Below are 1,153,433 nucleotides of genomic sequence, written 5' to 3'. Positions count from 1 at the left end.
TTCCACCATATTTAATTAACTCAGCTGGAATTAAATCAATGCCAGGTGCTATGTTATTCTTTAGCCTTTTAATAGCATCTTTAACTTCAGTCAAGTTAGGTTCTGGAACTAAAGGTTCTGCTGTGTGTACTTCATTTACTTCTGATTTATCTCCTACATGGACATTTAAAAGGTCATTAAAGTAGTTCTTCCATCTATTTAGAATATCGCTTGGGTCAGCTACAAAATCACCGTCTTTATCTTTTATCAAGTTTACTTTAGGTTGCCACCCCTTTCTAAATTCATTTACACCTTTATATAAATCTCTGATATTTTTATTTTTGCTGTTTGTTTCAATTTCGTTAATTTTGCTTTTCACAGTGGCGATGCTACATAAAGGGCAACTAGGGCACTGCCCCACAACAATTTTAACATAAAAAGTTCATCTGAAGAGACGATCGGTATATACGCGTAAATATTTTTTTTGTTTTTTCCCTCAACCCCTACGTTGCTGCAACCAGACGTACAGGGTGTGCACCCTGTGCGAGGCTAATATATTTCTGCGTCCTGTTGGAGAGAGTCCAATCTCGGCTCTGCCCGGAGACCGTGACGTCACTGACTGATTCAAACATTTACAGCATAGGCAAGGGACGGTCCCCTCACAATGGAAAAGCGCAAAATTCGTAGCCGTCTCTGGGCAGTAAACGAGGTGCCCTGCCCATTCATGTTTGCCTCATTCACCGTTCAGTGTTTCCAACGCTTGGCAGGCAGTTCGTTCGTTCTTCCAGCCTGCAGCAATAAGATAGAAAAAAATCCCTCGAATGCTTTTCTTCGCGCTTGTTCCGGCGACCTGAAAAGTTGACAACACTTTTTATTGCACAAACTAGTCCCTCGTATTTTCAAAAAAGATCCTCCATTCTTCCCATTGTAATACGGGTTTGGATTTGAGTTAGTGTGTGAGTTTGCGTTGCGTTCCGTCTGTGCGTATTGGTCGCTTATGAAATAATTAGTTTTTCGCGATTTTATAGTTACTGTACGTGTTTATTTATTTGTGTAATTGTGTCTGTGTTCCAGCAACTTGACATGCAGAATATCTTCGTAAGTATAAACGAACTTTCTGGGGGTACATGGCCAATGTAAAGTGTTGTAACTGAACTTAACACTGCATCATCTTCCTACTTAGTCATTGATATTAGTGGATACTTGGTGAATATGACATTAAATCATGTAGAAACTTTAATATCTACGCCTTTCAATTCATTGACAATGGAAGAGAAACTGCAGTGTAACATTTTCCTAATCATTCCAGTATCTACCCAAAGTTTAGTTACTGCAAGCGTATAGGGTTCCGACGTCAGTATTCGAGTTTTTTTTATTCATGTAATTTGTTCCATATGTTGCTGATTTTTCGTATTCCTACGTAGTGAGTATTTAATGCTCTTTGGAGAGATATCTTGATCAGTATGTTAATTTTATTCCAAATTATTCGAACAATTTACTTACTCCATATCAAGGAACTCCCCTCAAAAACCTTAAAGAGGAATATAGAGGTTAACTGCCCCCTCCCCACCCAAAATAAAAATGTGCCCTGCCTGACTGAAAAGGCACGCGCCGCCCCTGCTTTTCAAGTAATCTCTTTTTTTACTTCTAAACGTGCGGTTAACTTCTCGCTTTATTCTATTATAATTGTTTGGTAGATTTGTATCATTAGAGTTATTTAACCACCTAAGTCTAGCCTGATTTCTTATTTCTATTAGATTATGACATTCATTATCAAACCATGACTTACTTTTTCTTTGTTTATGGTATCCTATACTTTATTTAGCTGCTGATTCTATTGCATTACGTATGTGCTCCCAATTCTTATTTACGTCTGTTTCATTTATATTTTCATCATCATTTAAATCCTGCAAAACATCAAATCTATTTGACAGTTTAATTTGGTAATCTTTCTTAATTCTTTCATCAGTAAACTTTCCTGTGTCAAATTTTAGAACTTTTAGATTTTGTTGCTTATGATTTATCACTGAGAGCCTTTCTCTTAATTTAGCAATTACTAAATAATGGTCACTGGCACAGTCAGCACCTCTATGTGTACGAACGTCAATTATACTAGTATGCCTTCTCTTATCAATGAGAATATGATCTATCTGATTATGAGTTTTACCATCTGGAGAAGACCAGGTATATTTATGGATATCTTTATGTTTAAAAGTGGTACTTTTCACAATTAAATTCTTTGAGGTTGCAAAAGTAATCAATCTTATACCATTATCATTACTTAATTCATGAAGACTTTCTTTACCAATCGTGGGTTTAAATGTCTCTTCTTTGCCAATCTGTGCATTACAGTCACCTAACAGAATTTTCATATCATACTGAGAAAATTTATCAAAGACCTGTTCTAACACTGTATAAAAATCATCTTTAGTATTATCATCTTTATCTTCCGTTGGTGCATGTATGTTTATTAAAATAATTTTACACCACCTACCCTGTAAAACTGCATATGATATCCTATCATTAATAAATTCTACTGTTTAAAGAGCCGATATAATTCCATTATTTATGAAAAAGCCTGTTCCAAAATTATGATTTTCAGTACCACCATAGAAAAAAGTATAATTTTTAGTTTTACAATTTCCTTCTCCTGGCCACCTAACTTCCTGGACAGCTACTACATCTAATTTATACTTAACTATCTCATTAACTGTACATACACTGAAATGCCCCAGGCCGGTAAAGGCTCAGAACATTCCAGGTGCCTAATTTAATATCCTTATTCCTAACGTAGATCTTATCCTTAGTCCAGGGACCTCCCAAAGTAGTCCCCATCCGGAGATCCGAACGGGGGACTATTTTACCTCTGGAATATTTTACCTTGGGAACATCCATGGCCTTATATTGCTGTTTCTTGACTTTTTTTTACAGTGCAGAGTTGTGAGCTCTACGCCAAACCCCCAATATGAATGGAGGAACTACTACACAAGACAAACACAAGCACATTAGACAGCACAATTTCTACACAGGACGAACACAAACACATTTGACAGCACAACTACTACACAAGACACACACAAACACATCATAAACACATCACAACTATAACACAATATAAACACAAACACACCACAACTACTACACAATATAAACATAAACAAACTACAAACTACACTCGAAGCTGTGTACACATTACACACACAGGTTGTGTTACAGTTATTCCCCAGAGTCTGGGAAAAACACAAAGTTGTTGTACCTTACAACATTAAGCATTTCTAAATTTTTAAAAGTGAGTTTGTTTCTTTTCAGGGATAAAATATCTTTATATAAGCTGAAGCTTCTCTCTAGATCCACAGAAACAAGTGGGGCAAACTTAGTATTCACAACTCTGTGGAAGTGGCAAATTCCACAACATCCGGATTCTTGTCAAGACTAGCCTCAAGTTTGTCATCTAACTGCCCCCTCACAGTAGTAAAGATATCCCATTGTTTTTCCTTTTCGACGCCTTGTTCTTCTAAGCTTTTGATGGCTGTCGACAGGTACTTGTAGGAATGTACACAAAATAGATATTTTTGCAAATCATCTATTTTGTCTGGGAGGAGAAGTTGCTGTGCCTGGGAAATTGCACCTGCGTCGGTTGAATCCAGGGAAAGCACAAACTCCTTAATTTTTTCAAAATTTTCACACAGAAATGCAGCACACTCAATCCATGATCCCCAGCGAGTAATGATGGGGAAATGTGGCAGGGGCAGGCAGGTAGTTTCTCTGTAGGCAAGAATGCGACTAGGGGCCTTTAGGAGTATTTTCTTCAGATCAGATGTGAACTCATTTCACATCTGATCTAAAGAAAACACTCCTAAAGGCCCCTATTATTATTATCTCATGCTTATTATGGTTGCACGTATTACACAGTTAATAATTCATATATATATATATATATATATATATATATATATACAAGTATATATATATATATTCATAAATATTATATTAATGCCCTCAGCCAATTTTCCAATATGGCCGCCTTTAGAATCGTTAACATTATACACTGATAAGTATGAATAGCGACAAATTTAAGCAATTTATATAGATTCAACGTTAATCGTTTGATTTGCCTTTAAATGTTCTAAGAAGTGTTATAAGTTTCATTTTGATCATTTTGAAGCCGAAGTTATTAATTTCTAAGTTAAATTCCTGATATTCATTTGTAGTTCATGTTTTTGGCAGACGCTATTCTATTCCGCATTATTTCAAATTGCATTGTTCATTTGTTTAAATTCTTTTGTCGAGTAGAAGATCACGCGCTTTTCATTGCATTGTTGCCAGCACATACCTAAATTCTCTGTGCCAGATTACTGTACATTTCTAATATATTACTGTTTGTTTTTATCAACTTCCTTGTATTAAAAGGTTATTGTGTCTGGTAACACTGTGTAACTGGGGAGGTGTTTTCGCCCTCCAGAAAAACTGTTAGTAGTCGCGCGGAGAGATTTGAAGTATCAAGAGGTGCTTTGCGTTACGGGAAAGATAGGCTTACGCATCTCGTGCTGTACCCTTCGAAAGTATTTTTAATTGTAATTTTAGTCTTACGTGATATACGTGCGTGTCTATAATAAACGTAAAGTTGAACATATTGCTGTTTTTCTTTTATTTCGAAAGTGTATTCCGTACTTGTGGATACCTGCATCAGGAGGACAACCTCGTGGGTTGTCATTGGACTTCACCTGTGGATCCAAGGGGAAGGAACGCAGTATCTCAACCCGAACCCTGGGATTATCCAGTATGCTCTGCTGAGCTTACAATGTAAGTGTACTTATGAAGTGCACCGCTACGAGGAACGTAGCAACATAATAGACTTTGTCTTTATGAACCTCTACAAAAGTAAGCGTTATTGTCGATACGCTGTTGCCACATTGAAAATGTACCTCAAAATGCTGAGAAGAATGTAGCTGTAGCGAATTTTCGCTACAACTACAAGAATTTTGTAGCTTCGCTACCGCTAGAGCTACAATTTTCAAAATGTAGCACCGCTATATCTACAGCTACAAGTTTTGTAGCTAGCTGCAGTAGCGCGCTACTTCCGACCACTCGTAGATATATAGATCTTGATAGAAGAATTGCTGCTGCTGTAAGTGATTATGAACGACATAGAGACTTCGACCTTATTTTCGGAATTGATGGATCGAGAACACCTGACCCGGATAAAACACTTTCGTTATCAGGAGCGATGGATCAGGACAAACCACGCCCACTTTTCGAGAAGCGATGGAACGGGAGTAAATCGTTTGCTTTCCCTTGGTAGTTAAGGTTTAGCACAGTGCGGAAGCAAAAGTTGCCCTAATCGCCGACACTGTATGTATACTAAAGCTAAAGAAAGACAGAACTGAAATATCATGTGTAGTTTTCAAGAAATGGCACATTAATTGCTGCCGCGAGCTGCTGGTCGAAATATCGACCATCCGTCCTCAACGGATATATATGTGGCGTCGAAATTTCAACCAATCAGACGCTAATGGTTAAGTAGAAATAAGTACCTACCTCAGAGACCAGTGAAGCGATTGGTTGCCAATGTAGAACACCCCATGGAGGCTAGAGTACTTTGTATATTCCCTAAGTGCATCACTAACAGATTTAACGATTGCGGAAATCACTTCATAGATCCTTAAACTTTGAGACCTGGAAAATTATAAATTCAAATAACAATCTTTATTGAATTGTATATGTATTTTTATGTGAACGAAGTTATACAATTCTAAAGACTGTGCATGAAAAATACAAGCAATCGTCACCCAGCGTCGAATAACATGGGTACCTGGGGGAAACCCTGGGGAGTAAAGGCGGTCAGGGGCGTGATGCTGATCACATCACCCCCACTCACGACCGGATCAAGAAAGTGTGGGGCGTTACCCCCACACCCCCTATACGCCTTCATGGCGTGGTGCTATGCACAGGGGAGCACTTTACCTTTATACCTCACGGAATGTTTGTACAAAATAATAATTTTTCTTCCTATTCCGATGAGAATTTGGAACTTTCTCACGTAAAATATGTTCTACAATGGTTATTATTAGGGCCCGACTTTATGTTACAACATATTTTTCAATTGGCTTCGGATCTATTGTTGGGGTGAGATCTTTACATATCTGATGAAAATCAGCCGAAATAGACAAACTTGACAAAGCATATTTTGACATATTTCACCAATTTCGCGTTTATACAACATATTTCTTCAATTTTGTTGTAATAAGACATATTTCTGTATAATTTCGTAATTCTGTCGCACATCATCGGTTATTTCATATTATTTTCTTCGTAGCTTTAGCACAACGGATAGTTCATATTGTCGATGGCAGGATATGGAAGTTGCGGAGGAAGATAGGTGCCGACAATATCCCGACAATGGATAGCCATGCAAACATTATTGAGGAACAATGTTCTCTCTCTCATTGTTGCACGGGAAGTAAAGACGTTTCGTTCTCATTTCTTTGCCTTTTTCGCTTTTCACAAAAATCACTCAAAAGTAAAAATAACATTCGGTACATTACAACCCCTACTTTACTCTATCGGGTATGGGAGAAATTCTAGAGTACTGTTGTGCATATTTTTGGCTTTACTCGGAATGTTTCTGCATTTTTCTGACATATTTGTAATTTTTCATGACATATTTTCCAATTTATATGACATGATTACATACATATTTTACAGTTTTATAGGACGTAAAGTCCCGGACCCTAGTTATTATATTAATTGTATGACTGAAATATGGTTACATATTAATTATAGTTAAACGTAATTTGAAGAAAGTCGAATAACGATGTCGCGTAGAGATCTCGATGTACTTTATTATTATACGGACTACCTCCAATCAGTACGCTATATGTACCTAACATAACCTAACCTTCATATCTAATTAGTTAGGTTAGGTACCTATATATATAGTACCTATATATATTTCACACAATTTCATTTCAGTCACAGTAATTGATATTAATTATTATAAATTCGTTGAAGAAGCGTAATAATTTCAGACTGAAATAGTGATTTTTGATAGGAGATCACTATTATGGGGGAAATATGCCTCCTTTGCCCCCCTGGAAAAAATTGCCTTGCTTGTACCTCCCTGGAAAAAATCCTGCGGACCTCCATGGCCCCACACCTTTAGGGACCTCTCGACAAAATATGAGAATGATATTGAAAGAAACTTACAATTGCTTCCAAAATATAGGGAAGAATGAATGAACTAAACAAATTAAAAATTTACATTAAAGACTCTACAGAGAAGACACTGTACTGTATTAACCAGGCGCGTCGCCTGATAATGTTCGCATGAGCACCTGAACACTCATGTATCTTAAATTACGTACATATTAAATGCACACACACACACACACAAATATATTTTTATTCGAAAAAATACTATGTTTGATGTACGAGTATATACACAAAATTTACTGACACGACTTCTTTCACGTCTGATAACTTCTGTAGATAGTTGGTAACACTGACTCCCACGGTGTTCCACGGAGGGCGTTGAGCACAATTGCTGTGCGTGTTGCATAGAGCTGACAGCTAAGGGGCTGTTGGCCACTATACCCCGAAAACGTTCACTTCTCTGTGCGAACACTGATGCATGCGACAATACATCTTACATTCGGTACCAGATTGCAGCATATACAAGGCATGTCTAGGGGTATTCGAAAAGGTCTGTGCTACATAGTTGCAAACTTTAGCGATAATTCGCTAAGCCTGGCGGATTTTAAGGGGGAGAGGGACAATTTCCCTTCTTGTATTACTTCAAATATAGCGTGATTTTGGGGGGAAATTGTTGAAAATAAATTGCACTGTTATTCTCACTTTTTTACGAAGTTACAAGGGAGAGTAGTAAATCTGCATTCAGTACAAAAACATTATTGTGAACACTCGTATGCGAATCGTACGCGGCGCCACTGGTATTAATCCCAACATTAATGCGTAATCAGTTATAATTATTATAAAAAGGTAAAGTGTTCCCCTGTGCATAGCACCACGCTATGAAGGCGTATAGGGGGTGTGGAGGTAACGCCCCACACTTTCTTGATCCGGTCGTGAGTGGGGGTGATGTGATCAGCATCACGCCCCTAACCGCCTTTACCCCCCAGGGTTTCCCCCAGGTACCCATGTTATTCGACGCTGGGTGGGCGCCGAGGCCGCTTCCACCGTTAGAAAAGTTCCCGGATTTGAACCGGCCGGGGATCGAACACGGGACCTTGAGCATGGTAGTCAGACGCGTTACCGACTGAGCCACCGCGGCCACATAATTAATAATAATAATAATACTATTTAAATTTGATAATAATTTGCTGACATAATGCCTGAACATTTTGTATCGATTAACGCTAGTACCACAACGTGCATTTCTTGGAACTAGAATCACAACGTGGGGTCACCTATGACCCTATATTTGAACAAATTATTTAGGCATTGAATAACATTTATTCTACTTGAATTAAGGAAATTACTTACATTTGAGTATATTAAGTTTAAAACAGAAAGAAATTCATCAAAATGTCAAGTAATATTGTTCACAGAATACAGTTTTACAGTTTATTGTTTACAGTTTTTTTTGTTAGTTTTAGGGCCTCCCCGATGGCGCAGTGGTAGCGTCGCCGCCTTGTAATCAAGGGGTCCCGGGTTCGATACCCGGTGGAGGCACAAGTGGTTCGGATCCCACTTTAAACTGTAGGTCCAGTCCCGATTAGCCTTACTGTGCATAAAGTGGACTTAAAACACCAACTCAACTCAACTCAACTCTTGTTAGTTTTAATATTAAGCATTTGTCTAGGTGAATATTTAGTGTCTTATTGCTTATATCTTCGCAATATTTAACTTAAAATAAACAAATCACTTATATTTGTGCACGTCAAGTTCAGATAAGAAAGTAATTAACTGTAATACCACACAATACGATTTACGTAGCATTTTCACCATAGACGAATAATGTACACAAATCACAACGTGGGGTCATATAACTCTGAATATAAATAGCGGGACAAAACTCGTTTCGAGAACGTATCAAGCAGTGAAGGTACTAGAAGCACCAGCTTCCTTGATCATAGAGGCGCATGCGCAGAATTGTTTTAGTAGTCAGGCGGGTCGCTCATGACCCCACGTTGTGGTTCTAGGGTTAACATTGTGATTTCAAATTTGAAGAAAAGATGTGGCATCACATTCTAATCTCGTCCAGGGCTTCGCGATATGTTGCTTCACCAATGCTCGCAGTAAAAATTAAAAGAAGTCAGAGTAAACAACATATCAAATCAGGGATAATTGATAGATTATCAATATCCTAGAGAGATATATGATGATCTGTGTGAAAGACTATACATTTATTATGCAATAATTAATATGAATTTTTTGAAGGAACTTTTCCCATACACTTAACTTAAAACTCTAGGACGCTCCGATCTACAGAACTGAAATATTACCTACCTGTATGCAATATTACTCAAATTTGTCCTTTGGAGAAAAATGGGACAAGAGCTTGAAGCTTTGTTGAAGCTGTTTCCTTTTTCACTCACATAGACTTTGAGCACTCTCCCACGCAAGTGTTGCCTCCTCAGGCATCTTTTGGCCACGAGGGATACTGGCTGCAGCGTAAAGAAGAAGACCAACTCGACGATGGAGAGGATGCTGCATCCCAAGAATAAAGTAGCGATGCCTCCAAATGATACTGGAAGTTAACAAAATATACAGTCAACTCTCGATACTATGACCTTTCACGGGTTATTTCGATTTTGATCCACCCCAATACTAAAAAAATGCGTTAAAATTGTACTTAGGCCCTTTTTAACGTCTGCATACGCACGGCCATGGAAATAGGCGTCTGGGCAGAATTGCGGTGGTACCACATATGGGAAAAGCAGAGCGAGAGCGGGAAAAACTCGCTGGTTCCCGCGCACTGTGTGGCAACGTCAACCGGGCTGCGTTGCCTAGTTCGAGGAGCGTCAGACCGACCTCTTTCTGGGGTATAGATGACGCGTTTACTTGAAGAGAGCTTCCGCCACGAACATGGGTGGGGATAAACAGCGGGTAAGTTGTTTTCGTCCAATCACACACAACCTTCATCCAATGGGCGCAGCTGTCATTCTGCTCGTCTACTCCACGTGGAGTCTCAGTCACATGGCTGCGGATACTCTGTTGCCGTACTTTGCAACTTCAATCTGGAGACCGTGGGAAGCCGGAGGGACAAGGTGGCAACACTGTGGGTTGAATGTGATTGTTGCAGCTGGTGGGCGCTCTCCGTGGACTTAATAGCCAGCCGGTCGTTAACGTAGCAAGCGCGTCGACTTTACTTTTGTGTCATCCCTGAACTTTCGAGCAAATACTGCCAGTTTGTATCACGTGGATTACGAAGACCAACTCTACAATGAGATCTTTCATTCTCTTAAACACATGGGGCTGTGCTCCGACGTGGCAACAGCGCGAACTTCTACCACCCGCCTAATTTCATGACCGTGCGTTTAGTTGTAAAATCACACGTTATGTTACGTAAATACTAAATCTTATGCTTCAAATGATACCTCACCTCACGGGTGCCGATGCACCTAAAGATGAGGTCAACATCTTCGAGAAACTGAAGCGGGGAAACATGAAACCGCCCATCCAGCCGCTCGCTGGAGAAGCATACATTCTTCGTATATAAAACTTTATTACTTTAACGGTAGACATACTTCCGATTACGGTGCAGTTACGACCATTCGATTGTTTTTTGAGACAGCGCAGCATCAAACTCCTGAGATATATATATAAACATGGTTACACATGTCCAGTGCTTTTCCCGGCGGCCAAAGCCTCGCTGGCCCAATAAATGTAGTCTAAGATAGCAGCCTTAAGCCCCTATCACACGGAACTGGATTTCTATTTGGAATGCTCTAGTTGACGCTGGACTGGCTACCCATTTGCTAGTTTTCGCCTCACACGGTACTTGTTATACCGTACTTGTCGATAGTCTTTCGTTTCCATAATGGCGGCCGCGCGAGATGTAAACAACGTATCACTTCACACTTTTAAAATACGATATCTATCCAACCGAGAGGAATATCGCATCGCATTAAATGGTTTTAGGTAGAGAAGAACGGCGCTGATAAAATACGTACTTTACAACGTTTACTATACACGTATGGAAGAATATTTTAGCTTTTTCAATTGTAAACTTGCCTTTCGTGTTGTATGCACTCGGAAGCCACAGACAAAAAAGGCTACTTTACAAACTCACAGAATATCTTCACATGGCCAAACTTTGCTCTGATTGGCTGTTCCACAGAATCTAGTCGAAGAAGTTAGTAGCAATTAGAACATGTCCTATTCCTAAAAAACAGTCAAGCAGTCAGCCAGGCGGCCATGATTACTACCCAGAAAGTTAGTTCATCGCCAACTAACTAGAAATCCAGTTCCGTGTGATAGGGGCTTAAGCTTGCTAAAATGGTTTGAGCTTTGTCAAAAGCAGCGGCGGCTCGTGACTTTACAAATATGGGTTCTATAGGTGGCGATTTTCTCACTGGCGTATGCAGGATTTTTTTTTTCCGGATGGGCTGGAATTGCAAAAGTGGTTATCGCATAGCTGCTTTCTTGCTAGGAAGGGGATAAGCTATAAAATATTTTAAAATTTTCGTTTTTGACCTTCGTTTTAAAAGTTGTTCAAAGACAAGGACAAAAATGGTAACCCGATGTTATTTAAACTAGAGTTTGTATTTACCACTTTGGTTTTTTCAGAGTTCTTTAGAAAAGGTTGAATTTCTCAATTTCGGGAGGAGATGTAGCCCCATCAGCACCGCCCCCCCAACCCCAGTAAACGCCAGTGCTTGAAAAACAAAACACCATTAATCCTTCAAACAATGATTGCTTCACAGCCACGCGCCTAACAATGAACCGCACGAAAAATGTTCAGGTCCGAATCTGAAGCCAAACGCACGTTTGTTTCCCCTTGACTACTAAAACATTAATATAAAAATGGAATATAACACTTACCTATCATTTCTAGCTTTCCAAAGACAACATCCCTTTTGTACCTTATTGTTGGAAAGTTTGAAAATGCATAGTGAACACCATATAGTTTTTCTTGCCTGCAAACAGAATACAACTGATAAATTAAAATTCTAAAAAAATGTAATACATGTTTTCATTCCATTGATTTATAAAATAGATGGTGCATAATTTGTTAAGTTTTAAAAACTGCATGCCTTACCACCCAAGGTTCCGAGTTCGAGTCCCAAGATGGACATAGTGAATTCTCATTGCCATGTCATGCTAACATTAGAAATCAACTTCGCCCTTTTAACAATAACTTATCATTTTATTTACATAAGTATTATAAAAGTTGTATACAGCTGAAATAATAGTTTCAAGATGTTTTGAGTGGGCGATAAGTCGTGCGTAAAAATAAGCGGGACGTTAGAGTCCAGCACAGATATTTCTGCCGTGCGATGCGCGACAGAACTAAAGAAGCAGTGTTGCTAATGGAGCAGATAGAAAAATCGCTGGAGTGCGCCGATGCACAGCTGTTACGTACAACAAGGAAATTAGAGAATGCAGGTCTATCTAACGTTGAGTTTTAAACGTCATGCATTATACCAGGACTAGGATTAATATGTACTAACAAGTGGCTTTGTATGTAGCTACATACATATGGACTAAAAATTCGCAAAATATGAACTAACACATACGTAAAATTACCAAAAATGCTGCAAAGAAGACTTCTTCATACGATTCCTTATTTGAGTGATTTCAAACAAAATAAAAAAATATTATTTTTCATTGCATTAATGCACTGGTGGCGTTCTAACTGTTCACTCCCAAAACCCGTATACACTGGTACGGAACTGCAACGGCAGATAACAACATGCCAACGTGTTAAACCGCGACAATTGGACCACAACACCCCTCCTCAAGCAGTATTATTATTTCCTCCCTATGATCGGCGAAAGTCGGATGCCTTTGTTCTACATTTACAAAGGATGCCGGCTTCCACAACAATAACAAGTACATATACTGCCAATAGACGATAAGCTGCGCGGCTTTTTCTTTTGCTATGAACCAGGGCTGGTGCTAGTAATTTTGCCTCCCTGGGCGGTGCCGCTCCATTTCGACCCCCCCCCCCCCGCCATTACGCAGCAACGGGAAATTGAAAGTCAATATATTCCTAAGTAAAACATCAAAATATAAAATAAATAATGAGACTTCTTATGCTATTTCAATACTATTAAGCGCAAAAGAATATCTCGCTCGACCACAGTTTTCAATAGGCTTATTTTTTTCTTCTCTTCAAATTTTGCCGCCCTGGCCGGTGGCACGGTTCGCCCTCCCCTTCCGCCGGCCCTGCTATGAACTTGGTCACCCATCAAAGCATGACAATTTTAACACAGAAAACAATATGCATCGCATTAAGCAGCAAAAATGACAGCCTCCTCTTCCTCCACCTAAATCCCATCTTTCGCAGCAAACGTCGCAAACTCTCTTCACTTCCCGCAAAATGTATGTCCGCCTGTAATTTGACATGCAATTTTTTCAATGTCGGCACTTCATTTTCACGCAGAGCGTAGTCGTATATGCGCCTACGGATAACGTTTTGATCGAAAGCGTCCACTGACGATTTGGTCGCTGGTCTTTGTCGTTCTTTCCCGGGAGTGTGGAATGATGTGGAGGGGCCTTCTGACATCTCAAGAGATTGTCTTTCGTTCATGATAGCCCTGATTGTTCGTTCAGGAACTCCAGTCGCAGCCGCTGCTCTCTTGCCAAAATGCTGTATTGGGATGCTAACACCTTCACTGGCTTCCTCCTTCATGAACTCGTGCACGTTGCTTAGAATTTCCCGAGTTTGGCTATGCAAGGTTTTTGATTTCAACTTTGACAGAACTGGAGGCATTATGGAATTTAACGTTCATTAACAAACACACACTTTCACATACACACACGCAATACACGCACACAACGTCAAACTGGTAAAATACTTAGTATAAAATAAAAATATGGTGCTTCCAATCCAACAAAACTCACCGTCATTTTACCTGCCTTTCCCCTTCCGTGACAGAAATAGTGCTTCATTATTACAGTTGGCAACACTAGTTACTAGCTAGCCAATGAACATGCACTGCATAAAAGAAGCAACCACTACGCCGTGCTATATTGCCACATTACCGTCCCTGCCGAACGGTGTGAACAGCGAGCTGGAGCGCTATTCAATTGTTTTCAATGATGTTTGCGCGAGAGTGTCCAGGAATGGAATGACAATATGGCAACAATAGCTAAGGTTTTCGAGCAGGGTAGAACACGTGATACTAAGAGAGAAGGAGACGAAACGAAAATTGGTATCTACGCAACGGCAAATTTATGTGTGTTGTACTCTACAGATAAAAAATGCCGCAATCTGCGCCATGCCTCGCCGTCTGCAGGCACGCGCTATCTCGGCGCCGAGCCAAACTGAACACACTGTATTTCACAAGAACATGATTAAATCTAATGATAATTTTATCTAACTCCTAATCTCCAAACAAGCATAAGTGTATTAAGGGTTCAAAATGGAGATTTTTACGAAACAAAACGCTTTACCTTCGCTAACATGCTGTTGTTTCTCTTATTTTTGTCAGATTATTATTATTACAGCGACGAGATTAACGACTAGTAAAATGACACACTGTATTACAATTAAAAATAGTTAATATTAAAATATGTAAATATCAAATAATATAAAATACATTGGAAAAGAGTCCTCTGGATTTTTTCTCTTCAACAGAGATATTTAAATTTCAATGTACATATTCTCAATACTTTGTTTTAATAATGTTTACTGAAAGAATCAATTTGTGCAAGTGAAAGATACATCCATATTGTTATTTTGCGTATGATCAAGGATTGGTTTTATTCTTCAGAACATCAACAAAATGAGAGTGACTGTGAATAGAGACAGGTGTGCCTATCACCCCCCCCCCCCCCCAAGGCCTATGACGCACTCCACCCCAAAAGATAGAACATTCGCTCCCGTTTGTGCCGAATTATTTTGGTCAGGCAAAATTTGCGGAAGAATGTAATACAGACATATTTAAGCAATATATGTTTACGTTAGAGGCTCTTTCATGTTTGCTAGCATATAACGTACAAAGGTGTTCAGGCTCACTGCCATTCTTAGTGTACTGAACCTTATTCTTAACAGTTTGTCTGCTTACGTAACCTTGTATTAATGCGAATACCACGCACCCTCCATCCAAACCGATTCTAAAGGCATAAGAGGTGGGGTTTCATTTCAACCCCATCGCCGCGATCACCCACAGATAGGCAGAAGAACTGTACATAATAACCATAACTAAAAATCAATAACAAGTCAATCAAACGAAACGACCCCCCCCCCTATTTTTGTGTGAAGATATATAGAATTGGGATAACATTTTGTCTCCCCCCCAAAAAAAAATTTCCTGTGGCACCCCTGAATAGAGAACCCGAATTTGTGTAGAGAGCTCGTGCAGAGAAGAGTCGAATCCACAAGACACGACAAATAGTAATAATTAACAAATAAAAAGCAAGAAGAGAACCATAAAGCACAAAAGATGAAGGCAACATAGACGCCATCATACTCTGCTAAGTCTCCTCGTATTCACATAGAGGGGAACCTTATATAAATGCTATAATCTGTACAGTCACGAACACTTCTGGGTTGTAACGACCCTATTGAAGAAGCACTGAAGCAAGCCATCCATGTCTGACCACCAAGCGCCTTGTGACTAGACAACCCAAACAACATTGTAATTCTGCGGCTTGTATACCAGTCACGGGTATACATTTCTGTAAATTGAGCAGTGATGCAAATGAGAAATACGAGATGAAGATTGTCGGAAGTAATGTCTCGAGTTCTCGACATGGAATAATACTAGGTCCAAGTTACGTTCCTTTATTTAATGTTGTTTGGTAACGAACCTAACGGACTGGGTTTATATTTTCACTCCTTGCATTACACTAAGTTCTATATTTTACACTTATATTAATGCTTTGAACGAAAATAATAACTAGAACAACATCCAACACACGTTCACACACATGCACGTGAAAACGCACACACAAAGCTAAGTTTTAACTTCCAAGTGAATGTCCAAATGACATTAAACGTCATCACCAAAAATCGTGAAAAAAATATATTTGGTCCCTCATACCATACTCTAAAACATATAAAAAAATCATTCTGGGACTGCAATGGGATCAAATATTACAAAATAATATGTGTAACTATGTGACTGATAAAAGCCTCATTACATGAACTATGACGAGTCAAAAGTCCCTTAACACCCCCTACAAAATGTAAAGGAGTTATCCTGGTCATGATAGGTTAGGCACAAGGAGATCTCTAGCTGTGTGTGTCAAGCGCAGGTCCGGCATATTGTTGACCGCCATATTGAATTCAACGCAAAAATTTCAAAGGAAAGGGTGTGATATGATATATCAAATCAGGCTAGAATTTCAAGAGAAATGAAGCAGCGAAGGTTTTTCCAATTTATTTTTAGGCAGCAAAACCTAAAAAAAAATAAACAAATAAATGAATTGACAAACGTTCAAAGGGATATTTTCATGTATAAGATAGTGAATTATGATACTCGAACGATAATTGTGTACTGCTTCAAAGACATTGACAAATATTAATGAAATGACTATTTATATTTGTGACAATTCAGGACATACTAATTTTACCCCTTTTCCCACTCGAGTTCAATGCAAGGATAAGTCCGCAAATATCGAATGAAAAGTTCTCATCATGTGCAATTCTCCATTAAATGTTTTCGCCGAGTCGTACTACCTTCGTTTTCTTTGTAACAAACAAGTATTGTTTGCACACTACATGTAGGAGGAGTGTTGCATCTACATTTCACATTGGTCAGCTCCTTCTACTTACGTTCAGGAGCGAAAGCTTGTAGAGTAGTGTTTACCGTTCAGGACTGTCAATCTGATGGTCGTAGGTTCAAACCCTTCCGGTGGCAGAAAATTTTCATAAGTTTTAGACCAATCCCATTGTGTTCATTGTCTACGCCGTGTAAAACAAAATGATTCAGTTTGGAATTAACGAGGGAGGGGAAATAATAAATTACAAAATCTCCATTTCAACGAACCGAGAAGTGGAAAAAAATGGGATAATTCTTATAAATATTAAAACTACATTGATGTCTTTAGTGGTATAATCGCAGGTAAAATCAAAGATCTTGCATGGAAGATTTTACCTTGCTCTGAACTAAGCCAAAAGGCATTTCGAACCGATCTAATACATTCTCCAATACTTTTCAAAATGTTATTGAATGTTTCATGTTGATAATTTGACCAATGCACCAATTCTTGACGCTAAGACGGTATTTTCTGCAACTACCTCTTCTCTTCAGTCCCTTCTCCTTCTCCTTCTTCTTTCCCCTCCTTCTGCTCTGCTTTTATCTCGTATCGCTTTCCCTGTTTCTCTCGCATCTTATCTCCATCCCACTCATCTCCACTCCTCGTATCTCCTCTCCTGTCTTAGATTTCCGACTCCACTGGACTCTTCTCCTCTTCTTTTCCTTCTTCTATTTTTCTCTCCTTTACTCTACTCTCCACTCCCCTCTTCTCGTCTCCTCTTCTCTCATCTCGTTTTCCTCCTCTTTTCTCTTCTTTGCTCCACTTTCCTTATCTCTCCTAGAATATTTTTCCATTCTCCTCATTACATCTCCTCTCCTCGTCTATCCTCTCTTTCTTCTCTCCTCTACATTTCCTCTTCTCCTTTCGCTTTCTCTTTCTCCTGTCCTTTGTCACCTTTCGTTTTCTCTCCCCTCTTTTCCTTTCTGTAGACTCATCAGCGATGAAATACTAGAAAACCTATTTTTTTTCTTTGAGAAAGAATTTTGTCACTTGAGATATAATAGTGATATTTTAAATAATTTTATACAATAATACTTGTTTTTATTTCTTTCGCGTATTTTACAAATATCTATTGTGCATGTGGCAACCCTGAAATTAAGCCTAACTCTACACGCAACCCACCAACGCCTTGTGTAAATTGGGTTGCCTAGTTTAAAATGTCGTTGTCCTAAAACTTTTGAGAGACACTGTACAATAAGCTTGATTTGAGCTTTCTAGGCGAAATAGTGGCAGAGTTACAGCACATTTAGTATAGCTAAGAGGGCTCAAAAAGGGCAATTTATGCTAACTTTGACCTTGAATAATTTAACAATTACAAGACGCACGAGGCTAAAACTTTTCATAGTTACTAAGTTCCATGCATAGTTTCAACTCCCCAAATTTCATGAAAATCGGTGATGGTCAGGTTGTAAATTGCACATATCTGTATTGATTTGGCATGGAATGACTCTTAAACGAACCGGAACGGGCCGCTGTTTGCGACGAGACGGAACGGGAAGGTTCCAGATATTCAGGAAGCGTAACGTCGTTCCGGTCCATTTAGAACCTTGAATTTATTGTTGTTTTTGTTTAATTCGGGGCCGTGTAGATACACAGTACACAATCTCAATCAACTGTGAATGAAACCACACAAAGAGCAACACAATGAATAGAAACCTACAAGTAAAATGCATTTCATACTCTTGAATGTGCAGATTTGGAAGCACAATAAACGTGGTAGGACGAAGAGTAAAAAAAGCAATTAGATTTACAGATTGTACTTATAAAATAACTTACGGCTCTTTGTAGCTCAAATCAATGATGTAATTATCTTCATCACAAGAAGAATAACATTTGCACTTTCGCTCCTTCTTGTGATCGAACTTCTCTGAAATCGAAAGAAAAATTCATTCATGTCAGAACTGAGAAATAGACCAATTAAGTGGCAAATCATTTCCTTGCCGACCGGAATACAACATATTTTGTTTGTGAATGAATCAGGATTGCAAATTAATATATCAACAACTGTAGTAACATTACCTATGTGTGTTGAAGTCTTTCTAAACATTTGTTTCTAATAAAACTGCGTATTAAATACGGTAAAATACTTGAAATGAAAACGTAAGATTTACATTAATAACATTACAAGCACTCGTTTGGTTGCTTTCCTTATACAAATCACTGAATGTCAAGTATAGGAAGTGATAGGCTCTCAATATGGCCCGCCAACTATATTTCTGTGCTTGTTGTAGAGTCAGTGCAATTCGTGCTGTGTCGTTCATATGCATTTGTGAATATCCATTTCATCTTATTCATCCCCATTGTCGCAATTAGCCAAAAGCGGCAGAAATGGAACGTTAAATAAACTAAATCAATTAGTTAAAAGTACTGCTTTTCTAGGCCTGCATTATTATTTTTTTAGTTAGGTAATTGGATAATCTCTTTTTATGATAGGATGTTTTGCAACCTTTTGTACCTAGAATAGTTGTTCAGGAGTATTCATACTTGTGTAGGTATAATTTTTTTTTTTTTAAAAAAAAAAGGAAACTTTCTTCTAATTCAGAAATATCAATTTTACATTTTTTGTACGGTAGGTATTAAAGTTACTTTTGAATCGAAAGCACCAATTATTGTGTTTTTGATTTATCAGGGACCAGTGAAAAGCAATGCAATTGCAGTTTGTGAAGGTAAAATCCTCACAATACATTCCACTGAGGCTCTCCGTATGTAGTGTAAAATCTATTTTCCAAGTCATTAAATATATACAATGGTATTGAAATGTAAGTACTATTAACGACTATGCATTACACTCTTACCAAGCTCTTTAGCAAGACAACTAATGCCATTCATATCACATTCAAGGAATTTTCCTGAAAGAAGAAATAAAGGGTGTTAGACCAATCTTTCCTTGAACACTATCAATGCAAGAGAACATTGCATAATATAAAGTATATGTAATAAAAAATGTAGCCACAACATTTTTTAATGGTAGGGCTACAACAGTCAGCTTTACAAAATTATATACATGGTTACATCAATTTGGATAGTCATGATAAATCCAAAATCTAGCAAGACAAAAGAATGAACAAATTAAATGTTCTTCTATCTAATGCACTTCTTTGATTTCTTGTGAACAAATTGAAGTCAGAAGTGTCACAAAGCAGGGCTTGGTGCTTGCAAATACCTAAAATCTTTGACAAGGTTCCATTTTCGAATTTGGAGATGAGCATATTGCAATGAGAGTAGATGGTGGAGGTAAATCTGAGGTTTCATGGGAAAAAAAAGAAGAAACCTCTCCTGATTTCATTGGTAAATTGTAGCCAAAGAGATTTTTTATGACTGATATTTCACACCGAAAAAGCACAAGACACTGCCACATGAAAACGAGCCGGAGATTGATATTTTTTGTAAATTTGTTATAATTTATTTGTTTTTATTTTTAAAAAATGAGTTTTGTTTATTTACTTAAATTTATTTTAATTCGTTTTGTTTAGAAATTATGATTCTATTAGTAGCTATTTTTAATTAATTAATTAAAGGAACTAGGCAAACATTTATTCTCGCCTGTTTATCAAAAACATCTCTTCATTGTTTTATATGGGGCAGCAAAAAAATGCTCGTTCTTTCTATTTCTGTGTCGCGCTTGGCAGAGGCAGTGTTGCTACATGAAGGGGAATTTTCTTTAGTGGAAAGGAAAATTTTATGAAATTATATCGAAATTACGTTATTTTGGGGTTTTATTTCGATTATATTTAATTAACGGGTATATTAATAAATACAATAAATAAGAATTGTTGCATAAACCAGGGCAAATTTTCAGGATCTGCAACTGGTCTGTTACTATGCTAGTGGGCCTTCTTCCCATTCCTCTTGGGAGTGCAATGAATAGCTCCTGGAGATTGGTTTGTCACGATGTAACCCAACTTCCCAGAGCAGTGGTTCTCAACCTTCGTGAGCCCGCTGCCCGGTAAATTCGTTTTTTAAAAGTGGATGGCCCTGTCCGAAAAACCTTACTTGTAAATATTGTAGAGATATGGAGACCATTAGACCGAGAAAACCTCGTCATGTTAATATTCACACTTGTTTATTTCCTGAACTTGTCCGACCAGCGAGTGATCCCAAGAATGCGCTAACTTGTAACTTCCGTAAAACAAGGAACTGGAAAGGCAAACGCGTGGATCTAAACAGGATCTACCGCGTTTGAAAGGTTTAACAACCTTTCGAAGCCGATAATGATAAAAGCAAGCTCCTACCCGGAGCTAGCTCTCTTTTTGATTCTGACACTCATCGACGCTACATGGATAACTAGTCCGATTACTCTACAACACGTTACACTGCTAACTACGACGATGGAACACGGAGTTACCGCTGCCTAGCATGCTACAAGGCGCAAGGGATCGCTTGGCTTGGTGAACTGAGGATCGCTGGATAGAACCTTGGAACTTTCACGATTCGGTCTGCGAGAAGCATTAGGACAAGACATCACACACATCTACCAGGTATGAACAAGCGTGAATAACCTTTTACACCAACTTTCCATATCTCTACCCTCCTACGGAGCAGGTTCAGCCATCAAACATTATTAAGCTCTACCTAAAATGTTTAAATGAAACTTCCCTGTACCTCAAAGCCCAGGTAAAACGGGCTTACAACATGGTGGAGGTGCTTCAGGCCCTTTTTTTTGCAATTAAGTACCCTCCTGTACGAATTGCTTTACATTAAATTATTCCCTCCCACCCCTCCCTCCCACTTTGGGAGCATTTTTAAAGTAAATTTTTAGTCATTCCAATTCATATTCCCACAAAACGCTTAAGATGCGTCAGACCCAGTGACAATTTTGTGTATTACCCTATGGAAAACAACCCCTCTTTTTCTTTTATGCCGAGCCCCCCCCCCTTTTTCAACAAAATATCTAGTTCTTCTGCATAACATGTATTCAAGCATCATTCACACAGGAATGAGAACACTTGCTTATACTTCTTTGACCAGCGATATATTAATGACATAAATAACTGTATACCCATACTTTCATTTCTTCTTTGGTCAGCACGACGAACCTTCGTTTATGAATACGTCACAGATAGCGTTGCACGAACACCTAGATTCCTCCCTCGACCAAATCATAGAGTTAGCAACTGCAATCACGGCAAATCCAATAAATTCACGACCTTTAACCCCAATTCCCTCCCCTCCACTAACACGGTTAAGGTCTGCTAATAGAAATTACCCTCAATTTGTCCTTGGACTACAAACACCCAACAAAAACCAACCCCAGCCCTTAGCGAGTACCCCGGCTCCCGTTTCAACTTCCTCTAACACTGTTAATAATTCTGGTAACGTAGCTGTAGAAATTCCCACGACTAACATGGCTACCCCAATTCCAACTGCATTATACCCGGCACCATTTAGCGGAAATGACCCTACGCACATTGACTCATTTTTCCTTAAGTTTCAAAATGTAGCACACGCCGCAGGATGGTCGGAAGCTAAGCGTAAAGAGATGTTACCTTTATTTTTGACGGACACCGCTTTAACTTATTTTCATGACATACAGAAACGACCCAATTTTGTAGACTTGACATACACCCATATCAAAGACGAGCTAAGTACGCTATTTAAGGGATCATACTTGTCAGCAGATCCTGTACAGATAATTCTCCAGAGAAAACAGGTGGTAAGCGAGCCCATTCACACCTACGTTATTGCTAAAAAGGCATTAGTCCAGCAATACTTCCCGAACGCCACTGAAGAACAAACTCTCTCTTACATCATCACGGGACTGCGAGCCAAATACATTGGCTGTTTAACCAACAAGCATTTTGCTAGAACAGAAGAATTAATTGCCCACCTACAGAATTTCGAACGCCAGCAGTCATTAATTAATTCCCGTATGTTGGAAGAGAAATTGGAAATTGATCAGGCCATTGCTCAGGCGAGCTTGCCCCAGACATTCAACCCGTCACCACTTCACAGCTGTTCGCATGCACAGGTCTATTCCCCCCTCTCCAGTAGTGCACTCAGCCCGACTCAGCACTTTGTACCATACAACCAGTGTCCATCTCCTCTCCCACCATTGACACATCAAGTCCAAAGTCCACAGTCCAACCCGGCTCTCGTAAATAGTTCCCACACAGTGTATCAAGGAATGTATCATATACCGAGTTCTGATAGTGCCCGCTCCGCGGCACCACCAGCCGTACCCAGAGTAGAACACGCTCCAAGTGCTACCTCTGGTGACGAAATAAACAAACTTTCGTCACAAATCTCGACCTTAACTCTGCACTCGAACGAAGAGATGAACGCCAGTTCTCTCTTCAATCTTTGCTCAAATGTGCTGGAATTTGCGAAAACGGCTAATCAAAACGCACATAACAGAGGTTTCAACAAGGGGAATAATAAGTCCTCTTCCTACAGAAATAATAATAATTCTAGAGCTAATCACAGAGGTAATTATAGATCGAACTCACGAGGCCAGTTCAGAAGTAATAGTAACAACAGGTTTCAGCGTCGAGATCAGGCTAATCGCGACGATGCAAATACCTCAGCCTGTAAGTTCTGTGGTCGTTATAATCACGAAAGCGACAACTGCTTTTACAAGCCACAACGAGACAGTGTTTTAAACTAAAATCGTCTTCGACTTGCAGGAACGAAATCGAAGATAATACCAGATTAGATAAAGTTCCTATAATTGAGAGAAATGGCCTATACTTTATTAATAGTAGCATACAAGGAAAACAGGTAGATTTACTTATTGACGTGGGTTCCCAAATCTCAATTTATCCTTCCCATCTTCTCCCTACTGAAAGAAAAACATACAAAGTACAATCCACAATCCAAGGTGTGTCCGGATCGAAACTGAGTGTGTCTGAAATTGTAGTTCTTCCTATCATAATTGGAAAGCGTAAATATTCGCACCCATTTAGAATAGTAGATTCAATTAACGTCCCTCCCCTTTTAGGAAATGACTTTTTACGAACGCAGAGGTGCGAAATGTCGTTGAAAGACAATACAATAACTCTTTGTCATTTAGGACGTACTCCTAATTATAGTATTTTAAGATCAAAGTACAAGACTCACCAACTGTCCCATGACATATTTACCCAAATTGAGAATGTAAATGTGTATGAGGGAAAAGCTACCCTTTCAAACACAGTTCAGTTAAGTCCACGATCCAAGACTTATATCAATTTGAACATTACCACTACGACACCTAATACCCATAAGCCTGTACTTTTTACACCATCTGCTTCCTTTATGAGCCAGCATCCAGTAGTCCTTCCCAATGCTGCAGTAAACCCGCAGTCACCTGTCATTCACATACACAACCCTACGGAAACCACAATCACTTTGGAAAGTAACACAATATTAGGCGAAATATCGACATGTGAAATTTTAACTAACGTTACTTCCGTTTGGGAAAAAAGTGAAGATGTTGCATTTTCATACTCTTGTAATAGGCTCGTGAACAATAGGCACATGGATGTAAATTTCCTTCGTCATCAGGCTGTAACAGCGATCCTCCGATGCCAATTCCGCTCGCATCAATGTATACATATGAGGGGCGTTTAGGGTCATAAGGGCGGAGGATAGGGGCGGACGTGATCATTTCTTTCAGTGTTTCGAAGCTTTTCTGGTGTTCATCAGTCCATTGAAACTTAACATTCTTTTTAAGAAGCTTAAATAAACATTCTGTTGGTCCTGCAAAACCTTGCACAAATCGTCGAATGAAATTGACAAGTCCTAGAAAACTACGAAGCTTGCGTTTGGTGGTAGGGGTGGGATATTCCAAAATAGCTTTAAGAATGTGTTCTGAAATCTTAACTCCCTTTTGAGATACCAAATTACCAAGGACTTTAACTTCGGTAAAAGCTAGCCTACACTTAGAGGGTGATAATTTAAGGGATGCTGTTCGTAACTTTTGAAACACTCTGTCCAGGATGTTAAGCATGTGTGGGAGATTTGAACTGTAAATAATAATATCATCAGTGTAAACAGAAAGTTCTGAACTGTCTATTCCGCTAAGGGCAAGTTCGCTTACGCGATTCATTACACCGGGGGATGTTTTCAATCCCTGGCATAACCTAGCATACCTAAAACTACCAAGATTGTTGATAGAAAAGGCGGTAATGTCCTTAGAACGCTCTGTTAATGATACCTGAAAGAATGCACTGGACATATCTAAAATTGAGTAATATTTCTTTCCAGCCATCTCTGTCATGATGGTTTTTATGTCTGGGGATTGTAAGGAAATCGGAGCTATTATCCTATTTAAATCGCGGAGGTCAGAGATAAAACGGTAAGTCCCATTGGGTTTCTTAACTAATAGGACTGGGTGTCGATAGGGACTCCCTTCACAGCGCTCTATAACACCTTGGTCTAGTAATTTCTGAACTTCCTGTTTCATGGGTTCTCGGTAATGAAAAGGAATAGGGTAGGTTTTGGCATACACTGGGGTGTCATCTGTCAGTTTGATATCGTATTCCAAAACATTGGTTTTAGTTAATTTATCCCCTGGCCAGAGAAAAATATCTGCATACGTGTATGCGAGCTTTAGGATTTTTTCTCTTTCTTCTCGGGGAATATCAGGGTTAACTGTGAGGAGGGAGGGGTCAAATTTCTTTTGACTTTCACTAAGTTGTTGCTTTACTGTAGTATTTTCATTACAAGAGTATGAAAATGCAACATCTTCACTTTTTTCCCAAACGGAAGTAACGTTAGTTAAAATTTCACATGTCGATATTTCGCCTAATATTGTGTTACTTTCCAAAGTGATTGTGGTTTCCGTAGGGTTGTGTATGTGAATGACAGGTGACTGCGGGTTTACTGCAGCATTGGGAAGGACTACTGGATGCTGGCTCATAAAGGAAGCAGATGGTGTAAAAAGTACAGGCTTATGGGTATTAGGTGTCGTAGTGGTAATGTTCAAATTGATATAAGTCTTGGATCGTGGACTTAACTGAACTGTGTTTGAAAGGGTAGCTTTTCCCTCATACACATTTACATTCTCAATTTGGGTAAATATGTCATGGGGCAGTTGGTGAGTCTTGTACTTTTCAACCAACAGAATGTTTATTTAAGCTTCTTAAAAAGAATGTTAAGTTTCAATGGACTGATGAACACCAGAAAAGCTTCGAAACACTGAAAGAAATGATCACGTCCGCCCCTATCCTCCGCCCTTATGACCCTAAACGCCCCTCATATGTATACATTGATGCGAGCGGAATTGGCATCGGAGGATCGCTGTTACAGCCTGATGACGAAGGAAATTTACATCCATGTGCCTATTGTTCACGAGCCTTAACAGACACAGAGAAAAGAGCTGACACATTTTCACTTGAAATTGCAGGTGCATATTATGTATTGAAAACTTTCAAATTTTTTCTTATGAATCAACATTTTGTGGTTCTCACAGACAATAAAGCCTTATCTTATCTTCGTTCAACTAAACACCATAGTTCTATTTTAGGAAGAAGAGCCCTTTATTTTCAGAATTTTGATTTCGAAATAAGGCATGTCAGCGCTAGTAAAAATGAACTTGCGGATGCACTCTCCCGTGCAAGTTTACCGCTTGACAAGACTAATCATGACAAGAAAGATGATGATGATGATGATGACTTATTTTTTCATCAAGTATTTCATGCACAAGCAGCAGATTTTGATATTAGTTCAGAACAACGTAAAGACCCCTATTTCAGAGACATTATTGATGTATTAGAAAACAAAGATAAAGCTAGTGACCCTAAACTAGAAAAGCTTTCGTATTCTTATGTACTCAAAAATGGAGTCTTATACAGGACTAATAAAATCAAAACTGGTAATAGGGATAGACTTTGTATTCCTCATGCATTAAGAAATCAAGTTTTCGACCTTATTCATGCACACAAAATGAACGGAAGTCACCAAGGTGCACAAAAGACATATAATTTAATGCTTATGCGCTACTTCTTCCCTAATATGAAGAAATTTGTGTACGATAAGGTTAGACATTGCATCCCTTGTCAGATTTCAAAGAAACCACAAGGTTCTAAACCGCATACGCTGCAAACATTTCAACCAGCCCAAAATCCTTTCCAACGAATTCATATTGACGTATGTGGTCCTTTAGTCTCTTCAAAAACGCACAAATACAAATATTTCCTATCAGTAGTCGATAGTTGTACAAGGTACGTAATTACAGCTCCTTTGGCTAATCACGATGCACAAAACATAGCAACAGCCCTAGTCGAGAAAGTCTTTTTAGTCCATGGCATCCCAGAGACGATCTATTTAGATCGTTCAACACCCAATTCAAGTTTACTCTTACGAGAGTTAGCTAATATTACAGGTGTACAACTAAAATATGTAGATACTTGTGCCCATTTCACGAATGGATTAGTTGAGAGTTCATTTAGTTACTTAAAGAAAGCTATGAGAGTCTTTGTGTTAGAAAAGAAAGCTTCGTGGTGTGATTATTTGGCTAGCGCAGCGTTCAGCCACAACGTTACAATCCATTCTGGATCCCTCCAGAGCCCGTATTTTACTTTATTTGGCTACAACCCAAGGATCTTAGCTGACGCAGTCCTTCCTTCGAACCCCGACAATGTTTCCCAGACGAACGCACAGAGACTTGAACTCCTGACCTCCATACGTAAGACAGCACATGACAACTTGAACAAGCGTTATGAACAGCAGAAAAAGTACGTAGACCGCACTTCTAGGAAAATGCAGTACTCACCAGGACAACATGTATGGATTCTAGATGCCACTCCAACTCCAGGCGTGTCAAAAGCCTTTGCGTCCTCTTATAAGTACAAAGGAACTATTCTTCGCAAAGTTAATGAGAATTCCTACGAAGTAACTTACATCGCCGGCAGGAATAAGCAAAAGACTGACACTATTACTATTTCTAGACTTAAAGCCCGCTACGACTAGTGCCATGATAACCCCACTAACATTCATTAACACACCATTCCGTTGTCACTCGCTTTAGCCTCCTCGCTCCTCGTTGCGAACATTGCACATGCATGATCCAGCATTTTCTCACGCTCATCCACTTCCCCCCCCCCTCCTTCCACTCCTCGTGCACGCACTTCATTTCTGCGTTAGAACGAACTCATTTTTATTTTTAATACAACATGGTTATTTTTATTTTAACAAGATCAGGATTACAGAATGCTATCTCAATCGTCGGAACATTTATAATACATCTCTTGCCTAATAATTATCTTTCTTTTTACAGATATTTTAATGTTATTTTATAATTTGCGATTCAACGCATGGTAATAGTCAGAACATATCACTTAGCTGATTTGACTAATAAGTACTTAGTGTGTTTATGATTCTAACTAGCAAATATTTTTTTTTCCCCCATTTGCTGGTACATATACGCTCAAATGAAGAAAAAAGTACAAAGAAATAAAGAACGAATGAACTAAGATAGAACAAGATCAATGATTTAAAGAACAAATGAACTGCGTAGAACTTGCTTGAACTTTTGGCTTTTTGGCCATAGCAATTTTTTTTTTATTTACGCTCAGGTGTAACGCGAACTGCTTCTTTGAAAGCTGCAATGCACTAAATATGTTAATAAAGCATATAATAAAATAGGCAAATGTTCCCACTCTCTCCTTTAATTTTATAGCTCAGATATTGATAGCATACAACATGGTATAGCTCATATCCCATGAAATTACAACCTACTCTATTTTTCAATGAACTTTTACACAAATCTATTACTTACTCTTTTTCACTTCTTTTTCAATTTTTTTTTTATTAGCAGCGAATCGAAGGCGCTTAAACCTTTGTCCACAATACACGTAAAATTCTTGCAATTGCTTTTATAAACGACATTTACACATATTACAGAAGGAAATGTCTCGTAATCACTTAGTTCGTTCTATTATCGCTGAATTCTCCTTTCTTTTCTCATTTCATTCCCGGCTAAGCCGACTATTCAAATTCCCCCCCCCCATTCCCCCCCGGCGAACTTTCCTTACAACATGGAATTATTCCACCTACCCCCCCCCCCCCGTTGCCCCGGCGAACTTTTCTTCAGGTAAACCTGTTAATCATAAACAGGCCCCCTTAAAAACTCTACATCATACAAGTAATAACGCCCCTTCGCCGTCATTCAAATTAGATATTACCTCCCCTCCCCCCCAAAATAATTCACCAGTTTTAACTGAAAGTCCCTTTTCAATCGATTTTATAACCCGTCATCACTTATTGTAAATCTGCTCCACTACCTTTTGCTTTTTCCTAATTTTTCCTTTTACGCTTGTTTCATTATCTCATCGCCACGGATGTTACTGGACCCCTGACACCACCGGCTTGTACCATCGAGCGACAAACCTAGGCTCATCGCAGAGACCAACAACGATTTTGTGGAGTTCCAGCACCAACAAGGACCCGTTCCCGTCTGGACCGCATGGCTGATTTTTCCATCTTCAACGCCGCGACCCAGATGTGGAGCGCTTTACCCAGGACGTTTCTTGCCCCGAAGCGCCATCGAAAATTTGACTTCCAGACTGCCCTCCCATGACGATCTACATTGACAAGGCCCCGCCCACTGAGTGCATTGTGCTCGTGTTTACTGACGACACATGATACTTAATGTTATTTTTCATCGGCTAAAAGTGTTCCGGTGCTCAGCTACTTCAAGTACCGTAAGGCACACGCTATTAGTACAAACATATGTCCTTTACAGTGCCAAAGTTTGTGCCCATGAATGCTACCCATATTGGATTAGAGATACGTCTCTTTCTTTTGTGTTTTTTTTTATCGTCAGCTGCACAGCACGTCCAGCCTATGGCGGCATGCAGTTTACAGTGTTGCCATAATAACATACCTCAAGGCTCCGCCCAGCATTGTGTATGTTCCGCCGAGTGTACTTTGAACTCAGCAAACAGTAAATACAACCGCTTGCGGTTACCGGCGTTTCCTCACACTGTGCTGACACATGTTTTTTTTTATTCTTGTGCTGTCATCACTCAATCAAAACTAGTTCAGTGTTACACTTAAGCAATTATTTTTATCCATGCCTCAAGACTTAGTTATTGTGCTCGTACTTTTTGAGTTTATATGAGGCTATAACCTACAGTTTTCATTTTTTTTTATTATTCTACGTGTTTTTATATTTTTTCTCAACGATGTTTGGTGCCACGATATGATATGACTCTTCTGGTGATTTCAATTTTTTTTTTATGGTGAAGCGATTCTTCTAGTGATTTACTGTATTGGTTTCTCCGAGTTATGATTTGTTAATAAATCCTAATTTTTAAATATAACCTACTCCGGCCGAGGTAGTCGACCATCACAGAGTGGTTCGATTATTTCAACAAGGGGAATGTAGAGATATGGAGACCATTAGACCGAGAAAACCTCGTCATGTTAATATTCACACTTGTTTATTTCCTGAACTTGTCCGACCAGCGAGTGATCCCAAGAATGCGCTAACTTGTAACTTCCGTAAAACAAGGAACTGGAAAGGCAAACGCGTGGATCTAAACAGGATCTACCGCGTTTGAAAGGTTTAACAACCTTTCGAAGCCGATAATGATAAAAGCAAGCTCCTACCCGGAGCTAGCTCTCTTTTTGATTCTGACACTCATCGACGCTACATGGATAACTAGTCCGATTACTCTACAACACGTTACACTGCTAACTACGACGATGGAACACGGAGTTACCGCTGCCTAGCATGCTACAAGGCGCAAGGGATCGCTTGGCTTGGTGAACTGAGGATCGCTGGATAGAACCTTGGAACTTTCACGATTCGGTCTGCGAGAAGCATTAGGACAAGACATCACACACATCTACCAGGTATGAACAAGCGTGAATAACCTTTTACACCAACTTTCCATATCTCTACCCTCCTACGGAGCAGGTTCAGCCATCAAACATTATTAAGCTCTACCTAAAATGTTTAAATGAAACTTCCCTGTACCTCAAAGCCCAGGTAAAACGGGCTTACAACAATATCTTACTATGTTTTTTTTAACTTTATGCGTTAATTAAAATGTACCATTGAAATTTAATATTAATAAATAAATTATAGCATAATCATAGAGTATTAGTTCGATTATGTCTATGCAATTTAAATTAGCTGACAACGACTGGATATAATGGAATTTTGAGAAACCTCTAGCCAGTATCATTAAATAAATTTGGTAAATACTCATTTTTCATTGCTATGATCCATTTCGGACACCAAAAAATTCCCATTAAAATATTTGCACTTCAATAAATTGTCTAGTGAAAAATTCCAATTAATCAAAATATTTCCACTACAATAAATTGTCCAGTGAAAAATTCCAATTAATCAAAATATTTCCACTTCAATAAATTGTCTAGTGAAATACCAATTAATCAAAATATTTCCACTTCAATAAATTGTCTAGTGAAAATTTTCAATTAATCAAAATATTTCCAGTTCAATAAATTGTCTAGTGAAAAATTCCAATTAATCAAAATATTTCCACTTCAATAAATTGTCTAGTGAAAAATTTCAATTAATCAAAATATTTCCACTTCAATAAATTGTCTAGCGAAACATTCCAATTAATCAAAATATCTCCACTTCAATAAATTGTCTAGTGAAAAATTCCAATTAATCAAAATATTTCCACTACAATAAATTGTCTAAAAATTCCAATTAATCAAAATATTTCCACTTCAATAAACTGTCTAGTGAAAAATTCCAATTAATCAAAATAGTTCCACTTCAATAAATTGTCTAGTGAAAAATTCCAATTAATCAAAATATTTCCACTTCAATAAATTGTCTAGTGAAAAATTCCAATTAATCGAAATATTTCCACTTCAATAAATTGTCTAGTGAAAAATTCCAATTAATCGAAATATTTCCACTTCAATAAATTGTCTAGTGAAAAATTCCAATTAATCGAAATAGTTCCACTTCAATAAATTGTCTAGTGAAAAATTCCAATTAATCAAAATAGTTCCACTTCAATAAATTGTCTAGTGAAAAATTCCAATTAATCGAAATATTTCCACTTCAATAAATTGTCTAGTGAAAAATTCCAATTAATCGAAATATTTCCACTTCAATAAATTGTCTAGTGAAAAATTCCAATTAATCAAAATATTTCCACTTCAATAAATTGTCTAGTGAAAAATTCCAATTAATCAAAATATCTCCACTTCAATAAATTGTCTAGTGAAAATTTCAAATTAGTCAAAATATTTCCACTTCAATAAATGGTCTTGTGAAATATTCCAATTAATCAAAATATTTCCACTTCAATAAATTGTCTTGTGAAAATTGCTCCGCAAATTAAATTGACCGTGGTACCCGCCCGCCAACCTCCAATTTTGGAGGCGGGAAGCAACGCGCCCTCCGGTTATATCGTTTCATCCTCACCGCCGCAGTCACGATAGGATTTTCGATTATCAGTGGAGAATCCCGAACGAAAGGCCATCTTCCAGGTCGTTGCCAGCTCGGGCTGCAATTCACAAACTTCAGAAAAACTCTCACGGCCAGTATTGCCACAATCTGAGGGCACAATTTCCCTTTCCAAGGGTAAAATTTCTCTTTTTGGACCAATGTTTCCCTTCACAAACAAATATAATGATAATTATTATTATTATCAGCAGTGGTAGTAGTAGTAGTAGTAGCAGAAGCATCAGCAGTAGTAGTAATATTTCAGTTGGTCCATGCTCGTATGAATAAAAAATGAAACAAAATTTTCACATACATGTAAGCTTCATCGCTTTCTGGTCAGATGCTCCAGGTTTGAATCCTGATCAGGAATCCACTAAATCGTTAATTCTCATCGTTACAATTATCCGAAGGTACACAGAAAAGTGACGTTCAATAAACATAAAAGAAATATAAGTAAATACAGGTTTGTATTCAAGGGAGCAGAAAAAATAAAAATGTGGATATGAAACTGGAACTTAACATATAATGTTATAATGTAGAGGCAGATATCTTAAAATTTGCCTGAAATTGTGGTATTTTTCATAGAAATTCCCTTTTCCCTTTTAGATAAAATTTCGGTCCAAATTTCCCTGCAAAAGGGAAATTTCCCTTCATATGGCAACACTGTGTACCTTAACCGGTGGTTAATTTACACTGCCATAGAGCACCTCAAATATTCTCTATTGGATTTAAATCCAGTGAGTGTGTTGTCCCGTTTATGCATGTAACACAATCACCTTCCAGAAAGTCATCAACAATCTGTTGTCTAGAACAGTTATGTCAAACTCGACTCTTTAGTAGGACAGCATAATGATAATGCTCCAGGTTCGAATCCCGGCCAGGGCGCGTGTGTTCTCTGTGAGTGTCCCTTCATCAGTTTCATCACATATCATTACTCATTCTCATCTTCGCGATTAGCCAAAAGTGGCAGAAAAGCGAAGTTAAATAAACCAAATCAATAAATTGATAATGTTTTTGACTTACGAATTATCACACAAGCATACAAAAATATTGTCACTTTTTTAACTTCGTGAAGAAAAGCGCAGATGTCACTACGATCTATAACTTAATTTTGTAAAGGTCTTACCATTGTTGTAAAACATGTGAGGCAGGCAGCCACACTTCTCAAAGAACTTCTTAAGCTTGCACTGAATTCTACACGCAACCGGCGTATAGAAAGGACTTAGGTCCAAGTGCACTTCGTCAGAAAAGAAACATTTCCTCTGATATGGAGCCAAGCCCTTGACTGACTTTGTATTTACTGTGTCTATTAACTCTATGTTGAAAAGATACCCCGTCCTTTCCTCAAAAATCAAGTAATTTTTTATCCTTTGTGGATACTCGAATGGAGAGTTCAAAAATATCTGAAAGAAAAGAAATTCTGTTTCACACATTCAAAAAACAAGAGTTAAAGAAGAATTTTATGTAGGGTAGATTGGGGCGAATAGGGCCATCAGATGAATAGGGCCACTAACAACATAAATCAATCTAACATTTTATAGAAGTGAGGAGGCGAAGCCAGCGCCACACCGTGTGTCGACTGTGAGTCTGTACAAGTTCATTGTACAGTTGAATTCCGTAAGTTGGATGCTGATTGTATTGAGCAGCAATTTTCATCAACAATCGAAGATAAGTGTTCTGAAATATGGCCTATTGTTAATATTTCTGTCATGTATTCTTGCTTGTTAGGCGTTGTTGTTTTGTTGAAAGTTTAGAACTTTAATTTTCTTAGCTTCAACAAAGAACGAGACAACTTGTCATGAATTCCTTCTTTATCGCAAATGAACCAAAGCAGGGTTGCCAACTCATTTTTTCTATATATTACCAATCAGGGTGAATAGGGCCACTTTTCTGATTAAAATGTGAAATGTACGTAATTGGCCTGACGTTGATAAATAAAAGTAATGATATTTTTTCTCGTTCTTTTTTATTTCAGATGGGGAAATATTATCGTAAAACACAGCAGAAATGGAGTGAACATGACGTATGGAAAGCAGAACAGAATGTTTACTTGCGGACGTTGTCTCAATCCAGGAACATAACAAAAGGAATGTTCCAACAATTAGCACATATGAGCATGCAAATCTCGCCATTTTATAATTTTCTTTTATGAAATATTGTACTTTGTGTGATTTTCCAAATGATGTATGATTTTGTATGGTTGGTGCCGTTCATACGCATAAAATATCTGTGGCCCTATTCACCTTAAAAGTAGCCCTATTCAGCCAGACATGTTAGGGTGAATAGGGCCAATGCATGTATTTCTTTTTTTATATTATATAACATTATAAAATTTTTGAAATGCAAAATTTGAAGTGGACTCTGTAGTAGACATATGGTTCATTATATTTCTTTAAAAAAAATCCTACATTAAAACATTCAATACAGTAGTTCAAAGTGATTTCCTTGAAAGTGGCCCTATTCGCCCCAACTACCCTACTAATGCAATATGGTTGATTGGTTGATTTGGTGTTTTAAGTTCACTTTATACACAGTAAGGCTAATTGGGACTGGACCTACAGTTTAAAGTGGGATCCGAACCACTATGAGCCTGCACCGGGTATCAAACCCGAGACCCCTTGATCACAAGGCAGTGACGCTACCACTGCGCCATCGGGAGGCCCTAAATAATGCAATATGGTGTTTTTATGATAATTTAGTAGTTGAGGAAGAATCCAACAATTAAGCTACATGGGTTCAGCTCGGAAGAGTTGTTGCTCTATGCCTTTTTCGGTTTAACAATGATCCAAAGTGTTAATAGTATGAGTAATTTCTGGTAGACTTTGAACTGGTTTCGACCTGGTATCACTGCTACAGTAACTCCAATACAACGGGTCTTACATTTGATGCAGATGAGATGTTAAATACTTGGGGATTGAAAGTTAATATTGGAACCAATATAGTTATACTTTAACTTAAATAAAATTAGTAACACCGCGAATCATTTAGTAATATTTTCAGTATCAAATATTGTTAATACTATAAACAAATCGAATATCAATACCTTTAATCCAGGCGGGGGAAGAGTTACAGTAATTGACATATCGGATCCACTCATGTCATAGGTTAACATTTTCGAAAGTTCTTCATCTTCTTCTTTCTTCCTGAAAGTTAAAAAATAGTTACAACCAAAACCTCTGATCACATTGATAAAATCAAATCTGCAACACTGCACGACGTCACCAGAGGCTTCTAATTGGCTGACGAGACGCCGTGCACACATGCTGCTGGATTGCAGCAGTCAAAAGGAGAGAACGAGAGCCTAAAAGCACTGTCCTGATGAAATTTAAACTAAAGCCCGCATCACACGGAACTGGATTACCAGTAGGTATGCCCTAGTTGGCGCTGGACTGGCTACCAATTTGCTAGTTTTCGCCTCACACGACACGATATTTATCAGCGTACTTGTCGATAGACTTTTGTTCCCATACGAGGGAAGTTGTAATGGCGGCCGCGTGAGATGTAAACAATGTATCACTTCACATTTTTAAAAGCCGATAACTATTTAACCGAGAGGAATAACGTTTCTTATAAAACGTTATTAGGTACAAAACAATGGCGCTGCTTAAATACATGCTTTACAACGTTTACTGTACACGTATGCAAAAAATATTTTAGTTGTTTCAAATGTAAACACCGTGCACTCAGCATAGATTGTGTAACTCAACGCGCCTTTCATGCTGTATACGTTATACATTGCTGGAGTAACACTCGGAAACCACAGAGCGCTTCTTTGCACACTCACAGATTATTTTCACATGGCGAAACTTTACTCTGATTGGCTGTTCCACAGAATCCAGTCGAGGAAAGCAAGTAGCAATTAGAACATGTCCTATTCCTCCAAAGCAGTCAGCCAGGCGGCTATGATTGCTACCTAGAAAGTTAGTTCAGCGCCAGCTAGGGCATTCCTACTAGAAATCCAGTTCCGTGTGATAGGGGCTTTGTTAGATAACTCTACTTTGTGGACGCTAATTAATTTAAGCTTTGTTACGTACCCAATAGGATCAAGTAAGGTGAATAGTTTGCCAAAGACGAATAGAGATGGCAGCACCAGGCGTGCAAGGTTAAGAATTGGCATAATATATGTGAATAATTTTATAAATAAGAACAAAGCAAATTGGAAAGATGAAAAACAATAGAATATATTATAAGAAGACAAAGAATAAATATGAAAGAAGTAAATTAATATATATATCTTATAAATCAAATCAATGATCACATGTAAGTTAATATGAAAATTAAGGAAGTCAAAGCACTGATACAAATTTGGGTCTTTGAACAGATATTGCATCTGTATGATTGATTTACCATTCCTATAGGGGAAATTTTGTTTACATCAGTGGCGAGCGCGTTCTGATCGACGCCCCACAGCACTTTTTGGTTGCGCGGTTTAACCGTAGCACCTACTTGGATGCGCGTGTAAATCGTTTGCACCAAGTATACACTCTGTTGTACCTAGTTAGTGGTGGCGCGTTCCAATTGCAGCCCCAAGGGAGGATATTAGTATTATTCCCAAAGCTTAGAGGAAAAAGTTGGAAAAGGATAAAGGAATTCGTTAAATAGTCAAAACCTAAATAAATTAAAAATCCAGAGAGAAGTTCACAGAGATGATAAGAAGGAAGTCCCGATCCAGACCGTCCATTGAGAAGGAAGTCCAGATCCAGGCCGTCCATCAAGAAGGAAGTCCCGACCCAGAACGTCCATTAAGAGGGAAGTCCAGATCCTCCATATTGAGAAGGAAGTCCAGATCTAGACCGTCCATTGAGAAGGAAGTCCCGATCCAGATCTGCCCATTACGAAAGAAGATTGAGATGAAAATTGACTGTAAACGAGAAAATTATAGAAGAATGTAGCTTATCATGTAAAATTCTTACTCCATGTATCCTGTGTTTAAATAATATATTCGTTTAAACGTCCCCATTGAAAGGCATCCTGTCTGGTTTCGTTGTCTACAAAGAACCCTACCCTGTAGATAAGATAGCTGAGATTTAAGATTAAGGTTTATGTACCTTTGCACCAAATGAAGGTAGCAGCTTTAAAGACAAATTTGCATGTAGATTAATTAATTTCCATAGGAAATATAGGTGAGGATGAGGAAGCAATAACGACATTATCAATTATTAGTTTGTCGATTTGCACAAGGTTATTCAATAAGTTTCGTTTATCTCCGATTAAATAAAAAGGAACAAACTTGTCTCTCCCTCTCTACCCATGGACGGCCGCAGGAGGTTTCTGGGAGGAGACAAGGATACATATTTTCTCCATAATAGGTGTTGCCTAAGCTTAACTTCAAATTTAAGAAGTGTTTTTTTTTATCATGTTTCTGCAACGCCCTTGCAATATTTAACACACATTACTGTCACCGAAATGTAATTATGTATGTAAAATATATGCTTCTAAGTTGACATTCATTTTCTTGTGGGGATGGGAATGGCCTCACTTGCGTTAATTGTAGTATTGGCAAATGTTATTTCAAGCTAATTGTAAAGTCAGTCCTGATTATAATCAGTAAAATAAAAATACTATTTAAATCAAAATGTTTGGCTGCGTTATGAGGACATAAATTTTGCATCTACCAAGCATTGAGACCCCTAATGTACAGTGGGATCTATGAGCATTATCGTGCAAATTGTTCATCACCATGTTCGTGCACTTTATTTGACTCAATAAGAGCTTCAAAAATTAAAAGAAAACTCAAATCAAGCTGTTGACAATTTCTGCACTAGCATACATAAAAATCCATCTCTTGAAAACACACAGGACGTGAGAGAAAAATTAATGTAAATAGTAATGGACAATTTGCACGGTAATACTCATGGATCCCACTGTACCCTATATTTGGTAGATTACAACGTATTGGATCAAACTGTTACAATAAAAACTACTATTTCCGCTTGCGTGTGCACACAGAGAGAGAGAGAGAAAGAGTATAAAATACATGTATGCGCAATTTTTCCTTCATCGATAGGTGTTAAATCTGAAAAATTATTTTGTAATATGAAATATGTTTCCATGCAAAATTAATACGGTGCAGAAATGTTTGGCCTTTGGTAACATAAAATTCTTTTCCTTTCACGATTTTATTTGCACAGACAATATTTTTCACTATAAAGTACCTTGATTAGTTTAGATCTTGGTGGAGCACGTTCGAAATAAGATAAGTAACATTGACTTGCACTATTATTATAAAAATATACTATTCTCTTAGGCTTATTGGAGCCAGCAAGAAGCTCTTGTTTTACTATAACTCTCGTAATAGTATTTTTAAATGAGAGTCATTCCATGCGAAATCAACACAGCCTTTGACCTGACCATCTCCGATTTTCATGAAATTTGGGGAATTGAAACTATGCATGGAACTTAGTAACTATGGAAATTTTTAGTTTCGTGCGTCTTGTAATTGTTAAATTATTCAAGGTCAAAGTTTGCAGAAATTGCCCTTTTTGAGCCCGCTTAGCTATACTAAATCTGCTGTAACTCCGCCCCTATTTTGCCTAGGAAGCTCAAATAAAGCTTATTGTACAGGGAATTGAACAAGCTTTCCAGTGATATATAACAAGCTTACCTTTGGATAAAAATATAATTTTGTCACGTGACCTTGACCTTTGACCTTGAATATCTCAAAACATGTCATCACCAAAAGTCGTGAAAAAAATATATTTGGTCCCTCATTCCATACTCTAAAACATATCAAAAAATCATTCTGGGACTGCAATGGGATCAGAAGATACAAAATAATATGTGTAACTATGTGACTGATAAAAGCCCCATTACATGAACTATGAAGAGTCAAATGTCCCTTAACACCCCCTACAAAATGTGAAGGAGTTATCCTGGGTATAATTGGTCATGAAAGAAATAGGTTAGGCACAGGGAGATCCCTAGCCGTGTATGTCAAGCGCAGATCCGGCATATTGTTGACCGCCATATTGAATTCAACGCAAAAATTTCAAAGGAAAGGGGGTGATGTGATATATCAAATGAGGCTAGAATTTCACGAGAAATGAAGTGACGAAGGATTTTCCAACGTATCTTACGCCAGCAAAAAGTTATACACATATCTTTCACTTACGATATATGCACATTATAATGTTGTCAATGTTCCTGTGAGCACACTCGTTGACGTCTCTCACACGCATAGAACATTTGGTAATGTAGCATGTGCAACAACATCGCAAGCAGCAACTATGCCTTCTCTCGGATGGTCAATATCAGGGACTTTTAGTGCATGCACCATTCTCTTCAAATGTTTCTGAAGGTAAAAGTCCTCCTAAGATGTTAGATCTGGGGAATGTGCAGGCCTTTTAATAGATCCCGTGTGCCCATCAATCTACCTAGAAAATTACCATGAAGAAATTGCGAAAATGTCTACATAGTGTGGTCACACTCTGTCCTGTTTCAAAACTCTCGAAAAGTGCCATATCCCGTAAGCAAGGGTGAAAAAACCTGTTCACTTAAAAAATCCAAGAAGCCCTCACCATTTAAGGTTCCGTTGTTGAATATGGACCAACCATTTCCGTTCGCCATACATTATACCACATAATTAGCTTACCAGCAACAACCATTCGACTGAGCAAATCACAGGTATTGCATATTATTTTTATTAATTTAACGTGAACATAAAAATTTGCCTCGTCACTGAAGAATTTTTCATTCCAAAGGAAGTGTCACGTAATTGTTTGAGATACTTTTCCCAATATTCTTCACTATTCAACTATTTGGTAAATGTAGCTGATTAAAATCATATGCAATGGTGCGTATACTTCTTTCTCTCCCAAGATGTCAGCGGGATCTCGATGAGTTCCTAATACATTAGGAGCATTCCAATGCTTTGTTTTTAACACCTCGAAAAGGAGAAAATGGTTACAAGCAAGCAGTAATAAATTTTTGCTGGGTAAATATATGTTGGATAAACCTTCGTCACTTCATTTCTCGTGAAATTCTAGCCTCATTTGATATATCACATCACCCCCTTTCCTTTGAAATTTTTGCGTTGAATTCAATATGGCGGTCAACAATATGCCGGATCTGCGCTTGACATACACGGCTAGGGATCTCCCTGTGCCTAACCTATTTCTTTCATGACCAATTATACCCAGGATAACTCCTTCACATTTTGTAGGGGGTGTTAAGGGACATTTGACTCTTCATAGTTCATGTAATGGGGCTTTTATCAGTCACATAGTTACACATATTATTTTGTATCTTCTGATCCCATTGCAGTCCCAGAATGATTTTTTGATATGTTTTAGAGTATGGAATGAGGGACCAAATATATTTTTTTCACGACTTTTGGTGATGACATGTTTTGAGATATTCAAGGTCAAAGGTCAAGGTCACGTGACAAAATTATATTTTTATCCAAAGGTAAGCTTGTTATATATCACTGGAAAGCTTGTTCAATTCCCTGTACAATAAGCTTTATTTGAGCTTTCTAGGCGAAATAGGGGCGGAGTTACAGCAGATTTAGTATAGCTAAGCGGGCTCAAAAAGGGCAATTTCTGCAAACTTTGACCTTGAATAATTTAACAATTACAAGACGCACGAGACTAAAAATTTTCATAGTTACTAAGTTCTATGCATAGTTTCAACTCCCTAAATTTCATGAAAATCGGAGATGGTCAGGTTAAAAATTGCACATATCTGTGTTGATTTGGCATGGAATGACTCATGATTTATATCATGTTGAATGTTGTTTCCGTTGTGACACATACAAGTTGTGATCACGTAGAATATGCAGCAATGCACATGAGTTTATTCACAAGTAATCTCTTACCTTTCTTCGTCATTTAGTGCCGAATTAGTTGCAAAGCACAGTCCATATATCGTTTTCAATGGATATTTTACATACACCTGGGAATGATTAATATTCATCACTGCAACTTGTGGTGCGTCCATTGCCTGGAAAAAGATATGCAAACAGAAAAATCTGAATAAATGAAGGACGTATGACTTGTGATTTCAACCCTTCAGCAAAATACAAGTTTTAACTTTTTTACACATTGTTTCTACAAGGTGGCGCAAAGGTCATCACCTGATTTTTCTTAGCCTATAGCTTAGGTTTTAAATTAAACAAAGAAGGTTTTTTTTGTGTTAAACTTTTATTGATACTTGTAAGTTTTATGTCCTCAATTTTTAAAGATAACGTCCAATAAATGACCACCATTCGAATTGATGCAAATTTGGGCTCTTTTTTATTGCGTTTTTATGGTGTTGGAAATTTGCGGGGAAATGTTTTCAATTTCATGCTGAATATTGTCCTTTAGTTGCTGTAACGTCTCTGGCTTATTCACATAAACCAACTTCAAATATCTCCAAAGGGAAAAATCTGGAGCGGTCAAATCGGGGGACCTGGCCGGCCATGGCAAATCACCAAAACGGGATATTACTCTGCCCGGAAAAATGTCACGCAAAATTGTCACAATTTTTCCACGTTCTTGTGAGGTATACTTATTCATTTTCGCACACAATAAATTTCGTGAGTATCTTCTATTTAACTGACAAAACACTACTGTTATAAACAGCAAGGTGTCAAAATAAAGGTCAGTTCAAATAGGATGATGACTTTTGCGCCACCCTTTACAAGGGCTGTATAAAAAGTAGGTTCAAATTTCAGTTAGAGTCGAATTACTTTCGGAACAGCTGCAGCGAACTGCGCGAATGTCTCTAGCGAGCCTAGTGGGCGTGTAGAACCTGAGTAACGGGCTTAGCGATAGGTTCTGGGTTGACATGACGTCAGCGGCTCGCTTGGTTAATTGGCTGCTTCGAGAGTTGTGACTCGTTCCGATGCTTCAAATGCATAAGAGCCAAAGATGTTACGGAAGTAATTTTCCTCTACATGAACATGGTGTACATCGGCGGGTTGTTTTATTTTTCAGCGACGATTCATTCTAAAGCTCTGGCGTCCGCAGAGGGGCTGATGGGACTACAGCCGCTCCAGAAATTTTAAGAAATTCAAAATTTTGAAATGAAATCGGTAATGAACTCTGGAAAAACCAAAGTGATAGCTGAAACCCCGCCTTAAAATAACCGCCGATTACAATTTCTTGTCTTTGAAGTTTGAACATCCGTTAAGACGCATGTTAAACATGCTAATTATGAATTATTTTATAGTGTACTCCCACCCCCCAGAACGCAACTATGTAATATTCATCTTTACAATTTCATTACCCTCAGAAAAAAATCCTGCACACGCCAGTGTTCTAAAGTACTGAAGCTTGTAAAAAAGGTTTTGTTGTCATGGGGGCTCCGCAGGATTTTTTCCTGGATAATAAACCTTTTCGAGCAAGGCCTCATCTCCAGGAAGCTATCAACTCGCAGCAAGCCACGGCACCTAGCGACCTGTTGAGTGAGATGAGTCAAGGCAAAATGGATAATAAAATTTTCCTGCTCCCACAAAAATAGGCAATAATTAGGCTGGAGAGTTCAATGAACTAAGTGATCTCTAATTACGCACAGGTAATGATCAGGCTGGAAAGTTCATACGAACTAACCGATCACTGATCCAACTATGTTTCGGACAGAGATAGATGCCGCAGAATTTTTTCCTCAGGGCAGGCAGACTAATTAGTCCAGAATCAAAAGGTTGCTCATGGGAGATTCACTTTTATTCACTGCAGTACATTTTCTTCTTTAATTTGTAGCTTTGATGTTCACATATCTTTCTAAGAGTGTTAAAGCAGAATTTTTCACTATGATTACAATCAAGCGTACCATTATTTGTTGTACAGAAACTTATGTTTCTTCTACACATTTTGATAGAACCATCTAGCGGCCGGTGTAGGAAACTCAGTATAAAGTAAGTATATTCTGAGCTTTTTTCAGAATATTAGGTTACACAACAAGATAAAGACTCGCTTCGAGTAATTATCTATCTACATGAGTTTCAATTTTCGACAAAGGATTTTCATACTACACTCGACGAACGTTATTTCAAATTCGAAAGCACGCTCACGCACATATAGTAAATTTAACCAAACGTTTTGCTTCTCTTTACTTACATATGTAATATTTTGTTTACGAGTACCATATTTCGTCTGACCAAATTTTTTGGTATTCTCAAACAAAATTATTTAGTAATTACAAGCAACATTTGGTTATCGGAAACAAAAACCATAACCAAACAGCTCAACCAAACTTTTTTGGTAATTCCAAACAAACCAGTGTTTTCTGTGTACATTACTATTACTACTACTACTTGGTATGTTTTTTTAAAAATTACATCCATTGATAATTTCCATATTCTGTATATCTACATACAATTTGCATAACTGTATACTTAACATTAATTCATGTACGACAAAAAGCTGTTTTTTATAGTTAGATAATCAGTGTAAAATAGACTGTAAGCTTAAATGTAACCTTACTTCAAATAGTAATAATAATAATAATAATAATAATAGTTGCTGTAATTTACGGCCTTTAAGTCACAGAAAACAATACTTTTTCTTACAAAATATCTCTACAATTTCTCCATTCGAATTACATTAAATGTTTCCAGAAATCTCGGGAGGGGCGAGTGTCCCCATCTCCCTGCGGGTGCCCATGTTTGTTCTTATCACAATATTTGTGAAATGAGTGGGTGTGACAGGTCTTGTATATTGATTGATTTAGTTAGTTTTGCTTCCCTAATTCTGCCACTTTTGACTAACTGCGAAGATGAGGATGAGGATGAAGGATGATGAGATGGATGAAGGAACGATACAGCACGAGCCCCACAAAGGATTATCCTGGCTGGATGTGAAGGCGCCAGAGCCTCGTTAGTCTGCAAAATACAGATTTCTTGTTGAGATTGCCTGTGTAGGAAGAGAGAGGGGCAGCAATCGTTAAATTATACAAGGTGTTTCAAAAAGAATCATCCGATTTGAAAAGGCTATATTTATGAAACCAATGAACATAGAATCTTGCAGTAAGTTGTAAAATACATGTTGGAACATCTAGTTTTACTTACAGTAGGTTTGCATAAAGACGACCTTATTACTCTGGAGAAAAAATAGAATTTAGAATTGTTTGTGTGCAACTTTCAGAATTGTTCACATCACGTTTCAGAAAGCATTAATTCTTGCCCCAAGCGACGTATCAGTTTGATGTCTATGGTAATTTTTAGACACCCTGTATCACGCAATCTGCATTGTTTTATTCCTCAAAAGAAAGTACCATTTGGAAATTGTTGCGGAAGAAACTTGATGCTCTGGTGACTGGATAAATAGACCTTCCAGTGTTGCTAACAACGAAGATTGAAAAAACTCTAAAATTTTGTTGAAAACACGCGTCTTAGATCCACAATCGCTTGATTTTTGTAAGAAAGAAAACAAGCAGAAGAAAATTATAATTTGCGTTTTTCGTTAAGTTGCTCTTTGCTGTCGGTAAGTGTAAACTTAGCAAACCATGATGCATGCATAAATGCATATACCTAATAATAATGATATCTGCTGAGACTTTTAGGGTTATGGAAGCGAAGATTGGAAAGTCACTCCTTGTACAGTCAAGGCTGGGTTGTCGCAACCCCATTGGCTTTCAAGAGGAAAGAGAATGTCTTTCCTAACATTTTTTACACTTAACAATACCTTATTTTGTATTTCACCAAGTGACATGTTCTGCAGAAGCCCCCTGTCCTTGAACCGTTCCAACTCTTTGAAGTTCGAAATGTTCAAACTCACTGCTGCCAAAACGAAATCCATGTAGAAAGAGAAGTTCGTGGTCTTACGAGAGGTCATGGCAAATTGACTGAAAAATAAAGCATTTGCATTATATTTCATTATTTTAATAAAATCAAGAAAAATGTTTGTAGAAAATCTGAGTAATTTGTCAGAATATTCCAAGGACGTATTTTGTATTTAGTGCTCTCTAATAATGCTAATATTATTTTATTTTATATTGGCAGCATATTTCCACACAGGTAACCAAAAATACCATACAATTTGTATGTGGGGAGTTCATCCATTATCATGTGGAGAACTAAACGCACAGCAATGAAAATAGGCGGCTGGGCAGAATTGCGCTGTTGCCACATATAGTGAAACCAAAGCGACAGAGGGACAAAAGTCACTGGTTCCCGCGCACTGTGTGGCAACGTCAAATTGGCTGCGTTGCTTCGTCAGACCGACCTCTCTTCGGGGCACTTTCGAGTCGCATTCGATACAGTGCTGGTGATCGTGTGAATTGACAGTTCGTTAAAGGCCCCAGAAATTGAGTCCCATATCTACACGTCGGACTAATCTAATCCTCCTATATAACCCCCCGATCACATCTGTATATTCTTTGATTTGTGGAAGTGTGCGGGCTTATAGAATAAATTTGTCAACAGTGAGTGTGACACGTTCTGTGGTCAAAAGAAGATGATTTAACTACCAGAGCAAATAATAAATTCACATGAAAGACTCGAAAACATACACATATGCCTCTCAGGGTATGGGGTAATATCTCTCTTCGTTGTTCAAACCAAATAAAAATCAAAGCTAAGTTTGCACTAAGAAAAAGGAAGTCTATTTTACTTCTTTGCAAACTAAATACTTATATGCCTAACATATAATCCATGTCACTCAAAGAAATTAAACTTCTTATAATTCAACTTGATCACTCTATTCCAAAAAAAAAATGAGCCCGAACTTTCAAGTCCAGACATAAGACACTCGTAATTGCCATTGTAACAGCCCTTACAAGATAAGTATATGCAGGTTAGTCACTATCCTGACATTATCAGTGATAGGTAAATTACAGAAATTAAGATTAAAGAACAATAAACATTTGTACAAGAGAAAAGATAATTAATAACAATAACTATTAGTGAAACGAGAAAGGACGTATCAAGTGGAAGCCAATAGTGACGTCACTAAAGGGCGCTGATTGGTGGATGAGTTGAGGTGCACGTGCAGGAAGATAACGACCCTTTTCTATCGGCAGCCGTGGGAGAGAGGAGAGTCGCCTTGTCTTCAATCCTCAGTTTTCAGTTAAGTATTTAAATTATTGGTTTGATCTTTATTTTGTGTGTATAACTATTGATAGGTTGTGAATTGATTAGTTGATCATTCCAAAGAAAGTTAGTTTAGTTGAATTTTCATATTACCACTTTCAAGAAAGGAACTTTTCTCTCTCTCTCTCTCTCTCTCTCTCTCTCTCTCTCTCATGTGAGCTCTCCCACTAAATGTGTATTCTTAAGTAAATGTTCAACCCAAACAATATAATGAAGCCACTTATCTGTCTGAATAAATTATTGGCAACAGCGTGAACTTCTGTCACGCGTCTAATTTCATTGCCGAGCGTTTAGTCTTTATATTTGGAAGAAGAGAAGATGTGTCGATAGAAAGTAAAGCATGTCCCAAAAAGATAGGAAATTTTGAAACAGAGATATAGTGAAGAGGCAAATAGTTGCAAGAGATTTAATCATGGAAATGAATAGTACAGAGGATGCCATTACATAATTACATACCGCTGAAGAGATGGGTAGGTTTATGTCTTGAAGATGACGTCCAGTTGACGACCATTTCTGCGCAAACATCCGTGCAGTCGTCGAGGGACATCCTACATAGCTCGACGTAACATGTCTACAGGAATCTAGGCGATTCTTCAGTTATAGCAGGTCGAGTCGAAAGGATCCGTCGGGAAATCACCCTGGTTCCTGTAGACATGATTGGTTGATTTGTTGTTTTAAGTCCACTTAATGCACAGAAAGACTAATCGGGACTAGATCTACAGTTTAAAGTGGGATCCAAACCACTGTGCCATGTGGCACGACTGGGTGTCGAACCTGGGAACCCTTGATTAGATAGCAAGGACGTTACCAGTACGACATCGTTAAGTCCCCTCCTGTAGACATGTAGGATGTCCCTCGATGACTGCAGGAATGTTTGCGCAGAAATGGTCGTCTACTGGACGTCATCTTCAAGACATAAACCTACCCATTTCTTCAGCGGTATGTAATTATGTAATGGCATCCTCTGTACTATTCATTTCAATGATTAAATCTCTTGCAACTACAGCATCTATCATAGAGTAAACAAATTATCAGGTTTATTATTTAAAAAAGTCTGAAACACAACAGTAAGGTTTGTTGTGTAACAATGAGAAATCTTCAAGTATTGTTTTCATGCGCAAGACTTTTTGTAGACACTGTCAGTGTGGCGCTGGTGTAGTGTTAAAGAAAATGGCGACTTTCACACTGTGCAGAAAAAGTTCCCAAACCTTACACTCCTAGACTTCTGCATTTGAGCTTTGTGAAAGACTAAGTCTATGCGCCACCTATGCCGCAGAATGTGCAACAGCTAAGGAAGAGAATAAGAAACGGTCTTGCTTTGGTGGACGAGGAGTTCTTGGGAAAAGTCTGGCAACGAGAATTTCGAGGGGATGTGTGTCGCGTAACTGGTGGAAGCCACATTGAACATTTGTAGCGTTGCTGATTGATACACAACAAATATGATTGTTGTGTTTCATATAGTTTAGTCCAGTGGTTCCCAAGTGTGCACCCTGGGGCGCCGTGGCTAGCTTACAGGGGCGCAGCGAAATATTTCAATATTTTCACTGAAATCATATGATTGTTCCAAATATGTGCTTACTTAGTACTTTTTACACATAAAATGTTTCTGAATTTGAAATATGTGTTTAGTTTTTTACTTAAGGCAAGAAAACTAACCACACTAACTAAAATCTTGAAACACTAAGGGCGCCGTGAAACGAAAAAGTTTAGGAACCTCTAATTCAGTCGAAATTAATGTTTAAAGTTGTTTACTCTTTTATGATACACCCTGTATTTCTTCTCTTCTCTACGCCTCCGTTTCAAAATTTATCGTCTTTTTGGGACACCCTTTACGATTATGATTTGTTTTATTTTACTTCGCTTTTTGTGCCACTTTTGGCTAATTTGCGAAGATGGGGATGAGTGATGATATGATGAAATTGATGAATGGATACTCACAAACATCCATGCCCAGGCCAGGATTCGAACCCGGGACCCCTGGCGTCGTAGCGCGATGTGCTAACCACTCCGCCACAGGGGCCGGCGGGACACCCTTTACATAGTAGAATGAATATAATAAGTTGAACAAACATGGCAAGGCAAGACTGTTATTATTTTAAATCCACTCACTGCCTCATGGCCCTTTTCAACTGAAAAGTCGTTACGGTAGGATGAGCGCACAGAATGACGGCAGGGACATTGAAGGACCATTCGTTCCTATTTCTCTCTATGGTCATCACCGTCGGGTTTTCCTGGAACTTTTCCCACGACTCTGTGATGATTACCACAGTGTAAAGTACGCAGAGGACGACACATGTGATCCACAGTATCCTGAAAAAGGAAGGGAATAATAAATTGACACATAATATAAATGTTTAACTATAGATTCTTTGAGAGGAAATTATCAGATTTCCAGGGACCTGGGCGAAGAACCGTTGAAATAAATGACATTCTAAAACGTCGTGACTAAGGCTTGGAATTTTATGTAGGGAAACGGCCACACGACTCCCCGCAACTTGTTGGATGATCTGCTGAGGCATGTGGGAGTAAGGCTGGCAGCCTCAAAAAGAAATAAAATATAAGTAAAATTGCTTCTCAACTACCGGTCTGTTACGTCTGGAATTGCTCAATTATTATTTTACTATTGTCCGTTAGTTGACTTGACTCATCCACCAGGGGCGCCGACTTGTCAAAATTATTGGGGGGGGGCCTCTGCTCACTGAAATAAATTAATGAATGACTCACTCCCTCCCTTTTTTTAAGTTTTGGCCTCAGTGATCGGAATCTCGTAAAAGACCATGAATTCCTCAAAAATATTAACATTTTCATTTACAGTTCGAATGCAAAATGTTGATTGTTCACGGATGGATATGTCACAAATTTCGTCAAGCATAAGCAAAATATTCCCGACTTTTAATATCTGCTACCACGGAGCGTAAAACAGATCTCCCTAATATATCAGAGAACTCGTTCTGAATGTCATGTGAGACCCATTTGTAGCCCGAACGTCCCATCCACTCCCCTAGTTCATGCACATCGTCTTTTGAAACTCTTTTTAGTAAAAATGTTAACAGTACTCATAATTATATACTTAGTATATAGTAATAAGTCATGTGTTTTGCTGTCTCTGGTCATAGCCCCCCAAAGTTGATGGTTTAGCGGTTTCAGCCCCCCAAAGTTAATGGTCTAGAACATTTCAAATGTGTATTTAAAGTTAAGTTCATGTGGCACAATTCAGAGTAAACTTTACAAGAGAAGCAAAATAATACATTAGATACTCTTAAGCAAAATTATTTGGGTGGCTCTGCCCCCACATCGTTAACATTGGGACAGCTCTAGCCCCCCCTCCCCCAAGGCCCATGGAGTCGGCGCCTATGCCATCCACCAATGAGTGTCTTGATTTATTTTGCGTAAGGTTTATACGTGTCCAATATTAAATGCATTTACACTGTTGATTTCTACTAATCATGTTGAAGTTACAGGGAATAAAATAATTAGGGATGCGAAGAGAATGAATTACCACAAAGTGTGATTATGGAAATGATATTTCACTACGTAGATAACTTGTTTACTGGAATGTACAGTTAAATTTCTATTGATTGGATTATAATTATAATATTTACCTAAAGGCACGGCTATGAAATTAGGCGGGTGGCAGAAGTTCGCGCTGTTGCCAAGTCGGAGCACAACTCCGTGTGTTCGGAGGTTTAAGAGAATGAAACATCTCATTGGAGAGTTGGTCTTTGTAATTCATGTGATACAAACTGACAGTATTTACAGGGATGACACAAAAGTGTCGGTCTGACGCTCGAACTAGCCAACTTGGCCGTTTAGGACCCCGCACACTGGACGCGGGGAAAGACGGGAAAATTCGGCAACAGAACTTCTGTCGCCTGCTTCTATTGAAATGAAATTATGTGACGCTTAATACAGGGGAACGTGCGGAACCGAAGCACGGAATTTCCGGGTACAAGTCTGCATGTTATCTTCGGGGTTATGGCCCACTGAGACGCCGGAAGCGCGGCAACAGAACGGTACAATTTCGCTTCCGGGGTCTCAGTGCGCAAGGTTCTTTTGACGTTGCCACACAGTGCGCGGGAACCAAGGACTTTTGTCCCGCTCTCGCTTCGCTTTTCCCACACGTGGCAACAGCGTAATTCCGCCCAGCCGCCTATTTTCATGGCCGTGCGCTTATAGTACACTAGCTGATTAACCGGAATTTCCCGGGTATTTATTTATACCAATCTTGTATAGGACAGGAAAATTATGAATTCAAACTATAATGTAAAATGTAACTAATTTTAAATGTGATCGTGAATGTCACCAATTAGCTTAGCAACTTCGAAAACTATGGATTCGACACTAATCTAGGCCATTTGTGGCATTTTATTTTTCACCCCCCATGTCGATAGGTGATGAACTTGGAGTTGAACCGCATTGGGAGTGTCACGAAAACTATGGATTCCATTCGCAACACAGCCTGAATGTTAGACAACCCGAGGAACACTATCGTTGTGCGGATTGCATAGTCACGGATGTCTGTTTGCGCGGAATTTAATATCGGTGGTTCTTGATTATTTCTATGTCACCCCTTCCCACCCCAGCCGTAGGGGTGCCAGGGGTGTTTTACCCCAGCAGTATTTCTTTCCAGGTTGTAAGTGATACGCGAACCAAGTTTGGTTGAAATCGCTCCAGGCATTCGAGAGTTATGCCGTAACAAACACACACACACATCCATTTTTATATATAGAGATATTAACTCCTACCTTTCACCGAACCGACGGCCCCTCTTGGTTATTTCTGGAAGTCCGTGAAAAGACGTAGTTCTAAAAAATGCTGTGATGTAGTCGATCATCTTTATACTGTCGGTAATCGTTCACAGATAAAAATGCAGTGGCAGATGCTAGAAGAGGACAAGAATAATTAATTAAATATTGTGTTTACGTTCTGACAATTTTCGTTCTGTTAGCACATCGCGCTACGACGCCAGGGTCCCGGGTTCGAATCTCGGCCTGGGCATGGATGTTTGCGAGTGTCCATTCATCAATTTCATATCATCACTCATCCCCATCTTCGCAAATTAGCCAAAAGTTGCACAAAATGTGAAGTAAAATAAAGCATATCAATCAATTTTCCTTCTAAAAGTGCAGCCAATGCCGGAGTCTTAAAAATTTTCATTTTAAATTTACTTCAAGCGCAAATGAGCTATTCGGGACTATATAATGAGAGAGAGAATCGGAGGGAGACATTATCTGATATGATTGTTGTTAACTCTCATACATAATCATAACTTGTGCCTTATATTATCTATAGACTGTATAGATATTGTAGAGAAAGTGATATCAGTTACTTACTAGTCTGTCTCTCATACATATATTTTTAAGTTAATATCTTTCAAGTGGGTGTTTTTTTTTATTACTAGCGAAGAGATCTAGGCTATATTCACTACGAACATCCTTTATTATTGATTGATATATATTTAACTTCAGCAATAACATTGTGATGACATAATTAACAAAGTATTACCACAGCAAATGCACGTATGTACCCTTCGAAGATATGAGTACATAAATTGTTACACAAAGGTCTGATTAAGGGTGTTTCCTACTTGTATAAAAAGTGACAAGGATTGATTATCAGATTGCGTGGAGCCTAAAAACTACTTGTATCGAATGGCAATAAGGATGAAAAAATCGAAGATACTCAGAGTACCTCATGTTTTCCTCATCTTTATATTACACGTGAAATTATATGACAAATGCAAGCAATATGTTGGAATTACAAAGTCCATCTTTTGCAGTATATACACTTTTCACTATCAACTACGATAAATAGATAATTAAGAGATCATCCGACGCCGAAGTTTCTTTAAACCATGCATGAAGATTCATTCTCTATTGGTCTAAAACATGGTTCTTAAACTTGAGAAAGGTGGCGGAGTGGTTAGCACATCGCTCTGCGACGCCCAGGGGTCCCGGGTGCGAATCCTGGCCTAGGCATGGATGTTTGTGAGTGTCCCTTCATCAATTGCATCATATCATCACTCATCCCCATCTTCGCAAATTGTCAAGTGGCAGAGAAGCCAAGTAAAATAAAGCAAATCAATCAATCAAACTTGAGAAAGACAAAACCAAAACTATCAGATGATTCTTTTCTTGTAGAAACAGCTGTGAAACTACTGAAGTCTTTTTTACGCTAGATAGTGTGATCAGACAATGAAGACAATACCTATTTCTTGTGGTGTATCATTGTAATATCAGCAGTGATACCAGACACTGGTTCACAATCCCTCAAATTTACTTCAAAATACAAAGTTAAGGAAATTTTTATAATTTCTGGGAAAGGATGTTATGAATAAAAATTAACTGTTATTTACAATATGAAAATACAACTGAGAGGGAGACTTGTCAGACAATAACGTAGAAGAAATTAAATGAAGGGCTCGAGTTTAAAACATGGTAAGTGAAATTTTGGTCATTTTTGAGTTACAAAGTAAAATTGCCATGTTATACAATTTGCATTGAACTCAGTGAAGCCTTCTGAAATTGGTAAACACCACATGAAACAATTTATCTACAGTATAGCTTCTAATAACCTTTTTTTTCTTAATGAACTCAGAAATTACCAAAATGTCACTTACCATGATTTACACCCGAACCCTTTAAATGTAATACAATAGTAAATTGCTACGTACCTTGTGAGGAATGCATACCTCCAGAACTGAGTAGTAATTAGGTAAGAACACTTCGTAGCAACAGATACATTTGGAAAAGAACAGTGAGTTAGTACATCATTAGCTCTGGTCAACACCAAAGTATTTTCGTATATTATTGTAAATAAACATGAAACTACCGACGAAAACATTATATTCCGACAAAATACATATTTACCTAAGTAACAGGTGCTATTCATATTAGTCTCCGATGTTCAGATAACAATAAATTGGAATGCGAGGCTATGATTAACTAAGGAGACCACACACAGGGTATGTAACATTTATTATTGTCAGTGAATGATATTATCGCGTGAGTACAACAGATGGTAACAATCAATACTCTCTCCGTACAAAATAATTTTCATTTACCTAATGGAAAACACTGTTATTATTTGTAAGTGGCTGATGACAGCAACTGTTGGAAAAAGTACCTCGTAAAGTTTACTTACTCAACGTCGTTTATTTGAATTAAGTTATGAATTATGAGAAATGAGGGACGAGAGAATGAAGATAGATGCCGTTTCTCTTGGGAACCCAACCTGTGTTCTCTATACCGGTTTTTCTCAGCCGTCGCGTGTTACGTCCCACAAGGATACTTCATAAGCATACCCCCATGTAGAGTGAGATTATTTCCGTAACAGCTCTGGCCGTTCTGCGCTTGCACCTTGGGAGCGAGTCATAACTCCCGACGCCTCCAATCAAGAAGTGAACCGCTGACGTCATCTCTACTCTGCGCCTATAGCTAACTCTATTGCTCACGCTGTACATTGCTCGTAGGCTCGCTGGCTAGACTCGCGCAGTCAGCTGGAGATGTTCCGAATGCACGCGGACAACCCCACTGGTTGTACGAAGCATGTATGAAGTTGCCCTCGTCGTTGTAGATGTGACGCCCGGCCAGAGAATGGACTTGAGGATACCCAGACTTTCCGCCTCCAGTTCAAGGAAAAAAACCGGTGTTGCTACCGGTTGCCACACGCCTGATGTTTGTCCAGTCGTAAACCAGTGTTGCCACATGAAGGGAAATTTCCCTTTTGCAGGGAAATTCGGACCAAAATTTAAGGGAAATGGGAATTTCAATTAAAAATACCACAATTGCAGGGAAATTTTTAGGTCATCTGACCACATTATTACAGTTTATGTTAATTTCGAATTTCATATCTACATTTTTATGTTATTTAGTTTGCTATTCCTACTTGTTTCTGCTCCTTTAAGTTTATTGTACGTTGCTTTTATGGATCTTTGGAATAGTAACGATGAGGATTAACAAATGGATTCCTGACCGGTCCCAGGTTTCAATCCTGGTCAGAAAATGATGAAACTGAAATGTGAAAATGTTTTAAAATATTTTTTTATTCAAACGAATAACGAATTCAACGGAATACTTAACTACGTACTACTACTGCTTCCACTACCATCACTAATAATGCTGCTACTATTACTACTACTTCTAATTACTTATATTACTATTATTATATAATTTGCTTAGGTGAAGGGAAAAATTGGTCCAAAAAGGGAAATTTTGCCCCTTGGAAAGGGAAATTGTGCCTTCATATTGTGGCAACACTGTCGTACACGACACCTCTTCCTGTCAACAAGCTCCCTTCGCTCACATTTCATGGAGAGGCAGGGAAACGGAAACCCATTCGCTTGCTACGCGGAGGCAACCATTAGGCTTCGCCTTGCTGACTTTGATGAGGGTGTCGTCTGTTTCGAAAATGATCCAAAACGAAATAAATGGCAACGCAGAATACCACGAGAATTCCCCCTCACCACGGCAACTTGACAAAGCCGATTGGTTCAGCTGTCCACGTGACCCTTTATGGCTTTTGACAGAAAAGACAAAAATAGAATTTCCATGTCCGTTCTTTGGCCGGAACCACTGTAGGATATCTCTGTTCTATTTCGCTGATGGTCGGGTTGCAGTGATGCGGTAGGAATGCCCAAAATTTCAATTTGCTTTAGAATTATAACAGCAGCTGACAGATTCACGCCAAACTTGGAAATGCATGACGTCATGGATGAGGAAACTCTCTATGTATTCATGAAGAGAAGCTTCTGAGAAAATGAAACCTTTCTGCATTAACATAGATGCAAATTATATTCAGTATTGCTGAAACACAATAATAGTATGCCAATTGTTACGAACGCTAAGGAAAGTCATTTTTGCCATGTAAACGGCGACTTTCTCTTTTGTTGTTTATAGTAATTGCCCGCAATGTGATCCGTACAAGATGGCGGACTTTATTTCGGAATCTACGCAAAATTTCATGTGACGATGGAGGGGAAGGGGGAAGATACTTCGGGAAACGGGGCCCTCTGCAACTTGTGGCCAAAGATCCAAAAAGCCATCCGCGTGGCCAATATCCCAGAAGGATCTTCTCTCAGGGAAATCGTCGACTTCATCCGGTGCTACGACGAGATCGACGCCCCCCGCATGGTCAAGAGGTACGTCGAGTTCGCGGTGTACAGGAGGGCCTTGCAGCCCAGGAGGGGCACGGACGGTCAGTTTAGGTTCAGCCTGGCGGACTGCTTGGAGGAGAACGCGTTGCCCAAGCAGGTGAAGCCCATCGAATGCTACACACAGAGACCGTCGCTTTTGAAGAGGTGCGTCAACGAAACAAAACCCAGGGAGCCAGAAAAAGCGACCATTTTTCACCTAACGAATGCTAAACCAAAACATTGTGCTCCATCACCGCCTACTTCGCAAGATTCTACTCGCATCAAAGCCAGATCTTTCCATCAAGACAAAAAACCGGAAGTGGAAAAGCTACCAAAGGCGAAAAGCCCTGACAGAAGTGTCAGGAAGTTACACAACGATGGTCCGCCTACTCCTCAAGAATCACCTCAAATCAAATCGAGATCGTGGCACGGGAATCAGCAGAAAGCAAAAGCTACAGCAGAGAGAACGCCTAGGTGGAAAACAGTGAACTCTTACGGCAACACCAGAAGGAGAGCCTCCATTACAGAATTCGGAAGATGGTCCCGTAAACAAACTGCGAGCAGCAGAGCCTTGAAACCACCTGCTAACCCAAGAGCGACAAAGTCTCCTCCAAGATCAAGGAGCACCAGTACTCAAAAGGCTGCACCAGCGAGGAAAACCAGGATAGAAGTGGAGGTGAACACCTTTCCAGAGATAGTGGAGACTATCCGAGATGCCATGAATCGTGGAAACGTGAGAGTGGAGGTTTTCGTCGAACCCCGAGAATCGCAAAGAATCATGTCTTACGTTTTTCGCCATGAGCCTAGACATTGTTCTTCTCAAAATCAGCAGAACACTGAAAAACTTGAGCCAAGATGGATATAGGGAGATTGGAGTACTTGATTCTCTATTTTTATATATTTTGGATTCAGCGCCACATTGCAAAGCTGTCTTATTCACATAGAATTAAAATTGTGAATAAAACTCATGAAATGAAAGATAGCCAAAGTTCTAGGATTTGTTTGCAAGAAAATTATACTCTTCGAAACATTGACTTTCAACATTTATATTATCATCTTAAAACTTTGTAACGTGCCAGGCATGGAGCTAGGTTAAAATTTTGGTTTTGGTCGTTAGGGTTACATGCGCATTATGTAATAACACAAACTGAACCATGTTGTGTTTCTTTATAACTGTTTAATTGGTGGGTTAAGTAAATGTGCTAAAAGGTTTTTAGTTCTTAGCCTTATAGCCAGAATATACGTTATCTTAAAGTTCCCTTGTAATAGGTTTCGCTGGATATAATGAACCTTATTGGCTTGCAATCCGTATTGAGTTTGTATATAAGGTCGATCTTTGGTGAACATGTTACGGTAATATGACCCTTGTTGACTAGTATCATATGGTTGTGCAGAACGTTGGTAGTTCGTCGCGGCGGCGCAACGGCGCTGATCCGAGTGTACAGGGTAGCTCAATAAGTCACTTAACACCCCCAGTACAAGGCCACTGCGGCATGGAACGTGAAATGGCGATGACCAATCGTTGCCTGGCCAAGGGGGAACCACATTGACGTCACATGCATGGTCGGCAGCCATCTTGATGTCCGCCATCTTGAAATCAACTTCAGAAATTTAAATGGGAAGGGGGTCGTGCGACATATCAAAATGGGCTATAATTTCACCAGGAAAACAACTGTGACATTTGTTTTCACCTAACTTTAATTGTTGCAGAGTTAACAATACCACAAAGTTATGGTTCAAAAGTCACTTAACACCCTCTGTACAAGGCCACTGCAGCGCGCAACGTGGAAATGGTGATGACCAATCGTTATCAGGCCAAGGGGGAACCACATTGACGCCACCCGCGTGGTCGGCGGCCATCTTGATGTCCGCCATCTTGAATTCAACTTCAGAATTTTAAATGATAAGGGGGTGATATGATAAATCAAATCAGGCTAGAATTTTACGAGAAATGCAATGGTGAAGGTTTTTTTTTATGTATCTTTAACCAGCAAAAAGTTATGACTGAATTCTTGTACCAATTTGATCCTTTTCGAGGTGTTAGAAAAATGCCTTCAAATTTGTTTAGCGCATCGGTAACGCATCGAGATCAAAGTGATGTCTAGGGAGAGAAGTTCGCATGCAATTGCGAACCGATTTTAATCGGATACATCCATGAAGAGCTGCGCATTATGAATGGTTGTCGCGAACAATTACAGTGTGACGCTTCCATTAAATGAAAAGTCCTTCACAGTGACAAGGCTAATGTTTATGTTCATAAGGAAGTTCATAAACAGAATATTCAATGCTTTTTATCCGATAACCCATTTTCGACAGATCAAAGCTGAATGGTTAGTGCTGGTAAGTTAATGGTGTGGCGTGCTGTGTGGAACACGTTTGGTTAGTCAATTTTTCATCAACGGAACCTTAAATGCTTAGGGCTACTTGGATTTGTTAAATACACAGGTTTTTTCATCCTTGCTTATGGAAGAAGGTACTTTTTACAGAGTTCTTTTTCAATAGGGAGGAACACCAGAACAGTATGGGAACGTTGTGAAGCAGTTTCTGTCCAAAGTTAGTTATGAGATGACAAGGGTCGCATATTCTGTTTATGAACTTCCTTCTGAAGATAAACATTAGCCTTGTCACTGTGAAGGACTTTTCATTCAATGGAAGCGTCACACTGTAAATTGTTCGCTACATACAACCATTCATAATGCGCAGCTCTTCGTGGATGTATCCGATTAAAATCGTGTGCAATGGCATGCGAACTTCTCTCCCTAGACATCACTTGTATCTCGATGCATTACCGATGTGCTAAACAAATTTTAAGGCATTTTTCCAGCACGTCGAAAAGGAGAAAATTGGAACAAGAATTCAGTCATAACCTTTTACTGGTTAAATATACGTCGAAAAAACCTTCACCATTGCATTTCTCGTAAAATTCTAGCCTCATTTGATATATCATATCACCCCCTTCCCATTTAAAATTCTGAAGTCGAATTCAAGATGGCGGACATCAAGATGGCGGACATCAAGATGGCCGCCGACCACGCGGGTGGCGTCAATGTGGTTCCCCCTTAGCCTGATAACGATTGGTCATCACCATTTCAACGTTGCGCGCTGCAGTGACCTTGTACTGGGGGTGTTAAGTGACTTATTGAGCCACCCTGTATATTAGCAGCGAGCTCGAGCCGTGGAAGTTCGTAGTTTATTATCCATTTTGCCTTGACTCATCTCACTCAACAGGTCGCTAAGTGCCGGGGCTTGCCCCGAGTTGATAGCTTCCTGGAGATGAGGCCTTGCTGGAAAAGGTTTATTATCCGTGGAAGTTCGTTAGCGAGTTAACAGCGGCCAGAGAAGAACCTGCGAGACTTTCCTCTCTCCAAAACCTCCCTGGGTCTGATGCCGACCCTTGGCCGAGACTCACAGTTCCCTGGGGTGTGATCCCGGTTCCCCAGCTGAGTCGATTGTCGGACCCTTCCTTACTCCTGAGATCTGATGCCAGCCGGCCCTGGCCGAGATGCTCTGTCGGATCTAACCTTTGGGCCTGATGCCTGATCCCCAGCCGTGTCGCCTTCTTCACAGGTTCGATTCCTGTCCCCGCTCCTTTTCGGGACAGTGTTGCTTTGTCGAACCGTTCCTTTATCTCCGCGTTAGATAAATTTTTAAAAAAATAACGGAAGCGTGTTTTTAATTGTTTGACGAGCGCGCGCGTTTTCTTAATTTAACGTTAGAAGCTTTACGATGAATATATCGAAAATTTAGGGAGCAGTTTTAATTAGTGGTCAACTAAGGTGTAACAAAATTCAAGCTCCTAGTGTGTTAGCAAATGTTAACAATACTGATCAGTGTAACAAGTTAATCAGGTAAATTGTAACCTAGTGCCATCTGTTGGACTTTTTGTAATTGAACTTCAGAGTATTGTAATTTAGTATCATTGTTTGGCGATTTTTGTTACTTAACGTTCTAAAGGAAAGTGTACAGAACGTGAACTTGACGCCATCTTTTGAGCAGCAAGTGAATTAACAGTATTGTTTAATGGATAGTTTGTAAGGTAATTTATTGTTCAGTCACGCTATGTCATGTAATACACTAGTGTCCAAAATTAAAGCAACAAACAGAATTCTTTCCTCGTGTGATTTTTTTTTATAAATTTGGCAAGTTTAACCTGTTGCTATCGTGATTCTTTTGCTGATAAATCCTGGCACATTAAGGTTAGTTTATTTTCTATCTCAAACCAGTTGTCTATGACATCATAAATATTACTATCACCTGATCGTATTATGTGGTCAAATGGACACACGGGAAAGAATTTCCGTTTGTTGCTTTAATTTTGGACATTAGTATAGTTTCTGTCTTTTCATCTCGTGCCATACCTGTAAAGTCATTAAATCATTCTATTTCAATTGTATAGTTCTGTTGATCATTTCTGAGCCTTACCTTTTGAATTTGTTGCCCTACACCCAGCAAGCCCTGAGTGTGTGAGAGTTTTATGTTTTCCGACTAAAAATGCGTTAGCAGCATGGGTAAACTAATGCAACGATCCCTGGTGTAGTGTTGTTGCAACGTGAATATTTATATCACTAGTTACATCTCAAGAAAGACGATTAATTATGAAATTATAGATGAGAAAACTATTTTCGACCATTTTCTACCAGTCTCCCAATATTGAAATTGGCCACTAGAAACAACGTAACTTCTCATAATCAATAATTAAGTTTAGGCAGTAAACGCCCACCCTATATAAAGGAAAAAATACAAAATACCATACATGAATAAATAATACATACATACGAGGGGATGCTGAAAAGTTCGTAGCCCGACCAAGTTCCCAAACTGTTTAGGGGAAGGTCACATTATGTCTTGAAAGTACATATACCAAAAGGCATTGCATAATTGACAGGCTTACTTGTTTTAGGTTCATTAAGTGACCATGTCTGCTCAGCAAGCGAAATTGCAAGACAATGCCCCTGTCCATCGAGCAGCAGCAGCACAGCAGAAATTGCGAGACCTGGGCTTTCAGTGCCTTGATCATCCATCCAATTCTCCAGATCTGGCTCCATCGGACTACTTTCTGTTTCCTCAGCTCAAAAAAAAAACTCCATTTTGCCTCGGATCACGAGGTGATTACTGCCACAGAGTATTGGTGCGATGAGCAAACTTCAGAATCCTTTTAAAGTGGTTTGTAAAAGTTGGAGCACCGGGCCAGAAAGTGCATTGAGCTTCGAGGGGAGTATGTTGAGCAACTATGAAGTTTCATCATTCCAAGTGCATTCCTTCTACGTCGGGCTACGGACTTTTCAGCATGCCCTCGTACATTCAGGCGCTTTAATGTTAACTGCTCCTACAATATTTTCTCGCCCCCTTCCTCTCCCCCAGTAACTTTTCCCTGGCGCTATCACTGAACTCCTCCCAATCCTAAAAAAAAAAATGAACGTAACAGGGAAGCAAGAAAATCGCATTTTGCAAATTTTCGAAAGAATTACTCATTTGAGAACAATGACTTTTGCGTCGGAATTCTTTCAGGCATAAACAATGAGGAGACAAGCTCATTTTCTGTTTGTATTACACATCGACGAGCTATTACGAAGCAACAGCACTGACAGTGAGTGAGGGCTCTTTGTCCCAGTAAGCGACGAAAGTGCATTCGTCTTGAAACATGGAGGTGTTCTACGTTCTTCTGTTGGTGTGTTCTTCCGGAGCTTGTGATTATTTAGGTCAGTAGCATGTCTTTTCTCTCTCCATAGGCGGCCTCCCCGATGGCGCAGTGGTAGCGTCGTTGCCTTCTAATCAAGATGTCCCGGGTTCGATACCCGGTAGTGCCACATGGCACGGTGGTTCGGATCGCACTTTAAACTGTAGGTCTAGTCCGATTAGCCTTGTTGTGCAGCAAGTGGACTTAAAACACTAAAACAATCAATCAATCAAACTGTCCGTGGGAGGTGGATGATTCTTTTCTTTTACATTAGCCGTTTGTTAGGTTATACACATGGCTCATTTCATAAATAATGCACACTAATTTATTACTCACCCGTATGTTGCTGTGGCGGCGATGTCTCTTCACAGTCCAATGTAGTCTCCCTGCTTGGCAATGACCGAATCCCAACGTCGAGGAAGCTTCTGTATGCATGGCCGTAGGCACGAAAAAATTTCAGGGGGGGTTCATTCATAATTGTTCCCATGGACGTCGCCAGAAATTTGAATAATAGAAATAATAACAATAATTGTACAATAATAATTAAAATTTCATAATAATAAAACAATTTTATTCCATAATAATAATACTAATAATAATTATTATTATATTATTGTTATATCCTTGAGGGGGCTTACTCAATCCAGCAGATGAGTGAATATCCAGCACAAGTTTCTATTTGTTGTTTTTTTTTTTTTACATTTCATACAGTGTGTACTGAAATGCACAATTATTATACTTCGTCATTAAACTTTAGATACCTTCAAGAGAAAAGTTTTAAAAGTTAGATGGAAATTTTAGTCATAAAGTTTTTGTTGTTTGACTTTAAAATTAAATTTTTGGAATTTTGAAAAGTGTGGAACCAGTTATTATTTTTAAAAACTTAGCCTGGTGCATGGATTGTAACCTCAATCGCGAACGTAATGCGCTACGAAACTGGAGATCCTAGGTTTGAACTCCTATCAAGGGGGATTTTCGACTTTATCGGACGGGGAATTTAAAAGCTGGAAAGGGAATTTTGGGACAATCATAAGGGAATCTTCAGTCTATATTCCTTGTGACGCAGGAGCAACACTGGAAAGATGACAGCAGAAGTGAAAATGGAGGGGTCGCGGGTTGGCTACGATTCTGAGAATAAATCCTGTTTCAATCAAGTTTCAGAATTCCAAATGTATGAAAATTCTAGCTCGATCGTTTCAACATTGTCTCCATGTATTTTTGTGATGCTTCGAAAAAAAAAATTGAAAATTTGTTACAGATTTTGGTTTCTGAACTATCCATTAATCCAACATGTCAGAAGTTTCGGGGAAGGTTTGAACCCTAGAACCCCCCCCCCCCTCTAAATACGGCCATGTCCGTATGCCATCCAATACGCCATCTTTGTTCAGGTGTCGAATGGCTCGGGTAACGGCAGTAGAAAGCTCTTCCAGAGATGAAAAACGACGTCCACGCAAAGGCAGTTTCAACTTGGGGAAGAGGTCGAAGTCAGGAGGACTCATGTCTGGACTATATGGAGCATGGGGGATCACATCCCAACCGTAATTGCCGAGTTTTTCATTGACGACATGCCCGATATGCGTTGTCTTGAAGAATGAGTGGACCAGCCTCGAGTAGCTGAGGGCGTGTTTTGTGCATTTTTCTTCGCAGATTTTGCAAGACACCACGGTAATACACTGCTGTGACACGTGTGCCACATGGAACTCTGTGAGGATTACTCCCTGATGATCATAAGCAAAAATCATCATTTGTTTGAATTTTGATTGTGCACGCCGAATTTTTTTGGGTCGTGGGACTGCATTTTCAGTTCCGATTCAAAGTCCCTCATCGGTGATCCACGTTTCAATCCGATGCAAGAATGCCTCTCCTTCAACGTTGAATCTTTGTTTCAGCGCGGTTGCATTGTCCAGGCGTGTCTTCTTCTGTGCAGCTGTCAGGAAGTGAGGAAGTGGGGCACCCAGCGCGCCGAAATATTTCACTTCCCTAAATCATTGATCAAAATGCGGTATGCAGACGTCGCGACGTCGATGGGATCCCTGTGGCGTCAGAATGTTCTTCACAAGTTGCACGAGGATCTTCTTCTAGAGCTGCTGCCACGAGTTGCACACATCAGGGGTGCCCATCCCCCTCATGGCCCATGATGCAATCCCCCCAAAAAAAGGTAGAACATTTCCCCCCGTTTATGGCGAATTATTTACTCAAATTATTTTTCTCAGACAAAATTTGCGGAAAAATATAATACCAGAGGTGCAACCAAGATTTTTTGTCTGGTGGGGGGGGCAAGTACCAGGATAAACGTACCAATAATAATAATAATAATAATAATAATGGCTTTATTACTATTATTATTACTACTACCAGTATCTGTAGTAGTAGTATCAAAGACGTCATTATCCTCATAAATTACGCAAAGAGGGAATAGAAGTCTGTGCTAAAGCATTTGTGTGGAACAAACTATTTGAAATATTTTTTCAACACAGTCAATTTCACATTAGCTAATAATGGAAAACAAGGACACAAACTGTATTTCTGAATGGAAGAAAATGAATGATAAATGCATTCCGAAGATAAATGTGTAACTTTCATGTACAATATAATTATGTTTTACACATATGCAACATGGAGCGACAAAAAATAAGAAAATACATATTCAACAAGCTAACACTACATTGTGTACGTATCCAAAGCTTATTCGATACAAATATACAACACATATTATTTAAATACATTACATTACAGAAAAGAAGTAGATTGCAAGCGAAGCGAGGAAGACAATTTTTAGATCCAATTTTTTGCAATTGAAAACAATTTTATTTCATAGGGTGCACATAATTTCACTGGACGCCATGGCATTCTCTATTTTACAACTTTTTTTTTCATTTAGATCATTCGGCGCCCATGACCGACTCCCGCCGCCCCTAGCTAGAGCTCTGAACTTGACGAAAACGAGAAAAGCATATAATGCGAGCGAGGCAAGCAAGAAAATTTTACAAAATGAATTTTTATTTGCATAAAATTTTAAATCGAAGGGGTAATTGCTCCTCTGTGACCCCCCCGCAGATGCCCTTGGCCGTCAATGTTTATCCCCCTTGCCCCTAGAATTGAATTCTGTCGAAGGTTGGGGGGGCAATGACCCCCCTGTTCCACCGTGGTTTCGTCACTGTATAATACAGACATATTTAAGCAATATATGTTTACTCTAGATACTTTAGGCTCACTGCCATTGTTAGTCAACCTTATTCTGCACAGTCTGTCTGCTCGACTAACCTTGTATTAATGTGAATACCACGCCCCCCCTCCATCCAAACCGATTCTAAAGGCATAAGAGGTGGTGTTTCATTTCAACCCCATCGCCGCGATCACCCACAGGTAGGTAGAAAAACGAAACATAATAACTAAAACTAAAAATCAATAATAAGTCAATCAAACGATACGATTCCCTTCCATAATTGGTATAATATTTTGTCCCTCAAAAAAATTCCCATGACGCGCTGCGTCATGAACCCCCCCCCCCCTGTGGGCACCCCTGGCACACATCGTTGATCAGTTGTTTTCAGCCTTCCTGGTCTTGCATCATCCTGTATACTCGCACGACCACAATGAAAACGATTTGACCAACGAGTCACTGTCTGTACTACGGTTCAATGTTGACTCGCCACACACTTCCAGTAACGCTCTGTGGATTTCTGTTGGGTTTTGTCCACGTAGAGTTCCAATTTCAATGTGCGACCTCTGATCATCAACTGTAATAGTACCAGAGACACATGCAGCCTCCATTTCCACTCCGTCTCACAGTCACGCTATGTAAGGTACAGAGCTCACAAACACACGGCTGGCTCCTTCATGCCCTCAATGTACAATTACGCCAGTCTTACTTCGGTTGCATCATCCACTCCGCAGTTTTGCCACACTGTGCGATTTTATGAAATGGCCCATGTACAAACCATATGTTATATGCAAGGTTAACTGCATAACTGTAGTCATCAACTGCGAATCATATTTCACCAGTGTTGTTAAAAGTCCAGGAACTCATAAATTCAAATGGGTTGTATTGGGTTCCACATCAGGACCGGAACCCTTTTTCACAATTTAAATTCGGTCCAAGTTGAGTATTGTTTCATTGAAGAAATGTTCCTGGACCGTATTTAAATTGATTCGGAAGAAAGGTTCCTGCACCGTATTTAAATTCATCCTGAAAAGAAGGTTTTTGACCGTATTTAAGTTCATACGGAAAAAAGTTCCTGGACCGTATTTAAATTGATTCGGAAAAAAAAAAATTTGGACCGTATTTAAATTCATCCGGAAAAAGTTCCTGGACCGTATTTAAATTTATCCGAAAAAAAGTTCCTGGACCGTATTTAAATTTATCCGGAAAAAGTTCCTGGACCGTATTTAAATTTATCCGGAAAAAATGTTCCTGGACCGTATTTAAATTGATCCGAAAAAAGTTCCTGGACCGTATTTAAATTTATCCGAAAAAATTCCTGGACCGTATTTAAATTTATCCGGAAAAATTCCTGGACCGTATTTAGATTGATCCGGAAAAAGTTCCTGGACCGTATTTAGATTGATCCGGAAAAAGTTCCTGGACCGTATTTAAATTCATCCGGAAAAAGTTCCTGGACCGTATTTAAATTTATCCGAAAAAAAGTTCCTGGACCGTATTTAAATTCATCCGAAAAGGTTCCTGGACCGTATTTAAATTTATCCGAAAAAAAGTTCCTGGACCGTATTTAAATTGATCCGAAAAAAAATGTTCCTGGACCGTATTTAAATTGATCCGAAAAAAAATGTTCCTGGACCGTATTTAAATTCATCCGGAAAAAAGCGAGCAGCAGGGTGGCCTCTGAGCATCTCTCTTGATGAACAATCACTATCCCCTCAAGAAACCTGTTCCCAGTAGTATTTATTGTAGCGTCGACCCAACTGAGAGAGCTTCCAATCTTGTGGCTATTTTCGTGACTGTCCATTGTGGGAGAAATTTTCAGTAGTGCCCCACGATTTCTGAAGACCAAATTGTCAATTTGAGTACATTTCATAGCTGAAAGTTTTTGATGGTATAATAAATAATAATAATAATACTGTTGGCATGGGCGTAACTTGGGACTGGGGGGGGGCAAAATCGAACTTTGGGTTTAACTTTGGGGGGGAAAGGACAGAATCAAACTTGGCACTTAACTTGGGAGGGCGCAGAATTTAATAAGTGTTCCATCCCATAAAAATAGCGTCCAAGACTATTTTGCTGAATAGCTTACATTCGCACAATCATAAAAGAATACACTTCATTACTTTGCTATTCAGCTCCCAAGAGGTTAACAAAAGTATCATTAACTTTTAGTAGCCTGAAAATTTTAGGTGTCAAGTGCCTCCCTTGTCCCCGCCAAGTTACGCCTATGACTGTTGGTAAGTACTTCGATTGTATATATGGCAAGACTGTCTTCTACAGACAAGAAAAACATGATAATTAAACAAACTTTAAAAAGATATTACAACTTTTGTTGTAATACATCAGGTTGAAATAAATGTTGCTTCCTTCAGTACTCCAATTTACTTTTTACTGCAGTTGTCATAAAATTAGTGTAGTTTTAACACAGCGATCTTACATAAGGTGTATATAGGCCGGTCAACAAGGGATGATTTTGGGGTCCAATAAGGAAAAAATTAGGGAAAGCTGGAACAATTTTTATTATCTTCATAAAAGGGTCCTTAACCCGGATTTAGCCGACATCTTGAAAAAATGGCGCCCAAAATCAGTTTTTTGCAAATATTTCGCTTGGAAAGCATTTTACAGCAAACGACATTATGACAAAAATTAATCTACATAAAATTCTCTACAAAAAATGTTCTGTGCATTTTTCTTCTAGGAAGCACCATTATGGCGCTAGAGAATCGAGTATTTTCACCTTTTTTCCCGCTCCATTGTGAAAGAGCGAAACTCAAGAAAACGCTTTTGCATGGCAGCTTGAAGCCTTATTTCTTATTAAAATGCCTATTATAAATGTTCTAAGGACTCTTCTTGAAAATGTATTCTGAAGTGGTAATATATGTATATTAATTAAAACATAATTTTGTAATATTTAAAATAATGTCTGTATTTCTGCTACTGTTAGAAACCAAAATAATCGCTTGTCTTCTACCAGCAAGAATTCTTGTAAGTGAATGTGGAATAGATCATCAGAATTGACGTGAGCTTGGAGATCGAAGCAAAAGCAACAGGCCAAAATCTACACAGGGATTTCAAAGCTAAGTGATGTCACGGCCCCCTTTAGTCTAAGACATCCACCGTGTATGCGTTCCCAACTGACGAGGTGCTACAAAGCACGGTATGGAGAACAAGGCCCAGTTGGAGTGACACGTGCAGCTTGCCGTGTCGAGTCAGTTCGAAAAGCTGCATTTATTTCTTAAGATTGGTTTCCAAGAGACATGTGCTGCTTCCATCTGAAAGCTCCGTTCGTCTTCTATACTTTATCCCGGGAATCTATGGAGCGAGCGAATGAAGACAAGGGTCTGCACAAGTAGTAACTCGAGAAGACAACTCGACCAATGAATACGTGAGAGCGAATATAATTGCATGGTGGAGGGAAAACGACTGCAGCTACTAACCGTTTCCAGGAGCGTGTACTGCTTCGCCCGTCCACAAGCTTTCTCCCCTTCTCTAATGTAACACGCGGCCTTGTTCCACAGATTCCGGGACAGAGTATAGTAGAGGAAGGGAGCTTTCAGACGGAAGCAGCACGTGTCTCTTCGAAACCAATCTTAAGAAGTAAATGCAACAGTGTCAGATTTTGAACACATTATTGAACACTTTAGCCCAATTTTTCTACAGCTACGACTTGTAGCTGTCAATCTTTAAGGCGTTTACAGGGTATAATGCGAATAATCTGGCGGTGCAGCATCTTTGTCTCTCAGCGAGTGGGTACGAAGAGGATCATTAAGAGAAGGCTCCTTGGTTGTCCACATCCCTACCTCATCAGCTATAACTGGTATGGGGCAAGTTTGTACTTAAAGTTTTCTCTGAATTGGTCTTGTAATTTTTTAGTAAAATAATTTATTAAATAAAAACTCTGGATCAACTGGATACAACACATCTGATTTTTACTTTCGAAGTGACCGCTCCAGTGATTAACTCTTATATTTTGTTCAAACTTGACATTTGCCAAATTTTTACCAACGATACTCAACATTGAAGACATTCCAACATCATAAGCACCAGAAGGATTGCTTTTCTTAATCCCTGTTACTTCCGTAATCATTGACTTTATGTCATCAAAATCAGAGAATGGTGGGTGAGATGAGAATCACTGACAAAAAGATTGATTGAGTTTGAGTTTTAAGTCCACTTTACGCACAGTAAGGCTAATCAGGACTGAACCTACAGTTTAAAGTGGGATCCGAACCAATATGTGCCTCCACCGGGTATCGAACCTGGGACTCCTTGATTACAAGGAGACGACGTTATCACTGCGCCATCGGGGAGGCATCACTGACAAAAGAACTGAAAGTCTTGCTTATCCCTTGATATAAGAGACTTTCGAGCATCGACATGTTGCTCATCTATTTTATCTGGAAACTAATGAGCATGCCAAAAAATCCACTTAGCATTCATTGACTCTGGTCACTCCTCTGCCATCCCCCACAACTCTTAATGGAGAGCCGGGTTCGATACCCAGTGGAGGCACATAGTAGTACGGATCCCACTTTAAACTGTAGGTCCGGTCCCGATTACCTTACTGTGCATAAAGTGGACTCAAAAAACCAACTCAACAACAACTCTTAATGGAGCGCATCACGGCTCAGTTGTTATATCTGACCAGAACTTTTCTGATCATTTTATTATGGTTTGAATTGTTGTTTTAAGTTCACTTTACGCACAGTAAGGTTAATCGGGACTGGACCTACAGTTTAAAGTGGGATCCGAACCACTGTTCAATGTGTCTCCAACGGGTATCGAACCCGGAACCCGTTGATTACAATGGCGTTTTATTGTGAAACAACCTTTTTAGATAAAGTCAACATGCTCCTTTGGAGATATCTTCTCCTTCAGACCAAACATATTATCTTCTGCACACAGCTGACATAAATAACTGCATGCAATGATAAAAGCAATTGAACTCGTAAATGACATTCTGCAAGAAAGAACAAATGTAATAAGTACAGTTTTATAGAAGATAAATAGGCCTACTACAAAACATCATGGAAAAGACGTTTTCGTGAGTTCCTCACTTGCAAAACTGGGCGGGGAAAAAAATTCTCGTCAGCTAGCACCCAAACGGCGCATCCTAGAAGAAAAATGCACAGAACATTTTTTGTAGAGAATTTTATGTAGATAGATTATTTTTTGTCATAACCTCTTTTGCTATAAAATGCTTTCCAAGCGAGATATTTGCAAAAACTGATTTTGGGCGCCATTTTTTCAAGATGGCGGCCAAATCCGTGGTGGAGTAGAGGCGTGCTAGATTAGTATGTTGTTAAGAACCCTTTTTGGAAGATAATAAAATTTGTACCAGCTTTCCCTAATTTTTTTCCTTATTGGACCCCCTTATTGACTGGCCTAATACTTTACTTATGATATTGATGAAATTTCTCCTGTTGGCTATGTATTAATTAGTGTATTTTTATTTGCAGATGATGGTGATGAACTAGCCACAAGTGATGAGTATCTGGTAAGACTGACATTTTTATATTTCTATAAATTTGAAATTTTAACAACTGTTGAATCTTGAATTACTCTATAAATAAATTTTATTTTTTCTATCTAAATTTAAGCAACTCACATGTAGCATATCAATTGTCTGCATGTGTACAAAGTATATCAATAAGGAAATAAGACTGTTTCAACATAACCCATGGCGCAACAGCCCCTGAGGGCGAGGGCATGCTTCAGCAGAGGTGGGAATGACCGTCCAACCAGTTACAGGGTAACATGTGGTCGCCAGACAAAACCTCAGTTGTTGTTATAGGTTTTCCATGACCGGGTTACGCTACTCATTTGTAGCTCCCCAATTTCCTCACAATGATGGGTGGCCACCGGTCCCATACACTGGCTGAAATCTCGGGAGAAAAGTTGTTACGCTTCCCCCTGGAGACTTGAACCATAGCGCTTCCCATAGCCCAACACTAAAGCCTGATGCCTTAGACCGCAGGGCTATGGTGCAGGATGATACTGATAATAGTTCCCTTGGGAGGCCACACACAGCTAAAGACGTTATTCCCACTTGGCAGCACTGGAAGTCTGTAACTGGAATCACCTTTAGTTGGTCGGTTACAACTTCATCAATGTTGTCCATTGTCCCAAATGCTGTTGTTTCAGGTGGATCTTAAATTTCTGGAACAGGATAAAGCCATAGGAACTCATATCAGGGAAATAAAGGGCTGAGGAACCACAGAATGTTCTTTTTAGCCAAAAATTCATTCAGAGATTGCTTGGTCATGGTGAAACTTCCAAGTGTTGGCAATGTCCAATTCCTGTGTTAAAATATAATGGACCATAGTCAACTCATCACCATTCTTAATGACAGTTGATGGTTGGAAAGCACAAGAGCTTGCACTCTTTCCATATTGTCATCAGTCTTCAAGGTCTTTCAACGTGGGGTTCATCTTTAACAGCTTAATGGCCCTCTGAAAATGCCTTGTGTCACTTGAACAATTGTGAACTCAAGAAAGTATGCTCCCCATAGACTTTTTTTTTTAAAAAAAAAAAAACATTTGCGTGGCATTTTCCCCGAGCTTCTCACAAAACGAAATTGCACTCTTCCATTTCCATAACACACAACGAACAACAGCTTCACAAGTAACTGCACTTACAATAACCTATTACTACTAGCAACTTGCAACAATGGTCAATGAGATGTTTATCTAGCCTTTCCCTGGCAGTTGCGCCAGCACCATTGCCAGTCTCATTACTTTGACAGACCCCATCCCAGATAGCACGTAAGTTAACTGCAAGTTAAACCGAATCTCGATTTAACTGCAGTTAACTTATATGCTATCTGGGATAGCATGTATGTTTATTTCCCCTGATATATTCTGCATCGGACAATGAAAATTGCTTTTTACATAAAATCATTAAAACACACTCTAAAATTCCTATAATACTATATTTATGTTGGTAGACATAACAAAATAATGAAAAAAATAAAAATGCAATAAAGGATGCAATTTAGTTTTTCAGAATAAGTTGTAGGAATTCTAGCTTAAAAAGTTCATAACAATGGTAATTTACTCCTGACTACATTTTCAACCATGTCCAAAAACTTAATATTTCATTTCATTCTCTCAGTGTAATGAGGAAAATGGAGATGCTCCAGTGGATGGTGACTGTCACATGTTTGTTAGGTGTATTTCTGGGAAACCTGTATTGATGACTTGTCCCTTGGGACTCCACTTCAACACTTTTACCCATTCCTGCGACCTTGCAACAACTGAAGGCTGTGAACATAAGGTTTGTGAGATTTGATTTTATTAGCCTTTACTGTTCAAATGCATGTAGGTAGGTTTAATACAAGGTAGGCACATGTGCTGTATGAGGAGTACTGTGCCGGTAGAAGTAAGGCACAGCGGCGTAAATAGCACCCCTGTGGTGCAGGGGGGTGCAAGAGCTTCGGGGGCACAGTAAGAATGATAATTTAAGACAGACCGATGGGCCACAAAAATGTCCTTTCAGCGTTAAAATATATTTTCAACCAAACATATTGTACTTTTATGCCCTACGACTGCAAACAGAAAATGTTAGTCACTAGAAAAGTAGAATGTGAATTACCAGATTAGAAGAAATCGTTCAGTAGCTAAATAGTTCAATATAGTTTGTTTAGAAAATCCCAGCATATTCCTTGATGAAGCAAGCAACCTTCTAGAAAACTCCGTACGTGGTCTTAATGAGCTTCCAAATAATTTTGGGGTGTTAGAAAAAGAAGCTAGTGAAATGGCCAGAAGGTTGTTTTTTTTTTTTTTAATGAGTAGGGGTGCACAACTGAAAGTTGCAGGGAGGATGCAGAGTGTGTTAGTTACCCTACTGGTAAGGCACCGATTGCAAGTCCAAATAGGATTGAAAATATCTATAAATTTTTAACAGAGTCTGCACTATGTTTGATGAAGGTTTTTCAGTGCTTCTTCAATACATAAATGTTCTTGGCACACAAGTGAGAGTGGCAGCGTTCATATACACTTCTACGTAAATTATCCTCTCTGGGTTGCTAGCTAGGCCCAAGAGTCTATGTCAGAGTTGCCAACTGTAGCATAATGGTGCTAGATCTAGCACAATTTGTACTTCATTGACATGTAGTACCCTGCATTCAGCATAATGGCAAAATCTAAAATAATCCTCAAACACATGTCACTGGGAGAGAGAAATTAAATTCTATGGAAGATACATTGAGGAAATAAGAATAAAATCATGGCCAGATCTTATTTCTACTTTACCTGTGCACATTTTTCAAACAAAAGGGAGTATGCCTAGCCAGGGACAAGCTTTCCCACCACACTCCGGTCTACTTCTCCTTGATATTCCCCAATTTATTTTGCGGTGAAAATTTTAAGGCAGGACTTCTGTAGAAAGTTGGGGGCCAGAAATAAAACAAGATGGTCCATGCAGTTGTAGAATTTTTTCAAGTTTTTTCAAGTACAAAGTTGAACACATGTCATTGCTTGAAGCTTGAAATTATTTTTATGGGAGAAATTTCCGTTATTACTTGACTAACACAAGTTCAAAACTCCAATAGTGGATGCATAAATTGAAATTAAAAATGCAATAATCTGGAAATAATAATAATAATAAATATTTTTCTCAATACTTATGATACATTAATGTATAACACTAATCATAGATCCTAGTACAATTTACCAGCATTTAGCATAATTTTTCTTAGTGGCAGGTCGACAACTCTGGTCCAGGTGTACTGTTGTCAGTTTCTACATTGCCATCCTTCGGTTCTCAGAACCTATGAGGTGTTGGTCCACTTTCATTACTTACTATAGTTTAATATTTCTCATCCTTATTGCAGTGTTCTGATCAAGATGGTTTCTTCCCATATCCTGGGAACTGTTCTCGCTACATCTATTGCAAGAGTGGTGCTGCTGAGTACAGAACATGTGACATAGGCCTACACTACGATCGCATCACCCAGAGGTGTGAACTCCCCGAAAAAGCCAATTGTTACCTGAAGGTAAGAATATCTGTATATTCTTATAACAGTTGTAGCTGCCAGGGACGGCACTACAGGGAGCTAGGAGGGGCTGAAGCCCCCCAAAATAGGTCTCAGCCCCCCTGTTTCCCCCCCTAAATTTTTGTAATACAGTATATGCATTTCATTCGAAAACTTAAAAACAAGAAGTTTACATTTTCCATTATAAAAACTTCCATTAGGGCAAGTACAATGTTCAAGTACATTTTCTAGTTTGGTTAGATCACAAGGTTACTTTATTATGATATGTTTATTTATTTATTTTATTTATTGAAATTTCCAGTACAGCAGAAGCCATTTTAAACCAGACAGAAACAACAGTGAAACAATAGACTAAGATCAAAAACACAAAAGAAAAACAAAAATAAAACAAGTCAAAAAAGTACCAAGGTAAAAAGATCAGTTTCACAAAAGCATTACTTATGTACAATTTTTTCTATGTTGCTGATAAAAAAATGAATATGAAGTGAATATATCTATTTGATTTGAGATTATATTGAACTGATTCGGTAGCCTATGGAATAGTGATCGTTGTATGAGTGAGAGCCTGGGAGTTGTAGTGTGGAAAGTTTCCTTGCTCCGTGTTTTATGTCTAGGCAATCTGAGTGAGAGTTCGTGGAGTGGGATGCTGCATCTTGAGTTTCCATTTATAATCTTATATAGCAATTTCATATCTGCAATGTATCTACGAGTTTCTGGAGTATTAATATGCAGATTTACAAGCAGATCTCTCTTAGGCAGGTGTCTCAGGGCAGGCACTCTATATCGAACGATGGAGAGGAAAAAGCTGAGAACACCGTCGATCTTGGAGGTATGAGAATGGGCAGCCATGTTCCAGAATGGTGAACAATATTCTAGAATGGGGGACACAAATATCTTGATGTAAATGGAAAGTGCTTTGGGGTTATTGATTTCGGTGAATCTGTAAAGTAAGCCTAGCATACGCATTGCCTTTTTTGTGATGGTTGATATGTGATTATCAAAATTTAGTTTTGAATCTATGAGGATACCTAGATCTTGGTGTTGTGCTTCTTTTGTTAGAGGGTGGTCGGTGAGTGTATAATTGCCTTCAAGAATGTTTTGTTTCAATGAAATTGTTATGTATGAGCATTTAGAAGGGTTTGTGGACAGTTTCCATCGCTTACACCATTCAGAGAATCTGTTAATGTCATTTTGGAGAATTTGCATGTCTGATGGCTGTCGGCAAACATTAGAATTGTGCTTGAGATGGGGAAATTAAAGAGGTCTGTGAGATCATCCAGACATAATACAAATAACAGAGGGCCAAGAACGCTTCCCTGCGGCACACCAGATAAAATAGGAAGCCAGTTAGAATGAGTTCCAGGAAGTATAACGCGTTGTTGATTATTTCTTAGATAGTCTTTCACTAATTTTAACGTGTTTCCAGTGATGTTAAATCTGTTAGATAATTTATGCAGCAAATAGTGGTGATCCACTGAATCAAAAGCTTTGGACAGATCAAAGTAAACAACATCTGATTACGATTAGTAATTGCGTTTATACATTTATGGCACAGGATTGCATACAAGACAGATTGGTAAGGCATGAAGAATTTGGAAGAAAGCCGTGTTGTGCTGGGTTAATGTAAGGGGATGTGAATTTCAGAAGTATTTTTTTGTTCTAAAATACAGAGGAGGGGGGGCAGCTGCAGATATACCTGGATAACAGCAGTAGCCGATCATTTGATACTAAGTAATTGACCAGCATGAGTTGCCAATCTTTCTACGAAATCTGCTGTTTGTCTGGTAGGTGGACGTATTCAGTGGCTGTGAGATTGTTCTTTGATTGTTGGTATATACAGCTAAATACGTACAATTATTAGCCTCTAGAAATCATATCACAAATGCATTTTATATGAATGAGTGGAACGACATTCAAAATCTACAAAAGGGTTATGTTTCTTTTCTGTTTGTAAGTTCCTCATTCGAGTACCGACAATTCTATGAGTGTTAGCGATGTTCTCTCATTGGTTTCATCCTTACATGTATCCTTATCTCTGCAAATATTCGAGAGGAATACGATTTAAAGAATCAAGGAGTACATGAACTACCTAATTCTCAAATGCTACTATAAGTTAGTACCACTTTCCTGAAGTACGAAAAGCTACAATCTTTCACCGCTTCCTACACTATTTTGATTTGGACAGCTTAGAGTTATGGCACAGTGAGGTAGGAAGAAAGTAACTAAAAATGTAGACCCTTCAGTGCCTCCTTGCAATCATTGAAACATTCAAAATTACCTTTTACGAACTTTATAAGCTTTGTGTTGTTGAAATGTGCATACCCGCATCGCGGTAAATCAAGTGTTACCTTCATAATCGAATTGGTAAGGAGAGGTTGAGTGCTCCATCTATTCTCTCTTTGAGAAAGAGCTTGCAAAATCCTTGGATTTAAACAAGCTTGTAGCTGCTCATAAAAACAGACGTATCTTATAGTAGTTTCTTGCTGTAGTTCATTCTCTCATTTTAGCAGAAAAGTATTCAAACTCTTTACATAGAAATAGTGTTACGTACATATTTATACGTATATCCAGCGAGTTTATATTTGTAGTTCTTATAGTGTATTTTGTACATTTCATATGAATATTGGATTGGATTGAGTTAGTGTTTTAAGTCCACTGTATGTACAGTAAGGCTAATTGGGACTGGACCTACATTTTAAAGTGGGATCCGAACCACTGTGTGCCTCCATCGGGTATTGAACCTGGGACCCCTTGATTACAAGGCGACGGCGCTGCCACTGCACCATCGGGGAGGCCATTTCATATAAATAGTAATTAGTAAGTATGTGATATTAATTGCAACGTCCTCCGGTTGGACACCAGTCGTCAGAAGTTAGTCCGCTACTCCTTTTGTTGGAAACATGAGATTCTTTGCAAATCATCAGGACTTGCTGGGTAGAAAAGAAAACACAACATGGTTTTCAAAGTTAACTGCAGTTTTATAATCACTTATATTTCATAAACACTTACAAATAAAGCCCTAGAGCATTCAATACTAACGTTGGACAATTCACTCACATATCGCAAAAATCTAATTACATAATTAATTGCTTACTTTCAACTTATTGGCAAGTAGAAAACTCAAACTGAAAACTATTCTTGAATTCTCCCCCGTTTCTAAGTTCTTATTGATTCCTCACCTTCACCTGTTTTCCAACTTAGTCTGTCGTCAGGTGAGAAACATTCAGGTGGGTTCATTTCCTCTGCTTAGATGAGAAAGTGACGTCAGCACGAACAGATTATGACGTATTTCTAAACATATACACAAGTTCCAACTACAACTGTATCAATCTAACTATAGTTGTCTGTGACAGCTTGAAATTATTTGAAGTAACAAACATTTTAAAAATCTTAATTTCTTACAAATATAAAACCTTAAACGCTCAGGTTGTTATTTAGCATTGCTTTTCTGCCAATTTTGACTAATTACGATGATGAGAATGGATGTTGATAATTCAATGACTTGTTCGTGATTTATTTGATCATGTACAAACATCTTTATTCTTGTGTGTTCCTTTACCATAGCTTCTAAATTGTAAGTATTGAATACTATGTTTATGTCATAGGCATAACTTGGGACACAACTTTGGGGGGGGGGGGGGGGGGCAGTTGATGAAATTGATGAAGGAACACTCACAAAGAACACCCATGCCCAGGCTGGGATTCAAACCCGGGACACCTGGCACCATAGAATATTGTGTTAACCATGTATTAAATCAGTGGCGGCCAGCGGCAACTATGATGGGTAGTGCCAACATTATCAAGAAATCGAGAAAAGAAATCCGCAATGCCCCCCCCACCCATCCCCTCCTTGAGATTGCACCACTGGCCAAGATGTTTATCCTCGTTTGGTAACGTGGAAAACAATGTGTGTTTAAGTAATAACGCACTAATCTGATTCATCTTCACTCACCTATCTTTATACACTACAGGACACTTCCCTAAAAACACAACAATTACAAGAGGAAGGGAAAAACAAATCCTCTCACCTTCCCTCCCCCATGCACACGTATTCTAACTGGATGTCAAAAATATCCTAGACATTTGTTGTAAAAAGAAACTGTCAAAATGCCAAAGGAAACTCGCTTTACCATAAGATTTTTTACTTTTATATTTTTAAAAAAGCCTGGATAGTCCTCTAGGCACATCTATCTATTATCAAAATCATCATTTAACTTTGGAAAAATACTAGGTTCGTTTCTCCAAAAGTAGGCAGAAAAGTAGATAGTATCTTTTCATGAATTAATTCCCCAACAGGTCTTACAAATCTGTCGTATTTAGCGACTTATCTCTGAAAGTGGCAACTGTGTCAACACTGCGAAAGTTCCATCGCCGTGCCAGGCAAAAATGGGCACGGCTGGTGTCATATGGGCTAACCCCACCTCCTGCCACCTTGTTCTCGGCTCATGGTGGAAATGTTCCTCTCTGAGACTTCTTCAACCCTCTGCACGTGTGTCAACTTGGTTTGGCCAGCTCTTGGGTGGCACGGACCGCTGTCTCGCGAGGGTACAGCTGGCGGTGCAGTGAGGAGGTTGGGGCAGTCGTCACGTCAGCTTGACCGGTTGCAAGATTTGAATCTCCTTGTCGGTAAACTATCAATGTATTAATTTAACAATACTTGGGCGAAGTATGTGTTTCTTCTGAGGGTAGTGCCATGGCATGGCTGCTCTCCCCCTTGAGCTGCCGCTGTATTAAATTAATGCTATTTTCAATTTGTAAAGAAATATATCTATAAATTTGCTTGCTCACTTTGCTTGCACTAATTCTCTAAGACTAACATCAAGTTCATACTGACCTCTTGAAAGCAAATATTGCATATTATTTCATCGCATGAAAACCAGAGGAACGAAACTAAAAAAATGCTATTTTTAGTTTTGTTTAAATAAACTCCTCTGAAGAGCTCTGGAGTTAGATTGACATCTCCACTTCTAATGGTTAGGAGTAGGGTAGAGTAACGTATCTCCAATTTACTGACTCTTTTAAGAGTCTGGCATGTTCCTGAGAATACCTTACTTCCTGTTTCCTGTACATTTGATAAATGGGATTTACATCTTTCTAGTTCTCACATGACGATTTGTTCAGGATATGATATGCAGGGGCTCAAATGATCACTAAAAATATGTCCAGGTGCATTTTGAAAATTGAAAATACTTAACATGCTTAATGCCTTCGTTATATGATGTGTTACTAATGTGATACAGAAGAGGAAGAAAATGCAGAGGCATTTTGAAATAAGTTTGAGAGGGGAAAAAGCAGAAAGTTTAATTTTACAGAGAGAATATGTATATATTAATATATGTATGCTTCACTATAAATTATATTTTGGGATCTGACTACATTTTCAAGGTAGAACTAAAGATTATGATGAAATATCTTCACTATCAGTAACTTTCATTCTGATGGTAAAATGGGGTAAGTAAAGCCATGAAATATCAACATTTCTTTCTGTCTGGGGAGTATTAAATGTGTATGCCTTGAATTTCAGTTACATTCCAGAATTTTTGGCTGAAAAAAGATCATATAAGACTGAAGTCTAAATCATGAAAATTCACTTTTAGTAAAAAAAACTTATTTCTGCATTTTGTGAAGATATTTATGTACTCGATGTAATATGTAGATTTGTTTGTTCAAAACATATTAAACAAGAAAAATATGTAGAAATACGAGATGCATTAATGATATTCTGTCATTCTTTTTGTAGTGTCCTAAGCCAGATGGAAACTTTCCTGTTAGAGGCAATTGTCAGTCCTATATCAGTTGTCTGAATGGAGTTCCCTCCATCAGGCACTGTGAAAATGGACTCAGATTCAATGTTGTGGCTAGACAGTGTGATGATCCAGTAAATGCCATTTGTGGACCGATTGTAAGTACATAAAAGTTACAAAATGTGTTTCCATTGTGTATTTGTGTTGCAGCATTGTGCCTGTATGTGTTGAGAATGTCTGTGTATGTGTGGGTTTCTTGCATTGACATATTTCATTAACATTATCTGAGCATATAGACAGTAGGCTGCAGAATTAGGTATAGTTTTTCAGTGGAGGGATTACAAAATTAGATATAGTGTGATAAAAATAGTTATCCTAGAAACCAGAGATGAATTCAGTGGTGGCATGGGAGTTAAGTCCCCAAGAAAATTTCAATAACTGGCAAAGCATTTGGACAATAGCTAAGAAATTTGGCAATCATATTCACTTTGACTTTAATTCACTTAAACATAGAACATGATGTTTCTGGCTTTTTCATAATAATAAGTGCTGATTAATCTTACTTACTTACTTACTCGGATCCTCTTCTACCCAACGGTGTTGAGGTTTTGCAGAGAGCTCTCCATTGGTTACGATCCTCAGCTATCTTCCTTGCTTCATCCCATTTAATGCCTCTTCTGTTCAAGGTCTGCTCCATGCTCTTGTTCCATGTTTGCCGTGGTCTTCCTTGAGGCCTCTTCTTTCCTATTCTTCTTGATCTTGCCTCCCATATTTCCTTTGGTATTCCTCCATCCTTCATTCTATTAACATGGCCAAACCATCTCAGTTGTGCCTCGATGACATTTTGTTCCACTGGTTTTAAATTTAGCGTTATCCTGATCGTTTCATTCCTAATTCCATCTCTTCTTGTTATTCCAACCACTCTTCTTATATATTTCATTTCCGCTGTCTGTATCTGCTGTATCTGCCTACTTGTGAATACCCATGATTCTCTCCCATATAGCATAGTTGGTAAATACGTTGATTTATAAATGCCATTTTTGTTTTCTGGTTTGTTATGATAGCATAATATAGTTTGTTTGTGTTTTGTATTTCTGTATTTAATTCTCCATCTATTCTTCCATTGCTGTTGATAGTGATTCCGAGGTATTTAAAACTCTCAACTTGTTCCAGTTCTTCATTTTCAAACTCGATTATGCATGGTTTCTCTTCTTTGGCTTTTCTCATAATTTTTGTCTTATCTTTATTTACTTTAATTGATTTATTTAATAGACTATTATTTATAATATAGAAGTTTTGTAAGTTTGCTTGTGAGTTAGCAAAGAGAACTATATCATCTGCATACAGCAGCTCTGAAATATTTCCTGCTTTCATTCTCCAATATCCTACTTGGAACTTCCTCATTTTTGTTTTTATTTCTTTTAGCACATCGTCCACTAAAATTTATAAACAAGTAAGGTGATAGTACATCGCCCTGTCTTACTCCGGCAGTAACTTCAAACTCCTCTGATTTATTATCGCTTGTCCTTACATAACTTCTGCATTCCTTGTAAAAACTTTGTATGGCTTTTATTAGTTCTTGGTTTATTCCTTTCTTTCTTAATACTTTCCATAACACATGCGGAGGAACTCTATCAAGTCAATGAAACATAAGTTTAATTCTCTATCATATTCAATGACTTTTTCTATGATCCGTCTTAAAGTAAATATATGGTCCTGCACACTTCTTCCTGGCCTAAATCCACTTTGCTTTTCTTCCAAGTTATCTTCTATTTCTTTCCTCGGTCTTGTTTCTAGAATTCTAGAATATATCTTACTGGGAACACTCAATAGAGAAATTCCTCTATGGTTCTTACATTCTCTGTTGCCTCCTTTTTTAAAAATAGGGATTATAATTGAGACCTCCCAGTCTTTCACTATTCTCTTCTCCTTCCAGCATATGTTTATTATCTTCAGTAATAATTGCTTTCCTCTTTGTCCCATATATTTAATCATTTCAGGTGTTATACCATCGTGTCCTGGTGCTTTTCCTAGTTTCATTTTTCTTATAGCTCTTTGAAGTTCATCTCCAGTGATTTCCTGTTTGTCCCTTCTATTTTCTTGATTTACTAATTATTTTTCTCTAATATCCTTGCCAACATCTGTATTATTCAGTTCATCAATAGTTTCAAATAATTCTTGGAAATATCTTCTCCACCTCTTCATAATTTCTTCAGAATTTGTTAATAGTTTTTTCCTCTCATCATATATAAATTTTAATGGACATTCTTTAGGTTTTCTCATAGATTTTAAAGCTTTATAGAACAGCTTTTGGTTTTCTGAGTAATTTTTCTCCATAGCTCTTCCAAACTCTTCCCACATTTCTTTATTTGCTTCCTGGAATATATTCTTTACTCTATCTCTTTGAATTCTGTATTCTTTAAATGTTTCCAATGTTCCTATCATTAAATATTTCTTCCATTTCTTTTTCTTATCTTGCATTTCCTTTTTAATGTCCTCTGTCCACCATCTTGTCATTTTCCTTTTTTATTTTTTTTACTTGTTGTGCTACTTTAATGAGTATGTTTTTCAGCTGACTCCATAACTTTTCTAAGTCCTCTTCTCTCTCCCAGGATTCACACTTTTTAAGTTCTTCTTCTACTGTTTCTCTATACTTTTCTTGTATATCTGCCTTCTTTAGTTTTAAACCTTTAATCCTCCTTTCTGTGTTTACTCTTTCATTTCATTTTCTTTTGTACTTTGTTCTGGTGGTTTCTTGTCTATGCATTGTAAAGGCCTTCTCTAATAATAATAACTTGTGGTCACTATTTATTTCTGCTCCTCTTTTAACTCGAGCATCTTGAACAAACTTTTTCCTATCTCTTTCTACCATTATGTAATCCATAATAGATTTCTCATTCCTTTGTGGCTCTTCCCTAGTATATCTATGTATTATGCTTATGTGAGAACATAGTATTTACAATCACTAAGTCATTCATTAAACAAGATTCCAGCAACCTTTCTCCATTGTTATTAATTGTATCTTCTCCAAATTTTCCTATTACTACTTCCCAGCCCTCTGGTTTGTTTCAACTCTGACATTCATGTCACCTGAAAGAATTACTTGTTTCTCAATTCCTTCTATTGTTCTTTGCAATGTTTCATAAAACTGTTCTCTGTTTGTGTTTTTTCATCCTCATTTCGAGCATATATATTAACTAATGTTATCTCTTCCTCTTTTTCAGTTATATCTACAGTCATTATTCTTTCCTTGATATATTTCCATCCCTTTATGTTCTCTTTCTTGTCTCTGTGAATCATGCATACCACCCCTGCTTTTCGATCTACTCCACTATATATCAGAAGGAAACCTTTATCTATTTCTTCTACTCCTTTACCCTTTTCTTAGTTTCTGTCAGGGCTAGATATTTTATTTTTGCATCTCTGATTTCCTTAACTAACTCACATTCTTTACCATTTATGCCTCTAACATTCCATGTTCCAAAAGTCGTCGTACCATGTCCTCTCCAGTTCGTCTTCCTTGTAATCTGTCTGGCTAGCTGTCTGTTTGTTCTTTTAATCATGTAAAATTTGAATGTGCAGGGGATTGTCCTACATCATACTGATTAATCAGAAGTCAAAATAATGAACAAATTAAAATTGTTCTCTGTTCTGATAACTGTTAGCTAGTAATACAAATATCAAATTCCATTTCATTGAAACTCAACAATGGAGACACATTTATATCAGCAAAGCTGTTGTAGTGTAAGCTTCTATTGATGTAATGAATTTCAACTTTTTGCATCTATTTTAATGAAGTAGGTCTTGAAGCTTTCCTAGCAACGAATGATGAATAAATTCTTTTGGGCTATCGACCAGGCAGGCCCGGCTGAGACCTCCCCCCCACCCTTCCTGGAACTACCATCAGCCCCCTTGACATTAGGTAAAACTATTTTGTGTAATTTGTTTGCATTGAAGAATGAAAATGTAGACAGCAGATATTATTTTGCTCGCAACTTTGATGAAGGATAAATTCAGGGAGCATGAACAGCAGCTATTACATTCGTTCATCTTATTTATAAGAAGTCTAAGTAGCGGCAAGTATTTAGGAGCTTCTCTTCTCTGGACTTCAGAAACTTCTTTCGCAGGGGCTTCTTTATCTGTACATTCGTTGGCCCTGTTGCAACCTCCCATTTATACAGAAATCTGTGACTTTATGTCATTATGCAAATTCCCTCCGCATCTGCGTCAAAGGTTAACAGCTCGCAAGTTTTGGGAACGAAGGGGAGTTTTATTGTTTCGGCCATGGAGTGGAATGTATGTTAGGCTAGGCACTATGATTGAATATTGTCCATCTTTTCTTGGGTGATATAAATATCTGCATCATCAAACGTAGTATGGAGTGTGTAGTAAAGGATGATTTCAGTATCAGCCATTTAACACTTCAAGCAATATTTTAAAAGATATAGAGAAAATGTAGTATTTGTGTGATCTTTCTAAACTTTATGTAACTTAATGACCCCCCTCCCCGCACACATAATTTACCTTCATTTAATACTGTTAAACTTTTGAAAAATGGACTTGATGTACAACGCCCCCCTGATAACCCATGAGCCCCCCTGGAGATCAATTCTGGCTATGGGCCTGCGACCTGGTCAATTGTGGAACAGTTTCCAAGCTTTCGAGAGCTAATATCACTCTCATCTTCAGGGTAGAAGTGCAGTGCTGAGCATCAACCCAGCTTATATGTATCTTTATGTGAATGTTCCTGGTGTAGATGTGGACCATGGGATCCATGTCTGTTGCATCCACGCTGCCAGCTGACTCGCTAGCCAGGCTGGAACCAATTCGAGCTGAGAATCTGAATCGCAACACAGGGCTTGAATTGGATCCCACCTGGCTAGTGATAGTCAGCCGGCAGCGGGGATGCTGCAGACACGACACCCGATTGGTCCACATCTTCACCAGGAACATTCACATCCAGATACATATAAACAAGGTTGATGCTCAGCACTGCACTTCTACCCTGAAGATGAGAGTGATATTAGCTCTCGAAAGCTCAGAAACTGTTCCACAATTGACCTGGTCGATAGCTTGAGAGAATTTATTTATCAGCTATTTTAATGGTTAGTCAGTCAACAGTTTCCTCTGAGATGGTGGTGACATGCTTTATGACAATAAAATTAATACATTGTCATAATAACATTTGAAAATGGTTAGGCTAAGTTCAGAGTTCCACATTTGTGCAATAGTTATAATAATTTTGGTCATATGATTGCTCAAAATTTATTCATGTAATGCAATTAAGTGTCTGAAATTACTATTTAAACTAACTTTATTAAATATGATGTTTAGAAAAGCCAATTTGTATATCAGGACAAAATTATCAAATTGCGCAATATTTTGAATTCATATTCATAACAGTTATTTTTGACTGACAATATGAAAAACAAATATCTTCAATCTTATGTGTGCAATCAGACAAGCAAAATAAGTTACATTCAAATTTATAATTAATTTTATTAAAATTGTGTACATTTGCATAGACATCAAGGTTTATATACAATGGTCAACTCTTTAAAAATTGTTCAATGCATAATATGATGTCATTCTTGGTATTTTGTATCAACATTCAAAAAATGGTAATTATAATCATTAGATAAGTATATTGTGATATACATTGTAAAATAGCTGTAACAGAGCAAATATGTACATTTACTACACAAACATTCAAGCTGTTAAGCACTTATTGACAAAAATATAAAACAAAAACAATTTAAGATAACGCATGCTAGAAAATTTTACTTGAACTAATTGCTCTGATACTAGTTGTCTGTGACTTTTGAGAATCGCATGATGGATGGAAGATAAGTAAAAATGTGGCTATTGGTGAAGGATTGATATATGTATAAATCTTAATATTTTGAAAGATTATACTTCCCAAGTTAATCTTTAATAGTTTGTTTAAACTATAGCAGAATCTTGAAAATGCTTTTATAATGGCATAATCTTTAAAAAGATTTGGAACTTGTGAAAAGTGGCAAGTTTAAAAATTGGAAATAGGAAATTATTATCTGCTTGCATCTGCATTATCAAGCTAGTAGATGAATAATGCATTACCTCAAATGCATGTTTTGAGAAATAAGACTTGAAGGGAGAGAAATATCTTCTGCATTTTGGATGTGAATTAACCATATGTGGAGTTTTAAAAATTGAAGAATGGAAGCCATCTTGCAAACCTGGTTGAAGTCAGATGTAGAACTGTTGCATGCCAAAACATTAAGAAAAAGACTTACTCTACCTCACAAGGAGATAATAAAGAAATATTTTCTTCATGTAAATAACATTTATATGTTATAAATGTTCTTGTTAACAAATGCATAATTTGATGCTGTTGTAACTTTTGTTTTTTCCTTGTTTTTTATCAATATAATTAGCATAAAAATGCTTAAAATTGTTTGAACATAAATGCTATTCCTCAGCATATGTAAGCTCGTATTTATTTTCAACATATATCCGTAGCTTCCTACTGAGCTGTAACATTAATTTGAATTCTGACAGGTATATACATAAAATGATGTGCCAATCAAGACTTCATATTTAACCGAGAGCATTGATTGATTAATGAGATAGATTAACTGAATTGTCTTCTCGATATTTAGTCACACCCTCTGCATCTCACTTTCTTCTCTTTTCATCATTTTATCCTAATAGCTTATGCAGTTTTATCAAAAGAAATGTTACTGTGTTAGTATTACTGAAATAGATGGTGCATTGAAGAAGACTCATCTATTGAAAGAAATGCTAGTGATGGTGAATTACTTGGTGAATCTTAGGTTACGCTTTCTCATTCTTTGAACGAGGGGTGTATTATTTCTGACCCATCGTCAAGTTCAACACTGATAGTAATTCATCTTCTTTCATTAGTCTGTGTGTGCTGTAGTAATTTCATAAACTAGGAATGGCTTTTATAGTTTGGTGCTTTCTGTTCTAATCCTATGTATCTACTCTTTCTCATTTTCATACTGAATCAAGGGGTAGAAATGCAGCATGCAAAGTAACCAAATCGGAATTTATTTGACCTTAAGAGGGCTTTGGTATGCTACCACTTCGATCAATACTTAACTCTCTTCATTCCATCTATCATAATTTCAGACCCTCAAAGCTACTAGATATATTTTCATGTAGAAAATGCTCCATTGACTTTAAAAAGACAAGACATTAGTTCTAATGTGATGCATTTGCAGGGGTACCCACAAGGGGGTTTTATGGCACAGATTGTGCCATCAAACTTTTGGGGGGGGGGGGATTTTTCCTTCAAATAATATAAAATTCAACTTTTATGTATTTTTTCAAAACTTATGTAAAAATTTTACACCTTAAATGCACCATATTTAATCCATTAGATGAAGAAAAGAAAATGTTTAAGGATGTTATTGAAGGGAGGGTGTGGGAGAAATATCCACCTCCAAAATATTAGTCCTTATTTAACACATGGGTTCTGGGGAGGATTCTGAATTAAACGTTGCGATAGTATCGAACTCTAGTTCTTAGATTATGGCAGGTATTTAGTTAGAGGGGGATTGAGCATTATTGAGGGGGATATCCAATTCTTGGGTATTACTATTGTCTTAGACTGTTGCGATATTCTTGTGTGGAGACTGAGAATTATTTTTTTGGAGGAGGCAATATCCACTCTTCAATATCAACAGTAAGTCTAGAATTGGCTTCGAAATTATGGTGTTATGATTGAGCATTTAATTTAAAGGGGGAGATAGGAAGCTTTTGGTAAAGTGTTAAATCTTAGGTTGTCAAGGAATTTCTGTAGTGCGGAGAGTTCGAACAATAAATTTTGAAGACTGTATTTTGCGACGTTTAGACCCCGAACGTGCCAAAAGAGAAGCTGGAAAAGACTAATTAATTATCTCGGGATCCTAAGAAAGTACTGACACCCCATTAAATTAATATTCTTGAAAGCCTGCAAAGAGATGGATATAAAAATTTTCTTGCTTGCTTCACTCGCAATAATGTCTTGCAAGAATACGTGTTTCTTTGGCGCTTTGCTGAGTTGAATGTGAACTTTTATACTATAGGTGCATTACAAGACATCGATATTCTCAATATTCATTAATAACATCACTTAATGCTTAGTGTTGGTATACTGCTTAATTTAAAGCAGGTGCATCATTTGGAACAAAAATATATCTAATCTGCATTTCTAACTTCTCGTCACAGAAAAATTTATATTTACCACAAGAAAACGGGGGGGGGGGGGTGTTTCTTTGAAAGATTGAAAGAGGAACCGTATTATATTGTCTTGAGCTTTACTTTGTGGGGATTAGTATATGGTTTGAGTGCGCGAATAATATAATTTGGGGGGATGTATGACATGATTTTGGGGGGATTCTGCCATTGGCCTTGGGGGGGATGGGCATCCCTGTGCATTTGAGTGGAATGAGAAATGTATTTAACAAATCATAATTTTATCATCTTTTAAATGTTTACACCAGTCAACATTGCTTGAAAGATATATTACGTGAACACTATAAGAACTATGACATGGAATAAGAATGTATGTTTTAAATGTTGGAAACTGCAGACATTGCACATCATCAGGCACGTATCCAGGAATTCCTTTCGGGGGGGCTCAACACCATTTTTTAAGGAGTATAGTAAGAACCTCACAATTGTATGTTTAAGACCAGTGGTGGCAATTGGGTTCCAAAACAGGGGGGAGGGGTGGAAGGAAAGTTTACTTTCTCTTGGTAGACAAGGCTTAACATTAAGAGGCCAAAATGTTAAGGCAAAAAAATGGGGAGCAACTATCCCTTAAATCGTCGCCACTGTAGGCTGTCATTTTAATCAGAACGTGAAATCGGAACATTTTTTACCACTCGACTCCTCTGTTTCCATGCATTAACATTGTGTGCCGGAACCATCTCAGTATGTGTGTTTGCCCATTTCTTCTCATCAGGCATAAAAACATAAAAGCCGAAACCCACCAAATTGTTCAGATTCAGGCCTTAGCACTCACAAGTGTTCAAAAATGCCTGTCACAGCTTCCGCTGTCTTGTCATATATTGGCACGAAACAAAGGAAGTCTTCTCGAATACAGCTGGATCACGAAACAATTAATGCACAATGAAAAAACCCTTCCGTTCTCAACACATCTAATGTTTCGTCTCCCAGTATGATCAAATGCTTATTCATTTATCTCCAGTGACGTGCCCAAGGGAGGGCTGGTGAGGTCATAACCCCATTTGACCCAGTATTAATTTTTTTTTAAAAAAAGAAGAAGAAGAAGAAGAACGTCAAAGACAGGAAAAAATGACAAAATCAGGACTGACCACCAAAAATAGTATGCGTAACTCCTCTCCTTTCCGAAAATCCTGGGCACGCCACTCTTTATCTCGGACACATTTTTTAAAATCAACTCACCAGAAGTTTTTATCATTCCATATTGGAGATTAAAGTAAGATGTGTTCTTCCTGTAGGTTTGGATATGATCCTTTAGGGTGCTGTCGTCTGCCTGCCTTCACACCTAACCTTAACAAGGCCCTAATTTACCATCCTTGTGACTTGGATTTTCAAGACTTAGGAAGTTTTCAGATCGAAGGGACACGCAATACATGTCGATTGGAATGGGCCAATCAACAGCAACGTTTCACACCGTAGCGACACAAAAGGCCACATAAACCTAATTTCGACTTGTGAAATCCTCAGGCGACACAGTGTGAAATCTCCCTTATTAGGCCACTGTCATTATCACTTGTCACCTCGAAGTAGTAGCTCTTGTTGACCACAAAGAAAAAATTTCTCATCAACCGATGGGAATGCTCCTCAGTTTTCTTCTCTCCTATATTTTCTGTGCTTGTTCACTATACAGGCAACACCTTACGATTTGATATACACAGGACATGTACTACGTAGACATTTTAACGAAAAATCAGTTGAAGTCAAGGATGGCTAGGTGACTCAGTTGGTAGAGCCCTGATTCGGGTCCTGGTAGAGCCTGAAATTTCCACCTAAAATGTCTACATATGCAACATCTTCTTGCTTTCTCTTCTCGACATTCATAAAATTTTCGGCTGTCTCTTTATGGTAGTTAAGTGTTTGAATGTATTTTGAACCCAGTAGGCTTAAACCAAAGTATTTTTTTATAGCATGAAATTCTCGGACTGCATATACGAAATTTAGTTCTGGTAAAACTAAATCATCACTCAAAACTTTGATTTTCAGTTGATCTATGCAGCTTATTTCAGCTTATTAATAAACCACTCCAAAATCCAGTACTGCTGAAATGTTCACTTTAGATAGAGAGAGAGGCCTTGATCTCTTCGGCCCTCGACCCAAACTAGCACTACATTGAGGCCCCGGAAGTTCTACTGTCGTCAATGTCTTCATTTTCGAATCACTATATCTTATAAAGCAACCAGAGGACGCTGACTGATCACTAATCGACTGTATGAATTGTCACACTTACCTCTGAAATCTCATTAACAGATTCTTTGTAGAGATGAACCGAAAAATTGAATCCGCGTATTTATATTTTCATTATATTCTAGAACGTTCCACAGATAAAACGATTCGTTAATATTGCCAGTAGTTGACTCCTCTCATTCAAGAACGTACCCTCTCCCGCCTTCCAGAGATTAGAAATTACAACGAATCGCCCTACGTGTGGCGCTACCTTTGTTGTGCAGCTTCCAAATGCTGACAAGTCTCTACATAGTGCTCAAGTGCGCTGCGACAACATCGAAAGTGCAAGAAAAGTTTACGTGCAATATTATCAACAACAGGGTTATAGAACATTCTCCGTTTTGCCTCGATAATTGTCTATCTCCTTAAATCATCGTCACATTATTCAAAAAGCCAAAAACCTAATTTTACCTAGTGAAAAATAAAAAATATCCCTGAGGGGGGGTGGGCTCGAGCTTGCACACGTGCTATTAACAATAACAGGGTTATAGAACATTCTCTGTCTTGTCTCGATAATTATTTCTCCCAAATTATCATCACATTATTCAAGAAGCCAAAATCCTAATTTTATCTAGTGTAAACAGAAACATTTCCTGAAGGGAGACTCGAGCCTCCTGATTCCCACCTTGGATACATGATATTGACAATAATAGGGTTATAGAACACTCTTCGTCTTGTCTCGATAATTATTTCTCTCAGATTTATAAATTTATTATCTTCACATTATTAAAGATGCCAAAAATCTAATTTTATCTAGTGTAAATTGAAAAATTTCCTAAGGGGGGGGGGGCTCGAGCCACCTCATCCCCACCTTGGATACGTGCTATTAACAATAACAGGGGTATAAAATATCCTCAGTCTTGCCTCGATAATTATTTCTCTCCTTAAATTATTTTCACATTATTCAAGAAGCCAAAAACCTAATTTTATCTAACGTAAACTGAAAAATTTCCTGGGGAGAGGGTCGAGCCCCCTGTGCCCCATCTTGGATACATGCTATTATCAATAACAGGGTTACGGAACATTCGCCGTCTTGCCTCGATAATTATTTCTCTCCTTAAATTATTGTCACATTATTTTATTTCACACCACAAGAAACCAAAAACGTCATTTTATCTAGTGTAAACCTAAAACTTTCGGGGGGGGCTAAGCCCCCTCTGGATATGTGCCTGCACATCATTAACCAAAATATGAAAGATTCACAATAATTCTTACAAGTATACATTCTGCCTGGTTAGCACAGTCTCTGTTGAAAATTTTGTTTACTGTTTTCAGAAGATCAATAGGTATTTTGAAAAATCTACTGTGTTTAGATTTTCAAACAGATACATAAACAAATTGTTAATCAGGAGGAATGAAGAGATATATTCAAATTTCAGTAGATTTCCAAGAACCACAGTAGAATACAATTGAGTAGATTCTGTCTACTGTAAACAGTAGAAATTTCCAGCAGGTGCTGGGAACCCAGGTTCAAACCCTGGTCTGGGTATGGGTGTTCTTTGTGAGTGTCCTTTCAACATATCATCGCTCATCCTCATCTTCATGATTAGCGAAAAGTAGCAGAAATGCGAAGTAAAATAAACCAAATCAATCAAGTATACCTTCTAAATGTTGTTCTACTTTACATACTTTTAGTGTGTGGAAGATAATGGCTCATTCCCTGTTCCTGGAGACTGTTCAACATACACTCTCTGTGAGAGAGGGATTCCCGTGCTGAAGTGGTGCCCAAAGGGGCTTCATTTCAGTCCAGCCACCAGGAACTGCCAGATGCCAGAAACTGCTCAGTGCGAGTTTAAAGTAAGTTGCCGTCAGATACTTTTTGTTGTTGTTGTTATATTAGCAGAACAGAAGAAACAGTTTGCATTTAATTTCACGTGCTTATAAGTAGGACTTAGAGTAATCCAGAATGCACATGAAACTCCATTCCAGCTTTGGTGTCACAACTTATAGAGCAACCACAAGAAAAAAAGAACTTTCAGCGAAAAGTCTCCATGCACCTCCCCCTTCTTCCGTTCAACTTGGGCCATAAGGAAGCATGCTCCACTCTGCCCCTCCCCTCCCCTCACAGAAGAACGGTGCACAGGAGTCACGGTTCTGCACAGGCATTTTTTTTGCTTGTGGTTCCACTATAGTTTCTGGTGGGAAACTACATTGGACATCCATTTAATGTATTTAATACATTACACAAATGTTTATCCTTTGTTACATAATTCTTGTACACAACAGATAAACGCAAGGACGTATTAGACTCCCCTTCCCCAGAAAGACTTAAAAAGTACTAAATAATGAAAAATTATGCACACTACTACTTATAATAATATTCATAAAATATTAATAACATTCATAAAATATTAATCAGGAACATTACTTTTTGTCAACTCGATCTAACATCCTTTTTTATTATTTTATAAATAATCTTTTTTTATCTATTTTGCATTAATTTCCTTACCAGGGTAGTTGCATGTTTTTAGACAAACTTCGGTGATTTTTACTACATATATTTCATATTTTCATATTCTTTATTTCCGTTGAACCATCCATGTCCATAGGTATGGAAATTGTCATATAACAATACATACAGTAATAAAATATTAATGCAATTTTAGACAAGGATTACAGTAATGATTTTAAGAACTACTACATGAAGGAAATCCAAATACACTAATAAAATATTAATAAAATTATAGACAAGAATTACAGGAATGATTTGAAGAACTTCTACGTGAAGGAAATCCAAATAAAGGAAGAATACACACACAATATTTAAGGCGAGCACAATAATAAGCGAAGAAAATTTTTTAGTGTAACAATAGAATGTAAAAGTAAATATGTAACTTATACAACATGGAAGAATGCAATATATATACAGAACCGATTAATGATCATTTAGGCACAATAATAGCATATAGTGAATACTTCGTACATAATAATATAAATAGTATAATTCCATTTTCTGTACAATCGAACTCTCTTTGTTGACAATTTATGAAATTTAATATTTACAAATTTAGAAATTCATTTATTGAATAAAACAATGTCGTAGTAAAAATTTTGTTAATTCCCTCTTAAATTGGGTACTTGATTCCATTGTTTTCATGAAATCAGGTAATTTATTATACAGGATACCTTTGAATTTAAGACCTTTTTCAAGGAGAGTGGTATTATAAGTTTGTATAACCAAATTGTGATTTTTTCTTGTGTTATATTGATGTACTTCCTTGATACATTTGGAGAAACTAAACATATCTTGTTTTACATAGCACAGTAAATGTAATGTATATAGGCAAGGTAATGGTAGAATGCCAAGATCCCTGAAGATTTTCCTACATGGTTCATTTATTTTCTTTCCTGCCATAATTCGTACAACTCTCTTCTGCAAAATAAAAATTTTTGCACTTTTTCTAGCATTCCCCCAAAATACAATTCCGTATGCTAGTTGTGACTGGAAAAGACTGAAATATGTTATTCTTATTGTCTCCCTGTTTATCATGGTTCTTAAGGTTCGTATACCATATATGGTTTTGCTTAATTTCCCTGCTAGGTGCTCTATATGTATGTCCCAGTTGAGATTTTCCTATATCCAAATACCCGAGAATTTTATGGAATTTGGATATTTGACGTGTTCATTAACTATTTTTATTACTGGTTCTTTATTGTTCTTATTTATTGAATGATGGAATTTTATTGCTAAAGTTTTGTTTTTATTTATTGTCAACTTATTTGTGGGGAACCATTTGCAGAGTTCGTTTGAGGTGTTTTTTTATATTTGAATTTAGAATTTGTTCATTTTTGCCAGTTAGCACAATGCTCGTGTCATCTGCATATAACGTAGTTTTAACTGAGGGTAAGTTAGAAGGCAGGTCATTTATGTATATGGTAAATAGTACTGGCCCTAGAATAAAACCTTGAGGAACCCCACTTGTCACTTCTTCTAGCTTAGAGATATGGGAAGAAGCATTGGTATTTGTCCCTTCTACATGTAAGATCTCTACAGCTTAACTGCGATTTTGCAGGTAAGATCTAAACCAGGTGTTTACTATACCCCTTATTCCATAGTGATTTAATTTTTTCAGAAGTTGGTCATGTGATACTGTGTCTAAAGCTTTTGATAAATCAAGAAAGAGACCTACATACTGTTCCCTATTGTCCAGGAGTTGTCTGACATGTTCGATGTATTCAAATATTGCTGTAGTTGCAAGCTAGATAATGAATAAATGCTGCTATATCTCTATTCTTCTACCATCTTTTTACCTATTCATGCAATAATAGCAATACAATATTAATTAATTTAATATAATTATTATATTTAAACATTTATATCATTATTTATGAGACACTTGGTTTGGACCCCCTCTCCGAAATGTATTTCTAGATACATGCCTGATGAAGGGGAAAAGAGAATGTACTAAATTTGTCTCCCAACTGAGAATGTAATTTCCTGAAATTATAGGCATGATAGATCCTATGTTTATATATTTACTTTGGATGCAATAATAATAATAATAATAATAAATATCATTGTCATTTATTTTGATATACCTTTATTAGTAATATTAGTAGTAGTAGTACTTGTGTATATTCATTTGTGGTTGGCATTCTGGCTATTGACTGAAAGCAATACTCAGTATTACAGGGAACCGATACCCTGATACCACTTTGAACAGTACCATATCACACATGGCCGTATTTAGAGGGGGGTTTCTAGGGTTCAACCCCTCCCCCCCCGAAACTTCTGACATGTTGGATTAATGGAAGTTGAGAAACCAAAATCTGTAACAAATTTTCATTTTTTTTTTCGAAGCATCACAAAAATACATGGAAACAATGTTGAAATGATCGAGCTAGAATTTTCATACATTTGGAATTCTGAAACTTGAGTGAAACAGGATTTATTCTCAGAATCGTAGCCCACCCGCGACCCCACCATTATCACTTCTGCTGTCATCTTTCCAGTGTTGCTCCCGCGTCACAAGGAATATAGACTGAAGATTCCCTTTCCAGCTTGTAAATTCCCTGTCTGATAAAGTCGAAAATCCCCCTTGATAGGAGTTCAAACCTAGGATCTCCAGTTTTGTAGCGCATTTAGTTCGCAATTGAGGTTACAATCCATGCACCAGGCTAAGTTTTTAAAAATAATATCTGGTTCCACACTTTTCAAAATTCCAAAAATTTAATTTTAAACTCAAACAACAAAAGCTTTATGACTAAAATTTCCATCTAACTTTTAAAGCTTTTGTCTTGAAGGTATCTAAAGTTTAATGATGAAGTATAATAATTGTGCATTTCAGTACACACTGTATGAAACGTAAAAAAAAACAAAAAGAAACTTGTGCTGGATATTCACTCATCTGCTGGATTGAGTAAGCCCCCTCAAGGATATAACAATAATATAATTATTATTATTAGTATTATTATTATGGAATAAAATAGTTTTATTATTATGAAATTTTAATTATTATTGTACAATTATTGTTATTATTTCTATTTTTCAAATTTCTGGCGACGCCCATGGGAACAATTATGAATGAACACCCCCCGAAATTTTTGCCTGCCTACGGCCATGATATCACATAGGCGTGTGCACTGTTTGCAAGGGGGGGGCAAATGCCTCCCCTAATCATGGACGTCTGCCAAGTTTTTCCATTGAGGGACAAGCTAGGTATTTTTCCATGGGGCATATTACCTCGATAATAGTGTTGGCCCCTCAAAAAACACCTCTTGAATTTGAAATTATCACATTCCTGCATCCCCATTATAATAATTAATGTCAATTATTATGACTGAAATCAAATTATGCATGGGAAAATGTACTTTCATGTTGACATTCGGTTCCTAAGGGTAAAAACACAGTGCGGCACAAGGACCCTTGCTAATCGAAAGAAGCCCGGTCAAGCCATAAAAATGTCAGGATATAATGAATGAACCAGATGTCGGACAGGCACCTCGAACAAGCCTCTCCCACTCAAACTGGTCCCCATTCTTTCCGTTGAGCGGAACTCTGTCAAAAGAAACTGGGAAAAAGAGGAGGGTGTCTTCCACGAAGGGGAGAAGTGACCTTGAGTGGACCAATCACAGAACCTTCCACTTCAAACAAGGGAACCAAAATCAAACCGTGTTTGATCCTGGGAACATCTTGCGATGAGCGGGGCTCCACTATGTTTGTCCCCATTTAACTCCATGGTTTTGAATTACCGGAAACTTGTCCCTGCGAGTTTCTGGCAATTAGCGATGAGGGATGTGCTTCACTGTGTTTTTACCCTTAGGGTTGATGTAGCCATCCTTGCCCTCTTCCAGACGTCCATGCCCCTATATTATTACATTTTCACCTAGAAATTTAGGATAGGAGAATCTTATTGCTGTTATTAAACAATATTATACTCTTAAAGAAAATGAAGTATTTTCAACCCAATGAAAGTTCAAAACAACTACAGGGAAAGGGGGTGCAGTGGTGTAACTGCAGGGGGCATTGGCCCACATCATTGGATGGAAATCAGTTTTAGGGGGGCAAACATGGAAGTCAATTAAAGCAAGACTAGCAGAATCTAAGAGTAGAAGGACAAAAGGATACTCAGGTGGAATTAGTTTTCACATCTTTCTTGCATTATTTCTTCCATATGTCCAAGAGCACCTGCAGGGGGGGCACAGAGCTGCAATTGCCCCCTCGATCTCAATTTTTGTACAAATAAAAATATGTTTCGTAAAATTTTCTTCTTCGCTTCGCTCGCAATGTCTGCTTTTCTTGCAGTCTTGTCAAATTCAGAGCAGTAGCGAGGGGTTGGCGAGACTTGGCCCTGGACACCAAACGCTCTAAATGGAAAAAATGTAAAAGAGACTGCCATGGTATTCCATGAAAGTTTTGGCGCCATATTAAATCAATATTGTTTTCATTTTGCGAAAGTTTGGATCTGAAAATGTTCTTGCTTGCTACGCTCTCAATTTGTTTTCTGTAGTGCATTGTACATTACCAGGGAGAGAAGTAATGCTGCTAAACAGATTTCTCTTAAATGCATGAACAATTATTTGGAGGAAAAGGAGCACGCACATTTGAGAGACAATTTATGTGATATTTGCTGTTGGTTTGTTATGGGGCGGATGAATTGATTATGTATGTATGTGTGTATATACACACACCATCAATGCAATAAAACTTAAACAGTTAGATAAAATTAGGTTTTTCTGTCCCGACTGAACTTTCATCAAGGCTTTTGCCCCCCACCCCCCTAATCAGAGGGTCTGCGCATGCCTATGCCATATCAATGTTGATACTTTTCCTGATTCACATTGATACCAATACCAATGCTCTAAAATTGTAACAGTTAAAATATGTTCAAAATATTGATTAATATTAGTGACTGAGTATTCCATTGCATAAATTGACCAGAATTTTGGTTCAAAATATTGAAGAATGACATCAGAATAATTTAAAATACCTGCTATACAAACAAAAAGTATTACACAATATTGATGCAAAATAAAAGGAGATTTCTAATTTTGCATAATTTCTTGGATAATTAGACTTTACAAAAGTGTTATATGAAAATGTGCGTTATTTCAGTGTCCTCGAAGATATGGGAGATTCCCTCTATTGGGAAACTGTAAGATGTATATGGAGTGTCAGAAAGGAAATGCTTACCCAAGGAAATGTCCTTCTGGCTTATATTTCAACTACCTTATGGACAACTGTGATACTCCAGATAATGTTGTTTGTGCACATGAGGTAAGCTTGGAATCAAACTATGGCCTTAGATTTTAAGACAACAACATCTAATTTTAATGTGTGCATTTGTGTGTGTATGTGTGTGTGTGTGTGTGTGTGTGTGTGTGTGTGTGTTTAACATTGAAAATACGAGGGGGTATCAAAAAGTTTTGCCTGTTGAGGTATAATTTGTTTAATAATGGAAAGATTGAAACAATTAACATACATATAGTTTGCCTGTAGTGTCCTCGACTGAGAGTTACCCTTACGCACAGTTGCCATCACGTTTGATGCATTTGTACCAGCGTTTTCTCCAGCCCTCAAAATCAGTTTGGAAAAATTCCACAGAGCACTACCTGCCTCACCTTTTCAAAGCTGTTTTAACTCCTGTAGGTCCTCGAATCTCATGCCACGAAGCACAGACTTAGCTCAGACTTAAGTAGTTAAGTTCAAAGTGGGAGAAACCAAAAGTGTGGACATGACAAGGAGTGGCAGGCCATCGACGTCGTTGACCGACGACAACCGCCACAGGGAAGATGAGCTCATTCGAGAGGATAGACGCATCACCATCCAGGAAATTTCTGATGCAGTGCACATGTCCTATGGGTCAGCACATGCAATAATTGAGAGTTTGGGATACCATATAGTTTGAGCTAAGTCTGTACTTCGTGGCATGATATTCGATGACCTACAGGAGGTTATAACAGCTCTGAACGGTGGGGCAGGAAGTGTTCTGTGGAATTTATAGTCACATCACACACCTCGTTCAAGAAAAAGATTTAAACGTTGGGAAGAAATTTTAGCCATTGTTTATGTTGTGTGACCTCTCACACAGAATACTCAAAAAGTTACACAATAGAATGTAGAGATACATGTGAGCAAAAAACAGATGGGGGACAAAATAATACGAACACCTGTGAATGTAGAGAAAATCTTTATTAATAGGGGGTTGGACCACCCGGTGACTGAAGTACACTTTGTATGCGACGTGGGATGGATGCATAGAGGTCATGCACAATGTTTAAGGGAATATGGAGCCATTCTTCCTCCAGAGCAGTCTCCAATTCCGAAAGTGTGGCTGGAGGCGGACTTCGAGCACGAAGTTTGGACTCCAAATATCCCCACAAATGTTCTATAATGTTCAGGTCAGGAGACTGTGGGGGCCATTCAAGATGTCCTACTTCATCGTCATGTTCTTCAAACCATGTTTGGACAGACCCAGCAGTGTGGATAGGAGCGTTGTCGTCTTGAAAAAGCGGTCGGTCCCCAGGAAATAAAGTCTGGACAAAAGGATGGAGATGATCCCCCAGAATGCTGCGATAGTGACTGGCATTGATCTTCCCATGCAGAAAAACAAGTGGTCCCACACCATGCCAAGATATCGCGCCCCATACCATAATGGACCCACCTCCATGCTTCACAGTCAGCAAGAGGCAGTCAGGATGAAATGCATCTCGAGGCGTTCTCCACACATAAACGCGCCCCGTGGTCTGAAATAACGTGAATGTTGATTCATCAGACCAGATGACTTGTTGCCACTGCTGTGGGGACCAACTTCTGTGAGCTCTGCACCATTGGCGTCGCTTGACAGCATTACGTGATGTCACCAATGGCTTACGAATTGCCACTCGGCCATGAATGTTTGCAGCATGGAGTTCCCTTTTGACAGTTTTGGTTGAAATGGGGTCCTGGAGATGCCTGTTCATTTCAGATGTTATCTCGGATAACGATTGCTTGTGCTTTCGGGCCACTATGCGCTTCAACACCCTCCTATCCCAAGCAGCAAGCTTTGTCTTTCGTCCACTGTTGTGCTTTGAAGACGCCATCTTGCCTTGCGTTGTGTACGCTGTCATAACGGCTGATACTGTGCTCCTTGCACACCCAACAAGCTTTGAGGTTTCAGTCACCGTGGCTCCAGTTGAACGTGCTCCAACAATCATGCCTCTTTGGAACTCTGTCAGGTCTGACATTGCAGTGTCTCTTGAGAGCGTATGATAGACGAATGCACCACCAATGACTGCTGTTGGCAAACTAATACCTTCCCCTTCACAGCCACTACGTGGCAGACTTCAGTGCCAGGTGGTGCTGCTGTACTGCCGGTGTGAAATGTGGCATACTTTTTCACAGGTGTTTGTATTATTTTGTCCCCCATCCGTAGATTATCTTAAATACCTCTTACATCAGGAAAATTGGAGAGACCTTTACCAACTAACTGACATCAATGATATCTGGGAATTGCTAATAAACCACTTAACATATTATTTAAATGTAATTTGTCCAAAAACAACAAAAATAATATACCCTAATAAGAAGAAAGTGCCACTAACAGAAGAAATTATACTTTTGAAAAGTAATATGAAAATAGAATATGAAAAATTTAGAATTACAAAAGACACTAAGCACCAGGAAAAGTACAAAAATGTAAAAAACTATTCAAGAAAGCCATAAAGAAACAAAAATCAAATATTTTCAGTAAATAAATAAAAAAGTCTGATAATAAACAAAAAGGAGTTTGGACAATTGTAAACAATCACCGTGTATCAAACACAAACAATGATAAAGCAAACATAAAAGTCATTAAGAATGACACTGAAGTAATTGACCCGAATATCATATGTAACTTATTCAATGAATATTTAATAAACTTAACCAACACAAACAGAGAGAATTAAAATAATGACAAAACACTAGAGATCCCAATGGACAAAGATTGGCCAAACAGTATATATATCCCATAAGTAAGTGCTAATGAGCTAAAAATGTCATACAAGGTTTAAAAAACAAAAAATCCCACGGACCTGATGAATTGTCAGCTGAACTTATTAAATCCTGTTCAGAATCTATTTTAGAACCCCTGCTGTATGCAGTCAACAATTCAATAAAAGATGGTACATTCCCCAAAGTTCTAAAAAACAGCACAGTGATGCCCATATTCAAAAAAGGAGCTGAAACAGTCATTGAGAACTACAGACCTATCCCTAACATCTGCTTTTTAAAAGCTACAGGAAAAAATTTTATCAAATTATATTACAAAGTTTTGTAACAAATATAACATAATAAACAGAAACCAGCATGGATTCCAGAAAGGAAAATCAATAAACACAGCTCTAGCACAGTTAATAGATTATGTAACCGAAACATTAGAGAAACACGAAGTTGCAAACACTATATATCTAGATCTTTCCAAGGCCTTTGATAGGGTAAAACATGACTTGCTTATGTTCAAACTAAGCAACATAGGAATAAGAGGGATAGCTTATTAACTTATCCAATCTTATCTACAGGACAGAATGCAAATTACTCAAATAAGCTACAACATGCATGGTATAGTCACTAACTTTAAATCACAAAGTACAAAAGTATTAATGGGGGTACCATAAGGATAAATCCTGGGGCCCCTGCTCTTTAATCTGTACATAAACAATGTACCAGAATACCCAAACACAAAAATTGTCACCTATGCAGATGACACAACCGTTCTTGCCAGAGGTATTGACCCTAGAAAGCTTGAAATAAACACTTTTATCACCATAAACCAACTGGCACAATACTTAACTTCTAACTAACTAACTAACTCTCTAGCCTTCTTAAACCCGAAGGTTCATGGCTGCACTTCACACGGATTAATATTAAACAATAATAAATCAAAATTTATTATATTCAATACAATCCGAAACATGGATTTTGAGTCGCAAACACAAAGTTTTTGGGAATAACACTAGATCAAAAATTAACGTGGGAAAAAAAATTAACAACATCTGCAGTAAACTATCATCTAATCTATACTTGCTAAAACAAATGGCTGAATATAATTTAACAGAAATTAACAAATGCATATATTATGGGCTAATTTACCCCTATGTTGAATGTGGCATAATAGTGTGGGGTGGATCATCTTATAATAATACTGTCAGAATACTGAGACTTCAAAAGAGAGCACTTAGAATAATGTACAAACTAGGCTGTAGGGAATCTTGCAAAGAGTTATTCAGGGAGAACCAAATAATGACAAAATACTTGACAAAAACTCAATATCTCAAAACAATCACCAATGAATTCATATTCATATTCATTCCTATTCTTTATTTCCGTTTACCCATGTCCATAGGTATGGAAATCGTCATATAACAATACATACAGTAATAAAATATTAATGCAATTTTAGACAAGGATTACAGTAATGATTTTAAGAACTACTACATGAAGGAAATCCAAATACACTAATAAAATATTAATACAATTATAGACAAGAATTACAGGAATGATTTGAAGAACTTCTACATGAAGGAAATCCAAATAAAGGAAGAATACACACACAATATTTAAGGCGAGCACAATAATAAGCGAAGAAATTTTTTTAGTGAAAAAATAGAATGTAAAAGTAAATATGTAACTTATACAACATGGAAGAATGCAATATATATACAGAATCGATTAATGATCATTTAGGCACAATAATAGCATATAGTGAATACTTCGTACATGATAATATAAATAGTATAATTCCATTTTCTGTACAATCGAACTCTCTTTGTTGACAATTTATGAAATTTAATATTTACAAATTTAGAAATTCATTTATTGAATAAAAACAATGTCGTAATAAGAATTTTGTTAATTCCCTCTTAAATTGGGTACTTGATTCCATTGTTTTCATGTGATCAGGTAATTTATTATACAGACAGATACCTACGAATTTAGGACCTTTTTCAAGGAGAGTGGTATTATGAGTTTGTATAACCAGATTGTGATTTTTTTTTGTGTTGTATTGATGTACTTCATTGATACGTTTGGAGAAACTAAACATATCTTGTTTTACATAGCACAGTAAATGTAATATATATATAGGCAAGGTAATGGTAGAATGCCAAGATCCCTGAAAATTTTCCTACATGGTTCATTTATTTTCTTTCCTGCCATAATTCGTACTACTCTCTTCTGCAAAATAAAAATTTTTGCACTGTTTCTAGCATTCCCCCAAAATACAATTCCGTATGCTAGTTGTGACTGGAAAAGACTGAAATATGTTATTCTTATTGTCTCCCTGTTTATCATGGTTCTTAAGGTTCGTATACCATATTCTACAACCAGCTGCCTCATGACATAAAACTGGTATCTCCAAAAAATAAACAAATACAAACAATAAAAAAAATTGAGAAAGAGAGAGCTCTCTACAGTATCAGAGAATTCATGAAACAAGACAATACAAGGCAAATGTACTAAACAATATGTATTTTAATTGTATTCTAATTTTCAATCATGTAACAATGATAATATGTTTTTCTTTTTATTGAAGTGTAATGAAGTGTATTTTTCAATTTTTACTTTGGTGTAGTGATGTTATGTACTACACAGTGTTCCTTTTTTTTGTTATGATGTATTAAACTAATTATTATTTCATTATGTATCTTGACGTTTTCCATGCCCTTTTAATCAAGGGTCAATGGAAGAAAAGAAAATTCAAATTTAAATCAATTAATTAACAAAACCTACCACAGGTTTTACAAATGCAGCATGTAAATTCATAATTGTTTCTCTTATCACTACCAGTGCCCTAAGTCAGACGGTATCTTTCCACTGCCTGGTCTATGCAACTTCTACATGATATGTACAAATGGAATTCCATCCTTAAAATCTTGTCCAAAGGGACTTCACTTTAATCCTTTGCACAGGCAGTGTGACTGGCCAAAAAATGCTGGGTGTCAAATTAAGGTAAGTACACATTATTTCTACCTAAATTAATAGTAATTATTCAAATAACCAATTTTAAACAATTAATAATTATTATTATTTTAATAATTATATCATTAACATGAGATTTGTTAATAGTAATTGAAAATCAATTATGCTTTATTTGAAAATCTTCATCAGTAATATGATAAACTGCTTTCAATTAGCACATTTCTCTCAAATTTCATTTGATACATGTAGTTAATTAGAGCCATGGTAGCTCAGTCATTAGGGCATCTGACTACCATGTGAGAGACCGAGAGACCTGGGTTTGACCCCTGGCGGAGGAGAACCGAGATTTTTCCACCAGTTCAAGCAGCTCCGGTGTCTACCCAGTATCGTATAAAGTGGGTGCCTGGAGGAAACTCTGGAGGGTAAAAGCAGACAGGGGATGGTGCTGATCACATCACCTTGTACACCTTCATGGTGTGGTACAAAGCTCAGGGGAGCACTTTATATGTAATTAATTCCATGTTAATTTTATATTCTGCCAAGAAATATATATTATTTCCATTCCATTCCATTTCCATTCCAATTCACATCGTTTTCTGAATAAATACCAAGGCATATGAAATAAAATAAATTGAAATAGTGGGGGGATGGTATCCTCAGCTAGGAAAAGTTTTGCAAACATCCTCCACATGTCCCAATGTCACCATGTTAAACACAGGAGTATCCCTTTTACTAGCAATTTTTACTTCAAGGACTGAATTGGAACACCTGTTCTCAGATAAATGAAATTTCAGATAATCTAGAATATATTGCATTAGACAATATTTTTTCAGGGTCCGGGACGTTGGAAAGGGGGGCAAGATAGTCTTTTTGCCCCCCCCCCCCACCCTGGTTGCATGCTAAAAATTAGACTATATTTTTTCCAACTTATGTATCGTTTTGAAAGAAATTGATAAAATATTCTTGCACTATTTAAATGAAGATGAACTCAGTTTTTGCTACCAGCAAGAAGTACGTCCAGATAAGAATCGCATCCACGTCTCTGCAAATCAAGTGTAAGGTAGAATTATTCCCTTAGGAATTCGCCGCTTCAGCTTCCAGTGTTCCTTTGAATCTACCAGGTTCTGTACATACAGGTGCGGTCGGTGTGAAACAATAAACCTAGCGTACCCCGATGGGAAGGGGCAGAGAGCAGCTTCACTTTAAATCTCTTCTTTTCCATCTATAACTACATTCCACGGATGCAAGGACTCCGAACCGGGGGGGGGGGGGGGGAGGGGGGAGGTGAAGCTTGAGTTTTCTAGGTTAAAAGTTGGTGGGGAAAAATGCGGGACGATGCAGTGGTCTAGCCGGTAGAGCATCTTACTGCCACGCAGAGACCCACGTTTGATTTCCGGGGTGAATAATCTAAGGTCGTAATTTTTCCAGCCTTGTCCCAACATAAAGCTGCTCAGGGGCTCATCGAGTCTCAAATCAATGGGTACGTGTGGGTATCCCGGGTAGGCATCCAGAACATGGTGCTGAACATCATCTTCAAAATGTCCGAGATCGAGAATGTGTGGGCCCTACCCTAAATGTATCTTCATGGCACGATGCTATATGTACGGGTAAAAGAAAATAATCACATGTGAACATAAGAATAAATGGTGTTACCTCTTTCTGAGGTCTAAAACTAAGCCATCAGCCCTGAACATGACGTTTAAAATAAACAGTAAACTTTTAAAAAATCTGAATGGCCAAGAAACAAAAGTTGCTGTCTTGGTTCTTCCGCCTTTACCCACAAGTGCTATCAGTATTGAATGATGTGAAGAAACCACAGAGGAGGGGCAAGATTGTATTTTTGCTCCCCCCCCCCTTAGATACGCCGTAAAAAAATAGACTATATCTTTTCAACTTATCAATATTTGGGAAAATATTTTTGCACTAGATTTGTGAACATGCACTCAAGTTTCCTTTAACAGCAAGAAGCACGTGACATCACAGCCATTTGTCTACAAATCAAGTATCCCCCTAGGAATTTGCTGTTTCTGTTTTCAGTTTTGCTTTGAAGCCTGCCAGCTTTTGCACTGTACTTACAAGTGCCCTCGCATATAACAATACACAGGGGGAGGGGCACAGAGGACAGCTTAACTTAAATCTTCCGGTGCTCTTTCCAAACACGAGCTTTCTTTAGAGACCCCTTCCTGTCAAAAGGCCATGAGAAAAGGTGCACCTTGTAAGTTCTTGGAAATTCAAGTCTACGCTAATCTCCCCTTCCCTTTCCAAATTTAGACTTGGTCAGATGACACAGTTATTGTTTAGAATAGAACAACCGCAGAAGGTGTGATTCAGCATTTACTCTGGAAATTGTAGGGATGAATTTGGATTTCCTTCCGCACCAAGCGATACAACTGTGCATGTATACATGTAAATCATTTGCAGAAAGTACACAAACTGCAAGGTCGCGTCGGAAGATCACCGCAATGTACTTAGTCGTCTGATATAGAATAAAAAAACTGGTAAGTTTTACTTCTCTCGTTACGTTTTCTATACTAATTCTATACTAATTTATATTTTTTTTGTTAAAAAACAGAAAAAGACTAGACTAGAGACGGACAAATATTGTCTCGATATACCATCAGTTCTCTGCCCTTTTGGATTTTAATGCTGCAAACTTTGGAGTGTATGAACCATTTCCTCTTGTGGAAAGAGAGGAGCTTCTATTTCTTGGCCATCTAGATTTATTAAAAGTTTACTGTTTGTTTTAAACGTCATGTTCAGGGCTGATGGCTTAGTTTTAGACCTCAGAGAGAGGTAACACCATTTATTCTTATGTTCACAGTTGATTTATTTTTACGTTGGGAGGAGTGAGTAATTCTTTAGTTTTAGGTGGGAAGGCATAATCAATATTTTCAACTTATCGATGGAGGAGGGGAGGGGGGACGATCACCCCTCTCGCCTTCAGTCTTAGGTTATTCTCTCAAATCTGAAACATCTGAGAAGAGGCATTCATCTGAAAAGACATGTAAAGTTCAGACTGATTTCATTCAAATGCAATACGAGGTACCTAGTACAGATCAAAATATCTCATTTTAAAGCAGTTGGCGTAGCATGGTGACTTGCCCCATATTTGACACCTCGGTTCTCTTCAACCATGCACTATATTTGAAAGTTTTCGTTGCAAAACTTTAGCCTAGCAAATGCTCTCAAATTACTGATAGTTTCATTTCTTAATCTCAATCTCTGAATAGTAGTCTGAGATTTAAAAATATTTGAAATTTTAAAATTATACTAAGATTTATAAAATGATGAAATGGTAAATGAGAACAAGGGCAACTTTCATTGCAACACATAGACAAGAAACTTTCAGAAACACGGGTTTTCTCAATACGTTTCACGTGTACTTTGTCCCCTTTTAAAAGTAACGTGTTTTTAGTTGTTACTAATCATTAAAGGAATGCCTCAATACCATCATGCCTCATTGCATGTGAAGATCTATTCTCAAGTCAAACCAGGAACCAGTGGGCAATCATAGCGCAGAACAGTTATTTTGACAAAATCCTGTTTACTGTCTGCTTTGGGGAGGGGGAATTTTAACATTGTCACATCTTGCCCAACCAGTGGGCGTAATTTGTTGTTTGACCGCGAGTTCCTTCCTAGGGAAGCACGGCAACAGAGGGTCACTGCCATAAAGGCGCTTACCACGCAAGATATAAGGACGACGGAACTGTAGTACCAGGCAAGGATTGAAATTTGCTGAAATTATCGTAAGACATTATATGTTAGTTTTCTTGTATTAAGTGTTGTTTAATGGAATTATAACTAATAAAATAGTCCATAATAGAGGCCTCTGGGCCTCCTCTTATCTCTTATGAGGCTTCGCCACTGAGGATATTCATATATTCAATAACCATATATTTATTATTTATGTAATAAATGTATTAATATAACAATAAAATATAATAAGCTATTTAATAATAATTTATATACCGCGTGAGGCACCTAAAAGTACCACCTGAAATAGCAAAGAAACCAGAAACAGTGGCGATGTGAGGTTTGCGGGAAACAATAATATCAAATGGGGCTCGTAAATCGGAGATATGGGGTGGGTCGAAAAATATCGACAAATGGGGCATCTGGAGCAAAGTCATATTTTTTAAATGGAACGATATACAATAACATGCATAATATAAAAGAGCACACGCAGAGAAACACAACGCCGTTGGTCTCATGCATCTACTGCACATAGGAACGAAGATATGGCCATGTGAAAATATGTAAACAAACTAACAAGTGGCCCACTTGACCGTCAGTACCACGGCATGTACAAGTATGAGATGTCGGAAGCCATTGGACAAGATGAAGACAGAATGTGTTAAAGGAAGAAAAAATACAGTAGACATCGTCAGCACCATGTATTTGACAGTGTTACAGCATAATGAAAATGACCATGACAGTATGTCGAAGAACCACTGCGTAAGAAGCGAAAACCTGTCAAAGTGTGTGTTCAAAGTGGTGGCCGTCAGCTGCGATACAGGCAACGAGGCGCCCACGCAAAGATCGTTGCACAGAATGTAGCATCTCGTAGGGAATGTCCCTACAGGCCGCAGTAATGCGGTGTTGCATATCCTCTGCAGTTGTTGGCACATCCCGGTAGACAATGTCCTTCAGCTTTCCCCACAGGAACGAGCCGGCCATTTGACAGGCCCTTCACATCCAATCCAACGATTTGGAAATGTATTTTCCACACATGCTGTAGCGCATCTTGCACTGTGAGCTGGGCACCCGTCATGTTGGTACCACATTTCCCTCCTTGTCTGAAGTGGTATGTCCTCCAATAGTACAGGCAGTTCATGTTGTAAAAACTGTATGTATCGGTCAGCATTCAGTGTCCCTTGTATAAAAAAAGGGCCAATGAGATGTTCACCCACTATACCACACCACACGTTCACACTCCATGGGCGCTGGCGTTCCACTTGGCGAAGCCAATGTGGATTTGTCACCGACCAATAGTGCATGTTCCTTAGGTTGACATTTCCATGATTGGTAAAAGTTGCCTCGTCAGTGAAGAGGATACGTGACAAATCGGGTGTGTCGTGTCGTAACATCCATGTGCAAAACCGAACACGGTCCACAAAATCATTCCCGTGAAGTTCCTGATGGAGGTAGATATGATATGGGTGAAACTTGTGTGTGTGCAGAATGCGCAATACACTTCACTGACTCATCCCAGCATCCCTGGCAATTTCACGGGAGATAACGTGCAGATTCACAGCAACAGCGGCGAGAACATTTGTTGCACCTGCCTCACCTGTAGTTGGCTTGTTCCGCACACGTGCTCATGGTGTTACACTTCCGGTGTCTCTTAATTTAATAAATAACTTACCAAACAGACGTCGAGATGGCTGTCGTCTGTCCGGATATATCTCTGCGTACACACGGTAGGCTTCTGAGACATTCTTTCGGCATTCCCCATAAATCAGGATCATGTCCGCTTTTTCTATGTTTGTGAACACCATAATCTTCGCTCTTACCACTACGACTGCTTGCTATGAACTAACATGATCTCGTGGACCTGCTATCAAAACTTGCTCTGCGTAAAGGCAGTTCTGTCAGGCACCTGAGAAGTCTTACATGCCGTGGTACTGACGGTCAAGTGGGCCACTTGTTAGTTTGTTTACATATTTTCACATAGCCATATCTTCGTTCCTATGTGCAGTAGATGCATGAGACCAACGGCGTTGTGTTTCTCTGTGTGTGCTCTTTTATATTATGCATGTTATTGTATATCGTTCCATTTAAAAAAATATGACTTTGCTCCAGATGCCCCATTTGTCGATATTTTTCGACCCACCCCATACCTCCGATTTACGAGCCCCATTTGATATTATTGTTTCCCGCAAACCTCACATCGCTACTGTTTCTGGTTTCTTTGCTATTTCAGGTGGTACTTTTAGGTGCCTCACGCGGTATATATATATATATATATATATATATATATGGAGAGCAGATATTGTAAAACTGGTTGATGGATTTGAAAAACCTGCCCCCCCCCCCACCCCACTCCAAAATAAGTTCCGACGTCCCTGTTCAGGCTAGGAGCATGATGGCTCATTAGTGCAGCCATGGCAATCCGTAAACAATTTGGAACCCTCTTCAGTATCCATGCAATGTACTGAACTCACTAAAAACTAACACTAGCTTAGTGCACACTAGTGATTAAAAGTTGCTCTGGTTGAGCAACTATTTTATCGGATTGGAGTCTCCTGGGGAGAAGCATAGCAACTTTTCTCCTGAGATTTCAGCCTGTGTATGGAATGGGTGGCCACCCACCAGCGTGAGGAAATTGGGGAGTTACGAATGGGTAGCGTAAACAGGTCATGGAAAACCTACAACGACCACTGGGGGTTTGTCGTGCTGACCACATGTCACCCCGTAACTGGTTGGGTGATCTCCCACCTCTGCTAAGGTACGTGAGAGTGACGTCAGCAGAAGGTAGGTAGGCCCTGGCCCTCCTGTTATGTTACGGGTTATCACATGAGATACCCTGGACAGTAGTGAATCAAAGGATATCAAAGAAAGAGCCATGATCCAAAGAATCACATGTCTAGTGATCTTTTTTTAAAGAAAATGAAAGGAATAAAATAAAGAAATTAAATAAAACACAAACCCAGGGTGTACAACTGCTACGTGACAAAATTAATATTTTCACGTTTTAGATTTTTAGCTTAGTATTTCAGAAATTAGATATTTCATGTGCTCTTTTATGAAGAAAAAAAAGATACCTCAATTTGGCACATATAGGAGACGTACTATGTAACAATAAGACAATTACATACAGTCACAGGAAAAATCATATGAAACCAGGGCTGATTCGGTAGCTCAGTTGATATAGCAATGGCATGGTATGGCAAACAGAGGTTCGAGTCCTGGCTGAGTCTGCATTTTTCGCTGAAATTTCTTCAATATTTTTTCATGTTTGCATTCTGTGGTTTCAAAATCAATGATAGTTGTTGCATTCTTATTCTTTGGGTAGTGTGATGGACAGGATGGATATTTTCCTCTCCGTGGAACTTGTAATCAGTATGTCAGATGTAGAAATAATTACCCTGAAGTACGGCATTGTCCAGGAAGTTTGTATTGGAATCCACTTCTTCAACATTGTGACCAACCATCCAACACCATCTGTAGACTAGAAGTAAGTAGTTTCTTATATTCAAAATCATGATCCTTCTTAAAAGAGTTCATATTCGTTGCAAAAAAATATTACTAAAGAAATATCACCACATACTGCCTGCAATATGAAGACATGATATTTAGAAAATTTCAATAACATTGTTTTCCTTGCTCCACATATTCTTGTTCTAGACCACAAAGGAAATAGGTGTGCTTCTGACAAGGTTGTTAAAGGTCAAGGAATATTAAATAAATTCAATTCTGGTCCAGGAGAGAAAGTCAGCAAGTGTAAATGGGTTCTGGACTGTAAAGAACCTTTTTATCTGTAAAGTATTTCTATTTAGTCCAGGAACCTTTTTTCTGGATCAATTTAAATATGGTAGAGGAACCCTTTTTCCGGATCAATTTAAATACGGTCCAAGTTCCGTAATGAGATGAAACAATACGCAACTTGGATCGAATTTTAAATTGTGCGAGAAAAAATGTTCCAGTCCTATTGAAGAACTCAATAGAATATATGAGTTCTTGGACTTTCAGCAATTCTGCTTCTCATCATGGACCTGACGAGAAACAATTATCCACTTGTGAGCATGAAAGACTAATCCAGGTGCTGGCTGTCTCGAGAATCTAAGGAACAATGCCGTGAATAAAGGTAGAAATGGACGAAACTCAAACACTGCAGTCACTTTACCACTCTCCATGTAGCCCCATTCTCTTGCGCATGTTCCTTCCCTTGGCTGAGACCTCACGAGTCACTACTTGCGCAGCCACTTGTTTTCATTCGCTTGCTTGTTGCATATGTTGAAAAGAACATTTGAATAGCCATCCCATCGCGCTGCAATGTAAATCTTAGGGCAACTAAGTGACGAACAAAATTATTTAGGGACACAACAGGGGTGGCGTCAGCACGGAAAAAGTTTGGCAATCAACAGCCCCATTTACTCTCAATTTCCTTGCATAAAGGACAATTTCCCTTTATGTAGCAACACTGCCCATCCCTGTTGTGATAGCTGCTGGGAGAGCACAGCAGCCTCATGTTACCTCATACACAGCTCCTATTGGCTGCTGTTCGCGAGTCGGATGCTGGTGCAACGTGTGAATGGTTTGTTTGAACTCAATGGGAGGCCATTGCGTTATGTAATACTTCAACAAGGGACGTTTTCGAACATGGCCCAAGAGAGAACAACAGTGTTACGATTTATTTCCTGCAGTTTCTACAACCCCAGTGTAACATTCCAATCTAAAACGTAATTGCGGACATTCTTAGAAGGCAACTTTTAATCGGTCAACCCTGGTTCAGGAATTGTAAATAAATTCAATCCCGGACTGGGAGAGAGAATCAGCAAACGTAAATGAGTTCTAGACAGTGTAGAACCTTTTCATATTTAAAGCATTTCAGTTCGGTCCAGGAATCTTTTTTCCAGAAAAATATAAATTCGGTCCAGGAACCTTTTCCCCCCCATCAATTTAAATATGGTCCAGGAACCTTTTTCAATGCAACAATACGCAACTTGGACCGAATTTAAATTGTGCTAGAAAATAGGTTCCGGTCCTGCAGCGGAACCCAATAGAACCCATTAGAATTTATGGGTTTCTGGACCTTTAATAACCCTGGCTTGTGATAAGCAGGTTAACAACCCGACCAGGATACACATTGATAATAGGTTTGACAAACCCCATTTATCCAGAGGAATTGAACTTTCAACCTGAAATCTTATACCTTGGAAATCAAACCTGCGTTGTTTTCTTTTACCTTGTCCATGACACAGGCAAAAATATATAAGGGGAAGTCGTGCCCGGGAGGGGATACTTAGTTTAGGTTGTACATCTGTGGAAAATATTTTGTCTAGAAAAGTATCAATAACAACTGACTACTTTTTGCAAACACACACATAGTGACTTCTTGTTACCTTTTTTATTACCAATTGCATCTCCGAACAACACCTCTAACTCGTTGATTTAGTCATTTTTTACATTCGTACTTACCTATTGTGCATTGCGAAACATTCTTTTAGGTGTCATTTTGCTTTTCTCAAGAAAATAAGTTCCATTTTTTACATTAACTGTAATTATTGTTCTTGCTTTGTTCGCTTCCGTAACACACAATATGGCACGCGCCAGGTTGACTAGCGTCGTGGATCAGTGGGTTCACAGTGTTTCCAACCTTGTTAACCAAAAAATTCCCACATACCATTCACGCATCGCCCCAAAAATCATTCACGGATAGCCCCACAAACCATTCACGGTAAGGTTAGGTTCAGTTATGTTAGGCAAACATAGTTAAAATTTTGGGTCAGGAATGTATATTTCGTTTCACCATCTTCTGGCGAAACAACGGCGTGGTTGGAAACACTGACAGGAGGTTACGTCATCCACGTAGAGGAAGCTAACAAAAGCAACGGCAATTCTGCATCGGATATATTTCTCTTCAAAAATACATGAATTACCGATCAAACAGATTAAACGATGAAAGAAAAATACCTCCACAAACTTTTAGAATGCTACAGAAACTCATTTCTGTAAGTAGTTTCTCCTGTAAAAATGAAGAAATTAGTTGTTCGGAGATGCAATTGTTACCCCTTTTTAAATTTTAACAATGTGGGGTCGGCCCATATTGAAATTTTGCAAAAAAAAAAAAAAAAAAAAAAAAACCTTGAAGCTTTCCTGGCAACGAACGAATGATGAAAAGATTATCTCGGGCTGTTGACCAGCTGAGTTGTGGAAAGGATTCAAAGTTTTCTAGAGCTAACGTTTCTCTCATCTTCAGGGTAGACGTGAAGATGAGAGTGACGTTACCTTTCGAAAGCTTTGAATCCTTTCCACAACTCAGCTGGTCGATAGCCTGAGAGATTTTTTTCATCATTATAACACTAGTGTTCATAGTGTAGCAGGAGTTTAAATTTTCTGCTGAAAAAACACTGAGCATTTGCGCAGACACAGCTTGGGCATCTAAGGTTTAATGGTTCAAAATATGGACCTTCCACAGGAATTATTCCACGCAAGGATAGGAAAGATTTTTTTTCAAAGAACAATGACCCTTCCCAAAACACATTTCCATTTTTAAAAAAAAACTCTTGCTATGAACCTGCTCCAGTCTAAAATTATCAGTCTCTTAATAATAAGTGCAATATAAGATTAGTGAAATTAATTTGCACGCATGAAGTATGTAAGTTTACTTTCACATTCACTTTCTGAGGGAGGGCATGACTCATATGGCCCCTCTTTAAAATAATTGAAGTTATAATGAAAGAACTGGTTATATCGCAAAAAAAGAAGAAATCTAGCTCTAAACAATAGAACATGGTTTAGGCGAGGGATGAGGGAAAGCCTCTAATGACCATGCCTAAGCCTTTTTTACCCCTTGACATGGGGCAACAATTTTTATCTTCATAAATTTGTAAACAAAATTTGTTTTATTATGAATTCAAAATACATTTGCTGTATGATTAAATCGGTGCATTTTTTCTTGATATATTTGCAGTGTCCTGCAAGATTTGGCCTTTTCCCTCTACCTGGAATGTGTGAGAACTTTATTCTCTGCGTCAATCAGGAAGCAACAATGCGTCGGTGTCCCTCAGGTCTTCACTTCAACAAGAAATTTGAAACTTGTGATTTTCCAGAGAATGTAAAGTGTACACTGGATGTAAGTAAAATTGTAAGTCCATCAAATTATATCAACTAATTACTTGTTTGGAGGTACACTATCTGGTCAAAAGTATCTGGACACCTACTCAAAACTGTCATCAGACGTACCTTATGCTACAAGTTCCAGTTATTGACATCAATGCAGAGTGGGTCCACCTTAACTCTGTGGGGGGAGACTTTCAATCAAGTGTTGGAACAGTTCTGGAGAAATGACAATGGTGCTAGTAAAAAAGAGTGGTGTATGCTGAAAATTTGACCTGGTACACAGCAACAATTATAATTTCTTGTATATATTTATTATACATTAATTAGATATAATAGAAATAAAACACCAATGCAGTTGTATAAGTGAAACAAAAACACGAGGTCAAACAACTTCAAATTTTCCGACAATTTCTATGCATATGATAAAAGTTGGTTTACTGGCAGTATATGCTACTGGTAAAAAAACTTTTCGAGTTCCTCTTTTGACTTGTGTTGTATCTATGCACATTGCTTGACAATTCATTCACTGATTGCTTAAAAGTTGAAACTCTTGTTAGTCATAAAAAATTTCAACAATAAGTGTTTTGGATTTTTAAAATGTTAAATCCTACCACCTTAAAAATGTTAACCAGGTAACATGAATGGGTGTTACCTTAAAAGATAAATAGAAAATTTATTCTTAGAATTTTACTAAATCACTGCATATGAATTGAGCTTTTAAATTTTTAACAAACCTAAAATAATGGAAATGTGCACAATTACAGGTTATTTATAGAAATACTGGATGATAAAAAATTGTCAGTATTTTTAGTGATAAACTAGTGTATGAATTTAAAAAACATATACAGAGTGAACCAAAAGTAGGTGGACAGTGAATGATAATATTTATGGTAAATGGTTTGTATCTTTGGGGCTTGAGTACCAAATGTTTCAACCCATTTTCTTCTAACAGTTTCAGCATTTTCAGACACAAACACCATAGTTATAATGAACACCATTGTTATAGTATAACCGTAACACAAACCCTATTCCACTACAGTCCACCTACTTTTGGTTCACCCTGCACATAGGAAACCAGGAAATGTAGTATTTTGATAAGACAGACAAACTCATCTTGAAACAACCAAATGTTTTCTTTGCAATCTTTTAAAAATTTTAGTTGTAATAAATTTTAGATGCAAACATCCATAATCCAAAATCTAATGTTGTTAAATGAATAAATAAATACAACTTTGATAAATGGCTGGAAAATGTGTACTAAAACATAAATTTATATTTTATGTGTCAGGTTTCACATTCTTCAGGTTAATCAAGTGTGTTTTAATGTTACTTTAATTTTTTTTAGTGTCCTCAGCCAACTGGTCTCTTCCGTATAGAAGAATATTGTTCCATATATCTCAGATGTGTGAACAACAAGCAGACAATACTCAGTTGCAGAGATGGTCTTCATTTCAATCATGTCACAGGTCGATGTGACCTTCCAGAAAATGCTCACTGCCTGTCAGAAGTAAGTTTCATAATTATTAATAAATTGTTTATTTATTGCATATAGTGGCTTCCCACAGACTACCATTGTAATTTGATTATGAATTCTAATTATATTCACGTCCAAATAATGAATTGTCCCAACATTGGCAGCCTCAGCATAAATACCATTTTGCACATTTAGTTCTTTGAAAATTTACAAAATTAAGCTGCTTCTTTTCCCAATTACTAGTATGCTATCAACATAACTGCAGTACAAAATTGTATTTGAGATTTTCTTGAACAGAACTTTCAAGATAATAGATAAATAAAATATACATGCAATAATGGTAGACACTAATTTTCCCTCAAGTTGTATGTATTTTCGGCATTATATCTACATATTCCTCACTTGAAAAATCTGAAAACTCAATATGCTGACCAAGGCAGAAATTTATTATATTTTAAAACATAAAACTAAACGTAACGTTGCAACCTTCTAGCAAGGTCTTCTTCAGACTCTGTACCAAGTACAAATGAAACAAGGTACAAAACAGGAATGAAACAAGGTACAAAACAGGAATGTACCTAGTTTCATTTGTACTTGGTACAGTGTCTGAAGAAGACCTTGCTAGAAGGTTGAAACGTTACGTTTAGTTTGTTTTAAAATAAAATAAATTTCTGCCTTGGTCAGCATATTGAGTTTTTCATATCATGGAAACAAGGCTTAATGGTGTTATAATTGAAAAATCAAATCACAGGGCGTCTATCAAAATAACAAACCAAAAATTCATGACTTTTTCTTGACCTCCCTTTCCTTTTTCTTAACATTTTATCACCCCCTCCCCTACTTAGTTATAGTTTGAAATTAAGAAAATATATTTTTTTATTTAATGAAAAACCCCTACTATAGGATCGGTTAAGATGAAAACTAAAGCTGTATTTTAACGAGATTTAGACTTGTTTTAATTATTAATGCATGTAAGAATTAATGCTTCAGGCTTCATTCTGGATGAAAAATGGCCACATTACTTTATTTAATATTTTTACACAACTTCACACATGCAATAATTAAATTCTTAAGAAGCAAAGTACACAAATGATAACCACAACTCAATGCAATTTTAGATTTCCAAATATTAAATTTAACAAATACCAGTACAGGTATATAACAATGTAAGTTTGCTATACTGTAAAAAAAATGCAAAAATTCTTCTTGACCACAAGCATGATTTCTTGACTTTTTCGACTGGTAGACACCCTGAATCAGATTGTTGGCAACTTGGTAGGCATTTGTTTTCGAAGGTGTGATGTCACCAATCATGTGACTTACGAAGAGTAGCCTCGTGTGGCCTGACAAACGGCTTGCTCTCTCACTCTGGCAGCCATTGGAGTTACTTCGTGTCCTGCACTACTGGACAAGTGGACTCGGTAATCCTCAATCAAGTTGTCTGTGTACAGGTAGCATTTGATTTAATCTTGCTGGCATATAAGATGCACCGGCATACATATTTTTGAGGAAAAAGCTTTTTCACTGAATGTTATAATTAATTTACATTATTTCAAATATAAAGTGAAATGTACATCTACTTTCAACAGTAACTTACACAATCTAACCAGGAAAGAATACATTTAATATTTGTAGGGCTCAGATGTAAAACATGGTGACATTTTGGTCATTTCTGAGTTCATTTAAGAAAAAAGGTTATTAGAAGCTATACTGTAGATAAATTGTTTTCATGGTGTGTGTACTAATTTCAGAAGGCTTCACCGAGTCCAATGCAAATTGTATGACATGGCAATTTCACTCGAAAATTGAAGGAGGGCACATTTTACTTTGTAACTCAAAACTGACCAAAATGTCACCATGTTATACACCCGAGACCTTCATTTGTCAAAACCCAGACATTCACCTCCAGAGCAAAATAAAGTGTCACTTGAAACCTCTTCTAAATCAGAATTGAGAGTCCTCATAAAAAAATTGTCCTCTGTACCATACAACACATTACTAATGCCACACTTCTTAAATGATTTAACCGGTGTCTTAGTTTTCACAGCACCCCATGAAGCTTTGACTCAGAAGAGAGAAAATTTCAAGAAATGTAGGTAATCAAAAACTGAGTATCGGCGTATACAATGTACCCTGTTTTTCAGACCTATTTTTAAAGGTAAAAAGTACATCTTAACACAGGTAAATATGGTACTTGTCAGCCTTTAGTTTATATAATTATAGAAGTAAGTTGATAAATCTATATTAACTGCATTAAATTGGAGGGTGGTGACAATCTATATACACTTTGTACCAGTTGCAGAGTTCATAACAGAGAATCGTGTCCACTTTGTACAATTACCCTTTCTCATCACCCTTTTTGTGGTGTTGCTATGTAACATATTTGCATTTTCCTTGCTTATTTCAAAATAGATAATAACTTGAATTTAGTTTTCCTGAAAAATCCAGAGCTAATTGAATTTTCAAAATTACATAATTGGTTTAGTAACTTTGTGTCATGTCTAGTTCACTTTGTTTCATCTTCCAGTGCGAAGCTCCCTTCGGGCGTTTTCCAATCCATGAGCAACCGAGCTCTTTCCTGCAGTGCTTAGCAGGCAACAGGACAACAAAGACTTGCTCAGATGGGCTCATGTATAACGAGGACACTGAAACTTGTGATAGGTTAGAAATACGATGATATTAAATTATAATATAATATAATGAGAATGGAAATCCAGATTCACTATGGATTTTCTCTTATGTGCTGATTCATTCTTTGAATTACAGGCAAGATTGACTTTCTCCAATAGTATAAAATAGCATAGTTTTTAGTGGGCACCCTATACAATATAAAGAAATTGTAGAATTTTGCATATTTTTTTTATACAATGAATTAAATCATTAATAATTAAATGCAATTCCATTCTTTCAATTTCAGGGCACTAATTAGGGAAAAGAGGCAAAGAAATATGAGCCTGTCCATATGGAAGGACCCTACAAAACTCAGATTCCCTATTCCTCATTGTCTTTCATGCAACTAGGTATGAATTTACTCAAGAAAAATGCTGAGTAGTCTGTTCAAGTGATCTCTAATATGAAGTGGAGTTTGGTTCCATTGATGTATCTGTGACATGCCAAATTACTTTACTGATAAAACATATCTATCTGTAATTTTAACTTCTCATGTAAAAGCAAATTTCAAACTTAAAAATTTTCTCTTAAATTCCGAGAACTGAAATTATTGTAATAATAATTAGGATTTGTGCATTTATTGGTAGTACCAGAAATTGTATCTGGATACTGTATTTGTATCAGCACAATCTTAATTTGAAATAAATAAATGCCCAATATATTTCTTGTATTCCAATTGTGTGTTACTTAACCACTTGCCAGATTAACCCAAGTTAACTCGGAATTTGTTTTTGCTTTACATATTATTTACCCGAGTTATCTCGTTAAAATCGTACAACTACAGTGCACTTTTCTGCTTACCCTGGCAGTCTCGTTCGAGCTTTAATAGGTGTTAATTCCCACTTTGGCCACTAGGTGGAAGGTGTAGATAGCTTGTCGAGGTACTGCTGCCATCTACCGGATTCCCATGACACTACGTAGTTGTCGCCTTTCCAGTGATGCGAGAGGATAGAAGATTCATCACGAGTCAAGATACTATTGCCCACATTGCGATGTTGCACTCTGTGTTAGCCCATGCTTTCGGGTTTATCACACTGTGGGTAACATTTGATGTGAGACAGTATGTGTGATAGTCTGTAAACTTGGTCAGCATTAAAATGTGAAGACATTTTAGTTTCGGCAGTTTATATGCTACTTTCAAACATTTGTAGTACTTTCCTTATATGCACGAGTTAACTCGGGTTAATAATTATGGAGGATTTTTAAATAGTTTTGTGACCTTATTTGACCTCAAAAATAGAATTTTGTTACTGTTCCTTAATTGCTGATATTGGTACATTACAAACACACAATAAAAAAAATGTGTAAAATATGGACCATTTTTGGGAAAATAATGTGTCAGGCAAGTGGTTAATAACCCAGGGCGTGACAGCCCTTGACGGCCAGGGCCTACCTACTGACTGGCAGCCTCATTCCTGCATGCCTCACAGAGGTGAGTGAGAATCCAACCAGTTGGTAACTTTTCGAGTCCACACAATAAGGCCTCTAAAACAATAATAGTTTCTACGGTTTACCGCGATTTCTACTATATTCCGCTAGGTGTCTATTCAGACTCTTAAAAACCTATTGGTGTTCTCCCCCTTTTTTACGGCTTAAATCCTACTGCCGGTCAACATATATCGGATGTTCTATTGTTCACCGAAGGAGCCCACTTATTGTTTGTCTCTTTCGTTGCAGGAGGCATTGCCAAAGGTTCCATAAACCTTTCACAACACATTCATAAATTTTAAAAATTATTTCAAGGAATAACCCAGTTATGAACAAAAAACAGTTCTAAGCTTGTAATATTCAATGTATATACTTAATTATATATCAGATCAATCAGTATACCTGTACTGTCAAAAATGTTACATTTCTAAATTAACTCTTGGGTATATATGTGGACTTTTTATTCGTTCATTGTCCATGTTCCTACCCTTTACATAATCGTATTACAATTTGTTTCCCCCTACCCCTGAAGATGATGATAAACATCTGCTTCCCTTTAGATAGAATCAGAAAATAATGTGTGTTTTTCATAATTTGTAAGTTTTAGCATTTTAGGAGAGTTCTTAGCTATTTTCAGTATTTTGCAGTATTTTTATTGCATTTTATTTTTTATCCTTTGTGAACTCGGGCTCAAGACGAATAGAAATTGCAGGCAGTTACAAATAAAATATACGAAAGTGCTTAATTATTTTTACTCTATTTCAGTAGTTTACACAACCAAACACTCAAATATTTCAATTTCTTCAAGTGCTTTGATAAGCATTGACACTTTTAAGTCACTTTGTATATGAAAAATATATGTTTGAGTATAGGCAAATGTAATATTAAATTTCTTAGTTTTCAATAATCTGCTTTATTTTATTTTACACCTTGATACTGGACAATAATACTTTAAATTTTTTGAACATATAACACAACTTCTTTAGAACGATGTTGAGTAATTAGTGGTGGCAGGATGGCTGAAGATTATTTCTCGCCCCAAATTCCTGAACTGTCCCTGCGACTTATTTCCATGTGTTCTGGTGGTCTCTGTGATGTATTCCTCTCTCCTACCGACAAAAACTAAGTGCACCACTGCTATGTTGCATATTCCTTTGAAATGATGCTGAGTAAATAGTGGTGGCAGGATCGCTGAAAAGACTACACCTCCTTTGTTTCTCTAAATTCCTGAAGCATCCCTGCTGTGGCATTTGCCTGTGGCTGTGTGATAGCTGAACACAAACAGGGTGTCTACCAAAATAAAAAAAATCATTCCTTTTTCTTGACTTTTTTGCCCCTTTTTCTTAACATCTATTTCATCACTCCCTACTTAGTCATAGTTTAAAATTAAGGAAATAGATATTTTTATTCAATTGTAACACCCTACCACAAGGCCGGTTAAGATGAAAACTGAAGCTGTACTTTAACAAAAGATTGCATTGATTTTAATGCATGTAAAAATTATTGATTCAGACTTCTGGATGGGGAATGGCCACACTATTTAATATTTTTACACAATTTCAATGTAATTCTTAACCACAACTCAATACAATTTTAGATTTCCAAATATTCAATTTTATCAAATCCCAGTACAGGTATATAATAATGTAAATTCACTACACTGTAAAAAAGTAGCAAAAATTCTTGACTTATTCTTGACTGGTAAACACCCTGAGAAGACAAGTAAATTAAGGGTGAGAGAAGCAGCTTTACCTCCCTACAACATTCATTAGAGGGCATTTACCCTTGTAGCCTCACATTGGGGTGGAAATGCATTGAAGGATCTTCAGAAGATACCACACAGTTAAACTTTAGACAATAATTTTCAAAGGAAAAAAACTGCATCTTAATGGTCCGACAAATGTGGTACAAAATATGAAGTATAAATGTTTGCAGCAATCATTTTTCCATTAAATACATTCTGTACAATTTCTCATGGTCAGGATTCTCGAATTTTGGAACAAAATTAATCCGTACAATCTCATTAAACCCTTCTTCCAAACTTGGCTCTTCATACTTGGATCTGAAATTAAGAAAATTCATATGAAATTAAATACACAAGTAAACAAGCTGTAAACTGCATTATAGCAGTTAGGAGAATTCACACAGATGCAACAGGCAACACATGTCGCTTGTGAACAAGCCAATCAACAGCAATGTATCACACTGTAGTGGCATGACACTGCAAAAATCTGTGTTCGATTGGTGAAATCCTCAAGTAACATGTGTCGCTTCAGTTTGAATTCTCCCTTAAAGTGTCACGTGACAAAACTGCCATTTAATCTGGTGATCAAAAGAATGAATTTGAATTTAAAATTTTTGGTGCATCAGCACTTAGGGTATTTTGCACCCATCACATTATATGGGTCCGCCCCTTACCATAACTACAATAGCATAATTGCAGTGTCGTGTTACTAAAATATTAAAATATTCTGACTTTCGTTAAAAGCTGCGGCTGTAAAGGGGCACTCAGCACACACAAGGACAAAAAACAGGACAACACACACAAAATTATACTGGCCATAGTGCCAGTCGCCAGAGCCTCATTTGTCTGCAAAATGCAGTCCAGGGTGTACTACATGGAAGTGAGATTGACAATTGGGTGTACTACGTGGAAGGTCACCCCTTACACCCCAATCAGAAGAATGAGAATTCAACATTTCCTAATAGTGCACTGTTACATTAACCTGTAAAACATTGCACAGTGAACACAATGGTTGTTCTAAAGCCCACTTTGTGCCCCAGTTGATAATAATTCTCATAAAGCATCCCCCTCTAGGATAATTTGCATAGGCAACCCCCACTCGGTGCATTTTCTCCATGTTGATCCATACAAGCATCCCCCAACCTTTCCCCAAACTGAGCAAAGCATCCCTCCAGCTAAGAATTTCTGCTTCGAGCATGGGGAGACAGACTAAGATTTTGTATCTTGCCCATAAAAACTCATATTTCACTTTTTCTTACAAATCACAAAATCAAAACTGAATTGGAAATACCTTGGAGTTTTTGTCAAGTTCTGGCTCGAGACCAGTATTTACATAAAAACTGGATTCAACCTGCATCTTTTCCATAAACTCCTATCACTATGTTGATGAACAGCTCTGTCTTCTTGCACTTTTTCATGATGCACAGATATGAAACACACACAGCTTCAACCAAGTTTTTGTGATACAATTTCACTACACTTATTATTAGATTATTTTTTATGGTATCTCAGGGAGGGTAAGTGCCCCCATTAACCCCCTCTGCAGGTGTCCTTGCCCTACAATTTGAAGTGTGATATGAATCACAGTGGAGCCAGCTGGAGATCAGGTTCATTTCCACATATTAATGCAGCACTAAAAATGATTTGACTCAACTGGAACACACTGACCTTGAAGAAACACTGGATGCTTTCTAAAGGTTTCAGAAGTAATACTTACTATCAAGCAGCAGCTTCACTGCATATTCGTTGCACGAGTTTCATTATTAAGAAATCAAAGAGGAAAAAACAGACACTTACTTGTAGGAATTGAGAACCATATCATTTATCTGCACGTGGGTGTCATCAGTGTACTCACGGAACTAGAAAGAAAATTTTAAAAAAAATGATTAAATGTTCTATGCTGGATGGCATTATTGTATAAACTTGCAGGATACTTTTCATTCTGATTTTTTAGATCCCTTCCCTACTTTTTCTTTTTACTCAAAGGTATTGCAATCTAGACAAGGTTTCAATTTCCATGCAAAAGCATTGAAACCGCAAACTGATGCATTTTTATCGAGCTTGCATACACACTATATGACAGGAATTGAAGTATAATAATATTATTCAAAATGTACATACTTGTTTGATAAAATTTATAATTAAACTGCTCAACATGAATTTTAGCATTTTAGGTAAGACTGATAGTGTCACAAATATACGTAAATACAGTAAAACCTCATTCATCTGGACTAATGGAGGAGATAAGTTGACCAGTTTAACGAAAGTCCAGATTAACTGAAATAACCTAAAAGAACAGTAGAAAGTGCATTACAACTCAGTTTATAGCAACAAAACACGTTTATTATGGTGTATTTAAAGGGCATAAGCCTAAATACAGTATAAAGTACAAAGTCTGCGGGGAAACAGAATTTCATCAGTGGTTGACTGCCTATTCTTGTTGTTATTTTATCATCACAATTCTGCTAGTTTCTATAGGATTGAATGACCTGGGTGATTCAGAGGAAGTGATAATACTTTCACATTCCCCATTCTTTTTCTAGTTTACCTGCAACAATACTGTGCAAAATAATTGAACTAAGTATCATTGAACTATAATTCTTTCATTACAAAAACATTATTTTATGTATTGTTAGAGAGAGTAATATTTTAAAACCATGGCCTGTCTCCAGGCACGTATCTAGAGACAGTGCTCGGAAGTAGCATGCTACTGTAGCTAGCTACAAAATTTATAGCTGTAGCGAAGCTACAAAATTCATGTAGTTGTACCGAAAATTTCGCTAAAGCTACATTTCTTTTCAGAATTGTGACGTAAATTTTCAATGTGGCAACAGCGTAAAAAAAATTCGAGAATAACACTTACTTTTGCAGGAGGTTCATAAAGACAAAGTCTACAACATGGAAATACAAATAATCTAGATTATAAATATCTCAGTATCACACATTATAAATATGCGTGTAATTTATTTAATTAATATCTGAATATTTCTAATATCCAGATAGCTAAGAGACACATATGAAAATATTCACTCTAACAACTATTTTTTTTTTACCTGCATCGTTCAACATGCCTCCGGAACAAAACCTGTTCATATCCATGGTGTAAGAGACCGCAAAATGTCATTAATTATTGTGTCGAACACATCTTTGCAGTGCAAAAGCGAGCGATCAATTCTCAACTACAATGTGCTCAGTACATTGCTTTTCTGTAACTTTCGCTAATCATGAAAATGAGGATGAATGCAACTCAGAAAAGAAAGGGACCAGATCTTGCAGTCTGGGTGGAGAGCTAAATGGCCCTCTTATATGGTTGGTTTTTTATTGCAGTCATTGAGGAATCTTTGTTCCATAATGTAAAGAGTATACAAAATTTCCCTTTATGCAAATTAATATGAAACATTAGTGACACTGTAATCGAAGAAACCGGATTGCTATTTGTCGAGTATCAAAGAACTGTTTTTGACTCAAAAAAAATTCAGACAATTTTTAAAATTTACACATTATACCGCGTTTGGTAGAACCTGTCCCTCTTCCCGCGCTAGGGAGCGCTCAACAGTTTCGGTGCCGATGAGAAACGAGGAAAAAATCGTCTGCTGGGCAGCGAGGAGCGAATGAAAGCCAGAAGAGAGGCGCTTACGTAGACGCTGTTGCGACGTTGCGTATTTTAATTGGCTGCCTGGCTTTGACTTTCCCCAGCACGGAAACTGTTGAGCGCTCCCTAGCGCGGGAAGAGGGACAGGTTCTACCAAACGCGGTATAGTCTGCAAAATGCCCTACATAAACAGTACAAGGGTCTTCCTCTATAGCAAGTAGTGTCGGAGCCAAGACTGAAAAAGTCTGGACATGAATTAAAAGGAATGGACTGTCTGATAGTCTTGCATGAATGGTTATAAAATTATAATTGCCAAATATTGCAGACTGCATACTTCTGGAACCTGTCTCTAACCAGAAACAAGCCATTCATTTGTGCAAGCACAAAATCGAAATTCTTGCAAGTTTTGAAAAATCAACGTTATTTTCATAGGTTTTTATAGGTTCAAATTGAAATGTTTCATACATCGAGGAAGGCGGAGGGCATGGCCCCTCCCTTGAGCACAGGACTGCCACATGGTTATTTCAAGTTTTTTTTATGCAGAAGTAGCGAACCGGAGTAGCATAGCGAGCTACTTTTTGGTAAATGAAGGTGTACGAGGGTCACTATTTATATTTTGAGCCTTGGCAACACTGATTGAAGTTAGGCACGATTTGACGTTTGCATGGAATCGTCTGGCATTATTGACCATAACGTACTTCAAATGTTTTGTCAATAGCTTCATTTGTGTTGTTTATGTTGCCTTGGAGATTGCACGACAACAATAAAATGGAATTAACTCGTGAACATTTTCGTGCGATGATTTTTTACGATTTTCGACGTGGATTATCAAGAGAAGAGTGCATCGATCAACTTACTTCCACATTTGGCAATGAAGCCCCATCCTTTGCCACCGTGAAATGCTGGTATAATGAATTTAATCGTGGCCGCCATTCGCTCACCGACGAGATTCGCGAAGGTCGTCCAAAATCAGTTGTTGTTCAAGAAAACATTGATGCTGTGCAAAACCTAATACTGCAAGATCGTCACGAGACATACTGTGAGATTGAGGCAACCATAGGCATTAGTTCCACCAGCATATATAAAATATTACATGATCATTTAGCTGTGAGAAAGGTATGTTCTCGTTAGATCCCACACAATTTGACAAAAACTCAAAAAGACGAAAGCGTCAATTGGTGCAAACAAATGCTCAATAAATACAATCGTGGTGCTTCAAAAGACGTATATAATATTGTAACAGGTGACGAATCATGGATATATGCATATGAGCCGGAACGTAAACAGCAGTCGACTGTATGCATGTTTCAAGATGAACCCAATCCAACAAAAGTTGTTCGCGCTCGAAGCACATCGAAACAAATGGTCGCCTGTTTTTTCGGGAAAACTGGTCATGTGGCAACTCTGCCTTTAGAGGAACGTAGAATGGTCAAATGGTACACAACAATTTGTTTGCCAGAGGTCTTCGGTCAAATACGGAAAACAAACAAACGCCGTTGGATCATTCTTCGTCAAGACAATGCCAGCTCTCACACATCTCGTCTAACAACCGACTTTATGAACAGTCAAAAAATCGAATTGATGGGTCATCTGCCGTACAGTCCTGATTTGGCACCCAATGACTTCTTCTTGTTCCCGAATGTCAAGAATAAATTGCGTGGACAACGATTTTCGTCGGCGGAAGACGCCGTTGATGCGTTCAAAAACCATATTATGGAGGTGTCTCAAGAAGATTGGAAAAACTGCTATGACAAATGGTTCGAACGAATGCAAAAGTGTATTGACCATAAAGGAGAATACTTCGAAAAACAATAAAGCAGTTTTCAATGCCAAATTCCTGTTTTTTCATTGTTAGGCTTAAAATATAAATAGTGACCCTCGTAGCTGTAGTGAAGCTATTTTTAAAATGTAGAGTCCTTATCACTGTCGAGAAATATATTTCCGGGGCCTCTATGAACCAAGTGTCTCCTAAATAATAATAATAATAATACTGTTTAAATTAAAATAATTGTCATAATTAAATTTAATATTAATTAAAATATGTAAATTTATTAATATTTCATTTTATTATTACATGTTAAAGATGGTATAAGAATATAGATCTCGTATTTATTATTTAGCTTGCATTGGGTACTTAAGATCACCAAAATTTGTATAAAAACAAGGAGAACTAATGTCAAATAAATAAAGAATTGAATATTTATCGAATAATAAAAAAAGGATGTTAGATCCTGTAAAATTCTTGATTAATATTTTATGCATATTATCATTAGCAGTAGTGTGCATAAATCTTCTTTGGTACTGTCCTTCAAAGCAGTATGTTCCAAATATAATAATAATAATAATAAATATAGCTAATAATAACATTTGCTTTCAAAGTTCCTAGGAAATAAGTAACCGTCGATTATAGTACAATCGAGTACAGTATTATGCTGAAAAGTGCATTTTCATAATTTTATTACATTAGTTGGTAAGTCTTTCGGGGGGGGAGGGGGGGGGTCCAGACTCCCTGGAACCCCCTTAAATACGTCCTTGCCTGTCTCCAAGATGACAGTTTAAATGTGTTGTCTGCAATGACATACTGGCGACCAGGTTAATATATTTATTTATTTATTTATTTATTTATTTATTTATTGAACACAACAGGTGAATGCCCAATTACAGTATTCTACATTTTCAGCTTTGAGATTGTAAGTTTACATGATTTCATGATAAGAATGAAGCTGCAGAAATGTAAATAAACATAAAACATGACAACGCTAAATTTAATGTGTATACAACAGAAAGTGTATTTACCAAAGTGAGTTATAATAATAATATATGTTAATTGAATAAAATATCAGACTATTATGTACAAAAATAGCCTACATGAAAACAATATTTCAAATATTACAATACACAGCATTTTATCTTTACACTCAGTATTTCAGATCTTTACCACCATGTACAATATATATATACAGTAAAACCTCATTAATCCAGACACCGATAAGAAAGGTTTTAAATGTGGCTAGAAGAAAAGGCAGTCAACCACTGATGAAATTCTGTTTTCCGCAGACTTTGTACTGTACTGTATAGTGTATTTAGGCCTATGCCCTTTAAATACACCATAATAAACATGTTTTGTTGCTATAAATGGAGTTTTAATGCACTCTCTACTGTTCTTTTAGGTTATTTCAGTTAGTCCGGACTTTCGTTAAACCGGTCAACTTATCTCCCCAATTAGTTCGGATTAACAAGGTTTTACTGTAATGTATCACTAGAGTGCAAAAAACAATCAAATAACAGAGTTGCAATATGCAGATTTTATTCACCTGATAAAGGCAAAGTTCACCATGCACATAGCACTGTGCCATGAAGGCACCTTAGATCACCCAAACCCCCTCCCTGATAAGCAAACCTTATTCTCCCACGTGGCAGTCAGACCACCATGGCTCTACATACCACATAATCTTAGCAACATAATATTTAGCAGTTCAATAACTAACATAATTCTACCTTATTATTATGCTTCGCATGCTCTAGAGTTGTGTTCATCAGGAAACATCGAGCTGGAACTTTATGTTTTTTTGCAACAGCTGTGTATCGCTGCCGTGATTCCTTGTCTGGGTTCGTATTGTCAACAACAACACTCTTCTTCCTTGCCAGAGAATCTTCCATCAAAGACACGCACTTCTGCCAGGATTTCAGCTGGTCCCTGTTAACATGGACGTAGCCTTTGGAGGCAATGTACTTTGTAGCCACAAAGCTCTTCCCGGATCCAGGGAAACCAACCATCACAATGACCTGGAGAAAGAAAATTAAGAAGGAAATAATTACAAGAAATTAGGAGTGAACGATACCCATAAAGTACTGATATAAAATTTACTGATAAAGGTAAGAGAAGTTCCACTGATCTGATATAAATTTCCATCCGGTCCTTGAAGAACGTGAAAGGTTCATTGACCTCCTTAATAAATGACATGTTAAAGTTGTTGCATATTTAGGCATTTACTTTTTAATAAAAGTAGAGGATCGGGATTACATGTTTATATCCATAAAAATTACAACATAATAGCAGAATATCCCACTAAATTATAAGATATACAGGGTGTCATTTTAATGGCGCCCACAGACCACAGATTCGTGTAGAGGACATCAAAACAAACCACTTTTCTCAGTAACATTTTTCTCGTTGGTGCGTCAATTCGACGCTACAGGCGTTCAAAAAAGACCGTTTTGCCGCCTGGATGCTGGCAACCCAACACAACATTTGATCGTATCTGTGACGTCATTTCCTGCGGCGAAACAGCGCACGGTAGAGTTGCAAGGAACACACAAATTTTGTGAAAAATTACAAACTACCAACCACATTATTACCTGTAAAACGAAGAGAGAAACGCGTCCAGTAAACTGAACATCATAGCTTATAAGCCAGAACATCAGCAATCATCTCAGGGGAAGGGGGAAGTGAACCAACGATATGAGAAGCGGTAAAAAACGTATTCAAAATGAAGTGTCATTATCGGATTTTAACTCAGCCTACATGTCAAATATCAACAACAATAAATTTTATTGTACTTACAACTTACATTTGGCTGTTTAAGCCCAGCTTCATGTCAATTATATTTGCTTATCTCGTTGCAAGGTTGATATCAACAGGTTTGTGTCCAGGTGCCTTGTGGTACTTTTGTGGTGATAACGGAAGTATCCGGGGTTCACGTTGTTACATTACGACTAAAACACGTACAACCACAGTAACAATCTAATGACGAATCAGTAGCGAATATACTGCCCTGTTCACAGTTGCAAACTATTACATGTGTATCCGGTGCATAGATAAACACAGTCGTCGGAGAGTTTGTTTTACTACTATTTATATCCCTGTATTTTCAACCATTTTTGCCACTTGCCTCAAAATGCCCTGAATATACATTATGTTATGTGTTGCTTACCTTTGGAATTTTGAGTTCTTTCATGTATATTTTGTCATCTGTTCATTGTGTCACAGACAACTAGTATCAGAAGGACGAAGTGGACAGACTAAATTGTAGATACCAACTTGGTAACTAGATTTGCAAATATTTGATATGCAAGCTAAGACAAAATTCGATATGACTACTCCCACTTGAATTCCATTTTCTTTCTACCATTTTTCGTATCTTTGTTTACTTCCTGTTAGGTTACAGAACGTGTTTTCTCGTTTTGTTTTACGGTACATAATGTGGCTGATTGTAGCTATGTCATTTTTCACATAATATGTGTGTTCCTGGCAACCCTGTAACGCATCGCTTCACGACGGGATATGACGTCACAAATACAATCAAATGTTGTGTGTGGTTGCCAGCATTCAGGCGGCAAAACGGGCTTTTTTGAACGACTGTAGCATCGAAACGATGCACCAACGAGAAAAATGTTACTGAGAAAAGTTGTTTGTTTTGATGTCCTCTATACGTTTCCGTGGCCCGTGGGCGCCATTAAAATGACACCCTGTATATTGGATTGGTAAAATTATCGGTCATTATACTGATTAATCTGTTCAATCCCTACAAGAAATTCAGGGTTAGCGTAATTGATTTGAAACATAAGTCGCTCATGTTTAACCTTTAGCCGCCCGACGGTCGAACAACCACCACATGTGAACCCCTTAACGCCGGATGGTCGATATTTCGACCAGCAGCACATGGCAACAATTAACGTGCAAGTTCTCAAAAACTACACACGATGTTTCATTTCTGTCTTTTTGGATCTTTATTAACATACAAAGGTATGACATACTCGAATTACAAAACAATACATCCATTGTTACTACTATTAGTGTCGAACCCATAGGTTCTGGGATGGATCCTGGGGTGCATGATACCATCGTTCACAACTAACTCACTTTGCCTTACAGGCCCCTAGGCTCTGCTGAGAGGTACCTTAATGTAATCTGAATGAAACACTAAGTTTACACCTTCAAGACTGAAGTCGGCATATCAGTGAATGGATTTTGTCTTACCAGTCTCGTTGAGAGGAAAGGTAATGGCCCCTTGGTTCTCTGTCCCCACTACCATCACCAACTCTAGAAAAGGTCTCATACAGACTTCTGGGATTTATAATGCGTACATGCAAAGAGTTCAAAAATGTCGGAAGCTTAATGATGCTTTATAATGCTTACGTTAGAGCGAAAATTGAATACGCAAGCATAGTTTGGCACCCTCAAACCCAGCAAAATATAAACAAAATAGAACAAATTCAAAGTAAATTCTTAAGACACTTAAAGTACAAACTAGATGGTATTTACCCTCAAATGGAATCCCGTGAGAACCTTCTCAAATATTTTAACCTAACAACTCTCAACAACAGACGCATCATGCATCAGCTCATTTTCCTCCACAAAATTTTAAATAATCTCATTGAAGCTCCTTTCGCCCTGTCACAGCTCGACTTCTACGTCCCCTCAAGCAAATTATGACCAAGAAGGCAACTCTTCAGCCTCCGTCGTAATAGAACCAACGCTCTGACAATATCCCCAATTTGGAATATGTGTAAAACATTTAATGATACCATCAAAAGTGAAAACAGTGTGGACTTATTTTGCCCGACCGCAATTTTGAAAAGGAATATACTAAAATTACATAAATTACGATAGAACCTAAGATTTATATGTTTGTTAAATGTTTTCTGTCTATATACTACATTCATCTGTGCAATATTTCAATAATGTTATCACAAAATTATTGTATAATGAACGCCATTGATGGGTAATATACCTGTTGCGTTCAATTTCTGAAATAAATAAATAAATACTATTTATTCTCCTCATTCCTACATCATGCAGGCATTCACCTTAAACATTCCTCTCCCGCAATAAGGTGATCAAACTATGCTTCGAGAATTACCTTACTCCACGCATTCTTTCCTGAGTTGAGATAGAGACTTTTGTGTTCCCTTACATATTAACAAACGAACTTTGAAAAAGTCCTTTCTTTCCCTTTGTTACCACCACATTATAATAGGATAGATTTCTAAAAGTGGCTATAACGTGTAAAGTACTGCACCTTTTTGAAAGAAAAAAAATATACAAGCAAGAATGAGTTAAAAGTAACATTTTAAGCAATGTCCGGCAATTAGGGGGATGCGAGGGCACCGATTGTCAAAATGTGGCCCGACCACGTGTTAGCACACAGCATCATTTAGTGCGTCATTTCTTGAAAACTATACACTGTATTTCAGTTCTGTCTTTTTTGTTCAATTCTTTACATATAACAGTATTATATACTGGAATTACAAAACAATGCATCCATTGTTACTATTAACAAGCGCCCTTTGAAAAAGCCCTTTGTTTCCCTTTTTTGTTACTATGGGATAAATTGAAGATAAAATGCTTTAAGTGCTGAAATACTGCATCTTTTGAACAATTTAATTTCTAAATGTAGGAATGAGTAAAAAGCAACATTTTAAGGAACATCTGAAAATTAAGGGTCCAGTGAAAAGCTGGGGGCAAAGGCCCAAAGTTCGAAATTTTCCGTAAAACCCCGTAATTTCCATTTTTTAATGTTGCGGCATGTGCATTACATATCTTCATACAGTGGTATTTTGTCAGGTTCCCTCCAAATTTGGTCAATCCAATTTGTGTTGATAGAGGGAAAAAATTAAACAGGGATGACGGTAACCTGAACGAAACCTGGATTCACATGTTTAAGCAATGGGGAAATAATAGGAGTGAATCTGTTACATTCCATGTCACGCCGGAAGTGACTCGCGCTGCTTCTGAGTCTGTGGAGTTTTCATTAGAAGGAATGTAGCACATGTATGCTACTACAGCCACTCCTTCAATATGGTAGTATGGGCACTAATCTTTTAGATTTATTTCTTAGCCTACATGGCATTTTTAACTTCAGGTATTTTTAATTCCATATCCTATCACCCCTTTTAACCTAATCCTGGATTTCTTATGTTCTTGACGAAGTATTTTTAAATACTGATAAGTGACCTGAAGAAGCGAAGCGTAGCTTCGTGAAACATCGTCTACAAAACTTTTATACTCACTCACGTAAGTTTTTAACATTTTTATTTATTTTTTATTTTTAAGTATGTCTGATTTCAACGAAACTGTTCACGATTGTAGCAATGTATTACCGCTACATACTACATTTTTTCATTCACTTTGGTCTATTGGTGGGAGTACAGGGGCATGAAGTATGCCAACTTTTGTTAAAAAATTCAACTTTCTTCTTCTTCGTTTAGCACTAAATATTGGGAGGCACAATGTATAAATTTTACCTCTGCTAAAAGCCCTGTTTTTAAGAAAGAAAACAAAACATATTTCATCTGCCTATGACAATTAGTTCTTGAGTTACGATTTGTTTGGTACTTCGCGAAAAGTTTGAAAAGTGCGCACTTGAAAATGTGCTGGCGTGGACGAGAATACAGGCACGCAAGAGGTCCGGCAGCTAAAGGTTAATGGAACTCAGGTGCACAAAATAGCAAACAGTGCATACTACATGGTGCAAGGAAGACCAACAAAATCTTTTTGAGTTTTATCTCTCCACCTGTACCAATTTTGTACACCTAGATTACACTAAAAGTGAGCATTGTGTGTTTCAATTCAGGAACATCATTTTTGTTAACCCTGTATATAGAGGAATGCAACTATGCCCAAAATTGTACTCATCATACTTGTATTTGCAGTTTTGAATGCAGGAGTTGAGGATGATTTCCCAAAAATAAAGTCCACACCCCTTAGAACAATCTCATTTTCCTTCTTCACTAAAAATCGCATATCTGTGGCTGCTTAAGGCACACTGTTTCAATGAATATATTTTTTCTAGATCATTTATATCCTTTTGAAATACTGTACTGTACTTCTTATGATGCTAACAATGATAATTTTTCATGGATATTTCATTTTTTAGGTTCACTATAAACTAAACTTGTAGTATGTTTAGATGAGGACTAGCAATTTAGAATGTTATCTGCAGAAACCTATGCACTGCATGAAATTATACCCCATCAGTATATATTTGCTTCATACCTCTCTCTCGTTTGCCACAAGCTGTGCATCAGATGGATCACATATAGGCACGTCTGACCTCAGCGAGGCAGAGTTGAAGGAAGGTAGATTGTACTTGGCTGTTTTGTGAGACAGGAAATGCTCTTCAGGAGTACAAAATCTTAGTCCAATATTTAGTGCAAAAAGGCGATCAGAACAAGAAAAATCCTTTTTCTTTTTTGGAGCCCAATTCTCTTCTCTTCCGGCTGCATCCCCGCAGTAAAATGAATCGTCTACAGAAACTTCAACTCCATCATTCCTCTGGAAAAATAAAATTAAGGGACAACAATTTTATTAATCTTAATCTTCTGTCCTAATGGATTGTTTTGTGATTACCCTTTGCATGATATAGTTGATCTGTTTATGCATCTGCATACATAGCTACTCGATTGTTAGCCTGGCCACCATGCTTACTAATATGCACCTGCTACTGCAGGTGTGAGAAATCATTTAAGACTATTGGTGGGGAGAAAGATCATAATCTACAAACTCCCCTCCCCACAAACATACAAATAAATTAAACGATATACATATTTATATTATTATTATTATTATTATTATTAAAGTAAAAATTAATTACCAAATTAAAAATATATTAGTATTATTATTATTAATTACACAAAGAAATTAATTTGTTACTTTTCTATATACCCTATCGGATATTAGCAAACTAATTCATTTACTAACTTGTTAAAGATGTTTATAAATTATGAAATAGTTGAAGTGGTTTTATTATGTTACGTTTTTATATAGTTTTTGCTTTATGTTAATATAAATCAATTACATTTCATAGTTATTATTGTTTTGCATTCTTGTTTTACTGTTATTGTGTGTATTGATGTAGATTTGTTAATGATTTCTTGAGAAAGGAAGCATTCAATACTCACAACTACACTAATTTGTGTGTGTTTTCGATATCATTCTTAGTATAGTATATTTGAAATTAAAAGTAATTGGTTATCTTTTGTTTGTTGTAACAAAAACTCTCCCGGCTGGATTTTTTAGGCCAAGATTGTTGGTAGAGGGGGTAATCCCCTTGTCCACCCTCCAGATTTTGCACCCTGTGCTACTGTCAACCATAGGTGCAGCCAAGGTAGTACCATCCGCCATCTTCCTGTTATGTATCCAATTTTTTTGATAAACTGATGGCACCACCCATCATTGATGAATTGAATGAACTTAATATTCTTTATGCAGTTCCTATTGTTGCCCCAGAATGAAATTATGAGAGAAAGAGCGAGATAAGTAACCAATGTTAACAAACCACAATTTAAATCAGAATCAATTTGCTATCAGAGCAAGGAGATGAAATTAAGCAACAAATGAGTGGCCCAGCCTTACAACTTACATACTTCTTACCATTTCTGTTAAAACATTCCACATTCCAGGAGCTGGCTTTCGATATATGCCTTTTCCTGTGCTGACAAATACTTGAACTGGCACACTGATCTTCTTCACAATGCACTCAATCTTGGATTTAAAATCTTCAGGCTTCACTTTTCCCCTAGCAATTCCAGCTTGGTTTGTAAAAAACACAATTTTGTAACCTTCTGTCCACAAGCGTTTCAAGGTAGGCTGAATCTCGCTCAATGCAATTTTCCAGTCATCATTATCTTTTGCGAATACTCGCCCAGACTTAGTGACAATTATAGTCCCATCTACATCGTAGGATGCTACCTGTAAGAATACTAGACTATCAAAGAGAAGGTTTTTCACAATTCCACAATTAAAATACAGTAAAAACAGAACATGATAGAATGCTCCTGTTAGAGCCACTTCTGTGCATACAACAAACCAACAGAGTTTTCTTCAGAATTTTCAGTTCTTATTCCTCTTTATTGTAAATTCCAAAATAAAACTGACTTCATTCTCAAAGATATGCACAGGTGAAGAAGGTATATAGTGATCCCTTAAAGTCTTTTTCTTGCAGCTGACATCCCAATGAAAAAAATCTTAAGATTTATTAGGATGGATGAGTAAAAAGTAACCCTTTCAAGCATTGAGCCCAATCTTTTTAAGTGTGAAGAAAAACTAACAGAAAAATGTGTTTGTACTGACTTTACCAATTTTAATTTTTATTATTATTTTGAGTTACAAAGTAAAATGTGCCATCCTTCAACTTTCGAGTGAAATTGCCATGTCATACAATTTGCATTGTACTCAGTGAAGTCTTGTGAAATTGGTAAACACAACACGAAAACAATTTATCTACAGTATAGCTTGTAATAACCTTTTTTCTTAATGAACTCAGAAATGACCAAAATGTCACCATGTTTTACACCAGAGCCCTTCATTTATAATGCCATTCAAAAAATTATTTTACCCCCATTCCCAAAAATCTCTACATCCTTTTATAAGGTGTAAAGTGTAAATGTTATTGTTTAATGAAAAATAGAAATAGTGCAATGACTTGCATTAATGAAATCTACATGTTTTCTTTCAACTTTCAAGATGTAGGTATATCTGTGAAAACAGTCAAGAATAAATAAAACTAGACTAGCAGTGGCGGCTGGCAGCTAGTATGATGGGTAGTGCCAATGTGATCAAGAAATCGAAAAATTTTCGCTAGCATATGTCATAGAAATCTAATGAAAGAGGTAATTTTAATGGAACTTTGTTTACTAAAATTGCAGACAAAAATTCAGAGTTCCTAAGATTGGTTTATTTTACTTCGCATTTGTACTACTTTTGGCTAATCGCGAAGATAAGGATGAGTTAACACTCACAAAGAACACCGATGCCCAGGCCGAGATTCGAACCTGCAATCCCTGGTGTAGAAGCATGCTGTGCGGAGGTTGGCCTGAGTTTCTAAGAAATAATTGCGACTATTAAAATTTCGACGCCTGTCACCTTTACCATTCTTTTTATATTTTTAAATAGAATTGATGTTTAAATCTGGCATGGGACAGCCAAGTTGTTTAACTTTTAGTTTAACTTTTAATTTAATATCGTATAGTTCCTTGGAAAACTGTGTATGTAATAATTCTGTAATCTGACTCATCTTTATTAACTACCCTTCCTTTCACACACCATCGGACACTTTCACTTCACTAAAAAGAAAAACACTGAACAATTAGATACACCGAGTCGACCACGGTATTCTCGCCTTGCTTTGTTTATAATTTGCAACCCCAGCACGGCAGACAGTCCATCAACGATCGGTGTTACTAACAACTGAAACATGATTATCTGCTAAATGAACTGTAGATCTACAATTTTTAGAATTCAATGCAAGAAATTGAATTATATCTCCAAGTGAAATTCTTATACTGATAGATTTTCCGTGTGATTTTTTACGAATATTAAAGTAAAAAATCCCCTGGATTGCGAATTCCCTTTGATATTTAGGCAATTCTTTTGTACTTACAGTAAATGTCTTCAACGTTGTCAACGTCAGTTGCAACACATGAGTGTCTGTGTGCGTGAGAGCAAGGGATATATCTTTTCTTAAGGAAGAAATCGATAACAAAAAAGTCTGGATGGCTCTTTAGACGCATCTATCTAAATGGTTATATAAATTTGGGGAAGATATTACGTTCGTTCTTGCCAAGTATGCAGGAAAGTATCTTCTCGCGAATTAATTCTCCAACGAGTATTACAAATCGGTCAGGATTAGTCACTTCTCTGTGAAGTTTGCAACTATGTCAATACAATGCGAAAGCTCTGGCACGGCTGATTGTCTTATGGCTGCCACTGGGCTACAACCCTACCTCCTTGTCACGTACACAAACTGCATTGCTATTCTTTGAAATAAAGGACCATAGATGGCAGCATGCAAAAGGAACAACGATTATATGAGGTGATGCATAAAGCAGTTTAGAAAGTGGGTAAGAGATGGCACCACCCAGGAGAACTTATACGATTGTAAATAGAGACAACGAAAAGAGCAGATATGATGAAATAGTGATTGTACAAGGTGGTTATAATTAAAGTGACGGTGTTCAGAGTGGTACAGCACGGGCTGTAATGAGAGTAGCAGTCTGAAACTTCGTAGATATGCTAATGAAGCAATGCGCTCGCGAATTATAAAAAAAAAAAAAAAAAAAAAAAAAAAAAAAAAAAAAAAAAAAATAGTTCCAATTCTCGCCACCAGGGTAAAAAATGGCGCTGTAAGCAGTCAAAACTTGGTATAGTTACAGGAAAAACACTATAAATCGCAGAAAACAATACTCTTTGTAATGAAATATCGCTACAATTTCACTATTCGAATTACATGAACATTACTAAAGGAAAAAGCAACAAGCGTCACCAATAACAACCAGGGAGCTCACACAATGGTTAGGCAATGTCACCGACTTTGACGTCAGAGTTACGGAAAATTCCACGTTTTGACTGCTTACAGCGCCATTTTTTACCCTGGTGGCGAGAATTGGAACTTTTTTTTTTGCATAATTCGCGAGCGCATTGCTTCATTAGCATATCTACGAAGTTTCAGACTGCTACTCTCATTACAGCCCGTGCTGTACCACTCTGAACACCGTCACTTTAATTATAACCACCTGGTATATATTAATACTAATTATGAGGAAATAAATAAATAAATTTAACATAATAACAGGATATAAATAAGGAGAAAAGGGGAATTATCATTCAGTAACGGCATAAGTGATTAATATACAAAAGTAATGAAGTCGAATGGTAATTTCGATTTTGTGTCTATTACGGTTCCCACGAACTGAGAGTTTTGTGTGGCTTTTGCGTTGTTTTTCCCAAGGTGTAGCGCCATTTCACGGCAGCACCCAAGCACATTTGGAAGCGCATACACTGTAGCTCCAAGTTAAGGTTAGCGCCGGCTAGGCGGCGATCTTTAACTAACCCCTTTTTCTTTGTTTGTCGGGGGATTGATTTTATTTGGATTGACAAAGAAAGGGAAGAAGAAATATTATTGATTACAAGAAGGAGAAGCCTTAGCAATTATAAGAAGAAGAAGCCTTATTAATTGTATGAAGAAGGCACTTTAATCATTATAAGAAGGAGATGTAATATTAAACATAAGAAGACGATGCTATATTAATTGTAAGAAGAGGATGCCATATTAATTATAAGAAGAAGATGCCACATCAATTATAAGAAGAAGATGCCATATTAATTAAGAGGCCATAAGAAGAAGAGGCCATATTGATTACAAGAAGAAGAAGCTTACAGAAGATTAGCTACAATAGAAGAATAATATTGTATAAAAGGATTCACAAAGATATTAATATTTGTATATAATTATTCAAGAATATAGTACGAATTGTACCCTCCGTAGTGGGTTAAATCTGTTGTTTCTTTCCATATATCTGTAGCGTTAGTAACCCTGATCTGTACCCAGAGGTATCTCATTGTTTCTACCCTGTGCTAAGCTGGCAGATGCTCACGCGAGGGACGTGGCATCCTCGCTCGTTAACTGCGGAGACTTTTTCATGCCTCCGCGCATGCCTCTGCGCTTAGGCCAGACTATGCTGGCCCAGAGCAAGTGAGAAAACAGCTGGGAATGTGGCGAAGGAATTGAGGCGGCCGTAAGCTGGAACGCTTACGAGATTTGAATCTCCTTGTTCGTAAATGTATTAATTTAACTATATTTTGGCAAAGCAAGTGCTATTTCTTTTTCTGAGGGTACAGCCATGGCACGGTGGCTCTCCCCTTAGAGCCGTCGCTGGATAATAGTGCAATGGCATTGTTAGCATGTGCTGTATGAAATCTGTAATTTTGTAGGTGATTTCTCTAGATTTTAATGTTTTGTTTCTTTAAGCTTTAGGAAAGACTTTTCTGGTCCACCTACAAGAATGGTGACTTTCTGCAGTTCTATAGTAATTACATTACTTAGGATGTTTGACATGATCTCCAGATTTTAACCAAAATCTGGTTATTTTTTCCTGCAGTTGAGAACCAACATAAAATCAAAAACAGACAAGTCATTTTGTAAACTTAAACTGGAGGTAGAACTTTCAAAAATTGGGATGCATGTTATCATAAACCTTGACGAATATGTGAAAGAATATTTATTTTCCTACCTTGTAACGACCTTCAACTCCTTTCGTTGTAAACACTAGCAACTTTCCGTTATCAATTGTCTCCCATAAGTCTTCCGTAGCTGCTCCTGAATCCTGAGGATTAACACCATTCTTCTTTGACACGTGTTTGAAACCGAAGTCCGATAATTTTGCACCTTTCTTCTTTTTCGCCACGTTATCCTCGTCTTTACGGTCCTTGCTACACTCGACTTCATCAAATTCACGTTTTCCACAAACATCTTTCTTCTCTGCTTTTACACTCGCTCGACTTTTGGGAAAAGGCGGATCAAATTTTATTTTGTGGATATATTCACCAAGTAGCAGCTCCAACGTGTCTCCGTCTTTCAGTTTCCTACTCTCGTTCCTGTGCAGTGGGACACCGTTGACTGCACTAGTGTTCGGGCCAATCTGTGTAACAGTCACTTCACCAACATGACAGTCTGCAACCAAGTGGACTGAAAAGAGAAAATCGGCACAGTGTGAGCTTACCTCTTAGCCTTAACCTGAGAGGGGGTAATAACATGTGCTGCTTCATAGGAATTTCTTTTGGAGTGTGTATGATGCACAACTAACAGAACTTTGATATCATAAGTAGTAAACAATTTGAAAAAAATACTTTTTTACCATGTATTTAAAACTTGTGTTATCCTTGCACAAAAATTTTGGGTGGTGATTGATTGATTTTGTACCTATTTCTTTACATAATTATATTTTGCTATTGAAAAACTCTGTACCAGTTTCATAGATCGGAGACACATTAAAATCGGATATTTCTTGTTTCGCATGGTTCGTACTTATCAATTAGGTATTGCAGAACATAGTTCAAGGTGTCATTATGCTTTTCACACAGAAAAAAACAACAATTTTTATCATAGAGAGTCATTTCTTTGACTCCTTCTTTCGCTTCCATAACACAGAATATGGCGGGCAAATCTTGAATACCGTAGTGGGCATGCAGTGTTTCCAACATCCTTCATAGAAAAATACCTACTATCGTGTTAGTCACTTGTGCAAATTGTACATTATGCACGGGTACCTGACGGATAGCCCCACGAACCATTATGCATGGTAGCTCACCGATAGCCCCACGAATCATTTCCAATAAGGTTAGGTTACGTTAGGTAAGCATAGTAAAAAAGGGGGTGCGTTGAAACACTGACAGGGGCTTATGTCATCAAACACACGTAGCATCCGGTTGTCGTAGGGCAAGCAAATGAAAACAATGGCAATTGTGCGTCGGTGAGACATTTCTCTTGAAAAATATATGATTTCTCAGTCAAATATATTCCACGATGAAAGACAATACCCCGAATAACGTTGTAAACCTTGAAGAAACTCATTTCCGTAAGTAGTTTCTTGTGTAAAATTGAAGAAATGTGTCTCCGATGTACATTCTATGTTGTTCTTAAAGGTTCGCCTAACCACTTTTTGTAGATGCAAAAACACAACCTCACATGGCTAGTCACTCTACATGTGAGGTTGTGTGTTGTATGTATATCCAGGGTAAGCTTGAAAAAGTTCTGGGAAACCAGGGCAAAACGTTGCAGATAAAATGAAAACCACTAAAAATAATTGTGTTAGTTTATTCGGTAAATGTTAACTATCCTTCGGACACCTATAACTTCTTTGTTTCATCAATTTTTGACATTTGTACTTACCTATCTGCTTCGCAGATCATTTTTTAACGTGTATTCACGTTTTTTTGTTCAATTTTTTTTTTAAAAAAGTGTTTTTGTAACTGAAGAACGTACGTTCCCGCAAATGGTTTGTGGGGCTATGTGTCAATGGTTCGTGGGGCTATGCGAGAATGGTGTGTGGGGCTATGCGAGAATGGTGTGTGGGGCTACGCATATTTTTTTCAAAACCAATTTTTAACTATTGTAACCTATTGTGACCCTACCTAACCTAACCTTACTGGAAATGGTTCGTGGGGCTATGTATGAATGGTTCGTGGGGCTATGCGTCAATGGTTGAATTTCCGCTATGAAACATTCCCACATCACACAAAACGCCTTCCAGATGTTAGACAATACTACAGGAACTTATTATGGTAAGTAGTTTCTTCTGTAGAAATGAAGAAATCTGTCCGAAGGATAGTAAACTAGTACCGTATGCAAATTATGTGCATTCACAAACATTTAAACCTCAATGCAATTAAACCATAATAATTTCCTGCTTGATTCATTTCGTTATTTACAAGGAGTAGGACTTCATTTCGTGGAATGCCCCAATAGAATCTGAATTTGTATTGCATGAAATGAATCTTTCCTGTTGCATGCAAAATTCCATGTAGTTGTACTATCTTTAAATTACAATCCATTTGTAAATGTTTACAGAGTTGATTTTGCCTTCGAGGCACAAATGGTTCAACTGAGAATCTCAATTTAGAAAAAAAAATGAACACCTGACAAGCAGAAACTAAATGCAGAAACTTGAAGACGCTAAATCAGAAAATGTAATTATACAAGTGCATCTATCGCCCAATAGATTATTACAGGACTTGTCTGCTTGGTTGTTACACTGCATATATTACAGATAAAAAATATATTTGAAATTTAACATAAGTACAATATATATAAAATAGGTGTCACTTATCAAGTGAAGCAAAAATAGATTTGTTCAAACCTATAATTGATCATAAGATACACAACACCCACATACACAATACACGTATAGCCATGTGATTGCATGCTCATTTCATAATACAAACAAAAACGAAATCATATCAAGTAAAAACATTAATATGTAGAAAAAGGTTACAAAGAATTCAATGACACATTTAGTAGGGGGGGGGTCGGTCTCCTCCCAAAACAAAGTCCAAAATTTAATAAGCAAAATATTTGTTTAGCGTTGTGTAATGTGAAGTTGACAGTATTTGCAAAAATGTGTGTGTACCACTGCTAATGGTAATACATAGAAAAATATGATCAAGGACTTTTTTGGACAAAACAACCATTTTGATATTCAATAAATGGTAAATATGCGATATCGCCCGGACGGATTTCTTCAAATTTACAGGAGAAAGTACTTACTGAAATGAGTTTCTTTAGCATTCTGGACGTTCTTGGAGGTATTTTCTTTAACGGGAAACTAAAAACTTCGTATTTGAATGCTGCCGAACAAGAATTAATCACTTTTTGCGTAAGAAACTTGCATTGCCTGCCATATTATGCCGTTGTTTCCATTGTGTGCGTGCAGATGGCGAGAGCGTCGAAAGTCACACGGTCTCGTCAGTGTTTCCAAACGTGCATATTTTTTTACGAGAATTTTTTTTAACTATGCTTACGTAACCTTGCCAGAAATGGTTTTTGGGGCTATCGTGAATGGTTTTTTGGGGCTATCTGTCAGTGGTTTGTGATGACATAATGAACACGAAAGTAGGTATTTTTCGGTTAAGAAGGTTGAAACACTGCATACCCACTCCAAAACGACAAAACACAAGCACGGCGCGATGATCCATGACGAGTGCATGCCATATTGTCTGTTACCCAAGCGGAACAAGGAAGACAAATAATCACTCGTAATATGAAAAGTTGACACTATTTTATGGAAAAAGGCATAACTTCACCTTAAAGAATGTTCCGCAATGCAGAAAAGGTAAGTACCAGTGTTAAATTAAGGAAATAAATGAGTTAAAGGTGTCCGGGCGTTATCGCATATTTACCCAATAAATAAATAAACGATCGACAGCTAGTTTAATCATTGGGTACAAGTTTCTTTTGTTTTATTGCGATTTTATCATGCTACAAATGCAATTTTTACATGGTTCGATTTCCATGTATGTCTGTTAACACATACTGTGGAGTTTTAGCGATTACTTAAGGTTTTGTTCAATATATGCTTTCGTGGTTAGGTTAGGCAGGTTAGGGTTGGTTCCATATATCGGAAACGCATTTCCTCATTTTTACAGAAGAAACTACTTACAGAAATGAGTTTCTGAAAGCTTTCCAACGTTCGTCTAGGTATTTTCTTTCATCGTTGAATATATTTGACCGGAAAATCATGTATTTTTCAAGAGAAATATCTCACCGACGCACAATTGCCATTGCTTTCGCTTCGTGAACTGCATGCTGCATACGTTTGATGACTTAGGCCCCTGTCAGTGTTTTCCAACCCTTTTTTTGTCACTATGCTTGCCTAAATCAACCAAACCTAACGTAACCTTATCGGAAATGGTTCGTGGGGCTATCCGTAAGCTACCCGTGCATAATGTACAATTTCCACCAGTGACGAAAACGATAGTAAGTATTTTTCGGTGAAGAGGGTTGGGTACACTGCATAACCACAACGTGAGTCAAGATGTGGCCGCCATATTGTGTGTTAAGGAAGCGAAGAAAGGAATTTAAAAAATCACTCTGTATGTGAGCAATTGTTTGTTTTCATGTACAAAGCATAATGGCACCTTGAACTATATTCCGTAATACACAATTGGTAAGTACGAACCATGCGAAACACACAATATCCGATTTTAACGTGTTTCCGATATACGGAACTGTTACCAAATGAAGCCCCTAAATGCATTGTACTACGGTTCCCATTTACTTCTACATTCATTCCCACGCTTCTACGATATTTACTGTCGCTTGTCGACGGAGAATATCTTGTCCATGAGAAGTGCGTAAGGTAATTTTCAAGGTTTTTTTTCAACAAAAATGACTTTTTTCAACTTTAAACAGTGCTCATTACTTTAAGGAAGGTTCAAATTTCGTACGACAATGATTTCCAAATTTCTACGATAATTAGTCTTTGTGCTATGAGAAATAATAAAACAATCGGAACCGTTTCCAATCATTGTAATAAATGTTTTTCTATTACCTTGATGTCGAGAACATCTCGAATTTGTTATTTTTGTTTCAGGGCCTCTTCCCAAAGCCACAATCTCTTTATCAGGTAGTTTTATTGGTGCGTGTGAATTCTCTTCGCAATAAAGAGAACACTTACGAATTGTATCGGTCGCCATTGGGTTTATACTATTTTACGAGACGAAAAGTTTCAGAACTAATGTCATACGTGAATACTCAAAAAATTTACATTAGCGTCCCAAAATATAATCAATCAGCTGTTTTAACCGGGAGGTCACAGATTATAATATTAGGGTAAGACTATCGACTGTACAATCGTGTCTGCACATCAATATTATGCTGCGACTGGGGCCTCATTCCTTACCACAGATTATATGGGTCTCTTTTATCGCACAAGACTTCTACAACCTTGCGTTCTGACGTCACAAGACTAATTTTATTTTTAGGCTAAATGCCCAAGTTGTTAGGTTAGGCTAGTTAGGTTTAGTTATCTTTGCATAAATAATAAATTTTCTGTGTATTTATGCTAGTATCACCTAGTCTAACAACGTAGGCATTCTTAGTCTTCTCAAGTCAGAACAGAACACAATGTTGCAGAAATGTTGTGCGATAAGAGAGACCCAGATTACGTACGTACAGTGGGATCCATGAGTACTGCCGTGCAAATTGTCCATTACCATGTTCGTGCAATTTATTTGACCCAATAAGAGCTTCCAGAATTAAAAGAAAACTCAAAACAAGCTGTTGACAACTTCTGCACAAGCATACATAAAAATCCATCGCTTAAAAACACATAGGATGTAAGAAAAATTAATCAAAATAGTCGTGGACAATTTGCCGAGCAATACTAGTGGATCTCACTGTACAATTGGATCCAGAAGTATTTCCAAGCAAATTGTCCATCGCAACGTTTACTCCCTTTGTTTTATGGAATGAGAGCTTCAAGAACTGACACAAAATACCAAACAAAACTGCTTACAACCTCTGAACCAGTATACGTAAACTAGTCCTTAAAAGTGCGTAGGATGAAGATATAAACCATCGAAAATGGACAATTTGCTGAGCTACTTATGGATCCCACTGCAACCTACTGACACGTTTATTTCTCGCTATTATATTCTTATGTGAGTCGGTTTGGCGAGTGTTCCCCTGTCTTTACGTGGTTTATCTTAAGTGTCTTTTGCCAATGCAGGGAATCCTGTAGCCAGTGGCGTGCCCAAGGAAGGGTTGGTGGCGGACTTAGACCAAGTATTTCTTCCTAAAAGGAAACAAAAGTATACGCCCCTCCCTTTCGAAAATCTTTGAAACGGCAAAGCCTGTGGCTCGTAACTTGCATGCGGAGAGAGTCTTGGTCTCCTGTAAGAAGCAGGGCTGGCTTAAGGGTCGAGTTCTTCTTGCTTTCCATCTTCTGAAATAAAATGTAGTTTGTAGTTCGGCGTATTATTTTCTCCATAAAGAAATGGAAAGTATTCAGGTTTGGATAGTACCGTAAATCTTAACAATTACTAAAATTAGCACATGCACTATACCGGAAAGCACACCGGGCATAGGTAGGTGCTCCACACATTCCCAATCCTGGCCATTTGTGGAGGTGATGTGGTCAATACCATGCTCCTGACAATTTTAGCCCCCATTCATAAATAAGCAGTTTAGGGGGGCGCCTCCCCGTGAATCCGGGCCAGGGGGAATCCCTGACATTATTCGATTAAGGGGGCAGTTACCCTCACTTTTTGCTAGTTTTTACTCCTGCACTATATCATCTTAATGCTAAGCCTTGTCTACTAAGACAAAGTAAACTGCTCATGCCCCCCTCAGGTTTGGCACCAATCGCCGCTACTGCTTACAGCACATAGCAGGAATGTACTAGAAATCGGAAATGGGTCACTTTCTCTCGAGTTTTATGTATTATTATTAATAATATTACAATTAAAATTGACGATGTCAAACAGACGCAAGGCTAAGTAAAGCCCTGTGTATGTGTACATAGGCGTGCGTAGACCCTCTGATTAGGGAGACAAAGCCTTGAAAGTTCAGTCGGAAAATAAAAACCTCATTTTATCTCACTGTTTGTTTCTTGCGTGGATCGGTATATATATATATATCTATAATGTGTGTGTGAGAGTGATATATAGATTTATATATATATACATGCATAAACATATTATTTAAATACATTACATAATCAATTCATCCGCCCCATAACAAACCAACAGCAAAAATGATATAAATTTTGTCTGAAATGTGCGCGCTCCTTTCCCTCCAAACCAAAAACTGTCATAGCAGCTACTGTCTGAAGTACTTAGTTCTTCTTACTTCTCTCTCTGGTAATTTACAATGCACTGCAGAAAAGAAATTGCGTGCGAAGCGAGCAAGAAAATTTTTCGATCCAAATTTTTGCAAGTTGAAAACAGTATTGATTTAATAGGGCGCAAGGAAATTCATGGGAAGCCATGGCATTCTCTTTTACAATTTTTCTCAATCAGATTGTTCGGCACCCAGGGCCAACTCCCGCCCCTCCCTAGCTACGGCTCTGAACTTTACAAGACTGCAAGAAGAACAGAAATTGCGAGCAAGAAAATTTTACGAAATGTATTTTTACTTATATGAAATTTAAAGTCTAGGGGACAATTGCCCCTCTGTCACCCCCTGCAGGTACTCCTGGCCGTCTGTCAGAAATAATGCAAGAAAGACGTGAAAACTAATTCCATCTTGGAGTATCCTTTTGTCCTGCTAATCGTACATTCTGCTAGTCTTGCTTTCTATTACTTCAATGTTTGCCCCCCCCCCCCCCACAATTGATTTCCGTCCAAGGTTTGGGAAAATACAATGCTCCCTGCCCCCTTGTGGTTGTGCCATTTCCTTTAAGAGTATAGTATTGTTTAATAACAGCGATAAGATTCATCTCCACTAAATTTCTAGGTGAAAGTATAATAATATAGGTGCATGAAACGTCTGGAATGGGGCAAGGATGACCACGCCTTCCCCTTCGAAAACGAATACTAACAGTATATATTTCACACGTATAATTTGATTTCAGTCATAGTAATTTACATTATTTATTATGTAATGGGACGTAGGAATGCGATAATTTCAAATTCAAGTGATTTTTTTGAGAGAGCAGCTCTATAATCGGTGTAATACCTTGCTTGTCCCTTCGTGGAAAAAATCTGCGAACGTCCGTGATTAAGGGGGACAATTGCCTGCCCCCTGTGCGCACGCCTATGTGTGTGCACACTGCCATGAAGGCGTGTGAAGGTAGAGCCCCACATATTCTTAATCTCGGCCATAGTTGGGATGATGTGATCACCATCACGCCCGGCCGCCTTTACCATGTACTCATTGATACGAGGCTGGATGGGCCTCAGAGCAGCGCAGAAATGTGGAAAAGACTGGAAAAATACTGGTCCAAACCACCTGGCCCAGGATTCGAACCCGGGTTGTCCGCTCTACCACCTGAGCTACCGCGGCAGACATCCGTTCATTAATCAGTGGCTCCATGACCTTACCCAGAATTTTCCATCTGAAAGGTGTATTCTCGTATTTAGGGGTGTGTAAGGGCATATTTAGAGCCAAAATGAATGTAAATTAGGCCTTTGTGAGAAACTGATGGGGAATGTGGACAAATTGCCGATTGGTTAGTTTAGGGTTACCAGATGATAAGCTTCAAAGAAAAGAAGACATTTTTGGGTTTCACAAAGATTTTACAGAAGTGTTTCACCTCATCATCTATTGTATAATTTACAATTAAAATTTACATATGTAGTATTTTATCATCTTTTATATAAACATTCTGTGTTTCAATATTATTTTTTTAAAAAAAAATGAAACGACTGAATTTTTGTGTTGCGTATCATTATTCTCACAATTTTAATTCTTAAACTTAACTTGAACACGAAAACAATATTAACAATTATTCACAAACATAAAATTTTGTTTGAAGTTGAAGCAGTTTTCTATACCCCATTTTCCTAAAACCCACCCGGACCATTTCAAGGATCCGAAAAAGACGTTTTGTCCGGGGGAAAAGAGGACGTCTGGTAACTCTAGGCTAGTTACAACAGTACTGCTGAAATTATTTAAAAAATTGCGAGTATCCGACAATGTTCATAAGAAAAAAAACGCACGGGAGTCGAGGCAAGAATATAGTACGTTTTTATTGAAGGATTCATATTTTCCTAGATATTTTCTTGAATTTGTTCCGGTGGGCAGAGGAATTTTTGCGTAGGCAGGTGTTCATTCGCGTCATAATACACCCCCTCCCTGTAGGCAGCGCTGTTTCTGTTTGTTGCCTCCCCCTAAATTCCTACTATGCACCTTCTAGGAAGGAGAAACCTGTTTCGGATCCGATGTCGTCTGCAGTCCCGGCACAAACATTATTTTTATTCACTTTCTTACCTACTTCTGCTACTGAATTAATGTTTAATTTATGGTGTGCTAATTAAATCTCATACAACAGCGAACATTATTTTCTTTGTAGAGGTCAACATCCTTCTTCTCTGGCATTGTTTTTCACTCGTCAACTTGCTCGAGGTAAATAGTTTCACGTCTCCCTTCTCTGTTTTGCAGCTGTAGCTGCTGCCATCTATTAGACAGTTTCCGTTTCATTCAGTCTGGTATGATGAGGTGTTGTTTACATCACCTTTTATGTATCCTTCCGCCGCCTTTGTTCCACATTTGTTTACAAACGTGTAAAATTCCAAATTATGAAATTTGGGCAAAGTTTTTAAACCACATATCTAAATAACAAACATATAATGCTTTCCTGAAGTTCACTTCGATATTTGTTTCTGGAACTAAGAACAAATTGCATTGTAATTTGGGATTATGTTTTGACGCGAAATACAGCGAGTACTACGTGCCACGAAACGAAAACAATAACATTGCAGTCAAGTGAGAGCTCTCGTCGAAAGTACTGCAGAAGTCATTACAAGCGAAGTGTGTGCGTACATACAAGTAGGAAATTTTGTTGTGAAGTGGAAATAAACGTTTCAGATATGCCCAGCAAGGAAGAGATGTGTGTCCTTGCCAGTAGGAAGAACACTACGCAAGATTTCTTAGCACGAGATATGGAAGAACTTGTGTCGGAAATTAAGGAAAACTTGAGACTGTCTAGTCTGAAAACACGACCGTCCTTCTTAACGCAAAAGACCCGAGTATCACCGTACAAAATTCCTAGTAGGAGCTGGGACTCATGTGAAAATTGCCTGTCACCGAAATGTAGACAGTCGTGTATAAAGGACACTAAAGTGGAATCACCCGATCCATACGAAATGCTTCAAGAATTACTCCGTGGTGGAAGCTTAATCAAAGAAGCAGTGCGTCGTTTACAAAAAGGACTTTCTCCGAAACAGGGTATTTTCTACGATTCAGATGAAGACGGGCAAAGCCCATTACGCTTGTGCGACTTGGAACTCAGGAAACATTGAAAATGAGTAAAACCCCATTGCGTGTTTTAGGTGTGTTGCACTGCACGTCCGTGTCAAAGGCGCGTTCATATCGGCAGTGTGCTAGTTCGATAACCAGTACAAATGTGTGTGCCGATTCACCTTGTTTTCCTTTGTATTGGGTTGGTGAATCTGTCAAGTAAATAACTACTACCAGGTGTGCCATTGTAAAGAGTGTGCATATGAATGTGCGTGTGTTATGTGTTTCTGCGACAGCATACCTTTTTTTTTTTCGTCCCCACAACTGTGTTCATCATTGCCAACGTATGCATGTGGACCGCTTCTTGGAAATGTACGAGTTCTGATTGAGATGCTCTTTTTCTACATTCCGAGCAGTGGATGTTTAGATTTGAATATCACCCTCTTTCTGTAAGGTATGAGTTTTGTAGTTGGTATTCTTATTTAATTTTCTGATCTCATCTCGTTCGTGGTAAACTTAGAGAGGCCAGAGCGAAAGCAATAATAATTCAGTAATGCCGTGTAATCGTAGGGTAGTCTATTTGGAAGTCTGGTTAATGTTTTTAAAGAGTCGTTCACATTTCGTAAGAGCATGTATATATTATTTATAAAGTTTATTGCATGCAACAACAGCCAATTACTTCGAAGGTATGCTTTCGTTAGTTCCCAAAATTACAAAATGACCTTTTAAACGTTACGAATTTCAGCTGACTATTATGCACCGCAATTGATTGTCTTCCTTATGGCCTGCAACCGACCAAAAACAAATTGACATTTAATAGACCGTATGTAAGAACTGTAGAGTCCATTTAATTTGACTGCTTACATCACTTGTACGGTGATTTTTTTCCCAGTAATTGTGTGTTCATTCAGCATAATAGTCAAACATTTTTTTGCAATTTTGTTACTGAAGAGAGAAAATTTAATGTTTCTCTGCATTTATATTACCTTAAAGAGGTTGGTAAATTATATTCCTTAGGAAGTATTTTGCTCTTTATTATGTTGTGTTGTGTTAAACAGTAACTGTTTGACGTATGTAATGGTTGTGAGAATTACCCATTCTCTAATTTGAGTCATAAAAGTCTGTTTTAAGACTGAATGTTGTTACAGCTCATTCAATTTGCAATCCACCATAACGGCTAACCGCAAATGTTACATTGAAGTTATAATTTGTGCACATTTTTGCAATATTTATGCATAAATATATGTGAAAAAAGTTCCTTATGCATTCTGGCATTACTTCAAATCATAATTATGAATTTAAAAATCGGAAATCTTTTTATTGAAAAAGATGTCATATTGTGCGAGATATTAAAATCTGGTGCCAGTGTTACAATTATAGGCTTTTTATAGTTGATTGACAACTATAATTTTAATTTCACAAGACACATTCATCTGTTTTATTGAATATATTTGTGAGGGATAGGGTTTAACCCGAAGACATTTCAGTTCTTCGTGGCTCTGTGTGTCCCAATGTTGTAAAAAGTAAATTAACTTGTAACATGTTTTGTGAATAATATAGAGGTATTCCATTCTTTATTTCCTCCCATGGTTTCAGGCAAAGGCTACATGCATTTTGTCCAATCATATATGGAAAGGTTATTTTTTCTTCCCAAGTTTCTGACTAGAATTCTCATAATGGTGGTCTTGCCACTATTGCTTTTGTGCACTATATCAAACAATGTAAAAATGTGCTGTGTGTAGCCAGAGTTAGCCTTCTATAGTTGTTTTGTGTTTTAATTATATTTTTCTCTTTTGATTATTAAAAATAAAAACAGTAGATAAATGTGGCATGTGCCATGATGGTTAAAATGTTCACATGTATTGACTTGCAGAGTAGAAATGAAATGAGTGTAACATATTGTCTTAAAAAAACACTGATGTTATGCATGTTATAATGCATTTTTGGAATAATATTAAATTTATCCACTTCAGCATTTTATGTTTTTAATTCGCTGTATTGCTTGTAAGTTTATCTATTTTCTTAAATGTTCACATAACCACTTTTCATAGATGCAAAATAACACTATACAGTAGTGTTATTTTCCATCTGTTTTTCTAAGTTAAGAATAATAAACACACCTCTATATATATATACCAGCGCATGGTAGCCATTCCTGGCAGGCAGGACATACCTGTTGCAGTGCTATGTAGTTCTACCTAATATTCATGTTATTTCTCCAAAACAACCTGTGACTTTTCCATTCGGATTCCCCCCCCCCCCGTTTCCCTTACCATTTATATACATATTGGAGTGTGATACACTTAAACGTTTTTTGCAAATCCATTTCAATACTCAAGTGCCAGCATTTTAAACATATAGATGTGAAGACATTATCAAACTAAGAAACCTGTTTGTCATGGACAGTTTTTATTCCTTTCTTCTTTCGTGAGTGGGTGAGCCACAGGCTTTCACAGGTAGTGAGTGATAGTATGATATCCCAGTTTTTTTATAAAAAAAATAGGACCCTTAGAAGAAGGGGGGAAAAAGTATTTCCCAAGTCCCTGTGGCCCCCATTAAACTAGTGCTTCCTACAATTGTACAAAGCCTAGTTGAAAATTACTGCATAGTTCATGGTAAATCAAAATGCATTAAGCAATAATACCAAAGATATCAGTGTTGCCACTCGTTACCAACCATCAGTTATAGTACTGGGCCTATGCAAAATAGGTACTTGAGTAAGACTTGAAGCTTTCCTTGCGGCGAATGATGAATAGATTCTCTCGGGGCTATCGACCAAGTGAGTTGTGGAAAATATTCCAAGCTTGGAATATTTCTGGTAGATAGCCCGAGAGAATATATTCATCAGATACTTAAGTGTGATTACCACAATAGACTACGCTTTAAAAAAAATATTACTTCCATTTAATTTTTTTTTAAATTGCCAAAGAAATATATAAATCTAATGTTTCCTGAAAAAATTAAACTTTGATCTGCCCCTGCAAGCCCCCTAATTACCTAATTAGTGCACAGTGAGGAGAACTATTTGTGCCTCTATGAAATATATATGCTCCTACAATCATACTATATCTGTGAAATGCAAGTAATTGTCGACAACAATGCATTTTCTTATGATGAAGTATTGAATCATTTCTAAACTTTGGACAGTTGTAGGGTCTAAAAGTAATATTTATTTACTTTGGTTTGTGGTAGGGGTCACTGGGGCTCGCTGAGGAGATGTTTGTGTAAAGTATTAATTTTCTACTTCCTCCTCTTTATGGATTGATTCCATATTTAATGTCCTAAAGAAAAACAAATCAGCCAACTGTGTGGTAAGATGTTGTCCAGGTATGCTTTTTTATTGTATCACAGTTCAAAACCTGGCAGTAAAAGCGTACATGCATAAAGGGTCCCAGCAGTTATGTTAATTTGTTTAATTTCTATTAACATGAAAAAAGTAAGGTATAGAATTAATACTGAACGTTTGAACAAGGCATGACCGTTGAGATTAGGCCATTTTTTAATGTTTATCTTCTCACATTGCATTGTACGAGAATTTGCAGATTTTAATTAATGGCGTAGGACAATGTGTTATTTTTTCAAATGTTCAAATCGAAGCAGAGCTTGCGTAAATAATTATCACAGAGGTGAAATTGGGACTGAATCTACTCATTCTATTCAGTCCCAATTAGCCGCAAGCACCCTTGATGCATGTAAGCTTTTACAGTTTGGAGTTGAAATGTAGCTTTATCAGGAATTGACGTACGGATTTGGCAATTAACGAAGCAATTGGTCTGGTGAAGTGTGAGTAAAGGTGATATGAGAGAATTTCAATTATTTCATTTTAGGACATGGAAATGTCAACTGAGAAACTTGTTGGTAGATTCATGATTTTTGTGCCTTTTTTTCACCAAATATCAGCATTTCAACACACCCAAAGATTACATTAAAAAATAACCAGTACACCTACATAAAGAAGAGTTACATCAAAATTTAGCTAATTCAATTCTGTGTTTATCTATGGTAACCAATTTTCGAACATGCCTTTGATTTTCATCGTCATGAGAATGAATAAATAGCCTTTTTTGTTGTTGGTTTCCAAATGACTGCTATCTGAAATTCTATAAATATAGAGTTGTGGTCCAGTTGTGGTAAAATTTAAATACAGTCCTTAATTTTCAGACTTTTTAAATCGACCAAAAAATCTGTTCTTATTAATTTTGTGAAATAACTTTTTCTTAATATTGGTTAGTGTGCAAATGCTCTTCGTAGCTGTTTTTAAAACCCATTGTCATTGTTAATTCACATTACAAAACCAAGTTTGTACGGATTCTTATTCAATGGAGTAAAGATGCATCACATGTGCTGTCACTACAGCGATGTCCATTACACCATGAGAACTGGGAACTGTGTTGCCACAACAACACACATCTTTTCTCCATTGTAAAAATCTGTATAAAATTTGTTTCGTAATGTGAATTGACAATGATAGTGCGTTTTGAAAGCAGGTGCAAAGAGCTTGTTGGTTCTAATACTAATGTTGATGAGAAGAAAACCTCAAAATCCCATCGAAAAGTAATGTTATGCAAATTTACTTTGCATTTCATATGGATGGATGTGTACCCACTAATACTACGTTGGGGTACTTCTTTTATGAAGTTAATATATCTATAATAAGTTCAAGACCTAGGCATGTGCTTAGCTTGATTGTTTCCCAATCCGAGACTAGACATTTCGAATATCATATTAATGGGTGTTGATCAAGATAACACTGTGTCAATCCATTCAGTTTTGTGATATTTAGCGTAGCGTAAGGCAATTTGTATTAGCTGATACGTAATTATATTTTTTATGTGTATGGAAATAATACCAGAGTTACCCAGGTAAAAGAAGCAATTTGGACATACACATTAACAGAAATATTTCTCGTCCACACTGAATGTTCCAAAATTTTGATTTTTGTTATTTGGCAGCTTCAGTGAGTAAATGACCTTCAGATTAATAGTCTTTGATCATAAACATTTCCATCTTACATTATTTTGCGCAAAATTTAGAATACATTTATTTGTTAAAGATATAATATCAAAATTGTGCCATTTTAAATTAGCTAGTTCAGTCACCATTCTCAAATGTAGGTTGTGTGTGACTAGTGCCTGGAATGCATATCTTGTTCTCTCCTAGGCTTTCAGAACATAAGTACATGTCAGCGTTTGGGCATGGATATTCTTTGTGAGTGTCACTTCATCATATGGTCACTCAACCTTATCTTCACGATTAGTCAAAAGTGGCTTCTTACTAAAGTGAGATAATTTTTTTCTGAGTAAGATTCCAGAACTGCAATATATTTATTTTTCCATATTCGAAACGAATCGAATTTTGGGGGGTTTTGAAATGGTTTATATTTTTGTGATATAAAAGTGTGCAGAATGACACTTCATCAGAAACACTTTTTTGTCTTCATTTTTCACCGATACTAAGGTGATGGGCATCCGCAGGATTTTGCCAGGGAGAGGCAAGCAAGGTACTTTTCCCCCATAATAGCATTGCTCCCTCAAAAACACTTCTTCAGTTTGAAGTTAGCATCATCCTGCAACATCCTTATAATAATTAACATAAATTTCAGTGAATGAAATTAAATTATAGGTGCCCTCACCTTTCTAAACATCGATGACAGGTGCAGAAGTTATCAGCTCCTTCATTTGAATTTTGTTTTCTTCAACCTCTCAGGTTAAACAAACGAATAAACATGGCAGTGGACAATTTGCCTGGTAAAATTAAGCACCAGGGCCTGTGGAGAGTGTAAGGGAGATTTCGAACCAAAGCAACACATGGGAAGGAGTCAGTCAACAACAATATTTGACACCGACAGGCTGCACAAGCCTCCGTTTGATTGGTGAATTTCTCAAGTGTGGCTTCAGTCTGAAATCAGCTTATTGGAAGATGCCAGATTCTATGGCACATCAACATCTACCTCAGAGTAGGAATTACGGGGGGAGGGGAGGAACTTTTCTCAACAACTAAGATAAACAATTAGTTTTGTTTTTATATAGTCGGTAAAGAAATTAAGTTTGCTACTTTATAAATATCTGATATATAGGCTATAACAAATTAATTCATTTATATTTAAATATTTAGTAATTTACTTTTATATATGATAACAATAAATATAAAAAAAATGCTCCCCTGTGCTATGCACCACACCATGAAGGTGTATAGGGGTGTGGGGTTAGAGCCCCACACATTCTTGATCATGGCCGGAGGTGGATGTGATGTGATCAGCACCACGCCCCTGGCCGCCTTTGCCCCCCAGAGTTTCCTCCAGGTATCCACTTTATAGGACACTGGGTGGGCACCGGAGCCGCTTGAACAGGTGGAAAAATTCTCGGGTCTCTCGCATGGTAGTCAGACGTATATAATAATAATTCACACACACACACACACATATATGTATATATTAATCTTCCTCTGTCTCTCCACCAGACTTCAATGATTTCACACCGATGTGCTTAATATTTCCCTCCAAAAGGATACTGACTACAGGTAAATGTGATGGTCAATCATGGAAGACTTGTAAATAAAAGTGGCTCTTGTTTCATTGCTTTTGAATGATCGACAACCTTGTGTTCTTACGTCACGGGAGAAAGCTTTTTAATTTTAGGCTAAATGCCTACGATATTAGGCTAGCTAAGTTTAGTTCTCTTAGCCTAAATAATAATTTTTCATGGTATTTATGCTAATGGAACCTAACCTAACCTCGTAGGCATTCCTCGTCTGACGTCATAGTACAAGGTATCAAAACTGTTGTGCGGAGATGAAGACCCACAGAATCGTACAGTCAACGGCAAAGCAAATTGTCCACCGCTATTTTCATTACTTTTTTATTCTACATCCTGTGTTATTTTAAGGAATGAAACAATGTTTGTTCGATTGATTCATTTGTTGTTTTAAGTTCACTTTATGCACAGTAAGGCTAATCGGGACTGGGCCCTACAGTTTAAAGTGGGATCCGAACCACTTGTGCTACCACCGGGTATCGAACCCGGGACCCCTTATGTTGGTTCGAAACTGGCATTGTTCTCTGCTAATTGACGTCTTTATTTCAATTCATTGTCATCACATTGTGTAATTCAGACCGAATGAAAATGGTGATAGACAATTCGCCTACTGTTTCTTTCGCCGTTGGGTGTACAGGGTCAACGAAGTTAGTAATAAGTTGTGTTTTATACAGTGTATATTGATACACTTGAATGTTGGATTGCATCTTCTGCAAATATGCTGCATATAAAAAAATAAAAAAACTACTGGAGTACTAATTGAGGCGAGTGTACTTGTACAGTGGGATGCACAAATTATTGCTAGACAAATTGTCCACGAGTTTTCATTAATATTTCCCTCGTTTCTTACATGTTATTAAGGAATGGATTTTTGCCCCTTCTGGTGTGGAGGTTGTCAGAAGCATGTTTGACATTTTCTTTCAGTTCCTGAATCTCTCATTGTGCAAAACAATGAATGAACATGGTGATGGACAATTTACTAGGTAATGCTTATGCATCCCACTCTACACTACACTAATATACAGCATAAGCCTGGAGGTTGCAGTAAGAAACCTGCCGATTAAGACGGAGGACGATGAATAAATAAAGTTACATTTGGTAAGTTGTTCATCCAATATTTCGTAACAGAATGTACAGAAATTTGTAGGTGGAAAGGGTAGTTTTCAGGATTGTAAGGGAATGTTGAAATCGAAGAATGTGTGGATAAATTAAAGTAATAGCTTGCGGTGACGACTGACGAGCCTGTTGCTTCCCTGGTATTGCGAGTGGCTAGACCCAGTCTGAGTTTGGAATTTTCATTCAACTCAGAAAAAAACGTGAACTGTCTGCAACCTGACCTAAGTGGAAAATCGATTATCATCTTGAAAAGTGCGTCGTCCCGGGAACGCATGGTAACTGACCTTTGTAGCTGGCAATTTATGGTTTCCGTTCGCTTTCGATTATAACTAGAACTCTGATTTTAGGTTTCTAAACTATTTTTCCTTTACAGGTATATGTAAGAAATAATAAGTTACATATGTCAGCGTTTCATTAAAAAACAGACACATTTGCTTTGTTTGGTAACGAATAAATTCAATGTTGTTGTTGTTGAGTTGTTGTTTTAAGTCCACTTTATGCACAGTAAGGCTAATCGGGACTGGACCTACAGTTTAAAGTGGGATCCGAACCACTTGTGCCTCCACCGGGTATCGAACCCGGGACCCCTTGATTACAAGGCGACGACGCTACCACTGCGCCATCGGGGAGGCCGAATAAATTCAATGACGAACGTGTTTAAAACGTACTGTCTTCATTTCCCTTCCTCCAACTCATGGTGATTTTTCAAAGCTCTAAACAAAGCAAAATGTCTGGTACCACTGTTATCTGTACAATCCAAAGTAGTCTGTGTGGTCTTGCAAACTAACATTTCAGCATTGAAGTTTGCACCACTGACTATGTTTTTGTTGAAAGATTGTTTTCATCATATAAGATGATCCTCCCAGACAAAATTGCGGAATTTGACTGTGCATGACATGAAAAAAACATTGTTGCATAACTAAGAGTTGATCTTACCTAATCAGCATTTTTCAGGAATTTTCAACTATTTTAAGATTTTTTTAACCTACTTCAGCATTTTTCGAGCCTAAAAAGATTTTTAGGATTTTTAGAACCTAAAAATACGAGGTCTAATTATAACATACGGAATCTCTGCGTAATTAGTGGGTGAACAAACTTATTACGGAGGAGTAAAGTTTTAAAGTGCCTCACAATATTTAGGGATATGGACAGTCGGTTCAAGTGTGATGTTATTCAGTAATACCATGGATAGATAAGAATGCACCAGTGATGGCAGCTGGTATTTTTGGATTTTGCATGCTTTCTGAGAGACGCCGACAAGATTGTAAACAAGATAATTGTGTATTATGTACCCCCTTCTTAATGTATATAAGGGGTGGACGAAGTCATTTAACACTTTGAGAATTACAATATTTTATTTTCTGTGATACATTATTTCACTTTCTTGTGTGTTCTAAATGTTTTCCTTCTGCATTTACACACAGTCTGTCTGTGGTTAGCACATCGCGCTGCAACGCCAAGGGTCCCGGGTTCGAATCTCGCTCGGGCTTGGTTGTTTGTGAATGTCCATTCATCAATTTCATTACTCATCCCCATCTTCGCAACTTAGCCAAGATGCACAAAACGCGATGTAAAATAAACTCAATCAATCAACACAGTCTGTCTGGAACACTTTGAGACACACGAAGATATCTTGATACTGTACAAAAACTGGAAGGCGTCATCAATGTAATCCTTTAGCTTCAAGTATTTGCGGTTCCTTCCCATACACTCAATCTTTCACCACACCCCACAGGAAGATGTCCATTGGTGGCTGAACGCTGTCCTATCACTGTATGGTTAAAAACTTGGTCCACGGACATCGTGACGATAGTGGGGAGGATCTCCATCGTGCTGGAAGTTGCGAATTTTGGAAATTATGCATCTTTTATTGCAAATTAGAAAAACATCTTTGTAATATTTTGATAGCCAATAAAACCAAAATGAATTCCAGGTAATGAGTATTTCAACAGATTAACCAATGGAAGAAAATGAACCGACTCGAATAACTCAAATCTAAGTAACAAGTATGGATACCTATTCCAGAAATGATTTTTTGTGTGAAATGTTACATGATGCAATGTGTGTCAAAATTAACAACAAAATCCGATTAATAGCCTTTCAGATTATATTCCGTTCATATATTAAGTATATAATACGTGAAGAAATAAGAGACTGTTGTGCTTGCTCTGGTGGATCGAATAGTAATTAATTATTTCTATTACTCGATTTTATATCAATATAATCATCGCCCCTACAAGAAATTTCTGACGACGCCCATGCATATATGGCGTATGTACAAGTTTATTTTAATTACCAAGCTCTTGTTATAAATGTTTAGTAGACTGGATGGCTGGGAAGAGATCGCATCTCCAACCGCCTCGTCCTTGTCATAAGCGAGGTTTCTTCAATTTCCGTAATTCAGCGCACATCATTTCTTTCTGGTTGGAACGTTTTCGCCTCCTCGTCGCCTTGTTATTCGGCCTCCGTGTCGAGACCTGCCTTCGGTGACGTAACGGTATTCGAGAAAGTTGGGTTGCATGCGATCTGATACTTCCGAGCTCTCCACAACGGACATTCCGGCAAACTGGAGGCACTTGAAGATTGGTTAATTGTCCGAAGACCCACTTTGCGTTACGTTCGTCAGACTTGCGATAAAATAAAAACGTGCAGCAATAATTGCGAATGCTTTTTCAAAAGTGTTGTAACAAAATTAGCACAAAATAACACTCTTTGAACAAACTGACATTGGAAATCAATAATTGACCCTTATTCATTATTTATTAATATACAGGGTGGTACAGAACTAGGTTTGCAGTCTTTGCCTACTTAGTATGTCAACTGTCAACCTACTTTTGAACCACCCTATATTATCTAACCCGAGACGAAGCTACGTTGATATGTTTGGGGAGGCCAAATTATGTATAGTTATAACTTAGCATGGGTAATAAATTATATATTCTTTTCTATATCTCAATAATACTCATTACATAATATTTTAGCCCAACAAACAGTTTCTGTATCAAATGAAGTTTTCATGCATGTATAATGGTAGTTTTCATATGCATTAAATACCAATCTCCGTGGCGGAGTGGTTAGCACTGCGCAATTTCGCCTGGGCCTGGGCGCATGGGTATTCTTTGTAAGTCATCATATCATCATCGTCTCGAATAACCAAAAGTGGCAGGAAATAACAAAATAACAAGAATCAAATTTTATGTTAAATCATTATTATACTTAAATTTAACTTAATCTGTCAAGTACAATAACTTAAAAATGAAACCGGCATTTGTTAAATTGATATTACAGTACAAATAAACATTTATTTTTATAACTAGAAACGTATTTTTCAGTTTGTTACCCCATAAAATATTATATGATACGAATTATTTCTCAGTTTACACTAAATCAAAGTTAGAATCATTTTGGGTATTATATATAGTAGTGTTGAACAACTAGTCCTGTTTTTTAATAAAGTTACACCCTGTGTGGTTACATGAATTGGGTGTTTGCCCACTCCCTACACATCCCAACCTCTGGATACCAGAAACAACTAGCAATCAGGTGGTGTGAATTGAATGACGTCAGCAGAAGCTTATTGAAAGTGGCTAAGCCGTGTCCGCTTGGTTACGTTGAGGGGAAGGGGTTGACTGACCTCAGACGTATACGCTCCTGGCAATAAATTTTCCTCGTTTCTCCGATAAGCGTTATTTCCGTTTTCTCCTGCCTGTAACAGGGTAATAAAAACTAAATTAGAATCATACTTGCGCTTGAAATATGTTATGCATGACGATCAGGTTAAGAGAATAAACAAATATTTTCATGGTCACCAAAAAATAGCGCGAATAATCAAAATCGATGTGTTAGTTAATAGTAACAGATTTCAAACGTTAACTGAAAACATGGATTAATTTAATTTAACAAATGTAGTCCTCCCAAATGGAAGCCAGTTTACTAAACTTACCAGTGGCGTATGCTGTAAATTTTACCTGGTTCACCGATAAAACATCACAAGTAAAACAGAGACGGTAAGCGGACAACTTCGATATTTTTCATAGGACTAAGTTGTTTAAATGTGCCTTTTTCTCAAAACTGTATTGAATGGAGTTACGTCACTTGTGCTCTGAGCGATTTCTTATATTAAGGCTAAATGTATGAGATAAGCATAGGCGTGGGCAAACCCTCTGATAACGGGGGGAGGGGGCAAAGCCTCGATGAAAGTTCAGTTGGGATAAGAAAAATCTCAATGTTTTATTATATTGATGGGCACGAAAAAGGGGCATATATAGTGTGTGTCCGGACCCATCGAAAATCACTGTATTAAAACATTCCGACTTCCGTGGCACCAATGTTCTCTCTCCATTTATTTCCCCTCTCTGTAGTTTAGAGACCAATTTACATATAAACATGGTTTCTTACAGTGGATTCAAAACAACAACATATACTTTATTAGAGGTAACAGTAATAAGAAATAATAGTATGTGGGAGTGTTGTTAACAAGAGATTTGCTAGAGAACGAAGTGGGATAGTCCAATTGCACTCCTTTCCCCTCCGTTAGTTACTTCGAACTTTCGTGGGCTTCAAAATTATTTTTTCTTTAAGAGCGTAATGTTGTTTAATAACAGTGATAAGATTCCTCTATAGGCTACTAAACTTCTAAGTGAGAGTGTTAGATGCCCCTTTCCCCCCCCCCGTGCGCACGCCTATGTTTACCGCCGATAAACGCGGTAACTGGAGAATACGCCACTGAAAATTTATTATTTACTAAGCATGAGAAGAGGAATGGAAAATGTCCTTGATTATTTACGATGAATGAGATATCATTTCGTTAACGTTATGTCAGAGTAGCTTTGTTCCTCTGATCTGCCATTGCACAAAACCCGAACATTGGTTTAAAAGTCAACTATCGTGCAAATTGTCCATCGCCATGTTCGTGCACTTTATTTGACCCAATAAGAGCTTCAAGAATTAAAAAGAACAATTCAAGACAAACTGTTGACAACTTCTGCACCAGCATACATAAAAATCCATCGCTTAAAAAGACATAGGATGTTAGGGAAAAATAATCAAAATAGTCATGGACAATTTGCACGGTAATACTCATGGCTCCCTCTGTACATTATATTCTCCGCATCGAGTTAATAATACATTTCACGACACACGACCACCTCTCGGTCTGAAGCAAGATTAAAATGCAAGTAAACGTGAAACGGACACTTGGCCTTTCTATACGATCGATAGAGGAGATTGGAAGTCGATAACTGGCCGAGGGCGCAATCACAGGGGGGGGGGGGCATTGCCCCCCCAATCTTTGTCGGAAATGAGTTCTAGGGGGGGCAAACATTGACACCCAAGTGTACAGTGGGATCCATGAGTATTATCGTGCAAATTGTCCATGACTATTTTCATTAAAATTTCTCTTACATCCTATATGTTTTTAAGCGATGGATTTTTATGTATGATGTTGCAGAAGTTGTCAACAGCTTGTTTTGAGTTTTCTTTTAATTCTTGAAGCTCTTATTAGGTCAAATAAAGTGCGTGAACATAGTGATGGACAATTTGCAGGGTAATACTCATGGATCCCACTGTACCTGCAGGGGACAATTACCGCCCAGAACTTCAAATTTTATGCAAATGAAAATACTTTTCGTAGGATTTTCTTGGTCTTATCAAGTTCAGAACCGTAGCTAGGGAACGGCGGGAGACGGCCCTGAGCGTAGAACGATCTAAATGAAAAAAAAGTAAGTTGTAAAATTGATTGATTGATTTGTGTTTTTATAAAGTCTACTTTATGCATAGAAAGGCTAATTGAGACTGGGCCTATAGCTTAAAGTGGGTTCCGAACTACTATGTGCCTCCACCGGGTATCGAACCCGGGATCCCTTGATCACAAGGCGACGATGTTACCACTACACCATCGGGGAGGTACAAAGGTTGTAAATGATATAGATGCCATAGCGTTCCGTGAAATTATTTGCGCCCTATTAAATTAATATTGATTTCAGCCTGCAAAAAATTGGATCCAAAAACTTTCTTGCTCGCTTCGCTCGCCATTTGTATTTCTTCGCTGTACCAGACAGAGAGAAATAAGACTTGTCTTAATTCATTTTTGTTTTAAATGCATGAACAATTGTTTTGAGGAAAGGGAGCGTGCACATTACAATTTATTTAATTTTTGCTGTTGGTTTATTGTGAGATGGATGAATTGGTTGTGTAATGTATTTAAATAATATAGGAACTTTGAATGGGTACACAATTGAGTGTCCACTTCACTCCACGTTCCATATATGTGAAGCAGATATGGTGCATGAAATTTATGTTAATGTAAAAAAGAATTATATTTGGAATGCATTTATCAAGCATTTTCTGTCTTTCAAAAATAGTTTATGTGCTTCTTTTCCGTTATTAATGTGAAATTGAACGTGTTAAAAAATAATTCAAATAGTTTGTTCGAGCACAAATGCTTTAGCACAAACTTCTACCCTTTTTTGCGTAATTTACGAGGATAATAACATCGTTGATACTACCACTACTAATAGTAATAAAAATGTTGACCCTGGATTCGAATCCCGGCTTGGGCATGGATGTTTGTGAGTATCCATTCATCATGCCATCACTCATCTCCATCTTCGCAAATTAGCCAAAAGTGGCACAAGAAGCAAAGTAAAATAAAGCAAATCAATAATAATAATAATAATAATAATTATGTTATAACATAATTAGTAACATTATTATTATTATTAACATTATTTTTATTAAAATTATTATTATTATCGGCACGTTTATTCAGGTACTTGCCCCCCCTCCCCAGACAAAAATTCGTGGTTGCGCCTCTGCCGAGGTGTATATTTGAAACTTTTCAAGTGTTTTTAATACACAGCATACAATTAATGGAAGTACAGTATCATAACAAAACTGTTAATAATAATAATATCGGCAGGCTCCGAAACAAAGTAGGAACCCAAATTTTACAAATCCCCCCTGCCGATCACACTGCAATCTGCAGCTCATAGCATGATGTGACTATCCCAACTTTCCTCAAGAAAAAATGTCGAATGCAGGAGTGACAACTAAAAAACTGATATTTTAAACATCCGATGTAAAATTCCCGGGCACGCCTCTGAACTGAATGCAACAGGCATCGTCTGGTGTGGATCAATGTTTATCACCTTCTTAACCTTCAGTTACACAAACGCATTGTCCTGATAGCCGGGCCAAGTCACGTATCATCTGTGTACGTACCTGTTTGTTCTGATAAGTCATCACGATAAAAATACTTTCTAGGAAAACTTTGTTACTGTTTCTGTAAGTTGATGCATGAATAACACAATTTTATGGGTGTTGCCTACGCATTGACGTCAGTATGACACAATAGAACAATAATACTTTGATACCAAGCTTCCTTTTCTTCAAAACGTGTGTTTACAAGGGGAAACCATTGTGTCATATGTAAGTCAAGTAGCAATGATTGAAACGGTTCTTCTCGTGATAATATCTTGCTTTGTTTTATTTTCAACTGAAATTGTGTCGTTATAGATTAACTGCTACAAGTGGTCACGTTGGTTAATCAAACTGATACGACTATAAACTTCCCTTGTACAGTGGGATCCATGAGTACTACCGTGCAAATTGTCCATCACCATGTTCGTGCACTTTATGTGGCCCAATAAGAGCTTCAAGAATTTAAAGATAATTCAAAATAAGCTGTTGACAACTTCTACACCACCATACATAAAAATCCATCGCTTAAAAACACATAGGATGTAAGAGAAAAATTAATGAAAATAGTCATGGACAATTTGCACGATAGTACTCATAGATCCCACTGTACAGAGTAAATGATGGATGTTTCTCAACCGTTGGATTTCATTCTTTCTTTTTTTTTATGATTCATTCCCATTCTGTGGAAGATAATATGTGTGGAAGTAATTTTTTAGAAGTGAAGATTAAACGATTACTTCCAAGAATGTATCTAAAAGGCAATCATAAATATTCCTGTGAAATCTAATGTTGTCAGACTTCATTCATAAAGGACGATGTCTTACTTATCAAAGAGTTATGTTACCTCATCAGCTGTTTTGATGAATTACAAGCAACGTTATCCAGGGTTTCTATAAAGTGTCGCCCTTTAAAGTTTAATCTGAAATGTCACCCATTCTGAGGCAGATACCATATTTTGCAGGGGACTGCAATATTTATATACAATTATGTATTTACCGGCACCCTTTATTGTACACGTTTTTTAGGTTAAAAGTTTTATCACTGAATATTATAATTAATTTACAGTATTTCACATATAAAGTAGCTAATATGTAGGTCTGCTTTCAAAAAATAACTTAACTAGGACAGAATATATTTTAATCTCTTCGTCAAAACCGAGACATTCATCTCCAGAGCTAAGTGAAGAGTCACTTAAAACCACTGGCGTACGCAGAGAGGGACTGGTGGGGCTCTAGCTCTCAAGCATCTCACTGTACACCCCACACACATGTTACACACACACGTACAAACACAAACTTCCAACACCTTGTATCCTGTACCTAAACTCACGCACAAAAAGAGCTATCGAACTAGTAACGCCGAAAAATTGAGCTAATTTCTGTTGCCAAGTTCAAACTTAATGTCCATTTAATCTACACACAAGTTTATTGTGAACACTTTAATACTTGTAAAATATCAGTACTATGCTTTGTAAACTTAAGTGGAAAACAGTCTGCCGTTGTCTTGGCATGGTAAGGCTCAGTTTAGAATGGTGTCCTTTAATCCACAAGGCTGCATATTTTTTGACGGAAATTTTTGATGACTGAACCATTTTGTTTGTTTGTTCCATGGTTAAAAATAGTATACTATATGGTTTCAATCCCATTATCTTTGAGGGGAATGAAAACATCCCTGGTAGGGATAAAAACAATTCTCCTTTGCCGGGGATAACATTTTCTGTGTGGGGGTATTCCTGGCATCTCCCCAGTTAATTCGCACACTGGTTATACCCTTTTGTTGTTTTCGCGTTATTTCTGGAGCTTAACCCTTGTAGGTGCTCAGCCTTCGCCGCAAATTTATTGATTAACCTGGGACGCGATTCCCTGGTCTACTTCAGTCTGGAGCCACTCCCAGGTGCAGGGCGATTACGTACTGTGCCTAGGAATTTGCAAGTGCACTTTCTGTAATGGCGAAATGACCACCGAAGCAAATACGTTGCTTTTATTAGACCTCCTTGGCGAAGTGGTCAACACAGCGCGCTACAACGCAGGGGATCCCGGGTTCGAATCCCGGCATTGGTGTTCTTTGTGTGTGTCCTTCATTTCATCATATCACTACTCATCCTCATCGACGCTAAATAACAACAACCAAAATTTTTAAGGCATACTGGGTCAAATGAGGGCGGGTTATGACCCCAACACCCCTCTTGGGCACGCCACTGCATGGAAGAGAGATTGACTCCACATCAACAAAATGCTGTTGAAAGTATAGCAGTTTATGAGCAATGTTTGAAATACATAGCAAATTTTTGTATATACGTATATCATAATGTATCAGCATGCAGAGGGCAATCCCTTCTGTCATTTGTCAGAATTGCCTCTGGCGTTGATTAGGAATATCAACATTTCGAACTAATATTGCAGATATTTAATTTTCATATTCGCTTACTACATTTCTGTGCCTTAACATAACAACTATATATTTTTATAAACTGTATATGTATGTATGTTTGAGATGTAATGATGTTCCTAATTTGTTATCGTTCACGATGAAAAATACAAATTTGTACGAAATCTATTTGTAGTCTGTGTCCGTTTGATTTTTTGGTGGAATTTCCATCTTTACAATGAAGTGGCTTTATAAATGTTAATTTTCAAATTTATTATGTCAGTTCTTTCATCAATATAATAATTATCAACAGAATAATTATAACAATTTCAGAGAGTAAAATTAGATTGCCATTAATACAAATACATTCCACCTCCAATAAGAAGAAAACTTCAACTTACTTAATTTTTGCATTGTATTTATGAACATATTGAATGTGACTGCCCCACACAGAAGATTCTCGCCTCTTTCCTCTTCTTCCTTACCAGTGGCAGTCTTGAAGTGCAGTGAACTTTCCACAAGTTTTTGTTAACATTTCTTCCTCAGAACTTACTTCTTTGTTACGAGTACACATTACATGTATCTTTCATAAAGTATGCTCAGCACATCATTCATATATAAAATCACGCCAATAAAAGCCCTGACCGTGGAACCTGCATTTTGCTTTCAAAATCCAATCGCCACTTCCTTGTTTGCTTCTCAAGTCACGTTCATTGCTAGGATTAATTACTTCTCGGTTACAGATCGTTAACCGCCTTGTATGAAGTAACTCACTTTTCGCTTGAATTAAGTAGGGTGCATCCAGTGTCTCACTTGTGTTCCAGATGCGCTAGTTCCAGAAGCGACGCTACCTGAGCAGAGTTATTTCGAGATGGACAGTAATTCCATTTGCGTGAGTGACTGATGGTCCTTTCTCGTCTTGTTATTGTCAAGGTAAAGTAAACCATTACGCAGCCATCCACTGTGAAATATAAACATTCCCCCTTTCTATTCGCAAGCTGTTGTCTCACCCAATAAAGCGGATAATGACCCGGATACCACATTGGCATCCAATGAATCGAGGGTTTCATGAGCAACTCCAACCTCGTCAATTGTTTTGCCACTTACACAATGTGGTGCGGCAATAAAGACTGTCTACTACAAATTTAATATTTACGAGTTACAGTCAAATGAAAACCTCATTTTGTTCCTGGTAATTTCTGCGTGTAGGGTCTTGCAACTTTGCTGTATTTTAGCATAGACCCATTTCTGATATCAAATCTTGAGTTAGTGGTGTCCTGAAGCAGGTGCAGCCACTTGTGAGCCACTGCGAGGGTATTTCCACCCATCTACATGAGAGTTTAGCCTGTTGAACTCCATTTGTAAGCTTTCTGGTGTGGTATTGAATTTCCATTTACGGGAGAATTGAGACCACTGTTCTTCATTGGTGCTCGTGTAGGCGTCATCTTTAAACTGAAAAAGAAAAATAGCGTTTTGAAGCTCTTGATCAGTGTTGTAGACTTAAGTTCCTTTGTAAATAACAGTTGATATCTCGTGTAAATGTGAGCTGTATACAGTCTGTCCTATAATTTCTGTCCGGTTTTGAAAGTTTCATTTGATGTAATGAGTGAATGCTTTGGTTTCTTTTTTACTTCGCTTTTCTGTCACTTATGGCTAATCGAGGAAATGATGAATCACGATCGAATGAAGGAAGAATCACAAACATACTGTATATGGACAACACAACATGAGCACTACAGAGGATTATACTTGCTGTGAGTCCAGACGCCAGAGCCTCGCTAGTCTGCAAAATGCACTTTTACATGGAAGGGATGTTGGAATTTGGCTGTCTTCAGAAAGAGTCATCCCTAGTGAGATATAAAGCAATACATTGCATTTCTAAAATCACACAATGCAATTGTGGGCCCACAGCTATTAGGAGGACAATCTTAGGCAATTAGGATGGCTGCGCCCAGTTGCGTTTTGAAATCTTTGTTCTGGCTCCTGAATCTCAGCTCCACTTCGATGTAATGTGTTCGCTAATTTCTGCCTCCTGTAGGGTGACCAGATTTTCTGAACGAAAAGCAGGACTATCCATGGATTCGTACGGGGGGGATTGCAGCTATAACTAAAAGAGCACAGCGTCAAGTGCACACCCCCTCCCCTCTTTTGCAAAGAAAAAGTAAGACTAAGGTCGCGAGCGAAGCGATCGTGAAAATTTTTAGATCTAAAATTATTTCTATGCAAACAAACAATAATATTAATTTAAAAGGCACTAATAATTTCACAGAGATAAACAATTCGTCTGGATGTTTTGCAGGGCATTTCGCAGGACGCTGTTGAAAAATAGGACATATTTGTTTTTTTGGGGTGTCATCGCAGACCGCAGGACATGACCCTCAAAGATAGAACTGTCCTGCGATAATCAGGACATCTGGTCACCCTAGCCTCCTGGCATCTTCCTACTGTGGATACTCCACCTCTCTCATTTGGCTCCCAGAACCATACTTTCCTCGTATTTTTCCTTCTTCTATAACTGAATTCCAGTCTGCAAGTTGAATGTTTTCATCTCCTTTCACGTGTTTGGCATCTTGGGCCCCTCCCACCCCCAAATCCGCCAACGTGTTTGGGCGTAGTACGTTGATCTGTCTGTGTTCGCGGATTTTATGCGCATCAGCGAGGTATCTTGGCTTCGTACACCGCGGCCCCAGTTGCGTCAGCCACTGACGGATGCGTCACGTGGCCTGTATGTGAAGAGACTTGCCGCCAGCTCTGACACAGTTGCACAAGGTCAGCAATGTTGTGAGTTGTAATATTGAAAACACGCTTTTCTTTATTCTTCTTTTTTTTTTTAAGGGAACTGCCAACGACTCATGCTGTGAGACATACTCAAACAAAAGCTCAATAATATACTCATTGGGATAGATTTTTACGATAACAAGATAACTATAGAGGATGAAATCTCATGGCTGCACTGATAAGTTTTTGTAAACTCGAAAGTAAGATAATTAAAAGGTCTTGTAATTTCTTGATACACAACTGTAATATCCACGACGCACCTAGTTCATCTTGATGCTTGCGTAACCGATATTTGATAAGATGACGCCCCAGTTGTGAACATATTCACGTGCGCGTGTTGCTTTCTGCGTTGTCCTAATTCTCTTGAGCTGTTTATTTTGCGTTCTACAAGGGTCGTTCAAGGTTGACCGGGACTTTTATTTCTGCAGAGGAAATAGGTAGCAGAAGAAACACCAAACTATGTCAGTTTTTCAAAGTATTCTCCGTGCGCGCCGAGGCACCATTGCCATCGTTCTGGCAGCTCCCGAATTCCTTTGGCGTAGAAAGAACTTGGTTGTTGTCGTAGCCACTGGAGGACATCGCTCCGCAGTGCTTCGTCTGTCGTGAATTTCTTCCCTCCCAGATGGTCTTTAAGGGGTGCAAACAAATGATAATCACTGGGGGCTAAATCCGGACTGTAGGGGGGATGGGGCAGAACTTCCCAGCGCATGTCGGCCAGAGTTGTTGTTGTCACATTGGCCGTGTGAGGGCGGGCATTGTCATGGAGAAGAATGACATTTCCAGACAACATCCCAGGTCTTTTCTTGCGAATGGACTTTCGTACAGCACCACTCAACAATGTGGAGTAATACTGGGCATTAATCATGCTGCCTTTGTCCAGAAAATCCACATGGATAACGCCCTTCATGTCCCAGAAGACACTTGCCATGATCTTTCCAGCGGACAGCTGCGTTTTGCTTTTCTTGGGGGGCGGGGAACCTTTATGCCGCCACTCCATGCTGCGTCTTTTGGTCTCTGGGGTTGAATTGTGCAACCATGTTTCATCACACGTGATGATGGATTGCAACAATTCATCACCTTCTGCTCGAAACCGATTCAGAAGCTGTTCACAGACCGTCCTGCGTGTCCACTTCTGATCGAATGTCAGCTGGCGGGAACTCACCTTGCACAGATTTTGCGGAAGCGTAAGTGGTCGTGAATGATTGTCTCAACACTACCGACACTGATATTCACCTCGGCAGCAATATCCCGCACTGTTACTCGCCGGTTCTCAAGAATAATTTGCTCAACACGTGCGATATTCACTGGTGTGACTCCAGTCGGGCGAATGTGTCCAAGCGCTTCATTTGTCACCAGCTCCCGTCTTTCTGGAAACTGCTCACACCATTCGTACACTCTTGTCCGCGACATCGTTTGTTCACCATATTGTGCTTGCAATCGTCTGAAAATCTCAGCTGGTTTCACTTTCTCCTTCACGAGAAATTTGATTACACACCGCTGCTCCACAGCCACAGACACACTGCTTGCCGCCATGTTCGCTGCAACTGCTGCGCATGCGCGAAATACGTCATGCCGGGTGCTAGTTACTCGCGAAGGAATACATTACGTCACCCGCACGTTTCATCATGATCCGGCTATTCATCGATTTTTTACGTACGAAAATCCCGGTCAATCTTGAACGACCCTTGTACAACTCCCTGCTTCGAAGAGGAGATGCAAGAGGGTGCTATTCAGATCAGCACCCCCTTCAACATCCCAATATTAATTGTAATAGCAATAATAATAACAGGGTAGATGAGAGTGACGTTAGCTCTTGAAAGCTTGGAAATGTTGCCAATAGTGGCGCAACCGCAGGGGGGGCATCCTTCGACGGAAATCAAATCTAGGGGGGCAAACATTGACGGCTAAGGATACCTGCAGGGGGGGCAGAGAGGAGAATTGCCCCATTCGATTTCAAATTTTATGCAAATGAAAGAACATTTCGTAAAATTTTCTTGCTCGCTTCGCAAGTTCAGAGCCGTAGCTAAAGAAAACCTAGGTGTCGGCACGAGTCAGCCATGGGAGCCGAATGATCTAAATGAAAAAAAAAACGTTGTGAAAGAGAGAATGCCTTGGCACCCCGTGATATTATTTGTGCCCTATTAGGGGCAAATAGGAGGGTGGGCAAGGGGGATGCAAACATTAACGGCCAAGGGCACCTACAAGGAGACGCAGAGGAGAAATTACCCCCTTCGATTTCAAATTTTATGCAAATTAAAATACATTTCGTAAAATTTTCTTGCTCTCTTCCCTCGCAAAGCCCACTTTTCTCGGTTTTGTCAAGTTCAGATCATTAGCTATGGGGCAGCGGGAGTCGGCCATGGATGCCGAGTGATCTAAATGATAAAAGTTGTAAAAGAGAGAATGCCATGGCGACCAGTGAAATTATTTGTGCCCTATTAAATCAATATTTTTTCAAATTGCAAAAATTGGATCTAAAAATGTTCTTGCTCGCTTCGCTCGCAATGTGGTTGTTTTCTGTAATGTATTTAAATAATGTATGTTGTATATATGTATTGAATAAACTTTCGATACGTACACGATTAATGTTAGCATGTTGCATATGTAGTGATTTGCTTTATTTTACTTCACTTCTTGTGTCACTTTTGGCTAATTTGCGAAGATGGGGATGAGTGATTATATGATGAAATTTATTAATGGACACTCACAAATATCCGCGCCCAGGCCAGGATTCGAACCCGGGATCCCTGGCGGATGTTGCATATGTGTAAGACATAAAAGTTATACATGTTATATGTACAAAAATTATTATCTACGGAATGCATTTACCATTCATTTTCTGCCATTCAAAAATACATTTTGTGTGCTTGTTTTCTATTATTAGATAATGTGAAATTGACGGTGTTGATAATATATTTCAAACAGTTTGTTCCAAATAAATGCTTTAGCACCGACTTCTACCTCGTCTTTGTGTAATTTATGAGGATAATAACGTCTTTGATACTAGTATTGTTACTACTACCACATAATAATAATAATAATGCCATTATTGTTGTTGTTGTTATTATTATTATTGTTTGTACGTTTATCCTGGTACTCAGTGGCGTAGTAAGGGGTTGGCGAAGTGAGCAACCGCCCGGGACCTCGCGCTTGAAGGAGCCTAGCGTCCCATGGGGTTGATACGAAAAATGTAAAATTAGTTTGAAAAGCCTACTTTTTGTGGACAAGAAAATTTAAACATTTTGTTTTTACCTGGCTTTAAATTCTACTTAAACGTTATAATTTGTATGAATACGTCAAATCAAAGACATAACATACAGAGTTTTATATAATATATATATATATGTGTGGGGAAAGTACGTTGAAGAGCTCTACCAGAAAGAGAATCGCCCAGACAGTCTGAATGTAGAAAATGAAGACGACGTGCCTGACGATGAGAAAGGATACTATATCCTGAATGAAGAATTTGAGCAAGCACTCAAAGAAATGAGGAATGGGAAAGCAACGGGCACTGATGAAATTCCTGTTGAACTTATCAAATGCCTGGGAGATGGAAAAAGAGAAATACTACACTTATGCAATGAAATCTATGAGAAAGGGGATTGGCCACAAGATTTCACGGAGACTGTTTTGGTACCTCTGCAGAAGAAAAGCAATGCCAGAAAATGTTCTGAGTACAGGACAATCAGCTTGATATCTCACTCGTCAAAAATTCTTCTAAGAATTCTGAACAGACGCCTATACTCGAAGGTCAGTGGCGAGTTAGAGGAAGAACAGTTTGGTTTCAGGAAAGGAAGAGGTACAAGGGATGCAATTGGTTTACTGAGGACCATTGGGGAAAGATATTTAGAGAAAGGAAAGGAGGTGTTTGTACTATTTGTAGACCTGGAGAAAGCCTTTGATAGAGTGAATTGGGTTAAACTTTTAGAAATTCTGAAGAAAATTGGTGTAGATTGGAAAGAGAGAAGACTTCTAAGCAACTTATACATGAATCAACGAGTTAAAGTGAGAACAGGAGACGAAATGACAGAAGGCTGTGAAATTGGAAGAGGAGTACGACAAGGATGCTGCCTATCGCCTACTTTGTTTAATATTTATTTAGAAGATATAGTGAAAACTTGTTTCCAGGGCACAGGAGGTGTCAAATTAGGAGGAAGAAGAATAAACTGCATAAGATTTGCTGATGACATGGCATTATTCGCTGAGGATGAAATAACCATAAATAGTATGTTAGAAGAGTTAAACAGCAGCTGTGAGCAGTATGGGATGAAGATTAATGTAAAGAAGACAAAGGCAATGGTTATAGGACGGAAACCAAGGAATATTAATGTGAAAGCAAACAGTGAAAGAATCGAGCTAGTGGATAGCTTCAAGTACCTCGGATGCACTATAAGCAGTGACATGAGCTGCAACCAAGAAGTGAAAATGAGAATCGCAATAGCAAAAGAAGCTTTCAATAGAAGAAAAAATGTTTTTTGTGGACCCATGGACATAGGTCTAAGGAAGAGATTAGTGAAATGTTTTGTGTGGAGTGTAGCACTATATGGTGCAGAAACCTGGACGTTGAGAAGAAATGAAGAGAAACGACTCGAAGCTTTTGAAATGTGGACATGGCGAAAAATGGAGCGTGTAAAATGGACGGACAAGGTAAGAAACGAAGCCGTACTGAAAAGAGTTGGTGAAAAAAGAACTATACTGGAGACCATCAAGAAGAGGAAAAGAAACTGGTTAGGACACTGTCTAAGAAGAAACTGCCTGCTAAGAGATGCCTTGGAGGGAATGGTTGAAGGAAGAAAAGTCCGTGGAAGAAAGAGATATCAGCTTATGGATGATATTAAATTAACTGGGTCGTATGCTATTACGAAGCGTAAGGCAGAGAACAGGGAAAGCTGGAGATTGCAGTGAAAAACCTGCCAATTAGGCAGAAAACAATGAATGAATGAATGAATATATATATATATATATATTTTTTTTTCAGTTATGTCCTAGTGCCTGAAGAACATTCTTTAAAAACGTACTATTACTACTACTTTGGTTAAAGAATATACCTCTGCCAAGTGTAAATTTCTGTGTTGCATATTATTAAATTTAATAATGATCATTTTCGTCAGTAATTTATTATTACTATTAATATTTAAATGTGATAATCTGCTGACGTATCCCTGAAGATTTTATATTAATTCACATTGAGATTTTAAATTTAAAGAACGGATGGGGGGGCTGGCATTCTAATCTCGCCCAGGGGCTCGCAATATGTTGCTACGCCACTGCTGGTACTTGCCCCCCCAGACAAAAATTCGTGGTTGTGCCACTGAGATCTCACCTGGTCGATAGCCTGAGTGAATCTGTTCACCATTCACCGCCAGGAAAGCTTCAAGACCAACTTTTGCCATGTTTACCCATGTCCCATTCTGAAGAAAGCGTTTTGTAACTGCTATAGCAACATTAATGTACATTTTCATCCGTAAAACCCTTCTTCCCTCTGTTCTAGATTAATACTTTCCAAAATCAATATTTACACAGGGATTGATATAACTTTGCAATGCAATTCGTATTACTCATCACCTTATTAGATATAAATGTCTTGAGATTCTTAAGTAAACCATCAACACTGAAGGAAAAGGAATAAGATATTCGTAAACAGCAGGAGGAGCACAAAATTAGTTAGAAAACTATGAACAAGCAAGATAAACACACATTATAAACATTTCGTCATTCACGCTTTGAATCACTGATTATGATTACTGAAAGGGAAAGGATAAGATAAGATATTTGAGATTTATTAATTTCTTTTCGATAACAAAAAAACAATAATAGTTAATTTCTTCATGTTGAATTTTTCGTTTTTAAAAAGCAGTAAGAAAATAATTGTATAATCAATTGGGTGCAATGTAATGATATATCCCATCCATGTTTTCTCACAAGCCTCACATTTTTCTGTAAAAGTGATGTAGTTTGATGGACGGATATATTTCCAAAATATTAGTTTGCCCCATCCCTCCCCTCCAAGTATACTTATAATTTAGAATACAAATAAAATTGATATAAAATTCAATGTGAAATATAAATGAATATATATTATAAATTCCCTATTAAGAACATTTTTTAAAAATCATCCCTGATTGACAGTATCATTACAATTCTCTAAGCCAGACACGCAGCCAGGGCGGAGGGCTCTGGGAGCTGACGCCCTTCCGAAATCCTACAAATATCTAATTATATAGTGTATAGTAGTGGTAATTAATTTTATTTCCTTAGCAAAGTTATACATCTTGTACGTATAATAAGTTTTAATACACTGAGAACTTCATCTTCAGGGCTTCTATCCCCCACTTTTTCGCCTTTATATGGTGGCTGCTGATTAGGGATGACCCCCTTCCCCCCGAAATGAAATTCTGGCTACGAGCCTGCTCCAAGCCTAAGCGTTTCACGATTACTTCACTTCTTCATGTTAGTATTGCACGTGACTGAGTGTAGGGCAAATGCTGGCTACTCTTTTCCTGCCAGTCAGTATCACTTGCTTCATTCTGCACTCAACAGTCACTTGTTTCCTTGTAACGAATAGTTGTTTTAATCCTCGTCATGGCGGCGCTGCTGTTTACCTGCGAGATATCTCGACTCTATCAAGAAACATTGCTCTTTCTGCTTTCAAAATGTCACACAAACTTCTGCAATCTGTCAACGACTCATTCATTGGAATCTCCATTACGTCATGCAAGGGCGCCCATAGGACTTTTTCTCAAGGGAGGCAGAGTCACAGAAACTTTTTATTATTATTATTGCTATTATTTTGATTTGTTATTATTACATTTCTATTGTTACTACTACTTATGTTTTTTTAATTACATACATTTGTAATTTCCATATTCTGTATTTGCATAGCTGTATACTTAACAGTAATTCATGTAGGACAAAAATATCAACACAGAGAAAAATAGACTGTAAGCTTAAATATAACCCTATTTCAAATAATAACAATAATAATATAACAATAATAGTTGCTGTAACTTACCGCCTGTAAGTCACACAGAAAACAATTATTTTTGTTATAAAGTATCTCTACAATAATTTATTTCCCCATTCGTATTATGTTAACTCTTTCCAGCAATCTCAGGCATGACGTCATGCCCTCTGTGGCTGATCACGCTTCCTTCGAGAATCGTGTTCGGGAAGGAAAGATCGCGAACAGTTGTGTTTAGCCTTGGTGAGAATACAAACATTCAGCAACAGGAAACAGTGTAGATACCATCAGTGACGTGCCAAAGGGGGGGTTGGTGGGGATCATGAGGTTCAGAGCCACTCTCACATGATTCTTACACTCAAAAGCTGTCATCTGTATCATTTGTGTCATGATTGTATATGATATGTTACATAGGTGGAAGGCATTTGCTCTAGCCTTGAAGATAGGTAGGTGTATGCTTTACTTAACCTTAGAGGATTGTTACATATTTACAAGCATTTTTGTGTGAAGGAAAGTTCTGGCATCCTTCAACTTGGTTTGTTATCGTGTTCATCATAAGAACTACTCAACATATTGTGGTATGTTCATAAATGATTGTGCACATACACGCAAGTATTATTAATTTTGTTCTCGCCTATAAATAGGTCTACCGTTGCATACCGCCAGGTTGAACAACGGATGGCAACATGATATTGTACTTATTTTATTTATTTACTTCTATTTAAGATTGCCACTTTAAGCAGTTTTTCCCATATATATGTACTGTACGTATACTTACATATTTCTTTCTTACTTTGAGTGCATTATTATTTAAAAAAAACTATCAATATAAATTTTTCCTACTAAATTCTTAAGCCACATTTTCTAAAAAACATTAACAATATATATCCAACTATAAGGTTAGGTTCACAAATCAAAGATTCCAAACACTGAGGAAGAGGAATTGCACAGTTTATAAGTGTTTTGTAGAATGTCTCTCTTTCTTCTTCTATTACACTGAAATATGATATGGTGTATATCTCCCTTATTGATATTGTACAGTGGGAACCATTAGTATTACCATGCAGATTGCCATCATTGACCCAATAGCTTCAAGAATTAAAAGAAATCTCAAAACAAGCTGTTGACAATTTCTGCACAGCATACATAGAAATCCATCGCTCAAAAAGACATAGGATGTAAGAGAAAATATAATGAAAATAATCATGGACAGTTTGCCCGGTAATACACATGGATCCCACTGTACTACATCATATATATAGTTTTACACGTCTTCTTCATTCTGCATCCGTGTAGCCAGCCAGGAAGCTGATCGTTGATAACAAAAGAAGCAGGTCGTGGTTAGTTAATGTTACTGTAGTTGCAGAAGTTTGGAACAGGAGTTTGCAAAGGAATTTCGGAAGGCGAATGGGAGATTGGTTTATTTTTTGAGGTCACGTCACTGTTGATCGATCTATGACATCAGGACACTTCCCTCAAAATAGGTTCCCTGTACGATCAATGTTCCAGTCAATCATTAATTTACACTGAACTACATTTCCTATCAATTCCTCATTCTGTGACTGTTCTGGTATTCCTGATACTTCAAGGCCTTTCTATTCCTTTGCGTGTCATTTCACATAACAGCAGATGGTGTTGTTTCCTCTGAATGTAGTACAAATCTACCTGCAATGAAGACACCATTATACAGGGTGAGGCAAAATTCCGGCGCCACCCTTTTAATTTGAAAACGACTTGACGGAGGGCGATGAAATTTCTGATATATGGGTAATTGGGGTGGGGGCACACCAGATGAAGCTAGTGTGTATCATGGCGGCCATCTTGAAACCCGCCATCTTGGAATTACATCCAGATATTCAAAGGGAAGGGGGTCATTTTTCTCGGAAATAAGAATATGCAGTTATTTTTCCCCTAACATTATTATCTGAAAGAAAATATTTATATAATAATGTTACACGATAGTATAAAAATACATATAGAAAAATGTGAAAATTGTTTACAGTCTACCATACAGTGTGCGAATTATCGGCGGCAGGAAGGGGGGGTGCCGGGTATTTCCCCCTCCAACAAAATATTTTATCTACGGCACAAGCAAATATTTTTATGGGCTGTTTTATCCCCCTCAAATAAAATTGAATTGAAAGCATACAGTAAACTATTTCCTAACTATTTAACAAAGCAATTTAAAAATAATTCGTGTCCATTAATGGTCCAGCCTTCAAAGATGTCCCTGCAGAAAAGTATGCAGCCTTGCGAATTAAAGATGGACTTGACCAATCTCACAGAGTCGACACAACAGAGTTCATCGCATTCCAGCTATATTAAAGTGAGTTTTTAGTTTGTGTTTGTGTTTTAAGTCCACTTTATGCACACATAGGCTAATCACCAGGGAATTGCGAGTAAAAAGACGCAATTTTGAAACGGTGACGTTGCACTACGTGTCAACTACAGGCTAATTTGTTACTCTGATAACAGAAGAAATTCCGTGGATATATTGTAGTACACCCAATGGCGAAAGAAACAGTATGCGAATTGTCCACCACCGTTTTAATTCGGTCTGTATCACACAATGTGATGACAATGAATTGAAATAATGACGTCAATAAGCAGAGAACAATGCCTGCTTCGAACCAACATAGTTTCATTCCTTAAAACAACACAGGATGTAGAATAAAAAAGTAATTAAAATAGCAGTGGACAATTTGCCTACCATTATCTTTGCCGTTGACTGTACTAAGCATTTATAAGACTGTGCCAAGATATTGGAAAGAATGAATGATTTGTTATAGAAATTTGCAAGTTATTTGTATTATATTAAATCATATTGCTGTAACATTTGAGAATCACTGTGGCAATTATTTTAAATATCAGAGAAAGGCAATAGAACTGGAGAAAGATGTAACTGTTGAATAAACACCTATTGGATTGCAATCTGCAAGGCGCCTGGGAAAGAGGTTAGGTAGACCTGAAAATACTTGGAGACTGTCCATTGAAGATGGATCAGGATAAGTAAGAAATAGTTGGACAGAAATCAAAGGGGTGGCTGGAAACAGGGTCAACAAACGTCGGTTCGCATGTTCTGAGAGGAACGACAGGGCTGAGGCGACAGAATGCCTGTCTGTGATACGTTTTTCTGTGATGCTTCTGAGAGAAGCTCTCTCTCTCCTCGAGGAATGGTGTTGTGTTTGTTTTGTGTACTAACAATGGAAGAAAAGATACACTACAGTCTCACGACAGACGTAAAACGTAATCAATGGAGTAAGAAATATGGGCTTGCCTAGCGAGAGTTTTGTACTAAAGCATTCTTGTGATCGATTCCCGTTACGTCACGGTTCCGTGGTCAAGAGCTGTTTTTAAGCTACCGCCCCTCCGGGAAGAGCAGAAAAGGAAAGAACCTTGTTTTGCAACTTCTGTGGTAAGGCCTGTTTTAGACGAAAGCATTTCCCTTAGTATTATTCTTAACATTTATGCCATGACCAAAAAGCTACCGTGTAAAGTGAGAAATCTTATGGCATTTCAGATGCCATGGCATATTTCATGGCATTTCTCAAGGATAGGCTCGGTCCGAATCATTTTTCGTAGCGTAACCAATCAGAAGCGACCTCTAGGTCACGAGCGCAGTTGTAATGGCGGCTGCGTGAGATGTAAACAACGTATCACTTCACATTTTTAAAAGCCGATAACTATTCAACCGAGAGGAATAACGTTTCCTGTTAAATGGTCTTAGGTACAAATCAATGGCACTGCTTAAATACATACTTTATAACGAACACGGTACACGTATGGAAGAATACTTTAGTTGTTTCAGTTGTAAACACCGAGCACTGGTTCATCTAGCCTTTGGTGCTGTATATATTATCTAACGTTCTCTGACGTTTCGCATCGCAAACGCAAATGATAACAGGAATGTTGAAAAGTATTGTCTGCTATAAAATATGCTGTAAGAGTTTTGGAAGCATTTATGCTAGAAAAAATGCTAAGGGGAATGCTTCCGTCTAATGCTGGCCTAACAAATGCATGCGAAGGATCCTGCTTCGGTTCCTGGCTAGTGCAACAGTATTTCATTCCGTTCGTCCTTTCATGCAATCACCATTCATTCTCCTCGTAGCGATTACCGTAAGGGAGCAGAAAACCGACGTCAAAAACATGATCTAACCAAAAATGCTATAAAGTAATAAAAACTTACGTAAGTATGTACGAAATAACTGTTATTCAATCCTAATTATTTGTTTGCGGTATACGGCGTACGACTTTGGGATCCGGCTACGGGGCTACATTGGTTCAAGTATCTTGGAGGAAGCATAACAATATTTCTCCCTAGATGTCGGGCTGTGTATGGGACCGGTGATCATGGGAACTTGGGGAGCTACGAATGAGAAGCGTAACCCAGTCACGGAAACGTACAACGACGACTGGGGGTTCGTCGTGCTGACCCTTGCCCTCAAAGGCTGTTGCACCACGAGTTATATTTATTTGTTCAATTTTATTAACTCAAGAAAAACATTAACATTATTGACAATATAAAATTTGCTAAAGCTCAATTTTTGCGCAGGCAAGGTCATAAAAATAATGATTCAAATGTGGGTCACAAGATGGCAGTAATATAATTCTTAAACACTATTGATAAATGTTACGTAGGTTTATTTTTATTTAAATGTAGGAAGAGTATTTCGTTTCCTTCGTGAACATAGGAAGTAGCTGGTGGGGGAGGGGGTACATATAAATCGTCGAGTTGTAGGGAGTGCTTACTTTTGACCCTGAATCTCACAACTATTCACACGAAAACTTGTTTTAAGTTGCAACATGTTTGTTTCTCTATGATAGTCTGCGGCAATGACATGATTGATAACCGCTCCCGATTAACAGCGCAATTGTGGTCGCAGAATATTCGCCAGACAAGTTATGTAATCAGAACGTATCGATAAACGCGTAGCCAAAGCAAATTTCGTGATCAATAAATGGAAAGCAAGAGTTTTCCAACATATTTGTGTCATTTAGCTATTAAGTTATGTTAGCATGCTATGTTTACTGGACATTATCTGTTGTATAGTGCTTCCTGTGCATACTCTAACATTATGTTTCGAGAAAGCATGTCTTCTCTCGTCTTCAAATTGTTCAAATTTATTTTTGCCGGTGGTGAAGATCGACAGACCGGTAATTGCCTATCACCGTGCCGGAGTTGTTAGCACAAAGCGATACAACGCCAAAGGTCTCGGGTTCGAATTCTGGCCTGGGCATGTGTGTTTCGTGAGTGTCCCTTCATCAATTTCATCATATAATCATATAATCAGTTCTCCTCATCATCACGATTAGCTTAAATGTTGCAGAAAAGCGACGTAAAATGATCTGATTTAATCACTCAATCAAAGACAAGTCTCTAATGTTACACGTGTGCTGACCAGTCACTCCATGTCCCTCTATGGGAGGATTAACAAACTTCGTCTATGTTCAGTTTCCTCGACAATTTAAGCAAATATACGACGAAAAGTAAGTCATATAACACACACAGTGGCGACGATTGGATTCCAAAACTGGGGACCCAAGGACATTTTACTATCCTTTGGTAGATAAGGTTTAACATAGTGCGGGGCAAAAGTGACAAAAAGTGTGGGGGCAACTGCCCCCCCCCCCAATTGCCGCCACTGCACACACACACGCACATATGCAAATCCGTGGCGGAGTGGTCAGATCAGCGCGCTACGAGCCAGGGGTCCGATTTGGGCATGAGCGTTCTTTGTGAGTGTTCCTTCATCAATTTCATCGCTCATTCTCATCGTCGCGATTATCTAAAAGTGGAAAAAAGCGACGCTACATAACAAAAATCAAGTCAAGTCAAATATGCCAATGAATTCTACTTTAAACTGTACGTCCACTCCCGAGTAGCCTTCTCGTCTATAGACTTAACATCAAACTTAAAAAAAGCAACTCAAATATGCAAATGATAAGGCAGCCCTTGTTAAAGAACCAGATAACTGTGGGTACAATGTCGTAATTTGTATTTAATTATTCAGATATCATCTTGAAAATTAGCAATCAATACACTGAGCGGAATGTTTGTTTCGAAGCCAGGCAAAGAAGCACGAGTGCTTGAAATTCTTCCATAATCATCCTCCCACGAAAATAGTTCCTCGAGGCAAAACGAACGAACGAACCCAAGAAACAAGTGAAGGCGCAGTGAATCCATACAGTAAGTGAATGCAGGTATAGGTGTATTGATACTGCCAGTGCTCAGTTCAGTTTTGTAAATGACAAGCCCATTGTATGTGTACATGCTCTATTCACAGCTTTAATAAAGAGGATGAAGTGTTACAACACCGAACAAGGTTGTCGTCACAGAGTGGAAAGACAGCTATGAGGAAAGAAAGGGAACTTGTAGGGAACCAGCTCTGTCCTTGGCATTCCTGCTACAAGAAGTTGCTTTCCTGAATGAATGAAGACAAAGCAAGATAGCAATAAATCTTTGCGATGTGTCAAACGCTTGATTTCAATGGCGAAGAGTCAGTAAAAACCTTTACTAAAAGTTCTTGAGAAAGAATTTCGCTATTCGTCATGCTGATTTTATCTTCAACTTTAATAGTTATTATTATCACAAGAAATAAGCATGACATCTTACAATAATTCACAACCAATGCAATTTTGGCACTTTTAAGTCGTCCAGGATAAAGCGTTAATGAGGGTTGTTGGTTGAGTTTGAGTAAACAAAAGCAAATCGCGATTGAATGAAAAAGTTTACAAACCGTGTGCAACCAGAAAGTACTACTACCAGTGGAGGTGGTATAGCAGTACTTATTGCGAGAACATCGAAAAGTCAGGATAATAAAATTTTGTTAAGATTTGAGACAGTAACTTGCTGGTAATATTCAAACTTACAAGAAACAAAAAATCTTTAACTTCAGTAGTGTATTTGGTGTCTGCACCGTTTGCACTACGTTCTGGAGCTGTGCAATGTGTGGTGTATGTTCACATGGTGCGTGCTATACATGAGTGTATGTATAATTGCATTTCTAATTGATATTTTTACCTTAGGACTAGGTAAAAATAACAATACCCCTTATGTTATTGTACTCTTAACATGTCGAGTTGTATGCAATTAAGTTTTTTGTTAAAAGTAAATGGTATATTGTAACTAGCTTGTATTATTCTGGATTTCTTTATACATACGAAGGATTTAAATAACTCTGACAATCTATTTATTATAGCACCATGAAAACTCATCCTGGGGTTCTTTTCCAGCAACTGTCTTCAATGTTCAATTCTCACTAATTTATTGTTTCTTTGTTTATAAACTTTGCATATCATGTTATATTTTATTTTATTTATGCTCTTACGCATTTCTGCCGCCTCAAGCGTCGGAAATCCCTGTTATTTTTCTTTCGTCTTCGCATGGCGCCATCTATTATTATGTTTATTAATTATTGTCTTGGTGTATAGCCCGTTAACAAGGATGAATTGAATTCTTACATTGATATTTGGGTCTATTGAATCACTTCCTGCAGATGTAAGGGAGATTTCACACAGAAGCTCATGGTAGGCCGCACAAGCCTGCGCTCCATTGGTGAAATCCTCAATCGACACGTGCCGCCTGTCGCTTCGGTGACAATTCTCCCTAAGTATATTAGTGCAACACAAACATATCAGCAGTGGTGCAAACTTTTGAAAAACATTGAGCGGGCAGGCTGAACTCCGAGATTTGATTTATAATTTTATTGAAAAATATATAAGCTGAGGATTGGCCCTGAAATGCCTTGTTGATCCTTGACCAGAAAATGTAGGCGTTTACGTTGAAAAACAGTTTCAGGTTATTTCTCAGAGGAATACATGAATTTCATAGTGGGTGTTTGGCCTATTTCAGTCAGAGTTGTTAACGGTCCAGCAACCCATACATTCTAATTGGTTCTTGTGTTCCGTAACAGGACCGTAACCTTTTTTCTCTCGCATAATTTAAATTCGGTCCAAGTTGCGTATTGTTTCATTGAAAAAAGGTTCCTTGACCGTATTTAAATTCAACCGGAAAAAAGTTCCTGGACCGAATTGAAAGGTTATTTACGGTCCAGAACCCATTTACGCTTACTGATTTTCTCTCCTGGACCGGAATTAAATTTATTTAAAATTCCTGGACCTTCAACAACCCCGAATATGTCATAAGTGCCTATTTCGATGATAATTCCTTTTTTGAGTGCCTAACAGGAAAATGACTGAAAATCTGCTGGTGTTTATTAATTTCCCTATTTTGTATTTTTCGGTGCTTTTTGCCTGCCTATTTTTAATCCTATCGATCCTCAACCTGGTTATAAGTCCTTATTATCCCCTACTTCCCTAATAACGATGTGAGCATGGATAACGTAAATAATATAGGACACAGAAAGAAGTGTCTCATTGGAAATGTAACAATTTTTTATTAAATATTTTGATATAGTCAGTGATTAAGTTGTGAGAATTCTTTAGGTGTGTAATGACACATTTTGTTTTCTTAAGCGCGGGGACTTTGTTTCTAGAATGTTATAAGAGGCAAATTATTGTATGGGCTTGCGCCCCACAGGCCCATACGAGTTGGTGTCACTGTGTATCAGTTGATTTGAGGTGGCCTGAACATGCACTTGCAAGAATTTTCTCGCAGTCATCGGCGCAGAGAGGAGAGTCAGTTTTTTGTGTCGCAAGAGAAGGCTACAATTGAGTGACTCACGCAGAAGCCCCGGGCGTTGTTTTTAAAATGACCAAAACATTCAATCCTCGACCACCACATCGTGACGTCACGGGCTTTTACGTGAAGTGCGCAGAGCGGAGCAAGTTTCTTTCCACAACTTATCGACTTGGGATCTCCTCAAAGTCGACCGCCTCAGAAATAAAACGATCGAACGCAATTCCCTTCCACTTCCGCGTCGGAGCGTTGATCTCAACTCAGGTGCGGCTGCTTCTTCCGGTTGCACGCTCAGCGTGAATCATTCTTTTCTCCTCTACGGTCAATGGGATGTGCGCAACAACGCGAGATTGTATTATTCGTGCCGCGAGGCTAGTGACGTTGCGAATTTCACGTCAGCAGCCGAGAGTGGCGGTTCCAGATGTTGCAGTTGGAATAGCCCAGGAAACGAACTAACTCTCCCGGAATGACGTTTCTTAATATTATACTTTTATTTTATTTAGGTATGCACTTGCCGAGCGAAGAAATTAGTTATTGCAAACCAAACAAACTTCATAAACATATTTTTAAGACTACTGATCGTGAAGAATGAGTCACTGTTTAAGTAAGTGGGAGTCAAAATAAATAAGAACTTTAAACACATTGCTGCCTCAGAATCTCGAGACTTCATTATTTCCCTCCACACAATTTTGTTTCATTATGTAGATTTAGTTCGTAGCGTGTTACAATTGGATCAAAAGTATTTCGGTGTTCGTGTTGTCAACCATTGGTTCTTCTGATCAAGTTGATTCAATTTTGTATTCACAGTAGCAAAACCGCCAACAGATGGCATGATATTCAGGATATTAGTCTTCCAGAACATATTAATCTAAAAGGTTCAAAGGCTGTAAACAAATCTCCAGGAATTTTAATCTTTAAAGTTTGCAACCCTAGTTGGGAAGGGCGAATTTAGGTCGGGTACCTCACCTTACTGAGAATCAATTCTAACCTACACTTCCAATGTTTTATGTAACAATACATAGTATTGTAAACAGGATCTAAGCCGACTTCCATGTTCTACAGATTGGAGCATAGTCTTGCAAAAATAGGGGTCCAGGGCTGGATGCATGTCATTATCATAATTCCTCCCATTGATACGGTAATAACTGAACGATCAGGGGGGGGGGTATAGTGAATAAACAAAGAGAACAACAACAAAACTATTCTCTCTAGGAGTCTCTGGTTCGATCACCCCGGGTTCGGATCCAAATTTAACCTGTAGGTCCAATTCCGATCAGACTATCATGAACATGAAGTGGACTTCATCGAACTTTAAAATATATTCTCGAGTCTGATAAACTTTGTGATAAAATTTTAGTCCTCAAGAATATTAGGGCATAGTAGGGAGGGGCCATCGCCTCTATCGTCCTCCCCGTGGATCCGTGCCAGGCAGCAGAGCGTCCGTGGTTCTCCCTGAAGAATTAGCGGCGGCGCCAAGGTTGGACCAGAGAGGGCGGTGCCCCCACCTTGTCAAAATGCAACATGCATTTGCGTGATAAAAACAAAATAAAGGTATATTGACAAGAGCATCAGAGGATGGGGTAAGTGTCCGTCGACTCCCCTAGAAATAGACACCATTCATTTCAAATTAGCAAAAAAAAAATATATTATTATTATAGTCAACGATAACCGAATAAATATAATTAGTGTTCCACTAAAGTAATGGAAGTAAAAAATGCGTTGGGAAAATTGGTTGTAAAATGCATGAGTCAGATCAGAATTTATGAAGGATTGTGACAGTCCCTTAGTTTTGCATTGCACAGGGTTATGCTAATCTCTAAACCAGGCAGAAAGGTCAGGGTGAAAGAAAATAGGTTATCGTAACTAGTGTAACAAGAAAACAAATAAAACCTGATCTGATAATAGGCTGTTGAGAATTTCATGCTTGGGGGCTTTGGTGTGAGTGTAACCTCTCTCCCTATGACCAAGCGCCTCCTCCCCAATGCTGAAGAGAGATGACAAATTATAGAATTGACTGCTAAAAACCAATCTCTTGTGATAATATGTTCATTTCGAAATTCCTGGGTACTCTTCTGCCTTTTCAAAATCGAGATGCAAACAAGGACATCAGATTACCACGGATCATATTCATGATTTTTACATGAACGATGCTAGATCAGTACCCAATGACGTCAGCCAGTTCCATATTAATACAATGTTGGCTTTAAACAAACCATCCTTTGAGCTTAAGTCAGCGTTATAAAAGTGTGCTATCATAAGTCAAGTGATCTACAGTTTATGATTGATAGGGCTAAACGTTTCTTGTTTAAAAAAAATGTTGGATCAACTGTTTTAATTTTTGAAGAAATTCTAAAAACACTTGACACAATCATAAATGTACTTTCAGCCTTATGGAAGGACCATGGAACCGGAGATATTTTCAGTTTTTGTAATTGAAAGCAAGCGTCGATTTTCCTATGTAACACAGCCAAACATAATGTACTGCGGAGATTTTAAATTTTAACATAAATTATGACATTGTGTGGGCGAGTCACGATTCAAAATTCTCAAGTTATTTTTCCGATAAGAAAAATTAACTTGTTTTATTAGCATATGCTGAGATTTCTCACTTGCTAACAGAAAACGTAATAGTGTATTAGATAATAGACAGAAGAAGAAGAAGAAGATATTTGTTTTTATGTACACAACGTGTATGTGTATGTATGCAAGCAACAAAAAATGTGCAGTTACGTATGAAAAGTCTTACATTCTCTTCTAACCAACGAAATACGTTGGTTGGTTGGTTGATTTGGTGTTTTAAGTCCACTTTATGCACAGAAAGGCTAATCGGGACTGGATCTACAGTTTAAAGTGGGCTCCGAGTCACTATATGCCCCCACCAGGTATCGAACCCGGGACCCCTTGTTTACAAGGCGGCGACGGTACCACTGCGCCATCGGGGAGGCCCAATGAAATACACGTAAACACAGCATCGTACTACCGTGCGTCCATTTCGATCTGCAGCCGAGAGATCGGGAGAAGCGTGGCGGGCGGCACTGACGGAGATGCCGACATTTGCGGCCTCAAATGCCCGCTTATTTTTATGGACATATGCAGATATTTATATAAATATTGCAAAACGAGCACTAACCTGTGTTATAAGAGTATGGTTTTAATTTTAGTAGCTTAGTGACTGTATGTGCCGATGATTTTGACACGCCCACCTCTTGTGAAACACGGCGTAGAGGTTTGTTTGGAGAACGTTCTAACGCTGCACCAATATCATCGAGTTTTGCTTCGGTTAGAATCCGTCGTTTTTGCTTAGGTGTTTTAAAATTTAACGATACAGTTTCTCGTAATTTAAGGACAAGATATCTAACCGTATCTCTGTGTGGAGTTGAAACGCATGGGAATTTCTGTACAAACTACCTACACACGTCTCTACACGAGTTTGTTTTCACGTAGGTACGTGTCATACATAAAAAATCTTTGTTCTAACGTGAATCTTGCGGCTGGCATTCCAATCGTCTCACTGACACGTCACACATACACACTACAATAACACAAACAAGTAACTGCAAGTAACCAAGAATAACACTCTTGCGCACAGTACGAAATTAACACGCTCTTGGTTTACATTGCTCGCCACTATATTTACAACTATGTCTTCATATAGTCGCGAAGGAACAAAAAATTCGAGCTCGGATATTTCGGATTGCGAGGAAGCTCACGAAAACCATTCACTTTTATCGGTTTCGTGTGCAGTGTAATCCTGATACAGTGTTGCACATTCGAAACCTCCAAACGATTCCCATCGCCACAAAACTCTTTCAAGGATATAAACTTAAGCAGGACGTTACTGATCAAAACCATGATTAAAATGCTTTTTTATCTGTGGCTCTTAACATCGTTTCTATAGCGTATTTATTTGTGTATATAAGAGCAGAACTTGGATGAATTACAGAAGAACTTTTGCGTGTTATAACACAGGTTAGTGATCGTTTTGCAATATTTATATAAATGTCTGCATATGTCTATAAAAATAAGCGGGCATTACAGGCCGCAAATGTCGGCTTCTCCGTCAGCGCCGCCCGCCACGCTTCTCCCGATCTCTCGGCTGCAGATCGAAATGGACGCACGGTATTTGAGTTCGACACGCTCACCCTCATTAAAATATTTTATTATCTCTACGGATATCTTCTTAACTGCATTCAAAGGCTTCAAAGTCGGGTTTCGATTTTATTTATGTGGGAAGGTTAAGCTATTTTCTTTAATAGTGCTATTCCCATTGTTTTGTTCAAGTATATTTTGGTGTTGCTTAGGGATGTTTCGTACCGAAGAGACGCGACAAGTTGCGAAGTGCCGCTTGTCGCTTGCGTTTCCTCAAAAGCGTGTGCATTGTTGTTCGCGCATGTGCAGTGTTTTTACAGTCGGGACTGGCTCTTGTCGCACGTCACTTTGGTGTGAAATCGCCGTGTCGCGTGTTACTTGTCACTTCGGTTTGAAAGCTCCCTCATATACACCACTCAAATGCAGTACCGTTTCCATGCAAAAGAATGCAAATATTGCAAGTTTAAAAACTTATTTAGGATGTAATTTCACTGAGGCCATTACGGATCTCGTGGTGGGTTAGACGCGAAGTCGGTCGACATTTCTCAGAAGGAAAGGACCAGAACTGTTTCTGCGCGCCCAGAAAGTAGGTGATTGGGTTCATTCCAAACGCGTGGGGAACAGGAGGGGAAAGGGCGGGGGGTGAAGGCGCCGGTGACCGAGGACTGCGATGTTTACTCTGGCTGTGGCGACGTGCTGGCTGCTGGCAGCGATTGGAGACTTCGTGCTCCACGAATAGAGCAGACGAGATCAAAGAGACAGCCTGTTGCGAAAGGTCTGCCTCTTGGCGTTCTTACAGATTGTCTGCCTCGCTTGTCCTGTCTCATGTTTCGCCAGTCGACTAGCAGGCAGGAATGTACATTTCTATGTTTAAAGTACCAATGCTCAATGGCTTGCCGAGGAATTTGCCATCTTTTCTTACCTTTTACGTTAGGAATAGTGGGCCAAAAAGGGGGGTATGACCCCTTTCAACCCCTCCCCCTCGCTGGATACGCCACTGCCAATACTGTTCTCTCTTCGTTGCTACAAGCGACACGAACCTCAAAGCAAAACGTTCACCGCGCATGCGCGATATTCGAACATAATAAAGAAAAATGAAAACACTTGTGGAATCGCTAGTTTTGTCGCAAATAGACTACTGCGACTTGACGTATGTTGACCTCAACGGTGAGCTAGCAAGACGTCTACAGCGAATACAAAATGCATGTGTACGTTTCATTTATAACATCAAACATTTTGACCACCTTACCCCGGCTTTCAAAGACCTAGGCTGGTTCGACCTTTCCACTCGCCGCCGCATCCACGCTCTTACAGCGCTCTACAAAGTAGTGCATTCAAGAGTACCCCCTTACCTATTTTCACGATTTCAACCCCTAAGCGCAGCACACACCTTTGCTACCCGTTCACGAAACAACTCCCTGCTCACCATCCTCTCCCACAAGACAGCATTTTACGGAAATTCCTTCACTGTCACTGCCACCAGAACGTGGAACGACCTCCCCAATGACGTAAGAAACTCTTCTTCTCTCGGCAATTTCAAATCAAAATTAAGAAAGCATCTTCTGGAGGCAACTTACCAGTACTGAAAACAAGGAAAGAAAATAGAATGAAACCTTTCTTTATCTAAATTTGCAGGACAAACACCGACTGACTTTTCTGTATTTTAAGTATTTTTGTTATGTGTGTGTTCATGCTGTACGTGCATTTTTTACGTTTCTTACAGCATATATCTGTATTTTTGTGTTTTGACTTTTTGTGTTTTTTTCTTTTTTGTGTTTTTCTTCTTTCTTTTTTGTTTTTTCCCTTTTTGTGTTTTTTTTATTTTCTTTGGTATTTTGATCTTTTATATTTCGCAAACTTTTAGATATTTCAACTAAATTTGTAAAATGTGAAGTAGGTGGTTAAGTGTAAGAAAAGGCTTGTGCCTTAACTTCGCCATCCAAAAGAAGAAGTAAATTTTAAAAAATCAAAAGCGCATCGAGTTCCATCGCCGCTGTTTTCTGGTTTTCGAGACAACAAAATTCCATGAATTAGAGAGATGTCAAATTTCTCCCCAGCTTTTAAGGCATTTTCTTGAACGAAGCGAGTAAAGGTTATTAACAGAATAGAGTAGCTATGCATTTCAGTTCACTGACATGTGAAATGGTAATGAAAAACCGTTGTGTTTAATATTCACTCGTCTGGTGGATGGAGTAGAGAAGCTTACTATTTTCATTTGGAATAGAATTAGTTTATTTTATTAGTTTATAATAGTTATTATTGTATAATGAGTTTAGTTTCAAGTTCACTTTATGCACAGAAAGGCTAATCGGGACTGGATCTACAGTTTAAAGTGGAATCCGAATCACTAAGTGCCTCCACCGGGTATCTAACCTGTGAGCCCTTGATTACAAGGCAACGGCATTACCACAACGCCATTGGAAGGCCCTATTATTGTATCATAACCATGATAATTATTATTATTGTTACTTCTTCTATTCAAGTTTTATCAATTGGTTTGATTCCCATATTTTTTCCGACGCCTTCTTTCCGTTGTGTGCGAGACCCTGGCAAAAGTTCTACAACTTAAATAAACACATGGAGAAAGTGTGCAGACGAACGTAGCCCTGTTGCAATTAGGAAGATCCGTGTGGCAAGCGACCAGGTGCCGTCAGGATTGAAGGCTATTTGTGCCGCGTAAGGCGTGACCTAACAAGGAAACACAGAAGCTGCTGATGGTGGTTATGAGCAATCAGTATCTGGCAACGCTGGGCAGAGTCGCACCTCTGTCAGTCTCACCTTCCACCAAAATACATAACCACAAAAGGAAGTACTACGCTGCACCATGGACATGTCAATATCAACTATGATCTATAGTCATAGGCCGCGCCAGGATAGTGGTTGTGCACTCTTTGTTGTCACCCCTTTAGCGCCCCTAATTTTGATCACAGTAATAATAGATGTATTTGTTTATTTTGATGATACTGTTGAAAAACAGCATACATGTCTAATACAGCAGATGATTTGGAAAAACATTACATTCAAAATTACACGACGACAATAGGGTTACTGCTTACTAAAATCTGCTAAAATAACATATATTGGATTCAATTGATTGATTGATTTGGTGTTTTAAGTTCACTTTATGCACAGTAAGGCTAATCGAGACTGGACCTACAACATACATTGGAACAGGGGCGCCGACTTGTCAAAATTATTGGGGGGCTCTGATCACTGAAATAAATGAATGAATGACACTCCCTCCCTTTTTTAAAAATAAAAATTACGTCTTCGGATAGCAGTTTTTAGCAGCTATTATATTCCTCATGCAAATGAAATGTAACATGAAAAACGTTTAGAAAATGTCTGAAAGTCTATGTCCTTTGCGTCTGCGCATTTGTTTTTTTTTTAGATAACAATTAACATTATTATTGAAAAGTATGTATTTACATTAAGAGGCCAACCTAACAGTTTTATGCCTGCCTCGGTAGCCGAGCGTGTTGGGTGATCGACTCAACTCGCTTTGATCCGGTGATCTCAGGTTCGAGTCCCGGCGAGGGCATGAGTGTGTTTTAATGTCCGCAACAGACCTGTGAAGAAAGCACTTGTGACAGGTGCAAATAATCTTAGTTTTGACGTACCCATAAAAACAACGAATATTTACAATATTTAGCAGTTTTATTTAATTATTTACATAAATGCTAACACAAATCGCAGGAAAATAGTTTTACTTTTTTGTTCTTGCTACAATATTTTACTTTTTAAATTTAATTTTGCAATAATAAAAAAACACATAGCATGTGCACTAAGATATAAAGTGACATACACAACAAAAACATATGAACATGATTTCAAAATAAAGCAAAAGTTGCTCTACACACTGGGTTATTCTTTATGAACTCATTAACGAGCGGTCTCAGGTCCAAATTATCAAGTACAGTTTGATGAATGTGGAGTCCCGCTAAGCTGCTTAGTCTTTTCTGCCCCATTGTAGATCTCAAATATGTCTTCAGTCGGAAGAGCACTGAATGACCTTTCGGCGGTGGCTGTCGTCACTGGCACAGTGTGAAGGAGCATCCTGAATTTGGCAACTTCAGGCAGAAGCTCCTGGAGGGTGCTGTCTTCCAAAACAAACTTCCTTATGTCACGCATGGTAGTTAGAATCACTTTCTTCTGTTTGGCGATATCACCAAGCATGGACAGGTGTGAGGAGAGCCTATCGGCATCCAAATCTTGGCGAAAGAATTCTCGCTTTTGCTCAAAGTTTGTTGTGCAACTGTTCACAGCTGAGATGCATTCTTTCCCTACGGCTGTTACTTTTTGTAGTCCTGTAGATTCATGTCTTTGTTTAACACATGATTTTACTGTGTCACACGCCAGTGTATATTGATTTATAATACTCTTTTGGAGTGTAGAACTTGTGAGGTTTGGCAGCATCAGGATTTTCAAGTTTCTTAGGGGCAATTCTGGCTCATCAACGAGGCTGGGTTTGCCCTCTGTGCATTTCTGCCAAAACTGCTCAAAACCCATTCGCTTTTCTTGAAACATGTCAGTCAAATATTTTAGTTTTGCTTCCACTTCTGTAGCACCAATGCGTGGAGACTGAATCTTACAGTTTACCTCTTCTATTGGACCCATCACATGGCAGTAGAGGGAGAGAAAGAAAAATGTCTTGAAGTGAAGCATTGTCTCCAGGTATCTAGCACATTTTGATGCTGCGTCAGTAGAATCTTCTTCAGAAAATTTCTCAAAAAAATTGAGAAGGTTTTCATAGTTCTTTAAGATCTGTTGGATACTGGAGGCTCTCAACGTCCATGGATGAGGGCAAAGTGGTCGCAGTCCAGTATGGCTAGTCTTCTCGTTCACATCAATAATATTCCCAAATATTTGCATTCTTTTAGGGGATTTCCTAACAGTCTCTTACAAGTCGTTGGCTAAATTTATTATGTCTCTGATACAGGACAGGTGCGCAAAGGTGTCCTCAACTGCCAAGTTCAAGATATGAGCTGCACAGTGTACATAAATAGCCTGTGGCTGCAGATCTGTAACTAACTTTTGCACCCATTTTAATCTTCCCCTCATACAAGAGGCACCCTCCCCTCAGATTCTGTATGTGCAAGTCCAGACGCACCAGAATGTCTTTTACAACGTCAAAAAGAGTGCAGAATGCAGAATGTCAATTGTCCACGGATGGATATGTCACAAGTTTCGTCAACCATAATAGCAAAATATTCCCGACTTTTAATATCTGCTACCACGGAGCGCAAAACAGATCTCCCTAATATATCAATGATCTCGTTCTGAATGTCATGTTAGAGCCATTTGTAGCCCGAACGTCCCATCCACTACCCTAATTCATGCACATCGTCTTTTGAAACTCTTTTAGGTAACGGTTCCGATTGTTTTATGATTTTTTAAAAATTTTCCTAGCAGAAAGACTACTTATTCTAGAATTTTGGAAATCATTGTCACACGAAATTTGAACCTTCCTTAAAGTAATGAGCACTGTTTGGATTCCAAAAAACAGTTATTTATATTGGAATAAACAACTTTAAAATTACCTTACGCAAGCATGCGCACATCCCATGGACAAGGTATTCTCCGTTGACAAGCGACAGTAAGTATCGTAGACTAGTGAGAATGAATGTAGAAGTAAATCAGAACCTTAGTAAGAATGGACTTAGGGACTCTATTTGAATTCTAAGAGAACCAAACCTGACCTGCCTAACCTAACCACGAAAGCATATCTTGAACAAAATCTTAAGTAATTGCTAAAACTCCGCAGTGTGTGTTAACAGACGTAAATCGAAATCGAACCATGGAAAAATTGCATTCGTAGCATGATGAAATCGCAATAAAACGAAAGCAACTTGTGCCCTCTTGTAAGTAAAAATGTTAACAATGCTCATAATTATATACTTAGTATATAGTAATAAGTCATGTGTTTTGCTGTCTCTGGCCATAGCCCCCCCCCCAAAGTTGATGGTTTAACGGTCTCAGCCCCCAAAGTTGATGGTCTAGAACATTTCAAATATGTATTTAAAGTTAAGTTCATGTGGCACAATTCAGAGTAAACTTTACAAGAGAAGCAAAATAATACATTAGATCCTCTTAAGCAAAATTATTTGGGGGCTCTGCTCCCATATCGTTAACATTGGGGAGGGGGGCTCGAGCCCCCCCCCCCCAAGCCCCATGGTGTCGGCGGCTATGCATTGGAATAATAAGACCAGTTCTATTATGTATAGACGTTATTTACCATTCAAACTTGCACATTCATTCATTCATTGTTTTGTGCCTAATTGGCAGGTTTTTCACTGCAATCTCCAGCTTTCCCTGTTCTCTGCCTTACGCTTCGTAATAGCATACGACCAAGTTAATTTAATATCATCCATAAGCTGATATCTCTTTCTTCCACGGACTTTTCTTCCTTCAACGATTCCCTCCAAGGCATCTCTTAGCAGGCAGTTTCTTCTTAGACAGTGTCCTAACCAGTTTCTTTTCCTCTTCTTGATGGTCTCCAGTATAGATCTTTTTTCACCAACTCTTTTCATTACGGCTTCGTTTCTTACCTTGTCTGTCCATTTTACACGCTCCATTTTTCGCCATGTCCACATTTCAAAAGCTTCGAGTCGTTTCTCTTCATTTCTTCTCAACGTCCAGGTTTCTGCACCATATAGTGCTACACTCCACACAAAACATTTCACTAATCTCTTCCTTAGACCTATGTCCATGGGTCCACAAAAAACATTTTTTCTTCTATTGAAAGCTTCTTTTGCTATTGCGATTCTCATTTTCACTTCTTGGTTGCAGCTCATGTCACTGCTTATAGTGCATCCGAGGTACTTGAAGCTATCCACTTGCTGGATTCTTTCACTGTTTGCTCTCATATTAATATTCCTTGGTTTCCGTCCTATAACCATTGCCTTTGTCTTCTTTACATTAATCTTCATTCCATACTGCTTACAGTTGCTGTTTAACTCTTCTAACATACTATTTATGGTTATTTCATCCTCAGCGAATAATGCCATGTCATCAGCAAATCTTATGCAGTTTATTCTTCTTCCTCCCAATTTGACACCTCCTGTGCCCTGGAAACAAGTTTTCACTATATCTTCTAAATAGATATTAAACAAAGTAGGCGATAGGCAGCATCCTTGTCGTACTCCTCTTCCAATTTCACAGCCTTCTGTCATTTCGTCTCCTGTTCTCACTTTAACTCGTTGATTCATGTATAAGTTGCTTAGAAGTCTTCTCTCTTTCCAATCTACACCAATTTTCTTCAGAATTTCTAAAAGTTTAACCCAATTCACTCTATCAAAGGCTTTCTCCAGGTCTACAAATACTACAAACACCTCCTTTCCTTTCTCTAAATATCTTTCCCCAATGGTCCTCAGTAAACCAATTGCATCCCTTGTACCTCTTCCTTTCCTGAAACCAAACTGTTCTTCCTCTAACTCGCCACTGACCTTCGAGTATAGGCGTCTGTTCAGAATTCTTAGAAGAATTTTTGCCGAGTGAGATATCAAGCTGATTGTCCTGTACTCAGAACATTTTCTGGCATTGCTTTTCTTCTGCAGAGGTACCAAAACAGTCTCCGTGAAATCTTGTGGCCAATCCCCTTTCTCATAGATTTCATTGCATAAATGCAGTATTTCTCTTTTTCCATCTCCCAGGCATTTGATAAGTTCAACAGGAATTTCATCAGTGCCCGTTGCTTTCCCATTCCTCATTTCTTTGAGTGCTTGCTCAAATTCTTCATATAAGGGAGAAAATATAAAATATAATTAAAGGTTGCTTCTGTACAATACCAAAAAAATATACTAAGGCACAAGTTACTTTGGTAAAATAAAACATGTTACATTGATGATATAAATTCTTATCGTCCATCCAAAAGTGGCAATGTTGTGCTAAAATAAATTTATTTATTTGAGTATTTGGTATATACTACTGAAAAACAGCATACATGTCTTTTACAACATGGTTGTGTTAATTTGAAATAAACTTGATTACTTGGGACTAGATAGTAGTGATGGGAGCAGTTTTCAGTTAGTTTAGAGCATTTCATGGCAGCATTGTCCAGAGTTGTTTATCAACCTTTAGATACAACGAAGAAAGAGCCTAATGAAGTGTTTTGTCTCGAGTGTAGCATTGTATGACACAGGAGCTTTGACACTAGAAAGAAGTGAAGAAAAGCAACTAAGCCCCAGGACAGGTTAAGTTTGCAGCAGGTTTTATGTACGTATTAGTTCACACTCAGCATCTTCCGTGCCAGTCTTGCCTCAAACGCCAAGACTGAGAAAATTGGCAGTATTACAGCTCAACTACATTCTGTGTGCACGTTTGGGACTATATATGCGAAAAGTTGCTGCAAACGTAACCTGTCACGGGGCTTAGACGCTTTAAAAGAGAAATGTTGGAAATGGCAAAGAATGAAAGTAGTGAAATGGAAAAAGTAAGAGAAAAGTGTGTTGGAAAGAGTTGGTGAAAGAGGAACAATGTTGGAAGTTATCAAGAAAAGAAAAATAAATTGGCTGGGATACTGGCTAAGAAGGAACTGCCTGCTAAAAACCGCACTGGATGGAATATGAGGAAAGTATCCGGGGAAGAAGGAGATATCAGATTCTAGATATCTAACTCTGGGGGAAGCGATTGTCCTCATCATAATTCCTCGTGTTTTGTGCACTGTGCCAATTCTATCCCTTGTTGACGACTTGAAGGAAGTTTTAAGTTCACTTTCCTACATAGTTTTACTTCAGAATTCCAAACCACTTTTGTCCATGACTGTACAATATGTGGAACATATGTATGAAACCAACTTTTCACTCGACCACTTCCACGCAGGTGGGGCCCTTATCGACGTTTCTGCTTATGCATGGATGAGGATTTGTCCAAACAAAGTACAGTCACGGACACTTCTGGGTTGTAATAAATACATTGATTTTCAATGGAATCATTACAAGCCAACAGTGTCCGTGACTGTACAACAATACATTTATGATGTTTTGCTCTAGTTTCCTGTAGGTTCCACTTATATTGCGTTACGTTCCATCAGGTATTCAAGGTCGAAGTGTGGTGACTAATTGTGGGCCCCGCTGTCTTAGAATCTGTGTTGGGGACAAAGGGTTTAATTGCTTCCACGTTGCAATGTGTTGGTGGAAGAAAGAGCTAAGAACATTGAGAGTGTCAGGGAAACTTCCTGTGAAGGACGTTCAGAAGGAAGGAAGCTCAGTCGAGAGAGATGTTTGTGTGTGACAAAACAGAGATTGTGACATCGAGGAATTGTTGTGGTTATTCTTGTTATCTTGTTTATTTTCCTGTAGGGCCGTTTCTTCCTTCTACTAAGGAAGTGGATGAAAGGATATTTGCAGTAATAGTACATGTCAGTAAGAGATCTAAACGCACGGCCTTGAAAATAGGCGTCTGGGCAGAATAGCGCTTGTGCCACATATGGGAAAAGCAAAGCGAGAGCTGGACAAAAGTTGCTGGTTCCCGCGCACTGTGGCAACGTCAACCGGGCTGCGTTGCCTAGTTCGAGCGTCAGACCGACCTCCCTCCGGGGACCTTTTGTGTCATCCCCTGACCTTTCGAGCAAATACTGCCAGTTTGTATCACGTGGATGACGAAGACTAACTCTACAACGAGATCTTTCATTTTCTTAAACCTCCGAACGCACGGTTCTGTGCTCCGACGTGGCAACAGCGCGAACTTCTGCCACCCGCCTAATTTCATGGCCGTGCATTTAGTTATTGTACACTGAAGCTCACAAAAAGTTGCACATATGATATGGTTGAACAGCTGAAATGTGTGTCACTTTAAGGGAACAGGAATGTAAATACACCCGGTGGCGCAGGAATGGAACAAGGGTGCCCCACAATTTTTGGGGAGGGGGTACAGTACCCTTGTTAGTCGTTTGATTCGTATTGAACCCCCAAATAATTTCACAGACGGAAGATGCTGTCGTTCCAAGATCCACTCTCATTTCTGTCACTTCTTGGCCAATCGCGAAGATGAAAATGAGTGATCAACTAACTAACTAACTAACTCCCTAGCCTTCTTAAACCCGAAGGTTCATGGCTGCAGCAACACAGGCCTTCCATCTTTCCCTATCTTGAGCAAGTTCTATATACTCTTTTCCATCCCTACCGATTTCCCTTAGGTCCATCTCAACGTTGTCCCTCCATCTTCGTCTTGGCCTTCCTACAGGTCTCTTACCATCAGGTTTCCCAACAAGAATCCTGTAAACTCCTCTTTCCTCTCCCATTCGTGCCACATGGCCTGCCCACCTAAGTCTTCTTGATTTAATTATTCTAATAATATCTGGACATGCATACAAATTATGTAGTTCTAAATTATGTAACCTTCTCCACTCACCTGTCTCCTCATCCCTTTTAGGTCCAAATATTTTCCTAAGGATCTTATTTTCAAATACTCTCAATTTATGCTACTCTTTCAATGTAAGGGACCAAGTTTCACATCCATATAATACTACAGGCAAAATTACTGTTTTGTATATTTTAACTTTTAGTTTCTTAGATATTAAACGAGAAGACAAAAGTTTATGAAGAGAGAAGTAACATGCATTTCCTGAATTAAGCCTACTTTTTATTTCCTCTTTAATATAATTTTCATTTGTTAATATTACTCCTAAGTATTTGAATTTGGAAACTGGTTCAAACAAGTTGTTATCAATAATTAGATTTTGATTATTACCTAACACTTGGTTTCGGCCTGTAAGCATATATTTAGTTTTCTCTTTGTTAACTTCCAAACCTATCTCTTTAGCAGTTTTGAAAAATATTTTAGCATTATTCTTTATTGTATTCACATCATCCCCCAGTAAGTCTACATCGTCTGCATATGCTAACAACTGAGTCACACCATTTAATTTTAGTCCTTCTTTAGTTTCTTTTACCTTCCTAACAGCATATTCTAAGGCAAAATTAAAGAGCAATGGAGATAATGCATCTCCTTGTTTTAACCCATCATGAATTGTAAATGTGTCAGACATATTAATACCCACACGAATTTTACTTTCTGTTTCACTGGTGCATATTTTTATCATACTAACAAGCTTCTTAGGTATTCCAAACTCTACTAATATATTATATAATTTATCTCTTTTGACCGAATCATATGCTTTTTTGAATTCAATAAATAGCTGATGGACATTTTGATTATATTCCCACTTTTTTTCAAGTGTCTGTCTGATGTGAAAAATTTGATCTGTAGTTGATCTGTTACGTTTAAATCCACATTGATAATCACCTATAATTTCATTAGCATATGGGGTTAGTCTTGTTAAAAGAATGTTTGATAATATTTTATATGTTGTTGAGAGTAGAGAAATTCCACGGTAATTATTGCAGTTCATTTTATCACCTTTTTTAAACACAGGAACAATTATGGATTCTTTCCACTGTTGAGGTATTTCTTCTTTATTCCATATTAAACAAATTAATTTATGAATTTGACATATTAATGAATTTCCACCATATTTAATTAACTCAGCTGGTATTAAATCAATGCCAGGTGCTTTGTTATTCTTTAGCCTTTTAATAGCATCTTTAACTTCAGTCAAGTTAGGTTCAGGAACTAAAGGTTCTGCTGTGTGGACAGTAGATGAGGCGTGCCGGTTCACAAACCGAAAATGAGGCTCGGTGAGGCTCGCCTTAATGGATTTTTCTCGTAAGGCATGAGCCTCATTTTCTCGCAGTGTTGCCAGCCTCTTACTTGAAAAAATCACCAAGGTTTTTTTTGGGTCTAACCTAACCTAAAGCAAGGAGCTGGCAACACTGCTTGAGGCTTGCTTTAATGGTTTGCTCTTGTAAGGCATAAACCTTATTTTCTCGCAGTGTGGCCAACACCTTACTTGAAAAAATCACCAAGGTTTTTTTTGGTCTAATCTAACCTAAAGCAAGGAGCTGGCAATCTTGTGTGCTCGCAGTGTTGCCAACATCTTACTCGAAAAGTCACCAAGGTTTTTATTTTGGTCTAACCTAACCTAAAGCAAGGAGCTGACAACACTGCTTGAGGCTTGCCTTACAGTGCATAAAGCAATTTGCCAACCTACTGGTATTTTTGCCATAGCTTTTTACAAAAAAAAGAGAGGAGAAAAAGAGAGAGGGGGAAAAGTTAAACAACCGACAATGTTGCTAATATTTACCTACAGCTTTTTTTTACTTGGCAAGGGCTTAGCCAATTTATATACTGGCGTAACATACATACACTGGGCAAGGAGAGCCGGCAACAAACACACACAGCCGTAAAAGAGAAAGAGATGGATGGATGGATGGCAACACAGTATGTGTGTGCGTGTGTGTGTATAATATGTAGCATTATTAACTAGAGTGTGTTGGCAACCCACCTGCAACTAAAAAAGATAGAGATACCAACATTGCTGTAAGATGAAGAGAGAGAGAGACCTAGAGCTGGCAACAGTGGTGAGCGAATACGCATTATTTCCAAGTCCCGGGCGCCAATGTATATCGTGACTTTTGTAAACCTCTCTCGCGGGAACGATGTGCTACACACACACACACACATGTACGTACTTTTTTTTATTTCCGTATTGTGACGCAAACAAAACAAATAATAATTGTTGTTTTTTAGGATGCCTGGCTCCTATAACCTCGCCAGGGTGCGTGGTGCCCAACCAAAAAAAAGTAAAAGGTTTTCTAACGGCATTGAGGACAGAGTTGGCAACACTGTGGGCTCTTACTGTAGCTTTTTATGAGGGGGGTCTATTGCCCTCTGTTTACATCTGGCAACACTGCCGTAGATTTTCTGACAGTGTTGTTAACCTACTGGGTTTTTCACTGTAAATTTTCATCAAAGGGCCTGAGGGGTCCATGTATTTTTTATGTCTGCCAACACTGTTGGGGGCCTAGTGTTGGCGACCTGTGAGCTCTTACTGTAGTTTTTTATGAGGGGGACCTATTGCTCTTTTTTTTACATTTGGCAACTCTATTGGATGTTTTTTTTTTAGGCTTGGGTTTTGCCAACCCATCTGAAGAAAATTCCACTATATGATTTTTCACTGGCTAAGCTAACCTACAAATAGGAATTGGCAGCACTGACGAGGCTCGAATTATTATTTGAGGCTCGAATCATTATTTGACGCTCGAATTATTATTTGAGGCTTGAAATTAATATTTGATGCTTGTCGGTATTGCCAACCCACTTCACAAAAATTCCACTATATGATCTTTCACTGGCTAAGCTAACCTACAAATAGGAATTGGCAACACTGACTTATAAACCCACTGGGTCCTCTTGGCATGTTTTTTCATGATGTGTTGCTAGGCTATTGGGCATTTTGGCGTATACAATGTATATATTTTGAGGAGGGGGGTTATGGCTTTTTATGCTGTACGAATACTGGGAGCTTGACAGTGACAACTAACAGAGTAGGTAAACCTACATCCAGGAACTGGCAACACTAGTTTCTGACAGTGAATTTGAAATAAAATATTAAACAAAATACATGAGTAAATACTGTAGGTACAAATAGTACCAGTGTTGTGCCCCCAACTCCAACTGGACAACTGGGGGAAATAATTGTACAACAATTTGTACCTAATTGTACAATACTTGTACCTAATTGTACAACATACATATACACAGACATAAAAAAGAGAGCCTTCTCGCAACTTACTTCATGTACAATTTATATGATTTTACAACTGTGAAAAGAAAGCATATGTGTTCTGTATGCACACATTTATTCTTATTTTTCGAAGTTGAATGCAAGCACATGTTTTTACGTTCTCGTAATACTAACCTTCCTCCACTGATTTTAAATTGCTTCCATCCGCTTTTTTTTCTGTGTTATTTCCGTATGCACGCAACATTCGCTTTCATAATGCCACGGGGGCGAAAAAACATGCATACTTCTGTTTTTCCACATGTATGTATGTATGTAATGCGATTTGTGTGGGGGCCAAAATTTTGAACTTACGGCTTAATTAATCTGCATGAATGCTTAATGTTTGATTTTTTTTATTTCTAGTTCGACATGAGATACACACAATTTTTATTTTTTTGAAGTACAGTTAATATTACCTAGTTTGGGTTAAGCTGTAACATACAACTAGCGATCGACACGACCACCTGACACACAGACAGAGAGAGTGTGAGCAAATTCAAAGTGTGATCTATTGTGAACTAAACTAACCTTACTCACCCACCCACATATAGTTTTACAGGTAATTCAAAAAGCAGAAAGTAGTACATAGCATGACAGGTCGATCTATCGTAAACTAAACTAACCTCACTTGCCCACTCACATATAGCCTTACAGGTGACTCAAAGGCAGAAAGGCAGCTATATTACTTGTAAGGGCCAACACACAAGATCTTTTGCAAACTAAAATTAACCTACGACATAAGCCATGGACACATTTTCCAGATAGGGTATAAGCAACTCACCTCTTGCAATTGTATAACGGAGAAAATTAACCTACAGCTGGCAACACTGTTTGAGTTGCTTTCGACGAGCCAAACTTATATTTTGCAAATAGGCTAAAGCTAATCTTCTACAGCTAGAAGCTTGAAACATATACCCTCGCAGATTATGCCAACTTACCTCATGTAAAAATATTACCTAGTACGGTTAAGCTGTGACATACAACTAACGATCGACACGACCACCTGACACACATATGGAGAGAGTGAGACAGCTTATATGCAATATATTCCTACACATGTACTGGGTTTAAAAGGTAACTTGCAACAACTATTTCACTCACCCCCTATCAAAATCTTCTAACCACATGTTTTTGATACTTGCTGCCAGAACATGGTGGTTTTAGACTGTAAATTCAACCCGATTATTCTATTTGTGCATGATGCCTGTATTTGGAATATTTTATTCTTGGCATACGGTATTTTGCGTGCTCCAGTAATCTTGCGCTCGATTCACGGAAGCTATGACGTGTATTTCCTGTTTTGCGAACATGCGAGAATCTTTCACAATAGATAATATATTGCAAGAGCGAGTTGTTTGTGTATATAAATCTAGTTTAGGAAATAGACATGAATATAATGTCAAAAATTATTGCATAACTTAAAAACATTGATATTTATTGCACTAGCAAAGGTAAATGTGGAATGCCCCGGCCCCTCAGCTGTTAGGTTAAACACCATAAAAATTTTATTACTGATAGCAAGCATTCTCATATCGACAAAACAGATCTAGTAATGAGCTGTCTTGCAAGTCTCCCGAGTGAAGGAATATGATGCCACTATAAACTGTAAACAAGATATGCAGTCCCTCGCATGAGATGTACGAGGCTTATGAACCTCGACCTATAGAGTTGTACAATGGTTGTTTTTGTTTTTTTAAGCATAGCGGTGTGTTTTTGCTTATTTCAATGTCATCGAGCGTGCATGTAAAGAAGTGGGAGAGAAAAAAAAAGAGGAGGAGGGGTTATAACGGATAATTCATATTTCGATTTCAATATTTTTGCTAGTCACGATTCACCTGCTATCTAGAAGGACACTGGACGATAGCTAAAAGCGAGTGAAGGAGAGAAATGTTATTTTTTTTTATTTTTTGTGATTGTGTGTGATGAAATAGTTTTAGATAATAATAGTAGGCTAATAGAATTGTAGAAAACGGCTGTATCGTGATGCGAGGCTGAAAGCAATTTCGAAAGCAGTCTCGGGCATCTTCGCGTTCAGCCAACAAGGAAAATGCACATGGAGGGCGCAACGGTATTGTCCATGGATGGTTTTTCTGAATAAACATACATATCAGTTTTTGCAGTCTCCAGATGGGACCGGAGCTTTTGTTTTGGTTGGACAAGGGGGTTCAGATAAATGCATGGACATCAAAATAAAAGAAAAAATTTACTCCACTGCTCACATGTATTGAGTCTTCCAATAACACACCTCGCGGGGCGTACCTACATGTATGCAAAATATAGTTAATGTCTTATTTCTCGAACCTGTGGTCTGTAGATTTGCTTTTGTTGGCAACAGAAACAGAAAAAATGGCACCATGTTATTGTATACTAATATGGGTGTACTGTAATCATAACAATTTTCTAGTTAAAAATCTATGTCGAAAAGCAATGTTGGGTGACTTGTCTGTGTTGGGTCTTATTAACAACTTCACAGCTGTACCTGCACAACTCATCGACTACAAGGCAACAATGTTAGGAAATGTGTGCATGGCTCCGAGAATACAATTTAAAATCATTAATGTGGCATGAACCCCCTCTACTTGTGTGTATTTGAATATGCGAAAATTAGACATTTTGAATAATCGAGGAGAACAATCACAAAAACAGCTTGCACTGGTATGACGTGTTCAAACTTTAGATGATTTTTGTTAATCTACAAAAGCCAAGTGCGAACGGAGATCACTACGAAAATTGGGAAAAAAGAAAGAAACGAGGCTATTTTGGCTAATGGCAACGATGAGGATGAATAATGGTTGTTTTGATAAAATTGACGAAGTCAATATGCCTAGCCTAAAATAAAATTCAACAATTAATGTTAAATATTTGCCACTCTGAAATGGCGACGGCTATCATCATAACATCACTTGTTTCTAACCTGTCCATATTGGTCCTCTCTCCACCCCTTCATAAATTCAATTCGAAAGGCAGAATCATTCCAGTTCTTGAATAAGACTCGCATATGCCCTCAGAAAAAACAAGAGAAGAAATAAATAAATCAAGTCATGTATATTCTTCATCCCCGAACTTTCTTCCACAACACTGCACGAAGCCTCGAGTTTCGGATATTGTTGTTGTGCGACAGGATAGGATAGATGAACCGAATGTTTACCGAGGACCAGACGTAATCAAATATTTTTTTTTTGAAAAGATAGTTGAAGAGGTTGGGACCATTGGTAGTTTCTTACGCGAATCGAAACCAAATGCTCCTATTATCCAGCGATGAACTTCAATCTCACAATAACATTGAAACGTGTCCGGTGTGCGATCAAAGGTTTCACCGACGAGAACCGGAAAGTAATTTCATCATAATTATTTCACCGGAAACTACATCGGTGGAATCTGTAACATAATGTATTCATGTATGTGTTTGACAATTATATATCGCTTACTAGAACAATTTTCATATTGTTTTTACTACGTGAGATGATATTTTATTTACATTTACGATAAAATAGAGGTTTGGGTGTAATAACAGTTTTTATTAATTAATTTAGAGATGCATTTTTTATTTGTTGAGTTAATGATTAGGTTAATTTGTTATTTCTCGCGAAAAAAAAAGAGGGAACCACAGCTGAAAGAAAATACACAACTTGTATTATTGAGGTCAAGAGTTTGTTTTAACATCACTTTTTGCACACATAGGCTAATCACGACTCGGGATACGTTTAAAATGGAATCTGAAATATTGATTATGCGACCTGACTGGAACTCGGAATAGGACACACTGATTACAAGACGTCGATATATTACTACTTGGTAAGAAATTGTAGTGTTTCAATTCACACACACACACTCACAATTTAAAACAACTAAACTGATCGCAGGCCCAACTGGTGGCTGGCATACACAACTATCCATCCACCAGTCGTCTTCTGGGGCGTGTGTCTCGATGAGTGTCAACAACCTCCATTGTGAAGTAAAATCTGTAGGGGTAACATCACTCTCCAATTACAATGTTGGCAAACTTTCCAACTTCATCGTGAACGACGACAAAGGTATCGGCTACCTGATCAAAATTATCAACACGTTGCCTCCGAGATTCTGGAATGTTGCCGAAGGAAAGGGACTCGTGAACGACATCATCAACAAGTTACTTTTCGAGATGCATTTACCTGGCTACCAATACTGCGGACCGGGTACCAAACTCGAGAAAAGATTGGAGAGAGGAGACAAGGGTGTGAATCCGTTGGACGCGGCATGCAAAGATCACGATATTGCTTACAACACACATACGAATTTGGATGCACGTCACGAAACAGACAAGAAATTGGAGCATGCCGCTTTCAGGAGGGTCATGAGCAGAGACGTTTCTTTGGGAGAAAAAGTTGCAGCATTGGGCACCACCATCGCCATGAACACGAAACAAAAATTTGGATGGGGAATCCTGCCTAGAGTTATCTTTAACTGGCAACGAGGTGATCTTGGTCAGCACGACGAACCCTCAGCCGTTATAGAAGATATCTGAAACCAGCTTACACCAGTCACTCATAGCTCCCCCAATTTTCTCACGATGGTGGGTTGCTACCGGCCCTATATGTAGGCCGAATAAATTCCGACCAGAGTCGGATTCGAACCTATGCCGTCTCGCAGCGAACAATCTCAAGACGAGTGAACGCCGTAACTCGCTCAGCTACGGAGGAGAACTCTCTCTCTCTCTTTCTCTCTCTCTACTCTTTCTCTAATTTTTATTATTATTGTTAAAATTAATCCAAGAAAAAATATATATTTTGTGTTGATATGGGAAATATGCAATAAAAAAATGCATGATCAATAGTTAAGGTCAAAATCTGAATAAACAGTAAGGGTGATACACCCAAGCTTCCAGGTATGTGATTTGCACAGAATTAAATATAAAATGAGAGATATATAAACGTTGAAACGTTTAAGAACGTATAAGAACGTTTACCGAAACGTTGAAATACAACGTTTCAACGTTTCGGTAAACGTTCTTATACGTTCTTAAACGTTTCAACGTTTATATAAGAACGATAAAAACGTACTGTGATACTCATCTTCACAATTAGTCAAACGTAGTATTCATTCGCTGTACATATTTTCCGTCCTTAAATTCTAATAGTAACAAAAACCTTCCATCTCTCATTTTATATTTAATTCTGTGCAAATCACATACCTGGAAGCTTGGGTGTATCACCCTTACTGTTTATTCAGATTTTGACCTTAACTATTGATCATGCATTTTTTTATTGCATATTTCCCATATCAACACAAAATATATATTTTTTCTTGGATTAATTTTAACAATAATAATAAAAATTAGAGAAAGAGTAGAGAGAGAGAAAGAGAGAGAGAGAGTTCTCCTCCGTAGCTGAGCGAGTTACGGCGTTCACTCGTCTTGAGATTGTTCGCTGCGAGACGGCATAGGTTCGAATCCGACTCTGGTCGGAATTTATTCGGCCTACATATAGGGCCGGTAGCAACCCACCATCGTGAGAAAATTGGGGGAGCTATGAGTGACTGGTGTAAGCTGGTTTCAGATATCTTCTATAACGGCTGAGGGTTCGTCGTGCTGACCAAGATCACCTCGTTGCCAGTTAAAGATAACTCTAGGCAGGATTCCCCATCCAAATTTTTGTTTCGTGTTCATGGCGATGGTGGTGCCCAATGCTGCAACTTTTTCTCCCAAAGAAACGTCTCTGCTCATGACCCTCCTGAAAGCGGCATGCTCCAATTTCTTGTCTGTTTCGTGACGTGCATCCAAATTCGTATGTGTGTTGTAAGCAATATCGTGATCTTTGCATGCCGCGTCCAACGGATTCACACCCTTGTCTCCTCTCTCCAATCTTTTCTCGAGTTTGGTACCCGGTCCGCAGTATTGGTAGCCAGGTAAATGCATCTCGAAAAGTAACTTGTTGATGATGTCGTTCACGAGTCCCTTTCCTTCGGCAACATTCCAGAATCTCGGAGGCAACGTGTTGATAATTTTGATCAGGTAGCCGATACCTTTGTCGTCGTTCACGATGAAGTTGGAAAGTTTGCCAACATTGTAATTGGAGAGTGATGTTACCCCTACAGATTTTACTTCACAATGGAGGTTGTTGACACTCATCGAGACACACGCCCCAGAAGACGACTGGTGGATGGATAGTTGTGTATGCCAGCCACCAGTTGGGCCTGCGATCAGTTTAGTTGTTTTAAATTGTGAGTGTGTGTGTGTGAATTGAAACACTACAATTTCTTACCAAGTAGTAATATATCGACGTCTTGTAATCAGTGTGTCCTATTCCGAGTTCCAGTCAGGTCGCATAATCAATATTTCAGATTCCATTTTAAACGTATCCCGAGTCGTGATTAGCCTATGTGTGCAAAAAGTGATGTTAAAACAAACTCTTGACCTCAATAATACAAGTTGTGTATTTTCTTTCAGCTGTGGTTCCCTCTTTTTTTTTCGCGAGAAATAACAAATTAACCTAATCATTAACTCAACAAATAAAAAATGCATCTCTAAATTAATTAATAAAAACTGTTATTACACCCAAACCTCTATTTTATCGTAAATGTAAATAAAATATCATCTCACGTAGTAAAAACAATATGAAAATTGTTCTAGTAAGCGATATATAATTGTCAAACACATACATGAATACATTATGTTACAGATTCCACCGATGTAGTTTCCGGTGAAATAATTATGATGAAATTACTTTCCGGTTCTCGTCGGTGAAACCTTTGATCGCACACCGGACACGTTTCAATGTTATTGTGAGATTGAAGTTCATCGCTGGATAATAGGAGCATTTGGTTTCGATTCGCGTAAGAAACTACCAATGGTCTCAACCTCTTCAACTATCTTTTCAAAAAAAAAATATTTGATTACGTCTGGTCCTCGGTAAACATTCGGTTCATCTATCCTATCCTGTCGCACAACAACAATATCCGAAACTCGAGGCTTCGTGCAGTGTTGTGGAAGAAAGTTCGGGGATGAAGAATATACATGACTTGATTTATTTATTTCTTCTCTTGTTTTTTCTGAGGGCATATGCGAGTCTTATTCAAGAACTGGAATGATTCTGCCTTTCGAATTGAATTTATGAAGGGGTGGAGAGAGGACCAATATGGACAGGTTAGAAACAAGTGATGTTATGATGATAGCCGTCGCCATTTCAGAGTGGCAAATATTTAACATTAATTGTTGAATTTTATTTTAGGCTAGGCATATTGACTTCGTCAATTTTATCAAAACAACCATTATTCATCCTCATCGTTGCCATTAGCCAAAATAGCCTCGTTTCTTTCTTTTTTCCCAATTTTCGTAGTGATCTCCGTTCGCACTTGGCTTTTGTAGATTAACAAAAATCATCTAAAGTTTGAACACGTCATACCAGTGCAAGCTGTTTTTGTGATTGTTCTCCTCGATTATTCAAAATGTCTAATTTTCGCATATTCAAATACACACAAGTAGAGGGGGTTCATGCCACATTAATGATTTTAAATTGTATTCTCGGAGCCATGCACACATTTCCTAACATTGTTGCCTTGTAGTCGATGAGTTGTGCAGGTACAGCTGTGAAGTTGTTAATAAGACCCAACACAGACAAGTCACCCAACATTGCTTTTCGACATAGATTTTTAACTAGAAAATTGTTATGATTACAGTACACCCATATTAGTATACAATAACATGGTGCCATTTTTTCTGTTTCTGTTGCCAACAAAAGCAAATCTACAGACCACAGGTTCGAGAAATAAGACATTAACTATATTTTGCATACATGTAGGTACGCCCCGCGAGGTGTGTTATTGGAAGACTCAATACATGTGAGCAGTGGAGTAAATTTTTTTCTTTTATTTTGATGTCCATGCATTTATCTGAACCCCCTTGTCCAACCAAAACAAAAGCTCCGGTCCCATCTGGAGACTGCAAAAACTGATATGTATGTTTATTCAGAAAAACCATCCATGGACAATACCGTTGCGCCCTCCATGTGCATTTTCCTTGTTGGCTGAACGCGAAGATGCCCGAGACTGCTTTCGAAATTGCTTTCAGCCTCGCATCACGATACAGCCGTTTTCTACAATTCTATTAGCCTACTATTATTATCTAAAACTATTTCATCACACACAATCACAAAAAATAAAAAAAAATAACATTTCTCTCCTTCACTCGCTTTTAGCTATCGTCCAGTGTCCTTCTTGATAGCAGGTGAATCGTGACTAGCAAAAATATTGAAATCGAAATATGAATTATCCGTTATAACCCCTCCTCCTCTTTTTTTTTCTCTCCCACTTCTTTACATGCACGCTCGATGACATTGAAATAAGCAAAAACACACCGCTATGCTTAAAAAAACAAAAACAACCATTGTACAACTCTATAGGTCGAGGTTCATAAGCCTCGTACATCTCATGCGAGGGACTGCATATCTTGTTTACAGTTTATAGTGGCATCATATTCCTTCACTCGGGAGACTTGCAAGACAGCTCATTACTAGATCTGTTTTGTCGATATGAGAATGCTTGCTATCAGTAATAAAATTTTTATGGTGTTTAACCTAACAGCTGAGGGGCCGGGGCATTCCACATTTACCTTTGCTAGTGCAATAAATATCAATGTTTTTAAGTTATGCAATAATTTTTGACATTATATTCATGTCTATTTCCTAAACTAGATTTATATACACAAACAACTCGCTCTTGCAATATATTATCTATTGTGAAAGATTCTCGCATGTTCGCAAAACAGGAAATACACGTCATAGCTTCCGTGAATCGAGCGCAAGATTACTGGAGCACGCAAAATACCGTATGCCAAGAATAAAATATTCCAAATACAGGCATCATGCACAAATAGAATAATCGGGTTGAATTTACAGTCTAAAACCACCATGTTCTGGCAGCAAGTATCAAAAACATGTGGTTAGAAGATTTTGATAGGGGGTGAGTGAAATAGTTGTTGCAAGTTACCTTTTAAACCCAGTACATGTGTAGGAATATATTGCATATAAGCTGTCTCACTCTCTCCATATGTGTGTCAGGTGGTCGTGTCGATCGTTAGTTGTATGTCACAGCTTAACCGTACTAGGTAATATTTTTACATGAGGTAAGTTGGCATAATCTGCGAGGGTATATGTTTCAAGCTTCTAGCTGTAGAAGATTAGCTTTAGCCTATTTGCAAAATATAAGTTTGGCTCGTCGAAAGCAACTCAAACAGTGTTGCCAGCTGTAGGTTAATTTTCTCCGTTATACAATTGCAAGAGGTGAGTTGCTTATACCCTATCTGGAAAATGTGTCCATGGCTTATGTCGTAGGTTAATTTTAGTTTGCAATAGATCTTGTGTGTTGGCCCTTACAAGTAATATAGCTGCCTTTCTGCCTTTGAGTCACCTGTAAGGCTATATGTGAGTGGGCAAGTGAGGTTAGTTTAGTTTACGATAGATCGACCTGTCATGCTATGTACTACTTTCTGCTTTTTGAATTACCTGTAAAACTATATGTGGGTGGGTGAGTAAGGTTAGTTTAGTTCACAATAGATCACACTTTGAATTTGCTCACACTCTCTCTGTCTGTGTGTCAGGTGGTCGTGTCGATCGCTAGTTGTATGTTACAGCTTAACCCAAACTAGGTAATATTAACTGTACTTCAAAAAAATAAAAATTGTGTGTATCTCATGTCGAACTAGAAATAAAAAAATCAAACATTAAGCATTCATGCAGATTAATTAAGCCGTAAGTTCAAAATTTTGGCCCCCACACAAATCGCATTACATACATACATACATGTGGAAAAACAGAAGTATGCATGTTTTTTCGCCCCCGTGGCATTATGAAAGCGAATGTTGCGTGCATACGGAAATAACACAGAAAAAAAAGCGGATGGAAGCAATTTAAAATCAGTGGAGGAAGGTTAGTATTACGAGAACGTAAAAACATGTGCTTGCATTCAACTTCGAAAAATAAGAATAAATGTGTGCATACAGAACACATATGCTTTCTTTTCACAGTTGTAAAATCATATAAATTGTACATGAAGTAAGTTGCGAGAAGGCTCTCTTTTTTATGTCTGTGTATATGTATGTTGTACAATTAGGTACAAGTATTGTACAATTAGGTACAAATTGTTGTACAATTATTTCCCCCAGTTGTCCAGTTGGAGTTGGGGGCACAACACTGGTACTATTTGTACCTACAGTATTTACTCATGTATTTTGTTTAATATTTTATTTCAAATTCACTGTCAGAAACTAGTGTTGCCAGTTCCTGGATGTAGGTTTACCTACTCTGTTAGTTGTCACTGTCAAGCTCCCAGTATTCGTACAGCATAAAAAGCCATAACCCCCCTCCTCAAAATATATACATTGTATACGCCAAAATGCCCAATAGCCTAGCAACACATCATGAAAAAACATGCCAAGAGGACCCAGTGGGTTTATAAGTCAGTGTTGCCAATTCCTATTTGTAGGTTAGCTTAGCCAGTGAAAGATCATATAGTGGAATTTTTGTGAAGTGGGTTGGCAATACCGACAAGCATCAAATATTAATTTCAAGCCTCAAATAATAATTCGAGCGTCAAATAATGATTCGAGCCTCAAATAATAATTCGAGCCTCGTCAGTGCTGCCAATTCCTATTTGTAGGTTAGCTTAGCCAGTGAAAAATCATATAGTGGAATTTTCTTCAGATGGGTTGGCAAAACCCAAGCCTAAAAAAAAAACATCCAATAGAGTTGCCAAATGTAAAAAAAAGAGCAATAGGTCCCCCTCATAAAAAACTACAGTAAGAGCTCACAGGTCGCCAACACTAGGCCCCCAACAGTGTTGGCAGACATAAAAAATACATGGACCCCTCAGGCCCTTTGATGAAAATTTACAGTGAAAAACCCAGTAGGTTAACAACACTGTCAGAAAATCTACGGCAGTGTTGCCAGATGTAAACAGAGGGCAATAGACCCCCCTCATAAAAAGCTACAGTAAGAGCCCACAGTGTTGCCAACTCTGTCCTCAATGCCGTTAGAAAACCTTTTACTTTTTTTTGGTTGGGCACCACGCACCCTGGCGAGGTTATAGGAGCCAGGCATCCTAAAAAACAACAATTATTATTTGTTTTGTTTGCGTCACAATACGGAAATAAAAAAAAGTACGTACATGTGTGTGTGTGTGTGTAGCACATCGTTCCCGCGAGAGAGGTTTACAAAAGTCACGATATACATTGGCGCCCGGGACTTGGAAATAATGCGTATTCGCTCACCACTGTTGCCAGCTCTAGGTCTCTCTCTCTCTTCATCTTACAGCAATGTTGGTATCTCTATCTTTTTTAGTTGCAGGTGGGTTGCCAACACACTCTAGTTAATAATGCTACATATTATACACACACACGCACACACATACTGTGTTGCCATCCATCCATCCATCTCTTTCTCTTTTACGGCTGTGTGTGTTTGTTGCCGGCTCTCCTTGCCCAGTGTATGTATGTTACGCCAGTATATAAATTGGCTAAGCCCTTGCCAAGTAAAAAAAAGCTGTAGGTAAATATTAGCAACATTGTCGGTTGTTTAACTTTTCCCCCTCTCTCTTTTTCTCCTCTCTTTTTTTTGTAAAAAGCTATGGCAAAAATACCAGTAGGTTGGCAAATTGCTTTATGCACTGTAAGGCAAGCCTCAAGCAGTGTTGTCAGCTCCTTGCTTTAGGTTAGGTTAGACCAAAATAAAAACCTTGGTGACTTTTCGAGTAAGATGTTGGCAACACTGCGAGCACACAAGATTGCCAGCTCCTTGCTTTAGGTTAGATTAGACCAAAAAAAACCTTGGTGATTTTTTCAAGTAAGGTGTTGGCCACACTGCGAGAAAATAAGGTTTATGCCTTACAAGAGCAAACCATTAAAGCAAGCCTCAAGCAGTGTTGCCAGCTCCTTGCTTTAGGTTAGGTTAGACCCAAAAAAACCCTTGGTGATTTTTTCAAGTAAGAGGCTGGCAACACTGCGAGAAAATGAGGCTCATGCCTTACGAGAAAAATCCATTAAGGCGAGCCTCACCGAGCCTCATTTTCGGTTGGTGAACCGGCACGCCTCATCTACTGTGGACTTCATTTACTTCTGATTTATCTCCTACATGGACATAAAAATGAGTGATCATATGATGAAATTGATGAAGGGACAATCACAAAGAATACGAATGGCCAGGCTTAGATTCTAACCCGGGACCCCTGGCGTCGTAGGTGGTATGCTAACCACTTCGCACTATTTCAGCTACCTTGCACCTTAGGTATTGGTGAGATAATGACCTTCCACGTGCTACAGAACAATCGATTTACCAATGATGTGTTTCCCTCCCCAATGACTTAGTGGCAATCAAGGGGTCCCGGGTGCGCTCGGATCCCACTTTAAAACTGTAGGTTCAGTCCATGTGTGTCGGCAGGGGGTTCCAACGGGTCCGTCGACCCCCTTTTATTCTTAAAATCAATAATAAAGTTAATTTAGTAACTGAAGTATAATCCACATGACATTCCTAGTATTTCTAGGAGGAATATTAGTACTTTTCATTTATACAACGAGACTCAAACCAAACGAAATATTTAAATTAAGAGTAAAAATATTAATAATAAGCATAATCTCAGCATTATTATTATTAATATATATGTTTATAGACTGACACACGGGAAACAAATACTTTGAAATACAGACACGAATATTTTCATATTCTGCCATTTATCCAAAGAATAAATAGTTCCGTACTTTCCAAGATTCAAATATATGTAGTATTTTGAGTGATTACACAGCATAAATACTCGTATTATGAGTAAAATTTGTCCATTTGGCCTTTTCTTGAACGATGTGTGTAAAAGTAAATAACAAAAAACAATAACTATGAATTTGAATACACTAACTATAAAATGTAAAACAAATAATGAGAATCGATTGTGCTGTATTCTCTAGTGGATCGCGTAGCAAAGTCTTCTCATTTATATAATAATAATAATAAATTTGGAATATTATTTCTATTACTTTATATTGTAAGATAACAATTATAACCGTGGCAAAATTTCTACTATTCAAGTTTTTTCAATGGCCTGATCCCACCCTCTTACAAAATATTATAATGACGTCCTTAGTCCAGTCCTGATTAGCCTATCTGTGCATAAAGTGGACTTAATAAAATAAAACTCCAATGATTTGTTAAATATTTTTACTGGAATCGCAATGATGTTGCAGTCTGTCATCAGTATACACTGTCCTTCTTAACAAATAATATCACGGTCGTTTTGCAACTTATAGACCTTTGTTTCGTCTACAATTATACTAACGCACCTGCTCTTGTTCTGCAATTGAGGTGGTGGGCGACGCATAACTCCTGTTGACTGCGTCGGCACAACCTACTTTGCCAATGTAGGCCTGGCAGGAAGTAGACGGAGGAAGCGTTTGCTAGAAATGTCACAATCAATAGCAGGAAGTGTCATTATTTGCAGCTCACAAACGTGACACGTCTTGCCTGTCGTGGGGATAACACGGCAACGTCTACAGTTGTGTGAAGGAAACCTAAAGAGAATTGGTTTTTCGTTTTGTTAACGATAAGAAGACCTAAAAGCAGGGTGCGACATCCTGGGGGGACGGGGGGATTTCCCTCCCCCCACCAACAATCTTGCCCTCAAAAATTTCCGAGGGGAGAGTTTTTGTTACAACAAACAAAAGATAAGCGATTACTTTTAATTTAAAATATACTGTACTAAGAATAATATCGAAAACATACACATATTAGTGTAGTGAGTGTTCAATGCTTTTTCTCTCTCAAGAGTTCATTAACAAATCTACACCAACACGCACAATAAAAGTAAAACAAGAATGCAAAACAATAATTACTATGAAATCTAATTGATTTATATAGGTATTAACATAAAGCAAAATCTAAATAAAAACTTACACATAATAAAAACACCAACTATTTCATAATTTATTAACATATTTAACCAGTTAGTAATGGACGTAGTTTGCTACTTTATAATATCTGATTTACAGGGTGACCTGTAATTAGATGTATTCCCTGAAAGGGGTTAAAGTAGAGACAATTTGCAATAAATTTGACCATATGATAACATTTGTACCTTGTTGGATAGCAGATGACTCAAGGAAGTAATTTATGTAATTTGTACGCTTCGTGTCATACCATTTTTGTTATTAATACGTTGCCAAGTAAACTAAGAGTGTATTTTTTTATCACCACTTGTAAGTTTAGACCCACCCGTTACTTTCATGTGATTGTTATTTTGGAAAAGCTTTTTTTTCAACGAACCACTTATTTGTTAGCTATCAGAAAACGCTGAAATATGTGCCATACAATGAGCAGTTTTTTCTCAATTCATCTTTTTACGTGGAAAATTGTCATTTTTTTAAAAAAAAACAATAGAAATTCGATTAACTCGGAAACTACTAATTTTCGGACGGGGTATCATATGGTCAAATTTATTGCAAATTGTCTCTACTTTAACCCCTTTCAGGGAATACATCTAATTACAAGTATATAAAAGTAACAATTTTTTTGTGTAATTAATAATAATAATATATTTTTAATTTAGTAATTTATTTGTACTTTTAATAACATTATAAATATGTATATCGTATAATTTATATGTATGTTTGTGAGGAGGGAGGTTTGTACATTAAGTTCTTTCTCCCCCCCCCCCCCACCAGTCTTAAATGATTTCGCACCCTGCGGCTAAAAGCATGAGAAGGCATATCGACTTTTTATGTCTATGATTGCTACACTCTGTCAAGGGAAGCTCTGGAGCGAACGAAAACAAGTCTCTGCGCAAGTATAGGATTCGAGGGTGCTCAACCAATGAACGCGTGAGAGGAAAAGTGAGTGCACGGAGGAGAAAACGCGGCTGCAGCTACCAGCTGTTTTGCTCCGCCAACTCGCTTTCTCCCCTTCTCTGCCGTTATGCGCGGGTTTGCTCCATAGATTCCCGAGACAGGGTGTACTTTTGACATGAATCTGGTGGTCTGGAAATGTCAATAGACATGGCTTGTTAAAATTAAAGCAAGGAAAGGAATGTGAGTATTGTTCGTGTTAGTTTCTCTCAGCCGAACCCAATTTATTGAAGTTGAAATATTGGAATTAGTTAGAATTGTTTGGTGTCTGAAATGGAACATGCCATTGAAAATCAGCACTTACTCAATTGATTTAATGATATTAGCCTAAGCAAACTAAAATATTCAACTAATTTAAACCAAATTTTATATTTGTCAACAAACCTGTAGACATAATCGAATTAATACTCTAATTACTCCATAATTTATTTATTAATATTGAATGTTATGTTAATTTACGTATCAAGTTAAAACAAATTACAAAGCTATTTGCTAGTAAAATTAATTATTATCAGAACATCGAGTTTTAAGAAAATAATTTACCGGGCCGTGGGCTCAACAAGGTTGAGAACGGGGTTGTTAAAGGCCCAAGAATTTTAAATAAATCCAATTCCAGTCCAACAGAGAAAATAAGCAAGCGTAAATGGGTTCTGGACCGTAACAATATTTTTATCAGTGTTGCCAAGTTGGCCCTTTTGGGGCCAGAACTGGCCCTTTTGAGTACGTACTCAGCCCCAAAATTCAGCAAAAGCCCCAAGGGGCTTTTTAGCCCTCCGGAGAGAAATCTTGCTACAAATCTAGCCCTTTCAGTAATGAAATGTTTTTTGGTATTTCAGTAAACTGCAAAGAAGAATTCACTTAACCGACCCTCCTCTGCACCTGCAACCTCGTCCTGCGACCCCTCTTGGGGAGCAGGTAGCAAGTGCACATTGTCACTTTATCCCCTTGTTTCTGGTTTTGGTATGCTGTGTAGCCCGAGGCGAATTACGGATAGCGTCGATTCGAGGAAATGCGAATCTTTGTTCAGTTGCATTGCATCTGGTCCTTGAAAGTTCACAGAAGTGCGGTGCGGAATCGACGAATCGTTCGTAACAGTGAGGCTCGCCCAGAGACTAGTTCTTGCGTGCGGCATTGTGTGTGTGTGAGTGTACGTGTGCATACATGTGAAGGAGGAATATGCCGAAAATGTGTAATGCTTTTGTGTAATCTACTGCACCACAATTTAAGGGGGAAATAAATTATTTAAGTTAAGAAAATGTAATTTAGTTGAGCGTATGCCCCTCATCTTGACAGTTGATTAGTTGTGGTTCTTGAGTTTCAGAAATTTTGCACCAAAACACCCAAGAATTAAGAACCAGATTTTTTTCAGTGCGCAGCTTCACCTTTGTAAATCTAGCCCCTTGGATGTGAATTTTAGCTCCATTTTGGGTGCGATTTAGCCCATTTTTCTCTCGTGCTGTTGGCAACACTGTTTTATCTCTAAAGTATTTCAATTCGGTCCAGGAATCTTCTTTCCGGGTGAATTTAAATACGGTCCAAGTATCGTATTGAAATGAAACAATACGCAACTTGGACCGAATTTAAATTGTGCGAGAAAAGGTTCCGGTCCTTTTGCGGAACTCAATAGAACCAGTTCGTGGACCACTGGTCTCAAGAATTTGCAACTGAACTGAGAAACAATACGCATAAAAGACCGTTAAATGTGTCCCTTTTCCTTCGTGGGTTTTGAGCAGATAATCGCCCAAGCGACTCCTCATTAGCTTCTTTCCTCGTTATCTGAGAGCTGTTTGTTCCCTGTACTGTTATGTTCTCACGAACCAGTTGCCTGGACTTCCACGCTTTCTTGTAAACACTTCCTCTGGCTTTCCACGGCGAGCTTCTCGTCAACACACCTAACCATGTCACTGGCCTTGTAAAATCCCCCAGTTCCTTGTTTTGATCTTGTATTTTTCCGTTACCGCATACGATAAGTTTTTCTGTCTTTGTTTACGCACCACACATCCCTGGCGATAATATCCTGTGGCACGACCAACTTGGCAGCTTTTTTTCTCATCTTGCCGTTTCCTGTTGACTGTGCAAGGGAGTTGTGGTTTCCTGGGCTAAAGGAACACGGCCGTGTTCGTCTGGGACCGAGCGGAAGTCTAGAAGGATAGGAATCGGTGCGAGAAACGCGCTTGCATTTGATGCATAGATTTTTAACCTATTTTTTCCTGTGCAGGTAAATCAGAAATAACAAGTTACGTCAGAGTTTCATTTAAAAACGCAACAACTGGTGAAGTTTTATGGTGCCTAAAATAATCTATTTTGCTTGTTAGAACCTATTTTAGGTTTATGCGCCTAAATAAATATATTTTTAGGTTTTGCACGATTTTTATATCATACAGAGGCATTTGCTCTGTTTGGTGATGAAAAAATTCAATGACTAACGTGTTTGACACATACTATACTCGGTGGAGGCACATTAGTGGTTCGGATTCCACTTTAAACTGTAGGTCCAGTCCCGATTAGCCTTACTGTGCATAAAGTGGACTTGAAACACTAAATGAACCAACATCATACTATACTCTCTGTCGAATTCGCTCCCTCCAATCCCGGAATTCCCCTTAAGTAGCCATCCTGGTATTGTGCAGCAAATTATACATACGTAATTCATTCCTTATATTAACAAGTATTTTTTGCTAACAGCACAAGTATATAGTATTACCATAATTTATGGATAGTTTTGGAAATGATATATACAAATGAAAATTTGGCTAGAAAATTAATATTTTTTGCTGTGTGTACCTAATAAAATTTCTGTTATTTTGAAATTTTGATTTTAACGATTGTACCTAATCAGTATTTTTCAGGAATTTTGAACCATTTTAAGTTTTTTGGAACCTACTTCAGGTTTTTTCGAGCCTAATTTAAGATTTTTAGAACCTATTTTAGTATTTTTAGAACCTAATTTAAGATTTTTAGAACCTATTTTAGTATTTTTAGAACCTGTTTTAGTATTTTTAGAACCAAATTTAAGATTTTTAGAACCTATTTTAGGATTTTTAGAACCTGTTTTAGTATTTTTAGAACCAAATTTAAGATTTTTAGAACCTATTTTAGTATTTTTAGAACCTGTTTTAGTATTTTTAGAACCAAATTTAAGATTTTTAGAACCTATTTTAGGATTTTTAGAACCTGTTTTAGTATTTTTAGAACCAAATTTAAGATTTTTAGAACCTATTTTAGGATTTTTAGAACCTATTTTAGTATTTTTAGAACCTAATTTAAGATTTTTAGAACCTATTTTAGTATTTTTAGAACCTGTTTTAGTATTTTTAGAACCAAATTTAAGATTTTTAGAACCTATTTTAGGATTTTTAGAACCTGTTTTAGTATTTTTAGAACCAAATTTAAGATTTTTAGAACCTATTTTAGGATTTTTAGAACCTGTTTTAGTATTTTTAGAACCAAATTTAAGATTTTTAGAACCTATTTTAGGATTTTTAGAACCTGTTTTAGTATTTTTAGAACCAAATTTAAGATTTTTAGAACCTATTTTAGGATTTTTAGAACCTGTTTTAGGATTTTTAGAACCTAATTTAAGATTTTTAGAACCTGTTTTAATATTTTAGAACCTCTTTTAGTATTTTAGAACTTAATTGAAGATTTTTAGAACCTATTTTAGGATTTTTAGAACCTAATTTAAGATATTTAGAACCTCTTTTAGTATTTTAGAACCTAATTTAAGATTTTTAGAACCTGTTTTATAATTTTAGAACCTCATTTAAGATTTTTTAGAACCTATTTTAGTATTTTTAGAACCTAATTTAAGATTTTTAGAACGTCTGTTAATATTTTAGAACCTGTTTTAGTATTTTAGAACCTAATTAAGATTTTTAGAACCTAGTTTAGTATTTTTAGAACCTAATTTAAGATATTTAGAACCTATTTTAGGATTTTTAGAACCTATTCTAGGAACCTAAAAGCACACTTTTTAGAACCTAAATATCCGAGGTCTAATTATTACATGAAACATGCGAAATATGTACAGTCACCAGCAATAAAAATGGATACCCTAGATTCTGAAATACTCGCTTCCCCACAAGGCATTATGAGTGTTGCCTAACTCTCAGGGGCTGTTGCACCATTTGTCAAATGAACTAATTACATAATAACAATGTTAAAAATACAGTGCTTTTTGGAGATGTCACTAGCATAATACAAAGTGGACTCTTTTGAATTCAAACTTGGATAATTCGAACAGAAGTTTCTGCCCCTTGAAATTCCTATTAAAACCCAATGTTAAAAATTCATATTTAATTCGTAATTGTTACTGAACGAACGAAACCAATTGTACAACAAAACTTGGAACATTAATCTATCCAATGATGTGCGGATTATGTTTCTGTCGTGTATTGTTTGTTAGAAATAACATTTTGAAATCTGCTTCTTATTGCTAACCCTGTATATTTTTGGTGCTTTGCAATCATGCAATCCCTACTTCTGTTGAAATTAATTGTACTTACGGTTTTCGCCACAAAAATACAGATAGCTTTCGCATCGCTGACGTCATCTAAATGCATGGGATGGAGTCGCAGCGTTTAAGTGTCTGTAAACAAACGCCACCTTTGGAGTTGGGGAGAGTTAACACATGTGCAATGGTTGATTGCTAAAATAGAAGTTTCCAGGATACTACTATGTGAAAACTACTGTGTATAACAGAATTTTGTGTCTTATTTCTTAACATTAGAGGAAAATGTATAAGTTCTAAGAGAAGTGTAAAGTGGTGATTGCACGCAATGAATGAAATTTAAGATTTTATTACCTGTGTAAAAATAAACTAACAAAGAAAACAAAAATCATGAACTTCTTTAAGTGAGAACAGGTAGCTAATGTTGTTACACGTTTATGTGGTTCTGTACACTGTTAATACACTGTACGTACATAAACGTGTTTTCCGTTTACTGGTATCTGTGAGAGAAATTGTTTTTGGCTTGTACAGTGGGATCCATGAGCATTACCTTGCAAATTGTCCATCACCATGTTCGTGCACTTCATTTGACCCAATAAGAACTTCAAGAATTAAAAGAAAACTCAAAACAAGCTGTTGACAACTTCTGCACCAGCATACATAAGAATCCGTTGCTTAAAAACACACAGGATGTAAGAGAAAAATTAATGAAAATAGTCATGGGCAATTTGTACGGTAATACTCATGGATCCCACTGTACTAAAGAACTACACACAAAATATAGCCTAGCAATTATTACGATAAAGTCGACTGCATGTTAATTATTATTGTTTATACTGTAGGACAGTAGTTTTCATCATTCTATTTTCTTTAATAATGCATATTTTGGATAATTTGAACTTCTTTTGTGTTTCATTGGAGTTCGAATTATAAGGAGTCCAATGTATTTAGATTCTGGGTTTCCTACTATTTTCATAAGAATTACTCTTAGGTATCAATGTAATTAATAATTACATGTACAGTGGAACCACAAGTATTACCAAGCAAATTGTCCACCATGTTTATTGTACTCTCTATTTTACGCAAAAAGAACTTCAAGGATTGAAACAAAACGCCAAACATACTAACAACAACCTCTGCTTCAGAATACGTGAAAATGCAGCCCTTTGAAACACGTAGGACGTAAGAGAAAATGTAATGAAAATGGTCTGAACAATTTGCCGAGGAATACTTGTGCATCCCACTGTACCGACAACCAACTCAGTCTTATGCTTCTATGTATTTTTTCTATATCTGACTTCTCATTTGCTTTTATTCTGTATGTACTGTTAGACTGTCTAGTTAGGCCATATACTTTCCTTTCACCTCGAATGTAGTCGTTTGCCTTTCTGTCCGTTTCCCGATTAGATACAGGTTCTTATCATGCTATATTTGTTCTTCCTCCGTTTTGTTATGTCGAGGTGTATTGATAGGCTGGTATTTTACTGTTTGGGGGATGTGTCACTACGTCTCCTTTCAACTCGATCTTTCGAGTTTTGCAATGAGCACACAAATCGTGCTCAGGTCAAAACTGCCAACTTAGTAAAGTGGGATCCATGAGTATTATCGTGCAAATTGTCCATCACCACGTTCGTGCACTTCATTTGACCCAATAAGAGCTTCAAGAAGTAAAAGAAAATTCAAAACAAGCCGTTGACAACTTCTGCACCAGCATACATATACATCCATGGTTTATAAACACATAAGATGTAAGAGAAAAATTAATGAAAATAGTCATGGACAATTTGCATGGTAATACTCATGGATCCCACTGTACTACCCCAGCTTTTATGCAGCTCAATATTCATACTTAGGACATGTTTTTGATTGGACAATTTATTATCTTCATGAACTAACTATAGCAGCATTGAATGTGGGTACGCTTATAGAGTACCTAACAGACTGCACCTAGTTCAAAGTCCATTCATCCTTACCGCCGCGATTAGCCAAAAGAAGAGAAACGACGTAAAACAAGACACAAAATTCTGTTGTACACAGTAACTTCCACATAGAAGTATCCTGGAAACATCTATTTTAGCAATCAACCATTGCACATGTGTTAACTCTCCCCAACTCCAAAGGTTTGTTTACAGACCCTTAAACGCTGCGACTCCATCCCATTGTATGCATTTAGATGATGCGAAAGCTATCTGTATTTTTGTGCCGAAAACCGTAAGTACAATTAATTTCAACAAAGGTAGGGATTGCATGATTGCAAAGCACCAAAAATATACAGGGTTAGCAATAAGAAGCAGATTTCAAAATGTTATTTCCAACAAACAATACACGACAGAAACATAATCCGCACATCATTGGATAGATTAATGTTCCAAGTTTTGTTGTACAATTGGTTTCGTTCGTTCAGTAACAATTACGTTTTTTTTCTCGTTGCGAGTAAATGACGACGCCACGGGAAAAGTTTTGTGTGCTAAAATTTGCGAAGTGTGAATCCATTGTGCAAGTACAACGTGAATTCTGTCGTAGATTCAACAGCCACCTCATCAGAAGCAAATTTCAAACATGGAGTATGTTCCTGTCGTGTATGGTTTGTTGAAAATAACATTTTGATATCTGCTCATTCTTTTCGACTAACCCGGTGTATCAAATCGAATTGGTATATTAAACACACGTTTGTGATTTTCATGGGATTAATATGTACTAACAAGTGGCTTTATAGGAATTGTAGCTTTCCTGGCAACGTGATCCGAACAAGTGTTCTCGGGTTACCAGCCTGGTTAAGTTCATATTGGATGAATAAATTCCCTGATGATGAGAGCAATGTTTGCACTCGAAACGTTGGAAGCCAACATCGACTTAACCTGGCTGCTAATCCGAGAACACTGGTTCGAAGTGACTTTATATGTACATGACTAAAAAATTGGCAAAATATGGACTAACACATGCGTAAAATGATGCAAAAGGTGCAAAGAAGGCTTCTTCATATTGATTTCCTCATTTGTGTGATTTCAAATAAAATAAACAGTTTATCATTTTCCATTGCATTAATGCTTAAAAATGACAAGCCACGGAAAACGAACTTAACCTAATCGAATGGGTGAGATTGTAAAAACTGCTTTTGCAAACTTAAGACATGTATTTTACAAAATAATAATTTGAATAGAAGTATTTTCTACATGTTTTTCATTAGCTGATAGTTTGACGAACAATTTAGCAAACATTCTTAATAGGACGTACTTTTTTATAAAGTCATTCATTTTATTCATGTTTTAAAACTCTTAACACAGCCATTTCTAAAATGATTAGTTCAGTATGGAATGGATTGATATTAAAATTATTCAGACATTATTTTATTTGCACACCAATATTCTAATAGCAACCTTCAATTATTCATTATCTGTTTTGAACTTGTCACACATCAAACCATGGCAAATTTAATAAAGAAAACAATATGCATTGCATAAGCAGCAAAAACGGCAGCCTCCTTTATAGAATTCCTACAAGAACACGTGCCGGAGCCGAGAGTTGAACTGCTCATGCAGCCACATAATTTATTTCTTAGGAACAATTCCAAAATGATGAAATATGAACAATATGTGAAATAAACCTGTTGAAATATGTAACATTAAGTATGTTTGCCTTAAATATGTAAAATAATGTATTAAAGGTAGAAATATTTACTAAAATGTACCTTAAATCGCTATAAACATTACTATTCGTAAAGATACAGTTACTCAGAATGTTGTTCATACAGATGAAGTGTGAGAAGTAAACGAAAGCAAAAATTACAATAAGCCTAAGTACATTAGGTATTCTCCCTACATGTAGTTATAACACACATGGTGATTTATTTACAACTGTTTGTTCCCCAATAAACTTTATTAATAACGAAAAACACATATTTTAGCACAAACGTGCTACTTTGATGTCACATTCTGTTCGTACAGTTGCATTGAAAACAGAAAAGCAAACAGAAAAATGTTACAACATGAGACAGTTTAATAGCCAGATGCATAACCCTTGGTCTAAATACGTAACTGCTTGGCATCTACTATGCATACAAGCGACCAAGGTCCGATTCCCTCTCACTCTAAAGCGACTGCCCTCTTAAGATCTTTTGACTTGCACTCATGTTTATGGACACGTTTCTTCAAAAGTTGCCATAAATGCTCAATCGGATTCAGATCTTGAACTAGCGTTTTTAACTGCTTTGATACATTCAAAATCAACCATTCCCTGTCGAGTTGAGCAGTACGCTGTCGTTACCCTGCTGGAACGTGAACACACGTGACAACCCCATTTGCTGGGAACTTTTCTACACGTTGTTCTAAAGAATATTATTACACACATGTTTGTTCATGATTCCACCAATGACTTGCATTTTCTCAATTCCTTTAGTCGACATATAGCCCAGATCATAATGGATCCTCCACCATGTTTTACCGCAGGCGTTGTATTGGCAACATTGTCCTGCGTATTTGCCTTCCTCCACACTCTGGTCACACCATCTGATCCGTGCAGGTATATTTTGATTTAATCGGAGATGATCACGTTGTCCCAAAACTCCTGATCCTTATTCGTATAAATGCTCTTTAGCAAATCCGACTCTGTCGATACGTTTGCCCTGTACGAACAACATTGTGAGTAACTGTATTACAAAATGTCAGTGGTAATTCGTCAAACTAAAAGTATGTGTTTATATATAAAATCCTAGCCCTGTTCATCACATTGTGTTTATGCACAGAAGGATTAACCTGGATAATTCCTGCTTCAGGAGATCGCTCGCACCCAAGGCAGGGAAAGCGTCCTCGCTAGAAACTGTTGCAGAATCGCCGACGTCACCGCTCCGAGTGCACTTTTCTTACCCTCTGGTTTCGCCGTCACGCTACGCATAATTACGGCCATGAATGAACGGGCTGCCCTACTTCGTCACAGTGTTGCCAACGCCATCGAAAATCACCGGTGTTATTTCAGAACAACATAGTAGCCTTTGAACACTTCCCCAGGATATGTAATGTGTATTTAGTTATTATATACTTTCACGCTGTCCTATCTATATTAGGGCCTCCCCGATGGCGCAGTGGTAGCGTCGTCGTCTTGTAATCAAGGGGTCCCGGGTTCGATACCCGGTGGAGGCACATAGTGTTTCGGATCCCACTTTAAACTGTAGGTCCAGTCCCGATTAGCCTTACTGTGCATAAAGTAGACTTAAAACACCAAATCAAACAAACAAAAACAAATCCTATCTATATTAACATGTTACATTGTAATCGTATTATTAGAGGAGTGAGGACCTATAGTCACGAAAAACTCTCAAAGTAGGCACTAAAGTCAGGGTGGTTAAAGGTTCAGGAGTTGTAATTAAATCCAATTCCGGTCCGGGGGGGGGGGGGGGAATCAATAAGCGTAAATGGGTTCTGGACCGTAAATAATTTTTTATCTTTAAAGTATTTCGACCTTTTTTCCAGATCAATTTCAATACGGTCCAAGTTACCGAATTTAAATTATGGGAAATAAAAGATTACGGTCTTGTTACAGAATCCAATAGAATCCATTAGAACTGATGGGAACATTTAACGACCCTGCTTAAATTAGTCCTAAAATACTACATACGAGTAATTACAATAATTGATTAAGTGAATTCAATTGTTGTCAGATGAATTTTAGTTTCTTCTTCTTCTTCTCAACTATATCGCTAAATTTTACCTATTCGGGATGCTCTTCGTCCAATTCTTTACTTTCATGTATTTAAAATCTTTAACGGAAGATATTCAATTTGATGTCATCACTAGGGAACGGAACTTTATGTGCTAAAAAACTCAGAAATATTTATTTTTTATGTGTCATAAATGTTGAAAATATGTGACAAAAATAAAAAATATTTGGTAACAAAAACAAAGTATTACGGTACACGCATTTTAAACACTTGAAATCATTTTCTAAATGCTTACCTCTGAGCAAGCTATTTTTTGGAAGAGTTGCAGTGGATCACCATACTTTTTTTTTCCAAATTCTCCATTGTAAATCTGTGACGATTATCTCCAAAAAGCATCTTATATTGTGAGAAAGATCGCTCCACGTCACAAGAAACAATTCTTGCATATTTGAAGCACGAAATGCCACTAACGCTGAAGTTTTCCAAAGCTTCCTCTTCCTCTATTTCACCTTCCAAAACACGTGCAATTTGGCACAAAGTTTGAAAACCTTGGTTTTATTCCAAAGAAATCTGTACACTTAGACATGAGCACTTGTGCGTTAGATCCAGTGGGGGTAATATTTTCCCCCACTTGGATCGTAGGAGAGGCGCCAGAAGTCTCCCAGCGAGCGTGTTCAAAGACAAAACAAACCTAACACTCTCGATATGAAAGAGGTGCGGAGAATAAACATTTTTCCTTCGAGGATTTCGAGGTAGCTGAAGTCAATGAGCGATGTTATGTATTTAAAATGAAAATTCGCAAAATATGTATTTACATACGGAAAACTGGAAAATATGTGTTTTTATGTAAAATAAAATGTGCTGTGTTGACATATAAGGCTATGATCAGAATTTTGGCAAAACCGAGCGTCTCTATCTTATCGCAGAAAAAACATTTATTTACCTAAAGTTCAGTTCCCTAGTCATCGCGCAGTGTACTCTGGGAAGAAATCGGGTAAAAAATTAATGTGTGTTAAGGAAAGTGTATGAGAAGACTTTTTACAGCGAGAAAATTTGCATTTCAACAGTTTACTTGAATGGCTTATTGCAGAAAGGGACCTGAGTCACTTTTGCACAATTCTGAGAAAAACAAGAAAAATTGTATAATATTGATAGTGTAAGAAAGAAATGTGCCGTTGTTGGCTCAAATATTCAGCATAAGGAAAAGTTAATTTTGCAACCCTCTGCTGTACGCTGCTAGAGACAGTGGAGATGAAAAGGTTGTGACTCCGGTACCTTTCTGCAATAAAAGTGGAAACTTTGAGAAATAAGACGATAAATATCCTACAAACGCCCGTTTGTCGTTCCCACATAAGCTAGATTAGGTTAGGTTATGTTATATATGCCACAGAAAATCATAGATTCATCAATGAATGACAGTGTACTGCACTTTCTCGACTTTATTGTCGGTGTTTGAAATACAATTATATACGAGCTCGTACATGCATGTGTTACTCTACATCTGAGTCTGTTTCATTGGCGAGTGTAGGACCACTGATGAATATCTTCATAAAATCCTTTGACGTCGTCTGGTACATACGACAAGGCAGTTCGTATGTCCTTCAATTTAGTAAGCTTGATCGGCATACGTGAAACTGGGAAGGTACGTGGCGTAGGAATTAAAATTCTTGCACCTTTGGACAGATAGAAGGTGTAGGCCTCCCCGATGGCACAGTGGTAGCGTCGTCGCCTTGTAATTAAGGGGTCCCGGGTTCGATACCCGGTGGAGTTCGTAGTTCGGATCCCACTTTAAACTGTAGGTCCAGTTCCGATTAGCCTTACTGTGCATAAAGCGGACTTAAAACACCAACGCAATCAATCAATCAGATAGAGGGTGTGAGACGTGAAACCTTTGATGACTTCGGAAACCTTGACAGTGCCCTTATGTTCAACACAGTATTCAAAGTAATGATACTTGGAAATCTGAAAATACTGCCCATTCTTGTAGGAACACATGGTAGTTTTCACAGATGCCACATTGTTTTTTGTAGATATGAGGCCACCATGTTGCGAAATCAATAATGTTACTGGTGTCAATAAGTTTGTCAGTATTTTTACCGCCCGAGCTGCATTACAGATTAGCGTACACAGTTCGTACAACGTATAAATACGGCTTAGTTTATTGCAGAAAAGGACCCGAGTCAGTGACTCAGGTACCTTTCTGCATTAAATTACACTTTTCACTGTGCATTTTCTTGGCTATAGCCTCGTGTGACTGACTTCCTTTCTGCACTAAAAGATGTGTCTGTAACTAGGAAAATAAAAAATACCATTAACTCCGATACCTCAAAAATGTGACTCAGGTCCCTTTCTGCAATAAGCCATTCACATATTTTTCACTGTTTCTGGAGGACTTGTGAAAAGTTAAAAATTGTCCATTCCTCACGATAGTCATACCTTGAATCAATCACTTCGGCAAAGACCATACGCACAATGATAACCCGGTATGTGTTCAACGTGAGATCTGATGTATACATGGCGCAATGAATTGTGCGGGAAGTTGTTCGCTGAATACCATCCATTTACTATACTCTATGTGATCAAAAGTGTCCGGACACACCGCGAAAAGTGTATTTATCATAGAGGGCGACACAGTACCGCCATCTTCCGCGTGGAACATATAGTCAGCGAACTCAGTAGTCTGCAGACAGTGTGAGACAGCAGTATGGGATGGTCTGAGGAACTCACAGACTTTCAACGTGGTCAGTTGGTCGGGTGCCACTTGTGTAGGAAGTCTGTGTGTGAGAATTCCACCCTCCTAAACATCCCTCTGTCCACTGTTTCCAATGTTGGGAAAGTGAAGGGATGTGTACAACCCAAAAGCGTGCAGGCCAACCTCCCATGTTGACCTCCAGAGACCATGGAGTGTTGTAGAGGGTCATGCAGCATTATCGTCAATCATCCATCGCCACCATCACACAGGAATTCCGAACTGGATCAGGATCTACTCCAAGCACCATTACTGTTTGGCGCAAGGTGCGACAACTTGGTTTCCATGGCCGAGCATCTGCCCATAAGTCAAACATCACACAGACAAATGCCAAACGCCGCCTCGTGTGGTGCAAGGAGCGTCGAAACTGGACCATAGAACAGTGGAAAACCGTTGTGTGGAGTGATGAATCACAGTACACAATGTGGCGATCCGATGGTAGGGTGTGGATGTGGCGAATGCCTGGTGAACGACATCTACCAGCCTGTATAGTGCCGACAGTGAAATTCGGAGGTGTTGGGGATACAGTGTGGTCATGTTTCTCCTGGAGGGGGAGAAAGCCCCCTTGTTCCTTTACATGGCAATGTCACGGCACAAGCTTACGTTGACATTTTAACAGCTTTCATGCTGCCTACCGTCGAAGACCAGTTCGGGGATGACCATTGTGTCTTTCAACGCGACGGAGCACCCGTCCGTACTGCAGGGCTTGTGGGGGAGTGGTTTGACGACAACAACATCCCGCTAATGGACTGGCCTGCGCGGAGTCCTGATTTGAATCCCATAGAACATCTCTGGGATGTTTTGGAATGCCGACTTCGTGCTAGACCACACCGATCCACATCAATACATCTTCTCATTTTGGCGCTCTGCGAGGAATGGGCTGCCATTCCTTAGGAAACCTTCCGGCACCTGATTGAAAGTATGCCTGTAAGAGTGAACGCTGTCATCAAGGCTAAGGGTGGGCCAACACTGTATTGACTGCCAATGTTCCCGATGGAGGGTTGCCCAAACTTGTACTTTATTTTCAGGTGGGTGTCCGGATACTTCTGATCACATAGAGTAAGTTTTTCGAGAATCCCCCGCCGTGAATCTGTGCCTCTTGTAACTGAAAATGTTCTTTTGACTTCACGTGAAGCAACTGGACTGCGCTTGAAATTTGCAGTCTCCGCTGAGATGAGGCTTGTTGCAAGTTGTAAACGTTCACCTTGAAGAATGGCTGCTATCGCCTTCACCTGATTGCACCATTTATTCCTCTTTATTATCCTGTCAAATTTTCCGCATTAGCTTCCACTTCCTTCAGGATGTCCTCGAGTTGCTGCACCAACCTTGCTGCCTTCACCACTGGAATATGTCTTGCCTCCAAGGTTTCAATGGTTTTTGTATTTTGTATTTTCTAACCGTTGTGGTGCGCTCTGATTGGCTCACCAACTAATGCACAATTTATGCATCATTTGCTAGTACACAACGATGAAAGTGATTGACATGGACGAAAATAAAATCGGAATAATACCAAAATATACAGTGTGTCTCAAATTAATGTCACTTTTTGAACAGAATATCTCGGTAATTTAAGCAGATAGACATACAATTTTTGTGGTAAATAATTAAGAAGGCAGTGAAAACTTAGTAATGCTTTCGTTTCTTGCATGCATTATAAACAAACATAGCGGAGGTATGGTTATCGTTTGATCTACTTAAGTGGGTGCTGAAGTGTTATCAGAGAGAAGGTGGTATTACCGGAAAACGGAGAACACGATTGAGGTGCAACGACGTTGGAGAGTTGAATTTGAAACACCACCACGAACATTGGCAACAATTACAAGAATCCGAGAAAAGTTTGAAGTCGATGGAACGGTGCAAGGTGTGAAGAAGGGACGGTGCGTAAGAAAGAGAACTTCGACGTACAACGAAAGTGTTTCTGCAGTGTGTATGTCGCTCTGTTCTACGTCATCGTCGACGATGCATTGTGGCGAGGTGACCATTTGGAATATTTGCAGCCTTAAGGTACACAATACCACAAAAATTATATATGTAACTACTTTAATTAGTGAGATATTCTGTTCAAAAAGTTAATACATTAATTTGAGACACTATACACTGGTAGATATTCAGCATTTTCCCACTTTAAGCGCTCGAAATTGTCACTTATGACCGAAAAAGGCAATAAAAACAGTGATTTTCGTTCAGAAGTGACCTGATACGGATTTTTAGCTTGGTAACATACTCCCTTGTCATGAGTTGTTGGAAATGGTCCCAGTTTAAATTAACAATAAACGCTGGCACGGGGTACTGTGGATCCCGGCTACTTAATCGTGGCCTCCCAATAGTATTATGTATGTATATGTTTATGCATGCGTGCGTGTGTGGTTGAGAGGAAGAAGTAGCGGTTAAAAGAAAACAGCCAATGACCGAAATGCACATCTATACATCTCTTCATGCGAAGAGGGAAAGCTGAATTCCATATCTTCTACTGAAAGCAGCAATCAGGAAAAGAGACGTTTTTTAATCAATGAGAATGATCAATCATGCCCTCCTCCTTCGCCGTGCGGTCAAAGGCGTACTTTGGGCTACGACTGCGGGACGGCATGGGTTCGAGTCCACCTGGGTTCAGTCTCTGTTTTCTCGGCCTGTGTATAGGACCGGTGGCAACCCATCATCGTGAGGAAATTGAGGAGCTACGAGCGAATAGCGTAACCCGGTCTGTGAAATCTCCTATAACGGCTGAGGGTTTGCCGTGCTGACCCCACGTTGACCCCGGTTGAAGATCTCCACACCTCTAGGTAGGATTGTGGGAGGGAGACTGGCAGTCAGGAGATAGGCCAAGGCCCTTCGAGGGCTGTCGCGCCATGGGTTATTTATAATAATCAATCATAGCAGAATACAGTCCATCAATTTTCTTGTCTGTATGAATGATTGTAGTGTACCTGCCTTTAGATTTCACGTCTTCGAGAATGAGGCGAATGTTTCATCTTCAGTTTTGTTTTGTAGAATATAGACAGAGAGTGACTACAACTTTTTCACAAACTAACAATTTCGAAACAGGTATTAAATTGTACAAACAATCAACGTCAATTCACGGAAGTCCTGATGCCGTAGTGCTGACGTCATTGGCTTGTAATCAGGGATCCCATATAGCGGTTTGGATCCCACTTTTAACAGTAGGTCCAGTCCCGAGTAGCCTCTTTGTGCATAACGTGTACTCCAACTCAAAATCTCATCTCTGTCTTCCTCTGAAAAAGCTTATGAACACTTACCAATGGGAGAGGATAGAAGTGTTTACAGGATTCTTGTTGGGAAATCCGATGCTAAGAGGCCTATAGCGAAGATGGAGGTGTTGAGATGGACCTAAGTAAGGATGGAAAGGATTGGATTTATCGTGCCGAGGATAGGGACAGATGGAGGGCGTTGCTGCAGCCATAAACCTTCGGGTTTAAGAAAGCTAGAGAGTAAGTAAGTAAAGCCCCTATCACACGGAACTGGATTTCTAGCTGGAATGCCCTAGTTGGCGATGAACTGACTTTCTAGGTAGTAATTATGGCCGCCTGGCTGACTGCTTGACTGGTTTTGAGGAATAGGACATGTTCTAATTGCTACTAACTTCTTCGACTAGATTCTGTGGAACAGCCAATCAGAACAAAGTTTGGCCATGTGAAGATAATCTGTGAGTTTGCAAAGTAGCCTTTTTTTGTCTGTGGTTTCCGAGTGCATACAGCACGAAAGGCATGTTTACAATTGAAAAAGCTAAAATATTCTTCCATACGTGTATAGTAAACGTTGTAAAGTACGTATTTTATCAGCGCCGTTCTTCTCTACCTAAAACCATTTAATACGAAGCGATATTCCTCTCGGTTGAATAGTTATCGTATTTTAAAAGTGTGAAGTGATACGTTGTTTACATCTCGCGCGGCCGCCATTATGGGAACGAAAGACTATCGACAAGTACGGTATAACAAGTACCGTGTGAGGCGAAAACTAGCAAATGGGTAGCCAGTCCAGCGTCAACTAGAGCACTCCAACTAGAAATCCAGTTCCGTGTGATAGGGGCTTAAGTATAATACCGATGTTTAGCAAAGTTGAGGGACGATTACCCCATCTCCCCTCCCGTGGGCAGCATCTGCTTTATACTCGTGTCAAGACTTCAACCAAGACTTCAACTTCTCAAGCGTTGCAAAATCACAATAATACCCACGAGCTTGGTTGGATACACTGCTTGCACAGACAACAAGCAGCTTTCGTGAGTTGACGTCATGTTGCGTCATTGCAAGAACAGGAAAACAGTTCACGGACTCTTTATTTCGTTGGAACTAAGAGCGATTTCTTACTTTCTTTTATGGCTAAATAAAGAGGTGATGTGGGTTTCGTTAGCCACAGAACTGCCGTAAACCATGCTCGAATTATGAAATATCAAGATTCAAGGTACACCTGCTGTGTTCAACCATGCGCATGGAATAACGATGCACTGTGGACTATGTCCCTGTGTCCACGTCTACACGCAATGTTATCCATGCAATCTTCATGTGGTTTATATGGGCATGCAGCTGTGGTCTCCGACAATGTATCCTAGAGGAAGGAAAAAGTGTGCAATAAAGGCGAACAGTCGTTTACGATAAAGAGAATTCTCTCACCCTCCGTTGCTTCTCTCTTTACTTGTCTTATTTATTGTTTCTTTTTCTTCCTCGTTTCTCTACGTCTAATCCTTCCTTCTCTCTCTCTTCTCCTTCGTTTCTCTTTCTTTCTTCCTCGATTCTCTCTCTGATTTCTAGCTTTATGGTCCTTCTCTCCTGTCTTTCTCTGTGTCCTCAGCGATCACGTGGCTCGCTGAGCACTCAGATCCCAGCTGATGTCTGATCATTAGGGAACGGAACTTCATGTGCTAAAAAACTCAGAAATATTTTTTTTATGTGTCATAAATGTTGAAAATATGTGATAACAACAGGAAAATATGTGACAAAAATAAAAAAAACATTTGGTAACAAAGACAAAATATTACATGCATTTTAAACACTTGAAATCACTTCCTAAATGCTTACCTCTTAGCGAGTGAGCTATTTTTTTTTTTTTTTGGAAGAGTTGCAGTGGATCACCATATATTTTTCCAAATTCTCCATTGTAAATCTGTGACGATTATCTCTAAAAAGCATCTTATATTGTGAGAAAGATCGCTCCACGTCACAAGAAACAATTCTTGCATATTTAAAGCACGAAATGCCACTAACGCTGAAGTTTTCCAAAGCTTCCTCTTCCTCTACTTCACCTTCCAAAACACATGCAATTAGGCACAACGTTTGAAAACCTTGGTTTTTCCCAAAAAATATCTGTACATTTAGACATTAGCACTTGTGCGTTAGATCCAGTGGGGGTAATATTTTCCCCCAATAGGATCGTAGGCGAGACGCCAGAAGTCTACCAGCGAGTGTGTTCAAAGAATAAAACAAACCTAACACTCTCGATATGAGAGAGGTGCGGAGAATAAACAGTTTTCCTTCGTGGATTTCGAGGTAGCTGAAGTCAATGAGCGATTTTATGCATTTAAAATGAAAATTACATACGGAAAACTGGAAAATATGTGTTTTTATGTAAAATAAAATTTGCTGTGTTGCCATATAAGGCTATGATCAGAATTTTGACAAAAATGAGGGTCTCTATCTTATCGCAGAAAAAACAATATATACATAAAGTTCCGTTCCCTACTAATCATACATTCCCGCTAACAATACGTAAACATTCGATCGCCAATAGAAATAGTCCCAAATACTTATGATAGTATTAGGGATGATAATTCGATAAACAATAATGTACATTTGAAAACCATAATTATTTTACCGTGTTATTTATTGAGACATACCAAGCACGCTTATATGCATATCTGCATATTTATCGTTTATTGTAGTAATTGCAAAGTTAAATTAACTAGTGGCAACTTTGAACTTGTGGTTGCACGGATTGAGGATCAAATTCCTTACGCCAAAACGGAATCAAGGGGTCTCGGGTTCGATACCCGGTGGAGGCACATAATGGTTCGGATCCCACTTTAAACTGTAGGCCCAGTCCCGATTAGCCTTACTGTGCATAAAGTGGACTTAAAACACCAAATCAATCCATCCTTGCGCCAAAACTAGACGTGAAGCAGGAAAAGTTTATAAAGAAAAGTTGCGTCTCTCAATGGCCTCTATACGCTGTGGAAATTTATGTGGTGACACACTGTAGTCTACATATTGGTTATTCTACTCTAGTCTTCGAGATTGAGACTACAATGAGATGTGTGCGTATAAATCGATACCGGGAGATGCATTAATTGAGAACGTAGCAGACTTCCTCACTCATATTCATATTCCTTTAATACATAACAATGTGATTGCTATGTGAATGATTATTTTGTTTGTCTAGTTACAAGAAATTCTATATATATAAAAATGGATGTATGTGTGTGGATGTGTATATTTGTTTGTTCCGGCATAACTCTCGAACGCCTGGAACAATTTCAACCAAACTTGGTATAGGTATCACTTGCAATCTGGAAATAATATTTTGGGGGTAAGGCACCCCTGGCACCCATAGGGGTGGGGGTGGGAAGGGGTGACATGTAAAAATAATCGAGAACCACCGATATTAAATTCCGCACAAACAGACATCCGTGACTATGCAATCCGCACAACGATAGTGTTTCTCGGGTTGTCTAACATTCAGGCTGTGTTGCGAAAGGAATCCATAGTTTTCGTGACACTCCCAATGCGGTTCAACTCCAAGTTCATCACCTATCGGCATGGGGGCTGAGAGGGGGTGAAAAATAAAATGCCACAAATGACCTAGATTAGTGTCGAATCCATAGTTTTCGGAGTCGCTAAGCTAATTGGTGACATTCACGATCACATTTAAAATTGGTTACATTTTACATTATAGTTAGAATTCATTATTTTCCTGTCTAATACAAGATTGGGATAAATAAATACCCGGGCAACGCCGGGCAATCAGCCAGTATTAAATAAAGCGAATCATTATAACAACTGTTCTGTTTGTGTTCCGTTCTTCCATATTTAACAAGTCTGGAATTATCTACCTATTTGTAAGTGTGAGTCAATAGGCAATCACATACGTCAGGGATTATACGAGGGTTGTTCCGAAAGTTCGTGGACTGAGATCACTATTCGAAGTCAGCGTCAGTACGAGGGTTGGTGTGAGTTTCCTCTTCGAAATAGCACCCTTCACACTCTATACACCGATTCCAGCGATGCATTAGCTTCTCAAACACATGTTGCAGACCATTTTCTGAGAGTCGGTGTAAGGTAGTGGATGTGACAGCTCTCACTTCCTGGTCCTTGCTAAACTTCCTTCCACGTAATTCTTTCTTAAGTGTTGGAAACGCCCAGAAATCGCAGGGTTCAAGGTCTGGGCTGTATGGAGGATTGTCTAGACTGCCCACCAATTTTCTCCAAAACTGCCATAGCTTGCCATGCCACATGTGGCTTAGCGTTATCCTGCAGGAGAAACCATTCTCATGAAGTAGTGCACGTTTTTTTTTTGTTGTGAATTGCACCCTTCAAATGCACTTGCAAAACATTATCATAATAATCTCTTGGAATCTAATGCTGCAGTACTATTCCACGGATATCAAAAAACAAAATCAACATTAACTTCACAATGTTCTCATCGTGTACTGATGTTGATGGATGCCCACTTCTCGCCTTATCCTGCACATTGCGTTTACCTTCCTTAAAATGCTTCTACCACTTGAATACATCCGATCTGCCCATTTCTTTGTCACCGTAAGCTTCTTTGATCATCTCAAACGTTTCCTGGCCACGTTTGCGTAACTTCACACAAAATTCAATATCGATCCTTTGTCTGGTAATTATCGGTATATCATTCTCATCCGCCATTGTAATACACTCTGCAGTTCGACTTTTATAGCGAGCAAACAAACAGCTGCACGTTGGTTCACTCGTACAGCTTCGCACATCTTCACGTGCAACAATCACAGACTCGACTTACACAGAATCAGTGCAGTGTTGCCAATCCACGAACTTTCGGAACTTCCCTCATAAAATAAAACTTTTAAATTGGACATTAGAGCGAGATAGAATGTTCAACAAACCTAATCTTAGGAACAGAAATTAACATAACCTGCAAATGACTTTGCACCTTCAGTCAGAATCCTTTAAGCTGTTTCAACCGTTAGACTGAGAGGTATTTAATTATATCCATATTGATGTTGATATTTTCGATACTCAATTTATCCACTCGATATCGACAATTGGATATCGCACAGGCTAAGTTGTAAAAGTCAATGGGTTTGTTACAACCCAGAAGCGTCCGTGACTGTACATGTTCTGCGGTCGTTTTCTGATTGGCCCCACGTTTTTCTCTATCACTGTTTTAATTTTTTGCCAACAATTTTTGACAATATCTTCATCGGTCAATCCAATCCCTTGTTACACCACGCTTTACTCTCTATTTCCGATGTCGACCTCAATGACGGAGAGGTTAGTGCAGCGCATTACGACGTCCCGTCGACTCCCTGACTGGACATGGGTGTTCTTTGTGTCTCTTCATGAATTTTATAATATCATCACATATCCTCCCTCATCATCGCGATTAGTCAGAAGTGGCAGAAAAGCGACGTAAAGTAATTCAATCAATCGGGGTTAGAATCCTCGTGTGGACACCACAGAGCTACGATTTACCAGACTAAGGAAAATGTTGCATGTGGCATGAAGAATCGCACGTTGATGGGGTAAATACAGACAGGTTGAGAAAGAGTGTTTGTTTTCTAACCTTTTCCCAAACATCATAATATAATCACTATGCAAACAAGCGACTATCGAATGGAAGGAAGGTGACGAGATACCACATCCTGTGGAGCAGCAACTCCTTGAAACTGCTTCGTAATCCTTATCAGTGTTTATGAAGGGAAGAAAGTTGTGGTTTCTTATCTCCAAGATAGGTTATTCTAATAGTAGCTGGTTTCCTGCACTGAAATAAACTAAAGAATGGCGTTAAACCAGTTTTTAAAAAATATATATGGAGTTGGAAGCCATAAAAGTGAGTCATAACTTACCTCCACTACTGCACCTCTCAGCCATTTTGTAATCACAATAAAAATACCTACACAGAGGCAGGTATGTATTAGTAAAAACACAAAACTACTCCGGGGCACAGACCTCCCCCCCCCCACTAGCCTGTTACGCTTCACTCAAAACTTTAAAATGATTACATGTTTATCTAGCGCAATTGTATTAAATTAGTATTACTGATGAGACTCGTTCTGTTGTTGCTCAACTTTCTCTTATTTCACATCGTCTTCCTTCGGGTGTAATCAGTGAAAATACTTTTACTTTCTTTTTAGATAGCATATAGCATAGTTTATCACAGATAAACGTATTATAGGCAGATATTCAACTTAGGTAGGAAACCATCTTCGCTCTGAATTACTGTCCGCAAGAAGTTCTTCCAGTCACCGCTGAGAGGCCCCACTGGCACGTTTTTACTTTCAACTCTAGACCAAACGTTATATTACGTTTATCTGTGGTGGTATGTTCCCATCTCTAAGAAGGTATGATCTCAACGATTTGGAAAGTTTCAACTCTCGAGATACAAGGTAGAAATAAATAATACGATAATTTTCGTTCCTGAAAAAATCCTTGCAGTGATATTGCGAAATAAATACCTTTGAATCAATATATTTGTAAAAAGGTTGTTTCCTTTCGCATTGTTGACTAATGCTAAGCCGTTGCCTCTGTTTATCAGACACATCAAACAAGTGAAGGACTGCTATCAGTTCATATTATTCAGTTCCAATTAAGAGACACGTAACCACTTGTTATTATCAGTACGTGTATAATAAAGTAGCTTAGCATCTGATACGAGGTACAAATATTGAAACAATTAACATAAAAACAGATAAGTTTGAGGAAGATTGAAGCACTTTTCATTCGGATACGTATTAAGGTCAAGTTCAACTAAATCTTATTTTTGTCAATTGAATGTTGCATTTGAACCATTATAGCTACATAACAATATTCATTTTTGACACGATGCAAGGTATAAACTTTGAAACAAAGAAATAACACGAGCCATTATCGCTTCTTTGCCATCTTTGTAACTATTGAACAGAGACTATCAAATGGCAGCATAGTGAACTTCCGTTAAATACTGAATCGTTTATTCAATTTAAATTTCGTCGTGATTAGTCAAAAGTGACAGACAAGCGAAGCTAAATAACAAAAATCAAATCAAATCATCTTCTGCCCCTCCAAAGTTAGGTCCTAAGTTATGCTACTGTCAGGGTACCCAACATTTCGGTATTTTCGGTAACTGTCTACTCCAGTTACGAGTGGTAAGAAGTGCAGATCGATGTACAGTCAACGGCAAAGAAAATAGTAGACAAATTGTCCATCAATATTTTCATTACTCTTTATTCCACACTCTGTGTTGTTTTAAGGAATGAATTTCTGTTGATATAAAGCAAATGTTGTCCTCTGCCTAATGACGTTTTTACATCAATTCATGATCATCACATTGTGGAAAACGGACTGAATGAAAATGGTGATGGACAATGTGCCTACTATTTATTTTGCTGTTGGGTGTACTACACGCCTTTTGTCCATTCATTTCATGGTAAATGTTTTTCCTGACACAGCAGCCTGCAAGTTCTTCTTACTATTGCGTCACTCTTTCCCGGCAGTGCAGGCAGGATGAAAAGGGAAAATAGCACTGGATATCCTTCCATCTGCCTACAATGAACTGGCAGGTGTTGAAAGTGCTGGCGTGGACTCTCAGAGGGGAGGGCAGTGAGGCTTGACCTTGAGCCCTTCCTGCTTTGTTCCTTCAGTCTACTGAATGAAATAGTAATACAGATGCAGACCCAGGTTGCTTGCTGTCTGGTGTTTGGGCCTTTGTTGCAGGGCCGTAATTAGGATCTGTAGACCCCTAGGCTGAACCTGTGGTGCGGGCCCTACCGGGGGGAATTTTTCTGAAAATTGAAAATAATATTTTAATTTTAAAAATAACATATTGTAATTTTAAGTAAACATGTTAGGCAAATTTTTTGAAAGTAATATTTCAATTGAAAATAATATTTTAATTTTAGAAATAACGTATTGTAATTTTAAGTAAACATGTTAGGCAAATGCAAGATAAAAAGAAGGAATGTAACAAACAAGCAAATTTTACTTACATTTAATTCAAATACAGTACTTTCCCAAATAATCAGACTTAAAATGAAAGTGTCATAATCTTAGTGGCTAATTGGTTTGCGCCTACGCTTCATACTAATGAAGCTACTTATAATATCTTCAAAACTTAGTTGTCTTTAAAATATCACTTCCAATGCTGAGCAAAGCCAAAACGTTGAGCCTGTCTTCTAACATGGACGTTCGAAGCCTGTTTTTGACCTTTCTCCACTGCTGTTTGTGACCATAAGTGACAGGTACATTCTTAGAACGACCTCGATATTAGGAAAACAATCTTTGACTTTTTTTCTAGGAGGAGTTTATACTTCCAACTATCCTGACTAATGACTTTTTCATTTTCCTCATCATCTTTTTTAAACTCGTGGTAAAAAGCCTTGAATTGAATCAGTTCATTTTCAAATTGATCGTCTAAGTCATTGTTATATGCTTCTACTATGTTTTGAGTTGTTGCAATTAGTAAGTGTATCCAACTTGTTTTAGAAACCCAAAACGGGTATCAACTACTTTTTTATCCCTCAAGCCTCTGCCGCAATGAAGATTCAAATTGATCTATGGCAGGAAGGAAACTCTGGGTTCGAAATCTTTCTGATGGGGTCAGCTCAACTTCTGGCGCTTGGACACAGTCAAGAGGTGCCAAACGCACGTTTATTTTGCGCTTGCGTTGTGTTTCACTTTCACTCTCATACTCATTGCAATTATCTAACTCAGCAGCTTTCATCTCATATTCTTCAAAGCTACCCCGTTTTTTTTTTACTATGAAGCTTGTTAGCGATGTCAGTGTGAGTGTGTTCACGTCCAATCTAGGGTTCTGCAGATTCACTAGTTTTGTTACTTGTCCCAAGATATCATCCCAAAATGCTGTGTAGAACCCCGTTTCCATCTTTGCCATTTTGTTATGCAAACTTATAGCGGTAACACGTGATTGTCCTGAATCTTCTTTGTCCTCTGAAATTTCAAAAAGTTATTTTCTTTTCTTTATAGCTTCGCAAGAGGGCTTTTGTAGCATCTGCTCGGCATGACCAAGGTGGTGTTGTTGTTGTCCCTTTTGGCACGAGAATGGGTTTGTCAGTTTCTGCTCTTTTCAAGCAATCGGTTAGAACTTTATCTGTTAGTTGAAGCTGTAAAATATACATAAAGTGCTTCCAAAAAGTCAAGAAAGCTTACAGCACTCGGCAGCACCCTGTACTGCAAGATTGAGTGAATGTCTAGCGCAAGGCACCCTTACTGCTAAATTCCCACGCCACGCCAAGCGATCGAGATTCCTGAATTCTGACTTAACTCATATCAGCTGTCCACTGAAGAGTTCAGCCGGATTTGCCCACACAACACACAAAATAAACTGCGCTTGACGTCTTTTATGATTATAAGAGGGGCCGCACCACAGCATTAAAACAAAAACATGTTTTTATTTTAGTTTTTCAAAATTAGAAATTTTTAAACAGTTTTTTTGTTTTGGTGCGGGTTCCTTTGTGGTGCGGGCCCATATGCTGCAGCCTAGATAGCCTGCGCGTAAATGCGGCCCTGCTTTGTTGGTGTCTGATGTTTCGGCGTCACCATATTTGGCGATATATATCGGCAGACGATATATCGCCGATATCACGATACGGAAAGAATATCGTATCGTATCGTCTGTCACGATATATCGCGATATCAAATTTCCGATATCGTCCATCCTGAGTTATAAGCCCTCTTTGACCCAGTTTTATTTTTTGAACACTTCGGGTTCGTGAAAAGCTCGTAAAATATAGCATTGACTACTACAAATAGAATGTATAACCACTTCCCCCGCAGCCCCTTAAAAATTTTCTGAGCACGCAGCACGCCATTGAATAGCAGATGTTCGTGCGATATTTCCTGCCATGCTTTTCTAATGAATGCAGCTTTGAAAAGGTTACTAGGTACACGCTTCCTCTCTTCAAGGAAATATATCGATTCAAATGGCTTTACCTCATTTCGCGCTGGAAGGGTGTATTTATAGCAGGGTTGCACGTGAAAGAATGGAGCGACGGGATAGGAGGGGGTTATAGAGTGATCAAGGTCAAAGAAGCATGGAATGTAGTTTTTTTTTTAGAAAGCCTGGACTCAGTTTCGGCACATAACAACTGAAATAACTGGAATGTATTAACATGTTTAGTTAATTATTACCACTTTTCTAGAGGTGGGTCTTATGTGACGTCAGGATGCGCACTACCGCTATGTTTGCGGCCAATTTTATTTGTCGTTTGCAAGGAAATATCCATCACCTAGCGGTCGTCACATCTGCACGTTTGATTTAAATCACGAACGTCAACGTCTTTCAGACAATACCTGCGCGTGGAACAGTGATGAACAGTGATGAAGTAAATAATTTTCTTTTGGCAGGGCAGAGATTGTGTTCAAATACTATGATGTAACTTGTATGTTTATGTTATGTATTTTGTCTACATCTTTTTTTTAATTTATTTTTTATTCATTTTATTTTAATTTTATGTTGTCTTTTCACAATTTTTGTATCATTTTATTCATACATTTATTACAATTACTTTATCAATAGATTTTGTAACTAAATCATACAGTTTATTGTACAAAATACTGTAATAACATATGTATAAGAAATGTAAATTTAAATGTAATGGATGACACGGATTAGGTGGCAGAACAGCCTCAGGCTGAACCTCGCCCACGCAAATAAAGAATTTGAATTTGAATTTGAATGTACAGCATCGCAAAAGCGAGTAAAGAAAATCCCCACTTCTTTGAAGAGGTGGAAAGGAACACTCCCCATGTTATGCTTTGGGCTTCAATGTCAGGAACGTCCCTTTTCGGTCCATATTTCTTTCACGCAACTTCCTTATTGTGTTCATGTGTCTGGTTCTCCACAGTTACCAGCACCTCTGAACTGGCCTCTCAGAAGTCCCGATCTTTCATCGTGTGATACTGCATTGTGGGGTTATATCAAACAGCAAGTTGCCTGCACGCATTACCACACAACTAACAAACTGAAAGAAGCCGTTCGGCATGCATTTGGCACGATCACTTGCACAATGCTGCGTAGAATTTCACACCGTACCTGGAGGCGCATAATTCTCTGTTATGAAAATTATGGTGTCCACACAGACATTCTGGACTAAATTGTTGTCTGTAACCTCCTAAGCTAACATGTCTCGTCTCTTATCATACTCTATTTACTTCAGATCCATAACCTTCCCTCGTCGCAAAATACATAGGGGTTAATGGGATTTTTGGCTCGCCCTGTAGATGAAACACACCTATATTTGCTTAAGTACTGGATTAAAGCCCACTTTAGACAAAAGCATTTCAATTCACAAATAACTGCCATAAAATTGGAGGTTTTAGTTTGACATCCTTGTTGGTATCTAAAGTCTAAATCACCAACCCTGAGACCTTCTGTAAACAAACCGTCTCACCGATTCGATGTATCACTGAACACGGAGACCTTACCACACGCATAGAACTCGCCATGTTGAAAGTGGCTATTCACATGATTATTTTTAGAAAATAACCAATGTTATAAAATATCATTATGTACACAAATCTCTAAGATCATTGAAAGTTACAATGCATATTCCTACAAAATGTTCACGCCTTGCCATGTCACCAAGTCATTCTACGAAGTTCACTATATTTGGCGGAACAAAAATCGTTATTAGGATGCTTGTCAAAGTTTCCAACCGCAATAGATTTAAGAAATTTCTTTGTCTTGTTTTGATCATCATCATCAATATATTTATTTGACTTACAGCATTGCATATGGCTGTTTATGCCCATTATATATTTTATTTACATAAGATACATATTACATAAAATCTACAAACAAATTTCAAATACACTCCTATCTATATCAAACCTTAGAAATATACATTACCATGTTATATCATTTTGTCTAAAATAATGCAAGTAAAATATATTCAATTCGTATGCAAGAAAGAAGCCAAATTTATGGGAAATTATTACTGGTGCAAAGAGTTAACCATAAAGGTGAATCAATAAGTACAAAAGAAAGAGCATTGGGTTTAAAGTGAGACGTCATTTGCGGCAGTGTATCCCATACTTCAAATTGGCCATTGTTTTACCTTACGTAATGAATCCTGTAACAACGCTGGATTTTCGTGTGGATTATTTTACTTCTATGAGTTCGCAATTCTTTCTGCATGCACTTGGTTTTGTTTACAGAAAGTCTCAGGGTTTGGTGATTTGAACTTTCGTCGATAGTTCAGAGGACTACTCTTTTATTGCATTTGGGCGAAATCGACCAATGAGTTTGAAGATGGCATAGCTACTTTAATAGACCTATAAAACTTTGAAACCTACACTTGTTACCAGTAGGCACAAAATGATTTCCATTTCTTTCTTTGTGGCTAGTGTGTGGTGGTTTTTTATGTTTTTTTAAACATGTACAGATGCAAAAGTAATGTTCGGTAAATTGTCCATTACTAATTTCAATATTTTTTCCCTTGCATCCTACGTATGCAGATGTTGTAATTAGCTTGTTTGACGTTTTGTTTCAATTCTTGAAAATCTCACTGTGTAAAAGAAACAGAATAAACGTGGTGATGGACAATTTTCTTGGTAATACTTACGCATCCCACCGTACAATTCAAGAACAGATAAAATTTTAGGCTTTATTGCATCACCTTTTCCGAGATCAAATATCAAGTGAGGTAACTCGTAACGCAATAGATTCGCGGTGAGTTTGATTCTTTAGGGTACGGAGCACTGGTGTACACACAGATGGAGATTTGGGGGCTTATTGGGCCACAACCCCTACCGAAATTTTTAGAAAATCAATATATTCAATTGAAAGCAGTAAAGTAACTGCAACCCCGCCTTAAAATGACCCCATTTCATTTCTTCTCATTGAACAACCGTTAAGAAGGTTCAAAACGGTAAATTTGAAATATTTATTTATTTATTTATTTATTGAGAACACAACAGGCAGATGGCCAATTACAGCGTTCTATAAATTTAGCATTGTACTCATTCATAATATTAATTATAATAAACATAAACTTAACTTACACAATTATACAATACAATAAATTCAATAAAGATTCACAATACAATACAATATAAAATAATGAAGATATAAAATTAAAACAAGTACTGTACAAGGATATAAATTGATTATATATATATACACACACACACACACACACACACACGCACATATAGTACAGGGCTCGAAAACTCCAGGTCGCCAGCTCGCCAGCTCGCCAGGGCGACTAAAAATTTCAGCTTGGCAACTGTGATCTCTTGCTGCAATATTGCCGTTTTTTAAGTTTCAATGTACGAAACTTTGAAGATTCTAAGTTCATATTGCAAATCAGCGTAAGCTAGCAAGTGGTTTTTTTTTTTTTTTTTTTTTTTTTTTTTTTTTTTTTTTTTATTTATCAACGTTGTAAACAATCCATAGAATCAGTAACAATTTCTTACTCTTCGTCCCCAACCCCCACTTCCAGGTTTCTCACATGATTTAGCGATGTTTTGACCGGTGATTCTCAGCTTCTTATAGATGGAATGATTTGCTTTATTTTGCTTCGCTTTTTGTGCCACTTTTGGCTAATTTGCGAAGATGGTAATGAATGATGATATGATGAAATTGATGAACAAACACTCAGAAACATCGAAGCCCAGTCCAGGATTCGAAACCGGGACCCCTAGCGTCGTAGCGCGATGTGCTAACCACTCCGCCACAGGGCTGGCTCAGCTTCTTATCGTATCTACAATTGCTCTCAGAGCTGGCGCCTTCCTCTGAAGAAGATTTTTCGAGCACTGATATTACATATATATATATATATATATATATATATATATATATATATATATATATATATATATATATATATATATATATATTATATTTATATATATATTAATAGTGTAACCCGTCCCCTCTAGAACTCAGCTTACCTTTAATAATTCCAGCCCCTCCGGAAACAAAAATCCTGCATACGTCAATGGTACGGAGGTAATGCGGACAAAATAAACATTTTGCGTTTAGCTATCAGACTACAAAACACGAGAGACTTACAATGACGTCATCTCGTGTCTGCCAATTTTTTGAGGAGGTTGTAAGGAGTGCAATCGGATCGTAGGATTTAGAAGTACTGCATCTTCAGTGATATTTTCAAATTCCAATCTTTTTTTCTTCTGTTTTTTTAATAGTGGCTTGCACAGACTGCAGCCAAGCGTCGACATCTGCCTCGCAGTGCCAATTAGCCCTTTGTGTTTCGAGCAACCGAGCTCCGTCTGACTGATTTGGACGTCCGATGAACCACCTTGACGCCACCCCTGCAGGCAACATTCCGTGTCGGTGGCAGAGCGTTCACCCAAACACTCGTAACCTTGAGACGAACAACAACAAAGAAGTAAACGCAGAGTTTCTCTGGCTGCCATTATTTTCCTTTCCTCGGGGTTTCTGGCCAGGCAGGTGCGGAATCTGCAAACTGTGCCGAGGACGACAACAAAGCTGTTCTTTTCCTACAAAACAACCCGTCAACGTCGGAAACACTTTCCTACGAAATCTACAAAGGGATCTTTTCCACTTTTTGACCCCGCACTATGGCCTCGTAATGCAAAGCCTTGTCTACCAAGAAAAACTAAACTGTCCTTCGCGACCAAATCGCTGCTATATACCGTATATGAATTATTATAACGCCATTGTTTCCATGATGACCAAAAACCCAATATGCTGACCAAGGCAGAATTTAATTTATTTTAAAACATAAACTAAACTTAACGTTTCAACACTCTAGCAAGGTCTTCTTCAGACTCTGTACCAAATTTTGTATTTAAAATAAAGTCTGCCTTGGTCAGCATATTGAGTTTTTGGTTATGAATTATTAAATGATATATTTACTACATTATTAGTTACTACAAAGTTAATTACAAAATATTTAAAAATATATGTGTTATTAAATATATTTAAAGATAATAATTTGTTACTTTTATACAAAGCCTATATCAGATAGTTATTTGATAAAGTAGCAAACTAACAGTAGTAAACAACTGGTTAAAAAAGCCATAAACTACAAACTACAGTAATTGAATGATTTTATTATGAACAAGTTTTTGGTTAGTATTAACATAAACCAATTAGAATTCATACTTATATTTGTTTAGCATTCTAGTTTTACTTTTATTCTGCATATATTACTGGTGTAGATCTGTTAATCGTCTCTTGAGAGAGAGAGAGAGAGAGAGAGAGACAGACAGAGAGAGAGAGAAAGCATGCAACACTCAGAAACACAGACATATTATCCTTCGTTTTTTTATGTTCATTTTCGATATTTTACTTCATAAAGTGTATTTGAAGACAAAAATAATTGCTTACCTTTGTTGTTACAAAGATTTTTGGTGGGAGAGATTTTTAGAACGAATGTTGTTTGGGGCAAATCGCCCCTTTCACCCAAAGATTTCGCACCCTGGTTCGTTCCGCAACGACCATGATGTTGAAAATCAAGAAAGGCAAAATGTATGTAAGACCCATACCAAATGTTCCTTATCGTGATGGGGCACAGTGGCACAGGAATGGGGGTACAGGGATGCACCCCCTAAATCCTTTGATCCGATTTAAACTCCTTGAAAACTTACAAAGAACACTCGCAGCCAGACCGGAATTCGAACCCGCGTCCCCTGGCGTCGTAGCGCTCTGTACTGAGGTCGACTAATGACGTCCGTGTCTGTCATGAATGAGCTATACTTGCAGATCTAATCAGAACCTGCGTTCACGTTTGTAGCATAAAACGAACAACATGACCCCAGCTTAACGGATGTTGTGAGAATCACACAGAGGTCACAACTCTGTATCTTCACAACTTACACGCAATTTCCTAACTTCCTTGTAGATAATTTCGGATATCAGTCATGTTGATAGACAGTTATATCACGGTATGCTGAGTTGTTTCCATGTTGCAGAGGCAGTAACCCAAAATGCAATCTCAATCTCACAAAGCTTTGGATAAAAAATTCTCTGGTAACGCCCCTGTCTTCTCGACTTATTGGATTGCTCATTGCACGAGATACAGGGTGTTTGAAAAGTCGCGAAACCCAAACTTTGATCGCTTGTAACATGAAAACCGTAAGAGATATTTTCACCGGGTATTCTGCGTTATAAAGCCTCGTCCATTGATATGTTTTTCCATGCTCAATATTATCAGTTTACTCAGAGGCCTAATTATGAATAGAGCTAGGATTTGTATGTAATTACTAGACCTCCGATTTTAGGTTTTTAACCTATTCTTTTCTTTTACAGGTATGTAAGAAATAATACATATTTTTACATATTTCCTAGGATATTACATATTTTACATATTTGCTAATTTACTTTACATAAAACTACATATTTCGGCAATTTTTTCCTATCTTCATCCTTTCTTCCTATATTTTCGATCTCTCAAACATGAAGAAAATTTGTATCTCATGTGATGTCATATTTTCTAATCAATGAGATGCATACTGCTTACGGTCAACTAAAATTGACTGCCAAGTCGAAAGACAGGCTGAAGACAAAAAAAACTGTAACTGTTATTTACCGAAAGATGCTGGAGTTTCTAGAAACTCCTAGAAACTTGTCATCGGTAGACAAGAAAGCTACTTTCCTGTATGTAGCGAGTTACACAATATGTTCCCTTGTACAAAAAAGTACAAAACTAGCTATGTACATATTTACAAATTCTACAATAATTTGCGATGTGAAAAGTAATTAATAGTTGACAAAATTGGTTTCTTAAATATGAGCACGTTGCTGTGTTCTTTTGAGTTTATAAATTTGATACACATTTTAATTTGAACAACTTATGTCTTTAAAATTATGTTGAATATGTTCAAATAAAATAAATATATAGCAGAATTCTTGAAATTGCTTGGATACTCGATTATTATTATTAATATTACATATTCTATGATACTACATATTTATCTACATAGCCTTTTGATAATACATATTTAGGTACATATTTTATCAATTATTGTTACACATTTATGTACATATTTTGTACTTTGATATTACATAAAAATCCGGGATCTAATTATGACACTTCGATAATTTCTTACACATTATTCTCATCCGAAATTGGCATTCTGAAAAAATAAAGATTAACACTGACTTCCGCAATGTATTAATTCCTGTATGGAGTAACGGATAATGTTAATCATGGGAAATATATATCTTAATCAATGAAGATTTATAATGCAGAAAACTGGGTGTAACTATCTCTTACGGTTTTCATGTTATAAGCTATCAAAGTGTGGTTGGGCGACTTGTGGAACACTCTGTAGAAAAGAACGGCTGAATGTTTCATCTAATGGCATGGTTGACGGGCATATTCGTGAGATATACAATGCAAGAAATGTCCAGCCACGACGATTTTTTTCTAGGAGAAACAAGAGTTATGACATGTTACATGCTTGAGCATTATGCAAGTAAGAGTAGGAAGCATAATATCACGAAAATAAAAATTAACCGAGAACACGGCTGGTTCCTTGAAAGTTATAAATCTGTGAGAGTTGAGCCTCGTGAATGAATCAGCTCAAGTTATGATATTTTGTGGCCAACAAGGAAGCCGCCTGAAAGTCGTTTCGTAATGTTTGTAGCCAGGAATCGCGGTTTCGTTGCAGGCGTGATGTTGTAACGCTCAGGTCGGGGCCACGAGAATGTTGCAAACGTAGTACGAACTCCCAACAACGTGTCAGTAGTGTCACAACGAAAACAAAACAAAAAAGACTGATTAATGTTAAGCGCTGTGTAAATAAATACCACCCATCTTGCATTTTTTCGTTCTTTTTTTGCACTCAGTGAAATTTTTGTTCTCGTGAAGAAATAAATCGTGCACGTTCATACAAACGACAATGGCTTGCGCGAAGTTCATTCCACTTGTTGATGCAAGTCCCGCACAAGAGATGACGCACTTACGAAGTGTAGAAAGAAAAGAATGCAGACGCACGCACCCATCTACGAAAGCGAGCATAATAATTATCACCTCCATGCATGCGGGATTACGAACACATGCTAACACGCTTCTGCTCTGCCTGTCAAAAAAGCACAGCATTTCGCGCCATTCTTATTTGTTGTCGCTGGCATTTTCCACAGCTTAACCATTAGGCAAATTACTTCAGTTAGGAGCACAGACCTCCGTGGTCGACGTTGAAGAAAGTATAGGCCTCTTCCGAAGAATTAACGAGGATAAGCATTAGGGAATGTGATCCCGGGTCCTTTCTGGCGTCCCGATACCACGGGATTAAATGAATCACAGTCATAGAAATGATTTGCATTACGCAGCGACGCCAACTTATATATGGGCCGTGTGTCCAGAGCCCATCCAATAATTTATCTTGTTGTTACTACTACTATTCAGGAACTAACATTTTTTAAAAAAAATTAAAGATACATTGTTGGCGTGCATTAATATCATGATGCATGGAACGGAGGATTTGCGAGATTTTCTTGTGAACTTGTGTGTTGAGCCCACCCGATGTTTTTCAGAAGTTGATACCACATTACGCATTCCAAGAATATTTCCCGTCTATATCCATCCATGACCAGCGAAAGCTTCCTCCTGCTCTTCAATAATATGCTGAGTTTTTGTTTTAAGCCAAATGTATGCACAGCCTCTGCCGAGTATCGAACTCGGGACCCATTGATTACAAGATGATATTACTAGTGCGCCATAGAGGAGGCCCCTCATCATCGGAGGCTATGTTTACTTTTCTGTGCTTCATTGGCGCGGGCGGGAACTTCACTTCCGGTTTTGAATATAATAACATGGAGTTCAAAGGTGTAAAGGCAGCGTCTTAAGAAAAGGCGACAATCATTGTGTGGCTTTTGGTTACAACACGAGGTTGGGAACAAATATTTTTTCTCGGGTATCTATGCATAGTTTTCAGACAGATACGATACGGAGAAATCAGTTGCTTCAGTCAGTAAAGCTAAAAGACTGGACACAAACACGAGGGAATAGGCTCTATAGTCGACACTACATCACCAGAGTAAATCAAATTAAAATATTTTACGTGTTTCGAAAATTATAATTATCTAACGCACATGTGTTGACTATATTTAAAAATTGGAACTGTTTATAATCATTCAGAATTCCAAAAAATATAATTTTAAGTTAATTTAATGTAATTAATGCAAACTTTATTAGTAAAATTTGTACTAACTTCTAAAGTCTTTTCTTGAACGACACTTGCAAAAGTTAACATAAAATAAAAGAACTGTGCATTTCAATATTGTAACTGTTGTGCAGGATATGCACTCGGCTTGTGGATCGAATAGCGTGAATAAATACATACAAAATAATAATTTCTAACAATACTTGTTTATTTAATTAGTTTAGTAATTATTTATTTAGTTTATGTTTTTAATAAAATAAATTACTGCCTTGGTCAGCATATTTAGTTTTTCATAATCATGGAAACAAGGCTTAATGGTGTTATAATTATTTATTGTATAATAACATTTATAACAGTTGTAATTATTATTATTATTATAATTTCTACTATTCTACTTTTATTACTGGCGTTTACCCCCTTCAAAAATTTCTGACAACGCTCTCTCTAAGCCATATGATAAAATTAAAGGGGTTGTGTTTGAGTACACAATGTCGAAAGTTATGCATTTCACTGTTGTAAAATTGAAGAATTTCAATGTTTATAATTTATGTAAGCTTTATTTCCACCTGCGAAGTCTTAACACGAAACTGCTGGTGGAAGATCAACATTCTATCGAAAAAGATAATTATTTTTCCGTAAATCTTCATCCAAAGGATCCAGGAAATTGCCAATCTTTTCTAGGTACGTTTGTTTATCTATATCACTCAGAAATTTCAAGTGATCCATTTTGTTTCCGATCTTCTATGAGAAAATGAGCTCGGTGTTGATCTGTATTCCACTTATTTACATTGGAAAATTGACCAAACCGGAAGTTCTTTCCCCGTCATCGATAATCGAATTGTCTGATCGATTATTTTTTGTTTACTCAGGAATAACCCCCATAATATGCATGTTATCCTACTTCCTTTTTTCGCCAAAACTCGACTTATTATTACTATAGCAGCATTAACCGTGCCAATACAGGATAACAATGTGCCCGCTATGCTTCTTACCTACATCTATTTCCGAGAAATGGGTGGGCAGGGTATTTAATGCGATTGTTTACATTTGCCAGTTGTTGTTTGCTATAATTTGTTTGTAATTTAAATAAAAAATAAACAATGATGTATTTGTAATAAGAATAAGAATATTGTTCATGTGAACCCTGTGCAGAATTTGCTTTGTTTTCTTCCTTTTAATTATGTTTTATGGCAGCCTATACATGCATTGCCGCTTTCGGTACATATATATTCTTATCACGTTTCACCTGGAGTGATCGAAAGGGAAGAAGGAGAGAAGGAAATAAATGACTTGTCAGGATCAATGATCGGGATCCCGGAGTTACAGTCCCTAGTCCCGAAATTCAATCTATTCGGGATTGCAAAGGATGAAGATAAATGATAAGAAAAAATATCATCATTCATATTTGTCATCAACGTCGCCTTATTTCAAGTGATCTAGTTCTGATTAGCCTATCTGTACATAAATTGGACTTTAAACAAAAGCTCAAACCCCCAGATATTGCTTTACAAAGGTAGAGTGCATAGCATAATTATAAATGAGACACCATTCAAAAAACGTATGAAATGCTGGAAAAAGACCGAGAATGTTGAATAATAAATGGCTATTTATTGTAACGAGAAACAACAAAAAAGTCAAAATTGGTATGGTATGGAATTTTGCGTGATACTGTGCAGGTGAATTTGCTGAAACGCCATCACGTTTGTACGTAGTTCGCCTGAGCACTCGGCGAAAAAAAAAAACTTCCGGGTTCTCAGATCGTGACGCGTCTTTGTCCCACAATGCCATTCTCCCTCGGATGATCACAAAGGACATGGAAAAACAAGAGCTTTCGCGTCCACGTAACTGCGACGATCTTTATCTTTGCTTCTTTCTTCGATCCAGGTTAAGAACATTGCACGAAGATTTTGAATGTTGCAGTGCGAATCCATTTAGTTTCAATACTGCATAACAGTCAGAGTACGATAATACGTCAAAGATGGGTGTAAGCGTGAACAGTGGCGTCAGCGCCACAGTGGCAGGAACGCGAAGTAAATTAAATCAAATCGTTAATCAAATATAACATTAAGTAGATCTCGAAGATTTGTTTTGTAGCTTTATGCAATAATACATGTCATTAGGAGGCTTTGCCCTAAAATGCCTTTTCTTGTTCCTGGGCCACAAAATGTAGGCTGTTACGTTTAAAAACCATTTCAGGCTATTTCTGAGAAAAAAACACGAATTTTGTTTTTACCTATTTCGAAGATAACTCCTATTTGAGATCTTCATCCTGGAAAATGACCAAAATATTTTTATGTTCATTACTTTTAGTGGCTATTTTGTATTTTTCGGTGCTTTTTGTCTGCCTATCTATCCTCATCCTGGTTATAAGCCCTTATCCTCCTTTACTTTCGTAATAACGATGTCGCCACGGATATTGTTAAATTACATAGGGCACTGAAAAGTATCATATTGGAGATGTAAAAAAATTGTTATGAAATGTGTTGATATCAGAAATTAAGTTGTGAGAATTCCTTAAATGTATAATGATAATTTTCTTGCGTTGGACTTTATCTCTAAAACATAAAAACAGGTAAATTATTAGGTGGGCTCGGGCCCCACAGGCCCATATAAGTTGGCGCCACTGAGTGTGAATTTGCAGATGACACTGAAATGTCCAGCTCTGTTCGTCGTATTACCCTGGAAACTGCGTAGTGCGCAGCCAGTATAATCATATGTGGGTCTTGCGCTGTGTTTTGTCCTTTTGCGTTTATGATTGTTATTTCATTGTTGTTGTTGACTTGATTTATTTTGCTAATCGCTGAAGAAGAATGGTGATATGATGAGATGGATGAAGGGACAATCACAAACACACATGGACAAACAGACTGCCTGTGAGTTCAGACGCCAGAGCGTCGTTAGTCTACAAAATGCTCCTTTCATTGTTTCATCTTCATCTTCAGCCAAAACTAGATGAAAATCGAAATAAAGCAAAACAAATCAAATCAACGAATAAGCTACTCACTCGTACGTAGTACACTCTGGACTGTATTTAGCAGACTAACGAGGCTAAGGCGCCCGGACCTGAAGCCAGGATAACCCTCTGAGGGGTTGTGTTTTGTGCTGTTCGTATGCGATTAGGCTTGTCCATTCATCTATTTCATCTTTATCACCATTCATTTTCATCTTCGGAATTAGCAAAAACAGGAAGAAACGCGAAGTTAAATTAATCAAGTCTAATTACTAATGACAACATTCAAACGTGGCTTCCCTCTGAAAACTGTGTATCTGTTACGAAAGACAGAGCTTGCAAAACGCGAATTCACTCGATATGCTCCGTTACTTCCTGCACCACAGAGAAAAAAGAAACAGAGTTTTCGGTTCGTTGGCTTCGCATCCTTGTTCCTGCTGCCAGCCTATTGGCCACTCGCTGGATTTCTTCTAGTCCTCACAGTTTTCGCTGAACAAGTTGAAGAGGCAACACTGGCCAATTTTATCTTTGTAGTTCACATATTGTATATGTCCTTTACAAATTCATGATGATGAATGACTTTTTTTTAGTTTTAAATTAACAACTTCCTACCACACCCAATTCGTAACTTTGTCAACCTTAAATCCCTAACCTGTCTCTTTTGTCTCATATAGTTTATACTAGTATTAACCTTTCTTTCACTAACCCGTTTTCACTAACTTTAAGATATAAAGATTAATAATAATTGTAGACCTAACACTTCCAAGCTTTAGCCTCGGTTACACCATAACCCAGACTAAATGCACATTTTAACCCTACTAACACTTTTCTATGTAAACCAAAGATTATTCTGGACACCGAATAATCATTGGTCCTTTTCTGTTATGATATTAAATCATGCCATCATGTAAACAATGGAAATTACAAATAAAGGACAAAGAACAAAGATAAACGGAGGAATTCAGTAAACATTTTTGCGTAACTGACGTTCCGGTATAATTTAAGGCACCGGGACAATGTATGCGGGTGGAGGAGCGCATTTTTCGGGGTCCCCCTCCCTGTTTTTTAGCTCACATATGACTTTCGATTCGAAGAAATATAGGGCGTGACCTTCGCCGGTGGTACTCAATTGTCAACGTGTCTTCCACGTGGGCCGTGTGTTGTCCATGTTTGTCCCTTCAACCACTTCATCTTGTGCATTATTGTTATTATTTCTTTTATAAAAATGATCAACAAACTGATAAAAATAATGATACGTTTAGGTCAAGATTTTTTCTTTTCCATATTGCTTAAAGCTGTCCGTACCCGATGAAATTAATCAGGAACAACACTTTGAATTCCACGTACACCCAACGACGAAAGAAACAGTAGGCGAATGCGAATTGTCCACCACCATATTCATTCGGTCTGAATTACACAATGTGATGATAATGAATTGAAATAAAGACAATGTCTGCTTTGAACCAACATAGTTTCATTCCTTAAAACAACACAGGATGTAGAATAAAAAAGTAATGAAAATAGCGGTGGACAATTTGCTTACCATTATCTTTGCCGTTGACTGTACAAAGGAAATGACATCAGAGTACGTCATCTTTCTCTTCGAATTCATGGTGAACGTGCAAGAAATCTTTTTTTTTTTTTAATAAAGCTTTTCAAGAAAAGCTTCGACCTATCAGAGCACGTGCTACTGAAATCGATTATCGAAAGAATCATCGAGGCACATCATTTCTATTCTGTTGCGAAGAGAAAGTGAAGCGAGAAGTAAACACTTTGTGACTTGCAAGAAATTAAAGGAGCGGTTACACAACAAATAATAGAGTATATGTATTTCTACAACAGTGAGTGTTGTGACAATAACCAACATTCGACAACCAGCCTTTTTGTGGTGTTGATTTTGCATTTTAATTTAGTCTACAAATCCTTCATCAATGTGTACTATCCGGATAATCGAATTATCAAGATATACGAATTATATGTTGCATCCCCAACTGATACGGGATAATTTGAAACCCCGATATCTGTTATCCGAGGTTTGTGGCTGTCTGTGGTTTATACATAGGCACTACTTGAATTGTAGCTTTCGTGAAGATAAGATCATTGTATGCGCTCGAAACGTTGGAAGCTAACGCCGAGAACATCTGTTCGAGGTACTACTTGGTTGGGCCCAGATTCCCCAATCCACCAGACCCCCTCCTCCGCGGCCTTTCCGTCAATAGTCGTGCTCATGAATGTCCTGTTTCAATGACAATTGAATCGTCTACGGACAGAAATGAATACATAGTATTGTTCCCCCCCATACGAAAGAATATCCTTTAACATTTTTGCTGGCATAAATGCTACGTAAATGCTTCCAAAAAACGTATACGTATCAGATAGTAGGACTTTACACGGAAGCATTTCCTGTAAAATTTCGGTAAGCTTTTGCAATTACATGTAAATGTATAATATATACAGCACGAAAGGCACGTCGAGTTACATCATCTTTGGTGAGTTCATGTTGTTTACAATCGAAACAACTAAAATATTCTTCCCATACATGTACAGTAAACTATATAAAGCATTTATTTAAGCAGCGCCATTGATTTCTACCTAAAATCATTTAATATGAAACGTTTTTCCTCTCGGTTGAATAGTTATCGTGTTTTAAAAATGTGAAGTGATACGTTGTTTACATCTCACGCGGCCGCCATTTCAACTGCACTCGTGGCCTAGAGCTCGCTTCTGATTGGTTACGCTACGAAAAATGATTCGGACCGAGCCTATCCTTGAGAAATGCCATAACATTTCTCACTTTTCACGGTAGCATTTTGGTCATGGCGTAAATCTTAAGGCAGAATTCACACCGAAGAGACACGCGACACGAGAGTTTCACACCGAAGAGACAAGATTCACGCGGCAAGCGACACTGGTTTCTTTGCTCAGTTTGCATGATGGTACCGATATAATTTGCATTGATCAGTTTATTAGTCACCCGAAAAAAAACGTAACAATAGGCATCGTAACATGTAAATTACGTTGTAAAATTTGTGCAAGTTATTGGAACTTGGGAGAGGCATGTTGGACATGAGAAAACTGAGAAATAATATGCACTGACCTCAAACTGTATACGCTAGACTTTTCAGCCTGAATAAAGCGAATACCTTAACTCTAGAGAAATGGTTCTCAACCTTCGTGAAACCATGTGACGGTATTTTTTCTAAGTCAATCCCCTTAGCCGAAGAAAATCGTAAATCTTTACAGTATTTAAGATTTTATGCATGAATTAACATGTAGGAAATTAAATATTGATAAAAAAATTCTAGCATAATCATAAAGAGTAATAATAGTTTGATTACGTGTGTAGGATTGTTGACAAATATAAAAATATGGATGACAAGATGGTAACGTCGTCTCCTTGTAATTAAGTTATCCCGGGTTCGATAACCGGTGGAGGCACCGGGTAGATCCAGTTCTGATTAGTCTATTTGTGCTTAAAATGGACTTAAAAAACGAGAACTCACAACCCAAATATGATATTGGGATTATGATAGTTGTCAACCACTTTCAGCAGAACCTTTCGCTGCTCAGTATAGTTGATACGAGGGCACGGTATCGGGTCACGGCCCAGCGGTTGAGAAACAATGGACTAGAGTACTTTACCATGTTGAGTAATATATGTTGGACTAATGTGCCTCCATATGCTGGCTTTTTCAAATAAAATCAGTCAGGTAAATCGCCAAAACACGGCCTCTTTACACGATGTTGAAGGCAAATTACAGCCGATAACCAGAGCTAGGAATTTTAGGTGCAAAAATTTGCCAATAAAGGTGCAAAAAAGGTGCTAAAATAGGTGCTGATTTTCAGATGTAAAATTTATTGTTAGCAGTGCATACATATATGATTAAACTTGTCTGGATAAACACACAGAGTATTCTCTGGTTTTAATATAACTAAGCAAAGAAAATTCTCTGATACATTAGAAAGCGACATAAAGGAAAACAAGCTTCTTCTTACTTGCTTAGAATTAGTCACCTAGAAAACTGTTAAAATAGATTACATTCAAAATTTCTATGTTCTTCTGAGTGAGGCTACATCTGCGGTCACTAAGCAGATACTTGTAAGTTGAGAAAGAACGTTCAACGTCAACAGACACAAGTGGTGCGTATTTTGTTTTCAACCGGTAATCCACATTCTTGTTGCTCGCGACTTCTTGAACATCAGGGTTTTTGACTAAACTTTGTTCTAACTTCTCTTTCCTGACCCCATGCAGCTCTCGTTGCACATCCATCAAAACAGCCCACTGTGCTTCCTTTTCAGGACACTGCTTCTCCAGTTTTGTGATTGCAGTAGTAAGGAAAGAGAAGCCATGTACAATATAGAGTTCATCTTGCAATTCCTGTTTAAGTGCAAGTTTCTTGGCTTTTTCTACAGCTGAGGAATCACTAGGCAAAGCATCTAAAAATTTCGATATTACATGGAAATGATTGCAAATAAACACTGCAGCTTTTAACCATGAACCCCATCCAGTGAGGATGGGAGAGGGTGGTAGTGGAAGTTTCGTAATTTCTACGTACTTCTGTATTCTAGAAGGAGCCTTTTTCAGTATTTTCTTAATGCTAGAAACAAATTCGTTCACATATGTATATTCATCTTTAAGAGCTTCACAAACTCGATGCAAAGCAGGAACAATGCAGGTCACATGTTTTAAGTTAGGATACATATTCTTCAGATTAGAAAATGCAGCTAACATGTAAGATGCTTGGTCTGTAAGAACTAACCAAACACTATCATATTTTACGCCCTCCGGCCACAATACAAAACATGTATCATTGAAACTTTGCATTACACTTGCATTATCTGTTTTGACGAGAAAATAAGTTTTTAAAAGCATGGGTTTCACTTGATGTCCATTGAGAGGTGCTACTAAACTGTTCAAAACGTACCTGTTTTGCCTATCTGTGGTTTCATCTTGTATGAAATAGACTGGATGGTCAGCTACTACTTGCCTGATCTGAGAGATTTTAGCTTCATAAAGAGGTTGAAGGTAAGATTTCCTTAAGGTGCTCTCATCTGGAACTGACTTCCCAGTATATTTTTGCAAATATGATTTCATGACAGGATTGTTAAGTTTCGAAAGAGGTATTCCACACGTTATAAATGTCCTTGCTGTCTCACTGAAAAATCCATTTGTATTTCTGGAACTCGAAGATGCAAGCGCTTCACCAATGAATTGCTGTCGCTTGCCACCTTTACCATCTCGTAGTTCTTTATTCCTGACGTGCTTCCCACTTTGTGCTGCACAACCCGAGTGCGTTGGCATTTGTCATCAACAGCAATAGAAATATCACACACATCACACCTCAGAACAGATCCATCACTCTGAATGCCGTCACCGCTAAACTGTTTAACAATGTCCTGCAGTTTCCCAACATTTTCTTTATGTTTTGGCATGGTGAACAAGAAAATCTGATGCATCGATCAGTCGATCACAGACTGCAGTTACCTTGCTCGCTGAGACTGGAGAAGGAAACGAAAAGAAAACAGGTTTCCTACAACAATTCGTAAACAATACAGCATAGGACAAAAAGAGCACAACTTCTAGCAATTGTAATGCGCCATTGTTGGCACTGTTTAAAGTCCGCGCGCTTAATACATTAACGTCCAAGAACTGAAGAAACCGATTCATTGTTGTGCTGTAAACAAGAATCGCGTGCCAAGAAGCCGTGCCTCGAATGTGGGTGGGGTTAAACAGCGCGCGAGTTGTATTAAAAAAATGATAAAGATGCAAAAAGGGCAAAAAGGTGGAAAAGGTTCTGAGATTGTGAAAAAGGTGCAAAAAGGTGCAACCGAAGCACCATGAGTAGAGTTCAATACATGCTTATTTTGGGGATGAGTCACTTTTTTACCCATTTTCACACAAAAAAATTTTAGGTGCAGCACCTAAAATTCCTAGCTCTGCCGATAACTGCATCAAAAAAATTGATGAAAAGAAGGTTGTGCTTAAATCTTAAAACATTGTTAAAACATTGCATATCGATACTTTATTATACTGTATCAGCAAATTAGAGGTTCAAATATGATCCCGGCTGGGTTATCTTCCAGAGTCTAAATATAGCTCGTTCCAATGAAGCCATCACTGCGCATATGCGAACAACAAACTGAAGCGACACCTGCACGGTATTGAGAAAACGGCACAGTCCGAGAGACACGTGTCTCTTCGGTTCGAAAGGTTGCATTGATTACTGAGTGTTGACTTCCAAGCGACACGTGTCGCGTGTCTCTTCGGTGTGAATTCTCCCTAAGACAAATGCAAGGGAAAATGCTTGCGTCTAAAGCGAACTTAACAGTAGAAAAGCGAAGCAGTGGCGGGGGGAGGTGGGAGGGTAGTTGCACCCCATTTTCTGCAACTTTTGCCCCCGACCTATGATGAACCTTATCTACCCCCAGTTTTGGAACCTAATCACCGCCACTGAGTAGAATTATGTGCGAACAAATCGCATGTTATCGCGTGCTAACGGAACTAACACCAACACTACTTGCTTACTGATAACCTGTTCAACTCGTGTTTACAAAAAAACAAAGAAACAAACAAAAAAAACAACAAACATCAAGGAAGAAAGGGGACGCGGCCCTGAGATCTGAAGAAACCTACCGTTGTTTACACCCGACACAGCTGAAGCCACGAATGTCTGCAGCTTCTCCATCAATACTTGATCAGCGACGCGCATAAATGTAAGGACTGCTAGCACGTGCAGCAAGCAGGATGCACTCAAGGTCACCCTCCGTCTTACACTTTAGTATCGGTGGCGAAATAAAAACGGGAAGTTATATCCTTGAACATGGAATGGAACTTTGTTCGTTGGTGGAATCGAGCAGTGGAAAGTTTGGTGAACGAACGGCCGTGAACGTAGGAGACGAAGGGGAACGACAGATCACCCATTCATTGCGACACGCGGCATGAACTGTCTCCATTTCTTCCTGCCCTTGTCCTTCGAGATTATGCACCAGTTGTGCATTTATTTCAATATCGTCGGATTGGGCACTGCTATTGAAAAAAGGGTTTAGTATGCAAGAAAGTATGAATTTGTCTTCATGTTGCAAGTGAAAACTGTTTTTCAAGTTGATTAGTAAGCTAGACACGATGTTGGAAAAATATGATTAGGTTTATGGACCCAATAATTTCACGGAACGCCATGGCATCTATATCATTTACAACTTTCGTACCTCCCCGATGGTGTAGTGGTAACATCGTCGCCTTGTGATCAAGGGGTCCCGGGTTCGATACCCAGTGGAGGCACATACTGGTTCGGAACCCACTTTAACCTATAAGCCCAGTCTCAATTAGCCTTTCTGTGCATAAAGTATACTTTAAAAAAATCATTCAATCAATTTTATAACTTATTATCATTTAGATCGTTCGGCACCCACGGCCGTCTCCCACCGTCCTCTAACTTCTGAACTTAATAAGACTAAGAAAAGCAGCCATTGCGAGCGAAGCGAGCAAGAAAATTTTACGAAAAGTATTTTTAGTTGCATAAAATTTGAAGTTGTGGGCGTTATTTGCCCCCTGCAAGTGCACTTGGCCGTCAATGTTGCCCCCTTGCCCCCCTAGAACTCATTTCCGACCAAGGGGGCATTGTTGCGCCACTGGATTGTGGCAACACAGAAGTGTCCGTGACTGTACAATAAGAAACAAAAAATACAACACAAATCGTAACTTTTTGAATAATTTAGTAATTTACATTTCATTCCGAAATGACATTTATTTAAAAATTGCAATATGTAAATATGCAAGACAGTCTAATGTATCATTACACTTGCGAACAAACCAGTAGACAATACATTCTCTGTAACCACAATAGTATGTTCCCCACCAGTCAGTTTGAGAACATTGGACGGACCCGTTAACCTCACCAACACGTGTTATCGCATGGAATCTAACGAGCAGTGTTGCCACATGAGGAGAAATTTCCCTCTCTGCAGGGAAATCGACGTAAAATTTTAGTTGAAAAGGGAAATTACAAGAAAATGTCAAAATCGCAAGGACATTTGAGGATATTAGGCTTACATATTACATTTTGTGTGTTCGAAGTCTGTCTTAATATAAATTATTCCCACCAATAACAATCAGTATCTTCCCATTGTTTCATGTTTTTACAAATTATTGAAATAACACAAGTAGCATAAGCATTATTGGGGAACGTTTCTCTTAAAACTTTTCGCATTTTAAGTCGCAAAGTGCGTAATTTCATACAAAACTCTATTATTATTTTTCCATTCATTCAGTCAGTCCTAATATTTCTGTAAATTGATATGCTATGCAGTGTGGTATATGACTGGGCATGAAACGGTATTTCCCCTGGCTACTGCATCTCCCCCCGGTTGGTAATTATCGATAGGGGACTAATATATGATATCCTGATGATCAAAGATAATTGTTGGAACTTCTCCGCCATTGGAAAGTTTTCAAATACCGCTAACAACAACGGATGTTGTTTGTGACCTCGGTTCTAATATGAAGGGAAAATTTAGACTTTAGAGGGAAATTTGTCATCTGAAAAAGGGAAATTATACTGTTCTGGCAACGTTGCAAACGAGGTGCTTAATTCCATGATTAGTATGGTTCGTGAAATGCGTGGAAGGAAATCTATTTTTTTCTTTCTTTCAAAACAGTGCATACACCTCAATTCGTTATTCCCGTATTGAGGCCGATCGACGGTGAGGTAAAACGACATTTTATTTTGCCGGATTTTAAGTGAACAATATGAACAGATTGCAACTTTTGCAAGTAACACGATATTCTATAGAACATTTAGATGATCACCTTGGAGCAGCAGCAATTTATACTTTAAACTGTAGTCCAGTCCGGATTAGCCTATCTGTGCATAAAATCAACTTAACACTCAGTACTATTTTTTTTTCACATATTCTGATCGTTAGGGCCGGATGGTTATGTACTTAAAATACCTAAAATACAAGGACGTTTTTAGGGGGGTCAAGAAATGCGGACCCTCCCCCAAAGACTTACTAACTACTAAAATTAAATAATGAAAATATACTTGTTGTTTATTCGAGGGTTATTTATATCTTATTGGCAGGCAGGGATTATATTGGGATCATACGACTTTGAATGAGAGTAATTTATACTTGTAATAATTAGCAGGAACAACGTCACTTTTCATCAACTGGATCTAACATCCTTTTTTGATATTCAATAAATATTCAATTCTTTATCTATTTGACATTAATTTCCTTCACAGGGGTTTTTGTTTACAATTTTCCCGACCTTAACTATACGTAATACTATCCTTCCAATATTGGGCAGTAGCGCTATAGGATTACTTATTTATTACTATACCGTCTTTTAACCTATTTATGTAATAAAAATATATTAATTAATTTGAATATTTTAATACTATTTTAATATAATTATTTTAATTTAAACATTATTATTATTATTATTTTGAGACATTTGGTTCGCCCCCCCCCCCCGAAATATATTTCTAGACACGTGCCTGCTAAAATATGCACTTTAAATGTTTTCTTTTAGTTACCCCAAAGTCGCTACATGGAAACAAATATTTGTTCTCTTTTTTCAGCTCCTACGAATTGACATCTTTTAAATGTAAACGTCGCATGGTCGGCACTCCTACTGAGTACGGCCCGCTTCCCTTAGTACGAGGGTCACTATTTATATTTTGAGCCTTGGCAACACTGATTGAAGTTGGGCGCGATTTGACGTTTGCACGGAATCGTCTGGCATTATTGACCATAACGTACTTCAAATGTTTTGTCAATAGCTTAATTTGTGTTGTTTATGTTGCCTTGGAAATTGCGCGACAACAATAAAATGGAATTAACTCGTGAACATTTTCGTGCGATGATTTTTTTACGATTTTCGATGTGGATTATCAAGACAAGAGTGCATCGATCAACTTACTTCCACATTTGGCGATGAAGCCGCATCCTTTGCCACTGTGAAACGCTGGTATAACGAATTTAATCGTGGCCGCCATTCGCTCACCGACGAGATTCGCGAAGGTCGTCCAAAATCAGTTGTTGTTCAAGAAAACATTGATGCTGTGCAAAACCTAATACTGCAAGATCGTCATGTGACATACTGTGAGTGTGAGATTGAGGCAACCATAGGCATTAGTTCCACCAGCATATATAAAATATTACATGATCATTTAGCTGTGAGACAGGTATGTTTCTCGTTGAATCCCACACAATTTGACAAAAACTCAAAGAGACGCTCGCGTCAATTGGTGCAAACAAATGCTCAATAAATACAATCGTGGTGCTTCAAAAGACGTATATAAGATTGTAACAGGTGACGAATCATGGATATATGCATATGAGCCGGAACGTAAACAGCAGTCGACTGTATGGGTGTTTCAAGATGAACCCAATCCAACAAAAGTTGTTCGCGCTTGAAGCACATCGAAACAAATGGTCGCCTGTTTTTTCGGGAAAACTGGTCATGTGGCAACTGTGCCTTTAGAGGAACGTAGAACGGTCAACTCTGAATGGCACACAACAATTTGTTTGCCAGAGGTCTTCGGTCAAATACGGAAAACAAACAAACGCCGTCGGATCATTCTTCATCAAGACAATGCCAGCTGTCACACATCTCGTCTAACAACCGACTTTATGAACAGTCAAAAAATCGAATTGATGGGTCATCCGCCGTACAGTCCTGATTTGGCACCCAATGACTTCTTCTTGTTCCCGAATGTCAAGAATAAATTGCGTGGACAACGATTTTCGTCGGCGGAAGACGCCGTTGATGCGTTCAAAAACCATATTATGGAGGTGTCTCAAGAAGATTGGAAAAACTGCTTTGACAAATGGTTCGAACGAATGCAAAAGTGTATTGACCATAAAGGAGAATACTTCGAAAAACAATAAAGCAGTTTACAATGCCAAATTCCTGTTTTTTCATTGTTAGGCTCAAAATATAAATAGTGACCCTCGTAATCACGATATTACCTCGATTTAAAAATTCCAGAATTCTTTCAAACGCCGTCTACAGTATGGTGATTAGCCCAGGTCTTAGACTCAAAATACGCCACTGCAGCTTCCAAACACTACAGGAAGACGGATAACATAGAATATTTATTTCTTTTCAGCCTGCGAGAGAGGTTGGAATCGCTATTGAACCGCAGCGTTGCAAATAGCTGTAAAATCCTTTGTTGGGCAGAAAGGGGGGCGGGGGAACGACCTTTGTTCCGCAGACTGCATAGCGTGATGTTTTTTTCTAGAGCGTGGAGGAGAAAGCACGTCTCGCCTGTGTTTGTAAATACCAGATATCGACTTCAACTGAAAAAGAGAACACGCCTGCCATCTGGCGGAAGAAAACAGTTGCAACCTCGAGAAATTTTCGCCCAGTGTTGCAACATCATAAAGAGCATTCCGCGAAGGGAAATAACCACGTAGAATTTTAGGTGGCTTTTTTACCCCCTAGACGAAGAAAAATTAAAAGGGAAATTGAGACTTCTTGTTGTGGCAATATTGCTTCGCACAAATGTCGACCGAGGCCTACCAATTACTCGAGTATAATCAAGATATCTAAAATTATTTAATATTTCAAAAGCAAGAAACTCCACGTAAGTGTGTGTGTGTGTGTGTGTGTGTGTGTGTGTGTGTGTGTGTGTGTGTGTGTGTGTGTGTGTGTGTGTGTGTGTGTGTGTGTGTGTGTGTATACAGGGTGTCCACAAAGTCCTGCTGCCGTTACGATAAAACTTAACTCCTAAACTATATGAGATAAATACATGCAGTTTTTTGCAACGTGTTCTACAGCTCTCAAAGTTTTATTTACAATTACAACACTTCCACATGCGCCCCGTTAGTTGCCCTCAGGACGTCGAGATGGTATTCGATCTCCATCCATACATGCTGCAGCACTTATTAAAACTTTGAGAGCTGTAGAACACGTTGCAAAAAACCGCATGTCTTTATCTCATATAGTTTAGGAGCTACAGTATGTTTCATTGTAATTGTAGCAGGACTTTGTGGACACCCTGTATATACGTATATAGGTTATATATAATTAGATTTGGAGAATTCATATGCATTAAAACCTTAAGAAATGTGCATGTAAACAAGCCTATAATATACGCAATATGAAAATTTAACATGAAAACTTTTAATTACGAATGTAATTCTACTGCTATCATACAAAATAAGAAGAAATACACATAAATGAGTGTCAAACCCAGAAAAGGAGGTTTGGTCTTATTTTCAGCAATGTATGGTACTTGTCCTATTTTTGTGTTTGACTTAGTTTTCAAGTCTAAATTATTTCATTTGGGCGTGAAATGTTTACCAATGTCGATAAAGAACCGATATAAAATGCCATTATGCTGACAACCAATATAAAATTGCAGAATGTTGAAGCATAGCCTGAATAGTTAATTCACCTCCTTAATTCATGATTACAACCAGGTGATAGCAGAGGGTTTTGTCGCACAAATAAAAAATATACTTATTTAAATATTTACTCGTGCTCTACAGGCATAAAGTGGATTTTGAAATCAAAATGGCGGTTCGGTGGCCGAGCTCGTTGAGTGATTCATTTTCTATCTCGCCACTAAAGTTTCCGGGTTCGAATCCCGGCTTGGGCATTGGGTGTTGTTTCTCTCCATTTATTCCATCTAATCATCTCTCACTTTCATCGTCGTGATTAGCCACAAGTGGCAGAAAAGCGACGGTAAATAACAAAAATAGAATACAAATACAATATTGAAAATAAACTTTATTTCGTTGCAAGCTTTCAATGCTCAAGACGCGACAGTGAGACTCATTGTACAGTCATGGGAAAAAGTACTTCACCCATAGAGAATTAATATCAATAGTCTAATGGCAGAAGTGTTTGTTTTCACGCACGACTGTACACTCCATTCACAGAGATAAGCTTTGGATATTAATCAGAATGCCCGCAAGCATTCAGGCAAGACTAGAACGAAGTCCCCCCCGCAAGTCTCAACTCCTTCCAGCCGCCCTCTGTGGCAGAGTGGTTATCATACGCGCTACGATATCAGAGGTCCAACGTTCGAATCCTAGCCTTGGCCAGGGTTGCCAGGTCACTATGAGGAAAAAATAGAAGATGCTGTTCCAATATGTAGGACAGAAATCATATGCACATCATAGGCGTAGCTACGGGGTGTGCCGGGAACACCCTAATGGGCTGATTTATCAAAGAGAATTAAAGACAGATATTTCAAAAAGAGAGAAAATAAGCAGCAGTTTGTAAGAAGTTGAAAATGTCATTACTTGGTACAAACGTGTGCATTATCGCTGATGAAACGAGTGTCTATAGATTTTCGATTTTTTGATGTCATTGGAGAAAGAAGATATTTACTGCATTCTACTCTGTACTGCAGCGCTTTTCTTCTATACCTGTCACAAGACGTGTGAGAGAGAGCTTTCTCCAAGCTTACCCAAGTTAAAACTAAATTAAGAGCAACTCAGAAGCAGGATAGATTGGAAGTCCTGCTCTTGCTATTTGAGGAACAGGAAAAAGCTTAGTCTATTGATGTAAATGAAGTTATTGATGAGTTTAAGAACATTGTACCTTTTGACAGGCGTCTCTCGTTATAGATGACGTGTATTTTGATGTATTTGTTTGTAACATTTATGAACATTTTGTGTGTGTAATTTCTATACAATTTGATTTTTTTCTACTACATATATTCAGAAATTTTCAACACTGTCATATAGTGAATTTATATTCCTTTACAAACATCAGTGCAGTTAAAGAGCCAAGTGATTGTGTTGCAAAATATGCTATTAAAATGGTGCAAGACCTCATTTTTTTTCTTTGTGCACACCCAAATATAAAGTTCTAGCTACGCCTATGATGCACATTACTACTAGTAAAAAATGTAAAATTGACAAAATTTCAGTTTTAGGAAAATGATTCTTGTATATTCAAGTAATTACATGTGCACATACGCAGACACAAACACACATTTCTTTTGTTAAAATAAAACGTTATTTGTTTTTATTTTCACCTGTAAAAAGGCGTACCGTTGCGTACTCTCAGAAAAAGGCCTCACAGATGGCGCAGTGGTAACGTCTTCACCTTACATATTGGTTCGGATTCCACTTTAAACTGTAGGTCCAGTCCCGATTAGCCTTACTGTGCATAAAGAGGACTTAAAACATCAATTCAACAACAACAACAACCCTCAGAAAAAAAGTGCCTATATAAACACACACATTTTGTATCTTTGTTTTAGTAGCAAGTTCGTAAGTTCCTTTTTGTGTGTGCGTTATTGAGGATTGTTAGGCGAAAGGAGAGATGTTTGAATGAAACGCTCTTTTGAACTTGATATTACTTTCCTCCTTTCCAATAATTACGTCCAAAACAATATTTGTATAAATAGTTTATTGCCTTGGTCGTATGTTTGCTTCTGGGTCGACCCAAAGTTCAAGAGCAAGGCAAAGAATGCCGTGTTGACAGGATGGCGTATGACGTCAATCCTTTCTTGACTGTTTTCCTGATAACAGAGGAAAACACGGCCTCTTATGGGACTGCCCTGTGAACGCAACGAACTGCTGTTTATAAACAGTACTGTTTCTTCGCTTCGTGTTTTTACTAATATGAATCGATGACATGGCTAGTGAAAATTCAGTGGCGGTCTGAGACTTGTTTGTGGGGTGGGGTTGGGGTCACTGGATGACGGTCAAAGATTTAGGCGGGCCACTTCTTCAAGGAAAATGTGTATTAATCATTATCTGTACACGTTAATTTAATTTTAACGTGTAATTTGCCCATTGCATTTCTAACATGTGCCCAGTTGGTGCCCATGCCTGATTTTGGAGTGCGGTGCCCCACTTTGGCCCACTCTGGCGTAAGCCCCGTAAGCATTACACATGAAAGTTTTCTTTTTTAAATTAGTGTGTGTATAGACAGTGATCGTAGCAGTGAGGAAATATCAGCGTTACTGTTTTAAAGTTGATTGTTTCTAATATAAATTAAAATACAATACGTAGTATATTCTATAGAAACTAATAGAGACTGGATTACAATTTGGACATGTAAATCGCCACCGATAATGGAGGAGAAATAACTTTATCGTAATGCTTATATTTTTGGAAATTGTTTTCATGTTTTTTTATTATTATTTATTATTTTTGTTATTACTATTGAGATGAAAATTTGGTGTGGGGAAGGAGGTGCTCAATCGAATGGCAGTGGTGCGAAACGAAAACACCCCTCGCGCCCTTCTTACGCCGTCTGGAACAAATGGATAATATCTAGCTGGAAGAGATTTTGCGAATTTCATCTACATTATAGTGAAAGCATATCGTGGTTGCCTTTATACATGGTTCATTTATTTCTGGAGGTTCGACTCCAAGTGCCACTTGTCATTATGAAATTTACCTAAACGTTTTGAAAAGATCTGCGCCTATTGTTTGTAAGCTAATGAATGTTTCACCAAACGAACCTTTGATGAAATTGCCCATTAAAAATCTAATACTTCTACTTGTATCTCTTATTCTTCGAAGTATTCGTGCAACTTCCCAGGCAATGTGTTCACAAGCTTTTCCTTTTGATCTAAGTCATCATTAATTCAACTTTTATCTGGCATATTTTTTTATCTACTCGGATTTACTTTGCTTTCATTTAAGTACATTTTGATAAAATGGACATTTTTTTCTGTTTAGCATCCGAAAGTCAATTAATACTTTACGTAATCAAAAAAATATTATCGTGAGCTTTTTTCGTAATCTTGAGTGACTTTTGAATATTATCGTTACATTCCACATTTTTTATTTGAAGTGCGATTGATACAACTACGTTGTTTTGCTTCATTTAAATCCAGTTTGACAACATCGGATGGCTTCATCGGAGTAACCTTGCTCAGAAAAATTAATTCCATCACTGTTCGCTTATTTACATTAATAACAGTATGTTCATACAAAGTGGCACATTTTATAAGGTTGGACAGGTGAAGAAGATTGTACAGTGGATCCATGAGTATTACCCTGCAAATTGTCCATGACTAATTTTATTATTTTTTTTCTTACATCCTATGTGTTTTTAAGAGATGCATTTTTATGTATGCTGGTGCAGAAGTTGTCAACAGCTTCTTTTGAGTTTTCTTTTAATTCCTGAAGCTCTTATTGGGTCAAATAAAGTGCACGAACATGGTGATGGACAATTTGCACGGTAATACTCATGGATCCCACGTACCACTTTATCTGAACAGGAGTGTGCATGTACATGAAACTTTACCAGCCTGTATGTACTCGTGATGTTTTTAGACAACAACAAAAAGCCTCATCTCTAAGGACACTGAATCCAGAAATCCCCAGAACCAGAAATTAGTCCCACTTGTCATTTCTTCTCCATTTCTCATCGCCTTTCGTCAGCTACCGCAAACTATATAAACATATAAATAAAACACCGTTTAGCAGATGTGAATTTTATATAGGAAACTATTGTCTTCTTAATGTCTCTTACTTTTTGCCTCTCCCCTTAGTCACGCAATAGTTTACAATATAATTTGATTATTTAATAATAATAATAATAATTTACATATATATTTAATGACATTATATACATGTGTGTGTGAATGTATGTTTGTGTTTCTGTCTGTTCGTCTGCTCCTTCCCCCCACCAATCTGCAGTGATTTCGTACCCTGATGCATAGATAATAAATAAAGCTCTCCCTGTGCTTAGCACCACGCCATGAAGGCGTATAGGGGGTGTGGGGGTAACGCCCCACACTTTCTTGATCCGGTCGTGAGTGATCAGCATCACGCCCCTGACCGCCTTTACCCCCCAGGGTTTCCCCCAGGTACCCATGTTATTCGACACTGGGTGGGCGCCGGAGCCGCTTCCAACGTTAGAAAAGTTCCCGGATTTGAACTGGCCGGGGATCGAACCCGGGACCTTTAGCATGGTAGTCAGACGCGTTACCGACTGAGCCACCGCGGAAATAACGTACATTTTTATGTTTCTTGCAGATAGGTTTGAAAATGCCCTTATCTAAAGAAAAAAGTGAGGAGATGATCCTTTGGACTGCAATTGAAAGCAGTTTGACGGTAGGTGCCGAGTTATACATAGATTAAAGCTCCTTGGATCACATGGAACTGCTTTGTTTATATTTTCCACAAGTCTCTCCTCAAGCAGTGAACTTTTGTGAACTTTACAATACATTGAATAACATTCATACTGTTACACGTGCCACATGACGTCAATGATAAAAATAAACATTAATATTTTGCAAGCAATCTATAAACTAGTAGTAAGTTGACGACATAACATCCTGTTTGTTCACAATGAGTGATATAACCAAAGTGTATCAGTTTTAGTTGCGAACTCTCTATACAAGGCCACTAAAAAAATTAAAAAATATATATTATTACATAATCCAATGTAATCATGCAATTCTCAATATTTACATACAAAAAGTTGCATTGATGCACAACATTTAAATCTAACACCACATTATCGAGTACTGCTGCTTGTGCGCACTGTTATTTTAAAGCATGTCTTACTTTTCGTTTCAAATTAATGTCATTTTGTGACAAACGATGAACTCCATAGCCTTTTGCACCTTAATTAGTAGACTTGATCCAATTATTTGCTGTTATATAAAATATGCCAAGATTTGTATGTCAGTAACAGATCAAAATTGGAAATCTGAATTCCCAATCGAAACATAAATTGAAATTGACCAGAACCTACTTTAAGACTACAATATATATTGAAATCCGGTACATTATTTTTGCCACGAATAGACGTCCTCCTTACACCCATCCCCTTTCCCGCCGAAACAACAGCGTGTGCCACGGTTAACAGTCGAAAGAGTTGCCACAACTTTCTCTCTTCTCGTCTGTCAGCTGCCAGCCATTCTCTGAATATGGTCAGGTCACTGCATCGCCCAGCGATATGTGTGCGAGGGAGGGATGAAGACACGAAGGTTAGAAACAGAAAAGGACTGGACTGTCTTTCATGACTGGAAAAACTGCTCAATGACACAATGGAAGAACGTTCACCTTCACATTCACTCCAGCCCCCCCTTTTTTTGGCGGGGAAGGGTTGGGAGTGTGGGTGACAAAACATTTAGCAACTCTGAACTCACCTTTCTTTGTCGGTGTGTACAGTGGGATCTATGAGTACTACCGTGCAAATTGTCCATGACTATTTACATTAATTTTTCTCTTACATCCTATGTGTTTTTAAGCGATGGATTTTTATGTATGGTGGTGCAGAAGTTGTCAACAGCTTATTTTGAATTATCTTTAAATTCTTGAATCTCTTATTGGGCCACATAAAGTGCACGAACATGGTGATGGATCCCACTGTACAAGCCAAAAACAATTTCTCTCATAGCTACCAGTAAACGGAAAACACGTTTAAGTACGTACAGAACCACAGAACCACATATTGAATCTTGAATCTCTTATTGGGCCACATAAAGTGCACGAACATGGTGGTGGACAATTTGCACGGTAGTACTCACGGATCCCACTCACCCCCAGGATTTATGGCTATGCTTCTCTCTCCTATTGCGGGGCCTTCCCGATGGCGCAGTGGTAGCGTAGTCGCCTTGTAATCAAGGGGTCCCGGGTTCGATACCCGGAGGAGGCACGTAGTGGTTCGGATTCCACTTTAAAACTGTATGTCCAGTCCCAATTAGCCTTACTATGCATAAACTGGACTTAAAACACCAAATTAATCAAAATTAATCAATCTCTCCTATTGTGAGAACGGAGGATGTTTAAAAAGGTCAAGGACTATACAATCCGGCAAATTTGAAATCCGCCAAGACCCCTAAGGCCCTAATGCTGTGAATTTACAAGTACAGAAGAATCAAGAGTCAGATGTTGGAATTTCTATGATACTTTTAGTTGCAGTGCAGTTCACTCGAAGCCGACCCGAAGCTCACCCGATAGTCGGCACCCAGGCGATTGAACCGACGACGCCCATTGGCTGAGATTTCTTTTGGAGCATTCGCTTTACTCGATTTCCTACTCCATTTATTCTTTACATTCTCATCTGTAAGGTATATATAGACGTATTCTCTGAAATCTCATCTTTACACTGATGTACGATGCCCATCACAATTTATTTTTCTTAAACGCTGTCACAATAATTAAAGCTACCCCTTCCGAACGAAAATAGCTATGAATTGGATAGGAAGAAAATCACGTTTTTATTTATTTAGACTCAGTCCCAGAGCGTCGTCTGCTGTAACGTCACACTATTGGACTCCATTACTGGGTTGGCTTGAGCCCCACAGGCTCATATGCGTTCTCTCCAGTGACGTGCCGTAGACTATAAGTTTACGTCTACATGCGTTGACTACACGTAATCTACGCGTAGATTACATTGGGTTGTAGTTTACATAGACAATCTAAAGTGCATTAAAATTAATTTTCAAGGGTTTCATGAAAGGAAAGTGACATTTTCAACTGTATTGGTTCCTATCGAAATGAAAAGAATCTCATTTACAACAAAATTTCTCTTCTCTTCTATGGTCAACTATGGAAGAAGATAAATAGTATGCAAAAAACAACAACAGATGGCAGTCATGATTCAAAAGTGGTATTTTCCCCATAAAACACTAGAATATTTCCTATATTAGGTTTCTTCCTAGGTGAGAAATTGTTCGAATTTGAAAGAAAGGGTATAAAAAATTCTCCTCACACATCGGCAACTGATACGCAGTATAATTTCCTTTTAATTCCACGGCACCCTTTGCTAAGTTATCACCTTTTGCCATGTTGTTTACATAGATTACGTAATCTACGTGTATAAAATAGTATACGTGTAGAATGTAGACTATCGTTGTTTACGCGTAGACGCACATCACTGGTTCTCTCTCTCTCTCTCTCTCTCTCTCCCTCTCTCCAAGTTCGCACATACCATCAATGCAAAACTGCTGTACTCTATCAAAGTACCTACACAGAGAGAGAACCTAATGCTAATCGAATCCCCAATTTTCAAAGCTTCAAGTACGGTCTTGCACCTTTCGGACACGGCATGCAGTGCTCTCCGATAAGAAAGAATTTAATTAGTACCACTATTACCATCAGTATTTATTCGGGTCTTGTTTATTGCACTACGCTAGTGCAACCTTGAGTTTTGACGTCACTGCAGAAAGCTTTAATTGTTATGCTAAATGCCTATGATGTTGGGTTAGGCTTGTTACATTTAGTTCTCTTATCATAAGTAATATATTTGTTGTGTATTTATGTCAAGGGAACCAAACCTAACAACGCAGGGATTCTTCGTATGACGTCAGAACACGAAGTTGCTTTAGTGCAGTGCAGTAAAGGAGACACATTTATTCCGTATTTGTTTTGTTTGTGTTCTTCTGGACACATAATGTACTGTTCTGAAAGTTTCCGTATACAACATGTAATTGTAAATTTTATATCACAGTTTTGATTACAGTAATCTAGTAACTCCAACTAGATGTCGCACAAAATTTTGAGATCTGCAACAAGCAGATGTATGTGTTTCGGCAATATTCTTGTGCAGTCTTCGAATTATCGGGTTACTTATTCCGTAATAAGAAACCAAGTCGCTTATAGAAGCAATAAGAAAAACGATCTTGGCCAAACAACAGTTTTTATTCAAAATGGAATACATATACAGGAACTGCCAGCTATAGTACGACGTACAAATGACGTCACATTTCTTTCTAAGGAGAACGCCGATGTTTCAGGCAATAATTCCGATCCTAAAAATTCCGGAGGTCCAACACCGAAAGCAAATTTGCAGAACATTTCTAACGAAAGTGAAGAGACTGAGGGAAAAGTAAAAACTGTAATTCAAAGCTTTGATAAGTGTTCTAGTGCTAAAGGTATATTTAGTATTTTGGAAGGAATGCCAGAAAATGAAGTGACACCACGGATCGCAGTGCATGCATTGAAGAAAATTGTTGAATATGAAAATAATTACCTCTACCGAAACAAGCACCTTGGCCCTTTAAGTCGTGAAGGGACTCCAGAAAATTTCACGCGAACAGCAGTCTTAAATCATTTAGTAGATGTTATAGCATTTAGTTCAGAACCGAACACAATCCTGGCTGCTTTAAGAGTGGTTAGTAGAGAAGTACCAATAAGTAATGGTGAATTGTACAGGGATAAACTATGTGATGAAGTGCTAGTGCAAGTGACAGATGGAAAATTTTCACTTATTGAAGTGTGTGATGCAGTTTCAATTTTCTCTTCACTCAGGCAAATTAATAAAATGGCAGAAAGCCTAGAAAAATTATGGGTGGGTATTATGGGAAAGGAAAATGAAATTAATGAACTAAATATAATAAATATCCTTAGAATATTGCCGTTAATGAAACAAAGTAGGCACTTGGTATTGAGTGTTGTTGAGAAGAAGATGTTGAAATTTTACTGGAAGTTCTCATCTTCTTCTGTCTGCGAGATTTTATTTCTGTTACAAGAAATAAAGTACTCCTCACCACGACTGCTCAGCATACTATCCCGTTGGCTAAATACTAACATTCATACTGTTAATGAGAGTGATTTGTTTGATATAATTCGTGGCTTTATTGGTGTTCAGTACATAGATCAAAATGTAGAAAAGGCATTAGAGCGTTACATGAAGGCCAAGGGGATAAAAGTAAAGGATCCTAACTTAATAGCTGCAGTCATGAGATATTGTGCCACTTTCAGGTTACGATGCCATCACATTTTGCAAGGTGTTGGAGAGTATTTCATTATTTACGGAAACTCTCTTTCACCAGGACACATTAAGGATATCATTGTACCATATGGGCTCTTAGACCATGATCCACCAAATGGGTTTAAATTCTGGCAAATTGCTGAAGATGTTTTGCATGAAAAATTTGTTCAGTTCAAACCAGGAGACATCATTGATGTGATGTTATCATGCATTTATCTTCAGAAATATCCGTTAAACTTCACCAAGAAGATATTCAATCCGTACTTTCTAGACCGATTACACTCATCAAAGGACATAAATGAGTTACGGCTGATGAGAATGAAGTTAAAACTTTTTGACACCGCAATGACTTTGGAATGCCCGCAATACAGAGGTCCTTTGCTCCCTAAAGATCTTACAGCCAAAAGTATATGGTGCGATGGCCGCATAAAGAGAATGATAAACTCCGTTGTGGAGCCGTTGGGTAATATAGTGGGTGGTGTAGACAGAATCAGTACTTCTGTAGCTGTGAATAATTTACCACTCTGTGACTTGTATGTGGTTGATATTATTGTGCATCCAAGCGGAATTGGGGCATTGCTCCCATTTAGTGTTCAGCGTGAGAAGAATGTGTATGTGGCATTGCTTATTCACGTCCCGGAACATTACTCTTCTGATGGTAAACATTTGGTTGGGCCTCAGATTATGAGGAAGAGACATTTGCAACTGTTAGGTTTTCAGGTGATTGACTTGAACTTCAATAGGCTTGCACAACTCAGAATGTATCCAAAATTAATTGAGGATTACCTAAAGGAAAACCTTCAGAAGTCTGAGAACGAGATCTGATTTAAGTGCTTAAATTTAAATTAGTGCTAGTATATCTGTGGAAACTATTTGTGGTTGATAACTAAAACTGTCTCGTTGTTGTACTTCATTTTTGCTTTGTCATCTATTGCCAGTAAGCAAAATAAAATGCATTGTTTCTATGAAACTTAATTTTGCAGTAAAAATAAATGATTTTCAAACTATCATCCCACTCCTCTGAATTGGCTGAAGTTTTGTTTATTTTTTTTTAAGTGTCATTGAAAATGTTGGTATTGCAAATCATGCATTTATGTGTTTGCAACCAAAAGTATCAAGTTAAGCAAGTTGCAAAATTTTGAGGATGTAAGTCATTTAGTAAAATAGATATTATTATATAGCTCAGCATCTCTTTTACATCTGCGTGGGTCAGACCATACCAAATGAAAATGCCTGAAACTCACTATTTATGTCACTTTCCATATTCCTACTTACGTATTCTGCATTGAGAAACATTGCTGAAGGTGGCATTTCGCTTTTTTTCACGGAATAATCTATATTTTCGACGTATGAAGTAAGTTTTGTTTGTTTCTTTTTCCCTTCGGTAGCACGCTAAATGACAGTTTCACTACCGTAGTCGGCATGCAGTGTTTCCACCCCACTCCACCCAAAAATACCTACGTAGCCCCACAAACTATTTCCGGTAAGGTTAGGTTAGAATAGTTAAAAATTGGTTTAGAAACAAAAATGCGTAGCCCCGCACACCATTCTCACATAGCCCCATGAAACATTGACACACAGCCCCACAAACCATTTGCGGAAACGTACCTTCTTCAGTTACAAAAACACGTGTTTGAAAACTGACCGGGATTGACTGGGATTATGTCATCACACGCAGGCAACATCCGGCTGGAAGGAAATGGATGCAACAGCTTTCGTGCATCGGTCACACATTTTTGCGAAAAAAACACTTCCCCAAACTTCCACAAGTCTAAAGAAACTGCATTCGGTAAGTAATTTCTCCTGTAAATTTTACGAAATCCGTTTTTTTTCGGATATGGAAAGTTTACCGCATTGTGCAGAGAAGACGATTTAAAAAGATGGACAAGCAATTTGAAGAACATTGTAGGAGGATTACTGCTGATATTAAAAATTAAAAAAGAAAAGTATGGACTAGAAATTGGCTCGAAAAAAAAAGTATGGTAATCAATGCGTACTGAACAAGCTTTTTAATGAATTTGAGTATGCATATTCATACATGACATTCACAGGATTCATTAAAAAATATATATATTTTGTTCAACTACATATATCAAACATTTAATAATCTTGTAATAATAAGGATTTTCATTATCGGGTAATCATATTTGTCACTTACAAATCTCATCGCTTTGCATAAATACCTAAATATTAATGAACTGAACACGAATGCACATCATTTCTGTTTCACTTCCTTTTTTTTTATTGAGAAGCGAACAAAAACAACAAACACACTGAAACCACAGACAATAAACTTTCTTTGGCAATCTCGCAGATTATCTTCTAATGGCCAAACTTCACTGATTGGCTGTTCCAATGTAGTAGAGAAAGCCAGTTGCAATTAAAACATGACCTATTCACAAAACCAGTCAAGAAGCCAGCCTGATGGCCATGATTTCCACACAGGTAGCCAGTCTAGTGCAGTGCAAACTAGGGCATTCATACGGGAAATCCAGTTCTGTGTGATTCGGCCTTTAAAAACAGTACATGACATAAAATGTATTGAAAACAATGTTCTTTTGCTCCAGCTTTCTACCATTTTTTTAGCTGAGTTATTAAATTTATAGCAAGTGTTTGCAAATGCCAAAAGTCATTATATTAAATTAAAATGGCCACCACTTTTCGATGAAGTCAAATAAGAAAAAAACTAATGATTGTTTCAAACTATCAACAAACATGATTTAAAAAAAAAACAGGGTATGTTAGATCATATGTATAGATCCACCAACCCATCTGGAACCCTGGCACGGGAGCAGTGGCGCTAGTGTCGCTAGTTAAAGTTACTGGGAAGCTTATAGTTCGCATATTTTCCGAGGTTTCAGAAAGCTTGGTGGATCTACACAAGTTAACTTTAAAATTACCTGTGTTGATTTTACATCGTTCCCTTTCGGTGATAATTCAAATTTTAGGAAACCATGTTTTTGGGCAAAAAAAAATAAATCAGAAAATATTATTTTATTAATTTATTGGTGTAATAAAGTGTGAATGTGGTATTTTGTCATATTTGTTTGGCTGACATTGTTGTGAAATTTCAAAAAGATTGAATGTTTTGTAAGGGAGATAGAATTTTCTTCCAAGGCAGTGAAGGCTCACACTGGAGGCTTTGGGAATGGAAGAAAAGGGGAATCACTGAAAGTTTGAGGGACTATAGAAATGAAACCCAACAAGTTACAAAAAAAAAAAAAAAAAAAAAAAAAAAAAAAAAAAAAAAAAAAAAAAAAGTGGTTACTCGGCACCATGGAAGGATTAAATGTGCCAAGTTTTATCAAAATCTTGAGATCATGGGTACCATGGTCTGGTTGACCTGATGTGGAATGGCCCAAATATAAATGTTGGATTTTCACAGTATTCTTCATTTCTTAAGCACAAAATGCATTGAAAATCGCAAAGAAGGTCACAATTTGCATTTTATGCCAAATTCACCATTTCAAATGCATAAAAAACATGTTTAGAACATGTAACTGCACATACATAAACCTTTTTTGCAACAATTAGCATTTTTCAATGTTATTTGCAAAAAACCAAGGCCCCCTAGTTATGCCACCCCTAGGTTGGCCGCGGTGGCTCAGTCGGTAACGCGTCTGACTACCATGCTCAAGGTCCCGGGTTCGATCCCCAGCCGGTTCAAATCCAGGAACTTTTCTAACGATGGAAGCGGCCCCGGCGCCCACCCAGCGTCGAATAACATGGGTACCTGGGGGAAACCCTGGGGGGTAAAGGCGGTCAGGGGCGTGATGCTGATCACATCACCCCCACTCACGACCGGATCAAGAAAGTGTGGGGTGTTACCCCCACACCCCCTATACGCTAAGCACAGGGGAGTACTTTACCTTTTACCCCTAGTTATGCACCGATTTTCAGGGATCAGGTATTCCATTCATTGAATGCTCCCGCGAACAACTGCCCCTGAGCCACCTTGGCGGAGATCATCTCCTCTGACATGTGACTGTCTTTAAACCTTTTGCACTATTCAAATGTTTTTCTGCTGCTAAGAGTGCCATCATAGCACCGATCTTTTATAATTTCACTCAGTTTTATGTCTTCGCTCACAAGAATTTCATCACATGCACTGTTCCATTTTTGCACTCACATACTTGCCCACCATCTTGTTTAACAAGTGATGCCGAGTTGCACAGGATGTTACCACTCCATGCAGTGGCGAAGATATAGTACAAGCAATGCAAGCACTGCTTGCACAATTAAAATATTATTTAATGTACTTAACGTTGAGTGCATTATTTATTTTCTATCGCACTCTATTTCGCGAAATTTTACGGCCGCAAATTCTCTCCGCAGCCCGTTGGCAAGCAGCAACCTCTCTGCTTGCAGCCACTGTGCGGGAAACCAACGCTTCTCAAGTATCATATGGCGAAGGGTAGATGCTGGTGAAGGTACGGTCCCCAAACCACTAATAAAAGCTCTGCTTTTCGGCTTCTCGAAAACACCCGAGCCAAGCAGAAAGCAGACACTACTATCAGAAAACATATAAGTGTTAACATGATCTCGAAGATGTATATTTGCTTTATTATAAACACAGAATTATTGAAATAAATTAATATAACTGTTCCAAATTCCATGTAGATAAACTTTAAAGCATTACTTTGAGTTTCAAGATTTGTAAAACGTGTCAATAATGTCGACGTTCAGGGATTAAGACAAACATGGTGTTCCGGCACTGGGGAGCGCTGGAATCTGCAGAACAGCTGGCTGTTGTCCGCTTCACACTTCTCTTGTCTCAAATTACAACGCACGCCAGTGTTGACAACTACCAAATAATTTACACTATATTTATCGTAAGTTTTCATACAAACAATGAACTGATGTTTTTTTTCGATAAAACGTATGTAAAAAAAAAAGCAATGAAACTCTCTTCTGAGACCTGCAAATAGCAAAAACGTTAAGTCATAAATGCTATCCAATTCGAAATATTATTTTTATTAATATAATACATTATTAAAAAGAAGAAACAGCGCATGTTCTTCCTATTGTAATGGCCTATTATTCGAAAGCTTAATTAATTTTAAGCTTCAAGTCAGTTCTATTACTCCCCCGTGAACATTAATTTTTACAACGAGGTTGACATCACTTTTCTGTTAGTTTCCGAGCTTTTCGGAATATCTTCCATTTATGTGGGAAGAACGAGTGGTTGAAGTGAGTGTTCTCTTTTGTGAAACAAACATGAATATTTCAAATTTCGTACGGGAAGCTGTAAGTAATAGCAAGTATTTTATTATCAATAACGTGACAAGAATTTTGAACTTAGCAGTATGGCCGTTGAGAGAGGAGTTCATGGATATATTATTATTATTTAAAATGTCCTTTCTTTCCTAGAAAAACTGGGGCAATGGACTGTATAATTTATATACCCCCCCCCCCATTTTTCGGAGTACTGCATTGCTTTCCTTCCTCTTAAGACCACGCTTCGCTACTGAAGTTGATAATAGTAAACACATGTCTCTTACAAACAGTGCTTGAAGTGGAGGGGAGCTAGGAAGAATTTCACAAGTCAGCCCAGAGTTGTTCCCTATGCTAAAATACAGGAGCATCATCTCAGCAGGCCACAACACTAGCAAACATCTCCCCACAATTTCCACTTTGAGCACTTCTTATAAATAAAGTCTTTTGTACATGAGGGGTTCAGAGCACGAGTGGCGTAATTCTACTTTTCGTGGAAATGTAGCTACATGTATAACTTAGAACTGTGAAGCATCAACATTTCAATGCTAGACGTACAGGGTTAGCCTAAAAGAAGGGGACACTTTCAAAGTTTTACAGAAAGAAGTGTCTTAATAATATGGCTGAAATACTCACATGGTTTGAAGATTGCATCCTGAAGTTAACATTGGTAAGTTACAAGTGTTCTATGTGTGATCTTTTTGTAATGCGACAGATATCAATGCGATAGTCCAGTTCAAGCCAAACACTACTTTCCCCTTGCACAGACTAAATTTCTTGCTCCAATCATGGATTGACTGTCTTGCGAGTGGTTCTTTACCATACATTGTTCTAAAACGACGCTGCACGATAGTAACAGAATTTGTTTTTGTAAATTCAATCATGCAGAAAGCCTTCTCCACCTGGCTAGCGGCCATACTGCTCGACTTACGTCAATGTGCTCACGTGATGCTGACATCACTAAGACAAACGAAAAGCGGAGGTCGTAAACTTGAAGACTTTCTCTATACAACAGTACTAAATGCTTCCTGATGTAACAAACAAATTTAAATTTATAAAGCTTTTAAACTGACCATTTCTATCTCCTAAAAGTTTCAAATTCTTGCTCATTGAATTGATCTCCAGGGGGGGGGGGGGCTCATGGGTTATCAGGGGGCTTTGTAAACAAAGTTAATTTTTCGAGAGAGTAACCGTATTAAATGAGGGCAAATTATGTGTGTGTAGGGGGTGTCATTAAGTTAATATAAAATATAAACTTTAGAAATATGCTAATACTATTTTTTTTCTATATCTTCTAAAACATATCTTCAAGTGTTAATTGACTGCTACTGACATCATCCCTTACTACACACTCCATACTATTTTTGATGATACAGATATTTATATAATGCAAGAAAACATGCGCAGTATTCAATTATATAGCCTACCGTACATTCCACCCCCGCCGAAACAATAAAACTCTCATTCATTCCCAAAACTTGGGAATGACCTTTGATACAGATTTGGAAGGAATGCAGATGATGTCAAAATTAACAGATTTCTGTCTAAAGGGGAGGCCACAACAGAACACCGAAGGTACAGGTAAAGAAGCTCCCCTTATGAAAGAACTCACTCTAGTCTAGAGAATCTTCTAAATTCAAGTTTCCGCTACTTAAACTTCTGTTCATAAACAAGATGAACGAATGTAATATCTGCTGTTCATGTTCTGTGGATTTATCCTTCACCAAGTTTTGAGCAAAATTATATCTGCTGTCCATATTTTTACTGCAACTCTCTCTCACTCCCCTCTTCTCCTCCTCTCCTCTTATCTCTCTCTCTCTCTTTCTCCTATTCTTCTTCTTCCAAAGGAGAGAGAGAGAGAAAGAAAGTGTCTCCCTCTCTCTCTCTCTCTCTCTCTGTGGGAAGGGAAGCTTCTTACTCTCTCTCTCTTTTTCTTCCAATCTCTCTACCTTCTCTCTCTTCCCATCTTTGATCTCTCCCCCTATCTCTCTCTCTCTCTCCCTAGAGAGAGACGAGAAAGAAATAAGGATTTCTCTCTCTCCCTAGAGAGAGACGAGAAAGAAATAAGGATTTCTCTCTCTCTCTCTCTCTCTCTCTCTCCCTTCCTTCTCTTCTTCTTGGGGGGGAGGGGGTGCCTCTCTTTCTCTCTCTCTTTTCAGAAGAAGGAAGAAAGAATACTTTTCCTCCTTCCCAACTTGTTTCCTCCCCCTTTCCTCTCTCCTCCTCCGAAAGGGGAAAGGTCAGAGGTGAAAGGTGGTGTCTCTCTCTCTCGTCACGGGGGCTGGCGGCAATACCAGAAGGGGGCCTCCCCTCCCTGCCTTGCTAAGGGCCTGTCATTGAGGCACCACTATGTGCTCCAATAGCTAAACAAAGTACTATAGTAAGTTATTTAAAAGTGCTTTTCTTTCCCGATTTTATGTTTTCCTGTATTTCAAGTTTTTCCACCTTGGTGATGAACGTAAAATCGAGGTTTCACTGTATGTGTTTTGTATTTCATATTTCTGTTACTTCGCATCACTTTTCTGCAACTTTTGGCTAAACATGAGGATGATGGACACTCACAAATAACACCCATGCTCAAGAACCCCCACAGTATTATTTCTCAGGGGAGCAGAGTAAGATTTTACATCTTGCCCTTCAGTCATATACACTTATGTTTTATCTTTTATTATTATTATTATTATTGTTATTTTATAAATCATAAAATTAAAATTGAATTGAAAATACTTTGGCATTCTTGACATGTTCAGACTTGAATCAACTATTTAAATAAACGCCTTACTTCCTTTTCATAAACATGTCCATTTTTCACAATGCACAGATATCAGAGACCACTTGATCTGCTCTCCTTCATGATACCTCGGATCCATGTTTTTATGTGTCGAAAGGTACTATAAGAAAAGTAATTCAAAATGCTGGTGCATGAATCGGGAAATCATTTCCCGGCTTTTCGGGATCACGAACAGTTATAACATTCCAAAGGATAATAATATTTAAAAGTATTTTCTGCACTATAAATATATAAATATTCTTGAAATTAACAATTTTTATTCAGAAGGGCAAAAATAATCACTTAAGGGTGTAGAATTTGATGTTTCCTGAAAATATCACAACCAAGTCGGAAAATGGCAAAATTTTTCGGCAACAAAAATTTTCTATCTTGTTATTTTGTTGAACATGGCAGTTAATTGCTGTAACTTACACCCTATACATTACAGAAAATAATATTTGTTATAAAATATCAACAATTTAACCATTCAATTTGCATGAACTTTTCCCAGACTTCTCAGGGTGGGCGTGCTGGCTCGTAATCTTTGTGAGTAACTAAAATTAGTAATTTATATTCTTATGAAAAACTCATGAATTTAAAATATTTCAGTACGTATGAGTGTAAAAAACAATGTACACTATTACAGATCATATAAAAATATTTTTATTTTTTGGACAAAGAACACAACGCCAATACCCTTAAAATACAAAGCTCAGGTGATTAAAACTAATAATACTGAACTGAATTCACACTTGTTTCTTGCGCTTCATTCTTGTTATGTATGGATGCATATATATGAATTAGGAAAAGAGAAGCACAGAAATAATACAATGTAAAAAATATGCATCCGTTTCTTGTAAGCACAAAGTTCTTTTTATCTTAACCCTTTAACTTCTGCAGAAAATATTTTAACATCACATTGTATTTCCGAGCTTCCAGAAGCTGTGGGTAATAATAATCTCCAACTTCCTCTTTGGTCATTTCTTCTATATCTTGGAAAGAATACTGAAAGACAACAATAATAAAAAATCAGGAATATACATTGTGACATACTCACCCACTAAGAGGCGTTTCACTGAAGAAATAACCATTGGAAAAGCATGTTATTAATCCCAGCTGATTGGGATTGAATTAGTTTCAATTGGAATGAATTGAATTCTATCGGATGCCCAATAAAGGTATCGGAATCTCAATGGAAACCAATTGGAAATGCAAGACAATTTCCAATTGGTGAATTGTATCCAATTGTAAGTTTGTATATATTGTAGAATTAATATATTATAAATTCATTTTTTGACTCTCAGCATATGTAGTTTAATTCTAGACACCCATTTCCTGTGATTTAGAAATGCATTGGAAAAATAGCACATTTGAACTGAATTCCTTTGGAATTCTAATGCACACTACTGAAGTCAAATTTATCTTAATAAATAAGTCAGAAGAACTTCTTTTTATTATTATTATTGTATAAAAAGAACTAACTCAACCATAAAGCAGCTAAGTAGTTGGAATATATGTTCGTATTAGTTCTTGTTTTTTTCAATATAGAATTTCAATGGTTATTCTTGTGTGTATGTAACACAATTGGAAAAATGAGCAATCTTTTGATCAACTTAGTCAATCTCAACAGTGTTTTGTTTCTTTTTCACTTTTTCAAGTGCTGTGGGTCAGATTCTTTGTTTAACCTAATTTGTTGCTGTTTTCGCATGTATAAAGGAAGAACATGTCAATTTATGACTGATGCAGCAATTTTTTCGATTTTCTATAAGTGTGTTAAACACAATGAAGATACAGACTTTTGAAAATTTTTTGCATGTGAAAGTTTTCCTAAGTTACAAATTCCACATGCTTTGCCAGATGCTTGTTGCATTCTGTTGATTAAAATGAACAGCAAAGCACATCTCCAAATTGTCCATTAAAAATGCACATTGATTATCTCTGAAGAATATCTTGTATTGTGAAAACAACCTTTCCACATCACATGTAATCAGATGTGCATATTTGAAGTGTGAAATGTCATGCTCACCAGGGGCGGCGCGTGCCTTTTCCGTCAGGCAGGGCACATTTTTCTTTTGGGTGGGGAGGGGGGGCAGTTTACCTCTATATTCCTCTTTAAGGTTTTTGAAGGGAGTTCGTTGATATGGAGTAAGTAAATTTATTTATTTATTTGTTTATTTATTTGAGAAAATTTCAGATACAGCACAGGTGGCCATTTTACACTGAAATTGTCAACAATGAGAAAGCAATAATTATAATAAGCATAAAGATAAAAAATAAAATAAATAAATAAAAATAAATAAGAAATAATTAAGAGTAACAAAACAACAAAAAAGTGAATAGCAAATGAACAAACAAATAAGTAAGAGATGGCACTATGTGATATTAATTACAAGTATTTCTTCTGATAGAAGACCGAAAGGCAAACTCGGAGGAAAATATATCAATATTTGAGGGGAGATCATTGTATTGTGTGGCAGGTCTATAAAAGAGAGATCTTTTTTGAATTTCCAGTCTAGGTTTTTTTGTATAAAATAACCTTGTATTGCGAGTTGTGCGCATAGGTACTCTAAAGTGGAATTCCTCAAGGAGTGTGTTGCAGCGGATTTTGCCATTCACAATTTTGTATAAGTAACTGAAATCATTCTGCAAACGTCGCTGATAAGCAGTTTGTAAGTTTAGAAAAGACAAGAGATGCGGAGATGAAAAATTGCGTAATGAGGGAACCCTGTGACGGACTATAGCTAGGAAGAAGTTAAAGACTGAATCGATTCTGGAGAGGTGAGTGGGACATGCCATGGACCAGACGGGAGAGCAGTATTCTATTATTGGGGAGATGAATGATTTGAAGTACAAGGTGAGGGCTGAGATGTCACTAATTTCAGTGAAACGGTAGAGTAAACCTAAGAGACGCATGGCCTTTTTTGTGGTGCATAAAATATGTTCCTCAAATGTGAGCTTTTGGTCGAAAACAATGCCTAGGTCTTTGTGAGAGGATACTGCTTTGATGTTATTGCCAGCGATGGAGTAAGATGACTTTAACAGATTCTTCTTGAGAGAGATAGTGAGAGTAGTACACTTGTCAGGATGTAATGTAAGGTCCCATGTCAGGCACCAGGAAGTAAATGTTGCTAGTCAGGCACCAGGAAGTAAATGTTGCTATGTCATTCTGAAGAAGATGAGTATCGTCGGAAGTGGAGATATCCCTGAAAATTTTACAGTCATCTGCGAAAAGAAGGTAATTGCTAGAGGGAGCTGTGAGATGGTCGGCAAGGTCATCGGCGAATAATAAGAACAAGAGAGGTCCTAGAACACTACCCTGTGGAACTCCAGAGAGGACAGGAAGAAAGTTAGAAACAGTTCCAGGAAGAACGACACGTTGTTGGCGATCGCTAAGGTAATCTGTGAGAAGGGTGAGAAATTTGCCATGAATGTTGAATTTATTGCATAATTTGTGAATCAGAAGACGATGACTAAAATTAACATTCTGATCAAGATATCTCTCCAAAGAGCATTAAATACTCACTACGTAGGAATACGAAAAATCAGCAACATATGGAACAAATTACATGAATAAAAAAAAAAACTCAAATACTGACGTCGTAACCCTATATGCTTGCAGTAACTAAACTTTGGGTAGATACTGGAATGATTAGGAAAATGTTACACTGCAGTTTCTCTTCCATTGTCAATGAATTGAAAGGCGTAGATATTAAAGTTTCTACATGATTCAATGTCATATTCACCAAGTATCCACTAATATCAATGACTAACTAGGAAGATGATGCAGCATTAAGTTCAGTTACAACACTTTACATTGGCCATGTACCCCCAAAAAGTTCGTTTATATTTAGGAAGATATTCTGCTTGTCAAGTTGCTGGAACACAGACACAATTACCCAAATAAATAAACACGTACAGTAACTATAAAATTGCGAAAAACTAATTATTTCATAAGCGACCAATACGCACAGACGGAATGCAACGCAAACTCACACACTAACTCAAATCCAAATTCGTATTACAATGGAAAGGAAGGAGGATCTTTTTAAAAATACGAGGGACTAGTTTGTGCAATAAAAAGTGTTGTCAACTTCAGGTCGCCGGAACAAGCGCGAAGAAAAGCATTCGAGGGATTTTTTCTATCTTGCAGGCTGGAAGAACGAATGAACTGCCTGCCAAGCATTGGAAACACTGAACGGTGAAGGAGGCAAACATGAATGGGCAGGGCACCTCGTTCACTGCCCAGAGATGGCTACGAATTTTGTGCTTTTCCATTGTGAGGGGACCGTCCCTTGCCTATGGTGTAAATGTTTGGATCTGGTGTAAATGTTTGGATCAGTCAGTGACATCACGTCTCCGGGGCAGAGCCGAGATTGGACTCTCTCCAACAGGATGCAGAAATATATTAACCTCGCACAGGGTGCAAACCCTGTAAGTCTGGTTGCAGCAACGTAGGGGTTGAGGGAAAAAACAAAAAAAATATTTACGCGTATATACTGATCGTCTCTTCAGATAAACTTTTTATGTTAAAATTGATGTGGGGCAGTGCCCTAGTTGCCCTTTATGTAGCATCGTCACTGATGCTCACACAGAACATCAATATCAACTACATGTTCACTCTCCAGAACCTGGCAATTTTATGTAGTTTTTGGTACTGTGCTTTTTTTCAAACAGATTTTTTGGGAATTTGTCTCTAAGTTCATAATTTACTCACTCTTATATAGATTAATTCGTATTTTCAAAAAATTAATAAAAAATACAAAACTTTTGTACTTCCGTGTAGCGAGTATCTATTATTTCAAACGACGTTTCTTCAAGTTATTTTTCTCGGCTACCAGAAATATGTCATAGCCACGTCAAATAATCTCAAACAAACTGTACAGTTTAGGTGAAGGCAGAATTTGGAATTTTTTTCTAAAACCTTTACTACCTCCATGTTCCCTTGTTTGTTTAAAACCATAGCTGTAAAAAGTTCTCGATCTAAAAACCTATATACAATTAAAACGTTAAAAAGACGCCCGCTTGTTCACTTCCCCGTACTGACTGTTGTTATAGATACTCGCTACATGTAAGTACAAAAGTTTTGTAATTTTGATTAATTTTTTGAAAATACGAATTAATCTTTGTCTCTAAGTGTCTTATAGAGTTTGATTTCCTTTCAAATGAACTAATGTCCTTTATTTTCTTGCAAAGCAGTTGTGTGGAAGTTTTCGATTTTTCTATCATACCTCACAAAAACTTAGATACGCAGACAGGAACCACAAATCATTTAGTAAACATCAATCTCTCAATAAATCAGGAATGGTTGATGTGCTAATTTTGTCAAACCCATTCACAACACAGGCAAAAGCTTCAAAATTATTTGTTCTGGAGTCGCAAATAGGATAGTAATTTATTGCACTTTTCATCTTTTTTGTGCATTTAACTCCAAAATATGCATTTACACGATAAATTCGGAAACTTTATTTTGTCTGGAATGTCTAAAATATGCATATTTTATGTTGTTTCCATAGAAATAAGTGATCTATGTGCTAAAGGTAAAATTGTGTATTTTTATGCGAAATAAGACTCCACAGATTACATTGCAACCATTAAGATCAGCACTCCTACAGAGTTTGGCCAACTTCGGAAGCAAGAGAAAAAATATGTTTTTACCTAAAAATCCACTTGCTAGTTATGACATGCAAATATTAACACTAATGGTAATCTGAAACTGGTTAGGCAAGAAAGTTTGAACAAATCAATGAAAGCAGACATTAAACAAAAAAGGACAGAAACACTTAAAGCAATATGTACCTAATGCCTTGGGGTAGGTGGTAGAGCAGCGTACAGCTTAATCTGGCTTACTCTTCATGCTAGACCAGTCTTCAAATCTTTCAGTTTAAAAAATAGCAGTGATGAATAAATGATTAGAAAGTGGTATTAACATTTATGCATAAACACATGACAAAATTGTAGCAATTATTTTTGCTACAGCTACAGTAGCGTACACGAGGAGGTGTAGCGAACATACTTTTTGGTAGCAGTTTTCTGATCACTGCATAGAAAGCCATATGGCAGTCGACTGAACAAACAAGGACATACACAATCAAGAAAAAACTGCTTTGTTAGGAACTTTGAAAAAAGGCCGAAATTCCTACAATCCACACCCTATCCTGAACAGAGGTGTTCATTTTAAATCAACCCCTCCCCCTCGCCCTTATAACTTGCCCTCCCTCACCATCACAAGTCTTCCAAAGGGTAAAGTCTGCCCTCATGAGGGGTCACTTTCTGGATGGTGAACACCTTTGAGATGTGTCTGGGTATTCCAGGAAAAATAAACTTAAAATGCCAATCTGCCCATCAGGCATGATGCCTGCGGCTTGTGACAACACAATGGCCGTTCCAAGTGCAAGAACTGAACTTTCAACCACTATGACCAAGGTGGATTAATTTAAATAGGGATTTAAATCACTTTAAATAAATAATTTACAGAATAATGTAGATATCAGAAAGTACATTAATCTCATAATCATTCAATGGTGTTTCTTAGGCTCTAAGAAAGGAAAATAAAGGAAATAAAATATATGTACTGATGGGGTGAAGCTGATATGAGAGGAAATATAATATGTAAACTGTAAAAACACTTAAATTCTCTTCATTTAATATTGAATGATTTTTATAAGCAAAAATAGCAAACATTTTGTGTAGGATAATATACAAAATACTAATCATGCTAAACCATAAATAGTGTCATTATCATTAAACTGTAAATAAAATGGCACACTGATATTTTGCAAACTATCATTAAAACATTGCCAAAATTCAGCTACAAAGATTTTAAAAAATATTTTAAGTTACAATTATAGGGTATATCCAGAATATTTTATTTTCACTGGAAGAAAAGTTAGTGAAATTATGTATTATAGTGTCATTAATAAACTCAAGAAACATTTACATAGTACATAGTATATATATAGTATCAGAAAAACAATGTATATTTACATGTATTTTTTTATTTAATCAAGCTATTCAAATATTTTAGAGCTGTTTACTAGATAAAGCCTTTCTGTAAAAAAAAAAATTCTATATGTATCGTATCATGCCTTCGGCATGACTCGAATCCGGGACCCCGGGCTCCATAGTCCGATACTTTAATTATTTCATAAAAAGGGTCCGAGTATGAAAGAAGCTGGAAAGAGCTTCCTTCAAGCAAATGCCACCTGCGATCTTCAGCGGATGTAAAAAACCGCTGATACGAATTCTTCCGGAATCGCAGGAAAACACCGTTATTGAGAGACGCGGTCTCTCAACGGCCGAAGTTCGAATTTTGTTTAAATAGCTCGGGAGAATATTTCTTAACACAGTCAGTATCTGAAATCTACCGCGTGCACAGTCGGTGCCTCAGAATTATACAAGTTGTTGAAATAAGAAAGTTATGGCGTGAATAGTTGTTACCGAACATTACAAAAGGAGTTACAGCGAGGAGTAGTATGGTATCGGAAAGGAGTTTTAATGTTCCTCTATCCTTGTCTTTCATTCTCTCACACCCCTGGCAGACCAGCCAATTGTAGTGTTTAAAGTTAATCGTGAGTGTAGTTCTTATTTCATTAATTTTTTATTTAATCAAGTTATTCAAATATTTTAGAGCTGTTTAGTAGATAAAGCCTTTCTGTAAAAAAAAAAAATTCTATATGTATGGTGCCAAAATCCATACCAGCACTTTTTAAGTGTGATGTTTTAAAAAAAATGATTTAAATAAAAAAACTCAGATTTAAATTTAAAAAATCATCGAAAATGATTTTTATTCACCCTGACTATGACTAATGATATGATGAAATTGATGAAGGGACACTCGCAAAGATCATCTATGCCAGACTGGAATTTGAATCCGCGACTCCTGGTGTTGTAGCATGTTGTGCTAACAGCTTCGTCAGGGAGGTTGGCTACTAACTGAACCCGTAGCTGATAAAGAGATGGCAACATTGCTAGCCAAATATGGTTCACTGTCCTCTGTTGAAGATTTTTTTGTTAGTTTTAGCTCTATGTGTCATGAGCACAGTTTGTCATCACTCCCACGACTTAACCTTGCCTCACCCACTTAACCCTTGCCCTCACAAGTCCTCTGGAGGGTGAGGTGGGGGTCACCATCTGCATAGTGAAAACCTCTGATCCTGGAGAAACAAACTTTTGTGTATTGCTTCTTAATTTTTACCACTGCTTGGCTTGTTTAAGTGGTATAGGACTCTGTACGTTGGCTGCTCTCGGTTAGCGAAATTCTGGATTTGATCATTTCACGGTGGACAAGTAGAAAGTTGTGACGTGAACACAAGAAATAGCACAGTATCCTTACTTTTGTCAGCGTGGCATGTTTTCTGAAGTAGCAGCTCCCATCTTCTGACTGAAAGATTGGTAGCAGAGGTAAATGCGTAGGCATCAATTTTCGCACCACCTCATCCTTGAGATCCAAAGGTTTGATGACTATCTCAATCAGGTACGAGATGGAAATGAAACCCTACGAATTCAAGAAAAAATACACGTGAATGATGCACACAGTATTCAAAATCTACAGGCAAAAATGTAATAATCGTACATGTATCAATATCTGTGAAAAATATTTGCTTATAAAGTTTTTAGTAAATTTGATTATCATCAATAATCATTACTTTCAGTGGTTAAAGCTTACGTTTTCACAATATTTTAACACATTTGAGAGAAACAACAATAAAAATACGTAGCAATAAAAGTGTACCTACAGAGCATTCCCTGACATTCACTACGAGACTCGGCGGCAAGCAGCCCGGCATCAGTGCTTGTCTTTCCCGGTGAACGGGGTCCGCGACAGTCGCTAGAGTCTGCTATTAAAATTACAGTTTTCATATTGTGTACTAACCTTGACTACAGGTGTTGAAAATGATGCCCCTTTGCTGCAACACATTCCTGGCATCTCCGAAGGAAATTGGCATTTACACGTGCAAGTTCGTCTACTGTAATTCTCCCGATTTCTCGTACAAGGCTCTCTTTTAACTCACGGATGGTGTGCGGATTGTCTTTGTATACTTGGTTTTTCTTTCCACTTTTATTCAGAACTGACCCTGTTACTCTAAACTTTTTTATGAGGTTTATTTTTGTGGTCCTATGTGGAAAGGAAACACCAAGAAATTTCGTTGCAAAACGTCGTCGCACTTCTCCACAATTCCTCTTTCTGAATTAACACTCGACAAGATAAATCCTTTGTTGTAATGTAAACTTTTGTGGTGCCATATTAAGCCACAATCTTCAACACACGGACACAACACAACTTCCGAGGGAGGATTATACTGGTGTCAGTCTGCAATGTCAACATAAAGCGAAAGAGAGCGAAAGCAGGAAAGCGAAAAAAAACAAAAACAGACTGTAGCGTGCAACTGCGGACCTGTTCATCGGGAAAGACGAGCGCTGACGCCGGGCCGCTTGCTGCCGAGTCTCGTAGCGAATGTCAGGGAATGCTCTGTAGTAATAACGCAAGCAGTTAAAATATGCTTCAATATGCAACATCAGTCCTATACCGTGGCCATGTTGTCTAAGGTGCAAGCTTTGGGCTTTGGCTACATGTTCAGGGGTCCTTAAGGCTGGTGGCCACCCACCATTATGAGGAAATTGGGGTGCTATGAATGAGTAGAAAAAATACAACTGGGGGTTTGTCGTGCTGACCACACATCACCCTGTAACTGGTTGGATGATTACCCTCTGGTGGGAGTGAGGCCGGCAGTCAGTAGATAGGGACTGGCCCTTACAGGTTGTTATGCCACGAATTATATATTACTATTATACAGGGTGTTTAAAAATGATGTGAACGATAAAAATACGTTCCATAAGCAATACAACATAATCACTGTTTGAATATATTCGAACACATCCTGAAGTTTTTTTTGGAACAGTGCCAGTAGTTCTAAATTCTGGTGGCAGGCTGACCAGTTGTAAAATGGCTCCCAATGTTGAGGAGAAAGCATTTTGCGAGAGTACGTCGGTCGTGAGCGTGCAACGTAAGTTTGGTACACAATTTCATAAAGATCCACTACGAAAAAACTCTATTACATCCACCGCATTAGCGCAGCGGTGCAAATTATTGATTAGAACATTCTGAAACATGGTGATACGTGTCTGGCTGGAGCTAGATTACCGTACTGAAGAGTGCAGAGTAACGAACGGTGTTCATGTTTAGCATTTGTGAGTTAACTTAAACTTGGACAGTTATATTACATATCTGTGAAGTTGTATATTATTTTGACAATTTACGAATAAAATATAACTGGCTGAAATTGTTCACATAATTTTGAAACATGCTGTATATGCAATATCAAATTAAATTCTCTATGAACAAGTACCAACTCTGATAACATTTATACACATTTATTTAACGTCCTTGACTGAAGAATGCAGTGTAGAAGAACAAGAACAATATTTACTGAATTAAAGCGTTCCAAGGCATCTGTGTCACACCAGCAGTATCGATGTGATCGAAGCATGTGTGGTTCATTTCTAATAGCTTCAAGTTCTTTGAAGCTGTAAAGATGGAAAGAAAAGCATTTTTAAGGATTAAAATAAATACTGTACGTAAAAATAATTTTCTAGAATAATTTCCTAACTTGAGTTGAAATGCTTTAACTTTGAATTAGTTACTTCTCTTTAAATGGAAAAAAAATATCTTGAAGTTAGTGGTGACTAGAATTTTTTGGTTAATTTAAAATAATATTTTCCACACAAGTAATGTAGTTGTGTTCAATGAATCTGGGTTGAAGTCCAAATTTTGTCTATCATCCTCCACATGAAGTTCTCAAAGCTTAGGGTTACCAGACGTCCAGTTTTTCCCGGACATGTCATACATTTTAGCCTTATGTCCGACGTCTGGGAGGAATTTGAAAAAATGTCATGAATGTCCTACATTTTGAGCGTCACATAATATTAATTAGGACAATACGTGTTCCAATTGAACAAGAAGAGATCATGCAAGTTACAAGTCCATAGACTGTGCTCCCAAACTCAATAGTGGAAGTTATTTTGATTCAATCATTGCCGAAAAAGAGAATAAAAGTTTATGCTAGAAGAACAATGGAAGCAATTAATGAACCAAGTTTTGAGGCCACATATTGATGATGTAACTGTTCAATGCATGGGGGCAATTTCTTGCCTTAGGGTTGATACTGATGGAACAAGATGTTTCCCATTGTTATTCATTATTTGGAGGGCCTCCCCGATGGCGCAGTGGTAGTGTCATTGCCTTGTAATCAAGGGGTCCCGGGTTCGATACCCGGTGGAGGCACATAGTGGTTCGGATTCCACTTTAAACTGTAGGTCCAGTCCCGATTAGCCTTACTGTGCACAAAGTGGACTTAAAACTTCAACTCAAACCAAACTCAACTCATTATTTGGATTGTAAAGCAGGGGTATAGAGAACAAAGTTATTTAGGGTGTCTACCAGTCAAGAAAGTAATGAAAGTCAAGAAAAAGTAAAGAAATCAACAAGTAGGTCAAGAAGTAAATAGTCCAGAAATTTTACTTGTGGTCAAGAATTTTTGCTATCACAATGACTGACTAGTTGATTTAGTTTATTATACTTAACTTTTCTGCCTCTTTGGCTAATTGCGAAGATGAGGATGAATGGTGATAAGATAAGATGGATGAAGGGACAATCACAAACATATAGGGACGATAACACGAGCCCCACATAAGATTATACTGGCTGTGAGTCCAGATGCCAAAACCTCGCCAGTCTGCCAAATGCAGTCTAGTATTTATTAATAGATAAAATAGGTCTAAAACTCTTATACAGCTTCAGTTTTCATTTTAACTGGCCTTTTGGTGTTTTTTCATTAAATAGATGTTTATTTTCTTAATTGCTAATTTCCAACTTCACCTAAGTAGGGGTCGAATAAATAAAGGTTAATAAAAACAAAAAAAGTGAAGAAAAAGGCCTGAAAAACTCAAGAATTTTTGTTATTCAACTAAAAGTTACGCAAGATGAAACTTGTGGAACCATTTCATTTACGGTAATTTCTGAATATTTGTTTGCCATTACACGACATACTGCAAATGTTGAGAGTCTGCTTTCATTACAATTACTCTCTAACGTGTTTTATAGAAATATGTATTATTGATTGCGAATGTTTTGTGTCCTACATTTTGACTCAATGTCCTACATTTTAGGACATTATGTCCTATGTTTATAGCGATCTGGTAACCTTATGAAAGCTGGAGAATAATATAAGGATGTGCCAAGAGACGATCATTACTTGTGTGATAAATATTATTTTGAAATCTGAATGGAAAGGTATTCATACTTCAGGTTTGTGCGACTTACTCACTTCTATATATATTCTTTCGTATTTCTAAAAATTAAAAATTATTTATTACTTACGTAAAATGAGTATCAATTTTGTACACCGACAACGTTTCGTGAACCACTGTTTCCTTATTCAGGTCCTATAATTCAGCTATCCGAAAATCGCCATTGCCTTTACCAATTCCTCTTCCTGACGACAGTATGAATTGACGAGGCTATGGAAATTTTCGGATAGCTGAAATATAGGACCTGAATAAGGGAACAATGGTTCACGAAACGTTGTTGGTGTACAAAATTGATACTCATTTTAGGTAAGTAATAAGCAATTTTGTATTTTTAATTTTTAGAAATATGAAAGAATATATAATGAAAAGGTAGCATCAATTAAATTATTATTATTGTCACTTCATGTGTACAGGAGATCCTTTCTCATGTCATGCTGCAGTCTATTTTTCACAGAAAATTCCAACATATAATTGTTCTCTGAAACAATATATTTGGTGAGAGAGAAATTAGCCAATGTAAGCAAAAGTGATTTCATATCAACAGATTATAGGAACAAAACATGGATTGTAATGATGTGAAAAAGCAGGAAATTTACCAATTCCAATACACCCAGCATCGAATGACATGGGTACCTGGAGGAAACCCTGCGGGGTACAGGTGGTCAGGGGCGTGATGCTGATCACATCACCCCCACTCACGACCGGATCAAGAAAGTGTGGGACGTTACCACCACACCCCCTATACACCTTCATGGTGTGGTGCTAAGCACAGGGGAGCACTTTACTTTTTTTTTTTTTAATATACCAAACAATAATTTTTGCACTGATCAATGCTGATATGTAACTAATTACAGTATACATGGTTATATAACAGGAAAATTCTGTTCGTGTATTGTAAATATTCTTAGATTTTTTGCACTATATTGTAATTGTACTACAGAAACAGTTTTCATATATTTATGGAATGTATAAATGCTGGAAAATGTAAAATCTATGAACGTAAAATCAGGGTTCCACTGTATATGCTGAATAGTAAAGTGTTTCTTTGTGTAATAATTTCATTTTGCCCAAAACATTGAAAAATTACAAAACAGGAAAAAACAGTAAGAAAGGAGCAGTAACATATGTATTCCGTACTATTTCCGAGGCATAAGCCCCTCTTCTCCTGGTTCTACAACCGGCACGAAAGACACGTGGTACAGGTGAGGAGGCACTTGGGGCTTGAATCTCTCCATGGTGTCCTTCATGCTGATCAGGAAGTGGTCTTTCTGGTACGTGGTCATTTTTATTCCTTCCACTTCGCCACCATCCAGGACCCCGATGAAGATGCAGCCACCGACACCGGAATTCAGGAAACCGCAAATGTTTCTGCAACGAGACGATTTCAACCTCAGAAAGTTCTAGGGAGTCTTCAAATTACGGAAAGTAACACAATTGAACTACTTTCCAATGCTCTTATTGAGAAAATTTATTCTAAATATCCCTTGGTAGACATCTTCATGAATTCTTCATTTTTGGTAACTAAGATTGCATAAGTGGCCTCCAATTCCCTTCTTTTACTCGGCCCTCTGGATTATTTTCCTTTTTTAATCCTTTCAAATCTCTTCTTCCACACCTTTCCCTGGGTGTCTAGCGAGCAGATTATAATAGCGTCGGAATTATGAAAGGGGGGCTTTCACATAGCATTTATATTTTTAGTCCATAGGTTCTTACAGAAAGTGAATAAATAACTGGTAAAAAGCATTACTCCCGTGCGGAGTTGCTGGTCTCCTAACGGGCGCCTCCCTAGGTGACAGATAAGAGAATGCTCACCAGATACGGTGGGTACCTGGGAATAAAATACCCGGGGTGGACCAAAACCAGACACTGCTGCCTTGCAGTGAATGGATTTGGCTCTCCAAAGGCTAGAGGAAGAAAACCTCGATAACAAACTACCTAGTCCTCCAGGTTGGAGTTGAGCATGGGACTAACGACCCTATCCAATAAAACAAACATTGTTACGGAACTCGGAAACAATGACAACCGGATGGATTTTATGGAAAGATACAGACATGGTAAAGGACTACGTAAACGGAAGAATGATATCTACATGGCCAGTGGAACGTTAGAACATTATGTAAACCAGGTGCACTGTGAAACCTAAAGGAGGAAATGGAGAAATACAGAATAAAAGTAGCGGCATTGCAGGAGATAAAGTGGCAAGGAAATGGAATGTTATCTACTGGGGATTATACATTAATGTATAGTGGAAGCAGTGAAAGTACAAGAGGTGGCACAGGATTCCTACTAAACAATAAATATAAAACCGTAGTAAAGAACATCACGCCAATAAATGAGAGGCTATGTACGTTCAGAATGAAAGCCAGGTTCTTCAACATTACCTTAGTATGTGTATATGCCCCAACGGAAGAGGCAGAAGAAGATGAAAAGGATGGATTCTACCAGCAGTTGGATCAGGTAATCGATCGTATACCAAAACATGACATTAAAATAATAATGGGAGATTTTAATGCCAAGGTTGGACGTGAAGAAGCATTCCAAGACAATATAAGAAAGGAAAGTTTGCATGAATTTTCAAATGATAACCGTCTGAGACTGATAGATCTGGCTATGTGTAACTTAATGGTAATTAGAAGCACCTGGCATCAAAGGAAGAATGTGAGGAAAATGACATGGTGCTCACCCGATGGTGTAACACAAAACCAAATTGACCATGTGCTGATAGACAGAAGGAATGCCTCTGACATACTACAAGTAAATAGCTGTCGAGGAGCAGACAGTGATTCGGACCATTATTTAGTCTGCATTAAATACAGACAGTGAATAGCCACATATAGGGATGGAAGAAAAGGGAAGGTGACCTCAAGGTATGAATGATGAGAAGTTAAAAATAGATGAAGCAATTGTCAACCAATTTCGTTTAATGGTAGGCAACCAACTTGAGCAAAGAAGTCAAAGGTAGGAAAGCGAAAGCATCGAAGAGAAATGGAGTATAATAAAGGGGATACTGGGAGAGAAGACGAAGATCCGAAGTGGTGAATGGTTTGATGAGGAGTGTAGAACAGCAATAAATTAAAGAAATGATGCACGAAAGAGAATGCTTACTAGAAAACCAGGTATAACACAGAACAATATAGACTAAAAAGAAAGGAAGCAGACAGAGTGTGCAGGAGAAAGAAACGGTACTTTGAGAAAGAGTGGATTGAGGAACTTGAAGAATATAAGGAAAGGCTTCCAACCGAAGACAGCTTTCTGTAAAGACCAAGTAGGAAACCTAATACGAAGAAAAAATGAGATGTTAGAGAGATGGGCAGAATTCTTTAGTAAACTATTTAATGTGGAAGATGGGTCCCAAGATCTAGAATTGAGTGATGGAGAGGAGTACCCAGAAGAGGACTACAATGACGAAACCGGAGCATCTCCAACACTAGAAGAAGTGAGAACAGATATTAAGTCTCTTAAGAATAACAAAGCCCTAGGGATTGATAATATCACTGCTGAAATGGTTAAGAATGGAGGAAATCAACTAATAAAGTATATACACAAATTGTTATCTGATATATGGGAACATGAACAGATGCCTGATCAATGGAGTATGGCAATAATCTGTCCTATACATAAAAAGAACGATAAAAACTACTGAGAGAACTATAGAGGTATAACTCTACTGAGCGTAATATACGAAGTGCTTGCAAAGATCCTAGCAGCAAGATTGTCACTACTCACTCAAGGAATAATAGGGGATTATCAGTGTGGTTTTAGACCAAACAGATCCACTACGGATCAAATCTTCATGGTTAGGCAGATAATGGACAAATGTTATGAATATAACATTAATATTCATCAGTTATTTATAGACTTTAAGCAGGCATATGACAGTATCATGCGAGGAAAATTGTATGAGGCAATGAAGGAGCTAGGGATCCCAAGCAAGCTAATAAGATTAACCAGAATGACACCAAGGGGTACTAAATGCAAGGTGAAGATTGAAGGAGAGCTCACAAGGGAATTTGCAGTGAACCAAGGTTTGAGACAAGGAGGTGTGCTGTCTACGATATTGTTCAATATAGCTTTAGAAAAGATGATGAGAAGAGTGGTACAAGGGGGTAACACAGGAGGGAGACTCTTCAACAGAGTGAGCCAAAATCTAGCATATGCTGATGACATTGATATGATGGCACGAAGATTGCAAGAACTGAAGGAAGGACTGGAAAGACTGGAGAACGCAGCTAGTGAGATGGAGCTCCAAATAAATCAAACCAAGACTAAATACATGTTCTCAGCGTGAAATATGGAATTCAGAGAAGGCCAACATATACAACTTAATGGAGGCACTTATGAAAAATGCAAAAGTTTTAAATATCTTGGAACATTAGTTACCATGGATAATAATATTAAGGAGGAAACAAAATCAAGAATTGCAGCTGGTAATTGAAGTTATTTCTCACTGTTAAAGTTTTCAAATCTCGCAGCCTGAGTAGAAATTTGAAAATCAAAGTACATGAAGCCAGTGGTGACATATGGAGCAGAGTCATGGACTTTGGTGCAAGCAGATGAAGAACTTTTGCGAAGATGGGAAAGAAGGATACTGAGAAAAATATATGGGCCAGTAAATGAGACTGGACAGTGGCGAATAAGAAGAAACGATGTAATTAGAGCACTCTATAAAAACCAGACATAGTTTCCGATATAAGAAGCATGAGACTGATGTGGCTGGGACATGTGGAAAGAATGCCTGAAGACAGAGTGGTTAAGAAGGTCTATAAAGGGACACCAGGAGGGAGAAGATTAAGAGGAAGGCCAAGGAAAAGATGGTTGGAGGATGTTGAGGAGGACCTTAGGAGGATGGGAGTAAGATGGTGGAGAAGTCGAGCAGAAGATAGAAGAGAATGGGCTATCATTGTGAGAGGCGCCAAGGCCCTTTAGGGGCTGTAGCAGCCAAGGAGTAAGTAAGTCAAAAGCAGTAGTATTGCTCAGGGAGTTTAATTCAGCAAATCATAACATTACCTTGGAGGATTACATGCATTCATTATTATGGCTTACACCATTGGCACTTCCTTTACCATGGAGTTAGCAAAAATGTCTCTTGTGGGCCTACCCTCGACTTAACGATATTCCGTTCTTTCTTTGTGTTTCCTTACGCCTTTACATCCTTTCTTTTGTGCATCAATTTTCTACACAGAAATATCTACATAATCAAAGCTCTTCTAAAGGGGACTTTGGGACAGCAACAGGGCTTGGCTTACACCAAATGCTACATTCTTTTTATCAGTCTAGCCACCATAAGTGGACTAAACTGGAGGAAAGTTCCTCCTCGTCGTAAAGGTGGGAAATAACTGTTTTTTGTTAAGCCCAACTGGCTTTTTTTTGATAGTCGGGGTGGAAGTCCATGGACGTTCAACCCGTAGCACTGGAATTTTCCACAGCCACAGTCTTTTGAAAGACAGCTCCCCCAACTGGGAAGCTAAGAACAGGGGAATCTAACATCCAGTAAAAGCACAAGCACATATTCTTACAAGCAATAACATATAAACATACACACATGGAAACATATTAATTAATCCTACACCTTGTAGCTGGCCAGCAATTAATTAATACAATGACAATTACAAAATATACTGCAAATTAATGGTCGTAAATTCAAACAGTAGTTGTTGGTCACCAATAGCAAATTTCTTTTAATGTTTGGTACAGTGGGATCCATGAGTATTATCGTGCAAATTGTCCATGACTATTTTCCATTAATTTTTGCTTACATCCTATGTGTTTTTAAGCGATGGATTTTTATGTATGTTGGTGCAGAAGTTGTAAACAGCTTGTTTTGAGTTTTCTTTTAATTCTTGAAGTTCTTATTGGGTCAAATAAATTGCACGAACATGGTGATGGACGATTTGCACGGCAATACTCATGGATCCCACTGTAGAAGGGATGGAAAAATACAGGGTTCCCAGTAGCAACGGCACCTGAATATTTTCAATTGCTACCTGAAATTTCAAATGCAGTGCTAAAAATATATATTTTTTAATATTTTAAGTTTGCTTATGGAAATTTTCACCACCTTTTTTTAAAATAATGAGTACAATATGTGTTTTTAAATATTTGCATGTTTTATGCATCACGTGCATCATTAAATCAGAATAATAAACACCATTATAAATGTTTTACTGTTACTAGCCAAATTTTAAAATTGCTGCAATATGGTAGAGTCAGCCATACATTAGAATGTATTGCAGAGTTATTCAAGCTGTTACTAGTTGAGCCTTCTTTAGAAAGGCCACTCCAAAGTAAGAATTAATTACTTTTAATCGAATCTTGTATTAATTAATAAATTAAATGTTTTAAGATGGTATTTCAAAATGTGTAGCATTATCTGTTGTATTCATGCCTTTTTAGACCACATTTGCCCCCCCCCCCCAAAAAAAAGGCTGGCTCCTGAGAAAAAGGATCTGGCACCTGAATTAGTTTTAGTTTTTTCTACCCTTGTTCTGTATGCCTGCCTGTGAAACCAAGGCCGTGAACGGTTCCGATTGTTTTATGATTTCTCCTAGCACAAAGACTAATTATCGTAGAATTTTGGAAATCATTGTCACACGAAATTTGAACCATCCTTAAAGTTATGAGCTCTGTTTGGACTCATAAAAAAGATATTTATGTTGAAAAAAACAACTTGAAAATTACCTTACGCACTTCTCATGGACAAGATATTCTCAGTCGACAAGCGACAGTAAATATCGTAGAAGCGTGGAAATGAATGTAGAAGTAAATCGTAACCTTAGTAGAATGCATTTAGGGACTTTATTTTAATGCTAAGGGAACCAAACCTAACCTGCCTAACTTAACCACGATAGCATATATTGACAAAATATTAAGTGATCGCTAAAACTCCGCAGTATGTGTTAACAGATATAAATTGAAATCGAACCATGTAAAAATTGCATTCTTAGCATGATGAAATTGCAATAAAACAAAAGAAACTTGGGCCCCAAGGTCTCCAAAACATCCATATGAGATATTACAGCAAGAATCTTGTACAGCTACTCCCTCCTTGATCACTCATATGATTTGAATCACATCCCGAACACAATGAATCTTCCAAAAGTGTATGTTTAATACATAGGGTGAATCATAAGTCTGTGAAACATTTCAGAAATTTACTAGACAAACAATAGAACTGACAGCGGTAATTCTGATGCCGATATAACAACAAACTCTCCAATTTTTTTGTACATACCTTGCAAATGCTCTGGGTGTTCACGTTTGCTGGTGTGGCAGATATCTAACAGATAGTGAATTTTGTCCCACATGCATGTTAGCATATCGTGGTCCATCAGTGACGCAGCCTCATACACGGGCCACAATCTCAGGAAAAGTTGTTACACTTCCCCTAGGATACTCGGAACCTGCACACGTACAATAGCCAGAACCTAAAGTTCACACAGCCACAGTACGGGACGGTGACTGTAGTCTACTTAGATTAATTGTGATGAAGGCATCTTCCTTTTCTGATGTTATCAATTTAGACTTGTAAATACATAAATATAAATAAAATATATCTATTTATGTAGAACGAAGATTGTAAGTTCAAATTGCAGTACAGCGAAAGTTAGCAAATGATTTTTTTTTATCAGCATTGTGAACATTCCATAGACACAGTAACAATTTCTTACTCTTTGTACCGCAACCTGCCATTTCCCGCTTTATCACATGATTTAGCGATGTTTTGAATACGGTGATGCTCAGCTTCTTATAGATTGATTTATTTGCTTTATTTTACTTCGCTTTTTGTGCCACTTTTGGCTAATTTGTGAAGATGGGGATGAGTGATGATATGATGAAATTGATGAATGAACACTCACAAACATCCCTGCTGGGATTCAAACCCGGGACTCCTGGTGTCGCAGCACGATGTGCTAACCACTCCACCAGCTTCTTATAGTATGCACAATTGCTAGTAGGTGGTTTCCTGGTGCCTGATTTTCAGAGCTGGCACCTAGCTCTGAAGAAGATTTTTCGAGTACTGACTATTCTAATTTTATCTCATCGACAAAAAAAGGCTTACTTTGTACTAAAATACTTGCCTTGAAATAGCATTTCTTGTTTTTCTTGTCTTATCTTGTGGATCAATACACCATGGTGGAATTTCTTCCATTGCTATATTCCTATGGCCTTTAAATTCATGATATCTATCTTCCTCATAAGGAAGAGTGATGCCCCTTACGTAGAACTTCTGAGTTTTAGCTTCAGATCCACAATTCTTTTTTTCTATCATGGTAGATACCTACTTAAAATAAATAACAATAAAAAATTTAGAATTGCATATTGATTACTAATTATTATTGTTTTAAATAAATAGTTTGTCTGTCTATAAATTTCCACAACAGACGCGTATACTATTTTGAAGTAAACACTAATCAGCCACATAGGTATGTATCGGTATGTATGTATGTACTCTTGTTGGTTGGCTGTAACAAATAGACTGCTGTGTGTAGCACCGCAGTAAATAAATCTGCTAGTGGTGTAAAGATATATAAATGATGAATTTTAATTAGTTCTTTATTGACTTTTTTTCTGCGTGAAAAGTACAACTTCCTCTTAATGGAGGGTGGGAAAACAGGTATGTGTGTGTGTGTGTGTGTGTTTTTGTTTGTTTGTTTGTATTGTGTTATAGTTGTGATGTGTTTGTGTGTGTCTTGTGTAGTAGTTATGCTGTCTAATATGTTTGTGTTTGTCTTGTGTAGTAGTTCCTCCATTCATATTGGGGGTTAATAAGGATATTAAATTAGGCACCTGGAATGTTCTGAGCCTTTACCGGCCTGGGGCATTTCAGTGTACAGTTAATGAGATAGTTAAGTATAAATTAGATGTAGTAGCTGTCCAGGAAGTTAGGTGGCCAGGAGAAGGGAATTGTAAAACTAAAAATTATACTTTTTTTCTATGGTGGTACTGAAAATCATAATTTTGGAACAGGCTTTTTCATAAATAATAGAATTATCTCGGCTCTTAAAACAGTAGAATTTATTAATGATAGGATATCATATGCAGTTTTACAGGGTAGGTGGTGTAAAATTATTTTAATAAACATACATGCACCAACGGAAGATAAAGATGACAATACTAAAGATGATTTTTATACAGAGTTAGAACAGGTCTTTGATAAATTTTCTCAGTATGATATGAAAATTCTGTTAGGTGACTATAATGCAGAGATTGGCAAAGAAGAGGCATTTAAACCCACGATTGGTAAAGAAAGTCTTCATGAATTAAGTAATGATAATGGTATAAGATTGATTACTTTTGCAACCTCAAAGAATTTAATTGTGAAAAGTACCACTTTTAAACATAAAGATATCCATAAATATACCTGGTCTTCTCCAGATGGTAAAACTTATAATCAGATAGATCATATTCTCATTGATAAGAGAAGGCATACTAGTACACGTTCGTACACATAGAGGTGCTGACTGTGCCAGTGACCATTATTTAGTAATTGCTAAATTAAGAGAAAGACTCTCAGTGATAAATCATAAGCAACAAAATCTAAAAGTTCTAAAATTTGATACAGGAAAGTTTACTGATGAAAGAATTAAGAAAGATTACCAAATTAAACTGTCAAATAGATTTGATGTTTTGCAGGATTTAAATGATGATGAAAATATAAATGAAACAGACGTAAATAAGAATTGGGAGCACATACGTAACGCAATAGAATCAGCAGCTAAAGAAAGTATAGGATACCATAAACCACGAAAAAGTAAGCCATGGTTTGATAATGAATGTCATAATCTAATAGAAATAAGAAATCAGGCTAGACTTAGGTGGTTAAATAACTCGGATGATACAAATCTAAGCAATTATAATAGAATAAAGCGAGAAGTTAACCGCACATTTAGAAGTAAAAAAAGAGATTACTTGAAAAGCAAAATTAACGAAATTGAAACAAACAGCAAAAATAAAAATATCAGAGATTTATATAAAGGTGTAAATGAATTTAGAAAGGGATGGCAACCTAAAGTAAACTTGATAAAAGATAAAGACGGTGATTTTCTAGCTGACCCAAGCGATATTCTAAATAGATGGAAGAACTACTTTAATGACCTTCTAAATGTCCATGTAGGAGATAAATCAGAAGTAAATGAAGTACACACAGCAGAACCTTTAGTTCCAGAACCTAACTTGACTGAAGTTAAAGATGCTATTAAAAGGCTAAAGAATAACAAAGCACCTGGCATTGATTTAATACCAGCTGAGTTAATTAAATATGGTGGAAATTCATTAATATGTCAAATTCATAAATTAATTTGTTTAATATGGAATAAAGAAGAAATCCCTCAACAGTGGAAAGAATCCATAATTGTTCCTGTGTTTAAAAAAGGTGACAAAATGAACTGCAGTAATTATCGTGGAATTTATCTACTCTCAACAACATACAAAATATTGTCTAACATTCTTTTAACAAGACTAACCCCATATGCTACTGAAATTATAGGTGATTATCAATGTGGATTTAAACGTAACAGATCAACTACAGATCAAATTTTTCACATCAGACAGACACTTGAAAAAAAGTGGGAATATAATCAAAATGTCCATCAGCTATTCATTGATTTCAAAAAAGCATATGATTCGGTCAAAAGAGATAAATTATATAATATATTAGTAGAGTTTGTAATACCTAAGAAGCTTGTTAGTATGATAAAAATAGGCACCAGTGAAACAGAAAGTAAAATTCGTGTGGGTAATAATATGTCTGACAAATTTACAATTCATGATGGGTTAAAACAAGGAGATGCATTATCTCCATTGCTCTTTAATTTTGCCTTAGAATATGCTGTTAGGAAGGTAAAAGAAACTAAAGAAGGACTAAAATTAAATGGTGTGACTCAGTTGTTAGCATATGCACATGATTTAGACTTATTAGGGGATGATATAAATACAATTAAGAATAATGCTAAAATATTTTTCAAAACTGCTAAAGAAATAGGTTTGGAAGTTAACAAAGAGAAAACTAAATATATGCTTACAGGCCAAAGCCAAGTGTTAGGTAATAATCAAAATCTAATTATTGATAACAACTCGTTTGAACCAGTTTCCAAATTCAAATACTTAGGAGTAATATTAACAAATGAAAATTATATTAAAGAGGAAATAAAAAGTAGGCTTAATTCAGGAAATGCATGTTACTTCTCTCTTCATAAACTTTTGTCTTCTCGTTTAATATCTAAGAAACTAAAAGTTAAAATATACAAAACAGTAATCTTGCCTGTAGTATTATATGGGTGTGAAACTTGGTCCCTTACATTGAAAGAGGAACATAAATTGAGAGTATTTGAAAATAAGATCCTTAGGAAAATCTTTGGACCTAAAAGGGATGAGGAGACAGGTGTGTGTAGGAGGTTACATAATTTAGAACTACATAATTTGTATTCATGTCCAGATATTATTAGAATAATTAAATCCAGAAGACTTAGGTGGGCAGGCCATGTGGCACGAATGGGAGAGGAGAGAGGAGTTTACAGGATTCTTGTTGGGAAACCAGATGGTAAGAGACCTGTAGGAAGGCCAAGACGAAGATGGAGGGACAACGTTGAGATGGACCTAAAGGAAATCGGTAGGGATGGAAAAGAGTATATAGATCTTGCTCAAGATAGGGACAGATGGAAGGCCTGTGTTGCTGCAGCCATGAACCTTCGGGTTTAAGAAGGCTAGATAGTTAGTTAGTTAGTTATTGATTACTTTAATAAATAATAACAACATGTAACTTTGTGTGTAATATACGAGGGGCGTACTATAATGATTTACACTTTATTTTTTTTCAGGTCCCATGGTCCACCATTCGAGAAATGAGGACTGACATATGAAGCTACGAGTCTAGTCTACCGATTGCAGGCAGCAGTGTCCAAAAAGGATTCCCGGTGTTCACACAGCAGCATGTTCCTTACATCATTGTCATTGGACTATTGGACAACATAGAAATCAATTATAATGGTCAGCGTTGGACAAGTTGGTTTCTATGGAGAGAGAGTGTGACCACAGCAGAGATTTACAGACGATTGGCAGCAGTGTGTGGTGAACATGCACCTTCACAGAAAACCGTTTACAATTGGGTGGAAGGCTGAAAGACAGGATGCACGTCAACAGAAAAAGAGACAAGTTGTGTACGGAAAGTGACTGTGACAACACCAAGAAACATTACACGGGTTGACCAAGTCATTCTTGAGAACAGGTGCATCACTTTTTCTGAAATGGAGGTAACCACGGGCCTGTCCAGAAACACCCTGCAGCGAATCGTGCACGATCATCTTAATATGGGGAAAGTGTTTGCCAGATGGGTTCAGAAAAAACGACCAGGAAAATGGGGAAAAGGAGTGCTCCTGCAACACAACAACGCACGCTCCCACACTAGTCGGGAATCAACCACGGCCATTGCTGAAATGGGGTTTGAGGTCCTGCCACACCCTGCGTACTCTCATCTGTAAATCTCTGCTGTTGTCACACCCTCTCTCCATAGAAACCAACTTGTCCAACGCTGACCATTATAGTCGCTTTCCATGTTGTCCAATAGTCCGCTGACAATGATGTGCGGAACGTGCTGCTGTGTGAACACCGGGAATCCGTTTTGGGCACTGCCGTCTGCAATCGGTAGACTAGACTCGTAGCTTCATATGCCAGTCCTCACTTCTCGGATGGTGGACCATGGGACCTGAAAAAAATAAATTGTAAATCATTATAGTACGTCTCTCGTATTTTATATCAATTGGAAGAAGAAAACTGGGATTTTTTTTTAGCATGAAATGAAAGGACAAACAATATTCATCTTGTATTTGTACTTTTCTTATTCTACATTGTTTTCTTCTCATTTTTAGCTAGTTGTAATGATGAGAACAAGTGATGGATGACATGATGAAATTGACGAAGGGTCACCAACAAAGAACAACTCATTTCTGATGTTGACGATATCGTCGATGAACTCTCTTGCTTTAGAGTATATTTGACAATATGTGGTGTATCCAGGGTTCCCATGCAAACTCCAAATCAATTTTCCCTGAGATTTCCCTGAGTTTTCTAGAATCCTCATATTTTTTCCAGAGTATTGAATGCACAGTAAAACACTACTATAATCTTACAATGACCTCCTCCATTTCCCCTCATAGCCATACCATCCTCACCTTCTTTATTACTGTTGTTTTCTGATGCAAATAACAAAATTAGTTCAATAATAAAATAAAATTACACTTCTTTGAATGCAATTAAGAACAAAGATGTCCAGTTTTCTAGAACTTTAAACAACTCTGAAACAATTTCTAACATATTTGATAAAAAACACTGAAATATTTTCACACGTTTCATAGATGTTTATAAATGGATACAATATCAATTAATCTGTAATGCGTACAATGATAGTTAAGACAAACAAATTATTGGAATTTTTAAAACATAAAAAAATGAAGTGACAATTATTAGTACCCATTTAAAAAGGAATAATAAGTTATTAATCCACCGGGGAATAAAACTAGTGTGAAAAGTAGACTTACTTTTCCTGAGCCTTTAAATACCAACTATACAAATATCCTGCAAGAAAAACATGCTTTAGAATTGGTAATCTTATGAGTGACAGTGATAATGACAGGAACAAAACAAGCCTAATCTAAGATGAAGAAGTGATGAATGCTAGTACGTAATGGTAAGTTAGTGACAGTTGCAAGTGCAAGTGTGATGGGGGGGATAAGTATACACCATTCGACTGGCCTTCACCTCATGATATTCAATTTCTGGCATATCTGTTGAGAAAACTATTTCACTACATGATATTAATGTAGATCTGCTGGTCCTACACGTAATTCCATTTTACACATATGTGAGCTTTTGAGGCATGTAAAAATTCACATGTCATGTCATGACTATAACAATAGTTGAACATGATCAAAAACTTAAAATATGAACAAGTATTTATGGACAGTACATAATTCATATATGGCACTAGTAAGTAAATATTTAAAATTCTGTTCTAAATGCAGTATATACACAATCAACAATTTTGTACACAAAAGATGGCAGAAAATAAATATTTCCGTAAACAGGACACTCCATTTTTTTACTATTTGTAAAAAAAAGGAAGAAAAACTTACACCTGCTCCCTAATAAGGGAAATCAGATGAACACTGGTTAACTTTTCCACATCTTGAAATATATTTTACGTCATGTAAAAGATCAAAATCGGCTAATTAAATTTTAAAAAGCTCAAAACTTATGAGGGTATACATTTGGTCACCAGCCCTGGAATCACATTTAAAAACAAGAAACAGACAAACAAATAGATATGAGTTCCTTGCTGAAAGAGAAATGCTACAACAGCTTGAATTATCAACAGACAGGAGCATATTATAATCCCTCAGTTTTGCTTCATTGGGAACCATTAATCAATTACAAAATTTTCCCTGAGATTTGTATTTTTTTCAAATTCCCTGAGATTTCCAGGTTTTCCAGGTGTGTGGGAACCCTGTGTATCCAATGCTCACTTGCTTCATCCCACTAACAACGTTCGGTGCCTTGTGACTCGAAAATGCCCGATGCCAGTTGAATAAAATGCAACCGATTGCCGATTTGCTGTTTCCAAGCTGCCAGCTGGAAATGGAACCAGTGTAATAGTATATACTTTGAAAAGATGTGTAATTTTAGAAGTTACCTTGAATTCTAACAATTTATTCATACTTAATTTATTCATTTTTAAAAAATGCAAATCAAGTTACGATAATGTGTGTACATATTGTACTGACTTTTACACTTAAATAAAAGCAGCCTAGGGCCATATAGATATTTCTAAGGGTTGAAACATGGGGGTGGATGATAGCCTACCCCCAATTGGGAGACAAGAGCAGCCTAAGGGTGTGAAGCTGTGGTACACTTTTTCGTGGTCCAAAACAAGGACACGCCCATGAAGAAATGACAAAGCTACCTCCTTTCCCTCAGACACATTGTAATAACAGTACCACATGATTGCTTCTTTCCATAGCAATTGACTTTTTCAGCCTCATTCCACCCTGTGAGCATGGACCTCCTATTTTTCTTCTTTGGATGTGAAGACCTTGTCGCCAACCATGGCCATGCAGTCTAAAGTGTAAGTTTTTGGGCTCCGACTACAGGATGAACACAGGTTTCAATCTCCTGGGGGAAGCGTAACAACTTTTCGGCAACACTTTACTATACCGGAGACGGATTTCTTCAAATTTGCAGGAGAAAGTACTTACGCAAATCATTTTCTGTAGCGTTGTTGATGTTCGGAAATGTAGTTTTGATCTATTTTAATGCGAATGCATGTGGTTTTCTACGAAAATCTATTTGCGATGCGCTATTGCTGCTGCCGCCACGATGTTGTCCGTATATGCTAAATTGAACGAAAGGAGTGCTAATGGAACCTAACCTAACATGCCTAACCTAACCTAGTAGGCATACCTCGTCCCCGTGATGGTTCGTGGGGCTATCGTGAATTTTTGGGCTAACGTCAATGATTTTTGGGGCTACCCGTGGATGGTTTGTGGGAAATAAGGAACAACAGTAAGTACTCGTTAATGTAAGAAATAGACATTATTTTCATTATAAATTCATTATTTCACCTAAAGAAATGTTCCGCAATGCAGAAGAGTACGTTAGCAATGTAAAAAATTGCAAAATAAATCATTGATAGGTGTCTCTGGTATAGTAAAGTAGTACCAACTTTTCTCCTGAGATTTTGGCCTGTGATCACCCACCATCGTGAGGACATTGGGGAGCTACGAACGGGTAGAGTAAGCCACTCATAGAAAATCTACAATAATGACTGAGGGTTCCCTTCGGCAGGTGGGAGTGAGGCATCATAAATAAATAAATTTATTTTGAATTAGAATACTTGGAAATGATTTTAAATATGAAAATTATTAGAAAGTGCGGAGGCCCTGGCCTTCACGGGCTGTTGCGCCACGGGTTATTATTATTGGATGTGAAGACCTTAATAATACTCCTCTATTCCGTAGACACAAAAAATCCACGGATGTCACACTTTCAATTTGGCATTACAAAAGCAGTAACTCTACCAGGCAGTAATATTTGCAACCAATTATCTATTACACTTAATAACAAGCTGATATAGTTTCAGGCCTTATAAAACCTGTCGTTGGAGTATATGTTGCGATTTTGACAAAACACGAAAAGAGAATTACGTAATACTTTACTATAGGGGTGACGGATTTCTTACTTTATACAGGAGAAAGTACTTACGCAAATCATTTTCTGTAGCGTTGTGGAAGTTCATGAATGCAGTTTTGATCCTTTTTAATGCGAATACATGTTGTTTTCTGCGAAAATCTCTGTCCGACATGCTGTTGCTGCTGTCGCCATTTGCTTTCTGCACGAGAGCACAATGTTCCGTGTGTTAGATGACGTAAACCCCATAGTCAATGTTTCAAACTCGCCGTGTTTTCACTATAACATGACGTGTCGAGTATTTTTAATTTTTTAAAAAAAATTTAAACTATGCTTGCCTAACCTAACCTTACGGAAAATGGTTTGTGGGGCTAACGTGAATGGTTTGTGGGGCTAACGTCAATGGTTTGTGGGGCTAACGTCAATGGTTTGTGAGCCTAACATTAATGGTTTGAGAGGTATTAGCATAATTTCAAATCCAGGCACGAAAGTAGATATTTTCCGGTGAACAAGGTTGCAACACTGCATAAATCGACAAAACACTCGCACAATGCGCGATGAACCAGTATGCTATTGACATAATGTGTGCTACAGAATCGAAATAACGAGTAACAATAAGTACTCATAAATGTAAGAAATAAACATTATTTTCTTTAGAAATTCATTATTTCACCTAAAGAAATGTTCTGCATTCCAGAATAGTACGTTAGCAATGTAAAAAAGTGCGAAATAAATGATTTATAGGTGTCACCCCTATAGTAAAGTAGTACAGAGAATTATATTTGGAAAATATGCAGACATAGCAATACCACACCAGTATGCCTTTCTTTCCGTCCATACAGTATCGTTCAATGACAAATAATACAGTGTGATGATTTTTCAAACTAAAACAAATGTCCCAAGGAAGAGACTCATTTCATTGGAGACTTTTCATATTCTTATTGTAAAGGATATACGACCACTGAAGTTAGAATTTTCATAACATGCGTCAAAAATTGTATAATTTTATACTAGTATTTAATGTATGGTGTAAAATATGTGGGGAGTGGCTATAAAAACATTTTTTTGAAATATTTGGTCCAGGACAGCACATAGAGTGAATACTATGAGCCAATTATTTTCAGATAAAAAAACTGCATACATATTAATATTCATAACTATTATTATTATTTTTATGCAGATGACATTTCAAAATGTGTATTAAAATTGAATAATTATACTTTTAAGTCTCTGGAGCAAATTTGAGGTCCCTTCCATTATACTAACTCACGTAAGTTTTTATACTTTTTTTTTTTTACTGTAAAAGAATTAGTTTGTAATCAAGGGGTTGCACATGCGGTGGAGGCACATGACACAGTGGTTTGGACCCCATTTTAAACTGTAGGTTCAGTCCCTTTCTGTGCGTAAAGTGGACTTGGTAACAGTTCGTTATATCGGAGACACATTTCTTCATTTTTACAGAAGAAACTACTTACGGAAATGAGTTTCTCTAAGGTTTCCAACGTTCGTCGGGAAATCATGTATTTTTCAAGAGAAATATCTCACCGACGCTGCTTTCGCTACGTTAACCGGATGGTGCATACATTTGATGACGTAACCCCCCCCATCAGTGTTTCCAACCCCCCTTTTTTTAACTATGCTTGCCTAACCTAACCTTATCGGAAATGGTTCGTGGGGGTATCCGTCAGCTACCCGTGCATAATCTACAATTTGCACACGTGACGAACACGATAGTAGGTATTTTTCGGTGAAGAAGGTTGCAAACACTGCATACGTACAACGCTATTCAACCTCTGTGTGTTCCGGAAGCGAAAAAAGGAATAACAGAAACTACTACACAATTGGTAAGTACGAACCATGCAAAACACAAAATATCCAATTTGGTAACAGTTTCATAGATCGGAGACACATTAAAATCGGATATTTAATGTGTCTCCGATCTATGAAACTGTTACCAAATCGGATAGTTTGTGTTTTGCATGGTTCATACTTACCAATTGTGTATTGCGGACATAGTTCAAGGTGCCATTATGCTTTTTACACGAAAAAAACCCACAATTTTTCACAGAGAGAGTAATTTTTTTGACTCCTTTTTTCGCTTCCATAACACAGAATATGGCGGGCAAATCTTGACTACCATAGTGGGCATGCAGTGTTTCCATTCACGGATAGCCCCACGAACCATTTCCGATAAGGTTAGGTTAGGTTTGGTTACGTTAGGCAAGCATAGTAAAAAAAAAGGGGGGGGTTCGAAACACTGACAGCGGCTTGTCATCAAATGTATGCAGCATCCGGTTGTCGTAGGGCAAGCAAATGAAAGCAATGGCAATTGTGCGTCGGTGAGATATTTCTCTTGAAAAATACATACATGATTTCCCGGTTATATATATTCCACGATGAAAGAAAATACCTCGACGAACGTTGTAAACCTTGGAGAAACTGGTAACACTTTACTATACCGGAGACGGATTTCTTCAAATTTACAGGAGAAAGTACTTACGCAAATCATTTTCTGTAGCGTTGTTGATGTTCGGGAATGTAGTTTTGATGCATTTTAATGCGAATGCATGTGGTTTTCTACGAAAATCTATTTCCGACGCGCTATTGCTGCTGCCGCCATTTGCTTTCTGCACGAGAGCACAATACGCACTATTGCTGCTGCTACAACATAATGTGTCGAGGATGCGTCGTGGGAATTTGTAATTCCGATGTTGTCCGTATATGCTAAATTGAACGAAAGGAGTGCTAATGGAACCTAACCTAACAGGCCTAACCTAACCTAATAGGCATAACTCATCCCCGTGATGGTTCGTGGGTCTATCGTATGTAAGAAATAGACATTATTTAAAGAAATGTTCTGCAACGCAGAATAGTATGTAATCAGTGTAAAAAATTGTGAAATAAATCATTGATAGGTGTCTCCGGTATAGTAAAGTAGTACCGAGAAACTCATTTCCGTAATTAGTTTCTTGTGTAAAATTGAAGAAATGTCTCTCCGATGTATGAAACTGTTACCGAGAATTGAAAGAACGCATTCCACCATTCTCAGAGGTGGAGTGCTCATCGTAAGCTGCTACGAAACAAGAGGTCCCAAGTTCAAACCCCATCATCCATTTCATCATTCATCCTCACTGTCGCGATTTATCGAAGTAGTAGAAAAGTAACGTAAAATAATAAAGAATCCACACAATTATTTGTTTGCTACCAGTAGTCACAATGAAAAGCAAACAGGGCTAGAGTCTAGTTTACGTCCTTCTTGCCCACTCCTTCTTATCCATTTACGTCTTTCTTGCCCGTTTACAAAACCATGCTAGTAGACAGCCGGCGCTCCGGCATCCGTAGAGTAAGTAAGTTTGGTAACACTTTACTATACCGGAGACGGATTTCTTCAAATTTAAAGAAAGTACTTACGCAAATCATTTTCTGTAGTGTTGTTGATATTCGGGAATGTAGTTTTGATGCATTTTAATGCGAATGCATGTGGTTTTCTACGAAAATCTATTTCCGATGCGCTATTGCTGCTGCCACCATGATGTTGTCCGTATATGCTAAATTGAACGAAAGGAGTGCTAATGGAACCTAACCTAGTACGCATACCTCGTCCCCGTGATGGTTCGTGGGGCTATCGTGAATTTTTGGGCTAACGTCAATGGTTTTTGGGGCTACCCGTGGATGGTTTGTGGGAAATAAGGAACAACAGTAAGTACTCGTTAATGTAAGAAATAGACATTATTTTCGTTATAAATTCATTATTTGACCTAAAGAAATGTTCCGCAATGCAGAAGAGTACGTTAGCAATGTAAAAAATTGCGAAATAAATCATTGATAAGTATCTCCGGTATAGTAAAGTAGTACCGTAAGTTTATCTTTTTACATTTTCTGTCACAAACCATTCACGGGAACGAGGCATGCCTACGAGGTTAGGTTAGGTTCCATTAGCACGCATTTCACCCCTAAATATGTGCTTCGTCATCGAAAAATGTCCTCAGTACGTTCAATCACGCATATCCGGACAACATCGGTTTTTCTCGATTTTCTCCTCCAGGAAATTTTTCCTCGCCTTGGGATTTACTTTGTTGAATTCCTTATAAAATAACCTTTCCAACGATATATGACACGTATTCCTTAGGAAAAGGACGTAAACTAGACTCTTACCGCAAATAGATTAAAATTAATGAATTATTCATAACCGACTGTTACTGCTGCTGTTATACTAAACCATGTCATACCATTTTATGCTTTATTACAAATTTGACACCGGACCTTTCACCGTGATTTCATTTCACCATGTTTCGAAAAAAAAATGTGATAAAAATGCCAGTGTTGCCACAACTACAAACAGAAATTTCCACATTAACAGTCAATAATTTCCTTTTTCATACAAATTTTATCTCCGTCTCAGAAAAATTGAATCCGCGAGCACAAAATTTGTAAACTAGTATTATTATTAATAATAATTATCTTTATTAAAGCAGAGCTAGATGCGTGTTTCGACTAGGGATGGCCAAATCCGGAATTTTTAAAATCCGGAATCCGGATTTCGAATTCGATCCATCTTGGCTCACGCTTATTTTAAATGTTTAAATAGCACTAAGTCTACTGAATATGTTTGCAGCTAATCCCAAACCATAGGCGTGCGCAGACCCTCTGATTAGGGGGGGGGGCAAAAGCCTTGATAAAATAAAGTTCAGTCGCGAAAGAAAAACCTCATTTTATTTCACTGTTTTAGTTTCATTGCATTGATGGGTATGTGTGTGTGTGTGTGTGTGTGTGTGTGTGTATATATTATATAATGCAGCAACATAGAGGCACCTTAACGAATAAATAAATAAATTGTCTCTGAAATGTACTGCGCTCCTTTTCCTCCAAACAATTGTGTTCATGCATTTAAGACAAAGCTGTTTAGCAGCTAGAGTCTGATGTATATCAACGGCAAAGATAATAGCATAGATAATTGTAGGCAAATTGCCCATCACTATTTTCATTTCTCTTTGATTCCACATCCTGTGTTGTTCTAAGGATTGAATTTCTGTTTATACAAAGCAGATGTTGTTCTCTTCTTATTGACGTTTTTACTTGAATTCATGATCATCATCACATTTGCCTACTATTTCTTTTGCCGTTTTTTTTTCTAGTAGTTATAAATTCTATTTCTGGTAATTTACAATACATTACAGAAAACAATAAAACTGCGAGCGAAGCGAGCATGAAATTTTTTAGATCCAAATTTTTACAAACTAAAAACAATATTAATTGATTTAATATGGCACAAGAAATTTCATGGGACGCCAAGGCATTCTCTTTACAATTTTGTTTAATTGAAATCGTTCGGCGCTAGTGTTGCCCACGGGACGAGACGGGACAGGCTTTTAAAAATTCGAGACGAGACGAGATTGACCATGTGCCATAAGACAAACGAATATTTTCGAGACGAGACAGCATTTCCAAGAGACTCCACGAGACGAGACAGGCCAAAGTCTCGTCTCGTGGGAAACACTATTCGGCGCCCAGGGCGAACGCCCGCCGTCCCCTAGTTACGGCTCTGACTTGACAAGACTGTAAGAAAAGCAGATACTGCGAGCGAAGGGAGCACGAAAATTTTATTATATGTATTTTTATTTGTATAAAATTTGATATCGAGGGGGGCAATTGCCCCTTTGTGCCCCCTTGCAGGTGCTCTTGGCCGACTGGAAGAAATAATGCAAGAAAGCCGTGAAAACTAATTTCATCTTGACTATCCTTGTCCTGCTACTCTTAGATTCTACTAGTCTTGCTTTCTTTTACCTCAATGTTTGCCCCCCTAGAATTGATTTCTGTCCAAGGTTGGGAAAGGGGCAATGCCAATTGCACCCTTTTGGTTACGCCACTGCATTCCCTTGCCCCGTAGTTGCTTTGAACTTTAATCAGCTTGAAAATACTTGATTTTCTTTAAGCGTTTAATCAGTGGCGCAGGAAAGTTTTTCATTTGGGAGGGGTACAAAATTCAGCCTCCCTTATATCATAGAAAAGTTAGGTTAGGTTAACTATTCTATGCTTATATATAAACACACATACTACTGCACCTAGAAATACATTTCCGGGGGTCCAACCAAGTGTTGCAATAATAATAATAACAACAATAATAATAAATAATTTTAATTATAATAATTATATTTAATTAAATTAAAATATTAATTAAATATGTAAGTTAATTAATATTGTATTGTTGTTATTACATGAATAGGTAAAAGTAGTAAAAGATAGTAAAAGAATAGAGATATAAAAGCATATATTCATTATCTAGCTTACGTGTAGTTAAGATCGCCAAGATTTGCATAAAAACAACTGCCCTGGCAAGAAATTTAATGTCAAATAGAAAAATAATTGAATATTTATTGAATAACAGACAAGGAGTTAGATCCAATTAACGAAAAGTAAAGTTTCTGATTAATATTTTATGGATATTATCATTAGTTGTGTGCATAAATCTTTTGGAACCCTTAAAAGCCGTATGAGCCAAATTCCGTGCCTTCCAATAAGTTCAGCGGAAATAACCATCGATTAGACATGACTTTTTTCAGAAATGGCTTGTGTGTTTTAATAACATCATAATGCTAAACAATTATATTTTGATTATTTACTTTTAATTCTTGGTAAGTCTTTCGGGGGGAGTGTCCGGACCCCCTCCTAAATACGTCCTTGATACTTAGGTATAATGTGAAGGCATGGGAAATATTATATTTTAGAACAGTGCACACGAATGTCCTGTTATTTAATGCAAAATTTGCATAACTATTTTTTCTTTGTTTTTCTTAGAATTTATGTTTTTTTTAAAACAGATTTTAAAACCAGATAACAATTCTGAAACATATAAAGCTCTGGACTTTGTTCTGGCCTTATTTGAATTTAACGGAACGAAAAATCGGAGTTCGAAATGTGAAAATTGCGAACAAAGATACATCTATTCATTTTAATGCAGGTTGAGATTAAAGGGGGTGAGAAGGATCTTGAGCCATCCCAACCAGGAATAATCACCTCCCACCCACTGGATATAGAAACCACATTATTGAATATACCATACTTATAGAGTTCCACTTCAGTTCATTCTAATTTTAAATTCCCATAGCTACGCATAAAAATATCTTTAAACAATTTATGGCAGATGTGTACCACAACCAATGTCTTTTAGAAGCCATGTATTTGGTATTTACTCAGACATCTGTAGGGCGTTGTATTAAAAAAAGGAAAAAAAACCTGAGTTTAGATGGTTCCCGTAAAAAGTCTAACTTTGAAATATTTGTGAAAAATTTGCCAAAGCTTTTATTTGTTATATATTTAGCTTACTCAACGACACTCTTCAAGCACTGAAAGTACTATCATTACAAATACAAAACCGAAATCCTTCAGATGTCAGAGGAAGCAAGGTAAGGCATACGCTCAAGATGTTTTTTTTTTCGTTTCAATCTTTGTTGGACAATATGAAGAACCGCCCAAGGTTTCCTTTCGTATGTAGTGGTATTAAATGCAGATACATGCGTGTGTTTTAGGGTGTGACATGTCAAGCAAAAGCATGTGCGCGTCACAGTTAAAGATTTTCGCACCTACATCCAAAACACATTCCCACCTCGCCAGCCTCCGTGGTGGAGGGGTTAGCTTAGCGCGCTTTGACGCCAGAGGTCCCAGGTTCGGCATGTGAGTGTTCATCAATTTCATGATATCATCGCCCATCCTCATCTTTGCGATTAGCCAAAAGTGGCAGAAATGCGAAGTAAAATAAACCAAATAAATCAATCAAACATTCTCATCTCACTCAAAGACCTTGCGAATCCAATCCAAAATCTACCAATAGAACCTGCGGTGAGTTTCATTTATCTCGGGCATTCATCTGACTAATGCAATTTTCTTACAGATTGACTTTAGGGTTTAAATTAAAATGGCATTGTGTTTGTGTTGCATTCGATACCAAAATTAGATTTTAAGCAATTACTGTCCTATTATAAGTATATCTAATACATAAAAGGTAAAGGGTTCCCCTGTGCTTAGCACCACGCCATGAAGGCGTATAGGGGTGTGGGGGTAACGCCCCACACTTTCTTGATCCGGTCGTGAGTGGGGTGATGTGATCAGCATAACGCCCCTGACCGCCCCTGACCGCCATTAAAAAAATATCACAAGGAATAAGAAAAATTGACCTGAGACGAATAAATTACAAATGACAAGCGCGACGGGAGTTTGGTATGAAGTTCGAGTTGAGTGGGCGTTTTCTAAATGTCGACGAATTTCAAGGGCGTTCTCTAAATCAATCGGGCCGTCACGTGTTAAGGTTCACACAGATGAATACTTTACCATCTCTCAGCTTCCGGGGTGCATCCTGGCGTCTTTATGGGCGATTGAAAACACATAGTATCCACGCGAAAGGTTTCTTTGGTTGCGACGATGAAGATGCGAAAAGGATTCAAACACCTAGTTCCCCGGCTCCTCTTCCTCTCGGGATCGGTGGATCTCCGTGGTATGGCGCGGTTCGGACGTCGCATCTGAGCGGTCGTTGTAGGCGTCGTCGGCGTCGTCGGCGTCGTCGGGGCGTCAACATCTCTCTCTACGTCTCTCTGTCGCGGCTGGTAGGCGTCGTCGGCGTCGTCGGGGCGTCAACGTGGCGGATGGTAGGCGTCGTCGGCGTATCAATAGGGCGGCGTTCGACGTTCTCTCTCTCTCCATGGCGGCGGATAGGCATCATCGGCGTAGTTTCTTCTGACGTCGGGCGAATCGACGTAACGCCCTCATCTCCTTTCTTCCTCTAGCCCGCCATAGTTTCCGGTGTTCCTTGTTTCTCAAAAATTATAAATGGCGTAAGGTAATCACGGAAACACGGTTTCGCTTCAACTTCCCCCAGCGGTGGAGGTAGGCGCACTCGTGTAGACTTACTGCCTATCACACACACTGGTGTTCGCACAACACAACAAAGTCCACTGTACACGAAAGGTAGCGCGAAGGTGCTCTCGTTCCAAGAATCGCGGCAAAACTGTATATGGAGAGTTAGCACGGAGCTGCTCTCACTACAAGGATCGCGGTAAGACTGTGTATCGAAAAACCATGTTCTTCGTTTTATTTGGATTTTGAAAAAGGACGCTAGGCGCACGTTGGAGTGACGCTTGCGGAGAGGTTATTCCACCACGCTCTATTGTCTCCAAACTAGGACGGACCGTGTCCGAAGTTTACTTGCGCGGATTAAGCTTCCGCCTGGCTGTCGCCCATAGCTCAATTGCAATCGCTGTCCACAAACTGATCAATTAGAACCGATTTGATATGGTGTCCGTAATTGTCGCTTGATCGTGACGAAACTCCACACATCCGTCCTTGCACACATGCCGCTGCGCTGGTATAAGTTTCACATGAATCTGACCGTTGGAAACCGAGATATTTAAATGTTTGTCATTACGGTCGAATTTCATAAGCTTTACACGCATAGCGTGACCCTTCAGGTGCTCACCCTTAACACAAGCGAATGTCTCGTTCCTCCCGTCGGCTTGGCAAAAATCAAATATGTAATCTTACAAATTAAAACACTTAATACTTTGAATCAACACGTCTTTTTACCGCTACATACATGAATAATAATGATAATAATAATGACGGTAAATCTGACTGTCACAAAGGCAGTAATTTATTTTATTAAAAACATAAACTAAACGCATTTGTACTTGAATACTTGATACAGAGTCTGAAGAAGACCTTGCTAGAAGGTTGAAACGTTACGTTTAGTTCATGTTTTTAATAAAATAAATTACTGCCTTGGTCAGCATATTTAGTTTTTCATAATCATGGAAACAAGGCTTAATGGTGTTTTAATATTCAATCCTCCAACCAAAATTTTGGGCTTACTGTTTATGTTGAAGAATACCTAGATATTACCCCCCCCAAAGAAAAAAATCTCCTTCCACAAACCACATTTTCCGCTACAATATCAGACGTAATATTAATACACAAGAGTTGGATATCCCCCCCAAATTTAATGCTCAGCCCCCCCAAACTAAAATCTCCAGGATAATCTAAGATTTAACACTGATATTCAATAGTCGGATATTGCCCCCCTCAATCCCCCACCAGAATCCACGTGTCGATTTAAGACCCAATGTGTAAGAGTTGGATATCCCACTTCGTTAATAATAATATTACCCGTTACAGTTTTTCGGAGCCTCCCGATGGCGCAGTGGTAGCGTCGTCGCATTGTAATCAAGGGGTCCCGGGTTCGATACCCGGTGAAGGCACATAGTGGTTCGAATCCCACTTTAAACCGTAGGTCCAGTCCCGATTAGCCTTACTGTGCATAAAGTGGACTTAAAACACCAATCAATCAATCAAAACCGATACAATTTCCTTGGCAGTCTATAATTTGGTATTTATTTACCAGCAATGGATAGTTAATAACGTAATTCAACTTGTGCCAAATGTACTGTTTCACATCCTGTTTTTTTAGTGCTGTCCGGGGTGATATCCGGGATTGCAAAATGTCCGGAGTTTTGAGAATGTGAACATGAAAATAGCTACCGGCATTGAATATTCACCACCAATTTTTAAGGTGTTTCAAAAGACTGATATTTCATATACCAACATTTCTAAAATGGTTGAGTTTGCTATGTCTTTGCCTGAAACATCTGCTCCAGTTGAGAGAGCATTTTCAATTATGGAGAATATTTGGTCAGCAGAAAGAGGTAGACTTCTGGAATCCACTGTTAAACATCTACTGAATGCTAAAATTAATTCAGAACTTTCATGTTGTGAATTTTATGATGTTATTAAAACAAACAAGCCATTTCTGAAAAAAAGTCATGTCTAGTGAAAAGTTCAACTGAGTCAACTAACAGAACAGAGAACAGAGAGGCTTCCTAAACATCAGACAATGTATTATTCAATTAAACATTTGAAAATTAATTGATTGATTTTAGAAAATAATATTAATATTTTTTCTTGTACAATTTATAGTTTAATGTTCCAATAAAATGTTAAGGCTTTTAAGTAATTTCAATTTATTTTTGTAAATAAAACTCAAATTCAGCAGTAACGAATTGATCGCAAATATGTCCTGGGTTGGAGCTATGGTAAGCCTAGTCATTGTAGACAACTGACATTGATCCAAATCTGAAAGAGAACCCGCATTTGCTTTCCTCTATTAGGGGAAGGGGGTCTCTACAATTATTAGTGGCTGTTGTCTTTCTTCCACCATTTTTTTTTGTAGATATCTTTTTCTTTTTTTAAGAGACAGAATGTGGTCATTGGCCTGCATAAATAAGCTTTGTTCGTTTAAAATTGCAATACATGAGCTTGTAGTGGCCAAAACAAACAAAACTGAAATAAGTCACTATAGTCTTCAGTTTCATTGGCATATTTTCATAAAAGCCTATTAAATGTTCATTGGTATTTGATGTAATGGCTAAAGAATGCATGTTTTCTTTATTTTCAACATCACACCCCCAAAATTTCATTCCGCGCCCCCTCAGCACACCTACATGATTAATACTGGCACGGCCGCTGCTCTCCTATCACACGTACAAAAAATATTCAGATTACATCAGATTGTTGCGGAACTGATCTCATGTACAGACTTTTTGTTAACCTGTGCCAATTATTGTATGGTCAAAAATGAAAACATAAAGTAGTGCAATCATTTCATAAAATAAGATAAATCTACTGTATTACTGAGCGCAGTCAGCTTCATTCATGCGCGGCGCCAGAAAATTTTGACCGGCTGGGCAGGAGCCAAATACGGATAAATTAGGGTTGGCAGATATAAAGTTTGAGTTTCACACACAGATATTCCCTCGCCCTCTCCTGAATTCCTTTGCATTTCTTTCACCTTTTCTCATTGCTGTTGTACGTCTTATTTTTCCCTTCCACCATTTTTCTCTGCTTGTATTAACCCCCTCTCCCTCTCTCTGCGTTTCAAAAGACACATCTGCGTGCACGGGTAACCCGTTCACCAAATCTTCTGATTAAAATTCTCTCTATCCCCTCCTCTTGGCTATCATTCATATATTTCCTGTCGGATCCCACTTTGAACTGTAGGTCCAGTCCCGATTACCTTACTGTGCATTAAGTGGACTTTAAACACCAACTCAATCAATCTATCTTTCGTGTGTGAATCTTGATATGGCATCCCTACTTCTCTCATTTATGTGTCCCTTCCCTGATGCCCTTCAATTGCTCAGTATGTACTTCGCTTTGTACAGTCATGGACACTTCTGGGTTGTAACGATTCCATTGAAAGTTAATGGACTTGTTATAACCCACAAGTGTCCGTGACTGTACAGGGGATATATTTTCTTATCCCTTTAAATTAAGAAGAAATTTATCATAGCCCATACTTTATCAGTTGAACGACATATTACATTAATTGATTTGATTTATTTTTGTATTTAACATCGCTTTTCTTCCACTTTTGGCTAACCGCGAAGATGAGGATGAATTGTGATAAAATGATGCAGACGAAGGTCAATTTCAGTTTTGGAAATAGCCGGAAGTCGCATGGAGCTAAATCTGGAGAATATGGGGGTGATTGAGCTCCACTATCCCTTTTTTTTTGGGCCAAAAACTGGCGTACCAACCTGCTCTTGTGCACGGGTGCATTGTCGTGCAACAGACACCATGAGCCCTGTTCCCGATATTCAGGCCGAACTCTACGAATCCTGGCCAATATACGATGCAAAACACCCACGTAATACTCAGCGTTCACAGTGTGACCGTCTGGGATGAATTCCTTGTGGATGATGCCTTTGGAATCGAAGAAAACCGTGAGCAGGCTTTTGATTCGGCTCTTCTGCATGCGCACTTTCTTCGCTTTTGGAGACCCTGGACCATCACGAAATCTTTCATACCACTTAAACACGTTCTCACGGCTCAATGCCTCAATACCGTAAACAGTTTGAATAATTTGAAACGTCTCTGTTGCACTTTTACCCAATGTGAAACAGAATTTAATGTTGGCACGTTGCTCCGTTTCCGACCGACGTTCAGCAGGTATCGTCAGTCACAAGATCCGTATGCGTCGACCGTCGATACTTTTGCAACTTTGCTGGAAGAAAGTCGAAATGTGTCGCTACGTGGCAAAAAAAAAAGAAAATCAGTAACCTTTCCTACTGGACGGACTGTGCATCGTTTCGTGTCGTCTGTGACGATATGTTCTTGATATATCGCGATATCAAATTTCCGACATCATCCATCCCTAGTAAGGGCATAATAAAATATTCCTGCACTTTCATATACCTTTTCTCTGGCGCCGTCACTAGCTACAATTCATTTTGATTTCTATATTTCTCTCATATTTGTTTTAATTTTAGCAATTTACGACGTCTTCCTCTGTGTTATGCATTGTTACCTCATGCAGGCAATAAATAAGAATTGCTGCGACAAACCAGGTCAAATTTTCAAAATACTCCACTGATTACTACTCTTTTCTATTAAAGATTCTTGTAATAATTATTTCTTATTTCAATAACCGTCTCGTTATTGAGATGTGGTGCAGCTGCCCCCCGTGGCGGAGTGGTTCGCATATCGCGCTACGACGCCAGGGGTCCCGGGTTCGAATCCCTGCCTGGGCATGGATGTTTGTGAGTGTCCATTCATCAATTTCATATCATCACTCATCCTCATCTTCGCAAATTAGGCAAAGTGGCACAAAAAGCGAAGTAAAATAAACCATATCAATAACAATAAGAATTGAGATGTGGTGGACATGGGGTTACGCATACTTTTTTTTTCTAGTCAGTTTTCATTTTGCCACCTTTTCCTGCTTTTAAAGTTCTTGTTTTTTTAGGAGTACTGAGCCACCAGGGGGTTTGACCCCTACCAACCCCCCCGTCGGGCACGCAATATTGTACGTATATACAGTATGCTGTGGCGAAAGATAAGCGGCTACAGAATACGTTTTATCATTTAGTTTTAAATACTCGCCGTGTGATTTTGCGGTTACCCTTCGATTTTCCGAGGTGCCGAGAGCGCGCGCTCGAATAGTTGTTCCGGTTCCGTGCAGATGTCGGATCGATCGCTGGCAGCGCGTAGCAGCCGACAGCTCAGCTGGCCGAGCCTCAGTTCACAGCGAGATTGGGTTGGTGCGTGAAGTGAGAGCAGTCGTCGTGGCCTAACTTGACGTCAGGGATTCACTTGAGTGTGTCGAATACAAGTGCGAAGTGTTGTGTACGTCACCAGTGCCTGCTCTTCCCTTCTGGGATCGTGGATTCATGCGTCCTGTCCCTGTGAAGCGCGTTGGCGGGAATCGGGACGTCGTTGGTCCTAGCCAGGGGAGTGGCACGACAGGAACTATTTCTGATACCTCTACCTGGAACCAGAGCTTTCCCGCATTCAGTACGATCAAGCTGCAAGGAAAATGGGTTCCCAATTAATCCCCACGCTTACAATGCACTGTTCGTGGTACGCAAGGGCAACCTCTGTAAATATACAGTGTGGCCAACAAAATTAGGGTTCCATTTAAATGTCTTCCATTAATTTTGGGCATTTGTCTTGATGCGTTCCAGTAAGGGATAAATAGTGTGAAAGGTCAGGCATTATCATTATTTAATTTCCAGCCAACGGTAGCTTTTAGTTATTTGTAGTGAAGAACCAAGACTGTTTTGCCATTTGGATATTTTGTTTGTTCTTTGGCATTTACCCCAGTTGACAGACAACGCATGGGACTGAATATAAAGGATTGCTTTTACTTCTTAGACACCAGCAAGCATGACATCGTGTCGTAGGTTTCTTTGACGCGAGTGACCCCAAACATCAGCCATCCTGTCGTGCACGCTAATGTTCTGTTTTTCGAGCCCGTTCGGGCGGAGGGACAGGTCCCCAACGGGCAGCAGGGGCATGGCGGGGGCCCCAGACTCGCTGGCCATGGACCCCATCATCAACAACAACAGGAACACGAACAATGTTGCTTCCCGGGCCAGCGACGACGCCCCATTGGCAGAGGTCGAGGACGAAGCTTTCTCGCAAGCCACGAACTGTTCCTCGCCAGAAGACCAAAGCAGCAGTGGACCCGGTAGTTCCAACGCTTCCCCCGGTTGTGTCGAGGACGCCCAACAGACCTCCAGTACGTCCGAAGACACAGAGGCGGGCAGCAACGTCGTATCCGGTTCCTCTTCCATGTCCACGGCTTCCGACCCGGTGCGACAGAGCTCTGTGGATTCTTCCGGAGGCGAATCCTCCAGGTCCAGCGACTCCCTCAGCCAGATCTTGTGTTCCAACCCCATTCACGTGCCGAGCTCCCCTCCCGTGTCCGTTCCCTCGGTCAGCTCCTTGTCGAGCAGGACGTCGCCGGTGCAAGTGAACCCAGGACCTCGCTTCAAGCTGCTGCATGAGGGGGACATCCAAGTCTGCTACCTGAACCACACGCGAACGGTCGTCAGCAAAATCCTCAGTTCCAAGTTCCTCAGGCGATGGGAGACGCATCGGCTCTACCTGAACGACTCCTGCATCTCCTCCAAAACTGTAAGCCACGCTCTTTTCTCATATTTACTAAACTCTTTCTTGTTTTCTTACAGCTCTGTTGACAACCTACACAGTGGCGTACACAACGGGAGGAGGGGTTGATGGGGGTCATAACCCCTCGACCCTTTGGCCAAGTTTTCCTAAAAAAAATAACGTGAAAGTCGGGAAAATGAGGGCTGACTGCTAACAAAAGTATACGTATCCCCTTTCGGAAATCCTGGGCACGCCACTGAACCTACAAGTCTGGCAGGAACAAATTGCATAAAATACTTGCAAATTCTTCTTCTTTCCGGTTTTGCCTTATAGCAGTGGTTCCAAAAGTGTGCGCCGCAAAACGTTTCCAATATTTTCACTGAAATTACACTCATTTGCATTCTAGGGACGTGGTATACACAATAAAATTATTCGTACTTACCACATTTACCCTTCGTTTTGAAAGTTCTTTAAAGTCAAATATGGTAATCGGGAGGCATAACGCTTTGATTTTATCAGATTCCTTTCTTTCGAATGATTTTCTGAAAATTTCTGAAGAGACTGTAGCCCCATCAGCTCCTCCTATGTACTCCAATGTCCACAAAGCACCATGTATTTAACATATTCGCGAGCGAAGAATTTTTATTTTTTCTCCGTGACTGAAGGGGCCCCGTGTCGCCTGTCGCGTGTCACTACCGATGTGACAAGCGACACGGGTATCTCGTCTGTAAAAAAGAATTTACTGTGCATGTGAAATCAACAGACCAAGGCGACGGTATTGAATTTGAATTTGTATTTGTATTTAAAATTTTGGGTGCGTCAGCACTTAGGCTATTTTGCACCCGTCACATTATACAGGGGCCAGCCCCTTATTACAAATGACAACTCTAACGTTGCATAACTAAAAATCTTAAAATCTTCTGACTTCTGTTAAAGTCCGCGCGTTCATTATATCCCCAGCGGTTAACAAAGGGAGCGGTACTCTTTGTTAAAAGAAACACCCAAGCTGGCGGTTTTCTTTTGAAGTAGAAGCAACAAACTGGAGTAGGAAAGCGATGTTGCCAAATTGAAGAGATAAAAGAGGAAAAGCAGAAGGAAATTGTAAGGAAAAAAGAAAAAGAAAGAGAAACAAAATTAAAGAATATGGAAAGAGAATATAAATAAAGATAAAGATTAAAAAGAAAGTGTTTAGGGATATTATCGAAGGGGGGGAGAAATATCCTACTCTTGGATATTAGGCCTTAATTGACACCGGTGTTCTGGGGGGATTCTGAATTAAACGTGTTAAATACTCAAATTGAGTTTTATAAACCCACTCAAAAATACTATTTATATGCATATTTACATATTTTAATTTACTACATTTAACCAATCTCCCACACCCCCTATACGCCTTCATGGCGTGGTGCTAAGCACAGGGGAGCACTTTACCTTTTTTTTTTTTTTACCTTTTACATTTAACCAATCAATGTGCTAGCTTTAAGTTTTTTCGAAAATCGAACAATCAAAAAATATGGACAATGTAACATGGTATTTCATTCAAATATACATCAACTATTACACATTCATCCAAACTATTTTCGGGGGTTTATGAACGATTTTAGGGGTGGTCTTGAGTGATGGGCACCCCTGTGTAGGGAGGAGGGGCAGATCAAGTATAGTGTTCTGTAAAGCTAAGAAAAAGTTACTTTCGGTAGACACACTGTCGTAATTAAATACTTTGTGGGGATTACGATATGGTTTGAGGACGCGAATGATGTTTTGTGGGTCGGGGCACATGATATAATCTGGGGGGACGCATGACATGATTTTTGGGGGAATGCGCCATTGGCTTTGAAGGGGGGTGGGCACCTGTGCTCTCCATGAAGGAAATAATATTCTGCAGTTTTGTCTTCATACTTAGGATTTTCACTAGCAGCCGTGAGTGATAACTTGCATTATGCAAAGTCTAAGGAAAAAACTAGAAGCACAACACTATAACAAAGCAACAAAACAGCACAACACAACACAACTAGTTAAAAAGAATCAACCCCGCACGTGGTTATGGAGCAAAAATAATGAGAGGCGCCTTGCAACTACAAGAAATGTAAGTAAAGAAAATGTGGCAACAACGTCTGAGTGCACGCGCTTATCGGGAGCGGCTTGGCTATTGTTTGCTATTGTTGTCAGTGTTAAGTTTTATAAAAGGGTTGCCGATGGGGACATAATAAACGCGCGGACTTTAAAAGCTGAGGCTGTAAACGGGCACTAAGCACACACAAGGACAAAAAACAGGACAACACACACAAAATTATACTGGCCATAGTGCCAGTCGCCAGAGCCTCGTTAGTCTGCAGTCCAGGGTGTACTACGTGGAAGTGAGGTTGACTTTTGGGCCCCTACGTGGAAGGTACCCCTTACACCCCTCGCGACGGTATTGAGAAACGAGCGACACGTGCAGTTTGTCTTGTCGCTCTGGTAACAAATGTCCTTTTCACAGTGACACGTGTCGCTTCGGTCTGATAGCTGCCCTTGTATGATATACTTCTTGGTGAAACTGAACTCTGTGTGCTCGGGAAAGTTTAGCAAAGCTTTTCAACCACAAGGTCGTATTTCAAGTCTCCTATCATGTGCATGCGTGCATATCCAATTCCAGAATTTAAATAGGTAAGTAAAATTAAATTTGCGTAATATAGTTGATATTCACTTTTCCCACGACTATTGTTTCACACAAAAGAGAATTAATGAAAAGTATCCTATCAAACTCTGAGTTTAGCTAAATGTAAGGTTTTTCTATTTTTTATCTTGAATCTGAGGAGGACGGGGGGAGTGCCCCAAGTTGAAATTTGAATAAGGATTGAGGACAGTGTGTACATACACACGTGTAATAGGTAATGTTTACATATATCTTGTTCCATAATAATGAATTTAAAATCACCGCGACTGCACTTCACAATTCATTCATAGTTTTTCTACCTTTAGGGAAGTTTTTGACTGCAACCTTCAAATAAAGGCTCGATTGGGATAGTGAGAAACAACACATTTTCTCCTGCCAATTAATTTATGTATTGTGTGCGACGAATATGAAGTACAGTCTGCTGCAAATATAACAGTAGGTAACTTGTCCACACCAGGCGCGGATCAACGGGGAGGGCGACAGGTTTTTGTATATATTAGCAGTGGCTCAGTCGGTAACGCGTCTGACTACCATGCTAAAGGTCCCGGGTTCGATCCCCGGCCGGTTCAAATCCGAGAACTTTTCTAACGATGGAAGCGGCCCCGGCGCCCACCCAGCGTCGAATAACATGGGTACCTGGGGGAAACCCTGGGGGGTAAAGGCGGTCAGGGGCGTGATGCTGAACACATCACCCCCACTCACGACCGGATCAAGATAGTGTGGGGCGTTACCCCCACACCCCCTATACGCCTTCATGGCGTGGTGCTATGCACATAGGAGAACTTTACCTTTTACCTTTATTATGCCTAATGTTTCTGAAGACTCAAATGTTCTGTATTTTGTTTAACATGCTCGTGAATATTTTTTTAAGTTTTATTTAAGTTCACTTCATGCGGAGGATAGGCTAATCGGAATTGAACCTACAGGTTAAATTTGGATTCGAACCACTGTGCAATGTGCCTCCAAAGAAGATCGAACCCCAGATCAGTGTTGCCACAATATGAAGGCAGAATTTCCCTTTCCAAGGGGCAAAATTTCCCTTTTTGGACCAATTTTTCCCTTCATCTAAGCAAATTATATAATAATAATAATAATAATAATTAGTAGTAGTAGCAGCATTATTAGTGGTGGTGGTGGAAGCAGTAGTAGTAGTACGTAGTAAAGTATTCCGTTGAATTCGTTATTCTTTTGAATAATAACATTTTTTAAAAAAATTCACATTTCAGTTTCATCACTTCCTGACCTGATGTCCCATATTTGAATCCTGGTCAGGAGTCCATTTAATCGTTAATCCTCATCGTTACTATTTATCCAAAGATGCATAAAAGCAACGTACAATAAACTTAAAAGGAGCAGAAACAAGTAAGAATAGCAAAATAAATAAATAACATAAAAATGTGGATATGAAAATCGAAATTAACATAAACGGTAGTAATATAGCCAGATGACCTTAAAATTTCCCTGCAATTGTGGTATTTTTAATCAAAATTCCCTTTTTCCTTTTGGCTCAAATTTCGGTCCGAATTTCCCTGCAAAAGGGAAATTTCCCTTAAGTGGCAACACTGCCCCAGACCCCTTGATACTAGTTTTATTTCTGTTCATTCACTTTACTCCTCATATATGGTCGTTCGTTTACCGTGGCAATGATAGCAATTATGATTACATTCAATAGTAACCAACAATTCCAGTCGTAGACCTGTAATTGTACAAAACCATAATCTTTAAAATATGGAAGTCAACTCGGTTCTTGTTCACAGTATCATATATTGTTTACAAGAAAACAGTGCATTGGAACTGATTTGCGGTGAGGTGAGGCACCCGACTGAAATTCGCCCCTCCCAACTGCAACTTCTGGATCCGCCACTGGGCCACACCGTATTCATTCTTTATTGGGCATCAAGGGAACTAAGCTGCCGATGATGACGCCAAGCCTGCTGATGCAGACGATGTTCTTGTCCACCTTCTTCCTGCCAAGAACCTGCAGAATCGTTTCGTTGCTCCCTTCATGACACTTGGCAGGAAGAGAAGGATCAAGCTTCACGCCAGAATGTCCACCATTGGTGTACGACGTTCCTCGTACTCAGGGACGTCGTTAGGGGGGGGGGCACGCGGGGGCACTGGCCCCGGCAAACGTCGACGTGGCCCCGGGAAACTGTTCTGTATTTGCTGGAAATTTTACTTTGATGACAAATATTGCAAAATAATTATTCAGTAAATTTTGCTTGCAGTCTGAAACACTTCTTCAATTTTCAGTAGCACGAACCCAAGCAAGGCATTTCTTTCTTATTTCCCTGTTTCTTGCTTGTTGAACACAAACAGATGTATTAAGAGAGATGCAGTTAATGGTTTTGTGGTCCGCCCCGGTCAGGGAAGTCTGAGACCTATTGAAAATGCACTTTTCCTCCCTGCTGCACACCAGATCCAGGATTCCCCCCCCCCCCAAAACCCGCACTTTCTCTTCATCTGGCCCTGCACTGGCTTCATGGGCGCCGAAAGGACGACACAAACAGGAAGATTTAGCTACTACGGGTGGCCAGAACTTTCTGCGTTAATTATTTATGGTTCAGAAAAGATATCCCTATGCGTTTCAAATGCCAAGAACAGAATTCTATTGCTTGTCCCTTTTTCGGCGCGGGAATGAATGACATAGCGGTTCTTCGCACATGCACTCAACCCTCCTGCTAATGACCTGCCCTGCAAGGAGGGATTGTTTTCCTCTGGAAACATTGGATCAGGATCGACTGATCGACCAAATATCCAACATATTGGCAACCACACAAGATCCTGGGTTCGACTCCCAGGGTGGTTGATCTTATGTATAATGAAGAATAAACCACGTTTCAATTAAGGAAGGAAACTAGGTATGTAACAATTGTTTTTACAGCCGTCTGCATGCTCTATAAGTATTATGTTACAAAATGTGTATATCTTTCTGACTTTCTGTGATTTTTCTTCATTTAGCCTCCACCTGCAAATACGGAAGCTGCTGCTGCTTAGGTGGCTAGGTTGGCTAGACATACAAATATAATTAATCCCTAGTCATACAGCGAATAATACTTGTAATATAATCATGAGTTATGGAGAAGCAAATAATTTATCAAGCATTTACTGTTTCTATTTGTTGTGTAGTGGTTAACAAGGTGCATTACGATGCCAGGTGTCCTGGGTTCGAATCCCGGACTGGGCGTGTGTGTTCTTTATGATGGTCCTCTCATCATTTTCACATCACTCATTGTCATCTTCATCTTCACGATTAGCCAAAAAGTGTCAGAAAAGCGAAGTAAAATAAACCAAATCAATCATTTATATATTTCTATATTACGCCGCTTTCCTACCTCTTGGGTTAAATGCGACGATGAGGATGAATGATGAGCCGAAGGAATGGCGATGGGACAGACATGATACAACCATACCTGTCCAATGTCCGAACCTTGGACCTCTGGTTTCGTAGCGTGTTATACTCAGTCAAATTCTTAGGAATAAAAACTGTAAAAGTAGGGTGAAAAGAAGCAAAGTTGTACGATGCATAAAAAGCCATGTTTAGTTCTTCTAAAACCTTCCAATTATCGAGTTCGTGTTTTTAGTCTACTCTATGCACAGTAAGGCTAATCGCGGATCCTAACCACTATGTGCCTCCACCGGGTATCGAACCCGGGACCCCTTGATTGCAAGGCGGCGACACTACCACTGCGTCATCGAGGAGGCCGAGAAAAACTTACAATTAGTCAGTAAAATTAATATTGAGAAACAAGAGTTCTTTCATTCGGTCATCACATCGAGTCCCATAGTTTCGAGAGCAGAATTTGCTTCCATATCGCTTTCAAGTATACTTCCCAAATTGTCCTCACGATGTTGGAACAGCACAGAAATTTTGGAACTAATACAAGCAGGCACATACACAGGGAAGGGGTTCGGGGGCTGCAGTCCTTTCCCGAAATCCTACAAATATCTGATTTTAATAATGTGTAGTAGTAATTAAATTTACTCCATTAACAGGATTAAACATCTTGTATATGGTAAGTTGAAATATGCCAAGACATTCATCTTCAGCGCATTTACCCCTCCCCCCAACCTCTTCGACTTTAGATGGTGGCTGCCGATAAAGGATAAGCCCCTTCCGACGAAATCAAATTCTGGCTACCGGCCTGACCACCAGCGATAGAACCTTGAACCTTTGCATTGATTGGTTAATAGAACTGGTGCTTTAAGTCCACTTTATGCACAGTAAGGCTAATCGGGCTGAACCTACAGTTTAAAGTGAGATCCGAACAACTATGTGCCTCCATCGGGAATCGAACCCAGGCAGGTTGTTGAACCTGCCGAACCAAAGACGAGAGCGTAATTATTTGAGCGTGTGGGAACTTTGTTTTATCCAGTGCCATCATATATTCAGTTTTCCACACACAAATAACGTGTGCATATAATTTCTTATCGTCATCATTTCCCAAGTGAACAATCAGATGCCATAGAAGACTCGGGCCCGACCTTGAACTAAGAGGTACCGGATTCGATTCCGGTATGAATTATATACATGAGATGCCTAGCTTGAACTCATTAAGCACACATTTCATATTTGCACTGTTCCCAATACTTGTAAACCTGGTTCCAGCACTTTATATCTAAAACCACGGAAAAGGGTTTTATCTACTTCTCAATTTTCTTCCAGCAAATTTACAAATCTAAAGACTAATAACATTATTCTTGGTGTAGGCCTATAAGCCATTAAGCTAATGAATTCATTCTGCATTTTTCCCGAATAATGGCTGTGTATTTCGCGAGAGTATATCCGTAGACTGCTGGGGGCTACAGAAGAAGATGATGTTCCTTTCCAATTTATTGATTGATTGAGTTGGTGTTTTAAGTCCACTTTATACACAGTAAGGCTAATCGGGACTGGTTCTACAATGTAAAGTGGGATCCGAACCACTATGAGCATCCACCGGGTATCGAACCTGGAACCCCTTGACTACAAGGCTACGATGCTACCATGCGCCACCGAGGAGGCCCTTGATCCTTTTCTTTCCAAGACTATATATATATATATAAACACACACATATATAATATATATAATATATGTATACAGCATAGGCCTATATGGTGTATAAATAGTTTGTTAATTTATAATAGGTTGATAGAAAAAATCTTACGTTTGGGCCCCCCCAAACTGATCAACCTAGATACGTCCCTGCTCGTACTGTCTCTCCTGTCGAGAAAGTAATTTTTAACTCGTCTTCGAATTGGACACAGCCGTCTCTCACATCATAAATTTCTGCAAGGACTGGACCTTCCGCTGTGCAGTGTCTGTAATGTTTTAAATGTTCGGCACATCTTTCTCGAATGTGTCAATTTTAATTTCGCCAGACAAAATTTTAATTTTCCCAACTGTTTTATCATCCATGTTGGGAGATGATGATGATAATAATAAATTTTCTTTATTAAGCGGGCGAGATTCAGCCAAGGGCTGCTCTGCCACCTAACTCTTGTCGATATGATAATACATATAAGATGATATAAACTGGGTATGGAGCAGTAAGCTAAATGTAAAATAATACACAGATATAAAAAAATGAAAAAAGAAAAATACATAGGAATTAGTTGCATACAAAAAAAAAGTGTAACTAGAAATACAAAGGACAATAGTAATAATAATACAATAATCAGAGGCGTCTCGTGAACGCATGCGGTGCATGCTTCGCATGCGTTATTTGTGGGAAAAAGGACAGCTTGCTCTGCGACGACATTAATGAGCATTTCTACATTCTAATTTCTTCATATAGGAGAAGTATTTATTTTACACGAGAGCGCTGAACTAAGTTTATATTACATTTCTTGGATTTGAAGTGAAAGAAAGTAATAATTCTTTTCCCACAAACGACGCATGCGTCACTTCAGATCCAAGAAATATAATCTTAGTTGAGCACTCTCGTGTAAAATAAATACTTCTCCTATATGAAGAAATTAGAATGTAGAAATGCTCATTAATGTCGTCGCAGAGCAAGCTGTCCTTTTTCCCCCACAATTGACGCATGCGTTCACGAGACGCCTCTGACAATAATACAATTCCATATAGTGAGTGACTTGATACCTTCAGTATGTGCCCCGACTCTGATGATGACACAGTGTTTTAAGTAATGCTTTTAGCTTTGTGAAAAGAGCGGACATTTTCCACTCTCTTATTGGAAGGTTTTTTTGTGTATCGTTACCTTTTTAATGGGTTGTGTGTGGGCTGTGCTGGTCCCTTTACAACCTGCATTTTAATCCTTCTCAAGGGTCTTTTTATATCCCTTTTTTAACTCCGGTAAGGATTTTTAGATAAGGGAATTTTGTCTCGTATACATAAAAGGCTGCAAAATGACCACATGTGACGATGAGGCACGTATCTAGAAATACATTTCGGGGAGGGGGTTCGACTGTCTCAATAATAATAATTTAATTGTAATAATTAAATTAAACATATTAATTGAATATGTACATTAATTAATACTGTGTTATTATTTCATGAATAAATAAAAATATGGTAAAATAGTAAAAATATAACAGTACATATTCATTATTCAGTTAAGATCGCCAAAATTTGTAAAAAATCAACTGCCCTGGGAAAAAAATAATGTCCGATAGAAATTTAATTTTTATTGAATAACAAAGAAGGGAGTTAGATTCAATTGATGAAAAATAAAGTTTCTGTTAATATGTTATACATCTCTCTATATATAAAAATGGATATGTGTGTGTGGGTGTATGTATGTTTGTTCTGGCATAGCTCACGAACGCCTGGATCAATTTCAATCAAATTTGGTACACGAATCACTTGCAGTCTGGAAAGAATACTTTGGGGGTAAGACACCGCTGGCACCAGTAGGGGTGGGGTGGGAAGGGGTGACATGGAAAAATAATCGAAAACTACCGATATCAAATTCCGCACAGACAGACATCCGTGACTCTATGCAATCCCGCACAACCATTTTGTTTATCGGGTTGTCTAACATTCAGGCTGACACAACTTTGTGTTGCGAAAACTACCGATATTAGTGTGGAATCCATAGTTTACGTGACTCCCAATGCGGTTCAACTTCAAGTTCATCACCTATCGGGGGTGAGAGGGGGTGAAAATGCCACAAATGCCCTAGATTAGTGACGAATCCATAGTTTTCGGAGTCTCTAAGCTAATTGGTGACAATCACATTTAAAATTAGTTAGCATTTTACACTATAGTTAGAATTCATTATTTTCCTGTCTAATACAAGATTGGGATAAATAAATACCCGGGCAACGCCGGGTAATCAGATAGTATTATATAAGAGTAGTGTGAATAAATCTTTGAAACTGTCCTTTAAAATCTTCTGATCCCAATTTCTCGCCTTTCAAAAATTCGGCTGTAATAAATAACAATCGATTACATAAATGCTACAAAAGTATATTTTGATTTCTTAATTTTAGTATTTGATAAGTCTAAGTCCAGATCCTTGGTGACGATGCATCCATTTTTTTTTAAAAAAAATCATTAATTTATTTTTGTTTTATGAAATGCAAGTTCCGAAAATTGAAAGGAAGCGCCAGCCAAGCAGAGGACAAGGTCTGACTAAACATCGTCAGAATCCTTCCTCCAGGATATGAAAGAAAACAGCCGTGGAGGACTATTACATTTACCGCCTGCTGCGCGTGCATAATAGCCTCATCAGGATTTATGTTCCTTCTCCTTAGAGGACACGAGGGAACGATCCTCAAATGGATGGTGAGGGATTTGCAATTTTCATGGACGTTTTTCTTACCCTAAAAAAAAAGTTAAGTTGGATGAACGTTATGGCCTTGACTTTTTTTTTCAGGGAGGATTCACTCATACTTGAATACTCTTCAACACCATTTCTCTGTGAGGAAATTATGAAATCTGGTGACTGCGACGTGATAATGGACAACAGAGTGGCAAACTAATTCCAATTTTTAGAATGAATAAATGATTTGATTTATTGTACTTGGCGTTTTTGCCACTTTTAGTTAATTCCTTAGATGAGAATGGGCGGTGATGAGATAAAAATATGAAGAAATATATGTAAAAAAGCCTTTTTAGCACAAGTACTGTACTTGCCATTCATGGATAATTTGTACTTGCACAAAGTGTCACTACTGCACATTTCTAGTAGCAAATGTGCGTATTTATTCATTGCTCATTATTGGGGCTAGGGTTTTTATGACTTAAAAATCACCAAAATATGCAAAATAAAATATGCTCTTATGACCTAAAATTTTACAAAATATGCACTATAATTTGAAAAATATGCCCTTATAACTAGACTGTTTCAAACATCAATATGTAACTTATGCTGAAATATTTTCATATACATACTATTTTTAGTTCACTTTATGGGCGCTGATGAGTTGCAATTCACAAAAATTAATACTTTCTGTAAATTTTCAATTAAAAATTAAAAATATTTTGCTGCAGTCCAAAAAAAAAACAAAAAAAAAACGAGTGAGTAAAAACATGGGAGTAAGAACGAATCCACTTGGAAAATAACTGTATATTTCTTGAAAAAGCGAAAATATGCTAAATAGGACCGAAAATCCATCAAAATGTGCTTTATCACGTAGAAAATGGCCAAATATGCCCTTAAAAAGCACCTTAATTCAATTAGTTTCTTCACAATATGAATTTCTATATATTTAGGGAACACATCACCCTTACCAAAATATATATGCTAAGTCACAAAAATCCTAGCCCTACTCATTATCGATTCTTGTTTTGGTTTAATAACTACTATTAGGTTTTAACAAATAAAATATTAAAATATTCAAGAATCCAAACACCAAATCATATCAAAAGGGGGTCTCTGCTGGCGTACTTCTAACGTCTTTGCATTGTAATAGAAGGGTCTCGGGTTCGATACCCAGTGGAGGCACATTGTTACATAGTGGTTTGGATCCCACTTTAAACAAGCAATAAAGAATCTGCAAAACTGAGAGAGAGTAGTTTCAATTGCATATGCTGTATGTCCACTGGACATTGTCCAGCCTTGATTAGCCTACTTGTGCATAAAGTGAACTCAAAACTCAACATTATATCAAAGCGAAGCATGAGAAAACCGTAAACGTTCGTACAGGTTAATCGGAACTTAACGTACTGTTTAAGGTGTAATCCAAACCAGGAACCCTTTGGTTACAACGAGAACATTGCCATTATGCCATCAGAAAGACCCATGTGAATATAGAAATGAGATGATCTTCTTTTCAATAACCACTGAATATTTACTGGTTATTTTATATCATTCTAATTTAAATTTTTGGTCGTGTCATCCCAATCAACCGAGCCTCAACTATGTTAAAAGTAAACGATGTCTGCTTCGTTCGGGCTTTCATTCCGTAACCAACAGTTTCCAGTATCGCAAAAGAGCCTGAAGAATGTATTAAGAAGAATCGATTTCTGTAGCAATTACTTTCGCACTCCCTCTCAAAATTCCATTCAGATTTCCAATATTCTGCTTTCATTTCGCACCATACCGTAAAACATCTGCAGTCGACAGTTAACCATTTCTAGAAAGTCAAGTGCACTCTTGAAAATTTTTCACTTTCTTATGAGCTGTTAATATCAATAATGCACTGGCTTAACTTGGAAAAGAAAAATAAACACACTTTCTGTAGCACTGCATACGACAAGAAACATCGCGATACTCTGCATAAAAACCTTCAAAGTGTAGGAATTCCATTTCCCATATCCACATCAATTGATCTCTGAACCTTGTTCTGCGGTCATGTGGATACTATATAGCTACGTGCGAAAATACAACATTGCAATGTAAACATTCTCAATCCCCGAGAACAAGACGACGTAATACCATAGAATCAGAAAGGATAACAGCATTCAAAATGTGATAATGAAGGACATAACTTCCTGAAGGAAGCGAACGAGATCTCGGCACCGTTGGCTAGAAATCGCTAAGAATATGCGGTGTGAGCCAACAAAATGACGACGACTGCATATGAAAACTTGATTGATTGGTTCGATATTTCTAATGCGTAGTTTATATTTACATGGCATTGACAAGAGAAAGTTAAACTCAACAGAATGTTGCTGAATATGAAAATCGTGGAAATTAATCAACATATAAATAAAAAACTAGGATATTGATTGTCTGTGTCGATGTAAGTTTTGTTTTCACTTTCGGCAACTATTTTTAAGCTGTTAATTTATTAGAGTTACACACACACACCAGGGTATTTGGAAAGTTATGTAAGTAATATTTGAGAATGTAACCCTATTACGGTTACCGTTACTTTAACAGTAACTTGTGTATCTTTTATTCTGAATAAGACAAAACTCTTGTAAGCTTCAAAAGTTGTATCCTATTCCATTGCTTCTAAACCGCCGGGCCGCGAGAGGTTCTCCTAAAGTTGGCGATTTGCAGCCCGAGCTGGCAACCACCTCGTAAGATGGCCTTTCATGTCGGATTCCACTGGGATAGCAGATAATGCTTTTGCGACAGTGTCTTTGAGCGCTCAATCTATCTAACCGTGGGAGCGTTTCTTGTCGCCTCCAAATTTCGAAACTGATTGTTCCATGTCCTAAGTAATTCCTGTTCCATGTCCTAAGACATCTGTTTTCAAACAACAAGGGCAGTGATCCAGGAAGACAGTTTAACTAGTAACAATCGTAGCCAACCTGATTGACCAATCATGGTCTTCTACTTTTTAAAAATTCTTCCAGGGCCACCCTTCACCCTTTTCGTCTGTAGCTTTCGTTCGTGGTTAATGTCTTGCAAATTGTCGCAGTTGTTTTAAAAATGGAAATCATTCAGACAGAGAAGGGGAAGACTGAACTTCGTTCGAAAACTCCTTACTGTCAAAAGAGATGTTAACTGTTTCAACAGGAGGCGCCGTCACAGATTAACAAGATCGCTTACTTCCTATCTCTCCTTCGTAATCTGTGCGTATACCGAAAATGGCATGTGGAGACACCCTACGGCGCCTTCGAAACGTAAAGCGTTGTCATAGCAACCTCTCCGCCAATCACGTCTTACTCTTGGCAGTAACAGGTGAATGCATCTCAGCGCAATGATCCACTCACCCTACCCTTCCATTCCTGCTTTTATTTTCTGCAAATAATTCGGGACATATCTGCTAAGGTCGTATTAATTATTTTATTTAAGTGCATAAAAATGTTCTACAAGGATAAATACCATTGTTCAGTTAATGCATGTTACGTTTGAATGATTTCTACATACGAGTATAAGTTACGAGATATACAGAATTAGTAGCCCAGAAGCACAGCATAGGAAAATAATTTCAAGTTCCTGAAATTCCAGCACGTAAATCATTCCGTTGTGCATGAAAAATGGTCCGTGTATTATCTGGGGTAATAAGTATTTTTATTTCGTATTCTCCCTATTATGCGTTTGCTTTACTGACATTTTGGGCAAATCGCGAATGTATCTTGTGTAAACTCTACGGCGATTACTTTGTTCGTAGATCAATGCGTTTTACCCCTCACTTGTCGTTGTTTGTTATTTAGAGACGCATTTTTCCACTTTTAGGCTAATCGCGACGATCATATGAAAAATTGATGACACAAAGAAAGCTCTAACAGGGATTCGAACTCAGGCAGGACCCCTGCATCAACTGAACAATGGTATTTATCCTTGTAGAACATTTTTATGCACTTAAATAAAATAAATACTATGACCTTACGAGATATGTCCGAATTATTTGCAGAAAATAAAAGCAGGAATGGAAGGGTGGGGTGAGCGGATCATTGCGCTACCCAAAGTGTTCTAAAGGGAGCTCGAGCCATGTTGCAACATTTCCCAAATTGTATCTTTCTCTTCATAACAGTTGCTGTACAGTTTAACGTGGGTGGCAATCTGCAGGCTACAGCACACTTAATATCAGTATCTGTTTATGGTGCCGTCACCGAATGTCTAGTATTATAGGGGGATCGGCTGTAATTGTGTATCATATTCAATCGCAAGATGTAGACACTTCTGATTTACCAACGTAGAAAATTCCATTCATCTGTCTATGGCCTCATAAAACGAAAGACAAATGCATTCACTTTCTCTGCAATTGATATCAGTGGAGTACCCTGAGAGGGGGGGAGATATGATGCTGAAAATGCCAGGGAAACAAAAGACAGGATTCGAAGGTTTTGTCTCAGGAAATAAGAATAAAACATAAAACGTTTTATTAAAAACTACTGATGGAACATTAGCGCTATTCATCTAACAAAACCATTACAAATCGGCTGTGGGCTTGTAGGTATGAAATATACTGGAATAAAAGATATAGTATACATATAGTCAGTATTTGTTTTCCAAACTTAAAATGTGATGTAATATATTAACGGAACTTTCACCACACAGTTTTTTTCTTATGGGCTTGAGTCCACCTGGCTTCAGTCTCCGGGTTTTCAGTCTGTGTATAGGACTGGTGGCAACCCACCATCCTAAGAAAATTGGGGACCTACAAGTGAGTAGCGTAACCCAGTCTGGGATATCTCCTATAACAGCTGATGGTTCGATGTGCTGACCGCACGTCACCCCATTACTGGTTGAAGATCTCCACACCTCTAGCTAGGGTTGTGGGAGGCAGAATGGAGGAGATAGGCCAAAGTCCTTCCAGTGTTGTAAAGCAGTGGATCTCAACCTTTGTCAGTCAGGGACCCACCTTGAGGGATATTACACTTCATGGGACCCATAAGATGGGAACCAGCGGAATTACTTTGTAGGGGTGTGCACCCAGTTTATAATCATATATTTGCTATTTTACAACAGCATGGCCTGAATTTAAATTGTTAAAACAATATATCTAAGTAATTTAATGTAATAGGTTTTTAAGACCCAGTTAACAAAGTTTCGAGCCCAACTTCCCGACCCACCAAATGTCCCCTCAGGAACCAGGAGTGGGTCGCACCCTATAGGTTGAGAAACGATTCTGTAGAACCATGGGTTATGTTATGCTGTACATAAAAGTAAATATTTTACACTACAGTTAATTTCTATCACAACTTACATTCAGTGTTCTGTAGATGAAATAATATTTTGGAAAATACAACATAGAAAAAAGTTCAGTGCCATCTACCATGAGAGAATAGAATAAAATAATAGCTATGAGTGACACAGCTCATTGGGGAAGTTATCAAACAAAATAATTTCTGGAATAAAATTGTAATTGTTTTAATTCTATCAGTCTATTTCTCTGTAAAAACTACTATGATGATGATAAAATGAATAGTTATAGGAAAATAGAGTAAGAAAAGGTCACACCTTACACAAGTTAACCTAGAATGCCTATATAGCAACCACCTCATCTCGAAGTTGTATATGAAGACGCATAGTGGTTCGGATCCCACTTTAAACTGTAGGTCCAGTCCCGATTGGCCTTACTGTGAATAAAGTGGACTTAAAACACCAAATCCATCCATTAATCGAAGTTGTATAAAATTTCACTTTTCTGGTTTGCATGATAGTAATTTCAACCCATTTCTAAAAACGTGTGGATGTTTGTATGATATATTATTAACTAATCACTGCATGCTTATTCATTTAGTATTTGTCAAACATACCTAATTTATAATCTAGAATGGGAGTAGGAATATGTCATACAAGCGAGTTTTGTTCGAAGTTACTTACTGGAACCACTCTACATATTGACTACAATTCCATCATATGGCATTGCATATTTCATAGTTACACAAAAATCTGGACTCGAAATATGAATGTCTTAGAATACAAAACAAAGCAGTCATGGAGTATGTAGGATCAAGCTAGATAAGCACACTCCCAGTCCCCCACTCCTTAACGCACACACAATGGGATTATAAATACAAAACTGAAAGATCTTATCCTGCACAGACATGTATTTTATATATTCATATACTTAATACAGTACTGAAGATGATACAATCCATGCATTCAGAATAAATATTGCACATGAATTTTAAAGTTAACTGAAAAAGAAAAGAAATGTGCAAATTTCCAGCTGATGACAAAGAAACCAACAGTATTTTTTTGCAATTTAGAGAGATTTCACACCAAAGTGACATGTGACAAATGTCACATGGAGATGAACCAATGAACAGCAACGTTTCACCTATAGTAGATGACATATTGACAAAATCCCTGCTATTCATTATCAGCTTCTAAATAATGTCACACATGTTTCTAGTCAGTCTAAAAGAAAGTGGTAATCATTCTTTCAAGCTTCACACTATCAGGTCGATCATTGGTGCATGAAGTTTCTCATACCATCCCTTCCATCAAGAAGTAAATTTAACTTCGCTTCGTATCGAACATAGGTGTCTCACTCATGATCATTTGCTGCAAGGGCTAGACCATCCAATGTGCCCTGTGTAAATGTTAAGTGATTGGCTTATTCCTATCTAATGTGTAGATTATACGAACTTTCTTCAAACTTTTGATCTTACCAATTATTGACCAGGTTGGGAGATAATGACAGCACTTTAACAAATTTCATTACCTTTTTGAGAAGAGCAGGGCTCTTATACTGTCTCTGAGGAAGTTCGTAGTTTTGTGTATGTCCTTTGCAAGTCTTTATAACATTCAACTTGGACTCTTCACACCCACTTTTTAACTCAGGTATGGGTTCGATACCTGATGGAGACCCATAGTGTTTCGGGTCCCACTTTAAACTGTTGGTTCAACCCAATTAGCCTTTATGTGTATAAAGTAGACCTAAAAGAACAGTTCAAACTCAAGTAACGATATTAGATAAGATGATTCTTCGTCACATAACTTGAATGGCCCAATATGGCCATATATGCCTAAAAGTCCGAAAATTCATTTCAAGCATCTTACTTCCAATTACATATATAAATCATATTGTTAGCATTAAACATATGGAATATAGAGTAAAAGACTATAAGAAATCCTTAAAACACTGCATCAATTAATTTCCACTGTATTGAATATTATCGTAATATTTCTTAATGAAATTCCATAAGACAAACCATTGATAGTCATACTGATAGGATTCTTGGTCGGACACTCACTATGGTGACATGTTATACTTCACCAAGAATGAATTTACATGTTGAAATACTCCAGAAGAAGAAAACAGTTTCAGAGTAAGTACATTACTCTTAATGATTTAGTACTCATACTGTGAAAATGTAAAACATTATATTCTATTGCTAATAACAAATGTAAGGGAAAATAAACAAACATATTGTTATTTAGGTATACATATATTTATTGAATCACTAGTAATTAATATATTTTGCATAAGGTATGATGATCTCATTGAGGTCCTACAGACTTTCACTGGAATAAAAGTTACTGAAATTATTGAAGCATCATTAACACACTCAACAAACATTTCCATAATAGGTTCACATATGTACAGTCTCAAACAGAAAAATGTGTGCATTTTATTTCATTTAATCAAACTGTTCAAATATTTTACAGGACTGTTTAGCTGAAAATCATATCATCGTTTTTCATCCACCCTGCTTGGAATATTTAGTGAAACATTAAATACATATGTTTCTAACATCCTCAAGCCATGTATTGTGTTGTTAGGTGTTATGTACTTTAAGCAAAATTTATCTCTAAAGCATATTTTTTTTTAATCCAGAAAAGGGAGAATACCATTTATTATGCATGAGCCATAACTGATGACAATGTTATTCCATAAGAAATGCAATATACTTACTTCGTTCTACATCTGGGTATGCATCATGCACTAACTTATTTTTATTAGAATTCATAAACATTTTCTCTGAAAAATTGTCTCCACAAACTCTGTAACTTTTGTATGTTTTGTGCCTCAAGTACTTTCGCCATATTTTCTCGAACCATATTTCAGCTCTACAAGAAAAATAAAAGATGAAAAATTATTTTAGAAACATATAACTATGCAAGACAAAGCATTCTGCATTTTATGTCACTCAAGAAAGATAAATTCCAAGATGCAAGAGGAGTTTGTGAGCTAAGGTCAAAGCGTGTCATCACCAAGAAAAGTTACTGAAAATGAATATGCATTAGATCACTATCTGTATCTGTTGAATAAAGTAGTGTCAAATGTATAAGGGTCCATTCTATGATAGCTCCTTCAACTATTGCGGAAAATCTTATGTGCTTGTCACCATTCAATTGATTTATTTTTACTTAATTCTCACATTATTTCTCATCGCAACTAATTCTTATGTTACCATACAATGTGTGGCAATGCAAATAAAAAATATTATAGATATTGCACTAAACTTCCTAACATATGAAGCAAAGATTTACCACATTATTTTTTAGAAAGAGTAACTGAACCTTACTGCCTAACCTACAACTGGCTAACAATGCAATTTTTGTCATTGAATGGATTGCTTCCAAGAAAAATGTTATGACACAACATATTTCTGAAGATTAACTACAGATATAATTAGATGATTCCATTAACAAAATTTATTATTATTAATAATAGGAGTAACATCAATAATTCTGTAGTGTTGGACTAAAGCACATAGATTAAAATGTGATTTGAAACACAAAATCTTCCTTCCGTGGCACCAGTGAGAAAGGATTGTTCTTTACAGTAACACATGTGTAAATGTTGGTAAAATATTTTAGGTATTTTAAATATATATAAAAGGTTCAAATTTCGTGTGACAATGATTGCTAAAATTCTACGATAATTAGTATTCCTGCTTAGAGAATTTTATAACAAATCATAGAACGATAGGAACCGTTACCTTAGGTTTCATCGCTTTAATATTTACACGCTTTTATTCATCTTCTGTACATGTTGACAAAGTTTTATATGCTACAAGAAATAAACTTCATGCAGTAGCGAATAGGAGCGCGATAACTTGCAACTTTCTGCATTATAACATGCACAAATGAGCTTTTTTGAACTTCAAGCAAACTTCAAGTTATTCCTACTATTCTCGTAGGCTTCCTATCCTCCTATGTTACTTATAAATAGCATTAAGTTACAAAATCGAACCTTTACCCTTTCAGACTTTGTTTTATCACATGACCTTTTATTTAAATTAAGCAAAATACAGAATACGAAGACATGCTAGGAATTATTCTCCGTGGAAATCATAGGTGGAAACTAACTTCATGTAAATGATTTTTACATAAAGAGCGAGCAGAATTCATAAATAACTAACCTTTCAGGATTTGACGCAACACGAAAAAAAAGACAGCTCTGGGTTCCTCTTCTGACAGTTCGTACAATAAAAATCTGCACAATAAGCCATGTTGATCTATTTATTTTCTTGTTGTTCTATCCTTATAGTCAGTCAGTGCACGTCCATCACAGCTCATATGGAACGATGTTACGTCACAGGTTTCGTCATGTAGAAGTAGTGACTTTAAAAGTACGATTTTTCTTATACATGTTTAAGAAGAAAAAGGCGTTTAATAAAATATAAAATCATGTTAAATTGATTATTATTGATTAATAGAGACAAACTAAATTTTTAACGAGAAATTTAGGATTTGGCATCGATGGTCGCGCCGACTGGTGGCGACTTCGTTCATGCAGAGACAAATGAATTCTGAAATTTACCTTATTCGGCTTTTTGCCGCCGGTGCAACGGGCCTGGCGCCGTTGTATTAAAATTGTATTAACTAAGTTAATATTGTACGAAGATCTTTTCAGTTAAAAATTGTGTAGTAAGTAGTCGTAAGTAGCTTATATCCAAGTTAAGCTCGGTCGCCTTTTTAGTGTTTAGAACTAAATTACAATATTTAGAAATAACATGTATATTTAGAACTAAATTAACCCTTTATGTGAATAATGTATTAGTTTTATTAACATATGAATATAATGAGACCTTTAACAACACCCATTAAAACCATTCATAGCGTTTAATAAACCCAGACCCTTATTTTTATAAACATTAATTATTATTATTTTATACCTATAATTACCTTGCAGTAATTAACATAAAACCTTATAAACAGTTTTTATTTTCGCTAATTACCTTTTATTTACATATTGCTATAAATTAGTCATTAATGTCACATATTAATAAAACGAATTATTCACATAAGAGGGTTAATTTAGTTCTGAATATTATAAATTAGTTCTAAATATATCTGTTAGTTCTAAATATTGTAAGTTGTTTCTAAACACTAAAAAGCCGGCCGAGTTTTACTCTTGATATAAGCTACTGTCGTGCAAAAAAAAAAAAAAGTTCACACTTTTGTTATTCATATATACAACGACTTAATCATGTCAGATTTTCCGTTACGTGTTACTTGAGAAAAGTAATTTCATATTGGTTTTGTCCCTTCTTTAGTCGTCACTGAAGTGGAGTATACATTATGAGAATTGAGAATTTTACTTTGTCAGTGCTTTCTCTTGATCCTTTTCACTAATTGAATAACATTTGTTTCTTTATTGCTGTATTAACAATGGCAACAGCATTAGACGGTTTCAATTCCACACGGGCTTCTGTAACAATACCTGATTGGCTATAAAACTTCATTGCCCTTCATTTGCAAGTGGGCACGTGACAAGGGCGTGGCCAGGAAAGAAGTTCCGGGATGAATTTCGACAAGGTCACAATTGATAGTACGTTTGTACGTATATGTGTGGGTGTGATTTATTTAACTTATTGTACTTCATGTTTCTGCCACTTTTGGCTTATTGCGAAAATGAATGGTAATAAGATGAAAGAGATGATTGGAAAAGCACACATAAAAATGAACAGAACACAGGTCCCACAGAGGATCATATCGGCCGTCATAGGCGTAACTTGGCGAGGGCAAAAGGGGGCACTTGCCTCCCAAAATTTTCAAGTTTATTAATATGTACAAGTTAGGGCCCTGAGGAAGAAAGTAATAAAGAGTAATATTTGTGATTTCGCAAACGTCAGTTATTTAGCATATAATCCTGGACGCTGCTTTTATTGGATGGAAAACTTTTCGAATCTCTTCCCCCAAATTTAAGCCCCAGGTTTGATTCTACCCCCTTAAAACTAGGCCCAGTTTGATTCTGCTGCCACTCTCAAAATTAGACAGTTTGATTCTACCCCCTCAAAATTAGGCCCAGTTTGATTCTTCTGCCCCTCTCAAAATTAGGCCCAGTTTGATTCTGCCCCTCTCAAAATTAGGCCCAGTTTGATTCTGCTGCCCCTCTCAAAATTAGGCCCAGTTTGGTTCTGCTGCCCCTCTCAAAAATTAGGCAATTAGGGAATTGCAAACGGTGGAACTGCTCTGAAGGGAAACGGGAAGATTGGATGAAAAGGTATCGCGAAATCTGCAATTTACCATTGTGAAGAGGAGCTAAAATTTGATTTGTTTTGTATTATTATTATTATTATTTTCATGTCACTTATTTCGATATTATTAATATCATTGCTATTTTTCAACATTATGTATTTTGTGTTATGTATTATTTGAGCCCTGTTTACTTGTGTATTATTATCGTGAATCATCAAGGAATTTTTGTGTGAATTTTTATATACAGGGTGCTCCCATAAAAATTATTTTTCATGTATAGATTCATATACAGGGCGTTTCAAAAAAGTATTCATATACAGGGTGTTTTAAAAAAAATATGTAACCTTAAAAAATCTCCCCAGCCGAGAGCGATTTTCAAGCCTACAATTTTTTTTTGAAGTTAGGGGGGCGAGATATGACAATCAGTTTTTGTCACGTACTTTTTTTATTATTCTATATCCTAGGCTTTCATTATTTTATATTTTTCTGTAACCTTCGTATCCTCTGGAAGCTTCGGTAGAAGAACACCACGTTTTCTGAACCTTTTGTGTTTCTCTGCTTTTGTCAACTTTTCCCCCTTTCGGTCGTAGGAGCTCGGAACTAACAATGTGCTGTGATAAATCTTTCACTGTTTTGAGCGACTTTTGTGCATTTGGCGACGGAAAGTCCACGTGGGAGGCCAATTACTGGAGGAACATGTAACGTCCCGGATGAGGGTAGAACTATTCTTTTCACCCCATTCTAAAGCAACACGTGTGTTTGAAGAAACTGGACCAAACAAAAAAGGGACGCTTGACCACCAACGTCGTAACTTCAGATTTCCGCGCCTAAAAGTCAGTCTGTTGAATTCGAAATTTCAAGTTGTCTTTAAATAGTGGCAGATCGAACAAACAGCCTACACTCTACCGCCAGTTTTTGAACCGACAACACCTCTGCGACAGTCGGAGTAAAGATTCGGGACTTTGTCTTTTTTCTACCGCGCCGTGTATTTTATCCTGCGTGAGTGAGTGACAGTGACTAGTTGTACGAATACGCAGTGTTAATTAGTGACTTGTGCACTGGATTCGCGTTCTTCGTTTTGTGACGAGGAACATTAATACAACTATGGCGGGCTAAAAATCAAGAGAAGGAGGGCTTGGGTCTTCCTAGCCTGCATGAAGCCGACAACGCAGCAGATCATCGCTCAGCGTCGCGACGTCACACCACTAAAACGCCGCCACAAGCGCCACAAAAGCCACAAACGCCACATCGCCACAAATGACGCCCACAGCCCGATTAGAAGCCACGAAATGATACCGCCGAAAGCCGCCAGTCGAGACGCCGACGCCCGACGAGAATTCTACGGAGAGAGAAAGAGAGAAATTGGAAGATGAAGCGACACCAGCCCACACTTAGGTCTACCGTCTAGAAGAGAAGATTGAGATAATGAAGCGACACCTAGTGCGTCTTGAGACGACGCCGACGTCCCGCGTGAGATTAGCAGCGAGAATCCACGAGTACCCCCGGTAAAGAAACTTCGCCCGTTTTCGCCGTCCCCCCAGAAAGAGAGAGAGAGACGATGCGAAGCAATTAATCGCTCCATTACGAGGCCGACAAGATTATCGCCGTGATGTAGAAGCGTAGAAGGAAAGTGTGTCCAAGAAGATTGCGAAGTGCCGCTACAAAGAAGTAATGTGGGGAAGTGTTAGTGTCGCAAAGCGGACCGCGGATTGACGTCACACCGCCGTTTAGAGGACTACGGTAAACGTCGCTGGAACGTCTAGAACGCCGAGATGGTATAGTATACTACTGTTAATTTTCTATATGTGTGAGTGATCATCTACCCAAGACTCCAAAGATCGGCCGTCGGACGAAAAGATACCTGTATTTAAAGTTAAAAGTCGCAAAGGTATTGATTAAATTATTTCTTGCCAACATCATCTAAATTTCACAATTGCTAATTCGGAAGAGATATTCACAGCATATTGTTGTTTTTCCACGCTCTGCGCCGAGCTGTTGAGTAATAATGTTTATGTATGTCACCTTATATGCTTTACTCGGTAAATATTTGATTAAAACTGCGTAAATCGTGTATCTCTTGCAGAGATGACCTCTCAAGTTTGCTAAGTGTGGAAGTAAGTTAACTTCGTGCTATTTTTTAACATATTCATACATAAGTGTCTTCATTTTTCATTTTGTAAACATGTATGCCTTGCAGTTGATATCTATGCCTAATGTTATTGAAGTTCCAAGGCGCATTAGTGAATTCTACAACAATTATTTAAATGTCTAAATAAATTGCAAGAATAAAAAGTTTACGTGTCATGCCCGTTGGCAGAATGTAATGAGCACGCGCAGATGAAGGTTTAGTATCTTTAATTCTAAGCAAATTAACGTCTTCGGGCGCAGTTTAATATTCACAAGAAAAACTAAATATTGCATGGTGTCTAAAAAAGGGCCAATGTATTTATATTAATGTAATTTGTCCCCTGAAGTTTGAATGAGTGCGTGAATGCTGAGTGATAGCGAGGGGTTGTGTAGAGTGTCTATTTTTGTGTGTTATATAATATACATTTTTGTTATCTATGTTTGACTATGATTTGCGTTTATACAAAGAGTATACTAATCCTCATAACTGGTGGTATTTATATTTTAGTTCAACGTTAAGTCAGCAAAGCATTTCTGCGGGCTAACATCAATTATTATTATTATTATTGATTGATTATTATTATTATTATTCAACGTCACTTTATGCACGAGTCGGCTATTCGTCGGGGGTAAAAACCGATCCGGTCACACGTACCCTGGAATCAAACCGTTTAGCTGGGCCCGGCACCTAGGAAGGGGACTTTGCGGTCTCCGGACTAAGTGTCCAAACATAGGTCAGGTACCCAAGGTCCGGTGAGAATTATCATTACGATTACTATTAATTCTACTATTCAGGTTTTATGACCTGGGACCTGGCCCCGCAACAAATATCTCTGGTGACGTCAATGATACCTAGTGTGTGTTGGTGCAAACAGTGTCTGCCTACGTGACACTTAACAGGAAATCTGATTGGAAGGTGAAAGTGAACGAATGGAAGACTGACAGATGTTTCGCATAGTAGAGAAGAAACCGTCAGCATGCAATAAAGTGGCTATAAAAGCTTTCAACGTTTGTTATTGCAACAATATCTGTGCCTAATTTCAATTATAATTTTTTTATCCCGGGAAAAACCCTCGAGAAAAAGGAAAAACCGTGACATTACAGGGAAGGAAGGTTTAATATTTTCCATATGGTCTTATCAACGTAAAGTGTAAATACGTAGGGCTTCGAGGAAACAGCAGAATGCACAGATTAAAAGTACGTTATCTTTTTATTGGCTGATATAGATTCTGGGTGTATCCAATTTCGTCAGAACTCGCACTGGATCTAATCTTTAGAAAACATTTTCAGAGAACAGCTCTAAGTGAATATAAAAATAATTAAGACTATCACCACCTGTTCATTTTTAAAAATTGTTTTGTCAATTTTTCCTCGTTTAAGTTACTCCTCCGTGTAGTGTGCGGACAACAATTCGGAAGAAGTGATCACACTCAGTTAATACAGAATTTGTGATGGTTACTAAATAGTAAGTTTGTTTACTGTAGACACAGTTGCTGAACCTTATAAAATGCATACCGTGTAATCTGTTTTTCACAATATCTCACCACAACCCATCATTTATTTTCGGAAACCCTGTATTTGCTTAGTTTACTGTCTTGTCTCTTGTGGTTGGTAACATCAAAAGTTGATCACCCTAGTTTTACGTCGAATGTACTCAGGAATGAGTGGAGTATGGCGCGGGGCACATGCAGCTGCTAACAGCCACTAAAACTAATTGCTAAGACTCTAAACCTGGCGATCCTACCCTAACAATTCCACTTAGTTCTAATAATGCATATGGTCAGTAGTTAGGTTAAGATGGCCTTGAGGGTTTGTCCAGAGATTTCGAGCTAGGAGGGTGTACAAACGATTGGGGGGGGGATATGGAGGCAAATTTAGCTTCATATTAGGCCTTTGTAAACATGTACGTGTCGCAAAAAAAAAAAAAAAAAGAAATATCAATATCTTGTACTATTATTTCGTCGACGATGCAAGAAACCCTAAAGATAAAACCTTTTATTCCAGGCAGGAGCCATTTCCGATGTCAGACTTTGTCCACAACGTCTTGTGCCCACCAAGGTATCGGCGAGAACTCAGACTTGATCGGCGCGTGTGCAAAATTCGTGCAGGTGTCGATGTCGTCGCCGATAATGACTCCGACAAAATATCGATACTTGTGCAAGCGCTCTTATGACCCGCTTAAGACGGGTCATTTTAACATTTTTGCTAGCATAAATGCTACGTAAATGCCTCCAAAAATCATACAGCAAACAGTACTTTATACGGAAGCATTTCAAGTAAAATTTCGGTAAGCTTTTGCGATTACAGTGTATACTATATACAGCACGAAAGGCACGTCGAGTTACAACATATAACTATTGTGAGTTCATGTTGTTTACAATTGAAACAACTGAAATATTCTTCCCATACATGTACAGTAAACTATATAAAGCATGTATTTAAGCAGCGCCATTGATTTGTACCTAAAACCATTTAATAGGAAAAGTTATTCCTCTCGGTTAAATAGTTATCGTGTTTTAAAAATGTGAAGTGATACATTGTATACATCTCCCACGGCCGCCATTACAACTGCACTCCTGACCATGAGGTCGCTTCTGATTGGTTACGCTACGAAAAATGCTACGGACCGAGCCTATCCTTGAGAAGTGCCATAACATTTCTCACTTTACACGGTAGCATTTTAGTCATGGCGTAAATGTTAAGAAAAGTGCTAAGGAAAATGCTTTCGTCTAAAGTGACGGACAGTATCTTACCTCGAACTCGATTCGAATCCGTGACGTTAGGATTTAAGTCACACGTTACGTTTACTCGTTGGAAGGCTGTTCGAGCAACAGTGCGAGGCGTGACGTGAGCACTTGCTTGATATCCAGAACGTTAGGATTGTAAATATGGAAAGAGATAAGGTTCGGGAAACAATGGGAACCAGCACAACTATACCCATGCTCTTATCTCGTCCGCATTCAGTTCGACTTAGCATTATTCTTCTGTGTTTTACGAGGGTTGTAAATCATCCTGAACATCGTCAGTCTTCGTGCAGCGTCACGTGAGGCAAAAATACCCAGCTCCTGGCGCAGGGCCACGTGTCGTGGGCGTATGGCGGCGAATGCACAGCGATGCAGTTTATTTACACCACGATCCCTTTCTCTTGCAACCTGCAAAACGTCCACCTTCAGTCGGCTCACTGAACTCGCTTAAGCGGCCCATATACTAACGTGAAAATACGCGACGTAAATCCGCTGCTTATTTACGCAAGTACGTTACGCCAGATTGCCGAGGCATACACTGCGATGTATATTTTCACCCGTACACCCTTCCCTCGGAGTCAATTTCTTCCAAGAACAAGCTCAGGTAGTTCCGTACTACCTGCTTTCTACAAAGGGGGTTCCCAGTGACCAACCTTTCAGCGGTGGTACCTCACGGATTATAGTTGTTCGAAGGAAGAGCAGAGCAATTATCTCCGCTGCTTCCTTCCAGTCCCAACCTGCCCTTTCGTATCCCGCCGCCTTTACGCACGCGTATACTCAGAAAAGTTAAGTTCTCCTAAACTATTGAGCCGTATGAAAATTCCGGGGGTGCGTACGAAAATTACGGGGCGTACCATCCGCAGTTCCCCAAATACTGTAGGATTTCTACGTTGCGTGCAAAATTTAATGACCTCGACGTTAATGTACAGAGTGAACCTAAAGTAGGTGGACAGTAAATGATAACATTTATTGGTCCTAAAACACCATAACTTGAAATACCACCCCCAAACAGTGACACCAGGCTGGTTTAGTTGTTACTCTGTTAAATGCATGTCCTCACTATACCAGTAAACACAATTATGTCTGTTAATATGACCGGATAATTTGAAAGAAGCTTCATCACCTACTGTCCACCTACTTTTGGTTCACTCTGTATGCCCTCAGGTGTGTTGCTCGACGATTTGTCTCACCATGCTGAGTTTACGGACGGTTTTAATATTATATAATAATGAAATTTAGAACGAAAGTAAATCAACTGCATAATGCTGATGTCAAATTACATCTCGGTGTTGCCGCAGATAGCCTACAACACCCACCCACATACCCCAATGGCGGGTCTCTCTTATCGCACAACGCGAGGACAACCTTGCGTTCTAACGTCACCGGGGAATCCTTTCATTGTTAGGCTAAATGCCTAAGTTGTTAGGTTAGGCTTGTTAGGTTAGTTCTCTTAGCATAAATAGTACATTTAAAGTGTATTTATGCTAAGAGAACCAGGCCTAACCTAACATTCCTCGTCTGACGTCAGAACGCAAGGTTGTCATCGTGTTGTGCGATAAGGGAGACTCCGCAGTATCGAAATCAATATATTTATCCTGAATGCGGAAAAGTTGGGGGGGGGGGGGGGAGAGTAGCAGTTCGTGGGGACGTACATAAAAATGCATATTGTTGCGTGACTTGCGAGCACATGGATTGCTTCGAGTCGCGTAGAGAATGTAGCTCAGTTTCCTTCATAGTTTGTTGGACGCGGGGTTCGCAAAAATGCCGGGCGACATTTCGAGCAGTCTAATTATCCTGTCAGTGGCGGCGATTAGGGGGGGGGGGTGCGAGAGGGGGCAGTTGCTCACCCCCACTTTTCGCCACTTTTGTCCCCGCACTATGCTAAGTCTTATCTACAAAGGGAAATATACTGTGTTTGCCCCCTACCCCGGTATTGGAACCCAATCGCCGCCACTCCTGGAAGTTATGCAAAATTTGAAGTTTGCATTGATTTTGTACCAATGTTATGTGAAAAATATATATTTTGTGATTACATGACATGTATTTTTATATTGTGATCTCTTTTTTTTAAATATTTTAAAGGGAGGCTCTGGCAAATTGATGCTTATAATTAAAATAAAATACCGACCCATTAATATTAATTAATGCCTTGAATAGTTTTAATTGTTACAATTTTCAAGTCTAGGTATTGTCAACGGTTCCAAATGGTATCTGCTCAGCCCTAGTATATATAAAATTCCATGTCAAAGAACACCTGAATCTCAATTTTAAAAATTAATTGCAATGCTGTAACTTCCTATCTTGTGAGTGAACAATTTTAAATTGCCATTTACATAGAAATTCAAGTATTTGAAGGTATTGTTCGCATATTTTAACTTATTTACTTTTGATATCTGTTGTGTCCACCTGTGATAACAAAAAGCAATTAATTTATCCTTTAACTGTTACGTTTCCCCCTCAACTCCACTAGAATATTCAAAGGTCAATTCAATTACCTTCTCTCTTTGTCTTAAATAATTTTGTTTTTTCATCATTTGACAATTCACAGAAATTAAAATAAATTGCTTATTAAGTAAACCGGCAGTGTCTCTCCCACCCTGACACAAATTTGTTCACTTGTAGCCATAAATCTGGGAAAGTATTTTAAGGGTAGTTATGTTTAAGCAACAGTGTTAAGTTTCATATTTCATTTCACAGAAACTGTAAGAATAACGTTGCTTAACTATCAGTAGAATAGTTACTTTAATATTAAAAATGTCGTGCTCGTGTCCCACCCTGCATATACACTGCTCTCCATAAATTAAGCAACAAATGGTGACCTCTTCCGTGCACGCGCGTCTTCGACTCCAATACCTGGTACACCAGAAATCCGTGCGAGGGCACGATGATCGCACTTTATGACTCATCTGTTTTCCCTAACGCATTCGTTGCTTTCTTTCAGCGTGCCCACCACTCTTCTTCTCTTTTCTCCAACTGTTTTCTCTTTTACCTCACATTTTCTTGTTGTTGCTTAATTTCTGGAGGGCAGTGTATATTGTGCGAGTTTCCATAGGTTTTTGCAACTTTTGGCTGCTACCGACGATGCAGTATATAGTTTATTGAGTTTTTGTTTAAATGATGTACGAAGCTATAATAGAGATCCTAGGTTCAAATGTAAGGTAAGACCACGTCATAAGTGGATAATAACAGAGCCAATGATGATGAAACCTCAAAACAAATGATAAACAAAAGCAGTTTTATCAGATAACATTACCGATAGCGATTACGTTGTCTCACGCAAATATCCGGGTACAACAACGGCAGGTGAAAGAAGCGTAACAAACTTAATAACGTCTCCGTTTGCAAAGTCACGCAGTATCTCGCTTTACGTCATACGTTTCAATGACATCTCCTGGTGCACCTATAGGAAACAAAGCTTTCTTGTCTGCTACTGGCTTTCTGCCAACGTCTAGAGATATTTTATTTATGTTTAGCTACTTCAAAATGCTTTATGTAATACTTTGCTTCACTTACATATCAATTTTGTCGCTGAACATAATTAACAAGCAAGGGCGCCTGAGGAGGGGGGAAGCGGGGCACTTACCCTCACTGAGATATCTGGAAAAACTTCATCTAATTCAAATTTTGAAATTGTAGCGTGAAAACATAGACGAGGGGTGCCGTGAAAGACAGGAGATTTAGTGCGTACGCAAATTATCCCAGTGCTAGAGCTGCTTTATTGAGCACTGCTGCCCCCCCCCCCCCCGGAAAAATCCTGCGGGCAACGTTGTTAACAAGTTCTACCAACAAAAAATGACTGCTATTTTTGTTGTATATGTTTACGCCTCTTCACTGCACATGACATCCAGCGTTCTGTTTTTATACATACACATGCCGTCTCAAACGCTGAATTGTTCTCTTCCTATTCAGTCATGCTTTTTATTTAAATCTGTGTTTAATACAGCCACTTTCCTCCGGGGGGCATCAGACTTCACGGAGGGGGGGATGTCACAGTGATAAAACAGTACTAATAGTTTTAAATTGCCCCCTACTTCTGATATGTAATTAAATCAAATTACTTTTAATTAAGTATAATTTAAGAATGATGATATCAGAATCAATAAAATAATATTGTAGCATGCATTCATTTACATTTACAGCAAACAGGCGTCTAGGCTTTCTACAGCATATCTGTGGATGACATCAATGGAACTTTCTGTGGGTTCCTCGTCTCCCTCGGTTGACACCTTCACACAAGCTTTAAGCGTATTCTGATCCATCCTATTTCTTAATTTAGCAGTTATCAAAACGAACCATAATTTAATTCGTTCATTATTTTGACTTTTAATTATAAAGAGGACTAAATCAGTGCTAATATCTACAAAAAAGACAGAAAAAAATACGTTCCATGTTAAATTAAAGTGAAGGAAAAAGATAGCCAAAGTGAACATGATTGCAAAATTTCTTAACTATTATTCGAATTATCTTCCAGGTTACTGACATTTTCGGGGGGGGGACTTTTTAATTTTCGGGGGAATTTTACGGCCCGAGCTACCTCCTGAATTCATCACTGATTTAATAAACTAAATAAAAAGCATAAACATAATTCAGTTTCATAAAACAATACAATATGTAGAATAATGAAAGGAAATAGTGATGGACAATTTTTCTACTATTATCTTTGCCGGTGATTGTACAATCACTGATACACCTTACCGCTAGTGTTACGTAAGTCGACATTTAGCATGTGTAGTAAAATTGAATGTATTAATTAGTCAGGCAAAGGAAAACCAAAGAATTAATCAAAAACATCAATTTTGAAGAGTTGCTCCTCAAAGGGTTAAACTCGAAAACGCACAGGGAGTTCCCATTGATACGGTATTTTTGTTATTTAACGTCACTCTTCTTCCACTTTTGGTGGCTGATCGCGAGGATGAGTGATGATGTGATGAATACTCACAGAGAACACTCATGCTTATGCCGGGATTTGAACCCGGGAACTTCCTTGGAGAAATCGAGAAAAGCAACGCGATCGGCCCTTGAGCCGGGAAGTAACATGTTCAATTTAATTAACATTGTCAACGTTTCATTCTTTCGTCAATAGCAGTCCGTAAGCAAGAACCATTTTCCATAAGGTTGCCACAAAAGAATTAGCACAGGCCCCTTCTTCACTGTGTCCGCCCACATAAAATACCAGGAAGTCCGACCGGGAGCATCCGGTTGGGAAGTTGAAATACGTAAATTGTATCCGTTTGTGGTTTCCTGATCTTTGCGTACACGTTAGACGATTGTGAATATTAGTTTCGTATTCTCGGCACTTATCGAAGTCGGTCCATTCATTATTTAGCAGTAATTTTTATTTATTTTACTGCTTCTCTCTCTCTTTAAAGTAGTGTTTGAACAATTGAATTGGATGCTTTCGTCGAAGTTGTAAAACTCACTTAGTAAGACAAAACTACGCTGCAGCAATAAGCTGTAGGGAATTTGATATGTGTGTTTTTAATGCTGTTTCATTAATAATATCATTTACAGAACGGGGTCAGCTTTAATGTTTGTGATTTGGACATAGTTACACCAAAGTTTTTCCTTTATTAATATTAATAAATATTTGACAATATTTTCTGTTTTCTCCATTTGTGTCCACAAGGGAAAGCAAGAATTCCAAGAAGAGTAATTCAAATGGAGAAAACTACGTTCCATGTTAAATTAGTGAAGGGAAGATAGCCAAAGTGAACATGATTGCAAAATTTCTAAACTATTATCCAAGTTATCTTCCAGGTTACTGACATTTTCGGGGGGGGGGGAACTTTTTAATTTCCGGCGGAATTTTACGGCCCGAGCCACCTCCTGAATTCATCATAAACATATGTTTATATGTTTTTATATTAATAAATATAATCTAATATTTGACAACGTGCAAAAGTAGTCTGTCTCAGGGCCTCCCCGATGGCATAGTTGTAACGTCTCTGCTTGTAATCAAGGGGCCTCGTGTTGGATCCTCGATGGAGGTACGTAGTGATTCGGATTCCACTGCAGGTCGTCTCGGTTAGCCTGTCTCTGCTAAAGTGGACGTATAACTAAAGAGTCGTAGCTACGGAGAAAGGAGCTATCTGATCGTTTCACATCTGACGTTTCGATGGAAAGTTGTATCGTCAGCGTATTTTTGATTCCTACAATGGAGCAGTTGTGCCAACTTGGAACCGTGTGAAGGGAAAAAGAGATTCAACGAAAAATAACTCTCATTTTCAAAGGAAAAATAAACTGGACAAAGCATTTCTCGAAACCTTGAATTCATCTACGCTAGAAGTCTCAAAACTCCCTGAACCATTCAGCTACTTCCCAGATTTGAAAATACGTAGTGAGCTACCAAGAGTGAACTGATTTTTTATTTTTATTTTTGTTGAACCCCGATTAAAATTCAATAAAAATTGATCATTTCAGTGGACTGAAAACGGGAAACGTTTATTGCAAAGTGTAATGATGCATGGCAAATTTTGAGATCCATCTTTGTTTTCCATTTTTTTTAAAATATGAACATGTGGTTGACGTTAGTTTTATGTTTCTCTGGACAAATACTTACTCAATAATCAACCCACTCTTTCCGTTTTCTCCATTTGTGTCCACAAGGGAAAGCAAGAATTCCCAGAAGAGTAGTTCCAAAATATCTCGCCAGATGTCATATCAGATAGGTGAATTGCAATTAGGAAATGACCCCGCCAGCAACCGGTAGCTCGCGATCGACGGTTTGGCGATCCCTCATCTACGCCAGTAAAACCCGGAATTGTCCTGGAATACCGGGACGTCTGGAAACTATAGTTAAACAGTAATCTTTGTCTCAAACAGGGGCGCCATGGACGTCTGTAAGTGGGAGCCACGCCCCTTGGGAAACGAAATATTTCATACACATCATTTGATTTCAGTTACAGAGGCATTCCAGCATTACGTGTGTGACATTTCACACTTAAAATGCAAATGTCTAGACAGGAGATTGGGTTATAATAATATATAATATGAACTGATTTCATAGAATTATGAAGTACATTATGGCGTCTGCTAACAAATGGAAAAGGAGCCTGAAAAGACGAAAGCATATTACGTGTGTAACTTTTTGAAAATGTCGCGAAGTTGCACTTAATTTGCCTGTAAAACATGTTGGCTACATATATTAATAATATTTGTTGCTGAAATATGCACATTATATGCATTCACAAACATTTAAGCCTTATTTAAATTAAAAGCAGTAATAACTTTAGATTAATCCAGTTTATTTATATGGAGTAGTATCACTTTTCGTGGAATGCCCCTGACTAACTCTCTAGCCTTCCTAAACCCAAAGGTTTATGGTTGCAGCAACACAAGCTTTCCATCTGTCCGTATCCTGGGCAAGATCAATCCAATCTTTTCCATCCTTACCGATTTCCTTTAGGTCGATCTCAAACGATATCCCTCCATCTTGGTCTTGGCCTTCCTACAGGTCTCTTACCATCAGGTTACCCAACTCTTCTTTCTTCTCCCATTCGTGCCACATGGCTTGCCCATCTAACTAAGTCTTCTTGATTTAACCATTCAAATGCCCCTACAGTAATGTGTTAATTATTAGAAGGCCGTTGCAGGAGCGTTAATATGTCAGACTGAAGGAGTGTCTTTTCAGGAGCCAACACTATTATGGGAGGAAATATGCCTCGTTTGTTCACACTGGAAAAAAAAATACTGTGCTTGCCTCACCCTGGAAAAAAAATCATGCGGAACGTCCCATGAGGGGCAACGAATTCAGTAGAAAGGGGCACCATCTCAGAGGCGTCTCGTGAACGCATGCGTCAATTATGGGGAAAAAGGACAGCTTGCTTTGCGACGACATTCATGAGCATTTCTACATTCTAATTTCTTCATATAGGATAAGTATTTATTTTACACGAGAGCGCTGAACTAAGCTTATATTACATTTCTTGGATCTGAAGTGAAAGAAAGTAATAATTATTTTCCCACAAATGATGCATGCGTCACTTCAGATCCAAGAAATGTAATATAAGCTTAGTTCAGCGCTCTTGTGTAAAATAAATACTTCTCCTATATGAAAAAAATAGAATGTAGAAATGCTCATGAATGTCGTCGCAGAGCAAGCTGTCCTTTTCCCCACAATTAACGCATGCGCAGCATGCACCGCATGCGTTCACGAGACTCCTCTGCACCATCTTATTAGTAGCGTGTTGCGTGTAATGTAACCTAACCGAACACCGGCTTTCCGTTGAACGTTACTGATTGCTTCGTCAAACAACCGCTATGAATTTATTATCAACCGCCTGCCACTTCTTAGGCTTTTGAAGATAACCGAGTTTTGAGGACAGAAGCTGATTTGTTTTCGTTTCAAACGAACAAAGAGTTTCCCTTGTTATCGTGCAACCCATAATTCTTCAAGTGAACAAGTGACGCAGTTCGCAAGTGGATAGGCAAGCAGAACGGCTGGGTTGCTGGGAGGGTGAAAGGCTCTCCTATTTTCCACAACTCCGGAGTCTGTGTTCTCTGCGTGCATTTCGTTCCGTAAATAAGCTGCCACTGGTCCTGATGGCGCTCGCGTCAGGCAACGACCGTGTCAAGTCAAAAGTACTGTTTATTGCATTCATTATTCTCTTGCAGTAATCAAGGACGTATATAGCGGGGGTCCAGACCCCCGCTAAACATTTAAGGGCATGAGGAAGGGTTTCCGCGAGGAGCTGCGGAGCTGCGGAGCACTGTTGCCAACTTAGCTCATTTGGAGCTAGATCTGGCTCTTTCGTGCACTTGTTTGGTTGATTGATTTGCTTTATTTTACTTCGCTTTTTGTGCCACTTTTGGAAAATTTGCGAAAATGGGGCATGAGTGATGATATGATGAAAATGATGAATGGGCACAAACATCCATGCCCAGGCCGGGATTTGAACGCGGGACCCCTAGCGTTGTAGCGTGATGTGCATACTGAACGCAACTCCAACTGGCGGTTGACCTTGATGGATATTTCTGGCGCGTCCTGGCCACCAAATCATTTTCGCGGGCGTGTGGTCCGATGTGTCTCAACAAACTCAGTTGTGAAGTAAAAGCTGAAGGGATCACGTCGTTCTCCCGAAGCAACGTTGCCAAGCGTACTTCTGTTTTTGCCAGGTGTCTTTATATGACTGTGTGTCCGCCTGCATTCCGACCTGTGGGTGGTCCTACCGGAAACTTCAACGTGCAGAACCACGTGTGCAGTTGAACCCGCTGATTTCTGGTGTTGACCGAGAAAACTCTTTCTCCCTTTACAGTACGTTTGGCAAACATGTGGTAGTGGTGAACCCAACGCTCATTTGTTTCGTCACGCGAACAACGTTCGGTACCTTGTGACTCGAAAATGCCCGATCTCAGTCGAAGAAAATTCAACTCATCGCTGATTCGCTGTTTCCCAGCCGCCAGGTGAAGTTGCGTTCAGTATAACCACGGTGCCCGGCTGCACTTGTTTGTCTGTGAACTGAGCTATTTTATGTGGACGGACCAGTCACTGCAAAAGGGGGAGCTGTGCTATTTCTTTCGTGGCAACCTCATGGATATGGTTCTTGCTTATGTAGTGTTATTGATGAAAGAATAAAATGTTGACAATGTTAATTAACAGGGGCATGAATATTTCGTTTTTGACGAAAAAACGAAATGTCAAAAAACACATTGTAGTGTTAATTTTTTATGTTTTTGAAAGGTGAGAGATGCATTTTGCTACCATGTTTTGTCACGAAATAATGCGAAATGAACTGCAAAATGCGAAATAGACTCTTAAACACGAAATTTAGGGTTTATTTACCGACTCGACACCTTCTGAGGTCTGAATTATCCGGTGAGTTATGCAATTATTATTAGAAAAACAAAAATGGACTCCTTTACACAGAAATAAACTTAATACTCTGATAACTACATAAATGTGCTATTAAATGTTAATTTTGTGTAATAAGTGTAGTTTCTAAATCAAATTTAAGATTATATTCACAATTTTAAAAGCAAGATGTCTTTTTATATACCACTTTTCATCCGATTTTTCACCGCTATAACACCGAAATTTTATTTTATTTACCGCTTTTGAACCCGAAATTGACTGTTTTGTACCGAAATTTTGATTTTTATTTATCAAAATTATGTGCCTCTATTCATTAACTTGAACATATCACTTGCCGGCTCACTGTCGATCGCGTTGATTTGGTCAACTTTCTCATCCCGCTACGGATGTTCACGGGTTCAAATCACGGGATAGGCATGGGCAGGGCTGTAGTCGAGGGTCGTTCGCTCATTTCTGCCACAATGCATACACCTTCTAAACCCTGTCTCGGATATCTCTGGAGCAGTCGAACGAAAGCAAGTCTCTGCGCAAGTAGTGACGCGAGACGGCTCCACCAATGAACACGTGAGAGGAACATGATTGCGTGGAGCGGGGAAAGCGACTATAGTTATTGTACACATTGTTGAGAAGGCTCACCAGTTGGTCAGTTTTAGCCTCGGGAATTATATTAAGATATGGTGCTACCCCCTCTCGGGTATGATACTAAATATTGTTATTTACCACGGCTACATATATATCTTAATCTCAGGGGATAGGTTCTTTATTCGAGAATTTCAAATAAGAAAGCGTTTTATAGCCAAGAGGATATAGTTAAATGCGGATCTATATTCTGAAAACTATATGCAATACAGAGAAAATATATAGCGAAGCTTGTATGTACAATGAAATATATATATACTCTATGTGATCAAAAGTATCCGGCCACACACTGAAACGTGTGTTTATCATAGAGGGCGACACAGTACTGCCATCTACTGCATGGAACACATAGTCAGCGAACTCAGTAGTCTGCAGACAGTGTGAGACAGCAGTATGGGATGGTCTGAGGAACTCGCAGACTTTCAACGTGGTCAGTTGGTTGGGTGCCACTTGTGTAGGAAGTCTGTGTGTGAGATTTCCACCCTCCTAAACATCCCTCTGTCCACTGTTTCCAATGTTATAGTGAAGGGATGTGTGCAACCCAAAAGCGTGCAGGCCAACCTCCCACGTTGACCTCCAGAGACCATCGAGTTTTGAAGAGGATCGTACAGCAGTATCGTCAATCATCCATCACCACCATCACACAGGAATTCCGAACTGCATCAGGATCTACTCCAAGCACCATTACTGTTTGGCGCAAGGTGCGGCAACTTGGTTTCCATGGCCGAGCAGCTGCCCATAAGTCAAACATCACACAGACAAATGCCAAACTCCGCCTCGTGTGGTGCAAGGAGCGTCGAAACTGGACCATAGAACAGTGGAAAACCGTTGTGTGGAGTGATGAATCACAGTACACAATGTGGCGATCCGATGGTAGGGTGTGGATGTGGCGAATGCCTGGTGAACGACATCTACCAGCCTGTATAGTGCAGACAGTGAAATTCGGAGGTGGCGGGGTTACAGTGTGGTCATGTTTCTCCTGGAGGGGGCTTGGCCCCCTTGTTGCTTTACATGGCAATGTCACGGCACAAGCTTACATTGAAATTTTAACAGCTTTCATGCTGCCTACCGTCGAAGACCAGTTCGGGGATGACCATTGTGTCTTTCAACACGACCGAGCACCCGTCCATACTGCAGGGCTTGTGGGGAAGTGGTTTGACGACAACAGCGTCCCACTAATGGACTGGCCCGCGCAGAGTCCTGATTTGAAACCCATAGAACATCTCTGGCATGTTTTGCAATGCCGACTTCGTACTAGACTACACCGATCCACATCAATACCTCTTCTCATTTTGGCGCTCTGCGAGGAATGGGCTGCCATTCCTCAGGAAACCTTCCGGCACCTGATTGAAAGTATGGCTGTGAGAGTGAACGCTGTCATCAAGGCTAAGGGTGGGTCAACACTGTATTGACTGCCAGTGTTCCCGATGGAGGGTTGTCCAAACTTGTACTCTATTTTCAGGTGGGTGTCGGGATACTTCTGATCACATAGAGTATATATATGTTGATTCAAAAATTACATCGGTTATATTCTTCTTATATATATATATATATATATATATATATAATCATTGAAAGAAATTTTCTTCATCTTCTTCAAATATAAATGGATTATTCTTCCCAATAAGAGGGTCTTCTTCTTCTTTTCTTCCTTCTATTTTGGGAAAAGGCTTCTTATTTATTTATTTCCTTTTAAAGCATGCATAATCTTATTTATTACATATATGCATCTATATATATATATATATATATATATATGTATATATATATATATATATATATATATATATATATATATATATATATATATATATATATATAGATGCATATATGTAATAAATAAGATTATGTATGCTCTGTATTGTGTATATATATATATATAAATTCTTTCGTTATATGTACATTAATTCCAATAACGTCAACTGGCCTCTTTTTCTTTATGCCTTATATATCTTTTCTTTCTTTTCCTCGTGGGTCTTTATCATTACTTCCCTGGCAATTTTAATAGCTGCATTTACTGGATGACGATACGTCTATGACTTCTGGATTATAGTTATTTTCTCCTTATGAAATATCATATCGTAAACCCAACGGATCGTTACTTCGAGCTGGGGGTTGGATAGTTTCCCCAGCTTCTTGTCTTCTTCGTTCTAATATATATATTCCTTTACTCTCTTTCCTGCTCGCTTTCCCCGCTTCTTTGGCATTATACAGCAACGCAAGCTATACTTATAGAAAGATTAGGGGCGTCTAAACTGACAGTAGCGCCACCTCCTATGTAACGACCAAAAGGGGAATAGCCCAGGATCGCTAACAGCAAGCGCTGCCTATGGCCCAGTGCGTCTACTAAGGAGCGCAACCGTAAGTACTTCGGGGCGTGTAATTGGACACAGCGCCACAGAGAGACGAACAACCACAAAAGCTGACGACTTTCTCCTCGTCAGAGGTATTAAATCAAATTTTGATCACTAGGATCAAAAAGGATACATTTCTGAATTCCTTTGCTCACTAATTAACTTTCCTAATTGTTTCATATATGAGCATATTCTTAATTATCTTAATTGGCTATTTACAACATTTTATTCATTCCTTCTATAATTTTTATACTCTTGCTTTATGTATTTTGCATTTACTATAATATATATATTCACTTCTCCACTCCTAGTTTCTACAATGAACTCTGCTCTTCTTTATATGGCATGCTGCCATCTATCGTCGTTATCGGGAAACATTTCTTCCTTGCATTTCTCATTGTGCCGTTGGAACTGGCACATGACACAATATCCCCCCTCCTTGAGGATGAAAAATTTATATATTGGAAAATTCATTTGTAAATTTATAAATTTTTCCCTCGTTCTCTGTGGCTTCTCGTACTGTTTATAGTCTTTATAACTTAAGCTCTTTTTTTTCTTCCTCCGTACCTATTTCAATTTCATATACTTTCTCAAAAGATCGTATAGAGGCTTGGCTTTTGAAGCGAAATTCCTAATAAATTTGCTTCTCCAATTGCATATCCCTAGGAATCTTTGCAATTGCTTCCTGGTTGTAGGCTTTGGAAAACATTTTATAACCTCATTTTTATCGCTGCAAAGTCTTAAGTTTCCTCCAGATACTATATGCCCTAGGAACCAGTGGCGTAGCATGGACATTTCGGGTGGGAACGCCAAGTCCGAAGGAAGGGTCGGCCCTTTCTTGCTTAATAATTTACTTATGGTATTAGTCGCCACAGGTATTGTTTATTTGCCTGAAGTCAGCTGGGTTTTCAGACCTACTATAACGGCTGGGGATACGTCGGGCTGACCCCCCGACTATTCCAATACTGGTTGAAGATCTCCGCCACAAATGTTTTGAACTCTGGTGTTTTATACCTTTTTTAATACCTTTCTGCATGACGCAAGTCATTAAAAACCTACCTGAATCACAAGCGCCTCTGCACAACAGTAGACGTCATTGTTGTGGGTGATCCAACTACTGATTGATTTGGTTTATTTTATTTCGCTTTTCTACCACTTTTGGTTAATTGCGAATATGAATATGAGTGATGATATTGATGAAGGGACACTGACAAAGAACACCCGTACTCACGCCGGGATTCGAACCAGGGACCTCTGTCGTCTTGGCGCACTGTGCAAAGCAGAGTGGATGATCCAAATATCGTACACTCTACTGACGTAACAGTACCGATTAGTAATTCAGACCACTGTTTATTACATCTTGAGAATGCTGATAAACATTCTAAAATAATTTTGTCCAGAGACCATTCGATGTTAAGAGTTTTCAAATGAATGCTAAACATTTCCATTGACACAATATTAAGTAGTTAGATAATAACGAAAAAAATACAATAAAAAAATTAATAGTTTTGCGGGTTAAGTGGTAGAGCAGCCACAGGCTGAATTTCTACCACGAGGACTTCACCAACTTATTTGACAAACACTGTGTTGATCTTTTAGTTTCTAATGCACATCGCTGTTCGTGCGATAAATTAAACAATGCAGTGGCCATTAAGAAACAGTATATTTGAGATTGGTAAAGTTACGTCAGTCAATATTGCTTATTGTAGCATCACATAGCACTAGTTGCATGAGCGCGAAGAGCGAAGAACCGGGTAGGAATTCTGCCGCTAGCGTCTGCTTCAGAAGGCAGGAAGGGTCACATGAACCAATCACGGTAGACCTCTCGTACGCTGGCGTAAGAGAGCCCATTTACGCGCGTGCTGTAGAAATGGAAGCTTTCCCTCCATAAAGGCAGCAAGGAATATAGGAGTCCTGTACGCCGAACCTGCTCGGCGTCCGGCCGGGAAAGGCATTGAAAAGAGATGCTAGAACGAGTGTTGAGAGTGGAGCGTTGCAAGCGGATCGCGAAAAATAGCTATTATAATGCCATGAAGGTCAAACATTTATGAAATTAGTCACGTTTTACTTTATAATCACAGAAATTTTAAATCTGGGAACGACGGGCGTACGGGCGTACTATAACGCTACGCCACTGCTAGGAACTTGATTTCTTTCTTTGCAAACGAACACTTCTCTAACTTAACGGTAAGTCCTGCTTCTTTCAATCTACGCAAAACCCAGTCTATTTTGCTTATATGATCCATCCAGTCTTTTGAATGTATACACATATCATCTACGTATATTGCTAACCATGGCTTTGTTTCCAGACCAAATATTCTGTTTAGCGCCGTTGTAAACGCCGACACCGATGAATTAAGTCCGTAAGGTAGTCTCCTAAATGGGAATAACCTGGACCCATACCTAAATGCTGTGTATTTTCTAGACCTTTCTTCAATCTCAACCTGGAAGTATCCTAACGTTAAATCAAAAGATGTGAAGTACTTACTTCCCGCAAATGAATGCAACAACTCATTAATTTTTTCTACTTGATTTCGTTGTAGTAATACATGCTTATTTAGCTCTCGCAGATCCAAAACAGGTCTCACGCCTCCGTTTGGTTTATCCACTACGTGCATGGGGCTTATGTGAATACTATTCGAATCTTCTATGGTCTCCCAGTCTAGCTGTAAAGGGCGGTAAAGCCACCAGCTTAAGTCCTGCCAATGCAAGTTCACTCTTTTAATGGAAGGGAGGAAAACCATTTGACTAACAGAAACGTCTTGTAACGACAGAAGCAAAATTATCTTTCATGCGCTTCTGGGAAATCGCAATTTCTTCTCGCCTTCAAACAACCAATTCAATGGGCCATATTCAATTTGACGTCATGAGCGTGGTGGACAATGGGTAGTTAGCACGTGAATTCTTTGAGTTCCGGCAAGCAAATGTCCCGATGTTCGTGAGTGTTGTGCACACGAGGATATAATGCATTTTCTTTATGCAAACGTCAATGCATAAACGTACTTTGAGTAGAAAGATGCAGTTTATAATTCGTAAGATATCCCTTTCCGGATTCATTCTCATAGTAGTGTGTAAAATGCATAGTCCATTTGTTTGTAAACTAGTTTGAATTTTCAACAGTGACATGCGTACAATTATATTCAGTGCATTTTCTTTCCCTGTGCCTTCAGTCACCATGGTACAGTGGGATGCACAAGCATTACTCTGCAATTTGTCCACGACTATTTTCATTAAGTTTCCCCTTTCATCCGCGTTTTTAAGCAATGGACTCTGTACGTCCCCTGGTGCAGGGTTCTTAGCTGCTTGTTTGGTGTTTGTTCCAATTCTTTCAGTGGCTACAACAAAGAGGAAAATATGGTGATGGACCAATTTGCTTGGTAATACTTATGCACCCCACTGTACGGGACTATTGCATTGCAGTTCTATCCTAGGGCATTCACTACACTTTAGGGAGTAAAAAATTAACCACATTCTCGGAATTATGGGAATTATTTCCACGAGTTGGCAACCCTGTTTGCCAAAATCGGCTAATGGCGTCGTATGAAAAGTTTTCACTACAGATTATAATTGATTTTCCTGTTTCCTTTTGTTGGAAGGGTCATTTTAAGATTAAAGGTTCATTGCACGTTTGCTTTACGCCTAAAGAACAGAGGTGTGAGCAGACGGTATTTCTGCTGTATAATTCAATGTAGGCTATTATTTGGGGTTACCAGATCGCTGTAAGGAAAATGTAGGACATAATGTCCCAAAATGTAGGACTTTAAGTCAAAATGTAGGATGCAAAACACTCGCAACAAATAATACACATTTCTAGAACGAGTTAGAAAGTAAATTAAAATTGGCACTTTCCAGTTTTTAAAAATATGATTTCTTAATGATTTTTTAAATGCAAAATTCCCAAACTTGTAATCAAAACTAAACAATACACTTCTAAAAATTTCATGTTTAGTCAAACTATATTTCTGAGACTGATGAACAGTCAAACTCTTTCAAAATATATTGAACCAGTACCAAACGTCGTACAGACTTTATGAAAACATTATTTATCTCATTAGTGTGATGATTGTAATGAAAGTACTCTCAACATTTGCATCATGACTCAGCAATTACCGTAACTTGAAATGATTCCAGAAGTTTCATGTGGCGTAGTTTTTAGTTCAATAACTTTGTTCACTACGCCCCTGCTTTACAATCAAAGTACTGAATAACAATGGAAAACATCTTGTTCCATCAGTAAATACCCCCAAGGAAAGAAATTTCGCTCATGCACCGAACAGTGACATCATCAGAATGTGGCCCCAAAACTTATTCATAAATTGCTTCCGTTTTTGTTATAGCAGGACGAACTTGTATTTTCTTTTTGTGATATGACTGAATGAAAATAAATTTCACTATTGAGTTTGGAAGTGTAGCCCATATACTTATTTTATAACTTGCATGATTTTCTTTGTTCAACTGAAACACATATTTTCTCAATTCATATTATGTGAATTCAACCCTACTATTATCCATATTAATAATATCTCTTCAGTAAAATCATCATGCGGGCTCGTTGAATGAGGTCATCCGTCCAGCTCCTTCGTGTTTAAGCCCTTTTCGACCATTTTAAAGGTTTTCAATCCATTCATGCCTTTTGAGGATTGTCAAAAGTCAACCTACCTTCAACAGCCAGCATAATCCTGTGTGGGGTTGTGTGTCTGACCCTCATATTGATAGTAGTTATTGATAAGCAGGGAACAGATTTATATATAAATACATAGCTTCATATAATGATAAAATCTGTATAGGTGTAGTATGTCTCCACATGGAAGAATGTAGGTGTGATATGTATGTATGTTTCAAGTTCTTTATTTGTGTGTGTTTTCTCCACTTTACTTTCTTGTTAACCACGTTAGGTAAGGTTAGGTAAATGAAACAAACAAAAAACAAGATGTGTAGGTTTTATTTACATAATTTAACCTAACCTAACCTAACCTAACCTACCGTGGTTCACAATGATATTTCGAGAAAAAATGTGGAGTGAAGACATACTACACTTATACCGATAAAATCAATGTTATTTTGTATTATCTCTGCGAATCCTATCATGCAAGATCTAAAAATGCTTTGTTATTTTTCATATTTTAAGATATATTGGCTTTATCACATATTTTAGTTATTTTTACATATAATTTCCATATTTTCAAACATTCTCTGACATGTTTTCCATATTCATGTTATTACATTTTCCCTTCTTGTGTTAAATACCAAAGGTTATCATTTCATCTGCTTTCTGTATCTTTTGTACTGTTTATTTTACATCTTGACAATAGACAATGCATCTGTTATTGTATCATTCTTCTCAACAATAGAGAATGTAAACTCAAGCTTTGGTGGTGAAATTCATGGCATATTTTAAATATACTATCGCCATTACTTCATGTGATATTGAAAGCAGTTTCAGTCAATATAAATCTGTCTATAGGGACAAGAGGAAAATATTCAAGTTTCAGCACTTGAAAGTTTGGTTCATTGTTTTGGTAACAGAAAACAAAGCACATTTTGTATTTAAATTTACCTTGTCGTGTCGTGTAAGCTTAATGTATTTTATTTAGTTAGGTGAGCCAGTTGCTTAATCCATATATAGGCGAAGAGTTTCGTATTATTTAAATATGGTCGGAATGGGCACTGCTACTAAAAGGCGTGAACGGTATGAGAGAGTATGAATTTCTTACATGTTTCAAGTATAAACTTAAAAAACCATTTCTTTTCAACCTTTAAACAGCCAATGGGTCATATATGACCCATAGAAAGTATAGGCTAAAACAGCCAATGGGTCATATATGACCCATGGTGCCGATTACAACATTCACATGCTTTTAGGACCTTCATTCTTGTATGTGAGGTTGTAAACGCTGACAGATGTTGAGATAAGACTTTGAAATGGTATGTGGAAGAAAACCCACCTCCTCCCCCTCCCCCTTTCTCTAATATGCAAATTAGCTATTTTTAGCCAAAATGCAGGATTGTACATATTGCGTCATATTTCAGCCTGTATGAGAACTAGGGACTTGAAACAAATTTCACTTTGTTGCAAACGGTCTACTCTTTGAAAACAATGCAAAAGTTTGCGCCCTTTTTTCCAAAATAACTGGAGAAGAGGGGGTCGAACGCCAGATTTGTTTTTTTCATTGAAATTTGGGGACTTGGCCCTCCCAACCCCGTTTTTCTCACTTGGGCCTTCTGAATTGTACACGGTCGCGTGCTCCGATTTTTTTTCCTTTAAAACAAAAGTTATCCGAAGTAGATTGCTCAAATAGTCTCAGAGATATAACGTTTTTCTGAAATAAGTGTAAAAAATTAAAGATCGCGCGCAAAGGTCGCGGCGAGAAGGGGGTTACTTTCGGCTGTTTAAAGGTTAAGCTAGGTACGATCTGTAAAATATATGATGAATAATGAATTCTTTATAGACTCTCATGCATTTCTTATGGACAAACAATTTCAACTTCAAGTTACGGCTAATGGAAGTTTCGACTATTCTTAACACAAACAAAAATCTTCAACCTGTCCTGTAACCGCTGATGTGTTTTTCTACACCATTGGAAGTTTGATATTCCAAGAGAAGTAAAACAATACTCCCATAAGCGCAATGCTACGTTTCCCCCTCCTACAACCATCCAGCTCACAGACCTCTGTTTCTCCAGCTCGCGGCGGGGTGGGGAGAGGACCAGTTTCTGGTTCTAGCGCCTGGCTGGACGTGGAAACTGTTCCTCGTGCCCTTGATTGCATATTTTGATTAAAACTTAGTGCACAAAACTCTGTCCCCGTATATTGTGACGAATGCAAAGTAGCTTTAGTGGGTCACTCAACTTTTTAAATTTGAATCAGTCCGTCCACTGACACGACTGCACTGGAATGGAACACTATCACCGGATTGCACGAGCAGCCTGCGATTAATTTCAAGCAGGAAACACCACGCCTCCAGACCACAAAAAGCAGATCACAGTGCTCTACTATTCTTTATCAGTAGGCACTTATCATGCCGCATGGGTAACTGATTTGATATAAGCAGTGTTGCTAACTTATTATAAAAGTAATCCCCACAGTGTGGATAATTTATGGCTATCCTTGTAGGGTCAAGTGCCCATATTTCGGATACTTAATTTCAAATTAGATTTTCAGTACCTAAATGTAAACAAAATAAGGCATAAATGTGTTGATAAACAATGAACATATATTTATTAATGTTTCTGAAAGTTATATTAACACTTATAAGAAATACTTGGTATATTTTATGAAACAAAGAATTGTATGCATATTTTTAGTCTGACAAAAAGGTTGCCTAATGTCGGATAGGGTATTTCCTAATTTCGGATAGGGTTACTAATGACAAATTTCAGCTTTCAATATAGTTAAAATATTTGCTAAACTCATAAAATGAAATCAACTGACTGTCTAGAAAGGACGTGTATGTTCTTACAAATTGAAAAATATCATGAAATCAATTTGAGTTGTCTTTATCACTGACAGTATTCACACTTGAAAGTCTTCCATTTATTCTTGTCTGTTTTTGCACATCTCTCGTGGACCCATTTGAGGCACTGCACACATCTTATTCAATGGCATTTTTCATTGCTTCTTGGGACCAGTTTTTCCTTTTTTGCCCAGGCATCTGTGAAATAAATAACACATCATGGGTATTTGGAAAGAGGGCACAATTTCGGATAGTCGAATTTAGGTACCTGTGTAGCATCCGAAATTAGGAAACCCAGTCGCATATTCAATATGGCGATTCTATGCGTTCCCCCTCTGAAATAATGTGACTGAAACTACGTAAATATGTTTGCTGAATCTCTCAAGATTATATAAAATTTAGACAGAAGTGAGTAAATACTAACCTTCTAGTTGTAGGCCTTAAGTTTGGATGGTGAAATATTACATCAAAAATCCGGAAAAGTCAAAAATATCAGCCGCACTCTAAAGAAACATTGCTCAAGGTCACGCACAAGGGTGCAACTGGGGGATGAAGTTACATGATAGTTGGCACTATCTGCACTTCGGTGCTGCTGTTCTAAGGTGGAAATTTCTTGGTATCCGAAATTAGGAACCTATCCGAAATATGGGCACTTGACCCTACATAGTTGGTGCTTTACAGATAATTTTAAGTCACGAACGATGATAGCCAAAATAATTTGGACAGAGGACATTTCGGGAGTTCAAGCCCCTTAAATACGTCATTGATTGTGAATATGTTACATTTCTCTCCTTTTCCTCCATACATACCGTACCTAAATTCACTTTAGCTGCATAAAAAAATGTAGAAATAATTTCAAAACTAATTCCAAAAATCACTAACTTCACCAGTTGCCTTATAAATTCCCATGAACCTCCTCTTCCCCTAGCACGTGTTCTTTTGATTGAATAACCTTCTGACTTCAGTAATCCAGGAGACTCACCAAAGTGGAATTAGGCAATTTGAGTAGCGGAATGAAATTTTGGTTTGGTAGTGAGGAGACATACATAAACACGCTCACATCATTTTTTTAAATATGCTTTAAAAAAATTAGGCTAAACGCCATTTGCAGAGCGTCGTGTGTCCTATGAACTGTTTACAGGTCCAGGAATTTTAAATAAATTCAATTCCGGTCCAGGAGAGAAAATCAGCAATCGTAAATGGTTTCTGGACCGTAAAGATCATTTTTATCTGTAAAATATTTCAATTCGGTCCAGGATAATTTTTTCCGGATCAATTTAAATTCGGTCCAGGGACCATTTTTCAATGAAACAATACGTAACTTGGACCGAATTTATATATTGTGCGAGAAAAAATGTTCCGGTCCTGAATTTGTGGATTCCTGGGCCTTTAACGACCGTGAATGCAAGTCCAGACGGGACCGAAAACCAGAAGGGCATTAAGAACACCAGACCAGACCGAGACACTGCCAAGTCTTGTCTTGAAACCATCCCGACCGTTCAGAACGTCAAAACACGAATAATTCTCTCCAGAAGTGTCGGTTTGTTGGTAATTTTACCTTTTACGAGGATTTCCCTCTTAATGTTCTTTCCCCGTCCCTCCTTGAGTCTGTGGGATGGTGAGACATTACATTCTCCGGGAGAAAACGAAGCAACCATCTGCCCAGCTAAAAGGCAGGAATCTCGCCAAATGACATGAACCGAATAGCGGAAATGTCAACACTCGCTGATTTCGCTCCCGCTGTTGACAAACGCCGCAGTTTCGAGAGGGTGGAATGACGATTCATCCACCTTGCACCCTTTCATTGCTTATTCCAGTCGACACGTTCCTCTCCACTCAACATGGCAAAATGAACCGTAGGCTACAAGGCGCCTGCAGGATTTTTTCTCAAGAGAGGCAGTCACAAAAACTTAGTAATTATATTATTGCTATTACTGCTATTGTTTTTATTTCTTATTATATTAATATTACTACTAGTACTACTGTTTTTTTAAAATTACATACCTTTGTAATTACTTTCCATATTCTGTATATCTATATACAATTTGCATAACTGTATACTTAACACTAATTCATGTAGGACAAAAAGCTGTTTTTTATAGTTAGATAAATAGTCAGTGTAAAATAGACTGTAAGCTTAAATGTAACCCTATATGTAATAATATAATAATAATTGTTGCTCTAACTTACGGCCTGCAAGTCACAGAAAACAATACTTTTTGTTATGAAATACGAGTATCTCTACAATTTCACCATTCCAATTACATTAAGTCTTTCTAGAAATCTCAGGGGTGAAAGTGCCCTCCTGAAGCTACGTTTCCATTCTGACAAGTTCCAGACTCATGACGCGCAACATTTGCCGGCGCATGTTGCGCGTCATTTACTGCACTGTTTCCAATTCAAAACTGCTTCTGCAAAATACGCCCGCAACAACACTGGAGTGCAGAACCGCAGTGTAGCGTTGTTCAGTGCTTTAGAGCAGTTCAGTTCAGTGTTTCTTCTCTTGTATTGTAATAAATTGGTGGTGATTTAACTTGTGTAAAGATGGACAATACAGCTATGGCGGGCTTTGTGGTTATGGCAGGCGCGTACCATGAACTTCTTAAAAAAAAAAGAGGCGAAAACGACCTAGATGGTGGATTAGAAGTTTGCTAGCGAAAAAAAAAACTTGTTGATGAGAGACTTACGTCTTCAAAGTGGATACGAAAACTTTGTAAGAATGACTGCAAGTGATTTTATTAAATCTTGTTGGACCACAGATTGTAGTCGCGTCGTCTGTTTCTACTCTAGTGCGCATGCCCGTGCCCCAGGAACTTGCTGCAGGCTGTTTCCATTGTCCGCGGCGCATGACGCGCCCATGTCGTGCGTCTTAATCGTTTGGGGCAATTTTGTCCCCGGCACTTGCGCCGCGGCATGTTGCAGACAGTTTCCATTTCAACAAATGCGTGGCACATGCCGCGCGTCATGTTGCGCGGAAAATTTGTGGTAATGGAAACGGGACTTGAAGGGTGAAAATGGATAGGAATGCAGGGAAACTCCTCCATCTGACTGTTGTGAAACTGACATTATGTCCAAACCTGCTTTGCTTGGCTAAAATGGCTAATACGCTAATCAACACTCTTTCTTTCTTTATCTTTTTCTGTCTCTTTCTCTTTCTCTTTCTCTCTCTCTCTCTCTCTCTGTCTCTCTGTTTCTCTCTTTCTCTCTGAGGACGAGGGAAATCTACACCATTGCAAAATTTCTTTTTTCGACATTCTCGCCTCAATCCTTGATTGATTTATTTCTGAACTTTTAAAGACTGAAGAATTGTTAATTTAATGCGAATATTTGCTGCCCTCCGTGGCGGAGTGCTGCTACGACGCCAGAAGTTCCGGGTTCGAATCCCGGCCTGGGCATTGCTGCCCTTTGCGAGTGTCCCTTCATCAATTTTATCATATACTCACGCATCCTCATCTTCGCGATTAGCCAACGTGGTAGAAAAGCGAAGTAAAATAAATCAAATCCATCAAAACAAGATAGAAAACTTCGACTGACTGCAAGCCGTTGTCGGTAGAACAGCAAATAGTGTTGGGCGTCCAGACCATATATCGCGATATTGAAAAAATATCTTCCAGGCGATATCAACTAGAGATATATCGTCACGCTATTTTGGCGATACATATCGTGTCGGCGATATATCGTCATGCTATTTTGGCGATACATATCGTATCGACGATATACCGTCACGCTATTTTGGCGATACATTTCGTGTCTGTGATATATAGTCAGGATATTTTGGCGATACATATCGTGTCGGCGATATATCGTCACGATATTTTGGCGATACATATCGTCACGATATTTTGGCGATACATATCGTGTCGGCGATATATCGTCACGATATTTTGGCGATACATATCTTGTAGACGATATATCGCCGATATCACAATTCAGAAAAAATACGATATATTGCGATATCAAATTTCCGATATCGTCTATCACTAGCAGCAAACTCCTTGCCTGTGAGTGTGGGAGGCTCGTGCGGCACAACTTCCCTATTAGCCAATCTGCGTGGTGACGGGGGGGGGGGGGGCTCCCCTCCTCCTTCCCCCGTGTTTACTGCTTGCAAGGAAATCTAATTACAGCCCATCCTTCCGGCATCGACCTGTTGCCTCCTTGGGCGGAAGTGGCCTAAATGTGTCCATTTGGCTCCAGGAAAGGGCGGTCGGGTTTCTGGCGTCGGCAAAACGTCAGCGCTCAGGAAGCAAAAAAAGGGGGGGGGGGTTGAGTGGCGCTTCCTCCAAAGCAAATATGATTTAATAAATAGGCACGAGAAAGCGATCGTCCTTTTCCTTATTTGCTTCTAATCATCAATATGAGTCGCGGTGGTCTAGTGGGTAGGGCGTCTGACTGCCACACGCGAGACCCGTGTTCGATTCCCGGTGTGGGTGATCTAAGGTGGGAATTTTTCCGGCTTTGTCCCCGCGGCTCTTGGTTGATTGATTGAGTTAGTTTATTTTACTTCGCGTTTTGTGCCTCTTGGCTAATTTGCGAAGATGGGGATGAGTGATGATATGATGAAATTGATGAATGGACATTCACAAACAACCAAGCCCGACCGGGATTCGAACCCGGGATCCTTGGCGTCGCAGTGCGATGTGCTAACCACTCGGCCACAGGGTCGGGCCCCGCGGCTCTTGGGCTCACCCAGCCTCAAATCAATTGGTATCTGGAGGTAACCCGTAACCCTGGGGGAGTAAAGGCAGCAGGAGCGTTGTGCTGATCACATCACATCCAAAATGGCAGAGATCGAGAATTTTACATTTTACCTTAATCATCAATATGAAATCAATCGGCTCCGTGTTCAAAACCACTGTAGGTCCAGTCCCGATTAACCTTTGTGTGTATAAAGTGTACTTAATAAACAAACTCCATCAATCAACAATATAAACTTTACCCAGACTTTTTGAGCCGTTGATAAAACTTGAATAAATAAAAATAATAATAGTAGGCTATTGTGATAGTTGTTATTATTATACATTAAAAACTAATGAATCCTTTGTACTACAAATTTATTATTGTTACTGTTGTATTGTTTTGTTTTTTTTTACTTTAGATGTCCACTTTATGCACAGATAAGAGTAATTGAGTCTGGACCTACGTTTGACAGTTGGATCCGAACCACTGTATGCCCCCAACGGGTATCGAACCCGGGACCCCATTGATTACAAGGCGCCATCGGGGAGGCTGTTGTATCGTTATCAATGGGCTCGTTCCGAAAGTCGCACGAGTTTAACGCGTTAAACGAGTTATGGTAACTGGCTGTTCCATAAGTGCTTCCGTGCATTTCGTGGGTTTCATTATGCTTTCCCAAAAGTCGCATTCCGTGTTTTCGTGCAAGAACGAGATTCACCAAACGCACGGGCCAGGAGGCTGGTTTGTTCGGTGAGAATCGTTTGCTGCTTGCAGACAACGCACGTGCATGATGGCTTCAAAATGCACTAGTTCTGAAAACATATTATAATTTTAACAGATAGCGATATGAAGCAACATGCACAAGATGAGTATGCCTTGACCGTTCTTAGAATGTGATTAAAATGAGTAACAGTGTCCATAGTAGAGTTTATTTTTGCCATAAGGACATTCCTTCCGCTAACGCCATGCGGAAAGTTTCTCTAAACAAAACGCTGCGCCTGCTCTATCGCCTAGAGTGTCCCATAAGTCTGTAAAATAACTGGTTTCACCAGATTCACGAGCCTAGTTCTTTTCGTTGAATGTGTTCGTTTCGTTAAGACTTTCGGAACGCACCCATTGTTATATCCTTGGAGAGACTCCATCCCAGGAGTTTGTGGAGCAACGATACGCAAAACGGTGGAGAAGGTGACAGGCCCGTAGCCAGGAATTCTTTGTAGGGGGTCGAAGTCAATCCTAGAGGGGGCAAATTTTTAATATATTGTGTTGCATTGGCAGATATAGCAGGGTACACAGAGGCACTTGTCCCCTCCCTCAAAAGAGAAGTATCAGAAGAGGGATGATATCTTGAAAGTGCAACGAACAAAAAAAAACTTCCATCAATATCAAATAGCAATATTTCGATGATGACCTTTCCAAATTGCCAAACAATATAAAGTTTTAACATAAATAGGCTAAGAGGGACTGTATCTACTTGATATTTACAGGTCGATAATATTAATAGACGATTAATATGTACCAACAGCGTTGGTGCTCTCTGCAGAACTGATTAAGGGAGCCCTTTATAAATCTTGCTTCATAATGTTTCCCTCTAGTTTACAGTATGCAAGATTTTTACGCACAAAGGAATCTAACGAGAATCCAACCAGGCACGTATCCAGGAATTCCTTTTGAGGGGGGCTCAACACCATTTTTTTAAGGGGTATAGTAAGAACCTCACAATTGTGTGTTTAAGACCAGAGGTGGCAATTGGGTTCCAAAACGGGGGGGGGGGGGGTGCGGAGGGCGTTGCAAGGAAAGTTTACTTTGTCTTGGTAGCCAAGGCTTAACATTAAGAGGTCATAATGTTGAGCAAAAAAATAAAAAATGGGGAGCAACTATCTCTTAAATCGTTGCCACTGTAAGGCTGTCATTTTAATCAGAACGTGAAATCGGAACATTTTTTACCACTCGACTCCTCTGTTTCCATGCATTAATATTGTGTGCCGGAACCATCTCAGTATGTGTGTTTGTCCATTTCATCTCATCAGACATAAAAACATCTATGGTGTCTTTGAGTGTTTTTACGAAGCTGTTACACATGCACGGGATGGACAATCCACTCGACAACGCGAGATTCAAATTGTGGGCTGCGAACTGGACGCAGACAGCTCTCGAATATTTCTCTCTGATTCGAGCCTGAACACCACTAACGTGTCTTGTCCTCCAATTTTTCAGCTCTTATAAAAGTCGAAACCCACCAAATTGTTCAGATTCAGGCCTTAGTACTCACAAGTGTTCAAAAATGCCTGTCACAGCTTCCGCTGTCTTGTCATATAGACGGTGTTAAAGGCGGAGCTACTGCGGAGCATGCGCACTCGTATGGTCCCCCTCGAACATCCGGTTACGCTTACGGTGCTATGGACGTTAATATGAAAGAGCAAGGTGGAGATTCTTTTACAAGGAAATAGGGAGTCAGCTGTGTAGCACGTGGTTGCACAGTTCGATCGGGAACAAATTAATTGAGTCAAGTATCACTTCGTAGGTTTCCGAAGGACGTAGAGAGACGAAACCTGTTTATAGAAGCAGAACGAAGAAAGGATTGGTACCCGGAAAGGATTTTTACGACTTGCATTTTGTTACAAGCATGTGGATCGTTTATCTGCGTATTGTTTTGTGGTTAAAAGCACGCCTCTTAGTGAGGTTTCAAACCGAAGCGACACGCGACCGCAGTGGTTCGTACCGAAGTGACAAGCGACACAGGCCCATTTAGTCTATAAATAAGCATTTACCGCTCATGGGAAATGAAGTCTCGGGCGGCACAATACACGCCATGGGGAATCTGAGCGACACGTGCAGCTTGTAATGTCGCTTCGGTTCGAAAAATTTCATTCATCACTGAGGATTCACTTTATTTTAAGTGGCACGGAGATTACACACCGAAGCGACAAGCAACATCCCCTTTACTCTAAAGGAAACAATTCACCTGTCATACAAGTACAACAGACGAGGCGACACGATGTATGGTACTGAGAAAACAACAGTCCAGTCCAAGCGACACGTGCAATTTCTCGTGGTGAATTGGTTCGAAAGGAAGCTTTCAGACTGCAGCGATACGTGTCTCTTGGAAACCAGCATTACAAAATAAACAACACCTTCCAAACGACAAATTGCAAGTGTCGCTTGTCGCTCGGACTGGGCCGTTTTATCAATACCGTGCATTGTGTTGCTCCGGCCTGTTATTTGCGCAAGCATGACTGATGAATGGTTTGCTTTAGATCGAATGCTTCTGTGCGAAATCACGATATCGCTTGTCGCTTCAGTCTGAAAACTCCGTTGTTGCTTGAAGTAAATTCGTGCAAGTGAAAGTGGCATGCCATATAGGTTTTCCCTAAATCCCTCAGGCGGAAGGCGACGTTGAAAGTACATATATTTACTAGCATTTGTTATGTGCCATTACTTCTGCAGATTTGTTGGAAAATATTAACTTAAGCATACTTTATAATATAATACTATCACTAGTTTTATAGAATTATCTTTCCCTCACTTTTCCATCTACAAAGTAATTGAATATATCTCAATGTTCGTCGTGCGTGTACATGAGATACTTATAACACCATTAAGCCTTGTTTCCATGATTATGAAAAACTAAATATGCTGACCAAGGCAGTAATTTATTTTATTAAAAACATAAACTAACGTAACGTTTCAACCTTCTAGCAAGGTCTTCTTCAGACTCTGTATCAAGTACAAAAGTAACCAGATACAACAAAAGGGCAATATATATACACAAACATTACTCCCTCCAGACTATTTAGAAAGTTGTTAGGAACTTTCTAGCAGATGACTTTCACTTCCCAACTTTACTTTCACCTAAAAGGCTAAACACAATTACTTCCATAGAATGTGGTTGGACTTTTTAATCTCACGCTCTTTTCCCTTCATTTTTCTTCCTTCTCCTCTCCTCTTTTTCTCTTGTCCTTTCCACTCTTTCCAACATCTTCTTCCATTCTTTGTTTAACTTCAGTCCCCCATTCCAGTTCATTGTGTCTTCTTCACCTTTCTTCTCTATTTCCTTGGCTTCCTTCCATTTTCTCACTAGCATTCTCTTCTCCCTTCCTATCTGCTTAGCCTCATCCCACTCTATGTCATGTCCTGTTTCTCTCGTGTGTTTAAATATTGCATTTCTCTCTCTCTTAAGTCGTACATCATCCCTATGTTGTTTCAACCTGTCTTTCAGCCTTTTTTTCGTTTCTCCTATGTACACACTCTGACATTCTTTACATGAGATACTTGTATGTACGTAGTGTGCTATACAACTGGCGGCCACAAAGACACGTCATATTTTAATAATCTCCTCTGCAGTTGATCATCCGACGGATTCTAGACGTCCACTCCTTCATAGTAGATCTTTAGCAAATACCTTTCTTCACTATCGTCGCACAGCTGATGAAAACAAGCGCCCATTTCTTACTTCGTATGCCGGTGAATCTGCACTGGCAACAACGGGGACTGGCCTAAACCGGAAGTTCCGGGGGGACCTGCCAAGAGCTCACCAATGTTTATGTTTACATTTTTAACAGGGTCTATATCGGCACGAAACAAAGGAAGTCTTCTCGAATACAGGTGGATCACGAAACAATTAATGCATAGTGAAAACCCTTCCGTTCCCAACACATCTAATGTTTCGTCTCCCAGTATGATGAAATGCTTACTCACTTATCTCCAGTGACGTGCCCAAGGGAGGTTTGGTGAGGTAATAACCCCATTTGACCCAGTATTCCCCCTCTCCCTTCCGAAAATCCTGGGCACGCCTCTCTTTATCTCGGACATTTTTTAAAATCAACTCACCAGAAGTTTTTATCATCGTATTGGAGATTGAAGTAGATGCGTTCTTCCTGCAGGTTTGGATATGATCCTTTAGGGTGCTGTCGTCTGCCTGCCTTCACACCTAACCTTAACAAGACCCTAATTTTCCATCCTTGTGACTTGGATTTTCAAGACTTAGGAAGGTTTCAGACCGAAGGGACACGCCATACATGTCGATTGGAATGGGCCAATCAACAGCAACGTTTCACACTGTAGCGACACAAAAGGCCGCACAAACCTAATTTCGATTTGTGAAATCCTCAGGCGACAGGGTATGAAATCTCCCTTATTAGGCCACTGTCATTGTCACCTCGAAGTAGTAGCTCTTGTTGACCACAGAAAAAAATATCCTCAACCGGTGATAATGCTCCTCAGTTTTCTTCTCTCTCCTATATGTTCTGTGCTTGTTCACTATACAGGCAACACCTTACGATTTGATATACACAGGACATGTACTATGTAGACATTTTAACGAAAAATCGATTGAAGTCAAGGATGGCTAGGTGGCTCAGTTGGTAGAGCCCTGATTTGGGTCCTGGTAGAGCCTGCAATTTCCGCCTAAAATGTCTACATATGCAACATCTTCTTGCTTTCTCTTCTCGACATTCATAAAATTTTCGGCTGTCTCTTTATGGTAATTAAGTGTTTGGATGTGTTTCGAACCCAGTAGGCTTAAACAAAAGTATTTTTTATACCATGAAATTCTCGGACTGCATATACGAAATTTAGTTCTGGCAAAACTAAATCATCACTCAAAACTTTGTTCTTCAGTTGATCTATGCAGCTTATTTCTGTTTTAATAAACCACTCCCATATTCGGTACTGCTGAAATATTCACTTTAGAGAGAGACCTTTGATCTCTTCGGCCCTCGAACCGAACTAGCACTACACTGAGGCCCCGGAAATTCTGCTGTCGTCAATGTCTTCATTTTCGAATCACTATATCTTATAAAGCAATCAGAGGACGCTGACTGATCCGATCACCAACGACTGTATGAATTGTCACACTTACCTCTGAAATCTCATTAACTCTCTTTGTACAGATCAACCGAAAAATTGAATCCTCATATTTATATCCTCATTATATTCTAGAACTTTCCGCAGATAAAAAGATTCGTTAATATTGCCAGTAGTTGACTCCTTCTCTCATTCAAGAACGTACCCCCTCCCGCCTTCCAGAGATTAGAAATTACAACGAATCGCCCTAAGTGTGGCACTACCTTTGTTGTGCAGCTTCCAAATGCTGACAAGTATCTACATGGTGCTCAAGTGCGCTGCGAGAACACCGAAAGCACAAGAAAAGTGTACGTGCAATATTATCAACAACAGGGTTATAGAACATTCTCCGTCTTGCCTCGATAATTGTCTATCTCCTTAAATCATCGTCACATTATTCAAAAAGCCAAAAACCTGATTTTATCTAGTGTAAAATAAAAAAAAAAAATCATGGGGGGGGGGGCTCGAGCCACCTCAACCCCAGCTTGGATACGTGCTATTAACAATAACAGGGTTATAGAACATTCTCCATCTTGTCTCGATAATTATTTCTCCCAAATTATCATCACATTATTCAAGAAGAAAAAATCCTAGTTTTATCTAGTGTAAACAGAAAAAATTCCTGAAGGGGGCTCGAGCCTCCTGATTCCCACCTTGGATACGTGCTATTGACAATAATAGGGTTATAGAACACACTCCGTTTTGTCTCGATAATTATTTCTCTCAGATTTATAAATTTATTATCTTCACATTATTCAAGACGCCAAAAATCTAATTTTATCTAGTGTAAATTGAAAAATTTCCTGAGGGAGGGGGGGGGGGCTCGAGCCATTAACTATAACAGGGGTATAAAACATGCTCCGTCTTGCCTCGATAATTATTTCTCTCCTTACATTATTTTCACATTATTTAAGAAGCCAAAAACCTAATTTTATCTAACGTAAACTGAAAAATTTCCTGGGTAGAGGGTCTAGCCCCCTGTGTCCCATCTTGGATGCGTGCTATTATCAATAACAGGGTTACGGAACATTCTCCGTCTTGCCTCGATAATTATTTTTCTCCTTAAATTATTGTCACATTATTTTATTTCACACCACAAGAAATAAAAAAACCTCTTTTTATCTAATGTAAACCTAAAACTTTCGGGGGGCTCGAGCCCCCCCTCTGGATACGTGCCTGAATACAACAACACCATTTTGTCGTGTTATGCAAGAAAAATCAAATTAATTAAACAATAATGGTTACATATTATCTACACTTTGATGAATTGTGTAAAAATTCGTAGTACTGTAGTGTATAATCTGTACAGTACTTTTTTTGTACTTGCTAAAACATTAAAACATGGGCCTTTAGTCCACCACGGACTCTATTTCCTTCAAAGGAGAGACTCTTGCATCACTACAGACAATGTTTGGCTACTGGTTACGTTAACCATTTTGCAAAATATTGTGTGAATTGTATTATATTATAGTTGAAATACATGTTTTGACACCTGACAAACAAATAGGAATCCCTTGATTGATCAATGACTTCTTGGATTACAGTGTCATCATTAATATTTCATATTAAGTTTCATAGAAAGAAATTGTTTTAATAGGGCGCAATAATTTTACGGGGCACCATGGTATTCTCTTTAAAAAAAAATTCATATAGATCGTTTGGCTCCCAGCGTCGACTCCCGCCGCCCCATAGCTATGGCTCTGAACTTGGACTATAAGAATAGCAGAGAATGCGAGCGAAGCGAGCAAGAAAATTTTACGAAATGTATTTTTATTTGTATAAAATTTGAAATCGATAGGGGGCAAGTGCCCCTTGCAAGTGCCCTTGACCGTCTGGAAGAGAAATGCAAGGAACACGTAAAAACTAATTCCATCATGGGTATCCAATTGTCCTGCTATTCTTAGATTCTCCTAGTCTTGTTTTTGTACTTCAATTTTTGCTTCCCCTAGAATGGACTTACGTCCAAGGTAAGGGGGGGGGGTACAATACCCCCTGTGGTTGCGGCACTGCTTATGAGTGTCTCTTCATCAATTTCACGTCATCACTCATTGTTGCGATTAGCTAGAAGTGGCAGAAAAGCAACGCTAAGTAACAAAAATCAAATATCCACTCCCTATCTCTACCACACGAATCACTATTACCAAAAGATAGACTTGGGAAACACAACTTAAGCAGTTCCAAGTTCATAGCAACACATCCAAGAAAAACATCCGAACACATTAGGCACCTTTAATACAAGACTACTCAAAATGCCTCAATTGTTCTAGATACTAAAAATTGTGAAATCATTTCTCAAAGTCTAATCTGGGAGGGAATCCCCCCAATCCTGATACGACAGTATACGGAATCCCATACACCCTAATAAATCATAAAATCAATAAGTGTCTTTGTTATGTTGCTAGAGTAACACATGATATAATTGTAAAAATTAATGAGAATTCCAGGTAGGAATGTGTTCTGTATTTTTCACAGGGGGGCAAAGCAGGCTGTCAGGGGGGGCAGTTTCTCCCTGCCCCCCTCTAGCTACGGGCCTGGAAGGGGAGGAAGCAAATGGGTGGACCGAAGCAGTAGTCGCTGCTGCATTCGTTTAGCCCATGCAATCCCTTCCCCTCTCATGCTTTCATTGGTCACTACTTGCGCAATCGCGATTAGCCAAAAGTTGCAGAAAATAGAAGTAAAATAAATTAGCAGTTCTAACCGCCAAAAAGGAGAGATTTTAAAAATACATATTGCCACCCACTGTTTCCACCTTTCCAAGATCATGTTGTTCCGAAAGATACATTAGCAGTGGGAGTAGGGTGATGCCACAGAGGTCACGAAAGAAGGAATCGGCGTTGTTGTAATTCTTTGTTGGCCGCGTGGGAGTTATTCACGCGTGCTATAGCGCCAGAGCCGCCGTAATCAGCGCAGCGACCTCTATCCGTCGGAGCAGAAAGCTCTTTGCAGTCACTGCACCACGTTTGTCGGCCGGACCTCTTTCCTTCGCCCATAAGCGCCACAGTTACAAGAGCCTTGTCATGACCAGCAACGTGTTTTTTAGACAAAAAACGATCTTCATACTGGGAGGAGTTTTCTTGACACGTTCATATTGGTGTGGCATGGTTAATAAGTTTCGGTTTAATGCAGGGCTGCCCACCGGAGGGGGGGGGGGGTTATCATCGAGATTTTTGGGGGGATTTTTTCCCCTTCAAATAGTGTAAAATTCAACATTCATAAATTTTTCCAAAATATACGTAAAAATTTTACATCTTAAATGCACCATATTTAATCCTTTAGATGAAGAAAAGAAAGTGTTGAAGAGTATTTTCGAAGGGGGAGGGGAGAAATATCCAACTCTTACATATTAGGTCTTATTAAAACTCCATTAAGCCTTGTTTCCATGATTATGAAAAACTAAATATGCTGACCAAGGCAGTAATTTATTTTATTAAAAACAAGTGTGGTCCCTTACAAAAGTACTTTTGTACTTGATACAGAGTCTGAAGAAGACCTTGCTAGAAGGTTGAAACGTTACGTTAGTTTATGTTTTTAATAAAATAAATTACTGCCTTGGTCAGCATATTTAGTTTTTCATTAGGTCTTAATTGACAGTGGGTTTTGGGGAGGGGATTCTGAATTAAACGTTGTGGGGGACAGCATCCAACTCTAGGTCTTAGATTATGGCGGGTATTTTAGTTAGAGGGGGATTGAGTATTAAATTGAGGGGGTATCCAATTCTTGTGTATTACTATTGTCTTAGACTGTTGCGGAAATTCTGGTGTGTTCAATATCAACAGTAAGTCTTAAATTGGCATGGAAATTTTTGTGGTAGGATTGAGTATTAAATTTAAAGGAAGAAATATGAAGCTCTTGATAAAGTTTTAAATCTTAGATTGTCACGGGATTTCTGTAGCGAAGAGAGAGTTCGAACATTAAATTTTGGAAACTGTATTTAGCGATATGGTATCCAAACGTTTTCGACCCAGAACGTGCCAAATGAGAAGCTGGAAAAGACTAAATATCTTGGGATCCTAAGAAAGTATTGACACCTCATTAAATTAATATTCTTGAAAGCCTGCAAAGAAATGGATGTAAAAATTTTCTTGCTTGCTTCGCTCGCAATTGTGTTTTGCGAGAATGTGGGTTTGACGCTTTACTGAGGTGGACGTGAAGTTTTATACTATAGCTCCATTACAAGACATAAGCGATATTCTCGATATTCATTAATAACATCACTTCTTAAATATAATGCTTAATTTAAAGCAGGTTCATCATTTGGAAAAAGAAGCTAAAAAAAAAAGTTACTTTCGGTATTCACGCTGTCGTAATTAAATACTTTGTAGGGATTACGATAGGATATGGTTTGAGGGCGCGAATTATATGTTTTGGGGGGATACGCCATTGGCCTTGAGAGGGATGGACACCCCTGGTTTAATGGAAGTCAGTTGCAACTTGCATGTTACTTCTCTCTTCATAAACTTTTGTCTTCTCGTTTAATATCTAAGAAACTAAAAGTTAAAATATACAAAACAGTAATTTTGCCTGTAGTATTTATTATATGGATGTGAAACTTGGTCCCTTACATTGAAAGAGGAACATAAATTGAGAGTATTTGAAAATAAGATCCTTAGGGAAATATTTGGACCTAAAAGGGATGAGGAGACAGGTGAGTGGAGAAGGTTACATAATTTAGAAGTACATAATTTGTATTCATGTCCAGATATTATTAGAATGATTAAATCAAGAAGACTTAGGTGGGCATGTGGCACGAATGGGAGAGGAAAGAGGAGTTTACAGGATTCTTGTTGGGAAACCTGATGGCAAGAGACTGTAGGAAGACCAAGACGAAGATGGAGGGACAACGTTGAGATGGACCTAAAGGAAATCGGTAGGGATGGAGAAGAGTATATACAGTGCGTCCATTTCGATCTTCAGCCGAGAGATCGGGAGAAGCGTGGCGGGCGGCTGCTGGCGGAGATGCCGACATTTGCGGCCTGTAATGCCCGCTTATTTTTATGGACATATGCAGACATTTATATAAATATTGCAAAACGAGCACTAACCTGTGTTATAATTTATCATCTGTAATTCATCCAAGTTCTGCCCTTATATACACAAAAAATACGCTTTAGAAACGATGTTAAGAGCCACAGATAATAAAACATTTTAATCATAGTTTTGACCAGTAACGTCCTGCTTAAGTTTATATCCTTGAAAGAGTTTTGTGTCGACGGGGATCGTTTGGAGGTTTCGAATGTGCAACACTGTATCAAGATTACGCTGTAGACGAAACCGTTAAAAGTCAATGGTGTTCGTGAGCTTCCTTGCAATCCGAAATCTCCGAGCTCGAGTTTTTTGTTCCCTCGCAACAGAGCTGTGAATATAGTGGCGAGCAGATGTAAACCAAGAGCGTGTTAATTTCGTACTGTGCGCAAGAGTGTTATTATTGGTTACTTGCCGTTACTTGTTTGTGTTATTGCAGTGTGTATGTGTGTTGTGTCAGTGAGAGGATTGGAATGCCAGCCGCAAGGTTCACGTTACGAGGGGGGCTGATAAGTTCTCGGCCCGACCCAGAAGGACTTTAGCTACAGGCACGAAAGTTTCAGGCTATTCAACGTATTCTCCCCGAAAGTCTACACACTTGGCACTTGGTGGATATCAGTTTGAACAACTCTTGTAACACAGGTTAGTGCTCGTTTTGCAATATTTATATAAATGTCTGCATATGTCCATAAAAATAAGCGGGCATTACAGGCCGCAAATGTCGGCATCTCCGTCAGCGCCGCCCGCCACGCTTCTCCCGATCTCTCGGCTGAAGATCGAAATGGACGCACGGGTAGAACTTGCTCAAGATAGGGACAGATGGAAGGCCTGTGTTGCTGCAGCCATGAACCTTCGGGTTTAATAAGGCTAGGGAATTAGTTAGTTGCAACTTGAAATTCTGATATTGATACTTCAATGGGCGATATTCAACTTGACGTCATCACGTAGTGCACCCTGGGAAGAAATCTGACAGATTCTCGTGTGTTAAGGGAAACTTATGAGAAGCCATCTTACAGCGAGAAAATTTGATTTTCACCATTAACCCACTTTGGTTTTAGTGAGCCATAACGTAACACGGCAATGCAAGAGTTAGTAATGTTTTCGGTTGAAAGTAGGTTTTGAAAGAGGGGTGCTGAAGAAAATTAAGGAGTGCATAATACTTCCTCCATGCAGAATTAATACCAATAGTCTTATGGGTGAAAGTATTTATTTCCACGACACACTCTCTTTGACAGAGGCGGGCGTTGAACGCTGTTGTGTTTCGAAATCAATCTTTGCAACTTGGACGTAGTGTTTTGTAACTTTTCGAGACTTGCAGAGCTTTGTATGAATAGTTGATTTGACGTTGGACGCTGACAAGTGACCATGCAACATATGACGTTTAATCAATATAGGTTTATTAGTTTCCTACCTTTAGTTCAACAGATCAAGGGTGCACCGAAGGGATTAATATAATTGCCGCCCTCAGATGCGCGAGTTTCAAGAAACATTGTGGGAATTTACATTTAGTTTGAGCGACTTCGAAGTCATGATATTATTATTCTCCTAGAACAAAACACTTGTTTCGATTTTTCAAATCGACCTGGTAGTGTTGCCAGCTGAGGTGATATACCCCTAAAGTGGCACTTTTTCACACATATAATCGCCAGTTCGATGCACATCAAATGCTGCACAGTACCCACATTGGTCGCAAATGACAGATTAACATGACATCAGTCATTAGATGTCTAATTATGACCCTTGGATAATTTCTTACATATTTTGTTTTCAAAAGTACTCTTCCTGGAAAAAAAGTGATTTCCGATGTGGGAGTAAACTGATTAAGCATTGAAAAAATATCTCAATTGTGAGTTTATGATGCAGAATGTGTAAGTATCTGTTGCAGTTTTCATGTTGCAGGCGATCAATATTTGGGATAGGCGACTTTTCAAACGCACTGTACACTGGACATGTAAGTTCTATATTCCTTTTCCTGAATGTCTGGAATAAGAGAACGCGAACTCGTCCTGGGCGCACGTTGCGGGTGTGTGCCTCGACCAATGAACGCGCCGAGGGGAGGGGTCGCGCGGGAGGGGGCGATTCGACTAGCCAATCGCATCCTTGTCTACCTAGTCTGGCCCCGCCCACAAGCTTTCGCCTCTGCGCGTCGCTACTCCAGACATTCCGGAAAAGTTGTATATGCACTCATCTACCGTGGCGGCGAGTAGGGGCAGTTGCTCCCCCAGTTTTCGCCACTTTTGCCCCCGCAATATGCTAAATCTTATCTACAAAGGGAAATACACTGTCTTTGCCTCCCTAGTTTTGGCACCTTCCCCCTCTCCCCGGTTTTGGCACCCAATCGCAACCACCGCGGTTTTCCAGGAGCCCAGAGCAAGTGAGACAATTAGGACCACGTGTAGTATTAATAGGTTCACGGTGATTTTGACTCTCGCATATGCAAAATAAACTTTTGTTGCATTTAGTTACTAAAACCGAGATTCTTGTGTCTGCGGCGATGGTGAAATAACCGCGAAAGGGCACAACCTCGAATCATAACACAGGATTGAGCGGAAACTGAATAAGCACGGAAGGTTTAAGCTGGAAATGGAATAAGCACGAAGGGAATTGATAGTAGCAGGGTGGTTACTCACCAGGAATGCCTTGAATTCAGGAATATGCGTGAAATATTGGTTCCGGGAATTATGCTTGCATTCTACTTGAAAAATTGCAAGTTTTATTAATCCAAATCCCATTCAATTTATACATATTTATAAATTCCGAGGCAAGTTTTGAACAGTCTAGCTTTATTTAGTGTTGCCCACGAGACGAGACTTTGGCCTGTCTCGTCTCGTGGAAATGCTGTCTCGTCTCGAAAATATTAGTTTGTCTCATGACACATGGTCAATCTCGTCTCGTCTCGAATTTTTAAAAGCCTGTCTCGTCTCGTCCCGTGGGCAACACTACTTTTATTTTTATCGAGGAAGGAAAAGAAAGCTGCTAGAAATCCTTTGTAGAACTATCTTCCTGACAGACGGTAGATTATTGCAAGATAACATTTCTTGAAGATGATTACGTAAATTTTAGTTTGAAATTATTATACAATTAGCAATTTTTCGTGAATTAGCATATACCATAACATGTGAGACTTGTATTTGTAGATATATTTGGAGTCTGAATATGTCAAATGCGAACTCAGCACCATAAATTAAATATTTTAAAAACTTATATCTTGTTTAATTGAATTGATTTAGAATTTTTGGATACATTGGAATCACACAGACCCCTTTATACTGTTAATATATTTGTGTGGGTGGGTGGTGAGGTGGTAATACGAAGGTTGAAATAGAGAAAACATCTGCTTGTACTCTTGAATGTTTGGAAAGTTCGTCTTAAAAACCGGGAATTATACTGGAATTTTATAATACTCGTAGAGTGACCACCCTCAATAAGGAAGACCGGGAGAGGGAGTTCAATACCGGGAGACTCCAAACCACTCCGCGAGGGTTGGCAACCCTAGCTACAACGGAAAGATCCGGGAGACTCCAAACCACTCCGCGAGGGTTGGCAACCCTAGCTACAACGGAAAGATCCGGGAGACTCCAAACCACTCCGCGAGGGTTGGCAACCCTAGCTACAACGGAAAGATCCGGGAGACTCCAAACCACTTCGCGAGGGTTGGCAACCCTAGCTACAACGGAAAGATCCGGGAGACTCCGAAACACTCCGTGAGGGTTGGCAACCCTAGCTACAACGGAAAGATCCGGGAGACTCCGAAACACTCCGTGAGGGTTGGCAACCCTAGCTACAACGGAAAGATCCGGGAGACTCCGAAACACTCCGTGAGGGTTGGCAACCCTAGCTACAACGGAAAGATCCGGGAGACTCCAAACCACTCCCGGAGGGTTGGCAACCCTAGCTACAACGGAAAGATCCGGGAGACTCCGAAACACTCCGTGAGGGTTGGCAACCCTAGCTACAACGGAAAGATCCGGGAGACTCCAAACCGCTCCCGGAGGGTTGGCAACCCTAGCTACAACGGAAAGATCCGGGAGACTCCAAACCACTCCCGGAGGGTTGGCAACCCTAGCTACAACGGAAAGATCAGGGTATCCATCCCTGTATCCTCCCGTTCTTTTGCCACTGGTTCGGTTTCCCTATGAACATTCAGCGTATCTATACATAAAGTGGACTTGAAACAACGTTTGGTAAACTTCACGGTGATTCACTAGAAGTAAACCAGTCACTCTCACGCCCTCTTACTGCCCAGTGGCTTGTTTTGAAACTGATTCAGTGGAGGCTATTCAGCTCTTCATTACTTGCGTCACCAACCTCCTATTGCCTACTCCAGCCGGATATCCCGTTGGAGATAAGGAATTTTTCACATGTTCGAAACGAGGTTTTACGTATTTGAGTTTCAACACGCGTAAGAAAGAAAGGTGCGCTTATCCGAAGAAACAGCTGTTCTACGCCACTTCTATCACCCAGCCACGGGAGGCAATTTATCTTCGATTTGTTTAGCCCCTGGAAAACCCAACAGCACTGAAGATAATGGGACTGGCCTTGCTACTTACGTCATAGCAGCTTCACATTCTATCCCACCGGAAAACATGTTCGTACCAGGGTCTCACTTTCATCCCGAATTCCTACATGTTTTTTTTCCTTATCGTGATCCGTCCGGTATTGTTGGAAGACCCAATTAGGAGCACTGTCGTATTTGAAAAATTCCTGGGGCACTGACATTTTGTGATACCCCTCAAATATTTGAGCACGTGGAATGACTCGTATGTAAATATGGGTGGATGGGTTGGGAAGAACTTTGTCTCCCCTGAAGTACAGTGCGTTCAGTTTGGTTTGGGGCCGAGATAGCGCGTGACTGCAGACGGCGAGCTGTGGCACAGATGTCAGTATTTTCGATCCGTAATTGCCCCGCTTATTTTTACGCACATATTTTTAGCATTCAGACAATTTTATTTATATAGCATAACGAGTGCTAACCTGTGTTGTAAGATTTGTGCAAAGTGGTGGCTATAACAGGCAAATTATTGGATGGGCTCGAGCCCCACAGGCCCATATAAGATGACCCCACTGACTGTGTTGGCATGTCCGACCGTTCCAAATTTTTTAATGTACTTCATTCATCATACTGACAAAAATTGTTGTTATTTCGTCTTAATAGGTTTGACTGTATCCCGAGTTACGAAAATTTAAGACTGATTTGTGATGTGTATATCTGCAGAACTATACCTAAAGTTAAAAATTAAATAGTGATTATACAGCTTTATATTGAAGTACCTAAAAAGTTATGCATGCAACCACCAATATTAATAAGCATAAAAATAAATGATCAAGGAGTTTTCATCAGCTGGACCTATGAACTTTCTTGGCATTTAATAAATAATATATTTTTAAAAAATGACAATTTCTTTGGTAGGACAGTTGCTAGCGCCCCCAAGGGGTTGGTTTTAATGACAGATTATGACTGCAATTCCGTTTAAAATCAGATTCAGTGCCATTTTTTGTTTCTGCACAAATTTTAGCGCTGCAACCGAATTGCGCACACTTTATATCCATGATTGCGCACAAATCTCACTGACCTGTTTTGCGCACAGATTTTGATCGAACGTTGCCACTTTGATAGCTTTAAAGTCTGTGCGCAAAACTGTTTTTTTCTTTAGACAAGAAGAGAGAGAAATTAGAAATAAAATAGTAAATCATACCAATTTACTCAAACTCAAAAGTTAGGTTGGGTTAATGACTGCAAAAATACGTGTAAGTCCACACACACACACACACAAACACAACAGAAGTGAGAACGGCTGGAGAACATTTTACATCTGACCACATCGCTTCATTTTTTGTGCGGAATCCTGTACATTGTGACAGCTGTCAACTGCTTATCAGATATCATTGATAAAATCGGAAAAGTGTGCGCAATCCGGCTGTAGCCAATTTTAGGGGTATTGACTAGAAATAAGCTAGATAATGAATGCATACTCAAAGTTTTACCTGTTCATGTAAACAACAACAATAATAATATTGAAATACATCAATTAATATACGAGGGTTAAGTCATAAGTCATGGCAACAATTATTTTTTTCTCACGAACAGGTGACAACACGAAAAATCTAAGATATATGTTTGAAAGTGCATGGAATGTACCTTCGAATGAAGCCACCAGATGAAGTCTGGATGCAGGAGACTCTCGTAGGGAAGAGGCAGAACACAGGACATTGGACAACATTGTTTTATTATGGGATGAACAACAAGTACACAAGACTAGACTATTTAATAACCTTCAAAGTATTCACCCAGGTTATCCACTGTCTGTTGCCAGCGATGGGGCAGGCGCTTAATACCATCCGCACTAACGTGTGCCACCTCTCCCCGAAATACTGTTACGATCGCTTCTTTGTTGGCAAACCGTTTCCCACACAATGGCTTCTTCACTTTAGGGATGAGATCATAGTTACGTGGACTTAGATCAGGAGAATAAGGCGGGTGTGACGCGTAACAATGTCCGCCGTGTGAGCTGTCGCGTTATCGTGTAGGATAATTTTCGAACGCTGTCGCTCACCGACCGAACTTGCGTGCGTGCTTACTACCCCGCCGTTGTTCATACACCATCTGGTGGCTTCTTTTAAAAGTACATTCTATACACTTTCAGACGTATATCTTAGATGTTTCGTGTTGTCTCCTGTTCGCGAGAAAAAAAAATAGTTGCCATGACTTAACCCACGTATTAATTATAAACTTTATCATTATGATTATTATTGCATGTGAGAAACTTGGTTCGGTTCCCTCCCGAAATATAGTTCTAAGCTATGGCGTTAGGGGTCCTAAGCACGAGTTCCGGTCTGGTGTTCTTTGCGAGTGTCCCTTCATCAATGTCATCCTCTTCGTCGCGATTAGCAAAAAGTGGCAGAAAAGAAAAGTAAGATAAACCAAATCTATGAATACAGGTAGAATGAAAGCTGCCAGTTACATGAGAGTTCCACCCACACTAGTGGAGTTTGTCAGATCCTTTGACTATTATTACCGGAACTTAAGCACGTAGCCAGGGGGCTGAAGCTCCCCCCTAAATCCAACAAATATCTAATTTAAATGTTATTTTTATTGTTAATAACAGAATTAAAGTTATAACCACAGTAAAAACTGCATTGGATCGAAAAACGTTTAGTGCATAATAGAGGAACCAACCAGGTTATAGTTTTATATTCTACCATATAATCCAAAGAATAAATCGATCCACAGCTACCAAAACTTAGTTTTCTTTGTGAAAGGTCGTAGAGTATAAACTTTGAGTAAAATTTACCACTAACTGTTAAAGCTTATTTTTGAACGATTGTGTAAAAGTCAATAACAAAATACAATAACTATGATTTTCAGTACACTAACTGTACAAAATTTAAGAAAAATAATGGACAACAATTGTGTTAGATATTCACTGATACGGTGGATTGAGTAGTAAAGCCTCCATTTATGTAATAATAACAATACATTTGGAATGAAATTGGTATATTTTAATAACTTATAATAATAATAATTATTATTGTTATTATTATTTGTACTATTAAAGTACAGAGCTTCAGCGTTGCTTTCCTGAGCCACATACCATGTCTCTGCGCTCACAGCACGTGGTTGTCTGACGCTAAAGGAAAGGATTGTGTCGTGACGTCAGCCAGATTCGTGGTTGTCATCCGACGTTTGACGACCGTTGTTGCATCGTTTGATGCAGGATGTTTCCTTTTAATGGAGGTCAGCTGCGAGTCCTAAAGAACCTCTCGTTGATGGCTTCGACTCACTCGCAGGGAAGTCGATGATGCTTGATGCTCCTGCGTGGTGAGTCATTCCAAGGCACATGGCGGCGGTTGTGGTTGTCGGCGTCGCCAGAAATTTTTTGTAGGGGGGATTAAGGCCGTTGATATCTAAGTAATAATAATAATAATAATAATCATAATAATAATAAAATCGTCTTTAATATAGCGGGCGTGTTTCGGCCTCGAGGGCCGCTCTTACAACAAACCCTTTTGTCTGGGTGATTAATACAAAGTAAAGTTCAAATGGAATATATGAACATACCCTGATTCATATATGATGGATGAACATTGAATATAAAATTACAAATTGAATAAAAATAAGAAGTAAAAAAGGATTATATGTATAAACTAATGTTCGTCGCTTTCACCTTTAGTATATATACATGTATAAAGTCAGCTGGAACAATGAATGAAATAGCAATAATAATAATAATATATTGAAAAGACAAAACAAAAATTACGAAATTTAGAATAGTTATAACAAGTTATTTGAACAGAGTTGCCAATTGTATAACAGAAAAGTTGACATAACAACAATGATTATTTTAAACCAACAACAATAATGAACTGTTAGTGTGTCTTTGTGGAGATTCCTCTCCTCGATACACCAGGTGTGTGAATATTCCCCCTCTCAACAGGCACGTATATAGAAATATATTTGGGGGAGGGTCCAAAGTGTCTCAGAAACATTAATAATATATTTAAATTAATATGTTAATGCAATTTGTTATAATAATATGTATTATGTAACATGTATTAATGTGTAAATTAATATTTAATTATTTTTACATGAATAGGTAAACGTACTGTACAAGAATAGATACGTATATAACAGCACGCATTCATTATGTAGCTTACGCGTAGTTAACAACGTAAGGAAATTAATGTCAAAAAGATAAAGAATTGAATATTTATTGAATAATAAAAAAAGGATTTTAGATCCAGTTGACGAAAAGTAAAGTTCCTGATCAATATGCTGTACATATTGTTATAAGTAGTAACCTCGATTACACAACAAATGCTAAATAAGAATATTTTTATTATTTCATTAATGTACCTGGTAAGTCTTTCGAGGGGGGGGGTCATCCCCCTAAATACGTCAGGGCGGATTGCTTTAGTTGTTAGGTTAAGTTTAGTTCTTTTATATCTTAAATACACTTCAATTTTTCGTGGCTTGACCAAAAATGTATTATTTATGATAATAGCCCTATGCCTAACGTAACAACAAAAGCTTTTAGTCTGACGTCGGGGCTTGACCGAAAAGGTGTTTGAGAAGTGTGCGATAAGCAAGACCGGTGGTCTCCAGTAGGGGTGTGCGGGATCCCGAAAAGTCGGGACTGGGATGGGGGTAAAAAAAATCCCGTCCTTATTTCGACTTCGGGAAATGACTTCCCGTTTTTCGGAATGCCGAGCAGTCGGGAAATACCGAATGGTCGTTTTTAAAAAGTTGTCAATTCTCGATGTTTCCTGCACTGCAAGTGTCTGGAACTTATCGGAAATTGTTAGTTTTTATTCCAAAATACAAAAACAATCATTTAAGGTGAAACTGGCGTGTAGAATTCGAGATTTTCAGAGCTTCGGGAAATTTCGAACATTTCCCGAGACGGGAAATTGCGAATTTTTTCCATCCCGAATGTCAGGATTTAAAAAATTTCCCGTTCCGACCCCAAAAAGTTTGTCCCTCACACCCCATGTCTCCAGTAAACACGAAAAGCAGGTAAATGGTTGCTCTTTAAGCCCAAATATGCAATTTTTGTTGGTATTTAGAGGTATATTAAAGAAGACTTCGCCCCAGTAAATATTCCCACCCCCATTGCCTTCCCAATCACATTTTTTTCTGGCGTCCTCATAATGTGAGTCAGTGGAGTGTTCCTGGTTTCGCTTGTGACTTATTTCACTATTGAGTTGTCAGACAGATCATGGTCGGAGACGAAATAGGAAGGCGATCCCCTAATGACACACTTGTTGTTGTTGCGTGCAGCTAAACATATAATTCACTTCCTATTTGCGGAAGCCAATTGCAATTGCAAGCCAAACGACTGTTATCAGAGAGAATGACGACCTTCTCCATGCCCTCTCTGTTCTAGGAACGTGTATTTGCACCTCGCATTATCGAAGGTGTGTGTTGTGGTCGCGCACAATGTAATAATGAGATAGTCTGTCCCCACACCTGAATTTCTGTATCTGCGTGTGCCATGATACCTTGAGTAGCGACTGTGACCTTTTTAGGGCAGTATTTTGCTCTGTTCAATTCTACGACTCTTCTACTAGACTTAAGTCCAACGCGTCAATAATTGCATCTAGAGGGTGTCTCAAAAAGATGGGGCATTTTGAAACTGTTGTGTATAGAAGATGTAATCATGGAATGAATAGGGCATGGGATGCTACCGCTGAAAAGATGGGTAGGTTTATGGCTTGATAAAGACGTTCCGTAGATAACGATCTTTTCTACGAAACTATTCCTGTAGTCGTCGAGGGACATTCTGCAAAGCTCAATGTACATAGTGCTCAATGAACGATTCTTCAATTGTAGCAGATCGTGTCGAAAGGATCAGTGAAGAAATCGCTCACATTTTCGTTTGAGTTGGTGTTTTAAGTCAACTTTATGCACAGTAAGGCTAATCGGGACTGGACCTACAGTTTAAAGTGCGATCCGTACCACTATGTGCACCCACCGGGTGCGAACCAGCTACCCCTTGATTACAAGGCAACGACGATACCACTGTGCCATCGGGGAGGCCAATCGCTCAGATCTCTGTGTACATAATTCGTTGAGTTTTGCAGAATGTCCCTCGACGACTACAGCAAAGGTTGCTTAGTAAAGATCGTCATCTACCGGATGTCGTCATCAAGCTATATACCTAGCCATCTTTTCAGCGGTGGCATTCTATGCACTATTCATTTCCATGATTAAATCTCTTGCAACTAGTTATTATCATCTCTATACCACAGTTTCAGAATGTCCCATCTTTTTTGAAACACCCTTTATGTGCTGACTTCGCAGATGTATTTACGTTTACAGAAATAACGACGAAAATACATACGTTTATTGACTATATACCTGCTGTTACAACGTTTTTAATGAAAAAAGAAAACAGTACAGTTTTAGAACATTGTAGTTCTGATCGTGACACACCAACCATTACACGAAGTAATTGAAAATTCTACTTAGAAACAATCGAATAATGTCGGTCGAATTGTACCTTGTACCTTCTGTATACAGAATCGAATTGCGGCACTGCTAAGTGCGAGTGTACAATGAAATATTGTCGTAGCTAGGTTCGTATTCATATTTTCAAAAACCTATTGTATGCACTAAATATAGCGGATTTATTTCCACAAACTCGCTGAATATAATTTTGTGTACATAGGCTACCTGGTTTAATAGCAAAGAATCCTCGCATACACCATGTTTCTTGCTTTGGCGCTTGCAACTGCGCATCCTGACGTTGCGCACTCTCTTCGCGCATGCGCAAGAGGCTACGGCGCAACTTTTTGGTGGCCAGATTGCTTTAGGCTCACTGCATGGTTTTCAGAGACGTTACTGAACTAAAACTAGCTTCGAAAAGTCGTTAGGGTCTTGTGAACGTGCATTTGGTGTCGAGAAATGTGGCCAGTTCTTTCATTATCTCTCTTTTGAGAGTTTTAAGGTGGCATAAAGCGAAAAACTCGAGTCAAATGCGAGACGAAGGCCTCCTGGGGGAAAAATCTTTCTCGAGTGGAGCTCTTTGCCCTGCTGACTCGGGGAATTAACTCGAGTGACGTCAATCACATCTAGTGGATCGCCCTTTGGAAGTAGGAGTACGCCGTTCTTAGAGAGCAGATATTTATTTTTAGACCTTTTTGTAAATTCTTGGAAGTGGAGGGAATTAACTTGTGGTTACCTCGAAGGGGAACGAATTCGAGGAAGAATAACAAGCGACTAGAGTTTTAGGAATTGGTGTTCATGTTGCGAACGTTAGTGGGAAAACTCCACTTGACTCTATGGAAGTGCGATGGAGGTTCTCTGGGCAATCGATTCGAAGGTTGGAGAGGAGGAAACCAGACGTTTTTAAAGGACCGTGTTTTCATATGCCCTGTAACGGTGGGCGAATTAAGCTTTTTGCTTTGGGGGGATGTTCACTCAGTGCCATATTTGTTATTTCATTTCTGGGTGGGGGTTATGTTCTATTTAGGTATGCATACTTGTGCATGTAGCCAGTTAGTAAACTCTACTATTGCCTTCCAGTTCTAAGCACCTAGGAGTAACATTTAGATGTAATTTAGAAACAGTAAAACCTCGTTAATCCGTACTTCGCTTAATCCGGACAGGCAAAGGCCAAAAGAATAAAGCAGAATGCAAGGTTTTAAATGTGGCTAGAAGTACGTACTGCACTTTCTACTGTTCATTTAGGTTATTTCAGTTAATCCGGACAACCTATCCCCCCCATTAGTCCGGATTAACGAGGTTTTTCTGTATTTATATTCTAGGGAAATTCAGATCCATACACAAAAGAAGCTGTTGAACTAGTAAATTAACAGAAGACTTGAGCAAATATCTATTGCTCGTCCAATGACTGCATCCGGCGAGAAATGTGCTTTACTTACTTTGCCATGGCGGTAGGCTTTCGTAGTTTGACAATTTACAGAATAACACCGTTACTCTGTCCATTATCAAATAAACTACGAAAGCCTTTTTGTAAAACTTCTGCACCCGACGACAATAAACAAATAAACAATGAGCTGTTTAAAAATAGAACTTGAGACGCGAAGTAGGATGCAATTGTTTTAAAGGTTACTTAGCTGTGTCTCCGAATGATTTTTCAGGGGTGTTTGTTTCATACATAAAAAATGGTATACCATACCCTTTCAATTCCATTTTTTTGCCGGGATAAAAACATCCCAGGCAGCAGGCAGGGATTTAAAAAACTTTTCTTCTGCTGGGTATAAACATTTTTGAGGGGAGGGGATCCCTAGCATTCCCGCCGTTAATTCACACACTGCCCTGTAAACCCACGTGGAGTATATTGAATTTTAAGAAGTTGATAATTTTCCTATTTTTAATTACTTTCTGGCGACATTTCGAAGGGTGTAAGTGGTTGTTAAGTGTGCATAATATCTGAATCGATATTCAATTGTTTGTAAAGTTATTGATTTAGAGATTTGTGGGTTCAGCCATCTTAAAAATGGTTATTGTAAGTTTAGTATTAAATCGTTGTTATTTTGTATCCTCGTGTTAATCTTTATATTATCAAGTACCTACGTGTGTGAATCATTTAACCTCTGCGTGTGCGTACACGACAGGGGTGACCTTCCGGTAAGGTTGGTTGGTTGATTTAGTGTTTTAAGTCCACTTTATGCACAGTAAGGCTAATCGGGACTGGGCCTACAGTTTAAAGTGAAATCCGAACCACTATGTGCTTCCACCGGTATCGAACCAGGGATCCCTTGATTACGACGACCTTGCAAGGCACCCAAAAGTCAACATCACTTGCACCCAGTTAACATTCTTGCAGCAACGAGGCTCTGGCACCTGAAACAACGGCCGTGTTGTCCTGTGTTTGTCTTTGTGTGTGCTGAGTGCCCCTTTACAGCCTCAGCTTTTAATACATAGGGAGATTTTATCCTCGGAAACAGTAATTTTAGTTCGTGTTAAGTAATGAATTAATTTAGTTTTAAAAACTGAGTGAGGACGTTTTTTATACTCAAGTTTTATTTTCTTGTAAGGGGCTTGGCCTAAATTTTCTTTTAGTTAAGGGGCTTATACCCCTAAGCCGCCCCTGACCTGAATTTTAATCGTGATGTGAAAAAGGCAATTGTTAGGCACGCATATAGAACTCAACGAAGTAAAAAATTAGAAATTCTAGAAGCACAGCTCAATGTAGCAGTTTTCTTCATTGTTACCATCCTTCCTAGAAGTAAATTTTTGAATTTACTGCTGCATAGCAATACATACATTACAAAATCATATAGCAATTTAAGCTAAGAGATTAGTTATTTTGATATCATTATGCAGGTATTAAATAAATGCATAACTGCAATAAACGTCATTAACAGTAATACTTGAAGAATTTAAAAAATAAGTTTTTTATTTTCTTGATTTAAAACCATGAAAATATAACATGGTCCAGGTTTTTATTGCGTGTGGAAAGTTGGGGGGGGAGGGGGGGCGGCTCGGGCACCCGCGGGTGAAAATTTTTATCTTGGCCGCCCCCTGGTCAGTGATGTGCGTCTACGCGTAAACAACGATAGTCTACATTCTACAGGTAGACTATTTTATACACGTAGATGACGTAATCTATTTAAACAACATGACGAAAGGTGATAACTTAGCAAAGGGCGCCGTGGAATTAAAAGAAAATTATACTGCGTATCAGTTGCTGATATGTGAAGATAACTTTTCATACTCTTTCTTCCAAATTCTAACAATTTCTCACCTAGAAAGAAACCTAATATAGGAAATATTCTAGTGTTTTATGGGGAAAAAACCACTCTTGCCTCACGTCTGCCATCTGTTGTTGTTTTTGCATACTATTTCTCTTCTTTCAAAGTTTATGATAGAGAAGAGAAATTTTGTTGTAAATAGGATTCTTTTCATTTCGTTTGGAACCAATATAGTTGAAAATGTCAGTTTCTTTTCATGAAACCCTTGAAAATTAATTTTAATGCACTTTAGATTGTCTACGTAGTCTATGTAAACTACAACCCAATGTAATCTACGCGTATATTACGTGTAGACAACGCATGTAGACGTAAACTTATAGTTTACGGCACATCACTGCCCCTGGTGTAATTGCATATACGTAAACATAACAGAATCCACAATTAAGCTTCCAGAACGGAAACCAACTGCCATGTGTCGTGGTTCTCTGGAATGAAGTAGGTGTTTTGTACGATCGTCCCAAGGTACATAGAGATTAGGTAAAGCCATCCGAAGATTGCCGAACTAGCACGAACGCGTGACGTTACCGGAGAAGCAGTGAGCTCGGCTGAAGCAGACGGCCCCTAGATTTATATGGGAGATTCAGAGAGCGAAAGTATATTATTACTTTTAGGAGGGGGAAAATATTAATTGTTATCCTCCAAGATGGTATTGAGGCATCCTTTTAATGATTATTAACATAATTGAAAATGCGCTACATTTAAAAGGGGTCAAAGTACATGTGAAAAAATGTATTTTGAAAATCCATATTCCTGAAACTTTGACCGATGCGCTACAAAGAAAGTTGCGTGTTCTCCTTTAGAATTTCGTCATTTTACAAATTGTAATATAATTTTAACAAAAACGTTGCATGCTAAAGAAGAATTAAAGAGTTTAAAAAAATAATTGATTAATAGACTGTTTATTTTACTTCGCATATCTGTCACCTAATCGCAAAGATGAGGATGCGTGATGATATGATGAAATTAAAGATAGGAAAGTAGACCCATGCCCGGGCGGGGATTCGAACCTGGGGGCCCTTGGCATCGTAAAGCGTTGTGCTAACCACTTCGCCACGGAGGTCAGCATTACAAGGAAATAAACAGAAATTGGCATCTATGTTTTAATATTCGAGACGTTGTGATGAAAATTATTAATATATCTGAAATATCGGGAGTTGACCTTGCAGTCTCTAAATGTACTTTTAGGGTTACGCAAAACCTTTACTCAAAATTGCTAGTGTAAATTTATAAGCTATTAAAATTTAAAACTTATTCCTGTTCGAAAAGAGAAACTGCCAAGTCAAATTAATATTTCGTAGAAATACATATATTTGTCCTTCATGAGGCCAAGAGAGTATTTGGAGGGGACGGTGCTTCCAGAGGGGCTTCCAAAGGGGCTTCCAGTGGGAAAACATTCCTATGAAATAGTCCAGAAGAAGGGGCGAAATGATTTTTTTTAAATGGCTCAAGAATACAAAGATATAAGTGGATATTTGACAAGCTTAGTCTAAAACTTACAACTGAAGTCGTACGTGTGTGTGTGGGGGGGAGGGGATGGCTACGTGAGGTAACACAGTGGAATATGATTCACAATACTAAAATTAAAATAAATATGTGGGAACAATAGAAATCAAAATATGTTGTAGATAGTGACAGCGCAATAGTAAAGATGGAGGGGTAAATCATATTTTCCAGGGCAATCATTTTTATTATTCCGTTACATACGACACAAAAATGCATATTTTGGCTAAAAGAGCATTCATTCATTTATTTATTTTGTCGTTTTACTGGGGGCAGATAAGAGAGAGAGAGAGAAATTGTCGAACGAGAATTGGGTGGCGTTCCTGCCCCCCCCCCCCCCCCCCGTAGTGTGGTCACTGCCTATGGCTATGCTGGAGAAGAATGCACCAATTAATACGCTATTAAATAAAACAGATACTTTTAAAACTTTTAATCAAATTATTTGTGAACTATGATTTAAATTTAGAGAGAGCACATACCTGTTTAATTTAATTTGGATGAGTTAACTTCTGAAGCCTGCCATTTCCGAGCCTTCTTCCGGCGTAACTGCACTGCCCTTTGAGCCGTAGCTGCTGCGTTCAGGTGGCGGAACGAGCAGAATACTAATTAAAACAAATATGTGACAAATATATAAAAAAAGAACAACGTGTTGAAGCTATTGACGGCGCAAAAGAAAAGACAGAAGAAGAACAACGTCGAGAGTGCAGTGATATTTTACGGGAAGCAGCAGGCACGTATCCAGGAAATCCTTTCGGAGCGGCGGCTGAACACCATTTTTGAAAGGGGTATCACAATTGTATGTTTAAGGCCAGTTGTGGCAATTGGGTTCCAAAATGTGGGGGGGGGGGGTGGACAAGGTGACAAGCATTAAGAGGCCATAGTGTGATAGTGTGGAGGCAAGAGAATGGGGAGCAACTATCTCCTAAAACGTCGCCACTGTTTAAGGCTGTCATTTTAATCAGAACGTGAAATCGGGACATTTTCTACCACTCAACTCCTCTGTTTCCATGCATTAATATTGTGTGCCGGAACCATCTCAGTATGTATGTTTGTCCATTTCTTCTCATCAGGCATCAAAACATCTATGTACCAGAAGTGTTTTTACGAAGGTGTTACACATGCACGGAATGCACAATCCACTCGACAACGCAAGATTCAAAATGTGTGCTGGGAACTGGAATCAGACAGTTCACGAGTATTTCTCTCTCATTCGAGCCTGAACAACACCACTAATGTGTCTTGTCCTCCCATGTTTGCAGCTCTTATAAAAGCCGAAACCCACCAAATTGTTCATATTCAGGCCTAAGCACTCGCAAGTGTCCAAAATTGTCTGTTGAGTGTGTGTCGAACCCAGTAGCCTTAAACAAAAGTATTTTTTATGCCATGAAATTCTCGGGCTGCATACACAAAATTTGGTCCTGGCACAACCAAATCATCACTCAAAACTTTGATTTTCAGTTGATCTGTGCAGCTTATTTCTTTTTTAATAAATCGCTCCAATGCCCAGCCCGATACTGCCGAAATATTCACTTTAGAGAGAGAGACCTTCGATCTCTTCGTCTTTCGACCCGAACTACTCGTAGCCTCGAAGTTCCGCTGTCGTCAATGTCTTTAGCTTTGGGACCGAACTGGAACTAGTGGTAGACTTCGTTACTTTACGGTATTTAGTCCATTTCATTTTCGAATCACTAGATCTTATAAAGCAACCAATGGACACTGACTGATCACTAATCGACTGTATGAATTGTCACACTTACCTCTGAAGTCTCCACCTATTCTGTTGTACAGATCAACCGGGAAATTGAAGCCGCGTATTAATATCCTCATTATATTCTAGAACGTTTCGCAGATAAAACGATTCGTAAATATTGCCAGTAGTTCGACTCCATCTCTTTTTAAAGAACGTTCCCTCTCGCGCTTTCCAGGGATTAAAAAATTACAATGAATCCGAATCGCCCTACCTGCGGCGCTACCTTTGTTGTGCACCTTCCAAATGCTGACAAGTCTCTTCTACATAGTGTTCAAGTTCGCTACGACAACACCGAAAGCGTAAGAAAAGTTTACGTGCAATATTATCAACAACAGGGTTATAGAACATTCTCCGTCTTGCCTTGATAAGTATTTCTCTCCTAAAATTATCGTCACATTATTCAAGAAGACAAAAACCTAATTTTATCTAGTGTAAAATGAAAACTTTCCTGGTGGGGGGAGTCCACGAGTTACGATCCCCACCTTGGATACGCGCTATAAACAATAACAGAGCCCGTAGAACATTCTCCGTCTTGCCTCGATAATTATTTATCTCCTTAAATTATCGTCACATTATTGAAGAAGACAAAAACCTAATTTTATCTCGTGTAAACTGAAAAATTTCCTGGGGGAGGGGGCTCGAGACACCTGATGCCCACCTTGGATACGCACTATTAACAATAACAGGGTTATTGAACATTCTCCGTCTTGTCTCGATAATTATTCCTCTCCTTAAATTATCGTCACATTATTCAAGAAGTCAAAAACCTAATTTTATCAGTGTAAACTGAAAAAATTCCTTGGGGAGCGGGGGGGGGGGGGGGCTCGAACCACCTGATCCCTACCTTGGATACGCGCTATTAACAATAACAGGCTTATAGAACATTCTCCGTCTTGCCTAGATAATTATCTCTCTCAAATTATCACCATATTATTCAAGAAGCCAAAAACCTAATTTTATCTAGCTGTATGATAATCATGTGTTATTTTCATTGGAAATGTCACATCAAGAACACAGCGCTTAGCGCGCATAGCAACATGCATTTGTTTTCTTTATACGCACGCCAGTAAGAACGTTGCGTCAGTCAGGCGAGAGCGCGCGAACAGTGTGGCTGCTCGGACGTTTTATGCAAAAGCGGCTCCGGTGTGCATTGCGATATATACCATAATATATTTGTTATTTGTAGTACTCGTGGTAGTGAATAAAACATCAAAAACACAAACATATGGTCCTCCGTCGAGCCGCATAGTGATACGAATCAGTGCACAAACATTATCACGCGTACGTACAAGTTGATTGTGCAACGATCATTCAGCAGACTTCAGTGGCTTCAGCGATTACGCAGTTTCATCCAGCAGCGTTGCCGCATCGACCACAAGCGACATCCGGAAAGCATCGCTTCACACAGCATCGTAGAGCGCCGCAGAAAACACTTCAGCGACTTGGCAACAAGCAGGTCAGTTGCATGCTCATTTTTATGTCTGGCTCTTTTTTTACGTCAATTTCAATTCCTTGTTTTCCTTGTATCCCGTAATAAACACGCACAACAATGGAAGAATTACAATCGTTAGTAAAGCAAAGGGGAACTCAAAAGGGACAGATGACAAGAATGCAAACATTTATACGTGCCTTTGACATTGAACATGGTAACGTAGAGGAAATATGCACCCGTTTACAGCATTTAGAAACAATATGGAATAAGATTCAAGACATGCAGCAAAAGATAGACATCTTGTCTACTGATTCTTGTCAGGAAGAGGTATGGGCGGAAATAGAACAGCTGTATTTTTCGCTTAAGTCAACAATGAGAACAATCATTAAAGGTCACGAACTCGATAACACAGCAAAGCTTCAAAACAATGTAACGTCGGTTTCGAGTTCACACTTGAAACTTCCAACCGTGCATTTACCTACATTTGAGGGGGATTATAAGCATTGGCTGGCGTATGAAGACACGTTTCGTTCGCTCATTCACGACAACAAAGACATTCCGCAAATACAGAAGTTTCAGTATCTGCGCACTTCGCTCAAGGGGGAAGCGTTGCGTCTCATTGAAAATCTACAGATCAGCGAAGCAAATTACAAGGTTGCATGGGAGCTGTTATTAGAAATATATTCGAACAAAAGGTTGATTGCAGCTTCGTATATTGATGAAATCCTTCACATTAAACCCGTGCATAAAGAAAATGCAACAGAACTCAGGGAATTCGTCAACACAGCAACGAGTAATCTAAATGCACTTCGAGCGATACAAACAGACGCGTCGTTAGAAGACATGATTCTTACGCAGCATTTCGTTTCGCAAGTAGACGTTACAACAAGAAAGGCATGGGAATTACAATGCACAGAATCTTCGTTTCCCACTTTGAAGGACTTTTTGTCATTTTTAGAAAAAAGATGCCAAGCGTTAGAATCCATCAAAAATACGGTCAGTTCAACTTCTGATAACAAACAAGCAGGCAAAAAATCGTATGTTAATGCAAAGCAAGACAAATTCACAAGAGCATACGTCACTACGTCGTCTCCAACGTGTCCATTTTGTAAACTGTCACATGCTATTTACAAATGTAAAGACTTCATTAATGCAGATCAAGTGCAGAAATATCAATGTTTGCGAGACAACAATATCTGTACTAATTGTTTAAAGACAGGACATTTTTCAAGAGTATGTAAATCAAGCTCATGTAGAAAATGCCGAAAGAACCACAACACCTTATTGCACGTAGATCGCGCAACAGAAGCGTCAAGAAGATCGCAACAATCAGATACTCTTTCTGATAACTCAGAGCCTTCTAACACAAGTCAGTACAGTCAGAATGAATTTTCTTCGCCGCAAGCTTCGTATTGCACAATAAAGGGAAAACTTCAGTCACAAGTTTTGCTATCAACTGTGTTAGTTAAGCTGAAAGATCGAACAGGAAGATGGATAAAATGTAGAGGGTTATTAGACAGTGCCTCTCAATCGAATTTCGTAACTTCAGATATGGTTCAACAACTGGGGCTCGCGAAACAAAGAAGGGTCGTTCCAATAAGAGGAATAAATGGTGTCACATCAGAAACCAGATCAAGTGTTGAAGTATGTTTGCAATCCACAATAAACGATTTTTCTACAACCATAGAATGTGCAGTGTTGCCAACCATCACGGGCAATTTACCTACAGAAAAGGTTCCGTATGAAGAGTGGAACATTCTAAAAAATATCGCATTCCTACGATATCCTACGTTTGCTATTCCAGGCAAAATCCAGTTATTATTAGGTGCAGATGTTTTCTTTCAAATATTGAAGCCAGAACGTATGACTCACCCAAGGAACTTCCCAGTACTTCAAGACACGCAATTGGGCTTCATTCTATCAGGACGCATCCCACAACAATGTAACTCCAGCACATCGATTACTTCATGTTTCACAATGACAGATGACAATCTAAATAGGCAGATAAGAGCATTTTGGGAGCTTGAAGAATTAGGAACATCGGTGACAACAAGAGAAGAAATGGCATGCGAGCAGCACTTTGTAAACCACACCACTCGTGACCATACAGGGCGTTTCACGGTACATTTGCCATTCAAGGAAGCTAAAGAAACATTAGGACAATCATACAACATAGCTTCAATCAGGTTTCATCAACTTGAAACGAAATTGCAACGTGAAACAGAATTACGTCAAGGTTACGTAAAATTTATGTATGAATATGAAGAACTTGGACACATGAAACAAGTTGAAGAGGAACGTAACACCTCAGAAGGAGTCACGTATTACATGCCTCATCACGCTGTAGTAAAACCTAGCAATTCTACATCAAGGGTACGTGTCGTATTCAACGCGTCCGCCAAGACAGACAACGGAAAATCATTGAATGTTATTCTCATGATTGGACCCACCATTCAACCCGATTTGATGTCTATAGTCTTAAGATTCAGAACATATCCAATCGCTTTCACGGCAGACATCGAAAAAATGTATCGAATGATACAAGTACATCAAGATGATACTCCGTTACAGAGAATCTTATGGAGGGACACGCCAAATGAAGAAATAAAAATATTTGAATTACAAACTCTCACGTATGGGACAGCACCAGCATCATTTTTAGCAACACGCTGTATGCAGCAGCTAGCACAAGAAGAAAGTTGTAATTATCCTCAAGCAACGAACATTTTAGCAGAGAGCTTTTATGTTGACAATTTAGCTAGTGGATCTCAAAACGTACAACAAGCGGCACAATTGCAAGCCGAACTCATCGAGTTACTAGCTAAAGGAGGATTTGTATTACGCAAATGGTGTTGTAATAACGCTGAGTTATTAAGATCAATTCCACCAGAATACAGAGAAAATAACTTTCCAGTCCAATTACATTCGCAAAAAGGAGTAAATACACTAGGAATTTCTTGGAATCCTGTAGAAGATAAATTCATCGTTAGCAGTAAATTTACCTCTAGTTCTACAACTGTTAGCATTTCCACTAAGCGTCAAATAACAGGCGTTATTTCATCCATTTTCGATCCATTAGGGCTTGTTAGTCCAATAGTCATCAAATACAAAATGTTTCTTCAACGTCTTTGGCAGAAAGAAGTTGATTGGGATCAACAGCTGTCACCAGAATTAATTACTGAATGGCAGAAACTACAAGTGCAACTTCCACTTATCAATGAAATAAACGTCGAAAGATTTGTACTTCAAGAAGGTAACGTGACACAAATACAATTGCATGGCTTTTCAGATGCAAGTGAAAAAGCATATGGTGCATGCTTATATATTCGTTCCATCAATCAGCAAGGTCAAGTTTCAGTAAAACTTCTATGTTCAAAGTCACGCGTAGCTCCAATAAAGAAAGTAACATTACCCAGACTAGAACTTTGTACAGCATTACTTTTAGCAGAACTCATGCATAAGGCAATGCCAGCATTGCATTTGCAAATTGAAAGCACACATTTATGGACAGATTCTCAAATTGTTCTGTCCTGGATATCAGCATCACCTGCAAAATGGAAAACATTTGTAGGAAACAGAGTTTCTAGAATTCAGGATTTAACAGAAATCAGTAACTGGAGACATGTACCTTCAAACGATAATCCAGCTGATTTAATATCAAGAGGTATTGATGCAAGCATCATGAAACAGTGTCCATTATGGTGGCAAGAGAATTCAAATTGGTGGCCTCATTCATCAATAAAGCTTGAAAATGAAGCGCCAGAAATGAGACGAATATCAACATTATCATTGTTCATACAGAGCAAAGAGACTCACATCATTGACAAATTTTCAAAATTGTCTAAATTAATAAGAGTCGTGGCATATTGTCAACGGTTTATTTACAATCTCAAGAACTCACATGAGATAATGATTGGGCATCTCAAACCCAATGAAGTGCAACGTGCATTACACACATGTATAAAAATTGCACAACAAGCGTTCTATTCAAAGGAAATCGAAGAACTCAACTCGAACCACGAACTTTCAAATAAAAGTTCTTTGAAAACATTGTATCCATTCTTAGACCAAGATCAGATGCTAAGAGTTGGAGGACGTCTGGATAACAGTCAATTATCATCATTTGACAGCAAGCATCAGATGATATTACCACCAAAAAGTAACCTTACAAAATTGATTGTCGAAGCAGAGCACAAAAGACTTCTACATGCAGGACCACAGCTATTATTAAGTTCTTTAAGAGACAAATATTGGATTCCACGTGGCAAACAAGTAGTTAAGAAAATACTACATAAATGCATAATCTGTTTTAAGCTAAAAACCACAACTTCGTCGCAATTGATGGAACAATTACCTGCAGCTCGCGTTCAACCATCAAGACCATTTACCAATGTGGCTGTAGATTACGCCGGTCCAATACATGTCAAAACAGGAACCGTAAGAAGCAAAACAGTTACCAAATACTACGTCGCCGTATTCATTTGTTTATCAACAAGAGCGATACATTTAGAAGCAGTCAGCAATCTCACATCCGAGGCTTTTGTTGCTACACTTAGACGTTTCACATCACGAAGAGGAAAGAGTAGTAATATATACAGTGACAATGGAACCAACTTTGTTGGCGCGAACAAAGAGTTGCAAGAACTTTTACGACTATTTCAATCAGAAGCATTTAATAAGAAATTACAGGACTACTTATCACTAGAAGGTCTACATTGGCACTTTATGCCACCTGGTCACCACATTTTTCAGGACTCGCTGAGGCAGCAGTTAAATCAATGAAACATCATTTGGTAAGAATAATAGGCAAGTCATCGATAACATTTGAAGAATTGACAACATTATTGTGTCAGATAGAAGCGCGTTTAAATTCGAGACCCATTTCTGTAATCTCACAAGATCCAACAGATCCAATCCCACTTACACCTGGTCACTTCCTCATAGGTCATCCTTTATCCTCGTTACCCGAGCCAGACATCTCCGAATTACCAGTCAACAGACTGACAAGATGGCAGAGAATTCAGCAGTTTCACCAACAATTGTGGCATCGTTGGTCGAGAGAATATTTACATGGATTACAGCAGAGATCCAAGTGGACTCGTCAGCAGAAGATTCAAGCAGGTACCGTTGTGATACTGAAGGATGAAAGACTTCCTCCCCTTGTTTGGAATCTCGGCATCATTGAAGCAGTATATCCTGGTAAGGATGGACTTGTTCGAGTCGTCGACGTCAAGACTAAAGGAGGTGTATACAGAAGACCAGTCGTCAAGATTGTACCACTTCCCATCGAAGATAATTTTGAACAATAGTTTAGTGTTTAGTGCAGTTTAGTGTCATTATAACAATTTGCAGTTATAAAGTGATCAAGTTTAATCACGTCACAGAGAAGTACAGTATAATATTATTTTGGTCTATTGTACGACCAAGAGGGGGGAGAATGTATGATAATCATGTGTTATTTTCATTGGAAATGTCACATCAAGAACACAGCGCTTAGCGCGCATAGCAACATGCATTTGTTTTCTTTATACGCACGCCAGTAAGAACGTTGCGCCAGTCAGGCGAGAGCGCGCGAACAGTGTGGCTGCTCGGACGTTTTATGCAAAAGCAGCTCCGGTGTGCATTGCGATATATACCATAATATATTTGTTATTTGTAGTACTCGTGGTAGTGAATAAAACATCAAAAACACAAACACTAGCGTAAACTGAAAATTTTCTGAAGGGGGGCTTGAGCCCCCTGATTCCCACCTTGGATACGAGCTGTTACCAACAACAGGGTTATAGAATATTCTCCGTCTTTCCTCGATAATTATTTCTCTCCTTAAATTAACGTCACATTATTTTATTTGACACGACAAGAAACAAAAAATCTCATTTTATCTAGTGTAAACCGAAAATTTCGGGGGGGGGGCTTGAGCCCCCTAAGCCCCCCCCTTGGATCCGTGCCTGGGAAGCAGTCACGTTTATTACACCCTTACATTTACATACAATATTATAAAGTTCTGCTTTTAGATCTCGCACAATGCCTTTTTCACAAAAATGGGCAATCTCGCATTTTTTTATATCAATCAAGCTATGATATTTTACATTTCTTCCGTTAGTTTTCTGATAATAGTTGTCACAGCTTTCCATAGCATTTAGGCATGATTTCAGTTGACAAGAACAAAATAATATTATTTCAAAACATAGAGCAAAAAGAAATCCAACGCGCTTAAGTTAAAACTCCCTTACATTGGAAGCCTGGAGAGAACAAAACAGGGGTTCCTTCGTAACACGATTTCTTGAAAACCAATTTACACATTTGAATCAACTTTGTGATAAATTGATTAGAAAGGATGAATCTTAACAGTAAAAGTTGTAACTTTTCCCTTGCTACTATATTTTAGAAGATATTCGTTGTCAAATTTCTCAATATTTGCATAAGGAACCAGCCTTTTCCGTGCCGAGTGTTTCGATGATGACGTCATGCATCCACGGACAACTGCGCATACCATCTGCGCCGCCGAACGAGCACCCCCTGCGATCGTCCTGGTGGAATCAATGTTGCCACAATCTAATTACATAATTTCCCTTTCAAAGGCGCGAAAATTACCATTTTCGCCCACTTTTCCCATTCATTTAAATAAATCACGTAATAACAATAAGTACATCCATTTTCGTTCGTTGTTCCATGTTCATGTATATGAAAGTGTTTAAAAAAATTAATCACATAATGCTCTGTTTTATCGCTACCGGGACAATCCCCCAATGTTCGATCCTTACACAGGCATGAATGTACAATTGTTTTCTATGATTGATTGATTTGGTTTGTTGCCGATCTCCGTGGCAGAATGGTTAGCACAGCGCGCTACATCAGCGGTCTCGGTCCGAATCACTGCATGGGTGTTCTTTGTGAGCAGTGGCGTGCGCAGGAGTTTCGAAAGGGTATTGTAACGTACTTTTTTTTTGTATTCAGGCCTCATTTTGACACCTTTTCCTGCCTTCGCCCTTGGCCACGTCACTGTGAGTGTCCATCATATCATCACCCATCTTCACTATTAGCTAAAAGTGGCAGAAAGCGAAGTAAAATAAACTATACCAAATTTCCCAGATGCATATTTACAAACCTACTGATTGGCTGCCATTCCGGAAGTTGATGCAGCGTTCCTTCAAGTTAACGCTAGATGGCAGGGTTCAAATTAACAGTGTAGATTTCATATATCCATTCCAACAAGATAAGAAACCCATTTACACTAAGGTTCATTTTTTAAGCAAAATTATTTAAATTAATGTTTTAGAAGACAGAAATCGGAACTCTTCTTGAAGTGAATGATTTTTCTATTTAAAGTCACATCAGTGCAAACATTGTAACTACCAATGACTACTGAGAAAATTATGTATATCCAACGTACAGCATTTTAAACATTATATTTTATTATATAAACGTATATTTCTTAACATAATTTCGACAATCTGATTACAAACTTTATTACTATACAATCACAAGGCTTATTTTTCCATACTTTTGCTGTAAATGAAGAAGCAAGGAACAATGGACACGGAACATAAACACTTCCGGTGCACACAGCCAATAAGAAAGCGTTATATACCTCTGCTTCTGCAGCATTATAGGGTTTGTAAACCCGGATATTTGGGTATTTCCCATTGACTTTACGTTACCTTTCTGGCTTAAAATTCAAACCGAATATCCCTACGAATGTGGAATTTACCATCATGTGGCAACACTGGCTGGAATTGATTTTCTGCCGAGGAAGCAGCAGAAACATAGAAAAGCTTTCTGTGTAGGAAACACTGCAACTGTTTCCTCCGCTTTCGCAAACAAAAGATAGAGTGGGCTTCACGTTCACATGCGAAGCGCCGAGAGCTTTGTTGCCAAGGACCTCGCTGTTCTCTTGTTTCTTTCCTCGTAGATGGAAATACCGCTGAGTGGTTGTTGCTGAGGTCGCAACAATGAACAAAAGCGCTGTGGAATTTACGTCTACTGGGAAAGGGTGAAGAACACGTAAATGTTTGGCAATGGTACAACGGTATCGTCATACAACTTTGTTTAACCTTGCACAACATTTACACTCAGACTTGGAAATCTTTGGAACAAGCGAACAATAACAAGTCTCTGCGCAAGTAGTGATTCGGGAGGGCTCGACCAATGGACGCGCGAGATGGAAAGTGGGTTCATGGAGAGGAAAGCGCGGCTGCTGCTATAGTCCACGCATTTACTTAACGTCGAAGAACTGAAGAAAGCTGCCACCACGAACGTGGGTGGGGTTAAATAGCGGGCGAGTTGTTTTCGTCCAATCACACTCAACCTTCAGCCAATGGGCGCAGCTGTCATTCTGCTCGTCTACTCCACGTGGAGTCTCAGTCACATGACTGCGGATACGCTGTTGCCGTACTTTGCAACTTCAATGTGGAGACCGTGGGAAGGTGCTTGTGCGCGGAGGGACAAGGTGGCGTAGAGATGTGTGGCAACACTGCGTTGAATGCGATTGTTGCAGCTGGTGGGTGCGCTCCGTGGACTTCAAATCCAGCCCGTCGTTAACGTAGCTAGCGCGTCGACTGTACCAGCTGTTTGTAGAACTGCTTTGCTCCGCCCACTCCCTTTCTCCCCTTTTCTATCGTTATGCGTGGACTCGCTACACAGATTTCCGAGACAGTGTGTTTTTTACTACAAACGACCCGCCCGCACAATCGTTTGACCACTTTTGTTTATAATATTAAGTATTTTCATGTTTCATGAAGGTTGCATTCCGTAAAATCCATTGAGGATTTCTAGATCCAGAGGGGTTTAGGCTGTAAGCGTATCAAATTAAAAAGTTGAGCACCCTCCTTTAACCCCCCTCCTCCTTAGGGGTTGAATTTCGGAATATCCTTTCTGGCCTCATAAGAGGAACACACTTTACGTCATATGGGGAATAGAACCCTAAACTTTCAAGTTTAGGTCCAGATCGTATCAAAATATGGAATAATTTAACCACCTTTACAATATCATACACTATGAAAGTAACATAAATTATAATGTATTGTTTACCAGTCTTCGTGTATTAATTATATTGTGATATATCTCTTGCTTGTACAATTGGATATAATCGGGCAGTATCAAGGTTTGTGGAGGTCCCTGGGCAAAATGTTTTGTGGGAGCCCCCCATTTTTATATTTTTTACTAGGAGCTTTATTAGCTCAATATGTTAACCACCAAATTTCAGCAGTTGAAATGGTAGACCTGATTTTAGAATCAGTAGTCATTCACAATCGAACATATCGCAGGTAGGTTTGCGGGGAGAATAGCTCAGTAAAATTAAGTTACAGGACGAAAATTGTAGCGCTATAGCAGCAGTAAAATTCTGGGTCTAAATGTCTACAGCATATTATGAAGAGTGAACACCGTAACTAGAATATATAGTAAATACTAAGGGGTTCAGACGGAAACAGAGAGCGAGCAGAAGACTGTGCTTACGTACATACTCTATTATAAATTATATTATTTACAATTAGGAGTAAAAATGTCACTACATATGCACGGTCCATCTACTGGACAATTACCGAGAGGTTTATTGTGGAAATTGTAGTAACTACACTTTCTTCAAGAAAATTCCCAAACGCTTAATTAACACTTATAGTAGACATACTTTTCTTGCCTTTTTCGCCGAAAATTCATCTACTATATCATCATTAAAGTCCAATTCACGAAGAAGTTCATGTTCAATGCTTAATAAACAAAGATTGGATAAGCGATCCTGCCCCATGGCAGCACGAAGCCTGTTTTTCACTAATTTCATTTTTGAGAAAGATCTTTCTCCACTGCAGTTTGTTACCATTAAGACTAAATACATTCTAAAGAGAATTTCGACATTGCGAAATGTACTGCGGAACGGGCCCTTACATACAATATCATACATATACAGTTCCTGATGTTTGACATTGCTACTGCTTACTAGGTGTGCAAACTGTATCAGCTCATTCTCTAACGAGGGTTCCAGATCCTCCTCGTAGATGTTCCTCGTAGATGTTCACAAGCACGCGAGCTGCAGATGTAATTTGTGATGGAGTTGCCACTGAAAGTTAATTTAGAATACTGAGTATCGGAGAATTGATTGTTTGAATAAGTGTGCCTTATTTCCACACCACAGCCAAATCCAGGGGTGCTCACAGGAGGGGATTATGTCGTAGGTTGCGCCATTGAGATTTTTTGGGGGGATTTTTTCCCTTCAAATAATATAAAATTCAACATTTATATCTTTTTCCAAAATATATGTAAAGATTTTACACCTTAAATGCACCATATTTAATCCATTAGATGAAGAAAAGAAAGTGTTTAAGTGTATTATCGAAGGTGGGGGGGGGGGGACTTCTACATAGACCTTAATTGACATGTTGGTTCTGGGGACAATTCTGAATTAAATGTTTTTTTTGGGGGGGACAGTATCCAACTCTAGGTCTTAGATTATGGCGGGTATTTTAGTTAGAAGGGGATTGAGTATTAAATTGAGGGGATATCCAATTCTTGTGTATTGCCATTGTCTTAGACCGTTGCGGAAATTCTGGTGTGGAGACTGAGAATTAATTTTTTGGAAGAGGCAATATCAACTCTTCAATACCAACAGTAAGTCTAAAATTGATTGAGTATTAAATTTAATCTGGGAGATAGAAAGCTCTTGATAACGTGTTAAATCTCAGATTGTCAAGGGATTTCTGTAGTGGAGAGAGAGTTTTGGAGACTGTTTAGCGATATGGTATCCACACGTTTTCGATCCCGAACGTGCCAAAGGAAAAGCTGGAAAGACTAAAAAGTTGATTGATTGATTTAGTTTATTTTACTTCGCGTTTTGTGTCTCTTGGCTAATTTGCGAACATGAGGATGATATTGATGAATGGGCATCACAAACAACCAAGCCCGAGCGGAATTCGAACCCGGGACCCTTGACGTCAAGGCGCGATGTGCTAGCTACTATTAAATTAATATTCTTGAAAGCATGCAAAGAAACGGATGCAAAAATGTGTTGATATGATAGGATGCGTGTTTGGCCCTTTAATGAAACAAAAACTTGAAACCACATCCACAATGTGATCAATTGGGAAATCCTCAGCATTAGACAAACTGATGAACGTAACTGAACTCCGTTCTGAGTGTTTGTCACCTACCGATTCGTCCACAAGGTACCTTAAATTTCGCACACAGTTTCAAGTAAGAATCTGGAAGTATAGAGAAGAGTAGATCGAGGTAGAAGGGTGGGGTTGGTATGTAAGGAATAATTCCTACTATGCTGTACACCCACTAAATCTACATTTCCTTCTTAAAATGGTTTGCTGTTCCTGCACGTCGAACCTTGATGATACTTCACGATGTGGATGCAAGCGTCATGGATTGTCCTCTTCAACAGCTCGTGGCGAGTGGTTGAAATAATAATATGATGACAGTTACTATCGTACGCAGGATTCATTTTTTGGGAGGGGGGGAGGGGGGCTGGAATTGTAAAAATGGGAATTACCTACGTTCTACTGATTTCGTATATTTGGAACTTTCACTCAACATTGAATGTAAGGATTAATTAAAGAGTGGTTTGCATTTAGCACTTTCGTTATTCCCAAGTTCTTTGAGGCCTCCCCGATGGCGCAGTGGTAGCGTCGCCGCCTTGTAATCAAGGGGTTCCGGGTTCGATACCCGGTGGAGGCACAAGTGGTTCGGATCCCACTTTAAACTGTAGGTCCAGTCCCGATTAGCCTTACTGTGCATAAAGTGGACTTAAAACACCAACTCAACTCAACAACTCAACCCAAGTTCTTTGCTTCTTCTATTTAAAAATGTTGATTTTTCTCAAAATGTCGGAAGGGACTGTAGCCCCCCCCCCAGTTTTTTACGGTGATGAAGACGATTAATTAAACTTTGTCCATCCTTAGAAGTTGACTTTATAATTAAGAGAACTTAAAATAATTTTATTTGAAGTAATTGTTATTTTCTCAGTGTCTAACTTCTATAAATAACTTTTAATATCAAAATTGCATAAGAAATGGTATATTGTTGAAAGATAGTTTTAATTTAAGTATTATTAAATGTAAATAAAAACATTACCTCTCTCTAAAATCCGCAAATTATTTTTTGCCTTTAGTAGAAAACAGCCAGTGCTCCATTTTCAAATCCTTTTCTGTGGGTTTTCCCTTGGTCCGATTTTGTCTGATTTTGGATATGTTATTCAGCAATGATTTCTGAGCTACAACTTCTTATGTAATTTTTCACAAGCATAGCCAGCTGGTTAAAAGATTTTTTTTTAGTGGAGACCCTTCACAGCTTCCTTTTTGTGCGGGCCCCGGGGTAATTGCCCCAGTTGCCCATAGGTTAATCCGGTCCTGGATATAATAGAGATAACAGATTAATTGGTTCTTGGCGAGTAGTGGTGAGCCTGTATTATTTTTAGAAAGTAAATATGGAATATCTAGTTGTGTATTTATAAATAAAGTTATGGTTTCCGTTTCTTCTTTCTAACAGTTTTTGATTATCTACGTATATTATTATAATCATACACAATCTGTAAAGTCTGAATTTGTAATACAGAAATGAAGCTTTTGTTGTCACTAAGTACAGCATAACTAACAACGTTTTTATTATTTCCCTACACTTGCTTAATCTATTAATTATATTTCTTTCGCGGTAGAAGCGCTTTGAGTAACGACAATTCATTCAAAAAGAAGGACTTCGATCTAAAGCTATTCACATATGTACGTAAACTCAAAAGCATTACCTAGAATATGTGAACCATTGAATAGATGGAAAAATCAGATACCAGTATGAATGTAAATTAGTTAATTACAATTTCCAAATAAGAGTATGATTACTAATCTTGCTGTTGTATTAAAACTTATTTAGAATAGACTACTACTTTAGTTACAATATCTGCGCCGCGTAGGAAGAACACTTTTGAAATATCTCTGTTTATGAAGAGTCTGCCATGTTGGTGTAGTGCCAGATGTAGAGCAATCAATTTAATTTTTATGTATTTTTACATCCCAGCGTCTGTGTGACGAGTAGCACCTGCGCTGTAATCCTTTAATCTCTACGGAAGTTGTTCCAACACACTTCCTAAAGAGAGATGAAAATATAAATTAAAAGTGATGTTATCATTACTGAAACTGCGATTTAAATGCTGGCAGAACTGTCCAGCTCAAATACCCATTAATAGGTACTTTTTTTTCTGTAGAATTTGATAAGAAGTTCTGTGAATCATTCGGGATTTATTGATACTGGGAATTACATTAATTGTGCGTGGCTATTCAGTAGAATTAACTCATTCTATCCTATTTGAAATATGTGATTTTCACCATCCTTGTTGCATGTGTATTTAACGTAACACTTTTTTCACTTGTTTCATTTCCACCGGAAGCACCTCTATAAACAAAAAAGCGCTAATGGTTTCTCGAGATTTAGTGATAAAGGTGGTTCTGTGACCTCTCCCCTCCAGTCAATTAAGTAAGTTTATCGTACGACATAGGTAAGCTAGTGTTAATACACACTATTTAACATTGAATCAATGTCTTACCATAGATAAACGTACATAATTCGTTTATCTGTAGTCTTACTGAGAACATTGAGTTTAATTTCGTAGTTTTCTTGTTAGTACTCGTAGTGTCTTTAAGTGCACGAAGTGTAGTCGTTGTTTCTGTTTGTCAGTGATCCACTTAAAGAGGCAACATAGTAGAGAACGTTTTGTAGATTAAATATTAAGTTTTATGTCTTTCGTACATCATTAATGACATTACTTCCAGACCACGAAGGTTAGACATATGGTCCATTGAGAATGTACATGTTCTATCTCCAATGTTTCATTTTATTCAGGAGAGCCGTTTAAAGTTTGACATAGTATATTTCTTGGATTTTTATCACCATTGCGTTGAAAGTTTGTATCATTGCAAAGGCTGATATATATTGAAGTAGTTATTTTGTTAGGTATTTATGCTGGAATTAATAATTGAAATTTCAGATAGAACAATTGCACGCAACACTAGCTTTGTTTTGAGAGTGCCAGTGTTCTGCTTATTTTGAATGTAATTGTAACTGTAATTCTGAGAACTTGAAGTCATTTCGAAGCTACCGTTTTTCACAGCGGAGATATCACACGCGATTTGACGGGAGTTGCCATCTGGCCGGCCGACAAGCGGGCCGCCGTCAGGCGCACAAGGGACAAAGAAACGCACTGTTTCTACCAGATTCAACACTGCATTCTGGAAACGAGATAGATATGAAACAATCATGTTACAAATTTGTCATTCGGTAGTAAAATAAAATAAATAATTCATATTTTGGGAAAACAGTCAACTCCTTTGATTCCACTATTATTCAAAATTTTTGTCTGTTAAGAACACAAGTAAGAACCGAAGCCTGCTAAGCAGCTCCCACAAGTGACTGAGGTTAGAATGCAAGTGGTTTATCTCATACTCGGATGGCAATTGTGGTTGGTTGAGTAAATTGTCGTACGGTTTCATTCACTGTTGGAGTTTTCTTTTTCGTGGCTACTTCCAAATTCTGTACATGGACATACCAATATGGATTGTATGTAGGCATCAGGCGAATTCAGAGATGAAACAATTGCATCTTAAATAGACCACAGCCAAAATATCTAGATTGTTTACAATTTGGAGATAGAGCATTTACATTCTCAATGGACGATATATCGGTTGCTTGACTTGAGTTAGGTAAGGTACTAAAAAAAAAAGCAACGAGCTACGATTACACGCTAAAGACATTTAACTGTTTACATCTGTTCCCCCAGTGTGACTTTACATGCACAATTTAAAAACAATTCAACAAAGCATGCTTCATTCTTCCAAATTATGAATTCATCAAAGTAACTCAAAGTTATAGCGCCGTGTAATTCTGGCAACGTGTTACTAACGCAAGTTAGTTTCAACTCTGGTTTGACTACTTGGTTTCATTCTGCGGTGGAAACACGTTGCACAGTGGTTCGGATACTGTTCTAAACTGTCCTGATTAGCCTATCAGCATAAAGTGCACTTAAAACAATGTCATCGTTGTAATCAGTATTGTTATCGACGGTTTACACGCCACTTATAACAGGCGAACGTTGGAAATTGTTCTGTCGCCGGACTCTGGCACTTAATCGCTCGGCGTTTTCGTACGTATTGCAGTATCTCACTGTTCGCTACGGCCAGCTGCACACCGGATCCGACACAACGCGACGTAACGCAACACGACGAGTGATTTTGAAATCGGCTGCTAAAATCTGATAGCAGATTTCGTCCATGTGCCCAGTAGGTCTAGGTCGGTGTTTTATAATTTGGGAAGCGGATAAGGATGCGTTTATAAGTATAACAGATTACAGCAGAATCAGTGGATCAATCTGTATGTGATGTATCAGTTTAAATGTTATGAATTGAATATATTTCTAGCAAATAATTGGTTATATAATACGATATTAACCATTTAATCTACATTTAATTGCTGCCTTCAAGTTGTCTCCGTTTTCAGTCTGTGATTAGATGTCTGTGAATGAATCGATTCACGCATGCGCAGATCGTTTTGTCGCAAGCTGCTCTTCGCGAGACCAAATTCCCCATACCGTCGCTGTTTTGTCGCAAACCGTCGCGACGTGTCTCGAAGTGACGCGAGTCAAATGTTTCGTCTGGTGTGCGACCGCCCATAAGAGCCTCATGTTAAACCTTCTCAGAGTCGATTTGCAACAAAAATGACTCGTCGCGTCGGATCTGGTTATCCTAAGGAATAATTACGATTACAGTGCGGTTGTATTCTTATGTATTTCTTTAAAATAAAACGAGATAAATTAGAAATGAAATTTACAATAAAAAAATATATATACCTTTTTTCTAGGGCTGAGCCGATACCGATGCCTGATAATTTTAATAATTAAAAGTTGTTAAAAATATTGATTAATATTATAGTGTAAGCATTCCACTCTAATTACATCCATCAATTTGCCTAGATTTTTCCTTGAAAATATTCACGAATTATATCAGAATGTTAAATTTCATATTATGTTATCTGAGAATTCAGTTTTTTCTTACAAATCTGGTGAAAAATAAAAGAAACTTCAAGTTTTGCATGATTAGTGCACGAAAGTATCGTACGGCATTTTTGGGGAGAGAAATACAAAAATACCGAAAAGTATCGGCCGTTATCGGTAAATAAGTTCCAACCGATACGTTCCGATATCACTGGTATTCTCATAGATTCAAAACTTACTTTCGATAATCACATATCAACCATCACAAAAAAGGCCTACTTTACAGATTCACCGAAATCAATAACCCGAAAGCACTTTCCATTTACTTCAAAACATTTGTGTCCCCCATTCTAGAATATTGTTCACCAATCTGGAACATGGCTGCCCATTCTCATACTTCCAAAGATCGACAGTGTTCTCAGCTTTTTCCTCTCCATCGTTCTGCGAGAGATCTGCTTGTAAATCTGCACATTAATACTCCAGAAACTCGTAGATATGTTGCAGATATGAAATTGCTATACAAGATCATAAATGGAAACTTAAGATGCAGCATCCCACTCCACGAACTCTCACTCAGAGTGCCTAGATATAAAACACAGAGCAAGGGAACTTTCCACATTGCAACCCCCAGACTCTCACTCATCAGGGTCGGATTAAGACGAAATTGGGCCTGATGCTGCATATCGTCGATTTTTTCTGTACAACTAACTTTCAAGGTGAAAAATTTACTACCTGTGTCTAGGCGTCCGAAATTAGGGCTCCAAATTTCATTCTAAGATTTATTTTCAGGTTAATATAGGAAAAGAAAACTGTTCAGCTTTCGGAAAATTCTCGTCTGTTTTCATCTGGGTCTATTTCAGGAATGGGCCTAATGCTGCAGCATCAATAGCACCCACCTTAATCCGGCTGTGTCACTCATACAACGTTCACTATTCCATAGGCTACCGAATCAGTTCAATATCATCTCAAACCAAATAGATATATTCAGTTCATATTCATCTTTTATCACCAACATAGAAACAATGTACATAAGTAATCCTTTTGTGAAACTGATCTGTTTACGTTGGTACTGTTTTGGCTTGTTTATTTTTAAAATGGTTTCTGCTGTACTTGAAAAAAAAATCAATAAATAAAATGGTAGTGTCTGCTGCCACGTTCTTTTTCTGCTGTAACCTCAAAATAGACATGCGCGTGGCAGCAGACTCGGTCTTTGTTTTATCGTTATTTCATCATGCTATGTATGCAATTACGTCTGTAAGACATACTGTGAAGTTTTAGCGATTACTTACACATAAATGTTTTAAGATTGTCCCTTATCATTCTTCTAATAATAAATCTAAATGCTCTCGTAGTTAGGTTAGGTTCTGTTAGCATTAAAATAATATCTCTAACTGCTTTCTAAAAAAAGGTTCTAAATTACCTGTACATTCATTCCCACTAGTCATAAACTTGCATTTTTCTCGTCATTCATCTGTTCTTAAGATTTGTAAGATCCTCTTAGCAGACGAATTACGTGGCAGGAGCAAATTTGACGCTTATTCTTACTCCTGACACGCGCGTGGCAGCAGACTCGGCCAAATATAATACCGATAATTAATCTAAGTGGGTTGTATAATAAATATATACAGTAAATAAGAGTTCTTGCGGTAAACCAGGTCAAATATTTAAGACTACGTCTTGTCTTCTCTCCTCCACGCCTGTACTAGCACAGGAGATGAATAAATGACAACGTTAGTGCCCGTGTGACATTTTGAGAAAACAGACATCAGGAAGGAGCAGCTCGGGATGTGAGAGGAGGGGAAGGGAGGGGGAAAATAAAACGTTCCACGCAGGATCGTGCCTGGGCATTGTCGCGAGTTAGTATGGAGAGTCGCTCGCCAACGCGAATTCTCGCTGATGGCGAGGAATTCTATTCGAAGTGGCAGTGACGTCAACGGCTCAAGGTCGCGGAGAAGCGACCCTCCAGTTGCGGCTGTGCAAGGTCGTCCGAGGACCGCAGGTTCCCTGTGGGTGGAAGCCTTATTTGAGATTAGCCATTATTTAGCGACTTCCTTCCAAAGGCTCTTCTCGGTGGCCCCGCTGTTTGTTATTGTCTCTAGCGCTGCTGCGTTCGTCTCTTCTCGGAATTTCCAGAACCGAAAATAAGCCGAAAGTGGCAGAAGAGCCAAATATACCAAAGAATCAATCAAACCCACTTTAAACTGTAGGTCCAGTCCCGATTATCCCATTTGTGCATCAAGTGGACTTGAGACAAACTTGAAAATAATAATGATAATAAATTGTTATTAACCCTAGCTTACCCGTGCCGTAAGAGAAACTTACTTACCTGGGGGGGGGGGCTCACAGGCCCACCCTTTTACCTGGGGGGGCTCACAGGCCCACCCTTTTACCTGGGGGGGGGCTCACAGGCCCACCCTTTTTTTCACCAGTGAAATACAAGAAACCATTTTGTTATCAAATCAGTTCTTCCTTTCATGTTTATTTATTTATTAATTATGACTATTACAAAAATTACCATAATTTATAAAAATTAAAAACCAATTATTGAATGAGTGTCGCACATATTTTACCATTCAGTAATACTCTCAAAATCCATATTAATTTTTCATCAATTATTTTTTGTTCACATAGGTGGAGTTATATATTCATTATAATGATTACACAAATTATCATCATCATCACCAACCAATTGTACACTTGTCTTGAATAACACGCACCCAAAGGGAGTGCCTGATAGGCCCACAAAGTGAATTTTCCCTCGCATGTGTTTTTATGAACAAAGGTAATGTAATACAGAAATATTGAGAACACGCTAGGGAAAATGTAATTTTTCATTTTATATCTTTTTTTTTTTTTTTTGCAGTAGATAAATCTAAAGGTGAGCCTGACAGCCCCCCCCCCCCCAACCCTCTCGGGTAAGCTAGGATTAAAATGAATGGGTGAGAGACAGAAGGTAGAAAATTCCATATTTTGGTCATTTTGAACTGAGATAGCCATTTTGTTACTTAAGCTAAGCTGCATCAACTGACACAGAGAAAGCAAACATTCTCCGTCTCAGCTCGTAGTAGTAGTCTGTAGGAAATATCATTGAGGAAAAGAAGGAAAACATTCCTGGAATGTTTCACTTTCAGCTCTCAGCGCGGCAAGAAGTAGCGAACATTTGAAGTAAAAAGTGTTGAAAATCAACAAACAATCAACTTTAAGCAATGGTGGCCTACGCTGTTTATGGAGAGCTCTAAAAGCTTGCAAAGCAGAGAAGTGTTTCAAATTAACAAGTACAGGCATCATGTAAAAGAAGGTAAAAGCACACAAGTTTACAAACTGCACTAGAAGTATTCAAGCTCGACAAAGACTGCGAGGTTGTGCTTGCTACTACTAATGCTTGTGGTGGGAAAGTTCCAATAAACAGAAATAATAATAAAAAAATGAGGACATGTCCCATTAAGTACCAGACGACTGCAGAGACTTGTATGACATCATTTTATCATTCCTACATCCATGCAGTCTGCATATGATGAACATTCTGATAGTGGCTAGCAGTGCTGTGAAAAAATACTGTTCAAAGTAATGATCATGTTACAGGTTCACCTGTACTTGAAGAAAATGTTGTAACTTAAAATTTGTTATCGAGAATTGTTAATGTGAACATTTTTATTGGTCAGAACATTTATCTTGCATTCATAGTAACGTTATATTAACTAATAACTGGGCTGTAATATTTAAAAACAGCATTTATTGCTTCCTACGTTCAAGTGAGAACCAAAAGGAAAACTACGTTGTAATAGCTGTGTCTATTTACGTATGAACAATTTACAAAAAGTGTTGCTTTAGAATGATTGTCAGAGCTTTGTATTATAAATTCACAATAGAAAGTTTTAATTAATTAGTTCTGGGGCTCAAAATACTGAATTATTTCGTTGATTTCTGTGGAATATTTTCCTTCTCTCTCTCAACCATTCAATTGATTTGAATTTGTTTGTATTATATATAAATATTGAAATTTGAAAAGAGAAATTTACGAAAAGTGTATAAAGTGAACCTCGCAGCCTTCCTCTTTATTGGTTCTGCATGATGGAGAGTTAAGCTGTTGTTATTAAACGAAAAACAGTTCGACTTGTAACAAAAGAGTAACCTCGCATATGTAAACTGATTCCAGCGACCTTTGCATGCCTCTTGTCTGCGTCAGCCTTCTCTAAGAATTAATGCGCGGGCATCAGAGAATTCCACCGGCCTATCTGACGTCATAATGTGCGTCATCGCGAGGTATTTTTTTTTCACGACAGAACATGTTATCCGGCAGGTGTATCAGATCCCAGGTAGCTGTGGTTAACACCGAAGATAAAAACGTCTGAAAGAAAGATAAACTGTATACTTTCAGAATGCCGTGGTTTGGCAAGGGAAGTTGAACATCCGACCTACCCATTTGTACTTCTACCAACTTCGTGCTAATTGTTGCACTTTTTGTTAACCTGGCGGTAGAAATAGACAATTCAGAGATGCAATCAGAAGCGAACAAAACTTCAGCTTTCGTGTGCAATTCGAACAAAGAAAGTAGAACATGTGGTCTAATATTTGGTCTGCAGGATTATACAATAATAATAATAATAATTTAGGAACCGGCTTATTCATATCATGTCCAAGGGCGACCAGGATTTTTTCTCAGGGGGGCAGAGTTTATTATTATTATTGCTATTATTATTATTATTAGCAAAAAGTCACACCAAGATAATTGAATCAATTCAGAAATTTTTTATTAGGTAGTTTTGTATGAAAATGAAGAAACGTTATATATCACTAAATTATATGGAGTAGTTGGAGATACTTAATTTAACAACCTTGAGCTCAAGAATGAAATATAAAATTAATCTATTGATGCAAAACATTTTGTCAAATAGGATTGATAGTGAATACTTTATAAATACAATAGTATATAACGTTCCAAAATACAAAACAAGAAAAAAATATTATCAGTAAATTTGAAGAATGGTGGTGAATTTATAAAAAATATTAATCGATGATTTTAAAAATGACTTCCCTTAAAATATTATCTTTAGGTATAAGATGAGTTTTACTGTAAAAACCATTATGAGTTAATCCTTTGATATTACTCTGTGACATAGTGCTGTATAAGGTTTATTTTTTTTAACTGTTCTCAGTACTTTCAAATAAATAAATATTATTATTATTATTATTAGTAGCAGTAGTAGTAGTTACTATTACTACCACTTTACAAATCATAAAATTCAAGTTGGATTGCAAATATTAGGTCAGTCAAAAAGTAAATGCAATGTTTTTATTTTCTTCCGTAGGTTGGCTGTACAGCTTTCTGCGCTCGCAAGCCAATAGATAGTATCGTTGTCTTCGCCTGTGGCAGGTTACAGCATCATCACTTCAGTTCGCTCTGCAGTGTTGCCAAGTAAACATGGCTGCGCCACTGTCAGTGTGCACCACAGAAGAACAACATTCTGTAATCCATTTCTTCTTGTCTGAAGGTGTACCAGGAGTTGAAATCCATAGAAGACTTTCAGCACAATGCGGTGACAATGTTTTACCACTGCAAAGTGTTTGCCAGTGGATTGAAAAGTTCAAAAGCGGTCGCACAAGTGTGAAGGACGAGGATAGAGCAGATCATCCAGCCACATCCACTACTGATGACAACATTGAGCAAGTCCGTGAGCTGGTTCTGAATAACCGACGAGTGACTGTTGATGAAGTGGCAAACCACATGCACGTTAGTCATGGTTCTGCATTTGAAATTATCCATAACAGGCTCAACTTTCATAAAGTGTGTGTGAGATGGGTCCCTAAAGAACTCTCTGACGAGGACAAGCAAAATCGTGTGAGAATCTGTCAGCAATTAATGGACAGACATGCTAACGAAGGTGAAGCCTTTTAGAAACGAATCATCACTGAAGATGAAACATGGATCCATCACTTCGAACCTGAGAGCAAACGCCAGAGCATGGAATGGAAACACCCTGAATTTCCAGTGAAAAGAAAGAGTCAAGCGTCAACAATCTGCAGAAAAAGTGATGCTCACACTTTTTTGGGACTCAGAAGGGGTAATTATGGAACATTATGTGGAAAAGGGGACAACAATAAACAGTGAAAGATGCAGTGATATGCTTTCGAACAAGTTGAAGCCTTCAGTTTGAAGCAAACAACGAGGTCGATTGTCGGAAGGCATTCTTTTGTTGCATAACAATGCGTGTCCCCATACTGCCGCCAACACCGCTCAATTCTTCAGAATCTGGGCTTCGAGGTGTTAGAGTATTCTGCATACAGTCCCGATCTCGCCCCGTCGGATTACCATCTGTTCGGTCCACTTAAAGATGCTTTAAGAGGCCGTCGATTCGACACAGACCAACAGGTGAAGGAAGCGGTGCATACGTGGCTTGCTGGTCAATCAAAAACCTTTTTTTCTCAAGGTATCGGAAAGCTTGTGGAACGTTGGACCAATTGTATTGAAGTGCAGGGGGACTATGTTGGAAAATTATATCATTGTAAGTTTTCTATTGTTGCTGTGAAAAATAAAAAAAAAATGATTGCATTTACTTTTTGACTGACCTAATACTTTGGCGTTGTATACAAGTTCAGACTCGAGTCTATTATTTAGATAGAAACAAAATTCGCCTTACTTCCTTTTAATAAGCATCTAGCCTATCACTTTGTTGATGAACAGTAATTTTTCTTTTTTTACTTTTTCACAATACACAGATGTCAATCAAAGTCAGAGGTAATTTAATCTACTGTCCTTCATGGAATCTCTGATCCATCCTCTGGCCCCTCTCTGCAGGCGCTCTTGGTCATGTCTGCTCTTAAAACAGTAGAATTTGATAATGGTATACAGTTTTTCAGGGATTAACTATTCGTGCCACAACAGATAAGAATGACAGTGAACTTTATAATTCATTGTTGGAACAGGTAATGCAATCCTACCCTACTGGGGTTGGATGTATATTTATGTATGTGAAATAGTTGCAGGGTCATTGGAATGCAAACTACATCTTTGCAGCAGCCACTTCTGATCTTCACAACAGATTTCTCGTTCCTGGTCATCGCTCTGTAAGACCCGCTAGCGTAAATGCGAGGGAAATGCTTCCAAAAATCTTGAGAGAGAGAGATTCTTTCTTTCTTTACTTCTTTCTGAGAGAGAGAGAGAGAGAGAGAGAGAAGGATGGAAGGAAAGAAGGAAACTCTCTCTCTCTCTCTTCCTCTCTCCCCTCTCTCTCTCTCCATTCTCTCTCCCCCTCTCTTTTTCTTTTTTGAGAGAGAGAGAGAGAGAGAGTTCTTTCTTTCCTTCTCTCTCCCTCCCCTCTCCCTCTCTCCCCCTCTCTCTTCTTTCTTCCCAGAGAGAGAGTATAGAAAGAAGGAAAGAAAAAAGAGAGAGAGAAAAGAAAGAAAGAAGGAAGAGAGAGAAAGAGAGTTTTCCTTCTATCTCTCTTTCCTTCTTGCCCGACCCTGTGGCCGAGTGGTTAGCACATCGCGCTGCGACGCCAAGGGTCCCGGGTTCGAATCCCGGCCGGGCTTGGTTGTTTGTGAATGTCCATTCATCAATTTCATCATTTCATCACTCATCCCCATCTTCGCAAATTAGCCAAGAGGCACAAAACGCGAAGTAAAATAAACTAAATCAAATCAAAATCAAATCTTTCCTTCTTTTTATTTTTCCTTCTTTCTTTCTTTATTTCTTCTTTCTTTCCTTCTATCTCTCTCTCGAAAGAAGAAAAGAAAGAAGGGAAGAAAGAAAGAAATGTGTGTGTGTGTGTGTGTGAGAGAGAGAGAGGAAAGTGTAAGGATTAGCTTTTGCGATGTATCATATATACAGCACTATAGGCACACAGAGTTGCGCCATCTATGGTTAGTGCACGGCGTTTACAGTTGAAATAACTAAAATATTCTTCCATACGTGTACTGTGTACGTTATAAAGTATGTATTTAAGCAGTGCCATTGATTTTGTACCTAACAGCATTTTATAGGAAACGTTATTCCTCTCGGTTGAATAGTTATCGGCTTTTAAAAATGTGAAGTGATACATTGTTTACATCTCACTCGGCCGCCATTACAGCTGCACCCGTGACCAAGATCTCGCTTCTGATTGGTTTTGCTACGGAAATAGAACCGATTCTATCCCATGGCATCTGAAATGACATAAGAACTTTCACTTTACACGGTAGCACTTTGGTCATGTCGTAAATGCTAAGGAAAATTATTTCGTCTAAATCGGGCGTTATAGACTCAACTGCGGGTCAGTAACGTACTCTCTGCGTCAAAATCCCGCTCGCATGTACTACTGCAACGTACCATTTGCTCTGCTCAGTCAAAAGTCAATATTTACCGTTCTGTTTCTCAAGCAGCAGTCCGCTCCCCGTAAACGAGTCCGTCGATATCCTTTCAGAGTTGGCAACCCTGATATTCCCGAGATGCTCGTGGAGCGAGCAAGACTGTTGAAGTGGCGAACTGCAAGAAGTAACCGAGGGGAAATGTTTCCTCGCTTCCTAAAAATAGAACCAAAAATATACACTGAAGTCACTCAAGGAAAGTGGCAAAACATATTTCCTGCCTGGCCAGGTTATCTTAGCGACTGCCTCTGAGCTCAAAATCGTTCCACGAAAATTATTCCCCAAATTTAATTCGGCTTCAAGACACTTCTAAACAGAGAACGGATTTGTATGTAGTACAATTGTGATACATATTTAGTTATTTTCACATAAAATTAAGTTAAACATGGACTTGAATTGTAAAAAATTACCTTTTTAGTAATACAAGACCTTACATGAGCTACATAAAATACAGTCTCGGCCTTGTAACTATTACCGTGACTGTCTTGAAAAGAAACCAGAAGCGAATCCTATACGTCTGCCACAAAATCGTTGCTTCTGGCGCTGCAACTAATAGAGTGTGGGGCACAGGCGCCGACTCCAATGGGGCTTGGGGGGCTCAACCCCCCCTCCCCCCCAATGTTTCCGATGTGGTGGCAGAGCGCCCCAAATAATTTTGCTTAAGAGGATCTAATGTATTATTTTGCTTCTCTTGTAAAGTTTACTCTGAATTGTGCCACATGAACTTAACTACTTTAAATACACATTTGAAATGTTCTAGACCATCAACTTTGGGGGCTGAGACCGCTAAACCATCAACTTTGGGGGGGGGGGGGCTATGACCAGAGAGAGCAAGACACATGACTTATTACTATATACTAAGTATATAATTATGAGTATTGTCAACATTTTTACTAAAGAGTTTCAAAAGAAGATGTGCATGAACTAGGAGAGTGGATGGGACATTCGGGCTCTCACATGACATTCAGAACGAGATCATTGATATATTAGAGAGATCTGTTTTGCGCTCCGGGGTAGCAGATATTAAAAGTCGGGAATATTTTGCTAATATGGTTGACGAAACTTGTGACATATCCATCCGTGAACAATTGACATTTTGCATTCGAACTGTAAATAATTTTTTTTATATTTTTGAGGAATTCATGGGCTTTTATGAGATTCCGAACACTGAGGCCAAAACTTAAAAAGGGAGGGAGTGAGTCATTCATTAATTTTTTCAGTGATCAGAGGCCCCCCAATAATTTTGACAAGTCGGCGCCCCTGGTGTGGGGTTACCACTGGACTACTCGACTTGGGACCAACTTCCATCTTTGTAGCGGAATTTTGACAATTTTTTTTTTTTTAATGAGAGTTTGCATGATATGAGCTGCCATGTTTATTTATGGTTTAATGATAATGGCATTATTTACGGTTTAACATGATTAGTACCGGGTGAGCAAAAGGTAACTGTGCACCTACACTTCATTACGCAGAAAAAACTTCCCTTTCTTGGTGTTTGTTGGTACATAAGGATATGGACAGTTGGTTAGTAAGACACTCATTGTTGTCAGTCACTCATTATTGTTTCTTCAGTTGTTTCTTCGGAGCGTGATCTTGCAAAGCGCGTAACTGCATTAGCAATGGTTAGTCTCTGAACCACTGGCAGTACTCAACACGCTTGTCATGGTGTCTTTCTTGTAGATTTTGCACTACTGTTATTTTGTAGAGGTGTAAATGTAAGTGCTTTTTCAGTGCGGTTCTTGCGCTGCCGTACGACACACTCACTTGCTGTGGCAATTTACGAATTGTCTTATTTGGGCTTTGGTCTATTCTAATCGAAATATCCTGTAATTTGTCCTCTGTTAGAACTCGTGACCTGCATGATTTCGGCGTATTCTTCACTGATCCCGTTCTGCGAAATTTATCGATCAACCGCTGCACTGCATTACGATGTGGTGGATCTGTATCAGGAAACCTTTCCATAAATTTATTACACACTTCTTCCGTATATTCACCTCCATGTCGAAAGACTTGTTCCGCCAAAAACACACGAGCTTCGAGTAACAAAACCATTGCTAATGCAGTTCCGCGCATTGCAAGATTACGCTCCGAAGAAACAACAATGAGTGTCTTACTCACCAACTGTCCATGCCCTTATGTACCAACAAACATCAAGAAAGGGAAGTTTTTGTCTGCGTAATGAAGCGTAGTGTAGGTGCACAGTTACCGCTCACCCCGTATTTTGTACATTAATCTACAGAAAATGCCATATATTTTGTTTACTTCTTTTCCTATCTTAGAGCCTAACAAACACCATTGAATGATCACGAGATTAATGTACTTTCACCGAAAGTGATTCTGATATATACAAAATCCTTATGTACATTATTCTGTAAATTATTTATTTAAAGTGATTTGAATCTCGGTTTAAATCAACCTGATTTAAATCAATGCACCTTGGTATAGTCCGATTAGTTTAGGAACATCTCCAGCTGACTGTGTGGATCTAGCTAGCGAGTCTACCAACAGTGCAGAGCGGGAGAAAGAGGTGTAGCGATAGGTGTTGCATTGAGATGACGTCAGCGGCTCGCTTCTTGATTGGAGGCTTCAGGAGTTGAGACTCGCTTCCAAGCTGAAAGTGCATAACAGCCAGAGATGTTACGGAAGTAATATTACTCTACCAACTTACTTTATGTGGGGAAGGGTCAGAAATCCCTGCGATGATAATATTTTTCACTATAGAGACCCCACAATACACCCGTTTGTCTACAACAACGAAAGCCTTTCCCAGCTCCAATTCAGTTATCGTCGTCGATTTTTCTCAACGCATTGTCTGCTTCGCCTTTGTCAGCGACTTCCTTTATAAGGCGTGTGGCAAGTCTCTTTATTCTTCCCACACGGCGAATGCGAATCGAGGTCTGCCAGATTTAAAAGAATATCACGTGATTTGGGCGGCGATAATAATACAGTAAAACTTCTCAATAACGGACAGGCCTGGGGAAAAAAATAAATGTCCGGTTATTAAGAAGTGTCCGCTATTCAGAAAAAAGTGTAGGATGTTACACAATAGGATAAGCATATTACATTACGTACTTTACGAACATAATGCCCCCCACCTACATTTAAGGAACAAAATACTGTACTACATACGGTAAATTTAAATTTACTAAAGTATCCCTACATAGCCTACATTAAAAATTTCAAAAAAGAAAATACAGTACACGTAGTGTAATCCTTTGCTAAATTACAGCATTCAAAATGCTCTTTCATTTTCAATCGGCTCTAACTATTTCTAGCCAGACCCAGATTGTCCAAAATAATCACCTATATTTTTCTGAAAAGTTAAAGTTCTTTACAATTGTCTTTTCAATATGTGTTTCAAGTTCAGATGCTAAACTGAGTCCTTCAAATTTTCCTTTAAAGTCAGTCGTTTGCGTTTCTGCGACATCGTAGCAGAAGTGACACCAGGGGCTTTCGCACCCCTTAATTTTCTTCCGCACCCCCGACAGCACCCACTACGTTCAACTGAAAACACTAAACCCTAGAGTGTCATTATGTCATGTCCTCATATCGAGTGTCGAATGTTAGGTACTGAAGTAAGACCGTTATTATTGTATACATCAGGCAAGCATTGAAAGAGTTGCCCATATACAGGGTGTATCAAAAGTCCCATTACCCCCCTTTGAATTGTAGACAAACCTGCAAAATGTTATTTTAACGGCATGCGTATGATGAGAGGATGGTATACCATTAAATCAGACCAATGACCACTATTTAATCTAGAGGATCTGTGTGCACACCGCCATTTTCATGGCACAGTATTATTTGTCTCAAGGTGCGATGTGAAAACCTCCGTAACATAAGATGTCAGATCTGGGTATCGGGGTGGCCATTTTAAGAGAATTCCTCAATTATGTGGTCAGAGCAGGGACGGCGACAGGGGTGGGCACGGGTGGGCAAGCGCCCACCCAAAAATTCCTGTGCCCACCCGATTGCCCACCCAATCAAATTCACTAAGTACATATACTTAGAGATATGTGAATGTTCCAATAAATAAGTGTATTCTGGTGTTCATCACATGTACTAATGAATATTATCTATACTAGAAATGTTCACATATCATCATCAAGCCAAGTCGTCTTTGAAAAATACATAAATTATCGGGTATGGTGATCAGTCTCTATGAATTCCTTGTGTCCAAAATCACATTCTACAAAATGTAAACTATTTGTTACCTCAGTGCATGTTTTTGATTGATTGATTGATTTGTTGTTTTAAGTCCACTTTATGCACAGTAAGGCTAATTGGAACTGGACCTACAGTTTAAAGTGGGATCCGAACCACTATGTGCCTCCACCGGGTATCGAACCCGGGATACCTTGATTACAAGGCGACGATGCTCAGTGCATGTGTTACTTCTCCCGCATGAGTAACAAAGACTTACTTCAGAAAACTTAACTAACAGATTTTTCAATATTACTTGATTATTACTTTTGGGCGATATTTTGTCAAAATAGCCTCTCATAAGCCTGGGGATACTTTACGCAGAATGAACAAAGAATTGGTTTCTCCGCGTGTGTGTGTTTGCATTCCCAATAAGACATTAATTTTAATCCAAATATCCAGTGGCGGTGGTTAGGAGGAGCAAGGGTGTAGATCCCCCTCCCTTGTTGCACCCGCACTATGGCTTAATGCTTCGACCTTTCTACCAAGAAAGTGAACTGTCCCCAAGTTTTGGTACCCGATACCCATTACTGCAAACATTCAGATATGATGAAAATAATATGATCAGGAACATGCATTTAAATTACGAAAAAGTAGTTTAATCCTTCACCATTGTCTACCATCACAATTTCTATCACTGTCGCCTAATATGTATAAAGTGGAGTAGGTACGTGCCTTGTATTTTTGCACTTGAAGGACAAAATGTGACGCAACCAATTCACATTTATTTTACTACATTGACATGAAGGAAAGAATGTGATTACTGATTAGAATGTGTGGCTGCACACGCACAAACACTTACCTTGGAATAATTGTGTCCATCGGTGACAGAAAAGTGGAAAAAAGGCTAGAATAGATTAGAAAAGGAAGAGGAAAGACTCCAAACAGACATACACATACATGTAATGTGTGTGTGCATGGTAGTTAAGAGAAACATTTGAAGAATGGAACGAGAGAAAGTGAAAGGTAGAAAGAGGTAACAAGCTGAGAAAGAAAGATGATATAAAAAGGCATTAGGGAGTAAAATAGAAGAGATGAAAAGGAAAGGAAAAAGAAGTGAAGGGAAATCGGGAGTGTAAGAGAGAAGGGGAAACATATGCATGTATGTGCCTTACATGTGTGTGTATATATATATATATATATATATATATATATATATATATAAATAATGGCCTAATATTTATACCTGCCCACCCTAATCTATCAATATACAGCTTCTGCCCACCCGGTCGAAAATTTCTGGCGCCGCCCCTGGTTCAGAGAGAAACGAATTGGACGAGGATCGCCAAATTTACCAGCACCTTTAAAATGGCCACCCCGAAGTCCAAATCTGACATCTTGTGATAATGCGCTATGGGGGCGCATCAAAGTCGCCCATAATCGTTATCAGACAACTGAGGAACTTCTAAGAAGCTATTCGCAGTGAGTTTGCTTCCTTCACGCCAGCCAAGTTACGGAGGATTTCACATCGCACCTGGAGACGAATAATACTGTGCCATGAAAATGGAGGTGTGCACACAGAGTAAATGGTGGCCATTGGTCTGATTTAAAGGTATGCCATTCTCTCATCATACGCATGCTGTTAAAATAACATTTTGCAGGTTTGTCTACAATTCAAAGGGGGGGGGGTAATGGGACTTTTGGTACACCCTGTATATAATTTTATGTATTGGCGGCAGCCTCCATAAAATCAGCGGTTGTTTTTTCTTTCTTCAGCATTGTTGTTATGAGTTTTTTCTTCTATTGTTCCTGGTCTGTTCGTGGTTTTTGATAATTGCCTATAACTTAATGTGAGTTATGTTTTCTTTTTTCTTTTTGCATTGTTGATAAACAGTTTATTTCCGCCTGCTTGTTCTTCTTCGCACTGGAGCAAGAATTTCAGCTGCTTTCAAGAAGGTATCATCAGGCCGTGCTCTGGAAATTATTTAATGCCAGTTGTAACGTGAAGGGTAGTTTTCTTGTTAACACGTTCTATGTAGTATTTGTTCCACGTAACATGCCTAGTAAACGTACCATTTCAGGCTTTTTAAAAAAAGCGCGGCAGAAGGGATTATAACGAAGACGAAGTTGCTGTGCACTTCGTTTTTTGTCTTGCAGTGACAGACTGAATGTACAATGTACTATGTATTTGGTACCTCCATTGGTAACATTGAAAAGGTTCAAAAATTGTGTTTTTAAAGGCAAGGATAATTTCATTTTTTATTTCACTACATATGTACTTCAATGAGACTGCAGCGTGTATCTGTATGTTTACACTGTACGACCACTTTCTTAGAGTATAAGACTTAATACATATCATCATGTAAGTCCAGGTTGAAGGCAAGGGGTGCACAGCCTGCCTGGAAAATGAATGTCAATCTAAAGTTATTATATTTCACACATACAATTTTATTTCAGTCAGTATTGTTAATCAGTGGCCGCGATGAGGGGTGCGGTTGCCCCCGCTTGCTATTTTTGCCCCGCACTATGTTATACTGTCCTTACCCCCCCTACCGTTTTGACACCTTGCTTCCCAGTTCTGAAAGGTTGCATGCGTGGTTCATGGTTTTCCTTATTTTCAGCATCGCACTCCCCTAAATTTCTTTCCGCACCCCCTCAGCACCTCTTGATGATTAATCCTGACGCCGCCGCTGAGTGACACACACTTATCAAGATAACCACAAAGAATACTGTCTACTGTCTGCACTTTAAAAAATAAATACGTTCAGTGTAACATGAAACAATACTGGCCATTGTTGTGTAGAATTCCAGGAATTGCGACCGTTTTCTTTCAGGTTGTCCGTTATTACGAAGTTTCATTTGCGTTGGTGAGGAAGTTTTCAGTGTCCGCGTCCGTTATTGAGAAGTAATATTGCCATTAAATCCCATGTATTTCTGCCGGGAATTTAAAAGTGTCCGTAATTTAGAAGTGTCCACTATTCAGAGGTGTCCATTAGGAGACGTTTTACTGTAATGGGTGCAGTTTAGACTCTTGCAACTTCTACATAAGTATTCTTCTTTTCTCCAATAAGATAATATTTTTGGTCAGGTATGTATGTACACAGTCCGACAAATAAGTAATGAGACAGTCTTTATCAAATGAAAGGGAAACAATATTTGAACAATGCCTGTTTATTACTCAAGGTACATCAATGCAGCAATTGGCACGGTTGACCAACGATTGCAACGAAAATTACAAGTCTTAATGTGGTATGGCTTGAAGATTGGACGTCGCAACCCGTTGCATATTCCTGTGTTCATCAAAAGTGCATAATTTCAGCAGCAGCTTCACTTTTGGGAACAGGAAATTATCACAGGGGGACAAATCTGAGAGTAGGGAGTATGATTCAACACAGTAACTTGTTTTTCGACTAGGAATACTTACACAACCATTGCTCGCTGGCACCGTGCATTATCGTGGAGCAGCAACCAAATTCCATAAATGCACAAGTCTAGGGGTGAAATGTCTGGAAACTTTTAAGACACATCCTGCTTTTTCTGCACAATGTGAAAGTCGCCATTTTCTTTAACACTACACAGCGCCACAATCGTCTTTGCGCATGAAAACAAAACTTGAAGATTTTCTCATTGTTATACAACAAACCTCATTGCAGATATTTAAAAAAATAATAAACCTGATAAGTTGTTTCCTCTATTATGATACACGCTGTATTCTTCTGTTCTTGTAGTAATGTGTATTTTCCATTCTTTGCAGCCGACGGGGTTCCTGGAGGTGTCCGTACCGTACTCCTTCATGGAGGAGGTGTACGTGGTCGTCCGGTGGGAAGTGGGGAACAAGTTCTGCATTCGGATCGTTGTTCCTGACGGATCTCTTATGCTACAGGTAAGTCAAATGTTCTGTACGCCAGTGTAGTAGCCATTTTGAATATGTATATTACAAGATTCAAGTGTGGCTGGCATTGGAAACCGCTGTCATCTACAAAATCAAAATCTCTTTCATCTTAGCCAAGAAGCAGCTCGACTGGAATAGAACATTAGATATTAATTAGGGAACCTTACTTTCTGACTTCCCCTCGTATATGTTTCACACATATAATGTAATTCCAGTTGCAGTAATGTTAATTATTAAGGGCGTTGCAGGAATATAACTTGAAATGGGGTGTTTTTTTTAGGGGACGACCATTTCAGTAAAACGGCTCTCCAACTCAGGACATCCTACTAATTGCCTCTGTGGAGATGAATTGACTTATGAAATAGTTATTAACTGCTAATCTAATCTAACCTAACCTACAAGCAAAAGATTGCCATATAATCAAAATATATTAGAGAAAAGAAGTAGTCGTTTTGTAATGAAGGGGTCCCGTGTTCGATAACCGGTGGAGGCAGATAGTGGCTCGGATTCCACATTCAACTGTAAGTCCAGTTCCTATTAATATATCTGTGCATAGAGTGGACTTTAAAACTAAAAAAGAGCTTCATATATTATTACTACTACTGTTATTATATTCATTAGGCTAGGATTGTTATGATCTAAAAATCACTAGAATATGCAAAATAAGAAATGCTCTTATAACCTAAAATTGTAAAAAATATGCACTATAATTTGAAAAATATATTCTTACAACATCAATATTTAACACATACTGAGATATTTTCACATACTATTGTTAGTTCATTTTCCTGAGTTGCTGGCCTCCCCGATGGCGCAGTGGTAGCGTCGTCGCCTTGTAATCAAGGGGTCCCGGGTTCGATTCCCGGTGGAGGCACATAGTGGTTCGGATCCCACTTTAAACTGTAGGTCCAGTCCCGATTAGCCTTACTGTGCATAAAGTGGACTTAAAGCAACAAATCAATCCAATCCAAATCCTGAGTTGCAATGTACAATGAATACTTTCTGTAAATTTACAAATAAAAATGATTGCCTATTGTCAGCCTTGTACTGAGAAAAGCTTATTTCTACTTTGGCCGACACAAGAGAGCATATTTAATGTAAACAAGGTAATTCGGTTCAAGTTCTGTAGTGTCGAGAGAAGAGATTTCTCCCAATAAAAGTTTTGCAATAGGGCAAAGCGAAAATATGCTGAATATGACCGAAAATCTTATCAAAATATGTTCTATCACGTAGAAATGGCCAAATATGTCCTTGAAAGGCACCTTTATTTAATTAGTTCCTTCATAATATGACTTTCTATATATTTAGGGAACACAATCACCCTTCCAGAAAAAATATGATAAGTCGTGAAAATCCTAGCCTTAATTATCATGAAGACATGAACACACTATTCAAACTGTAACAAACGTGTTTCCAATCTCTTGACGTCGTAGCCGTGTAATCAAGGGGTCCCGGAGGCACACAGTGGTTCGGATCCCACTTTAAACTGTAGGTCCAGTACCGATTAGCCTTACTGTGCATAAAGTGGACTTAAAACTCCAATTCAATCAATCAATCAATGAAACCCAATCTCTTGAGAATGGTGTTACGCTTTCTTTTGTTCCTCATATCACTTTGCCGGTGAGGCTCGTGTTTCCATGCGTGAATGTTGTTTGGCTTCCCTTTGTCAGCTTATTTGCTTTTCCTCGCATTCTGTTTCTTGCCCAACTGCTATTCCTGATCCAATTTGTGGCGTCAATTTAAGAGCGCCTGTCACAATGTTTGCTCAGCTTTCGTTCACGCGCGCTAATATATCTGTTACCTGTTTCGCGAAATTCTACAGGATATGTTCGTTCCTGCTGGGGTTTATTTGCTCTCCTGTCCAGATAACGGCAGGAACAGTGACCTCGTAATAAAACTTTGCCCCTGGCGTACGCAGTGGGGGACTGATGTGGCTGCAGCCCACGCCGAAATTTCAGAAAATCAGCATTTTCAAATAAAATATAAAGAACTCTTGTAAAACCAGCTGAAAGAGAAACAGAAAATAGGATATTTCAAGAGTAGAAGTTTCGGGATGCAGTAAGCAAAATACGTGGGTGACACTAAAAGTCTTTAGATGCGGCAACACTGATTGCAGCAATACATTGTCTCTAGGATATGTTGAAGTTAGTAGTCTGTGAAGTGTGATAATGCTGCAGAATGTATAGTTGTTAATTGTTGCCAGAAATTAGTCAATTATTGTCGTGTGTGTACAGTAAAATGGATTTAACACGGGAGCACTTCGGAGCATTGATTTTTTACGATTTTCGAGCAGGTTTAACGCAGCAGCAATGTTATGAAAGGCTCCGAAATGCATTTCAGGAGGAAGCCCCATGCCGTGCGTCTGTGTTTAATTGGTTTTTAGAATTTCGACGTGGACGTCAGAAACTCAGTGATGAATTACGTGATGGTCGTCCTGTGACAGCAACTTCTCAAGAAAACGTCGACAGAGTGCGTCGCATGATAGAGGAGGATAACCGGGTGACATATGCAGTTATTAGTGCAACACTGGGTATTGGTATGAGTCAGGTTCAAACGATCCTGCATGACCGCCTTGGTGTCAGGAAGCTCTGTGCCAGATGGATCCCACACCATCTTACTCAGGAGCAAAAGCAGGCACGGGTCACATGGTGCATGAAAATGCTGGACAAATTTAACCACGGACAATCAAATGCAGTGTATGACATCGTAACAGGTGACGAAACTTGGGTGTACTGTTATGAACCCGAGAGCAAACGACAGTCGACGCAGTGGATCTTCCCGGATGAAGACCCACCAACAAAAGTCAGGAAGGGACGAAGTGTTGGCAAACAAATGGTTGCCACTTTCTTCAGTCGGACGGGCCATATTGCAACAGTGCCGCTACAGGGACGTCGGACCGTTAATGCTGAATGGTACACTACGGTTTGTTAACCGGAGATCGTACGGAAAGTTCGTGAAAAACGCCCACGAAGTCGCATTATTGTGCATCAAGACAATGCGCGCAGCCATACAGCAGTACGAACAATTGAATTCCTCAAAGCCTCCAACATTGAAGAAATGACTCATCCTCCTTACAGTCCCGACCTCGCCCCTTGTGATTTCTTCCTGTTCCCTAAAATCAAAGATACATTACGAAGTTCTTCATTTCCTACTCCCGAGGAGGCAGTCACCGCCTTCGTTCAGTGCATTCAAGAGGTGCCTGCAGATGTGTGGTCCCAGTGCTTTCACACTTGGTTTGAGCGGATGAACAAGTGTATCAACTGTCATGGAGAATACTTTGAAAAATTATAGCATTCATACTTTTGGTCTCCAGTGTTTTACTTGCGCGTGTCTAAAAACTTTTAGTGTGACCTATCGTATCAAAAAGTGGTTCTTTAGAAACATCCTATCTCAGTGCTAAGGTAAAATTTGAAACCTTTCTGTCGACCAGTTCTCTAGATATTCGTGACCAAAGTTACCCAATAAGCTTACAGAGGCATGACAAGAAAAATGCTTAACTTTGGAACAAACCTTACGTTGCTATCCCGCTACCAGTTCGCACATTGTAATTTGAAAATAACAGTGTTTGACAGACATTGTGCACTTTATGTTCTTCCTCTTTAATTCAGAAGTCATCGCCGTGAGTGTGTTGCTCTGAACCATGCACATTCCTAGAAAGTAGAATCCACCTTTACAATTATAGCACCTCCCGGAAGAAAAACATTCTGCGTACGCCAGTGCCTGCGATTGCCTTGGAAATCTTAATGAGGTGGGAAGTAATGAAAACCAATGCATGCTGCCCTGTATTGAATGCATGCATGCTGTATTTGAATGCGCGAACTATGCCGCCGCCCGTAGCGGAGTGGTTAGCACAGCGCGCCACGAGGCCAGGGAGTCCCTGGTTCGAATTCCGGCCTGGGCTTTTGCGAGTGTCCGTTCAACAATTTCATCATATCATCACTCATCCTCATCCAAAAGTGGCGCAAAAGCGACGTAAAATGAACCAAATCAAACAACCGAACGCAATCTGAGAGTCTCTGATACTTTGTCTACACATAGAAAACTTAATGCATCAAATGTATTTGTGTATCGTTTTTAAAGGTTACTCCAAAATACATCATATGATGCAAGTATGTAAACAGAAAAGTAAATGCATCAGTTGGAACAAAAATGCATAAAGTAAACCAAATAAATCAAGTAAGCATTTGTTGTATAATCGAGAGTTATTCGTTTCCGCCGAACTTCGCGCTGACTTAAAGATTAGTTGTTTTTTTCAAGTTTCGTGATCTAAGGCCACCGGAATGCGTACTGGAAGGAGTACCCGTTGTGTCCAAGAAAGTTGAGTCATCTGGCAACAATAGATGGAAGACTATACTACAGGAGGTCTTGGAAAGATCGCTTCGCCGGCTTGCAGCAGACGACAATATGGGTGTCTGCGAGAACCAATCAGGTCCGCGAATGAGCAAGCCCGGTTGCCACAGCTTGCTCGCTGCACCCTTCTGGAAGGGTGAGTGACCTCTGCCTCTTGCTGCCTTGGCCAGTGTTGCCACATGAAGGGAAATTTCCCTTTTGCAGGGAAATTCGAACAGAAATTTTAGCCAAAAGGGAAAAGGGAATTTCGATGAAAAATGCCACAATTTCAGGGAAATTTTAAGACATACGACTACATTATTACAGTTAATGTTAAGTTCCACTTTCATATTCACATTTTCATTTTTTTTTCTGCTCCCTTGAATATAGCCTGTATCTATTTATATTTCTGTTAAGTACATCGCTTTTCTGCACCTTCGGATAATAGTAACGATGAGAATTAACGATTAAATGGATTCCTTACCAGGATCCAAACCTGGGGGGTCAGGAAGCGATGAAAGTGACATGTATGTGAAAAATTTATTTTTTTATTCACACGGACATGGACCAACAGAAATACTACTACTGCTGCTTCCACCACAACTAATAATAATAATAATAATAATTACAGCTACTGCTATACTACCACGCTACCACTAATAATACTTATTATTATTATTGTATGATTTGCTTAGGTGAAGGGAAAATTTGGTCCAAAAAGGGAGATTTTGCCCCTTGGAAAGGGAAATTGTGCCCTCATGTTGTGGCAACACTGACCTTGGCCTGTTTGTTCGGCTGAGAAGCAGACGACAGAAGGGTATCGGCAATAGTGTGCGAGCGACGTCTGCTGTTAGCCCGCGAAACGCTCTTTCTAAGGCCTCCTGCATTATAGTGTTGGGCGATAGCGTCCTGACGATATATCGTGATATTGAAAAAAATATCGTCCAGGCGATATCAACTAGACGATATATCGTCACGATATTTTGGTGATATATACCGTGTCGGCGATATATCGTCACGATATTTGGCGATATATATCGTGGAAACTATATATTGCCGATATCACGATACGAGAAAATATCGTATCGTCTGTGACTATTTTCTTGACGATATATCGCGATATCAAATTTCCGATATTGTCCATCCCTAAAGAAGACCATTCAATGAGTACAGACACTTTCTTCGCCTCATTTTGTAGGAAGGCAACAGGAGAATGCTACTTGGCTACATGTCAGATGTGTCCACGTGACTTAGTGTTAAAGGGTACTTTACAAAGACTCTTCACAGCAAACATGAGGACATATCACGTTTCACGGGCACGGGTGTTCACTAAATGAAACAGGATGACGTTGTGGAAAAAACAGTGGACTGTGCTTTGGAGGTTCTTAAGCACGATTTTGACACGTTCTTTTAGCCAAATATTATTTAAATGAAAACACGAATGTGTCCACATGAGAACTCGCAGCATTCACTTGATGCCTCTCGGGGCATGGGTAATTCTTCGTTCGTTGTTCAAATATAAAGAAACAGACGTATATTTTTACATCTTAGTAAGATAAATACTTATGTGTAATTTCAATTCTTTTCGTGAAATCATAACGTCTTGCAATTCAGATTAACAACTCTCTATCGCACCCACAAAAAACTCAATGCCACAACTAAAAACAAAACGTGGCAACAGGTCTTACAAGATATGTACATAAAGGTCAGTCACTATTCTGTGACATCATCAGTAACAGGTCTAAATATTAAATAAACACAGAAATTAAGTTAGAGATTAATAATAACAATAAATATTTCTGCAACGAGAAAGGGAAATAACAACAATAAATATGTGTACAATTGGAAAAGACGTGTCAATTTTGAGACCAGAAAGTGAACAGATTATCACAAACAAGCACGAGATAGACTGGAAGCTTTTTCAGATTTTTTTAAAAATTATTCTCAACTTCCTGTCAGTGCGGAGAAGCTATGCAATCGCTCAATCATTCATTTTTTTCAATATCACTTAAGACAACAACAGAAGACATTTTATTTAAAAATTTATTACGCGTTCAGGTTCCATTTTTTATATCAATACAGAAGGTTGTTTCACGTTGATGGTAACGATTTCGATCACCAGGGAGCAGCACGTAGGCATAGCACAGAGCAGCCAGAGCCAGTAGGACGAAAGTACTGTGTGTTGACTTGCAAAAATGATGGTTGGTGTGTGAGTGAGTGTTTATAATATGGCACCAAAAATTCCAGTCTTTTGGGAGGGGTACATCTGTGCCCTTTCCGACGTTGGTTATAGTTATAGCCAGATAATTAAACAGTGCCACATGAAAGCATTCCATGTGTCAAAGAAGGGCATCAATGCAGTGTTGAATCGCCATAGAGCTTGCACTGTACCTGTTGCTGGAACCAGTCAAAGTGGGCCTCGGACATATCGGAAGCCCAAGCGTTCCTCCGATGTTGTGCGGAAAGTTAGATCCTTGGTGCGATGTGAAAACCCTGCAACGCAAAGAGTGATTGCACAGGCAGTGCAATGTTTCCCTGCAACTGTAAATCGCATCATAGCCCAAGATTTACAACTTGTGCCGAAGCACAAGGCTCAAGTTCATAAGTTGCGTGCCTCACATGTCCAAGAGAGGAAGACCAACAGTCGGAAGCTCTACGAACGCCATCTGGCAGGGGACCGCTGGAAGTATGTGGTGTCCCTGGATGAAGCATGGGTGTATCTGTCGGGATGTGGTAATAAAAAAAAAAAGGGCCATCTACTATCGTCCACGTGATGCAAGAGGTCGATCTGAGTGGGTACGTGAATGTGCTGAAAGTTTTCCACGCGGGTTCATGGTTGTTGGTGGTTACTGCCATAACGGCAAACTTCCACTGCGCAGAGTGGAAAGAAAGGCTAAAATAAATTCAGCCTATTACCAGACGAATATTTTGGAGCCACTTTACAGACATGATATTCCTTCTATCTATGGCAGCGACACATCTCGTGTTGTCATCCACCAGGACAAGGCTTCCAGTCATACGGCAAAGTCCACACAGTCATACATGGATTGGATGGCACGTGAAACGGGCATTCATGCAATCCCCTTTATAGACATCCCTGTGAAATCCCCCGATGCCTCTTCCATGGATTTTTGTGGGTTTCCTTTGTTGAAACGAGCCTTGGGAAGCAGACGGCCCCGCACAATTGAGGGTCTTTGGAAAGCTTGTCAGGAGGAATATGATCGATCGTTTGGACCAATGTGTTCTTCAACACAGTCTCCTCCAATGGAAACTCCGCTGCAGGGCCATTGCTGCAAGATAAGGGGTATCACGTGGAGCACCACCGCTCGTAGCGTCTTGGTTTCTCTTAAGGTGAGGTGGGTTCTAACTTTGTTACCATGGACATGAAACGACCTTCTGTAGCTACATTAATCTCTGAGCCTCGTACTTCTGTTATTTGGATACTTTATAGTTTTGCTCGAAAACATCAGATTACAATATAAACAATCATGACCCTCACAATTATTTAGACGTCATACTATCATAAGACCAGAATGGACAAAAGGAAGTCAATAGTGTTTCGAAGATAGTGGACGATAGGAATCATCATGTTGGAACATATACAATTGCTTGTGTTGATAGTACCTGAACTCGACAACTTTGGCTAGAAATCGCAAAATTATGCGGTGTGAGCCAACCAACCAAATAACGACGGATTTTTCAGAAAAGTACCACTTCTTAATCCATGACAGCGTTCAGTCAGGCACTCAGGATTCAGGAAACAGAGCAGAGCACCCTTCATGATTCCACTACAGATGTACTGATGATTACATGATATCCAATTCTTCAGAGAACGTATCGACGGTCCATGTATTTCAACATGAGTAGTATGTTTTTGAAAAAGCAGATTCAAAATATGGACAAAATATATAATTTTCCGATGGTGCACCTCATTACACGTCCTGTGTGGTCGCGCCACTGGTTATATCAACAGCTTTTGTCCCTAAGCTGGGATTAGTTCACACCCATGTTTATAGGCATCTGCAAGCTGGTGATAACATTTCTCAATCTTTTTGTTTGGGTTGGTTGATTTCCGAATGCGGCGTCCTCTGGAAGCGAAGAGGGGTTCAGGGGGATCTTCCCTCCTTGAGAACGTGGGAGTTAGCCGGCAGGGAGAGAACATTAATTGGTAAACAGGCTTTATCCGCCTGAAAAGCTTGGTCAAGATAAGCGCCTTTATTCCGCGAGTCACCTTGACTACGTTTCAATATCACGCGGGACCTATTCAGATAACTTACTTCCTCGTGTTGCTATGGCTACCATTGCTTTCTTTCCTTGGTCTACAGCAAATTATAAGAACTTTCCTAGTTCTATTCTCATTTATTAGTTTGCATACTTCGTTAATCGCAATTCCCTATTACATGAAACACGAAAAAAAAAGGGCAAAGTGTGAATAAGAGGTGAAAAAACATTGTGCAGCTGTTCAGGGGTGCTCAGGGAGAGGGTGACGTAAACTGCGTCATAGGAATTTTTGAGCTGGACAAAGGAATTAAAATTTGATGTAAAAAAAGTACACTCTTAATAGGATTTCGTCAAAACTGAATAATTACAATCGGTACAAGTCTACCTTACCGTGAAGCAGAACAGCCCAAGGCTTCGCGCAAGTGAATATAGCACCCAACTCGACATTCCACAACAGCAGCTATAATTTTACGTCATTAGGTTAGGGACTGATAGTTATTTTCTAAGTGTTCTTTCGCTATTTCAGTGTTCATACAAACTGTTTTTACTAATAAAAAGCTGGGAAAGTAATCCTAAATGGGACGATTTTTACTTCCGCGGGTCATACTTTGATGAAATATCTCCGTTATTTATGTTCTCCGCGCGCTGGAACCAATTTTATATTAGGTAAAATCATCGAAATTTGTCGACTAAGAAACAAAATGAACATAATTATCGATGTGTACAGTGGATCAACAGACCCCTATAATCTAATCTCTTTTTAGCCTAGCAACCGAGTGCTCAAGAGAGACAACCAACATGTAACCATTATTTTAAGATTTTTGTCTGTATCCTACCACCATTACTGTAAGATTTCTGTGATATTGTTCCACCTCATTTTGTCATACTTGACAAGGGGCCATCTGCACCCTCTCCCGCTTCCAGTGACGGTGCCAGACTTTTGTGGTGAGGTTTGGTCACTGAACGGCTGTCCCAAGATTTCGATGGACCACATCTTCAAATAAAAATACATCTGCATGTTCCCACTGTTATTACTTGATATATATACACAGCAGACCTCCGTGGCGGAGTGGTTAGCACAGCGCGCTACGACACGAAGGGTCCCGGGTTCAAATTACGGTCTTGGCATGTGTGTTCTTTGTGAGTGCCCCGTCAGCATTATAATCAGTCATCCTGATCTTCGCGATTAACCAAAAGTTACAGAAAGGCGATGTAAAATAAACCAAATCAATCGAATCACAAGGATATATTATCCAATAATAGGAAGTTTATATGTTGGAGTATAAACAAATTTTACATATTGAAATATTGTATTGAAAATGTGTTAAATTTTACGTTCTAATACATGATATAATAATTAAAATTTTAAAGTAATTAACAAAATAATAGTATGGTGTGATAATGGGAAGTACTGAAAATAATACAGACCCCCATGTTCCAAGGGTTTGCAGAACCCGCCCCAAAACTTGAAATTCTGGATTCGAATCTCTATGTTCGACATTTTCTACATAATACTTTCATTTTATTTTATTTTTTATCACAAAATTTGCCTATCACATTTTAACAGGGTGACCAACCTGATTTTGTGTGGACCGTGGCCCACTGTGCCCCCCCCCCCCCATGGCTACTTCGCCCAGATTCAAAGTCTGGTATGTTCGTCCAGAATATGCATGTCTATTTTTTTAAGAAAAACATGCACAGCATTAGTCAGCTGTTAGGTACTGAACCTAATCGAAAAGTTTACAAGGAATATCACAGAAGGTTGTTCTACAAGAATTAACAGTACCTATACTTGTTTACGTAGCAGTAACTTGCACTGACATGACTGTCGGAAATCAAAAAGAGTTCGTATGAAAGATCCAGAGCGTAGCATACGGTTTGAAGTGGCCTACTGATGGCTGACGTAAGGACACTTATGACGTCAGCGAGCATTTCCACCTCATTGACGTAAGCAATGCATTTCAGCATTGTTTGATGACGTATTCCTTAGGAAACAAAACTAATCGTATATATATATATTTGGCAGGCCGCATTTGTGCAACATGACACGTAAGTTGAATGTGTTTAAATCACGTTTCATTTCAAAGCGGAAATGCCCATTGTAGCGTCGGTGAACAATGTAGTTTGTGCTTTACCATGAGCTTTTTTTGATACTAATCTTCCAGACAAGGGTCTGTTGTAAGAACGGCCCTAGAGGCCGAAACACGCCCGCTCCAATAAAGGCGATTTTATTATTATTATTATTATTATTATATATTCACAATCACACACTCGCGATAACATCTGTTTCTTAAATATTTTTTTTCATGTAAGCGACACTGTCTGTTACAAAATGTCAAGACATATCTTATTGTGAGATGCCATTATAAGGCTCTTATACCTTAGTTGTCCTGGGGGATGACCATTACGTCAATTGTGTGGAGATTAAACCCTCCAGGAGCCTTAAGTCCGAGCCAAGGTTCTTTTATGTAGTTTTAAACTCATTCAAGCCTAATAGCAATCTCGAATGATGATTTACAGTTCTTTTCCAATCGCATTGCCTCCCGTATGACGTACTGGCAACGTCGTCGCTCTGTAATGGAGGTCCGGGTTCGATTCCCGGTGGAGGCATATAGTGGTTCAGATCCCTCTTTAAACTGTAGGTCCAGACCCGATTAGCCTATCTTCACATGGCTTTCCCCTGCTGTTTACACCATAAACAAGTGTATGCAGGTCGAAAGAAACTGGCATGTTCTCGCACCCCACCTATAATAGTGCCGCCGTACGAACCGGTCCCCAAGCACAGCCCAGAAGGCTATTTTGACAAAATCCTCTTTCCCAGCTGGCTGCTTCGGGGACGAGTGTTTGAAAGGTTTCCGCTTGTTGCCTGAAGAGAGGGACAGAGGTAGGTCTAATTGGCTGTTTGACCGCAAGTTCCTTCGTAGGTAAACGTGGCAACAGAGGGTCTCTGCCATAAAGGCGACGCAGCTAGTTTCCTCCCGACTCATTAGTCCTGAAGGATGTTCGAAGAAAGTCCACTGGAATGTGCAGGATTGGCCTGCAAAGAGAAACAGAAAGTAGGATATTTCAAGAGTAGAAGTTTCGGGATGCAGTAAATAAAATATCAAAAAGTGTTTCTTTAGAAACATCCTATCTCAGTGCTAAGGTAAAATTTGAAACCTTTCTGTCGACCAGTTCTCTAGATACTCGTGACCAAAGTTACCCAATAAGCTTACAAAGGCATGACAAGAAAAATGCTTAACTTTGGAACAAACCTTACGTTGCTATCCCGCTACCAGTTCGCACATTGTAATTTGAAAATAAGTGTTTGACAGACATTGTGTACTTTATGTTCTTCCTCTTTAATTCAGAAGTCATCGCCGTGAGTGTGTTGCTCTGAACTTCTCTAAGTTCGTGTATTTCGAGTGAAGTGCTATCCATTTTTCATTTAGTCTGTTAAAATTACGCGCGTGACGAAGCTTCTGAAGGAGCATATTGATCAACAGTGGTGGATGGAAGAAAATGAGACAATATTTATTTTGTCAGCCTCTAAAGTGACTATTTGTCACGGTGTCGTGTAACGATGCCTTCCATAGATCTTTGTCGCGGCGAATCAAAATATTGCCCTCGTTGAGCCGTCGCTTTGAAGCATGGCTCCTGTCTTTCCACGTGCTGCCCTCTGACGTAGAGACGAGAATTCTACGGCGATGTTACGTGGTCCAAAAGAGCCGCAGTAGAGGCATGAATATTCACCAGCGTTTCAATCTGGTACTGGTATCCCTGCAATTCTCTGACCAATTGATGATATTCAACTTGACGTCATCGCGCACTGCACTTTGGGAAGAAAGAGTTGAATACGCATGACGAAAGCCGGGGCACAGTTTCAATAGGTTAATGTATACTGATTTATTACCACGAGTTGAAAATCAAAATTATGGAACAATGGAACGAATGGTGCAAGGATCAATTTAATTTTGTGGGCAACACATATAGATGGATTGCAGAATTTAAATCCAAGGTCCCTTGGTTCAATTCATACACACTCCCATGGCAAGTCATAGTTTTTATTAATAGATTAGGAACAGGACATATACGTACAACACCACATTTAGCAAAAATAAATATTAAAACTCAAGAAAATTGTAAATGTGGCAAAAAAAATAAACAGCAAAAAGACAAAAAAAGTGAATTATTCATAATAATCGTTTTATGTTTGTGATTCTGATTAATTTGTGAGACTAACTATCATTTTTAGAAAAAGAACATTAAAACAAATACAAAACAATAACGATGTCCAAGGTCGACAAGATAATGCTGACAGGAACAGTTAAAAAGAAGAAGAACAACAACACAGGAAAAACATAAATCCAATTCTACATAGGAATGTGCATTCTAACCAAGGTTATTATTCTAACTAGAAAACTATACAAACAGATACCTTTGCACTAAATCGATAGGTATATATTTGAGGCAACAGGTAGGCGTAATCATTAGAATAAGCAAAAATCGCTTAACATAATTTCCAACATTAGCTGCTTGTCATGTTCCTTCATTCGTGCAACGAATTTATTATTTATTATTTGAAGTTCGAATGTTAAAATATTACAATAGTAAAATGAAATAACGGACCATTCCACTTGAAATCAACCAACAAAGAGGCACTTTTCAACCTTGCATATTTTGATTCAATTGAAATTTGGCATATTGGAAGGACAAACTGAGGTAGGAAAATATGCAAAGTTGTAGATCCATATCTTTTGTATTTCCGAAATTACAGTGGTACAAACTGTGCGATTTTGACCATTTTTTTTAAAAAAAAACCTTGTTATTTTTAAATGACAATATTTTGGCAATCAGGCCACCTATAGAAGTGATTTAGACTGCGTTGGAAAGGTCTTGAAGGTCTCTTTCACACGAAATATAACATTGTCAGGGTAAATAAATATTTGAAAGTTGTGTAAAGAAAACTTTGGTATCCTTTTTCTCAAAAATGGGTCTTTTAATTTTTTTCAAAAAAATATGTCATACATGCATTATTATTCAATAACTAAAATTTTTAAAAATAGACAAAATGGGATCCAGAGTTATGTTAGATTTAGTTTAGGTAAACATAGGGTAGAGTAGGTTAGGTAATGCACGGTAACATATTTCGATACACAAATTCCTGCAATTCAAAAGTAAAAGTCTAACGGAAATGAAGTACAATATTGTTTGAATTAACGTACATGAAGCTGATGTTTACATTCAGGGTGATTCAAATGTCGTGTCCCATAGGCAACTCCGCTATTATAGGTCTTTTCTACTGTTACGGCGGGCGCCCTACATGGTGGCGTGGGGAGCGGAGAAGCGACCAATCCAGCGCGATAAGAAACTCAGCTGCCTGTAGAACGAGGTTGGGGAAACACCTCGTCCCCTTGACGTCATAACTCTCGGCGCCATCCGCTGTTCTGTGGTTGGTCTGCGTCGTAATCCCCGCTCCCCACTTCCCTTACCAGCATGAGGCCCGCCCGCCGTAAGAGTAGAAAAGACCTATAGTGCACATAGCAAAAAATGGAAAGAGTGGAAAGTTGTTGGAAATAGGTGAGTTTCAATCTAAAGTCCTTGAATTTTCAACGTAGACCTTTCCAACGCCGTCTGAATCACTTCTATAGCTGGACTGATTGCCAAAATATTGTAGTTTAAAATTAACAAGGTTTTTAAAAAAATGGTCAAAATCGTACAGTTTGTACCACTGGAAATACAAAAGATATGGATCTACCGGTACAACTTTGCATATATTTTTCTACGTCAGGTTGCCCTTACAATATGCCAAATTTCAATTGAATGAAAATATGTACGGTTGAGGACCTTGTTGATTTGACATGAAATGACCCTAACATTACTTAAAATGAATAGCCTAAAATTCACTTACCTCTTCACTTGAACACGAGTATAGGTTCTGGTTTTTCAGGTGTAGGTCCATGCCTGCTCCAAGAGCACATATAATGACGTTTGGTAATTGTATCTACATGTGAATCTTTCCTTCCACACGCATTTAACCACATCACACACTTTTCACTGTTTCCGTAAGGTTTCAGAAAATGTAAAAAGTACACATTCCTCATATAATCACGATAATCATACCTTGAAACACTTTGGCAAAGATCATACGCACAGTTTACAGTTTGTATTTTTGTGTATCGTTTGTGAAGGTAACGGCAAAATACATCATATGATGCAAGTAAGTACGTACGTAAACTAGGGCTGAGCCGATACCAATGTATCCTGGAAATTATGCATAATTCAAACTTCCTTTTTACTTTGCAACACTGCGAAGAAATGAATTTTGTGACAACATATGTAATTTAATATTCTAATGTAATTCTTGGAATATTTTAAAGCAAAAATCTTCGAAAATTGTTGCATATGACAAGAGTGGAATACGTACTAATATTATTCTAAATTTGAATAACTTTTAATTATTACGATTTTCAAGTATTGGTATCGGTTCAGCCAATAATTCTCAAGATACGTAATTCCCGCATTCACATTGGCTGCGATTGCTCTGACAGGCATAGAAAGAAATGTTGGAGCTCTGCGGTTTTGAAACATTGAGATCCGCTAGGCTAGATGAATGTTGTGCAGATGGTATGAAGCACAATACTAGCCTGATGAATTTGAACATAACTATGCTATGCAGCAAACACACTACCAACGACAATTAGCTGCTTAGCGTTAAGTCAATATCTGTATATCTCCTCTTTTCCCTTTCCAGGAGAATTTCATCTCGTCCCGTCCTCCTGGCTATCGCCAGCAAGATCAGATTATAAATCAAATTTTCATTTTTCTCCCTGACAACCAACAGCAATCACGCTATTTCGTGTTTCACGTACACGTGCAGGGTTGTGACGTCAATGCGATCAGAAGGCGAGAGGGGCGCTTGTGATTGGTTGGTGGCTGGGAGTGTGGTGATCAATGCCCGCTCTGGCTCACCAAGGTTTCGGTGCTTGTTATTTCGCTTCATTCTTCCTTGCTTTATGTAAATTTCGAGAGGGAAGAGAAATGTGTTTCAGAAATTCAATGCAGAGCTATTCTAAAACTATTCTGTAATATTCTGTTTCCACGTTTTGGCGTCAGGTAAAAATCACGTGCAGTATATGTGCGTGTGAATATGTATCGAATACAGGGTGATTCACCTAAACTCCTCCACTAATATACACTGCTCCACACAACTTAAGGAACAGAGTGTTAGAGAATATTTTAAATCTTTAGAATAACATTACAATAAAGTATCTCTTTTGCACATAATCGTCCCAAGTTTATTTAAGCTTTGTCACGCTACGCTGGCGTACGTAGAGAGGTGTTCATGAGACTTCAGCCCCATCCAAAATTGAGAAAAACAACATTTTGCTTCATATGTTCGCAATTTCCGTGGAACACTTTGTTCGGAGTTGCTGTTTGTGGATGACAATGCTCGCCCGCACCGCGCACATATTCTGTCGGAATTCTTGGAAACAAAAGACATCACCCGTATTGAGTGACCTGAATGCTCACCGGACCTCAATCCTATCGAGCATGTTTGGGATGCTCTTGATCGGGGTTTATGGACACCAATAAGGTACAGATGCAACATGCTACGAAAATGACCAGCGATATTGCAAATGGTACACAGGGTGAACCCTGTTTTTGTGTTTGTTTCCTTCTCTTCCCTTGGTGTTCCTTAAGTTTTGTGGAGCAGTGTAGTTCTAAAACAAAGAATGTAACCGAACATATAAATTCTAATGGGCTCTATTCGGTTCCACAACAGGAGCGGATCCTTTTTCCTCGCACATTTTAAATTCGGTCCAAGATGCTTATTGTTTCATTTCAATACGGAACATAGACCTTATTTAAATTGATCCGGAGAAAAGGTTCCTGGACCGAATTAAAATACTTTGCAGATAAAGAGGTTATTTACGGTCCAGAACCCATTTACGCTTGCTGATTATCTCTCCTGGACGTATAGTTTTACGGCAACTCTATGAAACGGAAATGTGCGCAGGCCGAACGGAATCCTGTAACGAATTTGTGATTGGAAAAGCTGTGTATTTAATTGTTGATTAAACCGATCTGTTGCACCTAACTAATTTCCGGTTGGCTTGCTTTAAATAGAATGTTTGAAAAAGTAAACAAATAAGCGAATCAGAGGGTTATATTTTTTTACAAATGGAATGTCAATACACGTTATGCATTTCAATGGCTAAACCGTATGTCTACTTCCAGGCCACATGCCAAAGAACCATTGGCATGTGAAGCAAAGATCGTATTTTATCCCAGTAATTCAGTAGCCAATTATATTTATCAGTTTATTTTGGACATAACATACTACTTTCCATTGTACCTACATTTTTCTTTTACATAGCAGTAACTTTAACTAACCACCAACTAACTAAATCTCTAGCCGCCTTAAACCCGAAGGTTCATGGCTGCAGCAACACAGACCTTCCATCTTTCCTTATCTTGAGCAAGTTCTATATACTCTTTTCCATCCCTACCGATTTCCCTTAGGTCCATCTCAACGTTTTCCCTCAATCTTCGTCTTGGCCTTAAGATTTTCCTAAGGATCTTATTTTCAAATACTCTCAATTTATGTTCCTCTCTCAATGTAAGGGACCAAGTTTCACACCCATATAATACTACAGGCAAAATTACTGTTTTGTATATTTTAACTTTCAGTTTCTTAGATATTAAACGAGAAGACAAAAGTTTATGAAGAGAGAAGTAACATGCATTTCCTGAATTAAGCCTACTTTTTATTTCCTTTTTAATATAATTTTCATTTGTTAATATTACTCCTAAGTATTTGAATTTGGAAACTGGTTCAAACGAGTTGTTATCAATAATTAGATTTTGATTATTACCTAACACTTGGTTTCGGCCTGTAAGCATATATTTACTTTTCTCTTTGTTAACTTCCAAACCTATCTCTTTAGCAGTTTTGAAAAATATTTTAGCATTATTCTTAATTGTATTCACATCATCGCCCAGTAAGTCTACATCATCTGCATATGCTAACAACTGAGTCACACCATTTAATTTTAGTCCTTCTTTAGTTTCTTTTACCTTCCTAACAGGAGAGAAAATCAGTTGGTTCTGGACCGTAAAGAACCTTTTCATACTTAAAGTATTTCAATCCGGTCCAGGAACCTCTTTTTCCGGATCAATTTAAATAGGGTCCAAGTTTCGTATTGAAATGAAACAATAGGTAACTTGTACCGACTTTAAATTGTGCAAGAAAAACGTTCCGGTTCTGTTGAGGAACCCATTAGAATTTATGGGTTTCTGGACCCTGATTTACAACCATATTCTGTGTTTTCTTAAGTATGATGACAAAACTATATCCTCAAGCAATATCATCTGGATCCCACAATAAATTTGCCAATATAATCGAAAATTGTGTGTACGCAACAGGCGACAAGCTACACGTGTTTGTCCCCTGCGTGTTGCTCGGACAGCTGTTTTCTCAACCGTGTCCCTTCCAGGATCAGCATGTTTAAAACAAGTGTGTTTTAAACAACTTGTTTAAAACAAGTGTGTTTTAAACAACTTGTTTAAAACACATGGCTTCGTTTTTTCACAAATGTTTAAAACACGTGTTTTTTCAGACTTGTTTAAAACACATTTGGATACTTGATGTTTGATAGTTTCTGATTGTTTGCGTGTTTTGTAACTATGCCTTTTCATTCAGGACTGTGTTAACATTAATTGTTGTTAATGTCAATCATGGTTGAGATGGACCTAAAGGAAATCGGTAAGGATGGAAAGGATTGGATTGATCTAGCGGGCTTAAATTCTAAATGGATAAAGGTGTCCAATAATATCTTATTGGAAACGTCTGATAATTCCGTACATTTGTTATGGAATCTGTGGACCAAGACTGTGCATAACGGAAAAGAAGGGGAGAAAGCTAGTTGGATCAAAGCAGTGGCCGCTGCTCCAAACGGCTGGTAGCTGCACTCGCTTCCCCTGTCATGAGTTCATTGGTCGAGCTCTCTCGAGTCACTACTTGCGCACAGACTTGTTTTCGCTCACTTGCTCCAGAGATTGCAGAAACTGATGGTATTTATTTATTTGTTTGGTTTATTTTCCTTCGCTTTCTTCCACTTTTGGCCAATCGCGAAGATGGCAATGAGTGATGTGATGAAATCAATGAATGGACACTCACGAACACCCATGGCAAGGTCGGAATTCGAATCTGGAACCTCTCGCGTTGTAGAGCGATATGAACCGGCTGTATTTGGAGGACTATCCAAAATATACTATAGCTCGACCACAAGGAACAAAAAACATTCCGTCAAAAGCGTTCGCGCATCTTCCCTGCCGTTATCTGTGCTCGGGGCAGTGTTGCCAGGTCAGACTTGAAAAAACCGGGAGATTGTTCCTTGGGAAACCAGAAGATCTGCTACAAAATCCGATGATCTAATAGTAGCGGAACACGACGTTCTGGGGAGCGGGGGCGGCATAGGCGTGCGCACTGGGGGAGGGGGGGCAAGGGGACGTCCGCAGATTTTTTCCAGCGAGGGATAAACAATGTATTCTTATCAGGCGGGTAAACGAGACATATTACCCCGTAATAATGTTGCCCTCTCAGAAAACGCAACTTGAGTTTGAAATTATCTCGTTCATACATCCCTATTATAATAGTGGATGTAAATTACTGTGACTGAAATCAACTCATACATCTGAAATAATAGGTACTTTTATGTCAAAATTCATTTTCCAGAAGGGGAGGGAGGTGGCGACACACCCACACGTATAAAATAATTTGCCCACGCTACGAAGTCAGTGTTTCTACCCAGTAAGGCAAGGACGTTTCACTGTGTTTGTGTCACTTCATCCATTTCATCAGTTTTTCATTCATCCATATTGTCGTACTTACCCATAGAGGCACAAAAGCGACGTAAAATAACTAAAATAGAAATAGATTTTCGGGTGGGATAAAATACAACCATCTAGAAATAGTAATGTAGTAATAGTAATAATATAATAATAATGTCCCAGCACAATTGAGTATAGTTTGGCACAATTTCACAGTTCAAACAGCACTTTTCATGGCTGAGTGAAGTTCCACTCCATCTCTCCTCTCCATGTTCAAGTAAGATGAGCAGGAAACGTGTTTCTGAGCAGGCCGTTGGAGGTGCCATAGCAATAGTTTATCCCGAGAAATCAATAAGTCTGGCAACACTGACATTGGCCGCGTCGAAGGCTCCTTCCCCCTGTCCTTTTCCCCACCCGCCAGCGCGATGAGGTTCTGCGCAGGTTTCTTTCCTTGTGGTTCCACTATACAGACCGAGGTTGGCATTAATTTCTGTTGGTGTATCTCCTGCTTCAACCCCGCCGCTCTGCCCTGGGGCCAGTGTTGCCACAATATGAGGGTACAATTTCCCTTTCCAAGGGGCAAAATTTCCCTTTTTGGACCAATTTTTCCCTTCACCTAAGCAAATCATATAATAATAATAATAAGTATTATTCGTGGTAGTAGTAGTAGCTGTAATTATTATTATTATTATTATTAGTGGTGGTGGAAGCAATAGTAGTAGTATATCCGTTGGTCCATGACCGTGTGAATAAAAAAAATATAATTTTTTCACATGTCACTTTCATCGCCTCCTGATCAGATGTTCCAGGTTTGGATCCTGGTAAGGAATCCATTTAATCGTTAATCTTCATCGTTACTATTATTCGAAGATGCAGAAAAGCGATGTACTTAACAGAAATATAAATAGATACAGGCTATATTCAAGAGAGCAGAAAAATAAACAGAAGAAATGAAAATGTGAATATGAAAGTGGAACTTAACATTAACTGTAATAATTTAGTCACATGTCTTAAAATTTCCCTGATATTGTGGCATTTTTCATCGAAATTAACTTTTCCCTTTTGGCTAAACTTTCGGTCCAAATTTCCCTGCAAAAGGGAAATTTCCCTTCATGTGGCAACACTGCCTGGGGCGCGTCAAGTATGTGAGCGGTCAACGAGCAACGTGATCGCTCAGTTGCTTGACGGCCATAGGCGTTGCTCCGAGAGGGCTGCTCACTTGATCACTGAGCGAACTTGAACATTGCTCGCCACAGGTTTGAGCCACAGAATATAGCGTTTTTGTGTTTCGATCTGGTGAGGCAAAGGGAAGAATAGGAAAACTGTATGAGGATGGCGGGTTGGCGACCAATGAGGAAATATTTGATGAACGGCTTTCGATATAGCGTAATTAGAGAGGAAGATCAAGTAACAGAAGGTGATGTATACGGCCCGGGACTTTACGTCCTATAAAACTGTAAAATATGTATGTAATTATGTCATAAATTGGAAAATGTCATGAAAAATTACAAATATGTCAGAAAAATGCAGAAATATTCTCAGTAAAGCCAAAAATATGCACAACAGTACTCTCGAATTTCTCCCATACCCGATAGAGTAGAGAAGGGGCTGTAATGTACCGAATGTAATTTTTACTTTTGACTGATTTTTTGTGAAAAGCGAAAAAGGCAAAGAAATGAGAACGAAACTTCTTTACTTCCCGTGCAACAATGAAAGAGAACATTTTTCCTCAATAATGTTTGCATGGCTATCAATTGTCGGCGGGATAAAAAAGTGGGGTATTATTTTCTCTGTACTAAGAAAAGACGGCACCTTTCTTCCTCCGCAATTTCCATATCCTGCCATCGACAATATGAACTATCTGTTGTGCTAAAGCTACGAAGAAAAAAATAGGAAATAACCGATTATGTGCGAGAGAATTACGAAATTATACAGAAATATGTCTTATTACAACAAAATTGAAGAAATATGTTGTAAAAACGCGAAATTTGGGAAATATGTCAAAATATGCTTTGTCAAGTTTGTCTATTTCGGCTGATTTTCATCAGATATGCAAAGATCTCTCCCCAGTATTAGATCCGAAGCCAAATTAAAAATAAGTTATAACAAAGTCCCGGGCCCTAGTGATGTAATATTCCAGTTTTTGTAATGGTATTAAAATGAAAGTGTTGTTTATTTCAAATATTAAATATGCACCGTCGTTTTTGAAAGTTGTGTAAGGGTGTGAAAATGAAAATTTCGACAGTTTTGTTCACATCAACTATTCTATTTCCACAATTAAGAGCTTTTCAAACACCGAAATCTTGTCCACTCGCCGCAGCCACGTTGATCAGATTATTCAAAGGCACTGATATTTTGAGCAATGAGCAAACTGCGTGAAGTAAATGATCTGTCTGCTCAACGAGCGAAAATCTTGCTCAGCGAGCGTCTCCGGGCCCACTGCCCCGAGTGACGTCCGCTGACGCGATGAAGAGCGACTCCTTATTTCTTGGCGAAATTGAAGCCAACCCGTCCGGGAGGTTCTGTCGATAGCAATTTTGGGCTTCTGGCCTCTGATGAAGAAACGCCAGCTCGATACTTTCTATGAGAGGAAGCTGTTTGGAAGTAGCAGCGCCTTATTACAAGATGCCTTCCTCCATGTGAACTTCGTAACAGTCACAAGACGGCTGTGTTGTACAGCGTGTTACCACAATTGAGATTTGTTCCTTAAGGCGAAGAGAGTGGCTGCTTCGCACCAGGGTCGCATTATTGCAATATCGTCGGAATGGACACTGCCACTTAATGGAAGAAAAAACAGTATGAGAGTATGAATTTCTCCCCATGGTGGAAGTGGAAGCGGTTTTTAAGTTGATTATTAAGCTAGATACGATGTGTAAAAAGTATGATGAATAATTATTTAAAGACTTCCATGTACAGTAGACTCGCGATTATCCGAGCTAATTGGGACCGAGATTACCTCGGATAATACGGAGATAATGTGCTAACAGGTCGTAAATGACGAAACAACACTTAAAACTGTAAAGTAATTATTTATTAGTAGTACAACATAAATGAGAAGATTACCTTTTCCGCTTAGAATAGGCCTACACAGACTTAAACACCACCGTAACAATCGGATACACCGACAATGTAACGAACACGTGCAGCGCGGACGGTGACTTGACTCCATAAACAAACAGGGAGGTGCGTTATGAAGCGCGATGTTTTCCAACCACTCCCTCCGTTAACCCGGAGCCTCGGTTAATCGCGAGTCTACTGTATTCCTTATGGACAAACAACTTCAATTTGAAGTTACGGCTAATGGAAGTTTCGACTTTTTATAAGACAAGCAAAATCTTCAACCTGTCCTTTTTCCGTTCACGTGTTTTTCTACACCATCGGAAGTTTGACATTCCCTTTGCCCAAGAAAAGAAGTAAAACAATACTCCCATAAGAGTAATGCTAAGTTTTCTCCCCCTCCTACAACCACCCAGCGCACAGCGTCTGTCCAGCTCGCCGCGGGGAAAGGTTGATGGGGAGAGGAGCAGTTTCGGGTCCTCGCGACTGGCTGGACGTGGAAACTGTTCCTCGTGCCCTTAAAACTGCATAAAAGCGATACTACACCCTGTCTCTGGTATTTCTGGAGCAAATTCATGCATAGCGGCAGAGGGGGTGGGGGTGAAGTGGGCAAAGCAAAGCAGTACACGCTGCTGGGAAGGCTGGTAACGATAGTCGCTTTCCCCCCTCCATGCAATCCCGTTCCCTCTCGTGTGTTCATTGGTGGAGCCATGTCGCGTCACTACTTGCGCAGAGACTTTGTTTTCGTATTATCCAGAGATAACCTGGACAGGGTATAAATAACAGAAATCAAACAAACATCCCTTGTATGAATTAGAGAAAGTCTATTGTAGAAGGAAGTAAGATACAGTAAGTTTTCGTAGTAACAGCCGTAACCTTGCTGTCTCGCAGAATGAAAGTATTCCGCCATAGCAATAGCCACCACATGGAAGTTTCACATGAACATCGAACGACGATTGTTGATTCCCCCGGACAACAATCTAATCAGGAAGCGAGCGACCTTCAATTTCCGATGTCGCTCGACGATGCCTGCTGCGGCAGAGGAGTGGGGGGGGGGCTTTTTCCTACGTTCCATTTCTTCAGTTACGAATGGCCGTGGAAGTTTTCCCTACTCTTTTCGCCATCCGTCTCTTCCCTGGAGCAGTGTTGCCACGTGAAGAGAAGTTCCTCTTTTGAAGGGAAATTTGATGAAAAATAACCAACATTTCCGGGAAATTTGAAGACTCAGTACAGATTATATTGGGTTCGAATTTCCTAACCATCATTGTTCGCTGTTCGTTCTTATTTCTGCTCCTTTGAGTATCATCCTCCTATACATTAGAGTGCTGCATCGAGGGCTTTTTGCTCGAGCTCCAAATAGTTCGCATGAACGACGCTAGATAGCGTACGGGATTGAGAGCTTTGCTCAAGTAAATAACGCTCGAACAGGAAAAACGAGCGGTATTCGCGATTAAAATTAACCGATATGCCATCTGGTGGGATTTTCAGGAACTACTCTATGTAGGATACGTTGTGTCGAAGTAGTTTCAAGCATGGGGAATATGCTTACTGTTCAGGTTTTTGCTCTAAATCGTTTCAGACAAATGAAACGTTTTCATGTGTTTCCACCCCGTGGAAGCAACAAAATGAAATTTGAAAATAAATCAGGGAAAACATAATTGATTGACAGAAGATTCGCGTGGGGATAACACTGAAATTCGGCAAGGAAATTACGAAAAATACACGAGTCTGCTCAGTTTATTTTTAAAGAGTTATATATATTACCATGAAAGTAAAGTTTTAAATTGTATTTTGGTCTAGGAATTAATTCGTGCGCCTGGAAAAGATGGCGTAACGAGCGTATCGTCCCACAGTTCCGTGTATCCACACATGCGTTGAAAACTCCTGTCAGCGCGCATCGTTCGTAGTATAGGGCAGTTGATTGACGCGTCAACAACAGCATTTTGTAGTCAACTGAACATGGCACAGTTCGTGCCAGATAAAGTGTTTTTGCAGGGTGTTCTGCTTCATTACTTTAACATGCAGAAAAGTGCTACCGAAAATCATCGTATTTTGATGGAAGTGTATGGTGACCAGTGACGTGCGGTGATGTCGACACTTGGGGTAGCAATGAGTGGCGTGCTCAAGGGGGGGCTGGGTTGGTGTGACTCATACCCCTCCCCCCTTTAGGGCCCAGTATTCCTAAAAATAGAACGTCAATAACAGGAAAAGATTGCAAAATGATGAATGAGTACTAAAAAAAGTACACGTAACCCCGACCTCCATTTGAAAATACGAAAAGATTTGATTTGACTACTAAGCGAGAGATCCTGGGTTCGAATCTCGGCTTTGCCATGGGTATTCTTTGAGTGTGTCCCTTATCAATTATATTGTATTATCTTCGCGATTAGCCAAAAGTAGCGGAAAAGCGAAGTAAAATAAACCAAATTAAGCAATCAATCAATGATTTGACTTATTTTTGTTACTTAGCGTCGCTTTTTTCTCTCATTTGGTTAATTGCGAAGATTATACGATAAATTAATGAAGGGACTAACACAAAGAACACCCTTGCCCAGGTCGGAGTTCGAACCCGGAACTCCTGTGATAACCACTCCCCCACTGTTGGTTGATTTGGTGTTTTAAGTACACTTTATACACAGAAACAAAACAGGTAACAAAACACACTTTTTGGTAGTTTCTTCAATAATATTCATTTGGCTTCTTGAGTTCTGAGATACATTTTTCATTTCAAATTATTTCATTATTCACTGCAGAGTACAACACAGGAACAAGAATGCACGCTCATCACGGGTTCGAATCCCGGCCTGGATTGTTGTTAATTTTATCACATCATCCTCATTTTCACGATAACCAAATGTGTCAGAAAAGCGAAATAAAATAAACCAAACCAACAACAATATGAATGTGCGTTCTCTTGCCCAAATAAATACAGTACATCCGTTGGAGGCCAAGAGATTAGTAGCCTATATTTAAAAAAAAAACACTACTAAAACGAGAGCGAGAGAGAGCCTGAGCAAATATTTGTAATTTAATCATTATATATTCCATATTTGAAAAAAATAAAAATAAAGAAAGCATAACATTATTGTCTGCACATAACACGTTCCCATTTCATAAATAATAAAACTACATCCCATATTATACATACATATTGTACAACGTGTACAATGTTGTGTAAATACAGAGGACGTAAGTACTGCAGAAAATTTTCCCTAGAGTTGTTTAGAGGATTTACAAAGGAATCGAATGGAAACCAATCCCCTATCTGTCCTATAGGAGATAGACAGGCTTTCAACCATTGCAGCGGGGAGCGAGGGGGCAAGGGAGGTAGAGGCAGAAATCTTCCCTTTTCAGCGTTGCCAACCCCTCAGCTACGAAAAGTGTTCGAACTGTGAAATTATGCTAGAATACCACCCAATTGTGCTAGGGCAGTATTATTATTAATACAATGAGGGTGAATGAAGAACTGATGAAATGGTCTATGGACTATGGGATGGAAAACCATAATTACATGTCCATACCTTACCAAGGGTCGAACTAGGGCATGTGGCTCAGTAAATTTGTAAAAATACTTCACATATTTCTTCTAGCAGATAGTGTAAGCGATCAAGCCGAGACGCCACTCAAATAGTTGCCGTCTCGCCTTTGGAAGCCACAATGTAGCCAGACCACGCCGAGTAAGAAGATTGCTGACATACAATAATTCTCACCAACGCGGCCGACTCAGTTTGCAGGGACCAAAACACAACAAAATCCCGCAGATCTCGGTGAAAGAATCAAGGGGCTCTTATGGAGAGAAGTCGTATACACTATATACATTTTATTTACATTTATTTACACTGCTCGCTGCTCCTTTTTGGGTACGGCACACATTTAGTTCTGCTCCGCTTACCTGCGGTGCCCGCTGGCGGGACTCTAACCTGGTAAACCGGAAAAGTTCCCCGCACACTTCCGTACGGTAGCCGGGACGCGAACCCGTCACACTGGCTTGTCCCACAGTCGCAACTTGTAGTTCAGAGCACTGCTGCTTCCGCGTCTGGCCTAATCGCAGGATGAGTCCTTTGCGTAACACTTCAAATGCACGTTCAGTCCCTCCGGGCAACTCGAATATCACTCAGCCGACGTAACAATATTCCAAACAAATTGTCTCTTACGAGAAACTTAGATCACACTCAGCATCCCTTAGCGTACGAGTACTGCTGCACTGAACTAATGAACTGCGAACTGTTATGCATGAAGTCTTGTAAAGCACATCCAATGAACTTTCGCGCCCGAACTCTTCCCCTGAACTTTGGTCTACCAACACTTGTCCAGAACTGTCCTGTTCTTTATTGTCCGCCAAACTGTTGTTCTCTCCTCTCGCGGGCTTCCATTCTTCCACATAAAGGGGCAAGCTCTGATTGGCCCTTTCCTTTTTGAACCACGGGGTCATGCAGGCCAAGGTTCCAGAAACTGTCGGCTACCGACATACCCAACCTGATGAACGTTATCTCAGAAGAGGGATCTATTTTAGCTGAAAAACAGCAAGCGGCTGTCGCCCAGCACGGTAGATGGTGATGAAAGTTTGGGCCGAAATGGCCACTACTATTGTTCTGAAAAGGTGGGAGATGGCGGGCAGAAGATTCACCCTTTTGGAAGGAAGATGTGGAATTTAGGTCAGAGCTGGGAGACAAGAATCTGCTTAGTTCCCACGAGAAGTAGTCTCCCTAAACGGGGATATGAGCAATATGCATCTTAAATAAATAATATGAATATGCATATACTATACTTAACATAATTAGTAATAATATATATTAGTGGTAATATGTACGGTTACAATAGGGAGAGGGAAGATGACATGACACAGTTAACCGTCGTTGCCTTTCAATTACTGCCAGGGTGGGGGTGGGGGGGGGGTCGGTGTACTGCATTTTTTTGCGTTATATGGAAGGACGTATTAACCCATTTCCACCTCCAACAAAACCCCGCAAGACACACACACTTTTGTGCTAGTTTTTTACAACTTTCAAATGCTCATAAAATGAATTTCTATGTAAACTAACAATTTTTCCAAAGAAAGAAAGGAAAGGAAAAAAAAAGGTACTCACCAAACGAAAATATAAAAACTGCCTCTTTCCCACCCCTTTCTATATTTCTGAGCATACGACTCCCATTTCTGGTTTAAATCCCCCACGGTCTATTTTTTTCTTTTCGGGAGTTTCACAGTTACTTCTTTTGCTATCAGTACTCATTTTTTGAAATTGTTCCAAATATATTTTATATATAAAAAAAATTAGAAAGCAGGAAAAAACACTTTCAGATGCACTCAAACACACGCTCAAAAATACACTGAAAGACGCATACACGAAGAATTAAAATCATGCATAGGAACAACGCTTTTTTCGCCGCGGGAGACGTCTTCCGAAATGGTAGGATGTCGAGTCGACGAACTGAACTGAACACAAGCTGAAGACAAAGATGGTCAAAATTTGCCGACAAAGGAGGGCGCCACATGAGCTTTATTTGTCAATCCAACTTTCTACTAATCATTCCTCGCGAAAATACAGGCACCGCAAATGGCTGACTCCTTGTGTCGGTGCTGGGAAAGGACAAACTTTTGAGGGTGGGCCGCTCCAACCCTCCTCTTCGACTTTATGGCAGGAAGATGCGGAAGAGATGAAAGGCGTTTTTTTGGGGGGGGGGGATCCCTGGGTCGAATTACTCTCTTTTGTTGGAAACATGTCCACTCCTGAAATAGAGATGTCCATTTACTTTTATTTTTACTTCTTCAGAGCACTTTCCTTTGAGTTCAATATCTACCGATGGTTGCAGATTATGCTACATTTGGCTGTTATGCCAAACAGGGTGCTAGGTGCCTAAGATGGTTAAATTATGCTAGGTTTAGCACCATTATGCTAGGGTTGGCATCGCTGTCCCTTTTCCTTCGGAAACCCGTTTCTACCTGGAAATACTAAGGCGGAAGAAGAGCGAGCTAGGCCAGTTTTATGTCTGCGGATCACACCGAGGGACGAGAAGCGCGTGGAAAAGAAAGTGTTGCATATGAACTGTGGTTTTAACAAGACAATAAATATTGTGATTTGAAAATAATTAGAGATGTGAGATTGATTAATCTATCTCTGCTAGACTAGCTACTCCTCAGTGCACGTCACTGATGGTGACCATGCGCTAGCTGAGCGAACGTGTCAGAAGTGGTTTGCACGGTTTAGAAGTGGTGATTTCGGCCTGGAAGACCAAGAGCGACCTGGACAGCCAAAAAAATTTGAAGACGAAGGATTGAGAGCATTGCTCGATCAGGATTCGTGTCAAACTCAGGAAGAACTTGCAGAAGCATTAGGCGTTGATCAAACAACAGTTTCCAAACGCCTCAAAGCCATGGGAATGATTCAAAAGATGTCACATTGGGTCCCACATGAATTGAAAGACAGAGACGTTGAAAGACGAAAAACCATTTGCGAATTGCTGCTTCAAAGACAGAAAAGAAAGGGGTTTTTGCATCGCATTGTTACTGACGATGAGAAGTGGATCCATTACGAGAACCCGAAACGAAAAAAGGCCTCGGTGAAGCCAGGTGAAGCACGCTCTGGCCAGGAAACGACCAGAATGGGAGAACAGACATGATAAACTTATTTTTCAACATAACGCTCGCCCACATGTCGCAAAACCGGTCAAAAACTATTTAGAAAATGTCGGATGGGAAGTTTTACCCCACCCGCCGTATTCACCAGACGTTGCTTCTTCGGACTACTACTTGTTCGATTGCATGAATAACGATTTGATTGGACAGCGGTTCACTTCTTCAGAAGATATCGTAAAATGGGTGTCTGACTGGATCGCTTCAAAGGATGAGGACTTCTTTCGCCACAGAATCCGTAACTTGCCTGACAGATGGGCGAAAGTGGTGGCTCGCGGTGGACAAAATTTTTCTTAAGGTATTTATGTATTTTGTGTTTGAACTACAGCTTCAATGTGTGCGTAACAACCGCACGAATTAATTCCTAGACCAATACTTTATAAATAAAACTTTTTTCCCTTTCGAAAAGTCATGAAGCGTCTTACCCAATGCATCCATGAATTATGTATGTGTGAAATTTGGAACAGGTGCAAGTCGATTAAGTGAGAATATAAAAATAGTTTGTGAATGAACTAATGTCAAATGTAACCAGAAAAAGAAAATGGACATGCTAATGTTGCTGTTCCATTTAGTACGATGTCCTTTTTAAGTGAGGATAGCCTGGTCATGAAACCGTGAATATTATTATTAAACCAGCCTTCCTCTTTCGAGAAAGAACTGGCCGGATCCTGAGGCAGAGTGGTTAGCACATCGCGGGCGACGCCAAGGATCCCGGGTTCGAATCCCGCTCGGGCTTGGTGGTTTGTGAATGTCCATTCATCAATTTCATCATTTCATCACTCATCCACATCTTCGCAAATTAGCGAAGAGGCACAAAAAGCGAAGTAAAATAAACTAAAATCAATCAATCGAGAAAGAACTGAAACGATATGTTCGCAATTTTCTCCTGCTTCAGCTTTTCAAGTACAGTTCAATTTCAATTGCTTTATTTTCAAATAATTTCCTAGAACCCCAGTTACAACATGAGGTGCAACTCTTGGTTATCAGCACAGCTTCCCTTTCGTAGTTCCTGGTATTCACAACGTTTTCGCAATGTTAAAAAATATCGCATAACTTCAACGTTTCTTCCATGGGCCATGACCACACGCTACTGACCTACATCTAACTGAATGTAAACAAAGATTTTTACCTACATAGAACGGCCATATTGGAAGCGACACTAGCGCTCAGGTGGTAATTTTAATCGCGAATACGCTCTAAGCTCAGTAGTACACGTCTAACCTTTGTTTGTCTGTGATGGTGGGACATCAAATATGGATCGTGAGGTGAAAGACGCAGTGAAATTTAAACTTTAGTGCATATAGTCATTATCTCAATGTTAAAATGTAGTTTAGTCTATCTTACCAATACATACCGATATATGAAAATGAAATAGATGATTGTGGACTGAAACTACATGTATATGTGTGCTATTATTGTCACATTGAAATGATATTTGATTCTATACTTTTATTTTTCATAGATTAATAGCAACGATTATGATGAACGATGAACTTCTGAAATGGACAGGAAAAAAAAAAGTAGTTAGTTACCCGTACATTAGCACCGTGCCATGAAGGCATATTTTGTTTTAGGGGAAATGGGCAGTGGAACAAAGAAAATTGTACATTCATGCTTGACCTGTGGCCTTCTCAAGGGGGTTGGAGGGGTGTCATAAACCCCACATTGGCTCATTATTCCTAAAAAAAGAACGTCAAAACGAAACTGGTTAGAATCTGAGACATCTGCCTACGTGGTTAGTTATTTTTATGTAAAACATGGGCTAACAAAATACTACTACTACTTATTATTATTGTTACCATTAGTAGTATATATATCTTACATGAAGGAAAAATCGGGCTGAAAAGGGAACATTTTCCCCTTGCAGAGGGAAATTATGTCCTGAGGTTGTGGCAACACTGCTCTGGAGGGAACGAGGCCTCATTTTGCTTGACCTTTCCGTTGTCTTTCCTACAGGATCACCGCCGTTTCGGAATTCACCAATCAGCTCCAGGTCATTTGAGCAGCCTGAGGGTGGACTCGTTGCGTAGATTGAAGCATTAATTGGGACTCGTGGGAGAGAAACGCGAGTGAAACGTACGAAGTGTGTAAATACACTGAATTTTCCTCATGAAGGTTTCTTCACCCCTTCTGGGTTATCCTGCCTCCTTGTCATCTGCCGTGGAAGGTTCGAACTGCGTCTCCACTACGAGAGGAAGATTGTAATTAAACTTTCAAGACGAGCTTCTTCCCTTTGGTGGTCACAAATTAGTCTGGTGGGAAGAGAATTCCCTGTCACTGTCATAGTAACCACAGGGTTGGAAATTTCGCAGGGAAAATTGGAGTAAATTATACCTGTCGGTATCAGAGATGTTACCGCGATTTTATCAGTTGTTGGAGAATGAGGTTGCAAAATATTTAGGGGAGGTATTTATTTCTCTTCTTAACATTTTATAGTTACAACCTTTTCGAATAAATTTCAAAATCCTTAGATTCTTGATTTGGTTTAGTTCACTTCGCTTTTCTGCCACTTTTCGATAATCGTGAATATTGACTGATTAGTTTTGTGTTTTAAAGTCCACTTTATGCACAATGAGGCTAATCGGGACTGAACCTACAGTTTAAAGGGGGATCCGAACCACCAGGTATCCAAACCGAGAGATAATCATGAGAATGAGTGATGATATGATGAAATTGATGCAGGGACACTCGCAAAGTACCCATGCCCAGGACGGAATTCGAACCCGGGACCCCTGTCGTCATTGCGCGTAGTGCAACATAACGAAATAAGTCACCATATCGTGGCACGTCCTAATTGATTGATTGATTTAATTTATTTTACTTCCCGTTTTGTGCCTCTTGGCTAATTTGCGAAGATGGGGATGAACGATAAAATGATGAAATTGATGAATGGACATTCACAAACAACCAAGGCCGAGCGGGATTCGAACCCGGGACCCTTGGCGTCGCAGCGCGATGTGCTGACCACTCGGCCACAGGGTCCGGCAGGCACGTCCTAATGAACGATTTTATAGTAAATTGTGCGGAATAAAGAGTACATAACTCCATTCAGTTTTCCTAGTGGTGTTTAATATTTACTGAACTGTCGAATCTTCAATTGGAAACATTCCAGCCAATATTCGCTATATCGCAGTATTTTCACGTCCATAAAGGAACAACGTATGCAATGAAACTTTTCTATTTTGTCTTTTGACCTGCTACCACCTTTGGTGATTGGTAATGTAAGGTCCCAAGTTATGGGCGCCACGTGCTACACCTCCTTCGTTTAATGGTACTTAATTGTTATTTATCACGGCTATAGAAATATTCTTAATCTCAGGGGATAGGTTCTTTATTCGAGAATTCCAAATAAGAAAGCGTTTTATAGCCAAGAGGATATAGTTAATGCAGATCTATATTCTGAAAACTGTACACAATACAGAGAAAAATATATAGCGAAGCTTGTATGTACATAAAATATATATGTATGTTGATTCAAAAATACATAGGTTATATTCTTCTTGTATATATATGTATCATTGAAAGGAAATAGTCTTCTACATCTTCTTCAATAGAAACGGATTATTCTTCCAGTAAGAAAGGCTTCTGCTTCTTTTCTTCTATTATTTTTGGGAACAGGCTTCTTCTTTTCTTTCTTCTAATTTATTTTCTTTCCTTTTAAAGCATAATCTTATTTATTAAATATATGTATGTGTGATATATATATAATGATCTTTCGTTATATGTACATTAATTCCAATAACATCATCTAACCTCTTTTTCTTTATGCCTTATAAACTTTTCTTTCCTTTCCTCGTGGGTCTTTGTCATTACTCCCCAGACAATTCTCATAACTGCATTTACTCGATGATGTTACGTTTATGATATTTGGATTATAGTTATTTTCTTCCTTTCAAATACCATATCGTAAACCCAACGGATCATTACTTCTAACTGGGGGTTGTATAGTTTCCCCGTCTTCTTCGTTCCAATATATATTCCTTTACTCTATTTCCTGTCCACTTTCCCCGCTTCTTTGGCATTATACAGCACCACAAGCTATACTGATAGAAAGATTAGGGGTGTCCAAACTGACAGTAGCGCCACCTCCTATGTAATGACCAAAAAGGGAATAGCCCAGGAACGCTAACAGCAAGCGCTGCCTATGGCCAAGTGCTTCGGGGCGACTAATTGGACACAGCGCCACCGAGGGACGGACAACCAAAAAAGCTGACGATTTTCTCCTCGTCAGAGGTATTAAATCAAGATTTTGATCACTAGGATCAAGAAGGATACATTAATTTGCTCACTTATTAAATTTCCTAATTGTTTCATATATGAGCATATTCCTAATTATCTTAATTAGCTATTTACAACATTTCATTCACTCCTTCTATAATTTTTATACTCTTCCTTTATGTATTTTTCATTTACTATAATATATATAATCACTCTTCTCCGCTCCTAGTTTTACAATTAACTCTGCTCCTCTTTATATGGAGGGCTGCCATCTATCGTCGCTCTCGGGAAACATTTCTTTCTGTCATCTCTCATTGTGTCGTCGGAACTGGCAAGTGACAGACCTTCCCAGCATATTATCGAAGGGTATATCCATTTAATGAAGGGGTCCCGGGTTTTATTCTAAGTTGGCTCGTATGCCTCGATTTTCACTGTAAAACAACGATTCTCAACCTTCGTGATCCCGCGGCCCTGTAAATGCGTTTTTTAAAAAGTCGATGTCCCGATCCTAACAATTTTACTCATAATAGCACTAATTTTTTTAAAACTTTATACGTTAATATGTACCGTCGAAATTCAATATTAATAAGTAAATTATGGCGTAACCATAGAGTATTATTTCGATTATGTCTAGGCTTATTGACAAATATAAAACTTGGTTTAAATTAGTGGACAACGACTGCGCCTAATGTAGGGGTAAAAGACGTCGGGGTTTTCCCGGACATGTCCTACATTTTATCCTTATATCCGACGTCCGGGAGGAATTTAAAAAAAATATCATAAATGTCCTGTATTTTGAGCGTCACATAATAGAAAAAATCAGGCAAGTTACAAGTCTATGGACTGCGCTTCCAAACTCAATACTGAAATTTATTTTGATTGTCATTGCACAAAAAGGAAAAAAAGTTTGTCCTGCTATTGAACAAACTGGAAAATGGAAGCAATTAATGAACAAAGTTTTGGGACTACTTTCTTATAACGTCACTGTTCATTGCCTGAGCAGAATTTTTTGCCTTAGGGTTTATACTGATGGAACAAGGTGTTGCCCATTCTTGTTCAATATAATTTGATTGTAAAACAGGAGTATAGAGATCAAATTTATTCAGGGTGTCTGCCAGTCAAGAAAGTCATGGAAGTCGAGAAAAAGCAAAGAAATCAACAAGTAGTTCAAGAAGTCAATAAAAAGACAATAAATCATTTTTGTGGTCAAGAATTTTTGCTATTGATTGGTTGTTTTTGTTTATTTTACTTCACTTTTTTCTGTCCCTTTGGCTAATCGCGAGGATGAGGATGAATGGTGTAAGATAAGATGAATGAAGGGACAGTCGCAAACATATATGGACAATCGACACAAGCCGCACATAAGGTTATACTGGCTGTGACTCCAGACGCCAAAACCTCGCTTGTCTGCCAAACACAGTTCAGGATTCATTAATACGAGAAATCAGATATTTTTCTCTCCTTAGATTCAGCTTCAGTTTTCATCTTAACTGGCCCTTTGATAGGGGTTTTCATTAAATATTTATTTTCTTAATTACTAATTTCCAACTTTACCTTAGTAGGAGTCGAATAAATAAACGTTAAGAAAAACTAAAAAAAAAGTCTAGAAAAGTCCAGAAAAAGTCAAGATTTCTGGATGTATTATTTTGGTAGACACCCTGTTATTGAACTAAAAACTACCCAAGATGAAACTTCTGGAACGAATCTAAATTACGGTAATTGCTGAATATTTGTTTGCCATTACAGGTCATAATTCAAATGTTGAGAGAGTACTTTCATTACCATCAGCACAGAGACTCACAAGATAATTTATTTTTTCATAAAGTCTGTAAAATGTTTGGTACTGGTATAACGGTCAAATCTTGAGTAAAAGGTAATTGATCTAATTGCCCGTTATTAAGAATTAATTACAATAGGTAATATTAAAATCCGTCGCGAATGAAGATGTCTAGCAAATGCTTTAGCCAAAGTGAGCTTGCTCAATCACCGTTTTTCGCCCGAATCCTGATTTTACATGCATTCATATGGAGAATAACAGGAAAAGTAGAACTTCTAAACTACTGGACCGAATTGGATGAGATTTTAACCAGCAGAAGACCACATCATGAAAGTACAGATTCCAGAATTTCAGCATAATCAGAACCGAACTACGGGAGTAATAAATTATTAAAGATCCAACACTGTATACAATGCAATAGGGCATCCCGTTGAGAGAGCCCTCGCTGGACGTGCGGGAGACAATAGCGGAGGAGTTAGCCTAATCTCTGCACGAGGGGCTGCCAGCAGAGGTCAAGGAACGGCATTAGCACAGACCAGGATAGGAGGACAACGGTTAAAGCACCAAAAGCAATAAATAGACACCTAAACACAGAGGCAAGAGCGTCACAACGTTCAAATCTAGCATAAAACAGACGTTTGGGTATAGCCAGCACAGTTTTGCCAAGAATCGACACAGGAGTGTGAGCTACGCGCGACCTAGCTCCGAATCGCGATCAGACCCGTGGTCTGAACTTGTCTTTTTAAAACGAGTGATTGTTTAAAGCCATGGAGTAGAGCAAAGTAGACCCAGGGGGTCGTTCAAGTACAACACCGGAGTGTGGACACCTTCTAAAACTGTAGGACCACTTTCACCCTACCCAGGTCAGAGGGAATGCAGCGAAGGTAAGATCCAACCATGTGTGTGTGTGAGAGATGACACCAACCTACCGCGAATCTGCGTAAATCATTGCATAACTTAACTCAGTGCTATGGCATACCTAGACATCCTTATTCCGGCGGACAAAATCAACGTTATAGAACAAAGTATAGGTTAACAGCCAAACAATAGTTAATTGAAATATATTTGTACCTCCAGAAACGATAAAAGGGTTCGCACAAAGAACAATTAATCGCATTACACTTAAAACCCTAAACAGTAAATTGTAAAAGGCAATGTAGCCAAGAAATCACATGAGTATCGTCAAAGTATTAATTAATGTAACATTTGTAATTGTAATATTGTCCCAATATGTCATGGAATGTGTGTATGAATGAACGATAGAGTGAAAGAGGGCATGATGTACTGTTTATTTATTTGTGTTTTAATAATATGTGTATATTCTGAATCACCGTAGTACGTGTCGCGTCATTTCAAATGCTTGAAAACAAATCCTCCTAGGTTTATTCTTAGTAGCTCCGACTGTAGGCACTTATCCTGGCCGTTTTATGATTCACGTAATGGTTTAATTAGAGTGACAGGTGTGTCACGGTGAGCGATTCTGTGTTGTTTTGTTTAATTTTGCACGGAAAAGAGTCGTCTCACACTGGTCCCTATAATTTCAGAGAGTTTGACTGTCCACTCTAACATATAGTTTGAGTAAATCTGAAATTTTGATAGAAATTGTCTCCTCTGAGAAGTACCACTTAAATCATGCAGTAAGAGGTGCATTGATTAGTATAATTGTAAGTTTTGAAATTTTGTATTTAAAAATTAATTGACAATTTATTTTTTTAAAACTGAAAAGTGTAATTTTTCAACTACTTTCTAACGTGTTCTATAGAAATATGTATTATTTATTGAGAATGTGTTGTCCTACATTTCGACTTAATGTCCTACATTTTCCTTACAGCGATCTGGTAACGCTAGCCTAATGGAATCCTTTAGTTTTCTCTGGCTAATATCATTAAATTAATCTGGTAAGTGGTGATCTTCATTGACATGTTCGCCGGCCTCCGTGGCGGAGTGGTTAGCACATCGCGCTACGACGCCAGGGGTCTCGGGATCGAATCCCGGCTTGGGCTTCGATGTTTGCGAGTGTCCATTCATAAATTTCACCATATCATCACTCATCCCCATCTTCGCAAATTAGCCAAAAGTGGCACAAGAAGCGAAGTAAAATAAAGCAATCAATCAATCATTGAAATGTTCAGTTTGGAGACAGAAAAATTCAATTTAATCGGAATATTTACACTTTAATATATTTGTTAATGGAAATTGCGGCACAAACTAAATTCGCCGTGGTGCCCGTAAGTCAACCTCCAAATTTGGAGGCGAGAAGCAACGCGCCCCACGGGTAGATAGATCGATCGCTCTGTTGGTGTAATAAAATAACACGTACAGTTTATTCCGAGAAGTTTTATTGTGCTTCTCACTCGGACGAACACAAGTGCTACAAAAAAATATTCGAGAACCAAAACAGTAGAACATCGATAGTGCAGCTTTGCACAGACTACAACCTATGTAGTATATTAACTCTTGATCTCTCGTTTATATACTTTATATGTTTATTGACAAAAACACCCTACATATAACCCCCCTTTTTTTCAATGAATAATAAAGTGTGTATCATCATAATTACTCACTCATCATATTCATTAAGTTACAATTCCTTCTTAACTTTATACCTGTTTGTGGTTTTGTTAATGTATCTGCAATCATGTCGTCTGAAGCACAGTACTTAAATGTTACTTCACCTTTATAATACAGATCACGAACAAAATGATATTTTACATCAATATGTTTAGTTCTCAAACTAACCCTTTCATTTTTAATTAGTTTGATACAACTTTGATTATCTTCATTTATGATAATTGGATAATCACATTTTTTATCCATATCATTTAACACATATTTTATCCATTTTGCTTCCTTACATGCTTCTGCAATTGCCACATACTCAGCTTCAGTGGAAGATAATGAAACATAAGATTGTTTTCTACAAGCCCAGCTTATCATACCTCCCTTATACATAAATACATAACCACTGTTTGATTTTCTAGTTGACACATCCCCAGCCCAATCAGCATCTGCGTAACCTAACAAATAATCATTTTCAAATTCAAATTTGTTTCCTAATTTTAACTTATATGATTGAGTTCCCTTTAAATAACGAAAAATTCTTTTAACTTCAATCCAATCAGCTTTAGTAGGACAACTGACCTTCTGACTCAAAATTGACACACTTGCCGATATGTCTGGTCTAGTATTTATACTTATGTACAATAATGCTCCAATAGCTTGTCTGTATTGCTCATTACTTGGTAATGGTTCAGAAGTTTCTGCATATTTAATGTATCCAGGATCCATTGGAATTTTTGATGACTTTGCATCTTCCAGTCCAAATTGTTTGATTAACTTTCCTATGTAATTACTTTGATGAAGAGCAAAAATTCCATCCTTACTTCTCTCAACTTGAATTCCCAGATAACAATTAATATCACCAAGACAATTAATCTGAAATTTCTTTGACATTAACATTGCTACATCATTAATTAAATCAACATTTGTACATGCAATCACAAGATCATCTACATACATTAGAATATAGATCATATTCCCATCAACTGATTTTGTATAAAGACACGGATCTGCCTCACCTCTTTTGAAATTATTGTTAACCAAAAATTCATCAATTTTATTATACCATGATCTTGCGGCTTGTTTTAACCCATATATGCTTTTCTTCAATCTGCATACATATTCTTCTTTTCCTGGTTGATGATATCCCTCAGGTTGTTTCATGTATATTTCTTCATCTAAATCACCATACAAAAATGCTGTCTTTACATCAAAATGCTTGACTGCCATATTCATTTGTCCTGCAACTGTTAAAAGAACTCTGAATGTTGCTTGTTTTCCAACTGGTGCAAACACTTGATCGTAATCATCACCATAGATTTGTGAATATCCTTGAGCAACTAGTCTGGCTTTGTAACGAGTAACTTTTCCTTGTGCATCTTCTTTAATGGTATACACCCATTTACTACCAATTACATTTCTTCCATTTACTGGTTGAACTAGTTCCCAAGTTTTATTTTCTTTTAATGAGTTCATTTCTTCATTCATTGCCGTCTCCCATTTATTATTATCAGGTCCTGTAACTGCCTCTTCAAAAGATGTTGGTAACTTTCTTTCCACAATGACCTTTTGTAGATATCTAGCTGGTAATTGTCCTTTTGTTGTACGAGTAGATTTTCTGATAACATCTGGTGTCCTTTTCTTTACTTTGATATCTGTATGTTCATCAGTTTTTGAATCACAAATTAGTTCTGAATCACTCTTCACTTCCTTTTTACCAAAATGTGAATGCATTTCTGGTTCCTCTCCAAGAATGTCCACGGATAATTCACAATCAGTATTATGATTAGATTCAGATTTTTGGATAGGTTTCAAAGTTGAAATTACATGACTTGAGTTTTCAATAAATTTACAGTCTCTGCTTATGTAAATCTTATCAGATGTCATATCTAGTAACCTATATCCTTTATATCCTTCATATCCAACTAACACAAGTTTCTTTCCTTTAACGTCCATCTTGTGTCGATGACTTAGAATCATAGCATATCCAACACTGCCAAACACTTTCACATGACCCATGTATGGTTGCTTTCCGTACCATTTTTCATATGGAGTAGTCTCCAATATCTTTGTGGGTAACCTGTTCTGTAAGTAATTTGCTGTATTTATAGCTTCACCCCAGTACTTCTTGTGCATGCCAGCATCAATTATCATGCAACGAGCCATTTCAACTAAGCTTCTGTTTTTCCTTTCCGCAACGCCGTTCTGTTGTGGGGTATATGGTACTGTAGTTTGATGTTCTATTCCTTCCCTTTTGAAGAAATCTTTCAATTGTAATGACATATACTCTCCTCCATTATCAGTCCTGATTACTTTAGGTTTTCTTTTAAATTTGTTTTTTACATACTGTACAAATTCCTGTAACTTATCTTCAACTTCACTCTTTTTCTTCATTAGATATACCATAGTAAACCTACTAAAATCATCTATAAATGTAAGTATATATTTGTTCCCACTAGGAGTTTCAACGTCCATCGGACCACATACATCTGAATGCACTATATCTAATAATTCCTTTGATTTTTCAGTTTTCAATTTTGGAAATGATTTACGAGAAATTTTACCTTGAATACATTCCTCACAAACTTTAGTTACATTACATGCATCAATATCAACACCTTTAACTATATTTCCAAGATTTTTAACAATTGTTGCATCTCTGTGTCCTGACCTACGATGCCAAAGATGAATACATTTCCTGTCATTTTCATGACTTACCTTGTGCAATTGATTTACAGATTCTACATTTGAAATAGTATTCAACTTATATAAATTATTTGTCGGATCTGCTGATGTAACAGTTTTTCCATCTTTACTAATGATACATGTGATATTGTGAAATTCAACATTTAAACCTTTTTCAGTAAGACATTTCACTGATAGTAAACTACCATGCAACTCAGGTACATACAACACAGATTTTACTAATACATACTTGGATTAAATGTGGCAAAAAAATCCTTGTCACTGGTCATATGACATGTGGCTGCTGAATCAATGTACCATTTGTCTCTACCAGTACCTTTTTCACTTGCTTCAAAACACAGAAAATTAACATTATCACAATCAGAACCACTTTCATCATCTCTTTTTTCACTTTCTTCAATAAATACACTTTAGTTGTGAGACTTGATTTTTCATGATACCGTTTCAAAGAATCCCAATATCCTTTCGCTGTTTCCTGCTTTCTTACATGAACGAGTTGATCATCTTCCAGCAAAAGTCCAATGGTGGCCCTAGCTTTTCCGTCTTTTTTCTTCCATTCCTCGTCCGGTTCTTTTGGCTGCACACCCGTCACTACATCCAACAATTCTTCCTTTAGAAGTAGTAACTCCAATTTGTACTTCCACGTTTGATAGTTCCTGTTATTTAACTTCTGTATAGTCGATTTCACCGACTCCATTTTCACAGTCCGTATTCAAACATGAACAGCCGCACTTCCTCGTTTTTCCTTATTACAACTGCATTAGACGTGTTCTGGGCGTTCTGGGCCCATAACCTATGTTGGTGTAATAAAATAACACGTACAGTTTATTCCGAGAAGTTTTATTGTGCTTCTCACTCGGACGAACACAAGTGCTACAAAAAAATATTCGAGAACCAAAACAGTAGAACATCGATAGTGCAGCTTTGCACAGACTACAACCTATGTAGTATATTAACTCTTGATCTCTCGTTTATATACTTTATATGTTTATTGACAAAAACACCCTACACGCTCTCCACCCTGATGCGAAAGATTTTCGGTTATCGCTGGTGTAATCCCGAACGAGAGGCCATTTTTCCAGGTGGTTGTCAGCTCGGTCTGCAAGTCACAAACTTTAGGAGAGATCCTCTCGCGGCCCGGTATAGCTAATTGACGCCAGGATCCGGTACCAGGTCGCAGTCCGGCGGTTGGGAAACACTACTGTAAACTACGTGTATAGCTCAAGTCTGGATTACTCGGTACGAGCATAAAGAGGATTCAAAACAACATTTGCTTTATAATTTGGTTTTTACACCTGCTCAATCTTTATAGATTTATCATGGCGGCGATGAAATTGATGAGACCAGAGTCGTTAAAGGTCCAGGAATTTTAAGTAAATTCAATTCCGGTCCAGGAGAGAAAGATCAGCAAGCGTAAATGGGTTCTGGACCGTAAAGAACCTTTTTATCTGTAAAGTATTTCAATTCGGTCCAGGAACAGTTTTTCCCGATCAATTTAAATACGGTCCAGGAACCTTTTTTCAGGAACATTTAAAATACGGTCCAGGAACCTTTTTTCAGGAACATTTAAAATACGGTCCAGGAACCTTTTTTCAGGAACATTTAAAATACGGTCCGGGAACCTTTTTTCAGGAACATTTAAAATACGGTCCAGGAACCTTTTTTCAGGAACATTTAAAATACGGTCCAGGAACCTTTTTTCAGGAACATTTAAAATACGGTCCAGGAACCTTTTTTCAGGAACAATTAAAATACGGTCCAGGAACCTTTTTTCAGGAACATTTAAAATACGGTCCAGGAACCTTTTTTCAGGAACATTTAAAATACGGTCCAGGAACTTTTTTCAGGAACATTTAAAATACGGTCCAGGAACCTTTTTTCAGGAACATTTAAAATACGGTCCAGGAACCTTTTTTCAGGAACAATTTAAATACGGTCCAGGAACCTTTTTTCAGGAACATTTAAAATACGGTCCGGGAACCTTTTTTCAGGAACAATTAAAATACGGTCCGGGAACCTTTTTCCAGGAACATTTAAAATACGGTCCAGGAACCTTTTTTCAGGAACATTTAAAATACGGTCCAGGAACCTTTTTTCAGGAACAATTAAAATACGGTCCAGGAACCTTTTTTCAGGAACATTTAAAATACGTCCCAGGAACCTTTTTTCAGGAACATTTAAAATACGGTCCAGGAACCTTTTTTCAGGAACATTTAAAATACGGTCCGGGAACCTTTTTTCAGGAACATTTAAAACACGGTCCGGGAACCTTTTTTCAGGAACATTTAAAATACGGTCCAGGAACCTTTTTTCAGGAACAATTAAAATACGGTCCAGGAACCTTTTTTCAGGAACATTTAAAACACGGTCCAGGAACCTTTTTTCAGGAACATTTAAAATACGGTCCAGGAACCTTTTTTCAGGAACATTTAAAATACGGTCCAGGAACCTTTTTTCAGGAACATTTAAAATACGGTCCAGGAACCTTTTTTCAGGAACATTTAAAATACGGTCCAGGAACCTTTTTTCAGGAACAATTAAAATACGGTCCAGGAACCTTTTTTCAGGAACATTTAAAATACGGTCCGGGAACCTTTTTTCAGGAACATTTAAAATACGGTCCGGGAACCTTTTTTCAGGAACATTTAAAATACGGTCCAGGAACCTTTTTTCAGGAACATTTAAAATACGGTCCGGGAACCTTTTTTCAGGAACATTTAAAATACGGTCCGGGAACCTTTTTTCAGGAACATTTAAAATACGGTCCGGGAACCTTTTTTCAGGAACATTTAAAATACGGTCCGGGAACCTTTTTTCAGGAACATTTAAAATACGGTCCGGGAACCTTTTTTCAGGAACATTTAAAATACGGTCCGGGAACCTTTTTTCAGGAACATTTAAAATACGGTCCGGGAACCTTTTTTCAGGAACATTTAAAATACGGTCCGGGAACCTTTTTTCAGGAACATTTAAAATACGGTCCAGGAACCTTTTTTCAGGAACATTTAAAATACGGTCCAGGAACCTTTTTTCAGGAACATTTAAAATACGGTCCAGGAACCTTTTTTCAGGAACATTTAAAATACGGTCCAGGAACCTTTTTTCAGGAACATTTAAAATACGGTCCAGGAACCTTTTTTCAGGAACATTTAAAATACGGTCCAGGAACCTTTTTTCAGGAACATTTAAAATACGGTCCAGGAACCTTTTTTCAGGAACATTTAAAATACGGTCCAGGAACCTTTTTTCAGGAACATTTAAAATACGGTCCAGGAACCTTTTTTCAGGAACATTTAAAATACTCTCCAGGAACCTTTTTTCAGGAACAATTAAAATACGGTCCAGGAACCTTTTTCAATGTAACAATACGCAACTTGGACCGAATTTAAATTGTGCGAGAGGATAAAGGTTCCGGTCCTACAGCGGGGCCTAATAGAACCCATTAGAATTTATGGGTTCCTGAACCTGTAACAATCATGGATGAGACAAAATGGCACGCGAAATATGTAGGCTATTTGTGGTTAGCGCGTCCTGAAACAACATAACGTTGAACTCTATATAAATTCGACGTAATTCTCGAGGGGGTGCAGTCGGTCTGAGGCACAGTTATCCGGGTCTGCATTTTGGCAGATTAGCGAAGCTCTGGCATCTTTACTTACGGCCAGTATAATCCTCCGTGGGACTCGTGTTGTGTGCTGTCCTCGTGTGTTTGTGTGTGTTCTTTCATCTAACCTCTGACAATAAAGTTCGGTGAATGATCCTGAATATCGGAAGTAGACGAATTCTTAATGAAACGTACCTTACTGTCCTTCGAAGTAGTCCCCTCCCATGGCTATGCACCGTTGAGAACGGCTGTACATGTCCTGGAAACTTTTAGAAAAGTCTTCTTTCGGTATGGTGTTCAAGACCCTCGTCACGTTACGTTGGATGTCCGGAATATCCTCAAATCTCTGACCTTTCAAAGCGATTTTGAGGCGTGGGAAGAGAAAGAAATCTGGAGGATTCAGATCCAAATTTCTTGAAATGCATTGCTACAGAGGATGAGAGCTGGTGTGTGAGGTACGATCCTGAAACGAAACGCCAAACCATGGAATGGCGTTCTCCTGCATCACCCCGTCGGAAGAAGGTCAAGGCGGAAAAATCACGCATCAAGACGATGCTTATCACTTTCTTTGACAGTGATGGCATGATCCACAAGGAATTCCTGCCGGATGGAACAACAATTTTTCCACCTTGGCCTTCTTCCGACGGGGTGATGCAGGAGAACGCCATTCCATGCTTTGGCGTTTCGTTTCAGGATCGTACCTCACACACCAGCTCTCATCCTCTGTAGCAATGCATTTCAAGAAATTTAAATCTGAATCCTCCAGATTTCTTTCTCTTCCCCCGCCTCAAAATCGCTTTGAAAGGTCAGAGATTTGAGATATTCCGGACATCCAACGGAACGTGACGAGGGTATTGAACACCATCCCGAAAGAAGACTTTTCTAAAAGTTTCCAGGACATGTACAGCCGTTCTCAACGGTGCATAGCCATGGGAGGGGACTACTTCGAAGGACAGTAAGATAGGTTTCATTAAGAATTCGTCTACTTTCGATATTCAGGATCATTCACCAAACTTTGTCAGAGGTATATTTTATAGTTACCATTAGCCCCGTCTATACTCCATGAACCCTTAAAAAGATCGCTTCGCGGCCTTGCAGCAGATGACAATATGGGGGTGTGTCTGCGAAAACCAATCAGGTCCGCGAATGAGCTAGCCCGGTTGCCACAGCTTGCGCGCAGCTGCACCCTTCTGGAAGGGTGAGTAACCTCTGCCTCTAGCTACCTCGGCCTGTTTGTTCGGCTGAGGAGCAGACGACACGAGAGTATCGGCAACAGTGTGCAAGCGACGTCTGCTGTTAGCCCGCGAAGAGCTCTTTCTAAGGCCTCCTGCAGTTTAGTTCGCTGCACTTTCTGACAAAGGTGTAGTGCAGGTGTATCCCCGTATCTGGCTGGTACAAGGAAATGACGTTCAACCAAGCAGACGAATAGCGGTGTTCAAGTTCAGAAGATTCAACAAATGCTTTAAACGTTCATTTGATTAGTTGGCACACACCACGTGATCATACACCACACTCTACATCGCTCTAGAACGTAGTGCAAACGGTGCAGACACCAAATCAACGAAGTAGACGAGTCGGTGTTGCACCGTGAAACCAACTAGATGCGCGAGGGGAGAGAGTCAAAAAGTGCAGCGAAGTAGACGAGGCTATTCACTCTTACGTTTGCGATTAGTCAAAAATGGCAGAAAGGCGTAGAAAAATAAAACAATCAATCAAGTGACATGCACAGTATCGGAATCAGAGGAGGTGTAATTGTACGAAATCACTTGGAAAGTTCTAGTTTGTCATTCCGGTAGCTGATCCTGGAAGTCTTCACATCTCCGTGGCGAATCAGCCATTAATCACCAACGTCTGGGGTCATCAAGATGCCAAAGGGTTGTGCACCAGAGGAAACCTCAGGGGCAACATTTTCGGAGAATGCGTACTCACTTGGGAGACGGCGTCGTTTATCCGCCTAATGAAGATCACCGAAGATCCCTTAGTCGACCGCCATCAATCATGGCTACCCGTTGCTCTGGACTTTTGGAATCTTCAGGGGTTCTTTCGTGGAAGACTATCCATTACGTGAAGCCAACTTGGTCCAAACTATGCATAACACAAACTCTTCGTGCCATATTGCAGCTTAAACTGCAAATTGAGCAACCGTCAACAAGTCGTCGACTTGTACAAATATTTATTGTTGTTAATTTTCTATTTCGTTTTACAAATGTTTATTGGTTCTTCCCAGTTGCAGAAATATTTATTGATGATCTTAATCTCTGTAATTTAGTATGTGATTCTTGTGTGATTTAATATTTAGACCTATCACGGATAATGTCACAGGATAGTGACTGACCTGTATGTATATATCTTGTAAGACCTGTTGCCATGGTAATTTTGAATGTGTTTTGTCTATTTTTTTTTACTTTAAGTTTTAAAAGAACAACAATAACAGAATCGTTGACCAAAGTTAACAGGATATAAACGTTGATAGGGTCATATAAAGGAAGATGATGATGATGATTTAAAGAGTGGTTGTCAATCTAAATTGTAAGACACTATTATTTCTTTGAAATAACTTCTTGGTAAGAAGTAAAATATACTTATTTTTTTTTAAGTGAAAAGTTGACTTTGATTTTATTTGTACAACAAACTGATATTATCCATCCCATACCCTTAGAGGCATCAAGTGAATGCTGCGAGTATTCATGTGAACGTTTCTTTTGTGTTTGATTTAGAATATGTTCTTTGGCTAAAAGAACGTGTCAAAGTAGACCGAGAAATGTTTGTAAGGTCAGCTTTAGACAAAAGCATTTTCCTTCACATTTCTGCTACGATCGAAATCTACAGTGTAAAGTGAAGAGATCTTATAGCATTTTGATGCCATATTTCACCGATAGAATCGGTCGTAATTTCCTTAGCATTTCGCGTAGCCAATCAGAAGCAATTTCTAGAGCACGAGTTCAGATGTAATGGCAGCGAAAGTGACGTGCGGTGACGTCGACACTTGCGGTAGCAGTCAGTGGCGTGCTCAAGGGGGGGTGTTGGTGTGGGTCACACCCCTCCCTCCTTTAGGGCCCAGTATTCCTAAAAAAAGAAGAATGTCAATAACAGGAAAATATTGCAAAATGATGAATGATTACTAAAAAAAAGTACACGTAACCCCCACGCACATTCGAAAATAGAAGACGATTTGATTTGACCGCTAAGTCAGAGATCCTGGGGTCGAATCTCGGCTTGGTCATGGGTATTCTTTGTGTGTGTCCCTTCATCAATTTTATCGTACCAAAGGTGGCGGAAAAGTGAAGTAAAATAAACCAAATCGATCAATCAATCAATGATTTGATTTCATTTTTGTTACTTAGCGTCGTTTTTTTGTCGCATTTGGTTAATTGCGAAGATGATGCGATAAAATTAATGAATGGACAAACACAAAGAACACCCATGCTCAGGTCGGGGTTCGAACCCGGAACTCCTGGTGTCGTAGCGCGCTGTGATAACCACTCTCCCACGGTTGGTTGATTTGGTGTTTTAAGTACACTGTGCACAGAAACAAAACAGGTAACAAAACACAACACACTTTTTTGTAGTTTCTTCAATGATATTCATTTGACTTTTTGAGTTCCGAGATACATTTTTCATTCCAAATTATTTTATTATTCACTGCAACACATAGGACAAGAATGCGCACTCATCACGGGTTCGAATCCTGGCCTGGATTGTTCATATGAGGTCCCTTCATCAATTTCATCATATCATCACTCATCCTCATTTTCGCGATAACCAAATGTGGCAGAAAAGCGAAGTAAAATAAACCAAACCCACAACAATATGAACGAGCGTTCTCTTGCCCAAATAAATACATCCGTATTTATGACTGTTAGAGGCCAAGGATAGTATATTGAAATAAAACACTACTAAAACGAGAGTGAGAGAGAGCCTGAGCACATATTTGTCATTTAATCATTATATATTCCGTATTTGAAAAATAAAAAAGAAAGAAAGCATAACATTATTATCTGCACATAACACGTTCCCATTTCATAAATAATAAAACTACATCCCATATTATACATACGTACATATTGTACAACGTGTAAAAGATTGTGTAAATACAGAGAACATAAGTACTGCAGAAAATTTTACCCTGTGTTCTTTAGAGGATTTACAAAAAAATCTATGAGAAACCAATCCCCTATCTGTCCTATAGGAGATAGACTGGGGGACCTGAAAGCCTGGGCGTTCAACCATTGCAGCGGGGGGCGAGGCGGCAAGGGGGGGTAGAAATCTTCCTTTTTCCTTCGCCCGGCCGTTTCTACCTGGAAACAAGTCAGGCGGAGGAAGAGCGAGCTATCCAGCCAGGGTATCCAGCCAGCTTTGCCCACGGAGAACACCGATGGACGAGAAGCGCGTGGTAAAGAAAGTGTTGCATATGTACTGTGGCTTTAACAAGACAATAAATATTGTTATTTGAATATAATTTGAGATGTGAGATTGATTGATCTATCTCTGCTAGACTAGCTACTCCTCAGTGCACGTCACTGCGGCGAAGTGAGATGTAAACAATGTATCACTTCAGATTTTTAAAAACCGGACGAAACATTTGACTCGAGTCACCTAGCGACAGTTTGCGACAAAACAAGCTCGTGGAATTTGGTCTCGCGTGGTGCTTCAAAACGATCTGCGCATGCGCCAATCCAGGCACGGACATCAAATCACAGACAGGAAACGGGCAACTTGAATCTAGCAATTGAATATAGTCATTGAATCTTACATTAAATGGTTAATATCATATTTCCTAATCAATTATTTGTTAGAAATATAGCCCATTCAATTCACATGTAAACTGATACATCAATTCTACACACACATTGATACATTGGTTCTGCTGTAAACTGTTATGCTGATAATGTATCGTTACCCGCTTCTCAAATTATGTAAGACAGACCTAGACCTACTGCGTATATGGACGAAATCTGCTACGAGATTTTAGCCAATATATTGACTCGTCGTGCTTCGTTTAGTCGCGTTGTGTCGAATGCGTTGTGCGACTGGGCTTACAAGTAACTGCATACAAATCATCATATAAAGGCCGTGCCCGTACTTGAAGCAAACATCCTCCGAGAATTGTCTCGCAATGCGGTCTTGAAGTCGTGGACTGGAAGTGAAAGTCTTTTGAATTGCACTTCGACTGCAGCGCCAAATGCGATCAGTAGATAAAACTGAGGACACCTTGTTTTTCACCATAGGAATCTCGTAAAAATGTTCTTAAATACATAATTTCCACACATTAAAACTACTTCAACCAACAATTTGCTGCCCTTCTACCTCAGCGATTTCAAACAAATGAACAACAAGTGCAGAAGTTACGTGATCAAACAAGTGTTCTCGGGTTACCAGCCATGTTAAATTGGAGTTGGCATCCAACGTTTCGAGGGCATACATTGCTTCTAGAAGATGAGAGCAATGTATGCCCTTGAAACGTTGGAAGCCAACTCCAATTTAACCTGGCTGGTAACCCGAGAACACTTGTTCGAAGCACGTCGCCTGGAAAGCTACAATTCCTATTTACGTGATCAAGTGTGCAACGATGTGTTCTCCGCTCTGTGGTCTCGATTGCTCGTGTACTTGGCGCTTACGAACTGCACTTGGTGACGTCACTTCCGTCAAGATTATACTTAAAGTCTGCTCTTTGTACCTTTCGAACACAGCCAAAAGATGTTCGCCTGACGGCACAGTGTGCGATCTTAAATAAACCTGCCCACCAACCTTTTCGCAATCTTGTAATTTGTAATTTTGGAATTGCGATATTTTTATCTTCATAATTCCTCCCACGTCCAACTGGTCGTGAGAATTCCTCAGTTGCGAAGAAATCCCGAGATTCTACAAGGTGGGGGAAATATGTTCCGTTCCCATTTCCCCTGCGGGCTATGCAACATTTATTACACAGTCGCATGAGCAGAGCTTCCGCCGCCGGCCGCAGTGAGCGTTGGCGTCGGCGAATGAAATCTGGAGCGCTTGCAACGTGATGGGACGAAATGATGTTCCGTAGCTGCCGAGCGCGAGGAGGGGGAAGTCCCTGAAGACTGAATCCAATGAACGTCGGAAGCGAAACATTCAAATAACAGGCTCATCATGAAAGGGTTAATTATGAAACCAAGTGGTGGATTGGCGAATGAATTTGTGCCTCCAAGCGGTGCTTCCCTCTGTCGGGAAGGAGCTTCATTACTTCGGATTCCGAATATGCTCAAGTTTTAATGTGCACTTGCCTGCAAGGTGAGTTGCACGTCAAAAGAGAACCATTTTAGGGAGCATTTTAATGTTCTTCACACCTCACAGATTTACACGTCAGACAATTTGGTACAGCAAACACGATAACCTTCTCCTGTGGTGAACATGTACTCACATCTAGAGGGCCTCTCCGATAGCGTGGTGGCATCCTTGTCTTGTAATCAAGGGTTCCCAGGTTCGATGCCTAAAGGAGGCACATAGTGGTTCGGATACCACTTTAAACTGTAGTTCAGTCCCTTATGTGCGTAAGGTGGACTTTAAATAAAAACGTAAGGCATTAGGTACGAGGGAAAAAGTGTACGTTCTCTGAAATGAAGCAGCTGCTTAAATATACACGGCACGATGCCTATTGAGATAAGGGAAATCAAGGTTCATTTGCTTGCACAGAAATTAAGAATTTCTAACTTTTAACAACAGTAAAGTTGTATACACTACAAAAATTAAATGAAGTATCTGTTCTTACAGTCACGAAGTCTTATTTGATGTTGCAACAAATTTTACTCTTATTACACCTGAAAGATAAGTGACACGTGAGTCAGTAAACGGATTTGCAATTTCTTGTCTTACCTATGATTACATGAACTACGATGCCTCAACTCGCCTTAATTCGAGTTCTGGCAGTTGCAGTGAAAACATAATTGATATACGTGGTCTGTTAGGAAAGTAATGAGACTGATTTTCTGTAAAGGATGAATTTTACTATTTTTACAGATCAAGGTTATCCCCTTCAAAATAGTTCCCTTGGGCAGCTACACAGCGATGGAGGCGTTGTTTCCATTTTTCGTAGCAGTGCTGGAAGCCTTCTGCTGGAATACCTTTTAGCTCGTCGGTTACGCTCTTCTGGGTATTATCCAAAGTATCAAAATGGCGTCCTTTCAAGTGGTTTTTGAGCAAGGGGAATAAAAAAAAGTCACAGGGACTGAGATCCGGCGATAAGGGGGCTGAGAACCACAGGAATGCTTTTTTTTGCCCAAAAAAATTGATGGAGACTGTCGTGTGACATGCTGCATTGTCGTGGTGCAGCATGCAAGTGCGTGCAATGCCTGGTAGCACACGTGCAACCCTTTTCCTGAGTCTTGCAAGGAATTCATTTGGTACACACGTTCAAATTTAACTCACTACTAATCATTATCACCGTTAATCAACGCTCTGACCTCACCCTTTCCACATTGTCATCCGTTTTTGAGGTTGAAGGTCTTCCCGCACGAGGTTCGTCCACTTGTTCTCGGCCTTCTAAAAAGGACTTGTGCCATATCAACACTTGTGCCCTAGATAGTGCATGTTCTCCATAAGCCCTCTGTAACTTTTCATAAGTCACAGTAGCGGATTCGCCAAGCTTAACACAAAATTTGATGGCACAACGTTGTTCAAACTTTTGCCGGTCCATTTTTGTAACGCACCTCACAAACACAACTTCACGTCAGACGCTCTCAACAATCGTGTAGCAACTGTAGCAAGTTGAAACTTGTACTGAGTCAATGGCAAGCATTCACCTACCTGCCATGTGAAGGTGGAGGCAGCAGCATTGCCGGTTCGTGCACAGTGTTGCCTGTCTCATTACTTTCCTAACAGACCACGTATATTCTATACAGCTTTATATGAGTTAATATATTTCAATGCTTTTCCAAAAGCGATTCAGTATTTCTACTTTCAGGAGGAATAATATGCTAGCTCGGTGGCCGAGCGCGTTCGGGTTCGAGTCCTGGCCTGAGCATGGTTATTCTTTATGGGTAGACCTCGGTTATTAGGTTCTAAAAAGTGTGTTTTTAGGTTCCTAAAATAGGCTCTAAAAATTCTAAAATAGGTTCCAAAAATCTTAAATTAGGTTCTAATAATACTAATATAGGTTCTAAAAATCTTAAATTAGATTCTAAAATACTAAAATAGGTTCTAGAAATCTTAAATTAGATTCTAAAATACTAAAATAGGTTCTAAAAATCTTTAATTAGATTCTTAAATACTAAAATAGGTTCTAGAAATCTTAAATTAGATTCTAAAATACTAAAATAGGTTCTAGAAATCTTAAATTAGATTCTAAAATTCTAAAATAGGTTCCAAAAATCTTAAATTAGATTCTAATAATACTAATATAGGTTCCAAAAATCTTAAATTAGATTCTAAAATACTAAAATAGGTTCTAGAAATCTTAAATTAGATTCTAAAATACTAAAGTAGGTTCTAGAAATCTAAAGTTAGGCTCGTGAAAACCTGAAGTACTAGGTTCCAAAAAAACTTAAAATGGTTTCAAAATTCCTGAAAAATACTGATTAGTTACAATCGTTCAGGGCCTCCCCGATGGCGCAGTGGTAGCGTCGTCGCCTTGTAATCAAGGGGTCCCGGGTTCGATACCCGGTGGAGGCACATAGTGGTTCGGATTCTACTTTAAACTGTAGGTCCAGTCCCAATTAGCCTTACTGTGCATAAAGTGGACTTCAAACACCAAATCAACCAACCAGTTACAATCATTAAAAACGGAATTTCAAAATAACGGTTAGAGATTTTATTAGGTACATAGGAAAAAAATAGTAATTTTCTAGCCAAATTTTCATTTATATACATACTTTTCAAAACTATCCATAAATTATGGTAATACTATACTTGTGCTGTTAGCAAAAATTACTTGTTACGAGGAATGAATTACGTATGTATAATTTGCTGCACAATACCAGGATGGCTGCTCAAGGGGGATTCCGGGATTGGAGGGAGGGAATTCGACAGAGAGTATAGTATGATGGTTGGTTGATTTAGTGTTTTGAGTCCACTTTATGCACAGTAAGGCTAATCGGGACTGGACCTACAGTTTAAAGTGGAATCCGAACCATTAATGTGCCTCCACCGATTAATAGTATTTGTCAAACACGTTAGTTATTGAATTTTTTCATCACCAAAAATGCCTAAAAAAGTTTTCTTTAGGCGCATAAACCTAAAATAGGTTATTTTAGGCACTAGTTGTTGCTTTTTTTAATGAAACTCTGACGTAACTTGTTATTTCTGATTTACCTGCAATGGGAAAAAATATGTTAAAAACCTAAAATTTGAGGTCTACGTATGAGTATCCCTTCCTCAATTTCCTGTAATCCTCATTCATCCTCATCGTCGCGATTAGTTAAAAATTAAAGGAAAGCGATGTTCAGTAACAAAAATATAGTCATGCAAATGATGATAATGAAAATCCGTAAATAACGAATGAAAATGCGATTTAAGCCATGCGAATTACATTGGCTGAAATGTATTCAGAGTAGTGTTGCCCACGGGACGAGACGGGACAGGCTTTTAAAAATTCGAGACGAGACGACATTGACCATGTGTCCCGAGACAAACTAATATTTTCGAGACGAGACAGCATTTCACAGCATTTCCACGAGACGAGACAGGCCAATGTCTCGTCTCGTGGGCAACACTACTTCAGAGCAAATGTGCTGTAAAAAGAAATTAATTTCTTGATTTGTTACCCGTCTGTTATACATATAAGTATTGGCTGATTGATTTGGTTTAATTTACTTCGATTTTCTGCCACTTTTGGCTAATCGCCAAGATGAGGATGAGCGATGGTGTGATGAAATTGATGAAGAGACACTCACGAAGAACACCCATGCCCAGGCCGTGATTCGAACCAGGGTTGTTCAAGGTCCAGGAATTTAAAATAAATTCAATTCCGGTCCGGGAGAGAAAATCAGCAAGCGTAAATGGGTTCTGGACCGTAAAGAACATTTTTATCTAAAGTATTTAAATTCGGTCCAGGAACCTATTTTCTGAATGGATTTAAATACAGTCCAGGATCAATTTAAATTCGGTCCAGGAACCTTTATTCCAGGATCAATTGAAATTCGGTCCAGGAACATTTTTTCCGGAATGAATATCAATTCGGTCCAGGAAAATTTTTTCCGGAATGAATATCAATTCGGTCCAGGAACCTTATTTTTCGGAATGAATTTCAATTCTGTCCAGGAACCTTTTTTCCCCGATCAATTTAAATACGGTCCAGGAACCTTTTTCAATGTAACAATACGCAAGTTGGACCGAATTTAAATTGTCTGAGAGAGAAGGTTCCAGTCCTGCAGCGTAACCCAATAGAATCCATTAGAATTTATGGTTTCCTGAACCTTTAACAACCCTGATTCGAACCAGAGACTCCTGGCGCCGTAGCGCGCTGTGTAACCACTCTTCCACGGAAGCCGGTAAATAAGTCTTGGCTTAATCCCATTACGCTACATGTGTGCACGACTTGACCGCTTGCATGTTTATGTTAAGTTTAATCGCACTAACAGAATTTCCCTGCAATTTGTAAACATGTAGGATTTCGAAGAGAAGAAAAGTGTTTGCAAAAACCTTCTTGGAAGACTGATATTTCCTTTTATGCAGCAGCTCGCCAAATGACGTTTAGTATGTCCTTGATTAATTCACTTTTGATTGCTTGTTCTCGGACGTCTGATTAAATGAAGCACTTCAAAGGACTTTGCGCCGCCCCCCTTCATCCCACGAAGGGTGAGGCAAGGAAGAGACAACGCCCCCCTCTCCTCCTCGCCAGATGGAAACGGGATCCTGGTTGAGAGATTCAATGACGCAATTTATCTTCCGAAGGACCAAGGCTGTTGACGTCCAGAGGGGCGTAAGGGGGAGGGGGCTCCGTGGGCGAAGGGGGCTGATTCCTTTATTCGAATCTTATTGCGTTTCACAATTGGAAGACGCCAGAATTTAGTGGAAATTGGGGGGGGGGGAGGGATTTGGCGAAAGATGGCTTGTTTTCTCGTTCAATTGGAGGCCTCAAAAGATTGGAATTTGCCTAATCGCGATCGAAACTAATATCCGAGACTGGATTCCGAAAACGGAAACAAGTATTGCAGGCTTTTTAATTATTTCCCCGTTCTTCAACCCCCCGAAATGGCAGAATCTGTATAATATTGCTCTTTCTAATCAGAGAGCTTTAGTTTTTCATAGTATTTCGGAACCTTGTGCTTTTTTTAAAAAAAATACTGAAATATTGAAGCGTATGCTTTCACTGATTTTTTCTTCTGAAAGTGTTGTCACAGTCCTTAAAAAAAAGGTGGTGCTATAGAGCGACCACAAGGAAAAGAACCTTCCCCTCCATCGGTTCAAATCGGTCCATATTGAAGCCTGGTCCACTGTGCCCCTCCTCTCCAAGCAGGACTAGGATGCACAGGAGTCTCGGGTCTGTGCAGGTTGATTGATCGATATTTTACTTCGCCTTTTGTGCCATTTTTGGCTAATTTGCGAAGATTGAGATGAGAGATGATATGTATTTATTTAAAAGTGTTTTTAAACTGCCGAGAACAGCTTTTAAGCCTCAATAATAATGTTACATGGTTACATATTACAAAGTATCCAAAACCACAGTATTGGACAAGAGAGGATTTCAAAATATTTAGCAAACGTAACCTAAAACTACAAGAATTTTAAAATTGCATTAAAAATATACAATTGTTATATTTCAACTATAGAACTATAAAAGAGTTCTTAAATAATTATCCTTATATATGAAGTTGAAATTGTTTTAACAACGTTATCAATATCTATCTCACAATATTCGAATTATAACTGTTTATGAGATACAGAACATACTTGTTATTTTTGTAGTTCTTATCAACACATAATAATTCGCTATTTCCTCTCAAATTGTGTGATTTCACCTTAAGCCATATCATACGAAGGAGTTTTGGTACCATATATTTTCCCTCCAAGATTCCTTCCATAGATAAAATTCGCTTTTCAGCTCTGACATAAAGTCTGTCTATTTCTAGGTGATTCAGCTGGTTATCATACTCATAATAGTATTTGAATAGCTTGAATTTGTAATATATAAATGTGATAAATCTGTTTTGTATTTTTCTATTGATTGTTTCATCTTAGCACTACATGAGTAATACCAAATCGGAATATTGTATTCCACTATAGGTCTGACAAAAGTTGTAAACATTAAAATTAGAAATTGTAAGTTGTTTGAACAACTCCATTTTTTTTTATAATATAGGCTCATTGCTTTCTTGCTTTATTTATGATGTGATTAATATAGTCTTCAAATTTTAAGCGTCTGTCCATGATGAATGAACACTCGCAAACATCCATGCCAAGGCCAGGATGTGCTAACCACTCCGCCACGGGGGCTGGCAGGGGTCGGTGCAGCATCTTTTGCCTGTGGTCCCAATTTTGTTATATATATACAGTAAAACCTCGTTAATCCGGACTAATGGGGGATAAGTTGACCGGTTAAACGAAAGTCCGGATTAACTGAAATAACCTAAAAGAACAGTAGAAAGTGCATTAAAACTCCGTTTATACCAACAAAGCACGTTTATTATGGTGTATTTAAAGGGCATAGGCCTAAATACAGTATAAAGTACAAAGTCTGCGGGAAACAGAATTTCATCAGTGGTTGACTGCCTTTTCTTTGGGAAGTTCTCTTGTTGACTTCTAGCCACATTTAAAACCTTGCATTCTGCTTTTTTAAAATTTTTTCCCTTTTACCTGTCCAGATTAAGCGAATTCCGGCTTATCGGGGTCCGCATTAACGAGGTTTTACTGTATATATAAAGTTAGATTTTATGAGATATACCCATTTCACTTGGAAGGTTTACAACGATAATTTACTTACGTGGATCTAGCTATCGCGAATGCATGAACTAAGGTAGGGGTCACAAAGATGACACATGCGTGTATGTACGTGTGTGTGTTTGCAGGTCGTACGACGCCACGGGTCTCGCGTTCGAATCCCTGCCTGGGTATCGATGTTCAGTGTTCCTTCACCAATTTCATCAATCATCAATCAACCTCATCTTCGCGATTAGCCAAAAGTGTCAGAAAAGCGAAGTAAAATAAACGAAATCAGTCGCTGAACCTCGCCAAAAAACTAATAAAGAAATTTCTAATTCTAATAATATTCCTTTAGTTGTGAGCATTTATTGTGTCACGCATATGTGTATAATTAATGATGTACCAGTGCTTACGTTCAGTATTTTTTTCCTGTTTCTAGGAAGTGCTCTAAGTGATAACTAATTCACGTTCTTTCCTTTCATTTCCAGGCAAACAACGCTTATATTCGGGACCAGTGGTACCACTCGATAATGTGGAAGGTAGGTAACTTTTTAATATAATACCTTATCTATACTTCTTATGGTCTTGTTGAAATATGCTACCATTAAAGAAATTACGTTGACACAGTTTTAGGCATGTTGTAATTAGAAACCTTCATGTTTCAGTTTACACTTAATTTAGATTCATTTATATAATAAGTGCAACTGTACATTACACTGAAATTCTAATTCTAAATTTAAACTTTGAATTGCATGACCTAAGCACTGAACTTTTTTTCCCATGATATCATAAGTTCCGTTGCAAGAATGAAAACAGTTTATAATTCGTAAGATATTATTTATTCTAAAATAACCTGTTACAAATGCAATTTGCATTTAAACACAGGACATTACATTAACTCTATCTTCCTACCTATCAAAAACGAACCGAAATCAACAACCTTTAAAACATTGGCATATACATCCATCGTGAGCTGGGCCAGTCTGTGTTATATACAAATGGAAAAGAAATTAATGTTTCTCATTTGTGAGTGCAGAAGACAGTCGCTCTGGAGAACCTTGACATTCTCTACACGTAGCAACGGGGTCGAAGAGGAACTAATATACACAAGTTGTTCATGTCAATTAATGTTATAGCGTAGCATAGTAATGCTTACATTAGAAACGACGTTTTGCAGTAATGTGTCACTTTATAAGGCGTGTAGCCATTCACAGTCCCACTTGAACTGCTTTGAGTTTTACATGCAATAATAAATTTCACACACACACACATATTTATTACTGTTACAGACAGTCGGCTATTTCTTTAGTTTGGTTATAAAACCACAATCAGAACAAACGAACATTGAAGTTAGGCTAATAGTGATTACGTGCTTCTATTTAAAAATACAAAAAATATACATGGGATAAAAATCGCAATTTCGAATTGTTGTGCATTTTCGGTATCCATGTGTATTATTGAAGTAATTCCCCGTTTAGTTTATCTGTTACTCGTTTCCATAGTAATAAATTCGACAAATTTTCACAACGGGAAATATTGCACGAGGTCTTAGACAATAATAAACGGAGAACTAGATGGCTAGAAACTGCAAAGAATAGGCGGTGTGAGCCAATAACATACAAGGACAACGTGAAATATTTTTGGTACAGGCAATATGTACAGTGGGATCCATGAGTATTGCCGTGTAAATTGTCCATGACTATTTTCATTATATTTTCTAACACATCCTGTGTGTTTGTAAGCGATTAAATTTTATGTATGCTGGTGTAGAAGTTGTCAACAACTTGTTTTGAGTTTTCTTTTAATTCTTGAAGCTCTTATTGGGTCAAATAAAGTGCACGAACATGCTTATGGACAATTTGCGCGGTAATACTCATGGATCCCACTGTACAAATATATCTTTGCTGAAACAGAAACTTGATTCAGCAAAGGAATATTTGCTCACTATCAACAACATTAATCGGATGTTAAGGAGAGAGAATTATTAGAATTGTAATTGAATAAAAACGTAATAAATCAGTTATGAAAAATGTGCCCTCCTTATTTGTTAAATTAGTTACCAGTATTAATTTACTCAAGAAATATTTTTGTTTAAGACCACTCTTAGTCATATAGGATAATCGGAACTGGACCTACAGTTTAAGTGGGATTCAAATCACTGTGCCTCCACCAGACATCGAATAATTTCCATAGTAACCCCCCCCCCCCCACCCACTGCATTGTCTCGTGTTGATTCATGCGAACATTTCCTCAAACTGGCCAAAGCATCCCCCCGGCTAGGAATTCCCACTTCGAGCAAGGGGGCAGTATGAGGTCATATCATGCCCTCCAGTAATAATAACTCCTATTTTATTATTGTTTTAAAAAATCCATGACGTTGTCGTCAAGTTCAGACTTGTCCACTAAATAGAAACTGGATTGGACTTGCTTCTTTTCCGTAAACACCTATCAAATTGTTGCTGAAGAGTTCTTTGTCTTTTTGAACTTCTTTCAGGGTTCACATATATCGGAGACCACTTAATCTACTTAATGTCTTTCATGGCACCCCTCGTCCATGTTTTCACGCTGCAATTTACCATTCGAATTAAATGAAGATGCTACACCCCTGCCTCCCTTCTGTGGGCGCCATTGTTGCATTAAAAAATTGCGTTAACACAAATTTTTGGGCATGTTGTAATTTTTATCTTTCATGTTACATGTATTGATGAGGCTCATTTGTATAATAATTGCAACTGTACTAATTCACAAAACACGCGAAAGATTAGTATACTTTTATTATGCTTCAAGATATTATTTTTCGTAAAATAACCTGTTACAAATGCAATTTGCATTTAAACACAACACATTACATTAACTCCAGGCCCGTACCCAGGTTTTTTTTGGGGGGGGGCAAGCCCGTAACCGTGGTTTATATATATATATATATATATATATATATATATATATATATATAATCAATTATTAATTAATTTATAGTTTATAAATGTAGCAAATTAATTTGTTTATATATGTTTATAAATATAAATTAATTAACATTATTTAATAATTGATATATATATATATATATATATATTTCATGACAATTATATATATAACCACGATTTCGGGTTTGCCCCTCCCCCTCAAAAAAATCCTGGGTACGGGCCTGGCTAGCATTACCTTTCTTGTGATGGTTGAGATGTGATTGTCGAAAGTGAGTTTTGAATCTGTGAAGCAACATATTAAGCGAAAAGTGGAAATCGTGCTTCTTGCAAAGGGAATTTATGCCCACAGGTTGTGTCAACACTGCTCTCCACTGTTACCAACCCTTCTAAGGGCAGATAAATTATAAATTCTGCTATTTCAGAGCGGGCTGTTATGCCATGGACGCTCACGTGTGCCAGTCCATGGCTCCTGCAGTTTGTTTCTGACGTGAGGAGGTTCCTAAGCTTGCGTCATTGTTCTCCCAGCAGCAGTTGCATCGAGGGACCCGTAATAGCCAACGTGCTCTTGTGTGAGGCCTCCGTTGGCCGCGGATGTCCTTATACGCTACGGAACTCGTATTTTCGGTTGTGGTTCTTACGTGATTATTAGATCTCAGATTTTTAGGTTCTGAAAAGTGTGCTTTTACGTTACTGAAATAGGCTCTAAAAAATCTAAAATAGGTCCTAAAATCAGGGTTGTTGAAGATCCAGGAATGTGATCCGGTCCAGGAGAGAATCAGCAAGCGTAAATGGGTACTGGACTGTAAATAACCTTTTTATCTGTAAAGTATATCAATTTGGTCCATGAACTTTTTGTCCGAATGGATTTAAATACGGTACAGGAACCTTTATTTTTCCGGATCAATTTAAATCCGGTCCAAGTTCCGTATTGAAATGAAACAATACCCAACTTGGACCGAATTTAAATTGTGCGAGAAAGAAGGTTCCGGTCCTATTACGGAACCCAATATAATCCATTAGAATTTATAGGTCACTGGACCTTTAACACCCTGCCTAAAATCCAAAAAAATCTAAAATATTACTGAAAAACTCCTGGAATAGGTTCCAAAAAAGTTTAAAAGTTTTCAAATTTGAAAAATACTGTTTATTGTATAGGTACAATTGTTAAAAATCAATTTCAACGAAACTGTAAGAAAGAAAGAAACCAACTTCAAAGGAAGACAAAGATGGCAAAATGAAAACTGACTACTTAAAAAAGAAGTATACGTACCCCCCCTTTCGACAATCCTAGCCACGCCACTGTGTGCAGGCAACAGTGGCGCCAGACATTTTACTTTGTTTCGAACTAGAAAAAAAACATGATGGACTTGCAGGAGATGAAAACTGACGGTGTATGTCAACAAGTTAGTCCTTTAATTTTTCGTCACAAGCAGAACTTCCGTGTGATATAAAAGTCCTGTAAAACCTTAAAAATACATATAAGAACCTAAAACAAAGAGCTTTATTTAGGCGCAAAAACCTACAATATGTTCTAACAAGTAAAGTAGGTTATTTTAGGCACTATAAAACTTCATCAGTTGTTGGGCATTTCACGAAAATTGATCCTACTCCATGTTAATAACAAAATGAATTACTATGGAAATTATTATTGTTTTTAATTGCATTAAGGTTTACATGTTTGTGAAAGCATATAATTTACACCAGTGGCGTATGTTGAGTCTAAGGCCTGGATTAGCTCACTGACACACCTGGTCTTAGTAGACTATGGAGTAAGAGAGAATACTAGGCTCAATCTTGACATCTTCAAGGAACATTGCCATTCTAACGGTAGTTGGGTTACCAACTTCAAAGAATTCAGGTTACCAACTCGTAAGAACTCAGGTTGCCAACTCGTAAGAACTCAGGTTGCCAACCCCTAAGAACTCAGGTTGCCAACGCGTAAGAACTTAGGTTGCCAACTCGTAAGAACTTAGGTTGCCAACCCCTAAGAACTCAGGTTGCCAACGCGTAAGAACTTAGGTTGCCAACTCGTAAGAACTTAGGTTGCCAACTCGTAAGAACTCAGGTTGCCAACTCGTAAGAACTTAGGTTGCCAACCCCTAAGAACTCAGGTTGCCAACTCGTAAGAACTCAGGTTGCCAACTCGTAAGAACTTAGGTTGACAACCCCTAAGAACTCAGGTTGCCAACCCCTAAGAACTCAGGTTGCCAACGCGTAAGAACTTAGGTTGCCAACTCGTAAGAACTTAGGTTGCCAACCCCTAAGAACTTAGGTTGCCAACTCGTAAGAACTTAGGTTGCCAACTCGTAAGAACTTAGGTTGCCAACTCGTAAGAACTCAGGTTGCCAACTCGTAAGAACTTAGGTTGCCAACCCCTAAGAACTCAGGTTGCCAACTCGTAAGAACTCAGGTTGCCAACTCGTAAGAACTTAGGTTGACAACCCCTAAGAACTCAGGTTGCCAACCCCTAAGAACTCAGGTTGCCAACGCGTAAGAACTCAGGTTGCCAACTCGTAAGAACTTAGGTTGCCAACTCGTAAGAACTTAGGTTGCCAACTCGTAAGAACTTAGGTTGCCAACTCGTAAGAACTCAGGTTGCCAACTCGTAAGAACTCAGGTTGCCAACTCGTAAGAACTCAGGTTGCCAACCCCTAAGAACTCAGGTTGCCAACCCCTAAGAACTCAGGTTGCCAACCCCTAAGAACTCAGGTTGCCAACCCGTAAGAACTCAGGTTGCCAACCCGTAAGAACTCAGGTTGCCAACCCGTAAGAACTCAGGTTGCCAACCCGTAAGAACTCAGGTTGCCAACCCGTAAGAACTCAGGTTGCCAACTCGTAAGAACTCAGGTTGCCAACTCGTAAGAACTCAGGTTGCCAACTCGTAAGAACTCAGGTTGCCAACTCGTAAGAACTCAGGTTGCCAACCCCTAAGAACTCAGGTTGCCAACCCCTAAGAACTCAGGTTGCCAACCCCTAAGAACTCAGGTTGCCAACCCCTAAGAACTCAGGTTGCCAACCCCTAAGAACTCAGGTTGCCAACCCCTAAGAACTGAGGTTGCCAACCCCTAAGAACTGAGGTTGCCAACCCCTAAGAACTCAGGTTGCCAACTCATGATTCGCCATTATCTTCTTTTTTAAATCAGGTTAATTCACAGTTTCTAATCGATTTTTCTTTAGTATTTTACTTTCAAGGCTTCATGCTTTGCATATAGCTGGCCTCGAATATACGCTTCTGATTTACACAATAAAAGTTACTAACATCTGCAGCCTTTATATTTCCCAAACTAACGAAGTCGAAATTTGCTACATTTTTAAAGTGTGACACAGTAACGCAATTTTGTTAATGCTTTTCATGCATTCAGCCTGTCATGTTACTCAAGTTTTTTTTTCATTTGTTAGCAGACACGACAAAGCACTTCATAATTTTATGAAATCAGTTCATTATGAATATTTTAATCCAATCTCATGTCTAGAACATTAAATTTTTGTGTGTAAAATATCACACACATAACGCTGAAATGCCCCTGTTGCGTTTTGTAATAAAACGCTGACGTAATTGATTTTTTATTTACTTAAAAAGGAAAAAAATACGTTAAAAAAACTAAAATCCGAGGTCTAGTGGTCATTCGCAGGAACGTGTTTTCAGCATCGGACGGTGTTGTTAATTCTCCCGTGCGTTGTTTCTGGTGATTTGTTACGTCATTGGCACACCCAGTGATTTTAATTGACAATTGCTTCTCTGGTGTTTTCTGCCAGTTTCAGCAGAGCGTACACATACTTTTTCGAGCAAGGTAAAAGGTATCCCTGTGCATATACACACATGCCATGAAGGCATATGGTGTGATGTTTGTTTGTTTCGAGTTTGGTGTTTAAGTCCACTTTATGCACAGTAAGACTAATCGGAACTGGACCTACAGTTTAAAGTGGGATCCGAACCACTATGTACAGTGGGATCCATGAGAATTACCGTGCAAATTGTCCATCACCATGTTCGTGCACTTTATATGACCCAATAAGAGCTTCAAAAATTAAAAGAAAACTCAAAACAAACTGTTGACAACTTCTGCACCAGCATACATAAAAATCCATCGCTTAAAAACACATAGGATGTAAGAGAAAAATTAATGAAAATAGTCATGGACAATTTGCATGGTAATACTCATGGATCCCACTGTACCTCCACCTGGTATCGAACATATGGGGTGATGTGGAGAGAGAGCTCCGCATATTCTTGATCTCTGCCATAGTTGGGATGATGTGACCAGAATCACGCTCGGCTACCTTTACCCCTAGAGTTGCCCCCAGGTACTCATTGATAGAAGATACAGCTCCAGGTTTTTTGTTTTTGTTTTTTTTTAATCCCGGACAGCCGAGAATATCCAAAAGATTTTATTTAAAATAGGTTCATTTTAATTTTTTCTGCTCTGAAATTTCCTGAAATTAATAGTTTTAGTTCCAGAAGTGCAAAAGCAATCACTTGAAGGGGAAATAGTGTGTAGAATTCGAGATTTTCACCTAAGTCTAGTGCAGAAGATTTTTCCGACCTGGTCGGGAGATGGAGAACTTTTCAGTCCCAAACGTCAGAATCTTAAATATTCCCTTTCCAATTCCATCGCGACCAGCACGCCCCTAGTTACGGCAGTCATGATTCTAATGTCTCTTTTGAAAACGTTCTCTCATTATTTTGTTGGACATGGCAGTCAATTATTGTAACCGAGCCTGTAAATCGCAGAAAACAATATTATTTGTAATAAGATATTGCTACAATTTCACCATTTGAATTGCATGTTTTTTTTTGTTTTTTTTTCCAGATATATCAGGGGGGCAAGTGCTCCCTGGCACATCCCTTTCGGGCGCCCTTGAGTATGCTTGAAGATACTCTCTCCTCCCTCCCAGAATGCATTCTCAATGTACACTTCTGGCTTTTGGATCAATCGCTTGCTAAACATTGCTTCTCATCGCATTGCGCGCGGCATAGATCGTGTTTTCCGAAACTTCCACGAGGTGTCAGGTTTATCGACCCGAGAAGCCTGTCCGACATCTCTTAGTTTTTGTACCTCATGAATCCTTCGTCTAACGAGCTTTACTCGCCACAACAACAGGAATTTCCTCTCCCGTCCACCTCATAACTCCTCGAATCGCCTGAAATTCAATTAGTCCGCAACAAAACAGTCTCCTGCTTCCCCCCTCCACTCGCATGTTCTCAGCATCTGCACAGACTTCCCACTCAACCTGCAGAGCTGATTTCCTCCCCCCACCCACCCAAGTAACCCCCACTGTCTCCATCCAGTCACTAAGATCCTGCCTTTCACTTGAAATTACTCAGCTTCCTCATCTTCGGCTGGGAATTCTAACTTGTATGCAATGTTAATTGTACATTACCCATTGTCTAGCGCTTTCAACTGTAGTTATTCTAACACTTCCGTTTCGAGAGAGCACCTCTTCCCAGTTTTGCCATAAATTCTATTGGGTTCTATTGGGTGCTGTTGCAGGACCGGAACATTTTTTTTCTTGCACAATTTAAATTCGGTCCAATTTGCGCATTGTTTCATTGATGTAAGGTTCCTGGATCGTATTTAAATGGATCCGAAAAAAGGTCCCTGGACCGAATTTAAATTGATCCAGAAAAAAGGTTCCTGGACCGAATTGAAATGCTTTACAGATAAAAAGGTTCTTTACGGTCCAGAACCCATTTAAGATTGCTGATTTTCTCTCCGGACCGGAATTGAATTTATTTAAAACTAGGTGCCCGGGTATTTATTTATCCCGATCTTCTATTAGACAGGAAAATAATGAATTGTAACTATAGTGTAAAATGTAAGTAATTTTTAATCATCCTGAATGTCACCAATTAGCTTAGTGACTCCGAAAACTATGGATTCGACACTAATGTCATTTCTCACCCCCCATGCCGATAGGTGATGAACTTGGAGTTGAAAGGATTGGGAGTATCACTATTCATCTTAGCGACCCCGTAAACTATGGATTCCACACTAATATCGGTCGTTTTACATGTCACCCCCTTCCCACCCCACCCCTAGGGGTGCCTTGGAGTTAAACGGCATTGGGAGTGTCACTATTCATGTTAGCGACCCCGACAACTATGGATTCCACACTAATATCGGTCCTTTTCGCAACACAAACTCATATCAGCCTGAATGTTAGACAACCCGAGAAACAATTTCGTTATGCGGGATTGCATATAGTCACGGATGTCTGTCTGTGTGGAATTTTATATCGGTCGATTTCGATTATTTTTACATGTCATCCCTTCCCACCCCACCGCTAGGGGTGTCAGTATTTCTTTCGAGATTGCAAGTGACACGTGTACCAAGCAGTGTTTGGAAGTAACTAGTTACAAGTAAGTTACTTTTTTTGAAGAACGTGAGTAACTGTAACTGAGTTACTTTTTTACGATAGAAGTAACGTTTTAACATTTACTTTTACATTTACTTTGCGACACTTAAATTGCTATGTAAGTGTCATAAATTATTAGCGATTTAGGACTCAAAGTGAGCTGGAATTTGGTTTCTGCTCTGTGATATACATTAATTCTTGCAAACAATAGATGAAGAGGAAAAGAGAAAGTTGTTGTACTAAATTTGTCTCCTGGCGGTGGTCAGTCGGTAGGCTCCAGCCAGGTGCCAGAAATTTCAAGGTTTATCGTATGTTTCATCTTTCGAGATAAGCGTCTAGGAGGAGAATTCCTTCCTATTGCTGACAGTTTGCAATTGTCAGTTGTGTGCTGTGAAGTGTCTCTTGTGCCGGACCCTGTGGCTAAGTGGTTAGCACATCGCGCTGCAACGACAAGGGTCCCGGGTTCGAATCCCGCTCGGGCATGGTTGTTTGTGTGTCCATTCATCAATTTTCATCCCCATCTTCGCAAATTAGCCAAGAGGCACAAAACGCGAAGTAAAATAAAATAAATCAAATCAAATCAAAACTGTCTCTTGTTTCTGCAGTTGTTCCTTTGCAAGCTTTTGCCGTCATTAACGTGTGATATTATACACTACAAAAATTAAAATAAATTAATAGAAGATATCCATACTGTGTTAATAGATTTTGGGACCTGTTTTGACAAATTCTTGTGTATATGATTGTTAATTTTATTTATAATAGTTTCTCATTGATAATTGTTTTGAATAATAGTAACACTTAAATGCTGACCAAGGGAAAATTGAATCATTGTGAAGAATACCCTGTTAGAGGGTGCAAACGTTATATTTGTAGTGTCTTATTTTACAATAAAGTTTGCCTTTGTCAGCATTTTGAGTGCTTTAATAAACATGGAAACAAGACTTAATAGTGTTGCCATTGTTCTCAAATATGCTTTGCCTTTACAATTACTTGTATTAGAATACAACAATGAACTTTGATTACTATTTTAGGTGTACTATAATTAAAGAACAGGGACTAGGAACCAATAATTTTCAGAGATCAAGTAAAGATATTTCATGGATATTTTAACACAAGATTCTTGTTCTGTCCCAGTCATAAAGTTCCTTAAATATTTTTTTTTGTTTTGATTTCTGTAGATAAGTAGAGCTGATAGAGTGCATATGAGGGAACCAGGAAAAAAATTGCTGGAATAAATTCAGAAGATGCCATCTTTGAAAATGGCTGCTGTCGAATTTTATGTGTTTTTTTCCTTTGCTCATTGAATGTATATATCCATAATTCTACAAACAGTCCCAAGGTGTGGCATGCAATCATATCAATTGAGGGTTAGATTTCGTTATACTAATTGGAACAGTGTATGTAACAAAACTACAGTAAATCCTCGTTAATCCGGACAGGCAAAATATATATTAAAAAAAAAGCAGAATGCAAGATTTTTAATGTGGTTAGAATTCAACAATCGCATTCGTCATATTGTATTGCTTTACATTTTACTGTACTGTATAGTGTACTTAGACCTATGCCCTTTAAATACACCATAATAAACGTGCTTCTGTATAAACTGAGTTTTAATGCACTTTCTACTGTTCTTTTAGGTTATTTCAGTTAATACGGACTTTCGTTAAGCCGGTCAACTTATCCCCCCATGAGTCCGGATTAACGAGGTTTTACTGTATTTGCAAAATGTTATACATATAACTTCATGGAGTTTGAAATTAATATTATCTGAAGTGCACAAACCATTACTGAGTTTATAACCATTCCCATAAATAAAGGGTCCGGCAATATTTATGTACTATTTTAATATATTTCCCATAGTAACACAATACAGCTAATGTAAAACAAGATTGTGGTAATTGATATGTAGCATAATGTCATTTGTAAAACAATAACACGACCTCGTCTTATTTTTTGAAAATCACATCAGGTAGTTAGCCACCATTCCGTGTTGTAGATTCACGGAGTCGACGAACAAAATTATCCATTACAGACACCAGCACATTGCAGGTGGAATTGGCTGCACTTCTTCCCTAATTCTTTCCTTCAGGGTCTCTGTTATGGATACGTGTTCAAAAACTCGACTCTTGAGGTACGTCCGGAGAAAGAAATCGCAGGCAGTGAGTGTGTGCTGTGCAGCTACTACACAATGTACCAGACATTACTTTTAAAATACGCCTCCACCAGAAAAGCAAGGGTGTTCAGGGCTCCGACGCTCAATTGCTACAGAACCTTCGTGCTCTTACCTAGCAAACTAGGTTTCATCCCTATTGCGGAGCCGTAGGGAATACCAACCTTTGAAAGTGGTAGCTATATATTGCCGGACCCTATATATTGCCGTCCTCCGGAATAAATGTTCGCAGGACATTTCCTAGTTAATCTTTGTCTCCATATGAACACCTCGTAGCTAGTCTGAAGGTTCTACCAAACATTCCACACTTAACAATTTCCACTTCAAACTATGTGTGTGTGTTTGAAAATACAGACAGGTTTTCCCATAATAAATGTCTGTTGTTTTCTTTGCAGAAAAACATGTTCAAATATCGTAATATTTTGAAGCGGACAACGAGACCGGAAGTTATACTTAAGGAACTCAAGGTAAGAAAATGCATTTCAATATTCATTCTTCTTATGCCGTACATGTACTGATCTATACAACTGTTTAGTAGTTACAATTCTGGTTTTTCATCAATCATCAATATTCACGGAAATGATTGTCAGTAACATTACAACACATCATTACATAATAGCAAACATTATGTTCTACATTTATAGCAGAATTGTTTTGCTTGAACGAAACCCCGAGATGAACCTTGCATTTGTTGCGAGGAAAAAAAAGCTGTTCTACAAGAACTGGTTGTAGTCACCATGCTTCTCATACACCAAGATATATCCGTAGCAAATTTGTGATTTTTTTAAAACTCATGGTTTTCTTTGTTGTGTAAAATTTGTAAATGAAGTATTATTTCGATGCGGTTTGTGGCAAATGAATAAGGAAGGATGGGGGATTTATTGGAGTATGTTTACCGGTTTATATGCATCCCGGGTAATATCGCCCACGCCTCAACAAAAACAGCAAATATTCACCAGTGTACCTTTCGCGTCTATATGGTCTGGGGGTTTGGATGCAGTGCGGAGGTTTAAGTTTCCTCCTGTAGATAGCACCGTTGCCATTGTCAACAATAAGCAGGAAACTGAGCTGTTATATTGTTGTGCTGGAAATTTGTGTGCTTTTGCGTAATTGTTGTGCTGGAAAGTTGCGTTATTGTGATCAGGACACACAGTAAGAATGGTGTACTCCTTGCAGGAACGTGTCTTTATCGTGAAAAGTTTTTGGAAAACTGATTCTGTTGTTGCTACGCAAAGGGCATTTAGAGACAAATTTGCCTCACGTTCTGCCCCAGACAGGAACACAATATTGTCGCTAGTGAAGAAATTGGAAGAAACAGGATCGCTTCTGAGTGAGACAGGGAAGCATCGGACCCTGCGGGCAGGTGTTGTGGAAGATGTCGGTGCTCGACTCTTGAGGTCGCCCAAGAAATCTCTCCGTCGTTTGTCACAAGAAACCAGCTATAGCTATTCAACATGTCAAAAGGAAGCGAAAACTGCGAAACTAAGGGCGTACAAAATTACAGCTGTTCAAGAATTGAAGGATCCAGATAAAGTTAAACGTTGAAAATCACATCAGGTAGTTAGTTGGTTTTTAATGTTTATTGTGCGTAATCCTGATATTCTGAAAATAACGTGTTTTACTGATGAAGCGTGGTTTCATCTCTCTGGATATGTTAATTCTCAGAATACACGGATATGGGCAGCTGAAAATCCACATAGTAAAAAGGTAAAGGTAAAGTGCTCCCCTGTGCTTAGCACCACGCCATGAAGGCACATAGTGTAATCGAAATTCCGTTGCACTCACAGAAAGTTGGGGTGTGGTGCGCTGTCTCAGCATCACGTATAGTGGGTCCAATCTTCTTCAATGAAACAGTGAACACAGAGCGGTACAGGGCAATATTCATGGAATTTGTTGAAAGTTTGGACGACATTGAACTCACACAGGGTTATTTTCAACAGGATGGTGCTACATGCCATACATCGCATGACAGTATGGCACTGATTGAAAGTTTCTTTGCGAATAGGGTTATTTCAAAGGGATTGTGGTCTCCGAGGTCTCCAGACTTAACTTCACTTGACTTCTTTCTGTGGGGCTTCCTAAAGGGACGTGTGTACACAAACAACCCTACATCCCTGGAAATGTTGAAGCAGAACATTATCACTGAAATTGCGAACATTAGCGCAGAAACACTATGTCAGACAGCCCTTAACATGGAACGGCGTGTTCGACTTTGTTTACAGGAAGGAGGTCGACACTTTCAGCACCTTCTTTAAAAGTGAGATGCTATGTCATATGTCTGTGCCATAATTTTTGTTTTATTTATGTTTGAGTGAATACAAAAAAAAGAACTCATTTTCATTAATTCAGTTTAGCAAGAATCCAATACTTCAATGTTATTGTAGGGTACACTGGTGAATATTTGCTGTTTTGTTGAGGCGTGGGCGATATTACCCGGGATGCATATAAACCGGTAAACATACTCCAATAAATCTCCCATCCTTCCTATTCATTTGTCACAAACCGCATGGAAATAATACTTCATTTACAAATTTTACACAACAAAGAAAACCATGAGTTTTAAAAAAATCACCCTGTATTATGACCAATAGTTTCATTTTCATAAGCGTAAATCAGAAGCCGAGAGCGAGCGAAACACCCTGCATTTTTTTGTTATTATTACTATTGGGATGAAACTGGGAATTCGGAAAGGGGTGCACAGGTACCTCTTCGCCCCCGTCCCCCTCTTCGGCGCCTCTTATGTCTTCCGAACATTTTGGTTGCCAAGAAGACTGTTCCTTAGCATAGTATCAGAAAAGGTGCGGCGCCAGGGGGTGTGATGGGGTGCTCGCGCACCCCTTAATGTTCTTCCGCACCCCTTTTTCAAAACCTATTTTCAACCGAAGACAAAATTAACATTTGCAGTGTTGCATTACATGAAGTGACTACTTGATTTTTTTTTTTTTGCGTGTCTATAATAATGTCACAGGGGCTGGTAGAGCATCTGCCAGCCCCATCGAGCTAACAAATCAGCCACGGGTTGAGCTACGTGCGCCCGAGCATTGTCCTGCAAAATGATGGGAGGATTCAGCAGAAAGTGTCCTCTCTTCTTTCGCAACGCAGGTCGCACGTTATGTTCCAAAAATGAACACTAACCCTGCGCATTGACAATCTGTCCTGGAGGTATGGCGAGAATCACCAGAACTTTCACATTAGTGGCTTCTGTTTGCACAACGTAGACCAACTCCAACGATACTCTATTCCTCTCGTCACTGCGCATGCGCCTAGTGCTGGAAGGAAGAGTCCATTTACTGGGAGGTAGCTTAGGTATCAAACTAACATGTGGTATAAGTGAGAAGCATCGGTTCTGTATCATGGCGTATATACAGCAGTGTTGCCGCTATTAAATTTCCAACCCACGTATGTTTACACTACATGACCATTTTCTTCGAGTGTAAGACACATTATATGCCATTGGCCTTCCTTGAACAGGCTTTGTTCGTTTCAAACTTAATAACAAGTAGTTGTGGATATGGGGTGCCTCCCCGATGGCGCAGTGGTGGCGTCGTCGCCTTGTAATCAAGGGGTCCCGGGTTAGATTCCCGGTGGAGGCATAGTATAGTGGTTCGGATGCCACTTTAAACTGTAGGTCCAGTATCGATTAGCCTTACTGTGCACAAAGTGGACTTAAAACACCAACTCAATCAATCGTGGACATCGGCGTAACTTGGAACTTTGTGGTTTGGGGGGGGGGGGGTAGGTACGAACTTGAGGCTTAACTTTTGGGGGGCAGAGTCGAAATGTTTATCATTCCATAAAAATAGTGTCCAGGATTATTTGCTAAATAACTGTTAACATAAATTATTTATTACTTAGCTCCTCAGGACTTATGATGTTAACAAAAGTATCCTTAATTTTTAAATTTTAAAGAACCTGATAGTCACTAGGAGTTTTAAATTTCCTTGGCATACTTTCATAGGTGCTTACTAAAAGTTAAGTGGTAATTATCTGAAGTAGTGACTTAAGTGTACATATTATGTTTGTTTCCAACATAGCACCCCCTAAATTTCATTCCGCACCCCCTCAGCACATCTATGTGATTAATCATGGCGCCGCCGCTGTATCAGAACCACCATATTTCTGAAGACACACTTTTCCCTCGGCACAGCGGCGACGCTCGTAGTTTCCGGAAGAATTCTCCCCATGGAACGTCTGCAGCTTTACAGCCCATTAACGCCACAGTCAATATCTGGGCGTGCCAAGGTATAAGAGAGTTTCTACGAAACTTTATACGCCGCCTCCGCGAATGAAGTCGCACGGGGAGCCTTAATTAGCCAATCCCGTTGACGTCAAACCAGTTACATTAGATCGCCATGAGAGCTTAACAATGTTAACAAACTAGTCGAAATGGATCCCTCCTTCGCAAATTAAGGAACGAGCGAAAAATGGATCGGCTGCTCTCTTTTAAAGTTCAAGGAAGGAATGATTGACGTAATGATGACGTAATTTTTTAATGACGTTCCGTCTTCGTTCGGTTCCCTTTATAATATCCAGATGATTGAAGACTATTTTTTTAGGTAATTAATTATCGATGCATCAACAGTTTAACTTTCTTGTCCTCGGAACTATTTCGGGATTTTAATAGCACTGCAAGATCTAATAATGGTAGTTCTAATTAAACAATAGACTGTAGTCTATGGTGAGTGGACAGGGTATGGCGGTATCAACAAACTGGTATCAGCTTTGTTAAGTGCATGAATGGGTATGGCAAATATGTGGGAAAGTAGAGTAAGCAGGGTGGGTACTTACCGGTTTTTCCATAGACGTAAAAAATTGCAACTTTTATAAATCCAATTAATCCAATCCCATTGAATTTATACATATTTATTAATACCCTGAGGCAAGTTCACAGTTTAGCTTTTTATTTTTATCGAGGAGGGAATATAGAGCTGCGTAGAAAATAGAACAGAATTCTCTTGATCCTTGTATTTTATTGATGTCCTTTGCTGAACAATCTATATGACAGGCTGAAGATTATTGCAAGATAAGATATCTTGAAGTTCATTAGGTAAATTTGGGTTTGAAATTCTTATACAATTAACAATTTTTCGTACATCAGTATATCCCGTAACATTTGTGACTTGTGTTTGTAGATGTATTTCGAGTCTTGTAAACTCTGCACCTTAAATTAAATATTTCAAATATATATACCGTTTAATTGAATAAATTTTTGGATACGTTGGAATCACACAGACCCTTTATATTGTTAATATATGTACTATTTGTGTGTGTATGTGTGATGAGAGGCGGTAATACGTAAGGTGGAAATAGAGAAAATATCTGCTTGTACCCTTGAATATTTGGAACGTTCGCCTTGAAAACCGGGAATTATACTTGAATTTTATAATGATCGTAGAGTGGTAAGGCGTGTAGTTTCTGTACAATAATTTTGTTTCATGCATCATTTGTCGTTTGTGTTTTACACCAAAACGTTCCTTTCTTTCTGGACGACCCTCGTATATTCATCAGTCGCACTTTTAATACAATGCTCGAGGCAGAATATGCATTTTTAGTCACTGAGACTAGTTCAAAGTGAACACATTTTAAACTTATTCCCATAGGAAATATACGAAAAGTTTACATAAATCATGTAAGCTGATAGTATGTTGGAGCGCTTACAAGGAGGTGGGGGTCATACCCCCCTTTGACCCAGTGTTCCTAAAAAAAAAGAACGCCAAAAGTGCGAAAAGATGCAAAATGAGGGCTGACTACCAGAAAAAGTGCAGACCCATCGGCGAAAGAAATAGTAGGCAAATTGTCCATCACCATTGTGATGATCATGAATTGAAGTAAAAACAATAGGCAGATGACATAATCTGCTATGAATCAACAGAAATTCATTCCTTGAAAGCAACACAGGGTGTGGATGAAAGAGTAATGAAATTAGTGATGGACAATTTGCCTACTATTAAATTTGCCGTTGACTGTACATAACCCCTCCTTTTCGAAAATCCTGGGCACGTCACTGGTTGGCAACATCTGAGCTATCAAGCTTTTTTAAATTTTTTTTTATCTCAAACCGAACATTAAAGACGAAGCTCTTTCCATTCGTGAGAAAATTTTCAGCCACTTTCAAGGCCAAAATCTCTTCCAGCAGATACCGACTGACTGACTGATTTTTCCTGACGAGTTTGTGCTAGAAGTGTCATTTCCGTGACATCGATCTGCTTTGTGGTTCTGGTACTGGAGTGTTGCTAGTGGTGATGGCATTCTGGTGCTCCTGCTACTGTCGCTTGGAGTCCGTTCTGTAATGGTGGTCCTTAGAAGGGGCGACTTGTGTTTGTGGTCCATAGAAGTGCCGATCGTTTTGTGGTCCTTAGAAGGGCCGTGTTTTGTGGGCGATATCATTAAAGGTCCTGATCAAGATCAAGACTTATCATGGCGGGTTATGTTATTTCGAAGTTTCGACAACTTTGTTGCCCTGCCTTCTAGTTCGTATTGTGTCCATATCATCATCACTTGGTTGCAATTCTCATTTTTGTCTCTTATATTCCCGTTCGCACGGCTGTCATGTTACTTGGGTATGGGCATCTTGAAACATTGTACAGTTATATTTCTATTGCCACGTATTGCCTTACGACCAGGTAGAAGGGCAATAGTCCTAATTTAATTTACTCCGAACATGACGAGTTTTATGTAGTAAACTTTTTAATTAACAGTAATTGAAATGTTTTGATTCGATAGAGTAGACTGTCACTCATCCAAGTACTTTCCAGACATAACACTGCTTGATTTTCCTTTTGATTAGATTACATTATATACTGGCATATTGGATTTGTTTCATAATTAAGTCTAGCCATTGTGTGAATGCGTCTTCTAGGACCTCTTTCGCTTAATGGTATTTATGGTCGGATTATGGTGGTGAGTTGGTTGTGAATTTCAACCATTCGCGTTGCATGAATTTAAATATCGTTTCTTGGACTAATGCTTTGAATGTTAGGTATGTATCGATCTGCACCAGAGATTATTCTTTGTGCCTTGTTCTGGCTACTTTGTAGTGGCCTTTGATAAGTTGGAGCACAGTGTTAATGCAAGCTACGAAATTTATATAGATTCCGCATTTGAATCTCACAAAATAGTCGCTAGTGGTTGGTATTGTTTCCAAATCATCATCATTATTGTCTGTTATTTTATCATATTTATTAGGCGGATCCAGAAAGTGTTTCCCTGGGGCCGTGCACAAAAGGGAAACATTATTTCATTCAATTATTTATTGCCACAGATACAGCACTAGTCCAGTTACTCGTCAACATAATTCCCCCGGAATTCAGGCACTTGTCATAGTGTGGGACTAACTTCTGTATACCTGTGTCGTGGAAGTCCGCCGCCTGGGCGCCGAACCACTGTGTGACAGCCGTCTGAACCTCTTCGTCACTGTGAAAATGTTGACCGGACAAACTTTTTCAGGTGCAAGAACAGGTGGCAATCACTTGGAGCGAGATCCGGGCTGTACGATGAATGATCGAAAACCTCCCAACCGAACCTGCCCAGAAGAGCTGAGGTGCGCCTAGTCACATGCGGCTTCCCATTGTCGTGCAGCAAGATCAGCCCCGCACTGAGCTTACCGCGTTGCTTATTCTGAATGGCTCGTCGCAATGTCCCCAGTGTTTCACAGTAACGGTTAGCGTTTACAGTCTCACCTCTGGGCAGAGACTCAATGAGAAGAATGCCTTGTCTGTCCCAGAACACCGTGCACATCACTTTGCGCGCCGACACAGTCTGTTTGAACTTCGTCCTGCATGGATATCCACTGTGACGCCAATGCATGGACTGCTGCTTGCTTTCTGGGGTGCTGTATGCAACGGTTGAGAAAACCGTCAAAATGGTAACGCTGCAGAAATGTCAGCGCCGTGCCCATGCGTTTTCCTTTGTGTTCGGGCGTCAGTTGTTTCGTCACCCACCGGGCACACAATTTCCGGAACAACAGGCGTTTGGTAACAATGTCGTGCAACGACGACCGAGAAGTCTGCGGGAAATGGCTGCTGAGTTCCGTGATCTTGACGCGACGATCCTCCAATATGCGCTGCTGCACCTGCTCCACAAGCTCGTCCATAACGGCCGATGGTCGCCCACTGCGCTCGTCGTCATGCACATTTTGCCGGCCTTCAGTAAATGTCCTGCACCAACGACGCACCATCTGCTTGCTCATGACGTCTGACCCATATACCTGGCACAGCTGACGATGAATTTCGATCGTCTGTATGTATTGTGCGTTCAAGAACTTTATCACCGAACGAACCTCACACTCAGTGGTAGATGGAATAAGAGCCACCATATTTCATCGCTGCCGCGACGCTACTGAGGACTTTCGAGAGGCGTCTTCTAGGACATTCACTAGCCAGGGCATGTGCCTCTCACGCATGCGCAAAACCGGTTTCAATACGCATGGCCTGCCACCTGTGGGCGAGTGGGAAACTTACTTTCTGGATGCGCCTAATACATTAGAGTACAAATATACAGATGCAATCTGTCAGATCAAAGAAGGGATGTCATTAAGGGTTAGTCGCGGGCATTGTCCTGTGAATTTTTCCCAATTTTTTTCTAGGCTCAGAAAAAAATTTACTTTTAATTTTTTTAAAGAACTCAAAATTATTTATTTAGAAAAACAAATTTTGTTCGTAATTGGTTCATCGTTTTAGTTATTGCATTTGTTGGGATATATAGACACTTAAATTTAAATGTAATATATGTATGTATGTGGTATGTGTGTGTGTGTGTGTGTGTGTGTGTGTGTGTGTGTGTGTGTGTGTGTGTATATATATATATATATATATATATATATATATATATATATATATACACACAGACACACACACACACCCATACACGTATATATGGAAACTTACTATGGTACAGAAATTGTGGGCGTGTGTGGTTAATATACAATGAATATAATTAATATATAGAAAGCAATAAGTTAAGCCATATTAAGGTAAATATAAATAATCCCTCTCCAATACGTTTTCGGAATAATGGAACTTGTACTTTGTAAAACTTCACAAGAGTAGAAGTAGCATTATGTAGTAATATTCATCTTATACAACGGCAAGGTAAGGTAAAGTTCTCCGTGCATATAGCACCGTGGCATGAAGGCACAGTTCTTAATCTCGTCCAATTTGGAGGTGATGTGATCAGCACCACGCCTCGGCCGCCCTTACCCCACCCTCCCAGGGTTTTTTCCCCCCAAGATACCCATTGATTTCAGGCTGGGTGAGCCCCAGAGCCGCTTTATGCGGAAATTCTGACCTCAGATCATCCATCCCGGGAATCGAACCTGGATCTCCCGCTTGGCAGTCAGACGCCCTACCGACTAGACCAACGCGACTACTCAATCTTATACAACACTCAAACAATTGAAATATTTTTATTAGGAATTAGGAATTATAAAAAAAATATTTTAATCACTGTGATGGACTGAATTGCGTTTATACTTTACCTGGGGCGAGCTTTCGTGTGATGGGTCCTAAAGCGACATCGTATGAGATTTATATATGACTTTTAAAGTTGCATTCAAGATGGCGGATTTCAAGATGGCGGTCGTCATCGTCATATGCCCTATAACATTTTCCTCCACCCCTATTACAAACCTGCGATGTTAGTTTTTGGAAATATAATGCCATTCAATTTTTATTCAGGTGTTTCCACACTTTTGGACCACCCTGTACTTTCTGGATATAGGACCTAAGTCAACCCCTTCCACCGAATATTCCGAATTTGTTTCGAGTAGTGCATGTCGTATGGAATAATATTTAAATTTTTATGATGATGCATTTTGTTCTCCATAATGAAAATATTTGGCTTGCTTTTGGAGATTTTGCTGTGGTGGGGACTCCAAAAATTCCCCTGCTTCTATACATAGGCCCTCAAACATGTGTGGGCCTCGCAATTAAAGCTCGGATCATGATCTTCGGGGTAGTCTGGAGGATTACGGTTGGGACCTGATCTGGAACACACGGCCTTCGAGGCGAGAGAGGGCAATCCCCGCAAAGTATTTTTGGACACGAACCCCATTGTCCCGCGGTGCCCGTTTAATCTGTTCTTTTCGTTTTCACTGGATATTTCAATAAAGGTGCTCTTTTTAAGAGAAAAATGTGAATTCCATTCATTGAAGATATGTCCTTATTAAAGTACTCATCCTAGAATTGTAATACTATTAAGCGTTTCTGTCCGTTTATTGTAATAATTGTAATATTTAATTAATAGTACATTTTGCTGTACGACGTTCATTATTGTACAATATGTCTAGTACAAAACATGTTGGGAAAAGCGTCGACTCGGTAACAGCGTATTTCTTCATGGGTGTTAATTGTAATACTGAAATGCGCCGTTAATTGCTTATACGAGGTGTGGCCAGAAAAAAAACCGGATTGATGTTGCTGTCGACAAACGGCAAGTGCGTCAAGGTCAAGCGGTGCATGAGTGTATAACGTGATGTCCTGCCTATCGACTGTGTGATTGCCCAGGGTGCGCGGCGCTCAGTTCCGCTGTAGCTTGTGGGCGAAGTTTACCGTACGTCTGTGCTCCGTGGCAAAAATGTTAAATATGAAAGTGGAACAGCGTATTAATGTGAAGTTTCTTATGAAACTCGGAAAATTCGCCATGTTTGTTGAAGGAAGTGTACGGAAATGAGTATTTATCATGCAAGCAAGTGGTTGAGGGGTTTCAAAGGTTTAAAGAGGGACGAGAAGTGATCGCGGAGGACTCGCGTCCTATACGGCCTTGCACGTCAAAAACGGAATCAAACATTGCAAATGTCGGTGAATTGATTCGACATCCGCGGGATTGTGTACGTTAATTGGATACCCGAAGGTCAAACAGTCAACCAACATTATTACATTACGGTTCTGACGACCCTTCGTGAGCGAGTAAGAAGACGACGACCTGATTTGTGCAAAGGCAAGTCATGGATTCTTCATCAGGACAATGTTCCTGCCACACGGCATTGTCAGTCAAGGCTTTCTTGGCCACGAATGGAATCCCAGTGTTAGAACATCCACCCTATTCGCCGGATCTGGCTCCGTGCGACCCTTTTTTTATTCCCAAATGTCAAATCAGCACTGAAAGGAACCAGATTTACGACCGTAGAATCTGTGAAAACAAAAGCGACGGAGGTCATGAGCATGGCTTCAGAAAATGATTTCCAGCACTGCTACCAGCAATGGAAGATTCTTATGGAGCGGTGTATCGATAGTGCAGGTGAGTACTTTGAAGGGGATAATGTTCGCATTGTCCAAAATAACTAACAAAAGATTTTGTAGCAACAGTCCGGTTTCTTCTAGCCACACCTCGTAGATTTTTAATAAACTGAATAAAAAGGACAATTTATGTCATAATATATTATTATTTGATAGAGAAATCATTACACAAAATGTTGTGTATCGTTCCAAGATTGCTAAACCCTAGTGCGGAGAAATTAGTAATATACAGTGGCGGCGATTGGGTTCAAAAACTTGGGGGGGGGGGGGGAAAGACAGATTACTTCCTCTTGCTAGATAAGGCTTAGCATAGTGTGGGGGCAAAATTGGCAAAAAGTTGGGGCTACTACCCCCACGCCCTCCCTAATAGCCGCCACTGGTAATATATAATAAAGATATTGCAATATCTAGTAACAAAAATAATAAAAAATAAAGTGAGGTAACTTCATGTACCCATTTGGTTATAGAAAATTGTGTAAGGTTTTAAAAGTTGTACAAATCTTATTGTATCGCAGCAAATCACAACCGGAAGCTGACAACTCAACGTATTGTTTATTAGTTATAATAATTACAAAAAAACATTATTACCAGCCAATTGTACACTCTCCCTGGCAAGTGTGTGTCGAATGGAATAACAACATTCAAAGATGGCGCTTGATAGGCCCACCAAGTGCATTTTGCACCTATTTACGTTACATTTATGATTTATGAACAAGAGTAATTCAGATATATTGAGAACACGCTAGGGACCAATATAATTTATTTTCATTTTTTTTATAAAAAGAATCTGTCGAAAAATCGAAAAATAGAAGAGGTTTGCCTGACAGCCCCCCTCGGGTACGATAGGGTTAATACACTTACATATTTTTACATATTTCAGTATATTTACATACATCAGCGATTTTTCTGCATATTTATGTACATATTTTGCATGTTTTGACTACATAGAAATCCGGGCCTTAGATATTACCAGGTAACGTATTTATATGTAAATACATATTTATATATGAAACTGAAATCGGTTATATTTTGTATTGTCATTGCGCGTCATGGCATGTAGACTCGAAAAATCTCGTTTTTATTTTCCATATTTATATATGTATTAGGTTTTGGTTCATATTTTACATATTTTAGTTATTTTTAGATATTTCCATATTTCGGAACATTTCTCAACATATACTCCATATTCTAGAATAACTACGTGTTTCCGTGTGACCGAAAGAGTTGGGTGAAATTCTTGTGAATAACTGAGGAAATTCACGTTCGAACACTCACAACAAACTTTTGTTATTCATTATTTTGGAAACAGAAAATGAAAACACATTTTGTGGTGTTTTACAATTGAAGGGGTCGGGTGTAAAACATGGTGACATTTTGATCACTTCTGAGTTCATTAAGAAGAAAGGTTTTTAGAAGCTATACTGTAGATAAAATGTTTTCGTGTTGTGTTTACCAATTTCACAAGGCTTCACTGAGTCCAATGCAAATTGTATGACATGGCAATTTCACTCGAAAGCTGAAGGATGGCGCATTTTACTTTGTAACTCAAAAATTACCAAAATGTCACTTAACCATGTTTTACAAAACGAGGCCTTCAGTTCATGTAATTGTAACCGTACTGTATTTTAGCTCGTGTAGTGTCTTATATTATGAAAAAGGTGAATTTTTACAATTTTATGTCCATGTTTTGGTGAAAATAACTAATTTAGTACATTTTTAATACATAAAAATGCGCCTTAGTTATTACCGTTTTCGCCTCCTTCGTTCGCGCCCGAGGCCATGAAGCAATTGTCGCTCGGCGCCTGCACGAAATTTCAGAAACGCATCCGTGGATCCGAGGGATCGATAGCTCCCTGGCCTTCAGCTACAACAACAGGGGAGGAGGGGGTGGTAACTGGGTCAAATCGATGCAGCCGCAACAGCTGGCTGTTTGGACGCGAGGGCGGTTTCCCCCGCCGTTGGACACGAGCATTTTCTACCTCCATTCATTTGTTGTTCAAGCTCTAATGAAGCTACCGAAGAAAAACCATGCAAAAAGCACTTTACATGGTAATATTGTCACTGGGAATGTGGCTCAGCGCACTATTCTACAGGGTGTTGCAAAAAAGATAACTGAACAATGTGCGTTCTACATACTTTGAGTTACCTTTTTATTGCAACACCCTGCATGTTACTTTTTTTAAAGAAAATATATCGTTGTGCGAATGCTTTTTTGTTCTTCCAGAGTGCATGGCGGCTCTAGGTAATTTTACGAACCCCTTCCTCATAAAAATATCTCTCCTAATTTATAAACATATCGGGTGTTCCAGAAATAATTGATGGGTTACAAAATTTTATTGCAAGTAAACCTTTTTTTTTTTTTTTTTGTACACCTACAAATGTGTGCACCACGGGTGACACGGCAAACAGACACGACAGTCTACTTCTTGCCACACTTGCATCAACACGGGCCTCTCGATAGTGTCTATCGCTGCGATTATACGCTCACTTAGGGCTGCGATATTACGTGGCATCGCTGGAACGAATACCCTACCTTTGATGAAAACCCACAAGAAGTCGCACGGTGTAAGGTCCGGTGATCCTGGAGACCAAAACACTTCGAGTGACGCCTGGCGGCAGGAATGTGAACTCGCAGCTTAACAAAACATACACAAACTTTGCGATTCGGATCTCACTTTAAACTGTAGGCCCAGTCCCGATTAGCCTCTCTGAGCATAAAGTGAACTTCGAGAAGTTTATACTCTTACTACTGCTGCTTAATTTTTACCTTACCAGCAGTGGCGGCGATTGGGTTCCAAAACTGGGGGGCAAATACAGTTTACTTTCCCTTGGTAGATAAGGTTTAGCATAGTGCCCTCCCCCAAATCGCCGCCAGTGCTCGCCGGTATGTCCTGGAACGCAATGACCCACTCCAAAACGTGTTTACAACTGGGAGGTATAAAAAAAACAACACAAATTTATCTTCCAACTTAATGATTTTAGGGCCAAATCACACTGAACTGGATTTCCAGTAGGAATGCCCAAGTTGGGACTAGACTGACTTTGACTACCTGACTGGAAATGATGTCTGCCAGGCTGGTTGCTAGACTGGTTTTGACGACTACGCCGTGTTCTAATTGCAAATGGATTTCTCTGCTAGATTCTGTGGAACAGCCAATCAAAGCGAAAGTTTGGTCATGCGAAGATAATCTGTGAGTTTGCCAAAGGAAAGTTTCTTGTCTGTGGTTACCGAGTGTTGATTGTTTTTGTTCGCTTCTCGATAAAAGAAAATGTAAGAGGGATGTCCCCAGTTTTCTACACCCCTTAGATCCTTGACCAAGATTGTCATATACCCGGCGGTAAGGGTCACGAAGAAGAAGAAGAAGAAACAGTGATGATGTGCATTCGTGTTCGTCAATATTTAGGGATTTATTCAAAGCGATGAGATTTGTGCACGACAAATGTGATTAGCCGATAATATCATTACCAGTGTATTAAATGTTTGACATATTTAGTTGAACAAAATCTTTTTTTATGAATGAATCCTGCGAATATCATGCATTAATATGCATACCCGAGTTCGTGAAAAAGCTTGTTGAGTCACTTTGATCACCATATTTCATTTCGAGCCAATTTCTAGCCTATAATTTTCTAATAATTTAAATTTTTAATAACACAATAGCTAGTATAACGTTCTTGAAACCGCTCCCCCATCTTGTCTGCTCTGCGCAATGCCTTGTGGGAACAAAATGTATGCAGACAAGTACAAGTATCTTGTGAGGCGAAAACTAGCAGATGAGCCAGTACCACACAACTAGTCCAAGTTCAATTTCAAAATCCAGCAGGGTATGTAGCGTCGTGAGATTCAACAGGCATTATTGTTGGATTTGTTTTTCCTCGTTTTAAGTGTGTATTGAACTATTCGTTAGCGGTTAATCAAAACTGATTATTTTCCTTAATGAACGGTAATTCCATTTGGCACAGTGATGTACAGTCAACGGCAAAGATAATGATAGGCAAATTGTCCACCGCTATTTTCATTACTTTTTTATTCTACATCCTGTGTTGTTTTAAAGAATGAAACTATGTTGGTTCGTAGCAGGCATTGTTCTCTGCTTATTGACGTCTTTATTTCAATTCATTGTCATCACATTGTGTAATTCAGACAGAATGAAAATAGTGGTGGACAATTCGCCTACTGTTTCTTTCGCCGTTGGGTGTACGACTTGTCCAAAAATTTATCATGATTGGTTGTGCACATTTATTTCTTAAAATGAATGAAGAAAGCTGCGTAGCGGGGAAAGAATGGTTTTGTTCATGATGTGATGTACAAGTTCACGAATAAGAGCTAATATAGTTGTGCAGGACTGTTTTGAAAATCGGAAGGGATTATTAGTGATTCCCGAAAGAAATATGGAGAGAACAAGGGATTTTGTGAAATATTTTCTTTTGCTATAAATAAATGTAGGTTACTAGTGTGTGGGTATTTTTAAGAAATGGATACATACAGGGTGTCTCATAAGTAATAGCGCAAACTGACACAGTTGAAAGTACACGATAATAGAAGCAAAAAAGTCTCAGTAAACATGGGTCTGCAAACGAGCCGTTTTCGAGATAATTGCGAATGTGTGGTAACAAGCCGCCACTGACTTCATTGTTTGTAAACGTCGTCCTTTTTGTTAAAATGCTTATAATGTGTGCGAATGTGTTGCTACAAGCCGTCACTGATTGCATTTTGTAAACACCGAGTGCTTCCTTCCGAGGTTTGCTCCCTGTTTACAAAACAGAGCATTTCGGAAAGGTGGCGTTGTAATCAAACAGGATGGATACAATCAGTACAGAGAATTGTACATGGCTTGTGACCAATTCCGAAATGAACCGAAACTCAATGCGGAATCGCGTACAGTGTTGCATCCAGTGCAAGGAAGACACTTTGAACACCTTCTTTAACAGGTACGAGTGTATAGTAATTGTAACATGTAACATACTGATGTTTGTTAAAGTAAGTAGAATGTTCAATTAAAGCAGTGAGATCTCCAATGACTTTTCTTACTGTATTATTAGCATTTTACCATGACGTTTACAAACAATGAAGTCAGTGGCGCCTTGTAACCACACATTCGAAATTATCTCGAAAACGACTCGTTTGCAGACCCATGTTTACTGAGACTTTTTTGCTTCTATTATCGTGTACTTTCAACTGTGTCAGGTTGCGCTATTACTTATGATACACCCTGTATACTTTGCCACTAAAACTACAAATGAGAATCTGCATCCATCTACACACACGAGAAGTACTCCGTAGTTATTCCATTTCTTGTCTGTTGTTTTTTTTACCCTCTTATGAGATGATTTCGTAATTTGTTTGATCAAGTTTATGAACTCAGTACATGAAAAAGGCTTTATATATTCACTTTCTATGCTCATTGTCTCGCACAATAGGCTGTGTTTGTGTACTTACCAATTACATTAGAAGAGAAAATATTGTATTATAAAATTTTGAAATGTAATAAACAAAGGTATATCCGGTGCATAACTGGAAAGCTCAAATCAAATAAATATATAAATAAAAACGCTCTAAAGAGTATTTGGAAATGAGTCAAGAGAGCATGTGAATAGACTCTGTCAATTTAGTCGAAGGATAACGTCGTCGCCTTGTAATCAAGGAGTCGCGGGTTCGATGCCCCGTGGTTCGGATCCAACTTTAAACTGTAGGTCCAGTCTCGATTAGTCCATGTGAGCATAAAGTGAACTTTTCAGCCTGTTGTCAAGAGCGGAGAAAAGGGGCCAGGACGTATGCTTGGAATATGAGACAAAGTTCTCCCTCGAGAGACTTTCCTTCTCTGGAGGAAATATGAGCCTCGTCAGAAGACTTCAATATGTGCATCTGCTTTGTTATTCACGAGGGAGTCTCCTTTCTCTTTATTTCTCTTTTCGCCAAAACTCCTCCTCGTGGAGATCCTCTCTCTGCAGGCCCTTTCAATATTTATACGAGAGGAGCTGTGCCCTGGCAGCAACAGACAAGCTGCCTCCACGCGGGAGAAGAATTCGGGGAATCAAGAAGCGGCGTCCATTCCTTGAAAAGACTGCGCCAACCAAGGTAAATAGAAATATAGAGGTTGGGCCAATCGCTTCCTGTCGTCGTGATGACGAAACTACGGTAAGAGGTGAATGTAACCATTGAAACGAAATCCAAATCTAAGCGCTTGTGTTGCAATATCCAGATAGGGAACAATGTCAGAAACTGAACACGCGAAATCGAGTACACAAGTTCGCATTTCCTGATGTAAGATCCTAAAAACCCCATGAACAGCTTATGTCTTCAGGTAAACTGAATATACTGACTTGTAGCTAGTTGTTATTAACGTAAAATAGAAACTATTGCCGGATGTTTAAAACGAGCAATAATATTTTTTGGTTCAAATATGTTACACACAAAATGTAATGCAAATAATACACTCTCCAATGTAATTTGATGAAGTTTAGTAGATCACTCTTGAGTTTCTTGAGCCGCGGTCTATGGCTTTGTAACTTCAAGTTCCCGTCCAACCGTTTGACGGCGCCAGTGGCTACCGCATCTCCTGGATATTGTTCTTGTTCTGGTGTTTAAAATTTGCACATTGCAACACTGTCGTTCACATTGAAGTGATGCATTCACTTTACCTATAACATGTCATTGCACACAAAAACATGAAGCGTATCCTTGGGTACGGGCCGGCGTTGGCGCCAACGTAAATCAACGATAGTTAGCTTAACTTCCGTCTGCTTTCGAGGAACCGATACGAGAACATTGGTAACGTGGAAAGTTTGAAGATTTAACAGCAACTGTAACTCGTTCGAGTAAATGAAAAGAGATTGAGTTCTACTGAGTGAATCAAAAACAGACCATGACAAATTTTCGTCGCCAACTACAAACCTTGTTTACTGATTCGTTTCCTTGGTTCGGACCGCCCCCGTCGAAATATATTTCTAGATACGCGACTGTCTTATCAATATTGTTTATTGGATTCGTTTAGCTCCTAAAATACATTTGCAATTTAATATATTCAATATTTGCGATGTGTGAGTGAATAATTCCTATTCATTTTGCCTTCCAGAACCTGGTGGAGTTCGCAACATCCACGCCTCTGCAGGACGAATGCGTTGCTCAAGTTCCTATAGATGTCGCCTCTAGCCTACTGGGCCAGGTGAGCAAGATCGTGGAGAATTGACAAATAAGTGTAAGACCCGCTTTAGACAGAAGCATATCCTTTAACATTTTTGCTAATGCTTCCAAAAATGTTATAGCATACACGGAAGCATTTCATGTAATACGAGGAGGTATCAAAAAAGTTTTTCCTGTTGAGGTATAATTTGTTTAATAATGGAAAGATTGAAACCAAGAACATACATATAGTTTGCCTGTAGTGTCCTCTACTCAGAGTTGCCATCACATTCTATGGATTTGTGCCAGCGTTGTATCCAGCCCTCAAAACCAGTTTGGAAACATTCCACAGAATACTCCCTGCCCCATCGTTCAGAGCTGTTTTAACCTCCTGTAGGTCATCGAATCTCATGCCACGAAGCACAGACTTAAGCCTGAATCACACGGAACTGGATTTCTAGTTGGAATGCCCTAGTTGGCGATGAACTGACTTTCTAGGTAGAAATTATGGCCGCCTGGCTAACTGCTTGACTGGTTTTGAGGAATAGGACATGTTCTAATTGCTACTAACTTCTTCGACTAGATTCTGTGGAACAGCCAATCAGAGCAAAGTTTGGCCATGTGAAGATAATCTGTGAGTTTGCAAAGTAGCCTTTTTTGTCTGTGGTTTCCGAGTGCATACAGCACGAAAGGCATGTTTACAATTGAAAAAGCTAAAATATTCTTCCATACGTGTATGGTAAACGTTGTAAAGTATGTATTTTATCAGCGCCGTTCTTCTCTACCTAAAACCATTTAATACGAAGCGATATTCCTCTCGGTTGAATAGTTATCGTATTTTAAAAGTGTGAAGTGATACGTTGTTTACATCTCGCGCGGCCGCCATTATGGGAACGAAAGACTATCGACAAGTACGGTGTAACAAGTACCGTGTGAGGCGAAAACTAGCAAATGGGTAGCCAGTCCAGCGTCAACTAGAGCGTTCCTACTAGAAATCCAGTTCCGTGTGATAGGGGCTTTAGCTCAGACTTAAGTAGTTAAGTTCAAAGTGGGAGAAACCGAAAATGTGGACATGACAAGGAGTGGCAGGCCATCAACGTCGTTGACCGACGACAACCGCCACAGGGATGAGCTCATTCGAGAAGATAGAAGCATCACCATCCAGGAAATTTCTGATGCAATGCACATGTCCCATGGGGCAGCACACGCAATGATTGAAAGTTTGGGATACCATAAAGTCTGAGCTAAGTCTGTGCTTCGTGGCATGATATTCGATGACCTACAGGAGGTTATAACAGCTCTGAACGGTGGGGCAGGGAGTATTCTGTGGAATTTTTCCAAACTTGTTCGATCGATCCTATCCCCGAAAAATGCCATGAAATATGCAAGATTTTTTTTCACTTCACACGGTAACATTTTGGTCATTGCACAAATGTTAAGGATAATGCTTACGTCTAAATCAGGCTTAAGGGCAGTTTTGACAATCATGTTGCCTTGTTTGTTAATTGTATTTATCTTAAAATGTTATTTAAGGTTAATTTATAAAGCTAAAAAAATAGGGGTTCAGTTCTAACAAAAACACTTCGTAATTTTACAAAATATAAAATACTATTGATTGGTTCGAGAATTATTAAGACTTTTAACTCCCAGTTATTCTCTTAAAATATTTTGTAGTTTTTCTGCAAAACTTCTATTTTTTTATTTCTCAAAAACATATTTATTGATTTATTATGAAAGTTTACACTATTTGGAACATTTCTGAGAAAACCGGACGGTGATAGGGGACATAGTTTCTGAGATATATCAAATCAAAATATAACCAAGATGGCGGATTATTTTCAAGATGGCGGCCGTCAGGATGCAGATATCGATTGGCTACTCGAAGAAAAATATATTTAATGATATAACAATTAATCCTACTAAGTCTCTTGCTTTTATCACAAAGTGAATGATTCGCGGCTTCGGACTAACTTAAATACGGTCCAGGAACCTTTTTTTCCCCGCATCAATTTAAATACTGTGCTGGAACCTTTATTCCGGTTCAATTTAAATCCAAGAAAAAAGATTCCGGTCTTGTTGCGGAACTAGTTAGAATTTATGGGTTCTTGGATCTTTAACAACCCTGGAAGGAGATCCACGCGCAGGTCAGGATTCGAACCAGGGAGTGTTATGTACGAGGGCCATCCAGAAAATAAAGACCGTTTGGTTATACAACATGAAAAACAATATTTATTGGAAAAAAACAACAGTTCTGTTACATACCTGAAGCTTCCTTCACTTCTCTACATAATCACCTCCTACATTTAAACATTTGTCGTATCTGAGCACGAGCTTCAGAATTCCCATGTTATATATACTCTTCTGCCGCCAGTTCATTAAACCAGGTGGTCACTGCATTCTCCAACTCTTCATCACTTCCAACACGTTTACCGTCCAGAAATTCTTTCAGCTTAGGGAAAAGGTGGAAATCGCTAGGAGCAAGGTCCGGACTATAGGGTGGATGATCAAAAATTTCCCATCGGAATTGATCCAGCAATTCTTGAGTTGCACGTGCAGTGTGAGGGCGGGCATTGTCGTGCAGAAGCACAATTCCTCCAGAAAGCATTCCTCGCCTCCTGTTTTGGATGGCTCGCCGTAGTTTTCTAAGAGTCTCACAATAACGATTTGCATTGATCGTAGTGCCTTTTGGTGGTCTTTTGTTTGAATGCAGTGACCACCTGGCTTAATGAACTGGCGGCAGAAGAGTATAACATGGGAATTCTGAAGCTCGTGCCCAGATACGACAAATATTTAAATGTAGGAGATGATTATGTAGAGAAGTTAACGAAGCTTCAGGTGTGTAACATAATTGTTTTTTCCAACAAATATTGTGTTTTACATTTTGTATAACCAAACGGTCTTTATTTTCTGGATAACCCTCGTATCTTTTATTCATTCACTTAGCCTTCATGTAGACAAAGCAACCGCTACCTTTGGCCCTGTCTGTCCACAAGACGTGCGTCTCCCCCAGCCGTCATCGATCGCCACAAGCAAACAAAGACCCGCCCTGAGGATTCAACCTAATTTCCTTCGCCTTTTAATTCCTGCCAGATCGTCTCCGCTTCCCTCTCTGTGTAATCCCTAATGAAATACGAGACTCTCCGTCCCAAATTAAATATTGTATTGGTCATCACTCACAAATGTCAACTGGGAACTAAGCGAGGTCATTAGGGAGCTTTTTAATTAGTCGAACAGGGAAGCGAACAGTGGTTTCAAGACCTTAATGGGTCGTTTCATTAATGCTGCTAACTTTGTCTGCAAGATTATCATTTCAGAATTATAAAAAATAAAGTCAACGAAGCGGCCGTAAATGGTGTAACGGGTGATATCAAAAAGTTCCCGGACTGATAATTAATGTCAGTAAGAGATGTTCGCTACTGTGAGAGATGAAGCACGGAAAATTTACACAAAACACCAAAACACTGTACAAACAAACAACTGACCAAAACAGACGTACGCTTGGCAACGTTGTAACGGGAGAGCGATGCTACCCCTACAGCTTTTACTTCGCAACTGAGGTGGTTTGACACGGTTTGACACTCATCGAGCCACACACCTCCGAAGACGATTGGTGGACAGATGGAGGCTATGTAGCAAAACGTAGGTCAGGCATTTGGGACCACGATTCATATCAGTGAGATGATGCTGTTTCTGGAGTTGGCAATCTGATTTCTTATGAGTTGGCAACCTGATTTCTTATGAGTTGGCAACCTGATTTCTTATGAGTTGGCAACCTGATTTCTTATGAGTTGGCAACCTGAACTCCTATGAGTTGGCAACCTGAACTCCTATGAGTTGGCAACCTGAACTCCTATGGGTTGGCAACCTGATTTCTTATGGGTTGGCAACCTGATTTCTTATGGGTTGGCAACCTGATTTCTTATGGGTTGGCAACCTGATTTCTTATGGGTTGGCAACCTGATTTCTTATGGGCTGGCAACCTGATTTCTTATGGGCTGGCAACATGATTTCTTAGGAGTTGGCAACATGATTTCTTAGGAGTTGGCAACCTGATTTCTTAGGAGTTGGTAAATTTATTTCCATGCATAGCCTAGGACCACGTGACATAGTGAGAGAGCCCAGATCCTGGACTCAGTATACGCCACTGCCACGATCAGTATAGAGACCAAGTTTTGGAAAAGCATTGTTTGGGAGAACTTTGGAGGTCAGGCAGCCTCTTTGGTTGAATTAGCCACCTCTTTGAAATTAGTCTCCGCAAGGGTCATTATCTAATATTTATCTTAGTGAAGTTGTTTTCTGCGGTATGATGAACTGACGAATTTGAATGGGAAATGAATTACATTTTTGAAGGGAGTCTTTAAGATTTGCTGGCGACGAGTGACTAGTAGATTGTCTCGGTCTATCGACCAGGTGAGTCATGGAAAGGATTCAAAGCTTTCGAGAGCTAACGTCACTCATATCATGAAGATGAGATTAAATTAAATTAAATGTAATTAAATATTAACTAACTAACTAACTAACTAACTAACTCTCTAGCCTTCTTAAACCCGAAGGTTCATGGCTGCAGCAACACAGGCCTTCCATCTTTCCCTATCTTGAGCAAGATCTATATACTCTTTTCCATCCCTACCGATTTCCCTTAGGTCCATCTCAACGTTGTCCCTACATCTTCGTCTTGGCCTTCCTACAGGTCTCTTACCGTCAGGTTTCCCAACAAGAATCCTGTAAACTCCTCTTTCCTCTCCCATTCGTGCCACATGGCCTGCCCACCTAAGTCTTCTTGATTTAATTATTCTAATAATATCTGGACATGAATACAAATTATGCAGTTCTAAATTATGTAACCTTCTCCACTCACCTGTCTCCTCATCCCTTTTAGGTCCAAATATTTTCCTAACAATCTTATTTTCAAATACTCTCAATTTATGTTCCTCTTTCAATGTAAGGGACCTAGTTTCACATCCATATAATACTACAGGCAAAATTACTTTTTTGTATATTTTAACTTTTAGTTTCTTAGATATTAAACGAGAAGACAAAAGTTTATGAAGAGAGAAGTAACATGCATTTCCTGAATTAAGCCTACTTTTTGTTTCCTTTTTAATATAATTTTCATTTGTTAATATTTAAGTAATTGAATTTGGAAACTGGTTTAAACGAGTTGTTATCAATAATTAGATTTTGATTATTACCTAACACTTGGTTTCGGCCTGTAAGCATATATTTAGTTTTCTCTTTGTTAACTTCCAAACCTATCTCTTTAGCAGTTTTGAAAAATATTTTAGCATTATTCTTAATTGTATTCACATCATCCCCCAGTAAGTCTATATCATCTGCATATGCTAACAACTGAGTCACACCATTTAATTTTAGTCCTTCTTTAGTTTCTTTTATCTTCCTAACAGCATATTCTAAGGCAAAATTAAAGAGCAATGTAATTAAATATGGATTTACAATTGTGAAAAATGGCAATTTTCATTAAGGAAGTACAAATACATGTCTAAATAAAATACATTGGGCTTACACGACATTAATTGTGATGCAAAATTCAAATAGAAATTGTGCTTTATTATTTGTTACGAAAACAATGGATTACCAAACTTGCTTTCAAGTGCTGAAGCGTGAATATCCCCCTGTTGTCCCTAAAGACATATGTACATTGACTGAAACCGTATTAAATATCGCATGAAGTAATGGGAGAATATTAAAACATGCATTCTCTGTTGTTGACAAGAATGTTAAAATAATATTGATAAAATAAAAGATGAAAACCTTTGCTATTTAACACAAGAAGGGAATATGTAGAAATGTAGTACAGTAATAGCATGAATATGGAATATATATTGGAAAATATTTGGAAATATGGAAATTATATGTAATAATAACTGAAATGTGTAAAATATATGCTAAATGTTAATGTATGTAAAATATTTTCGAGCTTAACAGAACTCTCAAACAAAATTACATTTATGTAGTTACATGTAATTCCGTTCCCAGGTCTTAATTATCACTCTCATTGTTGGCAGGACTCGCCGTGGTCGGATCGCGGGAGGAGCGAGGAGGTGATAGAGTCTGTGGCGCCCCTGCTGGAGAACAACCCTCCCTCGCCCGAAATGTGCAGGTTTTTCTCCGACCACTGCAATAAGCACCCGCGGTCGCCTCTCATTTGTGATATATTCACTCCCATCGTTCACAGGATCCTCAAGCACAACGTGGTGAGTATATCCCCTCATCTGCTTACACAACTTCTTCCTGTGTTGCCTCTGAAGTGAATATAGTCTTAAATCTATTTTTTTCTTGCCAATCTCTTTTCTTATTCTACTTAATGTTAGTTTGTTTATATGCGTTATATTTAAGACTCATCTGTGCTTATATTTGTTGATAATATTTTATATTGTGATTTTTTTTATATAATTGCAAATATTTATAATTGTAACTAACAGCCCATACATCGTATTTGTTTTTTGTTTTGTTATTAGCAATGCTTTTTTGCCACTGTTACCTAATTGCGACGATGAGATGAATGATGATTTGATGTGATTGATGAAGGGATAACTCTGAAATAAAAATCCCTGTCAAGACTGGAGAACTTCGTTGTTAAAATGGAAAAGTAAAAAACAGGTAGACTCCTACGCGCTGGTAAATACTTTTAATATTTTGTAGTTTCGATGCAGAGATAATAGCATACTCTAATAATATACACATTTTCAAATTTCTCCCATTCATTGAGTAGATTTGAACATATACCGATGTTTTGTTTAATGCATTAACTTGAAAAATAACTTTCATTTTTGTTCTTAATAATGTTTACATGTATGGGAAGACTGTATTTATTTTTCTATTACAAAGTAATAAAACAATTTTGACTATGAAGTAATAAAATTGGTGAAGTGTTCAAATGTGCCCCAATCTCCCCTACATCGTCAGGCAGCCTCCCTACTGATCGGAAGTGGCAGAATCCTTGGAATCTTATCCACACCTCGTTCCCAATACAGACACGGTGTGGACGAGGAAATCTCATTAATTCCCGCATCGGAACTCTTCTTTCCCCCAATCGATCGCTGTGATTGGAACTCGGCGTAGGCCTCCCGGTTCTGGGGGGGGAGGGGCGAGCCCGAGAATCAAAACAAGGCGGTCACCGTAAGCCTTCGAGAGCAGAATATATAACCAAGAAATACAGAGTAAATAAATATTTGCAGAGTGTTCGATTTAATCAATTGTAGTTAGATTTGATAGGACGATTGGGCAAAGTTGGGATTGGAGACTTGATAAAGTTGAAGTCCTGATTCGAACGCCACTTTACTTCAAAGAAAGATCAGTTTCCCTCTGGCAACCACGTGTCAAGTCCACGTCGAGCCCAGTATATTCTCCTGTCGAGTTCACGTGGAGTAAATGAGAGTTGCAAATTCAGTTTCTTTAGAGATTTCATAACGTAAGGTTATCTCTGCTTAGGTTGTGTTATTGTGTTGTGGAGTAATATCGTGGCAGTTCCTGTTGGATGTCTAGACACTGTAGGTAAAAATGGCAACAGCGCTTCTCAGAAATACGGGTGCTGGCTCGAAACCAGGTACGCGTCCGGTCGGCTTCCTCTCGAGCTGGTGTTCGAATTAGGTCTTGAACTATAACATTATTTTATATAGAATGAGTCAGGTTACATAAAAGCACGACGTTCATACACGCACACACATGATTGATATGTAATGGTTACAGTCAAAGTGTGTGTTCAGTAAGCGCACCATCTGCTTTAGTTCGACCCTCCCATATGCATAAGCCGTCTGCTAGTGTGGTAGGGGGGATTTGGGAGATATAGTGGAACCACGAGCATAACAACCTGCGCAGACCCGCGACTCCTGTGCACCGATCTCCCGCGAGTAGGGGAGGGGGAGAGTGGACCATGCTTCGTTATGGTCCTTATGGTCCGAGGTGGAGGGAAGAAGGCAAGCTGCGCGGGGACTTTTCGTTTTTTCCTCGATCTATAGCGCCTGTGATCTTTTCTTTGAAGTTGTCCAAACTCTTAATATTCTTAGCATACACGTACTGTTGAGAGCTGAGAAGACTGCGAGTGCGGGGTGAGGTTCGGGGGTGAACGGGGAGGAAGTGTGGGGAGCGAAGTTTCGACTTGGTGTTCAATTTTTCAGTGTTGCCAGACATACAGAAATTCCTGTAGGAAAGGGTGAGAATCTGATAATGGAATCGGGAGTCTCCGGTTGCTCACATCTTTCCCGAGGGATGACCGTGTCAGGTGCTCTCGCGAAGAAGCATTAACAGACGCTAGGAAATACACAAAAAGCACACACCCTTACTTTCTTAGACACGTTGGAAGCAGATTGCTTTAATTTGTGAAGTTTTGCTAATTGTTGCCTCAAACGTTTATTGCTAATTTGAACATTCTTCACTTTATGTAATAAACGATTGCATTGTTTCTTTACTTGTTCTTCAGCACATTTTAATTTCTTTTTCACAGTTTCAACTCACTATTATTCTTGGAGATTGGGTATATTGAGTATATTTCCAGTACTCAAAGTCTCTGAATTATTGTGTGCCATGCAAATTCTTTTGCAAGAAGATGACTCTTCAAGTTTTCCACTGCTCGCTTTCGAATCTTGACGTTTATTGGCACGTCCACTTCGATCAATTATGTAATTTGGCTGTTGCACACTACAATTCACCACACAACCAGGTAAATTTAAACTTGGTTCAGCGTTTTTATTAAGCTGCGTTCTACAGGCATTGCTCAGCAGTTCTGCTTTTAAGTTTCGTTTGTAATCGGCATCCAGAAAATGCGATGAGCACACTGTGGCTCTTTTGATATTAACAGGATCTAATCTCTTACACTTTGAAACCCACATCTTGCACATAATCGGATCCTTTGGGACATGGCCATAGGCAGGAAGAATGTTGGGGAGGGGGTTCACTCTTAATTTTTCCCATGGGCGTCGCATAATCTTTAGTCATAAAAATTATGTTGTTTGACCATTCACACGAAACTTAATTTTTGGAATTTTGAAAACTGTCGAAAGCAGTAATTCTTTGGTTTAAATAGTAAAACATAACCTGGTACCTGCATTGTAACCTCAATTTTTATATCTAACGCTGTTTTTCTTCGGTTATTCTGTTCGAATACTAACTAACTGGACTTTATTTCAGTTATTAACAATGAAACTAACAAACATTGTGCTATTTTGTAACTTGCAATAAACGATGTATATTCTATAGACCAGTTCGATCCCACTTTCCGACGCTCATATTGTTCCTATGCTTTTCAAACAGCATTATATACAACCACTATGCACTATACAAGTATGTGCTTTATAGGACCGCATATAGGTTAAATGTACAGTATGTACTACCGTATATCGACTTCTGGGTGAAGGATAGTGAATGTAACACGCTATGAAGCAGGATATTCTAGGTTTGAACACTTATGAAGGGCCATTTAAACCCTTATGGAACAGGGAATTAAAAGTTGTAACTGGAATTTTGGGACAATCGCAAGAGAATTTTCAGTCTGATCCAGGAACAGCACTGGAAAGAGGACAGCAGAAGTGAAAATGAAGGGGTCGCGGGTGGGCTGTGATTCTGAGAATGAAACCCATTTCGCTCAAATTTCAGAATTCAAAATGTTTGAAAATTTCAACTCGATCATTTCAGAATTGTGTGTCTGTTGTATTTTGTGCAACTGCGAATATTTTTTAAAAAATATGTTACAAATTTTAGTTTCTGAACTCGCATTAATCCAACATGCCAGAAGTTTCGGTAGGGGGGGGGGGCTTGAACCCTAACCCCCCTATGCTTTGGGAGCAAATAGCTTACACCTACTATATTTCTTGCGTTGTTCTGGCACAAAGCAACAGCACAATTGCGCGGCATCTTACTGAAGTGTTACTGTTGTTGCAAAAAAAAAGAACATCCCCACTATCACACAAGCTACAGAAAAGGAAACACAAGGCACTTTCAAGTTCCCTCGCACAAATGCAGATCCTATAACAAGCGGAAAGGTCAGTGACAGCGTCACCCCTGTCCCTTGATTGACGTCAGGGTTGGAACCTCCCACGACCCTCTTTTTTCAGCTTCGGGAGGGAAGACTGCGCTACTTTCTCAACTATTTTGGATCTGTGTGTGTGCGTCTTGCTAACTTCAGTGCTCTTGTTCCATTGTTGCAGTGCGAGTATGTCTTCTTCGCGAAGAATGGGACAGACAATTCACAGTGAAGCTAGGGAGATAATAAGAAACGTGATACAGCAGTGTGATGAAGAGGCCAAAGAAGGAAAATTAAAGTACTTGCTACAGCAATCAAATTTGCGTGTGTCTAATTACACGGGCGTATCTATGCGGAGTGTATCAAAAATAAGGAAAGAGGCCCATGAAGCGGGCGAGACGTCACTGTCTACACCGGGTAAGAAACGACGACGAGCCGAGCAATACAGATTCCATTGCGACGAATTCGATCGAAGGGTCATCAGAGACGTAATACAAGAATTTTACCTTGTGAAAAATACAATACCAACGGCACCGAAACTTCTTTCAGCCATTCGTGAAAAAATTAATTTTCCGTGGAAAGTGCATAGTTTACGTCGTCTGCTTCATGATATGGGTTTCAGTTGGAAAAAATGCAGAAGCAACAAAAAAATTCTCATAGAACGTCCAAATATTGTTCATTGGCGTGCCAAATATCTAAGGGCAATTAAAAAATTGAGATCGGAGAATCGTGTGATAGTATATATCGACGAGTCATGGGTCGACAACAATCTCACCTTTGGGAAATGCTGGCAAAGTGATTCAGTACAAGGAGTGTCAACCAACACCAGTTCTTCCAATAGGTTAATTTTAGTTCATGCTGGTTCAAGGCACGGCTTCATAAATGTATCAAACTTGATTTTTAGGGCAGGAAAGGCAACCGGAGACTATCATGGACAGATGAATTCCGTTAACTTCGAGAAATGGGTGAGGGAAAAACTTCTGCCGGCCCTCCCGAGGGCAAGTGTTTGTGTATTGGATAACGCTCCCTACCACAACATACAGGTGAATAAGCCTCCGACTAAATATTCTGTGAAGCAGGAGATGATAGACTGGTTAAGACTAAACAAAGTGCCATTTTCAGAAAGCATGAAAAAATTTGAATTATTCCAATTGATCGAAAAGTACAGGCCGCCAGATAAGATTTTTCGTGTGGACGAACTTTTGAAGACTAATGGCCATTCAGTGCTTCGGTTGCCTCCTTACATGTGCGAATTGAATGCCATTGAACTAGCGTGGGCTAAAATAAAACGACTTGTGAGGGAGAAAAATATAACAGGAGATTTGACGTTGTCAAGGTTGGAGGAAGTGACAAAGAGTGCGGTGGAATCTGTGACGCCAGCTGACTGGGAAGGATATGACAGGCATGTCATCACTGTCGAACAGGACTACTGGCAGAAAGATGGTCTGATGGAGGACACTGTGGATAGAATCGTTATTTCACTAGGTGGTATTGACAGTGATGAAGACGACAACATCAGTGACAGCGATTCATCTTCGGGATCGGAATTGGCACAAACCTTATCAGATAGTGACGATGACTGATGAAAGGTGAGTGGAAAGCATGTTATTGTACAAATACTTTAATAATCAAAATAAAATTCCTCCATTATTAGTATTGCTTTCACTTGTTGCTATGTAATATCTTCCATTCATTTGCAATGCGTTTTCGTACCATGCCTTTTTCATTTATGCCGCTGCCACCCTGAAAGGAAGACTAGCTGGCTGCGCACGGCGACAACAGTTTCGCATTCCTCAGCCTTGCAGTCTTCTCAGCTCCCAACAGTACATGCCCCCACAAGTAGAAATCCAGGGGTGTTAGGTCTGGCGACAGTGTGGGCATTCATCTATTTAACTTGACCAGGGTGTGAAATCAATGGAGTCTTACTTTACACACACACACACACCCATGTATTAATTATTATGATATACATATTTATTATGTTAATTTATATAAAAGCAAATCAATAATTAATTATGAAAAATATATTACATATATGTATGTATATAATACACACACATATGAATGCATTTGTAGCCTACTTTTATATATATATATATATATATTTATAAAGTAGCAAACGAATTCATTTACCAACTGGTTAAAATGTAAATAAATTACATGTTTTTATTTTATTTAAGTTTTTGTTTAGTTTCACATTTATACTTGACTTGCATTATTGTTTTACTTTTACTCTGCATATATTGTTATTAGTGTAGATTCGTTAATAGTCTCTTGAAGGAGAGAGAGAGAGAGAGAGTGAGAGTGAGTACAACACTCACTATCACACTCCAAGACAGACATTATATTTCCTTCTTTGTGTGCGTTTTCGATATTATTTATCCTTACTAAAGCATATTTGAAGTCTAAACCAATTGCTTATCTTTCTTATAGCAAAAACTCTACCCCCCCCCCTTCCGAAATTATTTGTGGAGGAAATCACTTGTCCCCCCAGAATTTTGCACCCTGGACCTGACTTTTGCCTCACCCTGTATAAAACTATTAAAAGCATATTTTTTCAATGATGTTACTCCATCACAGAGGTCGGCGTTATGTCGAACCCTGTTCTTATGCTCCGTTTTTAAAGTAAAAATAGCTGCCTCATCATCCGAACCAGTTCGGATATTTTGAGAGTTGAATTTCACGACAACATATGCGTCACAATGTACACAAACTCATGCACGGTCGTTTGAGAATTTCCTCTTACTCCCCCCCCCCCAAGTCGTAGAACCAACAACATCCCTCCCGCCCCCGAACGGGGAGCAGCATCACGCGCGACCTTCTCTCGAGATATAGAGACCTCCGTCAGGATTAAGCTCGCCAATTGATTTTGTTGCGAATGGGCCATCCTCTTTTTTACGGTGGTCGTAAAACATTTCGTTTCCATGGAGACGTTGACGGTCGCGGCGAACAAACAAGCCTCGTTGCGTCCCCTTCTGGAGCGAGTGCCCGGACACGCATATGGTTATCTCCCTGAATGCCTTTCGCCTTCTCGCAGGACTCTTCTCTTTTGTTTCAGATTCAGTCATTAATTGCCTCGATGGGTCTCCCTTTTTTGACAACACTAGAGCAACCTTGCGTTGTGACGTCACTGGAGAATGCTTTTGTTACGCTAAATGCCTAAATTCTTAGGTTTAGTCCTCTTACCATAAATAATAATAATAATGCATAGGTTTAGTTCTCTTAGAATAAATAAATATACTTAGGTTTAGTTTTCTTAGCATAAATAATAATACATAGGTTTAGTTTTCTTAGCATAAATAATAATACTTAGGTTTAGTTTTCTTAGCATAAATAATAATACATAGGTTTAGTTCTCTTAGCATAAATAATAATACTTAGGTTTAGTTTTCTTAGCATAAATATTAATACATAGGTTTAGTTCTCTTAGCATAAATAATAATACTTAGGTTTAGTTTTCTTAGCATAAATAATAATACATAGGTTTAGTTTTCTTAGCATAAATAATAATACATAGGTTTAGTTTTCCTAGCATAAATAATAATACTTAGGTTTAGTTTTCTTAGCATAAATAATAATACATAGGTTTAGTTCTCTTAGCATAAATAATAATACTTAGGTTTAGTTCTCTTAGCATAAATAATAATACATAGGTTTAGTTCTCTTAGCATAAATAATAATAATTAGGTTTAGTTCTCTTAGCATAAATAATAATACTTAGGTTTAGTTCTCTTAGCATAAATAATAATACTTAGGTTTAGTTCTCTTAGCATAAATAATAATACATAGGTTTAGTTCTCTTAGCATAAATAATAATACTTAGGTTTAGTTCTCTTAGCATAAATAATAATAATTAGGTTTAGTTGTCTTAGCATAAATAATAATACTTAGGCTTAGTTCTCTTAGCATAAATAATAATATTTAGGTTTAGTTCTCTTAGCATAAATAATAATACATAGGTTTAGTTCTCTTAGCATAAATAATAATACATAGGTTTAGTTCTCTTAGCATAAATAATAATACATAGGTTTAGTTCTCTTAGCATAAATAATAATACTTAGGTTTAGTTCTCTTAGCATAAATAATAATACTTAGGCTTAGTTCTCTTAGCATAAATAATAATACTTAGGTTTAGTTCTCCTAGCATAAATAATAATACATAGGTTTAGTTCTCTTAGCATAAATAATAATACTTAGGTTTAGTTTTCTTAGCATAAATAATAATACATAGGTTTAGTTCTCTTAGCATAAATAATAATACATAGGTTTAGTTCTCTTAGCATAAATAATAATACTTAGATTTAGTTCTCTTAGCATAAATAATAATACTTAGGTTTAGTTCTCCTAGCATAAATAATAATACTTAAGTTTAGTTCTCTTAGCATAAATAATAATACTTAGGTTTAGTTCTCTTAGCATAAATAATAATACATAGGTTTAGTTCTCTTAGCATAAATAATAATAATTAGGTTTAGTTCTCTTAGCATAAATAATAATAATTAGGTTTAGTTCTCTTAGCATAAATAATAATACATAGGTTTAGTTCTCTTAGCATAAATAATAATACATAGGTTTAGTTCTCTTAGCATAAATAATAATACATAGGTTTAGTTCTCTTAGCATAAATAATAATACATAGGTTTAGTTCTCTTAGCATAAATAATAATACATAGGTTTAGTTCTCTTAGCATAAATAATAATACTTAGGTTTAGTTCTCTTAGCATAAATAATAATATTTAGGTTTAGTTGTCTTAGCATAAATAATAATACTTAGGTTTAGTTCTCTTAGCATAAATAATAATACTTAGGTTTAGTTGTCTTAGCATAAATAATAATACTGAAGTTTAGTTCTCTTAGCATAAATAATAATACTTAAGTTTAGTTCTCTTAGCATAAATAATAATAATAATTAGGTTTAGTTCTCTTAGCATAAATAATAATAATTAGGTTTAGTTCTCTTAGCATAAATAATAATACATAGGGTTAGTTCTCTTATCATAAATAATAATAATTAGGTTTAGTTCTCTTAGCATAAATAATAATAATTAGGTTTAGTTCTCTTAGCATAAATAATAATAATTAGGTTTAGTTCTCTTAGCATAAATAATAATAATTAGGTTTAGTTCTCTTAGCATAAATAATAATAATTAGGTTTAGTTCTCTTAGCATAAATAATAACAATTAGGTTTAGTTCTCTTAGCATAAATAATAATACATAGGTTTAGTTCTCTTAGCATAAATAATAATACATAGGTTTAGTTCTCTTAGCATAAATAATAATACTTAGGTTTAGTTCTCTTAGCATAAATAATAATACTTAGGTTTAGTTGTCTTAGCATAAATAATAATACATAGGTTTAGTTCTCTTAGCATAAATAATAATACATAGGTTTAGTTCTCTTAGCATAAGTAATAATACTTAGGTTTAGTTCTCTTAGCATAAGTAATAATACTTAGGTTTAGTTGCCTTAGCATAAATAATAATATTTAGGTTTAGTTGTCTTAGCATAAATAATAATACTTAGGTTTAGTTCTCTTAGCATAAATAATAATACTTAGGTTTAGTTGTCTTAGCATAAATAAATATACTTAGGTTTAGTTGTCTTAGCATAAATAATAATACATAGGTTTAGTTCTCTTAGCATAAATAATAATACTTAGGTTTAGTTGTCTTAGCATAAATAATAATACATTTTCAGTGTATTTATGCTAATAGAACTAGACCTAACAACGTAGGCATTCCTCGTCTGACGTCAGAACGCAAGGTTGTCCTAGTGTTGTGCGATAAGGGAGACCCTTGCTCAATATCAAACAGTAGCTTCTTCTTCTTGCTTCCAGACCCACTACCTCTTGTTTCTCGATTATTGAACTGTGAATATTTTTATAAAAATTGAAAATAAATTATATTGTTTCCTAGGGTGTTCCCAGGGGTCCCGGGTTCGAATCCTGGCCTGGTCATGTATATTTGTGAGTGTCCATTCATCAATTTCATCATATCATCACTCATCCCCATCTTCGCAAATTAGTCAAAAAGTGGCAAAAAGCGAAGTAAAATGAAGCAAATCAAATGCTAGGGCGTTCCCAATGTTTTTGTATTACTGTACAGTGGGATCCATGAGTATTACCGTGCAAATTGTCCATCACAATGTTCGTGCACTTTATTTGACCCAATAAGAGCTTCAAGAATTAAAAGAAAACTCAAAATAAGCTGTTCACTATTCCGCACCAGCATATATAAAAATCCATCGCTTAAAAACACACAGGCTGTAAGATAAAAAAATAATGAAAATAGTCGTGGACAATTTGCACGATAATACTCAAATTATAATTATAATGATAATTATCAAAAAGTATTTTATGTCCGATGTGAGCTCTTTCTTCCTGTTCATGCGCGTAACCTAGTGCCTAGCTTTGTGAGGAAGCAGAATACCATAAAAATAGCGTCCATGATTGATTTGCTAAATTACTATAATATTTGGGAAATCAGAAAAAAATATTCTTTATTTTATTGTTCCTCAGGTTCCAGGAGCCGAATATATTAATACTATTGTAAATTTTAAAACCCTGACAATTTTTGGAGGAGCAAGTACCACCCTTGCCCCCGCCAAGTTACGCCTATATTCCCCCATCTATCAAGTAGACAAGTTAAAAATAGATGTACAGTCACAGGCAATACAAATGAGACATCTATCCTGACATACTCGCTTCCCCGCAAGGCGTTGCGTTATGTGTGTGGCCTAACTCTACGCCACTGGTAGAAGTTGCCATTGAAAATTTGATATTAAAATCCACTTATCACCGTACAGTTAGGCAACACACATAACGCCGTGCAATGAAGCGAGTATTACAGGATCTATGTGTCTCATTTTTATTGCTGGTGACTGTACATGTGGCGCTAATGCTATATTTTATATACGATGATGGATAAAGTAACAGAGATGCATCCGTTTTTTCCCCCTGCAGGATTTCGGCAAGTACCCTCACATGCGACGATTCGTGCAGGACTACATCCGAGCGCTGAACACGCACAACGCAGGGACGGATGTCGTCAGGAGATTCGTCGCAACGTGAGTAGCTTTCTTCTTTTCCCTCGGCTGTCTAGAACGATGGAGAGGAGGGGGCGGGGGATTTTCAGATAACAATGTTGGCCCAGGTGGACTCATCCCAGCTTACCCCCTTTTTTTAGTTAAAAAAAACTGCCATTTCACGAAATTTCACGTAATCAAATCAGGAATTGTTAGACACAATGAATATCGAGCAATTTGCGTCAAATTTCTGAAAACATTGCTTACATAAGTACAGGGTGGCCCAAATAAAACTATACCCAGCACATAGATGGTAATAAGTCAGTTTTTTTTATCACAATATGTGTGTAGTTGTTGTCAGAGACTTCTTGAGTGCCGTGTTTTGGTTTATTCATTAAAATTTGCGAAGAGTTTCAAAATCTCAGAAGCTTCAAGGTACATTACAAAACATTTTGAGAGAAACCGACACGTGGCGCCTCTATGCGGACAAGGCCACTTCCAACATCTGGTCGGGCAGTGGGCACTCTTGCCCAAGTTTTAACATGTAAAGTTACAGATGTACTGATCAAACATACTAACACTCTTCGCTTCGTTGGGTCTAGTTTTGTGTGGGCCAGACTGTATTACAGACATATTTCAGTAAGCACGTTTATCTTGTAAGACAATTAATTAAATTATGTAGTAATTATTGACAGAGATGAACAGACAACAGTTTTACTTACTTCCAGGGACGTAGATAAGATAGGCAATTTGGTATGGGGGGTCTAATTTGAAAAGAAAATATACACAATTTAATATGACCTATAACTTATATATGGTTTTCTATATCAACAATATTCGTTAGATAATATATTAGCCACGCACAAATACAGTTTATGTGCCATATGGCTTTTCATTAATATAGGAGTAGTTTTTAATAATTGTACATGAAATTAGTAGTGCTAAATTTATATTTAGCTTAGTCTGTATAGAAATAACTACAACTAAAATGATGATATATATGCAAAGTTTAGCAAGAATCCTCTAAGCCACAGAACATTTGGGGCATGAGAAAGTTTCGCTGGTTATTGCCCACCCCTTAATGAGGTCCCTGTTTACACCTTGTTCGTCAATGGCCTCAAAGATGATTGTTAATTTCGTGTAATCTTCGTCAGATAAAGATCTAAAGTAATGGAATTACACAGATGCTCAGTATACTTTAGAAGTGGAACGCGGGGCCATTACAAGTATCAGTTCCTTCTTCAAACAGTGTGTAATGGAGATCGGGAAGGGGAGGGGTTGTTCATTAAGCTCCCTCTGTCGTCGCAGAGGCAAACGAGGACAAGGCTTGTTTGCCGCAGTTGAAGGAACTCCCTGGCGAAGAAGAAAACGGCCCCGATTTGCTTTCGACCGAGTCAAAGACCTTGGGTTCATTTTCCGCTGGGCGCCAGGAGTTTGTCAACGATGTAGCTAAGAGTTCGTAATAGAGTTCCTTCTTTACAAGTCCCCTTGCACTTTTTATCGGGGTTGGCAAAATTTGTACTTTAAAGAACAAAACGAAGAGGTTTGTTTTTGTTTTAAACAGAGTAAACAAAATGGCACGTATTGAATGAAAAGGCAAAGTTCCAAAACATGTAAAATAATCACTATCAAATATCAAGTATCAAAATGTGTTTTAAAGGCCGAATCACACGGAACTGGATTTCCAGTAGGAAAGCGCTAGTTGGTGCTGGACTGGCTACCCATTTGCTATATTTCGCCTCACACGATACTTGTTACCTATCGTACTTGTCGATAGACGTTTGTTCTCTTAAGACATTGCGCAGAGCAATTAGCAGTTGGACGACCAATTTCAAGAATGTTGTTTACTGCTTTGTGCTTTCATTAGAAATTAAGAAAAAGAAAAGTATGGACTAGAAATTGGCTCGATGCGTACCAAACAAGCTTTTTGATGAACTCTGGTATTATATGCATATTCATACATGAGATTCGTAGGATTCATTCACAAAAAAAGAAAAAAACTTAATTAACATTTAATACATTTCATGTAATAATAAGGATTTTCATTTTCAGCTAATCACATAACAATTACAAACTAATAAAAATAAACCAATTTTATTGTAAATGTACTATTATATAAATGGGGTGACTTTTCTACTTGATTCAGTAGATGAGTGAATATCCATCACAACAGTTTTTCATTATTTTTTTACATTTCGTACAGTTTATGCACTGAAATTCATAGTTTTTTCAGTTTTATTAACTTTTACACACGTTGTTCAAGAATAAGCCTTAAAAGTTAAGGGCAAATTTTACTTATAAAGTTTGTTGTCTGACATCTCGCATAAAACTAATTTTTGGAACTGAGGAACTGTGAAACCCTCTATTCGTTGAATTACACGGTGGAATATGAAAATATATCCTGGTTCCTGTACTTTACACTCAGTTTTTATTTTGGTTATCTGTTCGAACACTAACCGAATGAACTTTATTTCTGCTATAAACAATAAAAATAAGAAGCTTTCTGCTTTTTTTATTATTTTTGCCTCCTTAAAGGTTCAAATTACTGATACAGCGATATTTGCATTAGTTCGTTGCACTTTCCCTATCACTCCCACGCACCTTCACCTCGCCAATTTCCTCGTCTGCTCCGAAGAGGCAAACAATGAGAGGTCGTTGGTCTCTGCTGGAGAGATTAGGGTAAACAGCGCTTCGTCTTGGTTGTCAAGAGCAGATCCTCGATGCGGAAATGCGAAATGAAGGATATTGGAGCTTCCTCGCTTAATGTTTCCTTCGGGGGAGCCTGTATCTATGCGGAAGGTTCGCCGCCCTCTTGTTTGCATATGGATGCGGTTTCCAGCGGTTCTGGAGGAAGCCACGTCAAACGCGATCCTTAACGGAACCATTTAACGATTGATTCAACGCTGGTGTGCTTCTAAATGAGATGATGTGGGTATTTTCAGTCATCTGAACTAGGGTCTAGTAGAATGCTATCGAATAGTGTACACAGGTTGTATCGTAATACAGTAAACAACTTTTAAGAATTTATTTAGACTAAACTATATGGAATACAACAATGATATTTGTTGTGTATCAAACAGTAACGCTTCAAGTTTGAATGGCTACAAATGTTCAATGTGGTTTCTACCAGTTATGCAGTTTCTTATTCTTTCCTTTAGGTGTTACACATTCTGCGGCATAGGTTGCACATAGACTTTCTTTCACAAAGCCCCAAATGCAGAAGTCTAGAGGTGTAACACTTCCCGCACGCGATCAATATTTTTCACGTTAGGTGGTCTTCGATAGGCGCCGCCACACAAGTGCAAGAGGGGGGAGCATTTGCCCCTCCAAGCTTTTTCTTAAGGACAGCTCCGGTGCTCACTCACCCTCAAGTCAATGAGTATTTGGAGACAATCCTGTGTGTAAGGGCAGTCGGAGCGTGGTGCTGATCACATCAGCTCCAATATGGCCGTGATCGAGAATTTGTGGGGCCCTATCCCCACATCCCCTAAATGTGCCTTCATGGCACGGTTCTATATGCACGAAGAACGTACATAGGGGGTTATTCCTGAGTAAACAAAAATGATCGATCAGACAATTCGATTATTGATGGCGGGGAAAGAACTTCCGGTTTGGCGAATTTTCCAATGTAAACAAGTGGAATACACATCGTCACCGAGCTTATTTTCTTATAAAAGATCGGAAACAAAATGGATCACTTGAATTTTTTGGGTGATATAGAGAAACAAAAGTACATAGAAAACATTGGCAATTTCCCAGATCCTTCGGATGCAAATACAAGGGACAATACTAATATTTTCCAAGGCAATGTTAATCTTCTACCATCAGTTTCGTTCTTGAAAAGACTTCTCCAGGTTGAAATGAAGCTTACATTAATTATAAACATTGAAATACTTCCATCACAACAGTAAAATAAATAATAGTATTTGCTAAGGTTAACATTAATTAAATACATTTTATTCGAATTTAATTATTATATTATTGTTGTTGTTTGTGTATTATTATCATGCTATTCGATCCCGAGTGAATATCCAGCACTATTTTCCATTAATACTTTTACATTTCATAGATACTATACTGAAATACACACATATTGTAGTTTGTTATTAACTTTTGCAAGTGTCGTTCAACAAAAGACTTTAGAAGTTAGATAAAATACTCACAAAGTTTATATTGTGTGACCTCATCTAAAATGATAATTTTTCGAATTCTGAAAACCATGGAAACATTTATTCTTTGAATTAAATGATAGAATATGAAAAAAATATCCTGGTTCCTGTATTTTCACTCATTTTCTCGATGTAATGCATATTTTACATTGATTACTCCGTTCGAATACTAACCAAGTTAACTTTATTTCTGTTATTAACAATAAAAATAACAAACTTCCTGCTTTTTTGCAACTTGAAATTTACAGGGGGGGGGGTCGACTGACCTACCCGACGCCCATGGAGAGAGTGCTTATCAACAATCAAAAGGAAAATGCGTTATAATATGATTATAAATAGTTACAACTTTTAAATTTAATCAACACATGTGCGTTAGACAATTATAATTTTTGAGACATGTAAAATATTTTCATTTGATTTGATGAAGTACCGACTGCAGAGCCTACTCCCACGTGTTCGTGTCCAATCTTTTCGCCTTACTGCCTAAATCCACTGATCTTTCAATGTCGGCTCTGTCTGAAAACGATGCCTAGATACCTGAGAACAATTGTTTGTTCCCTATCTCATGTTGAAACCAAATGCCACATAAATATTGTCGCTTTTTCGAAGACACTGCCTTTACACCATTGAATTCAATGTTATTATTTTCAAAACCGGAAGTGCAGTCCCCGCCAGCGCCAAGGAAGCACAGAAATGTAAACATCCGGTGAATAGCGCCCATAACCTTTGCAGGATTAAATATCATGGGTGCGTTCCAAAAGTCTTAGCGGAAGGAACGAAAGTAACTGGCCTCGTGAATCTGGTGAAACCAGTTATTTTTCAGACTTATGGGACGCTCTAGACGCAGGCCCAGGCGCAGCGTCTTGTTTATACAAATTTTCCGCGTGGCGTCAAGCGGAAGGCATGTCCTTCTGACAGAAATAAACTCTGCTGTGAACACTATTACTCATTTTAATCACATTGTAAGAACAGTTATGGCACACTCATCTTGCGCATGTTTCTTCATATCGCTCTCTGTTAAAATTATAATACATTTTCCGAACAAGTTTAGTTTGAAGTCGTCGTGCACGCGCGAGGTCTGCAAGCAGCAGACGATTCTCACCGAACAAACCAGCCTTCTGGCCCGTGCGTTTGGTGAATCTCGTTCTTTCACGAAACGCACGGAAGCACTTATGGGACAGCCAGTTACCATAACTCGTTAACCTCGTGCGACTTTCGGAACGGTCCCATTGTATATTAAGTTGTAACATAATGAGAAATTCATCTTCAGGACTGCTACCCCCCCCCCCCCACTTTCTCGTCTTTGGATGGCGGCTGCTGATAAGGGATAGCCCCTGCAAAGTAAAATTCTGGCTCCAAAGCCTATACGTATGTCGATTTGTATTTCTATTTTGTTTATTTTACGTGGCTTTTCTCCATTTTCGGTTAATAGCGACGATGAGGATGATCAACTTATGAAATAACTGTGGAATTTCAAAAAAAAAAAAAAAGGGGGGTCCGTGTTCGCAACCGGCAATGCACGATTCCTCATTATGTACCGCTCCTGATATTACTACAGCCCCACATTTTAACTGTGTTTGCCTAACCTTACCGTGAAGGGTGTGTGGGGCTATGCGTGAATGGTTTGTGGAGATATGCGAGAATGTTGTGTGGGGCACCGAAAGAAAATGTAAGTTTCGTAGAAACACAAAATCTTCCGGTACCAATCTTGCATTGTCGGTTGCGATCACGGACCCCCTTTTTGGGGGGGGGTGAATTCCACATGTGAGCGCCAAATATTAACTGCAGATTCGTGATTAGGAGCCCTAAATTATTGAGTATGCAAAATATGAGCGAAATCGGGGAATTGTCCGGTATTGTAAAATCTTACCCTTTCTTTTTTGCCAGTTATTATTTGGAAACAGCATGTTACTTGTTTGTTAGCATTGTCACATTCACACCAATGTCAATAGAATTTACTCGTAATAATATTTACAAATGTTTTCATTGCCAAGATTACAAATTAGGATTGTGAGAAAGCAAGTATGCATGGTGTACACTTTGTGTATTGTGCTGTTTTGTTGAGGACATTTGTTATGGCAAGCACACTCCACTTCATTTCCACCTTTATTTGGAACGTCATTTTAATATAACTTTGCAAGCTTCAAATGCATTACTCTAACTTGGAGCCGTAGTTTCTTTATATATATCTCTACCAGCATGCACTCAAATCCTACTTACAAAAATTACAACGAAACTGCTAATACATCATATTTTCAGAATACGCACATAAATAACCACCTAATATTCATTCCTTAAAGCCATGCGATACAATTTCCACGGGAGTAGTATAAAAGTACATATTATAAACTCGATAAAGTATGAGCCCCCCTCAGGCAGATTTGGCTACACTTAAAACAAGCTCAACATGCCCATATGAGCTTTTTGCTCAAGTGTGGAACCCTGTCTAATCCAAGATTTTTGTAAAAATGCCCTCGGGAATTTCCCGTGAAAGTATGACCCCCCTCAGATTGATTTGCCTACACTTATAAAAGGCACTTCTGTGAGATTGTTGTCCATAAGCTTGTCAAAAATATGCCCCTCTTGATATTTTTTTTGGCTACACCTAAAATTAAGCCAAAAAATCACCCACACACACCCACACCCACACACACCCACACCCACCCACACCCACACATATTTACTTCCGGTCCACTTCCGGTTTAAGTTCAGAGAATTAATATGTTACCTGGAATATGCTCAATATTTTAATTGGGCACCAGGCCCAACTTGCATATCTAGTACTAAGACAATGCATTGTGCAGAGGCCTTCTAGAATTGCTCTGTGACTCTCTCATTTCTTACATCATAAACATATGATTTTTCACCTATAAGAATAACACTACATATGGTGCCATCAGGGAGTGTATCATGGAATTCACAGATAATTTTAATGTTTGTCCTGTCATTAACCACAACTTGTTTTCTTTTTGAAGTGTTGATGACAAACATGGGTCTTTGTACTTTGAATTCATCTGGTGTGTAATACATGTCTGTATTGCCAGTAGTGACCCTTTTGTATGCTGTAAATGCTTCATATAATTTAAGAAAATCATCCTTGGACATGTCTAAATTATAATTTTCTCTAGGAAATACCTCATTTCTGCCATTTTTAAGATATATGTTCTTGATGTTGCAGCTATCAAATTTACTTGAATTTTTTTCCTGATTATTGTGTCTTCCAGTCTGAAACAGTACCACCACAAAATCCGGCATGTCATATTGTATACTGGAGAATGAGTTTGTAGCATCAAATTCATAATAGGCACCAGTGGCAGGCTTCTGTACACATTGATATGTATAAAATTGTAAAGGTACCTGTGGATTTTTTAGGATATCAGCTTTGTATTTAAGAGCATAACTGGCTTCATATTCAACAACCGGGATTCTTAGCTCCATAGTCTGAATAAGGCACTTGCCCTCATCAGGTAGGGTATTAGGCAGAGCTGCCCCGGTAGAGTTTAATGTTCTGTACCTCATCAAAGCATTATTATCATTTGCAGCTCTTCTAAATGTAATTCTTAAACCACCCTTCCACATAATATCTTTGTAATCTGAGAAGAATCCTGGCAACAGGCGCATGGGGAACAGCACTGTGTGGCTTTTAGATATAATTTTATCACCAGCCTCAAATCCACCTATTTTGTAGTAAGAAGCCTCGGTCTTGGATAATTTTAGTGTGGCCAAAGCTGTGGAGGTAATGCCGGGGTAATCCACTCTGTTTATAACAACACCATGTTTTCTGATCTCAATTTCAGAGAACAGATGTGGCACAAAATTATCCACCAATCTTATATTTGAATTTGCCGGATAATCTGTACCATCGAGCTTTACAACATCAAATTTGATGTATAGATCTGCTCTGTGGGGGTGTATAAAGCCATCCCCTACATCAAGATCAACCTCAATCTCTGTGTTGGGTTGATTTAAATTTGCAAAGGTCCTCCTGTTTGGAGGGAATGATTGTAGCTCATAACTCTCAATATTTTCAATTTTTTTTGTATGTATTTTTATTTAAATATTAATCTCTATGATTGCAGTTGTTGTGGCTCCAGCAAAATCAACTAATTCTTCTTTTTCATTAGTGACCATCAATTCAATGCTATCTATTCTGTTATGGCACACAGGAAAATATAATGTTGGGGATGGAGTGTAGATGATGGGCTCCATAAATTCAGAGTTAGGTTTGAATGTTGCAATGATCCCAGTTTGTTTGCGAGTGCCTATGCCATTTGATTTGGTGATCATACCCTCGGCCACATTACAGTGAATATTCAGAGTCTCTATGGTTAAGAATTTAGGTATATTAATAGCAGTGTGTTTAATGGCCGGTTCAAGTTTTGTGTTGTTCTCAAATCCTAACAGCTCTCCTATAGTACCCAGATCCACTGTTTCTGTAGCAGATACAATCTCTACTCTGTGAGTGACAGAATTTTGAGTTAAAACTATACCTCTGGGTAATTGAGCATTTAGAGTAGATAGATTATATTGCCCTGGAGTGATGACAATTTTTTGATCCCCAACTGCAATTGTATTGTTGTGGTGTGTAATATTAGGGATCAAGTACATGCCATAAAATGCTCTGAGAGCTATTGTTTTGGGATACACTATATCATCATGTAATCTAAGTTTCAATATTGAATTTTGGCTGGTGAGATGGAATACCCCCATGATGTTTCAGATACCACAGGGCTTTTTGAAAATTTTCAATTGATGGTTTATTTATTTGAGACATATATCTAAGAACAGATAAACACAGATGTCCACAATTAACATCTTTGAAATTTTGAACACGGGCATTATTGTAATAAAGATTAGCTGATTTTAGATATTTTACTAAATTTTCAGGTGGAATACCTCCAAATGAATCAAACACAAATGCCTCATTTTTTAAATATTTAAGATAACAGATCCAGTGAGTGCCCTGATTTTTGTACTTATCCAAATTAACTATGCCACACTCTTTGTTGAGTGGTTGTTCTGGTAAAGAATCAGACATGTACACACCTCTAAAATTTTTGATGCCCAGTGGCTTGATTAAAGCTTTAATATCTTGGTTTGTAAGCGGCTCTTGTTTTTTTTAAACTTATTCATGGCTCTCTTAACACCTTTGCCTTGTTTCTCCATGGCCAGGTTATGGCGCCTCTGCTAATCTAATTCTGCCTTATTTTTCTTGGCATCTATTACTGTTTTTGCTATGGCAGCTGATCCCCCAGCCAAGCTCCCAACACCCCAAGTGCTGCTAAGATGGCCGGGATAGTAAATATGAAGCCCCCTGTATGCAATTTTTTTCTGGATTGCTGTAATTTTTTTAATTGAGGGGTGCTAAGTAACAATTTCATACCATGGCCCTTGGCAAGACAAGAATTTTTTTTCTTGCGCTGCTTTTTGGTTAAAAGGCTATCAATAGTTTTAAGAGATTTAAGACCTGCATAAGGTATCTGATACATAACACCCTTGGCCTTCATTGTAGGTTTATTATATATATATATTCACAACCCCCACCCCAGTTTTTGTTTGGTGTTCATAGCTATGGTAGTTCCCAATGCTGCTATTTTTTCAATTAAAGAAGCATCTTTGCTTACAAATCTACCAAATGCAGCCTCTTCTAATTTCTTGTCTGCAACATGTCTCTTGTCAAGATCAGAATGTGTGTTGTATGCTATGTCATGGTCTCTACAAGCAGCATCTAGGGGATTAACACCAGGATCACCTCTGTTTAATCTATGGTCCAATTTTGTGCCTGGACCACAATACTGATAGCCTGGAATGTGTAGTTCAAATGGCAGCTTGTTTATAATGTCATTAACCAACCCCCGACCCTCAGAGATATTCCAAAATTTAGGTGGTAGAGTATTAATAATTTTTATAAGATATCCAATCCCCTTAGTGTCATTCACTATAAAATTAGACAATTTTGTGCTTATCATGTCCATAATTCCAACCTTTTCATTGTAAAAATTGTGGTTGCCAGCATTTTCCTCCCCAGCTATCACCAGCAACCTATCTACAAGTTTCCTGACATCATCAACCCACACAAATTCTTTAGGCAGGGTGTTGTAATATTTGATTCCACTGCCAGTCTTGATCTGAGACCATATAGGCTTGATTAAGTTGTTGTATTTTGCTCCACTGCTAGACTTGACTCTTTTTTGTGTGGGATCATTGTTTTGGTATAGAGCATCTGATTTTATTAATATTTCTTTGTAATGCTCATAATCTTGATCTGTATAGCTGCCAGGTCTCTTCCTAGTCATCAGTTCCCACAATCCAGGTGTGCCAGGATATTTAACAAAAGCACCTCTTTCTCCAAGATGAGATTCTGAATATACAATCAGATCATCTCCCATAAATGTTACTCTGAAATTGCCAATTCTATGTATGATGCTACCATCACGCTCTGTGTCAGCATATAACCCAAACACCTCATCTTTGTTGTCTTTAGGTGTGCTTAAATAATTTTGAGCAAGAAGACCCAATTCAATAGGATCCTGAGTAGCTTCAATTCTTCGAGAAACAACAGGACTAGGTGTATGAATACTAGAAAGTGGGGTGAATGGATAATCTAATATGTTCCTTGCAGCTACAGGTACAAGCTCTGTGATCAAATTTTGATTTTGCTCTGTAACAGTTTTGATATTTTTACCTAATTCACTAATAGCATCAATAATAGGCTGTTCTGTTTGCTTGTGTTTTTCATAGATTCCTCGGTTCTCTGATTTCCATCCCTTAAATCTTTTTACAAGATAATCTCTTAATTTAAGATCATCAATGATTGGCCTTTTCATGGTTATTTATATATGTTTCAATGTCTAGAAAATTGTTGATTTTATTTCTGTATTTGCCACTATTGGGTTTTCTTGTCATATCAATTGTGACAAACCCATAGCTGTCCTGGTTCCAGCACCTACTGCAAAACTTAGAAAAATCATTGTAGCTCAAGTCCCCACCTACATATTCATCATGTATGTGTTTGAGGTTGGTATGATCTTGATGAAACACACATATAAAATTGCTGTTGTCTCGGATCAGCTGCTTCGGTATTTTAGAAAAAGTCTGTGCCAGGTAGAAGCAATCAATGTTTTTGTGCCGCCCCTGTGTAAAAAAAATTCTTACCTTGTTTTGATTATCCAGTATAATGTCATCAAACACAACAACAGAGTTATCAAGACATTCATGGAGTGGCTTAACATCTGATTCAAAAGTGGCAATATTCAGTCCATCATATAGCTTCATCAGCTGCTGATATTTTAATTGTTCCAAGCTCTTAGAGAAAACATACAAGTGCCTGTTTTTCCAGTCTAACCAGTTGGGTGCCAATAAAAAATTATCGATCATTAGTGTAGTTTTACCACAAGCCGATGGCCCAACAATAAGACATCTAATATTATCAGACAGCAGCATTCCATTTCTCTTAATCTGCTGTTCAGGTTCTGGCAGCCTCTTTATAACATCCCAGGTGTTCATAGTATCACTTTGTTTGCATCGATTCAGCTGTGTTCTGGGAGTCCTAGCCATTTGACAAGTAACTTGTTGCCTTTTCTGCGGATGATTTTTTCTATGAGATATTTGTCAGGCTGTTTAGTTTTGCTGAGCTCTTCTTCATAGAACCTGCCTTTGAGAATTTCTCCTCGGTGATCTTTTATTATATATGTGTTAAGGGTCCCAGGTTTAACTTGAACCACTGTAAATAATTCAGTGCTCCAGTTTCTTGTAAAGCCTCTTTTGAATAAGTGCTTATATTTGCTGATTCTTACTTGATCACCCACCTTGTATTTGGCTTTTCTTGTTGTTGGCTGATATTTAGGATAATAAACAGTGCTGATCAATTTTTGCTCATCAGATGAAGTTACTTCAGAGGGTTTCATGTTGATTGTGGAATGGACAGAGTTGTTATATTTATGTAGAAGTTCTGGAAGAATATTAAGCCATTTATAATTACCTTGAAGTGTAAATTGTTTATACATATGATTTTTTAAGGTTTTGTTGAATCTTTCTACAATTGAGGCCTTGAGATCACTGTAACTCGAGTAATGTTGTATTGACTGGCTTTTAATAAATTGTTGAAACACTGAATTATAGAATTCTTTGCCATTATCTGTTTGGAAATAGCGCGGTGATCTTCCACTCTGATTGATGATTGTCCTGAAGGCTTCTGTAACACATTTTCCTGTCTTGGATTTGAGTGGCACAGCCCAGGCAAATTTTGAAAATGTATCTATGACAGTGAGTAGATACTTGTAGCCCTTGTTGATTTTGTCTTAAGTTTTTCAGCTGTCCACTTGCCATCTCAATCAAGTCACACTGCCATAAATCATCTATGCCTTTTGTAACTACTGGCAGTCTCTTATAATTATGTCTGGCTTGTCTGTGTAATTCATCAACAATAATTTGTCTAGACATAATATATAAACAAGAATATTGCAACTATAGGGTGTTCAGCAGCTGATACTACAAGATTTTCTAAATATAATTTGTCCCCTATTTGTATTTTAAATTCCAGAGAGCCATCATCTTCAGCATAAGATGTTTCTAATGTATTGGGGTCTGTAAAATCCTCTAACTCCACACTGGTGATTTTTGGTTTGTTGTCAGCATTTGTTATTGATAAGGTGGGGTAGTGGTGTGCCTGTGGTTGAAGCCAATATTTGATTTTGATTGGTCTAAGTGTGCCCCCAACAAAAAATTGGTAATAAAATTGTGCAGGTGATAGCATATATATTTTGCCACCTGGTGTAAATGGTGAATCATATTCTTTGTTCGGGATACTGTTCAATTCAAGAATTACTGTATGTTTAGGATTCTCGATTATGCCTGTTATTTCTTTTTCTGCTGTAAGCAATCTACTTGTTACAGATTCAAGGTGCTCATTGATAGTCCTAACAACATCATCATGACCTGGCTTGATCTTTATGTCCACAACAAGTTTCTTGTATTGTTGCACAATCTCTTGAAGCTGGGTGGCAAAAACAGACAAAGCATTTGCTTGATTGGATTCCATGGTCCCTAGCTGTTGCTTGATATTAGCTACAATTTGCTGTAAATTTTCAACAACTGCCAATTTTTAATTTTGAGCAGTAAGATCATGGACTTGTCTTCTGATATCCTCAAACAGGGCATGCAGTTCATTAATATGTTGATTAGTTGGTAGAGTGGCCACTGTCTGAGTAAGTTGTTTGATCTCTGTCTGGATATTCTTGATATCTTCTGATTTCAATATGCGATTCACAGCTCTCTTAATATTTTTAAGTTCCTGTGATGTAGGCAGATTTGATACAGTATTTTGCAAAGATTCAAGTGCCAATTTCACATTGTTTAATTCAGAAGCATCAGCCACACTTTGCATAGCATCTTGGAGCAGGGCTATATCTGCCTGAGAGGGTGTTGATTGTTGTAAAATTTCAAGCTTTGTTTGGATATCATCGATCAAGTGATGAAAATGAGATAGCTCAGATTCAGTGTTGAGGTTTTCAAGTTTTGTGATTTGTTGCTGGACACTGACAAGGGTATCTACAATACCAGGCAGGCGGGATTCTAGAGATTCTTGTACATTTGTCAAATCACTTTGCACTGCTGCTATTGTACCTTCAAGATGGGTTATGGTACTTTGAATTTTTCCAAAATCTTCATATGTCTCAAGTTGCAGCTTGATGTTGGCAACACTACGAGTTATAGCACTCAAAGCATCAGAAGATGGCAAGTTGTTCATAAAATTTTCAAGTGTCTCAATTTTTTCTTTAACCTCGGCTATAGCATTGTTCAGAGGGTCCAGATTAGGTATCTGGAGTGACTGAATCTGTTCCTTTAGAGTGGAAATCACTAGATCAAAATCTTCTTGTGATTTTATGCTTTTGACAATTGTTTGGAGCTGTGTCTGGACATTATTTATCTGCTCTTCCAATTGTTGTTTCAATTGCTCAGAGTTTGTAGCCTGGGTCTTAAATTTGGCTTGAAGAGCTGCTACAGCCTCATCTAAACTTTGAAAATTATCCAATGTGGCCAAATCAGTATATTTCTGAAGCAATAATTTAAGTTCTGAGTCAATTTTAAGAAGAGGGTCCATGCATTGTGATTGTAAATTTGTAATTTCTAATTGAAGACTGGCATTGAGTGTGGTTTGTAAAGCTTGTAAATCACTTCTTAATGTTTTGACTCTGACATCAAGCATCAGAATCTCATCACTGTGATCTTCATGCCTTGTATGGCCAAATATATCATTAGGCATTTTTGTTTTAGTGGTTATTTATTATTGAATATCTAATTCTTAATTCTATAAAAAATGGTATAAGCTTGTCATAGGATCCCGGGACCTCAATATATAAGCAGTCACCAGCAGAAACAGTATAAACAGTGCCAGAAACCATGTTTGAGTGCTTTATCCTGTAAATATTTTTGCCTATTGAAATCTTGACATTACCCTCTGGGGTTGTAATAAATTGTAATTGACCACCTACAGGTAATTGGTAATGATTTAAATTATTGTTAAATATGTACAATATTTTACCTGTTTCATCATCAACATCTGTAAGTATGCTGTTCAGATGAATAATTAATAAACCACTTAGTTTAGATATTATATCAGAAGAGGGTGCTGGTGTTGGCAGGTCCATAATAGCCTGTTTTTTGAACCCAAATAAGTTCATAGGCATGTTTATTTATTTCAAATCATGCTCTGTAATTGGGCATTGATTGCCATTTTTCAAATCACAATGACCCCATGGTAAAGTATGTATGCCACATGATAAAATGCATCTCTTATCATCATGTGGGTCCAGAGCCACTTTTCTTACAATATTGCTAGTCAACAAGTGATTCACACTCTGAATTCTGGATTCTGATGTTCTGATTGTGCTACATGATTTGAGGCAATTTTTGTAATCTTCAAATTCAAGCTCTTTGTCTACAGTCACTCTGCCAATGCCCTTGGCTTTTTTGGCAACAACACCACTACATGTTTCAAAACTGTACATCTTGGCCCTTAACCCAGCAAATGCCACAATAACATCACCAAGTGTCTCATCTTTTAACTTGCCAGGCACCTTTTTGTTGTGGGGTTGAATCCTTATATGTTCACTGGTATCAAAATATTCAAGCAATTCAGGCTGTGACATATCTTGATAAACATCTTCTGTCTGAATATCAAGAATAAAACTATCTGTATCCATGTACATCAATTTTACACAATCACCATAAATAGGCTTCAACACATCATAATACAATTTTAACATGTGTAATTTGGCCAATTCCAATATCACAGCCCCTACATAAATAGGCTTATCAAACTTAATCTTTGTTTTTTTCATATTAAAAAGTGCCATATGCTCATCATAAATTCTTCTGTAATTGAAGTTGGGCTTTGCTATCAATTTTTTGCTCCGGCTGGGGTCAGTAATTATTTTAACATCAGTATGTTTTCTGACATTTTCTATGGTTTTGCCATACACAGAATTGACCATCAATTTAAACAAGGTCTTATCAAATTGGCTCATTGCAGATGTTCGAAGCTCTGTGTTTGTATCAATATATGGCTTCAACCATCTTGAGTGCCTGAACCTCAAAACTTTGCCAACTTTGCTCACTTGAACACCATGATTCATCAGGAACTGGAGGTTTTTGTAATATATGACATAATCCTGTTTTGGCTCCAGAGTCATCATCAATTTCTTTTGTTTAGAGCCAGGTGAGCATTCAACCTCAGGAATTGGGGGCAGATCAGAAAATTTCTTGTGTAAATCATCTGGAATTGTCAGATCAACCTCTAAGAACAGGCCATACTTACTATCATCAAAGTCCTGAAGACCTTCAATATTGAAATCTTCAACCCACTCAAGCCCTGCATATGGCAAATTATCCATCATAGCATAACCATAGAGGCTGTTGGCATCTACATACAATATATAATTTGATGGCAGTGCTGGATCATAATCGGGAATATATTTATTATTTGCTCTGGCATATCTCTGAGAGCATTGCACCATGCCCCCTCTTATACATTGTTCCATAAACAAATACATATCTTGATCTTGGATCAGATCCAATTGCATTTTAGTGTTTAAAAACATTGCAGACCATGCTAAGCCTGGTGCACTGTAAAAATACATTGGATCCAGTTTATAATTTTGCATGGAAGATTTTCTAAATGCCTGCAGTATATCAGCTAAGAGGGTCACATCAAGTTTTAAATATGCCTTGTGATAATCACCAAATGTCTGGCGTTTTAAATTGTTCCACATCAACTGGGCATGGTGATAATCTTCATCAGTGATTCCAGATGCTCTGATTTTGCTGTAAAACTCTTGTTGTGGTGGCAGAGAACACTCATCAAATTTAGAAAAATCTGTAACATAATCATATGGGTATACACCCTTCCGCCTAATTAATTTCAGGTCCTGATTTGGAAACATAGCACATGTGATTTTGAATTGATCATCAGATAATTGAGTGGCCAGTGTAGCCAGGCTAGCAGACAGAATTCTGTAGGAATCAAGAAATCTTAAGTGAATGGGAACACCATTAACTTTAATTATTTACTAATAGCTATATATTTCTCATCATTTTCAGCTAAAATATTTAAATTCTGCTCGTCAAACCCCTTGTACCTGATCAGATGATGAAAATCATAATTGGATGCACCATGGCAAAATATCGGGACAAATTTTGGTCTCTGGATCTTAATATTACAGCTATTACACAGAGCCATTAAGAATTTACCATCTGTATGGGAATGGTGATGTACCTTGATATTTATATCTGAAAATTCAGAATCACATACCGGGCATTTTTCTGCATTGTTGAAATCTTCAATCTGTTTCTCTGTTAAAGGCAACATAGGTTTTGATTTTAACAAGATATTAGATGCTATGTCATGGCACTCATTTTCTATTCTATGTGCAAATTTTTTGATGGCATCTGGTCCCATGTATAAATATTCTTTACTAACAACACCATCCTGTACAACAACATAATAAAAACTAGAAGGTTCATGTAATTGATATGATGTAATTGAAGATTCCTCAGGATCTGGGCTACAGAATGCAAGAGGTTTGAGGTTTGATTCAAAATCACAGACTATATATGCTGGGTGTTCCAACAAGGCTTCAAACTTTTTGAATTTGGCATTTTCACTTGGCATTGGCATCACCATATGAACAGGTTTATGGTTGCCACAGTATTTCAAATGTTCAATTAACTTGTTTTTAGCAATTTCTGCATTCACTTCCCGAACCCCATTTATTATTTTTTTACCATCAATGCAGTTAAACATCTTCTGCACAACTTAAATATTCTATTAGATTTGTCTAGTTGTGTTCTGACTAAAGCTTCAAGATTATGTATCAGAGTGTAATGGTGTGTGCCATCCCCTTCAATTAAGAGCAGATCAATCGGAACAGCAGAATCATCATCAAGTGTACTGATTCTGAGAGGTGCTATCAAGCAATTGCCACGGCCAGTAGAACAAATAAATACATTAATAGATAATTGTTTACCATTGATATCCCTGGCCTTTTTTTCAAATTTATCAATATTCTGAACAGATATTGGATATTCTAAACCCTCCATTGCTTCATCAAAATTGTGTTCATATTGTTTATAATAACTTATTCTCTGAGGATTCCTTGAAACTGGAAACAAAGCAGCTAAAATACACCACAGAAAGCATTTCTCATCATTATTTTCTATGTTAACCACGGCTCTTTTGTTTTTAATATTGGCAGGTAATGGCAGATATGTAGATCCTTGTAATGGGCTGAATTCAGAAATATTAACATAGAGCTTGTGTGGAGATCCGCATAGGCCCCATCCTGACTCTTTTCCAGCAAATTCAGAGTGTTTAATATTCAATTGATCTATCAAACTGCTTATTATTTTGTCTAAATTTGTAGTTGAATATACCGGTACAGTTTCTGTTATGTGGGGCTGTGTAAATTTTGTGCCATTTGGCTTCTTATATTGTGTAAACAATTTGAGGGACAGCTTATAAGAGCCATTTTGTGCATTTAGAATTGCCTGCACATCAGGATTTATACTGTTCAAAAAATTCTTAATACCACATTTTTGCTCTGATACAAACCGGTAATCCCTAAGTTGGCCAGCAAAACTGCTATGGATGGGTTCATAGCGTGGCTGCTTTGCCGGTCTAGCATTAACAGGTGTTTCATGCTTCCTTTTCAGACCAGATGTAGATGGTTGTGGGGGCAATGTTGATGACTGTGTAGAACAAGTATCTTTATGTTTATATGTGAAGTATTCCATGCTATATTTTCTATGGCATTTTGGGCATATTTTTGTGGGAGTTCTGCATTTGTCTGGATTACAATTCTTTTGATGCTTAGCCCAATTGGGGCTGGATATATTCTTATTGCATTGATTACAATATTTTTGATTTGGCATTTTTATTATTGGTTTATTATATAAAATTTCTTGGGATTCAAATCAAAATTCTATGCTTAATAAAAAATATCAGTTGGGTTCAGCAGTGTGCTTTTTATACTTAGTGTGTGTGTGTGTATGTGTGTTAATATTTTTGGCTTTGGTATTTATATAAAATTTCTTGGGGTTCAAATCAAAACTCTATACTTAATAAACCTATGACAGGTTGTAAAGCTAATAGCCTACATGCACAAAAATAGAATAAGTACAGAAGCACTGGGGCAGATATAAACCCTTTGTTCAATATATTACAAATATGTTTGATATGAATAATAAAAAATTCTGTATATTAAATCAAATAGATTTGTAATTCAATTTATACAAATCTGCTATATTTTTGTGTTTAAAAAATATGAGAAGCACTGCAACAACATACCCTTACTCTTCAACAACTCTCACAATACTGGCTGATATGCAATGCAAAATTTCTTTATATAGCCTAAGCACGGACCGCATTGAAAACATCTGAAACAATAAGCCAATCAGAATATAACACATCATCACATTATGTCATAACCAACCAATCAGAAAACAACACATCCCAAATAATTTATTGCATAATATTGGGTAATAATTTGTTGCAAAACATGATGCAATAGAAATAAACCGGAAATAGACCGGAAGTGGGCAGAAATGGCCAGAAATGGCCGGAAGTGGGCAGAAATGACCAGAAAATGGCCGGAAATAGACCGGAAGTGGACCGGAAATAAATATGTGTGAATGTGGGTGGGTGTGGGTGTGTGTGTGGGTGGGTGTGGGTGTGTATGTGGGTGGGTGTGGGTGATGGTGGCTTAGTTTTAAGTGTAGCAAAAAAAATATCAAGAGGGGCATATTTTTGACAAGCTTATGGACAACAATCTCACAGAAGTGCCTTTTGTAAGTGTAGACAAATCAATCTGAGGGGGGTCATACTTTCACGAGAAATTCCCGAGGGCATTTTTACAAAAATCTTGGGTTAGACAGGGTGCTACACTTGAGCAAAAAGCTCATATGGACATGTTGAGCTTGTTTTAAGTGTAGCCAAATCTGCTTGAGGGGGGCTCATACTTTATCGAGTTTATAATATGTACTTTTATACTACTCACGGGAGTCTTCACAAGCCCTTCCGTCCATAGCAGTGTGCCAACTTAGCTCTCTTGGAGCCAGATCTGGCTCTTTCGTGCACTCTAGCCGGGCCCTGTGGCCGAGTGGTTAGCACATCGCGCTGCGACGCCAAGGGTCCCGGGTTCGAATCCCGCTCGGGCTAGGTTGTTTGCGAATGTCCATTCATCAATTTCATCACTCATCCCCATCTTCACAAATTAGCCAAGAGGCACAAAACGCGAAGTAAAATAAACTAAATCAATCAATCAATCTTTCGTGCACTCGTTCGGCTGTGAACTGGGACGCCCAGCCCCCTTGCTCCACTATGATGCCATCTCTGGTTCCGACCCACATAGACCACCTTTCGTCATAATTATACATTTTGCACCTGACGTGATATTGTTATATTGGCTGTGTCGCCCCACTCTCTCTTATCTCCCCAGCTACTTCTTTATAGCGCAATGTTAGACGTGAAATTAACATAATATTGTCGTCAGGGAATTCTTTACTTTCGATTTCATACCACCATCGGTGGATTATTGAGATGGGCGATGCCGCCGGATCTAGATGTTGAAAACTAAGAATAAATTGTAATCAATTTAGAGTTAACGATAATAGCAGTGCCCCACCCCTTTGACAACTAACATTACCCTAGAAGGCACTTCATCCAGACATCGTAAATCTAGCTCCATGAGAGTCAGTTTTAACTCCATTTAAGGTGAAATTTAGTTCTTTTATGCCCATCAGGTTTGGCAACACTGCCAGGAGGCAAGGAAAAAAGCATTGATCATATGGGAGTATGATTTGATTCATTCTCTTGCGAATATAAAACTTCTGATGGAATAGAAAGAGATGTCAACGGGAAGAGGGCAGTTTGAAGATGAATTTCACCAGCGGAAAAGTCGAAACTTCCATTTGATTAGCCGTAACTTGATGTTGAAGTTGATTCCCCATAAGGAATACATGGGATTCCGAAAATTATTATTCATCATATTTTTCAAACATCGTGTCCAGCTTAATAATCACCATAACAAAATGTTTGCACTTGCAACATGGAGAGAAATTCATACTCTTGGATACACCCAGGGTTTCTTTTAGTAGCAGTGCCCATTCGGGCGATACTGAAATAAATGCACAATTGGTGCGTAATTGTATCTCCTCGCCTTAAACATATATTTGTAATGTTACTTTTTTAATTCCCATTTCTGGAATAATTAACAATTCCACATGTTTACTGTCATTATAGTAATGCAAAACATACGGCAAACTTTCACAATTTCCAACAGCTGACCGACACTCCACCATTTCCGTATAAACTGGCACTTGACGTGTTGGGTACAACCCTAACCTCCACTCACGTTAAGTAGCACTTTAAAGTTAATTTAGGCAGATTGTCGTGTCGTGTAAATAGCCAGTAGCCTAACATGTATTTTCGTAAATTTATACAATCATATTTCCAACACCATGTAGCAGGGACGTAGCTAGGTTGATCAGTTCGGGGGGGCCCAAAACTTAAGATTTTTTTCCTATCAAACCATTAAAAAACTAACAAACTATTAATATTAATATATAATATATATATAAGTATATGTATAGTATGTGTGTATATATATATATTCGGGAATCTAAATGCAGAATGAACTTATTAACTTAATGGCATCTAGACAGTCTTTAAAAATCCATGTATTTTCTCTTATGTCAGATTTTTGAGACACCAAGAACAATGTCATTAGTCCTTACTCCTTAGATTTGTAAATATGCTCGAAGAAAATTGGGAAGTAGAGAAAACCCTCTTCCGTCAGTTTAGATATAAAAATAGTGCTGGAATCAGGTGTACAAGTATGACAACGGTGCGAAAATGAAATGTTTGTGTAATGAGTTCAAGATAGGCATCCCATGTATATTGTTTATACCAGAATCGAATCCGGCGGCCTTTAGTGCAAGACGACACCCTTAACCACTATTCTATTTTGTGGCGTCGTACTGTACACATTGGAGAATGATGACTATATATATGAAATTTTATGCACACATCTAATTTCTTAAAAGTAATCCTCTTTGCGCGTGCAAAACTGAATATATGATGGCAATAGAAACAACAAAATTCCCGCTCGTTCAAATTATTGCGCTCTAGTATTTCAAGGTTCGATCCCTGGTAGAAACTCCAAAATTTCTGTGATGGCCTAACATCGTGAGGACAATTGGGAAGCTACTTGAAATCAATATGTAAGCGAATTCCACTCTCAACACTAGATGGGACTCGATGTGATGATCACGCGTCACCGAATGGGAAAACACTTCGGAGGCTTTGTCCTTCAAAATTAATTTTACTGAATAACTGTAGTTTTCTTTAGAGGACCTAAACATGGCTTTTTTGCACAGTACAATGTTGTTTTCTTTCACCCTACTTTTATAGTTTTTCATTCAAAGGATTCCACTCCCGAAGCATGAGCATGACGCAGTACGAAACCAGAGGTCCAAGGTTCGGACCTTGGACAGGTGTGGTTGCATCATGTCTCGCATCGCTATTCCTTCGGATCATCATTCAATCTCATCGTCGCATTGAACCCAAGAGGTAGAAAAGCGGCATAAAATAACCAAGTAGAAATTATTGATTGACTTGGTTCATTTTACTTCACCTTTCTGACACTTTTTGGCTAATCGTGAAGATGAGAATGAGTTAAGATTAACTTGATGAAAGGACCATCACAAATAAGACACATTCTCAGGCTGGAATTCGAACACGGGACATTCTGCTTCGTAGCGTAACCTGCTAATCACTCCACCACGGAGTTGTCGGCCCAAATAGAAATGAAAATTAGAAAATGCCGTCTTGAATTTGCAGGAACCGAGTTCACCAGTAAGGGCAAAAGATTTTCGCTCCCACTATAAGGATAGACAAATAACAGAAAATGCTTGATAAGTAATTTGGTTCTCCATATTTTATGATATTATTATGGAAGTAACTATTATTCGCTATATAACTTTGGATTAATTTTATTTGTATGTGTAGTGAACTTTCCCGCCTAATCAGCAGCCACAGCGTCTGCATTTGCGGGTGGAGGCCAGAATTGTTAAAGGTCCAGGGATATTAAATAAATTCAGTTCCCATCCAGGAGAGAAAATCCGCAAGCATAAATGGGTTCTGGACCGTAAGGAACCTCTTCATCTGTAACGTTTTCAATTCGGTCCATGAATTTTTTTCCAGATGAATTTAATTTCGGTCCAGGAACCTTATTTCCTGAAGAATTTAAATACGGTCAACGAACATTTTTTTTCCGAATCAGTTTAAATAGGGTCAAAGTTCCGCAATGAAATGAAACAATTCGCAACTTGGTACGAATTTAGATTGTGCGAGAGAAAAGGTTCCGGTCCTATAACGGAATCCTATAGAACAAAGAAGAATGTATGCGTTCCCTAATCTTTAACAATCCCAGGGTTGTTAATGGTCCAGGTATTGTAAATAAATTCATTTCCCATCCGGGAGAGAAAATCAGCAAGTGTAAATGGGTTCTAGGCCTCAATTCGGTCCTGAACCTTTTTTCCGTATGAATTTAAATACGGTGCAGGAACTATTTTTTCGGTAAAATTTAAATACGCTCCAGGAACCTTGTTTTGCGGCTGAATTTAAACACTGTCCAAGAACCTTTTTTCCAGGATCAATTAAAATTCGGTGCAGGAATATTTTCCGGATCAATTTAAATACGATCCAGTAACCTTTTTTTAATGGAACAATACACTACTAGGACCGAATTTAAATTGTGCGAGAAGAAAGGTTCCGGTCCTGCAACGGAACCCAATAAAACACATAGAAGTTATAGGTAGATGTACCTTTGACAACCCCAGTGAAGGCTAAATGAAGAAAAATCACAAAATATGCAGAATTTTGAAACGTATTATTTCTAGAGCATGCACACTACTATATAAAGTTGACTACATACCTCGTTTCCTTCCTTAACTGAAATGTGACTTATTCTTCATCACATGTGAGATCAACCGTCCTGCGAGTCAAACCCGGTCTCCTGTGTGGTAGTCGGACACCAATTTAGAAAGTCAATGTGTTGGACATTTGGTCGATCAGTCGATCCTACTTCAATTTCTACGAGAGGAAAACGAGCTGGCAGCTTCACACTCGATATTTCACTTCGCCTACCCCCGTGGCGGAGTGGTTAGCACATCGTGCTACGATGCCAGGTGTGCCGGGTTCGAATTCCGGACTGAGCATGGGTGTTTGTGAGTGTCCATTGATCAATTTAATCATATCATCACTCATCCTCATCTTCGCAATTAGCCAAATGTGGCAGAAGAGCAAAGTAAAATGAACCAAATCAATCGAAATTTCCCTCGAAATGCATGAAAATGAGATCTCAAGCACTCCGTGATCCTACCGGAATCTCACCTTTACAAAAGCTAACTATAAAACCACTTCTTGGATCAAACTCTTCTTCGAACTAGCTGACAGTCATCAATTGTCGACCAATCAACACAGTAGGGCAAAAAGAAGCAGAAGGATATAAAGTCGATACATTACAAAGGCTTATGGCCTTTCCCTTCATTGCAGGTTATGAGCACAAGGGTTGAGTGTGGGAACCCAAAGGAACTGCGACATCTTTGTCATTCATCTCCCGCCAGAAAAGGGACAAACAGTAGAATTTTGTCTCTTGCAATTTGAAAAGCCTATGTCCATGCTGAACCATAAAGTAATTAACCCAGAAAGTCCTAGCTACCTGCAGTGCGTTTCGGCGCGGCCGATAACCAGAGCCAGATGAAGAGAAGATTTTGTGGGAAGGGGGTGACTTGGCTTAGGCCCCCTGGTGTGCATGAAGGGAAAGTGTGTTTACAAAAGGTCCCCGACTTCCCAGAAAGGGACGGCCCATAAAATCACTGCATTTCCTACCAATGTATCAGTTTGTGTTCAACCAAAGTGTATGTCACCGTAGGATCCGAGCGCTTCGAGTTCTGTCGGTTGCGGGACTTCTTGAGTCTTTTGTCAACATGGTGCCAATCAGAGTTTCTTTCTGCCAAGGTCGTTGCACCTATGAATCGGCTCTTCAGTTTGAGTGGCAAAAGACATGTTGTACGGATGAAAGTTGCACTGGAAAAATTACCTTCTTAAATACGATGAAACCTGTAAAACATCCACAGATATTTATTCGGGGGTGGTCCCTTTGACAAAACATCAATATTCTAAAAATTATTCGAACGGACTGTATAAAACATTGCAATACTCCAAAAACTGAACCTGCTCTGCAACACAAGGAAAATGCCTCATTTAGCAATCAATGTGCCTTTGATAAGTTGGTAAGTTCAGTATGGCACTACATTTTAAATAATGCTGATGGAATAAATCAATAAAGTTTGTTAAATGACAACGACTCCTTACCACAAGAATATAATTATTCTTTACGGATATCCCCTATAACAGTTGGGGGTTCTACGTGCTGACCCCACGTCACCCCGTTACTGGTTGAAGATCTCCACCCTCTAGGTAGGATTGTGGGAGGGACTGGCAGTCGGGAGATAGACCAAGGCTCTTCCAGTGCTGTCGAACCACGGGTTATTATTTATTTATAGATGCTTAAATATATGTTCAACCTCACATGTCTTTCCAGTGACTTATTGCAAGGGTTTGTTATTGTACTTGACTCAACAAAATAAGCTTACTGTGTGAGGCAGATTCATACGAACAAAAAATACACAAAATAATAATAATAATAATAATTTACTTCAAAATTACAAAAATGTATTTACTTGTTCTTGTTTAAATTTTCGATTCTTCAAAAAGTTTGTTAAGGAGTTGAGTTGGTGATTTTAAGTCCACTTTATGCACAGTAAGGCAAATCGGTTTGGTTTGAGTTGGTGTTTTAAGTCCACTTTATACACAGTAAGGCTAATCGGGACTGGACCTACAGTTTAAAGTGGGATCCGAACCACTTGTGCCTCCACCGGGTTTCGAATCCGGGACCCCTTGATTACAAGGCAACGACGCTACCACTGCGCCATGGGGGAGGCCCGGCAAATCCGGACTGGACCTACAGTTTAAAGTAAGATCCGGACCACTGTGTACCTCCACTCATGTATCGAACCCGGGACCCCTCGATTACAAGGCAACAACGCTATCACTGCGCAATCGGGGAGGCATCGTTTGTTAATGAGGATTCTCAAAATCTATCTTGACGATATCGAGAAAAATATGCGACTCGAGAAATCGTACAGTTTGTGAAGATAATTACTTTTAACACGTTGCGTGTTTTAGACTGTTCCAATAGTAGAATAGATATTTGGTGCGAATAATACTACTTACCTGGAGATATGAGGCATCCTGCCACCATTATACTTATTTAGCGTGTATTGCGCTCTGATTCGAGACCAGTTATAACTGTTTGCATATATGTGGTTTACCGCTGCACAAGCGGTCGTTCTTCAATCTACTCAAGCTCAAAACATTGTTTGGACGCAACGGCAACACTCAACGCCCTACCCTGCCTGTTGTTGAGCTACGACTGCTAGGGATGGAAAGACCGCTCCCTCAAAATTCCGAGAAACAACGAAGTTCTAGGTTCCTACACTGACATCCACTATAGCTAGAACCAGGAAAACGAGAAAGAAATGTGGTTTTCGGTTCGTGCCACTCAAATTAAGAACAGTGTTTCTAACTGAAATAAAAAAAAATTGCTCAAAAACTATTTTGCAATATTTGTCATGAAAGTAAAATTTTCAGCAAATGTAGAACAGTTTGCCGGGGCCACGTGAACGTTTCGGGGGGCCAGTGCCCCCCCGGGCCCCACCCTAACGACGTCCCTGCCATGTAGCAATATCGTAAACATTGCTGTGTTCTAATTTACCTTGCACGTAATATATGACATTTATATATGTTTTGTGTTCTGGGATAGAAAGTACAGTATTTATAAACATTGCGACTTTGCACCACAGAACCACAAATTATTATTATTATTTTGGCAGATTTTAGTTTATAGTTCTCGAATTATCAGCATTGTACAGTGGGATCCATGAGTATTACCGTGCAAATTGTCCATGACTATTTTCATTAATTATTGCATTCTATGTGTTTTTAAGCTATGGATATTTATGTATGCTGGTGCAGAAGTTGTCAACAGCTTGTTTTGATTTTTCTTTCAATTCTTGAAGTTCTTATTTGGTCAAATAAAGTGCACGAACATGATGATGGACAATTTGCAAGGTAATAATCATGGATCCCACTGTACATCCAACATCTCTAGCGTTTGCACGTCCTCGATATCACTTTCCGCTCTTTTTATATTAAAAAACAACTGCCTGCAGTCAAAGCGTCAGTATCGTGAACACCAAAACGGTCGCGAATGGCCGATCAGAAGATAAATTCGTTTTGATGTTCCTAAATCGCGATCAAGTGTTGAACCGTCTTGGTCCAATGGAATTTTCCAGTGGTCCTTTCCCGATCCGAGTTTTTGTTCGTGCACACAGCTATAAATGTTATAGGCTGGATTTGACCTATCAGTTTATATTCTGTGACTTCATTAATTTGAAGTACAGCGCCTTGAATAACGTAGTGTGGGAAACGCATAGGGAAACAGCCGGTTCTGCGCTCTCTGGCTGGTTCCACTCGAAAATGATCCGCTAGAGGCGCTGGTGTTGGATCCGGTGCTTGGTATTAGTCTGCTTATAATGGAAGAAAATTGAGTTTTCGCTGCAACGTCTGATTCTTTTACATGAAGCATTTCTATGAATGTGTTAATTGCTATGATATTTGGTACAGTGGTCGCGAAGATATTAACGAACATTCTAGACAGTCGACCACGTCCTGTTATCGTCATACTTTCGTTAATAATACGGGAGAAAAATACGCGTGGAATGCTCTTGGCAACTAAATTTTTGTGTATGAATTAGGTTCATTATTATTATCATCATCATTTCTTTTAAAGATATACACACTGAAGCATTTGTATTTTTGATATTTACTGTCTCTTTTCTTCCGCTTTAAACTAATCGCGGCGATGATGATAATGATAATGATAATGAAATGACAAGGGGACCCCCACAAAACTTTCTTAGTGCCATCGACATGAGTGTAAGGCAACTTTCAAACTAATGGGACAAGCGATACGGGATGTTCACACTGTCACACTAGTGACACACACTTCCAGACTGTAAAATAGCATTCATTGCACATGAGGGTCCAAACAGCAAACGACACGTTCATGTGGCGTATTCGCGTGCTACTTGTTACTTCGGTCGGAAAGCTCCTTAAAGGAAGGGTGCTCAGACCGAAGCGATGCACTACAGGGGGAGTTCCCAACTAAGTGACAAGCAACATGGTGCCTTCAGTCTATTGGCAAGCATTCGCTGCTAATTGTGCGAACAACAGATAGGCGACACGACAAACCGCACATTACAACAACAGATCTAGGCGACACGATAAGTCACACTTGTCGCTTTGTTGCTTGTGGGTCGCTCAAACTGGGCCATTTCCTCAATAGCTTGCAACATGTTGCCGTGGTTTGTTGTTCGCTGCAATGAGTGTCTTGCTTTAGGGAGATTGCGCACCAAAGCAACAAGGGGCACGCGACACTTATCGCTTGAGGATTTCACCATCCGAACGCTGGCCTGTGCTTCCTGTCATGCTGCTACGATGTGAAATGTTGCTCTTGATTGGCTCCTTTCCAAGCAACATGTGTCTCTTCGGTATGAAAGTTGCCTTGGACTGAAGGACCTGTGTCGTTTTGGTGTTGAATCCTCGTATCGTTTGTTACTTGTCGCTTTGGTGTAAAATCTCCTTGAGGAAACGGTGCAGTCAGAGCTTGTGTCCCTACGGTTCAAAAGGCTGCATTGATTACGGACTGCTCGCTTCCAAGCGACACTTGTGGTTTGTCGCCTTGGTATGAAATATCTCTCAGGACACTATTTATATTCTAATAACATAGAAAAATAAAACTAGTACACAGTCCAAGACCTGACGTCCGGAATCACATTGCGATGTTTCTTCTTGTGTTACGCATGCTATTTATTTATTAATTTTATTTTACTTTTCTTTCCAAATTAATGTCATTTCGTGACTGCAAATCACTCCACAAATATAACTGTTTCCATCAATTCACTTACCGCCTTTCTAGACAAACAAATCTACACAATATATTCCAAAAACTAACTAAGCCACATTACTTTCATAACAAAATGAGCACCTGGTCCGATCGCACTGCCATCTATATTTTTGTCATCCTTCTGGGGAACTAGTTTCTTGGGTCGTTTTCCACACTAAGTTATTCAAGGTGCTGTAATTTGAAGCAATGGTGTATGTTATACAGTTGTAAAAATAATTAGGCCCAAGTTCCTTTTGTTTTATTGCGATTTCATCATACTACGAATGCATATTTTTACATGGTTCGATTTCGATTTACGTCTGTTAACACATACTGCAGAGTTTTAGCGATTATTTAAAATGTTGTTCAATATATTATGCCTTTGAGGTTAGGTTAGGCAGGTCAGGTTTGGTTCTCTTAGCATTAAAATAAGTCCCTAAGTGCATTCTACTAAGGTTTCGATCTACTTCTACATTCATTCCCTCTAGTCTATGATACTTACTGTTGCTTGTCAATAGAGAATGCCTTGTCCATGGGAAGTGTACATGCCTAAGGTAATTTTTAAGTTGTATTTTTTTTCAACATAAATAACTTATTTTTCAAATCCAAACAATGCTTATTACTTTAAGGAAGGTTCAAATTTTGTGTGACAATGATTTTCAAAATTATATGATAATTAGTATTTATGCTAGGAGAATTTGAAAAAAACATCATAAAACAATCAGATCCATTACCTACCACTGAAAAACATGCTGACTGAACTGTTGATTCTTGTCTTTCAGGGTCCACGGTCCGGGCAGCGGGTGTCCGCACCCACGCATCTTGCCGAATGTGGTGTCGGTGTGCCTTGCTGCTGTGTTTGCTGCCTTCGAGGTGCGGAGAACGAATGTCCTGGTTGGTCGCTTCAACGACTCTTCTCACGACGAGAGGGACGAGCTCGACAGCGAACTCAACTGCTACCTCACTGTGTTCCTTGCCATGTAAGTGCTCTTCTTTCGTTTCCATGATAGTTGATGGTCCTTGGGCTTCCTAATAGCCTAATGGTTACTCTTATTGTTTCACATCCACACTAGGAATCGTGGCCAGGGGGTGCGTACCCCTTGTTACCAGGTCTGCATCCTCAATTTTCATCTCTGGGATAAGAAAACATGATATCATACATATTATAATAAAGTGGCCTGCTTTCCATTTTTTGTGGCAATACACATGTCTAAAGTGTAATCTAGTGCCAATTAGCCTCAGTTTTCTAAAACAATTGTTCTTTAACTACAATTTAAAAACAAATTATGAGCAATCTCATTCATCCTTTTTGTTTTGTTCTCATATGACACCATTTTCTGATCACTTATTGTGTTGATTCAGTATATTTGTTTACTAGCGTGAGTTTGTGTTTTAAGAAGCTAATCGGGACTGGACCTATGATTTAAAGTGGAATTGAATCACTATGTGCCTCCACTCAGTATTAAACCCGGGACTGTTTACTATTAGCATATAATGTATTCACGTTAAACTTCGTAGCCAGCCCTCGTAGCAGATTGGTTAGCACATTGTGCTACGATGCCAGGGGTCCCGGGTTCAAATCCTGGCCTGGGCATGGATGTTTGCGAGTGTCCATTCATAAATTTCATCATGTCATCACTCATTCCCATCTTTGCAAATTATCCAAAAGTAGCACAAGAAGTGAAGTAAAATAAAGCAAATCAAACATTAAACTTTGGTATGTGTCTAGTGTCTAGGGAAAATGCTATTATACATAGTTATAAAAGATGAAAAAAACAATCTTGTAAGCATTAAAGCAGTGCTTGAAGTTGGGGTGGGATTACAGGGGGTCTAGCAATAGCAACCTATTTTCTTAAGTAAGTTGTGTGTTTCTTAACATCACAATTTATCCTAGAACACCCACACATCTAATGTTTTTCATGTCTTCCTTAAAGATCTGAATATGAAGACTGGAGACCTGGATTGTCTCAACTTCTTCAGCCAATTCCTTTTCCAGACGATGCTTTAGCATGCGACTATTTTATCAGGTATGTAAAATTTTGTCATGTGTCAGCAAAAGATATATCTACAACTAACTGCTTTCTTTTTTAAGTATTGCCCTGTGGCCTATAAGCTTAACCCATGTCCTTGGTTCTAAGTAGTTGTCTTCTCATTGTAATTTATTTCAACAAATGAATTGTGAATAATCTATTTTTGTTTTGTCTCTACCTTAACTTCATCTGCTGATAAAATAGGGTTATCAAACACTGTACTAACAAAAGTGTAAACATAATCAGGGGCCAACATACGAGGGGCATGTCAAAAAAAGGGGCAGATTGGTTATTACAGAGAATAAAATCAAGCGAGAAAATTTGTATTTTGATGCTATACAACTGCATACCCTGGCTATTTTTCTACATAGTCACCATGATGCTCCAAGCATTTTTGGTACCGTGGAACAAGTTTACGTAGACCCTCTGCGTAGAAATTGCTACAAACAAGGCCGTCAGCCCGTTGCCAAGGCACACGACACACCGGCTCGGTCCCCTCCAAAGACCAAGACCGGGCGTCGCTGCCTCCCAATTATCTTTCTGTTATAATATATATGCCACGACTAATTCTCAGTTTCTGCGGGTCATGAGAGTCCGCATCTCAAGGTTCGGGTAAGGGTCTGCTTTTTGAATAATAATAATAAAAAAATAATAATTTATGCTTACTTATCTAAGAACTCCAAAATAAGGTAACCATTCTCATGCTTAAACTTCCATCATGTTCGCACCCGCATCCCACTGACCAGTGAGGATACGCATGCGAGTCGCGAGCGAAATCAGCATAATCGAAACTGACGTCTTATGGATTGATAAAGCCTCCGCCTCACTGACCAGTGACGGCGGGACACCTCACCAAACCAAAAGGATGCCAGTTAATTTGTACTTATGAACCAAATTTACTATAAGGAAATATCTTTTAACGACTACAAGTTTATTTACAAATCCAAACATAGTTAAGATAAAAGAAAAATATACAAACTTCTGATCAAAAGAAAACTACAATGCCAAAATAAAATTTAGATCAATAACTACTCCGTAACATAGACTGAAACTTGCTTTAGAGTAAACATAAAACCCAAAGAGCTCTCTCTTAAATTACATGTCCATATCCCATCATAGAACTAACACAGCTTTAACTTTTTTTCAATTTACGGGTGACAAATTATCTAAAGGTCGACATACTATTAACCAAAATCAAAGAAAAATTTGCATAACATATTTCCGTAAATTTCTATTCGTGCTTCTGTCATATTTTCACATCTGCATTATGTTCTCTAGAACTCATGAGGTAAACTACCAACTTCAGGGTCAACCTCCAAAAACATTCATAACAAAATATAAGGGGAGCCTTTCTCTACCCAATATCAAAGCCATATCTCGGCCACAAATTACAAATGTCCACGTGGAATTCCTTAACATAATAGGGGACTCTATGTCTACCCTTTTTGGCTACTCGCATTGCAAAAGCAAAACAATAGACTTTTACATTAAATGAATTTCTATAAAAACATATACTCGACCGGTCACCTATTATAGCTGTTTCAAAAATTACATCAAATATAAACCTAAATAAGAGAAACCAATAAACTTTCCTTAACGTTCCGGATACTCAAACTTTAAAACGGACAAGTAAACTATATAAGCTATCAGATTTAAAAGGCACCCTCTGACCAGAGGTATGCTCTCGGATTAATGCAATAAAGAAAATAACCTTTTACTTTTTTTTTCTGACCAGGAGAATTCAGAGTGATTTAAAAATTACTCGACGAGAAGGATGTATATCTTTGAATTTATATCGGAGTCACACTGACCAGTGCCAACTTCGACAGAATTTAAAATTTATGAATAATTTCAAAGTTTAAATTATTAAGATTAAATATTTATATATGAATTAATTATTTATAAGTCTGCCAAAACCCCTTTAAGGATCATGCTGACCAGCACTAATCCTGAAAGGTGGCTTACGGAAAACCTCGGACATTGTGAAAGGGAGAGCTGACCAGCCACTCCCCACACAAAGCCCGTATTCTCCCAGCCCTGGACCTCGACAAGCGATTTAATCACCTAAAGATATACTGATGAACTGATTATTTTGCCAGCGAAACGGCTTGTATTTATACTAGCGGGATTACGCAATCCTATTCCCTGAACAAAAGATTTAGACCTATGTAAAGTTATTTTTAGCTTTCAACAATTACCACGTTGAAAAAGCATATCGGGAAACACAATGCAGCAAAACTTACAAAACAGCGCAGCGCCGAACGAAAAAGAACCCATTGTTGTTAAGAAAGAAAAGAATGCAAGCTTCAACTTGCTTTGCGTTCTTTTCCGCTTGGCAGAAACTGCATTACAAATTTTTACAAGGATAAAATATACATTCAGAAAGATTAGACAAAACAAATAATAATTTATACGAGGGCTATTGAAAAGTAAATTGAATAATAAAGAAATTTACCAAAATTTATCAATCGTTACAAAATCTACCACCTGGGATCTCAGCCAGTCGAGAACTGATGTCTTGAGAACTTCACTATCATCGACTCGTTGGAAAGCAAGCCACTTTTTGAGGTGAAGGAACAGAAAGTAATCACTTGGGGCAAGATCGGGACTGTATGGTGGGTGATGAAAATGTTCCCATCGGAATTTTTGAATTGTCGCAACAGTACGGTCAGCTGTGTGTGGGCGGGTGTTGTCATGAATAAGCAGAATTTCAGACTGCAACATTCCTCTTCGCCGGTTTTTAATGGCACGTCGCAGATTAGACAGTGTTAGGCAATACACATCTGCTGTGATGGTTTGTCCTGGTTAAAGGAATTCCACGAGGATTACACCTTTTTGGTCCCAAAACACGGCTGCCACGATTTTGCGATGTGATGGTGTTTGCTTGAATTTCTTCGGTTTCGGTGAACCAGAGTGACACCATTGCATGGATTGCAGCTTCGACTCACCAGTGACGTACGATATCCAGGTTTCGTCTCCAGTCACTATGTGAGAAAACAAGTCATCCCCATCCTTCTCCCAGCGGGCCAAAAAATCACGTGCTGATTTCATTTTTTCATCTTGGTAAGTGTTGTCAACATTTTTGGCACCCACCTCTCACCTCGTTATAACCCAGATTGTGCGTTACAATTTGGTGCAATGTTTTATCAGACACTTCAGGAAACTTCTTGCCTAGATCAGGAATGGTGAAACGGCTATTGGATCGCACTTTCTCATCAACATGTTGCACAAGGTTGTCCATCTGAACACTAGGCCTGCCGCTCCGCTCATCATCATGAACATTTGAAAGTCCTTCCCGAAAAGCACGGCACCATTGTCTCACCTTTCATTCACTCCTTTACCCATAAATGTCAGCCGGACTCAGTCCTTTTGCGTTGAGAAATCTAATCACCGACCTCACCTCGCACTTGGCGGGATTTTCTATTACAGCAGCCATTTCAACTTCCTGCTACTTGCATGTACGTACCTCCACACTGAGAAATATACATCTTTTGCAGGCACAGCTTCGTCAGTGTTGCCAGTCCCAAGTAAAAAATTATCGGCCCTTTTGTTTTACATGTGCCTCGTATAAATAATTTGAATTGTGTACTTTCATATTATTTCAATAGTAATGTGACTACATCTATCCACAGTATTTTCTCATTTCTCTCACAGAATCATAGACAGATTTCTTTCTTTGTCCTGGGGAAGAGGGCAGTGATTCCCCTCCTTGATCCTATCTCCAGGCAATATACAAATTTTTGTACCATTTAAGAACGTAATTTGCTACAGAGAAACGGTGATGGAACAGTTCAGTGAGGAGTCTATAATGTTCCTGAAGTTTAAAAATTGTTGTACTCCTATTAGTATTATCTCGGGGCAGGTGATCTGGACCAGGAAATTTTCGTCACTTCCCTGTTTCTGTGCAGCTCTGAGACCCACCCAGCCTTGTAAATGGGTACCTTGGGGCAGCCTTGTGGGGTAAAGTAAAGTAAAGCAGCAGTAAAGTACTCCTATTAGTAAACAATTGTCCAGCACCATGGCCATGCAGTCTTAAGGTGCATGCTTTGGGCTCTGGCTACGGGATGTGTGTGCAGGTTCAAGTCTCCTGGGGGAAGTATAACAGCTTTTCTCCTGTGTACGGGACCAGTGGCTACCCACCATCACGAGGAAATTGGGAAGCTGCAAATGAGTAACGTAACCTGGTCACGGAAACTTACAACGATTGGGCTGACCACACGTCACTCCGTAACTGGTTGGATGAACTCCCACCTGGCTGTCAGTGGGTAGTGTCCCTTGCAGGCTGTTACGCCACAGGTTATTTATTTATTACTAAGCAATTATGGATTCATGCATGCACATACACACTTGTATATTGCAAGGTAAAGTTCCCTGTGCATACAGCACCGTGCTTGAAGACATGTGGATGTGGGGGGTAAGGCCCCACACAAGATTCTTCATCTTGGCCATTTTGGTCAGCACCATGCTCCAACCACATGTACACCCCAGGGATGCCCCCAGGTACACATTGCTTTGAGGCTGAGTGAGCCGCAGAGTCACTTTATGTGGGGACAAGGCTAGAAAAATTCCGACCTTAGATTATCCATAACGGGAATTGAACCTGGGTCTCTCCTTTTGTTTAAAGTTTCAGATGCTTTGTAATTTATTTTTCTTCTGTTGTGTAGGTCTTTCATGCCTGTCATCCAGAAAATTGGTACTGATAAACGCTGTGATGTCCACCAAATGGTTTTAGGGATTAGAGAAGGCAAGGAAGGCTGGTTTCACATCTACTGCCCGTCAAGCTTGGTATGCACAGATGAAGGACTACTGTGGTGTGCCATGGTAAATATAACCTTTCTCTTCATTTAGCATAACACCTCTAGGATGATAGGTTTTGTAGTGCACGTGTTTCAAATGTGCAGTGATGTTTAAAATAATGACAGTTCTTGGGATTGTTTCCTTTCTGTAAAGAATTAGTCTGTTGTGGAGGAAAAAATATTTAGGAGACAAGTTGTACACAAAAATACCTATTCAGAGAGCTCTCGTAGCTCCCACAATGAAAAGGTATGTTGAAAATTGTTTTATTATATGCAAGATGTCATAACAATTTCTAATTGTATTGAACAATATTCCAAATTAAAAGCAGGATTGGTACTGACAATTATTTCCATTCAAACCTTGTAATCCACTTGTTAGAAGATAAAATGTCTGTTTTTCACTTCCTGTAAGTCAGGTCCTTCCTCATAATTATTGTGTGTGTTGTTTGGTTTCTCTCTACATTGAAAAGTGCACACATTATCGATTGATTTGGTTTGGTTTATTTTACTTTGCTTTTCTGCCACTTTTGGCACATCGTGAAGATGAGGATGATATGATGAAATTCATGGAACACACCAAAAACACCCACTGGGATTTGACCCCAGAACTGGCATTGTGGCATACTGTGCTAACCACTCTACCATGGAGGTTCACGAAAAGCCCACATATTAAAATTCAAATCATTTAAATTAAAAAATAGCTTTGATGAACATCAACACTTGTATTGCATTGTAATTCTAATATATCATACTTATATATATGTGTGTATAAAAATGATTTTAAAAAAGAAAATGGATATTAAATATCAAAAGTAATTTGCAGCAAATTATGTAAATATTAGCCATGTGTCACTGGAACGTATGTTTCAGCCATGTTCTTAAGGTTCACTGTAATGAGCAGGGCTAGGATTTTCATAACTTAGCACATTTTTTTGGGTAAGGGTGATGTGTTCCCTAAACATATAGAAATTCTTATTATGAAGAAACTAATTAAATTAAGGTGCTTTTTAAGAGCATATTTTGGCTTTTTTGGCCATTTCTACATGATAGAGCATATTTTGATGGATTTTCGGTCATATTCAGCATATTTTTGAATTTTCAAGAAATATACAGTCATTTTCAAGTGGATTCGTTCTTACTCCCATGTTTAATCGAGAGTTTTTCTCTTTTGCACTGTAGCAAAATCTTTTTCATTTTTATTTGAAAATTTACAAAAAGTATTAATTGTGCATTGCCACTCAGGGCCCATAAAGTGAACTAAAAATAGTGAAAATATCTCAGCATTTAGATATTGATGTTTGAAACAGTCCAGTTATAAGAGCATATTTTTCAAATTATAGTGCATATTTTGTAAAATTTTAGGTCATAAGAGCATATTTTATTTTTCATATTTTGGTGATTTTTTGGTCATAAAAATCCTAACCCCTAGTAATGAGCATAAAGACAAGAATTCATATCTTTAAGGTGCAATTGCCTCACCCATAATGTTACATGTAATTAGAAAGTGTATTTACGATAAATGTATTAAGAGTTTGACAAGCAAGGTTCAGGCTGTGTCCAAATCACCAAGTGCACCGTTTTGTTTTTACCTGTCAATTTCCTGTGCCTGCAAATTGACATGCTGCCTTGCAATACAATTGCCGTTTTTCCCCACCAGGTGTCAGTTTGAAGATCGCTCACTGCACTCTGGTGCACAGGCACACAGCCCAGAAGTAGAAGGCAGATGTCAACAAAGCATCACAATGCTTTCCACCTATTTACTATTCATTAGAAATGTGATTTCTTCTTTTACATTTTTCTAAATCCAGTGTTATCCTTAAAATGCCAGAGTTGCACCGAGTTTTAGGTCGTCTATTCAGTAAACGTTGCCTTTATGAGTGTAATAGAAGTAAAACTACAATAAAGAATCATGAAATTATATTTCTACAATACATACCAACTGTGAAAGTTTTATATAACACTGTCAGCAGACCTCCACAAGCACTCCGTTGGTTGCAACATGTTTAGATATGTCATTGCCATGAAGATCTGCCACTGGTCGTACACTTTAAAACAATTCCCGTCTCTTTAAAAATCTTAACCCACTGATCAGTGCTCGTTACGTCTATTGTTCAATCTTTTGAAATTTCGCTGCAATAGAGTTAGAAATTTTGTCTCTGCAAAAAACAAGAAACACACACGCACTGCTTTTTACTGTGAAATACAACTAGCGCTGCCCCTCACCAGTCTTGAACTAATGCAATGTTGCCAGTCTGCAAAGAAACTTCCAGTTACCAACTATTTTCTCATGACTAGGAAAAATCATCTTTTTTTCTGAGCCTTAAACACAATGGTAAACCTAATACGACTTCCTTTCCCATAAGTTAGAACCAGAAAACATTGCTTTTATTTTGCATTCTTTGACCTTTTTTTTTCTTTTAGGTCATTTTTCATTATTTTTTACCCTCTTTATTGCTTTTCTCTTCATTGTTGAGGTTTATTTATTCCCCACTGCATTTTTTAATAATTTGAAGGTCACTTTATAGGTTAAATTTGAGATTTTTTAGGTCAACTTCCGACCCCTATTCATTACAAACTATTTCCTAATATTATTACACTCGAAAGTTGTATACTTCCATTTGTGTATTTCTGTTGATGACTTTTTCCTTGTGTTTTTCAGCTCAAGACCTTAATCGAGTGTTGCAGCAAAAGGAAGAGGTTCTTGGTGCAACTCACAAAGCAGCTGGGGGCCTGCATGCTGCTTGCCCTGAGGGACCATTCGATTGCCCAAGAAGTCCTCTGTTTGATGCTGGAGTGGGAGCTCCTGGATAAAAACGATCAGAAGCTCCAGATCGTAACGACATTGCAAAGCACAACGTCAGGGCGACAACACTATGCAGAATTGTGTGAAAGACAGATGCATCTTCGTGCTCTGGTAGGCAATAGATCTAAATGCACGGCCATGAAAATTAGGGAGGTTTGTGCTGTTGCACCGTGTGTTCAAAGGTTTAAAAGAATGAAAGATCTCATTGGTCGTTGTAATCCATGTGATACAAACTGGCAATATTTGTTCGAAAGGTGAGGGATGACACTAAGGTGCCCCGGAGAGAGGTCGGTCTGATGCTCGAACTAGGCAACGCAGCCTGTTGACATTGCCAACGACTTGTGTCCCTTTCTCGCTTTGCTTTTCCCATATGTGGCACCAAAGCAATTCTGACCAGCAGCATATTTTCATGGCCGTGCATATAGGTTTATGAAATAAATGATTCAGATTTGAAAAAGAATGTTGTTTGTTGCTATTTTCTTGCAATATCAAATTTTCATTAAAAAACTCACAAAATTTTAATTAGAAAAGGCACGAATTTTTTATTTTACTGTGTGGTAAGGATAGCTCTTATTCCATTCTATTATGAATTTCAATTGAAAATTAGTAGTCGTATTAATAAATGCTGGATACGATAAGATTTGAAGTATAGTGTTTTTGTTTGAACGAGAAATTAAACTTGTATTTAAATTTTATGTATGATATATGAGCAATGGTAGCTCTGCCATTACCTTCTTTTCGCGGATGACTGTAAAATTTTCAGAGAAATCTCCACTTACAACGATACTCATTTACTACAGAATGACATAACAGCATTTACTTCCTGGTGTCTGACATGGAACCTTACATTACATCCTGAAAAGTGTATCATTCTCACTATCCCTCTCAAGAAGAACCAGTTAAAGTCCTCTTACTCCATCTCTGGCAATAACATCAAAGCAGTATCTTCTCACAAAGACCTAGGCATTGTTTTCGACGAAAAGCTCACATTTCAGGAACATATTACAGGCACCACAAAAAAGGCAATGCGTCTCTTGGGTTTACTGTTTTGTTTCACTGATATTAGTGACATCTCAGCCCTCACTTTATACTTCAAGTCATTCATGTCCCCAATAATAGAATACTGCTCTCCCGTCTGGTCCATGGCTTGTCCCACTCAGCTGTCTAGAATCGATTCAAGTCTTTCACTTCTTCCTGGCTATATATAGTTTGTTATAGGGTTCCCTCGTTACACAATTTTTCATCTCCGCATCTCTTGTCTTTTCTAAACTTACAGACTGCATCTCAGTGCCGTTTGCAGAATGATTTCAGTTATTTATACAAAATTGTCAATGGCAAAATTTGCTGCAACACACTCCTTGAGGAATTCCACTTTCGTGTACCCATGAGCACAACATGCAACACAAGCTTATTTTACACAAAAAGAACCCCAGACTACAAATTCAAAAAAGATATCTCTTTTACACACTTGCCACACAATTCAATGATCTCTCCTCAAGTATGGATATATTTTCCTCCGAGCTTGCCTTTCGGTCTTCTATTAGAAGAAACTTTTGTAAATAATATCAAGTAGTGCCATCTTTTACTTATTTTTTGTTAATTTGCTATTCGTGTTATTTTGTTACTTTTAATTATTATTATTACTATTATTATTTTGCTTTTTATTGTTGACAATTTCAGTGTAAAATGGCCTCCTGTGCTGTATCTGTAATTTTGTCAATAAATAAATAAATAAATAAATGAGTACCTGGAGGAAACTTTGGGAAGTAAAGGAAGCCAGGGGCAAGGTGCTGATCACATCACCTCCTCCTTCGGCCGTGATCAACGATAGTGTGCGGTCCTAACTCCACACCCCCTATACACCTTCATGACATGGTGCAAAGCACAGGGGAGCACTTTATTTTTATATGGTATCTCAATTCTACCTCTTTAGTGTTAATCATAATAAATAATACAAGGACGTATTTATGGCGGACCAGGGGTCAGGACTCCTTCTCCAAAAAGCTTACAAGGTACTAAAATTAAATAATGAAAATGTACTTTGTTGCACAATCAATGGTTGTCTATTTCCACCGAACTTATTGTAAGGCAAGGGAGATATTGGGATGATACGGATTTGAAGGACAGTACCAAAGATGATTTATACACACTACTACTTTTGATAATATGCATGTAAAAAGAACATTAAATAATTTACATATTTTAATTAATATTCTAATTTAATATAATTACATTATTACTTTAATGTATACAGTATTATTATTATTGAGACACTTGTTTCAGGCCCCTCCAGAGTTTGATACCTGGTGGAAGTACATAGTGGTTCTGATTGCACTTTAAACTGTAAGTCCAGTCCCGATTAGCCTATCTGTGGATAACAACTTGGACCTCCCCTCCCCCTTGAAATATATTTCTAGATATGTGCATGATGATGGATTAAGGAAGATAAGATAGAAAAATAATTCTGTAACCTTGTCACCCTGGTCTCGCAACACATGAAGCAAACTGAATGTCCGGAAAGGTTTTGACATAAGGTATGAAGTAACATAAGGTATGAAGTAAAGTACAATATGAAGCTGCAGTGGTCTAGTTGGTAGGGTATCTGACTGCCACGTGGGTGACCTAACCTTGTCCTGGGGTAGCTCTGCGGTTTATCAGCCTCAAATAAATGGGTTGATGAGAATAAGGGAAATGAAAACGTGTACTTCAGTGGGGTAAGTACTTCAAGAAAGCTGCCCGCTGTGATTTTTGATCACAAAATCTGGTTTCTTTTAGTGTGTAAAAGTGTGAAACTAATTAACTCTCTAACCTTCTTAAACCTGAAGGTTTATGGCTGCAGCAACAAAGGCCTTCCCTGTCCCTATCCTGGGCAAGATCAATCCAATCTTTTCCATCCTTACCGATTTCCTTCAATTCCATCTTAACGTTATCCCTCCATCTTAGTCTTGGCCTTCCTACGGGTCTCTTACCATCAGGTTCTCCAACAAGAATCCTGCAAACTCTTCTTTCTTCTCCCATTCGTGCAACATGGCTTGCCCACCTAAGCCTTCTTGATTTAATTATTCTAATAATATCTGGGCATGAATACAAATTAAGCAGTTCTAAATTATGCAACCTTCTTCACTCACCCCTTTTAGCTCCAAATATTTTTGTAAGGAATTTATTTTAAAATACTATTTTAAAAAAAGTGTGAATATGTATTTATCAGTGCATACCATGTACAAGGCGTTTCAAGCACTGGATGTTTTGATGCACCTGCATATTTATTTTTGTTACATGTAGATTTTTATTTTCATTCCTAGCAACAAAAGGGTGGGCCAAGGAAGCTGACACTGCCAAGTCGTTCAACGGATGTCGATGTGGCTCGGCTCCTGTCCTGTGGCTCATTCGGCAATCTCGAGTGCCTCAGCCTTGCATTTACGCATGTGACAAGCGCATGTGCAGAACAACTCATAAAGTTACCGTCACTACGGTACCTCAACCTCTGGTCCACCCAGGTAAGAAAGCTTTATTTTTTTTTCCCATGCTGTTCAAGTACATCATTTTTGCTTCCATTAATTAAGCAACAAAAACGAGTATTAATATGCTGTAATCAAGTTGAACATGTAACATGGGCAAAGTGTTCTTAGTGTAATTGTAAATAAGTTATTTAAGTACATAACTACATGAATAGGGTGTAGTTTATTTAGAAATGCACCGTTTATTGTGAGGTTTCATTTTATATGCTGAAAACCATTTCAATTTAATTTCCTAGTGGCCTAGTTGGTATGGCATCTGACTGCCATGAGGGAGACCAGCGTTCGATTCCCAGGGTGGGTGATCTGTGGGAATTTTTCCGGCTTTGTTCCCACATAAAGCGGCTCTGTGGCTCACCTAGCCTCAAATCAATGTGCACCTGGGGATAAAGGTGGCTGGAGCATGGTGCTGATCACATCACCTCCAAAAATGACTGAGATTGAGCCCCACATCCCGTAAATGTGCCTTCGTGGCACAGTGCTATATGCATGGTTGATAAAAATCACTATTTTATTTTAAAAAAAAAAAAAATTGGGAGATTTTTTTATTTAAATCTATTTTTTTATTAAAAAAACATGTTTCAAATTGATTGATTGGTTTTTAGCACCACACATACAGATAAATGTTTTTTTATAGAAATGCTTGTAGAATATTTGAATAGTATGATTAAAGCAAATAAAAAAATATTTGAAAATATACATTTTTCTGTTTCGGATACTATTTAATGAACCTACCATGGAAATGTTTGTTGAGTGGGTTAACGAAATCATAATTATTTCAGTAACTTTAATTCCACAGAAAATAAAACATTCTGGATTTACTATATTGTAACTTAAAATATTTTTTAGTTTTTGTAGCCAAATTTTGGTGATTTTTTTAATGATAGTTTGCAAAATGTCAGCTGGTATATTCATTTACAGTTTAATGATAAAGACACTATTCACAGTTTAACATGATTAGTATTTTGTGTATTATTGTACACAAAGTGTTTGCTATTTTTGCCTATAAAAAATATTGAATTTTTAATCGAGAAATTTAAGTGTGTTTACAGCAAACATATTACATTTCCCTTTGTATGAGTTTCACCCCATCAGTACTTGCATTTTGTTTCCTTTCATTTTTCCTTTCTTAGATCCCAGTAAACAACATTAAATGATTTAAAAATCGCCTGATTTAAATCAATTCACCTTACTTGGAATAGTGGCATATTGCGAAAATTTGATGTTTATTTCAACCATTATTATTTATTGTATTTATTTATCATATATTAATTAGATATATTAGAAATATAACACCAATGCAGGCATGCAAGTAACACAACTTCAAATTTTCTGGCAAGTTATATATGTATAACAAATGGTGCATTTCTAAATAATCTGTGCCCTATCCATGTAGTTATATACTTAGATCATTACATATATATACCTGGTATAGTTTACTGGTGGGAACATAGATATACCAGGTAACATAGGAGAATATGCCATTGGCTTGATGCTTGTATGTCACTCGGACTGGGCCATTTTCTCAATACCGTGCATCGTGGTGCCTTGGTGTTCACTCATGCACGGTGAATCTTTTGCTTTGGACTGAAGGGGCTCATGTCACTTTTCACTTCGATGTAAATTTAGTATTGCACAAGCGAGGTTCTGTATTTCCATGTTGAAAAATTAATTTCTTTTCCAGTTAATATCGAAAGATCACTTCCTCCAATAATAAAGGATGTATATGATGGAGATGTTACTCCAGTGTTTTGTGTTCCTGGGACCTTTGAAATTAATTTTTAAAAAAAATAATTGCAAAGTGGAAATATGAAACTTCACCTGTGCCATACTGTATAGTGTTTGATATCTTTAACCGATCAGGCAAGGATCTGGTAATACTGCAATTTATCCACATTTTATTCTTTCGAGCAAGTTTCTTATTTTTATGTATGTATAAAACACATCTGAAATGTACGTGTCTATTTAATATATTATTGGCTTCTTTACAGTTTGGTGATTCGGGACTTCAGCTGATTTCAGAGCACCTTCAGAAACTTCAGGTTTTGAATTTATGTGAGACTCCAGTAACAGACAAAGGTCTTGCTTCCCTATCTTGTAAGTTTAAACAATATGCACATAAACATCACAATTGCACATTGCTGATAGCATGTTCTTTGGAATGTTGTTATCTGGTTCTTTATTTTTAGTATTTTTGCTCTGCAGCGTGATATTTTTAAAGATACAGAGTTGCATCAAGGTTCTGCTATCAGCTAAGGGCCATTTCATTGTGACGGGTGTGACATTCAGACAAATTTACTTTTAATTCTTTTCTTAGAACCTTCAAATATGTAACTCTATCAATTCATGTAATTTCATTTTCCTTGATGAAAGGTATTTAATTTCAGAATATATCTCCCCCAATTCAATTTTCAGCTACATAAAGTACTTGGACGTTCTCAAAATTTCAGAAAAGTCTGGAATATATGGGTTTACTCCAACAATTTTATTTTCACAAAGCAAACTTTACTCTACATTTAGATCCTTTTAGTTTCTAAAAATATTACAACGTATTTTTTTTATGAATATTTTTTGCTTGTGACTGGTGTGTCACCATGCACATTATTTACTTTGTAGGATTATGAAACACTGCAAACGTTATGAAAATTATCATAAACAGATTCTTCAAACTAAGATTTGTTTCAGAAATAAAGTAGATACTTCAGAGCTTAAGATGTAGAAACAAGTTAAGGAGACAATTAGAACAAAATTGTAATTAAATTAGTTTTTTATGGTAATGAAACTAAATTAAGTGGAAATGCCACACACAAAGCTTCATTATTACTACAGCGTGTCCCGCTTATATGTATAATAAAAGAAAAAATCACAACCTTTTTATTTACCAATATTTTTTCTTCAAACTTTGTACAAACATGTAACAACTCAGAATTTTTTTTTACAAATCAAGAAAACTAGCGCACTTCCACATGTGAACCGTTAGTGGCACGGCAAATGTCAAACCGATTGTCAGCCTCAAGCCACACGTTTTGAAGCATGTGCGGGTAATGTTGCTTATTGCAACCACATTTCTTTCACGCAAGTCTTGCAAATCTCTAACCGGTGTACAGTTAACTTTGTCCTTAACACACCCCCACAACAAAAAATCGCACACAGTGAAGTCTGGTGACCGTGGGGGCCATTCAATAAAATTCGAACTTCTTCCTATCCATTTTCCATGTAAATGCTCGTCCAGGAAGTCTCGAACGAGATTTGAGAAATGAACCGGTTTCGCATAACTGTTTTTCTCAGTTCTTTATTGAAATGCACGATGGAACTACTACTTTAGCACCTAAACCATAACGTGCACGAAATCGTCTCTGCACAAGTGTCCCAGACTTCACTTCAGACAACATTAAAACACAAAGCATCTTTTCTTGTGGCGACCACATGACGAATGGCTACTGAGGAACTGATAATATCAGTTTTCAAGACATTCTGCTTCCTGTGCATGCGCAACTACCACTGAATGTGTTGCTAAAAAAAATTCAGAGTCATTCTTTAAAATGAAACAACAATCACATCATTCTGACAGTTTGTTTAGTATTTATGAATTTTTCTTTTATTATACTTATAAGCAGGACACGCTGTGTAAGAAATAAGTTTGAAACAACATGTTATTTAAAAGCCATGAAACTAATGGTTGTATTAATAATTCCAAACCCTGCATAGTTTTCCCTTAAATTTCATATTAATTTACCTTTAAATTCATAACAATAAGTGATACTTTGAATATAAAAAAATTAACCTTGTTTGTCCACTTTTGCATGGAATGGCTCCTAGAGGTGTGGACTAAGGATGGCCAAGCAAATTCTTGAGCAATTTGGCCCTCCCCGGTGGTAGCATCGTCGCCTTGTAATCAAGGGGTCCCAGGTTTGATACATGTGGAGGCACATGGTGGTTCGGATCCCACTTTAAACTGTAGGTCCAGTTCCAATTAGCCTTACTGTGCATAAAGTGGACTTATTTGAGTTGAGAGTTGTGAAAGCACTCCTGTGCGTATGAGCAATATTTTGAAGAGTTCGTAGCTATGTCGTGCTGTATCTGGCAATTACACAGGCTCTTATGGAATGAGAGAAAAAGAGAGATTCATTATTTCTATTCAGTTATTTACCGTCATGTTTTTATACATATCCACAGTAAACTAGAAAATTAATTGCAGCATGACAATGAACTATGTTGAAGTTAACAACTAATGGCGATACTCAGTATACCAAACTAAGTATAGTTTGTTGTTGTTTTTGCTCTTGGATTGGTGATGATAAATTGCAAATATTGTCAGCTGCCATGTTATGCTAACGACACTATTTAGTTTAACATGATTAGTATTTTGTATAGTATTCTAAACAAAACATTTGTTATTTTGCCTATGAAAATTATTGAGTTTTAAAGCAACTAAATTTAGCATGTTCACCCCATAAGTATTTTGTTTCCATACGTTTTCTTTAAAAATTGTCAAGTATCTAAGAGCGTAATACACATCAATGAATGATTACGAGATTAATGTACTATCACAAAAACTGATTCTGATAACCACAAATTACTTACATTTTATTCGTTATAATTAAAGTGATTCAAATCACTGATTTTTAAAAAGATTTTGAACGTTTTGGCCTCTGGAGGAAGTGTAACAACTTTTCTCCCGACATTTCGTCCCACGTATGGGACCGGTGGCCACACACCTTGAGGAAACTGGGAAGCTACGAATGAGTAGGAAACCTACAACAATGACTGGGGGTTTGTAGTGCTGACCACATGTCACTCCATAACTGGTTGGATGATTTCCCACCTTGGCAGGTGAGAGCGACGCCGCAGTCTGTAGGTAGGCCCTGGTCTTCACTGGTTGTCATTATTATATTATAGGAATGTGACAGATTAATTGGTACCCTATCGCTATTGGTAAATGTAGGCATATTGGTAAAATTATCGATCCGCTATATCTATAAATATCTTATTATTTAGTGTAAAATTCTGCCATTTTGTTATAATTTTTATGGATAATCTCCATACCCTATTTTATAAAAAGTACATGTCGAAATGTAACAACTTCTTTTGCATTGCAGTCACCTGGAAACACACATTTATTACGAAAGTCAATGAACCATTCAGGTTCTCCATGTATCATTTGTGATTTTATTTCGGATCAGTAGAATAACGGTATTGGCCAAAATTTCATATCCTATTATTAGAGGCACATAATTTTGGTAAATAAAAAAGCAAAATTTCAGTACAAAAACTGAGTCAATTTGTGGTTCAAAAGCGGTAAATAAAATATAATTTTGGTGGTATTTGGACAGTTTGGTTTTAAAATTGTGAATATAATCCTAAATTTGATTTAAAAACTACACTTATTACACAAAATTAACATTTCATTTCAAATAGCACATTTATGTAGTTATCAGAGTATTAAGTTTATTTCTGTGTATTTTTGCTTCCCCAATATTAACAGCAGAATTAATCAATTTTCTGTGAATTGCATAACTCACAGGATAATTCAAGACTGTGTCGCATCTGTAAATAAATCCTAAATTTCATGTTAAGAGTTTTTTCATCAAAAACTAAATATGCATGCCCCTACCTATTATATTATCAAATGTAATTTTAGTATTTTTTTTTGCTTAATGTATCCTTCATAGTAGTTTGGTGTTTACGATGTGTGTCTGCTGCTCCTTGTTGCTGCCTATTACAGATGTTCAATTCCTTTCAGCCATGAAGAATTTGAGAAAACTGAACCTGAACAGCACGAGCCTTTCAGCATACACGTTTGAAAAGTTGAAGAAGAAGCTTCCCGCTTTGCAAGAGTGCGACGTGAGATACACAGACGCGTGGTGAGGCTGCTGTGTTCGTTTGGTGCAGTGATAGTGGGTAAGTGAACCTCAGCGTGTTATATCAAGATGTTCTTGCGAGAAACATGTTTACGTGCAATCGAAAGCTTCAAAGTGTGTAGTCGTGGTTACGGAAGGTGTGAAACTGGACACAGTAAAGGAACGTTAACATGGCGTGAAAAAGTGCACTTCAGTTTCCATACAAAATGCCTATAATAATGACATTTCAATGAATCTATTTATAATCACACATATCTCTCTATATATAAATATTTAACAACTTGTAGCCTTGTAATGAACTGTGTTAAATTTATATAATTGTAGACAAGTCTGCATAGATTATTGCTATTTAGTACTTAAATTAACACCAGATGAAACTTCGTTGTGCCATATACATTTCTTATCATTAAATAAAAGGGAAATCGTAATTATCTATATAGAACAAGAGCCATTTTTAAATTCTTCACATTAAAAAGCTAAAGAAAATAAGTGGCATATTCACATCCAGGGAGCAAGGCAGTAACTTATGTGCAATTAAAGAAAACTGCCCAATTTTTCAGGTTTATTTTTACTCAAGTCACTGTGACACTGACCGAAAACACTCATCCCATAAAGGCAAACCCATGTTCCAATGCAGATTGATTCTTGAACCATTGGAATAAGTTCAATTCTGCTTACAACAGCACATCTACATACAGATGGTCCACAGTTTCAGAAGTTACACTGTAATATGAATATAATTGTAACAATAATGTGATTTTAGAGAATATCAATCTAGAATCTACAGGGTGTCCCAGTTAAAAGTAGCCCAGCTCCGATCAACAGTGCGAACAGATGATTTTTACTTCTTTCTAAAGTATGGACAGTTACTGGAACATTATCATAATCCAAATTTATTATCCAGAATTGTAGGAGTATTATTCTAAATTAATTGCATTAGTTCGTGCAATAAAATATTCTCGAAGTAGTTTTTGTGTTGATTCAGTAACAGCCAGCCTCCACGGCAGAGTGGTTAGCACAGCTTCGTCCAATGTCAAGAGGTTCTGTGAATCCCAGGCTGGGCATGTCCCTTCATCATATCATCGCTCTTCGTGATTAGCCAAAAGTGGCAGAAAAGTGAAGTAAAATCAACAAGAACAAAGTTTGTAAACTCATGAAAATGAAATTAGAGGATGCATCCCACTTATTTTTATATTCCTCCAGCTATTCATTATGTAAAAAAGTAAAGTGCTCCTCTGCGATCAGCACCATGCCCCTGGCTGCCTTACCCCCCAGAGTTTCCTCCAGATACCCACTTTATAGGATGCTGGGTGGATTCCAGAACCATTCGAACAGCTGAAAAAAAAATTCTGTTTTTCCCCTGCTGGGGATCGAACTCTGGTCTCTTGCATGGTAATCAGATACACAAGATACTGACTGAACTACCGCGGCTTTCTATTCACTATATTTTTTAAAAAAAAATGTTATATTGGATACTGAGGAGTTCTCTGCCCCGTTAGATATATTTTGAAGACTTATATGTTAATTTACCATATTCAATGCTACATACAAGCTATAACTGTAGAAAACTTTACAAGAAAAGAAGCAGCAGACCGAAGCTTTAATGTGAACCAAATAAAATGCATTCCAAAGACCACCTGATTCACGGAGGCTAATTGGGACCTGATCTGCTATTTTAGGCACATACAGTCATCGAAAAATGAATACCAGAATTATAAAAATGCCCTGCCCAAAAGCTGTTAAAAATATCAAAGTGTTTTAGTATTAAAATCGGGATGTAAGTCATAATGTGGGCTCTACAGAGTTAGTATGGGCTATACCAAAGTAACGCAAAAACTTAAGACAGCTAAATAGCATTCTTAACACTTTTAATCATTTTAATATATTTAATATTTTTTCAAATAATACATTGCTATAATCCCAGCATTTGTTTTTGATAACCCTGTATTTGTGAACCATACAATGTTAGTTTCCGGGAATCAAACCAGGACCTCTGAATGAGAGACAAGGATTAAAACAATTTGCCATCAAGGATACCCACTGAAGTATAATCACATTATTCATAAACAATTTTTTTGCAGCTTCAGAAAGCAGCAAAATCATTATAATTTATTTTAGTATGTGGATTAATGATTGCATTTTTTTCATGTATGAGTGCAGTTTTCAGGCAGAGTTGAACTTGTTCAAAATATTAATTAAATAATTATAGATCTAAGTTTCATTAAAGACATAGAAGCTAGAGGATAAAGTGATCTATGCTATTACTTTTAATAATAAAAGCATTAAATTTACAAAATTGTAGTTTAACTACATTGAATTTGTGTAATGTTTGACAACTATGACAACAAATGTAAGAATTGTTTTTATATAAGTTTTGTAAAACACTACAAGAAAGTATTTTGAGAAATAAATGGGGTGAGGGTGATTGCATGGTTCAAAATTAGGGCTGAGCCGATAACACTATTTGCTGATACCGATACCCTGACTGATTGCAACAGATACTTGCATAATTCCAGTTTAAAATAGCAAAGGCTAGTTACAGAGTCATAAATCTCAGCACATCACATTCCAAATGACATTAAATAGCTCCCAAATTATTCTCATTTAGCATTTTAGCACTTTAAAATGTCTTGTGACATTTTACATGAACTTATCTATAACAAGGGATGCAAAGAGTAGTAGTTTTTGAAATGTTCCAAGCCTTTTTAACGTGTTGCACCAAAAAATTGGTGGATCACTTGGCAAGCACAACCTATTGTAGTCATTGTGTGTAAAAATTGCCTAACTTTAATTTTCTTCTACCTGATAAATGAAAATTAGCCTAGCTTGTACTGAAAAAAAAACGAGCTATAATTTGTAGTTATTGAGATATTAATTTTTATTTAAAACCTTGCACAATTTTAAACATCCTGCTGAAAAGGTGCTCTGCTTTTAAGGGTTAAAAGCCTATGTTCTCAACGAGTAGTTCAGAAACCTGACACCAGGTGGTGGGTTGCTGAACTAAAGTATTTTCAGAGTTAATGCAGGAACCCAACATTAGATGGTGCTGCAGTATAATTTTGTTGAGATTTCAGGACCACCTGGTGGTGCTTCAGTTTAATTCTTTTAAAACAAGCAAGATTTCTGCATATTACAATTCTATTGCTCTTGAATGAAGAATTAGAGAGCAAAACAAATGGATGAGCACTAAATTAACAGAAAACTAGAAACTCCATTTTTATATTAAACAATTCATGGAAATTGGAATGAGATGTATCTCAAAGACTGCAGTTACCAGTTTTGTTAATGTTAGCATAAATATATTTGTACCAAACAAAATATATTAGAAAACAACGATAATAAAGTTTAGTAACAATAATACAGATTCTTTTGTTGTAGTAACATGCTATAAAACAAACGGTTTGCCTTTATGGGATGAAATCATTATATGTACAGTGGGATCGATGAGTATTACCGTGCAAATTGTCAGTCACTATTTTTCTTGCATCCTGTGTGTTTTTAAGCTATGGATTTTTATGAATGAAGAAGTTAACAGAAGTGCACAAACATGGTGATGGACAAATTGCATGGTAATACTCATGGATCCCACTGTACAATGACTTAACATCCACAATGCATATCAGAAAAGAATAAGAACCATAGGTGTGTATTATACATTTTGATTTATATCACACACTCAAGTTCTATGGCTATTCAGGTTGCAAATGTTTTCCATGGCAAAGATAATCTAATAAAATGCACGAGTAAAAGAAAATTGTGGTATTTTTTAACATCTTACAAAATTTAGTCTCTTATGTTTCCCAATTGATAAATATTACATCATACAATAATTATGCATAAACATTTAAATACATTTAACCATCATTCAAGCATTTTCTATCAGGTCGAGACATGTATATATTTTTATAAGAAAATGTGGTGTTATTTACTCTGTAATTATACAATACATAGTAATTTAAAAATATTAGTATTTTTGTGATGTCCTTGAAATAATTTTGTTTATTGAATGTTGTTTTCATATGCAATTCGTACAACCGTAACTGTTCTGTTTTAGGACAATTATATTGCAAATTCCATAATTTGTTTCATATTACATTCTTTTAATTTAATGGCTTGTGCTGTAAGGTTATGATTTTAATATTTCGTTATATGAATTCATATGGAATCATAATAAACTATTATACAAATATTTAAGTTTGTATTTTTTTTTGTGTGTGTCTGTGAATGAAAGATTAATATATTGATATGTCGACCAGCACTGAATTTGCCATTTCTTGAAAACTGCACACAATATTTTTTTTCATTAGTATACCTCGAAAGTGATTACATACTCTAATTACAAAACAATATACCCATTGTTATTACGAATGCAGGGGGAAGTGGGGGTGGGCAAAGGCTCAAAGTTCAAAATTTTCCTAAATTGTGCAAACCAAAGGCCATAACCAGAAGTAAAATTCTGGAAATTGTTCCGTAAGCTGGCAACACTGCCACTATAAAAACATTTTGCTTTTAGCCAAGAAGTTTTCAATGAAACTACATGGTTGTATTAATGTACACTCCTGTTCAGATGAAGTGGCACATACTTCGTATGTCTAAACTTTTAAATTGTGCCACTTTATGTGAACCGGAGTGCACAACTGCTATTGTATTGCTATTATTAAAATTTTCATAAAGTCGATGTGTCCTTCACTGGTGTCCAAACCTGGGACATTTTTATTACAAGGCGACTACACTTAAAACATTGCAAATTTCACAACTTAAGACTTATCACAGGGTAGTTAAGTGTATAAGCATATTCATAACTTGTAGTAAAACCACTCTTTATTTCACTTCAAAATGTTAGTTACATATATTACTTCCATCTATAAAAATAAATTATCTTGTGTATGTGAAACAGCTCCTGGCCCACATAATACTTCACATACAGAGGAATTACACAAACATATTTTTATAGGATTTTTCCTATAAAATAAAATGATCCAGCATTTTTAATACGAGTTTTCAATACGGAAGACGTGTTACAGTCTTCCTTCTTTAGTGAACAATAGAACATCTGACAAACATTTGAAAAGTTTTTATCACATACAAACCGTTAAGGCTGAATCTCCTGCTTCTCCGTGGCTTTCACGCCTGGCATCACTTGCTCCGGGTCAACTTTACCTTCCACTGCTCCAAAGGTTTCCTCCTCAGGAGCCGAGGGTTTGACATGAAGTATTCCTCGCTCCGCTTCTTTCATTTTGTCCGTAACTTCACATGCCTCGACCACGTGTTTATTGAAAATTTCACTCTTGTCTGCGTATACATGGTGGCCAGCACCCGTAATAACCTTATTTAGAGGTAAAAAAGGAGACATATTATTTTTTTTTAGTTCTATAATGTGTTATATGCATTAGGTAAAGTTCCCAGTTTCATGAAGGCACATTTAAGGGGTAAGGCCCCATACATTCTCGAACTCCGCCATTTTGGAGGTGATGTGATCAGCACCACCTACCTACCTCCCCCCCAGGTGCCCACTGATTTGAGGCTGGGTGAGCCCTGGAGCCGGTTTATGCGGGGACAGGCCAGAAAAATTCCAACCTTAGATAACCCACCCCAGGAATCGAACCTGGGTCTCCTGCAGGGCAGTCGGACACCCTACTGACTAGCACTGCGGCTCCACATTATATACACTAGTGTCCTGATGATTTGAGGTTCTGAAACCACAGAAGAAACTAGAAAATCAGAAGAGGCAAAATTAAAACTAGGGATGGACTGACATGAAAGTTTTACCAATCCGATTTGAAATTCCAAATTGTTCATTGATCTTAATAAACGTGTGTTACAAGATAACTGCAATGCAAAAGAAATAATGAAAATTTACTTTTTAGTAAACTAGGGCATGTAGATTATATGTTTATATTAGGGCTGAGACAATACTCTCATCGATTCCCACTGATACAGATACTTGAAAATCTTAATAATTAAAAGTTGTTCAAACTATAGATTAACATCAGTGTGAAAGTATTCCATTCTTATTGTCTGCATCAATTTACCAAGATTTTTAATTTAAAATATCCCAGAATCATGTAGGAAGATTAAATTACATGTTTTCACAAAATTCAATTTTTTCGCACAAAACTAATGCAAAATAAAAAGGAACTTCGAATTTTGAATATAATTTGACTCTGTGTAAGTGCTGCGTTGCATTTTTGCACACTCTGTGGAAGATCAAAATGCCAAAAAAGTATCAGCCGGTATCGACTCAGCTCTATCTTAAAAGTTGTACTAAATTATAAGATAATTTTACTGATAAACCAATATACCTATATCAGCCGATACCGACACAGTACCGTTTAATGTCTCATCGATAAAACAACATACTGTATTATTGTACTTCCATTGCTCAGTTGAGTAGTTAACAATCACATTAGGAAAATAATAGTTAACCATTATTGAACTTTAAAGAAACTGTCACGTGCCTCGGATTATGTGGAACATCACATTATAAGACTAATGTAGTGCAATGATACTCGTTACAGTTAAGATGGATACAGACTCAATTGACTTCATGCCTTACATACCAATGAAATGTCAATTTACTGCATATGAATGTGTCATATATTATCAGTGACCTCTCACATGGACAGGGAGATATATTTAAATCGAGAGCTCATCTTCCTGTTCTCAGAATTTTATCTTTACAGTTCCACTAGTCAAAATTCTTTAATGACTGTTACAGGTTATGGAACTCCTGTACTTTACTGGTCAGCAAGCCATGATAATTTATGCCACTAGATTGGTAGCTTTGGCTGTACATATTGCATTGTGCCCATGTGCAAATTGTTATATGCTTTGCAAGGATCCATGGTTACCCGTAGAGACACTACAATACAAAGTACGTATTTTCATTTGCAACTCGTTAGTGCAAGCCTTGGCTACTGTTCAGCAAAAACTGCGAGATTCACTTTATGCACTGAAAGGCTAATCAGGACTGGAACTACAGTTTAAAGCAGGAAGCAAACCAGGGACACCTTGATTACAAGGCGACAGGTGATGTTACCACAGGGAGTTCCATCTGCCTTGTCCGATCTGGTTAGGACTGCCAGTGGTACAGTGGGGTGCATAAGTATTACCAAGAAAATTGTCCATCAATCATGCACTTTATTTTTGCCAATGAGAGCTTTATAGATGAAAACAAAATGTAGTAAGCTGCTGCTAACCTTTGCACCAGCATATGTACAATTTTTTTCCTTAAAACAAGTAGGAAGCAAGAAAAAAAAAACATTGAAAATATCCATGAACAATTTGCTAAGCAATACTTGTGCATCCCGTGTACATAAATCACACACTTTTGTATATCTGTGGAAAAGACCTATTTTTCTGAACAAATGTTCATTCAAATGGTATGGAATGTAGCAGCAACATTGTACAGTGAAACTAATAATTTTAAAAAAATATCTGATAAAGGAAGCGTGTATTCTGAAACGTGACAACAAAAAACTGTGTTTTTATGCTTGTAAAACCGTAGACTACAAGAGAAATAATAATTTTAAGTTGTGTAAATTAACACTATTTTTTCAAAGCTCTATACATACAACTGAGCTGAACAGATACTTGAAAATTGCAAAAATTAAGATTTGTTCAAGATATTGATCATTACTGGTGTGTAAATATTCTTCTCCAATTATATGTACCAATTTACCAAGAAACTTGCTTTAGAATATTCCAGAATAACATCAGAATATTGAAACAGATGCATATAATCATAAAATAAAGCTTTTCATGCCAAATTAGTGCAAAATAAAAATAAAGTTTGAATTTTGCATAATTTCCAAAATAATTAGACACGGCAAAGAGTCACGTGTCATTTTTGTGGACTCCGTGAAAGACCAGTATGCCGGAAATGTAACAGCTGGTATTAGTACATGAATTTCAACCAATACTTTCTGATATCGATACATTTGCATAAGTCTCAGCTCAGCCCTAACTGAAATACTACTTGCAGAAATAAATATTCTTTGCTTGCATTTCGTAGTAAGTTTAGTAAGTGAATTGACAAAAAAGAAGCTGATATCGAAATTACGCCTATACTGTGACCGTACCTGGATGTTAATGTAGGCATCTTTCCTCTTCTTTTTGATGATTTCCCCAGCAGAGCTGTCGACCCATGACCGAGAGCCATACAATACTGTCACAGGAATATCATTCCTTAAAGAATCAACTCTATTGATCATCGGATGCTTGGCCCAGCCAAAGTTGTTGCTCATGGCATGAAATGCACTCTCCCCACTGAAATAAGTCACAATCAAACAATTAGTAATACTAACAACACTACATAATGTACAACACTGGCACATTTCAATATATAAATTTTAGGACTAATACTTTGAGCCAATACAGATACAGTAGAGCGTCGATTATCCGAAGTAATTGGGGGACATGGGTGTTCGGAAAACTGGTTTGTTCGGATAATCGAACTGTACATGTTTGCACCGTGAGAAGCTCTTCTTGGGGGCGCGCAATCCTTCAAACTGCGCGGAGCGGCACGCCTCAACTCTAAGCTGGCGCAGCTGTTGCTGTGAACAGCTTTGATACTGCCGCTACTTCTACAGCCAGTGCCAAACCGACAGAAGTGTGCTGATTGTTGAAACACAGCGACTGGCGGCTTGGCCGGTCAGCAGCGCCTTATGAAGGCCCCATTAGAAGCAATGTTCCGCCAGCGGTGGCTCAGTGCGGCGACTACTGTGGGAAACTTGGTTTGTGAGTGAGGGGGATGATGGACGGTAGGGTGGGAGAGTAACAGGTGCGAGCGAGTACACAGTTCGGTTAAGCGGTTGTTCGGTTGACCGACGTTCGGATAATCGACGCTCTACTGTACTTGAAAATTGCAATAATTTAAATTTGTTCAAAATATTGATCAATATAGGAGTGTAAATATTCTTCTCCAATTATATGTATCAATTTACCAAGAAATTTGCATCAGAATATTCAAGAATTGCATCAGAATATTAAAATAGATATTATGTAATAACAAAATATAGTTTTTTTGTGCAAAATTAGTGCAAAATAAAAAGAAAGTTTGGATTTTGCATAATTCCAAGGATAATTAAGACTCCACGAAAGTGTCACGTCGCATTTTTGCCGACCCTGTGAAAGACCAAAATGCCGGAAAAGTATTGGCTGGTATCGACTGATACTGATACATCGGTATTGGTATCAGCTCAGCTCTAATAAATTTATTTTGTTACATTTCCATTGAAAAATATTTTTAAAAATTATCAACTTTTGTTACGCTCAACGACAGTAAAAAAAGTTGACTGAAGTCCAGACGTATAGCAACCCTGAAAATTCCCAGACTTTTCCAGGTTTTTCCGATCAACAAAGACAATTTTCCATACTACAGCCATAATGGTAATAAGTCCACTTTATGCACAGACAAGCTAATCGGGACTGGTCCTACAGTTTCAGTGGGATCCAAACCACTGTGCAATGTGTCTCCACCAGCTATTGAACCCGGGACCCCTTGATTACAAGGCGACGTTGTCACCACTATGCCATCGGTGGGCCACGTGTGTAAGAAGGTTAGCATATTTTAGCTAACACTACACTTACAATCCCACTTAACCAAGTTTTTACATATTCGTTTTACATGTAAAAGATATATGGAGGAAAACTGAATAGAAATTTACTGTTGGAAAAGGGGGATCAGGTTTGAGCTTTTAAGTAACACTTGGCACGTATTGACTTATGGTTAACAATGATTTTTTTTAAATAAAATAGTATAACAATTACAGGCTAATAATCATAGTAACATTTAGTAATAGTACCTGTATTAGTCCTAATATCTACCAAATATATAATACCGACCCAAAAATTGCAAAAATAAGTACGAAATTCCAATAGGCACTTACTGTAGTGCATTTCTACATGAAAATAGTTCAAAACATGACTTTTTCCTTAAGTATTTACTATACAATTTCTAATATAATAAACTATATATAGATTGCACAACAAATTTTAAATTTCTTGCTTTTCATTTTTCCTTGCTTGTTCAAAACCTACTTTTAATTAACTACTACAAAAAATGTTTATTTTCCCAGAAAAACAGTAAATTGCTAACATTTTCCAGAAAATTTTTCCAATAAATTCCCCGAATTTGATGTGGATTTCCAGACTGCTTTTGAATACAGAACAGAATAGTGTGGTCCGAGTTAAAGCAATGAAAGATAATAACAAGAACAACATCAATATCATAAAAGTAATCCTGCTACAGTGGACTCTCTTTAATTTGAACTACTTGGAAATTCAAACAGAACTGTTACAACCATTGTTACAATTCATAACCCTTTATTTGGTTAATTCAAAGGCAGCTACCCATAGAAAGCTGTAGAATAGAGAAAGTTTGTTTGCAGCTTCTACCCTCTCCTCAAGCCCCTTGTGTGTCCAATGGTTGCGAAAGTCTTCTTATCTGCCGTCAGTGGTCAGTTGTGATCAGTCAGGGTATATTCTTTGCAAGGTCGAAGTGTGGTGTGTGTACTACCTTAACATCAGAGAAAAAAGTAGTTCTACAAGAAGTAGAAAGAGATGTGAGGAAGAAAAGTGACGTCACTATAGAGTATGTTAACCTACATCAGGTTGGTAAAGTTGTTACACATGTATGTGATTTGTATGTTAATACAATACATTTAAACATATTTTCCATTTACTGGCAGTCTGATTACCACGGAACGGATTTATATGTAGTAAAAATGTGGTAAATATGTAAATACATATTTAGTTATTTTCACCAAAATATGGAGTTAAATATGGACTTACCTTTTTAATAATATAAGACACTGCAAAAGCTACATAAAATACAATTGTAAAACAACACAAAATGTGTTTTAAAATTCTGTTTCCAAAACAATGAATAACAAAATTTTGTTGCAAGTGTTCGAACGTGAATTTCCTTCTGTTCTCTCTTGAGATGGATTTACTCGTATATTGACTAAAACTGTGTTCAATATCGCAAGAAGTAAAGGGAGTGTATTTCAAATCTGTCGGTTATTTGCAAAAAATTCACCCAACTCCTTCGGTCAAACATAGTTATTGCACAAATATGGAGTAAATGTTGAGAAATATTCTGAAATATGGAAATAATATGTAAAAATAACTACAATATGTAAAATATGAGCCAAAACATAATATATGTAAAAATATGGAAAATAAAAACTGAATTTTTCGAGTTTACATGCCATGATGCGTAAAGATAATACAAAATAGAACTGATTTCAGCTTCATACATAATTATATATTTACATATAAATCCGTTCCCTGTTGATTACTATTGTGAGAGGAATTGTTTCTTGCTTGCATTATACAGGGTGTCTACATTTTTCTAAAAACGAAATTCCCTGGCCTTTTCAGGTTTTCCAGACCAAGTCATTACGGCAATTCATGTATTTATACATGTGCAAGAAGCTAAACACACATTTTAGTTAAACACCAGACTTAGAATTGAACTTAACCAAGTTTTTTAGAACATTGACTTCACATGTTAAAGTTAATAATGAGGGAAACCAAACAGAACTTTATTGTTGGGCATCAGGGGCAAGCTTTTACATGTAGAATGTAAACAAAGAATTCTTTTTTTAAAAAAAATTATAACAATTATAGCATAAATAATGCATAATTATAATAAAATTTAGAAATACGTGTGTTAATCCTAATATACTAACCAAACACAACCCAAAAATTGCATCAAGTGGTAGTTCAAAACATGGCCCCTTTTCCTGGAGTATTTAATATGCAATTTCTACTGCAGCTACAGATAATACTCAGTATACCAACCTGAAGTATAGTTTGTCCTTTTTCAAAAACCTACTTTTCGTGTACTACTATAAAAAAATGTTGATTTTACCAAAAACACGACAAATTTCCGGCCTGGTACTTGGTGCTGAGATCAATTGTCCCAGTACAAGAAGTTTATTAGATCCAGTGGTTGACAATTAATTTTAATCTAATTTCATATTTGTCAAGAAGCCTAGACATAATCAGACTATTCATTATGTTTATGCCATAATTAAATTTAGAAAGGCATTACGAGTAAACCTGTTGGGCATTGATCTTTAAAAGCAGAATTTACCGAGCTGTGGTCTCAAACTCCACAAAATAAAGCAATTTCTACAGCAAGGTCCACTGCATCTTCAATCTGTTTGTTTATACTGTAGTTCTGTTTTATTCATTTTCTTTAATAATGCATGTTTTTGTTAATTCGAATTTTGGATTTAAAAGAAGAGGTAAAGGGGGTGTGGGGCTAGGGCCGTTTTGGAGGTGATGTGATTAGCACCATGCTCCGGTCACTTTTACTTCCCATTGATTTGAGGCTGGGTGAGCCCTACCTTATGTGGGGACAAGGGCGGAAAAACTACAACTGGGAATCGAACCCGGGTCTCCCACACGGCAGTCAGATGCCGTACTGACTAGAACACTGCTGCAACAATTTTGGATAACTCGGAACTATTTTCGTGTTTCCTAGAAGTTCGAATTAACTAGAGTTCACTGTACGAAATCTAACCACTGCATTGCTACAGTTACCGAAAACATGGTCACTCCAACAGAATGCGGATGACAATATTAAGACGACATGAGGTAAACAAACTGAATTTGATGACCAAAGCAAACATCTCGAAACAATCTTAGGCATGCAATGAAATTTCTTAACCATTAGGATGAAAGAAAATGTACTTACGAAGGATTTTGTGCATTGCATTGAAAAATGTATTGCGAAATAATACTTTTGCCGTCTGGAGTAACTGGTGAAAATTTCCTCATTATATCTGGACGGGTCTTCTCTATTAGCCATTGTCCTGAAATCATAAAACAAATTTAATAGATTTTTACCAATTTGAATACCATTGATGCTTGGTTCACACACAGAAACAAAGTGTTCTCATTACCAAATCCCAACTGCATTTCCATTAAACAAAACACAAGTATGTTATTCCATAGATATTATTATTACAAATGCTACAGTTACGTTTTAATCTTCAAAGTTGTCAGGAGGCAACAATAAATGTTGTGTCATACATTACGGCCTGTCAGTAATCAGTGGCACCATCTTATATGGGCCCATGGGGTTCAAGCCCACCCAATATTTTTTGTGTATTATTATTATTATTATTATTATAACTGATAAAACTCATAGAAAATTTAAGGGATGATAAAACAATAAACAATTAATACTGTTAGGAGTATAGTAGACAATCTTCTTGAAAACTATAACTTGAAATGTAAATATGTCGCTACATTATTCTATATTTTACATAATTTTTCCATGTAATTTTGTACTTTGTGACTTCACTTACTGCTGTAATATGTTTTATACTTTGCTCAGAACTATTATTATTATTACCATATATAATTGTTATTGTGAAACATATAAGAGATTTTTTTTAAATATATAAGTAAGTTGGTGTGCAGTAATGTACATGGGAGAATTTATGAGATTTTTTGTGAACTTGTAACTCAAGTGCTTGAACCCAATGTTTTTCAAAAGTTTGCACCCCTGTCAGTAATGAATTTTCAAACAGAAAAAGAGTGGGGAGTGGGGAGAGAAGCGGCCAAATTAATTTCTATTCTCTCACAAGCGTATATGTGTTTTTTTTATATAAAAGTAGTCAATGCATTTCAAAATAATTAAGCACACGTAATCGCATCACTGATGCCTTGTGAGAGAGATCCTAGTTGCATGCTTTGCAGATTCTTGCAGTAAAATTTCTTCAAAGCATCACCACAACATCATTAAAGGCTATCCGTCTGATACATAACCACCTTGTCAATGAAATGCTAGTTTTATTCATGCCCCAGATAGCAAGGTAGACTTACCTCAAATCCACATTAAGTTTGCAATGCAAGTAACGGGAACTTGCAGGAAAATTTCAGAGCAAGTCTGTAAATTTGCAGCAAATTGAAAGCAAAGGTACTAATTACCAACATTTGAAATTGCAGTAAGTTCTAACTGTAACCTGCAGCTAACTTGCACGATAAGTCTCAAGGCTTGCTGCAAGTTAACATGAAACTTGTAAGGCAGGTGTTAAAGTCTGAAAGGCTTGCTACAAGTTAACCAGAAACTTGCAAAGTAGGTGTTAAAGATCTGAGGCTTGCTGGAAGTTAACCTGAAACTTGCAAGGCAGGTGTTGAAACTTGCAGCAAGTTGACCACAATCTTGCTGGGCAACTAACACCAGCAGGTGGTGGGTCCGAATAAGATAAAGAAGTAGTAGGAAAAAATGGTGTATCAGAGAAAATTAAACCAATAGTTACACATAATTATTAGAAAATGTGGTTTCTAATGAGTGTGTGTAACTATTGATATAATTTTCTCTACTACACCATTTTTTCCTACTAGCCCTTCATCTAATTCAGACCCACTACATGCAGTAGGGTAAATATTCCCACCACAGAACCAAGTAGTCACATTTTTAACCAATATTTCCAAATCTAAGGACGAATGATATGTAAAATTGACACTAACTACTAATTGATAAAATTAGTAACATGAAGAAAAATGCAAAAAAGCCAATGCCATTAAATGTACATGAAGCATATACCAACTATTTTGTAATTCTTATGCACACATCAAACTAATTAATAGTCTCCAATAAAAATACATAAATTTGCCGCAGAAAATAAAATAGCTGAACACATGGAAAATACTTGAACTATTTTTTTTAAAAAAAGAAACAAAAGATATGGACTAATTAGTCGGAGAAGTATGAATAAATCTCTCATCAAAGGGAAAGTGAATTTCTAGTTAAATATATTCATTTTGAGATTACACCCAAATCCAGCAATGCGCTTCCCCCAAAATTATATTGGACAAGACTTTACTACATTTGCAGCCTGCGGTTGTAAACAGATTATTGTAATTTGATCAAAGTGAAAGTGGATGTAGTGTTATAGATGTGGCATTCGTTCATTTTATAATAAAATTGCAGTTAATAAATTTCACCTGTAGCTTGTAAGTAGGCATAAAAGAAAAATACCACATGTGAAGTTTCAACTCATTATTTATATTTCTCATGTTTTTACAGATCATGTATTCATTCAGTCTTGTAAGGGGTCCTTAGTCAGGCTCTTCCATCACTTCCTGTTGTGTCTATGTGGGCTTTCAGCTTCATTTCTCTGAAATAAAAAATGGTGGAAAAAATAAGATTTGTGGCATCAATTCAAGTTCCATTACTCCAAAACTATTTTCTTTAACAAAAACACACACAAAAATACATTTCTGGGTACGGCTGAATTTACAGTGTACTCCAGAGGTGTGACATTATCAATACTTCATTACTTCAACATTGCAAGAATTCCTAATTTTTTTGATTACATGTGACAGTTTTCAATGCATTATAAAATGTGACATATTCTTTGTTCTTTTAAGCTGATTTTACACACACACACATAGAGCAAATGATACTAAACCTTCAATTTAAAGTTATATCTCAACTACCATGCATCCTCTCAAGGAATCCAACCTTGAACCTTTTTTTACTAGGCGGTGTTAACTTTTTTACTAGGCGGTGTTAATCTTTTTTTTTACTTCACATTTCTGCCAGTTTTGGCTAATCATGAAGATGAGAATGTTGATGATATGATAAAATTGGTTAAGAGACACTCACAACGAACATCCATGTCCCGGCTGAGATTAGAACCCAGGTTCTCTGGCTTCATAGAGTGATAATATTATCATTGAAACAATATACTTGGATACTAGAGACCCCAATACATACACATACAAGCATGAGCGTATAATTGTTACTTCTGTTTGTAAACTACAACATATTTTTGTCAAAAATTGTTTTCTATCAGAATAATTTCTTTGGTAGCTAGAATCCACGAATTAAAATAAAAGTAACATTTCTGAGCACCACAGTTGGAATAAAGCATGTTAATGAAGACCCTTACCTACAGTCTCGCACAGTGCTCTGAATTTCTCTTTTAGCTTATTTCTCACACCCCTCCAACTATAAATGAACACTTGCCTTTGGGTGAACTGTCTGACAGACATACCATAGTAGGTTTTTTTTTGTTTTTTTAACGTTCTCCTTCTAATGGCTCGTTACTAATTTTTAATTTCAGCAAAATATTACATATAACTTTGAACTCCTGCTTTTCTGACAAGATAAAATATAGACATTTTAAGAATTTGGAATTTCCCCCCTCCCCTTCCCCAACACAACTGTTACAATTTTTGGCCCATTTTCTTCCTCATTGCATAAATTAACTTATATTTCTTTAACTATAAAATAATAAATGAAAGCTGCTTTAAAATAGTCTTCTGTAACCATCTAAAGTAATGTAAAACACGTCAGAAATTGAGAATAGTAAAACAGGTAATTTACAGATCAAAATCAAAACAGCAGTCTGACAGACCCCTCCATACTAGTTGTGTGATTATTGACATCCATAGTACTTGTGGGTTAATAATAAATATTTAAAAAAAAAAAAAAAAAAACTAAACATAGTTTTTATCAAAATCAAATATAAAATGCTATTTTGGGTGTTAAAATCTAAAATTGCTTTTAAAACCCTAAGGTTCTCTACCTTCATTGGTGTCTTGTAGAATTGTGTGCAGAACATTTACATGGAGATGAATGATGAAATTGATGAATGGACATTCACAAATATCCATGCCCAGGCCAGGATTCGAACCCGGGACTCCTGTATATGTATGAAAAGATAACAGTTTCTCTGCATAACTTCTATCAGTTCCTGCCAAGATAAGAACTCAGACAATACTTAACAATTTGAATTACACTAATTAGTGTCCAGTGCTCAGAAGGCCAGGGCCTGCCAAGCCGATTTTTAAATTTAACATTTTATCAAAAACAATGTATTCAACATTCTGTATTTATTGCATATAAAACCAGAAAAGAAATGTAAATCTACTTACTCACTATTTTGGTGCGTTTTGGCCTGGTGTCCCCACACGTTCTCATCCCTTGCAATACTACTGCTAGTGTCCTGCATGCACCTGGAACAATAACATTTTGTGTTTCTTGAAAAAAATACTCAATACTTTACGAACAAAATGAAACCTAAATTATTTAGGGACACTTCAGTACACTTCAGCCCTGACACAACAGTACTTAAAAGTTACTTGGTATGAAAAAGAAGAAGAAAGAAAACATTGCACATAAATTATCATATTCAATTTTTTTAGCAGTTACAACAGGTCAATGCCCTAAAATATGTATATAACAAGGTTACTTTGCACAGTCATGGACACTTGTGAGTTGTAACGATTCCATTGAATGTTAATGGAATTGTTATAACCCAGAAGTGTCCGTGACTGTATATACAATATACCATAAATAGGTTAGGATGAATAAAATTTTATTTCAATGATACTCAAAAATATGTCATTTTCCTGGCCATTGACGAACCATTGATGGATAGCTCCAAAAACCATTCACGATAGCCCCACGGACCATTCACTTCCGGCTAGGTTAGGTTAGGTAAGCGTAGTTAAAAAAAGAAAAAAATCTCGTAAAAAAAAAGAGGCACGTTTGGAAACACTGGCGAGACGCTTGCGCAATCACCAGGTACATAATGGAAACAACAGCATAATGTCGCTTTACAGAAAATGCAAGTTCTTTACATAAAAAGTTATTATTTCTTGTTCTACAGCATTCTATGGTGAACTTTTCAGTTTCCGCGAAAGAAAATACCTCGAAGAACTTCGACAATGCTACAGAAACTGATTTCAGTACATAGTTTCTCCTGTATATTTGAAGAAATCCGTTCGGGCGATATCGCATATTACAAATTGCAGTGAAAAACACAAAAAAATCTGACTTTACAGACCAGCTTTGCAAAAAACTGACAAAGATCAAAAACATTTTTTTTACTGTCAATATTAACCATTTTCCATTTGCATGGTTACAATAAAGTGCATGGCATGGAATCAGTTTGAGTTAATTTTGAAAATAAGGTTTTCACAGTAAATCTGGATAATTCTTGTGATCATGAAGGCTACTGTCATTCCAAATGGTTGCACAGATATTAGAAAGCCAAAATATTTCATGTATCACCAGAAATATAAGGTTAAAGCAAAGGACAAAAACTATTATACTCACAGGAAAAAGGTTGACTAATTTCATTTCCAGTGGAAAGCTATCTGTCACCTGCAAAAGAATCAAGAATTAGTTAGTACAGATTAAATATAATGAGGTACAGTTACGCTTATATAACCAAACAGTGACAGTTAGAAAAAACTTGGTTGTGACTATTATCTTGTAATCAAAGAGTCTAGACTTAGAATCCCGATGGAGGTGATGCAGTGAGATTCACATCAAACAATTATTTTTGAAGCTCAATATTTGTCCGTTCCTCATTTCAATAGTGGCATTAAATCTATCAAGATAAAAATTAGGCCTCTGTACACAACTTTAATGTTAAGACAAAATAAACACAAAACAGACATGTCACTAAATTTATGTTGTGTAAAGCATAAAAATGGACCTATTAAAATAATAAGAGACGTAATTTTCGAGAGTGGACACTTGGTCACCAGCTCCTTCTATAACATTTGAATTTATTTCTCGCATAAAATTTGATTGGTTTCAAAAAAAATATGAAGTTTCTGGTGCATGGAAATAATGGAGTTTGGGGGTTAAAATGAATTCTGAAATAGTTAAGTTTTTCTCACAACGAACTTGTAAAGTAATTTGGTAACGGTACCAAATGTTTAACGATGTTCCCAAATTTTATAGAAGTATTAAGAAGTGCCTTAAAATACTGGACACATTTGTGGCTGATTTCCATGTGAGGCTCAAACGGGGTTCGTGCTTGAGACTAGATGTCACATGAGTATGCATTGGAAGCATTTAGTGATGTCATTTTAATTCTAAAGCCATAAACCTGACTCACCTAGCCTAACAAAGAAAGCATTTAGAGATGGTTTGTGAATGTTAGAGCCCTAAACTTAACATGCCTAACTTAGCAACGAAAGCATCATAGCTCTGTCCCCAACGCATGTGAAGTAAATGGTAGTGGTAGCCCGTATCCAAGCTTACATTAAGTGAATATCTGTTCACAAACAATCACATAGGAGTATACGGAAGCAAAAAAAATTGGGTAAATGTCTGTTATATCGGAGACACATTAAAATCAGATATTTTGTGTTTCGGATGGTTCGTACTTACCAATTGTGTATTGCGTACCATTATGCTTTTTACACAAAAATAACTACGATTTTCACAATACGAGTAATTCTTTTGGTTCCTTTCTTCCGTTGCAGAACATACAATATGGCTCACACAGCTGTGGATCATTGCACGTCGGGCTTGTGTTTTGTCGATTTGGAGTGGGTATGCAGTGTTTCCACCTTTTTAACTTTCGTGTTCATTATGTCATCACAAACCATTGACGGATAGCCCCAAAAATCATTCACGATAGCCCCACGAACCATTGACGGACAGCCCCAAAGACCATTCATGATAACCTCACAAACCGTTGACGGCTAGCCCCAAGAACCATTGATGAATAGCCCCAAAAACCGTTCACGATAGCCTCACGAACTATTGACTGATATCACCACGGACCATTTCCAGCAAGGTTAGGTTAGGTAAGTATAGTTAAAAAAAATTCTCGTAAAAAAAGGCATGTTTGGAAACACTGGCGACACTGCATGACTTCCGACACTCGGCCATCTGCAGGTACATAATGGAAACAATGGCATAATGTTGTAGCTTTGCACAAAATGCAAGTTTATTATATCAAAAGTGCTTATTTCTTGTTGTGCAGCATTCTACGGTGAGAAAATACCTCCAAGAATGGTAAGAGTCTAGTTTACGTCCTTTTCCTAAGAAATACGTGTCATATATCGTTGGAAAGGTTATTTTATAAGGAATTCAACAAAGTAAATCCCAAGGCGAGGAAAAATTTCCTGAAGGAGAAAATCGAGAAAAACCGATGTTGTCCGGATATGCGTGATTGAACGTACTGAGGACATTTTTCGATGATGAAGCACATATTTAGGGGTGAAATGAGTGCTAATGGAACCTAACCTAACCTCATAGGCATACCTCGTTCCCGTGAATGGTTAGTGACAGAAAGTGTAAAAAGAAAAACTTACTTACTCTACGGATGCTGGAGCGCCGGCTGTCTGCTAGCACGGTTTTGTAAACGGGTAAGAAGGAGTGCACAAAGAAAGACGTAAACTAGACTCTAGCCCCAAGAACTTTCAAAATGCTACAGAAACTCATTTCCGTAAGTGGTTTCTTCTGTAAAAATGAAGAAGTGTGTCTCCGATATAACATACATTTACCAAAAAATCGTTCTTCAGAAAGCATGGAATAAGTTATCACTCATATTCCAAAGCAAGTGTTACCAGACATAAATATGAATCCAATTGTGTAAAAAAAAGGTAAGACTGCAGAATATGGGCTGCTTAGGAGGAAAGCGATTCCTAATTCTATGGTAATGGTTTGAAGTTATTAATCAGGAAAAGTAACTTTCAAGGTGCGGAAATGTGTAATTTTCGAAAAAAAAACAACAAGAAATAAGAGTTCAGGATGGGCGCTCTTGAAATCGTGGCACTGCACAAATGTAGTGAAAGCAAAAATAATGCCTACGTTGTTAGGTAGCTAGGTTTAATTCTCTTAGCCTAAATAATAATTTGTCATTGTATTTATGCTAACAAAACCTAACCTAACGTTGTAGGCATTCCTCGTCGAAATAATGAAGAAAACTGTGCGTAAACAATATGGACGCGAACGAATGGAGAAATGCATAGCTTTTAGTAGCATGAAAAACATTTTTCATTGTATTTATGCTATTGGAACCTAACTAACAGGCCTAACCTAACCTTGTAGGCATTCCTCGTCTCAAATAATGAAAGAAACTATGCGTAAACAATATGGACACAAACGAATGGAGAAATGAGCCGAGAAATGCATTGCTTTTAGTAGCAGGAAAAACATTTTTTCGCACAAAAATATAATACTAATCGGAAAAATAACACCGGAAAATGGAAGCAAAATGTACGTACTTTCAGGGAATATAAATTTTGTTCGTCTACGTAGAGGAACATGTTCTGCAGTGAGACCCAATTCTTACCATCATTAATCTCGAATAAAAGCACTTTATATATCATGAACACCGTTGAAATTTAAAAAGTCTCAGATTTTAACTGCATGATCTAAGCCATGCGTACAAATCCAGCTGATTTTTTCTTTTCTTTTTAAGAGCAATCTAATCTGACTGCTTGACTTAACAAAAAAAAAGCCATAAAAGAACCTCGCCCGCTAAATAAATGCAATATTATTTTTTATTATCATTTCTGTCATTTTCCCAGACAATGCTAAGAGTATTGTGAAAATATATACGGTATTGTTTCGTATCTCACATAGGTGTGCGTTTTTACTGAATTGTTTTAAACCAGTTTTAATTATTACTTATGAATTGTATAATTATTTACTTACCTTAGTGGTCACAAAATTCTTCTCTTTCTCTTTTAATCGGCTTGATAAACCACACAAAAGATTTTTGTTTGAAGTACTTGTGATCAAGTCGCCATCACAAAACAAAAGAAACCGTGTGCGTACTTTTGCATTCATCTTTCATTAATGAGCAATTCTACATGACAAATACATTCTTGTTTCAGTAATGACCAATTTTAGAGTGCCACACACGTAAATTTGCCGTTGCGTAGAAACGAATTTTCGTTTCGTCTCCCTCTCTCTTAGCATCACGTGTTCTACCCTGCTCGAAAACCTTCGCTATTGTTGCCATATTGTCATTCCATTCCTGGACACACTCGCGCAAACTTCATTGAAAACAATTGAACAGCGCTCCAGCTCGCGGTTCCCACCGGTCGGCAGGGACGGCAATGTGGCAATATAGCACGGCGTAGTCGTTGCTTCTTTTATGCAGTGCATGTTCATTGGCTAGCTAGTAACTAGTGTTGCCAACTGTAATAATGAAGCACTATTTCTGTCACGGAAGGGGAAAGCAGGTAAAGTGGCGGTGAGTTTTGTTGGATTGGAAGCACCATATTTTTATTTTATACTAAGTATTTGACCGGTTTGACGTTGTGTGCGTGTATTGCGTGTGTGTATGTAAAAGTGTGTGTTTGCTAATGAACGTTAAATTCCATAATGCCTCCAGTTCTGTCGAAGTTGAAATCAAAAACCTTGCATAGCCAAGCTCGGGAAATTCTAAGCAATTCAACTCTGGCTCCGGCAGGTGTTCTTGTAGAAATTGCATAGAGGAGGCTGTCATTTTTGCTGCTTAATGCGATACATACTGTTTTCTGTGTTAAAATTGCCATGCTTTGATGGGTGACCAAGTTCATAGCAGGGCCGGCGGAAGGGGAGGGCGAACCGAGCGGCAAAATTTGAAGAGAAGAAAAAAATAAGCCTATTGAAAACTGTGATCGAGCGAGATATTCTTTTGCGCTGAATAGTATTGAAATAGCATAAGAAGTCACATTATTTATTTTATATTTTGATGTTTTAGTTAGGAATATATTGATTTTCAATTTTCCGTTGCTGCGTAATGACCGGGGGGGGGGGGGTCGAAATAGAGCGGCATCTGCCGCCACCTCCCAGGGAGGCAAAATGACTAGCGCCGGCCCTGGTTCATAACAAAAGAAAAAGCCGCGCAGCTTATCGTCTAGTGGCAGTATATGTACTTGTTATTGTTGTCGAAGCCGGCATCCTTTGTAAATGTACAACAAAGGCAACCGACTGTCGCAGATCTCAGAGAGGAAATAATAATACTGTTTGAGGAGGAGTGTTATGGTGCAATTGTAGCGGTTTAACACGTTGGCATGTTATTATCTGCCGTTGCAGTTCCATACCAGTGTATACGGGTTTTGGGAGTGAAAAGTTAGAACGCCACCAGTGCATTAATGCAATGAAAAATAATATATATATATTTTTTATTTTGTTTGAAATCACTCAAATAAGGAATCGTATGAAGAAGTCTTCTTTGCAGCATTTTTGGTAATTTTACTTATGTGTTAGTTCATATTTTGCGAATTTTTAGTCCATATGTATGTAGCTACATACATAGTCACTTGTTAGTACATATTAATCCTAGTCCTGGTATAATGCATGACGTTTAAAACTCAACGTTAGATAGACCTGAATTCTCTAATTTTATTGTTGTACGTAACAGCTGTGCATCGGCGCACCGCAGCGATTTTTCTATCTGCTCCATTAGCAACACTGCTTCTTTAGTTCTGTCGCGCATTGCACGGCAGAATTATCTGCGCTGGACTCTACATGACAAATAAATCTTTAGCATATTTTTGAGTTAGTGTTTTAAGTCCACTTTATGCACAGTGAGGCTAATCGGGACTGGACCTACAGTTTAAGGTGGGATCCGAGCCACTTGTGCCTCCACCGGGTATCGAACCCGGGACCCCTTGATTACAAGGCGACGACGCTACCACTGCGCCATCGGGGATGCCCTCTCTTTAACATATTAATTTCATCATGGGTTAACCTATATTCTTTTAACGAGAATCTGAATAGTATATATAAAAATAGTACTCCAATCATCTCTGCCGTCGTGCAGGAATCAAAACGCCAAAGCCAATAAAAGGGGTTAAGTGGGCCGCGGCCCCCAACATTCAATGAAAAAAATCATAAAAATGGGGAGTTTTTCACATATTCGATAATGTAATGCACCCAGGAACATGAAATGACTTTCATTCGGTTTAAAAAGGACCATTCTTTGAAAATAAGGCTAAAGATTACCTCTCCTTCCCAAAATAGCGGGGAAAGAGGGGCAAACTCCCCATTTGTATGAATTTTTCATTGGAAGTTGTGGGCCGCGGCCCACCCAACCCCTCTTATTGGCCTTGGCGTTTTGATTCCTGTACGGTTGCATGCCCTGATGTTTTAGCTGCAAAACAAAAGTTACCCGAAGTAGATTGGTCAAATAATCTACGAGTTATAACATTTTTTCGGTTTCGCCGAGGCCTTTAGGCGCGAATTTTAAATTCGTACACTTATTTGACAAAAAATGTTATAACTCCTAGACTATTTGACCAATCTACTTCGGGTAACTTTTGCTTTGTAGCTAGAACAACAGGGCATTCAACCGTGGAGAAATCAAAACGCCAAAGCCAATAAGAGGGGTTGAGTGGGCCGCGGCCCCCAACTTTCAATGAAAAAATGATAAAAATGGGAACTCTTTACACATATTCTATAATTTAATTCACCCAGGAACATGAAATAACTTTCTTTCGGTTGAGAAAGGACGATTCTTTGAAAATAAGGCTAAAGTTTGCGTCCCCTTCCAAAAATAGCGAGGAAGAGGGGGCAAGCTCCCTTATTTTTATGATTTTTTCATTGAAAGTTGGGGCCGCGGCCCACTCAACCCCTCTTATTGCCTTTTGTGTTTTGATTCCTGCACCAGTGACCCATCGGCCAACTACGCCTATATTTTCTATGGGTTACATGTGACCCATTGGCCGAGTAAATGTTAAATAACAATAAATGGGTAACGGGGTAAACGAGCAACCCTGGGAGAGGGAGTAAAGGCGGTCGGAGCATGGTGCTGATCACAGCACCCTCAAAACGAGGGGGCGAGATCGAGAATCTGTGTTCGGGATTCCGAACAGTCGAGAAATTCCAAATTATCATATATAACAGTGACCAAATCTTGCGTAGTTTCTGCACTTAAAAGGTCTGGAATTTCTTTAAAATGGCCAATTTTTATTGCAGATGTGCAAAATCAATCACTTTGGGGGGAAGTTCAATTCTAGATTTTCAGTGTTGGGAAATTTCGAAAAATTTACGACCTAGTCGGGGAAATGGAGATTTTCTCAATACCGGAAATCAGAATTATATTTAAAAAATCCCTTCCCAATGCCATTACAGCAGTGAACATGATTCTAATAACAGCTGAAAACAGTCTCCCAAGATTTTGTAGGACATGGTAGCAAATTGCTGAAACTTTACAGCCTGTAAATCACAAACAAAATTATTTTGATTAAATATCGCTTCAATTTAACCATTCGAATTCCATGAAATTTTTTCAGATAAGGGGTAAGTGCCCCCCTGGTCCCCTTCTGTCGGCCCCCTTGCTGAGAGATACCTCTGCGTTGAGCCAAGAAGCATCAATGATAGCTAAGATGTAAAAATGTTGCACCCTTCGGAGTACGCAATACGTTCTAATGACGACTTGAACTCCAGGCTTGCTGCAAGTGTGATACGCAAGCATCAGGCAAATTGTCACTTATACACCTGCTGCAAACTTATATTCACTTAAAATGCAAACTCATGATTCCTGCACACTTACAGTGAACTTGCATTCAACTTGAAATGCCAAGCAAGTCTCGCAAGATAAATGCAAATCAAGTGCAAACTTGCACTTAACTTACGTGCTATCTGGGGCATTACATAAAATTAAAAAAAAATATTAACAGGCCTCAAAGAAAGAATGACATTTTTTTTATATATATATAGCGGGGGGAGAGGGGGGAGGGAGGGAGAGAGGGAGAGAGAGAGGGAGAGAGAGAGGGAGAGAGAGAGAGAGAGAGAGAGAGAGAGAGAGAGAGAGAGAGAGATTAAAAATCATAAGAATTATAGCATCAATAGTACATAATTATAGTGAAATTTAGTAATATATCCCCACACCCCCTATAAGCACAGGGGAACACTTTACCTTTACCTTTTATCTATTAATCCTAATATCAAACACACACAATCCAACAATTGCAACAATTCAGTGGTAAATGCCAATAACCACTTATTGTAGCAGATTTTCTACTTTAAAATAGTTCCAAACATTACCCCTTTCCTAGAGTATTTAATATGCAATTCCTACTGTTAACTACTGATAATACTAACCACACCGAACTGAAGTATTATTTATCCACAACAAATTTAAAATTTCGTTTGTATTTTTTTCTTTGTTAAAAAAACACATTTTTAGTTCACCAATACAAAAATGTTGATATTTTCCAGAAACATAGTAAATTTCCTCATTTCCACGACAATTCCAGAAAAAATAATTTCCATGACTTTTCTAGGTTTCCTAGACTGGTTAAAGTTTAAAATGCATTTTCTTGAATGGCCCCAATGCCAAATTTGGTAAGGTTTGAGTCCATTTTATGCAAAGATGTTTATCAACAGAACCTGAATGAGATCAGAACCAAGCATTCATTGATCATGGAAATCTCGTGACTGTCAGGAAAAAAACGCACACACATTAGAGTATTTGCAGTACATGGTGTGATCTGTATTTGGCAAAATCAATCGAGAACAAATAAAAAATTAAAAGTTATCAAATATCGCTTGTACTTACCAAAAGGTCCTGCAACCCTTACTGCCCACAAAGGATTTAATGGTTGCAGCACAAATACTACCGCTCTCACCCACAAGGGAAGATTATATCTAGTGGCTACATCTTGTGGCTTTTCAGGAAAACCCCATGGATCAGCTAAAATTAGATGATTTACCCTGAAAATAGAAGATTAGGAACATTGAAGCGAGTAGCATGACAAAATTACCAATATTACGTGTTACATTACACACAATTATGTTTTAAAGTTACCCTACTTGAAGCCCTCTGGAGGCCATTCAAAGCATTGGATTTACATGAAACTTGGTTAATAGGGCTATGGAGGCCATGAAGAATGCTATCGAAAACAAAATAGTTCAATTTTTTGCCACCAGGTGGAAATGTGGCACTGTAATAACAAGAAGAAATCGGAAATGCAAAACTTTGTTTACTTTATGTTGAATATGCAAGCCATCAATGTGAATGACCCTTTGGAAGCATAAGACAATGGAGTGTTTCTCGGGATGTTCACTGTGCACCAATTTCAGCAGCACATTTCCACCTGGTGGTGAAAATTTGAAATTTTTTTCATCAGCATTCGCTTACCTATGGTCTCCATAACTTCAGTATCAAGTTTCACTGAAATCCAATGCTTTAAATGGGTGCAAGAGGGTTCTGTTAGGGGGAACTTTACTTATGACTAGGTCCCAAGACTTTTATCTATATATATAAAAATGGATGTATATGTGTATATATGTATGTGTTTGTTTCGGCATAACTCTCAAATGCCTGGAGCAATTTGAAACAAACTTGGTACACATATGACTTACAATCTGGAAAGACATACTGTGGGGGTAAGACACCTCATCCGATTGGCTATCGGTAGAAATGAACGTTTTTTTTTCACTGCCATAGATGCCGAGCTAATCCACCTAACCAAACTGCAAATTACCGACGCATGTCTGTACATGTGTGTTATGTGCCATTTTCATGCTTTGTAAAAAAAATCATTTACACTTCCTGTTACATCTGGCAACACTGCGTAGACACTAATGAAATCTCGAGCCTTCTTAAGCCTGAAGGTTCATGGCTGCAGCAACACAGGCCTTCCATCTGTCCCTATTCTGAGTAGTAGTATTATGAGAAAATTGAATAAATATGTTGTAAAAATGTGAAATTGGTAAAATATGTCAAAATATGCCTTATGTTCATCTATTTCAGCTGATTTTAATGAGATACGTATGTCACTTCAATGAAACATGCTTCCACCATGCATATTTTACCTAATATTATCAAAAAACTTAAAGAGTTATTCAGACAGATTTTATAACTCATGTACAAATGTCACAGCCTCACTTGAATGCACTTTAACATTTACGGAACTGAAAGTTTTGAACAAACTAAACATTCAACCATAATCACTCCCATGATACTCATGCCGAACCATCTGAGCCAGTCTTCGCTGTAAGTTATTAGCGTAACGTGCCACAAAGACCGAGGTCACAGATTTGAACTCTAGATGAGACATTGTCTTTGTCCCCTCAGTTCATTATTGTTCCAATAGGTAAGAAAAGTGGTGTAAAATAACGATAACACAATGAAAGTAAGTAAATTTCAGGCTAGGAATTGATGGGGATCACAATGCATATGGACACCACGTGTGGCGAATACTATTTATTTAGTTAGTTACCCTTCAATCTTGCATGTAGAGTGCTACCCAATAGCCCAAAAATTCTCAAAATGCAATATTGAAAGGTATAATGTTAAAAGAAGCTGCTACCGTGATATTATTAATTCGCCCGGCCCAATGTAGGACCCTGAATCTCGTGGATCGATTTGTTTCTGAAATTCCTCCAGGACACAAAACAACTTAAATCGCCGAGTGCATACAATCTGGGTTAACGTAAACTTCTTGAGAAATGGGGGAATCATCTAGTTCCCCCTCCCAAGAAAATTACGTACGCCCGTGAACAACCCAGATAAATTCTCTCTAATCCGCTAGATCAACCTACGTCAACTCCTTTTGCAAAAGAATAATCACTTAGCCTATTCTTGAATTGATCAAAATTTATAGTCCGTTTAAACAAACTTTTTTTTATTCATAAACAGATTGGTTTTTGTAAAAAAGGGTAACAGTGACTTGATTAGTACAATAGATTCAATGTTTTAAATTATGCAAAATGTAACAATTCAATGAAAATCCTCGGAGTCTATAATATTTACAAATTAGAAATAAGCGGACCTCCAAGTACTTCTTTTACCTTCATTTATCCCTTACTTTGCCCTTTTTTGTTTATAGTTCCCATTCAAACAACGTACAATAAACAACAATGATCTCTCCCCAAAATTTAGTTAGTATATACACGCATTTTAATCCCTTCCCAAATCTTCATCAAATATTAAAACAATTAAATATAAATACCTACACCCAGTGTTGAAATACGTCCCAACAATAGTGGACTGAGTATTTTGAAAGGTTGCCGAAACAAGTCGCTGATCAGGTTATCAAAAATATACGCAATAATTCCAGCCGATTACGGAGTGAAGAGACAAAAAAAAATCAATGATTTAATACTACTTGATTTCATTCGTAATAACCAATTCAATACTAGTGCCTCATCAAATTAGAAGGAATAATCTGTTATCAAACAAGTCTTTTACGCGAACTGCAAAAATGAATTTGACAAAAGCCCCATATTGACCTTCCGCCTTCCCCGTTACGCAACATGGCAAAGATCCTGATGACTAGGACCATACGGCAGCTCAAACGTATAACGTTAGCTAAAAACCATGCCAAATACGCAACAAAGGGGGAGGTAAAAGGTCGGGCACCTTTTTCGCGAAGCACAAAATTTACCTCTCGTCTCTCCGCTCCGGCTGGTGTGTGATTCTGCTGTGTCCTGGGTAACGCGTGTAAGAGATCTGTATTGTGACTCTTCGTTCTCTCAGCTCCCACCGCCGGTCAAACGACGAGTCTAGATTACGCATGCGCGATTGACGAGTCGAGGCAACAAACGGCCTCTGTCGAGAAAAACTGCGCAACTTTATAGATTACGTAACGATCCATGACTTGTTTCGGCGCGTGACGTATCTCACTCTCGTATGTTAGGAGAAGAGAGTGACTGTGGCGGGATGATCTTTATATAGAGTATATCAACCGTCACACACGTTCACCAGATCTCATAGCTCTTGACTTTTCTGCATGAGGCTACATCAAGTCACAGGTGTACAGGGTGAAGTTCACCTCTCTTCCCACCTACATCAACGTATCCAGGATGCTGTGCTCAACATGACACCGGCAATGGTCTCAAAGTGTTTAGTGAAACGATGATTCGTTGGGATGCATGTATACACATGCAAGATGCTCATGTGGAACTACGTTGAGGTGACACTTCCATGTCCGATATTTTTTCTTTCAATGTTGATTATGTGTTATCATGTTCATTCAATATATTTGTTCTAATCCCAAATATATTTTTCTCAAAAAAGGATCGAGACTTTATAATCACTCTGTATATAGAAAAACTACTTACTCCTAATGAGAATTACATTACAATGAAACACAATAAAGAGAGAAGAAAGAAAGCTGTTTTGTTTGAATTTCTATCAGAATACTCTTTTGAACCTTGCTGAACCTGTCAGCAGTTCAAAACAGCACCTCCTTCTCTTATAAAAATCTAACATATGCATTCATTTCCTGCGATACTTTGCAAGGCTATTAGAGGAGGATGCACAAGTGCAAGTAGTTGATTAAAATTCCCTTTGAATGCGTAGTTTAGCATAAACAAATATTAAAAATAGCATTAAACAGGATGAATTTTAATACCAAACATGAAATATTGTGGTATTGCTTTTCTTTGATACAATACATTTGATAAAAAGCATTTACCTTTTACATTCTTCATTCCAGCTACACAAACTATTTTTTTACAATATAACATTCTCCAATACATATCACAACAAATTTTAGTTATGGTTTTTATGTTCATTTTTAAAGACATTTTCCTTAAATCATTTCTCTTCTCTAGATTATATGTATCAATATTAATGAAATAAAAAATATGACAATAGCCTTAAATTAAGAAACAAAATCTTATAAGACAGCACACTCATAAATGGGTGCCCCGAAACAGATTAAATACAAACAAACTATCTATTTACACAATTTACAGTCATTTTTGTACGTGGTTCTTCAGGCAGAAGAATGTGAAAAAAAATATGTTTTTACAGCCGTCAAATGCTGTTTTTGTCAATTTTTATTTACCATAAATTGTCAGTACTTAAATGCAAATGACAATTACAAGCCTTACCTTCCTGGATACCGAATAGCATATGAAGTTGCTATAAATCCACCCATGCTGTGACCGAGCAGTATCATTTCATTTAGGTTCATTTCTCGCCTCCATTCCTCCACTGATTGGACAAGCTGGCGTTCTGCTTCCAAGGCATCTGAGCTAAACTTTGGTCGAGAACTTCTACCAAAGCCTTAAAAAGACAGAACATTTATTTTATTAAAAACACTTTGATCAATCATCAAACTGTATTTTTACACATTTTCTCCCTTAAAATTTTATCCTCACATCTGTCAATTCCAATAGTTTTCTTCAGGCCTTCCAAGAAACTACTGTGACTATACCTTTAAGAAGGCCACACACTGCCTCATCATTTTCCTTCCAGCATCCTCCCAGTCATGTTACAAATTAACAACGTTAACTAAACCAACAGTACAACCAACCAATTAACAGTTTTAATTTATCAGTATCATTTAGAATGAATTTGCTAATAACTAAGAAAATATATATGCGAGTCATTCCACAAAAATACAAAGCCTTATTTACTTGTAATTGGGTGTATATTATATAGCTCAGATTGAATAGTAGAACATACATTAACATAAACATATTTGTGAAATAAGACAAAATGCACTAATATGAAGGACTAATCTTTAAAAAAATGCAGTGGGACCCTGATTTTCCATTTTCCTGCATTATCTTGATGGTCCCAACATAGAAAAATTATATAAAATTTACATATTCGTGCATTGTAATTTTTTTCAGCTCTGTCTCCCTGAATAATGTAAAATCGAGGCTCCACTATATCTGTATTGCATTCTAGCTAGGAATAATTTTCATTAACCTTCTAATTTAAGGACTCCCCGATGGTAGAGTGGTTACATCGTCACCTTGTAATCAAGGGATCCCAGGTTCAAAACCCATGGAGGCACAAAGTGGTTCATATCCCATTTTAGTCCCAATTAGATTATCTGTGCAACTCAACAACTCAACCCTACAAGAAAGCAGTCAAAAGCAAAAAGACATGATCTGACTCAGAAGCTGAGCACAGTCATATCTGAAAAAGTCTGATTTCAGGTAACATTTGTTACAGAACATGTTGTTTGCATTTCAATAACTCTACTATGAGAAACAATCACACCACAAAGACCTGAAATTCTAATAGCCTTTCTTGTAGGGAATGAATAATTTAAATACAATTGTGTAATAAACATTACTGTCTGTGATGTACCAAACATTACAGACTGGTGTGTAATGTTTTGTACAGCACAATATATCGCAGGATACATACTTCGATAGCATATATTTTTGCTACAATTTGCACAATATGGATATGCATATTAGAGCAACTCTGCATCTAAATAAAATTTAAACAGAATTCTCTTCTGTCTATGTATTTTAATAAAGTCATCAAATTTAAGATGCCAACGTTACACCTACTTTATACAGTGTGTACCAGAAGTGACTGAGCAAACTGAAACGGTGAAAAATACACAACAGTAGAAGCAAAAAGTCTCGGTAAACATGTGGTCGGAAATGAACAGATAATTACAATTATATGTTTACGATTCCCCACTGACCTGACTGTTTGTACACATCCTACGCTTGTCTCCTTGCGCACTCAGGGGTTTCTTTGTTTAAAACTGAACACTGCTGAATATGTAACATACTGTACAGTACAATAGTCCTTGATAATAAAAGCAACAGTAATGTATAGCGACATGAACCTTTTAATTCTCTTATTTGTTACTAAGTAGGATTATGGCACCTCACATGTGAAAAGCATACGATCTACACAAACAATGAAGTCAGTAGTGGATAGTAACCATACATTCGCAATTATCTCACTGCGGTTCGTTTGTGACCTCATTTTTACCGATACTTTTTTGCTTCTACTACTGTGTACTTTACATCATTTCAGTTTGAGCCATCACTCCTAGTACACACTGTACATATGCAAGACAGCTTTCACACTGAAACAGGCAACAAGCAACATGTGTCCCTTCAGTCTAAGAGAAAGCATCCCCTGTACATATGCAGCCAATATGATGCCCGCTATTGAGAAAATGACCCAGTCAAAGCGACAAGTGATATGTGCAGTTTGTCGTGTCGCTTCAGTATAAGAGGTTGACAGATTGTATGTTCAGAACTGATATTTTAGGGGGCTGCACTGCTTGGATTATAGTAGATTGTCGATGTGCTTACATCCAAGCTTCGTTCTCCTAAAATCCGCATCAAAATCTTGGGTTGCCCCCTCATTTATTTCATGCATTTTGTGTACTATTGGGTGCCACACAGTTCTAAAAAGTTCAGTACATTTTTATGATAATGTAGGATATTATTACATTAGGATCTCAAAGTGTGCATCGAGGCACAGTGGCTAGCGTACAGGGGCACCGTGAAATGTTCCAATATTTTCACTAAAATGACATTTATTTGTTGCTCTACACATGGTTTTAGAATCGTACCATTGCATCAATCCAAATATGTGCTTATTTAGTACCTTTTACATAAGAAATGTTTCTATATTTGAAATATATTTTATTTTTTAACTAAATGCAAGCAACGTAACCACACTAACTGAGCGTTGCAAGAGTTAGATACGCCTAAATTCTAAATTGGGTGCCGTGGAAAAATCTTGAAACATTAAGGGTGCCGTGGAACAAAAAGGTTTCGGAACCCCTGCATTAGATATCAAATTATACATAAAATAATACAGTAGAGCGTCGATTATCCGAAGTAATTGGGGGACATGGGTGTTCGGAAAACTGGTTTGTTCGGATAATCGAACTGTACATGTTTATTTGCCAAAAAGAAGTACTGTACAGTAAATTTATTCATAAAAACAGGCATCTCTTTAAGTATGTATTACAAAGTAACGTACAAAGGCAACTTTAGTAGGAATATATAGTATGTGGTACAGTTTATTAAACAAAAATATGTACATATTACATACGCATTTTGCATGAACAATACACACAGTACACAAAATTAACGTTTAAAAAAATCCTTTATTTTGGTCTGTCTAAGCAAGCCTACACGCTTACGAGCAGCTAAGTCACGTACTTTTTTCATTACAGATATCTGAAAGTGAGCGAGTACACAGTTCGGTTAAGCGGTCGTTCGGTTGACCGACGTTCGGATAATCGACGCTCTACTGTAGCTGTGAAAGCTGATTCAAAGTAGTCAACTCTCACATAAATGTTAAGCTATAATTTTGGCTTCACATACCATCATCATAGGTTTCCAAAATTAACCAAAAGTTACTTAATTACATTAAATGAATGTCAAGAGCTGCAGAAATTACCCAATATGTCGATGGCATACACTGGCCTTGTACTTGCCAATGTATCAAAGTTGAGGCACCACAGAGCAACACCAGCTCCAAGACCATGAAGCAACACGATCGGTGTCTTGTTAGATTCTTCGTTAAGAGATATAGTCCATATTTTATCCCCCTTGCCAACTACAGGTCCTATGTCAACATACCATCCTCTATAAGCCGTTTTCATATCTGAAAAACAAAAACCATTTATCGATACAATAAACAGGTAGTAATAAAAGAAAATGAAAATTGAACACATCAACTTAGTATTAGACATAAAAATTAATTAAAAACGTACTGGAAAAACACAATTTGTCCACACTCACTATTAGTTTCCCAAATTTATGAGGGGAAATAAAAAGCTTGCAGCATAAAGCTTCTGGTTTAAGAAGGCTAGAGAGTAAATTTACTGTGCAATCTTGGGCTATTCATGCTTGTATAGAAAACCCAAGCTGAAGAATTCTCAGCGTATGTGAGAGAATGGAGTGGAAGGCTGCGAACTGTAACTGATGGAGGTAATTAGAATCGTGTTCAGCTTGGGTTTTCTTTATGAGCATGAACAGCCCAAGATTGCACGGTACTGATGTCTACACATTCATCCCCATAAAATGTCTTCAGTCTCAGATGAATGTCAATTTGTAGCACATTTTCTGCGGTTAGAAACTCGATCACTGCACTCTACTTCAGGCGCTTCACCAACATTGCATGGTTAGATGCTGCCATTTTCCTCCCAATAGTTCAGCACCCCCTGGCGATAGAAGTTTGAAACCTTCAATTGAGAAGCGGGAAAGTCTTATAAGTGCAATGTATGGTTGCTCAAAATCCAAAATGCGTTTACAAGGTAACAAAGAAAATAAAAGCATAGGAAGCTTTACTTTTCAGCACACCCTCGTATATATACTTTATTGTAGATCCATTTCAGGATTGTAATGTTGTTGATTGACATTCCAAATTACAGTTTGCAGAATTTTAACACAAAATATTAATAAGAAATGAAATTAGGCATGCACTTTTCGGGATCCCAAGCAGTCGAGAAATACCGAATGGTCATTTTAAAACGTCGTCAATTCTCGACGTTCTCTGCAATGTAAATGTCTGGAACTTATCGGAAATTGTTAGTTTTTGTACCAGAAGTGCAAAAACAAGCACTTAAGGTCCCGAATGTCGGTATTTAAAGAATTTCCCGACCCGACCCAAAAAATTCTGTCCCGCACACCCCTACCCTGCAGTATGGTAAACCTTATCTCCAAAGGGAAATAAACTGTCCTTGTCGCCACTGTACTCATAAAAATGAGTATTTTTTTCTTTAATGACTTTAACTATAATTTACTGGGGAAAGGTTAACTTTCTTTTGTTTAAAACATGTTTTTTTTAAACTCATGTTTAAAAAACACACAAATTTTGCCAACCCTGCTTACAAGGCGGAGGATAAAAATGCTTGGTGGCGATGCAACCGACCGCCGCCTAAATCTAAATCTCCCGCCTGTCGTTACCCAGTACTTTGTTAAGTGGCGGTTTGAGTGGAGATGGAGCAACCGGCCCTAAATCGATAATAAAAATTAGGGGCGTGCGGGATCCAGAACAGTCGGTACCGGGATCGGGGGGGGGGGGGGGATTCCCGTTTTTTTGGGATCCCGAACAGTCGCAGTCTTCCAAAGATGATGACCACTCCACCATGGAGGGAGTCTTCACTTTTTCCGCGTGCAATTTTATGTTATTTTACGTAGCATTTCAAACACTTACGAATAATCGAGGCGATGAGAATGAGTGATTAGATGAAAATGAAAGCACACTCACAAAGAACACCCATGCCTAAGCCGGGACTCGAACACTCGAATTTGGTGCCGAGATCGTAAGTCGTTCAGTTTGTTATTATTTTCACCGAAGGTTAGAGTTTCTCATGTAAATCGATAATAAAAAATAAGGGTGTGCAGGATCCAGAAAAGTCGGTACCGGGATGGGGAAAAAAATCCCGTCTTTGGGAAATGATTTCCCGATATTTCGGGATCCCGAACTGTCGGAAAATTCCAAATGGTCATATTTTATAAGTGGTCAATTCTCGATGTTTTCTGCATTTTGAGTGTATGAAACTTCTCGGGAAATGGCATGTAGAATTCGAGATTTTCATTGTCTGGAAATTTTGAACATTTCCAGTCCCGAAGATTTTATTTTACCCGTCCGGAATGTCTGAATTTTTAAAAAATCCAGTTCCGACAAAAAAAAATGTCTGTCCAGCACACCCCGAAGTAGATCTACTATTGCTCCTTTATTCATTATTTAAACCTGCACAGATCGTAAAACTGCCGCACACGTTTTCTCTCCGTAGGCTACACAGTAAACTGAACGCTCGAAGAGCAGACGACAAACCAGCTGCGAATACATGACGTATCAAGATGGTGGATCGTGTTTTGAGCGCAACGACAGCCTCGTAACTTTGGAAGTCTCGTTTTAGTCTTAAATTAAATGCAGAGAAAATTTTGTCATGGAGTAGTTACGTGCGGAATTATTATGGATTATTCCTTAACGGCCTCACAACAATAAAGTACCTAAATTGTGAAAATTGCATGTGACGAAAACAAATGTGCAAATTTTAAGGTTTTTTGAGTTTCGATATCTCTTCTGTTTTTGACGACAGTTTTTTTTTAAAATCCTATATAATAACAGAACGTTAAGCATCAAATCCCTAAACTAATCTAATCTAATATCAAAAGCGTGAGGACACAACTATCGTGCTGCCACCTGCATTAGCTTTCGTTGGCCAGCACCATTACGAGAGCCCCATGGAGGGGCTCTTCGCTTTTTCCGTATGTATTTTTATTCTTGTTATATTGCGTAGATTTTCTGGCACTTACGAAGATGGATTGATTTGGTCCACTTTATGCACAGTAAGGTTAATCGCGACTGGACCTACAGTTTAAAGTGGGTTCCGAAGCACTACGTGCCTCGACAGGCGGCGATGAAGATTAGTGATGAATGATGATGATATGAAATGATGAAAGGACACTCACGAGGAATTCGCGATTAAAATTAACCGATGTGCCATCTGGTGGGATTTTCAGGAAGTACTCTAAGTAGGATACGTTGTGTTGAAGTCGTTTAAAACATGGGGAATATGCGAGAGAGTAAGGTCTACTGTTCAGGTTTATTTTGCTCTAAATCGTTTTATGGGTCAGAACAAATTTAAAGTTTTCATGTGTTTCCACCCCGTGGAATCAACAAAATGAAATTTGTTAATAAATCAAGGAAAACGTAATTGACAGAAGATTGGTATGGGGGATATAACACTGGCAAGGAAATTACGAAGAATGCACGAGTCTGCTTACATTATTTTTTCGCTAAATATATATATATATTTATGAAAGTAAAGTTTTAAATTGTACTTTATAAATAAAGCCTTTTTTCCCGAAAAATCATGAAGCGTCTTACCCAGTGCGTCCATGTATTACCGGTATTACGTATGTGTGAAATTTGGAACAGGTGCAAGTCGATTAAGAGAGAAGATGAAAATAGTTTGAGAACGAATTAATGTCAAATGTAACCAGAAAAAAAAGTGGACATGCTAATTTTCATTCAGTACGATGTCCTTTTTCAGTGAGTATAGCCTGGTCGTGAATCGTGAATATTATTAAACCAGCCTTTCTCTTTCGAGAAAGAACTGCAACGATATGTTTGCAATTTTCTCCTGTCCCAGCTTTTCAAGTACAGGTCAATTTCAATTCCTTTATGTTCAAATAATTTCCGAGAACCCCAGTTACAACATGACGTGCAGATGATACAGCACTGCTTTGGACAACCAGTGCGTAAACATAGTTTCGTCTGCATTTTCCGTGTTATTTTTGATTATCATAATTAAATCCTTCGTTCTCAGTACAGCTTCACGTTTGTTAGAGTACCTGGAATTCACATCGTATTCGCAATATTTAAAAATAATGCGTAATTTAAACGTTTTCTACCATACCAGTCATGACAACACGCTGCTATTTTTTACTACTGCTGAATGTAAACAAAGATTTGTCCTACTTAGAACGGCCATATTGGAAGCGACACTAGCGCTCAGGTGGTAATTTTAATCGCGAATAGAATACCCATGACCACGACGGAACTCGAATAAATGAACTGTGTAAGTAGCTTAGCTGGCGATATCGTAAGTCGTTCACTTTGTGGATGACGCACAATTTAAAGGCGCATCTCCACTATTCCGATCGGCAAGGCCAAGCACCAAAAGCCCTCTGCTTTGCCGATATCGATGGACGTTTGGTGCCAGCACACGTGAAATACTCAGTAAAAATATACGACGAGCACAGTTGGCAAAATTTCTTTTTGTAAAAGGAAACGGCACAGTTTTTATGATTTCAACATTTTCCCTTGTAGCCTTTCGCTGTAGACACTTTGAGATGTAGTTGATTCTTAGTAGCCGGTTCGTGAATCACACGACTAGCCGCCTGTCCAAGGAGTCTGTGAAGGAACGCCGCGCATAACGGCAGAGGAGAGAAAGCGAGTGGAGCAAAGCAGTGCGCGCTGATGGTAGCTGCAACAGAGTTTTCCCTCAATCCAATTCCATCCGCTCTCACTCGTTCATTGGTGGAGGCCTCCACGACTTGCGCAGATCTTGCTTTCGTTCGCTTGCTCCACGGACTCCTGGAACATAATATATATATATCTTTGACTACAACATTAGACTATATCGTAGTCATTTTCGTGAGTCGCCCCGCAGATTGTTATAATTCTTGACTGATGTGTCTCTAATGGTTTATATTCGTAAGCCAAGACAGTAAACTTTTCATTGTTCACTATTGTCACCGAAACACCACAAGAAATCAAGTATACAGAGTGCACGGCTCTCCACGTCTGGCGAATCCGACCAAATAAAACAAAATGAAGTGGTCAGTGAAATACGGCCGCGCACGCCATAGTTGTTCGTGTGTTTGTTTTCAGTCCACTTTATGCACAGATAGGCTAATCGGGACTGGACCTACAGTTCAAAGTGGAATCCGAACCACTGTGCAATGTAGTTCGACCGGGTATAGAATCCGGAACCCTTGATTACAAGCAGTGGCGTAGCGCAGTGACCTGGGGCCCCCTGCAACTAAAATATTGGGGGACCCTTGGTAAAAAAAATATCGAAAATGTATCATCGATGACGTCAGAGGGTAACAGATGTACAACAGTTAGCTAACCCCCTTCGAAGTGTTTAACAATTAAAATAAAATTGAACTACCTTGTCACGCTACAGCTAAAAATCGAAAATAATCTGTAACACTTAACAGGTGTGGATTATGTTGGAAATATGTGTTCTTATTTGAATATGAAAATGGCTTGGCCCCCCTTTGAAAATATTTGCTGGGAAGTTACATTTTAAATACCACACATAAAAATAATATTAGTGGTAAAAGTTCATGAATTACCAAGTTTTCTTGATTGTGTGGTAATAAAAAACAGACTCTTCCGAATCTTCCTACTGGATTCATAACTATAGACAATTTATACTCTAAAAGATTCCGACACACGGTATATCTATAAAAGTGCGAGATGAGGGATTATTTTCCTATTTTAGGCGATCTGCGAGCAAGTAAATTAATACGGCATTTCTGAGGGCCCACATATTAAGATGCCAGGGCCCTTTGATCGAGCCAGTACGCCCCTAGTTATCAACAGACATTGCCTTATGATATGTTCCTGGAAATCTACTCTACCACCTTCCACATGTAAATAAATAAATTAGGTAGTCGTGAAGTTATCTGTGGTGTACACCGACTCGTAATTTTAAGTAACTCTGTTCATACGTATTCTAAGTTCACCGATCGGGCGTTTCTATTTAGTGCTCACCTCAGTGAATTTCGAGTTCATATTTTCTCATTGTTGACCTACATTTTGTCTATTTCGCATTTTAAAAAAATCGACGCTGTGTTGAATTTCTGAAATTAAATAAAATTTCAGGAGCCGGGGACCTTCCCGCATTGCGGGGGTTGCCGCTACGCCACTGATTACAAGCCAACGACATTACTAATATCAGTGGTTCGATGTGTGACCGTTCACATGGTGGTGTTCGTTCTAACGTGTACGCTATATTAAAGTTCGACCGAAATCGGTTCGTTAAACAAGTTATGTGCATTGGTCTAGCGCGAAGATTGTGAAGTTCGTTAAGGGCATGAGGAACAGTTTCCACGTCCAGCTAGACGTGCTGGATGGTCGTAGGAGGGGGAGAAAACTCAACATTATGCTTATAGGAGTATTATTTTACTTGTTCTCTTGGGAATCAAACTTCCGATGATGTAGAAAAACACATCAGCGGGAACAGGACAGGTTGAAGATTTTGTCTGTGTTAGGAAAAGTCGAAACTTTCATTTGATTAGCCGTAAGTTGAAGTTGTTTTTTCAAGAAGGAATACATGCGGAGTCTATAAATAATATTTATCATATTCTTTTCGAGATCGTATCTAGCTTAAATAATAAACTTAAAAAAACGCTCCCACTTGCAACATGGGGAGAAATTCATACTCTCTCTCATACTCAGACGAATTTGCGAAACTGTCACTCTTCCCCTTAAGGCTTGAATCACATCTACCCTCAAGCGGTTGCCACACTAGCGGTCAAGCTTCGCTCCGGTCATCTGCAGTCTGGTGTTGGTTTCTTGACAGTGTACGCAGACTTTTCTGTGTACAGAGCTTGCCGATGTGCTAACTACAGAGCATTCCCTGACATTCGCTACGAGACTCGGCGGCAAGCGGCCCGGCATCAGCGCTTGTCTTTCCCGGTGAACGGGTCCGCGACAGCCGCACGCTACAGTCTGTTTTCTTTCGCTCTCCCTGCCTTCGCTCTCTTTCCCTTTCTGTTGACGTTGCAGACTGACGCCAGTATAATCCTCCTCTGAAGTTGTGTTGTGTCGTGTCCGTGTGTTGAAGATTGTGGCTTAATATGGCACCACAAAAGTTTACATTACAACAAAGGATTTATCTTGTTACTTCGGAAAGAGGAATTGTGGAGAAGTGCGACGACGTTTTGCAACGAAATTTCCTGGTGTTCCCGTTCCACATAGGACCACTATATTAAACCTCGTAAAAAAGTTTAGAGTAACAGGGTCAGTTCTGAATAAAAGTGGAAAGAAAAATGGGGAAATCTAAAAAATAAAGTATACAAAGACAATTCGCACACCATCCGTGAGTTAAAAGAGAGTATTGTACGAGAAATCGGGAGAATTACAGTAGACGAACTTGCACGTGTAAATGCCAATTTTCTTGGGAGATGCCAGGAATGTGTTGCAGCAGAGGGACATCATTTTCAAAATCTTCTGTAGTCAAGGTTAGTACACAATGTGAAAACTGTAATTTTAATAGCCGACTCTACCGACTGTCGCGGACCCGTTCACCGGGAAAGACAAGCGCTGATGCCGGACCGCTTGCCGCCGAGTCTCGTAGCGAATGTCAGGGAATGCTCTGACAATGTTTAAGAGATTTTCAACGACGGACTTGGCTGTTATAGCACTGGCGTTAATTAGAAGAAAAAAGATTTGCGAAAGCGAAGATTGAATGATCTGGTTGATTTACTTCGCTTTTCTGCTAGTTTTGACTAATCGCGAGGATGAGGATGAGTGGTAATATGATGAAATTGATGAAGGGACATCACAAAGAACATCCATCTCAGGCCGGGATTCGAACTCGCTGCACTTGACGTCGTGGAGTGCTGTGCTAAAAACTCGGCCACGGAGTTCGACTATTGTAAAAATAATGCTGTTTATTGATGTTATACTTTTAAGTTTGAAAGCGGCAAACGTTTATTTGCAGCTACAATGTGCAAAACTGTAAATGTCAACAATGGTAAATACAAACTTGTCGGTCTAGGTTTGGCATGAACATTTTCGGGCTCATTGTTTCATATCGACATTGTTGACCATTTCTTTTATTAGAAAGTGTCCGATACAACACGTGACAAATACACAGCAGGTGTAGTTTCAAGGAACCGGTCGACTTAAATAGAGAATAATTTTGTATCGTAATCCGTAAACGAAGATAAAGTTCATTGTTAATCTTGATTCAGAGCTAGATAGCAAGAATGATTTTTCCCCTTGGCAGAGAATTCATTTATTGGTTGAATTGCTTTATTTTACTTCGCTTTTGGGGTTACGTTTGGCTAATTTGCGAAGATGAGGATGAGTGATGACATGATGAAATTGATGAATGGACAATCACAAACATCCATGCCCAGGGAGGGATAGAAACCCGGGACTCCCCGGCGTCGTAGCGCGACGTGCTAACCACTCCGCCGCGGGGGCCGGCCCTTGGCAGAGAGGAATGGCGCAACACGCACAAAATCAGTATGCCTTGTTCTCAAAATGTGATGAAAACTGAGGAAGAACGTCTGCAATAGATTTCATTTCTGCCAGACAACGAACGCGGAAAAAGTACAAAAAAACAAACAAACTAATTTCACCAGGTTCTAGCAGCCAGTTCTTCATTCCTGCGTTTCGTCATGACTTGCGGAATGCGCCTCAAATTATAGTTTTACTCAACGAAAATAATACAGGCAATCACCACAGCTCGGTTCACTTGGAGCAAATTGTAGGTGTTGGTGGGAAGCATTCCTTTGTTTCACTCTTGGCATGAATCACTCCGAGCACGTATCAAGGCGTCAGGGTTACTCAGCGTTTCAACCGGCTGAATAGACCTTGAAGAATTTTATCATAACTCGCGTTCCCATCCTTTTGAGTTCTGGTCAAGGTCTTCCACGTGAACATGACAAACATAATTTATCTTACGTAGGAGTTTCCTCGTGTGAAGATCTGCCTCAATTCAGGATTTATACATTTCGGCCCCAGAAGTGATTTATCCATACAACCCAACCAGTGGCGTGCCCAGGATTTTCGAAAGGAAGGGGTTGTGTGTGCTTTTTTTTTATGTAGTCAGTCCTCATTTTGCCATATTTTCCTACCTTTGACGTTCTTTTTTTTAGAAATGCTGGACCGAAAGAGGGGTTATAACCCGACCAACCCCCCCCCCCCCCCCGGACACGCCACTGAACACAACATCCCCTAAATTTGTTTCTCCAAGACCCAAACTTTGGTTATTTTGGCTGTGAAATTACACTTACACCCCCTTCCCCCGATGGAAAATTCTGATTGATTTATTTATTTTTATATTACTTCGCGTTTTGTGCCCCTTGGCTAATCTGCGAAGATGGGGATGAGTGATGAAATAGATGAATGAACATTCACAAACAACCAAGCCCGAGAAGGATTCGAACCCGGGACCCTTTGCATCACAGGGCGGTGTGCTAACCACTCTGCCACAGGGTCCGGCAGGAAAATTCTGGATAAGCTATTTATATACACTAGCGGACAATACCATAGAATTACACAGGGTGTTCAAGAATTATCTTTACAAATTTAAGTTTTAATAACTCCAATTGTAAGTCTCATATTTTCATGCTGTGTTGTCGTTCATGATGCAGAAACTCATAGTTTTTTTCTATTGAAGATGACTCATTAGTGATTGACTATGTGGACACCACAGGAGAAAGTACAATGTGTGTCTTGGTTCAGAAAGACTAAATCAGATGCACAGGTACAGTGCAACTTTCAGACTATGTATGTAAGGACTTCTTCCTGTGGGGTTACGCAAAGGATTCTGTGCACCGTACAAATATTGCGGACATCACTGAACTCAAGCAACGAATTATCGATCCGTTCCACGCCATCGCAGATGACATGTTACGGCGTACATGGGTGGAAATTGAATTTGGACTGGATGTGCCCCGTGCAACCAATGATGCTTACATTGAGGTGCACACCTGAGGGGGGGAAAACTTTACGAATTTCTGCATCATGAACAACAAACAGCATGTAGGTAAATATGTGACTTACACCCTGTATATCATTAGAAAGAAGGCAATTTAATGGACAACAATAGATATATTGGGTTGGCAACTAAGTTCCCGCCGTTTTTTTTAATTGGAAAAATCTCTATGACATTAAATACGTTTGGAACGAAGGTGTACATCATGCGAAAGAGAATATATTGTTCTACCTAAATTTATGTTTCTTTGTTACTAAGACACATTTTCTTGTTATTTACAGATCATTAAAATGGAATGTCAAGTTGAGAAGAATGAGCATTTTCGATACCTCCTCCTTTTTGCCTTTAATCAAGGTTCTAAGGCCGCAGAAGCTGCTCGCAACATTTGTGCTGTGTATGGATTGGGTGCTATAGCTGAAAGAACCGTCCGTGATTGGTATGCGAAGTTCAAAAAAGGAAATTTTGACCTCAAAGACGCATCTCGTTCTGGCCGTCCAGTTGAGTTCGATGAAGAGCGATTGAACCACCTGTTGCATGAAAATCTGCGTCAAACAACAAGGGAACTAGCAGAGACAATGGGTTGCTCCCACACTACTGTAGAGAAGCATCTTCACTCGATGGGAAAGGTTCAGAAGTGTGGAGCATGGGTGCCTCACACTTTAAGTGTCACCACAATCTCCGCTGGTTTGCTTGCTCGGCACCGTGCAACCCATGGACACAAGGAACGATTTCTTCACCGAATCGTTACTGGCGATGAAAAATGGTGCCTTTACATGAATATGAAGCGGCGTAAGGAATGGCTGAGCCCCGGGAAACAAGCGACCCCACGCGCGAAACAGGATGAAACTGATGCAGAATTGAGAAATTGGTTGGATGACTTTTTTGAGTCTAAACCACGTGATTTCTACCGACGAGGTATTGAAAACCTTGTTGAACGTTGGCAAAATGTTGTAAACAACACAGGAGAATACATTATTGATTAACTACTTGTATCTGTTTATTGAAAACTAACCTTTCAACACCTTCCTTAAAAAAACGGCGGGAACTTAGTTGCCAACCCAATATTGGTATATACTTCAAGTGCCCTACTGCCAACGTCTGGTTAGATTTAACCACAGACAAAGGGCGTACTTGTCCAACATGTCCAGATGCGGTGGATTCACCAGAGCATAGGCTCTACCACTATCCCACACCAGACACGAAGATAACACACGTAAGGAATAAGCTTCCGGACTGTGAAACATACCGCCTCCGGTCAGAGCACTACACCACCTCAAATGAATTGGCAGATGTTGTGGCTGAGTTGCAATATCTCATCACAAAATCTCCTTCCAACACCTCAACCCCAAACTCCACAGTGACACGTAATTGAGCTAAGAAGATCAGCAAGGCTCCAGAATGACAGATGAGACCAATCATCAGAACAACTGATTACAACAACAATTACCCCTTCGATTTCAAATTTTATGCAAATAAAAATTCATTTTGCAAAATTTTCTTTCTTGCTTTGCTCGCATTATCTGCTTCTCTTGTTTTCGTCAAGTTCAGAGCTGTAGCTAGGGGCGGAGGGAGTCGGCCATGGGCGCCCAGTGATCTAAAAAAAAAGTTGTAAAAGAGAGCATGCCATGGCATCCAGTGAAATTATTTGCACCCTATTAAATCAATATTGTTACCAATTGCAAAACTTTGAACTAAAAATTTTCTTGCTCGTTTCGTTCGCAATCTACTTGTTTTCTATAATGTAATGTATGTAAATAATATGTGTTGTATATTTGTATTGAATAAGCTTTGAATACGTACACAATTTAGTGTTAGCTTGTTGCATATGTATTTTCTATTTTATGTCGCTCCATGTTGCGTATGTGTAAAACAAATATTGTACTTGAAAGTTACATATATATCTTCGGAATGCATTTATCATTCATTTTCTGCCATTCAAAAATACAGTTTGTGTGCTTGATTTCCATTATTAGCTAATGTGAAATTGACACTTTGCAACTTACACATTTCCACATATGGGAACTCATTATGAATGTGCAAATTACTCACAATAGCAATATAACACGTATTTTTAAAACACTTAAAAATATTCAAAAACACAAAAAAGTGGTACTTACGTTTGTCCATATTCTGGACAGGGATTGCTAATTTGTAACAGAATATGGAGGCAAGAACAATTTTAGGCATAGTTTTTAAATTCCTGTCTAACCCATATCAAAACCCACATCCTTATTCCTGGTTTTTAAAATATCTTGACGTGGCGATTGAAAGTTTTTCGTAGTCGAAGATTTGGTCCTGAAGAAGAGCACAGTAGGTTCTCAAAACGTTGTCTTGTAAATAACATACTCACAAAACGTAAATACCACTTTTTTGTGTTTTTTGAATATTTTTAAACATTTTAAAAGTATGTGTTATATGCCACATATAGAGAACAAAAATCAGAAAGAATGAATATCTACGTTCTTTGTGAAGTCGTGATGGCCTGCAAGGAGTGCAGCGAGTGATTTCTATCACCAAGATATCAGTTTCATTTTTGTGGAAGTTTACCAGCTAACCCGGTCCATATTCAGGAACAAAGATAATATTCAAGAAGTTGTTGGAGTATTAGATACAAACACCAACACTATGGTAGTACTACAGCTAGATGCAGTGGCATACGCAAGGTGGGGTTATGGGGTTTAACCCCGTTCCTCTGGAGCTTTTGAAATAATATGAAAAATGCTGTTGAAAAAAATAAAATTACCAATTTATCACTGTCAAGGACCTGTAACATTACTACTACTACTAATATTATTAGAATAATAATTTGAATTACTATTCTCATGCAGCATGGAGAAAACCACAGCATTCCAAACACGAGTCTTTAAGAGTGAATACCTTGAAATTAAACATGAATTCTTGAAAATAATATATAAGGGCAACTATGATTTTAAAGAGCAAAAAAGTTTTTTTTTATATTAGCTGCAACACTGTTCAATGAACATGTATCTTTTGTGTGAAAGCAACTAATGTATAGACAAAGGCTAGGCCGACAAGAATAACACTCACCAGTACACCTTCCCGAGGCACGTTTGAATTTCTGAATTCTGCTACCTCCATTTGGTACAAAGTTGCATGAATCTTAATCTTAAACCACAGATAGAATATCTACAGGGTAGGGTTCTTTGTAGACAACGAAACCAGACAGGATGCCTTCCAATGGAGACGTTTAAACGAATATATTATTTAAACACAGGATACATGGAGTAAGAATTTTACATGATAAGCTACATTCTTCTATAATTTTCTCGTTTACAGTCAATTTTCATCTCAATATGCTTTGTATTTTTTTTTTTCTCTATTTGAATATTCTTCTATCTGGACTTCCTTCTTAATGGACAGATCTGGATCTGGACTTCCTTCTGGATTTCCTTCTGTTTCAGCTTCTTGACGATTTATGAATTCATATATCCTTTTTCCCTTTAAGCTTTGGGAAATATACTAATCTCCTCCCTTGCGGCTGCGATTGGAACGTGCCAACACTAACTGGGTACAACAGAGTGTATACTTGGTGCCAAGCGATTGATACGCGCATCCAAGTAGGTGCTACAGTTGAAACGCGCAACCAAAAGTGTTGTGGGGCGTCGCTTGGAACATGCCGCCACTGGTGTAAACAAAGTTTCCACTATGGGGATGGTAAATCAATCATACAGATTCAATATCTGTTCAAAGACACAAACTTGTATCAGTGCTTTGACTTCTTTCATTTTCATATTAACTTACATATGATCACTGATTTAATTTATCGCGTATATACATTAATTTATTTCTTTTATATGTATTATTTATCTTCTTATAGTAGATTCTATTGTTTTTCATCTTTCCAATTTGCTTTGTTCTTATTTATAAGGTTATTCACATATATTATGCTAATTCTTAGTCTTGCACACCTGGTGCTGCCATCTCTATTCCTCTTTGGCAAACTATTTATATTACTTGGTCCTATTGGGTATGTAACACAATATTCCTCCCATTGGCCATAAAAAATTTTCATCGTAAAAATATGAAGATATTTACATTAAAAATTCTGAATGCAGAGAAAAATGCATTTTATATCAGGATATCAAGAGAGAAAAATAAAAATTTAATAAATAAGATGCATGTATAAATAATATATTTATAACTTAAATGATGTGCATTATCAATAATTCTTATACAGTAGAATGTCGTTAATCTGCACGTCAATTATCCGCACACTCAAAAAGCAAGAGTGGCACAAAAAAAAATCAAATCTCTTCCAAAAAAAAAAAATTCTGATTATTTTTCTGCATAAATAACACAGTACAGGTACAGTACTGTAATTTAGGCATGTACTGTACATATATTACGAGTGTTTTCTCATTTCTTTTGTTTTCTTGTACTGTATACGTATGTAGTACTGTGTACTGTATGTATAAAATAAACCTGTACTGTATGTGATTTTCTTTGTTAAATAAACACATGTTTGATTATCCGCATAATCTTCAGTCCCAATTAATGCGGATAAACGACATTCTACTGTAATGAAGAACAGGTCTGGATGTGAGTTAACAAAAAAAGGACTTTTCTGCATCATGATTGTAATTCCGAAAAAGTCTGGACAGGAATAAAAAAAGAATGGACTATCCTGACTAAATCGGGATGTCTGGTAGCATTTCATCAATGGTTATAAAAGTGAAATTACCAAATATTGCAGACTGCAGACTTCTGGAGCCTGCCTCTCTACACAAACAACCAATTCGTTTATGCAACAAAATCTGAAAAATTGTCTGCCATTTTTGAAGATTTTTATAGGTTCCACTTTTAAACATTTAATAGTTTGAGGAGGAACATGGCCTTCTCAGCCCCCTTTTCCCCCTATGAGTAGGGGCCTGCAGCTGCAGCTAACATTCTAAATGCAATGGAAAGTGTTTTTCAAAATCCTTCATTGGTCTGTTTACCCGTCTTACACCAGAAAAAGAAAGTCAAGAGTCAGTCACCACTGAGTCAAGGTTATTACTGACTATTTTCAAGTATTAAGCAGGAAGATACTTACAGGAAAGTATCTTCTTCTCAGCAGAACGAAGTACATTTGATGACATTGGTGTCCAGCGAAACCAACTCCAAATCCAGCTAAAATGAAAGAAACATTATTTTTGTGAGGGAAAAGTACAACAGTAACATTCTTTTAAAAAAATAAACTGTAAGATGTCATTAACTTACTGTGCAATAAAATTGATTTTCTCAGTCACGTAAATTTTCATGAAATAGACTGCCAGATTACTACTTTTTATCAAAACAACTCAGAATCCAAAAATTTATTCCACCCAAAACATCATTGGCGAAAACGTAGGGAGATTTTACACCAAAGTGACAAGCTGAAAATGATCTTTAATCAAACTAAAAATAAATGTCTGAATGTAGGAAGCGTGCGTTCTCCTGAAACATCACAACAAAAAAACTGTGTTTTTTATGGTTGTAACAATTGTAGACCACAAGAGAAATAAAAGTTTACTTGCGGAAACTAAATGTGTCACGTGAGTTCAGTGAACCCCTGGGGAAACAATACACAAGCCACGACTGCATTATTGGCTTGAAAATGATACATGCGCAATACATCAAAATGTCAAACAAATATTAAAACTACAAGCATTGAAGAAAAAAAATTATTAATATTAATTACAAGATGACAGCAGCAGTCCACATCACAGAGGACATAAAATGAATGGGTACCCCTCTGTACCCCCTGGAGAATGTGAAATATTTTGCATGGTTTAAGACGATTTTGTTGCTCATGAACGTTTTCAGTTGGTTTTAGCTCTCCGAAATGTGTTCTTGTGAAGTAAAGTACGTCTGTTACCTTACCGTGTAGCAGAACAACCCGAAGGCTTTGCGCAAGTGAATATAGCACCCAAAACGACTTTCCACAACAGCAGCTATAATTCTACGTAGTTAGGTTAGGATTGGTACTGATACTTATAGAGGAACCACAAGCAAAAAAAAACCTGCGCAGAAGAACATCGGGCCGGCGGGTGTGGGAAAGGACAGGGGGGAGGAACATTCAGGGAGGCTAACGTCAGTATTGCCAGACCTCTTGATTTCTCGGGAGAATTCCTTAATAAACTATTGCTATGGAACCACCAGCGGCCTGCTCAAAAACAAGTTTCCTGCTCATCTTACTTGAACATGGAGGGGAGAGATAGAGTGGAACTCCACTCAGCCATGAAAAGAGCTGTTTGAACTGTGAAATTATGCCAAACGCTACTCAATTGTGCTAGGACATAATTATTATTACTTTTACTACATTACTATTTTTAGATGGCTGTATTTTATATCACCCCAAAATCTATTTCTATTTTAGTTATTTTACGTTGCTTTTGTGCCTTTACGGGTAAGTGCGACAACAAGGATGAATGAAGAAGTGACACAAACACAGTGAAACGTCCATGCCTTACTAGGTAGAACCTCTGACTTCGTAGTGTGGGCAAATTATTTTATACATGTATGTATGTATATATGAACCGGTGAGAACAAGAAGGGAAAGATTCCACTTTTTGAACAAAATGGGCTAAATACTTTGAATACATATCAGAGCTAAAATAAAGGTTTTAAAACAAATCACTTTTGGAATATTGTTGCTATGGTTGTTATGATGAATAAGTTTGTAATTGTAAGTTTCTTCATCTGGCTTTTAGTTTTGGTTGCTATGAATATTTTTTTTTTTATGTCCCGAAAGTAAGGTCGAGTGGAATCTTTCCCTTCTTGGTCTCACCGATTCATTGGTAAACGCTGTAAGTGCCACAAAAATTCAAACACCGTTTTCCGCCCCCTCCTTCCAAAAAACGTCATTCATCCGCTACTATTAGATCATTGGATTTTGTAGCAGATCTTCTGGTTTCCCAAGGAACAATCCCCGATCTTTTCAAGTCTGACAACACTGCCCCAAGCACCGACAACGGCAGGGAAGATGCGCGAACTCTTTTGACGGAAGGTTTTTTTCCTTGTGGTCGAACTATACTTTCGACGTGTTCTTTCACTATTTTGGTGTGCATACAAACAGTTTTAACTAACAATAAGCAGCGAAAATACTCTGAAATTGCATTGCAGGTTTTAACTTACGTGGGCTATTCTTTGGCATCAAATATCTCAGTTATTTGTGCTTTCCTAAAGCTGGAACCACTTTTACATTATGTAAAACATTGAAATCTGTCGATTAAAAGAAAATTCGACATAATTCTCGAGGGGGTACAGTGGGTAAACGGCCCAATGAATGTTGCTTATAAAGAAATATGGAATGGAAAAAGCACTGATACCTGTGCGATCTCCACCAAACACCTCTCACACGTATATTTTCTCATCTTTTACATTCGTACTTACCTATTCTGCATTGCTAAAGATTCTTCAGGGTGGCATTTTGCTTTTTTCACGAAAATAATTTCATTTTGTAACATTAACAGTAATTATTGCTCCTAGTTTTTCCACTTGCGTAACACACAATATGGTGGGCACATCTTGACTAGCGTTATGCATCATGAGTGGGTATGCAGTGTTTCCAACCTCCTTAACCAAAAATTGCCCCACACCCCATTCACAGTAAGGTTAGATTAGGTTAGGCAAACAGTTAAAAAAAGCCCACAAACCATTCACGGTAAGGTTAGGCAAACGGGAGCGAATTTACAATATAGAGAAAGTCTCTATATTTTTATGTAGACTTACTGGGGGATGATATGAATACAATTAAGAATAATGCTAAAATATTTTTCAAAACTGCTAACGAGATAGGTTTGGAAGTTAACAAAGAGAAAACTAAATATATGCTTACAGGCCGAAACCAAGTGTTAGGTAATAATCAAAATCTAATTATTGATAACAACTCGTTTGAACCAGTTTCCAAATTCAAATACTTAGGAGTAATATTAACAAATGAAAATTATATTAAAGAGGAAATAAAAAGTAGGCTTAATTCAGGAAATGCATGTTACTTCTCTCTTCATAAACTTTTGTCTTCTCGTTTAATATCTAAGAAACTAAAAGTTAAAATATACAAAACAGTAATTTTGCCTGTAGTATTATATGGACGTGAAACTTGGTCCCTTACATTGAAAGAAGAACATAAATTGAGAGTATTTGAAAATAAGATCCTTAGGAAAATCTTTGGACCTAAAAGGGATGAGGAGACAGATGAGTGGAGAAGGTTACATAATTTAGAACTACATAATTTGTATTCATGTCCAGATATTATTAGAATAATTAAATCAAGAAGACTTAGGTGGGCAGGCCATGTGGCACGAATGGGAGAGGAAAGAGGAGTTTACAGGATTCTTGTTGGGAAACCTGATGGTAAGAGACCTGTAGGAAGGCCAAGACGAAGATGGAGGGACAACGTTGAGATGGACCTAAAGGAAATCGGTAGGGATGGAAAAGAGTATATAGATCTTGCTCAAGATAGGGAAAGATGGAAGGCCTGTGTTGCTGCAGCCATGAACCTTCGGGTTTAAGAAGGCTAGAGAGTTAGTTAGTTAGAGAAAGTCTCCAATTTTGTTAATTTTCGGTATACTAACAAATTTTGACCTCCTAACCACGAATCTGTTGAAAAAAAAACGGGGGTCACGTCTGAAAATTTGAAAAAAAAAAGCCGATTGAATTTTTTTTATATATATATATAGGTGTATATGCGTAGTTTTACTAACAAAAATGTAATCTCCTGTCATTGTGACCAACCACGCCGTTGTTTTACAAGAAAATGTGTTATGATGTTCAATTCTAGTACGATCCCTATTTTTTCGATAAATTTAGGGGTGAAATGAGTGCTAATGGAACCTAACCTAACAGGCCTAACCTAACCTCGTGTCAATGGTTCGTGGGGCTACCCGTGGATGGTTTTTGGGACTAACGTTGTAACGGTAGTGGGGCCTTGTGCCCCAAGCACTACCGTTAGGGTTTATGTAACTCAGATGTCTGGGCGTAGAGCTGAAAGAGAATGCATTATTATCTAGGTAGAGTCTTAATCCTGAATAGGAGAAGCTGTAAGGTGTAGACATAATCAGGCGCATAAGTAATGATTAACAATAACAAGGTTTATTATAGAAAACAGATGTGGCTGATGTATGAAGAATATCCCAACCTATGTGTTAAGGGAAAGGAGCTGAAAAGAAAGAAGGGTAGATTAGCGATACTTAGTAAACTTGAAGTGAAGATCTAAGTGCCTGAAGACAGCCTGGACTTGGCTGGGTGGATAGCCATCTTGGGTCGGAGACTGGACAGCGCATCCGGCCGTAATTCAGATCTGCTGGTCGACTACCACACCTCTAGTCTTGTGACTAGGGCTTATATACTTCGGATGTGGCCAAAACAACCTTAGGCAGGGTTATTTCTGTTGCCTCGTGTCGTTGTCAGGAAGTGCAGAAGGTCAGGGGGACATGGACAGAGGTCTGACTGTCCTTGCATCGTGTCATCGGTCGTTCGCATGTGGTGTCCTCACATGTGGGGCTCTCCGCACGTGGAATAGCTGATCGTATCTGGTTCCTAGAAACCTTCTCAGTAACCGCAGCTTTCCTGTTGTTTCTGACCTTACTTCACCAAAGGGTAGCAAGTGCATGTGAACTGAAGACAGGCGAGATAAGATCGATCCACAGCGCTTCGAGTGCTTCCTGTTGAAAACCGCACCCAAATCCAAGTTTACAGAAGGTCATGAACATGCGGAAACTTGCACGTTACATACTCCCTGCCTTATCTTAGATGGCCTCCATCTAAGCAGAAGACAATGAACAGCTTCCCCAAAAATCAATCATTGCTTGAGAGAAGAAATCGAGCTATAGCATCCATCGACGAAAACTAACTTCCAAGACGAAGTTCATAAGGCCTTACAGAAGTAGCAGGGCTATAGCGTTAAAGTTCAACATCGAAGATCAATTTCCACGAAGATGATTCTTTTAGGCTTTAGAATTGTAGCTCCTGTATAGCGTTGGAGATTACATGATGATATTGGCATTATATCGTTGGAGTATCTAGAAGTATCGTGAGGTCAGGTATAGGGATAAGAGACACTAACCTATTCAAGTAGTAACTAAAGGAAATGAATTTAAGGTGTATTATCAATTGTTAGTGGGTAACCCTAAATAAGCTAAAGAGATTTCTCCATATATCAGAAAATAGTTACATCATGGTTGTAGTTGCGTATATTACACATTTGTTGTAGACTTGTACACTTTGTTTTGCTTTCACTTTTGCTAAAAACGTTCATGTTTTCGTTACTTCACATTGTTAATCCATAATACGGAGATATGAGTCCTTTGGATTACATTATAACTTGACTTTTCTTTTACATAAAATTTGCAAACAATACAGTGTTAGGATGCAGGTGAAATCAATAGAACCAAAGACACACATGGACACCAAGGGAATAGTTTCTGTAAGGATAAGAGAATTACATCATAATACCAATTGATAATAGATGGTAATCCTGAAAATAAAAATATTAATGTACTCAAGTGTACTGAAGTACAGTGACGAACAAATGCAATTCAAGCTGAATTTCGAAATTCTTGCTCGTGAGTGTACTGGAGTAATTACAAGATATTTTCTTGTTATCTGTTGTCAGCAATAATAGCTAGACCAATAAAATCCAGATGTGAGAAGTTATTAACCTTCATATCAAATTGTGACAATTCAATTGTCGAAAAATCAGCAGTCAATATTTTGTATATATTATTTCAATTAACGCCTCGTGAAGATTTTTGTGAAGTTCAACACAGCAAGGAAACTGCAGTACAACTGCAAAAGTTGATTTTTTTCCTAAATCAGAACAATTGGTCTGAAATGTGATAGTTCATGTTAAAGTTCACAATTTGTCTTCGTTAATTTTGGACGTTTTAGAGTCCAATAAATTGCATTGATTGTTGAAATTATCATGAATGCTGAAATTAAAACAACAAGATTAACGTATCCTCGAATTTCATGGCTTCTGAGCAACTTAAAAATAAGGAAAGTTTGTCCTACCACCATTAGTCCAGAATAAGGAGGAATCCAAATGGGAAACACAAACCAAGGAGTAGACAAGGGAAAGACAGGTGCAAGGAGCAGCATACAAGGAAAGTAAATAACGAGAACAAAACATAACGCTACAACGGCGTTACGAGGTGAACAAACCGTGAAATGCAAGGTGAAGGAAGGAGTCCGCATATCACCCAAAAGATCAGTATATAACTTCAAGAAAAGTAGAGGTCGATACGAGCGTATAAAAAGACTGGTACTCAGGTACCGTCAAAAGTGAAAGATCGAGCCTAACTACGGGGAAAAAGCGGCGAGAAAGACGAATGCAACTATGCGATGTTCTGTGTTTGACCGGTCAATGATTTGCATGCATTCCCACTGCTATACCTTTGCAGTGGGCTCGCACACAAGAAATAAGGAAATGCGTAAGTGTACACACAGAAGAAAATACAAGGGTGGCTTTAGCATCCTAATTGAACTACCAGCGTTCCAAAAGGAGATGCTCGTTGAAAATTAAAATGGAGACTATCACATTGCACAGTAACTGCAATGAAGAGAATAAAAAAAATAACTAAAACAGTAAACAGTGTCCTGGAAATAAACCGAAGAGTGTTAATACAGTACAAGGACAACATCACAGAGAGAGTGATTTCTCATGGTGATTAGGTATGGGAGAAAGGAAGACGTAGGAAATTTCAGAAACAATTGAAAATTACTTCTCAGTAGCTTGGAACCCAACGCATGTGTAAGTAAAACCAGTGTAAAGAACCCAAAAAAGAATAGGGGGGCTCGCGTACAAAAGGAACATGAAGACTACACATCAATTCCCGAGGGTGTACATATCTCTCAAGGGAGTGGAAGTTATAAGAGGTGAATTCTAGACAGATATATGGAAGATGACTATGGACCTTGGCCCAAAAGGAGTAGTACAATCGTACAATTGTAGATATATAATAAATGGAACCCAAGTTCGGAGATACCATTTGTGTAGTGTAAGTATTAAATGTAAGGTGTAAAAAGGAGACATAATGTGTATATTTTGGTATCATGCATGAAAGCGCTGAATCAGGAAAGTCTTCACGGCTCTTGCCGGAAGCAGATAAGATAAGCTCGGCCGCTGCTGGGAGTCGAGAAATGGATGGATCCGGGTTGGAAAAATTAGCTAACTTCGCGTTCTTCCTGATTCATATACAGGGCTATTCAGTCAAAATGAATAAGTTTCTAAACTTATGAATTTCAAGATAGGTGCTTGAAATTCGAAATGGAGGACATCTACTACATAGGCTGCAAGAACCGGATGCGGATTGACACATCAAATTACCTATTTAATCTAGTTATGCCATTTAACGTAAGCTCGCAATCAAAACTTGCTCATTCGAACTGCAATGACATGCAAGACTTAAGAATATAGAAAAATCCCTTTTACCGAAGATAGACGGAAATGACACCGTCCACTGTGGGCAGCAAGTCCCCTAGTATGGGATGCTAGTCATAAAAAGGGTTGAAAAACCATAAAAACCATATCAGTAATCGTGTCGGCCGTAATAAACCAGTGTTAGAAGAGTGTACAAGAAATACATAATATAAGATACTTGCCCAAAAAAAAAGAGGGAAATAGTGATTGAAAAGTGTTCGAAGAATAACCAACGAAATCAGATCAGATATCGTAACACAAAATCAGTGGTGGATTAACACTTCATGAATCAACAGGTACAACTGGTAAAATGGCACAAAACCGTCTCGTAGGCCAAATTCCGCTAAGGAAGCCTAAAAACACACGTGGTGAATATGATAACACTGTACCAAAACTGAGTACAGGGACCAAAATACTATGCAACAACAGCAAATCATGCATGATCATCTGAACCAAGAAAATAAACACTGCTTAATCCAATTAAGCGACAAAATGGCCATAAAAGAATTGCACGGGATTCGAACCGCCGCTCTCATAATAGCGACCTAAAAATATGTACTGTCCTGTACATAAAACACATGTGTCGACTCACACATCAATAACACTTAATTAACCCAAATGTGCACGACAGGCCAACTTAGGTACCTGGAAAGTGAAATAATTATGCATTCCTCTGCAAATGCCTTAAATACGCTGCTCATCAGCGGTGCTCTACTCAACTAAACAGCAGTGACGATTAAACGTGGCCGTCCTGGCGGCACACACAGAAATTGCTCCCAATTGAGCACAACATGCACACTAGGGTGCCAAGGAAAAACGAAGTTTAAAAATTTTAAAGTCTTACCCCTCAAAAATGTTCCTTTTGGCATAGTAATTATCTACCAAAAATATTAGGACATAAAAATTATATTTACCACTTCCTCAAAGCATTTGAAATTTATTACATTAACTAATTTTAGGGAAATTTATTTACATGACAAAAACGTGTGAAAACTAGTTATTAATAGCCATAAATGTAGTATTTCTGAAGCAAAAAGTACTGTAAAGAGTCAGTAAGTGAATTACAAAACTTTTTGTAGCCATCAACTCAATGTTCAATGGAACTTGTTGCAGTTACACTTTCTACGAGTTTCGACTTCTTAGGTTCGGGAAATTCACGCCGGTGCTTTTCCACAACCTGCAGTAGAAATTGTTTCTCTTCCTCCTGATTTGTTAGTATAGGATTGAATTCCTGAATTAGTGAAATTCCACGCTCTGCAGCGTCATTCACCACCTTAAGTGATTTAACTCTGACTTGAGCAACCAAATAGCTATTAAGTGATGTCCACTTGGATGGATGCTCTCGAAGAAAGTCCTGCGATATATCAAGTGCAACAAAAATATGTCTTGTGTTCACAGTAACGAAATCAGATAATCGCTTTGAAGAAATGTCACAATTGTCAATGTCAAGGTTGATTCTCTTAGCAGGTTCGTTTTTTTCATCTCGTGAAAGAGCACTGACCATCAGAATTTTGTTCTCCACTGACACATTATCATCAAAGAATGCCAAACCTACTAGGTGTTCGCTTAAATACCAAAGTTGATGCAGGAAACTTTTCAGTGCTGCATTAGCTACAGCTTTATTTGTAATCCGGTATTCAACTAATTTTTGCAACAGTTCCAGATCTTGTTGTGGAGCAGAAGCTGCACAAGGACAAGTAAACCACACCTTCAAATATATGGACACAACGAACAGATTAAACTGCCGAAGTTGGGAAAGTTCACGGGTTGTAAGGTGAAATTGTGAGCGAAACAGGTAGATCTTAAAACAATAAATGAGTTTTGCCATCCATCTTGCACGATGGTAGGCACCTGGCGCATTAATATTAGCAGCACTAGATAGGTCGCCTAGGAAAAGAATTGCTAAATTCAACAATTCTTTGTAATCGTCTCTGGGTTGATGTATGTGCAACTGGTTTTTCAAAAAAGTCAAAATGTCATCTTTAATCGGATTCAATTTTACAGTTAGCTCTATATCACTAATACTGCTTTCATAGGCCTCTACATTGATAATGTTCCACACCGATGAAAATCTCTGAAACAGTTTTATTTGCGGACCTCCACCGGTCTCAAATAATGTTTCAAATACTCTTGCAATGATAAGTTCATGAATATGATGTCTGCATGCCAAAGATAACAATTTTTTATTCATCTTCTGCTCAAGCAATACACATGCGCCACTTTTGCTCCCTGTATTACTTGCAGTAGTATCGAATGACATACTACAAACAGAATCAGTCAAGTTCCAATCTCTTAGTGCGTTATACACTGCAAATGCCTGCGCTTCACCAGTACCATTTTGTAATGATGGGACAGCTAGCAATTTCATTAAACCACATCCAGAGACAAGCACTGCAATTCTGTCTACAGATTTAGCAGAACCCCCACACTGAGGAATTTCCAAAGAGGGTAATAGCTTGGTATCCCAGTGAACAGTCAATAGTGTGTCTGGTGAGAAAGTCTTTTTGATTTGAGTAGCAATGTTCTCTCTGTTTCGTCTTCGAAACTGTCTACAGGATTCTTTATTTAAAGTTAGTTCAGCAGGATTGTGACCTAGAGATTTTGCAGCAGCAGCCAAAATATAGGTAGCATTTCTGTCGCTTACCTTTGTACGATCCAGAGCAGCGCCCAGCTCTGGAGTAAAGAAATTAGTCACGCGTTGCTTTTTAGAATGTGAGACATCTTCAGCTGAAGCACTAAAAACTGGTACCATATCATCTGATGAACTATCGTTTTCAGTCTCACTGCTGCCACTAAGCACTTCAACATCAGTTGTCACCAACTCCTTCTTTCTCTGCTCTTCTTTGCGCTTTCTTAAATCTTGTAAAGATTCTTGCTTATGACGCCGTTCTTCCTGTCTGGCTAACTTTATGTCAACCGGCCCCATACTTCCCCTCCTTCCTTTTTCTCGCTGTGCTTCCAAGAACATTTTGTCTTCCTTGATCTTTATGAGACTCATGGCATCAGCATGGGCAACATCAAACAAATCATCCAAAGCTTCTGTAAATGCTTCTTCTTTATGTTTCTGTGTATCACTTTTTCGACTGGCATTTTTCTGTAATGTTTGCCATTGTCCATATAAATTTTTAATTTTCACAATGATATTGTATTCTTGACGAGTAGGTATTCTCGCCTTTTCCCACAATTCTAGAAGCTCCATCGTTGTCCTCCTAGCACTTTCTTGAATGGTCTGCTTTTCATTTGTGTGAGAATGAAAGAATCTTGCTAAAATTTGTCTATTTGATGGCAATTTGCATCCTGTAATTAAATCTATAGTGCCACCAATCAACCAAATTCCACGGTCTTTTCCAATTTGTGAAGTCATGGCAGCTATCTACCTGAAAGCAAAAACGCACCTAATTATTGCATTTATAATTTGTAACAGCGTATAAATATGTTAAAAATATAGATCCTGATTATAAATTCAAAACGTGTTCAAAAATTTTAAATATTCTCTCATTCACTAAATAAGTGATATTTTTTTAGGGTTAGTTTTCTTTCATAATTCATTTCAAAAGTAACTTATCCAAATATACATATTGCGTAGTTAATTAGTTATGATCGAACATAAAACAAAGGTAACTTTATCAATATCCTTTACAAATATTGTTTAAATAAAACAAAAAATTGTGTAAGATTTGTTCATTTCTATTGTCTTTACCTTCTAAAATGTCCTTATCTTCTAAAAAGTCTTTATACTCTTTATCTTCTAAAATGTCCTCATCTTCAAAAAAGTCTTCATACTCTTTATCTTTTAAAATGTTTATCTTCTAAAATGTCTTGGTGCTTTATCTTCTAAAATTATCAAATCATTGGAAATAAAACCTAAAACAAAAACGTGATTGTGGACGGTAGCCATTTTGAAAGCACTGTGCTGCCATTTCAGAGAAGAGAAACTTTGATAATTTATTAAAAACATAAAATTGGATATTTTAATTATTGAACTGTATCATATAGAAACTTTTGAACTATATTTAAAAAATCACAAGCAGTTCCCTCTTTTCGTCAAATTTCATTTACAGCACTTTTTCTGGTAATAATTATAAAGTTCAATGCTTTTGAGGGACCTGTAAATATTAAAAAATTTTGAAGAAAAAGGCATTTATCTTATTTTTAGGTCAAAAGGAAAAAATTTAGGGGGTAAGACTCACAAAAAATATATATTTATTTTTTTACCATGCATTTCCTTGGCACCCTAATGCACACGGTACATGCACTAACACTATTGCCATCTCTAGGCAACGAGAACTAGGCGATTTTCCCTCAAATGCCCAACTACGGCTCCCTGAGCCACAAGGTATACCTATAAAAGTTGCAACAACGTCGATCGGAGTACTTCTTAACCACAAAATAATGAAAAATCCTCTGCATCACAATATGCAGGAAACACTGCCGCTTCTACGGCACTACGTGAACAAGAATCCCTAGAAATCGCTTTTAAAACACACCTTCGGTTTAAAAAAATCACTGCAGTTAATAACTGCCGAAGTAACACTAGGATGTGTTACTACCAAACTGAAGTGAAAGAAGACGTAAACTTTTAAGAAAAATGGACACACACTGACCACACACAGGGTGACCAAAGATTCATACCTCGCAGTGTGAAATATTAAATGCTGGCCGTGAGTAAATACACAGAATTTGGGCAAGAAAATAAAATAGTACATTTTAACTGGGTCAAATGCTAAAAATTACACATATAATTAATTATATAAGGAACTTAAAATTATTCCATAAATATTGCCCTAGTGTGTATCTTAAATTTTGCACTTCTATCAGTGAACATAGAAAATTGGGTCATCTAATCGACCGAGTATGTGGAAAATAACAGTTACAAGTACAACACAAGTAACGCGTTGAATCAATCAAAGTTTTGAAAAAAAAATGTCGGGCAATATTTAACCATACGGGCACATTAGAAGGAAGAGGAAGAGAGAGATTTGTCTTTCACCAGCTGAGAAGAAAAAGAATTGCACAAAAATAGCAAACTGACATGATGCCAACTTGAGGGCAATGAAATCGTACGTACAGGGTACCAACAACAAGAGGTACGTTCAAGTACAACATAGACGATATTTTGTGTATTAAATTCTTGTAAGTGTTACAATGTGTAAATAAGGTGTAAGTAAACATGTAAATAATGCAGCATTATCTGGTTACGTAAGTTCGTACAGTGGAAAACACATATGTATTAAGTAACAACGTGGAACGAGGAAGAAAAATAGCATGCTACCTAGCCAAGGCACGTAAAGTGAAGACAGTCACAAATAGGCAGAATAAGACCTTTCCAACCAGTATCGGGAAAGTACAACCATTTAGCGACGACGATACGCCACCGGCCCTAACAGGCGTGTTTGTTGCAAAAAGTACGATGCAAAAATTACGCGATTGTCACAAAAAAAAAAAAATGCCGACGCTAGCAAAAGGGGAAATCAAGGTGCGCTGACCGGGCCTTAACCGGGGCGGACCAAAAAGACTAAATACCCCAAAATCAAGTTACCGGCAGTGGACTGCGTGAGGATCACCTGACACAAATTCAAAAAAGATCCCAAGGGGAAAATGGCGACATCTTGACGGTAAAATTTGCCAATGACATGGCACGTCCACTGTCAACAGCAAGACCACTAGTCCGTGATACACATTTTGTTTTAATGTGCGTAGCGTAAACAAAACCAATATAGGAAATGCCACAACCATGAGAGGACTAAACTCCCGTGATCAAGAAGGTAGGAGGAAAAATAATGACTTCTCTCCACACAAACGCAGAAAAAGAGCAACCTAACCACGGACAAAGTGACTCCGCAGCTGAACAAGGATTGGGCAGCACACCACCGGGCCTCAAACGGCGTGGACTTTTCCAATCAAAACCGTTTTATAAGAAAAAACGTACGCTCAACAAACTCGTACAATTCCGCCTCCAGGGCCCAGCTGAAGCACGAAGTAACCGAGAAATAACCAAGAAAAGTAACAAGTAATCGAACTAAACTCAAAAGGAAATATGGAGCAAGGCAAGGACAAGGATAAAAAGAAAATCCTGAAGCCAAATCCCTACGAGGAAGAAGTGATACAACTTCTGACACAATTGTACTCGAGCAATGTAGGACTTGCATAAACATATGAGTCGCATCAAAGGGACTCTTCTATCACCGCTCCAAAGACTCTGCCAATGACGACAAGAAGAAAAAGTTGGCAGCAACCATCTGCACCCACCACGGGCCCTAACCGCGTGGGTCACAAGAAAATGGCTCTCATAGTCGTATCCAAAAGGATCAATACAATACTGTTTCCAAAATGGGGAGCCCATCGGGGTCCATTCATTCTAAATGCTAAAGATCTGAGAGGTTTAAACATCACCGCTGGAACAGCGGCCAGACAAAAGGCAAAACCCAAACAACACTGGGAATTCTATAACCGTAAAGTACAGTTGGGAGCTGAGAAGACTGCAAGGCTGAGGAATGCGAAACTGACCTGCCTGTTGTCGCCGTGTGCAGACAGCTCGTCTTCCCTTCAGGGTGGCAGCGGCATAAATAAAAAATGCATGGTACGAAAACGCATTGCAAATGAATGGAACATATTACATAGTAACAAGTGAAAGCAATACTAATAATGGAATGAAACTTCACAAATCAAAGCAATCTGCTTCCAACGTGACTAAGAAAGTAAGGGTGTGTGCGTGCTTTTTGTGTATTTCCTACCGTATTTTTAATGCTTCTTTCCTGGACATGGATCAATTAATTTTAACTTATGCAGGGTAATACATTTTCTCCCTCGTTTGTATTTACATTTTTGTATGTAGCATCGCTTTTCTGCAACTTTCGGATTATGGAACATGAAGTTGTAATGTCTCAGCCCCATTGATTTATCCACCAACTACGCCCTAACACCCATGGGCGTCCGCAAGGGGGGGCAAGAGGGGGCCACGCCCCCCCCCCTGGAAAATGAATGTGTACATAAAAATTATATAATTCACATAATTTCATTTCAATCACAGTAATTTATGTTAATTATTATAAATTCGTTGAAGAAACATGATAATTTCAGACTGAAACAGTGTTTTTTGAGGGGGCATCACTATTTTGTATGAAAATATGTGTCCTTTGCCCCTCCCTGGAAAAAAATACCTTGCTTGCCCCTCCCTGGAAAGAATCCTGCGGACGTCCATGCTAACACCCCACACAATTTTTATAAAAGGACAAATTTATGGTCATTTTGGCTCTAAGTATACCTTTTCACACACATAAACACAAACTTACACCCCTCAATAAAAAAAAAAATCTGAATAAACCTTTGCTCAACCCCCGAGTCGGCTTTCCCTCTTTTCGTTGCATGTTAATTCTATTGATAGTTAACCTTCAGCGACCCAGTTTACTAGATATAGTCTGCTCTATACATATACATTTACTTATACACACACGCCAGAACATTCATTTGATTTTTAAAACAAATTTATTTCCGAAAACAAGGAAGAAGTGCGAATTCCTATGCCGTTGCTGGCCTTTGAGATGTCCCGTGGCTGACATCATCCGTGGAGGTTCAAGAATGGTTCCGAACTTTTCCGAACGCCAGACTGCACCTCACACTGTAAGTTCCGATTGCATCATCAGATTCTCACCCTTCTCACCCTTTCCTACAGGGACTTCTGCTTGTCTGGCAACACTGAAAAATTGAACACCAAGTCGAAGCTTCCCTCCCCACACTACCTCCCCGTTCACCCCCGAACCTCACCCCGCACTGGCAGTCTTCTCAGCTCCCAACTGTAGTCTCACAAGAAAACAACACAAGAATGGAAAGAAGGAAAAGTACATCTCAATCCTAAAAGGGGAGCAAATAAACCCGTCCAAGTATGAGGAGTCGGGATGAAAAACCTTAAAGGAGAGGATAATTGACGGCAACGCCTATAACAAAATGGCCAACATCGCCAGGCGTCACGAAACGAAGTGTACGTTTAGTATACCATGTAAGTAAGACAAGACACAAGTATGTGAGTAAGTAAGTACAACGATTGTAAGTAAATATAACGATTGATTACCATAAGTATGTAAATAACTCACTACAATAAAATACGTTAAATAAGGATCCTTAAAATAAAAGAAAGCTGGTGTAAGACATTTCCCTCTACAGCTCGAGAAATAGAAAGAACATTAGAATAACACTTGACAAAAAAGAAAAGAAATGGTATAAAAACAAGAAAAACCATTATCCCAGAAGGGTGCGGCTGGAGGATACTCAGCCTCACATGACGCTTGTGAAGGGTAACACAATCAAAGTTGAACTGCCCGGAGTTCTGAAAGGAGTTGGCAGCCGTAACCACTCGACCGGAAGGGTGTTGGCAGGGGGTGGGATATCGCTCTTAGAATGGGAGGGATATCACGCGGAACATTCGAGCGAAGGAAATGGGTGGTAACCAATTAGAGAAAAATAACGAGCTACGCGATGCTCTCGAATTGGCGCTATCAGCGGGCACTTCCTGTATACCAAGAGCGAGTGGTGAGGAAGGAGATAAGCATTTCCTACCGCAACATAAGCATTAGCAAGCAGCTTTTCAGCTTCAAGAATGAAGAAATTTTTGCCTTCGTCAATTCAGACAACCATACAATATATTACTTCACATAAAATAAACAATACCCAAGGGGGAAAAAAAGACAAAACAGGGGAAGAAAGGGGATTTCATATTTTCAACACATATGGGATGCTGAAAAAAAAGTATGTAGCAACTCAACATTTGCTGGAAGTTCCTAAGGGGGAAAAAATTAGGAAGGGACTGAGTTCGATGTCTGAACGAACTCCTATGGTTTCCTAGCCCAGGGTACTGAGATCGGTCCTCCGTTGGAAAACAGAGAAAAATGCACCTCCACCAACTGTAACGGTTACGGGGCCCTGCCCCAAGCACTACCGTTAGGGTTTATGTAACTCAGATGTCTGGGCGTAGAGCTGAAAGAGAATGCATTATTATCTAGGTAGAGATTTAATCCTGAATAGGAGAAGCTGTAAGGTGTAGACATAATCAGGCGCATAAGTAATGATTAACAATAACAAGGTTTATTATAGAAAACGGATGTGGCTGATGTATGAAGAATATCCCAACCTATGTGTTAAGGGAAAGGAGCTGAAAAGAAACAAGGGTAGATTAGCGATACTTAGTAAACTTGAAGTGAAGATCCTTGTCCATCTTCTAAGTGCCTGAAGACAGCCTGGACTTGGCTGGGTGGATAGCTATCTTGGGTCGGAGACTGGACAGCGCATCCGGCCGTAATTCAGATCTGCTGGTCGACTACCACACCTCTAGTCTTGTGACTAGGGCTTATGTACTTCGGGTGTGGTCGAAACAACCTTAGGCAGGGTTATTTCTGTTGCGTCGTGTCACTGTCAGGAAGTGCAGAAGGTCAGGGGGATATGGACAGAGGTCTGACTGTCCTTGCATCGTGTCATCGGTCATTCGCATGTGGTGTCCTCACATGTGGGGCTCTCCGCACGTGGAGTAACTGATCGTATCTGGTTCCTAGAAACCTTCTCAGTAACCGCAGCTTTCCTGTTGTTTCTGACCTTACTTCACCAAAGGGTAGCAAGTGCATGTGGACTGAAGACAGGCGAGATAAGATCGATCCACAGCGCTTCGAGTGCTTCCTGTTGAAAACCGCACCCAAATCCAAGTTTACAGAAGGTCATGAACGTGTGGAAACTTGCACGATACAATGTCAATGGTTTGTGGGGCTACCCGTGGATGGTTTTTGGCGCTAACAAACAATTTTTCATCAAAATGTACAATTTCCAGACGTGACCCCCAGTTTTTTACAACAGATTCGTGATTAGGAGGACAAAATTAGCTAGTACACCGAAAATTAACGAAATTGGAGACTTTCTCTATATTGTAAATTCTTACCGGCAAACGTAGCTAAAATTGGTAAAAATTTACTATCCTTCGGACACCTCTAATTTTTTCGTTTCGTCAATTTTTGACATTCGTACTTACGTATCTGCTTCGCGGAACATTCCTGAAGGTGTATCAACGTTGTTTTGATGAAATTTGAACTACGTTTCCTAACCTAACAGAACTAATATAACCACACGCCAATGGTTCGTGTGGCTAGCACCAATGGTTCGCAATTATTTCCAATATCTAGATCCTGATACTAACATGACACCAAATTTTAACTATGTTTCCTAACCTAACACAACTAACCTATCCACGTGCCAATGGTTCCTGGGGCTAGCTATTCTCCGTCGGAGAATTAATTTTCAACGAACAACATGAATTTCAGATATGAAACATCCCACATCACACAAAACACCTTCCCGATGTTCGACAATGCTACAGGAACTTATTACGGTAAGTAGTTTCTTCTGTAAAAATAAATAAATGTGTCCGAAGGATAGTAAACAGGTACCAGATATTTTTCTTCAAAAATACATCAATTCCCGGTCAAATAGATTCCACGATGGAAGAAAATACCTCCACGAACTTTGAAAATGCTACAGAAACTCATTTCCGTAAGCAGTTTCTTGAGTAAAAATGAAGAAATTCATTCGGCGGAGATCGCACTGTTAACAAAATCACTCTCCACAAAATATGCTGTAAGTAATCACTATGGCGGTGAAGTATGTGTACAGACATGAATAGAAATGGAACCATATGCCTATATACATCAGAACTTGGGCCTCACATAGTGCATCCTCAACACAAACAGCGATGGGCAATTTGCCTTATATAATTTTGTGGGTATAATTTAACAATACAGGGAATTTCTCCAATTTGTTTGAATTTTCGGTTACTTACTAATTTGGGTCTCCTAATCACGAATCTGCACTTAAAATTTGGCGCTCACGTATAAATTTGGCGCTTATTTGGGGGCAGGTGAATCCGGCCACTTTCTAACATGCCCTTAACAGGGAGTCTATAGATATAGGCGGGGCCGCGATAGCGGTTGGGGGCGGTAGGTCGATTACCCCAGGGGCGGAGCCCGGAACCGGCGGGAAATTCGAAAATCGACGGTGTGGAAATAAGAACTTAATTTCGATTATTTTGCTATTTCCACGTGTGAGCGCCAAATTTTGACTGCAGATTCGTGATTAGGGGGCCAAAATTAGTGAGTATGCCGAATTTCAAACAAAATGGAGAAATTCCCTGTATTGTAAAATCGCTCCATTTTGTGTAGCTGACAGTTCAAGAGAGGAAGAGAAAAGTGGAAATACTTAATAGGTAAATTTCTCGTCAAAATTCAATGAACGATGCGAGAAAACACTTCCCCGAACTTCCACAAGAAACTGCATTCGATACGTAATTTCTCCTGTAAATTTGAAGAAATCCGTTTGTCCGATACGAGAAATTTACCGTAGTTTCTTGTGTAAAATTGAGGAAATGTGTCTCCGATGTATGTAACTGTTACCAATACTTCTAACGCTATTTAGTTGAAACTTATCTTGGGACTAATGTACGTACGAAATTGTCCAGTCATTGGAGTATGGGCTCACACATGCTTCGTTATAGGTTGTCCACCTTATCACATCGAAAGTATGTGCTATTTGTATAATCATATGCACAATTTCTGTCCACATAACTGGAACGGGGGTTATCTAGTGCGCTAAGCGATTTAAAATGACAGATAAACCACCAGCGCGAAGGTTTTTCATAAGTGTTCTCTATTTACGTTCATATAGTATATTAAATGACTGTGTATGGTAGACACAAGCTAATTTTTAAAATATGTTTCATTCCTTAATATTACTCCACACAACATTTAATACTATGTACCTATTCTTTGTAATATTATCGTTTATTATCCAATACTAGATAGAAATGGCGATTCACACACTGAAGAATAAGTGCTGCGAAAGTAATAAGAACACAAAGTTCGGTAAATATACCTTTCGTTTTCCACATTACAATCTGCCATTGATCCTGTCATTCCAACTACTACATGTATCTATCACAGGAATTACTCACTACGTTAAACCTCCAACTTCCAAACTCCGTCTTATAATGCTCGATACACAACAACACAGATTACTAAACTGCACAGTTATTACGTTCGTTGCGTAACATATTCATCAGAATCTTCTTGTCACCAAGCTCCTAATGGCCCATAGCGTAGCAGACGATGGGTCTTACTTATCGCACAGCACTTTAGCAACCTTGTGTTCTGACGTCACGTGAGAAAGCTTTTTAATTTTAGGCTAGATGCCTACATTGTTATGTTAGGCTAGCTAGGTTTAGTTCTCTTAGCCTAAATAATATTTTTTCATTATATTTATGCTAATGGAACCTAATTGACCTCGTACGCATTCGTAATCTGACGTCAGGACACAAAGTAGCAAAACTGTTGTGCGACAAGAAAGACCCAGCAGACGATGTTAGGTTGGGTGTGCGAAAGATCTCACGAATTGTCCTTGACAGGGGAAAGAATACGAACGATTGTAAGGGGGGAGGGGGTTTGCGGGACGAAAAAAATGACCATTTTAGGAACAACTAATGTTCGAAACTTTCAGGCACTTTGAAAATCTCGAATTCTATTCAGCATTTTTCCGTCAAGTGACTGATTTTACATTTCTGAAAAAAAATTAATAAACAAAATTTTAAAAAATAGAAAAAAAACTGCTATTTCAAGAAATTTCAAGTGCTTATGATGTAAACAAACATCGATAAATAAATGTGATAATTTGCAATTCGCTGACTGCTTGGGATCGCGAGAACCGAACCATACCGAACAGCTGTGTGCATTGGCCGCCATCTTGGAATCAGTGGCGTGTCCAAGAGAGTTTGGTAGGAGTTATAACCGGACCACTTTGGCACAGTTTTCTCGAGAGAATGTCACACACACCAGTGACGTGCACTGAGGAGTAGCTAGTCTAGCAGAGATACATCAATCAATCTCACGTCCCTAATTATTTTCAAATCACAATATGTATTATCTTGAAGCCTCAGTTCATATGCAACATTTCTTTCCATGCGCTTCTCGTCCCTCAATGTGATCAGCTGGCAAGGCTGAATACCCTAGCTGGCTCTTCTTCCGCCTTACCAGATCCAGGTATAGACAGCCGCCCGAAGGGAAAGGGAAGATTTCTGCCTCTATCTCCCTTGCCCCCCGCTCCCATGGTTGAAAGCCCGTGGTTTCAGGTCCCTCAGTCTATCTCCCATAGGACAGATAGGGGATAGGTTTCCCTTCGATTCCTTTGTAAATCCTCTAAAGAACTCAGGGGAAAATTTTCTACAGTACTTATGTTCTCTGTATTTACACAACCTTTTAAACGTTGTACAATATGTACATATGTTTTATTTGTATATGAATGGGAACATACTTGTATTATGTACAGACAAAAATGTTATGGTTTATTTTCTTTTTTTCAAATATGGAATATATAATGATTAAATAACAAATATTTGCTCACGCTCTCTCTCGCTCTCGTTTTAGTAGTGTTTTATTTAAATATACTAATAATTTGGCCTTTAATAAAAAATGGGAAAGCTAAACAGTCATAAATACCGATGTATTAATTTGGGCAAGAAAACGAGCGTTCTAATTGTTGTTGTTGGTTTGGTTTATTTTGCTTCGCATTTCTGCCATATTTGGTTATAGCGAAAATGAGGATGAGGATGATATAATAAAATTGATGAAGGGACTTCACAAAGAACAATGCAGGCCGGTATTCGAACCCGTGACAAGCGCATTCTGTGTTGCACTCTGCAGTGAATAATTAAATAATTTGGAATGTAAAATGTATTCCAAAACTAAAAAAGCCAAATGAATATTGTTGAAGAAACTACAAAAAAGTGTGTTTTGTTACCTGTTTATCCCCTCTAATATATTTAATTTTTGCCACCTTCCATCACTTTTTCTAGCTGTATAGATTTAATTGCTATAAGTAGCTAATGAGCTTATGGAAGTCACGACGGACAATCATAAACAGAGAACTCTGGACTCCTGATTTCACAGTGCCCTGCAGATGCACTGGAAGGAAATTATTTGTATTTTCTTTTTCCTTTCTTTAGCGTTGCTTTTCCATCATCACTTTACCTAATTTCTGCCATGACGATGAACGTTGATTAAACGGATGAAAAGTGGTTACAAAGGAACACTCATGCACGGGCCAGGGCTCGAGACCGGATCCTTCAGTAACGAGATCGTGGGAAATCAAGCAATACAGTTTTTTTGGAAAAACGTTAATTGTATGCAAATATGATGTTTCAAAAATCCAATTGAAATTTACATACCACTGAGTAAATACGCAGTTTGCTTTACCGATACCCACGTATCTGAATAGTTAGAGCTTTCCACTCATCTTTGTTGTCGGCCTACCTCCGTGGGGGGGGGGGAGTGCAAGTGGCCCCGGATCGGTACCAGGTGGACACACATAGTAGTTTGGATCCCACTTTAAACTGTGGGTCCAGTCGCAATTAGCTTTTGTGTACATAAAATGGACTTAAACATAAAATCAACCAACCGCGGGGTAGTGGTTATCACTGCATGCTATGACACCAGGAGTTCCAGGTTCGAACCCTGACCTCGGCATGGGTGTTTTTTGCGTTTGTCTCTTCATTAATTGTATTGTACCATCTTCGTGATTAACCAAATGTGATGCTAAGTAGCATAAATCAAATCATTGATTGATTGTTTAATTTGGTTTGTTTTACTTCGCTTTTCCTACACTTTTACCTAATCGTCAAGATGGTACGATAAAATTGGTGAAGGGACAAACACAAATAACACCCATGCCCAGGTCGGGGTTCGAACCCGGGATCTCTGGCTTAATAGTCAAATCAACATGTTTTGGATTTTTGAAAGTGGGTGGGATTAACACGTGCTTCTTTCCAGAAGTCCTTCCTCATTTTGCAATCCTTTCCTTTCTTTGACGTTCTATTTTTAGGAATACTGGGCCCTAAATGGGGGAGGGGGATTATGACCCACACCAACCTCCCTTGGGCATGCCACTGATTGCTACCCCAAGTGTAGACATCACCGCACATCACTGACACACACACTCCCTTTCGAAAATCCTGGACTCGTAAATGCTTGGAGTCTGTATTTGTTAACATAAAGAGTATGGATGCAACAAATGTGTAACAAATGGAAAATTCATCCACCAGAAATAAGCTGGCAAACGAGCCAAAACAATAGAGTGCAATGTAATGGAGTCAACTCCATTATGAAATTAAATGTTTTAAACACATTCACCTTACCTGTCATATTGCATGAACGCAACGTACCAAATATCTCCAATATATTAGTTTTGTTCGGGATAAATGCATCCTCAAGCCACTGAGGATGCATGGCACGCACAAAGCATGGCTATATAATTATAAAACATGATGATATCCCAAAGAACCAAAACAGTTGGAGCAACATAAACAGAATACATTCAACAATATCAATATCCTTGAGACTGTCAAGAAATAGAGAGAAAGAGTCTAGCACAAAGACGGTAACACGACACTGAAAAAAACTAATATTTTTCCTAAACATTAATGTTTTTCTGTAACTGATATTAATGCTCCAAATCACAGAATGTATTAGAATTTGTCAATTAGTGAACAAAAATAGGAGAATCCTCTTCACATCAGAAGAATTGCTAGATTTTTTGTCAAAAATTTCGATTGTGCTGGAAGTAATATTGTTTCTGTAACATTTTGTCAATTAGAATTTCATTCGGTAGTAAAAATAATGCCACAAGTACTTGTGTTTGTTTTTCCAAAATACAGTTACATAAACATAAGAAAATAAGTAGAATAATTTATGAAATTCTATTAAACAGAATTTATTTTACTGTAACTTGTTGCTATTTGCAATTGACTTACATAAATACATGGGTTGTTGCAATACACCACTAAGAACTATCAAGAGGGTGAAATTTCATTTCAGCCACAATAAATTATGATAAATTCAAACTGAAGCAATGTTTTTTGAGGGGACAACATTATTATGGGAGAAAATGTGCCTTTTTTGCCCCTCCCTGCAAAAAATCCTGCCGAAGTCCATGTTTAACTTTATCCTGAAATGTGTGCAAAACATGGACAGGTCATTAGTTACCACTGGCATTATTTTTACTACCAAATGAAATTCTAAGTGACAAAATGTTACAGAAACAATATCATGCCACGAGATATCAGATTTCATACATTTGAATACAGGGAAGAATTCATAACATTTGTGAGAGATATTTATACTACACAGGATGCCTAGTCCATCCTTCATTGCTCTACACATTTTGTTGCTTTCCAACAGAAATACCTTTCGAAAGTTCTAACGTTCCACTTTGTAGGCCAATGGCTTCTTTTTCTTGCAATAGGTGTGTTTCACCACTGCTGGATTGTGGCTTCGAGCAGCCATGATGGAGGTCAGCTCTTATGGAATTCATGCGGGCTGGCAGGAGATTTGAACCTTGTTTACGTTGTTATATTGTACAGTATTCCATGTTTCAAATGGAAGCTCACAATATTTTCTTGCACACGACAAACAAAATTGGCTGCAAACATGGCGGCTGTGTGCATCCTGATGTCACATGAAACTCACCTATAGGAGCACTAAGAATTTCTTGCTAGAGACTGTCCAGACTCAGGTCTTCTAGAGTAGTGAGTTAGTTTCTACATAGTACACCTCCTGTGTGTGCCAAATTATAAGGTTGTACACAAGTCTACGCTGGGAGAACCTAGCAACTGTCATCAGTAGGGCTCGGAAGGTGAGGAAAAATATTTTTTTTCCCCTAGTGTCCGAAGACGAGGCCCAACATAATATATGTTCATTTTGGGTCATTGTAGGCCAGAAAAAGGTGGGTTTTATTTGTCCTTTTTTGCCTTTTTTAGCCTTTTCTTTAGGCCTTAACGGCTTTTTTTTGCAACTTCACCTTCTTCTGTAACCCTAGTGTGGTTAGGCCAAATATGATTTTTCAAATTATGTTAATCTAAAAAATATATGTCTGAAAGAAGATGCATTTCATTCATACAGCGTTTTCGCACTGTGTGCTCCATACCACCAGAATTTTGTATTTTCTTTATTCATTAAATATGTAATTAAAACTGAAGTTATTAATTAATTTGGATCACATTTATACGTCCTTGTTTTCCGTTTTTAGGTCCTTTTTTGATATTTTTAGGTCTTTTTTTGACAATTTATAGGTCTTCAACTTCCGAGCCCTAGTCATCAGTGTTGAAAAGGACACACACCACTTTGCAGTAGCACTGACAGACCATTCCATACATACAAGTAAAACAGGCAGTAAAAGATCAGGCAAAACCAGAGGTTAGGTTGGTAGCTCAGTTGATAGAGCAATGGCACTATAGGCCAGAGATCCAGGTTTCAGTTCATTTTGAGCTGAAATTTCTACATAGTACATCATAATATTTCACATTCTTTGGCACTTTGGTACTGAGGACTAACAAGGGGGCTGGAAAGCTGTTTGAATTTTACGTGCGTGCCCAGCAAATGCAACTATGCTAGGAGTACTTTCCCTTTCATGATGTTTGAACATTTGTGCTTCTCATTCAATTAACTCAATTTCAAGCAAAATATTTTGACATTTTGCTGGGGTCAATGCAGGTTCAGAAAGTACAGTAGTTTTCTTCCAGTGGCATCAGACTGTTACTTTATAAGTACTTGTTCCATGATGACTTCCTGCAAATATTAAATATTGCCCAAAACCGAATTTAAGTGCTTGTGCTCAAGGCTATTAGTTTACCCAAAATGCATAACATATCAGGACATTAAGAGGGAACATGTGCACCTAACCCCCCAAAACTCATATTGACATGTTTCATTAGCCACATATCTAAAAAGAGTGCAAAGTAAAAACTCCAAATCGAGCACAGAAATGCTTATACCTTGATGATACATCAGTTTATTTCTGGTTTGTAATTACTAAAATAATAAAAAAAAATACTTGCAAAAGAGTTGAAATTGCTAATATTCATATAAATTCAAGTTTGAGAACAAACGCTTCAGCATTACAGATGTGCATATTTTGTGTTTCATGCCACATTTAGTACCACACACATTCAACATTCACATTTTGCTTTTTTGTACATCATGAAAATTTAGTTTTCCTAACAGTGATCTATCTAGGAGAAAAGGCAACTTTTTCTTTGCTATCACAGTTTGATCTCATGTATATTTACTTTGCATACACATGTTCTTTTATGGTTCAACTTCAGTTGGTGACAAAATATATTTCCCACTATTTTTTGCAATGCTCCTTATGACAAAAAATATTATATACCCTCTATATGAACACCTAGAATGAGTTGGAATACAATTTCAATGTGTCCTTGTGGATCTCCACCAGACACAATGTGAATAATGTATGGTTGTGGTACGTGTGGAAAACACACGTTGTGGGACTGACATTTTGGTTGGAATTTAATTTCAATGCTTTTCCAGAGTTCAGGCACATCTCTCTCTCTCTCGGCAGGGCTGCAATATGCCATGAAACAATCTGGAAATCATGTACAATGTCAAACTTTATTCACTTTTGCACCAGTGTGTGTGTGAAATACAGTTTGTATAAAATTAATGTCTTATTATCTTATTCATGTAAAGTTATGAGAATTTAGAAAATAAAAACTTCCACATTGATTATAATATAGTTCCAAAGAACAAATCATATTATCATTTACAAATATTCTGTAGTATTTAAGTTGTTACAATGCTGAAGTACAGTGGCATATTCTCCCATGTTACCTGGTTTACCACCGGCATACTGTAGCAACTTTTTTCATATACAGGGTGTACATGAAGTGTCTGACACATTTTAATTATTTACAAATCAGAAACTACTGAAGATACAAATTAAGTGGTGGCAATGATAAGATAGATAAACTCAAAAAGTTATTTTGTCCTGTATCAGTACACTTCTATGTGTCGCATGGAGAATGTCAAGACGATAGTCAATTTTTTCACACGTTCGGGTCAGTGTGTAGACATCCACAGTCGCTACTGAGTTGTTTATTCTGGCTTTCAGTTCATATGTTCATCACTTTTGCCTCATAAAAAATTCTTTCATATATCCCCAAAGAAAAAAAGTTCAATGGGGTTTTGTCGGGTGTCGGATGATCTAGTGGACCAAGGAATCTGACCACCCCGTCACATTCATCTTCCCGTCAAGCGTTCGTTCAACACACGACGAACAATGCTGACGAATCTTACAAAAGTGAAAATAAAGCCACAATAACCAATGCAATATCTACTGTGGATGTTGACATGCTGACCCGAACGTGTGAAAAAATCTACTATCATCTTGGCATTCTCCGTGCGACAAAATGAACACACACCGAACTGTACTGATACAAGACATAAAACGTATTGAGTTTATCTATCTGTCATTGCCACCAGTTTATTTGTATCTTCAATAGTTGATTTATTAATAATTAAAATGTGTCAGACACTTTGTGTACACCCTGTACATAGAAATTGCCGCAAAATTTGAAGTTGTTGGACTTCTTGTTTTTGTTTTGTTTTACTTGCATGCCTCCATTGGGGTTTTATTTCTATTGTATCTAATTAATATGTAATAAATATATACAATAACAATTGTTGTCATAAACCAGGTCAAATTTTCAGAATACGCCAATGCTCGTGTATTAGTACTGGTTTGAAGTGGTCTCTCCTCAGCACCAATATACTGCCTTTCCTGGAAGTTGTGTCTAAATACGAGGGTTGGCCAACTGTTTTTTCTTCTTGAGAATGCGAAACCGGCACAAAAATCAGAAATATAAAAATGGAAGAGAACAGTGAATGGTACCATGGAATGTATGAACAATGCAGATCATGATGTGTATCAGGTTGGTTGGTTGATTTAGTGTTTTAAGTCCACTTTATGCACAGTAAGGCTAATTGGGACTGGACCTACAGTTTAAAGTGGAATCCGAACCACTATGTGCCTCCACCGGGTATCGAAACCTGGACCCCTTGATTACAAGGTGACGACGCTACCACTGCGCCATCGGGGAGGCCCTTGTGTATCAGGTGTAGGCTACAGAAGCGAGCAAAACATCTTTAAAGATAGAAAGTTAAAAAGCATAGGAGCCTTACAGGAACAAAAGAGGACATTATTTCCCACAGTTTCCACCAGCTCGCTGTAGCATTCGCTGGCATTTCTCTCCTGAAGAAGAGGCGACTTTGATGCACGAAATCTGTTTATACTGTGGAACAATGGTTGACTCAACAATCAATTACCACTGACCTCTGTACGATAACTGTTCATCACATTGCCATCTAGTGACATGTTAACATACTACAGATGCCACATTCTATGGGAAATACAATCATATTGTGGTACAGTCGTTTAACTTTAAGAAGAAATATAGTGCATTACTTATGTCCCAGCCCTCGTATGTGTGCTCAAGATGGCAGTTACAGTACAAAGTTGCAACAGTCTAGCAAACAAGGACATCAGGACACCGGAACTGCCACCCATGGTAATCCAACTGATATGAATTATTTGGACACAACTTTTAAAAAAGGCAGTACCAAATGACATTTGAAGACTTTGAAGTGGGAACGTCATGTTCTATTCACATTATCAAACCTCAAAATGCTTTGTATATGTATCCAACCTCTTGGACAATTAGTACATAATTCTGTGAATACTTCTGCATGTAAGATACTGCAGGCACACATTTATTTTAAATAATGCATATATGAAGCATAGCTAGGGAATACAATCAAATAAGCAACTAACCAAGAAAATATATAACCATTATAATAAGTAGAGATATTGATATATATAGATATATTTGAAAAGGCACTGACACTATTTAACAATATATCAACACAACAGTAATTTGTTCAAAAACAAACAATGCAATTCATAACAATATGAAAAACCAAATCTTCGCTAAATGTACATGTGACAGAGTAAACATACCAAACGAATGTACAAAATGAATTGCACAGTTACATTCAGATGAAAATTTACGGTAATCCAATCCATAGAATTGGTAAAGATCACTCCTAATTTTATTTTTATAATTACCTATTCCATAATTAAGACTACACTTCATCACAATATCAACTTGTACCAGTATGAGACAAATGTCTAATCTTGATATTATTATAACCGATACAGTTCTTGTTTGAGGCTACAACTCAAGCCATAAAGGCAACTACTTGGCTTTATATTTAAATTACTACAAAAATGAAATTAAGGCCTTCCAGGTGGTATAAAGTTGCACACGAGTCTCAGGTACAATTGACATAGAAAATTTTATTGGAAATATATTACCTGATCTAAGTGGGAAAATATCTTTCACACATACAAAAGGGAATTATAAACTCATCATACCCAATTTTGCATTGATTTCGAATCACTCACTAGATAATGTGTTCTGCAATTTTCAATAAGTGTTAAGTTACAAGTTTTTTCTTATATTAACAAGTATGTAAAGAATTTACTCCATTATAATTTGGCACTTCTTTCCTGCTTCAGCTTGTTATCCAGGTCAACCAACTGTCTTAGGAAACCATCATTTGGTCGAACGTCTCGGTGCTCCTTAACAGTCTTCAGGGCTTCTGTTGCAGACAGTCGTTCCTTTATCATCAGGTACGCAAGGACACATGTGCTAGAACGTGACATCCCCATTAGGCAATTCACAAATACTTTACCTGAAAAATCAAATTGGAAAACAAATTAATATTGCAATTTAAACATTCCACAAAAAAACTTACATTTCTATTATAAAATACAACTGACACTGCTCATTGTGCAACTACTGTAAGATGGGTCATAGGCATAGTCCACCCTTCGCTATGCAATCATATTGTGAATGAACTATAACTTTATTATTGAATAAACAAAAAATCAAGATTTCGGTAAAAAAAAATGACGACAACACATTTCAGGTTCAAAAGCAGTATATAAAAATTGCATTTTGGTGTTAAAATAGTGAATATAATTCCAAATTTGATATTAAAACTATACTTATTACATAAACTAAATATTTCCCTTCTAATAGTGCATTTACATTAGAGTACTAATTTTATTCTTGTGTAAAGGAGTCCACATTTGCTTCTCAAATATTTACAGCAAAATTACTCGATTTTCTGTGATTTGCATAATTCAGACTTCAGAAATTGTTGAGTCAGTAAATAATGTCTAAATTTCGTGTTTAAGAGTTTATTTCACATTTTGCAGTTCATTTCACATAATTATGTCACAAAACATGTTAGGAAAACATGCCTTACACTTTGCAGACACACGAAAAATTAAATCGCAAAGTGTTTTCCCATGTGTTTCTGCCATGCATGTGTCTTCTTTGTAGTCACAGCTTGACTACAAAAAAAGTGTGGGATCACTTCGGCAAGTTGGAGGGAAATAGGGAGAGAGGGCAGGAATATGAAAACAACAAGGTCAACTTGTATGACTATTGGCAGCCTGGGAGGATAGACCAAAATTATTGTTCTTTTTAAGTAATTTTTTTCCGGTTTTCAATTATTGTTCTTTTTGAATATTTTTTTTCAGGCTTTTCTAATAAATACTGGGCCAGTGGACACAGTGGCATGCCCAGGATTTACTGGGCAAAAGGGAAGATTATGAACTGCAACAACCAGGCCTTGTGCAAGCCACTGTGGCCACATGATGCTGAAGGTGAATCTTTCTTGGTGATTCAACGCATCAAGAAATTAGCATCCATAAGGTTGATGTAACAACAAATTTTCAGGATGCTTCTCAGCAAATACTTTTTCACCGAAAAAAACAATTTCTTATAAAACTGGCTATAAAGAATACTAGCACTATTGTCGGATTAAAACTTATTGATACTCGAGGTTGGATGTACGTGGAACATGGCAACACTGCACACACTGACAGTGACAACCCACTGTTTCCATGCTTCAAAGGACATCCCTGTGTCCGGTGTCGCCATGTTCCACATACATCTTCACTCCGTTCAATAAAAATCTGCATAAAATTGGTTTCGCAATGTGAATTATAAATGATAATGGATTTTAAAAAGAGTTTCAAAGCAAGAACAATACTGTATGTGTAGGACAATCCAATACTAAGAAAAAGTTGTTTCACAAACTTGATAACAGTCTTTTGACAAATTTTAAAAATCTGAGAATTAAGAATTGTGTTCAAAACCATTCTGCCTGCACCAAATTAAAACTTCATCATGATCGGAACACTCGTTTTTTTATGTATAGAGTTTCAAAGGGAGCGATAGTTTGCAAAACTCGAAAAAAACTCTACGACAATAAAAAATAGAGGGATTACACGAAATTAAATAAGCTAAATTGTGATTTAACTCATTTTTCTGTAGGTCTACTGGTTAATTTTTAATAATTGGAGTCAAAATTCCAGTATCCATAATTTTTACTCAGAGAGTAAGTGAATTATATTGATAATTCGAGTATGTCATAAATTTGTATGTATACCGATAAAAAAAAAAAACACGCAAAGGCATTAGTCAGTTTATGCCCTGATGACCCCATAAAAACATGAACTTACCACCACTCTGTATGCCATCATGCATAAAGTCAGCTGCTGTGTTAAAATGTTCCGCAATATTTGTCATGGGTAAATCAAGCAACTGCAATCCCAAGTATTTTATTCCAACATCTTTGTAGAAGCCTTCATCTGTGTCCACCATTCCAAATCTTTTACCTTCTGCAGTATTGAGCACATGCGTTATCTCAAGCTTCTTCAAATAGTCTTTGTTCTTAACAGACCCCCTGGAAAAAGACATGTGCATGTAGTAGGGTACAATGTTTCTTGTGCAAATATAAGAAATTACTCAATATTAACTTATTCAACAACACAGGCTAAAAAAAAATATTACTAAATATTGTTCAAAAACTGCACAAGTCGTTACATTGAGGGTAAAATTGGATAGCATTTGAAATACAACAAATCATATTCATGTTGTTTTACATCTGAATATCATTCTTAAAATACACGTGAGAGATGACTAGTACAGCACATTTGGTTTAGCCTGCGCTTTGGCATGCACCAAGCAGGAAATGTTTGTCTGCATGTGACTCATAGGGGCATAAGTTACAATTCTAACAGACATGAAAATGGCAATGGCTATGTGCTCTTGTGTCAAAAAATTACTTACATTAGCAACTAATAATTCATAAACATGTGAACGATAACAACTTGCTTCAAGTTAAACAAGAGTAAAAGCGTGTTTCCGCGGCTACTGGTACATCAGTAAGCACTTTGAAACACATCTTAAAGGAAAATAATCACAACAAAATAACTGGGAACAGATTAGTAACACCTAACCACATACGCAGAAGAAAGAGATTTAAAAGTGGTGTGGACGAGTTTATCAAGTGTGATTTAGTTTAGTTTAGTTTATTTGCGTCCAAGGACTACAGGGGAGAGTTAACACATTAAGTTTACGGAAAAGAGTTCTACATGAATAAGTTTTCTTTACTCCAGCTATGATTCTTATAGCTCTTTTTTGAAGCATAAAAAGGACATTACCATAATACCGTATCTTAGTAGTATCATAGCACACACTACTTAATTTTGATTGTAGCATGTTTATGTGTTCTGCATAGCTAAGGTGTTCATCCAGAATGACACCCAGAAATTTTGAATTTTTTTTTAGGATCTAGTTGTGTATTCCCAGATATTAGATTGAGGCTTATTTGGTTTCTGGTTTGGATTGTAGAAAATGTAATGTAATTTGTTTTTTTGCTGTTGAGGAGTAATTATTATTTAAAAACCAGTCATCTAATTTGTTTAATACGTTTTTAGCCTTAGATTGTAGAGCATCTTTGGAAGTGTCTGTTACTATAATATTTGTATCATCGGCATATAATATTGCATTTGCCTCGGGTATAACATTTGGTAAATCATTTATGTACATAAGAAACAAAAGAGGGCCAAGAAAACTTCCCTGAGGCACCCCACATGTTACACTTTTCATGGTGGAGTGTTGATGTGTTACATATCCTTTTGCTGTGGTGTGAGCGATTTCTACAATTTGCTTTCTATTGGTAAGGTAAGATTGAAACCACTTTTGTGGTAGTCCACGAATACCAAGTTTTTGAAGTTTCCACAGCAATATCTCGTGATTTACAGAATTAATGTTCAACGCAAGACCACTGTCAGTTTCTTTCTTCATAAATTTATGCACATTAAGAATAATTTCTGTACTCTGGGTATCATATTGCTTCCTCCAATCATCAATCCAGTTTTCACCTCAGCTTACATGTCACGTCCGTTGAATAAAAACACCCTAAATGACACAGGTTAACAACCACCTTCCTCCTGGTTAATACGATCTGCCCATGCGAGAGGAAGAGGAGGGGGTTAATCAACAGGGGTTCCAATGACACAAAGAATCCTGTCATTCTTTTCTTTGAACTATCACCTTCTCCAAATGTCACGTTTGCTTGTTTGCATGGGTTCCATTAACAGTGAATGTTGAACTTTTCTATTTTCTATATAGGTAATGGATAAAGTGGTTGGCAACTCTGATCTCTCTGTAAAACTCGCATCAACACACTGAGTGACAGGCTTCTGCACAGCTGAAAGCCAAAGATCAGGCTAAACCAAATGCTCTGTAGCCTCATAAATAGAGAGAAATCATAAATTAATTTATCGCAATTTTTTATTATTATTATTGTTATTGGCTAATGACACCATCCTCCTTAGAGCTTACAGTAAGTTCCAACCAGAATGGTGGGCAAGAAAATTAATAGAACAACAACAAAAACGAAGTTTGCCGAAAAAGTGAGTACATAATTTTTCTGTATTGATTCACTACCGCATCTCTCATTTCACGAAATTTGAAGTAGCCTTGTACTTACACATATTATTAATCAGAACTTTCTGTTTCTCTGGTCACTGAATTTCTTTCATCTGCTGAATGTTAAATAAGTTTAGCCCAGAGAAAGAGAGAAAACAAACATTTGTGAGATGGCTGACTGACTACATGGACAATTTGTAAAAAAATTAAGTTCATACTTACACATCTCCTATATATATGTTTGGATACACCATATCACAATCCATTCCTGCAATAAATCTGCTTTCACCATCAAAACCATCTTCATAACCAGGAAGTGGGCGTGAATTTGTCTTTGTTGTATAGAGTATATTAAGAAGTTCTTTCACAGTTGTTTCACCACTTGCTGTCATTTTCTTCTGTTCTACATCAAAATAAGAAATTGTAAACACTTAGTCTTTCATGTAAGTTAACAATAGACCACGTTACAATTGGTGTAGTGTAAGCCTAGATATTTGAACAAGTTGAAACAATACAAAACGAAACCTTAATCAGAAATTTGTAATGAAAAAATAAAAGAAAGTGTCCAGGACAAATCAATCAATAAATAAACAACTCAGGCAGAACGCCAAATGTACATCAGGCTTTGTTGACACCCTTTAACCTCTTGTTAAAAGACGGCCCTCCTCATGTCCATGATACAAACCTTTTCCTGGATAATATTAATGGCTTATCACCATTCAATCTGAGACTATCATTGCCTACATTGACATGACCTCTCTGTACATAAGAGTGTAAGGGAGTGACCCTTTCTGAAGACCATAGGCGTAGCTAGAACTTTATATTTGGGTGTGCACAAAGAAAAAAATTAGGTCTTGTACCTTTTTAATAGCATATTTTGCAACACAATCACTTGGCTCTTTAACTGCACTGATATTTGTAAAGGAATATAAATTCACTAAATGACAGTGTTGAAAATTTCTAAATATATGTAGTAGAAAAAATCAAATTGCATAGAAATTACACACACAAAATGTTCATAAATGTTACAAACAAATACATCAAAATACACGTCATCTACAACAAGAGACGTCTCTCCAAAGGTTCAATGTTCTTGCTTTTTCCTGTTCCACAAATAGCAAGAGCAAGACTTCCAATCTATCCTGCTCTTAATTTAGTTTTAACTTGGGTAAGCTTGGAGAAAGCTCTCTCACACGTGCAGCTTGTGACAGGTATAGAAGAATGGCGCTGCAGTACAGAGTAGAATGCAGTAAATATCTTCCTTCTCCAATGACATCAAAAAATCGAAAAACTACAGACACTCGTTTCATCAGCGATAAGGCACACGTTTGTACCAAGTAATGACATTTTCAACTTCTTACAAACTGCCGCTTATTTTCTCTCTTATTGAATTATCTTTATTGAAATGTCTTTAATTCTCAGTCCATTAGGGTGTCCTAGGCACACCTGGCACACCCCGTAGCTACGCCTATGCTGAAGACATGCAAATGTCAACATCCCTCACACCCAGAACCTTCAGGACATGAAACTGATACATTACCACCAGGATATTTGACAGTCGGACAATATCTTCATCTCCAGAGGCACTCTTGGAAAGCTTTGAAACTACGAAGCACTTTTTCTCAAAAATGGGTGGCTAGTGCTCCTTGGCATATCAATACCTAACCCTACCACTACACAAAGTAATATTCGGTAAATATGGGATATCGCCCGAACGGATTTCTTCAAATTTACAGGAGAAACTACTTACTGAAATCAGTTTCTGTAGCATTGTCGAAGTTCTTCGAGGTATTTTCTTTTGCGGAAACTGAAAATTTCACCATAGAATGCTGCAGAACAAGAAATAATCACTTTTTATGTAAGGAACTTGCATTTTCTGTAAAGCGACAATATTATGCCGTTGTTTCCATTATGGACCTGCAGATGACGACGTCGAAAGTCACACGGTCTCGCCCATGTTTCCAAAAGTGTCTTTTTTTACGAGAATTTTTTTCTTTTAACTATGCTTACCTAACCTAACCTTGCCGGAAATGGTCCGTGGGGCTATCGTGAATGTTTTTTTGGGGCTATCCGTCAATGGTTTGTGATGACATAATGAACACGAAAATAGGTTGAAACACTACATACCCACTCCAAATCGACAAAGCACGATGCGCGATGATCTATGATGAGTGCACGCCATATTGTCTGTTATCCAAGTGAAACAAGGAAGACAAATAATGACTCGTAATATGAAAAGTTGACACTATTTTATGGTAAAAGGCATAACTTCACCTTAAAGCATCTTCTGCAATGCAGAATAGGTAAGTATCAATGCTAAAATAAGCGAAATAAACGAGTGAAAGGTGTTCGGGTGATATCGCATAATTACCAATATTTCAAACTCAATTTCTCAAGCCATAGCCTCTCCTTGTCAGTATTGCACATTGTAAAAAATGGAGCAAACTATTTGGGGCAAAAAAGTCTTTGATTTTAAAACATTCACTTATGATTGAATTGTGTACACACGGTAAGTGAAACCTGTATCTCTTGCAAACAAATTTTCTATGACAATACATGCTTGTAAGCAGTGGCGTGCCCAGGATTTTCGAACGGAGGGGTTTAGGTATACATTTTTTAGTAGTCAGCCCTCATTTTGCTATCTTTTCCTGCGTTTGATGTTCCTCTTTCAGGAATACTGGGCTAAAGGGGGGGTTGGGCACACCACTGCTTGGAAGTGTAAGGTGCATATACCACTAAAAAGACCATAAATCTAGCCCTTGTGAAACAATTTTGGTGTGGATAAATTACTGGTACCGCGGGCAATCGAGAATTTCGACGAATACTCCACGGAGGTAACAGTAGGATAAGCCGGAGACGGATTTCTTAAAATTTACAGGAGAAAAGATGAGAAAGTACTTACGGAATTGTGTTCTTGAGGACTTTCTGAAGCCGGAGATATTGTTTTTTGGAATCGTGCTACGTATTTTGCCTGTAAATAAGGTATTTTTCGTCAATCATGCATCTCCGTTGTGCGATAGCTCGTGCCGCCATTACCGTTGACTACATGAATCAAATGTTCCGTGCGTTCGGTTATGTAACCCCCTCACAGTGTAGCAAAAAAGCGGTAGTTTTACAAGATGACGTGTGAGCGGGGTTTTTCTTCCAATTTAAGGTAACACTCTAGTTTACGTCCTTTTCCTAAGGAATACGTGTCATATATCGTTGGAAAGCTTATTTTATAAGGAATTGAGCAACGTAAATCCGAAAGGTAGGAAAAATTTCCTGAAAGAGTAAATCGAGAAAAACCGATGTTGTCCGGATATGCGTGATTGAACATACTAAGGAATTGTTTAGATAATGAAGCACATATTTAGGGGTGAAATGAGTGCTAATGGAACCTAACCTAACCTCGTAGGCATACCTCGACCCCGTGAATGGATAGTGGGGCTATCGTGAAAAGAAAGTGTAAAAAGAAAAAGGTACTTACCCGAAGAGATGCTGGGTGTTGCACCACCATCGCGCACCGCGAGTGCAAAGAAGCAATCACCATGCAGATAAGGACGTAAAGTAGAGTTTAGCCTCGATTTTCGCTTAAAAACCTTTTGTGAATAGTTTGTGCGGCATTTATCGGCGCAGCGTGAACGCAAAGAAGCAATCACCATGAAGATAAGGACGTAAAGTAGAGTTTAGCCTCAATTTTCGCTTAAAAACCTTTTGTGAATAAATGTGCGGCATTTATCGGCGCACCGCGAATGCAAAGAAGCATTCACCATGCAGATAAGGACGTAAAGTACAGTTTAGCCTCAATTTTCGCTTAAAAACCTTTTGTGAATAGTTTGTGCGGCATTTATCGGTTCATAAGTTTGGAAACACTGCACATCTGCTGACAATAGACAACGTGAGTCAAGATTTGCCCGCCGATCAATAAATGATTATAATGTTAAAAGTAACGTGTTTTTCATGGAAAAAAAGTTATGGCCAGCTTGAAAAATCTTCCGCTATGCATATGAGGTAAGTAGCAATGATTTTTATTTGAAAACAACCGAGTTTAATGTGTCTCCGGCTTATCCTACTGTTACCCTCCGGGGATAATAAAATTCAACGTTTTCAAAAAAACTCCTCGAACATACCTCTACGCCACCAACTATTTTACCTTGTGGTTACGGCTAATTAATGACCATTTTGAGGTCAAATTTACCTTTAGATCATAAAAAATTGTCTTTTATCCCCCGAATTAAAACCATCGTAACTCAATAGTGGTACCCTGAATAGCAGTACATAAGAGTATACCACCTTCACGCAATAGGAGTACTTGGGATAAGTTAAATTTATAGCACTAATGACACTTTGACAGTCGAATTTATATGCACTCACATTCTGCTGTTCCTAAAACATGAAACCGTCATTAGCTCGTTTCAAGTCCAATTTCAAATCACCACAGGAATCACAATAAAAGTAAACAAACAGGGCTTTAACGATTAATATCGAATATTACGGTAGTGTAAGAACCGGCGAGAAACGCAATTGGTCACATCAGGGGGTCTCCTTTATGGAACAACTCCAGAACAACTTCGTGTTCTGACGTCAAACGCGGAATACAAACGTTGTTGTTATGTTAAGTCTGTTAGGTTTGGTTCTCTTAGCATAAATACATTTTAAATGTATTATTTATTCTAATAAGAACTAAACTTAACAAAACTAATCTAACAACTTAGGCCTTTAGCCTACGATTGTACTTATTATGACGTCAGAACGCAACGCTGTTCTGGCGTTGTGCGATACGAGAGAACATCAGTTGCTACTATCAGTGTTGCCAAGCACGGTTGGTTGAAAAAAGCTACATTACACTTTAAATGTATAAACTATAGTAGCACAGTATATGAATATGAATTGAATATGACAATAACTTTCTCTCTTAGCATAATGGGTGAGCGGTCCCTCACTGCTTTAAACTCTCCCGATGTCCCGAAGTTTATCTCCATTCGCATTGTTTCGATGAAACAAAGCTGACAGCTGTTGATAACAAAATAAAAGATTAACAACACCCTTTTGTTCTCACGACAATAAAAAATAGAAGACATACACAAAATTGAATTGTGATTTAACTAATTTTTCTGTAGGTCTACTGGTTAATTTTTAATAATTGGAGTCCAAACTCCAGTATCCATAATTTTTAATCAAACGGTAAGTGAACTGTTTTGATATTCGCGTATGTCATAACTTTGCATGTAGATAAAAATAATAATAAAAAAAAACATGCAAAGAGATTAGTAAGATTTTTCTTCATGAATCAGAAGAGCTCCTTGGAATATTTCGTAATTTTAAGTTAAGGAAGTCTGTAAAGGGCCAGATTTGGCTTCAAAAGTGCTAGGTTGGTAACAGTGCCTCCGATGTAGTTACCTTCTATTTTCAGAATAATCTAATTGGGGAAAGCAAGGAAGATTGAGTTAATATTTATAGAATTTAGAAGCTGAAAGCCTAACATCAGCGCCACTCATCACTGGCGAAGGAAAATTGGTAGCGAAAGGACAATCTGGGATCACGAAGCAAGGGCGTCTGCAGAGAGGGGCCAGGGATACACTTGCCCTCCCTGAGATGTTTTTTTTAGTTGGTATTTTAAGTCAACTTTATGCACAATAAGGCTAATCGGGGCTGGACCTAGAGTTTAAAGTGTGATCGGAACCACTATGTGCGTCCACGGTGAATCGAACCCGGGACCCATTGATTACATGGCGACGACGCTACAACTGCGCCATCGGGGAGGCCCCTTGAGATATCAGGGAAATCTTCACATGATTCGAGAGATAATATTGTGGCATAAAGACATGGATGAGGGGTTCCATGAAAGACAAGAAAATCAAGTGGTCTCTGATATCTGTGAAAAAGTACAAAAGGACCAATAACTTTTAATCAAAAAAGTGATATGGGTGTATATGGAAATGAAGCAAGGCGAATCCAGTTTCCATTTAAAGAGTGACAACAAAAACCTAAGCCCCGCGACAGGTTAAGTTTGCAGCAACTTTTCGCATATGTAGACGCAAACGTGCGCGCAGAATATAGTTCCGCTGCAATACTGCCAATTATCTCACTGTCTGTGATATGAACAGCTCGGAGCTTGAGGCAAAACTGGCAGGTGAAATGCTGATCGCCATTCTTGCGTGGATTAATACATAGAACCTGCTGCAAACTTAACCTGTCGCGGGGCTTAGATACTACTTTTAATTCAATTTCAATTTTATTAAATAATGAAAATAGTAAAATGTCTTCATGACTGAAGAGCAAGGACGAGGATCCTTTGTCCAATTTGAGAAAAAGCTTGGGGAATGCCTATGCAAATTATACCAGTGGGGGATGCTTTATGATAATTTTCTTAACTGGGAGATAGCAACCCCCCCCCCCCCACTTCGAACATTGATGCTCCCGTGAGGAAAAATCCTGTGGGTGCCATTGTTCTCTATGGTAGAATAAATCGGCATCTGGCCATGGTTCTCCTAATCATGAATGAGATTGTAAAATGAAAAGCGCGGTCGATCGGTACGAGCGAGAAATAAATTTCCTGTTCAAGGTCAAAGACTTGACGCGCCAGCAGTGCAAGACATTACGCAGTGTTTATTCCTGTTACTTGTAGGCATTAATCGTGGGAGACGGAAAGAAGTGAGTGCCTTGTTCACCGATGAATGTGCCAAGCTTCCAGCATGAGGATCATTACACGTAAGAATCACGCTTCACTCTCTGTCACTTGATAAGTGAAAGAAATTATTTTAGACTTGTAGATGCAGCTCACGATAATGCCTGGTATGTTCCTTGTAGAGACATACTGGAGAAACTTGCGTGAGTTTAGCACGTTTTCATGATTAAATTGTTGTTTATTGCGTGAACACAGGGGCGGAGGCCAACCGGACTCTGACGAAAGGGGCTCTAAATGTGGACAGTAAAAATGCACGTATCGTATGGTGTATTGCTATGTACAGTGAGGGGTATGAGCAGACGAAGATCTCTCAGGCGAGGGTGACAGAGAGAGATCCAACCAGAGCAGGTGCGAGGCCGAGAGTACGGCCGGTGGGGCAAAGTGCCAAAGAGAGTACTGAAGGGGGAAGTTGAAAATTTGAAAATATTGTGAAAATATTGACGCAATACGAAGTGAATATTATTGTTAGTTTTCATAGAAATAGATCTAACAGTTTTCTTCCTTATATTACAATCGTTTCTGTGAGACTCAAGGGTCGATTTTGCAGCACCGATTATAGTTATGCGGTTGCATTGCAAATTCCGCTCTCTTCAACACTACAGGCGGGCACGTTTTAAGAACTGAAATAAAGGCCACTTTTTGTGAACGAAAATTCTCGGATTTGGGGTGCTTTGATGCGTTTGAAGTTCAACGGTACTGTAATCCATTCTGTTATAAGGTAGGCGAGCCAAAGGTAGCCCGTCTTCTCCCCCTTTGCGGGCATCCTTGGTGAGTGAGGCTATCTTCAATAGGTGCTATCAAACATTTACGGAATGATTTTATGACTGTTACATCGTCACCATTTTTTTGTTTGTCCGTGGCGCGATAGCCCTTGACGGGCCTTGACCTATCTCCCGACTGCCAGTCTCCCTCCACAATCCTACCTGGAGGTGTGGAGTTCTTCAACCGGTAATGCGGTGACGTGGGATCAGCACGTCGAACTCCCATTCGTTATAGGAGATTCATCATAGCACATTGGCGCAACCACAGGGGGGCATTGCCCACCCCAACCTTGGACGGAAATGAGTTCTAGGGGGCAAACATTGACCGCCAAGTGTACCTCCAGGGGGCAATTACCGCCCACAACTTCAAATTTTATGCAAATAAAAATACTTTTCGTAAAATTTTATTCCTCGCTTCGCTCGCAATACCTGCTTCCTTAGTCTTAACAAGTTCAGAACCGTAGCAAGGTGCAGCGGGAGTCGGGCCTGGGCGCCAAACGATCTACATCAAAATTAGTTGTAAAATTGATTGATTTGTTTTAAGTCATTTTACGCACAGAAAGGCTAATCGGGACTGGACCTACAGTTTAGAGTGGGATCCGAACCACTGTGCCATGTGCCTCTACCGGGTATAGAACCTGGGACCCCTTGATTACAAGGCAACGATTAAACCATCGGGGAGGCACAAAAATTGTAACAGAGAGAATGCATTGGCGTCCCGTGGAATTATTTTCATCCTATTAAATCAATATTGATTTCAGCCTGAAAAAAAAATTGGATCAAAAAATTTTCTTCCTCGCTTTGGTCGCAATATTTCATTGTTCTCTGTAAGGGATTGTAAATTACCAGACAGAGAAATAAGACTTGTCTTCATTGATTTTGTTTTAAATGCATGAACAATTGTTTGGAGGAAAGGGAGAGACATTTGAGAGACAATTTATGTAATTTTTGCTGTTGGTTTATTGTGAGATGGATGAATTGGTTGTGTAACGTATTTAAATAATATATGTTGTATATAATATGTATTAAGGAAACTTTGAATACGTACACAATTTAGTGTCCACGTCGCTCCATGTTGCATATGTGTGAAACATATATCGTGCATGAAAGTTATACATGTTAATGTAAAAAAAAGAATTATATTTGGAATGCATTTATCAAGCATTTTCTTTCTTTCAAAAATAGTTTGTGTGCTTCTTTTCCATTATTAATGTGAAATTGAAAGTGTTGAAAAAATAATTCAAATCTTTAGCACCAACTTCTACTCTCTTTTTGCATAATGTACAAGGATACCGGTAATAACATCTTTGATACCACCACTACTACTATAGTGGAACCACAAGCAAAGAAACCTGTGCAGACCCGCGACTCCTGTGCACCGAACTCCCGCGAGGAGGGGAGGGGGAGAGTGGACCATGCTTCCTTATGGCCCGAGCTGAACGGAAAAACGGAAAGCTGCCCGGGGACTTTTCGTCCAAGTTTTTTTTCCTTGTCGTCGCTCTATATTACTACTACTACTACTACTACTGGCCTCTCCGACAGCGCAGTGGTAGCGTAGTCGCCTTGTAATCAAGGGATCCCGGGTTCGATACCCTGTGGAGGCACATAGTGGTTCGGATCCCACTTTAAACTGTAGGTCCAGTCCCAATTAGCCTTCCTGTGCATAAAGTGGACTTAAAACACTAACTACTACTACTACTACTACTACTAATAATAATAATAATAATGTTGGTCCCGGGTTCGAATCCCGGCTTGGGCATGGATGTTTGAGAGTGTCCATTCATCAATTTCATCATGTCATCACTAATCCCTAGGGGTGTGCAGGACAGAATTTTTTTGGTCGGGACGGGATCGCGACGGGAAATTTTTTAAATCCCGACATTCGAGACGGGAAAAATCCGCCTTTTCCCGACAAAGTCGGGAAATTTTCGGGACGGGAAATGTTCGAAATTTCCCGAAGCTCTGAAATTCTCGAATTCTACACGTCATTTTCAACTTAAGTGATTGTTTTTGCATTTCTGGAATAAAAACGAACAATATCCGATACGTTCCAGACACTTGCAATGCAGAAATCGTCTAGAATTAACAACTTTTTAAAATGGCCATTCGGTATTTCCCGACTGCTCGGGATCCCGAAAAGTCGGGAAGTCATTTCCCGAAATTTTTTCCCGATCCCGGTCCCGACTTTTCGAGATCCCGCACACCCTTACTCATCCCCATCTTCGCAAATTAGCCAAACGTGGCACAATAAGCGAAGTAATATAAAGCAAATCAATAATAATAGTAATAATAATAATAAAGTTATAATAATATTATTATTATTATTATTGGTATCCTGGTACTTGCCCCCCCCAGACAAAACTTCGTGGTTGCGCCTCTATCATAGCAAGTTCATATTGTTAATGATAGTTATGGACCTTTCGGAAGAGGAGCAAGGAGGGGCACGACCTCCTTGAAAATTACATATGTCACACATATAATTTCATTTCAGTCACAGTTATACATTCTAATAATTGCAAGGACATTGCGGGAACATGATAACTTCAATTGAAAGCAATGTTTTTGAGGAGACAGCACTATTAAGGGGGAAATGTGCCTCGTTTGCCCCCCGGTCCGATAAAATGCCTTCATTGCTCCCTGAAAAAAATTGTGCTAACATCCATCCTGATAGGGACTTTAAAGAAAGAAGTTTCTGTACCTTTTTTAAAAAAAAAATCGTTCAAATATACCATGCCTAGTTGGTATGTGAAGCTATATATGTATTGCATTATTGCGAAAAAAGTGGGGAAAATTTTAAGTTTAAGTATTAGATGGGCAACTGCCCCCTTTTGCCCCTCCCCCCGCCGTTCGCACACCTATGCTGTATATAATGCATGTCAACAATCAAAAGTTTGACACCAACAATTTTCTGTAATAAGATGTACGTGAATTTACATGAATAAATATGTTTTCTTGAGCACAAGCATCATTTTCTTAGCCAACTATAAGCCGTGGTCCAGTTTTGGGACCCATGGGCCACCTTGAGAACAGCGTTGGGTTCCAACATCCACTTCCTGTACACTTTTCAGTCCAAGGCTAGTTTTCGGACTTCCGCCATGTATCTCATCTCCGCTGCTGGAAATCTGCTTTTCTGTTTTGGCAATAATGTCAAGCTCTCTGTTCCATACAGAAATGTTGGAATGTAGTGTCTTATAAATCATCATCTTCGTTTGTTCACTTATTTCCTTTTTACCAATTAATGTGTTGAGTTGGTCGTACACTTGGTTTGCCTCTTGTACTCTATTATTCACTTCTTCATCCATTCTTCCATCTGACGTTATGATTGTTCCTAGGTATGTGTATCTGTTTTCTTGTTCCAGCTGTTTCTCTTTCCACTGCATATTTAGGGGTGCAGTTTCTCTTTCTTTTGTCACCACCTTCACTTTACTCTTATTCACGTTCACGCTCATTCCTTGGTATTTTATTGCACTCTCCAATTCGATTACCACCTTCTGTAACTCCTCTCTATTCCTCGTTACCAGAGATTTGTAAATTGCTCTAGAATCTTAACTAAGGTCTCCTTTGGTTCACCTACCAGCCTACCTTAATTTGTTCATGGTTGGATTCTGGTTTAAATTTTCTGAATAGCCTCGAGATTCTATTCTGAACTCGTTTTGAATTATTAGAACGAGAGGAAAGTTGAAATCCTAGAACATTCTCTCTAGCTTTGTTCGTCCGTATGGGAGACATGGACATTTGTTAAATTTCAGGTTGGTTTCCGAGCTCAACAAGCATCTGCGGCTCTGCGCACACCATTTTGAATGTGCAATTTTAATAAGGCTAAATTCACGATATTCAAAATCTTGTAATGCAATCAGTAGCCATATTTTCTCATAATAACTTTGGTTTCTCAAAACAGATCGAATGACATAGATAGCATTTTGCCATGAAACGAAGTTTCTTTCCATATTAAGAGGGAGGGAGAGTGTTTTCATTGAAGATTATTGAATGAATTTCAAGATATGGTGGTACCTCAATGAAAGGAAGAAGGCGGGGAAAATTACCGCCATTACATGTCCAGTGTTATGCGTCTACGAATAAATCGCGATTAGCAAATTAGCAATGTGGACTATACACATGAGCGTAACTTGGAACCTAACGTTGGGAGGGGGGGGGGGGTTGAAATCAATGTTTTCCATCTCATAAAAATAGCGTCCAGAACTATTTTGCTAAATAACTATTACATTTTCAAAATCATAAAAATTACTGATTCATTTCCTTCTGAGGTCCAAAGTGCCATTAACTTGTAAATTTTAATAAGCGTGAAAATCTATTTTTTGTGTGGGGTGGGGAGTGGGAAGAGTTACGCCTATGTTTGTGCAATACGTTTAAACTATAAAGAACATTGCGGCGAGCGTGAGCTTAACAACAGACGTTGTAGAAATGAAACAGAATTATCTACGTTTCAATTGTTATAACAAGTGTAAAAGATATCTTGTACTCTGTTACAAACCACTTTTTCCTGACAGAATGTATGAAATATTCTCACGATTAATTGAAAAAAATGTACTACTTTTATCTCCCACCCCCCAGCAGACGAAGTTAGAAAGAGAATGCTAGAAGTCTGTGTTTGATTGATTTGCTTTATTTTACTTCGCTTTTGTGCCACTTCGGGCTAATTTGCGAAAATGGGGTTGATGATATGATGAAATTGATGAATGGACAATCACAAACATCCATACCCAGGCCGGGATTCGAAACCGGGACTCCTGGCGTCGTAGTGAGAACCAACAGGATTGAAAAAAAGTGTCTACGGCACATCACTGCACGTGCGTTTTGCCGAAATAAATTGTTTACTGTCCGGTGCAGATTTTCTGGAAAAGCAAATGTGACGTCAAGGCAATGAAAATGGCGTTATCGTTGTGGAGGCCTCTTCCATTGTTCCCGAAGGAGCTCGAGCCTTTCATTGCTCTGTCTTTCGGCGTCCCCGGTTTAATGGCGCTTTGTTTCTCGGCAGAAAACTCCGCTTTGATGGTGACATTCTCTCCAATGACCGCGTTGTTTGTTGAGCGGAAAAGCATTCACGACGAAGAAATCATTTGAAACTAATGGAAGTTCAAATTGATGGGCATACTCGGAATTAGCAACAAGCAAATGTATGTTGTGTATCACGGCCAGCTTGACGTGTGTGTATCCAAGTTCCTCTAGTTGACGCTGGACTGGCTACCCATTTGCTAGTTTTCGCCTCACACGTTACTTGTTATGCCGTACTTGTCGATAGTCTTTCGTTCCCACAGTGACGTGCGGTGACGTCGACACTTGGGGTAGCAGTCAGTGGCGTGCTCAAGGGGGGGTTGGTGTGAGTCACACCCCTCCTCTCTTTAAAGCCAGTATTCCTTCAAAAAAGAAGAATGTCAATAACAGGAAAAGATTGCAAAATTATGAATGAGTACTAGAAAAAAGTACACGTAACCCCCACCCACATTCGAAAATAAAAAAACTATTTGATTTGACTCTAAGCCAGAGATCCTGGGTTCGAATATCGGATTGGCCATTTGTGTTCTTTATGTGTGTTCCTTCATCTATTTTGTTGTACCAAAGGTGGCGGAAAAGCGAAGTAAAATAAACCAATTTGAGCAATCAATCAATGATTTGATTTCATTTTTGTTACTTAGCGTCGCTTTTTTGTCACATTTGGTTAATTGTGAAGATGATACGATGAAACTGATGAAGGGACGAGCATAGGGAACGCCCATGCCCGGGTCGGGGTTCGAACCCGGAACGCCTGGTGTCGTAGCGCGCTGTGATAACCACTCCCCCGCGCTTGGTTGATTTGGTGACAGGAAACAAAACACAACACACTTTTTGGTAGTTTCTTCAATGATATTCATTTGACTTTTTGAGTTTTGAGATACATTTTTCATTCCAAATTATTTCATTATTCACTGCAACACATAGGACAAGAATGCGCACTCATCACGGGTTCGAATCCTGGCCTGGATTGTTCATATGAGGTTCCTTCACCAATTTCATCATATCATCACTCAATCCTCATTTTCACGATAACCAAATGTGGCAGAAAAGCGAAGTAAAATAAACCAAACCAACAACAATATTAACACGCGTTCTCTTGCCCAAATAAATACATCCGTATTTATGACTGTTACAGGCCAATATATTAGTATATTTAAATAAAACACTACTAAAACGAGAGTCAGAGAGAGCCTGAGCACATATTTGTAATTTAATCATTATATATTCCATATTTGAAAAAGAAAAAAAAGAAAGAAAGCATAACATTATTGTCTGCACATAACACGTTCCCATTTTATAAATAATAAAACTACACACCATATTATACATACACACATATTGTACAACGTGTAAAAGGTTGTGTAAATACAGAGAACATAAGTACTGCAGAAAATTTTACCCTGTGTTCTTTAGAGGATTTACAAAAAAAATATGAGAAACCAATCCCCTATCTGTCCTATAGGAGATAGACTGGGGGACCTGAAAGCCTGGGCTTTCAACCATTGCAGCGGGGGGCGTAGGGGCAAGGGAAATAGAGGTCGAAATCTTCCTTTTCCTTGGGCCGGCCGTTTCTACCTGGAAACTGGCCTGGCTGAAGAAGAGCGAGCTAGGGTATCCAGCCTGCTTTGCCCGCGGAGAACACCGATGGACGAGAAGTGCGTGGAAAAGAAAGTGCTGCGTATGAGATGTGGTGGCTTTAACAAGACAATAAATATTGTGATTTGAATATAATTCGAGATGTGAGATTGATTGATCTATCTCTGATTATAACTCCATTAAGCCTTGTTTCCATGATTATGAAAAACTAAATATGCTGACCAAGGCAGTAATTTATTTTATTAAAAAACATAAACTAACGTAACGTTTCAACCTTCTAGCAAGGTCTTCTTCAGACTCTGTATCAAGTACAAAAGTAACCAGATACAACAAGAAGGGTAATATATATACACAAACATTACTCCCTCCAGACTATTTAGAAAGTTGTTTAGAACTTTCTAGCAGATGACTTTCACTTTCCAACTATACTTTCACCTAAAAGGCTAAACACAATTACTTCCATATAGAATGTGGTTGGACTTTTTAATCTCACGCTCTTTTCCCTTCATTTTTCTTCCTTCTCCTCTCCTCTTTTTCTCTTGTCCTTTCCACTCTTTCCAACATCTTCTTCCATTCTTTGTTTAACTTCAGTCCCCCATTCCAGTTCATTGTGTCTTCTTCGCCTTTCTTCTCTATTTCCTTGGCTTCCTTCCATTTTCTCACTAGCATTCTCTTCTCCCTTCCTATCTGCTTAGCCTCATCCCACTCTATGTCATGTCCTGTTTCTCTCGTGTGTTTAAATATTGCATTTCTTTCTCTCTTAAGTCGTACATCATCCCTATGTTGTTTCAACCTGTCTTTCAGCCTTTTTTTCGTTTCTCCTATGTACACACTCTGACATTCTTTACATTTTACTTCGTAGATAATCCCTTCTTCTTCCTCTTCTCTGTTTTCCTTTTTCTTGTTAGCATTCCTCGCTATTCCTAAGATGCTTCTCCCTCCCTTCCTGTAAGTTTTAATTCCTGCTTTCCTAAGCACTTTGCATATCTTTTCTGTGGTCTTCCCCATACTCCTTATTCCAAACCTTCTCTCTTCTTTTTCTTTCTCTTCCAATTCTCCCCTGCCCGTTTTCTTACTTCTTCTGTTTATGTCCAGTCTATCCTGCTTCTCATAGCCATTCTTTTCCAGCTGTTTCCATAGGCTATTTATTTTGCCTTCTTTTTCACATTCTTTCATGCATATTTTCTTGATTCTGTCCTCCATATTCTTTATAAAATTTATTTTTGTCACCTCACTTACATCACTTCTTTTGTGGCAGAATACCCCTGCTGCACACTTCTTCTGATGCCAAGCGGTTTCAATTTCTTGTCCTCTTTTCCTTTTCATCAATATATCTAGATAGCTTAACTTGTCTTCTTCTTCTATTTCAAGTTCCAATAATATCCCTCTTTCTTCACCTTGAATTTCTTTGGCAAAAATGTCAAGCTGCCTCTTCGTTCCCTTCCATATGCCAAAACAGTCGTCCACATATCTGCAAAACAGAATCATTTTGTCACCTCCCTTTTCTATCACTTTCTTTTCCCATTCGTTCATAACCAATTCAGCCAATGCTGGGCTTAGACTGGAACCTATATTTAGTCCTTCACTCATTAACATTATTTTATCTCCCATTATACTGTAACCGTTATTCCAAATGGTTTCCAGCGCCTTCACTACCCTTTCACTATCCCATTCTCCTATAATTTCTTGTCCCATTCTCTTTTTAATAATGTCCAAAACGTGTCCCCTCTTGATGCTCGGGAACATACTTTTCACGTCTAAGCTAAACATTGTCGTCTTCATCTCATTTAACTTAAGTCCTTTTATGAGGTCTACTACTTGTTCACTGTTCTTAACTGCTCTGCTTTCTTGCTGTGTTACTAACACGTCAATAACTTTCTTTAATTTCTTTTCTAAGGGTTCCAAAATATCTGGTTACTTTTGTACTTGATACAGAGTCTGAAGAAGACCTTGCTAGAAGGTTGAAACGTTACGTTAGTTTATGTTTTTTAATAAAATAAATTACTGCCTTGGTCAGCATATTTAGTTTTTCATCTATCTCTGCTAGACTAGCTACTCCTCAGTGCACGTCACTGCATTCCCATAATGGCGGCCGCACGAGATATAAACAACGTATCACTTCACACTTTTAAAATACGATAACTATCCAACCGAGAGGAATATCGCTTCGTATTAAATGGTTTTAGGTAGAGAAGAACGGCGCTGATAAAATACGTACTTTACAACGTTTACTATACACGTATGGAAGAATATTTTAGCTTTTTCAATTGTAAACATGCCTTTCGTGTTGTATGCACTCGGAAGCCACAGACAAAAAAGGGCTACTTTACAAACTCACAGAATATCTTCACATGGCCAAACTTTGTTCTGATTGGCTGTTCCACAGAATCTAGTCGAAGAAGTTAGTAGCAATTAGAACATGTCCTATTCCTCAAAACCAGTCAAGCAGTCAGCCAGGCGGCCATGATTACTACCCAGAAAGTCAGTTCATCGCTACCTAGGGCATTCCAACTAGAAATCTAGTTCCGTGTGATAGGGGCTTAAGCATAGGCGCCAACTTGAAACTATTGGGTGCGTTCCGAAAGTCATAACGAAACGAACGAATCGAACGAAAGTAACTGGGCTTGTGAACCTGGTGAAACCAGTTATTTTACAGACTTATGGGACGCTCTACACGAAAGCGCAGGCGCAGCCTTTCGTTCATAAAAAATTTCCGCATGGCGTCCAGCGGAAGGCATTTCCTTTTGACAGAAATAAACTCTACTGCGGATACTGTTACTTATTTTAATCACATTGTAAGAACAGTTGAGGCACACTCATCTTGTGCATGTTGCTTCATAACACTCTCTGTTAAACTTATAATACAATTCTCGAACTAGTGCAGTTTGAAGCCATCATGCACCCTCGTTGTCTGCAGGTAGCAGACGATTCTCACCGAACAAACCAACCTCCTGGCTCGTGCGTTTGGTGAATCTCGTTCTTGCACGAGACGCACGGAATGCGAGTTTTGGGACAGCATAATGAACCTCACGAAACTCACGGAAGCACTTATGGAACGGCCAGTTGTCATAACTCGTTTAACGCGTTAAACTCGTGCGACTTTCGGAACGGGCCCGATCTATTTGGAAGGTGGGCACTGGCGTTCACAGAGGGGAGCTGAAGGGGCTACAGCCCCACCGTAATTTTAGAAAATGAACATTTTCAAGCAAAAGCAGTCAACTCGGGAAAAACCAGACTGGTAAATGCAAACTTGCCTTAAAATGATCCCCGATTGCCATTTTTGAGAGTGAAAAGTTTTTAATATACGAAATATCTTATGTATGCCGCCTACCTCTAGAAAGCAGCTATGCACTATCAATATCAATATGTTTATTCCTCATTAAGCATTACAATAATGCAATATATGTCGTCATCGGTACAAATATAAATACAAGAATAGCATAAACAAGCCTACATAAATAATAAATACATAGGGCGAGTATGAAGAGGGCAGCATTACAAATATTAAAGAGTTCTAGAGATTTAAATCGTCTTATCCAACTTTACAATTTCAGCCCCTCCAGAAATAATCCTGGGGGAGGGGGCAAGAATGTAGCCATTGTTTTGGTTTGGCACAGAAGACGCAATAAGTTGTTGAAGTTGCTTGTTTCATTAGTATGCCCTCGTATTGCAAACCCTGTTCTAAGTAACGGAGGGAATTATTTTTATTAAAAAAACAAATAAAAAGGAGACTGGCGATTAACTCTCCAAATAATTTTCTATGTTGAATACACGATCCCTTTCGAACTTTGTCGCCATCTTGAATTGACGTCTTGCCAAAGAAAGAAAAAGAAGGGCGTTTTCGAGCTTACCTGTTAAGAAAACGACAGGGGCGGCGCGTGCCTTTCCAGGCAGGAAGGGCACATTTTTCTTTTGGGTGGGGGCAGATAATCTCTAAATTTCTCTTTAAGGTTTTTGAGAAGAGTTCCTTGACATAGAGTAAGTAATTGTTCGAACAATGGGTCACTATTTGGAATGAAATGTATCAAATTCGGCAATAACTAACTAGGAAGATGATGCACCGTTAAGTTCAGTTACAACACTTTTCATTGGCCATGTACCCCCCCCCCCCAAAAAAGTTCGTTTATACTTACGAAGATAATCTGCATGTCAAGTTGTCTGGAACACAGACACAACCACACAAATAAATACACACGTACAGTAACTATAAACCCTTTCACTCGCGAAAAAACTAATTATTTCATAAGCGACCCATACGCACACAGATGGAACGCAATGCCAACTCACACACTAACTCAAATCTAAATCCGTGTACAACGGAAAGGAAGGAGGATCTTTTTGAAAACACCAAGGGACTAGTTTGTGCAATAAAAAGTGTTGTCAACTTTCAGGTCGCCGGAACAAGCTCGAAGAAAAGCATTCGAGGGATTTTTTTCTAGCTTATTGCTGCATCTTACTGAGGAAGGTGAAAAGTACGAAGGCTGGAAGAACGAATGAAGTTCCTGCCAAGTGTTGAAAACACTGAACGGTGAACGAGGCAAACATGAATGGGCAGGGCACCTCATCCATTGCCCAAAGACTGCTACGAATTTTGCGGTTTTCCATTGTGAGGGGGTACCGTCTCTTGCCTATGCTGTAAAGTTTTGGATCAGTCAGTGACGTCACGTCTCAGGGCAGAGCTGAAATCGAACTCTCTCCAACAGGACGCAGAAATACATTAGCCTCGCACACAGGCACGTATCCACGAATTCCTTTCGGAGGGGCACAATTTTTTAAGGGGTATAGTAAGAACCTCACAATTGTATGTTTAAGACCGGTAGTGACAATTGGGTTCCAAAAAAAAGGGGGGGCGGACGGCGGTGCAAGGAAAGTTTACTTTCTCTTGGTAAACAAGGCTTAACATTAAGAGGCCATAATGTTGAGGCAAAAAAATGGGGAGAAACTATCCCTTAAATCGTCGCCACTGTAAGGCTGTCATTTTAATCAGAACGTGAAATCGGAACATTTTTTACAACTCGACTCCTCTGTTTCCATGCATTAACATTGTGTGCCGGAACCATCTCAGTATGTGTGTTTGTCCATTTCTTCTCATCAAGCATAAAATCACCTATGGTGTCTTTGAGTGTTTTTACGAAGCTGTTACACATGCATGGGATGGACAATCCACTCGACAACGCGAGATTCAAATTGTGGGCTGCGAACTGGACGCAGACAGCTCTTGAATATTTCTCTCTGATTCGAACCTGAACACCACTAACGTGTCTTTTCCTCACATGTTTGCAGCTCTTATAAAAGACGAAACCCACCAAATTGTTCAGATTCAGGCCTTAGCACTCACAAGTGTTCAAAAATGCCTGTCACAGCTTCCGCTGTCTTGTCATATATCGGTATGAAACAAAGGAAGTCTTCTCGAATACAGCTGGATCACGAAACAATTAATGCACAATGAAAACCCTTCCGTTCCCTACACATGTAATGTTTCGTCTCCCAGTATGATCAAATGCTTATTCATTTATCTCCAGTGATGTGTGTCCAAGGGAGGATTGGTGGGGTCGTAACCCCATTTGACCCAGTATTCCTTTAAAAAAATTAAAAAAAAGAAAGAAAGAAAGAAGAACGTCAAAGACGGAAATGTCAAAATCAGGACTGACCACCAAAAATAGTATGCGTAACCCCTCTCCCTTCCGAAAATCCTGGGCACGCCTCTCTTTATCTCGGACACATTTTTTAAAATCAACTCGCCAGAAGTTTTATCATTCCGTATTGCAGATTAAAGTAAGATGCGCTCTTCCTGCAGGTTTGGATATGATCCTTTAGGGTGCTGTCGTCTGCCTGCCTTCCCACCTAACCTTAACAAGGCCCTAATTTTCCATCCTTGTGACTTGGATTTTCAAGACTTAGGAAGGTTTCAGACCGAAGGGACACGCGATACACGTCGATTGGAATGGGCCAATCAACAGCAACGTTTAACGCCGTAGCGACACAAAAGGCCGCACATACCTAATTTCGACTTGTGAAATCCTCAGGCGACATGGTGTGAAATCTCCCTTATTAGGCCACTGTCATTGTCACCTCGAAGTAGTAGCTCTTGTTGACCAGAGAAGAAAGAAATTCTCCTCAACCGGTGGGAATGCTCCTCAGTTTTCTTCTCTCTCCTATATTTTCTGTGCTTGTTCACTATACAGGCAACACCTTACGATTTGATATACACAGGACATGTACTATGTAGACATTTTAACGAAAAATCGGTTGAAGTCAACGATGGCTAGGTGGCTCAGTTGGTAGAGCCCTGATTCGGGTACTGGTAGAGCCTGCAATTTCCGCCTAAAATGTCTACATATGGAACATCTTGCTTTCTCTTCTCGACATTCATAAAATTTTCGGCTGTCTCTTTATGGTAGTTAAGTGTTTGAATGTGTTTTGAACCCAGTAGGCTTAAACAAAAGTATTTTTTTATACCATGAAATTCTCGGGACTGCTTATACAAATTTAGTTCTGGCAAAACTAAATCATCACTCAAAACTTTGATTTTCAGATGATATATGCAGCTTATTTCTGCTTTAATAAACCACTCCAATATCCGATACTGCCACTTTAGAGAGAGAGAGGCCTTGATCTCTTCGGTCCTCGACCCGAACTAGCACTACACTGAGGCCCCGGAAGTTCTGCTGTCGTCAATGTCTTCATTTTCGAATCACTATATATTATAAAGCAACCAGGACGCCGACTGATCACTAATCGACTGTATGAATTGTGAAACTTGCCTCTGAAATCTCATTAACCAATTCTTTGTACAGATCAACCGAAAAATTGAATCCGCGTATTTATATCAGGCCCGTAGCCAGGAATTCTTTGTAGGGGGGGGCGAAGTCAATCCTAGAGGGGGCAAATTTTTAATATATTGTGTCACATTATCAGATATAGCAGGGGACACAGGGGCACTTGCCCCCTCCCCGAAAAGAGAAGTAACAGAAAAAGGATGATATCTTGAAACTGCAACGAACAAAAAAAAACTTCGAGCAACATCAAATAGCAATATTTCGATAATGACCTTTCCAGATTGCCAAAGAATATAATGTTTAACATAAATAGGCTAATAGGGTCTGTATCTACTTGATACACACAGGTCGATAATGTTAATAGATGATTAATATGTATCACCAGCTTTTGGCCTCTCTGCAGAACTGATTAAGGGAGCCCTTTATAAATCATGCTTCATAATGATTCCCTCTAGTTTCGAGTATGCAAGATTCTAACGAGAATCCAACAACACCATTGTGTTGTGTTTTGCAAGAAAAATCGAATTAATTAAATAAAAATGGTTACATATTATCTACACTTTAATGAATTGTGTAAAAATTTCTAATACATTTTTTGTACTTGCTAAAACATGGGTCCCTTAGTTCACCACGGATTCAATTTCCTTCAAAGGGGAGACTCTTGCATCACCACAGACAATGTTTGCCTACTGGTTACGTCTTGCAAAATATTGTGTGAATTGTATTATATTATAGTTGAAATATATGTTTTGACACCTGACAAACAAATAGGAATCCCTTGATTGGTCAATGACTTCTTGGATTACAGTGTAATCATTAATATTTCATATTAAGTTTCATAGAAAGGAATTGTTTTAATAGGGCGAAAATAATTTCACGGGCGCCATGGCATCCTCTTTGGCTCCCAGGACAGACTCCCACTGCGTCCATAGCTATGTCTATGAACTTGTACTAAAAGAACAGCAGATATTGCGAGCGAAGCGAGCAAGAAAATTTTACGAAATGTATTTTTATTTGTTAAAAATTTGAAATCGATCGGGGCGGCAATTGCCCCTCTGTACCCCTTGCAAATGCCCTTGTCCGTCTGGAAGAAAAATGCAAGGAACACGTAAGAACTAATTCCATCATGAATATCCAATTGTCCTGCTATTCTTAGATTCTCCTAATCTTGTTTCTTTTTTACTTCAATGCTTGCTTCCCCTAGAATGGACTTCCATCCAAGGTCAAGGGGGGACAATGCCCCCTGCCCCCCCTGTGGTTGCACTACTGTTTGTGAGTGTCTCTTCATCAATTTCAAGTCATCACTCATTGTTGCGATTAGCTAAAGGTGGCAGAAAAGCAACGCTAAGTAACAAAAATCAAATATCCACTCCCTCTCTCTACCACATGAATCACTATTACCAAAAGGTAGACTTGGGAAACAAAAATTTAAGCAGTTCCAAGTTCATAGCAACACATCCAAGAAAAACATCTGAACACATTAGGCACCTTAAATACAAGACTACTCAAAATGTCACAACTGTTATAGATATTGAAAGTTGCGAAATCATTTCCCGAAGTCTGAATCTGGAAGGGAAACCCCCCCCCCCCCCCAATCCTGATACGACATTATACGGAATCCCATACACCCTAATAAATCACAAAATCAATAAGTGTCTTTGTTATGTTGCTAGTGAAACACATTAGTGAAAATTCCAGGTAGGAATGTTTTCTGTATTTTTCACAGGGGGGGCAAAGCATGCTCTCAGGGGGGGCAGTTGCCCCCCCCCCTGCCCCCCCTCTAGCTATGGGCCTGATTTATATCCTCATTATATTCTAGAACGTTCCGCAGATAAAACGATTCGTTAATATTGCCAGTAGTTGAATCCTTCTCTCATTCAAGAACGTACCCTCTCCCACCTTCCAGAGATTAGAAATTACAACGAATCGCCCTACGTGTGACGCTACCTTTGTTGTGCAGCTTCCAAATGCTGACAAGTCTCTACATAGTGCTCAAGTGCGCTGCGACAACACCGAAAGCACAAGAAAAGTTTACGTGCAATATTATCAACAACAGGGTTATAGATCATTCTCAGTCTTTCCTCGATAATTGTCTATCTCCTTAAATCATCGTCACATTATTCAAAAAGCCAAAAACCTCATTTCATCTAGTGTAAAATAAAAAAAAATCCTGGGGGAGGGGCCTCGAGCCACCTCAACCCCACCTTGGATACGTGCTATTAACAATAACAGGGTTATAGAACATTCTCCGTATTTGTGCCAAATTATCATCACATTATTCAAGAAGCCAAAATCCTAATTTTATCTAATGTAAACAGAAAAAATCATGAAGGGGGGGCTCGAGTCTCCTGATTCCCACCTTAGATACGTGCTATTGACAATAATAGGGTTATAGAACACTCTCCGTCTTGTCTCGATAATTATTTCTCTCAGATTTATAAATTTATTATCTTCACATTATTCAAGACGCCAAAAATCTAATTTTATCTAGTGTAAATTGAAAAATTTCCTAAGGGGGGGGGGGGGCTCGAGCCACCTCATCCCCACCTTGGATACGTGCTATTAACAATAACAGGGTTACGGAACATTCTCCGTCTTGCCTCGATAATTATTTCTCTCCTTAAATTATTGTCACATTATTTTATTTCACACCACAAGAAACCAAAAACCTCATTTTATCTAGTGTAAACCTAAAACTTTCGAGGGGGATCGTGCCCCCTAAGCCCCCCCTCTGGATACATGCCTGCTCGCACAGGATGCACACCCTGTACGTCTGGTTGCAGCAACGTAGGAGTGGGGGAAAAATAGTTATATACCGATCGTCTCTTCAGATGAACTTTTTATGATAAAATTGTTGTGGGGCAGTGCCCTAGTTCCCCTTTATCTAGCATAGCCACTGGAAAACAAATCTTTTTGAGTTACTGTTCATTACTAAACAACCGGCATGTCTTTAAGATCATTTATTAAAAACTTATAGCATCCAAAAAGTGTTTACCTAATTCTGCCCCACCATGGAATTTCTGATATGAAGTAGAACCGCACCCATGGATGACAGCAGGATTTTTTCCAACAGGGTCAAACAAGGCATATTCCCCCCTCCCCTTAATAATAGTGTAGCCCCTTAAAAAAACACTTCTTCAGATTGAAGTTATCATATTCCTTCAACAACCTTCCAATAATTAACATAAATTACTGTGACTAAAATGAAATATATAAGTTTATGGTAACACATTTTCCAGAGGGTGTGTGCACCATGTTTTACCATCGTCAGATTTGATTGAATTGTTGTTGCAAGTTCACCTAATATACATATAGGCTAATTGGGACTGTGCCTGTGCAATGTTCCTCCACCAGATATCGAACCTGGGATCCCTTGATTACAAGGCGACGAAGTTACCTCTACGACATCGTGGAGGCTCCATGTCAGATTTGAATAAATAATTTAAAGTACTTGACATGAGATGCTGAGTGGGAAAACTATAATAAATGTGGTTTCGTGGAAAATGTTACATATGAAAAAAAATTAATGGACGGATTTAGTCATATCAAAGATCTTGTGCATACATATGCGTTCATAGAAACACCAACACACACATAGGGACATTCGAAAAACGTTTTATATTCACATCGATGATAAGCAGAGCAGTATGTACCAACTTTGTCATATTCTTTATTACCATGTGCACGGACATACAAGCAGCACCCCCTCCCCCCCACACACACATGTATTACTTTATGTATACAAAGTATATATACTTCTAGTTGCAGTTTTGCTGGGAATAGTCACACAACTTCCTGCAAGCAAAACTCATTCAGGATTGAAGGATGGAAATGTGAAAGTATCCCTAGATTTATACAAGGTAAGATTGACAAATAACAAATTAATGTTAAATATAGCAATTTATAAACTGAATACCTACTGTAATTATGTGAGGCAGGGTGCATCCTGGTTACTTAAAAAAAAAAAAAAAAAGTACCGGGGAGGCACCCTGGTGTTACCTCAAACAGTCACATTTGGTGCCAACCAAGAGAGAACATTTATGGACATTAAGAAGTCAATAGAACACACTTTATATGTATATTTATCTTTGTCATCAAAACAGAACTTTCCAACAATGGTGTCTCCTACAGGCGATGTTGGGAATTAAAGGATTAATTCAAACATTTAATTATTGCTTTAGTTTAAGATTACAGCTTGCTTAAAATACAGAATTTCCAGTACATTTGTATACTTTTTCTTATAACTTTGGGGAGGGGGAGTTCCTCCCTTGGCACCCTCAAATCTTACGTATGGGTAATATATGCCTATTGTGCAAATGGTAGGAATATATAACCTTTTTTCTTCATGTAATACAGGGTGGGGCAGAACAGAAAAACCAGATTTTTAAAATGATATAACTCAGTAAATAAAGAGAGTTCATCGTTATTCATGTGATAGCCTTACAGCCTTATGAGCAGTGACGTGCACTGAGGAGTAGCTAGTCTAGCAGAGATAGATCAATCAATCTCACATCTCGAATTATATTCAAATGACAATATTTATTGTCTTGTTAAAGCCACCACAGCTCATACGCAACACTTTCTTTTCCACGCGCTTCTTGTCCATCGGTGTTCTCCGCGGGCAAAGCTGGCTGGATACTCTAGCTCGCTCTTCTTCCGCCAGACCAGTTTCCAGGTAGAAACGGCCGGCCCAAGGAAAAGGAAGATTTCTACCTCTACCTCCCTTGCCTCCTCGCTCCCCGCTGCAATGGTTGAAAGCCCGTGCTTTCAGGTCCCCCAGTCTATCTCCTATAGGACAGATAGGGGATTGATCTCTCATAATTTTTTTGTAAATCCTCTAAAGAACTCAGGGTAAAATTTTCTGCAGTACTTATGTTCTCTGTATTTACATAACCTTTTACACGTTGTACAATATGTGCGTATGTATAATATGGGGTGTAGTTTTATTATTTATGAAATGGGAACGTGTTATGTGCAGACAATAATGTTCTGCTTTCTTTATTTTTTCTTTTTCAAATATGGAATATATAATGATTAAATTACAAATATGTGCTCAGGCTCTCTCTGACTCTCGTTTTAGTAGTGTTTTATTTAAATATACTACTCTTGGTCTCTAAAAGTCATAAATACGGATGTATTTATTTGGGCAAGAGAACGCGTGTTCATATTGTTGTTGGTTTGGTTTATTTTACTTCGCTTTTCTGCCACATTTGGTTATCGTGAAAATGAGGATTGAGTGATGATATGATGAAATTGGTGAAGGGACCTCATATGAACAATCCAGGCCAGGATTCGAACCCTTGATGAGTGCGCATTCTTGTCCTATGTGTTGCAGTGAATAATGAAATAATTTGGAATGAAAAATGTATCTCAGAACTCAAAAAGTCAAATGAATATCATTGAAGAAACTACCAAAAAGTGTGTTGTGGTTTGTTACTTGTCACCAAATCAACCAAGCGTGGGGGAGTGGTTATCACAGCACGCTACGACACCAGGAGTTCCGGGTTCGAACCCCGACCCGGGCATGGGCGTTCCCTGTGCTCGTCCCTTCATCAATTTCATCGTATCATCTTCGCAATTAACCAAATGTGACAAAAAAGCGACGCTAAGTAACAAAAATGAAATCAAATCATTGATTAATTGCTCAATTTGGTTTATTTTACTTCGCTTTTCCGCCACCTTTGGTACGACAAAATTGATGAAGGGACACACACAAATAACACAAATGGCCAATCCGAGATTCGAACCCAGGATCTCTGGCTTAGAGTCAAATCAAATAGTTTTTTATTTTCGAATGTGGGTGGGGTTACGTGTACTTTTTTCTAGTACTCATTCATAATTTTGCAATCTTTTCCTGTTATTGATATTCTTCTTTTTTGTAGGAATACTGGCCCTAAAGGAAGGAGGGGTGTGATCCACACCAACCCCCCCCCCCCTTGAGCCCACCACTGACTGCTACCCCAAGTGCCGACATCACCGCACGTCACTGCTTATGAGTGCCATTATTATTGAAATATATATATGATTTACACCACCATTAAGTGCATATATATATGGCTGTAAGGCTAGCACATGAATAAAGATGAACTCTTTTTATTTACAGAGTTATATCATTTTAAAAATCATAAGGTTTTTCTGTCCCACCCTGTATTCTACATAATTATTTTATTGCTATGTATGTGTTTTCTATTAGCAATAATTGCATTGTAGAAATTTCAGCGAAAAATGCAGGCTCAACCAGGACTCAAACATGGCTCTCTGGCATACCATGATATTACTCTACCAACTAAGCTTCGGAGCCAGCCCTGGCTTCCCCTGATTTTTTGCTGCCGCTGTTCATAGGCTACAGATTCTATTGCAGTAGCACTGGCAGAAACAATTCCACACAGGTAAAACAGCGCCAGCAACAAATCAGGCAAAGTCAGGCCGACTTGGTAGCTCAGTGGTAGAGCAATGGAACAATATGCCAGAAACCTGGGTTCGAAACCTGGTGGTGCCTTCATTTTTTGCTAAAATTTCTGCATAGTACATCTCCTGTGTGTCAGAAATTGGAATGTAATAATTGCTTTGTTTCGTTTCATGATATTTTTGCAGATGGTCTCTAACAAACAGGAAGATGTTCTGGTATCTCCACTAAGCATCGAAATGGTCTTGATGCTGGCTCTCTTGGGAGCAAGAGGAGGCACAGAAAAGCAGATAGCGGCTACTCTCTCCCTCTCTAACGACTGGAGGAGTGACGTAGATATGATTGCAACTTCTGTAAAAGCTTTAGAAGTAAGAGTAACACAACTTCATTCAAAACAGCAAACCAACTTAAGAAGTGTAATCAAATTTTTCCTCCCACATAAAAAAAAAGGTCACTGCATTTAATTATATTCTAGGTATTTCTCAAAACGAGCAATTGGCAGCAGGTTGCAGAACATTCATCTGTAGGATTTACATGCTTAAAAATGGAAACAAAAGAAAAACTATTTGCTAGACATTACAACTGCGTGTTTAAAATCTGTTAAATCTAAATATGCTCTACAGTAGAGTACTGCATGGGACAACTTTCGTTCACTCATATTCGTTCAAGTCTCTCACGTTTACAATGGAATATCATTTTAATGTGACAATAATCTATCTGTCCTGGCAATTTCAGCCCAAAATCATCTATTTCATTTCCATATATCACTGTATTGGTAAGATAGATTAAACTACATTTTAACATGGAGATGTATCTTTCACTTTATTTCCATTTTGAGGGCCCACTACCCCAGACAAATTTCGGTTACATGTATACTACTGGTATTCGAGCATATACCACTCATTCTGCATGTTTGAGCGAAGCTGCTCTCAATTCCGCATGCTATCTGACGTCCTCTGTGCGAACTATTTGGCGCTTGAGCGAAATTCTCTCACTGCAGCACTCTACTTTACAGTACATGTAAATGCATACTATATCATTTTACAGAATAAAAAGGACTTCCACCTAAAGATTGCAAATAATCTTTATGTTGAGAGGAATTTTCCAATCAAAGAAGAATTCAAGACTCAGGCTAAAACTTCACTGTTTGCAGAACCTGACAGCCTGGATTTCTCTGGAAATATTGAAGCTGCAAGAAACAAAATTAATCTTTGGGTCAAAAATAAAACGGACAACATTATTCAGGATTTGATACCTAAAGGTACGTGGTATTCCTTTCAGATTAACTCGTGGTTTGTTCTTTACATTATATGAAGGAAGTCTTTCCTGCCTCTCCACTGTGTATGAAAATTTAAGTAATACTTTTCTAGAAGCATATTACTCACATGATCAATCTCAACAACTGAGGGAAGGCTACACACCAGGGACAGCTCAAGATAAAATTTTTACCCAGGCAAGATAGATTTTTGGCAACCTCCCATTTTCCTACTTTCCTTTTGTAACTATCACCGAACCTAACTTGGGTTGAGGATATTACATATCTGTTATGGTAAGGTAAAGGTAAAGTTCCCCATGCATAAAACACCATGCCATGAAGGCACATTTCGGGGATGTGTGTGTAGGCCCACACACATTCTCTATCTAAGTCATCTTGGAGGGGATGTGATCAGCACCATGCTCTGGCTGCCTTTCCCTGTCAAGTACCCATTGATTTGAGGCTGGGTGGGCCCCAGAGCTGCTTTATGTGGTGACAAGGCTGGAAAAATTCCAACCTTAGATCCCCAACTCAGGAATCGAACCCAAGTCTGCCACGAGGCAATTAGGTGCCCTAGCGACTACACCACAGTGGCTGCCGCATGTCTGTTATGGGCATGTGAAAACAGAGAGAACTTACTGAACATTAAAAATTGTTTGTTAAGCATTACGTGTGTACAAATTTATTGATTTGATTTGACCTGCAGGTGTTTTGGATAGCTCAACAAAACTCGTTCTATTGAATGCAATACACTTCAAAGGAACCTGGGCAGTACAGTTCGATGCAGCAGATACAAAGAAAGAACTGTTCCACACGGACAGCAACAAGGGAGTGGAGGTTGACATGATGCATCTGGAGGACAAGTTCTTTTACTCTGAAGATGAAGACATTCAAGCTCAAGTTTTGGATCTTCCTTATGAGGTAAGCATTTGGATGTGTTTTGGAACCACAAGGTATTCACAACTGAAAAGCATTAAATGCGTACCCACAGCTCCATGCAGGGCACTCTGTATCAGATGTACAGGGTACGGCAATGTATATCTTCCATTTTAATAGATTCCCATGCTAACACATTACAGCTAATGTAAAGCAAGATGGTGATGATTGATAGACAATATAATGCCATTTGTAACACACTAACACAAAACTGTTCACATACAGTAAGGTTGTTCACTTTATATCCGACCATTTTTGATGGGTACTCACCTTAAGAGATACCGTGCCGCCACCACCGATCATGTTCTATTGGACCCCCAGCTTTGTGGACTATCGCAGTTTCCATTGCAGCAAGCTCCGGCGCAGGACAGGCATGGGAATTCTATCCCACTCCTCCCTGTAAGCTCTCCATAGACCATACAGGGTGCGCGGGTGGCGATGTTGAAGACGTCGTTTCAACAGTCCAAATGCGCAAAAATCCATTGGAATGACACGAATTCCTAATTCCTCTGCCATTTCCTGATAAAAACGTAGTGATGTTCTGGCGGTATGACTCGAAGCCTTGTCCATAGGATCATCACCTGGTTCGCATCCATTCCATACAATTGTGGGATGTCTCTCCGATAGAGGTGTGTCAGAATGGAGTCTTGGAAGTATCCGGCATCCACCTTCACGTTTTTGTCCACCTTGCTTATCATCAACTTACCCTATATCCGAATCCCGTCACAACCATAAAGCCACGAGGGAAACTTTCCCTGCACTGACGAACAAAGTTGCGCCCCTTGCCGTCAATGTCATGGTATGTGATCGCCCGAATGTGACCACCAGCAGTGAGATGGACATATGATTCATCCATTGTGACAACTTTCTTCCATTTGGAACCTGCCAGGTACTTTTCAGTTTCCTGCAGTTCGTCTTACATTCGGCGATGTGACACGGTAGAAGGTGGTGTACACGGGCCTTCCGCGCACTTCAACCTGAGGCGCTTGCGAATTGTTTTGTTCACAGTTGACGGTGCGAGGTGAAATCTGTGGGCCATATCACGTTGAGTCGGGGGGGTTTCTTGGCACGTCAATCGACAGATCCCCCTTCGCACTATGAGTGACACTTTGCTTGCAGCCCTTCTCCTGGTGGTTTTCGTGGGTGAATGTTTCGCAAGGATAGCCTGTTGTAACGGGCCACAATAGCTTTCGCAGTAGTCACTCCGAGTGTTAACCCATTCTCCCGACACTGTTTCACAATGCGTACGTATGAAAACTTAGCATGGAAAAGGGCCATTACGTAACCCTCCCAATACCGGTTGATTTTCGGCGCCATTTCATAACATTCACTACCAACACTCACGCACCTACAATGTCAGACACAACACTGCTCCCGCCAGCAGACCCATAGTTCCAGCATGATACGCCAGGTGGCAGCACCCAATTGAAAATGGTCACATATAAAGCGAACAACCTCTGTACTACTTCTGTTTCTGTGCATCCTTATCCTCTTCTTCTTTTGCCTTATTGTTTCTTTTTTTTCATTTTCATCTCTGCTCTTTCTATGAAGTGAATTATATCCCCAGCTTTGTATCCATTTTCCTGTGCTGCGTCCATTATCCACTTCATTTCCCTGTAATAGCTTGCTTTGTTGCATAATCTCGTTGCCCTCCGTACAAAATTCTCCCAAATGTTGTCTTTGGTTCTCCTTTCATGTGCAGATCCTTGTGGATATACTTTCTACCCTCTAACTTTTTAGGTACACCCAGGTTTCAAGTTCCTTCCCTTTTACTTCAATGGCTATATCCAAGTAGTTAATCTTTTCATTGTCCATTTCCTCTTCTGTATACTTTATTCTCTCATGACCTTCATTCAATAATCTAAACATTTCTTCTGTTGTTTCTTTGCTTTTTGCTGTGAAGATCACATCATCCACGTATCTCTTGAACAGTATCACCTCATTTTTCAAGGTTTCAATTGCTCCCTTCTCTATCCAATGTATTATTATTGTACTATTATTAAACCAAATGAGCTCTTAAAAATATAATTGCTTATATCAATATGCTGTATGCCTACTGACATTTTCAGGGAGACCATCTCAGCATGATAATTTTCCTTCCATTTGAGAAGACAGGACTGAAACGGTTGGAAGAGCGGCTGACAAAGAAAACTCTGACATCATCCCTTGAGAAGCTTACAAAGCAAACAGTTCAAGTATCATTGCCGAAATTTGAGCTGGAAGTTGCAACACAGCTAAAGGAAGTGCTAAAGGAGGTAAGGAAGCCAGAGAGGGTAAGAGCAGTTTTTGAACAGTAAACAGGGTGATCATAAAGTCTCATTACCAAAGGCGAAACATCCGGTCATCGGGAGATGCGGCCATGACCAAGCAAGGTAATAAAAATATTGCATTTTAAATATTTTAGAGAAGAAGTAAAAAAAATAAGTCAGAATACTCGCATATTTGTGCGAAATAAGTCAAGCAACAGCATGAAACAGCTCGAAATATGCAAGAGATTCGCTAAACTTAGCGCATCGAAATAGTACTACCCCTCGTGCTGAACCCTTCCGTGAAGTTTCCTATTGAAGGCAATGGTGTTAGAAGCCTCAGCTCATCGCAGAAATGGTGCAAATTCCTTTGGTCTCTGCTGTTGCTGAGAACAGCCGAACGCTTCCGAACAGGCAGACCTGGGTCATAAAAGGACCTTTTTTTTTTTTTTTTTTTTTAGCCCCCATCTCAGTGTTTACAGCCACGGCAGGGTTTCTCTGGAGCCATCAAGATTATTCCACATGTCCAGTGGCATGCTCAATGACGGGTTGGTGAGGGTAATAATCCCAGCTTAGGCTCAATATTCTTAAAAGAGAGAGAGAAAAAAAAAAGATAGTGACAGACAGGAAAATATGGCAAAATGAGGAATGACTACTAAAACGTAATTGTACACCCCCCCCCCCCCCACCTTCGAAAATCCTGGGCATGCTACTGCGAATGTCTCCTATTTCCACTTGTTAAGAGGAAAAGCACATATTGACCAATATGAAATCTGCTTTTCTTTATCAAAACAACCACTGGAGGTGGACCATAAAGGTTCTTACATTTAAACGTGACAATTGAGGTGTTTGCATTTCAGTTTCAATCATATTTAATAATTCTCATTGTATGGGATAGAATTATGTCTTTTGTAGTCGTAAGTTCTGTGGAATGAGCTTTTACATTGAATTGGCAGCGATCTTGGTGTTTATCGCAGATAAAAGATCGTTAAAAGAGTCCCTGACATTTGGCAAATCTTGCGATGACCACGTAAAAATGTCACGCCTTGCCACTGCCCCTTACCCCTTTGTAAATAGTAATTAGCTAATGCAGCATGTCCCAAAATGATTATCGGGGTTTCATAGTCGTTTAATTTCCTTTATATGCAGGGTACAAGGACAAAGCTTTATATGGGAGTAAACAACTCGACAAGTTTACACCGTGTACCTTATAAATCTTCCGTGACACGGTACACATCCACCCGGTAGTCCAATGCTTCTCGACACTTTCCTTGGACACACTTGGACGTCCAGAATGCTTCCCTTTGCAGACACATCCAGTTGTTTGAAACTTATTAAACCATCCATGAAATGTTATTGGATGGAGGATCACTTCCAAATCGCCTTCGGAAAGCTGAACTGAAATAGCAGAGCCATACCTTGCAAATTCAAAAGGACTTCTGCATGGAAGTTGCCATCTTGTAAGGCACCTACGCCAGTGGGGCGGATGGGAAACAAATGACAAGCACTCAGGGTAGCAAACTTCCATGCCGTTCTTGTATATGTGCAACATAATATTCATCTTCATCTGTTGCAATATACCAACTACTTGAAACCCCGATAATCATTTTGGGCCACCCTTTATTTTTTTCTGTTTTAGATCATATAAACTAAATCATGGTTGATACTTCTAATTACCCTATTAAAGAACGTGCCATCGCTAGTAATTGGATACATGAACCAGAAACATCGAACAGGAAAGAGTATTGACGAAGTGGTTACTGACCTCCTGTAGCATCTTCAGCCACCGAGGGGAAAGCAAAAAGCCCAGAACCTTCAGTTAGAAGACCATTAATTGAGCAGTCAACACCTTTTATTGAAACTAACATGCTCTCCATGCATATAAAATACATGAAAACATCTGCAGCCAGTAGAGTGTATGCACTGTGCAGCTTCTTAAAGCTATATTTTCTCATTTTTCTGTGTATTTTAAATTAATCAAAACTGAAAGGAAAATTACAAATGTTAATTTCAGATGGGAATGGAAGACATGTTCTCTATGAAGGCTGATTTCAGGGGCATTGCTGATGTTGCTGGCCTCTATGTATCTCAGATACTTCACAAGGCATCCATCGAGGTGAACGAACAAGGAAGTGAAGCAGCAGCTGCCACAGGTAATTTGACTCTTAGGTAGTCCTATTCCATCTTACATGTGTACAGATTTCTGTATTCATAACAAAATGCTTGAGTAAAGATAAGTGATTGTTAACATTAACCAAGAAGTAATGAAACACTTGACATTCAATGATTATGCAAATTGCAGGGGTGTCCAATGTTTTAATATATACATTTCCTCTTTTTGGGGTGGGGGCATTTAATTCAACCTTGATAACATAACATAATAAATAATAGATTATTTAAAATTATGCTCTATATACTAAGTAACAAAGTCCAGATTTGGCACGTACTTATTGTTTTCCTCTTGCTTTCACCACATCATGTGGCTTCACGAGGAGAAAAGACAAGAATAGTCAAAAGTTTGAAACATGGGGAGGTAAGTTGGGTATAAAAAGATTAAAATGGTAAAATACAATACAGTGCCTGTCACTCCTTCCTACTCCAAGTCTGGCTGGCAAATGACTGTCATATTCAATATGGCTGCCTGGCTGACAGGAAGTAAAGATAGCTGCACTTCCTGTTGACCATTTGTTTATTTTGATGTGACACTGTTTTTCACGATTCCACACAGAAACACTGCACTTTTTTCCAATAATAATTGCCATCCTTTATCTAATGGTCCTGCATATTCATTTAACCCTTAGTACGGTGCGCGGTCTGACGAAAGTAAGCCCAGTGTCGCCGAGGCTTTGAGCGGGAAATTTGAATTCGTATACATAATGGAGAAAAATCGTAATAACTCTGGCACTATGGGACCAATCTACTTCGGATAACTTTTGTTTTGCAGGTAATACATCGGTGCATGCAACCATGTAAAATTTGGATGCCCCAACCGCGGGGGTTACAGGCGGGGGCTGCATCCCCCAAATTTCAATGAAAAAACATAAAAATGTGGAGTTTGCCCCCTCTTCTCCAGCTACTTTGGGGGAGAAAACCGGAACTTTTGCTTTTTCTTTAAAGAATGGACCTTCCGCAACAAAATGAAACTTGATTCATGTTCGTGGGTGCAATACAATTTGAATAATAAGGCAAAACGTAAAACTCTAGCGAATTTGCATATTATTCATAAAATTGTTATAACTGACACTATGGGACCAATCTACTTCAGATAACTTTTATTTTGCAGGCAGAACATCAGTGCATGCAACCATGTAAAATTTGGATGCCCCAACCATTGGGGGGGGGGGGGGTTACGGCCGGGGACTGCATCCCCCGAATTTCAATGAAAAAATCATAAAAATGTGGAGTTTGCCCCCTCTTCTCCAGCTACTTTGGGGAGAAAACCCAAACTTTTGCTTTTTTCGTTCGCACTTGCATCTTGTGTAGCTACTGTGAATCTATTTCTCGGCTCCTTGTGGAAATATATCCGGAAGGAAACGATTGTGCGTTAGGGAAATCGATGAGCTGTTATATGATACGAACTGTTTATGTTGAGGCCTCTCCTAACAGAGGAGGGATGGAAGGGAGCCTTTGCAATCCTTTGTTTTGTCTCTACTTCTGGATAGACTCACGCTTCTGGCACCTCTGGCTATCGTCAAGCTTCATTGAATTTCTAACATAGAGGTGACAGAAAGCTGACACTGCCAAACCTTATCCAATCCCCTCTCCCCTTCCCCCCCCCCCCCCCTTGCCACTACTTCAGCTCGATCAACAGGTCTAAACACAAAGAAGAATGTGTGCCTTATCAGTACTAAAACACAGCGTTGGAAGCTTGGAGGAAAACAGCATCATAAATACCAAGCATTCATTGTGTCTGTCAAGTGTCGAGCCAACACGTGTTTGGGTGAGCCCAAACACGTGACATATTCCGAGAAAGGAGGGGGGGGGATATGGAATTTTCGTAAACACGATTGCAAAACCTGTTCCCGAACGAACTGCCAGCGTTTCAACCTCAATATACAAATATAAGTGTGACAAACCCTCGATAATTGTATCTAAAGCTGTTTGTTCCATATATGCAACCGCAGCTGACAGGGACATACTTTTTTTGTTCCACATATGGAACGGCGGGGGACTAAAGGTTAAGTTTTCTGATGTTTTTAAGATGGCAAATGACACTCTTACATTGAGTTCAATTGGTCCTTTTGCACTTTTGATAAATTTGGTTTCTTTCAATCTGTGTTTTTTGTATTCAAATAAATGTTTTGGTGAACCTGATTCTTGTTTGTTTCCTTTAATATCTAGTTTGTATTCATGAATTCTTGTGCAGATGTTCCTCTTCATTTGATCTATGTATTGTTTCCCACAGCTGCAGGTACAAGAGTATATTACAGTTATATCTAGTAGATCAATTCCTTCCTTCCTATATATAATGTAAGACAGGTTTTGTTTCCTGGTTTGGTATCCAAATTTAAGTTATGTAGTTGAAGTAAGAGGCATAGCCGATTACTCATGTAGAAGAGCATCAGGTAACCAATCCAAATTTTGCTTTCGTTGGTCATGTTCTCTCCTAATTTAGTGCCTGTAACTAACTCTCTAGCCTTCTTAAACCTGAAGGTTTATGGCTGCAGCAACACAAATTTTCCATCTGTCCCTCTCCTGGGCAAGATCTATTCAGTCTCTTCCATCTTTACCGATTTCCTTCAGGTCCATCTCAACGTTATCCCTCCATCTTCATCTTGGCCTTCCTACAGCCTAGCATCAGGTTTCCCAACAAGAATCTTGTAACATCTTTTCCTCTCCCATTCATGCCACATGGCCTGCCCACCTGGTGCTTTCAATATTTTACATCATATCCGTCGACTATGGCTATGTATTCCGTTTCCTTCTTGAATTGTTCTGGAGTGGTGGTACTTAATTTTATCACCCTGGCTATAACATTGACTACTTTTTTTTTTCTTTTTTTTTTTTGGAGTGGGCTGAGGACTTATGGATGAACAATTTTCCAGTGGTTGGCTTCCTGTACACTGCACTTTGGAATTTGCCTTGTACTTTTTTTTAAGGTCAAGTCCAGGTAGTTTAAGGTGTTATTCTCTTTTTCTGCTGTAACAGTTATATTAGGGCATATGGAATTCCATAGGCTTAATGCAACTTCTAAATCTTTTTCTTCCTTGTATATTAGCAACATATCATCCACATATCTGTAGTACGTATATGATGTGCTTGACTAGGGGATGCTGCATAATTTCTTTCAAACCGTTCCATAACCAGATTGACTAGGAATGGATAATGGATTGCTAGAGGCACATATTTTTGTTAATTAAATAAGCAAAATTTCGGTACAAAAACAGTCTATTTCGGGTTCAAAAGCGGTAAAAATAAAATAAAATTTCGCTGTTATAGCGGTATATAAAATGACATTTTGGTTTTAAATATGTGAATATAATCCCAAATTTGATTTAAAACTGCACTCACTACACAAAATAAACATATCTCTTGTAATAGCACATTTATGTTGTTACCAGAATATTAAGTTTACTCCTGTATAAAGGGGTCCATTTTTGCATCTCAAATATTTACAGAAGTAGTAATCAATTTGTGGCCGCGGTGGCTCAGTCTGACTACCATGCTAAAGGTCCTGGGTTCGATCCCCGGCCGGTTCAAATCCGGGAACTTTTCTAACGTTGGAAGCGGACCTGGCGCCCACCCAGCGTCGAATAGCATGGGTACCTGGGGGAAACCCTGGGGGGTAAAGGCGGTCAGGGGCATGATGCTGATCACATCACCCCACTCACGACCGGATCAAGAAAGTGTGGGGCGTTACCCCCACACCCCCTATACGCCTTCATGGCATGGTGCTAAGCACAGGGGAGCACTTTACCTTTTTTTTAGTAATCTATTTTCTGGGAATTGCATAACTCACAGGATAATTCTGACTTCAGAAAGTGTCGCGTCTGTAAATAAACTAAATTTCGTGTTTAAGATCTATTTCGCATTTTCCAGTTTATTTTGCATTGTTTAGTTTCAAAACATGGTAGGAAAATGCACCTCATACCTTTTATTAACGTGAAAATTTAACATTACAATGTTTTATTTCAAATTTCATGTTTTTGTCAAAAACAAAATATGCATGCCTCTATGGATTGCTCATACCTAATCCTGCTGTCTGTCTACAGATATTTTGTTTGAATTGGCAGTACTCCATATCTAAGCAAAGAAGTACACAAAGGAAAGATATGGAATGAGGGTTATTTTTATTACTCCCTCTGTCCCATAATTATAGTCCGGTATGCCTAAATGGTAGTACAGGAATTACAGACGAAGAGGCAGATGGAAAGCACATGGATGAGGAGAGGCACAGTAGATCAGTCTTCAAGATTGTGAAGAGGAACAACGTGACCTTATCGCAACCAGCAAGAAATACCGCCCAGACGATTACCAAAAGGAGGCGTTGGGTTGCAACACACCGGTGTGGCATTGTATGGCAACCGGTCTAGCAAGGCACGCTGCAAATCATTAGTAGAGCACTCCTTCAGTGAGTACTTGTGAGAAGAACAGCCATGGACACACAACCCATGACAGGAAGCGACAGGGGTAGCAAGAACCTCACGGACAGTAAACGACATGCAGTGTACGAGTATCTCTTTGAAAACAGTACGGCTGGGGCATTGAAGAATGGTCACCAAACCATTAACTGTTACCAAAGATGTTTACCGCGACATGCTCATCAACAAGTTAATCCCAGCAATAAATGCACAATGGCCTCGTGGACTGCGTGCAGGAAGAATCCAGGTGTCCGTTCAGCAGGACAATGCTCGTCCGCATATCGTTCCCAAGGACCGCGCCTGGATGGATGCTGCAGCGACCAGTGGAATCACTTTGGATCTCCTATGCCAACCGCCAAACAGTCCGGACATGAATGTTTTAGATCTGGGGTACTTCCGGGCAATTCAGTCTCTCCAGCATCAGGCAGCTCCACAAACTACAAACTATTGATGAGTTGATCGCCGCAGTTGAAACATCTTTCACTGATCTGACACGCGAAAAACTCAACAACATCTTTTTCACTTTGCAGTCCTGTCTCATTGAAATTATGCGCCTTCAAAGGTGGGAACAACTACAGGATTCCCCATATGCAAAAAGCACACTTGAACCGCTGAAACGTCCTGCCATCTCGCTTAGAGTGTCCTCGAAACATTTACGACAAGGCTACAACAGCACTGCAGCACTAGATCTAGCTCGTTGATGGGATGACAACCTTCCTGGACCAACAATCTCTTTCGTCTTGATGTTTTATTTTGTCGAACTTCTTGGTCACTTTGTATTGATCCTGGATTTATTATTCTTTATTTAGGTTCTTTTGGATACTTGTTCGGCCAATTTGTACTGATCCTTGAGTTATAAAGTTGTATGACTCATTCCCGTGTTTCATTTTCTTCTTCTGTATACACCAATGTCACAGTTTGAATATCGGACAATTATTATGGGACAACAAACAAAGGTGTACCGGACAATAATTATGGGACAGAGGGAGTATTTGAATGACAAAAGGTATTTTTGTATGATGATGTTTTCCCTGTACCTGAAAATAAATTGCCAACTATTTAGCATTTATTTCACGCATGCATGTTTGTCTATGTATGTTATGTTCTCTTCCATTAGTAAAAGTTGAATCTGCTTTCTGTTGCAGGTGAGTTTCTGATGTTTAGATCAATGCCTCCACCACCCACTATGTTTGTAGCTGATCACCCCTTCATATTTATGGTTCTTGATAAAACAGAAGATACAGTTCTCTTCATTGGCAAATGCACTAAAGGACAAAACAAGACTGCTTGACTGTATTATATATTTATTTATATTTGAAAATAATATATATTATTTAAGTTCTTACCTTTTTCTGTAAAAACTTCTTACATTAATGAGCGTCAATGTGTGTTATGCACTTCCCAGTGACAGTGGTCACTGCGAATTAGATAAAGAGGTAGAGTGATACGAAAGTGCAGTTCATGTGTACATTAATATAGTTTCATTAGATGACAGTTCTCCATGTATGGGATAAAAAAACTAGATCCATATCAGTCATTTCCACTAAATTGCATTATCCTTCTCTATAATATCCATGGGTCTTCCGGAGGGCATTACTTTGTAATGAAAGGGTCCCAGGTTCGATCCCTTGCGCAGGCACATAGTGGTTCAGATCACACCTTAAACTGCAAGTGCATTCCCAATGAACCTATCTTTGCATGAAGTGTACTTAACACAAACTGACTTTTTTTGTCAATTTTGTCAAACCTTTAACTTTTCATGGAATGAATATTCCTATTATGCAAATATTCTGATATTTGGATTATCCCAAATGGAAATTGGATAACTTAAATTCCTTCTGTCATCCGAATATTGTGGCTATCTCAAACATGGTGCCAGAAATAAAAATACAGTTCAATTAGGTACAAAAGTTATACAGAAAAGATCTGATTTATAGCAAGAAAGGACTTCTCAAAGTGCAAAACTGTGTTTTTAAAATTGGTAAATAATGCATGAAAGAAAAACTATAATAAATGTCAAAGACTGAAAAAAATTATTTTATTTAATGTTACATTTTTCCAAACTGATTATAACAACACACAAATTAGTTTCGAAGCCCTCACAATAATTTCATTTGTAGAACTCATGTTCTGATTCATCTTTTTTGATGTTATTCTTGTAACCCTTTTCAAAATCTTTGGCCAACACAATGTATCGATTCTCCCGCACTGCATGCATTCCTGCCTGTAAAAAAGAAGTAAAACAGTCATCACAATTCTTACTATTTAGTACAACATTAATGAATAATTTTGTCAGCGTGGTACGAACAAGCAAATACAAATGTAACAGTGAATATAAAGAATTATGATTTGTCAGTGGCTGAATAATCGACACCGTGCATTGATATGGACTTTGAGGTATAGAAATATTTCTATGTATAATCTAATATAGTTACCTCCTGGCAAATAGCATTAATATCTGCTCCAGATATGCGATCAGGCCTTGCGACATAATCTTCCAAGTCAACCTCCTCACTGAGATTCATTTTGGAAGTGATGGTGGAGAAGATAAGCCGTTTCTGCCGCCGGTCTGGCAACGGGAACTCTATTTTCCTGTCAAGTCGTCCAGGTCTAAGCAAGGCAGGATCCAACGTATCAGCTCTGTTGGTTGCCATAATCACCTGTGGAATAAATAAGTAGCCTGTTACGATAGTTTTCCAATAGGATGAGCATATGTTAAATTGTTTAAGCATTACTTGCCATTTATGATCTGCTTTTTACTATTGTCTCACTAAAAGCTTCCAGCAATTCAACTGAGTCACAGCAGAGTTGTTAAAGGTCCAGGAATTTAAATAAATTCAACTCCGGTTCAGGAACAATATGCAACTTGGAACCGAATTTAAATTGTGGAAGAAAAAAGGTTCTGGTCCTGTTGTGGAATCCATTAGAATTTATAGATTTCTGGACCTTTAGCATTGATTGATTTAGTTTATTTTACTTTGCTTTTCTGCCACTTTTCCTGATTACATAAGTCTATTAAACTTTTGATTATATCTAGATAACATTGAAAGAAAACTACATGAAAATTCACGTCAATGCTCTAGAAGGAATTCTAAGCAGATGTAATTTTTCATATTTTGAAATATCCAAGAAGTTTTTCGAACGAAGAGGAAAATTTGAAAAAAATTGCCTATTCGGCTGCCAAAGGTCTAGCCGAGCCTTAATTGGAATTATTAACCAGCTGTTCTAACAATGCATTTCTGGAGAGCATCTCTTCCCTCATCTTCAGATGAATTTTGTATTGTTTACATTATTACTCACCATTATTTAATTTGCTGACCTCTGTGGAGTGGTTAGCACAGCAAGCAAAGATGTCAGAGGTACTGGGTTTGAATCCAAGCCTGGCCATGTGTGCTCTTTGCGAGTATCCCTACATCAATTTCTTTATATCATCACACATCCTCATCATTGTGATTAGGCAAAAGTGGAAGAAAAGTGAAGTTTCATAAACTTCTCACTTGGATCAGGCACAACGAAGTCGAAAAAAGACAGCTGTATTGTGGATTAAAGTGAAACCTCGACTTCACATTTTTCAGTGGAGTGAGCTGATAAAACTTAAAATGCAGGAAAATATCAAATCAAAGAAAATTTTATAACATTTTGTTGGGACATCAAGATTGAATGTATAATGTGGGAAAATAAGTGGCTTCACCTCAAATTTCACTGCTAAGAATCCTTTGTAATTCACTAACTTTTCAGGAAGAAATCAATTAATCATTTAAACTATTCTAATTGTTAATTCAGTTTCAAGTAGTTCTCTCAATTGCAGAGAGATGACACTAGTTGCCCCATATGATAGCCACAGGTAACTTGATGTTGCAGATGACTTGGAATGGGCATATCATATCCAGAAATGTGAGTAGTAGTAGTTTAGTGATAGATGACTGGCTCGGAATAACAAATGATCCATGTTTGATACCTGGTGGTCTGATTTTTCCACCAATTTTTCAGGAAGTGAAAATCTTTTCAACTTCGATTTCATTAACAATCAAACTTAAAGTTTTCATCAGTCTGGAATAGATTATCACGATCTCTTCTTGAAAGATACGAGAAAAGGATAAAAACTAACAAGGACTCAACTCTTATTCAGATCTAATACTATACCAACATATGGTAAATTCCACCTCAAACCATGACTTGTAATTATATCAAAATTAGAATTAAATCCATACCTTCACATTTGTTGTTTGATCAAACCCATCCATTTGATTCAAAAGTTCCAGTAAAATTCTTTGAACTTCACGATCGGCTCCCGTTTGGGCATCAAATCTTTTCGTTGCTATGGCGTCTATTTCATCAATGAAAATTATAGCAGGTGCATTTTCCTTCGCCAGCCTGAATACATCACGAACCATTCGTGGCCCTTCTCCAAGGTACTTCTGCACAAACTCTGAACCGACGACTCGGATGAATGCAGCTGAAATACGAATAACAATTTGTGGTGCTATACCATGGCAAGTTCAGAAGTTCTTTATATTTTACCTTATATGCAATTAATGTACATCGAGCCAATATTTGCATCCGAATTGTTTATAGAAAATCTTAATTGTTTATAATTTAAAAGTGATTATAAATAACAATAAATATGTAATAATAAATTATAACTATTAACATTGTACTATTCTTGTGCTGCTGTAAGTTGACAAATGTAAAAATTTGTTAATGAAAATTACTGTGCAAAAAAAATGTTGAATTTCAGGAGAATCTCTCACGGACTGGTATGATTGATGTCAGAGCCCAGTACTGGGCTGCAGCCTGGCGATTAATAAACACTGTTCTAGTTTGAATTCACAATGTAATTTTAAAAATAGCGATTACGATACTTTGTTTCACAAAGTATTAACAACCAAGGAACATTTATATACAATAAAAATAAATGTTACCTGTAGTGTGATGAGCTACAGCCTTTGCTAACATGGTTTTACCGCAACCAGGAGGCCCGTACATCAACACGCCCCTTGGAGGGTCAATTCCGATCTGCTTATACAGCTCGAAGTGAGTGAGTGGAAGCTCCACAGCCTCTCGGATCTCCTGTTTCTGCATATCCATCCCTCCAATGTCTGAGTACTGGACATCTGGCTTCTCATCTGCAAGAACAAATGACAGGATGGAGTGGAACTCTTGCACAGTAATTACACCATGGAAATATTGGTCACAGTATTCGCTTTATGCAAATACACCAAAATATATTGAGATGATGTGTTACGTTATTTCATATATATCTTCATTCTATGTTGTTGGGTAAATTTCAACAATTTTCCTTGTCATGTTATCTTACACAAGGAATCACAATTTATGACTTTCTTTTAGAAGTATTCACAAACATTTCATTGAGATAACCCAGAAAATAAACACAATATTTTATACATTGTTTGCATTCAATAGCTCTATTCTTTTTTCTTCTGTACAATTGAAAAGTTTCAGAACAGTGTTTCTGCCAAACCGAGGCAATCTAAGTTAAGAAGAAAATTTACATTAAAAGAGGTACAATTACAAACAACTTTCACCAAACACTAATGCAATGTATGGATGGCATTCTTGAATGCATTGGTGACAGCTGTTTGTAATTATATCACATGCTTTAACCCCAAAAGGTGCAATTCCTGCTGATAATGGAGGAGACACAGTTCATCCAGTTCCTGCACCACTTTTCTACCCCACCATTACTACCACTGCACTACAATTCTTCCTGATAATAGAAGAGTTAATGATGGTGGAAGTAGTCGAAATATCATATTATTTAGTCATGGAAAGGCCGTATCTGGAAAACATTTATTTAGGATTCAGACTAATTACAAGTATCATTGAAGGCTGGCCAAGAGTTTTATTTGGAGAAAATGGGAAGTCTGACAAGCACCAAACTATGTCAGTTTTCCGAAGTATTTCCTGTGTGCATCCAGGCACTGCTGCAAGCTCCCCAATTCCTTTGACATCCCTGATTCCTTCACTTCTCTTCATCTGTCTTCAATTTATTGCCTTAGATGCTCTTGAGAAGGTCATAAGCACTAGAGGCTAAGTCTCGTCTGTACAGGCACGGAGAAAAACCTCCCAGCTGTCGTCAAATTGGATGTGTGGGGCCGGGCATTGTCATGGTGAATATTTCCAGACAACATCCCAGGTCTTTTCTTGCGAATGCCACTTGGTATGGCACTCTTCATCAATATGCAGTAATACTGGACATTAATTCTGGCCCCTTTATCCAAAAATTAACTGGGTTTGTCTTTAAATCAACTTTTATGCACAGAAAGGCTAATTGAGACTGGATCTACAGTGGGACACGAACCACTATGTGCATCCACAGGATATTGAACCCAGGACACCTTGATTACAAGGTGACAACCATATGCTATGTCATCGAGAAGCCCAAAACCTGAAACACTAAGTTGCAGCCAGTGAGGTGACCCTACTATACATACAAATTTAAACACAATAAGAACAATAATATCAAGTAAGATGCCATGATATAGCTCTGTACAGCGAAATTCAGTTACATGCACACATACTGTAATTGAACAAAGAAGGAAGAAAACAGCACAATACACTGTATATTTATATTTCTTGTATGTTTCTTTAATTATGATACCTGTTCAGGTCAGCAAATAAATTAACAATATATATTTATTGAAGTTGAATCTGTGAAAAAAACATAAAACTACCTTACATTCTCAGCACGTTGGAATTATTTTCTTCTAGGCATTTTAGCTTTAAACCATTATAATCGATTAGTTGCTTCCGGACACAAAATTTCGTCCAATGTCCAATCACAAAATAAAATAACCCATGGTGCAACAACCCGTGAGGACCAGGGTCTGCCTACCGACTGCCGATTTCACTCCCTCTGCAAATGTGGGAGGTGATCCAACCAGTTGCGGGGTGATGACTAGTCAGCACGATGAAACCCCAGTCGTTGTTGTGGGTTTCCATGACCAGGTTTACACTAATTCGTAGCTCCCCAATTTCCTCACGATGGTGGACGGCCAGCCAGTGACACAGGCTGAAATCCCAGGAGAAAAGTTATGCTTCCCCCTAGGAGACTTGAACCTGTGCGCATCCCGTAGCCAGAGCCCAAAGCATGACGTCTTATATCCACAAGGCAGGACAATTTCCAATCATAGTTTATTGAAACAACTTTCGTCTGAAAATTGTACTAAATTTATAAACAAATACTCACCAGCTTGAAGCATAGATATCGAGGAATCTGCTTCAGGCGGTAAAACATCAACAAGCGCATTGCTGTGCTTATGTAAGGCAACACTAGCTGAAGGTTTCAGCAGCTCTCTGTCAATAGTCGACAGTATTCTCACATAGTAGTTGGAACCTGCCAAACAGAACAATTAATGAATATACACTGGGCCAAACATTTGCGAACAGTGGCACACAAGCAGTAATAAATCTGTACATCCACATGATTCATGAAACTCATACCATTTACCCTAGAAACAAAAATTTGATGACCACAAGTCTGGATGCTTACACTTACTAAACACTCACTTAAACTCATTCAGTACATCTGCCAGGAACTTGCAAAATTGAGTATTGGGATTGTTCATGAGAAGATTGACAAACGAACACGATAAAATCAGTATACCTCCTACCCATGAATTAAACCAGTATCCACAAATTATTATAACTCCTTAAGCACGGATAATTGCCATCAGCATTGTGCTGTTATTTACATTTGTCATGAGATATGAAAGCAATTCTATAAAAAATACTGCAGACAATAATGGTGTTCTATTTCAGTTAATTTTGTTCAGTGGAATTCTGGTAAAATACCTACATTTTCAAGTAGCGACTTCTTCAGAAAATTCCTTAGTTAAAGGGTTAAGAAATATTTAACTAACATCAACAGTAAACGATTGAGAAAAATCAATGTTTGATGTTTTCAAGCACACCAGAAAAACTAAAGGAATATATGGATAAAATTTGCAAAATTGAAGTTCAGAAGAGTTTTCTGAAATCTGTTGCATGAAAGTTGAAACAAAAATTAAGATACCACACACCAACTAAACCAATCCCCTCACGATTTATTACTCATTTTGCCACACCAAATTCCAGGCCACTCGATAATGCTTTAAAATGCTAATAAATAAGTCTTAAGTAATCCACTTTCCTGCCAAGTAAAAAAGATTTGCCTTTTCCAGGATTTTCAATGTTTTTACAAAATTACATTATTTTTACAGATTTTCCTGAGCAATGAGAACTGATACAGATGTGCATGTAATTTCCCAAAATTATTTGAAGTCCACTTATGCTCAGATAGGCTAATTGGGAATGGACCTACAGTTTAAAGTGGGATCCAAACCAATGTGCAATATACACCTTGATTACAAGGTGATGGCATTAGCACTATGCTATTGGGAGGCCTGAATGTAATTTTGTATGCGCAGGTGTGTATATATTTTTTTTAAATAAAAGTAAACAAACCTCGATTTGAATGAAGAAATGTAATTATTGTTGTTATCCTATGTACAACAATAGTTATCTTCTAATTCAAACCACACATGCTTCAAGTGCAGATCAAACCTGCATAAAACACACACATATATACTTAGTACGCAATATTTACTTCTGTATGTGCTTGAAAGAGTTCAATATAGAAAGGATAGTTATGATATACAGAATGCTTTCTTCACTTAACACATTGACTGCCACAGTATTATTTTTTACCTTGGGGCCATGATGTTTTATCACGAGAATATAATAAAAATGTTCAAAGCAACATGTTTCTTGATGGTTAGATGAAAAATTGTTACTTTTTAATTATTTCATATGCAACTCACGTAGTTCTAGAATCAATTATTATGATGCACGCCAAAGTGTTATATTTGGCTGAATAGTTTGTTATTTGCAACATGACTCTGCAGTATACTTATTCTACAGATATCGTTCGAGGAGCTGGCCAGCAAACATTCAAGGCCAAAAGCACAATCGGAAAAACTTGAAAACAGTTCATGAGGGAAAATGTTTTTTTTTTTAAATACTTGTCAGATTTAAGTGAAATTTAAAGCCAAACATCAATATAAAATAAGTTAATGTACATTAATTCATTTGATCCACGATAAATTGTTTGTATTAATAGTAACAATAACAACATGACTAAATAAGATTTTTATGAACCATCTGCACAATTTTGTCCACGGTGCCACTCTTCACATAGCATGTATGTTATAGCATGGTAGCATGAGTTGCCTGTGCACCACGAGGCTCCCAAAGCAAAGAGACATGCGAGTCAAATACAACTCACGTGGCAGTTAACGTGTTAATATTCCAAAGAGTGCAATATGGGTAATATTTTCACTTGTAAAAGTTCTTACCTGTGGTACTTCCCACAATTCCTGTATTCTGATCAACCGCTTCTAAAAACTGCCCAATAACTAGAGGAACACTCTGTATACGCTTCACCTCCTCCTGAGCGTGCAAGTATTCCTTTTTAAGGTTCCGCTGCTCATCTTTAATATATTCTTCTTGAACAGCCAGAAATTCTAGCTGACGTTGCAATTTCTGAAAGTAATACACACCACATGTAGTCCAGAATTTACAAAATATATTCACTTTCCTATGATTATTTGGTTGTACCACAAAACCCTAAATTAATATTATCTTTGAAAAAAATTCCCAAATATTCAACTTTTAGGGGATGCGAGTATAGGCCCCACACATTCTCGATGTTGGCCATTTTGTAGGTGCTGATCAGCACCATGCTCTGACCACCTTTACCCCCCAGGTACCCATTGATTTCAGGATGGGTGAGCCCCAGAGCCACTATACAATCAGAAATTTCAGCATGGTTAGAAAGAAGTTCAAAGAATATATAAATAAACAATCAGGTCAACGTTAGTCTTACGTCACATGAAATACTAGATCAAAATTGAAATAAAACTATTTTGGTAACCCACTTGCTATAAAAGTAAATACCTTGTTGAATTAATTCACTGATATCTGCAATTAATATTATGCTTTCTGGAAATTACACATCTGCTTCAGCCTGCATATTTTACTGTATTTTGCTACATATTTCACAGTACATACTAGATAAAAATTGATGTTCTAGTTAGACAAAACTCAATCCATGTATACACTCAGACATAGCAATCCTCTTGGTGCAGTATGCGGCTTGAATGAAGCCAATAGTTACTGCACGTTAAAATTTCAGCAAATTTGACATGACAAGATTGCACCAAGCTTGCAGAAAGCTGCATGCTTGAAACAAGCTTGCTGTATCCAACTGACTTTAACAAGCTACCTCATGCTCACGGGCATTGCCAGAAATTTTTACAGGGGGGGTCGGGCAAATGATAAAAGGTGAATAGTCGAAAAATAATTATTATTACCATGGTTATAAATGTTGTTATACAATAACAGTAACAAAAATTAATTTTATTCGAAATAATAATAATATATATGTATGGTGAGACTCGATCCACCAAACCAGTGAATACCAGTACAACTATTTTCAATTATTTCTTTTGCATTTTATGCAGTTAGAATCTGAAATGTATTTTGATATTAACTTTTGCATGTTTCGTTTAAGAAAAGGCTTTAAAGGTTAGTTTTTTTTTTTGTTTTCTTTTCATAAAGTTTGTTGTGTGATCTCTCACCTACAACTGTAATTCTTAGAGTTTTGAAAACTGTAGAACCATTTGTTCTTTGGATGAAATGGTAGAATATAACCTTGTTTGTGTATTTTTCACTCAACGTTTTCCATCCAATGCATTTTTACTTTGAATATTCTCGTTGAATACTAACTAAATAAACTTAATTTCTGTTCTTAACAATAAGAGTAACAAACCTTCGACTTTCTTGTATCTTTACATGAATAATGTCAATTTCCAGGGGGGTGTTCCACTGACCCGTTCGCCCCCCCCCCCCTTCCCAATGTCCATGCTCATGCTTGACATGAGTTTTTGTGCTTTCTTACTCATCTTTATTGACAATATAGTGAAGAATTATGTGCAATTAATGAATTATAAATATATATTATAAACAGACATACAATAACCTGTGGTGCAACAGGCCTTGCAGGACAAGGGCTACCTACCGTTTACCCACTGTACCCCCTTGAGAATTACGTTGAAATTTATGTTAATCGACAGATTTTGATGTTAAAATTAGGGTAAAAATCTGATATTCCCTGGACACCTATAACTTCTTCGTTTTGTCAATTTTGGCATTTGAACATTCTTTAAGGTGTATTCACGTTTTTTGTCTTGGAATCGGTGGGAAATTTAAACTATAAAATTATTTTTGTTTGAAATTTTTGAGTCCAAATTTCCCACTGATTCCGGGCTCAGCCCCTGGGGTAATTCACCTACCGCCCCCAAGCGCTAACGTGGCCCCGCCTCCGCTCCGGCTTTATCTATAGTGTCCCTGTTAGAAATTGGCCGGAGTCACCTGCCCCCAAATGAGCCCCAAACTTTTAAATTTGAAGAAATCCGTTACATCACACAAAACACCTTCCAGATGTTAGACAATGCTACAGGAACTTATTACCGTAAGTAGTTTCTTCTGTAAAAATGAAGAAATGTGTCCGAGGAATATCAGATTAGTACCAAAATTTGTTCCAGCATGCGGAAAACACAAGTAACGGAGATATTCGATCACAAAGTATGACCAGCGTAAGCAAAAACCTGCCATTTCGGGAGTGGTCTCGCTGCTTTATATTATTAAAACACTCAAATAGTGAAGAACACGTCAATAATAACTATTGGTACCAAACCTAACACTCCTAACCTAACTACATAAAATTATAGTTGTCATTGTTGAATATCGTTTCGGGTGCTAGGTTCACTTGCGCGAAGCTGTTCTTCTTCACGGTAAAGTATGTGTAACCTGCTAAGGTAATAGACTTACGCAAGGTGAAACCAACTAAAAAATTTCATAAACAACAAAATATTTCACTTTCTCTAGGGGGTACAGAGGGTCAAGGTTAAGATTACTCATTCATAGCTCCCAATTTCCTCACAATGGTGGGTGACCACCGGTCCCATACACATTGGCCAAAATCTCAGGAGAAATGTTGTTAGGCTCCCTCCCCCCTTGAACCAGCCCATATCCTGTACCATTAGACCAAAGCCTGATGCCTCAGAATGCACGGCCATGGTACGGGACTATAAACAGACATACCTAACACAAAAAGAAGGATTGTTTCACAGGAACAACAGATCTGCTTTGGAATTAACTAAAAACTGTTATTCATAATCACACACTCACCTTGTATCTTGTGTAGAGATCTTCAACATCCAAATCATCAGTGATTGTGAAACTGGGTGGAGGACGAGCTTCCTGGCTATTTTCTTCCTGTGTGATGAGAGCATGCACAAATTACCAACTAAAAACACAGTAATTGTGAAAAAAATAGTAGAACTATTACACAACTGATATTATATTAATATTATAAATACTAAACTCATACTGACTAAAACACGTTCAGTGTATAATTTAACATCAATACCTACATAATGAAAAACTTTGCAACTACTTTATAAATATTTAACAACTGAAGTTACTCTCCATTCAAATGCACGACATACTGAAGGTAATGAACACTATAAACTATACAGATGATATACCTATTTGACACAACACATTACATTTTGATGGATACATTTAAGGAAAAAATAAAATCTCCTTTAACTAGACACATAAGTATGACTATAAGATTGAACTTTGATTGGGTGTTTTCATTTGAATTCAATAATGGACTTTATGTCTACATGTTTACCATTGTGCACATAATGCTTGTAAACCAGAACATAATGCAGGTTTGAAGAACTGAACATCCTCTGTGGCTAGGAAATAAAAACATGACCTTTACACTTCGATTCATTGATTTGGTGTTTTAAGTCCACTTTATGCACAGGAAGGCTAATTGGGACTGGACCTACAGTTTAAAGTTGGATCCGAAACACTATGAGCCTCCACCTGGTATCGAAACCCGGGACCCCTTGATTACAAGGCGATGACGTTTACACTTCGAGCTGCACAATTCTTGATAATGTATGCACAATAATACGGATATTCAAATTGCAATCAACATTTTTCTCTTGTGTTAAATAAAGGAATATTACAAGTTACAAGTTCGACGTCCATTTAATGAACATTACCAATCAACTGGGTTCACAAATTCTCACAATTTGCACTGGTAAAACTCAAACATTTCTTGCACTAACACATAACCGAGTTTTGTATTATACACAGATGCACAAATTTACGTGATTCTTACTCCGAAATAAAAAAGATAGTAACGGTTCAGATTCTTTTATGACTTTTTTCTTCAAATTCTCTTAGCAGAAAGTCTAATTATCGTAGAATTTTGGAAATCATTGTCACACGAAATTTGAACCTTCCTTGAAGTAATGAGTACTGTTTGGATTCGAAAAAAACGTTATTGTTGAAAAAACTTAAAAATTACCTTAGGCAAGCATGCGTGCTTCCCATGGACAAGGTATTCTCAGTTGACAAGCAACAGTAAGTATTGTAGAGTAGTGGGAATGAATGTAGAAGTAGATCAAAACCTTAGAAGAATGCATTTAGCGACTTTATTTTAATGCTAAAAGAACCAAACCTGACCTGCCTAACCTAACCACGAAAGCATATATATTGAACAAAATCTTAAGTAATCGCTAAAATGCCGCAGTATGTGTTAACAGACGTAAATCAAAATCGAACCATGTAAAAATTGCATTCGTAGCATGATGAAATTGCAAAAAAACAAAAGGAACTTTGGCCAAATAAATTTACAAGATCTCTTCTCGAATTCCTTGTTCATTCAATAGGTGCATTTCTCCAAACCATAGGGCCCGTCTTTTAGTGTTATCAGCCTTTTTAGCATAACAGATTGATGATGCCTGTAGTTTCTTGGTTCTATTATTTAATGTACGACGGAAGAACGTCGTCTAAGATAAGAGACATCTTTTGGGCAAGTGCCAAACTACTGAAATTTATATGTGATGCTCCTCAAGGTCTGTTGTTCAGCAGGTATTGACTGGTTGATTTAGTTTACTTTACTTTGCTTCTCTGCCACTTTTGGCTAATGGCAAAGATAAGGATGGGTGTTGATATGATGAAGGAACACACACATAGCACACCCACGCTCAGGTCAGGTTACCAACCTGGGGACTCCTGGCATGGTAGTGTGCTGTGCTAACCACTCCGTCATGGAGGTCAGCAATCAATACTTATAAAACAGGCCATTGGCTCCAACATACAAACAGTTGGACCAGCTGTGAGAATATAGCTATATGAAGAACACATTAGTTACTTCACTCTTCTTGTTAACCATATTTAATTAATTCCTCTCTTCTTTTCTCCATAGAGAGATGAATGGGAATATTTTATGGCATTTAAAAATAATATTTGTGAAGTCTTAAAGGCATGACATATGATCTGTGTATTGTTAGCAGTTTATGACAAAAATGACAGATGCATAGGCTAGTGGAGAAAAAAATTAAAGGCATGTAAAATACAGGGTGATCCATTCAAGATTTTAGAAAAATAAATCTTTATACACAAGAGGTTAATGTACGTATCTGTGAGCAGCTTGTTGTAATATAAGCAGAAAGGATGCAAGTTTCGAAGGAGTGGAGGTTTACAGACTTTAGCCACTCGCTAATGTGCATGGTAACAAAGGTGGTGGTCACGTCACAACAGCGCACACAGTATGTCGGATGGTATGTGAAATTTTCGAGTATTTCATGCATGCTACAGCTGAAGTCTGTAAACCTCCAATCACTAGAAACTTACATCCTTTGTGCTTAGATTACAATAAACTGCTCACAGATACATACATTAACCTCTTGTGTATAAATGTTTATTTTTCTAACATCTCAAATGGATCACCCTGTACAATAATATTGAAATTTTGTTACACGAACAATTTCACACATGGTAGTAATTAAATAGTCCTCCTCCATGGCCATGCTGTCTCAGGTGCTGTGCTTTGGGCTCCGAATGCGGGGCGGCGAGTGTACCTGGGTTTTTGGCCTGTGTATAGAACTGGTGGCATCCCACCATCGTGAGGAAATTGGGGAGGTACGAGTGAGTAGTGTAATCCAGTCATAAAAATCTCCTATAACGGCTGGGGGTTCGACGTGCTGACCCCATGTCACCCCATTACTGGTTTAAGAACTCCACATCTCTAGGTAGGACTGTGGGAGACTGGCAGTCAGGAGATGTGCCAAGGCCCTTACGGGCTGTAGAGCCACGGGTTATTATTATTATGTAAAATATAAAGGAAATAAGGTAACACTTCCGTATGGTCCAAACGGATTTCTTCATTTTTACAGAAGAAACTACTTACGTGAATGAGTTTCTGTAGCATTTTGAAAGTTTGTGAAAGTATTTTCTTTCGTCGTGGAATGTATTTGACCGAGAATTCATGTGTTTTTCAAGAAAAATATCTCTACGACGCACAAATTGATGTTGCTCTTATTTGCTTCCGTGAACTGGATGTTGTGATGACGTAACACCCTGTCAGTGTTTCCAACCACGCCATTCTTTTGCAAGAAGATGAAGAAACGAAATATACATTCTTGATATTACAAGGACCCAAAATTTTAACTATGTTTGCCTAACCTAGCCTTACCGTGAATGGTTTTTGGGGCTATGCATGAATGGTTCTTGGGACTATACATGAAATTGTTTGTGGGGCATTTTTCGGTTATGATGATCCACTATGCTAGTCAAGCTGCACCCGCCATATTGTGTGTTACGAAAGCGAAAAAAGGAAGAACAATAATTACTCGTAATGTGAAAAATTGAAATTATTTTCGTGAAAGAAGCCAAATCCCACCTTCAAGAATCTTTCGCAATGCAGAATATCTAAGTACGAATGTTAAAAATGACAAAATAAGCGACTGAGAGGTGTTTGGACCATACCGAAGTAGTAATGGAAATAACAAAATCCCCGGCCGGTTCAAATCCAGGAACTTTTCTAACGATGGAAGCGGCCCCGGCACCCACCCAGCATCGAATAACATGGGTACCTGGGGGAAACCCTGGGGGGGAAAGGTGGTCAGGGGCGTGATGCTGATCACATCACCCCCACTCACGACCAGGTCAAGAAAGTGTGGGGCGTTACCCCCACACCCCTATACGCCTTCATGGCGTGGTGCTATGCACAGGGGAACACTTTACCTTTTTTTTTTTTTTACACGAAATTTAAGTAAATAAAACAAGCTTGTAGACAAGGATCAGAGTGGAAAATTTCTCGTATCGAACAAACTGATTTCTTTAAAGGTAAAATTTTCGTATCCCCAAAACGTATTTCTTCAATTTTACAGGAGAAAGTACTTACCGAAATGGGTTTATTTATACTTTAGGAAGGTCTTGGAAGTTTGTTTTCACCTCGTTGAAATTTTTTTGCCGGTAAATCATGTAATTTTCGACATTAATGTCACTCCAATGCACGAAAGCTGTTCCCTTGATGTCTGTCTACTACGTGAACCAAATATTTGCGAGCGTTTCATGACGTAACAACCGGTCAGTGTTTCCAAATACGCGGTTTTGTAACTGTGTAACAGTTCTAGAACGTAAATAAACGTGAGTTACTGTTCATCATTTCTGATTACGAACTTGCGACAACATGACGTGCACAGGATCAGTGGCGTGCTCAATGTGAGGTTGATGGGGGCTATAACCCCCCCTTTCGCCCAGTATCTCTAAGGCTATTTATGAATGGTTCGTGGGCTATTTATGTATGGTTCGTGGGGCTATCCGTGAATGGTTCGTGGGGCTATCTGTGAATGGTTCATGGGGCTATCCATGAATGGTTCATGGGGCTATCCGGGAATGGTTTGTGGGGCTATTTATGAATGGTCCATGGGGCTATCCGTGAATGGTTCGTGGGGCTATCCGTGAATGGTTCGTGGGGCTATCCGTTAATGGTTCGCGGGGCTATCCGTGAATCGTTTGTGGGGCTAGCGCCAATGGTTCGTGGGGCTATCTTTTTCACTATTGAAACCTTTGCGTGGCCCTACTAACCTATCCACGTGCCAATGGTTCGTGGGGCTAGCGCCAATGGTTCGTGGGGCTATCTTTTTCACTATTGAAACCTTTGCGTGGCCCTACTAACCTATCCACGTGCCAATGGTTCGTGGGGCTCGCGCCAATGGTTCGTGGGGCTAGCGCCAATGATTCGCAATTATTTCCAATTTCACACTTTGCACATTTATTTCCTCTCTTCACCACCCCGTGTGCAACCAAAAACTCCACCGGATCCTCAACACCCGGCACCAATTTCACAACACACCCACCACACGACACCTATAACTTCCGAGTTTCGTCAATTTTTGACATTCGTACTTACGTATTCTCCATACTAGTACCTAGATATTTTGCTATGAAGAAGGTCGCAACACTGCATAACCACTGATCATGGACTACGCTAGTCAAGATTTCTCCGCCATATCGCGTGTAACGCAAGCAAAAGCGAAGAAAATAAAAATACTCCATATTTCGAAAATTGAGATTATTTGCCTGCAAAAAACGAAACGCGAAATAGAAGAATCCTTACGAATGCAGAATATGTAAGTATCAATGTGAAAAATACGAAAATAAGGGAATTAGAGACGTTTGGTGGTTACCGAAATTTTAATTCTTTAAATTTACAGGAGAAATTACTTACCGAATGCAGTTTCTTTATACTTGTGGAAGTTCGGGGAAGCATTTTCTCGCATCGTTCATTGAATTTTGCTGGTAAATCACCTATTTTTCGATATAAATGTGCGACTGATGCACGAAAGCTCTTGCATCCATTTACTTCCAGGTGGATGTAGCCTGTGTGTGATGACATAATCCCGGTCAGTGTTTCCAAACACGTGTTTTTGTAACTGAAGAAGGTACGTTTCCGCAAATGGTTTGTGGGGCTATGTGCCAATGGTTTGTGCGGCTGTGAGAGAATGGTGTGTGGGGCTACGCATATTTTTTTCGAAACCAATTTTTAACTATTGTAACCTATATGTGACCCTACCTAACCTAACCTTACCGGAAATGGTTCGTGGGGCTATGCGTCAATGGTTTGTGGGGCTACGTAGGTGGGGGTGGAAACACTGCATGCCAAGTACGGTAGTGAAACTGTGACCGCCATATTGCGTGTTACCTAAGGCAAAAAGAAACGAAGAAAACTTACTCGAAATTTACCGTGGTATTCGAAATGGGGTTTATACATTACGAAGCTCCGGGTACCGGGTTCGAATCTCGGGCTGGGTGTTCTTTGTGAGTATTCCTTCATCAATTTCATCACATCACCACTCATCCTCATCTTCGTGATAGCCGAAAGTGGATGAAAGCTAAGTAAAAAAATCGTGGCCGAAGAGAGAGGTAAACTACACCAAATTAAATGATTCTTCCATTTGCTACCTTCCAAAGTGATCAACTATGTCCCTACTATACAATAATTAGCACAATGTTTGGTGTGGAAAGCATGAAAGAAATGAAATCTGCAATATTGGTCTCGATATATCAAGATTTATCATTTTCAGTAATACCGACGATGTGGTACGGGTAAAGATGAATTAACGTAACACCTCGTTACATATTCATAACAAAATATCCACGCTTACATTTTACTTGTTAGTTTTGGGATTAAAGAGAAAAAATCAAATTACACACCTTATCTTGACATAATATTCCTATCTCGTCCATTGCAATTTTCTTAATGACAACGTCATGCACAGGCTAGAATAATTTAACTGCTTCTTCTTTTCATGGCTCCTTCACAAACCTATGGCATCAGTAATGAGTAATTCCACATTATAATTCCTTCCTGCATAAAAGCATGATAACAGTGCTCATCTTGGGAAACGTTGGTCAAAGTTTGTTTTGAGTTCATTTCATGACAACTCTAATCAATATGTAGGTGGTTATGTGGTTAAAAATAAGTACGTAAGTGGATTGCATGGAAGAAACTACAATTTTCTTCAGCTTATATATCTTGAAAATTTGTATCATGGACATTTCCACTTTGACATGAAAAACGTTTTAAATCCATTCATTTTACAGATAATGACACAAACATGAGATGTGCAAAATATCTCGGCGATATTTGTTTCGGTTCTCGAGAAACACGCCTTCAAACACCGCTGAAATTCACCTACTACGTCACAGATTTGAAAATGTTCTCTCCACAGACAGGAGGTCCTCTGACGTCATCACTTAGAAATGCGAGGAGGCGGGGCTTCTGCTCGTCCCGTCAACTTAGCATGAGCCGCGGAAGCGACAGAAAATTCACTTGTTACTGTGTAAAACAAGTATCTTACAACTTCCAGTGCAAAAATCTGTGCTCCATTTCTTGGAGATGAATTATGCCCTAGCAGTATAGCAGTATTTACTATAATTCAGCCATTCGGTAGAGGGTTTTCCCATTAGGGTGACAAAGCAAACCTTCTAACAGTCAATGGCTGAACACGTGAACAGCCTTGTTCATTGCGAATACATAGGTTAGTTCTGACTGGCAAGAACTTAATGTTATAGGAATGCCTTTTCTGGAATTACAATTATTTTCGTCATAATATTTGGATTGGATTGATTGATTTGGTGTTTTAAGTCCACTTTATGCACAGTAAGGCTAATCGGGACTGGACCTACAGTTTAAAGTGGGATCCGAACCACTTGTGCCTCCACCGGGTATCGAACCCGGGACCCCTTGATTACAAGGCGACAACGCTACCACTGCGCCATCGGGGAGGCCCCTCATAATATTTGCTTCACAAATTTTAAGATAATACTTTTAGAACACACTGGTTTACACGCCAATTTCTGCAATATAAGAGGTGATACGGTATAAAAAGGTATGGTGAGTTTTTTAATTTCCTGCAGTAAATGACAGTTTTCTTCCGTTAATATATATTGCACATTTTTGTATTTAGCCTACTTTTACGTCGCTTTTCCATTCACTTTACTTAACCGCAACGATGAGAACGCATGGTTAATTTATTATGTATCATCTCTAACATCACATTTCTTCCCACTGTTGGCTAATCGCTACAATGAATATGAATAACTACAAGCAGTATTCGAAGTCGAAGTGCAGGAGTACACCCCCCCCCCCCCAACACACACACACACACTACCACCAACTGCACAATCTAAGTATCACCCAACCTGCCACGATAAGAGACGAACTTTTTCTTCTGTCCCATCTCATTTCGAAATCATTCACTTGTCCCATCTCCTTTTATGAGACGAGACGGAATATATGTATATATATATATATATATATATATATATATATATATATATATATGAAAGGTTTTTTTTGTATTTATAATGATAAGCCTTTGCATACGTTGTTAATTCTATATTTTTCTAGACTTGAGACGAGAACGAGAATTGCCCTCCCAAAACGAGACGGATGTTTATAAATTGAGACGAGACTGTCAATGAGACATTTACAAATAAACACGAGACAGACATTTACAACTCTCAACGAGAACGAGACCAAGGCTGCCATGTCTCGTCTCGATAGGATCCTTAGTGGTGAAGTTGTGAACCAACTAATTAATGCGTTAGAGGTAACGAGATGAGGCGGCTTTTTTCGCAGTACAAAATTCAAAATAATTATATCGTACCATTTCAGTATGGGATATTGTTATACACATGGCGTATATATAGTTCACGGGGGGAGGGCTGGATCAACTTTTGGTATGATTAGGGTTGCTTTATTTCGCAAGTGAAAAATCCAGGACACTGCTGGCCGGAAGCTTGTTGGGGAGCAGGGGGGGGGGGAAGGGGTGCTGGACCCGACAAAGTTGTGTGTATGTAGTCATACTACTTATTAGTATTGATACTTTTCTGTTCATCTTGTGTCACTACGTTTTTAAGAACCAAATTTCTTTAATATGATTCGAGGTGGGAAAAATAACTGATTTGACAGTCTCAATGTAGTTTCTTATCGCAGAAATTCCGAAACTATCAGGAAATTGCAGATATTGGTCTGCAGTCCCATCTGGTGTGTGGAATTACGAAATTTCCTTCCCATCCGTATCCCGTCCTATACGTCTCTAATTTAAGAGAATGAAATAAGTCCGAAGGAATTTTTCATGAACAAGCGGATAGAACAAGGAAACTGGTAATTTTAGTGAACCAAAAAAAGATGGGGGTTGGACCCGTTGAATCCCCCTTAAATACGCCCATGGTTATACACATTATTTCCTTGTAATAATTATACATAAACTAAGTATAGATATGTACTGTGCAACTAATGTAATCTTCTCAGTGTATTTTCTCTTATCTGCACAAAAATATTTGATCATAATTTGCGCAACAGAAATGGAACACAAACTGAAATTGCTTTATGGAAAAGAAAGTTAAATTGGCTTTATAAATAAAGTGAAGAACGTGAAAATTCCTATTTTGCACTACATAGGTTACGGTAAATATAGATAAATATAAGTTTAAAAAATATTTTTCGCATGGCCTGAGAACACACACGCAGCTGAACCCTTTCATTTATCTTGCACGTGAGCAGCACGGATATTTTATAGAAGAATGATCATTACAAAGCATAGCTTTCCTTTCTCCTATCGCTCCTTCTTCCATTATTTAAATCGTGACAGATTTGTAAAACTGCTGCACGTGTTCGCTCACCGTGGGCTACCCATCCGGAACTGAACGCTCGAAACAGACGACAAACGAGCTCTCCCTAAGGAGTGACGTAGTAACATGGCGGCGGCGTGTTTTCAGCGCAGCGCTAGCCTCGCAACTTTGGAAGTCTCGTTTCTGCCTTAAACTGGACGCAGAGAAACGCGAGAACTTGCAGGGGTCATTTTTCCAGGGTGTAGTTTTTAAAATTGTTGTAAAAAAATTGAGTGGAAATGTCCATTGTCAGATTAAGCGGGAGGGTCACGTAGAACAAATACTATTTCACAAAAATCTACTTATAAGGTGTGCTATAAAACTGGCGGCCACAAAGGCACGTCATATTTCAATAATCTGATCTGCAGTTGATCATCCGACGGATTCTATACGTACAAAACTGGACCTAAAGGGAACATTTGTATTTTCTTGACGTGGATAGGCTGTTTTTACAAGTGTTAATCTAATCTAATCTAATCATGCCTGCAACACATCACTACCAGTAATTAGTTTAGCAATAATAAATTTCTTACAATAAAATAAAATATGTGTTTTCGACTAGCTTTATTTATACAAGAATAAAGCAAAAGAACAAGAAAGAGACAAGAAGAATACTATATTTTATGTTCGAGCATCCTCCGAGTATGGTCTTGGAGTGCGGTCTTCAAGTCGTGGACTGGAAGTACACGTCTTTCGAATTGCACTTCGACTGCAGCGCCAAATACGATCAGTAGATAAAACTGAGTACTCCTTGTTTTCTTCGCGTTTTAAACACTTATTTTTCACCATAGAAATCACATAGCATTTTCAAATGTTCGTACACATACATTTCCACACATTAGAAGAACTATAACCAACAACTGTGTCGCTGGCTTTCTACCTCCACGATTTTAAACAAATGAACAACGAGTGCGGAAACCACGTGACCTAGTCACCAACCATCTGTACTGCAAGCTGTGCACTTGCGTACTTCTGTTCTTAGCGCTTTCGAACTGTACTAGGTGACGTCACTTCCGCCAAGACCATCTTCAAGTCTGTACTTTGTACCTTTCGGACAGAGCCTGTGTTTCCGAATTCCACGTTCCTTTACCAATGTTGCATTCTAATTTTTGACTAACAAATAAAGAGTCTGGTTTTGTCCTACATTCCTTCTTTCTTTCCTTTCAGTAAAGTACGTGTGCCATATTTTCAGTTCACATTGTTTTCCATCAAACCTTTTCATTAGTTCCTGTAAATTTACTGTATTTGCATGTTTCAGTCATTTTGGTACTGTAACTTGGATTAAAATGTTTTGTTTGCGCGTTGTAGAATGTAATATTGATTTCATGTAGAGCGTGTCTTATTAATTTCGAGATTAAAATCAATGAACGTTTTCCTCCGAGTTTCTTTGACTTCCCAGGTTCCAGTGGCAGGCTGTGGTATGAAGCAATGGAAGAGACACCAATGTCTTCTTCAGAAAGTTTCCCTGCCGGTTCATTTTATAGGCTATCTCTATTGCTCAATTATTGCAATTTTTCCTCTAGAACATCTGAGTATAGGGAGGCGGGGGTGAGATTAGTGAACTCTTCCTCGTAAGTAGCATCGAGACGGCTCGTTACTTGATTCGATGAAGGGGTTCAGAAACTCTCCTACAAGAACTTTGCATATCACAGAACAATTATCCCTTATTACCGTTTTCTATTACATTTTTATTTTTATTATTTGCAGCAGGATTACACCACAGACAAATGTGATTACACTTAAGCTTACAAGTTCATTTTTACAATTTTATAACTGTATAAACAGCTTTTTGCCCTACATGCATAAAGGTGTATACCATACTACTATTAACATGTCAGAAAAATATAGAAAATTATCAAATAAGCAAGTATTTTAAATAAACAATATCATAACAGAAAAGGACATATACGCATTTTCGAAATAAGTAGCTGCATGTAAAAATGAAACAGACGTAAATAAGAATTGGGAGCACATACGTAATGCAATAGAATCAGCAGCTAAAGAAAGTATAGGATACCATAAACCGAGAAAAAGTAAGCCATGGTTTGATAATGAATGTCATAATCAAATAGAAATAAGAAATCAGGCTAGACTTAAGTGGTTAAATAACTCTGATGATACAAATCTAAACAATTATAATAGAATAAAGCGAGAAGTTAACCGCACGTTTAGAAGTAAAAAAAGAGATTACTTGAAAAGCAAAATTAACGAAATTGAAACAAACAGCAAAAATAAAAATATCAGAGATTTATATAAAGGTGTAAATGAGCTTAGAAAGGGGTGGCAACCTAAAGTAAACTTGATAAAAGATAAAGACGGTGATTTTCTAGCTGACCCAAGCGATATTCTAAATAGATGGAAGAACTACTTTAATGACCTTTTAAATGTCCATGTAGGAGATAAACCAGAAGTAAATGAAGTCCACACAGCAGAACCTTTAGTTCCAGAACCTAACTTGACTGAAGTTAAAGATGCTATTAAAAGGCTTTAGAATAAGAAAACACCTGGCATTGATTTAATACCAGCTGAGTTAATTAAATATGGTGGAAATTCATTAATATGTCAAATTCATAAATTAATTTGTTTAATATGGAATAAAGAAGAAATCCCTCAACAGTGGAAAGAATCCATAATTGTTCCTGTGTTTAAAAAAGGTGATAAAATGAACTGCAATAATTACCGTGGAATTTCTCTACTCTCAACAACATACAAAATATTGTCTAACATTCTTTTAACAAGACTAACCCCATATGCTAATGAAATTATAGGTGATTATCAATGTGGATTTAAACGTAACAGATCAACTACAGATCAAATTTTTTACATCAGACAGACACTTGAAAAAAAGTGGGAATATAATCAAAATGTCCATCAGCTATTCATTGATTTCAAAAAAGCATATGATTCGGTCAAAAGAGATAAATTATATAATATATTAGTAGAGTTTGGAATACCTAAGAAGCTTGTTAGTATGATAAAAATATGCACCAGTGAAACAGAAAGTAAAATTCGTGTAGGTATTAATATGTCTGACAAATTTACAATTCATGATGGGTTAAAACAAGGAGATGCATTATCTCCATTGCTCTTTAATTTTGCCTTAGAATATGCTGTTAGGAAGGTAAAAGAAACTAAAGAAGGACTAAAATTAAATGGTGTGACTCAGTTGTTAGCATATGCAGATGATGTAGACTTACTGGGGGATGATGTGATTACAATTAAGAATAATGCTAAAATATTTTTCAAAACTGCTAAAGAGATAGGTTTGGAAGTTAACAAAGAGAAAACTAAATATATGCTTACAGGCCGAAACCAAGTGTTAGGTAATAATCAAAATCTAATTATTGATAACAACTCGTTTGAACCAGTTTCCAAATTCAAATACTTAGGAGTAATATTAACAAATGAAAATGATATTAAAGAGGAAATAAAAAGTAGGCTTAATTCAGGAAATGCATGTTACTTCTCTCTTCATAAACTTTTGTCTTCTCGTTTAATATCTAAGAAACTAAAAGTTAAAATATACAAAACAGTAATTTTGCCTGTAGTATTATATGGATGTGAAACTTGGTCCCTTACATTGAAAGAGGAACATAAATTGAGAGTATTTGAAAATAACATCCTTAGGAAAATCTTTGGACCTAAAAGGGATGAGGAAACAGGTGAGTGGAGAAGGTTACATAATTTAGAACTACATAATTTGTATTCATGTCCAGATATTATTAGAATAATTAAGTCAAGAAGACTTAGGTGGGCAGGCCATGTGTCACGAATGGGAGAGGAAAGAGGAGTTTACAGAATTCTTGTTGGGAAACCTGATGGTAAGAGACCTGTAGGATGGCCAAGACGAAGATGGAGGGACAACGTTGAGATGGACCTAAAGGAAATCGGTAGGGATGGAAAAGAGTATATAGAACTTGCTGAGGATAGGGACAGATGGAAGGCCTGTGTTGCTGCAGTCATGAACCTTCGGGTTTAAGAAGGCTAGGGAGTTAGTTTAGTTAGTTAGTAGACCACCCACCCCGGGAATCGAATCGTCCCGGATGACAGCGAGACGCCATACGGACTAGGCCACCGCAGCTCCTAAGGAGCCACCAACTTCTAAGCGGCCAGAATTGTGTTCCCTTGTTAACACGCAATAACCGTGTTGCAAGGGTTGTAGAAGCTGAGTTGACATGCTAGCTATATTCTTTTCATGGCAATCCGTAAACAATATTTTCGAATTTACGCCTCGGAATCAAATAAATATAGTGAATATATTGCATACGTCAAGACAATCGGGAAACATACAGTTAAATGTTAAGGGAGTGCTTTTCAAACTTCTCTCTGTCGTGGCTCTCCTCCGCTGCGAAACTCGGTACGCACGCCCCTCATAAAAATAGATAAATGCATGTGATGTGACCATGAAAGAACAACACAAAATCTCTTCAGGTGTTTATTTACGTACTATTGGCAGTAGCGAAGCGTAGTCTTACGAAGGAGGCAAGCAATGTTTCAGTACAACAAAACACGTAGTACAATGACATGCCAAGAGGGGGATTAAAGGTTTATAGCCTCATTGGCCCGGTCGCTGGATTTTCAAAATATCATAATAAAGTGACGGTTCTAAAAATAAACCACATAATCTGCAAACGTCACATTAAGTTTCGAAATTCCAGGTAACGTTATTCGTATGGTAGTAAACTTCTTATGCAAGTATATGCGAACTTTCCGCATACGACTAAAGGGGTACGTAATTTCTTATTTATTTATTAGTATCTTTATTTGTTCATTATTTTTTAATGTGGGAAAACTGTGACCAAACGGATTTAGGTAAAATAAAGGGGGGGGACTCATTTATTTAATTTACGCGGCGTGATTGTAATTTAGGATTTGTGGGCACCCTAAAAATGGCGTACGGAGTCAAACATTAAAATAAAATAAAAATAATTTCATTTCAAACCAAAGAAACACATGCATAGACGATGTACTCACCACAATAAATTCCAAACTCTTTTGCATATATGCGAAATTTAACGCTATCGAACAATTCAACATATCTTAGGTCCTCAAGGTTCTCAAAACGTGAAGACATTCCCACACTCTTTCCACAACTGGAAAGCATCCACGCAAGATCACTTTGAAAATCTCTGAAACGACCGAAAGTGATACCAACCTATTTCCTTACTTTTATCCCTCATGAGAAGGAAAGATATAACAGTTTGGAGATAGAAATTAAGCGGTAGAATCAGAATCATTACAGCAGAAAGAGTATATACATAATATTTAAGTCATCATGTGTAAATATCAGTAGAGAGTTCTTTCTTAGATAGCTTTATTTTCACCCCAAGTTTTATTCAAAAGCCGTCAATTTATTGAATGTGGTTGTAAAATTTGTGAAACAGCTCACTTGAATTACTGTGTAAATAATTTGGCAGTTGCAAACACTGGTAGCGGTCAACACTTTTGACGTAATTTGAGCTGTACCGAGCTGGACACAGGGTGCAGACCAAGGTCCGTCGAATCTTCCCTCCCTCCACGGGGGTGCACACATTCCACTTGCTGGAAACACAAAAGTTCGCCCTTTACCATCTCGCCCGAACTCCCAATGTCCATTTTTTTTTTTTTCGCGTTTTACAATTCGCGAAATCTAAATAAATTGTAATATAAAATGATATATATGGAATTTAGAACAGTGATAATAACTTATTTTAGTTATTTTATGACTAAGAATTATTATTATATTTGCAATCTTGTTTACGTGTTCATGAAGACAAATATTCGTTACTAGTTTTTGCTGGCAATATATCCTTCTGCTTTCGGTTGAGCTCGGCTATTTTCGGGAATAATGCAAGCTCAGCAAGCAGAGCTTTTTGGTAGAAGCGTTGTGAACGGGTTCCACTCGAATTTCACGCTTCATCATGTGACTCCTTCGGGTGCGTTATTTTCCCGCAGAGCAGCCGCAAGCATTGAGGCTGGTGCTTCCTACAGAGCTGCTGAGGGAGTTTGCGGCCGTGATTTTTCGCGAAATCGAGTGCGATGGAAACTAAATAAGGCTAAAATATTAAGCACATTAAATGATATTCGAATAATGCAAGCAGTTCTTCCATTGCTTGTACTATATCTTCGCCTCTGCCTATTGGTACACATTTGATCACCAGGACGATAAGAGCACACCCCTGAATGTATGCGCGTGGAGGTTGGGCATCTTTCGGGGGTTCCCCCTTTATTTTGTTGGTACACATACAAGTAATGAAAATATAATATGTGTGATTATTACATGTAGTGGATAATTTTTAAATGTTTATGCGCTGGTGCCAGTTCATTCAGCGATACGATATTCATGAGATAAAAAGGATGAACACAGTCAGTAAGAACAGTTGGGTAATAGATGTTAAAAATAGGCACACAGCAATGTTTGGATTTCCTCATTTCATTGTAGTCCTTTTTTTTCCTAAACAACATGTTCAATGTACAAAAGCAATCACGAACGCTTTCATCTTTAATCTTCCTCTTACAAGCAGCAACTTCCTTTTGAAGGCTCTGACACCTTCTCTGATTGCAGGATTCCCTTGTATACACAACGGCGAGAGAAACCGTAGGCGAATTGTCCACCACCATTTAATTTGGTCTGTATTACACATTAGGATGACAATGAATTGAAATAATGACGTCAATAAGCAGAGAACAATACCTGCTTCGAACCAACATAGTTTCATTCCTTAAAACAACACAGGATGTAGAATAACAAAGTTATAAAAATAGCGGTGGAGAATTTGCCTACCATTACCTTTGCCGTTGACTATACCTCGTTAGAGATACATTCAGAACATTCAGTGTGTAGAAAATGTCATAAAGGTATGCCAATTTCTGTACAAAGGCACTATCAATTAGCCTTTCAGCATTGGCATCCAGTGCAGTTTCTCTCAGTTCAAAATCGTAGATGACATTACCCATGGGCAACAAACGTAAGTTGCAGTAATACAGAAGAAGAAATTTATATCTTTTATTAACACAGAATTCAGAATCCTCACTTAAAATGACCCAAACAAAGATTTCACGACAGTGCAAGACCTCTGTTAGCAAGCAAATAAAAATAATATTATAGAAAATCCACCCCCAACGAATACATCGCATATCAGATGGTACCAATGACATGCTCCATTGACACGTCTCCAATTATAGGACGAAATAACAGAGCCTGCAAAGTGTGTGAAGAAGGCGCGCAAAGCAACGGCAGGATTAACAAAAGACGACCGAATCTTGAAGGTTGCTGAGGCGACGACTGCGCCACGTAGTGAGCAAGAGTGAGTTGAATGCGATCCTGTACTTGCTCCAGTCTCTTGCCTTCGCTGGTTGGCACAAGGGTACCTGAAAAGATATCAACAAAACAAATAAACACATGTAAGAAACTTGATATTGCATTTTAATTTCATCTGATTTTTTAAATTTTATTTGTCCATAATATAATTTTATACGGATCTTATTGGTTTGAAAGCCCTTCCCTCAGAATTTGTAGATTATATGAAAATCCTAAAATGACAAACACAAAAATACAATTTTGAACATGAAAAGAAGGTACTATTCACATTTTTAATTTAAATGAATTTGTACCAACACCAATGTATTTGTGATTCTAATACACACCCGAAGTGGAAACATTTCTGTGCAAGAAAAATATGCATGATGAAACACCATTTATCAAGTTCAACATGCTACGACGAGATTTTCAGATTCAGCCTGCTCAACAACATACATGACCAGTTCCTGTGAGACCTTTTCGACTTGCTTCCCCATTATCCATCATATGTTTCATGAATGTTATCGGTAACTTCCTTCAAACAAAACCGTTGATTGAAATCCAGATCTCATAGACTTTGATGAGGCCTGTGCTATTTCCATGATTTTTCTTGGGTTATGTACGATACAAAATTGAAACATTACATCTTGTAAACGATATTTTGACCAAAATAGGAAAAGCCGGACCCGTGGCGGAGCGGTTAGCACATCGCGTTACGACGCCAGGGGTTCCGGGTTCGAATCCTGACTTGGGCATGGATATTTGTGAGTGTCATTCATCATATCATCACTCATCCCCATCTTCGCAAATAAGCCAAAGAGGCACAAAACGAAGTAAAATAAAGCAAGTCAATCAATCAATCAATCAATCAAAATAGAACATTTACAAAAAAAATATATTTCTTTTGTTACCTCTTCTACTATCTTGTGCGTGCTACTCTTCCATGTACTACCATTTAACATTCAATAAAAAGCGTAGGTTATTTTATAAAGCGCAGTGTTTACATTATAAATGCAACTTTCAATGTTCTGACATGTTTGTCTCGGAAGTGGAGCATCCCTTCTCATACCAATGAATAGATATAAATCCAATTGTTTCTCTGTACATAAATGAGTAAGTCCATTTCTTCTGTAAATACTGTAAATGCATACTATACAGTACAATATGATAAAACCTGTTAAATAGAAACTAATTTTGATGAAGATCCACGGTTTGAATCGAATATTCAACACATAGTCGGATCAACTCTTTGGACTTACATACTTTTCCCCCCGCCCGTGATATATGTATGGGAATATACTTACATCTCCTGCAAAGAATCAAAGTTTCTAGCAAAGAAAACTCAACAGCGTCAATCTGCATCCTATGGCACATTTCTATTACCCTGCGAAGCTTTTCTTCCGGATTGAATCCAAAAACAACTTCCTCCGTGTCGTTCATTTGCTCTCCTTTCGGAGGCCTTATTCTTTTCACAAGAGCGGAGACATCTATCGGCCAACTCGAAGCGTGCAAAAGGAAAAGTTCACTCCAACTATCCTTCAGAATATTGTCCTGGTCTGTTTTAGACATTGTAGCCAGGTACTCGTTGCGTCTGGCTTGACGGATGCTTACTAGAAGAATCTGTGCTGCGATCTCGTGGTGGAGTTCATCTGAAAGATAAAGTAAAATAGGAAACAAGCACATTCGGTAATGTTTCTTGCGAGGCAGGTTTCTTTTTCAGCTATATTATTCAATAATATTACATAATACGAACGCAGACAGGGAGTAGAACGGGGAACTAAATTTCATTCTGTCTAAAATCCACTCCATGCTGACATATATTAAACAATACTGGACCTACACTTCAAAGTTCCTTCACCAGAAATCGAATCCTGGACCCCTTGATTACAAGACGATAGTGTTTCCGCTGCACCATCTGGGAGGCCCAGTTGTGACACTTGATTACTTGTCAAATAGAATTACAAAAGCTGAGAAAACTTGCAAAATTATAATTTACAACAATTCTAAGCATAAGCTTGGTTCTTTCATGTAGGTAGCCGAGTTCCGTGGCAGAGTGGTTAGCACAGCGCGCTACGACGGCAGGGGTTTCGGGTTCGAATCTGTTAAGTTAATTCTATTGCCATTCCTTTAAATGTAACCTCTTGCATATAACATATTTAGGCCAAGCGAGTGATAACCATCTGAAAGATGAATGATGAATAACTACATCACCCAATACAATCTAAAGGTCTCTAGTTCGATCCCAACGCGCAATACGTTACGGAACAACGTTTTGTTTCATATTCTACATTTTAATCCAAAGATTAAAGGTTTCAAAAATAGAAAACATAGGGTTTTATGTAAGAGGTTACAAAACATAAACTGTTTGACTAAAATGACTAGTTTTTAAATCTTTCTTGAACGAGATATAAAAGTTATTAACCAAATAAAATATCTATGCTTTTCAGAACCCAAACTGTGCGACATGTAGAGAAATATTGGATATTCACTCATCAGGTGGATTGAGAGAAGAAGTCTCCCATAGGTCTATAAAATTTATGGCGACATCTATGGGTGTAGGCATTACTAGACGCTTAGCTAACATCATAAATAAAAATTCACCTTCAAGGTATAAAGAAAATAGAACCATCCCGTCAATTCAACCAAAAAAAAAGTTTTGGAACCCATGCTCTCAGATTTTGATGAAACTTGGTACATTCAATCCTTCCATGGTGGTGAGAAACCACATTTTTTTGGTCCCTAACTTGTTTGGTTCATTTTCATAGCCCCTCAAACTTTCAGTGATTCATCCTTTCTTCCATTCCCAGAGAATCCAAGTGTGAGCTGCACTGCCTTGAAAACAATATTCTGTCTCCCTTCTAGATTATTCAATGTTTTTGAAACTTCACAACAATGTGAAGCAAACAATAAGGATTTAGGAAAAAATATATCAACATATCATAACTTATAAATTAATAAAATATTATTATGTGATTTTTGTTTTAGCAAAAACATGGTTTACTAAAATTTGAATTATATCATTGAAAGGGAAAGGTGTTACGCGAACACAAGTATTTTTAAAACGAACTTAGATGTATACATGATCTAACTTAATCAGAAATAAATTTAATGGCTTTGTCGTTCATTCTGAAAATGTTTAAAAATGGCTACCGGATTATATATTTTTCATATTAACTCAAAATCTAAGAATATAGCTTCAAACGATATTGAAACAAATTGTTAGAGCATAAAATCATATGTACCATGGTCTGGTTGAACTGACATGGAATGACCCAATAACAGATTTTACGAGATGAATAGAAAATAGGCTAAACATAATACAGAAGTTGAAACATATATATATCAGAGGCGTCTTGTGAACGCATGCGTCAATTGTGGGAAAAAGGACAGCTTGCTCTGCGACGACATTCATGAGCATTTCTACATTCTAATTTATTCACATATGAGAAGTACAGCATTCCCTGACATTGGCTACGAGACTCGGAGGCAAGCGACCCGGCATCAGCGCTTGTCTTTCCCGGTGAACAGGCCCGCGACTGTCGCTTATATTAAACCTCGTAAAAAAGTTTAGAGTAACAGGATCAGTTCTGAATAAAAGTGGAAAGAAAAATGGGGAAATAAAGTATACAAAGACAATCCGCACACCATCCGTGAGTTAAAGAGAGTATTGTACGAAAAATCGGGAGAATTACAATATACGAACTTGCACGTGTAAATGCCAATTTCCTTCGGAGATGCCAGGAATGTGTTGCAGCAAAGGGACATCATTTTCAACACCTTCTGTAGTCAAGGTTAGTACACAATGTGAAAACTGTAATTTTAATAGCCGACTCTAGCGACTGTCGCTGACCCGTTCACCGGGAAAGACAAGCGCTGATGCCGGGCAGCTTACCGCGAGTCTCGTAGCGAATGTCAGGGAATGCTCTGTATTTATTTTACACGAGAGCGCTGAACTAAGCTTATATTACATTTCTTGGATCTGAAGTGACGCATGCATCAATTGTGGAAATATTTTATTATTATTACTTTCTTTCACTTCAGATCCAAGAAATGTAATATAAGCTTAGTTCAGCGTTCTCGAGTAAAATAAATACTTCTCCTAAATGAAGAAATTAGAATGTAGAAATGCTCATGAATGTCGTCGCAGAGCAAGCTGTCCTTTTTCCCACAATTGACGCACTCGTATATATATATATATATATATATATATATATATATATATATATATATGGCAACCATTTTTTCCCACTATAATGCGGGTCAGGCAAGAAATGTTAAAATACATTGGAGATCCCGTCACATGAAATGTATTGTGATGCCACTAGATGGCAGTGGCTGCCAAGACATTGAACTGAGGGAAGTGGGAAGTCAGTGCGTGTTTAACAATCGTGCAGGATGAATTTGATCCGGCGTGAACCGCGTGAACCGCGTTCTTATTTGAAAATAGCAGTTCTCCGTGGAAGGAATGCGAGAGAATGTATGCAGTGCTCTTGTTGTGTGAACTAGAACGTGCAAGGAAAATATAATGGTCGAGTAGACCACCGAGAACTTACTGTTGCTTGCAAAACCCCTCGTGGCGAACGGTAGGCACACGGTGATAGGTAGCGAGGGAACAAGAGAAGAAATTCCATTGGATGTTGCACAAGACGGAACCACTTTGTTGAAAGGGCTGGTGTCAGCGTGGTGCAGGTGCGGCGCTACTGGCAATGCGCATGCGCGTTGCCATGCCGGAGAGAGTATCATCGGCCCTGGCGCGTTCAAGATAGCATTCGAAGATGACGACAAAATGGCCGATGGTGTGGATCCAGAGTTCTGCTGTGGCTTCGCTTGCAGGGAAGTGTTGGTGTCCCAGTTGTTCTTCGATTTACTGTTCTTTCTGGGTCCTCTCTCCTCCTGTACCGCTTAACAAGCAAAGAAAAAATATAAATGTTATTTCAGTATTAATTTATTACAGATAAAATGTAATAAAAATTAGAATATGTAGGATGCAAGGTAACACATCGTATACATAAAATAATCCGTTCTTAAATAAAAATAGCGAATTAGGAAGATTGGCTGGTTGATCATTAACTTAATCTACTTTTCCCAATGTTAAATCATGACTGGAAAGTAAATTAAATGTTTATATAAAATATTTTAAAGGAATTTAACATCCATTACTCTCCACAAAATATTCTGTGATATGATATGAAACCACAGATAAACGTACTGTAATACGTTTATCTGTGATGAAACTGTTTGTATTTTAAACTTATAAGAGTTTCCTATTATTCTGTTGGATTGATTTGGTTATTTTACTCCGCATTTCTGCCACATTTGGCTAATCACGAAGATGAGAATGAGTGATGATATGATGAAAGTGATAAAGGAACACACAAAGAACACCAATGCTCAGGCCGGGGCTCCTGGCGTCGCAGCGCGGTATGATAACCACTCGGCTATTCTCTTGGATATAACCATAGATAAGCGTGTTATAATATGTTTATGTACGTGATGTAACACGTGTATTGTTCATACAGTTGGTAACCCTGAAATTACGCCTACTCTATATGCAACCCACCAATGCCTTGTGTAAGTTGGGTTGCCTAAACGCACAGCCATGAAAGTAGGTGGCTGGGCAGAATTGCGTTGGTGCCACATGTGGGAAAAGCAAAGCGTGAGTGGGACAAAAGTAGCTGGTTCCCGCGCACCGTGTGGCAACGTCAAACGGGATGCGTTGCCTAGTTCGAGCGCCAGAGCGACCTCTATCTGGGGCACTTTTGTGTCATCCCTGACCTTTCGAGCAAATACTGTCAGTTTGAATCAGATGGATTACAAAGACCAACTCTACGAGATCTTTCACTCTCTTAAACATCAGAACACATGGGGTTGTGCTCCGACTTGGCAACAGCGCTAACTTCTGCCACCCGCCTAATTTCATGGCCGTGCGTTTACATAGTTGAACCACAGACAAACGTATTATAATAAGTTTATCTGTGGTTTCATATTATATCGCAGAATTTAATACTTTGTGGAGAGCAAAGTAATACGTTTAATAAACATAATACCTATGATACGTTTATCTGAGGTTGAACGCTGAACACTTGGCCATAAAATCTGTCTCACTTGGTAACAGAATGAGATTTCGCTTGGTCATCTGGTTTCCCTCAGCTGTTGAGACCTAACAGGTGATATTTAAACTTTTAGTACTCACACACAGCACTACGTTCTACGTTCCTTTTGTTTGGCATTGAAGAATCGTTGAACCATGAATGCTTTGGGACAAGTCACGTGACCTGTCTCGCATGGCTGCCGGGGGTAAATGTCAATTAACACTTGCGCCCAATTGTAGAAAATGCCCCTTGCCGAAAAGGGTGCTAATATTGCTAAAAACTTTATGTAATATTCATCCCCTTCCTTCCTGGATATCAAGTTGTTACGTTTGTTGAACACTAGTTCCAATGCATGGGTGACGAAATGACATGGTGGCAGACTATAAATCGGTGATGCCAACCAGGGCCTCCGATTTATTTATGTATTTATTTATTTATTAACCAGTCGCCTATAACAGAGCGAATGCTCCAATTACAATAGGCATTAAAATTTGATATATACAATATAATTTACATAAATACATAATACATGACACAAACACATAGTAATTATTACACAAAACCTTAGATAAATACGAATACAAAAAGCTATACAAATACAAAAGTTACACAAATACAAAAAAATACATACATATAGTACAAATTTTGAACAGAGGAGAAAAATAAAGGACAGAAGAAACAAAAAATAAACAAGTAACAAACTATAAAAGCTTGAGAATAATAAAGAAATTATACAAACACCACTATTTAAATAAGAAACAGAAATAATCAATACAAACCAAAGTTCAAATTTGAATTCGTTTATATGTATACAAAATTTAATTCTAGATATATGAGATAAGAGCTATAAATTGTATTTGAAACTATACACACACACACGCACACACACACACACACACACACACACAAACACACACACACACACATACACACACACACACACACACACACACACACACACACACACACACATATATATATATATATATATATATATATATATATATATATATATATATATATATATATATATATATATATACACGTAAGTAAACTCCGTATACAGGCTTCAACATGTGATGCTAAAAGCACTGATGACGTCAAAAGATTAGTCGTGTGTTTTGGGGAAATGCATGTATTTCAATGAGCGAGTTGTTCGAATAAGAGTTCCTGTAAATGTATTTATTTCAGGGTAGGAATAAGAATTATTATAGCAAATTAAACGGAGTTATATCCCGATCAGTTACAAGTAAATTTATGCGCTTTTATGTAATACAACATTTAATTACATGTTAGTAAAACAATTCTGTGTTCAACCAATGCGAAGTACGACATTTAAGAATTTGTGAACATAGCTGAATGGTAATATTAATTACCTGGATGCCGAACTTGTAACTATTATATTCCTTTATTTAACACGAAAAAATGTTGGTTGTTATTTGTATGTCTGTATTATTGTGCATATGTTGTCTGAAATTGTGCAGTTCAAAGTGCAAAAGTCACGTCTTTAAGCATCTTATTTAATTTCTACTTATAGTGTTTGATGTACAATTACTTCTTCAATAATAAGCTATGTTCCAGTTTGCAAGAATTATATGCTTCATATACAAAACGTGAAACAAATATAATGTGCATCAATAGAATTTTACGACTTTGTTCGATTTTAATAGCCTATTTCACTAATACAGTGTGGGTAATTTTGTGCCTTTGTACTCAGTAATAGTCGATAATTTCTGTCAAAAACAGGAAGATTTTTATGATTTGCGATGTAGTTAGCGAACTATATAAAAATGTGTACTTGTTTCACTAGCACTTAAGGCATTTGGAAATGTAGAACGAAAATCTGTCAGTCAAGTTGCTAAAGTGAAAATTTACTATGTAAAGAATAACGATTCGTACCTTGATCACGGCCGAAGGTGGGGGCAGCACGCCCCTGGCCGCCTCTACCCCCAGAGTTTCCTCCTGGTACCCACTTTATACGACGATATTGTGCTCCGACGTGGCAACAGCGCGAACTCCTGCCACCCACCTAATTTCATGGCCGTGCGTTTAGACAAAATTTGTGACCCACAGTTCTAACATTTTTAATCTGCTTACCTTACGTCGTTTCGTACCCCTCTAAGTTAATCGCGATGACGAGGATGGATGATGAAGTAATGAAATAACTGATAAAACGAACAGAATGACACATCCATAGCTTGGCCACGATTCGAATCTGGACCCCTGGCTTCGTCACGCTTTACACAAAGGCTGTAAAACTGAATAGTGTCTAAAGCACTAGCGTACTCAGAACTTTTCTTCAGAGGGGGATAGAGTTGTAAACACTGATATTACATATGTAGCTGCAAGCTAAGCATGGGCGGAGTTTGAGCTTTTGCTTTGGGGTGGCCAGACTCTCTGAGAAGCCTATGATGTACCTGAGGGTTGTTGAATATCCCCAGCTTAAAAGGGATCAGGAGACCTTCCACCGGAAATTAAAAAAAAACAACTTAAAAACACTGAGTTCTAGGCCTTTTAGATTTGAAAATGTTAAATTTCCTCGCTTAAGTAAACAAATATAAACAAATATAAATTAGTATATTGGTTGTCAGTTTTAAAAGAATCAAACCATTTTGCATTTCAGTAATCTTTTATTGATACAATACTCGTATTACTTTTAAAAAGTTACGGAAATTTTAGAAAAAATAAATTGAAAAGTTCTTTTGATGCCTCAGCAGTAACTGTTGACTCAACACAAAGTCATTTTACATTTTTCTTTCTTCAAACTGTACACATCAATCAAATCGTCTAAGACCCGCTATTGCGGCACAATTACCGCACATGCCATCATGCCAAAAGTCAATATTTGCGGTATGGCTTCATAACAAAAATATAGTAACTGAACTTAATCGTGTGTTATTTTTTTAGTATTTTTTTAAGTTGGGGGGCCAGGCACCCCTGGCCCCTCCAGAACTCCGCCTATGAAGCTAAGGGCTGTGGGATACACAATAAAATATTTCGTAATTACAAATTTTAACCTTCGTATTAAATATTGTCTAGAGGCAAAAATGATAATTGAGGTTCATTTTAAGGGGGATTCCATTTGTTAATTTGATGTGAAAAATTTGATTTTCTCAGAAACTCGGAGTGAGCTGTGGCCTCATCAGCTCCTCCCTGCGTACGTCAGTGAATCTCTGTATGGATAAATAGTAATAAAGTACGAGGCAAACAGTCGAGTCTAACTTTTACATATAGCCCCCTCTCCAAGAGTAAAAAATTAGCAAGCAGTGTGTGGCTGCAGAAACTAGAGGATAGATTTGTCCTTCATCCCTCTTTAAATAGCACCTTGCCAAAAACCGTAGGCTAACTTTCTTACAAGGAACAAGGAATCAGGACTGTTAGGTCCAGGAATTTTAAATAAATTCAATTCTTCTCCAGGAGAGAAAAAATCAACAAGCGTAAAAGGGTTCTGGACCGTAAATAACCTTTTTATCTGTAAAGTATTTCAGTTCGGTCCAGGGACCTTTTTTTTCGGATGAATTTAAATACGGTCCAGGAACCTTTTTCCGGATCAGTTTAAATAGAGTCCTTGTACCGTATTGAAATGAAACAATACCCAACTTGGACCGAATTTAAATTGTGCGAGAAAAGATGTTCCTGGATCTTCAACAATCCTGCCTGCAAGGAATATTATCACCTCAGAAATGCATGCTTGAGTTTGTCTTTTTCTCCTCCATTAGTTGCCTGATACGCTGTCCTTCATGAGTTAAGGCAGTAAATACCAATTGCAATCAAAATTATACTCTTCCTGCCAAGTGACAGTCCATGTAGCATAAGCACAAATACGTCTTTTCTCTTATTTTTTCAATATTCCTCTCGCACATGTCACGCCTGTCGCCGCCATCTTGTTGCGTCAAATGAAAGGCTTGACTGGCAACTCTTGCTCTCCGATTTGACGCCCTCGAAAGTCGATAACCGTCAAGAGATCGACCGGCACGTGCCTCGGACACAACCTTTCAAGGCGTAAACGTCAGGAAACAGCTTGACAGCAGGTGGAAAAACAAGTTTACACGGAAAGTATAAACAGCAAAAAGTTTGGAGCCGCCTGACGGTGGTGTATGAGCAGCATTGTAACCGGTGGCTAGGAACATTTTTGATTTGTTGGGATTACAAAATTCAACCTACACACACACCATCACACACATGTTTACGTATATACGATAATACAAACATGCCATTTACAAATTTTGTGACCACTGGAAGAGAACACACAATTGTACTAATTTAAACAGTTTTTACTTCCTTACAAACAGTGCCGGATCTACAAATCTTGGGCCCCCCGCAAAATATTACCAAAAGCCCCCCCTCTACCTACCCTACACACACACATATATATATATATACAAACACAGACAATAAATGTAAATATACCGTGCGTCCAGTTCCTTGCGAGGCCGAGAGATCGGGAGAAGTGTGGCGGGCGGCGCCAGCGGAGATGCCGTCATTTTCAACCAGTAACGTCCCGCTTATTTTTATGGACATATCTCTAGCATGCAGATATTTATATTAATATTGCAAAACGAGCACTAACCTGTGTTATAAGAGTTGTTCAAAGTTATGTCCACCTACATTCACACATTCCTGGCATCGTTTGATGAAATTTTCATTCACACGCAATCCGTCGTGTTTGCTTAGGTGTTCTAAAATGTAACGATCCAGTTTCTCGTAATGTAAGGACAAGACGTCTAACCGTCTTTCTGCCTGGAGGTGAAACGCCAGGGAATTTCTGTGCAAATTGTCTACACACGTCTCGACACGAGTCTGTTTTCACGTAAGTGTCATACATAAAATTTCTTTGTTCTAACGTGAACTTTGCGGCTGGCATTTCAATCGCCTCACTTACACACAACACACACACTGCAATTACACAAAGAAGTAGCACGGCAAGTAACAAAAAAAAACACTATTTCACACAGTACGAAATTAACACGCGCTTGGTTCAAGGTCTGTTCCTCACTCCATTCGCAGCTCTGTCCAGGGCACCTGTAGTCGCGAAGGAAAGAACAACTCAAGCTCGGAGCTTTCATATTGCAAACAATGCTCACGAAAACCATCGACTTTTAACGGTTTAGTCTGCAACGTAATCTTGATACAGTGTTGCACATTCGAAACTTCCAAACGATTCCGACCGAAGCAAAATGCTTTCGAGGGTAAACTTGAGCGGGACGTAACTGGTCGAAAATGTCGACATCTCCGCTAGCGACGCCCGTCACACTTCTCCCGATCTCTCGGGTGTGTGTGTCTGTCTAAAGGAGTTAGGCTGGGCACAATTGGTCATGATAGAAACAGGTTAGGCTTAGGGGGAACCACATTGGTGTGTTCCAAACGGACGTTCGCCATATTGAATTAAACTCATACTTTTTAAATGGGAAGGGTGTGATGTGATATACATATGACACTGTTTTCTCACATCTGGAAAATGATACATTTGTTACAATCATGCAATGGAAACGTTTTCCTGATTCTAGTCTGACTGTCACGCGGGAGACCCGGGGTGGGTCGGCTTTGTTCCGGCTTTGTTCCTCCAGGGCCCACCCAGCCTCAAATCAAATAGTAAAGACAGCCGCAGCGTGGTGCTGATGACATCATCTCCATGATGGCCAACAAGGAAAACATGTATGGCCCTGCCCCCAAATACCCTAAATGTGCCTTTATCGCATGGTGCTATATGCACAGGGAACTTTACCTGTAGCTATATATTGTATTCCATTCTGTGCCCTGAGCAACTACATTTATTTTTTATATACACATGTACGAACCCTCTACTATGCCAATGCCCCCCTAAAAGCTTACTTGTCTCCGGGCCCCCGCAGTGTGGGGTTTTCCGGCTTGCAGATCCGGCACTGCTTACAAAGTTCTCCAAGAGTACACATCAACTATTACCGCAATGGTTTTGATTCACTTGGATAGGAAGATAATGTAGACAAAATAAAGCTTTTGCATTTGGATAGGAAAAAGAGATTCTTTGAAAGTCAGCATCTTGCATCTGTCAAATTATTTATTATTATTACAAGAAGTACAATTCGGGTCGATTGATTTAATGGGGTACTGTAGGCTACTTCCCGCTAAAATCTGAGGGTACAATATATTATGCATTGTAATGCATTCTGAAATTACAGTCGTTAATCTTATGGAATTATTCTATTTTGGATGAGATAATTTTATTGTGAAGCCTCTCATTAATGCCTATTTTGCCTGTCTATTTGGGCAGTTTTTACTGTATAGAAATTCTGGCTCTAATACGGGCACACAAACTTAACCTTGTTTGTACTGTAATAGTAATACGTATATTAGCAAAGACGTATTTGGAGGGGGGTCAGGAGATTCGAACCCCCAAAAGACTTACAAAGTTCAAAATCAAATCAGCAAAATATTTGTTTTCTGTTGTATAATATGCAGTCGAGTTATTTCCGTATAGAACGTACATAAAGGATTGCGATTATAAAGCTTTGCGTTGACATTGCCTTTGGAAATTTATGTGTATCACTAGTAATAATAACATTACAAGAGTCAAATGAACACTTCAAAAGTCCCATATGAATTGCAGGCAGACTGTATACAGTTCAAATTTACATGATGTATCAACTGTCATTTACAAAACGACCTCAAGGGTGAACACTAATCAAGTGAGCTTCAAAACGCCATTTTTGTCATTTTAAAGATGGCGCCTCCTATACACACTTGCACCAGTGAAGAGGAGTGGTTCTTGACCTCTGTCAGCCTAAAACGTACAGAAATTTCTCGGCAAATGAAAAATCAATATCTCTGTGGATGCTTACCACAGCAGCAAGTTTACTAATGGAGGAGAAAGTTGGACAATGGCCTCAGTTCGCAGGCAGATGGGTGGAAAGCCTTTGCAGTGGCTCATAAGTGACTGCACGTAGACCTCAAAGACTTATTCTTCTTGAGGTATACAGGCAGTAACTCAAAGTTGAAAATATATGTAGATCAGCAATCGGTCTGTGCTGAAATGCAGTAAACTTGTGCAACACTCCATAAGGAAGTCTACTAGATAAGAAACACCAACAAATTAAGGTTTTCACTTGACTCTCCCTTGTAATAAGCATAAAAATGATTTTTGGGGACTTTACTTTTTATCAGCTGAACCTAGTAAGCTTTTGTATTCGGTAAATCACACATTTTACATTCTTTTACCTTAATTTCTTTGGCAGGAGAGCTGATTTTATTCAAATATTAGTGATCTTTAGGAAGTGGATTTTCAGGTAAAAACAGTTTGTTTTTTTTGCTTCAGAAGTCGGTCATACTCGGTAAGAGTTCCGACCATGTGATCATCACGTAATCTGTGAAGTCTATTTCACATAAAAATGCATAATTTTACCTTCAGCATACAAAATACATATTTCTAGGGAAAGAACATAAAATGTACATATTTTACACATTCCACACAAAACTGCTATCGCCGGCACTGCTTTTGCTGGTGCGTATTAATGTTATCCGTATATTAACATTATCGACCTGTAATCAAGATGCCCTGGGTTCGATTTTCAGTGCTGAACTTTTTCTTTCAATTCTTGGGCAGTGTGGAAAGGATATTATTGAAGGATTTATTGTATGTTGCTTGAACTTCCTTTTTTCGTTTGGATTTAACAAAGTCATCCCTTTTCATAATACTTAGGTGTGGTCTTTCTCGGAGGTATGGAGGTCCGTGCCCCTGTGTAATGTTGCTTAGATTATGGAGAACGTGTATACGCACGGCCATGAAATTAGGTAGGTGGTAGAAGTTAGCGCTGTTGCCACGTCGGAGCACAACCCCGTGTGTTCGGAGGTTTAAGAGAATGAAAGATCTCGTTGTAGAGTTGGTCCTCTTAATCCATGTGATACAAACTGACAGTATTGGCTCGAAAGGTCAGGAATAACACAAAATGTACTCGGAGAGAGGTCGGTCTGACGCTCGAACTAGGCAACGCAGCCCGGTTGACGTTGCCACACAGTGCGCGGGAACCAGCGACTTTTGTCCCGCTCTCGCTTTGCTTTTCCCATATGTGACACCAGCGCAATTCTGCCCAGCCGCCTATTTTCATGGCTGTGCGTTTAGGTGAAATTGATGGTATAAGTGTGCACGATACTCCACACTTCAAACATGCACGTCTGACTACGTGTGATGTGGAAAAGTTCATTTTCAGAATAGAAGTCATTGTTCAGAGATAATTGGGGAATATTTTCAATGGACAATTTGGAAATGTGCTTGTGATCAACATTGTTATGAAAATATTCATTGTTATCAACAGAATGCGACAAGTAACTAATGTCCTGCTGTCCCTGATTTAAAATATTTTTTACTTTTAGCCACATATTTCCACTGTTTTTAGAAACAAAAATAAATATTTTTCAGTTTTTTAGTAGGGGAAAGTCACCAAAACTGATATAGGGCTCCTCAACCGACACATCCCTATTTTACAGAAGTCCTGCCACTTCGCGGCAACAGGGTAACTCTATTCTCTAGGCTCTCAAGATATTGTGCGACCTGCGAAACAAGTGTTCGTGACGGTTTTATTTGTGTAGGGAGAGATTTTTGTTTTGGGTTGATTTCAATATTTTTGTTTGTCTGTTCATAGTGCTATATTATTCACACTGGAAGGATGAGTAAAGTTTTATAGTCTTAATCATGATATTGTGGATAGAATAACGATTCCAAACATATATTTCTTTGAGTTGTGAAGATGTGGTGTTTGTAGGTTTTTGAGGTTATTGTTGTTGATGGCGTCGTTCCCTAAAACGACATACATCAACAATTGAGTTCCCTAAACCGTTGCGCCAGATGAAGATGTCCTAGACGCTGAATGTATTTTTCGTGTAGGACTTTATTCTGAGGATGCCAGTGGTGAATGTGTATCATGTGCAATCTTGAGGCTCATGTTCAATCTGCAGGTGCAGAACATCACATGTACTCTGTGATTTCTGAAAATTACTTTATTTGTGTTGCCAGTCAAAAGAAATTACATTTTATTTCAGGTTTATTAAAGGAATTGCTTTATCCTATAATGGAACCCATTAAAATATTATTACATACAATTGGTTGTGTTGCCTTGTAACGTAATCCCTTATTTAAACAGGTATGTCGGTTTAGGAACCCATTTTCTCAGATGACATGATTGTACCTTTCGTGAAAAAAACTATTTTGTGAAACAAAATATTGTTGTAATAGATCTTGTTACACAGCTTATAATTGGGCATGCAATTGATGTTCACATTCACTACTTCGGAAAATTCCTTCTCTACTCTGAGTTAAGGTTAAAAGACAAAACGGTATGTCGGTTTTGGTGACTTTCCTCTACCTAAAAATCCCCTCCCTAGTGATTATGAACTGCAGCATATAAAGTTAACTAACAATAAACAGCCAATAAAAATGTACGTTAATTTTAAAATAACAAATTCTATAGGAGTACCTGTTCTGTTCATGTTGACTGCAAAACACTTCTGAAGTCTACAATAGGGGCACCAGTTACGTCTTGCTTTATCGATGACGCAATTTCCTTTGCCGGCTGAAATGACGGGAAACAAACAGTTACATCATATATTTATTATATTTTAGCTAAAATAATTTTTAAACGGATGCACAAATTGTGACTCATTATTTAATTATGAGACTACAGACTGGCTATTTCTAAATGTATATCGCTGGTATGTATTAATCAGAGCCGGCCCTAGGGTGGGGCAACTCGGGTACTTGTCTGAGGCCCCCGCTTCTAGGGGACCAGCGCCGGAAAAAAAAAGACTGTGTATGGTTTCTTACGAGTTTACAGGAGACAATGGTGCTTCAAAATAAGCAACTAATCTGACTTTTCCCGACATTTGGATTGTTTTGATACGCTTAAAAATACAGAGCGATCCACTGAAGTGTAGACCGCCGCGTCAGTGCATGCGCTATCGGCAAGCGAGGTACTCGCAGCCGTTTGTTGGCATCGTAGATTGTCGATGAAGCAAGCTCACAAAAGTTTTCGTAATTATTTTACCAGATTTATAAAAGGAGGTGTTCAAACTTGTCGCCTTCGATCCGCACACATTGTCATACATCTTTATTAAGACGCTCACTAACGTACAGTGGGATCCATGAGTATTACCGTGCAAATTGTCCATGACTATTTTCATTAATTTTTCTCTTACATCCTCTGTTGTTTTAAGCGATGGGTTTTTATGTATGCTGGTGCAGAAGTTGTCAACAGCTTGTTTTGAGTTTTCTTTTAATTCTTGAAGCTCTTATTGGATCAAATAAAGTGCACGAACATGGTGATGGACAATTTGCACGGTAATACTCATGAATCCCACTGTAACTGGCGAGGGAAGCTAGAAACCGGTTCTTACGGAGGTCCTGAAAGTAGATGGGGTCTCACTTATCGCACAACACTTGAGCAACCTTGTGTTCTGACGTCACGGGAGAAGGATTTTTAATTTTAGGCAAGATGCCTACGTTGTTAGGTTAGGCTAGCTATGTCTAGTTCTCTTAGCTTAAATAATAATTTTTCATTGTATTAGAGTCTCAAGTACAAAAATTAGACCTTGCTAGAAGGTTGAAACGTTACGTTTTAGTTTATGTTTTTAATAAAATAAATTACTCCCTTGGTCAGCATATTTAGTTTTTCATAATCATGGAAACAAGGCTTAATGGTGTTATAATGGAACCTAACCTAACCTCGTAGGCATTCCTCGCCTGACGTCAGAACACAAGGTAGCAAAACTGTTGTGCGAAGAGGAAGACCCGAAAGTATACAGGAGACTGTGAAGTTATAAGGTGCTTCTTACGTATTGTGTTTTTTCTAGTGTATTCAACCGCAAAGTGTGTTATGGGTCAGCAAATGTTTTCTACTGCACAGCGTGTGTTTATGATTTATATATGCAGTGGCGGCGATTGGGTTCCAAAACGGGGGGGGGGGCAAGGTGCCAAAACTGAGGGGCAAAGACAGTTTACTTTCCCTGGGTAGATAAGGTTTAGCATAGTGCGAGAGCAAAAGTGACAAAAAGTGCCCCATCTCGCCCCCCCCCTTCTAATCGGCGCCACTGCATATGTGTTAACTCAATCGGCACGTGAAGTTCAAAGGCGATTTGAAACAAGATTCTCGGATGTAAAAGTTCCATGTCGTAAAAAACTAAGTCTTTAAACTAGTGACGGCAACTTGCGCGTTAATTCATGGACAGTCTACAGTGCCGACATACGGCCGCGAACGCCTCGCTTGCCGATAGCGAGAACACTGACGCGGCGGTCTACACTTCAATGGATCGCACTGTATCTAAACTACTGAAATCATATTCTACAAAAAGTACTACCTGCATAAAAATCGTATTTAATTACTTCAAACAAAAATAGTTAATATACACTGTTCGTTTAATTCTAGAATGAAATCTTGTGTAAATATTATTTTCTATGAAACAATGAAATTCACTACAGCGTCAAAATTCGAGGAAAAATAAACAAAAGAGAATTATGTAATTATTGGATGTGATTAAGAACTGCCACTTTGATAGGTGAAATAATAGTTTGATATTGAACGCACCCAGTTATGTAATTAAAAATAACGAATGTCGCATCCAGTGGCACATCGGAATTGAAAAGAAACAATAATTTATAAACTGTTATTACCTTCTCATAATTCCTTCAACATGTTCTGCTTATTGCTCTTAGATAATAATACGAAATACATAAATTAAATGTAACAATGTTTATATTATGATCATGTAGGACACCTAGACTAAGGAACGAAAATATGATTTCTTGAGACTTCTGAAAAATAGAATTTTAGGCTCCGGGAATAATGTATCACTTCTCTCTTTCATTAACATAATATTTTTCAAAGAATGAAATAGTTATGCAATGTTAAAAAAGTACTCATGTAACGAACTGAAAAATTGTTCCACCTATGATTACCCTCTTCTTCAATGTTGGGAAGACAGATTTCGTCGCTACGATAGTTTTAATTCCTACAAACACATTTAGTAATTCAAAGAATCGTTCCCCAAAATATGTAATTTAAGTGTGAGGTCTAGGGGTATCATGAATTATCTTCATTTTTTAAACAATTATCCCCTTCCACCATTACACCTTCTCACTTAGGTTTTTGCATCCGACGTACACTTATGCTTCAAACTGTAGGTCCAGTGCCGTTTAGCTTATCTGTACATAAGTGGACTTTGAGCAAAAAAATTAATCTCGAAGTTACCGTTAGAATTGAACAGTCTGCCTGTTGATTTACAAAAACTGGACGCGACAGTTTTCTGATTTAATTTTGAATATTTTATCTTGAATAAAGGTAGAAACTGTTATCAATTACAGTTGCGTGGACCATTAATATTTTTAAAAATTAATCATTACAATTGAATTAATTACCGCCATTATGAAATGGCCGTTAGAATTTTGAAAACTGTCGTGACCAGTGACGGCGATTGGGTTCCAAAACTAGGGGGGCGAGGATAGTTTACTTCACCTGGAAGATAAGGTTTAGGATAGTGCGGGGGCATAGGTGGCAAAACGTTGGAGGGCAGCTGCCCCCCATGTTGAAGGGTATTTCATAATAGGAGAGCAGAACTTGTGATGTTGCCTAACTTGGCTCCCATTGTCCTGGTTAGGTTAGGTTATGTTAGTAATACCAGAGCGTATAGAAGAAATAGTGTGCGCACTCCCTGAGTTGCCGTGGTCCACCACCTAGATGGCAGTGGTGACGTTTGAGACGGCGCGGAAGATGCTACATAAGAAACAAAAATGCATGTTACTTACGTTTGGAGAAGAACTCAACAGCTGGATAGTTTGGAGAATTTCCGAGATGATTTTGCTGTGTTCGAGGCACTTAATTCCTTTCTTATCTCCTTGGTGCGGAAGAAAAATCGACATTTCAGATAGTGAAATACGAGTTTAGGTAGCGTACGCAGCACATGATCTTCACAGCATCCTAATTGCGAAGTTTTTACAGCAATTATATTTAAATTGTCCAAACACTCAAAAAATATATCACCCCATAAACTATTAGCACATGATAATTTTTTTGCAACAACTTCTTCCACTCGTAACAGCACATCATAAACACTTTTCGATGCATAGGTAAGGTATTTACAGCCGTCGCCCGAACCATAGTCTTGGATTAGCATAAGTGGGGCAGGTACATTAGTTGGTTAACAGTGCAGAAAAGTTGTACACAGTTTACAATCCGTCACTTTTGAAATATACCGTACTATGTATCCTGCCAAATGATACACCAAGTATTCTTTACCAACAGTTTGTTCATTTAAGTTCGGTATGTTGTTTTTCCAGTCCGGTATTTGAATTTCATCTTCAACAATGGAATTTTTTTTCCTTATTTTATTTTCAGCTTGCTTCTTCACCGAAAGATTTTTATTTTCGGTTGTTCTAACCAGAGTTTGCATTTGATTAACAAAAGACGTCAGAGGAGATTCAGTCCTATATTCACAGTTTCCGCCCGAAAGTAAAGCAAGTTTTGCTGGTACGTAAATTGATTGCATAAGGACATTTAAGACCCTTCACCAATTTTTTCAAGTGATCTTCAGAAGGCAAAGGTAGCAAATCGTGATGCAAACAGTGTCTAATACCCCTTGGGGGACTTAATTTTTAAAAGAAGAGAAACCACTATATACTCAGAACTGTGTCTCATTCCTGTCTTACTTTTCAGTTGGCATTTCTTTAAGATTGTATCAATTACAATTTTTTTATTTTTGCTACGAGACGCGAACTGTTTTGACTGTGTGACCGTTGTCTTTAATTTAGCATCTTTAGCGCCTTTTTCAAGCAAATTTATTTTAGCGTTCTAATTAATTGCGTTTCTGATTCTTAAGTTTTTTCTTTAGCAATGCTATTGTATTGCTAGCATCCGCAGTGTGAAGAAAATCATCCTCTACTGATAAGCTTAATGATACATTGCGACGAGTACTTACTTTATTATCATCTGTCCGCAAGGATTGCCTTTTCATGGGAGATTTTCGCTTCTTAACTGTCTTAGAGAGGTATTTAGGCAGATTAGGAAATATATGATGAACTGCTTCTGGTTTTAATTTCCATCTTTGTCGTGGAAATTCTGTTTCGCCATCCACTATGAACGAATCCGCTTTCACTAAACGGTCAGAGGAAAAATGAATATCACACACATATCAATTATGACTTAGTTTTTTATCTGTTCTAGGGATGGCACACTCCCATTTTGAGAGACCATTACTGTCTTTAGGTGGCCTAAAAAAATGTCTACTACCTGAAAAACAGAGGTCATAACCAGATCTACAGCCGGGTACGAAACACGTAGGCATCTTGTAGTTTTCGCTCGCTGCTGTCTCAAACACAATAATAATGCGTTGAACACAACACAAACTAGTCACAACGGATCAATCACAAATCTAACGACACTAAACTGAATAACGTAACGACGTTGTAATTAATAAAAGTACACAATGTTATTCTAGTACAACAAAACACATGCTCTACATAAAGCGCGGCCGCACTGCAAGCAGAAGACGGTCGTCGCAAGCGAAGGTGCTGCCAGTGTTTCGGTGGGGCACCGCTCTATTCACTTGGCTTACGGGAAGAAACCGAAGTGCACACACTTTCTCTTCTATACGCTCTGGTAATACATTAATAATAATGAACCTCCATGTCGATAATATTCCCTGGTGGGAAATTATTTGAGTGTAAGGCGAAACAGGATTAGGCGAAATGGAACTTCCCTATTAGAGACCACTATAGTGGAACCACCAGCAAAAAAACCTGCGCAGACCCGCGACTCCAGTGAACCGTACTCCTGCGAGGAGGGGAGGGGGAGAGTGGAGCTTGCTTCCTTGTGGCCCGAGCTGAACGGATCAAGGGGAAAGTGCGCGGACGATTCTAGACGAAGGTTCTTTTGTTTGTGGACGCTCTATAGCGTACGCAGGATTTTTTCGAAGGGGGAGGGTGGGGGCTGGAATTATAAAGATGAATATTAGCTACATAGCAACGTACGGTTTGGGCGTTACACACTATAAAATATTTCGTAATTACAATTTTTAACCACCGTTTTAAAAACTATTCAAAGGCAAAAATGCTAATCAGGGTCATTTTAACCGGTAAGGACGCGCGTATGGTAAAAATTACCCAGTTGATTTTGAAATACTGTATAATTTTTGATCACGTCCAATGAGTAGGGGAAGCGGGGGCTAGTTGCAACAGGGGTAGGTTGCAACACTGTTAATATCGCCTCAACGTGAAGAGTTACGAGAACGAACTTACCCTTCGCGCATGCGCATTTTGTGGAGGAAGAAACGTTTTAGATTGTTGGTGCAAGCGAGCTGATAACAGTTACAGGAAATAAGAATTGTTGTTTTCAGACCAGGTGAGTAAAATTTGAATAATTTATTTTGAAGTGACTTGCGACTAGGACAAGTAACTGTCGTTGAATATGTTGCTATTAATGATACCACGTGTACTTTCACCTGTAAAAGAATAACAGCCATGTTTACAATGAGATTCATGTTGAAGACATTTTCGTCCTTTTGTTAAGTAAAGTGGGTGAGGGGTAAGTTGCAACAGTTGGAAGGGAGTGGGTACAGTGTATAGTGTGTGACGGGTGGTCACATTTCAAGAAATGTGCGAAAGAAGATGCGTTTTATGTCTGTCATGATTGTTTTTCAGATTAAAGAAAGTGTTTCTTGTGTTTGTATACTCCTTTATCTAGCGTACATTTATAAACCACAAATATGCTAAATTTAGGTCTAGGCCTATTTGAAGTTTAAAATATTGATACAATGTCAGCATATGTTGAACAGTTTCTAACATAATATTCAGATCGTTTTTTATAGCATTTGATAAATAAATTAAGATTTTCGTTCTTACTTTCATTTATGTTTCCAAGTGTTGCAAGTTTAGCCCCATCCACTGTTGCAAATTGCCCCGCATGCGGGGCAAGTTGCAACAAAAGTTAGGTGTTTGGAAATTTTAAATTCCAATAAAAGTACATGAGTGTCGAGATTCGCAAATTTTCTGTGCAAGTGGAATGTATCCCGCCTTTCAACTACAAAGTTTCGTGGACGTATGTTGAAAAGCAAAAATTATACAATTTTTTGAAGTTGAAAATTTTAAAAGTGTTGCAACTAGCCCCCGCTTCCCCTACCTGCCGACCTCATCTTCGCGATTAGCCAAAATCGGAAGAAAAACGAAGTAAAATCAACCTTCTCAGTACCTTTCCAGTGAATCTTCCCGAGTGTCGGGATCTTGAATCGGCTGCTACTTCCGCTCGCAGGGCCGTAGAAACACTTCCTGCGTAAATTTCACGCAACATGCGCTCATGCGCTTTAGTTTGATATTTTAACATGCTCTTGTTTTCTCATTTCTGTCAATTGATTGATTCAATGTAAATGTTCAAAATTAATAAAATTTGAATAAACGTTGAAGGTATTTACATGCTTTAAAACAATTAAAATTCACACTCAAGTAACTCTTCTTCTGGGCACATTTTCTCCAGCGCTCGTCGTTGCGTTATGGCCGAGAGCTATCTATCATCTTACCGTCCCTTTCTTCCTCAACTTTATCTTCGTGTAGTGAAATAAAAATGCTCAAACTTAATAAAATTAATCAATGTAGGTAATATCGTTTACAGGATTTAAAACAAAATTCGGACTTAAGAAGCAATTTTGTTTCTAGGTATTTTTTACACAGAGCTCGCGTTCTGCCGGATTTAAGTGAGCTTTCGTTTACTACTTTGGATATTCCGAGTACTTTACTGCATAAATTTTAATATTTTTATTCTCAAAATTTCGGAAGGGTCTGTAACTCCATCAGCTCATCCCCTGTGTACGCCAGTGTTGCAGACCGAACAAATGAATAGACCTCCTCTACAAAATCAAACGTTTTGACGTTTGTTATTTAGCATAGCTTTTCTGTCACTTTTGGCTAATCGCGACGATAAGGATGAGTGAAGATTTATGAAATTGATGACGGGGCACTCACAAAGAACACCCGCCCGGGCCGGGATTCGAACCAGGGACCCCTGGCGCCGTAGCAGTCTGTGCTAACCACTCCGTCACGTATTTAGGCATAAAATCGAAAGGAAGTAAAAATTTTGCTCTTGTTTCGCGTATAATGGAAATCTTCGGGTTTTTCACGGGTTGTAAGTGATTTCGCACTTTATTACAAATATCGCGAAAATAAAATAACAGTAATCATTGGCGTGATAGTATACAAGTACAGTGTAGGAATTGATTAATGTGATTGATTAAGTTGGTGTTTTAAGTCCACTTTATGCACAGAAAGGCTAATTGGGACTGGGCCTACAGTTTAAAGTGAGATCCGATCCACTATGTGCCTCCACCGGGTATCAAACCCCTTGATTAGATTAAATATGTGAAATAAAAAAAAAATATTATAGGAGATATTAATAATCGTGCCTTTTGTATCAGGGAATATTAAATTTTAATTGAATATTCCTTTTTCTCGAAAGGTGAGGAGCTAATAAGTTTAATTTTAAGATAAAAGTGTCATACTTTTCTACACAAACGAAAAAGCCAAACCACGTAATTTAACGCCAATGATTACTGTTCTTTTATTTTCGCGACTAAACTATACACTCTGCGTGTTATAGTTTATACTTACAGATGCAGGTATACAACATCTTTCTCCTGATACTCCGTTTGAAGAAACATGAGCAGCCGTCGCAGCAAAACACGCCATAGTGTTTTCCATAGGATTTATCCCCACAGACGCGACAGGCTACAGGCACGGGTAGAGTTCGTCCTAGGGAGAATCAAAGAAAACATTTACCGAACTTCTTTCCTGACGAATTCAGGCAAATAAGGCAAAATAAATTTATTATCAAATTATAAACCAATTTCCATCCTATCAGTTTTTTCAAAAATAATCGAAAAACCATGCTAAATGGATTGGAAAACTTACTAGAAACTAATATGCAAAGCACAGTTTGGATACCAAAAAAGTAAATCAATTTCGGATGTCATATATACGTTTGCAAACAACATTCTATATTCCACCCACCATAAAATGTGTGTATAAGGATTGTTTCTAGACTTCACAAAAGCTTTCGATTTAATTGGAATTCTACCTAAAAAAAATGGAGCGTTACGGTATCAGAGGACTAGCAATAAATTGTTTTGCTTCTTATCTAAAAGGGCGAAATCGATATGTTGAAATTAATGGAATCCATTGAGGAAAGCCAAGCATCGGAAAAAGAGTAGCACAACGTTCAATACTTGGCCCAGGCTGCGTCTTATGTATATCAATGACTTCCCAAGACATGTCATCCGCGAAAATAGTGCTTTTCTCATATGACACTAACATAGTTGTAAAAAAAAACAGGAAACATAATGACCTTGAAACTGAAACTAAAAAAATAATGCAAGATTTGACATTTTGGTTAGCAGCAAAGTACATTCTGAAATTAATGTAAAGGTGCATAGCAATCAATGTTAAAAAACCTGTTTCCATGTCATTGTACCTCTTGTACTATGCATGATTTAGTAAATGGAATAAATCAATCAATCAATTCTAATACATGAATAACGTTTAATTGGTAATTTGGCTACTGACAAAGAAAAGTTATCTTCTAGATTGTCTTCCTATTTGGGAACTTACCCATGCTGCCTTGTCGGGATAACAACGTTCTTCGATTTGATCTAACCTGTTTAGATAAAACCGAACAGGTCGCTTGGGCTCAGTGAAAGGTGACGAACAAATGGGGGAGAGACAGCAACGACATCTATCAGCGGCAGTTGGAGTTTGTGGCTTTCTACGTACAATAGGTCATGTAATATCAGTTTCTTTGACTGGGATAAAAGGAAATTCATAATTTAATATCCACTTGGGGGCACCTCCGTCTCGATCCCATTTTCCTTCATTGTCAGGGAACCTTCAGGAGTGAGAAGTTTGTCCACCTGCGACCAAAGCACTCGATAAGCCCCGCCCACAGAATCGAAGAGCAAAGTAGGGTGCGATGTTGCTAACTACATGATTCTCTCTCTGGATTTTGTTTCGCACATATTCTTGCTACAAGCCGCTTACCGTATACATTTCAAGCAACACTCCCCCCTAATAGAAAAATATTAAATTTCGTGATTTCATTTTGAACGTAGTGAATTGCAAATTTGAAATATTTCATCAATTTTACCAGACGCAAGACCTTACAATTTTGTATCTTGTTTCTTGATTGTTTATTTATTTCACTTCGCATTTCTGTCACGTTTGGCTAATCGCGAAGATGAGGATGAGTGATTTATGATGAAATTGATGAAAGGACACATACGAAGAACACCCATGGCCCTGCCAAGATTCGAATCCGAGATCCCTGTCGTCGTGACGCACTGTGCTAACCACTCCGCCACGAAGGCCGGCTTTTTGAATATATTTGTAATTTTGGTTGTATACTCCCTGGGTGCCCACAGGCGGGTTTGTTGACGCAGGTTACGTCCATCCAACTCACTTTTTTTGAGGGGGTGGATGTTTTGTGATAGTAGCAGCCCAAGGGGCTGGCAAATTGGGTCGCCCCCCTTCGGTAGCACCAACACCTGATTTTTAATTATATAATCGTCGTTATTTGTTTTAAGAGGAGTTGGATTTGTGTAAACAAAATTTAACGAAAGTTTTCGTAGTTAAAATCCGAAATGGGAGGTTATTTCAGTCGTTTACGGCCAGGGCGTCGGCCGCTCGGCGGCCCCTTCATGCAACAGGTCCCGGCAAATTGCGTTACAGGAAGTCCGTAATAGAAACGGCTTGTTTTGTAATGTTTCCACTTTTCACAATTACAGTTACAATTACAATTCAAATAAGCACGTACCTTTTCGCAAAGATGCTGGAAAAGGTGTCCTCCCAAATACAAATATTTCTGGCACCTTATTTCTGGCATCTAATCTTAGATTAGACATCGCTACTTTATCCTCAGTTGACAGAAAGGGAAGACAGCATCCCGGCGCATAAAGCAAACCGAAAGCGTAAAATGATATTTAAAAGTAATAATAATGATGATCTCTAAGGTGATGGAAAGTATGGGGGAAAAAAAGGTAAAGTGTTCCCCTGTGCATAGCACCACGCCATGAAGGCGTATAGGGGGTGTGGGGGTAACGCCCCACACTTTCTTGATCCGGTCGTGAGTGGGGGTGATGTGATCAGCATCACGCCCCTGACCGCCTTTACCCCCCAGGGTTTCCCCCAGGTACCCATGTTATTCGACGCTGGGTAGGCGCCGGGGCCGCTTTCACCGTTAGAAAAGTTCCCGGATTTGAACCGGCCGGGGATCGAACCCGGGACCTTGAGCATGGTAGTCAGACGCGTTACCGACTGAGCCACCGCGGCCACTGAACAAGGTAGAAATTTGGTATTGTAACCATTGCCCTTTGTTCTTTTTCCTCTAAAAGAGACGTTGGATAAATGGAGTAACATGAAATATTGCCCGACAGTCTATTTCTATTTCACTTGTATACTTCTCACCTCTTTCCTATCCCTCTGAGATGCGTCGCCACGAAGCAGGTTGGTTAAGCCCACACAAACTCCCACCCTATCAACCAAATGACTTACACGAGAGGTTTGTAAGTATTTTGACAAGTTCATTTAGTGTTTGTGTCAGTGGTATCCACCACACCGACCCTGAAGTGCGGCAGCTACCCTCAGTCAATTTGTTGTGGATGGTCGGGAGAGCAGAGTGGCGAACAGGTGAAAATGACGTGCAGAAAAGACTGACTGATAAGCGGAACAGGACATACAATTTAAACTATAATCTGAATCGCAAATTATGTAGTTCGCCGGGCATTGATTGGCTACTTGGCTGATGGTAAAATTACTCTGGGTAAAACAGGAACTCAGGGCATGTCCACGTTGCTCTTGTAGTTTTCAAATTACGTCATGTGTCAATATTCTAAATATAAACTCCACGACGCAACAGCTCTCTGAAGGCAACCACAACCCTTGGGGCGTGGTCACCGCATCGAGTCCCAATAGCCACTGTTTTCGGCTCTCGAGACTGGGGCTTACTACTTCTTCTTTTCAAGGGGGTGGTGGAATAACCGCGAACAGTGGCACAGCAACCACAGGGGGGACAATGCTCCCAACCTTGGACGGAAGTCAATTTTAGTGGGGGGCAAAGGGGCAAACATTGAAGCAGAAAAACAAGACTATCAGGACAAAAGCATACTTAAAAAATGGAATTAGTATTTCTTGCATTTTTTTCCTTCTGGACGGCCAAGGGGCCCTGCAAAGGGGGGGGCACAGGGGCAATTGCTCCCCTCGACTTCAAATTTCATACAAATAAAAATACATTTCCTAAAATGTACTTCCTCGCTTTAATCGCAATTTCTGCTTTTCTTACAGTCTAGTCAAGTTGGGAACCGTAGCCAGGGGCCGATGGAAGTCAGCCCTGGGCGCTGAACGATCTAAATGAAATAAAAAAAAATAAAAAATAAAATCCCATGGCGCCCTGTGAAATTATTTGCACCCTACTAAATAAATAGTATTTTCAGTTTCCAAAAATTTGGATCTAAAAATTTTCTCGCTCTCCTTGCTCGCAATCTGGTTATTTTCTGTAAAGCATTGTAAATTACCAGAGAGAGAAGTAAGACAAACTATGTACTTCAGACTGTTGCTGATAAACAGTTTATTCTTAAATGCATTCAACAATTGTTTTGAGGAAGAGGGGCGCACACACTTGAGAGACAATTTATATTATTTCTGCTATTGGTTTGTTATGAGGCGGATGAATTGATTATGTATTTAAATAATATGTTATATGTATGTGTGTGTGTGTGTGTATAAATAAACTTTGAATACGTACACAATTTTAGTGTTAACATGTTGCATTTGAATTTTCTTATTTTACATCGCTCCATGTTGCATATGTGTAAAACATATGTTGTACCTGAAAGTTATGCATGTCATGTGTACAAAAAGAATTATATTCGTCATGCTATTTCTGTCTTTCAAAAATATACCGGGTGTCCCAGAAGTTTTTCTCTGATTACAAACTTTATTCATATCCGCTATATGCAATGTAGAGATGTGAAAGTGGTGCCAAAATGTTGGAAAACTAACCAAGTTTATTTGTTGAAGGTTTCAGTAATGTGGCTGTAGTGTAGCAGTGTCAGTGCCAAGGAATCCGGAATTAATGCTCTTGACATCGGGTGGCATCTTTCCACACAATGTTTCTTGGACTTGACAGGATTTGGGAATGAAGATAAATTCCATTTTTTAAATGCCAACTTATTGATGGCAGATATTCTAGACGAAACAATTCTGTACATTTGAAAGTTCCTCTGCACTGTTATTGGTGACCGGGTCTCGTGATACCAGAGGACATGCTGAGCTTTATCCTGATTTGTGAACATTTCCGGTTTTCTGGGCACTGACACTGCTACACTACAGCCACATTACTCAAACCTGCAACAAAAAAACCTACTTAGTTTTCCAACATTTTGGCACCACTTTCACATCTCTACCTTGCATATAGCGGATATGAATAAAGTTTGTAATCAGGGAAAGACTTCTGGGACACCCTGTACAGTTCGTGTCATTGTTTTCCATTATTAGCTAATGTGAAATTGAACGTGTTGAAAAGAATTTCAAATCGTTTCTTCCAACATAAATGCTTTAACACCGACTTTCAAGACCTTTTTGCGTGATAATAATAACGGATAATAACGTCCTTGATACTACTACTACTACTACTAATAATAATAATAAAAATGATCATAATAATATTATTATTACTATTATTAATATAATTACTGTTATTGTTATTAGTATTACTATTGTTGTTGTTATTATCATGGTTGCGCCTCTGACCGCGAAAGCAATTAAGTGCCAAGGATCACAACTTCCCTTCTCACGAGTTCATTGGTCGAGCTCTCTCGAATCACCAGAGAGATTCCCAGAGCAAAGTAAACGTGCCTGGCTTCAACGTACGGGAGGTACCAACGCGTGAGCATCCTTCAGGGCTACAATGAATTTTAAGGTTTCTTATATGGCAACCTTCAAGGCACGGTCTTCTGTTGCACTTGAGTATAATGTAGGGAATCAATATGCTTGGAAGCCTTCCCCTTCGGAGGCGTGGTCGAATGAAGACTGACCAGCGCCTCTCGACCGAAGGGAAATCACAGGGCACGCTCTCCAAGGAAGGGCTGCCGTTTGATTGGTCGATCGAGCGAACCTTGTTCAGTTGGGCGCCGGGGGATTAATATTTAATGTTGATACTTGTGCAGCGTGTTTTCTGTGCAAAGCTTTCCTGCTTCCCTTTTGTTGTTGGTTATCTCTCTGCTCCTGCCATTGTTGCATTGAACTGTAGTTGCCAGAGGCATTTTTTTTTCTTCACGAGTGCTTCTGTCTAACTCTTTCCTTTTTTCCTTGGACCTGTCAAGCCGTACGGTTCGAAAAATAATAAAATATTCATTCCTCGAAAACGGGAACGCCGTGTAGAGGATACCATTTTTCAGGGGCGGATGAAGATAACATTTTCGCCTGGGTGAGGTTGATTTTAACGCCCCCCCGTTCACCTCTCTCCAAAAAAAAAACAAAAAAAAAACGACTATATTACATATTTACGGTTTTAATGACGAAAAATAATAGCTTATTTTTTTAGAACTTTAAGGCCAGCCGCACACCGGATCCGACACGACGCGACGCAACACGACACGACGAGTAATTTTGTTCGTTAGCTAAAATATAATAACAGATTTCGTCCATGTACGCAACAGGTCTAGGTCCGTCTTTTATAATTGTGAAGCGGGTTAACGATGCATTACAAGTACAACAGTTTACAGCAGAATTAATGTGTACATCAATGTGTGTGTAGAATTGATGTATCAGTTTATACCGTGCGTCCATTTCGATCTTCAGCCGAGAGATCGGGAGAAGCGTGGCGGGCGGCGCTGACGGAGATGCCGACATTTGCGGCCTGTAATGCCCGCTTATTTTTATGGCGAGCACTAACCTGTGTTATAAGAGTTGTTCAAACTGATATCCACCAAGTGCCAAGTGTGTAGACTTTCGGGGAGAATACGTTGAATAGCCTGAAACTTTCGTGCCTGTAGCTAAAGTCCTTCTAGGTCGGGCCGAGAACTTATCAGCCCCCCTCGTAACGTGAACCTTGCGGCTGGCATTTCAATCCTCTTACTGACACAACACACATACACACTGCAATAACACAAACAAGTAACGGCAAGTAACCAATAATAACACTCTTGCGCACAGTACGAAATTAACAAGCTCTTGGTTTACATCTGCTCGCCACTATATTCACAGCTCTGTCGCGAAGGAACAAAAAAACTCGAGCTCGGAGATTTCGGATTGCAGGAAGCTCACGAACACCATTGACTTTTAACGGTTTCGTCTACATAGTAATCTTGATACAGTGTTGCACATTCGAAACCTCCAAACGATCCCCATCGACACAAAACTCTTTCAAGGATATCAACTTAAGCAGGACGTTACTGGTCAAAACTATGATTAAAATGTTTTATTATCTGTGGCTCTTAACATCGTTTCTAAAGCTTATTTTTTTGTGTATATAAGGGCAGAACTTGGATGAATTACAGATGATAAATTATAACACAGGTTAGTGCTCGTTTTGCAATATTTATAGAAATATCTGCATATGTCCATAAAAATAAGCGGGCATTACAGGCCGCAAATGTCGGCATCTCCGCCAGCGCCGCCCGCCACGCTTCTCCCGATCTCTCGGCTGAAGATCGAAATGGACGCACTGTATGTTTTGAATTGAATATATTTCTAGCAAATAATTGGTTAGAAAATACGATATTAACCATTTAATGTAAGGTTCAATTACTACATTTAATTGATTGCTTCAAGTTGCCCTTGTTTTCGGCTGTGTGCCTGAAGAGAATGGATTCACGCATGCGCAGAATGTCTTGTCGCACGCTGCTCCTCGCGAGATCAAATTCCAGGGACGTTCGTTGTTTTGTCGCAAACCGTCGCAACGTGACTCGCGTAAAATGTGCGGCCGTGTCTCATGCTAAGCCTTCCACGAGTCAGTTTGCAACATAAATGACTTGTCGTGTCGGATTCGGTGTGTGGCTGGTCTAAGTGTCACAGTTAAAGAACAAGCTTCTTGTAGGTATGTGAATATGTAATACCTACATAATGAGACATCAAATTAGCAATAATCTCTTAGCTTAAATTAATCCATGATTTTGCAAAATAATTATTATGCAGCAGTAACTTCAATTAATTGTCTACACAAATCTAAGTATTTTTAAAAACAAATAGCCACGCTTATATAATAAGAAATAAGGTTTTGTCGCTACTCAAGCGAGACACCCAGGTTTGACGCCCCTGCAATTTTTCGCATTATCAGATCGGGGTCTCCGAGATACTTATATACGGGCCTCACACCAGCTTCCGTGACGTCACAGGACTAGTCAACTATAGTCAATTTATAGCATTTAACAAAGTGCATTATAAGAGTATAATATTTATTTTTCTGACTGAATCGTCCTCTCTTATTCATTCATAACGTTGCTTTCACATCAAGATCATTTGAAATGTTATACGGCATTACAAAATACGTGAATAATGTTGATAAAAGTAAAATCCAATCTTTACCGTTCTGCATAATGTACCTTCATTTTTCAAATTACCAAGGTCAAAAAATGCGATAGAGATAAAATTTGATCCTACATCGATACGTACTCTAAAATCGTAAAGAATTATCATCGTTAATAAAGGGTGTCCCAAAAGTAACGCAGGATTTAAATTGCGCGCCATTTTTTCCCATTGGGTTGGCAACGCTGATGGACTACGGCCGCCATCTTGAAAATTCGTCCCATTCATTTACATGGTAAATTGTTACCATAACTGCGTTGCTCTGAAATGGAACTTCGACCATCTGCTTGTAGGGCTTTGTTCTTCGTAACCGTCCCCTGTGTTCTAATACTTCGAAGCATAAATTTTATAATTATATTGAGAGCAAAATAATAAAAACTGACAAAATGCAGCTGACATGCCTTTCCACTTAATTTTCTTATTTCACAAGAAGAATATTATAAATCCAACATAATAGTTCACTAGAGGAAACATTTATGCTGCGATTGATGTATACTTGTCACTGGGAACTTTGCGTATTATTATGCAATTACTATAATATTCGAAGTCTGCAGCGTATTTTTTTCGCAGCATATTGTGCTGCCACCTACCATTACTCCTGGAACTTCCAGGAGGCGGAGGTATATTTGAGTTGGGCAGCTTCACGTTCGTCGAGTGCTGTCAACCAACACAATCGCCAAAAAATAGAGAAGATTGTCTCTATCAGGTCAGGGAAAAGAAAGACGAGGCGAGCAATTAACTTGAAAATTTGGAGAGAATAACAAAAACAATATAGATAAATGTAAATATGTATTCATATTACTTCCTGTAATGTAGATAATTTAAAACTGCGCAGTCGTCACGCGAACAATTTTGTCCGCAAATTCATGGGTCGTAGAAAACCTTGCTGGTCTGAAGCCTAGAAATTGCCTGAGGGAGGGATACCGCTATGGTTCTTCCGTCCCTCGGTAGGAGCGAGCTCCAAATGTTTGTCTCTTCACTTGAGAGCAGTGTTGCCACATGAAGGGAAATTTCCCTTTTTGAAGGGAAATTTGGAGCTAATTTTAAGTGAAAAGGGAAAAGGGAAATTCGATGAAAAATAGCGAATTTTCAGGGAAATTTTAAGACAGACTAAACATTAATTATATTAAACATTATAAAAGATTCCAGTTTTGAAAATGAGAACTTATTATTTTTTTATTTTGTCGTATACTTTGTTCTGAGAGGAAGGGTGGGGTGGAATTTGGGTTGACACACATCTGGCTACCGTTTGGGGCCGGAGGTCTTTGGCCATTCACCCTTATGGGAGTGGGAGTCCGAGGGTATTGTTTATTTAAGCTTTCCCTGGTTCTCTGAATTTTGCCTCAAACACTACACGTGCAAACCATAAAGTAATCTTTGTCGCAAACCTATCTTTACTTTAAATGGACACTGTGTGGGTTATTCGTCGTGTGCGAGTGTTTGGTGGAAGGCTGTGCCCGTTTTGGACGACGGGAGAACAAGGGAAGCAAAGGAAACTATCTGCAACTCCAGAATATATTAGAAAACGTAGTGGAGAACGGAAGATAAAAAAAACACCGCGGAAACAAGTTTAAAAATTCCGTGCAGAGTGGCAAGAAGTGACCAACAATGGATTAAATTTTAATAAAAAACTTGCTGTCTTTTAGAAGTTTCCACCTAATATGTGAAATTTACCAGAATAGAACATTTGATCAGGTATGTACTATATATCTTTTTTGATAAAACACGTATATCCATGCGCCGAACTTAACATTTTTATGTTGAGGCAAAAAAGTGATTTTCCACACAAACTCTTCATATGTGCGCCTTACTAGAACAGCATTTTGTGTAGAACATTTTTAATTTTCTTCTTCCCTAAATCCAATCTCTGTTTGTTTGTTTTGCTTTTTACTGATGAAAATCTTCAGTTGCCAACTATAACATAGTTTTAGGTTTCATCTCAAAACAAAAAAATTAGCTTGGTTTAGAAATAAAATCTAAATCTTCCAAAAAACATTTACAAGTTATTGTTTATTGATTTGGTTTATTTTACTTCGCTTTTCTGCCACTTTTGGCTGATTGCAAAGATGGGGATGAGTATTGATATGATGAAATTTATGAATGGACACTCACAAACAGCCATGCCCAGACCGGGATTCGAACCCGGTACTCCTGGCATCGAAGCATTTACAAGTTAAATTGATTAACATTTTATACATACATACGAACATGGGTCAACGATAATATTTAATTATTATTAATAATAATAATAATGATGATAATAATAATAATAATAATTCTTTAGATGAAGGGAAAAAATGGGCGAAAAAGGGAAATTTTACCCCTTGGAAAGGGAAATTGAGCTTACAGATTGTGGCAACACTGCTTGAGAGTGGTCAAGGTCAACTTTTCGGAATGACACAACGGTGTGTTTATTTACGATACAACAGATCCCAGTGATTAGGCGATACAACCAGAAACATTTCCTCTTTTTGGAAACCGTTACGTCTTTGCATTGCGAAAGGGTTTCTACAAAATGTGCGAATAATTATTGTTTTGATTGCACGATAAGCTGCATATTCTATTATTGTGTAAAAGTATTTTCTTTCACCTAGATGCTTCCCTTGAATAATTTCACAAATGATAGTTTACGTATTCTCACGAAATCCGTATTGCTTATGTACGGTATCCTACAAAAATAATTGCAGACAAAGGAGATACGAAATAGACTGACTGCAAGCATAGGTGGATGCATAAAATTTTCCTGAGAGGGTCACAAAATATGCCGTAAATATACGACAGGATGTAATATTGAGAAGATTATGGGCAGACACAAGATTCCAAGACAAATGCAAGGATGAAACAACTGTTTTTCTTTTACATCCACTTTTACATCTCACCAAATCCGAACCCGGGACTGTTGATTATACGGGAAAGGAAAGGCGCCAGCGTTAGAAGAATTTGCTGAAGTAGAAGTTGTTCCACAATTACTTGTATTGACAGTGTTTAAAAAAGAAATACTTTTGAGAATTTTCTTATTCAGACGAAACTCTATTTTTTCTTATTTAACGTCGCTTCTACGCCACTTTTGACTAATCGCGACAACGAGGATGGATGATAACACTGGTCGACAGTGATTTTTTTTTTTCGAGCTGCTGAAGACGAATCTGAACTTGGTTTTTGTCCTTCACCCTCAGACTTAGAATTAATGCCAGTTATAGTATCAATCTTTAGACCCCGGCCAAAATTTGAAGGAAATTGCAGAGCTTCATGTTGGCGGCCTTTGTACCCCTCTACTAATTAGCCCCGTCTACTTGGCTGCACTTTTTAACACTCGGTGCAGTGCAGGTGTATCCAGTGTCAGGGTGGTGCAAGGAAATGACGTTCAACCCAAGACTACTAGAAGACGGTCATTTGATTAGTTAGCACGCACCACGTCACCATACACCACACTTGCACCAGTCCGGAAGGTACTGCAGACGGTGCAGACACCAAATATACTACTTGACTCGAAATCAACGAACTAGAGGACTCGATGTTGCACCGTTCAACTAACTAGATGCTTCGGTGCAAAGAGAGTCAAAGCAAGTCAAAAAGTGCAGCCAACTAGACGGGGCTATCATCCCAGAATCACAAATGATACCTCGTTGGAAAGCTTATGGAACTCAGATTCCAACGAAGTACATTTAGGTTCCATCACGCCCAATTTGTAGAAGAAGAAGAAGAAAATAAGAACATTTGGGGAAAAGTTAATTTTTGGGGAACTTGAGGTAAGTTTTGCAATACTTACAGTTGCGCTACGCAAACATAAAGTCAGTAAGACACACCCTATACGTTAAGTTGGCTAACTGAAGTTGTCCTGTAGGACGAATTTCAATGAAGAAACATATGTAAAGTATACATATTGCAATATACAGGGTGAGTCAAAAGTCCGTGACCACCCCTTATAAAGTGGAAAGGGAGTGTAGATTGCAACAATTCAACACTTTTTCCAGTTCTTAAAACTGGTTAAAACTGAGATTATTTGCGAAAATTAAAGGACATAAATGAATATCACTTATGCCCAGGTCGGCGCTGGAATCTTGAACGAAAGTCACACACACATATATATACTAAAACAAAATTACTTTTTGTTATAGTGGTGTTGGTATTATAAGCAGGAAAAGTGATAGCATACAGAATACACCACTTAGAAAACTGTGAAAATTGTCATACTCTTAGAAATGAACTATCTTATTATTCGATATTTCATTAACTTCAGTTGGGGGTTAGGGGGCGAGGTGCCAGGGGACATCTGCCCCCCTCCCTGGCGTTGTCACTGAACCCCTGTCGCCGTAGCGTGCTGTGCTAACCACTCCGCCACGAAGGTTGACTCTCAGGCGAAACTATCAGAAACATTGGAAAGATCCGAGTTCCTATTCGCGAACCGTCTTGTAAACAAAAAGTAGGAAAGTAGCTACTCGTTACATAAACGACAGAATGAGTGAATCAGTGAAGTCAGATGTATTCCACTTTCTGAGGTTGTATTATTTAATATTATTAGTATTATTTTACTGTTCTTGGTTCTTGAAATACCGTAATTTATTCTGTTGTTCACAAAAAGAACAGTATTTCCTGGTGAGATATTTTGCTTTTGCCTTGGCGTTGTATTTATGTGGGCCTTTAATATAATTTTATGTCAATTTTTTTCAGATTGAAACATAATTTTAATTACGATTTTTAATAAAGATCTTTTATGTGTGAGCGAATTTATAATATTCATACCAATATTACGAAATGAATTATTAATTCATATGCAGTCCCAGGTAGCTAAATGTTGCTTTCGGTGTGAACTGCCTGGTGTTGGCCAAGCATCGTGAGGATAATGGCGAGTTCATTGAAAAGGAAAGCCAATTAAGCTTCGCCTGGAAAGCCAAATAACAGCAACAATTGGTTTGATCGATTTATTTATTTGGTTTATATTTCTTCGTTTTTCTGCCACTTTCGGCTAATCTCGAAGATGAGAACAAGTGATATGATATTATGAAATTGATGAAACGACGCTCACATCGAAGCCCATAACCAAGCCTGGATTCGACCCCGGGAACCCTGTCGTCGTAGCGCGCTGTGCCAACCATTCGGCGACGAAGGTCGGCACGATAAAAACAATTGGACTCGTTGCGCTGAGCAGGTGTATTCCAAAGATAAGCCATTCGGTAGGTATTGAACCTCAGACGAAATTTTCACCATGGAGTTTATTATTCCAAAGCTGCTACCTCGGTGGCGCAGAACTAACTGACTTTTGTTCTAAAGGCTCTAGGTTCGAATTATGGCCATGGTTTACATATTTTAGGGCATTTGTTCTATTCCCTGTATCATCGGATCACCATTTATCCTTGCCGTGGAAAGTGACGAAGTTTTTGGTTCACTAGTTGCTCAAATAGGCAAATCGGAACTGGAGTAGTGGAGTTTCCGAGCCCTTGATCACAATCCCACAACGTTATCCCCTACGCTATCGAGGCGGCCTGAAAAGTGGCGTAGACGAGTGGAGGAAATAAGAACTATAAAGAGTGTATTCCATCCTGAATATTAACTATAATACAAAAATTCAATTTTCAATACTTAGATTTTAAGAAAGCTTATTCATATAAAGGTGGATCCCATACAATTTGTAACGAGACTGGTTCGTTACAATAAATAAGTGAGTAAGTGGTCAGTAATTTGTCAGTATTTGGTCAGTTTTTTGTTACTTTGTTCAATTAAATCAATAATTTTGACCACTTGAATAGTTTCCACCCCTGCTATCACCAAAACCAAAACAATCGCACATAGGAAATTCCAACCCAACCTGAGTCGCTGGCTAAGGGCTAGCACTACAGACATTCAGTTCAGTGGTCAACCTTGCCTCGGAGACAGACAAAATCAAAACAAAAGCAGTCGGAGGGTGTTGGTTGAATGTTCTGCGAGGAAGGAATTTACAGTACCGGAAGTTTGGGGAGGGGAGCTTGAAGGAGGGTCGGCACGTGTTTCGTATTTTGTGGGTGAAAGTTTTATTTTAGCGTATACTATTTTTCGCTGTTTGTAAGTAAAATACAGAGTAATTAACTTATATTTTAGGAAAGGAATCAAATGGTAACATTGTACACAGAGAACACCATAACACTTCCTTGCAGTAGTTTTCAAACATTCAACTACACAGGGGCGGCCGCTCATAAGGACGATACGGACGCCGCACTGCCAAGTGTAATCACAAGTGAACAAACATTACTTTAACATTTATATATTATATTTTACATTGTCTGAATTACAAATATTCCGTTGCTTATAGATCGTTGGTTAGTCGGTTCTGTATTCATTCTTCCGCGACAATTGAGAAGTTTGCAGGCCACCGTGCGGGGGAATACGGAACTTCGAGAGAAATCTGGCAGGGCGGCGTCCTCCCACCTTACGAGACGTAGAGCATTTTCAGGCGCTGCCGCGAGGGGTAAGAGGCGAGGAAACTGGCGGAATAACACGCGCGGGATCTGTGGCTGGGAATGGGCTGGGAGGACGGAGGGTTTGTCGTCCGAAACCAACCCCCTAGGCGAAACTGGCCCTCTCTCCGGAGAACGGTAAACAATGAAGAGTTGCCAGAAGCAATGAAGTTAACGTAAGAAAGAAAATTACCAACCGTCGAAAGAAATCATTCTGTATTCCATAGAGCAATAAATAATGCAATTTCCAATGAGGAAAGAAAATATCGGTAACTGAAAAAGTACAGACAGGTGCTTGATATTTGTTATTTACCGTCGCTTTCTGCTACTTTTCGGTAATCACGACGATGAGGATAAGTGATAATTAAATGATGGAAGGGCACTCACAAAGAACACCCATTTCCAGGCCGGGATTCGAACCCAGGATCCATGGCTTTTTATAGCCACGGAAGTCGGCTAGAGCTTCGTGTTACTCACAAAATTAGATTTAATTACATGTTTTGATTAGCACGTTTTGAAAAAACCCTGATAGTGCGACAAAGTTTCACAATTTATTTTCAAGCCGGCTGTTAAATAAATTAGAAACTAGTCATCTAAACTCACCAAGAGCCGCTACAGGAACCTGTGTACTACGAATTTTTGAAAATTTGGCAAAATTGTCTGGCAACCCCGAGGCAATAAAATGACTGCATGGGAAGACGATAGCATTGACACTTGTTGCAAAGAGAATACTCGATTCTCTTTGCTTGTTGTTTCTTCGTTTTCCATGGAAAAGTGAAGCTTTTTCGGTAGTGTGCTGTAGTTGTGCGTTTGTTGCGATGAGCTATGTGGAGAACTTGTTGGTGCGAAGTTTTTCTCCCAGAAGTCTAGATGAATAAAATAAACATAAAAAACCTAGGCCGGCCTAGACCGAATTTGAATCTAGAACAAGCATGTCTGAAGATGATTTCTGGTGAACAAGCATGTCTGAAGAAGATTTCTGGTAAGTTTGAAGTTTTTACTGTAGAGCTTGAGCTTCTGGTAACGCAGATATCACCTTTCCAGTGAGATATTTACTTTGTTGCCCTATTTCATATATCAATTAGTCATGTTGGACAGGAAACGTTTTTTGTGTAACATTTTTACTACAAATTTTCACGTTCAATGCACGTAAATATTCGTCATTGTGCTTATCAATTTTTCCCTCTGTTAAGTTAAAAAACAAACAACTAAATCTGTTAGAACTCTATTTCTTCTTCCATCTTTCGTAATCTTCGCATTACTGTTAAATAATTATTAATTTATCATAATATGTGCAAACGTGCAAAGCATGATATTCGGTAAAGACGAATATATCAATTTCTTATCATGTTGGCTGTTATATACGAAATTAATCAATTAAACTCACATTACAAGTAGAGCAAATTTATGAGCTGTCGCCCCTCCACTTTGGTTCACCACGAGCCGCCACTGCAACTACATCTTTTATTTTTTTTTTAGCTAAATTAATTCGAAATATAAAACAACCTTTCTCATCTTGTCTATTCTAATGCATAACATACAGCCAAAGTACATCTACGTTTCGTGTGTTGCACTAAGTACAGGTAAATTGTAGAGGAAGAACTGCAGCGACGGAGGAAAATGCAAATCAAACAGGGAACTATATTCAGTCGCGGAATAAGCCACAGTCTTGCGTTGGACCCGCTCGCGAAACCATCGTCGGTGGTTGCTAGTAATTCGGAAGTTTCACCACCAGATGTCTCAGACGTAAGGGTGGCAAAGTCGTTTCCTTGATCCATGGCGGAGAAATACACGATGCAGGAGTGCATAACTATCGTAAAAACATATTACAAATACGAAGAGTGTTGTGTTGAAACGGTGCGCAAATTACGTGGTAAGTTTTGGCGGGAAAACGCGCCAAACGGAACGACTGTGAAAATAGAGGTTCAAAAGTTCGAACAAACAGGTTCGGTGATGGACGACAAAAGAAGTGGCCGTCCTCATACAGGACGCTCGGCTAACATTGCCGCTGTGAGCGCTAGTGTCGCTGAGTGTTCGAGAACGTCAATTCGCCGCAGGTCTCTTGAGTTAGACATTTCGAGGAGCACCATGCAGCGGATTAGGCAAAAGATCTGCGTATGCACCCATTGGTCATGCGATCTTACACCGTGTGACTTTTATCTATGGGGATTTGTAAAGTCCAAGGTTTACAGCAAACACGTACCAACCATTCACGAACTTAAAGAAGAAATCTGACGTGTTATCGCAACAATTGAGCCACAAGTTTGCGAAAATGTGTTTGCAAATTTTGTCAAAAGATTGCACGAGTGTCATATGAGACGTGGAGGACATTTGCCGCATATTATTTTCCATATTTAATCGGAGTGTTTACTCTTTCAAAGTATGTTACAACTTTGCCAATTCATGTATAAATAAAGGGTCGTTTTGTAAATTTAAATCCTGCGTTACTTTTGGGACACCCTATATAATTGCTATTGAATTGCTGTGGAATAGACACTTACGATTCAACTTATGCATGCAAGATAATTTTGTAAAAGTTAGGTTGAGGAAAGAGCTTGTAAGATTTGAATTTGGTACTAAATAAACTTTCCAACTTTAGAAACGAAATTCCCGTGTGTAACTTGAATACATTTTTAATTTTCTAGAAATCCGGTAAATATTTGGCTGCACAAGTTTGACTGGTTTGGTTGAAGGTTACAATCTTTTAAAATCATTTTTCGTATTAAAAATTTTACATCAAGCGAAGAGAGAAAGTGTACACATACTAAATGAAGCAAACGTACTAGCCTAACCTATTCGAAATACCTGGATGCTATGAACACTAACCTTAAATGATCTAACAGTAATTAAAGCCTATGATAATGGATTTACGATCACACGGAAAATGGGAATATTAATGCAAGCGACTTACTTTAATTAAGAAGTCCAAAGCATAAATCAGAACACAATAAACCTCATGATCTATCATGAGAATATTGTTAGAGGAAATTCGTATTATCAAATCCTTATAATTATATCCCTTTTCGGTAGACAAGCTAGATATGGTATAAATCAATTGACAAGTTGTTTTTCAGGATACGGCGTAAGTTTTATGAATATCAGCGTGTATTTCATTCATCCCTAACAAGGACAATTTACTTGTAACTGTACCTGGACATCTATTGAAATCGTACAATGCTGACATATAAGTTCATATTTATATTGTCCCTTGTACTTGGGATCTCACTCTCCTACTTTTATACAGAGTATAAATTTAAATAAAGCAAATAGGTTACATGGAATCACAATGACTGACTGTGCAAGTGTACGAAACTAATAGTTATTCAGATTCTTTATAAACTAGTAAATTTTCACTTTAGCAAACTTATCTACAGATTTTCGTTCTACATTTCCACTTACCTTAAAAGCTGGTAACACAAGCAGGGCCGGATTAACTTATGGGCAACTGAGGCAGTTGCCCCGGGGCCCCCACCAAAAGGAAGTTGTGAAGGGCCTCCACCAAAAATATCTTTTAACCAGCTTGCTATGCTTGTGAAAAATTACATAATAAGTTGTATTTTAAAAATAAAAATAAAAAACTTCAATACTGTCGTATGTCTACACTCTTCTGGATCCAATTGTAACAATTGTAGCGGTGTAGCAATCTGTGGTGTAGCTCTCAGTCGATCTGTTTGTTCATATCTGAAGCTCAGTATATTTTATACCACGGATTGATTTGGCTGTGGTGTGGAAATAAGGCACACTTATTCAAACAATCAATTGGCAGATAGGATTAAGATAATAAATAATCCTACGAAGTATTTAACTTTCTTTCGTTAATAACATCGTATTAGAACTGTGAGGTTTTCTAGGGGGAAAAAATTGCAACTCCATCACAAATTACATCTGCAGCTCGCGAGCTTGTGAGCATCTACGAGGAGGATCTGGAACTCTCGCTAGAGAATGAGCTGATACAGTTTGCACACCTAGTAAGCAGTAGCAATGTCAAACATCAGGAAGACATCCCAATGGAACTATCTATGTATAATATTGTATGTAAGGACCCGTTCCGCAGTACATTTCCCAATGTCGAAATTTTCTTTAGAATGTACTTGGTCTTAATGGTAGCAAACTGCAACGGAGAAAGATCTTTCTCAAAAATGAAATTAGTAAAAAAAAACAGGCTTCGTGCTGCCATGTGACAGGATCGCTTATCCAATCTTTGTTTATTTAGCATTGAACATGATCTTCTTCGTGAATTGGACTTCGATGATATAGTAGATGAATTTTCGGCGAAAAAGGCAACAAAAGTGTGTCTTACTATAAGTGTTAAACCTTTGGGAATTTTCTTGAAGAAAGTGTAGTTACTACAATTTCCATAATGAACCTGTCGTTAATTGTCCAGTAGATGGACCGTGCATATGTAGTGACATATTTACTCCTAATTGTAAATAATATCATCTACAATAAATTATGTACGTAAGTACAGTCTTCTGCTCGCTCTCTGTTTCCGTCTGAACCCCTTAGTATTTACTACGAGTTACGATGTTCACTCTTCATAATATAGGTGTAGACATTTAATTGCAGAATTTTACTGCTGCTATAGCGCTACAATTTTCGTCCTGTAACTTTATTTTACTGCGCTATTCTCCCTGCAAACCTATCTGCGATATGTTCGATTGTGAATAACTACTGATTCTAAAATCAGGCCTACCATTTAAACTGCTGAAAATTAGTGGTTAACATATTGAGCTAATAAAGCTTTTAGTAAAAAATAATAAAAAAAATGGGGACCCCCAAAAAACATATAGCCCAGGGGCCTCCACAAACCTTGATACGGCCCTGAACACAAGAACACATTTTTTTACAGTTCGCTAACTACATCGCAATAATCATAAAGATTTCTTCCTGTCTTTGACAGAAATAACCGACAAAGAGAAAATATAACACCCATTACTGAGTACAAAGATATAAAATTATCAACAATGTATTTGTGAAATAGGTTATCAGAATTGAACGAAGACGTAAAATTCATCAAGATCGTAATTTTTGTAAACCGGAACATAGCTTGACGAAGTGAATACTCCTCTACCGTGGCTACATAGTAAATTAGATGTTTAAGACGTGACCACAGATTAACGTGACTTTTGAACTTTGAACTACACAATTTCAGACAACTTATGAGCAATAATACGGACGTATGAATAACTATCAATATTTTTTCGTGTTAATTAAAATAATATAATTAGTAGTTACAAGTTCGGCATCTGTGTAATTAATATTACCATACACAAATTCTTATATGTATTTCGCGCTGGTTGAACACGCTTTTTTTTACTAACGTGTAATTAAATGTTGTATTATATATAAACGCATACATTTACTTGTAACTGATCAGGACATAACTATGTTTAATTTGCGATAATAATTGTTATTCTTATAGTGAAATAAATACATTTACAGGAACTCTTTTTAGAACAACACTCTCATTCAAATAAACGTATTTCGCCAAAACACACGACTAATGTTTTGACGTCATCAGGTTCTGGCTCGTATACGGAGTATACGCAGGGGCGCTTTTCATTTGAATGAGGTTACAAAATTCAACCTCCACACGCACACACACACAAACATTAATTTCTGATTGTGTTTGAGCAGTGACGTGCACTGAGGAGTAGCTAGTCTAGCAGAGATAGATCAATCAATCTCACATCTCTAATTATTTTCAAATCACAATATTTATTATCTTGAAGCCTCAGTTCATATGAAACATTTCTTTCCACGCGCTTCTCGTCCCTCAATGTGATCAGCTGGCAAGGCTGAATACCCTAACTGGCTCTTCTTCCGCCTTACCAGTTCCAGGTATAGACAACCGCCTGAAGCGAAAGGGAAGATTTCTGCCTGTACCTCCCTTGCCCCTTCGCCCCCCGCTCCCATGGTTGAAAGCCCGTCGTTTCAGGTCCTCCAGTCTATCTCCTATGCGACAGATAGGGGATTGGTTTCCCTTCGATTCCTTTGTAAATCCTCTAAAGAACTCGGGGGAAATTTTTCTGCAGTACTTATTTTCTCTGTATTTACACAACCTTTTAAACGTTGTACAATATTATGTATAACATAGAATGTAGTTTCATTTGTATATGAATGGGAACGTACTTGTATTATGTGTAGACAAAAATGTTATGGTTTCTTTTCTTTTTTTCAAATATGGAATATATAAAGATTAAATAACAAATATTTGCTCACGCTCTCTCTCGCTCTCGTTTTAGTAGTGTTTTATTTAAATATTCTAATAATTTGGCCTCCAATAAATAAATGGGTAAGTTAAACAGTCATGAATACGGATGTATTAATTTGGGCAAGAAAACGCGCATTCTAATTGTTGTTGTTGGTTTGGTTTATTTTACTTCACCTTTCTGCCACATTTGGTTATCGCGAAAATGAGGATGAGTGATGATATAATGAAATTGATGAAGGGACCTCACAAAGAACAATTCAGGCCGGGATTCGAACCCGTAACGAGCGGGCATTCTTGTTCCTATGTGTTGTACTCTGTAGTGAATAATGAAATAATTTGGAATGTAAAGTGTATCCCAGAACTAAAAAAGCCAAATGAATATGGTTGAAGAAACTACAAAAAAGTGCGTCTTGTTACCCGTTCGACCCCTCTAATATATTTAATTTTTGCCACCTTCCATCACTTTTTCTAGCTGTATAGATTTAATCGCGATAAGTAGCTAATGAGCTTATGGAAGTGATTGCACGAGGGACAATCATAAACAGAGAACTCTGGACTCCTGATTTCACAGTGCCCTGCTGATGCACTGGGAGGAAATTATTTGTATTTTCTTTTTCCTTATTTTAGCATTGCTTTTCCATCACTTTACCTAACCTCTGCCATGGCGATGAACGTTGATTAAATTAAACGGATGAAAAGTGGTTACAAAGGAACACTCATGCACAGGCCAGGGCTCGAGCCCGGATCCTTCAGTAACGAGATCGTGAGATGAATAAATTAGGGAAATCAAGCAATGCAATTTTTTGGAAAAACGTTAATCATATGCAAATATGGTGTTTCAAAAATCCAATTGAAATTTACGTACCACTGAGTAAATACGCAGTTTGCTTTACCGATACCCACGTATCCGAATAGTTAGAGCTTTCCACTCATCCTTGTTGTCGGCCGACCTCCGTGGGGGAGTGCAAGTGGCCCCGGATCGGTACACGGTGGACGCACATAGTGGTTTGGATCCCACTTTAAACTGTGGGTCCAGTCCCAACCGCGGGGTAGTGGTTATCACTGCACGCTATGACACCAGGAGTTCCGGGTTCGAACCCCGACCTCGGCATGGGTGTTTTTTTTTGTGTTTGTCTCTTCATTAATTGTATTGTACAGTGGCTCTCAAAAGTTTTAGGACAATGACATTTTAAACTAGGCAACCCAACTTACCCAAGGCGTTGTTGGGTTGCGTGTAGAGTTAGGCTAAATTTCAGGGTTGCCACATGCACAATAGATATTTATAAAATACGCGAAAGAAAGAAATCCAAGTATTATTGTATAAAACTAGAAAAAAATATTAGTATTAGGCCTACATTTGTTGCAAATGAGAAATACTTTCTGAAAGAAATAAAATCGATTCTCTAGTATTTCATAGCTGATGAGTCTACACAAAGGAAAAGATGAGAGATGAAACAGAAGGGGACAACAGAGAGGAGAAGAGGGAAAGCAAAAGGGGAAAAGGAAAAGCAAAGGAGGGAAGAAAATGAAGGACAGAAGTGGATAGGAGAAGTAATGAGAAGAAAGGCAAAAGATGCGAGAAGAGATTAGGAAAATGGAGCAAAGAGGAGAGAAGAGAGGAAGGCAAACAGAATGAGAGAAGATGAGAAGGGAAGGTTGGAGAGGAAAGAAGGAGACGAGAAGGGGAGAGTGGAGAATAGAGTGAAAGAGAGAAGAACGAAAAGAAGAGGAGAAGAGTGCAGTGGAGTCGGAAATATAAGACAGGAGAGGAGATAAGAGGAGTGTAGAAGAGTGGGATGGAGACAAGAGGGGAGAAATGGAGGGAGGGCGATATGAGATAAAGCAGAGGAGAAGGAGGGGAGAGAAGAAGGAGAAGGAGAAGAGGAGAAGAGAAGAACAGAAAAGACTGGAGACGAGAGGAGGGAAGATGTAGTTGCAGAAAATATCGTCTCGGTGTCAAGAATTGATGCACTGATCAAATTATCGACATGAAACATGCAATAACATTTTAAAATGTATTGGAGAATGTATTAGATGTGTGCGAAATGCCTTTTGGTTGGGTCAGAGCAAGATCAAATCTTCCACGTAAGATCTTCGATTTTACCTGCGATTATACCACTAAAAACATGAATGTAATTTTAATATTTGTAAGAGTTATCCAATTTTTGTCCACTTCTCGGTTCGTTGAAATGGAGATTTTGTTACTTCCCCTCCCCCCAATCGTTAATTCCAAACTGAATCATTCCGTTTCACATGGCGTGGACAATGTGCACAATGTTATATGTCTAAAACTTATGAAAATTTTCTGCCACCGGAGGGGTTTGAACCCACGACCGTCAGGTTGACGACCCTTAACGGTATCCACTACCCTACAAGCTTGCGCTCCTGAAAGCAGGTAGAAGCAGCTGACGAATGTGAAATGTAGATCAAACTCTCCTACATGTAATGTGCAAAGAATACTTGTTTGTAACAAAGAAAACGATGGTACTACGAATCGGCGAAAACATTGAATGGAGAATTGCAGATGATGAAAATTGTTCATTCGATATTTACGGAGGTATCCCTGCATTGAACTCGAGTGGGAAAAGGGGTAAAATTAGTATGTCCTGAATTGCCACAAACATAAATAGTTATTTCATTAATATTTGTCAATGCTTTTGAAGCAGTAAACAATTATTATTATTAGAGTATCATAATTCACGATCTTATACAGGAAAATATCCCTTTGAACGTGTGTCAATTTTTTTTTAAAACTTTTAGTAAACCACCTGCATAGTATGCTTGGAAGTGCCCGTCTTTTTCGTTTTCGTGAATGCAACTGGCATATATATGTTAATGATTAATTGGAATGATAATTATGAAGAATGATAAATGGTCAAACATAAATTAGAACCAACTTAAAATACACGTTTATGTAAAAACACTCTCCAACAATGATTTTGTTAAAAGTAAAATGTCAACTGTTCTTTATGTTTTACCACCTGCTGATTCCGAAAAAGAAGTCAGAAATTGTCAATCACCCACCATTTCTTTGTAACAATAAAAATATAATTCTGCATTATTATTGCAGCATGCAGTCCATAATAAGCTAATTGGTAGGCAATATTTAAAATATTTTATGTCTTTGCTCCAACTATACACTAGTAACTTTAGGCAATTGATGTCTGCATGAATGACAATTAAACGTGTTAAACAATCCAACTGAAAAATTTGACAACAATTAACTTTAAGATAAGGACCCTATTTTCTGTTGTAACATCGATGGTCTATTAGAGTCACTATGTGTTGTCCATAAAAGTGAAGAATGGCGTTTGTTTTTAGACTCTTCGAAAACAAGTTTGAAAGGAGTGTACTGCACAATGGAAATAAATATCCAAGCATTCCTGTAACATATTCCTGGAGCATGAATGAAAGTTATGAAAACATGAAACTGTTATTAACAAATATCCAGTACTGTAAATACTCTTGGCAGTTATGTGGAGATTTAAGAGTTATTGCTATCCTCTTAGGATTGCAACTAGGTTACATCAAATTTTGCTGTTCCGTGTAAATGGAACAGCAGAGATAGAAAAAATCATTATATTACCGTAACAAGAACTGGCCGAAAAGAGTGTCACTCATCGCAGGACAGTAGAATTTTGTTCATCCACCACTTGTAAGTTCACACAAAATCTTACTGTCTCCTCTCCACATAAGGCTTGGTCTGATGAATTTTGTAAAAGGAATGGACCGTGAGGGTAGTGGATTTATGTTCCTCAAAGAGAAGTTTCCGCGAATTACTGAGGCGAGACTAAAAGAGGGAATATTTATTGGCCCTCAAATCAGAAAACTAATGAAAGATAATGAATTTGAAAAGAGCGAAAATGAGCTGGAATTGGCTGCTTGGCAACCTTTCAGGGAAGTTTGCATAAATTTCCTCGGTAACTACAAGTAAGAAAATTACAGAGAACTTGTCAGTAATTTGATTCAGAACTATCATGCTCTCGGGTGTAATGTCTCTGAAGATACACTTTTTAGACTCCCACCTCGATTTCTTCCCACAAAACCTTGGGGGACAATGAGCGACGAACATGGAGAACGTTTCCACCAGGAAATTGGTGAAATGGAAAGGCACTACCAGGGAAAATGGACTCCAAATATGTTGGCAGATTATTGCTGGACACTAAAAAGATATGTTCCTCAGGCAAAGTACAGCCGAGAATCAAGTTCGAAGACATTCTAGATATGCCATTGTAAATAATATTCCATCGTATCACTATAACGCTATATAAGATTTGTATGTACCTGATATTTTGTATGTACCCTGTTACTCAAATTTCATGGGTGATGGAAAAATTCTGTAATTAGATTTGAAATCAGCACATCAAATTCAATTAGAATCACACTCAACTTCTCTTTTAACAGACAAAAACTTCAATTTTGTTGGACAGTGAAATTGATCTGTAGTTTTACTAATGAGAAATTAAATGTGCACTTTATAACTATTATGTAGAATATCGTTGTTTTGCGTTGGTGTATTTAATCTTCTTTTTACTTTTAAGAAATTATTCTTATTTATTTCATTTTTATTGTAAAAAAATATTTTAATCTATAAGCGAATGAACGTTCTTGTTTAATATACATGTATTATTTGTATGGTAGAGAATCAACATTGTCTCGGAGAAGATTAATATTGTTCCATAAATCTTCATCCAAAGGCTCCGGGAACTGACATGTTCATGTTGTATCCGCTCCTCTTTAACAAAGTAAGCTCGAAGACAGTCTGTATTCCATTTGCTTATATTGGAAACTTGGTCAAACCGGAAATTATTTTATCCCCTTCGATAATCGAATTATCTGATCGATTATTTTTCGTTTACCCAGGAACATCCCCCATAGGAGATTTCCGAGACCGGGTTACGCTACTCACCCGTAGCTTCCCAATTTCCTCAGGATAGTGGGATGCCACCGATCCTATACACAGGCAGAAAACATAGAGACTGAACCCAGGCGGACTCGAACACATGTCGTCCCGCAGTCGGAGTCCAAAGCACAGTGCCTTAGACCGCACGGTCACGGAGGAGGACTTTTCTTATTTTACTTTTGGCTAATCGCGATGATGAGGATTAATAATGAATTTTAAAAAATAAAGAAGGTCACGCACAAAGAACAGGACGGGTCTTCAACCTCTTAGGTGACGCGTTCAAGTCCTAAATATGAGAATTTCAACCTTAGACCTCAATTTCAAAATTATAAACAAAATGCCTATTTACACTAAACTTCTCATCAAGGCCAAAATAGTTTGTAACTGTGAAACTACCCCCTGAATGCAAATTGACAATATTTTTTTTTTCATGTGAGTAACAATTAAATGTGCGGCACACAGATACTTTTTGCGAAATCAATTAACTATACCCTGACCCAGCCTCTCTGGAGCAAAGCCGCGCATAGTGGAAGAGAAGGAGAGGGGGAAGGGGGGGATCGAGTGGACAGAGCGAAACCGTACACGCTGATGGGAAGGTTGGTAACTGCTGTGGCTTTTCTCCCTCCACGCAATCCCGTTCCTCTCACTTGTTCATCGCTGCTCAGATACTTGTTTTTGTTCACCTGCTCCAGAGATAAGTGGGGCAGAGTGTAGTTCGCATACATGTAGCAAGTAAACAAACTTATCTCAGAATAAAAATTCCAGAGAGTATTAAAACGTTTGCATCAGTAATGAATGACTGATCATACATAATTCTCTTGCCAAAAATTAATGGTCTAAATTCATTTGAAGACTTGATAATATATATTTACTAGATTCCAAGTTATAAGGAATTATTTCGTAGATGTTCATGTAACTCCAATAAAATTGCAAATAAAATATCCACAAGCTTAGATATACTAATACGAAGAAAGAAATTCAGAGTTAAATTTCAAATGTATGTGTATAAAGTAATTCTATAAGTAAAGAGCTATATGAGAGTATTGAACTTTTTTTCTTGCAGGATAAAGTTTACAATATTGAGGCGACAGAATAATTAAGATATATTGCTCCAAGGGAAACCAAGGGCGTGGGGTATTAATCAGAGTTCTTGATAGCATTATAAGCTGTCCTAGGTTTGGCCCTCCATACGAGGTGTTCTTTCTTATATATATATATATATATATATATATATATATATATATATTTTAAAAAATCTCCTTCTATTAAACAAGAACATGATAAGATTATTTGTAATACCAGTGTACTGTGGCTACATTGTTCTGCATCTGGAATTTGCTAAAAATATATAAACAAATAAATGAATTGACACACGTTCAAAGGGATATTTTCCTGTATAAGATCGTGAATTATGATACTCTAATAATAATAATTGTTTACTGCTTCAAAAGCATTGACAAATATTAATGAAATAACTATTTATGTTTGTGGCAATTCAGGACATACTAATTTTACCCCTTTTCCCACTCGAGTTCAATGCAGGGATACCTCCGTAAATATCGAATGAACAATTTTCATCATCTGCAATTCTCCATTCAATGTTTTCGCCGATTCGTAGTACCATCGTTTTCTTTGTTACAAACAAGTATTCTTTGCACATTACATGTAGGAGAGTTTGATCTACATTTCACATTCGTCAGCTGCTTCTACCTGCTTTCAGGAGCGCAAGCTTGTAGGGTAGTGGATACCGTTAAGGGTCGTCAACCTGACGGTCGTGGGTTCAAACCCCTCCGGTGGCAGAAAATTTTCATAAGTTTTAGACATATAACATTGTGCACATTGTCCACGCCGTGTGAAACGGAATGATTCAGTTTGGAATTAACGATTGGGGGGAGGGGAAGTAACAAAACCTCCATTTCAACGAACCGAGAAGTGGAGAAAAATTGGATAATTCTTATAAATGTTAAAATTACATTCATGTTTTTAGTGGTATAATCGCAGGTAAAATCAAAGATCTTACGTGGAAGATTTCATCTTGCTCTGACCCAAGCAAAAGGCATTTCGCACACATCTAAAACATTCTCCAATACATTTTAAAATGTTATTGAATGTTTCATGTCGATAATTTGATCAGTGCATCAATTCTTGACACCGAGACGATATTTTCTGCAACTACATCTTCCCTCCTCTCGTCTCCAGTCTTTTCTGTTCTTCTCTTCTCCTCTTCTCCTTCTCCTTCTTCTCTCCCCTCCTTCTCCTCTGCTTTATCTCATATCGCCCTCCCTCCATTTCTCCCCTCTTGTCTCCATCCCACTCTTCTACACTCCTCTTATCTCCTCTCCTGTCTTATATTTCCGACTCCACTGCACTCTTCTCCTCTTCTTTTCGTTCTTCTCTCTTTCACTCTATTATCCACTCTCCCCTTCTCGTCTCCTTCTCTCCTCTCCAAACTTCCCTTCTCATCTTCTCTCATTCTGTTTGCCTTCCTCTCTTCTCTCCTCTTTGCTCCATTTTCCTAATCTCTTCTCGCATCTTTTGCCTTTCTTCTCATTACTTCTCCTATCCACTTCTGTCCTTCATTTTCTTCCCTCCTTTGCTTTTCCTTTTCCCCTTTTGCTTTCCCTCTTCTCCTCTCTGTTGTCCCCTTCTGTTTCATCTCTCATCTTTTCCTTTGTGTAGACTCATCAGCTATGAAATACTAGAGAATCGATTTTATTTCTTTCAGAAAGTATTTCTCATTTGCAACAAATGTAGGCCTAATACTAATATTTTTTTCTAGTTTTATACAATAATACTTGGATTTCTTTCTTTCGCGTATTTTATAAATATCTATTGTGCATGTGGCAACCCTGAAATTTAGCCTAACTCTACACGCAACCCAACAACGCCTTGGGTAAGTTGGGTTGCCTAGTTTAAAATGTCGTTGTCCTAAAACTTTTGAGAGCCACTGTACCATCTACGCGATTAACCAAATGTGACAGTAGCATAAATCAAATCATTGAATGATTGCTTGATTTGGTTTGTTTTACTTCGCTTTCCCTACACTTTTGGCTAATCGTCAAGATGGTACGATAAAATTGATGAAGGGACAAACACAAATAACACCCATGTCCAGGTCGGGGTTCGAACCCGGGATCTCTGGCTTAATAGTCAAATCAACATGTTTTGGATTTACGAAAGTGGGTGGGATTAAGACCTGCTTCTTTTCAGTAGTCCTTCCTCATTTTGCAATCCTTTCCTTTCTTTGACGTTCTATTTTTAGGAATACTGGGCCCTAAATGGGGGAGGGGGATTATGACCCACACCAACTTCCCTTGGGCATGCCACTGATTGCTACCCCAAGTGTCGACATCACCGCACATCACTGTGTTTGAGTATGGCTGAATGTATACATGCACCATTCATTTTAGAATTCCACAGTTCTGGTGACAAGTTATCAAGGGAGCCCCTGCGAATGACGCAATAATAATAGTGGTTTTAGATATCTGAGTGCAATTCCTTTCTTTAACTTCCCATGTCCATTTATACAAGCTGCCTTATTAGAGAGTTACAGTCCGTCTGGGTTAGCCGACACCATTGAAGCAAGTGCGTATGGGTGTAGAAGAAGGTACAATGTACTCCAGTGGCGGCGATTAGGTCCCAAAACTAGGGGGGCAAGGTGCAAAAACAGGGGGGGCAAGGACAGTTTACTTTCGCTTGGTAGCTAAGGTTTAGCATAGTGCGGGATGGCAACTGCTCGCCCCTTTAATCGCTGACACTGATGTACCCCTCGTTCTTTCGCGACTGCCAGAGAGAACGAAAGAAAGAGAAACAAAGAAATAAAGAGGATTGACAAAGAGGAAAATGAAAGAAAGGGAATAGTCAAAGAGAAAGATATGGATAGAGAGAGGAATAAATAAAGTAAGAACGAGATAAAAGGAGATAGAAAAGAAAGATGAAGAGATATAGAAAAAGGAAGAAATGGAAAGAGGATAGACAATGAGTAAAAAGAAAGAAGGTGGCTAGAAAAAGAGAAAGAATGAAATAAAGAACTAGGGATAATTACAAAAAGGAAGAGATAGAAATGGTTATCCTCTCTACTTTCTCTCACATAGACACGACGATTAGAGAAAGTTGTTCTCACGATGGAATGACTACAACTGTTCTTTTGACATGAGCGGAGTTTCAGCTTTTGCTTTGGGGGGGCAGACTCTGGGAGAAGCATATGATGTACATGAGGGTTGTTGAATATCCCCTAGCTTATAAGGGATCAGGAGACCTTCCCCCGGAAATTATAAAACAACAACTTAAAAACACTGAGTTCTAGGCCTTTTAGATTTGAAAATGTTAAATTTCCTCGCTTAAGTAAACAAATATAAACAAATATTAATTAGTACATTGGTTGTCTGTTTTAATAGAAGCAAAACAGTACGATTATTGCATTTAGCATTTCATTAATTTTTTATTGAAACAATATTCGTATTACTTTAAAAAAGTTACGGTGCAATAGTAAGATTCAGAAATTTTAGAACAATTAAATTGAAAAGTTATTTTCATGACTCAGCAGTAACTGTTGACTCAACACAAAGTCATTTAACGTGTTTCTTTCCTCAAACTGTACACATCAATCAAATCGTCTAAGACCCGCTATTGCGGCGCAATTACCGCACATGCCATCATGCCAAACGTCAAGATTTGCGGAATGGCTTCATACCAAAAATGTAGTAACTGAACTTAATCATGTGTTATTTTTTTAGCCTCTTTTAAGTTGGGGGGGTCAGGCCCCCCTGGCGCCTTTCAGAAATCCGCCTATGTCTTTTGAGAATCGAATCCTGGACCGTTCGCACCTGAGGAAACAGCGTTACCAACTATGTTAGGTTGTAACCCACTATAAACCGGTAAATACAGTATTTTGAATATTAAACGCTGCACATAAGCAAAGACACGTTATACAAGAGCGGACATTGTGTGTGCGAACGCACAGACACGCGTATCCACAGGTGCGTGTAGCAGTCATTCATATTTAACGCCAGCAATTTGCAGCTCCCCATTGTCGAGTGAACTGTTACCACTGGAGGGTTATCTGTCACGCTCCGCGCATTCACATTGTCAACTTTTTTCCCTCGTAAGTCTTCGATCGTTCCATCAGACAATAACAGGTCGTGCAAGTCCTGGCTACTTTCAATGCGTTTCCGAATGATCGAGTGCTTTTCGGTGGAACCAGTAGAACCGCACGACAATCGACGGTTTCTGTGTTGCAGGTTAATGAATGGTAAATGAAGAGTGGTGTTTATGCAACACCTGTGCCGTGAGAAAATTCCTTGCAGGTGTGAGCAAGCGGTAGCATTGATTGATGAGGCGCTGGTGCTCCGAAAGCAGGAAAGAGCATTTCCAATTGGGTTAGATAACGCATGGGAGGGTCAGTGGGGCACTCTCCAGGGTTGTTAAAAGTATGGGTTCTATTTTATTCCGCTCTAGGACCTGAACATTTTTTCTCTCGCACAAGTTGCGTATTGTTTCAATGAACAAATGTTCCTGAACCGTATTTAAATTGATCAGAAAAAAAAGGTTTATGGACCGTATTTAAATTTATTCGAAAAAATTGTTCCTGGGCCGAATTGAAATACTTTACAGATAAAAAGGTTCTTTACGGTCCAGAAACCATTTTTGCTTGCTTATTTTTTCACCTGCACCCAGGGACGTCGTTAGGGGGGGCATGCGGGGGCACTGGCCCCGGCAAACGTTCACGTGGCCCCGGGAAACTGTTCTGTATTTGCTGGAAATTTTACTTTGATGACAAATATTACAAAATAATTCTTTAGTAAATTTTGCTTGCAGTTTGAAACACTTCTTCAATTTTCAGTAGCACGAACCCAAGCAAGTTATTTCTTTCTTATTTTCCTGTTTCTTGCTTGTTGAACACAAACAGATGAATTGGGAGGGGATGCAGTCAATGGTTTTGTGGTCCGCCCCGGTCAGGGAAGTCTGAGACCTATTGAAAATACACTTTTCCTCCCTGCTGCACACCAGAAATAGAATCCCCCCAAAACCCGCACTTTCTCTCCATCTGGCCCTGTACTGGCTCCATGGGCGCCGAAAGGACGACACATACAGGCAGATTTAGCTACGGGTGGCTAGAACTTTCTGCGTTAATTATTTTATGGTTCAGAAAAAATATCCCCATGCGTTTCAAATTCCAACAACAGAATTCTATTGCTTGTCCCTTTTTCGGAGTGGGAATGAATGACATTGCGGTTTTTCTCACATTCACTCAACCCTCCTGCTAATGACATGCCCTGCAAGGAGGGAAAGGCCACTTTCTGAAAATTCGGAGAAACATCGAAGCGGTCGGTTCATTTGTTGATTTGGTGGACAGTTGATATCTGTCAGTTTGAAGTGGGATTTGTTGTCCGAGCGGTGGTAAACTTCTGTAAACGCGAGAAGATAGCATCACGAAGTGTTTGTGATCTCGTTTTCCTACATCGCGAGTGAAATGTCGAATGAGAAGCTGCCAGATTGTCTTCCTCTGGAAACAATGGATCAGGATCGATTGATCGACAAAATATCCAACATATTGGCATTCTAAAAGAGTGTCTGACTACCACACAAGATCCTGGGTTCGACTCCCAGGGTGGTTGTATAATGAATAATAAACCACGTTTCAATTAAGGAAGGAAACTAGGTATGTAGCAATTGTTTTTACAGCCGTCTGCATGCTCTATAAGTATTATGTTACAAAATTTGTATATATTTCTGACTTTCTGTGATTTTTCTTCATTTAGCCTCCACCTGCAAATGCGGAATCTGCTGCTGCTTAGGGGGCTAGACATACAAATATAATTAATCCCTAGTCATGCACCGAATAATACTTATAATATAATCATGAGTTATGGAGAAGCAAATAACTTATCAAGCATTTTCTGTTTCTATTTGTTGAGCAGTGTTTAACAAGGTGCATTACGATTCCAGGGGTCCTTCGTTCAAATCTCGGACTGGACGTGTGTGTTCTTTATGATGGTCCTCTCGTTAATTTCACATCACTCATTGTCATCTTCACCTTCACGATTAGCCAAAAAGTGTCAGAAAAGCGAAGTAAAATAAACCAAATCAATCATTTATATATTTCTATATTACGCCGCTTTTCTACCTCTTGGGTTAAATGCGACGATGAGGATGAATGATAAGCCGAAGGAATGGCGATGGGACAGACATGATACAATCATACCTGCAGTGGCGTGCGGTGCTAAATCAGGCAGGGGAACAGGTGACCTGCACTTGCCCCCTCCCCTCCCATACCTGTCGTAATATAATACAGTAAACCAAGTAAAATTCAACCCTTGTTGAAATGAACCAAATATACATACGAAACATATGTTAAAAATTTTCAGAAGTGACATACATGAAGCACGTTAAAATTATGAAAATACCAATATTAAAGCAAATATGATATCATGTAAACAAAACATTAAAAACAAAATTGTTGATGCGCAACAAAGGAAACATTAATAAAAGCAATTTATGATTGATCAGAAAAAAAATGTTTTGTCGAAACCGGTTTCATCTCTCCGTTTGTAGATTAAGTTGACATTTTTTTTTCTAGAGTTGAGCATTGTAATTTAAACGTCCTTAATGCAATAATGGCAATCAGATGGCAGAGTTTTTTCATGACGTCCGCTAGATTTGTTGAAATTGTGACAAAATCCGAAATGTTCCAAACTCCCTCTCGGAAACAAACAAGGACAACAAAAATTTGCCACTGGAAGAGTATCCAGTTAATCATTTTACAGAGTTGTAGTAACTTGTTTGAAAATGCCTTGTGTACGATTTCGTTTTAGTTTCTAATTAGGTTAGGATAGATGCTGTCTTTTCTGTAAAGTTCAATGTACTAAAAGCTTTCGTCTTCAGCCGGTCGATCATACAACGTTCGCAACATTCGCTTTCTCGTCCTGCGCTGCGCTTGTCTTGCTGGTGGAACAGGTGGATGCGAGCTGTTCGCTCGGAAGCTATTTCGCAGCGTTTAGCCAAGGCATTTAGCAGACGCTTAGACTCTAGAAGATTTTTCCAGTTCGTTATGACTGGCAGAGGCAATTTTGCAATGAGATTAGGAAACTATAGACCTACTACACTCCAAACTATCACTACGACGCAATTAAGCTTTAGCACATAGCAAAAACTCGAAGGAAAACGAATTCGCTATGTCTCTCGTAGGGAACAGCTTGAGAGCAGTGTTGCCAATCTCCGAATGCAGGATTTCCCTTTTACCAGTGTAAAATTTCCCTTTTTCGACCTAAATTTCCCTCGATTTTCAAAACACATTTGAAGCTGTATCTTTGTATTACTATAACTGTTAATCAGGACCGTATATAAAAGGGTTTAGTGGGTTCAAACCCCCCATTGAATAAAATACTAGAAACTGATCATAGTTTCATAATATAATTATCCTAAAATAAACATTTGAATTTTAAAATAAAACACTAATGTATTGAAAAAATCCCCAAACCAAAAAAAAAAAAAAAAAAAAATCTTCTGCGGAGCAATGATTGTCGGACTTTGAAACCCACCCATTGTCAAAGCTTAGCTAGGGGCCTGCTGTTAATATTTTTCTTTTGAAGCCTGTTCTGCCTAAGGAACAAACTTTATTATTATTATTGTTATTATTAAATATTTATGAAAATCATAAAGCTACGCACCTACACTTACACTCGTTACCTTTAACTGGTTGTAGCCGGCCTTTGAACTGCGGGTCTTCCTGCCACTCAATACATTTTTTTTTTACATGTTTCCCAGATATCTTTCCATCCGCAGATAAATCCCCACGACGTTTTCTAACCTTTTTGGGAGTTGCATGTAGCTTCCTATCAGTCACCTCTTCCATTCTCCTTGCAACGACACAGGACATACAAAGTCACACACACAGCCACTAAGCCACTAAGTTCTGAAATGATGGATGGAACAAGGAAAAAAAAAAGGTAAAGTGCTCCCCTGTGCTTAGCACCACGCCATGAAGGCGTATAGGGGGTGTGGGGGTAACGCCCCACACTTTCTTGATCCAGTCGTGAGTGGGGGTGATGTGATCAGCATCACGCCTCTAACCGCCTTTACCCCCAGGGTTTCCACCAGGTACCCATGTTATTCGACGCTGGGTGGGCGCCGGGGCCGCTTCCATCGTTAGAAAAGTTCCCGGATTTGAACCGGCCGGGGATCGAACCCGGAACCTTCAGCATGGTAGTCAGACGCGTTACCTACTGAACCACGAAGTTGAAAATCGCATCCCAAATTCTTTCCAGGTGCAGCGCGGCTCGTGTCTTTAGGCCTTTCTAGGAAACACGACAAATATAAGACTGACCGGTCAAGGTCATCTATAACAGGGAGAAAGAAAGCTTACTGAAAAGTGTCAATGTTGCTAACTATTCATTTGGAAACAGTACACGCTTGAAAAAAATGTTTTCGAACTTTTTAAAAGAACGAAAATGTGAGTTTAAATGTCCCTGTTTTTTTTATAGCTATTTTTCATTAAATTTCCCTTTTCCCTTTTCACCCTCAAATTTCCCTGTGCCGAGGGAAATTTCCCTGCTTTTGGCATCACTGCTTGAGAGTTCAGCTTCCGCGGTGGGAAGTGGCTCCATGAGGATCGTTTATCTTCGCGCATGGTCGGAAATACTCGGCGTCAGAGCAGAGTGTGGGACGTCGAGGGTAGGTGAAGTAAACAAACTTCCTGTCAGGGTGAAAGTTTTTCTTCGGCGTGTTGATTTCGGAAGAAAGAACTGTTCTTATTATGTTATTATAGATAATTTAAATAGCTAAAAAGGGCGATAAGTAGAAGGGAACAGCCTGTTCCCTCCGTTCCACTGCATACTAGGGTGGATCGAAAAACCGTTTTTTTCGAAATCGGTCTGCGGCTAGTGCTTAAAGTTTGTGGTTTGTGGTCCTTATAACCCATAAAAAATTCCAACTTGATCGGTTAATATCTTCAGGCTGCGCTTTTTAGTCAAAATTTTAAATTTTAATGAAAAAATATCAAAAATTTGCAATTTTTCCTGATGGTTTCTCGATGATTCTGGAGTGATTTAATGGCAAAAAATTACATATATTGCTTGTATGTTGCTTAATATTAACGATTTAGCGTGTTTGAATCAGGGAAAATGGTTTCTTAGTTCGCCAAAATTCGTCAAAAAACGACAAATATACAGAAATGTTACGGATGTTGGGTAGGCAATAACCGCTATAATTACTCGACCCCACCGACTTAAATTTACCAAAAACGTTAAGGTTATAGGAAAGGAAGTAAACTGCAGCTCTTAGTTTATCGACTAATCGACTATTCACCACGAGGAGGTGGCTGCAATCGAGCGCCGCCCGCCCACCCATCCAGGTAGACTGGCCTCTTTAGGTTTTAAAGTCAGCTTTGGTATCAAACTTTGGTAATATGTTCCTGTCCTCCAATCGAGCTCTAATATAGTCATCTCGGGAGTCATAACCACATACAGGAATTGATGCAGCAGTTACATCTTTGACGCACCGTTCTACAGCCTGGCTATGGCACGGCAGGTCAAAAAAAAGTCTGCAGTTTTCCTAGGGAATCGTCTATTCCTACTGTGATCTCTTCTAAGTCTTCATTGGTATAAGTGTGCTACTGGAGGCGATGTTATTTCTTATTTTCCCCAGTGCACTAAATCTGTGTAATCTTTGGCATTAAAGTTAATCATTGAGGGAGAAAATTTTCTAATGGTGTTGTTTGGTTGGCTTTTTCTTGCTTCCAGGATCTTCTTAGCCGCGTTTTGACGCACATTTTGGCGACTGTCTGCCAACATACCAACAAGTATGTTTTCTGGATGCCCCCAGAAAGCATGATTTTGAAGACGTTCATAAAGAAAAGTCTTTAAATCGTTTGGTAAGTACTCCATTTTCTGCAATGTTAGCCACAGGTATTTTGACGCGTCCAGGCACGTATCCACGAATTCCTTTCGGGGGGGGGCTCAAAACCATTTTCTTAAGGGGTATAGTAAGAACCTCACAATTATATGTTCAAGACCAGTGGTGGCAATTGGGTTCCAAAAAAAGGGGGGGGGGGGTGCGGAGGGCGTTGCAAGGTAAGTTTACTTTCTCTTGGCAGACAAGGCTTAACATTAAGAGGCCTTAATGTTGAGGCAAGAAAATAAAAAAATGAGGAGAAACTATCCCTTAAATCGTCGCCACTGCAAGGCTGTCATTTTAATCAGAACGTGAAATCGGAACATTTTTTTACCACTCGACTCCTCTGTTTGCATACATTAACATTGTATGCCGGAACCTTCTCGGTATGTGTGTTTGTCCATTTCTTCTCATCTGGCATAAAAACATATATGGTGTCTTTGAGTGTTTTTACGAAGCTGTTACACATGCACGGGATGGACAATCCACTCGACAACGCGAGATTCAAACTGTGGGTTGCGAACTGGACGAAGACAGTTCTCGAGTATTTCTCTCTGATTCGAGCCTGAACACCACTAACTTGTCTTGTCCTCCCATGTTTGCAGCTCTTATAAAAGCCAAAACCCACCAAATTGTTCAGATTCAGGCCTTAGCATTCACAAGTGTTAAAAAATGACTGTCACAACTTCCGCTGTCTTGTCATATATCGGCACGAAACAAAGGAAGTCTACTCGAATACAGGTGGATCACGAAACAATTAATGCACAGTGAAAACCCTTCCGTTCCCAACACATCTAATGTTTCGTCTCCCAGTATGATCAAATGCTTACTCATTTATCTCCAGTGACGTGCCCAAGGGAGGGTTGGTGAGGTCATAACCCTATTTGGCCCAGTATTCCTTTAATAATAATAATAATAATAATAATAATAATAATAATAATAATAATAATAATAATAAAGGGAGGAACGTCAAAGACAGGGGAAAAAATTGGGAAACTCAGGACTGGCCACCAAAAATAGTATGCATAACCCCTCTCCCTTCCGAAAATCCTGGGCACGCCTCTCTTTATCTCGGACACATTTTTTAAAAATCAACTCACCAGAAGTTTTTATCATTCCGTATTGGAGATTGAAGTAATATGCTTTCTTCCTGCAGGTTTGGATATGATCCCTTAGGGTGCTGTCGTCTGCCTGCCTTCACGCCTAACCTTAACAAGGCCCTAATTTTCCATCCTTGTGACTTGGATTTTCAATACTTAGGAAGGTTTCAGACTGAAGGGACACGCAATACATGTCAATTGGAATGGACCAATCAACAGCAACGATTCACGTCGTAGCGACACAAAAGGCCGCACAAACCTAATTTCGAGTTGTGAAATCCTCAGGCGATAGGGTGTGAAATCTTCCTTATTAGGCCACTGTCATTGTCACCTCGAAGTAGTAGCTCTTGTTGACCACAGAAAAAAATTCTCCTCAACCGGTGGGAATGCTCCTCAGTTTTCTTCTCTCTCCTATATTTTCTGGGCTTGTTCACTATACAGGCAACACCTTACGATTTGATATCCTATGTAGACATTTTAACGAAAAATCGATTGAAGTCAAGGATGGCTAGGTGGCTCAGTTGGTAGAGGCCTGATTTGAGTCCTGGTAGAGCCTGCAATTTCCGCCTAAAATGTCTACATATTCAACATCTTTCTTTCTCTTCTCGACATTCATAAAATTTTCGGCTGTCTCTTTATTGTAGTTAAGTGTTTGAATGTGTTTCGAACCCAGTAGGCTTAAACAAAAGTTGTTGTTTTTTTTACCATGAATTCTCGGACTGCATATACGAAATTTAGTTCTGGCAAAACTAAATCATCACTCAAAACTTTGATTTTCAGATGATCTATGCAGCTTATTTCTGTTTTAATAAACCACTCCAATATCCGGTAGCCTACTGCTGAAATATTCACTTTAGGGAGAGAGAGGCCTTGATCTCTTCGGTCCTCGAACCGAACTAGCACTACTCTGAGGTCCCGGAAGTTCTGCTGTTGTCAATGTCTTCATTTTCGAATCACTATATCTTATAAAGCAACCAGAGGACGCTGACTGATCTGATCACCAATCGACTGTATGAATTGTCTTACCTCTGAAATCTCTTTAACCGATTCTTTGTACAGATCCGCGTATTTATATCCTCATTGTATTCTAGAACGTTCCACAGATAAAACGATTCGTTAATATTGCCATTAGTTGACTCCTTCTCTCATTCAAGAACGTACCCTCTCCCGCCTTCCAGAGATTAGAAATTACAACGAATCGCCCTACGTGTGGCGCTACCTTTGTTGTGCAGATTCCAAATGCTGACAAGTCTCTACATAGTGCTCAAGTTCGCTGCGACAACACCGAAAGCGTAAGAAAAGTTTACGTGCAATATTATCAACAACAGGGTTATAGAACATTCTCCGTCTTGTCTCGATAATTATTTCTCCCAAATTATCATCACATTGTTCAAGAAGCCAAAATCCTAATTTTATCTGGTGTAAACAGAAAAAATTCCTGAAGGGGGGCTCGAGCCTCCTGATTCCCACCTTGGATACGTGCTATTGACAATAATAAGGTTATAGAACGCTCTCCGTCTTGTCTCAATAATTATTTTTCTCAGATTTATAAATTTATTATCTTTACATTATTCAAGACGCCAAAAATTAATTTTATCTAGTGTAAATTGAAAAATTTCCTAAGAGGGGGCTCGAGCCACCTCATCGCCACCTTGGATATGTGCTATTAACAATAACAGGGGTATAAACATGCTCCGTCTGGCCTCGATAATTATTTCTCTCCTTACATTATTTTCACATTATTCAAGAAGCCAAAAACCTAATTTTATCTAATGTAAACTGAAAAATTTCCTGGGGAGAGGGTCGAGCCCCCTGTGCCCCATCTTGGATACGTGCTATTATCAATAACAGGGTTACGGAACATTCTCCGTCTTGTCTCGATAATTATTTATTTCCTTAAATTATTGTCACATTATTTTGTTTCACACCACAAGAAACAAAAAACTTCATTTTTATCTAGTGTAAACCTAAAACTTTCGGGGGGGCTCGAGCCCCCTAAGCCCCCCCTCTGGATACGTGCCTGGACGCGTCCTTGATAGTTCCATTGCATTTGATGTAAAAACCACATGGGAGCGTAGACTTTAACGACAAATTCTGTCAATGTCTTAAGAGAAGGTGATGGATTTGACGTTGCTACATACAGTCGAAAGATGCGCTCTGCAAGAGTCAGCCATCGAGCATGGTGAATGGGCCCAGGAAGACACATCGCAAGATCATTTGGACACACTCCACTGTTTGCTGCCTGGCACATTTTGTAGAGGTAAGCCTGGTCAGTGCTGAGAACATCAACGTCAATATCAGGAAGAACTGCTTCAATTTTTTCGAACTGGACGATGGGCCGGTCTTGGCAGGTAGACAAGCTCTTTCCTACGTCGCCATGAAATCCCTTCGGGCCGGATGTCTTGCCGTCAATTTTCTCAAAAATGAGTCTTAGGGGCAGTTCATTAGAATGCAATTGACACACAATCCATTGGAGAGGACGCTGAATATATTCTTCTAAACGCGAGATGATGCCGGTGTGCTTCCCCGTGTTCTTCCTCTCTCCGTCGGATACTATGCACGACAATTCCGTCAAATCTAAGCCTTCTTCGCAGAGAAAGTTCCAAATAGCGGCAGTTGCTTCTTCTGCGTCGGCTGTTTTGGGCGTAACATGGGTAAGGTAGAATGAACCAGGTTCCTCGATGAGAGAAATGTAATCTTCTTGACAAGTCCGTTGGTACGTTTTTCCAGTCTCTTCACATGTCTCTTTCAACAAAGTAGAATCTTTCCTTCCATCAAAGTACAGCGACAAAATTTTCTTGTTCTGGGGACATTGTTGTTCTTGTAGTGTTTGTCGCGTTCGTGAGCGCTGTCGCCTGACATTGTTTCTGTCTATAACAATGTTAAATTTCTCCTTTTGAGGTAGTGTTTTATCTTGTATAAGACTTGACGCCAAATGTGTATCTACTCTGTCTGACACACCACGCCTCTCACATGCACGCGAAAACGAACTCAGATTGACCCTGGTCTGACTACTTGTTCCCGAGTTAAACTTTTTCTTTTGCGGAATTAATTCTCCATCTTCATCATCCTTGTCTTCGACATTTTCAGCTTCGTCCACTGGCCGCACTTCTGAAAATGAAAAAAAAATCACACAGGCGATGGGAGCACTAGGGTGACGGAAGAAGAGTCCTACAGGTGCAGGATATAAGCAACGCACGTTCTGGCGTCATTAATGTATTTGCATCTAACTTTTCATGGCAAGTGTTGGATAGTCGATTAGTCGATAAACTAAGAGCTGCAGTTTACTTCCTTTCCTATAACCTTATCGTTTTTGGTAAATTTAAGTCGGTTGGGTCGAGTAATTATAGCGGGTTATTGCCTACCCAACATCCGTAACATTTCTGTATATTTGTCGTTTTTTGACGAATTTTGGCGAACTAAGAAACCATTTTCCCTGATTCAAACACACTAAATCGTTAATATTAAGCAACATACAAGCAATATATGTAATTTTTTGCCATTAAATCACTCCAGAATCATCGAGAAACCATCAGGAAAAATTGCAAATTTTTGACATTTTTTCATTAAAATTTAAAATTTTGACTAAAAAGCGCAGCCTGAAGATATTATCCGATCAAGTTGGAATTTTTTATGGGTTATAAGGACCACCAACCACAAACTTTAAGCACTAGCCGCAGACCGATTTCGAAAAAAACGGTTTTTCGATCCACCCTACTGCATACCTGTCCAATGTCCGAACCTTGGACCTCTGATTTCGTAGCGTGTTATACTCAGTGAAATTCTTAGCAAGAAAAACTGTAGAAGTAGGGTGAAAAGAAGCAAAGTTGTACGATGCATAAAAAGCCATGTTCAGTTCTTCTAAAACCTTCAATTTATCGAGTTCGTGTTTTAAGTCCACTGTATACACAGTAAGGCTAATCGGGAATGCGAACCACTATGTGCCTCCACCGGGTATCGAACCCTGGACCCCTTGATTGCAAGGCGACGACGCTACCACTGCGTCATCGAGGAGGCCGAGAAAAACTTACAATTAGTAAGTAAAATTAATATTGAGGGACAAGGCCTGCGAAGAGTTCTTTCATTCGGTTGCGCGTGGTCATCACATCGAGTCCCATGGTTTCGAGAGCAGAATTTGCTTCCATATCGCTTTCAAGTACTTCCCAAATTGTCCTCACAATGTTGGAACAGCACAGAAATTTTGAAACTAATACAAGCAGGCACATGCCCAGGGAAGGGGCTCGGGGGCTGCAGTCCTTTCCCGAAATCCTAGAAATATCTGATTTAAATAATGTGTAGTAGTAATTAAATTTACTTCATTAACAGAATTAAACATCTTGTATATGGTAAGTTGCAATATACCAAGATATTCATCTTCAGCACATTTACCCCTCCCCCAACCTTTTCGTCTTTAGATGGAGGCTGCCGATAAGGGATAAGCCCCTTCCGAAATCAAATGCTGGCTACCGGCCTAACCATCAGCGATCGAATCTTGAACCTTTCCATTGATTGATTAATTGAACTGGTGTTTTAAGTCCAATTTATGCACAGTAAGGCTAATCGGGACTGGACCTACAGTGTAAAGTGGGATCCGAACCACTATGAGCATCCACCGGGTATCGAACCCGGAACCTATTTATTACAAGGCGACGATGCTACAATGCGCCACCAAGGAGGCCCTTGATCCTTTTCTTTCCAAGACTCTCTCTCTCTCACACACACATACGTATGTATGTATACAGCATAAGCCTATATGGTGTATAAATAGCTTGTTAATTTATAATAATTCGATAGAAAAAAATTACGTTTCGGCCCCCCAAACTGATCAACCTAGCTACGTCCCTACCTGTACCGGAATTGAATTTATTTAAATTTCCTGTACATTTATCACTCTCATACATAAAAGTGGCCAGCAAAGTGGTAAAATAAGGCTGTTTATGTGTATGTAATAACACCAGACAAGGCTAGAAACGTTCTTGACCACATGATAAACACGTAGGTCGTCACTAAGACACCCGAGACCAGTGTGCGAATTCAGTTTCACCCCTTAAGCGTCGACTTTGTGACCAAAAAAAAAAAAAAAAGTCAAGAGGGGCGGCTACAATGGCGTGTCCACCCACTCTCCTCAATTCTCCCGGTATCCTTAAAAAGAACAACAATGGCAGGAAATGATGGCAAACTGAGGACAGACTACTAAGAAAGAACAAGTGTTCCCCACCCTTTTTCGAAAATTCTGGACTCGCCACCGGGGAATATTACATATTTATATCTTTTCTGTACATTTTGCTTTCCCCCAGCACACCACTATTTATTTGAAGTCAGCATTTTTAACAAGCCGTTCTTGTTTTAAGCCTGCTTTATGCACAGACAGGCTAATTGGGACTAGACCTAGAGTTTAAAGAGGGATCTGAACCACCGGGTATCGCCTAACAAGTTATTTTCGTATAGGATTTCATGTCCTTATGGGAAATTCATATTTATCTTATGTAGCATACCCTCGCTTACTCAATATCTGGTGCCCTTCCCGATGGCGTGGTGATAACATCTTCGCCTAGTAATCAAAGGATCTTGGGTTTCCATATTCGGTGGAGACACGTAGTGGTTCGGATCCTCCTTTAAACTGTAGATCCAGTCCCGATTAGCCTTACATACATAAAGTGAACTTAAAAAACAAGTAGCTCAATACAATAAATATATTTTGTGACTAACTTTTCTAACCCTAGTGACGTCTTCCTCTCAATTCGACTCTTCTTTTCCCTACAACAAACGACGAATTCCCTTAAACAGTATCATATTTTCCTATATATTCTACTGAATCCTTCTTTCTGAAGAGTGGAGGATGCATATTATAATTTTCTCGGATTCTTCAGTAGTCGAGATCTAAGCAAAGCCCATGCTACTAGTATTATGATAATTACAATGTTTACCTGAGTTTTACAATATCAGGTTCTTGTGATCGAATTATACTTTCAATTTTGCTCCTCTCATGTGTGAAGAAAATTTAGTAAAAAAAATTATAGCTAGATTTTCTAATTTGTTTATTGATATAAGGAAATACGATGGCTTGCGCCTATATGTGTGAATTGGGTACTTTAGTACTATACGGACTACCTGATTTCAGACAGTCTTGTTTTCTGGGAAAGCAAAAGAATAGAAACACTGTATTTGATTAGGTTAGGTACTTATAATGCCAATTACACAATTCCACAAAGCAATAAATCACTTCAGCAATGCAATGAGGTAATTTGTATAATACTAAGATACCGTGAATTGTTTCACTTGTAGCAAACAGCTGCATGGGAACCGGGAAGATGGTTCAAACCGGTACGTCCCCCCCCCCCCCCGCCCATTGGAAATTGAGTTTATTTCAAGTTATAAAATATCAGAGAATGTTGTTATTTTTTTATACACACCTTCCCGATGGTGTAGTGATAATTCCGTCGCCTTGTAATCAAAGGGTCTCGGGTTTCGATACTCGGTTGAGGCACAGATCAAATAAAGGCAGTAATTTATCCCCTTCAAAGGACAAGTATATCCTCCACATACCTGATTGTGGCTAATTCTTTGGCCTACAGAGACCACACAACTGCACGCTCTTCTCATGTACACTCATTGTCCATTATATACACTGACAGGCATCTAAAGGTCATATCGCAGCTACATCAACAATATTATTGTTTACCACTGTCCTCTTTGAAATATCATAGTTATACTGAGGGGTAGACAAAACTAAAAATAATTCAGGTACCAGTCCCTTTTTCTCAGGAGCCTGCATATTGTTGCAATACGGGCAAAGAAAGCCACGATTCCAACTAAAGCCTGAACCACACGGAACTGGATTTCCAGGAGGTCTGGCTACCAATTTGCTAGTTTTCGCCTCACACGATACTTGTTACCGTACTTGTCGATAGACTTTTGTTCCCATAAGACATTGCACAGAGCAGACAATCTGTAAAGATGGACGAGCAATTTGAAGAATGTTGTATAATTACTGCTTTGTGCTTTTATTAAAAATTAAAATAGAAACGTATGGACTAAAGATTGGCTCAGAAAAAATATGGTAATCAATGCATACCAAACAAGCTTTTTAATTAACTCAAGTATCCATATTCATCCATGAGATTTGCAGGATTCATTCACAAATTTGAAAAAGGATCAAACATTTAATTTAATACACTTGTAATAATAAGGATTTTCATTTTCGGCTAATCATATTTGTCACGTACACATCTCATCGCTTTGCATAAATACCTAAATATTAATGAACTGAACACGAATGCACTATACACCATCTATTTCCTTTATTTATTGAGAGAAACTAACAAAAACACTCCGAAACCACAGACAAAAAAACTCCCCTTTGCAAACTCACAGATTATCTTCACATGGCCAACCTTTGCTCTCATTGGCTGTTCCACAGAATCCAGTCGAGGAAAACCAGTAGTAATTAGAACATGTCCTATTCCCCAAACCAGTCAAGGAGCCAGCCAGGCAACCATCACATTCGGGCAGGTAGCCAGTTCAGTGCCAACTAACTGGATATCCAGTTCAGTGTGATTTGGCCTTAAGCTAAAGTTGAAATGTGACCTTCAAACATCTAATTTATTAATTAATTAGATTCAATTAATTAATTATGGCATGGGAGTGGCCTTTCTAAAGAAGGCTCTACCACTAACATCATAAATAACTAGAGAAAACACACATTGAAGATCACATACTGTACTCGCTATTTTAAAAAAAGGTAATTGAAATTTCCGCAAGTGAACTTCAATTATTAAAAATAATAAAAAATAGAACCACATATGAACATTCAATGCCAGGGTGACTGGGCACCCTGTATTTTTGTACCCCTGCTTATACTATAAATTTGTTTTCTGCTGTAATAATTAAATAAGCATAAAATCAAAATTTGTTATTTACTTACGTACAGTGAGTATATACTTGTCAAAGACAACGTTTCGGTGGCAACTGCCCCCTTCTTCAGGTCAAGAAGTCGGCTTTACGGAAATCCACAAAACTTCGTCATTTAGAAAGGATATAGGTTTTTACGTGGACAGGTTGAATGCTAGGATAACAAATGACTAAAACAGGACTATTCCCACATGTATGTACATACCAGATCCAGTCGACATGTGAATTGTGATCGGATAGTAACACGGGTTTTAACAGTTTTTATATGAGTTTTCAGGGATTATAAAATGTGGGAATGGTCCTGTTTTAGTCATTTGTTATCCTAGCATTCAACCTGTCCACGTAAAAACCTATATCCTTTCTAAATGACGAAGCTTTGTAGATTTCCGTAAAGCCTGCCACCGAAACGTTGTCTTTGACAAGTACCGTGCGTTCATTTCGATCTTCAGCCGAGAGATTGGGATAAGCGTGGCGGGCGGAGCTGACGGAGATGCTGACATTTGCTGCCTGTAATGCCTGCTTATTTGTATGGACATATGCAGACGTTTATATAAATATTGCAAAACGAGCACTAACCTGTGTTATAAGAGTACGGTTTTAATTTTAGTAGCTTAGTGGCTGAATGTGCTGATGATTTTGACACGCCCATCTCCTGTGAAACACGGCGTAGAGGTTTGTTTGGAGAACGTTCTACCAGCTGCACGAATTTCATCGAGTTTTGCTTCGGTTAGAATCCGTCGTTTTTGCTTAGGTGTTTTAAAATTTAACGATCCAGTTTCTCGTAATTTAAGGACAAGATGTCTAACCGTATCTCTATGTGGAGGTGAAACGCTTGGGAATTTCTGTACAAATTGCCTACACACGTCTCGACATGAGTCTGTTTTCACGTAAGTGTCATACATAAAAATTCTTTGTTCTATCGTGAACCTTGCGGCTGGCATTCCGATCGTCTCACTGACACAACACACATACACACTGCAATAACACAAACAAGTAACGGCAAGTAACCAAGAATAACACTCTTGCGCACAGTACGAAATTAACACGCTCTTGGTTTACATCTGCTCGCCACTATATTCACAGCTCTGTCTTCATCTAGTCACGAAGGAACAAAAAACTTGAGCTCGGAGATTTCGGATTGCAAGGAAGCTCACGAAAACTTTTAACGGTTTCGTCTGCAGCGTAATCTTGATACAGTGTTGCACATTCCAAACCTCCAAACGATCTCCATCGACACAAACTCTTTCAAGGATATAAACTTAAGCAGGACGTTACTGGTCAAAATTATGATTAAAATGTTTTATTATCTGTGGCTCTTAACATCGATTCTAAAGCATATTTATTTGTGTATATAAGGGCAGAACTTGGATGAATTACAGAAGAACTTTTGCATGTTAGTGCTAGTTTTGCAATATTTATACAAATGTCTGCATATGTCCATAAAAATAAGCGGGCATTACAGGCCGCAAATGTCGGCATCTCCGTCAGCGCCGCCCGCCACGCTTCTCCCGATCTCTCGGCTGAAGATCGAAATGAACGCATGGTATATACTCACTGTACGTAAGTAAATAACAAATTTTGATTCTATGGTTATATATGATAGTGAGTAAGTCGCACACATCCAAAATATGAATAATTAAGTACTGGAACTCAAAACAGGTTAAATGTTATTTTATTTGGTTCAACACAATTTTAGTGACAACATTCGTTGACCTCCTTAATGAATGTAATCAAGTGACTGCAGTATAATTTATCTTCCAAAAAAATTATACATATTTAGACAATTACTTTACATAACCCAAGTATATGAATTGTAACTTTATATTCATAAAAATAACAAAATGGCAGTTTTGCATTAAATCACATGCTATTAAGATATATTGGATCTGTAAAATTATTGGTAATTTCAATAATGAACACTATGCAGATACCAACAGTGTACAGATTGTGTATCCCATCCATGCTGAAAATTGAAGGCAATGCTTACATCTAAACTGTATTGATGACAGCATTTTTTTCTCTCAAGGAAAAACTTTTGTGTCTGGTGTGTCTGCATGTTCATTGTACTTATATTGGATTCAAATGTGGTACCTTAACCAACATTAATGAGTGTGGTATGTGATTACCACATGCACACATGTATCTTGCAATACACTTTTCAACCTTCATTTTAAAAGTTGTTCAAAAAGCTAAAAAAGGCATTTGGAGGTCCTTTCAAGGGAAGTTTGCATTCACCACTTTGGTTTTTCTGAGAGTTCTTCACTTTCAGTTGAAAATTTTGTTTCTCTCAAAATTTAGGAGGGTCTGTAGCCCCATCATCTCTCTCCCCCCTCCCCTCCTGTGCTATTGACAGACAGTGCAACCAAAGAATGCAAGAGAGTGTAAATACTAAGGATGGACATTTTCGAAAAAATTATCGATTTTTGAAACTCAAATTTTTTGATTATTCATTTTTCAAAAAATTATTTGTACTTCCTTTTTAGTTTTGAAAAAAAGAATTTTTCGATTTTGAATTTTTCAAAAAAGAATTGCCATCCCTAGTAAATACCTCTGAGCACCAAGAGAATATGAGATGATGTACGGACAACGAAGTTAGTAATACGGTGTGTTTTATACAGCGCATATTGATACACTAAAGAAACAAACTGCCGGAGGGTGTGTTTTATACAGCCCATATTGATACACTAAAGAAACAAACTGCCGGAGTACTAAGTGAGGTGAAAGTACGATTGAAGGGGAGGGTTTAAATCCTGTAGGCATATGTCCCCAAAATGTTTCCAACAAAAAAATGAACAGTGGCAACAATGATCTCTACCAAATAGTGGCATTTTTGCATCAAAGAAAATACATCTTTTGAAGGCTTGTAACTTTGAAGAAGCAGAACTTTACTAAGACAATTTTGCGTTAATATCCTCTAAATGCTGGGACTGTTTTCGGTGTTGTACAGGGACACCCAGCACGTCCCCTGTTCCATCCATATTTACGACATTTTTTCTTGTTCTTTAGTCCTAGTTTCATACTTGATTACTCCTTCTCGACAAATTTGAAAATACAACAGATATAAATTCATATTCTCACTCTTACAGGGAAGTTTGAGGATTCGAGGCAGTAACAGAAAGCATTAGCCAGGTATGACTTGCCTGAAAAAGGAAAAATGAACTACAGATCGGATGGGAAGAATAAAACACAATTAGATAGATGGTAAATTTGTTTTAAGTACACTTCATGTTCACATCAGACTAATCAGGACTGGACCTACAGTTTAAAGTGGGATCTGAACCAACATGTAATGTGCTTCTACTGGGTATCGAACCTGGAACCTCTAGATTAATAAGCTATGAAATTGATGACGGGACACGAAAAACATTCATACCCATGATGGGACATGAACCTTTGGTGGCAAGATTGAAAGCCAACCATTTAACATGTTCGGCTTCTGTACAGCATCAAGAATTGCAGTCATCAAAACAAAATATACAGACTATAGTAACCAACTTGACCAAAAAAAAAAAAGAGATAAATTAGATACCAAGATGAAAAACTGACTTTTACTGACTTTACTGAACATTTTTTACCCCAGTATACAGTTAGACCTATTGTATGAAGCCAATGAGAAAAGTTTACCCACATTTCACCACTTGGCTACTCATATCTATTGGGTTTGTTGATCTCCATGGCAGAATGGTTAGCACAGCCTGCTACAACGACAGGGGTCCCAGGTTCTAAGCCCAGCCTGGGTATGGATGTTCTTTGCAAGTGTCCTTTCATCATATCATCACTCATCCTCATCATCGCAATTAGCCAAAATTGGCAGAAGGCAACGAACGCTAAATAACAAAAAAATAAAATAAAAAATATTCATTACATTTTGATTGATTGATTTAGAGTTTAAAGTCCACTTTATGCACAGTAAGGCTAATCGGGACTGGACCTACAGTTTAAAGTGGGACCCGAACCACTATGTACCTCCAATGAGAATCGAACCCGGAACCCCTGATTACAAGGCGACGACGCTACCATTTTGCCAACTTGGAAGCCAATATTCATTAGGTCTACTTTAAACATAGCGAACAACTGAAGCCAAGGATGTATGCCTCTAAAACAAAACATTTGCATGCTGTTTGTGTAATCGCAATAACATCCTCAATTTACTAGGAGAGTCAATGAAAACCTTAAAAGACCAATAACAATTGCAGGACAGACTATATACAGCTCAAATTTACATGAGGTATCAACTGTTATTTTAAAACGACCTCAAGACTCCAACAAGTGACCTTCAAAATGCCATTCTTGTTATTTTAAAGATGGTGCCTCCTATACACACTTGCACCAGTGAAGAGGAGTGCTTTCTTGCCCTCGGTGAGCCTAAAAATTACAGAAATTTCTCGGCAAATGAAAATACAATATCTCTGTGCAAGCTTAACACACCAGCAAGTTTACTAATGGAGGAGAAAGTTCGACAATGGCCTCAGTTCGCAGGCAGATGGGTGCAAAGGCCACTAACTCAAAGTTGAAAATATATGTAGATCAGCAATAGGGTCTGTGCTGAAATGCAGCAAACTTGTGCAAACCTTCATACAGGAATCTACTATATAAGAAACAAAAACAAATTAACGTTTTCATTTGACTCTCCTTTGTACAGTCATGGACACATCTGGGTTGTAATAACCTCATTTACTTTCAATGGAATCGCGACAATGCAGAAGTGTCCGTGACTGATAATTTTTAACTATCTATGACAATTTGAATACTTGTGGAAAAATTCACTCTGCCCTGCGACATAAATTAAGTTCTACATCTTCCTGTATAGCGTATTATCTGAACGGACAAAGCTTCATAATAGTAGGAAAGGGGGGACGAGGTGAACCTCTTGCAATTTTCACATGCAGAAGGATAGAACAGTAAAGCATCATTTGGGTGGATAGAGACTAAAAGTTCTTATTCTAAGTACCCACAAAAATGTGAATGTCCCATATCACTACATAATAGTCACATAACGAAACCAATCTTCAGACACAGCTGATTAAATTGTGTAAGTCCGTACTTCATAACACTGCAGTATATTATCTTAAGTGTAATATTTCAACTATAATGCACAAATCAATAACATCTGATGTGTTAACTCTTTTTCCAGACCAGAAATATGTTCAGCAATTTGAAGTAGGGTTGTTAAAGCTCCAGGAACCAATAAATCTTAATGGATTATTATTTATTATTATTATTATTATTTATATGTTCAGCACAGGATACATTTCCCAATTATGTTGAACATAATACACAGTGAATAAATAACAAGAGAGAAGAGAAAAAAAGAATACATGAAAGTATGAGAGCGTCTATGTACACAATATTCACACAATTGAAATTCAGTGCAAGTTGTGTAGTTTCAGTTCAATATGGAACTTGGACTGGATTTAAATTGATCAGAAAAAAAATGTTCCTGGACCATATTTAAACTGATCTGGAAAAAAGGTTCCTGGGCCGAACTGAAATACTTTACACATAAAAATGTTCTTTACAGTCAAGAACTCATTTAATTTATGCTTCCTAATTTTCTCTCCTGGACCGGAAATGAATTTATTTAACCTTTTGCTGTCCAAGCATCTCTAACGAGATACCCAAATGTAACCCTCACTGTCCCAAGCGTCTCGATCGAGACGCTGTGTCAAGGTCGTAGTTTTTACGTTATAACTTTTCTATTTTTGGCTAGAATTTCGATTTTATTTTTTTATATTGTTCCTAACACATGTATTCAACAGAAATCGTTTCTTGCATTTTTCTTTGTTTTCATGAAAATGGAGGGGAAAAGGTACTTCTCTTTTGCATCTCTTTTCAACGTCAAATTTTTGCCGATAAAGGAAGACGGGCTTTGTTGTTCTAAAGCAATGCTTTTCACTCCCGTCTGTTAACTGCATTCGAAGGAAACTTGTTTATCAGTATCGGATGTCAAAATGAAAGTTTTTAAAATAATTTTTGGGGGTTTTCTCCCTTCCCCCTCCATATATACGCCAAATTTGCATAAATTTTGCATTTTGTGCATTTTGACCTTTTTTTTGGGGGGGGGGAGAAACACCATTTTTTTAAGAAAAGTATTTTTGAGGGGATTTCCCCCCTTTCCCCCTCCATATGTACGCCGAATGTGCATAAATTATATATCGTCTGAATCTGTGATTCATTCTGCGTACAACGGTATATCTTTCATATCTCTAGGGCATTTAGTTTCTGAGCTATAGTCATTTCAAGGTACCGCTGCATTTTGAAGCTTGAATCAGTGGCGTGCCCACCATTCCTTTTGGGGGTACAACTCAAGTTACATTGGTCATACGACAATGATGCAAATATTTTTCTGTTTCTTACATTCCAGCGATAATTTCTATGTGCATTTTGAAGTTTTCATATCCTTTTTTTCGGGGGGGCAAAACCCCATTTTTTAAAAGAAAAAGTATTTTCAGGGGATTTCCCCCCTTTCCCCCTCCATATATACGCCGAATGTGCATAAATTATATATCGTCTGAATCTGTGATTCATTCTGCGTACAACGATATATCGTTCATATCTCCAGGGCAAATAGTCTCTGAGCTAAAGTCATTTCAAGGTACCGCTGCATTTTGAAGCTTGAATCAGTGGCGTGCCGACCATTCCTTTTGGGGGTACAACTCAAGTTACATTGGTCATATGATAATAATGCAAATATTTTTGTGTTCCTTACATGTCAGCGATCATTTCCATGTGCATGTCGACACTGTCATGTAGTTTTTTCTTGGGGGGAGGGTGGGGAACCACATTTTTTTCCCCGAAATTTTGGAATTTTGAGAGTTAGCCCCCTCCCCCCTGCCACATATACACGCCGAATTTGCATAAATTTCATATAGTCTGAATCTCTGGTTCATTCCGCGTACAACGGTATATCACTCATCTCTCTAGGGCAATTAGTCTCCGATCTACACTCATTTAATTGAAACTCTGCATTTTGCTCAAAATCGGCTCGGTACCGAGAGTCTTACATGTGAAAATGGCCTTGGGCGCCAAAAGATTAAAATTCCTGGACCTTTGACAATCCTCATTTGAATTATATTCAACTTTAAAGTAAGTTCGCAGGTGTTCCCTGCATCCCAATATTGCACCAAAGACAGTTAGTAATAAATGATTTTTAAATACTGGTAATACCAGCACATTTATTTTTTTAAAAGAAAAAAACATTGCATGATGGTCGCACCCTATTTGGTTTGGAAAAAAATGTAATAAAATCTGTGATAATTATGCGGTGAAATACAGTACTCTAGTAAGCAAAAATAAGGTTACCAATATGTTAGAAAAAATTAAGTACTTTTACTCTGTTGCATTATGCAATACAAATATATTTTTTATGATGTACACATTGATTTTGTACAGTTTCAAAGAGTATGTACAGAATTTTTCCTCAATACTACAATATTTCATTTCTTAGTTTGATAAGTTAGCAATTTTCAATTAGATTTTCACATTCCAGGAGAGGGGCTCGATAAACTGCAAATGGAAGCTTCTGCTACACGATTAAGTCTTCTTGTCGTCTAAAGTAAATGCACTGCATCCTTCACAACAACTGCTCCGTGCTGGTTGCCGACAAGTCCATCAGCCTCCAAGCAGCCTTCGGATCGAGCTCCGTCTGATCCCTACACAACACCCACACGTAGTAAACCCTAAGCACTTTGTTCGGATCTCCTTCGACGACGTTATTCTGACTATCTCTCAAGCACATAATCTGCTGAGACGTGAAACTAACAATCAGTACGGGTCCTTGCTCCAACACTTTCCCCATGACTAAATCCACATTATCTATATCCAAAATTTTGGAGTCAAACCTGTAACCCATGGTTCTTGCCTGCTTTATTGGCACCGAGAGAACGTTGAAAGGTGCTTCGTGGCACCAATCCTTCAAGATCTCCAGCTCGCCTCGGACCATGGATTCAAGAATATTGGGTATTATATCCACTTCGCACTCTTTCAGAAACTGGCCCTTGTCAAAAGTGGGATCCATCTTGCAGATTTCGGTCAGAGCCTGAGATAATTCAGTCTTCTGGAAAAGCCCTCCCATAACCTCCGAAACTTTGTCTGTTAAAAGACGAGATGCACGTATCATTGGGTTGTCGCTCTCGTGATATTTCATTCTCCAATCTAAAACTTTGTTCACATATGGGTTGTTATCCTTAAATTTTTCCCAACTGGCAAAAAACCTGGAAGCAAAATAAAACTCTTCATACTGAGGCTCATAGGTAACTATTCTCTGTCTACTGTAAAGTGTAAAGCGAGTGGAAGAAATCCTTTTGCCTTACAATGACACATGCTGCATGTTGGAATATTACTGAATCAACCTACTGTGATCAATATGTATACAGAGGAGGTGAGTTAAGAATTAACCAACCAGCTTGCAACTTCTTCTCACAAGTCATATAATATTGTACACACTGACTTCATACTTTCAGTAGACAAAGAATTGTATTGCAGCTATTGAATTCAAATATGAAACCACAAAATACAACAAAAAGAAACTTTAGTTTGAAGCAAACATACAATTAACATAATTTCTAATAAAATAATTGTTCCATAACATGGCCGAGCATTCGAGTCTCCTTGGGGTAGTATAACAATTTTTGTGCTGAGACTTCAGCCTGTGTATGGAACCAGCGGCCAACCACTCACCCGGGCATGGAAATCTACGACGACTGGGTATTTCTTGTGCTGTCACCATTATTGTAATAAAATAATTACATAAAATCATTCAGTGTATATTATTCAGTTCTCGCTCATTACTTTTGTATACAATACTTTGACGTCAAACATACAAGTATGGATAGGGATGCAGAGTGAGGTGTCATGTTGTCAAAAGGCATTACTCATGCGCTAAATGAAATGTTTACCTTGTGCCAACATTTTAAAAATAGAAAAGGATTGGCATATATCTAACTATTGCCAAAGCTTTCATCTCATCAGAAATCTCAAGTTGAAGTTGCTCTGGCACACAGTTTATGTGCCAGCCAACCATTTGACAGAGTAACTTCTATCCACATTCAATCCTTTACAAAATCCACACCTGCAAGGGTATACTAAAAAAATAGCAAGACTAGTAATATTATATTAATACTATTGGCTCTGTTCATTGAATTTCAATTACAAACTTTCAAAATAGTATTTTTCTGAAGTGATACATTGATACACTGCAACTTCTACAAACAAGTGGAATCTGCAGGGTTCAAGATCTGGTAAATATGGTGGGTGTCCAGTCACTTCAATGCCCAATTCGTTGGTTGTGAGCTAGGTGTGGTCGTGCAATAGTTTAAAAAGTGTTTATTTAATGTGTATATTTTGTAAAATTATTGTAACATTTATATGATCTTAGCTTGTATTGAATGTATCACAGTGCATGGAAAAGGCATGAGCTTTGTTTACTTAATGTGCTCCTAGATGACATGCTTGTCACTTTTAGTTGGAGGTGAGTTGATGGCGTTATCATGTTCCTTACAGGTTAATGTGTAATGTTTTGAAGCAACATATCTGGCTGTCAAGTGGTGTGAATTATCAACAGTAATAAAAGATTTGTGCAAATCTTGTAGTGTATTCAAAATCCACAAATATTATAGCTCTCTTACAAAGTCAGTGTAGCTGGACATACGATAACATAGTATTCAGCTACGATTGTACTCACATTAAAATGATGTTTGATTGAATGTTACAACTGCATTTTATTATTTCAATTCACAGAATATGATTATCCTTTTCAGTAAGTGAAAAATGATGTACACATACTTGTCGCGCTGTGATATAATATTTGTAATTGCTTAGGCAGGTCTTTCAGCATGTGTATCCATTTTACGTTTCGGTCTGTAGATATTGCATACTTTCATGCATGTTGTATTTGAGTCTTACATAATAATATACAGAATTATGATTTTGATTTGTAATTGCGTAGAGTGGTTTTCTTCCATGTATGGGATTTAGGTTAACAGTGCTGCTTAGTAATCTCTGAAATACAGGACTTTGTCAGTCATTCCACTACGAGTGCGGTACACTCAAGCATGGAAGACTCGAACGAGTTTGAGCGAGCGAAAGTGGTCCCATGCAGAACTCTAGTACTCACTTAGTGATAATAAGGGGAACTGAATAGAAATTGACTTTTGGAAAGGGGGTATAAGGGGGTGAGCTTTTACTTAAAACTTGAAAAATACTTGGCATATATTGACGAATGGTTAAGAAAGAATTTTTTTTATTTTAAAAAATCATAATTATAGCATAAAAATACATAATTACAGTTACATTTTGAAATAATATCTGTATTAGGCTAATATATATCAAACAGCCCGAAAATTGCAAAAGAAAGTTGAAAATTCCAATTCGTACTTACTGTAGTGGATTTCTAAGTGAAAATAGTTCAAAACATGACCTTATCCTGGAGTATTTAAAAACACAATTTCTAATGTAACTACTGTTAATGCTCAGTATATCAAATTGAAGCATAGTTTGTACACAACAAATGTAAAATGTCTTGCTTGCCCTTTTCTTCTTTGTTCAAAAATCTACTTTTATTGCACTACTAGAAAAACGTTTGATTTCTCCAGAAACAGAATAATTTCCCTAACATTTCCACAAAAGTATATTCCCTGAAATTGCAGGTTTTCCAGATAAGACACATTACTGCTACAGTATTATTTCCTTAGAGAGTAACAGTGTTCATGTAAATAAAGACGAATTCTGTGTTACTTGTAAAAAAAAAAAATGTAACTTGTTATTTGCCTTTGATTTTGATGACTCAAGCTTGCCATGTTTGCAAAACAGATAAATTGCATCTCCAAGATTAAGTTTTTGAATATGAATCCAATCAAACAAGACTACGCAGAAAAGATAAAATGGTGGCATACCTTGAATCTTTATGAAGTTCGACTCCCGTGGCTTCAGTGTTGGGAGATATTCTCTCACTGGCCTCGTCAAAAGATAGTGAGTCCACTCTCTTCCGCAGTTTCTGCGGAGGCTGGTAGACGCGAGCTCCAATGCTACTTTCGTCCAGTTCCTTCTTCATGGCCTCTGCTGTCTGTGACAGGGTTTGGAAGGCACTCGACTTCCCGATCTTCTGGCCTGTCTCTGAAATTGATTCAGCTGCCTCTCGTGCTGATTTCCCCAACTCTTCAGTAATTTGGCCTTTAGTGAAAAATATATTGGATTAAATTCTAGAAAATTAAACAATTTTATGAGTGTGAAATGAATATTATTCTTTTTTACCACTAATCTCACCATTACCCATCAGTAAAACACACTTAATTATGACAAATCCTTCCCTCTTATAATCAAGAGGTCCCGCCCGGTGGATGCCACTTTAAACTGTAGGTCCGGTCCCGATTAACATATCTGTGCATAAAGTTGATCTAAAACAACAACTCAACTCATTGACAAATCCAAAAGGTGCGCTCACGTACTAGAAACATAACTAGGAAAGAAGTTATGTAAATTAAAATACAGGGCTAGACTAAAAGAAATGCGACAGTTTAAATGCTTTATAAATTGAAAGTTGTTTGTTACATCAGGAAGCATTTAGTACTGTTGTATAGAGAAAGTCTTCAAAGGTTACGACCTCTGCTTTTCGTTTGTCTTTGTGACATAAGCATTACATGAGCACCCTTGACGTAAATTGAGCAGTATGGCCGCTAGCCAGGAGGAGAAGGCTTTCTACGTGATTGAATTTTCAAAAACAAATTCTGTTACTATCGTGCAGCGTAGTTTTAGAAGACAACCACCCACAAGGCCTATGATTGGAGCAAGACATTTGAGGAAAGTGGTTGTCTGTGCAAGGAGAAAAGTCGTGTTTAGGGAGAACTGGATTATCGCATTCGTATCTGTCGTATTCAAAAGGGCACACATAGAACACTTGTAACTTGCCAATGTAAATTTCAGGACGTACTCTTAAAACCATGTATTTCAGCCCTATTATTAAAACTCTTCTTTCTGTAAAACTTTGAAATTGTCTATTTCTTTTAGGCTAACCCCGTATTTTGTTCTCTTATTCCATCTTGTAACATTACTGCATTCTTTGCTTCTCACAATACGGTGGTGCAATTCAGTCATTATTTTTTTATGATTAAAAAAAAAATACTGTTTTACATTTCCACAATGAAATTTACCAAAATTGCTTTTCTTATTTGCAGACTTAAAAGGACATTTTCTACCCGAGTTTGTGCACAGCAAGCATTCCTAGAACGAGTAGTTCATTTATTGACAAATAGCAACAGTCATCTTCTAAAGGGTGCTTCACTGAAACAGGTGGTTTGGAAAGAATATCTACAGCTATAGGAAAGGGTGTCTACCAACATAACAAATCCAAAATTCTTGACTGTCTTTCTTAACCTTTAGACGACCCCTACTTAGGAAAAGTTGGAAATTAGCAATTACGAAAATAAATATTTATTTCATGAAAAACCCCTACCAAAAGGCCAGTTAAGATGAAAACTGAAGCTGTATTTAACAAGAGAATTAGAGTTACTTCATCTATTAGTGCATCCAGAGGCTCTGGTGTCTGAACTTACAGCCAGGCTCATGTTGTCCTCCCTATGTATTTGTGATTGTCTCTTCATCAACAATATCTTACCACCATACACCCACATCGTCGCAATTAGCCAAAGGAGCAGAAACATGAAGTAAAATAAAATCAATCAATCAGGCATTGTGATAGCAACAATTCTTGACCACATGTATAATTTCTTGACTTTCACGACTGGTAGACACCCGACATTAAAAATGATTAGGAACATTTCCACCTACTTTACCTGCTTTTTTGGCTATGTCCGACTTTCCAGCTTCTTCGAATGCCTCTTGCACTTTCCCTTTAATCGTGCCGAGTTTCTCCCTCACGACTTCTGAGCTCTTGGATGCTTCCGATTCTACACTGTGATATTTCAACCTGTTCACAGAATAAAAATATTGAATTTAATAACGTGTCATAAACTATTATGATTTTTTTTTGGGGGGGGACTTTGTATTACAGCTTTACAGAGCACATTAAGTGGCAGAATTTTCACCTCGCCAGCGAGGTTTACCGGTTTCAGACAACATTTCATAAATTCTATCTAATCATCATTCATCCCCATTATCACGATTAGTTAAGTGTGGCAGAAAAGCCACAGGGTTATTTGTGTGTATGTTAGCTTCAACACAACACAACACAAAGGGGCTGAATTTGGTGAGTAATTTAAAAACAGGCATTACTCTAAATAAGATTTACTATCCATGAAATTAATAATAGAACATACCACATTTCAAGCTATAAAGTTATGTTCACACATAGGGCATATATTTTTTAGTAATGAAATGGGTTAAAAGTATTTCATCAAGCTTCTATCATGTCACATGATCAAGACAAAGTGAAATATTAGGTTATGTCAGTCATGGCAAATACCCTGTGCGGTCATGGACACATTCTGGGTTGGATCATTACAACCAGGGTGGAGAAAAATAATGATTTTTATTAAATAAAACATGCTTAAAATTGGTTGTATGGATTTTGGCACCATACATATAGATATGTTATATTTTTATAGAAATGCTTTTTCTAGTAAACTGCTCTCTAAAATATCGGAACAGTTTGATTAAAGCAAATAAAAAAATATACGTAATATAAATTTTTCTGTTTCTGATGTATATGAACCTAATATGGAAATGGTTGTTCAAAGTGTTAATGAAACTACAACACATAATTTCAGTAACTTTTCTTCCAGTGTAAATAAAACATTCTGGATGTACTCTATAATTGTAACTTGAAATATTTTTTAGTCTTTGTAGCTGAATTTTGGCAATTTCTTAAATGATAGTTTCCAAAATATTAGCTGCCATGTATATTTACAGTTTAATGATAATGACTAGAGCCCGGAAATTCAGGCATTTATTTTCGTTAAAATAGGCAGGCAAAAAGGCATTTATAATGTGGAAAATAGGCACTAAAAATGAAAAAAAGGCAAAATAAACCGAAAAAAGGCACATTTGGAAGTCGCTTACTTTTATCTCTAATTTCTGGCAAAATGTTAAAATCTAAATTGGGAAGAGCATTTCAATTTTCTCCGTCTTCATTGCACATAACTACAAGGTGTTTTTTTAAGTTCTCAACATTCATTGATAGTCGTCTGTCAGAGAGAATGTTTTTCATAATAGAAAATGATCTTTCTACTTTGACAGAAGTTATTGGAGCATACATAAAACAAGCTAATGTAGCTGGACTCATTTTGGTAACAGCATTTTCACCTTTTAGAATATCACATATTGTTTTCGATTGTTTCAGGTCCTCTCATTTGCACTCACTACCCGTTTGCGCTTTTCCGCAACAGCTGACCCCTTTTCTCCAGGCACTTCCATCATCTGCTGCATAGATTCCTCGAACATTTTCATGGATGCTATAATTGTAATTGTCTCTGGCAATGCACCATAATTTGCAAAAATAAATTTGAATAGCAAAGGTTTTTTTTTTCACTTCACGAATTGAATCCGCTTCATTTTCTGGAAGAGCATCGATCATCTCACTCATTTTTTCAAGGTTGTTAGCATAATATATAGCTGCTGATATCCAGGTTCCCCATCTCGTCAAGACTGGTTGCTGAGGTAAACTAAGCTCAATCGCAACTTCCTGAAATTTTCGGGTTCGAAAAGGAGATTTCAGAAATATCTTCTTTGTGTTCGAAATCAACCTCTCTACTTCAGCAGTCAATCATGCACAAGAATGTTAACCGAAAGGCAATATCCTAACTCAGCATGAAATACTTTTTTCTCACACTTTTCTCCTCAGCAATGTTGAAACATGCGTGAGTTCAATATTACTTAAATAAGGCGAAAATTATTCACATAATAAACGGAAGAAAAATAAATGCCAACAACGTTTTTTGGGAGAAAAATAATTTATATACACATTTTTTTTAAAAAAAATTTGTCAAATTTCATTGAAAAAGGCAAAAAAAGGCATTATAATTAAAAATAGGCAGTGGGGTCTCAAATAGGCAAGATAGGCAAAATGAAAAGGCTTCCAAAACATTCGAAACAACATAAGAAACGTATATCCGGAAAAATTTTATCAATATATGCAGTAGATAAAAAGAGGCATTTTGCCAAACTTCCGGGCTCTAATAATGACACTATTTACGGTTTAACATGAATAGTGTTTTGTATATTTTTCTACATAAAATGTTTGCTTTTTTGCCTACAAAATTTACAGAAATATAAGTGTGTTTAGTTTTCATATTACATTTCCTTTTATATGAGCTTCACCCAATCAGAACACACAGTTTGTTTCCTTTCTTAGAGCCTAATAAACATCATTAAATGATTGCGAGATTAATATACTTTCACCAAAAGTGATTCTAATATCTACAAAATCCTTACGTACATTATTCTATAAATCATAAAGTGATTTCGATCAATGATTTTTTCAAGAAAATCACCTGATTTAAATCGAGGTTCCACTGTAGTCATATTCTAAAGAATAAGACCATGGAATATTCAGAAAGTATTTGTCCGACTACATAAAATATATGAAAAGTATTTGTTAAACTATTTTGTTACCTATGAATTTATTATTGAAACACTTGTCATAATAAAGCACCAGGATTTGTACCACATAATTGGAGAATCATGCTACTTGCAATTCAACATCAAGTGTTCATGGTTTCTGCTACATGTGCCTGCCACCACTGAACTTTTTCAGATGTAGGAACACTTGAAAATCAATTCAAAAGTGGAGGCAAGTGATAAAATTCTGACACTTCTGTTCCCAAGCACTCTCTCTCTCTCTCTCTTTCTACTCTTTATTGAGCCACTTCATTAATCATCATACATATTTGTACATCTTAACTCATCTCTTAAGGGAAGGAGGAACAGTTTGTGTACAGCAATACATGAGGACAACTGTTCCTCCCCCAATAATTATTTCCCATGGTAAATTGGGGAAACAAGCGTCTCTGCACTGAATGATTGTAGGAGGAGGAGAAAACCTAGTATTATGCTTATGGAAATATTATTTAACTTGTTTCTTGGGAATATCAAACTTCGGATTGCACAGAGAAACACATGAACGAAAAGAGGACAGGTTAAAGATTTGATTGCAGGCAAAAAATTAGTTACTTAGCTGCACCTTGAAGTTGAAATTGTTGCGTATTTCTTTTCTCCATAAGGGATTCATTGGATTCACAAAATAATTATTCCTCATATTTATCAAACATCATATCTAACTTTATAATCAACTTAAAAAATGCTTCCACTTGCAACATGGGGAGAAATTTATACTCTCTTCTACACCTGAGTTTTTTAGTAGCAGTGCACATTCACACATGCGAAACTGTCACTCTTCACCTTAACGATGGAATTACTCATCACTACACAGCAATATTTATGAATGACATGTAAAGGCTGCAGCATTCTATGAGAGGATACAGAAACTGGTACTGTGAAGGAAAACCATACAAAGGGAAAGTAGAGAAGAAAATTTCTTCCACCGGCAGATAAAAAGGTTGTAGGTTCAAAAAGTTGATATTAAAGAAAAAAATCATTTTGTTAAAAAACTTCTTATGGAACATGCTGACAACTTCTTGTTAAAACACACTTAAAACAGTTTGTCCGAGCTTTCAACTCCATATTCAGACTATTAAAAGTGTCCTGTATCATGCTGTTTATGTATTTTTTAACAAGAAAAAGTAACATGTTAGAGATGGGATTTAACATATATTCTATTCAACTTCAATGAGCCAGAAAATGTACAAAACCTTCTGAGTCATATTTGTCACAAACCTTGCTTTCTTCAAAGCTTCTGACTGTTCTAACTTCTCTGCTTCTTCACGGAACTTTTTCAAGTTTTCCTTCATTTCTTTATTCTTTGCTATCTCCTGTTTAATATTGTCCACAAACTGCGAGAAGAAATTTGGCCGCCTAGCAGGAGTAGCATATGTTCTACAATGTACCTGAAATGGAGCAATCAAAGATGATTATAACAGGAAACAAAATACCAGTGAAGGTAACATGTTTAGCAACAACAAAGCAATGACTGATGCAGATAACTGGGACCTTTTAGCAATATTTTTAGATCTGAAAACAGAAAGCAGTTTATTGCATTGCATGCAGATTTATATCACTAAAAACTAAGACTGAGCCATTACCGATGCTGTGTGTTGGTATAGATATTGAAAGTTATCAGATGGAATTTGTTTTCAGATACTGACCGATAATTTTCCGGCATTTTGGTCTTTCACGGGGTACACAAAAATATGTGACACTTTCGTGCAGACTTAATTATTCTGGAAATTGTGCAGAATTCGAAGTTTGTTTTTACCTTGCACCAGTTATGTGTGAAGAACTCTTTGTGATTACGTAACATATAAATTCATATTTTGATATAATTCTTGAATATTTGAACACAAAAAAAAAGTCTTGGTAAATTGACGCATACAACTGGAATGGAATATTTTCCCACCAATATTATTTAATATTTTGAATAACTTTTAATTGTTACCATTTTCAAGCATCGGTAAGGGTATTGGATCAAAGTGGTAATGGTTCAGACCTCATAAAAAGCATACTAATATCCTTCACAATATATGCGTGAAGGTGCTGTGAAATCTCTTGTTAGCAAGTATCTGATCGACGTATACCGGCGTTATTATTTACCAGATCTTTCTGAAATCTACAAAATGTCCTCTTTCCACAGACATACAGGATGTACTAGAAATGATAGCGCAAACTGAAATGGTGAAAAGTACACACAGTTTAAATACAATTCTATTCTAGAATCATTGTTATCTTTCCAAACTGCAAGGATTAGCTTCACTTAAAAAGTTATGTTACTTACAACTTCATATTTAGTTTTTACTAACAAAGCTGGAGCACTTCTACTGGGGAGTACTTGAGAGAAATATTGAATCCTCAGCACATAATACCATGGACTCAGCAGCCACCTTCGGCCTGGAACCTGAAATGAATTTAAATCCATTTTGAGATCACCATAGAACATTTCAGCAATCATACAGTGTGATTCATAAGCCCGTGAAACATAGATAAACTGATGCTGATAGAAAAAAAACTAAACTACGGTTTCTTACGAAAACTTGGAATCATGGCCTGCCGCTAGGAGACAGTAACAGCAAATATGGCACCAAGTAATTGTGAAAAGGCATTCTGTGTGTTGGAATACACAAGAACCTTGTCTGCTGTGACGATTTCCACCAGAATTTCAGAAGAAGTCACCTGTGTACGTCAGCATCAAGAAGTGGTATGAGAAATTCTGAGATGAAGGCTGTCTGAGCACAGCTCCTCAGCCAAGACGTCCAGGTTCAAGTGAAGCAACTGTGGATTACATAAGCCTTTCCATGCAGCCCTGGATGGATGGAAATCATTTTTCTAAAAAACATTTTTGCCCTCAAGTGGCAATTGGTGAAATATCATTTTCAACAGCATCATTACAACGCAGAAGTGTCCGTGACTGTACAGTCCCAGACACATCAATATACAATGGGCAATTTCACTGTCGTTCGAGACCCAACAATAAAGTATACCAGTTAGTAGGCAATCATCCAATGTTACTGAGATTTTCTTGAATTTTCCTATATCTAACTTGATCTGAAGCAATCATGTTCAGTTAAATTTCTGTTGTAAGGCCACTTTAGGCACAGGTAGCTAATCGGGACTGGACCTACAGTTGAAAGTGGGATCCGAACCACTATGTGCCTCTAGCAGGGGTTTATCAAGAATTCTTCCTTGGGGTGGTGTTGGAAACTTTTGGGGGTGTAAGTTTGGGGAAGTTAAGTGCATATTTTTGACCGTTTTAAAAATGTTCACCCCAATTCAATTTGTTCATAGATGTTTCCAGAGATTAAATCCCCCTCCCTTCCCTTCATGTAACATGTCAGAAGAAAAAAGATGCCAAATAGATTTTTGTGATAATGTTAACATTTCGAATATTGCTTTCAGATAATGCTCAGTACTTGATTTAATCAATCGTTAGACAAAACACAAGAGATTACATTAAAAAACACAAAATTTTAACATATTATTACCAGGAATCATTTCATGCAATTCTTAAGCTAGTTATAAAGAAATTAGGAACACTTGCGCAATATTTTTTAACTGTATTTGTATGGTTCTTGTCGTAGGCGTAACTCGGAGGTTCATCTTGGGGGTGCCCAATTCATCAATGAAATATTAGCATGTGTGTGTGTGCCCTTGCCTGTCTGAAGTAGTAGTAGCTAATAAGTACAGATATAATATGACTCTTAAATAAATGGCCAAACTGCGAGCGAAGCAAGTAAGAAAATTTTTAGAACTATTTGCAAACTGATTATTCATATTATTAATTAAACTCTTTACAATCTTGCTTGGCTCATTCAGCATCCTCTTTACCTCAGCACATGCCCTCTGCCCCCTCCTGTTCTAGCTTCAGTTAGAAAATATGCATATATTGCAAGTGAGTTCCAAATTCTGCTGGTGTTTTTAAATCTCTGTTTAAACAATGATTCACAAACTGAAAAAAAGTAATGAAACTCTATATATTTAGAGCATGGCCATGAAGACTTTAAAATATAATGGGAAGATGGGATGCACGTTTGATAGATACCTGGTATTGCTTTTGAACGAAATCGGTCAAATAATTTTATATTGACCCTTACAAAACTTTGGAAAATATGCTTCGTGCTATTGAGCATGTATCCTTCAAATACTGAACTTTACCTTAAAAGAAAACTAAATAACATGTGCAAATAAACGGGTATAATTTAAGAATACAGGGAATTTATCCAATTTGTTTGAAATTTGGGACTCGTAATCACAAATCTGCACTTAAACTTTGGTGCTTATTTGGGGGCAGGTGAATCCGGTCAATGTCTAACATGCCTTTAACAGGGACTCTATAGAGGAAGCCGGGTAGCCGGAGCGGAGGCGGGGCCTTGTTAGCGGTTGGGGGCGGTAGGTCAATTACCCCAGGGGCGGAGCCCGGAATCGGTGGGAAATTTGGAAATCGAGGGTGTAGAAATAAGAACTTAATTTAGACTATTTTGCTATTTCCACGTGTGAGCGCCAAATTTTAACTGCAGATTCGTGATTAGGGGGCCAAAATTAGTGAGTATTCCGAATTTCAAACAAAATGGAGAAATTCCCGGTATTGTAAAATCGCTCCCATTATATCAGGGAACCGACTAGTAAAAAGAGGAAGATAATTGTTACTAAAGCTATATCTTTGCAAATTGACAATAACTTTAATTTAATAGGGTGCCAGTAATTTCACAGGGCATCACGACGTTAACGCTTTTCTATTTTTATCTGTTTTGCTTGTTCGGCACCCCATTTGTCCTTAGCGCCCAGGCAAGCACCCTACATGGACCATCCCCCTTTTACATGGACATGATGAAATTGATGGACACTCACAGATATCCATACCCATGCCGGGATTCGAAACCGGGGCCCGTGACGTTGCATCTAGATGTAATAACCACTCGGCCAGCTGACATTTACTGTCAACCACAATCCTGTAATAGCACTTTCACTTGCAATAAATGTGCGCAATTAGGATGATGTAAAAAATGGGGGGGGGGGGCAAGAAAATTCGCTATTACTATACGTAACTAAACAATAATAATGTATGAAGATTTCTAACACAAAGTTTCACGCAATTTTCATCAGACACGTTAAATCATGTGCAACTATAAAATAAACATTCTATTATATACAGAAAATATTCATACCATTCTCAGCATTGAAAGTGTTTTATTACGCAAGGTGCTGTGGCCGCTCACATACCCATTACACATTTAAGCACAGATTATAAATCGATGACTATTCCACAGAACATTGCCCACTTCTTCCCTCTCTTCAACTTTTCATAGTCGTTTGTGCTTTGACCAGGGCAGTGTCTGCTGTCACGTTCTTTTTCTGCTGGAACCTCAAAAAACATGCGCGTGGCAGTAGACTCGGTTTTATCGTGATTTCATCATGCTATGTATGCAATGGACATTTCCACTCAATTTTTTTTACAACAATTTTAAAAACTACACCCTGGAAAAATGACCCCTGCAAGTTCTCGCGTTTCTCTGCGTCCAGTTTAAGGCAGAAACGAGACTTCCAAAGTTGCGAGGCTAGCGTTGCGCTGAAAACACGCCGCTGCCATGTTACTACGTCACTCCTTAGGGAGAGCTCGTTTGTCGTCTGCTTCGAGCGTCCAGTTCCGGATGGATAGCCCACGGTGAGCGAACACGTGCAGCAGTTTTACAAATCTGTACCGATTTAAATAATGGAAGAAGGAGCGATAGGAGAAAGGAAAGCTATGCTCTGTAATGATCATTCTTCTATGAAATATCCGTACTGCTCACGTGCAAGATAAATGAAAGGGTTCAGCTGCGTGTGTTCTCAGGCCATGCGAAAAATATTGCTTATAAAATTGGTTGCTGACCAGACACTCAAAAATATTTTTTAAACTTATATTTATCGATATTTACCGTAACCTATGTAGTGCAAAATAGGAATTTTCACATTCTTCACTTTATTTATAAAGCCTATTTAACTTCCTTTTCCATAAAGCAATTTCAGTTTGTGTTCCATTTCTGTTGCGCAAATTATGATCAAATATTTTTGTGCAGATAAGAGAAAATACACTGAGAAGATAACATTAGTTGCACAGTACATATCTATACTTAGTTTATGTATAACTTTACAAGGAAATAATGTGTATAACCATGGGCGTATTTAAGGGGGATTCAACGGATCCAACCCCCCCCCTCTTTTATTGGTTCACTAAAATTACCAGTTTCCTTGTTCTATCCGCTTGTTCATAAAAAATTCCTTCGGACTTATTTCATTCTCTTAAATTAGAGACGTATAGGACGGGATACGGATGGGAAGGAAATTTCGTAATTTCACACACCAGATGGGACTGCAGACCAATATCTGCAATTTCCTTATAGTTTCGGAATTTCTGCGATAAGAAACTGAATTGAGACTGTCAAATCAGTTATTTTTCCCCCTCGAATTATATTAAAGAAATTTGGTTCTTAAGAACGTAGTGACACAAGATGAACAGAAAAGTATCAATACTAAGTAGCGTGACTTCGTGACTACAAACACACAACTTTGTCGGGGCCAACATCCCCTCCCACCATGCTCCCCAACAAGCTTCCGACCAGCAGTGTCGTGGATTTTCACTTACGAAATAAAACAACCCTAATTATACCAAAAGTTGATCCATCCCTCCCCCCCCCCGTGAACTATATATACGCTCATGTGTATAACAATATCCCATACTGAAATGGTACGATACTGTAAAATTGTAGCGATTACTTTCACAAGAATGTTTTAAGATTACGTCCCTCAGCATTCTTCTAATAATAAACTTGCATTTCTCTCGTCTCAATCTGTTCTTAAGATTTGTAGCATCCTCTTAGCAGACGAATTACGTGTCAGCAGTAAGAATAAGCTTCAAATTTGCTGCTGCCACGTAATTCGTCTGCTAAGAGGATGTTACAAATCTTAAGAACAGATTGAGACGAGAGAAATGCATGTTTATGATTAGTGGGAATGAATGTACAGGTAATTTAGAACCTTTTTCTTTAGAAAGCATTTAGCGATATTATTTTAATACTAACAGAACCTAACCTAACTACGAGAGCATTTAGGTTTATTATTAGAAGAATGCTAAGGGACCTAATCTTACAACATTTTTGTGAAATTAATTGCTACAACTTCCCAGTATGTGTAACAAACGTAATTGCATACATAACATGATAAAATCACGATAAGACAAAGACCGAGTCTTTTGCCACGCGCATCTTTTTTGAGGTTCTAGCAGAAAAAGAACGTGGCAGCAGACACTACCTTTTAATTTTAGTCTAAATGCCTACGTTGTTAGGTTAGGCAGGCTAGCTATGTATACACAAGGTAGCAAATTTGTTGTGCGACAAGAAAGACCCGTGCTTTACTGTAGAAATCGAAACTTCTCAGTTGTTTCCTGCAAGTTTGAGACTGGTGGAAGCTGGAAATGGTGTTAAAGGCGGAGCTACTACGGAGCATGCGCACTCGTCTGGTCCCCCTCGAACATCCGGTTACTCTTACGGTGCTATGGACGTTAATATGAAAGGGCAAAGTGAAGATTCTTTTACAAGAAAATATTGTGTCAGCTGTGTAGAATATGGCAGTAGCGGCTCGTGCCTAAAATAACAAGTGAAGAAGTACATTTATAGGCAATGAAAAACAAATAGTAAGTGTCAGTGGGCCCCCCACAATTTAAAACGTCTTTTCTGTCTTGATCCGTCCATCTGGAAAATGGTGTCTGCAACAAATTACACACTAAGTCATTTACTGGGTTCATTGTACAAACCAAAGCTCAACACATGAACACAACACACGATAGGAAACGCGAAACACACACGCGGAACAAGGTCTCGCGAGAAAGCAACGATTTTGCCACAACCACTGGATGCAATGTTTTCTGTCGACGAGAGAACTGCTGCACCTAGATGGCGGCACCTGTTCAATTCCAACGCTAGGTGACGTCACCGTTGCCATGACAACCGGCTAAAGTCTTCCGCAACCTGGCGGCGTCTGCCCTTGGTTTCTTTATGCTACGACGAACTCTTCACGTGCGTAGCGCCGAGCGCCGTATTATTTGAGTATTATCGTGTGCGTTCTGCTGGGAAATAGTTTAATTTAACAAGCAAATGAAAAATGTCAATATTAATTTGAAAATTAGGTGAAAACATCTGCACTTGTTGCACTTGGCCAGCCGCCACTGGAATATGGTTGTACAGTTCGATCGGGAACAAATTTATTGAGTCAATTATCACTTCGTAGGTTTCCTAGGACGTAGAGAGACGAAACCTGTTGATACAAGCAAAACGAAGAAAGGATTGGTACCCGGAAAGGATTTGTACGACTTGCATTTTGTTACAAACATGTTGATCGTTTATCTGCGTATTGTGTTGTGGTGAGAAGCACGCCTCTTAGTGAGGTTTCAAACCGAAGCGACACGCGACAGCAGTGGTTCGTACCGAAGTGACAAGCGACACAGGCCCATTTAGTCTATAAATAAGCATTTACCGTTCATGGGCACAATACACACCATTGGAAATCTGAGCGACACGTGCAGCTCGTGTCGCTTCGGTTCGAAAAATTTCATGATCCCTGAGGATTCACTTTTAAGTCGCACGGAGATTACACATCGAAGCGACAAGCAACAGCCCCTTTACTCTAAAGGAAACAATTCACCTTGCATACGAGTACAACAGACCGACGCGAAACTATGCATGGTACTGAGAAAACATCAGCCCAGTCCAAGTGACACGTGTATTTTCTCGTGGTGAATTGGTTCGAAAGGAAGCCACAGGCAGCGCAGCGACACGTGTCTCTTGGAAACCAACATTCAAAAATAAACAACACCTTCCGAATTAAAGAGAGACGACAAATTGCAGGTGTCGCTTGTCGCTCGGAATGGGCCGTTTTATCAATACCGTGCATTGTGTTGCCCCAGCCTGTTACTTAACACAAGCGTGACTGGTGAATGGTTTGCTTTAGATCGAATGCTTCAGTCTGAAAACTCCCTTGTTGCTTGAAGTAAATTCATGCAAGTGAAAGTGGCATGCCATATCATAGGTTTTCCCTAAATCCCTCAAGCGGAAAGACGACGTTGAAAGCACATATATTTACTAGCATTTGTTATATGTCATTTCATTACTTCTGCAGATTTGTTGGTAAAGATTCACTAAAGCATAGTTTATAATATAATAATATCATTAGTTTTATAGAATTATCTTTCCCTCACTTTTCCATTTACAAGATAATTGAATATATCTAAACTTTCGTACGTTTTGAGTTCGTCGTGCGTGTACATGAGATACTTGTATGTAGTAGCTATGCTATGCAACTGGCGGCCACAATGACACATCATATTTTAATAATCTGCTCTGCAGTTGATCATCCGACGGATTCTAGACGTCCACTCCTTCATAGTAAAACTTTAACAAATACCTTTCTTGACTATCGTCGCACAACTGATGAAACCAAGCGCCCATTTCTTACTTCGTATGCCGGTGAATCTGCACTGGTAACAACGGGGACTGGCCTAAAGCGGAAGTTCCGGGGGGACCGGGCAAGACCTCACCAATGTTTATGTTTACATTTTTAACACGGTCTATACACAATGCGTGATTTTGATCATGACGTGATTTTTTTTTTTTTTTTTTTTTGCGCGATACGATTCATTGGTTTGTATAACTGAATGAAGCGCAGATACTTTTGGTAACATAATTTTGTACTTGGAAAGATAAATTGATCTGGAGAATCTATTATGACACTGCATGCTGTTTTCTGCTATATAAACTGTTCAGGCAGGAGGAAATATTTCACCCTGATTTTTCCAGAACGAGGACATTAAGTCCATAATATTTAGATTCTTGAAATTTTGAAGAATATGAATCCTAAGTTCCTAACTTACCTCAGTAGTGGCGGAAAAAGGGGGGCTATTACCCTACTTTTGCCCCTGCAGTAGAGGTGTGCGGGATACCTAAAAGTCGGGAACGGGATCGGGAAAGAAAATTTCCGTCCCGATCGCGACTTCGGGAAATGACTTCCCGACTATTCGGGATCCCAAGCAATCGGGAAATACCGAATGGTCATTTTAAAACGTCGTCAATTCTCGACGTTTTCTGCATTGTAAATGTCTGGAACTTATCAGAAATTGTTAGTTTTTGTACCAGAAGTGCAAAAACAAGCACTTAAGATGGAAATTACGTGTATAATTCGAGATTTCAAGAGCTTTAGGAAATTTCGAACACATCCCATCCCGAAAATTTCCCGACCTTGTCGGGAAATTGAGAATTTTCCCCGTCCCGAATGTCGGGATTTAAAGGATTCCCCGTCCCGACCCAAAAAATTCTGTTCCGCACAGAACTACCCTGCAGTATGGTAAACCTTATCTCCAAAGGGAAATATACTGTCCTTGTCGCCACTATACTCATAAAAATGAGTATTTTTTCTTGATCGACTTTAACTATAATTTACTGGGAAAATGTTGACTTTTAACTCGTATTTAAAAAACAAACAAAAAAACAGCGTGTGTGACCGTCTAAAATTACAATTTTATATATATTTTTTCTCCCGTATTATTAATGAAAGTATGACGATAACAGGACGTGGTCGACTGTCTACAATGTTCGTTAATATCTTCGCGACCATTGTACCAAATATCATAGCAATTATCACATTCATAAAAATACTTCATGTAAAAGAATCAGACGTTGCAGCGAAAACTCCATTTACTTCCATTACAGCGCCTTGAATAACAGTGTGGAAAACGACCCAAGAAACTGGTTCCCCGAGACGATGACAAGTAGATGGCAGTGCGATCGACCCAGGTGCTAATTTTGTGATGAAAGTAATGCGGCTTAGTTAGTTTTTGGAATATATCGTGTAGATTTGTTTCTCTAGAAAGGCGGTAAGTGAATTGATGGAAACAGTTATATTTGTGGAGTGATTTGCAGTCACGAAATGGCATTAATTTGGAAAGAAAAGTAAAATAAAATTAATAAATAAATAGCATGCGTAACACGAGAAGAAACATCGCAATGTGATTTCGGACGTCAGGTCTTGGACTGTGTATTAGAGTTTATTTTTCTTATTAGAATATAAATAGTATTTTGAGAGATATTTCATACCGAGGCGACAAACCACAAATGTCGCTTGAAAGCGAGCAGTCGGAAATCAATGCAGCCTTTCCAACCGTAGGGACAAAAGCTCTGACTGCACCGTTTCCTCACCAAATCGACAAGCGACAAACGATACGAGGATTTCACACCAAAGCGACATGGGTCATTCGGTCCAAGGCAACTTTCATACCGAAGTGACACATGTTGCTTGGAAAGGAGCCAATCAAGAGCAACATTTCACATCGTAGCGGCATGACGGGAAGCACAGGCCAGCGTTCCGTTGGTGAAATCCTCAAGCGATAAGTGTCGCGTGCCGCTTGTCGCTTTGGTGCGCAATCTCACTAAAGCAAGACACTCATTTCATCGCGTATGCGCGAACAACAAACCACGGCAACATGTTGCAAGCTATTGAGGAAATGGCCCAGTTTGAGCGACGCATAAGCGACAAAGCGACACGTGTGGCTTATCGTGTAGCCTAGATCTGTTGTTGTAATGTGCGGTTTATCGTGTCGCCTATCTGTTGTTCGCAAGCAACGCTTGCTAATAGACTGAAGGCACCATGTCGCTTGTCACTTAGTTGGGAACTCCCCCTGTAGCGCGTCACTTCGGTCTCAGCACCCTTTCTTTAAGGAGCTTTCCGACCGAAGTAACAAGTAGCACGCGAATACGCCATATGAACGTGTCGTTTGCTGTTTGGACCCTCATGAATGCTATTTTACAGTCTGGAAGTGTGTGTGTCACTAGTGTGACAGTGTGAACATCCCGTGTCGCTTGTCCCATTGGTTTGAAAGTTGCCTTACACTCACGTCGATGGCACTAAGAAAGTTTTATGGGGTTCCCCTTGTCGTTTCATGCAATCATCATTATCATCATCTCCGCGATTAGTTTAAAGCGGAAGAAAAGAGACAGTAAATATCAAAAATACAAATGCTTCAGTGTGTATATCTTTAAAAGAAATGATGATGATGATAATAATAATGAACCTAATTCATACACAAAAATTTAGTTGCCAAGAACATTCCACGCGTATTTTTTCTCCCGTATTATTAACGAAAGTATGACGATAACAGGACGTGGTCGACTGTCTAGAATGTTCGTTAATATCTTCGCGACCACTGTACCAAATATCATAGCAATTATCACATTCATAGAAATGCTTCATGTAAAAGAATCAGACGTTGCAGCGAAAACTCCATTTACTTCCATTATAAGCAGTCGAACACCAAGCACCGGGGCCTCTAGCGGATCATTTTCGAGTGAAACCAGCCTGAGAGCGCAGAAGCATGCCGTTTACCATACTACGTTATTCTAGGCGCTGTACTTCCATTATAAGCAGAGGAATACCAAGCACCGGGACCAACACCAGCGCCTCTAGCGGTAATGTATTTAAAATATTTTCTAAGTTTCTCCTTTTTACCTTTTAAATATCCTACTGTTAATATCATCTTCTCTTCAATGAAAGCATGAGCGAAATAACTTATTTTGCAGCTATAGATTACGATAAAGCCCCTATCACACGGAACTGGATTTCTATTTGGAATGCTCTAGTTGACGCTGGACTGGCTACCCATTTGCTAGTTTTCGCCTCACACGGTACTTGTTATACCGTACTTGTCGATAGTCTTTCGTTTCCATAATGGCGGCCGCGCGAGATGTAAACAACGTATCACTTCACACTTTTAAAATACGATAACTATCCAACCGAGAGGAATATCGCATCGCATTAAATGGTTTTAGGTAGAGAAGAACGGCGCTGATAAAATACATACTTTACAACGTTTACTATACACGTATGGAAGAATATTTTAGCTTTTTCAATTGTAAACATGCCTTTCGTGTTGTATGCACTCGGAAGCCACAGACAAAAAAGGGCTACTTTACAAACTCACAGAATATCTTCACATGGCCAAACTTTGTTCTGATTGGCTGTTCCACAGAATCTAGTCGAAGAAGTTAGTAGCAATTAGAACATGTCCTATTCCTCAAAACCAGTCAAGCAGTCAGCCAGGCGGCCATGATTACTACCCAGAAAGTCAGTTCATCGCTACCTAGGGCATGCCCCCCCCTTCCGGACGCTCATTAGTATACACATGAAATCCTATTTACATACTGTAAATATCAGAAATAAATTTTTGACTCGCAGTTGGTCTACACAAACACACTGTTTTGTTGTTTATTTTAGAGGATTCTCGGATTTCGGTCAGTTTATTTCTACTGGATGGTTCAATTTGCTTCATCCGAGAAACAATTATCGCCGCTCTAGTGGCGTATGTGCTCTTTGCTCCAACCCCATGACATGTGGCGATGTAGTTTCCTTGGAAAATAAAGACGTCGAGTCAAAGCAAGCCCCAAAATGCAAACAACCTCAACGATGGTTCTGTAAGGACCTGCCATCCTCGATAGAAATAAGCTTCTATTTACGTAAAGGGGTATCATTATTTAATTGTGAATAAAGGAACACATCGAGTGGTGGACATATAACGATTTACCTTTATATATGAAGTTAACCACAAGAAGTTGTCCAGGAATATATGGAGTCTAATTTGGTGGTAGATTTTCCCAGAGCCATAGTTGTGAAACTAAATACAATGATAAGGAGCCAAAATGAATCCTTTCTAATATGGAGGTGGGGAGGGGTGGATTGTACATGCTCTTGGTAGACAAGGCTTAGCATTAAAAGACAAAAGTGAGGGGCAAAAAGTGGGGCTGTCCCCCCATGCCACGCCCCCTAATCGCAGTCACTGGTGAGGATACATTATTATCAACAGATAAGTCATTAAATATGTTGTTTTTTTTTCATATTATTGTTATTAAATAAGTTGTTTTGCTTGTGTTTTATCTGGTTTGTGGTGCTGTAATGTTGATTCATCTCCCATATGTGTAAAGGCACCAGAAGAAATGGGAGGGGGGAGAAGAGAAAAATGCACACACACCTGAAAGCCATTTCTGTTATTATACCTCGCTTTCCTACATCTTGGGTTAATAGAGATGATAAGAAGCAGGGATGAACTAGGACAAACACAATGATATATCCATGTCTGACCAAGGTTCGAACCTGACCACTCTACTCCAAATGCTGGCCTTAGGTTTCTTGTTTGCTTGGGGTTAGACTGGTCGACCTGGGGCACTTGCCTTCCTGTCACCTGTGTGAGTCTAACATATAGTAATTCAAGTAAGTGATATTTTATTATGTATGTTAATAAATGAATTGGAAGTATGAGGCATTAGTATTTCATTTTCATTATATGTAGACTCTATTTGTATAGTAAGAAATTAAATACTATCAAGTGCAACTACTAAATGAGCAATAAAACACGTAGAGTAATGAATATGACACATTCAGTCTAAATTCTAAACCATGTTTAAAAAATATGTAATATAATCTGTACAGCATAACCAAGACAAGGAATTGGCAAATAAATTTCATTAGGCTAAACAATTAAATTACAGAACTCAACGAGCTTGTCACTTGACAAAAACTTAATAAACCAAAAAAACTGATTTCTTTATTATAAATATTTGAGTACACTTTCACACTATACCCATAAACTTTAATACATTCGGAACATGAAAAAACTTTTGTAACGTTATTTTGAAATGCTGTCTAAAATGGTTCATGGTATTTTAGTTAGTGTAAAGTATTTACGTCCAACAGTACAAACAACATTATGTTATCTACCATACAGGCCATACAGCACATATCTCCAAGCGACGTCCATAAGTTATCCACAATGTCCAGAACAGATCCATGGATATTGTGGAAACCCCACGGACGTCCTGTGGATATCCAGTCCTGGATATTTATGGATATGTGGTAGTATGTCCACATGTTAATAAAAAATTGACATAAATGTTTAGATATTCGTGTAAAGATTCCAGTGACGTGCGGTGACGTCGACACTTGGGGTAGCAATGAGTGGCGTGCCAAATGGGTCATAATCCCCCCCCCCCCCATTTTTAGGGCCCAGTACTCATAAAAGAAGAACGTCAAATACAGGAAAAATTGCAAAGTTAGGAATGACTACAAAAAATTGTACACATAACTTCCACCCACTTTCGAAAATCAAAAACCATTTGATTTGACTACTGAGCCAGAGATACCGGGTTTGAATCTCGGCTTGGTAATGGGTGATCTTTGTGTGTGCTTCATCAATTTTATCGTATCGTCTTCGCGATTAGCCAAATATGGCGGAAAGTGAAGTAAAATAAACCAAATCAAACAATCAATCAATGAATAATTTGACTTGATTCGCTTTTTTGATACATTTGGTTAATCGCGAAGATGATACGACAAAATTAATGAAGGGACAAACACAAAGAACACCCATGTACAGGCAGGGGTTCGAACCCGGAACTCCTGGTGTTGTAGCGCGCTGTGGTTGATTTGACGTTTTAATTCCATTTTATACACAGAAAGGTTAATCGGAACTAGACCTATAGTTTAATGTGGGATCCGAACCACTATATACCTCCATTGGGTACAAATCCGGGACCACTTGCACTCCCCGATGGAGGTCGGCCGACAACAAACATGTGAGGAAGGCACTAACCATTCGGATAAGTGTATCGGTAAAGCAAACTGCATTTTTCCTGAGTAGTAATTTTCAATTGAATTTTTGAAATGTCATCTTTATATAGGATTAACGTTTTTTCAAAATTTTTGCATTGCTTGATTTCCCTAATTTCCCTATCTCGTTACTGAAGGATCCGGACTCGAGCCCTGGCCTTTGCATGAGTGTTTCTTTGCAACCACTCTTCACCCGTTTAATTTATTCAACGTTCATTGTCAGAAATTAGGTAAAGCGATGAAAGAGAGAAGAAATACAAATAATTTCCTCCCAGTGCATCTGCAGGACACTGTGAAATCAGGAGCCTAGAATTCTCTGTTTATGATTGTCCCTCACGACTTTCCAAGCTCTTAGCTACTTATTCCGATTAAATCTATACAGCTAGAAAAAGCGATGGGTAACAAAACACACCTTTAAACAAGCCTTTTTTCTACATTCTTCAATGATATTCATTTGGCTTTTTGAGTTCTGGGATACATTTTTCATTTCTAATTTTTTCATTATTCACTGCAGGCAGAGTAAAACACATAAGAACAAGAATGCTGGCTCGTCACGAATTCCGGCCTGAAATGTTCTTTGTGAGGTCCGTTCATCAGTTTCATCATATCATCACTCATCCTCATTTTCGCTATAACCAAATGTGACAGAAAAGAGAAGTAAAATAAACCAAACCAACAACAAGAATTAGAACGCGCGTTTACTTACCCAAATAAATACATCCATATTTATGATTGTTTAGCTTATCCATTTTTTTATTGGAGGCCAAGAGATTAATATATTTAAATAAAACACTACTAAAACGAGAGCAAGAGAGAGCGTGAGCAAATATTTGTTATTTAATCATTATATATTCCATATTTTAAAAAAAAAAAAACATAAAATTTTTGTCTGCACATAAGACGTTCCAATTGCATAAATAATAAAAGTACATCCCATGTTATACATACATATTGTACAACATGTAAAAAGTAGTGTAAATACAGAGATCATAAGCACTGCAGAAAAATTTCCCCTTAGTTCTTTAGAGAATTTACAAAGGAAGCGAAGGGAATCCGATCCCCTATCTGTCCTATAGGAGATAGACTGGAGGACCTGAAAGCACGGGCTTTCAACCATTGGAGCGGGGGGGGGGGGGGGGCAAAGGAGGTAGAGGCAGAAATCTTCCCTTTCCCTTCGAAAACCCGTTTCTACCTGGAACTGTGAGGCGGAGAAAGAGCGAGCTAGGCCGCTGAACGCACCGAGGGGCGAGAAGCGCGTGAAAAAAGTGTTGCATATGAACTGTGGCTTCAACAAAACAATAAATATTGTGATTTGAAAATAATTAGAGATTTGAGATTGATTGATCTATCTCTGCTAGACTAGCTACTCCTCAGTGCACGTCACTGAAAGATTCATTCATAGTACCTAGTCTCATATTAATTATGTTAGGACTTAAATTCTGTGATGCAATAATAAATCATAACTTAAAAATATCTCCCAAAGGAATTGCACAGTCCACAGGCCCATTGTCTTTTCAGCAAGTCACGCATGCGTGCCACACCAGGTAAAACTTTCTTTGCCATGAGGCTTTCTTCACGCCTTGAACACAACGCCAGACGCGAGTTTGCATTAAGGATGTTAACTTGATTAGCCGTGGTACATAGTCAAGAATAATCTCTGCATATCAGTTGGAGGTTCGAGTGTTCCATTCCAAGTGTCTCCTTGTCAATTTCATCTAATTATCATGCATGTTGATTGCAGCAGTTAGCCAAAAGTGTCAGAAAAATCAATGCAAATAAGACGTTTTGGTCTCAACTATTCATAAAGTAAAAAGAAAAAAAAAATTAGCTGATACCAATAATTTCAGCCACAGAGTTCAGTTGAACTCGCCGATGGCATGGTGATAGTAACCTGGTGAAGGCAATCGTGGTTCGGATCCCACTTTGAACTGTGCTCCTTGGTATTTTGAAAATACAGTAACTTACATAAATTCGCAGTTACATAATAAATCTCGAAAATCACAACTACCAGCACGTATGAACGTTTTTTGCGGCTATTGCATCCTTGACAGTCAGTTTGTTTTTATATTCCTTTACATATTTTTCAAACTTTCATAGTTTATATCCGAGTAAATACTGCTGCATGATGTTTAATTTATAAAATAATACTGGAACCTACAAATTCTCGATCTCTACTATTTTGGAGGTGATGTGATCAGCTACATGCTTAGGCTGCCTTTACCCCGCAGGGTTGCCCCCATGATCCCATTGATTTGAGGCTCTGCCACGGATGTCAACAACAACTAGACCACATTGGCTCTCTTGTAAGAAAAAATTGACAAAAAATTCATTTACAGATTTTTTTTTAGCTAGTTCTAAAGGAAACAATAATCATGAAAATATAATAAATAAATAACAGTAATAATATAAATATTGCGCTTATTGAATGAAAATACTATTCCCAGCAGGCCAAGACAACAGTTATCTGCCCAGAGAACCTTCCAATTTAACAGTCACTTGATCGCCAGTGGGTCAACTGGCCTCTTGGGAATACACACACTTGAACCGCTAGCGGTACAACTGTGCATGCTATAGACATGCTAAAATGCCCATGGCAGCTAAAGTGTCAACTGTATATTTCCAGTTGTTTTTCCAAAAATTGGGGCCCACAGATTACATGTCTTGAAAGAGTGGTATTTTGTCATGCTTCCCTCCAAATATGGTCCATCCACAATCCATAGGGCTAGTATTAGAAAGAATCATCTGGATCCTTTTTCAGAATGATAACAACATTGTTTTCCTTATACACTGTAGTTATTTTTTCCTCAAGGAGCATCTGCCAATTTTCAACATGACTTTGCAGGGATGTAGGAATATTCTACTGCTATATATTACACTTTCTTCTTTGTTTCATTGTGGTGGTCACAGGAACATGCTGAATTTTTATGTAAAATTTCGATTTTCTTCTTGTTCCTTTAACTTCCCTTACTGGGAGGTAAAATGTTTCACCTTTGCTAAGAGTCCTGCCATTCCAAGTGGACTGACTTTACACCTGCACAACACACATTAAGGCTCCTGCCTTGCTTCATACCTCCACACCCTCCGTTTCGAAATTTTCTCTCTCCCAGACTTTGAGATAGTACTGCCACATCTAAATTATTGCCTCGGCATGCAAAAAGAAACAGATGTTAGCAGATGCAACACTGTCAACTTGAACAGCACACGGGGTCAAAAACCGCGCGACATGAACCATCATTTCTAATAACTTATTTTACTTCAATTCTCTAGCTCTTGGGTAATTTTAAAAAATAACGGTATCGTTTTTCCATTGAAAGAAGCTTCATGCCACAATCAACTTTAAGTTTTAATCAAAATTAGTATCGTGAACTGTAACTACTCTTCGTTCGCATGTTCTGGAATGTCATCCACTTCTTCCGTACCAGACACATTTGCATCTCTTTTCTTAATAAAATATACCTGAATCACAGTTTCTTATCAATATATTCATTTAGCTACACAATCAGTTCATCACAAAAACCCAAATTAGTAATGGTACTACTATTTGCACAGGTTACCACTGTGGCCTGTCCAACTTTGAAAAGGAATGACAGAAATCACTAGACTTCAACATGAAACACACAGAAGTAGTTGATTGAAAGGTACTAAGAGTGCCCTTCTTTCTTCACCACATTTATCTTGCACAGCAATAAAAAATTTACAAGAATACACTGCCATGGTATGGCCCCATCATGTAAGCCATCACTGAAGAATTCATTTGCATTTTGCCCAGATTGAATTGTTTTCACTTCAATATTGAAATAAAGTTATGGTAAAGACTTCTTGACTGGTCATTTATTGGTTCCCCCTTACAGGTAATAAATTTTGCTACAGTAGTGGATAATAGTACTTTGGTCTCAACTGTTCATAAGGTAAAAAGAAAAAAAATCAGCTGATACCAATAATTTCAGCCACAGAGTTCAGTTAAACTTGCCGATGGCATGGTAGTAGTAACGTTATCAGCCTGCACTTAAGGAGCCCCACGTTCGATACCTGTTGGGAGGCACAGCATGGTTCGGATTCCACTTTGAACTGTGGGTCCAGTCCTAATTAGCCTATCTGTACAAAAAGTGGACTTAAAACTCTTTATCAAAACATGCCAAAATATTAGGGATGTGCCGAAGCCGATTACAGATGTATGAAAATCGACAGAAATTGACATATCGGCATCGGTATCGGCAAAAAACCGATATTTAGACCAGTACAGATTATACTAGAGTTTTTACCTTCTAATAAGTTTTATATTTTAGTTTTGTAAGATTTATTCACAATTAGGTTACGATTCATCATTATTGTAGAGCTTTTGTAATAAAATTATTGCAAACTCATTCAGAGGATCAACCTAACTCAAAATCGGAAATAAAACAGTACATTGCTGAACCAGGATCTGCTGTTGTATTGGAAATTCAAAAGTGAGTATTCAAACCTGAAGCAAGTGCTGAGAAAATACTTGGGCATACCTGCTGCATCAGTATTCACTGATTGAGTGTTCGGTGTTGCTGAACAGATTTGCGATAAGAGAAGAAGTAGGTTACTTCCTGAAGTGCTTCCAAAACTTGTTTCTGAAGTTTAATCTGGCAGCAGTAAATTTCCAACATTAAGGAATTCATTTTGCATTTCAAAGAGCTGCTTCTGTACTAATGTTAAATCTCTTGAGAATCCATGTTCATCTTAAAGATTTACATAACCATCCTTTGTAGATGCAAATGTACATTCGCATATCTTGAGAATATATATGCATAAACATATGATATGCAATAGAAATGTACATAACAAATTTCTTTTTGTCATGCTGACGATAACATCTCATTTCTGTTTAATAACCTTATGTATCAGAATCGGTTCCAAAAATTATCGGTGAGTACACTAAATCTAAAAATGTAATACACAAGAACTATGATAGATTGATATAATAAAGACTGAACCTTTATTTACAATTCAGAGTATTGACAAACAAAAGATCCATAGGAGTTTAATTACAAGGCAGTATCACACCAGCTCCTTGGTATTTTGGAATGACAGCTGTTTCTCAGAAACGTGGAAGTCTCCATCTTAATGTAATACACATTATAGCAGTGATGCTGTTTGACACAAAATGAACACATCATGAACGCTGCAAGGAAAATTAAAGAGAATAAGAGACAAACTTAAAACATGTTGAAAAATATCAGAATGAATTCATTTAATTTGAGACTTCAACATTTGAATGTGTTTATATTCATTTATCACTATCTTCAACAACCTTCACAAGTTTTTTTATAACTATTAAAACTATTGCAGACTGCAAGAAAATATGTGGCAGATCCCAAACAAGTGTTCTAATGCTTTAGTTCATAACCAAATACTGCCTTCTTCAGTATTCTTCGTAAAACCTCTGGCCTGTAAAAAATAGTCTTGTGACGCTACCCAAGGATTTCTCAGTGAAAAGAACTCTTCCAGGGTGGTGTAAGTATGTCTAGCTTCTTCTTCCCAGTCAATATCAAGCATAGGATTATTCCACAACGACTTGTCATACGACACCTTTTTCCAACGAAGGCACACACGACTGCACCAGGCCAGCTCTGCTTGGGTCAGGTAAGAAAACACTTTAAGGAGAACTTCATCCGGCAGATCATTAATTGAAGCAACATCGTTTCTGAATCCGTGTTTTTCCATTGGCTGTTCTGTTGCCATAGTTCTCATGTCATCTGAAGATTTGCAAAATCTACTATCCTATAGAAGAAAATATATGGCACCAGTGAATTAGTAACTAGAGAAGCCCCACTGCATAACTACAACTTCAAAGAGGAGGGTACACATGGCATCAAGTGGGGCAGCTTACAAACCCACACAAATTATGCACTTTGGAATGACTAGTTTAAACAATTAACACGATATTTCTCAAAAACTACGGATTATATTTCGGTTCTGTCTTTCTTGTTCATTTATGTAAATATGAGGTATAAGATACCGGAATTACAAAATATTTAACGAATTCATTTTGAAAAATTAATTTCCAAAAAAATTATGCAATGTTATTTTAGTAATATATGAATGGGATATTCCTTTCCAACCACTGTTTATTGCTGATATGTTTTACGTTTACATGTAATAAAAATGAAAAATGGGAGAGGGGAGTGTTAACAATATAGTATTTTTTATCGCAAATACAATTTCCATTGTAAAATTTGTATTTGAAAATGATTTATTCTTGCATGTTTGTAAATGTGTCTTGCGGCACATGTAATAGTTTATGTGGATAGAAAACCATCTCAGCATGTTTAGTAGGCATCATTCTTATATCGGCACAGCTAAGGTCAGTGACCTTGACTTCCAAGCAACAATGAACATGTTCTGGCTGACCATGCAAAGTTTACCCATTAGTATTCCCATGCAAAATCAGATATTTTAAAAAGGAGGGAAAAATCAGATGTTTTAAAAAGGAGGGACAGATTGCACCACACTCCGAGGTTCCACATGTTGGGATAAAACAAAAGACAGGAAGGCACGGCTCAATAAAAGGCTTCGGTTCCAGATCTGAACTCCTATGGGCCTGCGCTCATTGTGACCTTTCAGAAGCAGGTTTGCTTTCACATATGTATTCTTCCAAGGTGGTTTTGTCAGTAATATGATGTAGCAGGGACCGAAATGTTCACGAAGTATTGAACAAAAAGAAAGCTTGGTCCAGACCTATCATGTTAGGGTTGTTCAACATCCAGGAATTGTAAATAATCTTTTTATATTTAAAGTGTTTCAATTCTATCCTGGAACCTTCTTTCTGGATCAATTTAAATACAGTCCATGTTCGGTACTGAAATGAAACAATAAGCAACTTTGACCAAATTTAAATTGTGCGAGAAAAAAATATTCCTGGACCTTTAACAACCCTACATCAGGGTACGAAGGCTTTGTTTTGAGCACAGGAACTTAAAATGCTCAATTTGTACACAGGTGTATGTACTATGAGAACTAACTAGGGATTCAGGGTCCAGCAGGAGACTTCCAATTTTTTAAACTATCCGAAAATTGTGATATTTTAACACATATATATGTACATATTACTTGGGTCGTACAAAAATGTTTGTCATTACAAATTTTTCTTCACTTGCATCGAAAAGAGCATAGTCGCTAGGTGCAAGATTTGGAAAATATTGAGCACGAGGTAGCACGGTGTAGCCTATGGAACAGTGGGTTGCATTGGTGTGTCAACTGACATATGATAGTGCATGAAGTCTGACATCCAGCGAAACATGTTTCTGCAACTTGGTGCTGCATTTCCACACACAGCCACTAAACTCATGTGGATGTCCCAACCAGCCACTCCTTTCCTCCAAAAAAAAAACCCACTCTGTCTGTTGTTGCCCATGATTATCTGCTTCCATATTATCTTGGGTTTTCCACATATGTGCTTGAACAAATAATGGAGCACTATTCTTCCTGTGTGATGCAACAACATCAACTGGTGGCAATACGTGGCACTATAATTTATATTCTACCTTTCACATACTAATGAGCACATTACATATACTCAGTGGCGGCGATTACAGGGGGTGAGGGTGCCCCCAACCAATTATCGCCACTAATGCCCCCGCACTATGCTAAATCTTACCTACAAAGGGAAATATACTGTCTTCGCCCCCCTAGTTTTGGGACCAAATCGCCGCCACTGCATATACTACTAATGACCACATTACGTATACTACCAAACGAACCATACGTCTCCTTGGCATTCTGTATAGGATCCCTGAAATTTAAAACCAATCAGCCATTAGCATATTTTTCAAATCCTTTATCTCTCCCATTCTTGAATATTGCTCTCACATCTGGACTACGGCTTCTAAAACTAATCTTTCCAAGCTTGATTCTGTCCTCAGCGTTTTCCTCGCCATAGAATACCTTCTCTCAGACACCTCCATAAAACATATATTATGTCTATTTTGAACAGCCAGTCACCACACACTTGTCACGAACTAGCAGACATGAAATTTTTGCATAAAATTATTAATGGCAAAATTAAAACCAAATTCCTTGTCAACCAATTTTATCTACGAGTACCAGCACGGCCAACCCGCAACGTAAAGCTCTTACATTCCTGCTACAAGGCTCTCTCTCCTACAGCGGTCTCTTTACTATAGGCTCCTTAACTTATATAATAACCTGCCTGTAAATGTTGATATTTTATTGTCAGAACACAGTTTCCAACAATCATTAAGAATGTACATGTAACAAATTTTTTTTGTCTGCCATCTTGTATTGTCTTGTTTTGCTCTTGTCATTTTTATTCTTTTCCTGTTGCTACAGTTCAGTATAAAATGGTCTTTCAGTACTGTATCTGAAACTTTAAGTAAATAAGAAATCTGTTCCATAAGATGGCTACACTGCTTTATCTTATACTCCCCCCAGATGTATCCTTCACTTGGGTCTATTGTGCCATAGGGGGTGCTGAATACAACATTTTGTGTAAAATCAATGTGATCAATAGAGCAATACCAGGAAATAATTATTGGCTTACACTTCACAAACAAAATAGATGACACTCATTTACTGCAACACCTGCAGAAGTATTTATTTGAACTGTGATCTTGTAACTTCTTTGTATAAGATAACGTCATGGGTCAAGGAGTTTACAAAAATGTACTCACTCTTTTTAGTACTTTGGGGAGCTCAGAGGCATTCTTTCTAGTGCGCTCTGGTAGTGAAGTACTTTTCTTCCTCTTATTACGTGAAGTGGATGGTAAAGGTGCATTTGTTACCCTTTTACGCACTAACCCTTCCATCTCTTATTCCTACTGGACTCAGGAATTCCAGGATTTGCTAAAAATAGAAGATGGTAAATTTAGTTTCTTCATTAAGGAAAACCATTTCTATTAAATATACTGAGCTACAGATTTTACAAGCTTTTGTAAATGATAATTTGATGTACAATAACTTGCGAAAAACAAACATTCAGAACCATTGCCCAGTGAAATGTTGCTGCATGTTATTTGAAGCATAGAGTTACAATGGGTTTAGTTCAAACATAAAGTACAGTATTTTTAGAATTTTTGTCTGAAATAACATAACCTAATATCATGACGTAAATCAAATTGAAAATCAGTTTTTTAAAAGCTTAAAATCGTCATATCCTCTTGTCTCTCACAGTGAGAGACTACATCTGCACGAGTGACAAAACCTAAGATGAACACAGCAGAATGAGTAAAAAGTAGATTCGTACCTAATATTGAATACCACTACCAACAGGCTTCTTTCGACTAGCAATACTTGGTTTTTTTTTATATCTGAGGAGCAGCAATATGGTAAAATGAATTGATAGTGCCCCATATAGTATATAATCTGTGGTGCACCATCTTCATATCGAAAACAATATTCTTGATAAAACTAAATTCGGAACTGTTACATTTTATCAAAAAGTGCAAAGAATCATGAGTTGCATTTAACTAATATGTTATATAAATAATTAATTTGTTATGTTGTGCACTGTACGTCAATTTTACGAAGCTCCAGTAAAACAAGGAAAATCTTTCACATAATTTTGATGTGCCGCTAGTAATACATACCGCAAATGTGTAAGAGACTACCGACATCTGCTAGAATCTACGAACTGTTGGGGAGTTGTGAAGAAGACATTTTAGAAGTTGAGGAACATGACTTCAGTGATTATAATAGCAACAACAACCCAGAGTATGTTACTGAATAAACTGACTTAGTGCAAAAAATGTGTGAAGAGATCCAAGAAGTAGAGATTTGTGAAGAAACATCAAAGTCAAAGGTTAAGGGACGGAAGAAGAGGCAGACCTCAGAAGATTCTACCCTGGAATGTCAACAGAAAAGCCAAAACAAAGGAAAATATCCCCAAAAGCTGTCACACCTGGTGAAGACACAACTTTGATGGATTCTCTGGTCATTCCTGATGCTGATATTCTAAGAGACAAAGATAATTTACATGGAAAACTAAGAGTGACTAAAGTCACGGCAAGAATGCTGCAAGGAATCTTGTACAAGTAAGACCTGGACCAAGCCCAATGCACAAAATGCTAAACAACCTGAAGAATGTTTCAAGCTATTTTTTAGTGAATGATCTACGGCACAAAGTTCTAGAAAGAAAATTAAGACATAAAATATGCGAACCCAAACGATGCATCTTTGCAAGATCTGAGTTACGAGGAACAAAATGCATTTCTATGAATTCACATTTTAGATGCTACACTATCAACTGTGGATAGTAACAATTTGAAAAAAAAAAGTTAGTAACATGCACTATTTTCTTCTAAGATGTTTATAAACTCCCTTTATTCCTTATTTACGGTGTTATGATTACTGTTATTGTTTGAACTTTACGCCTTCATTCTTAATGTACGTACAAGTAATGCTTGGCAAATCGTCCATCACTATTTTCATTAATTGACTGATTTCCTCTATTTTACTTCGTTTTTTTTGTTCCACTTTTGGCTAATTTGCGAAGATAGGGATGAGTGATGATATGATGAATGGACACTCGGAAACATCCATGCCCAGGCCAGGATTTGAACCCAGGACCGCTGGCATTCTAGGGCGATGCGCTACTTTCATCAATTTTTCTTTTGTATCATACACTAGATTTTTACGTATGCTCATGCAGAGGTTGTCAGCCACTTGTTAGGCATTTCGTTTCAATTCCCGCAGCTCTCTGTGCGTAAAACAAATAGAATAAACATGGTGGTGGACAATTTGCTTGGTAATACTCATGTATCCCACTGTACAAGCTTGTCAATTAACACATTCTTTTTAAATATTCTATGATTAAAAACAATGTTTATACATTGTAAAATGAAGAATAAAAGGCGTAAGTTCCATTTGTTTTATTGCAATTTCATCGTGCTACGAATGCTATTTTAATATGGTTCGATTTAGATTTACTTCTGTTAACACATACTGCGGAGTTTTAGCGATCACTTAAGATTTTGTTCAATGATATATATATGATATGATTTATTTGCATCCAAGGACTACAATTTTGTACAAGTAGGTACATCTGTAGTATAGCACATGTCAAATAGAAATACATGATAATAAAGTTTTATAATTTTAACATACATATAATATAGGATACACACATCCTATATTACCCGGTGGAGGCACAAGTGGTTCGGATCCCACTTTAAACTGTAGGTCCAGTCCCGATTAGCCTTACTGTGCATAAAGTGGACTTAAAACAGCGACTCAACTCAACTCAACAACACATCCTATATTGGTTGTAATGAGGCGAATCATTACTTTATCCTTTTTTATTTTATACGTTTAATTAATTAATCTAATTGGAGCGGTCGGGTTTTAGAGTCATGTGTTTGGTAATGTTGTGGATGTCTATGTATTCATGTACATGCATATTCTTGGCCGTTGGGTAGGTAGGTGTGTCACTGGACAGCCGATCAGCGGAAAGTTTCCAGTAACGGTTAGGTGATTAGCGGGGTTTATATAAAGGAAGGGAAGGGAGCAGTCGCCCTCAGATGTTTTGGTGCAATACGGCGAGGTAAATAGGTGTCTTTTCTCTATGGGGCGAAACGAAGAATATTCTTGATAATATGAATCGGCAGGGACACTGACTTCTTTTCTTCATTTAGTTACACACACTTGATCAATTTCCCATTAATTCAATAGTTCATCTCATGTGGGAAACCAGGTACACACGTACACATACCTTCAGCCACCTTTTTTTTGGTACTGAAGGGTCATGTCACACACTTTCTTCGGGAAGGGGGGACAGAGTACACTGAAATGTAGATTTTGCGAATTAACTTATGTAAATTCAATATGAATAAACCTATATATATATATAAAAATAAATATAAAAGGAAATGGGCGTTAAGTTATAATTTGAAGAAGTACCTGTCTATTGCCTAAACTAGCATCCACAGAACTTCAGGTACTGCAAGTTTTGAACCTAGGGACAAGGATTCAATAATGTATGGTTGTGTATGTTGCTGAGAATCGCCTTAAAAGCACAAACTATACCTAAACATACTGGGGGCTCAGAGTCGGGGATATTTTTTTGTGAGAAGTACTGAAGGCATATGTTATTGCGAAGTGGAGAGAAAGTAACAGAAGACAAAATGGCAATTCAAATAGACAGGCAAGTTGCTAGGAAATATGAATTTGGAAGGAAGGCCTGAGGGACATTCTCTAAACCTTACGCAAGGAACTTTGGCAAGGACGGGCGAGGAGAAAATGAGCAAAATCTTGGAAAAAAGCAGTGAGCAGTGAGTATGTTCCAGGTGGCAACATTTCAGGGCGACAGGTTTATCACATGTTTAATCATTCGTTGGATAGTCCTGAAATACCCAAAGCAATATGCATACCTTGGAAGGGGGGAATTTCCTAACAAATGTATGACTAAAATTTCTCTCTTACTCTTAAAGGTTTTGTTGAGGTATCTAATAAGTAATAACAAAATATAATAACTGTGCATTTCAGTACACGCTACATGAAACGTAAAAAAAACAACAAAAAAAACATAATAAATAAATAAAAACAGTTGTGCTGCATATTCACACTTCTGAGTAGAAAAGTCTCCTCGAGAATATAAGGACAGCAATAATAAATAATAATATGTTTGGAATAAATTAGTTTATTATTATTTCTATTCAAATTTCTTGCGACGCCCATGGGAACAATTATGAGTGAACCTCCCCCCCCCAAAAAAAAAAAAAATCCTGCCTACGGCCATGTCGCCAGCAAGCCTATGGTAGCTAATCCGAAGAAATCGTAAATTCCGGCCAATTGTTTGTCGGTCACTTTCTTGGAAAATGCCTGCTTTTGTTTCTCCATTTCTTCTTTAACTTCTCGCCTGTAAGCAACCTGTATTTTATCTATGTATTCTTCTGAATCTAATCTTTCCAATGGTGTAAGATACATATTACCATTTTCTTTGATAAACGCTGTCACTTACAACAAAATGTATCCCTCGTGATCCGTTTCCATACTAACTGCATGGGGAAAGTAGGGGAGGGTGTCGTATTAAGCCAGGTCTTTCGTTGCTATGGCGACAGCACCGGAAGTGACATTTACTTTACCAGCCTATAGATGAATTTATTCTGCACTCAAAAGATGATTTAAATTTCTAGAACTCGTAATACTGTCCTCTTCATACTCACCCAATATATTTATTATTTATGTAGGCTAGTTTAAGTTATTCTGGTATTGAGTTTTGTATTTAGATATATATAAAAAAAGTAAAGTGTTCCCCTGTGCATAGCACCATGCCATGAAGGCGTATAGGGGGTGTGGGGGTAACGCCCCACACTTTCTTGATCCGGTCGTGAGTGGGGGTGATGTGATCAGCATCATGCCCCTGACCACCTTTACCCCCCAGGGTTTCCCCCAGGTACCCATGTTATTCGACGCTGGGTGTGCTTCCACCTTTTGAAAAGTTCTCGGATTTGAACCGGCCGGGGATCGAACCCGGGACCTTTAGCATGGTAGTCAGATGCGTTACCGACTGAGCCACCGTGAGTATATATATATATATATATATATATATATATATATATATATATATATATATATATATGTATATATAAACACACACACACACACACACTATCTGGCCATTCGTCACCGGACACCTGGAACGAGTACTTTAATCCGGTTTCAGGCGTCCCTCAGTATCGTGTGGGGCCACCTTTCGCAGCAAGTACAGCCGCAACCCTCTGAGGAAGACTGTCCACCAAATTGCAATAGGTTTCGACGGGAATCCTGCTCCATTCCTCTTGCAAAGCGGCGAACAACTCTTTAGTGTTTTTGGGCAGTGTGGCCTGGCTCTCAATCGGCGCTCCAACTCGTCCCAAAGATGCTCAATCGGGTTGAGATCAGGACTTTGGGCGGGCCAATCAAGTTTTTGCACACCCATATCCTCGAACCACGTGTTGATCACACCTGCCGTATGACATGGGGCATTGTCGTGCTGAAACAGATAAGGACCACTACCGAATTGTGCCCACAATGTCGGTAGCGCAGAATTGTCCAGGATCGTTTGGTATGCATCTGCATTCATGTTTCCACGCACTAACACAAGAGGACCAAGACCATACTAGGAGAAGCACGACCACACCATGATGCCACCTGATGGGATGTCCGGTGACGAATGGCCAGATAGTGTATATGCTATTCTTGTATCATTACTTATATTTGTATGTTTATACTATTTGGTATAATTGAACAATACAGGGAATTTATCCAATTTGTTTGAAATTTGGGATACTCACTAATTTGGGGCTCGTAATCACAAATCTGCACTTAAAATTTGGCGCTTATTTGGGGGCATGTGAATCCGGCCAATTTCTAACATGCCTTTAACAGGGACTCTATAGAGAAAGCCGGGGAGCCGGAGCGGAGGCGAGGCCGCGTTAGCGGTTGGGGGCAGTAGGTCAATTACCCCAGGGGCGGAGCCCGGAATTGGTGGGAAATTTGGAAATCGAGGGTGTAGAAATAAGAACTTAATTTAGATTATTTTGCTATTTCCACGTGTGAGCGCCAAATTTTAACTGCAGATTCGTGATTAGGAGTCCAAATTTCAAACAAAATGGAAAAAATTCCCGGTATTGTAAAATCGCTCCACATATTGATTGATTGATTTTCGTGGAGAAATACAGGGTGTCTGTTCTCATCGCATGCAATTTCTACACGCGACCCCCAAATGTTAACTTCAAATTCGTGATTAGGAGGCCTCAATTAGTGAGTATGCGTAATATTACAAAAATCGGGGAGGAGTCTGGTATTGTAAATTTGCTCCGTTCTCTTTTTCAACATACTTTAAAGTTTTTTTCCGAAATCCAAACAGTGATCATAAAAGGTTACATTTTCGTGTGACAATGATTGCCAAAATTCTACGAGAATTTGAAAAAAAGATCATAAAACAATCGGAACCGTTGCCGAATAAAACCACATTGTAAGGAAAACAAACAAAATAATGTTCGAAAAGAATGGTAATTTTGTTTTTGTCGAGGTTGAGGTTGTGTTGAAAATCATTTGCCGCATATACGTAGCGAACACGCAAGTGTTCTTGGGTTAAACACACAAAATACACACCATTATTCACTTCTGATAAAACTTGAATTTAACTTGACAACTGTCAGGAAATAACATAAGATATCTAACATACGCATATGCATACTACTGACCTGAGCTGACCTGACCTGACTGACCCTTTGGGTCGGGAAACTTTTTGTGTCACATGTATAGGGTCAAGGGTCAAGATGATGATGGTCTCACTTATCGCACAACACTTCAGCCACCTTGTGTACTGACGTCACAGGTTAAGGCTTTTTAATTTTAGGGTACATGCTTACATTGTTAGGCTAGGTTTAGTTCTCTTAGCCTAAATAATAATTTTTAATTGTATTTATGCTAATGGAACCTAACCTAACCTCGTAGGCATTCCTCGTCTGACGTCAAAACACAAAATTGCAGAAATGAAGTGCGAACGGACAGACCCCAAGCAAGATGATGTTCAAATGACAAATGACGACCACGAAACGAACGTGTCTGTGCAAACAAAACACTAAACTCGGGTAAAATATGATCTCTGATATACTACGCACGAAAGAAGCTCCAAATTTAGAATGAAATATAAGATCTCGTGATGTCGACGACTCCTTAAGTGCTTGTCATGTGATGTAATTGTTGGTGAAATTATTATAAACGCCCTTTAAATTTTGAATTCGGTAATAGTAGCGTAAAAATGAGTGAAAGAGTATGAAGACAACGCAAACAAATTGGAGAAGATTATCAAACGTTATGCAGATTTTGTTTGAAAAATACAAGTTTGAAAATTGATATATATCAAGAAGAAGGGCTTCAAAGAAATATTCGTAGCAAAATACTGAAATATATCTCGCTCGCTGTAAGTGTTCGTAAAATAATTGGTACTTGTTTACTATCCTTGGGACACATTTATTTATTTTTACAGACGAAACTACTTACCGTAATAAGTTCCTGTAGCATTGTCGAAAATCGGGAAGGTGTTTTGTGTGATGTGGGAATGGTTCGTGGGGCTATCGGTCAGCTACCGTGCATAATGGTTCGTGGGGCTATCAGCCAGCTACCTGAGCTATATGGCAGCTACCCGTGCATAATGTACAATTTCCATCGTTTACGAACACGATAGTAGGTATTTTTCGGTGAAGAAGGTTGAAACACTGCATAGCCACAACGTGAGTCAAGAGGTGCCCACCATATTGTGTTCCGGAAGCGAAGAAAGGAATAAGAAAAAGCACTCAGAATGTGAAAAATTGCGTTTGTTTTCGTGTAAAAAGCATAATGGCACCTTGAACTACGAGGGGTATTCATAAAGTAAGAACCGTTTGCAAATATTGCCGCTGTAGCGCTGCAGTCGCGACCGTGTGAGTTCCTGTTGACGTCCTTCATCCCTTTGCTTCATCTGTTAGTAAGCCACAGGCAGTCGTGGGAGCAGGTCATGCTTTTTCTTCGTAGGTTTATGAAGGTTTGAAATGTTCAAGAAAATCAATCGGCTCGCCGACTGTGAAGTCCGGTCTGTGATTAGTTTTCTCAATGCAAGAAACGTGAAACCGGTAGACATCCACCGTCAACTGTGAGAGGTCTTTATTTTTGATGTTTAAAGAAGGCCGTGAGACAGTTCACGATGAGCCAAGGAGCGGTCGGCCATCTGTTGTGACCAAGGATTTGGTGCGTGCGTTCGACGCGGAAATTCGTGAAAACAGATGCTTCACAATATCGTCTCTTTCCATGGAATTTCCACAAATTTCAAGAAAACAGTCCTCTACGAAATTGTGACATATCGCCTGGAATATCGAAAATTGTGGTCAGCGTTTCGACGAGGATGATGACATCGAAGCATGAGTGCATGGCTTTCATCACAGGCGGAAAAATTCTATGATGATGGGATACAAAAACCAGTGCCATGCTATGACAAATGCTTGAAAAATGGTGGAAACTTGCATTATAGAATTATTTTCCTGTAGTTGACGGTTATTACAAGCATAAGAAAACAGTTTTTCTTTGTGACGTTTCAGGAGAACACACGCTCCTTTTATCAGACATTTATCATCTTTAGTCAAAATGAAAATAAATGTCTGATGAAAGGAGCGTGTGTTCTCCTGAAACGTCACAAAGAAAAACTGTTTTCTTATGCTTGTAATAACCGTAAACTACAGGAAAATAATGGTGGAAACTACGTAGAAAAGTAGTTTAAGGTCTGTAGAATGCAATGCAAATAAAAAAGGTACAAAACTATTTTACTTTATTTCGTACACCCTTTCGGTACATACTTTCCGAATACGCCTCGTATGTTCCGCAATACACAATTGGTAAGTACGGATCATGCGAAGCATAAAATATCCGATTTTAATGTGTCTCCAATCTATGGAACTGTTACCCTATTCTGCATTGCAAAACATTGTTTAACAAGGGATTTCGCTTTTTTTTTTTAATGAAATTAGTATCTATTGTTGACATATCGAGTAATTATTCTGGATCGTATAACCATCCACGAATAGTCGCAAAACCATTCACGATAGCTCCATGCACCATCACGGTAAGGTAAGGTTAGGTTGGGCAATATAGTAAAAAAACTGTGCGTTTGGGAACACTTTCCGGGGATTACGTCATCAGATGCTTGCAACATCCGGTTCAAGTACATGGACGGAAATGCAAGCAACAGCTTTCGTGCATCGGACGGACATTATTATAGAAAAATACATGATTTAGCGGCCAAATATTGAAAAATGCAAGAAAACACTTCTACGACCTTCCGAAATGGCACAGAAACTCAATTCCGTAAGTACTTTCCCATGTAAATTTGAAGAAATACATTTCCCGGTTATGACATTTTTGCCTATTCGGTACTAATTTACTATTCCACAAACATTCTTCATTTTTTCACAAGAAACTACTTATGGTAATGAGTGTTTCCTGTCATGTGGGAATGTATCATAGCGGAAATTCATTATTTTTGTTGAAAATTAATTCTCCGGCGCACAATAGCCTTTGGCACGTACACCTTCGTAGATTATCGCACAGTTTGTTTTGTCGATTGCAGGGATTCCAACCACAACATTGTTTTCCGAAAAGATAACTTGTCATAGATGCATGGTAAAATTCATACTGGGTGTGGAAGATCCAGTGGATTTTATAATTGGGTACTTGAAAAATGGGTAGCCCCACAAACCATTGACGGATAGCCCGAAAAACCATTCACGCATAGCCCCCATTTTTGGCAAGGCTAGGTTATGTTAGGCAAGCATAGTTAAAATTTTGTTCGTAAAATAATGCGAAGAAGCTTAAAAAAAAATTCCACTTCATGAGTATTTTTTGGGTTACGAAGGTTGGAAACACTGCATCGACAAAACACAAGCATGACGCACAATGATCTAAGAAGGTGTACGTGCCATACTGGGTCTTACGCAAGTGAAACGACGCAAATAAAGAAGTACTCGTAATGTGAAAAATTGAAATTACTCTCATCAAAAAAACGTGAGTACACCTTCAAGAGTGTTCTGCGAAGCAGATGTTAAAAGTGTTAAAATGTTAAAAGTGACAAAATGAAGAAGTTACATGTGTTTGTGGAATACTAGATTTTTACCCAATTTTTACAAATAGTGACTTGATGCCCTATTAAATCATGTATTTCCCACGATTTTTTCAACTTCTATCAAAACAATTTGCATCACAGAGCAAAGTGGCAGGGTTCTAACAGGAGATCGAGCGCGTATCTACTGTCACACGGGAGCCGCATCTTCAGTATTTGTCGTGCAAGATGTGTTTTGAATTTCCAAGCTAAGTGTGCATCATTGGCATTTGTCGAGCGAGAAATAATGGAGCTCAGTCGTTAGGGCATCTGACTACTATGCGAGAGACCCAGGGTCGATCCCCAGCAGGGGAGAATTGTGATGTTTTCCACCTGTTCAAACTGTTCCGGCACCCACCCAGCGTCGTATCAAGCTGGTACCTGGAGGAAACTGTGTGCGTGTGTGTGTGTGGGGGGGGGGGGGGGGTTGAAGGTAGTCAGGAGCATGGTGCTGATCACATCACTCCCACCGTCGGCCGTGATCAAGAAAGTATGGGGCCCTAACTCCAAACCTCCTAGATGCCTCCATGGCGTGGTGCTAAGCACAGGGGAGCACTTTACTTTTACTTCCTCAAAAATCTGTTCTAACATATCAAACTGTCACGAAAATACGTAGACCATGTGACCTACAATTTAAAATAATAGTTTAAAAGCACAATGGAAGTATTAAGTTTGATATATTTGGCAGAAAAATATTCTAAAACAAAAATGCGAATTTTGAGAAACGTAACACTAACAAGTAAAAAAAAAAAAGGTAATACCAATTTTTGGTGCCATAATATATCGGTAGCTGTCACGTGAGATTGATTGATTTAAATTTTTTGAGTGCTTCGCCACTTATGGTCATTATGGACCCTTCAGTATATACGGGGAAATTTCCATTATCTAAAACCCTTACCTTTAAATTAAAAAGGGGGTATGGAAAATAACTTTCCCAAAATAACTTCCAAGATATCAAACTCTCACAAAGAAGCGTAGGCTATACAACTTACAATTTGAAACAGTAGTTTAAAAACACCGTGAAGGTATAATTTCAGGTATTTGCCAGAAAATACGCTAAAATGAAAATGTGAATTTTGGGGAAAATAACACCGAATAGTAAAAAATAAAAATATATACACCAATTTGAAAAAAAATTAACAAAAAGTCAAGGTCCCTACCGATTAGGCATAAATAATACAAGAATATCAGTAGTAATTTATTGCATTAGAAACAGTGAGTCCTAACCTAATTTTCGGCATAATCACCACCGTTGTTCTGGCATTTGTTGTAGCATTGCACTAAATTTTGTATGCCCATAGCATATATGTCTGACAGCAAAGACTGGAACTATCTCTACCGCAGTGTAGCTGTCAAATCCTTGTCCTACCAGAAACCTCTTCAGTTAAACAAAGAGATGAAAGTCTGTACATGCAAGGCCAGGGCTGTACAGGGAGTGGTCCAAGATCTCTCACCTGAAGTGATACAAAGGGCCTGCATGTACTCAGCTGTATGGGGTTGTGCACATTCAATTGGCCTTCTGTGAATTGTCTACACCATGATCTGACCATACTATCGCTCACGACGTCCAGTCTGCACACCTCACACAATTGCTGGTGGCTCTGTGCCAGATTCTGAGCATGCAAGAATCTGATTACTACACGTAGGCTGCAGCGCAGTCGGTGGGAGACTGTATGAGAGCTGCAATCTTTAACCTAGAACTGTCCTAAAACGGTTGCATTGTGACTGTACCAGATTACAGCTACCTACATGCCACTTCTTCCTGCCCACATGTGTGTGTCGCTCTCCGGCCACTAGTACTGCGTACAGGCACCATTGGAGCTTTTTTCAGGATGCCCCTCGTATATGAACTTTCAGAAGCTGTTATTAACAGTGTTTTCCTGTTTTAATGTTTGGTTAGCTATATCAGGTACCTATACAATGCAATTCTATAAATTGCTTGCGTCAAATTTCTAATACCTACATACCCTTTTCGCCAGCAATAATGGTATAACTGCATGTTGTCAGTTTTGCAGTACTTCACTTGGATATACTTTACTGAAGCAGAAATCCCACTGATAATGTAAGGAAATGTGACACATTCTTTTGTACAATTCAATTGTTTCACTTATATGCAAGAGTTAAGTTGTATGCTTTACAGAGAAGAGAGAAGTAGCTTTATGCATTGAAAAATGAGTCCTCACTCATGGTTCTTGCAAGCAGAGGTTCCAAACCTCAGTGGAAATATCAACATATAATACCGAGAAAGGATAAGGAGACTGATAAATTACAAAATGTATTTCTTAATCAATCACTCTTCACTCTAATCTCATTTAGTTCTAACTTAAAAAATGATCAAGTATTTTATTTTAAACTTACTGCGTATAATAAAATTCCGTATTCCTTCTCTAGCTTGTAAATTGTAATAATTTTCCAAATTCACTATTTTGCAGTTTGAGTTCAATTCATAGAGAATAGAGAAATTAAGTTAATTTCATAGAAGATAATATTGGTACTTAACAAATCCATACCTGGATCTGTATGAGTTTATTATTTCCAATTGCCAAAACATCGATTTAGTTTAGTTTGTAATTGTCAGGGAAAAATGTAAATTTTGTCCTGGAAAACCTGGAAAAGTCAGGGAATTTAATTCCTGCTTGTTTGTAGCCAGCCTGGTGTGATACTGCAATGTCATACAGCTTGTAATCATCCCATTGCTAAACAAAGGGATCTTTAGAACCCAGAAGTACTTGGAACTGTACAAGGGAATCGTGCACCTATCGGACAAGGTGCCAAACTTTGGAGGTTGCTGCTTTGTAAAAGAAAGATTAAAAATGAAAACATAGGCGATTGCTTTTATGCATTGAGCATGGTGTTAGAAGAAACAGGACTACAATTAAATAAATCCAAACATTGTTCTATTCCTCTTTTTAATATATATTATCCACCTTTTCTTATTGTCTGTATTTAGCCTTTTTATCTCATGAATGAAATATGACTCAGGTGTAAAACATGGTGACATTTTGGTAATTTTTGAGTTACAAAGTAAAAATAAAATGTGACATCCTTCAATTTTCGAGTGAAAATGCCATGTCATACAATTTGCATTGGACTAGAGAGACTAAACACACATTCAAAAAAGAGGACAGAGCATAGTGAAAAGGGAGAACAAAGTCTTAAAAAAAAGAGGACATCGTAAAAAATGGCAACTCATTTTGCCCTTACAATTTAATCAATATATAAAAAAAAACTACCAACACTTTGCTCACATATAATTCTAATGATTTTTTCAATAATTTCCTCTTACCTTTAAGCACAGAAAGCAATCTCCTAATCTATTCTTTAACACTTGACAATCATAACTAAGACTATCTATAGTTTGAAGCACAGAATATTACTCTTTTTCCAATTATTGGATATTAGAACAAAATATCCTCGTAAGTGAATGCAAATGTAACAAGTAAACTTCACTTGGAACTTATTTCCAGAAACCAAATTTAAATTTTAGGTACTTTAGATTGGGTCAAGAAATATGATTTTAATCTGCTAAAGAGATAGGTTTGGAAGTCAACAAAGAGAAAACTAAATATATGCTTACAGGTAATAATCAAAATCTAATTATTGATAACAACTCGTTTGATACAGTTTCCAAATTCAAATACTTAGGAGTAATATTAACAAATGAAAATTATATTAAAGAGGAAATAAAAAGTAGGCTTAATTCAGGAAATGCATGTTACTTCTCTCTTCATAAACTTTTGTCTTCTCGTTTAATATCTAAGAAACTAAAAGTTAAAATATACAAAACAGTAATTTTGCCTGTAGTATTATATGGATGTGAAACTTGGTCCCTTACATTGAAAGAGGAACATAAATTGAGAGTATTTGAAAATAAGATCCTTAGGAAAATCTTTGGACCTAAAAGGGATGAGGAGACAGGTGAGTGGAGAAGGTTACATAATTTAGAACTACATAATTTGTATTCGTGTCCAGATATTATTAGAATAATTAAATCAAGAAGACTTAGGTGGGCAGGCCATGTGGCACGAATGGGAGAGGAAAGAGGAGTTTACAGGATTCTTGTTGGGAAACCTGATGGTAAGAGACCTGTAGGAAGGCCAAGAAGAAGATGGAGGGACAACGTTGAGATGGACCTAAGGGAAATCGGTAGGGATGGAAAAGTATATAGATCTTGCTCAAGATAGGGAAAGATGGAAGGCCTGTGTTGCTGCAGCCATGAACCTTCGGGTTTAAGAAGGCTAGAGAGTTAGTTAGTAATATGATTTTAATGCCAGAAACATTTCTAGCACTCTTTCAACAGCAGGGTAAAGTGACAGCCACCTTACAATTAACTTCAATTTGTTTCTTCCATCCTTTAAAAAGCTGGAAATTTTCTTACAAGATCATTGTTGAATTTACATTTTCGCTTCGCTATTCATAACAGTAAATATGACTTAATAATCACTATGTGTTTCTGTATCGCATACGTATGACTCAAAAATGAATTGGCCACCCTCTGTGGCAGAGTGGTTAGCACACTGTGCCACAATGCCAGAGGTCCCGCATTCGAATCCCAGCCTGGGCTTGGGTGTTCTTTGTGAGTGTCCCTTCATCAAAATCATCTCTCATCCTCATCTTCGCGATTAGCCAAAAGTGGCAGAAAAGAGAATTAAAATAAACCATAACAATCAATCGAAAAGGAACTGCTCAGATTATGTGTGTATGTTAAAACTCTCAGATTACTAAGCAACAAGTTAGAATAATTCGTACTAATGACTTTTTTTTGGTCAGGATGGGAATTTTTTTTAAAATCCAGACATGCGGGATGGGAAAAATTCACTATCTCTCAACCAAGCTGGGAAATGTTAAAAATTTCTCAACACTGTGTTTTTTTTATTGAAGATATAAAAGCCAAGACATTTACAATGCAGAAAACATCAAGAATTATCCACTTTTAAACATGAAAGTTTGTAAGTTCCAGACTACTCAGGATCCCGAAAAGTCTGGAAATCATTCCCCAAAGTCGGGATCGGGATGGGAATTTTGTTTTTTACCAATCCCGGTACAGACTTTTCTGGATCTCGCACATCCCTACTAATGACTCAGTCGGGAAAGTGATAGTCTTCAGCTCCCAGATGCTAGGTGAGCATTGCTCGGATACTTAACACACCCTAAGTGATATGATGATTGTTACGTATGGAAGTATTCGCTATGCAGCACATTTGCTGCACTCTTTCCAAAAAAGGAGGACATTTACAAATTTCTAAAAAAATCCACCCGCACGCCAACAAACATCTAAAAAGGAGAACGTTTGGTCACCCTATTTTGGACTCAGTGAAACCTTCTGAAATTGGTAAACAGAACACTAAAATAAATTTATCTACAGCAGCGGTTCTCAAACTTTCTTCTCATTGTACCCTTCAGTCGTAACTAAACATCTAATGTAGCCCCACCATAGGTTTTCTCTGAATCATGTGTTTTGGGGAATTTTATGGCAACCGGATTGGTGGGGCGTTTTTCATATGTTGGAGGCATGTATCTGCAATAGAACAACATGGCATTCAGGCTGTATGTGGAAAGATGGTAAACAAATCAACATTAGAATCCCACATTTATTACTTTGTTGGGTGTTCCTACGTTTACAATCCTTATGATTAGTTACAAGAATAAAAATGTGAAACGTATGCTCAGAAGTATACAAAGAACTTTATTTTTCATATAATTTTCCTGAGTTATTGAAAAAAATAAAGAACAAAAATAAGTTTGTAAAGAAACTGTGAAGCACAATGTTGGAGTTTTTATTGCAAATCCCCAGAGTTTGTTGTGAAAAGGATGTGCCTGCCTAGCCTTGATGTCTGGTTGTGCACCTGAAACTTTCATGCGGAGATTCGGCTCCAAATTTAGTCTATTATAGATTTCGAACAAGAATTTTATTGCAAAACATATGAAACAAAGATAAGAGTGTCAGTGACAAAATCAGCCTTATTTTCCTGTTGAGCATTAAAGCTATGAAGCCTGAAACAACGAAATTGCTCTGCACACTTGCAGCAAAAATGTTGTCGTGTGGGTATTCTCGACCTTTCTCTTCCGAGCTGATTCGAACCCCCTTCAGGTTGTTAATGTACCCCTGGGGTACGCAACGCGTACCACAGTTTGACAACCACTGAATAGCTTCAAATAACCTTTTTCTTCATGAACTCGGAAATGACCAAAATGTCACTTCCCATGTTTTACACCCGACCCCTTCAATTGACACCAGCTTATAAAGTAATAAATTGTACAGCACCTGTATTAATCACACACATTATATTTTCATTACTTGCATTGTGGCCGCAGTGGCTCAGTCGGTAACGTGTCTGACTACCATGCTCAAGGTCCCGGGTTCGATCCCCAGCCGGTTCAAATCCGGGAACTTTTCTAACGTTGGAAGCAGCCCCGGTGCCCACCCAGCGTCGAATAACATGGGTACCTGGAGGAAACCCTGGGGGGTAAAGGCGGTCAGGGGCGTGATGCTGATCACATCACCCCCACTCATGGCCGGATCAAGAAAGTGTGTGGCCTTACCCCCACACCCCCTATACGCCTTCATGGCATGGTGCTAAGCACAGGGGAGCACTTTACTTTCTTACTTGTACATAATCGCCGTGTTTTTAATTGATCATGGTACTGATGGCTTACAAATTTTCGAACAGGTTTCTGAAGATGACTTCCTACCAAAGTTTGTGTGCATGACATGTGTGGAAAAATTGGACGATTTTCAGGACTTCCGAAAAATGTGCTACGAGTCAGAGAATATTATAAAACACTATGTCTCAGTGCAAGAATGCAATGTGGGCAAGCTACAGTGTAAGGTAAGCACTATGTTCTGTATTCCTTTGTGAAAGTCCCATCCTCAGTTTTATGCAGTCATTTATCCATCATGATCAGCCTAAAGTGACACAAAGTAAGAAAAATGCAATAATAATATATTTATTGTATTGTGAGGGTCGTGACATATTGTTCCGCCACAAGTCATTACTGGACATTGTCTGACTGAGGTTTTTGTGGGAAAGTAAAAGATATTTTGTTATTTTTAAAAATATATGATGCATAAATTTATCACTATGTCAGTGTGAATGCTGGTAAACACTTACTTACACCCCCTGCCCCTTAAAGAAGTTATGGAAATTAAGAAAATTTCAATGCTGATGAAATTGATGGTCCAAAATGAAGAAGTGAAACTATTAAACATCAGAAATTAATGCCCAGTGTAATTCACAGTGTTGCAATCTTGCAATGATTCAATTGGTAACACTGGTTACGCACGTACCTAACACTATGATGCCAGGTGACCTGGGTTTGAATCCCAGCCTGGGCATGGGTGTTTGTGAGTGTCCCTTCGTCAATTTCATCATATCATCACTCATCTTCTCGATTAGCCAAAAGTGGCAGAAAAGCAAAGTAAAATAAACCAAATCAATCAAACATGTACCTAACAAGGAATTAACTCAAATTATTTTCACATTTGATGTCAAGAGATGTGTACCTATTTATTTTTACTTCATTTTCAGTTACAGCATAGCTTCTAATTCACGAGTAGAATTGTTTTGCAGGCTTCGAGCTCCTCATCCTGCAAATGGGAGCTAGATTATGAACAGTGATCAGAACGCTACATTTTAAAAGTAGCTTCGCTACAGCTACAGCTACTCTTCCAAAATGTAGCTTCGCTACAGCTACAGCTACATTTACCAAAAAGTAGCTCGCTACGCTACTCCTGTTCGCTACTCGCTACTTTTTGCGCTACTTCTGCATAAAAAAAAACTTAAAAACAACGATATGGGTATTAAAAAAAATCCCCTACTACTGGTAAATAGATTCTGTTATTCATTATAATGATTCCAGTCATTTGATAATTTTTATAGCAATGTTACTTCAGTTACTTATTTTACTATAGTTTTTGAGAATATGCAAGTGGCATATCAATTCAAATTTGATATATGAATATTGCAAGTAGGGTGTTACCCAAATTACATAATTATTACAATTATACACAAATAAAATTTCATAGAATTAAGTATTTATGTTCACATCAACATATTTTTCTTGAGAATAAATATTTCATTATCATTCTTCCTCGTTCTCACAATTAGCCGAAAGTGGCAGAAAGCAACTATAGATAAGAGAATAATTAAATAAACCATTTATCCTCATTGTCATGATTGAGAGAAGTGGAAGAATAGATGAGGAGGTAAACAAAGGAGGACAAATGAATGGTGGTGGACTATATCAAAGCGTTCGAAGATTAATATGGAATAGGGATGTAGCTATGAAATGCAAGAAGGTAATATGTAACACATACTATGTGCCAATAATTACGTATGGAGCAGAGACTTGGACAATGACATAGAGAGACAAAGAAAAGATGCAGACAGTGGAGATGATTTTTTTAAGAAGTATTGTGGGGAAGACTAGAAGGGATAGAATAAATAATGAGGAGATTTGACAGACAGTGGGTGTAGTGAAGCTTCAGGACATAATAGATCAGGCACAGATGAGATGGTTCGGATACACGAGGAGGATGTATGCAGAAAGACTACCAGTAAGAGCTTACAATGCACAAGGAGTGGGAATAAGGCCAAGGGGGAGACCAAGATGTCGGTGGAAAGAGCAGATAGTGGAGAGTGTTAGGAGACAAGATTGGAACACCTTGGAAAGAGAGGAGTTGTGAAAGACCAGGAAAAAAATGGAGAGGCTTGACTTTTATGCCGACCCAGCCAGAGGCAGGAAACAGCGAAGGATGATGATGATGATGTCATGATTAGCAAAAGTTACAGAAAAGTGACGCAAAAGTAGGAGAAATACATAAATTTGAAAACTATGTATATTAACTAAAGAAAATTGTCGTTTCTGCAGGAAAGTCAATAACTTGTACATACCTTTTGCAATATGATAAAATTATTGAGGAAACGGTCATGTAAACCTGAGTGTTCTAAACGTATTGTAATTTTAAAATTTGTGAACAAATACTATCTCAAAAATAACTGTAATTCCAGAAACTCTATCATTCTTGTAACAATAATTTCTTGCTGGTGAGATCTTAAATACTGACGATGATCAATGCTGTTAACGTACTGAGCCATTTATTGCTGGCACTATTCCCTTGTCAGTGCAGTGGAAATTCCATCGCTCGTTTTTGCACTGCAAGTTGTGTTGTGTGTGCACAGCAATTAATGACATTTTGGTGTCTCTAACACCATGAATATCCACAGGATTTGTTCCGGGAGTGACGCAAATGAGGCACTTTTTTCCAGTGATCAGCAAACGAGGCATGTTTCTCTCCAAAATAGCGATGCAGCTAAAAAAACGTAGCTGTTAGCAGGAATATATTCATATATGTAACTTAGTTATCTGGATATCTGAATTCTTCAGATACTAATTAAATAAATTACGCAGATATATACAATCTAGATAATCTGTATCTCCAAGTAATAGACTGTCTTTATGAACCTCCTGCAACATTAAGGGTTATTGTCGATTTTTCTGACACTGTTGCCACATTCAAAATTCACCTCAAAATGCCAAGAAAAATGTAGCTGTAGTGAAATTTTCGCTACAACTACAGGAATTTTGTAGCTTCGCTACAACTACAATTTTCAAAATGTAGCGTCGCTACAGCTACAAATTTTGTAGCTAGCTACAGTAGCGACGCTACAAGTAGCTCGCTACTTCTGACCATTGATTATGAAGAATCCTGCTTGTCACTACCACATGATACAGTCCCTGAATTTGTGAGTTGCTCAGGTGATACTGAACCTCAAGATGCTCCTGATAAAGAAGAGACAAGTGAAAATTCTTGGTAGACCAATCCATTGACAGATGTTGAAGCTGAGCTAGTAAAGGAAGAGGTGCAGATCGATGCATCTGACGGAATTGATGACAGCTCCCACCAGAAGTACGTGCAGAGTGCTGCTGAGATGAGCAAGTTTGGACAGGAGGAGACTGCACATTTGGATGCAAGTGATGATGTGCAGTTAGGTGCTAGTATTTCCAAAGACAGTGGCATTGCTGATATCGTACCAGAAGAATTGGGAACAGCTGCACCACAGACTGAAAGTCTGAACCCAGTTGGTGTGGAAGAAATGTAAGCATATGACGTTCACAAAACTTGAAAATCCTTACTACAGTGAAACTTCTTTCTAAGTAGGGTGACCATATGTCCCATTTTGACTGGGACAGTCCTGTTTCAGAGGTGCGTCCTGGTCGTCCCATCGATATTATTAAAAAAAACACTACTTGTCCTGTTTTATAAAAGTCTGGGAGTTAGGTTGAAAATCAAATCTAAATTTGAGAGATATTTCATGTTGGAAATAAATGTTGATTTTTAAACTAGCATCATGGCTACACCATGGCAAAACAACTCTATTGTTTCAGGCACTTCGAAACAATCAGAATGTTCCATTTTCATCGAAAATGTTTGATGAACAGTTGTACTGCTTTGTGTGTGTTCTGATATTTGTAGAGCAATGAATAGGCATAGCCAAGAAGTGTACATTTAGTTTCAATACAAACCTGCAACAAGAATTTAAATTCCTGCATCCGGACACAAACAGAAAAGGCCCCTGGTCACCTTTACCCCCCAGAGTTTCCTCCAGGTACCCACTTTATAGGATGCTGGGTGGGCGCCAGAACTATAATTTTATAATAGCCCTAATAATTTTTTTCATAAAAAAAAAGAGGGGGCTGTAAACTTATCTTCTTGGGATGTCCCATTTTTGGGTCAAAATATTATGGTCACCCTAATTATAAGCAGCTACAACATATTTGTGAACTAACCATTTGAATAGCTAACAGATATAGGATTACTATTAAGTTATTGAAATCTACTTAATATTGAAGGCACAGTTAGGAAACCATTCGAATTGCTACTTCAGTTGGAATTGAAAAATAATTCCATCATTTTCAGAGAGAGGTTGTGCAGGCATTCAAGTCTTTCCAGAACCAGAAAGATTTTCTTTAGTGGCCATGATTTTATATTTACCTGCATAAAAAAATGAATTTTTTAATGTGACATGCATTTACATTGCACAAAATGTTGTCTTTACCCCCTGCTCCAAGTATGAAGTCATAACCCTCCAGGATGGAAAATTCTGTGTAAACACCAAATCCAGTAGCCCCGCTATTTATGAACCTCCTGCAATAGTATTATTCTTGACATTTTCCCACGCTGTTGTGTTGCCACATACGAGGGTGAATCAAATATGAACGAGCCTTGATTGGCTAAGCGTCGGAATGGGTAGCAGGGTATGACTGGGCATGTGCTGCTGGTAGGTGGGGCTGTTGTGAGTCAGGAACCAGAACAGCCGGCGTGTCGCATGCTTCGTTTAGTAGCTCTCACGATGATTGAGCAGAGTGTGCCAGTGTCTGTTGCGCAACGCATAATCATCAAGTTCCTCACCCAGGAAAACGTCAAACCGGCCGAAATTTACCGGAGACTGCAGGCCCAGTTTGGGAATGGTACCCTCTCGTGGGCAAGAGTGAAGGTGTGGTGTAAGGAATTCCAGCAAGGCCGTGAATGTGTTGCAAATGAAGTGTACCCCTGTCGTCCTCGCACCAGAGTGACGAATGACAACATGGCTCGTGTTTGTGAGCTTGTCCAACAGGATCGCCGAGTCACTGTGAAGCAAATTGCGGCAGAACTTGGTGTGAGCTATGGAAGTGTCCAATCAATCATCACAAAGCACTTGCGCTTCCGCAAAATCACAGCTCGGTGGGTTCCCAAGCTGCCGAATGTTGCTCAAAACGATGACCGAGTTTGCATTGCTCGCCAGCTTCACACTCGTTGTGACATGGAAGGGGAAGCGTTTTTGCATCGCATCGTTACCTGTGACGAGACATGGGTGCATCATTACACCCCAGCATCCAAGCTTGCCAGCATGGAGTGGAGGAGGAAAGGCGAAGGAAACCCCGTGAAGGCCAAAGTTCGGATGTCTGCGAGGAAGGTGTTGGCCACGGTGTTTTGGGACTGGAGGGGGATCCTACTGGTGGATTTCTTACACAAACGTCGGGCCATCAATGCACCCTACTACTGCGGCCTCCTGGATCAAGTTAAGGTGCAGTATCGACGCAAACGACGAGGCTGTCCCATCCGCCAGGTCTTGTTCCTCCACGACAACACCAGAACCCATACAGCAGGTGTTACGTGACAGAAACTGGTGGGAATGCACTGGAAACTGATTCCGCATCCACTGTACAGCCCAGACCTTTCACCATGTGATTTTCACCTCAAAGTAGCACTTGGGGGCGAGCGATTTGCGACCAATGGTCAGGTGGAAACCTTTCTGAGCAACTGGTTGGCTACCTGCCCAGCTTCATTCTACGAGAACGGCATCAAAAACCTACCACAACGTTGGGAAAAATGTATCACTAAGGGCGGAGACTATGTAGAAAAATAGGATGTGGCAATGTCTCTCTTTCCTTCAATAAATTTTGTTTTTCCGCACAAGGCTCGTTCATACGAGGGTCACTATTTATATTTTGAGCCTAACAATGAAAAAACAGGAATTTGGCATTGAAAACTGCTTTATTGTTTTTCGAAGTATTCTCCTTTATGGTCAATACACTTTTGCATTCGTTCGAACCATTTGTCAAAGCAGTTTTTCCAATCTTCTTGAGACACCTCCATAATATGGTTTTTGAACGCATCAACGGCATCTTCCGCCGACGAAAATCGTTGTCCACGCAATTTATTCTTGACATTCGGGAACAAGAAGAAGTCATTGGGTGCCAAATCAGGACTGTACAGTGGATGACCCATCAATTCGATTTTTTGACTGTTCATAAAGTCGGTTGTTAGACGAGATGTGTGACAGCTGGCATTGTCTTGATGAAGAATGATCCGACGGCGTTTGTTTGTTTTCGTATTTGACCGAAGACCTCTGGCAAAAAAATTGGTGTGTACCATTCAGAGTTGACCGTTCTACGTTCCTCTAAAGGAACGGTTGCCACATGACCAGTTTTCCCGAAAAAAACAGGCAACCATTTGTTTCGATGTGCTTTGAGCGCGAACAACTTTTGTTGGATTGGGTTCATCTTGAAACACCCATACAGTCGACTGCTGTTTACGTTCTGGCTCATATGCATATATCCCTGATTTGTCACCTGTTACAATCTTATATACGTCTTTTGAAGCACCACGATTGTATTTATTGAGCATTTGTTTGCACCAATTGACACGAGCGTCTTTTTGAGTTTTTGTCAAATTGTGTGGGATCCAACGAGAACATACCTTTCTCACAGCTAAATGATCATGTAATATTTTTAATATGCTGGTGGAACTAATGCCTATGGTTGCCTCAATCTCACAGTATGTCACATGACGATCTTGCAGTATTAGGTTTTGCACAGCATCAATGTTTTCTTGAACAACAACTGATTTTGGACGACCTTCGCGAATCTCATCAGTGAGCGAATGGCGGCCACGATTAAATTCGTTATACCAGCGTTTCACAGTGGCAAAGGATGGGGCTTCATCGCCAAATGTGGAAGTAAGTTGATCGATGCACTCTTGTCTTGATAATCCACGTCGAAAATCGTAAAAAAATCATCGCACAAAAATGTTCATGAGTTAATTCCATTTTATTGTTGTCGCGCAATCTCTAAGGCAACATAAACAACACAAATGAAGCTATTGACAAAACATTTGAAGTACGTTATGGTCAATAATGCCAGACAATTCCATGCAAACGTCAAATCGCGCCTAATTTCAATCAGTGTTGCCAAGGCTCAAAATATAAATAGTGACCCTCGTATTTGATTCACCCTCGTAACAAAATTTACCTCAAAATGTCAGGAAGAAACGTACTGAAGTGAAATTTTTCTACAAGAATTTTATAATATAACTAGAGCTAAAATCTTTAAAATAAACTATAGCCCAGATAGCATGTAAGTTAACTGCAAGTTAAATAGACATTCGATTTAACTTGCAGTTAACTTACATGTTATCTGGGAGATTTTTTTAACTAGGTACGGTAGTACACTTCTTGCAACCAGTGTTTTTTTATTATAATTTTTTTAATTTTGTTGCTTGTATTTTGGTATTATCTATGTTATTTTTAATTTTCCTGTGCTGCTGGATGGATGGTACTGGCAGGATGCAAATTGACAGGGGAAAATATTCATCGAATGCTGCCATGACGATCTAATAATATCTTCCCACGACACTGTGTGTGTCTGAACACACATTTAATTCTTTTCAATCTATTCAATTTAATTTGATGCCTTTTGTTAAAATTTGCTTTTCTAAAACTGAAACATTTCTCAATTTGACTAGAGATTTTTTTTTGTTGGAAACACACACTTCTCCAAATGTTCGGGCTGCAGTAAAATATTTCTAAATCCAGAAATATTTAATGCTTCAACATTGCACTGGAGTGTCAGCAGCTCTCCCTACTAGACGAGCAACAGTGTTAAAGGATTGACATTCTGACATATGCGAGGGTCAATCAATATTTATTGAGATGCTGGTCTTCATCATTAACACGTTCTCTGCCAGGTTGGTCATAATGACCGAAGCATGTGGATTTCCTAGCGTGCCATCGGTCACAAGTATAACAATGATGCGCATAAGGCATGGGGAGTCGAGTGCACATAAGTATTTTGGAAAAAAGAGAAATTTTTGAATTTGTGAAATAAAGTCCAATAACCACTTTGTTGGAGGAGGAAAAATTGGTGAAACCAACCTGGCAGAGAACGTGTTAATATTTGAATAAGTTATAATTGAGTAAGTTGGTGTGAAGAGTATTCACCTTACGTTCCACGAATTGCCATCAGGTGGCCAGATGGAATTACGTCGTGTGTGTGATCTTGTGTACAATGTGAGGTGATTGTCATGGTGAAAGGTGACAGCTGCAGATATTCACAGACTTGGTGCAGTGTGGTGAACAGTTGTTTCATGTTTGGCTACCCGAGTTGAAAAGCCATTGAAAATATGGAAGCATGATAATACTCTTGGCCAAAGATATTCTGCATTAGCCTTTTGTTGGGAAGCAGATGGCTATAGTTTTGGTGGACCCTGAAAGTATGATGCTTCGAGTTACGCAAACCAGCTGAGGCTGTAAGGGAAATAGTTACACAAAGTCGTGCTGCTTTGTGACAGTGACAAGTTGTCCATGAGCATCCACATGGTAGGACATTTGAACTTTTCGTGGTTCACTATTAAACAGTATATTCACCATATATGACTGTCCAAGTATGCTTCCTTCAGCAAAATGAAGATGAGTGTGTTTGAGCATCCCTAAAGAATGCTTTGCTGCCTCCATTCTCAAGCTTCCAGATTGCTGGGAACTGTGTGCAGAGTATGCTGAACAGCATGCAGTAAATTTTCTGTTAGCACCACCACATCCTCACTACACAGGTAAGTTTCAATCAATATTGACTGACCCTTGTAATTTTAAATATTAAATTATAAACTAACATTATACTGAGAAATAATTATAGAGAATATTTATGATTCTGAGTGATTAAATTGTAAGCAGAAAAGCATTTTGAGAGGTTGGAAACACTGCCCTGGGTAGCAGTCCACCTGGAAGAAATCATTGTCCAGTCTCAACCAGGGTCGTTAAAGGTCCAGGAATTTTAAATAAATTCAATTCGGGTCCAGAAGGGAAAATCAACAAGCATGAGGAGCCTTTTTTTATTTAAAGTATTTCACTTTGGTCCAGGAACCTTTTTTCCGGATCAGTTTAAATAAGGTCCAAGTTCCATATTGAAATGAAACAATATGCAACTTGGACCGAATTTAAATTGTGCGAGAAAAAAAGTTTCCAGTCCTGTTGCAGAACCCATTAGAATTTGTGGGTTCCTGGACCTGTAACAACCCTGGTTGTTATGAAGTATGAAACGTTTAGGCAAAAAGTATTGAAAATATCTGAAAATACTGTCCAGGTTCAGTATCTGCAGCCACCTTGACCAGTCTCAATTGATAAAGTATCTCTGTTCGGTCCCTTCAACAGTCAATAAACCTCAGGTTTATTCAAAAGCTTTAAAAAAAATGTAAATGATTAAATATCATGGGTTCTTGGAATTAAATATGAGACTGTTCACATCACTTTTACTATGTGGTGGATGTCAAGTACGTGTGTAGAACTACCAACACAAGCTGTATACACTTTCAAGAAACTCCACTATTGATAGTTCTGGATACGTTTTCTGGCATTTGGAAAGTTGTATGTTTGGTTAGGCACATATGATGATAAAAGTTAATGTTCTTTCAAGAAATTAGAACCTGTTAATATGTTTTTAAAATTACATTTGAATACATACTACTTTTCATAAAATACAGTTGATTTGTACGTAACCAAGCTATACGACGCACGGTTTTAGAAGCGATATCGGGCGGAGTTACGGAGAGCGTGTCCTTGGCGCCCAGCCAATAGCAGGAGTGCAACGTTGTACAGTTAGGAAACTGCGGCGAGCAAGTTAAGCGCCGTGTTCTGTAATTGTTTTTGCGCGCAAGAGGTTCTTTATAAAACTCACCACTTTAAGGTTCATCATTGCATGGGACACGACATTATGAACCTGACTGTCCAAGTCCCATGCATTTGCGTCGCCCACAGCCGGAGATATAGTTTCTCGAAGAAACAAGGGAAACAGCGCGTCTCTACACACATACAATGACCCTTCGTTTTCCTTCAGTGTTCCGTCTGTTTTTTTGTTTTTTTTATTTGCCAACTTGTTATGAACCTCGCTGAGTTGTGTCTTGGTAAAGCTATGGGTGTCAAATTCGGCTGAATATGAACAATGCCCTTCATTGTCATGAGCGTTTACGAACATTGCGAGTCTGAGTCACTTTCAGTTCAGCGTTTTCGTAACAAGGGCGGTGTAAGATAATTGTACTCGTACGCCACGAAGAAGTTATGAGACGATTCAATATGGCCCTTATTGATTGATTAAATGTTGGTTTATTTTACTTCGCTTTTCTGCTACCTTTGCCTAATCGCAAAGATGAGGATGGATGATGATATGATGAAATTGATGAAGGGACACTTACAAACACCTATGCCCGGGCCGGAATTCGAACCCGGGACCCCTGGCGTCGTAGCGCTCTGTGAAATCCAGCCCTTATGTTCGATAGTTATGCAATAGTGTGTGTTCCGCGAGTGTTACTTAATAATTTCGCGCCTGCGCCTATGGTGGATTGGTTAGCATATCGCGCTACGACGCCAGGGATCCCGGGTTCAAATCCCGGCCTGGACATGGATTTTGTGAATGTCCATCAATTTCATCATATCATCACTCATTCCCATCTTCGCAATTAGCCAAAAGTGACAGAAAAGTTAAATAAAATAAAGTAAATCAAATTAATAATGTCGCTCTCGAAACCTATTACAAGTAGTACAGGCATCAAGGGTAAAATATTACGTTCACAAGACAGACATCTAGTGTATTCTTGCTCAAGGAATTGGCGTCGGAAGAAGTGCGTGCTGAAACAGTGTTTTCTCCAAGTCGAGAACTTACGGCTAAAGTGTGTGCTGTCTGTGTGCATACTGTGTTGCGTATTATAAAACAGGGTAACGTATCTACATAGAAATCGGTGAACCCCTATTCAAATCTTCTGGGAAACATGCCAGAAAACAGAAACGAGAGCGATGATGATGATGACCTTGCAGTTCCTCTATAATAAATACCTTCAAACTTCTTTCAGGTACGAGTTTCTCTTATATGCTGCAGTGATATGATATAATCCATTCTACTCAAATATCACGTGCATGCATTATATATAAAAAGCTGAATATTGGACGCGGCGAAAGCTCTACGTTTCCTTTCCGCTAGCAGTTGGTTTGACAGCAGCGCGACAGCACTGGCTGCGTATTGGCTGAACTCATGTTCCTTCTAAAAGCGTACGCCGTATACAACAATGTCACAGAAGTATAAATTTCATGTCGTTACAAAAACACAAGGCAAGTTTCAAATACGAAATAGGATAGGCAGGCATGGGGGCGGTCAGTCTCGAGTTGCGAGAAAGACGAGTTTAGCACGGCGGTGTCACAGAGAAGGCAAGGAAAGGTGGCATGCAATCAGAGGAGACAGGTTTGCTGCAGTTGTACAGAACATGAGATGCATTTTCTTTTGTACGTATTCACAATATGAAAGTACACATATTAAAAAAATGCCGATAGCTGACATTTGTCATGTTCCATAATAAAAACAGAACAGCGGTTCCTTCAGTGAACATTTTCAGTTACTACTGGTCGGACATGAAGAACAGAAAGAGGAAAAGTTACATGCTTGACAAGAAAGTAAAATTTGCGCGGGAAGTGGATGCTAATCCACATAAAACTTAAGAATCAAACTTTTAGATTCCTTAATTTACCACTTTGTGACAGACATAACCTGTATTACGTATATCTTGTTCCTCAAAATAGACACAATTAACGTATTTTAATAATGATATGACATTGTATCTAAATTTGCTTTGTAAGTAATTCTCAGTTATACGTGTTATTTTTTCTTCACCTCGACATATAACTCTGGTTCAACTGTATTAACTCTACTTGCAGGTAGCAATTGGAATGCGGTGAGACAAGAAATACTCGTTTGCAAATCCTCAACACCTCGAGAACAAGAGTATCAACATCTGTTTGTTCTGCAATTAGAAATGATGCATCCAGCACTGAAGGTATCAAGAATTTCACCAATAGCTTTTGCCTTAAAATTAACAATGGAGTACATACTGGGTGGTCCAAAAGTCCCGGAACAGTCAAATATCGTGAGAAATACACATCGAATCGGGAAAACGAAAAAATACGTGTTTAATAAGTGAAAGAAAGCTATTCAATGATATTACACTTGATTCCCCACCCCCGCCGCCGAATCGTGCTCCTATTTCAAAATCTACTGTTTATCTAACCGTTGATCGCTTCGAAAGTACTGGAGCAGTCAGGGATGAACCACGACGTGAAGACCTAAAACTGCTACAAACGATGAGAAATCTTTGGAAGTTCTAATGCATTTCCCAGAAAATGCCCATACTTTGAGCCGAAAAGTAGCTCAACAAACCAAAGTAAGTAAAACATCTATCTTTAGAATTGTGAAGTCGCATCGATATCATCCATACAAAATAAAACTAGTGAAAGAACTCATCGGAGACTACTATGATCATAGACTTGAATACTGCGAGGAAATGATGCTACGATTTGACACAAATAATCTATTTCTGTGGTGGACTTGTTTCTCCGATGAAGCTACCTTTGAGTAGAGTGGATCTGTCAACTGGCATTGGGCCACTGAGAATCCCCACTGGATGAGGGAGCATAGTACACAGTACCCTCAAAAAATTTAACGTTTGGGCTGGAATATTGTGTAATCATATTATCGGGCCATACTTCATTGATGGCAATTTGACATCTGAAAAGTCCGTTAATTTGTTGACGAATGAGATAATACCTGAAATACACAAACTATCGTTGGGGATGCATTCGCGAATGTTTGGTATCAACAAGATGGAGCTCAAGTTCATTTTGCTTTAATTGTTCGCAATGTGCTGACCAACGTTTTCCCTGACAGGTGGATTGGTAGAAGGGACACCATAGAGTGGCCACCGAGGTCACCCAATTTGACACCTCTTGATTTCTTCTACTGGGGATACTTGAAAAGCAAAGTTTTTGAAACCGAACCCAATGATATCGAGGAATTGAAAGACAGAATTCGTACAGTGTCAAATGCAATTAGTCTGGAGATGTTACAGAATGTTTCCAATATATATGTTATTGGGTCATTTTCTGGTTTTCGTACAATTCAAGACAAGAAACAACATTTTAATTCTTACACTAAAAATCTTACTTGAAGGTTCATTATTGTAATTGATTTCAGGATTTTCCTATTATTTACCTTGGAGCTTAATGAAAATTCATCGTGTGAATACAATGAAAATTCATCGTGTGCAAATATAGAGGAAGAATTAGCCACATAATGTCAAACTGTAAGGATTTGTAACGTTGACTATATATGTTTTTTTATTTGATTTTGGTTAACTTTGACCTTGCACATTGTTTTATTCTTACTGGCATTAATTAAAAATCATTTACTATTCCTAAATGTTGTACGTAACATATGTTTAGGTTTTCCTTTAAAATAATAACTATTCACGTTTGCAGCCAAAACTCATTTGTAGGATACAAGAAAGATTTATTTTCCAACTAAACTTAAATTTAATTCTACACGAATTTAAATTACACACACACTTAAAATATGTAGAGTTTCTACTTTTGCTTTGAACAATCAAACTCAACCTGTGTGCTTTGAGATTTCTTAGAGGATGGTATTTAATCAATATAGAAGGTAAACAACGCATGTAAAAGTTTTGTAATAAGATATCTACGTGAAACACGAATACCAAATTCCTAGCCTATTCTATACTATGCTTGACATAAGACATAAAACATCTTCCACAGCACCAGGCGTAATCACAAAACCAATCACCACTGAATTCCTAAACATTCCAGGAATAGCGTAAGTGAATCACAGAAGCTTTAAAATTCTCCACAATGAACCTAAATATTGGTTCAGAAAGTAAAATATAGCCACACTAAATCGAAATGTACTTATAACAAAAACTTGATCCACGATGCGTTACCATAGGTTAGTCAATAACCAACTTTAAGAATACAGTGAAATGTGTCACAATCTTCCATGTAAATCTAAAATCTTTACAACAGCTTCATTAAAAGTTGCAACTGCTTGAATATGTACGATGTAACACAGTACATGAATTTAATACAAATATACTTTGTAATGTACATCCCTTGAATTTATACGATCATTTTATGAGTTAGCCTCTGATCATGGACTAATGGCACCATCAGTTTAGGGCTGTAGTTTTCATTCATGCGGTTAGATGACGCTAGAAACTTCCATCTCCAACGGATACAGCAACTTCCGTATCCTCTAAGTGATCTCCGCGTTCGCCATGGCATATGGGGCTGGGTTATTCTCATATATATAATCCTTGCCTGTAGCATTAAAAGATTCCTTTGTGAGCAATTTTTGTTACTTTTCTCATTATTGAGATCTAGTATGTCAACTATGAACAAGGACATATTTAGAGGGAGGGTCCGGATCCCCCTAAAGTCTTACCCATGATGAAAATAAACTTGTTTAGCATTTGTTGTGTAATGGAGTGTTATTTATTTCCACCAAACTTACTGGAAGGCAAGGATTATTAGATGGGCATTATATAGCTTAATGTTGGTACCAAAAAGGTATGCACACACCACTAAAATAATATGCATAAAATATTAATCAGGAACTTTACTTTTCGTCAACTGAATTTAACATCGTTTTTTGTTGTTCAATAAATATTATTTATATTTTTTACATTAATATCCTTGCCAGGACAGTTGTTTTATACAAATTTTGGTGATCTTAACTACATATAACTGCAGATATTCATTAACTAGATTATATCTTTTTAGGTAGTCATGTAATAAAAAAGGTAAAGTGCTCCCCTGTGCTATGCACCACATCATGAAGGCATATAGGGGGTGTGGGGTTATAGGGCCCCACACTTTCTTGATCACAGCCGAAGGTGGGGGTGGTGTGATCAGCACCATGCCCCTGGCCAACAATTTGCTTATTGTGAAGAGGCCTATAAATTTTATTAACATTTTAATTTGTGTTTATTATTATTATTATTATTATTATTATTATTATTAAAACTCTTGGTTCAGACACCCCCTGAAATTTGTTTCTAGATACGTGCCGGATTATGAATGGTCAAGAAAATAAAATTGATGATTTTTATGTACTTTATATGTGCTAAAAAATGATCGAAAACAGGTCACCGGTTTATTTCATCTGTAATTACCCATTAATTTGATGTATACTCTCGATGTGTAATTGTGCTTGGGTATGTGTGTTGAAAGGTTCATTGATATTGAATAAACTACATGTATAGAATTTACAATTATTGAATCTCTTTGCAGGTACCCACTGGAATGCACTTCAGCAGTAGGTTGCCCGGTGCTAATGCGCAACAACTCACAAACATTAAAACTTATTGGTTTTATGGTGTCGACATCAGTTCATTCTGTAACTGCGAAGGATGCAAGTGCTTCCCATCCTGGAAGGGAAACATTATCCATTGAAACTTCAACCCCTCTGTCTTGCAATGGAGAGAACAAAGTTGGGAATTCAACCCCTCTGTTTTGCAATGGAGAGAACAAAGTTGAGAATTCAACCCCTCTGTCTTGCAATGGAGAGAACAAAGTTGGGAATTCAACCCCTCTGTCTTGCAATGGAGAGAACAAAGTTGGGAATTCAACCCCTCTGTCTTGCAATGGAGAGAACAAAGTTGGGAATTCAACCCCTCTGTCTTGCAATGGAGAGAACGAAGTTGGGAATTCAACCCCTCTGTCTTGCAATGGAGAGAACAAAGTTGGGAATTCAACCCCTCTGTCTTGCAATGGAGAGAACAAAGTTGGGAATTCAACCCCTCTGTCTTGCAATGGAGAGAACGAAGTTGGGAATTCAACCCCTCTGTCTTGCAATGGAGAGAACAAAGTTGGGAATTCAACCCCTCCATCTTGCAATGAAGGAAACAAAGTTGGTAATCATCTTAAAGTTAGAAAGACACGTAGGAGAAAGAAATTATATGCATGCCCAACATGCAACAAACTATTTAAAAGTTGTGGGTACATGGGGATTCATTCAAGAGTTCACACAGGAAAGAAGCCCTTTGTTTGCTCACTGTGCGATAAAGCATTTATAACTAAAGGCAATCTTCATACACATGTGGTAACTCACACAGGAGAGAGGCCATTTTTATGTTCATCATGCAATAAAGGATTTAAAACAAAAGCACATCTTCTGACCCATTCCAGAATTCACAATGGAGACAAACAATGCATATGTACGATATGCAACAAAAACTTTTGGAACAATGTAGATCTTGAAGCACATTTCAGGATTCATACTGGGGAGAGACCGTTTGAATGTTCAACGTGCCACAGAACATTTAGTCGTAAGTGTAATATGAGAAGACATTGCAAAGTTCACAGTGCGGAAAGCCCATTCATATGTTCCACTTGCAACAAAGCATTCAAATCCAAAGTAACACTAGCAAAACATGCAAAAATTCACACTGCAGAAAAGCATTTTGCATGTTCGATATGCAGCGAAGCTTTTAGAAGGAAAGTACATCTCAAAGAACATTTTCGAATTCACAGTGAAGACAAGCCTTACCCATGCCGAGCATGTAACATATCATTTAAAAAAAACATCAGGTTTAGCCAGACATACTATAATGCATGCTGTGAAACCTTATGTGTGTAATGTATGCTCTAAGGCATTTAGTACAGAAGAAGAATTGAATTGTCACTCCCATCTTCCATGCATGCAATAATAAATATATATTTGTATGTATATAATCACATATATGGAATTTTTATACATTATAGTGCCTATATTGTAATATAAATACTTTTAAGATATCTAATTTTCCATTATATTTCACTATTCAGCTTATTCATTGTTCTCACTGACGCAAAATGTGATATTTGAATATTTTTAGCTTAAAAGTAAATATATTTGCAAGACACAACTGTTTACAAGTTGGTCTATACAATAATTTGTAAAGTACAGCAAAAATATGCTGCAGCTAGTGATTTTCATGCCTTTTCTAAATATTCTCAATACAATTCTGGAAGTTTGAATAAGTGCATATATGTGAAAATGTCATTGGAACTCTTCACAAACGATGACATCATGCCAAAAAAAGCACTTATGACACATTTATATCCAATTGTAATCGATCATGCTACACGTTCACAATTTCCTTACTGTAATTGTGTTTTTTAAACCCAAAACATCCAGATAATCCTGCAGAAAGAGCTTTTTAAAATACAGCAACATTTTTAATATAACAATGTTTACTCAGAAACTTTGGAAAAATATCTGCTGATGATTTGTAATGTCAATACATTTTATAGTGACTATTTTAAAGTTTTTGTAGTTATAAATCCATCCTTAACTGATGATTGGATTGGATTGATTAGATTGATTTGGTGTTTTAAGTCCACTTTATGCACAGTAAGGCTAATCGGGACTGGACCTACAGTTTAAAGTGGGATCCGAACCACTTGTGCCTCCACCGGGTATCGAACCCGGCTTAACTGATGAGAACTGAAAGTCTGCTTCCAGTATTCCAATATAAATAGTAACATTTTGCAATAAAAATTTCTTTCTTTCCTCTAAGTTACCTAAACTTGGAGAATAGGAGATAACTTTCAGGTTGTTATGGGAAATTAAGAAGGTGCATTAAAACCAGTTCAAGTAATACAATGCCGGGGGTTTCAGATTTCAATATCACCATGGCTGTGTGTCCTTTCGTCACTCATCCTCATCTTCACAATTTGTCAAAAGTTGGCAGAAAAACGAGATAAACCAAATCAATCAATCAATTGGGCAAGATAAGAAAGTGATTCAGGCCTCTGCAGCGAGACAGCATACTTAGTTTTTACCAGTAGCCTAAGTATTAAGGCAACATAATACTGGAATGATTGGCAGAAAATAATTTATTACACTGAGTGTGCAGGACAGGATTGGTACGGGATTATTTTTTAATCCAAGTTTCCAAGTTTCAGGATGGAAAAATTTCACTGCTTGCCAACCAAGTCGTGAAATTTTGAGAATGGGAAATGTTCCAAATTTCCCAACACTGTAAAAATATCTAATTCTACACACAATTTTTACTATGAATGGTTGTTTCTGCATTTATGAAATAATAACTAACAATTTCAGAGACGTTTCAGGCACTTACAATGCAGAAAACAGAGAATTAACCATTTTTTTAAAAAAAAATGACCATTTGGAATTTCCTGACTATTTGGGGTCCCAAAAAGTCAGGAAATAATTTCCCAAAGTTGGGATCAGGACAGGAATTTTTTTTCCCGATCCCAGTACCAACTTTTGGGATCCTGCACACCCCTAATACAGAGGTTGTTCAGCGTATATTTGACCAAAGGCGATTCCTCCTCCCTGCACCCAGAATGAACTCACCCAACCTTGGTCAGGCATGTTTGTCAGTGTAGTGTGTGAGCTGTAAAAGAGTGGTTGTGTTTTCTCACTGGGCCGAAAATCCCGCCCAAACTGAGCCGCTTTTTGGGAGGAGTGCGTTGTATAACTTTCCAAGTGTTTGCATTTTCTCGCTTGGCCGAAAATGCTGCCAAAACACTTGCTTTTGGGAAGGTTATGTTGTAGCCTTTTATGCCGCAAAGTTCAGTGTGTCAATGATCAGGAAGTAGTGTAAGAGCAAGAATTGTGACGTTAGTTTGACTTTATTCAAGAATGTGATCGGCAAGTATAAGGATTGCATGGCCAACGTTTGGTTCTCCAACAAAGGGGACGAGAACACGGCCGTGCACACAAGCCACCACCAGTATGCAGGTGCAAGGTGCAGTTAACAGTTTCCAAAGACATATTTAGATGATTTTCCATCCGTCTTTGGGTCGGTGGATTCTCTTGCATGCCCATTCTGCGAAGTTTCGCCTGTATAGCTACTGGTGGTGGCTTGGGTGCACGGCCGTGTTCTCGTCCCCTTTTTTGGAGAACCGAACGCTGGGGCCATGCAATCCTTATACTTGCCGATCACATTCTTGAATAAAGTCAAACTAACGCCACAATTCTTGCTCTTACACTACTTCCTGATCATTGACACACTGAACTTTGCATCATAAAAGGCTACAACATAACCTTCCCAAAAGCAACTGTTTTGGCAGCATTTTCGGCCAAGCGAGAAAACTCAAACATTTGGAAAGTTATACAACGCACTCCTCCAAAAAAGCGGCTCAGTTTGGGCGGAATTTTTGGCCCAGTGAGAAAACACAACCACTCTTTTACAGCTCACACACTACACTGACAAACATGCCTGACCAAGGTTGGGTGAGTTCATTCTGGGTGCAGGGGGGAGGAATCGCGTTTGGTCAAATATACGCTGAACAACCTCTGTAATTCTTTATGGTCTTCATAAATGTGTACATTCATGTCAACTTAAATATTATTTGGTTCATAATATATTAAACTGGCTGTTTTATAAAAGGGTGTCAAGTGGCTGGTTTTGATTGCACTGTTTCTCTTCACTATGAGACAGATTAGTAATTTCACAAATATATGCAAGTAGATGATTTTCACGAAATAAAACCAGCTTCCCAGTCCATGTATTTCATGCGAGAACGAACTTCACAATCAGTGAGAACTTGCCCCAACTTGTTTGACACATCATTTGGGAAATTACCACCTTTATCTTGAGGATTCTGCAGCAAAGTACTGAATGTTACCTTACATTATCCTGCCATAGGTAGTAACTCTTGTCAGGTTTAATAGCACCTCTTTTTATGATTATACATCATGACGTTGATATCTCCATGGTAACTTTTACCTATATTTTCCCCATTCACCATTTCCACTGTTCTTGTACACAACATATGTCCACACAATCTAGTTGTGGAGTTCATTGTCCCTCACATGCCACCAGGCATGGCTCTTCACTGCACCAGCAAGAATATTTGAAATACACGTAATACCTAGACTACAGCAAATGCAAACCACAATGATCACTTGAATATTCTAGATTCAACGTCAACATACATTAAATTTAGAATATGATGGTGATTTAAAGTCTTGCTGATGCAGGCCGAGGTCCAGTAGCATCTTAACCTGTAACGGGCATGGTGTCAAATTGTAACACAAAAGAGCATTGCGTGGTCCCGTGGACCACCAAATTGAGTTTACTATTTTCAAGTGTTTTCAAAATATTATCAAACTTTTTCACAAATTATCATGTATTTTGTGCCTTCTTCATGGAATTATGATAAAACTTATGTCCACCCTTTTCATTACTCAGTTTATCTAATGCTGCAAAAACCTGTCACATTCATAATGGCTCTATAAATACATTGTCATATGACTAGATTCAAAAAATGATTTAGTTGTTCAATTATCACAGAACATACATGCAGTTACCCAAAGAAAATAAAACCACACAAAAATTTTTTTACACAATATCAAAATGAGGGGAAAAGCTCACTGATCGGAGTGATAGTAATTGGAAATAAGTGCTTCATTATCACTTTTATCAGACTCCAGATCTGAAAATTCACTTCGGCTTCTAACTTCGTCAAATGTGGCAAGAATATTTCCACTAAAAGACGGATCAAATCTGATTTGTGCACCAGGCTCCATACTAAAAGACTTACATAAAGGGAGTCACATGGTCCATGGGAAACTAAAACGCAGTGAGCAAAATGGCACCGGGGGGTTACTTGATATTCCAAAATATGAAGCTACTGAAAAACAGAGGGAAGTACATGTGATTCCTTCTGAAAATGAGAGCGTTGTTCTAGGCCGCAGGTCCCAGGGACCACATCTGTTACAGGTTAAAGATGTACAAGTAAGGAAAAACAAAAATGTTAAATTTTGGGTCTAGATGCTGGTAATCTCATGTAACTGGAAGGCAAGGAGTATTTGAACAATACTACCTAGTCTAGCTATAAATACTGTTACACACTATTTTGTGAATAAGCTGAATATGGTTTGATTTAAAAAAAATCTTTTAGTATATTATACATACACATATTACACACAAATAGCACCAATCAGTTTTCAAAATGTCCCCTTTTTGCCCTCACACGTGGTCAAAGTCTCTCTGACCAAGCATCTATTGCAGCATGGATGGTCTTGATGGAAAGGTTTGCCATTGCTGCCATCAAGGAGTGCTTTAAACTTTCAATTGTAGGGACCTTCTTCTTGCAGACAGTCTCCTCTAGCACTGGCCACAGTTTGTAGTCCAGGGTAATGAGATCAGGGCTATCAACTGGCCAATCAACAGTGGAGATGAAATCAAGTACACTGGTCTCCAGGTAACGTCGCATTATTCTCGCTTTTTGAGTTGGGACAGAATCTTTCTGGAACCTCTAGGGTTCATTGTGGAACACTGTTTGGATCAACGGCATCACTAGAGGGTGCAGGACACTTTCCACATACACTTTCACACAAGTTTTTAAGCCATTTTAAAAAAACTGAGGCCTGGTGGAACTCTCATAGCTCCCCCCCCCCCCCCCCCCACCAAACTGACTGATAAGGGCTGGTGGCATCTCTGAACTTTGTGAACTCTCTTACGAACTTCTCCACCCTTTCATTTTGGCAGTTGAAACTTTCTCATCAGTGAAGAGAATCCTGCAATGACCATTGGCACCGTAGAACTACAGAAACCTTCTCGAGTTCAGTTCCCTCAGCTTCTTCAGGTGTGGCATCAGAAAATATTCAGTACTCCACCTGCAAGCTCCAAGTCCAAGTTAAGTACCCTGAACATCAATTGTTGTGAAATGTTGAGATCCCATGCCATTATCACTCGCTTTCTGATGGGATTTGAAGCCACCACTGCTTTAACAGCCCCTGCTGTTCATACAGTGTGAAGTCGGTCAACTCTTGGGCGATCTTTCACACTACCAGTCTCAGTGAATCTCTGGATTGTCCAATATACAAACCTTTTGCTGATCTTCAGGGTTTTTAGGGGCTGTAAAATCTCGATGGGTGACTTTCCAACCATATGCAGAGCAATTATGGCTACTCTATTTTCATATTCACCCCACTCCATGCCAAGCACAAGAAGATACACACCAACTCTTTCAACCTTGAACACACAATGTTCAGGAGTGAGCTTCAGCACGAGCATGGTTCACGAGCCTGACTACTGGATGTACAGTCCAAGGTGAAAGTTTGTAACAGTATTTATGGCAAGACTAGGCACATGGTGCATAAGATTCTTTTTGAACAATATTACATAAAAGATGTGAATGGTTTTATTCGGAATACTCTCAACCAAACTGACTAAATGCAGCATGACATTGAACACCAAGGAAATAAAACACTCAATTTAAGCCAACGATGTTTGTTGCACTTTATTTTCAGTTTTGTGAAATATAAAAACAAGATTATATGGGTAATATTTCAAGGCAATGGTACTTTTTAAATAATTTAGAACCAATAAATTTGCAAAAATTTACTGGGAACTCTCTCTGCTTGTAACTGTAGGACTGTACATAATGCAACAACATACTGTTTACATAATGTCAACTCACGACATCATGAAGTTTAGAATGCTTTCCAAGGCTGGACTTGTATGAAAATAACTTTTTGCAAATTAGACATTGAAATCGTTTAAGTCCAGTATGTCGCGTTGAGTGCTTCGTGAGGTCCCATTTCTGAATGAAAGCTTTGTTGCACACTGGACACACAAAGGGCCTTTCCTTTGTATGGCTTCTCGTGTGGATCGTAAGAACCGATTTTCGCGCGAATGATTTCTCGCAGTGCGAGCATTTGAAAGGACGTTCACCAGTATGAACTGGTTTGTGCCTTGCAAGATCGGAAGGATTGTAAAATGATTTCCCACAGAAAGCACACTGAAATGGTTTTTCTCCAGTATGCAATCTGGAGTGAGTTGCGAGGTTGCACTTGTTGGAAAATGACTTATTACAAACTTGACACTGAAAAGGTTTCTCTCCAGTATGTATTCTTGAATGTTTTTCGAGGTCATATTTTTTAACAAAAGCTTTATTGCACATTGTGCACTGAAATGATCTCACACCAGAATGAATCATCAAGTGCGATAATAGATATTTCCTGCGGGAAAAATTTTTCTCACATAGATCACACCGAAATACCTCCTCAGTAAGCTTAGATTTCCTTCTTCTTCTCTTCTTTCCTAAATCCTTTTTAAAAGGCACGCTATCAGATCCAATATGTTTCGTAAGTTCTGTTTGAAGGAAAGAGTGCCCAGTGTAAGCGTCATCACGAGAAGCATATATATTCCTGAAAAATAAACAAGAAACAATGTAAAAAGAATAAAACAGGTTGACACATGTAATCAACTTAGCTGTTCTAGAAAGTACCGAAAAATCATGTTTTAATAAACTTGTGAAAAACATTACAACCTTTTTTTATTAAGATACGAGTTTGCGTTTGAAATTAGTCATCTCAACTCACAAACTTCAACTGTAATTTTTAGATTGCATGTTACCCAATTTCTGAATTCATAAAAATATACTGCTCATTATTTGTTTAAGAACTCTATTTTTACGAATGTGTGAGAGGGAAAAGCTGAAAATGTTACAAATATAGCAAAATATAATTTAAAAAATTAAAATAGATTCAGGTGCAGAAAATGCAAGTAATGACTATGTTTACAAGCTACTTAACTTAAAGCCAATAAGGTGAAATCTTTTTGAAGTTTGTAAATTACGTAAAAATGGTACCTGTCATGTGAAGAATAATTGTCATCCGCTAGAATGTCTGCTGTAATGTTCAGCTCAGGTTCATGCTTATATTCATCTTCTATGGAGACGCTACAAAATTTAAGCACATCTGAATCTGATGAAGCCTCTGTGCAATGTAAAGTCTCCTGAGTATCACAATTACTGATGTCTGAGTGTAGAAAAGATGCAACTTCTTCATATTCTTTTACACTGGAATTTTCATACTGACCGTCATCTTCAATTTTAGTAATGGTAGTTTGTATTATAGTGTTTGGCTCGATCTTAACACAGGAAAAGTCAACTGCGTCGCAACTTTCCCCAAATTCATCTAAGTGGTCATACGCTTGGTTGTACATTGCAGTTTCATTATAAGAATCCAATGTTGTATGCACCGATTCAGTCTTGTAAATTTCTTCGACAGTAGCTTCATCGTTCTTTTCTGCATTGTATTCACACTTCACACTTATCATAATAACAAATTTTGATGCACCACTGTTTTAGTAATATATATGCTGTGCAAACAGCAATGTTCAATTAATTTCCTCTAACGATTTCTCATAAACAACCCAAACAGATGTGTGATAGTGTGATTCAGGTGAACAGTTTCTGAAAATAAAAACAAACTACATTAAAACTAACACAAATCAGTATTCGCTAACAACAAGAATAAAAATAGCAGTGAGCTCAAAATAATGAAATCTTTTAAGTTCTCACTTATAAATTGAATGTCTTCTGACATATTGTTATTTATGTAGGTGGGTCAGAACTAGGGATGGACGATATCGGAAATTTGATATCACGATATATTGTCAAATGATACGATACGTTTCCATATCACGATATCGACGATATATTGCCGACACAATACATATCGCCAGAATATCGTGAAGATATATTGCCAAAATATAGTTAGTTGATATCGCCTGGAGGATATTTTTTCAATATCGCGATATATCATCTGGACAATATATTGCCCAACACTAGTCAGAACTTACAAGACACTACACACTACAAAGTCAGAAAAATTGTATTATTACCTGGGAACTGACTATTGTGGTGTCATGTAGAAAATCTATTTTTTTATGCATAATTGCACAACTCTGGTGGTGGCATTATTCACAGCAGTATTATTAAGCAAACGATCAAAGAACAAACTTTAAATTTTATATTTGTCTTTTCCATCAAAAGGCAGGGAACCCTTGAACCAATCTGCTTGGTCCAGTTGTCATGGGAAGGGGAAAGTCTTCTGATATTCTGTTTTGCCAAACTTATGCCTGCCAGGAAAAATTTTCGAAACATGTGGCAAATGCACCCCCAACAAGGCCAAGACACAGATAAGCGTAATGGTTGCCGCAGGGTAGCCAACGAATGGGGCTCTGATTCTCTCCCCCCCTGAACTGCAAGCAGGGGGTGGGGGGAAATGTTGACAGCAGAAGGTGCTATTTATGACTGAGTAAAAATCAGGCATGTGGTAACACCACTTTTTGCACATGTGAACTACCACATTTGGAGACAAAAAGTCTGGGTTTGATCTTTGATTCAATACATAATGGGTGTTCAAGAAATATTCATTATGCCAATGACTCAAAGATTTAGTAAGACTATTTTTTAAATACTTTGTTTGTGACCATGACAATATTCTTGAGACTTTCTTACGGTCATAACTGTAATTATCCAGAATTGCTATGTATAACTCTTTGCATAAACTTAAATGAATAAGCACAATAATAAAGTTTCTAAAAAATGTAACATATGAGTCATCATGGGCAACTAGAGGCACAAGGGATTCATGAGTGAAGTAAAATTCTGTTTTAATTTGGTAACTGTTCCGAATGTTTGTTTAAGGCCAGATATTTCATGATCAGGTGTTGAAAGCATTTAGGGACTTAATACGGTAAGAATTTACAATACTGAACCCTTCCGTATTTTCTATGCTAGTTCTTAAACTCACGGAATACGTATTCCCGATGAATTATCTGAGGTTAACATCTAGGGGTGATGTATAGAAATTGTTCATTAACATGTAGAAGTTGTAAAATAAGCTTCACAATTTTCGGAATCATTCTCCGCATACAAGCATGGGAACCATGTTTGTTGATATGAACAATTGACATTTGCAATCAGGTTGTCTAAAGCATTGCCACACTGTTGCTTTCATACTTGGAGGATTGGACCGTACCATAGAATTTTTTCAGCTAGCCGGTAAGCTCTACAATCCCACACAGAAATGTGGCGAGGATAATGAAGAAGACGACAGTGACAATCACCAGGGAGACGAGCATGTGGAATGCAGACTGCTTTGACTAGAGGTAAGTTTGGCAACAGTACATTGAGCATTCAATCGCAGGTTACAAAAACGGCATCTTCAGTGAGGAAATTTTGCCGTTACAGTGCTACGAAATTAACATTTTTTTATCGGTCTGTGGTTGCAATTGGCCCACAACCTATTCACGGATAGCCCCACAAACCATTCTCGGTAAGGTTAGACAAACAGTTAAAATTTGGGGTCGTAGAACCATGCACGGGTAGCCCCACAAACCATTCACGGATAACCCCAAATCATTCATGGTAAGGTTAGGTTAGGGAAGCATAGTTAAAATTTAGGGTCGTAGTAATACCAAGAATATATAAATTACGTTCTAAAACGTAAAATAATGCAATGACCAGTGCTCGAAAAATTTTCTTCAAAGCTAGGTGCCAGTTCTGAAAATCAGGCGCCAGGAAAATGCCTACTAGCAATTGTGCATACTACAGTATGTTTCAAAAGTCGCACAATTCGAACTTTGAAAATGTATATCATGAAAATCGTAAGAGAGATTTACACCGGGTTTTCTGTACTAAACTAATCCTATAGGCTATCACTGGGTTCATAAATTTATGTTAGCATTTATCTAAATAAAGGAAATTACATTATTTAAAGGAAAAAAATTCTTAGTTTGCTGAAGACATCTGCGAACTAATTTTCAACAATAAATGCCAACTCTTAAACAATTTGTGGGATCATTTGTTGGTGTTTGGTTGTAAAACAGTTGCTTTGTGAGGTAGCTACAGCAGAAGCAGGAAGGGCATTTTTATTGGAAAACTTCTTGTACAAGAGAGTAGGAATGAGTAGTAAAATACTCTTCAGCAATGCACACGTACTGCTCCAATGAATACGCCATACTGAATCAATTAAAACAAACAGGCACAGTAGCAGCGAAAGTGAGCGAAGAGAATTCAATGTAAACAGGGGCAGCCTAGGATTCTCTCAAAGAGTCCAATTTCGGAACAAAAATCTTGATTTACGATTTTTCACGTAAATTTATAGCCAATACTTAGACACATGTTTACAACTGTTGGCAATATTTTGACCTGCTAGTGTTGCCATATACAAAGATATGTTCCAAAAATGGCACTTTTCGCTCAACCCATAAAATCGCCAGTCAAAAATTCATCAAATGTTGCACATGACTAATATTGGTCGGAAATGGCAGACTGACATGGCATCAGTCATCAAATGTCTGATTATGACCCTTCGATAATTTCTTACATACTTTTCTTACTCAGAAGTTCATTTCTGGAAAAATTTGAATGGTGCTTTCCGTCAGATATTAATTTATATAATTTTCTGTATGGAGTGAACTGATAATTTTAAGCATTGAAAAATATCTCAATGGATGAGGCTTTAAGATGCAGAAAACCCAGTGTAAATATCTCTTATGATTTTCATGATATACCACATTTCCAAAGTTTGGGTTGTGCGACTTTTGAAACGCTCTGTATAAGATGCTGAGCATCACGGTATTCAAAGCATCGCTACATTATTTGAGAAAGCAGGAAATGGGGTGTTGGGGGACAAATGCTCACAACGTTGATAAAAAAAAAGGTACTATTATCGTATGAGGGAAACACCTACGAATCATATATTTCGGACTTCTTTACATTGCTAACGTGTTATTTTCGAATGTGGAACATTTCCTAAAGTGAAATAATGCATATCAATGTCTATTTCTTAGATTTACGAGTACTTACTGTTACTTGTTGTTTCGAATCTGTAACACATTATGGCCGTGATAGTGTACTGGTTTAGGGAGCGTTCTGAGTGTGTTTTGTCGATTTATGCAGTGTTGCAACCTCGTTCACCGGAAAATATCTACTTTCGTGCCCGGATTTGAAATTATGCTAATACGTAGCAAACCATTAACGTTAGCCTCACAAACCATTGATGTTAGCCCCAAAAACCATTTTCCGTATGGTTAGGTTAGGTTAAGTTAGGTTAGGCAAGCATAGTTAAAAATATATATATATATATACTCGACACGTCATGTCCTAGTGAAAACACGGCGAGGCTGAAACACTGGCTACGGGGTTGCATCATCTTAACACACGGAACATTGCACTCTCGTGCAGAAAGCAAATGGCGGGAGCAGAGACAGCGTGTCGGACAAAGATTTTCGCAGAAAACAACACGCATTTACATTAAAATAGATCAAATCTACATTCAGGAACTTCCACAACGCTAAAGAAAATGATTTCCATAAGTACTCTCTCCTGTAAATTTGAAGCAATCCGTTTCCCTCATACGATAATGTTACCAAAAAAAAAATCATATGCTAACTTACGCTGTACTGCAATTTGAACTTAGAATCATCAAAATATCGTACATATAACAGCAAAAGATCACAGTCGCCAGGCTGGAATTTTTAGTCGCCTTGGTGACCGGGATTTTTCGAGCCATGGCAATGACCATTGTTTTCGTGGAGAAATCCAGGTTTTCTGTTCCGATCACGGACCACTCAATTTAGCTTATTTGGCAATTTCTACACGTCACCCCCAAATTTTAACTTCAAATTCGTGATTAGGAGGCCTCAATTAGTGAGTATGCGAAATATTACAAAAATCGGGGAGAGGGGTCCGGTATTGTAAATTCGCTCCCGCAATACTCCTTCGCACCCCACACAACATCATAGCTCTTAGCAGCAGTGCCTATATCCAGTAAATGAATAGCTAGCAAATACACACACAGGAAAAACCATTCTCCATAAAACACACGTTAAGTCACCACTAAGCCGATGAGATTTACTGATTTGTTGTTTCAAGTCCACTTTATGCACAAACAGATTAATCGGACCTGGAATTAAAGTTTAAAGTGGGATCTGAACAACTATGTGCCTCCACCGGGTATAATCCAAGACTAAGCTGATGACGTATGTGTTAACAGACACAAATAGAAATCGAGTGATGTAAAAAATACGTGTGTGCTATGGTTGGTTCAGAATTAAACAATCGGAACTTGAGCCTTGTCAAGCATGAAAACAATCTTCTGAAAATAATTTTAAAAAATAAACCCCTGGCCAATTGTTAAATTGCCATTAGTTACACAGTCAAAATACCATTCACTCCAAAATCTCCAGTTTTGTATTTACCAAACATTCGCAACATACATATATACTTTGTGTCCCTGTAATTTACAGAATTGTAAATCTTGTCGGAATACAGATTTGGTTACAGAAATTTATTAGTGAAATACCTTCACTGCTCTTATATCCTTACCTTTATTTGTTTAAACTTTGTACAGGAACAAACATCAAAGAAAATCTACAATGACACCAGAAATAAAGTACTTCCTGATAACAATAAAAATAAACACAACAAACAGTTCAGGTCAGCTTTCAGCACAAGCAGAAGAATTCTACACCCGCCGCCCGCGATTCATTAATGAGCAATTGTACATGAGATGCAAATGATATGGAAGTCTTACTCGTGTCACCATCAACATTCGTTTTTGGAGTGTTCGTGACCCCCAAAAGTCGGTATCGGAAATAAAGTTCCCGTCTAGATCCCAACTTCTTTTCTGGATCCCTAATAGCCTGGGGTAGTTCTCGATGTTTTCTGCCCGAAACTTCTTGGCACTTGGCGGTGGCGGCGATTGGGTGTCAAAAAAATGAGGGAAGGGCAAGGACAATTTACTTTCTATTGGTAACCTGTGGGACAAAAGAGTGGAGGGCAAATGCCGTCGCACGCTTGCGAATTTCTTTTTCCAGTTAACTTGTGAATGCGGGTTCATTTCTTGCTCTCTGATTGGCTGTTGGAAAGTTACGGTGCTCTGATTGTGAGAATATCTTATTTCCTATTTTCAGCGCAAATTTGCTGCTTTCAAATTTAATCTAACTTAACCTAACCTAACGTACAGCGCAAATAAGATATTCTCACAATCAGAGCACCATAACTTTCCAACAGCCAATCAGAAAGTACAGTGCCTTGAATAATGTAGTGTGGAAAACGGACGGTTTTGGTACAGCGCCTAAAATAACGTAGTGTGGAAAACGCGCACGGTTCTGCGCTCTCTGGCTGGTTCCACTCGAAAATGATCCGCTAGAGGCGCTGGTGTTGACCCCGGTGCTTGGTGTTCGACTGCTTATAATGGAAGTAAATGGAGTTTTCGCTGCAACGTCTGATTCTTTTACATGAAGCATTTCTATGAATGTGATAATTGCTATGATATTTGGCACAGTGGTCGCGAAGATATTAACGAACATTCTAGATAGTCGACCACGTCCTGTTATCGTCATACTTTCGTTAATAATACGGGAGAAAAAATACGCGTGGAATGTTCTTGGCAACTAAATGTTTGTGTATGAATTAGGTTCATTATTATTATCATCATCATCATCATCATTTCTTTTAAAGATACACACACTGAAGCATTTGTATTTTTGATATTTACTGTATCTTTTCTTCCGCTTTAAACTAATCGCGGCGATGATGATAATGATGATTGCATGAAACGACAAGGGGAACCCCACAAAACTTTCTTAGTGGGGGGTAAAGGCGGTCAGGGGCGTGGTGCTGATCACATCACCTCCACTCACGACCGGATCAAGAAAGTGCGGGGCGTTACCCCCACACCCCCTATAAGCTTTCATGGCGTAGTGCTAAGCACAGGGGAACACTTTACCTTTTTTTTTACTTTCATAACAAAATTAGCACCTGGGTCGATCGCACTGCCATCTACTTGTCATCGTCTCGGGGAACCAGTTTCTTGGGTCGTTTTCCACACTACTACAGCACCTTGAATAACGTAGAGACTGGCTCCCCAGACGGATGAGGAACATAGATGGCAGTGCGATCAATGTCGGTGCTAATTTTCTTATGAAAGTAATGCGGCTTTGTTAGTTTTTGGAATATATTATGTAGATTTGTTTGTCTTGAAAGGGGGTACGTGAATTGATGGAAACAGTTATATTTGTGGAGTGATTTGCAGTCACGAAATGGCATTAATTTGGAAAGAAAAGTAAAATAAAATTAATCAATAAATAGCATGCGTAACACAAGAAGAAACATCGCAATGTGATTCCGGACGTCAGGTCTTGGACTGTGTATTAGAGTTTATTTTTCTATGTTTTTAGAATATAAATAGTATCCTGGGATATTTTTCATACCGAGGCGACAAACCACAAATGTCGGTTGAAAGCGAGCAGTCGGAAAGCAATGCAGCCTTTCGAACCGTAGGGACAAAGGCTCTGACTGAACCGTTTCCTCAAGGAGATTTTACACCAAAGCGACACGCGACAAACGATACGAGGATTTCACGCCAAAGCGACACGGGTCCTTCGGTCCAAGGCAACTTTCACACCGAAGCGACACATGTTGCTTGGAAACGAGCCAATCAAGAGCAACATTTCACATCGTAGCGGCATGACGGGAAGCACAGGCCAGCGGTCGGTTTTTGAAATCCTCAAGCGATAAGTGTCGCGTGCCGCTTTTTTGCGCAATCTCACTAAAGCAAGACACTCATTGCATCGCGTATGCGCGAACAACAAACCACGGCAACATGTTGCAAGCTATTGAGGAAATGGCCCAGTTTGAGCGACGCACAAGCGACAAAGCGACACGTGTGGCTTATCGTGTCGACTAGAGCTGTTGTTGTAATGTGCATTTTTTTTAGTGTCGCCTATCTGTTGTTCGCAATCAACGCTTGCTAATAGACTGAAGGCACCATGTCGCTTGTCACTTAGTTGGGAAATCCCCCTGTAGAGCGTCGCTACGGTCTGAGCACCCTTCCTTTAAGGAGCTTTTCGACCGATGTAACAAGTAGCACGCGAATACGCCATATGAACGTGTCGTTTGCTATTTGGGCCCTCATGTGCAATGAATGCAATTTTACAGTCTGGAAGTGTGTGTCACTAGTGTGACAGTGTGAACATCCCGTGTCGCTTGTCCCATTGGTTTGAAAGTTGAAAGTGTCGATGGCACTAAGAAAGTTTTGTGGGGTTCCCCTTGTCGTTTCATGCAATCATCATTATCATCATCGCCGCGATTAGTTTAAAGCGGAAGAAAAGATACAGTAAATATCAAAAATACAAATGCTTCAGTGTGTGTATCTTTAAAAGAAATGATGATGATAATAATAATAATGAACCTAATTCACACACAAAAATTTAGTTGCCAAGAGCATTCCACGCGTATTTTTTCTCCCGTAATATTAACGAAACTATGACGATAACAGGACGTGGTCGACTGTCTAGAATGTTCGTTAATATCTTCGCGACCACTGTACCAAATATCATAGCAATTATCACATTCATAGAAATGCTTCATGTAAAAGAATCAGACGTTGCAGCGAAAACTCCATTTACTTCCATTATAAGCAGTCGAACACCAAGCACCGGGGTCAACACCAGCGCCTCTAGCGGATCATTTTCGAGTGGAACCAGCCAGAGAGCGCAGAACCGTGCGCGTTTTCCACACTACGTTATTCAAGGCGCTGTAGCTGTACTCATGAGATCGAAACACAAAAACGCTACATTCTGTGGCGAGCAAGGTTCAAGTTCGCTCAGCGATCATGTGAGCAGCGCTCGCGGAGGAACGCCTAGTTGGCTGTCAAGTAGCTGAGCTCTCAAATACTTGACGCACCCCTGTTAGTACGTTCTATTTATTCCACATAACATGTTTAGTAAAACACCATTTCAGACTTTGACGAGTAGCCAAAATTTCGCCCAGAAATGATGCAGTTTATTGATGGGGATTGTGCAGCAGAAGGGTATTTTAACAAAGATGAAGTTACCGGCAGTTCGCGTTTTGTCATGACACAGCAGCATCTGTGGCGCAACCACAGGTAGGTAGAGGGCATTGCCCCCAACCTTGGTCGGAAATCAATTCTATGGGGAGCAAGAGGGCAAACATTGAAGTAAAGAAAAGCAAGGATAGGAGAATCTAAGAGTAGCAGGACAATGATACTCAAGATGGAATTAGTTTTCATGTATTTATTTATTCTTCCAGACGGCCAAAGACACCTACAGGGGAGGGGGAGCACAGAGAGGCAATTACCATCCTCGATTTAAAATTTTATGTAAATAAAAGTACGTTTCAAAAACAAAATCGTAGATTCGTAAAAGTTCAGAGCCGTAGGAAAGGGGGGGGGATGAACATTATAAATATATAAGTTATAAAATAGAGAATGTGCGCTGTATTAAATTAATATTCTTTTCAGTTTGCAATAATCTGGATCTAAAAAGTTTCTTGCTAGCGAAGCTAGTAATATCATTCTTTTTGGTATTGTAAATTTCCAGAGAGAGAAGTAAGAACAACTATGTACTTCAGACTGTTACTGCATGAACAATTGATTGGATGAAAATAGTTCGAACATTTGAGATATTTATATAATTTTTACTGTTGGTCTGTTATGAGGCGAATGAATTGATTATGTAATGCAATTAAGTAATATCTTATATATGTATGTATTAAAGTGAATACATACACAATTAAGTGTTAACTTATTGCACATGTATTTTCTTATTTTTTACGTCGCTTCATGTTGCATATGTATAAAACATATGTTGTACGTACATGAAAGTTATACATGTCATACGTACAAAAATAATTATATTCGTCATGCATTTTCTGTTTTTCAAAAATACAGTTTGTGTATTTCAAATCGTTTGTCCAACACCAATGGTTTAGCTTGATTGAATTGGTGTTTTAAGGGACTAATTGGGACTGAACCTACAGTTTAAAGTGGGATCCGAACCACTGTGCCTCCACCAGGTATCGAACCCAGGGCCCCTTAACTACAATGCGACGGCGTTACCACTGCGCCATCGGGTAGGCCACCAATGCTTTAGCACCGACTTCTCTCTTCGCGAAATTTACGATGATAATAACGCAGTGGCGTGCGGTGACATTTAGACTAGGGTGCGCAACATGGGCCAGCCGAAATGGATTATGGGGCCAGAACCCCCCCATCCTCCCTGGCCATCATGTAATTCAGAAAATAACTTCTTTCTACAATTTTATAATGGGAAATTTCTCATCCTTGTATCAATATTCAAATGTAACGAGGTAAAATATATGTATGATAGTTTATATTCGCAAATATAGTTTGATAGTAGCTCCGTAGAGTCCAACAATTCAACTTCGATTATTTCCTTCAAGCAGTGCGGGAAGGAAATGGCACAATCACTTTCCGTCCTTTCAAATTTCATGTAATAAATGTAATAAATCTCAGTATCCTCTACTATTTCACAACACCTTTCGCAGAGGAAACCAACGAATAAGGCCAACAATAAAGTTTCACTGTTTTTCTACTCAGTCAATCACTCTGTAGAGATATTTCTTTCTCAAAAATCAAAATGCCTAATATACTACTTACCATCCTTCACAACTCCTGCCTGAAACAATTCTTCCAAATCAGGAACAGACCTTCCATTTCTGATTGTTTACACTTTTTTCGTAAATGCCGAAAATCCCTTCTCCAGAATGTCATCAATAACTCCCGGTCCCCCTATTTTATCACTTCACTGCACCGACAAACAATAGAGATCCTGTAATGCAAATAATATGAACGAAACACTCGCTGCAAATTTCACACGACAGAAGAAAGCAAAAGTCAACCTCCCACGGTACGGTGTGTCCGGTCCGCTATGCCCGAAAACCGCGCGTTCTTGTGGACGAATGAATCGGAGTTCCCAGTCGACAAAGTATTTTCGACGAAGTATTTTGTAGAAGGGAGATAATTAAGGACAAATAGAAAATACGTCAGCATACATCCCAGAACACTTCAAAAGATAAACTAAATTATGATAGGCACAATATAACATCCAATTCAGTGACATGGCGTGACTTTTTCAAAAGTCGGTCATCAGACATTATTATCTCCACCCTACCCCCCCCCCCAAAAAAAAAAAAACATGCCTTTGCTCTGGATTCTTGTTCATTTCAGTTATTTTTTTTTGTTGTTTTTGTTGTTGTTTTTTTCAATCCGCTCAATAATTTATTTAGCCACAATCACTCCTAGAAAGAACTACCACTCAAGAGAGAGTTACCGCGAAAATCCAGTGAATAGTAGTCGAACCTTGTCAACCATCTCTGTTTCTTTGCAAAGAGGTGGAAAGGGGAAGAAGAACCACACATTCGGGTCAGTTTGACGTTTCTGCGGTGAGCAGACGACAGAATTCCCCTCCTCCAGCGGTGGAAGGGAAGTCCAGATGCTACGTTCTACTGTTGCCAACTTAGTTTTTTGGAGCAAGGTTTGTCCAAATCACGAATCGCATCAAGTACTTATCTTTTCTATGCCCGACCCTGTGGCCGAGTGGTTAGCACATCGCGCTGCAACGCCAAGGGTCCCGGGTTCGAATCCCGGTCGGACTTGGTTGTTTGTGAATGTCCATTCATCAATTTCATCATTTCATCACTCATCTCCATCTTCGCAAATTAGCCAAGAGGCACAAAACGCGAAGTAAAATAAACTAAATCAATCATTATCTTTTCGTCTATTACGTAAACGGTCTCAGTTGTAGTTAAATCCAGCTTTGGCTTTGCAGTCTAGCTCTTGCTGCTTCAGAGAAATAGTATCCCCGTTTTAGGCGGGATTTAGCTCTTTTCTGGAAATCCAATGTGACAACACTTGCTGATCCGGTAGGCCGCAGCGGCAACAGGGCGCCTAACAGGGTTATACGTCAAAACATGGACGGAAAACATCGCCGACATTTCATCGACAGTACAAAACATCGACAGAACAAATATCGACAGTACAAAACATCGACAGCACAAAACATCGACAGTACAAAACGTCGACGCAAAAACATCGACGGCAAAAATATCGACACCGAAAACATCGAAGGCAAAAACATCGACGGTAAAAACATCGACGGCAAAAACATCGACGGTAATAACATCGCCGGCAAAAACATCGCCGCCAAAAACATCGACGTGAAAAACATCGACGGCAGAAACATCGATTGGAAAATCATCACTATCATTTTTGGTCATTAAAACCGTTAATATATTATACAACAGCCATGTTTTATTATTATCATTATTATTATTATTGGAGGAAGGTGAAAAGTAAGGGGAGCAGAGTAGAATGACGGGGGGGGGGAACAGGGTGGAAAGTAGAGGGGCGCCAAAAAGCCAACTCGCCCAGGTGAAATTTATATCTTGATTTGATTCGCTCCTTTGATAAGCAATAGGATTTGGTGTTGTGACAATAGCATGCGCACCTTCTGACACCCCAAAATAATATCATTATTAGCACTTGCTTCTTGCCCCAAAGCTCAAACAATGGAATCGTATACAATACAAAGTATCATGTTTCCTTCTGTTTTCTAGCAAGCTGCTTTTAACTTCATTGACGGGAACGTTGTATGCTCGTTAAATTGTGGATGTGGAACAAATATTTCCTTGATGACAATGGTAAGAAACCGACTGTTCAAAAGGGCTCCTTTACCTTCCCCGCCCACCTTCTGCACACAGCGGTGTCTGCAGAGCCCTTGTGACAGCCACTGGACAGAAGGCTTCAAAACATCGTCTGTCCTAAACATCAGGGTTTCGCCGAATCTCATATCAATTCTGCCAGTCACACAATGTTTTAGAATTAATAAATATATACAGGATAATCCTCTTCATACCAGAAGGGTTGCTAGAATTTTTGTCACAAATTTAGATTGTACATGAAGTGTTTGGAAGTGGTCGAAAAAACCGGCTTTTTTTTAGAAAAAAAACTAGTTTTTTTCAGCGGCTTTTTTGGCTGGGCTTTTTTCGGCTTCTTCCCCCAAAGTGTTTCAAATCAATGAAAATACATTACTTGGCTGCATTTATCTTATTTCACAGCTTTCATTTATCCCTCTACTGTAAAAAGATGCCAATATCTAAATTTAAAGTACAACTTTCAACATAGAATTCATAACTAGACAAAGCAGTTTGCAAAAATGACTGCTTTTATGAATGGATAGTTATCTTAAAATTTCAATAGGTTTTTTTATATATACACACTCACATAACTTGAGTACTTTTTCATAAATATATATTGTAAATAGTATAATTTTTAATGTTTGACAAGTCCACTTTATGCACAGATAGTATCATCGAGACTGGACCTACAGTTTAAAGTGGGATCCAAACCACTGCGCAATGTCCCTCCACCGGGTATCGAACCTGGGATTACTTGATTACAAGGCCACGACGTAACCAATACACCTTCGGGAGGCACTTTTCAATATTTGGATTTGCACATAAAGCAAAAGAAAAAGAATAAATCTTGCTACATCTTTTAACACACTTAATCAAATGTATCCTTTGCAACGATACTTCACACTGAATATACAGGGTGGCTCAATAAGTCACTTAACACCCTCAGTACAAGGCCACTGCGGCATGGAATGTGAAAATGGCGATGACCAATCATTGCCTGGCCAAGGGGGAACCACATTGACGCCACCCACACGGTCGGCGGCCATCTTGATGTCCGCCATCTTGATGTCCGCCATCTTGAATTCAACTTCAGAATTTTAAATGGGAAGGGGGTCGTGCGACATATCAAAATGGGCTAGAATTTCACGAGAAATGCAATGGTGAAGGTTTTTTCGACGTATCTTTAACTAGTAAAAAAGGTATGACTGAATTCTTGTACCAATTTGCTCCTTTTCGAGGTGTTAGAAAAATGCCTTAAAATTTGTTTAGCGCATCGGTAATGCATCGAGATCAAAGTGACGTCTAGGGAGAGAAGTTCGCATGTCATTGCAGAAGTTTTAATCGGATACATCGATGAAGAGCTGCGCATTATAAATGGTTGTCGCGAACAATTTACAGTGTGACGCTTCCATTGAATTAAAAGTCCTTCACAGTGACAAGGCTAATGTTTATGTTCATAAGGAAGTTTATAAACAGAATATGCGACCCTTGTCATCTGATAAAATAGCTTTGGACAGAAACTACTTCTCAACGTTCCCATAAGTGTTCTGGTGTTCTTCCCTATTGAAAAACTCTGTAAAAAGTACCTTCTTCCATAAGCAAGGATGAAGAAAACTGTTTATTTAACAAATCCAAGTAGCCCTAAGCATTTAAGGTTCCGTTGATGGAAAATTGACTAACCAATCGTGGTCCACACAGCACGCCACACCATTAACTCACCAACACTAACCATTCAGCTTTGATCTGTCGAAAATGGGTTATCAGATAAAAAGCATCGAATATTCTGTTTATGAACTTCCTTCTGAACATAAACATTAGCCTTGTCACTGTGAAGGACTTTTAATTCAATGAAAGCGTCACACTGTAAATTGTTCGCGACAACCATTTATAATGCGCAGCTCTTCATGGATGTATCCGATTAAAATCGTGTGCAATGGCATGCGAACTTCTCTCCCTAGACGTCACTTTTGAACTCGATGCATTACCGATGCGCTAAACAAATTTTAAGGCATTTTTCTAACACCTCGAAAAGGAGCAAATTGGTACAAGAATTCAGTCATAACTTTTTACTGGTTAAAGATACGTCGAAAAAACCTTCACCATTACATTTCTCGTGAAATTCTAGCCCATTTTGATATGTCGCACGACCCCCTTCCCATTTAAAATTCTGAAGTTGAATTCAAGATGGCGGACATCAAGATGGCCGCCGACCGTGTGGGTGGCGTCAATGTGGTTCCCCCTTGGCCAGGCAATGATTGGTCATCGCTATTTTCACATTCCATGCCGCAGTGACCTTTTACTGAGGGTGTTAAGTGACTTATTGAGCCACCCTGTACATTGTATATTGTACGCGAAGGATGATCAGAATTTAACACAATTTTAAAATTAAATTGCGAGTCCTCAGTGCTCAACTGGTTTTCATAATGTTATTATACTTACATTGCAAGAATTAAACAACACAACTCAACATCCAAAATATTATTTCACTTTATAACATTTGATATAAACTCATTTTCGATTTCTGACAAAAAACATTTTAGTCAATCTTCTTACATATAACAAAAACGAATCGAAATGAACAACTTAAAACAAATATCGACATTGATACAGCGTTCTTAATCTCAATAGTTCACTGTTAATTTTATAAACTTGTACGCAATAGAAATAAAGTAAATATTAGATATTTGTGAATGTAGAAGACAGTCACACCTTCATGATACAGTTTCTTCTTGAACTATTTTTTATAAACTAAATCTAATATCAAACTCCTTTACATTTGTATTTGGCGTAAATATTTGTTCTCTGGCTTTCAAGTGTATCAAGCAACTACCACCCCCCCCCCCTTGCCGCCACTCCACTAAACTTGGTCATGGAACAAGATGTGGTGTATTTTGGCCACCTAGTGTAGTGGTTCTCAACCGTTGTGCGACCACAGAATGGTATATTCATTTTATAAAGGTCAATGCCCTGCTCAAAACATTCTAATTTCTATTTTTTTAACTTTATACATTAATATGCACCCTTGAAATTAAGTATTAATAAATAATGGAATACGATATATGTCTAGCATTGTTGACAAATATAAAATTTGTTTAAAATACTTGGCAACCATTTGATTTAATGAACTCTTGTTGCCTGGTATATTCATGCCATGGCTCGGTACTCGGCCATAGCCTGCCTGCCAGTTGATAGACAATGCCCTAGGCCCTGAAACTGAGGCAGAAACAAATAGATTCGCCACAAATGGCATTCTTTTTTAAATCTGGCTTTCTGGCAGTAAAATTTTGTTTGTTTAAGCTCACTTTATGCTCATTGTCGTTAATTGCTGTTGGACCTACAGCTTAAAATGGGCACTGTGCTTTCATTGGGGATTGAACACGGATCCCCTTGATTACAAGGTGACAAAATTACTTTCTCCCATCAGCAGACCTGTACCCAGGGGAGGGTCCATGCCCCCCACCTCCTCGAGCTATGAAATATTTAAATGTGAACCTATAAAAAATCCATATTAACCCTCTGCTGGGCACGTTGGAAATAATACGTGGATGGGCACTTGGGGTCATTTAAGGCCCCGGCTTTATGTTTTAAGGAAATTGAAATTGGTAGATATTATATTGCATGCAAATCATTACTGTAACTCAAATAAGTGTTTTCACCTTAAATTTATTTTATCTTTGCGATAACACTGCAGCGAGGCCAACCAACAATCCAATTATGAGAATTCTTAAATCTCCCTTAGAAATTTCAGATAACTCCTGTTTCTAAACCTACGGAAAGATCACGATATAACCATTCTTTTTATGTATTTGACAATAACAACATAGTTTTACTTGTTTTTAACAAATTAGGAACATCATAGTCTATAATCATGTTTTCAGACTTTAGATTAATCATCCGGGAATCTAACCCGGATCTCCCGCGTACAGTCAGACGCCATACTGACTGTACCACCGAGGCTCTGGATTGGAGGTATTCAGGGCTTTATCCATAATTTTCATTCGAGGATGGGGAGTGTAAGGGCAAATTTTGGTCTTTTGTGAAGAAGTTGAAATGTAAACAATACATTAGGTAACTTGGTATCAAGAAAATATATCCGGGAAACGGGACTTATTGCGTAATACTGGGCAGCCAGACCAACCGACAGTCAGAATTCTGAAAAACAGCAAATGATAGTATAATAATAATAATAATAATAATAATAATAATAATAATAATAATAATAATAATAATAATAATAATAATATAATATAATAATAATGATATCGAGCGGTAGAAGAAACAATAAATCGAAATATTCATTGGGGTGCTCAAAGGCCCCAAGTGGCCGTCCGAAGAGGCATTATATTTAGGACCAATTAACGAAAGAAATAAAATTAGTTTTTCGGTTATAATGTGACGATGCTATAGAAAATAAATCAAAATAAGATATTTCAACCGTTGGTGACACCGGTATAAATAATTTAATCGTTACCCTTGAAAAAACGCATGTGGGGTTTCTAAAGACCCCAAGTGCCCAGCGGAGGGTTAATAACATCAATAATTTTTCAAGCTTTTTAAAAAAATCGATTTTGTCCTTGCATAAGTTAATATGTTTGTTGTGTAGGCAGGTTAAATTAGTCTGCAATATTTTTCGGGTGTCCCACTTAAAAGTGGTACGACTCACTGACTGCTTTTCATACTAGTTGAATTGTTTTTTTTCATATGTAAATACTGCAGAGTTTCAAGACATGTGTCATCATATAATTACATTTTCACATCTTATGTTAGGTTAGGTACACTTACTGTGTAAAACTGTCTGGTTTATAACAAATACTGAAAGTGCCATCCACCAGCATCCAGACATCGCTGCGCTCGCAGTACAATGTTCTGAGAAACACGTATGAGGGTTATTAGCGTACACTTTTCGTTTCAGAGCTCCCCATAAATAAAAATCACAAGATGTTAAGTCCGGCGATCGCGGAGGCCAAAGGTTTTTGCTGACAAGCTTGTTTTCGGGAAACACTTCACTTATACGGGTCATACTCTGGTTGGAGGTGTGGGCAGTGGCACCATCTTGTTGAAAGACGCCGTGTCTTTTTTCATTTTCTGTTAACTGTGCATAGAACGAGTCAAATATCTGCAGATATCTTTCGCTGTTGATAGTCTCTTCAAAGAAAATTGGTCCGATAATGCGTGTTCCCGACACTGCACACCAAACGCCTATCTTCTCTGGGTGAAGAGGTTCCTCATGCACGACGTGTGGGTTATCCTGTGACCAAAATCTACAATTCTGTGAGTTGATGTAACCAGAAAGATGAAACCAAGCTTCATCTGTCATGAAGAAGAGCATAGGATTCAAGTAACCATCAGCAATCGAAGATAACATCCAGTTGCAATAAGTAACTCGTTTAGCTTTGTCTGGTTCTTTCAATTCATGCACTACGGTCACACGAAATGGTCGGAAATGGAGCTCTTTTAGTACACGATGGCATGTTGTGCGGGATACACCAACTTGTTGAGATAATCTTCGTATCGATTTCTTGGGGCTTCTCAATATGTTACTGCGAATTCTGTCCATTACCACCGGGGTCTTCACTGTGGGACGCTTCTTCTTCAAAACATTACTAACGGATCCTGTAGTCCTCCATTTGTTACACATCTTTTGAATTGCATTGGTTGTGGGAGGCTTCATACCGACGTATTTCGCCACAAACATTTCTTTAGTCTCTTTAATGGACCCTGTCTTTATGTAAAATTCAACAATATCTATCCGGTGTTCAATTACAAACTGCACCATTGCAAACTATTGCACAACAATCTCCGCAAACAATCACTTTTAAACTGTCGAACGCAACTCAACAATTACGTGTGACTTCAAGTAATGCGATATTTCAGTGTAGGCAACTACATTAACCTGATTCCACCCATTTATTTGTGAACGCCAGAATGAATGTTAGGCGTACCACTTTTAAGTGGGACACCCAGTATTTAGGACCAATTAACGAAAGAAATAAAATTAGTTTTTCGGTTATAATACTATGACGATGCTATAGAAAATAAATCAAAATAATATATTTCAACCGTTGGTGACACCGATATATATAATTTAGTCGTTACCCTTGAAAAAACACATGTGGTGTTTCTAAAGACCCCACGTGCCCAGCGGAGGGTTAATAACATCAACGATTTTTCAAGCTTTTTTAAAAAAAATCGATTTTGTCCTTGCATAAGTTAATATGTTTGTTGTGTAGGCAGGTTAAATTAGTGTGCAATATTGGCACTAGTAGTTTTAGTTTGTACAACTATTGATTCAAGGCTACCAGATGCCCCAATCTAGTTGGGACAGTCCATTCATTTTAATCCCTGTCCCGGCAGTCGTGAAAAAATATATATTTTCTTCTTTTTTTTAAACTCATATTGAGACATATTCTTTATAATAATAATTTGCTAACACGTATCATTTAATTTTTATATATATATTATTTTCTAAACATAGAATTATCAAGGCTGTTTAATGGTACTGGCATAAAAGAATTAAAGCAAATTTGAAACCATTGCGGAACACAGCACTATTTCAAAACTTCTTAGATTTGAATGTAAACATTAAGCACCAAGCTGTACACCGTGTGGCAGCTTTTGTTAGTTAGTGACTATGTGTTTCTGATTGTCGGGGGGGGGGGGGGGATTTTTTATTCTGTTACTTTGGACCATAATGCTGCAACTCTACAATTGCATGTTTAGCTGTAGTAGAGGGAGATTATTTCCGTAACATCTTTGGCAGTTATGCATTTGAAGCTTCGCAATGAGTCACAGCTCTCGAGGCAGCCAATTAACCAAGCGAGCCGCTTACTTCATCTCCACCCAGAACCTATCGCTAAGCCCCTTACTCAGGTTCTACACGCCCACTAGGCTCGCTAGACAGACTCGCGCAGTCCGCTGGAGATGTTCCGAAAGTAATTCGACTCTACCTACTCCAATAGCATTTTGGCGACCACTGTGGCAGACTGGTTAGTAAAACATGTTACGATGCCAGGGGTTCCAGGTTTGAATCCCGGCCTGGGGATGGGTGTTGTTTGTGAGTATGTTCCTTCATCAATTTCATCACATCGTCACGATTAGATTTGGCAGAAAAGTGATGTAAAATATCAAAATTCAATGAACCCTACAGAATAGTGGATCTTCTCTTTGTTCCACATTTTTTGATATTTTCCCTCGCTCCAAGGATTTCGAAAATGAAATGATGAAAATATACTTGTTTAGCACTTGTTATATAATTGGGAGTTATTTACTTCCGTTGAACTTATTGGAAGGCAAGGACAATGTCAAAGAAAATATTAATCAGTAACTTTGCTTTTTCGTCAACTGGATCTAACATACTTTTTGGTTATTTAATAAATATTCTATTCTATGTCTTTTTGACACTAAATTTCTTAACTGTGCTGTTGTTTTATACAAATTTTGGTGGTCTTAACTACACATAAGCTAGATAATGAATGTGTATTTATATATCTCTGTTCCTTACCTATTCAAGTAATAATAACAATACAGTATTAATTAATTTATGCATTATGAATAGACCTATGAATTATATTAATATATTAATTTTATTTGTATAAAACATCCAATCAAAAATGTGGCCATTTTCCAACAACAATACTTGCATTTATAAGGCACTTTGGGCTCTAAATCTTCTTTGTAGTAGCATACTGATCTTAAGTATTAAATGGGGTATATACATGTAGTTTTGCATACGTATTTTGAATAGTAAGGTTTTTAATTATCGTGAAACATCTAATACTTTAATATTAGCATTTGCTTCATTTTTTGTGACATCACAGGAATGGAACTTGAGTATAACCAAATCATTTTGTTACTAAAAGGTCAATGATATGATGACATAAGCATATGAAAGATTGGATTAAGTTCATTTTAAGCTCAGATGGGCTAATCAGGACTGGGCCTACAGTTTTAAAATGGAATCCGAAACGCTATGCAATATGTCTCCACTGAGGATCAAACCTGGTACCACCTGATTATAAGACAGTTTTACCACTATGCCATTGGGTGTAATACACAATCTCACATACGGCAAAAGCAAATTAGTAACTAGCAGAAATGGCCAATGTGTCTCTCTTGGATGTAAAATTATGTATTTAGGTAGTTCTAAAATATTACTTCATGAACCTCTAAAACTCTTAACTGACACACTGCAAGTGAAATAGGTTAGCCGTAATTAGTAAAAACCCAAAAAAGCAAAAAGTTTCGTTTTTTCCCCAAAAAGAAGGCTTTTTATCGAAAAAAAACGTCCATTCAAAGAAGCCGGCTTTTTTGGAACTCTAGTTTTTAACAAACAACGTATTTTCTTTTGCAAAATATACAGCATTATACGTATAAACATAAGAAAATAAGGAGAATAATTTAAAGAATTCCGTCCATTGGAATTTATTTAGCAGTACTTTTTTGCTACTAGTTTGTGTTGGACATAAATACACAGGTTGTCGCCATACACATAGGCGGATCTAGAATTATTTTATGGGAATGGCACAGAATTAAATACATCAGGGCCGCCGTCAGGGAACGTGAGGCCCTGTGCGAACTATAGCCGCGAGGCCCCTGTATTATAATGAAAGGTAGTGTCTGCTGCCACGTTCTTTTTCTGCTGGAACCTCAAAAGAGATGCGCGTGGCAGCAAACTCGGTCTTTGTTTTATCGTGATTTCATCATGCTATGTATGCAATTACGTCTGTATCACATACTATGAAGTTGTAGCGATTACTTTCACATTAATGTTTTAAGATTAGGTCCCTTAGCATTCTTCTAATAATTGCTGACACATGCGTGGCAGCAGACTCGGCCATTATGAAAAGTGAAAATATCGACATCATCAGTTTCTCGTAAAATTCAACGCTAAAGCAAACATGGTAATTGGTATTATATAATTATTACCTATTGTTATACTCACGCGCGTCTTCGTGGTATCCCCTTTTACCACCAATTAAAGGCAAACAAATTTTCTTAATGACTTTTGCAAATTGAGACCTTGTTTCTGCGCTATAAGAAATATCCTTAGTCTTTGCAGCCATGTACTGCAAATCCATTGTCTAAAACCGACGGTCACTCACCTGTGTCTGGAAGCAGAAGTAGAACTAATCTGGCATCTGGTGCAGAAGATAAAGTACACTCCTCCTCGCAATTTGTTCCTACATTGCCACCTGGCTCACAGAAGAGTTAAATTTAAGATAACTATCGCCAATGGCACACACGGTATCGACTCTATCACCAACAACAAGACTAACGCTAAACTCCAGGATTTCGCCATTATTTCGGTTTATCGATCGTGGCGGAATTTGAAGCAAACGGCATTTAGAGATAGTAAAATGTTTTGGAAGGGACCCTTCTGACTTTTTAAAAACTCGCCGCCCTTCTTTAATTTTTAAAGCCTTTTGGAATCGTGATTAAAATTTACGAAATTTGTTCTCGTTCCCTAGACATTTCATTTCTTCCCATAATCGCTATTCTACAACCTACACGCACTACTGTCTCAAACAAGTATGACACAAGAATGACTTCATGGGCTTGAAACTTGTTGGCACTTTGGCATAGTTGTAAAATCTGGCAAACACCCTCTGGGAGGCTTTTGTGAGCAAATCAAAATAAAAGTATCTCCAGATCTTTATTTCTATTTCGTCTGCGGGGGAGTATGCCTACCCATGGGCCGTTGACCTGCTCACCGTCTGTCTTGAGAGGCCTGTTTACGAAGCCTCTTTTTGGAAATGGATAGAGCTGTAAAGTTGGACCTCACTTCAGAGGGATGAAAGGTCGCCACAGAAAACATAGAACATGCCGCTTAGAAAGCGAAACAGGGCCGTAGCCAGGCAGGGGCAAGAGGGACTCAGCCTCCCCCCTCTGGTATTGTCGCCAGCCCCCTATGAAATTGGTGGAAATTTAGACATAGATATAATTTGCTCAAAACTTAGTAAAGATTAAATTCACAGAAAAAAAGGACACATTCGTTCATCTGATTTACGAACCGAAGTCAAAGTAGCGGGAAGTAATCAGAATATTATCTCTGCTTCAGTTACGAGTGGGAACAAGAGGAACAATTGCAAGGTTGAAAAAAAAACTCTATGCATTTGAATGATCTACATTTTCTGCGTCCTATGTACCGATGTTCATCCCAGTCCGACCAACTCTTGCTGGTCTCCCGCAAGTCTCCTTGCATCAAGCACCACTCGTTCTTTCATATCCCTTCCTGGTATTAATACTTCCATCTCAAAGCCAATAATACTCTTACTATCTCAAACATAACATACTAAAACATAGACCCTGCTTAACATTCATAGAATCGTGTTAATGTCTATCCCTCATCTCATTCATCAACATTAATGCACACGATACACAATAAAACTTATCCTAACAAATCATTACCCACCCAATTACACACTAATGTAATTTCGTATCTGTGTTAATAAATAATATTAATGTTAAACACTAACACATATTTACTTCCTACCAGTGGCGTGCGGTGACATTTAGACTAGGGTACGCAAGAGAAATACGTAAGTGAAATCCTTAGTGGATAATTTACCAAACTTTGAAAACAATACTAGTGGCTGTATCAAATGCATTCATATGCACACAAAAATAAAAAAAAGATTTCTGCCGCATTTTTTGGTATGTTAAAGGAAGCAGATTTTAAGCTTCCTTTATGCACACTAAAGCTGATTGAAGTTAGTTGAATTGAAATGGGATCTAATTCAGGATTTTTTTATATAAAGATATAACCTTAAAACGCTACCGGAGAGATTCAGATGTAACACGATAAAACATTTGTATGATATTTTATATACTTGCTTCGCAAATATATTCTCAAAAAACGTGCAGCCCAACAATTCAACCTTGATTAGTTTCTTCATGCAGCGCGATGCACATTGAACGGGAACGAAAGGACAGACAAATGTTTAAATAAGTAATATCTTAATTAAGGGTTGAGGAAGAAATACACACATAAGTAAGTTTTTTCCTGAAAATGCCTAACATACTGCTTACCATCCTTCGTAACTCCTGCCTGAGACAAGTCCTCCAATTCAGGAGCAGGCCTCCCATTTCGGATTATTTCCACTTTCTTTTCATAACTATATGACGAAAAACCCCTCTCCAGAACGTCGTCAACAACTCCCGATTCCATATTATTTCTATTTCACCTCTTCACCGCACTGATAAAACAATAATAAGAACGAAACACTGCAAATTTCACACACAAGACGGAAGAAACAAAAAACGTCAACCTCTCGCGGTAACAAGTGTCTCCTTCCTCGAAATAGCCACTCACATTTGTAGATGAATGGATCAGGGTTGTCAGTCGACGAGATATTTTGTAGAATGAAGAAATTAAGGAGACTCGTAGAAAATGCATCAGAGTAGAATGGTATTAATCCCAACACACTTCAAAAGCCGCGGTGGCTCAGTCGGTAACGCGTCTGACTACCATGCTAAAGGTGCCGGGTTCGATCCCCGGCCGGTTCAAATCCGGGAACTTTTCTAACGATGTAAGCGGCCCCGGCGCCCACTCAGCGTCGAATAACATGGGTACCCGGGGGAAACCCTGGGGGGTAAAGGCGGTCAGGGGCGTGGTGCTGATCACATCACCCCCACTCACGACCGGATCAAGAAAGTGTGGGGCGTTACCCCCACACCCCCTATACGCCTACATGGCGTGGTGCTAAGCACAGGGGAACACTTTACCTTTACACTTCAAAAGCTCAAATAAACGTTGGGCAGGGTTCCCCTGAGGGGGAAGGGAGGGATTTCCCCCCACCAATAATCTTGGCCTCAAAAATCCCCACACCAAAATTTCCCAGGGGGAGAGTTTTTGTTATAACAATGAAAGATGAAGGATAATATTGAAAACATACACTACCTCTTCAACAGATCTTTAACAGATCTAAACCAATAGCAAAATATGCACAATAGAAGTAAAACAAGAATGCAAGACAAATATAAATATGATGTTAATAGAAAAACTATTGCATAATAAAACGATTCCAACTATTTTTGTAATTTATTGACATCTTTAACCAGTTGTATATGATGTATATAAAAATAACAAATTGATTTCTTTCTATGTATTTATTAATAATGCATTTTTAAATATTTAGAAATTCATTATTTTTTTATATTGAATGACATTATAAATATGTATATCATAATTTTATATGTAAAATATGTGCGCGTGTGTGTAGATTGAGATATCCCCCCCCCCCATCACCAATATGATTTTGCACCCTTATGTTGGACACAATGTAACGTCCATTAACATAACTTTGCAACGTAAGGGAGCGGGGGTACATTCGAATCCCATAGTAAACAATGTGTTTATGTTTTTTCTTTCGTTCATTTATATCATCGGATCAACAGTCAACACCCATCCTTATCATAAGCTGAAATGCAAAGTGATACGAATACAATTTTGATGTCTAGAATGAGAAAGACAGATACTGAGAATGGTGTGAAACATGCAAATTGTCCATATAATTTCCCTCTGACACATTGACATGACGACGCCGAAAAGGGTTTCAGGTAAAACACAATGCTCAGTCGATAACTCCATTTCCCTCACCTCCCGATAAACATTTTCTTGCCTTCCGCTCCGATTTGTATGTCAGTAATAATTTTTTATAACGCATTTTTATTGCAACCAAAGCACAGGGATTAATTTATCTAAGCGTGTCTGTCCAATGTTAGTAAACTAAACATTAGAGAAAAAATATATGTTGACTACTACCAACACTGCAGACGCTGCCAAAATCTTAGGTACCCTGGCTTCTTAGAACCATGTGCTTTGAACAGGAAAATGCACCGTGGGACGAGCGCGGGAAGACCCAAACATATGGTGGGGGTTGATCGGAGCCAATGGGGATTGCCCTCCGAATTTCTAGGGTACCCAACAGAGGCAGCAGCTTTTGCTCGTGGAAATCGGCAGAAGCCACGGTGGATGGGGTGGGTGCGGGCAACACCGAAGGCACAATCGGGATCATTCGGGCAGACGTTCGGGACTGCCTGGAGGGCCAGGCTACTCGGGCAAGGCAGTAGCGTTCTCGGACGGAAGATAGAATTTCTGGCAGTGGAAGGGGTTTCGGAGAGACGATAGTTGAATTTTCATGCTCCGGGAAGGTGGGGAAAATTATTATTTTTTCTTACGGTGTTGTGGGTACGCAGTGCGTACCTTGCGTATCCAGAATGCACGCCGCTGCTTCCTACTATTACTAACCTTTATCTTAATCTTTTTACCTTGTAGAATGATGTAAAACCAACTTTGTTCAGTAAAACCTATATGTTACTTTAGATAAAAAAGCAACTTAAATTTAATCATATAAGTTTATTTTTTTAGGTAAAGTTTGTTTTTATCATAGCACTTTTGGCCATATAAACGAAGTTTTATCACAGCTGTACACACACACAAATTACTGAAAATAAATTTGTTGTCTTTCTTGTGCAAATATTATGGACAGTAAAACATGCATACCCTGACCTCCTTTTCATGATGCTGAATATGGATGTCACATAACAAAATATCAATTCTTGATGCTCATAACTGGTGACTGGATTTTAAAGGAAATTGATTTTACCTATTACTGTGAAGAGGGCTCCCGCATAGCATAGTGGTTAGCGCTCTAGCTTTGGTTCAAGCGGGTCCGGGCACGGTGGGAACCCCAAAATTTCGGTGTTGACCCAGCATCGTGAGGACATTGAGGAGCTACTGGAAGAGAAGATGTGGCTTCAGTGTTTAGTTTCATTTCATTGAGAGTATCCATAAAATTCATATAATTGTGCACATAGGTGTGTTTCTCTGTGAGTGTTCCTTCCTCAGTTTCATCTATCCATCATTCATGCTCATCGTTACGATTCGCTTAAAGAGGCAGAAAAGTGACGCAAAATTAGAAAAGCAGGAATAAGCATACGTTTGAGAACAGTTCTTTCGCTGGCACAATCAATCATTTCCACTTAATTTGTGACTGCAGCACTCAATTTGCAAGAATTCTTTTTCACTGTGTTTTCATTTGGGCTTTTTGCATGCATGGAATTTTCAGGTGACCAATTTACAACACAGGATTGGCGTCCATCTTTATTTAGTCCATTATAGAGGGTGATATTAAAATCAATTCAGATTTTAAATAGCGCCCGTAGCACTCTCGTGACCAAATAAGGGCAAATTAACAATTTCCTACCTCATATTTGTCTTTTCAATAACTTTTTGTTACTTCTTGTCGGAAGGAAACATGGAAAATAAATATGTTGTTTTTTTTAAAATTATATTTTAGTAGTTTCAACATGTACTTGGGGACGGACAGACACAAACGAATATAATAACAAAAATTACACATGCATATTTCACTTCAGACCCGTAGCCAGATTGATTTCCGGGGGGCGGTTCACGGGTTATCACCGGGGCCTTTATCAATCAAGTCCATTTTCAAAAGTTTAACAGTATTATATGAAGGTAAATTATGTGTCTTTGTGGTGGGGGAGAGGGGTTCATTAAGTTAATACAGTTTAAGAAAGAAACGAAAAAGAAAAATTTGGGTTAAATTCGGTTGGTTCCTGGGTCGAGTCCTTGCAGTGTTATCCTTTGCCTTTCTCCGGGGAGGCGTAACCTTTTTTCTTTCTGCCGTATCACTGTCTTGTGTATTAGTGTCTCCTTCTTGATGTTCCTGTGATAGGTTCTGCTTCATTATCCTCTTGGTGATCTTAGTCCTGTTGCTGTTGTTAAGTTTGTCGAAGGTGGATTCTTTGTGATCTTCTGGAGGGTATATTACATTCCGGAGGTAGGGGTTGAATGGGGAGGTGAGTGATGACGAATTTGAAGAGGGAATGTTCCTCTTTCGACACCAGGTTTGTTAAGTCGTTTAGTAATGTAAAGTGCTCAGTATTTCTTATTAACTGGTACGTGTTGAAGTTTGTTAGCTTTTGTCTTAAATCTTCGATTTGTTTGTTCGATGTGTGGCAAAAGAAGGCTTTATGTTCCGGTGTGTCCGCATCTGTTTTACATTTCAGGCATTTATCAGTCTGTCTGAGGTTGTGCTTATTTAGTTGTTGACCGTAGGGACCGTGTCCCGTTAGGAAATGTATGAGACCTCTCGTGGGGTGGAAATGGTCCATCGAAAGTCGTTCTTTTATGTTTGGAAGGAAGCTGTGAAATCTCATTCCTTGCGTAGCTTGTGTCCATTCCTGTTGCCAGACGCTACACAAGTGGTGGTGAATTTCTGTTACCGTGGCAGGGCGTAATCCAATTAGGTTATAGATTTCGTCCTCTTGTCCATTTCTAAAGTAATATTTTGATGCTCTAGTTTTAATAACGATTTCAATAGGCTGTAGGCCCGCAAACATGAGAAGAGCCAGGGTTGAGGTTGTTCTGAATGCACCCGTGAGGCGAAGTATCACATTCCGTTGTGAAGATCTCAATCTGTTTTAATGTACCGTTTACTGGTTTTCATGGCCCACAGGAGCGAGCCATAGGAAGTAATAGCACTATATATGGTAACGAGATATGTTTTTATGTGTGATAGTGGAAGGTTGTAGTTTGCTGAACTCAATGTGGTTAGACTGTTTATAGTTGTTTCGGCCTGGGTTGTTGCCAGGGCTATGTGTCTGTTAAAAAACATCTTCTCTTGAAGAGTAATACCAAGGTATTTAGCTTCTCTTACTCTTTTTAAGTTTTTTTCCTCTGAGTTTGATTTGAGGGTTTCTTTGTAACTTCCCCTTAAGGATAATATAATGCGTCTTTTCCGAAGCTATTTTGAGTCTAGCATGATCACACCAATCGGATAGCATATTTATTGCAGTAGATGCTTTATCTTCGATTTCCCTTCTTGAGTTACCGGAAGTGAGCATGATAATGTCATCCACATAAGCTATGATCTGGTCTATGTCTGGATGGTCTTGTAGTTTCATAAGCAAGTTGTCAAATGCCCCGGCGATGTCCACTATAATTCCCACCATGTACTTGTTTGGAGCATTTTGTGTTGTAGACGATAGCAGGCGTAATGCATCATCAGTGCACTTACATTTCGTGAACCCAAATTGTATCCCTGATATGGGCTTGAGCAGGCGAAATTCTTTGAGTCTTTTTAGGATAAGTTTCTCGAAGAGTTTTCCCAAAACGTTGAGAAGGCATATTGGTCTGTATGAATTGAGCCTGGTTTGATCTTTATTTGGACGTTTCTTGATGATTATTAAGTTTGCTTCCTTCCAGTTTCTGGGAATGTCTTCTGGATAAGGCACTCATTAAATAGTTGAGTAATGTAAGGCGTAAGTACTGGGGTGATTTCTTGTATTATTTCCACAGGAATTCCATCTGGTCCCGGGGACTTCTTCCTCTTCATGCTGCTTATTTCGTTTTCTACTTTCTGGGTAGTGAAAGGTAATATCGGTGATTCTGGATATGGCTGGTGATAGATTTTTCTTGTATCCTTATTTTCATCGCTGTCGTTTTCAGGTTTGTCGTCTGGTATGAGATCCTTCATTAGGAAGTTGATGGTTTCTTCCAAGTCCTTTGTCATATTCGTGATTTTACATACAATGACATCGGTATAGTCTCGTGATTTTATTTACAGATACTGGCCGATACTTTTCCTGCGTTTTGAGTAGTGTTGCCCACGAGACGAGACTTTGGCCTCTCTCGTCTCGTGGAAATGCTGTGAAATGCTGTCTCGTCTCGAAAATATTCGTTTGTCTCGGGACACATGATCAATCTCGTCTCGTCTCGAATTTTTAAAAGCCTGTCCTGTTTCGTCCCGTGGGCAACACTAGTTTTGAGAGTTAGCGGGTTCTCAAAACTACCGCGCGACAATCTCGCAGTCTAATTTTGTTGGGGTTTCAGCAAAATTAACGTTACCATTGATTTTGTACCAATATTGACTGAGAAAACTATATTTTGTGATTACTTAACAGGCATTTGTATATTCTGGTGCAATTTTTGAATAGTTTAAGCCAGAACTCTGGTAATATAATGGTAACCTTTCAAAAATTGTAATGAAAATTAAGTAGCTCTGAGAACTATACACATCCAACTATATTTGAGGTTATTTTGATAAATTGATTGATTGTTTTGGTTATATTATTCGCAGCATTTCTGCCACTTTTGGCTAATCGCGACGGTGAGGATGAATGATGATATGATGAAATTGATGAAGGGACATTCACAATAAACATCCATGCCCAGCCTGGGTTCGAATCCAGGATCCCTGTCGTTGTTGCATGCTGTGCTAGCAACCCTGCCACAGAGATCGGCAACTATATTTTTGTTATACGTATAATTATACCTATAACACAGTACTTTATATGCAACTTTAGATTGAGTATCTGATTATCACATTCTGCTTTTAATACTTATTCCCACAAGCATCAAGTAACTACATAAAAATACAACTTCCAGCTACAGTAATGCAGTATCAATTAGCACACACGTTTACAGGTATAAATAAAAATACATTCCTAATTAAACACAGTGGTCTCTTTCAAAACAAAACTCTACTCGATTTTTCGGGGGATATTCCTGACTTACGGTAATACATGAAGAGGATATATGATATTTGATATATCATAAAAATTGCAAGACTTTGCATAAGGGACGCCGCTACAGGGATGCTAGGGGAGGCTGAAGTCCCCCTCTCCAAATTGATTTCAGCCCCCCTTATAGCCCCCAGATTTTTTATAGTACGTTAGACCCATTTCGACCGAAAATAGGAAAATCTAAAAGTTTTCTCACTTAATATTTCCATTATAAAACTTCAATTTGGCCAATCACGAGTCACCAAACTTGCTTCAAAGTTGACATGATGTTCTGCTGCCTACATGGTAGGTGGATGTATTCGGCGGTTGTGTCGGTGTTCTTTGGTCGGAGGTTCAAGCGGTGACGAAGAATATGTGCATAGTTCAACTATATAGGAAGTAATACAAGCACTCCCCTCCCCCCTTTCCCGTAGTTGCTTGGAACATTTATCGGCTTGTAAATAGGTAACATTCTTTTAGAGTATAATATTATAACTGCAATAAGATTACATTACATTTCTAAGTGAAGGATATGGGGAAGCAGGCGCCCCCTTTTCTCCCCGTGTGTACGCCTATGTATTTTCACACCTGTTGGACCTATTCCTAAAAACAGTGACTCTGGCTCTGTCCGAAAGGTACGAAGTATGTACTTGAAGCATGGTTTTGGCAGAAGTGACGTCACCTATAATTATAACACCATTAAGCCTTGTTTCCATGATTATGAAAAACTAAATATGCTGACCAAGGCAGTAATTTAATTTTATTAAAAATATAAACTAAAACGTAACGTTTCAACCTTCTAGCAAGGTCTTCATCTGACTCTGTATCAAGTACAAAAGTAACAAGATACACCAAAAAGGGCATTATATATACACAAACATTACTCTCTCCAGACTATTAGAAAGTTGTTAGGAACTTTCTAGCAGGTGCCTTTCACTTTCCGACTGAACTTTCACCTAAAAGGCTAAACATAATTACTTTCATATAGAATGTGAAGAGATATTCATATAGAATATCTCACGCTCTTTTTCCTTCATTTTTCTCCCTTCTCCTCTCCTCTTTCTCTCTTGTCCTTTCCACTCTTTCTAACACCTTCTTCCATTCTTTGTTTAACTTCAGTCCCCCATTCCAGTTCATTATGTCTTCTTCACCTCTCTTCTCTATTTCCTTGGCTTCCTTCCATTTTCTCACTAGCATTCTCTTCTCCCTTCCTATCTGCTTAGCCTCATCCCACTCTATGTCATGTCCTGTTTCTCTCGTGTGTTTAAATATTGCATTTCTCTCTCTCTTAAGTCGTACATCATCCCTATGTTGTTTCAACCTGTCTTTCAGCCTTTTTTTTTTCGTTTCTCCTATGTACACACTCTGACATTCTTTACATTTCACTTCGTAGATAATCCCTTCCTCTTCCTCTTCTCTGTTCTCCTTTTTCTTGCTTGCATTCTTCGCTATTCCTAAGATGCTTCTCCCTCCCTTCCTGTAAGTTTTAATTCCTGCTTTCCTAAGCACTTTGCATATCTTTTCTGTGGTCTTCCCCATACTCTTTATTCCAAACCTTCTCTCCTCTTTTTCTTTCTCTTCCAATTCTCCCCTTCCTCTTTTGGAAGAGAAAGAAAAAGAGGAGAGAAGGTTTGGAATAAAGAGTATGGGGAAGACCACAGAAAAGATATGCAAAGTGCTTAGGAAAGCAGGAATTAAAACTTACAGGAAGGGAGGGAGAAGCATCTTAGGAATAGCGAAGAATGCAAGCAAGAAAAAGGAGAACAGAGAAGAGGAAGAGGAAGGGATTATCTACGAAGTGAAATGTAAAGAATGTCAGAGTGTGTACATAGGAGAAACGAAAAAAAAAGGCTGAAAGACAGGTTGAAACAACATAGGGATGATGTACGACTTAAGAGAGAGAGAAATGCAATATTTAAACACACGAGAGAAACAGGACATGACATAGAGTGGGATGAGGCTAAGCAGATAGGAAGGGAGAAGAGAATGCTAGTGAGAAAATGGAAGGAAGCCAAGGAAATAGAGAAGAGAGGTGAAGAAGACATAATGAACTGGAATGGGGGACTGAAGTTAAACAAAGAATGGAAGAAGGTGTTACAAAGAGTGGAAAGGACAAGAGAGAAAGAGGAGAGGAGAAGGGAGAAAAATGAAGGAAAAAGAGCGTGAGATATTCTATATGAATATCTCTTCACATTCTATATGAAAGTAATTATGTTTAGCCTTTTAGGTGAAAGTTCAGTCGGAAAGTGAAAGGCACCTGCTAGAAAGTTCCTAACAACTTTCTAATAGTCTGGAGAGAGTAATGTTTGTGTGTATATATAATGCCCTTTTTGGTGTATCTTGTTACTTACTTTTGTACTTGATACAGAGTCTGATGAAGACCTTGCTAGAAGGTTGAAACGTTACGTTTTAGTTTATATTTTTAATAAAATTAAATTACTGCCTTGGTCAGCATATTTAGTTTTTCATACACCTATAATGCAGAAGGCCTTAGAAAGTTGGCTTCGCGGGCTTGCAGCAGACGACAATATGGGGGTGTGTCTGCGAGAACCAATCAGGTCCGCGAATGAGCGAGCCCGGTTGCCACAGCTAGCTCTCGCTTCACCCTTCTGGAAGGGTGAATGACCTCTGCCTCTTGCTACCTCGGCCTGTTTGTTCGGCTGAGGAGCAGACGACACGAGAGTATCGGCAATAGTGTGCGAGCGACGTCTGCTGTTAGCCCGCGAAACGCTCTTTCTAAGGCCTTCTGCATTATAGTACAGTTCGAAACAGGGAGTCGTAACGTAACGAAATGGAACGGTATTTTCAATTACGGTTTCCGTTACGTTACAACCAGAAACAGAATAACTTTTTTCGTGAACAGAAACGTTACCTCAGGTATATGAACATTACGTTACAGGTGTGCATAACGGTACCGAACCATAACTGATCTCTAAAGGAGTAGGTCTTCACGTGACACTTTAACGTTACATCCATTGCCGGCACCCAGTAACGTTACAGGGTAAGAAAGAGGTTCGTCACGTATTGACTAGTAACTTTAGTGTGTGTGGAAAGTGATAGTAACGTTACAATTAACCAGTAACTTAATTGAGGTCACGGTTGTAAAAACGTTACACTCCTTTTCTCAAAGCAACAACGTTATTTATAGCTGGTATGATACAGACGTTCCGATGTGCAATACCGTGTCCGATGCCGTGTTCCGGAGAGAATAACATAGGTCTCTCGTATAATTGTGCTCGTTACTTTTGTAACGTTACAGTTCTTTTCCTCCACAAAAGTCTGTTTCGAAAAAGTGATACACATATCCGTTACGAATAGCAAATACCGTTATCGAAGGCGTTTTCGAAGAAGCCTCATAATTATGATCGGCAGCATACTAACATTACAGTACTTTGACCCCTTGAAAGTCACTAAGTTATAATACGTATTTTCGTTTTGGATGTCAGTGAAAAAATTAAATTGTAAAACAAAACGTTTGAAAACATCCGTAAACAAGATTCGGCGTGACAAAAGTTCTGGTTATTGGAATTTACTTATTAACTATGTATTTATCACAAATATATTTCTTTTCTGCATACTTAATCGCTTTATGTGAATTTGTTCTAATTTGATTATTTATGCAAGATGAATTTTAACATGTACGTTCACTTTATACGATAGCAAAGCAAACGTTTGTTGAGGGAAAACGTTTATATCTATCTATCTCATCTCTCTCTCTCTCTCTCTCTCTCTCTCTCTCTCTCTCTCTCTCTCTCTCTCTCTGTTTACATGTGTTACATCATTTTTTTTTTAAAAAAATACAGTTGTTTGGCGATGAGAATGATTCGTGCTTAGATTAAGTTGCTGAAGGACGAAACATAAAGGACCAACCATGGTCGAGCCAAAAAATCATCCGTGCCAATCGTTCGTCCACCTAAGCGAGAGGCAAGCTTTCTCCTATCGGAAGACCAAAAATAATTGCTTGTTGCGCGACCTTGAGAAGGCGAACCGAACTGATAGCAGCAGCACCACGCAAAATCGGAAAATCTGAATCCTGAAACTTTGTACACGTGACTTTCGATCACGAAGCATCCGAGTAGACAACGCCTTGGGGCGATATGAAAGGCACTTTTGGCAAGTAGAAAATGCGTAGAAACGAAATGTTAGATGGAATTGTTGTACGAAACAAACGAAACCGCGTTTGTGCAACTGGTCTGTAGCTAGACAGGGCCATTGGACTCTCAAGAAGGCAAGAATTGTATGGAAAGTGATTCTTAAAACTAAGCGAATAAAATGACAGTATATTTTATCATTTACAAGGGCCCTCATCCGCTTACAATTTTGAAAATTACTTTCAGTAATTCTTGTCTTCTTGGACAGGAGGTGCATTAAACTTTTTGGTGTAGAAACAGACAGAATGCCCGCCTACCTACCACGTTCGAAAGAAGGTCATAGACAGACAAGAAAGTAATTTTCAAGAACGCAAGAACGGCAGTCGACATGGATATTGAGCAACGTGTGACTGAGAAATACAATCGGAACAAAGGACAAGATTATTCAAGAAACAGTAATTTTATAAAACTTCCTATAATTAACTCAAACTCAGTTCATCCTTTTATCCTCTTTTGTTTGTTATACTTTTGTATTATTCATGTTTTATATCGCTTTTCTGCCACTTGTAGATAATCGCGACTATGAAGATGAATGATGATCATATTAAATCTATGAAGGGATGTTATAAAAAAAAACAGCCATGCCCAGATGTCTACTCGAACTTGAAATGTTTGGTACGTACCGAGTGTATGAATGGATTACTAAACGACTTCGGCCTTCGAGGCTACGGTTTCAGTTGCAACATGCAGTATAATTACGTTTCTACTACTCTGAATTGACCAAAGCATGTGGTATGTATCCTTCATTTTACTTAAAAAGCCCCCTTTATACATGAGATACTACAAATAGTTTCAGGCATACCCTTGAATTCTGATTGCCTGGCACTTTTTTTTTTAACTAAGTAATGAAGTGACGTTTATATTCATATTAGGCCTACGACTAGCTCGAACTAAAAACTCTTGTGAAATACTGTGTATATGTTATCCTTGTGAAGTGAGGAACTTCATATTTTGCTAAGAAAATATGTATGAAAAATTATATTTGTAGCTACTACTTGAAGAATTCAAATTATTATTATGATGGAATTTCAACTTACGTACAATCTGCATATAATGTGTTATCGGAGAGGAGTTTTTGTCTCGCAGTCAATTTATTTTTAGTTGAGGAACTCGAGAGTAAGCTGGAAATATATAATGACCCACGTTGTGGTGTGCTGTTCGATTAATCAGAATTGGAGTGAGAGAAATCTGTAGTTAAGTTCATTCAACACGTCAATTTGTAACTGTGAATGCAAGTTTTCTTTGATTTAGCAGGAAATCAGTCTGCTATTGTTGTAAGTAATAAATGGAAATATATATATTTTCTGCTCGAGTAGGAATCCGCAGCCGTTATCCAATCAATCAGTTTCTCTGTGTGAAACTTCTGTCTAGGAAAGCTACATACAATTTGCTTTTAATAACAGCAGCTTCAAAATAACCTATCCATTCTTGTCATGCCAAGTAATGTTTGATTTTGATTTGTTATATTTAAATTTGGTTTTATGCCAGTTTTGGCTAATCGCGAAGACGAGGATGGGTGATGAAATGGCAAAATTGATGAAAGGACATCACAAAGAAAATAATGCACAGGCTGTGATCCGAACTCGGAACCTGTGGCGTCGTATTGCACTGTGCTAACCACTCCGCCACGGAGCTCTGCAAAATAATGTTTGACCATACATTGTTCATGAAATAAAAACATAACATATACAGTGGCTCACATTAGTAATCAAATACGTAGCATCTTGCTGCATTCCTTCACAATATTTGAAAATTAACAACATGTACATAAATATAAACGATGGTGAAATATTTATACGCATTTCTTAAAGTTATATGTAACTTTTTTTAAAAAAATTTGGGTGCGTCAGCACTTAGGCTATTTTGCACCCGCCACGTTATACGGGGTGCAGCCCCTTACCATAACAAATAACATAACTGTAATGTCGCATAACTGAAATATTAAAATATTCTGACTTAGGTTAAAAGCTGAGGCTGTAAAGAGGCACTCAGCGTATATGACAGAAAGCAGGAGAACACACAGAATTATACTGGCCATAGGGCCAGTCGCCAGAGTCTCGTTAGTCTGGAAAGAGCAGTCCAGGGCGTACTACGTGGAATGAAGTTGAGGATTGGATGTAATACGTGGAAGGTCACCCCTTACACCCCTGTTACGTTTAAATATTTGAAAATAGTTATTTATGTTTGGGTGTGAAAAAAGAGATCACTTTAATATTCAGACAAATCGTGAAAGCCTTCTGTTTCTGTTAAGCTACGTTTCCATTCTGACAAGTTCCAGACCCATGACGCGCAACATGTGCAGGCGCATGTTGCGCGTCATTCAGTGCACTGTTTCCAATTCAAAACTACTTCTGCAAAATACGCCTACAACAGCACCGGAGTGCAGGACTTGAGTGTAGCGTTGTTCCATTGTGCTTTAGAGTAGTCAGTGTTTCTTCTCTTGTATTGTAATAATTTGGTAGTGATTTAACTTGTGTAAAGATGAACAATACAACTATGGCGGGTTTTGTGGTTATGGCAGGCGCGTACCATGAACTTGTAAAAATAAGAGGCGAAAACGACCTAGATGGTGGATTAGAAGTTTTCTAGCGAAAAGAAATTCGGAAGGAGCATATAACTCGTTGATGAGAGACTTACGTTTTCAAAGTGGATACGAAAACTTTGTAAGAATGACTGTAAGTGATTTTGCATTGTTATTAAATCTTGTTGGACCACAGATTGTAGTCGCGTCGTCTGTTTCTACTCTAGTGCGCATGCCCCAGGAACTTGCTGCAGGCTGTTTCCATTGTCCGCGGCGCATGTTGTGCGTCTTAATTGTTGGGGCAATTTTGTCCCCGGCACTTGCGCCGCGGCATGTTGCAGACAATTTCCATTTCAACAAATGCTTGGCACATGCAGCGTCGCATGCCGCGCGTCATGTTGCGCGGCAAATTTGTGGTAATAGAAACGAGGCTTTACATCGTTTTTTTTTACTGGTCAACTACAGTGCGGGGAAGGAACAATTGATGCTACTTCCTGACTACATTTGTTACCAGTAGCTGCATTGCTCCCTGACTGAAGTACGAGAAAAATGGGTAACAAAAACAAAAATACAACATTTGACGAATGGCAGCTATTTATTTTTACCGTACCTAACCAAAGGGTACAGGGAAATTGAAAATGTTAAGTAGTATATGTAAGCGTACCGTGGGTGATGCAATAAAACGTAATGACAAGCAAAATGAGGTAGATTCCGTATCTCAGAAAATTCAACCAAGAGAAATAGGAGACTGAAATGAAGGAGCTTCAGTATAAAAAATCAAGACCCTTTCCTCATCCCGACCCCCTTTCCAAACCAAGAGCTCCGAAAGCAGCTGTGCAACTTGGAGTAGGCATTGGGACTGCTGTACGGTTCAGTAGCGTTTCGTCCGAAAGCGAAATTTCTAGAAAAATGCTACAGTTCGTCTGCGACGGTTTAATGAGTTGCGTTTTGTTCGATCCTGGCTGATGATGAGTCACACCTTGACTAACCACTGGCAGCGATGGAATTGGTGACTAGTATACCTCGGTTTACAACTTTTAAAACTACATTGCATAGACAGCGGAGTGCAGACTCAAGACAAATTGTCGAGAGAGAGGTCCCGGGTTCGATACCCGGTGGACGCACAAGTGGTTCGGATCCCACTTTAAACTGTAGGTCCAATCCCTATTAGCCTTAATGTGCATAAAGTGGACTTAAAACAACAAATCAAATCAAAACAAATCGTCGAGAGGAAGTGAACTTGGATCTAGAAATTTTAGTCATGGCTGATGGCAACACTTTCTTACTATCTGTCAACTACGAAGGTGAGATTTGCAATTTCCAGAGGGAAAGAAATATTAAAACAAAAAAATATATATTTTCTTCGATGGAGCATTTAAGAGTGTTAGCAAGAGTTTGCTTCATTAAACACTATTAGGATGGTAGCCCTCGGACGAAACGCTACTTGGTCAGGTAACCGTAAGTTGCCTGTTCCTGGAATTCGGACGCGAAACGCTGCGCCAGGTGCTGTACACCTGGCGGTTCAGAAAGCGAAGATGAGCATGAGCGACGAATGCTGAAACTGACGAAGGGACACTCACAGAGAACACTCATGTGCAGATCGGGATTCGAAACCGGGACCCCTGGCGTCGTAGTGCGCTGTGCTAACCACTCTGCCACGTAATATTTTTTATTTACTCATTTATAGCTACTTCCTTTTAAACTAACTAACTAACTCTCTAGCTTTCTTAAACCCGAAGGTTCATGGCTGCAGCAACACAGGCCTTCCATCTGTCCCTATATTGAGCAAGATCTATATACTCTTTTCCATCCCTACCGATTTCCTTTAGGTCCATGTCAACGTTGTCCCTCCATCTTCGTCTTGGCCTTCCTACAGGTCTCCTACCATCAGGTTTCCCAACAAGAATCCTGTAAACTCCTCTTTCCTCTCCCATTCGTGCCACATGGCCTGCCCACCTAAGTCTTCTTGATTTAATTATTCTAATAACATCTGGACATGAATACAAATTATGTAGTTCTAAATTATGTAACCTTCTCCACTCACCTGTCTCCTCATCCCTTTTAGGTCCAAATATTTTCCTAAGAACCTTATTTTCAAATACTCTCAATTTATGTTCCTCTTTCAATGTAAGGGACCAAGTTTCACACCCATTTAATACGAGCACTACATACAAAATTACTGTTTTGTATATTTTAACTTTTAGTTTCTTAGTTATTAAACTAGAAGACAAAAGTTTATGAAGAGAGAAGTAACTTGCATTTCCTGAATTAAGCCTACTCTTTATTTCCTCTTTAATATAATTTTCATTGGTTAATATTACTCCTAAGTATTTGAATTTGGAAACTGGTTCAAACGAGTTGTTATCAATAATTATATTTTGATTATTACCTAACACTTGGTTTCGGCCTGTAAGCATATATTTAGTTTTCTCTTTGTTAACTTCCAAACCTATGTCTTTAGCAGTTTTGAAAAGTATTTTAGCATTATTCTTAATTGTATTTATATCATCCCCTAATAAGTCTACATCATCTGCATATGCTAACAACTGAGTCACACCATTTAATTTTAGTCCTTCGTTAGTTTCTGTTACCTTCCTGACAGCATATTCTAAGGCAAAATTAAAGAGCAATGGATATAATGCATCTCCTTGTTTTAACCCATCATGAATTGTAAATTTGTCAGACACATAAATACCCACACGAATTTTACTTTCTGTTTCACTGGTGCATACTTGTATCATATTAACAAGCTTCTTAGGTATTCCAAATTCGACTAATATATTATATAATTTATCTCTTTTGACCGAATCATATGCTTTTTTGAAATCAATGAATACCTGATGGACATTTTGATTATATTCCCACTTTATTCAAGTGACTTCCTTTTACCTACACTAAAAAAAGAAATTTTAAAAAATGAATATTAGTCTTTTTTTCAACATGTCCATTGAGAATGTAAATGATCTGTCCCTTTTTTATTTTGTCAGGAAACCTTTAAAGTTTGACATTATAGTTCTTGGACTTTTGTCGCCATTGCACTGAAAGTTTACATCATTGCAAAGGTTGATATATCTATCTACCAGATAGAACACTGGAATTGAATGAGATTAGGTAGTTGTTCTGTAATGGAGATAACACAATTCCATTATAACTTTGTCATTCGGTAAAATAATCGATTACTTTGATTTCACTATTATTCAAAATGTATCTATCTGTTAAAAGCAAAAGTAAGAACCGAAGTCCACCATACCAGCAACACTACTACTTCTAAGCAGCTCCCACAATTGACTGAGGTTAGAATGAAAGTTTGTCTTGTTTTAACCTTTTGACGCCCAAGACCTTTTTCACAAGTAAGCCTCTGGGTACCGAGCCGATTTTGAGCAAAATGCAGAGTTTCAATTAAATAAGTGTAGATCGGAAGCTAATTGTCCTAGAGAGATGAGTGATATACCGTTGTACGCGGAATGAACCAGAGATTCAGACTATATGAAATTTTTGCAAATATGTGGCGAGGGGGAGGGGGCTAACTCTCAAAATTCCAAAATTGTGTTCCCCTCCCCTCAAGCATGTTCATGCAATAATTAACATATATTATTATAGCTAAAATGCAATTGCGCGATATATATAATTTTTGGTTGACTTTCCTTTTCCAGGTGGTTCGTGCCCTTGCCTTTTTTTCGGACATTCATGCAAAGGTTCTATTTTTATTTCGCGTCTACCACTTTCGGTTAATCGCGATGATAAAGGATGTGATAGGTGATGGAAGTGGTATAAAGACAAATGACCCATCCATATTTTTTGTTCTGTTCATGCATAATGCCTGCTTTCGGAAACTTAATTTATAAGTGACACACTTCGTTCGGTGGGGACAAGCCACGAATTGTTTGAGAGGAGGGACAAATCTCATTCATATACTAGATACAATCATGGACTATACTTGAAATGGCCTCCCCGATGGCGCAGTGGTTGCGTCGTCGCCTAGTAATCAAGGGGTCCCGGGTTCGATACCCGGTGGAGGCACAAGTGGTTCGGATTCCACTTCAAACTGAAGGTTCAGTCCCGATTGGCCTTACTGTGCATAAAGTGGACTCAAAACACCAAATCAATCAATCATATACTTGAAAAATGACGTGCTAAACACTACTTTCGGAGATCAGATGGACATGGCAATTTTGATATACAAGATGCACTTTTTCTACTTAGATTGTTTATGTCCAAATTGTATCCTAATAGATAATCTCGCAACAACGCAAAATGTTTAAATTGACTCGAATTCACAATGACTCATATACAGTGTGTTTATAAATGAACGGTGCGGTTTCAAAAATTAATAATAAATCTATTTATTACCTTACACGGACAAAACTTACACCGTAATCAGCAGCAACTGTCCAAGTTTATATAACTTTTTTTAAAATTGGTATAAAGATAGAAATCGAGAGGGGGCAATTGCCCCTCTGTGCCCCCTTGCAGGTGCTCTTGCCGTCTGGAAGAAATAGTGCACGAAAGACGTGAAAACTAAATCCATCTTGAGTATCCTTTTGTCTTGCTACTCTTAGATTCTGCAACCTTTCTTTCTATAGTCCAATGTTTGCCTTCCTTACCTCCTAGAATTGATTTCTGTACAAGTTTGAGGGCTAATCTACCCTGCCCCCTGTGGTTGTGCCACAACACCTTCTTCCGCCGTTGTTCCTTTGTGAACTTTCATCGGCTTCAAAATACTTCATTTTCTTCAAGAGCATAATATCGTTTAATAACCGGCGATATGATTCCTCTACCCTAAATTTCTGGAATAAAGTATAATAATATAAGGGCATGGAAATCTGGAAGGGGGGCGAGGATGGCCACCTCTCCCCTTTAGAAAACGAATGTCAGCTAAAAGTATATATTTCACACGTATAATTTGATTTGTCATACTAATTTACATTAATTATTATAATGGGGATGCAGGAATGCGATAATTTCGAATTCAAGTGGTGTTTCTTGAGGGGGCAACACTATTATCGGGTTAATATGCAATTGCATATGGCATATTTCTCTGATGTCCATGACGAGGGGGGCATTTTACCCCTCCCCTTGCACCCCGTGCGCACGCCTATTGCTACTCCTTTCTACACTAGTTGGAAGCTTTATTCAGTTTCGAGCCAAAAATGTAATTTAATATCAAATCAGGGTTGTTAAACGTCCACGAACCCATAAATTCTAATGGGTTCTATTGGGTTCCGCAACAAGACTGGAAACTTTTTTATCGCACAGTTTAAATTCGGTCCAAGTTGCGTATTCTTTCATTTCAATATGGAACTTAGACCGTCTTTTAAATTGATCCGGAAAGAAGGTCCCTTTGCCGTATTTCAATTGATCAGGAGAAAAGGTCCCTGGAACGATCTGAAATACATAAAAAGGCTCTTTACGGTCCAGATCCATTTATGCTTGCTAATATTCCCTGCTGAACCGGAATTGAATTGATTTAAAATTCCTGACCCTTTAACAACCCTGGTTGAAATTCATTTGTTTACAAACAACCATTTTTTTCACGGCTATTTCACATTAATCCCATACGATATACTGAGTTATTTTTCGCAATGTTCCAATGAAAGGTAAGAGATTTTGGCTATTCCTTTTTCTTCCGTGATGTTAAATAGATTATATTCGTCACGCGCCTATAACGTTACTAGCTAACATTTGTGAATTGTTCTTTCCTTGTAACGTTAACATCTACCATACTGAATTTATTTACGTTCCTTATGTAGATGGTATGTACCCAACTGCATTTTGTTCCGTTCCGCTACAGTGGTTTACATTTTGTTACATTCCTATGTAACGTTAATTAACCATATTGCCTTTCACTTCATTCCGTTACGGAGGATTGCATTCATTACGTTCCTATGTATACCGTTATTTACTACCATGTTGCATTTCGTTACGTTTTTTTGTAACGCTAGTATATACCATATTGCATTTCGTTACTACGTTCCTTGTAACTTGTAACGGTAGTATATACCATATTGCATATTACGTTATGTTCCAATGTGCTCATTTCGTTCCGTTCCTTTATAACGTTAATATCTACCACAATACATTTTGTTACGTTCCTTGTAACGTCAGTCTATAACATATTGCATTTCGTTACGTTACATGGGTACCAGCAGTGGAACCATACTTTTCCTCCTACAAAATGGAACGTACCGTGTAACGCAAATTGGGTACGTTACGACTCCCTGGTTCGAAAGCGCCAAGTACAGGAGTACCCAAGTGCATATCTTGCAGTGCAGATGGAAGCTGACTCGGTCACGTGATTTCCACACTCGTTGTTCGTTTGTTTAAAATCGCGGAGGTAGAAAGTCAGCAACACAGGTTAAATATACGTTATGGGTCAGCAAGTTGTCGGTTAAAGTGCTTCTTATGTGTGGAAGAGTATGTGCACGAACATTTGAAAGTGCAACGTCATTTCTATGGTGAAAAACAACTGTTTATAACGTGGGGAAAACAACGAGTACTCAGCTTTATCTACTGATCGTATTTCGCGCTGCAGTCGAAGTGCAATTCGAAAGACTCACTTCCAGTCCACGACTTCACGACCGCACTCCAAGACCATACTTGGAGGATGCTCGCTTCAAATACGGTCTTGCACCTTTGGGACACGGCCTCAGTTTTGTAGCAAGTTTGGTGACTCATGATTGGCGAAATGGAAGTTTTATAATGGAAAATATTAAGTGAGAAAACTTATGGTTTTCCTATTTTCGGTCGAAATGCGTCTAACGTACTATAAAAATCTAATGGTGAAAGGGGGGGGGGCAGAGATGCTTTGTTGGGTCTTATGCCCCCTAGCCCGTCCATGATAACGTGGACATAAGGGAAGAAGGGCGAATATTCTGAGGGAAAGTGACTCACTAGATGAATTGGTTCAAATGGTCATTGAGACCCATCAGTGTAACATTTGTAAGACAGCAGTAAAAAAAATTAAAAATACTTACAATCACCAGTTACTTTATTTGCAAAAGAAACTCATTTTGCCAATTGAAGGGCTCCGGTGTAAAACATGGTGAGTGACATTTTGGTAATTCTTGAGGTACCAATTTTCGAGAGAAATTGCCATATCATACAATTTGCATTGGACTCAGTGAAGCCTTCTGAAATTGGTAAACACTACACGAAAACAATTTATCTACAGTATAGCTTCATAATAACCTTTTTTCTTAATGAACTCAGAAATGACCAAAATGTCACTTAACATGCTTTACACCCGAACCCTTCAATTATCTAATCCTGAGTCTGATACCCAGTGGAAGCACATAGTGGTTCAGATCCTATTATAAACTGTGAGTCCAGTCCAGATTAGGCTAACCTCTCTGTGCATAAAGTGGACTTATAACGAAAACTTAAAAATTATTACTATTATTTTATGGGTGCACATGTAACATTGAAATTTTCGTTATGTGGAATATTACTTATTTTGTCCTGTATATTTCTTTTTTAGAACTAAAACATGCAATTCGTAGTTTTATACAATCTCAATTCTTTGCATACACACACACACACACACACACACCATATATAATCGTAATAATTGAGAATTTGGCGTTTTAGAACTTTACTTTAACATATTTTAAGAGCCCGGTCTCGGGCACCGTGAGCGATCAACAAGGTATTTTTTTCTCGTGTGACCCACGAAGGGTTAATCGTAACTGGGCCTGTAGTTTAAAGAATCCATACCACTGTACAACTTGCCTCCACCGGGGATCGAACTTCGGACCCCTTGTTTCAAATACAACAGCGGCACTACTACACAGTGACGGCGCCAGGGGAAAGAGACTGGAGGGGAAGGGTGAAAAAATATTGCAAAGGGGCAGATACTATATTACTTGAAAACGATGTATACGCATGCATATACACGTAGTATGTATGTACAGTACATGTGACTTGAAAAGAAAGGTAAGTTTGCTTTCCTTCACTGAAAATTACATGTACAATGTTAACAATGTTACTCACAAAGCTCGTTTTGATAGCAAGAGGCCATGTTACAAGGTATACCAATGCATGAACCGAAAGAAAATAAGAAAAAAAAGTCAAGTTGTAATATATTGGTACATTCGGCCTCCTTTCCGTGGCTACAAATACAAAAAATCACTCTGTTGCTTTTGAGCTCTACTGACGCGTCTAATAAACAACGTATAACAATAGCCGGTGGTCATTTCATCTTTCACACTGAGAAGCCTTCCTTTCCCTTCCCCAGACCACAAACGCTGCCTGCGGGAAGTGATAAATGGTCACCAGAAACTAAACAATCACTGCATTAAAGTGCGCGTCAAATCTCCTGCATATGGCCTTGAAAGCACCAGCGAATCACAGACGTGCGGCGTTGCCTAGTTCCGTGCTCTCCGTGACAAGGCGTTTCGCTCAAACACGCTGTCTCTTTTCCGTGTAAGACATGGCACCGCTGCAGTGCGCTGCTATTGGCTTTCGCCATATGCAGGAGATTTGGCGCGCGCTCTAGTAACATTGGTAGCACTGTGTTAAGTAAGTTGGCAACTTGAGTTCGCTCATTACGCATTGTTCGTTTCACTGAAACACTTTTTAATTTAGGGTAGCCCATCTCAAAATGTTCGGGGTTAAATTTGAATTCCTCATTGTGGAAAACTTTCCCAAAAAGGTTTCTCCCGTCGATATTTTTGGCATCGATGTTTTTGCCGTCGATGTTTTGTTGGCGATGATTTGACGCTACACCCCTAAACAGGCATATGAATAACCCCCTAGCACACTTGGCTCCAAGTCTTTCCCCGCCCCGCTGTTCCCTTGCATTGACGCCCTTTCCTCCTGTTGCCCCTGGAGGGTAGCGGAACGGCCTGTCTCTTCGCTTTTGTCGGCTGCAGAAAAAGTGTCCTCTGCAATATACACTCAACTGCAACGCTGTCGGTTAACTTATTTAACAATGTTGTTATTTTATTGAGAAAAAAACTTTTTAATTCCTTTACATTTTGCTGTTACCTGCGGTAACACCGGTTACACCTCTGGTCTCAATACTAATCGATTTAGGTGTAACTGTAATGCCTGTTTTACGTCTTTCAAATTCATTGTTCTTTACTTTTCTGTATTTTGCTCTTGGTCTTGTAAAGAACTGATTTTTGAATGGTGTTTTCCAGACATTATTTCGCAGTACGTACTCATGCCCTCCCTTGTCGTAATCAACATAACCGCCCCTAGGTTATAGAACTACATAGACAAGGAATTCTAACTGTCACTATGGTCGTACCCCCCCCCTCCCCCCATATCGTCCTTTATTCTGCCAGAAACTCAAAACTTTGGATTTGGAAATAAGCTTAGAATGTTATAGCTTACGTTACAACTTTGAAAAATTATAGTAATCCTGGATAAATTACAGATTATGCGAGACAAAAACAAAACTATTGTCCAAACATCAGTTCAGAAGCACACACAGAACGTGTCTGTAGCTGAAGCTTTGCCAATTGTGAAAAAAATGTCACTGCGACCGCATACTCTTGCATACCTTTACTCTAGGAGAAAGTTCAGAGAAAAATGCAGGTTCGATCAGGACTCGAACCCGGGTCTCTGGCATACCGTGACATTGCTATACCAATTGAGTTATGTTTATATGTGAAGTTGGCACTCCTGGAGAAGGAATTTTAATCGTCTGGCAATGGCGGTGATTATGAGGGCACTTGCCCCTTCCTACCTTTTTGCCCTGCACTATGGCACTAACCTCGTGCACCAAGAGAAAGTAAACTGTTCTTGCACCCTCCTTCCAGCTAGGCTCTTGGGGTAGGTGTGAATTGGCACAACCGAAGTAAAACCGGTAATGTGCCGGATTGATTTTGTATATTTTAATTTATTTATTTATTTAGGCCTATTTATCTATTGCAATTTCCAGTACAGCAGAAGCCATTTTAAAACGGAAAGACACAACAATAAAACAGTACCATAGTGTTAAAAAGGACACACGAAACAAAATAAATTAAAATAAACAAAATATAAACATAAATATAAACATAAGCAAGCCAAGACAGTACCTAGGTAAATAGATTACTTCCACAATGCATTATGTACATTTTTTCTAAGTTGGTGATAAAAGACGAATATTCACTTTTTCTTCCACTTTTGGCTAATCGCGAAGATGACGATGAGTGATGACATTGATGAAGGACTCTCACAAAGAACACCCATGTCCCGGGTGTTCTGTTTCGTGTATGCTTAACATATTTTAAAATGAAAGATAGGGATGGGAGATATAGCCCCCTCCCCGTTGTGCACGCCACTGTATAGATTTGTTGTGGAAACTGAGTCATAGTCAAGAACGAATTCTTCATGCCTTTTTGTTGAGCAGCGAAGCTATGCATGTCTCCAATGTAATTATTGTGAGCCTTTAAAGACTCGACGTTATCAAGTCGTTAAAATTTATCCGTAGGTGATAAATGCGCGCTGGAGGCGAGTTTATGCGTAGAAACGATCCCTACTTTATACATGGCATTCTTGTTAAGTCGCCAGCATGAGAAGAAAATTCAACATTGCAGTACGTGTGCTCAAGGTGTCCGCATAAGAGAAGGCATGTATTACCTAGATAAGTCACTGACTTTAGTTTGAGTACATAGTGTCCTGTGCAACTTCTCACCAGGGTAGTATTTGCAGGGGGCGGGAGCTGTGGGAGAATTCTCCCACTGGATACTGTAGCCGGGTCGCCAGAACAACCGCGAAAGGAATTAAGCGCGAAAATGAACGTTTCGCGGTTCTTATTTTCGCACTTATTCCCGTCTTCAATTTTGGTTTCGCGTTTAATCAGTTTCGCTGTTGTTCTTTTCGCGCTTATTCGTGTCTTCAATTTTGGTTTCGGAATTAATCCGTTTCGCAGTAATTCCTTTCGCGGTTTTTCCATTTCGAACTTAAACCTTTCGAGCTCAATCTGTTTCTCGATTATTCCGTTCGCTCATGTTCCGATTCACTCTTGTTCCTCCCCTACGTCTCCCGGTTGTGCCCTCTTGCGATTGGTCCGTTTCGTGCGCTTAATCTCTTTCGCGGTTATTCTGCCAACCCTCTGTAGACCTCTCTCGTTGAAATGCCCCCTAATGGCGTAGTAGTAACCTCGTCGCCTTGTACTCCAGGTGTCCCGGGTTCGATACCAGGTAAGGCACATAGTGATTTGTTTTAAGATGTTTCGCGAGAAAGTAAGAGATGGAACACGAAACAGTTAAAGAGAGATATGGGATCAGAAACATACACAGGCGTGCGCAAACTAATTTATTTGGGGGGGGGGGTTTCAATTGCCTATCTGGAATATTTCAAGGCCTACTTGTCCCGGGTTTGTTGCACGGTGGAGGTGGTTCGGATCCCACTTCAAATTGTAGGTCCAGTCCAGATTAGCCTATCTGTGCATAAAGTGGATATTAAACACAAGGTCAATCAACATACGAGTGAATAAAAATATTTTTTGAAAAAATACATTTACGAAGAACGTGTGTCGAAAATCCGAGTAAATACAGAAAGGAAAACGAGAAATAGAAACAAAACGGATGGACAAAAATAAGAGAGGGGGAGAGCGAGAGAGATGGGGGGAGAGAATATAAGACAAGAAGAAACGAGAGAAATATGAAGATGAACAAATACCAACAAAAGTAACATTTTAAGGTTTAACATTTTAGTAGAAATTAATTATGTAAACATGAAGAAAACTTCCTTACAAGTTGCATTGGCGTGCTTGTGTGTAAAATAGTCAATTCTAAGAGTCTAATCTGTACACGTTACTGGATACGAAATTTCCATAAACTTGTTAAAACACCTATAAGATATTCAATGAAAACACTTGAGCAAGTCTCATATCAATAACTGTAAAAACTGCAAAATAAACGGTGCAAGCACAAAAATAATAAAATTATAAATCAAAGTAATGGATGTTCAACATTCCCGTTTCAACAACGAATCTCTTTAAAAAAAATGGTTAAAATATGAGCCACTTTAGAACGAACTTATGATGTACGTATATGCTCGTCAGGTGTTTCAACACCCTGAGTCAGAATCTCGACCTGGCCACGAGCGTTCATAAAATGTGGCGGGGAGGGGAAACTGGTTATTATTAGTGACAAGTTCAGAATAACACATGTTCGTGAACTCATAAAAGTAAATTCTTTAATTAAAAAAAAATCTTTGGAATATTTTAATCCCTACACGCTACCTACTTGAAGTGGAAAATGTTAGCTTGGGAAATGTTTAGTCGAGGTGAGCTGGAGTGATGCTCGTATGGTTTAACATGGTGACTATGAGACAGCTTGGGGTGCTTTGCGAAAATTTTGATAAGGGGGGATACCATTCTCCCGTATCCCCCTCACTTCGAGCAGTAACGTTTTGATAAAATCTGATGAGGTTAAACTTATTTCCCCCAATTTTATAACGGTTCCTCAATAACTAATAGTTTCAAGTAAAATGAAAAAAACATATCACATTTGTAGAGCAGGTGGTTATGGCGGTTTAAAGATTTGCCTTCCGATAAAAAAAACGGCCGCCATTTGATTTCGGCCTGAGATTGTTTTTGTAAACTAATCGAAAAATACTAATGAGGTTCTCTAGGGCCTCACCGATGGCGCAATGGTAGCGTCATCGCCTTGTAATCAAGGGGTTCCTGGTTCGATTCTCGGTGGAGGCTCAAGATGGTTCGGATCGGATCACACTTTAAATTGTAGGTCCAGTCCCGATTAGCCTTTCTGTGCATAAAGTGGACTTAAAACACCAACTAAACTCCTCAGTTTCTCCACATCTAATGTGGGGCCTCCCTGATGGCACAGTGGTAGCGTCGTTGCCTTGCAATCAAGGGGTCACAGGTTCGATACCCAGTGGAGGCAGACAGTGGTTCAGATTCCACTTTAAACTGTAGGTCCAGTCCCGATTAGCCATGCTGCAGGCCCGTAGCCAGGTAGGGACCAGGGGCCCCTGGCACTGCTGTCAGCCCCTTGACATTAGGTAAATCTATTTTTTGTATATTTTGTTTGCAGTGAAAAGTGAAAATGCAGACAGCAGCTATTATACATTCATTCATCTTGTTTATGAGCCGAAGTCTAGGTAGAAGATTCTCTAGACTTTAGAAAGTTCTCTTTAAGGGAACTTCTTTATCTGTACCTTCCCTGCCCCTACCACATCTGCATCAATGGTCAACAGCTCCCAATTTTTGGAAACGAAGGGGAGTTTTATTGCTTCGGGCAGGGATGGAATGTACTGTAGGCATGATGATTGAATACCGTGTATTTTTTCTTGTATCATATAAATATCTGTATTATCAAAAGTAGTATAGAGTGTGTAGTAAGGGATGATGTCAGTAGAAGTGAATTAACACTTCAAGGGATGTTTTAGAAGATATAGAAAAAACTGTAGTATTTGCATGATATTTCTAAATTTTATTTTTTACATTAACTTGGTGAGGCCCCCCCCCCACATGAAATTTACCTTCAATTAATACTGTTAAGCTTTCTAAAATGGACTTTGTCTGCAACCCCCCCCCAATAACCCGTAAGCCCCCCTCGAGATCAATTTTAGCTACGGGCTTGCCTTGCTGTGCATAAAGTGGAGTTAAAAAACACCAAATCAATCACGTGTGCCATATTTAATGTATACGATACATGTACGGTGAATATATTTGTATATTCAATTCACACCAGTGGGTTTTTGTTTTCCAGAATGCATTGGTATTAACTGAAAATGGAGGCGTCTGTTATTCCTCTACTTCTACTGGCTGAAGCAGTTGCTTATGTTCATGCGGTTCCAGGTAATCACATCCATCTTCATTATTATTATTTCTGTGCAAGACTGCCCCCCCCCCACCCCCTGAGTTTCATTGTGTTGATCTCGAAATAGCAGTAACATCAGTCATTGCTCGCTCCAAGTAGAGTCATAAAAAAAATTGATGGGATTAGCAACCCACCGGAAGGTTGATATGAGACAACACTCTTGAATAGGATTCATCCCCAGATAATAGGGGGCGCTTGTTAAAACCTCTGTTGAGTCGAAAATGAAAATATTCATGTGCATGCGTGCAATGTGCTGTGCCCGTGAGTAATATATTAGGACCAGTGGCGGTGGTGCCAAAACATGGCGGGGAGTGCACTTCCTCTTGATATACAAGGCTTAGCATAAGAGGCCATAGTGCAGGGGCGGCAACTGTCCCTTTAATTGTCGTCACTGATTAGGACCGATAATTTTATTATTTCGTTATAGAACTTACATACACTTGTGCATAGTTTAAATAGTATTTTTAGGATTAGATTTCCGCCCAATGCATGGATATTCCTTTAGTAGTATTCCAGTTCATCTTGACTAAAGAGACCAATGCAATATCAAATTTATAACTATAACATCAGGATCAGGAAATAAGAATGTTTCACCCTTCGACATTAAATTATTATTCAGAATTTCTTAATTTTGCAGATGAGCTATGTGGACGGGAGAGCAACATGCGTTTGTTTGGTGGCCAAAGAGTCAACCTGGGAGAAGTTCCTCATGCGGTAAGGGTGACCCCCTTTATAAAGGTTTTTACAATATTTTTCATGGTGACATTTACATAATCTGTAAGTGTAGCCCAGCATAAGTACATGAGATACAATTTTTACATAAATTTTACACAATAAGTTCAAATACACTCTTAAATACCTTCTTTATATAACTACATTCACTCATTCATTAAAGATTGATTGATTGATTGATTTAGTTTATTTTACTTTGCGTTTTGTGCCTCTTGGCTAACTTGCGAAGATGAGGATGAGTGATGAAATGATGAAATTGATAAATGGACATTCACAAACAACTAAGCCTGAGCGGGATTCGAACCCGGGACCCTTGGCGTCGCAGCATGATGTGCTAACCACTCGGCCACAGGGTCCGGCCCATTCATTAAAGAAATATATATTACAATTTTATATCAACTTGTCTAAAATAAAGCAAGTACAATATATCCAATTCGAATATCTGGTGCGTACAACAATGAAACAAAAGTTATGGGAAATAGCACATTAATTCTTGATACGTTTTGTATAAAGTCTTTTGTTTCTCTGAGTGGATTGGACATTCCAAAATAATATGATGAGCATCACACCTTGAATTACCACAGTCACAATTTGGAGATTTTAAAATGTGTATTTTAAATAAATGATGATATGTTCTCACATGAACGCTTCTTGGTCTATTTATTAATACATCAATAAATACATTACATATACACATAAAGTTCTGTGAAAATTTATAAAGTAATACCATTGCTGCAAAAATATCACTTTCCAAAGTAATTAATTTTACTGAATTTTGGTCTAAATGTGGTTGTACATAAATTACTTTATGTAGGAAACCTATAACAAAAAAATCTTTCTCATATTCTTACAAACCTGCGTGAGAGAGGCACACCACTTTTTCTTTTCTTTCTTTTTTAACTACAATGCATTTTATCTATGAGCATAATTTGAACAGTTAGTCATGTGCAAAAAAATTCTTCTTTTGGCATGAGTTTAACTGCCAACAGTAATTTATAGGAAAAATAAGATGTGTATGTATTTAATTACACATATGCAACAGCACAGGATGCTTCATTAGGCCAGTTGCCTCAGAACACTCACTGAACCTTCTCATAGCTGCCACACTGAATCACGTTCTCTTAACTTTCCTCCCAGCTTCACAGAGGCCCAGAACCAATCTGCTTTCACAATGAAAGAAGTGCCTGAATACTTTTCTGGAGCAGTTGAGACTGAGGGCTTGCCCTTTACCTCTTCAAGTATGGAACCTTTGCTACAACCCTCATGTTTTGTATGGAGGGTTTGAAGTGGTGATATGGGAACCTTAAAGGAAGAAACTGTTGGGTTCAAACCTCCCAACACCTTACGAGGCAGCATATCAGCCTTCAAAATGTCATAGGCCTCCTTGCCTTCCACTACCACATGTGTGCATGAAGGATCGGTTATCTCCGTGTAAGTTCCACCATTCTCAATAAGCACATCTATCATGTGTCGTCGTTCCTCTTCAGAAAACCCAAAGAAACATATTCTCGATCCATCAAAGGGCTTCATTTTGTAAACCATCATCTCTTCATTGTTGCAACTTGCTCCCAACTCTCCTCTTCTCTCCCAATTCTTGAAAACCCAAGCATCAGACATCACAGGAATGTTAAAGGTCAAAGCATACTGGTACTTCTCCCCGCAGCACTGTGCTGCTACCAAGTGTGTAGTTTTGGAAGATATTTTCTTTCTAACTCCTCCACCCATGTTGTGCACAAGTTCTACCAATCGAGCAACATGTTCTAAATCTCTGAAACCTGTCAAACAAATGATTTTGCCACACATTGCCTGGCAGAAGAGAGGCCGGACATTTTTTGGAAATTCTTTCTCTGCTGCTTTCCCTTTCAGTGCAGTTGGTCCAATTATGTTGCATCTCAAACGGTGCAACTCAGCAAAAACTGGGCCACTAAAATCATCCAGCGCAAACACTGTGTCATATATGGTTTCCTCTAATATGTCAACCCCATTGGCAGAGTACACAATTGGTACTCCAAATGTCTTGGCTGCATTACAAACTTCTGCATCTTCTTGCAAGCTTCCCACTATGCATATTCTTTTCTGTCGAGAGGGTTTACTGCTTTTTCCACTTTCCTCCCCACTGTAATCTCCTCTCGTGGACTTTTGAAAATCCATTGGTGAAAACATCTTGAAGATCCTCACACATTAGAATGTGGCTTCCTCGTAAACTTGATTTTCAATAATTTATTTTATTCTGAATCTACTATATATTTAACTGAAAGTACGATACTATGATATAATAATACGACAATTTATCAAATACATTTAAAAAATTCAACACATTTCTTCACCTGCAAGTTTTAAAGCCACGTATTCTCAGTTTGTTCAATTATGTTGCCAGGTTGGCACATGAAGGTTAGTCTATTTGTCCATTTGATACTAGTTGCCTGTGACATCATAAATATTTGGCAAATTTTTTAAAAAAATACAATATTTCAACTAAATAACAAACAACTATAATGAAATGTCCATGGCATTACATCTTTTTTGCAATTATTGCTCTGTGAGTAAGTAAGATGGTATTAACCAGGCTTTTTTTCTATGAATAAGGTACAGGAACTCTAATATTTTATCCTATATTTTAAATTCAGTGTGTAAGTAAGAAAGCTTTATTGGGCGTAGAAAATAACACTATGGCTGAAGTTCTCATGTTTCCATATCTCATGTGCAAAGTGCTAAGTTTCACTAAAATGACCACATTGTCTTGTCTGTTGAATGGAAGAGAGAAGTTGAGTAGCTGACCAATAGATGTCAGTCTCTTACGCCACTCGAGTTGCATTGATTACAATACCTCAATCTGGAAAAGGTAATATACCAACACACACACACACACACATAACAATCAAACTATTGGTCATAATGTAATGAAATTTGCGGACATGCCTTGGTGTATGAGAAGCATGGTGACGTCACAGCGAGTGTTGGAAGTGGTCGCCATTAGCATCAATGCCTCTCCATGTTACAGAAGGTAGCCACCAACACATCATGTCACAGTGTCAATTTCCCGCTCAATGCTGTCTTGCAGTTTCATGATTTATGGACTCTGTTTTCCAGTATATGCGAACGATTGATTGAGTTGGTGTTTTAAGTACACATTACGCATGTAAGGCTAATCGGGACTGGACCTACAGTTTAAAGTGGGATCCAAACCACTATGTGTCAATAAACACACACTGTTCCACTGAGTACCGATTCATACTGTACTGCAATCATGAACCCCCAATTATGAGCACGAACTGTTAACCGAACATAAACACAAACCGCTATCAGGCACGTCACAACAGCAGGGCCAAGAACTCAGACTGAAAGCACACATCCATACGATTGGCATTTAACAGCAGAATCACCCAGATGCACACAGATGCCCATGTAAAGACTACAAAGACTAGCAAATTTCATTATATTATGAGCAATAGTTTGATTTTTATGAGTAAAAATCAAGGGCCTAGAGCGAGTGAAAGACCCTGTATAATGGAAAATATTATGACTTTATTAAACTGATCCACTCTTATGCTCATTATAGTTGGGTACAATTATTTAAAATTAGCATAGTTATTGTTTTCTTTATTTCAGGTATCCATAAATGTAAAGACAGGTCACAACAGGTATTTTCTCAAATGTGGCGGAAGTATCTTAAACGAACACTGGGTGCTCACTGCCGGACATTGTGTTGGAGATTTTGCTGGGATGTTAGTATTTTATGTACTCCTTAAGTAAAACTTTAGACAAAATATTCTGTAAAAAGGGCAAGATGCTTTTGCACAGAAGACAGTTCCTATACAGATGGAAATGCTGGCAGGCACTGGTACGCAGGATTTTTTTCATAGAGGAGGGGGGGCTGGACTTGTAAAATTGGATAGTGCATACCTGTGTTTCATGGTGCTGGAACGATTTTCATTTTGTGGGTACAAATTTTAACCTCCATGTAATTTTAATATGTGTATTTTAACTCTTAATTTAAATGAGGAGAGTAGCTCGCTTTACCCTATTCGCTCCAGCTACTCGACCAATGTAAACCAGGCTGAACCTTGCTCTGTAGTAAATAAAATACCTTTCTATTCTATTCTAGGCACAGACAAGTACCTAAGTCCAGAAAGTACTAACCATACAACCCAGTGGCGGATCCAGAAGCTACATGTTGGAAGGGCAAATTTCGGTCATGTACCTCACCTCACCAAGAATCAATTCTAACCTACACTTGCATTGTTTTATATAAACAAAATATCATACAGTAAACAGTAAAGTGAATAAATACAAGAGACAAAAACCTATTCTCTCCATGGCTGTAGGGTTCGATCCCCTTTTGGGGCATATTGCACAGTGGTTCGGAGCCAAATTTTAACTGTAGGTTCAATTCAATCAGTCTATCATGAGCATAAAGTCAAATATAATCGAACTTTAAAAATATCTTGAGCCTGTTAAACTTGGTGATAAAAGTCCGAACATTTGAGTTGTTCAAAAATATTAGGCATCATGATGTACCCCTATCACCCTCCCTGTGGATCCGCACCTGATACAACAGCATGGAAATTCATAATTCTCAAGAATTAAAATAAAACTTACGAGCATACTCAAAAACCTAGTCATAAAAAAAAGTACCATGCAAGAGAAAAATTAATGAAAATAGTTATGGACAATTTGCCAAGCAATACTTGTCTATTCCACTGTACATTATTACCTGTTTCAGGTATAGAAAGTTTACATACTACAACTGTGCCATTGTTGAAATAACCGCTGGACGATTGGACAGCAAGATTAAGGATAATGTGACCACCAAGTATGAACAGAGGAAGGAGGCCGAGAAGTTAATTCCTTACGAGAACTTCAGAGACAATGGTAATGATATAGCTCTCATAAAAGTAAGTGTTCTTGCAGTTTTACTACCTACTTGATTTATATAAATCTTATAATAATGCTCTTATTACCATAATGAACCTAGTAACTACAGTGCTTCCTGAAATCGAAATGAACTTTTGGTAGTTGCATGTTGCTACCCTGGCTGAGAATTAACTAAGATATACTTTAGAAAGCCTCCCCAATGGTGTAGTGGTAACATCGTCGCCTTGTGATCAAGGGGTCCCGGGTTCGATACCCGGTGGAGGCACATGGCACAGTGGTTCGGATCCCACTTCAAACTGTAGGTCCAGTCCCGATTAGCCTTTCTGTACATAAAGTGGACTTTTAAAACCAGAAATCAATATACTTTAGAAATTCCTGCTGCCCACCTCACTAACAAAAATTTAAAGAGGGTTGAGTGGTAGATGGGGGGTTACACAAAAATTTTCAGAAATTTGAAAGTGAATACAAAATACACACATACTAATAATGATTGTATTGTAAAATGATAGTCAAAATATTTGTTTAAAAAACTGGAGGAATCATGAGAGGACCACTTGTTCACTGTTGCCACTGCTCTCCCTTTTAACAATGGCATCATTGTTGGGAACTAACTTGATCTTTGCATTTGTTTGGGCTCCTGAAAAGCCAAATGGTCAGGGCTGTTACCTTTGGTCCCCTGATCAAGCGTTGTGATGAAAATTGAAGATCTACTTGAAAAGTAGCAAGCCCAGATATCGAAAGCCAGAACACAATGGTGATTGGAATCTATGAGCTAATTTTCTAATTGCAGAAAAGGTGGCATTGTTGCTGAAAAATGAACAAAAATACTCAAAATCTGATCAAAGTGAGATGAAAAGAATTCAAAAAAGCTGTCACCCAATGAAAAATCTTAGATTTTAACATTTCTTTACTAATTTTAAACCACAATACGTAATAAATATTGTTATTGTTTGTGCAATATGGAAAGTATGCCAGCATCGTGTTTGATATCTAGAAAGGAAGACCAGGAAGTATGTATACATTGGTCCAAAAGGGCTTCCCCGGTGTCACAGTGGTAGCATCGTCGCCTTGTAATCAAGGGGTTCCGGGTTCAATACCTGGTGGAGGCACATAGTGGTTCAGATCCCACTTTAAACTGTAGGTCCAGTCATGATTAACCTTACCATGCATAAAGTGGACTTAAAACACCAATCAATCAAACCTTGCTCCAAAAAAACTACATTAGCAACAGTAGTACAACTGGACTTCTCTTCTAATTGAATATTCGCATGTTTTGTTGGGCTGTGACCAAACCGACCGTCACTGAAGTGGCGAAATTCTGCAGTCACCTGCATTTCACTGGCCAAGTTCAGGTTGTCAGGTTAATATATCACCACAAACACGGCAAACTGACCCAAGAACTTATGGTTCTGCTTCTTCCCCTTTCCACTGCAATTGCAATAAATAGAGATGAAGAAATGACAACAGGGCTCCATCACTATTCGCTGAATTTTTCCACTTACAGTTTTATTAATTTGAGTTCTTTCTAGGGGAGGGGGAGGAGATCACTGATGGGATTGTAAAAATGGAACGAAATGAACAAAAATCTGGGTCAAAGACATCTGGAATGTGGGTGTGAGATTATAACATCTATCAGCCATAATTGTGGTATTGAAAGCAGATAACATTTTTGAAAAACCCATGCTACTGGTCGCTACTAAACTGAATTCAGGTTAAGGGAAGGCATTTTGCTTTTAGTGAACTTTGGATACAGTGAACCAATTAACTGAATCCTTCATTATAAGTGAAGTTGACTGTACTTTTTTAACTGTGGTGCTTCCACTATGTCCGTTGCATTTAACTGCCATAATGAGCAGGGGCGGCGCGTGCCTTTTCAGTCAGGCAGGGCACATTTTTCTTTTGGGTGGGGAGGGGGGGGGGCAGTTAATCTCTATATTCCTCTTTAATGTTTTTGAGGGGAGTTCCTTGATATGGAGTAAGTAAATTGTTCGAACAATTTGGAATAAAATTAACATTCTGATCAAGATATCTCTCCAAAGAGCATTAAATACTCACTACGTAGGAATACGAAAAATCAGCAACATAAGGAACAAATTACATGAATAAAAAAAAACTCGAATACTGACGTCGGAACCCTATACGCTTGCAGTAACTAAACTTTGGGTAGATACTGGAATGATTAGGAAAATGTTAAAGTAAAGTAAAGTGTTCCCCTGTGCATAGCACCACGCCATGAAGGCGTATAGGGGATGTGGGGGAAACGCCCTACACTTTCTTGATCCGGTCGTGAGTGGGGGTGATGTGATCAGCATCACGCCCCTGACCGCCTTTACCCCCCAGAGTTTCCCCCAGGTACCCATGTTATTCGACGCTGGGTGGGCACCGAGGTCGCTTCCACCGTTAGAAAAGTTCCCGGATTTGAACCGGCCAGGGATCGAACCCGGGACCTTGAGCATGGTAGTCAGACGCGTTACACTGCAGTTTCTCTTCCATTGTCAATGAATTGAAAGGCGTAGATATTAAAGTTTCTACATGATTCAATGTCATATTCACCAAGTATCCACTAATATCAATGACTAAGTAGGAAGATGATGCAGCGTTAAGTTGAGTTACAACACTTTACATTGGCCATGTACCCCCAAAAAGTTCGTTTATACTTACGAAGATATTCTGCATGTCAAGTTGCTGGAACACAGACACAATTACACAAATAAATAAACACGTACAGTAATTATAAACTCGCGAAAAACTAATTATTTCATAAGCGACCAACACGCACAGACGGAACGCAACGCAAACTCACACACTAACTCAAATCCAAATCAGTATTACAATGGGAAGAAAGGAGGATCTTTTTAAAAATACGAGGGACTAGTTTGTGCAATAAAGAGTGTTGTCAACTTTTCAGGTCGCCGGAACAAGCGCGAAGAAAAGCATTCGAGGGATTTTTTTCCTATCTTATTGCTGCAGGCTGGAAGAACGAATGAACTGCCTGCCAAGCGTTGGAAACACTGAACGAGGCAAACATGAATGGGCAGGGCACCTCGTTTACTGCCCAGAGACGGCTACGAATTTTGCGCTTTTCCATTGTGAGGGGACCGTCCCTTGCCTATGCTGTAAATGTTTGGATCAGTCAGTGACGTCACGTCTCCGGGCAGAGCTGAGATTGGACTCTCTCCAACAGGACGGAGAAATATATTAACCTCGCACAGGGTGCAAAACCTGTAAGTCTGGTTGCAGCAACGTAGGGGTTGAGGGAAAAAACAAAAAAAATAGTTAGGCGTATATACCGATCGTCTCTTCAGATGAACTTTTTGTGTTAAAATTGTTGTGGGGCAGTGCCCTAGTTGCCCTTTATGTAGCATCGCCACTGATAATGAGTATGTGTTCTCTAATTATCTTTAGAACATTTATATTAATGGTTTTCTGATTGTTTAAAACTGATTACCCTTTTTCAGACAACCTGTATAAATATTTCAATGCAACGAAACAATTATTCACACAAGAAAACATATGCAATGTAATTGTTTTTAACATTGAAGCTAGAATCAGTACAAACTGCATCCATTATGCTTGTTGCTTTGTTACAAGAAGATATATTTTTGTTATTTTGAGAATAAATAGAATAGATAATATATATTTTATGCTAATTCTTGTTTACTTTTTCCTCTAAGGTGAATTCACCATTTCAGTTCAATGACTACGTGAAACCTATTTCTCTTCCAAGTCGACAGGAAGCTGTGAAACCAGGACAAATTTGTCAAACATCCGGTTGGGGAAGAGGTGTAAGTTGCTTAGCATTTCTATCTATCCACACAATGCTACTTGCAACAATGAATAATATTATGAAATACGTACTATGCCTCACATTTTCAAGATAGGAATTCTCATGTGCAAAGCAAACTAGGCTTCCCTCTCACATGGGGGTACACTCAGCTTGTACTCCCTTTTGAACACACACACAAACAGGATGTAACCCTACAACACCTACAGCATTTCAACACAGACCTCAAGGTGAATAGCCCATTGCCCTACAAGCCCTCCAAAATGGTATTTCTATACTTTGTATGCAACCATGAGCCATGCCATTTATTTCGTGTCTCACAATAGTAGGTTATGCAAACAAAATCACAGCAACAGAGATACAAGGGTGAAGTCACTGGGATTGCTATGTCACTTTCAATGATTGTTGTGAAATACAGGTAATATAATCCAAACAACCAAACATGATAGTAAACAGAAGTAATAAAATATCCATGGACAGAAAGGTAGGGAAAAAGTGTGAGAGAACGCCCTCTGTAAAAACATACATCTAGGATTTCTACTAAGTCCTTTGTCCTTGTTCATCGAAATGACTATCCTTTTATGTTATCCAAAGAACCAGTCCCTCATGTGCTACTGGTTATATGACTACAAGAGATTAGTTATGAATCCACATTTACTTACTGCCTGAACCAGCAATAGAGTCCTGCACTGGGGCCATGTGGTCTAAAACATAAATTTTGGGCTCTGTCTACTGGACATGTGTAGGTTCAAGTCTCCTGGGGTAAACATAACAACTTTTCTCTTGATATTTCAGTCTGTGTATGGGCCCGGGCCCAGTGGCGGCCGATGAAGGGGGGCTGTAAGACTGCAGCCCCCCCCCAAACAATTTACGTATTGTTGCCATTAGTGCAAAAATTAAATATTTACACTTCTGCTATCTTACTACATCCCATTACGCTGTGTGGAGCTTTCAAAATCACTTGGCACGCGACAAGCGGCAAACTGGTATATGAATCTGCTTTCCCCTCGGGGACTGTCAGTACATCTCCATGTTAACTCTAACGTAAGCACTGCTTCCACTTCCCTCCCTGCTAGGCCCATGTCAATGCTAAAGAGCAGACTGCATTCACTGCAGTCCAATGCTGGTCTAATGTACGGTGGCACTGCCAAGTGGTAGAAATCAAAAGCTCTCCCATAAACATGTGATTACTGAGAGAAACAGTGGCCGGCCATGTATCACGTCCACTTCGCTTGTCAGTAAATGCATGATAGTTTAAGTTTTCGAATTGATTCAAAGAGTTATTTGTTATCTGGCAGTAAGTTATATAATCTGATGTTCTGAATGGTAAATCGTACAAGTAAAAATGAATAATTCAGTACAGTATTTAAAGTCTGTTCGTTTTAGCTCTTTAACGCTGCAAGAGAAATACGACATAATTTTTTTTTATGAATGCAGCCCTTCTAACAGTAAGTAGCATAAGCCGCCACTGGTGGCCACCACCATCATGAGGAAATTGGGAATGAGTAGCATAACCAGGTCATAGAAAACCTACAGCGATGACTGGGGATTCGTCATGCTGACCAGGCACGTAGCCAGGGGGAGGGCTAAGAGGACTGAAGCCGCCCCTCCAAAATCTTACAAATATCTAATTTAAATAGTGTATAGTGGTAATTAATTTTACTTCCTTAGCAGGATTAAACATTAGATCGGAAAAAGTTTAGTGTATAATAGAGGAACCAGGTTCATTTTTCCTTGTGAGAGATCATACAATATAAACTTTAGGAGTAAAATTTGCCCCTAACTTTTAAAGCCTTTTTTTTTAATGGAATGTGCAAAAAGTTAATAACAAAATATATTAACTATGATATTCAGTACACTAACTGTACAAAATGTAAGAAAAATAATGAACAACACTTGTGTTGGATATTCACTCATACGGTGTATCAAGTAGCAAAGTCTCTCCACTTATATGATAATAATAACAATAATAAATTTGGATTAAAATCAGTTTATTTTTAATAACTTATAATAGTTAATATTGTAAAATGACAATTATAACCATGGTAATAATTATTATTGTCATTATTATTTCTACTAATCAAGTTTTATCAGTGGTCTGCCCCCTCTACAAATATTTTTAGCAAGGCCTGTGTGGATAAGGAATTAGCCCCCACCCTCCAAATAAGATCATGGCTATGAGCCTGGTGCTGACCACACATCATCCCACAACTGGTTGGGCTGTAACAGGCTGCTATACCATGGGTTATTATTACCAACAATAGAATCAATGAAAACCGGTTGCTTTGTAAAACATGAGAGACCAGTTGCCTTCTCGTAAGTTTCACAACTGTCATGGCTGCTGATGAATGGTGTCTAAAATAATGGAAGGAAATGTTAATAATCATCTCCCAAGGACTGTAGGAATCAAGTATTCATATCATCTAATGCAAAATTAGAAACTAATGTCCTTGTAATATGGCGTAATCTTTACAGGGCAATGCACCCTGCTTAAAGCAGGCTGACTTGAGACTTTCAACTGATACATCAAAATGCCACGAGATGTACCAAGAGGATTGTGGCGTGGATTTGACTTCAGTAGCCACATGCTTTGATGTCATAGGCCACAATAGTATATGTCATGTAAGTACATAATATATGTTATCACTGGCAGCGATTGGGTGACAAAATTGGGAAAACTGGGGAGGAGGGTAAGGAAAATTTACATTAAGAGGTCATAGCATGCAGGCAAGAAGTGGGGAGCAACTGCCCCCCCTTTCCTAATTGCTGCCACTGTAAGATGGAAAGTATTAAATTTCCACCTGACCGAAGATTTCACATTTTTTATTATTAGTATTATTATTAACCAGTTACACAGTAATAAATTTCTAAACAATGTGAGTGTAAATTTTGGTTCAATCCTCATAACAACATACTTCTATAGCTAAAGTTTTGCTTCAGTTAGTTTTTCTGTTTTGAAATATAACATTTATCTATCAAGTTATGTCCACACATACACATATATTCAGACAATAGCGGTGATTGGATGCCACATCTTTGGGAGTGAAGGAGGTGTCAACGACTGTTATTTTCTCTTGTTATATAAGGCCTAGCATTAAGAAGCCATAGTGGAGGGGCAATAAGTGGGGAGGGGGAGCAAATGCCCCACATCCCCCTAATCACCACCACTTTATTCATAAGAAAATGTACAAAAATAATGCATTTCAAAGAATATAAATGTAAATTTGGCATCAAAATAGTGGTAAATTATCCCTATCTGGAAGAAACCATTTCCATATATGCATATCCGTATCAACTAGATCATGCATAAAAATTTCATAACTACTTTTTGCCCAGTTTTTTGTTCTTGTTTACTTTTATCGCAAATTCATTTCATATATTTACTAAACTACAAGTTGTATAATGTGAAGTGTTTGCATACATTAAACTCTCTTAGCAACACCCATCCACACACAAGTAACATTATTGGAAAGAACCCACACAGCTCACTTTCAGAAAGACAGTTCTAGAGTTAAAATGGGTTTATCATTAGTTTGTGATTACTGAACATAAAATCTCTTCCAACAGGGCGATTCTGGAGGGGGGCTCATCTGCAATGATGTAGTATTTGGAGTAAACGTGGACATCATACCAGAAATCTGCGAATCTGCCGAATTCACAACCGTCGCTACAGTCAGCCTTTACTTGGACTGGATTCATGAATCACTTAAGGATGTAGGCAAGTGAAACTCTCTATGCATTTCCATAGACTTATTGAAATGAAGGACTGAAAATTAGGGGCAGTACCCATTTCCAAATACAGTGGGAAAATTATGATGGTCATATGTGGATTACAACACATGACTACCACACCCTTCCACCGCTTTCGTATCAATTTTACCAAAATCACTAAAAATGCTGCACCATGCCCTAATATAAGTGAAAAATTGCACTAAATATGCCTTTGCATCCGCTGAAATAACCTTACACATATATATATATATATATTTTTTTTATTGAAAATTATGGATAAGAACGTCATGTTGATTCTATTAAATTGTTGCTGAAAATGTTCTGGACTCTCAAGACATAATTAGTGAGGGGACACATCCCCTTAATAATAATAATAATAATGACAACCTGTGGCACAACAGCTCTTGAAGGCCAGGGCCTACCTACAAACTGCCGGCCTCACTCCCATATGCTTCAGCAGAGGTGGGAGATCATTCAACTAGCTACGGTGTGACGTGTGGTCAGCACGATGAACCTCCAGTCATTGCAGGTTCCCATGACAGAGTCACGCTACTCATTCCTCGCAATGTTTGGTGGCCACCGTCTCATACACAGGCCAAAATCTGAGGAGAAAAGTTGCTAGGCTTCCCCCGAGGAGACTCGAACCTGCACACATTCTGTAGCCAGAGCCCAAAGTCTAATGCCTTAGACTGCACAGCCATGGTCCCTTAGGTAATCCAGAAAAAATGCTGTGCATACGTAAGATATTGATGTATTTTATGCAGGAACATCGTCTAGGGACACAATGCATGCATTAATTGTGGGGGAAGGATTGCATTACTTTCTATTCAAGATTATAGTAATATCTTTGCTATACGTATGGATAGCACCACCGGCTTCAGTTCAAAAATGTAACACGACTTTAGTTGTGCGCTCCCTTTGCAATGCACTGCATGGTTATTGCAGGAGTCGGTAATTGGAAGATCTTAGCTATGATGTCCTTCTTTGAATAAAATAATTGATGGGAAAATGAATCAACTCTCAGCTGGGGGAAATGTGGTGTCTCGTAAGAAAGTATTACATGAAAAACAAACAGTCGACGGATTATGCCCAGTTCAGATTCGCTTCTAATGTTGCTATGCATGTATTTCAGACCATTCCTCTATTTGGCAGAAGCTCTGCGTCAGTCCGAATAGGCAGCCACATGAGGTTCTTGATGGGAGATATGTTTCCAGAACAGATTATCCATTCATGGTAAGTACATGGTAATTTATTATCGAATGGAATATTGTTGTCTTTCTTTATCTGTTACTGAATTTAATATCTGTTGCTAGAGAGTATTGTCAAATATTTTCCACAAATCATTGTAAGATTCTAATACTAAAGTCATCGTGCCAGAGTTGAAGGATTAAGTCTTGTTCTCAGCACTATATGCCGCTTGGAGACGGAAGGAGTTTACGAACAGAAGCTGTGTAGTCCATCTGCAACTTGTTTCCTAAGAAATCAAGGTTGGCTGACAAAAGTTATTGTCCTTACATTTGACAACTTTGTTACCATGTGACAAATTTCAAGATTTAAGTTCACTTCACAGATAAGACAGGACCTGGAGTTTAAAGTGGGTTCTGAACCACTATGTGCCTTCCCCAGGTATTGAACTCAGGACTGACACTCCCACACCCTCTAAAACTTCTACACACTGTATTAGTGCAATTGTTCTAGTTGTATTAACAGGAGATACAGTACATCACAAAAATATAGCACCACTGTGTTTGTGCTCTGCTGTGAATTATGTGATTCTCTGGCAACTAGACAATATAGAAAACAATTTATTTTGTTCTGATGTGCTGACCCCATGTCACCGCATTACCGGTTGAAGATCTCCACACTTCTAGGTAGGATTGTGGGAGGGAGACTGGCAGTCCGGAGATAGGCCAAGGCCCTTCGAGGGCTGTCGAGCATCTAAACATGTAATTTTTTAAGAGTGGTGTAATTTTTTTTGTGACTGACTGTATTTTGTTTAATATCTTTAGTATTTTTTTTTTTTTATTTTACATTGCTTTTCTGTCTTTTGAGCCTAACCGCATTGAAGATGAACTCAACATAAAACACAAATGCCCAAGCCAGGATTTGAACCTGGAACAATTTGTGGCAAGATCATGACCTGACCACTCAACACATTTTGGCCACTGAAGCATTTATGGTAATGTTAGTTAAAACTAAATTTTAATATTGAGACACACCCTTAATACTTTGTATTTGATTGTTGATTTGATCTGGTTTATTTTACATCACTTTTCTGACACTTTTGGTGAAATGGTGAAGGGACACTCACAAAGAACAACCATGCCCAGGGTGGGATTCAAAACCCGGGACCCCTCGCAAAGAACAACCATTCCCAGGCTCGGATTCAAAACCTGGGACCCCTCGCAAAGAACAACCATGCCCAGGCTGGGATTCAAAACCCGAGACCCCTGGCATCATAGGAAGCTGTGCTAACCACTCCACCACAGAGGTTAGCACTTTGTATTTGGTATTACTTGGTCTGTAGTATTGAGTTAACATCATTAAAACATTTTTCAGGTTTATTTTCTTCAGAATTTACTCTGCTCTAACACAGTATCCTATGTCCCTAACAATATTTGTTTTCCTACAAAAACTATTTCAGACTTATTACTTTCGACCTGACAAGAAGTTTGAAAGAACATGTTCAGGTGTAATCCTTAACGAGAAATGGATTCTGTCAGCAGCACAGTGTTTGCATTATCGGTATGTATGGGTCTATTATTTACTTTCATGTATTAGCATCTAGTAACTACTGACATTTAAATTACTTCTGTGAATTAAATATATATCATGACACTACAGTGAGCAAGTAAAATAGAAAAAGTTATAGTTTTATTTCTGTCGAGGATATATTTGGACTGCATAACAAAAAAGATTAACGTGAATAAAATTATGATATTTTCAGAATAAGCATTTCTCTTATTTAAAGTTGAAATTTTACATCTGTGTTTGGATTTACATATAATCAAAGCTTCCTTGGGAGGGACGCTTGATGATTTTTTTTACAACTGCGGGGAATAGCATCCACCACATCACCAAAGGAATCCCAGTTGACTGGCAGACCATGCCCGTAAATGAGCGATTTGAATATAATGATACGAAAATACAAAGCTTGTAAGCTAAAATGTTAATGTAATCCAATATCTGGTACATAAAATTTGTGATTATATAGAGAAAGAAGTATGTGTTTTTTACAAACACTGTTGAAATTACCAGTTAAACATGTATGCAGTTATATCCCCAAGTCTTAAACTAACTAGAGATTCTGTTAAGCTCTATTCACCAACATTCTTCTTTTTTCTTTTTGTAGGTCTCCGACCCGAACTACAGCAAACATAGTCATTGTTGGATCCATAAGGAAGGAGACGTACTTCTCATTCTGCGAGATCCAGACAGATGGCTTTAACAGCACTGAAATAGGAACCAATGGCATTGCACTGATGCAGGTGAACACTCAGAGAACTAATTTTGTTTGTTTATATTTCTATTTTGATTACATCAAATTTTAACCTCTCCCAGTTAATCGAATGTAACGGAATGAATAATTACACTGATTGATTTGATACAAGATATGGTTACATAGAACGATTATTATTTTTATGTATACGGATGGATCAAAAAAAAAAGTAGTGAAACTACTTTAGGAGGTATGCGCTTATGCCCTGGTACTTGAAAATTAACCCAGGGCGTCAGTTCCCCGAATTTTTTATGGATTCCCCCGCTTTTCTTTCATTCATCCTTTAGTTTTCATTTTTATTACAATAATTCACTTTGACATTGGCAAGAATGCCCCAGTGTGAAGAACCAAATTTGCTCGGTTTTCCTGAACAAAGTTGTTTTCACATCATTCTACAAGGTAAGAAGATTAGGATAAAGGTTAGTAAGATTGATTTGATATTTATGTTGTGAGCATATCAGCACAGGCTATTTTTGCCTGTCATACGGGAATAAGCTCCTTAATTAAAACAACAGGGTGGCCACTCTAGGACCATGATAAAATTCAAATATAATTCCCGGTTATGAAGGTGAACATTCCAAACATTCAAGGGTACAAGCAGATGTTTTCTCTATTACATATTACTGCCTCTCACCACCCACCCATCCATACATACAAAAATATATTAATAATAATATAAATATAAAGGGTCTGCGTGATTCCAATGTATCCAAAAATTCTAATTCAATTAAACAATGTAATATATTTAAAACATTTAATTTAAAAACACTAAGTTGCTGACCAAGGCAGTTTATTAAGATAAAAAACACTTAACAGGTAATGTTTCAACCCTGTCTCAGGGTCTTCCTCAGACGAAGAACTAAACTAAAATGATGAAATATACTACACACAGAAAGATTACATACACATAGCAGGGTTACTAGCCACACAACAACAAATCACTCCTTATCTAGGAAGATATCTCCAAAGGAATTAAACATATCACCTCTTGACAGTTGACTAATGGGTCTACTATGTGTATGTAATCTTTCTGTGTGTAGTATATTTCATCATTTTAGTTTAGTTCTTTGTCTGAGGAAGACCCTGAGACAGGGTTGAAACGTTACCTGTTAAGTGCTTTTTATCTTAATAAACTGCCTTGGTCAGCAACTTAGGTGTTTTTAATATGGAAACAAGGCTTAATTATATTAAAATTTAATTTAACTCAAAATACTTCTACAAACACAAATTACAAATGTTACCAGTTACACTAGTTTATGAAAAATTGTTAATTGAACAAGAATTTCAAACTCAAATTTACCTGATCAACTTCTAGATATCTATCTTGCAAATAATCTTCCGCAGATAGATTGTTCTGCAAAGGACACCAGCAAAATAAACTGATTTGAGAGAATTCTGTTTTGTTTTCCAGGCAGCTTTCTTTTTCTTCCTCGATAAAAATAAAAACTAAACTGTGATAAACTTGCCTCAGGTCGTAAATAAATATGTATAAATTCAATGGGATTTGTATTAATAAAAGCTGCAATTATTTAAGTCTAGGGAGAAAAATTCATGCAGAATTTCCAGAATTCTCAGCGAGTAGCCACCCTGAAAAAAATTGAGGACAGGTCCCTACTAAGAAAATACAAATGTGTTAAAAACGTCCTTACTCAATTTTAAAAACTTCATTCATTCCTTAACCAGATTAAAATCTCATTCCTACATTAAAAGCTGAGGCTGTAAAGGGACACTCAGCACGTATATGGGCAAAACAAAAGACAACACACAACCCGAGGGGATTTTTATGTTTTTCAATGAACCAAGTTGGATTAGAATTAAATTGTAAGAAAATTTTACATCTTTTTCTCTATTGGGATCATGAAGATTGAATGTACAATCACGGACTCACCTGTCTCACATAAAAGCAGGCCTCACTATTCACAAAATTTTCACTTTGTTAGTCTGCCTCATAAATGTAAGTCACTTAATTATAATTTGCAATTGCGTTGTCTGTTTTCAGTTGTACTCTAGTATACCATTTTCCAAATATGTTCAGCCCATTAAACTGCAAAAAGAACAGGAAAACTTTTCACCGAAGGAGTGTATGGCAGTTGGCTGGGGTAAAACGGTAAGTGAGGAATTCTTTGGATACAGGTGTGCAAATGTTACCTCATACAATTTTTCAGCTCAAAAGTTTGACAAATTAAAAAGATAATAAATTAACATTGGCTGAACTTCATACAGGAATGAAACAAATTCTATTCAAAATAATTGTGATTTGTGGCAGTTTGTGTTTATTCACTCCATGTTAATGCCAGCCATTGTTATTTAGTAAAGTGAAAGTAAGTGTTTGATATAATTGTATTTCTGAATAGATGACTCAAAATAAGTAATTTTTAAGGTTTTGACATTCTAACACAATGAAGAAAACAATTTCTATAATTCTTCATATTTTATCTTCTTTAGTTTTAAAATAAACATTTATATAATAATAATAATAATAATAATTATTATTATTATTATTATTGAAGGCGTAGGGATGTGATGACCTCATCACCCAGTGGCTTGTTCACTGCAGTTAATCAACCAACAGGGTGAAATTGTCAATATTTTGCTTTGTTGGGATATTCAGAACTGTCCTGTTGTGGCTCTATGAATGTCCCACAATTGGCAGAGGTGGGGGTACGGTTGGTGCAATACTATGTGGTCCTCCCAACTAGATCCGAGGGATCCGCTGACCAACGACAAGTGCGGTCCTCTATTCATATTGTGGGTTAGGCGTAGAGCTGACAACTCTGCACTGTTAAAAGTTGAAAAAATAAATATGCTGACCAAGGCAGTAATTTATTTTATTAAAAACATAAACTAAACGTAACGTTTCAACCTTCTAGCAAGGTCTTCTTCAGACTCTGTTACAAAAGTAACAAGATACAAAAACAGGGCATTATATATACACAAACATTACTCTCTCCAGACTATTAGAAAGTTGTTATGGAACTTTCTAGCAGGTGGCTTCCCTTGTCAACTGTACTTTCACCTAAAAGGCTAAACATATTTACTTCCATATAGAATGTGGTTGGGCTTTATATCTCACGCTCTTTTTCCTTCATTTTTCTTCCTTCTCCTCTCCTCTTTCTCTCTTGTCCTTTACACTCTTTCTAACACCTTCTTCCATACTTTGTTTAACTTCAGTCCCCCATTCCAGTTCATTGTGTCTTCTTCACCTTTCTTCTCTATTTCCTTGGCTTCCTTCCATTTTCTCACTAGCATTCTCTTCTCCCTTCCTATCTGCTTAGCCTCATCCCACTCTATGTCATGTCCTGTTTCTCTCGTGTGCTTAAATATCGCATTTCTCTCTCTCTTAAGTCGTACATCATCCCTATGTAGTTTCAACCTGTCTTTCAGTCTCTTTTTCGTTTCTCCTATGTACACACTCTGACATTCTTTACATTTTACTTCGTAGATAATCCCTTCCTCTTCCTCTTCTCTGTTTTCCTTTTCTTGTTTGCATTAGGGATTATCTACGAAGTAAAATGTAAAGAATGTCAGAGTGTGTACATAGGAGAAACGAAAAAGAGACTGAAAGACAGGTTGAAACAACATAGGGATGATGTACGACTTAAAAGAGAGAGAAATGCAATATTTAAACACACGAGAGAAACAGGACATGACATAGAGTGGGATGAGGCTAAGCAGATAGGAAGGGAGAAGAGAATGCTAGTGAGAAAATGGAAGGAAGCCAAGGAAATAGAGAAGAAAGGTGAAGAAGACACAATGAACTGGAATGGGGGACTGAAGTTAAACAAAGTATGGAAGAAGGTGTTAGAAAGAGTGTAAAGGACAAGAGAGAAAGAGGAGAGGAGAAGGAAGAAAAATGAAGGAAAAAGAGCGTGAGATATAAAGCCCAACCACATTCTATATGGAAGTAAATATGTTTAGCCTTTTAGGTGAAAGTACAGTTGACAAGGGAAGCCACCTGCTAGAAAGTTCCATAACAACTTTCTAATAGTCTGGACAGAGTAATGTTTGTGTATATATAATGCCCTGTTTTTGTATCTTGTTACTTTTGTAACAGAGTCTGAAGAAGACCTTGCTAGAAGGCTGAAACGTTACGTTTAGTTTATGTTTTTAATAAAATAAATTACTGCCTTGGTCAGCATATTTATTTTTTCATAATCATGGAAACAAGGCTTAATGGTGTTAAAAGATATGTCAAGAATCAGCAATATGAAGCCATGGATGTTCCCAAGTTAAATATTTCGGAGGCAAAATAGTCTCCCATTCGGATCTCCGAGCAGGGACTACTTTGGGAGATCCCTGGACTAAGAATAAGATCTACATTAGGAATAAGGATATTAAATTAGGCACTTGGAATGTTCAGAGTCTTTACCGGGCTGGGGCATTTCAGTGTACAGTTAATGAGACAGTTAAGTATAAATTAGATGTAGTAGCTGTCCAGGAAGTTAGGTGGCCAGGAGAAGGGAATTGTAAAACTAAAAATTCTACTTTTTTCTATGGTGGTACTGAAAATCATAATTTTGGAACAGGCTTCTTCATAAATAATAGAATTATCTCCACCCTTAAAACAGTAGAATTTATTAATGATAGCATATCATATGCAGTTTTACAAGGTAGGTGGTGCAAAATTATTTTAATAAACATGCATGCACCAACGGAAGATAAAGATGATAATACTAAAGATGATTTTTATGCAGAGTTAGAACAGTTCTTTGATAAATTTTCCCAGTATGATATGAAAATTCTGTTAGGTGACTGTAATGCACAGATTGGGAAAGAAGACATATTTAAACCCACTATTTGTAAAGAAAGTCTTCATGAATTAAGTAATGATAATGGTATAAGATTGATTACTTTTGCAACCTCAAAGAATGTAATTGTGAAAAGTACCACTTTTAAACAAAGATATCCATAAATATACCTGGTCTTCTCCAGATGGTAAAACTCATAATCAGATAGATCATATTCTCATTGATAAAATAAGGCATACTAGTATAATTGACGTTCGTTCACATAGAGGTGCTGACTGTGCCAGTGACCATTATTTAGTAATTGTTAAATTAAGAGAAAGACTCTCGGTGATAAAAATGGCAATTTTTTGTCTGACCCAAACGATATTTTAAATAGATGGAAGAACTACTTTAATGACCATTTAAATGTTCTTATAGGAGATAAATCAGAAGTAAATGAAGTACACACAGCAGAACCTTTAGTTCCAGAACCTAACTTGACTGAAGTTAAAAATGCCATTAAAAGGCTAAAGAATAACAAAGCACCTGGCATTGATTTAATACCAGCTGAGCTAATTAAATATGGTGGGAATTCGTTAATATGTCAAATTGATAAATTAATTTGTTTAATCTAATATCTAATATGTAAATCTAATATATAAAAATGGATGTGTGTGTTTGTTTGTTCCGGCATAACTCTCGAATGCCTGGAGCGATTTCAACCAAACTTGGTACACATATCACTTCCAATATGGAAAGAAATACTGTGGGGGTAAAACACCCCTGGGAGTGGGGGTGGGAAGGGGGTGACGTAAAAATAATTGAAAACAGCAGATATTAGTGTGGAATCCATAGTTTTCAGGGTCGCTCAGTGACACTCCCAATGCCGTTCAACTCCAAGACACCTCTGGCACACCTACGGGTGGGAGTGGGAAGGGGTGACATGTAAAAATAATCGAAAACGACCGATATTAGTGTGGAATCCATAATTTTCGGGGTCGTTAAGATGAATAGTGACACTCCCAATGCCATTCAACTCCAAGACACCTCTGGCACCCCTAGGGGTGGGGGTGGGAAGGGTGTGACATGTAAAACGACCGATATTAATGTTGAATCCATAGTTTTCGGGGTTGCTAAGATGAATAGTGACACTCCCAATGCCGTTCAACTCCAAGTTAATTTTACACTATACTTAGAATTCATTATTTTTCTGCCTAATAGAAGATTTGGATAAATAAATACCCGGGCAAAGCCAGGCAATCACCTAGTATGCAATAAAGAAGAAATCCCTCAACAGTGGAAAGAATCCATAATTGTTCCTGTGTTTAATTGATTGATTGATTTTTTTGTTGTTTTAAGTCCACTTTATGCACAGGAAGGCTAATCGGGACAGGACCTACAGTTTAAAGTGGGATCCGAACCACTGTACCATGTGCCTCAACCGGGTATCGAACCCGGGACCCCTTGATTACAAGGCAGCGACGTTACCACTACGCCATCGGGGAGGCCCTGATCCTGTGTTTAAAAAAGGTATTAAAATGAACTGCAATTATTACCGTAGAATTTTTCTACTCTTAACAACATATAAAATATTATCTAACAAGATAACTGGCCACGGTGGCTCAGTCGGTAATGCGTCTGACTACCATGCTCAAGGTCCCAGGTTCGATCCCCGGCCGGTTCAAATCCGGGAACTTTTCTAACGGTGGAAGCGGCCCCGGCGCCCACCCAGCGTCGAATAACATGGGTACCTGGGGGAAACCCTGGGGGGTAAAGGCGGTCAGGGGCATGATGCTGATCACATCACCCCCACTCACGACCGGATCAAGAAAGTGTGGGGCGTTACCCCCACACCCCTATACGCCTTCATGGCATGCTGCTATGCACAGGGGAACACTTTACCTTTATCTAACAAGACTAACCCCATATGCTAATGAAATTATAGGTGAATTATCAATGTGGGTTTAAACATTACAGATCAACATCATTTTTTTCACATTAGACACACACTTGAGAAAAAGTGGGAATATAATCAAAATGTCCATCAGCTATTCATTGATTTCAAAAAAGGATATTCGGTGAAAAGAGATAAATTATATAATATATTAGTAGAGTTTGGAAGATTGTTAATATAATAAAAGTATACACAAGTGAAACAGAAAGTAAAATTCGTGTGTGTATTAATGTGTTTGACAAATTTAAAATTCATGATGGGTAAAAACAATGAGATGCATTATCTCCATTGCTCTTTAATTTTGCCTTAGAATATGCTGTTAGGAAGGTTAAAACAAATATCTTGCTCTATATTTATATTCTGGTGTCTCAAAAGTAAAGCATAAGGTACGTGCTGACATGCTGGGTGCATTTTTTAATTTTGTTTTATCAACACAAGTGCATTCACACACACAATTGTCAAAAATTTTATTGCGGTGACAAGGGTGAGCAGGACATGCATCCTCCCCACCATCTTGAGTCTGCTGTATGCTTTGACACTAAAGGCTAGACTGAACCTATGGCCAAAGCCACAACAGCTGTTTTTTAATTTTCCTAGGATGCCATGTTTGGCTTACAGGGGCACCGAGAAATGTTCCCAATATTTCATTGAAATGCTATGATTGTTCCAAATATGTGGTCATTTAGTACTTTTTACATTAAAATGTTTCTGAATTTGAAATATGTTTATTTTTTAACTTAAGGCAAGCAACCTAACCACACTCGGTGGGTGTTGCAAGTGTTAAATTGAAAAACTAAGGGTGTCATGAAACAAAAAAAATTGGGAACCCCTGTGCTATGCTATTCCAAATTCTGAACAGATATATGATTGGAATTCCTTCTAGAGCATTCACGTGAATCTCCTGTAGTTTACTGTCGCTATTATCTAGATTCTAGGGATGGGCCGATATGAAATTTTAGCCAATACCGATAAAGTACAGATATAAAATTTACCGATACCGATAACAGATATTCTACCGATCCAATATAAAATTAGAAATGGTCCATAAAGAACCTGAAATGTTCATTGATCTCCTTAATAAATATGTGTTTCGAGGTGACTGCAGTGCAAAAGGAGTTGAATATTTAGATAATTACTTTTTTAAAAAGTAGGGCTTCGAGATTATCCATAAAAATTACAACAAAATGGTAGAATTTTGCACTAAATTATAAGACATTTATCGATAAATCAGATCGGTGAAATAATCGGTAATTTTAACGATAAACCGATTTGCCTATATCGGCCAATACCGATAGAGTACAGATTAATCGGTCCCATCCCTACTAGATAGTATAAATAGTTTAATCAACTTACATAGCCAGGAAACTATTCACAATATCTAGACAACAGAAAAAGCAAACCACATGAAGAATCATGTGAATGCTCTAGAATTTAAATCATATGTAATTTGTACAGAATTTGGAATATCATAGCGGTTTTTTAAATGGAGGAAAATTTGAAAACAGCTGCCCTGGCTTTAGCCAAAGGTCCAGCCTAGTCTTAAGGTGGTTGCAAGCTCCAAAGCCATGTTCAAAAGGTGCAAGACCGCAGTCTTGAAGTCTTGGACTGGAAGTGAAAGTCTTTCGAATTGCACTTTGACTGCAGTGCCAAATACAATCAGTTGATAAAAACTGAGGACACATTGTTCTTCCCGCATTTTAAACACTTGATTTTCACCACAGAAATCTCATAGCATTCTAAAATGTTCTTGTACATACATTTGCACACATTAGAACATCAAGCAACAACTTGTTGGCTTTCTACCTCCACGATTTCAAACAAATGAACAACGAGTGAAGGAGTTAAGTATTCAAGCCTGCAATGATGCATGCTGCATTCTGTAGTTACTTTTAAACTGCACTAGGTGATGTCACTTCCGACAATACCATACTGCTCTTTGTATCTTTCGGACACAGCCTTCATCTGATTTAGTCATGCAGTAAAGGAAGGGTAACGACTCTTTAAAGAAAATGGTACTTGTCTATACTGAAGTTTTCCTGTGTCTTGGGACCATTACCAAAGCCTGTAGAAGATAGTTTGTGGTGCATTAAGGGCTGTGAAGACCCCAGTCTCTTGCACCCGGCCACACTCCACCCTGCAACAGAGGGTTCAAAAATGCATCTTTGTGCCATACTTTACACTTCTGTACGTTTGCTATTAACAAGGATCAAAGAAAGATAAGGATTGAGGCATCTGCAAAGGGGGGGGGGGATTTCAGGAAAAATCATTCAAATGATGCAATTGTAGTGTGAAAACATTGACGAGGGGTGCCATGAAAAACAGCAGTATAAGTGGTCTCTGTGCATCTTCAAAGAACAAATTGATAGGTTTATGGAAAGGAAGCAGTTTTCTATTTAAATAGGGGACTCAAGTCTGAGCTTGAGAACAACATCAAGGTATTTTCAATTCAATTTCAATTTTATGATTCGTAAAATAATAAGAAAAGGTAAAACATGATTTTGTAAAGGGTCTACCAATTTGAACGTCAGAACTTTGAAAGAGTGTTGTGGCAACACCGACTGGAATGATGAGATAGAAATGTGACATCTGTGTGCAGTAGTCTGTGGCGAGATACACAATGCAACAATGCATAGAAATTATTCGAATTTATTATCAAAATTCGTGTTCAGTTAGAGACATTTCGTGCATTGAGAGGAATTTATGGTCAACATAATCAACCAACAACAAACAAAACTGTAGGATTTGGGCAGATGAAAATGCGCAAGTGATTCTGGACATACCCCTTCATCCTAAGGAAGTGAATGACTGTGTGGTGTGGTTTTTGGGCCAATGGCGTGATCAGGCCTTATTTTTTTGAGGACCAACATGGAAATCATGTGACTGTCAATGGGGACCGATACAGGAATATGGTGGTGCAGTTTTTGTGGCCTAAAATGACAAATCTTGACATTAACAATGGAATTATTGCAGGAAAAGTTCCCCGGACAAGTTCTGTCCAGAAAGGGTGAAGTGAATTGGCCACCAAGATCATGCGACCTAACCCCCCTGGATTATTTTCTATGGGGTTGTGTCAAATCTAAGGTCCATGAGACTAAGCCACACACAGTTCGGGACCTGAAACGGAACATCGATTGAACCATTGAGGCTATACCGCTATATAATTCAGAATCCATTCCACCCACCGAAGCAGAGGCGGACATTTGAACGACATATTGTTCAAAACATAATGCCATTGTTTGCTCTTCAAAATAAAAAAAATATATGTCAGTATTACTTGTGGTTTTCATTCTATCTAATTTTAAAGACCTGATGTTCAAATTGGTAGACCCTATATAACTGAAGGGCGAGGTATGAAACCTTACTCTGCTCTCCCTTGCTCGAAGAGGAAATTCCTAACTGGGTAGGGGTGCTTGGCCCAGTTTGGGGAAGGTGAAGGATTCTTCTATGGATGCAAATTATTCTGGTGAGGGGTAGGGGGTGCTTTATGAGAATTTTCCGAACTGGGGGATAGCATCCACGATGTTCCCCCATTTTGAGCACTGCTATGTCCCCCCTTGAGAAAAATCCTGCAGGCAGCCTTGGATTGAGGCAATCCAGACCTGATGCACAGAATTTCTTGACAGTTGCAATATTTGACATTGGATATCCTTGACTGCACAAAATGAAAGTTGCACATTCATCTTGCTACATTTCCACTGTCCACTTACTGATTATACTTAACTTTTACACATTTCAAGTACTAACTCTACTAACTAGCATTATATAGTTGCTTCTATTTTGCTCTAGACAATTGGCCGAATCCAGACAGGTTGTCTACAAGAAGTGAAAGTGTCTATTATGTCCACGGAAGATTGCTTGGCAGCTGGGAACAACACAAAAGATGACTTAGACTTTCAAAATGGCAAAGACATCTTATGTGGATACACAAAGAATGTTGAAACTCTACAAAGGGTAAGAACAAATATTAACAGTCAATTGTAGAGTGTTTATGGAATTTAAGCCAGTAAAATAATCTAACAGTTAGTGGTTTTTTATTGATTTTTTCTGCGACGTTTCATTCTGGTTTCCCAGAACATTCTCAAGCTACACTAAGATATACATACAAAAACACCTCTCATGGCTAGTCACTCTATGTGAGGTTGTGTTTTTGTATGTATATCTTAGTGTAGCTTGAGAATGTTCTGGGAAACCAGAACGAAACGTTGCAGATAAAATCAATAAAAACACTAAAATAACTGTGTTAGATTATTTTGCATGTGCAAAAAGTGGTTCAAGAAGAACATTGAATTTAAGCCAGGTTACTGCTAAGTCAAGTGCACTGTTCACCGATTGACTAGTTAATTTGGTTTATTTCACGTCACTTTTCTGGCACTTTTGGCTAATCCCGTAGATGAGGACGAGTGAAGATATGATGAAGGGGAACTCACAAAGAGCACCCGTGCCCAGGCTGATTCGAACTCAGGATCCCTGGCATTGTAGCACACTGTCCTAAATTGTCCACCCTGGTGAAAACTAGCAACCTCTTCAGTCATATAGAGTCACTTACAAGGGAGAGTCAAATGAAATCCTTATTTGTTTTTGTTTCTTATCTAGTAGATTCCTGTATGAAGGGTTGCACAAGTTTGCTGCATTTTAGCACAGACCTATTGCTGATCTACAACTTTTAGTTAGTGCCTGTATACCTTAAGAAAATAAGTCTTTAGCGTCCACATGCAATCACGTATGAGCCACTGCAAAGGCTTTCCACCCGAACTGAGGACATTGTCAAACTTTCTCCTTCATTAGTAAACTTGCTGAAGTGGCAAGAGATATTGAATTTTCATTTGCCGAGAAATTTCTGTAAGTTTTAGGCTGACAGAAGGCAAGAAACCACTCACCCCCCTTCGCTGGTGCAAGTGTGTATGGGAGGTGCCATCTTTAAAAACAAGAAAATGGCATTTTGAAGGTAACTTGATTAGTGTTGCAGTCTTGAGGTCGTTTTGTAAATAACAGTTCATACCTCATGTAAACTTGAGCTGCATACAGCCTGTCCTAAATTTTTTATTGGACTTTTGAGGTTTTCATTTGACTCTTGTAATATGCTGACATGATGAGATCTTTAATTTTACTGAGAATATCAACATTGTACAAACTGGATGCTTGTGGAAAAGCAGGACACACACAAGTTGAACGTTGTGCACTGGATCTATGAGAACATGGCTCTAACCTCTAATCCACACTATGTACCATCTTCTATTAAATTCTGGTATGATCAGAGAAAACAGTGGTATAGTGATAGTACATCATGATTAGTGAAATGTGACAGAGAAGACAAATAAAATAATTAAAATTCAATACAATACAGAGAGACCGTTTAGAGACCTAAGAGAAAACATTGTTGACTGAAATGCACTATTGTCCCTCTACAAAATACTTAAAAATGTTCTGTACATATTAATGAATTTTCTTTTCTGCCTCTTGCTTCAGAGTGAACTTGGCAGTCCTTTACTCTGCGACGGAATGTTTACGGGAGTTCTAATTTCATTCCTCCACACGTCTAAAGGCCGCCTTCTGGTTTATTCCAAAGTTACAATGCAGGTGGACTGGATAGAATCCCACATCAAGAATAAGGGGCGAATTCATCCATCTACTTACCACCTTCGTGGAATTGTTCTAGATAACAAAACTTTTAATGAAGACTTTTGAGACATCTGAATTCTGTTATCATTAACACAATTTTTATGTATTTGAAACATACCTGTCCAACTTATACATACATTATCTAATGACTTTTGGCATTAGAGATTTTGTTAATTCAAGCAGCAGTGCAGCTTTATTTATTGATTCACTACATTCCTGCCGAATAGTACATGAAAACTCTTGTAAAAAAAATGAATTTGTTTGAAAATTAGAAATCGATGAAAATACCACACTGTAGTTTATTTTTTTTTAAATATTGTTTAAAAAATATATAAAGCTTGCTTCCTAGCGAGTGTCTAGTTTAAAGTGGGATTTGAACCCACTACAATGTCTTCCACAAAAAAATCACCCAATGAAGATTATTTTTTCAGATCAAGAGGGGAAAAGATGAATTTTGGTCAAAATTTCCTCCAAATACTTCATAAGGGCATAACTGAGGTTTTTAAATCTGCACCATACTTGGTCAAGAAAACCCTTCATAGCAGATAAATGTGATGCAAAATAATCTTAACAGTTATTTTTAGTGGTTTATATTTTATCTGCCACGTTTCGTCCTGGTTTCCCAGAACTTTTTAAGCTTATCTAAGATACACATACAACATGAAACCTCACATGGCTAGTAACATGACTCTACACTTCTAAGGAATAAATAACTTGTGATAAATGTGATTTTCTTATTTAGCCACATCTTATAAGAGGTTCATACAGCAATTTGAGCCATATGTTTGGTATTTTGTGTGAGAAAATAGGCCAAGAATTTATATCAACAAAGGTGCTACCGAAAGTATGAAAACTGACAACACAATCCAATAGTCACTTTTCAAGAAATGTAAAAACTATCATTCTAATGGTTTTATTTCATATAAAAATATACATTTTGTACAACTGAAGAGGTAGAAATTATGTTACAACCTCTGGACCCTGAAATGTACACCTTTGTCATGAACCGAAAGTATATTTTATTTCCACATTTACTGATACGATAATCCCTGACAAGAATCTACAAAAACCTTGTATCAAGCATGGGAAAAAATACATCAAGTGAAATATAAATCGGAGTTCCACTGTATAGATAGAGTTACTGTGTTGTAATGTAATATTAATCAGCTTTTGTTATTTTTGTATTATAATTCCACAACATGTGCCAAGCATACAAATTTATACATATGAATAAAAGTTACTACATGTGTAATGAATAGAAAGCTATTTTTCAGGGTAAAAATAAAACTTTCAAAAGAAGCAATAGAAAATAAGTCTGCACGAGATATACTTTTGTAAGTATTGTAACTAGGGCTGGGCTGACACCACTTTGAACAGATACCCGTACCGGTGCCCACTAATAGGAATATCGGTACTTGAAAATTGTAAAAGTATTTCAGAAAATTTATTAATATTAGTAGAGTATGAAAGTATACCACTCCAATTATAAGCAACAATTTACCAAAGTTTTCATCAATATTAAAATACGTGTTACGTAATACAACATCCAGTCTTGCACACAATTCTGGTAAAAAAAATAAGCATAAAACCTCACAACTTGCTGTATTAGAAAATCTAATTATCCTGGAAATAAGACTGAGAGACCAAAAACCGTGACAGGTATCATTAAATAAATTCCAACAATACTTTTTGATACCAAAACAGATACACTGACATCAGTATCGACCCAGCCCTAATCATAACATTAACCATACCATGACAGCAGCCAGAGCACGTATCTCCTTTTACTTCAGATTACCTCGATATTTCTTCAGCGTGAAAAAGTTAGGAAGAAGAGTTCACTGACCCTGCAACTTTACTGGGATATTAATGTATTTTGAGAAATAACTGTTTAAATATGATGCGAGTACTTACGCCGTTCGTGCATGCAGAGCCTCGAACCTCTCTCTCCCCCTTCCAATATCTCCAGCTCTCCTCTCTAAAAGATCTGCCCCTTTCCGATCACTGTCATCCCTTTTTGTCCCGTCCGTATTTCGCAATTGCACTACGTTCACTCTGGCAGTGACTGGACAGTTAACTGCGAAACTCCTGTCTCATGATCTTTGAGTTGCAAAACTTATTCCTGCACCGACAGACATTCCACGAAAGCTCAAGATCTATTGAATGTAAATATGTGAATTACAAGTATGTGACATGTCGCCATTTAATAAGAAAATGTGATGGTGTTTAGTAAATCAAATGATCAAAAATGAAGATGATTTCCCTTCTGGGCCTATCTTCTTTCCTTTTTTGTTATAAAAATAAAAAAGGTTGTGTGTGTGCATATAGGGAAAATACAACAGAATATATATATATATATATCTCAAATGATTATCACAACTCCTGTGAAACAGTTTATCACATGTTTAGTAAGAAGACGCTTCTGATTCCCTTAATTTTATTTATAAACTATAACAACTATATATATATACACACTAATGATATTCTGAAAACATTATTGTTCAGATGAGAGCCCTCCAAACCTAGAGCCTTGTAGTAATTAAATGATGGAATAATTTCTTGTAGACATTACAAATAACCGTGGGCATGAAAAGTAAAAATATAGATCCCCTTCTGCCTCTAGGCCACAAAAGTGGTTCCCACATTTATTCTTTTGAATTGAATAATAACTGTTAGGTGCAAAATGAGTTTGTTCATAAAGCTCTTATAATAAATAAAAAAAATATATATCAGTTACTAAATCTAATGACCAGAAGTGAGAATGAATACACATTCTTGGCACAAACCTGTTGTATAAAATATAGTTGAACTTATCAAGTGCCCAATTTGCTAGTTAAAACTAGCACTCATTGGAGAAAGGTTTTACTTCTAAATAAGATTCCAGTCTTCTTTGCAGATTAATAACCCCAAGGCCAAGTTGCACCAACATGGTCATTTGATACAGAAGTTTCTTTGATGCTAAATAGATTCCAGGGTAGCAGAAAACTGGGGACAAAGCATGTTCTGAAAAAAAAAGCAATTATTGATATTTTGATAATATGAATAAAATTAATCTTGTCATCTTATCGCTATAATAGTCACAAAAAATTACACAATTTTACCGTTGCTGGCATAATCACTGTGAAATCGTTCACCTTTTCTCATTCATTTGTACATTTGGAGGGTAGAGGAAGGGACGGTGCTACAAGGGGGCTTCCAAACCAGGCCTCAGCCCCCCCCCCCATGATTTTTGTAGTACGGTAGACGCATTTCCACCAAAAACTTAAAAGTACAATTTATATTTTCCATTATAAAACTTCAATTGGGGCAAGTACAATGTTCAAGCACATTTTCTTGTTCGGTTAAATCGCAATTATTTTATTATGATGTGCTCTGTAATCAATGGGCCGCTGGGCATTCGATAATAAGTAATTGGTCAATCATGAGTCGCCAAACTTGCTACGAAATTTGCTTCTTGCCTGGAAGATGGACATATTCAGGGGCTGTGAGATTGTTCTTTGATTGTTGTTGGTACATACAGTTAAATGTGTACAATTATTAGCCTCTATAATTAAATCTTATCACTATATTTCAGAATATGTCTAACAGGAGTGACAAATTAATTTTTATAAGTAGGACGATGTTCAAAATCTAAAGAGAAGCATTATATTTTCTTTCTGTTTATCAGTTCCTCCTCGGAGTACCGACAATTGCATGATAGAGATATTCTCTCATTGGTTTCATCTTTGTATCTATTCTTAAGACACTAACTCTCCAGCATTCTTAAACCTGAAGGTTTATGGCTGCAGCAACACAAGCGTTCCTATCCTTATCACTGCAAATATTCGATAGGGAGAAATATGAAGTTAAAGAATAAAAGAGTACACAAACTACCTACTTCCTACATGCTAAACACTGGAAAGATTAAAATTAACCTTCAATTCCCCATAGTCAAGCGTATATCAAGTGGTCCCGGGTTCGATCTCCAGTGGATGTAACATTTCTTTATGTGATTCGGATTCCACTAGAAGCTGAAGATCTTGTACCGATTACCCTCCATGCATATAATAGACCTAAATAAAAAGTCAATCAAGTAATCATTGAAATACGGTGCGAATATCAGCAGGCTTGGACAATTTTCTTTTTTGCAGTCCTAGTCCTACATGTTAATTATAATTTGTGAAGTAAGGCAATAATTGCTGTAGTACCACCATAGTGGCCAAACTTCATTCCGTGCAGAAGAATTGTTCAGTATTTATGGATAATATAGTCTGAAATAAAATTAAAATCTTCATCAGTTATTTTCACTAATCAAAATGCCCAGTGCAAGACTTGCAACTATATTAATCGCTTTTATGTCAATGTATTTGTCTCCTAGTGGAATTGAATTTGTAGTGAAAATATGTTTGCCCACCTAAGTGGACCTTATTTAACTCTGTCTCTCATCCTCCCCATTTTTAGCCCGAAATTCTGAATTCCAGTTGTTGAACAAGAAAAAGTAAGATATTTCATCATGGCATAGAAAATGGTATTAACATACGGGTATTGTTTATTTGATACCAATATCTACTATATTAAGTTAATGTCGCTTTTCTGAAACATGAAAAGCTACAATCTTTCTCCGCTCCTTACTGTTGTGATTTGAACAGTTTAGTTATGGCACACGGAGGCAGAAAGGAACTCAAAATAAAAACCCTTCAGCAGCTGCTTGCAATGGTTGAAATATTGAAAATTGCCTTTTACAATCTTTATAAGCTTCGTGATATTGAAATGTGCATACCCCCATCAACGGATGCTTGCGGCAAATCAAGAGTTACCGTTCGTAATCGAATTGGTAACGAGAGGTTGAGTGCTCTCTGTCCTTTGAGAAAGAACTTGCAAATTCTTTGAATTTAAACAGAGTGGTAGCTGCTAATAAAAACAGACATATCTTCTCGTAGTTTCTTGCTGTGGTTGTTTTCTTATTTAAACAAAAAAACACTCACACTCTTTACATAGAAAGTGTTACGTGAAGTATTTATATATCTATCTAGCGAGTTGATAATGAGTGTAGTTTTTATAGTGTATTTTGTTTATTGTTCATATGAATACTAAGTATGTGATATTATTCCTCTCGATAATGGCTTAGGAAAATAAAACAATGCAATTATTGCATTTTATTTGACACAAAATATTCATGCCTATGGAACAAAATGCAACATCACATCTCGGTGACTTATCTTTGAATTTGACTGTAAAGTATGTCACTCGTAAAATTATATTGTAGTAATGTATTACATAATTTCCATTTAGCCGATATTAGTTAGCCCCCCGAGAATTTGACTCTGAAATCTGTAGCCCCCCACTAGGGGGAATCACTTGTAACCACCTTTATTTACAGATGGTCCTGTACGGCATTTCTAAGTGAGCTAAAAAATTAAATGCCTCAATGGATGAGACTATAATTCAGAGTGGTGTACACATTAACAATCAAATTCAAGGTTGCGTAAGTTTTGAATCTATCTAAAAAGAGGGTAATTTATAATCTTTTTAATAAGGCAGAATGCCTTATGTACGAAATGTAGGGATGGGACCAATTAATCGGTACTCTATCGGTATCGGCCAATATAGGTATATCGGTGTATCAGTTTATCGGTAAAATTACCGATCCGATATATCGATAAATATCTGATAATTTAGTGCCAAATTCTGCCATTTTGTTGTAATTTTTATGGATAATCTCCATGCCCTTATTTCTGTCTAAATATGCAATTTCTTTTTCACTGCAGTCACCTTGAAACACACATTTATTACGGAGGTCAATGAACCTTTCAGGTTCCTCAAGGACCATTTCTAATTTTATATCGAATCGGTAGAATATTGGTTATCGGTATTGGTCAATTTTATATTGTTACTTTATTGGTATAGGCCAAAATTTCATATTGGGCCATCCCTAACGAAATGTAATGCATTAATCAAGAAGAACAACAATAGTAGCAATGTTACTTCTCTTTCATGTAGCACTCAGATGCCCTACTGGCTGGATAACCTACCTTGGTTAGATAATGGTAAAATCAGACTTACTTTGAAGCCAGAAAACTATTTAAAAAGGCACAGCATGAAACAAATTAAAAATCTAGCTCCAAACTGTGGCTTTCATTGGTTATCTGGCTACAACATTAAGTTAGATTTTGCCTAGAGATGAACTGATACTGATGGTTCAATATTGTAATCATTAAACGTAGTTCAGAATATTTATTAATTTTAATACATAAGCATTTCAATGGAACTATAGCGTTGTTTTAAAATATTCCGTTAGGGATGGGCCGATAGTGATAAAGTACCAATATAAAAATTACCAATACCGTTAACCGCATTCTATCCATCTGACATAAAATTCCAAATGGCCCTTGAAGAACCTGAATGGTTCATTGACCTCCTTGATAAATACATATTTAGACATTTACTTTTTAAAACGTATGGGATGGAGATTATCCATAAAAATTATACCAAAATGACAGAATTTTGCACTAAATTATAAGATATTTATAGATATATTAGATCGGTAAAATAATCGGTAAGTTTACTGATAAACTGACATAACTACATCGGCTGATACCGATAGTACCGATTAATCTACCCTATCCCTAATTCATGATTTCACATGAGATAATTTTAATGACGTAGTTAATTTTTCTCCACAGTCCTGTTGCAAAAATAATAAAAAAATATGCATCTTGCAGACTACATTGAAGACCCAAACTCTGGAGAAATATCAGCTGGCATCAGTGATTAGTTACAACCGATACTTTCCAATAACAATACCCCAGACATCGGCCAATGGCAATGCATCAGCAATTTATTGTAATTTATTTATCCAATTGTTTTAAGAACTTATGCCACGTGCTGGAACAATCCTGGGAAAAGTAAAATCAATTATTGAAAATTATTACACAGAACACTAACTAAGACTTACCCAGCTCATCACAGGACTTTGATAATGACAACACATCATCAACTTTTGCAATAAGATCTTTTGCAGTTCCAATATTTGCCTTCACACTCGCCTTTGTTTCATCATCCATTTCTGCTAACAATTGCAAACAAGACTTAAGTACAAATTCAATGAACTTTACTTCTTCTTCATAGATATTATCACTGTCCTTATCAAAAGGGTTCTGTATCTTTGCAACCTGCAGCTCTCTGAACATATCACTAACAGTAGAACACGTACTAAGTTTCTGCCATAAATACAGGAATAATTTATCTTGCGGTACACTGTTTGAAACGTACTTGAGTAAAATGGTGATAGAGAGGTGAGGATTTAACGAGCTGAGTGTTGTTTCAGACGATGCGAATTTTGCAGTGAATTCCGTTGCCACTTCACGAATTTCACAGTCTTCGTCTTGAAGAAGCATTAAGGCACAATCTAATATGCAAAGAAAAATGTCTGAAATCACAGTTTCAGTATTTTTTGCACAGCACTTGTTACGTATTTCCATAAGATCATGCAAGACAGGAATTAGCAGTATCAGAGAGAGTCCTGCCATTTGTCGGAGATCTTCAATACATCTTGGGCTACACTTTGATCGCACCATTGTAATTAGATTAATAAGGAACAGTAAAGCTTCTTCATTTTCAAGATTGTCATTGATACTACTCTTAATCAAACCTGAAAGAACGGCAAGGGAAATACCACAGCAACTGGACCCGTAATGAGCATCACTAACGAACTTTTCATACAAAATCTTTAGTTTTTCTAACTTGATGGCAGGAATCAATGAAACAGGCAGCATATGACAAAGGGTTAGCAGCATGTTTAGACACTGCTGCATCACATCAGGAGTTGACTTTGAAGAGAGGCAGAAATCTAGCAACGTCGACAGCAGGTTAGGGGCAGCAGATTCTGGAATTGACTGCTCTTCCAACTTCAGCCCCAGAGCAGATAGACCAGCACTGCATATTTCTGAAGAGCCTGATTCTAGGCACAGTTTCAAAATAGGGACGAAATCACCCAAAGTATACTTGTTGCAAACAATCGCGACGTTTGTTCTTGCCCACAACATAATTCCCAAATGCAACCCAATTGGCTCATGCTTCTTCACGGTGTAAATGATATTCGTGATGCTTTGAGGTTTGGTTTCCTGCAATTCATCGCAGAGACTCCTCAAGCAAAATGAATACTTGGATGACTCGCTAACGAACTTCAATTTCTTGAGCAAATATTTCACTTTCTGCTGAGTACTGGGATAATCGTCCATGCACTTTCCGTCCACTTGCAGTCTGTCTGAAAAAATCTTCAGCACAAGTAATGCTCCATGAATTTCATTGTGCATCTTGTATTGCCTTCCCTGAGGTAGGTGCAGGAAGAGATTTGAGCGATCGTCAATCAAGGTTCCAACAATCCCGACCATGGCTCGGTATATCTTTGAGTACGGTGTGAATCCACAGAAGCACTTCGCAGCCAATCTTCTGACCTTGTGAGAGGGAGAAGCGAGCAATCGGAGAAAGCAGGTCTGGAAAGAGAAAAGAGTTTCCACGAAACTTTCGTTTGTCCAATACTTCATTCCAGTTGACAGGTACGACAAAAGGACGAGAGCCGATACCAGTGTTGAATGATCCGTTGCCTCTTTACTAACAGCTTCCGTTAGAAGACGAAGTAAATAACTGTGTAGATCTGGGAAATGGGTAAATATTTCTTCCACAGTCACACTGCCACCGACCACTTCTTCAAACTGAGCTTTCTTCTTACCCAGTAACTTGGGAATTACAGCACCGAACAACTGCAAAGCAGCATTTCTGTAAAGATAAAATAGAAAATGAATTGCAAACTAAACACAAGTTTGCACAAGTGTTTACAGTGGAACCTTGATTTTACGTTCCTAGATCTTACATTTTTCAGCATTACACATTCAACCTTGATGGTCCCAATGTAGGAAAACGTTACAAAATTTTCCTCTATTATATATATTACTGCATTTTCTGTTCTTTCAGCTTGGTCACTCTATTACTTTATTAAAATACTTTTAACTTTGGATCATATGATGCAAGTTCTACTTTATAATCATATGTTTAAAAATTAGAGGCAGACCGATAAGAAAACTGACAGAGAAAGTACCGATATAAAATTTATCAATACTGATGACCAATATTTTGCCAATCTAAAAGAAAATTGAAGAGTGAGCAGCAGTATTGTAGAGTTGTAAAAGGTGTAGAAGCAAGGAGAGAGGCATGAGGCTTCATCGGTCATGTTCATGCAGTGGGAAACCTGTCTTCATCTGATTTGTGAGTAACAGCAGTGTGGCAATGAATTGCTTTGCTTTATTTTACTTCACTTTTCTGCAACTTTTGGCTAATCACAAAGATAAGGATATATATCCGATGGGTACAACAAACAATTTTTCTGTTTGTGTGATAATTGGGGGCTAGTGTAGGAAGACCAGATTTCAAATTTACCAAAACAATTTGTAATATTCTTCCACTTTTACTTGCTTTAACTTTTAAAAAATGCACAGAGTAACAGGTTCTCAAACAGTGGTCTGTTACAGTTCTTTTCTGCAAATTTCAATAATTTAGTGCCAATGTGATCAGATTTTTCGAATACTATTTTGTAAGATGGATTCCCTGCCTCTTTATTGATGCATAATACATTTTTTACTATTGAATGTATTCTCTGTATGCGGCTACACCATGATAGACTGTTCACCCCAGGACTGGAACTTCATGAATATAGAAACACATTGCAATTGTAAGCTCCTTTATAACAGTGGATAATCACTAGGGAAAGGATTTTAAGGTGCAAAAATTATGGTCGGAATAGGAAAAAAAAAAAAAAGTTTCTGAAAATGTTTTAAAAAAGGTGAAAAAAAAGGTGCTGATAAAATGCCTTTATTCGATGCTCTCTTTTTCTGCGCCTTCTGTATATAATGCGCGCGGACCGCAAAGAGAACTGTGGTTCTGCCAAACAGGTTTTGTTGAAATTTGTGTTTCCTCTTGCAAGTTTTGGTACATTATCTTGTTAACTATTGGGGCTGCAATGATTATATTATATCATTTAATAGCACTCGTTCTGCTCTACATGATTGATTTATTGATTTGGTGTTTTAAGTCCACTTTATGCACAATAAGGCTAATTGGGACTGGACCTACAGTTTAAAGTGCGTTCCGAACCACTATGTGCCTCCACCGGGAATCGAACCCAGGACCCCTTGATTACAAGGCGACGACACTACCACTGCGCCATCGGGGAGGCCCTCGTTCTGCTCTACAACATTAGACTATAGGGACTTATCTTTATTTATCATGGTGTAACACGATAAAAACCCATCTTCCTCAGCCATGAATCAGAGCAAACAAGAACTTACCAACACTACTAGCCGCAACGACATCTTCCAGCAGACATACAGAGTATCGTCAGCGGAACCTCAACTGCGTATGATGATTCTGAGATGAAATCGAAAGCTTGGACAAACTCTTAAAGTGTTTTGTATCATGCTGTTTGTGTGTGTTGTGTTGTTTTAAACAAGTGTGTACCGGCACGTGACGTAAGAAGTTATTTACTGACAAATTATTATTTTGCATTTATATTTTTACATGTCTACGCATTACAAAAGAGTGTACTTTCAAAGGTCCCATCCAGAAATAGTTTACACAGTAAGAAGATCCCATCCTCAATAGACTACAAAACATAATGAATATTATAAATACAAAGCACAACCAGTTTCCTACCTTATGGTCCAAACCTGGGATGAGAAACTCCTAAAACACAGTAGTGTTAAATCACTCATGTAAGGTGCCATTTCTTCACGCAATGCAGAATCCTGAGTTATAATTTTTAACAGATGAATAGCCTGTGCTTGAGGAAGATCTGCTGTCTGCGTCAGCTTCCACTCAGCAGGGATCTCCCTCTCAGCCAGTAGCAAAAGCCTCTTGATACAGCTGTGAAGAAGTACCTAAAATAAAACGATTAGTTATACGGGTTTTTATTATTTAGTTATTGCAATCACATAACTGTGCTAGCTCAAGGTATCATGTTTCATTTCAATCAGTAATCCCTTTAGTCATTTGTAATTTTTTTAAATTATTTTTTAACCACTTGCCTGACACATTATTTTCCCAAAAATGGTCCATATTTTACACATTTTTTTTTTATTGTGTGTTTGTAATGTACCAATATCGGCAATTAAGGAACAGTAACAAAATTCTATTTTTGGGGTCAAATAAGGTCACAAAACTATTTAAAAAACCTTTATAATTATTAACCCGAGTTAACTCGTACATATATGGAAAGTACTACAAATGTTTGAAAATAACATATAAACTGTCGAAAATAAAATGTCTTCACATTTTAATGCTGTCCAAGTTTGCAGACTATCACACATACTGTCAGTGTGATAAACCCGAAAGCATGGGCTAACACAGAGTGCAACATCGCAATGTGGGCAATAGTATCTTGACTCACGAAGAATCTTCTTTCCTCTCGCATCACTGGAAAGGCGACAACTACGTAGTGTCATGGGAATCTGGTAGATTGCAGCAGTACCTCGACAAGCTATCTACACCTTCCACCTAGTGGCCAAAAAGGGAATTAACACCAATTAAAGCTCAAACGAGACTGTCCGGGTAGGCAGAAAAGTGCACTGTAGTTGTACGATTTTAACGAGATAACTCGGGTAAATAATATGTAAAGCAAAAACAAATTCCGAGTTAACTTGGGTTAATCAGGCAAGTGGTTAAGAGTCATGAGGAACTTGTTAATTTGCATGGTGAAAAAATTGAAGTTGGAGTGTTACTCAAAAGAAAACAATGCCCAGCAAATTCACAAAGAAATGGTGATTGCTACCCATTGTATGACACTAATGTATGCTGGAAACAAAACATTCAAAGTGGTCAAATGTCCCTATTCAAAGAGCGAAGATCTGAGAGGCTTCCTCCAATCACAGTCAATATGAAAGCAGTGTTCAAACTGGATTCACTTATAATCAAAGATGGAGATGAAGCAACGAAAATACAATAAAAATGGACTACATTACAAAGAAACAGACAAAGATGTGAAAGAAATGTAACAATTTACATTTTAGAGGAAACCAACATAAAAATGCTTAAAATTCAAAACCTGGAAAAAATTTGATAACATTTTCCTCCATTGGGACTTATATGCATAATGCAGGAAAATGTAAAATCTGAGAATGTAAAATTGGGGACTCACTTTACTTCATAAAACTACTATTTCAGTTCCAGGCCTATATATAGCAGACTACAAGGAGGAGGGTCTCTTTATTTTTTAAGTTTCCTATGGTGTCCTCTTCTTCATTGTATAAGTAAAAGAACTAAATCTTAATAAAAAGCAATAAATAAATGACTATGAAAATGTAATGGGAGGTAACACATCTCTCAGTACGAATTTAGTAATTCTTTGTAAATCTACTGTTAGTTTTTTTTAAAATATACATGCATTTTCTTTACACACATGCACATATATTGTGCAGACTCTAAATTATGATTTGTTTTGGTCATTAGTATTACATGAACAATGTACAGATTTTAGAAGCTGATGTATATACAATGTGACTGCATTGTAAAAGTAAACAGTAAACAACATGAAATAAAATGTCAACGAACCTGCACAGCGTGTGGGCCACTTCCAACAAGCCTGTGAACAAGTATTGCCAGACCAGCAGATCTTCTGGTCACAGATGCTCCAACCAAGCTGTGTTCCAAAGCGTGCAAAAAGTCTTCCAGAAACACCCTTGGCAAGTTCCTCACGGTGTCCTTTTCATGCACGGAAACAGTTTTTGTGAAGAGAGAGAGAGCCACGCCTGCACATTCAATGGCTCCCTTGTGACGGCACTTCGTAAGCACTTCAAGTATTAATTTACCGCATCTCTTCAGCATATCCTCAGCCTCAACCATCTCATCATGTGGTCTACAAGTTGCACACAAATGAACAGCCAAAGACCCAGCAAGAGTACAACATTCCTGGAAAACAAAATAAAAAAATGCTACTTAAAAATAATTATAAGCTTCCTCAACTAATTATCATAAAGTAACAAATCTTGCAGATTGCCCAACAAAAAGGTGCTTGTATAACAATTGATAATTCACAGGGCCGCATGGGTTCTGTTGTTTTTATAATTTTGGGTGTTATACATGTATTTGAACTTGCTGATGCTGAAACTGGCATTGGTTTTCTCACATCACGCAAGAATTATTTACAATTCACGATTTATATATGTGGGTTATGGTATGCACGTTTCAGTGCAATTGAAGTGATTGTCGCTAGATGTCACTGGTACGTTTCCAAATTATTCAACATGTAATGAAGACGAATAAGCTTTATATACAGAGAAGTTTTGTTTTATTTAAATTAATTAATATGTTTCTTGCCTAAATGCTGAAAATAATACTATGTAAAACATTGATATATCATTTGAAATTAATTTTATATGTAATTGTCAAAAGTCCTAATTTGCTTCCAAGATACATTGATGTACATTAACATTTGGTTGTTCAGTGTGGTACATTACTGTCGTTTGGCCATGGCATCTCGTGGTTGTCTGAATAGCCCAGATGTGTTTTGCTACATCTGCGGTGAATTTGTTCCCCGGGTACAGAGACAGGAAATTACAGATTTTGTAAGAAGAGCATATTATGCATACTTTAAAATGAAACTAGGAGATCAAGATAAATCGTGGGCCCCTCACAAGGTATGTAGATCATGTGTGGAATCTTTACGAAACTGGAACACGGGAAAGCGGCCATCTATGCCACTTGCAATACCCATGGTGTGGAGGGAGCCTCAGGATCACAGCAATGATTGTTACTTCTGTTCCTGTGAAATTGTAGGTCGAAATATTAGGAACAAGAAGAGGATAGTGTATCCCAATATTCCCTCTGCAATGAGACCTGTGTTGCACGGTCCAGACTTGCCTGTACCGACACCTCCATCAAGTCTTGAATGTGTAAGTGATCCTGGTTCACTAAGTGATTCAGTGGAAGGAAGTGAAATGGAAGATGACATTTATGACCCCCCTCACGGATCTCGTGACCCTATACCGTTCACTCAAAGCGAACTCAATGATATAGTTAGAGACCTAAATTTATCTAAAGAATCAGCTGAGCTTCTTGGTTCCAGACTTAACGAAAAGAACTTGTTGGTTTGTGTAACAACAGTTTCCTGGTACAGACACCGAGAAAAAGAGTTTGTGCCTTATTTCTCGAAACAAGATTCTCTCGTGTTTTGTTGTGATGTGTCTGGTTTGCTGACTAAGTTAAATTTTCCTTGTCTTTCAACTCATTGGAGGCTATTCATTGACTCGAACAAAACAAGTTTAAAATTTGTTCTGTTACATAATGGAAATAAGTTCCCCTCAGTTCCTATTGCTCATTCTGTGTCACTAAAAGAAACCTACAGCAATATGCAACTTGTTCTTAATAAAATTAAATATGAGGACCATGGTTAGTTGGTGTGTGGTGATCTTGAAGTTTTGAGCATTTTACTTGGACTACAATGTGGATATACGAAAATGCCATGTTACATCTGTGAGTGGGATAGTAGGGCACGAAATTACCACTGGGAAAGAAAAGAATGGCCAATACGGAAAACGTTGAACCCGGGTTCAAAGAACATCGTACAACATCATTTAGTCAGTCCTGAGAAAGTTGTACTTCCCCCTCTTCATATCAAATTAGGGCTGATTAAACAATTTGTGAAGGCACTTAACAAGGAAGGACAATGTTTCCAGTTCATATGCAACAAATTTCCATCCCTGTCGTACGGCAAAGTGAAAGAAGGTGTTTTTGTTGGACCAGACATTAGGAAATTAATGAATGATAAAGACCTCGAGGAAACAATGACTGTAGCTGAAAGAGATGCTTGGATAGCATTTAAAAGTGTAGTGTTGAACTTCTTGCGGAACCACAAAAGTCCTCATTACAGAGAAGTTGTTGAGAATATGTTACTTAAATTTCAAGAGCTGGGTTGTAACATGAATCTCAAATTACATTTTTTGCATTCACACCTTGATAACTTTCCACAAAATCTCAGTGAATTAAGTGAGGAACAAGGAAATGGTTCCATCAGGACATGAGGGATATGGAGAAAAGGTATCAAGGACATTGGAGTGTTAGCATGATGGCTGACTACTGTTGGGCATTGTACAGAGAAACGACAGAAGAAAATCACAAGAAAGTTAGGAAAGCTTACAGAAGAAACGTGCTAAACAGAACTGAAAAATATATATTGTGTAATGTTTTTCTTGTGTGTATATTATATACTGCTTATGTTGTTTTCTATATTAATTGGGTCCTTTGCATCTGTGTATATTCACTTAAAATAAACATGTTGATGCATTTAGTGTGATAAGCTACTTATTCTGATTGAAGAAAATAAAAATTATAATAAAACAGTATGCAATATTGGACAAAGCCCAAATTTTGAAATTTGATTTGTAAGAAAACCTTGCGTGATAGAGAAAAACGAATTTCATATTCGTGATCAGCATGGCACAAATAATAAAGTTCACCTATTAAACAAAAAACAACATTAAATTGAATTTAATTTGCAGCCCTGTGTAATCTGTCCACTTGCAACAGTACTGTAGATACATAATATCACATTCATGGTCATCATGAGTGGTATGGGTGAATAGTACATGCAGGGGTACAAAAATACAGGGTGCCTGGTCACCATGGCACCTGAAAATATTCTAAAAAATATATATATTATTTTAATATTTTGAGTTTCCTTATGGAAATCAAAATAATAAAAATGATACTAAAAATTACTACCAATGATAAATTTCTGCAATGTTGATAGCCAAATTTTAAAATCTGCGGTGATATGTTACAGAAGGCCACTCTAGCGCAAGAATTAATTAGTTCTGATCCAATCCTGTATTAATTTAAGGGCTCGGGTGTAAAACATGGTAAGTGACATTTTGGTCATTTCTGAGTTCATTAAGAAAAAAGTTTATTAGGAGCTATAAAAAGTGCTCCCCTGTGCTTAGCACCACGCCATGAAGGCGTATAGGGGGTGTGGGGGTAACACCCCCCACTTTCTTGATCCGGTTGTGAGTGGGGGTGATGTGATCAGCATCACGCCCCTGACTGCCTTTACCCCCCAGGGTTTCCCCCAGGTACCCATGTTATTCGATGCTGGGTGGGCGCCGGGACCACTTCCAACGTTAGAAAAGTTCCCGGATTTGAACCGGCCGGGGATCGAACCCGGGACCTTTAGCATGGCAGTCAGACATGTTACCGACTGAGCCACCGCGGCCACTATTATTATTAGGAGCTATACTGTAGATAAATTGTTTTCGTGTTGTGTTTACCAATTTCACAAGGCTTCACTGAGTCCAATGCAAATTGTATGACATCGCAATTTCACTTAGAAAGGATGGCACATTTTACTTTGTAATTCAAAAATTACCAAAATGTCATAATGTTTTACACCCAAACCCTTCAATCAATAAATTGAATGTTTTAAGGTCTTAGTTGGATTCATTCCTCTCTTCCACTGTATTTGGGGAGGGGTTCTACTCCTGAGTATATGCTAATTATGGGATCAAAGGATTAATTCCCCATGGTTCAAATCCCACTTTAAACTGTAGGTTCAGTCCCCATTATCCTATCTTGAGTATAAAGTGGAATGATGATAAGAAAGTTAAAATGAAGAAAAAGAAATCATCCATAGCCTTCACTGGAAGTACCATCACAGCTTTCAAACTGAAGTGACTGAGTAGAATTTTAAAGTAAAATTGCAGGCTCAACCAAGACATGAAACCATGTGATAGGTTCGAGTGAGGGACATGGTAATGCAGGTTAACACTAGTTGAACAAGATAAAAAGCAGAAGGTGAACAAAGAACATATTTAATTGGAAACTGGATGTGTACGAAACGTACACATGCATTGTAGCACGATACAGAATGCTATACACAGAATATATCTGTTCATAGTTTCTCTTCTCGCTGTGAAAGCTAAACCTCGTAGCCGTACACTAATACCTGGACCATGTCCCTGATATAACGTGCCATTGTTCTATCACGCTGTTGCATTCGAACACTGATGACATTAGTGGTGCATAGACTCTCCCAATGTGAAGCCATATATTATTGTAGAATTTCTGTAGAATTTCTGTAGTCATAAAATTTCAGGTGAAAAATGCAGAGTCAATGTCATCAGTCTTTCAAAAGCAACAGAAACACTGACATGTAAAACAGAAGAAGAAAATTAGGCGAAACTGGGACTGGCTTGGAAGCTGTTGATAGAGCATTGGTACAGTATATCAAATACCCTTGTTCGAGTCCTGAACTAGATGGCATTTTTCGCTTAAAATTCAACATAGTGTATCTCCTGCGTGTGGCAAACCACAGAAAAATCTGTGAGAATGGCAGCCGTGGGATTTAAATCTACACCTTCAATTCAGGGAGATTTACATTTACTGGCTAGATACAATTTCTCTACAGCAGGAAGATTACAAACAGAATTCCTTCACCACTAAAAGGCCTTTTAAGTAACTTAAATAAATAATTGTGAAATCCCAAGAGAAATTAGTTCAGGCCTTGAGGTATCAATATTGTTACAATAAGTGAGTGAGTGAGTCCCCAAACAATGCATGTATTTAACACGAAAGATTTCATCAGTTACTTTTTCTTTTGAACGAGAGGACAGAAGAAAGTGAGAGATAGATTGCATCCTAAGCAGCAACACCTACCTTTAAATTTAACCAAATGCAGTTTAGAACAAGTTGATGTTCCGGAGTCAACTGTAGCGTGTCTTCATCCACGGATTCTCCCAGAGTACTGTTATGAATTATTCCTTCAATTGCTTGTCCCATCTCCGCAAACGATGGAGCAAATTCTATTAAAACAAGAGTTAACTAGTGTGAATGTGTACTACTACTACTCAGACATTGTAAGCATAGAAAATGAAAACTGACCCATCAATCAGAATAAAGAAAGGATAAATTAAAAAGTATCATTTGTAGTCAGGGGTAAAGTGCTGGTTTTAGGGGCTTATTTAAAAGACAAAAACACACTTACAACCTATCCTGAAAAGCAACCTTGCAACGTGTATCGCCTGTTGATTAGGACAGAGTAGTACTGGGAAGAATGGTTGGAAATTTTTTCACAGATACTAATTGAAACGATCTCATAGGGTCTACAAAAATGCCACGTGATGCTTTCATAGTCTAATTATTCTGAAAATTATGCAAACTTTAAATATTTCATTAATTTCTCACCAGTATTATGAAGAAGAAGAAAAAAAAAAAAAACAGCTACTGGTGAAGTTCTTGAATATTTCAAAGCAAAACTATGGCAAATTTATGCATAACATTGCAGTGGAATAGTTATGCATTAATATATTACTTTTAATTTACGAAAGCAAACATGTGCCATGAACACCAGCAAGGATGTGGTGGTTGATTTGATTGTCCTTTACGCACAGAAAGGCTAATTGGGACTGGACCTACAGATTAAAGTGAGTTCTGAACCACTATGTGCCTCAACTGGGTATTGAACCCGGGACCCCTTGACTACAAGGTAACGGCATTACCACTGCACCATCGGGGAGGCCCCAAAGGATGTGGTGGTAATGACAATATAGTATATTAGTAGCAATAATAAATATCAATACATATGGATAGCATGAGATTCCATAATGGTATACAAATGACACCTCTCAGATCATGGGATAATATTAAGATTTTCAGTCGAACAAAACTCAGAACTTAGTTTTGGAATATAGATTCAGACATCTATATCTTTATTTCCATTATGAAATTAATATACATATTTTTTTAATAAATCAAAATGTACATAAGGGCACAAGGGCAAAATTATATCAACAAAATACATCAATTCAAATCTCAACACAATTTGAGGTCAATTGGTTAATATAGCGCTCTATGAAGCCAGGGACTCTGGGTCTGAAATTCATGGTCACAATTAACCTATGAGGTAGAAAAGTGTATTTTAACTTGGGAAAATAAAGTTTTCTAGAACTAAAACCAAAGACTGTACAAGATAGAAAGTGATGGCTAGAGACCGGATCATAAAGGAAAGTCCTTTTTTATATTTCAACATGGATCGTGGAAGAAATAACAACAGTGTTGATCCACCAACAAGATTACATGGTTTTGACTTCTCTTTTTTTCAGCACACATTCCCTTTTTTTCCTTTCTCTTAAAACATTTTCCTTTCTGGTCCCTTCATTGACTAGTTTTTTTAGCCAATATTCCTTTTTTTTTAAAAAAAAAAAATCTTCCTTGGTCCCTTTATTGACAAGATATCAAATATTTTGTGAGACTGTTTTTCCCTGAAGAAAACATTCAACAATTGTCTATTTGGTGCAGCTTAGAGGAAAGAAAGAACAAGTGGCTTGTAAACAAACAAACGCATTGCAAGTTGAAAGTTGAAAGTATACTAATCTGCTGATTTAGACTTTTATTGTGAAGTTTCTTTTAGAATAGTTTTAATTTAACTGCATGACAGTAACAGTAGTATTGAGTGTCAGTGAAATGGCGCAGCCAGGTACAAGTGGCAGCAAGCTATGGAATGCGGTAAGCTGTTGCAAGGAAGATTTCATCGAAACGGATGGTAAGATTATTCGCTGTACTTTACCTTCAAATAAAAGGAAATGAAAAAGGACTATAGTTTATTTTTGCACTCCACTAAAAATATTACTTCAAATGAAAGCACAACAAGCACTTTCATTTAAAATAGTATTTTTAGTGGAGTGCAAAAAAACTATAGTCCTTTCGCACCCCCCTTTATTTTGCAATAATTTTGCCTTTTTTGTCCATTTTAGAAGAAAATATTTTCCTTTAAAAGCCAGTCCCTAGTGATGGCAATCTTTACATAACTTACCTTGCATATTGCTTGATTTGGAAGCCAAAACCTTCAGCATGTGGTGCACAATAATCTCCAGATGAGTAACTATTCTACGTACAATTTCCATTTCTAGCGCTCCATTTTCTGGGCTTCCACATTCAACACTAACTTGATACAAAGTATTCAAAAGCCCATGCACCGGAGTTTTTGCTGAAGCTTGCAGCAGATCAGTCTTCAATATGACAACATGGTTTTCGATTAGAGACAACAGCATGTTTGTAAAGTTGCTGGCTTGACCTAATTTACATGGTAAAGTGCCATTCTTATGCGACCATCTTGCTACTAAGGTTAGAAGCAATGCACCGCTTTGAGCTTCATAAAACAATTGACTGTTGCATAAGTTGACACTTCTGGCAAGTAACAGATCCATTCGGTCTCCCGTTGTGCAAAAGTGTTCTGCAAGAATTGTCGCTGTGATTCTCCGAACATCATCCGAAGGGTCCTGGATGCACTGCAACAACACTATCATGCTTCTTTCGGAGGTAAAGTTCCATCGTTTCTCCTGTCTTATGTAGCCTTCTATTTCCTCATTCTCTGAGCTATGATGTTCAAGTGACGAGTTCAGATACTTCAGAACAATTTTATACAGCTGTACTGACAGAATCCTTCTTTGATAGTTCGTACCAGGTTCAAAATTTCCTATCAAGAAGGCATGTAACCATTTCAGAAATTCAGATGCTTTCAACAATGCCACACTTTCGGTTGCATTCTCTTTCTGCTTAACTTTGCAGGTGCAAGATTCTCTAATGCGACTAATAAAATAAGAAAATAATGTAATTATACTCTGCCTTAGAGGCATGCTGTCAGAAGAAACATTTTGCGAGAGAAAAAGTTCGACCATCTTATACTCTTCGGCAGTAGGTGACACTGTAACTTTTGGTGTGAGGCACACGGCTCCAAAAGCCTGCATCTGTATCATATCGTTAAAATGGCACAATGCAGACTTTACTACGTTTGTGTCAAGATTGTCCCAACCGAGAAGGCCTTCCTTGCGACCTAACTTCAACAAAAACATGTGAGGAAGTACCACAGCATCTTCAGAAGACTCGAACAAACTCAGAAACTTCTTTAAAACAGGTGGCCAGGTTTTTATTGTGGGCGGTATCCAATAATTGAGCAGATTCTGTTTGGAAACACTGGAAAAATGAAAAGAAAAATATGCAATTATAATCTCACTTCATAAAAGAATAGACATTCAAAGCATAATATAAAAGGGCTGGAATATCAAAGAATAGTTTAATAATTATCATTGCTTGCTTCAATAAATAGACAAATTTGTATGGAAGTTCAGGCCAAATATTTTTACACACTTTAACAACAATTTGTTAACACTGAAATTCTATTAGAATAGGATTTGTACAAATCGATTGGAAATTTAAGGACATGAACCTCGACCACAATTTTTCTGTGATAATATTACAGAGGTTTACTACATGGTATTGCTGAAGCCACATATTTATGGTGAATAAAAGATCAAAATTTCAGTACAAAAACTGAACACATTTTGTTGGGATCAAAAACAGTATATAAAATGTCATTTCTGTGTTAAAATGGCAACTATAACCTTAAATTTCATTTAAAAAGTGCAACAAAATAAACATTTTCCTTCTAAGAGCTAATTTATGTAGTTATCAGTGTTAATTTTATTCCTGTCCTCTGTAAAGGAATCCATTTTTGCTTCAAATAATACATTTTCCATGAATTTCATAAATCACAGGATAATTTAGACTTCAGAAAATGTGCTGCTAAATAAAATCTAAATTTCGTGTTTAAGAGTTTATTTTGTATTTTGCAGTTCATTTCACATCATTCTTCGACAAAATATGGCAGGAAAATGCACCTCACACCTTTCAGAAACATGAAAAATTAACATTACAGCATGTTATTTCATATTTTGTGTTTCTGTCAAAAACAACATATGTATGGCTCTAGGCATTTCTACATGCTGTTGCGAATACACTTGGATAATCTGCTTCACACCGTAGCCTCATGTCAGGGATTTTTATTTCTCCAATGTATAAAGGAACAGACAAAAGTCCTAGTCCTGGGTTCAAATCCTAGCCTGGACATTGGTATTCTTTGTGAGTGTCCATTCATCATTCATCCTCATCTTCGTGATTAGCCAAAAGTGAAAGAAAAGCGAAGTAAAATGAACCAAATCAATCAAGCAATCAAATGTCCCATCATCTCGTTTGCATCTGAAAATCAAGTTCTTCCATGCTGAAATCCTCCTACACCACTGCAAATGCTAACACAACAGCATACACAGCTAGTAACAACCCTTCCAATGGGCATGAGCAGTGGTGGGGAGTTCTAATATCAGCAGTTTCTGGCCCTATTTACAAAGCTTTGGCAACCATGCTGGTCAATTCACCAACCTGATTGGTTTTCACAGGCACACTCCTATAGTGACAGCTGCATAAAACAAACAACAATGTTGTGCCTCTTATCCTATCAATAGCTATTTCAGTACACATCAAAGTGTCACATAAGCCCCGTCTAGTTCCGCTGCACTTCTTGACTCTCTTTGTACTGAAGCATCTAGTTGCTTACACGGTCGCCTAGTTAGTTGATTTAGAGTCAAGTAGTGTATTTGGTGTCTGCACCATATGCACCATGTTCTGGGTCGGTGTATGTGTGGTGTATGGTCACGTGGTACATGCTAACTAATCAAGTTAACGTTAAAAGTAGCAGACAGGCATTTGTTGAATCTTCTGAACTTGAGCACCGCTTTCCGTCTACTTGGTTGAACATCATGTCCTTGCACCAACCTGCCACTGGAAGACACCTGCACTTCACCGAGTGTTAAAAAGTGCAGCCAACTAGACGGGGCTATACTTTAACTTGGGATGGGACAGGTCTTATTAGCATTTGATCAATATCAACCGAAAGAATGCTCTGGTTTATTGGTGAATTTCCCAATTCAATATTTGTACAAATAACTTGTAAAGAACTGCACAAGTCATTTGTTGTTATATTAGTGTACATATATATGCAGAATTCAAAATTTTGTAGATTTCCAAATTCACAGTTTTTCAGAGGTTAGTTGGATGGAAGGACAAATGTATTCTATCATATTAATTACAGACATTTTCATATTTAACCACAAGTTTTCCATGCAAAAATTAAATTACCTTTCATTAGAAAACATTATCTTTTTCATTAATGGGAAGAAGTACAGACTCCACTCTTCCAAAGTCAAATCCTTCACACAAAGTTTGTACACATCTGTTCCCACAGTGAGAAGATGATTATATGCAAGGCTCCGCAACAGACCATCAGGGACATTGGGAAAATCTTTCAGTGCCTAGAACACAAATAATTCATTTCAATTATCTATATATAATTCTGAATAAAACACATATAATGGTAACAATTACAAAAATTAAGTTACTAGTTTCTAAATCAGGGTTCCTATTCACTTTAGCTAAATAAATTCAGTGCCTTTGGTCAGACCAGTGATTAAAGTTGAATAGTAGCAATAATAATACTTATCACGGCTATGATTGTTATTAACAAAAATAACTATGATAAACTAACAGAAATATAATTACATCCCTGGGAAACTCTTCTACTCGATCCACCAGGTGGGTGAATATCCAGAACAACGGTTTTTCATTATTTTTTTACATTTCGTACTGAAATGCATAGTTATTCTATTTTGTTACTAACCTTCAAACAAAAGTTAGGGGAAAATTTTTAGTCATGTAGTGTATGTTGTGCGTCCTCATATAAAACTCCATTTCTTGGAATTTTCAAAACAATTTCTTTATGGTACTATTTATTCTTTGAATTAAATGGTAGGATATGGCCATTCTTGTACTTTACACTATTTTCTTTTATCCAATGCAATTATTACTTTGGTTATTCTGTTTGAATATTAACTAACTGAACCTTATTTCTGTAATTAGTATTCCTATTATCTGTCTGTGTGTGTTTACAATTACAAATAAGTTGTACACCCAATGACAAAAGAAATACTAGGCGAATCGTCCATCACCATTTAGTCCATTTTCCACAATGTAATGATCATGAATTGAAGTAAAAACAATAGGCAGAGGACATCATCTGCTATGTATCAACAGAAATTCATTCCTTAAAACAACACAGGGTGTGGAATAAAGAGTAATGAAAACAGTGATGGACAATTTGCCTACTGTTACCTTTGCCGTTGACTGTACACAAAAAAAAAGAAAAGGTAAAGTGTTCCCCTGTGCTGAGCACCACGCCATGAAGGCATATAGGGGGTGTGGGGGTAACGCGGGGGTAACGCCCCACACTTTCTTGATCCGGTCGTGAGTGGGGGTGATGTGATCAGCATCACGCCCCTGACCACCTTTACCCCCCAGGGTTTCCCCCAGGTACCCATGTTATTCGACACTGGGTGGGCGCCGTTGACTGTACACGGGTGTAAGTAATCCTACACACACATCTGTTATCCTCCCTCCAAAATACAAAATCGTGTCTTGTGAAAATGATCATATTTGAGCAAATTGATGTTCCATAACTGTTCTCAGAGCCAATCAAAAATACATGATTCTATGGGAACACAATAAACTTAAATAGTAGAACTCACCTTTAACACACCATATTGTGGCAGTAATATGAACATCAGTGAAAACTTGGTCTTCATCCTCCATGGAAGCTCTGTTGTGATGTATTGCATTAAGGACGTTACGGTGTAAGTCTTTGCCAGGGGACCTTCAACAGAAATCTTTTTCGTTTCAAAAATATCTACAATCATCAGAAGTAGTTTAGGAACCTGGTTTCGAACCCCTGATATAGGGCTCTCCCAATTGGTGTTAACAAGTTCAACAATCACTTTCAAGGCATCGTAAATTTTGTCAGTGATTTCTTTATCAAGCGATTCTCTCTCTAACACATCTCCGGTCTTCTTGAGCCACGTAGCGAGGACTTTGAAAGCAAAGAACGTGGACTTGGAATATTTCTTACAGGAGGACTCTAGCACTGGGAACATACCCAAAAACACAGGGTAACCTTGCGAATGTTCTGCTTCCGACATTAAAGCAGGTGAACAGCAGTTTAACATGGCATTACTTAGACACAAACAAAATAACTCTCTCTTCACGATGTTAAGTTCATATGCTTTCTCTCTCACTGTAATTGTTGGAGAATCTGATGTGCATTCTACGCACAGTCTTAGCACACTGCTTATATCATTAACAGGAAGGGTAGTGTTGAGCGAGATGCAGAAGGCAGTTGCAGCTAGGCTACCTGCATCAAATGAATGTGCAATAGCAATGACGTCCAACAACAGAAAAGAGACTCCCAGTAATTCCGCTGAAAGGTCGCTTATCAGTTCAGATGAGAATTTCTGGCACAGTGCAGCTATCAACTGAAAGAAAAACGTAAATATGTCCAAATGAAAGTGATCACTTTTAAAAAAAATAAACACAGTGGAACCCCAGCTTTACATTTTTCCTGCATTTTCATTCAATATTATGATCCCTCCCAGTAGAGTAAAATGCTACAAAATTTTCCAGGATTTTACATTTTCCTGCATTTCAAGTTCTCTCAACTTGGTTCCCTGAAAAATGTAAAATCAAGGTTTCCTGTAATTGCATTACAGACACACTGTATTCACAATATTCACAACTTATAGCTAAAGTATATTCCAGCTTTATGTTAAAATTATTTCCATATTAATGCTTAGTAAGGATTCTTCCCTTTGAAAACTTGAATTTTGGGGAAAATAACAACTAAAAGTGAATATGGAAAAATATAGCATGACAGTTCACAAGCAGCACATGATTTATTCAACCCCTCACCCAGATACACTGCAGCTTTTAGAGTCCTGCATGGGACCACTTTCGCTCGCTTGTACTTGTTTGAGTATCGCATGTTCGAGCATTTATAATGGAATATCATTTTCATGTGACAATAATTGTAGACACATACATATAAAATATCCGTCCTGGCAGTTTCAGCCCACAATCATCTATTTCATTTTTATATATTGGTAAGATAGATTAAACTCAGTTTTAACATGGAGACGATGACTATGTTCATTTAAGTTTCACTGCATCTTGAACTTCAGGATCCATATTTGAGGGCTCACTACCAGAGAAAAATTACAGATATACGTGTGCTGGTAGACTTTGAGTGTATGTCACTTGCTCGACGTTATTCGCTCAAGTCGAAGTGATGTCAATCTAACATTGTCTGTGTGAAATATTGGGCACTCGAGCAAAAATTGCTCATTGCAGTACTCTAGCAGCTTTAGTCACCCGAAGGAGATCATCCTACACACTCCTGTTCACAGTTCCCAGACCACCACCCAAAATAGGTTTCTGCATCTTTTTCAGCCCTCCTATGGGTTTACGCACAACACAATGTTAGTAAGTAATTCACAATTCCCTCTTCTACACTTAATAAAAAAGTAACAGAGACGGGCACAGCAGAAAGAAGCATATCATTCCATGTGGAAACTCATTAAGTTTTTGTAGAGCTTTGCAGTCTCTCGACATATTCTCCCTTCTAGACAGGTGTCCATGAAATACATTGTATCATCTGTTGGTCAGTGGTAGGCATGGCATAAGGGACTTGTCCACTGGACATCTTTTTTTGTATTCCTTTATTTATTAATCAAAGGATCCCACAGAACTTTGTTCTCTTAAGGCATACATACAGTTTGTGCATTATTTACATTTGTGCCTTACATAAATTGACTTACTGATTACTTATTACTAACAGACGAACTCCTCATTCCTTTCTCCACCGAGCCATAGGGCTCTTTTGAATGAGTGCAGGGACATACTGTTTATATCGAGCAGTGGATCATTTGCTACCACTTCATTAGAATTTTTGGCCATTTTCCACAGCGGAGATAACTTTACATTGTTTGTTCGAGATTTTGACACATGAAACAACCTGGGTTTCAGCCTGGTTCTCATTTGAGGCGCACTGTATTGTAATGCAGATACTAACCCCATTGAGTCTATTTTGTTATTTACAATTTTATATAGCGTACTCATCAAATTTAGATTCAACCGTTTCAATTCTTTCAATGTTAAAGTGCGATACAAGCTCAGAGTATGGAGTGAATTTAGGATACACTTTGTCTTTTTTGTACTTTTAAATTTATCTGTGGGTGATAAGTTTGTGGTATGTTGCATCAAAATATTGTCGCACAGTCACTATTGACTCAATTTTGGCAAATTCCAACACACAAAATGCTCAACGTAATTGTGATATTGTCACTTCAAACAGAGAAAAGTTGAAATTGCATCATACTCTCATGTTCTAGAAAAACTTGGAAAGCTTCTCCATCAAATAATGTGCTTCTTTCTCCTGTAACTACCTTAGTTGCTTTTTAATTCATTTCAGAAACCCCACAGGAAATTATGAATTACACATACAGACAGGCCCGTAGCTAGAATTGATCTCCACGGGGGGGCTCACGAGTTATCAGGGGGGTGGGCTTTGTAAACCAAGTCCATTTATCAAATGTTTAACAGTATTAAATTAAGGTAAATTATGTGTTTGTGTGTGAAGGAGGGGGAAGAAGGGGGTCATTTTAGAAACATCATACAAATACTTCATTTCTTCTATATCTTTTAAAATATCGCTTGAAGCGTCAATTGACTGCTACTGAAATTATCCCTTACTACACACTCGATACTACTTTTGATGATACAGATATTTATATCACACAAGAAAAATGGACAGTATTCAATCATAGTGCCTAGCGTACATTCCACCCCCGGGTCGAAACAATAAAACTCCCCTTCGTTCCATGTTGACGTTTGATGCCGATACCGAGGGAATTTGCATGATGATGTGTCAAAGTTACAGGTTTTTGTCTAAGCAGGTGGTCTCAACTCGCAACAGAGGCAGCAAAGGTACAGATAAAGAAGCTCCCCTATGAAGTAACTTTCTAAAGTTTAGAGAAGAGAATATTCTAAATACTTGTCGCTATTTAGACTTCTTATAAACAAGATGAACGAATGTAATAGCTGTTGTTCATGCTCTGTGAATTTATCCTTCACCAGAGTTGTGAGCAAAAAATATCTGCTGTCAACATTTTCACTCTTCGCTGCAAACAAATTACACAAAATAGTTTTACCTAATGTCAAGGGTGTTCCAGGGAGGGGGCTCAGCCTGGCTACGGGCCTGCATACGGATGTTTTCTTACATATCATAATCATCAACTTGGTAACAAATAAAAAACATCAAAATTAAAATTACAGTAGTAAAAGGTCCAGTCTTGTTCTACATGAATTTACATCGACTTATCATCTACAAAGAAAATATTGTACAATAGTCATTAAAAATAATACTCACCCTGAAAACAGTACAATCAATGTTTACTTCACAATTATGCCTGAGTTTCTCCTTCATTGTTATGATATTTTTCTCGCAACAAACAATTATATCTGGCAGCATCGGGAGAAGGCTACTTCTGCAACTTGGAATGTATTCTATGATACCACAAACTGTAGCAAGAATAATATTTTAATTAATGTACAGACATGGAAACAAAATAATATTTAATGTTCCTAATGCTATGGTACGAAATCTATGTTGGACCTCATGTGAAACTACAATAATAATAATAATAACAACAACACAATGAACACACAATGCTCTGTACCGGGTGTACACAAATGAATATTGTTGTTTTAAACTTGTATATTTTCTATCCCCACATCCCCTAAACATGCCTTCATGACATGGTGCTATATGCATGGGAATCTACACCTTTTATGAAGAATGTATATTTTAATACAGTGTGCCCGGCTTAAACATCCAATAAAAGAAAACTTCATAACCTGAAATGATTTTTTCTTTTATGGGATGTTTAAGCCAGACACCCTGTATATAAATGTTCAATTAAGTTTACAACCAACACACTTACTATTTTTTCCAGCAATCCCATCCATCTGCAGTGTGTTTCCACCCAGCTTCGACTGTACCAATCCAGTGAACTCAAGTTTCTTATCTGGAGGTAAACCAGATACAACCTGAAAGGAGAAGAATATTATTGAGCAGATCGATTGGTAATACTGTCACCTTGTAATCAAGGGATCTAAGGTGGAGGTACAGGGTCAACAAAGTTAGTAATAAGTTGTGTTTTATACAGCGTATCTTAATACACTTGTAGATTGAATTGTATCTTCTGCAAATATGCTGTATAAAGAAACAAACTGCCGGAGTACCAATTGAGGCGAATGCATATTGGACAGTGGTGCAGCTACGGCTTTACGCCGTATGTCCAGTCAAATTACCCTAAAAGAGACTATAACAATTTTGAATCATCTTGTACTTTGTGATGTACCTGAGATCCAGTATGAGCTGTCCTCTTCTCCAAATCTGTTACTGATCTGAAATTCTTCCTGTCATTTTCTTGCAGGGTGTGGTGTGAATCATTCATCAAATTTAAGCAAAGCAAACAAAATGTCAAATAATATTGACTACTCTAATTTTAGCATTTACTATGCACAATACTTTTTTACATATGTAATTTGTTAATGCTTTTATAATCATAAACACAATTATAATTCTTGAAGATAAATTAACCACTAAGATTTTTCTGGAAATGTTTTATTTACATAGTTATATTTAATAATTTACATTTAATGTATATAGCAACATTACACGAGTTATCTTTTATCCAGAATAAAGTAACTTACAGTTATATTTTGAACAAAGTAACTTTAACTGTAACTCAATTAATTAAAAAGTAACTATCCTAAAACTGCTCTTTACCTTTTCCACTTTGCTGGCTACCTTGAGTTCACTACCTCTCTTGAGAGTGATCTCTGCAATGCCTTCCAAATCAGAAAGTACCACTCCATCCAGTTGTCTTTGTAAATAATCCATAGTGGCCTCATCCTTGGAAGCACTTTTATTGTTTGAGAAATCCATTTTGTTTACATTACTTCTACGGGAAAAGATATCTACAAATAATAAAAATATTTATCTGCAGTAAAAATACAGAGTGAGCCTAAAAGAATAGACAGTTTCAAAATTTTACAAAAACAAGTGTTTTAATAATATGGCTGAAATACTTAAAGGGTTGGAAGATTGATTGATTTAGTTTATTTTACTTGGTATTTTGTGCCTCTTGGCTAATTTGCGAAGATGGAGATGAGTGATGAAATTGATGAATGGACATTCACAAACAACCAAGCCCAAGTGGAATTCGATCCAAATGTTCTGTGTGTGACCCTTTTGTAACACGACCGATATCAATGTGGTTGTCCAGTTCTCCCAAACACGTCTCAGCATGTATATGTCAACAGTCCCAGCAGCTGTTGTGATGCGTTGCTTAAGGTTATCCACACTTGTAGGAAGGGGAGGAACAGAAAACCAGTCCTTGATGTATCCCTACAAGTAGCAGTAACACAGTGTTAAATCCCACGCACACAGAAAGCATTTTCTAACTGGCTAGTAGCCAAATTGCTCGACTCGACTGATGTCAAGGATGCTCACGTGATGCTGACATCACGAAAACAAACACAAAGTGGAGGTTGTAAACTTGAAGACATTCTCCATAAAACAGTACTAAATGCTTCCCGATAAAACAGTTTTCGATTTATAAAGCATTTAATGTGTATTTCCCTTAGGCTCACCCTGTGCATTATGAACTTGATATCCATTACATACTCCAGCATTTACGGTAGATTATGTGATGAATATCCAGTACTTCTGACATTAGTCTATCAGAATAAAATATTGGAATATCTCATATTGGTAGCGTTTTTAAGTCAAGTTAACCAGTAATAGTAATAATCACACTATTGTAAGGTAAATATAATTTGTGTTAAGGCATCTTTGGTGCCCTTGACTCGCTGCACCCAGTCTAGAAAGTGAAACATTTCTGTATGGTTACTTTCTTTGTTTCTAGCTCACAGAGATGTGTTATGGTGATGTAATGTACCTGTCACCGTAGCCTGAAGCAGCTTAGCCTGAAGACTTCATGAAAGTGAATAGAGCTCACAAGACTGTCAAAAACACCAATAGAGGAAATGTTGCTTATCACTTCATGAACACAAAATATTAATGATGAAAGTCAAGAAATTTACAGTAAATGTCATTATGTAATAAAATTTAAATTGATTGCTTTGTTGTATTAAGTCTACATTATGCACAGAAAGGCTAATAAGGACTGGACCTACAGTTTAAAGTGGGATCCAAACCACTATGTGCCTCCAAAGGGTATCGGGTCCGGGACCCCTTCATTAAAATTTAAATAACTTAAATCGAACACAGACTGAAAAGTTACAAATCCAAATACAGCAAAGGAGTGTTACATTAATTAGTATTAATAATTCTATGCTGTTAGGTTAGGAGTGTCATGCTTAGAGGCATTTTCATTTGCATATTTTTTTACTATTTGAGAGCAGGTCCATACCCAAGGGGGGGGGGGGGGAGGATGCCCCTCTCGAGCCATGAAATGTAATTTGAATCTATAGAAACCCATGAAAAACTGACAATTTTTAGGATCTTGTAAGGATCTCGATTTTGCCCCTGCATAAATGAATGATGCAGAGAAGCCAGCTCCAGAAGATTGCAGTCTGCAACATTTGGTAATTTTAGTTTTATAACCATTGTTGCAAGGTTAGCAGACAATCCAATTAAGCCAGGACAACCCATTCTTTATAATCCTATCCAGACATTTTTTTCTTATTTTATATTCACGCATGTTTTTCATTGTAAGAATCCTTGCCAAAACATATCATTTACTTTGTAAATATACAAATTGCTAAGCATAGAATTATCAAGGCACTTCAGAGCAGGGCTGGCCCTAGGTGAGAGCGAGGCCTGGGGCATATAATATACATGGGGCCGATAATCAAAATTTTTCAGAAGTCTGGAAAAAAATTTCCTTAGTTCATTTTGCAGTTTGACATTTTAACAAGTTGGTAAAAGAATTAGTTTGTAACTTAATAAATATTTGAAATACATAAAAGTAACAAATGAATTCCATTTTATAGCTATATTACAGTCCGGTCAAGGAAGACGAAACTACCTGGAAAGGACGATTCCAAACGCGAGAGGGGAAGCAGGGAGAAGCACTCGCCAAACTAACCTGTGGTATTTCACTTGTGTGGGTTTGCTTGTTGTGTTTATTACAGCTTTCTGTGTTGTGTTTGTGATTTGTGATGGCTCTTACAATTGGCAGCAAACCGTTTCGAAGTGGAATGAGGAAAATTGGGACGTTTTGGCCCCTGTTGCACATTCTACAAAACACCCTCGTTTTGCTAAAAAATGTCACAAGCTTTTCAGTTACTACATTTATACTTATAATACTATATACAACAATATTATTATTATTAAATACTATCCTGATTAATGTTGTGTACATTTGTGCTAATTATAATATTTACTAAGAAGATCAATTTAATTGAATGACCTAAAATAAAGTTACTGGTTTACAAACAAGTTTATCTACTAATGTGACAATATGAATACTTTCCTGATATGTTCTATTTGCTGATATAGTATATAACTGGCTTACCTAACCCTTACATAATTCGTAAACATCTCTGTATGTATTTTGGCGGCGATGTTACTACGTTGAAACTTCATTGCTGTTTCTACAGCAGATTTTCAAGGAACCTGCTTCCTGTCCAAATCTCCGTCACCCCTATTTAGCCACTGAACGCGTCCGGTTGGCGCATGCGCACTTCCGTCCATGGTCTCGGCTAAGGCAGCCAGACAGTAGTAATATATGCATTTGTGTGTGTATATAAACATAAAATTGGGCTTTTTTGAACTCTAGCGCCGAAACGACGCACCGAGAAAAAGGTTACTGATAAAAGTTCTTTGTTTGTGGTTCTCTATACGTTTCTGTGGTCCATGGGTGCAATTAAAATGACACCCTGTATATTTAATAATTGACTTTTACATGTAACATAACAAATATATATTATGATATGTATATAGTGTGTGTGTGTGTGTGTGTGTGTGTGTGTGTGTGTGTGTGTAAATTAAGATCCTTGCCCGAGTCTTCAACAATTTTCTACCCTGCATAAAAGCTAAGTAAAATAAACCAAGTGGACCTGTTTGATTGTGTATACAACTGGTTATGAATAAAAAATGGTGAAAGTTTTTTTTACTTACACAAGCCATACAGTTGGGGTCGAATATTATGTGTGGTCTCCATGCCCTGAAACACGTTCTACATGGCATTAAACAACAAAATCTATCAATTAAAAAAATCGGTATAATTCTCGAGTGGGCAAAGTCAATAGAGGGCTCCCAAGTCTTCAGCTTGATATTACACTTAACCTAATTTCGAATATAAGTGCAAGGCTGAAAATTTTGGCTAATTGGATCATGAAAATACTTAAACTTATAGTTTAATAATCATACATTAGGGGCAAAGGAGAAGAGTCGGTGGTACCAAATGTTCCATGTGTTCTCCACCAAGGAATTAACCCAAACACCTTTCTTTATAGTTATAGTGGAACCACGAGCAAAACAACCTGTGCAGACCCGCGAGTCCTGTGCACCGTACCCCCGCGAGTAGGGGGATTGGGCGAGTGGACCATGCTTCCTTATGGCCCGAGGTGGAGGGAAGAAGGGAAAGTTGCGCGGGGACTTTTCGTCCCAAGGTTTTTTTCCTTGTGGTCGATCTATACTGCTGGCTGATAGAGATGTTTGTGACATGTCTCAAAATTTATCAGCAAATATATTTGGTAACACTTTACTATACCGGAGACGGATTTCTTCAAATTTACAGGAGAAAGTACTTACGCAAATCATTTTCTGTAGCGTTGTTGATGTTCGGGAATGTAGTTTTGATCCATTTTAATGCGAATGTATGTGGTTTTCTACGAAAATCTATTTCCGACGTGCTATTGCTGCTGCCGCCATTTGCTTTCTGCACGAGAGCACAATACGCTCTCGTATTGTCCGTATATGCTAAATTGAACGAAAGGAGTGCTAATGGAACCTAACCTAACAGGTCTAACCTAACCTAGTAGGCATACCTCGTCCCCGTGATGGTTCGTGGGGCTATCGTGAATTTTTGGGCTAATGTCATGTTTTTTGGGGCTACACGTGGATGGTTTGTGGGAAAAAAGGAACACCAGTAAGTACTCGTTAATGTACGACATAGACATTATTTTCGTTAGAAATTCATTATTTCACCTAAATAAATGTTCCGCAATGCAGAATAGTACGTTAGCAATGTAAAAAATTGCGAAATAAATCATTGATAGGTATAGTAAAGTAGTACCATATATATCTGATCTCACAAATGGTACCTTCTAGGTGATATTTATGTGTGTGTGTTGGTTATAAGATTACGAAGTTCGATTTAATACCTCTCTCAAAAAATTAAAAAAGAACAAGAAATTTCTAGTGAGTAGAATAGGTGGATAGTTTCAATGGCTCTCTCAAATAATTACAAAAAACAAAAAAAGAACATATAGTATGTTGCTGGGGGTTAGCACACGATTAGTTAATTTGACTGGATTATGAAACTGGGCAAAAGAAAAACCTAAATTTCAGATAGGAAAAAGTGATGTTTCGAAATACATCTTAAAGCCCGTAGAACCATATAATAAGATTATGCGATCTAAAGCTTTCGATATCAATTTACAGGAAAATAAAATGTTTACAAAACTTTGAAGAAGATATCTCGTGTACCGAACCCGGAAAGGTTTAAAAATCAACAATGATTCGCACATTTCACGTATTTATTTTCAGTAGTAATACCAATACAACATATTGCACTTTTGGCTGATATATCCAAGACGTACGTCTACATATTGATTTATTTTATACTAACTGTGTAAAAATAATTTAAATTATGGAACACGAACTGCACCAGATTTTCTTGTAGCAGCTGTCATGTTACATACTCTACTGTACAGTCTTTACAACTCCTCTTACGAAACTTTCATGTACCTATATACCTGTGCTATTTATATATGTTGCAGAAAATATTATTAAGAATAAAAAACATCAAATCGCACTAACCTAATTCTGCTCTGAACCTACGACCGTACCGCACGTGCAACTTCGTCTACTGCTCAATAGTAACATAATAAATAAAAGCATGGCTTATTAATTAATTAATAGAAACAAGACAATATGCAAAGTATTGTTGCGGTGTTTTTATGTATTATGAAACTATCCTATTACGACTGGGATATCAAAAGTGTTAGAAATATGTTTATATTTCACTTTCACCTATCTTCGTAGGAGGCCATGTATAAAAACAATTGAAATCGAGTGCCGCACGGCAGAACGAAAACATCAATAACGAGCAATTCTACATGTACAGGAATTTAAGAGTTTCAATGGAGTTTGAGCCGACTTCCGAAAATGGTTTACAGATTTTTCTGGACCCAGAACAGCCGAAAAATTCCAGATAATCGTATTTAAAATTGGTTAATGTTTTCTGCACCAAAAGTGTCTGAAATTTCTTGAAAATAGTAGTTTTTATCCCAGATATGCAAAAGAAAACACTTCAGGGAAAATTCCGTTAGTAGAATTCGAGCTTTTTACATTTCGAACCTTTCCCTTCACGAAAATTTCCCGTCCAAGTCAGGAAATTGCGAATTTTTCCAGTCCCGATTGACCACTCCCGACCAAAATTCATTTCCGCCACGCACATCAACGGCGTGAAGAACTTTTGGAATTAAATCCCTCCCTCCCCATTTTTTTTTCGAAATAGGAATACTAAAAAATAGAGCATAATGCATGGAAAATTAGCTTTCATGATCTCCTTTTATGTGTATCGCAATATATAAATCGTAATGTTCAGTCATAATAATTTTTTTCAGGGCCACCATCGGAATAAATCCCGAGTTCGATCCCCAGGAGAGGCACATTTACATGGTCGCTCGCATCCCACTTTAAACTATAGATCCATTCTCGACCTTTTCTTGTTATCCTTTTACTCAATTTTAAAAAAAAAAATCAGTTGGATTTAAATTTTTAAATTAAAATAAACTTAATTAAGTAATAGATATTATGAGAAAATAGCTAATTATGCACTTCGATGGATCAAAATACGTTCAGAAATGCATCAAAGAGTAATTTTATCAGTTGTTGTTCCGTGTGAAGCACTAAAAATGCATCACTTCAGATCAGATCAACTGTGTCAATTAATGCAAAAGTGCAAATTGATATGATTGAAATTGTTTGATCTTTATTTATTTAGCGTCGCTTTTTTCACACTTTTGACTAATCGCGACGACGAGAATGAATGATTATATGATGAAATTGAAGAAGGGACACTCATAAAGAACACCTATGCCGGGATTCAAACCTGGGGCGTCGTAGCACGCTGTCTTAACCAATTAGTACTCTGTGTGTACATTCTAAGGCTTTGCAATCTATGTCACTCTATTATCAGGCACTGTCAACGATGGGGTTATTATTACTAAGATTGCTTAGTTTCGAGAATATCACGCCACGCCAATGTAAAAATACCAAAAAGATGAAGTTAACTTTTCTACTGCAATTGGTAGGCCTACTGGTTCTGTAAATCCAACTGTTTTCGGCGAAATAACAATATGCCACATCCGGAGCTCGTGACGAGTGTGTATTTGACCTTAGAGAAAAAAGGGTTAAAAATAGAATAATTCATTGATAGCGTGTTAACCACGTGAAAAGTCGGATGATTTTAGTGTCAGCAGGGCGCATTTAATTACTGGCAACTGTGCAAAGAGACCCATCTGTCGCCGAATAGGTGAAAGACGCTCTCTGATAAGCACAATGCAAACGGTGCGTTGTTTATGTTCGAAACGTGTCCCGTGGCTGATCACGGGTCACCAGACGGCTTGGGATAAGTGCTCTGCTTTTGGAACTGCATCGGGGGCAAGGTCGTAGCGAATGAAGGGACTGGTGGGGATGCAGCTCCCGCTCCCCTTCTTAGCCAGAGTATTTCGTTCGGATGGGTCCTTAGATATTGTGATGTACAATGGGATCCATGAGTATTACCGTGTAAATTGTCCATCACCATGTTGGTGCACTTAACTTGACCCAATAAGAGCTTCAAGAATTAAAAGAAAACTCAAAACAAGCTGTTGACAACTTCTGCGCCAGCGTACATAAAAATCCATCGCTTAAAAATACACAGGATGCGAGAGAAAAATTAATGAAAATAGTCATGGACAATTTGCCGAGAAATACTAGTGGATCTCACTGTACGTGTACACATAAACAACGTTTGTAGACGGTACGCCGTAGCGGCACCTTTTTAAAGGTGATCATTCCAGAATATATCATACCACAATATTTTGAGAATCTCTGATGAATACAATAACAAATAAAAACAAACAAACATTACAATAACTTGGAGAGTACCTGAAATTCAGGATGAGGCAGGTGACGTCGGCGCATCCAAACAAAATAACAAAATTGCATATGTTCTGAAATATATTTTATTAGTTTCAAACTACATAGTGTAACATAGCACTCACTTTATCAAAACGCAAGTTATTTTTTCTGGACTCCAGAATAAGGGAAACAATCAACTCGTCTCAAGATAATGACCTGTTTTTGATCAACCACTGGCGTACGCAGAGAGGGGAGCTGAAGGAGCTACAGCCCCCTCCGAAATTTTGAGAAAATCAGCATTTTCAAATAAAAACAGTGAAGAACTCTGGGAAAAACCAGAGAGGCAAATGAAAACCTCCTTAAAATACCCCCGTTGCCATTTTGAGAGACGAAAATTCTAAAAATATGAAATTTCGTATTGTGTATGCAGCCCCCCCCCCCCGAAAGCACACCAACCGTTACAATTCCAGCCCTCACTCGTACTTAATGCCCTTCTGGCCCCCAGAACGGAAAAAATAAACAAAGAAAATACTACAAATCAAGTACTATGCAATTATTATTTTTTCATTATATGTATGTTATTTTGCCATGTGCATTGCATCAGTAAATAATCAATACACAAGAGAAATTAAAAGGCTGTTAAATTCATGAAACTAACGTCCTGGTATATTAAGGCATCAGGACATTAAGCGCATATCCTCTATACGTATACACAATGGCGGCGATTAGGGCAGGTGCCCCCCACTTTTCGCCACTTTTACCCCCACACTATGCTAAACCTTATCTACAAAGGGAAATATACTGTCTTTCCCCAAATTTTTGGCACCTTGCCCCCCCCCCCCTGGTTTTGGAACCAAATCGCCGCCACTGCATACACACACCAACATACAAGAAGACTGATGGACATATATGTTCGTGAGTAAGTACATATGTGTTATCTCCCCCATTTTACCTTCCCTGCCTATCTCACTCTTCACATATCACGATACGGCTGTTGCGATAATTCAACTTCTTTCCTAAGATATGATATTTCCATTGAGAATAGCACGGCAAGTTTTTGCAAGAGCTTAATATTGGCGAACATTATACATTCATTTTCGGAGATTTATTTACGTTAGCTTGCATTCTGCTTAGCTATATACGCAAGTAAGTCAGGATAGAAGATATATTATCTTACTCTTCGATCTCTTCAACAGTTTTGTTCATTTAAAAAAGGTATCATGTATTGAGCAACTTCTCCTGCTACGTAACACGAATAAATATTGATTGTATGTCGTAATTAAAGAAAAATCACGGCTTGTCTTATTTATTTAAGTGGAAAAATAAGAAGATTACATTATCAGAGTAGAGGGAGTCCTGATACTAGTGACATTTTAGCACGTTAGGACGTTGTAAAAGAACAAACTATTTTATAGAATCAGTGTTTCACATATACGAGGCACTGATGAATATCTGTTTTATTTAGATTTAGATTTATTTTCTTTTTGTGCGAGCCATAGGCTGTACGCACTACATAGTTTTGATTTTTCTACAATATTTTGTTACATTTAGTTTTCTTTTAAGCTGTCTCTTACTTTGTCCCCTATATACACATTCTTCTCCTCCCTCGGCAGTTCTTCTTCCAGTCTTTCTTCCTTGCCCCACTTCTCTTTTCCTGCACTCTCACCAAAAAAAGGATACATTTTACTTTACACACACTTACACTATAAAGATAGCTCGTCTGGAGCATGATCACTCATTTCGCTGCCTTCTCTAATAGCTTTCCCCCCGTTCTCTTACTTCTCCCAGGTATTTCCCCACTTGCTGCCCCGAAAAATCTAGAGGACCTCGTGACAGTAACCACACAGTTAGTGTACAAGACGTACTTGCCTCAGGGCCTGGTCTAATGCCCCTTTGCAGACTAAGTTTATTAACTGATGTTTTTCTTTTTACTGAAGTGTTGTATGTAGGGTGACCCCTTTCGGACATGAATTTAAGGGAGATTTAGTCGCGACAAATTTTGGGCATTTTTAGCAACTCTTCATCCCTCCAGCAAATGTTTACGGAATGTATAATATGAAACAAAATAATTAATTTACATTTTATGTAACATACAGATCACAATAGAAAAGTAAAAAAAAGTAAAGTGCTCCCCTGTGCTTTGCATCACGCCATGAGTGGAGTTAGGGCCCCACACAGGCACGTATCCAGAAATTTCCTTCAGGGGGGGGGCTGAACAACATATTTTTAAGGGGTATAGATAGAACCTCACAAGTGTATGTTTAGGGCCAGTGGTGGTCTTTTGGTGCCAAAACGGAGGGGCAAGGAAAGTTTACTTTCTCTTGGTGGACAAGGCCTAGCATTAAGAGGGCAGCAAAAAAATGGGGAGCAACACTCCCCTAAATCGAAGCCACCGTTGAAGGCTGCCATTTTTATCACAACGTGTTTGTCCTTTTCTTCTCATCAGCCATCAAAACCTTTATGGTGTTTGAGTGTTTTTTACGAAGCTGTTACACACGCACGGGATGGACAATCCACACAGACTGTGGGTTGCGAAGTGGACGCACACAGTTCTCGAATATTTCTCTCTGATTCAAACCTGAACACCACTGCTGTGTCTTGTCCTCCCATGTTTGCAGCTCTTATAAAAGCGAAACCCGCCAAATTGTTCATATTCAGGTCTAAGCACTCGCAAGTGTTCAAAATTGTCCGTCACAGCTTCCGCAGTCTTGTCATATATCTGCACAAAACAAAGGAAGTCTTCTCGAACACAGCTGGTTCGCGAAAAAATTAATGGACGATGAAAACCCTTTCGTTCACAACATATCTACAGTTTCGTCTCCCAATATGATAAACTGCTTACTCATTTATCTCCAGTGTCGTGCTCAAGGGAGTATTGGTGGGGTCTTAAGCCCCCTTTGGCCGAGTATCCTAAAAAAAAAAAAAAAAAAAAAAAAGTCAATGGCACAAAAAGATGGTAAAATGATGACTGACTACCGAAAAAAGCATGCGTCCCACACCCCCTTTCGTAAATTCTGGGTATGCCAGTAGAGCAATGGCACGATATGGCAGAGATACTGGTTTGGGTCCTGGCAGAGCCTGAAATTTCAGCTAAAATGTCTACATGTGCAACATCTTCTTGCGTTCTCTTCTCGACATTCATAAAAGTTTCGGCTGTCCCTTTGCGGTAGTTGTAGTTAAGTGTTTGAGTGTGTGTCGAACCAAGTTGGCTTAAATAAAAGTCCTTTTTATCCCATGAAAGTCTCGGACTGCAAACACGAATTTTGGCCCGGGCACAAATAAATCATCACTCAAAACTTTGGTTTGCAGTCGATCTGTGGAGCTTATTTATTTTGTTAACAAACCGCTCCAATATCCAGTACTGCTGAAATATTCACTTCGATCTCTTCGGCTCATGTCGTCAATGTCTTTAACTTTCAACCCGAACTGGAACTAGAAGTAGACTTCGGTACTTTAAGGGAAATTGCGTCACTAGTCCTCTTCATTTTCGAATTACTAACCGATTCTGTTGTACTGATCAACCGGGAACTTGAAGCCGGGTATTTATTTATGTCTTCATTATATTCTAGAATGTTCCGCAGATAAAACCTTTCGTTAATATTACCAGTAACTCGACCCCACCTCCTATTCAAGAATGTTCCCTCTCGAGCTCCAAAGAATAAGTAATTCAAGGAATCGTCCTTGTGGCAGCTTTGTTGTGCAGGTTCCAAATGATGACAAATCTTTACACAATGATCGCACTCGCTGCGAGATCAACAACGAAAGCGCAATAAACGTTACGTGCAATATTATTAATAAAAGGTTTATAGAACATTCTCCGTCTTGCCTCGCTAATTACTCTCCTCAAATTATCGTCACATTATTCAAGAAACCAAAAAAATAATTTATCCAGTGTAAACTGAAAGATTTCCTGCGTGGAGTTCGACCCCCTGATCCCCACTTTGGATACGTGATATTATCAATGAATATGGAACATTCTCCATCTTGCCTCAATAATTATTTCTCTCCTTAAATTATCGTATCGTCGCATTATTCAAGAAACTAAAAACCTAATTTATCTAGTGTAAACTGAAAGATTTCGCTGGGGGGGGGGGGGGCTCGACCCCCTGATCCCCACCTTGGATAGATGCTCTTATCAATAACACTGTTATAGAACATTCTCCCTCTTACCTCGATAATTATTTCTCTCAAGAAGCCAAAACCCTATTTTCTCTAGTATAAACTGAAATATTTCCCTGGGGGGAGGGGCTCGACCCACCTGATCCCCACCGTGGATACGTTCTATTATGAATAACAGAGTTATTGAACATTCTCCATCTTGCCTCGATAATTATCTCTCCATCGTCACATTATTCAAGAAGCCAAAAAACTAATTTCATCTGATGTAAACAGAAAGATTTCCCGAAGGGGGGGCTGACCCCCTGATCCTCAACTTAGATACGTGCTATTATCGATAACAGGGTTATAGAATATCTCCTTCTTGTCTCGATAATTATTTCTCTCATTAAATAATCGTTACATTAATACTAATTTAACTAGCGTAAACTGAAGGATTTCCCTGGGGGCTCAACCCCCCCCCCCTTGGATACGTGTATTATCAATAAAAGTGTTTTAGAACATTCTTCCTCTTGCCTAGATAATTATTTCTCTCCTTAACTTATCGTCATATTATTCAAGAAGTCAAAATCCTAATTTTTCTAGTGTAAACTGAAACATTTCCTGGGAGGGGGGGGAGGCTTGACCCTCCTGATCTCCACTTTGGATACGTGCTATTATCAATAACAGGGTTATAGAACAATCTATCTTGCCTCGATAATTATTTCTCTCCATAAATTTTTGTCACATTATTTTATTTCATACACACAAGAAACCCAAAAGCCTCATTTTATTTAGGGTAAATAAATAATAATTCCCTTTATTACATTATTACATTACATACTGAATTTGCATTATCATATAATTTAGACAATTATCAACTATAAGCAACAATCATACACAAATATACAGCTATTCAATACATGTAATAAGGGGGGGACCCCCGAAGTAAGCCCGCCTCCTCCCGCATACATTCGAGGGTATGGTCTTATTGTCTTGGTTCCTAAAAATATACCAGGACGTCAGTTGCTCCGAATTTGACGGTTCCCCCGACTTTATTTCCTCTATTTATTACTATTTGCATTTTAAAATAGGTATCATAATAATAAATTGTAATGTTATACAAGGAATATATACATGATATAATTGATGTATACAATACTTTATGTGATATTATTTCTGTTCTGGAATCCAGAACAGATGACATGACATTACATTACATAACAATATTAATAATATTATTTTAACAACATCATGAAGAACATCTTCAATAACATTCTCGATAACGTTTCCCTGGCAGTGAGACAAGCATGCATAATATTGGAGTCGCAGAAGATTCCGTTCCGGCATTCCAGAGCGGTTTGATGTACAAGATTATTTTCCTCATCAAACCCACAGAACCCAACTCACAAGTCCAGAACCCCAGTCTGGCATACCAGAGCAGGGAGCCCAAAGAAAGGCCGCATCCTGCGCCCACACTGATTGCTATTCATTAATTAGAAAGAAGAGATAAAATTAAAATTTTGGAGTGTGATATTTGTATTTGTATTTGAATTCTTTAGGGTCGTTACCGCCGCGTGCACAACTGCTGATCTGGCACACGTCCATGCAAGAGTGCAGCGTCTGCATTCCAGGGAGGGGACAAGGGATCACGACGGACAAGGAGCAATGTCCGTGTGAAGAACGATGCTTTATTGTCGTTGCTTCTCTACATTATAAAATGGCATCCTATCACGCCCGTCTCACTACCAGGGGTCATAACTTTTTGTTTTATTACATTATTATTTAATTATTTAATCAATGTAACGGGAGTGATTAATGTTTATGAAACTAAAAATATCCCTTTATTACCTTCACCTGTTAAAATTATATATGTTTAAAGTACAATAAATATAAACATTAATATATCACATAAGAAAAATAGAATATGTTTAACCATGCTAAGCGTACAACTTGTGTAAGTTAATTGAACGCAATGAACATACATATATTAGATGTTGTTAAATTATAATCTTAAATTGTAATTCTAATCTAGGGATTAGAATTTAGGGTAAACCGAAAACTTTCGGGGGAGGCTCGAGCTCCCTGAGTCCCCCTTGGATACATGGCCGGCCGAAGGTGGGGGTGACCACGCCCCTGGCCGCTTTTACCCCCCAAGTTTCCTCGAGGTATCCATTTTATACGACGCTGTTTGGGCGCCGGAGCCGATTGAATAGGTGGATCCTCCGCCAGCGATCGAACCCGAGTCTCTTGCATAACGACTGAGCTACCGCGGCACTTATTCACAATAGAGAATAATAATTTACAAATATGCATGTTTTTTTGTCTATGTTCACAACTAACATTAACCAACTACTGCAACGAACTTTACTTTTCTCGTCAACTGGGTCTAACAGTCTTTTTTGTTATCCAATAAATGCCGACCTCCGTGCTCAGCGCACCGCTAGGAAGCCAGAGGTCCCGGGTTCGAATCCCGGTTATAGGACATGGATGTTTGTGTTTGTCGGGGGATACTACCGCATAGGGGTATTCCTTTAAAAATAATATATATATATTTAAAAAAATGTTATCACAGCGCACTAGGACGCTAGGGGTGTGGGGTTCGAATCCCGGCATGGGTGTTCTTCGTGATCCTCCATTCATCAATTTCATCAAATCATCACTCATCCTCACCTTCGTGATTAGCCAAAAGTGGAAGAAAAGCGAAGCAAAATAAACCAATCAATCGTTTTTGGTAACACACCGTCCAAAATGTCTACAATTCGTCAAATTACAACCTAACATAGATTGTGAATCAATTACAGCTACTTAACATTAAGAAGATGTACTTAAAGTTAATCCCCACAGAGTATTTCGAATGGTAAATCAGAGCCCTTTAACAATACTCCTTGAACATTTAAAGGATGTACAGAAAAAAACGCATTCCATAACAAAGATAACAGTTTTAAACAAAAAATGTTTTGTTTTATCAAAACGCTCTGATTACATAGCAAGACTCGCTCATTCTCCTCTAGAACGTCCTCCGAGGTGGAAAGAATTGCATTTTATCAACTTGTGAGTAGCCAAGTCATGTAGGGGAAATCTTACACAAGTGGACATGATAAGATAGGCTTGTGACTTCGCAAAAGACCACGATATGCTAATATATGTGTCGCTAAGTGCTCGACGGGTGTGGAAGACAACTTTAAAATGATGTATTACTCCTCAGAATTTCATCAGGAGCTTGTATTGGCCTTTCATCTGAAGCAGCTGTTCTCAAACGTTTCTCTCATTGTACCCTTTAGTCGTAACTAAACGTGTATGTACCCCCATCAAGGTGAATTGATTTAACCCTAGAACACTACCGTGTTCCCATATTACTGTATAACTACCGCTACGTAAATATTATGTACATGCAGTGAATGATTTTTAACATAAACCTTAGTTTATAAAATCAAAGTGACAATTAATATTATTTTGTAAGTTTTCTACATTTTGGAGTTTTTATTCTTTATAAAATATATAAGCATGGCTTTATTAAATACAGAGTATATGAAAATAATGTATTAGTTGACAAACTTGTACGTACATTAATAATTAATGCGAAAAACAAACAACGAAAACAAATTTTGCAAATAATTATAACATTGTTAACAAGGAATAAAAAGACACCTTAGAAAAAATAGTGCATTTCTGGAATTATCCACAGTCGGGGCACTTTTTCTTTTGATGCTCACCACAAATTGCCTTACCACAGGAGCAGTACGTAGTTGTCATCCTCCTTTTCTTGTAGTTGCAGAAACTGCAATACTTTCTGTTCCCTTGTGACGTGGCTGCTAGTCTCTTCCTTCCCCCAGTACCTTCAAAATTGTCTTTCTTAACTCCTGTGACAGTCCCGGATTAACTAGCCTTTGCTCCTGCCAGATCTTGGTCAAGTTCTCATGGAGGTGAAGCATGAACTGAATGGTTTCTTTTCTGAGTTGCCCTGATTGTTGTAGAAGTTGTGAGTGTGAATAATGTATCCATTGATCGCTGCGATGTTGATCATATTATAGAAAAATGAGAGGGGCCATCGCTTAGTTTTTCTTCCAGCATTCATTCGTTGGCACATTTGATCAAAAACGTCTACTCCACCCTACGTAGAATTGTAGGTCAAAATTATTTCGGGTTTCTTACTTTCACTGTTGATTGTTGCATCTTTGTGCATTGTTGAAATTCAAGCCACAATTTTGTTTTGTTGGCCTTATATGATGTTGCAGTTACATCGTCGTGAAACAGGAAGGGGCTTGATCCAGTCTTTCTCTTTTGAAAATCTAAATCTTTGAACTCTGGTGGCAATTCTCGTTTATTTTTCTTTCTTGTTCCGACCATTGTTAGTTTTTTTCTTTGAGAAGTTTTTCAGAAAGTGGAACACTTGTGAACCAATTGTCACAAGTTATGTTCCTGTTGCTTCCAGCAACAGTTTCAACCAATTTGATATGGCCAATAACGTTCCACGCGTAGAATCTTCTGAGATCCGCTTCCTCTTCTGCCCCCTGCCCTGAGTCCTTGGTGTTTCTTGTATCTTTTCACAGATTGTTTGAAGTAAGTCAGTATCATCAGGAACATATTCTGGGTCGTTGTCACTATCGTAATCACTGATATCAGAGTCCTTAACTTCCAAAATATCTTCTTCATTCTCTTCCAGTAGCCCTTCTTCTTCACAACTTACCAAAAGTTCGCAAATTTTATCAGTTGTCAGACGTTTTTCAGATATTTTCACTACGCTTATTTCTACCGGCACGCAAATCTTACGTGAATGCAAATGCCGTTATTACTACATGCACGTCAAAATTACGTGCAAGATTTTTCTTCTGTTACTATCGCTACGTATTATTGACGTACAGAGTCCCACATAACGCACAAACTAAAGACGTTCACTGCTTCCGCCCTCCTTACCACAGTGCTGCCACGCGCCTGAGAGAATGCTCGAGGAATACCATAGGCGGAGGGGTAGGTGGGTGCGATGTGGGAAATAGGGGAGGGAATTGAGCGCGAAGCATGCATAAATTCTACGTACGGTAGTGTTCTAGGGTTAAATCACGTTGAATATAATTCCCAACAATTGCGCAAGATTTACAATATACCCACAGTCACTTCGAGAATACATTACATCTACCTGAATAAGGTATTCCATAGTATACATAACAAACCATCTCCATTGCATCATAGGATTAAGCTCCGTTCTGAGTTAGTAGATGGTGACCCCGCCAAGGCCGGTCGCTATTTAATATTCGCAATTTATTCGCACGTATTTAGAACTAATTTGCACGGGTTTTAATTAATTCGCATGTACTTAGAACTAATGTACTTAGAGTACTTTACATTTATGTATTTGCATGTTTATAACTTTTTATGAATATATAATTATTTATTTTATGAAAAATATGTATATAGAAGGTAATTAGAGGTACTAACCGGTATGCATATGTTTTTATATTCATTACTGCAAAGTATGTAATGTATAAATCGATAATAATTAATGTTTATAGTATTGAAAATAAGTTTTCTATGGTTTATGAACCGCTATGAACGGTGGTAATGGTACGAAAGAAGACGGTCCCGGTACTCGAACCCGCGATATGTAATATTATTAATTAGTACTATGTATATAATAATGTATGTTATTATTGTATTAAAGACGGTGGTTTCACACGCTAGACAGAATACTGTATCAGAATTTCGACTCCGCTCTGATGCCAGACAGAGAGAATGAATTAATATTCCGCGCAGGTAGAGGAGAAAGGAATTTGGGGAGTGTGCGTTCAAGGTCAAATGACGTCAGAACGTCAGAACAAAGAAAGATTCTGATTGACCAATCAGAGAACGCGTCGGTAGATTTTCAGAACCGGTTTTTCCAAGGTTAACCAGTACGCAAGAACAGGGGAAAGCTATGCAATACTCTAGGGCAGGGGAGGGATTCAACCAGACAACAAAGGATGTCTGAGAATGCGCAGCAAGGGTCAAATCTCTGAAGCTATGCGTCGCTTGTAGAACCGGTTTCCGCCGCCAATTAATATTCCGCTCAGGTTTGCCTTCAAGGCACAGGACGCTTTAGCGCAGGTTTTTTTTATCTGTACTATGAAGAAGGGAGAGCTATTAGGGACGGGGCCTACAGTTTTCACCATTTGCTTTTATCACGGGGTAACAAACCTAGGACCCTTTGATTATTGATTTAGGTAGTAAATGTATGTTACTGTGTGCTATTTAACTTAATTTTGAGTTTATTTTTTACCAAACTTTGACTTTATGTCAAACATTTTCACAGCTTATCCTTATTTTTATTCAAATAACACTATTTGTACTATTCAGGCAACATTTTTTATTAAATTTTGGACTCGCAAAGATATTTTTACAACTTTTTAACTTATTATTTTACAATTTTATGTTAATTTTTTACCAAAATAACACTATTTATACTATTCTGGCAACACTTTTATTAAATTTAGGACTCACAAAGACATTTTTTACAACTGTTTAACTTATTATTTTACAATTTTATGTTAATTTTTACCAAAATAACACTATTTGTACTATTCAGGCAACATTTTTTATTAAATTTTGGACTCACAAAGACATTTTTTTCAACTTTTAACTTATTATTTTACAACTTTATGTTAATTTTTACCAAAATAACACTATTTGTACTATTCAAGCAACATTTTTTATTAAATTTTGGACTCACAAAGACATTTTTTTTCTACGTTTAACTTATTATTTTACAACTTTATATTAATTTTTTACCAAAATAACACTATTTGTACTATTCAGGCAACACTTTTTATTAAATTTTGGACTCACTAAGACATTTTTTCAACTTTTAACTTATTATTTTACAACTTTATGTTAATTTTTACCAAAATAACACTATTTGTACTATTCAGGCAACATTTTTTATTAAATTTTGTATTTACAAAGAGATTTTTTCAACTTTTAATTTATTATTTTACAACTTTATATTAATTTTTTTACCAAAATAACACTATTTATACTATTCAGGCAACATTTTTTCATTAAATTTTGGATTCACAAAGACATTTTTTCAACTTTTAACTTATTATTTTACAATTTTATACCTATTTTTACCAAAATAACACTATTTATACTATTGAGGAAAGACTTTTAGTTATATTTTCGACACACAAAGTGTGTTTTTTCAACTTCTATCTGTTTATTTCACAAGTTTAGGCTTATTTTTACCAAAATAACACTATTTATACTATTCAGGAAAGACTTGTAGTTATATTTTGGATGCAAAAGTGTGTTTTTTCAACTTCTATCTGTTTATTTCACAAGTTTAGGCTTATTACTACCAAAATAATACAATTCAATCTGTTCAGGAAAGACTTTTAGTTCTCAACTGCTATCTGTTTATTTCACAAGTCTAGGCTTATTATTACCAAAATAACACAATTCAATCTGTTCAGGAAAGACTTGTAGTTACATTTTCGACACACTAAGTGTGTGTTCTCAACTTCTATTTGTTTATTTCACAAGTTTAGCCTAATATTACTCAAATAACACAATTTAACCCAGTCAGGAAGGATTTGTTATTATATTTTGGATGCACAAAGAGATGTTTTCAACTTTTTTACTGATTTTTTGCAGGGTATGTATTAATTTTTATTTATTTTGTTTTGTATTATATATACATTTACAAATTTTTAACTTAGAGTTTAGTATTTATTTAATTTTTTTCGAAAACACTAAAGAAAAAGTACTTTTAGCTAAAATGTAAGCCACAGAATATATATTATTATTATTATTATTATTATTATTATTAGGGTTTACTGATTTTTACTATGCTATTTTTGGTTCTGTATTTCTACATGTATTTATTTAGGTCAGGTTACGCCTGCTACGTAGGAAAGTTTGTTTATTTTAGAGTTTGCTGAGTATTTTGTTACTCTTATACTAAGTTTTCTAAATATATCAGGTAGAGCTCCATCCATATACTTTTGTTTTTGCTGTTTGGAGATGATGCGATCAGCATCACTCTCCATCTGCTTTTTATTTTATGTACCCAATATTATTTTGAGGCTTAGTGAATTCTAGAGCCTATTTATGCAGGAGAGAGGGCTTGAAAATTTTGATCTCAGATAACCCACAACTATTTGTCAGAGTATTTTAAAGGATATTTTATATTTATTATGTGCCACTAGAATATCAAAGCTTGCTTAATTTTTATGTCTGTAACGCTGTTATTGTATTTCTAGCTAAGGTTTACTGGATAAAGTACACGAAATGTTTAACATTTCGACTATTTGCCTTTATACGAGGCCAAATTTTTTAGTGTAACGAAAATTATTGTGTGTCTATAAAGACTGAAATCCCTTTACCGATGGGTCCACAACTGGACGCTTACCAACATTGTTCCTTTTTTAAAAAATATAACCATTTATCAATATATTGACAATTCACAGGACAAGACGAAGTTCACAGACGACTGACTACATATATGAACCATAGGTCCATTTGCTAAACTTTTTTTCTATGCTAGAAGAATAATTTAGCCTTATAGCCTTTTTCAAAGTATTTTTGAAGTATTACTGGTTTTTTGGGTGCATCAACACTTGGGTTATTTCCATTTGGTTTATTATACGAGGCTACAATCACTATTTGAACACTGAAATCCTCTGATTGAAACTAAAAGCTTAGGCTGTAACTAGGGATTTAGTATGTATATCGACAATTTATAGGACAACACGAACTTTACAAAGGATTGTAGGTGATGTAGGACTAGACGCCAGAGCTTTGTTAACCTGCAAGAAGCATTTACAGCTAATGCTACGAGGAAATGAGGTTGATTTTTACTGTTTCACAAGAATGCTATTTTTTATACACCCAATATTTGTTTTTTCAAGTGACTACATGTACCAGAAGCACTTACAGGCCAACTCTAACTAGACTTCGACTTATTCTATATCAGGTGCTAAATTTATAAAGAACTATGATTGTGTATATTTCTGAGGAAGTACGCAAAAGCAGATTATCCGATTAAAGTATCTGAAAAACAGATTTTTCTATGTAAGTATATTTTTATTGACTGGATTATTTAACAGATCGAACAGGAAGATTGCAAAATTCATTAAGTAGTTCTATAGTATAGGTGGTTTCAGAGATATAAAAAGAACAAATATAAGATTTAGCTTTTTTTGCTTATGAGGCTAATCGCGATGCTAAGGGTAAATGGCGAGGAAATGTAACGGAGGAGAAACAGTCCCAAAAGTTATGGGCTGCATGTAAGTTAATACCACAGATATTACAGTAGGTGTAGGTTCTACCACCAGAACATTTCTATCATAACAATACTGGTTATGCTGTACTGTTAGCTAAAGATGCTGATATTTGAGAAACTTAAAAGCTTATTTGCGAAATTTTAAGATAAATAATAATCTGTTAGACTGTAAACATATTTTATATCCATTCTGCAAAAGATCCGATGACAAAATTTAAAAATTGTTATCGCCCAGACAGGGACTCGAACCCTGGACAGATAGGTTAAAAAGCCTAACGCTATACCAACTAAGCTATCTGGGCACAAGGTATTCTTTTTTTGGAAAGTTAGTTATGTTAAGAAATATATTGAAACACTTGAGAACACTCTTGGTCTGGTTCGACAGAGGAGACAACATTTCCAAATTTTTACAGACTGGGTGTATTTTTCCACTATAGAGACCTTCACTATATGTAATTCGAAACGCTAAAGTTCAGCTAGCTTCCAAAATTGAGGCAAAGATTGTGTTTGACGAGATTAACAAGTTACAATTATATCCAGTTACGGACAAATAAAGCTAAAACTCTCAGATTTACTGTACTAGCCAAGTTTTAGTAACATTTTCTTCACTTTAGTACAAATACCAAAGAAATAGGTATATTTTATTTATAATTTGCCAAAATGTACTAGTATTTAATTTACAAAGTTAGGTAAAAAACAGTATTTTTAAAAAATATTGTTACTGCCTTCAAATTTTATGTTATTTAGCCACTAACAACTGGTTTACACTGTTTGGCATCCTTTAAATAGGAAAAGAAGGAATTATTTGTTTAGTATTTTTACTATTTTATATTTATTTAAGAAAACAATTCTACAGTTTAACTTAATTTTTAACAAATTGTTACTAATTTATATATCAAAGTTATGTTATTTAGAGTGTATGAAGCCGCATAAAGTTAATATTTGTACTTATCAGTGCAACTAACAATTATATTTCACCAGTTTGCCTTCGAAATATATTTTAAGAATAGCCCAAAATAGCATGCGTAATAGAAAATTAAAAAAACTTTCTGATGCATAAAAGTACTGACTAGTGCTGAATGAATTAATTACTGTAAAATATTATTCTCTGATTCAAGTAATTTAACTGTAAACATTATCTTTTGTTTGTGAAATATAATTGTTAGTTGCACTGATAAGTACAAATATTAACTTTATGCGGCTTCATACACTCTAAATAACATAACTTTGATATATAAATTAGTAACAATTTGTTAAAAATTAAGTTAAACTGTAGAATTGTTTTCTTAAATAAATATAAAATAGTAAAAATACTAAACAAATAATTCCTTCTTTTCCTATTTAAAGGATGCCAAACAGTGTAAACCAGTTGTTAGTGGCTAAATAACATAAAATTTGAAGGCAGTAACAATATTTTTTAAAAATACTGTTTTTTACCTAACTTTGTAAATTAAATACTAGTACATTTTGGCAAATTATAAATAAAATATACCTATTTCTTTGGTATTTGTACTAAAGTGAAGAAAATGTTACTAAAACTTGGCTAGTACAGTAAATCTGAGAGTTTTAGCTTTATTTGTCCGTAACTGGATATAATTGTAACTTGTTAATCTCGTCAAACACAATCTTTGCCTCAATTTTGGAAGCTAGCTGAACTTTAGCGTTTCGAATTACATATAGTGAAGGTCTCTATAGTGGAAAAATACACCCAGTCTGTAAAAATTTGGAAATGTTGTCTCCTCTGTCGAACCAGACCAAGAGTGTTCTCAAGTGTTTCAATATATTTCTTAACATAACTAACTTTCCAAAAAAAGAATACCTTGTGCCCAGATAGCTTAGTTGGTATAGCGTTAGGCTTTTTAACCTATCTGTCCAGGGTTCGAGTCCCTGTCTGGGCGATAACAATTTTTAAATTTTGTCATCGGATCTTTTGCAGAATGGATATAAAATATGTTTACAGTCTAACAGATTATTATTTATCTTAAAATTTCGCAAATAAGCTTTTAAGTTTCTCAAATATCAGCATCTTTAGCTAACAGTACAGCATAACCAGTATTGTTATGATAGAAATGTTCTGGTGGTAGAACCTACACCTACTGTAATATCTGTGGTATTAACTTACATGCAGCCCATAACTTTTGGGACTGTTTCTCCTCCGTTACATTTCCTCGCCATTTACCCTTAGCATCGCGATTAGCCTCATAAGCAAAAAAAGCTAAATCTTATATTTGTTCTTTTTATATCTCTGAAACCACCTATACTATAGAACTACTTAATGAATTTTGCAATCTTCCTGTTCGATCTGTTAAATAATCCAGTCAATAAAAATATACTTACATAGAAAAATCTGTTTTTCAGATACTTTAATCGGATAATCTGCTTTTGCGTACTTCCTCAGAAATATACACAATCATAGTTCTTTATAAATTTAGCACCTGATATAGAATAAGTCGAAGTCTAGTTAGAGTTGGCCTGTAAGTGCTTCTGGTACATGTAGTCACTTGAAAAAACAAATATTGGGTGTATAAAAAATAGCATTCTTGTGAAACAGTAAAAATCAACCTCATTTCCTCGTAGCATTAGCTGTAAATGCTTCTTGCAGGTTAACAAAGCTCTGGCGTCTAGTCCTACATCACCTACAATCCTTTGTAAAGTTCGTGTTGTCCTATAAATTGTCGATATACATACTAAATCCCTAGTTACAGCCTAAGCTTTTAGTTTCAATCAGAGGATTTCAGTGTTCAAATAGTGATTGTAGCCTCGTATAATAAACCAAATGGAAATAACCCAAGTGTTGATGCACCCAAAAAACCAGTAATACTTCAAAAATACTTTGAAAAAGGCTATAAGGCTAAATTATTCTTCTAGCATAGAAAAAAAGTTTAGCAAATGGACCTATGGTTCATATATGTAGTCAGTCGTTTGTGAACTTCGTCTTGTCCTGTGAATTGTCAATATATTGATAAATGGTTATATTTTTTAAAAAAGGAACAATGTTGGTAAGCGTCCAGTTGTGGACCCATCGGTAAAGGGATTTCAGTCTTTATAGACACACAATAATTTTCGTTACACTAAAAAATTTGGCCTCGTATAAAGGCAAATAGTCGAAATGTTAAACATTTCGTGTACTTTATCCAGTAAACCTTAGCTAGAAATACAATAACAGCGTTACAGACATAAAAATTAAGCAAGCTTTGATATTCTAGTGGCACATAATAAATATAAAATATCCTTTAAAATACTCTGACAAATAGTTGTGGGTTATCTGAGATCAAAATTTTCAAGCCCTCTCTCCTGCATAAATAGGCTCTAGAATTCACTAAGCCTCAAAATAATATTGGGTACATAAAATAAAAAGCAGATGGAGAGTGATGCTGATCGCATCATCTCCAAACAGCAAAAACAAAAGTATATGGATGGAGCTCTACCTGATATATTTAGAAAACTTAGTATAAGAGTAACAAAATACTCAGCAAACTCTAAAATAAACAAACTTTCCTACGTAGCAGGCGTAACCTGACCTAAATAAATACATGTAGAAATACAGAACCAAAAATAGCATAGTAAAAATCAGTAAACCCTAATAATAATAATAATAATAATAATAATAATATATATTCTGTGGCTTACATTTTAGCTAAAAGTACTTTTTCTTTAGTGTTTTCGAAAAAAATTAAATAAATACTAAACTCTAAGTTAAAAATTTGTAAATGTATATATAATACAAAACAAAATAAATAAAAATTAATACATACCCTGCAAAAAATCAGTAAAAAAGTTGAAAACATCTCTTTGTGCATCCAAAATATAATAACAAATCCTTCCTGACTGGGTTAAATTGTGTTATTTGAGTAATATTAGGCTAAACTTGTGAAATAAACAAATAGAAGTTGAGAACACACACTTAGTGTGTCGAAAATGTAACTACAAGTCTTTCCTGAACAGATTGAATTGTGTTATTTTGGTAATAATAAGCCTAGACTTGTGAAATAAACAGATAGCAGTTGAGAACTAAAAGTCTTTCCTGAACAGATTGAATTGTATTATTTTGGTAGTAATAAGCCTAAACTTGTGAAATAAACAGATAGAAGTTGAAAAAACACACTTTTGCATCCAAAATATAACTACAAGTCTTTCCTGAATAGTATAAATAGTGTTATTTTGGTAAAAATAAGCCTAAACTTGTGAAATAAACAGATAGAAGTTGAAAAAACACACTTTGTGTGTCGAAAATATAACTAAAAGTCTTTCCTCAATAGTATAAATAGTGTTATTTTGGTAAAAATAGGTATAAAATTGTAAAATAATAAGTTAAAAGTTGAAAAAATGTCTTTGTGAATCCAAAATTTAATGAAAAAATGTTGCCTGAATAGTATAAATAGTGTTATTTTGGTAAAAAAATTAATATAAAGTTGTAAAATAATAAATTAAAAGTTGAAAAAATCTCTTTGTAAATACAAAATTTAATAAAAAATGTTGCCTGAATAGTACAAATAGTGTTATTTTGGTAAAAATTAACATAAAGTTGTAAAATAATAAGTTAAAAGTTGAAAAAATGTCTTAGTGAGTCCAAAATTTAATAAAAAGTGTTGCCTGAATAGTACAAATAGTGTTATTTTGGTAAAAAATTAATATAAAGTTGTAAAATAATAAGTTAAACGTAGAAAAAAAATGTCTTTGTGAGTCCAAAATTTAATAAAAAATGTTGCTTGAATAGTACAAATAGTGTTATTTTGGTAAAAATTAACATAAAGTTGTAAAATAATAAGTTAAAAGTTGAAAAAAATGTCTTTGTGAGTCCAAAATTTAATAAAAAATGTTGCCTGAATAGTACAAATAGTGTTATTTTGGTAAAAATTAACATAAAATTGTAAAATAATAAGTTAAACAGTTGTAAAAAATGTCTTTGTGAGTCCTAAATTTAATAAAAGTGTTGCCAGAATAGTATAAATAGTGTTATTTTGGTAAAAAATTAACATAAAATTGTAAAATAATAAGTTAAAAAGTTGTAAAAATATCTTTGCGAGTCCAAAATTTAATAAAAAATGTTGCCTGAATAGTACAAATAGTGTTATTTGAATAAAAATAAGGATAAGCTGTGAAAATGTTTGACATAAAGTCAAAGTTTGGTAAAAAATAAACTCAAAATTAAGTTAAATAGCACACAGTAACATACATTTACTACCTAAATCAATAATCAAAGGGTCCTAGGTTTGTTACCCCGTGATAAAAGCAAATGGTGAAAACTGTAGGCCCCGTCCCTAATAGCTCTCCCTTCTTCATAGTACAGATAAAAAAACCCTGCGCTAAAGCGTCCTGTGCCTTGAAGGCAAACCTGAGCGGAATATTAATTGGCGGCGGAAACCGGTTCTACAAGCGACGCATAGCTTCAGAGATTTGACCCTTGCTGCGCATTCTCAGACATCCTTTGTTGTCTGGTTGAATCCCTCCCCTGTCCTAGAGTATTGCATAGCTTTCCCCTGTTCTTGCGTACTGGTTAACCTTGGAAAAACCGGTTCTGAAAATCTACCGACGCGTTCTCTGATTGGTCAATCAGAATCTTTCTTTGTTCTGACGTTCTGACGTCATTTGACCTTGAACGCACACTCCCCAAATTCCTTTCTCCTCTACCTGCGCGGAATATTAATTCATTCTCTCTGTCTGGCATCAGAGCGGAGTCGAAATTCTGATACAGTATTCTGTCTAGCGTGTGAAACCACCGTCTTTAATACAATAATAACATACATTATTATATACATAGTACTAATTAATAATATTACATATCGCGGGTTCGAGTACCGGGACCGTCTTCTTTCGTACCATTACCACCGTTCATAGCGGTTCATAAACCATAGAAAACTTATTTTCAATACTATAAACATTAATTATTATCGATTTATACATTACATACTTTGCAGTAATGAATATAAAAACATATGCATACCGGTTAGTACCTCTAATTACCTTCTATATACATATTTTTCATAAAATAAATAATTATATATTCATAAAAAGTTATAAACATGCAAATACATAAATGTAAAGTACTCTAAGTACATTAGTTCTAAGTACATGCGAATTAATTAAAACCCGTGCAAATTAGTTCTAAATACGTGCAAATTAAAGACCACCCACGAAGAAAACATCCGTTATCGCGTTCCCCTTCTACTTGAGTTCAGCACCCGAAACACCAGATCGTCCTTACATAGAGACCTAGTAATCCCCAAACCTAACAAAAGCAGATTTGGTCAGAAGTCCTTCTCGTACCTAGCAGCGGTAACCTGGAATTCACTCCCGACTAAGGTCAAACTCAGCACCAGCAAAGCGCAGTTCTGTCGTCTTCTACGTTCACATGCCTATAAATTCTAACTCCAGTAATATTATTTTCAGTGCTTACCCCCCCCTCCCCACCATTCCCCACCCACACACATATATTTTAAAACTTTCATCCCTGTACTTCGAACAGCAATTCCGTACACACTCATATCCAAGCCCACACAACTTTACACTTTCTATTCTTATAAATGTGTATAACTCTCAAACTTTCTTTATTTCATTGCTACTATAGAACACTATATATACTAATGTAAATTCATCTCATTTTCCTTAGATGTAGCTTTTGTATATTTTTTACCACATAGGGCATCAAGTTATTATTTGTATTAATTTTGTTCAAAATGAAATGTTGTATGGCTTAATTGTAACCCTATGGAGATAATAAATAATAATAATAATAATAATGATTTAAATCGCGATTTAAATCAGGTGATTTTTTTAAACCACTGGTTTAAATCACTCTAAATAAATAATTTATAGAATAATGTACATAAGGATTTTGTAGATATCAGAATCACTTTTGGTGAAAGTACACTAATCTCATAATATACTGTAGACATTTAGACGCAGAATTTTACTGCTGCTATAGCGCTGCAATTCTCGTCCTGTAACTTTATTTTACTGCGCTATTCTCCCTGCAAACCTATCTGCGATATGTTCGAATGTGAATGACTACTGATTCTAAAATCAGGTCTACCATTTCAACTGCTGAAAATTGGTGGTTAACATATTGAGCTAATAAAGCTTCTAGTAAAAAAATTATAAAAAAATTGGGGGCCCAACAAAACATTTTGCCCAGGGGCCTCCACAAACCTTGATACGACCCTGGGTACCCATCGCCTAAATTTGAGGTCCTGGCTGATGGACTAAGTCTTGTTGTTGAGTTGATGTTTAAAGTCCACTTTATGTACATTAAGGCTAATCGGGACTGGACCTACAGTTTAAAGTGGGATCCGGACCACTCGTGCCTCCGCCGGGGATTAAGTCTTGTTAAACCTTAAATAGTGTCATTATCATGAAACTGTAAATAAACATGGCAGCTGTCATTTAGCAAACTATCACAAACAAAATAACCAAAATTCAGCAACTAAGACTAAAAAAATATTTTAAGTTACAATTATACAGTAGAATGTCTTATTTTCACTCGAAGAAAAGTTACTGAAATTATTATAGTTTCATTAACACACGCAACAAACATTTTCATAGTAGGTCCATATATTCAGTATAAATGTATATTTACACATAATCTTTTATTTGTTTTAATCAAACTGTTCAAATATTTTACAGGGCAGTTTACCAGAAAAAGCATTTCTATATAAAAAAAACAACATATATATATATATATCTATGTATGGTGCCAAAAACAAACAAGCAATTGTAAGCGTTATTTTTTGAAAAATCAAGAAAATCTATTTAAGTAAAAAAAATCATTTTCGGAGACATAAATATATATATATGTTTTAGCTTGCATACTCTTATATACGCAAGTAAGTCAGGATAAAAGATATATTCTTTACTAATTTTTCATCATCGTGTTCTTCATTTGCAAATTGCCAAAAGCGGAGTAACAAAAAATATATATATATAGGAAAACAATAAAAGAAGCAAGAAGTGACAATAATGACACTTATCAAATGAAAGCAATTGTAATAATACTACTGTTGATAAATCTCCTCTGTGAATGTGCGAGCATGATAAGCAGGTTTGAATCCCCTGAACCGCCGGCTGTCATGCTGGCCTCACATGCATCAATTCATGGTAAATCACAAAGAGTCCGACAAAGAAAAAAAAATACAATTTTCCGACTTATTATTGTCAATAATGGGTCATACAGATACAGGTACTTACAGGAAGTAAGGAAGAAAATGAGACTACATTACTGAAGATGACATTTTTTTGGCCTGCTGGCTACGCCAACCAAAATCTCTGCAAGTTTGCTAGTAAACCGTACGCTTGTACCACCGGTGGTACATGTGGCAGCTAAAGTGTCAATACATGATGATAGTTCATTCTTAGTTTTGGACTTTTAACCACTGTGTTAATTTTAAAATACCAACCTTTCGGAGGCTGAATCTGCCTCCGTCTTCAGGGTATGATTTAGTAGATTACATACCCTGAAGACGGAGGCAGAATCAGCCTCCGAAACGTTGGTATTTTAAAATTAACACAGTGGTTAAAAGTCCAAAACTAAGAATGAATGAATCACCACTGACCAGCTACAAAGAAGAATGATGATAGTTATTTTTAAAATCTCGTTACATAATTCGGTGGTACGGCGAAAGTATACTTATAAGAATTTTGTTTTTAGCAGCACGCCAGTCTAACCAATAAGCAAAAGGTATATACTAATATTAATATTGTTGTTAATAATAATAATCTTCTATTATTTATTTATGGGGTGTAAGGAACAACCACATCTTTACATATGTTTCTAACTGGAGGGACTAAAAGCGTTCCAAACCCCGGAGGAAATTACTGTCAATATGACCAATATAAGACCGAAACTAATAAATGGAAAGGAACTATATCTCTAAAGTCACGTGATTTTCTTTGCGTTAACTTCGTTCGTACAGTCAATGGAGAATAGATTCGGGAGTTTGGTCGCCTCTTCCTTGCCCTTCCGACTCGTGTATCTTATATGATACCTGACTACCCAAGTGTGTTACCCTCACACGTGAGCAAACACCTCACCCCCACGTGGTCTCGGATAGGCCTCTTCCTCTTGTTTAAATGAAGTTGTAAAGGTCCAAGAAATTGGTGTCAAGGTATAGCAAGGACGGCCTGTTGAGTACACATTTCATGAAGGAATCCAGTTGACAGTGAACCATGAATCACCAAATATTACGTAATGTATTGTTTATTAAGTCAAGAATTCTGAATGTGTAGAAAACCCCAGTGGAGAAGGCGTAAATAAAACAAATACCGGTATGTTTCCTTTACAAATGTATCAATAAGTCACTTAACTCCCTCGGTACAAGGCCACTGCAGCGCGCAACGTGGAAATGGTGATGACCAATTGTTATCAGACCAAGGGGGAACCACATTGATGCTACCCGCGCGGTCGGCGGCCATCTTGATGTCCGCCATCTTGATTCAACTTCAGAATTTTAAATGGGAAGGGGGTGATATGATATATCAAATCAGGCTAGAATTTCACGAGAAATGCAATGGTGAAGGTTTTTTTTTTTATGTATTTTTAACCAGCAAAAAGTTATGACTGATTTCTTGTACCAATTTGCTCCTTTTCGAGGTGTTAGAAAAATGCCTTAAAATTTGTTTAGCGCATCGGTAATGCATCGAGATCAAAGTATCATCTAGGGAGAGAAGTTTGCATGCCATTGCACAAGATTTTAATTGGATACATGCACGAAGAGCTGCACATTATGAATGGTTGTCGCGAACAATTACAGTGTGACACTTCCATTAAATGAAAAGTCCTTTACAGTGACAAGGCTAATGTTTATGATTATAAGGAAGTTCATAAACAGAATATTCGATGCTTTTTATCTGATAACCCATTTTCGACAGATCAAAGCTGAATGGTTAGTGCTGGTAAGTTAATGGTGTGGCGTGCTGTGTGGAACACGATTGATTAGTCAATTTTACATCAACGGAACCTTAAATGCTTAGGGCTACTTGGATTTGTTAAATAAACAGTTTTTTTCATCCTTGCTTATGGAAGAAGGTACTTTTTACAGAGTTTTTCTCAATAGGGAGGAACACCAGAACACTATGGGAACGTTGTGAAGCAGTTTCTGTCCAAAGTTAGTTATTAGAGGACAAGGGTCGCATATTCTGTTTATGAACTTTCTTATGAACATAAACATTAGCCTTGTCACTGTGAAGGACTTTTAATTCAATGGAAGCGTCACACTGTAAATTGTTCGCGACAACCATTCATAATGTGCAGCTCTTCGTGGATGTATTCAATTAAAATCATGTGCAATGGCATGCGAACTTCTCTCCCTAGACATCACTTTGATCTCGATGCGTTACCGATGCGTAAACAAATTTTAACGTATTTTGCTAGCACCTCGAAAAGGAGTAAATTGGTACAAGAATTCAGTCATAACTTTTTACTGGTTAAAGATACTTCGAAAAAACCTTCACCATTGAATTTCTCATGAATTTTTGCCTGATTTGATATATCATATCACCCCCTTCCCATTTAAAATTCTGAAGTTGAATTCAAGATGGCCGCCGACAGTGCGGGTGGCGTCAATGTGGTTCCCCCTTGGCCTGATAACGATTGGTCATCAATCACCATTTCCATGTTGCGCACTGCAGTGGCCTTGTATCGGGGGTGTTAAGTGACTTTTTGAGCCACCCTGTATATTATTATATTAATACGTATAGTACTAAAACTGGTTGACACCAGAGGTCCTGGGGTCGAATCCAAGACAGCATGAGTGTTTTTTGCAAGAGCCCCTTCACCAATTTCATCATATCATCACTCATTCTCATCTTCGCGATTAGCCAAAAGTGGCAGAAATGCGAAGTAAAATAAACCAAATCATAATCATTTTCTCTGCGACGCCAAGGGTCCCGGGTTCGAATCCCGCTCGGCTTGGTTGTTTGTGCATGTCCATTCATCAATTTCATCATTTCATCACTCATCCCCATCTTCGCAAATTAGCCAATCGGCACAAAACTCGAAGTAAAATAAACTAAATCAATCAATAATCATTATCTCAAAATTTCGGAAGGGTTCTAGCTCCATCAGTTCCCTTCTGCGTACGCCTGTAACAGAGAAAATTTGTGGGTGTGGAAGACGATGTGAAATACGAGTATAAAACAAGGGGTGGGAATGCAAGCCATGACGCCGCCAAGTTCGAAACGGAAAGATTTAGTGAAACAAGTTGAACTCCATGTCCATCCAAGTCAGTTGTCGACACAAAACACCAAATCACAAATCCATACATATTTATGTATGGAGCTGGAATAAGTTATATTTTGTATTATCTTTGCGCATCGTAGCATGTTCGAAAAATCTAGTCTTTACTTTCCATATTTGTACACATATTAGGTTTGGGCTCATATTTTAGTTATTTTTACATATTATTTCCATATTTCAGAAGATTTTTTCCAACATATACTTCATATTCGTGCAAATGTCCCCTTGTGACTGAAAGAGTTGATTTAATTTCTTGCGAATAACGTCCGAAGCGACGTTAAACAAACAAACAAAAGTTTACCACCGTTTTTACACCCTCCAATTGCATTAATTGCAAGTTTTCTGTCATCCGAACAATAGTTTTTTTTCTTACACCTCCCTTATGCTTGCTTTTGATATTGTAAAACACTTGAAATTCATATTTACTTACAATTGTTGTCAACAATAGAGATTGAGGGCTCAAGCATCGGCTCCTGGTTGTTACAAACGTTATTTTTTGGGAACGTTGGAAGAGAATCTCAAGTCGAGCAGCCTATTGCTAATTCCATTGCTATTGTTCTGGACTTTTTATGGGATGGAAAACTTGTCGATCCTGCCTCCCGACGTCCTAAGTTTGATTCTGTCTCCGTTAAGTTTGACTCTGCCCCCGAAAGTTAAATCCTAAGTTTGATTCTTTCCCCGAAAGTTGAGTCCCAAGTGTGATTCTTTCCCCGAAAGTTGAGTCCCAAGTGTGATTCTTTCCCCGAAAGTTGAGTCCCAAGTGTGATTCTTTCCCCGAAAGTTGAGTCCCAAGTGTGATTCTTTCCCCGAAAGTTGAGTCCCAAGTTTGATTCTGCCCACGAAAATTGAGTCCCAAGTTTGATTCTGCCCACGAAAGTTGAGTCCCAAGTTTGATTCTGCCCCCTAAAGTTGAGTCCCAAGTTTGAATCTGCCCACGAAAGTTGAGTCCCAAGTTTGATACTGCCCACGAAAGTTGAGTCCCAAGTTTGATTCTGCCCCCTAAAGTTGAGTCCCAAGTTTGATTCTGCCCACGAAAGTTGAGTCCCAAGTTTGATTCTGCCCCCGAAAGTTGAGTCCCAAGTTTGATTCTGCCCCCGTAAGTTGAGTCCCAAGTTCGATTCTGTCCCCGAAAGTTGAGTCCCAAGTTTGATTCTGTCCCCGACAGTTGAGTCCCAAGTTTGATTCTGCCCACGAAAATTGAGTCCCAAGTTTGATTCTGCCCACGAAAGTTGAGTCCCAAGTTTGATTCTGTCCCCGAAAGTTGAGTCCCAAGTTTGATTTTGTCCCCGACAGTTGAGTCAAAAGTTTGATTCTGCCCACGAAAATTGAGTCCCAAGTTTGATTCTGCCCACGAAAGTTGAGTCTCAAGTTTGATTCTGCCCACGAAAGTTGAGTCCCAAGTTTGATACTGCCCACGAAAGTTCAGTCCCAAGTTTGATTCTGCCCACGAAAGTTGAGTCCCAAGTTTGATTCTGCCCACGAAAGTTGAGTCTCAAGTTTGATTCTGTCCCCGAAAGTTGAGTCCCAAGTTTGATACTGCCCCCTAAAGTTGAGTCCCAAGTTTGATTCTGCCCACGAAAGTTGAGTCCCAAGTTTGATACTGCCCACGAAAGTTGAGTCCCAAGTTTGATTCTGCCCCCTAAAGTTGAGTCCCAAGTTTGATTCTGCCCACGAAAGTTGAGTCCCAAGTTTGATTCTGCCCCCGAAAGTTGAGTCCCAAGTTTGATTCTGCCCCCGTAAGTTGAGTCCCAAGTTCGATTCTGTCCCCGAAAGTTGAGTCCCAAGTTTGATTCTGTCCCCGACAGTTGAGTCCCAAGTTTGATTCTGCCTACGAAAATTGAGTCCCAAGTTTGATTCTGCCCACGAAAGTTCAGTCCCAAGTTTGATTCTGCCCACGAAAGTTGAGTCCCAAGTTTGATTCTGCCCCCTAAAGTTGAGTCCCAAGTTTGATTCTGCCCCCGTAAGTTGAGTCCCAAGTTCGATTCTGTCCCCGAAAGTTGAGTCCCAAGTTTGATTCTGTCCCCGACAGTTGAGTCCCAAGTTTGATTCTGCCTACGAAAATTGAGTCCCAAGTTTGATTCTGCCCACGAAAGTTCAGTCCCAAGTTTGATTCTGCCCACGAAAGTTGAGTACCAAGTTTGATTCTGCCCCCGAAAGTTGAGTCCCAAGTTTGATTCTGCCCCCGTAAGTTGAGTCCCAAGTTCGATTCTGTCCCCGAAAGTTGAGTCCCAAGTTTGATTCTGTCCCCGACAGTTGAGTCCCAAGTTTGATTCTGCCCACGAAAATTGAGTCCCAAGTTTGATTCTGCCCACGAAAGTTGAGTCCCAAGTTTGATTCTGTCCCCGAAAGTTGAGTCCCAAGTTTGATTTTGTCCCCGACAGTTGAGTCCCAAGTTTGATTCTGCCCACGAAAATTGAGTCCCAAGTTTGATTCTGCCCACGAAAGTTGAGTCTCAAGTTTGATTCTGCCCACGAAAGTTGAGTCCCAAGTTTGATACTGCCCTCGAAAGTTCAGTCCCAAGTTTGATTCTGTCCCCGAAAGTTGAGTCCCAAGTTTGATTCTGCCCCCTAAAGTTGAGTCCCAAGTTTGATTCTGCCCCCGTAAGTTGAGTCCCAAGTTCGATTCTGTCCCCGAAAGTTGAGTCCCAAGTTTGATTCTGTCCCCGACAGTTGAGTCCCAAGTTTGATTCTGCCCACGAAAATTGAGTCCCAAGTTTGATTCTGCCCACGAAAGTTCAGTCCCAAGTTTGATTCTGCCCACGAAAGTTGAGTCCCAAGTTTGATTCTGCCCCCGAAAGTTGAGTCCCAAGTTTGATTCTGCCCCCGTAAGTTGAGTCCCAAGTTCGATTCTGTCCCCGAAAGTTGAGTCCCAAGTTTGATTCTGTCCCCGACAGTTGAGTCCCAAGTTTGATTCTGCCCACGAAAATTGAGTCCCAAGTTTGATTCTGCCCACGAAAGTTGAGTCCCAAGTTTGATTCTGTCCCCGAAAGTTGAGTCCCAAGTTTGATTTTGTCCCCGACAGTTGAGTCCCAAGTTTGATTCTGCCCACGAAAATTGAGTCCCAAGTTTGATTCTGCCCACGAAAGTTGAGTCTCAAGTTTGATTCTGCCCACGAAAGTTGAGTCCCAAGTTTGATACTGCCCACGAAAGTTCAGTCCCAAGTTTGATTCTGTCCCCGAAAGTTGAGTCCCAAGGTTGAGTCTGCTCTCGAAAGTTAAGTCCCAAGTTCGACTTTGCCCCCACAAGTTAGACCTCAAGTTACGCCCCTGAGTGTAGTAAATGAAGAAAATGAGGGAACATTAAAATCACATTCGAAGCCTCGAGGCCAGATTCTCCCTTCATCTGTTGCTACAGATAAGATGAGATAACGGGCAGACATGCTAGGGGACCGGTCAGCTATCGTTGCCTTATCTCTTCCGATTGCAGGACAGGTAGAGAACGAACAGAATCAACTCTACCATCTGGTGGCCTCATGTTGTGAAGAAAGGTTTAGCACTCTCTGCTGGTGCATCTGCACCCTGGGTGCCGTGATTCTTGTGGTGCAGTGTGTCCTGTTCTCGTGTGCGAGGTGGTCTGCAAGACCCGTGGATTGGTTGTCGTTTGTTGTGAGCGTGTTAACAATGTGCAGCGCCTACGATGATCGCATGGTGGCTGGGTACTATGAGGCCCCGATGGACTCGACGTGGTGCTTTCCCCAGCAGCCGGACAACATGGTCGAGGACTGGAGGTACGTACTGTGGTCTCTTTCCAGCAGCAACAAGCACGACACAAGCTAACGGAAGACATCATGGGGGTTGCCAGAATTTTTTGGAATGGGGACCAGGCCAAGAATTTCTACATACAGAATTCAACTTCAGAGTGAACTCTCGATCGACCCGGAACGCTCGCTGTTCCGCAACTCTACCACTAGGCTCTCTCTTATACAGCGCTCTCTGTACCACAGGCTGTCCCAGTTCTATAATAAATTACCTGCAAATATTAACATTTTCTCCCCAGAAAGTACTGTCCGATCGTCACTAACAATGCGTCTGTAGATCTTTTGTTACCTTGTTTATGTCTTGTCATGTATATTTACCTCTCTTGTTTTTACTTAAAACCATTTTGACATATTTTTGTTAATCTATTCTAGTTTCAGTGTAAAATGGCCATTAAAAGTGCTCTATCTGAAACTTTGAATAAATAAATAATAAATGTCATAGTTATGATCCCCGACCTCCGTGGCGGAGTGGTTATCACAGCGCGCTACGACGCCATAGGTCCCTGGTTCGAATCCCGGCCTGGGTATGGGTGTTCTTTGTGAGTGTCCCTTCATCAGTTTCATCATATCATCACTCATCCTCATCTTCGCGATTAGCCAAAAGTGGCAGAAAAGCGAAATAAAATAAATGAAATCAATGAATTAATCAATGAAGCATACCTATGATTATTATTATCCAAATATAACTATTATAAAACAAAAATAACCAAATTTATTCCGAAGTTATTATTATTATTACTATATCCTTGGAGAGACTTCTACTCGATCTACCATCCAGCACAACTGTATTTTCTTACACTATTGTACTGAAGTGTATGGTTATTCCATTATGTTATTTATTAACTTTTATGCACGTCGTTCATGAAAAAGCTTTAAAAGTTAAGGGGAAATATTAGCCATAAAGTTTATGTTGTGTGGTCTCTCACATAAAACTGTAATTTTTGGAATTTTGAGAACTGTTGACCTATTTATTCTTTGCATTAAATGGTAGCGTGTGATAGCATAACTGGATTCCCATATTTTACACTCAATTGCTTTGTCGATCTAACTTGGTTATTCTGTTCGATTTCCAACTAACTCTCTAGCCTTCTAAAACCCGACCACCTAAGTCTTCTTGATTTAATCATTCTCTGGACATGAATACAAATTATGCTGTTGTAAATTATGTAACCTTCTCCACTCACTTGTCTCCTGTTCGATTTCTCAATAAACTTTATTCATTTTATTTCCAATAAAGGTAAGAAACGTTTTGCTTTGTCGTAACTTGAAATTAACAATGACAATTTTTACGGGGTTCCGAGGCCAATGGCTGTTAACGGAGCTCCATTTTCCATATCAAAAGTTTTTTTTCCTAAAGAAGTGCTTTGACTGTTGCTTGACCGAAAAACGCAGGTGACACCCTTCTATTAGACCGGTTGACTGTCTTCGTAAAGTACCTGTGACAGGGATACCATATGCTTGACGGAACCACAATATCACCGGTCAGTCGTGGATAAAGAGACGCATCACCCCCTTCTCCCCCTCCCTTGACGGCCAGCGGTTATTTGCTTCGGAAGGGTTATTTCCGATCACTGTGTGGTCCAAGTGGGTTGTCAGATGGTCGCGGAGGTGTTCGGGCGTGCAAATGCTATTGCAAATCGCGTCAACAATGTCCGCTGTGTGAAAAAAAGCAAAGCCTGCTGGACACAGCACGGGGTGATACACCGGCAGTGTTGCTCCAAGAAGGGATTTTCTCACTAGTGGACTATTATAGATGGAAAACATTCCTAAAACTGGAAGTAGACGGTGTTTATGTTAAGTATGTTCCATACAATACAGCAATCGCCTAACTAGACTAGACATTTTGGCGCCCTAGGCAGGGCTGTGATTTGGTGCCCTCCCCATTCACTAACCTTTCATCAGTCACTCTATTTACGTGCCCAAACCACCTTAATTTTGTGATTTAATGAAACGTATGTTTTCATTCAGTATTACGCCTGAATCACACGGAACTGGATATCCAGTAGGAATGGTCTCGTTGACGCTGGACTGGCTACCCATTTGCTAGTTTTCGCCTCACACGGTACTTGTTACACCGTACTTGTCGATAGTCTTTCGTTCCCACAATGGCGGCCGCGCGAGATGTAAACAACGTATCACTTCACACTTTTAAAATGCGATAACTATTCAACCGAGAGGAATATCGCTTCGTATTAAATGGTTTTAGGTAGAGAAGAATGGCACTGATTAAATGCATACGTTACAACGTTTACTATACACGTATGGAAGAATATTTTAGCTTTTTCAATTGTAAACATGCCTTTCGTGCTGTATGCACTCGAAAACCACAGACAAAAAACGCTGCTTTGTAAACTCACAGATTATCTTCACATGGGCAAACTTTGCTGTGATTGGTTGTTCCAGAGAATCTAAGCCGCGCGTCAGGCTAAGTTTGCAGCAGGTTTTATGTATCAATCCGCGCGGGAACTGAGCACAGAATCTTCCGTGCCAGTCTTGCCTCAACCGCCGAGCTGCTTACATCGCAGACACTGACAAAATCCACAGTATTGCCAACCGCACAACACATCAAAACCCGCATGCATGTCAAGCGGAATATATTTGTGTTTCTTTTTGTCTCCTGAAACATAACATTTTAGAAGTACTTTCGGCGCATAGATTATTTAATAAATGTGTTATTACTTAATATAAATGCGAAATATCTTCGAAACATGAGAGTATTTTTCCCAGGGGGGCAAAGAAGTCACATTTCCCCCAAAAGAGTGTAGTTCCCTAATAACATTGCTTAAATTTGAATTTATTGTGTTAATGCAATAATTAACACATATTATTCTGGCTAAAATGAAATTATATGTGTGATATACATAATTTTTGGTTGACTTTCATTTTCCAGGGAGGGAACGGCCCCCTTGCCCCCCCCCCTTCCGGACGCCCATGAGCATGTGTGTATATTTCGAGCACGCAAAAATAAAAATAAACAAAGATATAAGTAAACAACGACAGGCCCTCTTGAATTTAATGACAAATTATTGTTTTTGGTTTATAAAAAAATACGTTTATGAAAACCTTTGTTACTGTAAGACACACGCACTTCAAGTTATACCAGCAAAAAAAAAAGTATGATTTGTTATTGTGGATATATACAATCAGGTGCATTGTCTGCTGCTATTATTCTGGTTACAATTTATGAATCACTTCACTAAACCAGGATTCAAATCTTGGTCTGTCCATTTCTTGCTAATCATCCATCCCTTTCCTTGCACGGAACAGTAAATATATGCGCCTTCAACAAAGACGTCATTGCCGTCAGTGGGTGAAACAATAAGCCTCCCCCTTCCCCTCTCCCTTTCTCGTCGGTTTCTTCAGCCCTGGCGGTGGTTTTGCATGGTGATATATATATATATAAAAAATCAATATAACGCCCACGCCCCTCCCAGAGTTAAAGCACGTCTGGTCCAAATAATAAACATGTTTCTTCTCACGGGGATATCTTTTAATACCGGGGACATTCTTTTGTAGTCAAACAACAAACAATCGTTTCCTCTTCCTAAACTCAAACCGCAAATCATTCAACACCCGGGATACAGTTCGTGCACCCATTGACGGCAAATCACCTCACGCCCTGTTTTACTTTGATCTTGTTTCCGTAAGGAGGATTATGCATTTTAAACAACTTGCTTGATTTGAAGAGCTTTTCCCTTCGGAAGAAGCTCACAATAACACTCGCTGCACAGGAGACCTTGCTTGATTCAGCCATTCTCGCCGCTGTATAGCACGATTATTAATCACAATAAACATAGGGTTAAAATAGTGGGATGTGCAATACTGGTATCACGGATTCCACGCGCTCTGCAACGTATTCAGTCTTGCTCGACTCGCACTTGGGCTTCAGGGATTCCTCAGCTCAATACAAACTCCAGTTGGCGAATCTGCGGATCCAAGTTCGTCTGCACAGTGATTGCAACCGATCAAGTCCACACCTGCTAATGGATGTATTATTTTGTCTGTATTTTACAAATTAAATAACTGTTTTCTTGCAAGTATGCAGTTGTGTCGGAATAGAACCCGTCTCAGTGGAACTATATTCTTGCGCGCACGTTTGGATCTACATATGCGAAAACCTGCTGCAAGGTTAACCTGACGCTTGGCTTAGTCGAAGAAAGTTAGTAGCAATTAGAACATGTCCTATTCGTCCAAACCAGTCAAGCATTCAGCCAGGCGGCCATGATTTCTACCTAGAAAGTTAGTTCAGCGCCAACTAGGACATTCCTACTACAAATCCAGTTCCGTGTGATAGGGGCTTTGGTTTGTTGAAGTCCGGTACCGTGGCAGTGTGTTCTCAGGCGTTGTGCTTTGGGCTCCTGCTATTCGAGTCTTCTGGGGAGGTGTAACAACTTTTCTCCTTAGATTTCGACCATGGAGCCGGTGGTCGTGAGGAAATTGGGGAGCTACGAACGAGGAGGTAACCCGGTCTGGGGGTTTGTTGTGCTGACGACACATAACCCCATGACTGATCGGCTGATCTCCCACATCTGGTTAAGAGTGAGGTTGGCTGGCCCTCACAGCCTGTTACCCAACGGGCTCCTCCAACTACCATCAGGTTCTTTGAGAGGTCCATATATTATTCTTAAGATTTTTCTTTCAAATATTAGGAGTTAAAATGTCCAAGTTTCATTCGCTTAGAGGTTATATTATGGTATGATACAGTTGCGTGCCCAAGGAAGGGTTGGTGAAAGTCATACCTTTGGCCCAGTAATCCTTAAAAAAACGCCAAAGTTAAAAAAAGGTAGAAAAATTAGGACTACCTACTAAAACAATGTATAAGCTTACGTAGCCTACCCTCCCCTCGATAATCCTGGGCACACCACTGGTATGATAGTCTCAGTTTAGCTGATTTAGAATTTATTTATTAATTTATTTGAGAAATCCTGAATACAGACAGAATCCATTTCATATCAGGATATCAACAGAGAGAAAAATAGAAATTAACAAATGAGAAGCAGGCACACATATATAACAAGAACAATAAAATAAAAAAAAAATAATAAAACAAAAACTAGGGTATAACAAATATTAATTTCTCTTCAGCTGCTTGGTGCACGCATTTATGAAAGCCTGCTTAGATAGATGGAAGCCTGGAGGATCATTTAGTGTATTGTACCTTGTTTGTAGCCTATAGAGAAATGACCTTTGTTCTAGGGATAGCCTTGAGGCTTTTGTGTAAAATAAGTTGTTGCATTTGCTGTTGGTACGTGGGATCCGGATGTGAAGATGTGGCAAGAGTTCGTTAGTGAAAAGTTGTCCATTCATGATTTTGAAAAGAAATGTTAGATCTGAAACTTGACGGCGAAGGGAAGGATCTTGAGTTTGAAGAGTGGATAGAATTTCATGTTTGGAAAAGTTTGCAAGGGCTGGGCATCTAAGTTTGACTATTCTGATAAAGAAATTTACCACCTTGTTTGTTCTCTTTATATTGCTATCACAGGCCATGGACCAAACACAAGAACAGGTACGACGCACGTTTGCTTTAATAAGGCTAAAATAGCGATTTTGAAAATGTAAAGGGAAATTTTGGGCATCCAGTGGGGAGAAATATATATCTGTGCTGGAAGAATCATGTTTTCATGAACGCAAACTGAACAGGGAAAAAAAAATTCGCCATCAATCATGTGACATTCCTATTTGATTTTTCCAGCTGAATCGCTGACAGAGCTCAACCCCCCTCAATGCACGCGCCTTTCCCTGCCCAGGTGGAACGTTATTGTGACAAAGTGTCAGCAACACGAACAAAATGGACCTGAAGGTTCCTCGGATTTCATCTCCCTCGAAACTGCCTGCGAAGAATGGCCCCGTAGCCCACCCTCTGGTCGGCAATTGTTCGCTCGATTTAGTTCCACTGGTGTCCAACAGAGGGCTCGTCTCTGCACCAATGCAGTTCGACGCCTGTGTGAAAGGAAATGCGAATCTAATAAGCGTAATTTATGTGGTTTGAAGGGACTGTAAATACTGGTTAAATGCTGCCCAGAGCCACGGGGGGCGGTTTCGTTGTTTGGCAGCCAGTTGGTTCATTTCAATTGTCCCCACTGCAGAAGCGATTTTATTCTCTGCGTCAGGGTTGCCAGGACATTTTATTTTCACAAAACTCACAGGATGGATAAAATGGTAAAATAAGCTATCTCTGCCATGAATGATTTTACTCCCTGCTGAATACGCCAATTAAAATAGGAAAAATACAAGAAAACAAAACAAAAAAAATGTTAGTAGAAGGAAGGTGCTTGTTTAAATATAATCAGGGTTGTCAAAGGTCCAGGAATTTTAAATAAATTCAATTCCCGTCCGGGAGAGAAAAACAGCAAGCGTAAATGGGTTCTGGACCGAAAATAACATTTTTTCCGGATCAATTTAAATACGGTCCAGCACCGCTCTGCGACGCCATGGTCCCGGGTTCGAATCCCGGCCTGGGCATGGATGTTTGTGAGAGTCCATTCATGAATTTCATCATGTTATCACTCATCCCCATCTTCGCAAATTAGCCAAACGTGGCGCAAAAAGCGAAGTAAAATAAAGTAAAATCAATCAATAAATACGGTCCAGGAACTTTATTTCCGGATCAATTTAAATACGTCCAGGATCCTTATTTTTTTTCGGATCAATTTAATTAAATAGCGTCCAAGAACCTTTCATTCCGGATGAATTTAAATACGGTCGACGAACCTTTTTTTGGATGAATTTAAATACAGGAACCTTTTTTCCGGATGAATTTGAATACGGTGCAGGACCCTTTTTACCGGATCAATTTAAATCAGGTCCAAGTTCCGTATTTAAATGAAACAATACGCAACTTGGGCCTAATAAGGACTATTCAATTTTGACAACATTTTAGTCAAAACTATATAGGGTAAGGACGGGGCAAACGAACACCCTAAGCACAATTTTCAAAATAACTGTGAAACATTTTATTGAAGAATGAAAATAACTATTGGCATAAAAGGTGTGAACCTTCAGTTAACACATGAAAGCACATAGTATGCAAGCAAATGAACATCTGTCTCAAAATAGTCTGATCAATCCCCGGATGCGACAGTGTCCGTTTAGCCCGCACGTTCGAATCAGACGGACATTTGATCGGGGCAGATGGACACGTGATGATTTATGAACTATCATCACTCTCACAATAGCAACACACATAATATGGGTCATTTCCCTTTGCAACACAATTTACATGGAACCAGAGAGAACACTCTAAGCACTGCACCCAATTTTGACCCTGGTTGTACACATCTTTGAATTTACGGCACTCATCACTTGTGGTGCGATTAAACTTCTTCGATTTTTTGCTGCAGCTTTCAGTTTTTTTGTACTTGAGGCAAGCGATGAAGGAAGGATCCCTCAATACCTGTGATTGCCCACTTTTGCGTTTCCTGCTGCAGGTCCCAGAAGTTGATGGCAAAGGGTTTAGCTCCTCAAAACTTCCACGAGATGACACATCCTCTTCTCTTGCTATAGACTCTGATGATCGCTCATCTTCAACATGGACCGTTGCAGGAACAAAGACATGCCCAGGCAGTCGTTGTGGATTAACGGGATATATTCCATAAGCATTGAACCCATTTACAACATTGTTCGTTCTCGATGTCTCACCATCCTGTAACACAAACATTTGAAGGGTACAAAATGCATTCTATACAATTCACACTTGCCATTTCCATTTCTGGGTCAAATATACATTAGTATCTCAATCAAAATGTACCTAACAATAGTTAAATGCAATAAAATTTATCTATGTCCGTTTGCCCCAACGGCAAAGTGTCCATCTGCCCCACTTGTAACCTTTGACTTTACATTCCGAAAAAATCCACCAGATGGCAGCACAAAGTTGTCAACACGTGCGTATATATAAAGGAATCACTGCCTTCACCACACTTCAAATCACAACTTCGACGGGACCATAGTAACCTATGCAATTCTTGTATTCGCAACATATTTTTTTAGTATTCAAGGTTTTGCACGTACATTTTCTGCTTACCTGGTCAGGTTTTTATGCTGGATTCGCGTTTCTTCTTTACGAATTCTTCCGATGCTCAACACAACTGCTCGCAAACGGTCAGGTTCGTACACAACTCCAACTGCTGCACTGTTGCTAACTTCAAATCGAAAATATTCGTACTTTTCTTAGGGGATGTCCGTTTGCCCCAGTGTCCGTTTGTCCCGTCCTTACCCTAACTCACTGAAATGACTAAATGTATGTAGTCACTTTTGACGAAAATCGAGTCGGTGCTATTTTCAGTACTGGATTCAGTCAAAAGTGACTAAATTTTTGCTCCTTATTGACGAAGTAGTTTTTACAGTGTAGAACCCATGACAATATACGGGCTCCTGGATCTTTATCAACCCTAAATATAATATCGAAAGTGAAAATTATTTTACCTGTAGCTATTCCTGCTTGCGATGTTTTTGTATTAAAGGTCTATTATTATTATGGAGATTACTGTTAAGGAGTAATTTTTTTCAGTCCCTGAGTTTCAAAGCATGAGCATTACTCGAATATTAGTGTTGGCGTATCTTCCATTGTCAACCAACGGTGTTTATCAAGAATTGCCTGTGGACCCAAAAGAACGAACAAGTCATTGTTTACCTTTAGAATTTTGTTTATTTCCTTGTGTGCTGCGTTCTAGATTCAACAGGACAGATCCAGAATAAAAAGGGTGCGTTGCCAGGAAAGTTGGTTCCAATGCCCCACGGGAGAGTTCTTTTTGCGGCCATTTTTTCAATGGATCCCACAATCTGAGAACCAATATTTTCATCCGTGCCGTGCAAACACCCAGACTTTTTTTCGACGGAAGCGTGTCAGAGAATGCCTCCCCATTTGCTGGTGCTGGTGTCTTTTTAAAAATGTTTGTTTATGTTTTTTGTGTTCGGTAAATAATTTTATCGCTGGCCTTCTTTTAAAAGTTACGCAATATTAGTGGGTTTTCGTCACGAGAACAAACTTAGGCTCTGTTTGCACTTAGGGTACCGCGTCGCTATTACGTTTCCATTATGCTCCGATTGTGTCGTGTGGCGCCACTGCCTGCTCGCCCCTCTCCCTGGGCCACCACCTCGATCTTGTACTTGCTTCGTCGATTTCCGCTATTTTCACGGAGACGGCCGAACAGTGACGAACTACCCAAGAGCTTCCTTGAATGTCATTTTTGCAGGGGGGCGGGGGTCGCAAGGCCCGGATTTACTGAGATCGTTACGAGCTACACTCACCAGGGAAGGAAATCCTGGTGGGACAAGGGGGATTCCCCCATCAATTTTTTTCTCTAAAAAATCCTCCACCAAAAATTTCCGGGAAGGGAGGATGTTGTTTTAAGTACGAAGATAAGTAATTAGTTTTAACTTCAAATTAAGTAAGAATCAAAAACGCATACAAAGAACGAATCATATAAACATGATTTCGTATAGCAGATTCAAACCAACTACACATAATTTATTCATATCCAACGTGTGAGCAATTTATTCTGCGGCGACATGGAGGTATCATAACTACGTTAACGAACAAAGTGTCTGGGAGTCATAATGACGGGTCTGGTGCGGGGCACATTCAGCTCCCACCAAACGCTAGAACCAATTTCTAAGAGCTCGAAACCTGACCCTCTTAATCCAACCACATATGCATTAGTCTATTAGACCTAAGCGGAATTGTAGGTTAATACTGTACTAATATTTTTTAATAACGGTGACAATATTCCGTCTACACTAAATTTCTAAATTAGAGTATTGTGGGGGGGGGGGGCAACTGCCCCCGTGATCCGATCCCGGTACCGACATTCTGGGATCCCCCAAGCCCTAACCTAATTTCGATATATCCGCACAATCTGTCCGGCAGGCACTTGCAACCTTGCTCCCATCACACTCTCAATGGATAGGGAAACTTGTCGCAAGGGAGTGAGGGTCGTATACCTTCTCTCCTCTCGGTCACACAAACTTCCACGCTCTTCGCGGAAACAATGTCTGGAAAGTTCTCCTCTGCATTTGAGAATGAGTTCTATCGCGCGTGTTACACAGTCAGAATGTGGACATTGGAAATGTGGGCAAGATGGAGTACCGTGAGCATGGTTTGGAAGATGGGAAGGTTTAGCTTAGGGGATGGGGAGGGGTGGATAGGGGCAAGATTTTTGAGACTTTGGAGAGGGTGTGGAATAACCGCGAAAGGGCAGAACTGCGAAACGTAACACAGCGTTAAACGAGAAAGGAATAAGCGCGAAAGGGTTTAAACGCGAAATGGATTAAGCGCGAACGCAGGAGCTTATATTCTAGGATATCTGCGAAGCCTGAAGTCTAGAGAATAAAATACAGGAGAAAAATCGATCAGAAATTGTAAATAATATTATTCATATCAGTGAGATGATGATACTGATTCTGGAGTTGGCAACCTGATTTCTTATGAGTTGGCAACCTGATTTCTTACGAGTTGGCAACCTGATTTCTTATGAGTTGGCAACCTGATTTCTTACGAGTTGGCAACCTGATTTCTTACGAGTTTTCAACCTGATTTCTTACGAGTTTTCAACCTGATTTCTTACGAGTTGGCAATCTGATTTCTTACGAGTTTTCAACCTGATTTCTTACGAGTTGGCAACCTGATTTCTTACGAGTTGGCAACCTGATTTCTTACGAGTTTTCAACCTGATTTCTTACGAGTTTTCAACCTGATTTCTTACGAGTTGGCAACCTGATTTCTTACGAGTTGGCAACCTGATTTCTTATGAGTTGGCAAATTTATTTCTATTCATATTCTAGGACCACGTGACAATGGCATAGCCCAGATCTTGGACTCAGTATACGCCACTGAGCGAACGGAATAAAAGCAAAAGATTTAAGCGCATGAAACCATTTTTTTGGAATTTTGAAGACTGTTGAACAGTTTATTCTTTTGAATGTAATGGTAGATTATGAAGACTTTGGTTCCTGCATTTTACACTACTCTTTTTTCGATCTGACGCAGTGTTTAGTTAGGTTATTCTGTTCGAATACTAATTGAACTTATTAACAATAAAATAACAAGCTTTCTTATGTCTTGTAACTTGAAGTGAACGATACCAATTTCCAGGGGTGATCTACGAACCGTTTCGCCCCCCATCCCCCTTCCCGACGCCATGCTCCCTAAACTCAATTACACAACCTCAATATCTGAAGTTTGTGTCTAAATGTATTTCCTAAATTGACAAGAAATATTACGCGGTTATGTTATCCCATGTTTATCCTCGATATCGCATACTGAACCTAAAAGATAGTGATTACAGGTATAATAATCAGGTAAACAAAGTTATCACCTTCCATGCAAGCCGATTCCGAAGCTACAGAATGTCTGGCAATCTTGGAAGACGATGCGTTGGTCTCTTTACGTTCTTGGCCTTTAACCCAAATGGAACATCGAATCGGAAGTGATGAAACTAAAATGTGAAAATGTTTTAAAATATGTTTTATTCAAAACGAATAACGAATTCAACGGAATTCTTAACTACGTACTACTACTGCTTTCACCAGCACCACCAATAATGCTGCTGCTACTACTACTGCTAATTAGTATTATTATTTTATAATTTGCTTAGGTGAAGGGAAAAATTGGTCCAAAAGGGAAATTTTGCCCCTTGGAAAGGGAAATTGTGGCCTCATATTGTGGCAACACTGGTTTGAATGTGAAGGGAAATGTGAAAGGAAAAAGCCAATTAATCAGGTGTGGCTTCCAAAGGGGAGCCTTGTCGCATTGTTTAATGCATTAATAACAGAAATACAGATACATGTACATAAGAATACACAGTACAAACACAATATCAACAATAGTATTAGCCAGTGAGGGTAGGTTAGGTTAGGTTAGGCAAACACAATAGTTGCGCGACATCCTTCGTTGCATTTTCAGTACGATTTCTTAGACGTGGCTCTACACGATTGGGAATTTTTACTTTCACATTTCCCTCTGGGCGAAACGGGAATGGGCGATAGGGGCATGAATCACTCGACAGGGCTCGACCAATGAACGCGTGAGAGGAACTGAGCACACGGAGGCGAAAATGCGGCTGCCATTTGCAGCAGCGCGCACTGCTTTGCTCCGTCCACTAGCTTTCTCCCCTTCTCTGCCGTTATGCGCGGCCTTGTTCCACAGATTCCCGAGACAGGGGTGGAGATCGACATGGGTCACACGATAAGTATGAACTGACTGGCAGCACCTCTGCGGGGAAGGAACATTCACCCAAAATAACAATTGTTCGAGCAAAATAACAGTACACACAGAATTCAAAGGCGTTAAATCAAGTTCGATGCATATTCCATTACACACAGTTAAACGTGTAATTTTGATATCTTTGAAATGATCTCAATGCACTTTCAATGCATCACATGAAACACTTGGTAAAAGTATCCTTATGCACTTCTCTGTGTATTTTGATGCACGAAAGGGCATCATTTGCAGTTCATGCACTTTATGTGTTATTGCAGTCAATATACACACACAGAAAAATAAATGCTTCAAATCTATTTCATGCACCAGAAACGCATCGATTGATGCACTCAATTTTTGGCCTTTCATACATTCTTGTGTATCGTTTGTTAAGGAAACGCCAAGGCCAGGCGATGGACAAATAAGCTAAGCGGGACTGGACCTACATTTAAAGTGGGATCCGAAAGCATAATGTGCCTCCACCGAAGCGGCTTGAACTAGCGGCCCTTGATAACAAGGCGACGATGTTACCACTGCACCAGGCTCTCAGACGGTCAAAGAATAAAATAAAATTACACAAATAGGCTAATCGGGACTGGTCTACTTTACACTGAAATGTAGCACCACCGGAAATTCATTCTTCAAAGCAAGGAACAACGGGGATACAAGTTTACATTAAAAGTGAAAATTTTACTTTTGTTTGTGTTTGCGTTCATTAAGTCCCCCGACAATCGCCCCTTAATTTGTACCCTTCATTTTTTTTTATTACGAGGCTTGTCCGGAAAGTAAAGATACAAACCAAAAATAAGATATACAATAAATGTATTGCTCGCAACTAAAGTTACACTTGATACACTGATACAGAGGCTATTTCTCCACATAAGTGCCACCATTGTCCAAACATTTGTTCAGACGCGGAACAAGTTTTTGTATCCCTGAATCGTAGAAATCCGCCGCCTGCATCTGGAACCAAGTTGTGACTTCTTCCCTGACTTCTTCGTCGTCGGCAAAGTGTTTTCCATCAAGATTTTTCTTGAGGTACAGGAACAGGTGGTAGTCGCTGGGTGCAAGCTCGGGGCTGTATGGCGGATGGGGAAGGACCTCCCATTGAAAGCAAGCAAGCAGATCCTTGGTGACATTCGCTGCATGAGGGCGGGCGTTGTCATGAATAAAGCGGATTCCAGTTGACAACTTGCCTCTCCGTTTGTTTTGATGGCCTCCCACTTCTCTCTTCATCATGAACATCACGTCGACCTTCTGCGAAGGCACGGCACCATTTCGCCACATTTTGACGATTCATTACGTTCCCGTACACAGTCACAATTTCTCGGTGGATCTCAGATGGACGCTTTCCTTGTGCCTGCAAAAACCTGATCACGGCGTGCACTTCACACTTGGCGGGATTCAGAATCGCGTGCTGCCATTTCCAACGCGTGTTCCTCGCACAAGACTCAGCGCAGCACTGTCGACTCACTCCCAATCCTCGTCTTATGGACCACGGTTACTGCCAGTGTTGCCAACTTTCGTACACATTTGTCCCCTAACGTGCAAATGTGTTTGTATCTTTACTTTCCGGACAAGCCTCGTATTATTAAGTTAGCAATTCCAGAAAAAATGTCAACATTGATGGTCAAAATTATATATCTGTGAAGAGCAATGTGCTGTACATTGTTTTAAAGGAGAACAACTTTACATTTGCGAATATACATGAGTTTCTAAAATTTGTCTGTTAAAAATGACCTCATCAAGTACTATTCCATTAACTTTGATTTAGAAAATGTAGATTCATAGGTTGTCAATCGTGTGAGTCCGTAATCTTCAAATTTATTTTTATATAGTGTGGGCAAAATACATTTGTAGAAATGTTACTGCAAGGAAAAAGACTACTACCTGTAAATTTCATGGGTTATATTTTTCGTTATATGTTACACGACTCATATACAAGAAATGAAATATAAATAAAACTGCTTCTGAAGTGTCAGTCTGTTACCTCTGGAATCGCTCAAAGGTGGCTTATCAAGCTTCGAGCACGTAGTTCGCTGTCGCGTCAAGAGATGGTGCTGCTGTCGTCGTCTCCCGAGAACTGCGTGTGGAGAGAAACCAAGATTGAGCGAGGTTCACTCAGGGCAAGAATTAATATCGTTTTATTGGGGAAGGGGCAATGATACCCGAATGAAGTCTCACTAACGCTAACTAATGGGGCGGGGAAAGGCCGACGGAGTAACGAGGATGTGATCAATAGATGGAGCTGGTGGGATCTTTTGCACCGAGCAACAACTGCCACGAGGTTTGAAGAGCAGAGGAAGATGGGCTGAGCAAACAAATAGGGAGATAATCGTTCCCGATAACCATCTTGCTCACGCGATACAGAAAGGATAACTAACAAGTCTGTCTTCATGCATAGGAAATGAGCTTTAGATGCATGGCATTGTACACGAAATATAAACTCTAATTTGTTTCCTCATAATGATTACAGAGAACGGTAAAGTCAATTTAACCGAAAGGTCACTGGTAATGTAATCTAACATGCACCCCCCCCCCCCAAATCCTCCAACGAGAATGGCATTGTTCGTTTGATTGCAGAATAAAGCGAAAAAGGAGCTGACATTTGTGATAGTTGAGCAAAATCTAAAAGGAATATTATGTTCATTGGGCAAGTAAATTGCACTGTGAAAGAGTTTTTAGAATTCCAAAACAGAATGTTAATCGTGGCTGAAATTGCTTACCAACTTTGAAACAGTATCCTTTATTGGGATAGGCACGATAATAATTATGTTGGTCTACTTCAATGTATTAATGGTTTGAAGTCTGAAAGAATAATGAAAACGGTTGTGCCATTCACTCATTTAGTATATGAAGTAGAGGAAATTAAATTTAGCTGGAAGTGTGGTTTCGAACCAAATTTTTTGCATAAACTTGAAATTCGAAACGGTGGCATTTGAAATGATTCCCTGTGTACATAAAGATTACATAAGTACATCTTGTAAGAAGTTCTATATGTGCCATAGTGAAAATATGTTGTCGATTTTATGGAAGAGGTCAAATACCGCGATTCGCTCTCTGGTAATTATAAATAATATCCATAAACGTGGAACTCTACTGGAAGTTCATAAATTTGTATAAAGCGAGAGCAATGTTAAAAACAAAATATATGACGAATCTGAAACTGAATTAATGTGAAAAAAAAAATTAAAATCAAAATATGTGCGAAGAGAATAGCTAAGCTCCGCGACAGGCTAAGTTTGCAGCAACTTTTCGCATATGTAGGCCCAACCGTGCGTGCAGAACATAGTTCCGCTGCAATAATGCCGATTTTCTCACTGTCTGTGATATCAACAGCTCGGCGGTTGAGGCTAGACTGGCACGGGAGATTTTGAGTGCCTTTCTCGCGCGGATTAATACATAAAACCTGCTGCAAACTTAACCTGTCGCGGGGCTTACAGCGGTATTCAAAACAAGAATATACGCCAGTGGCGTAGCGTTATAGTGTAACGAGTGCACTCACGGTCCCAGAAATGACGTGTCAATCATACCCCGGCACGGGGCCAAACGTCGTTATGTGTACGGGAGACCGGTCGTGACTCTCGGTCCAGGTTTTCAAGTTCGGTACTGAGACGGTCGTTTATTGTCATACTATCGCGAGGCGGAGATTAATACCTTGAAATGTTACACTGCTTTGTTTACCTTTGATGTGTAGATTCGAACAATCATAAAACACTAATAGCATATCATCTGGTACCTGAAAAACGTCAAATAACAACACTGACGAACGGTAAAAAAGTGAATATATATTGTAACAACAAAAAAAATATTGCAATCAACAACTGTTTACAAAGCCTCCTCACTCTCACAACATTCACTCTATCTCTCTTTCACACACATGAGGTATTTTTACATGTGAAGTATGGATACAAATCATGGATCTCATTAACATATCATTCCTTTTAATTTTAAACCTTAATGTGAATTTAGGGCATTTGTCTGCCAGCTCCTGTGCTCCTGTGCCCTGTGCCCTCGGAAAGCGGTTAAGTAAGACAATTGGGTCGGCGTGGTTAAATCTTTCGTTCGAATGAACGTATGCATCGAGTCGTAAGCACGACATTATACAAGTTTCTCAGACGGGGGTATTACACACAAGCCTCTCTCGTCCAATGAGAACAACTACTCAATTACATGGTGATGCAAAAACTTAATTGGCTCCAGCTGCCGGAATACACTAATCAATCGTCGGCGCGAGCAAAAATTACCTTAAAAACCACTATGCAACAAATAATACTATTTCACGCACACGACCTTACAATAAAAACAACTACGCTTTCCACAATTAAAAAGGACTCATCAGTCAACTATTGACAAATTAAATGGCGCGACGGGGCGGTCGGTTAGACAAGAAATGGAGCACACTTTGACAATTTATACTAAATATTAAAGAAATGAAATGGAGCTTCTAACCCTGAATGCAGACAATTAAATTAGAACATCTGAACATGAAATTACCCTTTTTTATAACAATACCAAAAATTATCAGACGCGGGGGTTAGGTTCGGGGTTTCCTGAGTAACTTTGCGAATAAGTGAGACTTCGGCGTTAACTGTACGGTGTTGATACTAACGACGCACGTTTACATGGACATGAGACCCTCTGAAGTATACTGTACCAGACTCTGCTACATGGCGTGGTCATTCATCTCTCCTGGACGCGGGACTTGCACACGGTTCCTTTGTGGCGAAATTGTCCTCCGAGGTCGATCGCGACGAAGAATAATTGCGACGATCTGGTGTACTTGCACCTCCTTAGTACTTCGGGCGTTCCTCTTGCCACTAGCGTCGGATGTACGTGGTCACGCGCCGGTCAGGAATCTCTCCAGTGTCGGGCATCAATTGGACGTCGATCTGCAATCATCTCTCTCTGGTGACGGGCTTCGTTTGGGCGTCGTTCTGGAATCGTCCTTCCCCCTCTCTCTCTCTGGTAACGAGCTTCAGTTGGAACGTCAATCTGGAAACGTCCTTCGGGCTTTGGTTGGGACGTCGATCTGAAAGCGTCCTTCAGCTTTGGGCAGTGTTTGGTTTTGGCGTCGTCTGACTGGCTTCGGCGTCGTTGCAGGCGTCAGGGGAGTCGACGGACTCCCTTCTCTATCTTCTTTAGCCCTCCATTATTATGTAGTCCACGCTTGGCAAAAACAAATCACCGCGTAATCTTCACCAAAATAAGGCGCACACTGGTAACTCTCTATCTGCGATTCGTTCACGGTACGTAAGAAAACGAAGTCCACGGACGCAAAACAATGATCACGCGAGAGTGTAGCGCGGAGATGCTCTCTCTATGAAATCCGGGTAAAAACTGTGTCTGGAATCGGGGTACTCTTGTTTATATGTCCCTTTCGAATTTGTCCGTTGGGAATGACGCTAAGGTGGCTTCGCTTCTCTTGCTGAGGGGGTGGAAATGACCTCTGTCCATTGTCTTGAAACGCGCGGTCAGCAGCGCGTCTTCGATCCTTGCAGGCTTGGGCTCCAGCTGGTTTTCCTGGTCATCCGTGAACATGGGTTCGAACGCCTGCTGCGACTCAAGCCCGGTAGCGGCGAAAATAATCTTTCCTTATCTCCGTGTTGGTGCAAATATGTCATGTTCTAAGCGGCGGCTGTCACTCAAGAAAAACCCGTCCCCAACTCCCGACGTCTGGCTCGGATACAAATTTATCCACAAAATAAAGAACCTCACACTTTTATATTTGAACATAAATGAATCAATAAACAAAAATAATTTATATCGAACTGCGTTTTTGATGTCACTAGATACCGTGACAATAGTACGCCCGTACGCCCGGCGTTCCCAGATTTAAAATTTCAAAAATGCGTAAATGCTGTAAATATAAAGTAAATCTTGACTAATTTCATATATGTCTGACCTTCATGGCATTATAATAGCTATTTCAAATGCTCTCTCTTACGCCAGCGTATGGAGCAGAGGGCTATGTGATTGGTTCACGTGACCCTTCCTGCCTTCTGAAGCAGACGACAGCGGAAGAATTCGTACCCGGTTCTTCGCGCTCGTGCCACTCGTGCTATGTGTTGCTACAATACGCAATATTTGACTGACGTAACTTTACCAAACTGAAATATAGCGCTTCTTAATGGCCACTGCATTGTATAATTTATCGCACGAACAGCGATGTGCATTAAATACTAAAAGATCAACACAGTTTTTGTCAAATAAGTTGCTGAAGTCCTCGTGGAAGAAGTTCAGCCTGTGGCTGCTCTACCACTTAATAAAAAATAAAAAAATAATAGTTTTGCGGGTTATTATTCTTTCGTTATTATGTAACTGCTTAATATTGTAGCAATGGAAATGTTTAGCATTCATTTGAAAACTCTTAACATCGAATGGTCTCTGGACAAAATTATTTTAAAATGTTTATCAACATTCTCAAGACGTAATAAACAGTGGTCTGAATTACTAATCGGCACTGTTACGTTAGTAGAGTGTACGATAGTTGGATCATCCGCCCACCTCCGTGTCAGAGTGTTTTGCACAGCGCGCCAAGACAACAGAGGCCCCTGATTCGAATCCCGGGGTGAGCACGGGTGTTCTTTGTGAGTGTCCCTTCATCAATATCATCATCACTAATATTCATATTCGCGATTAACCAAAAGTGGCAGAAAAGCGAAGTAAAATAAACCAAATCAATCATTAGTTGGATCATTTACAACAATGACGTCTGCAGAGGCTTGTGATTCAGGTAGGTTTTATAATGATTTGTGTCATGCCGAAAGGTATAAAACACCAGAGTTCAAAACATTTGTTGCATAGTGAGGCATCTAATTTTCTAGCTAAAAACTGCATGGATGATGATGCTTTATTGCAAACCCAGCTGACTTCAGGCAAATAAACAACACCTGTGGCGACTAATTCCATAAGTAAATTATTAACCAAAAAAGGGCCGACCTTTCCTTTGGACTTGGCGTTCCCACCCGAAATGCCCATGCTACGCCACTGATATACGCAAACGGAATACCCACGAAAAAGAAGAAAATGTGAAAACAGTAATGAAAACAACTCCACAACTCTACGAAATGGAATAAATGTGAAAGCAATACTAACTAACTCTCTAGCTTTCTTAAACCCGGAGGTTTATGGCTGCAGCAACACAAGCCTTCCATCTTTCCCTATCCTGGGCAAGATCAATCCAATCTTTTCCATCCTTACCGATTTCCTTTAGGTCCATCTCAACGTCATCCCTCCATCTTCGTCTTAGTCTTCCTATAGGTCTCTTACCATCAGGTTTCCCAACAAGAATCCTGTAAACTCTTCTTCCTCTCCCGTTCGTGCCACATGGCCTGCCCAACTAAGTCTCCTTGATTCAATTATTCTAATAATATCTTAACATGAATACATATTATGCAGTTCTAAATTATGTAACCTCCTTCTCCACTCACCTGTGAAAGCAATACTGAAAACAAAAATATTCACAACAGGAATAACAACGAAATTTTTAAAAACGCCACGATAACGCTACAAATAGAACGTGTATGGGGTATAAATAATTACTAAATATGAGCTCAGAGGCTATAGTCAAAAACAGTAAGGAGAATCGTGAAAATTATAGGGTAACCGGCTACAATAACGCCATGGATGCAATAACGCCGTTTGATTTTCAACTGTTTTCTACAGGAAGACGAAGCAGGTGGCAGAACTCTGCAGCATGCCTTGGTGTAGAGGAAAGGTTGTTGTTGCTAGACACCGATAATTGTCGTTCTGTTCAATGTGTGTTTTGTTTTGTGCTTCTTTAGGGAAAACGCTAACAGGATTTCAACAACGGAAACATAAGTGAAGTTTTTTTTGTTTCCTTGTACTACATATCGCTAGGCAGGCATGCTTATCAGAGTTTTTGTAGGGATTTTTTCTAGAATACAGTGTTCCATGAGGAGTGTATTTACCATGTTCTTACGATCTTCAAGTTTAGCAGGGAGCACTGGCGTGGTGGAATGTGCCCCCTCTTGGTTGGCTACAATAACGCCGTACGCGAAGGATACAATAGCGCCATGGTTTTCCTTCTAAAAATAATTATCAGTAATGTGGTGTTGAAAGAAGTGTGCGTTGCTATTACGTACTTCGGTCCTTAAAAATACTTTTCCATCTTATTTCAGTAAAATGGCACGTTATAAATCACAAGGAATGAGAGGTTTGTGGACACAGGAACAACTGCTGAGGGCAATAAATGCTGTAAAGGGCGGACTAAGTGTGAGTGCTGCTTCGCGAGAATGTAGTATTCCACGAAGGTCTCTGCAAAGTCCACGTCAAACATTTAGGACGATCACGGGTTCTAACATCGGAGGAAGAATCACATCTTGTGCAAAGGATTAAAAGAATGCAACAGGTTGGATTCGGACTGACTCGCCGAACGGTGTGCAAGTATGTGTTCAGATATTGTGAAGCAAAGAACATCAAACATCAATTCAGAGGAAATAGTGCTGGAAGACGTTGGTTCGAAGGCTTCATGTTACTTCATCCGGAACTTTCTGTCCGATCTCCTGAACCACTTAGCTATGGGCGTCTAATGAGATTTAATAAGGAAACTGTTGGATCTGCATCGCAATCAAATGAGCAGGTACAAACTGGCGATAAAGACCTCAATCCCCAGCCGTCAACATCACATGAATGTGTCCCTGAAGCCGAAGCAAGTAGGCCTGGTGTGTCTTCAACATCCAGTGACAACTACTTCCATGAGCTCCTTTCAACTCTACATATTAAGCGAACTCAACCAGGAAGAAATAGATCAAAAAACGTGCATGCAGTGATAGTGGATAGGAGTCTGTTCACAGAGCGTCCCAAAGTAAAAGATAAAGCTTCAACATTACCAAAAGGTGGACAAAGGAAGGATATTAGTTGTAAGGGGAAGGGCAAGGGCAAAGGCAAAGCTAAAAGCGGAGACAGCTCCGACTACTGTGTTTCATGTAAAGGATACTATTACGACGATGCTGGTAAGGACATTGATTTGTTGCAATGTGCAAATTGTAACGGTTGGTTTCATGAATCATGTGACAATATTTTACCTCTTACTGGGTACTACTATTCCTGTTCAAACTAATATTTCTTGTTTTGAATGTTTTTTCGTCCATTCTTTCATTTTTCCTTATAATATATATGGGTAAAGATACCCTGGCGTTATTGTATCCTTAGTGCCTGCAATAACGCCATTACACTTTGAACAGCACTTTTATTTTTTATTTCCTTTGTATTCAGTTTGTTGAAAGATAGTTATATCCTGTATAATCACGAGATGTACAGCTACTAAAAGTATGTAGCATTATTTTTCTCTCTGCTATTAAATGTGTTTTTTTTAAGAAAAAGTGAAAAGGGTGGCGTTATTGTAGCCGGTTACCCTACTTGCATGGTTATTTGAGGTATTCAACAGTGCTTGGATACCTGAAGGGCATTCGTACGACCATGTCCATTTTCCCAGTGCTGAGGGGTTTTCGTGGATCATTTACAGCCGCAGCACACGGTTAGTTCCATCCTGAATACCCAGGCTATTTAATTTCCAATTATTGTGTTGTCGCCCTCAGAAGAATCCTCAAGGCCTCCGCAAGGATGCGATGCTCCCTCATCCATCATCCGTCACTCCTTCCAAGCAGGCCTCCCCGAAGCTGCAACTGTTACCAAACACAAGGCCTTGGGGGGAGATAGAACAGAGCCTCCTCGTGGACACAAAACGCGTAACACGGCTCCCGTTTCTTTACCACGGGACAAGTGTCCTTTTCTTTCCTCACAATGGCAACGTTGACTTGCAATTAATAACTCCAAGCAGCGTTTCCAAAAGGAGTAGCCGAGGGACTTGTAAGAGAAGGTTTTTCAAAAGGCCAAACTGTATTCAGGAGCAACTGTGGATGTGCCAGTGCGCTGTCAGAATGCATGCTGCAAGTCATCCTTCACGTGAATCTTAATGTGGAGTACTGACATTGCTCGGCTCGATAAATGGACGCACCCTGTTGTGGGAATACCTTTCCTCGTCTCCCTTGGTGGCGGGATCCAGTGACAGGGGCGTGGGCAGGATTTTTCTTCGGGAGGGGGAGGACTTTGATAAAGTGAATTGCCAAATTCTTAGTGCATGGAAAATAGTATTGAAATCACAATTGCAACACATCTGCCACCGTGCATGACTACTGTGTACATAAAATACAATTTGCCAGAACGTTACTGAACACATGATACTCACACTGCAGAAAATTTACGATTTTCTTATCACAGAATACGCACAGTAAGTAAATGCATCAGTTCAAACAAAAAATGCATAAAGTCTCTGTAGCTTAGGCTACAGGTGGGAATGGTGCGGACCGCGCCATCAAAATATCTTGGGAGATTTTTTCCTTAAAATAATATAAAATTCAACATGTTTACATTTTGAGTCATTCCGTATGAAATCAACACAGCCCACAACCTGACCATCTCCGATTTTCATGGAATTTGGGGAGTTGAAACTTGGAAATTGCACATATCTGTGTTGATTTGGCATGGAATGACTCTTTTTCTAAAAAAGTACACACCTTGGCACCATGCTACAATAAGTATGATGTATGCGTGGGAATGGGAAATCTGAATATATTTCCTTAATAATTAATTTACTTTTGGCGGTTCCAAGTCACTTTTGCTACTAGGTGAACCATATTTAATCTAAAGATGAAATTGGCTCCCCGATGGCGCAGTGGTAGCGTCGTCGCCCTGTAATCAAGGGGTCCCGGGTTCGATTTCCGGTGGAGGTATATAGTGGTTCGGATCCTACTTTAAACTGTAGGTCCAGTCCCGATTGACCTTTCTGTGCATAAAGTGGACTTAAAACAACAATTCAATCAATCGAAAGATGAAGATAGAATATAGGCGGCATATCAAATGAAGTGTTCAGTAAAGCTTAGAAAAAATTACCTTCAGTAATAGGATACAAGCAGGCACACTGTTGTAATAAGGATTATGACATGATCTGAAGGGACGCGCTATTGGCTTTGGGGGAATGGACACCCATGCTCTTCTTCCATGACTGCAATGCCACACTGTTACTCACGTCACGGAATCAGTAGACGAGATGCTTCCCACTGCACGAACGGACCGACTAAGCCTTCTGCCTCCTTTTATAACGCTACAGTAACGCTGTTCATTTTGCAGTCCACACGTGTATTGAGAGCGTTCTTTCGCAAATACAGCGGGTTGTCTAGGCCTGACTTAAAGCAAACTTTCCCCCCTTCACAATATACATTATGACAATTTTGTTTAGTACGCATACGCATGGAGAATAGCATGGTTTTATTCAAGATTCATCTCCCTCTCTCTCTCTTACACACACACACACACACACACACACACCCACACACCTTAGAAAATTCCTAGATCATATCATACTAGGTACAAATCAAAATTGTAACGAACACACCTCTCGCGTGTACGAAAATTGCAAGGGAATTGGAAGTGAAGCAATGCAATTTGGAATGAGAAATATCGTGTGGAACTCGATTCGTGCAAGGGCTTTGTCTTGAGATGTTACTTTCATGTCCTTGGCGACAGCAGAGACCTCGTCGGTGGGACTGAGACAATTGCATTCGTGCTGCCATCTTTTGGCTGGCGAAAAGTGTGTGGTTTGCGACAAGTGGCGCCATGCACATGGTCACTCCACTACAAATCACGACTTTGTAGTTTCGACAAAAGCACTTTAAGACGTTATTTAATACGAGGGTTATCCAAAAAGTTAATTCCTTTTGCAAATATTGCCACTGCAGCGCTGTGGTCACGGTTCTGCGCATGCGTGTCGAGTTCGTTGATTCTTTGGCAAGGCACGCAAGCTATTTGCAGACATTCAAATAGCACTTGAGCGTCGTGCTGTGTGTTTACAATGTTTAAGAATATCGAGAAGACTGACGAATGTAAAAAATGCTGTTTGTAATCCGTTTCATAAACGCGAACATGAAACTGACTGAAATTTAGAGAGAATAGGCGTATTTTTTTCACAGATTTCCCGGCCATTTATCACGAAATTGTGTCTAATAATCTTCAGTTCGGACATTGTGTGCACGCTGGAAGCCAAACATTCTTACAGAAGAACACAAACTGAAAAGGCAGACCAGTGCCTCTCTGACATTATACAGTGTGCAAAGCGATGACGTCTTGAGCAGAATATCTATCTGAAATCCTTCCTTATGTCGGCCAGCTGTTCCACGCGGTTTGCATCGCTAGGGGCCATCATTCTACGATGGAAGGATACAAAAAAAAAAACTGGTACCTCGCTACGACAAGTGCCTCAACAGCGTGGTAACTATGTCAAAAACTATTGTTCGGTACGACGATCTAATGGTAATAAAATGGATTGTAAATATAAGCTTCGTCTTGTTTTTGATTAATAGCCCATTGGAACTAGTGTTGTGCACGGGACGAGACGGTACAGGCTTTTAAAAATTCGAGACGAGACGAGATTGACCATGTGTCATGAGACAAACGAATATTTTCGAGACGAGACAGCATTTCCACGAGACGAGACAGGCCAAAGCCTCGTCTCGTGGGCAATACTAATTGGAACTTACTTTCTGGATAGCCCTCGTACATTCGTGGTTCACTGGTTAACAAACTAAGGCACTTTGAAGCCATGGATTCTGAGATTTGGAACACAAATCGAATTTGTCCGATTTCAAGGGGGTTTAAAAAGATATCGCTTATTTACGGAACGCTGTACTTTCAATCTCCCCACCAACCCCTTCAATCCACACATGAATTTAACCCCAACATGTCTCATTTCTCCCTCGTCTGACAATTTTATACGTCGTGCCTGTGAAATAAATAATTCAAGTTAAAACACTGATTTTGAAGAATGTCAAAGAATTGCCTACCTCTGTGGCGGAGTGGTTAGTGTAACACACTACGAAGCATGGTCAGTGCCAGAAAGTTTTGTAGGGGAGGTCTCTTGATATAAAATTGAATATCATTATCATTGTTAAAAATTAATAATAACTATAGTTACTACGAACCATAACTATTTGATGCAAACTATTATTAATGTTATTATTATAACTTTGGAGACACTTTTACTTGGCACCAGATTATCGAATATTCAGTGGGTTAACCGTTTTTATTTAATATTTTTTACTCTTCGCACAATTAATATACTGAAACGTATGGTTATACTATTTTATTATTAACTTTTACACGCTTCTTTCAAGGACAAACTTTGGAAGTTAAGGTATAATATTAGTTATTAAATATATGTTCTGCAACCTCACATAAAAATCTAATTTCTGGAATTTTGAAAACTCACAGAACCAAGGACTAAGTGCTAGAATACCAAAACATTGAGTTCTGATCTGTCTCTTGAATTTCGCTTCAATTCCTTGAGCTCTTTCTGAAAAGGGGGAGGGGGTGCTGCTAGAGTGCTAAACAATTTAATTTAACTTTTCTTATTGGCTACAAACATGGCAAGTTTGTTGCTTTTGGTGTAGCTAATTTAAAATAAAATTATTCCAATTTTCACCACTTTTAAATACCTTTTCGGGCAGGTCTCATCTCCAGGAAGGTACCAACTCGGAGCAAGCCCCGACACCTACCGACCTGTTGGGTGAGAATGAGTTAAAGCTTTACGCGCACTGAGACGCGGCAACAGAACTTCTGTTATCTGCTTCTATTGATTTTTAAGATTGACTTAGTGTTTTAAGTCCACTTTGTGCACAGTAAGGCTAATCGGGACTGGACCTACAGATTAAAGTGGGATCCGAATCACTGTGTGCCTCCACTGGGTATCGAACCCGGGACCCCTTGATTACAAGGCGACGACGCTATCACTGCGCCATCGGGGACGCCCTGGTTCTATTGAAATCAAATAGTGTTAAGCTTAAGGCCGCTGAGAAATGCGGCAACATAAAGCAACAGAACTTCTGTTGACTGATTCTATTGAAATTTATTTATTTATTTCCTTCAACAGAGAAATTATCTCCATTTACAGAAGGTAGCCAATAAAAAAACAAAAACAAATATAATATAATATAAATTACTAAACTATACTATAGAATCATATAACACCCAATTAGCAATTTAGAAGCGCTTCATCCAAAACAATACAGAACAAGACCAAAAAACAAAAAAAAACGTCATTTTTATTCATATGCAGTGATATATTGCTAAGTACTATAACACTAAATCTTATAATTTATGTTGTAAACACTTGTCTTAATATTTTTTTGTACTCATTGATTGAGATACTAAAACCAAGATTAGATTGCAATATAGATATTTTGTTCTACGCAAAGGACATTCTAAGTAATAATAATAAAATAAAAATAAAATCAATAATAAATAAATAATCAAATGGTGAAACGCCAACTACAGGGAAACGAACGGAATCGAAGCGGGAATTTCTGTGCCAGAAGTCTGCAAGTTATCGCCCATTGAGACGCCGGAAACGCATCTGTTCCCGCGTTTCTCGACGTTTCAATGGGCGTCAACCTTTTCATGCTCCCCCCAAAATAGGCACTAGTTTAGGCTGCAGAATTGATATAAGCAACCGTTCAATAAGCCAGAGATAGATAGATCTCAGAGTTACTGCCAATGCCCATAATACGAACCCATAAGTTCACAAATTAGAATCACGGATACTGCATGGGGTGTATCACTGTGTTTGTCTCACGCATCGTTCATCCTCATCGTTGCGACGAACAAGCGAACTATAAAAGCGACGTAAAAACGGAAACGGCGAGAAAGGAAGAATGTCAAAGCAGAAAAACATATTCCCGGAATTCCAGTCTCGTGATCTACAGCGACATCTTGTGTCATCCCGCTTCGTGAGTTTCTTGAAAAATAATTTCGGAGCAGAATTCTTGTTGCCCTGAGCGAGACCCCCGTGGGAAGCAGGCAGCTGCGTTTTCTCCTCCAGATACCTTAGTTTAGCCCAGGATCAATACTCCACACGGAAGAATAAACACAAAGGAATTCACGGGAAAAAAGCAACCGACCCATCATGCCTTGCGATTGATGTGTCTATTTTGTGTGCATACGAAGAGTTTCACTTTTTCTTTATCGTTCTGCTTCTTACGTATGGAAATCTTAAAGGAATGGTGCTAATGAAAATAAAAACAATTGCCGTTAACTTTCATGGAACAATAAATACTACACTTTTAATACATGTGGCTAAACTTAAAACTAAAACTAAACTCAAGTATAAATTAAACAACCTTCAGAGGACCAGGACTTGCCAAGCCCCTTTCCACTGGGTGACGTGTGATCAGCACATGGAGTCCCATCGCCGCTGTTTTCTGCATTTCGAGACAGAAGAGCCCGCTACTTCTTTTCAAGTATACTCTGTCCCGGCTATCTCTGGAGCAAGGCCGCGCATAGCGACAGAGAAGGAGAGCAATCGAGTGGGCAGAGAGAAGCAGTACCTACACGCTGCTGCGAAAGCTGGTAACAGCAGTCGCTTTTCCCCCTCTACGCAATCCCATTCCCTATCACGTGTTCATTAGTGAAGCCGTCTCGGGCCACTACTTGCACAAAGACTTATTTTCGTTCGCTTGCTCCAGAGTATAGCTCCCTGGACAGAGTATAGCTCCCAAATTCTCCTCACGATGCTGTGCTAACATCGAAAATTTGACGGCTTCCATCGAGAACCGAAGCCAGGACCGCCCGCACCAAAGGCTGGAGCGCTATTGGCTACGCAGGAGCCCATCTAACTACCATTCTATCTAAGTACCATCCTTATTATGCAAGAAGGAGGAGAGAGAATCGACTTTCTCCTTTGCAGTGGAAGAGATAAATGTTGGGTTGACTTCTGTTGAACACAAAACTTGAAATGCATTATTCCAAAGTTGATGTACTTTTGTTGCATCAGCTGGCACATTCAAACGTGTAATTTTGGTTTCTTTGCAACGATCGTGTCTGATATGTTCAGTTAATGCATTCGCAGTACATCATGAAGAACAGCAGCTTATAAAAGTACTCATTGATGCTGTGTACTTTGCTGGTCCAAAAGTGCATCATTAACAGCTTATTATTTGAGTCAAATATACATTTTCGGCTCTGTGTAATGATGAATTACTAATGTGGTTTTGTAAGCTTGAACGACTATAAAACATTTGACAATTGTAAAATAAATAGTAAGCAAAAGAGTCTACAAAACATGTAGTATGTTTACCAGTCCCTACTAAATCAGGGTTCGCCAAGGTGGACCCAACCCGAAAAAACCGGCCCACTTGAAGAAACCCATTTTAAAACCCAGTGGGTTTTTTCATTAACTTTGGCATTTCAATGATTTCTGAAAGGAAGGAATGTCATAGAGGTGTATATAATGAAGATTGCATTTTAGATTCTTAGAATGCGATTACGACTGTCATTGTAACTCGAGATTAATTTTGCTATCTAAAATGCACAACACTTGTAATCTTGATATGAAGTAGAACGAAATATCAATGCTCAGTACACCAATACAAACGTTTAATCTTTATTAATAAATTGCATAGGCCTATATTAAGCTGTAAGTAAAGCTGTAAATAAAAGTCTCTGAACTCAGATCTGAAGCCAGTTTCTTTCGATCTACAATCGGGGAATACTATGTATAGTATCTATACTATTGCTATTTTATTATGCTTGTGACTGAAGATAATAGTACACACCTGTAATTGATCTCTTGATACTTCTGACAAAAGTCGTAATGTATCTTATATCGTAATGTATCCATTATTGATACGTCATCTGCTAATATGAATTCAAACATATACAAACTTGCTATCCAGAGAGGAACAGAGGTAAACAGGAAATCGTAAGAGAATAAAGGATAAAAAATAAACATTTCTATGGTTTAGCAGTTTGTCGTGGTCTACTAGTTGGTATGCCGGGAGGCGAAGTGCAGTGGGTAGGTTGAGCGGCAATTACAAATGTGAATTATATTACATGTATTCACATTTTATTTATAAAGGCTCGACAAAAACCAATTAAACCCACCTGGGCCCAGATGGGTTAGTTTTTTTTAAAAAAAAAAAGAAACAGGGTTTTTTCAAACCCTGTACTGAATGCCGGTAATTTTCATGGGGAAAAGTTAACTTAAATCTGGTAATTCCAAAATAATAATCGTAATGAATTCACTTTTCTGTGAAAATTGAAATCTAATGTTTTATTATTAGAATTTATAATTTTACTACGCTAACCACTCTGTCACGGAGGCTGGAATTAAGGACAGTATAAACGAGTTGATGAAAGATTTAAAATATCAGGTTTGATATTAAATAGTCCCGCGGCGTGGCCATGCGGTTTACATCATGCTTTGGACTCCAGCTACGGGACGCACGCTGGTTTCATTCTCCTGAGGGAATCGCAACAACTTCTCTCCTAAGATGTCGGCCTGTGTATGGGACCGGTGGCCACTCACCATCGTGAGGAAATTGGGGAGCTACGAATGAGTAGCGTAACGCGGTCATGGAAACCCGCAACAACGACTAGGGGTTCGTCGTGCTGACCACACATCACCCCGTAACTGGTTGGATGATCTTCCTCCTCGGCGTTGGGAGTGAAGCCGGCAGTTGGTAGAGGAAGATTATTTCCGCAACATCTTTGGCTTTTATGCATTTGAAACTTCGGAACGAGTCACAACTCTCGAAGCAGCCAATCAACCAAGCGAACCACTGACGTCATCTCAATCCAGACTCTATCGCTAAGCCCCTCGCTCAAGCTCTGCACACCCACTGGGCTCGCTAGACAGACTCGCTCAGTCTGCTGGAGATGTCCCGAAAGTAATTGGCCTTTTTTGGACCCTCGCGGGCTATCTGTTTGTTATTCATGTTAAATAAGAAAGAAATGTCGCTTTTAAAATTTGGAATTATTGACCAGCTCAGTAAAAATAAATTGCATTATTGGATTCTGAATTACAAAGTTATTATATTATGCTGAAATGGTATCCTAGATGAAGTTCAAGTTTTCCGTCTCTCTCCTCCCCTCTTCACTATTCTTCTTTCCTCTCCTTACCCCCTCTTCTCCTCCTCTGTCGTATCGCTACTATGTTCTCTGCCACTCTCCTCTCCTGTCCACTATTCTCCTTTCCTCCTCTCTCCCACCTCACCCACTTTTCCTAAGAAGATGTGTAGCAGAAACCTACATGGATATGCAACCAGGCCGTTCTATTAACCAAAGCTTTTGATATCGATTCCCCTGATTTCCCAAACTTTGTCGCTTCTAAAATCTTCCGCCTCGAACACGACTCAATCGAAACGTCAGCTGTAATTGAAAGCACTCGGCTTCTTTGAGAGAGCAACAGGTATAAAAAAAAACATTGAAAGTTTCGACTTGGAGGCCAGAAAAGAAATGGCCTGTGACATTGATGGCAAAGATCTCTCGGCTTCAATTCCTTAACAAATGGCTTCGTGTAAAGTACGTCATTTGGGCCGAACGCGGCATACATCACCGTGAAACGCCCTCTGGATGGGAATTGTTCGGCGTCTAAGGCATAAAATCTATAATGTTGCTCCCCTATTGTGTCGCTTAACCGACTCAACTTCTCGTAGGCTCAAAGAGTTGATTATGACGTTTCGCTTCGAGTTGAGAGCGAGGGAACCATTTTAAACGAACTGTGGTGATGGGATATTGACTTGCCGCATGCGTGTGCAGAGTATCGCATAACTGTTGGGTGCCTCTTTCAGACTATACAAGATAAAGATTTTAAAGAATTTCCATTAAGATCGTTTCGAGACATGAACCCACCTTATGCAAAGATAGGCTACTTGGAAACAACGAATCAGCGATCAGTTTAATTCTCTTCGACTGACATCGGGCATTTTCGTGTCACAAGACACCTGAACGCTCCTGGCAGGACAAGAAATGACAGTCGGATACACAGCAGGTTTCCAGAGGTACTGTAAAACGGGGGAGATAGTTGAGCAGCGCCATTACTGGATAAAAGTTGTTCAATAGTACACAAAGCAGTGGAAATCAGTGCACAAGACACCCAGGCACAACACAAATAAGCTAATTAAAACAACTGGCGAAAACAGACGTACGCTTGGCAAGGTTGTAATGGGAGAGCGATGTTACCCCTACAGCTTTTACTTCGAACTCATCAAGCCACAACCTCCAAAGATGATTGGTGGACAGATAGAGCTATATAGATTAGCCGTCAGTTGAGCCTGCGATCAGTATAATTGGGTTTGGATCTGCAGTTCAAATTGGAATCTGAACGACTAGTACATCTACCGGGTACGAACCCAGGGCCCCTTTGATTACAAGGCGACGACGCCTTCATATATAAGACAGCAATAAAGTGTATATGAATGAAGGGCCGATTTGTTTGTAGATAGGCCATGGTATATGCTGTTTATTGTAATTGTAAATTTGATCTGTTAATGCTGTGAACGTGTGCAGCGAGATTGTAGGCATTGAGGACGACATGTCGTTCTGTCGAGGGTTCGTAGCATCGAAATGAAGCATCAAGCAGAAAAACTATGTTAACAACGTTTGTGGTGGAGTGGTTATCAAAGCGCGCTACGACGCCAGGGGCTCCAGTTTCGAATCCCGGCTAGGACATGAGTATTCTGGGTCCCCTTCATCAATTTCATCATATCATCACTCATCCTCATCTTCGCGATTAACCAAAAGAGGTTGAAGAGCGAAGTAAGATAATTGATTGATCGGTTTTACTTCGCTTTTCTGCCACTTTTGGCTACCGCGAAGATGATGATAAATTGCGATGAAATGAAATGGATGAAAGGACAATCACAAACATACAGGGACGACACACCACGAGTCCCACGGAAGATTATGCTACCCGTGCGTCCAGGCGGCAGAGCCTCGTTGGTCTGCAAAATGCAGTCCAGGGTGTACTAGTAAGGGAGACATTTTTGGGTGTCTTCGAAAAGGATCTTCCCCAAGTAAGTAAGCGAAGATACAAAAATCTAAGGCTAGCTTTAGAAGAACGCATTTACTTTAGCATTTCTCAACATTTATGCCATGATCAAAATGTTACCGTGTAAAGTGAAAAATCTTATGACATTTGAGATATGGCATATTTCATACCATTCTCAAGGATAAGATCCGTCCTATTTCCGTAGCATTTTTCGTAGCATAACCAATCAGAAGAGAGCTCTAGGTCACGAGTGCAGCTGTAATGGCGGCCGAGTGAGATGTAAACAATGTATCACTTCACATGTTTAAAAGCCGATAACTATTCAACCGAGAGGAATAACGTTTCCTATAAAATGCTGTTAGGTACACAATCAATGGCACTGCTTAAATACATACTTTATAACGTACACGGTACACGTATGGAAGATTATTTTAGTTGTTTCAACTGTAAACACGGTGCACTCACCATACCTAGGTAGATGGTTTAACTTGACGTGTCTTTCGTGCTGTATGTATTATACATTGTAATCGCAAAAGCTAATAGATATGTTACATGGAATGCTTCCTTATAAAGTACGATCTGCTATAAGATTTTTGGAAGCATTTTTGCTATAGCCTGTCTCAGTTATATCTGGAGCAGGCGAACAAAAACAAGTCTGCGCAAGTAGTGACGCGAGATGGCTCCACCAATGAACACGTGAGAGAGGAAACGGTATTGCTTGGACGGGAAGAAAGCGACTGCAATTACCAGCCTTAGTAGCAGCGTGTACCGCTTCGCTCTGCCACTCGATTTCCTCCCCTTATCTACCGTTATGCGCGGCCTTGCTCCATAGATAGGTGTTAAGAAAATGTTAAAGAAAATGATTCCGTCTAAAGCTAGCTTAAGAGCAATGCTTAGCGTTGACCGCGCTTCAAAACGCTCGGTTGCTAACGGCTGCGACAGTCTTTACGTTTCCTCCACGTCGCGAGCCACCTAGTCCAGTTCTCCGGGCTGGCACCGACCGACACACGCTCCACGAAGACGAAGATGGATCTTCGGGGGCCAATTACGAAGCTAATAGCCAGATGATGCGAATGTAAATTACTGCTGAACCAACAAGCACAAGTTTCTCTCGAAGGGCCGTGGGACAGGGCAGCTGAGGGCGAAGGGTGCGTGATGCTCTCCCAGGTGGATGGACGCGGCACCCCCTTCCCCTCCGCCCTGAAGAGTCCACGTGTGGGGGTCCGTGACTCGGTCATAATCCACGGAAACAGAGCGCAAAACCTGTGTTTAAAAAGTAGATGAATCAAAAGCACTGACGCACATGGGAGTCGCCAGCAATTTCTGTAAGGGGACGTGGGGGTCCAGGCCATTGACAAAACTTTAATAGTAGAAATAAAATCATTAATAATAATTATCATGGTTATGATGATTACTATAAAATAACGATTATAAACTAATTTTATTACAAATTTATTATTATTTTCAACAGAAAAAAAGAAATAGAAAAAATATAATCAGTTCAGAAATTAATTATCAGATCATTGTGCAATAAAATAATTGTGCATAACAATCAATTTGATGCACGTGGCATTTCCAAGAACGAATGGTAACGTCTAAAGGGAAATTTTTGGCATTGGATACGGAAATTGCCGTGAGCCAGGAATATCACTGTATTGTATCAGAGCTTGCAGATCGGGAAGCGAGAACAGAAGAAAATCTGCAACAGTAAATATACGAGGGGATGCTGAAAAGTTCGTAGCCCGACGTAGAAGGAATGCACTTGGAATGATGAAATGCACTTTCTGCTCCTCGCACCATTACTCTGTGGCAGTAATCACCTCCTGATCCGAGGCAAAATGGAGTTTTTTGAGCTGAGGAAACAGAAAGTAGTCCGATGGAGCCAGATTTGGAGAACTGGATGGATGATCAAGACACTGAAAGCCCAGGTATCGCAATTTCTGCTGTGTTGCTGCTGCTCGATGGGCAGAAACAGGACACCTTTTTTGAGTTCGCTTGCTGAGCAGACATGATCATTTAATAAACGTGAAACAACAAGAAAGCCTGTCAATTATCAATGCCTTTCGGTATATGTACTTTCAAGACATAATGTGACCTTCCTTTAAACAGTTTGGTAACTTGGCCGGGCTATGAACTTTTCAGCATCCCCTCGTAAGCGTAAATTACGGGGGAACTTAACCCCCCCCCCCCCCAAGAATTTAATGTTACTTTTGCTAACCTCCTCGGACCTGAGTTGCAAAGTAATGATTACGATTTCGCAAATTTAACAGTTATTTAGCATTGTCCCGGACGCTATTTTTACGCGATGCAAATTATTTTGATTCTACCCCTGAAAGTTAAGGTCGAATCACAAGGAACTGGATTTTTAGTAGCAATGCCCTAGTTGGCGCTGGACTGGCTACCTGGCTGGAAATGATGGCTGCTAGACTGGTTTTGTTCTAATTGCAACTGCTTTCTCTGCTACATTCTGTGGAACAGCCAATCAGAGCGAAAGTTTACCCATGTGAAGATAACACTGGGGAACAAAAAAAAAGATTTTATCTTGTGGCATAAAGTTTAATAACAGTTTCAGCACACAAAACAGATGTGATTGCCAATTGTATGATTGGTTCAGTTGAATTGTGACCAGTTACAAAAATAAACACACCATGGAAAATGTAGGAGGTAAAATTACTCCACGCTTTTCTCGGTAATATCAAAATTTGATAATGGGCTGAAATTCCCATTAAGAAACTTATTTATATATTTGTAAATTGTTGCTAGGCAACTTATGAAGCATTGCTAGGTAATATATCTCTAATGTTGAATTTTGTAGTATAACTAAGCGAAATGCATTTAATGTGAATACATTGGAAATATGAGTTCCTCACGTAGTAAGTGTTTCAATAACCCAAACGTTTTTGCTATATATGTGGAATATATTGTCTACCATCACAGAGAAGAAATATCACAGATGTAGTGAGAGATTTGTATCAGACTTATTTTGCCAAAAATCTGGGACAACATATAGTTTGCAAAACTTGTTTGGAATCACTTCGTTATTGGGGCCAAGGCGGACGAAAAGGTCTCAAATTTGGAGTGCCCATGACATGCAGTGAACCAAAAAATCATGTTAATGATTGTAATCACAAAAAGAAATATTAAATTGGAAGTTCATTTATATGTATGTCTTATGTTTCCGCCATTTTGGTTTAGTTGCATTTATTTCATAAATTAGAGCCAATTCAGGAAATATACTTGTATTATTATATCATTATTCAGCAGCATGAAATCGCCCTAAATTAGCTCTCAAACACTGTGCCGCAATTCCAATGTTCCCCAGTGTAAGCTGTGTTTGTCAAAGGTGTTTTTTTTCGTTTGTTTTTTTCTGTGGTTACCGAGTGTTGGTTGTTTCTGTTCGCTTCTCTCGTCTGCTCTGCGCAATGTCTCATGAGAACAAACGTATGTCGACAAGTACGGTAAAAAGTATCGTGTGAGGCGAAATCTATCAGCTGAGCCAGTTCCACACAACTAGTCCAAGTGCAAAATCTAGTAGGAAATGTAGCCTCGTGTGAGTCAGGCATTAGTGCCCAAGTTACATCAATGACCGAAAATATTGCTTTGGAAAACCTGCGCTTCCTCACCTTTGCTGCCTATGAATTAACACACCAGTTTAGGGAGGTCCATTCATGGTTCTCTGACCCCCAGGCTATCCCAGCAAAGTCCGCGGCTTCATTTCCTGCCCGCGTCGCCTTTTCTGGAGGAGCAGAAAGGCAGTTTCACGCTCGAACACACGCGAAGAAACCAAAGGCCGCCACTTGACGCAGAAATCGTCCCGTGTCCCTTCGCCTTTCTCTCCCGCCGACAGACACTTTGACACAGGTGACAGTCGCCCCCACAGGGTCCATTCATCCCCACCTGACCCCTCCGCGGGTACAGGTGTGTCCTCCCCGCCCACTTCCGGTAATCCCTCGCTCCTTCTGCCCCTCACGACTCCCTGCCTGGGAGATTCCAACAGAAAGTCTCCAAAATGCCATTTCTGGAAAAAATTCCCACGTCATCTAGCCGACCTGCGTGGTGTAGTCTTGTTTGAATTGATGTCCACTTTATGCACATATAGGCTAATCGGGACTGGCCCTACAGTTCAGTGGGATCCGAACCACTGTGCAATGTGCCTCCACCAGGTATCGAACGCGGGACCCCTTGATTACAAGGCGACGACGTTACCACTACGCCATCGGGGAGACCCTCCGTGGTGTAGTCGTTAGTGTAAACCGCCAGTAACGGACAAAGCTTGATTGATTGATTTTTTTATTTTAGCTAATCGCGACGATGAGGATGAGTGGTGATATAACGAAATTGATGAAGTGACACATAAGAAACACCAATGTCTGCGCCGGGATTCGAACCAGGGCCAAAGTCTGAACCTTGACTTAATCGTGAGTTTTGTATTTGTGTTTTTAAGTCCACTTTATGCACAGATAAGCTAATCGGGACAGTTCCGAACCATTTATGGCTCCACAAAGTATCAAACCGGAGACCCCTTGATTACAAGGCGACGACGTTACAACCCCCGGCCACCGAACCGGCGAAATAAATAAGAACAAGTGAATAGAAACTTTGTAAGAAGGGTACAATGCTTATGTTTTATATTATATTATACTAACTGATTGCCCGGCGTTATCCCAATCTTCTATTAGACAGGAAAATAATGAATTGTAACTATAGTGTATAATGAACTTGTAGTTGAACGGCATTGGGAATGTCACTATTCATCTTAGCGACCCCGAAAACTTGGGATTCAACACTAATATCGGTCGTTTTCGATTATTTTTACATGTCACCCTCTCCAACCCCCACCCTAAGGGGTGCCAGGGGTGTCTCACCCCCACAGTATTTCTTTCCAGATTGCAAGTGATACGTGTACCAAGTTTGGTTGAAATTACTCCAGGAGTTCGAGAGTTATGCCGGAACAAACATACATACAGACAGACACACATACATCCATTTTTATATGTATAGAATGATGTACAGGGACATCCTGTATAAACGCCTCCCTATACACATACTATGTATGTATACATGCTTGCAGCGCCTGCTGAACACAGAAAACAATGCTGGACCCGTCTATGGCTACAGTGTTTCAAACCGCAAGGGCAGCGAACTTATATAAATGACAAGAGATGGCAGCACCACGAAACAAGATTTCTATAAGTTCTAGTAGAGACAAATCAAACATAAGGATAATAAATTTTCAGATGAGAAAGTGGTGAATTATTAGTAAAATAAGAGAGAAAAGATGATAATTTAGGAGAAGAAGGAAAAGATGCGATATAAATAATAAAGTGTAATTACTCTCTTTAGTTGGATTGAGAAAAGTCAACTAGTTATGGAAATTAGGTTCGTTTGGAAATTGGAACGATCCAGGACAAGGATATTCACACTTTTTTGAAGGTACAATGGGATCCATGAGTATTACCGTGCAAATTGTCCATCACCATGTTCGTGCACTTTGTTTGACCCAATAAGAGCTTCAAGAATAAAAAGAAAACTCAAAACAAGCTGTTAACAACTTCTGCACCAGCATACATAAAAATCCATCGCTTAAAAACACACAGGATGTAAGAAAAAAAATAATGAAAATAGTCATGGACAATTTGCACGGTAATACTCATGGATCCCACTGTACAGCACGGGGCGAGGGTTTACAAACTCTCCAGTGCTGCAGAACCAGACTGATATAACGCTTTGTTATTGGCTGCGCACACCGGAAGTGTTTATGTTCCGTGTCCATCATTCCTTGTGTGTTTGTTTACAGGATAAGGATGAAAGTATCAGTCTCCTGATTATTTAGTAATAAAGTTTGTAATCAAATTGTCGAAATTGTGTGAAGATATATATGGAGAAACAGTAAGAAAATACTATTCAATCGTTCTCTGGTGATTAAAATTAATACAAAGCTATCGAAATATAATAATGTTGAATATCTCTGAAAGCGCTGTGAAGTGATTGCTGAATTATGGAATAAATTTCATACCACTAAAATGCCATTTCTGCATAATCAACCATGGACATGACATATTAAATATACAATTGGGGCGTAATATATCAATCTGCGTTTAAAGAAGTTTCTTATCGTGTTGGGGTGGATAACTGAAATCTACCATGTAAATCTGAACCCTGTCCTCTAGCGTTAAACGCATTAACTTTCGGAATACAGCCAATCAGAAGCCAGGTATCGATGGAGGTTCTGCAGCACTAAAGGGTTTGTAAATACGCGCACGGGGCTTGTACCTGAACAGATAAACCTTAAAAAGGTAGTAATTTAACCACGTTCTAATGTTAGCATACTTTTATCAGGTAAAAATTGCTTGGCAACAATTACATACAGAAGAGCATGGACGCCCACAAGATTTTTCACAGCGAACGCGCACACACCTTGATGCACGTGTACTATATGCACAACTCAACTATTATTTCCGCAGATTGCATAACTAGGTATAATAACTGGATTGTAAGATTAGGTATCTGGGAAGCACTGACAGGAAATAACCATTTTTTTACAAAATTAAATAACATGAAAAATGTACACATTAAACAAAAACTGTTATACACTGCGAAGTTTGAAACATTTTGTTTTAATTTTATGCACACAAACTACTAAATATCCACCTCATTCCTGGTTTTCGACAAAGTTGCAATCGACGACGTCACTTCTTAGCGAAATCTTGTAATTATTTGCTCTTGGCTTCAAGCGCATATTTTCGATGGACGCTCAACATACCTCTGTATTTGTTGCTACCGTCAGGTTATCATTGCTATACACATTCTTAACCTTCGATCCTTGCAGGAAAGGGGACCGGCCTCGTTGGCTCAGTGGTGAGCGATTTAAGTTGAAATAAACAAGCTTATTCGAGGCCTTAGACAAAAGTGATAACGAACATGCCAGGTAGGAGATCGATAGGTCGGGGTTCGAGCCATGAAACGGTCGCTCTGTATGCTATGCAAGACAGGCAAGATTCGGAGGGTTTTACGTGCATCAGCACGCTAATCACTAAGCCAGGACGACAAAAGACAAACGTGGCAACAAGTAATCAATGTCAGGTGTTAATATGCATGGAAAATTAGCCGTTTATTGAAATATTGATTTTAGAAATAAGCTTGTCAGCGCAACTGCCATTTATAAAATAGACGGAAGGGTGGGGGGGGGGGATTGCCCCCTTGCCTCAGCCTGTGAGCGTCCATGCACAAGTGGCACATAACCACAGGCAATTTCTATTAATTATAACGCATCAAGTAACACAGTTTTCATAGTCAAAGGCACATACAGGCCGATACTCGCATTCACAACTTCAATTTCATGCAGTACAGTTTTAGCGCACGGAGACTATAGGTCTTTTCCAGTCTTACGGCGGGCGCTCTATATGCTGGCAAGGGAAGTAGGAAGCTGGGAATACGCATCAGACCAACCAGACAACAGCGGTGGCGCCGAGAGTTACGACGTCGAGGGGAGAAACTACTACGTGATCCTCGTTCTACATGGCTGCTGCGTTTCTTATCGTGCAGGATTGGTCGCTTCCCCGCTCCCTTTGCCAGCATATAGAGCGCCCGACGTAAGACTGGAAAAGACCTATAGTTATTGGCGAGAGTTACCTAAGTGTTGCCGCAGGTGAATTGAGCATTAGTATTTGCAAGTAAATAAACAGGGTCAGAAAAAATTGCGAGAGAAAACTGCGGATGATTTCAATTTCTTTGTCGAAGAAGGAAAATCAAGTCAATTCATATACGTCACATCGATTTGTCCTCATAATCTAGTTTCGATCTTCCTTAGCTGTCAGACTGTTGACAGAGTTGCACCTCCTAATCCCTGCCTTATCTCTGCCTGTCCGGAGACCATCATCAGTCATTCGTCCATGGTGGAGGAGGCCCCACCGCATCAACCAGAGTCTCAGCGATGATATGAACCTAGCTGTAAGTACATATCGCTCAGAACAAGCATTTCGTTATATGCTTTCTATCCAGAAAGTATTCCATAAACATCAATAAGCCGCGGATACACTGTAAGAAGTTGCCATTAATTTACAATATTCCACTGTTAAAATACAACAGTCTGTCTGCTACCTAAAATTGGACGCAATTGTTCTTTTCGTGAGCGCAGGTGCATTCATGTCGTGACTTTTCTGTGGTTTGTTTGTTTGAATTGTTTGCACTTTATGCACAGACAGTCTAATCGGGACTGGACCTACAGTTTATAGCGAATCCGAACCACTTTGACATGGGCTTCCACCGGGCAACGAACCCGGGACCTGTCTGCGCTGTGGCTGAACCGACAGGAATAGAAAACACAGGCACTATTTATTTATTTGTCTCTTATTTATTTGGGGCGGAGATTAAGGCTCTTGCCTTTTCTTACACTCAACCACATACAAAAAGTTTATAATATAGAACATATTCATAAATTGATTCATATATAATCATTGAAAATAACGATCACACATATACCTTTCATGTCAAACCAACAGCGGTAAAAATATGTAGAATTCAATGAAATACATAAAACATATATATATACATGTACACACACTCATACATAGGTTTATATACATAACAGGCCACTACAAAAAAAATCACTCCATGAAACTCTTCATTTTCTCATTTCATGTGAAAGTGCATTCCAGTCCCTAACCACTGATACAGTAAAAGAGTTACTAAAAAAATCAGTTTTGTGACTTTTAATTGTCAGAAGATTGGAACTTTGGGATCTTGTGTATGATAACTCTGGGTTTCCTAAGGGAAGCAATCTGTCTGTGAGATATAAAGGACTTCCTGTATAAAGTAACTTATATAGCAACACTAGTTTTCTGTACCTCCGTCTTTCTTTCATTTTAATGCAGCCTAATTTATTATAATATTCAGTTAAGTGGTCATACTTCTTAAGGTTAAATATATATCTTATGAATGAGTTCTGAATTTTTTGAATTCTCATTGCCAGCATTTCATTACAATCAGCTTATACACTATCGCAATAGTCAAGATGTGAGAGGACCAAAGCTTGTACAAACCGTTCTTTAATAACAGGCGGAAGATTTTTATTTTATTTGTAATAGATGTAAGGAGGCATAGGCTTTCTTACATATATTATTAATGTGTTCAGACCAGGTAAGGTTTGTATCTATAATCACCCCTAGATTATTTACAGATTTAGAAAATGGTATGCATGCACCGTTTAGTTGTACAGTTGGCATATTAGCCGAATTTATACGTGCTAATAGCTGACGTGATCCAATTAACATGCATTTTGATTTATACATGCTGTTGTCTCCTTGTAATCAAGGGGTCCTGGGTTCGATACCCGATGGAGGCACATAGTGTTTCCGTTCCCACTTCAATAAACTGTAAGTTGAGTCCCAAATAGCCTTTCTGTGCGTAAAGCGGAGTAAAAAGGAAACTTTAACATCCCCCACACACATACACACACACGAAGGAAGCGCAAGTGTGTGTATATGAGTCTGAGACATACATTTTCAATTTAATTTGTTTGTACTACAAATTTATTGTGACTAAAATTTCATGAATTACGTTACGTATAATAGCCGTTAATACAAAAGAAACCGGACCCACATTTACGGTAGTGGATGGAAGCGGAAATTGACGGTAGATCGTAGTTTCTAAATATTTTTCAGTGTATAAGGGTCTTTTTTTTTAACTTGGTGAAATGTAACAAGTATTTCGTGTAGATTTACCTCAATAGTACGAAGTTGCTTCATTTTGACATGAATTCAGATAGTTCTCTATTTAAACACAGTCGGTTGTAAATCTAATAGGCAACCAAAGAAGAATTCAGCGTCATTCTGAGTATTCCAACGAAGGACAACTATAGCTTCGAGCCTGTTAATGTATCCACGCTCCAAAAATATGACGATAAGGGCAGAAAGAGGACCAAACAGAAGAAGAACTAGAACGAAACAAAAGACGAAAGAGAATAAAAAAAGAAAAAAAACAAGAGAAAGGAGAAACAGAGAAAGAGAACGAAACACAGGAAGAAAGGAAGAAACAAAACAGGAGAAAGAGGAAGAAACTGAGAAAGAAAAACAGGACAAAAGAAGAAATTTGAAGAGGAAGAAAGGAATAGACAAAACAAGAGAAAGAAGAAGAAATAGACAAAACAACAGAAAGAATAAGAAATGGGGAAAGAGAATGAAACAAAGGAAGGAAAGTGGAATAGAAAGAAAGCAAGAAGCAGACAGAACAAGCAGAGGAAGAAACAGAGAGAACGAAACACAGGAAGAAAGAAAACGAAAAAGAAGAGGTAAGATAAAGAGACAGACAAGAGAACGAGAACGAAACAGAGGAAGAAGAACAAAGAGGAAGGGAAAGAAAGATACAAACCATTTATTACGCTTCGAATCTTAGATACCTTTACAGAGCTCGATAGCTGTGAGATCTACACCGACATTTCCAATATAACTATTCTTCGTCATCATAAGAATGAAGTCAGTGTAAATGGAAACGCGATTTGTGTTTGCCGATTAGTTAATTTATCTTACACATAGATACATTGACCTTAGCAATCCAGTTTATAAATAGTGTTTCACAATTTCACCATAGTAGTTTGGTGAAATGATTTATCAAAAGGACCATATCCCACGCCAATATTTATGCGCAACAGCTGGTCTAGGAATCAACCTATAGGATTTCTCAGGTAGATGTGTTTACACTGGCTATGATCGTGAAGTGGACAGAGAATCGTCGCCTTTTCACACTCAGAGAACTAAATGCATCATATCGATTGATGCACCGGAATGCATCGATTGATGCACTAAAGTGTGTTTTATGGCTTCTTCAAAGAATCAAATTCACATTTGATGCATTTTTGAATGTCGTGAAAGAAACACCAAAATACATCATTTGATTCAAGTGAGGATTCCTCTCAGTCGAGATGCACTTCAATGCACCTTGATGCGTTTTCATGCACCAGAATGCATCTTTTATGATGATGCACTTAAACGTTTCGTCTGAGGTACATAAACTCTGTAGCTCAGACCAAACATTTAAGTGCATCATCCAAAAATATGCAGGAAGGTGCATCAAGGAACATCAACTGATGCATTGAAGTGCATCTCGACTGAAATAAATCCTCACTTGAATCAAATGCACTTTGGTGTTTCTTTCACGACATACAAAAATGCACCCAAATGCATCAAATGTGAATCTGATTCTTTGAAGAAGCCATAAAACACACTTTAGTGCATCAATCGATGCATTCTGGTGCATCAATCGATATGATGCATTTAGTTTTCTGTGTGCAGGGTAATTCCATCCGGCAAAAGCAAGAAAGTAAGTTCTAATGGTTACTCACCAGCAATCGATACTCTGTACAAAGAAGCTTACTTATTTTCACCAGTTTCTCGAGCGGCTGGAATTGCGGGGTCACGCAGAAAACAATCCGCTTGGTCTAATTCCCACTGGCGTTGTCGAAGTCATACAGAAACCGCTTCATCCCCAAGATTATTCCCTGAAGTCGGGAAAGGGGAAAAAATAAATTTTATGAAAGAACAAAGTTGCAGGGGAATTACTTCCAATCTCTTCGAAGGTTTTTTACAACGCGAATGTTGAACTTCCAGATGCTCACCAGTGGTGTGTATACAGACTTATTTTCGGGTTCAGGAGGGGTGTAAGGAGTGATCCTTTCTAAAAAGACCCAAATGTCAACCTCTCTTGCACGGGTTGGAGGCTAACGAGCCTCTGCGCCTGGTCCTGCAGCCAAGATAATACTCTGCGGGACTTGTGTTGTGTGTAGTTCATGTGTGACTGCGTTTGATTGTCCATTCATCCATTTAATCTTATCTTATCTTTATCTTCGCAATGAGCTAAAAATGGTTGAAACGCGAAGTAAAATAAATCAATTCATTTGATTCGTAACGCAATTCTAATACTGCGTTGGGATCGAACTAAAGACCTTTAGATTGTATTGGGTGATGTAGTTATTCATCGTTCATCTTTCAGATGGTAATCACTCGCTTGGCCTAAATGTGTATGCGAGAGGCTACATTTCAAGGAATGGCAATAGAATTAACTTAAGTTAGATATGGGTTTTGTACAGTCACAGACAATACCGGGTTTTAATGAATACATTGACTTTCAGTGGAATCGTTACAACCCAGCAGTGTCCGTGACTGTACTCTCCATGACTGAACCGATACGGATTTATCAAGGAAAGATATTACTTGCCTCACAATTAGAAGAAAGTCATTTCCATAGATTGTCCTCTCACTGTTGAAATGTCTGACCTTCCTGTCAGACATTTACTCTCCTTATCCTCCAGTGTTTAATAATCGCCCCCCCCCACTGTAATCCTAAAGCTATCCCGTTCACTCGCCAACTGTCCATTCTCTCTCTCCTCCAACTCCCATGCGCCTCTCAAGTCAATAACCTAACCTTTGCCTGATTACTTATTCAGCATTCCTTTCTCTGCTATGTTAAGACTTGACACTTCTCACCCACGATACAGATTCATTGGCTGGATCGATCCGTTAGGCATGTACACTCCATAGCGGGGATCTCTGGAGCAAGGGTGATTGTGAGAGCTTGTGCTGCTCGGGTTGCATATATTCAGGATCAAATTCTGCCTTTGGAGGTTGGCAGCGTTGAAACAAACAATCAAACGGAGATACCTTAGAAGGAATAGCAATGTGCCTCTATGATCTGTGGGCTGTGAAAGTTTTTGCGGGTGATACTTCATATTCCGCGACTCAGGGTGAGACCGAGACGGATGCTTACAACTCAAGACAAGACGGAGAATATACCCCTTCTTCGTGTTTATGGCAAGGTTAAGCCTGGCCCACATGTAATTTTTTATTGTCAGTCTTGCATGATCATGCCAGACGGATCAAACAAAACATTACGTGTGGAGCCGGCCCCCGTGGCGGAGTGGTTAGCATGTCGCGCTACGACGGCAGGGGTTCCAGGTTCGAATCCCGGTCTCGGCATTGATCCATTCATCAATTTCATCATATCATCACCCATCTTCCCTATTAGCCAAAAGTGGCACAAGAGCGAAGTCTAAAGCAAATTACGTGTGGACGGCAAGTTTGACGTCTTACATGAAGTGAACTGAACTCAATGAGGTTTGACGACCGCTCGAAAGACGGGTGGACTGGAGCTTCATTTTCAAACAAAACGAAAGACAAGTCGTTGCATGTGGACGCACATTCGTCTAATCTGTCGGTTTTGCTCAATTTTGCGCTGGGTCTCCTTCATGTTGGACGAGTAATGTATTGATTTTCAATTTCTGGAGTCAGCGTTAATAATTTGCAGTAAGTGTCCATATCCATGCGTAAATAATTATGCCAATCCTCACTGGCGTGCCCAGGGTTCGTGTGGTCATAACCTCCCCCTTGATCCTGGTTTCGTCAAATGCTAAAAATAGTACACGTGCCCACCCCTCCCTTTCGAGAATCCTGTGCACGCCACTGCCAAACTTTATGTTCGTGCAGCAAATTGAAATGTGAGAATTTTTCGGATTAAGAAACCACTTTCGAGGCGACAGTGAGTGATGCGATTCTTTTTTTCATTTTCACCGTACGCACTGAAAATATACTTGTCAATAATGCATGGTACTTTTAGAAAACTGATGAAAGGACTGGCAGAAAGCATGAACAGTGTAACCGCGTGTTTTGCGTCAGTCTTATCTGTCAAATTTACCTTGACGAAAAAAACATTACGAGTAAACCAGGCTTTACATGGACTTTTGTCGCACCCTGTAGTGTAGTTAAAAGTACACTGGTGCGAATTTGAAGTTCTCGCTGTCACTCAGAGGCCGTAACCGAGCCACTTGGCTCCTTATCAAGATCCCATCCGATTGAAGACCCGATTCCGGAGGGAACGAGGCGAACGCATTGATTTTCATTTCCGGGACAGAACGAATCAATGCATGCAGGAGAGCGCCTCGAGTGGCGGGTTCTTTTGTCCCTCTGGAGAGAGTCCTCTCAGCCAATGAGAACCTCCACGAGAGCTCCTCAAACACCCGGCTCTCCAACCAATCAATAGCCAGCACTCGCCACCATTCCGCCAGCTCAATGGCCCTCTCCAGTCGTAAGCCCCTCCCACTCAGGGGCGACCGGAATCTTGGGATTGGGTCTCCACTTCCCGTGTGCTTGCCTTTGTGGCTGAACCAGTGTTGCCACATGAATGAAAATATCACTAGCAATTTTCACTGTGAGTTTTTCAAGGTGCTGACGAACCTCGGGCCCATGGCAGCAAATACTTTATCGAAGGCTTTCCTGCTCTCGAAAAAATGGCTTTTGAAATCCCTATTGAAAATGTTTCAACTTTTGGAAAAAAAAATATTTGTAATTTTGTTATTTAGCGTCACCTTTTCTGCCACTTTTGCCTAATTGCGAAGATGAGGATGAGTGATGATTAGATGAAATTGATGAAGGGACACTCACAAAGAACGCGCAATGCCCAGGTCGAGATTCTAAACCGGAATTTAAATTCTCAGCCTAATTCTACATGTATTATTCTGCACTGAACAAATAAATAATATTAATACTTCCTTCTACAGCATTCAAGTAAAATTTCACGATGTTTTATTGCCTGTGGTCTAGATATCAATGAGAGAAATGAGACTTATGACGTCACAAAAGTATTACATATATCTTTATCGACAAGAGCGAAACAAAACCACACGAAACATCGCTTGAATACTCTACAGGGAAGTCCAAATAGATTTTTTCAGAATTTGAGATAGTATAGCGGTTTCTCGAAAAGATAGAAGTTTTCAAAGAAGTGTTTGCTGCAACGGGCCAAAGGTGGCGGCACCATAATTTTAAGATATTTGAAACATAGTTTTTGCTTTTAATCTCATGAGGATGAATGATGATTAGATTCAATTGATGATAGAATAAGCACAAGAAAATGTCCTACTCGAACTCGGAAAGACATAAGAAAAATGTACAGCGACTAGCTATTATCTGCAAGTAATATTAGTGTACTATAGTTAATATGTTTTCTGGTTTTTGAGACCGGAGTCCGCTACTTCGTTTCAAGTAGCTCCAATTGTCCTCACGACGCTGGGTAAACGCAGAAATTTTGGGGGCTCCCATCGGGAATCGAACTCAGTACTGCTCGCACCAAAGGCGAGAGCGCTGAACATTTGGCTGCGTTTAAGCCATTAAAGGTTGTTTTGGCTATATGGCTTCATATCCCCTAAAATCCACCCCCCTTACCCCCACCCCCGTGGAAATTTCTAGATAAGCCGCTGCTCATAGCGTTCTCAACAGCCAAGACTGGAAGTCTCTCCGTCTCGGGTTGAGGGGAATTACGAAGTCAGAGTTGGCCACACTGGTCCGCTCCTCCGACACACGACGTTTTGACCCCCGTGGCCCTCTCCTTTCCTTTCCCCCGTAGCGGCCCCGTGCACGCGTGGCATTCAAGTCCTGGCACATATGTTATCAGGGATTAGGCCGATCTTGAAGTGCACTTCCGGTGTCAGGCGCCCTCTTCCCCTTGTTGGTGATCTTGACCCGCACTCTACACTCTCCAAGAACCACTCGCGGCGGTTGAGTGGCTGCGGCGGCGGCGTGAAGTGGTGGTTTTTCGGTTCTGCAGGTCGTGGCTTCGAAGCCCGGGGCTGGCGGACAATCGCGAGGCGTCCGGACGCCCGTCCGGCGGGAAAACTTCGGGAGAGGGTCGTGGTGCTCGGTTGGCTGTGGATACGGTCCTGGCTTGGTGTCCGCTGGTGCCACCTTGGTGCCCTTTGGTGCCTGCGTGGTGTCGGCCTGGGATGAGAGGGGACGTTGTGAGGAGAACCAGGACCTTGGCAGGGTAAGTTGATATTTTGTTCTATCCCAGTACCTTTTCAAAAAATAACCCCCCAAAAGTAGTACCTAGACGTTGCTTCACATTTTGAGGGCCTCTTCGATGGCGTAGGAATCAAGGGATCCCGGGTTCGATACCCGGTAGAGGCACAAAGTGGTTCGCATCCCACTTTAAACTGTAGGTCTAGTCCCGATTGGAATATCTGTGCATAAAGTAGACTTAAAACAGAAACCAAAAACTTCATAATTTGAAAGTAGTCACAACTCGCAAAATGCCACGGACATTTTTAGTTCGGCGCCGAACTGAATTTATAAGATCACCAGTTTTAGCGACTAAACATGATGGAAAATATTACTGTTATCTTACGGTTGCGATTTTCCAGAAATGGTAGCAAAGCGATGCAAAATAAAACAACAATACACAAAGAACAGGAAATAGCATTAAATCAAGTTCATGCATTAACTGTTTCTCTAAAATGAACGTGTCGATTGATGCATTTTAAGTGGTGGAAAAAGTATCTTTTCATACATTTGTGCTATATAGTGCATTGTGATATATTTTGATGCATCAACCGCACATCGTTAGCAGCTTTTGCAGGGGCGTTTTATTATTGGACAATGGCTATTCTTTTACATTTCTTTGGCCAATCATATTTTATACTTGACTGCTTAATCCGGACTGTGAATATCTTGATATGTATTACACAGAAAAGTAAATACATGAACTGAAACAAAAAGATGCATAAAGTAGCCAAAAAATGCATCAAACTGTAAACCTGATTCTTCGCAGAGGCCATAAAACACACTTAGTGCATCAATAGATGAGTTCCTGGTGCATCAATGCATATAATGCATTTAGTTTTCTGGGAGTTATATATGAGGAAACAACTAAGAATGCCTTACCATGGATTCGTATCCAGGACCTCTACCTACGCAGCGCGAATGTTATAGCCTATTCCTTACACTCTAATATTGAAGTGCGAGATTTTTCAATCCGAATATCAAAAACAATACTGTACATTTTTTAAAAATAATATTGTGGTCTTTAAATTTCATTTTTCTTCTTCGGTGACTGAAAAAGTGCGGAACAGATGTTTATATTATTATTTTTTTTTTGTTTTCTTGCTATTGAATGACGAATGTGTTATCACCTTTGACGCCTATATATTAGTCGCCAACACACAAATTCCAAAATGAGTTGACACAAATATGTTGACTCCCGTAGCCAAAATTTTATTTCGGGGAGTTCACCCCTTATGCTGCTGCGATTTCTGATTTCGTTAAAGGAGTACTAACGTTACCACGAGGCGTCAATTGCCTCACGGTATACCCCAACATACTTTTACCACAATTTCATTTGGAAGGAAAGCAATCTCTCCCGGATTGATTCTGTCCTCAACTTTTCCTCGCCATAGCTCCATAAAACAGATATTATGTCTGTCTTGAATATCCAAACACCACACACTCGAATTAGCAGACATGAAATTCATGAATGGCAAAATTAAATCTAAATCTCTTTTTCAACAAATCTCATTTACGAGTGCTCACACGGTCAACCCGCAACGTAAAGCTTTTTCACAAACCCACCACAAGGCTCTTCCGTCGTCTTTTCTCTTCAGGCTTCCTCGCTCATGTAATAACCTGCCTCCAAATGTTGACATATTCTTAACAGAACACAGTTTCAGAAAACTGTTAACAATGCATGTGTAATTTTAATTTGTACGCTATTGTTTTCATGTTGCTACAGTTTCAGTATAAAATGGTAATTCAGGACTGTATCTGAAACTTTGGTTAAATAAATAAATAAGTAACGGTAGTGCCATATTAACGAGTTAGGTTAGTTGGTTAGAAGTTGCCATAAAAATTCAAATATTCTACCGTTAACATTTAAGAGTCTGCCTGTTAACGTACAAAAACAGGACGAAACAATTTTATATTTAAATCGTAGTATTTTATCATGTTTAAAATAGATCGTGATTACAAACTAGTTGCATGCACCACAAACATATTTGGAAAACAAACATTAAAATCACATAATAATCACAAAAATATTAATGGCCATAGTGATTTTTTTACGGTCATGATTTTATCATCGCATTTGAAGGCCCGCTTTCAAGACTTACATGAGTGTGTATTGTAGCGACGGACCAGGATTGCTAAAATTACTGAAAGTTAAAAACTGATCCATCTTTTTTCCAAATTTGGATTTTGTTAAATATTTGTGGCAATCACAAACTGGAGTTGCAAACATTCGTTATCAGTTTTTAAAAATGTGCAAAAATAATTATGGTCCAGTTTAAACCAAGAAAAGTTCAGATTTCTTTCTCCATTGTATATGTTAAAGGCGATCCACCGAACACAATTGATTTTGACATTAAAATTAAATTACTGGTTGAATCGAAAAAAGCAGCTTGTGCGAAAATTAACAGGCTCCCCACACATTTCAGGATTTCTTCAGAAAATAGGGATTCATATGAAATATACTATTCTTTCCCGTCAAAAAATAATGTCTCAAAGAGACATTTAGTGCAGTTCTCAATTATTACATATAATTATATAAAATATATTTCGTGTGAATCTTGCCTCTCCCCTCAAATTTATTGGAAGTCGGCGGTGCTGAGGTGTCGAATGGTCGCCTGGGATTTCGGCCTGCAACCTCCCAAATTGGAATCAGTTACCATAACAACACAACCAAACTTGCTCGGCAAATGTGCACACGATGACAATAAAAAACAGTCAATTTCTTATGGATTTGTCCGGATTTTAGTAATATATATAAAAGTTTTGTATCTCACGTCGGAGTCCATAAACTATAACAATATCGAAGCAACACAAAAAAATTCCCGCAATGTAAAAGTTTACAGAGGTTTTCCGGTGACATCCAACTATACCGTAAAAGAAATATATAATGACCGTTTTTAAGGTGTTAACGCCCATTGAGAAGCTACCCTTATTAGGCCTAATGTAATTTTAATGAATTAGTTTTTAAAATATTTTATGTTGCACGCAATTGTTATTTGTAATCATTATCTGTCTTTATGCATGATAAAATACATATTTGTTAAATTAAACTACATGTTCGAGAATAGACACTTCATTTGTAAAATAAACATTTCTTACAACTGTATACCATTACTTCACAATCCATAACAGCGAAGTCACAGAATATAAACTGTTAATTGAAATCCGGCTTAGAACATTTAGCCATCTTTATACTATTAACAGTATTCAAATTTGAATTTAAAGAAAAAACTGTTCCGTCCCGTTTTTGTAAATTTAGAAGCAAATTGTTAAATTCTGAAAATAGAATATTTAAATGTTATGGTAACTTTAACAGTGTGGATGGCGCAGAAAAATTATTACAAATTTATAGTTCTCAGAATTCGAAATATGGGTAGGTAACGGGACTCTTGAAAAACTGCATATTTTTGGATACCTCTAAGTTTCTGCTGAAGGACAAAGATCGTTGTCGCATGCACAAAACTCAAAATGTGACAATTGGTACAGAAAATTGCGTAAATTTTTACACTCTTTTAACGCACTAATGTGCATAAAATGCAGTATGAACTTGGTTGCACCAGGCAAGTTCGCACCAGAATAAATGATACAAAAATGCATTTCTCCGCTACCGTCTGGTGCGATCGAAACGCAACACCAACGTAAAAGCGAATTCAAATAAAGCAAAAGTTCACATTTTGCCCGTGTTGAATGATACAACAAAAGCAGGTGCGTATCTAGAACTTATCAGGAAAAGTGCGAATCAAGTGTGCCACATGTAATAATTAGGCCTAAAGCGATACAGATACATCGGTATCGGAAAGTATCGGTTGGGATTTATTAATCGATACCGGTCGATACTTTTCCGGAGTCTAGAAATTATGCAAAATTCGAAGTTTCTTTTTATTCTACACCAGGTTGTGTAAAACTGAATTTTGTTATAACATTTCATGCAGCTTAATATTCTGATGTAATTCTTGAATATTTTAAAGCAAAAAATATTGGTAAAGTGATGCATATAACTGGAGTGAAATAGTTACAAACAAGTTTTAATCAATATTTTCAACATCTTTTAATTATTACAATATTCAAGTATCGGTATCTGTTCAATTTGGTAACGACTCAGGCCTAGTAATAATAATAATAATAATAATAATAATAATAATAATAATAATAATAATAATAAAGTTTGTAATGTAGGCTTCCGAGCTTTCGAGAGCTAACGGCACTCTCATCTTCAGGGATTGATGAATTACTTCAATTATTATTATAGTTTCAAAAGATAACATAGCAATTAATATTGTTTATTGAATACCAAAAAAGGTTATTAGATTCACCTGTTGAAAAGTAAAGTCTCTCATCATTATTTATATGCGTATTATTAGTAGTGTTAGTATGCATGAATTCTTGCAGGCACTGTCAACGCAGAGTTGTATAATCACAATCTCGTGCAAGTTTTGCGGAAGTAATTTAACTTGATATTATACAGCAGTGAACAAGTATTTTCCTTATTTAATTTTGTGCTTGGCAAGCCTTTCTGCGGGGGGGGTTTGGACCTGTCCTTGAACAAATATTTCCGTCTTGAGAAGCGAATCACGATTCAGTGCTGTTATTGCAGCACCAACATGTTACCATCTTAATTGCAGCCTCTGAATGCAGAGCGCTACGATCTGATTATCACCAATTGCAATGATTCATAATGTCATTTAGCCTGTCATCCATCTTTATCCTTCTTGTCGTTCTTATACAACGCAATCGACATGGAAGACATTATCGTGGCTTTGGAGATATAGAAACAACAAGCCCTACTAAGGTGAGATGGAGATAAGCAGGGACCACTCCATTATCTCAAAGCTTCTGAAGTACTCGAAGGATAATTGCTAGTACTTTTCCGCGTCGAGTTCACGTAATTATCGTCGCAAGAAATCTCATTGCTGTATGTATGTACACAGAAAATAAAAATGCATCATTTTTAATTTGCTGCTTCCTCCGTTCGTCGCTGACCAAACATTCTGAGCCGATGCATTTTTAACCCATCAACAGAAAACGAAGCGTTCCCATGATGAATCAATCTCTGTACTTGAATCGAAATTTATCATTATTACTTCACACGACTTGTTCATTTTTCATTCATTCTTCTGTTAATAATATTAATTCTTTCTTAATGTTATTATTGTAAATTTCTTGATTGATTACTTGATTCGATTTTCACATCGCTTTTCTGCCACGGCTAGTCGCGAAGATGAGAATGCGTGATGAAATATGATGGAAGAGCATTCACAAAGAACACCCGTGCTCAGGTCGGAATTCGAAACAGAGACCCCTGGCGTCGCAGCGCGCTCTGCTAACCAATTTGCCACGGAGGTCGACATATTGATTTGTTGTTTAAGATATGGAAAAAAAATACTTTCTTTCTCAAACAACAAGTTAAATATAACCATTAATTACGTTTTGCATGTATGCTAACATTCCATAAAATAAAATATTTTATGGAATGTACAGTCACGGACACTTCTGGGTTGTAACATTAACTTCCAATGCGATAGTTACATCACAGAAGGGTCCGTGACTACATGGAATGCCAATAATTATAATTAAAGAATTGAAAACAATTGTTTTGTTTGGAATTAAGTTTATAAAATATTTGGTACGTAACAAACCCATTACTACAGTATAAATACTCACTATTCATAAAAGTCAGATACATTTCAGTGAATATTCACTGATGCATTTAGAAGTTTGTTTCCTCTACAGCTTTTATGCACTACTTTGGTTAATTAATTAATTTACTTTATACATTTAATTATTTGGAAATACAGTACACGACACGAATGAAAACCAGCACTGATAGCAATTATTAATAATACTACTACTAGCTATCTATTTTTAATTTAGAAAATAGTATTAGTAGTAGTGCAGTGGCATTAGAAAACAAATACTTTGGTAGTATAGATATCGGGACTACTCTCAGTTCGAGGTAGGATCCGGACCACTGTGCAACATGTCCTTACAGCGCTACGACACAAGGGGTCCCGGGTTCGAATCTCGGCCTGAACGTGGTTGTTCTTGTGAGTGTCCCGTGGTAATTATTTTACTCTTTACTTACGTCAATTGTAAACTACGAAAATAATGAAACTCATACTTGCATGCAAAACGTTTTCTTATATTTTTAAAATTATGAAATATAAAAAAAAATATACGAGGCAATTCAATTCAAAACAAATTAAAAATGAACGATTAGTTATACAATCTAAACCAAATATTCGAATCTAATAAAAACTTTTAGTTTCAACTTGGATTAAATGTATATCAATGAATTAAAATATCGAACGCACAGAACTCGAAATGCACTTTTGGCTCATCAATGGAAGGGAGTAATTTGGTCTCTTTGAAATCATCGTGTCTGATGCATTTTGAGTGCTTCACAACTGGGTGCGAAATCATTTAAGACTGGTGGGGGGGGGGGAGAAAGATCTTAATCTACAAAACCCCCTCCCCCACAAACATCCATATAAATTATACCATATACATATTCATAATGTTACTAAAAGTAAAAATAAATTACTAAATTAAATTATTAAATTAGTAATTAAAAATAGTATTATTATTAATTACACACAAAGAAATAAATTTGTTACTTTTCTATATATCAGATATTATAAAGTAGCAAACTACTTCCTTTACTAACTGGATAAAGATGTTAATAACTTATGGAATAGTTGAAGTGGTTTTATTATGTGTAAGTTTATACATTTAGTTTTGGCTTTACGTTAATATAAATCAATTAGATTTCATAGTCGTTATTGTTTTGCATTCTTGTCTTACTTCTTTGTGCATCTTGATGTAGATTTGTTAATGATCTCTTGAGAGAGAGAAATCATTCAACACTCGCAACAACACTAATTCTGAATGTATTCGATATTATTCTTAGTAAAGTATATTTTAAATTAAAAGTAATTGCTTATCTTTTCTTTGTTGTAACAAAACTCCCCCCGGAAATTTTTGGTGGGGGGGATTATTGAGGCCAAGATTGTTGGTGGGGGGGAAATCCCCCGTCCCCCAAGGATTTCGCACCCTGCTTCACACGAAACAGTATCTAATAAAAGTGACCTTTGATGTATTTTGATGCACCAAAATTGCATTATTAGACATTTATTAACTTTAATGTGTTATCGGAACCAACATATTTGTGTCAACTGACACATTTTGGAATCTGTGTATAGGTTATATTGATTGGGTTTATTTTATTTGGCTTTTCTGCACCTTTTGACTAATGGCGATGATAAGGAATGAGTGACGATATCCATGCCCAGACCGAGATTCGAACCATCAGTACATTAGCCTAGAAAAATACAAAAAACTATAATATTACTATCGAAGTAAAAATGGCATTATGCTTTACTAGATACAACCCTATATATAGGGTTACATTAATAATGGATGACGTCAAATGCTGCAGTGTATCTATCAGTGTGCTCTATCTAGGAAAGCATAATGCCATATTGAAGTTCTGTCACCAGTTTCTACTTCTTATTATAATAAATTGAAGTGCTATATAAGGACCAAAAAAACTTGACAACTGTAAAAATGACGGAGTGCATAATCTACATGATCAATCTTCGTTGCGAACGGAAGATAAGCCTCGTATCTGGATTCCTCCATTGCGACTCGATCGACGGTGAAATGGTGTACAGGCTTCATGAGTGACAGAATAAGCACGAAAACACACAAATGCCAACAATGTAACTCAAAGGAGTAAAGCGTACGAAACGAAAGGGACAGGGAAACTGGTGACAAGAATAAGCATGTGAATGAATACAAAAGCGCTGGAATAAGAACGAAATAGTCAACTCATAAGAAAAACGATATTAAACAAAACAGCTATAATGGAAATAAGTGCGTGAGGGTATATTGATACAGAGAAAATACGAAAGAAATAATTACGGAAAAGAATGTTGAACAGAGCAAAGGTGAGAGAAATAATTACGGAAAGGAATGTTGAATAGATTAAAGGTGAAACAATTAGTTCGGAAACAGGAAAAAGATGAGAGAAAAAGGATTCCTCTTTTGGGATGCAGAAGTTAGTATTTTACATTGCATAGCGTATTAAATATTATTAGTTTTCAGCTTCCTGTATGAGAATTTTTGTTTTCAGATCTTTAGCAATAAATTAACATAAATGATATTGAGTGTTAGGTAATAATCAAAATCTAATTATTGATAACAACTCGTTTGAACCAGTTTCCAAATTCAAATACTTAGGAGTAATATTAACAAATGAAAATTATATTAAAGAGGAAATAAAAAGTAGGCTTAATTCAGGAAATGCATGTTACTTCTCTCTTCATAAACTTTTGTCTTCTCGTTTAATATCTAAGAAACTAAAAGTTAAAATATACAAAACAGTAGTTTTACCTGTAGTACTATATGGGTGTGAAACTTGGTTCCTTACATTGAAAGAGGAACATAAATTGAGAGTATTTGAAAATAAGATCCTTAGGAAAATCTTTGGACCTAAAAGGGATGAGGAGACAGGTGAGTGGAGAAGGTTACATAATTTAGAACTACATAATTTGTATTCGTGTCCAGATATTATTAGAATAATTAAATCAAGAAGACTTAGGTGGGCAGGCCATGTGGCACGAATGGGAGAGGAAAGAGGAGTTTACAGGATTCTTGTTGGGAAACCTGATGGTAAGAGACCTGTAGGAAGGCCAAGACGAAGATGGAGGGACAACGTTGAGATGGACCTAAGGGAAATTGGTAGGGATGGAAAAGACTATATAGAACTTGCTCAAGATAGGGACAGATGGAAGGCCTGTGTTGCTGCAGCCATGAACCTTCGGGTTTAAGAAGGCTAGAGAGCTAGTTAGTTAGTTAGAATGATATTGAGAAGAAAATGAACGGGTAGAAAACGAGTCGTGTCAATTGCAAGAAAATGCATTAAGGTTTGAATTGATACATTTTAACGCGTCGTTCTCAGCTCATACATTAAAAATGCATCGCATTTGAGGTTTCCAACGACTGACCAAGAAACAAACAATTACATGCACAGTTGCATCAATTGATATATTTGTAATGCATAAATTAAATTCATGCACTCTCTTTTGGAGAATGTGGAAACATTCTAATTTCTAAATCAAACCTCTCATAAGTGTGGAAAATGGGTTTTTAATATTTTGAAAGAAACGGAACCGATTAGTATATAATATTGGCGTTTTCTTTAAAATGTCTTCTCTCTCTTTCACCTGCCCAAAAGGAAAATTTTCCCTTGACGTGGAAACACTGCTTTCAACTAACAATGAAAATAAACTCTCTGTGTCTGGTGATAAATTATCCAGAAGAAGGAAATACCTTTAGAGCCGATCTCACTTCAGGAGCACTCGAGCTTTGGTCGGAGAAGCATTGTTCGGTCACGTACATCTCTGTAGAAATGGGTTCGACGACAATCGACCGCCTTCGGGAATTGTTGTCAACAATGCGGATGGGTCAATTTTTCACGAGTGTCATGCACGGAGGCTCTCGAAGGAGTGAAAGGCTCAGCATGATCGCCTCTAATTGGTTTTCTTAAGAAGCCGCTACGAGGCACGTAGCCTTTTTCCAGCAGCTAGAAACCAGGTTTCATTCAATCTTCGGATTACACACGTCTACACACAAATCCCAAGATGTGTTGACACAAATATGTTGAGTTACACACGGCCATGTATATGCGGGTGTGTATATACGGAAATGGAATGCGGTTAAGAAAGATATCCACAAGTTATGCTCAAAGCCGTGTGTTTCAGTTGGTACTCTGGCGCCACGAGGTTCCCTTTTAGCGTGTCTTGTTACCAAAGCTACGCGAAATTTCCTAAAAACATGTCAAAAACGAGTGGATGCACGAGGACAACATTTTCAACATCCCCCGTGACAATTGACGTGCTTATTTCGAATGTAATTGTAACTATAATTCTGAGAACTTGAAATCATTTCGAAGCTAGCGGCTTTCATAGCGGAGATATTGCACGGGATTTGACGGGAGTAGGCGTCCGGGCGGCCGTTAAGCGTGCCGCCGTCAAGGCGCTCAAGGCTGAACGGAGGACCCTGTACGTACATACAAAGGACGTATTTAGGGGGGTCCAGGAGGTCCGGACCCGAAGGTTATTTATTTCCGCCAAACCTATTGGAAGGCAAGGATTATGTTGGGATCATACGACCATACAATACCAAAGAAGATTCATGCGAGATTTATTACTGCTAATAATATGCATAAAATGTTACGAGAAAATTTACTTTTCGTCAACTGGATCTAACATCCTTTTTTGATATTCAATAAATATTCAATTCTATATCTATTTGACATTAATTTCCTTGCAAGGCCAGGTTTTTTTTTTACAAATTTTGCCTAACTTAGCTAATGTAATGAATAGGCCTACGTGCTGTTATATCACTACCCTTATGCCGCCTTTTTACCTATTCATCTAATACAAATATATTAATTAATTGAATATTTTAATCAATATCTATATTAATTATAATTATTTTAATTAATTTAATATACTTAATAATAATTAGTTATTATTATTATTTTGAGACACTTGGTTCTGCCCCCCGAAATATATTTCTAGATATGATATGATATGATATGATATTTATTAATATTGATACAAGCCTTTGGGCTGTGCGTATCCTACAATATTGTTACATAAACATACACCCCATTGATCATACATTTAGAAACATTTATAAACAGAGACATTTACAAAAAAAAGATATATATATATATATATATATATATATATATATATATATATATATATATATATATATATATACACACACACACACACATACATGCATTAAAGGCAATATGGCGGCTCTCTTCTAACTTTTGAGATTGTTCATTATCACTACCTTCACAACATGCACTACACGCCCGGCCTATGCCTGATCCACTGTTCCGTATCCTTCACTTTCAGTGACCTCTTGCAGCATTTTCCTGCGCTCCTTACAAACTGCATGTAAATATGAGCCCAGGGCTTTGATGTTTGCATCCGTTATATTACTCCTCTCCTCTCTACATACAGCCTGGATTGTCTGCTCAATGCTGTCCCTTGCACTGACCCCCATTTGCGTTGTCTGAGGGGCGCCGACCAAACACACTCATGCAGGATGTGAGCCCTCGTCTCCTCTTCGCCGCATAACGTGCAGATGGCTAGATACATACATACTTACAAACACACAAAATATAGAAATTGGCCTCCCCGATGGCGTCGTCGCCTTGTAATCAAGAGGTCCCGGGTTCGATACCGGTGAAGGCACAAGGTGGTTCGGATCCCACTTTAAACTGTAGGTCCAGTATCGATTAGCCTTACTGGGCATAAAGTGTACTTTACAAACACCAAATCAATCCAATCCAAAATATAGAAATTATATCACCTCCCAAGAGGGTGGTATTTGAGGGAAAATTTCCCTTTCTGGTTGGTAACTTTCGGGGAGGAGATGAACTCTATATAGGCTATGTATAGGTCTATACAATTCCTACATCATCACCACGATTCAAGAGTAGTTAGTTTATATGTATATACTTTCTTTCAGATTTCAAGCCGTTTAATACACTGAAAAGGCCATTGTCATTTTTTATTAAATAATTTTGAACTAAATCAATGAAAACCTTCAAAAGTGAATGGAAATTAACCACTCATGAGGACCTTTAATATGACAAAAACTCATTTTTAGAATTTCCAAGACTCACACACTCTCTCTTATGGAACCATTAAATCAGATTTATTGGTACAATCACGGACACTTCTGGGTTGTAACGATCCCATAGAGTCAATCGCATTACTACAAGCCAGAAGTGTCCGTGACAGTACAAGATTAAAACATTGAGTTCTGAGTTTCGGCATTACTCACGCTATTATTCCAGATAACTATTTTTCCCTTCGTATCTTTTTTTCTGCACCTAATTATTTGAAACTTTCTAATTATATTGTTAGTTATAAATATAAGCTTTTTTCTGGAACGAAATGAAGAATGACATTTTAGGCATATAGGAGGCCTACACCCTATACCCACTTTTACAATTCCAGCCCCTCCGAAAACAAAAATATAGTCTTGTGTATGTATTAGCTCCTTTAAAATGGTCATATTTGACGGTAGTTGGATTGCAGCGAATTGACATATACTTAGACTGTAATTTCTCTTTTTACAGTGTAAGGGGTAAGACTGTAAAACCAGTATAGGTGCTAGCTAAAAACCTGCGCCTTGGGCAGAAAACCGTGGATGTTGAAAATGCTGTGTAATGATTTGTTTATCGGTTACCTTCAGTTTAACGACTGAAACCGTAATTAATTTCAGAACATGAACTGTTTACGAGCTCCATTTGAATTCAATGTACAAGCATTACTCTCCGTGCAAGACCTGGCAGTGAAGTGCAAGGCTGAATTGATTCAAACGTTCCGAGGAATCCTTGAAGCTCTAATGGCCTGTTGATTTCGATTGCGAGCAGCAGACCGCGAGTGGCTTACAGCAACCCAATTAGCCGACGATCGATAGCCATTAAGACGACCCCCCTGTACCCCCGTCCCCCACGCTGACTCTCGGCCTTTTAAGCTGTCCTTTCTGCACGGCGGAATATTAATCGTAATTTGCCATCGCGTGAGGGAGAAACGTTCCCCGTGAAATATAAAATCAACCCAACACAATATTCCTGTCCATTTTGACTCCTGTTTATATTTATGTAAGGTTGTCACAATGTGAAGTTTGGAGGCTAAGGGGCATGTTGGACGTGAATGGACTTCATCCCCCTCCCCTTCCTTCCCTGACATTGTATTACAAAACAAAATATTGTGTTTAATTTCCATAACATATTTTAAATAAAAGAGGGTTATTGTTTTAATGTGCAATAGAGTCCCGACAATTCGAGGTTCAAATTCCGTTGTCACGCCAGGGGTCCCAGTTTCGAATTCCGGCCTGGGCATGTGTGTTCTTTGTGAGTGTCCTTTCATCAATTTCATCATGTGATCATTCATCCTCATCGTGGCGATTAGCCAAAAGTGGCAGAAAAGCGACGCCATACTCTTTGCGTATGTCTGGAGCAAACGAGCGAAAATAAGTGTCTGGGCAAGCAGTGACGCGAGACGGCTCCACCAATGAACACGCGAGAGGGGATGGGATTGCGTGGAGAGGGAGGAAGCGACTGCAATTACCAGCCTTCGCAGCAGTGTGTATTGCTTTGATACGTTCTGGAATAGACGCGTTGTATTATTATACTATTAAACGTTTTATGTTCATTAATATTAACTTAATAATATTCATCGGTGAACGATGAGACTCGGTGAAGTACACAGACTCCTCTCAGGTACAGGGATAGTGTTAGGCAAAAACTGAAAGGTTTTATTCTTTATTTATTGCAATTATAATGCAAATATACTTGAAACGAAGGCGAGGATTTCGCTTTTTCTATGAATTGACTCAACTAAAACGCATAAACTCAATGCGTGGCTATCGGCAAGCCTATGATCACATAGACCTAGCACCAAGAGATATGCAATGATAACTGAGCCAATATTTGCTCTTTAGCCTTTTATTTCCAAATTAATCCTTAGGCTAACTTTATTATTTAACGTAGAATGGTTGCAGTATTGTGCATAGCATCAATGCATGGCTATCGGCGTACCTATGATCACATAGGCCTAGCTTGCGCCCCGAACTACCATACCAAGATGTATGCACAACACCGAGTAGTTCTTTTTAAGTTTAAAAGCTTCGTCGATCCGTGGCGAAAGTGTGTTATATTTCTTACGCGATATCCTCGCTTCTATACTATTTTCATGGGTCATATCAGCTTCGCTCGCCCACTCGACCTCTCCCTTCTCTTCCGCTATGCATGGTTTTGCTCCACACTTGTTTCCGGCGATAGAGTATAAATAACAAAAAGCAAATCAAATCAAACTACATGGACTTACGAAAATCTCGAACTATACGGAATAGAAAATGGAAAGAGGCGAAAGATAAAACAAGATGGCAAGAAACTACACTATGTGTATCACTCCGAGATCTCGTCTTGCTTCACCACTTGAAGTTGAGCTCCGATAAATAGAGCAAATATCACTATTTCGTTTACTTTTTTGAAATCATGCACTGTACTACGTATTATGGATATTAAACTTACACTACACTGTTCAGTACTGTACTATAAGAATGACGTTATGAAAAACATGGTTGAACAATATGGAACTTGCACTTTAAAGAGGCATCTTGTAAGTATTATTAATAAGTACAAGATGAGAAATTAACTAAGAGAAGAATGTACATTTACGAAGAATTTAATATGAGTAAAGCAATACTTTACCCTGCTTCTCCATGGTGAAGCCGCACGTGGGTTAGAACTAAATCCACGTGGAGAAGTCAATTTTCCCAAACTATCTGAACTCTTTTATCGTTCAACGAAAGATATCTGTACCCTGCATCTCACTGGAATATTTTATAGCATTAGTTCCTTAGCATCACATGCAGCAATCCAATGACAATTTTTACGCAAGGGTAGTTTCCCGAAATGGTCAAGTGTTTGTTCTTAAGGACGTTGCATAGTTTCCGCTCACATCACCATTGAAGTGAAACTTATCTGAAAAATACTCAAATATTTTTGCCTCGTATTATATGGAACATCGGATTATAATAATTTATCGAGACTACTGTATATACACATCAAAGTAAGAACTTTTTGTATAGTCTTTCGTCGAGTTCACTTATAAACCACAACTTATAAAATTATTAATAATAAAATTGTAGCTGATTTAGATTATGTTCATTGTTGTCATTACAGCAAGCCATACCATAGCTTCTCTTAAAATGAATTGATCTTCTTGTATATGTTTTATTATCATAATTTAATTTCCTAGTCTTGCATTCATATTTGCATGTTTAGGTTTATCGTGACAACGAGCCGTTAACGACAATGCCCGAATAGGAAGCAGATACAGGTAAAAAGGTAAAGTGCTCCCCTGTGCATAGCACCACACCATGAAGGCGTATAGGGGGTGTGGGGGTAACGGCCCACACTTTCTTGATCCGGTCGTGAGTGGGGGTGATGTGATCAGCATCACGCCCCTGACCGCCTTTACCCCCCAGGGTTTCCCCCAGGTACCCATGTTATTCGACGCTGGGTGGGCGCCGGGGCCGCTTCCATCGTTAGAAAAGTTCCCGGATTTGAACCGGCCGGGGATCGAACCCGGGACCTTTAGCATGGTAGTCAGACGCGTTACCGACTGAGCCACCGCGATGTTTAGGTTTATCGTGACAACGAGCCGTTAACGACAATGCCCGAATAGGAAGCAGATACAGAGTATAGCGAAATCTCTTCGTACACCTAATGGAGAGCATTACACGTAACGGATGTTTCAAATTATGGGTCTACTATCATGATGTTATTATTTAATGTTTAATTGCAGTGTTTCTGTATGAGGAGGGACACGTGCCCCAACACACAGATATTACATATAGAGTCACTCAGGGGAATACGCCCAACTTTATTTTGGCTGTTTATAGCTTCGGGAAATGAAGGAGTGCCGCAATGAAAAGAATGTCAAATGATAACTACATGTTTTGTTATTGTTACCTATAAGTTTTGTTACTGTAAGTCTTATAGCAAAAGAACCAGAGAGAAATTAACAGATGAACGTCAATTTGGGCAAATCACCCCGTGTTCAGGGTAAAATGCCCACCCATTAGAGGTAAAATGCCCAATGCAAGAAACAATTGTTGTAATACTTGACATGACATATTTAAAGGACAATAATACACAGCATTAACTGGAATATTATTAACGTTTGTTTCGTAAACAGAACATCATTTGTACAGACAAGCATAGCGTTTCTAACAACATTTATTTTGAATTTACCATAGCCTCTTTTACTTTTTATATTTGTGAGAAATTGCATTGCACTTTGGACACATGGACGTGAATTTGATACATATTTCATGCATCCACATGCTACAACGAATACACTGTATCCAGTCACATTGTGGTCCTTTCTTCTCATAATAATGCCCATGGGCATATTGTACTTAATTTCTGTGGGCATATCACCCCACAGCTACAAGCAGAAAATTGAATCACTGGGTTGGCAACTCTGAGCATCATGCGGCAGTTTCACTCTGCAGATATGTTTCCCTGATTCTTGATCTTTACACCAAATAAATTCAGTTTCTTTCTCTCTTGGGAATATTATTGCACACTGTCAATACAGCAACGTCCAAAAAATTATTACCTCAAAAATTGTCTTCTTACCTCATGAAATTAACCCTGAATGGCTTCAGATTCTTCTCACAAGTTCCAAACCTGCTGCCTCGTCTCACCATGGAGGGCGCTTTCAAACAAGAGTCGCAGAGTTGCTATAACATTAATGTTGCGCGAGATACGAGGGGGTGGGCATTTAATCCCGATGGGCATAATCCCCCGAGTGACTCTAGCTATATGGAGCATCTGCCACTTCCTCCTGTTTTGACCAAATTTGCAGAATTTGTTCCCCAGGTCCTCTCAGAATGCATGTATACAGTATGTATCTACCGTATATACGTGTATCTATCTATATACTTATGTGTACACATACACACTAGTGTTGCCCACGGGACGAGACGAGACGAGATTGATCATGTGTCCCGAGACAAACGAATATTTTCGAGACGAGACAGCATTTCACAGCATTTCCACGAGACGAGACAGGCCAAAGTCTCGTCTCGTGGGCAACACTAATACACACAAATATATATATATATATTAAAATTTACTCCTACATATCAATAAAACTTGATATGGCACAAATTATGTGTCCTTAATTTATTATGTAATGAATATATTTAATATGCAGGAAACAATTTTTATGTAGAAGTCGTATATTAGAGACAAAAACTTTGGTAGTCTTTACAAAATTTGGAAATTTTGACCAAATGTGCACGATTTCTAAAAACATTTGGAGTTGAGAACAAATCCATTGTTTATCGCCTATGTAAACAAATGTTTGGTCCTCTTGGTTATTTCAAAAGTACTTTTACGTATCCCTGTGTACATAATCTAAAAGAAGGTATAGAATAATGTACTTTAGTTATAAAAACAAATTACTACATGTTCTAAATGTCTTAATAATAAGCAAGTATAAAGATTAGTTTACATCGTTAAAAAATATTCTCCTTTCATTCTAGGATTGACATGAAGATGCCACTAGGAGGACCTCGGACCTCGGGGTTCCATGTTCGAGACATCCTCGGGATGCACGAAGCCAAAGTGCCGGATCCAGACGAAACGGATCAGAGTCCTATATCGGCAGGTAATTGAAGCTATTTTTTTTGCGAAGGGGTCTTAACATGAACTACAGTGCTCAAACTTTTCTTGATAGTCACAGTTAGAACTTGTCTCAAGACAGAAAGTGTAAAGATTGCCTTATCTCGATCATTTCTCGAAGATCAAAGTAAACATACAAAATATTTCAATTAACGTGTATACTTATTGTTGTTATATACAAAATATAATAGAAACTAAACATTGAATCTTATTTATACATACATCGAGCCGTTGCTAGTTTACTATACCACTGCTCTCATCCCGAAAACTTATACTTCGGCCGGAATTTTTTTTTAGATAAGACGAATTTAACACTTATTTCTTTCCAATATATATATATATATATATATATATATATATATATATATATATATATATATATATGATTAGAAAGCAATAAAAATATTAAGTTCATAGGGCACAGCTGCAAGTGCAAACTAGATGTGAGTCTTAGACAAACGTTTGTTTTACAAGGGGAGCAAGCAAGGAAAGTTTACTGAATTATTTTACAAACCATCAAATAAATGTAAAATTTAGTACAAAAGCCGATATTTTAGACTGACATATTTGTGTAAAATTAAATTAAAATTAAAAGGGAAGTTATTAACTCGAATTATTCATTCAAAATAAGAAAACGATAGAAATATAAAAAGCGAATTCATACCAATGGTTGAGAACTAAATTAAAGATATTGCTGTTGGTATTCGTATTTTCGTTATTTAGCGTCGCCACTTTTGAGTAATTGCGACAATAAGGATGACTGATGATTAGATGAACGGACATTCACAAACAACACCCCAGAATTCAAACCCGGAGCTTGGAAAGAAACTGTAGAGAGAGTTCTCCCCTTTCAATTGGAACATAGAATTGATTGACCCTGTAGCAATTGCGAAAGTCGATTTGGCCAATTTTCAGGACATGACGTCATGCGAAACAGCTAATCACAGATAGAAAGAGGAAGTGGCTATTTTCCTTTTTATTGTTTTCGTCGCCCGCACCTGGGCATTCAGTCACACGCAGCGCTCCGTCACACGCCCACCCGCCCGCCGGTTCCCGTGGCCCCTGGCGACCTCTGATGGCAATCGGACCTTCGGGCCCTGGCGGGGGCAGCCGTGAATCATATCGGTCTCCTCGCCGGGTCGTGAGAAAGATCAAAGCCAGTGCGAGAAAAAGTCGCCGATCAAATGACACGTTGGGAAACACCGTAATAAACGGAGCAGGAGTTCACAGTCATTACCCCGCATGTATTCTATATTATACCTAAATATCCAACTCATAATTACTTTCTGTAAAGCATTTCCTTTAACATTTTTGCTAGCATAAATCCTACCTAAATGCTTCCAACAATCTTGTAGCATACTTTACAGCAGACAATACTGTACACTGAAGCATTTCATATAGTCTAATATTCCGGTTAGCATTTGCGTTTGCGATGGGAAGAGTGCAGAAAGCATTAGATAACATAGTACGAAAGGCACACCGAGATACGCTGTCTAAAAGAAAAAAATGGTGATTTAATTAATGAGGAATAGTGTAAACAAACTGAAATTCTGCACATTCTTTATAACATTAAGTAACCACCAATCTGATTTCTGTCCATGAGCCAGCACCTGGTGTTTACAATTGATATACCTAATGTATTCTTCCATATGCGTACTGTAAGTGCCAGTGGCGTACGCAAGGGGGGGTTACGGGGTTTAAACCCCCCCCCCCTTGAGCTTGTGAAATATTATGAAAAATGCTGTAGAAAAAATTTAAATGGTCAATTTATCACAGTCAAAGATCTGGGACAATACTATTACTATTACTACATCTACTACTACTACTACTACTACTACTACTACTACTACTACTACCACCACCACTAATAATAATAATAATAATAATAATAATTTGAATTATTATTTCCATGTAGCATGGAGAAAAGCACAGCATTCCAAGCACACGCGTCTTTCAGAGTGATGCCTTGAAAATAAGCACAAGTTCTTGAAAGTGAAATATGAGGGTAACTATGATTAAAAAGAGAAATAAAATGATTTGTTTCTGAGTTGCAACAATGTTCAATATTCTGGCGTACGCAGCGTTTTTTTTTTTTTTTTGGAGGGGCAGGATGCATAATAAAATATTTCGTATTTTTGGAGCTTTTCAGTCTATTAAAATTGTATTCAAAGACAAAAATGGTAATCGGGACTCACTTTAAAAGAGGTTTCGCATTTACACATTTTGATTTTTTAAAGTTCTTAACGGACTTTTATTTGAAAATTCTGATTTTCTCAAAATTTTGGTAGGGGCTGTAGCACCATCGGTAGAGGCATGCATATTTCGTTTTTGACAAAAAAAAAAAACGAAATTTGAAATAACACATTGCAATGTTAATTTTTAAGGTTTCTGAAAGGTGTGAGGTGCATTTTCCTACCCTGTTTTGTCACGAAATAATGCGAAATGAACTGCAAAATAAGAAATAGACTCTTAAAGACGAAATTTACCGTTTATATACCGACGCGACACTTTCTAAAGTCTGAAGTATCCTGTGTGTTATGCAATTCACAGAAAATTGATTAATTTTGCTGTAAATATTTGAGAAGCAAAAATGGACTCCTTTATACAGGAATAAACTTAATATTCTGGTAATGATTTAATGTGCTATTAGAAGAGATATGTTTATTTTGTGTAATAGTGCAGTTTTTTGTATAGACAAAGGCTAGGCGGACAAGAATACAGTCACCAGTCCGCCTTCTCATTGTATTCTTTACTGCAGCACGTTTGAACGTTTCTCTTTAAAATGTCTCACCTTGTTGACTAGACAATTATTCAAACGACAATAAGCTTAACTATTGGAAAATGTTTTGTTGGTAAGAACAGTGAGGCAATCCAGATGTGAATTATCGGGGACATTTATGCGGGGATGAAGCCGGAAAAATTCCAACCAATTTCGGGAATCGAATCCGGATCTCCCGCGTGATTGTCAGATGCTCTACCGACCAGACCACCGCAGCTCCTTGGATGAGTTCCATACTTTAATTATTTCAATTTATTTTAATATATTTTCTTGTTTTATGGATTTTCTTCACCCTTAAAATGCCTCACCTCGTTGACCAGACAATTATTTCATAACAAAGATACAAAAAATGCTCCCAGGATTTGATAAAAATCGAATGATTAGAAAGTAATTTCGTTCTATTGTTTTCATAAAGGCTATATTCATGTAGATCTGTACTACATAATAATAGTAGTGGTATTAGTATTATTATTAGTAGTAATTCAGCTAATTAATTAATAATAAGTATTATTAATTAATTGTGATTATTATTATTATTTAATTAAAGTATAATAAATCAAAGGTAATGTGAATTTCGAGAAAGTTTTAGAAATAACCCCCCCCTTGATGAAATCCTGCGTACGCTACTGGTAAGTGCTATTAAGTGTATATTCATTGTGTTTCTCCTCTCGGTTGAATATTTAGTTATCGGCTTTCAAAAAATGTGAAGCGATGCATTGTTAATATCGCACACGGCCGCCATTACATCTGCACCTGTGACGTAGAGCTTGCTTCTAGTTGGTTATGCTGCACGTGATGCTAAGGAACTAATGCTATAAAATATTCCAGCGAGATGCAGAGTACAAATATCTTTCGTTGATTACCTTCAAACTGTTTTCTGAGTTGCTCCGTTTTGCTGCTAACCTTACAATTGTAACACGATAAAAGAGTCCAGATTGTTTGGAAAAATTGACTTCCCCACGTGGATTTAGTTCTAACCCACGTGCGGCTTCACCATGGGGAAATCCATGTGGAGAAGCAGGGTAAGTCGTTACGTGTAATGCTCTCCATTAGGTGTACGAAGAGATTTCGCTATACTCTGTATCTGCTTCCTATTCGGGCATTGTCGTTAACGCTCGTGTTTGTTCGGGAAACAAGCATCTACCCTTGCGTTAATACTGTCATTGGATTCCGCTGGCAACGTGCTTGTAACTAATATTGAATGTATAAATAAGCTTCTTGAGCGGCACACTGTTTGCAGAAGCAGCAACCAACGCCCTTGCAGACTGGCTTCGTAAATTCCGAGAATAGCCGACGCTCCTTGTTAAAAGGTGCGGATTGTGTTTAGTCAATCGCCATTATTTACCCAACCCATTATCCTTTTCCATTTTTCCGTTTGATCGCTACCCGAAAAATCTGCCAGAACACGAAATCATGGAACGGTTAATAAAAGGCAACCCGCATCGATAACATTCGCTTCAGCCCAGTAATCTTCTTTGTGAGGAGAAAGCGCACTTTGCTTCTTAATAGATATCCCCCTTCCCCCGGCTGCAGATGGAAGCCCGTCATGCACTTCGTCGTCGTTTGATTGACTGAAAAAGTTGGCCATCAAGATTCGAAAAGCAAATTACAGCCTCTCTGCTCTCCTAATTACTCGCCTTTTCAGCTAGAGAGCGTTGCATGCTTCCTTCTCTGCTGTTGAGGAGAAAGTGAGATTGACAGGCTGCGACGGTGAGGAGGAAAGTGCCCCCACCATCAGGATTTCCAACCTCGGCCACAATTGAATTCCCGTGGATTTATTGCAGGACGGAAATTTCTCTATACTTTATACGAACTTTTGAACAGAGCTCTTCGGACGTTATCGTTAATTCTCGTCCTTCTTCGGAGAGCTAAGTCACAGCGGCGTTGACCTTATTAGATTTCGCTTGGTCTGACTGGTTGCTAACCTATCTGGAGTCATGAAGTAAGTTATTTGATTGGGATGCATTGTTCAGAGACAAACCGGATGGCCAGTTACATCTTGAACCATTCGAGACGACATTTTCCCGAAAATATCCGAACGTTTACGAAAATATCCGAAGCTCGTTGTTTCAAGTGCGAACATACAATAGTATTGTTTTGATTTACTACCACTTATGGGACCTCCTCGATGGCGTAGTGGTAGCGTCCTCGCCTTGTAATCAAGGGGTACCGGGTTCGATACTCTGTGGAGGATCATGGTGGTTCGGATCCCACTTTAAACTTTACGTCCAGTTCCGATTTGCCTTACTGTGCATAAAGTGGACTTAAAACACCAACTCAATCAATACTACCACTCATGCAACTTAATCGAACGGAATCAATATGTTTCCTGGAAACACATTTTGCGCTAACTACGTTCTTACTTTGTCATGAGTACTCTATAATGTATCGCAGCAGTAAATTATTGATCTTTCTACTTAAATGGAGTTCAAAAAGTTAATTTTTCCCATACCAACAGTGGCCAAAATGAAGGGGGTGCAGGAGGTATCCTCCCCAGTTAGAAAAAAAATACTAAAAGCAACCCCCAGTTTGAATCTGCATACTAATAATGGACCTCCCCGATCGAATAATGGTAGCCAGTCTTCTTATAATCAAGGGGTTATGTCTTCGATTCCCGGTAAAGGCACTTTGCACAGTGATTCGGATCGGAATGTAAACTGTAGGTCCAGTCTAGATTAAACAGTCTGAGCATAGAGTAGACTTACAAACAATCTTACTTTGGTCAAAATGCTGGTACTGTATGGCAAATAAGTGTGCCAAACAACAATAAACCAACTTACGCATATCACACAATCTTGAATTATTAAATCTAATCTTTTTCAGGTAATGTCTCTGTTTTGAAACGCCTCTAGGATTTACTCAGCCTCTAATAAATCGGTATCTTGAATGGGGGAGGGGATCACATCACCTCTAGCTCCGAGACTGTGGGTTCTTATGCCTGTATGCTTTCGTGGCATGGCGCAATGAACGATTGTCCCGGTATGTAGCGGTATGGTCGTTGCCCTTTAATTAAAGGGTCTCAAGTTCGATACCCCGTGGAGTCGCGTAGCGGTAGATCTCAATTTAAACTATAGGTCCAGTCCCGATTACCCTATTTGTGTTTCATGTGAACTTAAAACTAAAACACACACTATTCAGCTTGGAACTAAAATAAATATTTGTAATTCTGCCTGAAAAGATAAGTGCTAAGACCTAAGTATTAGTTTAAACAGTCCCTATTTTTCAATTATTTTGAACAATGGGATCCATTTGTTTATATTTATCAAATTTAGTACATTCATTTATGGTTTTAAAAATGCACAACCAATTATCATTTTTTAAAAACGTCAAGCATAGCAGTTCTTTCTGTGTACAAAAGCGAGCGGGTTGGCAACCATGCAGGGGAAAGAGACGTAAAGCTCTCCCTGATTTCGCAGGCGTTGTGGAATCCCCCCTTCCTTAATTGACATAGAACCCGCCGACGAAGGAAAGCAATCGTGTTAACTTCTCTAGAGCTGCGTGGACCCCGCCTTCCCATCCGCTCTCGACCTCCGAGCCAACGCCCTTCTCCACTGACTCCCTCTCGCACGAGATGCAAAGAGAGAGAGAGAGAGAGAGAGAGAGAGCGCACAAAGAATGTCGACTGCAGAGTTAGGCAGTGTAGTAACGCATTATTTTTTCTATAATTGCGTTAGTATCGCCTTACCGCAATTAATTGTAACGTTAAGTGGTATGAAAACACTTTCGCTCGCTCGTAAGTGTTTACAATGCAATATCATTGTAATGTGACAAATATGTAAAATATCCGTCCGGCAGTTTCAGCCCACAATCATATTTCATTTTCATATATCGCTGTATTGATAAGATAGATTAAACCACATTTTAACATTGAGATAATGACTGTTTACTTTAGTTTCAATTTCACTGAGTCTTTCACATCACGATCCATATTTGAGACACCACTACCACACACACATCAAGGTATACGTGTACTACTGCGCTTCAAATGTATACCGCTCGTTTTGCCTGTTCGAGCGTTATTCGTTCTAGCGAAGAAGCTCTCGATTCCATACGCTATCTAGCGTCTTCCTTGCGAACTATTTGGCTCTCGAACGAAATACTCTCACTCTTCACTCTAGTAACGAGAAGTACAGTCACCGGCAATAAAATGGCAAAATGCCTAACTCTACGGCGATGGTAAGTGTTGCCATTGAAAACTTGCTATTAAAATCTACTTATCGCCATGGCAACACACAACACCTTGCAGGGGAGCGAACATTTCAGGATATAGGTGTCCCATTTTTATTGACCGTATAGTTCCTCTACCTTGCCAAGTTCAAAACTTACACAAAGCCTTTCACCTGCATAAAACAAATCCAGGGATGTTTGAGCGGATGACAGAGCTTCTTGCAACTTTGTCGTGCCTGTATCGGCGCCATTTTGAACAACTACTATAACGTTTCCATCGTAGAGTGCTAGGATACATGCAGTAAAATCCGTATTAAATCTACATTTTGTAACATCTGGCAACGCAACGGTGGTAGAGAAGGACAGAGCTATTGGCAAAACTCGTGTATTAGACAGAGAGGGAAGTACTCCATTTACTTCCATACTGACTTTTAAGGTTGAGACGCTCTATAGTGGCCGGAGAGAGGTCGGTCTGACGCTCGAAATAGGCAACGCAGCCTGTTTTACGATGCTACACAGTGCGCGAGAACTGCCACTTCTTTTGTCCCTCTACCGCTTTGCTTTTCCCATATGTGGCACCAGCGCAATTCTGCCCAGCCGCCTATTTTCATGACCGGGCGTTTAGTAATGTGGACATGACGAATGATTGCTTTATGAGAGAAGCAATTATTTTTTTCGCATACAAAAGCTTCTGTACAACATAGTGTATCTAGATATGTTTTTTGTCGACACCAATTGTCTTATTCCACTGTCAATGACGCATTTCCGGCCCGAGGTTTCTCGTCTCTTATTGGTACTTGGCCAGTCTCCATCCACCCTGCCAGTTTTGTTTCAAGATCACGGATACACCCTGTGTGTTTATTTCACATAATTTGTTGCAGTCACAAAGACACACTTAATGTGTTCAACAAATGCACATAACAAAATGTTGAATCTATTTAGTGCTCTTATTTTTTTAAAATAATGTACCATTTCCACTACCGTCTTACATCATATACCCATACAGGTACTTGTATTTTAAATCGGCCATGTCTTGTTGCTAGCAACAACAAACTCCTGCGGTGATACATATACACTTCACAAACCGCATAAGAATCGAACGATCGCACACGAAAAACAGCAATCCTTTCAACAAAACAAAAAAACAAGCATGTTTGTACCAACGACAATTGCGTCATTAGGAGCAATCGAAGGAGAAAAAGCCCTCGTGGTGGAAAACGCTACTTGAGCGCCCCCCGCGGCGGCCACTTCTTCCAAAGAGGTTTGACCTAGAAGGCTCAGAGCGGAACCTCTGCACGCAATTGCTAATGGACGGCGAGAAGTATGGAGGAAAGCAATCAACACGCAACGATCTGTGTACCACTACAAGAGATGTACAGCGATTGAGAGGTTTGTGGTCAATGCTGCCAACTTACGCAAGTTAAAATATAGCACAGATGGATGAATATATACGTTCAGGCAGGCCCGTAGCCAGGAAAGGGCCAGGGGTGGCTGAGCCCCCCCTGGCACTGCCGGCAACCCCCTTGACATTAGGGAAAACTATTTTGTATTCTAATTTGTTTGAGGTGAAGAGTGTAAATGTAGACAGCATGTATATTATTTTGTTCACAACTTCGTTCGTTCATCTTGTTTATGAGCAGAAGTCCAAGCAGCGGCAATTGTTTAGAAGATTATCTAGACTTTAGAAAGTTCTTTCATATGAAGCCTTCATTATTTGTACCTTCCCTGCCCCTGTTGCAGCCTCTCGTATGACAGAAATCTGAGACTTTGACGTCATCATCCACATTACTTCCACATCTGCGTCAAATGTCCACAGATCCAAAGTTTTGGGAACGAAGTAAAGTTTTATTGCTTCGGCCGGGGTGCGGTAGGGCCTATGATTGAAGTGAATATTGTGCATTTTTTCTTGTATGATATAAATATCTGTAGCATCAAAAATAGTATGGAGTCTGTATTAAGGGATGGTGTCAGTAGGAGTCATTAGAACTTCAAGAGATGTTTTAGAAGATATAGAAATAACTAATATTTGTATGATATTTCTAAATTTTATATTTGAAATTAACTTAATGACCCCCGACACACATAATTTACCTTCATTTAATACTGTTAAACTTTTGAAAAATGGACTTGGTTTACAAATCCCCCCTGATGACCTGTGAGCTCCCCCTGGAGATCATTTATATAGCTATGGGCCTGCGTTCAGGGCCATACCTAAGTGGATGTGAATCCTGGGGCATACAACATACAAGAGGCTAGGCAGTGGTTCCCAAAGTGTGCGCCGCGGCGTCCTGTGGCACCGTGGCTGACTTACAGGGGCGTCGCCAAATGTTCCAATATTTTCACAGAAATTGCACTTACTCCAAATATGTGCTAATTTAGTACTTTTTACATTTGAATTGTCTCTTAATTTGAAATATGTTTATTTTCTTACTTAAGACAAGCAACCTTAAAACACAAACTGAGCGTTGCAAGTGCTAGATAGGCCTGCTACATTCTAACCTGGGCGCCGTGGAAAAATCTTGAAACACCAAGGGCTCCGTGAAACGAAAAAGTTTGGGAATCCCTGGGCTAGGGTAACCAACTCTGCTGTATATCCCGGGATCTCCCGTTTTAGAACTATTTTTTTTGGATCCTCCCGTACATTTCACTAACAACCAAGATTGCGAAATTTCAACTCATTTTGGCGAGCCATACAAAACTTCAAGTCAACTGCAAGATCTTGCACGTATAACCTTTGGCCCTTAGTTCTGCAACGGCAATGGACAAATGTAAATTTCTAAATTTTCTCTGTTGTGATCTGTACATTAAATAAAATGAAAATTAACTCCTTTGTTTAATATTATCATTCCATAAACATTTTCTGGAATGATGCCGCGCCGCTAACTATGCGCACAGTTTATAGCGACTAAATCTCCCGTAATTTCTTGTAAATAAATGCTGAAAGTTGGAAATCTCCTTTAAACACATGGCCGAAAGTTGCTTCACCCTACAAGGGGCCTAAAACAAAAAATTATCAGATGTCTGAAATATTTTTTTTCCCCATTACTCTGAAGTACAGACTTCCTTTATAATCATAAAAGTTATTACAATTAATAAACAATTTATATATTCACAATAATGTAAATTGGAAATTTTGTACTCAAGTACTCACTTAAAAAATCATTTTCGAACTGCAAATATATCACTCACATTCTTTGTTAGAATTTCGTGTCACTATATTATAATTACTCTAAATGTGATTTTGTCCTAATTTTTGTTTAGCTATAGCAATCTGATAACTATTGGTTCAATAGAATTCTCAGAGCAGGTCCTACACGCCTACTCCATTCTCTTTACTACAATTACCTACACTTTGTAACTAGAGATATTCGGGTAATATCGTTAACTCTCGTGTTTCTTCAAACAGCGTTTAATAAGCCTTTAATTGCGAGATCCGACTGACTTTGCTCTGGTAGTTAACCAGTCTTGAAACTGGATGTTAGCTGTTTGAGCGTGATACGCGGAAACAGCAATCATTATCTTCGTAAATCTTCGGCAATACCGAGAATAGCCGAAGTATGCCGAATATAACTACGGTTTAACTATAGGTAGGTAGAAATGAGTGTAAATCAGCCTAGATGCGAACACTGCAGCAAAAAAGCAGTGGACGTGGCTACACTGTTCCCCATGCCCATTCCTTCTGCTAATCTGGAGAGTTTATCTCGGTAGCATTGAAGAGCGTTATGAGTGCGCCCATTCACTCGCTCACGGATCGAAGAGGCAAATTACTTCTGCGGCTTAGTGTGCAAGAAACAACCAATTATCCCCGTAGACCGGAGTCTGATTGGTTCTGAGAAACACGCACTGTGCGGTAGCTTACGTAAAATAGAGATAAAAAGAAAGCTCATGTGAGTGTGTGTCGCATGGTTGGCAAATGGGTTTTGTAAGAACGGACGAATACGAGACGGGAGGGAGACTGGAATCGATGACAATGCAGAGAAAAATACGCAACGACCAATAAAAACAAGGCTTTCACGGAAATGGCAAGGCATGAAAAAGACATACATTTAAGAATATACTAGTTGGAGCTCCGTTAAGGACACCAACTGAATAAAAAATCTAAGAACATATCTGCACTAATCACAAATTTGTTTAAAACATATACAAACATATACATCCACACCTTGTATGACAGTGACTCAAGTGCAAGTGCACTGGTGTGTATTAGTGGCGGATCCAGAACAATTGATTGATTGATTGATTGATTCAGTTTATTTTACTTCGCGTTTTGTGCCTCTTGGCTAATTTGCGAAGATGGGGATGAGTGATGAAATGATGAAATTGATGAATGGACATTCACAAACAACCAAGCCCGACCAGGATTCGAACCCGGGACCCTTGGCGTCGCAGCGCGATGTGCTAACCACTCAGCCACAGGGTCGGGCCGGATCCAGAACAATTTCAAGTAAGTAGTTCAAGATAGTAAAATTCTTTCCTGATTGAATTATGATATTACCACGTTTGGTTAATCGCGACGATGAGGATGAGTGATCATATGATGAAATTCATGAACGGACACCCACAAAAAACACCCACGCCAAGGTCCGGATTCGAATCCCAGACCTCTGGCGCTATAGCAAGCGATGCTATCTACTCCGCCACTGAGGTTAGCTAAAATTATTTTCTGTAGTCGCTTCTCCCACCCGATACATCCTCATTGGTCAAGAAGAATTATTTCAATTGTGTTTTTAAATTTTGTTCTCCCAGCACCCCTAGCGAATCATCGCAGTTAGAGATGGTATACCGACACGAGACAAGTATAACGCTCTATTTTTAGATACTTGGTTAATAACGCATTACTGAAATTGCAAGATTAATCGTAACGGTTCTTCGTTACTTTGCGTTTCCATGATAAATTCCGAACTGGAAGATTTGAAGATCCGGTATCTTGTTCATTTCCGGGAAAGGATAACCACAAGGTGGATTTGTTTAAATCAAGCGATTTTTTTAATCATTGATTTAAATCACTTTAAATGAATAATTTATATAAAATTGCACATTAGGATTTTGTAGATATCATAATCACTTTTGGTGAAAGTACATTAATCTCGTAATCATTCAATGGTGTTTATTAGGCTCTAAGAATGGAAAATAAAGGAAATAAAGTAAATGTATGAGGTGAAACTCATATTAAAGGAAATGCAATATGTCAAATGTAAATACACACTAATTTCTCTTGATTTAAAATTCAATAATTTTCATAGGCAAAAATAGCAAATATTTTGTGTAGAATAATATACAAAATACTAATCATGTTAAACCATAAATAGTGTCATTATCATTAAACTGTAAATAAACATGGCAGCTGATATTTTGCTAACTTTCATTGACAAAATTGTCAAAATTCAGCTATAAAAATATTTTAAGTTACAATTATAGAGTACATCCAGAATGTTTCATTTTTCACTGGAAGAAAAGTTACTGAAATTATTATAGTTTCATTAACACTCTCAACAAATCTTTGCATAGTAGGTTCGTATATACATTATCAGAAACAGAAAAATGTGTATTTACATCCAATTTTCTTATTTGCTTTACTCAAAGTGTTCAGTTTACTAGAAAAGCCTTTCTATGAGAAAAGAACAAAAACATACCTATATGCATGGTGCCAAAAACCATGAAAGCAATTTTAAGGGTTTTTCTTTAAAAAGAATCAAATAAATCGATTATAATAAAAATCAGATTTAAATGCACACATTTTGAAGATAATTCGATGAAAAATTTTAAAATGTTTGAGGAAATGTTTCGAGACTGGATGTGGAGCATGTTTTACATAAAGGCACCTATATCGCTCATTGGTTATAGACTTTGTGACCATCCGTATTGTTGAAGCTAGAGTAATTCATAACTTACATTCATTTTAAAACCGAGCTTTCGTAATGTAGTTTCTAACTCTGGGCAATTCCATTGTGACGGATGTGACATTCAGACAAATTTACATTCATTTCTTAATTATTTTCTTAGCACCTTCAAATATGTAATTTCATTTTCCTTGATGAAAGTTATTTAATTTCAGAATATTCCTCCCCCATCTCAATTATCAGTTACAGAAAATACAGTTTTGACTTTAAGACCTTCCTCAGCCTTTCAGAAAACTCTGTGAAATATGTGGGTTTACTGAAACAATTTATTTCATTTTCATGCTTTTAGTTTCTAAAAATATTACTACATACTTTTTTTATGAATATTTTTTTGCCTGTGACGGGTGTGAAATCATGGACATTATTTACTTTGTAGGATTATGGAACAGTGCAAAGGATATGAAAATTATCACAAATAGATTATTCAAACTAAGGTTTGTTTAAGAAATGGAAGTAGGATACTTCAGAGCTTAAGATATCGAAACAATAAATGAGACACAGAATGAAATTTGAATTATTTAAGTTTTCTTATGGTATAATACTATATCATAATGAAACTAAATTAAATAGAAACACCACACATAAAATCCTACTTCAACTATAACAAGTAATAGGTTTGAAACAATGTGTTATTTAAAATAAATGAAATTATGTTTGCATTAATAATTCCAAATTCTGCATAGTTTTCCCTTTAGTTGCATTCATAATAAGTGGTACTTTGAATAAAAATAAAATTAACCTTGCTTGTCCACTTTCACATGAAATGGCTCCTCTATAGAACTAAAGGACCACGTACCTGAACTATAAGTGACGTCACCGCCGATGTGACTTTCCGTTGACTGCTAATACCAAGGCAATCACCGTGGAAGGAAATACCGAGAGAGCGGTCTCTCGGAACGTTACCCAGTGCTTATATTTTTCTGTTCAGGCCAATATTTAGTTGGCTCTTTGAAGGAAAGGTGAGTTAGTCTCCAATCTGCAATGGTGCCTCCACTGGGAAGAACAAAATGCTCTGAAAAGACGAGATATTTCATACATGTAAAAAACATTACACATCAGACACAACTTGGCAAATCAGCTATAAATATATGTTTTATCACAAATCATTGTTTAGCCCATCTTGTCACATATCCATATTGTCCTCTTTTCATTTTTATTTTGGTTATTGTGTTTTTTTGTTGGTTGCGCAGAAATAAAAAGACGATAGGAGTAACATAATGGCACATTCTTGATTAGGATCCCAACCTAGCACCTCTGACTTCGTTCTTATTATTTCTTAATACTATTTATGTATGTAATAAATTACATATTGTTTTCTATATATTGATAAAATTTACTACATAATGAATACATAGTTGATGTGCCACAATTCAGTTTCATTAAAATATAGTTATAGTTTCTATATTTAAATATGTGTATATAAATATATATATTTAAATGAATGAATTATATTTTTAACTTCGTGTTTCTGCCACTTTTGGCTAATTCCGAAGATGAGGATGACTGATGATAAGATGAGGAAGTGATAGATGAAGGGACAATCACAAAAGGACATGGACAGCATAAAAAGCAAGCCCCACAGAGTATTATACCGGCTGTGAGTTAGTGTGTATTTATTTATTTATTGAAATTCCAGTACAGCAGAAGTCAGTTTAAACCGGATAGAAACAATAGTGAAAACAGCAAACTAGTGCTAAAATAAGAAAAAAAAGACAAAACAAAACAAACAGATACAAGATAAACAGTCGCATTACTGTACGTGTGTGTGTTTATATATATATATATATATATATATATATATATATATATATATATATATATATATATATATATATATATATAGGTACACACATACACACACACATACATACATACATACTGTACATGTATATATAATAAGCCTCGAAAAATCTGGAAGGGATGTGGAAATTTTGGAAAGATCAGTAGCCCCCGGACGACTCCCAACGACGTCCTTGTACATGAATTGTCAATAGGAGGGCCTCAGAATATTAGTACCTCAGGGTTTATACCTACGTGTATAAAAACCTCTGTCCAACTTCTCACCCCAACTCATCCATTTCAGTACGATTATTCACCCTGGAAATGCAAACAATGGCTGATCTCTCTCCTCTGGCTTTTCCCACAGGATCTCTCCTGATGCACGGAAGCCAGAATTTTGGAATCGCAGGCTACGGCCACCTCTGCGATTTGTCTGCAACCGAGCAACTGTTTCCAGTTCCAGGCTCCCGATGGGTGGCTCCTCAGGACAATCACGACTCCAGTAAGTTCTTTCGTTACTAAATATAATAGTAATGTCAAAAACTGTGATTTTTTCGATCATAGGTAAAAACTGTGATTGCTATTTACCAATCTCGGTTACTTTGAACTGTGATTTCAGTGACCGATATTTTCACACGTTGTTTAATAGTAGGAGACGGGGTCGATTTTTATTCTACAGAAAGCTTTCATTCTGTACAGGCACTGGCGTACGCAGAGGGGGGGAGGGGCTGATGGGGATACAGCCATCTCAGAAATTTTGAGAAAATGAACATTTTCAAAAATAACTCACGATTACCATTTTTGAGAATGGAAATTTCTAAATATACGAAATATTTTCTTGTATATTCCGGCCTCCAGGTAAGCAATGAAAGTCAATGGACTCGTTACAATTCAGAAGTGTCCGTGACTGTACTACACACCTTTACATTTCCAGTTCCTCCAGAAAAAAAATCCTGCTTACGCCAGGTATCTAATTGCATAAAAAATTACACAGACAAAATCTTTACACGCAGACTGCTCTCATGCGATAAAAAAATTACTAGTAGCTAGATTAATTAATACTTGAGCTCCGCATATTTTTTAAATGCCAAACTCTACACTGACGAGAATGTAGAGCTACTGCAAAATAACTGGAGTAGGGTCTCTAATTTTCAGAAAGAGTGAAATCTGACGTTTCTGCTATTAAGAGCGCAGGACACTAAATTTATTCACTGCATAAAATTCACTTTAATTTCACTGTAAAATCACCAGCAGATAGGTCACCAGTGATATCACCCTAAAATTGTAACGGTTTCACTGCAAAAATTACCGGAATGTTATAAAACTCTGAGAAGTTTTACTATTTTCGTAAAAGTGAAATTACTGTACATTCGATAGCCATTCCAACATGATTTTACAGAAAAAAATCCTGAGACAGCAACAACATCTGCTGTGCTGTAATATATGATGATATTCACTGTAGCAACATTAATGACTACATAAGTGGCTGAAAATGTATTTTCTAGAAGTTGGTCTCAATGCATACTGATGATATCAATGGAAAATTGTATTTCTGGAAAATTAATTAAAATATTTTAAAAACACACTACTTTTATTATGGTTACTAGGCCTTTTACTATGGACTAGCTTACAGGAAAAATAATTTTCAAAATAATACATCTACATGATACACGTTCAATCAGGTCAAGTTTGCATTGTTTGAATGCATTTTAACAAAACGTTGTTACAAAATAAAATTTTACCACTTACAGTTCTTTTATTGCCATTACATAATTTAATTCAATTTTTGGTAATGTACTATTCAAATCGCACGTTCAATTAAGTCAAATGGGCAAAATGGAACAACCTTCGTTCGACATGTTGCGTTTTTTGTACGTATTATAAAGCTCCCAATATTTCCAAACCACTGTTGTTCCACCATATTCCACTGTAACTCTAAAACATTTTTGGATATTGATAACATAATCAATATAAATATTCTCCATAATTACAGCGTTGTGCTCACACTGTAAAACGTTGACTGTAAAAAAGACGGTCTAAGATCATCAATTTCCGCTGCCTATCAACTACCGTAAAAACGATCATGACCGTTTTCAAACTATTAACAGTTGACTGTAACTAATGTTCATTTTCTGATTAAGATTTTAAAAATAAAATATATATTCAAAATACTTTCATTCAAACGACGGCACGGAGATGGGACGGAATAAATGCGCTTTCGCTTACGAAAAATGCATAATTTTTAAAAAAATTAACAGGCAGATTGTTAAATTTTAAAGATAGAATCGTGTCAATTTTATGATAACTTCTAGAAGTGCTGGTAAGAGAGTAAAGTGAACCTCATGCTGTAATTTAGATTTACACTTTCACGGATATTAGAAAGATTAAATTTCGCTCTTTTTGTCGTGTAGAAGACAAATTTTTATATTTTAAAAATATAATGGACGGTTAAATTTAAGTTTGATTTTCTGAAAACGTGATTTGCTAGCAAATAAGCAAATAGACACATGTCGCTTAATGCATACGTAGATTAAGTTTCATTTATTCCGAATGTAATAAACATTTGTAATTCATTTTAAATTATATAAATGTGAATACATACAATTTTCAGCGTTTCAGTAATAATTAATTTTAATCTTTCATGGACAAATAATACTAAACTATATTTTATATTTCACAAACTTTGATAAAAATAATGGGTTACCATAAAAATAATTCAGCGATAAATTAATTTCAATTCTGAAGAATTTTCAACAGAAAAATCCACTTCTTTACGTTTCTCGAAAAACACTATTTTAATTATGTATTACATAAGGAACACAAGAAAGGATATTCATTACATTTATAAATACGTTTCGCTTTACCTAAAGAAACCAAAGATTATATTGGAACATAGCCAATGACAAACAAAATCCGAAAAGCAGTTCATATTTGCAGTAATTTTTTCAACTGATTAACAATATTATTTTCCTAGAATAACTTTATGTACAAAACTTTGTTATGAAATTTGTCAAGTTTTATACTCTTATTTTTATAGTTGAATTTTGAGATTAAGAATTAGATTCTTATTTATGACTACACCAAAGTGCTTGAAGTTTACAGGAAATAAAAAAAAAAAGTTGTACATGCTTAATCAGAGCTTCGACGATTGACACAAATGGTGTTCGAGTTATCGAATCATGTGTGTTTGTTTTTCTTCATCGTTAATATTTTGATTGATCTGACGCGTTTAAGTTACTGCGACAAAGAAAGAGGGAACCTTATGATACACGTTTCCCCACGCATCAATCCGAATTTATTCATATAGACTATTTACATAGTTCTGATAAAAATGAATTCGAACAATCTTACTTCCTTATTGAAGTTTTATTTGTGTTAAATGTTTGATAAAATTATTTACAAAACGCATAATAAAAAGTTGACTGCAGAAATTGCGGTCTAAGACCATTTTCGCTGTGCGACTATTGTAAAAATTACACTGGCAATATTTAAAGCATTAACGGATTGTACATAGTTACATTAATTAATAATTCAGTTCCTAAACATATGTTCATGGTGCACGCAACCGTAACGTAGAATGTTTGCTTATGCATTATAAAATATTTCAATTTAATTAAAACGGTTGCATCTCGTTTTTGTAAATTAACAGGCAGACTGTTAAATTTTAATGTTGCAATATTGTGAATTTTACGATATCTTTAAACAATGCATTTTGAGACAAGTTTAACAAAATCAAACTTTGTGTCATATCACATCTATCGCACCATACACTATTACAAAAATTATTAAGATGGATAAAACGCGTTTTTGATGCAAGTAAAACTGATTACCTTGATATATATATATATATATATATATATATATATATATATATATATATATATATATATATATATATATATATATATATACAGACATGTGTATTTATGTGTGTATGTGATACAATTTAAAGTGAGAAATGAGATAATTTTAAAAAAATATTACAAATATGTTAAATTTGATGCAGGTAGACATTTGTTTATTAATGCATCTTGTATTCATTTTCTTCTGTCATTTAATATTTTTTCTGCTTTGAGTGTACTCTAATTTTTGAAACAATTCGTTATCAGTTTGTATTGGATAAGATTAAAGCAAACTTTTACAATACGTACGTAATTTAACTGGTTGTTCATTGGGGTCACCATTTTGAGAAGAGAAACTGCTTTAAAAGTTCCTACAAGTTTCACTTTGAGGCGTGTCACATAACTAAATCATGGCTGACAATCATGAAGTATCTTACGGGAAAGCCGACAATGAAACCTAGATAAGCCTATTTCTCCTTTGTTGCGATGAAGGTGATAGCTTGAGCCAATTGTTGGACATTCGCTTGTACATGAGGAGTCGCTTCTCGACGTACGGTTGTAGCATCTTGACCCGGTGTCAAAAAGGAGAGGGGGCTGGTTTTGATACATCAGGGGGGGGGGGGCAGGAGCAGCTGCCTTCGAACCTCGGCGTCCTCAATTTGCATATTCAAAAGGTTGACAGCTGCAACTCCACTGCTTCACACAAAGGAACAAGGAATCGGAAGGCATGATCTTATAAGGGGAGGTGGGGTCTTTGTGCATGGACCACTCCTCCATTGTCACGGAGGACCAATAAGGTATCCCCAGTTCGGCAGCACCTCTTAATTGTTGCGCCGAGGTCAACCGGGGTCATGCGAGAGTAGCTCATTGACATTGAGGAGGGATCTGGAAGCGTCATGCGAGAAGGATTAGGGGGATGGAAACAAGAAAATGAAGTATCCTCGCTCTCCTCTGGCTGGGTGTAAGCTGCGGCCCTCATGTTGTTTGTTTGGGCAGAGGAGTTGCTCGAGTGAGCACTCGAAGATGTTGAGAGATGAGAACGGTTATTGAAAAGCTTTCCTGGAGTGAAGACCACTTGGTGCACTCTTCATCAACTTGACTGACCCTTTCTCAAAAACTCTTTCAGATCTTCCGTAGGCAGGAATCAAGTACGTAAGCAGGAACCAGTTTATACAGATACAAATGCATCAAAACTGTACATATACATGCAATATGAAGATGGACAAGGAAAATAAAGTGCATCAAATTAATTGTATCTACTTGAAATACACGGATAGATAAAGCTGTGGGAGTAAGTTTGGTTTTTTGGTTCATCCTTGATTGAAGCTTCTGATAAAACACTAAAAAATGCTGGCCAAGGCAAACACACTATCAACGTAACGTATCAACCTTCAAGGCTTACGCTTCTGATTGATGCATTTTAATGCATAAAGAGAAAATCAAGACCCGCTTGTATTTGAATCAAAATCTTGCACTTATACTTTTGATATAATTTGTCTGTTTGTTATTTAGCATCGCTTTTCTGCCACTTTTGGTTAATCGCGACGATGAAGATATAATGAAATTGATGAAGGGGACACTCACAAAGAATACCTATGCCGAGGCCAGGATTAGCGCGTTGTGTTAACTTCGTCACAGAGGCGCAATTTATGTTTTCCATTGCATTATTAGTTCAAATGGCTGGTTTTCTATCTATACACTTCCTTTCTGATTTTAATACTATTTTTCTTGTTACTAAAGATCTAAAAAAAGAAAGGGGTACGTGAAACAGGAAGTCGAATATTAAAAAAAAAATAGTAGCTACTTTATACACACAGAAAACTAAATGCATCATATAGATTGATGCACCAGAATGCATCGATTGATGCACTAAAGTGTGTTTTATGGCTTTTTCAAAGAATCAGATTCACATTTCATGCATTGGGGTTCATTTTTGTATGTCGTGAAAGAAACACCAAAGTGCACCATTTGATTCAAGTGAGGATTCCTTTCAGTCGAGATGCACTTCAATGCATCAGTTAATGTTCCTTGATGCACCTTCCTGCATCTTTTTGGATGATGCACTTAAATGTTTGGTCTGAGCTCACAGGAAACGTTTAAGTGCATCATCGAAAAAGATGCATTCTGGTGTATGAAAATGCATCAAGGTGCATCAAAACGCACTGAAATAAATCCTCACTTGAATCAAATGATGTACTTTGGTGTTTATTTCACGACATATAAAAATGCACCCAAATGCATCAAGTGTGAATCTGATTCTTTGAAGAAGCCATAAAACACACTTTAGTGCATCAGTCGATGCATTCTGGTGCATCAATCGATATGATGCATTTAGTTCTCTGAGTGTACAGTGTTTAACATTCTTTGGTGTACATTCCAAAAGCAAAGGGAATAATTACTCTAAATAATGGAGACTGATATTTACGATACAACAGTATGCAAGGTAACCTATAAGCCAGTTGACAAAAATGCATTTTGTTTTCTAGAAACGTAAGGTCATGACACAACATTTATTACGAAAAGGTAATTGTTCACCCTGTATTAACATTCCACTTCCATTTTCAAAGAGGAAACAGAAATCGTATCACAAATGTTCTAGTAACGCAGGTTTCCAAATTCAGGCTAAATATGTTCTTTTAAATGCACTAATTTTTACAATTATGTACAATAGAGTGATATAGCGAACACAACACTATACACTGTTCACAAGTTTTATTCGAACAAAAAGTCCCTCACAATCAGCCCACTGTAAAGAAGGTGATTGGATAAATTATGGTCTAAGTCCGTTAGTTTCCGCTACCATCCAACTACCGTAAAAAATCCATGACCGTTTTTAAAATATTAAAGGCCAGTATATAGTTAACGTAATTATCGCGATTTTAAAGATTCTGCTTTAGAAATACATTTATGGTACATGGAAATTCAATTTATGATCATTACGCATGGTAAAATATTCGAATTTAGATAAAAAAACGGTCGCGTCCCGTTTTTGTAAATTAACAGTTAAATTTTAACGATAGAATATTGCAAATTTTACAAAAATTTCCAACAGTTTTCTACTTTTGATACTGATTGTTTTAACTACAACTATTTGAAGTAACAATATTTCATTCAACACAAATTATAAAGGTTAAAGATATTAAATCAAATATTATTGTTATAATAATAGAACAATTTAAACTAACAATATTTCGCTATTTTTTCTGGAATATTTATCGTTATTTATGGTGAGTAAATTAATTTTTCAACGTGGAAACCAATTTTCCAAGCAAAAATCTCTGGCAATTTTCGTCTGAGAAGATAATTCAGTACATTCGGGCTCAGTTGCAGGAAATGGCTGAACAATATTTCGGGGCATTACAAAATTAATTTCTCGTTATTGAAATAAATGGAATTTTCTTGTGCTTCCCCAGCGGGATTTATCTGTATCTCTCTCCAACTGGTTTCCTGTTGCTGCTCCGTGGACCAAAATCTTTCCTCCCCCTTTCTTCGGTCGCCGACTGCTATTTCATATTTATGGTCCGCCCGCTGCAATCCGAGCCATTATGTCCCATTTGAGAGGAAGTCGAGAAAACGCTCCGTCCCAAACGGAGATAATTGCTTGGTTCCGAAAGCAATATTTACGTTTGCCGTTTTCTCTCTTCGTTGCTTAATTAAGCAATCGCTTGATGGTTAACGGAGTATAACGGAGCCAACGGGGTGGATGCTAAGTCGCGATGACTTGTTGATGCGGATTGAAATTCTAGCTCCATTTTTAGTGTATTTCCCTTTTGGAAATAAACTCCTATCCTGGGACACCTTCTGGTTGAAACTCTTTCCAGAAATTTGCCATTCCCTAACATACCTCCACACACAAGACTCGAAATTTATCAAATCAAGGTGGATGCACATGTAATTTTGACATCTTTGAAATTTTGGTGCATTAAGAAAAGAAAATGCATCAAATGTACTTTATGCACTTTACTCCAATATAAAACTCCGCGTGTTAACTAAAATAAAAGGCAAAATATATTAATTACACTATAAAAAAAGTGTCATAACTTAACGTAGTTTTATAGCTAAATATAATTGAAGTAATGTGTGTGTGTGTGTATGTATGTGTGATATATATATATATATATATATATATATATATATATATATATATATATATATATATATATATATATATATATACACATACACACACAGAGCATTCCCTGACATTCGCTACGAGACTCGGCGGAAAGCGGCCCGGCGTCAGCGCCGGTTGTCTTTCCCGGTGAACAGGGTCCGCGACAGTCGCTAGAGTCATGACGACGATGACAATGACTAGATGGAATTAATGAATGGACAAAGACAAGGGACACCAATGCCCAGGAAGGGGCTGGAATTCAAGCACCTGGGTTGCCAAATCGAAATTCGATCACTTAACACACTCGGCCACCGAGCGGGTTGTAATGACTATACTAATTCGATCAGAAAACCCACACACATGTTCACACACAACATTAATGCCTAACTTAAAGACAATGACTACATTTTACAGTTTAAAATTATACAAATACGAAATCGAGCAAGAAGTATTCCATAAAACGGCTGCTGGAGGGTGGAATGGGTACACATTGTGTTTTCAAGTCTCCCACGGTGTATATTTGTAGTCTCAAAGTACACACACATGTACATTATTGGTGGTGTGTATTGAGTCCCTTGGGATCGTTTGCATCGCCATTGACGACGACTGTTCCCTGCATCCCCTCTACATTCCCAGCCCTTCTATGCATTGGCCGCTTGCAGTTGGGGTCGAGCAGGAACGACGGCCTCAATTCATCACCGCATCTCGCATTAATATGCATGATGCACGGAGCATATTGTGCTTATCGCCCTGGCTTTTGGCGGCCATGTTTTAATTGGTGTCAGAGTGGAAATACATCATTTTCGGCTACGAGGAAAGGGGAAGGGAAGAGTCCGAAAAGGGGATGTTGAGTTGAGGCGATATTCTAACAGGGAGCAGTGAATATCTGACATAAATATAATTGCCATATGTTTATATTATTGTTATAAAAGAACACCCCTTGGGTCTTTGTGTTTCCTTTTGTTTTTAAGGCTAGGACAGTAGCTACACAGAGAACATAAAATTAGGGCTGGAATTTATTTACCGATACTGACTGATACCTTTCCGGCATATTGGTATTTCACGGGCTCCACAAAAACACTTTCGCGAAGTCTAATTTCCTACAAATTATGCAAAATTAGAAGTTTCCTTACATTTTGCAGCAGTCTTGTGTGAAAAAACTGTTTTTGTGACAACGTAACATGTAATTTAATATTCTGATATAATTCTTGAATATTTCTAAGCAAAAATCTTGTTCAATTGATGCATGTAATTTGAGGGGAATACTTACACACTTATATTAATCAATATTTTCAACAACTTTTATTATCACAATTTTCAAGTATCGGCGGGAATCGGTGAGAATATCGGTATCGGAAGTGGTATCGGCTCTGCTACCCAAAATGGGTCAATTGCTAGAAGCATGCTGGTTCCAGTAACACATTATGAGCATCAAGGGTATTTGTATTCGCTGCTGCTCCGTGTGATGCATTAAAATACTTCAGACCAGATCGTTTCGAATAAACCAAAATTTCATGTTAAAAATGTGACAATTGGTGCATCAAAATACATCAGCCTTGATTTGATGCTTTCGAGTTATGATGAAAGTTTAATGTAACAATGAGAATGAAAAAAACATGCATCAATGTGCAATACATTGCAAAAATCTACTTTTTTATTTTGGAACAGAGCTATGGTAATTTGGAACCACCGCTGATCTCATGAAAAGCACCCTTCCTCTGTAAAGTGAATGCTAGCTAAATATTACATTTTTCATCCACGTAGTTTCCTTTCAAATGCAAATAATTTAATAACAATACTTTTAAAATTTAACAGCTTGCCTATTAATATACAAAAACGAGACGAAACCGGTTTTAATTTAAATTTCAATATTTTATGGTGCAAGAAGATAGATAATTATCATACAGTTGCGTGCACCACATTCTTAAAAACTAAATCATTAAAATTGCATTATTGAGGTTAACAATGTAACGGCCGTTAATACTTGAAAAACAGTCATTGTCATGTTGGTTGGATGACAGCGGAAATTTACTGCCTTAGATCTATATTTTCCAGTGAACTTTTCTTCACAGTGTACACTTGTGTTTTCCTTTTTACAGCGTAGACTACATTGCCAGACAATTATTGTTCCGAGACACTTTACTTGTAAATATTACATTTAATTTTACTCTAAAGTAATAAAGTATGTAGTTGTGTCATGAACCATGGTGTTATAAAAGTATAAGATCCTTTTAAACATATAATTTGGTCTTGCATGTATCCATTTAAATCTCTCTTTAAACAATTTGACTAGTTTTTCATTTCAATAATTCACATATTTTCATGTAGATGTCAGCTGAGAATAATTCCACCCATTTCGGTAACTGTTGAACTTCGTAACTATGGCTTCCAATACTATGACTCCCGAAAAATTACACAGTATCGAATGTTGCATTGCCTTTAAGAAATTTTCAATTAGTTACCAAGAGATATGATTTAAAATATTTTCTTTATGGGTCTTCCAAACAACAGATATTCTTTGCCAGATCACCCTTTGGCTATACCAGTGAGTTTCAATATCATCTTTATATTTGTTAATTAGTGTCGACCAAAAAACATATCTAAAGTGTAAATTACTAACTCTGAGACCTTTTGTAAACAAACCGTCTCACCGATTCGATGTATCACTCCGTGTCAGCTGATTCATGACCGCAGACTACCGCAATCATCTGCTGTTACACTCGCCATGTTGAAAGTGGTACTACTTCCTTGCTGTTCGCATGATTATTTTTAGAAAATAACCAATGTTATAAAATATCATTATGTACACAAATCTCTAAGCTCATTGAAAGTTACAATGAATATTCCTACAAAATGTTCACACTTATCTTGCCTTGCCATGTCACCAAGTTATTTTACGAAGTGCACCATATTTGGCGGAAGAAAAATCGTTATTAGGATGCTTGTCAAAGTTTCCAACCGCAATAAATTTGCGAACTTTCTTTGTCTTGTTTTGATCATCATCATCATCAATATATTTATTGGACTTACAGCATTGCATATGGCTGTTTATGCCCATTATATATTTTATTTACATAAGATACAATTTACAAATAAATTTCAAATACACTCCTATCTATATCAAACCTCAGAAATATACATTACCATTTTGTCTAAAATAATTGCAAGTGAAATATATTGAATTCGCATGCAAGAAAGAAGCCAAATTTATGGGAAATGATTACTGGTGCAAAGAGTTAACCATAAAGGTGAAGCAATAAGTACAAAAGAAAGAGCATTGGGTGTAAAGTGAGACGTCATTTGCGGCAGCGTATCTCATACTACAAATTGGCCGTTGTTTTAACTTACGTAATGAATCCTGTAACAACGCTGGATTTTCGTGTGGATTATTTTACTTCTATGAGTTTGCAATGCTTTCTGCATGCAGATTGTTTTGTTTACAGAAGGTCTCAGGGTTGGTGATTTGTACTTTAGACACACTATGTCGTACAGAAGCTTTTGTATGCGAAAAAAAAATGACTTCTCCCATAAAGTAATCATTCGTCATGTCCACATTACTAAACGCACGGTCATGAAAATAGGCGTCTGGGCAGAATTGCGCTGGTGCCACATATGGGAAAGCAAAGCGGAAGAGGGACAAAAAAAAGTGTCAGTTCTCGCGCAGTTTGTGGCAACGTAAAACAGGCTGCGTTGCCTAGTTCGAGCGTCAGACCGACCTCTCTTCGGGGACTAGAGTGCGCGTCAAATCTCCTGCATATGGCGATAGCCAATAGCAACGCACTGCAGCGGTGCCATGTCGAAATCTCACACGGAAAAGAGACAGCGTGGTTGAACGGAATAGGCAACGCAGCACGTGATTCGCTAGTGCTGTTTCGCCGTTCAAGGCCATATGCAGGAGATTTGACGCGCACTCTAGTGTGTCCCATTCGATACAGAGCGGATGATCGCGTAAATATCCCATATCTACACGTCGGACTGCTCTTAAACCTCCGAACACACGGGTTGTGCTCCAACGTGGCAACAGCGCGAACTTCTGCCAGCCGCCTAATTTCATGGCCGTGCGTTTAGAGGCGTATTAATTAGGTCCCAGTGCAAATGCAAATCAGTTTTTACTTTTCCATGGAACCCCTGTCAAGGATTTATTTTGTTATTGTATTGACTACTTCGAAACACATTCACGAAACTACTATTTTTATTAGTTTCAAAGCTTACTTCACCCCCTTCAAGCAGAATCGAAAAAGAGTTGCTAAATCACGAAACGATTGTTCGTTAATGCATCAACATCAATTAAGCCGTGAAAACACCTGCGTGGTTATTTTTCCGGTACCCATTGCATCTGTTCCACACAACACTGCCAATCCAATCCATCTTCCCACCGGACACCTCGACGGCAGCTGAAAAATCACATATTTTCAGCGCCATTTCTCGAAATAAGATGAAAATAGTGGACGGTAATTCATCACTTGTTGATCAATAGGTTGTCGACATAAAGGTCCATAGAGCAAGCACATTGACGTCGCAGACATTGAGCGAATTAAAGAAATGGGGGCTTTTCCTCGACTGCGAAACGGACCGATTTAGCCTAATGGCGTGCCAGAATTTTTGAAGACTGGCGTTGTCGGATAATTTTGTTTGGGTGTTTGGTGTTTGCGAACAAAATATTTTAAAATGGTGTCTGCTTCAGAGGCTAAGACTACTACTGTCGGTTAAACATTATGGATACTCGAGTTTGGACTCAAAATAAAAATTAACCAGTGCACCGACATAAAAACGAGTTATATCAAAATTTAGTTTATTCAATTCTGCATTCATCTATGGTAAGCAAGATTTTTTCCAGTACGCCTTCAATTTTTTATTGTGAGAACAACAAAAAGTGCCTTTTGGCGGGGGGTTCCAAACGGCCGCTGTGTTTGAAATTCTATAAATAAAAAACTTGTGATCCGATCGTGGTGAAATTTAAATGCAGTGCAGGTAGAAAGGTTTTAAATACGATTTTTAATTTTCAGATTTTTAAAAAAATGTGCCAAAAAAAGGCTCCTATCAATTCTGTGAGGCAACTTTTTCATAATATTGGGTAGTCCTACAAATACGATCTGGGTCTTCTTTTGAAGTTCTTTGCAGCTTTTTTTTTAAACCCATTATCATTAAAATCGGTTTGCGAATTAACAAACAGATTTTTATTAAACGGAGCAAATATGTTTGTTGAACGTGGCAACACCTATTAAACATTGTGTCTTTAAATTGGGGTGTAACAATTTTGTTGCACATTAATGTAGCATCATTGAAATATTTTCTTGCGTTTGCTTGCAGGTTTGGTTCCCCTGGGATTGACATCGGGAGAGACCGTAGCCCCGCAGCAGCTGAGCCCGGACAGCACGTCGCCCACCGCCAGCGTCATCACGTCCCGCGTCCTCAACAGCCAGCACCCCAGGCTGCCCGACGTCAGGGAGAGGACCTCCGCGGAAGGAGTCGTCGACCTCCACATGTCCATGTCTTTCGACGGAGGCTCCACGACGCCCTCCACGCCCCCGCCCCTCGCCGGACCATCCCCGCCACCCTCCTCGAGGTCGCCGTGCTCGTCGGGCGTCGGGAGCCCACGCAGCGTCGGCATCACCTCCACGGCGCCCGCCGACTCGACGGCGCTGTCCGGCGACAAGGGGAAGCTGGACGATCCGGACGATCTCGGGGAAGAGGACGACGTGAAGTCCGTGTCCCTGGACGGCAACGGGGCGAGCTCGGACACGGCGGACGGACAGCAGCAGCCGCAGAAGAAGCGCAAGAGGCGCGTGCTGTTCTCCAAGGCCCAGACGTACGAGTTGGAGCGGAGGTTCCGGCAGCAGAGGTACCTGTCGGCGCCCGAGAGGGAGCACCTGGCCAGCATCATCCGGCTGACCCCGACGCAGGTGAAGATATGGTTCCAGAACCACCGGTACAAGACGAAGCGAGCGCAGCAAGAGAAGGGGTTGCAGGACGTGAACACTCTACCCTCCCCGCGGAGGGTTGCGGTCCCTGTGCTGGTGCGCGACGGCAAACCCTGCCAGCCCCACTCGAACCCCAACTGCAAGACCTCCGAAAGCGGGTCCCTGGCCGTGCAGGCGCCGAATCCCCTTGGCCCTCTCAACGGCCTCAACGTCAACATGGACTTCGGTGCGATGCAGCTGTCCGGCATGCCCTCCATGGGGACGTGCATGAGCATGGCGAGCTCGTGCATGCCCACCAATCCCATGAACGTCATGCCCACGTACTCTCACCCTCTCATGCACCAGAGGTGGTGGTAGAAGAACCGCATGAAACGACCAGTGCGTTCCGGTGATATCTGCCCTTGCGGGAAAACCACACGAAGTGATCGGATCCTCAGGACAGTCAGGCTGGCTCCAGAGCCGGAGCCCTTATGGAATTAACGGTACTGTACCAGGAGCACATCCAGTGTCCGCAAGCTCTTGAACGCTAGAGCGGCTTTCAGTAGTGCCTTTCAGAGGTAAACATACCAGTATTTCCGCCATGCTATAGCCTGGTCTTACGGCGGGCGCTCTACATGCTGGCAAGGAATCGGGGAATCAACCAATCCAGCGTGATGAGAAACACAGCAGCTTGTAGAACGAGGTGCGCGCAGCATTTCCTCCCACGACATCGTAACTCTCGGCGCCACCGCTGGTTGGTCTGTGGAGTCTTTCCCGCTCCCCACTTCCCTTACCAGCATGTAGGTCGCCCGCCGAAAGACCAGACAAGAGCTTTAGTGTGGTACGGAAGCCATCATGACCAAAGTTGTGTCAGTGTCTACCGTTATGACGTACCTTGTACAGAAAGTTGGGAAAAAGAGTATTGGCATTAAGTGAAGTGTAACGTATTTTGACTGTGATGGTAATGTACAGAAAAACCATGAAAATATAGATAAAAATTACATTGTTTATGTAAATTATGACTGAGTTGCATGTGTGTTAAGGAATGAGTGTCCGTGGGTGCGTTTGATTCTAAGAACGAATGATGCTTGTCTTCAGTGTGTGATGTATTCTTAACTTAATGACTGTCATTTGTTCTCTCTTTCTCTCTTAAAGAAACATTCCGCACTTTTTCTTGCTCTAAGTTTGCTATCAAACACCAAATGTTCTACGAAAGACATCAAATCAAGAGAAGCTTTCACAAACTCACATTTATGATTGAGGTCTGTGGGAGTAGACGGCGCTACTCAACCAAGAAAGTGTTCCATCAAAACCTTAAATATCAATGATACATTCCAATCATGTATTATAGCCAATTCCCTTTGTAAACCAAGTGCATGTTGTTGTGTGTGTTCTGTCACAATCGAACAATTACTAGATTCCAAATTGGCCTTTTGCCACCCTGTTGACTTGTACTTAAACTAGTTCCGGGATTCGGATCCCACTGTAAACTGTAGATCTAGTACCAATTAGCCATTCTGAGAATAAAGTGGACCTAAAAACAACTACCCTATCTTTTCGGATATAGTATATGGGAAACTTCAAACCAGAGAATTTGCACACGAAAAAAAAAATAAAAGCTTCGGAGAATTATAAAGTAGAGACACCGGCAATAAAGAAGGATAACATAGATCATGAAATAATACTCGCTTCCCCGCAAGGCGTTGTGTGTTGCCTAACTGTACGGCGCTAAGTGGATTTTAATAGCAAATTTTCAATGCAAACGTCTATCACTGCCGTAGAGTTATGCAACACACAAAATGCTTTACAGGGAAGCGAGTATTATTCGGATCTATGTGCTCCTTCTTTATTGCCGGTGTCTGCGAGTATAGAGTTTAAAATGTGACCTTGTAGAATCCAAATTTATGTGACTCCTTAAAATGGCATTATATATGTATATTTATAATGTTATACTATTTGTGTAAGAATATAAAAATGTTACCCAAAGTTTTATAATGGTATCGATACACTTGGGTTGGAAATTTAATCGTGGCAACTACTTATTCTTGAGTGATACAAAAGAGAAACCTCTGTGAAACTTTTTCAGCCCTTCGATGTAGTCACCAGCATTGTGTACAACCATTGTCAGCAATGTGGAAGTTGTATTGTTTCTGTAGCAGCGCCTGTTCTGTTGATGGTTCGAATGGAGCCTGAAGAATCTCTGGAACAGTTCGGAAGCTTCATCTTGTGGATCAAATCAAAGTCACATGGGCTGGTAGATCATCTCAAGCATTGTCCTGCAAAATGATGGGAGGATTCAGCAGAAAGTGCCCTCTCTTCTTTCTCAACTCAGGTCGCAGGTTATGTTCCAAAAATGAACAGTAACCCTGCGCATTGACAATCTGTCCTGGAGGCATGGCGAGAATCACCAGAACTTTCACATTAGTGGCTTCTGATTGCACAACTTAGACAAACTCCAATGATACTCTATTCCTCTCGTCACTGCGCATGCGCCTAGTGTTGGAAGGAAGAGTCCATTTACTGGGAGGTAGCTTAGGTATCAAACTAACATGTGGTATAAGTGAGAAGCACCGGTTCCGTTTCATGGCGTATATACAACAGAGTTGCCACTATTAAATTTCCAACCGATGTAATTTTCCTCTCTTTCGAAGTGAGTACCCACACAAACATATACATACACACACACACTTCCAAACAGAGACAAAAATATATCGATACCGTTGTAAAATTTTGTGTAACATTTTTTTGTTACGAAAACAGATGAACTGGACATTCCGAAATGTTTCTATTAATAAGTCTATCTATGCACAAAAAGTACATACAACACAGAGAGAAGGAGAGAAAAGACAAGCTTAACTTCACAATCTTTGTTTTCTGTAAAATTTATGTTTACTTTCTCTTCACATTCCATTAGTGCATTTATCTAGAAGTGAGTACAAAATAACCACAAGGTCTAAGTATGGTAATGAGCACAGATAAATTTTAGGATAAAGGAAAAAATGTTGGGAAAATGAAACTTTGTGCCATGTGATTGTAGGGCTCTATTCTTTGAGGTTTTATGGAACAAACAGTGTGCTTGTGCGGCTGAGGGAGTGAATCTGTGTATAGCTATGTAGAAAAGACAAATTCAGGATGGTATAACAGTGTTAATGGTTCTTTGACTTTTCTCGTGTAAATTAATTTATCTTATTAAGAAAAGAAGTCAATATGAAGAATATTGTGAAGCAATTTCACAATTTAAGAATGAAAAATAAAGAGTAGTTTAAATGTTATCGTGCATTTTTTATATTTTACATTACCTTTTACAACCTACATTAGTTACATTCCAATAAATACAAGGAAGAGTGAAATGAAAACCTTAATTTGTTTTTGTGTCCTACCTAGTAGATTTCTTCATGTACGTTTGCACAAGTTTTCTGCATTTTAGTACAGACCTATTGCAGATCTACATATATTTTCATCTTTGAGTTAGTGCCTGTATAAGTCTTTGGGGTCCACGTGCAGACACTTATGACTAGACCTCCGATTTTTAGGTTCTAAAAGTTTTAGGTTCCTAAAATAAGCTCTAAAAATCCTAAACAAGGTTCGAAAACCTTAAAATAGGCTCTAAAAATCCTAAAAAGGTTCGAAAACCTTAAAATAGCCTCTAAAAATCCTAAAAAGGTTCGAAAACCTTAAAATAGGCTCTAAAAATTCTAAAAAGGTTCGAAAACCTTAAAATAGGCTCTAAAAATCCTAAAAAGATTCAAAAACCTTAAAATAGGCTCTAAAATCCTAAAAAAAAAGGTTCGAAAACCTTAAAATAGGCTCTAAAAATCCTAAAAATGTTCGAAAACCTTAAAATAGGCTCTAAAAATCCTAAAAAGATTCAAAAACCTTAAAATAGGCTCTAAAATCCTAAAAAAAAGGTTCGAAATCCTTAAAATAGGCTCTAAAAATCCTAAAAAAGGTTCGAAAACCTTAAAATGGGCTCTAAAAATCCTAAAAAGGTTCGAAAACCTTAAAATAGGCTCTAAAAATCCTAAAAAGATTCAAAAACCTTAAAATAGGCTCTAAAATCCTAAAAAAAGGTTCGAAAACCTTAAAATAGGCTCTAAAAATCCTAAAAAAATGTTCGAAAACCTTAAAATAAGCTCTAAAAATCCTAAAAAAGGTTCGAAAACCTTAACATAGGCTCTAAAAATCCTAAAAATGGTTCGAAAACCTTAACATAGTCTCTGAAAATCCGTAAATAGGTCCTAAAACTCTTAAGTTAGGCTCGAAAAATCCTGAAGTAGGTTCAAAGAAACTTAAAATAGTTCAAAATTCCTGAAAAATGCTGATTAGGTATAGTCACCGACAATGAAAATAAGACATCTATATCCTGAAATACGCACTATCTTGCATAACGTTATGTGTGTTGCCTAACCCTACGGCGATGGCACAACTTACATTAGAAATTTGCTACTAAAATCCACTCTTCGCCGTATAGTTACGCAAAAATCCTTTTTGTTATCCACAGTCAAACCGCAATCTTATATGCTAAAAATAATCTTTCAACAAAAACATAGTCAGTGGTGGAAACTTCAATGCTGAAATGTTAGTTTGCAAGGCGTAAATGCCACAAAGCACCGAAGTGACGCGAAAGTGAGCAAGACCACACAGATCAGTCCACTTTGGATTGCACAGGTAACAGTGGCACCAGACATTTTGCTTTGTTTAGAGCTTTGAAAAATCACCATGGACTTGGAGGAGGGGAAATCGACAGAGAACGTTTCAAACACGTTCGTCATTGTGAATTTTTTCGTGACCAAACAAAGCAAATGCCTCTGTGTGACATACAAATCCTGTAAAACCTTAAAAAAATTATAAAAACCTAGGCGCATAAACCTAAAATAGGTTCTAACAAGCAAAATAGGTTATTTTAGGCTCTATAAAACTTCATCAGTCGTTGCGTGTTTTAACAAAACGCTGACATAGCCTATTATTTCTTACATACCTGTAAAGGAAAAAATAGGTTAGAAACCTGAAGTCCGATTTCTACTTATGAGCCACTGCGAAGGCCTTTCCACCCATCTGCCTGCGAACAGAGACCAATGTCGAACTTTTTCCTCCATTAGTAAACTTTCTGGTGTGGTAACTATGTAAGGAGATCTTAAATTTTCATTTTCCGAGAAATGTGTAAGATTCAGGCTGACAGAGGGCAAGAAACTACTCCCTTTCACTGGTGCACGTGATCTTTAAAAACAACAAAATTGAATTTTGAAGGTAACTTGATTAGTGTTGGAGCCTTGAGGTCGTTTTGTAAATAACAGTTGATACCTCATGTAAATTTGAGCTGCATACAGTCTGTCCTACAATTTTTATTGGTATTTTAAGGTTTTCATTTGACACTTGTAATATTTGTACTTTTGAAAGCAACTGTTCTCCTGTTTGTATTCTTGTTTGGTGATGACTAGGGCTGGGAAGTTGAAGACCTATAAATTGCCAAAAAAAGACCTATAAAAATACCTAAAAATATAAAAAAAGACCTAAAAACGGAAAAAAGGACATATAAATGTGATCCAAATTAATTAATAACTTCAGTTTTAATTATATATTTAATGAATATACGCAGTACCTCCTTATCTGACTTGAGATCTTTGCAGGCGCGTGCTGTCTGGTCGTATACACCGTGCTGAAAGCTTGGGAACAAGAGAAAGTTGCCTCTTACAGCGCGACCTTCCAGACAAGTTACGGTTAAAGGACCTTGTACCGTACCTGCTTCAGTCGTCCGAAAATGTTTTTCTCTCGTTTCAGGGATGGTTCAAATATATTTATTTATTTCTGTTTTTACTATTTCTTTACTACAGAAAGGATGTTTAAGAGGTGATGAACTGATGATGATTCGAATTGAGAATGGGCAGTAAAAACGTAGTCGAAAGAAGGTGAAGTCGCAAAATAAAGCCGTTAGGACCTAAAAAAAAGGCTAAAAAAGGACCAATAAGCCAAAGAACGCCGAAAAAGGCAATAAAGGACAAATAAAACCCACCTTTTTCAGGCCTACAATGACCCAAAATGAACATATCTTGGGCCTCGTCTTCGGACACTAGGAAAAACGAGCCCTAGTGATAACGTTCTGGTAACTCTTCTAAAATACGTATATTACAGCATAGTTTCAAAATAAAATTGAAAATATGCGCCTCAGTGACCGAGAGAGTTGCATTATCGACTCACGGTCTCGTCACTCCAAAGATTCCCGGAAAGAGTATATTAACCTAAAAGAGCATTAAAGCGGCGTAAAATAATTTTAAAAAAAAACACAAAACAGTAATGAAGGATTTGACAGTTCGACTCCTATAATCCAGTCCCTGTAATAGAGTCTCGTAAAAATTTTAGTTTTGATTTGTCTAACCAATTAAACGTAGTATAATACATGTAGGAGAGTCAGAAAAACTTGGGTAGACATCACCATATTCTGGACCGGGTGTTTTAGACGCCATTTTCCAAAATGGTCGACAGCGACAATATTTTGCTTTTATTTCCGCTCCTGAAACTGTTAAAGTCATAATTTTGATGTCTAAATATATGTTTTGAAGGGTGAGGAATCGAATAAAATGGTTCCTGAAGTTGTCTGATTGTTATTTATTTCAGAAAATCTTTTTTTTTTTTCGATTCGTTTGTCCAGATCCAACAAAACTGCCAGTCAAATCAAGGATAACTCAGAGTAATCATATTCAACGAAGTCATTACATACGAAAGGAATTACCATGTCGAAGGGTTCTACATTACAAGAGATCAGACAGTAAACCATGTTTTCATGAAAGTTTCAAAGTTAAGGAAAACCTGCTCTGTCATGAGAGCACTGAAAAGATACATGTTGAAACTGAATTTGCAATCACTTTAATTAAACATGGGATTCCTGAAGATACAACTGATGATCTAATTGTTCCAACATGGGCTGGATGTTGTGCTTTGGTATCAACAGCTACACCACCTCTCATGCATGTGGGATTTCTTCCATTCATCACCAGGTCAATTACAGAACATGCTACAGTTTTCTTATCATTGAAAAGTTTGCAGAATTTTTGCTCACAGTTAAAACAATCAGCTTTGCCAGTATTTTCAGATGAGGGTGTATTCCATATCATTGCTGATATTATGATGAGTAGCCCTTCTGAGTTTCCTGACATCATTACAATGACTGGAAACTTCCATTGCGCAAAGGTCTTCCGGCACATTATCGGAAAATATATGTGTGGCAGTAGTGCAAGGGATGCACTTATTGAGTGCAAAGTGTTTTGTGTTAAAACTGCAGAATCAGTAATGAATGGAAGTCATTATGTCAGATCGCTCAAGGGCTTACCGATTCTTGAAGAAGCTATATTGAAGATAAAATGGTCAGCATTTTGGAAATGCAACCCCAAAGAAAAATATGCTATTACCATTCAACAAGCTCAGAAATTGAAAATAAGTATTTCAACTAAGAATGTGAAAACGAGCCCAACAGAGTTTAATGAACTTTTAGCAACCTTAGCAGTTTTGTACAATGACTTTCAGAAATTTTCCAATGATTGTGCCACTAAGTTCGAAATGTGCCTATACTAGGATACATTCCTTTACCTTGTAAACTTGTTGAAATTTCTCATGGCGTCTGACAGAGATGGCGATTGGAATAGCCACCTTCAAGCTATTCAGAACATTCAACCTATATTCTGTGAATTTGACAGTATTAACTATTTAAGGAATGCATCATGGTATCTGGAAAAAATGCGATGGTTAGAGGAACAGCATCCTGAAGTGTATCAGAAACTTCAAACAGGCTATTTTGTAGCGAGGCAAACCAATCGATCATTTAGTGCTGTGTCACCGGTAATGAAATTGCAACAAACTATCCAACGATCTCGAAAGAGTTCTAAAGGAATAATTGGACAAAAAAGCAACAAATGTGTGTCACTGAATGGGAGTTGGGTATATCACGAGGTACTAAGAATAAGCAACTGTTTCCGAGAAATACTTGGTGCTGATGATACCAGTTACAGTGAGGTAACTCTTCATCATGAATTATCAGGAAACTTGAGTTCCAAGATGTTAATGTTTGTGAATGCAGTATTAGAATTTATGAACAGTAGAGGCAATCCATGTGAAACATCCAACCAGACGCAACTTCATAATTTTATCAGTAAACAATGTGTACCTAGAGAGGATGCTATCCGCCTGATGAAAGTGAGAGAGCAAGGAGAAGAGAGTTATGAACTATTCAGAAGTGAACCTTTCGTTAAGAAAACTACAAAACTTTGTGGTGTCATCACGAAGATAAAACTCACAATAATGATGGGTGAAACAGTAGTGCCTGCTCCGAAATCGAAGACAACAATTGCTTCCCGAAAGAATAATATTGCTGCTGCTGATAGAAGTATACACATAGCTAAAGCACGAGGAGAAACAATGAAAGATATTTTGAAATACGATCTGCTGCCAACTAATATGTTATTAGATGATAATGACTACACAACCAAACCTGTAAAGTATCTACTGTTTCACATTGGAGAAAAAACTAGATCCAACTGATTACGTGAAGTCGTAGTTGATTTTATGTCACACGTTCGCTAATTCAGAACTAAGTGTATGGGAACTTTTAGAAGTATATTTGATAAAGTCTGGACGAATGCAACTCAATACCACGGAACTAAACGAGTGGATTTTGTATTTGACAGCTACATCGAGCAGTCACTAAACGAAGGTGAAAGAGAAAGACGGAGTTCTGCTGATCCAATTGAAATGATGACAATCGAATGGGACACACTAATTCCTATATAGATGGACAGATTCTGGTCTTCAAGTAAAAACAAACAGCTGCTTCAATTGTCCGCTGCTACCGGTTTTATTGAACATACAAAAACGACTCACTTCACTACAGTGACAAGTGGAACTATCACAGAGTACAATGATACCAGAGATACCTTCATAGTTATGAACAAGGAACTTCGAACATGCTCTGACCTTCAGACCTTTGTAGAAGAAGCAGATTCCAGAATGATACTCCATATATTCCATGTTGTTCAGTCAGGCATAACATACCTCATAGTATTATCTAATGACACTGATGTAGTTGTTCTCGTCCTTTGATATCTATTTGAACTATTCACGAAAGGATTGGAAGAAATGTAGATTAAAGTGGGAATGGGTGACAAAGTGCGTTATGTGCCTCTACACACGCTGGGGAGAAAACTGGGAGCTACGCTTTGCAGAACTTTAATTAAGGCACCCATCAATACAGGTAGTGATGTTACAAGCAAGATAGGAACAAAGCCATCTTCACTGAAAGCATCACCAGAAACATTACTAATTGGATTTGCAGAAGAAAATACTCTGTCTGAAGAACCACTTGATAAAGCAGAGGAATATCTTGTTCAAGTTTAACATCCATCCTCAAAGTATAAGACACTTGATGAGCTTCGTTATTCATTACACAAAGAGAAGCACATATCTGAGCTACCACCCTCATCTTTCTCAATAAGAAATGGACATTTGAGAAGAAGTTTTTCTGTTCTGCAGGAATGCTAAAAACTTTCACGAAGCTACTTTCCGGATGGAACCCTGCAACCAACCGATTATGGATGGTGCAAAGGTGCAAATGGCGTACTAAAGCCTGATATCTGTCTTCATGAAATGCCTTCTGAGCTACTAATACAGTTTACTTGTAAAGCATGTGCTACTAGTAGATGTAAATGTCGTATGAAATATTTACCATGCACTGAGTATTGAAAATGTATCGAAGAATGTAAAGATAGTGTAGGAGAAAAATAAGAAATTATCATATTATTATGCAGATTGTTGCAATAACTTGTATAAAACATTTTTAAGTTCAGAGTTTTCATAATTATCATGTGTGCTTTATTGGAATATAATTTTTTTGATGTGTGCTTTATTTTATTACATATATTTTTTTCAAATCTTTTATGTTGTAAAAATTTAACTTTCCAAATAATTGTAGTCAGTTTTGTTCATATTATCCTCTATAGATGCAAAAAAAGAACAGATTTTCTTAAATAAATAACAATCAGACAACTTCAGGAACCATTTTATTCGATTCCTCACCCTTCAAAACATATATTTAGACATCAAAATTATGACTTTAACGGTTTCAGGAGCGGAAATAAAAACAAAATATTGTCGCTGTCGGCCATTTTGGAAAATGGCGTCTAATTCACCCGGTCCAGAATATGGTGATGTCTACCCAAGTTTATCTGACTCTCCTACATGTATTCTACTAGGTTCCATTGGTTAGACAAATCATAACTAAAATTTTTACGAGACTCTATTACAGGGACAGGAGTACTACATGGGGGTCGACAGCGTAGAGAGCTGGACTCACGATATCCCCATGGTTACAAATTCGAGTCCTGGCGTGCATACGGGTTTGTAAGACTCCCTTCATCGATTCCATTTTATAATTATTTGTCGTTGCGATTATCCTAAATAGGCAGAAAAGCGACGTAAATTATGAGAAATGCAATTGCAAGACCGGCTGATATGCGCCGACACTGGTGTCAGGCGGGCACATTTCAAGACTATGCTCGTCTGATTGGTCGTTCTATCCACCTGCTGTGATTTGCAGGAAACACTCCCTGCAATGGCCAACCACGTATACTTTATCTCGGGAATCTCTGTAGCAAGTCTCTGCGCAAGTAGCGACTCGAGAGGTCTCTCCTCGTGAGAGGGGAAGTGAGTGCAGCTACCAGCCATTTGCAGAAGCGCACGCTGCTTCGCTCCGCCAACTCGCAGTCTTCCCTTCTCCATCGTCATGCGCGGTCTTGCTCCACAGATGTCTGGGACAGAGTCTAGTAAATCTAGCCAATATTTTGATGACAGCCAAGCAGAAGGGGGATGGAGAACGCGGGGAGGGGGGGGGGCGCACACACGAAACTAGGCGACACAGCTATAATGGATACCGGATCAGTGGTTTCTTCTCTACATTTGCATTTCAATTTTTTTCTTCCACATTAACTAATCGCGACGTTGAGGATGAGCGGTGACTCGAACTCAATATCTATTTTGGTTATTTTACGTCGAACGTGCTGGGTTCAATCGTTTACACAATATTTTAAGTAAAGCTCCTCGGCTGAGTCTGACAAGCTTTTAAATTCCAATGAAACTTATAAATCTTGTGAAAATGTCGCGGAACATGTAAGTGAGCGAGATATCAAGAAATGCTCAGAGATATGAAAGAAATTGGCGCCCTATCCGATTTAGAAATTCCTGACGCAGCGTCGTTATTTAATAACCACACCTCGTTTATACATCAGATTTCGCCTCTAAAATATGAAAATCGATCGTTGAAAAAATAATTTCACCCTGAACCTCTGAACAATATTTTCCAATAATATGAAGTTTGTTTTGACTACTAAATATGGGCGTGCAAGTTCCGGACGTAAATAATGGATGAACCGCTGAGGTGTCGAATAGCGGCTGAAATTACATTCATCTCCCCTTCTTGGAGGAAGTTTGCCGCCACGCTGCAAGATAATGACCGAATGCAAAGTCTCGCTGGCAGGTTCATTACAAGAAGCAGAAACAACCATTTAGGGGAGAGGGCGCTTCCATTGTCAACGAAAAGATCATATCAGGGAGGCAACCACGTGCCCGGCCGTTATGACGTCCACCTCTTCCTGCTCGCGCCTTCGTTGTTTATGAGAAGTAACTGCGGACCTTAATTCAGGTGCATACGAGCTGTCCGCTGCGGTTTGGGGTAATTGAGTTATGGCGCTATAACGTTACGCGAGCTCCACCCTTTCCGATGGCCGACAATGGAAACTAATTGCGGTGGCTCCGTGTAATCTTCTGAATATTGCCCAGGCAAATTGTGGGGGGAAAAAGCAAATCCGTCGCTATTTTATCCTATCAGGCGAGGTGTGTGGGTCTCAGGGCAGTTTTGCTTCTAGGCGGAGAAGGTTACGTTTCTTTCCTGCCTGAGAAAGAGATTTGCTAGTTGTTTGAACTTTTTTTGCGTACAGTTTATTTTCTATGCTTTCCACCAGTGGCGTGCGGTGAAAACTTGGGGTAGCAACCCCAGAAAAATCAAGTCGCCCCCTTTTACCCAAAACACCCTAGATTGAAAAAACTGCACATATCCGTTCCTTCAGGCCCTTCTTCCTTCCAAACGATCTTTTTATTAAACGCACGGCCATGAAAAAAGGCGGCTGGGCAGAATTGCGCTGGTGCTACATATGGGAAAAGCAAAGCGAGAGCGAGACAAAAGTCGCTGGTTCCCGCCCACTCTGTGGTAACGTCAACCGGGCTGCGTTGCCTAGTTTGAGCGTCAGACCGACCTCTATCCGGGACACTTTTGTGTCATCCCTGACCATTCGAGCAAATACTGTCAGTTTGTATCACATGGATTACAAAGACCAACTCTACAACGAGATCTTTCATTCTCTTAAACCTCAGAACACGCGGGGTTGTAGCCCTACTTCGACGTGGCAACAGCGCGAACTTCTACCACCCACCTAATTTCATAGACGAGCGTTTAGTGGCTAGCTGAAGGTGAAAGGCGGCCTTCCTCTGTCTTTGTAAACTCATCAGTCATTTCTTGATAAAAATGTCCTTTTTTATACTGAAACAGCAACAGCGGGAAAACAACAGCAATAACAACAATAAAACAATAGTACAAGATGGCACAGAAAAAATTAAAATTATGCATACATTGTTAACAATTTTCTTGACCTGTGCTCTGGCAAGAATGTGTCAACATTTGGAGGCAGGTTATATGAGCGAGGAAGCCTGTGCTGGGATTGTGAAAGAGCTATATTCTGTCAAAAATCATAGTTGTGTGTGTTTACTGTGTTCCAAAGACTTAAGGCCGTACTAAAGGCAATTTTGTGGCAATTTTTCGATAACAGATGGCAGCACCGTTTGCCATGGCAACCGAGGGCCATGTTGCCAGATCTCCGCGTAATCAAGGTAGATACATACAAGTTGGTCGATTAGGGTACTCCTTGATGTAATATGACGTCACGTTGGTTAGCAGATTTTATTGAAAAATCTAAGTAGATGTGGAGCAACGTAATTGTTTATCATGAGATTTTAGTTGTATGTTCTTATTGAAAAAACAAAACAACAATTTATCAGCAATTGAAGATAGTAATAGTAGCAGTAGTAATATAAAATCCCTTGTATTGTATTATGTATTTCTTTTAATATTTCGAAAGCAGAATAGAACATACAAAGATAACTGAAGTTAATTCAAACACGAAATTCATACAGTAAGGAGAGTAGCTAATTGAAATAATTGAAAACATTTTGCAATTACGTTTGAAGCGAATGCTGCGTTGACTGTAGAATTCACTTTATATGACAGTACTTGAACATATTTATATCTTTTATCGGTGACGTTAGCAGAATTTCAGTGAACATCTTGTAAATATTTATAAATATTAGCGCTCTCTAACGATCAATCCTTTATCCTTGAAGTGAATAAACATGAAATTCTGCACCCTTATTTTTTACTGAGTTTTAATATAGCGATTTTGAAAGAAAAATGTCAGAAGAATCCTGGATACACAATAGAAGACATATTTGTTATTTTTATAATAGTTAAATATTAAATACAGTTTTGTAGCGCATCTAATTTATTTGCATGTCTTGTCACCACACAATGTCCTGTTTCATAGTTCTTTACGGATTTGGTCTATTCTGGTTTTCAGTTCTGCAGCTGATGTAGAATCTTTGGAAGTATGAGTAACATTTTCAAGTAACAGTAACTGTAAACTACTTACGTTATGAAATTAGTAATTGTAACTCAGTTATTTTTCCACCTAACTAGTAAATTCCACAATAACTTTACTGCATGGAAAGAAATGATATCTTGAACCAAATGTTCTCCTCAAAGAATGGGTAAATTGACGATTATAGCATAATCAGGACAAATTATGATTTCTATGAAGCTCTGTGTCATCCACAATTAAATTATTAATTATTGCCCTTGTACTTGCAAGTATGGAAACTAGTATCTTCATTAATCTATACCAGTACTCATTTGTAAATTCTCAGCAAACATACAGACTTGTGTTCGATAGACGGTAAGACTTTTGTCTCATAACTGTTAGGGTGTACTTTTACACTTTAAATATATACAGCATCAAGTTATTGGACGAAATGCACTCTCATTATGAGCCGTCCTAAATTATAAAAGGAAAAGAAAACAGAAGAGCTTCATACAATTTACATAACCGGTTTTCTGACGTGTTTCTGTAAAGGAAGATAACAGAACTGTGTCCGAAACTTGCAAACATTCAGGGATCTCACATTACATCTATTCGAATCAAACCTATCTTAGCCTGACCTACTTAATACATATGAATATTTGCGAGCTGCTTCAAAAATAAAAATGGAAAAACTCTGGCAAAAAACAGGTCAGAAAGTACTCGTTTCAACCATGTACAAGGGCAAAGTAAAAAAAAAAGAAACATTTACACAAACTACTGATTTGTAATAAATATTCCGATGTTGTACATGTGAATAGCACGAGTTTCCTAGGTTTGGAAATTAACTTAAAGGAATGAAAATAGAGCATTTTATGCAATATTGATTTAATATCAGATATAATATATATTAGGTTACGTATATTTTATGCTACGGTAGGTATTATGATTATGCCTAACGTAAAATATAACATCCTATTCTGATTTTACATTTACAAAGAATTATCAACTTCGTTTGGAAGTAAAAAAAGCCATGCAGTGTTTAAGAAATTCATAGGTTCAAGCGATATTCTCACGGAAATTACATCAGAAGATATTTCTTCAACATGTAAATAAATTATACATTTTGCCTATATTTCAAACATTTTGCCTTTGATGGATAATATTAAGCAACAAGCAATTAAATATTAAGACTTACCTTCGAGCTTGTTCAGCTTTTTAACATCCTCCGTGGAATATTTGTTCCCTTGTTCTCGTATCTGTACGGGATTCCATATCCTCTGGTAGCTTTGTTTGATTTTCACACTTTCAAGAACTTGCATTGATCATATCGTTAGACAACATGGAATGAAATCTTGGCAACAGTGTATGCTAAAATCTGCACCACGGAGTGTATTGCGACTTCAAAAATTTTAATGATAACCACTACTTTCTGAAGGAACGAAATGTTTTCATTTTTTCACATAGTATTTCAGATACTTGCAGGAAGAGCATGTGATCTTTTTTTCAACACGAAATCTTCCATACTAGTCATGAAAGAAAAAAATGCACCGGTATTAACAAAACTACCACTTCAGACCTTATATTTTCTGTTATTTACTTAAATCCCTTCAATCGTAACAAAATTATAAGGTTCACATGTCCTAGTGAATAAAACAATCTTTTATATCGGAAAATTTCTTCCTTACCGAATCTATATTAGTTGTACAGTTATCCAAAGAAATTTGGGTCTATGCTTTAGAATGGCTTTAAACCCCCTTAAATTATAATTTTAAAAATGTTTCGGTGATCTCCCTCAACGCTGCTATTGGTATTATACGGTACAAAATATTACTGTACGTAGATATGTAATCGTATAGTTTACAACACTGCGGTAGATACAACAGCAGACCTCTCTGCTGTACTGCGATTACATGTCAGTCCTTGCCGATTGAAGAGTAAAAGTATCGTGCGTACAAGGTGGTCTGTTACTGGATGGTTCAAGGTCACAGTCCTATTTTCATGACCTGCTTCCCCTTGGCCCGGGGTGTTGACACAGATGTTTTGTCAAATAGCCAGAAGATGGTGCTGAGGGCTTCCATCTCGAAAACTGACTGAGACAGGGAGAACTACAAGTTTTATTTTTGGAGATTGTAGAAAATAATTATAGAAAAATTCCAAGTAAAAAAATGTATCTTGCAATTAATGCTGTAGGCCAGGCCTGCTAAAATGCACGCGCATGCTTTCCACCTAGAGCAAGAAAACCGCAGTGGTCCAGGGAGCAGAGAGAAAGAAAGAGCAGTGGACTTTGGTGCTGACCACGGGACTCTCAATGAAAAGCTAGTCAGCAATCCTTGGCCATCAAAGGCCAAGAAGTATAGTTTATTTTTTTTCGTCCACACTCTATTCTAATCTATGCTAGGGTATATATTATTATTATTACAGCGTCTAATTGTCACTATTCCATTCCCAGGTTGGTTGACTTCAGGTAACAATTTCTCTTTTTGATGACAGTTCACGGTATTCTCTCTGGAGCCAACCCAGTCTCAAATCAATGGGTAGCCGGAGAGGTGGGGTGTTAAGTGTTTGAATTTCGATCTCGTCACCGAAGTTCCCGGGTTCGAGTCCCGGCCTGGACGTAGGTGTTCTTTATGAGTCCTTCTTCAACACTTTCATCTAGTCATCACTAATCCTATTCGTTTAGCTAAACATGGAAGAGAAGAGGCGGTCGGAACGCGGTGCTGATCACATCCTCCACTATGATTGATCTGGTGTTTTGAGTCCACTTTATGCACAGTAAGGCTAACTGGAACTTAACCTACAGTATAAAGTGGGATCCGAACCACTATGTGCCTTCACCGTGTATATCAAACCCGGTACCCCTTGACATCCTTCACTATGATCGGGATCGAGAACGTGCAATTCTACCTCCATACCTTCTATGCTTCTTTATGCAAGCATGGGCGTCCGGAAGGGGGGCAGGGGGGACGTTGGCCCCCGTGGTAAACGAAAGTCAACCCAAAATTACATATTTCACACATATAATTTAATTTCAGCCACAATAACGTGTGTTAATTTTTGCACGAACATGATATATTCAAATATAAGCAATGTTTTTTGAGAGAAGAAAACTATTATTGGGGAAAATATGCCACGTTGGCCCCACCCCCTGGAAAAAAATACCTTCCTTGCCCCTCCCTGGAAAAAATCCTGCGGACGTCCATGTATGCAAGGTGAAATGTAGGGGATAGTTCTACTTTTTTATTATCATCATTATTATTATCAATTATAATAATGGTACTTTTCCAGCTTTAACGATTAGTACCTAAAAACATTACAAACTGGTCCTAATTTACTCTAATGTTCGGGCCGGGTTCGATACCTGGTGGAGGCACAAGTGGTTCGGATCCCACTTTAAACTGTAGGTCCAGTCCCGATTAGCCTTCCTGTGCATAAAGTGGACTTAAATCAATCAATCAATCAATCTAATGTTCGGGTTTCCTCGTTATCGCTCTCGGCATTGGTGCGAGAGATCACGGGTTCGATTCCCTGTGGGGCCACCAAAATTTCGGCGTTGACTCGTGAGGACACCTGGGAAGCTACTCGAAATACCAGGTGTGCCGGTTAATAATTCTTAATTAATCCGAAAGGAAACAAGTGTATCTGGGGAGTTAGGTAACAAATGCTTTATTCAAAGTATGCGCCATCGCTAGCAATACATTGTGCCCATCTGTCCGTCAAATTGTGGATGCCCTTCCAGAAAAATCGTTCACATTTTGAAGTGATCCAGTCAGCAAGCCATTGTTCGACATCTTCGTAATTGTTGAAGTGTTTCTGGGAAAGTGAGTGAGACATCGATGAAAACAAGTGGTAGTGCGAAGGGGCTGAGTCTGGTGCGTATGGCGGGTGGGGCAAGAATTACCAGCCAAGTGAAGAAATGGTGTCTCTGACGCCTTTCCATGTGTGTGATGAGGCGTTGTCGTGCTGCAAAATCACTTTTCCGTGTCTTGTCGCCCAATCTGGATCTTTCCCATGGCATGAAGACGATCAGATATGGTTTGGCGACCAACATTTAACTTCTCTGCCAGTTGTTGTTGCGTTTTCGTATCGTCTTTGTCCAACAGTGCTTGCAATTCGGCTGGCCATGGCGATCTTTGTCTTTCAAGTCGAAATCACCACTTTTGAATCGTCGAAACCAACGCACACACGCGTCTTGCGTTAGGACATTGTCACCGTACGTTTCCACAAGGATACGATGGCTTTCCCTCGCGTTTTTCTTTTGATTGAACAAGAAAAGCAGGACGTGCCGCACATGCTCCTTATTTGGTTTGAAGATCGACATGTTTACACACAAACCCAATATCACGATCATTCGCACTCGGTTGCACATCCACGGCGTTTTGACAGGTACTGTCCTGACAACACACTGACGTAACAGTTGAGACTGTGCACCAACCCTTGCTTCCAGCGCCATCCAGCGACGGAATTAAGAATTATTAACCGGCACACCTGGTAGCTGCTTGGCAGGTCCTTAAAAAAAATATTCACCAAAAGGACTATTGTACCTTGGAGTTTAGTTTAGTACAGTGGGATCCATGAGTATTACCGTGCAAGTTGTCCATCACCATGCTTGTGCACTTTATTTGACCCAATAACAGCTTCAAGAATGAAAAGAAAACACAAAACAAGCTGTTGACAACTTCTGCACCAGCATACATAAAAATCCATCGCTTTAAAACACACAGGATGAAAGAGAAAAATTAATGAAAATAGTCGTGGACAATTTGCAGGGTAATACTCATGGATCCCACTGTACCAGTAATACGTTTCACGAAGTTTCTGCGTCAGACCTTCACCAATATTCCTTTTCATCAATTCATCTTATCATTCATGCTCAGTGTCGAGATTAACATAAAGATGTGGGAAATTGACGTTAAGTAGCCAAATACAAAACAAAGAAACCTAATAAAATCTCCTAGACTCCTCCTTCCCCCCACTGGCTACGTCTCGCGTACAAGAGCCTAATGAAGCGCGTTGTTATTCGCCTGTCCCAACGGTGTCAATCTCGCTCAGCCTGCGAGAGCAATCCTTCGACACGCTCGTCTCGCGTCCAATTATGCAAATCGAGTTTAAAATCCTGCCAAATGGCTTTCTCCTGGCCGTGTTCAACAAGAAAATTGATTTTCCGATTTCACCCCCTCTGCCTTTTTTGCAACCGACCTACTAATGGGGAGGGAGGGGGCGCTATCATCGCGAGGGGTCGTGGGAAGGGGCACAGCCACGCAACAAGCCCTTTCACAATAATCGATCCCCCTGGTGGCAAAGTGAGGAACTAGCGTACTGCTCCTCGCATACACTTGGACCGTACCGCTGTTGATGTCCCTATCTCATTGTTTTCGTTTGTCATTGTTGCCAATTTAACATAGATTTGTTCTTTTCTATTTTGGCATTGATTTCTACCTCTCGATACTCTGTCCAGGGAAAATGTGGAGCAAGCGAACGAAAACAAGTCGTCTCCGCAGGTAGTGACTCGAGGGGGCTCGACCAATGAACGCGTGAGAGGGAAACGCGGTTGTTTCTATTCGCGATTAAAATTATCCGATATGCCATCTGGTGGGATTTTCAGGAACCACTCCAAGTAGGACACTTCGCTGTGTTGAAGCCGTTCAAAGCATGGGGAACATGCGAAAAGTAACGTCTACTGTTCACTTTTTTCCTCTAAATCATTTTGTGGGTCAGGACAAGTGAAAAGCTTACATGTATTTTCCACCCCGTGGAACCAACAAAATGAAATTCGTAAATAAATCAGGGAAAACAGAACTGATTGACAAGATTGGCATAACTGAAATGCGACAAGGAAATTACGAAGAATGAAAGAAAGTTTTAAATTGTTCTTTATGAATATAACATTTTTTCTTCGAAAACAATGTAGTATGTATGTAATTTGGAACAGGTGCAAGTCGATTAAGTGCGAAGATCGAAAAAAGTTTGAGAATTAATTAATGTATGTCTGTAATCATAATGGTAAGTCAGAAAAAAGAAATTGACATACTAATGTTCCTGTTTCATTCATTAAGTCAATTTTCAGTGAAGACTGAAGATAGCCTCAATGAAATTGTTGTTGTTATTATTATCCTGTGTTGTTATTAAACCAGCCTGAATCTTTGGGGAAAGAATTGCAACGGCATGTTTACGTTTTTCTCCTGCCCAAAGTATGTAATACAGGTGAATTGTTTTATTTTCAAATCATTTCTGAGTAACAACCGAGGTGCAGATGAAACAGCACTGCTTTGAAGAACCAATACGTATACATTAGCTGCGTTTTCCGTGTTATTTTTGCCTATCATAATTAAATGCTTCGTGCTCTCAGCACAGCTTCACCTTCGTTATAGTTCCTGGAATTCACATCGCATTCGCAATATTTAAAAATATGGTGTATTTTAAACGTCTCTTCCATACTAGCAATAACAACACGCTGCTATTACGTACTGCTACTGAATGTAAACAAAGATTTATCCTACGTAGAGCGGCCATATTGGAAGCGACACTAGCGCTCAGGTGGTCATTTTAATCGCGAATAGCTCTTGTTCAGTCTTACGGTGGGCGCTGTATATGCTGGCAGGAGAGGTGAGGAGCGGGGGAGCGAATAATCCAGCGCGAAAAGAAACGCAGCAGCCTGTAGAACGTTGGTCTGCTACGTATTCCCCGCTCACCACTTTCCTTGCCAGCATGGAAGGGCCGCGCGCCGTAAGATTAGACAAGAGCTATACCAGCCGTTAGCAGCAACGCACATTGGTTTGCTCCGCCCACTCGCCTTCTCCCCTTCTTTGCTGTTATGCGCGGAGTTGCTCCACAGACTCCTGGAATAGAGTATAGGTACAGTGATGAGTCGATTAGATGGTGAGATTCGAAACTAGAAGCACGTTACGGAACACCTCCCCACATTAACCTGAATGTGGAGTAACAGACTACAAAAACAGACAATCAGCTGAGTTCCAGTCAAATGAGGAGAATTACAAATGTGAACAATTGACCACTTTAGTGATTCACAAGGTCCTTCAGTACAGTCAGTTTCAAGAATAAAATTGCAATGTTATTGTATGTAGTTTAAAACAGAAATAAATAATTTTGTACTTCAGTCATCAAGCCTTCAGTTGATAACGAAGTTCCCGCGGATGAGGACATTGCCGAGAGGTTCAACACAGCACTGAAAGCTCAGAACATAATCTTCTTCCAGTTACTTATCAGGTTTACAATAACTTACTGAGGTGTGACGCTGGCTAGCAGAGAGCAAGGAGCTATCGTATCTGGCCGATGTAGTAACGTGTCTTTTACCACGGCATCTGTTGTCGTTATTGAATACTAAGGGCCGGTTGTATAAACATCACTAACTGGGGATCAGATTTGATCTACGATCCGGAAATAAACTAAGTTCAAGCTTCTATCATGTTGTATGAAGCTAACTGTCGATTTGTCGATCTTAGATCAAATCCTGACCTGATTCTCACTTTCCACCGTTGTCTCTTATTCACTTTCTCTGTGTGTGAGCCTTCCGGTGGCGTAGTGATAACGTCGTCGCCTTGTAATCAAGGGGTGTCGGGTACGATACCTTGTGGATGCTCACACGGAGGGCAGGCACGTATCTAGAATATGTTTCGGGGTTCGGGGGGGGGGGGTCCGTACCAAATGTATCAAATTAATAACAGTAATAACAATAATGTTTAAACAAATATAATTATTATATTAAATTTGATTAAACAGTATTAATTAATATATTAAAATTAATTAATATATTTTTATTACATGAATAGGGAAAAGGACGGTTTAAGAATAGTGATATAACAGCACGTATTCATTATCTAGCTTACGTATAGCTAAGGTCGGCAAAATTTATACAAATACACTGCACTGGCAAGGAAATAAATGTCAAATAGATAAAGAATTGAATATTTATTAAATATAAAAAAAGAGTTTGTTAGATCGAGTTGACGAAAAGTAAAGTTTCTGGTGATTTTTGATGAATGTTACGTTGTAAGTAGTAATACATATTGCAAACATCTAGTTTGCCACTGTCATTCATAGTAGTATGATTACAATATAATCCTTGCCTTCCAATACGTTTGTCGGAAATAAATAACCATCGATTAAAGAACAGTTTATTTTCATTATTTAATTTGAGTTATTTTATTATTTCAATATTTTCATTATTTACTTTTTGTAATAGTAAGTCTTTCGGGGGTGGGTCTGGACCCCCTGCCCCCTAAATACGGCACGAATTACGCCATCAAGATTTGAGAGGATTTTTTCCTTAAAATACAAAAATTCAACATGTATATACATTTTGTAAAATATATGTAAAAAAATGTTTACACTTCGGCACAATGCTGCAATATGTGCCATGCGAAGGGGGAGAGCTAAATC

General features: G+C 38.3%; 17 protein-coding genes and 3 long non-coding RNA genes across 28 annotated transcripts; 8 read left to right on the top strand and 12 right to left on the bottom strand.

Annotated features, from left to right (window-relative positions):
- Positions 1 to 41,044: 41,044 nt before the first annotated feature.
- On the bottom strand, positions 41,045 to 51,078 carry LOC145980584 (uncharacterized). Its single transcript, XM_083113620.1, has 4 exons — positions 50,990 to 51,078; positions 48,354 to 48,554; positions 44,839 to 44,998; positions 41,045 to 41,173 (listed from the first exon to the last, which is right to left on the bottom strand). Exons 1-4 carry the CDS (start codon positions 51,076 to 51,078, stop codon positions 41,045 to 41,047), a joined length of 579 nt encoding a protein of 192 aa, XP_082969746.1.
- Positions 51,079 to 66,444: 15,366 nt separating this feature from the next.
- On the top strand, positions 66,445 to 118,096 carry LOC145980583 (uncharacterized). Its single transcript, XM_083113619.1, has 13 exons — positions 66,445 to 66,454; positions 69,677 to 69,714; positions 71,331 to 71,492; positions 73,051 to 73,212; positions 78,953 to 79,114; positions 91,050 to 91,211; positions 96,970 to 97,131; positions 102,661 to 102,822; positions 109,808 to 109,969; positions 113,429 to 113,590; positions 114,923 to 115,084; positions 117,579 to 117,712; positions 117,969 to 118,096. The coding sequence occupies exons 1-13, from the start codon at positions 66,445 to 66,447 to the stop codon at positions 118,069 to 118,071; spliced, it is 1,743 nt and encodes a 580-aa protein (XP_082969745.1). The 3' UTR covers positions 118,072 to 118,096.
- A 2,709-nt stretch (positions 118,097 to 120,805) lies between these two features.
- Positions 120,806 to 144,545, bottom strand: PNKP (Polynucleotide kinase 3'-phosphatase). The gene is made up of 7 exons (XM_083113803.1): positions 144,313 to 144,545; positions 139,498 to 139,952; positions 134,861 to 135,178; positions 133,484 to 133,762; positions 127,984 to 128,271; positions 122,691 to 122,752; positions 120,806 to 121,211 (listed from the first exon to the last, which is right to left on the bottom strand). Exons 1-7 carry the CDS (start codon positions 144,455 to 144,457, stop codon positions 121,088 to 121,090), a joined length of 1,671 nt encoding a protein of 556 aa, XP_082969929.1. The 5' UTR covers positions 144,458 to 144,545; the 3' UTR covers positions 120,806 to 121,087.
- A 4,748-nt stretch (positions 144,546 to 149,293) lies between these two features.
- Positions 149,294 to 149,725, top strand: LOC145980580 (uncharacterized). Its single transcript, XM_083113614.1, has one exon. It carries the CDS (start codon positions 149,294 to 149,296, stop codon positions 149,723 to 149,725), a length of 432 nt encoding a protein of 143 aa, XP_082969740.1.
- Positions 149,726 to 241,313: 91,588 nt separating this feature from the next.
- On the bottom strand, positions 241,314 to 262,631 carry LOC145980724 (uncharacterized). The gene is made up of 2 exons (XR_014440875.1): positions 262,558 to 262,631; positions 241,314 to 241,641 (listed from the first exon to the last, which is right to left on the bottom strand). It is a non-coding gene; the product is annotated as an uncharacterized LOC145980724 (long non-coding RNA).
- A 13,581-nt stretch (positions 262,632 to 276,212) lies between these two features.
- On the top strand, positions 276,213 to 278,642 carry LOC145980745 (FAST kinase domain-containing protein 3, mitochondrial-like). The gene has a single exon (XM_083113808.1). The coding sequence runs from the start codon at positions 276,346 to 276,348 to the stop codon at positions 278,398 to 278,400; it is 2,055 nt and encodes a 684-aa protein (XP_082969934.1). The 5' UTR covers positions 276,213 to 276,345; the 3' UTR covers positions 278,401 to 278,642.
- A 7,564-nt stretch (positions 278,643 to 286,206) lies between these two features.
- Positions 286,207 to 318,344, bottom strand: LOC145980665 (schlafen-like protein 2). 2 transcript variants are annotated; one of them, XM_083113719.1, is made up of 6 exons: positions 318,271 to 318,344; positions 305,944 to 306,146; positions 299,003 to 299,233; positions 295,987 to 296,083; positions 293,892 to 294,053; positions 286,207 to 286,564 (listed from the first exon to the last, which is right to left on the bottom strand). In XM_083113719.1, the coding sequence occupies exons 2-6, from the start codon at positions 306,132 to 306,134 to the stop codon at positions 286,439 to 286,441; spliced, it is 807 nt and encodes a 268-aa protein (XP_082969845.1). In that variant the 5' UTR covers positions 306,135 to 306,146; positions 318,271 to 318,344; the 3' UTR covers positions 286,207 to 286,438. The 2 variants fall into 2 exon arrangements, with proteins under 2 accessions (XP_082969845.1, XP_082969844.1); XM_083113718.1 differs by having other exon boundaries at positions 305,944 to 306,143; positions 318,271 to 318,343.
- A 9,768-nt stretch (positions 318,345 to 328,112) lies between these two features.
- LOC145981026 (C-Maf-inducing protein-like) lies at positions 328,113 to 594,722 on the top strand. Its single transcript, XM_083114123.1, has 14 exons — positions 328,113 to 329,500; positions 443,080 to 443,208; positions 500,442 to 500,492; positions 511,800 to 511,871; positions 529,715 to 529,804; positions 535,788 to 535,976; positions 546,705 to 546,808; positions 576,347 to 576,544; positions 577,499 to 577,591; positions 582,259 to 582,415; positions 585,050 to 585,304; positions 588,496 to 588,690; positions 590,700 to 590,805; positions 594,452 to 594,722. The coding sequence occupies exons 1-14, from the start codon at positions 328,817 to 328,819 to the stop codon at positions 594,574 to 594,576; spliced, it is 2,448 nt and encodes an 815-aa protein (XP_082970249.1). The 5' UTR covers positions 328,113 to 328,816; the 3' UTR covers positions 594,577 to 594,722.
- Positions 594,723 to 599,309: 4,587 nt separating this feature from the next.
- LOC145980669 ((Lyso)-N-acylphosphatidylethanolamine lipase-like) lies at positions 599,310 to 662,741 on the bottom strand. Of its 2 annotated transcripts, none has more exons than XM_083113724.1 (8): positions 662,615 to 662,741; positions 643,285 to 643,361; positions 628,427 to 628,633; positions 625,138 to 625,312; positions 620,852 to 621,006; positions 607,279 to 607,396; positions 602,651 to 602,837; positions 599,310 to 599,895 (listed from the first exon to the last, which is right to left on the bottom strand). In XM_083113724.1, exons 2-8 carry the CDS (start codon positions 643,328 to 643,330, stop codon positions 599,662 to 599,664), a joined length of 1,122 nt encoding a protein of 373 aa, XP_082969850.1. In that variant the 5' UTR covers positions 643,331 to 643,361; positions 662,615 to 662,741; the 3' UTR covers positions 599,310 to 599,661. The 2 variants fall into 2 exon arrangements, with proteins under 2 accessions (XP_082969850.1, XP_082969849.1); XM_083113723.1 differs by having other exon boundaries at positions 599,313 to 599,895; positions 662,536 to 662,741.
- On the bottom strand, positions 611,510 to 616,103 carry LOC145980554 (uncharacterized). The gene is made up of 3 exons (XR_014440855.1): positions 616,012 to 616,103; positions 612,664 to 612,711; positions 611,510 to 611,558 (listed from the first exon to the last, which is right to left on the bottom strand). It is a non-coding gene; the product is annotated as an uncharacterized LOC145980554 (long non-coding RNA).
- Positions 662,742 to 671,695: 8,954 nt separating the features above from the next.
- LOC145980782 (dual specificity protein phosphatase 3) lies at positions 671,696 to 680,974 on the bottom strand. 3 transcript variants are annotated; one of them, XM_083113861.1, is made up of 4 exons: positions 680,714 to 680,974; positions 676,580 to 676,755; positions 674,101 to 674,324; positions 671,696 to 672,257 (listed from the first exon to the last, which is right to left on the bottom strand). In XM_083113861.1, the coding sequence occupies exons 2-4, from the start codon at positions 676,747 to 676,749 to the stop codon at positions 672,052 to 672,054; spliced, it is 600 nt and encodes a 199-aa protein (XP_082969987.1). In that variant the 5' UTR covers positions 676,750 to 676,755; positions 680,714 to 680,974; the 3' UTR covers positions 671,696 to 672,051. The 3 variants fall into 3 exon arrangements, with proteins under 3 accessions (XP_082969987.1, XP_082969986.1, XP_082969988.1); XM_083113860.1 differs by having other exon boundaries at positions 676,580 to 676,760; positions 680,714 to 680,968; XM_083113862.1 differs by lacking the exon at positions 680,714 to 680,974 and adding an exon at positions 680,538 to 680,647 and having other exon boundaries at positions 676,580 to 676,760.
- A 1,942-nt stretch (positions 680,975 to 682,916) lies between these two features.
- LOC145981040 (leukocyte elastase inhibitor-like) lies at positions 682,917 to 715,941 on the top strand. The gene is made up of 8 exons (XM_083114135.1): positions 682,917 to 683,050; positions 700,939 to 701,036; positions 703,771 to 703,950; positions 704,630 to 704,843; positions 705,544 to 705,758; positions 707,843 to 708,028; positions 710,034 to 710,172; positions 715,746 to 715,941. Exons 1-8 carry the CDS (start codon positions 683,017 to 683,019, stop codon positions 715,889 to 715,891), a joined length of 1,212 nt encoding a protein of 403 aa, XP_082970261.1. The 5' UTR covers positions 682,917 to 683,016; the 3' UTR covers positions 715,892 to 715,941.
- Positions 715,942 to 716,616: 675 nt separating this feature from the next.
- Positions 716,617 to 733,328, bottom strand: Rpt3 (26S proteasome regulatory subunit Rpt3). Its single transcript, XM_083114132.1, has 8 exons — positions 733,252 to 733,328; positions 726,853 to 726,939; positions 723,957 to 724,143; positions 721,811 to 721,957; positions 719,523 to 719,726; positions 718,812 to 719,056; positions 717,036 to 717,260; positions 716,617 to 716,824 (listed from the first exon to the last, which is right to left on the bottom strand). The coding sequence occupies exons 1-8, from the start codon at positions 733,282 to 733,284 to the stop codon at positions 716,711 to 716,713; spliced, it is 1,242 nt and encodes a 413-aa protein (XP_082970258.1). The 5' UTR covers positions 733,285 to 733,328; the 3' UTR covers positions 716,617 to 716,710.
- Positions 733,329 to 819,827: 86,499 nt separating this feature from the next.
- On the bottom strand, positions 819,828 to 833,425 carry LOC145980717 (mitochondrial import inner membrane translocase subunit TIM44). Its single transcript, XM_083113782.1, has 6 exons — positions 833,332 to 833,425; positions 830,448 to 830,567; positions 829,394 to 829,563; positions 825,397 to 825,530; positions 823,501 to 823,777; positions 819,828 to 820,821 (listed from the first exon to the last, which is right to left on the bottom strand). The coding sequence occupies exons 1-6, from the start codon at positions 833,395 to 833,397 to the stop codon at positions 820,182 to 820,184; spliced, it is 1,407 nt and encodes a 468-aa protein (XP_082969908.1). The 5' UTR covers positions 833,398 to 833,425; the 3' UTR covers positions 819,828 to 820,181.
- Positions 833,426 to 848,784: 15,359 nt separating this feature from the next.
- Positions 848,785 to 907,916, bottom strand: LOC145980581 (F-box/LRR-repeat protein 5-like). 4 transcript variants are annotated; one of them, XR_014440856.1, is made up of 3 exons: positions 859,015 to 859,348; positions 852,502 to 852,673; positions 848,785 to 848,993 (listed from the first exon to the last, which is right to left on the bottom strand). XR_014440856.1 is itself a non-coding variant. In XM_083113618.1 (3 exons), the coding sequence occupies exons 2-3, from the start codon at positions 852,634 to 852,636 to the stop codon at positions 849,212 to 849,214; spliced, it is 516 nt and encodes a 171-aa protein (XP_082969744.1). In that variant the 5' UTR covers positions 852,637 to 852,673; positions 907,811 to 907,916; the 3' UTR covers positions 848,785 to 849,211. The 4 variants fall into 4 exon arrangements, 3 of the variants coding, with proteins under 3 accessions (XP_082969744.1, XP_082969741.1, XP_082969743.1); XM_083113618.1 differs by lacking the exon at positions 859,015 to 859,348 and adding an exon at positions 907,811 to 907,916 and having other exon boundaries at positions 848,785 to 849,592; XM_083113615.1 differs by having other exon boundaries at positions 848,785 to 849,592; positions 859,015 to 859,362.
- On the top strand, positions 859,369 to 870,052 carry LOC145980582 (uncharacterized). The gene is made up of 3 exons (XR_014440857.1): positions 859,369 to 859,736; positions 869,111 to 869,269; positions 870,011 to 870,052. It is a non-coding gene; the product is annotated as an uncharacterized LOC145980582 (long non-coding RNA).
- On the bottom strand, positions 891,335 to 898,450 carry LOC145980574 (uncharacterized). Its single transcript, XM_083113608.1, has 3 exons — positions 898,235 to 898,450; positions 892,703 to 893,308; positions 891,335 to 892,259 (listed from the first exon to the last, which is right to left on the bottom strand). Exons 2-3 carry the CDS (start codon positions 893,170 to 893,172, stop codon positions 891,521 to 891,523), a joined length of 1,209 nt encoding a protein of 402 aa, XP_082969734.1. The 5' UTR covers positions 893,173 to 893,308; positions 898,235 to 898,450; the 3' UTR covers positions 891,335 to 891,520.
- Positions 907,917 to 940,034: 32,118 nt separating the features above from the next.
- Positions 940,035 to 972,565, top strand: LOC145981019 (transmembrane protease serine 9-like). Its single transcript, XM_083114115.1, has 14 exons — positions 940,035 to 940,130; positions 943,243 to 943,331; positions 943,991 to 944,067; positions 947,695 to 947,810; positions 948,809 to 948,980; positions 952,635 to 952,745; positions 955,220 to 955,366; positions 956,312 to 956,462; positions 957,609 to 957,709; positions 959,121 to 959,221; positions 959,829 to 959,964; positions 961,975 to 962,082; positions 970,443 to 970,607; positions 972,123 to 972,565. Exons 2-14 carry the CDS (start codon positions 943,265 to 943,267, stop codon positions 972,339 to 972,341), a joined length of 1,671 nt encoding a protein of 556 aa, XP_082970241.1. The 5' UTR covers positions 940,035 to 940,130; positions 943,243 to 943,264; the 3' UTR covers positions 972,342 to 972,565.
- A 607-nt stretch (positions 972,566 to 973,172) lies between these two features.
- LOC145981018 (tRNA (32-2'-O)-methyltransferase regulator THADA) lies at positions 973,173 to 1,007,310 on the bottom strand. Of its 2 annotated transcripts, none has more exons than XM_083114113.1 (12): positions 1,007,083 to 1,007,310; positions 1,001,857 to 1,002,047; positions 1,001,006 to 1,001,111; positions 1,000,432 to 1,000,583; positions 996,704 to 997,483; positions 995,262 to 995,434; positions 992,104 to 993,263; positions 989,949 to 990,094; positions 984,855 to 985,211; positions 982,962 to 983,185; positions 979,210 to 981,032; positions 973,173 to 975,278 (listed from the first exon to the last, which is right to left on the bottom strand). In XM_083114113.1, exons 2-12 carry the CDS (start codon positions 1,002,013 to 1,002,015, stop codon positions 975,115 to 975,117), a joined length of 5,244 nt encoding a protein of 1,747 aa, XP_082970239.1. In that variant the 5' UTR covers positions 1,002,016 to 1,002,047; positions 1,007,083 to 1,007,310; the 3' UTR covers positions 973,173 to 975,114. The 2 variants fall into 2 exon arrangements, with proteins under 2 accessions (XP_082970239.1, XP_082970240.1); XM_083114114.1 differs by having other exon boundaries at positions 1,001,857 to 1,002,031.
- Positions 1,007,311 to 1,085,270: 77,960 nt separating this feature from the next.
- Positions 1,085,271 to 1,134,592, top strand: LOC145980692 (uncharacterized). The gene is made up of 4 exons (XM_083113750.1): positions 1,085,271 to 1,085,578; positions 1,102,753 to 1,102,877; positions 1,117,884 to 1,118,018; positions 1,130,783 to 1,134,592. Exons 1-4 carry the CDS (start codon positions 1,085,538 to 1,085,540, stop codon positions 1,131,748 to 1,131,750), a joined length of 1,269 nt encoding a protein of 422 aa, XP_082969876.1. The 5' UTR covers positions 1,085,271 to 1,085,537; the 3' UTR covers positions 1,131,751 to 1,134,592.
- Positions 1,134,593 to 1,153,433: the final 18,841 nt, after the last annotated feature.

This window comes from Lepisma saccharinum, chromosome 28, assembly GCF_977018435.1.
Source record: "Lepisma saccharinum chromosome 28, izLepSacc3.1, whole genome shotgun sequence".
In the NCBI taxonomy this organism is placed as follows: Eukaryota; Metazoa; Arthropoda; class Insecta; order Zygentoma; family Lepismatidae; genus Lepisma; species Lepisma saccharinum.
The sequence above is the reverse complement of the archived record's forward strand: the minus strand, read 5'-3'. Positions and strand labels throughout refer to the sequence as shown.

What these genes read in the sequence shown, in the direction of transcription:
- LOC145981018 (XM_083114113.1), bottom strand. Translation starts at nt 1,002,015, where the DNA reads ATGGATTTCTCAAACAATAAAAGTGCTTCCAAGGATGAGGCCACTATG. An exon ending in TTGATTGTACTGTTTTCAGG is followed by an intron (nt 997,484 to 1,000,431) that starts GTGAGTATTATT and finishes TTTTTCTTTCAG; the next exon opens with TTGATAGCTGCACTGTGCCA. An exon ending in AAAGTCCTGTGATGAGCTGG is followed by an intron (nt 975,279 to 979,209) that starts GTAAGTCTTAGT and finishes TTTTTTTTTCAG; the next exon opens with AACATGCTTTGTCCCCAGTT.
- LOC145981019 (XM_083114115.1), top strand. Translation starts at nt 943,265, where the DNA reads ATGGAGGCGTCTGTTATTCCTCTACTTCTACTGGCTGAAGCAGTTGCT. An exon ending in GTTGGAGATTTTGCTGGGAT is followed by an intron (nt 947,811 to 948,808) that starts GTTAGTATTTTA and finishes TACCTGTTTCAG; the next exon opens with GTATAGAAAGTTTACATACT. An exon ending in CATCCGGTTGGGGAAGAGGT is followed by an intron (nt 952,746 to 955,219) that starts GTAAGTTGCTTA and finishes TAATCTTTACAG; the next exon opens with GGCAATGCACCCTGCTTAAA.
- LOC145980692 (XM_083113750.1), top strand. Translation starts at nt 1,085,538, where the DNA reads ATGAGAGGGGACGTTGTGAGGAGAACCAGGACCTTGGCAGG. An exon ending in AGAACCAGGACCTTGGCAGG is followed by an intron (nt 1,085,579 to 1,102,752) that starts GTAAGTTGATAT and finishes CTTTCATTCTAG; the next exon opens with GATTGACATGAAGATGCCAC. An exon ending in TCAGAGTCCTATATCGGCAG is followed by an intron (nt 1,102,878 to 1,117,883) that starts GTAATTGAAGCT and finishes CTTTTCCCACAG; the next exon opens with GATCTCTCCTGATGCACGGA.
- LOC145980745 (XM_083113808.1), top strand. Translation starts at nt 276,346, where the DNA reads ATGTCGCACAAAATTTTGAGATCTGCAACAAGCAGATGTATGTGTTTC.
- LOC145980665 (XM_083113718.1), bottom strand. An exon ending in ACAAGAAATGCTATTTCAAG is followed by an intron (nt 299,234 to 305,943) that starts GCAAGTATTTTA and finishes GTCTCGTTGCAG; the next exon opens with AAACATTTGCGGTTTCCTGA. An exon ending in AACATGCCACGCTGACAAAA is followed by an intron (nt 286,565 to 293,891) that starts GTAAGGATACTG and finishes GTTGTCTTTCAG; the next exon opens with TATTCTTTCCAAGATATAGA.
- LOC145981040 (XM_083114135.1), top strand. Translation starts at nt 683,017, where the DNA reads ATGTGCCAAGCTTCCAGCATGAGGATCATTACAC. An exon ending in CTTCTGTAAAAGCTTTAGAA is followed by an intron (nt 703,951 to 704,629) that starts GTAAGAGTAACA and finishes ATCATTTTACAG; the next exon opens with AATAAAAAGGACTTCCACCT. An exon ending in TGAAGCAGCAGCTGCCACAG is followed by an intron (nt 710,173 to 715,745) that starts GTAATTTGACTC and finishes TTTCTGTTGCAG; the next exon opens with GTGAGTTTCTGATGTTTAGA.
- LOC145980584 (XM_083113620.1), bottom strand. Translation starts at nt 51,078, where the DNA reads ATGATCGACTACATCACAGCATTTTTTAGAACTACGTCTTTTCACGGA. An exon ending in GGCCGTCGGTTCGGTGAAAG is followed by an intron (nt 48,555 to 50,989) that starts GTAGGAGTTAAT and finishes TTCCTTTTTCAG; the next exon opens with GATACTGTGGATCACATGTG. An exon ending in TTGGTGAAATACAAAATAAG is followed by an intron (nt 41,174 to 44,838) that starts GTATTGTTAAGT and finishes ATCTTTTTCCAG; the next exon opens with GCAATGGACGCACCACAAGT.
- Rpt3 (XM_083114132.1), bottom strand. Translation starts at nt 733,284, where the DNA reads ATGGACGAGATAGGAATATTATGTCAAGATAAG. An exon ending in GAATATTATGTCAAGATAAG is followed by an intron (nt 726,940 to 733,251) that starts GTGTGTAATTTG and finishes CTCATCACACAG; the next exon opens with GAAGAAAATAGCCAGGAAGC. An exon ending in GATATCTATGCTTCAAGCTG is followed by an intron (nt 719,727 to 721,810) that starts GTGAGTATTTGT and finishes TTGTTCTTGCAG; the next exon opens with ATGAGAAGCCAGATGTCCAG.
- LOC145980782 (XM_083113861.1), bottom strand. Translation starts at nt 676,749, where the DNA reads ATGACAGCAAGTGGTGAAACAACTGTGAAAGAACTTCTTAATATACTC. An exon ending in AACATATATATAGGAGATGT is followed by an intron (nt 674,325 to 676,579) that starts GTAAGTATGAAC and finishes GTCTTTTTCCAG; the next exon opens with GGGGTCTGTTAAGAACAAAG. An exon ending in TGATGGCATACAGAGTGGTG is followed by an intron (nt 672,258 to 674,100) that starts GTAAGTTCATGT and finishes TTGATTTTTCAG; the next exon opens with GTAAAGTATTTGTGAATTGC.
- LOC145980580 (XM_083113614.1), top strand. Translation starts at nt 149,294, where the DNA reads ATGCCCAGCAAGGAAGAGATGTGTGTCCTTGCCAGTAGGAAGAACACT.
- LOC145980669 (XM_083113723.1), bottom strand. Translation starts at nt 662,576, where the DNA reads ATGACAGGATCAATGGCAGATTGTAATGTGGAAAACGAAAG. An exon ending in TGAGAAGAAGATACTTTCCT is followed by an intron (nt 628,634 to 643,284) that starts GTAAGTATCTTC and finishes TTTGTTTTTCAG; the next exon opens with ATATGAAAACGGCTTATAGA. An exon ending in TGCAATGCACAAAATCCTTC is followed by an intron (nt 602,838 to 607,278) that starts GTAAGTACATTT and finishes GACTTATTTCAG; the next exon opens with TGGGGAGAGTGCATTTCATG.
- LOC145980583 (XM_083113619.1), top strand. An exon ending in ATGCCATTTGTGGACCGATT is followed by an intron (nt 79,115 to 91,049) that starts GTAAGTACATAA and finishes ACATACTTTTAG; the next exon opens with TGTGTGGAAGATAATGGCTC. An exon ending in GACACTGAAACTTGTGATAG is followed by an intron (nt 117,713 to 117,968) that starts GTTAGAAATACG and finishes TTTCAATTTCAG; the next exon opens with GGCACTAATTAGGGAAAAGA.
- PNKP (XM_083113803.1), bottom strand. Translation starts at nt 144,457, where the DNA reads ATGGCGACCGATACAATTCGTAAGTGTTCTCTTTATTGCGAAGAGAAT. An exon ending in GAGATGTTCTCGACATCAAG is followed by an intron (nt 139,953 to 144,312) that starts GTAATAGAAAAA and finishes TTCTCTTTTCAG; the next exon opens with TCCACTTGGTTGCAGACTGT. An exon ending in TTGTGGCAAACGAGAGAGAG is followed by an intron (nt 128,272 to 133,483) that starts GTATGAAGCAAA and finishes TTCTTTCTCCAG; the next exon opens with GTCATTGTGATGGTTGGTTT.
- LOC145980581 (XM_083113618.1), bottom strand. Translation starts at nt 852,636, where the DNA reads ATGGAAGGGTTAGTGCGTAAAAGGGTAACAAATGCACCTTTACCATCC. An exon ending in TCCCCAAAGTACTAAAAAGA is followed by an intron (nt 849,593 to 852,501) that starts GTGAGTACATTT and finishes TTTCTTCTATAG; the next exon opens with GATAGTAGATTTTGCAAATC.
- LOC145980717 (XM_083113782.1), bottom strand. Translation starts at nt 833,397, where the DNA reads ATGTGTAATGGGTATGTGAGCGGCCACAGCACCTTGCGTAATAAAACA. An exon ending in GAAGCTTTGAAGAAAGCAAG is followed by an intron (nt 825,531 to 829,393) that starts GTTTGTGACAAA and finishes TTCTGTGAACAG; the next exon opens with GTTGAAATATCACAGTGTAG. An exon ending in GGACATAGCCAAAAAAGCAG is followed by an intron (nt 823,778 to 825,396) that starts GTAAAGTAGGTG and finishes TTTTCACTAAAG; the next exon opens with GCCAAATTACTGAAGAGTTG.
- LOC145981026 (XM_083114123.1), top strand. Translation starts at nt 328,817, where the DNA reads ATGTTCTGTTTTTCGAGCCCGTTCGGGCGGAGGGACAGGTCCCCAACG. An exon ending in GCATGCGACTATTTTATCAG is followed by an intron (nt 577,592 to 582,258) that starts GTATGTAAAATT and finishes TCTGTTGTGTAG; the next exon opens with GTCTTTCATGCCTGTCATCC. An exon ending in AGATGCATCTTCGTGCTCTG is followed by an intron (nt 585,305 to 588,495) that starts GTAGGCAATAGA and finishes TTTCATTCCTAG; the next exon opens with CAACAAAAGGGTGGGCCAAG.
- LOC145980574 (XM_083113608.1), bottom strand. Translation starts at nt 893,172, where the DNA reads ATGATAAGTGTGAAGTGTGAATACAATGCAGAAAAGAACGATGAAGCT. An exon ending in AATTATTCTTCACATGACAG is followed by an intron (nt 892,260 to 892,702) that starts GTACCATTTTTA and finishes TTTATTTTTCAG; the next exon opens with GAATATATATGCTTCTCGTG.